At 39.2% G+C, this 1,065,133-nt stretch overlaps 174 protein-coding genes, 38 long non-coding RNA genes and 1 other non-coding gene across 574 annotated transcripts; 111 read left to right on the top strand and 102 right to left on the bottom strand.

Moving 5' to 3' along the window:
* Window positions 1-11,971: 11,971 nt before the first annotated feature.
* LOC125501658 lies at window positions 11,972-25,307 on the top strand. Of its 2 annotated transcripts, XR_007279261.1 has the most exons (7): window positions 11,972-12,932; window positions 16,519-16,679; window positions 16,757-17,007; window positions 17,078-17,197; window positions 22,072-22,232; window positions 22,310-22,560; window positions 22,631-22,761. XR_007279261.1 is itself a non-coding variant. In XM_048657964.1 (3 exons), the coding sequence occupies exons 1-3, from the start codon at window positions 22,446-22,448 to the stop codon at window positions 25,180-25,182; spliced, it is 435 nt and encodes a 144-aa protein (XP_048513921.1). In that variant the 5' UTR covers window positions 22,311-22,445; the 3' UTR covers window positions 25,183-25,307. The 2 variants fall into 2 exon arrangements, 1 of the variants encoding a protein (XP_048513921.1); XM_048657964.1 differs by lacking the exons at window positions 11,972-12,932; window positions 16,519-16,679; window positions 16,757-17,007; window positions 17,078-17,197; window positions 22,072-22,232 and adding an exon at window positions 24,979-25,307 and having other exon boundaries at window positions 22,311-22,560; window positions 22,631-22,746.
* Window positions 16,353-16,881, bottom strand: LOC125501659. Its single transcript, XR_007279262.1, has 3 exons — window positions 16,740-16,881; window positions 16,502-16,670; window positions 16,353-16,405 (listed from the first exon to the last, which is right to left on the bottom strand). It is a non-coding gene; the product is annotated as an uncharacterized LOC125501659 (long non-coding RNA).
* Window positions 25,308-51,938: 26,631 nt separating the features above from the next.
* LOC125501962 lies at window positions 51,939-52,493 on the bottom strand. The gene is made up of 3 exons (XR_007279709.1): window positions 52,352-52,493; window positions 52,201-52,268; window positions 51,939-51,999 (listed from the first exon to the last, which is right to left on the bottom strand). It is a non-coding gene; the product is annotated as an uncharacterized LOC125501962 (long non-coding RNA).
* Window positions 52,282-55,190, top strand: LOC105684733. 2 transcript variants are annotated; one of them, XM_048659227.1, is made up of 4 exons: window positions 52,282-53,252; window positions 53,517-53,889; window positions 53,978-54,118; window positions 54,408-55,190. In XM_048659227.1, the coding sequence occupies exons 2-4, from the start codon at window positions 53,533-53,535 to the stop codon at window positions 54,702-54,704; spliced, it is 795 nt and encodes a 264-aa protein (XP_048515184.1). In that variant the 5' UTR covers window positions 52,282-53,252; window positions 53,517-53,532; the 3' UTR covers window positions 54,705-55,190. The 2 variants fall into 2 exon arrangements, with proteins under 2 accessions (XP_048515184.1, XP_012253772.2); XM_012398349.3 differs by having other exon boundaries at window positions 52,287-53,889.
* Window positions 54,987-58,977, bottom strand: LOC105684731. 4 transcript variants are annotated; one of them, XM_048659222.1, is made up of 5 exons: window positions 57,848-58,977; window positions 57,313-57,420; window positions 56,983-57,185; window positions 56,761-56,900; window positions 54,987-56,671 (listed from the first exon to the last, which is right to left on the bottom strand). In XM_048659222.1, the coding sequence occupies exons 2-5, from the start codon at window positions 57,405-57,407 to the stop codon at window positions 55,763-55,765; spliced, it is 1,347 nt and encodes a 448-aa protein (XP_048515179.1). In that variant the 5' UTR covers window positions 57,408-57,420; window positions 57,848-58,977; the 3' UTR covers window positions 54,987-55,762. The 4 variants fall into 4 exon arrangements, with proteins under 4 accessions (XP_048515179.1, XP_048515180.1, XP_012253769.2 ...); XM_048659223.1 differs by having other exon boundaries at window positions 58,044-58,977; XM_012398346.3 differs by having other exon boundaries at window positions 56,761-56,897; window positions 57,313-58,977.
* On the bottom strand, window positions 57,411-62,591 carry LOC105684732 (Golgi pH regulator). 4 transcript variants are annotated; one of them, XM_048659224.1, is made up of 10 exons: window positions 61,252-62,591; window positions 61,108-61,173; window positions 60,861-61,024; window positions 60,670-60,776; window positions 60,190-60,600; window positions 59,936-60,117; window positions 59,655-59,840; window positions 59,447-59,512; window positions 59,170-59,373; window positions 57,411-57,526 (listed from the first exon to the last, which is right to left on the bottom strand). In XM_048659224.1, exons 1-9 carry the CDS (start codon window positions 61,282-61,284, stop codon window positions 59,173-59,175), a joined length of 1,416 nt encoding a protein of 471 aa, XP_048515181.1. In that variant the 5' UTR covers window positions 61,285-62,591; the 3' UTR covers window positions 57,411-57,526; window positions 59,170-59,172. The 4 variants fall into 4 exon arrangements, with proteins under 4 accessions (XP_048515181.1, XP_012253771.2, XP_048515182.1 ...); XM_012398348.3 differs by lacking the exon at window positions 57,411-57,526 and having other exon boundaries at window positions 59,122-59,373; XM_048659225.1 differs by lacking the exons at window positions 57,411-57,526; window positions 59,655-59,840 and having other exon boundaries at window positions 59,122-59,373.
* A 9-nt stretch (window positions 62,592-62,600) lies between these two features.
* On the top strand, window positions 62,601-67,141 carry LOC105684720 (protein lethal(2)essential for life-like). 2 transcript variants are annotated; one of them, XM_012398323.3, is made up of 4 exons: window positions 62,605-62,892; window positions 63,933-64,187; window positions 66,093-66,314; window positions 66,868-67,141. In XM_012398323.3, exons 2-4 carry the CDS (start codon window positions 63,936-63,938, stop codon window positions 66,958-66,960), a joined length of 567 nt encoding a protein of 188 aa, XP_012253746.2. In that variant the 5' UTR covers window positions 62,605-62,892; window positions 63,933-63,935; the 3' UTR covers window positions 66,961-67,141. The 2 variants fall into 2 exon arrangements, with proteins under 2 accessions (XP_048515186.1, XP_012253746.2); XM_048659229.1 differs by lacking the exon at window positions 66,868-67,141 and having other exon boundaries at window positions 62,601-62,892; window positions 66,093-66,545.
* On the bottom strand, window positions 65,342-66,310 carry LOC125501960. The gene is made up of 2 exons (XR_007279701.1): window positions 66,042-66,310; window positions 65,342-65,954 (listed from the first exon to the last, which is right to left on the bottom strand). It is a non-coding gene; the product is annotated as an uncharacterized LOC125501960 (long non-coding RNA).
* Window positions 66,643-72,950, bottom strand: LOC105684713 (odorant receptor Or2-like). Its single transcript, XM_048659043.1, has 10 exons — window positions 72,752-72,950; window positions 72,544-72,698; window positions 71,951-72,425; window positions 70,179-71,762; window positions 69,902-70,051; window positions 68,651-68,758; window positions 68,474-68,535; window positions 67,168-68,387; window positions 67,025-67,109; window positions 66,643-66,738 (listed from the first exon to the last, which is right to left on the bottom strand). Exons 4-8 carry the CDS (start codon window positions 71,019-71,021, stop codon window positions 68,213-68,215), a joined length of 1,338 nt encoding a protein of 445 aa, XP_048515000.1. The 5' UTR covers window positions 71,022-71,762; window positions 71,951-72,425; window positions 72,544-72,698; window positions 72,752-72,950; the 3' UTR covers window positions 66,643-66,738; window positions 67,025-67,109; window positions 67,168-68,212.
* A 1,818-nt stretch (window positions 72,951-74,768) lies between these two features.
* Window positions 74,769-82,829, top strand: LOC105684722 (transmembrane and coiled-coil domains protein 2). Of its 8 annotated transcripts, none has more exons than XM_048659205.1 (14): window positions 74,769-74,951; window positions 75,084-75,133; window positions 75,229-75,463; window positions 75,537-77,183; window positions 77,661-77,912; window positions 78,276-78,474; window positions 78,541-78,706; window positions 78,801-79,029; window positions 79,106-79,150; window positions 79,268-79,350; window positions 79,667-79,995; window positions 80,061-80,461; window positions 80,627-80,787; window positions 80,870-82,829. In XM_048659205.1, the coding sequence occupies exons 5-13, from the start codon at window positions 77,767-77,769 to the stop codon at window positions 80,781-80,783; spliced, it is 1,755 nt and encodes a 584-aa protein (XP_048515162.1). In that variant the 5' UTR covers window positions 74,769-74,951; window positions 75,084-75,133; window positions 75,229-75,463; window positions 75,537-77,183; window positions 77,661-77,766; the 3' UTR covers window positions 80,784-80,787; window positions 80,870-82,829. The 8 variants fall into 8 exon arrangements, with proteins under 8 accessions (XP_048515162.1, XP_048515160.1, XP_048515161.1 ...); XM_048659203.1 differs by having other exon boundaries at window positions 74,771-75,133; window positions 75,537-75,723; window positions 76,035-77,183; XM_048659204.1 differs by having other exon boundaries at window positions 74,771-75,133; window positions 75,537-75,723.
* A 315-nt stretch (window positions 82,830-83,144) lies between these two features.
* Window positions 83,145-84,732, top strand: LOC105684724 (DNA polymerase beta-like). Its single transcript, XM_012398332.3, has 6 exons — window positions 83,145-83,286; window positions 83,392-83,591; window positions 83,649-83,809; window positions 83,889-84,186; window positions 84,269-84,464; window positions 84,544-84,732. Exons 1-6 carry the CDS (start codon window positions 83,220-83,222, stop codon window positions 84,636-84,638), a joined length of 1,017 nt encoding a protein of 338 aa, XP_012253755.2. The 5' UTR covers window positions 83,145-83,219; the 3' UTR covers window positions 84,639-84,732.
* LOC105684723 (heparan-alpha-glucosaminide N-acetyltransferase-like) lies at window positions 84,346-88,446 on the bottom strand. Of its 4 annotated transcripts, XM_048659219.1 has the most exons (13): window positions 88,231-88,437; window positions 87,961-88,156; window positions 87,657-87,864; window positions 87,434-87,543; window positions 87,226-87,329; window positions 87,024-87,145; window positions 86,869-86,966; window positions 86,683-86,790; window positions 86,323-86,602; window positions 85,928-86,207; window positions 85,723-85,847; window positions 85,455-85,638; window positions 84,645-85,373 (listed from the first exon to the last, which is right to left on the bottom strand). In XM_048659219.1, exons 3-13 carry the CDS (start codon window positions 87,792-87,794, stop codon window positions 85,192-85,194), a joined length of 1,731 nt encoding a protein of 576 aa, XP_048515176.1. In that variant the 5' UTR covers window positions 87,795-87,864; window positions 87,961-88,156; window positions 88,231-88,437; the 3' UTR covers window positions 84,645-85,191. The 4 variants fall into 4 exon arrangements, with proteins under 4 accessions (XP_048515177.1, XP_048515176.1, XP_020707292.2 ...); XM_048659220.1 differs by lacking the exons at window positions 84,645-85,373; window positions 87,961-88,156 and adding an exon at window positions 84,346-84,549 and having other exon boundaries at window positions 88,231-88,446; XM_020851633.2 differs by having other exon boundaries at window positions 87,657-88,156.
* Window positions 88,447-88,623: 177 nt separating this feature from the next.
* LOC105684728 (protein inturned) lies at window positions 88,624-92,687 on the bottom strand. 3 transcript variants are annotated; one of them, XM_048659200.1, is made up of 12 exons: window positions 92,434-92,687; window positions 92,036-92,360; window positions 91,689-91,961; window positions 91,533-91,604; window positions 91,198-91,457; window positions 91,045-91,134; window positions 90,903-90,976; window positions 90,646-90,731; window positions 90,238-90,575; window positions 89,821-90,146; window positions 89,295-89,464; window positions 88,624-89,204 (listed from the first exon to the last, which is right to left on the bottom strand). In XM_048659200.1, exons 1-12 carry the CDS (start codon window positions 92,670-92,672, stop codon window positions 88,725-88,727), a joined length of 2,733 nt encoding a protein of 910 aa, XP_048515157.1. In that variant the 5' UTR covers window positions 92,673-92,687; the 3' UTR covers window positions 88,624-88,724. The 3 variants fall into 3 exon arrangements, with proteins under 3 accessions (XP_048515157.1, XP_012253761.2, XP_012253762.2); XM_012398338.3 differs by having other exon boundaries at window positions 90,646-90,976; XM_012398339.3 differs by having other exon boundaries at window positions 90,646-90,976; window positions 91,198-91,454.
* Window positions 92,688-93,168: 481 nt separating this feature from the next.
* LOC105684729 (translocon-associated protein subunit beta) lies at window positions 93,169-95,827 on the top strand. The gene is made up of 5 exons (XM_012398342.3): window positions 93,169-93,306; window positions 94,444-94,612; window positions 94,897-95,049; window positions 95,142-95,456; window positions 95,542-95,827. The coding sequence occupies exons 3-5, from the start codon at window positions 94,903-94,905 to the stop codon at window positions 95,656-95,658; spliced, it is 579 nt and encodes a 192-aa protein (XP_012253765.1). The 5' UTR covers window positions 93,169-93,306; window positions 94,444-94,612; window positions 94,897-94,902; the 3' UTR covers window positions 95,659-95,827.
* On the bottom strand, window positions 93,503-94,421 carry LOC105684730 (BLOC-1-related complex subunit 8 homolog). The gene is made up of 2 exons (XM_012398343.3): window positions 94,154-94,421; window positions 93,503-94,035 (listed from the first exon to the last, which is right to left on the bottom strand). The coding sequence occupies exons 1-2, from the start codon at window positions 94,203-94,205 to the stop codon at window positions 93,575-93,577; spliced, it is 513 nt and encodes a 170-aa protein (XP_012253766.1). The 5' UTR covers window positions 94,206-94,421; the 3' UTR covers window positions 93,503-93,574.
* Window positions 95,828-95,971: 144 nt separating the features above from the next.
* On the top strand, window positions 95,972-101,655 carry LOC105684727 (cleavage and polyadenylation specificity factor subunit 1). 2 transcript variants are annotated; one of them, XM_048659198.1, is made up of 8 exons: window positions 95,972-96,631; window positions 96,707-96,921; window positions 96,987-97,294; window positions 97,366-97,616; window positions 97,683-97,864; window positions 97,942-100,867; window positions 100,937-101,066; window positions 101,148-101,655. In XM_048659198.1, the coding sequence occupies exons 1-8, from the start codon at window positions 96,463-96,465 to the stop codon at window positions 101,332-101,334; spliced, it is 4,368 nt and encodes a 1,455-aa protein (XP_048515155.1). In that variant the 5' UTR covers window positions 95,972-96,462; the 3' UTR covers window positions 101,335-101,655. The 2 variants fall into 2 exon arrangements, with proteins under 2 accessions (XP_048515155.1, XP_048515156.1); XM_048659199.1 differs by lacking the exon at window positions 95,972-96,631 and having other exon boundaries at window positions 96,793-96,921; window positions 96,970-97,294.
* A 183-nt stretch (window positions 101,656-101,838) lies between these two features.
* LOC105684734 (TAR DNA-binding protein 43-like) lies at window positions 101,839-111,001 on the top strand. Of its 2 annotated transcripts, XM_012398350.3 has the most exons (5): window positions 101,839-102,366; window positions 102,551-102,720; window positions 105,125-105,265; window positions 106,252-107,351; window positions 107,721-107,864. In XM_012398350.3, the coding sequence occupies exons 1-5, from the start codon at window positions 102,129-102,131 to the stop codon at window positions 107,728-107,730; spliced, it is 1,659 nt and encodes a 552-aa protein (XP_012253773.2). In that variant the 5' UTR covers window positions 101,839-102,128; the 3' UTR covers window positions 107,731-107,864. The 2 variants fall into 2 exon arrangements, with proteins under 2 accessions (XP_012253773.2, XP_020707296.1); XM_020851637.2 differs by lacking the exon at window positions 106,252-107,351 and having other exon boundaries at window positions 101,857-102,366; window positions 107,721-111,001.
* Window positions 111,002-111,476: 475 nt separating this feature from the next.
* LOC105684716 (peptidyl-alpha-hydroxyglycine alpha-amidating lyase 1) lies at window positions 111,477-115,831 on the bottom strand. 3 transcript variants are annotated; one of them, XM_012398316.3, is made up of 7 exons: window positions 115,703-115,831; window positions 115,138-115,256; window positions 114,854-115,052; window positions 113,988-114,611; window positions 113,512-113,922; window positions 113,208-113,444; window positions 111,477-112,462 (listed from the first exon to the last, which is right to left on the bottom strand). In XM_012398316.3, exons 2-7 carry the CDS (start codon window positions 115,216-115,218, stop codon window positions 112,248-112,250), a joined length of 1,767 nt encoding a protein of 588 aa, XP_012253739.2. In that variant the 5' UTR covers window positions 115,219-115,256; window positions 115,703-115,831; the 3' UTR covers window positions 111,477-112,247. The 3 variants fall into 3 exon arrangements, with proteins under 3 accessions (XP_012253739.2, XP_012253738.2, XP_012253737.2); XM_012398315.3 differs by having other exon boundaries at window positions 115,680-115,807; XM_012398314.3 differs by having other exon boundaries at window positions 115,138-115,771.
* On the top strand, window positions 115,828-116,817 carry LOC105684719 (protein JTB). 3 transcript variants are annotated; one of them, XM_048659233.1, is made up of 3 exons: window positions 115,828-115,944; window positions 116,344-116,580; window positions 116,655-116,817. In XM_048659233.1, exons 1-3 carry the CDS (start codon window positions 115,907-115,909, stop codon window positions 116,815-116,817), a joined length of 438 nt encoding a protein of 145 aa, XP_048515190.1. In that variant the 5' UTR covers window positions 115,828-115,906. The 3 variants fall into 3 exon arrangements, with proteins under 3 accessions (XP_048515190.1, XP_012253745.2, XP_048515189.1); XM_012398322.3 differs by having other exon boundaries at window positions 115,895-116,095; XM_048659232.1 differs by lacking the exon at window positions 115,828-115,944 and adding an exon at window positions 115,958-116,095 and having other exon boundaries at window positions 116,228-116,580.
* A 22-nt stretch (window positions 116,818-116,839) lies between these two features.
* Window positions 116,840-118,613, top strand: LOC105684717 (glutathione S-transferase C-terminal domain-containing protein homolog). The gene has a single exon (XM_012398319.3). The coding sequence runs from the start codon at window positions 116,840-116,842 to the stop codon at window positions 118,589-118,591; it is 1,752 nt and encodes a 583-aa protein (XP_012253742.2). The 3' UTR covers window positions 118,592-118,613.
* Window positions 118,614-121,236: 2,623 nt separating this feature from the next.
* LOC105684718 (ubiquitin-conjugating enzyme E2 R2) lies at window positions 121,237-126,670 on the bottom strand. Its single transcript, XM_048659228.1, has 6 exons — window positions 126,536-126,670; window positions 125,552-125,884; window positions 122,522-122,608; window positions 121,967-122,064; window positions 121,621-121,755; window positions 121,237-121,499 (listed from the first exon to the last, which is right to left on the bottom strand). Exons 2-6 carry the CDS (start codon window positions 125,723-125,725, stop codon window positions 121,277-121,279), a joined length of 717 nt encoding a protein of 238 aa, XP_048515185.1. The 5' UTR covers window positions 125,726-125,884; window positions 126,536-126,670; the 3' UTR covers window positions 121,237-121,276.
* On the top strand, window positions 122,526-123,264 carry LOC125501958. 2 transcript variants are annotated; one of them, XR_007279700.1, is made up of 3 exons: window positions 122,526-122,661; window positions 122,754-122,799; window positions 122,874-123,264. XR_007279700.1 is itself a non-coding variant. In XM_048659234.1 (3 exons), the coding sequence occupies exons 1-3, from the start codon at window positions 122,578-122,580 to the stop codon at window positions 123,081-123,083; spliced, it is 345 nt and encodes a 114-aa protein (XP_048515191.1). In that variant the 5' UTR covers window positions 122,535-122,577; the 3' UTR covers window positions 123,084-123,264. The 2 variants fall into 2 exon arrangements, 1 of the variants encoding a protein (XP_048515191.1); XM_048659234.1 differs by having other exon boundaries at window positions 122,535-122,661; window positions 122,749-122,799.
* Window positions 126,671-126,689: 19 nt separating the features above from the next.
* LOC105684714 (glycerol kinase) lies at window positions 126,690-137,641 on the top strand. Of its 8 annotated transcripts, none has more exons than XM_048659211.1 (15): window positions 126,690-126,917; window positions 127,531-127,883; window positions 128,548-128,730; window positions 130,386-130,478; window positions 130,928-131,103; window positions 133,151-133,233; window positions 133,913-134,171; window positions 134,255-134,472; window positions 134,558-134,770; window positions 134,831-134,941; window positions 135,028-135,284; window positions 135,362-135,567; window positions 135,645-135,788; window positions 135,869-135,955; window positions 136,910-137,641. In XM_048659211.1, the coding sequence occupies exons 5-15, from the start codon at window positions 131,043-131,045 to the stop codon at window positions 137,005-137,007; spliced, it is 1,737 nt and encodes a 578-aa protein (XP_048515168.1). In that variant the 5' UTR covers window positions 126,690-126,917; window positions 127,531-127,883; window positions 128,548-128,730; window positions 130,386-130,478; window positions 130,928-131,042; the 3' UTR covers window positions 137,008-137,641. The 8 variants fall into 8 exon arrangements, with proteins under 8 accessions (XP_048515168.1, XP_048515166.1, XP_048515174.1 ...); XM_048659209.1 differs by lacking the exon at window positions 126,690-126,917 and adding an exon at window positions 127,296-127,448; XM_048659210.1 differs by lacking the exon at window positions 126,690-126,917 and having other exon boundaries at window positions 127,432-127,738.
* LOC125501963 lies at window positions 128,275-130,374 on the bottom strand. Its single transcript, XR_007279710.1, has 2 exons — window positions 129,928-130,374; window positions 128,275-129,718 (listed from the first exon to the last, which is right to left on the bottom strand). It is a non-coding gene; the product is annotated as an uncharacterized LOC125501963 (long non-coding RNA).
* A 350-nt stretch (window positions 137,642-137,991) lies between the features above and the next one.
* LOC105684725 (E3 ubiquitin-protein ligase CBL-B) lies at window positions 137,992-150,954 on the top strand. Of its 7 annotated transcripts, none has more exons than XM_020851640.2 (8): window positions 137,992-139,509; window positions 144,958-145,104; window positions 145,202-145,474; window positions 145,559-145,781; window positions 145,900-146,064; window positions 148,912-149,167; window positions 149,285-149,504; window positions 149,577-150,315. In XM_020851640.2, exons 1-8 carry the CDS (start codon window positions 138,968-138,970, stop codon window positions 149,797-149,799), a joined length of 2,049 nt encoding a protein of 682 aa, XP_020707299.1. In that variant the 5' UTR covers window positions 137,992-138,967; the 3' UTR covers window positions 149,800-150,315. The 7 variants fall into 7 exon arrangements, 5 of the variants coding, with proteins under 5 accessions (XP_020707299.1, XP_048515159.1, XP_020707298.1 ...); XM_020851639.2 differs by having other exon boundaries at window positions 137,994-139,509; window positions 149,285-149,803; window positions 150,096-150,315; XR_001102952.3 differs by adding an exon at window positions 150,415-150,954 and having other exon boundaries at window positions 137,995-139,509; window positions 149,285-150,312.
* LOC105684726 (probable phospholipid hydroperoxide glutathione peroxidase) lies at window positions 143,158-144,447 on the bottom strand. Of its 3 annotated transcripts, none has more exons than XM_048659231.1 (5): window positions 144,299-144,447; window positions 143,919-144,029; window positions 143,743-143,852; window positions 143,566-143,657; window positions 143,158-143,502 (listed from the first exon to the last, which is right to left on the bottom strand). In XM_048659231.1, exons 2-5 carry the CDS (start codon window positions 144,014-144,016, stop codon window positions 143,287-143,289), a joined length of 516 nt encoding a protein of 171 aa, XP_048515188.1. In that variant the 5' UTR covers window positions 144,017-144,029; window positions 144,299-144,447; the 3' UTR covers window positions 143,158-143,286. The 3 variants fall into 3 exon arrangements, with proteins under 3 accessions (XP_048515188.1, XP_012253759.1, XP_012253757.1); XM_012398336.3 differs by having other exon boundaries at window positions 143,919-144,036; window positions 144,206-144,425; XM_012398334.3 differs by having other exon boundaries at window positions 144,206-144,419.
* A 735-nt stretch (window positions 150,955-151,689) lies between the features above and the next one.
* Window positions 151,690-154,324, top strand: LOC125501959. Its single transcript, XM_048659236.1, has 3 exons — window positions 151,690-152,331; window positions 153,048-153,182; window positions 153,267-154,324. Exons 1-3 carry the CDS (start codon window positions 152,311-152,313, stop codon window positions 153,390-153,392), a joined length of 282 nt encoding a protein of 93 aa, XP_048515193.1. The 5' UTR covers window positions 151,690-152,310; the 3' UTR covers window positions 153,393-154,324.
* A 782-nt stretch (window positions 154,325-155,106) lies between these two features.
* On the bottom strand, window positions 155,107-158,419 carry LOC105684736 (peroxisome assembly factor 2). 3 transcript variants are annotated; one of them, XM_048659201.1, is made up of 7 exons: window positions 157,791-158,419; window positions 157,231-157,677; window positions 157,103-157,165; window positions 156,939-157,042; window positions 156,474-156,867; window positions 156,098-156,403; window positions 155,107-156,008 (listed from the first exon to the last, which is right to left on the bottom strand). In XM_048659201.1, exons 1-7 carry the CDS (start codon window positions 158,242-158,244, stop codon window positions 155,386-155,388), a joined length of 2,391 nt encoding a protein of 796 aa, XP_048515158.1. In that variant the 5' UTR covers window positions 158,245-158,419; the 3' UTR covers window positions 155,107-155,385. The 3 variants fall into 3 exon arrangements, with proteins under 3 accessions (XP_048515158.1, XP_012253776.2, XP_012253777.2); XM_012398353.3 differs by having other exon boundaries at window positions 156,939-157,165; window positions 157,791-158,417; XM_012398354.3 differs by having other exon boundaries at window positions 156,939-157,165; window positions 157,912-158,416.
* A 190-nt stretch (window positions 158,420-158,609) lies between these two features.
* On the top strand, window positions 158,610-167,115 carry LOC125501961. 7 transcript variants are annotated; one of them, XR_007279702.1, is made up of 13 exons: window positions 158,610-158,767; window positions 158,866-159,097; window positions 161,528-161,759; window positions 161,842-162,073; window positions 162,784-163,015; window positions 163,412-163,643; window positions 163,726-163,957; window positions 164,040-164,271; window positions 164,982-165,213; window positions 165,610-165,841; window positions 166,238-166,469; window positions 166,552-166,783; window positions 166,866-167,115. It is a non-coding gene; the product is annotated as an uncharacterized LOC125501961 (long non-coding RNA). The 7 variants fall into 7 exon arrangements; XR_007279707.1 differs by lacking the exon at window positions 163,726-163,957; XR_007279703.1 differs by lacking the exon at window positions 161,528-161,759 and having other exon boundaries at window positions 166,866-167,114.
* A 1,170-nt stretch (window positions 167,116-168,285) lies between these two features.
* On the bottom strand, window positions 168,286-170,713 carry LOC125501851. Of its 4 annotated transcripts, XR_007279611.1 has the most exons (6): window positions 170,490-170,713; window positions 170,176-170,407; window positions 169,548-169,779; window positions 169,234-169,465; window positions 168,622-168,837; window positions 168,286-168,523 (listed from the first exon to the last, which is right to left on the bottom strand). It is a non-coding gene; the product is annotated as an uncharacterized LOC125501851 (long non-coding RNA). The 4 variants fall into 4 exon arrangements; XR_007279614.1 differs by lacking the exon at window positions 169,234-169,465; XR_007279613.1 differs by lacking the exons at window positions 168,286-168,523; window positions 168,622-168,837 and adding an exon at window positions 169,092-169,151.
* Window positions 170,714-170,975: 262 nt separating this feature from the next.
* On the bottom strand, window positions 170,976-172,835 carry LOC125501850. The gene is made up of 4 exons (XR_007279610.1): window positions 172,066-172,835; window positions 171,858-172,012; window positions 171,337-171,739; window positions 170,976-171,035 (listed from the first exon to the last, which is right to left on the bottom strand). It is a non-coding gene; the product is annotated as an uncharacterized LOC125501850 (long non-coding RNA).
* Window positions 172,836-173,789: 954 nt separating this feature from the next.
* LOC105685028 (lysosomal aspartic protease-like) lies at window positions 173,790-177,256 on the top strand. Its single transcript, XM_012398829.4, has 8 exons — window positions 173,790-174,229; window positions 174,724-174,968; window positions 175,195-175,313; window positions 175,665-175,864; window positions 175,945-176,067; window positions 176,176-176,323; window positions 176,412-176,504; window positions 176,666-177,256. The coding sequence occupies exons 1-8, from the start codon at window positions 174,168-174,170 to the stop codon at window positions 176,825-176,827; spliced, it is 1,152 nt and encodes a 383-aa protein (XP_012254252.2). The 5' UTR covers window positions 173,790-174,167; the 3' UTR covers window positions 176,828-177,256.
* On the bottom strand, window positions 176,968-181,339 carry LOC105685018 (gustatory receptor 5a for trehalose-like). Of its 8 annotated transcripts, none has more exons than XM_048658922.1 (11): window positions 180,618-181,204; window positions 180,400-180,478; window positions 179,589-179,857; window positions 179,216-179,447; window positions 178,619-178,754; window positions 178,336-178,529; window positions 178,122-178,213; window positions 177,831-178,051; window positions 177,588-177,756; window positions 177,422-177,511; window positions 176,968-177,328 (listed from the first exon to the last, which is right to left on the bottom strand). In XM_048658922.1, exons 1-11 carry the CDS (start codon window positions 180,645-180,647, stop codon window positions 177,254-177,256), a joined length of 1,587 nt encoding a protein of 528 aa, XP_048514879.1. In that variant the 5' UTR covers window positions 180,648-181,204; the 3' UTR covers window positions 176,968-177,253. The 8 variants fall into 8 exon arrangements, with proteins under 8 accessions (XP_048514879.1, XP_048514881.1, XP_020707499.2 ...); XM_048658924.1 differs by lacking the exon at window positions 180,400-180,478 and adding an exon at window positions 180,042-180,148 and having other exon boundaries at window positions 180,618-180,635; XM_020851840.3 differs by lacking the exons at window positions 180,400-180,478; window positions 180,618-181,204 and adding an exon at window positions 181,262-181,339.
* A 429-nt stretch (window positions 181,340-181,768) lies between these two features.
* LOC105685026 (exportin-2) lies at window positions 181,769-186,586 on the bottom strand. Of its 2 annotated transcripts, XM_020851833.2 has the most exons (16): window positions 186,568-186,586; window positions 186,290-186,414; window positions 185,934-186,079; window positions 185,531-185,869; window positions 185,332-185,439; window positions 185,169-185,261; window positions 184,918-185,085; window positions 184,727-184,856; window positions 184,296-184,649; window positions 184,017-184,215; window positions 183,672-183,932; window positions 183,512-183,603; window positions 183,110-183,413; window positions 182,868-183,035; window positions 182,471-182,781; window positions 181,769-182,349 (listed from the first exon to the last, which is right to left on the bottom strand). In XM_020851833.2, the coding sequence occupies exons 2-16, from the start codon at window positions 186,372-186,374 to the stop codon at window positions 182,204-182,206; spliced, it is 2,904 nt and encodes a 967-aa protein (XP_020707492.2). In that variant the 5' UTR covers window positions 186,375-186,414; window positions 186,568-186,586; the 3' UTR covers window positions 181,769-182,203. The 2 variants fall into 2 exon arrangements, with proteins under 2 accessions (XP_020707492.2, XP_025602478.2); XM_025746693.2 differs by lacking the exon at window positions 186,568-186,586 and having other exon boundaries at window positions 186,290-186,532.
* Window positions 186,587-186,926: 340 nt separating this feature from the next.
* LOC105685029 (lamin Dm0-like) lies at window positions 186,927-193,001 on the top strand. Of its 2 annotated transcripts, XM_012398831.4 has the most exons (9): window positions 186,930-187,661; window positions 189,369-189,681; window positions 189,770-190,062; window positions 190,143-190,337; window positions 190,424-190,655; window positions 190,732-190,953; window positions 191,039-191,143; window positions 191,723-191,783; window positions 192,751-193,001. In XM_012398831.4, exons 1-8 carry the CDS (start codon window positions 187,255-187,257, stop codon window positions 191,744-191,746), a joined length of 1,791 nt encoding a protein of 596 aa, XP_012254254.1. In that variant the 5' UTR covers window positions 186,930-187,254; the 3' UTR covers window positions 191,747-191,783; window positions 192,751-193,001. The 2 variants fall into 2 exon arrangements, with proteins under 2 accessions (XP_012254253.1, XP_012254254.1); XM_012398830.4 differs by lacking the exon at window positions 191,723-191,783 and having other exon boundaries at window positions 186,927-187,661.
* A 10,931-nt stretch (window positions 193,002-203,932) lies between these two features.
* Window positions 203,933-228,315, bottom strand: LOC105685019 (myocyte-specific enhancer factor 2). Of its 8 annotated transcripts, XM_048658742.1 has the most exons (9): window positions 208,943-210,449; window positions 208,356-208,563; window positions 207,000-207,121; window positions 206,722-206,925; window positions 206,326-206,484; window positions 206,116-206,251; window positions 205,799-206,037; window positions 205,541-205,725; window positions 203,933-205,352 (listed from the first exon to the last, which is right to left on the bottom strand). In XM_048658742.1, exons 3-9 carry the CDS (start codon window positions 207,051-207,053, stop codon window positions 204,917-204,919), a joined length of 1,413 nt encoding a protein of 470 aa, XP_048514699.1. In that variant the 5' UTR covers window positions 207,054-207,121; window positions 208,356-208,563; window positions 208,943-210,449; the 3' UTR covers window positions 203,933-204,916. The 8 variants fall into 8 exon arrangements, with proteins under 8 accessions (XP_048514699.1, XP_048514700.1, XP_012254237.2 ...); XM_048658743.1 differs by lacking the exons at window positions 208,356-208,563; window positions 208,943-210,449 and adding an exon at window positions 228,156-228,315; XM_012398814.4 differs by lacking the exons at window positions 208,356-208,563; window positions 208,943-210,449 and adding an exon at window positions 226,704-227,493 and having other exon boundaries at window positions 206,326-206,469.
* On the top strand, window positions 226,435-229,883 carry LOC105685021 (protein mono-ADP-ribosyltransferase PARP16). Of its 4 annotated transcripts, none has more exons than XM_012398819.4 (7): window positions 226,435-226,677; window positions 228,173-228,512; window positions 228,575-228,730; window positions 228,814-229,023; window positions 229,095-229,260; window positions 229,346-229,478; window positions 229,556-229,883. In XM_012398819.4, exons 2-7 carry the CDS (start codon window positions 228,174-228,176, stop codon window positions 229,713-229,715), a joined length of 1,164 nt encoding a protein of 387 aa, XP_012254242.1. In that variant the 5' UTR covers window positions 226,435-226,677; window position 228,173; the 3' UTR covers window positions 229,716-229,883. The 4 variants fall into 4 exon arrangements, with proteins under 4 accessions (XP_012254242.1, XP_012254240.1, XP_020707486.1 ...); XM_012398817.4 differs by lacking the exon at window positions 226,435-226,677 and adding an exon at window positions 226,694-226,817; XM_020851827.3 differs by lacking the exon at window positions 226,435-226,677 and adding an exon at window positions 227,579-227,717.
* Window positions 229,475-233,446, bottom strand: LOC105685023 (vacuolar protein sorting-associated protein 26C). 3 transcript variants are annotated; one of them, XM_048658747.1, is made up of 8 exons: window positions 233,303-233,446; window positions 233,014-233,175; window positions 230,933-231,076; window positions 230,461-230,856; window positions 230,294-230,390; window positions 230,075-230,200; window positions 229,936-230,011; window positions 229,677-229,805 (listed from the first exon to the last, which is right to left on the bottom strand). In XM_048658747.1, exons 2-8 carry the CDS (start codon window positions 233,020-233,022, stop codon window positions 229,733-229,735), a joined length of 921 nt encoding a protein of 306 aa, XP_048514704.1. In that variant the 5' UTR covers window positions 233,023-233,175; window positions 233,303-233,446; the 3' UTR covers window positions 229,677-229,732. The 3 variants fall into 3 exon arrangements, with proteins under 3 accessions (XP_012254246.2, XP_048514704.1, XP_048514703.1); XM_012398823.4 differs by lacking the exons at window positions 229,677-229,805; window positions 233,014-233,175; window positions 233,303-233,446 and adding exons at window positions 229,475-229,511; window positions 231,151-231,376; XM_048658746.1 differs by lacking the exons at window positions 233,014-233,175; window positions 233,303-233,446 and adding an exon at window positions 231,151-231,474.
* LOC105685020 (G2/mitotic-specific cyclin-B1) lies at window positions 231,442-233,609 on the top strand. The gene is made up of 5 exons (XM_012398815.4): window positions 231,442-231,583; window positions 232,012-232,623; window positions 232,703-232,942; window positions 233,026-233,144; window positions 233,224-233,609. Exons 1-5 carry the CDS (start codon window positions 231,548-231,550, stop codon window positions 233,483-233,485), a joined length of 1,269 nt encoding a protein of 422 aa, XP_012254238.2. The 5' UTR covers window positions 231,442-231,547; the 3' UTR covers window positions 233,486-233,609.
* A 343-nt stretch (window positions 233,610-233,952) lies between these two features.
* LOC105685025 lies at window positions 233,953-234,864 on the top strand. Its single transcript, XM_012398826.4, has 4 exons — window positions 233,953-234,161; window positions 234,220-234,298; window positions 234,363-234,494; window positions 234,575-234,864. The coding sequence occupies exons 1-4, from the start codon at window positions 234,090-234,092 to the stop codon at window positions 234,799-234,801; spliced, it is 510 nt and encodes a 169-aa protein (XP_012254249.2). The 5' UTR covers window positions 233,953-234,089; the 3' UTR covers window positions 234,802-234,864.
* Window positions 234,865-234,866: 2 nt separating this feature from the next.
* On the bottom strand, window positions 234,867-237,993 carry LOC105685024 (DNA fragmentation factor subunit alpha-like). 4 transcript variants are annotated; one of them, XM_048658749.1, is made up of 6 exons: window positions 237,775-237,993; window positions 237,635-237,709; window positions 237,230-237,304; window positions 236,974-237,152; window positions 236,566-236,890; window positions 234,867-236,502 (listed from the first exon to the last, which is right to left on the bottom strand). In XM_048658749.1, the coding sequence occupies exons 4-6, from the start codon at window positions 237,149-237,151 to the stop codon at window positions 236,382-236,384; spliced, it is 624 nt and encodes a 207-aa protein (XP_048514706.1). In that variant the 5' UTR covers window position 237,152; window positions 237,230-237,304; window positions 237,635-237,709; window positions 237,775-237,993; the 3' UTR covers window positions 234,867-236,381. The 4 variants fall into 4 exon arrangements, with proteins under 4 accessions (XP_048514706.1, XP_020707490.2, XP_048514705.1 ...); XM_020851831.2 differs by having other exon boundaries at window positions 237,635-237,993; XM_048658748.1 differs by having other exon boundaries at window positions 237,230-237,709.
* A 106-nt stretch (window positions 237,994-238,099) lies between these two features.
* Window positions 238,100-240,140, top strand: LOC105685022 (D-beta-hydroxybutyrate dehydrogenase, mitochondrial). 2 transcript variants are annotated; one of them, XM_020851828.3, is made up of 6 exons: window positions 238,100-238,399; window positions 238,566-238,649; window positions 238,742-238,916; window positions 238,975-239,096; window positions 239,158-239,262; window positions 239,318-240,140. In XM_020851828.3, exons 1-6 carry the CDS (start codon window positions 238,247-238,249, stop codon window positions 239,714-239,716), a joined length of 1,038 nt encoding a protein of 345 aa, XP_020707487.2. In that variant the 5' UTR covers window positions 238,100-238,246; the 3' UTR covers window positions 239,717-240,140. The 2 variants fall into 2 exon arrangements, with proteins under 2 accessions (XP_020707487.2, XP_012254244.2); XM_012398821.4 differs by having other exon boundaries at window positions 238,100-238,462.
* Window positions 240,141-242,346: 2,206 nt separating this feature from the next.
* LOC125501815 lies at window positions 242,347-245,466 on the top strand. Its single transcript, XR_007279504.1, has 3 exons — window positions 242,347-242,674; window positions 242,760-243,248; window positions 245,216-245,466. It is a non-coding gene; the product is annotated as an uncharacterized LOC125501815 (long non-coding RNA).
* A 1,081-nt stretch (window positions 245,467-246,547) lies between these two features.
* LOC125501852 lies at window positions 246,548-247,775 on the top strand. Of its 4 annotated transcripts, none has more exons than XR_007279618.1 (3): window positions 246,548-246,817; window positions 246,913-247,218; window positions 247,284-247,775. It is a non-coding gene; the product is annotated as an uncharacterized LOC125501852 (long non-coding RNA). The 4 variants fall into 4 exon arrangements; XR_007279615.1 differs by having other exon boundaries at window positions 246,549-246,817; window positions 246,913-247,209; XR_007279616.1 differs by having other exon boundaries at window positions 246,550-246,817; window positions 246,913-247,181.
* On the bottom strand, window positions 247,270-250,851 carry LOC125501854. 3 transcript variants are annotated; one of them, XR_007279620.1, is made up of 3 exons: window positions 250,823-250,851; window positions 247,886-248,074; window positions 247,270-247,519 (listed from the first exon to the last, which is right to left on the bottom strand). It is a non-coding gene; the product is annotated as an uncharacterized LOC125501854 (long non-coding RNA). The 3 variants fall into 3 exon arrangements; XR_007279621.1 differs by lacking the exon at window positions 250,823-250,851 and adding an exon at window positions 248,471-248,509; XR_007279622.1 differs by lacking the exon at window positions 250,823-250,851 and adding an exon at window positions 248,157-248,200.
* Window positions 248,644-250,017, bottom strand: LOC125501853. The gene is made up of 5 exons (XR_007279619.1): window positions 249,817-250,017; window positions 249,609-249,763; window positions 249,044-249,490; window positions 248,797-248,958; window positions 248,644-248,702 (listed from the first exon to the last, which is right to left on the bottom strand). It is a non-coding gene; the product is annotated as an uncharacterized LOC125501853 (long non-coding RNA).
* Window positions 250,852-251,320: 469 nt separating the features above from the next.
* Window positions 251,321-252,068, bottom strand: LOC125501783. Its single transcript, XM_048658572.1, has 2 exons — window positions 251,678-252,068; window positions 251,321-251,592 (listed from the first exon to the last, which is right to left on the bottom strand). Exons 1-2 carry the CDS (start codon window positions 251,900-251,902, stop codon window positions 251,407-251,409), a joined length of 411 nt encoding a protein of 136 aa, XP_048514529.1. The 5' UTR covers window positions 251,903-252,068; the 3' UTR covers window positions 251,321-251,406.
* Window positions 252,069-252,220: 152 nt separating this feature from the next.
* Window positions 252,221-255,185, top strand: LOC105684138 (golgin subfamily A member 5). Its single transcript, XM_012397282.3, has 7 exons — window positions 252,221-252,720; window positions 252,800-253,263; window positions 253,326-253,776; window positions 253,854-254,058; window positions 254,128-254,367; window positions 254,436-254,669; window positions 254,764-255,185. Exons 1-7 carry the CDS (start codon window positions 252,578-252,580, stop codon window positions 254,821-254,823), a joined length of 1,797 nt encoding a protein of 598 aa, XP_012252705.2. The 5' UTR covers window positions 252,221-252,577; the 3' UTR covers window positions 254,824-255,185.
* Window positions 255,186-255,574: 389 nt separating this feature from the next.
* LOC105684139 lies at window positions 255,575-263,731 on the bottom strand. 3 transcript variants are annotated; one of them, XM_012397284.2, is made up of 5 exons: window positions 262,880-263,555; window positions 261,744-262,693; window positions 260,998-261,369; window positions 258,757-259,097; window positions 255,575-258,678 (listed from the first exon to the last, which is right to left on the bottom strand). In XM_012397284.2, the coding sequence occupies exons 4-5, from the start codon at window positions 259,076-259,078 to the stop codon at window positions 258,227-258,229; spliced, it is 774 nt and encodes a 257-aa protein (XP_012252707.2). In that variant the 5' UTR covers window positions 259,079-259,097; window positions 260,998-261,369; window positions 261,744-262,693; window positions 262,880-263,555; the 3' UTR covers window positions 255,575-258,226. The 3 variants fall into 3 exon arrangements, with proteins under 3 accessions (XP_012252707.2, XP_020706897.2, XP_048514527.1); XM_020851238.2 differs by lacking the exons at window positions 260,998-261,369; window positions 261,744-262,693 and adding an exon at window positions 263,595-263,731 and having other exon boundaries at window positions 262,880-263,209; XM_048658570.1 differs by lacking the exons at window positions 260,998-261,369; window positions 261,744-262,693 and adding an exon at window positions 263,595-263,731 and having other exon boundaries at window positions 262,884-263,209.
* A 53-nt stretch (window positions 263,732-263,784) lies between these two features.
* On the top strand, window positions 263,785-264,412 carry LOC105684149 (mitochondrial import inner membrane translocase subunit Tim8 A-like). Its single transcript, XM_012397299.3, has 2 exons — window positions 263,785-264,050; window positions 264,203-264,412. The coding sequence occupies exons 1-2, from the start codon at window positions 263,958-263,960 to the stop codon at window positions 264,386-264,388; spliced, it is 279 nt and encodes a 92-aa protein (XP_012252722.1). The 5' UTR covers window positions 263,785-263,957; the 3' UTR covers window positions 264,389-264,412.
* Window positions 264,413-264,512: 100 nt separating this feature from the next.
* On the top strand, window positions 264,513-265,785 carry LOC105684146 (peroxisomal biogenesis factor 3). The gene has a single exon (XM_012397295.3). It carries the CDS (start codon window positions 264,534-264,536, stop codon window positions 265,674-265,676), a length of 1,143 nt encoding a protein of 380 aa, XP_012252718.1. The 5' UTR covers window positions 264,513-264,533; the 3' UTR covers window positions 265,677-265,785.
* Window positions 265,786-265,930: 145 nt separating this feature from the next.
* Window positions 265,931-268,097, top strand: LOC105684147. Its single transcript, XM_020851242.2, has 4 exons — window positions 265,931-266,394; window positions 266,476-266,757; window positions 266,826-267,041; window positions 267,117-268,097. Exons 1-4 carry the CDS (start codon window positions 266,116-266,118, stop codon window positions 267,417-267,419), a joined length of 1,080 nt encoding a protein of 359 aa, XP_020706901.2. The 5' UTR covers window positions 265,931-266,115; the 3' UTR covers window positions 267,420-268,097.
* Window positions 268,098-268,255: 158 nt separating this feature from the next.
* Window positions 268,256-269,528, bottom strand: LOC105684148 (ADP-ribose pyrophosphatase, mitochondrial). Of its 2 annotated transcripts, XM_020851243.2 has the most exons (3): window positions 269,379-269,528; window positions 269,065-269,279; window positions 268,256-269,009 (listed from the first exon to the last, which is right to left on the bottom strand). In XM_020851243.2, exons 1-3 carry the CDS (start codon window positions 269,387-269,389, stop codon window positions 268,378-268,380), a joined length of 858 nt encoding a protein of 285 aa, XP_020706902.2. In that variant the 5' UTR covers window positions 269,390-269,528; the 3' UTR covers window positions 268,256-268,377. The 2 variants fall into 2 exon arrangements, with proteins under 2 accessions (XP_020706902.2, XP_012252720.2); XM_012397297.3 differs by having other exon boundaries at window positions 269,065-269,528.
* Window positions 269,529-269,547: 19 nt separating this feature from the next.
* LOC105684145 lies at window positions 269,548-275,747 on the top strand. 2 transcript variants are annotated; one of them, XM_012397294.3, is made up of 13 exons: window positions 269,548-269,691; window positions 270,095-270,308; window positions 270,374-270,576; window positions 270,648-270,922; window positions 270,997-271,279; window positions 271,360-272,099; window positions 272,175-272,447; window positions 272,688-272,948; window positions 273,811-274,116; window positions 274,194-274,411; window positions 274,469-274,585; window positions 274,661-274,779; window positions 274,841-275,747. In XM_012397294.3, the coding sequence occupies exons 2-13, from the start codon at window positions 270,112-270,114 to the stop codon at window positions 275,011-275,013; spliced, it is 3,165 nt and encodes a 1,054-aa protein (XP_012252717.2). In that variant the 5' UTR covers window positions 269,548-269,691; window positions 270,095-270,111; the 3' UTR covers window positions 275,014-275,747. The 2 variants fall into 2 exon arrangements, with proteins under 2 accessions (XP_012252717.2, XP_012252716.2); XM_012397293.3 differs by having other exon boundaries at window positions 270,645-270,922.
* Window positions 275,748-276,101: 354 nt separating this feature from the next.
* On the bottom strand, window positions 276,102-301,757 carry LOC105684140 (follistatin-related protein 5-like). Of its 9 annotated transcripts, none has more exons than XM_020851276.2 (19): window positions 300,775-301,757; window positions 280,625-281,327; window positions 280,440-280,535; window positions 280,251-280,374; window positions 279,708-279,941; window positions 279,508-279,644; window positions 279,287-279,421; window positions 279,084-279,216; window positions 278,841-279,001; window positions 278,654-278,777; window positions 278,236-278,589; window positions 278,046-278,167; window positions 277,841-277,978; window positions 277,551-277,766; window positions 277,332-277,482; window positions 277,065-277,265; window positions 276,836-276,982; window positions 276,534-276,766; window positions 276,102-276,457 (listed from the first exon to the last, which is right to left on the bottom strand). In XM_020851276.2, the coding sequence occupies exons 2-18, from the start codon at window positions 280,673-280,675 to the stop codon at window positions 276,537-276,539; spliced, it is 2,754 nt and encodes a 917-aa protein (XP_020706935.2). In that variant the 5' UTR covers window positions 280,676-281,327; window positions 300,775-301,757; the 3' UTR covers window positions 276,102-276,457; window positions 276,534-276,536. The 9 variants fall into 9 exon arrangements, with proteins under 9 accessions (XP_020706935.2, XP_020706932.2, XP_048514488.1 ...); XM_020851273.2 differs by lacking the exon at window positions 276,102-276,457 and having other exon boundaries at window positions 276,529-276,766; window positions 300,775-300,913; window positions 301,013-301,757; XM_048658531.1 differs by lacking the exon at window positions 276,102-276,457 and having other exon boundaries at window positions 276,529-276,766; window positions 300,775-300,913; window positions 301,041-301,757.
* On the top strand, window positions 281,929-283,728 carry LOC105684142. The gene is made up of 3 exons (XM_012397289.4): window positions 281,929-282,142; window positions 282,228-282,628; window positions 282,715-283,728. Exons 1-3 carry the CDS (start codon window positions 282,080-282,082, stop codon window positions 283,649-283,651), a joined length of 1,401 nt encoding a protein of 466 aa, XP_012252712.2. The 5' UTR covers window positions 281,929-282,079; the 3' UTR covers window positions 283,652-283,728.
* Window positions 284,112-288,189, top strand: LOC125501788. Of its 2 annotated transcripts, XR_007279448.1 has the most exons (5): window positions 284,112-284,253; window positions 284,337-284,433; window positions 287,513-287,622; window positions 287,770-287,936; window positions 288,048-288,189. It is a non-coding gene; the product is annotated as an uncharacterized LOC125501788 (long non-coding RNA). The 2 variants fall into 2 exon arrangements; XR_007279447.1 differs by lacking the exon at window positions 288,048-288,189 and having other exon boundaries at window positions 287,770-288,034.
* On the top strand, window positions 291,578-298,332 carry LOC105684111 (acyl-CoA Delta(11) desaturase-like). The gene is made up of 6 exons (XM_048658564.1): window positions 291,578-291,718; window positions 295,105-295,343; window positions 295,548-295,678; window positions 296,453-296,658; window positions 296,745-296,927; window positions 297,518-298,332. The coding sequence occupies exons 2-6, from the start codon at window positions 295,109-295,111 to the stop codon at window positions 297,897-297,899; spliced, it is 1,137 nt and encodes a 378-aa protein (XP_048514521.1). The 5' UTR covers window positions 291,578-291,718; window positions 295,105-295,108; the 3' UTR covers window positions 297,900-298,332.
* Window positions 301,758-301,913: 156 nt separating the features above from the next.
* Window positions 301,914-303,401, bottom strand: LOC105684144 (stress-associated endoplasmic reticulum protein 2). Its single transcript, XM_012397292.2, has 3 exons — window positions 303,166-303,401; window positions 302,803-302,875; window positions 301,914-302,735 (listed from the first exon to the last, which is right to left on the bottom strand). Exons 1-3 carry the CDS (start codon window positions 303,247-303,249, stop codon window positions 302,698-302,700), a joined length of 195 nt encoding a protein of 64 aa, XP_012252715.1. The 5' UTR covers window positions 303,250-303,401; the 3' UTR covers window positions 301,914-302,697.
* LOC105684143 (pyrroline-5-carboxylate reductase 1, mitochondrial) lies at window positions 303,236-306,205 on the bottom strand. Its single transcript, XM_012397291.3, has 6 exons — window positions 305,722-306,205; window positions 305,555-305,625; window positions 304,986-305,168; window positions 304,558-304,770; window positions 304,281-304,446; window positions 303,236-304,193 (listed from the first exon to the last, which is right to left on the bottom strand). Exons 1-6 carry the CDS (start codon window positions 305,789-305,791, stop codon window positions 304,081-304,083), a joined length of 816 nt encoding a protein of 271 aa, XP_012252714.2. The 5' UTR covers window positions 305,792-306,205; the 3' UTR covers window positions 303,236-304,080.
* Window positions 306,206-306,582: 377 nt separating this feature from the next.
* On the top strand, window positions 306,583-314,661 carry LOC105684150 (zinc finger protein ZFP2-like). 6 transcript variants are annotated; one of them, XR_007279420.1, is made up of 9 exons: window positions 306,583-306,685; window positions 306,770-307,203; window positions 307,283-307,624; window positions 307,713-307,868; window positions 307,946-311,130; window positions 313,671-313,902; window positions 313,985-314,216; window positions 314,299-314,530; window positions 314,613-314,661. XR_007279420.1 is itself a non-coding variant. In XM_012397301.4 (5 exons), the coding sequence occupies exons 2-5, from the start codon at window positions 307,063-307,065 to the stop codon at window positions 309,416-309,418; spliced, it is 2,112 nt and encodes a 703-aa protein (XP_012252724.2). In that variant the 5' UTR covers window positions 306,583-306,685; window positions 306,770-307,062; the 3' UTR covers window positions 309,419-311,432. The 6 variants fall into 6 exon arrangements, 1 of the variants encoding a protein (XP_012252724.2); XR_007279421.1 differs by lacking the exon at window positions 314,299-314,530; XR_007279423.1 differs by lacking the exon at window positions 306,583-306,685 and having other exon boundaries at window positions 306,692-307,203.
* Window positions 314,662-315,565: 904 nt separating this feature from the next.
* LOC125501789 lies at window positions 315,566-316,420 on the top strand. The gene is made up of 3 exons (XR_007279449.1): window positions 315,566-315,787; window positions 315,870-316,101; window positions 316,184-316,420. It is a non-coding gene; the product is annotated as an uncharacterized LOC125501789 (long non-coding RNA).
* Window positions 316,421-317,500: 1,080 nt separating this feature from the next.
* LOC125501787 lies at window positions 317,501-318,358 on the bottom strand. The gene is made up of 3 exons (XR_007279446.1): window positions 318,135-318,358; window positions 317,821-318,052; window positions 317,501-317,738 (listed from the first exon to the last, which is right to left on the bottom strand). It is a non-coding gene; the product is annotated as an uncharacterized LOC125501787 (long non-coding RNA).
* Window positions 318,359-318,935: 577 nt separating this feature from the next.
* On the bottom strand, window positions 318,936-322,459 carry LOC125501785. Its single transcript, XR_007279443.1, has 7 exons — window positions 321,680-322,459; window positions 321,472-321,626; window positions 320,907-321,353; window positions 320,333-320,821; window positions 320,019-320,250; window positions 319,705-319,936; window positions 318,936-318,994 (listed from the first exon to the last, which is right to left on the bottom strand). It is a non-coding gene; the product is annotated as an uncharacterized LOC125501785 (long non-coding RNA).
* Window positions 319,279-319,613, bottom strand: LOC125501786. The gene is made up of 2 exons (XR_007279445.1): window positions 319,391-319,613; window positions 319,279-319,308 (listed from the first exon to the last, which is right to left on the bottom strand). It is a non-coding gene; the product is annotated as an uncharacterized LOC125501786 (long non-coding RNA).
* Window positions 322,460-323,633: 1,174 nt separating the features above from the next.
* Window positions 323,634-328,326, top strand: LOC105684113 (ribosome biogenesis protein BMS1 homolog). Its single transcript, XM_012397238.3, has one exon. The coding sequence runs from the start codon at window positions 324,418-324,420 to the stop codon at window positions 328,126-328,128; it is 3,711 nt and encodes a 1,236-aa protein (XP_012252661.2). The 5' UTR covers window positions 323,634-324,417; the 3' UTR covers window positions 328,129-328,326.
* Window positions 328,327-328,494: 168 nt separating this feature from the next.
* LOC105684112 (filamin-A) lies at window positions 328,495-353,056 on the bottom strand. Of its 8 annotated transcripts, none has more exons than XM_020851245.2 (42): window positions 352,991-353,056; window positions 352,689-352,760; window positions 348,697-349,083; window positions 348,482-348,606; window positions 346,801-346,931; window positions 346,375-346,588; window positions 346,188-346,305; window positions 345,921-346,108; window positions 345,681-345,836; window positions 345,458-345,599; window positions 345,167-345,372; window positions 344,060-345,095; window positions 343,434-343,979; window positions 343,218-343,353; window positions 343,070-343,149; window positions 342,828-342,995; window positions 337,427-337,573; window positions 337,117-337,344; window positions 336,686-337,000; window positions 336,394-336,612; window positions 335,989-336,309; window positions 334,302-334,523; window positions 334,027-334,214; window positions 333,741-333,945; window positions 333,527-333,664; window positions 333,275-333,448; window positions 332,895-333,202; window positions 332,592-332,820; window positions 332,376-332,504; window positions 332,093-332,308; window positions 331,839-332,015; window positions 331,509-331,748; window positions 331,304-331,447; window positions 330,795-330,953; window positions 330,561-330,709; window positions 330,299-330,485; window positions 329,972-330,234; window positions 329,733-329,904; window positions 329,435-329,653; window positions 329,147-329,343; window positions 328,769-329,071; window positions 328,495-328,674 (listed from the first exon to the last, which is right to left on the bottom strand). In XM_020851245.2, the coding sequence occupies exons 3-42, from the start codon at window positions 349,073-349,075 to the stop codon at window positions 328,603-328,605; spliced, it is 8,946 nt and encodes a 2,981-aa protein (XP_020706904.2). In that variant the 5' UTR covers window positions 349,076-349,083; window positions 352,689-352,760; window positions 352,991-353,056; the 3' UTR covers window positions 328,495-328,602. The 8 variants fall into 8 exon arrangements, 7 of the variants coding, with proteins under 7 accessions (XP_020706904.2, XP_048514483.1, XP_012252660.2 ...); XM_048658526.1 differs by lacking the exons at window positions 352,689-352,760; window positions 352,991-353,056 and adding an exon at window positions 350,720-350,858 and having other exon boundaries at window positions 343,434-343,558; window positions 343,694-343,979; XM_012397237.3 differs by lacking the exons at window positions 352,689-352,760; window positions 352,991-353,056 and adding an exon at window positions 350,720-350,858.
* On the top strand, window positions 349,121-354,879 carry LOC105684124 (zinc finger protein 391). Of its 8 annotated transcripts, none has more exons than XR_007279425.1 (10): window positions 349,121-349,547; window positions 352,148-352,284; window positions 352,405-352,608; window positions 352,739-353,110; window positions 353,188-353,321; window positions 353,404-353,792; window positions 353,871-354,069; window positions 354,147-354,202; window positions 354,296-354,404; window positions 354,481-354,879. XR_007279425.1 is itself a non-coding variant. In XM_048658551.1 (10 exons), the coding sequence occupies exons 1-10, from the start codon at window positions 349,523-349,525 to the stop codon at window positions 354,523-354,525; spliced, it is 1,641 nt and encodes a 546-aa protein (XP_048514508.1). In that variant the 5' UTR covers window positions 349,124-349,522; the 3' UTR covers window positions 354,526-354,879. The 8 variants fall into 8 exon arrangements, 7 of the variants coding, with proteins under 7 accessions (XP_048514509.1, XP_048514508.1, XP_048514507.1 ...); XM_048658551.1 differs by having other exon boundaries at window positions 349,124-349,547; window positions 353,871-354,040; XM_048658549.1 differs by having other exon boundaries at window positions 349,135-349,547; window positions 352,739-352,826; window positions 352,893-353,110; window positions 353,871-354,040; window positions 354,147-354,404.
* On the bottom strand, window positions 350,720-363,965 carry LOC105684118 (4'-phosphopantetheine phosphatase). 4 transcript variants are annotated; one of them, XM_012397249.3, is made up of 19 exons: window positions 363,735-363,965; window positions 358,746-358,914; window positions 358,337-358,616; window positions 358,065-358,248; window positions 357,868-357,960; window positions 357,420-357,770; window positions 357,043-357,317; window positions 356,831-356,983; window positions 356,681-356,768; window positions 356,382-356,586; window positions 356,141-356,298; window positions 355,900-356,069; window positions 354,116-355,814; window positions 353,893-354,046; window positions 353,620-353,805; window positions 353,272-353,551; window positions 352,991-353,148; window positions 352,689-352,760; window positions 350,720-351,360 (listed from the first exon to the last, which is right to left on the bottom strand). In XM_012397249.3, exons 2-13 carry the CDS (start codon window positions 358,852-358,854, stop codon window positions 355,373-355,375), a joined length of 2,508 nt encoding a protein of 835 aa, XP_012252672.2. In that variant the 5' UTR covers window positions 358,855-358,914; window positions 363,735-363,965; the 3' UTR covers window positions 350,720-351,360; window positions 352,689-352,760; window positions 352,991-353,148; window positions 353,272-353,551; window positions 353,620-353,805; window positions 353,893-354,046; window positions 354,116-355,372. The 4 variants fall into 4 exon arrangements, with proteins under 4 accessions (XP_012252672.2, XP_048514495.1, XP_012252671.2 ...); XM_048658538.1 differs by lacking the exon at window positions 363,735-363,965 and adding an exon at window positions 361,528-361,657; XM_012397248.3 differs by lacking the exon at window positions 363,735-363,965 and adding an exon at window positions 358,982-359,126.
* LOC105684122 (alpha-1,2-mannosyltransferase ALG9) lies at window positions 359,216-364,116 on the bottom strand. Of its 3 annotated transcripts, XM_048658543.1 has the most exons (4): window positions 364,084-364,116; window positions 363,874-363,980; window positions 363,735-363,781; window positions 359,216-361,858 (listed from the first exon to the last, which is right to left on the bottom strand). In XM_048658543.1, the coding sequence occupies exons 2-4, from the start codon at window positions 363,913-363,915 to the stop codon at window positions 360,124-360,126; spliced, it is 1,824 nt and encodes a 607-aa protein (XP_048514500.1). In that variant the 5' UTR covers window positions 363,916-363,980; window positions 364,084-364,116; the 3' UTR covers window positions 359,216-360,123. The 3 variants fall into 3 exon arrangements, with proteins under 3 accessions (XP_048514500.1, XP_048514501.1, XP_012252677.2); XM_048658544.1 differs by lacking the exon at window positions 364,084-364,116 and having other exon boundaries at window positions 363,874-364,012; XM_012397254.3 differs by lacking the exons at window positions 363,735-363,781; window positions 363,874-363,980; window positions 364,084-364,116 and adding an exon at window positions 362,128-362,340.
* LOC105684133 (cilia- and flagella-associated protein 300-like) lies at window positions 362,048-363,740 on the top strand. 2 transcript variants are annotated; one of them, XM_048658569.1, is made up of 6 exons: window positions 362,048-362,100; window positions 362,461-362,542; window positions 362,624-362,693; window positions 362,760-362,932; window positions 363,015-363,187; window positions 363,272-363,740. In XM_048658569.1, the coding sequence occupies exons 1-6, from the start codon at window positions 362,063-362,065 to the stop codon at window positions 363,495-363,497; spliced, it is 762 nt and encodes a 253-aa protein (XP_048514526.1). In that variant the 5' UTR covers window positions 362,048-362,062; the 3' UTR covers window positions 363,498-363,740. The 2 variants fall into 2 exon arrangements, with proteins under 2 accessions (XP_048514526.1, XP_012252701.2); XM_012397278.3 differs by lacking the exon at window positions 362,048-362,100 and adding an exon at window positions 362,266-362,396.
* A 68-nt stretch (window positions 364,117-364,184) lies between the features above and the next one.
* Window positions 364,185-366,489, top strand: LOC105684134 (adenylate kinase). Its single transcript, XM_012397279.3, has 4 exons — window positions 364,185-364,443; window positions 364,695-364,931; window positions 365,010-365,177; window positions 365,310-366,489. The coding sequence occupies exons 1-4, from the start codon at window positions 364,339-364,341 to the stop codon at window positions 365,547-365,549; spliced, it is 750 nt and encodes a 249-aa protein (XP_012252702.2). The 5' UTR covers window positions 364,185-364,338; the 3' UTR covers window positions 365,550-366,489.
* Window positions 366,490-366,620: 131 nt separating this feature from the next.
* LOC105684130 lies at window positions 366,621-369,186 on the top strand. Of its 2 annotated transcripts, none has more exons than XM_012397274.3 (2): window positions 366,621-366,875; window positions 367,130-369,186. In XM_012397274.3, exon 2 carries the CDS (start codon window positions 367,175-367,177, stop codon window positions 368,210-368,212), a length of 1,038 nt encoding a protein of 345 aa, XP_012252697.2. In that variant the 5' UTR covers window positions 366,621-366,875; window positions 367,130-367,174; the 3' UTR covers window positions 368,213-369,186. The 2 variants fall into 2 exon arrangements, with proteins under 2 accessions (XP_012252697.2, XP_012252695.2); XM_012397272.3 differs by having other exon boundaries at window positions 366,992-369,186.
* On the bottom strand, window positions 368,748-383,171 carry LOC105684116 (guanine nucleotide exchange factor DBS). Of its 4 annotated transcripts, none has more exons than XM_025746341.2 (16): window positions 382,646-383,171; window positions 377,109-377,204; window positions 376,909-377,023; window positions 376,723-376,813; window positions 376,413-376,643; window positions 376,085-376,344; window positions 375,765-375,999; window positions 374,353-374,547; window positions 374,087-374,263; window positions 373,828-374,013; window positions 373,413-373,748; window positions 373,006-373,323; window positions 372,731-372,928; window positions 372,436-372,644; window positions 372,161-372,359; window positions 368,748-371,834 (listed from the first exon to the last, which is right to left on the bottom strand). In XM_025746341.2, the coding sequence occupies exons 1-16, from the start codon at window positions 382,821-382,823 to the stop codon at window positions 371,607-371,609; spliced, it is 3,252 nt and encodes a 1,083-aa protein (XP_025602126.2). In that variant the 5' UTR covers window positions 382,824-383,171; the 3' UTR covers window positions 368,748-371,606. The 4 variants fall into 4 exon arrangements, with proteins under 4 accessions (XP_025602126.2, XP_012252667.2, XP_048514487.1 ...); XM_012397244.3 differs by lacking the exon at window positions 382,646-383,171 and adding an exon at window positions 381,624-382,034; XM_048658530.1 differs by lacking the exon at window positions 382,646-383,171 and adding an exon at window positions 377,681-378,321.
* Window positions 378,634-381,629, bottom strand: LOC105684128. The gene is made up of 4 exons (XM_012397269.3): window positions 380,732-381,629; window positions 380,364-380,486; window positions 380,088-380,291; window positions 378,634-380,021 (listed from the first exon to the last, which is right to left on the bottom strand). Exons 2-4 carry the CDS (start codon window positions 380,484-380,486, stop codon window positions 378,984-378,986), a joined length of 1,365 nt encoding a protein of 454 aa, XP_012252692.2. The 5' UTR covers window positions 380,732-381,629; the 3' UTR covers window positions 378,634-378,983.
* Window positions 383,172-383,264: 93 nt separating the features above from the next.
* Window positions 383,265-395,937, top strand: LOC105684117 (proteoglycan 4). Of its 2 annotated transcripts, XM_048658529.1 has the most exons (9): window positions 383,265-383,415; window positions 386,951-387,086; window positions 387,711-387,885; window positions 387,974-388,263; window positions 388,336-388,516; window positions 389,863-390,708; window positions 391,060-391,263; window positions 391,565-391,658; window positions 393,253-395,937. In XM_048658529.1, exons 1-9 carry the CDS (start codon window positions 383,409-383,411, stop codon window positions 394,917-394,919), a joined length of 3,600 nt encoding a protein of 1,199 aa, XP_048514486.1. In that variant the 5' UTR covers window positions 383,265-383,408; the 3' UTR covers window positions 394,920-395,937. The 2 variants fall into 2 exon arrangements, with proteins under 2 accessions (XP_048514486.1, XP_012252668.2); XM_012397245.3 differs by lacking the exon at window positions 389,863-390,708 and having other exon boundaries at window positions 383,267-383,415.
* On the bottom strand, window positions 395,540-402,488 carry LOC105684115 (importin-4-like). Of its 2 annotated transcripts, XM_012397241.3 has the most exons (15): window positions 402,347-402,488; window positions 402,168-402,254; window positions 401,984-402,091; window positions 401,755-401,910; window positions 401,434-401,619; window positions 401,070-401,364; window positions 400,772-400,929; window positions 400,097-400,700; window positions 399,785-400,020; window positions 399,530-399,705; window positions 397,204-397,547; window positions 396,968-397,131; window positions 396,679-396,887; window positions 396,276-396,589; window positions 395,540-396,210 (listed from the first exon to the last, which is right to left on the bottom strand). In XM_012397241.3, exons 1-15 carry the CDS (start codon window positions 402,398-402,400, stop codon window positions 396,053-396,055), a joined length of 3,249 nt encoding a protein of 1,082 aa, XP_012252664.2. In that variant the 5' UTR covers window positions 402,401-402,488; the 3' UTR covers window positions 395,540-396,052. The 2 variants fall into 2 exon arrangements, with proteins under 2 accessions (XP_012252664.2, XP_012252663.2); XM_012397240.3 differs by having other exon boundaries at window positions 401,984-402,254.
* Window positions 402,489-402,684: 196 nt separating this feature from the next.
* Window positions 402,685-403,917, bottom strand: LOC105684137. Its single transcript, XR_007279442.1, has 3 exons — window positions 403,575-403,917; window positions 403,314-403,483; window positions 402,685-403,232 (listed from the first exon to the last, which is right to left on the bottom strand). It is a non-coding gene; the product is annotated as an uncharacterized LOC105684137 (long non-coding RNA).
* A 50-nt stretch (window positions 403,918-403,967) lies between these two features.
* On the top strand, window positions 403,968-414,566 carry LOC105684127 (probable serine incorporator). Of its 12 annotated transcripts, none has more exons than XR_007279430.1 (15): window positions 403,968-404,161; window positions 404,542-404,706; window positions 404,786-404,970; window positions 405,043-405,252; window positions 405,349-405,433; window positions 405,533-405,716; window positions 405,801-406,001; window positions 406,196-406,234; window positions 406,732-406,894; window positions 406,979-407,151; window positions 411,701-411,933; window positions 412,088-412,938; window positions 413,057-413,186; window positions 414,240-414,385; window positions 414,501-414,566. XR_007279430.1 is itself a non-coding variant. In XM_020851265.2 (11 exons), exons 1-10 carry the CDS (start codon window positions 404,135-404,137, stop codon window positions 407,118-407,120), a joined length of 1,401 nt encoding a protein of 466 aa, XP_020706924.1. In that variant the 5' UTR covers window positions 403,968-404,134; the 3' UTR covers window positions 407,121-407,151; window positions 407,540-407,985. The 12 variants fall into 12 exon arrangements, 2 of the variants coding, with proteins under 2 accessions (XP_020706924.1, XP_012252688.1); XR_007279429.1 differs by having other exon boundaries at window positions 414,122-414,385; XR_007279432.1 differs by having other exon boundaries at window positions 406,744-406,894; window positions 413,057-414,385.
* Window positions 407,813-417,340, bottom strand: LOC105684121 (nose resistant to fluoxetine protein 6-like). Of its 2 annotated transcripts, XM_012397253.3 has the most exons (12): window positions 417,056-417,340; window positions 411,657-411,812; window positions 411,130-411,350; window positions 410,688-410,896; window positions 410,364-410,619; window positions 410,137-410,297; window positions 409,892-410,060; window positions 409,614-409,807; window positions 409,393-409,522; window positions 409,122-409,314; window positions 408,918-409,063; window positions 407,813-408,841 (listed from the first exon to the last, which is right to left on the bottom strand). In XM_012397253.3, exons 1-12 carry the CDS (start codon window positions 417,333-417,335, stop codon window positions 408,686-408,688), a joined length of 2,271 nt encoding a protein of 756 aa, XP_012252676.2. In that variant the 5' UTR covers window positions 417,336-417,340; the 3' UTR covers window positions 407,813-408,685. The 2 variants fall into 2 exon arrangements, with proteins under 2 accessions (XP_012252676.2, XP_048514494.1); XM_048658537.1 differs by having other exon boundaries at window positions 411,130-411,812.
* On the top strand, window positions 414,752-426,575 carry LOC125501782. Of its 2 annotated transcripts, XM_048658571.1 has the most exons (6): window positions 417,720-417,858; window positions 420,478-421,345; window positions 422,633-422,744; window positions 424,112-424,398; window positions 424,495-424,663; window positions 424,847-426,575. In XM_048658571.1, the coding sequence occupies exons 2-5, from the start codon at window positions 421,343-421,345 to the stop codon at window positions 424,660-424,662; spliced, it is 570 nt and encodes a 189-aa protein (XP_048514528.1). In that variant the 5' UTR covers window positions 417,720-417,858; window positions 420,478-421,342; the 3' UTR covers window position 424,663; window positions 424,847-426,575. The 2 variants fall into 2 exon arrangements, 1 of the variants encoding a protein (XP_048514528.1); XR_007279437.1 differs by lacking the exons at window positions 420,478-421,345; window positions 424,112-424,398; window positions 424,495-424,663; window positions 424,847-426,575 and adding exons at window positions 414,752-415,183; window positions 416,581-416,694 and having other exon boundaries at window positions 417,643-417,858; window positions 422,633-422,749.
* A 150-nt stretch (window positions 426,576-426,725) lies between these two features.
* LOC105684125 (gustatory receptor 5a for trehalose-like) lies at window positions 426,726-433,016 on the top strand. 6 transcript variants are annotated; one of them, XR_007279426.1, is made up of 15 exons: window positions 426,726-427,067; window positions 427,144-428,082; window positions 428,171-428,379; window positions 429,246-429,313; window positions 429,384-429,525; window positions 429,627-429,745; window positions 429,822-430,016; window positions 430,104-430,213; window positions 430,292-430,462; window positions 430,618-430,811; window positions 430,973-431,135; window positions 431,212-431,301; window positions 431,522-431,620; window positions 432,548-432,630; window positions 432,868-433,016. XR_007279426.1 is itself a non-coding variant. In XM_048658556.1 (14 exons), the coding sequence occupies exons 3-14, from the start codon at window positions 428,255-428,257 to the stop codon at window positions 432,566-432,568; spliced, it is 1,458 nt and encodes a 485-aa protein (XP_048514513.1). In that variant the 5' UTR covers window positions 426,726-427,067; window positions 427,144-428,082; window positions 428,171-428,254; the 3' UTR covers window positions 432,569-433,016. The 6 variants fall into 6 exon arrangements, 5 of the variants coding, with proteins under 5 accessions (XP_048514513.1, XP_048514511.1, XP_048514512.1 ...); XM_048658556.1 differs by having other exon boundaries at window positions 430,636-430,790; window positions 432,548-433,016; XM_048658554.1 differs by having other exon boundaries at window positions 430,636-430,811; window positions 432,548-433,016.
* A 447-nt stretch (window positions 433,017-433,463) lies between these two features.
* Window positions 433,464-438,340, bottom strand: LOC105684132 (GMP reductase 1-like). Of its 4 annotated transcripts, none has more exons than XM_048658566.1 (6): window positions 438,087-438,340; window positions 434,737-434,856; window positions 434,401-434,658; window positions 434,106-434,294; window positions 433,815-434,017; window positions 433,464-433,733 (listed from the first exon to the last, which is right to left on the bottom strand). In XM_048658566.1, the coding sequence occupies exons 2-6, from the start codon at window positions 434,836-434,838 to the stop codon at window positions 433,547-433,549; spliced, it is 939 nt and encodes a 312-aa protein (XP_048514523.1). In that variant the 5' UTR covers window positions 434,839-434,856; window positions 438,087-438,340; the 3' UTR covers window positions 433,464-433,546. The 4 variants fall into 4 exon arrangements, with proteins under 4 accessions (XP_048514523.1, XP_048514524.1, XP_012252699.1 ...); XM_048658567.1 differs by lacking the exon at window positions 438,087-438,340 and adding an exon at window positions 437,211-437,341; XM_012397276.3 differs by lacking the exon at window positions 438,087-438,340 and adding an exon at window positions 434,959-435,574.
* On the top strand, window positions 437,479-444,684 carry LOC105684131 (hairy/enhancer-of-split related with YRPW motif protein). Of its 6 annotated transcripts, none has more exons than XM_048658560.1 (8): window positions 437,489-437,652; window positions 437,732-437,859; window positions 438,516-438,611; window positions 438,768-439,198; window positions 439,700-439,904; window positions 439,982-441,620; window positions 441,995-442,209; window positions 443,609-444,684. In XM_048658560.1, the coding sequence occupies exons 6-8, from the start codon at window positions 441,088-441,090 to the stop codon at window positions 444,004-444,006; spliced, it is 1,146 nt and encodes a 381-aa protein (XP_048514517.1). In that variant the 5' UTR covers window positions 437,489-437,652; window positions 437,732-437,859; window positions 438,516-438,611; window positions 438,768-439,198; window positions 439,700-439,904; window positions 439,982-441,087; the 3' UTR covers window positions 444,007-444,684. The 6 variants fall into 6 exon arrangements, with proteins under 6 accessions (XP_048514518.1, XP_048514517.1, XP_012252698.2 ...); XM_012397275.3 differs by lacking the exon at window positions 437,732-437,859 and having other exon boundaries at window positions 437,510-437,652; window positions 439,982-440,105; window positions 441,104-441,620; XM_048658563.1 differs by lacking the exon at window positions 437,732-437,859 and having other exon boundaries at window positions 437,510-437,652; window positions 439,982-440,105; window positions 440,450-441,620.
* LOC105684135 lies at window positions 444,367-447,173 on the bottom strand. The gene is made up of 2 exons (XM_048658575.1): window positions 446,279-447,173; window positions 444,367-446,082 (listed from the first exon to the last, which is right to left on the bottom strand). The coding sequence occupies exons 1-2, from the start codon at window positions 446,321-446,323 to the stop codon at window positions 445,765-445,767; spliced, it is 363 nt and encodes a 120-aa protein (XP_048514532.1). The 5' UTR covers window positions 446,324-447,173; the 3' UTR covers window positions 444,367-445,764.
* Window positions 445,508-449,382, top strand: LOC110116894. The gene is made up of 7 exons (XR_007279444.1): window positions 445,508-445,598; window positions 445,827-446,117; window positions 446,255-446,454; window positions 446,535-446,664; window positions 447,582-448,030; window positions 448,207-448,274; window positions 448,372-449,382. It is a non-coding gene; the product is annotated as an uncharacterized LOC110116894 (long non-coding RNA).
* Window positions 449,383-449,532: 150 nt separating this feature from the next.
* On the bottom strand, window positions 449,533-452,886 carry LOC105684123. 6 transcript variants are annotated; one of them, XM_012397255.3, is made up of 9 exons: window positions 452,728-452,886; window positions 452,498-452,640; window positions 452,218-452,366; window positions 452,091-452,153; window positions 451,887-451,974; window positions 450,672-451,753; window positions 450,464-450,565; window positions 450,204-450,318; window positions 449,533-449,988 (listed from the first exon to the last, which is right to left on the bottom strand). In XM_012397255.3, the coding sequence occupies exons 2-9, from the start codon at window positions 452,582-452,584 to the stop codon at window positions 449,869-449,871; spliced, it is 1,806 nt and encodes a 601-aa protein (XP_012252678.2). In that variant the 5' UTR covers window positions 452,585-452,640; window positions 452,728-452,886; the 3' UTR covers window positions 449,533-449,868. The 6 variants fall into 6 exon arrangements, with proteins under 6 accessions (XP_012252678.2, XP_020706920.2, XP_012252679.2 ...); XM_020851261.2 differs by having other exon boundaries at window positions 449,533-449,985; XM_012397256.3 differs by having other exon boundaries at window positions 450,216-450,318.
* A 35-nt stretch (window positions 452,887-452,921) lies between these two features.
* LOC105684129 (RCC1-like G exchanging factor-like protein) lies at window positions 452,922-455,527 on the top strand. Of its 2 annotated transcripts, XM_012397271.3 has the most exons (9): window positions 452,922-453,048; window positions 453,163-453,254; window positions 453,322-453,582; window positions 453,725-454,010; window positions 454,142-454,314; window positions 454,466-454,627; window positions 454,703-454,830; window positions 454,914-455,045; window positions 455,162-455,527. In XM_012397271.3, the coding sequence occupies exons 1-9, from the start codon at window positions 453,041-453,043 to the stop codon at window positions 455,237-455,239; spliced, it is 1,320 nt and encodes a 439-aa protein (XP_012252694.2). In that variant the 5' UTR covers window positions 452,922-453,040; the 3' UTR covers window positions 455,240-455,527. The 2 variants fall into 2 exon arrangements, with proteins under 2 accessions (XP_012252694.2, XP_012252693.2); XM_012397270.3 differs by lacking the exon at window positions 452,922-453,048 and having other exon boundaries at window positions 453,055-453,254.
* LOC105684119 lies at window positions 455,404-460,471 on the bottom strand. 2 transcript variants are annotated; one of them, XM_012397250.3, is made up of 16 exons: window positions 459,883-460,471; window positions 459,702-459,751; window positions 459,292-459,487; window positions 459,029-459,194; window positions 458,736-458,911; window positions 458,473-458,637; window positions 458,200-458,357; window positions 457,777-458,117; window positions 457,604-457,718; window positions 457,380-457,509; window positions 457,160-457,299; window positions 456,879-457,079; window positions 456,666-456,815; window positions 456,425-456,573; window positions 456,121-456,340; window positions 455,404-456,029 (listed from the first exon to the last, which is right to left on the bottom strand). In XM_012397250.3, exons 1-16 carry the CDS (start codon window positions 459,888-459,890, stop codon window positions 455,890-455,892), a joined length of 2,505 nt encoding a protein of 834 aa, XP_012252673.2. In that variant the 5' UTR covers window positions 459,891-460,471; the 3' UTR covers window positions 455,404-455,889. The 2 variants fall into 2 exon arrangements, with proteins under 2 accessions (XP_012252673.2, XP_048514497.1); XM_048658540.1 differs by lacking the exon at window positions 458,473-458,637.
* On the top strand, window positions 456,920-464,283 carry LOC105684120. 4 transcript variants are annotated; one of them, XM_048658541.1, is made up of 16 exons: window positions 456,920-457,058; window positions 459,037-459,201; window positions 459,273-459,375; window positions 460,883-461,069; window positions 461,141-461,400; window positions 461,480-461,650; window positions 461,717-461,878; window positions 461,940-462,107; window positions 462,202-462,380; window positions 462,450-462,676; window positions 462,766-462,908; window positions 462,979-463,179; window positions 463,267-463,392; window positions 463,478-463,623; window positions 463,709-463,913; window positions 463,994-464,283. In XM_048658541.1, the coding sequence occupies exons 4-16, from the start codon at window positions 461,038-461,040 to the stop codon at window positions 464,185-464,187; spliced, it is 2,214 nt and encodes a 737-aa protein (XP_048514498.1). In that variant the 5' UTR covers window positions 456,920-457,058; window positions 459,037-459,201; window positions 459,273-459,375; window positions 460,883-461,037; the 3' UTR covers window positions 464,188-464,283. The 4 variants fall into 4 exon arrangements, with proteins under 4 accessions (XP_048514498.1, XP_020706916.2, XP_048514499.1 ...); XM_020851257.2 differs by having other exon boundaries at window positions 459,273-459,379; XM_048658542.1 differs by lacking the exon at window positions 456,920-457,058 and adding an exon at window positions 458,752-458,942.
* Window positions 464,284-464,340: 57 nt separating this feature from the next.
* On the bottom strand, window positions 464,341-469,204 carry LOC105684114 (nuclear pore complex protein Nup133). Its single transcript, XM_012397239.3, has 15 exons — window positions 468,910-469,204; window positions 467,708-468,843; window positions 467,482-467,641; window positions 467,192-467,360; window positions 466,935-467,094; window positions 466,751-466,863; window positions 466,553-466,659; window positions 466,246-466,462; window positions 466,028-466,171; window positions 465,742-465,943; window positions 465,499-465,658; window positions 465,203-465,398; window positions 464,931-465,125; window positions 464,635-464,857; window positions 464,341-464,571 (listed from the first exon to the last, which is right to left on the bottom strand). The coding sequence occupies exons 1-15, from the start codon at window positions 469,002-469,004 to the stop codon at window positions 464,426-464,428; spliced, it is 3,423 nt and encodes a 1,140-aa protein (XP_012252662.2). The 5' UTR covers window positions 469,005-469,204; the 3' UTR covers window positions 464,341-464,425.
* Window positions 468,701-471,932, top strand: LOC125501784. 5 transcript variants are annotated; one of them, XM_048658574.1, is made up of 6 exons: window positions 468,701-468,831; window positions 470,771-470,925; window positions 471,044-471,171; window positions 471,232-471,490; window positions 471,576-471,779; window positions 471,878-471,932. In XM_048658574.1, the coding sequence occupies exons 1-4, from the start codon at window positions 468,785-468,787 to the stop codon at window positions 471,268-471,270; spliced, it is 369 nt and encodes a 122-aa protein (XP_048514531.1). In that variant the 5' UTR covers window positions 468,701-468,784; the 3' UTR covers window positions 471,271-471,490; window positions 471,576-471,779; window positions 471,878-471,932. The 5 variants fall into 5 exon arrangements, 1 of the variants encoding a protein (XP_048514531.1); XR_007279439.1 differs by lacking the exon at window positions 468,701-468,831 and adding an exon at window positions 470,322-470,412 and having other exon boundaries at window positions 471,044-471,490; XR_007279440.1 differs by lacking the exon at window positions 468,701-468,831 and adding an exon at window positions 470,325-470,376 and having other exon boundaries at window positions 471,044-471,490.
* Window positions 471,933-474,187: 2,255 nt separating this feature from the next.
* Window positions 474,188-475,915, top strand: LOC125501923. Of its 4 annotated transcripts, none has more exons than XR_007279661.1 (5): window positions 474,188-474,359; window positions 474,754-474,908; window positions 475,027-475,473; window positions 475,559-475,762; window positions 475,861-475,915. It is a non-coding gene; the product is annotated as an uncharacterized LOC125501923 (long non-coding RNA). The 4 variants fall into 4 exon arrangements; XR_007279660.1 differs by having other exon boundaries at window positions 474,188-474,395; XR_007279662.1 differs by lacking the exon at window positions 474,188-474,359 and adding an exon at window positions 474,526-474,645.
* Window positions 475,916-478,227: 2,312 nt separating this feature from the next.
* On the top strand, window positions 478,228-478,622 carry LOC125501671. The gene is made up of 2 exons (XR_007279284.1): window positions 478,228-478,289; window positions 478,372-478,622. It is a non-coding gene; the product is annotated as an uncharacterized LOC125501671 (long non-coding RNA).
* A 947-nt stretch (window positions 478,623-479,569) lies between these two features.
* On the top strand, window positions 479,570-480,935 carry LOC125501849. 4 transcript variants are annotated; one of them, XR_007279609.1, is made up of 3 exons: window positions 479,668-479,973; window positions 480,069-480,374; window positions 480,440-480,935. It is a non-coding gene; the product is annotated as an uncharacterized LOC125501849 (long non-coding RNA). The 4 variants fall into 4 exon arrangements; XR_007279608.1 differs by having other exon boundaries at window positions 479,669-479,973; window positions 480,069-480,365; XR_007279607.1 differs by having other exon boundaries at window positions 479,672-479,973; window positions 480,069-480,337.
* Window positions 480,936-482,278: 1,343 nt separating this feature from the next.
* On the bottom strand, window positions 482,279-484,798 carry LOC125501703. 10 transcript variants are annotated; one of them, XR_007279316.1, is made up of 7 exons: window positions 483,953-484,798; window positions 483,682-483,858; window positions 483,379-483,510; window positions 483,171-483,325; window positions 482,926-483,053; window positions 482,616-482,866; window positions 482,279-482,534 (listed from the first exon to the last, which is right to left on the bottom strand). XR_007279316.1 is itself a non-coding variant. In XM_048658162.1 (5 exons), exons 1-3 carry the CDS (start codon window positions 483,493-483,495, stop codon window positions 482,947-482,949), a joined length of 324 nt encoding a protein of 107 aa, XP_048514119.1. In that variant the 5' UTR covers window positions 483,496-483,658; the 3' UTR covers window positions 482,279-482,534; window positions 482,616-482,866; window positions 482,926-482,946. The 10 variants fall into 10 exon arrangements, 5 of the variants coding, with proteins under 5 accessions (XP_048514119.1, XP_048514115.1, XP_048514116.1 ...); XR_007279317.1 differs by having other exon boundaries at window positions 482,941-483,053; XR_007279319.1 differs by having other exon boundaries at window positions 483,402-483,510.
* A 132-nt stretch (window positions 484,799-484,930) lies between these two features.
* On the top strand, window positions 484,931-486,221 carry LOC105683319 (mitochondrial import receptor subunit TOM20 homolog). Its single transcript, XM_012395846.3, has 4 exons — window positions 484,931-485,188; window positions 485,623-485,714; window positions 485,804-485,977; window positions 486,093-486,221. The coding sequence occupies exons 1-4, from the start codon at window positions 485,065-485,067 to the stop codon at window positions 486,135-486,137; spliced, it is 435 nt and encodes a 144-aa protein (XP_012251269.1). The 5' UTR covers window positions 484,931-485,064; the 3' UTR covers window positions 486,138-486,221.
* A 982-nt stretch (window positions 486,222-487,203) lies between these two features.
* LOC105683318 (porphobilinogen deaminase) lies at window positions 487,204-492,574 on the bottom strand. The gene is made up of 6 exons (XM_012395845.3): window positions 492,119-492,574; window positions 491,262-491,334; window positions 490,793-490,976; window positions 489,716-489,986; window positions 489,300-489,616; window positions 487,204-489,218 (listed from the first exon to the last, which is right to left on the bottom strand). The coding sequence occupies exons 1-6, from the start codon at window positions 492,167-492,169 to the stop codon at window positions 489,044-489,046; spliced, it is 1,071 nt and encodes a 356-aa protein (XP_012251268.2). The 5' UTR covers window positions 492,170-492,574; the 3' UTR covers window positions 487,204-489,043.
* A 719-nt stretch (window positions 492,575-493,293) lies between these two features.
* Window positions 493,294-494,938, top strand: LOC125501710. The gene is made up of 3 exons (XR_007279325.1): window positions 493,294-493,429; window positions 494,148-494,697; window positions 494,797-494,938. It is a non-coding gene; the product is annotated as an uncharacterized LOC125501710 (long non-coding RNA).
* On the bottom strand, window positions 493,570-496,352 carry LOC105683311 (BRO1 domain-containing protein BROX-like). Of its 2 annotated transcripts, XM_012395833.3 has the most exons (7): window positions 495,763-496,352; window positions 495,443-495,673; window positions 495,278-495,373; window positions 495,029-495,207; window positions 494,770-494,945; window positions 494,454-494,686; window positions 493,570-494,362 (listed from the first exon to the last, which is right to left on the bottom strand). In XM_012395833.3, the coding sequence occupies exons 1-7, from the start codon at window positions 495,861-495,863 to the stop codon at window positions 494,116-494,118; spliced, it is 1,263 nt and encodes a 420-aa protein (XP_012251256.2). In that variant the 5' UTR covers window positions 495,864-496,352; the 3' UTR covers window positions 493,570-494,115. The 2 variants fall into 2 exon arrangements, with proteins under 2 accessions (XP_012251256.2, XP_048514104.1); XM_048658147.1 differs by lacking the exon at window positions 494,770-494,945 and having other exon boundaries at window positions 495,075-495,207.
* Window positions 496,353-496,509: 157 nt separating this feature from the next.
* LOC105683313 (lactoylglutathione lyase) lies at window positions 496,510-498,030 on the top strand. Its single transcript, XM_012395835.3, has 4 exons — window positions 496,510-496,655; window positions 497,001-497,296; window positions 497,392-497,459; window positions 497,547-498,030. Exons 2-4 carry the CDS (start codon window positions 497,001-497,003, stop codon window positions 497,732-497,734), a joined length of 552 nt encoding a protein of 183 aa, XP_012251258.1. The 5' UTR covers window positions 496,510-496,655; the 3' UTR covers window positions 497,735-498,030.
* A 114-nt stretch (window positions 498,031-498,144) lies between these two features.
* Window positions 498,145-501,255, top strand: LOC105683310 (tubulin-specific chaperone E). Of its 4 annotated transcripts, none has more exons than XM_048658133.1 (8): window positions 498,145-498,275; window positions 498,545-498,727; window positions 498,787-499,191; window positions 499,279-499,560; window positions 499,753-499,882; window positions 499,967-500,255; window positions 500,330-500,547; window positions 500,622-501,255. In XM_048658133.1, the coding sequence occupies exons 2-8, from the start codon at window positions 498,546-498,548 to the stop codon at window positions 500,712-500,714; spliced, it is 1,599 nt and encodes a 532-aa protein (XP_048514090.1). In that variant the 5' UTR covers window positions 498,145-498,275; window position 498,545; the 3' UTR covers window positions 500,715-501,255. The 4 variants fall into 4 exon arrangements, with proteins under 4 accessions (XP_048514090.1, XP_048514091.1, XP_048514089.1 ...); XM_048658134.1 differs by having other exon boundaries at window positions 498,167-498,315; XM_048658132.1 differs by lacking the exon at window positions 498,145-498,275 and having other exon boundaries at window positions 498,352-498,727.
* Window positions 500,794-505,134, bottom strand: LOC105683309 (general transcription and DNA repair factor IIH helicase subunit XPD). 2 transcript variants are annotated; one of them, XM_048658123.1, is made up of 14 exons: window positions 504,993-505,134; window positions 504,811-504,877; window positions 504,624-504,723; window positions 504,291-504,545; window positions 503,965-504,198; window positions 503,764-503,887; window positions 503,581-503,677; window positions 503,374-503,507; window positions 502,768-503,297; window positions 502,508-502,683; window positions 502,155-502,434; window positions 501,965-502,075; window positions 501,784-501,882; window positions 500,794-501,718 (listed from the first exon to the last, which is right to left on the bottom strand). In XM_048658123.1, the coding sequence occupies exons 2-14, from the start codon at window positions 504,813-504,815 to the stop codon at window positions 501,584-501,586; spliced, it is 2,280 nt and encodes a 759-aa protein (XP_048514080.1). In that variant the 5' UTR covers window positions 504,816-504,877; window positions 504,993-505,134; the 3' UTR covers window positions 500,794-501,583. The 2 variants fall into 2 exon arrangements, with proteins under 2 accessions (XP_048514080.1, XP_012251254.2); XM_012395831.3 differs by lacking the exon at window positions 504,993-505,134 and having other exon boundaries at window positions 504,811-504,952.
* On the top strand, window positions 505,005-506,533 carry LOC105683272 (stromal cell-derived factor 2). The gene is made up of 4 exons (XM_048658154.1): window positions 505,005-505,252; window positions 505,510-505,705; window positions 505,799-506,023; window positions 506,127-506,533. Exons 1-4 carry the CDS (start codon window positions 505,105-505,107, stop codon window positions 506,296-506,298), a joined length of 741 nt encoding a protein of 246 aa, XP_048514111.1. The 5' UTR covers window positions 505,005-505,104; the 3' UTR covers window positions 506,299-506,533.
* On the bottom strand, window positions 506,477-507,801 carry LOC125501708. Its single transcript, XR_007279323.1, has 2 exons — window positions 507,387-507,801; window positions 506,477-507,274 (listed from the first exon to the last, which is right to left on the bottom strand). It is a non-coding gene; the product is annotated as an uncharacterized LOC125501708 (long non-coding RNA).
* Window positions 507,269-512,491, top strand: LOC105683270 (PR domain zinc finger protein 15-like). 2 transcript variants are annotated; one of them, XM_012395758.3, is made up of 14 exons: window positions 507,269-507,467; window positions 507,799-507,863; window positions 507,947-508,255; window positions 508,313-508,517; window positions 508,588-508,655; window positions 508,865-508,966; window positions 509,034-509,531; window positions 509,665-509,800; window positions 509,902-510,174; window positions 510,253-510,449; window positions 510,548-510,730; window positions 510,801-511,086; window positions 511,226-511,342; window positions 511,434-512,491. In XM_012395758.3, exons 1-14 carry the CDS (start codon window positions 507,401-507,403, stop codon window positions 511,646-511,648), a joined length of 2,721 nt encoding a protein of 906 aa, XP_012251181.2. In that variant the 5' UTR covers window positions 507,269-507,400; the 3' UTR covers window positions 511,649-512,491. The 2 variants fall into 2 exon arrangements, with proteins under 2 accessions (XP_012251181.2, XP_012251180.2); XM_012395757.3 differs by having other exon boundaries at window positions 508,588-508,790.
* On the bottom strand, window positions 512,244-514,745 carry LOC105683274 (transport and Golgi organization protein 11). The gene is made up of 5 exons (XM_012395762.3): window positions 514,561-514,745; window positions 513,927-514,157; window positions 513,446-513,540; window positions 513,206-513,369; window positions 512,244-513,125 (listed from the first exon to the last, which is right to left on the bottom strand). The coding sequence occupies exons 2-5, from the start codon at window positions 514,150-514,152 to the stop codon at window positions 512,915-512,917; spliced, it is 696 nt and encodes a 231-aa protein (XP_012251185.2). The 5' UTR covers window positions 514,153-514,157; window positions 514,561-514,745; the 3' UTR covers window positions 512,244-512,914.
* A 146-nt stretch (window positions 514,746-514,891) lies between these two features.
* LOC105683269 (DNA polymerase alpha catalytic subunit) lies at window positions 514,892-521,759 on the top strand. 3 transcript variants are annotated; one of them, XM_012395756.3, is made up of 21 exons: window positions 514,892-515,033; window positions 515,243-515,443; window positions 515,527-515,833; window positions 515,917-516,253; window positions 516,378-516,719; window positions 516,799-517,167; window positions 517,257-517,467; window positions 517,551-517,819; window positions 517,935-518,051; window positions 518,117-518,300; window positions 518,392-518,526; window positions 518,639-518,817; window positions 518,891-519,131; window positions 519,243-519,382; window positions 519,473-519,678; window positions 519,797-520,058; window positions 520,146-520,320; window positions 520,409-520,569; window positions 520,631-520,879; window positions 520,999-521,074; window positions 521,183-521,759. In XM_012395756.3, exons 1-21 carry the CDS (start codon window positions 515,018-515,020, stop codon window positions 521,461-521,463), a joined length of 4,458 nt encoding a protein of 1,485 aa, XP_012251179.2. In that variant the 5' UTR covers window positions 514,892-515,017; the 3' UTR covers window positions 521,464-521,759. The 3 variants fall into 3 exon arrangements, with proteins under 3 accessions (XP_012251179.2, XP_012251178.2, XP_048514066.1); XM_012395755.3 differs by having other exon boundaries at window positions 518,891-519,382; XM_048658109.1 differs by lacking the exons at window positions 520,409-520,569; window positions 520,631-520,879; window positions 520,999-521,074; window positions 521,183-521,759 and having other exon boundaries at window positions 518,891-519,382; window positions 519,797-520,014; window positions 520,146-520,287.
* Window positions 521,760-521,877: 118 nt separating this feature from the next.
* LOC105683271 (zinc finger protein 418-like) lies at window positions 521,878-525,618 on the bottom strand. Of its 3 annotated transcripts, XM_048658130.1 has the most exons (9): window positions 525,149-525,277; window positions 525,017-525,072; window positions 524,338-524,914; window positions 523,971-524,238; window positions 523,685-523,882; window positions 523,418-523,585; window positions 523,130-523,322; window positions 522,817-523,044; window positions 521,878-522,745 (listed from the first exon to the last, which is right to left on the bottom strand). In XM_048658130.1, the coding sequence occupies exons 2-9, from the start codon at window positions 525,038-525,040 to the stop codon at window positions 522,500-522,502; spliced, it is 1,902 nt and encodes a 633-aa protein (XP_048514087.1). In that variant the 5' UTR covers window positions 525,041-525,072; window positions 525,149-525,277; the 3' UTR covers window positions 521,878-522,499. The 3 variants fall into 3 exon arrangements, with proteins under 3 accessions (XP_048514087.1, XP_048514086.1, XP_012251182.2); XM_048658129.1 differs by having other exon boundaries at window positions 525,017-525,618; XM_012395759.3 differs by lacking the exon at window positions 525,017-525,072 and having other exon boundaries at window positions 525,149-525,616.
* An 83-nt stretch (window positions 525,619-525,701) lies between these two features.
* Window positions 525,702-526,501, top strand: LOC125501711. The gene is made up of 3 exons (XR_007279326.1): window positions 525,702-525,840; window positions 525,926-526,256; window positions 526,360-526,501. It is a non-coding gene; the product is annotated as an uncharacterized LOC125501711 (long non-coding RNA).
* A 952-nt stretch (window positions 526,502-527,453) lies between these two features.
* Window positions 527,454-530,004, top strand: LOC105683288. Of its 2 annotated transcripts, none has more exons than XM_012395794.3 (5): window positions 527,454-527,595; window positions 527,913-528,035; window positions 528,991-529,170; window positions 529,267-529,432; window positions 529,532-530,004. In XM_012395794.3, the coding sequence occupies exons 2-5, from the start codon at window positions 527,924-527,926 to the stop codon at window positions 529,731-529,733; spliced, it is 660 nt and encodes a 219-aa protein (XP_012251217.1). In that variant the 5' UTR covers window positions 527,454-527,595; window positions 527,913-527,923; the 3' UTR covers window positions 529,734-530,004. The 2 variants fall into 2 exon arrangements, with proteins under 2 accessions (XP_012251217.1, XP_048514112.1); XM_048658155.1 differs by having other exon boundaries at window positions 527,572-527,628.
* On the bottom strand, window positions 529,994-530,870 carry LOC105683290 (peptidyl-prolyl cis-trans isomerase NIMA-interacting 4). Its single transcript, XM_012395800.3, has 4 exons — window positions 530,734-530,870; window positions 530,500-530,659; window positions 530,306-530,425; window positions 529,994-530,243 (listed from the first exon to the last, which is right to left on the bottom strand). The coding sequence occupies exons 2-4, from the start codon at window positions 530,605-530,607 to the stop codon at window positions 530,085-530,087; spliced, it is 387 nt and encodes a 128-aa protein (XP_012251223.2). The 5' UTR covers window positions 530,608-530,659; window positions 530,734-530,870; the 3' UTR covers window positions 529,994-530,084.
* Window positions 530,871-531,086: 216 nt separating this feature from the next.
* Window positions 531,087-536,800, top strand: LOC105683286 (cullin-4A). Its single transcript, XM_012395791.3, has 11 exons — window positions 531,087-531,381; window positions 531,947-532,310; window positions 532,386-532,574; window positions 532,687-532,833; window positions 532,918-533,104; window positions 533,180-533,372; window positions 533,493-533,794; window positions 533,875-534,105; window positions 534,172-534,450; window positions 534,603-534,755; window positions 534,835-536,800. Exons 1-11 carry the CDS (start codon window positions 531,087-531,089, stop codon window positions 534,928-534,930), a joined length of 2,436 nt encoding a protein of 811 aa, XP_012251214.2. The 3' UTR covers window positions 534,931-536,800.
* Window positions 536,784-540,474, bottom strand: LOC105683287 (mitochondrial intermediate peptidase). 6 transcript variants are annotated; one of them, XM_048658125.1, is made up of 11 exons: window positions 540,237-540,474; window positions 539,579-539,716; window positions 539,243-539,486; window positions 538,983-539,169; window positions 538,832-538,911; window positions 538,562-538,750; window positions 538,327-538,468; window positions 537,838-538,176; window positions 537,553-537,783; window positions 537,242-537,472; window positions 536,784-537,150 (listed from the first exon to the last, which is right to left on the bottom strand). In XM_048658125.1, the coding sequence occupies exons 1-11, from the start codon at window positions 540,424-540,426 to the stop codon at window positions 536,851-536,853; spliced, it is 2,271 nt and encodes a 756-aa protein (XP_048514082.1). In that variant the 5' UTR covers window positions 540,427-540,474; the 3' UTR covers window positions 536,784-536,850. The 6 variants fall into 6 exon arrangements, with proteins under 6 accessions (XP_048514082.1, XP_012251216.2, XP_048514083.1 ...); XM_012395793.3 differs by having other exon boundaries at window positions 537,553-537,774; window positions 540,237-540,473; XM_048658126.1 differs by lacking the exon at window positions 540,237-540,474 and adding an exon at window positions 539,823-539,963 and having other exon boundaries at window positions 539,243-539,505.
* LOC105683289 (uncharacterized Golgi apparatus membrane protein-like protein CG5021) lies at window positions 539,994-541,780 on the top strand. 5 transcript variants are annotated; one of them, XM_012395798.3, is made up of 5 exons: window positions 539,994-540,135; window positions 540,469-540,542; window positions 540,711-540,945; window positions 541,129-541,383; window positions 541,534-541,780. In XM_012395798.3, exons 2-5 carry the CDS (start codon window positions 540,481-540,483, stop codon window positions 541,597-541,599), a joined length of 618 nt encoding a protein of 205 aa, XP_012251221.1. In that variant the 5' UTR covers window positions 539,994-540,135; window positions 540,469-540,480; the 3' UTR covers window positions 541,600-541,780. The 5 variants fall into 5 exon arrangements, with proteins under 5 accessions (XP_012251221.1, XP_020706521.1, XP_012251219.1 ...); XM_020850862.2 differs by having other exon boundaries at window positions 540,039-540,180; window positions 541,141-541,383; XM_012395796.3 differs by having other exon boundaries at window positions 540,039-540,180; window positions 541,138-541,383.
* Window positions 541,781-541,934: 154 nt separating this feature from the next.
* Window positions 541,935-542,026, bottom strand: Trnai-uau. Its single transcript is given in 2 exon segments — window positions 541,935-541,970; window positions 541,989-542,026. It is a non-coding gene; the product is annotated as a tRNA-Ile (tRNA).
* Window positions 542,027-542,043: 17 nt separating this feature from the next.
* On the top strand, window positions 542,044-551,181 carry LOC105683301 (TATA element modulatory factor). Of its 2 annotated transcripts, none has more exons than XM_012395817.3 (12): window positions 542,044-542,447; window positions 542,544-542,626; window positions 542,824-544,968; window positions 545,104-545,205; window positions 545,425-545,706; window positions 545,767-546,105; window positions 546,212-546,424; window positions 546,517-546,663; window positions 546,826-547,218; window positions 550,135-550,381; window positions 550,474-550,600; window positions 550,711-551,181. In XM_012395817.3, exons 3-12 carry the CDS (start codon window positions 542,843-542,845, stop codon window positions 550,998-551,000), a joined length of 4,266 nt encoding a protein of 1,421 aa, XP_012251240.2. In that variant the 5' UTR covers window positions 542,044-542,447; window positions 542,544-542,626; window positions 542,824-542,842; the 3' UTR covers window positions 551,001-551,181. The 2 variants fall into 2 exon arrangements, with proteins under 2 accessions (XP_012251240.2, XP_048514067.1); XM_048658110.1 differs by having other exon boundaries at window positions 542,045-542,626; window positions 542,824-543,139; window positions 543,293-544,968.
* A 147-nt stretch (window positions 551,182-551,328) lies between these two features.
* Window positions 551,329-553,555, bottom strand: LOC105683302 (protoporphyrinogen oxidase). Of its 7 annotated transcripts, XM_048658139.1 has the most exons (4): window positions 553,292-553,433; window positions 553,096-553,177; window positions 551,860-552,991; window positions 551,329-551,690 (listed from the first exon to the last, which is right to left on the bottom strand). In XM_048658139.1, exons 3-4 carry the CDS (start codon window positions 552,988-552,990, stop codon window positions 551,367-551,369), a joined length of 1,455 nt encoding a protein of 484 aa, XP_048514096.1. In that variant the 5' UTR covers window position 552,991; window positions 553,096-553,177; window positions 553,292-553,433; the 3' UTR covers window positions 551,329-551,366. The 7 variants fall into 7 exon arrangements, with proteins under 7 accessions (XP_048514096.1, XP_020706513.2, XP_020706510.2 ...); XM_020850854.2 differs by lacking the exon at window positions 553,096-553,177 and having other exon boundaries at window positions 553,431-553,555; XM_020850851.2 differs by having other exon boundaries at window positions 551,860-553,177.
* LOC105683304 (50S ribosomal protein L27) lies at window positions 553,487-554,272 on the bottom strand. The gene is made up of 3 exons (XM_012395825.3): window positions 554,119-554,272; window positions 553,846-554,009; window positions 553,487-553,763 (listed from the first exon to the last, which is right to left on the bottom strand). The coding sequence occupies exons 1-3, from the start codon at window positions 554,186-554,188 to the stop codon at window positions 553,560-553,562; spliced, it is 438 nt and encodes a 145-aa protein (XP_012251248.2). The 5' UTR covers window positions 554,189-554,272; the 3' UTR covers window positions 553,487-553,559.
* Window positions 554,273-555,345: 1,073 nt separating this feature from the next.
* On the top strand, window positions 555,346-565,739 carry LOC105683324 (GTPase-activating protein). Of its 8 annotated transcripts, none has more exons than XM_020850849.2 (17): window positions 555,346-555,579; window positions 555,702-555,987; window positions 556,081-556,279; window positions 559,394-559,514; window positions 559,606-559,875; window positions 560,507-560,663; window positions 560,769-560,956; window positions 561,034-561,369; window positions 561,448-561,649; window positions 561,742-561,960; window positions 562,146-562,270; window positions 562,367-562,498; window positions 562,623-562,664; window positions 562,747-562,853; window positions 562,967-563,210; window positions 563,313-563,654; window positions 563,751-565,739. In XM_020850849.2, the coding sequence occupies exons 3-17, from the start codon at window positions 556,192-556,194 to the stop codon at window positions 564,298-564,300; spliced, it is 3,123 nt and encodes a 1,040-aa protein (XP_020706508.2). In that variant the 5' UTR covers window positions 555,346-555,579; window positions 555,702-555,987; window positions 556,081-556,191; the 3' UTR covers window positions 564,301-565,739. The 8 variants fall into 8 exon arrangements, with proteins under 8 accessions (XP_020706508.2, XP_048514075.1, XP_048514077.1 ...); XM_048658120.1 differs by lacking the exons at window positions 555,346-555,579; window positions 555,702-555,987 and adding exons at window positions 556,898-557,265; window positions 557,421-557,590 and having other exon boundaries at window positions 556,144-556,279; XM_048658119.1 differs by lacking the exons at window positions 555,346-555,579; window positions 555,702-555,987; window positions 556,081-556,279 and adding exons at window positions 556,708-556,839; window positions 556,898-557,590.
* A 300-nt stretch (window positions 565,740-566,039) lies between these two features.
* Window positions 566,040-573,848, top strand: LOC105683322 (aspartyl/asparaginyl beta-hydroxylase). Of its 4 annotated transcripts, none has more exons than XM_048658113.1 (14): window positions 566,042-566,295; window positions 567,135-567,335; window positions 567,420-567,791; window positions 567,882-568,186; window positions 568,270-568,354; window positions 568,633-568,707; window positions 569,258-569,923; window positions 570,219-570,403; window positions 571,430-571,667; window positions 571,725-571,830; window positions 572,140-572,374; window positions 572,652-572,913; window positions 573,053-573,275; window positions 573,364-573,848. In XM_048658113.1, exons 1-14 carry the CDS (start codon window positions 566,244-566,246, stop codon window positions 573,530-573,532), a joined length of 3,174 nt encoding a protein of 1,057 aa, XP_048514070.1. In that variant the 5' UTR covers window positions 566,042-566,243; the 3' UTR covers window positions 573,533-573,848. The 4 variants fall into 4 exon arrangements, with proteins under 4 accessions (XP_048514073.1, XP_048514070.1, XP_048514072.1 ...); XM_048658114.1 differs by having other exon boundaries at window positions 566,043-566,295; window positions 573,382-573,848; XM_048658116.1 differs by lacking the exon at window positions 573,364-573,848 and having other exon boundaries at window positions 566,040-566,295; window positions 572,992-573,156.
* Window positions 573,849-573,985: 137 nt separating this feature from the next.
* LOC105683283 (probable cytosolic iron-sulfur protein assembly protein Ciao1) lies at window positions 573,986-577,655 on the top strand. 4 transcript variants are annotated; one of them, XM_048658149.1, is made up of 7 exons: window positions 573,986-574,184; window positions 574,448-574,579; window positions 576,008-576,384; window positions 576,479-576,587; window positions 576,676-576,837; window positions 577,094-577,358; window positions 577,515-577,655. In XM_048658149.1, exons 3-7 carry the CDS (start codon window positions 576,022-576,024, stop codon window positions 577,618-577,620), a joined length of 1,005 nt encoding a protein of 334 aa, XP_048514106.1. In that variant the 5' UTR covers window positions 573,986-574,184; window positions 574,448-574,579; window positions 576,008-576,021; the 3' UTR covers window positions 577,621-577,655. The 4 variants fall into 4 exon arrangements, with proteins under 4 accessions (XP_048514106.1, XP_048514105.1, XP_048514107.1 ...); XM_048658148.1 differs by lacking the exon at window positions 574,448-574,579; XM_048658150.1 differs by lacking the exons at window positions 574,448-574,579; window positions 577,515-577,655 and having other exon boundaries at window positions 577,094-577,398.
* A 213-nt stretch (window positions 577,656-577,868) lies between these two features.
* LOC105683282 lies at window positions 577,869-581,329 on the top strand. Of its 7 annotated transcripts, none has more exons than XM_048658142.1 (6): window positions 577,869-578,141; window positions 578,828-579,183; window positions 579,257-579,531; window positions 579,599-579,815; window positions 580,043-580,142; window positions 581,170-581,329. In XM_048658142.1, exons 1-6 carry the CDS (start codon window positions 577,888-577,890, stop codon window positions 581,174-581,176), a joined length of 1,209 nt encoding a protein of 402 aa, XP_048514099.1. In that variant the 5' UTR covers window positions 577,869-577,887; the 3' UTR covers window positions 581,177-581,329. The 7 variants fall into 7 exon arrangements, with proteins under 7 accessions (XP_048514099.1, XP_048514098.1, XP_048514103.1 ...); XM_012395778.4 differs by lacking the exon at window positions 581,170-581,329 and adding an exon at window positions 578,303-578,453 and having other exon boundaries at window positions 577,999-578,194; window positions 580,043-580,922; XM_048658144.1 differs by lacking the exon at window positions 581,170-581,329 and adding an exon at window positions 578,290-578,453 and having other exon boundaries at window positions 577,999-578,194; window positions 580,043-580,922.
* Window positions 580,857-583,868, bottom strand: LOC105683281 (FGGY carbohydrate kinase domain-containing protein). 2 transcript variants are annotated; one of them, XM_012395777.3, is made up of 11 exons: window positions 583,584-583,868; window positions 583,275-583,488; window positions 583,073-583,184; window positions 582,680-582,917; window positions 582,467-582,594; window positions 582,191-582,373; window positions 581,909-582,116; window positions 581,693-581,843; window positions 581,540-581,614; window positions 581,186-581,463; window positions 580,857-581,106 (listed from the first exon to the last, which is right to left on the bottom strand). In XM_012395777.3, the coding sequence occupies exons 2-11, from the start codon at window positions 583,455-583,457 to the stop codon at window positions 581,016-581,018; spliced, it is 1,647 nt and encodes a 548-aa protein (XP_012251200.2). In that variant the 5' UTR covers window positions 583,458-583,488; window positions 583,584-583,868; the 3' UTR covers window positions 580,857-581,015. The 2 variants fall into 2 exon arrangements, with proteins under 2 accessions (XP_012251200.2, XP_048514094.1); XM_048658137.1 differs by lacking the exons at window positions 583,073-583,184; window positions 583,275-583,488 and having other exon boundaries at window positions 583,584-583,863.
* Window positions 583,869-583,979: 111 nt separating this feature from the next.
* On the bottom strand, window positions 583,980-584,837 carry LOC105683285 (dynein axonemal assembly factor 6). Its single transcript, XM_012395788.3, has 4 exons — window positions 584,703-584,837; window positions 584,435-584,637; window positions 584,241-584,368; window positions 583,980-584,137 (listed from the first exon to the last, which is right to left on the bottom strand). Exons 1-4 carry the CDS (start codon window positions 584,815-584,817, stop codon window positions 584,008-584,010), a joined length of 576 nt encoding a protein of 191 aa, XP_012251211.2. The 5' UTR covers window positions 584,818-584,837; the 3' UTR covers window positions 583,980-584,007.
* Window positions 584,838-584,898: 61 nt separating this feature from the next.
* Window positions 584,899-588,359, top strand: LOC105683279 (lysine--tRNA ligase). Of its 2 annotated transcripts, none has more exons than XM_012395775.3 (9): window positions 584,899-585,095; window positions 585,633-585,768; window positions 585,960-586,406; window positions 586,481-586,726; window positions 586,818-587,240; window positions 587,362-587,555; window positions 587,629-587,791; window positions 587,890-588,003; window positions 588,111-588,359. In XM_012395775.3, exons 1-9 carry the CDS (start codon window positions 584,899-584,901, stop codon window positions 588,234-588,236), a joined length of 2,046 nt encoding a protein of 681 aa, XP_012251198.2. In that variant the 3' UTR covers window positions 588,237-588,359. The 2 variants fall into 2 exon arrangements, with proteins under 2 accessions (XP_012251198.2, XP_012251196.2); XM_012395773.4 differs by lacking the exon at window positions 584,899-585,095 and adding an exon at window positions 585,245-585,503.
* LOC105683284 (deubiquitinase OTUD6B) lies at window positions 588,325-589,897 on the bottom strand. The gene is made up of 4 exons (XM_012395787.3): window positions 589,635-589,897; window positions 589,059-589,470; window positions 588,728-588,947; window positions 588,325-588,645 (listed from the first exon to the last, which is right to left on the bottom strand). The coding sequence occupies exons 1-4, from the start codon at window positions 589,699-589,701 to the stop codon at window positions 588,454-588,456; spliced, it is 891 nt and encodes a 296-aa protein (XP_012251210.2). The 5' UTR covers window positions 589,702-589,897; the 3' UTR covers window positions 588,325-588,453.
* LOC110116829 lies at window positions 589,798-592,390 on the top strand. Of its 2 annotated transcripts, none has more exons than XR_007279321.1 (6): window positions 589,798-589,812; window positions 589,928-589,969; window positions 590,909-591,068; window positions 591,238-591,311; window positions 591,915-592,012; window positions 592,301-592,390. It is a non-coding gene; the product is annotated as an uncharacterized LOC110116829 (long non-coding RNA). The 2 variants fall into 2 exon arrangements; XR_007279322.1 differs by having other exon boundaries at window positions 590,962-591,068; window positions 592,301-592,383.
* LOC125501705 lies at window positions 591,954-595,241 on the bottom strand. Of its 3 annotated transcripts, none has more exons than XM_048658164.1 (4): window positions 595,072-595,241; window positions 593,628-593,743; window positions 592,947-593,029; window positions 591,954-592,385 (listed from the first exon to the last, which is right to left on the bottom strand). In XM_048658164.1, exons 1-4 carry the CDS (start codon window positions 595,239-595,241, stop codon window positions 592,326-592,328), a joined length of 429 nt encoding a protein of 142 aa, XP_048514121.1. In that variant the 3' UTR covers window positions 591,954-592,325. The 3 variants fall into 3 exon arrangements, with proteins under 3 accessions (XP_048514121.1, XP_048514123.1, XP_048514122.1); XM_048658166.1 differs by having other exon boundaries at window positions 591,954-592,373; window positions 592,955-593,029; XM_048658165.1 differs by having other exon boundaries at window positions 591,956-592,375; window positions 592,952-593,029.
* Window positions 594,926-601,916, bottom strand: LOC105683257 (sodium/potassium-transporting ATPase subunit beta-1-interacting protein). Of its 3 annotated transcripts, none has more exons than XM_012395728.3 (6): window positions 601,687-601,906; window positions 600,652-600,789; window positions 600,477-600,557; window positions 600,199-600,390; window positions 600,035-600,095; window positions 594,926-596,740 (listed from the first exon to the last, which is right to left on the bottom strand). In XM_012395728.3, the coding sequence occupies exons 1-6, from the start codon at window positions 601,738-601,740 to the stop codon at window positions 595,974-595,976; spliced, it is 1,293 nt and encodes a 430-aa protein (XP_012251151.2). In that variant the 5' UTR covers window positions 601,741-601,906; the 3' UTR covers window positions 594,926-595,973. The 3 variants fall into 3 exon arrangements, with proteins under 3 accessions (XP_012251151.2, XP_012251153.2, XP_012251154.1); XM_012395730.3 differs by having other exon boundaries at window positions 594,926-596,737; XM_012395731.3 differs by lacking the exon at window positions 594,926-596,740 and adding an exon at window positions 597,111-599,109 and having other exon boundaries at window positions 601,687-601,916.
* On the top strand, window positions 596,646-597,089 carry LOC125501712. The gene is made up of 2 exons (XR_007279327.1): window positions 596,646-596,913; window positions 596,983-597,089. It is a non-coding gene; the product is annotated as an uncharacterized LOC125501712 (long non-coding RNA).
* A 68-nt stretch (window positions 601,917-601,984) lies between the features above and the next one.
* On the top strand, window positions 601,985-604,787 carry LOC105683256 (DET1 homolog). 2 transcript variants are annotated; one of them, XM_012395726.3, is made up of 8 exons: window positions 601,985-602,557; window positions 602,639-602,776; window positions 602,887-603,031; window positions 603,101-603,209; window positions 603,290-603,482; window positions 603,568-603,851; window positions 603,929-604,135; window positions 604,207-604,787. In XM_012395726.3, exons 1-8 carry the CDS (start codon window positions 602,123-602,125, stop codon window positions 604,388-604,390), a joined length of 1,695 nt encoding a protein of 564 aa, XP_012251149.2. In that variant the 5' UTR covers window positions 601,985-602,122; the 3' UTR covers window positions 604,391-604,787. The 2 variants fall into 2 exon arrangements, with proteins under 2 accessions (XP_012251149.2, XP_048514088.1); XM_048658131.1 differs by lacking the exon at window positions 604,207-604,787 and having other exon boundaries at window positions 603,907-604,110.
* Window positions 604,770-624,511, bottom strand: LOC105683254 (dmX-like protein 2). Of its 7 annotated transcripts, none has more exons than XM_048658100.1 (40): window positions 624,241-624,511; window positions 623,119-623,316; window positions 622,619-622,772; window positions 622,431-622,514; window positions 621,902-622,123; window positions 621,534-621,672; window positions 621,244-621,441; window positions 620,899-621,077; window positions 620,615-620,733; window positions 620,440-620,530; window positions 619,914-620,103; window positions 619,470-619,831; window positions 619,110-619,405; window positions 618,828-619,037; window positions 618,458-618,748; window positions 618,252-618,398; window positions 617,911-618,169; window positions 617,007-617,837; window positions 614,661-616,919; window positions 614,234-614,548; window positions 614,050-614,148; window positions 613,756-613,953; window positions 613,470-613,697; window positions 613,247-613,384; window positions 612,941-613,173; window positions 612,678-612,859; window positions 612,168-612,589; window positions 611,983-612,074; window positions 611,658-611,910; window positions 611,363-611,567; window positions 611,024-611,291; window positions 610,772-610,945; window positions 610,575-610,673; window positions 609,612-609,698; window positions 608,662-608,722; window positions 608,314-608,522; window positions 608,098-608,242; window positions 607,803-608,020; window positions 607,657-607,740; window positions 604,770-607,598 (listed from the first exon to the last, which is right to left on the bottom strand). In XM_048658100.1, the coding sequence occupies exons 1-40, from the start codon at window positions 624,325-624,327 to the stop codon at window positions 607,482-607,484; spliced, it is 10,143 nt and encodes a 3,380-aa protein (XP_048514057.1). In that variant the 5' UTR covers window positions 624,328-624,511; the 3' UTR covers window positions 604,770-607,481. The 7 variants fall into 7 exon arrangements, with proteins under 7 accessions (XP_048514057.1, XP_048514054.1, XP_048514053.1 ...); XM_048658097.1 differs by having other exon boundaries at window positions 604,770-606,469; window positions 607,473-607,598; window positions 611,983-612,589; window positions 624,241-624,510; XM_048658096.1 differs by having other exon boundaries at window positions 611,983-612,589; window positions 624,241-624,510.
* Window positions 624,512-624,793: 282 nt separating this feature from the next.
* LOC105683265 (dynein axonemal heavy chain 7-like) lies at window positions 624,794-640,759 on the bottom strand. 3 transcript variants are annotated; one of them, XM_048658094.1, is made up of 50 exons: window positions 640,213-640,759; window positions 639,705-640,140; window positions 639,474-639,625; window positions 639,256-639,409; window positions 639,043-639,192; window positions 638,940-638,966; window positions 638,639-638,818; window positions 638,186-638,562; window positions 637,898-638,119; window positions 637,533-637,830; window positions 637,118-637,465; window positions 636,765-637,030; window positions 636,536-636,689; window positions 636,249-636,475; window positions 635,979-636,180; window positions 635,677-635,911; window positions 635,506-635,621; window positions 635,143-635,421; window positions 634,821-635,078; window positions 634,483-634,767; window positions 634,162-634,410; window positions 633,754-634,099; window positions 633,495-633,664; window positions 633,289-633,420; window positions 632,989-633,210; window positions 632,477-632,928; window positions 632,224-632,421; window positions 632,006-632,153; window positions 631,720-631,932; window positions 631,467-631,639; window positions 630,842-631,397; window positions 630,527-630,756; window positions 630,047-630,455; window positions 629,425-629,972; window positions 629,116-629,361; window positions 628,766-629,053; window positions 628,512-628,703; window positions 628,230-628,456; window positions 627,787-628,157; window positions 627,538-627,718; window positions 627,285-627,473; window positions 626,614-627,211; window positions 626,336-626,546; window positions 626,230-626,238; window positions 626,123-626,140; window positions 626,013-626,021; window positions 625,670-625,904; window positions 625,448-625,599; window positions 625,103-625,384; window positions 624,794-625,042 (listed from the first exon to the last, which is right to left on the bottom strand). In XM_048658094.1, the coding sequence occupies exons 1-50, from the start codon at window positions 640,566-640,568 to the stop codon at window positions 624,836-624,838; spliced, it is 12,183 nt and encodes a 4,060-aa protein (XP_048514051.1). In that variant the 5' UTR covers window positions 640,569-640,759; the 3' UTR covers window positions 624,794-624,835. The 3 variants fall into 3 exon arrangements, with proteins under 3 accessions (XP_048514051.1, XP_012251165.2, XP_048514052.1); XM_012395742.4 differs by lacking the exon at window positions 626,013-626,021; XM_048658095.1 differs by lacking the exons at window positions 626,013-626,021; window positions 626,123-626,140; window positions 626,230-626,238.
* Window positions 637,803-638,485, top strand: LOC125501714. Its single transcript, XR_007279329.1, has 3 exons — window positions 637,803-637,936; window positions 638,025-638,160; window positions 638,331-638,485. It is a non-coding gene; the product is annotated as an uncharacterized LOC125501714 (long non-coding RNA).
* Window positions 640,760-640,848: 89 nt separating the features above from the next.
* Window positions 640,849-661,250, bottom strand: LOC125501706. 2 transcript variants are annotated; one of them, XM_048658167.1, is made up of 7 exons: window positions 661,112-661,250; window positions 644,246-644,442; window positions 644,003-644,134; window positions 643,322-643,691; window positions 643,218-643,236; window positions 642,650-642,754; window positions 640,849-642,053 (listed from the first exon to the last, which is right to left on the bottom strand). In XM_048658167.1, exons 4-7 carry the CDS (start codon window positions 643,517-643,519, stop codon window positions 642,013-642,015), a joined length of 363 nt encoding a protein of 120 aa, XP_048514124.1. In that variant the 5' UTR covers window positions 643,520-643,691; window positions 644,003-644,134; window positions 644,246-644,442; window positions 661,112-661,250; the 3' UTR covers window positions 640,849-642,012. The 2 variants fall into 2 exon arrangements, with proteins under 2 accessions (XP_048514124.1, XP_048514126.1); XM_048658169.1 differs by having other exon boundaries at window positions 640,849-641,641.
* LOC105683268 lies at window positions 644,763-664,662 on the bottom strand. Of its 3 annotated transcripts, none has more exons than XR_007279315.1 (7): window positions 664,526-664,662; window positions 646,195-646,411; window positions 645,966-646,101; window positions 645,750-645,899; window positions 645,550-645,679; window positions 645,084-645,434; window positions 644,763-645,017 (listed from the first exon to the last, which is right to left on the bottom strand). XR_007279315.1 is itself a non-coding variant. In XM_048658157.1 (6 exons), exons 2-6 carry the CDS (start codon window positions 646,205-646,207, stop codon window positions 645,240-645,242), a joined length of 624 nt encoding a protein of 207 aa, XP_048514114.1. In that variant the 5' UTR covers window positions 646,208-646,411; window positions 664,526-664,662; the 3' UTR covers window positions 644,763-645,239. The 3 variants fall into 3 exon arrangements, 1 of the variants encoding a protein (XP_048514114.1); XR_007279314.1 differs by having other exon boundaries at window positions 644,763-645,014; XM_048658157.1 differs by having other exon boundaries at window positions 644,763-645,434.
* LOC105683266 (glutaminase kidney isoform, mitochondrial) lies at window positions 647,731-655,790 on the top strand. Of its 6 annotated transcripts, XM_012395745.3 has the most exons (12): window positions 647,731-647,947; window positions 648,982-649,085; window positions 651,014-651,049; window positions 651,700-651,799; window positions 651,874-652,016; window positions 652,080-652,453; window positions 652,854-653,134; window positions 653,196-653,372; window positions 653,444-653,604; window positions 653,824-653,949; window positions 654,046-654,186; window positions 654,255-655,790. In XM_012395745.3, the coding sequence occupies exons 1-12, from the start codon at window positions 647,861-647,863 to the stop codon at window positions 654,445-654,447; spliced, it is 1,923 nt and encodes a 640-aa protein (XP_012251168.2). In that variant the 5' UTR covers window positions 647,731-647,860; the 3' UTR covers window positions 654,448-655,790. The 6 variants fall into 6 exon arrangements, with proteins under 6 accessions (XP_012251168.2, XP_020706494.2, XP_012251169.2 ...); XM_020850835.2 differs by lacking the exon at window positions 651,014-651,049; XM_012395746.3 differs by lacking the exons at window positions 647,731-647,947; window positions 648,982-649,085 and adding an exon at window positions 649,495-650,942.
* LOC105683305 (uncharacterized transmembrane protein DDB_G0289901-like) lies at window positions 659,908-663,468 on the top strand. 2 transcript variants are annotated; one of them, XM_012395827.3, is made up of 4 exons: window positions 659,908-660,240; window positions 660,321-660,599; window positions 660,664-661,338; window positions 661,445-663,468. In XM_012395827.3, the coding sequence occupies exons 1-4, from the start codon at window positions 660,168-660,170 to the stop codon at window positions 662,818-662,820; spliced, it is 2,403 nt and encodes an 800-aa protein (XP_012251250.2). In that variant the 5' UTR covers window positions 659,908-660,167; the 3' UTR covers window positions 662,821-663,468. The 2 variants fall into 2 exon arrangements, with proteins under 2 accessions (XP_012251250.2, XP_012251251.2); XM_012395828.3 differs by having other exon boundaries at window positions 659,920-660,240; window positions 660,664-661,035.
* LOC125501707 lies at window positions 663,607-664,910 on the top strand. The gene is made up of 3 exons (XM_048658170.1): window positions 663,607-664,358; window positions 664,422-664,473; window positions 664,550-664,910. Exons 1-3 carry the CDS (start codon window positions 664,292-664,294, stop codon window positions 664,743-664,745), a joined length of 315 nt encoding a protein of 104 aa, XP_048514127.1. The 5' UTR covers window positions 663,607-664,291; the 3' UTR covers window positions 664,746-664,910.
* Window positions 664,911-665,502: 592 nt separating this feature from the next.
* LOC125501704 (heterogeneous nuclear ribonucleoprotein A3 homolog 1-like) lies at window positions 665,503-666,972 on the top strand. Its single transcript, XM_048658163.1, has 4 exons — window positions 665,503-665,667; window positions 665,757-665,907; window positions 665,996-666,217; window positions 666,840-666,972. Exons 1-4 carry the CDS (start codon window positions 665,526-665,528, stop codon window positions 666,850-666,852), a joined length of 528 nt encoding a protein of 175 aa, XP_048514120.1. The 5' UTR covers window positions 665,503-665,525; the 3' UTR covers window positions 666,853-666,972.
* Window positions 666,973-667,833: 861 nt separating this feature from the next.
* On the top strand, window positions 667,834-669,369 carry LOC105683307. Its single transcript, XM_012395830.3, has 4 exons — window positions 667,834-667,970; window positions 668,597-668,771; window positions 668,866-669,086; window positions 669,167-669,369. Exons 2-4 carry the CDS (start codon window positions 668,681-668,683, stop codon window positions 669,185-669,187), a joined length of 333 nt encoding a protein of 110 aa, XP_012251253.2. The 5' UTR covers window positions 667,834-667,970; window positions 668,597-668,680; the 3' UTR covers window positions 669,188-669,369.
* Window positions 669,370-672,718: 3,349 nt separating this feature from the next.
* On the top strand, window positions 672,719-680,827 carry LOC105683227. The gene is made up of 8 exons (XM_012395681.3): window positions 672,719-672,990; window positions 673,082-673,440; window positions 673,529-673,983; window positions 674,075-675,475; window positions 675,642-676,532; window positions 676,723-677,927; window positions 678,020-680,062; window positions 680,445-680,827. The coding sequence occupies exons 1-4, from the start codon at window positions 672,906-672,908 to the stop codon at window positions 674,109-674,111; spliced, it is 936 nt and encodes a 311-aa protein (XP_012251104.2). The 5' UTR covers window positions 672,719-672,905; the 3' UTR covers window positions 674,112-675,475; window positions 675,642-676,532; window positions 676,723-677,927; window positions 678,020-680,062; window positions 680,445-680,827.
* LOC105683231 (dormancy-associated protein 2-like) lies at window positions 680,005-680,701 on the top strand. Its single transcript, XM_012395686.3, has 2 exons — window positions 680,005-680,062; window positions 680,445-680,701. The coding sequence occupies exons 1-2, from the start codon at window positions 680,005-680,007 to the stop codon at window positions 680,699-680,701; spliced, it is 315 nt and encodes a 104-aa protein (XP_012251109.2).
* A 1,166-nt stretch (window positions 680,828-681,993) lies between the features above and the next one.
* LOC105683229 (histidine-rich glycoprotein-like) lies at window positions 681,994-682,986 on the top strand. The gene is made up of 3 exons (XM_012395684.2): window positions 681,994-682,156; window positions 682,295-682,700; window positions 682,801-682,986. The coding sequence occupies exons 1-3, from the start codon at window positions 682,099-682,101 to the stop codon at window positions 682,814-682,816; spliced, it is 480 nt and encodes a 159-aa protein (XP_012251107.2). The 5' UTR covers window positions 681,994-682,098; the 3' UTR covers window positions 682,817-682,986.
* A 671-nt stretch (window positions 682,987-683,657) lies between these two features.
* Window positions 683,658-685,381, top strand: LOC105683230. The gene is made up of 4 exons (XM_012395685.2): window positions 683,658-683,836; window positions 684,762-684,832; window positions 684,908-685,105; window positions 685,206-685,381. The coding sequence occupies exons 1-4, from the start codon at window positions 683,759-683,761 to the stop codon at window positions 685,294-685,296; spliced, it is 438 nt and encodes a 145-aa protein (XP_012251108.2). The 5' UTR covers window positions 683,658-683,758; the 3' UTR covers window positions 685,297-685,381.
* A 61-nt stretch (window positions 685,382-685,442) lies between these two features.
* LOC125501713 lies at window positions 685,443-687,146 on the bottom strand. Its single transcript, XR_007279328.1, has 2 exons — window positions 687,012-687,146; window positions 685,443-686,731 (listed from the first exon to the last, which is right to left on the bottom strand). It is a non-coding gene; the product is annotated as an uncharacterized LOC125501713 (long non-coding RNA).
* LOC105683225 (calaxin) lies at window positions 685,590-688,234 on the top strand. Of its 4 annotated transcripts, none has more exons than XM_012395678.3 (5): window positions 685,590-685,723; window positions 686,990-687,328; window positions 687,401-687,515; window positions 687,586-687,839; window positions 688,012-688,234. In XM_012395678.3, the coding sequence occupies exons 2-5, from the start codon at window positions 686,991-686,993 to the stop codon at window positions 688,232-688,234; spliced, it is 930 nt and encodes a 309-aa protein (XP_012251101.1). In that variant the 5' UTR covers window positions 685,590-685,723; window position 686,990. The 4 variants fall into 4 exon arrangements, with proteins under 4 accessions (XP_012251101.1, XP_048514110.1, XP_048514108.1 ...); XM_048658153.1 differs by having other exon boundaries at window positions 685,596-685,723; window positions 686,985-687,328; XM_048658151.1 differs by lacking the exon at window positions 685,590-685,723 and adding an exon at window positions 686,014-686,147.
* Window positions 688,235-688,402: 168 nt separating this feature from the next.
* On the top strand, window positions 688,403-690,229 carry LOC105683228. Of its 3 annotated transcripts, none has more exons than XM_012395683.3 (3): window positions 688,403-688,590; window positions 688,704-689,645; window positions 689,782-690,229. In XM_012395683.3, exons 1-3 carry the CDS (start codon window positions 688,540-688,542, stop codon window positions 690,103-690,105), a joined length of 1,317 nt encoding a protein of 438 aa, XP_012251106.2. In that variant the 5' UTR covers window positions 688,403-688,539; the 3' UTR covers window positions 690,106-690,229. The 3 variants fall into 3 exon arrangements, with proteins under 3 accessions (XP_012251106.2, XP_048514097.1, XP_012251105.2); XM_048658140.1 differs by having other exon boundaries at window positions 688,498-689,172; window positions 689,239-689,645; XM_012395682.2 differs by having other exon boundaries at window positions 688,498-689,645.
* Window positions 690,230-690,370: 141 nt separating this feature from the next.
* LOC105683325 (symplekin) lies at window positions 690,371-696,491 on the top strand. 3 transcript variants are annotated; one of them, XM_012395857.3, is made up of 17 exons: window positions 690,371-691,044; window positions 691,378-691,574; window positions 691,653-691,886; window positions 691,971-692,257; window positions 692,325-692,554; window positions 692,630-692,809; window positions 692,939-693,384; window positions 693,467-693,739; window positions 693,816-693,999; window positions 694,062-694,303; window positions 694,377-694,555; window positions 694,632-694,792; window positions 694,854-694,989; window positions 695,063-695,250; window positions 695,319-695,495; window positions 695,569-695,646; window positions 695,715-696,491. In XM_012395857.3, exons 1-17 carry the CDS (start codon window positions 690,991-690,993, stop codon window positions 695,799-695,801), a joined length of 3,333 nt encoding a protein of 1,110 aa, XP_012251280.1. In that variant the 5' UTR covers window positions 690,371-690,990; the 3' UTR covers window positions 695,802-696,491. The 3 variants fall into 3 exon arrangements, with proteins under 3 accessions (XP_012251280.1, XP_012251279.1, XP_048514069.1); XM_012395856.3 differs by having other exon boundaries at window positions 692,325-692,560; XM_048658112.1 differs by lacking the exon at window positions 690,371-691,044 and adding an exon at window positions 691,167-691,184 and having other exon boundaries at window positions 692,325-692,560.
* LOC105683326 (17-beta-hydroxysteroid dehydrogenase 13-like) lies at window positions 696,440-698,300 on the bottom strand. 2 transcript variants are annotated; one of them, XM_012395861.3, is made up of 6 exons: window positions 698,140-698,300; window positions 697,621-697,794; window positions 697,196-697,519; window positions 696,872-697,128; window positions 696,665-696,790; window positions 696,440-696,589 (listed from the first exon to the last, which is right to left on the bottom strand). In XM_012395861.3, the coding sequence occupies exons 2-6, from the start codon at window positions 697,762-697,764 to the stop codon at window positions 696,523-696,525; spliced, it is 918 nt and encodes a 305-aa protein (XP_012251284.2). In that variant the 5' UTR covers window positions 697,765-697,794; window positions 698,140-698,300; the 3' UTR covers window positions 696,440-696,522. The 2 variants fall into 2 exon arrangements, with proteins under 2 accessions (XP_012251284.2, XP_012251281.2); XM_012395858.3 differs by lacking the exon at window positions 698,140-698,300 and adding an exon at window positions 697,941-698,121.
* Window positions 698,301-698,409: 109 nt separating this feature from the next.
* Window positions 698,410-705,712, top strand: LOC105683235 (ATP-binding cassette sub-family C member 5-like). The gene is made up of 23 exons (XM_012395693.3): window positions 698,410-699,208; window positions 699,296-699,430; window positions 699,493-699,651; window positions 699,747-699,894; window positions 699,984-700,217; window positions 700,296-700,469; window positions 700,534-700,681; window positions 700,763-700,911; window positions 701,002-701,112; window positions 701,189-701,334; window positions 701,404-701,865; window positions 702,079-702,205; window positions 702,288-702,445; window positions 702,533-702,660; window positions 702,720-702,907; window positions 702,973-703,249; window positions 703,328-703,481; window positions 703,577-703,705; window positions 703,787-704,063; window positions 704,175-704,340; window positions 704,425-704,608; window positions 704,693-704,885; window positions 704,959-705,712. The coding sequence occupies exons 1-23, from the start codon at window positions 699,123-699,125 to the stop codon at window positions 705,220-705,222; spliced, it is 4,197 nt and encodes a 1,398-aa protein (XP_012251116.2). The 5' UTR covers window positions 698,410-699,122; the 3' UTR covers window positions 705,223-705,712.
* LOC105683234 (sodium leak channel NALCN) lies at window positions 705,613-715,786 on the top strand. Of its 8 annotated transcripts, XM_048658107.1 has the most exons (31): window positions 705,676-705,798; window positions 706,153-706,193; window positions 706,464-706,597; window positions 706,716-706,913; window positions 707,332-707,555; window positions 707,646-707,920; window positions 707,995-708,242; window positions 708,609-708,839; window positions 708,912-709,079; window positions 709,144-709,335; window positions 709,433-709,570; window positions 709,649-709,855; window positions 709,929-710,125; window positions 710,191-710,313; window positions 710,396-710,569; window positions 710,644-710,823; window positions 710,898-711,150; window positions 711,216-711,383; window positions 711,475-711,683; window positions 711,765-711,885; window positions 711,972-712,105; window positions 712,194-712,359; window positions 712,442-712,636; window positions 712,717-712,934; window positions 713,005-713,228; window positions 713,313-713,449; window positions 713,516-713,652; window positions 713,746-713,902; window positions 713,967-714,095; window positions 714,160-714,334; window positions 714,398-715,786. In XM_048658107.1, the coding sequence occupies exons 3-31, from the start codon at window positions 706,493-706,495 to the stop codon at window positions 714,574-714,576; spliced, it is 5,262 nt and encodes a 1,753-aa protein (XP_048514064.1). In that variant the 5' UTR covers window positions 705,676-705,798; window positions 706,153-706,193; window positions 706,464-706,492; the 3' UTR covers window positions 714,577-715,786. The 8 variants fall into 8 exon arrangements, with proteins under 8 accessions (XP_012251114.1, XP_048514060.1, XP_012251113.1 ...); XM_012395691.3 differs by lacking the exon at window positions 706,153-706,193 and having other exon boundaries at window positions 705,613-705,798; window positions 706,716-706,901; window positions 708,609-708,830; XM_048658103.1 differs by lacking the exon at window positions 706,153-706,193 and having other exon boundaries at window positions 705,613-705,798; window positions 706,716-706,901.
* An 84-nt stretch (window positions 715,787-715,870) lies between these two features.
* LOC105683237 (DNA replication licensing factor Mcm3) lies at window positions 715,871-719,470 on the bottom strand. The gene is made up of 12 exons (XM_012395695.3): window positions 719,307-719,470; window positions 719,120-719,232; window positions 718,841-719,049; window positions 718,625-718,755; window positions 718,300-718,538; window positions 717,982-718,224; window positions 717,550-717,913; window positions 717,175-717,479; window positions 716,933-717,083; window positions 716,602-716,844; window positions 716,331-716,527; window positions 715,871-716,229 (listed from the first exon to the last, which is right to left on the bottom strand). Exons 1-12 carry the CDS (start codon window positions 719,376-719,378, stop codon window positions 716,031-716,033), a joined length of 2,466 nt encoding a protein of 821 aa, XP_012251118.2. The 5' UTR covers window positions 719,379-719,470; the 3' UTR covers window positions 715,871-716,030.
* On the top strand, window positions 718,626-725,885 carry LOC105683238 (fatty-acid amide hydrolase 2). Of its 6 annotated transcripts, none has more exons than XR_007279311.1 (13): window positions 718,626-718,761; window positions 719,864-720,049; window positions 722,737-722,916; window positions 722,999-723,218; window positions 723,600-723,817; window positions 723,903-724,014; window positions 724,102-724,259; window positions 724,344-724,487; window positions 724,565-724,672; window positions 724,750-724,917; window positions 724,996-725,178; window positions 725,272-725,668; window positions 725,731-725,885. XR_007279311.1 is itself a non-coding variant. In XM_048658136.1 (11 exons), the coding sequence occupies exons 1-11, from the start codon at window positions 721,274-721,276 to the stop codon at window positions 725,377-725,379; spliced, it is 1,659 nt and encodes a 552-aa protein (XP_048514093.1). In that variant the 5' UTR covers window positions 721,105-721,273; the 3' UTR covers window positions 725,380-725,714. The 6 variants fall into 6 exon arrangements, 1 of the variants encoding a protein (XP_048514093.1); XR_007279312.1 differs by lacking the exon at window positions 718,626-718,761 and adding an exon at window positions 718,940-719,075; XR_007279310.1 differs by lacking the exon at window positions 718,626-718,761 and adding an exon at window positions 719,043-719,214.
* Window positions 725,634-729,435, bottom strand: LOC105683236 (WD repeat-containing protein 3). The gene is made up of 14 exons (XM_012395694.3): window positions 729,217-729,435; window positions 728,936-729,145; window positions 728,672-728,869; window positions 728,437-728,586; window positions 728,158-728,363; window positions 727,950-728,088; window positions 727,691-727,881; window positions 727,413-727,608; window positions 727,121-727,348; window positions 726,783-727,052; window positions 726,473-726,715; window positions 726,234-726,400; window positions 725,931-726,153; window positions 725,634-725,868 (listed from the first exon to the last, which is right to left on the bottom strand). Exons 1-14 carry the CDS (start codon window positions 729,385-729,387, stop codon window positions 725,704-725,706), a joined length of 2,757 nt encoding a protein of 918 aa, XP_012251117.2. The 5' UTR covers window positions 729,388-729,435; the 3' UTR covers window positions 725,634-725,703.
* LOC125501709 lies at window positions 726,644-727,373 on the top strand. The gene is made up of 3 exons (XR_007279324.1): window positions 726,644-726,784; window positions 726,850-726,987; window positions 727,232-727,373. It is a non-coding gene; the product is annotated as an uncharacterized LOC125501709 (long non-coding RNA).
* A 484-nt stretch (window positions 729,436-729,919) lies between the features above and the next one.
* Window positions 729,920-731,938, top strand: LOC105683240 (myosin-2 essential light chain). Of its 2 annotated transcripts, XM_012395700.3 has the most exons (4): window positions 729,920-730,061; window positions 730,140-730,167; window positions 730,876-731,181; window positions 731,324-731,938. In XM_012395700.3, the coding sequence occupies exons 1-4, from the start codon at window positions 730,059-730,061 to the stop codon at window positions 731,428-731,430; spliced, it is 444 nt and encodes a 147-aa protein (XP_012251123.1). In that variant the 5' UTR covers window positions 729,920-730,058; the 3' UTR covers window positions 731,431-731,938. The 2 variants fall into 2 exon arrangements, with proteins under 2 accessions (XP_012251123.1, XP_012251122.1); XM_012395699.3 differs by lacking the exons at window positions 729,920-730,061; window positions 730,140-730,167 and adding an exon at window positions 730,234-730,671.
* Window positions 731,939-732,364: 426 nt separating this feature from the next.
* Window positions 732,365-740,712, top strand: LOC105683241 (ornithine decarboxylase antizyme 1). Its single transcript, XM_012395702.3, is given in 6 exon segments — window positions 732,365-732,589; window positions 737,558-737,660; window positions 737,662-737,763; window positions 737,904-738,153; window positions 738,728-738,884; window positions 739,284-740,712. Coding segments are annotated over 5 exon segments (657 nt in total). The 5' UTR covers window positions 732,365-732,503; the 3' UTR covers window positions 738,844-738,884; window positions 739,284-740,712.
* A 1,914-nt stretch (window positions 740,713-742,626) lies between these two features.
* On the bottom strand, window positions 742,627-750,361 carry LOC105683244 (WD repeat, SAM and U-box domain-containing protein 1-like). Of its 3 annotated transcripts, none has more exons than XM_048658178.1 (18): window positions 750,091-750,361; window positions 749,017-749,142; window positions 748,759-748,930; window positions 748,372-748,517; window positions 747,600-747,826; window positions 746,916-747,154; window positions 746,749-746,839; window positions 746,560-746,669; window positions 746,348-746,490; window positions 746,075-746,255; window positions 745,866-746,011; window positions 745,579-745,790; window positions 745,181-745,458; window positions 745,016-745,106; window positions 744,856-744,950; window positions 744,627-744,788; window positions 744,261-744,405; window positions 742,627-744,179 (listed from the first exon to the last, which is right to left on the bottom strand). In XM_048658178.1, exons 2-18 carry the CDS (start codon window positions 749,124-749,126, stop codon window positions 744,013-744,015), a joined length of 2,715 nt encoding a protein of 904 aa, XP_048514135.1. In that variant the 5' UTR covers window positions 749,127-749,142; window positions 750,091-750,361; the 3' UTR covers window positions 742,627-744,012. The 3 variants fall into 3 exon arrangements, with proteins under 3 accessions (XP_048514135.1, XP_012251126.2, XP_048514134.1); XM_012395703.3 differs by having other exon boundaries at window positions 745,181-745,470; window positions 750,091-750,358; XM_048658177.1 differs by lacking the exon at window positions 750,091-750,361 and having other exon boundaries at window positions 745,181-745,470; window positions 749,017-750,063.
* A 69-nt stretch (window positions 750,362-750,430) lies between these two features.
* LOC105683246 (limbic system-associated membrane protein-like) lies at window positions 750,431-762,286 on the bottom strand. 4 transcript variants are annotated; one of them, XM_048658193.1, is made up of 13 exons: window positions 762,144-762,286; window positions 760,543-760,799; window positions 760,201-760,424; window positions 759,224-759,678; window positions 758,224-758,325; window positions 756,963-757,178; window positions 756,578-756,699; window positions 755,827-755,968; window positions 754,019-754,116; window positions 753,569-753,871; window positions 753,258-753,453; window positions 753,087-753,149; window positions 750,431-752,341 (listed from the first exon to the last, which is right to left on the bottom strand). In XM_048658193.1, the coding sequence occupies exons 4-13, from the start codon at window positions 759,261-759,263 to the stop codon at window positions 752,193-752,195; spliced, it is 1,431 nt and encodes a 476-aa protein (XP_048514150.1). In that variant the 5' UTR covers window positions 759,264-759,678; window positions 760,201-760,424; window positions 760,543-760,799; window positions 762,144-762,286; the 3' UTR covers window positions 750,431-752,192. The 4 variants fall into 4 exon arrangements, with proteins under 4 accessions (XP_048514150.1, XP_048514152.1, XP_048514153.1 ...); XM_048658195.1 differs by lacking the exon at window positions 762,144-762,286 and adding an exon at window positions 760,867-762,133; XM_048658196.1 differs by lacking the exon at window positions 759,224-759,678.
* A 154-nt stretch (window positions 762,287-762,440) lies between these two features.
* Window positions 762,441-780,460, top strand: LOC105683249. Of its 5 annotated transcripts, none has more exons than XM_048658199.1 (6): window positions 762,441-762,579; window positions 765,155-765,455; window positions 775,131-775,297; window positions 777,571-777,707; window positions 777,826-778,002; window positions 778,186-780,460. In XM_048658199.1, exons 2-6 carry the CDS (start codon window positions 765,360-765,362, stop codon window positions 778,332-778,334), a joined length of 726 nt encoding a protein of 241 aa, XP_048514156.1. In that variant the 5' UTR covers window positions 762,441-762,579; window positions 765,155-765,359; the 3' UTR covers window positions 778,335-780,460. The 5 variants fall into 5 exon arrangements, with proteins under 5 accessions (XP_048514156.1, XP_048514159.1, XP_012251134.1 ...); XM_048658202.1 differs by having other exon boundaries at window positions 777,826-778,033; window positions 778,186-778,325; XM_012395711.3 differs by lacking the exons at window positions 762,441-762,579; window positions 765,155-765,455 and adding an exon at window positions 768,848-769,012.
* On the bottom strand, window positions 780,306-781,209 carry LOC105683252 (protein KRTCAP2 homolog). The gene is made up of 4 exons (XM_012395718.3): window positions 781,206-781,209; window positions 780,778-780,996; window positions 780,520-780,694; window positions 780,306-780,426 (listed from the first exon to the last, which is right to left on the bottom strand). The coding sequence occupies exons 1-4, from the start codon at window positions 781,207-781,209 to the stop codon at window positions 780,306-780,308; spliced, it is 519 nt and encodes a 172-aa protein (XP_012251141.2).
* A 1,008-nt stretch (window positions 781,210-782,217) lies between these two features.
* LOC105683247 (SH3 domain-containing protein 19) lies at window positions 782,218-787,001 on the top strand. 5 transcript variants are annotated; one of them, XR_007279331.1, is made up of 7 exons: window positions 782,218-782,359; window positions 782,933-783,014; window positions 783,185-783,311; window positions 783,392-784,165; window positions 784,275-784,538; window positions 784,781-784,946; window positions 785,040-785,181. XR_007279331.1 is itself a non-coding variant. In XM_012395707.3 (6 exons), the coding sequence occupies exons 1-6, from the start codon at window positions 782,338-782,340 to the stop codon at window positions 785,163-785,165; spliced, it is 1,395 nt and encodes a 464-aa protein (XP_012251130.1). In that variant the 5' UTR covers window positions 782,218-782,337; the 3' UTR covers window positions 785,166-787,001. The 5 variants fall into 5 exon arrangements, 4 of the variants coding, with proteins under 4 accessions (XP_012251130.1, XP_048514155.1, XP_012251131.1 ...); XM_012395707.3 differs by lacking the exon at window positions 784,781-784,946 and having other exon boundaries at window positions 785,040-787,001; XM_048658198.1 differs by having other exon boundaries at window positions 784,781-785,177.
* A 104-nt stretch (window positions 787,002-787,105) lies between these two features.
* LOC105683250 (cysteine-rich hydrophobic domain-containing protein 2) lies at window positions 787,106-790,771 on the bottom strand. Its single transcript, XM_012395715.3, has 4 exons — window positions 790,376-790,771; window positions 789,517-789,727; window positions 789,318-789,434; window positions 787,106-789,229 (listed from the first exon to the last, which is right to left on the bottom strand). The coding sequence occupies exons 1-4, from the start codon at window positions 790,492-790,494 to the stop codon at window positions 789,179-789,181; spliced, it is 498 nt and encodes a 165-aa protein (XP_012251138.1). The 5' UTR covers window positions 790,495-790,771; the 3' UTR covers window positions 787,106-789,178.
* A 332-nt stretch (window positions 790,772-791,103) lies between these two features.
* LOC105683251 (short coiled-coil protein B) lies at window positions 791,104-793,232 on the top strand. 2 transcript variants are annotated; one of them, XM_012395716.4, is made up of 4 exons: window positions 791,104-791,538; window positions 791,635-791,754; window positions 792,003-792,116; window positions 792,274-793,232. In XM_012395716.4, exons 1-4 carry the CDS (start codon window positions 791,460-791,462, stop codon window positions 792,414-792,416), a joined length of 456 nt encoding a protein of 151 aa, XP_012251139.1. In that variant the 5' UTR covers window positions 791,104-791,459; the 3' UTR covers window positions 792,417-793,232. The 2 variants fall into 2 exon arrangements, with proteins under 2 accessions (XP_012251139.1, XP_012251140.1); XM_012395717.4 differs by having other exon boundaries at window positions 791,111-791,538; window positions 792,030-792,116.
* On the bottom strand, window positions 792,930-796,735 carry LOC105683245 (amino acid transporter AVT1B). 5 transcript variants are annotated; one of them, XM_048658179.1, is made up of 9 exons: window positions 796,305-796,717; window positions 796,109-796,229; window positions 795,934-796,046; window positions 795,723-795,855; window positions 795,519-795,674; window positions 795,322-795,431; window positions 795,016-795,222; window positions 794,527-794,957; window positions 792,930-794,428 (listed from the first exon to the last, which is right to left on the bottom strand). In XM_048658179.1, the coding sequence occupies exons 1-9, from the start codon at window positions 796,438-796,440 to the stop codon at window positions 793,922-793,924; spliced, it is 1,914 nt and encodes a 637-aa protein (XP_048514136.1). In that variant the 5' UTR covers window positions 796,441-796,717; the 3' UTR covers window positions 792,930-793,921. The 5 variants fall into 5 exon arrangements, with proteins under 5 accessions (XP_048514136.1, XP_048514137.1, XP_048514139.1 ...); XM_048658180.1 differs by having other exon boundaries at window positions 795,519-795,653; window positions 796,305-796,715; XM_048658182.1 differs by having other exon boundaries at window positions 794,138-794,448; window positions 796,305-796,735.
* Window positions 796,736-796,983: 248 nt separating this feature from the next.
* On the bottom strand, window positions 796,984-805,910 carry LOC105683293 (DNA-directed RNA polymerase II subunit RPB1). 2 transcript variants are annotated; one of them, XM_048658176.1, is made up of 12 exons: window positions 805,753-805,910; window positions 804,856-805,125; window positions 802,345-804,755; window positions 801,991-802,241; window positions 801,694-801,899; window positions 801,181-801,607; window positions 800,803-801,035; window positions 800,258-800,646; window positions 800,020-800,138; window positions 799,707-799,901; window positions 798,463-799,623; window positions 796,984-797,630 (listed from the first exon to the last, which is right to left on the bottom strand). In XM_048658176.1, exons 1-11 carry the CDS (start codon window positions 805,828-805,830, stop codon window positions 798,479-798,481), a joined length of 5,724 nt encoding a protein of 1,907 aa, XP_048514133.1. In that variant the 5' UTR covers window positions 805,831-805,910; the 3' UTR covers window positions 796,984-797,630; window positions 798,463-798,478. The 2 variants fall into 2 exon arrangements, with proteins under 2 accessions (XP_048514133.1, XP_012251228.1); XM_012395805.3 differs by having other exon boundaries at window positions 796,984-799,623.
* Window positions 805,911-807,289: 1,379 nt separating this feature from the next.
* On the bottom strand, window positions 807,290-812,891 carry LOC105683226 (heterogeneous nuclear ribonucleoprotein H-like). The gene is made up of 9 exons (XM_012395679.3): window positions 812,633-812,891; window positions 811,852-812,121; window positions 811,564-811,707; window positions 810,305-810,443; window positions 808,555-808,727; window positions 808,232-808,425; window positions 808,003-808,122; window positions 807,834-807,936; window positions 807,290-807,753 (listed from the first exon to the last, which is right to left on the bottom strand). Exons 2-9 carry the CDS (start codon window positions 812,108-812,110, stop codon window positions 807,662-807,664), a joined length of 1,224 nt encoding a protein of 407 aa, XP_012251102.1. The 5' UTR covers window positions 812,111-812,121; window positions 812,633-812,891; the 3' UTR covers window positions 807,290-807,661.
* A 165-nt stretch (window positions 812,892-813,056) lies between these two features.
* LOC105683292 (kinesin-like protein KIF13A) lies at window positions 813,057-836,503 on the top strand. Of its 5 annotated transcripts, none has more exons than XM_012395801.3 (28): window positions 813,057-813,272; window positions 815,187-815,277; window positions 817,394-817,557; window positions 817,639-817,907; window positions 820,138-820,385; window positions 820,461-820,575; window positions 820,665-820,877; window positions 820,955-821,218; window positions 821,296-821,545; window positions 821,656-821,798; window positions 821,905-822,249; window positions 822,491-822,667; window positions 822,784-823,309; window positions 823,397-823,888; window positions 823,968-824,153; window positions 824,245-824,436; window positions 824,498-824,791; window positions 824,896-825,038; window positions 825,131-825,305; window positions 826,655-826,672; window positions 828,199-828,273; window positions 829,004-829,173; window positions 829,257-829,877; window positions 829,964-830,150; window positions 830,254-830,451; window positions 830,582-830,758; window positions 830,846-830,930; window positions 836,034-836,503. In XM_012395801.3, exons 1-28 carry the CDS (start codon window positions 813,218-813,220, stop codon window positions 836,035-836,037), a joined length of 5,877 nt encoding a protein of 1,958 aa, XP_012251224.2. In that variant the 5' UTR covers window positions 813,057-813,217; the 3' UTR covers window positions 836,038-836,503. The 5 variants fall into 5 exon arrangements, with proteins under 5 accessions (XP_012251224.2, XP_048514130.1, XP_048514129.1 ...); XM_048658173.1 differs by lacking the exon at window positions 836,034-836,503 and adding an exon at window positions 833,658-834,733 and having other exon boundaries at window positions 822,506-822,667; XM_048658172.1 differs by lacking the exon at window positions 836,034-836,503 and adding an exon at window positions 833,658-834,733.
* On the top strand, window positions 830,937-851,763 carry LOC105683294 (matrix metalloproteinase-14). Of its 11 annotated transcripts, none has more exons than XM_048658185.1 (10): window positions 830,937-832,323; window positions 842,511-842,634; window positions 843,211-843,318; window positions 845,191-845,339; window positions 845,418-845,720; window positions 845,818-845,974; window positions 846,055-846,191; window positions 846,315-846,635; window positions 846,757-846,964; window positions 849,752-851,763. In XM_048658185.1, exons 1-10 carry the CDS (start codon window positions 832,183-832,185, stop codon window positions 849,898-849,900), a joined length of 1,797 nt encoding a protein of 598 aa, XP_048514142.1. In that variant the 5' UTR covers window positions 830,937-832,182; the 3' UTR covers window positions 849,901-851,763. The 11 variants fall into 11 exon arrangements, with proteins under 11 accessions (XP_048514142.1, XP_048514149.1, XP_048514146.1 ...); XM_012395806.3 differs by lacking the exon at window positions 830,937-832,323 and adding an exon at window positions 839,099-839,878; XM_048658192.1 differs by having other exon boundaries at window positions 846,315-846,838.
* Window positions 844,621-849,718, bottom strand: LOC105683297 (DPH3 homolog). 2 transcript variants are annotated; one of them, XM_012395811.3, is made up of 2 exons: window positions 849,579-849,718; window positions 844,621-845,109 (listed from the first exon to the last, which is right to left on the bottom strand). In XM_012395811.3, exon 2 carries the CDS (start codon window positions 845,082-845,084, stop codon window positions 844,821-844,823), a length of 264 nt encoding a protein of 87 aa, XP_012251234.2. In that variant the 5' UTR covers window positions 845,085-845,109; window positions 849,579-849,718; the 3' UTR covers window positions 844,621-844,820. The 2 variants fall into 2 exon arrangements, with proteins under 2 accessions (XP_012251234.2, XP_012251235.2); XM_012395812.3 differs by lacking the exon at window positions 849,579-849,718 and adding an exon at window positions 845,219-845,392.
* Window positions 851,694-853,640, bottom strand: LOC105683296 (O-glucosyltransferase rumi homolog). The gene is made up of 6 exons (XM_012395810.3): window positions 853,311-853,640; window positions 853,029-853,215; window positions 852,755-852,956; window positions 852,400-852,678; window positions 852,097-852,329; window positions 851,694-852,033 (listed from the first exon to the last, which is right to left on the bottom strand). The coding sequence occupies exons 1-6, from the start codon at window positions 853,555-853,557 to the stop codon at window positions 851,838-851,840; spliced, it is 1,344 nt and encodes a 447-aa protein (XP_012251233.2). The 5' UTR covers window positions 853,558-853,640; the 3' UTR covers window positions 851,694-851,837.
* Window positions 853,641-857,532: 3,892 nt separating this feature from the next.
* LOC105683317 (SR-related and CTD-associated factor 4) lies at window positions 857,533-866,217 on the bottom strand. The gene is made up of 15 exons (XM_012395843.3): window positions 866,021-866,217; window positions 865,530-865,658; window positions 865,167-865,458; window positions 864,893-865,080; window positions 864,560-864,838; window positions 864,341-864,490; window positions 863,994-864,259; window positions 863,534-863,734; window positions 863,301-863,434; window positions 863,030-863,238; window positions 862,768-862,945; window positions 862,411-862,698; window positions 862,092-862,316; window positions 859,967-861,400; window positions 857,533-859,679 (listed from the first exon to the last, which is right to left on the bottom strand). The coding sequence occupies exons 1-15, from the start codon at window positions 866,048-866,050 to the stop codon at window positions 858,649-858,651; spliced, it is 5,034 nt and encodes a 1,677-aa protein (XP_012251266.2). The 5' UTR covers window positions 866,051-866,217; the 3' UTR covers window positions 857,533-858,648.
* Window positions 866,218-866,345: 128 nt separating this feature from the next.
* Window positions 866,346-870,325, top strand: LOC105683299 (glycoprotein endo-alpha-1,2-mannosidase-like protein). Of its 3 annotated transcripts, none has more exons than XM_048658458.1 (4): window positions 866,346-866,475; window positions 867,225-867,865; window positions 867,939-868,201; window positions 868,274-870,325. In XM_048658458.1, the coding sequence occupies exons 2-4, from the start codon at window positions 867,314-867,316 to the stop codon at window positions 868,872-868,874; spliced, it is 1,416 nt and encodes a 471-aa protein (XP_048514415.1). In that variant the 5' UTR covers window positions 866,346-866,475; window positions 867,225-867,313; the 3' UTR covers window positions 868,875-870,325. The 3 variants fall into 3 exon arrangements, with proteins under 3 accessions (XP_048514415.1, XP_012251238.2, XP_048514414.1); XM_012395815.3 differs by lacking the exon at window positions 866,346-866,475 and adding an exon at window positions 866,482-866,753; XM_048658457.1 differs by lacking the exon at window positions 866,346-866,475 and adding an exon at window positions 866,803-867,127.
* Window positions 870,326-870,456: 131 nt separating this feature from the next.
* On the bottom strand, window positions 870,457-876,345 carry LOC105683298 (exportin-4-like). Its single transcript, XM_012395814.4, has 12 exons — window positions 876,210-876,345; window positions 875,481-875,870; window positions 875,145-875,412; window positions 874,603-875,057; window positions 874,264-874,525; window positions 873,933-874,195; window positions 873,419-873,858; window positions 873,060-873,340; window positions 872,801-872,976; window positions 872,375-872,673; window positions 872,089-872,317; window positions 870,457-872,011 (listed from the first exon to the last, which is right to left on the bottom strand). Exons 1-12 carry the CDS (start codon window positions 876,258-876,260, stop codon window positions 871,724-871,726), a joined length of 3,402 nt encoding a protein of 1,133 aa, XP_012251237.1. The 5' UTR covers window positions 876,261-876,345; the 3' UTR covers window positions 870,457-871,723.
* On the top strand, window positions 876,153-877,663 carry LOC105683300 (39S ribosomal protein L19, mitochondrial). Its single transcript, XM_012395816.3, has 4 exons — window positions 876,153-876,433; window positions 876,573-876,996; window positions 877,058-877,336; window positions 877,412-877,663. Exons 1-4 carry the CDS (start codon window positions 876,364-876,366, stop codon window positions 877,539-877,541), a joined length of 903 nt encoding a protein of 300 aa, XP_012251239.2. The 5' UTR covers window positions 876,153-876,363; the 3' UTR covers window positions 877,542-877,663.
* Window positions 877,664-877,718: 55 nt separating this feature from the next.
* Window positions 877,719-884,988, bottom strand: LOC105683328 (zinc finger MYM-type protein 3). Its single transcript, XM_012395862.3, has 12 exons — window positions 884,779-884,988; window positions 881,621-884,462; window positions 881,192-881,545; window positions 880,277-881,100; window positions 879,992-880,215; window positions 879,694-879,929; window positions 879,420-879,606; window positions 879,193-879,318; window positions 878,994-879,115; window positions 878,755-878,902; window positions 878,563-878,662; window positions 877,719-878,483 (listed from the first exon to the last, which is right to left on the bottom strand). The coding sequence occupies exons 2-12, from the start codon at window positions 884,378-884,380 to the stop codon at window positions 878,309-878,311; spliced, it is 5,256 nt and encodes a 1,751-aa protein (XP_012251285.2). The 5' UTR covers window positions 884,381-884,462; window positions 884,779-884,988; the 3' UTR covers window positions 877,719-878,308.
* A 228-nt stretch (window positions 884,989-885,216) lies between these two features.
* LOC105683277 (synapse-associated protein of 47 kDa) lies at window positions 885,217-900,194 on the bottom strand. 7 transcript variants are annotated; one of them, XM_012395767.3, is made up of 10 exons: window positions 899,299-900,194; window positions 898,141-898,386; window positions 897,679-897,764; window positions 896,462-896,583; window positions 894,966-894,977; window positions 892,666-892,803; window positions 892,041-892,180; window positions 891,734-891,873; window positions 891,008-891,313; window positions 885,217-886,652 (listed from the first exon to the last, which is right to left on the bottom strand). In XM_012395767.3, the coding sequence occupies exons 1-10, from the start codon at window positions 899,439-899,441 to the stop codon at window positions 886,468-886,470; spliced, it is 1,518 nt and encodes a 505-aa protein (XP_012251190.2). In that variant the 5' UTR covers window positions 899,442-900,194; the 3' UTR covers window positions 885,217-886,467. The 7 variants fall into 7 exon arrangements, with proteins under 7 accessions (XP_012251190.2, XP_012251191.2, XP_048514413.1 ...); XM_012395768.3 differs by having other exon boundaries at window positions 898,153-898,386; XM_048658456.1 differs by lacking the exon at window positions 899,299-900,194 and adding an exon at window positions 898,834-899,236.
* A 141-nt stretch (window positions 900,195-900,335) lies between these two features.
* Window positions 900,336-902,084, bottom strand: LOC105683278 (mitochondrial pyruvate carrier 2-like). Its single transcript, XM_012395772.3, has 4 exons — window positions 901,744-902,084; window positions 901,472-901,512; window positions 900,783-900,979; window positions 900,336-900,689 (listed from the first exon to the last, which is right to left on the bottom strand). Exons 1-4 carry the CDS (start codon window positions 901,826-901,828, stop codon window positions 900,638-900,640), a joined length of 375 nt encoding a protein of 124 aa, XP_012251195.1. The 5' UTR covers window positions 901,829-902,084; the 3' UTR covers window positions 900,336-900,637.
* Window positions 901,966-905,614, bottom strand: LOC105683275 (organic cation transporter-like protein). 4 transcript variants are annotated; one of them, XM_012395764.3, is made up of 9 exons: window positions 905,476-905,614; window positions 904,701-905,040; window positions 904,457-904,618; window positions 904,136-904,394; window positions 903,901-904,028; window positions 903,538-903,809; window positions 903,236-903,465; window positions 902,957-903,156; window positions 901,966-902,659 (listed from the first exon to the last, which is right to left on the bottom strand). In XM_012395764.3, the coding sequence occupies exons 2-9, from the start codon at window positions 905,034-905,036 to the stop codon at window positions 902,462-902,464; spliced, it is 1,785 nt and encodes a 594-aa protein (XP_012251187.3). In that variant the 5' UTR covers window positions 905,037-905,040; window positions 905,476-905,614; the 3' UTR covers window positions 901,966-902,461. The 4 variants fall into 4 exon arrangements, with proteins under 4 accessions (XP_012251187.3, XP_020706515.2, XP_020706514.2 ...); XM_020850856.2 differs by having other exon boundaries at window positions 901,966-902,634; XM_020850855.2 differs by lacking the exon at window positions 905,476-905,614 and adding an exon at window positions 905,150-905,279.
* Window positions 905,615-907,085: 1,471 nt separating this feature from the next.
* On the top strand, window positions 907,086-909,762 carry LOC105683276 (endoribonuclease rege-1-like). Of its 2 annotated transcripts, none has more exons than XM_048658455.1 (6): window positions 907,086-907,225; window positions 907,334-907,773; window positions 907,855-908,010; window positions 908,198-908,621; window positions 908,775-908,984; window positions 909,099-909,762. In XM_048658455.1, exons 2-6 carry the CDS (start codon window positions 907,536-907,538, stop codon window positions 909,301-909,303), a joined length of 1,233 nt encoding a protein of 410 aa, XP_048514412.1. In that variant the 5' UTR covers window positions 907,086-907,225; window positions 907,334-907,535; the 3' UTR covers window positions 909,304-909,762. The 2 variants fall into 2 exon arrangements, with proteins under 2 accessions (XP_048514412.1, XP_012251189.2); XM_012395766.3 differs by having other exon boundaries at window positions 907,118-907,253.
* A 469-nt stretch (window positions 909,763-910,231) lies between these two features.
* Window positions 910,232-914,959, top strand: LOC105683314. 2 transcript variants are annotated; one of them, XM_012395840.3, is made up of 5 exons: window positions 910,232-910,381; window positions 910,463-910,852; window positions 910,942-911,453; window positions 911,690-912,285; window positions 912,367-914,959. In XM_012395840.3, exons 3-5 carry the CDS (start codon window positions 910,943-910,945, stop codon window positions 914,665-914,667), a joined length of 3,408 nt encoding a protein of 1,135 aa, XP_012251263.2. In that variant the 5' UTR covers window positions 910,232-910,381; window positions 910,463-910,852; window position 910,942; the 3' UTR covers window positions 914,668-914,959. The 2 variants fall into 2 exon arrangements, with proteins under 2 accessions (XP_012251263.2, XP_048514378.1); XM_048658421.1 differs by having other exon boundaries at window positions 910,248-910,385.
* A 30-nt stretch (window positions 914,960-914,989) lies between these two features.
* On the bottom strand, window positions 914,990-915,665 carry LOC125501762. The gene is made up of 3 exons (XR_007279388.1): window positions 915,500-915,665; window positions 915,226-915,404; window positions 914,990-915,131 (listed from the first exon to the last, which is right to left on the bottom strand). It is a non-coding gene; the product is annotated as an uncharacterized LOC125501762 (long non-coding RNA).
* LOC105683315 (cilia- and flagella-associated protein 91-like) lies at window positions 915,116-919,268 on the top strand. The gene is made up of 11 exons (XM_012395841.3): window positions 915,116-915,425; window positions 915,838-916,112; window positions 916,190-916,398; window positions 916,468-916,795; window positions 916,891-917,213; window positions 917,275-917,496; window positions 917,553-917,848; window positions 917,910-918,168; window positions 918,281-918,404; window positions 918,628-918,678; window positions 918,862-919,268. The coding sequence occupies exons 2-11, from the start codon at window positions 915,911-915,913 to the stop codon at window positions 918,924-918,926; spliced, it is 2,079 nt and encodes a 692-aa protein (XP_012251264.2). The 5' UTR covers window positions 915,116-915,425; window positions 915,838-915,910; the 3' UTR covers window positions 918,927-919,268.
* On the bottom strand, window positions 918,937-921,001 carry LOC105683316 (F-box only protein 28). Its single transcript, XM_012395842.3, has 3 exons — window positions 920,755-921,001; window positions 920,406-920,654; window positions 918,937-920,335 (listed from the first exon to the last, which is right to left on the bottom strand). Exons 1-3 carry the CDS (start codon window positions 920,839-920,841, stop codon window positions 919,574-919,576), a joined length of 1,098 nt encoding a protein of 365 aa, XP_012251265.2. The 5' UTR covers window positions 920,842-921,001; the 3' UTR covers window positions 918,937-919,573.
* A 157-nt stretch (window positions 921,002-921,158) lies between these two features.
* Window positions 921,159-953,571, top strand: LOC105683329 (heterogeneous nuclear ribonucleoprotein L). 3 transcript variants are annotated; one of them, XM_012395865.3, is made up of 10 exons: window positions 921,159-921,449; window positions 930,016-930,126; window positions 935,871-935,956; window positions 936,208-936,304; window positions 938,875-938,938; window positions 945,192-945,284; window positions 945,710-946,008; window positions 946,084-946,307; window positions 946,377-946,636; window positions 946,711-953,571. In XM_012395865.3, the coding sequence occupies exons 1-10, from the start codon at window positions 921,387-921,389 to the stop codon at window positions 946,848-946,850; spliced, it is 1,437 nt and encodes a 478-aa protein (XP_012251288.1). In that variant the 5' UTR covers window positions 921,159-921,386; the 3' UTR covers window positions 946,851-953,571. The 3 variants fall into 3 exon arrangements, with proteins under 3 accessions (XP_012251288.1, XP_012251286.1, XP_020706485.1); XM_012395863.3 differs by having other exon boundaries at window positions 945,698-946,008; XM_020850826.2 differs by lacking the exon at window positions 945,192-945,284.
* Window positions 953,572-954,924: 1,353 nt separating this feature from the next.
* LOC105683259 lies at window positions 954,925-959,731 on the bottom strand. 3 transcript variants are annotated; one of them, XM_048658419.1, is made up of 9 exons: window positions 959,593-959,731; window positions 959,452-959,506; window positions 957,200-959,328; window positions 956,852-957,119; window positions 956,341-956,762; window positions 956,034-956,273; window positions 955,484-955,956; window positions 955,285-955,396; window positions 954,925-955,197 (listed from the first exon to the last, which is right to left on the bottom strand). In XM_048658419.1, exons 2-9 carry the CDS (start codon window positions 959,465-959,467, stop codon window positions 955,042-955,044), a joined length of 3,816 nt encoding a protein of 1,271 aa, XP_048514376.1. In that variant the 5' UTR covers window positions 959,468-959,506; window positions 959,593-959,731; the 3' UTR covers window positions 954,925-955,041. The 3 variants fall into 3 exon arrangements, with proteins under 3 accessions (XP_048514376.1, XP_012251158.2, XP_048514377.1); XM_012395735.3 differs by lacking the exon at window positions 959,593-959,731 and having other exon boundaries at window positions 959,410-959,510; XM_048658420.1 differs by lacking the exons at window positions 954,925-955,197; window positions 955,285-955,396; window positions 959,593-959,731 and having other exon boundaries at window positions 955,786-955,969; window positions 959,452-959,586.
* A 244-nt stretch (window positions 959,732-959,975) lies between these two features.
* LOC105683262 (transmembrane protein 135-like) lies at window positions 959,976-963,488 on the top strand. Of its 2 annotated transcripts, XM_012395738.3 has the most exons (9): window positions 959,976-960,122; window positions 960,254-960,384; window positions 960,900-961,026; window positions 961,301-961,455; window positions 961,536-961,776; window positions 961,862-962,029; window positions 962,104-962,244; window positions 962,343-962,509; window positions 962,571-963,488. In XM_012395738.3, the coding sequence occupies exons 1-9, from the start codon at window positions 959,976-959,978 to the stop codon at window positions 962,683-962,685; spliced, it is 1,392 nt and encodes a 463-aa protein (XP_012251161.2). In that variant the 3' UTR covers window positions 962,686-963,488. The 2 variants fall into 2 exon arrangements, with proteins under 2 accessions (XP_012251161.2, XP_020706488.2); XM_020850829.2 differs by lacking the exons at window positions 959,976-960,122; window positions 960,254-960,384 and adding an exon at window positions 960,460-960,550.
* On the bottom strand, window positions 963,347-966,021 carry LOC105683261. Its single transcript, XM_012395736.3, has 6 exons — window positions 965,886-966,021; window positions 965,660-965,752; window positions 965,264-965,597; window positions 964,973-965,151; window positions 963,963-964,906; window positions 963,347-963,851 (listed from the first exon to the last, which is right to left on the bottom strand). Exons 1-6 carry the CDS (start codon window positions 965,936-965,938, stop codon window positions 963,568-963,570), a joined length of 1,887 nt encoding a protein of 628 aa, XP_012251159.1. The 5' UTR covers window positions 965,939-966,021; the 3' UTR covers window positions 963,347-963,567.
* Window positions 965,937-966,775, top strand: LOC105683264 (bis(5'-nucleosyl)-tetraphosphatase [asymmetrical]). 2 transcript variants are annotated; one of them, XM_012395741.3, is made up of 2 exons: window positions 965,937-966,187; window positions 966,302-966,775. In XM_012395741.3, the coding sequence occupies exons 1-2, from the start codon at window positions 966,076-966,078 to the stop codon at window positions 966,616-966,618; spliced, it is 429 nt and encodes a 142-aa protein (XP_012251164.1). In that variant the 5' UTR covers window positions 965,937-966,075; the 3' UTR covers window positions 966,619-966,775. The 2 variants fall into 2 exon arrangements, with proteins under 2 accessions (XP_012251164.1, XP_048514379.1); XM_048658422.1 differs by having other exon boundaries at window positions 966,022-966,187; window positions 966,254-966,775.
* Window positions 966,776-966,981: 206 nt separating this feature from the next.
* Window positions 966,982-968,952, bottom strand: LOC105683263 (GTP-binding protein Rit2). 2 transcript variants are annotated; one of them, XM_020850830.2, is made up of 6 exons: window positions 968,634-968,952; window positions 968,186-968,506; window positions 968,059-968,115; window positions 967,907-967,980; window positions 967,645-967,836; window positions 966,982-967,557 (listed from the first exon to the last, which is right to left on the bottom strand). In XM_020850830.2, exons 2-6 carry the CDS (start codon window positions 968,328-968,330, stop codon window positions 967,321-967,323), a joined length of 705 nt encoding a protein of 234 aa, XP_020706489.1. In that variant the 5' UTR covers window positions 968,331-968,506; window positions 968,634-968,952; the 3' UTR covers window positions 966,982-967,320. The 2 variants fall into 2 exon arrangements, with proteins under 2 accessions (XP_020706489.1, XP_012251163.1); XM_012395740.3 differs by having other exon boundaries at window positions 968,186-968,952.
* On the top strand, window positions 968,657-976,475 carry LOC105683323 (spatacsin). Its single transcript, XM_048658418.1, has 20 exons — window positions 968,657-968,801; window positions 968,876-969,265; window positions 969,322-969,488; window positions 969,550-969,921; window positions 969,987-970,787; window positions 970,877-971,049; window positions 971,134-971,408; window positions 971,455-971,637; window positions 971,695-971,883; window positions 971,988-972,179; window positions 972,266-972,560; window positions 972,624-972,844; window positions 972,915-973,075; window positions 973,188-973,675; window positions 973,782-974,147; window positions 974,225-974,383; window positions 974,451-974,710; window positions 974,779-975,072; window positions 975,143-975,462; window positions 975,545-976,475. Exons 2-20 carry the CDS (start codon window positions 968,993-968,995, stop codon window positions 975,753-975,755), a joined length of 5,400 nt encoding a protein of 1,799 aa, XP_048514375.1. The 5' UTR covers window positions 968,657-968,801; window positions 968,876-968,992; the 3' UTR covers window positions 975,756-976,475.
* Window positions 976,476-977,023: 548 nt separating this feature from the next.
* On the top strand, window positions 977,024-978,321 carry LOC125501761. Its single transcript, XM_048658423.1, has 5 exons — window positions 977,024-977,240; window positions 977,349-977,503; window positions 977,622-977,749; window positions 977,810-978,068; window positions 978,154-978,321. The coding sequence occupies exons 1-4, from the start codon at window positions 977,179-977,181 to the stop codon at window positions 977,846-977,848; spliced, it is 384 nt and encodes a 127-aa protein (XP_048514380.1). The 5' UTR covers window positions 977,024-977,178; the 3' UTR covers window positions 977,849-978,068; window positions 978,154-978,321.
* A 607-nt stretch (window positions 978,322-978,928) lies between these two features.
* LOC125501861 lies at window positions 978,929-984,302 on the top strand. Its single transcript, XR_007279637.1, has 2 exons — window positions 978,929-978,986; window positions 983,691-984,302. It is a non-coding gene; the product is annotated as an uncharacterized LOC125501861 (long non-coding RNA).
* Window positions 981,438-981,712, top strand: LOC125501860. The gene is made up of 2 exons (XR_007279636.1): window positions 981,438-981,497; window positions 981,596-981,712. It is a non-coding gene; the product is annotated as an uncharacterized LOC125501860 (long non-coding RNA).
* On the top strand, window positions 982,383-983,556 carry LOC125501859. Its single transcript, XM_048658965.1, has 5 exons — window positions 982,383-982,474; window positions 982,583-982,737; window positions 982,856-982,983; window positions 983,044-983,302; window positions 983,388-983,556. Exons 1-4 carry the CDS (start codon window positions 982,413-982,415, stop codon window positions 983,080-983,082), a joined length of 384 nt encoding a protein of 127 aa, XP_048514922.1. The 5' UTR covers window positions 982,383-982,412; the 3' UTR covers window positions 983,083-983,302; window positions 983,388-983,556.
* A 510-nt stretch (window positions 984,303-984,812) lies between the features above and the next one.
* LOC110116890 lies at window positions 984,813-990,310 on the bottom strand. 8 transcript variants are annotated; one of them, XR_007279628.1, is made up of 4 exons: window positions 990,291-990,310; window positions 987,230-987,365; window positions 985,775-985,943; window positions 984,813-985,679 (listed from the first exon to the last, which is right to left on the bottom strand). It is a non-coding gene; the product is annotated as an uncharacterized LOC110116890 (long non-coding RNA). The 8 variants fall into 8 exon arrangements; XR_007279627.1 differs by lacking the exon at window positions 990,291-990,310 and adding an exon at window positions 989,977-990,011; XR_007279629.1 differs by lacking the exon at window positions 990,291-990,310 and adding an exon at window positions 987,464-987,473.
* Window positions 990,311-990,645: 335 nt separating this feature from the next.
* LOC125501922 lies at window positions 990,646-991,814 on the bottom strand. Its single transcript, XM_048659074.1, has 5 exons — window positions 991,723-991,814; window positions 991,460-991,614; window positions 991,214-991,341; window positions 990,895-991,153; window positions 990,646-990,809 (listed from the first exon to the last, which is right to left on the bottom strand). The coding sequence occupies exons 1-4, from the start codon at window positions 991,782-991,784 to the stop codon at window positions 991,115-991,117; spliced, it is 384 nt and encodes a 127-aa protein (XP_048515031.1). The 5' UTR covers window positions 991,785-991,814; the 3' UTR covers window positions 990,646-990,809; window positions 990,895-991,114.
* Window positions 991,815-992,484: 670 nt separating this feature from the next.
* LOC125501727 lies at window positions 992,485-992,759 on the bottom strand. Its single transcript, XR_007279368.1, has 2 exons — window positions 992,700-992,759; window positions 992,485-992,601 (listed from the first exon to the last, which is right to left on the bottom strand). It is a non-coding gene; the product is annotated as an uncharacterized LOC125501727 (long non-coding RNA).
* Window positions 992,760-995,880: 3,121 nt separating this feature from the next.
* Window positions 995,881-997,049, bottom strand: LOC125501921. Its single transcript, XM_048659073.1, has 5 exons — window positions 996,958-997,049; window positions 996,695-996,849; window positions 996,449-996,576; window positions 996,130-996,388; window positions 995,881-996,044 (listed from the first exon to the last, which is right to left on the bottom strand). The coding sequence occupies exons 1-4, from the start codon at window positions 997,017-997,019 to the stop codon at window positions 996,350-996,352; spliced, it is 384 nt and encodes a 127-aa protein (XP_048515030.1). The 5' UTR covers window positions 997,020-997,049; the 3' UTR covers window positions 995,881-996,044; window positions 996,130-996,349.
* A 670-nt stretch (window positions 997,050-997,719) lies between these two features.
* LOC125501735 lies at window positions 997,720-997,994 on the bottom strand. Its single transcript, XR_007279376.1, has 2 exons — window positions 997,935-997,994; window positions 997,720-997,836 (listed from the first exon to the last, which is right to left on the bottom strand). It is a non-coding gene; the product is annotated as an uncharacterized LOC125501735 (long non-coding RNA).
* Window positions 997,995-998,917: 923 nt separating this feature from the next.
* On the bottom strand, window positions 998,918-1,000,086 carry LOC125501916. The gene is made up of 5 exons (XM_048659065.1): window positions 999,995-1,000,086; window positions 999,732-999,886; window positions 999,486-999,613; window positions 999,167-999,425; window positions 998,918-999,081 (listed from the first exon to the last, which is right to left on the bottom strand). Exons 1-4 carry the CDS (start codon window positions 1,000,054-1,000,056, stop codon window positions 999,387-999,389), a joined length of 384 nt encoding a protein of 127 aa, XP_048515022.1. The 5' UTR covers window positions 1,000,057-1,000,086; the 3' UTR covers window positions 998,918-999,081; window positions 999,167-999,386.
* Window positions 1,000,087-1,000,762: 676 nt separating this feature from the next.
* LOC125501917 lies at window positions 1,000,763-1,001,028 on the bottom strand. Its single transcript, XR_007279651.1, has 2 exons — window positions 1,000,972-1,001,028; window positions 1,000,763-1,000,873 (listed from the first exon to the last, which is right to left on the bottom strand). It is a non-coding gene; the product is annotated as an uncharacterized LOC125501917 (long non-coding RNA).
* A 1,292-nt stretch (window positions 1,001,029-1,002,320) lies between these two features.
* Window positions 1,002,321-1,036,433, bottom strand: LOC105689670 (ensconsin). 18 transcript variants are annotated; one of them, XM_012406848.4, is made up of 18 exons: window positions 1,023,339-1,024,251; window positions 1,020,363-1,020,688; window positions 1,020,259-1,020,267; window positions 1,014,812-1,014,883; window positions 1,014,505-1,014,570; window positions 1,014,230-1,014,419; window positions 1,013,775-1,014,121; window positions 1,012,891-1,013,085; window positions 1,011,656-1,012,120; window positions 1,009,598-1,009,777; window positions 1,009,017-1,009,351; window positions 1,008,624-1,008,921; window positions 1,008,418-1,008,539; window positions 1,008,061-1,008,302; window positions 1,007,851-1,007,974; window positions 1,007,370-1,007,770; window positions 1,004,009-1,004,274; window positions 1,002,321-1,003,922 (listed from the first exon to the last, which is right to left on the bottom strand). In XM_012406848.4, the coding sequence occupies exons 2-18, from the start codon at window positions 1,020,562-1,020,564 to the stop codon at window positions 1,003,909-1,003,911; spliced, it is 3,528 nt and encodes a 1,175-aa protein (XP_012262271.2). In that variant the 5' UTR covers window positions 1,020,565-1,020,688; window positions 1,023,339-1,024,251; the 3' UTR covers window positions 1,002,321-1,003,908. The 18 variants fall into 18 exon arrangements, with proteins under 18 accessions (XP_012262271.2, XP_012262272.2, XP_048514372.1 ...); XM_012406849.4 differs by having other exon boundaries at window positions 1,020,363-1,020,664; XM_048658415.1 differs by lacking the exons at window positions 1,020,259-1,020,267; window positions 1,020,363-1,020,688; window positions 1,023,339-1,024,251 and adding exons at window positions 1,028,960-1,029,163; window positions 1,036,247-1,036,433.
* Window positions 1,036,434-1,036,530: 97 nt separating this feature from the next.
* On the top strand, window positions 1,036,531-1,039,145 carry LOC105689674 (acetyl-CoA acetyltransferase). Its single transcript, XM_012406863.4, has 8 exons — window positions 1,036,531-1,036,721; window positions 1,037,002-1,037,123; window positions 1,037,199-1,037,311; window positions 1,037,450-1,037,649; window positions 1,037,721-1,037,950; window positions 1,038,041-1,038,235; window positions 1,038,303-1,038,465; window positions 1,038,570-1,039,145. The coding sequence occupies exons 1-8, from the start codon at window positions 1,036,673-1,036,675 to the stop codon at window positions 1,038,686-1,038,688; spliced, it is 1,191 nt and encodes a 396-aa protein (XP_012262286.2). The 5' UTR covers window positions 1,036,531-1,036,672; the 3' UTR covers window positions 1,038,689-1,039,145.
* On the bottom strand, window positions 1,039,142-1,043,137 carry LOC105689675 (U7 snRNA-associated Sm-like protein LSm10). Its single transcript, XM_020854497.2, has 3 exons — window positions 1,041,999-1,043,137; window positions 1,041,790-1,041,907; window positions 1,039,142-1,039,407 (listed from the first exon to the last, which is right to left on the bottom strand). The coding sequence occupies exons 1-3, from the start codon at window positions 1,042,211-1,042,213 to the stop codon at window positions 1,039,234-1,039,236; spliced, it is 507 nt and encodes a 168-aa protein (XP_020710156.2). The 5' UTR covers window positions 1,042,214-1,043,137; the 3' UTR covers window positions 1,039,142-1,039,233.
* On the bottom strand, window positions 1,039,511-1,041,776 carry LOC105689673 (5'-nucleotidase domain-containing protein 1). The gene has a single exon (XM_012406862.3). The coding sequence runs from the start codon at window positions 1,041,518-1,041,520 to the stop codon at window positions 1,039,841-1,039,843; it is 1,680 nt and encodes a 559-aa protein (XP_012262285.2). The 5' UTR covers window positions 1,041,521-1,041,776; the 3' UTR covers window positions 1,039,511-1,039,840.
* A 2,218-nt stretch (window positions 1,043,138-1,045,355) lies between the features above and the next one.
* Window positions 1,045,356-1,054,070, bottom strand: LOC105689669. Of its 2 annotated transcripts, XM_048658412.1 has the most exons (9): window positions 1,053,630-1,054,070; window positions 1,052,711-1,052,806; window positions 1,052,434-1,052,623; window positions 1,047,166-1,052,331; window positions 1,046,977-1,047,098; window positions 1,046,655-1,046,912; window positions 1,046,347-1,046,568; window positions 1,045,978-1,046,273; window positions 1,045,356-1,045,904 (listed from the first exon to the last, which is right to left on the bottom strand). In XM_048658412.1, exons 3-9 carry the CDS (start codon window positions 1,052,609-1,052,611, stop codon window positions 1,045,838-1,045,840), a joined length of 6,309 nt encoding a protein of 2,102 aa, XP_048514369.1. In that variant the 5' UTR covers window positions 1,052,612-1,052,623; window positions 1,052,711-1,052,806; window positions 1,053,630-1,054,070; the 3' UTR covers window positions 1,045,356-1,045,837. The 2 variants fall into 2 exon arrangements, with proteins under 2 accessions (XP_048514369.1, XP_012262266.2); XM_012406843.3 differs by lacking the exon at window positions 1,052,711-1,052,806.
* Window positions 1,054,071-1,054,244: 174 nt separating this feature from the next.
* On the top strand, window positions 1,054,245-1,055,932 carry LOC105689747 (protein FRG1 homolog). Its single transcript, XM_012407008.3, has 5 exons — window positions 1,054,245-1,054,442; window positions 1,054,547-1,054,626; window positions 1,054,692-1,054,984; window positions 1,055,062-1,055,264; window positions 1,055,338-1,055,932. The coding sequence occupies exons 1-5, from the start codon at window positions 1,054,384-1,054,386 to the stop codon at window positions 1,055,483-1,055,485; spliced, it is 783 nt and encodes a 260-aa protein (XP_012262431.1). The 5' UTR covers window positions 1,054,245-1,054,383; the 3' UTR covers window positions 1,055,486-1,055,932.
* On the bottom strand, window positions 1,055,731-1,060,172 carry LOC105689745 (DCN1-like protein 4). Of its 7 annotated transcripts, none has more exons than XM_012407001.3 (6): window positions 1,059,873-1,060,172; window positions 1,058,990-1,059,219; window positions 1,058,542-1,058,810; window positions 1,056,912-1,057,278; window positions 1,056,632-1,056,839; window positions 1,055,731-1,056,545 (listed from the first exon to the last, which is right to left on the bottom strand). In XM_012407001.3, the coding sequence occupies exons 1-6, from the start codon at window positions 1,059,910-1,059,912 to the stop codon at window positions 1,056,460-1,056,462; spliced, it is 1,200 nt and encodes a 399-aa protein (XP_012262424.2). In that variant the 5' UTR covers window positions 1,059,913-1,060,172; the 3' UTR covers window positions 1,055,731-1,056,459. The 7 variants fall into 7 exon arrangements, with proteins under 7 accessions (XP_012262424.2, XP_012262425.2, XP_012262426.2 ...); XM_012407002.3 differs by having other exon boundaries at window positions 1,059,725-1,060,171; XM_012407003.4 differs by lacking the exon at window positions 1,059,873-1,060,172 and adding an exon at window positions 1,059,358-1,059,500.
* Window positions 1,060,173-1,060,201: 29 nt separating this feature from the next.
* On the top strand, window positions 1,060,202-1,061,041 carry LOC125501760. The gene is made up of 3 exons (XR_007279387.1): window positions 1,060,202-1,060,587; window positions 1,060,684-1,060,899; window positions 1,060,998-1,061,041. It is a non-coding gene; the product is annotated as an uncharacterized LOC125501760 (long non-coding RNA).
* A 2,297-nt stretch (window positions 1,061,042-1,063,338) lies between these two features.
* Window positions 1,063,339-1,064,709, top strand: LOC125501929. 2 transcript variants are annotated; one of them, XR_007279669.1, is made up of 5 exons: window positions 1,063,339-1,063,453; window positions 1,063,562-1,063,716; window positions 1,063,835-1,064,281; window positions 1,064,367-1,064,571; window positions 1,064,670-1,064,709. It is a non-coding gene; the product is annotated as an uncharacterized LOC125501929 (long non-coding RNA). The 2 variants fall into 2 exon arrangements; XR_007279668.1 differs by having other exon boundaries at window positions 1,063,349-1,063,508; window positions 1,064,670-1,064,706.
* Window positions 1,064,710-1,065,133: the final 424 nt, after the last annotated feature.

Here is a 1,065,133-nt window from a genome sequence, read left to right as displayed (position 1 = left end):
ATTTTCCGACCCCTGCTTGTTCGGAATGACCGCGCGCGTTCGGAGACCACCCTTTTACCCTCGAAAACGACTTTTTCACCCTCTTAATCGACCTCCGCCGCTCGGAAACGACTTTTTCGACCCGAAAAACGACTTTCCCGGCTCGAAAAACGCTTCTCCTTGCTCTGAATCGGGATTTTGAGACGAAAAAACTACCCCTCTCTCTTGAGAAGACGCGCGAGTCAAGATTGGTCAGATTTGGTTAGGTATGGTTAGGTATGGTTAGGTATGGTTAAATTTGGTTAGGTATGGTTAGGTATGGTTAGGTATGGTTAGGTATGGTTAAGTATGGTTAGGATTTTGCCACGCCCCCTCTTTTACAATCTCTATTTTCGCTTTTTTGCACCCCCTTTCTACGATTTTGCACTTTTTCGACCCGAAAGACGACTTTTCCGGCTCAAAAAACGCTTCCCCTTGCTCTGAATCGGAATTTTCCGACCCCTGCGTGTTCGGGATGACCGCGCGCGTTCGGAAATTACCCTTTCACCCTTAAAAACGACTTTTCCACCCTCCAAATCGACCTTTTCCGCTCGGAAACGACTTTTTCGACCCGAAAAACGACTTTTCCGGCTCGAAAAACGCTCCCCCTTGCTCTGAATCGGAATTTTCCGACCCCTGCCTGTTCGAGGTGATCGCGCGCGTTTGGAGACCACCCTTTCACCCTCAAAAACGACTTTTCCACCCTCCAAATCGACCTTTTCCGCTCGGAAACGACTTTTTCGACCCGAAAAACGACTTTTCCGGCTCGAAAAACGCTCCCCTTTGCTCTAATTCGGAATTTTCCGACCCCTGCCTGTTCGGAATGACCGCGCGCGTTTTGAAACCACCCTTTTACCCTCAAAAACGACTTTTCCACCCTCCAAATCGACCTTTTCCGCTCGGAAACGACTTTTTCGACCCGAAAAACGACTTTTCCGGCTCGAAAAACGCACCCTCTTGCTCTGAATCGGAATTTTCCGACCCCTGCCTGTTCGGAATAATCGCGCGCGTTCAGAAACCACCCTTTCACCCTCAAAAACGACTTTTCCACCCTCCAAATCGACCTTTTCCGCTCGGAAACGACTTTTTCGACCCGAAAAACGACTTTTCCGGCTCGAAAAACGCTTCCCCTTGCTCTGAATCGGGATTTCCAGACGAAAAAACTACCCCTTTCTCTCTAGAAGACGCGCGAGTCAAGATTGGTTAGGTATGGTTAGGTATGGTTAGGTATGGTTAAATTTGGTTAGGTATGGTTAGGTATGGTTAGGTATGGTTAGGTATGGTTAAGTATGGTTAGGATTTTGCCACGCCCCCTTCTTTACAATCTCTATTTTCGCTTTTTTGCACCCCCTTTCTACGATTTTGCACTTTTTCGACCCGAAAAACGACTTTTCCGGCTCAAAAAATGCTTCCCCTTGCTCTGAATCGGAATTTTCCGACCCCTACGTGTTCAAGATGACCGCGCGCGTTCGGAGACCACCCTTTCACCCTTAAAAACGACTTCTCCACCCTCTAAATCGACCTCCCCCGCTCGGAAACGACTTTTTCGACCCGAAAAACGACTTTTCCGGCTCGAGAAACGCTCCCCCTTGCTCTGAATCGGAATTTTCCGACCCCTGCCTGTTCAGAATAATCGCGCGCGTTTGGAGACCACCCTTTCACCCTCAAAAACGACTTTTTCACCCTCCAAATCGACCTTTTCCGCTCGGAAACGACTTTTTCGACCCGAAAAACGACTTTTCCGGCTCGAAAAACGCTCCCCTTTGCTCTAAATCGGAATTTTCCGACCCCTGCCTGTTCGGAATGACCGCGCGCGTTTAGAAACCACCCTTTCACCCTTGAAAACGACTTTTTCACCCTCCAAATCGACCTTTTCCGCTCGGAAACGACTTTTTCGACCCGAAAAACGACTTTTCCGGCTCGAAAAACGCTCCCCCTTGCTCTGAATCGGAATTTTCCGACCCCTGCCTGTTTGGAATAATCGCGCGCGTTTGGAGACCACCCTTTCACCCTCAAAAACGACTTTTTCACCCTCCAAATCGACCTTTTCCGCTCGGAAACGATTTTTTCGACCCGAAAAACGACTTTTCCGGATCGAAAAACGCTTCCCCTTGCTCCGAATCGGGATTTTGAGACGAAAAAACTACCCCTTTCTCTCTAGAAGACGCGCGAGTCAAGATTGGTCAGATTTGGTTAGGTATGGTTAGGTATGGTTAGGTATGGTTAAATTTGGTTAGGTATGGTTAGGTATGGTTAGGTATGGTTAGGTATGGTTAGGTATGGTTAAGTATGGTTAGGATTTTGCCACGCCCCCTTTTTTACAATCTCTATTTTCGCTTTTTTGCACCCCCTTTCTACGATTTTGCACTTTTTCGACCCGAAAAACGACTTTTCCGGCTCGAAAAACGCTCCCCCTTGCTCTGAATCGGAATTTTCCGACCCCTGCTTGTTCGGGATGACCACGCGCGTTCGAAGACCACCCTTTTACCCTCACAAACGACTTTTCCACTTTCCAAATCGACCTTTCCGATCGAAAACCACTTTTTAGACCCGAAAAACGACTTTTCCGGCTCGAAAAATGCTCCCCCTTGCTCTGAATTGGAATTTTCCGACCCCTGCCTGTTCGGAATGATCGCGCGCGTTCGGAGACCACCCTTTCACCCTGAAAAACGACTTTTTCACCTTCCAAATCGACCTTTTCCGCTCGGAAACGACTTTTCCGACCCGAAAAACGACTTTTCCGGCTCGGAAAACGCTCCCCCCTCGCTCTGATTCGGAATTTTCCGACCCCTGCCTGTTCGGAATGATCGCGCGCGTTCGGAAACCACCCTTTTACCCCGAAAAACCACATTTCCACCCTCCAAATCGACCTATTCCGCTCGAAAACGAATTTTTCGACCCGAAAAACGACTTTTCCGGCTCGAAAAACGCTTCCTCTTGCTTTGTATCAAAATTTTCCGACCCCTGCCTGTTCAGAATCACTGCGCGCGTTCGAAAACCACCTCTCTACTTCAAAAAACGACTTCTTCACCCTCCAAATTGACCTTTTTCGCTCAAAAACGAATTTTTCGACCTGAAAAACCGCTTGTTCGCTTTTAAAAACGACGCTCTTCGCTCTGAATCGGGATTTTGCGACCCACACCGCTCTGGTATTACTGCCCACGTCAGAAAACCACCCCCTCACGCTTCGACAAGACTTTCTCAGCGTTGTATTTGACCTCTCACGCTCAAAAACAAATCTTTCGACCTAAAAAACCGCTTTTCGCTCCTAAAAACGACCCCCTACGCTCCGAATCGGGTTTTTCTGACCCCCGCTATTCCCAAATGGCCGCCACTTGTGAATCTCACGAAAAATCCGAAAGATGGCACTGGCCGCAACTCGTTTTAGTAGTTCACGAAAAGTCCGCCACTTGGCACTAGCTGTATTGGCGAGTGCAGCCACGTGACCAGCAGCGGTGAAATTCAAACATATTTGAAAAAATCAGGGAAAATTGGGAAAAATCGCAAAAAATCAGAAAGATATTGATCCAGGATGACGTCCCATCGGTTCTGGATCACCGACCGATGACGATCAATTGTTCGTAGGTAATATACCCTATGCTGATTTTACCGACTGATATTCATGTGCCGACCGATGACGAGGAATTGTTCGTAGGTAATTTATCCTATGTGGACTTGCGCTGAAATCAGTTCTCGAAAAGTCCATCAGATAGCACTAGTTTTTGTAGTTCCTGAAAATTCCACCACTTAGCGCTAGCTGTATCGGTGAGTGCGCAGACGCGACCAACAGCGGTAAAATTCAAACATAAAAAGTCCCCAAGAAGCCTCGCCCTTTCCGACCCCTGCCTGTTCAGAATGATCGCGCGCGTTCGGAGACCACCCTTTCACCCTGAAAAACGACTTTTTCACCTTCCAAATCGACCTTTTCCGCTCGGAAACGACTTTTCCGACCCGAAAAACGACTTTTCCGGCTCAAAAAACGCTCCTTATTGCTCTGAATCGGAATTTTCCGACCTCTGCCTGTTCAGAATGATCGCGCGCGTTCGGAAACCACTCTTTTACCCTGGAAAACGACTTTTCCACCCTCCAAATCGACCTTTTCCGCTCGGAAACGACTTTTTCGACCCGAAAAACGACTTTTCCGGCTCGAAAAACGCTCCCCCTTGCTCTGAATCGGAATTTTCCGACCCCTGCCTGTTCAGAATGATCGCGCGCGTTCAGAAACCACCCTTTCACCCTCAAAAACGACTTTTCCACCCTCCAAATCGACCTTTTCCGCTCGGAAACGACTTTTTCGACCCGAAAAAACGACTTTTCCGGCTCAAAAAACGCTCCTTATTGCTCTGAATCGGAATTTTCCGACCTCTGCCTGTTCAGAATGATCGCGCGCGTTCGGAAACCACTCTTTTACCCTGGAAAACGACTTTTCCACCCTCCAAATCGACCTTTTCCGCTCGGAAACGACTTTTGCGACCCGAAAAACGACTTTTCCGGCTCGAAAAACGCTCTCCCTTGCTCTGAATCAGAATTTTCCGACCCCTGCCTGTTCGGGATGACCGCGCGCGTTCGAAGACCACCCTTTCACCCTCGAAAACGACTTTTCCACCCTCCAAATCGACCTCCCCCGCTCGGAAACGACTTTTTCGACCCGAAAAACGACTTATCCGGCTCGAAAAACGCTCCCCCTTGCTCTGAATCGAAATTTTCTGACCCCTGCCTGTTTGGAATGATCGCGCGCGTTCGGAAACCACCCTCTCACTCTGAAAAACGACTTTTTCACCCTCCAAATCGACCTTTTCCGCTCGGAAACAACTTTTTCGACCCGAAAAACGACTTTTCCGGCTCGAAAAACGCTCCCCCTCGCTCTGAATCGGAATTTTCCGACCCCTGCCTGTTCGGAATGATCGTGCGCGTTCGGAAACCACCCTTTTACCCCGAAAAACCACATTTCCACCCTCCAAATCGACCTATTCCGCTCGAAAACGAATTTTTCGACCCGAAAAACGACTTTTCCGGCTCGAAAAACGCTTCCTCTTGCTTTGTATCAAAATTTTCCGACCCCTGCCTGTTCAGAATCACTGCGCGCGTTCGAAAACCACCTCTCTACTTTAAAAAACGACTTCTTCACCCTCCAAATCGACCTTTTTCGCTCAAAAACGAATTTTTCGACCTGAAAAACCGCTTGTTCGCTTTTAAAAACGACGCTCTTCGCTCTGAATCGGGATTTTGCGACCCACACCGCTCTGGTATTACTGCCCACGTCAGAAAACCACCCCCTCACGCTTCGACAAGACTTTCTCAGCGTTGTATTTGACCTCTCACGCTCAAAAACAAATCTTTCGACCTAAAAAACCGCTTTTCGCTCCTAAAAACGACCCCCTACGCTCCGAATCGGGTTTTTCTGACCCCCGCTATTCCCAAATGGCCGCCACTTTTGAATCTCACGAAAAATCCGAAAGATGGCACTGGCCGCAACTCGTTTTAGTAGTTCACGAAAAGTCCGCCACTTGGCACTAGCTGTATTGGCGAGTGCAGCCACGTGACCAGCAGCGGTGAAATTCAAACATATTTGAAAAAATCAGGGAAAATTGGGAAAAATCGCAAAAAATCAGAAAGATATTGATCCAGGATGACGTCCCATCGGTTCTGGATCACCGACCGATGACGATCAATTGTTCGTAGGTAATATACCCTATGCTGATTTTACCGACTGATATTCATGTGCCGACCGATGACGAGGAATTGTTCGTAGGTAATTTACCCTATGTGGACTTGCGCTGAAATCAGTTCTCGAAAAGTCCATCAGATAGCACTAGTTTTTGTAGTTCCTGAAAATTCCACCACTTAGCGCTAGCTGTATCGGTGAGTGCGCAGACGCGACCAACAGCGGTAAAATTCAAACATAAAAAGTCCCCAAGAAGCCTCGCCATTTGTCCGAGAAAAGTCGAAAATCGAATTTTTTCTCGGTTTTTTGAGCCTAATCTCACATATAATTAGCTCAGAATCCCAAATCTGAGAGCCAAAATCATCTACTCATGCAATCGATCAAGTAATCATCAGTTATTCGCTGTTCGGAGCAGAATAATTGTAAGACATCGATTGGTTTTAGTCGTAGATCCACTTTGGTTCGTCGCAACCCATGCATGGGTCGGAATATTCGAATTTCTCGGTCTTCAAGGGAGCCAAACTGGAGTCAGGTAGCCAGCAGCTAGCGTTTTGTTGTGAGACCTCACCTTCGAAGCTGAGCAGAGGTCACGCCCCACAACATACCGCGCGCCCGTTGCTACCTGATTCCAGCTGAGCTTGGGCACGCACAAAAAGGTGCAATAGTACTTGATTCCTTACAATTTTTTGGTTTTTGGGTTTAAAACGCATAAAGCGTCTCAATGCATTTTTTAAGCGCCAAGTCCGCGTGCGTACGAGCAGCAGCGACGAAACTTGGGTTTTTATTTTACTTCAAATTCCTGAAAAAAAATCTCTCAAAGTTTTCAAAGCGCCTTGCAAGATGGCAAGTCACGCTAGTTATTGTTTTAAGAATGGCCCAATCGGGCATACAAGAAATAACATATATAAACAAATAACATGCGATTCCTCGTCCGCGCGCTATGTACCCGCGCGAGCAGCGTCAGACTTGGAATAATTATGCTAATGGAAATCGAAGAAATGCAATTTTTAATCGCATCCTTCTATTTCAATTAACATTGGGGAGTGGAAATAGGGAAGGTTTGAAAATTTGTGGCGTGGCGGTCGGTGGTCCTCTTCGACGCGACGTCTTCGAGCTCAACGTCCACCTCACTTCCATGCACCACGGCTGGTACGGAGAGCAAAGTGGACGCATTTTGCCCATTCCAAGTGACCAGAAATATTACAGGGAAGAAAAAAACTTAATCTAATTGAATTTGTTTGGTTGGGTTTGTGAACCATTGGAAGTAAAAGCATCTAGTAGATCTCAGCAAAGAGATCTAAAAGACCACACGAAAAGAATTATTATCAAAATATCAAGCAAAATATTGCAAAAAATTAGCTCACGCAATTTGATAAACTCTAGTTAATTGATCACTTGGAATTGCTGTGGAAAGAAAAGTTGCACTTCCGATTTCTTGCCTACCCACTTTGGTCAGCCCACACCCCGCCCAACGGTTAAAACTATGAGTTGCATACTCGCATTCACACTTCACATACATTCCAAATAGAACCCCTTCGCAATGCATGAATTTACCTATACCTGCCTTTCACCTATATTTATCCAAGAAATGATTTTACTGACGAAATCCCCGAATCACACCAGCGCCGGCGCTTCGAACCATTTCATTCACATTCGCTTTGTCAAACTTTTGACAACTGACTCTATGAAAAAAATTAAAGAAAAAAGTCTTTTCAAAGTGTAATTGTGTTCAGGCTGCCCATGCCTCGGCCGAAGCCGTAATTTTGAAGAGGTGTGTGTTTTTTAGGCCGAAATAATTCAAATTTGTATATTTTTAACGAGAAAAGCTTAAGGGCTGTGTGTGTAAGGGAAAAAAATTCCCATGTGTTTATACATCTCATTCAAACCAATCTCACTCACATATCACATTCATTGCCGTGGTCTCTCGTTCAAAAACTCACCATACCTGTTGTGTGGAAAGAAATAGTGCGGGCTGCCCATGCCCTGGCCAAAGCCAAAGAATTTAGTAAATTTTGAAAAGGTGTGTGTTTTTCTGAACCGAAATTTATAATCAACATTGAGAATCTTTGAATGATTTTAGTAACTTGATTTTAGTTCATTCAAATTTTGTAGTACTTTGATAGAATGTCATTAGAATCTTTGAACAATGAATTTAATCAATCTCATATCTATTTGTATACTGACAGTGAGCAAAGAAAGTAAAGGGCTGATAGATTTGTGTGAGGAAAGAAAAATTTATGCATGATTAGACATCCTAGATCTCGTTAATCTAAATTTACTTACTTTATAGGTAATAAGCGCAGACTTAACAATTGAAACTAATAATAACTTAATTCCTAATTATTTATTGTTATTTTTTATATTACTTATAAATATATGTGTTTTGTGTGCATAATATAGGCTTCCATTGCCCCGGCCAAAGCCGTAGTTTATAAATTTTTAAATGTGTGTGGTTTTATCGGCCGAAATTCATTAAACTTCCAGAATCGTGAAATGATTTGAATAACGTGATTCTCATGAATTGAAATACAACAATGTTTCGATAATTTCATTTGAAATCGTATTGGAAAATGGTATAAGCAAAAGAATGAATTTAATTCATATTAATTAAGGGCTTAAAAATGTGTGTGTTTGGGGTAAGGTTTCTTATGACTAATTCTTTTTTTTTTTTTTCTTAATGCTAACAAAAAATAATATAGGTAGTGAAATAATATTTTTCTTCGATCAGGATTCCACTTCGGAAGATGAAACGTTGTCCAAGAATATTCTTATACCTTATTATAAATACCTTAATTATTTTCAAACTTAATTTAAATCTTATTTATTTCCACACTTAATTTATATCTTAATTATTTTCACACTTAATCTATATCCTAATTATTTCTATACTAAATCCAATGTCCGCGGTAGTTTCTTGAAGCTTAATCGGATACTTAAAGTTAACAAGAGAATCAGGGAGGAAAGAAGATGTTGTAAAATATGTTTCCATATCAATCAGTTGGAGTTAATTACTTTGAATGAATGAGAATTGAGAATAACTGAATCGACAAATTTTTTTATCTCCAAAAAATCAATTACGTATTTTTTAATCGCTCGGAGCTGCTGATCATACCTGATTCTCGTCGAGAAAGTGAAACTATGGTAAAGGACCACCATTCGAACGGCCTAATTTTTTTTACTAGTTAGTGATCGACGAAAACGAGATCAATCACTAAAAATTATTATAAAATGCAAGAAAACGCGTTGGTCAATCAAACGATGGTCTTTACCGTTGCCTATGAGCCGCGCACTCTTGCTTACATAAGGTTGGTGGATGATGATTTATTTGAATAGTTCATAGTGTATGAACTATTTGTCAACTGACTAACCAATAGATCAACTAACTGAATAATTTTCCAAAAAAATTCTATATCTGTGACTCTACAAACTGCAAGTGCGCTATGCTCAACGACAACCGAACCTACGATTACCTGAGCTAATAAAATGATTTTAAAATCTAAAAGTACCGCCACGCCACGCGAATTGGGGGAACATACTTATTCTATAAAATACAACGATCCCGATGCCAGCGTTCACCATCGTGTGAGCTGGCAAAGAAATCGAGGAAATCTGACTGCTGGGACTTACCCCACCGCTGCCGGTACCAAAACCGGACCCGAGCTGGTTCCCAAGCTCAGGGGTCTTGGATTTTACCCGGATGTCTCTGCCTCCCTGATGACTATAGCTGTGTAGTAGGTTGAATGTAGAAGATGTAGTACGATGAGAGGTCGATACAATGCTCCTTCGATACTCCCACGAAAAATAGTGCTCTAAAAATGACAAGAAGAGAAAAACATGAATAATAAGAAGAAAGACTCTGTCAAAGAGAAAAAACAGTGGTAGAAAATTGTATTTACCGAAATTCTTCACTTTATACGTGTGGTTGGTGACCAGCCGGACGAGGAGACTTTATTGTAGGTAGTAAAAACTTTTATCTGTAAGACGAAATTTGAATATTTTTGATAAAGTGGATTTCTAATACACAGGCGGTGCGAGTCACAGAATTCGGAGAATGTGACTAGAATTATTAAAATTTGAGGCTCACCAATTCTGCTCGAATGTAGTGAACGGAAATCCGGTTTGAGTAGCTACGGAATCGTTCTCAGCAGTATTGCACGTGCCAGTTAGATTAGTTGCACCGATACGTATAGTATGCCATCGAAGTGCAACAGGCTCTGGGCTCTGTAATGCATAATACCAATACACGAATAAGTATTGCAGTTCCAAATCAAATTGATTCAGATTACAAACCTCACGGCGACAAGGTCGTCTTCGCCATAAAATCACAGCCCGGTATTACGAATACCGAGCAATTATAATCGAATCAAAATTACCAAGCGTCTATTACGCAGCAACTTTACGAGAAATGAAAATTTCGTGAAAAACCGTTGAAAGATTAGGAACTCGATTCTCCGAAACAAGAAATAGTGCACTCTGATTCGAAATATTACATCAACAAACTAAGATATTCTATTGTTGTAACAAATTAAACGTGAAAATAAATCGTAATAAGTAGGGGCATAGTCGCATGATCGACCTTAATTCGACCGTTCGCGATCGAATCGCACTAAGTCGAAACAAAGGCGCCCGCTCGCTGCTCGCTACGAAAATACGTGGCGAAAGATAGAAAAGAAGAGAAGTTAGAACGAACCAGATTGTAGGACAGGAAAGGTGAAGATCCGGGTAGAAGAAGTTCCAGATCTCCATATTGCATTGTGAGTATGCACTTCGAAGAAACTGCAGAGACGCAGATTACTTCGCAGCAGGTCTAGGACCTGTCCATAACTTGTCCATGCCTGTCGGGCCCGGGCAGAGCCATGTAATATCTCAGGTAAAACCATTTTATATTTCAATTCAGTAGATTATTCTTGTCACAATATTAAAATTAATGTTCAAGCTAATTAGTGCGACCTTTAGAATTAGGTATTATGCGATATGGTTAAATTAGTAAGGAGTTATAAGAGCACGAGGCGTACTGTTCGAAATTCGGGAAGCTAATGGCGTCGTAGCTTCGAGACGCTTCGAGACGCTTCGAGACTCCCAGCATGCATTGCTGGTGGGGCTCGCCGCATGGTGGCGTTCCAGTCGAACTCGTTTAACTTTTACCTAACCAACGAATTCAGAACCTAACCGCCTCTTTCGCGCGTTCCACCGTGTTGTAAAAAGCTGAACGAACGCAATAAAAACGATCGCAACTGCTTCAGGTAATATTTCAACAATCAGATATCGATTATAATCTATTCTGGGTTCAATCGTCCTAATTATCACGATTCCTAATTGTTCAATGGGTATTGCTTTGATACTAGATGGAATAATCTCGAAGCTTAGAACGCAGATCGTCGACATTGAAAAACCAATCAATCGCAAAAATGATGGGGTTATCTGACGAATCCGGAGAAATTCACTCATATTCACCAATCCCTACACGGTGCCGGAGGATGGAGAGGTAATTACAACCATCGAGCCAGATTATTGTGAGTATTATTATTACCATTTTTTCTCTCATAAACCGCAAGTTTTTAATACCTCGCCCAACGAAGAGAGTTCGCTGTCCGCTACGGGTGAGAGAAAAATAATATTTTTGAAACAAAATCTTGTATCCCACAAGTTTTTTGCAAATGCAAAAATATAATAAAGTAAATTCATTGCATACGAGCGTTAGTGCAGTAAAGGAAGGCAAAATATGCGTTCTCCGAGGGTGTCGTTTTCAAAGAATAATAATAGCAGTAAAAGAAAAATAATCAAAAAATCGGAGGACATCAAAAGCACCGCAATATTTTCATCGCATTAACGGGGTAAAGTATTAGCCAATAATGTCGGCGCCTATAGTGGCGTGTCCAACGTCGACTTACCCAGCTGTTGCTGTAAAAGCAACACCTTGTTCACCTCAGCTCATATCCCTACACAACTCGTTTAAGGTAGAAGATGGGGAAGAGAATTATGAATGCAAAGGAGAACCTCAAACAAAAATAAACAAACTGAAGACCAAAAAAATAAAGAAGACTCGTTTACTTTGGATAATTTGCATACCATATCTTGCAGCCAACGAGGAACGTATGCATATAACTAGGTACAATTTAACCGGCTAATTAAACAGGTACCGAACGTATTTTAATTACGACATGGCAAGGATCTTCAATATTATTACTCGAGGTGCCGGCGTGCGACTTTCCAACCACACAGGGCTCATCTTCTTCATCATCATCATCGTATCTCTACCAATTGAATTACCCTTAGTACACGGTAAGGCTATACCTCATCAATTATAAATTTTATTAGCGTTATCGTTATTTTTACTTACACCGTAAGGAGTCTCGATTAATAACAATTAATCTTACAATATTTTCGCATCGATATTTTCGTTTTATTTCTATTCCACAAACAGGGAATTTTTTTATCTGTGTACACTTAGGTGAGAGCATTATAATATTGGCAAATTGCCGTATACGCAATACATCTATATAAAGTAACTAACTAAGAGAATCCATGAACGTATATATTTATTTGTATGTACGTAAGACTTATTATATATAAATACCTACATACCTATGTACGTGCGTAAAACGCGGTATACAAGAGATGCGGCTAAGAAACTTTGCGCTTAATTGCCCCCTGCACGTTCATTCCTCGATCCTTGACTTGATGCATGCGATTTTATACTTGTATGTAATACGTACGTATGTACCAGTTCTCTATGTACTCGTGGCGATTATTATACCTACAACCATATACCTAAGCATGTATACCTATATGTATGATACGTACGATAATTCAAAGATTCGCGATCTCGTGGAACTCGTGCAACTCGTGCACGCGAGTTATCATATTTGAATACATAGCGGACGGCGTGAACCATAGTTATGGAGATATTTTGATAACATTAATTATCTTATTAGAAAATAGATGGGTGAATGAATAAAATTACGTTCGTACGGTGTACAATTTACCGGTATATAACTAATTGATTAGGTAATTATTGAGCAATTGGTATATGTATATTTTTTTCTTCCTTTCTCAGGATATACCTAGGACATCAATCGTCGTGTACGGGGCGAATATTATAATTTATCTTTTGATATCAAATACTGTAACACCGCGGTGGTAGACATGTGTTCTAATAATTTCACTGACGTGAATTTACGTTGTAATTATACCATATACGCAAGAAAATGCAAGGCATCAAACCGTCACTCTACATACATCCAACTCGGTATGTCGAATAGAATAATTATATACTATAGTACCTAATTGAAATTGCACCTGTAACAAGCCACGGTATATTTTCCACGTAGATTTCACGTACCATGTATGAAAAACGTAAAAGTGCCATACGATCAATTTTAAAGAATAAAAATTGATTGTATGGCATTTTTCTTATGTATTTTGACCTCAGGAATATATATATTAAACCCAATTGAAACAATGATTGATTTTTTGCTCAAAAATCGAATTTTTTCTTGGTTCTTCAAGAGTAATCTAACATATAATCAGTTTAGAAATCCAAATTTGAAAGCCAGAATCATCTACTCATGCAATCGATCGAGTAATCATCAATTATTCGCTGTTCGAAGCAGAATAATTATAAGACATCGATTGGTTTTAGTCGTAGACCCACATAGATTCGTCGCAATCCATGCATAGGCCGAAATATTCGAGTTTCTGAATTCACCAGCAAACCCAAGCTTAGCTAGAGTCAGAGGTAGCCACGGGCGCGCGGTTTGTTTTGAGGCGTCACCTCTGCTCAGCCCTGAAGGTGACGTCTCACAACAAAGTGCTACCCTGCTGGCTACGCTGACTCCAGCACAGCTCGGACTCCCTCGTAGAACGAGAAATTCGAATATTTCGACCCATGTACGGATTGCGACGAATCACAGTGCGTCTACGACTAAAAATAATCGATATGTCTTATAATTATTCTTCTCTCAACAGCGAATAATTAATGATTATGTGATCGAATGCATGAGTAGATGATTTTGGCTTTCAGATTTGGATTCCTGAGCTGATTATATGTGAGATTAAGCTTGAAGAACCAAAAAAAAATTCGATTTTCGACTTTTTCGGACAAAGGACGAGGTTTTTTGGGGATTTTTGACGGGTCTTGACGTGTTAGGGTGGTTTGTTCACGATTTTTGGCGGTTTTCGATCCAAAGGGGTGGTTCATTGGCGATTTTTTGCTTCTTCTGGAAGAGAGGCAAGGTTTTTTGGCGATCATTGACGATTTTCGACCGGAAGATAAGGTTTTCTGGCGATTTTCGGCTTTTCCTACCGGCAGGGCCAGTTTTGAGGTGATATTTTTTCTCAGATTTGGAGCCCGGAAATCCGACTGTGCTCGCGAGAATATTTTGCTCGATTAAATAATCGAGTAAACGCAAATTTTTCACTTAAATGAGCAGAGAAATTGAAATATCTCTGTAGCTTTGAGTCGGAAAAAAATCGGAAAAAATCGCAAAAAATCAGAAAAAAATCGGGAATTAATGTAGGATGACGTACCTTCGGTTCTGGATCACAGGGAACCTCCAGGAAGGCCGGAAAATGCAGTAATTGGCGGATCAATTGAAAAATTGACTCAAAATCGAAAAGAAATCAGGAAAGGAAGGAAGAAATAGAAAATATTCGGTCAACATCTGGAAACAAGTCTAAGGTCGTGTTACTCTAGCTGCAGGGCGTCAAAAACTCACAGGACATGAAGGAAGTCCACCAATTCGTTAAAAATTAGATAAAACTTGAGAAAGATTCAGGAGAAGAGGGGAAAATAATAAATAATGATGACGGAGCAGTAGTTGTATGTATTTTGATCTTGAAAACAAGAATCTTATTACATAATTGAACAACAACTAGGAGCTATCAAGGTATTACAATTTTTTGACTTCTCAAAGCAGTAGAGTACAGCAGTCAATCAATTTAAACAGAGGATTAGTATTAACATCGTTTCTGGGCCCTCAACACGTAGAAGTGCCAAAACTTCAGGAACTAGACTTCATTATTGACTCGTATATCGATAAACGACCAGAGTCTCACAGATACTGCAATCTTGCTAACACAATACAGGATGCGTTTCGAATGTTTCAAAATACCTTATTCTAATACATTTCGAACTTAAGAACATAAATCCGACGAATTAAGTGAGCCACGACTCAAAGCTACAGAGATATTTCAATTTCTCTGCTCATTACAGTGAAAAATTTGCGATTACGATTTGGGAGGAGAAAAATTATAAGACATATCGAGTGGTTTTAGTCGTAGACCCACTTTGATTCGTCGCGATCCATGCATGCGTCGGAATATTCGAATTTCTCGGTCTACAAGGGACCTAAACTGGAGTCAGCGTAGCCAGCAGCTAGCGTTTTGTTGTGAGACCTCACCTTCAAAGCTGAGCAGAGGTCACGCCCCACAACATACCGCGCGCCCGTGGCTACCTGACTCCAGTTTGGTCCCCTTGTAGACCGAGAAATTCGAATATTTCGGCCTATGCATGGATTGCGACGAATCTATGTGGGTCTACGACTAAAACCAATCGATGTCTTATAATTATTCTGCTTCGAACAGCGAATAATTGATGATTACTCGATCGATTGCATGAGTAGATGATTTTGGCTTTTAAATTTGGATTCCTGAACTGATTATACGTGAGATTACCCTTGAGAAGCCAAAAAAAAATTCGATTTTTTAGCAAAAAATTAATCATTGTTTTGATTGGGTTTAATATGCTTTTCTTACGTATTTTGATCTCAGGAATCCGAATCTGAAAGAAAAATTGGTTTTTCAGTCTATATTGATGTAATTTGAGTTCAGGAATCCGAATCTGGAACAAAGATTGATCTATCTCAAAAAATGACCGAGTTATCCCCATTTTTTCGCATTTTTTTTCAAAAATTTGAGGATATCTATAAGGGGAAAAATCGTAGCTCAAATTGGCCAACGGATCCGTGTTCCTGAGGTCAAAATACATAAGAAAAATGCCATACAATCAATTTTTATTCTTTAAAATTGATCGTATGGCACTTTTCTTATGTATTTTGACCTCAGGAATATATATATTAAACCCAATTAAAACAATGATTTATTTTTTGCTCAAAAATCGAATTTTTTTTTTGGTTCTTCAAGAGTAATCTCACATATAATGTGCTCCGAAATCCAAATTTGAAAGCCAAAATATTCTACTCATGCAATCGATCGAGTAATCATCAATTATTCGCTGTTTGAAGCAGAATAATTATAAGAAATCGATTGGTTTTAGTCGTAGACCCACATAGATTCGTCGCAATCCATGCATAGGCCGAAATATTCGAATTTCTGAATTCACCAGCAAACCCAAGCTTAGCTAGAGTCAGAGGTAGCCACGGGCGCGCGGTTTGTTTTGAGGCGTCACCTCTGCTCAGCCCTGAAGGTGACGTCTCACAACAAAGTGCTACCCTGCTGGCTACGCTGACTCGAGCACAGCTCGGACTCCCTCGTAGACCGAGAAATTCGAATATTTCGACCCATGCATGGATTGCGACGAATCACAGTGCGTCTACGACTAAAAATAATCGATATGTCTTATAATTTTTGTGCTCCCAACAGCGAATAATTGATGAATAATTAGCTTATTAATCGACCGGTCGTTAGATAAATTGGACTTGAATTTGTCGAGTCAATTGTGCCACGACCCGAAACCATCGGAATATCTTGATATTGCTACGTCTGCAACAAACGATTGGCTTATTAATCGACCGGTCGTTGGATAAATTAAATTAGGAAGCAGTTGTGGATTCTCAAACTCAAAATACATGACGATACCTATATTACGGCTTCAGGAAAACGAGCGTGTCGACTGGACCGAGCAATTCCTGATACTCGTCGAGAGATCTCCATTTTTCCGTTCGGAAATGCGACAAAATGGACAACACGTGCGAAGTTCTGTCAAAGAGCAGCATCGCAAATCGGACGGAGAACCCCAACGATTTTTCTGAAACAAGTACAAGTATTAAAATGTTTATAGATTACCGGATGCTGGAGGAACCAGAAACTAACAAACCTGCATTTTTCATTTAGACGCTGTATCCATATTAGAATAAGACTGACACGTAACTTCGCAGTTGCTTGGATTTATTGTCCAGGCCCGAAAATTGCAAATACCTGAAGACTGTAGCCTCTGATCCTCTGGGTTTTTTCCGTGTCGAGACCAAGAATGCAATTACCTGGACAAAGGAGTAAATTCAATGACATGTCATCATTAGTATTCGTCAACATCAGGGTTGTGTTCAACTTCGATTTAAAGAACATGCTCCGATGGAACGTCAAGGGTGTGTCACGAGTTTTTGATCAGTAAGTTATCAGATCTGATACCGACCGATGACGATGAATTGTTCGTAGGAAATATACCCTATGCGGATTCGCCGACCGATATCCATGGACCGACCGATGACGATGAATTGTTCGTAGCTAATTTACCCTATGCGGAGTTGCCGACCGATGACGATAAATTGTTCGTAGGTAACTTACCCCATGTGGACTTGCGCTGAAATCAGTTTTTGAAAAGTCCATCAGATGGCACTAGTTTTTGTAGTTCACGAAAATTCCGCGACTTAGCGCTAGCTGTATCGGCGAGTGCGCAGACGTGACCAACAGCGGTGAAATTCAAACATAACATATCCCCGAAATAAAGAATCCCCAAAAAACCTCGCCCTTTGTCCGAAAAAAGTCGAAAATCGAATTTTTTTTCGGTTTTTTGAGCTTCATCTTATATATAATCAGCTCAGGGGTCCAAGTTTAAAAGCCAAAATCATCTACTCATGCAATCGATCGAGTCATCATCAATTATTCGCTGTTCGAAGCAGAATAATTATAAGACATCGATTGGTTTTAGTCGTAGACCCACTTTGATTCGTCGCAATCCATGCATGGGTCGAAATATTCGAATTTCTCGGTCTACAAGGGACCTAAACTGGAGTCAGCGTAGCCAGCAGCTAGCGTTTTGTTGTGAGACGTCACCTTCGGGGCTGAGCAGAGGTCACGCCCCACAACATACCGCGCGCCCGTGGCTACCTGATTCCAGCTGAGCTTTGGCTCCCTCGTAGACCAAGAAATTCAAATATTTCGACCCATGCACGAATTGCGACGAATCAAAGTGGGTCTACGACTGAAACCAATCGATGTCTTATAATTATTCTGCTTCGAACAGCGAATAATTGATGATTACTCGATCGATTGCATGAGTAGATGATTCTGGCTTTCAAATTTGGATTTCTAAACTGATTATATGTTAGATTACTCTTGAAGAACCAAGAAAAAATTCGATTTTTGAGCAAAAAAAAAAATCTTTTTTTTAATTGGGTCAATCATGCTTTTCTCACGTATTTTGCACTAAGAACTCCGAATTTGCAAGAGATATGGATCTATCTCTGGAATTGACCAAGTTATCGCCAATTCTCAGCTTTTTGGGGTCAAAAATGAAAAATCGATTTTTTAGACTATCGTAATGTAATTTGAGTTGAGGAATCCGAATCCGGAGGAAAATTTGATTTATCTTCAAAAATAACTGAGTTATCCTCATTTTTTTTGCATTTTTCGGTACAAATTTGAGGATATCTCGAAGGGAAAAAATCGTAGCTTAATTCGGACAATGAATTCGTGTTTCTGAGGTCGAAATATATACAAAAGAATGCCATACCATCCCATTCAGACGATCAAAAATTTTAGTCGAAATTTGAAAAAATCGCAAGGGGTACCACTTGAAAAAATCTCGGATTTTGGCCAAAAGCTTTGATTTCTTGAGAATTGAAAGTATGGCGCTTTTTTTCATGAATTTTGACCTCAGGAACACGAATCCGTTGTCAAAATTAGGCGGCGATTCTTTCCCTCCGAGATATCCTCTAATTGATGCCAAAAAACGCACAAAAATGCGGACAATTCAGTCAATTTGAGAGATAGTTCAATTTTCCTCCCAGATTCGGATTCCTGAAATCAAAATACGTGAGACAAGCATGATGAACCCAATTCAAGACAATGATTCATGTTTTTCTCAGCAATCGAATTTTTTTTTTGGTTCTTCGAGAGTTATCTCACATAAAATCAGCTCAGGAATCCAAATCTGAAAGCCAGAATCATCTACTCATGCAATCGATCGAGTAATCATCAATTATTCGGTATTGGGAGCAGAAAAATTATAAGACATATTGAGTGGTTCTAGTCGTAGACCCACTTTGATTTTTGGCAATCCATGCATGCGTCGAAATATTCGAATTTCCGAATTCACCAGCAAACCCAAGCTTAGCTAGAGTCAGGTAGCCACGTGCGCGCGGTTTGTTTTGAGGCGTCACCTCTGCTTAGCCCTGAAGGTGACGTCTCACAACAACGTGCTACCCTGCTGGCTACGCTGACTCCAGCACAGCTCGGGCTCCCTCGTAGACCGAGAAGTTCGAATATTTCGACTCAACGAATCAAAGTGGGTCTACGACTAAAACCACTCGATATGTCTTATAATTATTCTTCTCTCAACAGCGGATAATTAATGATTATTTGATCGAATGCATGAGTAGATGATTTTAGCTTTCAGATTTGGATTCCTGAGCTGATTATATGTGAGATTAAGCTTGAAGAACCGAAAAAAAATTCGATTTTCGACTTTTTCGGACAAAGGACGAGGTTTTTTGGGGATTTTTGACGGGTCTTGACGTGTTAGGGTGGTTTGTTCACGATTTTTGGCGGTTTTCGATCCAAAGGGGTGGTTCATTGGCGATTTTTTGCTTCTTCTGGAAGAGAGGCAAGGTTTTTTGGCGATCATTGACGATTTACGACCGGAAGATAAGGTTTTCTGGCGATTTTCGGCTTTTCCTACCGGCAGGGCCAGTTTTGAGGTGATATTTTTTCTCAGATTTGGAGCCCGGAAATCCGACTGTGCTCGCGAAAATATTTTGCTCGATTAAATAATCGAGTAAACGCAAATTTTTCACTCAAATGAGCAGAGAAATTGAAATATCTCTGTAGCTTTGAGTCGGAAAAAAATCGGAAAAAATCGCAAAAAATCAGAAAAAAATCGGGAATTAATGTAGGATGACGTACCTTCGGTTCTGGATCACAGGGAACCTCCAGGAAGGCCGGAAAATGCAGTAATTGGCGGATCAATTGAAAAATTGACTCAAAATCGAAAAGAAATCAGGAAAGGAAGGAAGAAATAGAAAATATTCGGTCAACATCTGGAAACAAGTCTAAGGTCGTGTTACTCTAGCTGCAGGGCGTCAAAAACTCACAGGACATGAAGGAAGTCCACCAATTCGTTAAAAATTAGATAAAACTTGAGAAAGATTCAGGAGAAGAGGGGAAAATAATAAATAATGATGACGGAGCAGTAGTTGTATGTATTTTGATCTTGAAAACAAGAATCTTATTACATAATTGAACAACAACTAGGAGCTATCAAGGTATTACAATTTTTTGACTTCTCAAAGCAGTAGAGTACAGCAGTCAATCAATTTAAACAGAGGATTAGTATTAACATCGTTTCTGGGCCCTCAACACGTAGAAGTGCCAAAACTTCAGGAACTAGACTTCATTATTGACTCGTATATCGATAAACGACCAGAGTCTCACAGATACTGCAATCTTGCTAACACAATACAGGATGCGTTTCGAATGTTTCAAAATACCTTATTCTAATACATTTCGAACTTAAGAACATAAATCCGACGAATTAAGTGAGCCACGACTCAAAGCTACAGAGATATTTCAATTTCTCTGCTCATTACAGTGAAAAATTTGCGATTACGATTTGGGAGGAGAAAAATTATAAGACATATCGAGTGGTTTTAGTCGTAGACCCACTTTGATTCGTCGCGATCCATGCATGCGTCGGAATATTCGAATTTCTCGGTCTACAAGGGACCTAAACTGGAGTCAGCGTAGCCAGCAGCTAGCGTTTTGTTGTGAGACCTCACCTTCAAAGCTGAGCAGAGGTCACGCCCCACAACATACCGCGCGCCCGTGGCTACCTGACTCCAGTTTGGTCCCCTTGTAGACCGAGAAATTCGAATATTTCGGCCTATGCATGGATTGCGACGAATCTATGTGGGTCTACGACTAAAACCAATCGATGTCTTATAATTATTCTGCTTCGAACAGCGAATAATTGATGATTACTCGATCGATTGCATGAGTAGATGATTTTGGCTTTTAAATTTGGATTCCTGAACTGATTATACGTGAGATTACCCTTGAGAAGCCAAAAAAAAATTCGATTTTTTAGCAAAAAATTAATCATTGTTTTGATTGGGTTTAATATGCTTTTCTTACGTATTTTGATCTCAGGAATCCGAATCTGAAAGAAAAATTGGTTTTTCAGTCTATATTGATGTAATTTGAGTTCAGGAATCCGAATCTGGAACAAAGATTGATCTATCTCAAAAAATGACCGAGTTATCCCCATTTTTTCGCATTTTTTTTCAAAAATTTGAGGATATCTATAAGGGGAAAAATCGTAGCTCAAATTGGCCAACGGATCCGTGTTCCTGAGGTCAAAATACATAAGAAAAATGCCATACAATCAATTTTTATTCTTTAAAATTGATCGTATGGCACTTTTCTTATGTATTTTGACCTCAGGAATATATATATTAAACCCAATTAAAACAATGATTTATTTTTTGCTCAAAAATCGAATTTTTTTTTTGGTTCTTCAAGAGTAATCTCACATATAATGTGCTCCGAAATCCAAATTTGAAAGCCAAAATATTCTACTCATGCAATCGATCGAGTAATCATCAATTATTCGCTGTTTGAAGCAGAATAATTATAAGAAATCGATTGGTTTTAGTCGTAGACCCACATAGATTCGTCGCAATCCATGCATAGGCCGAAATATTCGAATTTCTGAATTCACCAGCAAACCCAAGCTTAGCTAGAGTCAGAGGTAGCCACGGGCGCGCGGTTTGTTTTGAGGCGTCACCTCTGCTCAGCCCTGAAGGTGACGTCTCACAACAAAGTGCTACCCTGCTGGCTACGCTGACTCGAGCACAGCTCGGACTCCCTCGTAGACCGAGAAATTCGAATATTTCGACCCATGCATGGATTGCGACGAATCACAGTGCGTCTACGACTAAAAATAATCGATATGTCTTATAATTTTTGTGCTCCCAACAGCGAATAATTGATGAATAATTAGCTTATTAATCGACCGGTCGTTAGATAAATTGGACTTGAATTTGTCGAGTCAATTGTGCCACGACCCGAAACCATCGGAATATCTTGATATTGCTACGTCTGCAACAAACGATTGGCTTATTAATCGACCGGTCGTTGGATAAATTAAATTAGGAAGCAGTTGTGGATTCTCAAACTCAAAATACATGACGATACCTATATTACGGCTTCAGGAAAACGAGCGTGTCGACTGGACCGAGCAATTCCTGATACTCGTCGAGAGATCTCCATTTTTCCGTTCGGAAATGCGACAAAATGGACAACACGTGCGAAGTTCTGTCAAAGAGCAGCATCGCAAATCGGACGGAGAACCCCAACGATTTTTCTGAAACAAGTACAAGTATTAAAATGTTTATAGATTACCGGATGCTGGAGGAACCAGAAACTAACAAACCTGCATTTTTCATTTAGACGCTGTATCCATATTAGAATAAGACTGACACGTAACTTCGCAGTTGCTTGGATTTATTGTCCAGGCCCGAAAATTGCAAATACCTGAAGACTGTAGCCTCTGATCCTCTGGGTTTTTTCCGTGTCGAGACCAAGAATGCAATTACCTGGACAAAGGAGTAAATTCAATGACATGTCATCATTAGTATTCGTCAACATCAGGGTTGTGTTCAACTTCGATTTAAAGAACATGCTCCGATGGAACGTCAAGGGTGTGTCACGAGTTTTTGATCAGTAAGTTATCAGATCTGATACCGACCGATGACGATGAATTGTTCGTAGGAAATATACCCTATGCGGATTCGCCGACCGATATCCATGGACCGACCGATGACGATGAATTGTTCGTAGCTAATTTACCCTATGCGGAGTTGCCGACCGATGACGATAAATTGTTCGTAGGTAACTTACCCCATGTGGACTTGCGCTGAAATCAGTTTTTGAAAAGTCCATCAGATGGCACTAGTTTTTGTAGTTCACGAAAATTCCGCGACTTAGCGCTAGCTGTATCGGCGAGTGCGCAGACGTGACCAACAGCGGTGAAATTCAAACATAACATATCCCCGAAATAAAGAATCCCCAAAAAACCTCGCCCTTTGTCCGAAAAAAGTCGAAAATCGAATTTTTTTTCGGTTTTTTGAGCTTCATCTTATATATAATCAGCTCAGGGGTCCAAGTTTAAAAGCCAAAATCATCTACTCATGCAATCGATCGAGTCATCATCAATTATTCGCTGTTCGAAGCAGAATAATTATAAGACATCGATTGGTTTTAGTCGTAGACCCACTTTGATTCGTCGCGATCCATGCATGGGTCGAAATATTCGAATTTCTCGGTCTACAAGGGACCTAAACTGGAGTCAGCGTAGCCAGCAGCTAGCGTTTTGTTGTGAGACGTCACCTTCGGGGCTGAGCAGAGGTCACGCCCCACAACATACCGCGCGCCCGTGGCTACCTGATTCCAGCTGAGCTTTGGCTCCCTCGTAGACCAAGAAATTCAAATATTTCGACCCATGCACGAATTGCGACGAATCAAAGTGGGTCTACGACTGAAACCAATCGATGTCTTATAATTATTCTGCTTCGAACAGCGAATAATTGATGATTACTCGATCGATTGCATGAGTAGATGATTCTGGCTTTCAAATTTGGATTTCTAAACTGATTATATGTTAGATTACTCTTGAAGAACCAAGAAAAAATTCGATTTTTGAGCAAAAAAAAAAATCTTTTTTTTAATTGGGTCAATCATGCTTTTCTCACGTATTTTGCACTAAGAACTCCGAATTTGCAAGAGATATGGATCTATCTCTGGAATTGACCAAGTTATCGCCAATTCTCAGCTTTTTGGGGTCAAAAATGAAAAATCGATTTTTTAGACTATCGTAATGTAATTTGAGTTGAGGAATCCGAATCCGGAGGAAAATTTGATTTATCTTCAAAAATAACTGAGTTATCCTCATTTTTTTTGCATTTTTCGGTACAAATTTGAGGATATCTCGAAGGGAAAAAATCGTAGCTTAATTCGGACAATGAATTCGTGTTTCTGAGGTCGAAATATATACAAAAGAATGCCATACCATCCCATTCAGACGATCAAAAATTTTAGTCGAAATTTGAAAAAATCGCAAGGGGTACCTCTTGAAAAAATCTCGGATTTTGGCCAAAAGCTTTGATTTCTTGAGAATTGAAAGTATGGCGCTTTTTTTCATGAATTTTGACCTCAGGAACACGAATCCGTTGTCAAAATTAGGCGGCGATTCTTTCCCTCCGAGATATCCTCTAATTGATGCCAAAAAACGCACAAAAATGCGGACAATTCAGTCAATTTGAGAGATAGTTCAATTTTCCTCCCAGATTCGGATTCCTGAAATCAAAATACGTGAGACAAGCATGATGAACCCAATTCAAGACAATGATTCATGTTTTTCTCAGCAATCGAATTTTTTTTTTGGTTCTTCGAGAGTTATCTCACATAAAATCAGCTCAGGAATCCAAATCTGAAAGCCAGAATCATCTACTCATGCAATCGATCGAGTAATCATCAATTATTCGGTATTGGGAGCAGAAAAATTATAAGACATATTGAGTGGTTCTAGTCGTAGACCCACTTTGATTTTTGGCAATCCATGCATGCGTCGAAATATTCGAATTTCCGAATTCACCAGCAAACCCAAGCTTAGCTAGAGTCAGGTAGCCACGTGCGCGCGGTTTGTTTTGAGGCGTCACCTCTGCTTAGCCCTGAAGGTGACGTCTCACAACAACGTGCTACCCTGCTGGCTACGCTGACTCCAGCACAGCTCGGGCTCCCTCGTAGACCGAGAAGTTCGAATATTTCGACTCAACGAATCAAAGTGGGTCTACGACTAAAACCACTCGATATGTCTTATAATTATTCTTCTCTCAACAGCGGATAATTAATGATTATTTGATCGAATGCATGAGTAGATGATTTTAGCTTTCAGATTTGGATTCCTGAGCTGATTATATGTGAGATTAAGCTTGAAGAACCGAAAAAAAATTCGATTTTCGACTTTTTCGGACAAAGGACGAGGTTTTTTGGGGATTTTTGACGGGTCTTGACGTGTTAGGGTGGTTTGTTCACGATTTTTGGCGGTTTTCGATCCAAAGGGGTGGTTCATTGGCGATTTTTTGCTTCTTCTGGAAGAGAGGCAAGGTTTTTTGGCGATCATTGACGATTTACGACCGGAAGATAAGGTTTTCTGGCGATTTTCGGCTTTTCCTACCGGCAGGGCCAGTTTTGAGGTGATATTTTTTCTCAGATTTGGAGCCCGGAAATCCGACTGTGCTCGCGAGAATATTTTGCTCGATTAAATAATCGAGTAAACGCAAATTTTTCACTTAAATGAGCAGAGAAATTGAAATATCTCTGTAGCTTTGAGTCGGAAAAAAATCGGAAAAAATCGCAAAAAATCAGAAAAAAATCGGGAATTAATGTAGGATGACGTACCTTCGGTTCTGGATCACAGGGAACCTCCAGGAAGGCCGGAAAATGCAGTAATTGGCGGATCAATTGAAAAATTGACTCAAAATCGAAATAAAATCAGAAAATGCAGGAAGAAATAGAAAATATTCGGTCAACATCTGGAAACAAGTCTAAGGTCGTGTTACTCTAGCTGCGGGGCGTCAAAAACCCACAGGACATGAAGGAAGTCCACTAATTCGTTAAAAATTAGATAAAACTTGAGAAAGATTCAGGAGAAGAGGGAAAAATAATAAATAATGATGACGGAGCAGTAGTTGTATGTACTTTGATCTTGAATACTAGAATCTGATTACATAATTGAACAACGACTAAGAGCTATCAAGGTTTTACAATTTTTTGACTCCTCAAAGCAGTAGAGTACAGCAGTCAATTAATTTAAACAGAGGATTAGTATTTCCATCGTTTCTGAGCCTCAAATATCTGGAAAAGCCGGAACTTGAGGAACTAGAGTTCATTATTGACTCTGAAATCAATAGAAGCAAAGACCAGAGTCTCAGCGATTCTGCAGTCTTGCTAGCATGATACAGCATATGTTTCAAATGTTTTAAACTAACTTATTCCGAGATCTTCGAACTTGAGAACATAAATCCGTCGAATTAAGCGAGCCACGACTTAAAGCTACAGAGTTAATTAAATTTCTCTGCTCATTACAGTGGAGAGTTTGCTATCACTCGGTCAATTCGATAAGCAAGACATTTTGGCGAGCGCAGTCGGATTTCTGGGCTCAAAATGAGTAAGAAACCAAAGCGCAGAATATCAATCGTACTTTCTCGACCCGAAGGAGCTGTATTCTTCGCTTTCCAAATGTCCGAAACAATCTTATTTTCATGTAGTTTGTTTGCAGCGACTCAGATCCGTCGACTCAATCAAGACACAACTCGGAACCATCGACATATCTTGATAATTCTACGTTCTGCAACAAAGAATCAGCTTATTAATCGACCGGTCGTTGGATAAATTGAATTAAGTAGCAGCTGTGGATTCTCAAACACAAAATAAATGACGATACCTATATTACGGCCTCAGAAACACGAGCGTGTCGACTGGACCGAGCAATTCCGGATACTCGTCGAGAGATCTCCATTTTTTCGCTCGGAAATGCGAAAAAATGGCCATAGCGTGCAAAGTTCAGTCAAAGAACAGCATTTGTTCCTGAAACAAGTATGAATATTCCAATGTTCATAGATTTCCACATGCTGGAGCAAACAGAAGCCGACAAACCTGCATTTTCCAACCAGACGTTGCATCTATATTCAAATAAATTTGACAAGTAGTTTCGCTGTTGCTTAAATCTATTGTCCATCCCAAAAATTGCATATGCCCGAAGACTGTCGCCTCTGATCCTCCGACTGTCTTCGATTTCGAGACCAAGAATGCAATTACCTGAATAAAGGAATATTTACAATTACATGTCATCATTAGTATTCGTAAACGTCAGGGTTGTGTTCGACTTTGATTTAGAGGCTATGCTCCGATGAAACGTCAAAGGTGTGTCACGAGTTCTTAATTAGTGAGTTTTTAGCAATTGTATCAATAGCAATACGTTCTTTCACCGGACTGATGAAACTAGAAAGTATTATAATTGATCCAACCCATTGCGAACTGTCATCAATTCTCTCTTATTCTTCCAATTTCCTCATGAACTATTTAATCACCTTAGCTGCCAACAAACAGTGTCATCAATCACCTGGGAAATTCTGTATACCGATTCTTCTGAAACAAATATAGAACATTCCAATGTACAGAGATTTCCACATGCTGGAGCAAACAGAAGCCGACAAACCTGCATTTTCCAACAACCAGACGTTGCATCTATATTCAAATAAATTTGACAAGTAGTTTCGCTGTTGCCTGGTTCCATTGTCCAGCCTCAAAACTTGCAAATGTCTGAAGACTGTAGCCTCTGATCCTCTGACTGTTTTCCATCTCGAGACCAAGAGCGCAATTACCTGAATGAAGGAGTAATTGTAATGACATGTCATCATTAGTATTCGTCAACGTCAGGGTTGTGTTCGACTCGATTGAGAGGATATGCTCCGATGAAATGTCAAAGGTGTGTCACGAGTTTTTGATCAGTGAGTTCTTAGATCAGTGAGTTTTGACGCCATGTAGCTAGAGTAGCACGACCTTAGACTTGTTTCCAGATGTTGACCGGATATTTTCTATCTTTGCCTTTCTTTCCTGATTTCTTTTCGATTTTGAGTCAATTTTTCAATTGATCCGCCAATTACTGCATCTCCTGGCCTTCCTGGAGGTGTCCTATGATCCAGAACCGATGGGACGTCATCCTGGATTTATTTCCGATTTTTTCCCATTTTTTTCCGATTTTTTAAAATATGTTTGAATTTTAGCGCCGCTGGTCACGTGGCCGCACTCGCCGATACAGCTAGCGCCATGTGGCGGAATTACGTCGAACTAAAAAAAGATGGCGCCACCTGCGACTCGACCACGTGGTCGAGAAACGAGTGGGGCCCGTCACGAGGCTAGACGTTTCAGTAGTTCACGAAAAATCCGCCACATGGCGCTAGCTGTATCGGCGAGTTTTTAGTTCACCAAAAATCCGCCCATGGCGCTAGTGCGGTCACTTGACCAGACCACGTGACGTCAGAATCGCGGAAAAATTCAAACATAATTGAATATATCGGAAAAAATAGGAAAAATTCGCAAAAAATCAGAAAAAAATCGGGAATTAATGTAGGATGACGTACCTTTGGTTCTGGATCACAGGGAACCTCCAGGAAGGCCGAGAAATGCAGTCATTGACGGATCAATCAAAAAATTGACTAAAAATCGAAATAAAATCAGAAAATGCAGGAAGAAATAGAAAATATTCGGTCAACATCTGGAAACAAGTCTAAGGTCGTGTTACTCTAGCTGCGGGGCGTCAAAAACCCACAGGACATGAAGGAAGTCCACTAATTCGTTAAAAATTAGATAAAACTTGAGAAAGATTCAGGAGAAGAGGGAAAAATAATAAATAATGATGACGGGGCAGTAGTTGTATGTACTTTGATCTTGAAAACTAGAATCTGATTACATAATTGAACAACGACTAAGAGCTATCAAGGTTTTACAATTTTTTGACTCCTCAAAGCAGTAGAGTACAGCAGTCAATTAATTTAAACAGAGGATTAGTATTTCCATCGTTTCTGAGCCTCAAATATCTGGAAAAGCCGGAACTTGAGGAACTAGAGTTCATTATTGACTCTGAAATCAATAGAAGCAAAGACCAGAGTCTCAGCGATTCTGCAGTCTTGCTAGCATGATACAGCATATGTTTCAAATGTTTTAAACTAACTTATTCCGAGATCTTCGAACTTGAGAACATAAATCCGTCGAATTAAGCGAGCCACGACTTAAAGCTACAGAGTTAATTAAATTTCTCTGCTCATTACAGTGGAAAGTTTGCTATCACTCGGTCAATTCGATAAGCAAGACATTTTGGCGAGCGCAGTCGGATTTCTGGGCTCAAAATGAGTAAGAAACCAAAGCGCAGAATATCAATCGTACTTTCTCGACCCGAAGGAGCTGTATTCTTCGCTTTCCAAATGTCCGAAACAATCTTATTTTCATGTAGTTTGTTTGCAGCGACTCAGATCCGTCGACTCAATCAAGACACAACTCGGAACCATCGACATATCTTGATAATTCTACGTTCTGCAACAAAGAATCAGCTTATTAATCGACCGGTCGTTGGATAAATTGAATTAAGTAGCAGCTGTGGATTCTCAAACACAAAATAAATGACGATACCTATATTACGGCCTCAGAAACACGAGCGTGTCGACTGGACCGAGCAATTCCGGATACTCGTCGAGAGATCTCCATTTTTTCGCTCGGAAATGCGAAAAAATGGCCATAGCGTGCAAAGTTCAGTCAAAGAACAGCATTTGTTCCTGAAACAAGTATGAATATTCCAATGTTCATAGATTTCCACATGCTGGAGCAAACAGAAGCCGACAAACCTGCATTTTCCAACCAGACGTTGCATCTATATTCAAATAAATTTGACAAGTAGTTTCGCTGTTGCTTAAATCTATTGTCCATCCCAAAAATTGCATATGCCCGAAGACTGTCGCCTCTGATCCTCCGACTGTCTTCGATTTCGAGACCAAGAATGCAATTACCTGAATAAAGGAATATTTACAATTACATGTCATCATTAGTATTCGTAAACGTCAGGGTTGTGTTCGACTTTGATTTAGAGGCTATGCTCCGATGAAACGTCAAAGGTGTGTCACGAGTTCTTAATTAGTGAGTTTTTAGCAATTGTATCAATAGCAATACGTTCTTTCACCGGACTGATGAAACTAGAAAGTATTATAATTGATCCAACCCATTGCGAACTGTCATCAATTCTCTCTTATTCTTCCAATTTCCTCATGAACTATTTAATCACCTTAGCTGCCAACAAACAGTGTCATCAATCACCTGGGAAATTCTGTATACCGATTCTTCTGAAACAAATATAGAACATTCCAATGTACAGAGATTTCCACATGCTGGAGCAAACAGAAGCCGACAAACCTGCATTTTCCAACAACCAGACGTTGCATCTATATTCAAATAAATTTGACAAGTAGTTTCGCTGTTGCCTGGTTCCATTGTCCAGCCTCAAAACTTGCAAATGTCTGAAGACTGTAGCCTCTGATCCTCTGACTGTTTTCCATCTCGAGACCAAGAGCGCAATTACCTGAATGAAGGAGTAATTGTAATGACATGTCATCATTAGTATTCGTCAACGTCAGGGTTGTGTTCGACTCGATTGAGAGGATATGCTCCGATGAAATGTCAAAGGTGTGTCACGAGTTTTTGATCAGTGAGTTCTTAGATCAGTGAGTTTTGACGCCATGTAGCTAGAGTAGCACGACCTTAGACTTGTTTCCAGATGTTGACCGGATATTTTCTATCTTTGCCTTTCTTTCCTGATTTCTTTTCGATTTTGAGTCAATTTTTCAATTGATCCGCCAATTACTGCATCTCCTGGCCTTCCTGGAGGTGTCCTATGATCCAGAACCGATGGGACGTCATCCTGGATTTATTTCCGATTTTTTCCCATTTTTTTCCGATTTTTTAAAATATGTTTGAATTTTAGCGCCGCTGGTCACGTGGCCGCACTCGCCGATACAGCTAGCGCCATGTGGCGGAATTACGTCGAACTAAAAAAAGATGGCGCCACCTGCGACTCGACCACGTGGTCGAGAAACGAGTGGGGCCCGTCACGAGGCTAGACGTTTCAGTAGTTCACGAAAAATCCGCCACATGGCGCTAGCTGTATCGGCGAGTTTTTAGTTCACCAAAAATCCGCCCATGGCGCTAGTGCGGTCACTTGACCAGACCACGTGACGTCAGAATCGCGGAAAAATTCAAACATAATTGAATATATCGGAAAAAATAGGAAAAATTCGCAAAAAATCAGAAAAAAATCGGGAATTAATGTAGGATGACGTACCTTTGGTTCTGGATCACAGGGAACCTCCAGGAAGGCCGAGAAATGCAGTCATTGACGGATCAATCAAAAAATTGACTAAAAATCGAAATAAAATCAGAAAATGCAGGAAGAAATAGAAAATATTCGGTCAACATCTGGAAACAAGTCTAAGGTCGTGTTACTCTAGCTGCGGGGCGTCAAAAACCCACAGGACATGAAGGAAGTCCACTAATTCGTTAAAAATTAGATAAAACTTGAGAAAGATTCAGGAGAAGAGGGAAAAATAATAAATAATGATGACGGGGCAGTAGTTGTATGTACTTTGATCTTGAAAACTAGAATCTGATTACATAATTGAACAACGACTAAGAGCTATCAAGGTTTTACAATTTTTTGACTCCTCAAAGCAGTAGAGTACAGCAGTCAATTAATTTAAACAGAGGATTAGTATTTCCATCGTTTCTGAGCCTCAAATATCTGGAAAAGCCGGAACTTGAGGAACTAGAGTTCATTATTGACTCTGAAATCAATAGAAGCAAAGACCAGAGTCTCAGCGATTCTGCAGTCTTGCTAGCATGATACAGCATATGTTTCAAATGTTTTAAACTAACTTATTCCGAGATCTTCGAACTTGAGAACATAAATCCGTCGAATTAAGCGAGCCACGACTTAAAGCTACAGAGTTAATTAAATTTCTCTGCTCATTACAGTGGAAAGTTTGCTATCACTCGGTCAATTCGATAAGCAAGACATTTTGGCGAGCGCAGTCGGATTTCTGGGCTCAAAATGAGTAAGAAACCAAAGCGCAGAATATCAATCGTACTTTCTCGACCCGAAGGAGCTGTATTCTTCGCTTTCCAAATGTCCGAAACAATCTTATTTTCATGTAGTTTGTTTGCAGCGACTCAGATCCGTCGACTCAATCAAGACACAACTCGGAACCATCGACATATCTTGATAATTCTACGTTCTGCAACAAAGAATCAGCTTATTAATCGACCGGTCGTTGGATAAATTGAATTAAGTAGCAGCTGTGGATTCTCAAACACAAAATAAATGACGATACCTATATTACGGCCTCAGAAACACGAGCGTGTCGACTGGACCGAGCAATTCCGGATACTCGTCGAGAGATCTCCATTTTTTCGCTCGGAAATGCGAAAAAATGGCCATAGCGTGCAAAGTTCAGTCAAAGAACAGCATTTGTTCCTGAAACAAGTATGAATATTCCAATGTTCATAGATTTCCACATGCTGGAGCAAACAGAAGCCGACAAACCTGCATTTTCCAACCAGACGTTGCATCTATATTCAAATAAATTTGACAAGTAGTTTCGCTGTTGCTTAAATCTATTGTCCATCCCAAAAATTGCATATGCCCGAAGACTGTCGCCTCTGATCCTCCGACTGTCTTCGATTTCGAGACCAAGAATGCAATTACCTGAATAAAGGAATATTTACAATTACATGTCATCATTAGTATTCGTAAACGTCAGGGTTGTGTTCGACTTTGATTTAGAGGCTATGCTCCGATGAAACGTCAAAGGTGTGTCACGAGTTCTTAATTAGTGAGTTTTTAGCAATTGTATCAATAGCAATACGTTCTTTCACCGGACTGATGAAACTAGAAAGTATTATAATTGATCCAACCCATTGCGAACTGTCATCAATTCTCTCTTATTCTTCCAATTTCCTCATGAACTATTTAATCACCTTAGCTGCCAACAAACAGTGTCATCAATCACCTGGGAAATTCTGTATACCGATTCTTCTGAAACAAATATAGAACATTCCAATGTACAGAGATTTCCACATGCTGGAGCAAACAGAAGCCGACAAACCTGCATTTTCCAACAACCAGACGTTGCATCTATATTCAAATAAATTTGACAAGTAGTTTCGCTGTTGCCTGGTTCCATTGTCCAGCCTCAAAACTTGCAAATGTCTGAAGACTGTAGCCTCTGATCCTCTGACTGTTTTCCATCTCGAGACCAAGAGCGCAATTACCTGAATGAAGGAGTAATTGTAATGACATGTCATCATTAGTATTCGTCAACGTCAGGGTTGTGTTCGACTCGATTGAGAGGATATGCTCCGATGAAATGTCAAAGGTGTGTCACGAGTTTTTGATCAGTGAGTTCTTAGATCAGTGAGTTTTGACGCCATGTAGCTAGAGTAGCACGACCTTAGACTTGTTTCCAGATGTTGACCGGATATTTTCTATCTTTGCCTTTCTTTCCTGATTTCTTTTCGATTTTGAGTCAATTTTTCAATTGATCCGCCAATTACTGCATCTCCTGGCCTTCCTGGAGGTGTCCTATGATCCAGAACCGATGGGACGTCATCCTGGATTTATTTCCGATTTTTTCCCATTTTTTTCCGATTTTTTAAAATATGTTTGAATTTTAGCGCCGCTGGTCACGTGGCCGCACTCGCCGATACAGCTAGCGCCATGTGGCGGAATTACGTCGAACTAAAAAAAGATGGCGCCACCTGCGACTCGACCACGTGGTCGAGAAACGAGTGGGGCCCGTCACGAGGCTAGACGTTTCAGTAGTTCACGAAAAATCCGCCACATGGCGCTAGCTGTATCGGCGAGTTTTTAGTTCACCAAAAATCCGCCCATGGCGCTAGTGCGGTCACTTGACCAGACCACGTGACGTCAGAATCGCGGAAAAATTCAAACATAATTGAATATATCGGAAAAAATAGGAAAAATTCGCAAAAAATCAGAAAAAAATCGGGAATTAATGTAGGATGACGTACCTTTGGTTCTGGATCACAGGGAACCTCCAGGAAGGCCGAGAAATGCAGTCATTGACGGATCAATCAAAAAATTGACTAAAAATCGAAATAAAATCAGAAAATGCAGGAAGAAATAGAAAATATTCGGTCAACATCTGGAAACAAGTCTAAGGTCGTGTTACTCTAGCTGCGGGGCGTCAAAAACCCACAGGACATGAAGGAAGTCCACTAATTCGTTAAAAATTAGATAAAACTTGAGAAAGATTCAGGAGAAGAGGGAAAAATAATAAATAATGATGACGGAGCAGTAGTTGTATGTACTTTGATCTTGAATACTAGAATCTGATTACATAATTGAACAACGACTAAGAGCTATCAAGGTTTTACAATTTTTTGACTCCTCAAAGCAGTAGAGTACAGCAGTCAATTAATTTAAACAGAGGATTAGTATTTCCATCGTTTCTGAGCCTCAAATATCTGGAAAAGCCGGAACTTGAGGAACTAGAGTTCATTATTGACTCTGAAATCAATAGAAGCAAAGACCAGAGTCTCAGCGATTCTGCAGTCTTGCTAGCATGATACAGCATATGTTTCAAATGTTTTAAACTAACTTATTCCGAGATCTTCGAACTTGAGAACATAAATCCGTCGAATTAAGCGAGCCACGACTTAAAGCTACAGAGTTAATTAAATTTCTCTGCTCATTACAGTGGAAAGTTTGCTATCACTCGGTCAATTCGATAAGCAAGACATTTTGGCGAGCGCAGTCGGATTTCTGGGCTCAAAATGAGTAAGAAACCAAAGCGCAGAATATCAATCGTACTTTCTCGACCCGAAGGAGCTGTATTCTTCGCTTTCCAAATGTCCGAAACAATCTTATTTTCATGTAGTTTGTTTGCAGCGACTCAGATCCGTCGACTCAATCAAGACACAACTCGGAACCATCGACATATCTTGATAATTCTACGTTCTGCAACAAAGAATCAGCTTATTAATCGACCGGTCGTTGGATAAATTGAATTAAGTAGCAGCTGTGGATTCTCAAACACAAAATAAATGACGATACCTATATTACGGCCTCAGAAACACGAGCGTGTCGACTGGACCGAGCAATTCCGGATACTCGTCGAGAGATCTCCATTTTTTCGCTCGGAAATGCGAAAAAATGGCCATAGCGTGCAAAGTTCAGTCAAAGAACAGCATTTGTTCCTGAAACAAGTATGAATATTCCAATGTTCATAGATTTCCACATGCTGGAGCAAACAGAAGCCGACAAACCTGCATTTTCCAACCAGACGTTGCATCTATATTCAAATAAATTTGACAAGTAGTTTCGCTGTTGCTTAAATCTATTGTCCATCCCAAAAATTGCATATGCCCGAAGACTGTCGCCTCTGATCCTCCGACTGTCTTCGATTTCGAGACCAAGAATGCAATTACCTGAATAAAGGAATATTTACAATTACATGTCATCATTAGTATTCGTAAACGTCAGGGTTGTGTTCGACTTTGATTTAGAGGCTATGCTCCGATGAAACGTCAAAGGTGTGTCACGAGTTCTTAATTAGTGAGTTTTTAGCAATTGTATCAATAGCAATACGTTCTTTCACCGGACTGATGAAACTAGAAAGTATTATAATTGATCCAACCCATTGCGAACTGTCATCAATTCTCTCTTATTCTTCCAATTTCCTCATGAACTATTTAATCACCTTAGCTGCCAACAAACAGTGTCATCAATCACCTGGGAAATTCTGTATACCGATTCTTCTGAAACAAATATAGAACATTCCAATGTACAGAGATTTCCACATGCTGGAGCAAACAGAAGCCGACAAACCTGCATTTTCCAACAACCAGACGTTGCATCTATATTCAAATAAATTTGACAAGTAGTTTCGCTGTTGCCTGGTTCCATTGTCCAGCCTCAAAACTTGCAAATGTCTGAAGACTGTAGCCTCTGATCCTCTGACTGTTTTCCATCTCGAGACCAAGAGCGCAATTACCTGAATGAAGGAGTAATTGTAATGACATGTCATCATTAGTATTCGTCAACGTCAGGGTTGTGTTCGACTCGATTGAGAGGATATGCTCCGATGAAATGTCAAAGGTGTGTCACGAGTTTTTGATCAGTGAGTTCTTAGATCAGTGAGTTTTGACGCCATGTAGCTAGAGTAGCACGACCTTAGACTTGTTTCCAGATGTTGACCGGATATTTTCTATCTTTGCCTTTCTTTCCTGATTTCTTTTCGATTTTGAGTCAATTTTTCAATTGATCCGCCAATTACTGCATCTCCTGGCCTTCCTGGAGGTGTCCTATGATCCAGAACCGATGGGACGTCATCCTGGATTTATTTCCGATTTTTTCCCATTTTTTTCCGATTTTTTAAAATATGTTTGAATTTTAGCGCCGCTGGTCACGTGGCCGCACTCGCCGATACAGCTAGCGCCATGTGGCGGAATTACGTCGAACTAAAAAAAGATGGCGCCACCTGCGACTCGACCACGTGGTCGAGAAACGAGTGGGGCCCGTCACGAGGCTAGACGTTTCAGTAGTTCACGAAAAATCCGCCACATGGCGCTAGCTGTATCGGCGAGTTTTTAGTTCACCAAAAATCCGCCCATGGCGCTAGTGCGGTCACTTGACCAGACCACGTGACGTCAGAATCGCGGAAAAATTCAAACATAATTGAATATATCGGAAAAAATAGGAAAAATTCGCAAAAAATCAGAAAAAAATCGGGAATTAATGTAGGATGACGTACCTTTGGTTCTGGATCACAGGGAACCTCCAGGAAGGCCGAGAAATGCAGTCATTGACGGATCAATCAAAAAATTGACTAAAAATCGAAATAAAATCAGAAAATGCAGGAAGAAATAGAAAATATTCGGTCAACATCTGGAAACAAGTCTAAGGTCGTGTTACTCTAGCTGCGGGGCGTCAAAAACCCACAGGACATGAAGGAAGTCCACTAATTCGTTAAAAATTAGATAAAACTTGAGAAAGATTCAGGAGAAGAGGGAAAAATAATAAATAATGATGACGGAGCAGTAGTTGTATGTACTTTGATCTTGAAAACTAGAATCTGATTACATAATTGAACAACGACTAAGAGCTATCAAGGTTTTACAATTTTTTGACTCCTCAAAGCAGTAGAGTACAGCAGTCAATTAATTTAAACAGAGGATTAGTATTTCCATCGTTTCTGAGCCTCAAATATCTGGAAAAGCCGGAACTTGAGGAACTAGAGTTCATTATTGACTCTGAAATCAATAGAAGCAAAGACCAGAGTCTCAGCGATTCTGCAGTCTTGCTAGCATGATACAGCATATGTTTCAAATGTTTTAAACTAACTTATTCCGAGATCTTCGAACTTGAGAACATAAATCCGTCGAATTAAGCGAGCCACGACTTAAAGCTACAGAGTTAATTAAATTTCTCTGCTCATTACAGTGGAGAGTTTGCTATCACTCGGTCAATTCGATAAGCAAGACATTTTGGCGAGCGCAGTCGGATTTCTGGGCTCAAAATGAGTAAGAAACCAAAGCGCAGAATATCAATCGTACTTTCTCGACCCGAAGGAGCTGTATTCTTCGCTTTCCAAATGTCCGAAACAATCTTATTTTCATGTAGTTTGTTTGCAGCGACTCAGATCCGTCGACTCAATCAAGACACAACTCGGAACCATCGACATATCTTGATAATTCTACGTTCTGCAACAAAGAATCAGCTTATTAATCGACCGGTCGTTGGATAAATTGAATTAAGTAGCAGCTGTGGATTCTCAAACACAAAATAAATGACGATACCTATATTACGGCCTCAGAAACACGAGCGTGTCGACTGGACCGAGCAATTCCGGATACTCGTCGAGAGATCTCCATTTTTTCGCTCGGAAATGCGAAAAAATGGCCATAGCGTGCAAAGTTCAGTCAAAGAAGAGCATTTGTTCCTGAAACAAGTATGAATATTCCAATGTTCATAGATTTCCACATGCTGGAGCAAACAGAAGCCGACAAACCTGCATTTTCCAACCAGACGTTGCATCTATATTCAAATAAATTTGACAAGTAGTTTCGCTGTTGCTTAAATCTATTGTCCATCCCAAAAATTGCATATGCCCGAAGACTGTCGCCTCTGATCCTCCGACTGTCTTCGATTTCGAGACCAAGAATGCAATTACCTGAATAAAGGAATATTTACAATTACATGTCATCATTAGTATTCGTAAACGTCAGGGTTGTGTTCGACTTTGATTTAGAGGCTATGCTCCGATGAAACGTCAAAGGTGTGTCACGAGTTCTTAATTAGTGAGTTTTTAGCAATTGTATCAATAGCAATACGTTCTTTCACCGGACTGATGAAACTAGAAAGTATTATAATTGATCCAACCCATTGCGAACTGTCATCAATTCTCTCTTATTCTTCCAATTTCCTCATGAACTATTTAATCACCTTAGCTGCCAACAAACAGTGTCATCAATCACCTGGGAAATTCTGTATACCGATTCTTCTGAAACAAATATAGAACATTCCAATGTACAGAGATTTCCACATGCTGGAGCAAACAGAAGCCGACAAACCTGCATTTTCCAACAACCAGACGTTGCATCTATATTCAAATAAATTTGACAAGTAGTTTCGCTGTTGCCTGGTTCCATTGTCCAGCCTCAAAACTTGCAAATGTCTGAAGACTGTAGCCTCTGATCCTCTGACTGTTTTCCATCTCGAGACCAAGAGCGCAATTACCTGAATGAAGGAGTAATTGTAATGACATGTCATCATTAGTATTCGTCAACGTCAGGGTTGTGTTCGACTCGATTGAGAGGATATGCTCCGATGAAATGTCAAAGGTGTGTCACGAGTTTTTGATCAGTGAGTTCTTAGATCAGTGAGTTTTGACGCCATGTAGCTAGAGTAGCACGACCTTAGACTTGTTTCCAGATGTTGACCGGATATTTTCTATCTTTGCCTTTCTTTCCTGATTTCTTTTCGATTTTGAGTCAATTTTTCAATTGATCCGCCAATTACTGCATCTCCTGGCCTTCCTGGAGGTGTCCTATGATCCAGAACCGATGGGACGTCATCCTGGATTTATTTCCGATTTTTTCCCATTTTTTTCCGATTTTTTAAAATATGTTTGAATTTTAGCGCCGCTGGTCACGTGGCCGCACTCGCCGATACAGCTAGCGCCATGTGGCGGAATTACGTCGAACTAAAAAAAGATGGCGCCACCTGCGACTCGACCACGTGGTCGAGAAACGAGTGGGGCCCGTCACGAGGCTAGACGTTTCAGTAGTTCACGAAAAATCCGCCACATGGCGCTAGCTGTATCGGCGAGTTTTTAGTTCACCAAAAATCCGCCCATGGCGCTAGTGCGGTCACTTGACCAGACCACGTGACGTCAGAATCGCGGAAAAATTCAAACATAATTGAATATATCGGAAAAAATAGGAAAAATTCGCAAAAAATCAGAAAAAAATCGGGAATTAATGTAGGATGACGTACCTTTGGTTCTGGATCACAGGGAACCTCCAGGAAGGCCGAGAAATGCAGTCATTGACGGATCAATCAAAAAATTGACTAAAAATCGAAATAAAATCAGAAAATGCAGGAAGAAATAGAAAATATTCGGTCAACATCTGGAAACAAGTCTAAGGTCGTGTTACTCTAGCTGCGGGGCGTCAAAAACCCACAGGACATGAAGGAAGTCCACTAATTCGTTAAAAATTAGATAAAACTTGAGAAAGATTCAGGAGAAGAGGGAAAAATAATAAATAATGATGACGGAGCAGTAGTTGTATGTACTTTGATCTTGAATACTAGAATCTGATTACATAATTGAACAACGACTAAGAGCTATCAAGGTTTTACAATTTTTTGACTCCTCAAAGCAGTAGAGTACAGCAGTCAATTAATTTAAACAGAGGATTAGTATTTCCATCGTTTCTGAGCCTCAAATATCTGGAAAAGCCGGAACTTGAGGAACTAGAGTTCATTATTGACTCTGAAATCAATAGAAGCAAAGACCAGAGTCTCAGCGATTCTGCAGTCTTGCTAGCATGATACAGCATATGTTTCAAATGTTTTAAACTAACTTATTCCGAGATCTTCGAACTTGAGAACATAAATCCGTCGAATTAAGCGAGCCACGACTTAAAGCTACAGAGTTAATTAAATTTCTCTGCTCATTACAGTGGAGAGTTTGCTATCACTCGGTCAATTCGATAAGCAAGACATTTTGGCGAGCGCAGTCGGATTTCTGGGCTCAAAATGAGTAAGAAACCAAAGCGCAGAATATCAATCGTACTTTCTCGACCCGAAGGAGCTGTATTCTTCGCTTTCCAAATGTCCGAAACAATCTTATTTTCATGTAGTTTGTTTGCAGCGACTCAGATCCGTCGACTCAATCAAGACACAACTCGGAACCATCGACATATCTTGATAATTCTACGTTCTGCAACAAAGAATCAGCTTATTAATCGACCGGTCGTTGGATAAATTGAATTAAGTAGCAGCTGTGGATTCTCAAACACAAAATAAATGACGATACCTATATTACGGCCTCAGAAACACGAGCGTGTCGACTGGACCGAGCAATTCCGGATACTCGTCGAGAGATCTCCATTTTTTCGCTCGGAAATGCGAAAAAATGGCCATAGCGTGCAAAGTTCAGTCAAAGAACAGCATTTGTTCCTGAAACAAGTATGAATATTCCAATGTTCATAGATTTCCACATGCTGGAGCAAACAGAAGCCGACAAACCTGCATTTTCCAACCAGACGTTGCATCTATATTCAAATAAATTTGACAAGTAGTTTCGCTGTTGCTTAAATCTATTGTCCATCCCAAAAATTGCATATGCCCGAAGACTGTCGCCTCTGATCCTCCGACTGTCTTCGATTTCGAGACCAAGAATGCAATTACCTGAATAAAGGAATATTTACAATTACATGTCATCATTAGTATTCGTAAACGTCAGGGTTGTGTTCGACTTTGATTTAGAGGCTATGCTCCGATGAAACGTCAAAGGTGTGTCACGAGTTCTTAATTAGTGAGTTTTTAGCAATTGTATCAATAGCAATACGTTCTTTCACCGGACTGATGAAACTAGAAAGTATTATAATTGATCCAACCCATTGCGAACTGTCATCAATTCTCTCTTATTCTTCCAATTTCCTCATGAACTATTTAATCACCTTAGCTGCCAACAAACAGTGTCATCAATCACCTGGGAAATTCTGTATACCGATTCTTCTGAAACAAATATAGAACATTCCAATGTACAGAGATTTCCACATGCTGGAGCAAACAGAAGCCGACAAACCTGCATTTTCCAACAACCAGACGTTGCATCTATATTCAAATAAATTTGACAAGTAGTTTCGCTGTTGCCTGGTTCCATTGTCCAGCCTCAAAACTTGCAAATGTCTGAAGACTGTAGCCTCTGATCCTCTGACTGTTTTCCATCTCGAGACCAAGAGCGCAATTACCTGAATGAAGGAGTAATTGTAATGACATGTCATCATTAGTATTCGTCAACGTCAGGGTTGTGTTCGACTCGATTGAGAGGATATGCTCCGATGAAATGTCAAAGGTGTGTCACGAGTTTTTGATCAGTGAGTTCTTAGATCAGTGAGTTTTGACGCCATGTAGCTAGAGTAGCACGACCTTAGACTTGTTTCCAGATGTTGACCGGATATTTTCTATCTTTGCCTTTCTTTCCTGATTTCTTTTCGATTTTGAGTCAATTTTTCAATTGATCCGCCAATTACTGCATCTCCTGGCCTTCCTGGAGGTGTCCTATGATCCAGAACCGATGGGACGTCATCCTGGATTTATTTCCGATTTTTTCCCATTTTTTTCCGATTTTTTAAAATATGTTTGAATTTTAGCGCCGCTGGTCACGTGGCCGCACTCGCCGATACAGCTAGCGCCATGTGGCGGAATTACGTCGAACTAAAAAAAGATGGCGCCACCTGCGACTCGACCACGTGGTCGAGAAACGAGTGGGGCCCGTCACGAGGCTAGACGTTTCAGTAGTTCACGAAAAATCCGCCACATGGCGCTAGCTGTATCGGCGAGTTTTTAGTTCACCAAAAATCCGCCCATGGCGCTAGTGCGGTCACTTGACCAGACCACGTGACGTCAGAATCGCGGAAAAATTCAAACATAATTGAATATATCGGAAAAAATAGGAAAAATTCGCAAAAAATCAGAAAAAAATCGGGAATTAATGTAGGATGACGTACCTTTGGTTCTGGATCACAGGGAACCTCCAGGAAGGCCGAGAAATGCAGTCATTGACGGATCAATCAAAAAATTGACTAAAAATCGAAATAAAATCAGAAAATGCAGGAAGAAATAGAAAATATTCGGTCAACATCTGGAAACAAGTCTAAGGTCGTGTTACTCTAGCTGCGGGGCGTCAAAAACCCACAGGACATGAAGGAAGTCCACTAATTCGTTAAAAATTAGATAAAACTTGAGAAAGATTCAGGAGAAGAGGGAAAAATAATAAATAATGATGACGGAGCAGTAGTTGTATGTACTTTGATCTTGAATACTAGAATCTGATTACATAATTGAACAACGACTAAGAGCTATCAAGGTTTTACAATTTTTTGACTCCTCAAAGCAGTAGAGTACAGCAGTCAATTAATTTAAACAGAGGATTAGTATTTCCATCGTTTCTGAGCCTCAAATATCTGGAAAAGCCGGAACTTGAGGAACTAGAGTTCATTATTGACTCTGAAATCAATAGAAGCAAAGACCAGAGTCTCAGCGATTCTGCAGTCTTGCTAGCATGATACAGCATATGTTTCAAATGTTTTAAACTAACTTATTCCGAGATCTTCGAACTTGAGAACATAAATCCGTCGAATTAAGCGAGCCACGACTTAAAGCTACAGAGTTAATTAAATTTCTCTGCTCATTACAGTGGAGAGTTTGCTATCACTCGGTCAATTCGATAAGCAAGACATTTTGGCGAGCGCAGTCGGATTTCTGGGCTCAAAATGAGTAAGAAACCAAAGCGCAGAATATCAATCGTACTTTCTCGACCCGAAGGAGCTGTATTCTTCGCTTTCCAAATGTCCGAAACAATCTTATTTTCATGTAGTTTGTTTGCAGCGACTCAGATCCGTCGACTCAATCAAGACACAACTCGGAACCATCGACATATCTTGATAATTCTACGTTCTGCAACAAAGAATCAGCTTATTAATCGACCGGTCGTTGGATAAATTGAATTAAGTAGCAGCTGTGGATTCTCAAACACAAAATAAATGACGATACCTATATTACGGCCTCAGAAACACGAGCGTGTCGACTGGACCGAGCAATTCCGGATACTCGTCGAGAGATCTCCATTTTTTCGCTCGGAAATGCGAAAAAATGGCCATAGCGTGCAAAGTTCAGTCAAAGAACAGCATTTGTTCCTGAAACAAGTATGAATATTCCAATGTTCATAGATTTCCACATGCTGGAGCAAACAGAAGCCGACAAACCTGCATTTTCCAACCAGACGTTGCATCTATATTCAAATAAATTTGACAAGTAGTTTCGCTGTTGCTTAAATCTATTGTCCATCCCAAAAATTGCATATGCCCGAAGACTGTCGCCTCTGATCCTCCGACTGTCTTCGATTTCGAGACCAAGAATGCAATTACCTGAATAAAGGAATATTTACAATTACATGTCATCATTAGTATTCGTAAACGTCAGGGTTGTGTTCGACTTTGATTTAGAGGCTATGCTCCGATGAAACGTCAAAGGTGTGTCACGAGTTCTTAATTAGTGAGTTTTTAGCAATTGTATCAATAGCAATACGTTCTTTCACCGGACTGATGAAACTAGAAAGTATTATAATTGATCCAACCCATTGCGAACTGTCATCAATTCTCTCTTATTCTTCCAATTTCCTCATGAACTATTTAATCACCTTAGCTGCCAACAAACAGTGTCATCAATCACCTGGGAAATTCTGTATACCGATTCTTCTGAAACAAATATAGAACATTCCAATGTACAGAGATTTCCACATGCTGGAGCAAACAGAAGCCGACAAACCTGCATTTTCCAACAACCAGACGTTGCATCTATATTCAAATAAATTTGACAAGTAGTTTCGCTGTTGCCTGGTTCCATTGTCCAGCCTCAAAACTTGCAAATGTCTGAAGACTGTAGCCTCTGATCCTCTGACTGTTTTCCATCTCGAGACCAAGAGCGCAATTACCTGAATGAAGGAGTAATTGTAATGACATGTCATCATTAGTATTCGTCAACGTCAGGGTTGTGTTCGACTCGATTGAGAGGATATGCTCCGATGAAATGTCAAAGGTGTGTCACGAGTTTTTGATCAGTGAGTTCTTAGATCAGTGAGTTTTGACGCCATGTAGCTAGAGTAGCACGACCTTAGACTTGTTTCCAGATGTTGACCGGATATTTTCTATCTTTGCCTTTCTTTCCTGATTTCTTTTCGATTTTGAGTCAATTTTTCAATTGATCCGCCAATTACTGCATCTCCTGGCCTTCCTGGAGGTGTCCTATGATCCAGAACCGATGGGACGTCATCCTGGATTTATTTCCGATTTTTTCCCATTTTTTTCCGATTTTTTAAAATATGTTTGAATTTTAGCGCCGCTGGTCACGTGGCCGCACTCGCCGATACAGCTAGCGCCATGTGGCGGAATTACGTCGAACTAAAAAAAGATGGCGCCACCTGCGACTCGACCACGTGGTCGAGAAACGAGTGGGGCCCGTCACGAGGCTAGACGTTTCAGTAGTTCACGAAAAATCCGCCACATGGCGCTAGCTGTATCGGCGAGTTTTTAGTTCACCAAAAATCCGCCCATGGCGCTAGTGCGGTCACTTGACCAGACCACGTGACGTCAGAATCGCGGAAAAATTCAAACATAATTGAATATATCGGAAAAAATAGGAAAAATTCGCAAAAAATCAGAAAAAAATCGGGAATTAATGTAGGATGACGTACCTTTGGTTCTGGATCACAGGGAACCTCCAGGAAGGCCGAGAAATGCAGTCATTGACGGATCAATCAAAAAATTGACTAAAAATCGAAATAAAATCAGAAAATGCAGGAAGAAATAGAAAATATTCGGTCAACATCTGGAAACAAGTCTAAGGTCGTGTTACTCTAGCTGCGGGGCGTCAAAAACCCACAGGACATGAAGGAAGTCCACTAATTCGTTAAAAATTAGATAAAACTTGAGAAAGATTCAGGAGAAGAGGGAAAAATAATAAATAATGATGACGGAGCAGTAGTTGTATGTACTTTGATCTTGAATACTAGAATCTGATTACATAATTGAACAACGACTAAGAGCTATCAAGGTTTTACAATTTTTTGACTCCTCAAAGCAGTAGAGTACAGCAGTCAATTAATTTAAACAGAGGATTAGTATTTCCATCGTTTCTGAGCCTCAAATATCTGGAAAAGCCGGAACTTGAGGAACTAGAGTTCATTATTGACTCTGAAATCAATAGAAGCAAAGACCAGAGTCTCAGCGATTCTGCAGTCTTGCTAGCATGATACAGCATATGTTTCAAATGTTTTAAACTAACTTATTCCGAGATCTTCGAACTTGAGAACATAAATCCGTCGAATTAAGCGAGCCACGACTTAAAGCTACAGAGTTAATTAAATTTCTCTGCTCATTACAGTGGAGAGTTTGCTATCACTCGGTCAATTCGATAAGCAAGACATTTTGGCGAGCGCAGTCGGATTTCTGGGCTCAAAATGAGTAAGAAACCAAAGCGCAGAATATCAATCGTACTTTCTCGACCCGAAGGAGCTGTATTCTTCGCTTTCCAAATGTCCGAAACAATCTTATTTTCATGTAGTTTGTTTGCAGCGACTCAGATCCGTCGACTCAATCAAGACACAACTCGGAACCATCGACATATCTTGATAATTCTACGTTCTGCAACAAAGAATCAGCTTATTAATCGACCGGTCGTTGGATAAATTGAATTAAGTAGCAGCTGTGGATTCTCAAACACAAAATAAATGACGATACCTATATTACGGCCTCAGAAACACGAGCGTGTCGACTGGACCGAGCAATTCCGGATACTCGTCGAGAGATCTCCATTTTTTCGCTCGGAAATGCGAAAAAATGGCCATAGCGTGCAAAGTTCAGTCAAAGAAGAGCATTTGTTCCTGAAACAAGTATGAATATTCCAATGTTCATAGATTTCCACATGCTGGAGCAAACAGAAGCCGACAAACCTGCATTTTCCAACCAGACGTTGCATCTATATTCAAATAAATTTGACAAGTAGTTTCGCTGTTGCTTAAATCTATTGTCCATCCCAAAAATTGCATATGCCCGAAGACTGTCGCCTCTGATCCTCCGACTGTCTTCGATTTCGAGACCAAGAATGCAATTACCTGAATAAAGGAATATTTACAATTACATGTCATCATTAGTATTCGTAAACGTCAGGGTTGTGTTCGACTTTGATTTAGAGGCTATGCTCCGATGAAACGTCAAAGGTGTGTCACGAGTTCTTAATTAGTGAGTTTTTAGCAATTGTATCAATAGCAATACGTTCTTTCACCGGACTGATGAAACTAGAAAGTATTATAATTGATCCAACCCATTGCGAACTGTCATCAATTCTCTCTTATTCTTCCAATTTCCTCATGAACTATTTAATCACCTTAGCTGCCAACAAACAGTGTCATCAATCACCTGGGAAATTCTGTATACCGATTCTTCTGAAACAAATATAGAACATTCCAATGTACAGAGATTTCCACATGCTGGAGCAAACAGAAGCCGACAAACCTGCATTTTCCAACAACCAGACGTTGCATCTATATTCAAATAAATTTGACAAGTAGTTTCGCTGTTGCCTGGTTCCATTGTCCAGCCTCAAAACTTGCAAATGTCTGAAGACTGTAGCCTCTGATCCTCTGACTGTTTTCCATCTCGAGACCAAGAGCGCAATTACCTGAATGAAGGAGTAATTGTAATGACATGTCATCATTAGTATTCGTCAACGTCAGGGTTGTGTTCGACTCGATTGAGAGGATATGCTCCGATGAAATGTCAAAGGTGTGTCACGAGTTTTTGATCAGTGAGTTCTTAGATCAGTGAGTTTTGACGCCATGTAGCTAGAGTAGCACGACCTTAGACTTGTTTCCAGATGTTGACCGGATATTTTCTATCTTTGCCTTTCTTTCCTGATTTCTTTTCGATTTTGAGTCAATTTTTCAATTGATCCGCCAATTACTGCATCTCCTGGCCTTCCTGGAGGTGTCCTATGATCCAGAACCGATGGGACGTCATCCTGGATTTATTTCCGATTTTTTCCCATTTTTTTCCGATTTTTTAAAATATGTTTGAATTTTAGCGCCGCTGGTCACGTGGCCGCACTCGCCGATACAGCTAGCGCCATGTGGCGGAATTACGTCGAACTAAAAAAAGATGGCGCCACCTGCGACTCGACCACGTGGTCGAGAAACGAGTGGGGCCCGTCACGAGGCTAGACGTTTCAGTAGTTCACGAAAAATCCGCCACATGGCGCTAGCTGTATCGGCGAGTTTTTAGTTCACCAAAAATCCGCCCATGGCGCTAGTGCGGTCACTTGACCAGACCACGTGACGTCAGAATCGCGGAAAAATTCAAACATAATTGAATATATCGGAAAAAATAGGAAAAATTCGCAAAAAATCAGAAAAAAATCGGGAATTAATGTAGGATGACGTACCTTTGGTTCTGGATCACAGGGAACCTCCAGGAAGGCCGAGAAATGCAGTCATTGACGGATCAATCAAAAAATTGACTAAAAATCGAAATAAAATCAGAAAATGCAGGAAGAAATAGAAAATATTCGGTCAACATCTGGAAACAAGTCTAAGGTCGTGTTACTCTAGCTGCGGGGCGTCAAAAACCCACAGGACATGAAGGAAGTCCACTAATTCGTTAAAAATTAGATAAAACTTGAGAAAGATTCAGGAGAAGAGGGAAAAATAATAAATAATGATGACGGAGCAGTAGTTGTATGTACTTTGATCTTGAATACTAGAATCTGATTACATAATTGAACAACGACTAAGAGCTATCAAGGTTTTACAATTTTTTGACTCCTCAAAGCAGTAGAGTACAGCAGTCAATTAATTTAAACAGAGGATTAGTATTTCCATCGTTTCTGAGCCTCAAATATCTGGAAAAGCCGGAACTTGAGGAACTAGAGTTCATTATTGACTCTGAAATCAATAGAAGCAAAGACCAGAGTCTCAGCGATTCTGCAGTCTTGCTAGCATGATACAGCATATGTTTCAAATGTTTTAAACTAACTTATTCCGAGATCTTCGAACTTGAGAACATAAATCCGTCGAATTAAGCGAGCCACGACTTAAAGCTACAGAGTTAATTAAATTTCTCTGCTCATTACAGTGGAGAGTTTGCTATCACTCGGTCAATTCGATAAGCAAGACATTTTGGCGAGCGCAGTCGGATTTCTGGGCTCAAAATGAGTAAGAAACCAAAGCGCAGAATATCAATCGTACTTTCTCGACCCGAAGGAGCTGTATTCTTCGCTTTCCAAATGTCCGAAACAATCTTATTTTCATGTAGTTTGTTTGCAGCGACTCAGATCCGTCGACTCAATCAAGACACAACTCGGAACCATCGACATATCTTGATAATTCTACGTTCTGCAACAAAGAATCAGCTTATTAATCGACCGGTCGTTGGATAAATTGAATTAAGTAGCAGCTGTGGATTCTCAAACACAAAATAAATGACGATACCTATATTACGGCCTCAGAAACACGAGCGTGTCGACTGGACCGAGCAATTCCGGATACTCGTCGAGAGATCTCCATTTTTTCGCTCGGAAATGCGAAAAAATGGCCATAGCGTGCAAAGTTCAGTCAAAGAACAGCATTTGTTCCTGAAACAAGTATGAATATTCCAATGTTCATAGATTTCCACATGCTGGAGCAAACAGAAGCCGACAAACCTGCATTTTCCAACCAGACGTTGCATCTATATTCAAATAAATTTGACAAGTAGTTTCGCTGTTGCTTAAATCTATTGTCCATCCCAAAAATTGCATATGCCCGAAGACTGTCGCCTCTGATCCTCCGACTGTCTTCGATTTCGAGACCAAGAATGCAATTACCTGAATAAAGGAATATTTACAATTACATGTCATCATTAGTATTCGTAAACGTCAGGGTTGTGTTCGACTTTGATTTAGAGGCTATGCTCCGATGAAACGTCAAAGGTGTGTCACGAGTTCTTAATTAGTGAGTTTTTAGCAATTGTATCAATAGCAATACGTTCTTTCACCGGACTGATGAAACTAGAAAGTATTATAATTGATCCAACCCATTGCGAACTGTCATCAATTCTCTCTTATTCTTCCAATTTCCTCATGAACTATTTAATCACCTTAGCTGCCAACAAACAGTGTCATCAATCACCTGGGAAATTCTGTATACCGATTCTTCTGAAACAAATATAGAACATTCCAATGTACAGAGATTTCCACATGCTGGAGCAAACAGAAGCCGACAAACCTGCATTTTCCAACAACCAGACGTTGCATCTATATTCAAATAAATTTGACAAGTAGTTTCACTGTTGCTTGGTTCCATTGTCCAGCCTCAAAACTTGCAAATGTCTGAAGACTGTAGCCTCTGATCCTCTGACTGTTTTCCATCTCGAGACCAAGAGCGCAATTACCTGAATGAAGGAGTAATTGTAATGACATGTCATCATTAGTATTCGTCAACGTCAGGGTTGTGTTCGACTCGATTGAGAGGATATGCTCCGATGAAATGTCAAAGGTGTGTCACGAGTTTTTGATCAGTGAGTTCTTAGATCAGTGAGTTTTGACGCCATGTAGCTAGAGTAGCACGACCTTAGACTTGTTTCCAGATGTTGACCGGATATTTTCTATCTTTGCCTTTCTTTCCTGATTTCTTTTCGATTTTGAGTCAATTTTTCAATTGATCCGCCAATTACTGCATCTCCTGGCCTTCCTGGAGGTGTCCTATGATCCAGAACCGATGGGACGTCATCCTGGATTTATTTCCGATTTTTTCCCATTTTTTTCCGATTTTTTAAAATATGTTTGAATTTTAGCGCCGCTGGTCACGTGGCCGCACTCGCCGATACAGCTAGCGCCATGTGGCGGAATTACGTCGAACTAAAAAAAGATGGCGCCACCTGCGACTCGACCACGTGGTCGAGAAACGAGTGGGGCCCGTCACGAGGCTAGACGTTTCAGTAGTTCACGAAAAATCCGCCACATGGCGCTAGCTGTATCGGCGAGTTTTTAGTTCACCAAAAATCCGCCCATGGCGCTAGTGCGGTCACTTGACCAGACCACGTGACGTCAGAATCGCGGAAAAATTCAAACATAATTGAATATATCGGAAAAAATAGGAAAAATTCGCAAAAAATCAGAAAAAAATCGGGAATTAATGTAGGATGACGTACCTTTGGTTCTGGATCACAGGGAACCTCCAGGAAGGCCGAGAAATGCAGTCATTGACGGATCAATCAAAAAATTGACTAAAAATCGAAATAAAATCAGAAAATGCAGGAAGAAATAGAAAATATTCGGTCAACATCTGGAAACAAGTCTAAGGTCGTGTTACTCTAGCTGCGGGGCGTCAAAAACCCACAGGACATGAAGGAAGTCCACTAATTCGTTAAAAATTAGATAAAACTTGAGAAAGATTCAGGAGAAGAGGGAAAAATAATAAATAATGATGACGGAGCAGTAGTTGTATGTACTTTGATCTTGAATACTAGAATCTGATTACATAATTGAACAACGACTAAGAGCTATCAAGGTTTTACAATTTTTTGACTCCTCAAAGCAGTAGAGTACAGCAGTCAATTAATTTAAACAGAGGATTAGTATTTCCATCGTTTCTGAGCCTCAAATATCTGGAAAAGCCGGAACTTGAGGAACTAGAGTTCATTATTGACTCTGAAATCAATAGAAGCAAAGACCAGAGTCTCAGCGATTCTGCAGTCTTGCTAGCATGATACAGCATATGTTTCAAATGTTTTAAACTAACTTATTCCGAGATCTTCGAACTTGAGAACATAAATCCGTCGAATTAAGCGAGCCACGACTTAAAGCTACAGAGTTAATTAAATTTCTCTGCTCATTACAGTGGAAAGTTTGCTATCACTCGGTCAATTCGATAAGCAAGACATTTTGGCGAGCGCAGTCGGATTTCTGGGCTCAAAATGAGTAAGAAACCAAAGCGCAGAATATCAATCGTACTTTCTCGACCCGAAGGAGCTGTATTCTTCGCTTTCCAAATGTCCGAAACAATCTTATTTTCATGTAGTTTGTTTGCAGCGACTCAGATCCGTCGACTCAATCAAGACACAACTCGGAACCATCGACATATCTTGATAATTCTACGTTCTGCAACAAAGAATCAGCTTATTAATCGACCGGTCGTTGGATAAATTGAATTAAGTAGCAGCTGTGGATTCTCAAACACAAAATAAATGACGATACCTATATTACGGCCTCAGAAACACGAGCGTGTCGACTGGACCGAGCAATTCCGGATACTCGTCGAGAGATCTCCATTTTTTCGCTCGGAAATGCGAAAAAATGGCCATAGCGTGCAAAGTTCAGTCAAAGAACAGCATTTGTTCCTGAAACAAGTATGAATATTCCAATGTTCATAGATTTCCACATGCTGGAGCAAACAGAAGCCGACAAACCTGCATTTTCCAACCAGACGTTGCATCTATATTCAAATAAATTTGACAAGTAGTTTCGCTGTTGCTTAAATCTATTGTCCATCCCAAAAATTGCATATGCCCGAAGACTGTCGCCTCTGATCCTCCGACTGTCTTCGATTTCGAGACCAAGAATGCAATTACCTGAATAAAGGAATATTTACAATTACATGTCATCATTAGTATTCGTAAACGTCAGGGTTGTGTTCGACTTTGATTTAGAGGCTATGCTCCGATGAAACGTCAAAGGTGTGTCACGAGTTCTTAATTAGTGAGTTTTTAGCAATTGTATCAATAGCAATACGTTCTTTCACCGGACTGATGAAACTAGAAAGTATTATAATTGATCCAACCCATTGCGAACTGTCATCAATTCTCTCTTATTCTTCCAATTTCCTCATGAACTATTTAATCACCTTAGCTGCCAACAAACAGTGTCATCAATCACCTGGGAAATTCTGTATACCGATTCTTCTGAAACAAATATAGAACATTCCAATGTACAGAGATTTCCACATGCTGGAGCAAACAGAAGCCGACAAACCTGCATTTTCCAACAACCAGACGTTGCATCTATATTCAAATAAATTTGACAAGTAGTTTCGCTGTTGCCTGGTTCCATTGTCCAGCCTCAAAACTTGCAAATGTCTGAAGACTGTAGCCTCTGATCCTCTGACTGTTTTCCATCTCGAGACCAAGAGCGCAATTACCTGAATGAAGGAGTAATTGTAATGACATGTCATCATTAGTATTCGTCAACGTCAGGGTTGTGTTCGACTCGATTGAGACGCTATGCTCCGATGAAACGTCAAAGGTGTGTCACGAGTTTTTAATTAGTAAGTTCGGAAGCGATTGTAATATTATTAATTTACTGGACTACCAGAACTAGGGAGTATATTAATTGATCTCACCTATTACGAACTGTCAGCAATTCTCTCCTATTTTCAAAATTTCCTCATGAACTCTTCAATCACGTAAGCTGCCAACAAACATTGTCATCAATCACCTAAATTCTGTATACCGAGTCTTCAGAAACTAATCGACTGATATTAATGGACTGACCGATGTCCATGGACCGACTGATGACGATGGACTGGCTGATGTTCTTGGACTTACTGATGTCCATGGACCGACTGCTGACGATGGACCGGTTGTCGGTGAATTACTCTATGTGGACCTGCCTGGGATTCAGTTCGCAAACATTCCTTTAGATAGCGCTAGGTGTATTTACGATGGGCGTGGCTTAGAGACAAGGGGCGCGGCCCAAAAATAGGGCCGTGCAACTAATTTAAGAGGCCTGTACCCACGCAGGGTCGACGCAAATGAAACATAATTCAAAAAATCCTTGAATGATAGGGAGATCAACCGGTTGCTCGCATATTTTAGAAGGATTCTTCCATGCAGCAGCAAACGATGCGCAACGTAGGACGTTTTGTACCTATCTACAGATAATATAATAAGTTATTTTCCTAATTAGTATTTATCAAATCAGTCTTATTCTGCTGTGCTTAGGTAAAAGGCAATAAAGTTGATTCACTATAATACTATTATTACTATTTTCTACATTCCGACTATAATAGTGCGAAGCAATGACTCTCGGCAAGGTCCTGAATTCGTCCCTAACGTCAGCGGCATGGGCCGGTCAACGAGGCCCTATCCTCTTTGGGGCCGGCCCTGGCAGTAAAATCCTTTGCACCCAGTGCCGTTCCAGTGCTTATTGAAATTCTAAAATGGCCAGAAGATGGCCATTGTCTAGGGTCATGAATCAGTGATTATCTTTGGTGATTATAGAGTACCGCCCAAGGGCAGTCCCGCTAACTTACTTGTCAATCTGTGGGTCAAAGCATTAGTTAAAGCATCTGTACCACCTCGCCACTAATCTCTACCCTTAATCTACCGTTGAAAGTAGATAGTACTACGTGCCTTTTGTCTTCTTTAGTCTCATCTATTATCTGATCTCTATGTGAGTTTTGCAAGAGTAGCGTTATCTACATCCTTATCTGAAATTCAACAAGAACCAAAGATAAATGATTGTATCATACGCTATTGTCCGTGCACAACGTTGTTTGGTTCGACTGTAGTGCAAGTTAGAATTACACCATAGATTTCATTGCCGCTGGAAAATCTTATACATCAACACCTTGAACATCACTTTCAAACTTTGCACTTTTTCTTGCACACTTGCCCCTGTTAAACGTCTCACAATGGACAATTTTTCAACGCAAAGATACAGCGCAACTAAAATGGAAAGCTTTGAGTCGTGCATGATAAGTGCTCAAAACCAGCAGCCAGAAATGGTTCAATCAGTTACCGAACAGATACAACAGCAGTCATCGCAAATCGAATCAGAAGAAAGCCACAACGGTATGCATTCCCAACACCAGCAGAACCAGCAGTCAACTACACCTTTGATACAAATACAGCCTAGTACTCAGCTCAACTCCACTCTGACCCCGGTTCGTCTACCGGCAATACTGGATGGAGAATTTTTCACTGTAATTAGAGTTCAGGAAACAAACGTAACTGTCAGGTGCCTTCAATGTCAGAAACTACTCAATGGAAACCTTAAGTCAACTGGCAATTTTCTTAGTCATGTCAAAGTATGTCAATATGTTGGAAAGTTATCGGCAGTTTATACATAATTCATTTCATCTGACCTGTGCTTTTTCATATCACATATGATTTCAGAGAGTGCATCCATTTCTGATTGAAAAGATAAAGACAAAGTCTAACCAAAGAAAACCAGCCACTGTTTACATCGATATGACAGCTGATTCGTGTCCAGAAATAGTCAGGACTAAACGAGGGTATAGGAAATGCTACAAAAGCGTAAGATTTCAGAAGTTCCTATGGCATCAAGTTACCCATGTACTGGGTCACTATAATTAGGGATTTAACTTATTATTTCTTCGAGACTAAGAGTCCAATTTACCTGGTAAAGTTCAATGATATTTTTGTCATTAATTTCATCTTTACGTCCAATTGAAATTTATACATGAAATCTGCTAAGTTATTGCTTACACAAATAACATGTGGTGTTACCTTTTCAATAGCCCTACTATGAGCTTCGCATGCTAATCATGTCTACCCAGAGATAACTTTTTTGATCTTCTTCAAGGAGAAATATCCCCCCGGAACAGACGAGGCTTGCGATCAGCCGATCGAATGGTCGGAATCTCCGATATCACGAAGGCGTAGATCGGAAGAGCCAAATGATTCGAGCGAAATTCTAAAGTTGTCTCATAATAATTCCTTCGTTGTTGAGGACGAGTTCGATGCCATCGGTCGTAATGTTGCCGCAAAACTGCGTAATATGCGACTTGATCAGAGGATAATTAGCGAAAAACTGTTAAACGACATCCTATTCGAAGCACAACTTGGCAATTTGCACAGAGATTCGAGTATTCACATATGAACGATTCTTCACAAGTCCTTATTTTGTACACGCATCGTTGTATATATCTAATTTTAATTACCTACTTTGTGGAAAGTAATTACGGTCCATCAGTCCAACTGACATTCACTGGAAATCCCTCCGATTTATAGCCGTAGACGAGTGTTGAAAAATGAAGATCTTGGGACTGCTTTGGTAATGCGTTTAGTGTACATAAAAATAGTATAAGTATGTGTTGACATTTAGGCATAGCCCTACAACGGTAACCGTGTACATAACACGCAGTATTGTAAATACTATCGATACATGTAGAGGTATTATTTTATTGAAATGTTTGCCAATAACGTGTATACAAACTAGAACGCTACCAGATGTAACTGATGTTTGGAAGGTGGTCAAACTTAACAACTGCTGGTTAAATTCAAATCAATATGCGAATCAGGCTCCGATACATTTCAAGATGTTGCGTATTGATTATTATTGAATAAATGAATAGTTGATGGATAATGCCTGAGATGACTTACATTGTGCAAATGAGAGGCATAAAAAGTATAACTCGATACATTAATACTCTAAGTGGATTATCAACTGTCGTGTGTCATACAAAATGAAAACGAAAAATGCGACATTGAAAATTTATATCTGTTACATAATCCAGTGATTTTTTATGTAATTAGTTTTGTACCCGTATTCAACCGTCCACACTTACTGTGTCCTCTGATTGGCACACAATTTGAATGCCTTCGCTTTTACACATCCGGTTAAAATTCCACTTCGCATTCGATTACGTTAATTGGTAGAACATGATGCTACTTCTGTGACATAGTTATTGTATCAGTCTTCTACATTAAAGTGTGATAAATTTATTTTAATTATCGCTCGCAGTCGTGAGTTGTTGTCTAATATGGATCTCAGGTACAAATGTTAACTCGTGTTCAGTGTCACAGGACAGATTTGTGACGCATCCTCGCATTCTAAGAGATAATATAATATAGTGAAAATCAACTTTTTACTAACACTCTGTATCGAGATAAAATATCAATACCTGTGTGGCCTTCTTTATCAAAATACGAATATGATCAGCTCACATAAACTTGTTGCTTTCTGGGTTTCAACAGAAGTTGGTATACCAGAGTTGACATGATACAGAGCCCCATGCTGCCAAATATCGCCCAAAATACAAAAGTGTACCAAAATCCATCCCACTCACTCAAAAAGTACCATGTCCCCGTGAATAATGAATTTTGTGCGATTGCGAATGCATAATAAAAAGAAAGCCAACGATTCGCATACTTGAATTTAATTTGGTACTCTATTGCCCCAAAAATGTAAATCAAACCCAACCATAGATTCATGAAAAATGTTACCACTGTAAAGTCCTTAGCGTGGTAAAATATATAAGCTAGCATCACAAGGTAGTGCGCAACAAGTACAGTGAATAATACACCGGGATGAAATTTGTAGAACACTGCTATGGAGAATACGCGAGGTAAAATGAACAAAAACCACCATAACGAAGCTATTGCTTTACCTGCAGGGTCATCTTCGTCAAGTCCTTTCTCAGAATATCTTCGTTTTGGTAGTTTCAAACTCTTAGACTTTTGTAAAGTGGATCTCATTGGTTTCTGACTCACTGGACGTGACGTCGCTGCTTCTATGTTACCCGCTTCGGTTTGGTTCGCTATGAAATCTGGTCGGCGAGGGGCTAGCACATCAGGAACTTGTAATGGTATTACACTTGTTACCCCTCTCAAAGGTGTTGGAGGTGGTGTAATGTGCACGTTTTTTGGTGGCAGAGGAGGAATGGTCGATATCTGATGGTTGAACTTCATAGTATTCATCTCTGCTTCCTGGACATTATTTGTACTCCCAAAACGTGCTGTGCTTACCAATTCTTTGGCAACGCCCTTATCGTGGATGTTTTTTTTCTCGGTGTCCAATATTCGGATAGACTCAATTGAATGTTTGTCATCAAACTCTTGTAGTTCCTTAAATTTGATAAAATATTTTAAAAAGCACAATATGAAAGGAGCCTACAGTGAAGTATGGGGAAAACGGTTGATATCTTTTAGATTACCTGATCCCGGTACTTCTTCAACCACATTGCCCATGGTAATTTTCTTCCTTTTATTCTCTGGCTTTCGAATCTTTGAAACGACATTGTTTGAATAGAAAGCACGAATATCGATATGAGAATGCATGATATTTGAATCCCTACTGCAACAAACATTGTTTTTGTCATTATCAATGGACATAATAGACTATAAAACCATTGATTCATAACATCAGTGTTACATACCAGATTGATGTGAGCGCTTAACAGTCTGTTGACTGAAGAGCAAGTGCGTTTGAAATACAGCTTGGGGTGCTGCTTGAAACCAAGCTTGAAGAAAGAAGTATAATTCTATTGCTGCAGGCTTAGCGGCAATGTTCAGTGTCTTCATTCTTTCTATTCCTGAGAGCATTATCGCATCAACTGTCAGCACAATCAAACCAGCGTACCTAAGTATGTTCAATGATAAACGTCATGGCGTGTTAATAAATTTTTTGTTTCAAGTTCATAAGCTAGGAGCCCAGCACATATAATTGATATATTCATACTATTATGATATTGTAGAATTATTCTCACCTATAGAGAGCGAACAGCGGAAAAGCAAATACTTGACAAACTTGAAGCATGAACCACGTGATAACTCCTTTGGAAATTTTTTCATCCTGGCTCATCCACCAGTCCGGTCTTGAAACAGTCAAAATGAAATAGGTGATGCTTGGAGCATACATAATGACAAGGCTGCAACTTCCCCATATGGAATTTCCTTCGCGAAAATGTTGCTCTACAACAACTAGATCCAAGGAGAAATGTATCACGTATATAGCACAGTTTAACAAAGTTGGAATTAAAAATACTAGGTAAATCTGCTCTGTTGATCGCAGGGGTAGTCTCATACAGTGCATTATCCTGGATCGACATAGTACCTCTGAGCTTTCCACCATTTTCAGAGTCTTAGCTTGTACTAACAGTTTGCAGCAATTATTAAATTAATTGCCTGAAATGTTACATGTCTACTTTTTTCTCATTGGTTGAAACCTGAGGTACGGCTCTTGGCATTCATCAGGTCTCAAGTGGAAAGCATTGGCGTCTGTAGGAAAATTTAACAATTCACCTGGTGATTTTACTACAGAAGACGACTACTTTATAATACAACCATAGATCTAGCACACACACAACCGTGAATCTTCAGATTTGCAAAACTGGTACTTCGAGAACAACTGAATTTTTTTTTTGGAACACAGTTTTCATTCTAGGAACACACCGCGTATTACCCTGATATACGAGAGGTGTATAATGATAGCAAATACCAGGGTGTGGCACAGTTCACTGCCATGATCTTTCAACATTGAGGAGCCATATCATCCACTGCACATATTAGGTGCAATACAATACACATTGACACAGGTTGCTTCGCTGGCTACTTGCTCTCTGCTAGGGAGAACAGAAAATTTCAATGACTCAGTACGGTTGGATGCTTTTGTTTCTCCACGACAAACGAATTAGAAAAGTTATCAATTTCAACGAAAGTGAAATAATGCGGGAATCAGTCAGCTTATCAGCAAAAAGATAAGGCCTCTTCTTTGTCGAGATAATACTGTATATCAAGAAACTCGGTATCGTCTCGCGCCAAGTGTATTAAAAGAGCACCGGACGGCAACCGATTATCTATACAAATAAGGGATAAAATTCATTACACACAGAACTAACGTTGAGTGTCTACACTCAACGGAACTAATACACCGGAAGTATCGTTGACTGACGATGAAAAGAGACCACTGATATCTAGGAGTATGTCATTCACCACGCTGATCCGTTTTATTTCACTTTGATGAAGATACTCAAAATGGACTTCATTGATTATATAAACAACTCTATTCTAATAAAATTGAATGTTCACTAAGTGTAGTTAAGGTTTCGATTAAAATGTTCATTACTTTTTTTTCGATATCTCAACCGAAAATCATTCAAATAAAGATACCAACGGTCTGAATACATTTTCACTTGTTCTTGAGCAATATGCCGATTCAGGAACTCTAATAGGTACGTACTAATAGATACTGGTTGGATATCGTCCGGAATTGGAATTCATGTTAAGAGACTAGGGTAGAGTCTCGCGCCAAATACGTTCAAAACAACGGGCGCCCTACCGAATTTATTTACTGCAACGGGAACTCGAAGGCAGAGTGAGGATTTGCGTTGTTTTTACCAGAGATTGTCTTTGTTAACTGAAGATTTTGTTTTGCTGTAATCCTCTGTAACATATCAGCATGAATATACATACTCAGTGTCTATACCAGATAAAATTCGATATTAATCAACGGAATTCGAAGAGGTACGAATGGGAAGAACTTTCGAACGTTTCCTACAATACCGGAACACTTGAAGTAGTAGAGCCATTGCTTTTTTTTTAATATTAAAAAATAATTTAATCACATTTCAAGCCCGCTCAGTTGGAGCCTGCTTGTGTGCAAGGTATAAAAATGCTATAGAAGATAGTGCGGAGACCAGAAATATGACGTCGAACCATCTGTGGTAGAAGTTAAACTGAAGATCACCGAGAACTTGGGTTATTATGATTCTGTATTCTGCTGGCATGTTCATCCGCATGAGCAGCACTGAAGATACAAAGTACATACCCTGAAAGACAGAACGATGTTCCGGTAAAATTTTCAGGCACAGTAATTTTGTTACCCCAATTTATTGAACTTACCATTATTTGAGCAAGGATAAGGACGATTATATTCGACGACTTGCTGCTAGATATTGCATAGAAGAACTGAAACATGAATTTACTATTGAAACTGTAACTTGTAATTGCGCTATGCTATTCCAGCTAACCTATACAGTTTCTCTTCTCACGATAATTTGTTGATAACATCTCTGAAAATGTTCATTGCTTGATTCATTTCTAAGCCAACCTTTGTTAGTGTTAATAGGAGTCCTCTGATAGATGTAACGACGATGCAGCCAACCAGGTAAAAAGAAATATGTTGAGACCAGAATGTCACATCAATATCAAACCCAATCCAATGTACCGCAATCTCCATACCACGGGTAACAGGATCCTTTTTACCAACTCTATCAAAGACTATGTTGATCGTTGACTGAGGAATGATAACTTTACGTAGATTCCATCAAAATGATAGAGAATAATATTCCCATGGCAGATGTAATTTAACATGGTAGCTTCGATCCTTACAATAAATATCTTCCAGCTGCAGTAAAGGGAGAAGAAGTAACCAAGAAAGTTGAAGTACTTTCCCTGCCAAGTTGCTGCCCATTCGAGTCGTTCTCTGGCATTTTGTATGTCGTGCGCTTCGAGGAACAATTGTCGCGACAATTCTTCAAGTGCTGAAACTTCATGTTGAAGCTGTCTCATATCTGAAAATGTATCATTGTAAAGATTCAACAATTCATCAATAGAGAAAGAGTAAAGCACGAGTAAAATCATACTTTCTTGACCTCCTTTGCTTCCCCCAAGAGGCACAAGCATTCCCCAAAGGCGGGAACGGACTTCTGTCTGCCCTGCCACTTCCCCTTTCTTAGCTAAAGCGATCCTTTTTTTTTTGGCTACAATCATGTCTATAGTTTGAAGCAGTCGTCTTTCCACATACTGGATGTCCGTATAGGAGACGGGACGCATGAAATATGCCATGGAAGAGTAAGGGTAGTTGACAGCACCAAATCCAGACAAAAGAGCCATAACAGTCACTCCAATTACACCTATTCGACTCACGCCCTGTTCAATTGAGAGCAGACCTTTTTTTGGACTCATAATGGGAAAAGGATCCCCCACTTTCCAAAACAGGTACAAATAACAGAGATAAACCACCACGGTCAAAGGTCGTATGAAATTGAGTCTTACTGAAAAATGGCAATGCTTAAGATGATGCTTGAAAACCTCAAGGTTTAGTAGTTTTCATTTTTACGTACCAAACCTAATGTTGCTGATTATGAAGTATGCTATGTAAAACGGTATCAACACTATCACCATGAATAATAACATGTAGAGGCCTGCATTCCAATGGAAATACCTCGAACTGTGAAAAGATTAAAAAATAATGCATCATCTCTGTTCTTCCATGGCTATGCAAAAATATGAGGCGAATCATGTTCTAGCCTACCTAAAGTCCAGGACATCAACAATTTCGAAAATGATGAGCTCGAACATGGTACAGGATAGGGAAAAAGTGACAGAGAATATAAGCTGCACCAATCTGTGATGCACCTCGTAGTCCCGAAACAATTTTTTTACAAAAAAGACCCATCCTCCGATGAAAAAGAAAACCTGCACAATCGTAACAATGGATAACCTATATCAATCACTATTTAGAATCGGCCAGGCAATTGAGAAGAATGAAAAATGGTTACCTGCGTCACAAGGATCACAAATGTGTCCTCGAGAAAACCCATCTGATACCGCGAACAGTCAATTACCTATAAGAACATTGGTAACAGCATACATCATCGGTGAATGATGACAGGTCTACAAAGTAGCTGGTAAATAAAACAAACCGCCAGTGTTGACTGAATTGGATCGAAGAACATTGATATTGACCTTAGTCAACGCAGCCTACAATTTAACCCACCATCTGACATCTCGAATGACTTGAACGTGCCGCGCAACTAATCGATTCTCTGAATTCCTATGGACGCCTGTACCGCGGCAGCATTTGAATTTCAGTGCGATATCCGGCGAATAATAAATTATTTAAATTATTCTCGAATAGATTCAATCTTTCGTCAGATACAAACCGAAAGCCCTGTCGCAAAGGGTGTACCCTTAAAATTTGGTAGAATTACCGAAAGCGAAGTTCACAAGACAGAAATGACGATTTTTTATTTTGTATATGGGATAATTAATCATCATAGAATCAAGAACTGTGATTTTCAAACTTTATTCATCACCTTTGAAGCCAATTATCCAAACATAAGATAGCTGAAACTGATGACAACAATACCATCGCAATACAGATTTTTCAAATATCAGGTGCAGGGGTAGTGGAGTGTAGTTGATTTTTTTTCGTTTTTTTCATAACTATCATGCAAAACTACGAATTATACGACCCGGTAGAAAGAATATCGAATGACAAAGTACACAGTTATGATGAATATAGGCGTGATACGAATGCATACATGGATTATACTCCGATTATACAACATCCATTGACGCATAATAATGGCTAGGATGATCTAGAAACACCTAGAATTATTGTACAAAATTTTATGTTAAGCAATATTACAGAATGTTTCCATTTTTTAACTCACTATCACATGTCTTCGTTTGTTCAAATATCAATGGTACTATTAGATTAGTGCATATCATTTTTTTCAACTCAAGTAACAATGTTCTGCAGCCATTTCTTTGATCCAAACTTCTACGAATAAGTTAGATCATTCAAACCATGTTCGATCGTAATTATTAGATATTATGTCATGATAATTTTTAAGCACTCGATCGAATATTATTGTTCGAATACGATACAATGCAATCGATATTCAAACTTATTTCTACAACGCCACTCATCTAACACATAATCATGCCTCACCATTTGTTCTTTTTCCATCTCTTTTATTTTATTTTCTTCATCTTTTCACCTTCCATAGCGTAGTCTCTAGCATTATTCAAAGACTGATAAACTAGACTAACAATAAGTTTGAAGATATGGAATCTGAATATAGAGAATAAAATAAGAGAGAAATCCAAAACTTGAATAGTTGGAAATACACTGTTCAACATCCCCTTACAATGTATCGTTTGATAAAAAAGGCAAAAGAAAACTTAACAGTTATGAAAGAAAACTCTACAGAGAAATGCATCAGAATTGGCTATTTTCGCGAATTTGTCATAGCTTCGTTATTCGCGTCGCCGTGAGAGAAAGATCGGTGGAATGGATGCGATAATTCAATTGGTAAAACAAAGAACCGTAAACGCTTCGACAAGTATTTTTGGGTATAAGTACATTAGAAAAATAAACCTGGCACATTCGCGCGCGCGCGAATAATAACTTAAAGAAGTGGTCGCGGTGCCTATTTAAACTCTTCATAAATGTAACCAGACCCCAGTTGATGCTCGGCATCCAAATTTTGTCGCAAAAGAGATTCGATCCCGTTCTTTTCACATTAGCTTTCAATACAAGGAGTTGAGAACTTCCGGTACTGTGGTTAATTTTTCTGCATTCTCGTTATTTGTTATTCATATACACTCGGTATAATTAGTAAGATGTGCACTCATGCAAATACAATTATCGATCCGCAACTTTGACGCTTAGTACTATATTATATCATTATTTTCATCTGATCCTATTGCATAACGTTAATAAATTCACTCGCATCTGAACATAATTACTCATCATAAGTATTACTACTGAATGATATTATTATACTTACGCTAGCACTATTATAATATTTGTGTTTTGTAAATTTAATTCGCTCATTGTCAGTTATTTTTTACGCATTTTTTGTTTTCAATTATTTGTTTCAAAATTTTTTTGCTATTTTTTCTCCGTCTTCGCTTTTTAAATGGCATTTATTTATTTCTCTTACGCTTTGTTGATTATTAATCTGTGTATTTCACATGTGTGTGAATTGGGTGGTTGTAGAAAAAAATGATGAAAAGAAAATAGTACTATGTATACATGTATCAACGTGCGTCATATACATTCTAATGTCGTTATAATAAGGCTTGTACTTTTCCTTAAACACTAATTGAAGACTAATCAATTATTAACTCACTAATTGATCGAGCGCTAGTACATCATATTTGTCTTGCCCTACCTCTACGATGGTTGATACTAGAACGAGCGCTTTTTTAATCAATTCGCGTCTTTGACACGATCACTTACGAGCTTTTAAATTATAATATCATTATCAATATGAAGTAGTAACTTTCAATGAAGATGGATATTGATTAGATCTATAATAATTGTAATGCGTATTATTGCACCTAGAGTTTAATAATAATTAGCGAACATTGATAAATTTTTTAAGATCTCAATCATTTGTTAATGTATTGCCGTTCGTCGACTGCAATTATTCATATTCATTTCTATGAATTGATTCTGGTTTCACAAGTAGTTTAAATCTCAATAACATCCGCCTCACGATGCAGTTGCTTCGTCTTAATAACTAGAAAACTCTCGATTCTCAAGTTCACGAAGTAAACTTCTTGAATCTCTTTTTGTTGAATTTTTCAGAATATGTCAGTGGTTCCTCTAATGTTTAGAGACTGGTGGGATGACCTGGACCGCCCTACCTCCCGGCTGATCGATCAGCACTTTGGCAGCGGCTTAGACCGCGAGGACCTTATTTCAGGTGTGTCAAGTCTGAGCCTCCAGGGCCGGCCTAGGTCAATTATCGGGAATGCCGGATACTACAGACCCTGGAGAAATGTCGTAAGGCAAAATTCTGGAGGCGCTAGTACCGTGCAAGCAGACAAGGACAAATTTCAGGCGAGTTCTGATCCTGATTTACATCGATATAAGAATTTCAAATACTTTTTCGTTTGTTGCCCAGGGGCATCTCAGGAGAGGATTCCATAAAATCCTCGCCCGAGATCCCCTCTCGACTTGAAAGAGAAATCAGTTAAAAACTATATGAATTCGAATTGAGATATTATTTTTTTATCAAATGTAGATTGGATTATCAGATTAGTAGATTAGAATAGATGGAAAAAAGAAAGCACTATGTTAATTACTTGACGTAATAATCAAATTTTGTGTCCCGTAAATTACTATGAAAAAATGATTGCACACGCAAGCGATAGGTGTCTATCGAATAAAACGTATAGAAATTTTGTGCGCTTAATTTGTTTCTTATTTCACGATCTCTACGTTTTTCTTTTTTCCCCGTATTGCTGTCAAATCATTGAATCATGAAAAATACATCAAATACTGATGATCGACGATGAAAATTGCGTCATCAATTTCAACCCCTTGATCCATACTGTCATCTGTGAATTGTGCAGGGATTTTATTGAAGCCCTGTGCGCAATAATGAGAGAAATCGAATTCCAAAATATAATAAAAATGAGAAATTAAAATAAATTAGTCAAAAGGACGTCAGAGACCTCGGTTGAGTTAGCTTATCGAAATGGAAATAAAACTGCAAAATTTCGTAATAACACGAACGAGAGTTACGAATAAATTCTATTTTCGTCCGACACAACACCCATCACACCCCTATGCAACGCTTCAACTTCTGACTCACGCCTAACTATATTAAGAGCCACAAATCTCATATCCCCGCTCCCAGGAATTTTTTTCGGATTATTCATTTAATCTATAAGATTTCCACTCATTTTCTAGTACTCCCCCCCCCCCCCTCCCGTCCTTCTTTTCTTGATCTTACCAACCCTCAACCCTTGCAAGTTGGAAAATAACGAATTTCTAGAAATAATGTACTAGTATGGAATTAATAATTATTTGGAGCTCAGGACTCGCAAAAGTTCTGTGTTTGTTTTGCGTACCGACGATTTAAATCGTAAATGACTGGTGTTACTAATGTTATAATTTATGATTGATTTTGTGAAGTGTGGGGGCACCACCCCCAGTGAGCACGGCCTTCCGGAAGGTTACTATATGTTAGTTAATACGATACTCTGATATTTTTATCAATTAATAAAATATTCTGTATAGAAAAATAAATGTACAATATCGCGTAATACTTTGTACATAACTATATGATGAAAATCAATTTCGATTCATCCACTTACAAATGTTTTGTTTTCATTAACTTTTTTTCCCCTTGAAAATTTACGAATAACTGCCTATTTCTCTTAGATATTCATCTTTATGTATATGTATATACCTACATGCATACATATATGTATAATTCTGTTTCGAATGATTTAAATCTATCATAGAAGTATGGTAAAAATAATCATACGACGTGTGATTTGTCGCGGTACTTTTTATGACTTCAGCCGCATATTTGGAAATTGACCTATTCATTCTCTCATATATTACTGCTAGCAATAAAAATGTGATACATAAACGATGTAAAAAAACTTAATAATGATTTATACGCCTTACTTGCATCTACCGGTGATATTTAGACAAGCAGGCGAGTCCTGAAACTACATTTTGCGAGCTTGCAAAGCTGCTCAACGTTTCAAACCGTAATCAACTGAATTTTAACTCCAACGCTATTCGCGATCGGGTGAAGATGAATATAGTAATGTCTTCATGGCGATTTCCTGATGAAATTTTACTGATGTACTGTAACATGTAAGAATTAGTGACAGTAGTCTTGAAGTTACAAGAATTTGATAGAACTATTTGCGTGTTTCATTGTACGGTATATACCTATCGTGATTGGATTCAGTTTCTTCTTATTCACGCTGGGTTGATTCATAGGTGATACTGGACGTGCAGCAATTCGCCCCTGAGGAAATCACAGTGAAGACAATCGACAATAATGTTATTGTCGAGGCAAAACACGAGGAAAAGCAGGATGAGCACGGCTACATCAGCCGACACTTTGTAAGACGATATCTCCTGCCGTCAACCCACAAAGTCTCAGATGTCACCTCGAGTCTGTCCTCCGATGGAGTCCTCACAATAACCGCACCCAAAAAGGTATCGATCACACACACGGACTACCAGGATAACGATCCTTCTAGATCCTTCAATTCTTTGAAGTTGTTACACCAAGCTTTTGGCTATAATGGCACTCGTTATCAATGATTTAAAGAATCGGCAACCTTCCTATTCCAATCTATCTAGAGAGCTCAAATTCGTCACACCCACGTCCACAGATGTTGCCGAGCGGTGACTACTGCATCGTACTTTGATTATTCTGTATCGTATAAAGAAAAATTTCATCGCATTACCACAAAATTTTTTCAGACAGATTTTTCGTCATTATTTACCGGTTGTTCCAGCGAGCAGCTGCATTTTGAATCTCCTGTCTGTCATCACAGGAACAAAGCCAAGCATTTCAACAATGTAGCCCTCCTCTATGAGGTTGAATTTTGAAACGTCCAACACCCCAGAATTGGAGCTGCAGGAAAAAATACATCTAGAATACATAATTTTTTATTAGTTTGCTGTAGCGTTTGAAAACGAAGTGACAATGTTTGTTTAACAATTTGATCAGAGTATATGTTTATTTTTTTTTATTTTGTTGCAGTCACTGACAGCACCTGGTACGGAAAGAGTGGTAAACATCATTAAGACCGGTCTACCTGCAGTCAAGGCTGAAGACCAGCAAAAAAAAAGTTAAATCATAACTACATGTATAAAAGGAAATAGAATTGAAAATTGTGAAAACACATAAAATCTCATACCTGCGGCTCGACGAACCGCCGTTAGGCTGTCGTCGCATAATTCACATTTTCATATGACTTTCGCACGTTGTCGGCAATCGTTTTACTAAAAATAATAAGTTTCAATTAAGTGAGAAACTAATTTTAATTACGAACCAACCCACCGAGGATCACGCGCACAACTTGGAAGTTTGTTCAAGGTTTGTTTCTGAATGCCGGCCGGTACGTCGACGCCGTGTTTATATAGCAACCGGTGACGACGCAGTTTCTCGAATCGAACTTTCGAGCGCCCGTCAAAACAAATGCGCGTTGCGAGCCCCGCCAGTGGCTCGTTTTATTTCTATCGTTTTTCCATCCTTTTTCACATCGTAGGACCTTGTTAGACCTTATGAATGTCACAGACGTTTTATCTTTCCCTACAATTGGTGAAATACTTATTCATTTTTGGCCGCAACTTTTCACAGTGTGAGAATTATAAATTATTCCAGAACCGGGATTCGGGGAGCACAACTAGAGAAGGTTATCCTCAAGCCCAAAGGAGGAGAGTATTGATCGTCCGGCGGCTGCGGTACGAAATTTCCAGCACGTACTAGCCAGTACTTTTACCCTCTCCTCTCACCACTTCCCGTCGATCCTTCCAGACTCCCGTACTCCAATAAAGGTATCTATTTATACATACATATGCATGCATATCCCAGCTTCGTAGCATATTGGAATAGAAGAGGAATAATCATCGTAACAACAATGAAAACAGAAAAGAGGCGTCCAATCCGCGAACACAAAACGAATTCCGAATTCCGCAATCATCAACTACGTCTACTCCCTGGCTGTCTCCTTCTCACATTACACATTACACATTAAAGTAATACAATACAAATTCTGGGTTAAAGAAATGCGATCGAGTCGTTTGATAATGCGCATTTCGAATTCTCGTGGGGAGCTACTTCGACCGGAGTAGCTATTTCTGTAATAAAACTACTGCGTAGCTCGGCGAACTTTTGCTATTCGTTCCGGTTGGACCCGACTGCGGCAACGGTATATGCACACACGAATATTTGACGATAGTTAGAAATTTAACTCAACAAGCTAATACTTATTATTTTCAGGTGTACAACGATGAAACTCGGGTACCTTACAAGCATGATAAATAATCTGTTGTTGACTATTGTACGGTTCGCAGGACCATGAAGTAGGAGATAGAGCCCCTGATTACCTAAAAAATTTTTTGAATCTGTTCATCAGCAGCTGATACTTGATAAGGTCATTTACTTGAATGGAAATAAATCCAACCGAAAGAAATGTCCTCAAGGAAAGCTTGGCGAATTTTCCAACGGTAAAAAGAACTGGTCGTTCGGCACGTAGCATCATAAGCAGCAATATTTTCCTGGTACACGTAAAAACAAAAAATATATTTCACAACATTCAAAACAGCAATAAACATACTGAGAAGCACAAGATATGTATAATTACTTTACAGGTTCCGAGGCGGAGGTCCACTGCGCGTTGTAGGCGGACCGTGAAACCTTCTTACTCTACAACAGAGTTTGGCAGAAAATCTAAATTTTTCATTTCTCCGAGTTAAGTTATAGTATAACTTTCCTTTTGAGAGCGAAATATTGAAAAGGATTTTTGAATTCAGCCGAATACCTCTATTTCCATTTCGTTTCCGGTGTTACATAATATGAATAACTCGTAGATCATTGCACAGCTGAATAAGGTCATGGTGATTAGGTCGAAAGACGACATGTCGATCACCTACGAGATGTATGTTAAATAGTTAAAATCACACAAGTGATCAATCTAGGGGACTATAAGTATCGGATCGCTCTGAGGCGGATCGATGGATTGCGTAGGACGCCTGACATCGATGGCCCACGGCCAGTATAGCCAGCTCGTATTTTGATCGGGATTTCGATGCGCAATTCACCTTAGGGTGATTTTAATTTCAAACGAACCAAAGTAAGGACCGCTTCAATTATACACGGGAATTATAGAACCCTGGTTCAATCCGAATAGGTAAATCCACTCGCCTCAGTCAGCAAGAAGAATTGAAAACAAAGCTGCACGAGGTACGACAGAAACTGAGCTAGTATCAACAGATTGTAAATCGTCTCCAAAATTTCTGATACCCTAAAAAAACATCAATGACATGGTATAATACGAGTTACACGGACAGCATTTCGAACACAGTTTGATAAGAATAGAAGAAGGATCGGTAATACGGCTTGCCTATATCATGGCAAATTGTCCCACTTTGTCACTTTCATATCCTGATAACGATATCAATTAGCGTCTCAATGAAAGTTGCCAAAGGCATTAAAAGCTTCTTGTCCTGACAAGATAGAGAAAAAGCGATAATTATATGTATATGTACATATATAAATTACCGACGACTCCGCCGATTTTAATGACCTCTACATATGTTGACAAGGACGTTGCCCTGAGTGATGTGCACATGATTCTCTAAGTAGCTCCTTATTTAATAAAAATTTATTAACAAAAAAGTTTTTAGAATGAAACGTATTTTTATGACATCATGTATACATAAGAAATATGTACATGGTATCATGGTGTACAATAGTAATAGAGAAAAACCATCAACTGTCGCGATTTGTCTACATTTTTGTAAGAATTATATTCAATAAAATAATGGTTTAAATATTTTCAACATTGGGTAGCGTAATGTGTTTCACGATACATAAGTAGTAAAAGTATACTATGAGTAGTAAGCAGTGTAGCATAATTTTTTGTTGATAACTGTCTAGTAAACAACAAGCATCTTTTAAAATTAGTTCAACATCACTCAGGACGATATCCTCGAAAACATATGACAAGGTCGTTAAGATCGGTGATGTCGTTGGTATTCTATTATACCTATACATGCATATGTATATTTACCGGAAAAGGCGTCTTCCAATGCAATACAGGTTTGAAAGACTTTTTTGTGAATATCAAGAGGAACAAATTATTTTCAATAGAAGATAAATCGTTAATGTGATTCAATTTTTTCATTGGCAAAAGCTCTGACTGCGGTTTGTACACCTTCACCTATACGTATAGAAAATTAAATATTGTAGACATAATACAAACTTGCGCGCCATGTTATCATCCTCTCCTATAAGTATCAAGTAAACGAAAAATACGCAAGATGGTTGGAAAAATATATTATCCCTCACTCTAGTATAGCTTGGTGATGTTTTACGCAGTTAGCCCCGAGCCTCAGGGACTCTCTATCGATTTGTTGTTGGTCACGACGTATCTGTTCCTCCCTTTGCCCCGCCAAAAAGGAAGTCGCCGCCCGCTGGGTTAGCGTTTCCAGGGATCCGTTTAGCATCCGAAACTGGGAGCAACAGTGAAAAACCAATGCTACGTAAAGGGTATCGCAATGGATTATTATGTAGGTGCATATAAATGCAGAAGTCGCCTGATATCCGAACATAATTTCGAAGCAAGGTGAACTTCCGGGATCACAGGGGACGTAGCTATGATAGGGTAGATGCGGTACAATTGTTGAATTTTTCTGGTTCTCGGAATCCTTAGGGTTGCCTTGGCGGTAGAAGGGCGCAATAAATCCACAAAGAAGGACCGAAGTACCAAGGATATACAGGATCAGGAGGCAGTTAAAAATCCGGTCTATCGTATCCCTGACAATCCGGGATTCTTCTATACCACGTTTAGGATCCGGGAGAAACTCAGTGGTCCCGAATCGCTCACAGAGCTCTTGTATCTTCCTCACCTTGGAGAGAAAGAGGGTGATTTTAAGACAGGTCATTAGGTGGGGGATAAAGTAGCAAAGATTCACGGCAAAGGAATGCAAGTCATCGGAAATGAAGAACAAGTTTGCAAATTCTGATATTGTGAAGATGAAGCAAAACGGCACTAAAAGGAGGCTGCTATAGATCCAGTAAATCACTCTTTTTGTTGGCCAGAGACCCAAAACCATCAGGGCGATTCGATGGACTCGAAAAACATCGCCGGAATCCATTACGATAGATGTTAAGGATGCGTAGTGAGCCATCTAATCTATCGCTTAACGCCTAAAAAAAAAAAAGTTGCAGCTTTATGACTGGAACTTTCTGTTTGAAGACTGTAGCTTTTATAGAGTTTCCACGTATCTCTGGTCCCAAATAATTAGGAGTTAGTAATGAGAGTCTACGAGGCATGCAGCTGATGGAAACTTTACAGCTGCAACCAATTTTGCATTTTCTAAAATTCACTTCTGCTTGATTATAGCTTTAGATCTCCTATCCGCACTTTTCTGTACACGGATTCTTCATGCTGAATATATCTAGAGAAATGAGGGGAAAAAGAAAGTAACAAGATCACCTAGATAACAAGGTACTCGTTAATGTTGAAGGTTTATACGCCTGCATTAGAGACGCAGGGTCTCAACCAATCATGAAATGCATTGAGACCAGGATGCCGATAATCGCTCCAAGAATATACCGACTCTGCAAACCTATTTGTAATGAATCATTATTTCGAGTTTCAGCCTATAGTCGTGTACAAGATACAAGCCCTATACAACCCTGTGTTCCTCCCAGTCCAGGTTCCGAAAAGCAGGAGCTAGACTTCTGGTCAGATTCATGCTGCATCGGGTGCAACGCGGCTATTCATGATTAAACAGATATTCTCTGGTACAACTCTTTCATGCCTAATTTGAGCTCCGATTTATTTTCACCGAACGGGCTTACAGCGACGAGATACGACCCCATCATAGTAAGCCCGATCCTGAGACACCCCGACTCGAAATCCGAATCTGCAAGCAAAATAATTCCATCTATGAAATTGATCGAGTTATTGCCAATTGATCGATCGAAAATTTGAAAATAATTTGAAATACGTTGACTGGCATAATAGTATGCTTGGTAGGCATTGAGCTGTTATGAGATCTACGAAAGTTGGTGCACGCATTTCGGATTCTGTTATTTTCAACCGATGGCATACCTTGAACTTCAAGAGGGGTTCAGAAATAGGGCCACCATGGAATGACTGCAGTTCTTGAGTAGATACATGTACTAGGGAGTATGATTTCTTCCCCTCAAACTCTCTGTGTCGTTTCCAAAAGTAGAGCAACAATATGCTTGGGTTGGGCAGCTGGACCTTTCTCAGCAAAACATCTGCACTGACTGTCCGTCAAAGTACACAGAGGTGTCATAATAACATCTGACACTTATCGCAAGGACTTTGTTGTTTCGACTTCGCATTCTTCCCTGGGACAAATACAGTTCAACCTGGAAGAATGAAACGGATAGCAGTGATCAACTCTTCTGGTATCCATGCCAAAAAACAACCAAGTATGATAGGACTCTTCTCCAGATTGAATTCAATTTTATAGCTGTCAGTCTAGCCCCTCTGCTCTTGAGGATGCACTTTGATTCTTCTACTCCGAAATGGTGACATTTAGTTCCAGTAGTATTCACTGCCGAAACAAATAAAAATAAACTACATAAGCACCATACAGAAACTGTCACTGACTGAACCTCAGTGTCGTTCATTCAAATAAAGCACACCGCATGCCGGATGTTGAAAGATCATACCTTTACTAATAGTATAATTGAGTGTCAGCACGCATAGGAATCTCATCTGGTGCAAACGTCTGGGAGCTATCATACAATCGTTAGAGTGAAGGTTGAGCATTCGCAAAATAACGTGATATACTCGCAGTGCCATACCGTTGATTTTCAAACTATTCCTACAAACAAATAAATTATTATTTCATATGCTGAACAATTTCGCAAGACTCACTCAATGCACTGCTGTATAAATACTCTTTATCCGTCCGAATATACTATTAATTAACCCGTTTAAATTAACATCTGCTCTGCCAATTTGATTCACGTTCAATCCGGCGGCGGGGTCCATTTTGAAATTAAGGGACTATGCGCAAACGTTAGTAACTCGTCGAAATAGGAGACGAGTTTGCTCCGAGCTTTTTCGCGGCTTCCTATTGGTTCCAGGCGCCAAAAAGCATGATGGCGCCGGGCAACCAATAGGAAGCTGCGAAAAAACTCGGAGCTTAAACTCGTCTGCTATTTCGACGAGTTACTAACGTTTGCGTATAGTCTCCTGATTCCCTGGCTCCTCACTCATCATATTCTCCTGATACCAAAATTCATTTTTCGACGTCCAATTTTCGCCCCGGCGACTCGAAAATCAGCCATATCTAGGATTTTGCCCGGCATCGAACCTCACGACCAAGACATCTTACGACTTTATTGCGAGATTCTCTGCACAGAATTCAAGGAAATATGAAAATATACCATGGTTTATCATTAAATATTGTATAAATCCATTAAATTGATAAATAAAACATTTCTTTAATGATGTATTCTCCGATGAGACGAACACGGCGGCGGTCATTCACACACCCGAACGTTATACATTATACCGTCACTTTGGTATTATTTGCGGATTCGTTCTCTCTTCACAAGCAGTTGTACCTTTATCAATATTATTTTGCGCTACATTTTGTGTTGATCAAATAAAACGTATAAATAATAACTAATTAATAAACTATCGATTTGAAGGAACTTTTCGGTGAGGGTTGGAAATGAATTGCAACACGTTATTCAGAATATTACATGGATTTATTAAATAGAAAAATACATGTTCTCTGACAACTGATTTTTTCTGAAGGATTCAACACGCTATCCTTATGTGTATTGATCTCAGGAATCCGAATCCGCAAGCAAAATAATTTCATCTATGAAATTGATCGAGTTATCGCCAATTAATCGATCGAAAAAGTGTAAAATCAAAGATATCTCGATGGGATTCAATGCCAGCTCAATTTCATTGACGGCTTCTCGTTCGATACGCTTTTTTACATAGAAAAAGCGTCCTGAAATTATTCTGGCAAATGCTTCACTTTTTTGCCGAAAAAAACAGTAAGCCTATAGCCTTGGAATTTTCTCAAAATCTGAGATGAAGATCCAGATTTTTTTTGGAAGGGTTCCCCACGCTATCCTCATGTATTTTGATCTCAGGAATCCGAATCTGCAAGCAAAATAATTCCATCCATGAAATTGATCGAGTTATCGCCAATTAATCGATCGAAAATTTGAAAATAATTTGAAATGCGTTGACTGGTATAATAGTATGCTTGGTAGGCATTGAGCTGTTATGAGATCTACGAAAGTTGGTGCACGCATTTCGGATTCTGTTATTTTCAACCGATGGCATACCTTGAACTTCAAGAGGGGTTCAGAAATAGGGCCACCATGGAATGACTGCAGTTCTTGAGTAGATACATGTACTAGGGAGTATGATTTCTTCCCCTCAAACTCTCTGTGTCGTTTCCAAAAGTAGAGCAACAATATGCTTGGGTTGGGCAGCTGGACCTTTCTCAGCAAAACATCTGCACTGACTGTCCGTCAAAGTACACAGAGGTGTCATAATAACATCTGACACTTATCGCAAGGACTTTGTTGTTTCGACTTCGCATTCTTCCCTGGGACAAATACAGTTCAACCTGGAAGAATGAAACGGATAGCAGTGATCAACTCTTCTGGTATCCATGCCAAAAAACAACCAAGTATGATAGGACTCTTCTCCAGATTGAATTCAATTTTATAGCTGTCAGTCTAGCCCCTCTGCTCTTGAGGATGCACTCTGATTCTTCTTAGTTATCATCAGTCAACGTTCCTTCGCTGTAAGGCGGGTCTCGTCGAGTCAAGGGGCAAGAAACTCGGAATTTTAGTTCACGCGAGTGCTGCGAGCCCGTGTTACGCTGCTCGGCGCTAGTTGTCACTTTTTCGGCGGGGATGATGTGGTACTTGAATAATTAATTAAAAAATCGAAAATTAATCGGGAAAAATCGGATATAATCAGGAAAAAAATGGAAATAAATCTGGGAAGGTGAAGCTGGCCTGCATTCGTTGGCACTCTGATGGTTTCCCTCGTTCACCTTGACGTGTGTGGCTCCACGCTCAAATGACGTTTACAGGTAACCCCCTGGATCAGGGAAAATCGAGAGATTTCATTTAATTTATAATCTCCAACGCGTGACATTCGGCAAGATGTACGAAGTGCCGCGTGCTCTACTCTTCTCCTTGAATTTCGAAACATTTTCCGAAAGGTCCTACAGAGAACAACAAGTTCGTGTCCGGTTTGCTCCCAGCCCAACAGGTGAGCTCAGAAAACATTCACTTGTGAGTCGAGAGAAGAGGATCTTGGTTTTCCTCTAACTGATTTGATTCTCTGTACTCTGGTGCCGTTTCCAGGTTACCTGGATTTCAGAGGCCTCCTCACAGCTCCGTACAACTATTCATTGGCTTGGGCAAACCAAGGATATTTTATTTTAGCCTTAGAAGACACAGATCAAACAGGACCCGTACTAAATGCTGCTGGTAACCTCCAAGAGGATCTATTCTAGGCTGGAATCATCCCGCACAAAGACCCGACAAGGGGTAGACCTGTAGGCTCTTACTTCCAATCAAAACGTCTGGAATTTTACAAGTATCTACTGGAATATCCCTTTCGTTAGTATTTATCCGCCTGACACAATCTCTGATACTTTCATTCTTTGCAGTGAACAGGTTCAAGTTCTCTCCTAATACGCCTTGGCTCGGCGCTGTTTTTATTTAGGCAGTAGACTGGGGCTCTCAGGACAAGAATCGTTGAGGCAAGCACCGAAGTACATCAAGTTTATACACCTAAGCAAAGAGGATCTGAAGGTTAAATCGAGGCGTGGAAAATCTTATTGCGTCAGATTTAAGGTACTTGAGAGATGTTTGGCTGGTGATTCGTCTTTGAGAGGATAACTGGTATCATAATATTGCCGGGTGTATTTATAGAACTGAATTGTAAGCGCCACAGCAAAACGAGAGGGTTGTAGGCAAGGTGTTGTTAGACGAAGACGTAGGCAATACCTCCCTCTTGCTTTGCTGTGGCAATGATCGGCAGGTCAGGTGAATCATTTCGATTTTCTGTCATCACTTCATAATACTGTTTTGAAGATTGTACTCGGTTCACCCTAGTCAAAAGGATCCAGGGGATATAGGTTTTTCAACGATTTTTTCAACTTCAGATTATATCAAGGACAAAATCACGGAGACTTGAGACGGAGAAGAGTTATCATTTCATTACGTCTGTCTCTACACCATTTCGAACTTATGGGATGGATATGCGTATCCTTTTTTTTTCATTAATAGAGCCGGCCATGTTGGCAGCACTTTATTCGTATGTTTTTTGGTGCCTTGCCCCTCCCCCGACCCGCGATACTCGTTCGCGACACTCCCAAAAGTCTGTCCCACTCTCGTACGATTACGTCTACATAAAAATAGTAATTATACGATAAAGTTAACACATACTGATGTACCGCGGTGAATTCGGAGAGTTTAAAGTAGTTAAAACCAAGTCAAAACTATTAACAAAAGGCTAAAGAACTTGAAGACTACGTAAGCGTAAACTCTTCGGCAAGGCGCAAATGGCCCAGGACTTTTGGAGTGGCTGTAGTTGCGATGGAATATAAAGAAAAAAGTGTAGTGGCATGTAGTGGAATCTTGATGGATGATTTTCCCAATATACATGTATTGGTCATATCTCAGAAATCTTTTCTATAACTTGTACGAAACAATTCTAGAAATAGAATGATGAATATGATGGTCAAAGGGCAGAGGAGAAAAGAAAGACGATGGGTCGAGATTTTTGTTGGTTACTTTCAGTGACAGTTGTGATTTTATGTTAATGATTATAATGTGGTGGCAATGAACGTGTGTAGTGAAAACTAAAACTGAAGTTATTACAGAGAATAATGATTATGATGACAATGAGAAACAAATAGACGAGTGCCTAGCGTAAAAACTAAAATCAAATTGTTAAAGAACAGTGCTAAAAGAGAGAGACGTGAGCATTCCCGTTTAAAGTGATGATAAACGTTTACCGATGCACCTGTTCACATCATTACTTGTATTCATTGAAAATGCAATTCATCGCTCATTTTATCCGATAGACGATTAAATGATGAAATACTAATTGGTAATCGTCAGTTCTGAGTTATAAATCGTGAACCTCGAATAATGCTTAAACGATGCATGGCCTTTGCAAGTATTTCTATGAATTGTAGCAATTAAAAATACAATATTAAGACCAGCTGAAATACGAAACATATAAAAAAGGAACTACAACGTTGGCGTACTACCAAAGAGTTGTGACTGACTAGCTATTCGTCAGAGAGGTAGGTTTGGTCAGTTTATAACAAAGTTATTTAATAGAGACTACGTTTACTGGACAATGGATTTATATTGTCTGCAATTTTTATTGTTTCCTTTTTGTTTGCGTTCATAACGATGGATAAGACCAATGTTCATGTCCGCTAAATGCATACATTTACCATATTTAAAAAAAAAAAAAAAATTTAATGAAATAAATAACTGTTACAATTATAAGCAATCCTCATCATGGAATAACTCGGCTACTATCATGTTTAGACTGATGACTAATAAGTTATGACGGTACACCCAGTCTTCCACCCACAAGTAGTGAGTAATCGTAGTTGATCATCGATGTCTCGTGACTTAATGACGACAATAACCACGTTATCTCGTATATGATCCATGCAATTTAATTTGATTCATTGTCAATCGATAACTCTGTTCCTGGGCTTATTCTTGCGTAGTATACCTTTGATAAATGCCTGTACAACCGATTTCAGAATCTCTAGTTCTCGCCATTGTTCCAAGTCCAAGCTGTAAAGTTCAATCCATTACCGATGCAAACTAGAGACCGAAACACTAACGGATTCATCAAAGAAGAAAGGAATGGCTAGCTTGTCGGTTGCACCGTCAAGCAAAAACAGCTCCCGAAGCACCTCGCCTAGTCCAGGAATTAGCTCGACTTCTCAAACACAACGCCAACATCTCCCAGCCAACCTGGATCCTGTACAGAAGTCTCGGAATGTTACCACGTGAGCACTTTGGTCATTTTCATGTTCAATATTTTTCAATTTCTGTTTTATTTCGTTATCGGCTCAGTCGTTAGATACGGAGCGACCATGTTTCTGTTTTCAAAGCAGAGAAAGATATGTTACGGTTACTTCTTATTTTCAAGCCATAGGTAACCGACGGATACACTCAATTTTTTAGATAAGAACTCTCTTATCTGTTAGGAGCCAGATATATCAGTGGGCAATGTTTGATGTCTATTTGTCTTTCTATTCTCGAAAAACTCTCGTAATAATCTTTAGATATGATATTCATTGAAAGGTCCACCAATAACTGTTAGCTATAACATTGACACGGCCTGCAATGATCTCTCTGATGTTTTTCAGTTACCAATCCGGAGAGGGAAGTACAGGTAGCGGAAGTAGCGGAGGAGGTGGAGGAGGCATGAAGGGCACCGGAAGGCAAAGGTCTCCCGGTGCAGTTGCCCGGGTTGGAGAAACCACCGACGATCCGGCAGCAAGTCAAGTTCCTTCCGAACTCGACGATTTTGTTTCCAATGTCAATCCGCCTACGGATGACGAAGGGGTGATGTTATCGTGGTCAAGTAATCGATAGTTTGTAGGATCGTTTGCTTATTTTCGTAAATTTCAGGAGGCCTACCATCCCACGCAATCCTTTCTTTCGAACGGATCTTCAGAATTAATCAACGACGATGTGGACTCTAGCGAAAGCCGGGGGCGACAGGCCATGGAACATTTGCAAACGAAAATATCGAAAACCAGAGAACTCATACGGATAGAACAAACGACGCGAGACGGTAAGCGAAAATCTCCGAGGGCTGATTATCGGCGGAGTGACAAAGCTCTGTTACCGGCGACTCAAAAAACCAGTAACGAATCCACTTTTTTCAGACAACGTGAACGAATATTTGAAGCTGGCTGCTAATGCAGACAAGCAACAGCTTACCAGAATAAAAGCTGTTTTTGAGAAAAAAAATCAGAAGTCTGCTCACAGTATATCGCAATTGCAAAAAAAACTAGAAAGTTACACAAAGAAACTTAAAGATTATGAGGTACACGGTGCTCCCACTAGCCATAGACAGCCTAGGGAGGTTCTGCGCGATATGGGACAAGGGCTTAAGTGAGTTCAGACTTTTTACTCCATTATCGGAGGTATAAAAATATCCGACTGTCATCACATCCTTTGCACTTTACAGAAACGTTGGTGGTAATATCAGGGACGGTATCACTGGTTTTTCAGGGTGAGTGTCTTAATTAAATTTCTCTTTTAGTTTTTATACAAAATTTTCAAAACTTTCCATGATGTGAAAAAGATTTTTTTTTACAACGGCCACCAAAACTGTTCCCTCATTTTTAAGGAGTGTCATGTCAAAGCCGAGAGAATTTGCGCACCTTATAAAAAACAAGTTCGGCAGCGCTGACAACATAAATACGTTATCACGTAAGTCTTTTACACCAGAGTTTACGACACCTTACCTTTCATTTATCATCCTCAAAGAGTTTCGTTAAGTTTTTGTCGATATCTTGCGTTATAAATTGTTTTGCCATTTCCCCTTGGTGCCGTCACAGTCGACACCAGTAAGTAATTCGATACAAAAGTGATCAGTTTATACTTTGCGATAGACTTTGTCTATCGGAATATTAGGAGATGCACGCTTTCCTATCCTTTCATTCTTCCAATACCGTATCCCTATTTCCCCCATTGCCAGTTTTATAACTTCCCACAATGTTCTAACCGTTGACGTCTGTGTCTACAGATGGCTCAACTTTTTATGTAAACGATACACCACGTGCAGGTAACGGAGACAACGGCAGTGTGGAAGAAGAAAAAACGCACCATGGCTCGGCCACACTTCCTGGCGGATGCAGCCTTGGTTCGACTCACAGTGCCGTTGCCATCAAATTTCCCTCCGAAGAAGGTTCGGAATGTTCCAGCGTCACCAGTGAGAGTGCACCTGGTAGCAGAGGGCAGACGCACGCTTGTCACGGCAATAGCGCAGCTTTTAGTTTAAAGCCGATATTCTCTGAGTTACAAGAAAACAGAGAAAACTATGACAGATTGAGAGAAAAATTGGAAGGATTTAAGGTGAGATTCACAACCGTCGGCTCGCTTCTGCGAATGCTGAGTATGCCTTTCCTTTTTGTTGCCAGGTTCTTCAGCAGGAAGTAGCGTATCTATCTCACGCACTGCAGGAAGAACGCTTCCGATGCGAACGCCTCGAAGAGCAGGTCAACGATTTAACCGAACTGCATCAAAACGAAATTGAAAATTTGAAACAAACCATAACAGACATGGAGGAAAAAGTGCAATACCAAAGCGAGGACCGGTTGCGGGATATTCACGAGATACTGGAGAGTTGTCAGACAAAAATATGGAAAATGGAACACCAGCAGCAGCAACACCAGCAGTATGTCACGCTGGAAGGGCTGGACAACAGCAACGCGAGAGCTTTGGTAGTGAAATTGATAAACGTTGTACTGACAGTTTTACAAGTGGTTTTACTTCTCGTCGCAACTGGTGCTGGTATCATGATGCCGTTTCTAAGAACAAGGTAAAATATCAATCGCCTAAATTTTTACTGGACATTATATCCGATCATATCGAAGTAATCGTGTCCTCGTTTTGCAAGTTTTCTCAGCAAGCAAACCCAACCACCGGAGAGCCTAATTTGAATTTTTTCAACGACATTCTCTAAATCATCACCTGTCTGTTGCAGCTGTACTAAGCCTCATTGTTTCATGTGCAGGGTGCGCATATTGACAACGACGCTTGTTGTACTGGGAATCGTATTCGTGCTAAAGCAGTGGCCGGAGGTTCATGACGTCGGTAGCCACCTTATGCGACATCTCAAACAGACATTGGCTGTCAAGTAGTGTCGTAAGTTGCTAAAGACTTTTAACAATTAACCAAGATAGCATATCGGGTCAAACTCGGAAGAAAATCTCGTTTATTATTACAGGGTGGCACTTCTAGGAAAGAGAACGGCCTATAGAATGGTCGGAAATCCCGGCCGATCAACACCGATGCGGTACTAATGATCCAGATCGTTAGGATTTGATGTTCCCATTGACAGATACGATCGTTACGTTGTCCAACACGCGGATGTGATTGATACATGATTCAAAACAAGAAAAATCGTTCCAATATTCATTGAATCGTGGTCCAATTCGTCCACGAGTCAAAAGTGAAGCGTGAATTTGATCGAGCTAAAAGCGTTGTTGAACTACGAACGACGTAATTCAAGAGGAACGTGATCATACGACTGTTTCTCGTTTAGTAAAGGAAAAATTAGAAAAAAGAGAACGACCGACAAGGTCTACGAATAATGTGTGGAGTATTTTTTAAAAAAGCGTCAATATTGTCGATGATTCGGTATACAAACCGGTGTTGACTAAAATGTATAATAAATTGTCCGTTGTTTATATGATATGAATAGCTCGGTGTTTGTTGTTACAAAATTTTTAAATTCAAGTCAAGATTTATCAGTACCAACTGCAATGCTCTTGCCTTCTTGTATTGTTCATAAAATGTAGACATGTTGCGAAAGTTACGTTACACCAATGTCTACATATTAATATGAAATGAATGTTATTCGTTTTCGTTTTCGGGAAAATTTGCTTCAATATTCCAATAACCGCGTGCGTACTCGGAGTGAAATTTGATGCTCACGCTAGTTTAATCGTTTAGGAGTTACGATGCACTGTGTTGAAATGTGGTTTACCTGGACCCAAGGCAAACAAGCCTATTTAAAAATCAGAAGCAACACCGATATCTGACCCAGTTATTTACTCCTCTCTTTTCAAAAACATTTTCGCGAGAGGAGCCAGTCACCGCGTTAATTATTTGAGTATGTGTACGTACCTGTTTAATTAATTAGTAATCGCTAATTTGTGACGAATGATTGATTCTGTTATGAATAACGTTATGATGAAAAGAAAAACACAAATACGAGTAAGCAAGGAATGAACCATGACAAATACGTGAAACGAGAAAAAGACTGATGGACTAAAATTAAAAAAAAAATTAACGAATAAATAAAGAAACAAAAAACAATACTTGTAGCTTCGCCTGCGATGAGTGTGCCCATGCGCGTGTGTTTCGCACGATTTAACTACTGTTAGTCAATTTATCATTACATACTATACGTAGATATTAGTTGCCCTGTGGTCAGTGTTTATGCGTCGTAGCTTCATTATCATGCTGCTATATCCGTAGACTGGACGTCGACAAGAACAAGTTGAGCTGATCATCGTCATCATCATCGTCATTATTATTATCGTTATTATTTTATTCATCATATTATTGTATCCACAACGTATTTTATGCGTGAGCCATTCATACCATCGTTTATTGGTTTTTCTTACTAATAAGTGATATTATTTTGAATGAATGTTTTTACCAGACGGCAGCAGTCGTAGCAAGTTTTTTAAAACTTGGTAACTTATTTTCATAGTGACAGACACTTGTAGTTTCCATCACGTTAGGCTACGAACTGTTGAAAGGAGTTGCGAGACACGGTTTAAAATATTAATATGGATATAAGGAAAAGTTCCTCGTCGATGTTAGGAGATCTCAGAAAGAGAAACTTCTTCTCGATTGTAACCTGGTTCGTATGTACGTATGTAGGTCTAGACCTTGGAACAATCGAGACCCAGTAGAGTCGAAATAGTATGGTAGATGTTTGATAATGGTGTTGCACAAAATTAAATATACATATAGGTATGTGTATGTATCTACCTATAGTGATAAAAACAGCATTGTACAAAACATCGTGGATCGCCTAGATATAATCTGTAGATATAAATTGATATGACCAGACAATGACGATTATTAGAAAGAAGTATAGATGAATATCGCTATAGTGAGCATGTAGTTGATTGAATTTTATCACCAAATAAAAATAATTTATTGCCAGAGAATTTGGAGTACATGAATTTTACTTACAGCATTTCTGATTAAAAATAAGCAAACACTTCCAATTTTCGCAGGTGACTACGAGAAAGTTCTGAAAAAAACATTCGAATTTCCTTACTCAAAATGAACCTCAAAATAGACCATTAATCACCTTTGAACTGCAAGACTGGTGCACTATCAAAAATATTGTGCATCCCGCCAGTTATTGCCGCTATCCCGCGCAGACTCAAAGATCGGCTGAAATGGAAAGTGTCAGTGAGGATAATGCTGCATAAATAGTGCATAAAAATCAGCTCACGTCCATCAATTATCTCCATTTGGATCTGTCTCGGTCTATACATCGGTCTGTATAAAGTATCTCATCAGATTTTGTAATCCGTATCAAATCTTCAATAATGAGCAAGCGAAAGGCTCCGGACAATTCAGATAACCTGAACAGGGATCTCTCTGATTTTCTTATCGGTATATCATCCACCTTTTACGTAATAATTTCCACTTGTTTCTTGAAATTTTTTCCCCGTCAATTTTAAATCCATAACCGTAGTATTGTACCTTGTCGGTTTTCAGAGCTAGCAAACTACGAACGCAACGTCAGTAAAAACGTCTATAAGTACAACGCTTATCGCAAAGCTGCCAGTACTTTGGCGTCACTGTCGTACAGAATTAAGAGCGGCGACGAAGCGAAAAAACTTCCGGGGATCGGAGATAAGATTGCTAAAAAAATCGACGAATTTCTTCAAACTGGGAAACTGCAGAAACTCGAAAAGGTGTAGTACAAATTTCGGTGCAAAATTAGGTATTCTGTCTTCTACTTTCAATTTCAGATCAACGCTGATGGTATAACTGCACCCATAAATTTGCTAACCAGAGTATCCGGTATTGGACCTGCCAAGGCAAAAGAATTGGTTGATGCGGGAATCAAAACTTTGAATGACCTTAAAGAAAATGAAGACAAGCTTAATCGCCATCAGAAAATAGGTTTAAAGTATGACTAACAAGTAAAGTACCTAACAAAATGAAGAGGAAGCTCATACCTATCTGTCAATTAATTACTATTGCAACAGATACTTTGACGATTTTGAAAAAAAAATCCCAAGGGAAGAAGTTCAGAGGATCGAAACTTTCCTCAATGCATCCCTTTCTGATTCGGACCCCAGATACATAGTGACGATATGTGGAAGTTATAGACGTGGCAAAGCGGAGAGTGGCGACATTGATGTTTTGATAGCGCATCCAAGTTACACCTCTTCTGACTCCGACGGAAAAAAGAAGGGTTTAAACATGCTTAAGAGTATAATCGAGCACCTGGAACAAAAAGAGCTCATCGTCGAAACAATTTCCATGGGTGGTTCAAAATTCATGGTAAGATATCTAGGAATCAGAAAATATTGCACCTCAAAAACTACCCTTTTACAATATGTTAATTTGAGCCTTTGGCTAACAGGGAGTTTGCAGAGATCCCACGGGCATTAACAAATTTTTTCGACGACTCGACATTCGACTGGCACCAAAAGATCACTATTATTGCGCTGTTCTTTATTTCACAGGGAGTGATTTGTTCAATAAAAATATGCGGGCACATGCCTTACAAAAAAAATTCACACTCAATGAATATACGCTCAAACATCTGACGGTTGAAGGTACGTTACGTTCCAGCAATAGAAAGTTGTCGATACGTTGGTTGACGCCCATCTTTTTTTTAATTCAATTTGATCCAAGGGATACCTGGTGAGGCAGAGACAATAAACAGTGAAGAGGATATTTTTAAGAAGCTCGGACTTCCGTACAAGAAGCCCGAGGAGAGAAATTCATAGTCTGAGTACAGTCCCAAGTATTTAAACGAATATTGTTCAATAAATCTATACAGGGTTATAATATCATTATTAATTATATTTTTAATAAAAACCATGATTGTTTTTTCTTTTTTTTCCTGTTTCAACTACGGTTCTGTATTGAAAAGTTAATTAATACATCTATATTGACCGAATATCGTTGAATTCTTAGTTAATTTCCTCGATAATCTTTAGTTTAAAACAGCTAATCTGATTACGAACACGTTAAACCGACCGTAAACAAAAATATAACTGTGTGCAAACGTAACGTAATGTACAATGTCAAACGACGTCTTTCGTGTCTATAACTACAATACCAATGGTAAATACCGGTGAAAGAGTTACTATAAAGAAGTAGAGCTCATGATAAATGTTAAAAAGTTAGTCCAAATCGATGCACGAGTTGGTTGAAAGATTAAAATTTTTTTCTCCAACAGATACCAATGATTGGCAGAAATCATTGTGTCGAGTGAGTAAAAACCGGGAGTCCATAACGGTATCAAACAGAGAACTCCTCATTGCTTTGTCACGATTTTTAAACTGTGAGGATAATGTCTTTTTTGTGAAGAATGTAAGCAATTATGCCCCATAGTGTCGTGGTCCAAAGATTCATCGACAGAAGATTGGCGTGAGTGTTAATTCCGGTGATTTTCCAAGCCCATGGAAACACTCCCATTGTGAAGTAATGACCCATATAAAGTAATATCGAATTTGTGCCTGAAAATTAGTCAACAATAAAGCATGAACGAATCGAACCAACGTCTCGGTGCCAATTTCGCATCTGCCAACCGAATTCACCTGCATAGAAAAACGGCGCACCATTCCACCAGTGTTGCAGATCAATGAGAACGTAAAGGATGGCATTGACACAGAAAGCTACACTCGTCGTTGCCAACACGTAAGATATCGTCATCATTGATTTGTTTATAGATACAGGGCCATCTTCTTTGCTGAAATTACATAGAGTTCCTGCCACGATACCCTGTGAAAAATATACGTGTAGGTAATCGATCCAGATTTTGAAGTCATTTCGCACTCCTGATAGACAAAATATTAGTTTCTTTACCGTAATCAAAGCCCATCCTAGCCACCGAATTATCCTAGAATTAGCTTTATGGTAGGTCAGCATAATCCTGCCAGCTTGAACGCCCATGTAAACGAGTAGCACAGCGGACATGGTATTCATAATTCCTGCAACGCGAAGAATCGTGAAAATTAATTATTCTTTTAAACTTTAGCTCCCAATTCATTTGACGTGCAATTCCACAAACCTTCTGGATCGTAAGGCAGGTCATTTTCATAAATTCCCGGTGTTTTTTTAGTGTAAATATGAGAACCCAGAACTTTTCGGTCGATATAACCAGCTGCTCCGGCTGTACAATTTTGGTAACTTCCTCCCTCATGAAGTCCCCCTGGGCCTAGATAACCCGTCGGACAACCCGGCACAGGTAGCAAAAAGGTAATAAGCAAATGCGTTGCCGTAATCGCTATAATGACGAGCCATTGTACCCAACCATCTAGAATGTCTTGCAAGAAACCAAATCGTCCATACTGGAAAACCGATATAAATGATTGTCTTTAATAAACGTTTCAAATAGCACATAATATAATAATCCTTATCGTCATCAAGAGTCCGTAGAAAATATTAAAATCTTTTTCAGCTTACTTGAAAGGTTCTCTGTGCCTTTGTGAAGATCGCTTCAAGAGTGGAGCAGATTAAATAGGTGATGCCTAATAACTGGAGTATTCCAGTAAACCTCAATTGTTGGAGCGTAGTTCCATGCATATTGTGTTTTGTTGCGCTAATGCTATTTATGATGAGGCCAAGAAGAATTAGCGTCAATGATCGACGGACACACCGCATTATGATCCTGAGTCGCGAAATGGAGATTCTCAACTGCGTACGCATGGAAATTACCATGGTGAATCCCATGATCCATGCAAAACTAAAAGGATGCCAGATATCAGCAGATCGAAACCAGATATTGAGGTTTGGATATTTATTGATGCTTTCATTTTTACTCACAATGGAAGAACAAAGTCAGCCAGCGTTAATCCGTTCCAGGGACTATGATTGAAAAACCAGTATTTACCACCGCCGTTGTTGACAAATATCATAGACAGGATAGCGATTCTATAAAGAGGATATTCTTTCATCAAATTATGACTTACTTTGCTTATTTATCTATTTTAACAATAGAATATAAACTACCCGCGAAAAGTGTCCAAGAATTTGGCACGAGTACTAGATCTTGTTATCCTCTCTGGTGGATCTGGAACAGCTGCGGTTTCCTGGAGCCTGCCTAGATCCTGAAAAAGATATCGATCTACTCGCTGTCTTTGATATATATTTTTTTTTTGGCTCACGTTTTGGACGTCCGGCGTCCCTCTTCTCAGCAATCGTGACATTAATCCAGATCGTGCTATGAAAGTCCCGGATGCCCAGGTAGCAGCCACAAAAAAAAAGAGCATAAAGGCTGCCAGAATAGCTGCAGAAATAAAAAAAATAATTGCATGCATTTTTTATCAACATAAGATCACGATGTTCAATTTAAACTGCATTACTAACGCATATATGGATTTGGTGGCTGATATATCGTGTAAATATGTGAGCAGCTTCCACCGGTCAAGTTCCATCCGTAATGGCCATGTTCGACAAAATCAAATGTCGTGCTATAAAAACAAATCATACAAGTCGCTGTCCCGAAGCCTAATTTGATAATAGATTTTTCAGTTTTTTTTTTTTTTCCTCTTAAATAAAGAAAATATTTACTTACTGACAATACTCCAGGGGATTAGTATAATAAACGTGGAAAGGATATTTCGTTTCTATCGAGAAGCTGGTATTACTGTTAGGAGGAAGTTTGCCCATCAAAGTGGATTTGCACTGTCATAAAACAATTTAAGATTATTAAAATACTCCAGTTATGTTTATCGACGCTACATCACCATTGTCTCAAGACCAGTAGTGATATTGATTATGGATTTATTGACATTTACCAGCCAACACTCCCACGAGTGACCATACAATTCCAAAACTTTGGAGTCAGCATTATGAACAGAGAAACATGCTTCGTCGAGCTCGAGCTCCTTTCCGCCACAGTCACTGCTGCGTTCCATCGTTCTTGCCCAATGCATGGAGATTGTTCAATTACCCAAAGATCAATTTGGAAATTATGTATCCCTTACACTCCTCGGGTACAACTGGCTATGAACATAAAACCAGATCAAAATAGAAATATCATTCCAGAAAACAAGGAGAAAAAAAAGACGACCGAAATAATATTTCTAGGTTCAGTTTTACGAGTTCTTTGTATGCTTCGTTGTCAGAATGCAGCAATGTCAGTAGGAAGTGCGAGTTGGCTGCAAAAATTTACGGCGCAATAAACCGCTGCAACAGCGGTGTATAATGATCACTTATATCGGTGATAATAATCGCGATGACGCCGTGAATCATCCAACACAAACGCAGCGATTTTAATCACTTGGTAGCTTGAAAACTGGATGACAGAAGTAGAGACAATTCGATTTTCAAATCTTAATCAGACTGTATGAGACCTGCCAAAGGACCTACCTCGATAGTATGTTGTTGTATGCCTTCCACGTCCTTATTTTTCCTGTATTTTCTATTGTTCTGGTCCTTTAACCGACCACCGCCCGTCATGAAAAATGCGAACCGTGGCCTTTGGTGAAAGTCTGAGCGAAACGGACGAATCCTCGGTCTGCAGCAAATAACTGTAAAATCGTTGGTAAAATGCATGTCCAACGCAACTGCAGTTCCTGCGGAGGATAAAGACCCGCGTATGCGATCTTGCTGTGACCAGTTGAAAGAACTGTACTGTCAGATTTCGAATTGCGCGCGGTGATAAGTTTCCAACCAGAAAGTAGTTTGCTACTTTCAGGTACGTATGTACGTTACCTCAAGATCGTTTTTGATATAAAATGGGTAAAAACAATATAACCAAGATCATGAAAGTGGCTTGTATTTATTTGTAAACATAGGTCTAATCATACAAAATCTAAACTGATACATATTTTGAATCTTATGTTTGCAAGTCAGGTAAATGATTACGTAGTGTTTAATCTGAATGCCATTTCAATCAAACTCTGTGGAACATCGTCATTGTAGCACACGTACAGTTCCCTAGGTTGGGGAGTAGCATAAGACCGTCCAACAACCCAATAACTGCATCCATTTACCTCAAACAAAACTCCATGTTCTTTGATTGCAATAAGGCTCTTGTTGATCACTGACTTTCCAGTATCCTGATTCAGCATTTTTTCAAACCTAACCGTCTTCTTTAATAGTCTATGTATTATATTAGCACTGCTGTTGAAGAGATGTAGGATCTGGGAAGATTCTTTTGAATTTCCGCCAATGTCAAAGTTTGAGGATATGAGAATTCCTTCCAGTGTGTCAAAATACACATAGTGAAGTAGAACCTCCTCGTTTACCGCGCTTACTTTCTTTGGGACTATATACGCTGCTTGGTTCAGTAAATTTCTGCGAATGTCTGCAATGTCCATTGTGCTAAGCTGACTCTCAATCTTTTGTGAAAAACATTAAAGGACGTGTGTTTCGGTTAATTGATTGATCAAATAACTCATTTAATATAAACTTCTCGACAACAAACTCACTCTGTCGTAATCCATTTCTGAATCACTGCCATCAGATTGATGCAAATTTGAGTTATTCACTCTTTCCCTGGTGGCTCGTCGCCCAAGAATCGGAGCTGCTTCATCGCTTGCCTCACTCACTGCACCTGTACCTTGACTCATAGAATCCTCTGAAGTTTGCAACGAATTCACTGCAGAAAATATAAACGGAAATATAATTCATAAAAATTAGCAGATCACAAAAATTGGCGTTAACTCGATAATTTCGATGGATAGATTGATTTAGCATACAGATTCGAGTACCTAAGTTCAAGATATATAAAAATACACTAAAAAAAGCAATGTCAAGTTGTGATCCCAAGATCAAAAAAAAGTCAAAGGCTTTAATTTTTGTATTTTTTCAATTTTTAGAGCCGAAAATGACACATTGTTCGAATAGTTTGAGCAACTATTTACTTATGTATATTTTGAACTCAACAATGTAATACTCCACACATATAACGCTGGTGTATTGAAATTCATGACAGACGATTCGATAAAAAGTCACCTGATCCCGTAGATGCTGTGCTCCGATCCAAAGTGCGTCTTTTCAAAATAGACGACACCTCTTGGCTCTTTTTGGGATCTATAGGGCTGATCTTCTGTACAATGGATCGAGGCTCGCCAGATTTTACAAGTCCCAAAAGTAAATTTTCTGCAATACTTGGGATGAATTTATTTAAGCTTCGATCTCTGATCGTTTTCATCTCTGGCCTGGTATTGGCCCCCAACCATTTCTCTGCCAACGTTGGTATCCCAATTTTTTGAACGTGTTTCAATGTTTCCTGTGCCTCCTCAACATAAAAAACATCAGGACGGGCGTTTTCTTCAAGTCTGCAGCATTGTGATATTGTGTATAGTTTTTATTCAATAAGAATTTTTGTGAGAACAAGTAAACAATATAGTTTATAGATTTGATACCCACTCTGCAGTACATCCTCCTGATTCTAATAGAACAGTGAGTAATTGATGGCCAAAACCGACAACGAGTAGAAACCACTTTCCATTGGGAACAAATGGCTGCCCATCTGCAACGGTTTTGAAACATCCTCGATTACAAGACAGAGGATAGACTTCCTTCCAAACTACCAAAGATTTCACTGCCTCTTCTTTAACTAAACTCAAGAGTCCCTTCTGACGGAGAAACGAATGGATTTCTATGAGATCTTGACTGGGAAGGTGAGAAGCCAGTAAAAAATCTCTATGGTAGAGAGAGCTACCGAGAATTGTGTAGAGGCGTTGGCAGTTCATGGGGTCTTCGTTCTGAACAAAGTACCAAATATTTATTTGCAATCGAGAGATTGAAATCCAAACTGGAGACAGTTTTAATCACCCAGTTTCTGTAGTCCATGGCTTCCATTTCATTTAATGCAGCGTCAATCTGAATTTGGGCATCTCTGGGCAGTTGAATGCAACGTGCTGCGGGTAAAGTATCATTAAAATTGGATGACAAGATTCTCATTGATACATCGCTTCTCGGCTTCTTCAGATCAGAAGCAGCTTCAGAAGGATCTATGATAATCCTCCAGAATAGTAATGCAAAAAAATGATCGAGAGCCAAATGATTGTCCTTTGCAGAAAAACATTTACTTAAACTTTGGTAACTCAACTCCAAGGCTCTCACGACGTCCTCAGAAATTTCCAATGTCTTTTGAAGGCAGCAGCTATCGAATAATTGTAACAAATGTTATGATTGCTTATTCTAGAATGAGATTGAATTTTAAGGGCTTACTTTTTTTCTGGTAATGCTAATAACAACAGCTCCTCCTCTTCTGGTATATACGAAACATTAATGAGTTCGTTATCGTACAAGGTTGTTGTACTATAACAAAAATGCATGGAATGATACATCGAACCATTGTGAAAAATGGGCAAGTGAATATACCTGATTGGGCGAGGTCCTAATAGACTGGACAACATGTGATCTAGAGTAACAAAAGCCCCTCTCGTTCGGCAGAGAACAGACTGCATGCATTTGTTAGGCGATCTAGGAAAGCTGTAGATGACATCCTGTAGTTCAGGACCAGTTTCAGAGAGGCCAGTTGTTCTCAGGAATATTATGCCAACAGAGAATTTCATTAAAGACTCCAAAAGTGAACGGGAATACTCCTCCGACACCAAACGATAGGCCATGGACGACTGCTGCTGGACCAAAGGTACAGATTTTGTGGTATGTTAGACGTAAGAACACGATTTTTATATTCTGAACCTTTGATTTACTTTCACTGAGATTGGCTCCAACGGTGTTTTGCCTACTTCTGTACCAGCCACTCTCTGCAGCTCCAAGTTGACCTGTAAAAATAATTCAGGGCTTTGGAATTATATTCGAACATGAGCATGTGATGGTAAGTTCAGAAAACTAATACTACATCTCACATCCATGGGCTCTAAAATTTCTGATAACAGGCTCTCCAGATTTTGAACACTAACTTCCTTGCCATCGATACTTCGCAGCCAGTCTCCAATCTTGGCAATCTTATTCTTCATCGCATCTCCACCAGGTACAAAACCAGCGACCATTACTCTGATGTTGTCAGAAAAAGATCCCGGCACAATCCCTATGTAAGCTTCACAAAGTGAAGCTCGTCTTCCTAACTTATGTCTTTTTCCAGGATCAATTCTGACAACAACTTGTCTAATCTCAGAAACCTGAAGACAATAACTTCATGAATTTTATATTGAGACTCTGCAATGTTTGAGGTCGATTTTTCTTAGCTACATGCCTCGGTATCCCTGAATGTAACTTCCTTGCCACCTCCATGACCGCTGACACTTTTGTGGGCTGGTTTTTCATTATTTGGAGAAGAAGTCCTTTCCATCCTTGCTTTATTTCTAAGACTGTACCTTCGACTATCACGACGCCGTATGAGCCGCATAAACTTGCCTGCCCTGGTACTTCTGCGCCTGGTCAATTCTGGCGATGGAGTCTTTGACTCCAAGATGCGTCGGGGACAGTGGGTTTGAAAAGAGCCTGGAGCAGCAGGAAATGACTCGATATAAAAAACTTCTCCTGTCCATTCGATGGCTGAATCCCACTCCACAATCGAGCTGTAACGTAATTCATCAAGGTTTGGATAAAAGAAGTTAAGGTAGATAGTCAACAAAGTACAAGATCTGTTACCTGTTGTCTGAATAATATGATCCAGTGCTTGACTCAGAATCGCTTTCCCACCAGTCATCCTCATCCTCGTTTTCTTTTCCATTGTCCTCATCATTGTCATTATTCTCTACTTTGCCGTCTTCTATATTCATGTTAACAACAACCTGTTGACCCTGCCGATACTGTTGTTGCTCATTTGCTAAGGTAAAAACAGGTCTTTCAAGTTGGTTCAATAATGTTTCAGCCTCTGCTTTACTCATTGTTACTTGTTTAAGTTGTGATCAGTTTCTGGTTTGTTGCTGGTGTTTGTGGTCCAAGATATGGAGTATAGAGGTAAACTAAGTTGATGATTTTGTTCTCATGCATAACCTGACTGATCGCGTGTGGTTTTTAATAGAATTATGCCATTTATGCAGGCTCTGCACCAGACTAAATGTCTCCTTTTTTTCCACCCTTTTCATCTATATCTTTTCTTTCATACTTTGTGATTTCATCAGCTTTTCTGTCTTGCCTTTATCAATCTGACTGGCATCCCATGGTCACGGATTCAGGATCAGAAAGACCGATATCTGGTAGTCAAAAATTAGTATGGGTGGATCCAACAGAAGATTCATAGCTATTGGCTATCCCCACATTAAAAGGTATTTTTGTTTAAATTTGAATGATGACAAAACCAACTTCGATGCCAAAATTAAGTCAAAGTCAAAACCTTCTTCGAAGAAGTCACTAATCTTCACAACTAACAGTAAAAACAGTGTTTAATAACAGTTGTTCAAATCGGAAAATGACTTGGCACTTGCAATGTAGACCTATCGAGAAAGCTATTGAGATCTTTGGGTTTTAGCACCAGCAGTGAAATAAAGCAGGTTGTAAGAGTGCAATCTTCAGTAAACGGTATGAATAAACTCTCATATCCTGAGATTCTGGCAAATTATAAAATACAGATAGATTCTTACCTTTGAATGAGCATGTAACAATTCATATCAATTCATTATGGACTCTGCTATTTGAAGTAAAAATGAACAAGTCTCACAAACTGAATAAGGTTAAAAGATGACAAGATATTAGTTGAAAGCAAAACACCACAAAAAACCGATAAAATGTGATATTATTTCATTCTCAAACTTGCTCAAATAATTTAAAATAACATAAAGAAATATAATTAGATATAGCTTTTCTGATCGCTGCCTGAATTTCTGGCATGGTTCATCATAGACTCGACCTTGTTAGCAGTCTCTCTGACGACATCTGATATTTCATCGGGGAGATGATCTAGGGTTGGAATGTGCGCAGACAGTCTCTTGTACACAGAGTCTCGAGATCCGTCTTTTTTGAGCCTCCGCTGTTCCTGATATTTTAATTGCTGTTTGAAGAATATTGCATTTTTAATCAGGTCCAAGGTATTGTCGTAGTTCTTTCCAGCTCCTTCCATAGCTTTGATTGCGGTCACTGCATACTCTACATCGTAGCAACGGCCTTGCAGCTGCTGTTGAAGTGCCAGAACTTCCACTCGTTTTTCAATCATTGGCGGTAATGCTTTTCTAACATGCTCTTGTAGTCGGTAGAAAGCAAGAGATGGCTCGTTTGCCACTATGTGCATGTTCTCCGAGATCCTCTCCGTAGCTGTAAACATTAGTTGACATTCTCATTTTGTCTGGAAATCTGTGGCTCATAGAATCCTAACAATAGTGTCTGATGATTCATCATATAGTCGTCATTCAGCAACAAGACTTCAATTTACCTTTTTTTACTTTTGTTTCTAGCTCTTGATCAGGCTGATATACCTTAGCCATTTTGAAAGTAAAATAAATTTCTACTCCCTTAAACTAATGAACGTCAAGCAGAGCCTGCATTCTGAACCAACGTGATCTCCAACCAATTCTCTATCCGTTGGTTTAATCAAAATAATTTTGACAGTTCAATATCACGTCCCTTTTTACCTAAGGAGACGAAAGTTTTATCTCAAGCTTCGAAGTGAAACCGTGTACAGCGCATTATAAACGAAAGCGTATTCATATTCTCCCACTTTAGAACGGGAAACGTGGCAGGCGACGCGGCGTGGTTGGCAGCAGTTGGCAGTTTTAAGTTTCACCGACAGTACGTTATTTGCCGTAACGGAGGAGACAGGATTCAGATTCATTGAAAAGTTCGTCAATCGAGTCCAAGTACATTTCAATTACGTACGATATCGGATTAGTAGGTGAGTAAAGAATGATGAAACTGTTTTCGGTCAAAATATACACGCCGATCGATGTCTTCTCTGTTCCACAAGAAGTTTGGTCTTTTTCACCTGCTTAGTTTCCCGTTATCAAATTCTTACTTTTAGTCTCACCTTGTCTTAACATATGATCTTAAGTTTTACCTGAAAAATGCCAATTGCCACAAATTTACCATAACTTGAATGAAGTCTCCTTATCCAATCAGCGTAGGTATCTCTTCCATGGCACTGCTCTTAATAATCAACCACTGATTCTATTTTAACAGAAAATAATGAAGGTCTATGCAGTTTTCTCAGGGTTTGTAGCCCTTCTTGTACTCGTTAGCTGTGAAGATGACATAGGAGAAGCTGCCCACCTCCTAGTATCTAAACAAATCCTCAATAAGTACCTTGTAGAAACGATGGACGTAGTAGTTAAGGTAAGAAAAGTGAAATAGTAAAACTGTCAAATTAAATAAGCTTCTTACACAATTCCAAATTAATAATCCCTTATTCAATTTTTTTATTCAAGTACACCGTTCACAACGTAGGCAGTTCTGCTGCGCTGGAAGTGGAGATAACAGACAATTCCTTCCATCCTGACAACTTTGCTCATGTCAGTGGAGAACTGAATGCAAGATTCGACCGTGTGCCTCCTGGCACTAATGTGAGTCACACGGTGGTTGTCAGGCCTAGAAAATATGGTTACTTCAACTTCACAGCTGCAGAGGTCTTGTATCGTCGTACTGAAGACGCTCCTAGGCTGCAGGTTGCTATTAGCAGTGAACCAGGCGAAGGTCTAGTAGTTGCTTTCAGGGATTATGACAAAAAGTTTTCCTCGCATGTGGTAGGCATTGTTGTTGTTATTTATTTGTATACATCTGTTGTTTTCTGCAGAGATTCAATAATCCTTGTTTGGTTTCTAATTGCAGATCGATTGGGCAGCATTTGCAGTCATGACTTTGCCCTCATTAGCAATTCCATTTGCCCTGTGGTACTCAAGCAAGAGTAAATATGAAAAACTTTCAAAAATCTCTAAGAAACATTGATCATCGTTCGTCGGCTTGTGCAGAGCTAGAGTTATGAGAATGCTGAGATGATTAATTTAATTGCGATTAATGTATAAATATTCGTGACTACAAGAGTGCGGCGTGAATGTTTTGTCATAACCAGACCTGCATAATTTTTTTTTGTAATAAACGTTATTTATGATAAAAATTTTAATTTCTTGTATAAATTTTCCTTAGTCTAGTTTGTTTCGACGGATTCGTTACGAGTACGAGAGGAGCTTGCTGAGAAAATTTAAGGAAATGGCTAAAAGAGATTTTTCCTAGGCCATACAATAGGGTATCAATAATATATTAAAAACGATTACTGTAATTGTTGTCTCAACTAGGCGTGGTAGCATCACGATCATTGGTTCCTTTCACGCAAATTTTCGAATATTCCAGGAATTTTGGGGCAATTAGATCAGATCATTTATGTATTTGCGCACGTGCACTTCGACCACCATCACATTCACACAATTCGACATCGTCCTCAATTTCTGTCGTACGTACACGATACGTATGTACCTCTCGATACATTGCGATAAATTCGATGTTTGTAGTGCTTTGAATTGACAATAGACATAACCAAATATTAACTCCACCTACGATGTTCCGGTGAACAAGAAGCGCGTGTAAACAAATATGAAAATCGAAACGTATAAAAGATCTAATCTTGTGGAGTTTGAACAGGTACAAGAAAAAATTAAAAGAACGTAGTAAAGAGAATCGGAACTCAGTTTATACCAGTCTACAATCCCAACCTAACCCAACTCCGAATGCTGTGTAAAACGCTATAACATCAAAATGTACTCAATTTGCAAGAGTACGCATCCAGCGACAGGTGTCGAGCACGCTATTACTTGTTGCTTTTTTAATCAGACAGAAAAATGTCTAGTTGTAGCCAGTGCAAACATTGTGAGAGCTTTCCATTTGATCCCGGATGTCGACTCAACCAAGAAAGAGAGATACACAGGTTCGTTAGAATAATTAATTCCATTTTCCGTCATCTACTAAATCATTGAAATTCCTCCTATCACCAAATTCACAGAATCAAGACCTCCGAAAATGAAACTTGAATGTATGGCTCAGTATACGTTGCATGGAAACGTAATGTCAATGCAGGCTGTTAGGCTCGTTGGATCTCAGAGGGATTCTTTGCTCCTCAGCTTCAGGGATGCAAAACTGTCCGTCGTAGAGTATGACCTGGACATGCATGATCTGAGGACTGTTTCTTTGCATTTTTTTGAAGAGGAAGAAATGAGGGTATGGAATATATTGCACCTTTAGAGTTGTATAAGATTCCGAATGAAGTATTTGTTTCGAATCAGGATGGCTGGACCAATCATCACCACATACCTATAGTAAGGGTAGATCCTGAAGGTAGATGTGCCGTTATGCTTGTTTATGGCAGAAAATTGGTCGTTCTTCCTTTCCGAAAGGATCCTATTATCGATGACGGAGATTTAGTTGAGCCTATGAAACCCTCGTCTCACAAGGCCCCAATACTTTCCTCATACATGATAGTTCTCAAAACGCTAGAAGAAAAAATGGACAACATCATAGACCTACAATTCTTACACGGATACTATGAACCCACTTTGCTTATTTTGTACGAACCCGTCAGAACATTTGCTGGGTGAGTCTTGGGGTAAAGTCTTTTTGTCACTTGTCAGAACCTGTTATCTTTATATGTATATCCTCTGTTAGGCGCATAGCGGTGAGACAAGACACATGTGCAATGGTTGCGATATCACTCAATATCCAGCAGAAGGTTCATCCCATTATTTGGTCTGTCTCAAATTTGCCTTTTGACTGCTGTCAGGCAGTACCTGTCAAAAAACCTCTTGGAGGAACGCTCATCATGGCCATAAATTCTCTGATATATCTTAACCAGAGTATACCACCTTATGGGGTTTCTCTCAACAGTTTGGCAGAGACCAGCACCAACTTTCCACTCAGTAAGCCTGTCTAAAACGTGCAATGCACGCGATCAATTTCGGAGATGTGCAATTATTTTTTTGCAGAGCCACAGGAGGGTGTAAAGATGAGTCTGGAAGGCGCTCAGGTGGCTTTTATATCTACGGACCGTTTGGTAATATCATTAAAAACTGGAGAGCTTTACGTTCTGTCGTTATTTGCCGATAGCATGAGATCCGTACGTGGTTTTCACTTCGATAAAGCTGCAGCCAGCGTTTTGACATCGTGTGTAAGGTTTCAGTTTTTGTCAGTTTGTTGTTACTAGTCAATCAAAAATGATGACTAAGTTTGAACTCAATGTCGCAGGTCTGCACGTGCGAGGACAATTATCTCTTTCTTGGTTCAAGACTCGGGAATTCTTTGTTATTGAGATTCATGCAGAAGGAAACCGAAGGCATCATGCCTTTAAACAACTCAGAGATAACTCTAGATGATGATGAAGAGGATGAATCTGTCACTGACAAGGTTGGAAATGTAAGAAAGGTGAACAATGACAGTGTAGAAGATGGAGATCAAGATAACCAAAAGGACGACAATGATAATGATGACGATGCCAATGGCGGAGAAACACCAGCTAAAAAAATAAAGCAAGATTACCTTGGGGATTGGATGGCTTCAGATGTGCTAGATATCAAAGATACTGAGGAGCTGGAAGTATACGGAAGCGAAACTCAAGCTTCTATCCAAATAACTTCTTACATCTTCGAAGTCTGTGACAGTCTTCTCAATATCGGACCTTGCGGTAATATATCAATGGGTGAGCCAGCCTTTCTTTCTGAAGAATTTTCTCATAACCAAGATCCTGATGTTGAACTTGTCACGACTTCCGGATATGGTAAAAACGGTGCTCTATGCGTTCTCCAGCGGTCTGTAAGGCCCCAAGTAGTCACCACGTTTGAGCTTCCTGGATGCGAAGATATGTGGACTGTTATTGGTGCGGTGAACAATGAAGAGCAAGCAAAAGCTGAAATAGAAGGAACGCACGCATTTTTAATACTCAGTCACGAAGATTCTACCATGATCCTGCAAACCGGACAAGAAATCAACGAAGTCGAACAAAGTGGGTTCAGCACGCAAGGCACTACTGTCTTTGCTGGAAATCTCGGAGCAAATAAATACATCGTTCAAGTAACACAGATGGCAGTGAGGCTCATGCAAGGACTAGAACAAATTCAACATATCCCTTTGGATCTCGGCTGTCCAATCGTGCACGCTAGTTGCGCCGATCCCTATGTTACAATTTTAAGCAAAGATGGTCAAGTTATGTTATTAACACTCAGAGAAGGCCGCAGCGCACCACGACTTCATATTTATCCTGCAAACCTCCTATTCAGACCACAAATCGAGACTCTCTGCGCCTACAGAGATGTCAGCGGTATTTTTACTACCCATCATCCGGATGATTCTGAAGACACGGAATTCCCCAGAGAGGAAAAACCAAACGATGAACCAATTTTTGCTGGGACCGTTGACGACGAGGATGAACTTCTCTATGGTGATGCACCTGCCTTTCAAATGCCTGTCCCCCCACGTGTGAAAACTCATGATGGGACCAATAAGAAATTACCCTGGTGGCAGAAACATTTGCAAGAAATAAAGCCAACTTTCTGGCTTCTTGCATATCGAGACAGTGGTACTCTGGAAATATATTCACTTCCAGAACTCAGACTCTGTTATTTGATTCGTAACTTTGGCTTTGGGCAATATGTGTTACACGATAGCATGGAATCAACAACACTGATGACTTCGCAATCTAATGAACTTCCTTGTTCAGAAATGCAAGTGAGGGAAATTCTCATGGTTTCCCTTGGTCACCATGGAAGCAGGCCTATGCTTTTGGTCAGAACTGATTCGGAGATACAAATCTATCAAGCTTATCGATACTCAAAGGGTCATTTAAAACTCCGATTTCGAAAACTGGACCATTCAATTATTCCAGGACAGATCAGGCCAAAACCGAAAAATGAAAGCGAACTCAACATGAATACTACACGTGTGTGCATGATGCGATACTTTAGCAACATTGCTGGATATAATGGAGTCTTTCTTTGCGGAGGATACCCGCACTGGATATTCCTTACAGGACGTGGAGAGCTTCGAGCCCACCCTATGGGAATTGATGGCGCTATCACTTCTTTTGCACCATTCAACAACGTAAATTGTCCACAAGGTTTTTTATACTTCAATGGAAAAGAAGAGCTCAGAATTTGTGTGTTGCCCACGCACTTGTCTTACGATGCTCCGTGGCCAGTTAGAAAAGTCCCATTACGCTGCACTCCGCATTTTGTAACTTATCATCTAGAAAGTAAAACTTATTGTGTTATAACCAGCATAGCTGAACCACTCAAAAGCTATTATAAGTTTAACGGAGAGGACAAAGAATACACGGAGGAAGAAAGAGACGAGCGGTTTTTGTATCCTATGCAAGATCAATTCTGCATTGTATTATTTTCTCCAGTGTCATGGGAGACTATTCCGAATACAAAAATAGAACTTGATCAATGGGAACATGTAACTTGCTTGAAAAATGTATCCTTAGCATATGAGGGCACAAGGTCTGGCTTAAAAGGCTATATTGTACTTGGTACCAATTATAACTACGGAGAAGATATAACTAGCCGGGGGAGAATTCTAATATTTGATATCATAGAAGTAGTTCCTGAGCCTGGCCAACCCCTTACAAAAAATCGATTCAAACAAATCTATGCCAAGGAACAGAAGGGCCCGATAACAGCAATCACTCAAGTTTCTGGATTTCTCGTTTCTGCGGTTGGACAAAAAATCTATATATGGCAGCTCAAGGACAACGATCTAGTTGGCGTTGCTTTTATTGATACGCAAATCTACATCCACCAGATGCTAAGCATTAAGAGTCTGATTCTCGTTGCTGACGTTTACAAATCTATAAGCTTGCTCAGATTCCAGGAGGAATACAGGACCCTTTCTCTCGTGAGCCGGGATTTCAGACCTGCTGAGGTCTATACGATTGAATATCTAATTGATAATAACAATTTAGGCTTCCTTGTGGCTGATGGAGAGAACAATTTGGCTCTTTTTATGTACCAGCCTGAGTCTAGGGAAAGTTTAGGTGGGCAAAAGCTCATCAGAAAAGCGGATTTCCACCTCGGACAAAAAGTTAACACTTTTTTTAGAATCAGATGCAAACTTGCAGACCCTGGGAATGACAGAAAACATTTCACTGGCGCAGACAGAAGGCATATTACTATGTATGGTGTGTATTTAAATAATGCTTTATCTTCGCTATTTTCGCTGTCGGATATTTACGTTTTCTATTTTTTAGCAACGTTGGATGGAAGTCTTGGTTACGTGCTTCCTGTACCTGAGAAAACTTACCGGCGACTCTTGATGTTGCAGAATGTTCTAGTTACCCATATTTCACACACCGCAGGATTGAATCCTAAAGCCTATAGGTAAAATACATCTCAATTTACAGCTCAAGTGCGAATAAATACGCCCTTTATAGAAAGACATTGATTTCATGGTATTGCCAGGACTTACAAGAGCTACATAAGGATGCAAGGAAACCCGGCACGAGGAATAATCGATGGTGATTTAGTCTGGAAATATCTTCTTTTACCAAATAACGAGAAGATAGAAGTTGCCAAAAAAATAGGGACCAAAGTACAGGAAATTATTGAAGACATTACAGACATCGATCGTCAAACTGGTCACTTCTGAGTCGGCATTCAATCTGGAGATTTTGGAATTTCAGAACACTAAGATGGTCTTGGAGTTCGCAAAAACTTGTTCTTCAATGTTTCGCAAGGCTCTCTTATTATTCAAATCTGAAAGACTTATTAAATTCTGGATAGGGTGTATGGTAAACTGCAAAAGAAATTTTGTGGGCATACACAGAGACTAAGCAACCGCTTTCTGCTAGTAGCAAAGTCTTCGTTTCCTAGCTGTAGCATAATGACGACAAATCCCTGAGGTTAATTATCTTCATTTTACAGACGTCTAACAGATAATGTCTTAAATAAAGCATCTCTGCATTTGTAATCTGTGTTGAAAACCTCGTTTGTCATTCACATGAGTGAACTTTGTGTATCCTATATTCCAAAGGCGACGAAAACTTTTCAATTATTCTTTATTCAGAATTCTACTAATTTTCTCCAGTTCCAGAGTAGTTAGCCGATAGACCAACAAAACGGTGACTACTCTATCGAATAGAGTTCCAATGCCTAAAGAGAATGCGCGACATGACAAAATGGCTGCTTCCGGTATCGACTCTGCTCGTCTCAAAGGAGCAGTTCCATAATCAAGGAAAGCAGGAATAGTGTAATAATGATAATCGGGAGCTAATCGTGTAGCCCGGGGGTGCATCTGTCGTGTGTGTACGTGTGTGTGTTTGTTGTGCTATTTTTCTATCCCTGGTGTTATTTTTCGCTGCAGGTTGAAAAAGAAGGAAAATATTGAAAATACCTAGCCGCTTAAAAAAATCTCCCGCATTTATCACCATCGGATCCGAGAAAATGTCGTCCTACATTCAAGTCGCTGAAGATGAGGGCGAGGAACCGATAGAATTGCCCACCGAGGACGACAGCACCTTATTACTCACAACATTATCAGCTCAGTTCCCAGGAACTTGTGGCCTAAAATACCGAAATCCAGAATCCAGGGCTATGCGTGGCGTTAGGTTGTCCGAAGGTCGTTTACACCCGCCTGAAAATGGATGGGGCAAAGCTGTTTATTTTTGCGTATTTCCAAAAGGTACGCACCTACGTATCTTTTCAATCCTCCCCTCTTACAAAGCCCCGAGAAGTATATCACCACAAATCAAATTCGGAAATATCAACTATCTGCGTTGATCCTTCTTAAATCCTTTATTTCATAATTTCAATATTTCTTCCCATAGGCAAACTAAATATTGATAATTTTTTCTTTTGAAATTCAGAGAATAAGCGCAAGTCAGATGACAACTTGGAAAATTCAACGGCGAAGACAAAACGCATGGAAACGAAGCTTCGTTGTACCGATCTTATAGTTCTTGGTCTCCCATGGAAAACGACTGAACAAAATCTTCGGGAATATTTTGAAACTTTTGGCGAAGTTCTAATGGCTCAAGTGAGTTTTCAATCAACCATTCTTATAATCAGTTCTACATCAGTATCAGGTTCTTAATTTCCACGGGATATATCCTCATTCGTTCATTCATGTACAGTTTCCTAGAAGATTGATTGCGTAGCACGAATAACCTTTTGTTTATTGACAATCCTGGCAGTTTGGCATTTCAATATCGACCTGATTATTGCTGAATTAGATAAAGGCTTTCACTTGAAGTTTTTACCCGTAACCAATATCCAAATAATTTCATCTGCCTCTTTTGTTCAAACAATAATCTTCATACAGTATGTATTGTCTCTGTATTTAGTCCATAATCTTGTACATTCTTAATTTCAAATTTATTCAGGTAAATAATAACTGGGTCATCAGGCCTATAAGTCATTCAATATCTTCCAAGTTATCTTACACCATTAATTTAATCCGACAGTTGATATTTTTAATATCAGTTCTTTTAGCTATACCACTATTTTTCCAGTCATCCCTAATTTTGTGTTATTAATGTTGTTATTGTTGCTGTTATTATCATTGTCACTAAATAACATCATCATTGTAACGATTATTATTATCAATATTCTTGTAGTTATTTTTAATGTTACTACTCCTGCTATTCATTATTATTTTTATTATTATTATTGTTGTTGTTGTTGTTGTTGTTGTTATTGTTATTATTATTATCATTGTAATTATCGTTAGTAGGGAAGAAACAAGTTAAAAAATTTACAAATTACCCAATATACACTACCGTCGGAAAATTTGAACAAGCTGATTTGTTTTTTTCATTCAAATGCTAGGTGATTTTCTAAACTGGTACCAACTTAATTTGCATACCAGTGAAAAAAAAGAACTAACAATAATTCATATATCTTACGAGTTCCTCTGCCGTAATGTCCTGTGTATTTTCACATCCTTAGATATTTTAGTGTTTTCGCAAAATGGTAAACCGCTTGGTCAGAACCTGCCTCGTCGTCGTTGCAACCAGTTCTTGATTATATAGAAGAAGGGTCTGAGATGATAGGAAAATGGTTTCAACCTAAGTCTAAAGCACAACCTCCGATGGATCGATGGAACTTTGGATTACCAACAACTCAATATGTTCCACATACAACACGTTTGACATTTGGGGAGAAGATTACTACTTGGATGTCATGAATCGGTAAACAAACAGAAGATCAAAAAAAAAAAAAAGATAAAATGGAATCGCAAAACAAGATAACGAGCGAACGATATGATGGGAGTGGGTCTGCAGAGTGCACAAGAATCTTTACCTATTGGCTTTAGCATGTGTCTTCGGGGTTATGTCTGTCTATTGTTGGCGTGTGCTCGATCGGGTGTCCTGTGTACACGAATGTAAAGCCAGACGACGTGATTGAAAGCGTAAAGATGAGATGAAGAATGGAGACTCCGATGTACCTAAATGTGGACGTTCAAGGTCAACGATGAGAGGAGAATGAGAATATTGATGACACAGAGAAAAATGAATGGAAAAACCGAAAGGAAAGAAACATGAAACAATAGCGAGAGAAAGGAAAAAAAAGGAGAGCGAAAGATAGGAGAGGATGGTGAGGATGGTGAGGATGGTGAGGATGATGATTTTGGATTGTTGGGTTGAAGATAAGGAGTTTGATAAGCTATCTGAAGAGGCTTTTTAAGAAGGAAACAATATTTTTAACTGTGTATGGCTGTGATTAGGGAAAATGTCAAATGATGCATTTGTGAACAGAGATGGTGTTGCGATTTTCAATGTCTGTGAAGTGGTCACTGATTTTTCAGGGTATCTCTACTATATCCTTATCTGATACAACATATGTCTTTGAAGAAATTTTTCACTGTCTATTGCTGAAATTCAATTTCTCCAAAAATTTATTTTCCATTTTAATTGTCCTTTCTTTGAATTAACAGTAAGACACCTCGTATGAGATTTATCTTTTACTGTCCTTTGCCGTTATTGTAACCTTGACTTTGTGTTTAAATTGCTGAAAATTTTTGGTGAGAAATGGATTGCTGCGATCAATTGTATGCATCAATATAAACTAAATATTAAAATCAACTCGTCGCGGTGCAAGCCCCTATTTGATTTGAAAAAAAAGGGAGGAACATGAAGATTTTTGTTTCCCAATTTCGCTGAAACTTATTCCGTATGTCAAGAACGATTTCCGATGGTAGTGTATGAGGATTTTCTAATTTACATGTATACCTGGCATTATAAAAATTATATGAACGCGTGTAAAATGACTGTGTTTCTGGATGTGCCTGTAACACCTCTACTGCCATAATGACCAGCTGTCTTTGGTTCGTTCTCTGCAGCCACCTATCATACATTCAAATTTTCTATACTTATAAATAGCCACCTATCGAAAATGGCATAATATTATGTCTTACTCATTGATTTTATTTGATCCGACAGGTGAAAAAGGACGCAAAATCTGGGCAGAGCAAGGGGTTTGGCTTCATTAGATTTGGTAGCTATGAATCGCAGCTGAGGTGCCTCGCTCAACGGCATATGATTGATGGAAGATGGTGCGACGTCAAGGTCCCAAATAGCAAGGTAAAATAATCAATACATCTTGAGATTAGATCTGTAGTAATTCGTATGTACATATACACAGTGTAAGTGCACACTTCATTGAGACAATTTTCAACCTTTGTCAAGCCTGGTATCCAACTTTTTTATTTTCATATGTGTACATCGTATAATTGTAGTCCGTACAGTTTGAGATTCAATTGTACGAGTGGCTGAGAATCTGCGTGTGAGTTTAAAATGAGAAAGTCTGAGAGCGTGAAAAAAGTGAGCACAAAAATCCAAACATAGAAGACAGTGATTCAAATGACTGGTGAAACAATGAAGTTAAATGACCATTGTTATCATCGATCAGTTCGGCAACAAACTGTAGCTACTGTAGATCATATTCAACTTTCAATTCTGACGATATATTATGCGCAAATTGCGGCATACAATAAGACAGCCAAAACGTTTCTATTACTTTACAAGTTTAATTCTTCCCACACATCTGATTATACTTCGTAATCTTCGTTTACTGGTTTTCCCTAATGTGTATGCATCATCTAATGGTTTGAATCGGTAATCGATATTAGAGCGATGCATAGCATCGATACCAAGCTAAATGTGCCATGGGGTCCATAGCTGCGTTTGTTTGTATTAATATTTGTATAGTGTGGTTTTTTATATTCAACTATATGTAGAATGAGTGGGTGATAAAGTTACAATATGTGTGTACAGGAGTGCTGTATGAAAATAATGCCATTTTACATGTACCTATAATATACCTATGTTCTTAAGTATTGCAATAGTCAACAGGTTATCAGTGACGTGTAATGCAAAGTGAGAGTCTGCGTGTTGAGTATGCAAGCATGCGAATGAAACAGAAATATGGATGTTGATTGTTGCTGGAAAAAAAATACCAAATAGAGTTGAATTTACTTGAGTTATGTAAGTTACAAAAACAAAACTAAGAAAAGTAAAAACAGTTTCCGTTTTAAGATATTGTCGAGCGCCGGTGTGTCTGGTTACAGAATATTGACGGTATAATGATGGCTCGTCAGTATGACATGAGCAATAACAGCCACGCCGAGTGCTATCATCCGATACCTGTCCACACGCCAACAAACCGTCGTTTCCATAACAACCCTAAGTCACATTCGTCAACTTTTGTGAGCTCGCATGCGACAACAAAGGGACTGATGTCTTCATCATCGAGGAACAGCAACTTAGAAGTGACCGGAAATGACTACAATTCTAATACTCCTCTCCCAATGGCAATGCCTATGGCCATGTCCATACCTCTTCCCGTTCATCTGCCTATGGCACTTCCCCTCCCATTGCCCACTTTATCATCAAATTCCATAGCCTCTTGTACAAATGTTAGATATGATTCAAGTTATGATTATCGTCCGACGCACTACCCTTCATATCCACCAAACTACCCTTGCGACGAGGATAAATACAAGCAGTACGGTTCTGGAAATGGATGCGATGGCTACGAGGTCTACGAGGGTGTGTATGAGAAACCATATTCTGCATACGGAATAAATGTGACGACTACAAGTTTGGAAAATATGTACAATACATCGCATTATGAATCGAGAGGTGCAGGGATAAATGGAAGTACATCGTCAGCACCACAAGTTCAGGCTCCTTATCGCCAACAGGATCACCAAGACTACCAGCGATATGGCGATTATTATCATGGGGTTGGTATTGAAAATAATACCGAGCGGGGGAGGTATAATAGCAATCATAATAATTCGGATGGTTATGAGCGGTCGGTGACGTCTTACGTATACGGTGGGACGGAAAGTAGATATACAAATAATCATCATTACAATGTCGGTTCGATTATTGACTCAAGGACGTCGTCCTCTTCTTCCTCATCAATCAATGAGGGAAGAGGAGAACCCAGATTTCACAATCACAATCAATATCGTCATCATATTCAAGCTCGACAGAAGCACAGACCTTTGGCGGATGACAGAAAAGAATCTGGGCGCCACAAGGCACTCTCAGAAGCAGGAAAATCAGAGACACGGTATCAAAATAGTGCAAAGGAAAACTACTATGACCGTTACTACAAACATCGACCTTCCAGGGATCATTGCATCGCTGAACTACCAAGGTACAGCAGAGATGGAACTGATGAAGAATTTTGAGAGCAAATTACATGTAATTTAAGACTAATTAAGGCGCTGGTGATTATGTATCACCATATAGGGACCGTTAAAGGGTTCCTATGTATTGCAATCTCCCTCTCTCCTGCTCTCTCTCTCTCTCCCTCTTTCTCTCTCAGCTCGCAGATTTTCTGACATTTTGTTAAACTAGCATCACTTTCATCTTTCTTTATGATGCACTGAAATTCTAGTCGATTAGTTCTTCGGTAAATATACAAGTGCACAGGTAGGACCGCCTATTTTTAGAATGTTTAGAGTTAACAATAATTCAATGGCACGTTAAAAGATGCACTGACGTTTTTATTTTGTGCACATAGGAGGGAATGATCCAACAAGTACCATGCAAGGTATTCGTGGGCCGTTGCACGGAGGATTTAACAGCGGATGACCTGCGTGAATATTTCTCCAAATTTGGCGAAGTTACAGACGTATTTATACCGAAGCCCTTCCGTGCATTTTCATTTGTTACATTCCTCGATCCAGAGGTAGCGCAATCTCTATGTGGCGAGGATCATATCATAAAGGGTGTATCGGTCCACGTTTCAAACGCAGCACCAAAGTCTGAAAGCAATAATAGAAATTTTAATAACCAAATGAATTCAAATATGAGAAACAGAGGAGGAGGCGGAGGCGGTGGTGGTGGCGGCGGAGGTGGTGGTAGCGGAGGAGGTGGTGGAGGAATGCAGGCTGGTCCAATCGATGGGAATATGCAAGGAAATTATCAAGGGAATCGTTACATGGGCCACTCTGGCAATAATATGGGACCTAATGGATGGAGTAACCCTGGCAACCGAGGGAATTTGGATATGCCTAACTTACAGGCATTGGGCATAACCGGTCAGAACAATGGAGGTGGTGGCGGAGGTGGCGGTGGGATGTCAAATCCCCTGACAGTGAATGGCTTGAATCTTTCCGCTCTTCCGATGAATCCCGCATTGGTAGCTGCTGCATTGAATCAGGCCTCCTGGGGTCTGATAGGAAATTTACAAAACCAGGGAAATGATCAGGGCTATTCTAACCAGCCAGGACCACCAGGACAGCCACCTTCAGGTAATAATACTTTGGGAAATTCTGGTAATTCCGGTTTTTTAAGCTGGATGAACCAGGGTGGAGGAGGTGGCGGAGGAGCAGGTAGTGGAGCAGGTGATGGAAATACTGGAAACCCTGCAACAGGAGGTGGCGGTCCTGGACCAAATAATCCCAACGCATCGCAAGGCGCTTGGCAAAATCATCCAGGACAGCGGGATCAAAAGTCAAATACTTTTCTCAAGTACGAGTAGTGATTTTTACACAAGTAAGAAAATGTTTTCCTATGCATGATAAGGGAGTTTGGAAGATTCGAGGTTCTCAATGTGATTGAACAATGTCAAATGAGGGTGGATAGGTAAGCTTGGATCAGGATTAAATATATTAGCTTTTTTTTGTTTGTCGGTGCAAAATTTTTTAAGATTCAGACGGTTTTTGGGAAGTGTACTTTTCCAATGGGTCGAAATGAGTTTAGTTGCAGCGGATACAAGCATTTTATTTGAACGGCTGCCCTCTCCTTTGTAAAGTATTAGGATTTAAAATCTCAGCTACTTCCTAATAAAGAATTAAGTAAATGCGATCGGAGACAAAGTATAATGTAATAAATAGAGTGAATATATTGTGTGTGGATATACTAGGGATGTTGATTTAATCCCTTGATATAATATATATTTATATATATATTATAGATATACATATAGATATATATATCTATATCCGACAAGATGAATCTTGATCGTTGGACTTGTTGATTTACACAATTTCATTTGTAAACACGACGAGCATCTTGACTTTGAAATTACTCGATTACGACAAAATGGACATCCACTGCCCAAAAAATATTTTTGTAGTATTCATTATTTCAAAAATGACGAACAAATTTTTATCAGAACATGAATACACACCAGAAACTATCAATAAGTAATAATGAGGTATTCTCATTGTTTTACTTCTTTTTTTTTTCTCATTCAGCACGTCGTGTTAATGTATGAACGAAGAAAAAAAACATTGAGAATAACAGTAACAACTGAAAAATAATTAAATGTAAATTAAGAAGATGCTATAAATATACATACTACATTGCGTAAAAGAAAGTTTTAGCGTTATTAGGATATTTACAGCGATAACATTGATTACTTATAATAAAAATTAATGATAATAATAATGGTAATGCTAATAATAATGGTAATGACAATGACAACGATAAAACAGATTTGCTTGTGCTCATGCGAGAATGAATATCAGGAAAGAGTATCGTTCAATGTTACCACTTGAGAATTGCTATGAGTATGGAAAGAGAAGTCAGAATGATTGATCGGAAGGATAAATTAGATATTGAAGTGGAATGATTAATGTTAGAAACAATGATGATGAATTCATACAGAGATAAACTCTTACATACAAAAATATGTGACAACAAGAGTTTATTATACTGCAAATAAAAATCTGGTCGATTTCAACTAGTTTGTTGAAATCATAACAACGTTATGATTTCGCACGGTAAAAATGTCATTTTAATACATACATAGAATTGTATGTGAATGTGGCATAAATATAGATATTTACTTGTGTGTCTTCAAAATGTTGTATAAAACATAACACCGGCAAGTGAATCGATCATTAATTGAGTTCGAATTTAATTTTGACCACAATCACAGTGCTGCAGTAAAGTACTTGCTTTGATTTGTTGATAATAATGATGAAAGAAAAAGATAAAACAAAGAAAAGAGAAACGGAGAAGAATTTTTTTTAATATACCTATATATGCATGCATATTACACTGCATTAAATTAGTTTGGCTAATTGTTGAATAATATTGATATTTACGTTGCTCGTGTTATAATCATAATTACTATTATCATCATTATTACGTTTGCCATCATCATTGACAATATAATTTTTATTATTTGTTCTATTAATAATATCGTCATTATCATCATCGTCATTATTATTATCATCATTATCATTGTAATTATTAATATCGTCATCGCATCGTTGTTCTAATTATTATCATTATTATTGTTATTATTGTGACTTGATATGGAAAAAATAGAAGTATAATATTTCCAACTTTACCAATAATTAAGAAATCAAATGGATAAAATGATTAGCTACTACTGCAGTTGTGAAAGAGTTTATCGGAATGAAGCGAATTATGATGATAGTAACTTAACGTACGATTGTCTGTACAAGATATTTTATGTGTGACGACATCGTCGTGATCATACCATCATAGTGAACGAATAATCGTCATCAAGATATTATTTGCATGACTATCTTAAAGAGAACAAAAAAAAGCAACAACCCATCGCGCGTCATGTAAATATTAAAAGAAAAGGGAATACTTGTGTGTGAGATAGATCGTAAATGAGTAATAAAGTTAATAAATTAATAAAGTTAAAAAATAAATAAATAACGTAATGAATCGACGCGTGTTAATGAAAGAAAGAAGCGTGCGGTGGGTGTGCGAAGAGTGGTTGAAAAACAAAAATAATTCAATATTAAGAATATATATGATTTATAGGGTTATTATATTATAACAATTTAAATAATAAAGTAATGTGAGAACTGATATCATGGCCCACCTATTTCGAAGACAGTTCTTTTCATTCCTTCTGTTTGTTTTCATCTCTTAATTTTGAACTCTGATTAAAGATCTCTGAACTTTGCGCTCCACAATTGCGATAGTCAGTGATAATGTGGGAGACATCAGACGAGGTAAAACATCAAGTAAAATATCCTTTGCTCCTTTTTACTTCAAGACTGGCTGAGAGTGAAATCTTTCATCTCATTTGGACTTGCCGCTTTTAATCATTGCACATTGATGCAAGAATAACTGAGCGGACAGGTTCATTGCACCTGATGCTCTGGACGAGAGAAAAGCAAGGAGCTATTTTCTGTTCCCTACAACCGATTGCGGAATTCGTATTGCAAGCATATGAGAAAGATGATGTCTCTGCGTGAGTTAAGCCTATTCGGCTGCTACGGAAAATTCGTCCCAGGCAAATAACTAACTTGGGTGGTTTTTAATCAATGAGTACATCGACTGTGGTTAGTACAAACACCAAATTTTATTGAAAATATACACTTTTGATATTATTAAAGTGTTTGTACATTAAGATTATAGGTATATAATCACGCACACTTACACAATATTGATTATTGAATATCGCAGATTTATGCATATGGGGAGGTGTTACGATATTCAGTTCAGATTGAGTACAACAATGAGTGATATTTTATGACTTACTCGAAATCTTTAGGATCGTTGTAATTGTACCAGATGATAATGGATACGATATTAGTAATAATAATAACAACAAAGTTAAGATAATGGATAGGCCGACAGGCGGATAATTGACAGAAATGACAATGAATAAATTATAAAATTCCGGGAATTTTTAATGTATATGCTGAGCTCTTACATCTTATCGCGATTTTTGCTCTCCAAATTCTTTTTACAGTGAAATAGGTGTCATAAAAATGGTCCTTATAATGTGATAAAAACAAAAACAGAAAAACAGGTGGAGTTGTCATGCATATTTACTAGAATTTTTTGAATTCCCTTCCTCCACTAAGAATTTAGAGAAGCAGAGTTTATTCAACACACCAACATTAAAAGCAATTTCCAAACAACCTTTGAAACAATTTTTGTTTTGTCGCATCGATATCTCCAAGACTCTATCGTACAAATAATTTATGGTCCATCAAATTGTTGTTTGCATGGCTAGAGTTGAAAAACTCTAAACTTATCTCTTTTATTTTGGTGGTAAGAAATTCCCCTCTTCTAAAACGTTAATAGCTATTATCTCAGATTATTAAATCATCTTGGCAAGGTCATTTTCATCATCGGAGGTCTCCGGTTCAGTGTTAAGTTTACTAAAATCTCTGGTGTTTGGTCGTTTGTCAAAAAATTTGCGACCACTAGCACCCAATTTGCTATTTCTAGATTCCAGTAAGTTTGATAATTTGAAGTTTTCCCTTCTATCAGATTCCCAGTGCATACCGGCTCGTCTCACTGTCAGCAAACACCCTGTGAATTAAAAAAAATATCCTTCAACATCTTGCATTGTGTTGGTTTTTCGTCTCATGGGATCTTTTTTTCTCTTCTTTTATTCCATACCTTAGTACTTTGCTTGGCTAGAAATTAACAGCGATCTGGTGGGAGGAAGCAAATTTTTGGATTCAAAATGGTACAATAGAGAATAGAGGAAGGAGCAAATCATAAATGCAAGAAAAAATAATAAAAAGAACGAACGGAAGTGGGCAAAAATGCATGTATATTTCTCTTAGGTAGACACAAAAGGTAAATATAATAGTAATAAAAATAGAGGTAAAAAATAAATAATGTTCACAATTAAAAGACAGTAAAAAATCGGTATACAAAATTTCGATGCTATACTTAAAGAAAAATGTTTGAAATTGTCAAGTTAGAACCGACGTTCAAATACTGCGCCGTAAAACCGTTATTCAGATAAAAAGCTAAGTCAAATATTCAACAAGAACGAAGAGTTTCGACTCCTCCGATGACAGTGTGAAAACACTAAGATTAACCACAATCGGACAATCGACACTGAATTTTTTTTTACTGATCACCTCAATTGCTAAAAATTATCTGAACAACGTACTCGGATCTTGATATCGGACGGTGAAATCTTCAGAATCTCGAGGTTTGGTGGTAACTTAACTCCTCGACGAAAATACTATTTATAGAGTTTATTGTTATTGTACTAATTTCCTGAACTCTACTTCAGCATCATCGTATCGATTGACTCTACCTCTTTTTCGGCATCTCGCAACTATGGCTGCAACGGCAACGCAGAGTGCAACAAGCACGATGGCAGCGATAACGAGCGACAAAATAATCGTTGTTGCTGTGACACCCTTTCGTACAGAATCAATAGAGTTCACGTCTGTCAGAGGAAGAGTTTCATGATGCGGAGAAGCCGAAGAAAGAATTGGTACCGAAGCATTAGATTCACTTTTCCCACTTTGCAGCGTAGAATTCGTTATATCTGATGAGACAGAGTACTAGTGTTAATAGTTGACAAATAGTGAGATCGGAAAAATTTGTATAATTACCTTGCAAAAATTTGTGCACTTTATGGGGATTCAATTCGACAACGTAAATCAATTTTCCGTCAGTCGAAACTGCTATGTCGTGTGGATTTTTCATGTCCATTCCAGGTGCGAATTGCGACTGAACTCCACCGGTGGTAACATCTATAACATATCCTCTGACGTGTGCGCCAGGGGCTGTGAATTCTGGACCGTTGACCAGGTAAATTTTTCCACTATTGTAAGCGATGCTGAATATCCTCTTCCCAATTAGAGGGTGTTTGTATTCTCGGTGAAACGTCCCATTATTAGCGTAAAAACACGTCACTCTACCGTTCTCCCTGTCCGCAACGAATACAAGATTCAAATCCTCTGCCACTGCCAACGCGTGAGGGACGAAAAAAGCGTTGGACGGAGGGTAATGAAAACGAGTCTCTGAAAAAGGTTTTCGCATAATGGATTGCGAAAAAACGCCAGCGAGTAGCTAGCTAGATACTCACCTTGGATTCCCCATTTTCGCCCCCAAGATAGAATTCGCTCTCCTTTTTCATTGAATTTTATGATCCTTGAGTTGCAGTACCCGTCGCTAACAAAAAAGTCTCCATTTTTTTCAACAGCCACATTGGTAGGTTTGCAAAATCTCTTGTTGTCATTGCCAGGCTCAAAGGCCTCACCTAACACAAGTGAGGGTCTAATTCCGTGCTCCCCATTAACACCTTCCCTCAATGTGTGCCCGTCAGCAAGTGGCAGTGCAGAATGGAGTTGTTCCTTGATCTTCTCAGAGTCTTTGGGTATATCCTTGGCGTCAAACTTCAAAACTTGGTGCAGGGCGACGTCTGTAATCCAGTAGTTACCCAAGTGATCGATAGTAAGACCGTGGGGTAGGTAGAACATACTCCTTCCCCACTCCAAGATCTTTTTGCCAGTGCTGTCAATAAGTACGATTGTGTTTTGTCTGATCGGACCCTCCTCGCGATCGAATTTCTCGTGAACATCAAACGTCACCAAGCCCCAAACGCGGTTGCCTCTGTGAAAAACTGCAACATTGCCTTGTGGATCTATCGAAACCGCAGATAACTGTCCAAACTGTATTTCAGCAGGCCATTGCTGGTCCCAAATTATATCTATAGAGATTAGAAACGAGCACGGGTCGGTAATGAAATATTTCACACTAGGAAATCGGATATACATATAATGTTATATAACAACTTTGAGATGCCTAAAAATATTTGTGATAGTAAATATAAACAAACAGAGGTCAAATGGAATTTTGTAAGCCTGATGTTTTTCCTTGACTCCTGAGTCATGACGATTATGAAATAATGAACCATATGTTGTAAGTACATTGGATAAAAATTACACCTACTTGAGTCTAATTCTTTTGGGTAAAGAACAGGAGCAGATGCAGTTTGGACAAGAGTTGGATCGATGGAAATTCCTTGGCCAAAATTTTGCGACCACTGAGGCATCTGTGGCCCTTTTTCTTTCTCTGTTCCTTCATTGTCAGAATACTCCGAGTATTCATTGTAGCCAAACTTGGCTTCAGGAAGATACCGAGCCTTTGCCTGTCGATGAAATAAACATAGTTAATTCAAACTTTATTGTACAACGGATGCAAAGATTATTAGAGTAACAAAACCAGATTCGTACCTGATAATTTGATGAGCTTTGAAATGTAGACCTGGCATATACAAGAAGTGTAAAGAACGCTGCACATTTGGAGTTTGGCATCTTGGTCTTCTTTCAATTGGACTTAGTACAGGTAAAAGCTGTTGAAAAATGATCGATTTATAGGAACTTCTTTCATCGACTATAGCAGTTTAGAGACTGAATGATAAACTGCTTGGTCTTCCCCCTTCTCTGCAGTTTGTGGCAAACTGATTACATTACATGATGAGTAAACAGCAACACATGTCAGCATTGATAACTTTTCTCTCATCTTTTAGCCACTCGGAAATAGAAAGCAAAAGAAATTCCAACTCAGCCACACTCGGTCAATTGAAGGGAGTTATCCCACAGCAGTTAATACATGTCAAATTGATGTTTGGAATCTGTTGCACTCTATCAGAACTATAAGAGCAAGATAGAATTCTATTGGCATTAACAGTTTGCCAGATTTTTTGAAACCGAAGCACATGGGAGTACGAAAAATTTCATAGGATTTTCAACCTGATGTGAAAAACGAGACATACTAATTAGTTGAAATACAATTGACCTCGTTCTATCTCATTTTATGCCGGTATTGTTTAATCAGATTCGACGACAGTAACGACAGTAGCCGTAACAGGTGGCGTCTATCGCTCACGAACTGACAGTAGTGCTCGTTGGATTCATGTGAATTGTTGATTTTGCTTTTCAACTGCGCTTGCGGCTTCGAACGGTCGAAACTCGCAGCGAGGAACGAGATCTATATAATCGAATGAGTTCGTGTGGATCGTTGACAGTGTGGCGTATGGAGTGAGTCATGACATAACCAACTATAATTAATGGTTAATTGCCATCTATTTTTTGGATATTGATGTTTAATCTCGAACTTGTCTCATGTGAACGCGATGATTGAGTCGTGCTCGAAGAAACGGATGCTACTTGGCGTATCATTCCTAGGAGGGTTCGTTTGTTCGATATTTGAATGTCGCCTTGATATAGAAAAAAATCTTAATTTCACTTGTGACTTGTCCTAATTAAACACTTATGTCTGTCCTATCAAGAGAATGTTGAATCTCTCCATTGTCTGACCTAGGCACGGATAAAACACGTCAATTCCCACAGACCTTCACTTCCAAAACGACACACGATTCTCATCATGGATGTCAATTACATTTTGTGGGTTCCTGTAGATCATTCCGTTTTTGGCAGATTGACGATATTGGTTTTAATAATCGAGAGCCATTGGACAGAAGGCAGCGATACAAAGCTGTTCATTGAGACAGTGGAGAACAATTCAACCTGCTGGCAGCGAGAGCAATACGAAGTGATATCGGCCTGTCATCCATGCACAGCGTTTGAAATTGCTAGTAAAAGCATAGGTGTTTGTATCCACACTAGTTACAAAGAAGTTCTCAAATGTAAAAACGGAGAAACCGTAACCAGGAGGTAAGAAAGCTCAGTGTAAAGAACTTGGATTGATTAAATTTAAAAATGATCAATTTTCCTCAACATTTTCACAGTTGTGATAGAGTTGCCTGGCTAGAAGAACGTCTTTTCTGGAAATTTGAGTGCTCCATGTTTGCGTTGGCAGTTTTATCCTGTATGAGTGTATTTTGGAGGGAAAACATTCTTCGACAAAGGATAGTGAGAAAAGTAGCAAAACAATTGAGAGCAAGCGTTTAAAATCTGAATTAACGAAGCAGTGATGAGTACCGATTACCTCTACCTCAGGGCAAAGTCCATTGATGATGACAATCTCTGTTTGGCTCCAATAGAAACTCTGATAACATTGTTTACTATACAATACTGTGAATCGGAGGTGAATATAAATTTAGTCTTGGATGAAGAGGAGCCTGACGAGCTGTCACATGCGGTCGACCTTTCTTGGTTCAACTATAGGATTTTAAACTCTTTAAACGATGTACCATATCATACCAGTGGCTGCAAATTTCCCACCATAGTTGTAAATGAGATAACATACGTCGCTGGTCTTTGCGCAACCTTGAGGCAAATAGTGAAAACAAAAAGCATTGATTTTCCACACTACAGCAGGTCGCTACTGGGCTTTAAAGATGCGTGTCTGTTATCGTGTTCGGAATCAAGCGTCTGGACAAGATTCTGTGAGGTTGACTTGATCTCAAGTTTGAAATCACCGTTGCTATGGTCCCTGAAAGGGGATACAAGCAGTCTTGAAATACCTGCAAGCATTGCCAGGTTTGAGTACCAAATGTCACAGCCTCTACGACTCCATAATTTATACAAGTATACCATGTCAAAAAAATTCGCAGTTGGTGGTATACCGACCAATGACAGAAGCAAGTTACTAGAACATGTTTACGCAGAAGGTCCTTACATGACCCTTGCAGACTTAATTATATTCGTGTGTGTTCATGTTTTCTTTGGTCCAGAGACTCATAGTCAGAACTTGTTGCAGGTTATACCCTTAATCACAAAATGGTACCTTAAAATTAAAGAAAGTGACGCGATTTTAGAGAGTCTGAAATGTTTCAGATTTTTGAATAAATGGAGAATTGAAAGTGGTCCAGTTACTGGTTACATTCTTCCGGACGTTGAGCACCAGAGTCTTTATAACAGTGACCCCAAAAGATACAAGCCTCGTAATCGAATTTACACCAGACAAATGGACACTGATAAATCTTTAAAGTTGATCGAGGAACTGAAGGTTGATATTTGTTTGGACTCCAAGCCTTTTGGTTACAAAATAGAATTAGACTGGAATAAAATTCCTCTCGAAGCAACTCCGGTAGGAGGAGCTTTACCAGAAAATCGTGCAAAGCGAAAATTTGAACAACTGAAAAATTTATGTCGCCCAGTAATCGCCATAGCTAAACCTGCAGATGTAATTGTAGATTTTTGTTCAGGTGGAGGCCACCTTGGAATATTAATCGCCTATTTATTGCCAAAGTGCAAAGTCATTCTTCTAGAAAACAAAGAAGAAAGTTTGAACCGGGCAAAGGAACGTGTGAAAAAACTCAAACTATCGAACGTCAAGTTTTATCAATGTAATTTAGACTATTTCAAAGGTCATTTTGACATTGGAGTGTCTCTACATGCATGCGGCGTAGCGACTGATTTAGTTATCCGTCAGTGTTTGAAACAAAATGCAATATTTATCTGCTGCCCTTGTTGTTACGGCAGCGTCCACGACTGTCACCACATAACATACCCACGTAGTGAGATATTTAGAAAAAAAATCGATACCAGAACGTACCTTGTTCTCGGTCACTCAGCTGATCAAACACACGACACGAAAAACCCTAAAACCGAACAGGGTTACAAATGCATGTCTGTTATAGATACAGACAGAAAGCTGCAAGCTGAGGAATTCGGGTACGTAGTTAGGATCGGTAAACTCGAGCCTGATAATTGTACGCCTAAAAATCATTTACTTGTCGGTGTTCCAAACGCATCGAAGAATCTTTTGTTACTGAATTGAATAAATAGAAAATTATTACATACATCCGTACTACTTTTTTCTTGATATAGTTCTCTTGAATATCCACATTTGTAACGTGGGTATGTACGTACTCGTGTATTATTACTTTCATTGAAACTGACAGAACTACCTCTCTCCAATATTTATACACAGATAAGATATTTATCTTTGAGAGCAAACTATAAAAAAAACCACTTATTTCCTTTTATTTCTTTTATTATTCCAAGTAACAACGATGGTTTCTTCATATCGACGTTGCTTCCATTTATTTCTTTTGATCACATTTATTTATTTTCATTTGCTCTCATTTGCCCGACATTATCTCCTTTGTCTTTTTCTTTATTTCTTTTTATCAACATTGTTACCATCTATCCAAAATTCTTACTAGTACAATAATAATGAATAACGTTTTCTCAACGATTTAGGATTACAAAACCTTCTTTGTTTTTCTTTCAATATCTTGATTACGATGTCCTAATTGTGTTCTATTCCGTAACTCGAATCCTATCATTTTTTCGTTAATCTTTTCTACGGTGTACTTTCATTTATTTAGTTATCACATAAATAAAAAAAATTCTATCGCGATAATAATTCAATAAATTTAATTATTTGTGAGTGCCTAATCAATTATTCTATTCATAGTTTTCCCAATGATAACATCTGAAATAATAGAATATTACTATCTACTATAATTCTGTAAATTGTTGTTTTTTTCCACCATTGTGATCTTGTTTTTTTTTCTCCATTTCTTGTATCTATTTTTCTTATAAAAATACCGTTTTTTACCAGTTTTATGAAAACTCATATCATTCTGTTTTTTGTCTTGTCATAGACACATGGTTGTTATTGAAAATTTGTTACTTTTTTCATTTGTTCACGTTACTTAGTTCGTTTTTCTTGTTTCATATCTTACTATTTTTAATGTTTTGTATTATAATATATAATTATTATAAATTATATTATTATTAACAATAAATCTAAGTTTAAAAACTACCCGGCACAACTTGTATAATAGATAGAATCGAATATACTGGGATGAATCGTATCTTATAATTTTTTTTCCATTTTTATGTTACCTCATAATATAATGATCTTCATTAATAACCTTCTAAGTTGATTAGAAATTAATTTATATCAAAAACAAATGTAAATTGAACAGGCAGGAATTAAAAAAAAGATCAAAGAAATTAGAGGATGATTGAAACTTCTGCAGGGTTAGAAATATACATGAGATCATCATTGGATTATTACAATCAATGACGACGACGATATCGACGGCAACAGTGATGCTGACGACGACGAATATGATAATAAAGTCTAGTAGTGCGAGTTTCATCCACTTTTTCTTTCAATATTTTTTTCATTGATCGTCGATTCGTAATTGATTTGTTTTGCCCATCACGTACAGGTATTATTGATTAATCTTGTTCTGTGTTCATCAACTTTTTTTATTTCAAAATCGCATGTCTCGCTGCTCGTTTCAAGAAATATACAATACATTGTAATAGTAATAATAGTAGTGGTGGTGGTGTTGGTGGTAGTAGTGGTTTAGTAGTAGTAGTAGTAGTAGTAGTAGTAGTAGTAGTAGTAGTAGTAACAGTAGCAGTAGTAGTAGTAGCAATAATACCTAAAATTTAATGTCACTACAAACGTATAATATACATGTATATTATATATAATACAATATAATATAGACCCATATTATATCATTAGACCATCAATGTATAATTATAATCTATTACAAATTCATACGGAACGAGGAAGGAAATCCTAAGATATTCGTATTTTTTTCTTCTATCCTGACGAGTAAGCGACAAAATAAAATAGCGGGTTTATGCAGACGCCTTAACTCAATTTGACTCTAATACGCGTAGACGAATAATTTCCCACCATTATATTGAATTTAATTAATGATTGACTGACGTCTGATAAATTCAAATTAAACTAAGTTGTGAGGTGACGTACCCACCATGAAAAAGAAAGATCAATACTTTCCGACTCTTGATTTTTATTGTTTGTTTTCGATTCGATTTTTTTTTCTTTTTTTTTCTAATCTGAGCAAAAGAAATCAACGCCGCAATTTCCAATAATTATCATTGAGATTTTTCGTAGCCGAATGATTTTAAATAATCATCAGAGAGTTCTCGGAACGACGACGTTGCACACAGCCTTCTTCAAATCTTGCTTCTTTCAAACAATCAAATCATCAAATCATCGCAACGAAACGTTAAGGTATCTTGGAAGAGTTAAGAGTGTCTAGTAATAACTGTTTCCGAATAGATTTATCCGGTGAGTGATGCAATGCTTCTGTTACGCTATCTGTGATACCGTGGATTCCGTTATCGAGAGTTTGTTAAGTCTCTGTTCCAGTAAATAATGGAGGTAAAAATAATGCTGGTGCTCCGAGGAATTGGTTATTTTTTAAATTTATCATTGTTTCTAGTTTTGTACAAGAGAAATTTGTTACTCATAATCCATCTCATCGTCTTATTCCTGTCGAGAACTCGAGGCGAGGATCGATTGATTCGATAATTAAATACAATAATAATGATAAAAAGTCCTATAACACAAAGAACGAAATATATCAGCGAATAGTATCAGCATCTTGCTGTTGCCTTTCTTAATATTCTCCTTTGTGATTGGTGTTGATTAGTTTTTTGTTAGAATTTTTTTTCAAGAGATGGATCACGACTCTCCATTTCCACTGTCGTCCCCATCCTCGTAATCGCTAGCGCTTAACTGATCGTCCTCGTCATCGTCGAGCTCGTACTCGTCGTCATAGAAATCTGTCATATCTAACTGCTGCTCCGCAGGTCGAGCTCGCGTTTTGATACAATAATCTTCAAGGGTCAGAGGCACTACGATTCCCTCCTTCTCAGCCTCCGTCTTAGCTGCCTGCGCCTGCTTCCTGTAGATATAGTCAAGAATACAGACTAATTTTTTGAGGTAAGTGAAAGAAGAACTTCACGTCGACGTTACGTCGAGGCGGTTGAAATTTTGAAAACTCGACTTTGACTTCGTATACACACCTGATGATGTTTTCATATTCTTTGTCTTTCCCTTTAGAGTCGCGCCAACGTCTGTACATCACCGAGGCGTCAACATTTGCGGGGCTATACGTGTTCGGCTCGTTTAACAAGGAGATCACAGAAAGGAGAATCGTCCTGAAATGTTGAAACGGAAATATAAATAATAGAGGGATACAAAACAGGAATTACTTCGACCTATCCTGATCAGATACAGACTTCTCAAGCATCGACAGCAAACGGTAGTTGGTGAATGATAAACCACAAAAGAAAAAAATGAAACTTTGAAGGGGCTCGGTTAATAAATTTTTAAATCAACGAATAATATAAAATGAACTTGATAGCTCACCTGACATTTTGCGTTGGATTCCACCTTTCGCATGGCAATTCACCGCTCTGTGGATCATCTACCGGTGGGTGTAAAATCGATATACACAAATCCCCGTTCTGGAAAATGAAATTAAAAATTAATTCTCAAAATTTTACATTATCAACGATTCTATCAAAGATTCTTGACAAATCTTAGAATCCCATTTCACGAATTGGATGAATGAGTCACGTGGCGAGGGATGACGTGCGTCACGTTTCTGGGACCGTGAACGGAAAATTTCCATTTCACATTCATCGAAGCGGGATAAAAAGAAAAATAAAAAAATAAAAAAAGAGCAAAACTTTGTGCCCATAATCGAGCCAGACGTTCTCATCCTTGTTCCAGGTGAACACTTCGGAGTGCCCAGAGCCACGTGCTAAAGGATTCACGTGTTCGGAAAGAGAATTGGGATTTGTTACACAATACATGAGCTTAGCGAAGATGAAAAGAACTATTATTTCACGGCTATTTCATTACTTTTCCGATAGTTTTGTTTGTTCGGATATAGAAAATCAATTTAATTCTTTGCTTTACCTCATAGACGTTCGGGTGCCAGACCTTTGTCATGAATCGAATGCTTGGCGGGCTGTATGGATAATCTAATGGGAACTTCATGTGCGCCTGAAACAGAAGATCGAAACGAGATTAGTGCTGGTGGAGACGAGAGACCGATGGTAAGTTCAACGATGAAATACTCAAAGATGTATTTTTCTCGACTGTTTATAATAAGAATCATCAAATATGTATCATTCTGAGTATAGATTAGGTTTATGTTTGAGCTCTTGAAAATTGGGACCAAGCATCAAGACTTGGTGAGTAAGACCAAGGGCATGAGATTAAGGAGCCGGAATGCATCATAATATCACCTACGCATCTGCCTATTCAGGTATATTCGATGTTTGGATATGGCGGGACTTCAAACGAACGAGAAAAGAGAAAAATGGAGAGAAGAAGAGCTCCGTTGCTATATTGGGATCAACTGACACGCCATTCCCAACATCTGAAACTGGTCCATAATTTCGCAGAAAACTTACGTACAATTAATTTACGTTTAACGAATGAATGGAACAACGATAGAAACTATGTGTTAAAGTGAAGTTAGAATTTGCAAATTATTTTGCGAATGCAACATCATAAAGGTAACAAGGAACGTATTTTTTATTATAAAAACAGAATTAGGCACTCGATGAAAAAGTTAGTTCGCAATTGAAGAGTATATGTGCAAAATTAAAACGAATTTTGTCAGGTAAAAGTGGAACGAAATTTGGCATAGCGAAATATAGCATGCAAATGTATTTGCTTGAATCGAATAGTCGCCTATGTATTCGAATGCATAGTGATTTTTACACTCATTGTTAGTGTGTTCTTAAATGCTATGTTAAGAATCGACAACGGCCACCGGGCCAACAGGCCAAGGACCATTCTAGTCCAATCGATTACAAACGCTGCTGCTTCTTCTGCTGCTGGCGCATTGTAACATTTATATCTACATGTATATTATAATATACACTAGAGTATAATCTACCTGAACATCATAGTCTCAAGTCTAACGTTTCTCGAACTTGATCTTCAGTTTTCTCTCTGGCACTTGAAATGAATCGAAAAAATGCATACGAATAAGTATTCTATTGTGATTGGAAATTTATTCATCTACTGGTTTACTTTTTCCTGAGTTGTATAATGGGATGAAATTGACTGCATCAATTACTTAATTATGAGAAGAAGAAAAAACAAACAGAAAACTGAAAACGGAATCAAATTTAGAATCAGAATAAGAATCAGCAGCGGTAGGAGCAACGTTTATTGATCGCGAGTTGGCCCTGGCCCAAATATCCTTCGGGACCCCCGCAGGAGCAGCCTACTTTCCCGCAAAGTATACATACATACAGGTGATCCTCTACACCTTTTCATTTTTTCCGCTCCACACTTGCTACTCTCGACTCTGATATAAATATGTGCATTATCGTCCTTTTACACCTGTAACGTCTATTTCGAACATAGGTATCGTTGATTTGTCGTGAATGGATATCAAAGTTTTATCGTAGATCAGAGATCGGGGACGAAATTAGACATTTTTTTTGTTTTCAAATTAACACCACGGCAACTCAGTTTGTTAAGGTACATCGTGATTTATTGTTACATCGAAGAGACAACGAAGTAGGAAGTACTGTAAGGTAATAATAATAGATTGACGAGCATATTGTAAGAACGCTTTCTAAACCACTTTCGTGTCTATAACTATATCCATAGGTAGATGAATACTACGTAAAGTAGGATAAGTCGTTGCTTGCAAAGCTGGTTCGATGTTACTTGTGTAGCTTTGTTATACGTACATGCTCGGCTAGTTGAATTCTCAAAGTTCAGATAAATCCATTAATTAGATTAAATGAATATACCGTTTCTCTTTTCTCATAGAATGGGATTATTCAAGTGTACTTCTCATCAGGTTCCTGTCTCCTTTCGAATAAAATTCGTGTTCATAATTGGTAAAAAGAATTAAAAGGCTAAAAAGCAAATAAAATAATGCGATTTTGTTACCAAAGATTTAGGTCATCGATTTACGGAGTTTAAATTTAATCGAAATTCGATTAGATTTATCGCAAAGTTGTCATCGATATGATTCGAGAGTTGATAGGTATAAACAAAAGAAAATCGATGTGACATGGCGGTGCTTAATTTGATTCTTGGATACAATTCGAACGAATCTGTCGATGTAAATGGCGAAACGATATGTGAACAGGGCAAATAATTGAGAAATCCGCGGTATGTTAACGTTATAGCTATTTCGTATTTTGCATGCGTTAGTGAATTTTACCATGATTTATATATTTACGAAACGAAGGTCAGCGAACAACGGTTTCAAGGTCTTCTTTATAGCACGTCACACAAAGCTCGTTCTAGAATCGTTGAATATTAGGAAAACTATACCAAAGCCATTTAAAACAACAGTGTCGGCGATTAAGGACGAGTAGAAAGAAGGAGCACCACGCTAAGGAAGAAATAAAGAATCAAGCGTCTGTGAAATAGGTAACACGATGATCATGTTCCATCGGAATCCATTCGGTACACCAGGCGCAATTTCTATGTTTTAGAACAAAGAGGAGGAGAAAAAAAGGCAAAAAAGAAAATTGCTAGTTTTGCGAAGTACAAAGTGACGTTAGCAACGCGTGAACGATTGTTTAGTAGTTCGCTATGCGCGGAGAAGGAAGAGGAGATATGAAATGGAAAAAAGTAATAATGGAATTATCAAAATCAAAATTGCGCTACGCAACTGTCTAGTAAAAGGGTCCAGAATCGCACGAGACGGTATGCGTATATTAGGAACACAACAAATATGACCAAGATATTATTTAAAGAGCGTAGAAAGCTGGCGCAAGGTATTCTGGGTAGAAGGACATATGACGATCGGATGAACGGTATGCCTACCACATATCACGTTGAAGTTGAAACTTTTTCAGATTTTGCGATTAATTCGGAATTAAAAGAACCTTGCAGCCGGTGTGCACGGTGGGAACTTTTCATTGAGGACAAATAACTGTCGACTATTTGTACCAACGAACTAACCTTGAAATATCCTCCTTGATACAGGGTGTCTGGTGGCCCGAAAATCGCCACTTCCCACTCGAACATGTTGTCCTCGTTTACGAGCTTCACTCTAAATCCCTCAACTGGCTCTTCCTGTAAGCTTTTGTATTCCAGGGCAAGAGCCCTTAAAGCGCTACTCGTAGGTTGCGCCATTTCGATTTAAAAATTCACACAATTAAAGGTAAGCCTTCCCCTCTTTCTTTTTCTTTTTATTTGTCTTCTCTTCACTCTGTAGCGCACCTCTAGTGTCGTTGTTTTTCTTTTTCTTCTTAGTTATTTTTGTTGTTGTTATTATTATTTGCTTATTTCACTCTAAACAGACCGGAGTTGAAAAAAATATATATATATATTATTTATAATATGCTAACACTGAAAAAATTCGCTACGTCTCTATCGCTCACTTTCCTATATTTTTTATATGTATTCTTTGCAACGTACGAACACAGAATTTATATTACGAATCTATTGTTGACATATCAAGTCAATATTTCACACAACACTCACGGCGATAACGACGTGCGTTTCAAAATTTTCTTTTCTTTTTAACTCCCTTGATTGGTTATGAACCACTAACAGCAACGCTTTTTCTTTTTTCAGTGCTCCTCTACGTACGGTTCTCTACTTTATCTATTTGTCAACAATATGCGCATCAAAAAAAATTATATTCGAACAAAGAAAATAATTATTCTCGTTCTCTCCTTTATCTGGTCTCAAAGACACTGTTACTTTTTTCAGACTCTTCGATACGATTACATCCGAGAATAACGCAAATTACAACCGAATACGACGAGTCTATTTTGTACGTAGAAGAAACGACACACCATGCACCTTCATCAACGGTCCTACCCGATGGAGATTTATCACGTTAAAACAGCTGGTTCTGTGCTTGTTGCCTTGGAGGCAATGGCTGGATGGATGGATGTTGGATGGATGGAGATCACGATCGGTGGCTCGCTAACTCACTTGACTTGGAAACTATCGTTGCTGCTGCTGGTGCTGCTTGCTGCTTATTTGCCTGTCTGTCTGCCTGCTGCTGCTGCTTTGCTTCCCTTGCTTTTTCTATTGCTTTACGTTCTTTACTTCATTGCACGAGAATCTCAGGGTACAACTGTCGTCATACCAATGAGCGCATGCGCCAGAGAAAATATCGTTGATGATTCTGATCAACATTTCTTTGTACCTAACGCCACCTAAGTGAAACCTTGTAAAGTTTTTTTTGTTGTTTTTCGTTTTTTAATTTGATTTTTGTGATCCTGCAGGACTACCGCCGCACAAGTGGCTTCACAAGCTGGTCACCAGAACAACTAGTTGACCGAAAAAGAAAAGCATCATTTTTATACAAAAGGTAATATCAATGATCTTGAGAAACAATTATGTTAAAATCGACTGGAATTCGGCTCAAATTTCTCGGGTTATTAGTCATCGAGTTGTATCAGAGAAAAACAAAGGAACAATAACAATTTCGAACCTTGAAATGAAAGAAATACGAAGTTATCAGAATATCATCAGTCTCATGATCAATCAGTTATGTTTGCAACGTTGACTGAAGTTTGCAATGACGATTTCCCCATTTCTTTTTATCGGTAACAATTTGACTCGTTTTCAAGTTTAGAGTATTACGCAAATGCTCTCAGTTCTCTCTTGGACTAATTTTTGGTAAATTTGAGTGCATCAAAATATCAAGCTTTGATCCTAATTATTTTCAAATTTAAAAATCGGTGGCGGTTGTCAATTCAATAATAAGTGTCTCCCCTTCTCGCGGGTTTCCGTTACTTCTCCGATGTTCGCCGAACTGCCGAAAGTCTTCGGATTTTGAGTCTCGAAAACTTACAAAATCAAAGGGGAAATAGATCAGTTCATTTCGCTTTGGCGAACGGTAGGGTCATGGCATCATGACTTGCTTAAATATATTCGCGAAGGTTTTTGATTTTGATCGGTCTGTTCCGATTTTATTACAGACTGAGCGGGGCATATGCTCGTCCTGACACCGTCCCACTCACCACATTGCTTCAGCCCAGTCGTGGTCGTACGTACGTACATACGTACCATCATCAAAATCAGGTCTGGCAAAAATGTACGATCGGGCTGAAAAATTAGACAACGTGTAAACATGACCCGACCGTGAATCGAAGAATGGAAAATGAAAGAAACAAAAATGAATCAAAGGTATTGAATTAAAAGCTGGTTTTCTGATTAAGGAAAACGTCTATGTGTTGTATTTCATCGAATACAATAGCCCCCGTAATTCCTCGTGTAGTGAAAAAAAAAAACGGAGCAGACACTCGGTTTTATTTCATCGAACACCTTGACTGTAAGTAAATCAAAGTATAAGTCGACTTTGCGTTGGAGATTTTTCAATTCACATAATGAATCTTTTTTACAAAGATCGTGTGGTTAATCGTGTTACCATTACGTACCTGCGCACGCAAAATATGCACGTGTTACAATTCATATCACCATATTCCTAACTTCGAACAAGTTCAGCAGCTGGAAATTAAAGCTCCGTACAGATCTAGAAAAATGATTGCCAATAATCTGTGAATATGAAGTCGTATGGTTTCTGCCATTAAAAATGATTTGTATAATGTGTATGATACTTTTACTTCTCATTTAACGTATGGTAAAGTCCAAAGTTCGCCAAACATATACCTATACCTATATGACACCGCGGGGACGATTGATTAACTCCGATACACAATGAATTCAACTATACAATTTTATTTATACACCATATGCGATCTATTTATTTTCATATGATATACACGAGACACATGAAAGCGCCGGTGGCAATTTTTACAGTAGATTATGATGTGCGTTGACTACAAATGTGTAAACCTACAAGCGTGATGCCGTTCAATTATGAAAATTACACAAGACCATAAAGATATTACAAATTATATAAATTATATGTAAATTCACATGTACAATGTGCACACAATTATTATCGGTCTTGTTTTTGTTGCTCTTGTTAATAGGGGTGAAGAATCTGGAGTAATCAATAACTGCGGGTTATCAATCTACACGAGGAAAGAGAAAAAAGCAAATTTTATTCGACCATGAAATCCAGATTCCAAGTGCTAAAGAAATATAAGCATCTGAGACCACTGCGGTTGTGAATTTTTCAAAACTGCACTACGGAACGTACGTTGTATACACAGGTGGGCATACACTATTATATACTTATATAAAAATATAAATCCTACATATGTGAAAATTAGTCAAATGCCAATAATATTAATAAAATAGGCATATAAATTGAGGCAAGTTCATCAGAGATCATCATATCTTAGCTCTACGATGACCGATTTCATTGAAATTAGGCTTAAATGAAAGCTCGTCCCCGATTTATATTGCAAAAGTGATCTTACATTTGCTGTCATGTTATAAATATGGGAGCTATTTGATGAAATGCAAACCCAACTCTGCTTTTCTGTTCCCCTAACAAATTCGTAGACTTAGTAGCTATGGTCCGACAAGAAAGGGTGTATTCGAGCTCTTGCGGTAAAGAACTTATATCTTCTGCGTTGATTGAAATCATCTTGTGATGATTCTTGAACATGTTGTGATTCTCTGTCAGTGTTTCAACCAAATAATTGTAGAAGTACTCTCGCGACTCTGTTGTTAGTCCCTTTATTTTACATGCGTTGCTTCTACAGATTTGACATGTGCTTCAGATGCAGCCATTTTAATTTGGGGACTTGGTGTTTCAGGCTTTCTATTTCCTCTGCAAAAAGCAAATTGCGAAGAAAGCCATTCTTTAGCTAACGCGTTTTTCTTGTTCCTTCATTGCTTCAAATCCTGGTCCAGAAATGTCACTCTCAGTATATGATTCAAGCACGTCATACTTTGGAAGTGCAACGAGCACAATATATCGAGCACAATATATGATATCACACCGGCATTGTACATTTCCATAACTAGGTTCTGCAAAACACGTGTAGTAGCCATCTCTGGTGTAACGTACAACCTTTTTACTTGAGGTTGTTCAGACTGCAGATCTTTCATTATAGAAACTGTTTCTATCACTCAAATCTTTGAATTTAATGTTTTCACATTGATGTTGAATGGGCGTAGAATATCCATTCGATTCTTAATCAGAGCTATCAATGGTGAAAGATCAATCCAACTTTATCTTGAATATGGTGCCTGAAACACCAAGTCCCCAAATTAAAATGGATGCATCTGAAGCACATGTCAAATCTGTAGAAGCGATGCATGTAAAGTAAAGGGACTAACAACAGAGTCGCGAGAGTGCTTCTACAATTATTTGGTTGAAACACTGACAAAGAATCACAACATGTTCAAGAATCATCACAAGATGATTTCAATCAACGCAGTAGATATAAGTTCTTTACCGCAAGAGCTCGAATACACCCTTTTTTGTCGAACCATAGCTACGAGTCTACAAATTTGTGGGTGCCCATGTGAAGGTAGTGGTCATTGAGGTAAGCGGAGGGCGAGGATCGCGAGATTGTCGATCATCGCCGAATACACACGAATATGATCAAGAGACTCGGTAGAGTCTCGCGCCAAGCATTCAAAAGAACGGGCGAACTACCAAGTATATCTATACCGCTAGGGGAGCAGAAAAGCGGAGTTAGGTTGGCGTTTCATCAAATAGCTCCCATATTTATAACATTACAGCAAATGTAAGATCAGTTGTGCAATATAAATCGGGGACGAGCTTTCATTTAAGCCTAATTTCAATGAAATCGGTCATCGTAGAGCTGAGATATGATGATCTCTGATCACCGATGGGCTCGTTTCACGGTCAGATCTATTATATCCGTGTATAATTATCAATCTTCTGCAGCTACCGAAGGTGACAATCATCCGCAATCTGCAGTAGAGGCGCGATCTGATTTCAACGATCATTATCAAGGGTATAGGCACGAGGTATATATGTGTACGTACTATAGATAATTAATACGTTAAATAGTTTATACCGATAACTTTTGTACCTATACCTGTATCTGGTACAGTATAACGCAACGTTCGAAGCTCTTCGCTAATCGGTTCGTCAGTTTATAAAAAACTTTATGCCTGATCGGGTAGCTAGGGTGCTGGCTGTTTAACTTTCGAGCTGGCAAATCTCGTGCGCGTAATCTCGCATCTTTCAATTGAAATAATATATGAAAACGGAAACGAAATTTGAAAAAAAAAATTTTTATATTACCACGCAAAGAAAGAAATAAACTTTGACAGGAAAAGTGTGCCATTGAGTTCGATATCGTTTTTCAAATTCATTTATTTTCTTTATATTCTTATCTTCTCTTTTTATATTTTTATCTTATTACCGTACAAGCGGTGACCGATGCCGAGTAATTGATCGAAATTATTCAAATTTCTCTGCAGGTTTATCACACGCGCGTATCCCAACTTTGTACCGAAAAAATAATCAACAGATTTGAAAAAATTTCTTCATAAACTGTAAAAAAAGAAAGAAAAAACATTATAAAACGGTACGACTATGCAACAGCGCAAAGGTAGTATTTGGCAGTATTTTGCCTTTGATCCCGTAAATGGTGCAGGTAAATTGGAAGGAAAATTCTGAAATATCGACTTTTTCTCCCTTTCTTGCTTTTGCGTTACATGACTTTTTTGTTACATGTAAATGTATTCGTGTTTTTTTTCCTTTTTCGTCTTATTTGTTATAACTATCCAATGATAAATGGAAAAACTCATGTAAAGTATTTGCTAATTGGTGATATTGATGTATATCCTAATATACAAGGCTCCGATGAGATGTATTATGTTCAATATACGTGATTAATTGTAAGATTATCTTATTTTATTTAATTGCGTTTCATTTTTTCTCGCGTCGACGAGCAGTTCATTTATATGTACACTTACAATTAGTCTTTGAAGTGCTTTCGAAATAACGTACGTGACGAATGATCATCCTGCGGAGTTTCCTCATCTGCGCGCACTCTCTTAAATACATAATTATACATAGTATATACAAGAGAGTGATACGATGTGCATTCATATATAATATGAAAAATAGACAACGCGCTTCTCAGTTCGATATCTGAGGTCATCGAGGTTGAAGGTATAAAATAAGTCGATAAAACTCAACATACATACCTATATGAATTTATTCTATCGTATATGGGCGTTTACCAAAATTATGTTCCAGATGCATTCATGCTTTTCTTGATTGTAATGCAGTTTTTGGAGATTTTTATTTATTCATTTTATTTATTTTATTGTTATATGTAAAATTATATTTTTTAACGCACAAAAGAATGCAAAATCTACACTAGAGCTATGTTTTAATAGCCATTGGACCTGGTCGAAGTCCGACAACCTGATGGGTATTCGATGTCTCGACCTAAAATAACGTTATCAAAGTTAATGACTTATAGAGCAAACTCGTGATGCGGACACATCTTTTCTATACGTTAAATATAAACTTGTATATTATTCATGTATACTTATCGGTAGAAATTCATCTTCATCTATGTTAAATTTGTAATATTTATAAACATAGGTGTACACACGAGAAGACCGGTTTCCTTTTGAAATCAAAGTTATTGAAGGTCGATCGGATTTAACTATGGATGCGCACGGTGTGCTGTTAATTATTTTTTTCACCGGTGTATTTTAGTAATTAGGTACTTAACACACAATTAAACCGCATGTTCGTAATCAGGTACGTCGGATATGGATGAATACGTATGCGTCTTAAGAATTAGATAAGCTTCGCGGGGGAATCTATGCCCAACACGTGTGTGGGGAACAGCAGGCGCGTCTCGTAGATCGCGTGTGCCGGGCGTCTTATTTGACTCTTTGGAGTCTGACGTGCCAGCGTGGCCCGCATTCGTAATATCCGCGACGAGCCCGACGAGCCCCTTTCGCCGCGGTTTGAAATACCGACTACGTCGGACGCGAGAACGGTCATTCGTTCACATTCTCTCTTTGGGTCTGACGGTGGCTATACGGACACGCTGCGAGTCGGTTATCAAAAATCTGTAATATAAGTAGGTACTCGTTGATTTTGTATAACATTCATATGTTCGAGGAAGGAAAAATGAAAAGGGGTCTCTGAAAAATTATATAGATTGTTTCGATATAATTCTTGTTGTTATTGTTACAAAAAAAACATCGATTCGTAATGAGATGCAGAAAATAGTTGCGGACAATTTTATAAAGAAATTTCAAACGATCGTACTGTGATTAAAAAATTGCAAAATATTATCAAATCGCTAACGTCAGATCTGATGAAATATTTCTTGGTTCTAATTTTCTTGGAATTAAAGAAATAGATGTTTTTTTTTTAAGTTTTTCCTCCTTTGCTGAGACATTCCTTCAATATACAATAAAAATAAGTATGTATGCATACGTAGATTTACATAACAATCCATTAATTACTTGAACATTTATAGCATTCGTCACTTTTATTTTTCACATACTCGAAACAGAATTTTTGTTTTCCTGGCTCTGCTCTTCTCTCGTTTTTATTTCGAGGAGTGGTAAAATCAGCCGATTTTACAGATTAATTACGCCGCATTTTTGATAACGCTTGGTCTATAAAATTTATCGATTTATTTATTTTTTTTTACCGGTTGTTTACAGAATCGAGTATGCCTTCGTCAACGAAAAGAGGTGGGCCTCTGATCGGAGTGATAGACGTGGGTACCAGGACCGTCAGATTTGTGGTAAAAACAAAATTCTACGTATAAAAATATTCTTCAATAAATTTTTACATTTCAATTTGTCCTATAGGAGAAACGATGTCCGCACGAAATAGTACATGTGAGGTGGGATGAACGACTTGTTTTTTTTATTAACTGGTTACCGCTAATCTCATTTGCAGAACGACCCTAATTATCGGATAATTGTATAGAGATTATTTTATTTTTTGTTTGATGTTTCGTAAATTTATAACATGAATTACATTTATCAGCTGTGTGTATAAACAGTCTGTAACAAACTTGTTTCCATTCAGCTATCGGAATTTTAGAATCGTTCTAATTGAAATCTAGTTTCAATCGCGTGCCAACAATTTAGCATTATTGTCATATGCGTTGTAATATGGGATGAAAAAATTTACGGTTTTTTTCTTGCTTTTTTTGGCAACTAAATTCATTGGGTCTGAATATTTATTGAACAAATAATCCATACGGTTAATTCCTCTCGCGTTATCTCGCTGTTCAGATTAGGTTCGGCTTTTTTCGGCTTTGGTTACCCAACACCCGGATTAGGGGGGCTATAAGGTCGAGTATGAATTATGTTCGATTATTATAACAGATCGTTGAAAAATAGTCAAAGTCAAAGTCTTTACATCGTGATAAAACTTATCGCTCCAATCCCTATAGTCTTTCCTTATTTTTACAGGTATTTAACGCTAAACACGTAGCGGAAGTCGCCTCGCATCAAATAGACATCGAACAACTGAGTCCGCAGGAGGGATGGGTCGAGCAGGACCCGAAAGAAATTTTATTTGCAGTCAAGGCCTGCGTCAAAGAAGTACTCAGGAGATTTGAAACCCTTGGTCTATTCATCTCAGATATAGTCACCATAGGTGTTACCAATCAAAGAGAAACTACCGTAGCCTGGGACGGTACAACGGGAGAACCATTATACAACGCAATAGGTATTCGTACAGTTATGATTACTTGAAAATATCCAAAGCTTTTTCTGTTACAAAATTAGAAATGAATCTTTCGAATTTCTCAGTCTGGTCGGATATCAGAACCGATTCAACGGTGGACCAGATAATAGCAAAGTTTCCGGACCAGAGTAAAAATCATCTTAAACCACTATGCGGTTTACCAGTGAGCCCTTACTTTTCGGCGTTGAAAATTAGATGGATGAAAGACAACGTTCCGACCGTTTGGAAGGCCGTGAGGGAAAGAAGGTGCAAAGTTGGGACAATGGATACGTGGGTGATTTGGGTATGACTAAAACTTGCGTAGTTAATTGCATCGTTAAGCCAATTCATCGGTACTACTAAAACCCTTATTTTCCATTCTCCTGCAGAATTTAACTGGGGGAAAAGATGGTGGTCTTTATATAACAGATGTCACGAATGCCTCAAGAACAATGCTCATGAACATCGAAACCCTTACATGGGATCCGACGTTATGTAGATACTTCGATATTCCAATGAAGCTTCTGCCTGATATAAAGAGCAGCTCAGAAATCTATGGGAAAGTCACCATAGGACCATTGAAGGGAATAACGATATCTGGGGTAAATGTTAAGTATTCCTGTCTCAAAAACGCCAATTTTGTTTGGGTATTTTTATTACAGGTATTAGGCAATCAGCAATCGGCACTCGTAGGTCAAAACTGTCTACAACAGGGACAGGCTAAAAATACATACAGAAGCGGGTGCTTTTTGCTGTGTAATACCGGAACTACGGTTGGTCTTTAACTTGTTTTTATTGGAAAAAAAGTTTTACGAATTCAATTTTGCTGACCGAAAACGATCGGAAATATTTTTTTCAGAGGGTCCAATCTTCTCACGGACTGGTGACCACGGTCGCTTATCAATTCGGCCCAAATAGTCTTCCTGTTTATGCACTCGAAGGATCAGTAGCGGTTGCTGGAGCAGCTATAAAATGGCTAAGAGATAACGTGAAACTCATCGATGATGTCAAGGAGAGCGAAGATCTCGCTCAAAGCGTATTTAGTACGGGAGACGTTTATTTTGTTCCAGCATTTTCTGGACTTTATGCCCCTTACTGGAGAAAAGATGCAAGAGGGTAAGAATTTTAGTTGTCGGGAAAGGTGGGCGGGCCTTATTGATGATTTTTTTCTAGATGAAAATTAATTTTCATAGGATAATATGTGGCCTTACGGCGTTCACCACTAAACAGCACATAATCAGGGCAGCTTTAGAAGCCGTTTGCTTCCAGACACGAGACATTCTCGAAGCCATGCATAAAGACTGTGGTTTTCCATTGACTAAGTTAAACACCGATGGTAAAATGACCACTAATAATCTGCTGATGCAGTTGCAAGCTGATCTCTGCGGCACTCCCGTCTGTGAGTCGATAATTGGATTCTCGGGAATACGATAATATTTTTTAAATTTATTAATAACAAAAGTTCCGCCGTTATAGTCAGATCAACGATGCCAGATATAACTGCACTTGGGGTTGCAATGGCAGCAGGGCACGCTGAGGGTGTAAATGTATGGGAGTTAGAAGGGGAAGAAGTGGAAACTGTAGCCAGCGATACGTTCCTGCCAACAACAACACCAGAGGGTACGATTTATCTGAAAATTAATTCCATATTGAACCAGATATCCAGGTTCAATGCCATATTAAAATTTCATAATTCATAGAGAGAGACGCGAGGTATACAAAGTGGAAAATGGCGGTGCAGAGGAGCCTTGGTTGGTCGACGATAAAGATGTCCGAGCAGATGACAGGTAATGTAAAAAACCAGAGAGAAATCAAGTTAGGGCAGAAGCCTCCGTTGTCTGAGGAAATTGTTACGAGCACTCCGCTGCACCCTGCTTGAAATAGAATAACAAAAGGATCGGTAGATGCACGTCTTTAAAAAACATATCGTCAGCTACGTTCGGATGAAGTTCTTCTGATCTAACTTCCAACCATTAATATATATTGTTATTATTTTGCGTCAGATCATCGAAAAAAATTCGGAACTAATTCTCTGTAAGAATTTCAATATTGGGGTGTATTATAGATAATTCTACTTGATGTTTTGATCAATTTTTTGAAAGCTCGCTTTGTAAATATATGATTGTACTATATGTCAATTGAAAGGAAGCGCTGAGCGTTTTCGACGAGTCTCTTTGCATCCGAGTTTGTTTTTGTTATTTATATTTGCATACTTCTCTGTATTGTTTTGTTTTTACTGTACTAAATCTTCCTTTTTTCGGAAACTTTGACTCATTGTAAGTCACAGACTGTCAAATTATCCCTTGATCATCTATCTCCGAGTAACCGTCTTACGTAGGCTACTTTAAAATAAATTATTGACTCCAAATCAAACCCATCCTGATCCAAACCAAAGTCTCTCAATATTCGTTCTGAATTGCAATTGTATGCTTAAGATTTTTAAGTCTATGAATATTTTCATTGTTGCTGCTGTTGTTTAGCTTCAGTTTTGTATACATTACTGATGAGTGATATTGGCTTACTTTCACTACTATACTTTACTACTCTACTTACTATCACTACTATACTTTACTACTCTACTATACTTTCTCGAAAAAACATGAAAATGCCTCAACGTTATCAACTAAGTAAAAAAAACTGATGGTAATCCAATAATCGAACGTGAACTATGTGAAACAAGGATATAAAATACGTTAATAGACATATGATAATTGTAAAAAAATTTCGTAAATTTGTTGTAGATGAGCGGTACAAGATGCTTGCGTCGATTCCAGCGAGTTGGTACCTGATGACTAGTTTTATGCTTCTCCGGTTAAGTTATTTCTTGGGAAATCGGTGACACTGTGTTGAACGAGACCACATTGTTGAGTCTACACTGAGCAATGGCAGTACTTCAGAAAAATGCCAAAATTGGTGGCGGGCAGTCTAATTGAATTTTAAGAAAATGCAGAGGAATTTCACATCAGGATTAAAACACCATGAGAAGAAGAGCAAACCAATTCTGTCTCGGCACTACGATCACAAAGTAGAGCAGGGAATTAAATTTGTTAAAATGAATGGTAGAAGAAATATAACAGGAGAATAAAGATCCTGAATTCCTTGAGTCCTTAGGGTTTGGTAAGGTTCTGAAGCGAAAGTAACGACCCCCGTAAAGACAAGTCTGTAGGATTATTAGGTAGATAAATTAAATTTCAAACTTTTAAGGAAGGTATCGATTTTGTTTTTCTAGTTGAGTGCTTCATTTGGAGTCACGTGCATCTCCATATTTAGAACAAATTGTCAGGGATATAAAATCTAGTTTGCAATCGCAGGATACGTACTGTCCGAGCTTTACGCCCATATTACTAGTCAAATAATTGTTACATTATCGCTATCCAATTACATACTGCCGTATCAAATCATATGAGTTTGTATTATAAAGACTTTTTCATGTATATATTAAGTATAAAATAAAAATAATAGATATTCTAAGACATAGTTTTATGTAAAAATTATAATGATATAATAGACTTATCCGTAGGCATTCACAGTTCATCGAATAATAATTGAAGAGAGAAAATCACATTGAATCTCGATACAAAATAAGGGAGAAATGGAATCGATGTATCAACTTTATCTGTTGGTACTGCAAATCAAATACAGTCGAATAAAATTAGAACAGATCTAAATCTCCAGCGTTGTTCAGTCAAATCTCTTCAACGACAATGGCGGTCATTCTTGTAATTTTGAAAAGCGCGCGTTCAGTCTCGACGCTCATATATATATATATATATATATCGTTTGAAATGTAATGGCCGCTTCGAGTGGTCGTTTTTTTTTCCTTTTGCCATCGTCGCCGGTCCTCGGTGCGTTTCGTTAAATTTTCGCTGCTCTCAAGTCTCGGGCTGCAGCAACGCCGCTGAACGAGCCGCGAGCTCTCAGAGCAGCAAAGAAAATAGTCAAAGGTAAATTCAGTCGAAGTGAAAAAGTTAACGTCAGTGATATTCCACAGTGCTGAATTATCGTGTGATCCTCCTTCAAGTGATATGTGGGTTCAGGACAAACTTACTAACAACTAGCTGTTCTTGTTCTTTTTTTCTGTGTCACATAAAATCAAGGAGGATGAGGTCTACCGTGACGTTCTTGTGTCTCGGGTTTGCCTTCGCCTTAGCGTTTGCCTCTGCAAACCATCTTTCATCATCATTATCGACATCACGAGAGGAAATATCATTCTACCTCACAACTGATTTTTCATTAAAAGTCAAGTGAAATAGTCAAATAACCGTTCGAGAAAAAAAAAACTCTTTCAAGTGTCTCTCGAGCCTCTATCTCTTTTTTTCTTTCGAACAATCAATTCAAAAACCGAAATGATCATCACGGTGTGAAATGTCAATTTAGTAACGTTGTTGAATACAATTAATAACGAGGTAGTGCTTTGCATGGGGTGTAAAGAAAAAATTTAATTGAGTATCAATCGAACGTAGGTATAAATAAAAGATTAGCAGAATAAAACATGGATAAATGCTGGTTACAGTTTTTTGGTCAAATATTGGCATAATGTGTGCGCGAAGAGATACGGACATTCTCAACACTAGGGGTTAAGATTTCCGCGAGTGTCATTCTTTTGTTTTTATTTATTTCTTATGGATTTTAAATTCCGAAGAAAAAAGGAAATAAGTAATAGACTGTAATGTGGTGTAAACGTGCATTGAAGTGAATCGGTGGTAGAGATAATAAAGAACAGCAACAATCGAATTTGAATAAATAAAAAAATACCAAGAGCGAAAGAACACGGCGTCGACGTCGACATCTACGTCAAGATGTCGGGTCAGGGTAGCCGAAGTCGTGCGGTCCATATAAGTTCGATATTTCAAAAGATTCAGGGTCGTTTTACAGACGCAATGACACCGCCAAAATTGTCAACGGACAAAAGGATGTTGGATAAAACATGGAAGTTGATGGATAAGGTTGTAAAATTGTGTCAGCATCAGAGAATGAATTTAAAAAACTCACCGCCCTTTATACTTGATATTTTACCCGACACGTATCAACGTTTGAGGTTGATTTACACTAAATACGAAGAAAAAATGCAGGTGCTTCATAGCAACGAACATTTCTGTGTATTTATCAATAATTTAATGAGAAAGTGCAAACAGGCTATAAAACTTTTCAAAGAGGGAAAGGAAAAGATGTTCGACGAGGCTTCTCACTACAGAAGAAACCTTACAAAACTTAGCCTTGTTTTCAGCCACATGCTATCTGAACTTAAGGCCATTTTCCCTAACGGTGTTTTCGCCGGTGATCAATTCCGCATCACAAAATCAGACGCTGCTGAATTTTGGAAAGAACGATTCGGAAACAAGTAAGCCACATATATTTGATTCATTCCCTTAGTACTCTCATTCAGCACACACAAACCATAACTTGGATCTACATCACCTTATCTTTCTTATCTTCTCCAATTGTAAGGATCGAACTACTCCGATTGTAACAAGAGGAAAAAGAAACGAAATCATAACTGAGATAAAAATTGAATGCCAGAATAAAAAAGTAAGTTAATCAATTCCTGGAAGTTTTCCCTGGAAGTGAGAATTTCCGCTTTTCTTGCTGTATGTTACGTCGTTGGTAGCCCAAGAATTTAATCATTTTTTGTTCCCTATGGTTGTAAAAAATCTTCGTTCTTTATTTTTAGATGTACATCATCTTGAAAAATATTTTGTATCCTCGTTATCGTTTGTAACGACACACGTATGATAACGGCGGTGAATTTTAACAGGAGATTTCGATGACGAACACAAAAAAATAGCCGTGTTAGATCGAAATCGGACGATACGAAGAATAAAAAATTCGGAAATTTTATTTAATCATTTTTTCATATAGTAAAGAGGTAAAATAACCCATAGTTCTTTATTCTCAACTCTTTTGACTCAGGAAGAGTTATTAATGGATAAAAATGGACCGACGAACTCACCCAATATCCATGAATGGTTCATCTCTCTCTCCTCTTCACGACGACCTCGCGCCGCAGAATGTTACGCATTCTCTCTTTCTCTATATCGTTCTCACTCTATCTGTATAATTTTTATTTTTCCCCCTACTTGATACTATGAAATTACGTCTATGAGATTACATCTTTCGATTTATTTGTTCATTTTTCGTCAAGTGAAAAGTTGGTTCAAAACAGGACGGAAATATCGATGGTCATTGTGGCAATGAAAATCGTTGCATAATGCAAATTATCCCCAATAAAATATCGTGACACGGTTCAACGAGCAGATGATGAGTACGGGATAATGTATTTGATTTTATTGTACGTATGTACATAAATGTACCATCTGTATATAGATATATATCGACTCCGCAGCTTCCGGCAAACGATCCCCGCTAACTTCCGGTCTATTTGAAATCCGTGTAGCCTGTCGACGACGAATGACGATGATAGCGATCATTATCTCAGCGTTCGAGCATACGTTTTGCATTGTACGTAATTTACCTCATTGCAGTCGAATTCAGTTCTAAACTGCAGCTTTTTATTTTACATATTCCCCTCCTTTCGTTTTCCTCTCTCCCTTTCATTTCTTGGTTTCATTTATCGCGATTCTAATTTTTTTCAATATCGTTTTTTACCCTGTCCCTTGCCTCTATGCGTCCATATTTCATAGCGCCGTTCGCGACCGTTCGTCGTTGGGAGTTTAGCCCACATCCGGATGCGAGACCGGCGAAACCGGAAGGAAGGCAAAATGACGTCAGGATTAAAGTGAATCAAGTAACATGTGACTGTTTCTGTACAGCTCTTGGGACCCGTGTAGTCGGCTGTAGCTCTGATATCAAAAAATTTTTCAATTCAGACTTATTTTTATAGCCTCTCTGACCTAGGTCTCAAAAAGATGGGTGAACGAGCATCGCGGTTCGTTACATTTTTTATTACGTTTATTTTCGTATTCTAAATATACATCGTAATTATTGAGTCCCACTTGCTAGAGGCAAAAGAGGGAGAGAGAAAATAAATTGCAAGGCTGGTAACGCACTGACGGTGTGTGCACTACATGCGATGAATTAAAATGTATACGTCGTACGTACAATGTGGATGAAGTACGTCACGCGACATAAAATACAAATAATATTACACGTGTGTGCGATTTTTAAAAATTTATTTTCCCGTGGACGCATATCGCAATGATGATTAGATTTGAAATATGTTCAATGCGTACAACGGTATCTGTAAAATTTTTTGGAATCGCAGTACCAACCAGGTTCATTATATGTGACTGATTTTTATTTTCCGATTTCTTTCTCCCCACGTTTGGAGACATAGCGCACAATTGAATAATGAAAAATTCGAAGGATAGGGGGACAAAGGGAATTTTGATTTCATTGTTCATGAACACGGAGAAAAATAAGAGAAAAAAAAAACAATTTTGGATACAATTGAACTCACTCGCCTCACATCATCACATAAACTGCAAAGTAAACTGGGACGAACCAAGTTTATTCAAACTTGACAATGTTACGTGCTAAAGCATGCTTATATGTATGGATATTTATATTACACTAGATATGTACCCCAATATTATCCTATCCTGTCTGCACCCATTTTATGGTCTCGCTACAGTTTTAGACCGGAAATGAGTCATGGTAACCCCTTTCCATCCCCTTGCCCGACGCCGACTCTTCATTCTCTTTCAATGTACCGAATAAGAAACGCAACGTACGCTCGCCCGATATCCGATTATAAATATCATTATCACATGCTATCTGTATGCGCTACTCCTGCTCTCTTGTAATCTTTATCGTTATCGGATCATCGATTATTTAAGGTATATACATGTAGGTCAATATACACAGATTGGCTTTATAATGTTGCTCTTCTGGTACATACATATAATGTAGGGAAAAAGTTTTCGTTTTTTCGAAGAATTTTAATCTACTCCGAGCCAAGAGTTCAGCTATAGAGTGAATGAAAATACTTGTAAAATTCAGTGTCACTTTATTAGTTTAAAAGATTTCCTCTGGAATTGTTTCTAGTCAATATTTGCTCAGTCATCTCTATTAGATATACCGTTCTGGTCGAACGGTATATAGGTGCCCGTATAAATTCTTTTTAGATATATATGTGTGAAAAAAATCATCACCTTTGCGGCGTATAAGTTGGAATTTTATAAAAGAAAATAAAAACAAACTTGACTTGATAAATAAACGAAGTTAGGAGAGGGAGAAGAAAAAGCGGCAACAGCTTTGATTCTATGAATGGAGGCGGCACCGGATCGGCCGACAGCAAGGACGACTAATTATAGCCTTGTATATCGCTTACGTTGGACCTGTACCGCATGCATGTCATATCTATGTACCTGGCGTGCGTTAAAAATTGAAACTTAATTCAGAAGCTTTGTGTCATGCCCTGAATTTGTACAACCGAAACTTGTTTATAGATATAAGATACGCTCCTTCTCGTCAAAAGATTTCCAATTGTCAATCGATATGAATATGACAGTGACTTGTCAGCTTGAGGAAACCTTTTCGATATGGCCGTACATCTAAATTCCCATTGATTCGATTTACTGGGAAGGAACCAGTTATCAATCGAAGCTAGAGATAGCAAAGTTGGCCACACTGTGCAGGGTGATATTCCAAGTTACTGATACCATTGGTGGTACTTGAAAACTTGTAGAGTAGGTCGATCGGTTATTCTGTAGCTAATGTAGTCGAGTTGCCAAAGATACAAAAGCAACGATTTTCATTCGTCTCATTCTTTGTATTCATGAGAAAATTTGATTTCTATTCAGAGACATTCAAGCCTTTGCATCAAAGGTCATTGATATTTCATACAATTTGCAGTCGTCAGAGCCTCGCCTTAGATTATGCCCAAACATTAATCTTATCAGTTCATGCTTTCACTGTGTTATAGCATTACAATAGTTCATCTTTCTACCTGGTGAATGACGCCTAAAATGGAGCTGAACTATTACAAAAATCCATCCTCATTAATCTAGTAATGTAATTGGGATTGAAATTATTTTTTTCACATATTTTTATTTTTTGCGCCTGGATTCAAGTAACTGTGAATGTGCAAATTTGATTAAACATCAGTACATTAGTTACAGATACATTTCTGCAATATGTGCATCATGTGGATATCATACTAGAAGTATTTCTCGAGGTGCGATGTCAACTTACTGGGATCTACATTTGGTCCATGTCTTTCGACAACCTGTCCATTTTTATCGACAATGAACTTTGTGAAATTCCATTTAATGAAACTGCCCAGAAGTCCACCTTGCTTGTGCTTCAGATACTTCCAAAGTGGATGGGTATTTTCACCATTTACGTCAATTTTTTCAAACAAGTCAAATTTAACCTAAGTAGAAATAGGATCGATTAGAATTGTGAGCCACAATGCTACACTTGACAAAATTCTCACTTTTTGCCTGTCAGCAAAGCTGCAGATTTCATCGCTACCACCAGGTTCTTGTCCGTTGAATTGGTTGCAGGGAAAAGCCAGAATTTCAAGCCCTTTAAGTATGAAGCAAATTAGTTTTGAATGTATGAACAAATTAAACAGTTTTTGATTAACCCTCTGCAATCACTGGATTTTTACCCTTCGAGTAATGGTATTGGTCATAGAGCTCATTGAGTTCCTTGTAGTTTGTAGCTGTCAGTCCACACTTCGAAGCAACATTTACTATGAGAAGCACATGACCAGCATACCTGTAATTTGTTTTTAAATTCACTATAGAATTCCTTTTGAAGTCCAGTCATTCTAAGATAACTTACTTTGATAACGGGATTCCTGCTCCTTTTATATTATTTGCGGTAAAATCGTAGACCGACTTGGCCGATTTGTAATCTGGGTTTTCTCCGGTGCTAGTCATCGCGTTAGAAGATCTAAAAACTCAAACACCAAAATTGATTATATGAAATGACAAACTACTCCGTCACTAAAAAAGGAAAATCCACAATCGTTCGATAAAATCTGCAAATTCATCGTTGCGATTTCAAATCTCCGTTTGCATGATACATCGATAAATTGAGTCGTGGAACACATTAGAGCGTTCTATTACCTGTGGATATTTTTTGTGACAGATCAAGTTAAAGAAACAAGTAGTTCGTCTACGATCAAGTTTTGCAAATAGTTTTTCTTTGTGTTTCAATACCGTAGGTATGAAGAATAGTTTTTACTTCTTATCAATTGGGTAAGGTATTCTTCACCAACGACCGTTCACTACGCACGGCTTACGACCACTGAGTACTCACGAGCCACGAGAATACGTCTTGACGATTCTCTCGCTTTTCCATACGAGGCTAAATTGTCGAGGCCAACAATATGGCTGCTCGTTTAGCATCGAGCGGTAAATTCGATCGTTATAACGCGATCAAATATTCAGGAGATGTGGAAACGCCTTGTAACGTTGTATTTTCCCATCATAATTTCTTAACGTGACTTGCATAGCATATGTATAGTGAATTGCATATTCGCCACTTTATCCTCATTTCAGATGCACATTGCTTACTACGTGGCATTTGAGATCTTAGATCAAAGGTTGAAAAGTCTGGAAAGATAGTATCAGATGCAGCCTGTATATTCTATCATCCCTGTATGGTGTCATTTTAATTACCACAGTTATTCCATGTACCTATTAGACTCAATTGGTATGTAGTAGGAAGCTGGTTCAATCATTTGTTAATTGTGGTGTTAATGAATATTTAAAGATTCGGAGTTGCTTCAAAAGCTCAATAACTGATACCATACCTCATAGCTAGTCACATTAGTATTTCAACTCTCTTCATGTCTCTTTTTCTTAATTTATTCCAGCACGCTCGTACCTTGGAAGGTATTCAGATACGAATTGAATCAAGTACACGCCATCAGTTCTGGACTAGAAGCAATGGCCTTAAAATCTACTATAGATCTCACCTGTAACGACTACATCTCTAATTTTGAATTTGACGTTTTCACCAGGTGAGATTCAAGATTTCCTACCACAATCAACTGAAAAACCGAACATGGATAAATATGCCTAACAAATATTTAATCCATTTTTTAAATCTTTTCACAGACTATTTCAGCCCTGGTCAACGCTGCTTCAAAATTGGCAGACATTGGCCGTGACGCATCCTGGATATGTCGCATTTCTTACCTATGACGAGGTTAAGGCTAGACTGCAAAAATATTGTATAACTAAAGCTGGAAGCTACGTCTTTCGATTAAGCTGTACAAGGCTAGGTCAATGGGCAATTGGTTACGTTACATCGGACGGCGATATTCTGCAGACTATACCCCATAACAAAAGCCTCATACAAGCACTGCTTGACGGTTATCGGGAGGGCTTGTAAGTCTTAGAAATAGAATAGTTTTCTAGAAAATCGATATCATTTGCATATATTTAATAAACCTTTTAACCTAACTTTGACAGCTACTTGTTCCCCGACGGTCGTAACGTTAACCCTGACCTCACGTGGGCTGTTCAACCTACGCCGGAGGAGCACATAAAAGTTACCGCTGAACAGTATGAACTCTACTGCGAGATGGGAAGCACATTTCAGCTATGTAAAATATGTGCGGAACACGACAAAGATGTCAGAATAGAACCCTGCGGTCACCTTCTCTGCACACCATGCCTAACAGCGTGGCAGGTAGCAGTGCCTAAATCCAGTTTTTGTCTCAACTTTCTCACTCATAAATTTTGAACTCCATCCATTACTCGATGTCCTCACAAAAGGTCATTTTTTTAATAGATCATGAAATTTGTTTCAGGATTCCGAGGGTCAAGGTTGCCCATTTTGTAGAGCAGAGATCAAGGGAACAGAGCAAATAGTTGTGGACCCTTTTGATCCTCGGCGAACCCATCGGCCAGGTGCACATTCGGCTTCTGTCAGTAATGCTTCCACGCCAACGAGGGACCTTGACCCAGACAACGAGGTATCCGACTAGGAGTAACATGTAGATCGCGATGTTGAATAATTGAATAATGCGTCCAGTATTTGTTAATTTATTTTTATTTTTTATTCTTATATCTTTTACTATTTGAATTACAGGCTATCTTTATCATAAATTGCCAATAACTTACCTCCTAGAATCTCCCATGATTTAATCAAATCATAACGTCATGTCATTCATCTGTGTGATTCTTTTCCCCCCTAACTTTTACGATAAATTATGCAACCACATCACGATTTTCCCCAATGACGATTCACCTCGGATTTTCCAAAGTTGCAAACTTTGAGACTTGAAGTTTTTTATACAAAATCGTGCACTGTCATTGAGATTCAACTTTTTTGTAGAAATTTATTCTTAGGTGGATTGTTCCATTGCATCCCATGAGCTATTTATCATTGGCTTACCATTTACGCAGTCACAGGTCGATAGCTTTGTTGTTTTACCAAAATACACTCTGTGTTACTTGTTAAATCATATTTTACCCTACCGTATTAATGATATCGATCAGCGGGTGAGTTAGATTACATTAGCGTATGTTGCATATTCAATTCGATAATTACATTGGGACTTTTTATTGATTTGTTGTTGAAAAAAGAAATTTAGTCGACAACTTTGAACGTACTCTATTGAATTATATTTCCATTGTATTTACTATCCATGCTTCATCTCAAAGTTATTTATTACTCATTCATTTGTAATATTCCCAATATATCTACACAATTAATATATCCTTCCAGTTATGTGGATCAACTCTTCTTTAGAGAGGGGGAAGAAAAAACAGTAAAAAAGATATTCTTCTATTTATTGACACAGACGGATTGATAATACCTAAACATATCTAATATAACTTATCAATTTGTACGAATATAATATGACATAAGTATTATTAAAATCTAGGTCGAGATTTTTTTTATTTGAACTTCTTGAAATCTTAACAGTTTTTTTTATTACTTTTCACTTTGAAAACGAAAAACATTTTATGATTCTAACAAAAATGAACTAAAATAAAAGAAATGTTGAGAATGAACCAGCGATGCTTAATTTATTGTACAAATAACGCTTTGCATAATGTTCTCCAATTTTTACTCTGCAGCCACGCTTTTTTATTTTGTTTTCTTTCCTCATCGCAAGACTTGATTTGTTTATATTGATTTATATTGATTTATTTATTGTCATTGTTATTTTTTTTTGTCCAATCCCTGCTTGCCGTTTCTATTCGTCAGATAGTACATATCTTTTATTTCTAATTGTCTGTAGTTTAGAACCGTTAAAAATCGAAAAGAAAACGATTGAGGAGCCTAATGTTTTTTCCCCCCTTCCAAACACGATTTTGACTTATAGTTTAATTGTTAATATTATTATTAATTAATTAATAATTATTAATGATTTCCATTGTTGTTACTTTTATTTGTACAATAAAAGAGAGCGGCTACAAATCGTCGATGATATACCTTCTCTAGATCGATACGCATAAGTATATTATATTATAGGCTTCATTTCTTTCTTCTCTATTTTTTATTTTAATAAAATTGATCAAAAAATTAGTATTTTGATTCTCTGATTTCTTTTGTCATTTTCATCATTGCTCTATTTTTATTTACTTTTCTTTCAATCTCTTTTACTCAGACTAGCTCCATCAAACTTTGACGCTAATTTGATTATATCAATTATTTCATTGTAAAATACTACGTATGTTATACGTACAAACCGTTGGAAAAACAAGAGCAAACATTTCTTTTCTAAATAAAAGATTATGCGATTATAAAATATCATTATTATTCATTTCATTTTTATTCTAATGATTATTATTATTATTGTACGATATTATTACATCTCATTATAATCCAATATACATACAATATTGAGTTTGCTCTTTTCGTGCACTCGACTATTTTTTCTGAAATCTATTGAAATTTATCACATTTTATTCAAAACTAGAAAAGACATCCGCTTCTCTATCGTTTGATATTTATAAGTATTGCCCAGTTTTTAACTTTCTATTGGAAAGTCGAAAATATTTATCATTAATAAGGGTGAATCGAGTGTCTAAAAACTCCTTGTCGCCTCCTGCCCCTTTGAAAACCAAATTAAGTCAGTAAATGATAAGTGAATTGACCTACATGGACGACGCAATATTCTGTTTTTACCTCTGCATGATGGAAAAAAACGCTGTATATGTAATACATATATTTTTGATATTTTTTTACTTTTATATTAATATGTTTGTCTGCTCGGTCCAATTTTTGGTACTCTGCTCGCTGCATGAAAAGAAAAACTGCTAATTGGGAATATACGTACTTTGACAAATTGAGAGAAAAAAAAAAAGAAAAAAGTCTTTGAAGAATTTTGATACAAATATCGAGGTAAGTGGTTAATCGCATTAAGAAGACAGACTGTAATAGCTTTTAGCTTTCGGCTTGATCGATTTTTTTTTTATAAGTATGAATCTTACCAAATCGATATCATTTAATTATCTTAGATGTTTCGTTGCTTACATAAAAAACACGAAATGACAGTTTTACAATTCTCTATTGGCCTTTATCGTTGTGTGGAGATGTCCCTAACATAAATTGTCGTACTGTTCCATTTTATTTTATCCACATATACTTGAAGTAAATATGTAGAAGAGATTCATGCCTTATACAATATTTTGAACAATTATATCCTTGGCTCTTTTGATTCTCGCTGAGAATTCATTCATCGATCACTTTTTATTACATGCCATGGCGAAAAGAGCTTCAACACTGAAACTCTGTCGCTATTGATGGAATAATTTTTATTGTTATGTAAGTAATGCAACGCAACACTAATAGAGTCATCATGTTTTAGGATTTGTCGGAAATTAGTAACGGAAATTGTGGCCTGATTTACGACGAGTCGGATGACGATGACGACTTCAGCTCTATGGGTTCGCCACTCCTACCTAGAAGGACAGTTTCGAGCCCTCCACTACCACCAAGAAGATCTCCGACACCAAATAGTCACATAAGAAATACTCGGCATTTGACCGTACCGAATGAAAATGCTCCTCCACCCCCTTTTGTCACTGTTTTAACGCTGACTGAAAGTCACCAGAACAACACAGGTAAATCCAAATGTAGGAAACAAAAAGACATCAACACTTCCAAGGTTCTGAACGAGTGAAAAATGGAACATTAACGCAAAAGCCAACTTTACTTATCTTTCCATCATTTCTCTACAGCCAACACTGAAGCGAGGTACGACATGCTGCATCGAGCATCTTCTCCATCTCCGGTACCTCCGGTAATAATCAGACCACACGCAAGAGTGTATCGGCCTCCACCAGCGCTTCCGGAAAGAGCAACCCTTCATTCCCCGCCAATAGTTTCACCTGTACCACCTCCCCAGTCTACGCAGCGTCCTCCAAAGCCCATTAAAGACCCTCACGAACAGGATCACCAGTATGAAAATACGATAATAATACCCGGGACTCGTCAGCACGTCGTTAAAAATATAAATCTGGAAATGAACAGGGCTAGACTTTCGGCGCTGATGAGAGGAAGGGATGAAGCTGGTGGACCTATTGGTAAAGCGGAAGCTGCTGCTTATGAAAATGTTAACGTTGAACATATTTCAAGACTCACTGCCCTCGGATTTGCACAAGATGCCGTCATCAGGGCTCTCGGCATCACTAGAAACGATCTCGAAATGGCAAGAGATATTCTGCACGAATTTGCTACAAAGACAAATTCCTAACAAGGTAGTGTACTACCAGAGCCAAGAGATTTCAGAACGGAATCCCCTAGTTATTAACTTTTTAATTTGTATTGATTCGAATCAATCGCACACATTTTACAAGGTAAAATTTCTATTATCTTTTATGATTGTTTCTTATTATCAATCTCATTATATTATAATTTTTGTTATTATGATTATTCCAGGAGAATCGCTTCTGCTCTTTTTGAACGTCAAATTAACATGATTATTGTATCCGATTTTTTTCTAATTGGTTTAAAAAACAGATGATCCATTTATGATAATTTTATTCGCAGAGTTCTGTTATAATTCCTTATTCAATCTTTTGATTTTGCCATTGAATCCCGGCTGAAAAAAGCTCGTAGAAGTAACTTGGGGTGTGAAGCGAAGAAGAATTATTCAAAAAACTGGAAATGGGACTGGGACGGGAAATGAAGGTTGGAGGAAGTATATGAATGGAAAAAAGTGACGAAATATGAACCAACTGATCCTATTTACTACATTAAATTCGAGGTATATAATGATATACATATTATATTTATTTATTGTAGTTTATAATTCAACTTCAAATGTGATATTTATGTTTATAATACGTACATTCTGTCATATTCATAGGTAACAAAAAAAATACCAAACACCACAAAAAACAACACACATATGAGTAAATAAACGAATATGCAAATATGTAGATTACTAGGTATAACAAAAATAATTATGCGATTAGAGGTACGTACGTAGTAAACGAATAGGAAACTAAATGAGAATCAATTAGAATAATACACGTTAGTAATAGTTGACTCAAGTAATAGTTGCTACTAATTAAAACGTACAATTTAACTATTTGCGTGGACTGATTTTAATAAAAAAAAGAAATTAATAATTAAATAGATGACGGGAAAGATCAATGAGGAGATCAAATAATCGCAAACAATAGAAATAATAAAGTTTATTAAGTGGGTTGAAAAAAAACCACCGATCGAGCACCCATGATTTTTTGCTGATTCGGAGTTACAAAAACAAGATGAAAGAAATAAAAAAATAAAAGGGTTAAAATTGAATTCAAAATCATAGGGGTGATTGAAAATTTCTAACTCTCTCTTATCTGTCTTAATTTTCTCTTTAATGTATTTATATCATATAGCTGCTGTACGTCAAGAGACAAAAAAATAGAAATAGAAAATAAAAATACAACCCTGAAACTTTGTTTATGACATCTGATAATTGTCAATTAGTTAAAACGATCAACTGGTTTTAGCTAATCGATTAATGGTGTGATAGAAACTTCAATCTTTGACGACATTCGTGTACAATAATCCACATACTACATACACTGTTAGCGAGATGAATTAATGAACCTCGGGCTATTTATACCTGTTATATCAGCTCCACCTTTTGAAATAAGATGACTTTTGGATACCAATTGACTACAACTTGAAACAACTAGCTACTACTACTACAACCACTACCCTATTTTTCTACATTGAATATGTCTCTCTTTAGCGTTGTTAATTGCGGTGAGCCGTGATTTTTTTTTAAAAGTCATGTAAATTAAATCTGAACGTTGTATTATCGTAGTTGGAGAATTAGATCAATTAACTAGCGGAAAATTTATCGAATTGATGCAGATCTATGTTTTATGTGATAACAGTCATAAATAAACTGCAGATTAGGAAGCAATTCATGAGAAAATTTTGTTTGGTATAATTATGTGGTGCAATATACATAGATGATCGTATCATAGTAGCTAACTAACAATGAGTAACCAAATAGTAAAAAAAAAACGTAAAAATGAAACAGGATTTTAAAAACAAAATTACATGTACTATGAGTTTATATTCAAATTATCATTATTTAAATATTAGGCATTATTATGACTATTTTAATTATTACATTATATTATATTAATATTGGCTGTATAAATTATTTTCATGTATATCTTCACAAATAAAAAACAACCGAATGTATATCCACTATGAACAGGGTAATACAGTATTAAAGTAAAAAGAGCAGTGTAGCGTAGTGTTAGAATACAAAAGATCCAACTCTGTTGCTATCGAGAGCAAAGAAACGTGGTCAATAGTAAAGACATTAAGTTGAATTCAGCTAGATAATCTTGGTGTTTTTGACGACTTTGTTGTCTCTTAGCGCCTGCGTTAAGCAAGAATGTTGTGGCATTAAGATACCTGCTAATCGGGGGGTTTGTTGAAAAATCTTAAAACTTAATATTCTATTTTGGAGAAAGAAAATTTAAAAGCAGCAGTCAACAGATGAAGAAACCAAGGGAATGGGTGGTCAGCATGAGCTGTACATTATTTGTGCAATTTTAATAATTTTAATTGTGCTTGTAAGAGCGATTAGATTTGTTAAAATTAACGCCGTTGGGGAGGGGACAGCTAATATATGGATTCGCTGGCTTACAGATAAGCAATAGATCATTACAGTCAGGAACGCGAAAGCTTCTAACACTTTTGAAAGAAGTTACTGAAACTCAAGACTTCAAAATCAGCTGTCATGCACCCCAACAGCCTACCGGTGAGCCTAATTTCATGTTAATATTATGCAAACTCGAGTCTTTCAACCTGTGTGAACCCTTTGGAACAAAAATCATAAAATTTATTGGCAGTGGATCTATTTGCGGAAACAATTTTAATTGTAGAGCTTTAATACTCTTGAAAAATTCCTGTAGGCTTTGTATTTGACAAGCTGTGTAATTAGTGGAAAAATAAAGATGGGGCAAACAGACTGTATATTTAGACCTTTGGGTTAACCCTGAGTGTATAATCAAGAAATACTTGGTTTTTATCAAATGATAACTCTAGTAAAAAGTCTAGATCCAGAGTCCAAAATTATATTTAGTTACTGTCGAGCTCGTGCCTCGATGAAGAAATGGATCAGTGATTTAAATTGATGATTTAGGCCACTGCTCAAGGACTCTGGACTATGTCAACTTGATTGTTGGGTCAAGAACATGGATCCAATAACAGAAATTATTATTACTTATATCCTCATCGCAATTAAAACATTAACTTTCAAACGATTTATATCAGTGTCACGTGCTGAGCACGAAACTATTTCTGAAATAACATTGGGAGACCTCCAAAGATGAAATGCAATCACCAGCTTCACACAAACATTTACCGAGCAACTCACCGCCATTCTTGAATCTTCATTATAGCCAAGAGTAGTCTTTTACTACTAACCTCAATGTTTGATTCAATTTTTTTTTCTCTTTTTTATAATCACATCAGTTAATCTGCATCGGTGTTTTGCTCCTTGTCCTTACTTTACTCGGGGAGTCTGACTCAAAACCTTGGGCACAGAATCTCAATCCACTTAACGAAGCAACATTTTTGGACTCTGTCAAGATGTCCTGCACTTCACAGGTATATTTTTTAGCTTTGGATTGATACGAATCAACTAACCTGCGCGTTTCTCTCTCGAATCAACTGAACGCTTGTAAATTGCAGACAGAAAACCTGTGCCAAAGATGTGCCAAGCAAACTAAAAGCGTCGTTGTCTACCCCTGGTGTTGCACGGATCATGAAGGAGCTCGGGAGTGGTGTGAAAATTATTTGCATTATGGTTTACCTTAAAGAATCTCACTCCAGAATCTTACAATATCGGAAAACCTGAGAGTGTTCTTGTCGATGATTCCTGAAGTATCATTGAGTTTCTGCGAAGCATGTTATTCTGGACTTGCCGTCTACTTTTCCAGCAACGCAAGCCAGTCAACTAGCCGTTGAAAGTAAGAAGCAATGATGTAGGGTATGTGCCACGATAAAGTGGGCCAGCGACTAGACGTTAAATGATTGTTGGACTTTAATCGTCTAGAAGATTGCACATAACGTTGAGCACATCTTGAGCAAGACTTGATGCAAATAAGTACAATAAATAAATGTATACCATTTATCGATGAAATATGGAAACGATGAATCAATTAGCTAATGGTAACTAGAAGGAAAATTAGATTATCGCATTAAACTCACTCTAGTTTTTGTAACCCTTTTATAAACGTGTCACGATTTAAGTGGAACAGTGATTCTAAAAGAGTAGTTATTTTTCTGAAGTATGCATCTTACTCCCTTGGGATTACATTATACTAACGAATAGTATGTGTTTACTTCTCCATAATTAAGAGCCAAGCTTTTATTTGCCATGTGGATTGTGTGGGCGAGTGGAAGATCGTGATTGCTCCTTGAACTCTTGTAATATCACAACTATATAAATGTTCAAATAGCTGTCCACGATACAAATCCAATTAAGATCACTTTTTATAATTGGACATTTTTCTTGGGAAAAACAGATAATTACATACTACGTATGTCACAGTTTCTGGGGGTGTAAGCGTGTCTTCTCCAATTAATTTATATTACACTTGAGTCATGTACAAGGTTATTGCAATGCTCTCCCGAGTAACATTATTAAGTCTTTATTTTTATTTATTTATTATCACATCTATTACGATTCATCGTACTATTTTATTTGCGTCTTAACCCTATAAAAATAAATTATTATCTTTAACGTAGTTTATTTTAAGCACAGTATTATAACCAATGGTTCATCGATTATATTGTTACCATTACTATTATTTTTATTATCACAGTTCCTAATATCCGAAAGTTATTTGCTGACATACTTTTATGAAATAATATCTCAGTTGCATTAATTCAGTAAATTTCAATTTCAAAGAATTCGTTTGACTATCCTTTTCTTTTGTTGTTTCTTGCCATTGACATCCAGATTCAGTTTTCTCTTGCACTAAGTTTCAATATACTGTGAAATAGTTTGAAGAACAAAGTTATAAAGAAGAGGAATAATTAAATGTTGTGAAATTTTTTTACACTGGCCTCAAATTGTATTGCACCCAATGATTGCACCTAGTATATCGAGATCAGTAGTCAAAACAACGAGCGATTAGGAACTGTGCAGGCCATTCAATTTGCTCAATTAGTATAGCGAAACAGTACAGAACAAATGCATTAAAGTCGGTGCAATTTCTGTTAAGCAATCAATCATCGTTTTCATCAATTTTTCAAATAAAAACATTGTTGTAAGTAGCAAATTGGTGTATAATTTGTCTTGGTCATTACAATGCTGATAAAATCCTACGCTCAATATCATATGTAATTACACGCATAACTTGTATTCACCGACCACATACCATCGGCACATGTCTCGTCTTTGGGACTTTGACTGATGATCCATCACATCATGGTCCACAGGCAGTTGCGTCTGCAGATGCTAATCTTTACGAAACATCTGCCACGAGCGAGGAGAGTGGACAGGGCAAAGACTTTTTGATAAGAATTCAACTTTGACGCTATATTTTCAATTATGAACGTCTACAGATATCCATATACCATACACGCTTTACTCACGTCTTATTGAGGAAGCCAGAGTACAATTTGGCTTGTATTATTGCCTAACTTCCACATTCGCGTTATCTCTTAAATTTATACTTAAAAAAATGTACAACTCTCGGAATCATTTTCCACATCTTCATGTTCTACCTTCTTTGCCTCTCTCTCTGTATTTTTGAAAGTTGCTTTTTGAACCCCGAGAAAAATCCGAACTTTTCTTGAATTTTCATCGAGTCATTGGACTCAGTTCGGACCTAAGTTTTTCGTATCGTTTCAACTCCTCTTTGCTGACCGAAGGGACAAGGGTTTCAGCCGCTTTGATTAGATCTTCTTGTGTCACCACTACTCTGTCAGATATTGCATTCATTTTACCAGCCCCAAATCTGTGATTTACTGTCCCAACTTCTATGAGGTTCTCTAAATTTCTTCGAACCGCTAGAAGCCAAGCGTTTGAACAAACGGCGTACATATCAGCACCTGTGACATTGTCGGGAAGTATTTTGACGACTTGTTCGAGTTCTTTACCATCTTCAAAGAAGTTGAATTTTCTTGTCAGTGCCTTGAGGACACTAAGTCGAGACATTTGGTCTGTACTTATTCCCACGTAGAGCAATTTGTCGAATCTACCTGGCCTCAAAAGTGCTGGATCTATTAAATCCGGTCGATTTGTTGCTCCAATGATAAAAACACTTCCTGAGCTTTCTATTCCATCTATTTCAGCTAGAAGTTGAGAAACTACGCGGTCCATAACTCCTCCATTGTCTCCATTTCTTCCTCGACTCGGAGCCAAGGAATCTAGCTCGTCAAAGAATATGACACAAGGTGCCGATGCTCTGGCTCTCTCAAAAACTGAAACAATGGTACATCAGGTAAACCATTAAATTGCAGCTTAATTTATCCTAAATCGTTAGAGTTTTATGATTTCCATTAGTTCGTACCTTGTCTAACATTTTTCTCACTTTGTCCCACATACATGTTGAGCAGCTCTGGTCCTTTGACGGACAAAAAGTGAATCTGACACTCTGTTGCAATGGCTTTGGCAAGTAACGTTTTTCCTGTTCCTGGAGGGCCGTACAATAACAGGCCACTTCTACTCGGCCCAACGCCAGCGGACGTCAACAATGGGAGCTCAATTCTTCGCAGTATCTCACTCTTCAGATCTCCTAAGCCTCCGATGTCCTTCCAATAGACTTTGGGCACTCTGGGAGCACCTATCCAGTCCGAATACCTGGATTGCATGTATTCTGGGAATTGGACAGGGAATTGGTTTAGATATAAACATATTTCTATTGAGTTTTTCTTTATGAAACACACCGTGGGCTTCGCAGAAGTCTTCCTGTGTGATCATTAATTTTGAAGATCTTGATTTACATCCTATTTTGACAGCTTGGAGAACGATGGCGTTCAGATCAGCCAGAACAAAATCTGTGCAAATTGAGGCTATATGAGATAAGTCGGCATTTGTTTTGAACCTCTTGGTAGCCAGCAGCCAATTCAGGCAATCCAATCTCTCTTTTTGGCTTGATAATTCAATTGGAATCGTCTCTGTGAACAGTAGCTGAAGACTGTTGACGATTGAGGAATCATTCAACGTTGCTACGACTACTAGAGGATAGTCCGATTCTATTTTGTAGAGGCTCTCCAACTCCGATACAAAAGCGGATATTATGCGTTCATCCTCCTTGCCCTCCGCATCTTTTCCAAAAATCTGTGAACAGATAGAAAAAAATTAACAGTGATTAGACTTTAAATAGCATCCATGGTAGAAATTTTATTCACCTGAATATTGCTTAGTAGTAGAATGCAAGGCGTGCAGTTTTTTGCATTTTGCAGAACGATGCGAAGCTTGGCTTCTGTCTGGGCGCTGGTTAAAGATTGTATTTCTGAAAAGTCAATGCTCATTAGATTGAAACCCATTCTGTGAGCAGCGATTTGTACTAAACTTGATTTCCCACTTCCTTCAGCTCCCTTGATCAGAAACACTGGCTTTATGTCAACTAAAATATCTAGAAAACATGGAAAGTAGAGTTTGAAAAAAATTTATACTTTCACACTACAATATATACCTTACCAGTTTGAGTGTATAGAGAAATACAAGCTGTTAGAGATCTTAGAGGATCTTCGAGCGACGGAGGGCAATTTGTGAGGAAATAATCAGCAGATGGGATCCAATGCTTTTGAGGTAGGTAGCTGTGGATAGTTGGACTCTGAACTAGTGTGGTAACGCCTTGTGCAATGAAACAGCCTTTTTTTGAATTTTGAGTAAGTTTGTCAACCTTCAAACTTCTTATTTTGAAAATAACTTCTTTGATATTATTTTGAGAGACAAGATACTGATAGCACGGGGCAAATCGCGTTATGTCGATGCTTAGAACGTCATTTGGCCGAAGGAACCGAGCTTCGGAGAAGTAATTTTGAAGTAAAGCCTCTATCAAGTCATCTGGGCATTCATATGGGTTTGAAATCATCGATATGTACGCTTCTTCTGCCATACTCTGGTCAAAATCTGATGCTGCAACTGATAATTGACAAAAAAGTTTATGTAAAAGCCAAACAATTGGAGATTTGTTGGAATTTGATTTGGAAAGTGATATCATTTGACAATAATAATGTCATGATGGCATTAATTACTTATGAAAAAGCGAGCTGTCTCGGAGTCTCTAACATTCAGAAAGTTCTCAATGTTAAACCTCATGGTTTCTGAGACATGCAATTCATCTTTCTTGACATTAGAGCTGGTCAATAACGTCACCTTGTACTTTTTCAGGGATGGAGGACAACAGAGATAAAACCATTGAGCCTTAGATGTTTGAAGGAGTTCTTTGCTAGCTAAAATGCAAGAGTAAAAATCAATGTAGGAGTCCTTTGATTTCAATTTGCTCAAACGCTGAATCTGCAGAGCCTCGTCAGGTATAGATTTCAGTCGTAGTCGCATATTGAGAAGGCGAAATAAGTGCAGGTATGTCCAGTTAGCGAAAATTAAAGGCAAGATGAATCGAGAATCCCGAAATGCCAGAATTCGAGTAATGAAGGTTAGTAATTTGATGTTGGGTTTGACCAAACGCATTTCTGCAGTATTGTTCATGGAGGATTATTATTTCCAATAATTTTCGAGGGTAATCGACGTTTCTTTTCCGTCAAATCACATTGCTATGTGCGAGACTTGTTAATAAATTATTCTCTCTAGCCAAATTAAAAGATATGTTTCCGAGAATTTTTACAGCTATGACCACCAAGTGACTTTGACAGCGATGGCAGGAGCAATTCAGCCACTCTGTTCGTTCGATAGTTCCGTTAATCGAAAATTGAACATCTGATTATTCATGTCGTCGTAATTTAACAAGAACGACAAAGACCATCATTGTGCCAAGAGATGGTGATTTTGCTTGCAGATTCCGATTTCTGAGATCAAAATACATGAGGATAGCGTGAGAAACCCTTAAAAAAAAAATCTGAATCTTCATCTCAGATTTTTAAGAAATTCCAAGGCTAAAGGCTTATCGTTTTTTTGGACAAAAAGGTGAAGTATTTGCCAGGAGAATTCCAGGACGCTTTTCCTGAGTAAAAAAGCGCAACGAACAAGGAGCCGTCAATCAAATTGAACTGGTGTAAGATCCCATCGAGATATCCTCGATTTTTCACTTTTTCGATCGATTATTTGGCGATAACTCGATCAATTTCATAGATGAAATTATTTTGCTTGCAGATTCGGATTCCTGAGATCAAAATACATAAGGATAGCGTGGGGAACCCTTCCAAAAAAAATCTGGATCTTCATCTCAGATTTTGAGAAAATTCCAAGACTATAGGCTTATTGTTTTTTTCGGCAAAAAAGTGAAGCATTTGCCAGAATGATTTCGGGACGCTTTTTCTATGTAAAAAAGCGTATCGAACGAGAAGCCGTCAATAAAATTGAGCTGGCGTAAGATTCCATCGAGGTATCTTTGATTTTTCACGGTTTCGATCGAATATACGGCGATAACTCGATCAATTTCATAGATGGAATTATTTTGCTTGCAGATTCGGATTCCTGAGATCAAAATACATGAGGATAGCGTGTTGAACCCTTCAGAAAAAATCAGTTGTCAGAGAACATGTATTTATCTATTTAATAAATCCATGTAATATTCTGAATAACGTGTTGCAATTCATTTCTAACCCTCACCGAAAAGTTCCTTCGAATCGATAGTTTATTAATTAGTTATTATTTATACGTTTTATTTGATCAACACAAAATGTAGCGCAAAATAATATTGATAAAGGTACAACTGCTCGTGAAGAGAGAACGAATCCGCAAATAATACCAAAGTCACGGTATAATGTACGTTCGGGTGTGTGAATGACCGCCGCCGTGTTCGTCTTATCGGAGAATACATCAGTAAAGAAATGTTTTATTAATCAATATGATGGATTTATACAATATTTGATGATAAACCATGGTTTATTTTCATATTTCCTTGAATTCTGTGCAGAGAGTCTCGCAATAAAGTCGTAAGAAGTCTTGGTCGTGAGGTACGATGCCGGGCAAAATCCTAGATATGGCTGATTTTCGAGTCGCCGGGGCGAAAATTTGACGTCGAAAAATAAATTTTGGTATCAGGAGAATATGATGAGTGAGGAGCCAGGGAATCAGGAAACTATACGCAAACGTTAGTAACTCGTCGAAAAAAAACAAAAGACGGGCGGAGCGTCCCATTGGTTGCCCGGCGCCATCATGCTTTTTGGCGCCTGGAACCAATAGGAAGCCGCGAAAAAGCTCGGAGCAAACTCGTCTCCTATTTCAAAGAGTTACTAACGTTTGCGCATAGTCCCTTAATTTCAAAATGGACCCCGCCGCCGGATTGAACGTGAATCAAATTGGCAGAGCAGATGTTCATTTAAACGGGTTAATTAATAGTATATTCGGACGGATAAAGAGTATTTATACAGCAGTGCACTGAGTGAGTCTTGCGAAATTGTTCAGCATATGAAATAATAATTTATTTGTTTGTAGGAATAGTTTGAAAATCAACGGTATGGCACTGCGAGTATATCACGTTATTTTGCGAATGCTCAACCTCCACTCTAACGATTGTATGATAGCTCCCAGACGTTTGCACCAGATGAGATTCCTATGCGTGCTGACACTCAATTATACAATTAGTAAAGGTATGATCTTCCAACATCCGGCATGCGGTGTGCTTTATTTGAATGAACGACGCTGAGGTTCAGTCAGTGACAGTTTCTGTATGGTGCTTATTTAGTTTATTTTTATTTGTTTCGGCAGTGAATACTACTGGAAGTAAATGTCACCATTTCGGAGTAGAAGAATCAAAGTGCATCCTCAAGAGCAGAGGGGCTAGAATGACGGCTATAAAATTGGATTCAATCTATAGAAGAGTCTTATCATACTTGGTTGTATTTTGAAATGAATACAGGAAGCGTTAACCACTGCTATTCGTTCCATTCTTCCAGATCGAACTGTATTTGTCCCAGGGGAGAATGCAAAGCCTAAACGATAGAGTGCTTGCGGTATACGTCAGATGTTATTATTACACCCCTGTGTGCCTTGGCGGAAAGTCACTGCCAGTGTGTCGCTGGGCAGGGTCCAGCTGCCCACCGCAAGCATGTTGTTGCTCTGCTTCTGAAAACGACACAGAAAGTTTGAGAAAGAGAAATCATACTTCCTAGTACATGTATCATTTCAAGAACTGCAAACATTCCACAACCCATGGTAGCCCTACTTTTAAACCCCTCTTAAAGTTCAAGATATGCCATGGGTTAGAAATAATATTGAAAAAATTTCTCTCCTTCCTTAGGATATGGAATGCAAATCAGCAGGAGACTTGGAGTCCTACACAAAAAGAATCGTAACCACAGGATCCAAAATGCGTACAACAACTTTCGTGGATTTCATGACAGCCGTATGCCTTCCAAGCATACTATTATGCCGGTCTTCACATTCGGCATATGAAGCTTGAGTGCCCGTCAAAATGTCCTTGATTTTTCACTGTTTCGATCGAATATTCGGCGATAACTCGATCAATTTCATAGATGGAATCATTTTGCTTGCAGATTCGGATTCCTAAGATCGAAATACATGAGGATAGCGAGATGAACCCTTCCAAAAAAAATCTGATTCTTCATCTCAGATTTTGAGAAAATTCCAAGGCTATAGGCTTACTGTTTTTTTCGGCAAAAAAGTGAAGCATTTGCCAGAATAATTTCGGGACGCTTTTTCTATGTAAAAAAGCGTATCGAACGAGAAGCCGTCAATAAAATTGAGCTGGCGTAAGATTCCATCGAGGTATCTTTGATTTTTCACTTTTTCGATCGATTAATTGGCGATAACTCGATCAATTTCATAGATGGAATTATTTTGCTTGCAGATTCGGATTCCTGAGATCAAAATACATGAGGATAGCGTGGGGAACCCTTGAAAAAAAAATCTCTCCTCTCATCTCAGATTTTGAGAAAATTCCAAGGCTATAGGCTTACTGTTTTTTTCGGCAAAAAAGTAAAGCATTTGCTAGAATAATTCTAGGACGCTTTTTCTACGTGAAAAAGCGTATCGAACGAGAAGCCGTCAATAAAATTGAGCTGGCGTAAGATTCCATCGAGGTATCTTTGATTTTTCACTTTTTCGATCGATTAATTGGCGATAACTCGATCAATTTCATAGATGGAATTATTTTGCTTGCAGATTCGGATTCCTGAGATCAAAATACATAAGGATAGCATGACAAACCCTTCCAAAAAAAATCTGGATCTTCATCTCAGATTTTGAGAAAATTCCAAGGCTATAGGCTTACTGTTTTTTTCGGCAAAAAAGTAAAGCATTTGCTAGAATAATTCTAGGACGCTTTTCCTACGTGAAAAAGCGTATCGAACAAGAGGCCGTCAATGAAATTGAGCTGGCGTAAGATTCCATCGAGGTATCTTTGAATTTTCACTTTTTCGATCGATCATTTGGCGATAACTCGATCAATTTCATAGATGGAATTATTTTGCTTGCAGATTCGAATTCCTGAGATCAAAATACATAAGGATAGCATGACAAACCCTTCCAAAAAAAATCTGGATCTTCATCTCAGATTTTGAGAAAATTCCAAGGCTATAGGCTTACTGTTTTTTTCGGCAAAAAAGTGAAGCATTTGCTAGAATAATTCTAGGACGCTTTTCCTACGTGAAAAAGCGTATCGAACAAGAGGCCATCAATGAAATTAAGCTGGCGTAAGATTCCATCGAGGTATCTTTGATTTTTCACTTTTTCGATCGATTAATTGGCGATAACTCGATCAATTTCATAGATGGAATTATTTTGCTTGCAGATTCGGATTCCTGAGATCAAAATACATGAGGATAGCGTGGGGAACCCTTCCAAAAAAAATCTGGATCTTCATCTCAGATTTTGAGAAAATTCCAAGGCTATAGGCTTACTGTTTTTTTCGGCAAAAAAGTAAAGCATTTGCCAGAATAATTTCGGGACGCTTTTTCTATGTAAAAAAGCGTATCGAACGAGAAGCCGTCAATGAAATTGAGCTGGCGTAAGATTCCATCGAGGTATCTTTGAATTTTCACTTTTTCGATCGATTAATTGGCGATAACTCGATCAATTTCATAGATGGAATTATTTTGCTTGCAGATTCGGATTCCTGAGATCAAAATACATAAGGATAGCATGACAAACCCTTCCAAAAAAAATCTGGATCTTCATCTCAGATTTTGAGAAAATTCCAAGGCTATAGGCTTACTGTTTTTTTCGGCAAAAAAGTAAAGCATTTGCTAGAATAATTCTAGGACGCTTTTCCTACGTGAAAAAGCGTATCGAACAAGAGGCCGTCAATGAAATTGAGCTGGCGTAAGATTCCATCGAGGTATCTTTGAATTTTCACGGTTTCGATCGAATATACGGCGATAACTCGATCAATTTCATAGATGGAATTATTTTGCTTGCAGATTCGAATTCCTGAGATCAAAATACATAAGGATAGCATGACAAACCCTTCCAAAAAAAATCTGGATCTTCATCTCAGATTTTGAGAAAATTCCAAGGCTATAGGCTTACTGTTTTTTTCGGCAAAAAAGTGAAGCATTTGCTAGAATAATTCTAGGACGCTTTTCCTACGTGAAAAAGCGTATCGAACAAGAGGCCGTCAATGAAATTAAGCTGGCGTAAGATTCCATCGAGGTATCTTTGAATTTTCACTTTTTCGATCGATTATTTGGCGATAACTCGATCAATTTCATAGATGAAATTATTTTGCTTGCAGATTCGGATTCCTGAGATCAAAATATATACGGATAGCGTGGGGAACCCTTCCAAAAAAAATCTGGATCTTCATCTCAGATTTTGAGAAAATTCCAAGACTATAGGCTTACTGTTTTTTTCGGCAAAAAAGTGAAGCATTTGCCAGAATGATTTCGGGACGCTTTTTCTATGTAAAAAAGCGTATCGAACGAGAAGCCGTCAATAAAATTGAGCTGGCGTAAGATTCCATCGAGGTATCTTTGATTTTTCACGGTTTCGATCGAATATACGGCGATAACTCGATCAATTTCATAGATGGAATTATTTTGCTTGCAGATTCGGATTCCTGAGATCAAAATACATGAGGATAGCGTGGGGAACCCTTCCAAAAAAAATCTGGATCTTCATCTCAGATTTTGAGAAAATTCCAAGGCTATAGGCTTACTGTTTTTTTCGGCAAAAAAGTAAAGCATTTGCTAGAATAATTCTAGGACGCTTTTTCTACGTGAAAAAGCGTATCGAACGAGAAGCCGTCAATAAAATTGAGCTGGCGTAAGATTCCATCGAGGTATCTTTGATTTTTCACTTTTTCGATCGATTAATTGGCGATAACTCGATCAATTTCATAGATGGAATTATTTTGCTTGCAGATTCGGATTCCTGAGATCAAAATACATAAGGATAGCATGACAAACCCTTCCAAAAAAAATCTGGATCTTCATCTCAGATTTTGAGAAAATTCCAAGGCTATAGGCTTACTGTTTTTTTCGGCAAAAAAGTAAAGCATTTGCTAGAATAATTCTAGGACGCTTTTCCTACGTGAAAAAGCGTATCGAACAAGAGGCCGTCAATGAAATTGAGCTGGCGTAAGATTCCATCGAGGTATCTTTGAATTTTCACTTTTTCGATCGATCATTTGGCGATAACTCGATCAATTTCATAGATGGAATTATTTTGCTTGCAGATTCGAATTCCTGAGATCAAAATACATAAGGATAGCATGACAAACCCTTCCAAAAAAAATCTGGATCTTCATCTCAGATTTTGAGAAAATTCCAAGGCTATAGGCTTACTGTTTTTTTCGGCAAAAAAGTGAAGCATTTGCTAGAATAATTCTAGGACGCTTTTCCTACGTGAAAAAGCGTATCGAACAAGAGGCCATCAATGAAATTAAGCTGGCGTAAGATTCCATCGAGGTATCTTTGATTTTTCACTTTTTCGATCGATTAATTGGCGATAACTCGATCAATTTCATAGATGGAATTATTTTGCTTGCAGATTCGGATTCCTGAGATCAAAATACATGAGGATAGCGTGGGGAACCCTTCCAAAAAAAATCTGGATCTTCATCTCAGATTTTGAGAAAATTCCAAGGCTATAGGCTTACTGTTTTTTTCGGCAAAAAAGTAAAGCATTTGCCAGAATAATTTCGGGACGCTTTTTCTATGTAAAAAAGCGTATCGAACGAGAAGCCGTCAATGAAATTGAGCTGGCGTAAGATTCCATCGAGGTATCTTTGAATTTTCACTTTTTCGATCGATTAATTGGCGATAACTCGATCAATTTCATAGATGGAATTATTTTGCTTGCAGATTCGGATTCCTGAGATCAAAATACATAAGGATAGCATGACAAACCCTTCCAAAAAAAATCTGGATCTTCATCTCAGATTTTGAGAAAATTCCAAGGCTATAGGCTTACTGTTTTTTTCGGCAAAAAAGTAAAGCATTTGCTAGAATAATTCTAGGACGCTTTTCCTACGTGAAAAAGCGTATCGAACAAGAGGCCGTCAATGAAATTGAGCTGGCGTAAGATTCCATCGAGGTATCTTTGAATTTTCACGGTTTCGATCGAATATACGGCGATAACTCGATCAATTTCATAGATGGAATTATTTTGCTTGCAGATTCGAATTCCTGAGATCAAAATACATAAGGATAGCATGACAAACCCTTCCAAAAAAAATCTGGATCTTCATCTCAGATTTTGAGAAAATTCCAAGGCTATAGGCTTACTGTTTTTTTCGGCAAAAAAGTGAAGCATTTGCTAGAATAATTCTAGGACGCTTTTCCTACGTGAAAAAGCGTATCGAACAAGAGGCCGTCAATGAAATTAAGCTGGCGTAAGATTCCATCGAGGTATCTTTGAATTTTCACTTTTTCGATCGATTATTTGGCGATAACTCGATCAATTTCATAGATGAAATTATTTTGCTTGCAGATTCGGATTCCTGAGATCAAAATATATACGGATAGCGTGGGGAACCCTTCCAAAAAAAATCTGGATCTTCATCTCAGATTTTGAGAAAATTCCAAGACTATAGGCTTACTGTTTTTTTCGGCAAAAAAGTGAAGCATTTGCCAGAATGATTTCGGGACGCTTTTTCTATGTAAAAAAGCGTATCGAACGAGAAGCCGTCAATAAAATTGAGCTGGCGTAAGATTCCATCGAGGTATCTTTGATTTTTCACGGTTTCGATCGAATATACGGCGATAACTCGATCAATTTCATAGATGGAATTATTTTGCTTGCAGATTCGGATTCCTGAGATCAAAATACATGAGGATAGCGTGGGGAACCCTTCCAAAAAAAATCTGGATCTTCATCTCAGATTTTGAGAAAATTCCAAGGCTATAGGCTTACTGTTTTTTTCGGCAAAAAAGTAAAGCATTTGCCAGAATAATTTCGGGACGCTTTTTCTATGTAAAAAAGCGTATCGAACGAGAAGCCGTCAATGAAATTGAGCTGGCGTAAGATTCCATCGAGGTATCTTTGAATTTTCACTTTTTCGATCGATTAATTGGCGATAACTCGATCAATTTCATAGATGGAATTATTTTGCTTGCAGATTCGGATTCCTGAGATCAAAATACATAAGGATAGCATGACAAACCCTTCCAAAAAAAATCTGGATCTTCATCTCAGATTTTGAGAAAATTCCAAGGCTATAGGCTTACTGTTTTTTTCGGCAAAAAAGTAAAGCATTTGCTAGAATAATTCTAGGACGCTTTTCCTACGTGAAAAAGCGTATCGAACAAGAGGCCGTCAATGAAATTGAGCTGGCGTAAGATTCCATCGAGGTATCTTTGAATTTTCACTTTTTCGATCGATCATTTGGCGATAACTCGATCAATTTCATAGATGGAATTATTTTGCTTGCAGATTCGAATTCCTGAGATCAAAATACATAAGGATAGCATGACAAACCCTTCCAAAAAAAATCTGGATCTTCATCTCAGATTTTGAGAAAATTCCAAGGCTATAGGCTTACTGTTTTTTTCGGCAAAAAAGTGAAGCATTTGCTAGAATAATTTCGGGACGCTTTTTCCATGTAAAAAAGCGTATCGAACGAGAAGCCGTCAATGAAATTGAGCTGGCGTAAGATTCCATCGAGGTATCTTTGAATTTTCACTTTTTCGATCGATTAATTGGCGATAACTCGATCAATTTCATAGATGGAATTATTTTGCTTGCAGATTCGGATTCCTGAGATCAAAATACATCGGAATCACATAGAAATTCTCATGAATAAAATTCTCTCCAGATACTCCGGAAAGATGTTCCTAGACCTGGTGCCTCATCATGTCCATGCCTTCATTTCTGTGTAATAAATCATACTTCTACAGGGTATATTAAAGACATAAGCTAGTTTCATGCTGGCCTGATTTTATGCAATCATATGTATTCAATCCCACTCCTATCAATACATTCACTGCAATTACCACAATCACCGCATCTTTTCTTGGTCCCGGAAGCGTTTCGTGATATGTAACTGGAGTAACACCATCCCAGATTTATTCTAGATTTTTTTCTGATTCTTTTCAATTTTTTTCTGATTTTTTCCAATTTTTTCTAATTTTTTCTGATTTTTCCCTGATTTTTGAAATTTTTTCCCGATTTTCTCCGTTTTTTTCCCAAATTTTGAAAATATTTTTGACTTGTGCCGCCCCTGGATGGGTGCGGGCCCCGAAAATTAATTGTCCGCCCCTGTTTTGTCACGTGATGACGTCACGCGGTATGTCACGTGGTCAGGTCACGTGACCACACTCGCCTATACAGCTAGCGCCATGTGGCGGAATTTTTGTGAACTAAAATCCCAAGTTTCTTGCCCCTTGACGTCAGGCAATGTGATGCGTGAAAGAGAGGTAAAAGGGTCAATACTTTTGCGGTTTTCCTCGGGCGAGAGAACCCGCAAAAGTATTGACCGCACCTCGAGCGTCCGAGGAAAACCGCCGAAGAACGACGACCGCCTCCGAGCGTCCGAGGAAAACCGAAGAAAGACGACCGCCTCCGAGCGTCCGAGGAAAACCGCCGAAGAACGACGACCGCCTCCGAGCGTCCGAGGAAAACCGAAGAAAGACGACCGCCTCCGAGCGTCCGAGGAAAACCGCCGAAGAACGACGACCGCCTCCGAGCGTCCGAGGAAAACCGCCGAAGAACGACGACCGCCTCCAAGCTTCCGAGGAAAACCGAAAAAGTATTGACCCCTTCGGCTCCGAGCGCTCGGGGAAAACCGTAAAAGTATTGACCCTTATACCTCTCTTTCACGCATCACATTGCCTGACGTCAAGGGGCAAGAAACTTGGGATTTTAGTTCACGAAAATTCCGCCACATGGCGCTAGCTGTACCCGCGGTGGGCGGAGCTTAAAGAAAATGGCGGCGCCCAGAGAAATGCGCGAAAATTCAAATAATTAATTAGAAAATTCGGAAAAAATCAGAAAAATTCAGGAAAAATCAGAAAAAATTAGAAAAATTCAAAAAAAATTGGAAAAAATTGGAAAAAATTGAAAGGAATCAGAAAAAAAAATAGAATGAATCTGGGATGGTGTGACTCCAGTTGCATATCACAAAACACTTCCGGGACCGAGAAAAGATGCGGTGATTGTGGTGACGGCAGCAAATTTATTGATAAGAGTGAAATTAAATACATATGATTGCATAAAATCAGCCCAGCATGCAACTAGCTTATGTCTTCATCATACCCTGTAAGAGTATGATTTATTACACAGAAATGAAGGCATGCACATGATGAGGCACCAGGTCTAGGCGCATCTTTTCAGAGTATCTCTTGAGAATTTTCTTTATGAGAATTTCTATGTTATTCCGATATATTTTGATCTCAGGAATCCGAATCTGTAAGCAGAATAATTCCATCCATAAGATTGATCGAGTTATCGCCAATTAATCGATCAAAAAAGTGTAAAATCAAAGATATCTTTATGGGATCTTACGCCAGCTTAATTTGATTGGCGGCTTCTTGTTCGATACGCTTTTCTTCATAGGAGAAGCGTCCTGAAATCATTCTGAGGGATACTCCACTTTTTTGCCGGGAAGAACAGTAAGCCTATAGCCTTGGAATTTTCTCAAAATCTGAGATGAAGATCCAGATTTTTTTTGGAAGGGTTCCCCACGCTATCCTCATGTATTTTGATCTCAGGAATCCGAATCTGCAAGCAAAATAATTTCATCTCTCAAATTGATCGAGTTATCGCCAAATAATCGATCGAAAAAGTGAAAATTCAAAGATACCTCGATGGAATCTTACGCCAGCTTAATTTCATTGACGGCCTCTTGTTCGATACGCTTTTTCACGTAGGAAAAGCGTCCTAGAATTATTCTAGCAAATGCTTCACTTTTTTGCCGAAAAAAACAGTAAGCCTATAGCCTTGGAATTTTCTCAAAATCTGAGATGAAGATCCAGATTTTTTTTGGAAGGGTTTGTCATGCTATCCTTATGTATTTTGATCTCAGGAATTCGAATCTGCAAGCAAAATAATTCCATCTATGAAATTGATCGAGTTATCGCCAAATAATCGATCGAAAAAGTGAAAATTCAAAGATACCTCGATGGAATCTTACGCCAGCTCAATTTTATTGACGGCTTCGCGTTCGATACGCTTTTTTACATAGAAAAAGCGTCCCGAAATTATTCCGGCAAATGCTTCACTTTTTTGCCGAAAAAAACAGTAAGCCTATAGCCTTGGAATTTTCTCAAAATCTGAGATGAAGATCCAGATTTTTTTTGGAAGGGTTTGTCATGCTATCCTTATGTATTTTGATCTCAGGAATCCGAATCTGCAAGCAAAATAATTCCATCTATGAAATTGATCGAGTTATCGCCAAATAATCGATCGAAAAAGTGAAAATTCAAAGATACCTCGATGGAATCTTACGCCAGCTCAATTTCATTGACGGCCTCTTGTTCGATACGCTTTTTCACGTAGAAAAAGCGTCCTAGAATTATTCTAGCAAATGCTTTACTTTTTTGCCGAAAAAAACAGTAAGCCTATAGCCTTGGAATTTTCTCAAAATCTGAGATGAGAGGAGAGATTTTTTTTTCAAGGGTTCCCCACGCTATCCTCATGTATTTTGATCTCAGGAATCCGAATCTGCAAGCAAAATAATTCCATCTATGAAATTGATCGAGTTATCGCCAAATAATCGATCGAAAAAGTGAAAATTCAAAGATACCTCGATGGAATCTTACGCCAGCTTAATTTCATTGACGGCCTCTTGTTCGATACGCTTTTTCACGTAGGAAAAGCGTCCTAGAATTATTCTAGCAAATGCTTCACTTTTTTGCCGAAAAAAACAGTAAGCCTATAGCCTTGGAATTTTCTCAAAATCTGAGATGAAGATCCAGATTTTTTTTGGAAGGGTTTGTCATGCTATCCTTATGTATTTTGATCTCAGGAATCCGAATCTGCAAGCAAAATAATTCCATCTATGAAATTGATCGAGTTATCGCCAAATAATCCATCGAAAAAGTGAAAATTCAAAGATACCTCGATGGAATCTTACGCCAGCTCAATTTCATTGACGGCCTCTTGTTCGATACGCTTTTTCACGTAGGAAAAGCGTCCTAGAATTATTCTAGCAAATGCTTTACTTTTTTGCCGAAAAAAACAGTAAGCCTATAGCCTTGGAATTTTCTCAAAATCTGAGATGAAGATCCAGATTTTTTTTGGAAGGGTTTGTCATGCTATCCTCATGTATTTTGATCTCAGGAATCCGAATCTGCAAGCAAAATAATTCCATCTATGAAATTGATCGAGTTATCGCCAAATAATCGATCGAAAAAGTGAAAAATCAAAGATACCTCGATGGAATCTTACGCCAGCTTAATTTCATTGACGGCCTCTTGTTCGATACGCTTTTTCACGTAGGAAAAGCATCCTAGAATTATTCTAGCAAATGCTTCACTTTTTTGCCGAAAAAAACAGTAAGCCTATAGCCTTGGAATTTTCTCAAAATCTGAGATGAAGATCCAGATTTTTTTTGGAAGGGTTTGTCATGCTATCCTTATGTATTTTGATCTCAGGAATCCGAATCTGCAAGCAAAATAATTCCATCTATGAAATTGATCGAGTTATCGCCAAATAATCGATCGAAAAAGTAAAAATTCAAAGATACCTCGATGGAATCTTACGCCAGCTCAATTTCATTGACGGCTTCTCGTTCGATACGCTTTTTTACATAGAAAAAGCGTCCCGAAATTATTCTGGCAAATGCTTCACTTTTTTGCCGAAAAAAACAGTAAGCCTATAGCCTTGGAATTTTCTCAAAATCTGAGATGAAGATCCAGATTTTTTTTGGAAGGGTTTGTCATGCTATCCTTATGTATTTTGATCTCAGGAATCCGAATCTGCAAGCAAAGTAATTCCATCTATGAAATTGATCGAGTTATCGTCGTATATTCGATCGAAACCGTGAAAAATCAAGGATATTTTGACGGGCACTTAAGCTTCATATGCCGAAGGTGAAGACCGGCATAATAGTATGTTTGGAAGGCATACGGCTGTGATGAAATCCACGAAAGTCGTCGTACGCGTCGTATTTTCAATATTATTTCTAACCAATGGCATATCTCGAACTTCAAGAGGGGTTCAAAAGTAGGGCTACCATGGGTTGTGGAATGTTTGCAGTTCTTAAAATGATATATGTACCAGAAAGTATGATTTCTCTTTCTCAAACTCTCTGTGTCGTTTTCAGAAGCAGAGCAACAACATGCTCGCGGTGGGCAGCTGGACCTTGCCCAGCGACACACTGGCAGTGACTTTCCGCCAAGGCACACAGGGGTGTAATAATAACATCTGACGTATACCGCAAGCACTCTGTCGTTTCAGCTTTGCATTCTCCCCTGGGACGAATACAGTTCGATCTGGAAGAATGGAACGAATAGCAGTGGTCAACGCTTCCAGTATTCATTTCAAAAAACAACCAAGTATGATAAGACTCTTCTATAGATTGAATCCAATGTTCTAGCCGTCATTCTAGCCCCTCTGCTCTTGAGGATGCACTTTGATTCTTCTACTCCGAAATGGTGACATTTACTTCCAGTAGTATTCACTGCCGAAACAAATAAAAATAAACTAAATAAGCACCATACAGAAACTGTCACTGACTGAACCTCAGCGTCGTTCATTCAAATAAAGCACACCGCATGCCGGATGTTGAAAGATCATACCTTTACTAATTGTATAATTGAGTGTCAGCACGCATAGGAATCTCATCTGGTGCAAACGTCTGGGAGCTTTCATACAATCGTTAGAGTGGAGGTTGAGCATTCGCAAAATAACGTGATATACTCGCAGTGCCATACCGTTGATTTTCAAACTATTCCTACAAACAAATAAATCATCATTTCATATGCTGAACAATTTCGCAAGACTCACTCAATGCACTGCTGTATAAATACTCTTTATCCGTCCGAATATACTATTAATTAACCCGTTTAAATGAACATCTGCTCTGCCAATTTGATTCACGTTCAATCCGGCGGCGGGGTCCATTTTGAAATTAAGGGACTATGCGCAAACGTTAGTAACTCTTTGAAATAGGAGACGAGTTTGCTCCGAGCTTTTTCGCGGCTTCCTATTGGTTCCAGGCGCCAAAAAGCATGATGGCGCCGGGCAACCAATGGGACGCTCCGCCCATCTTTTGTTTTTTTTTCGACGAGTTACTAACGTTTGCGTATAGTCTCCTGATTCCCTGGCTCCTCACTCATCATATTCTCCTGATACCAAAATTCATTTTTCGACGTCCAATTTTCGCCCCGGCGACTCGAAAATCAGCCATATCTAGGATTTTGCCCGGCATCGAACCTCACGACCAAGACTTCTTACGACTTTATTGCGAGACTCTCTGCACAGAATTCAAGGAAATATGAAAATATACCATGGTTTATCATTAAATATTGTATAAATCCATTAAATTGATAAATAAAACATTTCTTTAATGATGTATTCTCCGATGAGACGAACACGGCGGCGGTCATTCACACACCCGAACGTTATACATTATACCGTCACTTTGGTATTATTTGCGGATTCGTTCTCTCTTCACGAGCAGTTGTACCTTTATCAATATTATTTTGCGCTACATTTCGTGTTGATCAAATAAAACGTATAAATAATAACTAATTAATAAACTATCGATTTGAAGGAGCTTTTCGGTGAGGGTTGGAAATGAATTGCAACACGTTATTCAGAATATTACATGGATTTATTAAATAGAAAAATACATGTTCTCTGACAACTGCTTTTTTCTGAAGGGTTCAACACGCTATCCTTATGTATATTGATTTCAGGAATCCGAATCCGCAAGCAAAATAATTCCATCCATGAAATTGATCGAGTTATCGCCAATTAATCGATCGAAAATTTGAAAATAATTTGAAATGCGTTGACTGGTATAATAGTATGCTTGGTAGGCATTGAGCTGTTATGAGATCTACGAAAGTTGGTGCACGCATTTCGGATTCTGTTATTTTCAACCGATGGCATACCTTGAACTTCAAGAGGGGTTCAGAAATAGGGCCACCATGGAATGACTGCAGTTCTTGAGTAGATACATGTACTAGGGAGTATGATTTCTTCCCCTTAAACTCTTTGTGTCGTTTCCAAAAGTAGAGCAACAATATGCTTGGGTTGGGCAGCTGGACCTTTCCCAGCAAAACATCTGCACTGACTGTCCGTCAAAGTACACAGAGGTGTCATAATAACATCTGACACTTATCGCAAGGACTTTGTTGTTTCGACTTCGCATTCTTCCCTGGGACAAATACAGTTCAACCTGGAAGAATGAAACGGATAGCAGTGATCAACTCTTCTGGTATCCATGCCAAAAAACAACCAAGTATGATAGGACTCTTCTCCAGATTGAATTCAATTTTATAGCTGTCAGTCTAGCCCCTCTGCTCTTGAGGATGCACTCTGATTCTTCTTAGTTATCATCAGTCAACGTTCCTTCGCTGTAAGGCGGGTCTCGTCGAGTCAAGGGGCAAGAAACTTGGAATTTTAGTTCACACGAGTTCCTCGAGCTAGCGTTACGCCCCTCGGCGCTTAATCGGAAATAAATCGTGAAAAATGGGAAATATATAGGAAAAAATTGGCAGTAAATCTCGGATTGTGAAGCTGGGTTGCATCTCTTGGCACTATGATTCTCTTTCTCGTTCACCTTGACGTGTGTGGTTCCACGCTCAACTGACGTTTACAGACTAATTCCGAGATTAGGAAAATCAAGAGAATGAATTCATAATCTCTCATCGAGAAACTCAATAAATAATAGTTAATGAGATTCGTGGTTGGATTGTAATATTTATAATATCGATGGCGCTGCTGACGAATTAATACCACGTGACTACATTTGACGCTAAAAATCTGCCTCAAGCGTCAGCATGAAATTGCACCTTCAGTCATTCGGTTTCTGCTGACGAGTTGATCTGACTAACCTTTAGCTGACTCCTCAAATCGGTGTTTTTATCTTCTACAAAAAAATGTGGCGAATTCTTCTGTGGATCGTCCCGGCCTTCGCCATTGTCACTGCTGAATTATCAAGGTTAAAAAGTTGATCCACACCGAACAATTCAATTCTAATATTTAACAGTTTCATTTCTATCACAATCGTATATTTCACAGTGAGTCTGCTTTTGTTGCGAGGCATGCAGACTTATTTTTATCCCTTGTTTATTTGATCTATTTATATGTTCACCTCTCTTCTGATTGAATTGTGAAATAATACATCAAGTATTAGCAACAAAGTTTAACAATTCGATTTCGATGATTTTACCGAACAAACGTTAAACCAGTCGCCCTCATCACTACGAATAGACTTTAACAGATTACAATGCCCATGGAAGACAGCAACAATTTTGACAATGCATGCTATTTCATTATATCTTACAAATTAGCCCAATGAGGATTTTCGGATTCAATACACACTTTTTATCCGCGTCTATATATATATTTTTTAATTTTTACTTTTTATTTATTCATGCACTCATTCTCTAATTATGGAGACAACAAATAACAACAATGACGAAATTCTTGTAGAGTTCCTTTATATAAGGCACAGAGTGCTCGAAGGAAGCTTGAATCCGTTGGAACTGAGTTGAAACAAGTTCGTTTGCGTTACGGAGGTCCCACTCCAGAGCCCTTGTCCAATTATTTGGATGCCCAGTATTACGGATATATAACGATTGGCACTCCACCCCAGCAATTTAGCGTTGTTTTTGACACCGGCTCATCTAACCTTTGGGTGCCCTCCAAGAAATGTCATTTCACAAACATTGCTTGCAGTAAGTATATGTTCACATGTTATTATTGAAGATCTATATGGATTTGTCGCCTAGATTAAATGACTAGATTACTTTGTTGTTGTCAATAACATAATCTAATTGAGTTTCAAATATACTTGTCACCCTCTTCCTCCTATGCAGTGTCAGTTCAATCCCTTCAGCAATACATGCTGTCTAAGCATGATAATTTTTTAAAATTGAAATTTTTTTTTCTTTTTATCTACAGTGCTTCATAACAAATACAACAGTGCAAAATCTTCTTCTTACCAGCCAAATGGTACAGAGTTTGAAATTCGATATGGTTCTGGTAGTCTTTCAGGATTTTTATCAACCGACACTGTCTCTGTAAGTATTTATATTATACAGAAATACTCTCTGATGAGTCATCAGAAAACAAATGAGATAAATCGAGTCTTCTTAGCTGCTAATAATAAATCTGATGACCGTTGTTCATTGCCCTGAGATAGTGCCTGTGCATTTCTCAATGATTACGGTGCTTCAAAGTCCAAGAAATCACAATATTTCTACTCTGTTACTTGTATTTCAAGATGAAATAATGCTTTCAACTGACCAAAATATGAATCACAACTTGTCTTCAAGTCTCAATTATCAAGTATCAAGTATCAAGTTTACTTGCAAGTAAAGTGAGCAAAGTTGAATGGTTGCCGTCGTATACTCTGATCCTTTTTCTTTCAGTTTGGAAATCTCGATGTCCAAAAACAGACTTTTGCTGAAGCAATGAACGAACCTGGCCTTGCTTTTGTTGCTGCAAAGTTCGATGGCATATTGGGAATGGCTTATCCAAAGATTTCTGTAGATGGTGTCACGCCAGTTTTCAACAAGATGATAGATCAGGGGCTTGTCTCGCAACCGATCTTCAGCTTCTACTTGAACAGGTATTGACGACATAGAGTATCCATTAGAATCAAAAGATATGTAACGGTCTATTTAATTCTCTGATGAATTCATCTCGTAGAGATCCTGTGGCTAAATTTGGCGGAGAATTAATTCTTGGTGGTTCTGATCCAGATCATTATTCGGGTGATTTTACATACGTTCCAGTCGATCGTCAAGCTTACTGGCAGTTTAAAATGGATAAGTAATTATTGAGTGTAATAATTCAGGATAATTATTTGCCTAAGAATATCGAACACGCGATGAAATGAGTGGTACTAATGCTCAAATTATTTTTTTGATAATTTCACAGAGTTAAGGTGGGAGATAAAGTTTTTTGTGAACAAGGTTGCGAGGCTATTGCAGATACAGGAACTTCTCTCATAGCAGGTCCAGTTACAGAAATCGAGGCCATCAATAAGGCTATAGGTGCCACACCTCTTATCGCCGGAGAAGCCATGGTGAGAACTGGAAAAACAAAAATTAGTGAATTTTGACCTGTGAATGCATGCATTACTATACTTAATTTTTCATATATTTATACTTCAGGTTGACTGTACACTGATTCCTCAGCTTCCGACAATTGGTTTTATTCTTGGAGGTAAAACTTTTACCCTGAGAGGAGAAGACTACGTTTTGAAGGTACACTCAAGTTCAGTCAATCTTAATGCCATCCATTTTTTTTTTTTTGTCGGTCCATTGTCACCATCGATGAACCGTCTTCTCAAACTTGACGAGTCTCATTTTGCATTCAAAAATAGAAGGTATCTAGAAACCTTAACTTGATCTTCAATTGTACGCAGGTCAGTCAATTCGGAAAGACGATTTGTCTCAGCGGTTTCATGGGCATTGACATTCCGCCGCCAAATGGGCCACTGTGGATATTGGGTGACGTTTTCATCGGGCGTTACTACACCGAATTTGACATGGGCAACAATCGCGTGGGATTCGCGACGGCCAAGTAGTAAAGAGATAATCGAAAATTGGAATGCCAGGTATGAAGTTCGGAGACATTTTTAAGCTTATTCTCCAAACAAAAGGAATTGAGAGGTGAAAATATCGATAGGATACCCTGCAAATGCATGCAGTACAGAGGCAGTTGTTAATTATCGAGAAAAACATAGATGTATTACGTGCGTATCAATGGCTATCTGTGCCTATATCTAATAAGGATTAAATACTGAAGTTAGCGAACTATCACCGATATAAAAATTACAATAATATTAATCATGAAACGTAATCAATGAGAGTCAAAAATGATTTGAAAGCAAAACACTTAAAATATCTTTACAAGTCTACTGCACTGTTATGTTACGTTTTAGTTTTCGTTCTTATGATGTACGTACATGGGATATATTCTGTATCTTCCAATACATTTTATCAAAATACTTTCATTCACCGTCTTGATTCATTGCGAGATTAAACTGCAGAAGAATGACTTCGTAAGTGACAATAGCCCCAGCAACCTGAAATCAACCATACGAAAATAATTTGTGAAATTACAAAGTAAACGAAATTTCGTAATGAAACTTGAACACTTTGTTTGAAGTTGAACTTACCGCAAGCAAAAAGCTCCTGGTTATGAAAAAAAACCGTAAACCAGAAAGCGCGACATCGTCGGTTGCTAATTGATGTTCAAGTCTCTGTGTCTACAAATGACAGAAAGAAAAAAAAGCAATATTATCAAGTCTTTTTGCTAGAAAATGTACTTTTCATAATCAATACCTCGATGCAGTACGTCTTTGCTGGGCAAGTATAAAGTATCGGCAGAGCTATTCTACTTTGGTCGTTAATTCGCGATGCCAAAAGAGTAACGCCGATAGTTCTTGCCACAAGAAATATGAAGGATCCGAAGAAGTAAACTGTGCTCAAGACCGCTTCTCCCTCCGGTCTGCTTTTGTATTTTATCAAATTAGAAATTTTTCACAAGACTGGTCGAGCTAAGTTGACACAGTAGATCATACTTACGACAGTCCATTCAACAGTTGAAGACAGATGAAGTAAAGGTTATTGACAAAAGATAGCAAAACGATAGGAGAAACGTCATTATCAACTCGTTTAACTAACGCGCTTAAAGCCGCATAACTTTCCCTCAGTATTTTCCATTCCCCTATTGTTGGCATTGCGGCGTTTCTCGACGTCATCCGTTTGTTCAAAGTTTTGAATCTCTCCGCCAAACCAGTGGCCACCTTAAAAAGGAAGCTAGATGATTTTTGTCTCAATCAAACTTTTCTCATTAAGACAGAGGTGATTTCTTACCAGCATCAGGAAGAGATCGGTAAAGTTCCAAGTAAATGTTGCGATTTTGCTGATAGTAAAGAGAAATATACCAAGAACTATGTTATAGTCCCCTGAATAAGAAAAAAAAAAAAAAAAAAAAATAACAAAGAACATTAATAAATATACCCAGGATATGAATGAAATAAAGAGTGATTAATTGACGCCGAATATAATTATCATTTGGTATACTTACACGTGCTGAGAATAAACGCGTGAGATTTGTGAGTATATTCATCGAGGTAACTTTCGAAACTTGCATTTGTCGAATTTCCCCAATGATAATTTGGCGTGTTATTGATCATACTCAAAATATGTTCAATCATTGCAGAGAGCAAAATGATTCCGGTTAGGATAGAAAATTTCATCCTGAGCCGAGGGCGACCCCACCTGATTCAAAATAAAAGAATATTATCGTTCTTCTTACTTAATTTATGAAAAGAATTTTAATTCTTTTTCTTAAATGTCTTTTTTTTCACCTGTCCGTGAGCTGTTCCATGGCCTGCCATTCGTGCTGAAGGGGTCCCCATCGCGGTGCAAGCCACAAAAATATAGAAGCCCCAAGAACACTATTACCATAAAAAATCACACCAGCTGTAGCGGACGCAATACCGCCTATGAAACCATAAAAAAATCAGGTTCATTCTATTCCTAAATAATACAGAAAAAAGGTTTTTTTTTTTATAGTCGTCTAAAAAAAAAATTTACTTTTTTACGATACGTAGATCAACATACTATATCTTTTTTCTCATGAAATAAATTTTTCCCATTCTCTTTGTCATGTTCTTTATTTTTCATTTTATTTTAAATTCCTCCTAACTTTATCATAAAATACTGTTATTCTCATAATCTAATCGACTCTATGGAGCATCAAGCTTTTGATAGCTCAGCTATTAAAAGCTCAAGATTAAACTCTCCGCTTTGGAGACTGGAAAGTCAAATATTTTCCCATTCCGGTCATACGAAATAAAATAATTGAAAATTCATTTGAGAGAATATCTTCATTTTCTGGCTCTTTTTCTCTGGATATAGCCGACACAAAAAAGCAGAGAATCAGCCGGAAATTTTTAGCATACCTTTTATGTCGAATGATTTGGAATAGATTGACCTGATCATGTGAATAACGGAAGAAGACGTGACAAACAGCATTGAAGCAGCTAAAACAATTGCGTAAAAAGTCCTGAAGGATATTTTTCGGAATGTTAATCCTTTGTAAGAAGGTAAGAGTACACCGAAAACCGGAAGTAAACCAAACCACTGGGCTACTGCCAATATTCTGCCTATAGCGCAGTGAAAACTTTCCGGATCCTGCAAAGAATAAAATGGAAAAAATGAATTTACGTCAAATGATGTGTATGAACATTATTGAGAAAAGAATGAGAAAAAGGCAAAGCATTTTGCCCCAACCACTGATAATTTTTTATCTCAACTATGTCGATTATATCTCACCTGGCACAATTGTTGGGGTACATTCTGTCTTTCGATTACCCCAGCAGAAGTCCCCAATAAAAATCTAGACCTTGATTGCGATCCAATTCGGTAAGGTCTGCATTGTTTCGATGAAGAAATTACTTTTCTGCTTAACAAAGGCCAAATTTTTCTTGATCCAGAGCCCACACCCTTGCATGGGGTACCACTTCCTTTGATGGGGTCGTCCACACGACGCATATAATCGCTCCTTGTTACAGTCATTTTTCCACTCTGCTCCACGTGGGCCTCTGAGATAGGAGAAAAAGAGAAACATCAAACAAATAAACAGTTTTTGTAAATTTAAGTTCAATCGAATCAATTATTTCGCTAATTTCGCACAATGATTTCTCGACATCTTATTCATACGATATTTCTGTTTTCGTGACTGTCACTAATCTGCTCTTATAAAAAAAGGTAAGAAATTAGACTTACTAATAATAGTCTTTTACTAGGTACCCTTCGAAATTTAGTCTGATCATATTTCTTGATTTATGTTGAACTTGAATTTTTTTTTGAATCCTATGCAATAATTTCTTGATCTGCTTGTGGGATAATAACAGATATTTATCGCGTATTAAGTACAAGATTTTAACAGGTAAATTATTATCGGAACTTAATATGTTAACTGACAACTAACAGATCGAGACTAGGTTTCAAACGAAGATCATCCCTTGTTTGAGCCTGTACGTTAATTTTGGACTATTATTTTAAAAACGAATCTTTTTTTTTTTATCAATTTTTGGTATTTATTGCTGAAATATGAATTATTTATTGGTGAAATAAAAATTACTTTGCTGAATTCTCTCACAAACAGCTCGTGGGTATAACACGCAAATGTTAACATTTGAGTGAAGGGGTTGAATGTTGTGCTGTAGATGTGTAAAATAATCGAGCTGTTTACGCGTTGGATAAAAAATCGACATAGGTATACGTACACCTAGATATGAGTATCTATATAACGTTATAAAAATATAAAAGTATGTACCGCTAGGAAAAATAACATCATACCGATAACAAGACTCTCCACATCATTCGCATGTCAGTAATCAATTTTCCGATTCTGAAGGGGTGAAAACGCAATTTTGGTTTTGTTATAAATTTTCAAAGAAATAACGCGCTCTTCTTTTATGGACTTAATTTTTCAAGCAGCCCGGAAATACCCCATAATATTCTTTCAGGAATCCTTCAACTTCTAGAATTAAATATTCCGTTGGAATTGAATAAAAATAAAACGAGCAAACAAAGAATAATTATTAGATTCGCACCGTACACATATTGAAAACCTATATTTAAATCGATATCATCGCACATAGTTACGTAACGATATGCGATGTAAATGGGAGATTATAACTGATCGAGGGTTTTTAAGCGATGCTAAATTATTCATTCTGCCGATTAAAGAAGTTTCTATTTACACTGTAACGCGAGTTTCTAGTTTTTCCGTAGTTTTATTTTAGAGAAAGCACTACTTGACGGTTATCCAAATTAGTAGTATCGATATTAGATATGTGCTAAGTAAGTTCGGGATATTTTTCTTGTGCTTATTTGTATAAACCACATATTTGGATCTCATTCGTTTTTTCAGAAACTCAATCGGATGTGCATACAAAAAATTGGATTTATTTTCATTAAATTTCTGTTTCGGTTATTACCAATCGCTATCATTGTTTTTTAATATCGCGTGTAACACTGGTTACAGTTACGCATGCTGACGTCAATTCAGACGTGAACAATCACATAATTATATTGTGATTCAAATTTTATTTGTCAACAATTCGCTTCCTTAATGTTATGAAATCTTACGAGCTAAATCCCTAAGTTAAATACATATTTTACGAACGGAAAATTTGTGGATTGCAATGTCCAGCACTCAATATACAAAGAGAAAAAGTATTAGTGTATTTAAAAAACAGTAAATGAAATTCGCTAATAGCACTTCACGTATGATTAATTAATAACTGGATCACCAGCCAATGGCGTGGTTTTTTATAGTCCCAAAAATTTGAGCTAACAAAATTTATCTGAATAATAAATCATTATCATCATAATAGTCAAAAACGTGGAACAATTTTAAAATTCGTTAAAACAACAGTTCGGGCTTGCGATTTATTTCGATTTATTAAACATAAATAAGTGATCGAAAATAGATTAGAAGATGGAAATCTTCTTTATTATAGAAAAAAAAAAAAAAAAAAAAACGTAAATAGAACCTTTTACTGAAATAAATCGCAACTCTTTTTTTTACATTTAGGTTACATTGACAGAATATCTCTGTTTCAATTCACAATTCGACATGATATCTCCTCTTTTATTTAGGGACAAATTGGAACATACGTGCCACAGGAGTATCATCCGAACACAATTACTTATGAATTACAGTCGCTTCGGTGAAAAATTTTATAAGGCAATAATCATAGGGAAAAGCAGTTGAGACGAGTGTGCTATTCGATGAAGATATGCTGATACCGATGGCAATGATGATTGGAGTCGTTCAATCTCATCATATTAACGATTTATAATCTGGTAAGCTCAATGTTATTCAGGCTACGAGCCATGAGGTGAATCTTGAGAGTATTTCGGACGTCCGGTTCGTATTATGCCACTCCGATGCCCGCTGTCTGCAAATAACTTCTGAGGTGGTTCGCGTTTGGTTCTGGAATCTGGCCCAATAAACCGGGAAGTTGACCTGGAGATAATTTACCAAGACCTTGCGCCAGGTAAAGTCTTACATCACCGATACCTGCAACGATAATTCATTACAGTTTACATAATTCAAATCCGTGATTGCGGAAGTTTGAAAAAGCCTCATTGAAGTTCGAAGTCATAAAACAATGATGGAGACTCAGATAAACAAAACTCACTTTGCAACGGATCCTTTTTGGGATTTCCTGCGTACATCAGTTGGCTGTAATTTGCCTGGAAACTAGGAGCCTCGTCAACATCTGGGAACATTTGATCTTCCGCTAACACCGTTTCGTCTTGAGGTAGTTCGAAAAATTCTATGAGAGTAGCTAAGAGGCGCGGGTAATAAGAGTTGTAAGGACTACTCAACATCTCTGGGCAATCTGTTAACAGATTCGATATTCCCACCGCTGCTATTTTTCTCTCTACTTCTCCGGATACTTTCCGCAGATCTGCGATCACCACGCGATCTATGACCATACCAAACATCCTGTACAGAAAAAAAAGAACCTGTATTACATTACATTGTGTTTGTATGGGATGTACGTACAAAGAGGGAAAAAATATTCTGCTTACTGTGGTTGAATTTGGTCAATTATTGAGATTAAACTACTCGCGCCGTATTTAATTGCGTAGAAGGAGAAGAAGACTATCAGTCCCTTCACATATTTGGTCGTTCTTGAAGATGTGAGTCTTTGGAAAAGAAGGACGAATACTTGTTTTATATACGGCTCCAACGTGTTGCTATGAGGAGAGAATGGAACAATAAAAACACGTTGATAAACTTCACATCATTAAACTCGATCAGCCACACTTACGGAGGAAAGTGTTCGATTATAGCTTGCATCAGATAGAATCCTTCGACGTCATTGAATTTAGAGGCTATCAGTTTTTGGAAAACCCCCAGGAGCCCGCTAATTTTTCCCTGTGCAATAATTTGGTGAGGTCCGTGATTGACGAACGCCTGCAGCAATTGATTCAGAGGGTGAATATTGGCTCGGCTTTCGAAGAGCACAGGGGCCAACAAACAAGGGAACAAAGCCATGTACGGTTCTGGAATATCCTGCGCCGTGTGTATCTCTAGTAGCAGCGAGAGAATTTGAAAAACGTATGGAATGAATTCTGAAAACGAAGAAGCAAAATCATGAGAAATTGGAATTCGCCAATGAAAAGAATTCCAAAGATCGCAAAAAGAAATCTTGGAATACATTTCAACTGACCCTGAATATCTTGCTGTAAAATTCCTTGGAATATAGGAAATAGCGCCTGCTCAAAAGAGGCAACAGCTGCTGGATTCGTCTTACATACAATTCTAGAACAAACAAAATAATTCAGGCGTACTCTTTCTCGCGAAATACACCCTGCAATTAATCAACTTACTTGATGGATAAACTGATCGTTTCGAAGAGGTAATGATTAAAATTTGGTCGCCTGGGATTTCTAGCTACGAGCGTAAGTTTTTCCGTGAGTTTGGGCAGTAAGTCACCCAGAAATGGTACGACTCGTTCCTGCAGAATAAAAAAGGTTCGCATCACCGCTTTCATGGCATATTCATTCTCCTCCGACCCCTGCGTTTCCAGAAGACCGAATAACCCTGTCAACAACTCCGTAGCCATAGACCCGAGCATTTCTCCTTTGACTCTGTGAACGAATAGGAATTAAGTGAGACAGATTTGTACGAGACATTATTTACCTACATATTGTGAGAACTGTTGGTTTCCTTACAAAAGAACCCCGGTACTTTCTTTATGCACTAGTATCTTTTCAATAGCGCATGCGGCGTAGCTATGGACAACAGGGCTGGAGGCAGCGAGATGCCTGACCATGTGTGGCAGGCTACCGATAACTAATTCTTTAGGCAAAACTGGCCTGAACATCATGACAAATTTAATAGCGTCCGCCTTCAGGACAGGAAGTTCGTTAACTGAAATAACCCAAATCACGTTTAATAGTTGTACGGTTATATGTGATGAACGACATACCTAATAAAGAATTTACAAATACCATCTGGCTTTGCCAATTCCGGTTCTATATGCTGTTTCGCAAAATCAGGAAGCGAGACCAAACCTGTGGTCCGCGTCACCCCATGAGTCTGAGTCTGTCGTTTACTGTCACTACTTGTAACCAAGTATAAAGCTGCATCTTTGCTACGCCAATTTTCTTTTGGATTTGCGACGTAATTTTGCAGCATCATCTGAATATAAGATCCAAAGATCTCCACGATTTCCGCTTCAAAATATTTCGACAGGACCTTCACGAGGTCACAAGCGGCTCGCCGTCGTGTACACACATCGCTACCTTCGATGTCGCGACGAATATATTCTTCCGGGTTATCTTCAAATAATTCGTTGTCTGATTCTGTAAGAAATAATCAAAGCAATTTATATATTCAGGCGCTGTTTGGTCGATGAAAAACTTGAAACTTGACAACGAACCTCTAAACTCCATGTTAGGTATAATAACTTTTTCACATATGCTTCCCAGCGTGGTACGATCTTCGAAGAGGTGTCTGTACTGTGCACAAGAAGCTACGGACGCCAAAAATTGTAGTGCGTTTGATACCAGCTGTGAAAAAATAATAGAAACTGGAAATGCGTTTTTTCTCATTTCAACAAATTCTGCGTACCGAATCAAATTTGGGCTGCTGTCCGGTAGATGTGAGGAGACCCCAGATCGCAGTAACAAACTGAGGTAGATAATTTTTGAAATCCTCTTCGTAGTTCCGTGCATATAAGGCAACATTGTCGCACACCTGAGACTTTAGTTGTTCAATCACTCCAGCCTCTTCGTCATCCTAAAAATAAAAAAAAGTAGTGTGATAAGTCGGCCAATGAATCCTTGATCAATACTAATATGTAGATTCTCATTTTCAAGTACCTCTGTTTTTAGAGATGGAACATCAACGGTAAGTAGCATGTGGAAGTTTGTCATCCAAGCAGCCATGTTGTCTTCGAAAAACTCTGGTAAATCCTGACAGAACAAAGTCATTGTAAAACAGATAACGTGGACCACCAGTAATAAGGTCGGTTAACCTACTTACTTGGTAGTTGAGGGCGTAGAAAACTTTGCATAATATTACTAGGGAGTTGTATATAATTTTTAATGCCTCCACATTATTAGCGTGAACCTGGGTCAAGTTCATGGTAGCCTATAAGGAAAATTGGTAGATCACTTCTTTGAACCATATGCTTATTTTCCGTGTACAGCAGAGTTTTTTCAAATTCATAATTCGATCTTACCAAAAAAAGTTCAGTCATGGGCTTGGCGAACTGGTCAAGAACGAATTTGATTTCAGTCCAAAGTGCTTGGCTCTTAAACTCATAACGATATCTTTTAAAGAGAGAGTAAGCTGTGTGAAGAACACCATTTATAACATGGAAATCTCCTGTGTTGAATTTTTCCACCATCTGATCGATCAGTTCTGGCCATTTTTCTGGGAAGTCATGCTTCCCGATTATCGAGATAGCATGGGATAGCTGTTTTTGAATCGACTCTGGAGAATGAAGCATCAAATTAACTATCAATCTCTTGACTGCGGTTCGATCTTGTGCGTGGATACGATCTCCCATGTCTTCATCCTAAGATGATAATGTTAGAAATTTCAAAATTTGATACTCTTGACATTTGTAAATTCACACCTACAATTTTCCAGTTTCGTTTTATGTAATTCTTGAAAGCAACTGCTCCGGCGATTCTAATCACAAGATCAACCCCTGGCTTGTCCACTAGATGAAGTAGGAGCAGCGGATAATTCTGGTTGACTTCGACAGACTCCAGAAATTTTTCAGCTGCATGGAAAAGAAGTTCACAGAAATTACGCCGATTTTTACTGAGAAACCAATGAAATAAAATTTATGCCATTGAAACCCCCATGTTCAATCAAGCTAACAGAGGTAACGATAAATTTTCTTATGTGATATGGGTAATACAATCTGATTAGATATCAATATTTATTTTCATAAAGAATCAAAACTTAAGGGTTGCAAGGTTAGACTTACCGGGTCGCCGAACGCTTACATCAGGATTTAAAGTTTGCTTCAAATATTCGCTCAACGTTAGAAGATTATCGTCCGTGAGCTCCATCTCTTAATTTTATTATTATTGACGCTCGTATCGGAAGAACCTAGAATAACCAGCGTTTTTATAAGCGCAAATAGGGTAAATATTATAAAACATAACCCAACCACCGGCTTCCTTCAAATTTCAACCAACGACTTTGCTCAACGTTATGAAAGAGAGGGGTGCGTTAGTAGAACTGCGCAGCTACCTACTGTACCTGCTGGAACACCACGGTTGCAGCATCTGTTCCCACAGAGCGTGATAGCTACGCCAAATAATATTGTTTACATCCGCCTTATAAAATTGAAAACGCAACTCGACATGCAGCCCTTGCGCACTAAAATGAATAAAACAACCCTCTTTGCGCAATGACCGCAGACCAGATGAAACAAACGAGCCGCAGGAGGGCGAAAACAGTGTCACCGAATATATATTTATCGGTATTAAAATACTGCAAAAGAGTACTATTAACAAATAAATACTAGCGGCTGTAATTGCAATCAAAAATCGGTGAAATTCTGAAAATTAGCCAGGCGTTAAAGGACAACGGAAGATTGTCAAAACGGTCACATGGGTGTCACATGACCAGTGACAAGTTGGAATCCATGTTGGAATCGGTTGTAACAGCCAATGGGATGGTTGTTTCAAAAATAAAAAAAATTAAATAAAAAGAAGGAGGTTGCCCGTTGCTCCCCTAGGAGGCAGCAGAACTTCCTCTACCAACACTAGTTCAGTTTCAATAGTGGCGTGGGTTACGTGTCAGTTAACAAGACGCGGTGTGTAAGCAACGCCGTTTATAGTTGATGAATTATCTATAGAAGCTAGTGACAATATAAAAATCGTGCAAGGGATTTATAAATCTTCACTCAATTTACCACGAGATAAATCATATAACTTCGTAACAATGTCAACGAAGGCGAGCAAGAAAACCGTTGTAACTTCGTCGAGCGTAAGTTCGGTGCAATCTCCGACGCCAAGCACATCGACGCCCATAGGCCGGCGACCTGGAAGCCCATTGAGTCCAACGCGAATAACGCGTATGCAAGAAAAGCAAGATTTGGCAAATTTAAACGATCGTTTAGCATGCTATATAGAAAAAGTTCGTCACCTCGAATCCGAGAACTCGAAATTAACCAGAGAGGTTCAAACAAGCCAAGAAACCGTCACAAGGGAAGTGACCAACATCAAATCCATGTACGAACATGAATTATCCGACGCGAGAAAACTCCTCGATGATACTTCTAGGGAGAGGGCAAAACTCGAAATTGACACCAAGAGACTCTGGGATGATAATGAGGACCTGAAAAATAAGTACGATATTTTCTATTCAACCGTCATGTTTAAAGTACCGGAGATATCCCGAGATTATGCCTCCGAGTATTTTGGTAGACAGATTTTGCTTAAAATATTTCAACCTTTTGAATAAAAGCTGACTAGTCGAATTGTAATCGAAACAACGAATTTTAATTACCCAGAGATTCAGCCATCCCGATCATTTGGAAACTGGATTTGTTTTTTTCAGTCGTTACATGTCGCGTAGTAAGCGTAAATGTAAAGTAGGTTACGCGTACGCGGGTCGGCCATTGATCGTTGGCGCATCTTCCGCGACTATTTTCCATATTTAGAATCGAATGAAACAACTGGAACGATCGATTGATTGATGATCATTACCAGTGCTAGAAGCTGTAAGCAGCAATGATGTTTCGGGGTTGAAGATCGTTGATTGTTGAAAGTTGAAAAACGACGTCGATGTAAAAAATGTAAAGTAGTATGTTTAGATTGATTAAAATTCTATGATTTACCTTCCAATCAATACACCCATCTACCTGTAATATTCATCAAGCTCTGATAAAAACAAAAATACTCGATGACGTCACTCTGGCGTGTACTTTGGTTGCGTCACATCCCGAAAGTCAGCCTCGAATGAACGCGACGTTGATGTCATCCGCATAATGTCTGGCCTGAAAACATCAGACCCGACGCTCATCTCTCCGTGGATGCGGACCCTATGCGGTTTTAATCAATTTTTCAGGATGCCTGTTTAAGTTTTCGGATTAAAATGTAGTAAATTAGCCGTAGTCTTGTGCGTCATTCTCTTCTTGTCACGCATGTTTTTCTTCTCTAAAATTTCCATGTATTTTCTAAAAAATTAGAATATAGGCGTCATCTATTTATGGACGTGATGATCACAAACTGAACCCAAGACCGAATGGCGTAAAAACGCGTCTCCGATTGCGACTTCGACCTTACCAAAATTCCTCATTGGAATGCGCGCGAGTCCGTTCGAGCTTTCGCGTTGTGATCATGGCGCTAAATTCCTTAATATATACATGAGATCATTCCGTTATTATGGTCATGGTTGCTTGCTTTCCAGTCACCAGAAGTTGTCAAAGAAAAAGGGAAAAGTGGGGGATGTGTGAGACCCTGGGAGGTATCCATGTCATCTGCGTGCCCATCGTAGGACTAAGAATTCCTATTTTAAGACCACAGCTCGCTGAGCTCATAATTTTGCGTACCTTCGCTTTTACGCCACAGCTAATGACATGTATAAATATTTAAATCAGCTTTTGGTAAGCGTGGAGAAAGTAAAAATCTATCGCTGCAGTTGGGAAGGGGGAAACTAGAAGAGGTCCCCCAGATCAAGGCGGTGTAATAGTTACGGTATAAACCCTGACCTCAGACTTGACATTAGGAGTCATGAAAACTGTCTGGAAGATAAGCGATAATCAAAATGAGAAATGTATCTCCATAGTTGTGCGCTCACTTTGATCCGTGGGTGACTAATTGAGTAACCTTGGGACTGAGAAGTAGCTACTTATGGTTGCGTGTGGCTGAAAAAATGGCATTCAGAAACCAACACGAGATCGCGATCAGTTGATAAAAAATAATAAATGAGCCGTTTTCAAAGTAGGTCACAGAATAGTTGGAAATAGCTGAAAGCATACGGCACGCGACCATTTGCAATAAAGTTTATAGCCATCGACTAATATAGTTCTGTTTCTTTTTTTCTCTATCCAGGCTAGAAAAGAAAACCAAGGACCTACAGATCGTTGAGAACAATCTGATGATCTATGAAACTAGGTGTGGGGATTTACAGACGAAGTTTAATCAGTCTGCAGCTGAAAGGAAAAAACTTGCAGAGAGAGAACGAGAACTTGAAAAAGAGGTCGAAAGACTTCAGGCATTGCTCGATGACGCCAGAAAACATTTGGAAGAAGAAACTCTGCAGAGAATCGATCTGGAGAACAACATACAGAGCTTGAAGGAAGACATAAGTTTCAAAGATCAGGTTTATCAACAGGAGCTCACCGAGACACGCACCAGACGTCAGGTACAGTTGTTTGTAAAGAGAAACTCAACTTCCCCATTAACAAAATAATCCCTTGACTCAATTACTGTTTTTCATATCATCGATACAGGTTGAAATTTCCGAGATCGATGGCCGCCTCGCCGAGCAGTACGAGGCAAAACTGCAACAGTCTTTGCAGGAGCTCCGTGACCAATACGAGGCTCAAATGCGCGTTAATCGCGATGAGATCGAGATGCTCTACGAGAATAAAATAAAGAACCTAACTTCTCACGCACAGCGTAACAGTGGAGCGGCTAGTTTAGCGGTCGAAGAATTACGTCAGACCAGAACTAGGATCGACGGATTAAACCAGCGCATTAGCGAGCTAGAGGCTGCGAATAACGCGCTCAATTCTCGCATGAGGTGAAGTAACGAAGATTACGAACGTAACGTGTCATTCCCTTTAGAGTATTAACAAAAAATATCTTTAAACATTACCCCAGGGACATCGAGAACTTGCGCGAGAATGAGAGAGTTCGTCACGCCGAAGAACTCGCAAGTCTCGAAGCGGAATTGTCTAGAATGCGGGATGAGATGGCACAACAGCTTCAGGAATACCACGATCTAATGGACACAAAAGTGGCTCTGGATCTGGAAATAGCTGCCTACAGAAAATTGTTGGAGTCCGAAGAAGCAAGGTAAACATAATCGAACCTCGAAACCTCGTCTATTTTAATAAAAAAAAAGAAATGGGAAGCCTACGTTTGATCATTGATATCTTCAGGTTGAACATCACTCCTATGCAGTCTCCTGCGACATCCGTGTCCGGAGGAAGGTCAACCCCATCTCGAAACACGCCATTAAGGGGAGGAAAAAGGAAGCGTACGCTGCTGGAAGAGAGCGAGGAGCGAAGCAGCAGCGATTACAGCGTATCTGGCAAAGCCAGGGGAGACATTGAGATAACTGATGCAGATCCACAAGGTCGTTACGTGAAGCTGACAAACAAGGGATCGAAGGTATGATTGAATTTGGTTATTTTATCCAGGTTTTTTCCAATGACCATTAAATTGAAAATCACTTTTCATTACCCAGGAAATGGTTTTGAGCGGATGGCAACTGATTCGCAAAGCTGGAGCTCTCGAGACCAACTTCAAGTTTCAACGAAGCGCAAAAGTCGATGCTGGTGCCACGGTCACCGTTTGGTCAGCGGATATCGGTGCTTCTCACGAACCACCATCGAACCTAGTGATGAAGGGCCAAAAATGGTTCACAGCTGATAACATGACGACAACTTTATTAAATAGCGAGGGAGAGGTGAGAATACATTTTCGAATAATGATTATCCATATTCCATCAGTTTATCAAAATGATGATCATTCTATTTTGTTCTATCGCACAGGAATTGGCATCGTCAGAACGCAAGCGTCAGCAGTTGTCGAGTTCCTTGTCGCGACACAGGGAAAGTATGGGCTTCCGGCCATCGGAGGACCTTCACCATCAACAAGTAAGGCGTTGGATACTGTTCAAATAAATCAACTATCTGTCATCAAAATTGTATGAAGTTTGAATTGAGTTTGCTGGCAAACTTCTTTTTTCTTCTTTCTTAATATCTTTTATTTCTTTAATTATCTCTCCCTACCCATGAATCTATAAGAACATACATTGTGCAAAAATAAAATAATGAATGAAATAAATCAAAAATACAACAAAAACCAAAAACAAAAAAACACTACACAGACGATGCAAGACAGCGATTCAGGCAATTGGTGTTGTTTTTTTAGAAGAATAATTTCTTGGCAAGAAGTGAAGATAGAATAAAAAAAAAACAGACAAAGCTGTTCAGGATAATAAATTATTTTATTGACAAAGCCACTAATTACCGCACTGACCCTAAAATGGAAATGAGGAACGAGTTCTTGATGTTATGTTTTTTTTCTTATTACTTTTGGCTTTAAAACAAGATAATCAAAATGTTGAAGAGATCAAGGAAAAAGAAATGAATGAAATTTATAAATACCTAATTAACGAACTGACCAATGAAAACGAATGATAGTTTTATCAATGTCCAATTCTTCTTCCATAGAGAAGGTATCTCTACCCGTATTAATGATCGTGAGGGCGCACAGCTAAGGCGGGTGGCCTATGTAAGTTGTTTAATCAAACTCTCTCTCAGATGTTTAGCCATTCAGTCATTTGTTTGCAAATAATATATAATTATTAATGATAATGATAATGTTTATAACAATAGTAATAATGATTATCTACTACCACCTATCTAAAAAATAAGCTGGCTGCTTTTTTTCTATTATGGTTCAGTTTGCTAAATATTTATCTTCATTTTGCTGTTTTTTTTTTCCCCCACTCAATTACGCGACTTTTAATTATCAACACTGCGTCATCACTTATCGCTCTCACGCTTCACTAAAAACCTCATCTAGATGAACAAAATATTACCTATATTTATTAATTTCTTGTATTTTTGTTGTTTTTTTCTTGCAATTAGGGAAATTACATCTTGTTTTTTTTCTCTTTATTCACAGCAGCACCTTTGCCTCAATCACATCGTCTTCAATACTATGTATGCTACTATCGCGCACTGGAATAGAAAACTATACGAAATTCCAAAACGAAAAAAAAAGATACATAACAAAATAATAAACGTTTTTCAGGTTGTTGAATCATCGTTATTCGTCAAATTATTATTATTATTATTATTATTATTGTTGTTGTTGTTGTTGTTATTATTATTACAAAATTCATCATCATCATCCTTCTTTTTTATAGACAGACGCTTATGCATCGTTGTGACTAATAGTGTGGTTGTCATATGATTTTTTTTTACCCCATTCGAATCGACAGAGGGATTCATTTGTATCTATATCGCCCATCAAAAATAATATGTCATTGAATCTAGATGATATTATTATTGTTGTTCTTGTTACTGAAAATGCTAGACGTTTGAAGACGTTAAAATATTGCTAAATTGGCAGCGGGGCATGCTCTGGGGGCTGTTGGTACTAGAGATTGGGCTGGATGTGTACGAGGGCGTTTAGAATAATTTAAAAAAGAAAACAAAAATTAATCATAGAATCATATTTGTCTATGTTACAGGGTGATCCTCAAGGCGAAGAACGATGCCGTATAATGTGAGGGGGGGTTTCTTCGTAGGGTGGTTGTGCTACTACGTGTTTATCATATTAAATGAAAAAGAGAAATAAGTTAATAAATGATACAAAACAAAATAAAAAAAAAATATACACATACAAATAATAAGTAAGATAATACGAATCAAACCAGATAAATTTTTTTAATACGAATGAAGACATGAAGAGAGAAACAAAAAAAATAAACAAATAATCTTACGCTATCTGTTTTTTGTCTTAACAAAATGAGGCTTATATATTAATATTATTATTATTATTATTTTCTTTTAACGAATCCCTCTAATACACGTAAAGTACAAGGAATGTCGCTACTAATTGTAATCTCAGAATTGGGAGAGAAGAAAAAATCGAAACAAGAATTGAATAAAACTAAATTTGTACACATATATAAATATGTATAAAATTTGATTGAAATTGACAAACGGACAACCGATGAATAATAATCATCAATGATTCTTCATAATCTGAGATTGAAAAAAAAATATATATATTTCGAATTTTTCTTTGTAATATACTAACCGTTTAAATAATCTGGCAAAAATAACTTACGCCGTATTTAATTGTGATGTTAATTTTTGGTTTCAATCGAATAATCACATCTAACTTAAATAAGAAAAAATGATAATAATACTACTCTAGGTGTCGGAACGAGATCACATCTAATTGGACAAAAAAATGTTTTTTCTTTTTTTTTTATTATTATTAATAAATAATGAGTCATAACTTTTATCGGAATACGTCTCTGATCGTATCGGTAATCTGTATCATTTAATTTTTTTACCCCTACAAATAACAAAAAAAAAATTGCTTCCATTTCCGAATTCCGAAATATAAGACAGATATTTTGTCTGTTTTTAATCAAATTCAAATCTCCTATACCCGAAGTACCTTTACCTACTTTTTTTTAAAAATATGTTTAGTGTTTTTATTATTATCATAATTATTATTACTAGCCATAATCCGTAGCACCCCACGAGCGGATCATCGGCAACTACTTACCTATTTTATAATTTATTATGATAATTAGTTACAGTTTTATTACCGCAACCACGATTGTTCAATCTCTAAATGAGGAAAGAAAGGAAAGAAAACGAAAATGATCGTCAAAACCAATCAATTGAGAATTCATATTTGACGACGATCATCTATATATTATTTAACACGTAACAGGTATAGGTATAGATAAATTGACAAAAACACTTCATCACCTTTCCATAAATTGTTTTACATATAAGAAAAAAATAAATAAATAAACAAAATAGATGAAAAAAATTATACACCTATCAAACGAATGTTGAAGTTCATTAAGTGAATCTCTTGCGTTTTTTCAATTTGCAGTCAGAAATTTCGAAATAAAAGAGAAGACAGAAATATCACTAGCTTTAAAAATTATGAATATATTAATGAAATATTAATATTGTAATGCATTTATTCAGAAAAAAGGATGAACGTGAATTGAAAATAAATAAATAACATATACTATATTATAGATATATTATATATATGAATAGCTGGATACGATGGTTAAAAATTTGCACCGAAAAGAATATGAATAGATAAATAATTTAACAAAAAACTTCTTTGTAATTCTATTTTGCAAGTTTATTATAATAAACAGAAAGGAAAAATTGACAAAAAAATGATTGATAAATAAACGAATGAAAGAAGGAAATAAACAGTTTTTACGTGGATTCATTTTCTCCCGATTGACCATTCTTCCCTACTATTTTTTTATTCTATTTATTTTATCCCGTTTCTATCCATAATGTTTCATCGGTCAATTATTACTAAAATCACAACAACGAACATTTTACAGAGACATCAGACAGTCTATTAATTAATAATACCAACGAAAAAAACGACGAGATTCGACACGATCGATGGACAATACGATTGAGATGAGATAAAGAAATTGAAAAATATTGCGATTAACGGAATATTAATGAAGCTGTTGTGATATGTCAATTATTGTACATCTACAAAAGACAGGATAACAGCAGAGGTGTCCGATTAAACTATTGGAGTAAAATTTGTCTCCGGTATTCGAAATTCCCTCGGCATGGGCAAAAGAAAATCATAGGAAGTAGATCGACCGATTTCGATAAACGAAAAAGTAATTCCAATAACTTAATAAATTAATAAAATAATTATTACAACGGGCACCTCTGCGTTTCAAGAGGAAGAGCAGCAGATAATACTTTGTACAAAAATCCATGGAAAAATTTGGGGAAAAACACGCATGTATAGACAAATAAGACACAGTGGACAGACAGATAGAAAGATAGAAATGGGCGGCTTCTAACTAAAACTATTTTTTTTTCTGTTTTTTTTTGTGACAGTGAAATTTTTCCGAATGTATTTACAATAGCGGTACAAAGAATAAGTCGTTCGTTATTACACATTGTACGCATCCTTTTATACGTACGCTACATACGTAAATAGTTTATCAAGTTTAATTAGTAAATGCATGGCTTTCTTTCTTTTCTTTTTTCTCTTTGTCCTTTCTTTTTTTTTTCAGTAGAATAGTAACACTAGTAGTGTAATAGTAGTAATAGCAGTTGTAGTATATAGTATACATATAGTAGGTAATATTAATAAGCAAGTGTGAATAGATTACACATTAATCGAGGCACGTGATATTAAGGCATTTCTACAGAGGACAGATGATTTCCAATTAAAGACGTATAAAACAAACTATTTTATCCTTTTTCTATTTCGCTTTTGCTCCTCAAAATTTCATCATTCATTTGTTCAATAGATCATCCCAAAATTTTAGATTATTTTGAATTTCCTTCTCGTCACTTTTCTTTCTACCTGTTTTCAAAGATTCATTTTATACGTCTCTTCGAACATTAATCAATAGTACGTAAATATGTATATATGTGTGTTAGTGGACATCACAATGAAGATTGTATACTCGATATACGTACGTATATAAATACTATAATGATAATAATTATCATTATTATATAAATGATATTTATATACATATATATCAGTTTATCGATGCAGGTACATACATTACACTGAACGTTGGCTATTTACGTGTGTCTTGATACACATATATTGGGTGATTTGAATTATAATTTATTTAGTTCTATTTATTATTACTTCAAACATACCTAACGAAAGATGTAGGTATATATCGTCGTCCCTAATAGTCGTTTTGGTCGTCTTCTTCCTATTTTATCATCACTATCGTAATTTTTATTATTGTTTTTGTCATCATCATCATCATCATCATCATCATCATCATCATCATCATCATCATCATCATCATCATCATCATCATCATCATCATTATTATTATTATTATGGTTATCATTGATACTATTTCTAACCCTGTACAGAACATAACTATTTGATTAAATTGATTAAATTGATCTATTCTATTTAATTAACGTCTATTTGATTAAATTGTATTTTAATGAGATCAATTTATTATCATATGTAGAGACACACCTATACATTTCTCGTTAATTTTCTTTTTTTTTCCTTTCACTTTGTTACTCTAAGTTTCATACTGCGCTTCTAAAATGAATAATAACAAGGACAACGACAATAACAACGGTAACAACAGTAACAACAACTACAACATCAACGATAATAATAATAACAACAAACTGTAATAAAAATCAATGATGATGATATAAGGGTAATAAAAATTAAAACAGCAATATGACAGCAATAGCAATAATAATGCAACGTTAACAGCTAATAACGAAAAAATCTTGATGTGATGACTGCAATAATTTATCTCTATTATTTTATACCTTTTTCAAGGTAATATTTTCTTTCTTTTTCTTCTCAATAGCGATACGATGAATGTTTAAAGATACCGTTGGAATATCATTGCCTAATTTCCGTACCTATATGAAAATAACATGTTTTCAAATAATGATGAAGTCATTTTATTTGAACAGAATGATTAAATAATAATAATAATAATAATAATAATAATAATAATAATAATGATTAGTGAATGAATCAATTAAGACTGCATGAAATTAGTATAATAAATTGATCATCTTCCTCGCATCGTCGTCGTATATCAATACGATCTCTGTAGTGTATAATAAACGGAAAATAAAAATACTATTAACAATGCGAAAAGAAGAAGCTGGTTTAAAATAAAAAAGATTTATGATGTAATATAAAAACCAAGTAAAATGTATTCAATATACGGGCAACATCATCATAATATTAATCTATCATTATGCTGTTATTACATCGAAATATGTATAATAAGTAATAGGTGATTGTAGTGAACGCAGAATTATAGGGTATTTGTAAATGACAATGCATACGTGGGTAATTTACATCAAAATAATAATTAATAATAATTAATAATAATAATAATTAATAATTAATAATTAATAATAATAATAATAATTGTATGTTTGGTATAACAATAGTATACATGTAATTTTTAGATATTTTTATCGTGTTTCAGCTGTTCAAGTGTAAAATTCATTCTTTAAATATTTCTACAACTTTTGTAATGTTTCTCATACTTTATGCTTTTTTTTTTTTATTTCATACTTCTTTTTCCTTCCATTTGTATTTTTTATAACGTCTACATACATACCACGATGTGATGCAAGTGTATACTATACATATACCTATGTATATAATAGTAGTGCAGTGGTAGTAGTAGTAGTAATAATAATAACAATAACAACAACAACAACAACAACAATAATAATAATAATGTATTTATAATAATAGTAATATCAATAATAATAAGAATGATAATGATAATAATGACAGCAAAAAAAATATTGATGCATACATATATATTATATGAATTGATATTATTATATACTATGATATATGGTCCTTGATCGATTCACATTTGAAAAAAAAAACAAACAAACAAACTAACAAACAAATAAAACAATGTGATTGTTTTAAACACATCTATTTTTTCTAGAAAGAAATTCGAAAATTGAACTGCATCGAAGCGAACAGAAAAAAACATGAAGTGCTCGATTCATAGATAATTTTATGATTATTGTGTAAAATGCTTCCAGTTGTAATACATATAGTACCCGAACACTCTACTTATACTATTCCATGGTACTGGACATCATTTTCCACTTTACTTCTCTTCTACCATCATTTTTAATATAAACCTATCTATTTACAATCGAGCAGTTCAAGTATATGACATGTTAATGGTATCAGCAATAGTAATAATAATAACGATAATAATAAACATAATCATAATTATAATCGAGCACCAAAATGAGATACCTACCAATAAGGAGTTGCATTAACTCTAATGATATAATTGTAATGAAAATAATCCTAACAATAATAATAATTATTATAATTATAACTATTATTATCATAATATAGAACGTGTTAACACATATATGTATATTATATGATATATCATTTTGTACATAATTGTTTTCTTTTTATTTTATTCCTCTATTAATCATTCACAGTTTGAACAATTATTTTTCGCTCTATAAGTATACCTCGATGATAACAATAATAACGATAACGACGATAATATCAATAATTGTAATAACAATAACAATAACAATAATAATATGATCCAACGAAATAAAATATGTCAAGTATAAATTTAATAGTTGATCAATTCAATGATGGCACCATATGGCACTAAATGAGTTACTATTCTTTCCCTCTGCTTTTCTTTCCTTTCTTTTCAAAAAGTGCTCAAAGATAATTTGATGTGCGATATTTGTTTAAATATAATTATTCGTCATTACTAAAGCATATCACTCATATGCACACATAAATAAAAAAAGTGACGGTATTATTTCATTCCACATGAATATTGATATTGTTTATCCGTTTGTGTTAAATCCTTTTTTCTTTGTCGTTTGGTTCTCGCGAATTTTTTCGTAACGTTCATAGAAATGGCAATATTTAGTATATAGTTATCATTAATGATATTATTATTACTATTATATTTTATGTTATACACAGGTAATATGTGATGGCTACTTGAAATTTACAGATATGTTCGGTGTACTTAACAATGGTTTTATAGTATTTAGAAAAAAGACTAATAACAACAACAACAACAACAACAATAACAACAACGATAACAACAATGATAATAATGATAATAATAATAATTATTATATTAATAATAACAGTAATTATGAAAAACTTTCACGTTCTTCTATGCTTTCTCTATTATTCGGTGATGGTTATTACCTAAAATTGTATCTATATATTATACGATTTATGTTATGAGAATTATTACTGCACAGTTATTGAAATTTTGGTGTGCGATGATTACAGACAAATATGTATATTAAAATTGAGTTACAGTCTATATTAATCATTTAAACTTTTCGAATGTTTAAGTTGTTTAATACCGTTATTACATCATTATCCTTATTATTGTTATCATTATTGATTTGTTTTGAATTTAATTACGTATGGTCACATCGATACAACGATATCTCGATGAGAATTGTGCCTCTCGTTTCTTTTCTTTTGATATGATAAATCTATTGGATACCTCAGCGACTTTGTAATTTTTGTTGGATTAAATTCATTGTATTCTATAAATATGTAAAAGTTACTTACTTATGTTTAATAAATATATATTATCATCGTTATTGTTATCAATAATCACATCATACCATATAATCATTGTCATCGTTATCGTCACCGAAAAGAGTTGTTAAAGTATGGCAACTCTTTCTCGTTTGTCTTCGATAAAATAGATTTTAATATACGCTATAATATACGCATAAATTAGAAATAAAATAGATTTTTTAACGTGTTTTCAATTAATCAGTACCTGCCGCTCGTTGCAAGTAAAGAATTTATCTTATTTGGTTTCATGAATTTTTTTTTCATCTCTAGCTCTTAATTTACATCTTTTTATCGCACAGCCTCCAAAACCATGACCGTCTTCATCATAATCGTATATTATAAATATAAAATGGCATTCAAAAACATAAGACTAAAAACGTAAATTTATGAATTATCATTACCATGATAAATAAAAGTGTGCGTTCGTGATTATTAATTAATTGTACCTATTTAACAGACATATCCATATCTATAGTATTTCAATCACGCGTGCATACTCAATTCTCTGACTGTGCTTGAAGTAATGTGTGTATGCTTTCCAACCCATCAAATCCCAATATCTGTTTTTTAAGAAAAATAAATGTCTTCGAATCATCCAATTGTTGATTCCGAACAGATCTCTTTACCTTTTTTTTATTACCATCAACAACAACGACATCAATAACAGCAACAGCAACAACAAACAACAACCATTGCATTTCACAGACTGCACAGGTAGGAATCTTTCATAATGTATCATTATTACTATTACTATTATTATCATTAATATTATTATTCCATGATTTTCATTAATTGTTTTTTTATTCCTCTATTTATCTCGTTTTAATAATATAAAGACTTTGTACCAACGATTAAACGGTGTTCATAATTTACCATTATGTTTTAATAACGTATAAAAAAAAAAAACAATAATTGACAACAAAATACAGCTACTAGATTGATGGGTTTGATTATCTGAGAACAACTGAGATCGATCGGTCATAATTAATAGGCTATGACGATAACAATATAATAAGTTGAAATTGTCTGAGGTTTTTTTATTTTTTTTTAAATCTTATAAATAAATCAATAAAAGATTTAAAAAAAGTAAGAAAAAAACTTCACCAACAATAAGTGCGTATGCATACCTAACTATAGTCATGTGTCCTTGTTTCATAAGTATAATCATTCTCCAATCATTTTGTTTTATTTAATTTTTTTTTCCTCCTCAAACCATTAGAACACCCTATGGATTATGTATTCATATACATTGAACATGTGTAAAGCGTTCCAGTAATTCTTCATATTAAAAATATTCAGTGGTTCTATTCTTTCACCCGGTGTACACTGTTGTATTTATTTCGTTATGCATACATTCTTACTTCTGATTTCGATAATAATTCTGCTCTTTTTTCCACCGACGCTAATACTTTTTCACAACATTCTACTGATATTTATAACGAGCGACAAACACCAATATATTGATCCTATTAATTAAACATATTTATAAGAAAAAAAAAAAATTGTGGTAGTATGACAAGCGGAAAATACGATTACACCTATTGATAATTGATTTTCAGGGGTGTGGGTGTCTTTCGTTTGTTTGCATTGAGATTTATCATTAAAATTGTATATTGAACGTCGAACATGAATTGTATAATCGAGAGAAAAAAAATCATTCTTATTTATTATTGGATGACTAAATACCATTAGTACGGGTTGGCATATAGAAAGAAAAAAGAAAAAAACGAACCAAAAAGAAATATTCAATAAGAAAATGTATATTTAGGAATATGTAAAAGGATATTGCACCCTGTCTACATCGACGATAAATTATTTTTTACTCTCTCTTCGTAATTTTTTTTTGAATTGGACCAACATTATAGTGTGCGCGTGTCGATCTTTCTGTTCCACCGTTAATTTTACTTTTTCAAGTAATTTTGTTTTTTTGTTTGTTTTTTTTTTCATTTTTTTTATACTTTCTTCTCACCAATTACATACAATAATTTAATTTTATACACACACACACTCTACAACTATGATATAGCGTAAATAGTGATATAATTTATAGTTTTAGGATATAACGTTAATTAAATATATATATTCATCATATAATTAAATTTTGTGTAGATAGAAAATTTTAAATAACTATAGGAGGCATTATAATGTAATAATTTCATTATCATTACTTTTAATATTATTATTATTATTGTTATTACTATTGTTATTATCATTCAATAGTTTAAATTTAATTTTTTTCTTTTGTATAATATGAAAATAACAATTTTCTTTCATACCTTTTTTATTTTTTTTATTAATTTTTTTTCTACCTCCGTATATTCTTATCCTTTCTTCCGTTATGGTTAAAAAAGTGAATTGGCTTGAGATTGCACTTCGTGATCGTCTTAAAAATTTGCGACAATTCTATTATAGGTATATAATGATGACTAAAACCGTTCTTCATTTTCTCAATTATACATATAGGTGTATATAATATACATTATATGTATTAATTTTTTTCTCACACCATATGAAATCATTTATTACGTAATTAAGGTATTTTTTTACTTATGATTATTCTTCTGCTTTTTTTCTAATTTTATATACATATACATGTATATGCATAATTTGACGATATCAATATGAATATTATTCGAATAAAACATTCTTTCGAATCGAATTGAAATCCTTCTGTTATATTCATTACATATATATATATATATATATATATATATATATATATATATATATATATATATATATATATATATATATATATATATATATATATATATATATTTTTTTTTTTTTTCTATATTTCTACGCGGTTGGATTGAACATATTTGTCATTATTTCACGGATTTTTATTATTTGCATCGTACGCATTTCTTTCATTTATATAGTTTTTGTTGTATATATATATATACATATATTTTTTTTATTTTTTTATTTCTTGTATGTATTATTATACGACGGGAGTGTCGGGAGGGCCACAAAAGGTGTCAGGCACTATTATTCATATACCTGTTTACTCCGCATCAACTAACAAATTTGTTCTATTTTTTTTCCTCCAAATATCGAATATACTTCTACGTATGCTGTGTGTTAAATAGATATTATTATTATTATTATTATTATTATTATTATTATTATTATTATTATTATTATTATTGTTATTATTATTATTGTTATTGTTAATCATATTTATATGTATAACCAAACAGTAGAGTAATAACATCAGATAATGTCGCAAGTTGATGAAAGAAGAAGAAGGAAAACAAGCAACATATTAATAGGATGCTTTGCAAAAGATAGAACAAAAAAGAGTATTTTATAATCCATTCCATCGATTCACCATCGATGGCACCGGAGACTAGAATAATGATATTCAGACATCACGATGAACTTATTATTTTTAACACGAGCGAATAACTTTGAGTACGATCAACTTCTGACATAATCTGAATGAAATGTGATTCCATAAGGTACTGATGTTTCGTCTTCTTAATTTATTAGTTCTTGTTTTTTTCCGTCAATATTGTTTCAAAACCTAATTTGGATGTTGCAAGACACATTTACATAATATATTTGTTTCGAATTACCGGCATAAATTATTTATTTTATTCATTTAATTTTTTTTTTTCTTCTTTTTATTTCTCTCGCTGTTACGCTATAATAATATCCCCTTTCTTCTTTCTTTCAGTTATATATCAAATGTGCAAAATACTCGTGGAAAATGTATAATTCTATGTATACAGTGTGCATGTATATATGTATATATACATACAATATTTTTGTTGAAATTGTTTTTGCTTTCTTCATTACTAAGCTTTTTCTATCTTATTTTCTCTCAATCAATCAACACTCTATATGTATATATGATATACCTATCTACCTATTTAACAGGTGTGTGTTTATTATTTTACTTTTTAAAACCTTTTTCACATCGGTTCTTGTGGGTTTTTTTTTCCATATTCTTTTCTCTACGTATACCTGTTTTGCTCTTGTGATATGACAGGCTGACTGAAAATTTCTAGAAACAAAGAGAGAAAAAACCTCATGTGACATGATCAAACTTCAATCTATGATGAAAGAAAACGAAAAAAAAAAGTAATAAAGAAATGAAGAAAATTTTGATTGCGCAAAGTATACGGTTATCTCTATATTAGTAAAAGACCAAGTGATTTTTTTGTTTGAATATCAATAATAGTATTTTCTTCTTTAGTCGAATACTATTTATAGTATGCTTTTGTGCAGATATCAATCCTAGGTTGTAACGGATGGATGGATTGTGTAGTTTTGTTCAGTGTACGCCTGTGTGTGCGGTGTGCTTAAACATTTTTTTCTGTCTTACCTTTTCGTTTTCATAATCGTGTTTTTTGTTTCCGTCTCATATGACCTCGATTTTTTTTCTTTATTTTTAGATTTATTTCATGACTTTGTGTTAATTATTAATATTATTGTTATTGTTATTAATATTATTTTAATATCGCAAGCTTCTGGGGGATATATATATACATATATATTTCTTTTCCTACTATAAAAAGTTTCGCTGCGGGTAATATTGTATAATATAAAATAATATAATAATAATTGTTATACATTTTCTCTTATAAATTTTTTTCGTTACGTGTTACACACATCGTTAAAGAATTTTACCCTCCAATAGTAGATATCATCGGTGAATTTTGGTTTTTTCGTTTTTTTTCTTTGTTTTTTTTTCTCTCTCTACAATTAAATATTATTTAAATTCATTTTTCTCTTCTTATTATTTTTTTTCTTTTCTTTTTTTTTAACAACGTCATCATCACCTTCACACGACTAACGATAAAGCACACATCATACTTCCGATCATGATTACTTTCAGGTAATATAATAACCTATTGTTACAGAGGTTTATATATCAGAGTATACAAAGACGTAGGGCAGCAGCGTAAATTTTGACTTACTGCGTTATCATCATAATAATCATCATCATCATTATCATTATAATCATAATCATAATCGTCGTGAATCTAATGACATATATACAAACAACACCTCTTAGTTATATACATGAAAATATAATATATATATCCATCGTACATATATAATATATATAAAGTTTCAACATTATGGCACCACAATTTTCTGTTCGTCATTTTTAATAAAAAAATTTTTCTCTTAGAAAAAAAAGGAAACAAAAAATAAAAACTCCGAACAACATCGACAAGTAAACGTCTCTCGTATCGACTTTTACACCCAACTTGCTCAAGGGTTAAACTCCTCCTCTACCAAATAACCGAAGTACTTCATCTCATTTCTTCCTCCCTCTATTTTCACCTTCCGTGATTCAGGTTAAAAAAGAAAACCCACGAAACAATGGAGACAAGATGAAAAAAATAATAGAAAAAAAATGTATCCAAATAGACTTCTCCTCGTCCCAGAAAGTTATAGCTGGACACGATTATACGACAGCCATACCCGAGCGTTTGCAGCTACTATAACATACCGTCGTACGACAGAGCGTGAAAAAAGCAATATCGATCGTTAATCGGTGTGAGATACTAAGTCGCCCACCCCTCGGTGATTCTCGGCCGTTTCATGAGCGGTCCATTTTCGTAATCTGAACTATTTCCCCCACTGCCTCCTCCCCCGGGATGCGTCGATCTGATATCTCCGACCCCTCCACCTCCGGGGGACGGTAAATTCGTCGGCGTTATGCTACCTGAATGGGAAGGAGGTGGGTTACTGCTCGGTCTGCTGGACACTAGATTTAAAGACTGGTTGACACCACCGTGAGGACCGTGATGCGAGGGACCCACGCCGCTCGAGGACGGGCCAACGCCGAGGTTCGAATGGTGGATCGTTCCCGGATTACCGGGGCCCCCACCTCCGTGCGGATCTCGTGGCGGGCTGATCGGTTCGCTTTTGATTTTCACGGGTAGGGGCGACGTCGAAGGGGGTGGCGTACTACTCGACACAGCCAAGTGCGGAAGACCACTGAAATAGTTTTCGTTTTTATCGCCAGTAAGGAGGCACCACCCTCGACTCTCGGCTCGGATATTCTCCTGGCCGTAAATTTACATTCTTTGCCCGACGATGATCGGTGCGTTCGGCGTCGCTGCGACGTTAACATTGAAACACGGTTCGATTCGGAAGTGGAATAGTAACGAATGAATGATGTTTACCTGATGCCGGACATGGTGGCTGCCGAATACATTGACAAGTCATCGACGTACCTCTGATGGGACCACGCCAGGCTCCCGAGATCCGACGAATAATCGGTCGGTCCGAAACTGGAATACCCGGCGGGGACCGAGGGCGTCTGCAACGCTACTACCGGCGTGTTTAACGCGGACTGCGAATGCCCGCTCTAGAAAATAAAACAATACTCGAATGTAGCGGTGTGGAATCGCGGTCGATGAAATATCGGAAGCGAGCCCTACGTCGTAATTGTTGTCGTCCGTCAAGGACTGTGCGAGTGGCGTGGGTATAACGACTCTGAGATTTGCTCTGTGCGGATGAGGAGGTGGCGGTGGTTGCGGCGAATGTCTGGATGGATTTGAACCTTTTCCTCCCCCGCCGCCCAGAGCGGGCGAGGGTCCGGGGCTAGGCGAGCCCCCCAGGGGCGACGCGGAGGGCGGGTACCCGTTGCTCATCTCCAGCATCCCTCCAGGTGGATAAACTGTCGAGAAAACGTCGTTAGCTCGGATCGCGACGAGCGGAGAGGGAGCTCAACAAAGCCCGTGGATTCTAGACAAACCTGAATCTGTTTCAGACGACGAGGGCCTGGGTGAAATGCTGGTGTGGGCCATCTGCGGACTGGACCCGAGCAGAGATTCACCGTAACTGTTCACCGGCACCGACACCGGCAGCGTGTAATTGGACTGACCCATCACCTGGAGAACAAACAGCGAACGTGTTCAGATCCGTAGAGCGTTTCCAAATAGTGAAGGAAATCGTTGAGACCTACTCTCGCGCCGTTGTGCTGACTTCTTTGCATCATCATTTGGAATTCCTCGTCGATTTTGCTGTACTTAGCCTCGGTCCTGGGCGTAAGATTGTACTCCGTAGCATCCGGTTCGGGGCTCTCGGGCGACATCGCTCCCTTATGCTCCTTCTTGTTGAGCGCCTGCAAGTGTCAGCAGACAGGTTCACGTGACCACACCGCCCGAGGGCACTCACCATCGCATGCATGTTAATCGAAACAACAACGACAACAATGAGACTCGAATGTTAGTTTCATTTGGAATTGACATAGCCGAAAAGAAAGTTTGAGAGTAGAAGAATCCTTGGAAGATATCGACCGCGATCGCGGAAGGGCAATCGATCGAGGTAAATCTGACGAAACGGAACGTTTTCAACTCACCTCGATTATATTTTTATTCGTTAGCGATTCGTGTGGCTCGTTGTACTCCGTGTACTTCAACAGTACCTTGTCCATATCCGTGCTGGCGTACTGATACAATTTGTTGCTAGAACTGAATATTATAAGGGCTATCTCACAGTCGCACAACACGGACAGCTCGTACGCTTTCTTCATGACGCCGAATTTCCTCTTGTTGAAGGTCACCTGCAAGCGTCGATGCAAACAAGCGTGTCAGTTGACCGGTCGTTTCGAGGAAAATAATCTCATCCGATTCTTACCTGACGATTCCGTTCATCCGTGATCCGGGATATTTGTATTTTTTTCCGACCCATGTTTGCAATCTTGTCTTAACCAGGATATCTCCGTTATCGGTTGTTGTACGGATGGAATGTTAAAAACTCTGCAACAGAATAAGAGAGAATAGAAATTTGTTTTGTTTTGTTTTTTGTTTTTTTTTTGTTTTTTTTTTCATCGATACAACATCGCTGAACATTTTCCAGAAATCGATCCCATTTACTGATATCTTTATGAGAAGTCGGGGCGACCGGTGACGAGGGGTGGGGTGCGGGGACGATAATCAGCATCATATTGCAGAACGAGGATTTGAAAACGTTATTTATTACCAATTGGTTTACCGGTCGCGAGGTCGTCCGAGAACTATTTAATGGGTGTTAAATGACTCTATAATGCTACCAGCAAACACACGCGTATGATCATTGCCAGGGGTTCGCAACTCTCGTTCCTTCGATTTCTTCTTACAAATAGAAAACGGAACCGCCGCAACATGTGCAACAGAAGCGTGTACACCGAAATGAGGAGGTCGGATCGAATTTTGTTTATTATGCATCAGCAGCAGCAGCGGCGTATCCAGGAGTAAAGTCATACGATTTGACTCGATTTGATTTGATTTTAGCTCGATTTCCCTCCACCATTCGTTCAAGTGTAGGTCACATCGCGCGAAGTGACGCCCCTTCAAATTCGTTGGTATCATTCGATATCTTTTCTTTCCCCTCGAATATAATGAATAAATTTCTGTCCAAAAAATTAGGTGAGCTTCACGTTTCCCGATAAAACTTCGCGTCGGAGATCCGTAGATCCGACCTGCGATCCTAACGCGCGTTGTGCAACCCGCGGCGATATTGAAATTAAGCTAAATTTTTCTTCCGCATTACTCACCCTTTCAATTACCAGAATAAAACGCGCATTTTCTACATATATTTTCTTTTCATTTCTTTCGTTGTTAGTTTTGATTTTTTTTTTTTTTTTTTTCTATCCCAAACCGTAACTCGTAGACGATACGGTTCATTGAACAATCATCGATCTGCAGCTAGAACAGCTTTAGGCGACGACACAACTTAATAATAATTTCACAGATATGACGATCCTCATCATCATCATTATCGTTACGATGATACACTAACGACGTTTTTACTTTCTATTATAATCACCTCTCGTTATCAAATCATTATCAATGATTTATTATAGATGGTATACGTGTTATAGGGATTTTATGACAGCATTGTATTTGCCGCACTGTGTCATCACTTGAATGAACAAATTGATGAATGAAAAAAGAATAAAAACATAAAATAAATGAACGAACCAAATCAAATAAATCATCTCCTGTAACTCACTCTAGTTTATCATTGAATTATATCCTCGTAATTGATGTTGTCATTGTCTCCTTGAAACGATTTTTTTTTCTCTCCCTCTCTTTATCTAGTTTCTTTTTCTTTCAATTTTTGTTTAATTGTTTTCTCGATTTTATCGCCATTTATTTTCCCGTTCAATTTTCGAACCAACGAAAAATTCTCGTTGCGCCAGCAGTTTAATATTTGCACACTGAAATTTATTTATTTAAAGAGAAGGGAAATTTGAAAAAAATAAATAAAAATAAACGATACAAATCGACAATCATCGTTGGCACAATTTTAGTCACCGCATCGGCGTTATTATTATTAAATAAGAAGAAAAGTGATAATTAGAATGTTTTTTTCCGCGGGTTTCACCGATGCGGGGATATCATCGATAAATGAATTCGAAAAACTTTGTACAATCGTTATACTGTATTATTAAATATTATTAAATATTATTAATTATTATAACATAGATCGATTGACTATCAATTCGATAAGGTGATTGACTTGTTATTCATAATCCGTATGAATGATACACATATGTAGATAGATAAATATAATAATTGTAATTCAGTTTACGTTACTTTATATCGGAATATATAACGCTGTATGCGTCTATACATTCTCACAATTTATCACATTTTTTAATGAGAACAAAAACTGCACAATCAGCTGCACTTTTGAGGTATAGATTTGACATTTATTATTCGATTCAATAATAATGTTTATAGGTCCATATTTATATCGGAGAGATTAATTGTAACGCAAAAAAGTCAAAACCGTATTTTTTAATTTCGTGACATTAAAAGTAAAGAAAAAGAAGAGGAAACTTTTGAATCGTTCCGCAAAAATTCACTATTACATATGCGATATGTGTGATTGATTAACGATATTACGATGCAGTGTACATATTATTAGGTGAATTATAGCACGCGGTATAAGTTCATTTCTTTTACTTTTTTTAGATTAATCAAACGGAATTGTCACGTGTAAAAAAAAATCGGAATAAAGGACTAGACAATAAATGAGACTAGAATTCACCGATGACAACGCTAGCTAAGTTGTTTGTGTCTCGTTTAGTAGATTAATTGATTACTCTATTTTTTATTTTGCAGATACAACATTTTTCAACTGCCAAAATTTTTTTTATTGTTCAATTTTTCTTTAAACACATATAATATGACACACACGGATTATCGAATCCTTGATTAAACATCTGTAGCGTCATACACAAATTTTCTATGTTGTTGTTGTTGTTGTTGTTGTTGTTGTTGTTGTTGTTGTTGTTGTTGGTGGTGGTGGTGGTGGTGTTGTCGTTGTTATTTGTGAATCGAACATAAAAATAAATAAGTAAATAAATAAAACGAAAGAAAAAGTGCACGAAATAAAAAGATTGGAATTATTTTTAAATTTCGAACACGTTCGCTTCAATTTTTTCCCTTTCGTTGTCTTCAAGTTTCATGACATGTTACAATTATAATAAATATTTACGCATGTTATGTGCGTGTGTATAGATATGTTTTTCTCTTACATCGCTGGTTTGTTTAAAGTTTGTTTCATGTTGCGTTACACACGTATAAAATGTGGAAAATAAAAGGATGAGTTTTTTTTTTTTTTTTCTTTCTTTCCTTTTTTTTCAAACTTTTCGTAACGCGCGCGCGCTTTTTATATTAATTGAAAAATTAATTCGTTCGTATCCAGCGTTAATCAATTACGGTTCGAAACGTGTACATACGAATGTTTTCAATTTAGATTTTTAAGTGTTTAGTTCAGTCAGTCAGAGTTCTCAGGGCTGAAATAAAGATCTCGTGTCTCTCTGGATGGAATAACCCTCCCGACGAACACTCGTTCGCTCACTCGCCCTCTCTCCGTCTCCTCCTCCGCGACTTTGCTACTCGAAACCTCTCTGACGCTACGGATAACCTCATTGGTCGATATGAACTATTACGTCACTAAAACCAACGACCAATCCAACAACGCGCCCTCCAAACCGACGCACTACCAAACTAACGCAAAGCGCAAGCGTTGGACCCGTTCGCGTCCGCGTCCGCGTCCGCGTCATCGTCGTCGTCGTCGTCGTCGCCGTCGCCGTCGTCGTCGTCGTCGTCGCCGTCGTCGCCGTCGTCGCCGTCGTCGCCGTCGTCGCCGTCATCTCCGCCCCGTTATCATCGTCTTCATCTTTTTCCTCTTTCCCGTTTTATCACCTTCTCGTCATCTCGCTCCTCCCCTTCAAAGAGGAGCGGACCGTCCTTCGACTCGTCGATCTCTTCTTCTTCTCTCCCGTCTTCTCTCCGCCCTAATTTTTCCTCCGAAAAACTACCCTCTCGACATACTCTTGGTAAGGTGCAGCGGCGAAGGGATCGGTAGTTTTTTTACAATATGATATTCATGTTCATCCCACGGGACGCTGTTGGGACGTGTAACAACCCTTGGGAGAAAAAGGTATACAGCGGCGCGTATATAAGGAAGGGTGAAGTTTAGGTCCTACGGGGTACCAGCTATACGCAACGTAATGAACGGGATGATTATTACGACGAGATGAAACAAGGAAGATTTTCCACTTGGCGCGTCCCATGATACACCTGACAACCCGTACGCATTGCCTCTGGAATGCTTCGATAAACTACACTTTCGATCGACTGACCGACTGAGCGTATAAATAAATTAATACGACTGACACGTACGGAGAGCGGAGGAACTTTTTACAAGTTTATCAAAATATTTCCAGGCTGCTTCCCTCCCTCCTCCCTCCTCCGTCCTCTTCGACCTTCCCTTAATTTTTTTCACACCGCATCGGATGAAATGCCCTTCATCTCGCGTACCGCAGTGGAGTACAAGTTATATAACAACGAGGATGTTATTCGACATCGGTATATTCTTTTCCAGCCTCTTTTCGATCTCGGACATTTCCTCCGCCCACGCTTCGTACGTACGGTGTACGAAGAATTCTAGAGGCGGACAGACAATTACGTAGAGGGAGATGAAAAATTGAAGGGGGTGAACACCGTCCCCGGCTCAGTTACTTCGTTTTACGTACAACGTCTGCGTGGGACCGTGCGGGTACGCGTGTATACGAGAAACACAGATAAGCTTGTAGAATACCAGGTGGTGACCAAGTTGTCTCGTGATTCTCCTACCCATCTTTTTTCTTTTCCCCTTCCCCGATTTTCTTCTAGTTTTACTCGGGGGCAGCAACGCGAACAGCATCGCCGGATATCCGCTCATCTCGCCCTCGCAGCCCTCGCCCTAATAATTTTCTCCTCCCTCTCCTTTTCTTTGGTATTATTCTCCTTATTTTTCCGCGACATTTTTCTCGCCGTTATCCGCTCGCCCGGATCGGAATCACCGTGAGATAAACGATTAATTATCGTACGATATTCCGTGGAAAGGAGCGTAAACCGATGTGGTATATACGTGCATCGATTCAGAGTTGCAAATTCATTCGTCGTTATCATTGTTGTTATTATTAAGAATCTTAAACGACTCAACGGACACGCGATATACGTGTATGTATAGTATACCTATACTTATACGCTGCTGCGGCGCAGCCCGCGCGAATGTATGGGGTTAAATATATTCCCCGTTAATGGCATAATCGTGTGTAATTCGATACAAAAATGATAATTATCGCCCAAGTTATTTATATCGAACTCTGCATTTATTAGCCGAAATGGAAAAACGAAGTGAAACAAAATTAAAAATAAAGGAAGATATCATTGAGTTTGATTATACCGAGGCCCGGATTTTTCGAAGCAAAAAAGGATGAAAATAAAAATTTTAAAACGAATATGCATCGCCAATTATAATCTTACAAGTTTTGTACATCCTACGCGTTTTATTGTTCCATTTTTTTGGCTATCGGATTCTTCGGAAAATCTTACATCTCGCCGCACATCGATTAAAAATATCTCATCACCCGTCAGTACGACAAATCGCATGGAAGAAAAAAACTCTCATAAATATATACGATATAAAATTGACGACACATACGATGCAGGTATAATTAGCTTCCGGCGTGATCGCAACAAACGTATATGTACATACGTACGTACCTATGCATACGTACCTATGCATACGTTATATAAATATGTATATACGTATAATATACGGAGACATTTCGATGTACGTATTTTCGATGTTATGCGCGATGATTGATTTCAAAAATATCCAAAACGAAAATAAGAGAAAAAAAAAGAACCCAACGAAAACAAATAATAATTTCTTTTCGCTCGACGTTAATTACGATGCTGGTAATCGCGATAATGATACATATATATAGCGAATGAATCCGTACATATCGTGAATATTCACGCCGCGAACAGGCGTATATCCCAATTATTATACACCGCGTGTCAAGTATGTACGGTACGTACGTATAACATACGTTATATTAAAACGCGTACGTCTAATCGAACTTCAAATGTACATATACAGGTATGCACAGTGTGTGTAATTTATTACGTACGCCGACTTTCCCCGCTTGAAGCTCAAATTCATCACGCCCGAAGCGATAAATTGATTCATCTACCCAAATCACCGCACCCTGTACAGACATTATTCCACCTGACAATAAGATCATGCACTCGGATTACCTGAATAAATGTTCAAATGTACAATGTTTTTTCGATTAAATTATTTCGTTATAGAAGGAAAATTGACGAAAAATTTCAAATCGATCGAATGAGTGACGAAAATAAAGAACAACTCAACATAGAACGACATAACGAGCGAACTAATGAATAAATAAGACTAGAGGGAGAAGAAAAAAAACGATCTATACAGCTAAGAATGCATGCTTCTAAATATTCGTGATCTAGATCTAGATTATTGAAAATATATACGCTAGAGATACACTTGAGTACATATGCATGAGGAATAGGGTATAACACCTTGACCCGGTGCAACCAAAGAAGAAGAAGAAGAAGAAGAAGAAGAAGAAGAAGAAGAAGAAGAAGCAGAACGAGAAGAAAAAGAGGGGATCGTATACGTATATCGCGTGTTCGCAAATGTTGCGTCGAACGCAGTTGGCGGCCGACCAATAGAAAAAAAAAAAAAAATTTTTTTTAATAAGAACAAAAAAACGATCATGAAACATCTCCCGTACATGTATATATGCTACTCGAACCCGTCATCTTATATCATATATATATATATATATATATATATATATATAAAATATAGTATATACACACACAAAGGTATAGAGAAGGAGAACGAAGAGAGGCAACAATTACCTAACGTACCCCTCGAGCTCGATTCTCGTTGATGGAAAAAATCATAAAAATCATCGCGAAAAATAACGAATAACTAGGATTATATTATATAGGCAAGGGACTTTAGTGCGCACCGTTATTCTGCTAGGTATTCCAAAAATCAATTAAGAGTATCTATTTTCTATTATACCTAGACCGTTAGAATTTTAGCAGCCCTTATATTACGGGCAATTAAGGTGTACGCGTGCATAAACTCCAGGTATAACCAATTAACGGCGTATTTCGCCTATGAGTATCCATGAGAACAGAGAAAAACCATGAGAATAAAAAATGTATGTACACATATCGGGATTATAATTTCACGGATATAGATACGGCGTTATAAAGTTGAACTTGTATACGAATGAAACTATACGGTACGTACACGTATGTGTTACGAGATGACGACGACGATGTGCAAGTTACAGTTTTAGCGTCGACGTGTGCGCGTGTGCGTGCGTATAAATGACGTGCGTACACACACCGTGTACGAGGTGTGCGTATAAAATAAGAAACTGGTATTAACGAACACCCTACGTCGAGATATACAGAAGTAGAGAAGAAGCGTTCATCGTAGAGTGCAGAGTGAAAAGATACCAAAAATAATTCCCCTATAGCGGTGGGTATAGAAACTCTCGGGTGGTTACGTAGGATAGGTAGGATAGGTATTATAGCGGAGGCAGTGTAGTGAGTAGCTCCTCGTGAAGAAGCAGGCGAAGAAGAAGAGGAAGAAACGGAAGAAGAAAAAGAAGAGGAGGAATAAGAGGAAGCGGACGAGGAGGAAGAAGACGAGGATACGGGATACCGAAAATCGAAACGGAATAAAAGAAGATGAAGATAGAGGTAAAGAAGAAGCTGCAGCTTAGCAGAAGAAGAAGAAATAAATCGGTGTGCCCCGCAGAACCCGCCAGAACCATCAACGCGATCGTACCAACGAGATATTGTACACCGAGCTATGAAGCCCTCCGAAATATCCGAACGCGTTTTCACAACTTTCAATCGACGTGTAATCGGTTGAATAATTAATTGATCAAATAATTAATCAATTATTCAATTAATTGCCATACCAAACGAACGTAGCGATACGGAATTCGAAAAATTCGACTACGATCGCATCTGACGTTCTCCTTGCGCCGCGTGATCGTGGAAATCTTCAACCGGAAGTGAGGATCCGAATGGAAATGAGACAATAAAAGTAAAGAGGGACGATTATTCCTGAAGCGATCGATTACCGATCGGACGACCGTAAATAACGATGAAAATTACGCGAAATCATCCTCGATTGATGAAAAATTCTGAAAAAAAATATCGTAAGTAGGAATGAAAATTTGGATTGCGAAAAGAACTTTACTGCATTATAGACTCGACCCTCGTGCGCGTTATAATATCCATCTTCGCGATACCAGTGCTCCAAAAATTCCATCTCTCTTCTCATTTTCAGACGATTTTCACAGTGCAACGAAGTATATCGTCGAAAGTGCGGGTGACAAATTGATTAAAAATTTCATATAAAGTATACGTTATAGTAAAACACACACACACACGCACGCGCGCACGCACGCACACGAATTTTTTTTCTCCAAGTTTCTCTTCTCGCGAGTTCTCTTCGGGTCGCTTGTACATAGTGAAGGATAAAAAATTCGATTCACAAAAAACTATGAAAAAAATCTAAACGATTAGAAAAGGGGTGGATATGTATAAACTGATCGAACGGTATCGTTCAAATAAATGAAAAAAAAAAGAGACAACCCGCAACCGCGGTGTGGAAAATGAAAAATGTATTTGTTAAATGGCAAAAATTATGTAAATAAATATATTTGAAAAGGGTGAAAAAAATCAACGAAAAACTGGGATTAAAAATGGATAGAGATAAAAATCGGATCGAAAATCATAATTTCTCGTGACGCTATGTACGTGAGTTTTTGAAGAGTGTTTTTTTTTTATCTCGACAAATGAACGACTCGCAAGAGCGATTGAAGTTGAAAAATCTGTATTATTCTGATCGGATAATATGCACGACGAATATATTTATAATACATATTTATAAATATGTTAGAAGCGAGGACTGTCCGTAGTTGTTTCTCCCGATAGTTGAGTTTAAAGGATAGTTTAGGTAGGTAGGTAGGTAGGTGGGTAGCTAGGTAGGAAGGTAGATGCTCTCGGTCGCTGTTAAGGAACAGCAGCAAAGACTTACCTCTGCTGTTTTTAGACCTCCACTCCCAGAACTGCGCGGACGGAGCTTCAAGCCAAAACCAAAATACCACCGATATAGCCTCCTCTCGGGACGGGGGCCACCACCGCCAAACTCACGACTAACCTAGCTTACTAGCGCGATGGCGGCGCCTGGACGACCGGCGTCGCGACGCCCCTTCTTCCCTCCCCCTTCCCCTCTCTCGATCCCCCCCCCCTTTTTTTTTTTTTTTTTTTTTTTTTTTTTAAAAAAAAAAGAAAAAAAGAACCCCCTCATCCACCGATGCCGATGCCGATGCCGATGCGTCGCCCGTAGCTGCCCCCCTCGCGCTCGACTCTCTCTACCCCCAGCATCCGGGGAAATTTTCTCGAACGCGTGGACCATCTACGTACGTACGACGGATCTATAGATCTGGACCGAGACACGCCGCCGTATGGACCAGAATTATTTGTACCTTTTTTTTTCTCGTTGCGTACGTGAGATAGAAATTTTTGCGCGTTTGTAGAGAAGAAAAAGATCGATGGAGGATCCAGAGATCGATGCAGCGAGAAACGTCGATCTATACGTGAAAACGTTAATCCACGATCGTTGGAAAACAGAGAGAAAGAAATTGGTGGTTTTTTTTTTTTTTTTTTTTTTTTTTTTTTTTTTTTTTTTCTCCTCTTCATAAACTCGATCGATACCGAGCTTGTACATTATTATAACGTCACTCCAAATTAGCAACACCTTTCAAAAATGCATATCAAAGTTGTTGAAGTACGTCGTCGGATAATACGATGAACTTTTGAATTATTGATATAATGAAGATTGAAATTATACACCACTTCCAAGTTACACATACTTGTACATACACATTATGTATTCCGCATGAAATATATATCTCCAAAATTGGATGACGCTGGCTGTGCAGCTGCATGAAGCCGAGTATAGATATACGATGGCTAGCGAGCAAGAATATCATATCTCTTCGAGAATCGCTAAAATATTTATCATCGATTTTCCGCCTATTATATATAGCCTCCCTTTTTTTCCTTCCTCCCTCTCACTTCAAGTTCTCAACAGTTTCGAATCAATTCTCCCACACGTATTCTTCCACCTTACCTACCTATATATCTTCGTGGAAAATCGAACGCTACAACAGATAATATCCTAATAATTGATGACACGTGATCGAATCGATCCCCGTAACGCTGCACTCTAGGCTCTATACGTTTTTGCATATAACGTTCGCATTTTTGTTCATTGTTCACCCGCAGCTACTGTAGTTGTCGAGGTAATTCTACCCACCGTATAACGTTATACGACGCGACGATTCGAAAAAGATAGAGAAAAAATCAACGGTGAATTATTTTTTTTCATTTTATTTTTTCATTCATTTCATTTTGTTGATAATTTTTAATACACGCGGATATGTGTTGCTGCAGGTATTCCGGTAACTCGGGTACATAGCGCTGTACGCACATATATAGGTACGTGCCTAGGGTATACATAAGTACAGTACATACAATGGCCATTAGACACTTGTGAATTTGAATTTTTTCTCGCTTTCCCTTTATATATATCTCTCTTTCTAATATATAAATTATTCTACATACCACCCCTGAGCTATGACCCGTGAACTATGACCTGAACCTGTCGGTGATTATCTGGTGTAGTGCACAAGAGATCGAGATAGAAATAATAGAGAAGGATGGAAATTGAAATGGAGATCTGCGACAGCGTCACTTATAATACATACCGCATAGGCGAAGGTACGTACATAGGATCCGCGCATACGTGCACCTATATACACCTATTAGCGAATGACGCGCGCGGCTCGACTGCGCCGTTCGGTATAGAATAGATGAAATTATCGGAATTGCAATTATCCGACAATTAAGAACGACCCGACTACATATAGCCCGACTGCACCGCTTTTGCATTCGGGTGAGATGCGATTGTTATTTATTTATTCATTTCTCCCTCCCTTCCTATTTCTCGTACGCCCAGGTAGTACGGTAAACGGAGGTACACGGGTACAACCCATTGACCGATTTCACTCCGCGTTCCCTGGTCCGCGGATCGAGAACGATCGACCGATCGATCGATCTCTTTTTCCCGTGCCGTCCGATTTTTTCAACACGTCAGAATCGAATGCACGCGTGTACGTGTCTCTCACGTTAAATGGACGTACGATTCTCGATTCGATTCGGCACGCGCCACTCAATAAATCTGTCCGCAGCCGAGTACCTCCCGTGCAGTATAGTTTGAAAGAAAAAGAACGAGAGCTGCGGGCGGGCAGAAGAAGGAATTATAGAGAAGTAGGATGAGTGGAGTGCGACGAGGAGGGGGAGAGGGAGGAGATAGAGGAGGAAACTTGCAGCATGTGCAGGCGCGTGCTGCACCCGGTCCAGGAGGTCAGAAACCAAAGCAACCCGCAAGGAATTACGCCCGATGTGCACCGTACCGCGATACCGGAGAGTGCAGCAGCCGCACGCCGAACTCCCCCGCCACCTTTCTTACCCCCGTTTCTTCTTGATTTTGGATTCTTTTAGTTCTTGTAACTCCGATTTCCTCGCCGGTGTTACTTTTTGTCCGATATTTATTTAATTTCTGATCTTATACGCCGATTATCCGCGACCACGTAAGTTGAGCGAAAATTTGAGAGCTTTTGCTATTTCGATATCTCGAGGGGAAAGAATCGTAGCTCAATTCGGACAACGGTTTCGCGTTCCTGGGGTCAAAATACACAAGGAAAGTGCCATACGAGCAATTTTTAAAAATAAAAATTTTTGCCCAAAATTTGAAAATTTTCCAAGGGGTACCCCTTTGGATTTTTTCAAATTTTGACCAAAAATTTTTAATTTTTAAAATTGCTCGTATGGCACTTTCCTTATGTATTTTGACCCCAGGAACGCGAAACCGTTGTCCGAATTGAGCTACGATTTTTTCCCTTCGAGATATCCTCAAATTTATGCCAAAAATCGCGAAAAATCGCGGAATAATGGGGATAACTCGGTCATTTTTGCAGATAGATCAATTTTTCTTTCGGATTCGGATTCCTGAGCTGAAATTACATCGAGATAGACTAGAAAATCAATTTTTTATTTTTGACCCCGAAAAGCTGAAAATTGGCGATAACTCGGTCAATATCAGAGATAGGTCAATTTTTCTTCCAGATTCGGATTCCTCAGGCCAAAATACGTCAGAAAAGTGTAATACAACCAATTTTTAAACTACTTTACTTTTGGCCCAAAAATTCATTTTTTTTTTTGGCTTTTCAAGGGTAATCTCACGTGTAATCAGCTCAGGAATCCAAATCTGAAAGCCAAAATCATCTACTCGTGCAATCGATCCAGTAATCATCAATTATTCGCTGTTGGGAGCAAAAAAATTAAGACACGATGGGTCGAAATATTCGAATTTCTCAATTCACCAGCAAACCCGAGCTTTGCTGGAGTCAGCGTAGCCAGCAGCGTAGCGCTTTGTTGTGAGACGTCACCTTCAGGGCTGAGCAGAGGTGACACCCCAAAACAAACCGCGCGCCCGTGGCTACCTGACTCCAGTTGTAAGCTCGGGTTTGCTGGTGAATTGAGAAAGACGAATATTTCGACCCATCACGTCTTAATTTTTCTGCTTCCAACAGCGAATAATTGATGATTACTCGATCGATTACATGATTAAATGATTTTGACTTCCAGATTTGGATTCCTGAGGTCAAAATACGTGATAAAAGTGTCATTTAATCAATTTTAAAAAATAAAAAAATTTGCCCAAAATTTGAAAATTGTCCAAGGGATACCCCTTAGATTTTTTTCAATTTTGGGGTCAAAAATAAACATTTTCTCTCGGGTTTCAATGCTATTCTTAGGTATTTTATCCCGAGGAGTTCGAATCCAAAAGCCAAATTGATCTATCTACAAAATTGATCGAGTTATCGCCAATTTATCGCACGAAAATGTGAAAAATCAAGGATATCTGGGTGAAAAAAATTCGCAGCTGATTTTGGTCGACGGATTGGTGTTCCTGGGGTCAAAAAGCGTTCGAAAAGTGTCCTGCGATCGTTTTTAAAAATACTTTATCTTTGCGCTAAAATTTGAAAAAATCTAAAGGGGAATAACGCTAACTAAATCGACAGCAAAGTGCTCCTACAAATGAAAACTGAGGGCTTCATCCATCTGTTTCTTAGCCCTCGATATCCTTCACATAATATCGCTTCGCAGATAGGTAGATTTTACATATTGAGTTTGAAAACTACAAGGGAAGGCGAAGCACCGTCGTTCCTTCCAAGATGCTAAATATATCCCAAAGTAGCTCGACAGCGGCTGCTGGTGTTGCGGCAATGCAGCAGCAGCAGCAGCAGCAGCAGCAGCAGCAGCAGCAGCAGCAGCAGTTGGAAAGTATCGAGACCAGGGGGACCGTAGGATGATGATGAAGATGAAAATGATGAAGATATAAACGAAGATAGTAGGGAAAAGGAGAAGATTCGTCCACACGCATGCACGTGGTGTACGAGCGCCATCGGCGTCGGGAGAATACTGAAAAAAAATAAGAGAAGTACGAGGAGGAGGAAGAAGAAGCGCACGTAGAGTGTGTTTCGGTTTAAAAAGTTGAAGTTGAAGTTGAGCAGCATCGCCAGCTACAGCCCTACCAGCAGCCGCCAGAAATCGGAGCACGTGCTCGTAGCAAATGACGTGTGCGACTTCCCTCTCCCCCGCCTAGCTCCTCTTCTTCTTCTTCTTCTCTCTCTCTCTCTCTCTCTCTCTCTCTCTCTCTCTCTCTCTCTCTCTCTCTCTCTCTCTCTCCATCTCTCTCTCTCTCTCTCTCTCTCTCTCTCTCTCTCTCTCTCTCTCTCTCTCTCTCTCTCTCTCTCTCTCTCTCTCTCTCTCTCTCTCTCTCTCTCTCTCTCTCTCTCTCTCTCTCTCTCTCTCTCTCTCTCTCTTTATAAACCAAGAGCCAGGAGGAACGGCGCAGCTGCCCCCGGCGTCGCGGCGCAAAGCGTCGCGGTCCCTCGTATGCTCGGGCTCTCGCGTTTCAGCAGTGTGACCATCAATTTATTCGAGTCAGAAAACGCGCGAGCGCGCACGCCTGCCCGAGACTTTATAGAATGTATCCCGCACGCACACCGAATACTGACGAATAAAAAAATCAAAGAAAACAAACAAATTATTATGATAATAAAAAGGGAAGAGAATCGCGTACGACTACGATTGAGAATCGTGTAAAAATTTCAAAAATTATCGATGGCCGAAAAGACATTATACGATGGACAGAAAAGAGATCGTATAATGTACGGTGTATACTGTGGGATAAGAGATGAAAAAGAATGAAGATCTTCGATACGTGTGACGAAACTTTGGGTACGATTATTTCATACAAACGTCCGTTGTCCTTATCCCTGTGTCGACTACTAACTGATCTTTCTCAGTAGGAGGTTTTAAAGCACATGTTGGGGCCACGTGTGGGGTAACGGTGGCCAGCGTACCTATAGAGATTGTTTCTCTTCCTTCTCTCGAGTCTCATCTAGGGGTTAGACCGTAGTAAAATATACACGAGTACAGAGTGCGCCGATATGCGCTTCTCTGGACGATATACATATATAAGTTTTCATTTCTAGACATCGGACGGTATCGTCTTATCCTCTTCCTTCCCTTCCTCCTGTTCTCAGTTTCCTTCCTCTGGTACGTGCATCTGCATCCACAAGGGGCGACAGACTTCGTCGTCGTGCGACGAGATTCTCCGCATTTTCTTCGGTTTCGTCTGCCTCTCTCATCCGCCCTCCGCCCTCCGCCCTCCGCCCTCCTCACCCTCTTCCTTTGTCGCTTTCGTCGTCATCTTCGCGGGTGGATCTTTTAGAAATTCATCCTGAAAAAATGTTCGTCAAACGGACCGGTGAATAAAATAACACGGCGAACGTTGTTTTTCCGATACACAAAAGCTGGCGGCAAAAGGACCCGAGTCGGCCATCGATAATTTTTTCTTCGTATACGGTTGAATTTTCGATCCTCTTCTTCGGATAATTATTTTTTTCATCGTTATTATATTCTTATTGTTTTTCATACCGTGGACGTTTTTGTTGTTCTCTTCCCCCTGCGGTTTTTCAAAAAATTTCCTCCCTCCTCGCTCTCCTTCTCTCCCTCGGTTTTGAAACGTGACACCGGTGATCCGTGTGCAGGAGGAGATGACTGCGACGCTGTGCCAGGCTGGCGAGAGAGAAGAAAAACAACTCTGCGGCATACAAGTTTAGCGAGTAGAGGTAGAGGTAGAGCAGAGTAGAGTAGAGTTAGCATAGAGAGCGAGCGAGGGGGTATACAGTATGTGGGGGGTTGAGACAGCTGTTGGGCGCGTGCGGCGTCGAACCTTTTAAGGCGCGATCACCGCGGACGCCCGGCGTCGCGGCGTCCGTCCTCCCTCTTTCTCCCTTCATCTCGGACCCCGCACCGAGACTTTGAGCTTCGGCTTCTCCTTCGTCGCGTCGTCGTCTCCTTCTTCATCTTCTTCTCTGCTTCTCTTTATCCGTCTTCTTTCCCCTCGTCCCACTTTTACACCGCGATCGGTTCGCGTTCGACCTCCTCCGCGTCACGCGCACCCCTCCGCTCCTTTCCTTTTCCATTTTTCTATTCCTCCTTTCCTCCTCTCCGTCTTAATCTTCCTTTTGTCTTCGCTCGTTTTCCATCTTTTTCCTTCTCGCTCACTCTTTTTGGCCTATCGCGACAAACTTCTCTGTAGCGGTCGCTAGCCCTGGCGGGACCCAGAGATCGACGTACGCCGCGGCACTTGGTTGTCAAATATCGCTCGGTTTCGGTTTCTCTGAAAAACTTCATCCTCCAAAGATCCTTTTGATATTCCATAAAAATCAGTTATATGCCCGACGCGCAACCTGCGCAACGCTAAAAATCTCGACATCACCGATGCACGATCGATTTTACAATTCGCTGATTATCTGAAACTAGATTCGTGTTTATAAATCGTTGCATGCGGTACATTGAAACATCGAATCACCTCCTCCGTTTAATTTCATTGAAATCTTCCCTCGGATTATTTTGTTGTATTGTTTCTTCTCAACCGTATTACGCTCGTTTTCCGATGTTCCGTTTCCTCCATTTTTAAATTTGTAGTTTACTTACTTTTTTCTCTATTATTGAATCTAATTTCTCCACCTAGTCGCCGATACCGCTGAGGGGTAGTTCGGTACATCACCTATACGGATAGAGGCAAAGCCATCGAAGGATTGTTTTCCACCTTGCCATGGTAACGATCATGGCCACCCATAATCGATAAAGACGCGGTATGCCCGAGGGGTGGGCGAGACCGTGACGCACGAACCAGCTAAGGCACGTGGTCCTGTCGCCACGTGCCACGCGGTGATGGCGGTTATTTTACTTCTCCTTAGATTTTTTGTAGATTCATCTTTGCATTTACCTATGATACACTTTTATGGCGATTTAGTTTTTAAACTTTCCCTCCCATCCCGCTGCTTTTCGTCACTTTTTCTCACCCACTCTCGCATCGCCGATGAGATCTGTATTAGAGATCGCAATTTAATATAACAGTGAATAAAGTATAATATGTAATAAAACGAACGAGGTCACGCGAAGGGAGAACTCAAAGTCAAAGAAAAACCATAAAGATTCTTTCTTCTTCTTTTCTCTTCTTTGGCTGAATATGAATTTTTCTATGGTTTCACATTTCAACAGATTTCCTTCTTTACAACCCCCAGGTACGACTCGCATTAATTTCTTTATAGTGTAGGAAAGTATATACATTCATATTATGTATTATAATATTATATTACATGAGAATTTGAATGCAAAATTTTCTCGAATTATATATCCCGTGTACGACGAATACGCTGTACATGTATACTTGTGTATATAATACAATTGAAATATCATATTGAATAAATGATGAATACCAGAAGTTTCTAATGGGAAATATATACCCGTATATGATGGCTGTATACTATAGTATATATCTATAATCTATATATTGTTTTAACAGAGGATTCGAAAATGCTATTTAATAATTACGTAACGATTTCATACACTACGTACGTACTACCTGTATCACGATATAAAACGTTGCAGGTAGAGAAACAAACCTGCATATCCAACATAAAGCGACATCTTTTGTTACGCGTTAATATTCACAATTATAATTATAATTATTATCGCATTTATTATTATTGTACCATCGATGAGAAACCGTTTCACAATGCAACCGAGCGAAATTTAAAAAAATTACCAAAAAAGATAAATGATCGATGAGTTACTTTTCTAACAATTAATATATTAATAATACAACATAATCCTCATCCAGTCCCCGCATGGGTAACTGTATAATTGTAAGTAGGGGATGAGAAAAATGAAATAAAACCTAAACAAAAACGAAGCATAAATAAATAAAAAAAGATAAATAAATAGATAAGAAAGAGAGAAGAAAAACTATAGAAAGAGAAAAAGTAAAAAAAAAGAGGTGGAAAAGCAGAATAAGAAGAAGAAAAAGGTCCTGCAATGATGCGTCGCGTGTCAAATGTCACGGGCAGATATTCACGGGTGGCAACAGCACTGGATGTTGTATATTGCGCGGTAAAGGAAAGAAAAAATAAAATAAAATAATAAAAAACAAATCCAAAAAGTCATAAGAGAGGGAAAAAAATTTCAGAATACGAATACACGGATAAAAGGAGAAGAAAAAAGTAGCATCAATTTGCTCAGCGCACGTTAAAAATTTAGATAACGTGTAACGACGAATGTGCCACGCGTGGATAATCAAAATCGAGATCCTTTCTTTTTCTTCAACTTTATTTTTCTTGTTTAGTTATTTATTTCATTTTCTTTTCGCTAGTCATTGTAAACTTTGGTGTTGTATTTTATTCTTATTTATTCCATTCTGTAGCGACATATGCAGAGCAACGAGAAGAAAGATGGATATGGGTGACGGTAGCAGGGATTCTTTTTTTCTCTTCTTCATTTTTTGCCATTGTTACGACTTATGGAATATATAGGTGGGCAGGTAGCCTACCTACCTATTATTATTCGTTATCAGGAACGATCGTCGTCAAGGTCTAGGTTTTGTGCGGGAAAGAAAATTTTTTTTTTCAAAAACGAACATAAAAAAGAAATCAAATACAATAAATAACGAAAATAAGAATAAAGGAGAAGTCAAAGATTCGCAGTAGTATTACATGCCGGCGACGAAAGTGATAATTTCATTTTGATAACGAAGAACGTTTTCTCGCTTTAGATTTTTAATTCGCGGGATGCAGTTTTTTACGTATTCAGTGATCTTTTTATTCATTTTTTCTTCTTCATTGCAGTATCGTTTTCTTATTTTAATCAGTTTTATAATGAGTTAATTTATTTATTTATTTGTTTTTCTTTTTTTTCCTCATTTCTTTTTTTCTTTTATTTATTACGTAACTTAATATTTCGCATGCAATACACAAAATATTGATAAATGAGCGAGTATTTTTTTCTCTTTCTTTTCTGAAACGTTGATTGTGACATTATTCTTTCAGTGCTTTCAGCTACGAAAAATATGTTAATAATTTGAATATACTCATTATTCTGGTTATTAGATTTTCAAACTTCCTGATGTTATTAATGTCGGTAAGATTAGAAAACTGTTTTACGACCGCAGGGTAACGATTCGAATATCTTCCTTATCGCCGGTTGTTTGTTACAAACAAAAGACAAACAAACAAGGAGAAAAATAAATAAAGTCTCTCTAGGTGGCGACAGCGATCAACTTAGACATTTAAAAGTTAAATGAAAAAACGGAGACAAAAATTAACCTTTAAGCAAAAAAAAATTATAAATCAATTAATCAATTAATTCATAAAACTGGAAATCTTTTCAACATTGAAATGAGAAGAATTTGCAATTTCAAATACCTCTGAGGATAAGTTATAATCTGCTAGTTATAATTTTTCGATCAATTATTCATTTCATTTTTACGATTTCGGTGGCAACCTTCACAAGTGGTAAATATGAATACAAGTTTGTCTTCAATATTTACAGTCATGCGACAACAAAATTGGTAAATTCTGCCAAATCAAATGATGATGATAATAATGATGATAACAATAATCACAACAATATCAATAACAATAATGTGTCCATAATAACTTAGCTACCAAATTTTCCACGAACCAAATGATTGCAAGACTTTTCAAACATTAGGCACGACGAAATCTCATTTTTGTTCCATCTACTCCAAATAATTGATAAGACACTGCGAATAATTCTTAAAAAAGTTACAACGGAGAGATGTTGTTCGAAATATTATCGTTAGATGAACTCGAACTCAGTCAAGAGTTAAAACAGTAGTATCGCTCTTCATTCTTTACTATGCCTTCTTCGATAGAGATTGACATTATTCACAGACTAGAATCGCAATGGTCGGTGGAGTCTGTGGAGTCTTACACATGGGCTGGTAGTCTTTGGAGTATCCAAATACAAAAATTGCTCTAAAATTTCTACTTCAACGGCAATGGATATAATTTGCAAAGTATAATTGCAACAGGTTGAAAATTTTTGTGAGATGTAAAGCTAACGACATGGGAAAGAGTGAACAAAATTTCACTTTTCTTTCTCCAACAACAAGGGAGATGAGTATTACTACATTTGTTGTTTTTTTGTTTTCCAAAAAGGGAACTCAATGTCATAGGTGGTTGTATGTGTTAAAAGCGAAGGCCATTTGGTGTTCGTATGAGAAACATACCGTTGGTTTGTGGTGTGCCGTGTTTCGGTATTAAAAAGAGGTGGTAATACGAAGGAGCCTGCCTTTAAGTGTAGAAGAAAAATAAGAAGGAGAAGGGAGGAGGAGCAGCTAGCAGCTAGCAGCAGCATCGAAGATCGCGCTTGTAAATAAATGATCGATGAATAAATAAGCGGTCAGTATTTAATAAAATGTACTCACGGTTATTGGTAGATACGGTTTTGTGTTTCCAATTCCTTTGACACGGGTATTTGATTCGCTGGTGTTCACAAAAAATCTTCTTTGATACATCAGATTGTTATTTCACTCGATACGGTAACATTACTTTCTGTATATTATTATACGTTAGACAACAGGGTAACGAACAAAAAAAAAAAAAACCATTAAAGTAGCAGCAGTAGGAGCAGCAGTAGCAGCAACGAGTTTGATCAAAACCACAATTTTCATGACGTCATCGGGCGCGGGGCATGCGCAATTTGTTTTCGGTGATTTTCCACGTATGTAGATCGTACACCACGTGCAAAAAATATATATCGTCAACTAGCCTACATAGCTGTTATTAGAAAACAATTATCGCCGTTTGGTGCATTATTTTATTACGCGGTTTATCGAATATACGATATACTTTACGGCCGAAAACCACCGCACTCACTTCCATACACTCCCACTTGTTAAGTGACGTCCACTGACGTCACCGATAGTTTACCTTGAACGCATGACATTGAGCAACACTGCAGCCAACTGATCGAATATCAATTCGTTTTATTTTGTACGTAGTACACGAAACGGGATACTGTACCGAGAGAAACCAAAACAAACTGCAACAGCAACAACAACCACCTTATCAATTATCCGATGTATTTACTTCCCGACGAACAGCGCTCTTTTGCTGAACAATCGTAACCGAACACCAAATTTTCGTTTACAGATATTATGACTCCTCTAACTGAGCATTGTTGTTTTTTGATTACGTCTCCGGCTCTGTTTCACGCTCCCGAATACGCGGTTAAACCACTTGCAATTTTCGATCTTGGGAATTTATTTGCCAACGGCTGCCCTGCCGGCTAGAGAATTCACGAAATGGCGACAGTCCCCGTACTCGGCGCAAGTCGGACTGCGCACTTAATTTCAAATCCGCTACGTACTTCGCGCGACACTATCGATTATCGATAACCGATGCAGACGACCACAGTTACACGGGACAACGTCGGGGTGGTAATTTATTATTATTTGTATAATTAAAGATAAGATAATGAATATTTTTAATTTCTGAGTAAGCGACAAAATAAGATCGGCAAAACAACGACTCGACAGCATGATATTTGAGGCGAATGTCGATTGTTAAAATTGATACCTGAACAGAGCTACGTGAATAACTTTTGGATTAAATATGTCATCGCAGACTCTGAATTAAATTTTTCGTAATCAGGATTTCAGTAGAGATCATCTCCGCGATCAGCTCTTATAATTGAAAACGGAGACGGTGAAATTTTTGTTGAACACATCCTGAGTTATTTACTACCGCATGTGGCTGTCAGCTGGAGGTTAGATGATCTCTTTTTTGATGAACTCTTACCGCCCAGAAAGTTTTCACAATCATTCCTCGTATCATTTATAAATTTTTAAAAAAACACTAAAATGTTGGAGACTTACCTAATGGGGGTCCACAGAATGGCTAATCTTGAGGATACGCAGCGCCGTTTCCCTTCGTGCAGCAAAGATGGAATGAGGACTAAAGAAAATCTTGACCTGGAGGATGATGGAAGTTCAACGAGTCGTTTGAGTTTTGACCCCCTGAGTATACCGCGGTCACTGGGATCCCTGAATCCCCAAGAGACACCGGAGAGGAAAGTAGCCGCTCTAAAGACCCTCTTGGAAACAGACCTTGTTGGTGCAGATGTAAAGTGGTCGCTATTTGTCGCAGCATCTCATAGCTACAGATATGACTCCTGCATTAAACCATTTCCACCAATGTATATCAAAAATGAATGCAAAGATATCGATGCTTTGGTACGTAAAACTTGTCCATAACTGCTTGCAATGATTAACGATGTATTAATTTATATATTCAGAGAGAAACTATAGAGAGAGTACCACCTTTTATGATAATATTACACGAACTGCGCAAGCCAGAAGTCTACCAAAATTTTGCAGATGCAGTAGATCTGTTGTACTGGGTTTTAGTGAGGCTGCGAGATCCCATTATTAAGAGCGTCAACAAAGATTGCGTGAGTTCCTTTTTTGAGCAATTATTGGGCTATAATCCAATTCAATGATCACTGTGTAACGTGGGTGGGTATTACCAAAATAGTATGAATCGGTGCTGAGACGTGTTCCCTCCGAAATGTCAGTTGCGGCACCTAATCTGATATTCCAAGTAGCCAGCGCAAAACATTCACCCTCTGAGGAACGGTGGAAGGTAACTTCCCACAGACACACGACGTTCTATGCCTATCATGGTAGTCGCCTCGAGAATTTTCATTCCATAATTCATCATGGCCTGCAGCAAAGCATGTGCAAGGTATGGAGATTTTCAAGCAATCGAATCGACTATTGCCAACGACTTTATCTTGGCATACGTTATCTCTGCAGAAATGTATGTTTGGAAAAGGGGTGTACTTGTCCAGTGAATTGGGAGTCAGTCTGCCTTACAGTCCCATGGGTTATGGATGGGGAGCTAGCGTCCTCGGAAGCGAATTAAGTTGTATCGCGTTGTGTGAATTAATAAATCATCCAGATGTGAAACGAGGTGACTCAGGTAGGACATTATTGTGAAGCACTCGTTACTGTTCATCTCATTCATGACATGCTTGATGATCTGGACGAATGTTTTTCATTTTCAGGAGATGCTGCGTCGAACACCAGGACCGATACAATCGGTGGAACTGTACCTGATAAGTACTATCTTCTGATAAACAGTGACTTGGTTCGAGTAAGGTACTTGCTGGTCTACTGCCAGGATTTGTCCTCTTCAAGGTAAGGGAATTTCAAGCATCTATGTTTTCATATCTGTGAAGATATGCAATCGTTGTGATTAATTATTATCTTTTCAGAGATAAAGATAGACGAGGGCTGATTGGATGGTTCAAGAGACATAAGCTCCTTACTTTTGTAATCGGTTACGTTGTGCTCTTGGCTTCTGTTGGATTGAGTCATAATAAGTACGTTGAAAAGTACTATCGATCATTTATACAAAAAGTTGGATTCCAGTAAACAAAATTTGAAGACGATTAATTCTTAATCAAGTGTTCAAAGTTTTTTAGGAAAGTCCCCACCAAGATGTCATTTAGCTCCTCTCTTTTACTTTAATATGTATGTACAAATTAAATTCCAGATTTGATATATGGTGATTAAATAAAAGAACTGAATTATTTAGGAAAATAATGTCCAATTTTTTTATCAACCACCAGTTATTCTCAAAACTTACTAGTACCTGCTAAGAGTTATAGGAAAGTTTTCAGTAACAAGATAATCGTCCTCGAATACTACGATGAGATTGACTTCAAACTCTGTAAGTAGAAAAGCCGAATTAGAAAATTTCATAGACCTACGAATTTCTTGCTTGAACTTACCAACTTTGAAGTTGCTTGTATTTAGTGTTGGGCAAGTAAAGAGGCGTGGAAATATCATATGTATTGGTATTGCCAGCCCTGTACAGACATTTCCTTCTCCAATTTGGATATTTTGGATCTCCGTAGCTGTAGTAATAAATATAGAAACTGAATTAACATCAGCACCAAAGCTGACCCCAAGATTGAATTTAAAAAATCACTGAACCAATTTTTGATTACCGTCTCTAGAGTAGCCCTCTGCACACCCGCAAGTTTCTACCCGGACTAACTGTAGCTCAACGGACTTAATAGGAACTTGGCAATACTCGATAACGACCTGTTAAAAAATATTCGTATATGTTAGAATTGTATGACTGCCTGTTGTAGGAATTATTCATACCAATTACCTCTCCGGTCAGAGGCTGCGATAGTTTACAGAAGACGGAGTCTAGTCTGCCAGAAATCAGAAATTTCGGGATCATGGTCCGTTCCCTGACATTCTGCAAAGATTCTGGTGTTATTTTATAGAATACTATTTTGGAATGTGCTTTTTGAAGATTGGAATTATTTGGTTTATCCTCTATGATGAATTCCAGTGACTTGTTGACATCTTTAGCCAGAAAACTTCGCTTTATGTCGCATCGGACGAGGTACTGGATGCTGACAAAAACTCCGTGATAAGTTTCGTAAAGAGGTTTGTTTCCCCGAGGTTTCAATGGCAGCTCGAAAGGTATCTCGGTTTTTCCACTTGGGATTTTACCTGATGGTGCCACATCCAAGGTATATTGAATCAATTGAATCGGCTGTGTTAAAAAAAAAATTGGTTGTCAATTTTTACCAGAGGCAAATGAAGGAAATCTGGAACGTAAGGATGCAAACCTTGACAGAGTTGTAAAATGCCTCAAATATTCCAACATTTTTTGAGCTCAGCTGAAGATTCACGGAGCCCTCCATCGTGAGGAAAATCCCATCATGTTTCACGTCGGAATTGCATTTCAACAGAATTATCCCGGCTACGATATCCTGAAACATGGACGGGGAATTCAAAATTATAAAAGCTATGAGTTTAACCTATGTTGCTTGTCATATTGCCTGACCCCTTCGTGGTAAATCTTATTCGCTCTCTTCAGTTTAATATCCAGATTAATAGCCATGATTCGTGTCGAAAATCATCTGTAAACGTCGTGTGAAAACCCGTTGTCAACACTATTTTCGTTAAGTAGATATTTTTAACAAGTGTTTTGACAATCATTCCGCAATAGTTGATAATATAATACAGTTGATTAGCGGACCTGCGATCTGCGATTGTTGCATCGATAGTTTCCGTTGCATATGTTGCTGCGCTCGCCCTCTCGTTTCGAGGAAAGTAATGAATTTGAAACGACCCGCACATCTATCGGTGGGCAGTCGTCAGACAGTCGTTTCGAGTCATTTTCGGGATAAACAGCTCTTTCGAAAAATCACAACTCTGATATTTTAACACAAAATAGTTAAATGGCTATGGCGTCGAAAAGTCGCAGAGTTCTAATCGTAAGTTTAACACATTACCTATTTATTTTTCACCACGATTTACCGTCAGAATAATATTATAACACTCGAAAGCCGATTCTGGACGCCGTGATGTGAGGCCCGCCTGTAACGGTCGTTTCGCATCACACGGGGGAATTGAAATTTTATGGCTACGCCTCGGCCAAGGAGCATGAACAAACTTTACCCTTGAATTTTACTCCTGCTTTTCAGCTAATTTTACCTTCTACATTTATAGTCCTCACTGATTTTTTGACATACGTTCATTTAATTATTTGATTTTATTAGTTCTTCTCTGTTTTCCTTCATTTTTTTTCTCAACCGTCTAACAACAACGTCAACAGTTTTGTCCTTTTCATCACTAAAAGGGTATTTTGAAAAACAAAACTCGCCCTGAATTCAGGCTTTTTTTAAATGCAATATAATTGCAGACCACCGAGCGTCAGGAAAATGCGAAAATGGCAAAATCCAAGCCTATGGGAAGCATACCATCGCAAAGGGAGCCATTGGGTGAACTTGGGAATAATGTCAACACAGTGCGAGGTACCACCTTGGTCAGCAAAGTGAGCCCTCGAGTTGGTGCGTTGAGGAAGCCTGGAGTTTACCCAGTGCTTTCAAAGCCAATCGATAAGCCAAATATCGTCGCACAAACTGTGTCTGAACCTCCTGTGGCAATTTCTACCAAACCTGTAATAATAAAGCCAGCCCATGTTCCTGTATGTGCGGAACAAGTTATACTTGGATCTGTCAAAATTGATGACTCGGAAACTGTGTCGTTTTCATCTGACCTTTTGGTGGAAGATATTGATTATGAGGACGGAGATAATCCACTACTTGTATCCATTTATACAAACGACATATACGCTCATCTTAGGAAACTTGAAAGAGAAACGTCTATAAACAAAAATTTCCTAGAGGGACATCGTATTACCCCTAACATGCGAAGTGTCCTGATAAATTGGCTTGTAGAAGTTCATCAGCAGTTTCATCTCACTCAAGAAACGCTTTATGTAACAGCTGGGGTCATTGACAGATTTTTACAGGTGAGATTTCGAATTAGTGTTGTTCACTTGATTCTTCTTTCATTCATTTTTAGTCAAAACTTTCTTATTTTTCCTACAGTCTTGCAGTTCCATTGATAAAAAACGGCTTCAGCTGGTTGGTGTAACGGCGATGGTTATAGCATGTAAATACGAAGAAATATGCATCCCGGAAATTAAAGATTTTGTTTACATGACGGATAATGCATATACGGTTGCTGAAATACTACAGATGGAAAAAAACATATTGCGGATTCTTAATTTTGCACTCGGCCGACCATTGCCTCTCCAATTTCTCAGGCGTTACAGCAAAGCAGGAAAGGTGAGGTGTTCTTTTTATTCAAATAACAGGACTTTGGTGGTTATCGTTAATTTCTTATCCACTTTTCTTACCTTCTTCATCAGGCTCTAGGCACTCATCATACAATGGCAAAATATTTCTTGGAACAGAGTTTGATCCACTATCAGATGTGCCACATTCCTCCAAGCCTCATTGCAGCGGCAGCATTGTATTTATCATTCACGTGAGTGTTCGTCGACAGCGCTTCTTGAAACCTGTTCGTATATTTCATTTATCATTTAATCGATATTATCACTAAACAGTTTATTTGGAATTGGGAATAATGCTGAGGAAGTCAAAAAGTCGGTCTGGACGCCAACTTTGGCTCATTATACTACCTACCGTGAAGATCAGGTGCTGCCAGTTGTTAGAGAAATGGCCTCAATGATCATAGCTGCCGAGACGAGTCGACATCAAGCAGTGAGAAATAAGTACATGCTGCCCAAGCATATGAAGATGAGTCTCCGGCCCGAGCTTAAATCCGAGACGATTCTGAAATTAGCAGCAGAAGAGAGAAAAGACTAGTAAAATGAACTAGTTTACAAAGTTGGAATGTCGGAAAAAAATTCTTAGAATAATTCTAGATAAAGGAGATGAGAAAGCTGGGTCCCGGGACCACCCCAAGAAAAACCGCAACTCGTTGAGCAGCTAAAGATACACTTGACATACTAAATTCTTTTTTTAAGCTAGAAATTGACGACGAACGACTTTCTGGCTCAACGTTTTGCATTGTAACGTTATATTATAAGTGTATTTAATGTTTTATTAGCGAATGATTATTCTGTTGTTTTTAGCTTTTATAATATCCTTTTTTTTTAATTTTAACAATGTACATTAAATAATGATGCCACGGATAATTTGTGATTATATAACGTATGTATTTTGGAAAATAATAAAACGTGTGCTTGCGTATGTATTTTACAATATGTATGTCAAAAGTTGAATTGTTATTCGTTAAACTGGTGGTAAAACATGAAAGTTCGAGGTTCACGCCTCCTATGAACCTTTCGGATAAACGGAAATGTGATCAGCTGCTCGCTGTCAGTTGCGATCTCTTCTGTTTATTTGGTAAGAAAATAAAAAAAAAATAATTGTCTACATATTCAGACGTGAAAAGGTTTTGTTAAAAATGGATTTAAAGGCCGTTGTGATCCCCGGCGAGGCTCCGGAGTCGGACGATGATTCTGTCAACGTAACCACGGTTCGTACTTTAACTCAATTTTTTAAAAAATATTAAAACCTAACCTGAGTATTTCCAGGGACTCGGATTCCCAACAAAACCGACTCGCAAACCGTGTGGGATAATAATATCAGGCGAAGCACCAGAATCTGATGATGGTAGATAAAAGTTTAGCTATCCAAAGTCATTCTTTGTTATGATGTGACGGGTCTGAACTTATAGATGGTACAACAAGTTTGAGCAGCATAAGCGGTGCGGTTGAGGCTACAGTTTGTCTTCCCTATGCAGAGGCAAAGGTTCATAAATCAGGCAGACGTTCTTGCAAATACAACAGCCTCCTCCACAAGAAATTGAGTGAGCTATAAAAAAGTGAAATCTATCTGTTTAGTTTTCTATCGAATGAATTTGCTTTGAATTGGTTAAATTTCATGTAGGAGAGTCTCATCAGGCCCTTGATAAGGATTTAACAGAGACCTGTGACTCCATAGTGAGTCGAGGAATTCAGGAATTGACTGCAACTAACAGACAGCTTCTAAGAAGTGAACTTACACTGCAAGAAGCTGCGAGTCAACTAAGAGAGGCATCGAATCGTTTAAAAAAAGCAGCAAATTCTCTTTATCATATTACAGATGCTAACTTCTTTAACAGTATTATAATATAAACAAACTTCAGTTTTAGAAGTTGAATTTGGTCCAAGGGTGAATAAAACTGTTACATTAAATAACATTGTGGTATACATTAATATATTTAGCACATATCCTGCTGACATAATTTGAATGTATCCATTTTATGTGCTTTTAAAGAACAATCAAAAATGGAGAGACTATTGGGATGACAGGCTTTATAATTGAGCATTTAAGTTTTATAATTGGCAGTACTATATTTATCCTTTTATTATAGGTATGTATTTTAATTACCAGCTACGAGCAGCTCTTATTACCTGTTTTCAACATTTAATTTCCAATTTCCAACTCCACAAACTAATACCTTTTTTCTGTTATGTTCTATTCTCACCACATAGCTCCACTATGATCAATAACCAGGTCAATAACGTATGAAACAAGTATAATGTATGCAATGTATACCTATACAACGAATTGATGACGAATTGCAAAATTCAAACTGTATCAAGTTGTTATTAATATTATTGTAGTTATCGTTTCTTCTATCAAATATCACATACACCTAGATTTACGACTCATGTTCAATCAGTTTAATACAACTTTATACATCTATTAAAGAGTTGTTGCCTAGAAATATCATCATTATATTATTATTATTATTATTATTATTATTATTATTATTATTATTGTTATAATTAGAGAATAATTACTTCATTTTGGTATCAAAGGGATTGAGATATCGGTTAGCGTATTTCGTACGGCTAATTAATAATTTTTTTTTGTGCAGCGAAATTGTGATCTAAATGGGGATGAAAATTTACCTCAATGAACTTCAGTCTTAAACATTTCTTAAAACTTGTTTTCAAAATAAATACCTATCACTATTTAAATACAATAATGAAACCCCTGTAAAAAATCATATCACTCGCTAACCCTCGTTGGGCTAATATCGATGTGCCATTATTGTTTAATATTAATATTATTATTATTGATTTATTTTGGTTGCAAGGGGAATGTCTTCAGCTTTAAGGGCTCTATTATCTTACTCTCCGATGTTTTAGCCTAAGTCGCGCCGTCGAAGCAATTCCATTATGGTATGAGATAAAACTAATTGCTATCTATTGACTTATTATCGGTTCATTAAAAACGCGTTAATAAACGGCGTCGCGAATATTCTGAGCGAAATTACGGCTATCTAATTTTGTATAATCCGTGCATAAGTATCATATCCCTGGGTAAAAATTGAGCCCCAACCACATTATCGAATAGAAAATTCACCTACCCCAAATTCAATCAGTCCATCAAGTTGAAACGCAGGGATAATAAATTGTATACGAATCACAGAAACTTCCGACTCTTTTCATTCGGTCTATACTTACTTTCTATCCTCTTTTCTTCCCCCTCATTGCGCATCTTTGTTCTTCTCTGCAATATAACATCTAAAACAGACTCGGCAATTCTGTTTGGATACTTTTTTTTTCTCAAATTCACATAGCTCATGGGCTTCTCAATTCCAGAAGAAGATCATAGTTTGCTGAATATGACGTCCCTTGTAGATTAAACGTCGCTGAATGCGGTACATATTAGCCAGTGTGAGGGTGCCGACCCCCCACATGGCCTACGCACGCTCCATTTCGCCTCCACTTGCATACATCTGGAGTAGAGCCATAGACTCTTGAGCCTGTCGTTTTTCTGCAAGAAATCTTCCCGAAGCTTCTTTCAATTGCTCAAGGAATATCCTGAAAGATATTGAGCAGTGTCATCAGTTTCCCATGCACAGAGAGAAGGGAAAATAATCTCACCTGTCCGGAACGATGTCTGCTAAGCTATCAGGATCCATGTCGCTGAGCAGTTCCAAGTCATTTCCGCCAAGGAGAGAAATGTGCGAAGGATCTTCGTGCAAAGACGAAACAAGTGGCTCAATATGCGGACCATTGTTGCGATCTTTTCTGCTTCTGAGTGCACCCTCACCTATTGCTTTTCCGCCGTCTGTATCATCTAGAAGAATATATCGGGAAGAGCTTGTTCCACTACCAGATGCTGCCCATTTTTGATTCCCGCAGAGGATCATCAGACTTGTATTTCGTTCTAATGTAGCAAAGTACTCTTCGTCATCTACCTCTGTGCCTAAAATGTTGAAAGAAGAGTTATGCTGGCATACTTAATCAAAAGAGATATTGATCCACAAATGAGGACAACACATCACATACCATCCTGCTCCAGGACAATGGTCAGTTGTTCGTCTAGAGGCAGGCCAAACCTGCTTCTGGCAACTGCGGTTAGTTCTTTCAGAGAAGAGGCTGTTATTCCCTTACGCCTCTCCCTAGAGTGATCAATTATTTTGTAGGGAGAAGCAGCACCCTGTGTGGTTCCAGCGTTGTCAGACATCCTGAAATTAAAGTACATTAAGAATAATGGGGCGAGGAGATTTTAGTCATTGTGATCATTCAGGGTTTATAGTCTCACCTTACTCGCTAGGTTGTCTTGTAAGGCAACGTTCGATTTTTGTCCAACAATCAGAAGAATGAGAAATAGCAGCAACTTTAAATGTAAGTATATTTACATAGAATAACGCTAAGCACGTCTCTTTAAATGGAAACAATTTTTTTGGGCAAACGTCACAAATGTAAGTTGTAAGTTGAATATATTGAACACGCAAGTGTGCGGCAATAATTTTGAGGAATGTTTTAAAGCACTGGAATTGGAGTTTATCAACGATTATCGGAGAGTCAATCAATTCGGCTATTTAGCGAGTGTGCAGGTGTAAAATTAATTATAGCAAGCTTGATGTGTCGGGCAGTGAACTGACTCTGTGCCAAATGAACACTGGGTCAATGGTGTAACCACCCTTCCTATTTATATACTTAATACCTATGCTCCTGTCTTCAGATATACAAAGATTCACCAGACGGGGCAACTCCTCCCTTCTTCAACATGGCACCCAGACTAAAATCAATAACAGTGACCTCAGTTCTCAGAGTTCACCGTGCTGTCTGCCTCTACTTTTTTACCTTCCCCAATTTTTTTGAAGACTTTTTATCCGCTATTCCAGATTCACCCCTCTCTATAATTCCATCATCCTTAAATTATGACGGATAGCACTCGGCCTGTTTTCATTTTGAATATGAATTAGTTGACATGACAATATTAGTGGGTTATAAAAATTTATCGACCATTATTTGAATTGCATTCAATAGGTATTCCTGAATTATGAGCGACATGGGTAGGTCAACTGTTGTGGACATGAGTTTTTAAGTACATCCTCAAAATGAGAGCACTTAAGAATTTGGAGTAGGAGGGTTTCGGTCTCTAGATACGATACTGCAGCAACGGATAAATTTAGCTGACTGAGACTAGACAGTGTATCAAGTTTAAAGTTAGCCTGGCTTAGTCCAGTTCTTGCTTCTAGGTGAGCTGGCTAGCATTGAAAGTAGTTCATTTAATTAGGATTCCATAGTATTTTAAGGGGTTTTACGGGGCGAAATGCCACCAAATCCGAATAAACCGGCAAACGAGGATAGCCAGACATGGGAATTGTTGGAGCGCTGTCTCTTACCAGTTGTATTTTCTCACGCGATCGCGATTATTGTGGCTACAATTCTGAACACCTTAGGAATTTCACAGATATCTAGTCTGGTACTTTTTTTACTCTTTCTCACAGTATCTCTCGGCTCAACTTTGTTCTATCATAATCTCAAGGTAAAAAACAAGCCAAAAGAAATTCATCTTCAATGTGGGTCTTGTTGAGAGTACGAGCGTAGTTATAAATAAACTGTAGGTAATAAAATCATGACTTCCCTAGGTAACGGCAGCCGGGAAGGCTGTTTTAATAACTGGATGTGACTCTAGGGTTGGAAATGCCTTGGCTAAGCAGCTCGATGATTTGGTATGAAAAAATTAGAGTCTTCGGTCATGGACTTGACTTAGAAATCTCACTCATTAAGAATTCTAAAACCACTTATAAATTATTTTTTCCAGGGATTCACCGTCTTTGCAGCATTCTCAAACAAAAATGATAACAACGATGTTGCACTTAAATTAAAGGAACAAGGTTCAGGAAGATTACATACCCTGCAACTGGATGTTACCAGCGAACGAGATATCCATTCCACATTTCTCTACATTAACGAACACCTTCCCGACGGAGCGCCAGGTATAGAAGCCCTGTAATGTAATGATTTGTCAATTGTTTATTTATCCTTATATTACAGGTCTTTGGGCTCTGGTAAATGCAGAAGCTTGGGTGGCGCTTGGAGAGTGCGAGTGGATTCCATCCACTGTCCTCAAGCGTAGCGTGGATGTTAATTTCATTGGTATTACGCGACTAACACAGGTATGTATCGGAGCTTTTGGTTACTTATAATGCATCTCTGATCGTCAACATATTTTCACAGGTATTTTTGCCACTGGTGAGACGCTCTAAAGGTCGCATTGTCTTAGCAGGGAGCCTTTTTGCCCGTATACCTAGTCCTGTGAGAGGGATACATTGTGCAGTAAAGGTAAATACCGATATACCTGTGACAAGTGATGAATACAATCAACTTGAACTTCCAGGCAGCTGTTGAAGCATGGGGAAACTGCCTGCGGCTAGAGATGCGGAGGTGGGGAGTCGATGTAGTTATAGTTGAGACCGGAGAGTATGTATCAGGAAATGCGTGGCTCAAAAATAATACATCGTTGCTGGAACAAGCCAGAGATATGTGGACACAGCTGGATCCTCAAACTAGACGTGAATATGGGCAGGAACTTTTCCAGAAAGAAATGATTGCATTGGAGAAGTATACTCTTGGTCCAGAGGCTGATCTTACTCAGACGACAAGGGCATTGACAGATGGGGTGATAAGAACGTTTCCACTCTGGAAATATATGCCTGTGTCTCGTAAAGAGAGAATTAGAGCCATGCTAAGTGATCATTTGCCTAAACCTATATACGATATATTGTACACAGATTAAATTCATGAAGTTTACTCGAATTTTGTCTATTTATTCGCTTGTCTGAAGTTATTGGTTGGAATGTTTATGGTAATTGCAATTCGTTTCAGTAATGATCAAATGATATAGAACATAATGCGTACCAGGAGCATAAGATTTGTGACAAAATCGCAAAATCACTGAGATCATAGTCTTGGTTTTCTTTCAAATTTGACCGCGAATGGTTTTGAATTATCTTATTCATGGCATTATTATCTATTTTAAGTTCAAGAATCTAGATACGCTTACTGAATTGATTTATTAATCGATGTTTTTAATGTGTGGCAAATTCCTCACTTAGAAGATCCAAAAAATGGTGACATCATTCTAGCTTTCAGAAGTTGTTCAATTTTGTAATCAGATTCTTGTTTCCGAAAGCAAAATACAAAGAATCACTGCCTTGTCATCATTCTTCCTTTTTTCCCCCATGTATCCTGAATTTTTTTCAATTTCTGGATGATTTTTTATTAATCACTAGATCCCTCCGACCCCTGCTAGCGCCTACTATTATCAAGCGCTTTGGACGCCTACCCGCATATAATGCGGAAGGGTATAACGTTACGCGCTTTGAGAAGCTAGGAAAGGTGCGGTGATTGAATAATTAATTAAACAATCAGAAAAATTCGGAAACGAAATGGAAAAAATCTGAAAATAAATTTGAGGTAGTGTCACTCCACCTGCATATCGTTGGGTGCTAGCAGGAAATAAAGGAGGTCTATTAATTGATAAATTGATTTATCAATTGAACAATCAACTGATTAATTGATTAATTGAATTGAAAATCAATTGCAAAATTGGAAAGGATTCAGGAAAAATAAGGGAAAAGATAAATAACACTGGTCAACAATGGTTTTCTTGCGTCTGATGTAACATTAATTTCGGATATATTTATGCTTTAAACTAATTGAGATCATAACTGAAAATGGACTGGTTATACATACATATATGTTTATAGTCATGATCTCAATTATTTTAAACGTGAAAGGCGTTTCATCGAAGTATAATATGGGGTTGCGACATGTTTCTTTCTATTTCCTCCGATGTATAATAACTTTTCGAAAAGAAATTGATATTATAAATATATCTGTTATTTTTTTCCATATTCTCCGAGTTATGCAGTGTGAAATGGAAATAAAAATTTGAAAAAAAAAAACAGAGCAAATCTTCAAAAATCATTGATGGTTTCATGAATTAAAAGCACAAATATATCCGAAATCAATGTTCCATTAGACGCAACAAAACCGCTGTTGACGACTATTACTAATGTTTATTGCACAACGCATCTATTGTGAGAGACATGCATTTTTGTATTTGAATAAATCCATGTAATATTCCCAAAAACGTGTTAGGATTCATTTTCAATCCTCACTGAAAAGCCCCCTCAAATCGACAGTTTAATAATTAGTTATTATTCATCCGTGTTATTTAATTAACACGAAATTGGGCATAAAATGATATTCATAAAGGTACAACTGCTCGTAAAAAAAGAAGGAATTCGCAGATAATACCAAAGTAACGGTAAAATATTTAACAATATAATGTCCGGGTGTGTCAATAACCACCGCCGTCTCCGTCTCATCGGAGAATATATCAGTAAAGAAATGTTTTATTTATCAATTTTCTAAATTTATACAATATTTAATGATAAACCATGTTATATTTTCATATTTCCTTGAATTCCGTGCAAAGAGTCTCGTAATAAAGTCGTAATAAGTCTTGGTCGTGAGGTTCGATGCCGGGCAAAATCGTAGATATGGCTGATTTTCGAGTCGCCGGGGCGAAAATTGGACGTCGAAAAATGAATTTTGGTATCACGAGAATATGATGAGTGAGGAGCCAGGGAATCAGGAGACTATACGCAAACGTTAGTAACTCGTCGAAATAGCAGACGAGTTTAAGCTCCGAGTTTTTTCGCGGCTTCCTATTGGTTGCCCGGCGCCATCATGCTTTTTTTGCTAGGAACCAATAGGAAGCCGCGAAAAAGCTCGGAGTAAACTCGTCTCCTATTTCGACGAGTTACTAACGTTTGCGCATAGTCCCCCAATTTCAAAATGGACCCCGCCGCCGGATTGAACATGAATCAAATTGGCAGAGCAGATGTTAATTTAAACGGGTTAATTAATAGTATATTCGGACGAATAAAGATTATTTATACAGCAGTGCATTGAGTGAGTCTTGCGAAATTGTTCAGCATATAAAATAATAATTTATTTGTTTGTAGGAATAGTTTGAAAATCAACGGTATGGCACTGCGAGTATACCACGTTATTTTGCGAATGCTCAACCTCTACTCTAACGATTGTATGACAGCTCCCAGACGTTTGCACCAGATGAGATCCCTATGCGTGCTGACACTCAATTATACAATTAGTAAAGGTATGATCTTCCAACATCCGGCATGCGGTGTGCTTTATTTGAATGAACGACGTTCATGTTCAGTCAGTGAGAGTTTCTGTATGGTGCTTATTTAGTTCATTTTTATTCGTTTCAGCAGTGAATACTACTGGAAGTAAATGTCACCATTTCGGAGTAGAAGAATCAAAGTGCATCCTCGAGAGCAGAGGGGCTAGAATGACGGCTAGAACATTGGATTCAATCTATAGAAGAGTCTTATCATACTTGGTTGGTTTTAAAATAAATACCAGAAGAGATGATCACTGCTATTCGTTTCATTCTTCCAGGTCGAACTGTATTTGTCCCAGGGGAGAATGCAAAGCTGAAACGACAGAGTGCTTGCGGTATACGTCAGATGTTATTATTACACCCCTGTGTACCTTGGCGGAAAGTCAGTGCCAGTGTGTCGCTGAGCAAGGTCCAGCTGCCCACCGCGAGCATGTTGTTGCTCTGCTTCTGAAAACGACACAGAGAGTTTGAGAAAGAGAAATCATACTTCCTAGTACATGTATCATTTCAAGAACTGCAGTCATTTCACAACCCATGGTAGCCCTACTTTTAAACCCCTCTTAAAGTTCAAGATATGCCATGTGTTAGAAATAATATTGAGAATATCTCTCTCCTTTCTTAGGATATGAAATGCAAATCAGCTGGAGACTTGAAGTCCTATACAAAAAGAATCGTAACCACAGGATTCGAGATGCGTACATCAACTTTCGTAGATTTCATTACAGCTGTATGCCTTCCAAGCATACTATTATGCCGGTCTTCACATTCGGCATATGAAGCTCAAGTGCCCGTCAAAATGTCCTTGATTTTTCACTTTTTCGATCGATTAATTGGCGATAACTCGATCAATTTCATAGATGAAATTATTTTGCTTGTAGATTCGGATTCCTGAGATCAAAATACATGAGGATAGCGTAAGGAACCCTTGAAAAAAAAAATCTCTCCTTTCATCTCAGATTTTGAGAAAATTCCAAGGCTATAGGCTTACCGTTTTTTTCGGCAAAAAAGTGAAGTATTCCCCAATATAATTCTAGGACGCTTTTTCTACGTAAAAAAGCGTACCGAACAAGAAGCCGTCAATCAAATTGAGCTGGCGTAAGATCCCATCGAGGTATCTTTGATTTTTCACTTTTTCGAACGATTATTTGGCGATAACTCGATCAATTTCATAGATGGAATTATTTTGCTTGATGATTCGGATTCCTGAGATCAAAATACATGAGGATAGCGTGGGGAACCCTTGAAAAAAAAAATCTCTCCTTTCATCTCAGATTTTGAGAAAATTCCAAGGCTATAGGCTTACCGTTTTTTTCGGCAAAAAAGTGAAGTATTCCCCAATATAATTCTAGGACGCTTTTTCTACGTAAAAAAGCGTACCGAACAAGAAGCCGTCAATCAAATTGAGCTGGCGTAAGATCCCATCGAGGTATCTTTGATTTTTCACTTTTTCGAACGATTATTTGGCGATAACTCGATCAATTTCATAGATGGAATTATTTTGCTTGATGATTCGGATTCCTGAGATCAAAATACATGAGGATAGCGTGGGGAACCCTTGAAAAAAAAATCTCTCCTTTCATCTCAGATTTTGAGAAAATTCCAAGGCTATAGGCTTACTGTTTTTTTCGGCTAAAACGTGAAAGATTCTCCAAAATAATTCCAGGACGCTTTTCCTACGTAAAAAAGCGTATCGAACAAGAAGCCGTCAATGAAATTGAGCTGGCGTAAGATTCCATCGAGGTATCTTTGATTTTTCACTTTTTCGATCGATTAATTGGCGATAACTCGATCAATTTCATAGATGGAATTATTTTGCTTGCAGATTCGGATTCCAGAGATCAAAATACATGAGGATAGCGTGGGGAACCCTTGAAAAAAAAATCTCTCCTTTCATCTCAGATTTTGAGAAAATTCCAAGGCTATAGGCTTACTGTTTTTTTCGGCTAAAACGTGAAAGATTCTCCAAAATAATTTCAGGACGCTTCTACTATGTAAAAAAGCGTATCGAACGAGAAGCCGTCAATGAAATTGAGCTGGCATTAAATCCCATCGAGGTATCTTTGATTTTTCACTTTTTCGATCGATTAATTGGCGATAACTCGATTAATTTCATAGATGGAATTATTTTGCTTGCAGATTCGGATTCCAGAGATCAAAATACATGAGGATAGCGTGGGGAACCCTTGAAAAAAAAATCTCTCCTCTCATCTCAGATTTTGAGAAAATTCCAAGGCTATAGGCTTACTGTTTTTTTCGGCTAAAACGTGAAAGATTCTCCAAAATAATTCCAGGACGCTTTTCCTACGTAAAAAAGCGTACCGAACAAGAAGCCGTCAATCAAATTGAGCTGGCGTAAGATCCCATCGAGGTATCTTTGATTTTTCACTTTTTCGAACGATTATTTGGCGATAACTCGATCAATTTCATAGATGGAATTATTTTGCTTGCAGATTCGGATTCCTGAGATCAAAATACATGAGGATAGCGTGGGGAACCCTTGAAAAAAAAATCTCTCCTTTCATCTCAGATTTTGAGAAAATTCCAAGGCTATAGGCTTACTGTTTTTTTCGGCTAAAACGTGAAAGATTCTCCAAAATAATTCCAGGACGCTTTTCCTACGTAAAAAAGCGTATCGAACAAGAAGCCGTCAATGAAATTGAGCTGGCGTAAGATTCCATCGAGGTATCTTTGATTTTTCACTTTTTCGAACGATTATTTGGCGATAACTCGATCAATTTCATAGATGGAATTATTTTGCTTGCAGATTCGGATTCCTGAGATCAAAATACATGAGGATAGCGTGGGGAACCCTTGAAAAAAAAATCTCTCCTTTCATCTCAGATTTTGAGAAAATTCCAAGGCTATAGGCTTACTGTTTTTTTCGGCTAAAACGTGAAAGATTCTCCAAAATAATTCCAGGACGCTTTTCCTACGTAAAAAAGCGTATCGAACAAGAAGCCGTCAATGAAATTGAGCTGGCGTAAGATTCCATCGAGGTATCTTTGATTTTTCACTTTTTCGATCGATTAATTGGCGATAACTCGATCAATTTCATAGATGGAATTATTTTGCTTGCAGATTCGGATTCCAGAGATCAAAATACATCGGAATAACATAGAAATTCTCATGAATAAAATTCTCTCCAGATACTCCGGAAAGATGTTCCTAGACCTGGTGCCTCATCATGTCCAGGCCTTCATTTCTGTGTAATAAATCATACTTTTACAGGGTACAATGTAGACATAAGCTAGTTTCATGCTGGCCTGATTTTATGCAATCATATGTATTCAATCCCACTTCTATCAATACATTCACTGCAATTACCACAATCACCGCATTTTTTTTCGGTCCCGGAAGCGTTTCGTGATATGCAACTGGAGTAACACCATCCCAGATTTATTCTAGATTTTTTTCTGATTTTTTCTAATTTTTTCTAATTTTTTCTAATTCTTTCTGATTTTTTCCTGATTTTTTGCGATTTTTTTCCGATTTTCTCTGATTTTTTCCCAATTTTTAAAAATATTTTTGACGTGCCGCCCCTGGATGGGTGCGGGCCCCGGAAATTATTTGCCCGCCCCTGTTTCGTCACGTGATGACGTCACGCGGTATGTCACGTGGTCAGGTCACGTGACCACACTCGCCTATACAGCTAGCGCCATGTGGCGGAATTTTCGTGAACTAAAATCCCAAGTTTCTTGCCCCTTGACGTCAGGCAATGTGATGCGTGAAAGAGAGGTATAAGGGTCAATACTTTTGCGGTTTTCCTCGGGCGAGAGAACCCGCAAAAGTATTGACCGCACCCGAGCGTCCGAGGAAAACCGCCGAAGAACGACGACCGCCTCCGAGCGTCCGAGGAAAACCGCCGAAGAACGACGACCGCCTCCGAGCATCCGAGGAAAACCGAACAAAGCCGACCGCCTCCGAGCGTCCGAGGAAAACCGCCGAAGAACGACGACCGCCTCCGAGCGTCCGAGGAAAACCGCCGAAGAACGACGACCGCCTCCGAGCGTCCGAGGAAAACCGAAAAAGTATTGACCCCTTCGGCTCCGAGCGCTCGGGGAAAACCGTAAAAGTATTGACCCTTTTACCTCTCTTTCACGCATCACATTGCCTGACGTCAAGGGGCAAGAAACTTGGGATTTTAGTTCACGAAAATTCCGCCACATGGCGCTAGCTGTACTCGCGGTGGGCGGAGCTTAGAGAAAATGGCGGCGCCCTGAGAAATACGCGGAAAATTCGAATAATTAATTAAAAAATCGGAAAAAATCAGAAAAAATCAGAAAAAATCAGAAAAAATTAGAAGAAATCAGAAGAAATTAAAGAAACTTGAAAAGAATCAGAAAAAATTCAGAATCAATCTGGGATGGTGTAACTCTAGTTGCATATCACAAAATGCTTCCTGGGCCATGGAAAGATGCGGTAATTGACAAATCAATTGGAATGGGTGCATTCTTATGGTTTCTCTTGTTCATCTTGACGTGTGTGGCTCTACGCGCAACTGACGTTTGCAGGTGACCCTCCAATTCAGGGAAATGAAAGAGAATTCATTCAATTCATAATCTCTATCGCGTGACACTCGGTGACATGCACAAAGTGCAGCGTACTCTACTCTCCGACTGAAATCCTCAAAAATTTTCCAAAAGGGCGTACAAGACACAAGGAGTGCCCCGATTCCAACAGGTGAGCTTAGAAAAGATTCACTGGTCAGTCGAGAGACGAGGATCTGGGTTTTCTTCCTAACGATGTGATTCTCTTTGCTCCGATGCCATTTTCAGGTTACCTGCATCTCGAAGGCCTCCATACAGCTCTGTGCAACATGGTGCAGCTATATATCAGCTATTCAAACCAAGGAAATTACATTGTACGCTTAGAAGACACAGATCAAACAGGACTCGTACCAGATGCTGCCGGTAAACTCCAAGTGAAGCAAAGAGAATCTTACTGCGTCAGTTTCAAGGTACAAGAAACATGTATGACTGATGATTCAACTCGGAGAGGATAACTGGGTTCATAATATCACCGAGTATATCTATGGAGCATAACTGTAGGTGCTACAGCAAGATGAGAGGGATGTAGGCAAGGTGTTGTTGCATAAGATCAGTATCTTTTATGAATAATATAAGCATGATCTCTATTTTGGTTTCAGTTTTTTATTTCGAATGCAAGGATGTTCTAATCGAATGATCGTAGACCAACCCAGAGAAAGAGACTCTAACGATGAGGTTGTACTGAAGGGAGAATTGCCACCGCTCCTTCAACTTGCAGATTCGATTTGCAAAATCCTGAGTGGAGGATGGTAAAACGATTTCTGTGCGCTATTCATCCGGTATCAGCACTTTCTGACGAGCATCTCCTTACCTAGAACAGGAAGTGTGCTTACACCTGCAAGTTTAAAAATTGCAAAATAATTATCATACACATGCATAGCGTCGAATAGTTGATGTATGCGAATAAGTCTTCATGTAATGTATTCATAAGTTCTATTCATTTGAATTACTGGGGCAATATTGTATCATTAAAATGAACATTGTACATCTTGTGAAAGATATTGCAAAGTTTTTTATAATTCTTTAAATAATGTATGTATGCTGAATGTATTCCTTGCATAACTCATGAATAAATGATAGGCTATTTTCTATGCGGGTGCAGTATCACCGTTGCCTCAGAGACCTCAATGCCTCATTGCTTTCCCGGAAATAAAGATGAAAGAGAGGTGAGAAAATATGATGAATCTCAACCAGAACTTACCGGGTCTTTGTTCAGAAGGATTCCTGCCCAAAATAAAACTTCTTTGAGTTCACGCGTAGCATCTGGTATTAGTCCTAATTGATCTGTGTGTCTCGATGAGATTTCTCAAAATCTGAGATGAGGATTCAGATTTTTTTTGGAAGGGTTTGTCATGCTATCCTTATGTATTTTGATCTCAGGAATCCGAATCTGCAAGCAAAATAATTCCATCTATGAAATTGATCTAGTTATCGCCCATTACTCGATCGAAAAAGTGTAAAATCAAAGATACCTCGATGGAATCTTACGCCAGCTCAATTTCATTGACGGCTTCTCGTTCGATACGCTTTTTTACATAGAAAAAGCGTCCTGGAATTATTTTGGAGAATCTTTCACGTTTTAGCCGAAAAAAACAGTAAGCCTATAGCCTTGGAATTTTCTCGAAATCCGAGATGAAAGGACAGATTTTTTTTGGAAGGGTTCCCTACGCTATCCTCATGTATTTTGATCTCAGGAATCCGAATCTGCAAGCAAAATAATTCCATCTATGAAATTGATCGAGTTATCGTCAATTAATCGATCGAAAAAGTGAAAAATCAAAGATACCTCGATGGAATCTTACGCCAGCTCAATTTCATTGACGGCCTCTTGTTCGATACGCTTTTTCACGTAGGAAAAGCGTCCTGGAATTATTCTAGCAAATGCTTTACTTTTTTGCCGAAAAAAACAGTAAGCCTATAGCCTTGGAATTTTCTCAAAATCTGAGATGAAGATCCAGATTTTTTTTGGAAGGGTTCCCCACGCTATCCTCATGTATTTTGATCTCAGGAATCCGAATCTGCAAGCAAAATAATTCCATCTATGAAATTGATCGAGTTATCGCCGTATATTCGATCGAAACCGTGAAAAATCAAGGATATTTTGACGGGCACTTAAGCTTCATATGCCGAAGGTGAAGACCGGCATAATAGTATGCTTGGAAGGCATACGGCTGTAATGAAATCCACGAAAGTTGTTGTACGCATTTTGGATCCTGTGGTTACGATTCTTTTTGCGTAGAACTCCAAGTCTCCAGCAGATTTGCATTTCATATCCTAAGGAAGGAGAGAAATATTTTCAATATTATTTCTAACCAATGGCATATCTCGAACTTCAAGAGGGGTTCAAAAGTAGGGCTACCATGGGTTGTGGAATGTTTGCAGTTCTTAAAATGATATATGTACTAGGAAGTATGATTTCTCTTTCTCAAACTCTCTGTGTCGTTTTCAGAAGCAGAGCAACAACATGCTCGCGGTGGGCAGCTGGACCTTGCCCAGCGACACACTGGCACTGACTTTCCGCCAAGGTACACAGGGGTGTAATAATAACATCTGACGTATACCGCAAGCACTCTGTCGTTTCAGCTTTGCATTCTCCCCTGGGACGAATACAGTTCGATCTGGAAGAATGGAACGAATAGCAGTGGTCAACGCTTCCAGTATTCATTTCAAAAAACAACCAAGTATGATAAGACTCTTCTATAGATTGAATCCAATGTTCTAGCCGTCATTCTAGCCCCTCTGCTCTCGAGGATGCACTTTGATTCTTCTACTCCGAAATGGTGACATTTACTTCCAGTAGTATTCACTGCCGAAACAAATAAAAATAAACTAAATAAGCACGATACAGAAACTGTCACTGACTGAACCTCAGCGTCGTTCATTCAAATAAAGCACACCGCATGCCGGATGTTGGAAGATCATACCTTTACTAATTGTATAATTGAGTGTCAGCACGCATAGGGATCTCATCTGGTGCAAACGTCTGGGAGCTGTCATACAATCGTTAGAGTAGAGGTTGAGCATTCGCAAAATAACGTGATATACTCGCAGTGCCATACCGTTGATTTTCAAACTATTCCTACAAACAAATAAATCATCATTTCATATGCTGAACAATTTCGCAAGACTCACTCAATGCACTGCTGTATAAATACTCTTTATCCGTCCGAATATACTATTAATTAACCCGTTTAAATTAACATCTGCTCTGCCAATTTGATTCACGTTCAATCCGGCGGCGGGGTCCATTTTGAAATTAAGGGACTATGCGCAAACGTTAGTAACTCGTCGAAATAGGAGACGAGTTTGCTCCGAGCTTTTTTGCGACTTCCTATTGGTTCCAGGCGCCAAAAAGCATGATGGCGCCGGGCAACCAATGGGACGCTCCGCCCATCTTTTGTTTTTTTTTCGACGAGTTACTAACGTTTGCGTATAGTCTCCTGATTCCCTGGCTCCTCACTCATCATATTCTCCTGATACCAAAATTTATTTTTCGACGTCAAATTTTCGCCCCGGCGACTCGAAAATCAGCCATATCTAGGATTTTGCCCGGCATCGAACCTCACGACCAAGACTTCTTACGACTTTATTGCGAGATTTTCTGCACAGAATTCAAGGAAATATGAAAATATACCATGGTTTATCATTAAATATTGTATAAATCCATTTAATTGATAAATAAAACATTTCTTTAATGATGTATTCTCCGATGAGACGAACACGGCGGCGGTCATTCACACACCCGAACGTTATACATTATACCGTCACTTTGGTATTATTTGCGGATTCGTTCTCTCTTCACGAGCAGTTGTACCTTTATCAATATTATTTTGCGCTACATTTCGTATTGATCAAATAAAACGTATAAATAATAACTAATTAATAAACTATCGATTTGAAGGAGCTTTTCGGTGAGGGTTGGAAATGAATTGCAACACGTTATTCAGAATATTACATGGATGTATTAAATAGAAAAATACATGTTCTCTGACAACTGATTTTTTCTGAAGGGTCCAACACGCTATCCTTATGTATATTGATCTCAGGAATCCGAATCTGCAAGCAAAATAATTTCATCTATGAAATTGATCGAGTTATCGCCAATTAATCGATCGAAAAAGTGAAAAATCAAAGATACCTCGATGGAATCTTACGCCAGCTCAATTTGATTGACGGCTTCTTGTTCGATACGCTTTTTTACGTAGGAAAAGCGTCCTGAAATTATTCTAGCAAATGGTTCACTTTTTTGCCGAAAAAAACAGTAAGCCTATAGCCTTGGAATTTTCTCAAAATCTGAGATGAAGATCCAGATTTATTTTGGAAGGGTTTGTCATGCTTTCCTTATGTATTTTGATCTCAGGAATCCGAATCTGCAAGCAAAATAATTCCATCTATGAAATTGATCGAGTTATCGCCAAATAATCGTTCGAAAAAGTGAAAAATCAAGGATACCTCGATGGGATCTTACGCCAGCTCAATTTGATTGACGGCTTCTTGTTCGGTACGCTTTTTTACGTAGGAAAAGCGTCCTGGAATTATTTTGGAGAATCTTTCACGTTTTAGCCGAAAAAAACAGTAAGCCTATAGCCTTGGAATTTTCTCAAAATCCGAGATGAAAGGACAGATTTTTTTTTCAAGGGTTCCTCACGCTATCCTCATGTATTTTGATCTCAGGAATCCGAATCTGCAAGAAAAATAATTCCATCTATGAAATTCATCGAGTTATTGCCAATCAATCGATCGAAAATTTGTAATTATTCTGAAATGCGTTGACTGGCATAATAGTACGCTTGGTAGGCATCGAACTGTTATGAGATCTACGAAAGTTGTTGTACGCATTTTGGATCCTGTGGTTACGATTCTTTTTGCGTAGAACTCCAAGTCTCCAGCTGATTTGCATTTCATATCCTAAGGAAGGAGAGAAATTTTTTCAATATTATTTTCAACCGATGGCATACCTCAAACTTCAAGAGGGGTTCAGAAATAGGGCCACCATGTAATGACTGCAGTTCTTGAGTAGATACATGTACGAGGAAGTATGATTTGTTCCCCTGAAACTCTGTGTGTTGTTTCCAAAAGTAAAGCAACAATATGCTTGGGTTGGGCAGCTGGACCTTTCCCAGCAAAACATCTGCACTGACTGTCCGTCAAAGTACACAGAGGTGTCATAATAACATCTGACACTTATCGCAAGGACTTTGTTGTTTCGACTTCGCATTCTTCCCTGGGACAAATACAGTTCAACCTGGAAGAATGAAACGAATAGCAGTGATCAACTTTTCTGGTATCCTTGTCAAAAAACAACCAAGTATGATAGGACTCTTCTCTAGGTTGAATTCAATTTTCTAGCTGTCAGTCTAGCCCCTCTGCTCTTGAGGTTGCACTCTGATTCTTCTTAGTTTTCATCAGTCAACGCATCTTCGCTGTAAGGCGGGTCTCCTCGAGTCAAGGGGCAAGAAACTTGGAATTTTAGTTCACACGAGTTCCTCGAGCCGGCGTTACGCCCCTCGTCGCTAGTTGTCACTTTTTCGGCGGGGCAGATGTGGTAATCGAATAATTAATTAAAAAATCGAAAATAATCGGGACAAATAGCAAAAAATCCGGTCAAGATTGGGAAGAAATCTGGGATGGTGAAGCTGGGTTATTTCTTGCACTCTGATGGCCCTTCTCGTTTACCTTGACGTGTGTGGTTCCATCCGCAAATGACGTATGCAGGCAAAAGGCGCCACTCGATGGGTAGCTTTGACGTTTCTCAACTCAAGGTAACCTGGATCCCAAACGTCAGCGTCAACAGAATACATCTCTCGCAACAATTGGGAATTTGGTGCCCAGATATTGTCGATTATAGCCAGACGAAAAAGAAAAAGTAAAACTCAGGGACATTATTTCCGTCATGGCTTGGCTTTCCGGTCTAGCTGGTAAGGCTGAAACTCTTCTGAACAAAATTGATCAAAATACTGCAGCTGTGTTAAGCAAGGAAAAACATGATGTGCCTTCAGCTGCGTTAACAGAAGTGACATGGGTTCCACCTTCTGCGTAAGTTTTTTTGCAATAATTTGTGTAACGAATATTAGTATTTTAGTTCTTTGATTCAAATTTTATTGATTGTTTTTAGCACCACACCAACCAAACTGCTATTAACCTCCTTAAGTTCACCTAAGAGATCTATTACACCATTAGTTCGTCCTTTATCAAACCCAGGAAATTCAACACCTCAGAAGTCAAAGGCTCATCAAGAAGAAGAGCTGATTACCTTCTTGAATACTCCTACGGAAACGCCAACAAAGACTCAAAGAGTTGAACCTATCACAGCACCTGCAACACCTCTATCTATTTGCGTTGAACCACCAACAGACAACACAGATTCTGTCTCTGAAATATCAATACGTAGTGGACAGATAAGTCCAGTATTTTCGCACACTTCATTGGATGTACCTGAAAACGATTTCCTCTTACCTGTAAAAAACAAAGACTGTAATTTCGATCTAGAAACACAGAACGTCATCCTTAGAAACGAAATTGACACACTGAACAATGAGCTGAATCTCAGTTTGCACAGGGCAAAATCATACAAGAGTGGTAAGAATGGCATTGATGTATTGAAGTTGACATGATCAATGACAGTTATTCGTAATTTACAGAGTGTAACGAGCTTCAACATCGATTAGCTGTGGTGGAAAAAGATTATGCACTGAAGTTTAACAGTCATAAACTTGATATAGAGCGATTAATAAAACCAACCGAACATGCAGATCTACAGAGTCATTTGCAATCCGCACAGAAAGATTTGGAGGAAAAGGACGAACTGCTTGATAAGCAGCAAACGGATCATCAGAAGGAGATAAACGTATTAAAAGAAAAACTGATCTGTTTAGAAACTGAGAAAGTAGAAGGTACAAAAAAATTATCTGACGCACAGTCTGCGTTGGAGAGAAATAGATCAGAACTAACTCTAACAAGATCGGAATTGGAACAGCATCGAGCGAGGGCTCTAAAAACGCTTCAGGATAAAGAAAGATTAATCGCCGAACTCAGAGGAAACGCTACCACGGGATTGGACGATGCAACCTTGATGGAATTGAATCAACTAAGGTATGACTAATAAATATTGTTACAATTTAGAATTGATACTCGATATACTTCGATGATGTAGCGTGACAAATCCCTAGGCAAGAACGTGAAACTTTGAGGGAAGAGAATCAGCAACTTTGCAATCAATTACGAATAGCGAGAGAAGAATTAATTAATGTCGATGGAAAATTGGAAGAAAGTAGGCGAGAGGCTGCGCTAGCTGGGTCTCAAGTTCAGGAGGCAGCTGCCGCTGAGAGAAGTCTACGTTTAGCTATCGAAGAGGATTCTCGTCAACATTCCGAAGTGAGTACCTCTAGCTTCTACGACCAATCTTCTATCAAGATAATTAACCGGAGCGAATTTTGCGTAAAGGAAATGAGATCCCTGAAAGAAGAAGTATCCAGGCAAAGGAACTCGTTCTCTTCCAAACTGCAGAAGCAAGAGACAGAGATTGCAAGGCTAAGATCAAAGCTCTCCGCAGCTTCCACGCCAAGCAGTGAAGTGGAGTCTAGATTAGCAACTCTCACGCAAACTTTAGTGCTTAAACAACAAGCCCTGGAAAGTCTTACAACAGAAAGAAACGCGCTGAGATTACAGTTAGAAAAAATCGAGGTAAATCTATGGTGTGACGTCAACCAATCAACAAAATCGTTTATTTTTTCCTTCATAATTTCTCGCAGCACCAGCACAAAGATGTTATTGGAAATCTGAGAAAAAACATAAGCTATGAGCACGTCAACGACACAGATGACGCCAAAGCACAAGTACCAACTTTCTTGCTGGAAACCCCGTTTGACACTGGGGTTGCTCGACGAGTTAAAAGAGCTTATTCCTCTCTCGACGCTGTCAGCGTACGCACTGGGGTATTTCTTAGGCGTTACCCCCTGGCGAGAATTCTCGTGCTCGTTTATATGGTACGTACTACAGCAACCGTCATTTTTTCATATATACAAATTTTTTTTCAATTTATTTCCAATCAGAATCAAACCTTTTTAAAAATTTTTGCAGGTCCTATTACACTTCTGGGTCCTAGTAGTACTGTTTTCGCACTCTCCGGAGGTTCATTAATCTCATCTCAAGTAAGCATTTTTTCGAAGCTACCGCCGAATCCATGGAAAAATTAAATTCGGAACGGAGCAAAGCTCACAATCAACTGAAAGTTATGAATGATTGTACGTGTACAGGGGAAAAAGAAGACGTTAATATTCCTTGGTGAAATATTTTTTGTTATTTGATCTGTATCATATCTTAAAATCTATGTAGACCTAGGTAAATATAATCAAATGAATATATCCTCAATTTTAAAAATATAATTGTGTAATACTTTTACAGTGATGAAAAATAGGAAATGGTCGTAATATTGAAAGCTTTGTCGTTCTTCATTGAGAAAACTAAAGAGTACAATAAATAGATAAATAATTTAAAAAGAATGGAGCCAACGCTTGTTTGTTTCCTTCGTACAGCTAATGACTACATTTTTAACTAATACTTTTTCCCATGCATATGTATTCGTGTTTCAAATAATAATACATTCATTTATATTCATATATGCGCATGAAAAAAAAAATAATAATAAATTAAACGTCAAGAGGCATTTTATTGCATAAAATTTTTTTCATTTTTTCCTAATACCTTTTTTCGTATCTTTAATTAATTTTTATTGCATCGTCAGTGATACAGAAATTTTATTTATGTATCGATTGCTGAAAACTTGCAAAATTACTATATTATATATTTTTTTAATATATTTAATTTTTTTTTTTTTTCAATAAAAAGTGAGATCACCAACGCCTTTTTGTTTTGTTATTATTATTCTTTATTTTTTTTTATTTTTTTTTTTTAATTCTTTATTTTTTGATAAAATTTGATTTGGCTTGCCTCAAGAATATATAACTTTTACAATCTAATTGTTCTGTTCAATTTTAAAATGTGACCACAGTTATAGATACACGGTATTTAAAATGAAATCAAAAAATGGAAAATGAGAAGAAATAAAAAACTTCTAGTCTAAACTACAAGCAAGGTTTAATATAATGGAAGCCTAATGACTACTTTGCACTAATTAATGATTATATTCTAAAATTAAATTTAACGATAAGCTTCATATCCGAATACCTTCCATGCCTACCATCATCTACCATGCATTTATTGAAAATTCACACACTACTGCCGACAACGATCACAAGCGAGTTTAGTTTAAGAGCATATATATTGTTCATTTTTGAATATTTGTTTTTCATTTAAAATCGTATGATGATAACCATAGATAGCACATTGGTAAGCATCATTTATCAACGGATTCAAATGAATGTACGCGTAAAAGATCAATTGAGCATTCGACGTCGACAGAATTAAATTACACAATAATCCGAATCATATATCAGTAAATTCTCTTCATACTCGAATTGCTAGACTGTAAATTCTTTGTTTTATCGTTTGTTATACTTTTTCTCAATGATTAATGTATCACCACACCCCAGATTATCAGTCATCAGGTCACTATAATTGGTACGGATTTACTCAAATTATCGACAAGGTAAAATTGACACGGAAAAAAGATAATTGAAATACGATCGTTGGGGTATGTGTAATAACAATAAAGATGATTCAAAAAGTTGATGCGTATCAAATCACAAACATAAGATATACACACATATGCTATAGCCACAGATACTGTAGCAACGTGAGCTTTGCTCCTTTTTCATATTATCATTATATAATTCATAGAAATTAATTGATAAAAATATTAATGATAATGAACTACTTCTGTCGGCGAGCTCTGCCGAGCTATTTATCACAAGTCAAATATTATACATACAATTATATATATACTAGGGTGTTTCAGAAAAAAATAAATTTTTTTTTTTTTTCTTGATGGTGTCGAAAAGTTGAAAGTACATTTAAAAACAAGAATTTTTACCCCCATTAGAGCCCTTGATATTGATATTAAGGTTTGCCTCAATCCATTTGTAGTTTTTCCATTTGATTAACTCAACAAAAATTTTTTTTCATTTTTGCATTTTCATTACTTCGGAATGGCTTGTTTCCGCATCATCCCAGTAGAAGGGTTTATAGGAAATTTCACGCTCTACAAAAAACGTCTGAAGGTCAAAGTTTCTCCGATCAACCGTTTAAAAGATATCTGCGATCAAAAGTAACATCAAGCAAAAATTTCAAATATTTTCCACTAAAATTGCGAAAAAAATCATACTTTATATTTATATCGTTTTTTGTTATAAAGATTTGATTGTTTAATAAAATTTATTAGTATTTGGTAGAAAATAAAATAAATTTGTAATAAAAGAGACCCAAAAATCATTTGTTTGATATTTTTAACTTTTATATTTATGTATTTGTGCTTTTTGTGAATTACGTATGGAGTAGAGAAGCAGAAAAAAATTTAAAAACTCAGATTAACAAAATTCAATTGATTTCAAAATTTTTCCTGTGTTAATCAAATAGGAAAACTACAAATGGATCGGGGCAAACCTTAACATCAATATCAAGGGCTCTAATGGGGGTAAAAATTCTTGTTTTTAAATGTACTTTCAACTTTTCGACACCATCGAGAAAAAAAAAAATTTGTTTTCTTTTTTAAACACCCCAATATATACGTATAGTTATATCTATTGTTGAAACAATCATTGTCCGAGAAAAAATTTCTTCAAAATTTCACCCTTAATAATTAATAAATACTACAATGATTATCGCACAATCACAATTATAAACTAATCGAGTAATTTACATAGGTATAGATATATGTACCTGTATATACCTATGCATATTTTACAGGTAGTGCCGGTAGCGATAAATTGCTTTTTCTTTTTTGCATTCGATCATTTATATCGAATTTGAATGTTTCATTGAGTCTTAATTAATGAAATGTGTAATGGTTCCCCATTTTTTTTCTAACTTTTTATACTTCATATGATTATCGTTATTATTATTACTTCTAGTGTACTATAGAGAACGACACACGAATTTTTGTTAATAAAATCAATGATTTTTTTTTTAATGATCTTTTTTTTTTATTTTTAAACAGATAAATTATCTCTCGAAACGAAATTCATAGACTCACAAACAGAATTACATATGCATAATTGATACGAACGCGAATTGTTCAGTAAATTTGTATTTGTTTGTCGCTTGTTTGTTTTTTCTACTTTTTGCGCCCAGCGAGTAAAATTTATATGAGCATGATTTAGATTACATCTTAACGACGCACGAATGAAATGAAGATCGAAATTATTTTTTGTGATAATATTATAATACTTTCAATGAATTTCACAATTAATATAATTTCGAATATATTAAAGCGACTCGCCGGCGAGTGACTGCAGTTTAAAAATATGAATTAAAATTCTTTTTTTTCACAACGATAGAATTTATTTAAAGACAATTAATCGATAACGTGTTGTGACCAATGACCTGTTATTGTTTTGAATTTTCTCTCTTTAAATTAAGTAAAATTTTATGAGCTTGATACCCTCGGGTCTTGAGTGAGTTTTTGGGTACGATTATAATCCTCATCTGATGATAAATAATCTGAGCATGCATCTAAATGACTTTCAGGACTTGAAACGGGGGAATAGGAAGAGTAGGAATACGAATAAGAGTAAGGAGAGCAATCTGAAGCTGATGATAACGATGGGGACAACTGATTATCGGTGTTATTAGTGAGGAATTCGTTCGTCGACGAATCTGGAGTTGCCGGTGGTGTCGGTCTCGATAATAATACCTCAGAAGAAGACGACACCACCGTCTCTATGCAGCTCTGATTATCTTGCTTACTGTTGTTCTCCGGATTACTCATAACCGACCGGATAAATTCTTTTGTTTCAAATCGCAAAGCGTTAACTCGCTTCTGTAATACGTAATTTCGTTTGACAAGGGCCATAGTTCTCGCCAAGATGTCCAGCAGACCTAAAACATTTTTAAGTCATATAATTTTCTATCTTTCTGACGTAATACAAGTACAGTTCTTCTCATACACCGCCATACCTTCTCGACGGGCAAAAATGGATCTCCACCGTTCGCTCATGTTGTTATTTAAATGAGGATCAGAAGCGGAATTTCCGGTGTCGCCTTTTTTTTCCAACGATGATTTTCTTGGATTCCATATCTCCTGATTATTCTCCGCGGGGTTACCGGAACCGTCATGTTCCTGGGCGTTGAAAATGTTCTTCAGTCTTAACCTTTGGCGTTGATCCTTTGCAACGTTCTCTTTTCTTTGACGAGTACGTCTTATGTTATAAGAACTGGTTTCCCCGCTCTTTTCCCGAACAGGTGCTGACATTTCTGGTACGCAAACGGTAGGAGCCATTATGTATTATCTGATGTACCTGTAAGGACAATTGAAAACTGCATTGATGAATTTAATAATAAACTAACGAACCAGATTGATACGGCCGAAGGTATTGAATAGCCGTTGATTATATTTCAGTTGTGGAGGGTGACGAAACTTGCTTAAGTGATGCCGGTGAGGCGGAGGAGGTAATAAACGATTTCCCGGAGGGAAGTTCCGGGTTGAATTCAGGGAAGGGGGTTGGTTTCACCGAGGGGATTTAGAGGGCCGAAGGGTCGGACCGAGAGAGAAATAAATTGAGGGAAAGTGGGCGGGGGTGGGTGAGAAAGGAGGACGCCAAGCATTTCGGAGGGGATGAAATGGACGGCCTTGAACCCTGCGGGCACACGTGCAGAACGTTGTGAGAGAAGAGCGGATTCCATTTCCGCCCCCGCCAATATTTCGTTCTGTATATATTACTGTATATTATACTATTATACGGTCAACTTTACGCCCAGCACTCTGTTGATTCTGGATTTTAAACGAATAATACATGTAATTATAAAAGGCTTCAATCGAATCCTCGACCAGGAGGAATCTTTACATGTGTTTCAATTTCACGTTATCATATCGGATGTCACGTTTCTAACTAACGAAGCCCTGCTATCATACTATGAGCCAATAAACTTTGTATCACCTGACCGTTCTATCAGATACTCATTCAATATGCCGCAGACTGCAAATTGCAGATAAAAATTTTTCATTTCAAATGTTATTGAAACATGGTACAAGCAATGGTACACGGTATAATATAACACCTCATAGCATATCATCCCCTGTAAAAGACAATCACCTAATTCTTACTCTGTATTATAATCTGCTCCCTGCCCCGTGAAAATTCTTTCCCCTCGATCGAACCGTGAACGCCGACACCGACGCCTCGCTTTCGCGGCGCACGTGGCTTTCCAAGTTCGATGCCCCTTGAACACCAGAGTAGCGTAGATGGATGTGGTATAAACATCCATATATACATATATAAATACATATATATTTTATATATACCTATATAGGTGTATAGATATGGTATATTCGGGTTCACCTATACACACAGAAATATCTTCTGTATATACTTCTGTATTTAGGTACTATATAAGTACGCGGTACCGACTATATGCGGTTTCCCTTCTTCAGACTTTCAAAAGTCTGGAAAATTCCTTTTCTCTCGGTATTACCAGATCCCGTTATGATATTATACGAACATTATCCAGAAATCATGAAAGTCTGTTAGAGACTGACGTGCTTAATTTAAAATTTTATACTCATAAAATCATACATATACGACATCTAAGAAGTTCCATTCAAAGAGTACAAAATTTTGATTTTAATTATAGTATCGCAAAGTTATATATACACATGTATATGTTCAGAAACATACATACATATGTATACGAATGCACATTGCGATCTGGATAAGAAGGGGGATATGTATAGGGAAGGGAGTGAGGCGGAAAATTGGTGATGTTGGAGAGGGAAAAGAAGGAGAGAAAATATGGGCCACACGTGGCGATAAGGCGATGACTAACTGTCTGTATATCTATATATTTATGGACATACTTATATATATAACACACACATGTACAATACATAATAAATTGTATATACCTCCCACGTGTCTCAGTGTGTGGAAATCATCGCTCAACGCATACTCGTATGAATAAAATTTTTCCTCTTCGCATGTCAAATTATTAAATAATCATATATATGTAGATATTCGATTAAAAATAATATACAGTTATGAAAATCAGATGTTATTTATTTGATAATCATTCAATTATCACGGTATTCACTAAATTGAGAATATTATATAAGGCGTTTGATAATTAATTGACAAAAATTATTCTACACATCGTATACGTATATAATACCTAATTTGTAAATATTAATTGTACTATACATACCTGTACGACAGCGGTTTAGACTATCTGCTTTTGTTCGTGTTCTCGTTTGTATTTTTACTTTTATTACTGTAATATTTATTATTTTTTAAATAATAATCAGCCACCTCTCCACACACCTTTATATTTTCTTGTTTGATAAAAAAATACGCACCACACACTATTATTTTCTTCGTTTGTATCTAAGTATATGTATAAATGAGTTTTAAATTGTCTTTGGAATTTTTAATTTCTTATGTAAATTATTGTTATTGTTATTGTTGTTGTTGTTGTTGTTGCTGTTGTTATTGGTATTGTTATTAACGAATAGGATATGTGTGCAAGATATTTAACAGTTGAAAATATTGCTTTTCTTCGTTATGTTTATCGTTTCTTCTTTTTTGTTGATGTTGTTATATTAACACATATAAATATACCAGGATGATAGATATGATATGTATATTACGTCTGAATCATAATTCTAGGACGGAATAATTAAATTCTGAAATTTTTTTTTCCAAATATCATATTATTTCATCCCTTTTACTTATTATTATGAATAAATTTTTCAATTATCGAATTATCCAATACCCTTATATCAGACTTTGATAAGAAAATTTAAATTATCAGTAAAAAAAAAAAAAAATAGAAAATTTAACATTAGTAATACTATAAGAAGAAAATTGAATAAAATAAATTTCTAATTTAGTTATATTATCATGCTGTGAAAACAAAATTTCAGCGATTTCTTTTGCAATAATAATAATTACCTGGGCTTTTAAAATTAATGTACAAAATTTTGTAAGGGAGGTTGTTATGCATATATATCTATACACATATGTATACAACACACATGTGTGTGTATAGGTATGTATATAATATAAGTGAAAGTAGTAATTTATGAATAAGTACGTCAGTTCAATGGTATGATATTGAAAATAATTAAAAAAAAAAAATTTAACTAGTTTAATTAACGTAATATTATTATACAGGGTATTTTAGTGTAGGGTGCGCGTTGTTTGGGCGCACTCTGCACCGTTCAAAGGCTTGCGGGCAACTGAACTCGCGAGTGGTAAGGAAATAAGCGCCATGTCTTCGATCCTCGTGTAAAATGCTTGTATAGGTATACGCGGTATATACCTGTATTTTATATACCTATGTACCCTACACATAGAAGAGATTCTAATAATCATGATCATGATAACGAATGTGCGGCACGTGTGACCCCCTCTACTTTATTCCTATTCGGAAAGGATTTCGCAAAAGGTGTGCGCGCGCGCGCGCTTTGCTTATTACCGCCCCATTTATATATCCCTTCCCTAGAAATCCCGTAAATTTCCCCTCAATCTATCCCGAAATTGACGTGTGTTTGTCTGTCTCAATTATATATAAGCATATCATATATTATATGTATGTACGTACATACACGTACATATGTACATCCATAAGAATCATGCAGTGAAATACTCGACACGTGTGGCTCGGTGTAAAAGCGCGGTCAACGTAAATTTTACACTTTAAACCAGTTACTGAATGTTAATAATCAACCATCCATTCAACTATATTCTATTATATTCTAGGTTCTATCTCTACACTTAAAACTAGTAGAAATTTACACTACTGTGCATTATACTATATTATACAGGGAAATTCATCTCCAAAACCGTTATCGATGACCTCTTTTAACTCTGCGATAGAAAATACTACAGTATGTACGTACCTAGAAAAGAAAAAAGAAGGATTACTAGGAAAAATTGAATATAACAATCATGTTAATAACAATAATGATAACAAGAATAATAACGATAGCAACAATCTAATGAATAAGAAGACAACGGAGATTGCAAAGAGAAGGGAAATAGGAAAACAATAAGAACAAAAAGAAACTAAGTCATTTCCTACCTACCTACCCGTCGGCTTTCCTCTCTCTCTCTCTTCCTCTCTCTGGATTTGATGAGGAGATAAGAGGGGGGAAGAAGCGCACGTGTAACAAATTCTCCCACCAAACGGTTGTAGGAAAAAAAGGACGTCCTTCACCGTAGCTGCTGCTACTACTGGTGCTGGTGCTCCCACCAAGCGAAAACTTTCCTTCGCTCTTCCCCTTGGTCGTCCCTGAGCTCCAGAGGATCCCTCTGTACCATGACCCCGCCGGTTGCAGCAGCGGCTCCACGTGGACAACTTAAAACCCTCGCTTGCTCGCTTCAACCAGACGCAATCGATGACGCACGTGTATATTCTACAAATAATACACGAGCACTTCGTACACATCTATAGATGCAATAAGAAAATATTAGGAAGTGTGAGATTTCAAAGAAGAAACACGGAGACCCTTGGACTATGTGAACTATGATTATTGAAAGAAATTATAGGAATTGAGGCAAAAATTATTCTAACAACTAGGTATTGATTCTTCATCGTGATTATGCATGGTCTCAGACAGTTCTGATTGGAGATAATTGATTGTCCTTGATTATTAAGCAGGGCGATAGAAAAAAATAACCTAGGATTTGACCTAGGGTAATCTAAATCAGATCTGAATGATTACCTAATTCCTTACGCCCAACACTATTCATTTTCAACATATTCAGGATTTATTTGCTATTAATGATCCCGTATATTACCGAAATTTGTTTTTCCCGCATTTGTCCTTCCAGGGTCAGGTCCATTGTTCACGATCCATTGTTGCATTTCCAAGACCGCCATTTTGAAGTGTGCATGCGATTTTGTTTTGTACCTCGTGTTATTGCTGGCGATGGCGCCACTAGTTAACGCGCCTGAGTTTTTGTTCTTGTGCGGGCGAATTTTCAGAAGTTTCGGTGAATTTTGGAGTAGTTTGTTTCGTCTGCGCGAGTGACTCTGCGGCTTTTGATAATTCGATGCTGAGTTATTGCGCTGCGAATATTTAATCGTGGTATTAACCGTAAGCTCAGGGTTCATTAGTTGCTAACAAGATCACCGGATTAGGAAGGAGTGAGATTTGAAGTATGAGTTTTGATGGAGATCAAAGTTCGCAAGGTGCGGTAGACTCACAGCTCCAGCATTTCATTGAGGTTGAAACCCAGAAACAGCGATTTCAGGTGAGTTTAACTTTTTGACAATATAACCTATAACAATATCAATAGACCCATTGTCTTCTCCATCGATTATCACAATTGACACAGAAAACTCGATTTGAATCAGACACTCCCTTGATTTGAAATATATCTCACAGCTCAGGTTAATTTTACAGGGTTTGGTTCACGACCTGACTGACATTTGCTGGGATACCTGCATCGACAAACCATCTCCTCGCTTGGAATCGAGAACAGAGAGTTGTCTACACAATTGTGTAGAACGATTTATCGATACCACAAACTTCGTTATGAACAGATTGGAACGTACAGCACTGACACATTCCAAATCGTCTCTGGAATAAACGTTGGTATTTTATCTGTTTAAATACAGGTTATATTCCTGTAATGAGCCTTACTCCATTTCCAACAACGATAATAACAGTACATAGACTTATATAGAGAGTGATGATATGACAAAGCAGCAACTTTACAATTTACACAAGTAAAATGTTTTCACGCATGAGAGATTTTTTGTATCGACACAGACGCAAATTTGTTGTCAGTGGTGTTTTGGTTGGGGGTGTAATTTTTGCAACTAGGTATACACAGCGTAAGCTCAGAGAATGGCAGGAAAGTGAGACCCGAGCATTTATTGAACGAACAAGACGACAACAGCACTTTGAGAGTACAGAGCGAACCTGCAATCAAACGATACTCTCTCTTGCCAATGGACTTAGAGACACGATAACCAGCACTCTGGACACAGAGGCAATAGTGGAGAAACTTCGATTGGGATCAGGTGACAAAATAAGTCTTTGGAACGAGCTGAAAGTCCTTGCACTTGCCAGATCAGCTGCCTTGATTTATGCTAGTACAATACTGGTTGTCACTTTAAGAATTCAACTTAATGTGATGGGTGGCTACATGTTCCGGGACTCTAAAAATCCTGGTCAACAGGTTGAGATTGACGGACCTATGCAGGAAAAGTATCTATCGATATGCGAGTACTTTATGAGTGAAGGCGCAGTTAAACTGAGTCAATTCATTAAAGGAAAGGTGGAGGAGACTGCTGCTTCTATAACTCTAGCTCAAAAGCTAAGTTTGAGGGATGTCGAGCAAATTTACTTGGGAATAACTTCCTCCATTTCTGCAGACAGTAACAAAGACCCTATAAAGAATTTATCTTCTTACGTTCTTCTGCCAAATTGTGAAGCAGTATCCGATAAAACCCTGTCTAAGATCATAGCTGAGACGTTGGACCTCATGGAAAGTGAAGAAATTCAATCTCTCGTTCGTTCTAGCATCAGGACTGGCTTTGTCATGATGGTTGATCACGTCTCTGAGTATTTCTTTGACTCCTCATTTCCTGGCGTAATGGAACAACCCACCCCTGTCCCGGGTCCGTCATCCCAGAGCAATTCCACATGGACCAACGCGACTGAGAAACCCTTACAAGTCGCTCAGACAAACGGGTTCCTTAATGTTAACAAAATGTCCATGCCGATGGCAAAACTTATCCCTATCGTGAATGGACAAGTGCCTGCAGTGCCCAGAACAGGTGACAGTCCTTCCGTGTGGGTCAAACAATTGATTCTAAATGATCAACTTAAAAGTTTTGGAGCTAATGTCTACGAGGCATTCAGTTTCTGATGATTATAATGAAGGTCTATGGGAATTCAGGAGTTGTTCAACAATGTGAGATGATATAGATGAACGGCGGTGTAAGTGAAGTTGGTTGAATAAATTTTGTTACTCTAAACCACATTCCAGTTTCATTTAAACCTAGAGAAAAACAGAAAACTATTCGTTGAATAATGTTCGATCGTTACTTTCTAGTTTTTGTTGTTCTAGTACGTACGTATACATACCGACGAAACGAGTTATTTGGCATTGCGTAATTTTAAAAAAGCACTCCCGAGGTTACTTCACGATATCATGTGGCCAAAGTCATACACGCGCAGGTACACGCAGAGTGCAGAAAAACAAGTCGCCTGCTGCCCTCGACTGCGGCAGGGTGTAATTTTCGAGGTGCTGTGAAATCAGTCAATAATTCTACGTAACTTTATATCCCTTTTAAGAATCATTTAAAATGTGGAAGTTTGTGTCTCGCGGAATTCGTGAATCCCTTGAACGTCGTGCAAATTGTAGCACAAATATATATTCGCACACTTCACAAGATGGCACCCTTAAAAGTGAGGTTAACCCTACCAGAACCGCTTGCGCTGTTGATCAACCACGAAAAATCGGATGTCTGATCACTCGGTACATCAATATTTGTCGTGGCATCCAAGCTGCGAACCCAACAACTTACAAGAGCCGAGGGTCCCGTTGGAACCCGAAATATTCATGGGGTGAAGCTGTCGAATGGGTAGGATTAGAAAATGTTCTATTACGCATTTTCCTACATCTATTTTAAGCCATGCTTAATGCTATCATATTGTGTGATCAGTCTGGACTTCTGGCTGTTGGATGGATAATTTGCCAGTCGCTGTGCTTTCATCGGAGAATCCTTTGTCCTGATCTAGATTCGGTTTGGCGTAAACGAATATCGCAAGTACACGATGTTCGCATTTCGCAAATCCTAGGTGCTCTTTTCTGCCTCGAACCTCGTCATGTATTGCCAATAAGTAACTGTGTTGGAAATCACAGTGAAAACGATGCAGGGGATAAGAATATTCAGGATTTTAATTTGAATTCCCAAACACCCTACGGTCCGATCACCATCGAAGAGGTATAAACCAAAAAAGTGATCAAGTCAATACTTTGAATCCAAAGATATTTAAACTTTGATTCCTCCAGGCTCTTCAAGATGCAGGTAATGATTTTACTCGCATTCATAGAATAGTCATGGGAGAGTATGAATTCCAAATGGGAATGAAGGCTCTTGAAGAAAAGCGTTATAAGGAGGCAGTTAAGCATTTCACAACTGGAGCCAGTCTCTCTTCTTCATCGAGTATGTTTAACTTGGCTCTCTGTCATGAAATGGGACTTGGAACTCTCGTTGATCAGAAGGAAGTAATGCAGTTTCCAAAATTGAGATTTTCCCCGCTTTCAAGTTATGACGTCACCTTTATCCCACTAATATTTCAGGCCGCTAGGCGATATCAAGCTGCTGCAGAAAACGGACATGCAGACGCAATGTACAACTTAGGAGTTTTTCATGCTCAAGGGCGAGGTGGACTTCAAGTAAATATGCAAAAGGCTCGAAAGTTGTTCACCGAAGCAGCTGAGCTGGGTCAGCAGCAGGCCAAATACGCGCTCACTTTGGACAAACCTATTGCTAATAATCGGCAGAACGTCGATGAACAGGAAATTGTTAGGTGTTTGCCGGTAGATAAAGTTGCAAATGTCAATACTGGTGGCAATCTACTTGTGCAACTTGTAGGATTATGAGACAAAACAGCTGTGAATTGGAGGAAGTTTTTCAGTTTGATTGATTCATCCATCAAAAAACGATGGGTCGAAGATATGCGCTCCTATGAGACGTCTGCTGACTCTCCAAAGGACAAGACTTTGAGCGAGTCAGGTCCTGTAACCTCAGGATCAGGTATGTTGCAAGGTTTTTTTTTGATACCTATAATAGGTATTGTGAAAGTATTAAGGGTCCGCGGAATGCGATACGAATCATACAAGAGAATTTGTAAATAATATCAGGGATCTTTCAATATGGACGTGTCTGGCAGGATCTCAATATACAAATACATATATTGAACACTGTAGATCTTGAGCAGCAAGATATGTTAGGTAAATGTGGACGACTCCTTAAATTTTTCTGTAGTTATACCATGTACCTACTATAACGGATATAGAGCTAATTGAGAAGCTATCTTCTAATTTTTTTGTACAGAGGGAACAATCATTCTTATTGTTGGAGTAAGTATTGCTAGACCGAATTCAATTCAGTTTTTTTTTTCTTTTTTTTTTGTATAAGATTTATGTATTTTCAGATAACGCTTTTTAGGTTCCATCTCGACAAACTAAGAATGTTGATTTAGAATAAATGTTTTTCTGTGAAGTAAGGATTATTATTAAGGTATAGAAATAAAAGAGAACGATTTTTTTATTCATATACAAATATGAAATAACTTTATTTGTTACTGACTCTTCAAAGTCAAATAATAAAAGTCTTGAAAAATTCAAGAACTAGACTCAGAGGTCAGAAGCTTGCTTTTTTCGGAGTTTTGCTAAAATTACCAAAAGTAGCCAAAAGAAAAATATTATATAAAGGGTTCTTTTTCTCTTCTACTTTATTGAGATTAGTAGAAAAATCTATTTCTGTACTTTTACAAATTCTATCTTCTTAGCACCAAACTACGATACATCCTTTCAACATTTTTGCTGAGAACTTTAATTACCAATGTGCATTATGCTTTTGTGCGCTCAGTTTGACGAATAGCCCATGACTAGAGTAGAGTGCAAGTTTCTTGTTCATATCCATCCAGCGAACGTTAGCGGCATCATCTCCCGCTTGCAAATTTATTTTTCCAACAATGCTACCATCTTCGTCGTGAAAATTCAAGGCTACAGTTTCCATCCATGAGTTATCCGTGTTCCTAGGATCGTCAACATACCCCTGATAAACGTTATCTCCATTCTCAAAAAATTTTTTTAATGTTTCCTTCACACTGTCAATCTCCAAATCATCTTTTTCAAGCGAGTTTAAAGCCTCTTCCATAAATTCTCTTTGCACAGTAGAAGCAACAGCCTCACCGGGATCTACCATGCCTCCAGGAAGCGCCCACTCCCCTGTATCTCCTCTTTGTATAGCGACAAACTGCAGTATGGGCTTTTCAGTTGTTCGGCTTATCTCAACTGCCCCAGTTCCGTTTCGTTTCCAACGTGTGACGATAGGATCTCCAGCATGATTTGGTCCCCAACGTCCTAATAAACCTCTCCCAATTATCCCTGTGCGACCAACAGGATTCAGCGGTCGGCCTTCTTTCACAACATAATTTCCAGTGTAACTCTTGCGGCTTATGTCTCCTGTGCAAAAATTGGAATCCAATTTTCTCTTTCTTTTTATTTGCTGAGGACTTACCGTCAATCTCATTCCATTTTGGTCTGAATTCAGGGTCATTGATGTTTGGGTCTGCCCAAGGTGCTCCATATACCTTGAGTGCTGTGTAGTCTGGTGGGTTATATTCAGGAAATTCTGTCTTCCATGGAACGTTGTCCTCTAGAACTTCGAACCTGTATATGTTGCTGCGAGGATACACTCCTTTGCGACAGTTTTGATTAAGCATTCTGAATATCCTATGAAGCATTAAATCCTGCTCATCAGCTCCACAAAATTGATAAGAAGGCACTGATGAAAAAATGCAAATCCAGAAACAAACTGACAGGTAAACGTACCTGCCGTACATTTTTGACGTCAAGTACGTATCTGTCAAATTTAAGCTTCGTTCATACCGAATCCACACACAATTGAGTGCAAGTCGACTCGAAATCGACTTACGAGGCTCTGCGAGATCTCGCTGCGTTGTTTATCCTTTTCTTGATTTTTTTTTCCTCTCAAGTGCAGACTTTAGAGATCCTCCGTAATCTGGACGATTGGCGCTACCTTTGAGTTCGCAGTTTTTGTGCAACTCGGACACACGCTGATTTCCGTAATGGCTGCCTAAGCTTTGCGGGCGCAATATCTTTGACGGATTCTAGACGAAGAAGAGTAAGTTTGCATTTCCATATTCGACTACTTTAAGAAGTACTTGTTATGGACCCATTGTTCCATCGCAATGTAACAGTCGTGAGCACCGGTGATTAGTCGTGATAACCTCGTTGCCTTTTCAGAGGCGGTACCATTGTTTAGTTTCCACGTTTCGATTCGCGAAATTTTCTCGCTTTCTTTCCCGTAATTCCGACGCTGTAATTTCTCAAGTTTATTCCAGTGTCAGTTTATATGCCAGAGGAATCCAGGTTGATGATAATCTGAAATTTTTACCATTAAAAAAAAAACGCCTTCAATTTCTGATCTCTAGATTTCTAATTGATTAATTACACAAAGACGCCCTAGAGATGCAGTGTGACAAATTCCTCTCAACACATTCAATTCGGTTGATTGTTCTTCACAGGCTTTGGGGCGGTCCGAATGGACAGTCAGGTGGGTGCTGCTGGAGCAGGAGGTATTTTGGCGATAGAGTCTAAAGTACCTGAGATCCCCCAGGCCCCAGAAATCCCCGAACCTACAGGGCTCAGTCCTTTAGCGTCGTCGCTTGATCATAATCTCACTCTGCAAGAAGATTTTCTGCAATCTGGTAGTAACAATATGGGGATTGAAAACACATGGTGAGTCACGTGGGGCGTCGATTAACTATCTCACAGAATCTCAATTATGATTCATCACCCTGTAGGACAGAAGCCAATAGCTCAGCTGCAGACTATGCCATTCCAATGCCACCACCATCAGGACTGGATGATTTTGTAGATGTTGGAGCTGACCCTATCGAAGATTCGCCTATGGGTATTGAACATGGACCTTTCTTACCTCCTGGAGCCATTGCTTTAAATAACCTTTTTGCTGAAGCTGGAGAAAACCAGGATGACTCTGTGATAGGTGAATATTTGTTTATTAAATTAGGGGCATGAGATATTTTGTTCTATATTTTTTGTCCTTTTTGACAGAAGTCACGACACCACCTGGGGTGTGTGGGCTTCGAAATTTGGGCAACACGTGCTTCATGGCCGCAGGACTTCAGTGCTTGACGGCCACACCTCCTGTCCTACGTCATTTTCTAGATTCTGAATCTAAATGTGATAAACTTGTACATCCACATTCATTGATGGCACATTTTGGTTCACTTCTCACTAAAATGTGGTCTGGTAGATATAGTGTGGTTAGGCCAGCTGAGTTCAAGCAAGTCCTGGGAACTTACCATTCGCAATTTAAAGACTATAGACAGGTGAGTTTGTTTTTGAGATTCTGGAGATTATTTAACTGCATTTTTAGTCATTAAAATTCCAATTCACAACTCAGCATGACTGCCAAGAGTTTCTTGCCCTTCTGCTCGATTCTTTGCATGAGCAAATGAACAGTGCAAAGTCCACGAAACAACATCGGATCCCGGCTACAGCGACAACTGCCGAATGCAATGGGGAGAATGACCCATTTTGTGACTCAAATATCACCGATAACTTTGTGGCAACAACTGTCAGAAATCGTAAATCCTCGCCTATTGATAATCATGAAGTTTACGACAACCTACCATCACCAGAGTGTCCCAATAGTCCTAATGTAACGATGGCTGGTTCACCTAGAGGTGAGAATTGTTTAAAATTCATTTTTGTCTGCTTAGAAGCAGAAGATGTAATTTTTACTTTTTTAAATCAATGTTGGTAGAATCAGATTCTCCCATGGGTGAGACAGATAGTGCGGTTAATTCTCCCAGAGGATCGCTGTTGAATGATGACGAGGAAACACTGGATTCAGATGAGATTCTTGAAACGAAATCTAGTTTCATTCACAACAAGATGCAGGAAGATGGAGGAACAGAGTCTCCAGTGCTTAGCGGAAATGAATTTCGGCTGGACAAACTCGACAATGTGTTGACAAACAGTGTCACTTGTTATCACGGATTCTATGATATATTAAAAGATGCAAAGACGAGCAATGCGAATTTCTTAGTCACGCCGCAGGAAAGCAACAACGAGATACATTACGATTCCCAGAAATATCCAAAGGAAAACATCCGCCGGACAGCTTTAGAGAATTCTAATTTAACTGAAAATCATGATTTTGACAATAAGAGTGTTAGTATTAAACGAATAAAAGAGGTCAATGTACAAGCTGGGAATCGTGGAGCTGACTGTTTCTCTAGCGGTTCCGATGCCGAATGTGATAGTGGTCTTGAAAAATGCAACGTTAAGAGAATGCGACTCGAAGATCAGGAGAAAAATCACAGGAGGGATGGACTCGGAGGCAGCGGACTCCAGTGCTCCAGATTTATGCTCAATTGCGAAAATGGTGCTGTTGCTACACAAGGCGAAGCTGAGGCAGAGGCTGATCGATATTGGGCCAAACATCTCAGATCAAACAGAAGTGTAATCGTTGATACATTTCAGGGACAATTTAAAAGCACGGTGAGACAGATATTTTCATTTACGTAATTGGTAACATGACGATAACCTTTGCTGAATTATTTTTAAATTAAATAGGTTGTTTGCGCGGTTTGTAAGCATATATCTGTTACTTACGAACCGTTTATGTACCTCTCTGTGCCTCTACCACGGGCTATGGAAAGACAACTGTCTGTGACGTACATACCAGCAAATGTAGATGCTCCGACGAGGTGCGTAGTTTCTTTGAACAAGCAGTCGAGGATTGGTAAAGTAAAGGCAGAATTGCTGGAGACTTTGGGAAAGGCAAACGTTTCAACGGCGAATGTGGCATTGGCTGAAGTTTTGGAAAATCATATAGCTAAGATATTGGTAAGTGATTTTCCCTATTTTTTTTTTTTATATTTAACGGAGGGTCAAGAAGGCTGCTAACTCTCCAGCTCCAGTAGCAGCCGATACTGCCCTCCGATATTAAATCAATTGTGGTAGAACATTCCTGTTGCTCAAAGTATTAGACACAGGGCTACATACTGCTGCACAAAATATTTCAAGAAGTTTTGATACTCCGCTAATAGGATTTCATCCGACTAATCGAATAATCATCAATTCCAGGACGATAACTCACTCTTGAAGTACGTAAATGACACTAACAGATCGATCTATGCTTTTGAATTATCCGATCCTCCCAGCGCATACACGTCAACATCCAACGGAAGCGGGGATAGGGTGACGGAGATGGAACCATGCCGGACAGGAAATGGAGTCAGCGATGATGTTGGGCTCTGCATGATATGTTTGGAGGAGCTGGACGGGGATCTTAAAAAGCATGATGGAAGTGGATGTAATTTCATCATGTGTGATCCCTGCATTGAGGTTAGTCTTTTGGCTCATAATATACCACTTGGATATGTTCTCCCGTGCCTTACCGAATGCGTAACCCGTTGATTGTCCGATAGTATTTTAATGTAAAACAAAACGCAGAGATTGCCAGAGTAGAAGTGCTGTGTTCATATCGTACGTATAGAGTTTTTCTTACTATTTATTTGATTATATTTTTAAAACTCTGATAAGAAAAGCGCCCAATGATGAAAATTAGCAGTATCAATCTAGCAGTAGGGGCTTACAGGCAGGGTACAATTTTGTTACCATCTTACATAGCCTCGGGAAGGTCTGAGGTAAGATCACTAAACGTTCTAGCAGGGCGGCATTATAGTAATGTGCGTGGTAACCAGAAAGAGCTGGAGTTTGGCCAATGTCGGGGATACTGTGGGATTTCTAAAAACCAAAGCGGAGACGGTTTTACTCCAGATGGAAAACCACGTGATCAGCTGTTTGAGTATAATCTGCAAGCTGCGTTTTACTTTTAGAGCGTAGAACTCAATTCAGACTAGTCTGATACTGCTCTATATACTGAGGGCTTTTCTTTGTCTGTATTCACTTATTCCTCTATTTATTCATTTACTGGAAGTGCAGTAGCTGTTTTTATTATTTATTTATTTATTTTTTTTGCTGTAGCTTGTTGCAAAATTGTGTTTCTGTTTTTATTTTTATCCCTGGGTACGTATGATTCCTTATGGAAAACTTTCCAGTTGCTTGTTTTGCGACAAGATTTTAAGTTTATTTGCGGCGGCTTTGTGGGAACGTATTCCCCGCACCATCATCCATGGTCCAACCAATTTGTGGGCTAAGCTAAATCGATGAGAGAGTTGAGATACGAGTGCGTATTGCCCAACAGAACTACTTCAAGAACCAGACGGATCCTCAAAAGTGCCCCGTTTGTTCAACGTTCGTGACGGCATCCTCTTTTACAAAGATCGATCAAACTGGTCGTCCAAGGCCAGCTATCCGTAACCTTAACGTACCGTTGGTCCTAAGGGGCGATAGTAACGAGGGAACCAACAATCGGAAAGGCACCAAGCTCTACGGTTATCCACACTTAGTTAAATTACCTTCCAGGGTTAATGCTAAGGATTTATACAACTCTGTCAAGAAGGTCGTGCCGCAAGAGGCACAATACAGCATACATTTTGTCGATGGACAGGTTAGCTGAATTATGGCACTTGAACAATTTCCCTCAGAGATAATCCCACGAAACTAAAATTCTTACCTTCGATTTAGGGTCATCATTGTTCCCGCTGTATGTACACAGCTCATTGTACAGGCTGTCGAGTACCAGATTCGGGGATGGTCGCTTTGCAAAATGGCGATACACTCGCGGTACGATATACGGATACAGTGCCCAAAATTATAAAACCTGTCGATCATGTAAGCGTCAGCAAACAGAGACCACATCGTCCTTTGTCATTATACGATTGCCTGCAAGCATTTAGTCAAAGGTATTTATAGGAGCTTCTGTACATGAGAATCGTGAGCTCTATCTTGATTTTTTACAGTGAAACGCTAGATGAACATAATCCTTGGTTCTGCCCCAAGTGCGAGCACAATCAGTGTGCTACAAAAACGCTCACCGTCCATCGATACCCAAAGTTCCTTATAGTGTACCTAAAGAGGTATTCAAGAAATTTAACAGTTATTTGAGTTTCCTTCAATTTTGAAGTTCTACACGTTATTATATATTGTTGTAGATTCGTGTTTTATGAATGTGTCAGCATGAAGCTAGACGACAAGGTCACCTTCCCATTAGTTGGTCTTGGCATCGGGAGGCACCTCTATGATCTCTACGCCTGCGTCTGTCATTTTGGAGGTCAGGAAATTGAATGGAATTATATTTTTACTCGATTTCCAAGTTGGAATTTCTTTTTCAGGTGTTTCAGCTGGCCATTATACAGCCTATGCTCGTAACCCCCGGACAGATATGTGGCATTATTATAACGACGAAGTAACAACAAGGCAAAAACCGCAGGAGGAGGATTTCAGCAACGCTTATATATTGTTCTACAGCCGTCAGGGTACGAATACAAAACCTTGCAACATTTAACTGCCAAGTTCATCGGGGATATCGTAGACTTGACAATTCCAGATGACACGAAGACGGTAGACTTATTTGAAATATACCTATTATAAGATCGTCATCGAACTGTTAGGTGTCGTATTATTGTAGTATTGCTAAAGGGGAAAAAAAATAGATACCTTTCTTCGATATCACGATACGGAATGATATTTGTAGTCTTCGCTGTTTCGTCGTCGAACAATTTTTTTTTGTTTCGTATAATATTCAAATCGATCATATTGATCATGTAATTCAAATACAGGAATAACCGCTCCATCTCCTCCTTGCCTCAAAACATTTGTTTTGTCAAAAAATTGTTGTCCCCTTATCCCTGATTTAAACGTTGGCTTTCCATTGTAGTCAAATTGTTATAACAGACCTGATATGATCTCACGAGCAGAGAATTATACATGCGAGAATGTATACGCCGTTTGTTCTAACAATTACTCAATTTATGTTGTTTCTTTTATTTCAATTTTAAAATCGAATCTAAACTTGGCTAAAGTATTCGAGCGAATGGAGTACAAAAAAGAAATGATTGAACCCCGTTTCGGTGCGACGGTGTAATCGCGAACGTAATTTCCAATAATTACCTATGTCAAATTATTAATAATATACTGAATTTGTACTATAGTTAATTATATAGGTATACACACAGATAGGAGCTTTATTCGATCAATCTGAATATTGATTTTGAACCTAAATAAACGTAATTTATGAGATTTTTTTTATTCAATGGTCAGAAGACAACGTTCCTTTTAGATTTTTAATTAATATGATGCAATGAAAGAAAATTGGGCATAAGTGAATAATCACATAATTGGTATTGTTTGATAAATATTTCCCTTTTTTTGTTTTTGGCTGATTACAAACTATTATTTTTTAGTTTATACTATTTCAGATACAAAATAACAATTTTATTAATCAAATTTTATTATTCATTTATTTATTTATTTTTTCCGTCACTTCAAATTTTCGAGATTAACTCTCGGTTTCCAAATACTAATCTTTTTAAATTACACGCCACGAACAGGCAATACTCCATAAAAATGCTATTTGTAAACACGTCATTTTCATTTTCGTTATTTTTTCGTAATTTTCTTTAATAATACAATATAATATAATATAAATATTCTATTATAATTTTTATCACTAGTTATTGTGTACGGTGTTATCTTAACAATTAGTATGAAAATGATATTATCTTTTATTAAGTCAAGTGCCCACATGTGTCTCTCGTGTGATTATAAATTTGTGATTCTCTCTCAGGCTCTTCAAAGAAGAATAAAAAACAATTCTAATCATCTGGATTCCAAGAACTAACTAAAGGTCCGATTCATGGATACATGACTACAGCTGGGTCGAACTGAACTTGGCTTGGCCGTCACCGTCACCGTCGCCGCACCGTTGAACGATTTACCGTAGCTGATTACTAAAAATTAATGGGAAATTGAAAACGAATCAAATTCAATGGGTTACCTCTATTTCATATACATATGTATGTATACGCCTTAGTGGATTGGAACCGTCAACCAAACTACAGCGCTTGGGCGGACCAGCCCTCCGATTTCACAGTTGACGGTCCTCGTCTCTCCGTTTATAACGAACAGAGCCTCGTTCGAAGGGCTAACCATATATCTTCCAAAAACACCGCTCTCCACTATCGGTCTGTTCGGATTTCCCCAACTTGCCATACTCGCTGGCATCGCCTTTCCAACTCCCGTTATCATCTCGACTTTACCTGACGTTGGAGAGAAATTTTTCGGTAAACCTACGCAATCTTAATCAGGATAAATAATCGTGAACATACCCGTTGCAAGGTTCAGGAATAGGATATCCTCCTTATCCGTCGAAGAAGCGTAAAGATCGCAACCATGCGTCGTCTGAGATGGATAAAATGTTATGTCGCTTATGTTGAGCGAAGTTTTTACGTCGAAAGCAAACTTCAAACTACTCGCTGTAACGTGATTGAAAATCCATGAAGTAATGTTGGCATTTTTTCATCCCGGAAATTAAATGCAACCGGCAACTACACTCACGTAATATTTCTTGGACTACGAGTATCACGCCGCTCTCTTGTCTATCGAGGGTGACGAGGTGTCGAGAGTCTGGAGAAATTAACGGGCGACCTACGAGTTCTGGTTTATGGGCTAGTACCGCGTCTGTTACGTAATCCAGTAGAAGTTGACCCGTTGCTCGCCCTGTGACAGGCTCCTCGCATTGCAAAATGACAAACCCATCTGCCGAGGATATGAATGATGAAGAGATGCTGTGAGGATGAGTTTTATTCGTCGTATTGTACTTACAGAGTGCTGGGAACTGAACGTTCGTGGGCACGCAGCTGTAAGGTGCAAGATCTACGCTACGAGTGTAACGCATGTTTGCTAAATCCAGTTTGTACATGCCTCTCTGATTCGTGTGCGTAACGTACCCGTACTTGTAAGTATGGCCGATCTCCTGTTAATCCAGAAAATCTGTTAATTTCCGTTCGGTCTATTCTCGAACACACTTTCAATTTTTAGTACCTGGTGCCCCGGTATATAAAGACCTTTGACAAGGTCGAACTGCCCATCAATTGGCTCGGGATGAACTGTACGGTGTTTTCTTTTCTGCGCCGCATCGCGGATTACCTGTACAGTTTTTATCCCCGCATCCCGCACGCTGCGCCAGTTCAGAACCCAGACCTGGTCCAGGGATGACACGTAATACAATTCGACGGGGTATTTATCCGTAGCTACGACCTGAAATGAATGAAAAAAAATTTGGTGAGCAAGCGCAACCGACTCCATAGCCAGGCTCGGCACAGCAAACTTACATCGACGACCACCATCTGGATCTTACTTATCACAAGGATACGATCCTTCTCTGGTTGACTAACGTAGACGTATCTATTAGCCACGTTTATCGCTCTACCCCATGAACAACCGATACCTTTTCCCCCACACACGTATTCCTGAGGGTGAGGAAAAGTGAGGGATGAGAGTACATCTTACTCGTCGAAAGTCAGGTCTTTGATTTACCTGTGTCCCTGGAATTATGTCCGATGATTTTATTTGGTGATAGAGTCTGCACGCCGAAGGCTCATAGATTGAGACTCCCCATTCGTGGAAAGAGAAAAAGCGACGTTCTTCACTGGCAGCAGCTGGAAAATAGATTCCTTCGTCGCGTCGATTCCTCCATTGCTACTTTGCTTGGGATGCGATTACTTACTCGGGGTTGGCTGCTCCTGGATCACGAGGCTGCTTATGTCCCTAGTGAGTCCACCGACACTTGTTGCTTGGCACATGTAAGCTCCTGTGTCTGCATATCCCACATTTCTGACGACAAGTTTTGTCCCGTTTCCGACCACTTCGTACTTCCCATCCTCCGCATCGTTACTTCCGCTATCGTCGTTGCTTTCATCCTCCCTCACCCCATCGTCATCCGCGTCAAGACGGAGGGGTTCGTCATTTTTCAACCATTCCACCCGGGGCAAAGGCTCCCCTACGACGTGACACCACATCGTCGCTTCTTCTCCCGGTCTTTTCGACTGCAGCCGCGGCGTTACGCGGACCTCGGGCACGGCTGAAAAGTCACAGAGGTGTTCGAGTTTGGGAAATCGGTGAGAATCGTAATGACGAAAACTCACTGTAAACTGTGAGCACGTGGGTCTGAACAACGTCTTTATTCCTGAGGGCATGACACGTGTAGTTCCCGGCGTGGACGAGCTGCACCCTTGTTAAGTAAAGACTGCCGTCGTTGAAAACTCGGATCTGAATACGGGGATGAGCAATTCATAGTTGATAGCTTGCGAGAGATATGAGAAGAATGATTACCTCCTGTTCGGAAAGAGTTTCAACATCCGCCTCGTGCCGGCGCCAGACAAGAGGCGGAGGTGGGGTTCCTGTCACGTCACATTTTATCTCAACGTTGTCACCCACCATCGCCGAGATGTGATTAACTTCGCGAGATTTGTCCAGAGAGACCACAGATACACCTTATCGAAACGGAAGTTGAGACTTTCATTATCTTTGTGGACCTAAGTTATGAACAACGGTATTATTATCGATATTAGTTACTATAGAGTTTGCTGAACGCCATGTAGAATTCATTGATGTTCAGGCGTCCGTCCTTGTCAGCGTCGTCGTAGCTTATCATGTGGCCGAGAGAGCAGCCCCTGCTGAGCTGTTCAAGTTCTTCTCGATGCGCAATCTGGAACATGATATTTGAATAGGGTTGTTAATGGACGTGGATCCTGAAGTCTCGGAGAGGGTCATCTCACCTGCTCTAGTTCCTCTCGCTCCAAGTTCCCATTGTTGTTCTGATCGTAGTGAGAGAACATTATGCTGACCAGGTATTCCTTGCTGTGATTATCCTGTGCCATCAACCTCGCGTGGTTAAAGAGCAGCAGATTATCCTAGCGGATAGAATCGATGCATTATTATTACCAGCGGTGATCGATCGAGTCTCTCTCCTTTCCCCTCGAGAATATCTGGATTTTACCTTCATGATCTCGTATTCCTGAGCAGAGCAGTCGTCTAGGTCATAACTGTCCGTGTCGATGACATTTTCCTGAACCTTTTCCAGCTCCGGTGGCTTGGGAGTCGTCCCAGACTTGGGAGCGCTTGGAGAATGCGCGTCTAGGTCAGGGTGCGAGATTGTTATTCCTTTCTCTTTTTTCTTTTAAATCTTATTCTACTCACCCGTTCTGTGGAGACATCGCATCAATCTACTGGCTATGAGGGGTAGTCCGGAGCTGCAAGCTGCACGATGAAGTTCGCAGTGATTTGCATAAATTCGACCATCGCTACCACAGACTGGACGATGCCTACGATTGCATCTTCTTATGCAAACGCAGAGCGCGACTTCTCCTTCAGGCTCGGTAACCGATAACTGACACTCCCTGCCGGCACCGCAGTACTTTCCCAAGCAACGATCTGAAGTGAATCAATGATACGGGTAATTGCACGTTATTCAATTTTTTCTCTGATCTGTTTTAAATTCGCCCTGTCATTTTTAAAACTGCGGTGACAATGTGCGTCTGCGTACAAATGGCAGCAATTTTAGTGGCTATGGGTTTCGTATTTTGGATTATCCTCATCGCTTATAAGCTAGTGTGAGCTGCTGGAGGGTATTCAATTTCAAGATACGGTTATTTTCTCTGCAAGGGGGGTCGCCGATGACCCGTTCAGCCGCTTATCGGCTATCCTTCTCTCCAGAGTTCCTCAAATAATCCTCCATCTTACCTTTTCCATTATTCAGGATAAGATCCCCCCCGTCCTGAAGGACCGACGACGTTGACGGTGAAGAATCGGCCACCGTTGATATCACCGTTGGCCCCGAAGCGTAATCGCGGTGCCTTCGAGAGTGCTGAAAAACCAAACCAGCTTTGATTGATTCTGCAAACTTACCAAATGGACTTTCCGATCTTTTACCTTATAACGAGACGTCCCCGAAGTCGTTATCAGAAGACTACTTGCCAGGATCAGGATAAAATAAAGTCCGGTTGGACAGTCAGACTTCATCCTCGGCTGGAACAAAAATCGACAAGGTGATAATAATCGGTTGTAGTTAAATTTTCAAATATATCATGACGAAGAAAATATAGGGAGCGTCTTACCTGGTATCTTTCAATACTTTCGTAGTAAAAGAAAATTTTCAAAATGCTCATACGCTTCGCACCTGCGCCTACGAATTTGCTGCCGAAGAATGCGAATGAAGCTCTTACAGTTTTTCAATTCTGGTTCCAAATAAGTAATATACCGGGAGTAAATAGCTGGAATTTTCACGTTGGGAAGTTGTGGAATAAGATGAATAAAAAACTACAACTCGAGGGGGTTTGTACATCTTTGATAAATGGTAAAAAAAATTAACATCTCTGTGAACATTCTAAAACCAAAACTTTCATATTGGCTTCAGGGTGGATCTTATATTCTTACTTCCGCTTGAATTATTGCCGAATTTTACGAGAGTTGTAAGTTTAGAAATAGAAGAAATTCTTTCAATTCTTAGAGTTTCGATGAAATCAAAGGTGTACGCACGATATGGAATAACCATCGAACACGTTTTCGATTTTCAGGGAATTTCCGACGGTCAAATTCATTCCCTGTGCAGCTTATAGGAAGTGGATGGCCAGCTCACCTATACCTTTACAGTCTAGGATAACTTATGCGAGAGATAAGAACTTGCCGGATTCTCCTGCGGGATCCCTGGAGAAGCTGGAGTTTTGGAAGCCGCAGCAGTATGAGGAGGAGGAAGAGAAGAAGCAACACCAAGAACCGCAAGATTACCCTGGGCACTTAGCTGCTGCCTAGAAAGCGGTTCTAAAATCAAAGTTTCACAACTACTTTGATCCCCAGAGTCCTCGGAGGGAAAGAGAGAGAGGGTGTATGAAAGCGTAATCTGTTGTGTCCATATAGTCTGGTTGCAGGTCCCCGAGGATTTGGGATTCTGCGTTAATCGCCTGGGACGCCTTTTCCGGGTATTAACTACAATATATATCCGAGACGCTCGAGGTTCGTCACGCGTTCAAATCGTTAGAGAATATGGTGTATATGTATACACCGTTCCGGTAGGATTAATTCGAATGAAATCATACTAGTTAATTAAGCAGGAGGTATTTAATTGTGACTCCGACAGAAATTCAATTATCTTCGTATAAACGAGGAGAAGACCTGCAGGAGCTTAAATACCACCGCCTAGGCTGCCGCTATACGGAGGGAATATATCCTGGAGAAGGGAAAGAGGAAGAGGAAGGCTTCGAACGTTTACACGTAATTCGCGTTATAAATCTACACTGCTGGGACTCCACATTACCATATATATGAGCGCTCCAACTTCCAAGTGTCCCAAAATCCCAAGGCCGAAATGCAACCAGGCACACCAGATTTGCGGAATCATAGGCGAAATAAAAAATACGAAGATCGTAACGGTTCTCGGATCTGCGAAAATTTTATCGTGGCGTATTTCAGACTAAACAATTCAGAATTTCAGTAACGGAAAGAAAAAAAATGTCAAGGAAACTATAAATTCAAAATTTCAGTCTAGTTTATCACAACTGATACAAATTTCAACAATGTCGTCACTTATTGTTGCGTCGGATCTGGACTTGATAATGTTGGAAATATCGATCGAAGAGGTGAATTATTTTAATCGTGTTTTACTGAAGTTTCTCAGCTTCAAAATTTTAACCTATTTTTTATTTTTCATATTATTCGCGACAGTTGTCCGTCCCGCGGATTTCAAGTTTCGATTCAGCGTTGATGAAGAAGACTGTCGTACTTTTTAGACTCCTGGATAAAAGCTGGACGTCCATTTTACCTCAGCGTTCCGATTACCAAGTTTACAGAGGCTCAAATTCAGAGATAGAACGTTTCAACGGTGGGGTGTCGGTCGTGTTTCCAATCCCTCAGGACTCTCTTGACCGGACGATAAAGGACGTAGATCTTCAAATCCACGTGCACAGAGAACTTTCTAAATATTTAGAACGACCAGCTTGCGAAGATGTCGGTCTCGCTTGCCTCGATGTTTCGGAATTATTCAACGACGTTATCAAAGGGATTAAAATTAAGGATGCGGAAATAGTCGGAGGAATTCCAACGCATCCTAGGAAACCTGTTGGCAGGTCGGTTATTCAAATTCAGAAATAATACTCATTTCCTTTTTATGTATTCGAATTTAACAGTAGGCGCATTCGCGCATACGCTATAGGTCTTCCAAGGCAACGTATTCGCTCCTGAAGGAAGACGGAACCGATTCCGAAGCCCGACTGACGGTTTATTTAAGAATAACACATCTGGGACGTTCTGTAATATCTGAAATTGAAGTTCCCGAAGACCCCGCTCGTCTGTTTTATGCCAAGGAAGAAACTAGCGAAATTTTACCCTATCAATGTCGCGAATTGACAGAGGACGAATTGACTGGCGGTTGTTGGGGTAGTGGAACTTTGTTGGCTCCACGAAATCCCAGGGACCTGATGTGCTGCTGCTTTAACGGGAGAAGGGGAGGCAAAGGTGGTAAAAATGGCAATAAAGGTACCGGATCTGGATCGGGAACGGACGGTTCAGGCCGTGACAAAGACAAAGGAAGACTTTCCGACGGGAATTCCGGAAACAAAAATGGCGTTGGTGGGAAAAACGGCGGAGACGGAACCGGAAAATCTGGAGGTGTAGGCGCAGGCGGTGCCGGAGACGACGGTGATTCGATTCCCTGCATAACAAAACCGTCTTTGTGCGGCAAGGAAGGGACATGTAACAAAAGAGACAAGAAAGGAAAATTCGGGAAATGTGGGAAACCGGATGGAGAAGGTGGAAATCCTCTTGCTTGTGGGGAACGCCGGAAATGTGCTAGACGGAAATCAGCGTCTGGTAGCGCGACCGTTGGAATCGTCGACAAAAAGCCATCGTGTCCTCCTCGTCCCGTTGCATGCCCTTGTCCCTGTCCTACGCTAAAAAATGATTGTCGCACAGCCGCAGAAATTAATTGCCCTGCACCGTACGCCACGCAGCTATGTACGAACAGCTATCAACCTACTTATTATGGATCTCATTACAACAATACGCATCAAAATAGAACCAACAACAATCTCTGCCAAAATTATGGAACGAATCATTACGGAGGATATTCTAACAATAACGGATGGTTGTAGCGATTTAGAATTAGAGATGTGTAAATATAATTAAAAAACTACATCACGATATCCGCCATTTTATTTTTCGCTTCTGTTTTTTGGAGCAGAAAAATAATATGCCGGATATCGTGATGTAGAAAAACTGTAAAGCAGAAGTTTTCAGTCGTGACTTTTTACTCCATGAGTTCGGTAGTAGCTGGAACGCGTTTTTTATAGGGGGTTGACCCACGAGTCAATTTGAACGTGGGCGTGTCGCCATTAAATTCAGGGTAGGTAGGATTGATGGGAATCGTTCGTTGGGGGCTCTATGCTATACACTTGAAAGTCTGATTGATTTCTGCTCCATTATTTTCACCATCAGGTTCCAAGAGTATCCACGCGCGCACTTCACATTCTCCAAGCATATATCCCACCCCCTCAGGGATTTGGGGCAATGGAGATGAAAAAAAGTGAGAAGATTGAAAAAAGCGAGGAACTGTGGTACGGCACAGGATGAAATAAAAATCGCATGTGCTGCAGCTGCACAGTAATATGTGTGGTATATGTATGCATGGGGCATATTTCTATTCCCGTTCGACTGGGTGTTGACCCCTGCCAGTATAGGACTACACCTGTAAGGCGTAAGTAAACATGTGTATAATGCGTACGGCGACATTACATATTTCTCTTAATAAAAGCCTCTTTCTCTTCTTCCTCGGTGTAGGATTATTCCATCAGGAGAGGGAATACGTGTGTACCTGTGAGGTCATACCCATACAGAAATAGGGGATGTGGCGTGGTCGCTCTGTGGGAAAGTGGGGGTAAGAAATTTATCAGATTTATACCTGCGGGAGTTGATGCCGTTTCCCTGTGCACCCGGTTAACGGTAAGCCGCGGCGACACCGAGCTTATCTCTCTCAATTCTGGCAGGGTAAACCCCTTCATCCCACGGGATATAAGGACTCTAAGGACTTGAGCCGAGCTCTCACGCTATGTGCGCCACTCCTGGCTCACTCTCCCTTTCTCTGTACATACCTATACACCCGCGTTTAGAGCGATAGCGGTAATAATACCGTAGCAATAACGGTAATAGCGTAGATATATTGAACGCAACAAAAACCACAAACGTGAATTTTCCATTTTTTCGACAAACTTCACGCGTCATGAATATTACCTATATATACTTATTCATCCTTTTTAACGTCTCCTGGGGCCACCGAACGGACCATAGAAATTTGGGTCAAATTAGCGGTAGTCGTTGATCGTCCGCTGAATGTACATAATGCGGGCCCTTTCAAACTGCTTTTTACTTTTTTTCATACTTCACTTACCTTCAGGGCAATTATCCTGAAGAGAAATGAACGTTCATACTCGAGGTCCACGTAGAGCTACGTACGTATACGTACAATTTGATGATTGACTTGTTTTTAGAAAGCAATTCTTCAATTGAAATATCGTAAATTTCGTCACATTCGACTACACGAGCCTTTTTTCTCTCTCGTTTCCTTTTAGCGATAGTTAATCTTATGAGGATTTCAATTTCGAACCGCCTACGTGGTATCGAAATTTGATGCATCACGTGCAGTTTCTCTTCGCTCCAGTGGACTCACGATCGCCCACCAATTGAGATAAATATGATAAAGGAAGTGCTATCATTTCGGGAATTGCTTGGAGCACCAGTCGATCGATCGTCCGAGCAGCTATGCATGTCCGCCAAAGAGGATCACTTTCAATTTCAGATATCGGATCTGCTACACGATCTACCTTCGAACGATGAATTACATTTGGACATGCTTTCCAGGTACTCTCACAATTAGGCTCGTAAGTAACGTACGTACGTACACCTCGTACATACGTACATGTATCTCTTCCGTTTCAACGGCCAAGCAGTTCAGACGTGTTCTTTTTGGATGAACGATAGCTGATTAATAACATTCACGAGTGTTGTTAAATTGAGAACCTTTTCTCAGATATAACACTAGGTATGCATGGCTGCAGGTATTAGATGATTTATGCAACTGCTGTTGGTTGATTTTTATTCATTTATTTTCATCTTTTGTCATTTCTTTAGCGATAACAGACTGAAATTATCTGGCGTTGACGAATTAGTGAACGAATAAATGAAACAACGACCAATAGGTGGTCGGTGAGATTCACTGCGTCTAGCATTTGTAGTTGTATGTATGAGCACGGAAATATTTTTCATCCCAAGTAATGAGTGCAAGTGAATTTAATTTCGATTAACCTTTAAGGTCTAATTTATGCAATAACGTTCTCTCAGTTCTTTCGAATATACATACACATGTATATAAACGTTGTTGTAGGTCGTCAACGTCCATTAATGTGTATCATAAATCTCCAACTCGCCAATTTTTTTTATTCATTCTTTCTCAATTTGTCTTTTCTCTTCTCTTTTTACTTAATTTTTCTACATTTTGACGCGATGCGTATACATTCATTTTCAAACACAAAACAACTATTAATTGAGAAAGTCCAAATGAAAGTGAACAGAATTATGAGTGTCGACCCTATACTTATAACACAAGGCGAAAAAAAACTCAAGAATCATTTTTTTCCTTTTCTTATTCGCCTGCTGATGTTCTCTGCGAGATCAAGTCACAAGTATCGGTATAAAGTGATGTGTTATTAAATTGTTTTTTTTTTTGCACATAGTTATGGAGTGGGCTGTTCGGAAGTTATCTGGCCAGACGAGTTATATATCTATGTAAATCGAAATAAAAAAGCGGTGCAGTTTACGTAGGAAATCAGATTAAATATTTTTATGAAAGTCGAAATATAACGATGCGCAGATTGATGTACATAATATATTTCATAGGGTCGGTGGAGGTTCTTAATTTGCAGAATCAAAAGCATCAATCATAATATTTTTTTTCTTTTTTCGTTTTCTCTCATTTCTTCGAGTTCCTGAACCATATTATGGTTGAACAAGGATACCTGTGACAAAAAATCTATGATTACGAAGTTCGCAACACTTCAATTCCTTCCGATAGCAGAAAATTTCTTCGAATGCATAAAAGTTTTTTTTATAGAATTCACGTCCAAAAAACTTGGTCCGCCCCACTAGAAATACCGCTATACCTTTACGAAATGGAATACACGTTCTCCAAACAAATTTTTTATCATTCTTTGCTTCGTCACTTTTTGTGGTTTACAACATGGAAAACCTCATAAAATCGAGTTGATTATTTTGTTTTTTGTATCGGTACGTAATATTCTATACTAAATTTTTACCGTAAACATCCACGTACATTAGATAAGTTTGATCGATTAAAAAGTACGTAATAAAAATGAAAAAAAATCGACAGTTTTGTTAGACCGCGAAGGTGTTTAAATCGTATCTTGTCCGATCGATGTGGTTTTTTATTGCACTGTTCGTGAATTAATCCCAAGATTTTTATCAATGTAATTCTACAAAAATCAAACCTTCATTTCACAATATACTACGGTGTACTTGTATCCGCTAGTTTTTCAGCTCTAATGTGTGCAACAATCACAGAGAACAGGAGAGAGAGAGAGAGAGAGAGAGAGAAAGAGAGAAATAAGAAATTGAGTCAACAAAAATGAACCAGCCAAAAAAAAGGAAAGGAAGGCAAAAGGAAAAAAGATTGTCGTAGCAGATAGAACGAACGTGGTGGGACTCCTCGTCATTTTACCGTTTCATTGTTCGACCGTTATTATTGGTACTCGGATATGAAAATATTTTTTTTTGCATTGTCGCATTGCAAACCTCGTGAAATTATAATTTATCACGTTGCCACATGCATTTATAGGTATGCGACTACGCGGCTGATGTACGTTCATGTTACATATACCTATGTGTGTACGTACCAACGTACCTAGGCATTTATATCCATACGAATACATTTCGTTTTATTTCAGCAAATGCGGCCAATGTTGTCGAAATATCCCGATTGCGAAAATTACATCCACGACTCAACTGCAGCTCGGTGTAATGCCTACATGGTCGTAGCTATGGACACGTAGATAGTGTGAGTTAAAAAAAAAACATAATTTTTGCAACATTTCATTTCGTTTCGTTTCATCTCGTTTTGCCCCATTATACTGCAGTAATACCGCTAGGCTGCAGCGGCATTGCGCGTAAATATATTTTAATTTCACTGAAATGCTTATACTAGGTAAAGCTGCAGCAAAAGAAAGGAAAAATATAAAGAGAGAAAAAGGATACCGATGTTTTACGATTCTCCTACGGTTGTTAAATAGCACCTACAGTCATCGTATCGTACGTACGTACAACTCCGTGTACGCCGCACTCCGTGACGGAACTTTTGCCAATGCGTTAATGGTAGGTAGCACAGTACGAAGAGGTCTTTTTTTTCTTCACATTCGTGGAAGATAAACCGAAAGAGAAAATCAACGAATAAATAAAGTAACGTTCTTCTATCTGTGGTTACAGTGACGTAATTGGTACGGGATGCCCTGTGCACAGGGTGAGTCACCTCAAACTCCGAGAGTGGGAAGAGCCTCTTTCGGGTTTCTTGTTCGGTCAACGCGCCGCACAGGAGAAAAAGTTTGCGAAACCTCATTCAAATCCATGTTGAATCGGCGATAGAACGTGGCAACACCTGGTGATGCTTGTTTTCCATAATTGTCGCGATATTTATAAGCGCGACGAGAGCTGGTTACCCTGTTATTATCCGCCGAAATGCATGTACGCGACCCGGGAAAGGTGGCAACCTGCGGCAGGCGTTACGCCCGTATGAAAATACGCTTCCCCTGCGGAGTTCCGGGAGTCTCGCGTTCTCGCAGTTTCTATGGACGTGTGCGCACGTGTACACCGTGTACCTACGACAATAATTCACGCCGGCATGGGTCGAGGGGTTGGGTGTCTGCCGTGGCCAGAACGAGCTACCGGGAGAGCGGGAAGCTCATGGAAAAGACGAAGCCAAGCGAAACGAAGCGAACGACGATGTACCACGTGTGTACGTACATAGAAGATAGAACCATCGTCTGTAGGACTTTCAGCGCGGAAATTGGGACGCAAATAATCGATCCACGAGATGCACTGGGTGTATACATATAACTCACTTTGGTATTTACCGGGCAATCCGTGTCAAACTCACGATCGAACAACGTTCGGCGATTCGTCATTCATTTTCCCTTTCCTCTCATTTTTAGGTGTACGGCGACGAGGAAGTCATTCGAAAAATCCAACGATTCGTAACGAAATCCCACAAACTACGCACCATTCTTCGTCTCGTGGGTCGAACGCTTCACCTTCTCCCAACCGTTTGAAAAAACAAAAGGAAGTAGAAGGTGCGATAATAGAAGGGGTGCCGGAACATGGTCGAATTGACACAGACGTGCCCTATTCAGTTTTACATTAAAGTATGCGCGAATTAAGGTAGAGAAGGAAAGGGTAATTTCGACACATGGAGGTATCTTTCGAATTGTGCGGGCATGCGTTTTTTGTTAGACTTTTTTTTTTCACCACATCCCACCTGTATCACTGGTTACTCTTACTTTCCAAATCATGTCGGATAATCGCAATCGCAGAATCGAATTTAATACGACGATACAGGTAGTTTTGTTACACATATACGTACAGTCATCTTTTCATTTTTTTAACTTGTTTCTCTTCGCGTAACTTTCTGTCCGCCATATTTAGATGTAAGGTATACACCTATACATGCGATAATTCCGATGAACCCAGAGTGTGACGCGAGAAAGGTACAAAAAACCAGGCGAAAAAAAAAAAAAAAAACAAAATAGACGTAAAGTGAATTGAGGAATCGGAGAAAGATTGCCTATACACCTATACATATAGATATCTACTCATTTTTATACGTGGACATCGACCAAGCTTTTGTACGGTGTGAATAGTACACCGTAGACTCTAGATTGCCTCTGGTTTATATAACGTCGATGTCGATTGTATTTGCGTAGAAAAAATATGAAACGATTCAATGCATTGAGAGGGCTCGAAATTGAACCAGTTCATCCGACTATATCGATATCTATAACCGTGTACAGCGTCTGTCGAAGACGGGTTAAGCTGAATTCTGAACCCTATCTGTAGTCGCAAAAGTATCGGATGTAAAGTAACTTGAGAGAAGAAGGAAGTGGTTATAGACATACATAATACATGTGTACATAAAATGTATTCATTTATATATACGTATACGTTTGGTATACATATATATCTGGGCCGTTAGGGTCCAGCGTAAGTGAAACCCGGGTCTCATGTAACTGTATATAACGTAAAACGAAAACGGCTGTGCGAAGGTTTCTCCTCTACGGCTGGCCTCCTGATGAATTTCAAAGTATATACCTCATAAATAATCGGCTACGTTTACACCTCGGCGAGGGGGTGTTGCGCGCGAAGATGAAAACAGAGCAGATACGCGTTTGTCCGTGTCTCCCGAAACGGATATATACTTTCAACCCTTTCGAAGATTACGCGTATGTATGTAAAGCAACGTGCGTTGCAGGCATCCTTGGTATTAAAATTAAAAGAAGCGTATGACGTCATGGGTGTCCTTTTCGAGGTCCCCAGGTTCTCTGAATTCGAATATCACGTAGAAATTTCAGAATTCGGTACTTTATTTTTATCAAACTTTATTTGAGCAAATTCAGAACACGGTTTACCGGAGAGGAAAAAAAAAAAAAAAAAAAAAAAACCAAAATTGAAGTATTCAAAGAACGGGATGAATTTGGTTCGCCGTCCTGGTCCTCGCATTGAAATTTTCGGATTTTCACGCTTCTGTGTGCAATCCCAAATTAATTCGGCGCATAATATTACCATAAACAGAAAGTCAGTAGGCGCGATAAGAATCAGTTCATTCACATTTCTCGGTCTCGCCACAATACGTGATTAATAATCAATTTTAATTCCCCTAGTATTACCTACAGCACACAACCACGCGTGTCTCATGTGCAAGTATAATACGCACAGCGTACCTTGGGCGCGCTTTCTCCGCAAGTTATACATGTATACGCGAGATCCTACACCTATACATGTAAAAGCATAACGATCAACGAGACTGCTGGATACGATTTCCTTTTTTTATCAAGCGCCGATGTATTAGACGTTGACCGAAACACGTAGCACGGTACATCAGGTCTATTCACGGTCAACACTCCAAATGTTTTGACGATCGCTGCCTCGGGGCTGAAAAACCTAAAAACGTAGACGCTATACGAGTGCTGCGATATAGTTGAACGAGACTGCGGTGCCGTTCGGATGATCTCTCCGCACATGATCTGCCTCTTTATTTTTTACACCGCGATAGCTCGGGGGGAAAGGTACGAGCGTATGACCCTGTTCCTTGATCCGCGTTAGAGCGGAGCGTATTTTTATCATGACGATATGACAGAAGCGAATTCGGCCAAATTCTCTCCCTGATTGTAAGAGGTGTGCGTCGCGCGCTGGCTCAACACCGAAGTTGCGTTATCAGTTTTTAAAAATGTATAAGGAAACGGCGAGGCGAGACGTCCGGAGCCCGGGGGTGTACGAGAAGATGTAAAGTTTTTCCGGTAGCATCATCCGCGGCGTCTGAAAACTATTTGAATCCTTCGTTTCGCCCGAGGGTGGTTGTGCTTCGCCCCACTCTCTCCCGTAATACTTAAAACGCGTACAAACGCGTATCCACACTTGCTTAAAATCCCTACTCGAGAGACCGCGAGCGAAGCAGCTATCGACAGGAACCATCCAAGTCTTTATATATAAGAACGACTGTCCACCGCACGCCTGGAAAGATCCCGGGGGATTTTGCTGGTCCGCTTCAGTCCCACGAACCGATCTCATTTCATTCCGAATCGAATCGTCGCTTTGTACGGTCGACAAGCGACGCTGTAAATTACACTGCACCGTTCGCACCACTTTGCCAAATTCAAAAGCTTCGTACGAAAATATTGAAGAATTGAAAATTTCACGGTGGAATCGAGCGGCGACCATTTTTCGCACATACTGACAATGAGACAGTGCTGAATCTTCGTTATCTTCGGGAACGACGAAATTTTCATTCGAGAGAGAGCGAGGAAAAAATCAGCGGCAAGAAGCACTGCATCCGCACACAAAATTGATTAACACCGGATCGGCGCTCGGAAAGGGACATATTTCTCATAGTGAGTATTGCATTTGGTCTTTTGTGTCTTATAATTGCGATCATCGTTCACGGTATATTATATTTTGAAATTATTTCATTTTCTTGAATTAATTTGACGATTTCGCGATTGGCCCCCATTTTTTCCCTTCAACATTTCGGTTTCACAATAGCTCAAAAACCACTAGGGCAGTTTAAATTCGTGAAAACTTGCGAGCTCCCTTTTGGCTTTACACGCATAAGCAGAGAGTTGGAAAGAACCCGAATCGCGATCGACTCCAATTTACCTCGAATTGGAAAAAAATCAGGGGCAATTTTCGGTGAAAATTCTCATCATTAGAAAATTAAAGGATGTCGTCAGAGAAAGGATGTGTATCTACCGGAAACATCGATATTGCGAAAGAAATCCAAAATTTACATCACGTACGAGTAAACGTAAAAATGAAGAATCGAAAAAGTGAGAGATCAAAGCATCTCATTTTTCCCGAGATGTGTGAGGTAAAAGCGATCGTGAAATTAATCGACCGTTACAGATATTAGGATAATTATAAAATAGAATGCGGAATCGAATGAAATCGGATCGGATCGAATCGGGGCTGGTTTTCTCGTACGCTTCTAACTTTTACTATCGTTGGAAAGAAAGAAATGAGATTTTTTTTTGTCTCATTCGAGCCGTGTACGGGGTATTTAGGTATTAGATACTTTCACCACGCGCAACGAGCACGGCGTGTTATATTCATTTCCTGATTTACTTAACCATGTCTTACTGCATCTCCCACGTGATAGCGTTTATTACGCCCGTGCAATTACGCGCGTGTTATAAGGCGTCCAAGAATGGAACGGATTACTAGAACACCGTGTATAAATGAATTATGAACAAGGGTGATACCTGGCCGTTAAATTGGTTACTTGCATTACAAAATCTGGTTTTTCCTCTATTTTCTAATTACGTTGTCCGTATCACTCGGCGTGCATCGATCGTGTATAGAGCAACGAGGGATCGTGCGAAAAAAATTACATCCTATAAAGCGAGCGATTCTTCTTTCAATCGTACGTTTTCACAACATAGTATGTTGAAAACCGGATCGTGGGAGGCGAAAATTTTCATATAAACGGTATTTTGACGAGTCGATAAAATTTGTACAGAGAAATTTTCTCTGTACAAGCTTATGGATTTCCGTATCTGACGTAACGTAAAGTTCGATCCGATAGATATACATAGGTATAGGATATTGCAGTTCTCTTATAGATGTGCATATATCACGGATATAATCATAACGGGTGAAAGAAAAAGGCGCGTGGTGGGACGCGGACGCGCGGCTCTGCAGATCGTGCGTAATGAATGCGGAACCACGCACGGATGAAAATCTCGTATAGTTGCACTCTTATTCGTTTACACGGGTACGTGTCGCTTATTTACGTACGAGTGTACGTATATGGGTGAAGTGAGAGATGCATAATCAGGTGGTGGTATGTAATAAACCGGTCCGCAAGTGAACCACATCGAATGCAACGGTGCGGCATCGGTAACAGGAATTCACTTTCTCGATGCTCCGATCCCCCATAGTATATGAATATGCAGGTACCATATGCCCGTGTGCATTCGCTCCTACCCGTATACATATGTATGTGCCCGCAATCGAATCCGCTTCTCTTCCTTATTTTATTTTAATTTCGCCCCAGAAAAATTTCGATCCTAAATCTTTGCTCGACGATCCAGTTTTTATTCACCATCGAAAGGGTGATGAACAATAGTTTTTTTTTTCTTTTCTTTTTTTTTTTTTTTTTTTCTTTTACCTGTAAATGGTATTGAATGTTAAAATTTTTTTTTTAATCGAATCGTACAATTGAGACGCACGTCTCATCATGCTCTCGAATACCCCCGCAGCTATGTTTCGTTTGTCTGTTACCTTACTTTAATTGGGTGAAATATTAATGTAGGCATAACCCGCGCTAATCTAACGATCTACTAATCGGTTCTACACATAATTTCTCCACACATTACACGGTGAGAATGTAAATACCCTGTGTATGTGGACATACATGCATCGTGTAATACGATATAGGTATACCCACGAGATTCCGGTTTATGCCGTTCATCGCCAAAACACCTTAACCTTTGTACAAGGTGTTACCCGCTCTACCTTCCGTTTTATTATAAAATTTCAAAGTCACTGTCAAGTTCATTCATAATTAATGTGGCTGACGATCTTTCTTTTTCTTAATCATTTTTTTTCTAATTTTACTTTTACTCTGAGCAAAACGTATCATAACTATACGCGCCGTAGCTCATTAGAGTTTGTTTTTTTTTCCACATAAAATCCTGAATTTTTCGTGAAATTACGATATATGCAATGGAAAGAATCCCAAGTCGTATGTGGTCTCTGATGATTTTTTTTTTTCTATTGTTTTCACGACAAGAATGAGAATAAAAAAGTTTTCGGTGATAATTGGTACATACATTTGTACGATATAATTAGGTATCTATGGTAAAAGAAGCAGCTGCGATACGATTATAATTAGGTAGGATTATAGAAAGTACATTCGAGGACCGAGTATCTTGATGGATCGGAGCAGATTAGGTACACGAATAAAAAAGAAAAACGGAACCAACATCGACCGTAAAAGCAAGCCTCGAAAACATCAATTATATAGGACACGCGTGAAGAATATAGAATTAATGACGCACGCATACCCCGTCGGATTTTTACCGATCTCATGTACACGCATACAATATTGATGTTAAATACGTACATACATGTATCCGGGAACGTGAAACACGTCACGTACATGGCATATAAGTCATAAAGTCAGTTTCGGTCAAGTGCTGACAATGAAGAGAAATCGCGATGCTGTATGGTTGATTTTTCTTTCTCTTCCTATTCTCATCTCCCGATTTCTCGTCTAATTTTGCCACCATGTCCCACTGCTCGTACCTACTCATGTCCTCTTCGCTTTCGGCGTATCCTCCAGCTGTCGGTACGACTTTATAATTCGAATTATGAGCCACGTTTACATTAGATACTAGGTCAACGAAACTCGGTCTACGTAGTTCTTACGTTCTGATGTCTATACACGCAATCGCCATCCATCGTCATCGTGGCCTGTGATCATTGTTTATTTAGAATGTGTGTAATTGTAGAATATATCTGCGGTATGATATGATGGCGAGCGTGATTCCGACGACCGTTCGTTACGGGCTGTTTCTTTCTCTTTATTTTTCTCTGTAATGTCATGGTCTTTGACAATATATTTGCGATGCACGGACCGTCATTATTGATTTCAAATCTTGCCAAATATAAATGTACATTGTATATACGGTACCTGTACTTTTCTCCCACAATATCACTCAGTTTTTTCGCATATTCGTCAATTTTTGTACATCGTTTTTGCTTCGAATAATTACAGAGGGATGTTCACGTCGACGGTAACGCAGTTTAAGGAATCAGAGGTGGAGCGTAAGAAATCAATTCGAGATGGTGGCGTGGCTGCGGAGGTTGCAGCAGAACCGATTCCGCTTCCACCTCAATCTGCGGAACAACCATTGATATGGATAAACATCATTGTCCTAGCTATTTTGCATTTCGTTGCTTTTTATGGATTCGCTACGAATTATCATCGTGCGAAACTCTGGACGTGGGTTTTCAGTGAGTAGATTTCATGAAACATTTTCCGCCCATACGCGCACAGATTTCTACCCTTCTACCGTATAACATGAAATCGAGAAGAACAGAACATAAGAATAATTCCAAAAGTGTTTCACATTGTTATCTTGATAATTGTTGCTTTCTTTTTGGTTTTTTTTTTTTTTTTCTCTCTAATGTGAAACCTTTTTCTTTTGCGGCGCAAAGGCCCCTTCTATGGAATTACTTCCGGTATCGGAGTTACGGCTGGAGCTCACAGACTATGGGCTCATAGGAGTTACAGCGCTAAAACACCTTTGAAGATATTTTTAGCGCTGCTTTACTGCGCCGCTGGGCAGGTGAGAAAAATTCTTTTTTGCAAAAAATTTACGATGGTGTAGTTTTCGGTATTTTTTTTCGTTTTCCTTTCCCTTCTATTTTGACGTTCTATATTTTGTAATAACTGTTTTCGCCTGTTTGCGCTCTACTGTACACGAAGTTGATGGAATTAATTTGACTAATTACGTTTATACATTCCTTTTTTTTTTTTTCGACGATTCAGCGACACAGCAGCCCTATATGTGCGAAAAAAGTTCAATAACGGATATATAACCGTGTATACCTACACGGTATATTCAGTGAATAAATCCAATAACGATTCTTCTGTATGCGTGTGAGAAAACGGTGGTTATCGGGTGCTGAAAATCACTGCGTAGACAGTGTTTTTTGTTTTTTTCATTTCCATTTTTCACCCCCGACCGGGGGGTTGGTATACGGTTCGCGGTACTAAATTTAAAGCTCATTTTACACGTTCACGGAAAATGGTTGCCCCGCTTCGATTTCTCCATAAGCTAGAACGGAGTTTATTTCAATATCTTCCATACCTCGATGCCGAAATTAACGAACCGGAGAGCGCGGCTTCAGTTCTGCGGTAAATCAGGAACGGGCTCGACGCGTTGAGTCTTGAAGGAAAATTTCGGAAATAGAACGTGGTCCCGGTTCCTTGAATTTTCGCTCATTGCATTTCCAGCTCAGTGAATCGACGGGTTAGCAGGGATCTTGTCTCGAAAAGTACATTACGAGGGGGGCTGGATATTTATCGTCGTAATATTGAGGTATTCTACGTTTTTTAGACGAGTCCATTCGCCTGGATTCGCGACCATCGAACGCATCATCGTTACACGGAGACCCCAGCCGATCCTCACGACGCCAATAGAGGATTCTTTTTTTCTCACGTCGGATGGCTCATGATGCGCAGACATCCGGCTGTGAAAAAATACGGGAGTAAAGTAGACATGAGCGATATCTACGGAGATCCGGTGTTGCAAGTGATCAACAAGTGAGAGATTACTTTTTTCCATGTTCTCTTGAGATAACGATGAATTTTCAAAATTCGACTCTACCCGATTGTAATCGATATTCCAGGTATTACACACCCTTGATGTTGTTCCTGTGTTTCGCACTCCCGATTTTCATCCCGATTTATTTCTGGAACGAGTCTCCTGTCATCAGCATTTTAGCTGTAACGATTCGTTACGTATGGTTACTGAACGCTACCTTCCTCGTCAACAGCTTCGCTCATATGTGGGGAAATCGTCCGTACGACAGGTATATGTTATACGTTAAACTTTTCCCTGCGCTTCCCTTCTTTTCCCCACAATTTCTTATCCGCGTTATTGATAGTAAAACCCTAATTTCATTTTGGCGACGACGAAGTTAAAAGAGGGAGAGAGATAGGAGAAAAAAAAAGTCAACGAGATTAATGTCTTCAGACTCTACCTAATCTGCCGTCGCCCGGGACTCAATCCTTCACTTCTATACAGAAGCAGCGCAGCCAGTAGCTCGCTTACTTTCTTACTTACAAACCGTATAACCGTAACTAATCAACCGCGTCAAACCCTCGCGCAGGGGTTGCGGAAACCTTTTTTAGTTTTTTGGTTTCCTTTTTTTTTTTCTCTTTTTCTCTCCCCGTTTTCTCCGGTAGCTTACGTTTCTTTGAGCTGATCCGGTGGCCGATGATCCGGGGGACAAGATAAGAGTTGAATGACGTAATGATACAGAGGGAAAAAAATTATGCAGATTACGTGGTTTCTCTTTCTCAAATTCTTTCCGCAGCTTTGTCGGGCCTCAAATTTTTCATTCGCGGTTCTATGGTGTTACTAAATTGTGCGTTTTCATAATTATTATCCTGATTTCAGCCGCGTAAAGCCAACGGAGAATGCGACCGTGTCGTTCTTCGCATTGGGAGAGGGTTGGCACAACTATCACCACTCTTTTCCATGGGACTATAAGGCGGCCGAACTTGGAAGTTACGGATTAAACCCAAGCACTGCATTTATCGATTGTATGGCCTGGTTGGGACTCGCTTACAACTTAAAATCACCCAGTAGAGATATCGTCGAACAGATTAGCCTCAACAAAGGCGACGGAACAAATAGTTTATGGGGCAACGATCATCACAGTCATCACCATCATCATCACGATAATCATCACGATCACCACAAACATGACGATTCTCAATATCGCAAAAGTATCGATTTAAATCATCGCGAGGAACACCAGCGCATAAGATCGCGATAGAATTTCGTTACAATTTTTATTTATTATTTTATTTCATCTTTTTTCTTTTCTTACCCCCAATTTTTCTTCTCTCCCAAGAAGCGTGAGTATAAAAATTTACTTTTGTTTCAAATGGTAATGAAAGCTTTGAATTTTATTCATCTTTCATGATGTCTTCTTTTTTTTAATATCGTTGCATGTATTTGGTTTTCAAATAACAAATCAATCTGCAGTATAATATTTATTATACTATAAAGTATACTTTGAAGAATTTATAAAGACAAAAAAAAAAAACTTTCAAACTGTGAAATGCCCACTTAATTATTAGCAGTATGTAGAAATTATAGAGAGGAAGAGTACACGATGATCATAAATGAGTATTGTACCGGATAATTTTTGTAAAAAAAAACCAAAAAAGTAGAAAACAAATTAATAAAAACAAAATAGAAAGATACGAATAATATTTGAAATAATCATGATAAAGTTTTTATCATTCTTCTTCGTTTTTATCTATTTTTTATTTTTTTTTTGCGTATCTTACTCGAGGCATCGCGTGACTGACGATGAAAGAGAGAAAGAGATAGAAAATGGAAATGAAAAGAGAGCTGGCAAAAGGGGAAAATTGAAAGGAATTAAGACCCTTCGTAGCGCAAGACGACCTCGACGTAATGGCTAGCGGAGTAAAAAACAATAAAGCGAGATGAAGAAAAAACAGAAATAATAACAATAAAGGAATAAAGGGAAGCGTGCTCGAGAGGATTTTCTCCTTAATCTTAACAAATTAGTCCCGGCGAGACCGAGAGAATTCTAGGAGTATAATACGCTCGACTCTCTCGGAGCTTTTACACTCGGACTATGTTGAAATAGTTACCCATATGTACCTATCTACATACCTACTATACGTCTAATTTATTCTAAATGTTTTCTCATAAAATGGGTCTTGTCCTTTTTTCTATGTTATTTAATTATTGCTCTTTTTGTCATTTATGAAAATCATCTTATTGACTTAATTTTCTGGCGTTTGCAGCTGCGGAAAAGTGGAGGTATTGTTATGAATTTTTGTCATGATTTCATTAAATGATTTCTCAACGATTAAATTCGATGAGACGATCGTAGATTGAGCAAAGTTTTATCGTTGGTTGTATTGCGATAAAAAATTTCTACGAGACAAAAAAATACGAAAAAATACCGAAACGAAATGAAATGTAAAAGTTTCGTTGTTGATGGATAGGAAATAGCGTTTCTTGACAAAGGATAGCGCGATCCCGGAAGCACTCTTTCAGGATCAACCTGAAGATTTTAATTCTCTAAGGACTATGTGCAATGGATCCTGGAAAGTAACCTGAATTCTGGTGCGATGAACTTCTAAGCGAAACTTTCGAGTTGCAGGTTGCAGCGCCATTATGACTATACGTATTACATACATATAGCTATACTTTCATCCCTCGGGAAAAATATCTTGGCGTATTTATATAAGTACCAGATTCCTTTCCTGTAAACTCTCGGCAGGCGAAAATTCTTGCGATGTACGTTGAGCTAGTATGGATGTAGGTATTATACGTATATATAAGTATATAAGGTAATTGTTGCATAATTAAGAGCGAGCTGAGATTCTTAGCAGCCGTCTTCTCCCTTCTACTTGATTTTTTTTTCTGAACGCAAAGTCAACTGCCGGAAACGAAAAGGGAAAGAAATTAGTGGAATTAAAAGAAAGAGGAATAAATATAGTGGAAAGCTTAATTACTACACAGCGCAGCTGTACAATATAAAAGTATATGTTTGTATACATATGTGAAATACAAAAGTGGTGTTCCATAACGGTATACCTACATAAAATATATGTATATGCGTATACCTACATACCTATATACTTATACATTAGGGCATGTATACGCATTTATACATATAAATGTATTCCCGTTGACCCATGTATACATTACTCCAAGCGTGAAACGAAATATTTACCAATTTGTCAAGGGGGTGCGGAACAACAAGCGGTGGCAGGACTCCTAGGGAGAGAGTTTATACATACGTGTGTACATACTTGTGTGCATTTATATAATGTCTATGTATATATGTAAAGCTTAGCTAAGGCCAGAAGGGACGCAAATTCATTCCCCCGTTGGACGACGGAGCGACTCGTATTCTACAGTCGCTCGACGAACTAACGCTATCGATCACCTCGCTCTTTGCGAATTTACCTAACTATGTATTCAGCTTTATATACGTGTACAGAAACGCGCATATGTATTCATTACATTCATCTATACGCGAAAAAAGAGAGACGCGCTTTTAATGTCCGTAAATACGTTCGCACTCGCAAGAAGATAAAGGACATTACGCGATCGTAGGTTTTTCGAAGATCAACGACGAGACAATGACGAGATATCGTGGTTCGAAACAATGTTTAAATTGTACACCGTGCACGGCGCGCGCTAAAGAAATCGAAAAACTTGCGCCACGAGGTTTTTTCGCTCCCATGATGTGATGGGGTAGGGGGTGTTCGAGCGAAATCGATTTTGCTACTGCATTATAGGATAGGGTCAAGAAGACAATGAAAATAAAAATAGAAAACGGCTACTCGTCAATACTCCATAGATAAATCCCATCGCATCCCACAACCCTTAGCTGAAAATTCGAAGATCTTCGTACCGAAAGTTGGCGTACGATTTTTCCTTCCTATAAATCGAAAAACACATAGGAATACGGAATTATTCGTCTAATGACGAATCGGTATATTCGTAAATAAACAATAACACGATGTGCATCAGTTGTTTTCACAGCTGTTAAGAGATATGTGTATATTCAAACTAACAAACGCTTTCGTAAGACCTGATCGTAGGACAAAATTGAATTTTTAAATAATAAAATGAACTATAAGTATGGTGAAACTTACGCGATTTTTTAAATAAACGAAGACACCCCTTCCGTCTCAGGAGGAGCCGATGCAGCCGCTACGGAAGCCGCTGCAACGCTCCGTTTCTATTTTCCGCTATTTGCAGGGGTAGTTGAATTTTTCTACTGGAGCCAACCCTCTGTACAGAGAAGAGAGAGGGGGGTTGAATTCATAAGCTTGAATAAATTCCGCTCTTCTGCTCCCGCTGTGGAGAGTATGAAGAGAAGGGATTAGTCACCGCGTTTTAATATTTAGGGAGCTGCTACCGTTGCTGCCACCACCGTATCACCTCAACGCACCGGATTTAATTAAATTAACACTCTATTTATTGATGCATTATTATTAATTATACTAGTATCACCTATTAACGTTAATACCAATACGTATATAGGAATTTAATTCGAATGGTTTAAAACCCAATGAAACACGACTTGCAACATTTTTTACAATCTACACCCCGTGTTGTAATAATTTATATCTTAAGCGTTGTATTATTCATAATCTACATACGTGAGTTTTAATCGGCTTACAATTTATTTATATTGATTAATTAATTAATTACGATCGACGGTGTACATACAACATATAATCTCCCTTTTCGTTATACTTTTCTGTTAATTTGATCCTCTTTTCGTTATAAATAATTTACGAAATCTTCGCGAAGCGTCGTCACAGTTATTATGTTATAGGTAGCTAAGACCACTGCGACGAAGGGGATCGCGAGATACTAGCGGCTCGGGTGCTTCTTTGGGGTGGCCCGGGGTGAACAGAAATGAGGGCGAAATCGAATTGAATAAGCGCAGACGCGGGCGCCCGCGCCCTTCCGATCCAATTTAGGTGGTACCATCGATGCAGGGGGTGCAAAAATACTTGACTTTTTTTTTATTGCTCTCTCCGCCTAGAAATGGTACAACATTAATCTTACACCTGCAGTTTGAATGATTCTGAAGTCAACATAAAATGGGAGACATTTGCAAAAAAAACGAGCCCCGATTTTATAGATCAACTTATGTTTCAAAACCACAAAATTATTTGATCCCAAATATTGTACCGTTATTCATACCGTTAAGGTATAGCGTAGCGTTATTCAGATCCAAATATGAGTCCTATATGAGTCAGTAATTGATAACAGGTGCTTGTTTATTATTTCATGTTATTTTTTTATTTCGTTATCCAGTAATAGTGATAGTGCCCGGTTTTACTGATAAAAAATATGGCGCCATTATTCATATGTATTTATGTATAATTAATTTACAATGGAATGCGTTGGGCAAAATCAATTTATACATCCATATTGAGTATATATGTATAAATATGTTTACTTAATATCTATTTACATAAACTTACTATACAGAGGGTCGAGGAAAGAGAGCAAGTCTCGTTATGGAAAGACTTTAGAAAATCAGTCGTTGGAGACTGAATTATAGATCCAAACATTTTATTTTTCAAGTTTACTTCTCTTCATAACTTTCATCGACGCGGTATTTAAATACCCACGAGTGATTTCTATAGCTGATAATTACTTGACAGTGAATTATGAATATTAAACGCTCATAAATGCACAGTTCTCGTTTATTATTATTGTTATTATTATTTTTTGTATGTATTTTTAATCATTCTGTGTTTATGATATGAATAAAGCAGACGATGTTTTTGTAAATCAGAATAATAAGACTGAATGGACAATCTGGTTATTATGTATAAATATTAATAATTTAATGGCAGAGTTAGCCATATCGATACGTCGGTTCAATCGGTTTTTGGATTTTTTTCAAAGCCGGAAGTAGAACTCTGCCAAAGATATTTTATGTCTTGGAACTTCAGTCATCATTGGTTGTTAGACAGATGGAAAAATGCTGTTTCATCAATGAGCTGTACTGCTGAGGTAGTGTCTGATCGGAGTAAATGCTCCGATATTGACACCTACGCTAGTCTTATACTCTGGATTATTTGGAAGATTGCTGGAAATTAACAATTATTAGTACATCAAGCAAAGAAATATGAGATTTGCAATGTAAAGATGCCCACCTGAGCCACAAACTACGAAGATAAACAGTGCCAAGAGCCAGGGACCCACCGGTGAGGCATCCTCTGCAGCTTTCTGAATGGAAAAAAGGTTTGATGAATTAGAAATTCAAATAAGGTATGATTATTCAATGTTCGTTGACTGAATAGGGTGTAATAAGTAAACGGCAAGGATTGAGTATGTATCGTTCACTTGACAGTAGGATCGTAGGAGCTTCCATATGGTAACGAGCCATGTACTTTTGGTTCGATTGGAGGAGTGTCGAAGTGATAAGTGGAGAATTATGACGAATCATGTCACAGCTGGCTAAAGTTTGAGCTTATTTATCGTGTATGTGGGAATGAATTTTTGAAGGAAAAACTCACCGAAGACTTGGGTACGTTCCCTCTGAGAGTGATATTTTTGGTTGCCTTCTCGTTAGCGATGCGCATTCTCTGTTTCGGTGCCATTTTGTCGGTTTTCTATTACCGCGAAGACCTCACCTAAGGGGTTGAAAGCGTCGAAGTAGCTGAACTCGTACCGATCAACGAAATGTCTCAACAGAACAGAGAAAGCGAACTCCGAACTTACGATTAGCTCATTCACCATTTGACTCCGGAAACTGAAACCCCTTTGAGTCGTTAAATTCCGCTACGTGTCGCACGCATCGCATACGCGGATAAAAATCCCACAACCACCTGCGCCACGCGTTCCAACCAAACTAGTCATAACATCCATAAAAATTGGTCGAAATTCGTTTAAATTAATCTATATTTATCGAAAGTTTTTATATTTTTGATTTTTACTTCACTCCGACGTAATTAGTAATTTGTGATCCGTTCGAATTGTCGTTGTTAAAATTATCTAAATAAATGCTCTTTTGACAGGAGTTGCGCGCATTTGAAAATGGCATGTACGAGAACCAAGTGTATAATTTATTCTCAAATTAGTTAACAAGTATGGACAATCGCTTGGTGGTACAGTCGTTATGCTAAGGGATATTAATCAGACGAGCATATCCTGGAAAACATGAAGAATTTTAAGTATTTGAAGCCGAAACAACAAGATTTGAAAACAATTTGGTCTATTTCCCCGAGCTACGCCCTTTGGGCAAGGTAAGAGGCTCGAATGTTTCGAAATTACGCTGCAGCAGAGTATACTGAAAAAATTAAATAAATCCGAAGAACAGAATTTTCGAACTCTGTTAATTTTTTTTCTACTTTCACAGCGAACTCTTACTTTACACATTTTCTGAAGAGTTGCGCTCATTTAGTTTTAACCCTTAATGTGATCATCCGAGATTATTTCTCTCTTCCAACTTCGCGGCATCGTAAAGTCGCAGCTTCCACAGCTCCGATAAGGGCGGATCTGAATCCGTATCTTTCTAGGTAATGAAGCGCCGCAATTGTTGATCCTGAATCGTAAAACGGGAATAAAAAGTAAAAAATATTAGACTAATCTCCACGTACACATTTCCGCAGAAATTTTTTCATTCATAGACCTGCGGGTGATGCAACTTCATCTTTAAGTTGCCCAGGATGCCGTTGAGTTTCCTTGGCCATTGCCCCCGCCCCTAGAATGGTTTGCGTCGCCAATTTATACGCCAAATTCCTTGGCATTCCCATTTTAACCGCGCCATCGGCCAGGGCTTCGATCATGACGAATACCTGGAGGTATAATAAAAGATGTGGTGCGTGAAAGTTTCCCTCGTAAAAAAAATTCATACCTATAATTATAACGAGGATAATGACGATAATAATAATAATCGTTCTATTTACGTAAGCGGGTCCAGAGCTGGCGAGTGCGGTGACTGGATCGATCATGTTCTCACCGACTTCCTCGCATATTCCAACGCTTTTAAAAAGTCGACTTGCGATGTCGGCGTCCTTCTGATCGGCATTTTTACCACGTGCGAATACTGTAGCTCCAAATCCTACGACGGATGGGGTATTCGGCATCGCTCTGATCACTGGAGTTTCCGAAGGCAACGCCTGGAGGGTTTCAAAATTAATTTTATCATAGGCGTGAGTTATGAATTATCCCGGTAACGAAAGAATTTGTTGCAGTATAATGCGACGATCAAATCTTACGGTTGGCCCGAAGAAAAGTTGACGGAAACAAGTATTTCGGATGATTGAAGCAAATCTGATAGTAATGTCAAGTAAATCTGCTCTGTTTATTTAAAAGAACCTTTCTCTCTGCGTACCTTTTCTATAGTAGAAATTGAGATCCCCATCGCGATCGACAGCATTAATTTTATCGGCGAGGAGGCCTTTCTGAGATCCGAAAGAACCGATGAAGCAGCTTGAGGCTTAACTGCAAGGATTACTATGTCCCCATTATGCTCCGTTATCTCCTCATTATTAAAAACAGTTCGAGATCCCATTTCCTGCAATTAAAAATTTCAGATTTAGAAAATAATCAAAGTGCATATTCAGCTTGACAATCACGAAAATTCTGTTTTGAACTAATAGAGTAATACAAATTCAACATTTTCTATCATTCCGATAAAAAACTACAGACTTAATGTACACATTCATATCAGACAATGATATACTGTTCGATTATAATACACAACCCAATTCTCGTCGTTACAGAGATGATAACGATTATTTATTTCAACTATTTCATCTTTAATCAAATAGCAAACACATATAATAAGAGTAAAATTCAAACGTCCTCAAGTCGCTTATATTTATTTCAATAAGTCATTGGTGTGCTGTGTGTTCTAAAGAGTTAAAAATTTCATGTTCTGAGATAGAAGGAAACTTATACCTCGAAGGCTTTGATGCTGCCGGAATCATTTGGGAGGCAACTTGCCACCATAAGTTCGCCTCTCGTTAATCCTTATCAATGGGAAAAAACAAGACGATTATTTTTGTAATAAGAATGATGATAATAATTATGCTGAGAAAAATGAGATTTGAAATTATTTTATATACCGGCTCGCATGAACGCCTTTGCGAGAGCCTGAGCCATCATTCCACCGCCACAAAAACCGATCTTCAACATTTTTCATCAATAAAATTCAAAATGATAGAAATGAATCGAAGAGGAATAATATATTTATGTGTACTAAAGTGTTATACTAGGAGATGTCGAACAATGGAGATCTCTGATCAAACTGAAACTCTGCAGTGAACGGGGAAGACGGGGGCAATTCTAATCTTATTGATGCCGTTGGTGGAGGCAATACTGAGACGTTATAGACACTGGGTTGGTTAAGATAAACTCGGAATTATTTCATTAAATTATTCACATGGACATGGAGAGATAGAGAGACTTGTACGTTATTAACCCGAATGAACGTCGTTGGCGCGGTTCAATCGACACGATCATTGTCGTTCATTGAAATTAGGGGAAATTTTCCTACAGCTGGGCGGAGAAAACAAAGCGGAGAACTTCGTTAATGTCTTGATATTTGAATATATTATCTCGATAGACCTAATGATTCCATGATGTCATTTATATTGACTTAATTGTTTGCTAAAAATAATAATAAGCGACAGATGAAGAAATCAAAATTCTGGAATAGAACAAACGATTGTTTGATATACGAAATAGACTGTTATTTGCGATTACTAGAACATTGGGTTATCTCTGTGCGAAGTGACTATGCCGTGAAGCAAATTGCTTCAGTGAAACAGAGATAAATATTTTATCACCGCTGGATCAACTCCTTCGACTGCGAAGCTGCCAAAGCGATGCTGAAGAATTCTTCGGTCAACGTGAATGGTTCCCGTCATGTATTTTTGAATTAATGTTTACTTCTTTAGCGACACGATTTTCAGATCTAGCTTAAAATTTCACCGCTAGATAGTGACAAATGTAATTTCTACAGCTAATCCAAGATTCGCGTCCACTGGCCTGCGATTCTTCACTTTCTGCATCGGCTTTTGTATAGAAGTAAATTAAATAAATAAATCAGATATTTTTTGTGATTAGATAAAAAGTTTGCACGTTCACCCGGGTATTCAATCGTGATTTCAGATATTCAAGGATTGCCGACGAGTGGCTATAGTGGATCTATAGCGGTTGCGTGAAGTATGTGACAAAGGATTGGCAATTCTTGGATGGTTAAGACTCTGTCAATGATATGGGAATTTGCCCGGTTATCCAAAATTGATATAATTCTTCTGATGGATATCAATCATCCTTGAAATAATCAACCGGATTATGGAGAGCGGATTTAACATCTCTCGTCTTCGAGGCTTGCAGATTACTCCTAACGCCCTTAGCCCCTTGACCTATTAGGCACTTTTGAAATAAACCAGATCCAAGACATGGCTGTTGCCGAGGAATTTAGCGAGCTTTGCCGACTATGTGCTGCTAAGACTAGTCTACTACTTGGCTTACCTATTTTTGATAGCGACGGTGAGATGCGACACATCGATCAGAAGATTTCAGCTTGTCTTCTGCTACAGGTGATTGAATGTAACCTTAATCTCTTCATATCTGTAGTCTACTCTTTGCATAACACCTCAAATTCAAATATTTCCCCAGGTTTCGCTCACCGACAAACTTCCAAAAGTAGTATGTGAAGAGTGCTACTATAAGTTGGACCAGCTCTACAATTTCAGACAAAAGTGTTTGCGCACCGAAGGAATGTTCTTAGCAATGCTCAAAGAGGTTGAAGTCTCGCAAGTCCAGTTTAAAGAGGAGTGTGAAAGTGTCGATCAGATGCAAGCCATGCGTGTCATGGATGACATGGATTTAGCTGGAGGAGAACAGGTTGTCTCTCAGGAGGAGATTTGTCAAGGTGGAGACATCCAAGTTGCTCGTATCAAACTTGACGGTAATACCGTACGCTTGGTAGACCAGCACATGCGGAACATTCAGGACGAGGTAGCCTAGGGAAAAATGAATGGAGCTGGAAAGTCATATCTATTCTATTTTGTTGATTTGATATCTTATTGATTGTTTACTTCGGCAGGTATCTAGTCAGCAAATCACGATGCATCTTGAAGGTAATATGACAGTGGTGAGTGATCTTACAGTTGGAGGAGACCTTGATCAGCTAGACATAAAGTATGTGACGTCCATAGAACCCAACAGCCAGAACTGTGAAGAGGCATGTCAAATTGATCAAGTAAGGGTCTAGAAAAGTTATATCTACATGTTGGTACATTTGCAAACTGTTATGTATCATCTTTTTTTTTGTTGAAGGAAGCAGAAAATGGCGCAGTTGACAAATTTGATAGTGAAGAAGAGAGCGAAGTTGACAATTCTGGCGATAGCGAAGGAGATACACGAATAGAAGATGCCTGCCACGACGATATAATGGCATCGACGAGTGAAGAACAGCGATGTTCTAACGGAAGTGGCAACGAGACAACGGTGGAATACACGAAAATGGCAAAAGATTCTCTTTTAGAGACGATTTTGACAAATCCAAGCATTGATGAGACTGGAAATAGCTGGTACGTCTGTCGGCTTTGCAACGAGGCAGCGACGGAACCTTCGAATTTAGCTGAACATTTCGAGGTGCATTTCTGCAGCTGTGCCTGCGGCATTTATTTCACCAGTGTAGAGGCACTCAATATTCACAAGCAACATTGCCAGCCCAGTAAAATTAAGGAGGTAACAGCTATCACAAATTCTGCAAGTGATGTCAATGGCTGTGGAGAAATTATAATAGATGCTTTAGAGGAGGAGAAAAAATCTGGAGGTACTGCACGGCAAAAATGGACACCAAAAATATGCAGCGAATGCGGGAAACAGTACAGAACTAACTACAAGCTTCAAGAACACATGAGAAAACACACTGGGGAAAAACCATTTCAGTGTCTGCTCTGTGAAAAAGCATTCCGTAGCAAAATTGGACTTGCTCAACACACTGCAACGCACACTGGACAGTTCGACTATACTTGTTCTACCTGTGGGAAAGGATTTCAGTGCAAAAGTTATTTAATCGTTCACCAGAGAGTTCATTCAGATCTAAAACCATACCCATGTAGCACTTGTGGTCAAAATTTTAAAACAAAGCAGTCTCTGTTAGACCATAGAAATCGTCATCTCGGTGTTAAACCTTACATGTGTGAGGTATGCGGTAAAGGATTTATAACGAAAGGCCTTTGTAAGAGCCACCAGAAGATCCATTCGGGTAAAGACAATCGGCAGTATCCATGCATGGTGTGCAACAAGTTATTTGTAAGTAAAAGCTACCTTAATACTCATCTTAGAATTCACACTGGGGAAAAACCTTACAAATGCGAGGTGTGCGGAAAAGGTTTTCTAACAAGGGTTGATTTGAGAATTCACTCTACGATGCACACTGGTGAAAAAAGCTTTGTTTGCGAAATGTGTGGCAAAGCTTTTGCTCGACGCGCAGCTCTCCGATGCCACCGGAGATCACACACCGGTGAAAGGCCTTATAGATGTGACGTTTGTGGTAAAACTTTCACTCAGTTCAGCCCTATGGCAATACACAAAAGATTGCATACCGGTGAGAGACCCTACGAGTGTGATGTCTGCAGGAAAGCCTTTGTGTCAAGATCAACCATGACATCTCATCGCAAAAAACATCACTTGTCTAATGCAACTGACCCTAAGGAAGCTTCTGGACAAACGCATGAAACAATGCCTCCTGAGATCGTTATCAGGGGTTCAAATGATGGGGTACAAATAACTGCAGATTGAAGTTTAAGCTAACTGAGAAATGCACTGACTGAATACTTGAGGATATACGACGAGGTTGAGAACAGGGAGATTGATTTTTCCCGGGAGCGTGCTTATTTTTATAAATTTTGATCCTGGTTGCTTCTTATACTTTAAAACTTGGATATATCTTAATCGTTACGTAGTTCAGCGTATTTTTAGAACATCGATCATCTCAAAGTAACAAAACGTAGTTAAATAAGCGATAATGTTGATACAAAAAATTCCTTTCAGCGAATGCAAAAAACCTTGCATATAACTAATGTGCTATTAAAAAATCAATGATCCCAGGGTATAGTAACAAATACCATCATTAGCTAACGTATTTTTCTTCCAAGTATTTTTCAGCGTTAAGACGACCGTAAGAATTCTTTGAGAATAACAAGAGTTTAGATTATTTTCAAACGTAAATGGTAGTTGATAGTAATGATAATCATGGATCATTATATTAGATTCTTCCTTGCTCATTCAGTTGATCGTTGAGTGGACTCAATGATCGATCCATTGATCCAGGAAATAAAAAAGAGGAAATATCCTTGACAATTTTTTAATATAATTGCTACTGACAGTTTGCTACTGTCTCAGCAGTCTCAGCTAATTGAGCAGAACCGTTTGATAATGTTTCTTATATCGTTTGATAATTTAATTTTAATTTACTTTTATTTTCAATGTGATTGAAGATGTATAAATAGTTTTATTAAAAACACTAATAAAACAGAAAAATAAGAACCCTGAAAAGAAAAACTTCACACCGTTTTTGAATATTGCAACGTGTTATTTTCAAAAAAGATCTGGAAATCGGTACGTGCGTTCGTGGTATGTGCTATAGTGGAAATCCTCAGTCAACGATGGTGGGTTTCTAGCAAGCTGGTTTAAAAAAAGTTTGTACCTTGATTTGTGAATTTTCCTGATAGTACCGAGAGGGAGCACGATCTTTTAATTACCGCATCTTTCCCAGCCCTTGAGGGCGCCTGATAATATGCGAGTGGAGTTATAGTATTCCAGATTTATTTCTAATTTTTTTCTGATTATATCCCATTTTTCCCGAATAATTTTCGATTTTTTAATTAATTATTCAATTACCACATCTTCCCAGCCGAAGAAGTGAACACTAGTGCCGAGGGGCGTAACACCGGCGCGCGGCACTCGCGTGAGCTAAGATTCCAGGTTTCTTGCCCCTTGACTCGACTAGACCCGCCTTACAGCGAAGATAACAATCTTCAGTCAACGGAAGATGCGTTGACTGATGATGACTAAGAAGAATCAGAGTGCATCCTCAAGAGCAGAGGGGCTAGACTGACAGCTATAAAATTGAATTCAATCTGGAGAAGAGTCCTATCATACTTGGTTGTTTTTTGGCATGGATACCAGAAGAGTTGATCACTGCTATCCGTTTCATTCTTCCAGGTTGAACTGTATTTGTCCCAGGGAAGAATGCGAAGTCGAAACAACAAAGTCCTTGCGATAAGTGTCAGATGTTATTATGACACCTCTGTGTACTTTGACGGACAGTCAGTGCAGATGTTTTGCTGAGAAAGGTCCAGCTGCCCAACCCAAGCATATTGTTGCTCTACTTTTGGAAACGACACAGAGAGTTTGAGGGGAAGAAATCATACTCCCTAGTACATGTATCTACTCAAGAACTGCAGTCATTCCATGGTGGCCCTATTTCTGAACCCCTCTTGAAGTTCAAGGTATGCCATCGGTTGAAAATAACAGAATCCGAAATGCGTGCACCAACTTTCGTAGATCTCATAACAGCTCAATGCCTACCAAGCATACTATTATACCAGTCAACGCATTTCAAATTATTTTCAAATTTTCGATCGATTAATTGGCGATAACTCGATCAATTTCATGGATGAAATTATTTTGCTTGCGGATTCGGATTCCTGAGATCAATATACATAAGGATAGCGTGTTGAACCCTTCAGAAAAAAGCAGTTGTCAGAGAACATGTATTTTTCTATTTAATAAATCCATGTAATATTCTGAATAACGTGTTGCAATTCATTTCCAACCCTCACCGAAAAGCTCCTTGAAATCGATAGTTTATTAATTAGTTATTATTTATACGTTTTATTTGATCAACACGAAATGTAGCGCAAAATAATATTGATAAAGGTACAACTGCTCGTGAAGAGAGAACGAATCCGCAAATAATACCAAAGTGACGGTATAATGTATAACGTTCGGGTGTGTGAATGACCGCCGCCGTGTTCGTCTCATCGGAGAATACATCATTAAAGAAATGTTTTATTTATCAATTAAATGGATTTATACAATATTTAATGATAAACCATGGTATATTTTCATATTTCCTTGAATTCTGTGCAGAGAGTCTCGCAATAAAGTCGTAAGAAGTCTTGGTCGTAAGGTTCGACGCTGGGCAAAATCGTAGATATGGCTGATTTTCGAGTCGCCGGGGCGAAAATTGGACGTCGAAAAATGAATTTTGGTATCAGGAGAATATGATGAGTGAGGAGCCAGGGAATCAGGAGACTATACGCAAACGTTAGTAACTCGTCGAAAAAAAAACAAAAGATGGGCGGAGCGTCCCATTGGTTGCCCGGCGCCATCATGCTTTTTGGCGCCTGGAACCAATAGGAAGCCGCGAAAAAGCTCGGAGCAAACTCGTCTCCTATTTCGACGAGTTACTAACGTTTGCGCATAGTCCCTTAATTTCAAAATGGACCCCGCCGCCGGATTGAACGTGAATCAAATTGGCAGAGCAGATGTTAATTTAAACGGGTTAATTAATAGTATATTCGGACGGATAAAGAGTATTTATACAGCAGTGCATTGAGTGAGTCTTGCGAAATTGTTCAGCATATGAAATGATGATTTATTTGTTTGTAGGAATAGTTTGAAAATCAACGGTATGGCACTGCGAGTATATCACGTTATTTTGCGAATGCTCAACCTCCACTCTAACGATTGTATGAAAGCTCCCAGACGTTTGCACCAGATGAGATTCCTATGCGTGCTGACACTCAATTATACAATTAGTAAAGGTATGATCTTTCAACATCCGGCATGCGGTGTGCTTTATTTGAATGAACGACGCTGAGGTTCAGTCAGTGACAGTTTCTGTATGGTGCTTATTTAGTTTATTTTTATTTGTTTCGGCAGTGAATACTACTGGAAGTAAATGTCACCATTTCGGAGTAGAAGAATCAAAGTGCATCCTCAAGAGCAGAGGGGCTAGAATGACGGCTAGAACATTGGATTCAATCAATAGAAGAGTCTTATCATACTTGGTTGTTTTTTGAAATGAATACTGGAAGCGTTGACCACTGCTATTCGTTCCATTCTTCCAGATCGAACTGTATTCGTCCCAGGGGAGAATGCAAAGCTGAAACGACAGAGTGCTTGCGGTATACGTCAGATGTTATTATTACACCCCTGTGTACCTTGGCGGAAAGTCACTGCCAGTGTGTCGCTGGGCAAGGTCCAGCTGCCCACCGCGAGCATGTTGTTGCTCTGCTTCTGAAAACGTCACAGAGAGTTTGAGAAAGAGAAATCATACTTCCTAGTACATATATCATTTTAAGAACTGCAAACATTCCACAACCCATGGTAGCCCTACTTTTGAACCCCTCTTGAAGTTCGAGATATGCCATTGGTTAGAAATAATATTGAAAATATTTCTCTCCTTCCTTAGGATATGAAATGCAAATCTGCTGGAGACTTGGAGTTCTACGCAAAAAGAATCGTAACCACAGGATCCAAAATGCGTACAACAACTTTCGTGGATTTCATTACAGCCGTATGCCTTCCGAGGATACTATTATGCCGGTCTTCACCTTCGGCATATGAAGCTTAAGTGCCCGTCAAAATATCCTTGATTTTTCACGGTTTCGATCGAATATACGGCGATAACTCGATCAATTTCATAGATGGAATTATTTTGCTCGCAGATTCGGATTCCTGAGATCAGAATACATAAGGATAGCATGACAAACCCTTCCAAAAAAAATCTGGATCTTCATCTCAGATTTTGAGAAAATTCCAAGGCTATAGGCTTACTGTTTTTTTCGGCAAAAAAGTGAAGCATTTGCCAGAATAATTTCGGGACGCTTTTTCTATGTAAAAAAGCGTATCGAACGAGAAGCCGTCAATGAAATTGAGCTGGCGTAAGATTCCATCGAGGTATCTTTGAATTTTCACTTTTTCGATCGATTATTTGGCGATAACTCGATCAATTTCATAGATGGAATTATTTTGCTCGCAGATTCGGATTCCTGAGATCAAAATACATAAGGATAGCATGACAAACCCTTCCAAAAAAAATCTGGATCTTCATCTCAGATTTTGAGAAAATTCCAAGGCTATAGGCTTCCTGTTTTTTTCGGCAAAAAAGTAAAGCATTTGCTAGAATAATTCTAGGACGCTTTTCCTACGTGAAAGAGCGTATCGAACAAGAGGCCGTCAATGAAATTGAGCTGGCGTAAGATTCCATCGAGGTATCTTTGAATTTTCACTTTTTCGATCGATTATTTGGCGATAACTCGATCAATTTCATAGATGGAATTATTTTGCTCGCAGATTCGGATTCCTGAGATCAAAATACATAAGGATAGCATGACAAACCCTTCCAAAAAAAATCTGGATCTTCATCTCAGATTTTGAGAAAATTCCAAGGCTATAGGCTTACTGTTTTTTTCGGCAAAAAAGTGAAGCATCTGCCAGAATAATTTCGGGACGCTTTTTCTATGTAAAAAAGCGTATCGAACGAGAAGCCGTCAATGAAATTGAGCTGGCGTAAGATTCCATCGAGGTATCTTTGAATTTTCACTTTTTCGATCGATTATTTGGCGATAACTCGATCAATTTCATAGATGGAATTATTTTGCTCGCAGATTCGGATTCCTGAGATCAAAATACATAAGGATAGCATGACAAACCCTTCCAAAAAAAATCTGGATCTTCATCTCAGATTTTGAGAAAATTCCAAGGCTATAGGCTTCCTGTTTTTTTCGGCAAAAAAGTAAAGCATTTGCTAGAATAATTCTAGGACGCTTTTCCTACGTGAAAGAGCGTATCGAACAAGAGGCCGTCAATGAAATTGAGCTGGCGTAAGATTCCATCGAGGTATCTTTGAATTTTCACTTTTTCGATCGATTATTTGGCGATAACTCGATCAATTTCATAGATGAAATTATTTTGCTTGCAGATTCGGATTCCTGAGATCAAAATACATGAGGATAGCGTGGGGAACCCTTCCAAAAAAAATCTGGATCTTCATCTCAGATTTTGAGAAAATTCCAAGGCTATAGGCTTCCTGTTTTTTTCGGCAAAAAAGTAAAGCATTTGCTAGAATAATTCTAGGACGCTTTTCCTACGTGAAAGAGCGTATCGAACAAGAGGCCGTCAATGAAATTGAGCTGGCGTAAGATTCCATCGAGGTATCTTTGAATTTTCACTTTTTCGATCGATTATTTGGCGATAACTCGATCAATTTCATAGATGGAATTATTTTGCTTGCAGATTCGGATTCCTGAGATCAAAATACATAAGGATAGCATGACAAACCCTTCCAAAAAAAATCTGGATCTTCATCTCAGATTTTGAGAAAATTCCAAGGCTATAGGCTTACTGTTTTTTTCGGCAAAAAAGTAAAGCATTTGCTAGAATAATTTCGGGACGCTTTTTCTATGTAAAAAAAGCGTACCGAACGAGAAGCCGTCAATGAAATTGAGCTGGCGTAAGATTCCATCGAGGTATCTTTGATTTTACACTTTTTCGATCGATTATTTGGCGATAACTCGATCAATTTCATGGATGGAATTATTTTGCTTGCAGATTCGGATTCCTGAGATCAAAATACATGAGGATTGCGTGGGGAACCCTTCCAAAAAAAATCTGGATCTTCATCTCAGATTTTGAGAAAATTCCAAGTCTATAGGCTTACTGTTTTTTTCGGCAAAAAAGTAAAGCATTTGCTAGAATAATTCCAGGACGCTTTTCCTACGTGAAAAAGCGTATCGAACAAGAGTTCGTCAATGAAATTGAGCTGGCGTAAGATTCCATCGAGGTATCTTTGATTTTTCACATTTTCGATCGATTATTTGGCGATAACTCGATCAATTTCATAGATGGAATTATTTTGCTCGCAGATTCGGATTCCTGAGATCAAAATACATAAGGATAGCATGACAAACCCTACCAAAAAAAATCTGGATCTTCATCTCAGATTTTGAGAAAATTCCAAGGCTATAGGCTTCCTGTTTTTTTCGGCAAAAAAGTGAAGCATTTGCCAGAATAAATTCGGGACGCTTTTTCTATGTAAAAAAGCGTATCGAACGAGAAGCCGTCAATAAAATTGAGCTGGCGTAAGATTCCATCGAGGTATCTTTGATTTTTCACATTTTCGATCGATTATTTGGCGATAACTCGATCAATTTCATAGATGGAATTATTTTGCTCGCAGATTCGGATTCCTGAGATCAAAATACATAAGGATAGCATGACAAACCCTACCAAAAAAAATCTGGATCTTCATCTCAGATTTTGAGAAAATTCCAAGGCTATAGGCTTCCTGTTTTTTTCGGCAAAAAAGTAAAGCATTTGCTAGAATAATTCTAGGACGCTTTTCCTACGTGAAAGAGCGTATCGAACAAGAGGCCGTCAATGAAATTGAGCTGGCGTAAGATTCCATCGAGGTATCTTTGAATTTTCACTTTTTCGATCGATTATTTGGCGATAACTCGATCAATTTCATAGATGGAATTATTTTGCTTGCAGATTCGGATTCCTGAGATCAAAATACATCGGAATCACATAGAAATTCTCATGAATAAAATTCTCTCTAGATACTCCGGAAAGATGTTCCTAGACCTGGTGCCTCATCATGTCCATGCCTTCATTTCTGTGTAATAAATCATACTTTTACAGGGTATATTAAAGACATAAGCTAGTTTCATGCTGGCCTGATATTATGCAATCATATGTATTCAATCCCACTCCTATCAATACATTCACTGCAACTACCACAATCACCGCATCTTTTCTTGGTCCCGGAAGCGTTTCGTGATATGCAACTGGAGTAACACCATCCCAGATTTATTCTAGATTTTTCCCTGATTTTTGCGATTTTTTCCCGATTTTCTCCGTTTTTTTCCCAAATTTTGAACATATTTTTGACTTGTGCCGCCCCTGGATGGGTGCGGGCCCCGGAAATTAATTGTCCGCCCCTGTTTCGTCACGTGATGACGTCACGCGGTATGTCACGTGGTCAGGTCACGTGACCACACTCGCCTATACAGCTAGCGCCATGTGGCGGAATTTTCGTGAACTAAAATCCCAAGTTTCTTGCCCCTTGACGTCAGGCAATGTGATGCGTGAAAGAGAGGTAAAAGGGTCAATACTTTTGCGGTTTTCCTCGGGCGAGAGAACCCGCAAAAGTATTGACCGCACCCCGAGCGTCCGAGGAAAACCGCCGAAGAACGACGACCGCCTCCGAGCGTCCGAGGAAAACCGAAGAAAGACGACCGCCTCCGAGCGTCCGAGGAAAACCGCCGAAGAACGACGACCGCCTCCGAGCGTCCGAGGAAAACCGAAGAAAGACGACCGCCTCCGAGCGTCCGAGGAAAACCGCCGAAGAACGACGACCGCCTCCGAGCGTCCGAGAAAAACCGAAAAAGTATTGACCCCTTCGGCTCCGAGCGCTCGGGGAAAACCGTAAAAGTATTGACCCTTATACCTCTCTTTCACGCATCACATTGCCTGACGTCAAGGGGCAAGAAACTTGGGATTTTAGTTCACGAAAATTCCGCCACATGGCGCTAGCTGTACTCGCGGTGGGCGGAGCTTAAAGAAAATGGCGGCGCCCAGAGAAATGCGCGAAAATTCGAATAATTAATTAGAAAATTCGGAAAAAATCAGAAAAATTCAGGAAAAATCAGAAAAAATTAGAAAAATTCAAAAAAAATTGGAAAAAATTAGAAAAAATTGAAAGGAATCAGAAAAAAAAATAGAATGAATCTGGGATGGTGTGACTCCAGTTGCATATCACAAAACACTTCCGGGACCGAGAAAAGATGCGGTGATTGTGGTGACGGCAGCAAATTTATTGATAAGAGTGAAATTAAATACATATGATTGCATAAAATCAGCCCAGCATGCAACTAGCTTATGTCTTCATCATACCCTGTAAGAGTATGATTTATTACACAGAAATGAAGGCATGCACATGATGAGGCACCAGGTCTAGGCGCATCTTTTCAGAGTATCTGTTGAGAATTTTCTTTATGAGAATTTCTATGTGATTCCGATGTATTTTGATCTCACGAATCCGAATCTGCAAGCAAAATAATTCCATCTATGAAATTGATCGAGTTATCGCCAAATAATCGATCGAAAAAGTGAAAATTCAAAGATACCTCGATGGAATCTTACGCCAGCTCAATTTCATTGACGGCTTCTCGTTCGATACGCTTTTTCACATAGAAAAAGCGTCCTGAAATCATTCTGACAAATGCTTCACTTTTTTGCCGAAAAAAACAGTAAGCCTATAGCCTTGGAATTTTCTCAAAATCTGAGATGAAGATCCAGATTTTTTTTGGAAGGGTTTGTCATGCTATCCTTATGTATTTTGATCTCAGGAATCCGAATCTGCGAGCAAAATAATTCCATCTATGAAATTGATCGAGTTATCGCCAAATAATCGATCGAAAATGTGAAAAATCAAAGATACCTCGATGGAATCTTACGCCAGCTCAATTTTATTGACGGCTTCTCGTTCGATACGCTTTTTTACATAGAAAAAGCGTCCCGAAATCATTCTGGCAAATGCTTCACTTTTTTGCCGAAAAAAACAGTAAGCCTATAGCCTTGGAATTTTCTCAAAATCTGAGATGAAGATCCAGATTTTTTTTGGAAGGGTTCCCCACGCTATCCTCATGTATTTTAATCTCAGGAATCCGAATCTGCAAGCAAAATAATTTCATCTATGAAATTGATCGAGTTATCGCCAAATAATCGATCGAAAATGTGAAAATTCAAAGATACCTCGATGGAATCTTACGCCAGCTCAATTTTATTGACGGCTTCTCGTTCGATACGCTTTTTTACATAGAAAAAGCGTCCCGAAATTATTCTGGCAAATGCTTCACTTTTTTGCCGAAAAAAACAGTAAGCCTATAGCCTTGGAATTTTCTCAAAATCTGAGATGAAGATCCAGATTTTTTTTGGAAGGGTTTGTCATGCTATCCTTATGTATTTTGATCTCAGGAATTCGAATCTGCAAGCAAAATAATTCCATCTATGAAATTGATCGAGTTATCGCCAAATAATCGATCGAAAAAGTGAAAATTCAAAGATACCTCGATGGAATCTTACGCCAGCTCAATTTCATTGACGGCCTCTTGTTCGATACGCTCTTTCACGTAGGAAAAGCGTCCTAGAATTATACTAGCAAATGCTTCACTTTTTTGCCGAAAAAAACAGTAAGCCTATAGCCTTGGAATTTTCTCAAAATCTGAGATGAAGATCCAGATTTTTTTTGGAAGGGTTCCCCACGCTATCCTCATGTATTTTAATCTCAGGAATCCGAATCTGCAAGCAAAATAATTTCATCTATGAAATTGATCGAGTTATCGCCAAATAATCGATCGAAAATGTGAAAATTCAAAGATACCTCGATGGAATCTTACGCCAGCTCAATTTTATTGACGGCTTCTCGTTCGATACGCTTTTTTACATAGAAAAAGCGTCCCGAAATTATTCTGGCAAATGCTTCACTTTTTTGCCGAAAAAAACAGTAAGCCTATAGCCTTGGAATTTTCTCAAAATCTGAGATGAAGATCCAGATTTTTTTTGGAAGGGTTTGTCATGCTATCCTTATGTATTTTGATCTCAGGAATTCGAATCTGCAAGCAAAATAATTCCATCTATGAAATTGATCGAGTTATCGCCAAATAATCGATCGAAAAAGTGAAAATTCAAAGATACCTCGATGGAATCTTACGCCAGCTCAATTTCATTGACGGCCTCTTGTTCGATACGCTTTTTCACGTAGGAAAAGCGTCCTAGAATTATTCTAGCAAATGCTTTACTTTTTTGCCGAAAAAAACAGTAAGCCTATAGCCTTGGAATTTTCTCAAAATCTGAGATGAAGATCCAGATTTTTTTTGGAAGGGTTTGTCATGCTATCCTTATCTATTTTGATCTCAGGAATCCGAATCTGCAAGCAAAATAATTCCATCTATGAAATTGATCGAGTTATCGCCAAATAATCGATCGAAAATGTGAAAAATCAAAGATACCTCGATGGAATCTTACGCCAGCTCAATTTTATTGACGGCTTCTCGTTCGATACGCTTTTTTACATAGAAAAAGCGTCCCGAATTTATTCTGGCAAATGCTTCACTTTTTTGCCGAAAAAAACAGGAAGCCTATAGCCTTGGAATTTTCTCAAAATCTGAGATGAAGATCCAGATTTTTTTTGGTAGGGTTTGTCATGCTATCCTTATGTATTTTGATCTCAGGAATCCGAATCTGCGAGCAAAATAATTCCATCTATGAAATTGATCGAGTTATCGCCAAATAATCGATCGAAAATGTGAAAAATCAAAGATACCTCGATGGAATCTTACGCCAGCTCAATTTTATTGACGGCTTCTCGTTCGATACGCTTTTTTACATAGAAAAAGCGTCCCGAATTTATTCTGGCAAATGCTTCACTTTTTTGCCGAAAAAAACAGTAAGCCTATAGCCTTGGAATTTTCTCAAAATCTGAGTTGAAGATCCAGATTTTTTTTGGAAGGGTTCCCCACGCTATCCTCATGTATTTTGATCTCAGGAATCCGAATCTGCAAGCAAAATAATTTCATCTATGAAATTGATCGAGTTATCGCCAAATAATCGATCGAAAAAGTGAAAATTCAAAGATACCTCGATGGAATCTTACGCCAGCTCAATTTCATTGACGGCTTCTCGTTCGGTACGCTTTTTTTACATAGAAAAAGCGTCCCGAAATTATTCTGGCAAATGCTTCACTTTTTTGCCGAAACAAACAGTAAGCCTATAGCCTTGGAATTTTCTCAAAATCTGAGATGAAGATCCAGATTTTTTTTGGAAGGGTTTGTCATGCTATCCTTATGTATTCTGATCTCAGGAATCCGAATCTGCGAGCAAAATAATTCCATCTATGAAATTGATCGAGTTATCGCCGTATATTCGATCGAAACCGTGAAAAATCAAGGATATTTTGACGGGCACTTAAGCTTCATATGCCGAAGGTGAAGACCGGCATAATAGTATCCTCGGAAGGCATACGGCTGTAATGAAATCCACGAAAGTTGTTGTACGCATTTTGGATCCTGTGGTTACGATTCTTTTTGCGTAGAACTCCAAGTCTCCAGCAGATTTGCATTTCATATCCTAAGGAAGGAGAGAAATATTTTTAATATTATTTCTAACCAATGGCATATCTCGAACTTCAAGAGGGGTTCAAAAGTAGGGCTACCATGGGTTGTGGAATGTTTGCAGTTCTTAAAATGATATATGTACTAGGAAGTATGATTTCTCTTTCTCAAACTCTCTGTGACGTTTTCAGAAGCAGAGCAACAACATGCTCGCGGTGGGCAGCTGGACCTTGCCCAGCGACACACTGGCAGTGACTTTCCGCCAAGGTACACAGGGGTGTAATAATAACATCTGACGTATACCGCAAGCACTCTGTCGTTTCAGCTTTGCATTCTCCCCTGGGACGAATACAGTTCGATCTGGAAGAATGGAACGAATAGCAGTGGTCAACGCTTCCAGTATTCATTTCAAAAAACAACCAAGTATGATAAGACTCTTCTATAGATTGAATCTAATGTTCTAGCCGTCATTCTAGCCCCTCTGCTCTTGAGGATGCACTTTGATTCTTCTACTCCGAAATGGTGACATTTACTTCCAGTAGTATTCACTGCCGAAACAAATAAAAATAAACTAAATAAGCACCATACAGAAACTGTCACTGACTGAACCTCAGCGTCGTTCATTCAAATAAAGCACACCGCATGCCGGATGTTGAAAGATCATACCTTTACTAATTGTATAATTGAGTGTCAGCACGCATAGGAATCTCATCTGGTGCAAACGTCTGGGAGCTGTCATACAATCGTTAGAGTGGAGGTTGAGCATTCGCAAAATAACGTGATATACTCGCAGTGCCATACCGTTGATTTTCAAACTATTCCTACAAACAAATAAATCATCATTTCATATGCTGAACAATTTCGCAAGACTCACTCAATGCACTGCTGTATAAATACTCTTTATCCGTCCGAATATACTATTAATTAACCCGTTTAAATTAACATCTGCTCTGCCAATTTGATTCACGTTCAATCCGGCGGCGGGGTCCATTTTGAAATTAAGGGACTATGCGCAAACGTTAGTAACTCGTCGAAATAGGAGACGAGTTTGCTCCGAGCTTTTTCGCGGCTTCCTATTGGTTCCAGGCGCCAAAAAGCATGATGGCGCCGGGCAACCAATGGGACGCTCCGCCCATCTTTTGTTTTTTTTTCGACGAGTTACTAACGTTTGCGTATAGTCTCCTGATTCCCTGGCTCCTCACTCATCATATTCTCCTGATACCAAAATTCATTTTTCGACGTCCAATTTTCGCCCCGGCGACTCGAAAATCAGCCATATCTACGATTTTGCCCAGCGTCGAACCTTACGACCAAGACTTCTTACGACTTTATTGCGAGACTCTCTGCACAGAATTCAAGGAAATATGAAAATATACCATGGTTTATCATTAAATATTGTATAAATCCATTTAATTGATAAATAAAACATTTCTTTAATGATGTATTCTCCGATGAGACGAACACGGCGGCGGTCATTCACACACCCGAACGTTATACATTATACCGTCACTTTGGTATTATTTGCGGATTCGTTCTCTCTTCACGAGCAGTTGTACCTTTATCAATATTATTTTGCGCTACATTTCGTGTTGATCAAATAAAACGTATAAATAATAACTAATTAATAAACTATCGATTTGAAGGAGCTTTTCGGTGAGGGTTGGAAATGAATTGCAACACGTTATTCAGAATATTACATGGATTTATTAAATAGAAAAATACATGTTCTCTGACAACTGCTTTTTTCTGAAGGGTTCAACACGCTATCCTTATGTATATTGATCTCAGGAATCCGAATCCGCAAGCAAAATAATTTCATCTATGAAATTGATCGAGTTATCGCCACTTAATCGATCGAAAAAGTGTAAAATCAAAGATACCTCGATGGAATCTTACGCCAGCTCAATTTCATTGACGAACTCTTGTTCGATACGCTTTTTCACGTAGGAAAAGCGTCCTGGAATTATTCTAGCAAATGCTTTACTTTTTTGCCGAAAAAAACAGTAAGCCTATAGACTTGGAATTTTCTCAAAATCTGAGATGAAGATCCAGATTTTTTTTGGAAGGGTTCCCCACGCTATCCTCATGTATTTTGATCTCAGGAATCCGAATCTGCAAGCAAAATAATTCCATCCATGAAATTGATCGAGTTATCGCCAAATAATCGATCGAAAAAGTGTAAAATCAAAGATATCTCGATGGGATTTAATGCCAGCTCAATTTCATTGACGGCTTCTCGTTCGATACGCTTTTTTACATTGAAAAAGCGTCCTGAAATTATTCTGACAAATGCTTCACTTTTTTGCCGAAAAAAACAGTAAGCCTATAGCCTTGGAATTTTCTCAAAATCTGAGATGAAGATCTAGATTTTTTTTGGAAGGGTTCCCCACGCTATCCTCATGTATTTTGATCTCAGGAATCCGAATCTGCAAGCAAAATAATTCCATCTATGAAATTGATCGAGTTATCGCCGAATAATCGATCGAAAAAGTGAAAATTCAAAGATACCTCGATGGAATCTTACGCCAGCTCAATTTCATTGACGGCTTCTCGTTCGATACGCTTTTTTACATAGAAAAAGCGTCCCGAAATTATTCTGGCAAATGCTTCACTTTTTTGCCGAAAAAAACAGTAAGCCTATAGCCTTGGAATTTTCTCAAAATCTGAGATGAAGATCCAGATTTTTTTTGGAAGGGTTCCCCACGCTATCCTCATGTATTTTGATCTCAGGAATCCGAATCTGCAAGTAAAATGATTCCATCTATGAAATTGATCGAGTTATCGCCAATTAATCGTTCGAAAAAGTGAAAAATCAAAGATACCTCGATGGGATCTCACGCCAGCTCAATTTGATTGACGGCCTCTTGTTCGATACGCTTTTTTACGTAGAAAGAGCGTCCTGGAATTATCCGGTCTCTCTCGTTCACCTTGACGTGTGCGGTTCCGTGCACAAATTACGTTTGCCGGTAGCCGCCTAGGTCCGGAAAAATTGAGAGATAAATTGTGATTGAGAGTAATCTCTCATCGAGATAAATTGTAGGTTCAAAGTGCAGCGTCGCAGCCTCCACAAGTTGAGTTTTATAGCAATTAAATAATATTAACTGTGCCTTGTGGTTAGAATGTGTTATTTTTCAATTTATTTTTTTTTGTGCAAAGCGCATGTGATGAAACTAATCATATTGGGCAATGTTTTTTCATCGATACTGCTATCTTTTCGAATTCCATGTCTGTTTTACATAGCTTCTTGTTAAATTCGCAATCTATCTCGATGGCGCCTCTGACGACATAATACCACATGACTATATTTGATGCAAAACTGCGTGAAGCGTTAGCATGAAATTGCACCTTTACAAAGCAACGAAACACGTGCGTAATCCAAATGTGATATTTTAATCGTACAGCGTGGTTAAAAGTTTAGAACAATCCAGAGTTGACTGCAATAATTATTCAAATTCAAGAAATCATTTGTTAAGGACTATGAATTTTCGAACGCAACTGCTGAAAATTCTCATTTAAGGTTATCTTATCGCTCGTAATATAATGCCGAATTCTACCTCCGGACATTAGTGATGAATGATAATCCTTCGTGAGGAACTTTAGAACGATACCATTATGTCCGAAGTCCAAGAAGGAACGATAAAACACAAATTACATCGTGACCGCAATGCGGGGCGAAAAGCAGACAAGAAGAAATCCAAGAACGAGCACGTTCAGGAGCTCACCGATAAACAGAAAAACCCAAAAGCCTTCACATTCAACTCAGCTATAAGGGCTGAGCGTCGTTTCAGACGCAAACAAGATATTGATACAAAAAAACAACACATACCGCTGGTAGATAGAACCCCCTTGGAACCACCTCCAGTCCTAGTGGCTATAGTGGGACCCCCAAAAGTTGGTAAGTCCATGCTGATTCAATGTTTGATAAAAAGCTTTACCAGGCAACCACTGAGCAATATCGTAGGTCCTGTTACCGTTGTATCAGGCAAAAAGAGGCGCATCACATTTATGGAATGTAACAATGATATAAACAGCATGATAGATATCGCTAAAGTTGCAGACCTGGTTCTGCTCCTAGTCGATGCGTCGTTTGGTTTTGAAATGGAAATCTTTGAGTTTCTGAACATATGCCAGGTTCATGGCATGCCACGAATTATGGGTGTTTTAACTCACCTTGATTGTATAAAAAATGCCAAACAGCTTAGAAAAATCAAAAAAACATTGAAGCATAGATTCTGGACAGAAGTCTATGCTGGTGCCAAACTGTTTTACTTATCTGGTCTTCTCCATGATGAATATCTCCGCAATGAAGTAAAAAACCTTGCTCGTTTTATCTCAGTCATAAAGTTTAGACCTCTTACCTGGAGGACCACACATCCATACTTGTTGGCAGACAGAATAGAAGACTTAACGCCACCTGAATCCATGAGACAAAATCCAAAAGTAGATAGAACTATTAGTCTGTATGGCTATGTCCGCGGGGTCCCTCTCAATAAAGAAAGTTCGGTTCACATACCAGGCTGTGGGGATCTTAGGATCAAGGATGTCAGTTTCCTAGCTGATCCATGCCCACTACCTGAGCAGCTGAAGAAGAGATCCCTTGTAGAAAAGGAACGATTAATTTATGCTCCATTTTCTGGAGTGGGTGGAATTGTTTATGATAAAGATGCCGTCTATGTTGAATTAGGAGGCAGCCATTCCCATCATGAAAAAGAAGGACAAAATACAGAATTAGTAAACTCTCTCATGGATACACAGGAAACTATTGACAAAAAATTACGGCACAGTGAAATGCAGATTTTCAGTGGTGCTGAGCCAATTAAATCTGAGGATGTTAGAGACAATATTAATACTAGCTTAAAAAATGAAGCGATCATTGGGGAAAACTGGATCAGGCGAAAGGTGATATTTAATGATGAGAGAGAAGAAGAACTTGAGGGAATTGGTGACAATGATGACAAGAAGGGTGATGACGGCATAGTAGAATCTGACATGGACGAGAGTGATTTAGAATCAGACACGAGCAAAGCCAGCAAGAGGAAACTTCCACAAGAAAACAAAACGAGTAATAAAAAACAGAGAACAGCAAGTGCGACTCTACTGGATACAACTGAAGAGAGTGAAGATGACGAGAGCACCGAATCAAATGACTCGAAGACTGTGAACACCTCTGGAAAAAGTAGGGACAAGACGGAAGATGAACACCTGTATCGCGGTCTTAGTAATAATCCAGACAGCCATATAAAGGATAAGATCTCTGAAGCATTGAATCTAATAAGTAAACACAAACCGAAAAAATTGGAGCATAATGAATCAGAGACTGATCTAAGCGAAAATGAGAGTTTTGATGATGAAAGTGAGGATGATTTTGAGCTCCATGCAAAAGATGACAACTTTTTGAATGAGGTTAAAGAAGAAGATGATGATGATGATGATGCTGAAGAGGAGGAAGACAAAGAGGATAAAGAAGAAGAAAATGAATTGCAATGGAAATCCAATCTCACAGAAAAAGCGAGCACAGCTTTCACCAATCGGAAAAAATCGCGGGCAAATATAATGAAAATCGTATATGGTACATTTGACAAATCTTTGGCAGAAGAGAATGAAGTCGCTTCTGAAAACGAAAATGAAGAGCAAGACATTGGGGGTATTTTCCACATTGTACGAAAACAGCAGACAAAAAAAATAGAAGAACGAGAACTGAGAAATCAAGAAGAAAGTGTCTTTTACTCCAAAGAATTGACACACGATTGGTTATTAGATGACAACAAACCACTGCTGATCAATCGATTTGTGACTGGTAAATGGAAGGGATCTGAGGATGCTGCGGAGCTTTTAAAATTGGATGACCTCGAGGATAACGAAGAGCTGTATGGGGACTTCGAAGACTTAGAAACGGGAGAAAAGCATCAATCCGATGCCCCAAAGGAGATGACTACAAATGAAGCAGAAGAACGCCGTAATCTTATAGAAAAAAAGCGTAAGCTCAAGGAAAAATTCGATTCTGAATATGACAAAGGAGATGACAAATCCTATTATGACGAACTGAAATCTGAAGTAGACAGACAAGCACAACTGAACAAATCAGAATTTGAAGGGATCGCTGATGATGTTAGAGTACAGCTTGAAGGATATCGACCAGGGATGTACATCCGTGTAGAACTTGATTCTGTTCCCTGCGAACTACTGACCAACTTAGATCCAACATACCCCTTAATAGTTGGCGGACTTCTGCATGGAGAAGAAAACATTGGTTTTGTACAAACTCGGATAAAGAAACATCGTTGGCATAAAAAAATTCTGAAGACTAAAGATCCACTCATAATTTCCGTCGGTTGGAGAAGATTCCAAACTATACCAGTATATTCTAAACTCGAAGACGATCTGAAAAATAGAATGCTTAAATACACACCTGAACACGTTACTTGTATGGCTCATTTTTGGGGGCCGATTACTCCTCAAGGAACTGGAGTACTCGCAGTGCAAGATGTGGTCGCCAGACAAGCTGGATTCCGCATAGCAGCAACAGGTTCAATTGTTGAATTGGATAAATCAACTTGCATAGTCAAGAAATTGAAACTTACAGGCGTTCCCTTGAAAGTATACAAGAAGACAGCTTTCATCAAAGGGATGTTTAATTCCAGCTTAGAAGTAGCGAAGTTTGAGGGTGCAAAGCTGAGAACAGTGTCAGGTATCCGGGGTCAAATCAAGAAGGCGAGTTCCAAACCAGAAGGAAGTTTCCGTGCAACCTTTGAGGATAAGATACTGTTAAGTGACATCGTTTTCTGTCGTACATGGTACAAAGTTGATGTCCCACGTTTCTACTCTCCTGTAACTTCTCTACTGTTGCCACCAAATAAGAAGAATCAATGGCGAGGAATGAAGACCACAGGGCAGCTGAAGAGGGAAAATAGTTTGAAGGCCCAAGCGAACTTAGATTCCCTTTACACACCTATTGAGAGAGAACCAAAAGTATTCAAGCCTCTGATCATCCCAAGAACCCTGCAAAAAGTTTTGCCTTACAAAGATAAGCCAAAATTACCGCAAGTTCCTGGTAAACTTAAGCCAAAACTAGAGGATCAACGTGTTGCGGTAATCAGGGAGCCTAAAGAAGAAAAGATTGCCAAATTAATGAGAATGCTTAGAACTTCATACAGCCATAAACAAGAACAATTGAAGGAGTCTATGAATAAAAGAATCACCGCCCATCAAGCCCGTATGGAAATAGAGGAAGCAAGGAAAATGGGTAGGCAAAGGGAACTGAAAAAACAAGTGTTCAGAAAACTTAGTAAAGCTGAAGCTAAAAATAAAAATAAAAAAAGGTGAAGCCTAACATCTACAGAGAATATTTTTAGTCGAATTTGTTGTATAGAGCATAACGAAAAAACAAAAATCTGCAAACTTTGTTGAATATCTTAGGACTTATACCAAAACTGTTATGTACTGATATGTTTGATCTGCGGTATGATTTCTTATGCGATTTATAATAAATTATGTTCTCATACTTTTCAAACCTCATAAAAATCTTTATATTGAATTTCCTTTTGGCTCCCCACCTGTATCTCATCATCTGTAAATTCATACCATTGAATTATTATACGTTTCATTGGAGCTCATAAAAAATTGAGCAGCTGAAAATTCTCTTGAATATTTTACAATTCACAGTTGTATTAATTTTATCGAAAACATTTATATGCATAATAAATTATATTAATATTACATGAAATAAAATATATTATTAGTTTATGTGTAATAATAAAATTAAAAATTATCATAATAACAATGCTAATTGTAGTTATACTAAAGAATAGCTTGTGATCCACGCCACGAAGTGATTGTTTGATGGCCTGCAGTCGAATAAGTATCCGTGCTCTGAAAAGTCCAAAATATTTTTGCAAAAAAAAATTATCAACATTAATTCTATCCGTGAGTAATGATTCATCGTTTATGTGGTTTGGCACCATACCTGTGCAAGGAGCAAAAGTTCGTCTTGGGTGTCAACAATTCTGACGGGAAATGGTGAGCCAGGTACAAGAACCCCTGCCCATCGTACTTCGACTCTGTATTCTCCAGGTTCAGTGGGATCGTATCGGCACAAAATTGTGCGATCCTTTTGATTTTCACGTTGCATTTCAACTCTAAAAGCTCCTTTAGGTCCACGCACTCTTACGGTAAGTTGACCGGCACCAGCACCACGTGTGTCGCAAATAAATCTAGACTGGAATGTTGCTAGCACACCGTGTTCTATTCCTGGACCGTACACTCTCACCTAGAGATCGACAATTGAAAATCAGATCATTGTTCCTGTCATTAAAGATGATTTATTTTTGCTGATCAGAAATACCTTAGAAGCATCAGGGGCGCCAGAAACTCGGAGAGTAAATGGTGAACCAGGTACGTGTTCTCCAGCATATTTAATGGTCAGAGCATGACGACCTGATTCTTGGGGCTTAACATTGAGCGTAAAAGTAGCATCACCATGATCGTAAAGTTCGCAGTAAGCAACTTTATGAGGCCCCACGCAATGCGCCGTCAATTCACCTGAATGGAAATAGCATTTGTTAAGTATTTTTCGAATATTAAGTAAAAATTAGTAGTCGTGGGGTAAATCTACCACGAGAATGAATCTCACCTGGTCCTGCTCTCCTCGTATCAATGAAGCTTCTTATTTCTTGACCAACCGTTCCCTGTTTTAATCCGTCCCCAGAGCAAATTACTCTGCTTGCATCTGCAGCACTTGCAACATTTACCTGTAATGGACATCCCTTCACTTGTCTACCATTCCAGAGTACGGTTAACAGGAGAGACTCTGATGTGAGAGGAATGTAGCTAGCTCGATAAACGCTATCACCTATAAAATAAATTATCAAGCTTGTCAGCCGGTATCTTTCATTTGAGAATAAATGATGCAGAAATTATTTCTCGCTCACCCAAATGCTGTAGTACGACCGTGATCTCGCTCGTAGGAGACAACAATTGAACTTTCGGAGTGCCATTACCTGCCTGCGAACCATCTATTGTAAAACTGGCTTCCTCACCACATTTTGCAGTTGCTAAACCTCGACCCGTTAATATTACTCTGCTTGTGTCGGGCGCTGCTGGCTAAAACCGGAGTTGAAAATGTTCTTGACTTTCGATCTATGACTCCAAAAAAAAATAAAATAATTACCTCAATTTCTGGAGTTATGGCAAGCTTTGGAGCACCGGGAAAAGGTGCTCCGTTGAATAAAATTTCCATACGGTGCTCTCCACCAGAAATTTGAGGAGCAACGAGTTTCAGTCTGTTACTAGAAGTCATTTCAAAATTCAAAGGGTAATCTCCGATGCTTCCGCTGAGTTCGCCAGGCCCAGCTTCAGCTGTATCAAAGCTTATTTTACTTGACGGATTGAGTTTCAGTCTACCGGCATCGTCGCAGACGGCTGCCCACCCACCTATCGAGAATTAATATTTGTTTTGAATTAAGATTTGATAAGATTAGTTATTCAAATAACTCACCAATGACACGGAGATTTCTTGTGTCAACGATTTTTGGGTGCCATGGAGAACCTGGTAACTGGTGTCCCGCACAAACCACTCTGATATCAAACACTCCAACTTCGGTGGGCACATAAGAAATATTCCAAGTACCAGAATTCGCCCCAGCCTCTACAGTCGCCTTTGAAACGCTGTCTGGGCCATCGACCTACAATTCAGTACGAAACAAAGATCGCAATTATATACTGCTTAATTTTGTTGGATTCAGTTTATTGATGATTACCTGGACAGCTGGAGGACTTCTTGTACCAGTAACAACGAAATGTGCAGATTTTCCCACATGACCGTTGAGTAATCCCTCTCCTTTTGCCCTAGCTTGCCCAGCAGTTTCCACTGTGTACACTATCGGACTTTCAGAAACTGGCGTTCCTCCTAAACAGTATACAATTATGCAATGAAGATCGATTTGGTGAAACGGTGGATGATTTTAGAAAAAAAAAGAAAGCTCTCTTCATACCATAACTTATATTGACCAAATATTTTCCGGGAACACTAGGCGTCAATTCAACTAATTCAGTTCCATCATTGAGCGAAGTGATTTGTAGTGGAAGCTCCTGTCCAAGTGGGCTCGTAGCTGTTACATCCAACTCTGCCATTCCAGCTTCAGTTCTTAACACTGAGACATAAATTTGCATATGCAGGGATTATAAGGAAATTCAGTTCACCCGTAGCTCGAGGTAGTCAATGAAGTCTGACACTGCAGTGTATCGCATGCAATAGAATGACCAAGGCCATTTGAAAGTGGTAGAGATTATGCATATGTTCTATGCAATTATAGTGTTAAACAGCCTTGAAGGAGGCTTTGAAGTTGTCTACAAAAAATCAATCCCACTTTCTAAGGCAGCTTTTCTCATCTACAGAAATAAAAAAACTATGTGGAACGTAGCAAACTGGAGAGTTGTGGGTTTCAGTTAGAATTCCAAATATATAGTAGGGTATTGGCACACATAAAAGACATCGACTTACGTTTAAATGCAATACGATCGTGGACTGAGACTATGGTTGGTCCTAAATCTTGCAGTTTTATTTTCGAAGCATCAAAAGCTTGGCAAAAATACGGAGAGCCGAGCACCGGCTTGGCACCCTGTAGTACGTCAATTTTATATGTTCCTGAAAAAGAATTTTTCTCGAATGGCAAAAATATCTTCAATGTATTATAAACTCGACGTACCGACAGAATTAGTCGTGAATTCAGCGAGTAAGTTCCCGTCTCTATGCTGGTAGCATCGAACAGGTACAGCATTTCCTTGTGGACCGCTAACAACAACGTCAAATTCCTTTCCCGGGTGGCCGAGAGTCTCGATTGTAAAAGACGTTACTTTCCCAACAGCAGATTGATACAAACCCAATCCCGTAGCGGTCACCTCCCGCCCACCTGTTGGCCCTCTTACAGCCACCTCCAATGGACTCCCTACGAATTGCAGATGGAGATTTGTATTTTCGGTTTAATCAATTTCAATTTTTATTTTTCGTCAGAGATAGCAGGTTCCAAGTAATATACCTTGAATATGAACGTCGTTGTATTTTATATGCACTCTATGAGGTGCCGCGCGGGTAGGATGAAATACGACTTCATAATGCCCGTTGTTTCCTTCTCTGATTAAACTATCTACGTCAGCACCTCCGGCACGTACACTCACAGATAATTTTCCAGGCCCTGCTTCTTTAGATGCGACCACTGTAATAAAAATCGAATGCAAAAATTAATTTCCAGAAATCATTCACATGGGTAAATCAATAAGAAGCAATACGAACCAACTATAGTTCCAGGACGATGGCAGACAGTATCGGATATTTCTTTGATGGTAACCTTATTGGGATCAAAGGCCTGCAGGCTCTGTGTGCTGATAACTTTGTGTCCTTCGCTGAATGCCACATTATACATTCCAACGAAACGAGTCCTGATTTCAACTCGGTAAAGTGTTGAAGATAGTTTTGTCAAAGTTGAAGGAATAATGAGGCCATCAGGACCTATGAAAAAATGTTCCGTGTTATATTCCGATCGAGATCATTGCTTACGATACTTATTCACACGCACCTGTGACTTCTGCAGATATAGGGCCCTCTAATCCAGGCATATCTAAATCCATGTATGCCGTATTACCAACTCTGATCACCGAAGGACCTTCTGGAGTTCCTCCGATTACTGGACATTTAAATGGACTTCCTATGTAGAACAGAAGAAGAAATTTATCGATCAAAAACAGAAATCAGTATTTTACATCCTCAGAGAATAAGCGGTAAAAATACAAACCCGGTACGTTATCGTCATTGAAACTGATGTTAACGTAATGGGCACTTGGTATTTGAGGAACAAAAGTCACATCGTAAAGCCCTCTAGCACAGGCTACTACCTCAGCTTTCACGGTGTTATTTTCCGTACTAACGACTAGTTCCAATGTTCCTTCACCAGCTTCTGCTGCATCAACGGTAAATGTTGTCGCTTGTCCTAACAGTGCCTCCGTAAGACCAGAAACATGAACCTGCAGGTATAGATTATCGTAGATTATTAAACGACTAGCTACTATATTCTAAGCCCGAAGAAGTCAGATCGTACTTTTGTAACATCATAGATATTGCAAGCAAATGGCGATCCTTTTATGAGTTCTCCATCAACAAGTATACTGATATTATGCCTCCCTACTTCGGTTGGACTGAAACTTATGTTATATTTTTCATCAACTGGTTCAATCGTGATTGGCAAGGCTATTCCAGATGGTGGAGTTACGATAACATCACAATTCATAGATTGAGCTTGCGGATCAACAGTGAAAGAGGTCACCTGTTTTATAGCAGCCATTTTCAAATTATGGCCAGTAATAACCGCCTGACCCGCACCAACCACCTTACAATTGAATGGTGATCCTAGAAATGAAAGAGCTCTTTATGAGAACGGATTTCATTTGGATTTGACAATATTTTGTGGTAAATAATTACCTGGAACAGGTTCTCCGTTAAAACGAACACTGAGACTGTGCACCGCAGCTTCTTGTGGTTTAAAATTGACCCTAAACTTAGCATTCCCTTCACTCTGCACGTAATTCGGTACATTTTTTCCATTCACTGCTACTATAATTTCCAGATTACCAGCTCCTGCTTGACTTGCATTTACTGTGAACATTAACAGACAAGTTGAGTCGGTGCATAATAAGTCTTCCATGCTCTGTGCAGTCAGAAGTTTCTACTTACTACTAAAAAACACAGGTTTTCCAACAACCCCGTTATTTATATCTGTGACTTTAACTTTGTCCGCATTATAAGCTTTGACAAGAAAAGGACTTCCTTCAACGTGCGACCCATCAAGTTTCACTTCCACACTATGATCTCCTGCATTATTGGATGATTTGTTAGATACTGAAGAAACATGAAGTTTACATTATTGCTATACAATCATTTGACTAACCAACGTCTGTTGGAGTGAACCCAGCATTGTAGGAACCAGTTCCAGTAGGTTTTATTTGTACTGGAAGACTCTCCCTAGTTGGTGACAATACTTCGAGAGTCGGTAACCCCAGGGAACTATCTGCTTCGATGGTAAATGTTGCCAATCGATTAACTGCGACCTTTTCTAGTCCTTCAGTTATCAAAACCTTAGCGGTGTCACTGACCTGATCGGTATCAAGACGCAACACTGAGTAAACAACATCTCCCACTTGAAAATAAATATATTTGACTCAGTTGTCGCTTACCTGGCAACTAAATGGACTGCCAGGAACATCTTCCCCGTTAAATCGAAGATCAACAGTGTGGACAATTGGTTCTCGAGGAGTGAACGATATAGCATAAGTATGAGGTCCCTGGGCTTGTGCAGAAGTGGGAACCCTTCCACCGTTGACAGTAACTTCCAAATTCCCTGGTCCTGCTTGACTCGTTTCAACTAAAGACATTATTATAACAAAGATAGAAGTTAATAAACTGAACTTCATCAATATGAAAACAATATTGATGGATATGATACAAATACCTAAAAATGTAGCTGGTTTCCCTATAACTCCTCGGCTAGAATCTTTGACTTTAATGGCGGCGATATCGTAGACTTTACAGCTGAATGGGCTGCCAGTGACGGGGACATTGCGATGATTCACGGATATTCTGTGTTCTCCAACAACTCTTGGTGTAAAAGCGACGCTGCATGTTGTGTCTTTGTTGTCAGTGACCTGAGCCGGGACAGCCTGTCCATTGGGCCCTATCAAGTCCGCCGGTTAGTCGTTTTATCCAATTTAGTCAGCCAACTAGGGTGGATTACAAGGGCATGGGGAACGGGGGTCATTAGACTACCACTACATGCAAGTACACTGTCGTATGTTCTTAAAAATTATGTCATATGACTTGTAATATATCTTACTCCATGACAAGTACAGAGCTTGAAAAAGCAAAAAAAACCATATGCACACTATATTGTAGCAAGGGTCAATGGCTGCCGCTTTTGTATTTTTATGAAAATTCCTAGCTACATTGAGTATCATTGATAATGCCTGTGATGAAAGCTAACATTCTGTACAGGAATAGAACAACAATTAACACAGCAAGGATTAGAAAATACAAAAACGTAGCACCAAAGTACGTAAGTATATTTATATTCATTAGAAAGTGATGTATTGATTATATAATTTTAGAACAACTATTTTACTGTATTAGTTTGTATGTATGAAAACCAAACAGAAAAAATTGTTTGTATTTTCGAGTTTATTAAGTGTTCCCTATATAACAAAAGCCCCCAATAAGAATAAAATTGGTAAAACACAGTTATGCCATAGTGGTAAATGTTAAGAAAAGTAATGAAAAAAAAAACATATAGAAGTAGTACTGTTATTTCAGGGATGCAAGCAATGATTAGAATGTCTTACTAAAACGCAGGGTCTTCGGGACACTGGAGTTAGGGAGCCTTCACCATTTGATTGATTGATTGATTACAGTCCATAAACTAGATAGTTAAATCTAAATGAGTGGTTTTTTCTTTTTTAATTTTTTTAAAGTCTAGTAATGTCGTAGTCTGAAAGCTGGCCGACCTGCAACAGAGATCATAGAACTGCTCAAGCTACCGGTGTCAAGACAACAAACGCAGGTGTGGACACAAACATATATATAATACGTATATTGTATTCTCTAATGAGGGGCGATATTTTCAAGGATATTAAATACTGTATCCAAAAACATATAAATTTTGTACAGATAATAAGTATAGTACCATGTTATGAAACATTTGTATTATACTGACATTCATCCCAAACAAACTTGTAAAATTCATTTCTTAAACATTCATATATTAGAAAATTATTCATGGCTCAACCATCGTTTCTATCACTTGGCTTGCAGGGAATAAATACGTATGATTTGAAGGCGAAAAAAATTGCGCATTAATTAAATGGTAGAATAGTTTCGTAATGTGAGGATTTTTCTCTATTCTCCATGATACGCACACACACATAAAATAGATGGGTTTAGATTAGTCACACTTTCGATGACACCAACAAACATATGTATAAGTATAGGTACATGAAATATTTATAAAGTAGATGCGACATGCTTTTGGTGGACCAAACGATCATCACATATCAGAGAAATCGTGTTACGATCATTCAAAGATAATGCTTTACAATATTTTGCAGATTGTTTCAATTTTTAAAACTGAAAATCGTTATTTAACTTACCTTCAACGTTAACTTCAAGGTCTTCCAAGCTACCGGCAACGTTACTGACGGTAAGATAGCTCTGCCTTCCTAAACCAGCACTGCTCAATGCCTGTCCACTTACAGTCACATTACTATCCCCACCAACTCTGGTTAATATTGGACATCCAGGTACTGTCTTCTTATTGAATGCGATACTAATGACATGCTCGCACGCCTCGAATGGAACAAAACTGACAGAGAATCGAGCATTTCCTTGCGGAGTTACTTGAGTGGGGATGTTGTGACCACGTGCCGATATCGTTATTTCAAGATTTCCTTCGCCAGCCTGACTAGCATCGACTGATTTGGAGAAAGAAAAGGTAGGAGATTAATGGATTAAATTCTAATAAATCTTAGCACCAGATAATTGATAAACAAACGTACCGGTAAAATGGGTAGGTTGACCTACACTTCCTCTGGCAACAGGCCCGACTAATACTTTATCAGCATTAAATGCTTTTGCTAAAAATGGTGTTCCATTAACAGGGTGACCATTATACTCCACACTTATGGAATGTACACCGACATCTTGTGGTACAAATTCTGCTGTAAAACCGCTGTGCATATTGCCTGTTACTTTGACCGGAAGTTCGATGTGTGGTCCTTAAAAAAAAGTGTGATTGAAATAACGAAATCACGATAACCAGATCATCTTTACTGCCAGATCATAACGTACCTCTTACAGAAACAGCGAGTTCTGCACTTCCACTGCCATCAACGGCCATGTGAAAAGAGGCTGGTTGATCCACAGCTATCAGTTCCAAATGAGCAAGACTCAATGTGACTCTGCTCGTATCAGAAACATTGCAAACAAATGGACAACCAGCAACAGTCTCTCCATTGAATTTGATGTCGATATAATGTGGCTTTGCTACATCAGGCGTAAAAGAAACGAGGCAACGACCACCTCCAACAACTTGAACATGATTTGGTACTTCTCCCTCATTTATTGAAATCTCTAATTGACCTTCTCCAGCGGCACTGGCGTCGACTGAAATTAATCAATTCGAGTATCTTAACATTGACCAAAAACTGGTTGACAATTATGATCATGATAGATTCAAGTAAAATTAGACATGCTGCACAAAGATCAATCAATTATTTTACCTCGGAATTGGCAGGCATGTCCAACAACGGCACTTGGTACGTCAGTAACTTGAATAAGTCTGCTGTTGTAGACTTTGGCAACAAGTGGTCCAGCCGGTAGCTTTTGTCCCGCGATGCTCACTTCTACTAAATGGCTTCCAACTTCACTGGGTGTGAATTCTACACGAAATTCCCCTGCGCGACCTGGTTCCTCGTCTATGTGTGCAGCAATTTGTCTTTTCGACGGAGCTAAAAATTATTTCAATCTGAGTTGTAGTATAATCTAATTAGTTACAGTATGAGCTTGCAAAAATTGAGGATTGTAACTCACTTATAATCTGCACATCTATTTCATTGCTTGTAAAACCAAGGGCCGACAATTCAAAAAGCGCAGGGGTACCTGCTGGGACAAGTCTCACAGAGTCCCCGACAACTGACATTTTTGGACCAGACATAATGCCTACTCGCCACGGCGAACCTGGAACAAACAGAAAATATGCCGAGTCAAAAAAAAGGCGATGAAAATATAGGTATCAATGATAAAGCGTTAGATATGAGAGCCGAATATGTAGGGCAGTAGCATTGTTGCAGACCAGTAAGCAAAAAAAAACGTAGAAAAAATTTGTTTAACATTATTAAACGATTGAATGAATTAAATAAGAAACTTGACGCGTGATCACTTGATGATCGGCAATCGAATCATATTTTCCAGCATGGCATATACTAGGTGTACGCAGTTTATATGTATAAATACGAACGTTCAAATCAAAATAGTCCGACACAATAAATCATAACATCCGTATTGCAAGAATAACAAAATTCCACTCGACTATTTTTACCTCCTGCTTATCAGGACTTGCATGAAGAGAGTGCTGCGATATGAATTTTTAAAAGAAAAATGTGAAAACGTTCAGTTAAGATCCACGGGGTTTTTTTCACAAATCAAAGAGATACGCATATTTCGTCGCACTAAAAAATCGCACTTAGTTTATCCTCAATTGATTGTTATCGATATCAATGATGATTACATAATTAATTACGGAAAATCAAGTTAGGGAGGAAATCGTCTTCGAATTTTATATCCCTACCTTATTGTAACGTGGCGGGTGTTTTCCTGAAAACACTAAAAAACCTAAAAATATATATAACCGGTGTATGATTAAAACCTAAACTAAAACAATATTTTATACTTCACTAAGCGATCAGCGTTCTTTAGCAATTTTTAATATCATGAATGTAAATTTTTTTTCTTTCTTGTTGTGTTAGCTTTTTTACGAAATCACGGTGCATGTATAATCATAATAAGAATGATTCTTGCTTTATTTTACTGATCACGGCACGTTTCGATCCACAGAAGAAATTCAGGTCACTGGGCATGATAGAAAATGTGTATAATGATATAAGAACACTTGTGCAGGACTTAAAAAAATAATGATAATAAAAATCAAAGTAAACAATTATAAAACAATAATTAGACAATCGTCATTCAAAAGGAAAAAGAATAAATAAATAATTCGAAGGATATTGCTGACAATTAAGCAGTTAAATTATTATTATTGGTCAATGCGACTGAAAGCTACTATCGAGCGAGGTGGAAACGTCAGCAGATCGCGATTCTTGGACAGACTCAACAGAACCAAACGCTGAGCCCAGCATTCCCTCCACCGCCTTGCCTCGATCGTCTTGGGCCAGGGCCGGCGATATAAGTCTCTAACTTTACCTACACATAAATATCGAGGAGACATTAATAACAATCGAATTTGAAAATCGATAACCGATCGGTAATTACCAAGCCAATCATTGGCGCTCTCCTCAGAGTGCTCCGCAGCCGAAATGTGCATTCAAAATTCAAAATCCGATCCGCGATTCTGTCACGTGGTTTTTGATGACCCGGTTTTCACGCAAATTTTGAAATCCGGTAGGTAGTTACGTACGTACTTCGTTACCGAAGCGTGTAGCAGTTCGGTCCTGAAATTATACGATTCGGTTGACATCTAGTCACGTGCTGCAGGCACGTAAATAGAAAATTCAACGGTTTTTTCATTTTCTCATTATTATTTCTACACACCGATGCGGAAAGTGGAACGGATTGAAAACTCACGATATAAAAGTACTCATATATCTCTTCAGAGTTACAAAATGAAACTATAATTGCAGAAATAAAAAGCCGCAGTTATAAAATTGATCCAATTTGAAAACTACGGTGCTTTCAACGTCATACATTCATCGTTCAACATTCCAATGAAAACCTCACGCGCCTAAAGAACCGTTAGAAAAAGAGTACATACAGGTATGTACCTACAAATGTATTGCAATTGTACATCATGTACACAGATAGTTCATCAATCATTTTACATTATTTTTTCATCGTGTTTCTGTCTACGGCGCTTCTAATTCATGAATAAAAATCTGAAAAATAAATTTCTATCGTCAGATTCTTTGAAATAAATAAATCCCTGCCGTAATCATCGTCGACTTTCACTCAGGGTTTTTTCAAATATTACGACGTCCCTGAACGCGCCTGCGTGTTAAATTTCAAGTTCCAACTATTTCTTACGCGCTTCACCGACTCCGGACACTTGTCGAACGGGTATGGAGTAAGCGTGTGTTTAAAAATCGAACACTAACGTAATCTTTGTTTGTATGGGTATACGATCTGTACATATACTATGTATACGTATTTTATGTACAACAGAACTGAATGCCGCGACGTATGTTTCTTGGCTCCGATAATTATAATCACATTAGCCGAGGCGGCGCATCCTAACCGTTCGACAATTGTCTTTCACTCAAGAACAAGAATAAAATTTTCTTTGCACGGTACATCGGCTTTTATCGTATGTAGACTTTAAATTAACTCTCTGTAATATTTAATTTTTCTATGTAAACGCGGAAATTAATCAGGTAACCTTATTCATATACGCCAAGCGTACGTTTAAAAGAAATAAAAAAGATGGATCATCGACTAACGTGCATTCCTAACATTACGGTCTGCACAGCCACTCGATGGCGTGTGTAAAATTTTCTAGACCAATTTTTCAACCTACATATAAAAATTCTCGAAAAATTGTTATTGCACGTGTATACATTAAGATATACAAACCGGATGAACCATATCAGATTTATAACTGCAGTATGTAGTTGGATTCCAAAATAACTTGACTAAAAAACGAGTACGAATCCCCCAATGTAAACTCGAATCATCCTATAATTATGTATTATTACATGAAAAAGTTCATATTATAGAAATTATTGAAGACGATATTGAAGTAAATGAAAGAACAAGAGAAAAGGAACCTGATTGTCATCGTCACTGAATAGCCCCGCACGCAGAACAGTCGTATACTAATATTTTCGGGTTACGGGAGTGCATCGCTTGTGCAGCTACTGGAGCGTTGAAGTCACCGCGGCTCACGGTGATTTCAATGCCAAATTACATTGTTTGGGCGTCGCGGCTATAGTCGGCAAACTTTTTCACGTTAGTTGAGGTTACCCGCACCTCGTGAATATCCTGACCTACAAAAGTCGTACAAATTCAAAACTATTATTTGAAAATCAAGTTCAATTGAAATTTCTACAGCGTTTTCTCTGGAATTCGTACGAGCATCATGACTATGGTCTAGTAAACCATTGAACAAATGCCAACGAGCGCATTCCTTTCTATATACGCGCAAACCATCTTGATACGATTGGAAAAAAAAAATAGATAAAAAGATGTATTTTAATATCAATTTAATCCTGCAGCATATATATTCATATATAATTCTACTATATATATCCCGTATAATAACTGCGAACGTGAAAGCCGCATTGATGGTGGCATCCGGCATTGGTTTGTATGGTACACCGGAGAAGATGTAAGAAGAATTTTTTAAATGGGACTTGAGACCTGAGCTGCATACGTTAACAAAAAATTATGTAAATAATAGACTCGGCTGTTCTACTATATTATTTCGTATAGTGCGGCTTACTGCACGCTATTGTTATATCTACAGAAAAACTTGTTTGAGTTATTTTAGTTGAAATAGTGTATTAATACTACAGGTAACAACAATAATTACACCGCAATTACTACGATATACTCTACAGAAAATAGGAATTGTAAAATATTTTAAATCTCAAATGATGATAATACTACTGAAGATGATACTAAAGAAAATTATCTCGTGTGGGGATAACAAATGTAATCGGTAGCTTTAGAGGTAGCTCGGAATGCGGGTAGGTATACCTATCGCCATGTTGGCCCGTTTCTGTGTAAGGTATATGTATATATTCAACACGAGACTCAACAGCTTTTCTCCTTTCGAGCAACAACTATAAAGGCCTCGGCCGTGACCTTGGGCAGGTTGCGGCACTCGTGAAAATCATAATGGAAGTCTGAGTCGCGTTCTTCAGAGAATTTATCTCTGACGAGGTGTGTGTATAACGAAAATCATACATCGCGGTTGAAAAATATTGAAACCAGATTTCGCAAAAAACTCATTTACGAATTGATTATAGAAATAAATACGTATGGGGAAAATGTGTATACGTATAAATGATCGTGGTACACGTGGGTAGGTATAAGGTAGGCGCGCCTATAACATCATTCGTAACCAAATACGTCCTCTAGAGTACGCGGGGCTTGTCTCGTTGGCATGTCCAAGAACGGCTTCACAAGCAGCCACACCTATACCCCTCTGCACATCTCTCAAAGATAAGAAAAACACGCAAAGAAAAATCTCAAAGAACGAAAAATAACATGCAACAATACTATTGTAAGTATAATGCTACAGCGTGTTTAAATGGCGTGGGAGAGCACCTCTTCATCTTCGCATAACAGCCGTTCTACATCGCAACCAAATCTATACACGAGATTGTATACGAGTTGACTGTGTAGGGTATTACATAAGGGATCACAATTATTGCAATATAATTGCAGTTGTAACGCAGAAGATATAATTGAACAAATTACGACTGTATATAAAATAAATTCATTAAAATACACATTGTTCGCGTGTCACACGTTTATGGATAGCATATACTATACGGTCATTCAGAAAAACGTAATATGACGTCAGGAATTGGGTCAGTAGCGCGACAAGCCTGTGTGAAATTAGGGGTCAATGACCTTATATAATACTCATCGTTGGAGGCGCGCCGTCGAGGAATCGCATGGTTCGAAGATACGAGATTGGGAGAAAAGTATTAAATTTATGCCATTTGATATTCTCATTTGAGAGAAAGAAAAAACAAAAAAAAACCATAGCCTGTGCGTGTGCGATAAAAAGAAATAGAAAAAAATGGATCGATCAAAAAGAAAAGCATTGCCTTTTCCTCGCAATAAATATCTGCCTATAATTGAGAATCTATAAATTAAATTTATCATAGAAAGATATACGCGTGAAAGCAGCGAGACGATTAAATTATACCAAGGAGAAAAGTTCTATCAATCACATATCCTTGAAACAGGATGTATTGCAATAAATGACTTATACCCTCGTTGACGGAGGTGAATCATCTATCTGCTGTAGGAAGTTTGCGATTACATAATCGATTGTATTTTCATCTGAATGCGGTATATTGTCTTACGAGTTAATTTGTACATTCTCATTCCCGAAGAATTCTCATTGTTAGTTACGCAGAGCGCCTATTGGTATACCGAGAGGAATCGCGGAGTACTTTGCTACTAATTACCGAATATCTGTATGAAAAGAATCGAATTCATAATTAGACGTATTTTATTAACTCACCAGGTACCGTTTCCCCATTGAATGTCATCTCTACCAAATGCGTTACTGCTTCATGAGGCACAAATGAAGCCAAAAATCTCTGGTTACCAAGCGCTCTCACAAAACTAGTGACATGGCCCCCGTTGACGAGTATTTCAAGATTTCCTGAACCAGCGGTCGCACCATCGACTGAGAAAATTTCAATTGTTCGGCTGTAGATAGTCATGAAAGCCGAAATTGTTTCTTGCAATCATTACACTTACTTTCGAATTCGACTGGCTGATCAATAACACCATTTGGAATATTCCCCACTTGAATAGCTCTCGCATTGTAAGCTTGAGATCTGGAATAGAATTGAAATGATTTTTAGATCCCTTCCTTGAAGAGTCCGAATAAACAATTTTGGCGTACCTAAAAGGAGATCCTCCAACATGCTGACCGTTCACAAGAACCTCGATTATGTGTTCGCCTACCTCTTCGGCTATGACGGTGTAAATCTGACCACGAAGAGTCGATTTTTGCACAGATAATTCTTTACCGCGAGGACCTAAATTGCGAGCGGGGTATTGAATCACCAGAATTTTTATTGGCGTGGTACTGAGTTACCTAGAACTTCAAAGTTCTTACCAGTGACACGAACTGTTGCTTTATTGGCATCGATGCTCGAGTCCAGAGTGAAAGAAATTGGTCTATGGATTGGCAAAATTTCCAAAGCGTCACCAGTGACGAGTTTATGATCCTTTATGGTCGGTCTGAAAGCCGAGCTACTATTACCTAAGAACCTTGAATGTGTTGCATCCGTCGTATCAATGCCTTTATAGCTGTTATGGTCTTTATTTTTCAAAATTCCATGTGTTCTCGGGCTTCCATTTTGATTTCCATTGTACCTGAGAGCTGACGAGTAATCGGAGGTGCTCTGAACATTCTGCAGGGTTGTGTGGTTAGATATTTCCTGACTCTGCGACATGTTCGTTGTACCGTAATTCGTGCTCTTATAATTATTATTATTGTTGTTCGCAGAGCTCGAGTTTGTCATCACTGTGTGCTCATTGGCCGATGAATTATTCGCCAAATTTGCCAATGATTCCAAACTGCCGTATGAGAGGAGAGATTTTGTCTTGGCTATCGCATCCCATGAATCCCTGCGTGAAGAACCACCGATCATCGAAGACACTGTGTGAAAATGAGGACAGTAATTAGTTTCAAATGGAGCTCGAGACGTGGAATGATGATTATAAATTCTAAATTATCACCTCGAACATTGCTCGTAGTATCTACAACTCCATTGTCCGTTGAGTCTCGACGATTCCCGTAATTTTCTCTGTCATTCCTTGGGCTAAAATTTCGGTTGACGGGACTCTGATTAGAGTTTCTAAACGCCATTGGACTGACATTTGGAGATCTAGAACGGTTCAACGAATTCGACTGATATACCTCCTTAGATTCTTTGATAACTGAAGGACTGTGCAGATTTCGCATTGTGGTATTGCTGGGACTAGAATTTGGTGATCGAGATCCGGCACGATTTGACGAATTGAACGAGTATGAAGTCTCCTTTGTCTCTTTTCCAAAACTTGGACTTGGCAAATGAATGTTCGATGAGCGGGAATTAGTGGTGGCAGAAGTCATGGAATATATCTCTTTGGCTTCCTTAATCAATGAAGGGCTGTGCAAATTCCTTAATGTAGAATTCGGACTTGGATTTGGAGAGCGAGCGCGGTTTGTCGAGCTCGTGGTTTGGTAGAGCGAGCTGCTACTACTCTCCTTTATCAAATTCGAGGAAGTCTTGTGCATCGACGAATTGTTTAGATTTGAATGAACTGGTGACTGGATAACAACGTCAGTTTTCACGATATGCGAGTCACGAAAGCCTTGTGTCGGACTTGAACTTTTGTAGCTAGGGGAGTAACTCTTTTGTACAGGACTGGATCGCTCGTTAGATAACAGAGTTCCATTTATTCTCCTTTCTAATGAAGACATTTTCGTTCTCTCCAGGCTTGAATTCGAATCCTTAGATCGCCTAGATCCCCTTTGAGTACCCACTCTCAGAGAGAATGGGGAGCCTCGTACATCTGAACCGTTGAAGTACACGTATACGCGGTACTTTCCTGCATCCCTCGGGAGAAAAGACACACGATATTGCATCGGACCGATGTCCTCAATCCGGTATGGAACTGAATGTTTGTCATGGACTATATCGATAATCACGTCCCCAAGTCCACCCGTTCCTCGAGCATCAATAATGAAGGAAAAAGGCTGGCCTGGCATGGCACCATCCATGTCTAGCAGCTAAAGACAGATTTTTGTTTGCTTAATTGCTGACGTGAATCCTCAATAATTATGGGATAGAATTTCTCTACCTTGACTCCGTTCGGATCGAAAACGAAACACGTAAACGGACCGCCTTGAATATGATTTCCTTTGTGGGTAATGGCAATACTCCATTCACCAGTTTCATCTGGTTGGAATGTTGCGGTGTGAACGCCATCCTTTTCTTTCACAGGGCAAGGCAATGCTCGACTGGTTGGGGACCAGGCAGTTACGTCAATACCGTCATGACTGGTACCTATAGATAAATTCATTGAATCAACCAGTCATTGCATTCTGTCTAGTCGGCTTGTGAAAAAAGTAGACGAGCAAAAAACTCTCACCGTAACTGTTCACTAGGACTTCCACAATGGAGCCAATAGCGCAGGGATCCATTCCCGGTGATTTAATTTTTGTTAGCGGAGGTAGTACTCTGAAGTGATACGGACATCCGTTGACAAGTTCGCCATCGTTGTAAATCATCAACTGGTTGGTGATAATTCCATTTTAAATCAAATTTTGATCTTTAATCTCGCTAGAGGAATCGTGAGGAAGAGTTTATTTTACCTTGTGCATGCCAACTTCAGTAGGAATAAACGTCCCTTTACCATGAATACCATTCCACGTTAGTCTGCATTCCAGACGTCCACTGGGACTGATAACTTCACTACGTACTTCGCGGAGGTTTACATCCTTTGAGAGAAGTTCCAGTCTAAAGTGCGCCTGTGATGCACAGAAAAATTATTCATAGTGATCGAATTGTAACGAGAAATTCTATTGGAATATTTGAATAAATAAAAATATTACCGGATGTTGTACTCTTGCTGAGGTACTGTCAACATGAATAGCTATTTGCTCGCTTGCCTGGGGGCGTGGTTTTATCCATTGAAAGTATGCAGCATAAGCCATTACTCCCAAGTGTTCAACATTCTGGTCCGCCATGTCCTTAGCCTTCAATATAGGCTCCACGCCGATCTTTTTACCACCTTCTATGCCTGTTTTAAATTAAGGTAGAAGGGGAAAATTTCATGGTTTGCCGTCAAATTAGAGAGAGGTAAGTGTTATCGATAATACCTTGCTGCAAGTTGTGTTCCCAGGTTTTTGGGTCAATATCCAGCCTGTCGTAGGTAGGTACAGGACCTCCCAAATTTCTCACGATGCTGCAAAGTGCTCTGCCGTCGTTCCAATCGGTCTGGAATAAGTTAATCTTTGGATATGTGCGTTCTGGAAGAAATTTAGTGACGATTTCACTGTTTCGTACCGTAAAATTCCTGACGGGAGCATGTGGCAGTTGAGAATTCACCCATCTGAGGGTGGCGTGAAAACCTGGAGAACCTTCCTTCATAAAGTACGATAAATACGTCATTCCAGAAAGCTCATCCAAGTAAGGGGATGCCAAATATTCCGGTTCCAGTACCATTGGAATATCAAATTCACGCTTTGATATCTCCATTGCTTTGCGGCAATTGTAAACACTGTAAACGAATTTTATCGTCACAGTGATTTCTGATTTTCACGAGCCGAACAAGTTTTCCTTATTTAAGAAATTATTTAATATTTGATTTTTCTCCTGTCTTTAAATTATTTGTAATTTTAATTTGTTGAATAGTTTTTCCAAGAATTTCAGTTATTTTCACTTTTAATTTAAGAGTTTAATTCTATTCGAAAGGCTCAAAGTCGTTCTTACTTATCATTGGGATCAAGCTGACGCCAATGGGGGAACAATCCTGGCTTGCAATAATCCAATAACGCACTAAGATATACTCCAGAATTCCAATCGGTAGTGAAATTGTTGACTCTGCATTCTGGTAATACAGCCTGAAACATTATTTGGATTAATGATGAGATAAAAATTCAGAATAATCATTTTTTCCATTGAACGATTACAGGTGAACTATTGGCGATAACTCTATCAATTTTATAGATAGGTCAATTTAGCTTTCAGATTCGGATTTCTGAGATCAAAATACACAGGAATAGCATATGAAACCCAATAAAAAAAGTACTGATTTTTCGCGAAAATTTGAAAAAAATCCAAAGGGGATTGATTGATTCGTCGCAATCCATGCATGGGTCGAAATATTCGAATTTCTCAATTCACCAGCAAACCCGAGCTTTGCTGGAGTCAGGTAGCCACGGGCGCGTGGTTTGTTGTGGGGCGTCACCTCTGCTCAGCCCCGAAGGTGACGTCTCACAACAAAACGCTGCGCTGCTGGCTACCGGACTCCAGCAAAGCTCGGGTTTGCTGGTGAATTGAGAAATTCGAATATTTCGACCCATGCATGGATTGCAGCGTAGCGCTTTGTTGTGAGACGTCACCTTCAGGGCTGAGCAGAGGTGACGCCCCACAACAAACCACGCGCCCGTGGCTACCTGACTCCAGCAAAGCTCGGGCTCCCTCGTAGACCGAGAAATTCGAATATTTCGACCCATGCATGGATTGCGACGAATCAAAGTGGGTCTACGACTAAAACCAATCGATATGTCTTAATTTTTCTGCTCCCAACAGCGAATAATTAATGATTACTCGATCGATTGCATGAGTAGATGATTTTGGCTTTCAGATTTGAATTCCTGAGCTGATTATATGTGAGATCACCCTTGAAAAGCCAAAAAAAAATCGATTTCTGGGCCAAAAGTAAAGTAGTTCACTAATTGATTGTATTACACTTTTCTTACGTATTTTGACCTCAGGAATCCGAATCTGAGCGGAAAATTGATCAATCTCTAAAATTGACCGAGTTACCGCCAATTTTCAGCTTTTTGGAGTCAAAAATAAAAAATTGATTTTTTAGTCTATCTTAATGTAATTTGAGCTGAGGAATCCGAATCTGGAAGAAAAATGGATCTATCTATAAAATTGACCTAGTCATCCCCATTTTTTCGCGATTTTTGGCATAAATTTGAGAATATCTCGAAGGCAAAAAATCGTAGCTCAATTCGGACAACGGATTCGTATTCCTGAGGTCAAAATACGTAAGAAAAGTGCCATAAGATCAATTTTTTTAAATAAAAATTTTGGGCCAAAATTGGAGATTTTTCCAAGGGGTACCCCTTAGAAAATTTTCAAATTTTGGGCAAAAATTTTTATTTTTCCAAATTGATTGAATGATACTTTTCTAATGTATTTTGATCTCAGGAACACGAATCCGTTGAGTACATTGAGCTACGAATTTTTCCCTCCGAAATATCTCAATGTTTCGACTCTAAAAAGTGAATATTAGGGATAACCCGATCAATTTTACAGATAGATCAATTTGGCTTTCGGATTCAGATTCCTGAGACCGAAATACATAAAAATATCGTATAAAACCTAGAAACAAAAAATATCGATTGTTGATTCCAAAAGCGAAAAAAAATACACAAACCTTGAGCCAAGCCAGCATAAGTTTCCTTGGAGGAAACTTAGATTTTCCAATTTGGTACCTTACGATGAGCGACCATATAAGACCGAGAATTAGTTTCAAGGTACCATTCACAATATCGACGTTCCCTGAAAATTGAATTCAAAGGTGTACCACGAAAATTTTACAGACGAGTCCAGTTCACGATTAATCCAAATCTCATCAGTACTGAATATTACCTATATTCACAAGCCTCACGCCATCAGCTTCTATGGCCTGTAAAGCTGTGGAGACATTTTCAAGATGATGATGTTGATTTGCTGGACGAGAGTTCCAACGAGGAAGTCGCCTGTTAGTGAGAATTTCAACCAGGGCACAGAGACGTGTTCCATCTCTAAAATCTTCGGCTAGATCAACAACTGCTCCGTTGCTACCTGCTGTACTTGGATGATGTCTCAGATGTTCGTTCACCCAATTTCTGAACGTATTTGCTTGGATTTCTACCCATAGATCTTCATGGCCTTTTATTGCCATTCCTTTGGCTGCTGTCCCTTCCGCAGAACGTGCCACAAGCCCTACAAGCTGTTCAGGACGGAGCTGTTCCATCGTAGACTGCATTTTTGTTTCTATACAAAAATATAATCAATGCTGAAGGTATCAATATTAGTGAAAAGAGTTTACATGAATCTTGAATGAGAATGTATCTGCATTGACAACTTTCATCATTATTTGGGAACAGAACGACTCTTGAAATAGAGAAGAACGTAGAATGATTTTGTCAAACACTCTTCACGTTCCATCTGGGGCAAGGCACAGGAAATATAGAAATTCAAGAAATTCAAAAAGAAAGAAAAGTCTGCCTGATCAAACGTACGGAGAAAATCCGGTTTTTGGGTTAATACAGTATACTTGCAATACTATCATTATTTTGTCAGGTGTTCCCGTATAATGAACGTGTCGGTCATTAGCACACATTAACAAAAATATCGGATTGAAAAAAGTGGAAAATTTGATCACCTGCATAGAGTGATATTATAATGCAGATGTTTTGAAATTTTACTTGCGATGAATTCTGCAAACTTAAGCTATGGTATGTATGTTATTATAGAACTCTATGATATTATAATTATATGAATCATTCACTATCATCATTGCGTTTGCTTACGGTATAATATTACTCAAGGTAATATTATTGTCGCAGCTGGTCAAGATATTTATTATGAGTAATATAAGTTTCTTTTGGAACAGTGTTGAATACCTACAGGTATAAATAAGTGAAAAAAATGTGCATCGGATAATAGTATCAGTGAATTGTAATCTTGAAAAACTTGTTGTAATAATATGGAAATATCATTGGTGATTCTGTTGATAAATTCTTAGCTTCTTCTCCGAGAAAAAGTCAATAATTGAGTAACGACGATCTATTAGTTTCATAGTTAATTTGTGGTGCAAATCACGTTGGAGTATTTATCATTTCTTTTAACATTTATTTCACTTCGTCTGAACTCATTAGGACCGCATCACGCAAAGATCATTCGCTTCGTCAACGCGTGACATACCTGCAGCAAAGCGAGGACGTCTAGAATTACGTTTAAGGATAATTATGTACGTATCCCATAATCAGCGCGTTACAAATGAAATCTGGGTTCCAGAAAGCTCTGCAGAAACAATAAATTGTAAATTATCTTCAACACTGCGAACAATGAGACCTTGAAAACGAAATATAACATACACGAAAAAAAAACGGTACTCTCCAAGTTTCTGGTCAGTTAAAAAATTGGAATTTCGTCGTTGAATTATATTCGAATAATTGTAACATATATATACTCGTATTACCGTTGCCATGTGCGTTGTATCGGTACACATTATCGAATATATGTCAACGGGTTAATCGTCAGATATAATTATATACATATATATCTCCAATTATGCGCGCGTATATTAGTTCTCGCAAAAATAAAATACGAATTTTTGGTCGTAAATAGCGGTAAGATTGTTAATAAATTTGAAAACTTCTCTGATATATTCCGTTCACGTTTACGTCAGATGACGACTATTTGTATATACTTTTTTTCTCCGTATTTCTTTCTTCTATTCTATTTTTCTGACCATACTTGGTCAGTTCCAGGTGATCGTGATAGGCGGTTAAATATTTTGTGTGTAGCTCTTGCGTGGGTTGTCGGTGAAAATGCAGTATTTTTTTTTTTTAATCTATAATGATAAATGACTAACATAAAGTATGTTAGTAGTTAAAATAATTACCTTTTTACTCTAGTGTATCGCAGGTACAAATATAACTTATTATTATATTACGTATCATTTACAGACACTGACAGACACCTTTAAAAAACATACACCCACACTTGCGACTCTCTACACGCAAAATTTTATAAAAGCCGTTCAATTATACATGTATTTTTTTTATATATACACAATACCACCTTAAAATGATGAATAATTTATTCACGTGAACCGGAACGCCATTTTTGGTCGTTCTTTAGAATTTATTGTTCTTCTACTGCTATCACGACCGATGACGACAGTCGAACTCTGCAACGAAACGTTCACGTCTGAAAACTAATGCTGTACTCGTCGTATGGTGTACTTATAACTATAGAGCTATTCCCGAATGCGTGAATTTGCTCATGGTGGAACTGCCGACGACGATCCTCGTGTAGACTCGAGAGAATCACTTTTTTTTTTCTCTCCCACCAACGCAAACTCATAGACGGTCACCTGGATCGGTCGGCTACCGCAGGTATAATATGGTACAATTGGTTATTACTTTTCAGCGGCCCTGCTAAAGATTTGATGCCAACGATTATGATCCCGATGATGATCGCATTATAAGTTACGTCAAAGGGGCACACATAGACTCACTTCTATTTTGAGCGACTCTATAGCTGTAATAAAGAAAAATAGAAGGAAGAGAAGGATTAAAAAAATGGAATTTTCTATAATTTGGTCAACCGCATACGATTATCTCAAAAAGGAATAGGCATTCAAAACCTGCTAGAAAATCCGTTAATTTGAGTCATCATTCATTGATGAAAATGAATTGTATTTTTTACCCTCATATTATTTTGCACACCTGTAGCTGATCCGCCAAATGGGATACGAAGAACTTGATTCTCATCATTTGGTTGCACGGTTTATTCATCTGATTATATTCGTTTACAACAGTGGGCGAGATGGAATTTTGATATTATAGTGGTGGGCGCGTATTTCTCCTCTCATAAGCTGCGTAGCTATAATAAGTGAATTACCTAACCCATACAGAGAGTTGAATGCTGGAATAGGCGCGGTGCTCGAGGCCGAGCTTTTCCGTCGTTAAAATAACTTTATTCATTTTATATGATAATTTCGAAGTACCTCCCAATGCGGAATTGATCATGATGCTATATTGAGTTATGAAAAAACTATTCATTGAGTTAGAAGAGAAAAAACGTTTAAGAATGTAATTAATACAACCTACGTATCATTGTCGCACCTTTTCAGAACTTGAATTTTCGCGCAACCAGCCATCGTATCTCGACTATCGAAAGGTAAGCTTCGTAATCGACTATCGAAAGCTGTCAAAGAAAAACACTAAAAAACTATTCGCATTAAATTGTTGTTTACCAATGCTTGTTCTGTTTATTGAATGTTGATATTTTGATTATGTGTAATTAATTTTTCGTAATCTGTAAGGAAATATGTCCAGTGAGATATTGTGTAGACTGTGTGGTCTTCAATGCGCAGAGTACGTAGATATATACAAAGACAGGGGAAAAGCAAATCCGAATTTGAAAATGGAGATGAAAATCTCTTCTTGTTTACAAATAGCGGTAAATAAATATACTTATAATTGCGATAGTTACTCATGATACGTAAATAGCTTTTCTTCGATTATGACCATGGTTCAAAACTAGATACCTCCCCACATAACCCATCCATTTTTATTCAAGGTTTCTCGAGATGATATATTGCCAAAAACTGTCTGTCAAAAGTGCTGTGTAAGATTGGAGGAGTCTTTTGAATTTTACCAAACATCTAATAAAGTTCAACTGATTCTCATGGAAGCGTACAGTTTGCATTTAACAAATGATAAATGCAAGGAAGATGAAATATTTGATCAATGTTCTTGGCATACTCCGCAATACACACAATCGGTAAAGTTGCAATATCACAAATTTATGTATTATATCAATTATGAAACTACTCATATAAAACTTCATTTAAAAAAACTTACCGATGGTTCATTTGCAACTCGATAGAACAACCTTGATGTTTGATTTTCAGCCAAGCAATAAAAATAGTGAATCTGTAACAGACGAAACAAGTTTAGAAATTCAAGTAAATGGCATCAAACTGGAAAAACAATGCAGTCGTATGTTTGTTTTCATACAGCATCAAAGGTATTATTCCTTTTTTCTACTGATCCTGAACTTTTCAGAACAAGACATGATTGAACTGGTTTCACCACCTTCATTTGATGATAACCTAGCTAATGGTGAGAGTGAGATTGGCACGCTTGTTCATCAGAAATCTTACCAGCTTAAAAAATTTTCAAGTTCAAGTGACGCTCCAGCTAGTCCACGTCTTGCAGATATACTCAAAGGATATCCCTGGCCTTGCACAATTTGCGTGGATAGAGTTTTAGATAGTCCTCAGGTTGGTTCATTTGAACAATCAGAGATTTTCTGTTGCCTCTGTAATTAAGTCACCAGTAAAATTGATTTGTTCATTAGGCTCTTCGAGAACACTGTCAAATGGAGCATCAACAACTCCCAATATTTAAGTGCATCACTTGTGAAAAACAATATGATCATTACCAGAGTTTTACTAAACACATAAAACTGCATCGGGCCACTAAGAGATATACGTGAGTATAATTCTGATTAATAATGCGTCCGAAAGCTCTCATCATGTGCAATAATTGTCATGAAAATATTTTTGATCCGCAGATGTAAAGTATGCGAAAAATCGTTTGCACAAAAGACTATACTCCAAGCTCATGCTACAGTTCACACGACCGCCAGGCCACATGTTTGCCATACGTGTGGTAAGACGTTCAAGAACTTCAGCTCACTCCAAAATCACGTGAAAATGCACCTACCAGATGAAGCAAAAGAAAAATATAGTTGTGAATTCTGTCAGAAAGAATTTGCTACAAAACACACCTTAGAAACTCATAGAAAAATTCATACAGGAGAGCGAGATTTTGTTTGCGATATTTGCGGCAAGTCTTTCATTGCCAAAGGATCATTGGATTATCATCTTCTGAGTCATACTGGTGATAAGAACCATGTCTGTCCATCCTGTGGCAAAGCCTTCAAAACTTCTCGCCTTCTCGGTAATTCAGCTACCTAACACGTATTTCAATTCAATGAAATTGAGTACACCTTTAATTAATTACGATATTCATGTTCAGGTAAGCACAGATCAGTACATACAGGGATAAAACCTCACCAGTGTGACGTGTGCGGGAAACAGTTTCGGGAACGTGGTGCGCTACGGGAACACAGTCGCATTCACACTGGTGCAATGCCTTACAGTTGTGAAGTTTGTGGAAAATGCTTCCGGTTCAAGGGAGTACTAACGGTAATTCTGCCAAAAAAATCAAGAAAAATGTAAAATTAATTTAAAAGTTTGAATAAAACGAAAAATCGTGGTTACTTCTTATTCCTAACTACGCTCATTTCACTAGGTTCACCAACGTCAGCATACAGGAGAACGACCCTATGCATGTCTGGAATGTCAAAGGTACTTCACTAATTGGCCTAATTACAACAAACATATGAAAAGAATTCATCAATATGATATGAGCAATAAAAAGAACAGTGGGCACCGTTCTAGATCATACAATGTCCAAGTAGATCTCACCAATGCGACAACAGACAAATCTGCTGTTACGGTCGATGAGATAAATCAGAACTCCAATATAGCTGATCATTCGCCGCAGCAGGTAATAATATTTGATATCTCATAGATCTGTTTCTGATCTTGTCATAATGTGCCATATCCTTTTTGATGAATTGTAGGTACATAATGAATCTTCCGCCGAAGCTGTGTTGGATGCCGATTGAGCTGAGTTGGTACTGAAAGAAAATCGCAAGATCATCAACACCAAAACGTTTCCTCATGTTAAAATAACTGCTCAAGTATTTTAATCATATGGTTACAAAAAGATTAATATGTACATCCGTATACGAGATTACGAGCGATGTTTTTCAGTATTTTTAGAAGTACGGGAAATTTCCGATACCATACCATGCCTTGTTATCTTCATTACAACCAACAATATACCTATATACATGTACAATCACAAATGATCTGATTGTGATCAGGTTTTACGATAAAGTTTTACGATTTGGAAGGATTTGTTGTCAAACAATGAGCTCATTCTTGTAACTGAATATACCACTCTTCGTACGTTTGTATGTACCTCTTTCTCTTTTCAGGCCACGTTCCAAATCCCAAGTTATAAAATGAAAATAATATTTCATTGCAATAAGCATTGAACATGGATAGATATTTTTTAATGCGTGTCAATGATTTGTAATGAACACAATCAAGCTCCTCCTCGAAAATTCTTTCATATCACAGAAAATTTAGTCCAGAGATTGATCATTGATCTATTCAACCACGTATAGGGTATTCCATTTTTTATCTTAGAATATAGAATAACCAAAAATGTATAATCCCCAAATGTTGAGCACACCTCATGCGTAAAATCTCTTTCTCTTATCGTGATATTCTACTGTTGTTCCTCATTAGAGGTATAAAGTCAATGAACCAGAACTCATTATTAGCAGAGATAAAAGTTTTAATTAACCATTGTACGAAGCACCATGGAGCTGATCAGAAACGATCTGAATTCTTTTGACACTCTTTCAATATCAAATTCTTTGTAATTTACCCAACTGCAACTGTCTAGTTATTACAGAGTGATGAATCGGAATCGACGTTTTCATTGTCTTTGCCATCATCATCAGTGCTGCCTTTGGATGTTAGTCTTTTTCCATTGGCAGAAGTTGTGCTCACATTATTTGATTCATCATCCTCGCACATACAGAGGTCCATTCTGACACTGATACACGTCGAATTGTCCTCAGTTTCGGCATCCTTATTTTCACACGGATTTTCGTTGTCACTTTTCACTTTTTGCACAACAGGTTCGTATTTACAAATGACTGCATACATATCACCACCGAGACGACGAGCTAGCCACCGATTTTTTACCACCGCCAACTTTAAACACTCGCATTTCATTTTGGCGTGCAAATTTGTGTGCAACGACCGCCCCATACCTTCTATAACAATTAAATCTACTTTGTTCCTCACCATGGCCAGGCAGAGATCTAGATTTAGGCGACTAGATGATACAAAAAAAAAAATCATTAACTGAGAAATTTCATGTAAAAATGAAATGAAGAGTATAATTTATTTTCAATATTCACCTCAAATCCAGGCAAGGACCAGCCTGCGCCGTCTCCATTGCTATAAGTCTTTGCTCCTTTATTGCTTTTTTGATTACATTACAGATTTTTGATGAATTACGCAAAGTGACAACTAACTCTGGATATGTAACGTCGTTTAATGCAGGTGCAGAATTAGCGCACAAAATTACCTACGTGAAACAAAGATAGAAACAACCGAAGTAGGTATTGTTATACATATAGTTCATATTGATTTACGAACCTTTGTTCCTCTCAGTAGTAAATCTCGAGCAAAAGGTAGTATCCCCAATATGATATCAACACCACTGTTATCTACGAAAATTGCAGCACATTTATGAGCAGGTCCCTTTTCTAACCTCTCAATCCAAGCATCCAGGCAATCTTCTAGCCACGGTCTACCTACAATGAAAAAATGCTTCAATGGATCTGCTATGAACCTTTTGACAAAGACTTCGGGTGAGAGAGATGTGGGAGAATATTACCAGGAATCTTCGATTGGGCTTCTTTGAAACCGAAATCGGTCGTTTCCATTAAGGTTGCTACTTCCTTAGCACCCCAATCAAACATGTTACCGCTCAACACACCCATAATGAGTGCTTCTATTTTTACAGAACTTTCCAATCCATCTATTTCTACAATTCGTGCTTTTAGATGTCCCAGAGCTTTTTCGTTCTCATCTTTTTTTTGCTACATTTTGGATGAAAAAAAAGAACCTGTTATCAAGCCCACCAATAGCAGTTCATAATCGAAAATACATTAAAACTGTGGAATAATTTCCTACATGTAAGTAAGGATCCGGAAAATCAAATTCCTTCATACAATGTTCAATTATATCCAATAGAGTCCGTACAGTAAGAGCTCCGTAGGCGCTGTAAATCATACAGAGGTAATACTTGAACAGAAATACGTGAGCTATTCAATTGGAACTTACAAAGGTTCAATGTGAAGATAGTGAAGCCTGCTTATGTATTTTTCTTTCAATTTTACAGCTCGATCTTGCGCTGTTGGACTATGAGGTTGGCTCATTACTGCCCGAGCAACGAATTTGTCAACGGATTCTTCAAAACATTGAAGCCAATAGTCTCTGAAATTGAAAGTTAGTTTCACAACCAGATGTGAATTTTTAATCAAACGGATATTCACCTTGCTTCTTTATCTTGAACAAGATCCATAGTATCTGGATTGTATGAGGAAGGATCTTTGAGCAGCGGACAAAACGTCACAGCATTTTCAGCTTGATCTATCTCTAATTGATCGACTTGGATCCCAAGTTTTGTGGAAATGGAATCTTTGAATCCTGAAGAACCGGCATAATTTTCTAGCCAGCTAAATTTGTCAGATTGTTCAGCTCCATATAAGAATGCTCCTATGGCACCCAAATAGCCTTCGTGCCGAAGAAATAGCGGCTTTACTTTGCCCTACCAAACAACATTGGATTGAGATACAAAGAAACTTCTGGTCATATCAGATATAACTTTAAACAATTAACTGATTTGTAAAACAATGAGCGAAAAACTAACATGAGACCAATACATGATGGAGTAGGAGATAGTATGCATGGATAATGGATGATTCCGGAGGAAATATCCCCCGAAATAAACTTTGTTCAAATTATGTTGAGATGCATAAAGGCTGGCTATCTGTCCTATATCATTACTGATCGTGAACAATAAACTCCGAGCTATATCAGCTTCAGAGAAATTCTTCGTTTCCAAATTGTTATTGCAGCTCATTGCTTTCCCAAAGGATGAGGCAATCAGATCACCAGGTAAGCCTTGGCTAGTGTAGTCTCCCCCATATATATCCTTTACCAACATATCAACATTACGATGGTCTCCACGTTCAGCAAGCTGTAGTAGTTCATCAAAACCCTATACATATTTTGAAATATTTAAAAATCATTGTTTGAGAACAAGTAAAAGTTATGACGATTTTAGATTACAGAAGAGAATCTAGTTTTTTAATCACCTTAGCTTTTGTTAGCAAAGACCCAAGTCCCCAGAATGTACCACCACCTGTTGCAGTACCTCCTATTCTTTCAAACTGTTCCTCAGACTCTACCTTTGAGAAAAAGAAATTTTTTGGAGATGTCCTAAGCGAGTTATTTTAATATTACTCTTGAACATTGATTGGGGAAGCTTTTTTATTTGCCACGTAGTATTTACCTTGAGAATGCTAACACCGCTTCCAATGTTGACCAACATGTATGGAAATATGTTAGGACCCGCTTTCTGGAACTTATATTCTGGGTTGCAATTCTTTTCAAATTGAAAAGCTTCACAGGGTATATTTTTCAACAAAAAATTGCACCCTTTTATAAGGCATCCAATTTCGTCCTCTTTATCGATACTGGAGAATGAAAACAAAATAAAACCGAAAGACTGATTAGCCTTAGCGTCAATCAGTAATGAATTAATTACTCGATAAACACACTTACAGTAAGCCTAATTTCTCTTGCAGTAACGGTGTATATTTATGAGCCCCTCCACCAGTAACTTTAACACTTTTCCCCTGAAATCTCTCAGCGTGTACCAAGTTGGCTTTGACAAAATCTAGACAATTTTCGAGATGTCTAGTTTCAAACTTCACAAAATGCAATCGGCTGCCTTCCAACACTTTGTAAGCTCGCTCCCCACTGTTCCCCAGCCCCGCATTTTCATACAATGCCTTACGATAGCTAACAGTTGAGTAATACGCTATCTTAGTCAACGATATGCCTGGAAAATGTGTTGGTAATAATAAGAACCTTGGCACTTTGCATTGAAAGTAGCAGTACGAATTAGGTTATGTTAATTAAAATTTCGTATCACGAAAAAACCAGGGTTTTGCGTAATATCGCTACGCACCTATATCAATGGCGAATTTTTTGGCATTTTTTAGGTTTGCAAAAACTTCCACAGCCGCAGGTAATTTGATACTTTGAGGATGAATCTGTTCGTCGTCTGTCTCTGCCATGGTTGATAGTTCCTTTAAATAGTTCTTTGAAAACTTTCAATTATCTCGGAATTTCCAGTACTGTAAATCATATCAGATTAATTTATGATTGTACGTACGTACAAATGTGAATTGATAACGCACTAACCGGATCCAAAACGAAAGACAAATTAAATTGAAAAACAGACGTTTTCTATCCCTGTCCCATGCCTGTCAAATATCTTTGTTTTCGGTCCTCTCTATTTACTCATACGAAAAGTGTAGATATAATTGGTCCATATATTTATCAGCCAATAGGGCTTCTACACTTTCCATTAAAGAAAGTTTGAACACCGTGGAATGTGGCAAATTATTCGAACTGAATTCGGATGGAAACAGAAACTTTTATGAAAATTTGGAGTCAGTATATTTCCGTAATAAATAGTAATCACAAACTATGTACAGTCTACGTCTTCTTGGAACGCCAGAGGACGTTTTCCAAACGTAAAAACTAAACATTTATTAGCCCGATACATTGAAGTACTCGGATACTTCTAATAAAATGGAAATAGAATAAACCTATTAGGTGACTGGAATTATTATTTACTACAACTCATTATTCCTATAAGTATAATATATCCCACTTATTACACATAATCCACTATGGTCTTATCAAGTTTAATTATTTGTCAAGTATAATTTTACAGTGATATTAAGGACTTTATGCAAAAGGAATGTCACCTTTTAACGGTATGGTGAGTGAGCCCTAAATTCACTAGTCTGTGGTGAATGCTAGCATTCATAAGTATTAAATCAAACACAACCAATTGTTAGCAATGAGAGACTAGCTATCCATGAAAGAGCTATATAAACGAGCCTAATGAAGTTCTGAAATTAGTTTACACGGTCCTTCCAAATATGCAGTAATAGATTAATCATTCGATACCAATCATCAGAATTCTGAGTCAAATTCAAATTCAGCCTCATTTCAACACTATGTACAATAGAGAAAAACCTCGCAGGTATTTAGTACTACAAACATCAAGTCCCTGAGCATTCATAAGGTTCCAAAAAAATTCTATCAATTCCTAATCAAGATATTAGGAGAAAAATACCTGTGCATGGTCTCTTCGTTGTTATTGTGGACTAGTTAAACAGTCTGCCTCGGTTCTTGTTGAAAAACAGAAATTATTGGCAGTGAACGAAAGTGTTCTGGTCTTATTTTGGTGATATATTTTGGAAAAGTGATAATTAATAGAAGTACTCAAAGGCAACTCTGTTGAACTATGCGGAAAATCTATCGATTATCTGTTACGCAGATCTGGAGACTTTTGCTTTGCTGTTTGATGTGGCAGGTGATAGCTTGAATTTTGTACTCTGTAGCAAGTTGTAGGAACCAAAGCTGCAGAAATTATGAGATACAAAGGGGATATAAAAAGCTCTGAAGAGTGGATGAGAGTTTGATGCATCGAGAAAATCAGAGGACTTTATAATTGTGAAGTGATCTGGTTGATGAGAGTAGTTAGGCTCCAGAGCAGATTCTCTCCCAAGATCTAGATCCAGTAAAAAGTGACATCTTTCAATATCGAAATAACGCGATGGCTCTTCTTTGTTCATCTCATTAAAGTGAGGCTGAATTATACTTGTTCCATTTTCTTGATCTGAAAAGGACTGTGGCAATTGTCCTCGAAATTCTGATCGTAAATACTGCAGTTTCCAATTGTTAGATGGGAAAAAAAAGCTACTTGGAAAACGATACCACTCTTTGCTGACACAGAAATTTATATTCACGTCTGTAGGCACTTGTCCCTCAGATCCAAGCTTATTAGCTTCCATCATAATTTCCAGTGGGGCATAATATCCTTTATAGAGTGCCAATGATCTTGATAATCCGAGTAAACCACAAACGATTATTGATAAAACCATTATTGGTGCTGTGTGTCGTAAATAATGACTAGTAATGGGCAGCGGACTAATCTGAGTACAAACAAAAAAGTAGAGCTTTTGAACAATGTCTACTGTTATGGCACCAGTTAGACAAATCATGGGGTAGATCGGGAAAAGGAATCTTTCTTCCTTATGTGATTGGAAGAAAAATACGCCCATCCAGAGATACAGAGGAGCCAAAGAGTACCAATAAGGTAGGCAGTAGGAGTTCCTAGGCTTTGCTGGTACAACCAACCATGTTAAGAGTAACCCAAGAGGTGCAGCAAGCGCACCTAAGAAAACGAAATTGAAGTTGAGAAATCCATTGAGAAAGTAGAAGTGAAATGGTTCAGTGCCATACAGGTCTGGCCCATGGCTGGTAAAGACGTTATAAGCAATAATATTAAAAGGAGCGATAACAAGTTTACCAAAATAGACAGAGTCAAACCAAATCATGGGTGCTAAAATGACGACTGCCGACAATGCTGCCCATTTTGTAAATCTGAGCCATTCTCGACGACGCAACAGCATTTCTATGGCTATGGGAGTACCTAATAACGCTGCAAATGGCCATCCGAGCAAAGAAGAAAGAGCAGTTGAGAAAATGGCCAATTCATATTTACGATCATACCAGGCAGCTAGAGCGACCGTGCTCAAGTACATGGAAAATGAAGAAGGTAAAAAAGCAGCACTCGAAATAAACATCCCAGAGCTCAAGATTAGAAATGCTAGAGTAAGCCGGGCTATATGTACCCCGAACTCACGGCATACATTTTTGTAGAAATATACCTCTGAGAGAGCACATCCTACGGAAAGGAGACATCGAATGAAGTAAAATACGAGTACAGGATTTGGCTCCAACAAGTAACAGTAGATTTTGGCGGGTACTACATGTAGCAGTAAATACGTATAAGATCGTAACGCATAATCAGGACTGTATTCCCAGGTTTGTTGACCCGTTCCATAGAGCAAATAGTGACTTGGTTCCCAGTAGTTAAAGGTCTCATCGCAATCCGTGATATGACTCCAGATAGCTGAACAAAATCTAGCGGATAAAAGTAGCTTGAAAGCTGTATCACCACCAGGATAAATGAGTCCAATGTCCACCGAGTCCTCCGCCCTTAAATGAACAATTCATTTAGTAATGACGCAAATTAAAGGAAGTTGGATGCAAAATTGCAATTCACAATGACTATTCTAAAAATAGGAATGAAAAAGTAGATGTGGAATGCCAAACTAAAGTAGCTTTTTTTGATGAATATGCAGGAGTAGAACACAACACAGTCGAACGTCTAACCTAATATTCTTGATCAGCAGATTATTTATGAATAGTAATGCAGTGGATGACGTGAAACAGAAAGTGTAAGTAAACAGGAAATTAATACGTACTTCGTCAGTTTCTTGCCATTATGCTTCTTCTGATCTTTTTTTAGATAAAATAATTGCCGCTGTCGTTGACTCGGTGCCATTTTATCTTAGAGCATATAGTACCATATAAACGATTATCGATTGTTGTTTCTACTCAAGGCGCGTGTCAAAGTTCTGTCAATCGTTTGTTTGAAAATGGACTTGGATACGGGATACACATTTGTGCCACTTGCTGAGAAAAATTACGGTGGTTTTCACGATAAAATAGCCCAAGAATTGTTAACTAAATGGTCAATTAACCCTCATGATGTTTGCACTACGAATTCTTTCTCGAAATAACTATTTTTTTTTCAGGGGAGTCAAACCGAACATATGCATCCAAAGGTTTTCATTCAACGAGCCGTTTCAGCCTTACTTGAAATACCATCTAGCCGAGGTAATGATAACCTTTCAAAGAATAATACCAATTACGGATTGCACCAGTGAAATTTGATTGCTGATTGATATTCAATTACAGTTGTTCTTCAAAGATCCAATTGTAGCCAGCAAGTTAAAGACTAAGAAACTTAACAGCTGGTTTAATGAGGGTACGTGAAATATGAGTTGTACCAAATCAAGCCAATTTTAATCAGTGGAATAAACCGATGTTCCAGGAATTATTGCAACAGAAGTTAAAACAGAGCATATTCCATGTTCTGTTCTTGCTATGTCATTTTTCGATAGGTTGAAAGAGCCAGAAAACAACATTACTTACGACTCCAACAAAATTCGTCAAACGATGAAATATAATGAGGACGGAGACTTGATAACTGATAATTTAAAAGCTGTAAGAGACATGCAATTTTGTGGTACAATAGTTATATGGCTGGGGCTACAAAAATTTTTGTTCTACAATTCGATTATTGCAGATGCTTCTTGACCCAGAATCCAATGAGTACAATTTATACGATAATGATGAACGCAAGGAATTTATTTTTCATATCCTACAGATGCTTGTAATTGGTGGTAAACTTTGTCAATACGAAGATGTATTGAATCCGTATATAGATGTTACTAAAATCTTGTACAAAGATCTTGTGAGGTAAGGGTATAGTTAATGTTGTCCGTCAACATCTCTGATACTTTTGTGTTTCTAATCACAATTTTTATCTCATTGCTGTAACAGAGTTGACAGGCGAGAACATACAACTGACTTATTCATCTCAACGTTGGTATTGAAAGTTGTGGCTATGAAATCTGGAAAGCCATATTTTCCCAGAAACATTGACGAAAAGACAAATTATGCATTTCTATTAGTGGACCAAGCATCTCGTCAAGTTACGAGTTTCATCCATCAGTTAGATGGACATGAAGAATGGAAGAAATTGAAAAACCGAAATGAAAACGAATGATATAAAGTAATAATACAGTTGTGAAACTTGATAAAGAAAAATATGCAATATGCGACTTATATTAAATATGCAGTTTGACTTTTTTTTTGTTCATTCTCGAACAAGATTCAAATCTAATGCATTACATTGATATTCATATTACGAACTTGCTTTACCCTTATGCACTCAGGGTTCTTAGGTGCACGGCGACCAGCCAAGGTCAATGACACAAATTATGTATTTCAAATTTCTACTTACCCGACATAATTGGCAGGCTTGCACTTGTCACAATTCGATGATGGTAGCTGTAGATCGACAATTCGTGATAATTTAGCATCGGTTGCAAAGTTTTTCAACAATAAAACTTTCAAAATTGTCAGACACCGTTGTTGCTAACCTTCGTCCTGCCTCGATCCTCGATAAGTGACGATCGTCCCATGGTTGTTGTCTCTCACACTATTTACTGTTGAGCGACAGCATTTGAATTCAACCAATAATCAGGGACTAAAAATGTTTCAAACATTATTAACGTAGACTGAAGATTGGTATTATAAATAAGAACGACGGGCGGAATTTCAAAATATTAGGAAAAAAGTGTGATTCAAACCTAGGGAATCAGCATTGGCTACAGTGGTCTTCAAATAGGGAGTTCGTAATGTTACTGTTGGTTTACCAGACTCTTGCCACGTTATGAACCTGGGTTTCGTGATTGGCCCAGGCGAATTTTGATGGCGCGAGTCTCATGACCTTCGTCGGCAGTCGGACTAAGTCGGACTGAGTTCTTGCAATCCATCGCAAAATTTGGCGTGTGTAGTTTCTGATTTTTATTGTCAGCATTGACGACAACAAGTTTCTATAAAAAATGCCGCCTGCAACAGAATCCGTGCCTAAGGAAAACATCACCGTTCCTCCTAGAGGCGTAAATGCCGTCTTATTAGGACCACCCGGTAGTGGTAAAGGAACTCAGGTTGGTCAATGTCTAATGGGTCTAAAAATCAATCGATCAATTCAGCTAATCATGATCATTATCGTTTTCTCTGTCTGGATATACTGATTTTCGCCAATCAATTTTTATCGAACTATATTCAATTCAATGCTCGAATACATACTCGTAAACAAATATCTATTTTGTTTGATAAATAATCAACAACTGATTACTTTTTTTACACCTAACTTACCCTAGTTCAAATACATATGTTTTCTTTTCCACCTTTTCAGGCAGTAGCGTTTAAAGAACGTTACTGCGTATGCCACCTGTCAACGGGTGACATGCTACGAGCCGAAATAGCTGCTGGTTCTCCTTTGGGAACCCAACTAAAGTCGATCATGGACCAGGGAAAACTGGTCAGCGACGAGCTTGTTGTCAATATGATTGACAGCAATTTAGACAAACCTGAATGTAAGCGAGGATTTTTGTTAGATGGATTTCCACGGAGTGTAACACAGGCAGAAAAAGTGAGATTAGAATAGCTATAGTAACTAAATATCAAGTGAAAAATGTTCCACAGTTTTTGTTTGTCTTTATCCATTTAGCTCGACAACATGTTGGAAAAGAGAAAAACACAGCTTGATGCTGTGATAGAGTTTGGAATTGATGATTCTTTGCTAGTGCGAAGAATCACCGGTCGTCTTATACATCCTGCTAGTGGACGATCTTATCACGATGAATTTTCTCCACCAAAGGTTCCCATGAAAGATGATGTAAGAGCCACAAAGTACTACTGATTTTCTGGTTCAGTATCTCAGATTTTCATACCTGCAGCTATATTACTCGAATATTAGACTTCGATCGTTTTAATCAGTCAAGAACTCAAACTATATCGCCGTTATTAGGTCACGGGAGAGCCTTTGATCAGGAGATCCGACGACAATGTAGAGGCATTGAAGAAACGGCTGGTTACTTACCACACACAGACTGCACCATTGGTTGATTATTATGCGATCCGTGGTGTTCATCACTACATCAATGCGGCCAAGTCCAGCAAAGATGTGTTCAAAGACATTGATTCAATATTCCAGAGAACTACAGCAACAAAAGAGGAGAAAAAAGGATTCTTCAGTAACTTTTTTTAATCATTGAGCTCACATTAGGATAAATGGCGGTATCTGAAGCCACTAATATCGCGTCACGAACATGAAAGCAATAGAATAATATAGAATCAAATTCAACTCATGCACCTTGGTAAAGGCTACTATATTGTTTACATGCATTTGCTATTATTACATCGAATACCTAAATTTATAGAGAATCTATCAGGGATGAAGTTGATCAATGGTTAGTCAAATGATGCTAAGTCTTTGGGCGAAGAGCCAAGAAGTTGATGTGGAAATACTGATACCAATCAGGAACTAGAGTACCTACATATCCTGACTAAAGTCAAACGAAAGTTTACAGGTATAAAAATGGTTTGCAAGCAGGTGGCTTATGTGGTTTATTGAAACTACGAAGCAACTTCCATATAGTTTTAAACAAGGCTGCTATACGTTGATTTATCTTCTACATACATTGAACGGCCTCAAAGGTGTTTGGTAGTTTATTTTTACTGTTACTTTTTTGAACCCAGAAGAAAAGAACGGCTATAGTTCAAGTTCTAGTTCACTTCCACTAAAAACTCTTCAGGAATTCCTTCGATAATCAGATGATTATTGTCTGACTGCCTTCAGATATTCTAACAATTTGAATTATTGTTGTTTGGCATATTGAATTTGCGCACATTTATATCCTGGTTACTTATGAACTGACAATATATTATTTTCACAATAACAAATTTGATGATGACTAAATTTGATCACTGCACGTAAGCATAAGCTTATTAGAACGATAGTACAGCATATAATTTTTATGTTAATTCGATTTATTGAATACATAAATCTCTTTGGATCATGATTATGTATTGAAAATTGTTATACTGCAGTCGTCTTACAGAGTGGTAAGTTGGATGTATTACGAATTCTATAATATATAGGTATAAAGAAATATAAGTATAAGGCCTTCGTGCCAGTGAAATTGAAAGAACTTACGTTATTCCCTCTTCCAGTTTCTTATTTATTTACTTACTTGGGACGTTGATCAAATTAGTTTCCGCAAAATCTATAGTGCTCAAAATTCCAACACGTTCTAATATTACAAACGACCGCCATATTTATTACCTTGGATCCTTGCTGACGATTGGTAATCGATCTGAAGTTGTACGCAAACATCGTTAACAATTTTTAAAAATTCAAGAATTTTCATCGCGCGCATTCTGACTCAAACAACGCATGACCGACCTCTTATAATACTGCGTTAATTGTGAATGATATATCATAGTGGTGCTTACCTGTCCAAGATGCTGTGAAATTCAACACGAATAATCAAAAAATTTTATCAATCACTCGTGAGAAAGATAACTATTCAAGGTGAGTGTTTTTTTGTTTCTAAATCTCAGAACCATGCGGTTTGAGTCACGTGTTTTTTATTATTGCTTTAACATTGTTTTGCGATCTTGGAATCATTTTTCTGTTTGTTTATAAAGATGTTCAGAATCGATGACACCGAAGATTCTGGAACAGATATCAAGAACATGGCACTGATTCCTGCAATGAATAAGTTTAATGCATTCATGGCTAAGGAAATCCATGCTGCAGATCAAAGATACACGGATATTTCGCAGGAACCCATCGATTATAGCCTGGGTTGCAAGGAAAAGAAAAGGACAATGGACAAGGATATTGGCAACAACAACACAATAGAAAACATCTGTAATGCAAAAAACTCTTTACCGATTAAGAAGCCCGTCCAAAGTTTACCAGAAAAAACTGTTCACACTCAGATCGAGAATTCTCACATCATGAAGAAGAGTGCTTTGGATTTAAGTTTGGAAGCAGCCGTTCCATGTGTAAAGAGCAGCACGAGTATCAATTGCTCAATGCAAAATACCGCCAAGGTGGAATCACCCGATACACACACAATTATTAACATCCAGCAGAAGGAGAATCAAAATTCAGCAGAACTTTTAGAAGATGAGAAAGAGAACTCTGCTGTCAATGGAAGAATGATGCCTAACAAAAAATTCAATCATTTTATCTTAGTATGCAACAACACAAAGATGTTACGAGTTGAACCGAGAATTTTACGCACACAAAAACCATGTAATACAATGTCTTGTGTTGATAGGATCAATCACAATAATCAGCCACAAAGGGGTCTACTGCGAGAAATCGTCTTAAAGAAAGATAAAAAAGATTCATTACTTCAAGGTCAAGCAGTGAATTCAACACCCAATATTGGTGAAGAAAACATTAAAACAAATAAAAAGTGGACCCGCGCAACTACTTATCTATTGGTTGACCTGATGACGGAATTCCAACGTAAAGAAAGAATTGTTTCTCTCTCACAGCTGGATACCTTGTGGAGCAGAATAGCCCAGGCAATGAAGGTTCAGCACTATGATTTCACAGACGAACAGTGCAGACAGATGTGGAATTTTCTGAAAAACGCTTACGAATACAAGGTTACCAAATCACAAAGCCCAATATCCATACATGCCTGGGGTCTTTTCAGGAGGGTTCATCAAATCTATAATCAATTGGAAATACCAATTATGACAAAAAAACGAGCACATAGTCCTGGCCCAGGGGATCATATAATACCTAAGCAACGTATTTCAGCTGTTGAGTCCATGAAAACTGTTCCGAGCACAGGGAATTACTCGTTGCAGAAGGTGAATGACAAATCAGTGGCTGCTAAAGAATAGAATTATGAGATTAATAATGTACCTGCTAAGAAAGAAACCCATAACTTGATACATGAACCGAAATATCCATTAGAAAACTCTATGACTTTATTCTCATAGCTTTAACTCTTAAGCAATGTCGATGTTTGATGGTAATATCTTCAAAAAATACCTGATTCGCGGTACCCATTTCTCTTGTAAGGAAACTGAACGTTGACAATATGTGGTTTTCTAGTTTTTTTTTTTCTTAAGAAGGAAAATGACACATGTAGTGAACTTAAGTATGTTCATCGTATTATCGGATATTTGTAGAAATCAGTGATATCTTTTCTGGTCATAGATTTGTATCTACCTAATTTTATGGTGATGTTGCGCAGAGTTATTTTTTATGTTTATTATTTTTTTTTTATTTTTTTTTCTTTGGAGAGCAATTAGTTTGTATTTTTTGCTTATTCTTTATGTTATTGTATACGTACTCTCTGCCTCAGTTTTTAATATCTAATTTGTGCAGTAAAACTGAAGACTCAAAGTATAACTGAAATAGTAGCCATTCGAATAAAGTATTGTGAATTTCATTATTCTTTATTTACAAAGCAGTAATTCAGCTGCGTAACAAATTACGAGATATTTTATTTCTGAGTTTCGTGATTCGTGCATCCACCAAATTTTAGATACCTGTTTCAATTTTAAACGATATTTTATTTTGAGTCCCGTTAGCCACCCACAGTTACTAATATCTAATCGTAAAAGATAGTAAAAATATTAAATGTTGACATAATATCAAACTGGCACGTATTTTGTTTTCTCAAACAATCTAGTCGGTACGTACCTATAAATATGGTGAATGCACAACTATATACAGATAAATCAACAACATAATTGCCATGTTCGCATTAAGAACATACAAATCTATCAAAAAAAAAGAAAAAGAAAAATAATAACAATTCATTTTGTACTAAGATATATCTAAAATAAATTATCTATAACCATCTTAATTCTTGTTTATTACGATTATCCCTCATTTTCATTTCATTAAAGTTTTCCATTAATACATTACCGACTCATCATAATTATTATGCACATAAATTCCGAGCTCCTAAGATTTAGGATATATCCTCAAACTCGTAGTTTACTTTACCAACACAATTATCGTGATTAATCATGAGATGATATTTCCTCCCGATAAATATTTAAGATTTTCAATCTTTTCAAAACTGAAATACTGCTTATTGAAAACTCATGTCAAAACACAACGTTCGTCCTGTTCATTATATTTCATCCTTTCTAACTTTGATTCCAATGAAATCTGTCATTACAATTTCATAAAAACTTCAACTTTATGTATAGAGCTATTAATAATTTCATAAAAATGTTGCAATACCATATAACTATTTGTAATGCATTTTCCCGTAGTGAATTCTTTATTCATAATACGACACGATGTTATACCTCTCAGCTTTCATTGCAGATAGAAAAAACTATTTCTGTAATTTTTTTCCGCTTTATTTACTTGCAAAAATATAATCTAATGTATCATTTGTTTGTTCTTTCATTTTATTTTTTATTTCATTCTATTTCCATTCTATTTTTTTTTTCATTTTTTGTAAATTCTTTTACTTTTAAGGAACAACAAAAGGAACTGTTATTCAACAAGCTTGCTTTGCAACTATCTTCATAATATACTTATGAATATACTATTTTTGAGCGTACTAATTAATTTAATTCATAATATATATTCATGTAGTTTTATTAATATCCACAACCTTTCAATTTTCCGAAAGTATATATTCGACAACTAGACGTAATAGTTATCTGACAGCGAATAAGTTTGTTCTACATGCAAATTGGCTGAGATAACGATATAACTTATTCCTTTTTTCCAGTAGCTACCATGTATTAGTCATTATTGCAAACAGTTTTAAAAGTCATGTAATACTATACCTATTTATACGTGGACAAGATTATTGTCTATATATAAGTATATCATATATTTATGTGTTAGCTAAAAGTATTGTTAATGCTTCGCTATCACTTCAAATTATTACAAACTAGCCAAGAGTATCCTCGGAATAGAAATACTTACACTGTCGTTAAAAAATTTCAATTGGTAAACCTACTTCAATTTATAGTCCAAAGTGAAGACGACGAATTTCAATAATAAAATAAAACAGATTTGAGTGTCAAACTATCCTACGATACTCTGAAAAATTTTTGCATACAAGTCCTGCACGATTGGAAAATTAACATATTTGTTATATCCCAAAGAGTTCTACATGAATAAATTTTCGGATGATAATTGAAAACGTAAAGATTTTGCCACGAAATCCACCGTCGTATCTTAACGGATCTGTAATATTAACTTGATATAATCAATGATTTTGGCTAATTTAGATATCTTGCATATTAAAAAAATGTATCCAAGTAATAACTTGTGTATTGAATGTTTCAAGAATACCGAGCAGGGTGTTGATGCAGAAAAAAATGTTAGAAAATTTGTAAAATCTGAATCCTTGTCTCCAAAGAGAAAAGAAATATTTTTTCTTCCAAACATAAAAGCTCCGATTCGAAGATACATAACTTGCTCGATATACCACAAAGGTCTGTTATAATAGTGAATAATTGTATGCAGTTCCACATTATATTCTATAGTAATTATAATACCTTTATAAGTTAGGATATTGCGTAATACTTGGTGTCAGCTGTTTATATTTGTAAATATGCGGACGTTAATTCGCATGTATTATCTTGTTTCTTGTCTTTCATCGCTCGATCTCGTTGGTCAACGATTTTTTTCACTTATTGATAACGATAATTGTTATCATCTGCGGTGAATAGGGCCGGGTACCCGGTCAAGCGATGACGATTCAACAACAAATCTTAAATTTTAAATTGGCAATATGGCCAATAACTAGTTCCTTGAGGCGTGTCCAAACTGGTCAGTCCTTCTTTAAGACATGATTCTTAAGACTAGATACTCGGGGTACGCAGATAAAAAGTCGCAGTTTTAACATTCCGCTACCCTAGGATGAGATCTTGATGGAAAGGAGATGACCAGTTTTTTTACGTTACCTACGTCAATCGACAATGGAACAATTACACGCTTTCAAGACTGGCTTTTCAAGCCTCTCTTAATAAATTAATAACATCTAAGGCTACGCTAATTTTTTTCTCCTCTTCAGGTGATACAGGATTCAAAACACCGTTCATCATTGGAGTAAACTGCGGTTACAGTTAAAAAAGCTTTTGGAGATGTCATTCTTTTTTTCATTCCGTTTCTCGTTGTTAGACATTCTAACGACTTCATCGAGTTGTGAATTTTAGTAACGCGGAACAGCGGTTCACACGCCGCCCCCCAAGTTTACAGAGTAAAAATATCTAACACACTAGGACCTTTCTAGCGTGTTAGTCGCCGATCTCACATGGTGTCTTGGCTGTTTACCGACTGGCAGCTACGGGATGTTTTCCGTGAAATTGGCTCTAAGTATGCTGCCGGCGCCCAGCCTTCAAGACCTGTGCTGATAAGCTTAACAAACCACCAGCCGGCACAACCAACCTTAAGTAGCTCTAAATTATCCCCTTCGTGCATAGTCACCTCCGACTGACCGACTGCACAGTAATCGGCTAAAGCTACGTATCTACCGCCCTAAAAAACAACAAAAAAATAACGAATCCCTGTTTTAATCTAGATCAAATGTTACAATCTCATTCGTGGAAAGACCCAAAACGGTTCTGATCCTCTCCTCATGATTGGAGAAAGTGTTGAAAATTAAAGTTCAGCAATATCTACAAGTTCATAGTTGTCGTACAAGAGTCGTTGGTTGATGTTAGCCCATGAAGTTAATATTTACGAGAAATATTTTCTCCGATTAACAAAGTAAATAATATTTGCGTAGATCATTTACATACATATATACGAGAATGATTTTAATATTCTTCTAATATATCTGACGTGCGGTACATTGTACTCACCGGAGCAAGTCCTGGATTTTCTCCAAAAGTGTCTTCATCATCCGTATTACTGTTTTCGGAACTCCAAGCTACGTCGTCATCGGTGTTCTGCGCAAGATCCATGGGATGGGTAATTACGCTATTGCCATCAACCGACAATGTGCGGAGCGATCCAGATATACTGCTCTGAGCCTCCCAGGATATAGTTTGACGTAGGGGCCTGAATGGGATAAAATCAAGTATTGAAAAAACTGCATTTTCAACAATTTGCAATTTTTAGCAAAACAGAATCTTACTTGTGATTAGTTTTGCCGAGTGCCGTATTTTGTTTCCCCTTCAATTCAGCGAGTTGTGACATCAGAACACCTTTTATTTGACGTACCCAAGATTGTTTAACATCGATACTTGATGCTTGAATAGTGTGTACTTCGGCTCGGCCTTGCAGCCATATCTCAAATCTTCTAGCGTCACCTTTCACTGATTCAGTCAAACCAATCTGTGACATCTGTGTTGAATTTAAAACGAGAATAATGTATATTGATAATTAAAGAACTGTAAGTCTTTGATCCATGTGAAAGAATCAAAAAATACCTTGAGATATCTTTTAAAATGGTATGTGGCTTTGTTGTGAGCTTGTGGTTTACTGTGCTTGCAAAATATGAAAGCTTTTTCGTATAAAAAAATATGCCTCTGCGAAGGTTTCAGACGTAACAAACGTTCCCTTTTACTGCTACTCCAGACGCTGAAAGAACCTTGCATCAAAAGTTCACCCTGAGCTCCCAAGTCCCCCTGTAATTTATTGAAACAATACTAAAATTTTTATTTAACAGTATAAGACGATAGACAACAACTTGAGTGACGCTTACGCCAAATCCTGTGATGGCTATTTGATGCATGCTGTCATTAACGCACTTGAGTACAACCAGCATGCAATCCAATGCTTCTTGAAGTTGAGTTGAGCAAGACTGATCATCGCTATATTTCAAAAGATCTTTCAACAAGAGTTGATACTTTGTGATACGCTGAACAGGTTTCAACAAGTACGCAGCCAAGGGTAATTTGTGTCCAAGTCTCTGCTGACATGCTGCAAGAAACTGTGGCTCGCTTTGAATTTGCTCTCTTAGTCTTTCAGACCTCGGTATATTTTGGCAGTAATAGCTGTAGAGTCTGAAGAATATCTCCCGCTGAAAAAAAAAACAAGAAGACAATCTTAGACATGTACTCTAAGGATTTTCATTTCAGAATACATAAATAGTAATCATATAAGACTAACCCTCTGGACAAAACACAGCGCGACAAGCTCAGTGTTAGAAATACAGTTCTCAAGATCCCTGAGAAAAGTTTCTCCATGGAACAGATAAATGTCTTCTAAATTGCCGAACAGAACATCAGCTTTTCCAACTAAAGCAGCAGGCACCAGATGCTCCATTAATTCGCTAGTAAGTTCCATTTTGTATCCTTTAATTATCGATCCAAGTTCAGCAACATAGATACGTTCAGTCTCGATCAGCTCGGCGAGAACGTGACCGCGTTTTAATCGGAGAGCTTCCAAATCGCGGGGTTCTCCTTCAGGGGACGAAGATTCTCCTTCTATTGGACTCATTTCCATCTGTTGAACGATGGAGTTACATAAATTCATATCATTCTCGGCTTTTTACCTAAAATGTTTTGTTCTAAGTGTTACTCACCCTTGGCATCGTGTTTGCTTTCTTTAAAACTCTGCTAGGCTTAACCATTTGAGGGGGAGGCTGAATCGGTCTAGCTGGCTCCGGTGTCACAGTTTGAACAGGTCGGGCTAGTTTGACCAATTGTTGTTTAAGTGTCACTATTCTTTTATCGCACATCAATAAGACGTCATCTATTCTTTGCAATACCTAAGAAACAGATAATTTCGATCGTCTGAGATTCATGAGCTTGCGTCAAAGTTAGAAATTTCCATCTACTAACCTGCGTTACTAGTGCTTTAGTCTCTGGTGTTATAGAATCTTGGAATATACAACGTGGATGTCGAAATTCTGCAGCAGAGTCTATCAATTGTTGTAGATTTTGAAGAGCTTCTTCAGGTACTGTTGTATTGCTTTGAGAAGCTAGCATTTCTATGCCTCGCGTGCACCAAGTATTTGCCTACAACAACAAAGTAAAATTGCATATTTTCTAAGATCTTTCCATGAGAATCAGGTAGTAAAACGCAGTATTTAGTAAATATAATGCACCTTGTCGATTCTCTCCATAAGTTCTCTGCATTTTGTCAAAGTGTGCAATCTTCTCTCGAGTCTTTGACCCAAAATTGTACAAATTCTTTGCAGCTCCGCACACTTTGGCTCAACAATTTCAGCTGGGCACTGATGTCGACCAGATAGCAGCTGTTGTCCAGCTGATATGACTTCTTCGGCCCGATCTATGTCTCCCTATAAACAGACGCTCACACCATCCATACCTCTGGGTTTTTTTTTTGTCATATGCAAAGGTATACATACAAATACTTATTTATAAAGGATTATTCAATAAGTATTATTATGTTCTGCTCAGAAATTTTTACTAAATAATATTCTAATTTGCATATCATGAATAATCGATATTATTAAGTTCGCTGGGGAGAAACATAATTTATTAAAATAATCCTGTATAATGATCTATTTTTCATGCAGTACATAGTGCGTAATAGACATAGACTGCATTCATAATGTTACCATGCTTTTTTTTGTTAAATTTTTTTGTTCCATAATTAAAGTATTTTAATTAGCATAGAGAGAGGCGGAGGCGTGAACCTTCATCTTGCATGCTGGGATTTTTTATTATTCGACTATATATTATTAAATATATTTTTAGATGACTGGATTGTGAGGAAGTAGATAATAAAACAAAAATATATATAAGAAGATAATAGATCACGCGGAAGATGTAGATTTTCTCGTAAAACGTAGAAGAAGATATGAAACAGTAATGTGTTTTTTTCAAGGAATAATAAATGTCAAGTAGTTTGGGTATGCATACGATTGATTTATAAATAATTTTTAATAATTCTAGAAGATATATAAATCTTGTTAAGTGGATTGCTTACCAAGACCCAAATCCACATGGTATGCAACAAATAGGACTATCGACAAAATCAGGAAAGCGGTGCAACTTAACATTTGTGCATCATGTGCATTATTGTGTGCAAATCATCCAAATCAGCGTTTTTTTCATTTACTTATTGGTTACTTTATCTCATTTGCTTGTTATTAAACTGATTCGTTATAGTCTTCCAATACTTATTGCAGCGTTATAAATGCTGATTTGGATCGTGCATTATGGTGCTTTTATCGAGTTCCATTTCTGTTATCATTTCACAATATGGCCAAGAAAATCTGTTAAGTTAGATGTATTTCTGGTTGACAGATATCAGAAAAAATTACTAGTTGATATAATCCATAAGTAGTTCATTTGATCATTATTATTCAGTAAAAACAATCAGATTTGACATTCTATGACATTTTGTACTCAAAAAGAATGGAAATTGTTCTTCTGATTAAGACACGTCTATGTCATAATTAGTCTTGCTAAAATTCTTTGAATAATTCAACACACGGATATCGTGGGCAGATGAAAAACAAGATTAAATTCATTGAGGAGTAGTACTTACTCTGCATATTCTCTGAAAAGCGGATGTATCGCGGAGTAGTTGATTAACTCTCGACTGTGTTTCTCCAACCTCTGTCATATCTCCGACCGTTTTCATATGCTGATCTAAGTTTGCTTGTAGTTCCCTGAAGTCCTGTTCAAATTGGCGTAATGCAAGGCAGTGCCTTAGTCGAGAACTGTGATGTGACCAAAAAAGGTCAAATGTACGCTCCGTCTCTTCAAGCTGCACAAGTAGCCTAGGAAGAACGGAAAATAAGGAGTTTCAAGTACATTCACAAATTTTGCGAGTACGTTATGAAAAAATGTCCCAAAAGGGCTCACCTCTCTACAGCAGCCACGTTTCCTAGCCGATCAGCAGTGCCCTTGCCAGTCAATTGACGTACGCTATCCAAAAGTGCTTCACCGTGCTTAGCTGCGCTTAAAATTTCTTCCTTTAGTTCGTTATATTCAGCTTGTTGTTGGCCAAGCAACGTGGTGGTCGCTAAGGTGTTGTTGGGAAATTCTACCTCGGCTAAACGACGTGTGAAAGAGTCGAGAGCGAGGGAGACGTCTTGAGTTATAGAAGAGAATTTCTCCAGACTCTGAAGATGAGGGTAGTATCATTGGTCGATTATTTGATAAATATCAGAAATTTAAGATCAATACTTACAATCCTGTTTTGTATCCAGGTGTGATGGCAGAAAGGCAAATCACCACCCAGTTGTTCTGTAAGTTGATCCTTGTCGACAAATTCAGACAACTCAAGAATATTGGCCAGGACAATGACCCTGAATTTGAACTCTTCCCGGAATAGTTTATTGGATACCTCTGATATGGCTTTCTGAAGGAAGCCTGCTGGCCGTAGAACATAAGCCACATGAACCAGACCAGGAAAAAATGCCTGAAAACAAATGGTCTTGATTAATGGAAAATCAAAAATGGTAATGCAAAGGAAAAATTTCTTGAATAAGTAAACTTACAGATATTTTTAATAGAACAGTTTTCACAGAATTCCATTTATCGTTTCGCCGATCGATAATTAAATGAAATCCCAAATCAGCCTCCTGCAGACTAAAATTCACATCGTTTTCCTCACTCCCAGATACTGATCTTTTTCCCAAAAAATTATTAATACTCGGTTCTTTCTCTACAGATCTCTTACTCACGTTGGAACCGAGGTCAGATAGAGCATGAGACGCTGGTAATCCAAGTCACCTAAATTTTGGAAGTTGCCGTTATCTGGAAAGGTGATTATTGGACAGCCCTCTCGTGTTTTTCCACCTGCAAAAATTCAAAAATGGGAACATTTACAGAAATTTTGAAACAAAGAAGAAAATAATCAGTTTGTGCCAGTCTGCTTTCTTACCTGTAATAATAGCATACTGCGGTTGGAGAAGATCTGCAACGTCTCGCACAGCTAGGTCTCCATTCTCTATCTCACCAGTCATGCTCTCGACATCCTCTGTAACACATAAGATCTTATTATATCTACTGAACACATTGTGATTATGATTCCTATATAAGAAGCAAAGTCAATTTTTCAGTAATAATACAAAATGATTGATCTATGGTTGAGTCGTTCCATTTTAAAAAAAAAAAGAGAAAAATTGTACACTTTCTATAATACTCGATGGACTTGAAATGATTGATGAGCGATGCAAATAATTGCAGTGCATTGTCAGAGATGCACCATCCATCCACCTGCTTGTAAAATCAAATTTTCAGACTGTTCATTTTGCTGATAAAATGAATAAGTCTATTTAAAATGTTCCAAACATTATGTAACACATTACTTTTTGATTAGTTTGACACATTTTGGCTTGTGTAATATCTCTGTGGGGTAATACATTGAACAAATACTAGAGTAAAGAACCTGACGTTTGCACTGATGTGACCTTATTGCCAATACAGACTGTCTGAAGCAGTTCTCTGTCTTACCATCCAGCCCCCAGCTGAGAGCTATAACTGTTTATCGAGAGGCTCTCAATTCTTGAGCTTGATATATACATAAATCGATCCGTTTCTATTTCTTGTTAATGCACCTAAAAAAAAACGAATGAAAACACCACGCTTACTAGCATGAATAAAATCAGTAGAACTTAACGGAATCATTTAAACAGCTAAGCCAATTATTCAGATATGAAAAAGTTTATAGAAAATGAGGAATCCATAGTCATCGCATTTAAGCCAATGATGTTTTCCCTGAGAATGCGGAATCATTTCATTCTACGGAGGCACATAGTTTAAGAAAGTTCAAATTCACAATTGAATGGATTAAGGTGCTTCCCAAATAAAGTGCACTTCGATACTGTTGCATGGGGAGTTGATGCATTTCGAACAATGAGATCTGAGAGTCACTGTTAGCCATCGAAGTGAGGGGATTGCATACCTCAGGTAGGAATTTTAAAAATACAAGAAATCCCATGCCTTTTTATAAGTTGACCCCGACCTTTCTCTTTCCAGTTATGTATCATAATCTAGCCAAATAAGTTTCATTGGATGTTGATCAGGTGAAGGGGGAACATGTATCCATGATCAAGCTTATAATTAAGACCCCGTTAAACAAGAATAATATCCATTCCGGTATTTCTCCAAGAGTCAATTTCATCAAACAGATTAAACAAAAATAATATTCAGACTATTCCCAAAGACCGTTTTAAATCTTCATACTGTATTTTACAGTTGCACATATTTCATTATACGAGATAGATAGGTTGTTTAGAGAAAAAATATAAAAATTAATTCATTTAAAAAATAACTGCTCCAACGGTTTTACCAAAAGTTTTGATGTAATTATATTTTTCTGGGTCAACAGATGTAATCTGCAAGACTTGCTGATTTTTTGTGAAGGCACTCGATAAATGAATTAATGGAATATCAAATTCTGCACATTGTGTTGAATCACTTTATTATCTACTGCAACTAAATTTACAACTCAATCACAAGCTACTTTTAATGAAGTAGGGATCAAAATACGCATAAATTACAGTACAATATACTAATTAAAATGTAGAGTAAATCTTCACAAATGATTCAAGATTTGTGTTTGCTTGACATTAAAAAAAGCTACTAGATCTAATGGATCATTTCTGTACGGAGTACTAAGAATTAAAAAATTATCAATACTCAACGACAAATATTCGTGTTAGTGACTAGCGTCTGGTGCGTCGTTGCTAGGCATACTGCATAGTACATTTTAATTGCATGACCTATTCTGATCAAGAGAAAGTTAAAGAATAGATTATATGGAGTTGACATTAGTCACAATCGAGGGGGTGTTGGAACTTTTAACTAAAAATCCACCGGGTGTGAGCTGGTAGCTAACACCATTCTGCAATTTGCTAACTGGTGTTAAAAGGTATGCCCCATTTTGTTCGACAGTTCCATTCGTTAAAACTAGCGGAACCAATTCGTTGCCAGTGGCAACAAGTGCCCTGGATGTTTCGTCGTCTCTTTTTTCCGTATCTCCTTTCAGGGTAAAGTTCTGGTTTTGCGAAGTATTTTGTTGTCCCTTGACAACAAATTCCACCTTGGCAAATTTAACCTGTGGAAACTGTACTTTCATAAATCTCCTGAAAGTCGAATATCCCATAATCTTAATATCGGGTGATAACTTTCTGCAATAATTTGTATATAGATCATGAACAGTCTTTCTTGTAACATCTGAGGCAAGATGCAGAGGACCCTGTCTGGCAGTGGTCTTCTGTTTTGTCTCTTGTTTATTTATAAAACTTTTGAGGAACTCTGTCGCTATTTTGTATATATCTAGAGAAAATGTGTTATGCGGAATTTTTCCATGGTTCCCATGAACCCTAGGTGTAACGCCTTGTGTTATCAGATGCTTCCGGATTCTTTTTATTTGATAATGCGTGCAATTCTCAAGGTACAGAAAAGCATCTAAGCAAACCCTACGTCCCTGGTAAACGTACTGCGCTCGCAGTCTCCTTCTCTCCGTATGTCTTGCTGTTTGGTATGGGTTAGTCAAACAAGCCATCGTGACTCCCATTAAGTACATATCATGTTCAGCTTTGGTAAGCTCTGCAATGTTAAGTCTGTGACGATAAACAGATTCTGGATTAAGCCCACTGAAGCAGTGATCGTCCTGGCATTCACAACCCCGTTTAAATCTCTCTAAAACTTGGACCGCATCATCTTCTAAGCGAGTAGGATCGTAACTCGCTTCTCCGTCGGTTCTAACTTTCTTCTGTTTTGATTTTGTTGACCGTTGCTTCTTCTTCTGGCTAATCTTTGCACCTTCATCTCCCTCATCACCGGTCAGCTGAGAAATTTGCTTTTTTTATTATGATCAACACAGCTAATGTTCTATGAAATTATATTTTTATACCTCGGGATTCCGTTTTACAGTGGCAGGTGTAGAGGAGTTGTCAATATCCAAGTTGACGATCTTGTCAACATCTTCATTTTCAGAAAGTCCAGCTAGATTTTGAGGTTTGCTGATACCTGTTTTCTCTAATTCTGGAGCTTTACCTTGCGAAACTTTTAAGGGTGTCGTGGAACTTTGTTCAAATAGATCAGTGGATTGAGCAGCCTGAAATAAGATAACAATATTATTGAACTATTTAATGGAAAGTGAGGTGCTTGAGAATTTAGGTATACCTACATCATTATGTTTCTTTTTTGAATTTGCCTTGGTACCTTTACGACTTGCAATGCGCTCGATTGACAACAAATTGTAGAGAACCTTGCTGGCTTCTGTCTCCCTGTCAGCAGTAGTTGTTTCCATCTAAATGATGAATCAATGATAAAATATGCGTTCGAATTTCGATAGAACAACCCTTTATTTTCCTGTTTTGTTTAACCCTGATATAACCATTAAGCAAAATTTTTTAGAAAAGTATCACGAGGTAAACAGTCTCATAGCATTATCTTTTTTACTTAGCGGTTAGAAATGGTCGAAAATCGCTGGCAATGCATCGTGTCGCACAATTTTCGTCTTTATGACAATGTATTAATCGTGATTTCACTTACCTTTATTTTGTCATCCCGGGTAGATTTTTTTTTGGAAACAGGTACCTTGTCAACAGAAAACTTTCGGTGAATATTTGTCAACAGTAAAGATCAACGAATGGACCCACAGGTATAATAAATTTCTTGAAATTCTCGATCGACAACCCATTCCGAAATGGCGAACGTGTTTGAGCTCCATTGCGCGAGTGGGAGAAAGTGTCAGGGCCGAACAACATTGGGGCATGCCACCAAAGCTGTTTATTTGCAATACTAAATGACACATAAATTTCTTTTTTGTATTCAAAATTACTCTTCATGATGTATTTTTTTATTCAGTTTCAAGCATTGGATTATATGTTGCAGAAAAATATTACTGGTCTTTGAATAATCTCTGATTCATACATCTGCGGTTAACTCATTATACATATGCGTGTTCAATAAAAACAGAATTGTTTACAGGAAATAGAAGCCTCTTGGGAATGAATTAAATTAAAAAACATTGTAGGAGTGAAAAAATAAATAAACAAATAGTTTTCCGGTTGTAGTGCGACCACATGGGGTGGATTCAAGATGGCGACTATTTTTCAACTGTCGTTCTGCAATAATTGACATTACGAATTCGAAAACAATTATCGATAGAAGCAAGTAGATAATTCGAGATAATTGTATGTCTTATTGGTTTTATAAAGCTGAACCAATTAAAGATATCGTATTGCCACCGTTTTTAGGACGCACGGTGTGCAAAGGAGAATCGATAACTCTTATCTTGGCAATAATTGGCACAGCACAGGCAGCTCCGGAGTCGTAAAATTCACAGGGCACTTTCCACAACAACGCAGTTTGATCGTGCAATTCCTTAACGGAAGATTTTTCAATTGAAATACTTAAAATATGTATAACACTTAATCCCAACCTGAGCATCTCGTGGTGCAATGTTGATGGCAGGGGCAGTTACAGCTGTGGGAAGATTTTCTGCGTAAAATCATCGTGCGGTTTTTCAATTGTTGGCTCAACTTTGTAATTTGAAAAGCCCAACCATAATCCTACTGCGTATCGACAACACTGTTATTATTATTAATTATTACATTCATATTATGTACTTTGATTTTCACTTTATTACGTCTGATAAAAATTCATATATATGCCATCTCAACTCTGTGATCCTATTCATTTATTAACTCATGAGTCAGCTAAATATGTCGCGAAATTATTAACGCTAAGCTTCCTGATCGATAAATTTCGGCTCTGAGAATTAATCAGCTAACCTGAAGCCGATTTCGCGTTGACAGCCGCCGGCTGTTTGACAACGACCAACGACCATCAATATACGACCAACGAGAGTCGAAGGACGACAAACGACGGTCGTTGGCATCCCCTACAACTCGGCTAACTTCAGAGTGGGGGCAGAGCGTCCACCAATTGGAATAAGCGTCAGCAAGAAGCACGTGACGGAATTAAAAGCAGCGAGCTGTCAAAAACTGGATGATCAACTTGGTTTTTCTGTACGTACGTACGTATAATTACAATTGTAACACTTAGCCAGCCTTCGATCGTCAATAATAACGGCTTTGCGCGTAAAATAATTACTATAATTCATCGCCACATTAGAATAGTAATTGTACGAATAAAGACGAGATAAGATTGTTTTTTTTTTTCAATTTTTCTTATCGGTAATCGCGAAAATTTTTGAAAATGATGAGTAACATACGATTTTATTCGTTGCGGAAGTCCCTGCGGTTTATGCGCGCGACTATCTATCATAGGTGTTCATATAATAATAAGAAGAGGGTGACACCCTCACATTACATGACATACCGCACATGATACGGGCATGCGCGTTAATTTGTCTGCATTACGGCATGAAATACCGACTAATTATCATTGTCCTTACTTGATGATTGATGGAATTCAGAAACTCTATTGCATGAATCTTACCAGCTTCGAGAATTTCCAGGTCTAAATTATTGCTGCGACTTCTTGTTAAACAGGTACTGGTATTGTTGTTACTGCGAATCGCTGAAGTTCTGTCCTCCATTGCACGAGTAGCACTTCTTTTGAACTGTTCCAAAAAACTGTCTATTTGGTTTTCAATGCTAGCTGGTGAACTTGCCATTTTCTAACTTGGTTAAATAATGGTTGACGGCGAGGAAAACTGATGAATATATTAGCTAATTACATAGGATTTATGTATTCCCTCCGATTATCGGTAAAAATATACATATGCGGATACGTGTCAACTACATTTTATTTATTACGATAATTTATTTTCATTGTCACTAATATATTAAGTCACTCTCGTATAGATCAGCCAAGGTGGACATTGGTTCCTCACAATGCATGGCTCGAGGTAATAAATAAAAATGTTTATGTATTAATAATAAAAAAAAAAAAAACAAACTTCTTTATAAAACTGCAGACGACCCACCAAAAATATTCGCGAGGTTCTTGTGGCAGGTGTCGCGACAGGATCAGAAAAGGACCTTGGTACGCATTACTTTTTAAAGGTGGCGGCACAGTGGAGTTTAATTTATTGTTTAATTTTAGTTTGATTCAAAATGGCGTTCAGCATCCAAACCGTCACTCGTGTCGTGGTGCTGACAGGGAGCGCTTCTGTCAGTTACACGGGGTCCGGACTCGCAGTTTCGTGGGTGTGTTCTGGAGAGAATTTGTTTGAAGATATTGAATATTCCCATCAGCAATGGGTGGTAAGTTTTATTAAAACTATTCGTCTATTATTTAGTGTAACGATATCCATCTGACATTAACACTTTAATTCACTAATACCAATCCAAAGATGCACCGCGCAAGTGATGGCGAACTTCGCGACCGAATGACCTTCAAATCCAAGCAGTTAATAATTCTTATTCAACTACCTTTTAATAAGCTTCAGAATATTCGTAATATTTGAAAACCACAAAATTCTGAAAACAAACAATTCTCCGGAATTCGAATTATGATCACGATTGTTCTCAACGTTCCATCTGATAAATCACCCTAATCTTATGAAAACTATTCTCACCCCAATATTATGTATGTACTCATATAGAAGAATGATAATTATTGTCATGAGATTATCATCTATCGCTATTTAATTTATTACCGCCGTGGATAACACCCTGGCTTGTAAATTAAGCGCGTAGTTAATCTGAAAAAATTCAAATGAAACAAGATAAAAACCCTTTGGTAATCTTATATTCAAAACTGTACCGAAATCCGTACCACATCAGCCACAAAGCTATTATTTCAGTGAAAGTGGGTACATACAGTCTTGTTCTAACGTAGTATGACAGATGTAAAGTTTAAACCTCGCAATATGTTTATTCTAAATTTAAAAGTCTAATTCAGAATAGTGAGTATATAGAGCGAGCGAGAGATAGGGAGAAAGAGAGACACTCGATCGTACACACTCTCAGAAAAAGATGTGTGTAGGCATGTAGATAATTAATATAACCATAGATATACTGGTCAAAGTCGCTCCAAATATAATGTATGTAATGGTATTTGTTCAACGACGTGAATATAGCCGACGTTACAACGCTGCACGTGTATGAAGATTCTAATTAAGAACATCTCGTCTTGCAACTTTTACAATAGGCGGGGAGAATTTTACAAGCTGTGTCTGCAGAATACATGCGGAGAGCTTTATATGTATACATCAGGATGGACCTCGTGAGGTGAAAACAAAAATTTGCTGCAGACTCCAGGGTATTTATTCCTGGCAACCGTACCAAAACGGCTCCTTGCCAAATGCCGGACATTATTTCGTACCATCGTATTTTTAAATACAAAATCTTCACGTCTTTTCTCGTTTTCTAGTCGAAACAGCTGTGACGTATATTTTTATATACACAGATTCCTTTTACTGTCTCCATAACAAACCCGATCGAATGTCGCCCTGACGTCAGAATAATTCGACAGATATCTGCAGCGCGCGGTACGTTCAAATAAAAATATCTGCTAAACCAGCTGGCCCGGATGCTCCAGAATACGAAAAAGTAAAGGAAGAAGCATAAAAGCTAAATTTATACATATCAGAGCAAGATTAGCAATGCAACCCTCTAGGTAAATTTTATCGTTATTCTTATATCATCGTTTACATGGAAAGAGATTTTTTTCTTCCAGTTTCTTTGTTTATCAACTTGACCTAAGGCAAGGCCTGTATCACACTTGTATAAGCTGAGTTGGGCGGTTGAAAAGCACGTGCTGCGTTGGTGGGTTTTGTGCAGAGTAAACGTCTCGTCTCTACGTGTACATAAAATGCATATATGGTGCATCTATTATGAGTCCAAAGCGTTGTCGTGTGTAAATATAAACTACGGTCTATATATAAAGTATATCCTTCCTGAGCCTGCCGTAGACCTCTAGTGTCTCAGACTGCCGATATCAGGTTTCGTACAGAGTTAAAGCAATAAGTCAAAGGCAAGAGTAAGTGTACCTCGTGCAGTATAGTATCATGTACTGCATCTCATACTTTCAGACGTCGTGAACGGACTCGGTATCCACATCACAGCGTTCTGGATCCCAACTTCGTTAGACAAAGAGAACAAAAAAATAATTAATGACATTGTATCGTCTAGACCCAGGAATTTAGAAATTATTATAGATCGAGGGTGAGGATTTAATTTATTAAATAGTCGGTCAATAGATTCTAATTGACTGAATATAATCGATATGATGATAGTAGGATTGAGCCCGTTTAGATTTAGTAAAGTAAATGCTCATTTTATTGTTAAGAAAGAGTGTTTTTAAAATATATCTTATTATAGCGGGAGAACGTGAGGTTCAATTTTTTATTTAATTTGAATTTCGATTTAATGTTGTAAGACAGTTCGATGAGTTTCTTGTAACGATAGAAGGGATACGACCTGCAGTAGCTTAAACAGCAGCAGGTATACATCTACGTATAGAGTTGAAGTAGAAGAAATCCGATCTTCATGTGTTGCATAGAATTTATACTATTCTTTTGAGTACAAGTTTATTATTCGCACTGCGCATATTGCCTGTGATATTTATAATACCAGCTAGACACGTGTGAGCTGTGTTGCTTATTCTTCATGATATTATCCGTAGTTAATTGCCGCGACAGTTCCTTATATGTATACTATAAATCATAATGTACGAATACGTGTTCTTGAAGTTTACAAATTCCCCCTATGAATCTGCAACACGCCAAAATAGTTGAATGAATTGACGGATACTTTACGCATCAGTTTTGAATACTACACCAGAGTTTATTCACTGAATTACGCTGGTCACACTGATTTGGTTCTCATAATTGCTCAAATCATTAATTAATTAATTAATCAATAATTGAGTGTAATAACTTATCACATGCACTTTGCATAATATTGTAACGATAATATATTGTCACACTATATTATACATTAACACATGTATTATTATATAAACGCGTGGAACAGAATAACGTTCGATAAGATTCGATACAAAATTTATATAGTACAATATACCTATACGAATGTATATTCGAATTCATACAAATGGAAGGCGTTTCACAATGCCAAGGAAAAGGCGCATATCCTACGTAGCTAGTCGAATATCTAAATATTTATATTTAGATTTGGACTAGAGCCAATTGCGCTGTCGTATCTTGCAAAAAAAAATTTTTTATACCCTCGCGCAATACTTCCCTTTAAAGTCTCGGATGCGGAATGCAATAACTTTTTGTAGCTAAAACGTAGCTGTAAAATGAATTCGACAATTTCATCACGAATGATGACTCTGCTGCCTTTTGCCTAAATTGATCTTCAGATTTTTACTAAAAACGCGTGACTTTGAATCAGAATCTGAAGTAATCATCATGACTTACTATCAGCTCACATTCTCCGATAACGCCTTGAACTCTGCGTCCTGATCGCATAATTTCGCTTTGTTTTTATTTCGCAATATACAAGGTCAACTACTTACATTTAGTACACTGTACACATTTATACCTAATTCAATGACATGAAGAAAACAACAAGCCAGTCAAAATACGACCCAATTTCACCGTAATTAAGTCCATACATATTATGTGTATGATAATGTAATTTGCACGAAGTTCCAGCAGATTTTCAAATTCTGTAAACTATGGTCTACAAGATTTGGCCAATTTACAGTCTCTAATTAGCACGAACAGCCGATTGGTTTCTCTATCACATAAACTCTCCACCACACGTTCGATTTAATTTCATTCATGACTGTGAATTAATACCAATGTTTTTTTTAATGTCTTATCATTAGGTTTTGCATGGGTGACGTTGGCGACCAACGATTCTTACTCTCTTGGAGCTCTCGTTTTGGCGCATTCTTTACGAAGGGTCGGTACCAAATATGAACTTGCAGTTCTCGTCACACCAGGAGTCACTCAAGTGATGAGGTAAATACGTAATGCATGCAATTATTGGTTGAATGTTGATGCGTAACATAAATTTGAGATAATCGTTTTATGCGTCGGAATTTAATTATCGCATTAACTTAAACTTCAAACTTCCTAGTGAATATAATCCACGGTAACTTTATCTTCATTTTTATTTACGACCTTATATATCATTGGTAGCATTGTGTGCGGTCTGGAATACGTGTGTACGTACAAAGCGTGTTAAGTTTTATAATAATAATCGCATTATACTGTAATCGCACCTGCCAATGATGGAATGATTGAAAATTTGAAATTCTCTTGCCACGAATGAGAAAACGAACTATTGGATATTTGATACGATAATTTTATAGACTCTCCAACAGGGATCCCTGAAATTGCGGATTTTAGAACATCACTGCAGGGCATAATGCCAAGGAATTGTAACGATCGCGCAGTTGACATTGCCAGACGTCTAGTTCAAGCGTTTGGCAATTGCAAACGGCTAACGAACTTGTTTGTAAACAGTGAAATCTGCCCTGTTTACAATGACTAAAATTATAAACAATTATGCAGATGTACCAGATGCATAAAACGTTCTGTAATTTATTTATTTGACGATTGCTTGTTTTATTAATTTCTCAGGGATAAATTGTCTACCGTATTTTCCCTCGTCCAAGAAGTTAACGTTCTGGATTCAAAGGATGAAGCCAATCTTGCACTACTAGCGAGACCGGAACTTGGTATCACATTTACAAAATTGCATTGCTGGAGACTCACCCAATATGAAAAATGCGTCTTTGTCGATGCTGACGCGCTCGTAAGTCCATGATTATTAATTATGAATTAGGTTGATAATTTATTTTATTCGATATTATGAACTTCTCTTCTGTCATATCTACATACAGGTAGTCAGAAATTGCGATGAACTTTTTGAACGAGAAGAGCTAACAGCTGCCCCCGATGTTGGCTGGCCTGACTGCTTCAACTCTGGAGTTTTTGTCTTCAGACCTTCCCAGCAAACTTTTGCTTCGATCACAGCCTTTGCTGCTGAAAAGGGATCGTTTGACGGTGGTGACCAAGGGCTTCTCAATTCCTATTTCAGCGACTGGGCGCACAAAGATATCTCTAAACATCTACCCTTCATCTACAATATGTGCTCCACTGCTACCTACTCGTACCTTCCCGCGTACAAACAGTAAGAATGAGTTCTGTCAATGAAAGACTACTTCCATGTTGCCAATTATTCATTCTATTCTGTGTATTCCAGGTTTGGTGACAACGTTCGTATAATACATTTTATTGGAGCAACAAAACCCTGGCTTCAATACTTCGAAACAGAGACAGGCGTAGTGCACCCACCGTCAGGCAGCAATCACCTTCAGCCTTTACTCCAACTTTGGTGGAACATTTTTTGCGATAATGTTCATTCCCAGCTTTCACCAGTCATGGTAAGTCTAATATTTTGCCTATTTTCTCGGCTAGCTGTAACATTCTGAAAACGTTGACCTTTAGAAAAAAATCGAAGGACGCAAACGATTCTTATCATGTCTTGCGTAAGACTCAGCGGACCTTCTCTGTATACCTAAGGTGAAATCGCGCGAAATGACAAAAATTATAAATATAAATGTGTGTGTTGATTTTACAAGCCAAACTATGATCGCGGAAATAGGGATGGGTATATTGAACAGGTAAGGCTTAGTTAACATTGCAACTGAATTAGTTTTTTCGAAAGAAGCTGCATCTCTTTAAGTCATCCATTCATTCAAAATTAACTCGTTCGTGCATTTGGTTGCATATTGTTAAATATTTTCGCGCTATGATTCATATAAACAAAATTTGTTTACTCAATTATTTTATACCCCTTGTCGCGTCGAGTCCATTCGCGGATTTCGGTGGCAGCTGTGATAACACCCACGGATATTGGTATTATCAGAAATTCGATATATGGATTACCGTACGGGCGTCCCACAGATATATGATTTGACATTCGTTATATTAACTCAGAGAATTGCAGATATTTTGGTTTTGGGGTCGCAGATATTTTTAATCAAATGTACATAGGAATACATATTTTTTTAATAATCATGGATGGATATTAGAATGTACTTTGAACCCTTTTCTGCACGTTCCTGAATAATTAACTCCAATTGAGTGGTGAACGTTAATTATTATATCGAATAATCATGGTTGTCCCTAATTTCAATCGTTGCACGGGGTTCAAGGTATATTTTCCTGTGTTTTCACATCATATTAAAAGCTGTATTCAACTAGCGGAACACCTGTACTGCTTTATCACAAGAGCTCAGAATCATTTGTCACGATCACAAATAGGCGATCATTTTCATTCTATGTATCTCAAAAATACCTTAAACTGCGCTCTCATGTTCTTTCTTTTTTCCTTGAAATCTCAGGTGATTTGTGTAATACTTTTACATTTTAATACAGCTCTTAGTATGCATTTTTATATTAATACACCTGTACATACGACTTTTTTATTGTTAGTCTATTGCCTGCAGTGTCTATTTTTGATTTTGTACAGATGCAATATTAACAGATCACGATTTTTGGCATGAAAATTTTTGCGCATTATTCTATATCTTCGTACATAATATATAATATTATATTTTTTTTTCATTGTATCCACACAATCTTTCGGACGCACTACACCAAGCTAATATTTAATAGTTTGAAAAAAATCGAATTAAAAAATGGACACTGCTTTTTTCTATGGTCGACGACTAACCAGCCGAGTGTGCACATTTTTCTGTTTTGGCATGAAATGACGCTTGCGTAGGCCAGGAGTACATTGGCACCAATTTGGCACAGATTCACACCTTATTCCTCGAACACTTTTTCCGATCCTTTGATTCCAATCAACGGAGACTCTTGGCGATACGATTACAACGCTCACGGGTCTCAGTTTCCAAATACCGATTTGGACTGGAATATGAATGACGATTACATTGAAAAACCCGTGGACTTTACGGAATTTAATGACCCATGGGACAACTACGTATCTCAATACCCTGAACCCGCACCGGAACACTCGTTTCTCATTAATTATAATCAAAAATATAATCCGACTGAAACGCAGTATTACGGTTTCAAAAATCACGATACCGATTACAATCACGCGCACGATCAATCGCAATTGGTTCCAAGTGGAGTTACCATAAATCAAGAGCATTATGATCACGATATTCAACATCACGAATTTCGAACACCTGTAGTAATTAGCCACGAACATCAATACCGCGAAGAACATTACGAGCATCACGAGATCGGGGGTAACGAAAGTGATCGATTTATTCCAGAGGATAATCGGATTAATTGGGAGAATTCTATAATTTCCGCCCACGTTGAAGCTGTGAATGAATCGTTTCACGATCGGATACACGAAATTATAGACGATCGTCTTCACGGAGTCCCAAGCCATGATCATCGAAATCAAGAGTCGCGAAATTTTCGCGAGGGGGTAGGTGACAATTTACGAAACGACAACTATTCTGAAGAGACTGTTCACCAAGAATCCTTTTCCCGTTCCCATAGTCTCGGAGCTTGCACTGATCCTCCTCCAAAAGTAGCGCAGCACCTCACTGAACAATCCGTAGAGAGTCAGGGGAACCTGGCAATCGACGATGTAAGTAATTTGTCCTAAATTCTCTTTTTTATCTGTTACTATACTTTGGCTTTTGTGTGTTGCGGTTTACGCTTATTTTATTTTACTATATGTATAATTGATTACAGTTTGTAGATCATTGGACAGTTGTGTTTCATATATTAAATTTTAGGATGCACGTCTACCTGAATTCAGACTCATCGTGTTCGTGTTGTGAAAACAAAATTAATGTAGACAAAGATTGCATATTCTCAAAAAAAAGTCGATTTTCATCTGCTTTTTTTCATATGTTGTGTAGCTTTAACATTCAGAAAATTCCTTCCTCACTGAAGGAATTTTCTGAACATACGCTACGTTTCTGACCCCCTTCAGGCTGGTATCGCTGGTGCTCTCGCAAAACTAACGTTGGGAGAACCAAGAAGTGAAGAACAAGTTGCTCTCGAGGAACATATGAGAAGACAAGGCTGGGAGCAAGGGCAAATTGATTACATGGGACGCGACAGTTTCGAAAATATTTGGAAAAAAATATGCAACACCCTCGGGCAGGCACCACCGAGGGAACTTTCTCCTCAAAAGGTATGAATGTACTTATATTTGTTACATCATTAATGATGGGAAGGGTTAATTAGTATACTCATAATCGTACACACTTTTAGAGGAGCGAATGTAAAAAGCACTCGTATTACGCCTGCACGCTTTCAACCACTTTTTCTCTCCTATAGAATAGAAAGGCGTGAAAACTTCTTCCTAGTGATGTATCGAACATTTAGGTTGATTTTTATCGGATGAATTTAACTTCTTGACGGTTTTAAATTAAAAAAAAACTCTCCCTCTCTTTTTAGTGATCTGGATTTTTCTTGTTGTGTTTGTTTTTCAGGAGCAAGAGAAAGAGAAGGTGGACGAGATCTTAGAATTAGGATCTCCCGGTGTTCAAAAATTACCAACAGAAGTTGAGCCGGGTCCAACGGCTGGTAGGTCGAATTCCAAAAGCAGATCTAATTAACTGGGACAATTGATGAATGATAGCAAAAATGATAATATAATGCAATATTTTTATTTCAGTTTATTCAAATAGGATTAATATATTTTCATGTTTTGTCCGGGTACTATTATAGAAAATTTTTCTGATATCTCAGTATATGATTGAAGTATGAATAATAATCATAAAATATGGAACTTGATATATCGAAACGTGCTCACTTTATTGCTGTATAAGCTATTAATAATATTCTTTCCTTTGCCTTGAAAGAGTTTCTTTTCTACTCATTTATTTATCTCATCTTCAATTCTTCATTTGTATTTAGCTTCCCACAAGCTTTTGTAACAGTCAATGACGAAGTTTTTAGTCTGCTGGTTTCATTCTGATGTTATTGAGAATGCGCGGCGCATACTTCCTGATGATATCAGAACCGATCTCTCCACGTTGCAGTTGAATTTTCAATGATTTTTTTTTAAATCGATTCGTCCAAGTCACTTGGTTTTGGTGGACGTACAGAGACCATCGGTGTCTGGTATATTCAAAGGAAGTTTGGTGACTCTGGTAGAATATTAATACATAGTATCTAAGATTATAGATAATGAATACTAATTATAAGTGACAATAATGATATGATAATTGATTTCTTGTTTGGTGTTCAAACACAAAATGAATTATTTAATAACTTGAGTGTTTGACGCAGGAGCAGAGGACAGCAACTAACTGGCCGCGGCGCCATGCACTGCTGCGTCTTGTATTGTCGTTTTGCTTTGATGGGGTAAATATTGAAAAAAGACGAGACACTCACGCTCATGACTCACACAAGACACATATTAAATTATTGACTATCGGTCCACACATTGATATTCGAATACCAACGCAAGTAGTAAAAAATTTCCATGCACGGGTATTAGGATTATCATTTCGAAATTCGTTCGAACAACTGAACGAGAACTGATGTACCTTAGGAAAATGACGCAAAGTTTATGGCGTTTAACATTTTGAATGGTGTTCGTTAAGAACTCGCATTAATTGTTCCGATTTTACAGCATGATACGGCCGAATTACGTTGATGTCGGATTTGTAGTTTCAGTTCTTGTTTTTTTTTAATCTGCGAATCTGATGTTATATGTGGTGTATACGCAGACGGTTATCGAATAATGCTATTTCTAGATTTCAATTAACACACGCTTTTAATGCTTCTTACTAACCACTTTTACCGTATTGAAAATTTATGAATTCAAACGTAAATTATTTCATGATTCTGACAATGATTTTAGAGTAGATAATAATAATAAATGCACAGCGCTATTATGTGCATACACTGTATCTATGTAGCATAGTTGCACCGTAACTTATTTTGCTTAACTGTATTTATTCGGATTTAATTTGTTTGCAGAAACTTATTTTTGAAAAATCTTCAAATTCGATATTTTATGTCGATTGCTAAGAAATTGTTCCGTAATCACATGGATTTCTGATTTGTCTGTGCAATTGTTACATTTTATTTCCGCAAACAAACAATTCTGAGTAATTTTGGCGAATGTAAGCAAGGGCCTGTGTTAAAAAGTTTATTCTCTATGACGCAGCTGCCGAATTAACGGATGAGGCAACAAAAATTGAAACTGGATTTGGAGACATTTCCTCGCCCAGCATACCCGAGGACCCCAAAGCGGCGACTCCAACTGATCCAGAAAAAATCGAACCCGCGACCATTTCTGAGACCATCGAAGCAACACTGGCCACGCAATTAGAAGCATCCGAAGCAAAAGCTCTTGAAATTGAACCAGAAATTAAACCAGAGATAATATCTCTGGAACAAACAACCGTGATCCAAAAAACTGATGCTGAAGAACCGATTCCCATCGCCGAGTCGAGAATTCCGTCCGAACCCGAACCCTCTGCAGAACCTCCAAATGTTTTTGAATCGCAAGATGCGGAGAAGATACTTTCCGTGGATAAAACAGCAGATGTTCCTTTCGTGGATGTGCCTCCGAAATCTGCGGTGCAAGAACACTTTATTTCGACTTTCGAGGTTGCTCCAGTTTCTGACATTGTTTCTGAGGAAATTCCTGTTGAATCGAAACCCGAAGAAACAGCGACACTTTCGCAGGTTGATGTCGTATCTGTTGAAGATCCTTCTGCTGAAATTCTTAAAGAGCCGATTTCTGGCAATGAATGGAGTAAAATTCCTTCAGCCATCGACGGTTCACCGGCTGCAGTTGTAGAAGCTGAGCCAGAACTGTCGGAGCTTGCTTTGGACAGTAGTTCCGTTCCCATTCAAGTTGCCGAGTCCGTTTTGCAGTCTGAGCCGAAAGAATCAGTGTCAGAAGATCCAAGACCCGTGAGCGAGGAAGCAGTCTCGTCCGTCGTTGCCCCAGTCCTCGAATCGGCAACTGCGGTGTCGGAAACTGTAGCGGAACCGAAAGAACCTGAAACAGAATCTGAGCAAGAACTTGCCCCGAAAATAAACAACGGCGTCGATTCAACGAGTGCAAAGTTTCATGAAGAGATTCCGGAGGCTGTGGAATCTCTAAAACCGGAAGTTGTTACTGTATCGGATGCTCCCATACCGTTGCAAGTGCAAGCTGCAATGGAACATGCGGCGTCACTTACCGAAACACCACAACCTGCTACAGATGACCCGGAAATCTCGGGAGAAGAACCGACCGATTCATCAAAATCCGCTTCTTTAACGCCGCCAGATTCTCCGAGTACCGTTTGCCCGGTACGACCTGCAAGAACGAGGGATCCAAGAATTCCAACAACACCTACTGTAACTGAAGCCACGCCACCCAATAGCCCCCCGATTGGTGCAGTTCAAAGTCTGGAAACGCAGCCAACAACGGTTAAAAAAGTTGTCAAGAAAGTTGTTAAGAAGGTACCAGAAGATAATGGTGCAACGTCGACTGAAGTAGCGGAGGGCGAAGATTCCGTAAAAAAAACGGTGAAGAAGGTTGTCAAGAAAGTCGTCAAAAAGCCCAAGGAGGAGGGGGATGACGGTGCTGAGGCTTCCAGCTCCCCTGAGAAGTCAAAGAAAGTCGTGAAAGTCGTTAAAAAAATTATTAAACCACCAACGGAGTCTTTAGAAGTCGATCCTTCAGTCCCTGAAACGCCCCCAGCTGGAATTCCTGGAGTTCCAGTACCTCCGAAGAGAAAAACTAAAACTACGACCACGACTACTACAACCAAATTAACAACTACGACGAAGACCCCTCCGGCTGAAGGTGACAAGCCTTCAGGATCAGGGCCTTGATTTACAAAACGAAACGAATGGAAGAGTGTCACGAATTGACAATAATTATTATTTAAATTATTATCTTATTGCCGTTACGATTATTTTATTTCAATAGAGTGGCAGAGTTCAAAATTCTTATAGAATCGGCGGAACATATCCAAAAATTTCGTTAGCGCAAAAAATTTATTTTTCATACCAATTCAATGGTCAGTATGATATAAATAAATCGATCTATTTCTCTCGCAGCGATTTTTCTTGACAACGGTATTGTTCGATATTTAAAATTAATCGTCGGCTATATCTTTGTTTTTGTTAGCAGCTATCATGGTCGCGCGCGTGCCTTCTCATTATTACTATGGATATTATTTATGAATCATGTTATGATTATTTAATTAATTGTATGGACGTTATCGAGTCTTCTTCATTTCTTTTTTCTTATCTGTTTCAAACGACTACATTCACTTTTTCACGTTCACCATCAATTTATTCAGAAATCGCATTTGCTTTTATAATAACATATATTGCCGTAATCTACAATTTAGATTACATGTAATAACTCTGTGACATATTCACTATTTCTTGTTATTGTTAATGTTTCTGTCCCGTTTATACAGATTTCGTTTGTTAGATATTTGCAACAAGCTTTAGGTTCATTGTTTGATCATTCATTTCTGTTTTATTTTTTAATGTAGTTTTATAACAACCGTTATATCATAGATATACCTATTAACTAGATTATGAGATGAAAGGCGCACTAGTATTTTCGAGGCTCATATATTTGTACGTACCCACAATATGTACGTATAATGTATACTGCGTGGTTCGTCATTTTCCTCACTAATATAAAAAACAAATTCAATAACCCAAAAAAATTTATACACGCCATGCGTCGATTACGATACGTGCATTGATTTGAAGATAATAGCTCATACATATTATACCTGTTATAATAATATGTATTTGAATGGTATTTTTGAAAAAATATTTCATTTATAATATACATAGGTATGTAATAATATAAGGGCTTTTACGATTACATTTTGTTCCTTTTTTGTGTATTCCTATTATGAATAATAATATTTTCTTTATTCGAATGAACTCATCTATCGCTGGATTTTCATTTTTTTTATGCTTTTTTTCTAGGATGAAGGTCACACGAATATACCTGCATCATCGAGAGAATCGACCGGAAATAATTGTTGGACGAATGTTAATTCATCTGTTGAAATATACGTTTTTATACTGTTCCATTGATCTGGATAATCCTTTTGTGCGATTTCCAAAATCTCGGTGGCATAAATTGGAATAACTGAAAATAATTGAGACAGTTAATGCGTTGATTTTGTCAATCTCGATCTCGACCTTTTTATGTACCTTCGTGTTTCACCAACAAAGTTGTGCGAAGTATCCGAATAATAAGTTCAACCAATGGTTGTAGATGCTCATTGAGACAAGGGTGGCGGTCTCTAATCAGAATTAAAACTCCTTTTAGGACAGCCTCGTACTTTTTATCATCTTTCCTAAGTGGGAGGTAATCGATGATGACTGGAATCACCTCTTCTATCGGTATTAAGGAGTAATTTGACCAAATCAAGGTGCTGATTGAGGCGATCAAGTTGTCTTTTATGACATCATCCGATTCTTTTGAAAGGGCTGTTAACAACGTCTGTGATATCTCTGGATAGTATCTGAGTGGAAAGATATTTGTAAGGTAAAATATTGATTTTTATTTTTGAATCATATGGCGATTGAACAAGCTTTCATCTTTAAAGGATACGGGTATGCATTCTCTCCTCCGTAACGTACAAATTTTGAAATTGCTTTACAAGATTGCCTTCGTACTGAAGCATCAAGGGAAAGAAGTGATTCGATTAAAAATGGGACAAATTTGGACCCAAACTGCGTAGCTTTGCACCCTAGGGCTTGGAAGGATTCTGAAATAATCTCGATACTGAAACTGGTGTCCACCCTCGTCGATGCTCCTTTCTGAGAAAATATAAAACAATACGTCCTTCAATCCAGGAGCGATGCAATGAAGTTTTTTCTTAGTATTGCTAAATTTTCACCTCATGATTACCAAGTAGTGGTATTAAAACCAATTCAAATGCATCAAGGCATTCATTTGAGCTGATTACTTTTTGAAAGCGGATGAACAATTCTCCGGCATCATATATAATGCGCTTATCCCGTTTGGCTTGCGTTTCTTTGCGATTTTGGTATGTGCTGTCACCTTTAATCAATGACTATAATTATAAGCATGATATTAGCTAGAAAATGGGTAATTTCTATTGTAGGTTCATACCTGAGAGGAGATCAATTATGCAATTCAAAGTGGCACTCTTACAATTTTCATCAGTTAAGACGTACTCAGAATTGACAGATCCTAGGACATTTGAGTATGTTTTTATTGCGCTAACGAAGAGGCCGTCTTCGTCGGACTTGTGAATTATTCCTAAGAGGGTTGATATGAGAACATCGGCTGAGCGTCTTATCATTTCTTTGTCTTCATATTTTCGAGATACCGAAAATGCTTTTAAAAATAAGGGTAGCGTTTGGAGCGCTGCTTTGCGGATCCTGGATAATGGGAGGTCAATCATCTTAAAAACTTCACGGTAAGAAGTTTGCAGATATGGGTGGAAGCCTTCCCTGTAAATTCAGAATTCAAACGTAATTCGCAGGTTCGGTGCATGTATGGGGCATTCGATGTCAAACGGGTCATTTTTCGCAAAGTTTTTATGTTTTCGAATTCAGGAATTGGAATTCGCAAGCCAAATTAATCTGTCTATAAGATTGAACGAGTCTTTTTCAAAGGGTACCCCTTACGATTTTTTCATATTTTGGCCAAAATTTTTTATTTTTTAAAATTGACCGTATAGCACTTTTCTCATGTATTTTGATCTCAGGAATCCGAATCCCGAGCTTAGCTGGAATCAGGTAGCCACGGGCGCGTGGTTTGTTGTGGGGCGTCACCTCTGCTCAGCCCCGAAGGTGACGTCTCACAACAAAACGCTACGCTGCTGGCTACCGGACTCCAGCAAAACTCGGGTTTGCTGGTGAATTGAGAAATTCGAATATTTCGACCCATGCATGGATTGCAGCGTAGCGCTTTGTTGTGAGACGTCACCTTCAGGGCTGAGCAGAGGTGACGCCCCACAACAAACCACGCGCCCGTGGCTACCTGACTCCAGCAAAGCTCGGGCTCCCTCGTAGACCGAGAAATTCGAATATTTCGACCCATGCATGGATTGCGACGAATCAAAGTTGGTCTACGACTAAAACCAATCGATATGTCTTATCATTTTTCTGCTCCCAACAGCGACTAACTGATGATTACTCGATCGATTGCATGAGTAGTTGCGTGATGCGCGACTCTTTCGGACTTTGAAAATTTTTCGATCCAACGAGCTGATTATACGCGTGATTACTCTTGAAGAACCAAAAAAAAAAAATCGATTTTTGAGCAAAAAATAAATCATCGTTTTAATTGGGTTTAATATGTTTTTCTTACGTATTTTGACCTCAGGAATCCGAATCTGGAAGAAAAAATGATCTATCTCTGAAATTGGCCGAGTCATCGCCAATTTTCAGCTTTTCGGGGTCAAAAATAAAAAATTTATTTTATGGTCTATCTTGATGTAATTTGAGCTCAGGAATTAGAATCTGGAAGAAAAATGGATCTATCTCCAAAAATGACCGAGTTATCCCCATTTTTTCGCATTTTTTGGCATAAATTTGAGGATATCTCGAAGGGAAAAAATCGTAGCTCAATTTTCTCAACGGATTCGTGTTCCTGAGGTCAAAATACATAAGAAAAGTGTCATACGATCAATTTTAAAAAATAAAAATTTTTGGTCAAAATTTGAAAAAATCGTAAGGGGTACCCCTTGGAAAAATCTCAAATTTTGGCCAAAATTTTTTATTTTTTAAAATTGATCGTATGGCACTTTTCTTACGTATTTTGACCTCAGGAACACGAATCCGTTGTCCAAATTGAGCTACGATTTTTTCCCTTCGAGATATCCTCAAATTTATGCCAAAAAATGCAAAAAAACGGGGATAACTCGATCATTTTTGAAGATAGATCAATTTTTCTTCCAGATTCGGATTCCTGAGCTCAAATTACATTGAGATAGACTATAAAATAAATTTTTTATTTTTGACCCCGAAAAGCTGAAAATTGGCGATAACTCGGTCAATTTCAGAGATAGGTCAATTTTTCTTTCAGATTCGGATTCCCGAGGGCAAAACACGTAAGAAAAGTGTCATTTAATCAATTTTAAAAAATAAAAAATTTTCGCCAAAATTTGAAAATTTTCCAAGGAGTACCCCTTTGAATTTTTTCGAGTTTTGGGCCAAAAATAATTTCTTTTTATTCGGTTTTCTATGCTGTTCTCATGTATTTTTATCCCAGGAATCCAAATCCGAAAGTCAAATTGATCTATCTACAAAATTGACCGAGTTATGGCCAATTTATTGCTCTGAAAAGTGGAAAATCGGGGATATCTCGATGGGAAAAATTCGTAGCTCAATTTAATCGACGTATTCGTGTTCCTTACGCAAAACTGGCCCGTTTGATGTGGATTGCCCTCGCTTATGTGGAATAACTATGTCGTTAATATTTTCCCCACCCAAGTGTTTCCGCAAATACACCTAAAGCCTTGATTGCAGCCTCCGGTTCATCGATGGAAGGATTCTCGACCCCATGTTGAACACCAAGATCAATATCATCATTGTCCACTGCCTCATCTTCCGATTCGTGGTACGTAAGAATATCCTCGTTTTTAATGTCTTGTTCATTTCGGTTCTGTTGCAAAAATGTCGATAAATGCACGTAAATTACAAGTTGTAGCAAATTTTCGGTACAAATCATATGGAGAACCCACCTTCATTCTCTTCATCGTTTGAACGCTCTTAATAATATCATCAAAAATCCGTGGGATCGCCATAAGTACAAGTTTTGGCACCGAACGGCTTATTGATGCGATGTATTCGTAAATACTTTTCTTCAAAATTGGATTGCCATTGTCTTTCAGCAATTCTATACCAATTTTAAAAAATTCTTCGGCCTCCATAAGGACATCCGTGTTACTTAAACGTTGACTGATGTGGCTAAGCGTTACTAAAAAAAATGATGAATATTGGAATTAATTTCCAGTAGAATGTTTATTATAGTAACAGTAATTCATATAACTTACGGAAAACTGCAGCATGTAGATCATTCGTCTCTGATTCAGTTTCACTTTTGGTAAGGTAATCACTGAGGATCTTGATAAGTTTTTGAAAATATGGGACCATTACATTATCCGCACTATTTAATCTGCAAAAGGCCATCATCGCGAGATTTTTTAATTTTGCCGAAGTCACATCCGATTCCAAAATGTTGAACAAATATTCGACCAATTTCGGTAGGTACGGCTGGTTGTGTTCGTTGAGGAATTCACAAAATTCATTCAGCATATGGAAAAGCGTATCTATCGTAGGTATCTCCTGAGTATTCTGCAGAATATTTGATTCTACTTCCTCCAAGTATTTGTACAAAATAGAAATCAACTCCATGGAATATTCCTCAATTTTTTCACCACAAAGATGTCTTAAGAATCTGGAGAGAGTGAATTGTACGGTATTTCTGATTATCGGTTCAGAATCTGCAAAACTTGGTCGTATATATTTCATAAACGTGTCCAAACATTCCTCTACGATAAACTCTGAGTAAGGTTCAACCACCACTGACATGGCTAGAAAGCATCCGCGTTTCGAATAAATTTCGGACGATTTGTACATCGATTCCGAACGCCGTATCTGTTAATAAAGGAATACATCTGTAATACATCCCAGAAAATTATGTACATGAAATTATTTAGCCTACGCACCACTTGCAGCATCAATTCTTCCGGTGGTAGATGTTGAGCTAAGGTGTCCAAGATTTGCATAGCACAGGTAATCGGCGTTTTGTCATTTATAGATGCAGTCAAAAAAAAATCTCCCAGTTCATCATGAACGGGTTCACTTAAAACGTTGTATATCGTATCTGTAATCAGACGTATGTATATTATCGGAAATTATCTGTAGCATGTTTTCTTTATCAAAGTAGAATGAGTCGGAATTAAATATGATACATTGAATTTTATTTTTTGTTGATCAATGATTGAATTGGTACGGTGAACTCACCAATAATTGGTATGAGTAGATTTTGATCGCGAATAGTTTTGTTTTTGGTATCAACCAGTCGGTTTATTATTTTCAACCCTTTAACTCGGAGTGGATCGTTCATGCGTGTGTTTTCTGCGATGCAAATACAGGTCGTGACCAAAATTGCGGAATGGAGTGATATTGCTTCTGGTGTAGTCTTGCATATTCCATCGAGTAGGTCGATCACTTTAAATGATTGATCACCGTCGAATTCTATTAATGCTTGAATGGAGCAGATGATTTCAGGCAAGGTCTCGTCAAGTGCGCTTTTTATCTAAATTATTCATTATTAGTTTGCGCAGTAGTTGTCTTATTTCCATTCTTAGTTGACGAAAAAACTCACATTTTTGTGGTCTTTTACCCTGGGAGCAAGATGCAGTACCGTCAGGATAATATTGTAGACAATAGTACTGTTCAAGTCTTGTATACCGTGGAGAGTTTTTTTTAAAAAGCCAATAATTAACTCACTCCGATTCAAAAGTGCTTCTGGTATCTTCACTGCGACAAACGAAAGCAGCGATATACCCAGCTGAGAAAAATTATGAGATATGACTTATTTAATGTTCTATAGGAATGGACCTCGATAGCAATTCACGAGTTTATTTTTCAACCATTCATTTTTTGTGAATGAGCCCCAATTATTCCATACTATGTGATACTATACCTCTTTGTTAACCGAAGAGTCATCATTAAGCAGCATTTGAATACATTCAAAAAGCTCTGGCCATCCATTTGCTCGTCCGATCAGTTCGTGATTAGCTATTATGATTGTTAAGTCAACTAGATCGTTTCGTTGAGAGATTTTTTCGTTCGTCAATCTCTGGAAAACTCAGTTAATGTACTAGCTGTGAAAGCAAAGTACTCAGGAAATAATTATTGGTAGGTATATCTACCTCCAAGGCGATTGCCTTGAATTCCGTTCTAGCTGGTTCTGATAAATAAACCCAATGCTTTGCATTTTCCAAACGCTTCTTCAGTAGTACCGCAGCATACTGCCTGACCTTTAAATACAATTGAGTAACTCTAGGATCATCTATTGATACCGTATCAATATGCAACAGCATGCAATATGCAGACCTTTGGATTTTTCGAAACACGCAGCAATCGAAACATCTCTGACATGCTGTTAGATTTTTTGTAAGCCTCCGCGAGTTTGATGAAACCCTAAATTATAAGTGAACATCCTAGTGCAACATTCTAATACATTGAATATTTTTCCGATTACTTTTAATTCACTTTTTTAATATTTTACTTACCTGCCCTCGAATGGCAACATTGTTGTTTAATAACTTCAATATAATCTCCTCCATTATGTGAACTGTTAACCACCGTTTGTACTCTGATACATACTTCAAAATTTAATTTAATGTCGGTATAAATATAGTCATGACACGTAACTGATTTGGTATAGTTATATCGATAACTAATCTGATTGTATGATAGCCAACGGCTGTTATCGTTTATTTCATGCTTGGTGTAGAAGGGTTTTAAAATGACTTATCAAACCGCGATTTACAGTTTACATTCTCTTCTAAAGGTAGAGTATTAACATGAAAAAAAGAAGAGGCAATTGAGGATTCAGGACTGGGTACTGAAAAAATCGATTCGTAGAAATCGAAGAATATATTTCACTGAGGAATTTTCCAAACTTAATATTGCACATGTTTTATCTCAAGATTATGAAAAAAAGGAAGCTCATCTTCCAAAATTATATATATACAAAATATTAAATCAAAACGAATAGCCACACATTCAAGTTTTGTAGCTGAAACAAATAAAAATCTTATAATAGAAAAATCTTATATACTATATATATTCAGTAAAGAAACACTTTGGCTTGTGTTGACATAGTTGGTATGCAAAAATCTGAGTATTAGCGTAATTAAAGTAATTAAAAAAAGGTAGGATGAAGCAAAAACTAATTTATGGTCTCCTCTGAGGATTTACAATCAGAGTTAAGTTTTCGTTGATGCTCATCAATGCCATCAATTTTGTTCTTTCAAGTTCCATATTTTGTCTCTTTAGATCAAGCATTTCCCTCAACATCTGCAATCTTTCTCTCTCCATTGCCAATTTCTCTTGATCCATTTCTCTCCTATTTGCCTCATTCTGGGCATATTGTAACAGTTCCTGTGATGTTATCTGTAAAAGAATTCAAAGTATTGTAAATGATTCTGTTGCACGTCTCGTATTACAAATGCAGCATTCGGGAATGATAATTACCTGCTATATTGCAGATTGAGCACTCTGAAGTTCCAGGATAATTCCAAGGATCTTTGTCTCTCGTTTAGATGTATTTGATATGCAGGCTAATAGTCTTCATGTTGAAGCGCAGGTACATTTTAAGTGAGGTGTAATTTCTTCCATGGATTCAGATGCTGAAACTGTATTGTCTGAAAAGCATATTATACATGGTCATATACATATGTAGAAAACAATATATTGCAGTGTTTACTGGATAAAGCCTTTAGTCCTTCAATGTACCTTTAGTCTTGCAGGAATTTTCCATCGATTGATCTATTTTCACTGGTATTGGATAATCTTCAGCTATTTGATCTTTTTTAAAGCCACCCAGAGTTAAAATCCTGTTTACTTATGAATTAAACCACCATGTGTAAATCAGTTAAGCTTCGCTACTTTGATCCTGACAAATGCTCCAAAACGTGTACGGCTGGGCTGAACGCAACTGACGTATGAACGCGAATTGTCGCGAACGGAATGGGTGACGGCGCGGGAAAATTCTTTGAAAAGAAATATCCTCACTGCTGTCGCCATCTCTAGGAAAGCGAAACTGGACCTGTTCCAAGTCAACCAGCTGTCATTTGTTAGCGCATGCGGAATATTGCCAGCCGTTATCTTCTATCTCCGCCATTGTTGTCAATAGAATCAGTGCTTCGGTTGACGCAGCAATTTTCCGTTGGTTGAAGACTTCACAAATATTTGCGATAAATACCGAATTCTCACGTAAAACAACCAATTTTCAATCAGTGATTGTAAGAAGCAAGTGTCTGCTGTTGGTAGAGAAAAATAATTAATTGACGACAATGGGTCTCGTCTGTTCTACAGCGCAGGTGACTTAATTTAAGGATTCTATCACTTTTGTATTGGTTTGAATTGACTCATTGTCAGTTCACTTTTTAAAGCTTTATCCAACGATAATCTTATATGTATATGTTTCGTTCTTTATTGTTTGGTTTCATCACGGTTATCTTGACTTCAAAGATCGATAAGATACGTTCCATTTTCCTTTGTGTTTTGTTACTTTGTTCGCATCTCGAAATTGAGCGATTCAGTTGAATGCAATATATGTATGGTGACTCATAGCAGGATGAATTGAAAAATATTCGCATGTCTCATCTCACATGAAATTTTGCATTCAATATCATTTATTTCTCTTTATTGTCATTTATTTGTATGTATTGCCCATCTAATCATTGATATTTTTATTCAGCTCGCTTGCCTTTGTGGTAGCACGGCATGCAGTTTCTGCTGCTCACAGTGTCCAACATGTCGCAACAGCACCAGTACTCGGATCATGTATGCCCTCATGTTGTTGCTGGGTACAATAGCTGCGTGTATTACACTTTCCTCTGGTCTCCAAGATACTCTGAAAAAAGTAATGATAAATGATTTATTTAGTTTTGGAATTGTTGATAGATAATATAAAAAATATCACAGCATGTTTCACATTCTAGGTCCCCTTCTGTACCAACAGCTCTAATTATGTACCTTCCACATACACCGTTGACTGTCAATCCGCTGTTGGATATCTAGCCGTGTACAGGCTCTGTTTTATTCTGTCTTTATTCTTCATACTTATGTCAGTAATCATGATCAGAGTGAAAAGTTCCAAGGATCCGCGAGCGCCAATTCAAAATGGGTATGTTCAGGCTTTTTCTAGTGTTGATGTATCTAAACATTTGACATTTATTGTCACAACGATATTTTTCAGATTCTGGGCAATTAAGTACCTCTTGGTAATTGGCGGAATGATTGGAGCCTTCTTTATTCCGGAAAAATCGTTTGGAAGTACTTGGATGTACTTTGGGATGATTGGTGGATTCCTATTTATCCTAATCCAGCTAATTCTCATTGTTGATTTTGCTCACTCGTGGGCAGATGCTTGGGTTGGCAACTACAATGATACAGAATCCAAGGGCTGGTAATAACCGATATTAAAAAAAACCTATTAGCATAAATATATCCGTGTATTCGTTCACGGTTGTGGGAAACTAAACAAACTTATTACTTTTCACAGGTATGCTGCACTTTTAGGGGCTACATTCCTGAATTATGCGCTTGCTATTGCTGGCATTGTTCTCCTGTTCATCCATTTCACTACGGTAGATACATATCTTTGCATTCTTCTCTATATGGTAGTTTTTAGTTGACTTTAGTGAATTGGTTTCAATAATTCCAACTGCATGATACTTTTGTTTCAGCCAAACGACTGTGCCCTCAACAAGTTCTTCATTTCATTCAACCTGATTCTCTGTATAATTACCAGCGCTATATCGATTCTACCAATTGTACAGGAGAAACTAGCCAACAGTGGTCTTCTCCAATCCTCCGTTGTCAGTCTTTACGTCATTTATCTGACCTGGAGTGGTGTAGCCAACAGCCCAGGTGAGTTCTTCAGTTACTTCAGTTTACCTTTTGTTGAGGAATTCTCTCAATACCTTTGACATCCAACTTTATTTATGTGCCAAGATGCCACTTGCAATCCTGGAATGCTGGGCATCATTGGTGCCGGAGATGTGCCTTCTCAGAACAAGGTTGCATTTGACAAAGAGAGCATCATTGGATTAATCATATGGATGTGCTGCGTCCTGTACAGTTCACTTCGTACAGCTTCTAAATCAGCCAGGATCACCATGTCGGATAACGTAATGGCCAAAGACAATGGAGCTGGTAAGTATTAAATTTAGCTGAAGCATGTTAGACCTGATCGAGCGACTTCTTTAAACTTGCTTATCTAATTATTACTTATTCCATTTGATCTGTTTCATCGATTATACATATCCGCACAAGTAAAGATTAAAGGTTTTGAAAACACGGATATAATGCGTTGCCAAATAACGGTAAAATCTTTTTTTTCTATGCAGTCAGGAACCAAGCAGACCAATCCCTGGTTGGCAATGAAGGTACGCACACACACATATACCCAACACATAGTGCATTACATTACCTAGAAGATAACATCAACAAGTGAACACACCCAAACTAGATTACTATGATCTACTAAATTTGAGTCGTTCATTACTAGGACAATTCTGCACACCTGTGTTCCATTTATCGAGCATGTCATTTGACGCAGAATTCTATGCTTCAGTATCCATTACTCTTCTTATTTTGCCATACTTTCAATTGGTTGAGTGAATGGCTAAGTGCTTCTGCTTATTAGTTTCCATCATTTTGACAATTTGTTATGGGTTCCGATCAGAAGATGCAATTGATTCGTGTGTGTGCTTGCCTTCATCATAAATTTATTATTCAGTAGTTGCATTCCTGCGTTCTGCAAATCGTTTGAAATTTTCTAATTAGTACACATCCAATCAATGTGGCTTTGGCTGAAGTCATAGATTTGAAGTTTTTGTATAACTTTCGTTTTCTTTTTGCATTTCGTATCAATTGTGATTAGACTATGTTCCAGTAGAAGGTCCGAGCGGAGATCATGCGGAAGGTGGTACAGCCAAAGTTTGGGACAATGAAGATGACAGTGTTGCCTACAGCTGGAGTTTCTTCCATCTCATGTTCGCTCTTGCCACATTGTACGTTATGATGACACTAACCAACTGGTACAAGTGAGTATTTATTTTTATATCATGATACAAAATTGCTCAACACATTTCGAGAGTCGCTTTTAAATCATGCGGTCATCTTTACAGACCTAATTCGAGTTTGGATACACTGAATTCAAACGCCGCTTCGATGTGGGTTAAAATAATATCATCCTGGATGTGTCTTGGACTGTACACCTGGTCGTTGGTTGCACCTGTCGTCCTGAAAGATCGTGAATTTTCAACCTAAAGTGAGGTAAAAACGAGGCTATAATACTTTGGTGAGTAATAATAAACACCTTCAACAGTTTGATTCACGACGACATTTATATTTATCGAATTCTACTAGGATCACTCCAAAAAATAACTGAAAAAAAAAAAAAATAATAATAAGTGATCACGTACTATTGAAAAACAATTATCACCAGAGTTTGGTCTACGATACCGAATCAATTGATCTGTTGATTTAATAATAATCGGTTTTAGATTTAATCAACAATATACTTACCAATCATTTTTCCATTACGCCCCGTACCCTCCCCAGAGATAAAGCTTTACTGTTATCTATTTCTACACCTTTTACCTACGCTAAGTGATAGTATTTTTTCCCAAGCCAGTCATAATTTCCATGTGATTGATTGCTGATGCAAAGTTATTTTTTGTGTTCAGAGTTATCTTGCAAGAAGTTTAAATCGCAACATAGCTGAACTTATACAATTGAAATGCGCTGCGATATAATAGTAGTAATAATAGCAAAATATATATTAATCATAATGATACTAAAAATTATAGTAGTAATAAGAATAATGATAATATCGATGGATTCATGTAATACAATCCGTAATTGTATTTAAACTGAGTGATCTACCGAGATTTGGAATTAAGAGAGATGACTTATCATGAAGAGTATTATACTTTGGTTAAATGATGAAGCTGAAGATATTTTCTTATGGTTCGTCTTTTTTTATTGTTTTCATTCTTCTTTTCCCTTTTCTACATGCAAGAGTAGCTAAAGCAGATGGGCAGATATTTTCCTAAATTTTTCAAGATGTAAGTTTGTTAGTTGAAATGGGTGAATAAAGAATGTGCAAAGATAAGGAAAAAATGAAGCTAAATTCTACTTTATCGAATCTTTTTTTAATCTAAATATACCTGTACACAACTAAAAGGTAAATACTAATACATGTACAATACATATCACTAAGCACATTTTATTAATTAAACTAATTTCTATACTCAATACAGAACCTTCTTATAAAATATGTTCAGCTATATGTAGTAAAAAAAATGGATTATTAATTCCATTTTTCTTTATTTATCTATTTCGTACTGTTTTTTTTTTCTTTTTTATTCTTTTTATCTTCCAAATTATTTTTGGCAATTATCATCAAGTATTCTCAATTACGTAGCGATTGTTCGAACCAATGGAAAAAAGGTTGCTTAGGAATATGGTTAGTTGAACAAGGATAAAACTGAATGCTTGTAGTGAAATAATAGCGGAATAAAATAACAAAAATTATTTGATCAGTCTTGGGAAAGCGCCGCTGCGAAATTGTTTGACAATATCGTTGTCGATAGCTTGCTATCCCTAAATTTCTACATCTATTTACAAATTAAAATTTAATAGTAGGTAGGCGTCGTTTCGGGTTGTATAAATACGTTAATCTCGCGACCTGAGGCACGTGCACCAAAAACGAGCGACTTTCTTTTTACCCCCAAACACCGTGATGGCGTATCAGGAGATTGACGAAATTAATTATGTATGTACAATACTTTTAGCCGAGCTAACATTCCAAGTCTTACAATCGGCGTTCCTTATTCTCCCTTCGATTTTTCATTTTGCGACGATTCGATCGCCGATGCTTTGGATTTCCGTAATAAGTAATTCTTTATGTTTTGGAACGGCGTGTCGAACAGCAGCGTGAGAATGATTGAAGTAACTACGATCCATATGAGCTCCCTAATGTTCAACTGCAAAACAACCATTTTTTAAATATATTTATATCCTGCTGTTTCCTATAAAAATTTTCACTATCTTTATGCTCACCATCATCCGAAGAAAACCGTAATACTCGGCGCTTCGCGTCATTCCGACGTTGTAAAAGAAGACCGGGAACTGCGTTAAATAAATCGCGTAGCTTAATCTTGTGCAGATCAGAAAACCTCGCCATGCGAACATGCGGGTAAGAATACCTGAAAATTTTGTTAAATTTAGAAACTGGCCGATTAACAGTAAAATAATCGTACTCACCGTTCGAGTTTCCGGTATGAGACAAGAAGGCCATCCAGGCAAAAAGGATGCACCACCCGATCGGTGAAAAAGCGTTGTAAATCGCGGCGTGTGTTGGATTGTAGACGTAATTTATCGATCCCATAGTCGCTGGGCCCACAAATGCCCCAATGAACATTAAGGTAGAAACTACCCATCCAGCTTTTATAAAAACCTGCAGAAAATATTTTACTTTCAATTTATTTTCAGGTGACCGATAAATTTTTTATTTATTTCGTAACGGTATACTTACTGGATTCAGTTTATAGTTTTTTGGAAAATTTCTGAGCAAGTATCCGGTGAAAATACCAATAATGTAGACAGTTAATCTGTGCGTTGGTAGAATGTAGGAGTGATTTGCCGTGTCGAACAATTGTTTGATCCTGCGATGGAAATCAAAGTATTAGAGATTAAACACCCATCGGAGAAATTCAACGTTTGCGTTCGGTTTGTAAAAAATCCACAACTACTCACGAGGTACCGAAGAAGACGTAGTTGTTCAATTGCCTATCGTAGGTGACGTTGTATCGAAGTATTGTTGAAAATACAGCGAGACTAGCTAGCAAAAAAGCTCCGAATTTTGGCTTTTTCCAAAGCAGTAAAACTATCACCGGCGATACCGCGAATAGTTGAGTATCGATGCCCAAGTGATGCGTGTGCGTCAAGCACTTTAAAAAAAGAACAAACTTCCGTTCAGTTGCGTTGTTCAAGAATTTCTCCTATTTTGGACTAATTTTTTAATCCAGACTCACCATATTCTCAAAACCGAAGTAGTTGTGAATGAATAGAAAATTTCTCCACCATGTTTTCTTGCATATGTCAGCGTGGTGCGTTACCACTAAATTCCATTGTGGTCCTGAACCCATAAAGGGCATCACGTACGTGCAGAATAATACCAAGGCTCCCAAAGTCGGTACCAATCTGTTATTAATAAGCGCAAAAATGTTGACGAGGATTCATGAATCGTACATTGAAATATTACCGTGTTATTCATTACCTCAGTAAACGCGATAGGTACTCGCTCTTCACGTCCAATTTTCCAGTTCTGTTGAGCCTTCCGATGAAGGAGTAGGTCGTCAGAAGTCCTGAGAGCATGATAAACGGATCGGTATAAAGACTTGCCGCTCGTCCAATGACCGTCCAAGGTTTACCGAGGTACTGCGAACGAAATGATTCTCTCATAATTGTGCCATTATTAAATTAATTGTCAACCCACGAATTTACCTCTGTCATTTCTGTTCTGTTAACGTAGGGGTTGAAAAACAACGCCATGCTTTTATGAGCAATTATCAACATCATTGCGTTGAGTGCCCTTACACCGTGCAGAGCTGCGATGTCACCCTCGCCTCTTTCGAGGGACACGAGCTTTTTGAAGTTTTTCTTGAGCGAAAAGGACAGCAGATATTCGCTCGCCACAAGCCCTAAATGATCGTAAACCGTAGCTAGCATAGCTAATGCGATCACTCCCAGAAAGAACGCGCTGTTCAACGGAGAAGAAGATCCTTCTTTAATCTCATCTGTGTTCGTATCATTTAAACGGTATCTTACCTAGCGATTTTTGTCTCCGTAGGATAGGATTCCTTTACTTTTTTTTGACACATCTCAGCGTCAACTTTGACGGTTATTTTGAGCCCGGTACGAGCCGTGTGCTTGGCAAGAGTGTGTCGCAAGGACGCCTCGACGTCTTGAGGGGAACAGGAAGCGGGCGTGCAAACTGCCCAGTTTACTGTACCGAATCGGGGCACTCGGTGACCCGGCTAGAGGAAAAAAATAGAGACAAGTGGATGTCTATTGAGTCTGAAGCGAAGCGAAAATCGAAGGGAGGGAAAAAAGTTGTTCGTTTATGTTATACCAGCTAACATGCTAATTAGGTGAGAACTTGACTTGGCACGTTAACAAACGTTTAATCTTGGCTTGCTAACGATTTTCAAACGTTTCGCTTGCCCCGTAAAATTGCCACAAAACTCAAATACTTTATCATTTGACTCACGTCCGTTAGATTGCTCTTGAACGCGTAATGAGCGTGCAAAAGTTTGTGAATATGTTTCAGATCCGGGCGTGACTCATCGATGTCCAGTTTCAAATATGCCAAGCAGTATTGTCCTTGAATTCCTTCATTTCCCTGCACGCCCATGCACTCGTCGAAGTCCCCAAATTGATTCACGTTACCATTTAAAATTCCCGAAGGTATCTTAGCCGTTGCATCGAACACTGGGGTAACAACGAGTATTATGAAAAATGTTATTTTTTTTCTACTTTCGAGGTACGGCAAACGATTATCATAAAATAATTCATGGTGCTTTGATGTTGAGTGCAGATCAGAGCGAAGATACAAAAAATAATCATGATACAATATATTCAACGATACTAGTTTATCGTCGTTCGAAAAAGTTGAAGCTCTTGACCCAGACCAACTAAAAATGTTAAGTGATAAAGGAAACCTGTCAACCGCATGGTGGTATAGTTTTGAAATCATCCAGTTGATTTGGATACAAACGCACACGCTGAATAACTTACTCTTTAAAGCCCAGAGGCTGAATTTTTGCAGTTCCTGTTTAAAGATTTCAGATTCTCGGCGGCACTCTGCGCTCACAGGACCCGTTCCTGGTTGATAGGCGGGAACGAAATCCAAAAGATGCCGCGATTCTCTATCAATTTCTTCTGTAAATTGTGCTGCGAAAAGAAGAATACCAAAGTCAAGATCCCTTCATCTTTTCCTACAATTTGCCAGAATCCACTTAGATTTTTCACATAAATGGTATGCGATCTACGTCACCTCTAATCATTATGCTAGGTATGCTTTAAGTTTGAACGCTCGTTAAATTATTCCGAGAAAAATGTTGAAAACAGGTTGTAGGCATTTGCAACGAATAGCCAGCCTGGAGTGCAACGTATGTAACACAATCACGATAACAATGGAAAATCCTAATCTAATGATTCCGTTGCAGGTACTTTCAGTTTCAGAATTGAGCAACTGGCTGGAAATTGAAGCCTTGGGGCTGTTGAGTGATCTTCACTAGCTCCGAAAAACGGTTACGAAATGGACAATGACGGGGTCATGATATACCTACAATTCGTGTCCCACTTTCGTTTTTGCCAATTTTGCAAGTCGCTCTAAATTTTTACAAAACTGCCGTTCCCCACAAATACCCATGTTCTCAATTAATTGCGTTATCACCGCAGGATCAGCGACTTACGAAACTCCTACTTATGACATTCAACGTTCAAAGTTGAAATATGCTCAAAAACTACCATGAAAGCTACCTCTGAAGAAATGATTTGTCGATGACTTTTTTACATTTATAATTTTTCTTCATCTAGGATTCCCTGTTAAAAAGGTATCGGTGATACAACGTAGTAATTTGATTGTAACAAATGGAAGAAATTTCCGATCTCTATAATTTGCGATTGCAAGTAGCCCACTAATTATAATAAGTGTTCGGATTTTGAATGTTTCTGCAATAACGTGCATCCGCACTATTAACTACATTACGATAGTTATTGAATCTGGGTAATTGATTCGCTGGATTCAGAACATCATATCGACGCTGAGTATGTGATTTTACATTTTATTGAGTGATCATCTTCCCACAAATGCAAATTTGTGCCAGTCATCCGAAGAGCCCTGACTAATTGGAAAGGAAAACAACATGCGATATGCACACTACACCCCGGTGCCAGAGGCAAGGGAATTCCGTACGAAGTTTTCAGCCGGACGGGGAAGTACAGTGTTGAAGATTCACCTACTTTGTCGATGTCGCATGCGATAGAGCCATAACTGAATCTTTATTAACGACAGGTAATTTATTTCAATGCATCATCGTTATTTATAAGGCAATTGCGCGAATGTGTGTCACGGCGAAATTAGAGGGAATTTTATAGAGTTTTCTTGAATGTTTTCTTCATTCTATTTTCAGTTCATTATCTGTATATTCCATCGTAAGGACATCCGCTGGATAAGCCAGAGGATGAGGAACCTGCGAAAGATGATTTGGATTTAGTAATCCCCTTGACTTCGGCCTGCAGCAACTATACCGAACTGTAGTGGTAAAAGCGCCGGTTTTCTACGTATAATCGTTAGAATTCTTCCATTCTCGTGTAACATAGTATACCCATAATATATCGAACTACGCATGTTGTTGCTGCAGAACGTGGGACAAAACTACTTTCGATATTTCGTCACGTGAATAGAGTATTAGGTGCTAGTTGAAGCGGTTTCAGCTGCGCCGCTGCTGCTGCCGCTAGATATCAAGATATTTACTTTCATTGCCCGGCTGCGTCGATGACACGCTGCAAGGCCGTCCCACGATTTAATCTCGTACGGTAAAATTGGGCCAAATATGAATTTTACCAGAAATCCGCAATCGAGATCAAACTCTAATGAGCGATTTCGAAACAACGCGAACTCTGTCGAGTTATAATATAGGTACTTTTGATTCGGTATCAACGCATAATTTAGAAATTCTTCAACGCCTCGGTAGAGATGACCTCTTATGTTTCGCGTGTCCCGATCCAACATCTCGACATTCTTGCCTTTTTACTCTAAGAATTACCTTCGGTACGAAGGTGAAGTTGAATAATCACAATAATTAGCGTCAGTAGTTATTTAACATATTCGCTATGCAGGTCTACCGGACATCATAACTATTTGCGTGATAATTGATAAATAAATACAAATACGATCCAGACGTGCGAGAAATCGGTTTTATGTAATTCACGATTGAATTTAATTAAGCCATATCTAGTTTTCATTCCAAGTTTGCTATCTGTGCCATGTGGTGTCACATTTATTATGCAGTGGCCTTGAAATCGGGGAGTTATGCGATACCTATAAGTATACAGTCACTTATGTTTCTAGGCCTCACGTAAAATTAAAAAGCGAACTATGATTTCAATCGGACGTAATCGCTTCGGTCGAGACTAGCTTGCACCTGACTATGAATCGGGTGCCCTTGAAAACTCGGGTCATTTTCATTTTCAAGGTTCTCGTTATCGAGAGATTTTATCCAGCTCTCTATTCTCTCTTTATCACAATGCGTTTCGTATTATGTCAATTCTTTCGGCTCTGCCATCCGACTTCTACGGGGTGCCGATACACAGGGGACATGGTGAACATTGAATGAACACTGCAAACGATAAAGCCGTTTGCCTCGATCTAGGATTAGAACTGGCAAACAGTGGCCAATGAACGACTGCCGAGAACAAGTATGCGGATTGCGACCAAAATGAAAGTAAATACGAATAACGTACGTATGAATCGTGCATTTTAACTGCCGCGTTTATAAATTACACAAACCGGTATGCGGTGTTATCGCTATAAATACGTCATCTTCTTACATTGATTTCTGAAAATATTTTCAGGGATGTCGAAGAGTGCTTTGAAAGAGAATCGCTGAGGATATCGTAACAGGTTTTCCAACCCGGTTGGAAAAAATTTCTCCCCTGCGAACCGACCTCTTTGCGAGCTGCGCGAACCACTTGCGGGTGCAATGTACTACGTACGTACCTACGTTTTCCGAATTGAAACTTGGGAGTTGCTACGTATGTTACAAAGGCAAGTTGACTGTAAACTTTAATGCAAACTAACTATGAATTATCCTAAACAAACACAACGTTCTTCTTGAAATCCTCACGGAATTCGGAATTTCTGACTCCACACATAAGTTTCTATCGCGCACACTACGTGACAGGGTTTGGCAAATAATTTGCAAATAAAAAACCGGCCCTCAAATTGCGTAACCGGGTCATATTATATGCAAGGTCCTTAAACTCTGTTCCTAAACTCGATGTTTGTTAATAATTATCGCCCACATATCAAAAGTTTTCTTTGCGCCCTCGTTGGAAGTACTAATTATTACCAGACGGCGCTGAACGGGTTATCAGGATAAAAAATATCCCACAAAGCTTTTTCAAAAATAATAATTACTTTCAGGTCGATGACGTGTAGATTATCGAAATCTAGTATGAAACAATGATAAGTGTAAACGTGTCAACAACTTTCACACGATTTTTCGATCGTTTTTATGGCCCACGTATGTTACAAGGTAGGCTAATTCGAGCCGATTGGCGTACAAAAATAAAAAGAATTATGCTCAGTTTCGCAACTAGGTGCGTTAATGGACGCCGCATATTGCAGTAGCGGAAAAAGAATCTGTAACGAAGCTTATTGCAAACCGTTCCACAGGAATTACTGTATACTACAAATTATGTGGACCAACGCTGTCTGACGATATTCAAAAACATACGTGAATTATATGCATTTAAAAATTACGTAGCCGGGGTACAATACGCCTACTAATATGCAATGAGTATTAAAGTGCTTCAATGTTACATTATTATTCATCAATTCGGAATTGCTTTTTTGGTCGATGGTCGAAAAACGTAATACAGTGTAGTTCAACGTACGTGAGGATCATTCATTTATATTTTTATATAATTTAAAAATAAGTTGGCGCTCGTTCTTAATTTTTTTTTTTAGATATCCTACAAATTGGGTTCAACGATATTTATCCACGCATATCTATCTAGAATCACTGTTTCGGTTTCCTCTTAAGCGGTCGAATAATTGATTAACAGTTATAAGAGTCGTGAATTAAAAACAACTTTTTAACTAATTTGCATTGTCGGGTGTGTCTCACACATGATTTGGCATATAAATAACAATTCTCTTTACTCTCATGTGTTATTAGTAACTATTTATGCATGTAACACGGAAACAAAAGTTGAAAAATCAAGCTGCAAGGCTACCGTTCTTTACAAGCAATGCGCTTCCGCTATTCGTAAATGAGTACGTTTATGCTGATTATAATAATAATATTACGCAGGTTCTTCGATCGCGACATAAAGCTGATCTGGACCTTTGTATCTTACATCAATTCATATACGTTAATCCTGTGGACAGCGAGCCATGAAGTTGTAATGAAATTTACCTTGAATAATTGTTGAATACACCTAACATCACTTTTGCATTATTCGTTCGTGATCCGTGATTCTTTTCGCCAAGGATTTACTTATCGTTTATCATCTATCTCCCTAAGCGTCGTACCCCGACGAACGTACACGCGGCTGACCAGACGTTGACTTTTACTACTCAAACCAGTCGGTCTGACCCGCGTTGCACGTTGCACTCATTGTTATAAAAATCAGATCACGTTCTTTTTTATTCTTTCTTAATCACAAAGAGCACTTATTCTCTCCGCTGCTACTCTTCATGAACCGCCTATATATTTGAATGATTTCTTTCATTCCTTGCATCCAATAAGTGGTTTCTTTCTCCTTTCAATTCTTAGTTTTTTTTGTTCCTTTTTTCCTGTTCTTTTAGTCAACGGGCGCGATAATTAAACTAGAAAAAATTGTCACGAGGACATTACTGCGGAGAGTTAGAATTAATCGCAGTCATATACAATCCGCATATTATGCCGTACTTATAATATGATTACAGGTGGTCTGACACGCGAGGTGATGAGAACCCCTTCGACATTGAGTATCATAAGACAAGGGGGAAGAGAAGGGAAAGGAAAAGCGATGAGAGAGAAGATAATCGAAAGTATAAAATGTAAGATGTGTAAAGGTTCCCTGAGAGGATGCAATCGCTGGGCAAGGTCTTTCGTCTGGTTGGCTCTCACAATCTGTAGACTTTTAAATTCTCGTTTTATTATCGAGTTGAAAAAAAAAAAAAATAATAATCATCATGGAGTCTTCGTGCCAATGCGACAATGTCGCGTTTTTACACCAGCGCGGATTTCTGTTTTTATTTATATGATATAGCCTTGCGAATGTATTATAATTGCAAAATAATTCAAGGTATCATCACTCACATTAGGGGTATCTATTCGGTACGGGCGATAGGTAAGAAAAAAGGCTACTAAAATTCTTATTAGAAGAAAAAAGTAACAAAATGGGACAAACAAACTTACCGTAAAATGAATTTGTGTACGAATCGGTATCGTTTTCATCGTTTCTTCTCCACACTTCATTTACGGTGTTATTTCCGATATGATCGATGAGCTCGGCAAGGGTAAAGTTATCGGAAATGCCAGTTTTATTTTGGGATAAAACTTCCAAAATTTCTTCATCCTTAAGACCGTTCAAGTTACTCGATTTTATTATGTCAACTGTCTTAGGGGTTGCTGATACCAAAATCACGAAAAATGACAATTTCAATGCAACGATTAACGTCACCACCAGTCGCTCCATCGTCGTTTAATTGTGTGAGAACAAGATAATAATTTGGTTTTTCTCTTCCTTTTTCTCGACGATTGCAAAAATTGTATTATATGAGCAACAACAGCAATACTTTATTTCACCATTTATATGCGGATGAGTAAAAAAGTTCTCTTTTTTATTTATTTGATTTTTAGAAAAATTATAAACAATACCCGTGACCGACCCCTTTCTGATTTTCTCTTACCCCCTTTCTCTCTTTTTGTCTCCTCCTGCTTTTGATATCTTTACACTTTCTGTATGGAACTCTTATACTTTGATTTTCGTTTTATGCCGTTAGAAATTGAGGAGGAGCCGGAAAATGAGGGAATGAAATATCGCGAGGACGGACACGGGACGAGCGATGTGGATCGGCGCCCGAGTACTAAATGGACACCTCCAAAGCCGGCAGCCGGGTGAACGTCAACTCGGAGGATTTCACGATGCCTCTGCAATCACCTGTCGTAGAGGGGTGGGATCCCCCACCGCCGGAAAAAATCTCACACTCCCATAATCGGTAACATTTTCAATCCTTCGTTACACCTATTGACAAACGATCGATGATCGAGACGTTAGGGCGACGATCTGACCGCAACATTGATGTTTCATTGAGATTTTTCCCTCGCAACAATAACCGACTTCTTGTAAAAAGAATTGATTTATCTTTCGATTTATCGTACTACTCTTTCTTTGGATTATAAAATTCCCACTATGAATTCATTTGTCCATCACATAGATGAGCAATTGAATATAATTAATAGCTCTTTCATCTCCGCATTAAAATTATTCTGAGGTAATCGTTATTATGATGGAAAAGCCCCGGAAAATGAATAGAACTTGATTAGGATCTAAAATTCATCTTCAAACAATGCTTTGCAGGTATAATAGAAAATTCGTTTTTCAATTCATCGGTAGCGTACAGTTTATAATTTTTCATAATATATATTCAAAGATCTGAAGATTATAGATCTAATAATATCGATCATTATAAAATAACCGATGCACTCAAATCAGTTCTGCGAAGGAATTTATTCTGAAAATAGATTTACCGCACTTTCTAATCACCTTCGAGACTATTTTTCCTATGTCTTACAAAATCTGTTTTCATTGTTCTTTCCTTTTTTTTCAGTTCTGATAAACGTTATATATCAATGAAACTATAAGGTAATTTATTATGAGCTGGTTGGTGATTAAGAACAAAAATTTACAACTATAACGGACATGTTCATATATCTAGTCAGGGTCGATTCCTTCGCGCTATAATAAAGAACATATCCGCACTGTCAATCACGAACGTGCGGTTTTAGCGGTTGTGTAGGAAACACCCGGAAAGTAAATAGTTATTAACTAAACATTGTCGTAATTATGTTACAGATAGGTGAAAATTCGCGCGAGCGTACTTTTTTTTTAGGATTTTTGAGAACAAAAAACTCTAATAGAAATGAAAAGATAACGGAATCGGGCAACCGACGTCGAACAATTACAAAAGAATATAAAAAAAAAATTCATTCCTAGGACAAAACAGTACAACGTTCAAGAGTACGTATTCGAATATGGTAATCGATACGCGATATTGATATCAAATGCAAGTTACTAATTCGAAGCTATCATTAAAATTGAATTACGGTTATACCGAAGGATTTTACCGGCGTAAATAAGATTTCTTTTGGTTAACGAAGAATTTTATGAAATAGAAAGAACCATAAGAAGAGACAAAACTAGCTCCTTTTTTAAATCACGAGAGAGAATTTATACTGAATATAAATAGATTATATCTTGTAATAAATAGGTATACCTATGTTTATAGATACTCAAAATAGGTGAATAATGACTAATATATGCATTGTACCATTTATAGAATAGATAGATATACCAAGAAAGCTGGATATGTGGAAAAAATAGGCATGCTGTCAATTTTTTATTCAGATTTTATTCCGATTACAGATATTAATTATTTCTTTCTCGATTTATCGGTGTAATATAAATTACGAGTGATTTTTCCATACCGCATGATGTCTAGAGGGAAGGAATCAAGCAGGGAAAAATAATTTATGGTATTGTTATGTTATGATAAAGCCATTACAAATTTAATTTAATATCTTGTCCCATATCATAAACGACTAAGAGAATACTCTTTCTAGGTATATCCGGCTAACTCAAAAATGTACAATCTTTCAACGTATCTTGTTTTTGCCTCGTCAATTCATCTACAGTAGAAAGCCCAACGGTTAAATTTTAACACTCAAGGATGTTTTCGAACGCATATAACTATAACTCAGAAAGCAATTATGATCAATTACGAACGTACATAATAATATATTTCTACCTACACCATTCAATTGGAAGCGTGCATTTGATAAACTAAAAATTTCCTGTGATCAGAACGACCGGAGAATATGAAAATCATTGACTCTTATGTGACGCGGAATTTTTTTTTCTTCTATAATTGTTTTGCCTTTTTCAACAACATCATCAGTATTATAACGATTACCATATCAGATGCAGTTTGCAATATTATATTTGAAGCTTAAACGTACAAACACATTGGACTTTACCCTAATTCTACGTAGTCACAATCCCCGATATTGGGAACCGAAATTTAATCAGTATTTCACAATCGGTATGGACCAAGAAGCCAAGTACCTTGAATCATCAACGAATTGGAGTTCATGGTGAACGCCCCATGACCCGTGCAGTAAATACTTTCACAATGTCTGGGGATTGTGAACTATACATAATCAGTCACGTATTATAAATTATTTACTTTTCTTAGTATATGATTCAGCCGCGGTTAGGTGTTTTATAGAGATTCTTAGTCGCCGTTTCTATTTCCTTGATTCTCACTAAAGAACCAAAGATAAATGAACAATAAGCGTAAATTAGGCATAAAGGCATAATATTACCAGCTGCATGCTAGTTACCAATTCGTTTCTATCATGTATTTGCCTCATGAACACAACCAAGATCTGTTGGTATATTCGAAGAGCCTCTTTGAACGTACATAATAATTGATGATATTAGTTTGGTTCATGATTTGTGCTTTCAAGGTGGGTGTATTGAAAAAACGTGGGTTGATTACAAACTACAATATCCGTATGGCCCTATGTATAAATTGAAAATTGTTTCCCTTTTATAGAATTCATCAGGGATGATCATCGATTGTTAATTGCAACTGCGTATTCAGTATCCTCATTTGGCAATACTTTTGAATTTGATATTCATTACGTTGAAACGCGATACCCGCAAGGTTCGACCTTTCAAAAAAAATTATCTGTGTCAGAGGCTGCATTTGATTATGATCGACGCTGATATAAACGAAAGAGGCATCATCACTTGATTTTCTGAATGCAGAACGGTGGTGTTAGCTGCGTTAACGTCTGTGAATAAATAATGAAATAATAAGAATGATAATGATGATTATAATGACTTAATGAGCTCTCGTATTCTCGTATTTATTTGAGAGGGAGTGAATCCCTCAAGGTTTTTATGAATAAACGTACCGCGCACGTGGTCTCAAGCGCCTGGCGAGTAGCAACCAAACATACGCGCAACCTAGTTGACTCGACTAGGTTCGTTCAATTTCGGCAGAGATCGAAAATCGTAATGGTGGTAATGGTCAGTAATTCGAAAGCCAGCAGCCGACACTAGTCAAAGAATTAAAATGTCGGCCGGTGAAAGTGGAGGCCGGTGGGCAAAAGATTGAAGAAAAAGTACATATATAGTAACCGTGTGCAATTTTAATTGTAGACGTTAATTGTCGTCAAATAATTATGCGTTCCTATTACACCGCGTATCAGTTGCTGGACCATCGATCCGTGGAAAAAAATGACAACTCACTCGAGTGAAGTGCTACCAGAAATCTACTTGATATTGTTACGATTGACAAGGTTTTATAACCCAGCGTATTCACCTGAGATCTTGAATCAACTCATTTTACGACATTCCGGTCTTTCTGGGGGTTGTGGAACCGCTGATTCAAAAGCTGAGAAGCTACGTTATCAATGGTGAGTTTAAGGGTTGAGGTCATTTAGTTTGTTTATGCATCTATCGCAATAAAGAAACCTACGACATAACGGTTATTTAACGTGGATACACTTGTCAGCGTTCATCTCGTCTGTATTCGCAGTAATTATGCTCTTTATTTGAATACTACGTCATGCGCCTATGATTGTCGAATCGTCATATTGAGATTTATGATGAAAAAACAATATGCGTCTATAACTTAAATACGTAATCACCTCATTTAATGTTGGCTATGTCATTATATGTACTGTACCTCTTTTCCTAGTTATACGTATAATCATATCAATATATTTGTGGTAAAATGGTGGGTCAGTGAATACTGTCGTTTGTTACTTATGTACTGGTCGTCGAACCTTACAAAGAGAGCTTCAACTTTGTCAATTTTCTTTGTCTTATCTTGACATTGACCCTTTACATTATATCTCCTAGGGTGTACGTGTATGTTGCATATCGACTTATGTTCATGATAAGATATGGTTGCTCCGGTCGATAACATATAAGTTTTGTTTTGAACCATTCATCAATAACTATTTGGAATAATCATAGTAAATAAGGTGAGACTGGTTTTCTTGACTCTGGCTCATTGTGATATAAATGAAGCCTCTTTTGTCTTATTTTTACCACCTGCTAAGAACTTCTATTTATAGCAACGACCCTACTCATTCATAGCATAGGTTCTACTTTTCTGAGGCTAAATGAAACACAGGTCTCCATGTATTGGCATTTGCTGCCAACCAACTCTGAACAACCGGTCTTAATTGGCTATTTGTTCCTAACAATGGCAGCTCCAGTTGGAGGCACTTCTTTCAGTATGTAGGAATTGCACTTCATTTTGAAAACCAGTTCAACTTGTAATTCATTCCTTGCTCTCATTGTCAATTTTCTAAGTATGGATCACTCGCAAAATCCTTCTGTGATAAAGTACTACACAACTGCTAAAACGCCACTGCCATGGTCTTAAGAGAAACTTGTTGACCTTGGCAAAAACCCCAACCATGAAGAATGTAAGAGGTTCAAAGAAAGTTGGAGAAAAATTCAAAGAGTGCACCAAAAAATGCACAAGACTTGTCTGCTTTATCCTTGCAATACCTCATTTGTTAGGCCTACTCATTGTCAGAAGTGGCTGCATATATTCAGTATTCTGAGAAAATGTGGGTGAGCTTGTGATTCTATAATTGGATTACACAGTTGCTCGTATTTTAATTCGCCTGTAGAAGAGAAAATAATAAAAGTTTTAAAACATGCGTGAAATTAATACGGTCGGGCAGGTGAAGCAGCAGCAGCGCCATGAAGCCGGGTCCGCAAAGGTCCAAGCAACGTCCATCAAGTCAAGGTCAAGGAAGTGTTGCCGGCCCCAAAGGCGACTAAGCCGTGCCCAAGGTATTTTTTACTTACCCAGGATGCTCCGGAGGCTCTGCTTGTGTATTTTATCTATGAATATCCCTCACAGTTACGCCTCTGGAATGCCAGCTAACGATCGATACATGTATACCACATTTGCAGTACCATTTATATCATAACATTTATACTCCCTCGTATACTTAACGTTATTGATAATCGCATGTTGTAACAATTCTAAAACTGCACATACATTGGTTTACGACTCTTTTGGTCAACAATCACCTCGTCAATCACTAACCATTATGCATTTTTGTAAGAAACCAGTGACTAAATGCTACAAGTCGCAGTTTATTATAAACTTTCATTCATCATGTGTACATTGAGTAGTTTATTGCCTTTCAGATATTTTGCCATATGGATACACCCTGTATATCGGACTGTCGAAATATGTTCTTTTTTTTCTTTATCTTTGCATCAACTATTTACACAGCTTACAAATATTGAGCACATTTTTTCAGCGTTTCTGTTGGAAATATTTCTTAAAACAATCAGAATTATAATCAGTCCAATCAGGGTGTCTGTAATTATGTGCCAAGGCCTCGATATAGTTTCAGAATATTGTGAAGCATCAGCAGCAGATAGGTCAGCTCTCTACTTGCAATATTGATTTCCTTTGAGCAATAATATTGTGGAGATGGCTGAACCAAAACTCTTTTACTACCAGTAATGTATGCATCTCTGCGCTGGCTGACATAATAATGCATACTACCCACTTTGAATGTGAAATGAAATTGAGAACCCTTTTACCCAGAAACTAATTCTCAACTTACTCCTTTTTGAATGTGTTTCAATTTTGTGTATTTCATAGCACTCATTTATTCATATTCCATTCCAATTTGATTGAACAGGGAGTGGAGTTATCGTAAACTTTTTTTTTGTAAAAATAGGCAGCTAAATTCTAAGCCCTTTTTAAAGAATCTTGCTTCTTATGCGAACCGACGGTAATATTTCCCAAACAAACTTGAGCTAGTGAGTTATTGGGTTTGTATATATATTAAATAAATAAATATTGTCGGCTACCAGATCAATGCAGAGTCGGTTGGAAAAGCACAATCTTACAGCCGAAGTAAAATCGGCACTGTACAGCCAGCTCATCTACCGAAATTGGTCTTACAGCATATTTAATGTGGTTCGCGAGAACAAGAGTAAACTAATCACTTTTCTTTTCTTGCCTTTTTTGTCACTCTTTCCTGTTCTTTTTTTTTACTCATGCACATTTATGCAAGAAAATTTTTTAATATTTTAATGCCAATACCATTCAATGAATAACAATGAAAAAAAGAATATGGGAATTTCACATATTCATGCAGAGTCCCTATCTACTTCGACTTTCTGTTTGATTGCAGTTCTGAAGATGCAACCAAGAAAGCCATCAATGACCGACACTGGAGGGTCGAGTAGTGGTACAGGGGACAATGACGCAGTAAGTCCTGGTGTACCCAATGGTGAAACATCAAAGAAATTCCTCTCCACCGGAAGAACTGGTCGTAGGAATGCACTACCGGATATTCTTGGACATCACGCTGACACCGACACAGCTGACCTACCCTCCCGACTCGAAGGACTCACCACAGAAACGAAGCAAGGTCTTTTGTCTTTTTTAATTATTCTCGTCCCATTTTGTGCCATAAAAGTGAGTCAACACAAATCTTTGATCCTTGGAATTCCGACAATTTCATTCAGTCTGCATGATTTTTACCACAGCACCCATTTATTTTTGTGTTGCCAGCGTTGGGTTGCACTCATATTCGCACATGGATCAGATACTCCGCGGTTGACTGTTTGCTTAACGCTACGACCTCAGAACGTTTTTATTCTTGATAAAAAAAATAAAATAGTAAAAAAAAAAAAACTTCATTTTTGGATTTATTTTGAGTCACGTCGATCCGTTCCGTGAGGTAAGTCTTAGCGCTATCAAAATTGCTTCTCCTTAATTTTAATCTTTAATGAATGGCATACTAGTTCTGGAAAAAAGGGAGTCATGGTGGAATGGCTCGGTTTTTGAAGTTGGAAAATTTTATTGAGTTTCACTTGAGAATAAACTTTTTTAATTACAACGAACCCGTCTTCTATACCTACAGGTGAACCTAGCACAAGCAAGGATGGACCATCCACGTCAAAGCAGCACACCGGGTGACAACGTCGTTATTTTTGGTACATGAGAGGACGGAAAGCTCTTGTGCTCTGCCTTTGGATAAAAGAATTTTCGTCATGGAGGCGTGAATCCTGAAGAAAACCCCAAGGCTTGAACAGTCTATTTCAAGGACAGCAATCCAACTTCAGAATAATTACATGAGATTTAACGTGAAAAGATGAGTGAGATAATCGTTTATCCTTAAAATGTTGAGAGCCCGATGGCGTGATAATATAAACCGAGTATTAAAATTGATATATTTAGAATAAGAATAGACCGCGTGGAAGCTGTAGCTGGAGAACGAATGTGCTTTACAGTCAACAACCTTCAGTCTATTTTATTGACCTGTAACCTTGCGTGGCAAGGGGTTGAAATCTAGTTGATTCATCGCTGTTTTTTGTTTTTTGTTCGCCAAATTCAGCCCAGTGGCTAAGGCTGTATTTTATAAACTATCCCCCCTTGGATACCGTCAATGCTTAACAACCTTTTTTCAAATATTGTTACAGATACAGAGTCCCAGTTTAGCTACACATAGAGAAGCTTTAAGTCTGTAATTTGATAATACTATATACACCCAGCTATATCAATCCTATTGTCCCGATACGTAAGTACTCGTTACAGTTGTAATCGTAACACTATTTTTCATATACACTGTCAATGATCTCCCAATACGCTGGTATTTATTGATCCGTAAATATAAATCTTACATTTAGTACAGTACGCCGTATGACAAACGTATGATAATTGTTTATTTATTCTGATCATCGACACAAATAAGGATAGTTTAGTCGATAGATTAATATTTTACATTTCTGTGTAAAGTGATTGATTCATTCAACAAAAAGATAGGTATATGTATCATAATAATTTCTGTGTAAAAGTAGAACGCTGTGCAGCAACGTTCAATTTGTCAATTTATCATAATATTAAGTCAGAGGATAAAGATATCGAATGGCTGTAAATTACAAAAAAAAATTCTGTTATGCACAGGTCCTTGCACCGGTAGTAATGCGATGTCGGTTGCGAGTACTGCCTGTAATGAGTGATACACGATAGAAAAAGAGAGAAAATTTTGAGAATAGCTGTGTGAATGATGTTCGATACTCGGCCAAAAGATTTTGGTAATTATTATTACCGATTGACAAGGTGATCGCTGTAATTAGGTAGTAATACCACCAAACGTGTGGGTATCACAAATATTTATATACCTATATACATATGTAATTCTAATATGTAGATATGTACTTTTTAACGTTCATTAAGGGATCCTTTTACGATCAAGTCATTTTTATTCAGTCAACGCAGGAGACTTGACATCACCCGGTGGTAAAATCTTTTGATTTTGTGATAAATTCCTTTCCTGAACTAACAAATTTTCAGCCTTCACGGGCTAACGTGTAAAAGTTTGAAATTTATTCACTCTAGGCCTCCGTCTACGTAACGTAAATTTCTAGTATTTCTCTTTCGTGAGAGGTCTCGTTTTCCAGTATAAACAAAAATCGTCGATAAATATTCACGAACATGATCTCCCACGTTGCATAATATAGTTATAAAATTATTTGTTATTGTGTACTTTGAAGCGAGGATGAGGTGTGGTTTGAACATCGGATTTGTACAGTGGAATTGATGTGTGATTTTAATCAATTAAACAAGAACTTGGTTTATCTGAAAGCTCATTTACATCAGTCTTGATAATTTGTATCTATTATATCTCATCAGTTTCTTAGTTTCAATACATCATGAGCCGAACTTGATTCCGATTTTCGTTTTTTTGAAAATTTGGACACAATGCGTTTGCATCTGAAAACGTTGGCATTTCGGCTATCGTATAAATCATCCAGTAATCCCCGCTGTGCGATTACCATCTAATCTATTCTATATTTTCATACGTAAGTACCATCGACAATATTTTATGCCCGTATTTGTGTCGCAGGTAATATCCTATTATTTAACACCTTCAATGCTCATCCATTTCATCCTCGATGTTATACAATGTATACGTTCAATTATTGTGCAAACAACCGAAGACTATTCGAGTATAACATAACATTATTCAGGTTTCAAGCGAACCACCACCTGTCATCGCGGCGAAGAAACCCAGGAATAAATTATAACGTTTGATAGTATTTCTTGTACTTGTGATCAAATAATCGCCCGGATGCCGAAAGGTTGGTCTTCGGCCTTCCTTACTCGATATGGATACCCAGTGCCCTATTAATTCATATTTCAAATATCTGGTTGTAGGGGTTGGAAGTTCTCTCGGCGTGTCCGCAAATAAACAAAAGGAGAACAGACACGCTGTCGATGCATAAATATTGATCTGGACGACAACAACGGAGGTGTCGTATCAAAAATGAATTCAATTTAAATATTGTCATTTCATGGGGAAGAGATGACAAAATGAACTCAATTTAAATATTGTCATTTCATGGGGAAGAGATGACAATTTAAATTGGTAAGAGCTTGACCATGCAATTTTCTCAACTTATAAGGCCTACACAAAATTTCGAGAGAGAGGAGTTCAGGCCTACTTTGTTTACCCGAGGTACTGAGAATAACAAAGGGTCATTACCGCGGCGTAGCCCCTTCAAGTTATTCAAAAATTAATTTTCACGGGTTGTTTACCGCTCGAAGCTGCTCCAGTATTTAGATCGCTATCTGGATCAGCTGCAGCTATCGACGCCGCGTTGAGTTTATTAAATGTGCTTAATGGAAGAGCACTGTATCAAAACTCTTCGTTAAACAACGCTATCTCTAATACATGTAAGCATGTATGTCATACAGGTAAAAATTGCCCCGGGAACTCGTTATCTTTTTATTCAAATAATCACATCGAAGGTATGTAAACTTTGAAAAGGTTGTGCACCTGATCCCCACCCTCCAATTCGAACCCCAATTTTTTCGCCCTGTTTTTTTGGAAATCGCAAAACAACCAAATCACGGTTATCGTTATCGCGATGACGATCCAAAGTTTAAAGTAGGGGGTGCGATGGATAGGAAAGAAACGAGTAAACAAGGGTGGGAGACGCGGTCCGCCCCCTTCTACAAGTTCTGGTATATCGTACACCACCGACGATGAACACCAGCTCTTGATACTTAAGCGACATTTTCTACGAGTTCCTGATCAGTTCTAAGCACGCAATCGACGGGGTAACTCGCAAGGAATATCATAACGAATAATCGGTTGGTATATCCTGCCATGACAAGGCTGGCGGTAATTTGAATTTTCATGAGTAATCTATATTAATACCTTCATCTCTTTTCAATTTAGGGGAATTAAACCGTGCGGAACAAATGAGCCCTTGATAACGATGAATGAGTTGGAATCGTTGGAATGATAATAGACAACGAATGAATGAAGGGGCGTAGTGGTACCGTAGGAGACGTTACGCGGACCTACAGGACGGGGTTGATCCCAAATCCTTCGGGAATGCCGATCGCTGCTTGGAAATCATCGAAGCCTTCAACCGGTCAAGTCGCGTGAGTTCTTGAAACTTAATCGCTACTGTTATCACCGTTGTTATTGACCTTGTTCCGATTTTGAGAAATTTATTTCTTAAATTCGAACACACGAGGACAACTTTCTCGTGCATATCCGGCGGGTTTAATTTTTCAAATAATCATTTTTCAGTGCTACTAAAAATTACAATTAACTTAAATTCAAATTATAACTTGAATTCAATTCATTCTGCATAATTTCGTATGATATGTGTTGCCTAAATTGGGTCGTCGCCCTACAAGCTAAGCCTAGCTGCGAGTGTAGGTGCCATCGGTACAAGTACGTGTGAATATAATATTTAGTAATTATTGTTTTCGATTTCATGGAAAAACATGAACGAGTAGTTAGCGATTATGATGCGGATATACGTTATTTATTCGTATCTTACCTATTCATCTGATACATACACATGCAATACTTCTTTACTCTTGTCCTACTCATGGAAAAACATCCACGACGTATAACGTATTTGCGTAAGCATTTCATTCTCCTCGTGTTCCACTACAGGTATTTAATATCGCTGGTAAGGATCGACGGTTAATGTTGTTGTACATCTTGTCATTGTTTTGAAAAGAATTCGTTGGGTATTTTTACTCGCCTTCAATCGTAACGAGGTCGATGAAGTAGAAGCAAATAAATTCCATTTTTCCTCTTTTTTCGTACTTCTAACGGTGTACAAAATTATTTTCCGGGTCACAGGCATTGTATCAATTAAAGTGGAGTCGTTCCTTTAATAATGATGCGAATCGATGAATTTATCTTGTTTACAATTTGCAGCAACGAGTGAAACGAAAATAATCGCAATCGACAATATACACGCGGTAAAGAAATTACTTTCATGCTTCAGGTCGATCAGCGCTGATATTTTTTTCGGGCGAAATGACGTCTCAAAATCTAACTCGGTCGCCATCGACGGTAAGGGGTATTCTTTATGATATGTGTGATTTTTAAATTGTCCTAACTATCGGCGATCGTTAATGTTCAGTTTCCGCCGTAACAACCATCAATAAGTTTGAAGATGACAGAAATCACTTTCACGATGCTATTCGTCCGATTCTTTTGGTTGCACAATGCTTCGCCGTCCTTCCCGTTTCCGGTATCCGGTATTCTGATCCATCTCATTTAACGTGAGTAAGAAAATTCTTCGCCCGTAATATTCACTTTTTCCCCCAAGAAGCACAGCTCCTTGACACCGGGGATTAAGTTTTCGGGTACTTTTTGCCCGCAGATTCACCTGGAAAAGTCCAAAGATAATTTATTACGTAATTTCATTCTGCGGAGCTGGTGTCCTTATGATTTGCAGCCTCGCTAGAGTCTGGGTAACCGGAATTACGGCAACAAAAACAAGTATGTTGTCGATAAAATTTTCAAAACTAAACGAGCCAATTGAAAAAAAAATCTTTCAATTAAAATCCGATAACAGCGAACGTCGTCTTCTTCGGATCAGCCTGCATAACGATGCTACTTTTTTTGAGACTCGCAACTAGATGGCCAAAATTCATACGCGATTGGGAAAAAGTCGAAGGAGAAATGACCTCTCCACCTCCAGCTACTTCGAGGATGCGTCTCAAAAATCGTCTAGCTCTTATGACCGGTATTACCATGTCATTAGCAGTAGGTCAGTTTTAATTTTAGTCGCTGTATATTTATTTTTTATGGCTCACAATCAGTACGAATATCAAATCCTTTCGATTCTCTTTCACAGTCGAGCATCTGCTGTCGGTTTATTCTGGATACGCGAGCGCCTTGGAGTGCGCATTTCTTCGGGGGGACACCGACATCGTTTCTACATATTTCCAATCCCAATTCCCTCAGGTATACAAATAAATGGATGAATGATTAATTTATTTCACGTGATCATTTCGACCACAAATTCCATTTTCGTCCACCAAGGTCTTTCACCTGACAGGGTACAGTTTGTGGAAGGGTATGTTGGTCCAGTGTGTCAACATTCTGAGTACTTTTTCCTGGAATTTTATGGACCTATTTCTCATGCTTCTCAGCTTCGCCCTCACCGAAAGATTTCGCCAGATGAACGAGCGTCTTTATTCCGTCAGAGGAAAGGTAAATGGTGAAGAGCGGGTAGGATTTTCAAGATTTTCTTGGATATCTTTTTTATTTTGTCGAGCTTAGGCTCGTGTGTTTTTAATGCTGCACATTTATTAATCTATATTGCACGATTATGAGTTTTGATTTTTACTAACACATCGGAACACCAGTATTGTTTCGTTGTTAAGGAAATGCCGGATTGGTGGTGGTTAGAAGCGAGGGAGGATTATAACAGACTGGCGAATCTGACGAGACGCGTTGATCAGTGCGTATCTGACATCGTTCTGCTTTCCTTCGCGAACAATCTCTACTTCATCTGTATCCAGCTGCTCAACTCCCTCAAGTACATTACATTAATAGCGATGTAACTACCATCATCGCGATATAAGATACATAATCTTTTTCATTTAATAAGGACATTGATATTAGAATATTAGGAAGAAAAAAAAAAAAAAACAGAAAGAACGAAAATTATATAGCCTCTTTCGAATGATATTTCATTGATACCACACTTTTTATCGACAGACCGAGGCGAGGCATCCCTCAAACGATCTATACGAGTTTTTCCTTCGCCTTCCTAATCGCCAGAACTGTGGCAGTTTCTCTTTACGCTGCAGCAGTTAATGACCAATCTCTCCGACCCTCACCAATACTTTACAGCGTTTCTGCGACCAGTTATTCCACCGAGGCAAGTGTCCATGGAATCATAGGTTGATTACGATTTGTCAATTCTCTTTAATTCAGATATTCAAATTTGACGGCAGGTTCAGCGGTTTCTAACACAGGCGACTACCGACAGGATCGGTCTGACTGGATTAAATTTTTTCGCAGTTACCCGAAGTCTTATTCTGACGGTAAGTAATGCTGTTAGTAAAAACATAATCGCTTAAATGAGACCCAAGAAATTTTCAAATATTTCGAGAGTATCCCTGCAAAATTGTTGAAAATTTGGTTCTGACAATGAGTGAGAGCAACGTGCGGGTTCTGCACAAATATCAGTTCAGTATAGCCATGTATAGCTATACTTTTTTCTTTCGACAAAACAAGTTTAATTTCTAATTGAGAGTTTTTTAGGTGGCTGGTACTATCGTCACTTATGAATTGGTCCTGGTTCAATTCAACGGAATGCAAAATGTCGACGCTGCGGTCTTCAACATCACCAACGCTTGCGAAGTCAAGTAGCTTCATTTTAATCGTAGACAAGCCTTTTATGCATCACATCTATACGTTTGATCTACCGCTAGTTTTGACGTTCACTCGTCACCTGATTAATACCTCTTTATACTTCCGCAAAAGAAACGAATGAAAAAAGAGAACGAAAAGAAATACGTAACATCCGTAGCTCTGTTCAACGGCATACGGAACTGAACGAAATTCTTGAAGACAGTTAATTTCCCCACTTGTACACCTACGCTTTGAATAATCTGTCTCTACTAGCTACACACATTGTGTACATTATGCTACTATCTTGCAAGTGTGTATGCACATAAATATGTAGAAGTACGTATTTGGCATTCACATTCTTGTAAATTTTCTTGTGGAAATACGGTAGTATATTGATTCAATTTTTCAAAGGCATAGATATCATTTATTTATTCATCTTTCTCTTTACGTGCGTTACATTGATTCCTATTCGTTTTGCTCTTGTTTTTCTACCACTCAAGACGTTCGTACTACAATCATTTCATAAAATTCTTCCGAGGGATGTATGTACGCACCTTACAGTTATGTCGGCGACTCGATGAAAAAACTGAAGCAAAACATCGGTTAATAAATATCTGTGATCGTGTAGTTAATTATAATTATCTTCTTTCATTTACTGCTCAGCATGAGTTTAGATCTCACCAGTATAGCTATCCGTCTTTTAACAGATTTTGATACCCACTGTCTTCTGTGTTTTTCTTATTCGTTAAAATTTATATTTTTTGCATCTACATCCCCGAAACTATACAAAATAATTTTTTCCTCACCTTTAATCTTATCTATGTGTATTTTCAGAGGTAAGACTATTTTATCTGCTAGTTTTCTAACTAGTTCCTAAAAATTCTACCGTTCTTACTGGGTGGCATTGTAGTTTGTCATAGTCGATGTGTTCCGTAGGATTTCATCAGCGTTCCCTAAAACAAGTATTCGTCAAGATATGAACGTAGTTTAGTCGTGTCTAGTGCTGATTGTCATCGTAGGTACGTTGATTTTATTCAGTGTATTTCATTTTCTACTTTATTTTATATATTTTTCAGCTGATAGTCTGCGTATCATGGGCGAAACTTTATAACTACAGTAAAAAATTAACTTTGAAAAAAGAATGATTCTCATCTTCAGTTTTATCGCACGCCCATGAGCCACAGAATAATGCAGATAATCTAGCGATCGGATTTTTATTTTTCAGAAAAATAAACTTTTACGGTATTTTGTTACAGCATTTTATTCTAGACATGAATTAGCCTGGGACCCTGGACTTATCGCCGCGAGGTGGATCAACTCTTCGGTCGAGCATCTTAAATTTTTACAATAAACATAGATATGTTCAATTTATCTATGCTATGAATATGATTATTTCGCAACCTGACTGTGTAGAGGAGATTTAAATTTCATTGTTTTTTTAATTCATTTATACATATGTAGTGGTTATATCATTTTTAACTTATCTACGGTTCGTCAAATCAGTAAAATACTTAACATAGATAATGAATTCTCAATTATCTATACAATAATAATAATATTAATTATATTATTTATAACAATCATAATCATAATAATCGCTAATTAAAACTCGGGCCCCAGAATTTCATGACACGCAAATAATATCATTACTATATCGCGCAGCTTTGATTTCCTAATGTTCATTATCAGTTGAAATAGTACTTCCGAGAAGAGAAGATAGATAAGATACAATAATATCAGAGTAAAGTTTAATAACTGGACAGCTATGATTATACACACATCTACGTTCCACGTGATATATATATGCTTGCGATTATTTGATCCTGTGTTAAGTAAATCAATAAGACAAATCTCATTTTTGTTCAGATTTAATAGAATCACCGACGAAAATAATGGATGATATTGATTGCTACAAATAACAGTAAAACAAACTATTTATGATGGACCAAAAATGGAGTTGACTACTTCGTTGCAACGCACAAAAATAGTCCTTAAAGGGAGCTCCTGTACGGATGACGCCCCGACATACGTGCACGTTGAACGAAGACCGCCCAACATTTCAAGGATCGTTGGTTCTACGTCGCCTCTGTACGGAATTTCAACGGTTTTTCCTTCTACGGATCTATAAATTGTATAAATTATTCAATTGTATTCAAAATTGGAACTTCTTATTTCACTATATGCTTACAGACCTGTTACTCACCTGTACTTGGCTACTCCGCCAAAAAATTTGTTCATAGCAGTTGCAGAACAAGAACCATAGAAAATTTTCAATTGTTTACCGTCCCTCTCGATGACCTCACCAAGACATTGATCGTGTCCGGAAAGCATTCCTCCTATCATTACGAAGTCGGCACCGGCGCCTAAAGCCTTGGCAACATCCCCGGTGCAGTTGCAACCTCCGTCCTGTAATTTTATCATTTTATCCTGACGCACCATGCCAAATACAAACAATTCAAATGATTAACATCTTCGTTAAATTTCCAGGACTCACAGCGATCACGAAACCGTTCAAAGTGTGCGCAGCCTCGGCACATTCTAGTACCGCACTCAACTGAGGAAAACCAACTCCCGTGGTGGTTCGGGTTGTACAAACCGATCCCGGTCCGATCCCAATTTTAACAATATCGGCCCCGGCAAGTATAAGTTCTTCCGTTATTTCAGCGGTAGCGACATCGCCTGCCTATTAATTATCAATAGATCGTCAATAATAACGGTGGAAATGATATAACAACATCTAAGGCGATTGCGATGTACGCGTGAACGTGAAATCGATAATGCACACTTACAGCGATGGTGTGATTCGGGAAAGCGTGGCGAACTTTTTTTATGTAATTTACAAAACTCTGGGCGTAACCGTTCGCAACATCTATTAAGATAAATGATAATTCCGGTATGAGCGTGAGGATCGTTGAAAGGCGTTTAAAGTCTCCCTCTGCAATCCCTGAACAAACAGCGACATTGTGCAAACATTCCGGATTTTCAGTTGCAAATTTCTTCCATCCTTCAATGCTGTTATACTTATTTATCGCCGTGAATACACCGTGCTGATATGTAACAATAGCAATAATTCAATGAAACTGGTACGGCACAATTTCGAAAAAACACGGAATGGGCTTACCTACTTTTGAAAGTGTCTTTGCCATTTCAAATGTCCCAATAGAATCCATGTTCGACGCCATCAAGGGTATGCCATTGTACGTACGTTTTGAATGTCTAAAAGTCATCTCCGAGAATAAGTTAACCTGATGAATAAATTTTAAATTACGAATTCGTAAAATGATTGGCTTAAGTTTTCGAAATAAAGAAAATTCGTTTTACGGAAATTCAAAGGGCTGCAGTACTACCTCGGCTCTGCTGTTTAAATCACTTCTCCTCGGACGTATCAAAACGTCTTTATAATCCAATTTCACATCGTTAATTATAACCGGCATTATTACGCTCTTCAGTCGACAGCGATTTCGAATGAAATAAATCGGAAGGGATTATATTTCGCTATTTTATAGACTGTTGGTGGCGCTATAGCCGCGTTATTACACAATCTGTTTTACATTTCTCACAAATGTATCTGTGTATCTGTTCGATATATCTAGGCATAAATGAATGCGCCCTTGTAACACGATAACGAACCAGTTAGTGGAAATTTTAATTCTGACTAAAGTTCATAGAAATTAAGGTTCGGGATCAACGCCCAAAGACATGACTGTACGTGCGATTATGTTATACAGATAAGACTAGGCCCAGAATTTACTCGTTCAATCGCCTGATTTACCACTGAAAAATAGCAAAAAGAAACAAAGACTATTTGGCGCATGTGGAGTGACATTTTGCCAAGTGCAGTGTAAATTCTACAGTTGTATGTAGAGCGTCTTATCGACATAAGCGAAAAATCGAAGACGAAACGAAATAAGAACGAACGAGAAGCAAACCAATTCGATATAGATACCGGGAGTCTATACGAGTTCGTATACATTCACGAATAACGGCAGAAATACGCATTAAATTTAATTCTAAGATTGAACTCAGAGACGATCGGTCATACGGTCCGTCCCTGGGGATGAAGGGGAGAGGATGCTAACAATGACTGGTACAAAGCGATTGAAAAGTAATCAATCAATCGTTCTAATTTCATAGAGGTCTGGTGATATTGTAAAATTACTGGCGATGATCGATCGAATACAACCGTTAAAATGAATCGCGAGTATCTGATTATCCATTGCGGTGATATCGAATACATACCTATAGAAAACGCAATGAATCAATTGTAATAACCAACAGAATTTACGTCACGGTATCAAAAATTCATCTCCCTCGATTCATTTGTGCAGCTAGTTCGCTGGGCGTATGAAAAGAAAAATTAAATTAATGATTATCTTTGGGATAGGGAATAAGTTTATACACCATCAATCTAGGTCTCTTCGAAATTTCATTTAATCTACATGCGTAGAATCGTCGAAATCAACGTATGTTCCGGTTCCGGTCTGTCAAGCTTGTCGTTGACAGCTGTCAGTTTAAAATTCAGAGTCTAAAGAAAAGGCAAAAAAATTTCACACAACATACGGCCTCGCTTGGGAAAGTGTATTATAACAAATGCATGTTATACGAACGCCTGTACCGCATAACACTTGTCTTAATTCAATTTCAAATGGTTACCATGACCAATCGCCCCCGCGTTGATTTACCACTGCGTCGTCGCGCACGGGGGAGAAACTCAATCGTACATTTTCGAACTAGAATATCAAATCCCAAGGGTCAAAACTCACGCCCCAATACAACCCTCCGCGTACGAAATTATTTTCCTTGTACGTACAACCTAGACACGGATGGATCATCGTGGATTTTAAACCCAAATCTTCGTCTATGATCCACCGCATTTTTCATTCAAGAAAAACTAAAAAACTGGCATGAGTAGGATATTCTTACAATTAGTTTGGTAAATGCGTAAATTTCGGGATGACTCAGATACACCCGACTGCGTTGCATAAGTATATCCTGCCATTAACTTTAGCGCCCGTCATAATATTGATCAAGTTTTTCCTTTCCTTTTTCATGCTCACCTACGATGATTATTCAAGAGTACACTGCGTGGTTGTAATATTTTTATACGTATACCTACATAGGTATAGCCGCAGCCTTATATTGCGGTGCAAAGTGTCCCGTTAAACTTCCGGCTATATCCAGACACGTGCAACGTAGGCCACGTGGAGTCGCGTGTCATCGGCGTCGCTAATTTTTTTATTTGTTGTTTTTTTCATTTTTACTCGGTTTTCGTTTGTAGAAAGATGCGGCTAGGTGAAACGCATTATACAGTGTGTATGTATTTCTTTTTTTTTTTTTTTTTTTTTTCTCTATTATTTTCGATCGACATTAAAGTAGTACATTTAATAATCGTCTTTACTCTTATCTCGATTCTTTATTTCGATAACTGAGAGGAAAATAGAATTAATTTCGTTCGGTATAAATGTAATCTCAAGCAATTTTTTCATCCCTCATTCTTCGTTGAAATTTCAACTCCACTTATAGTATTTCGATTGCGTCAACATCATATACGATAAGATACGTGCGTGACACACTTGAATATAATTGTAACGCAACATACATATGAGGCAGTTTGTTCATCTCGTCGTTCTCGCAATTCTCTTATTCTCCTTTTTTTTGTTTCCCGCGTGCAACAAAAACACTTGGGGCATGCGAGTGTAACAGAGCGAAGTGGATTACGTCCGTTGAATTCGAGTGACCACTGGCCAGCGCTCTTATATACATCTCCCTTCTCGTTGCTGCGATCACGCCTTCCCCCTACCGAACAACCTTATGGAGCATTCATTTTTGTACATAATGTCGGCCAGTTGGCTGGACATTCGACACAAGTCAGATTAATTGGCACATTGTCTGCCCACGCGCTTTTACTTGTACTACATTTGCTTTTGCGACTAACATTCAATGGTATTTGCGGACCTGCGGACGAGATATCGTAACGCCGGGCGAACACTCTTCTCGAATTATTGATTGGTATATAATTTATATCGATGCTACAGATCTAGGTATATATACTTTACGATTTGTTGCTCTTCAGAGTATAATAATAATCGAGAATATACAGATACATATATTTCGTATCAGAATTTATCACCGATCCTGTTACGAGATTCTTATGTGCTTCTGTGTACGTATGTACAAACGCACGTGATGAACGGTATGAAAGAGATTTTGTTTGGGGTCGTAAATCCGGCATATCGTCAACGAATAAGGTATTTCGCCATTCCCTTTTCAAAATTACTGCGCCTTATGTAATATACGAGGTCAGGGTGAAGGTGAAATAAATTTAACTGCACCAGGTCGGGCTAGATGATTTTTTTTAGCTCATTTTAGATTTCTCTCGTGTACGGCAAGCGAGTCCGTATCTACCTACATACACCTATAGCTCTTTCGAAAAAATGAACCGAAAATTTATCGTCGATGTATCATATTCACTTACCTATATAAATTGCTGCGGAGGGATGTAATTGGGATGAAATCTGCGCAGTCATTACTCGGTCGGGGAGTAAAATCCATAGAAAGTTAGCCGGTGCGATCGGGTGTGCAGTAATGGATGAAGTTTTAGGGGTCGCGTTTATACGTGTAGAAGAACTTTTGTCTACCAATCAAGATCGTTTCCCAATTTCGTTCGGATAGAAAATTTCGCGGCGTCACGAAATAAGCCATGACTTTACTCTTGTATAGAAATGTAGGCACAGTTAGTTCATCGTGCACGTACTTTATGTTGGAAATAGAATAAAAGCGCGAATCTCGCCATCTGTTGCATTCGGATCACGCTTAATTTATATTATATTTAATCGTAAGTATAGTAGATTTGATTGAAAGGGGTTCAACCGGCTCAATAAATGACGAAAAAACTTATTTACAGGGTGCAGACTGTGGAGGAATCATATTATCCTATACATATACTGTATACGTATATTGCACGCGAGAACTGAAAGATGTCGATCCGGGTCAAAGATAAGTAAGTACGCAACCCCATCATATTCACAAGATATCTTTTTCGGAACTAGAGCGTGTATATATAAGATTCTGCGAGAATGAAATTCAACTCGTTCACGCAGCTTCCTATTACTACATTTCTCGAAGGGTAAATCCATGTATGACACGCACGTAATAGTCCGCAGATGCAAACCATCGCTGCAAAAGCAGCAGGATTAGAAAAAAATGGAAGAGAAAAAAGAAAGATCGAGGGTCGGGTTTGGCTGCTGCCGCTGCTGCTGTTCGAATGCTAACATCGCGGGATCTCCTCAAGAATCATATGCGATGGATGGGGAGAGTGCGAACGGGATAGGCGAAGAGAATGCATCTAGGATGAGACAGGATGGTATGGAGGTACGGAAAGAGCCAATGTACGTACGTACGTATATAAAATACGGAGGGGAACTAACTGGGGAAATTCTGTGGGAACGTACGACTCCGAGTACCAAGCAAAGAATTGGACCTCGACGAACTCCGGTTCTACCATGTACCACGTACTACCCTTCGGGCCGACGATGGGAGAGAGAGAAGAAAAAAGAACAAAGGAATTACAATAACCGCCATACACAGGTAAATGGTATACGTAGGTACGCACAATGCTATTTCCAAACTCTGCGGCAAAAGAGAATTATAAGTATGTAGTATTTTATGGTTTGATTTTATGTAGACGTACACGTTTAACAGGTACGTGAGGAACGACACACGTGATCGTAATTTTTTTCTTGTTTCTTTATCCTGTTCTAAAAGGCGCGCGCTTACAGACGTGTGCGCGACGTGTGTGGATCGAATAAACGCAGAAAATTCATCATTGAATTTTATATCCGCTGTCCAATTTTTTTCTCCGTAAATCTCTTCCACTTTGGAATTTTCGCGGTATCTAATCTCATTATAGATCGGAAAATAAAAATATTGAACAATTACAATGGCAATGAAAAACTGACATCAATTATGCGTGTAAGGGAGAATATAATTTTGATTTTATCATTTTACGGGTGCATGAGATCGATAAGCTATTTTGTTCAGTGTGTGTACCAAATAATTTACCTAACCCTACGTGATTTTTATTCCCAGGCACACGGATCGCACGCAAACATTACAGCGTTCGATTATAATCGTGCGAACGCGTGCTCGGACCAATTCCTGTGTGAACTTTATCGAACCACCACCGCCACCCTCTCTTCAGAATGATTCCCCGTGTGACCCCCACGCGTTACCGAGGGAAGTCGGATGGCTGAGTGATTTCATGGTGGTTTATTTCGAACGTCATTGAGCATCGGTACCCTAATCAAAGAGATAACGTTTTCGACCGCCCCGTTCGAGTCATGTGACTCAAATTTTTGCTTCTAATTGCAGGGAAAAACTTTCAACTGCCGTCGTCAATTTCAGGGAATGGAGAATCTGGAGTACATGATCAACGGCGCATTTTTCCACGAAGAGGAGAAATACGAAACGGTCGGCTGACTCACGGGGACAACAGGTAAAAATGATAACTCCGCTTTCTCCATTCCTAGATTTCTTCTCCCTCGTGTCAAGTCTCCCTCCCTCTTTCTCTATCGGTATAATAAGGTGCCCCGCACTTCGCGCCGCACGCTTTCCCACGGAATCGCCCTTTTACCCCCACTTTTTTTCGTCGACCCTTATCCCTCGCCCTCCTGCATGGCTAACTTCCCCGTTCGCCACGATATACGTATAAATGTTGTACCATTGCTTACGCGTGTGCGTCGCGCGGATGCATACATGTACAATGCACATGCAACCAGGAATCCCCCACTACTTTATTTATCTCATCTCCCCTGAAACGATTTTCTCCCGTTCATCTAGCATGGGTACCACCTAGTTTTGGTGGTGGGCCAGGTCGTGTGGCGCGATCGACGCCCGCACACGACATACGCTCGCCGCCACGCGACCAGCGCGCACGCCGCACGTCGCCGAAGAACGACAACGCGTTATATTCTCAATTTATACTCTTTTTATAACACCGTACAATATAAGGATCTCTTTTTTTCTACGCCAAGATGAAATTTTAAGTATCCGAATTTCTCCGTGAAAAAAAAGGGATCGTTTGTCGAGTTTACGGAAATTGAGGAGTGCTGTGGAGTTCGTTTGTGAATTTTATGAATTCCGAAGAAGAGGAACATTTATTTTCTCTGTAATAGTTGAATTTATTCATCGGTTCGAATAAGTGTTCGCTTCACGTACTCGACGCATTCATAAAATATGGGAACGAATTCAAATCGCCTCGAAATAATCTGTATCGAAAAGTGTGGGTAATTCATAATTGAAAAAGGACGATATCGTGTGCAGAAGAATCATCATTGCAGAACAGTGAATATTATAAAATCTGCATTCTTCAGTTCTTCGTTTGTCTTAATAGTTCAGAGATTATTTTGGGTTTCAATACGCTGCGCTGAATTTGAAATTCCTATCTGAAAATTTTGTTGGAAAACCGCAATTTCAAAATGTGGCGAGTCGTAGTTCCTAGATCTGATGAAAACAGCACTCTCCTTTCATCGGACATAACTGCGGGGGCGGTCGCCCCCGGTCACCTGTCGTTGTCTTCGGGTCCTCCTGGTCCTCCGGGTCATCCAGGTCCTCATCATTGGGGGTATCCGCCCCCTCCACACCCGGCGTACCAACCGCAGCATCACGATCACATGCGACATCATCATCATCACGAGTTACAAAGATCGCATGCTCCGAACTCGAATTCTTCTGGTTCCGTTGAAGTTAGAACGGAAATGGAAAGAATCGAAATGCAAAGGCCAGAACTTAGACACGAAATCAGACACGACGTCATTCCAACCGTCATGAGATCAGAGTTGACCGAACTTAGACCCAGCCATGAACTTCCGGAACTCAAAAACGACGTCACGGAACTCAGGACTCAGGATAATCAAAGGCAACAACAGGGACCAGGAACTAGGGGGATGAAAAGAGCCATGAGCGATTCCGACTGCGATGACGTGTTCTCGGAGGAAAGCGGCAAGGAACCGTGAGTCATTTTTTCAAATTTCTTTTCGAAAATTATCAAAGAGTCCGCTTAGATAATTGCCACAGCGATATGCAGATCTGTCGAATATCAAGTATTGTATCGGTAGAGTGTAGGGAGAGGTTTGTGACGGTTGTATAATGATATCGTTATTATATACCTTGCAAGTTTCGACTGCTTTATGAATATTCATAGGTTGAATCATTTGTATCGGGACCCGGCCCACATGTCGACCCAAAAAAAAAAAAATAAATAACATCTCATACCGTACAGCAGACAATGCGATTGGAGCACGTGAGAGTTTGTACCGGTCGTTTTTTTAGAATAGAGAGCCAAAAAAAATACTGGAACGAAATGTAAAATAAAATTATTTCCAGGTGTAACTCGCCAGGCGGTGATTCCTGCCAACACGCATCGCGGAAACGAAGACGAGGAATGATAGAGAAAAAGAGGAGAGACAGAATAAATGCCTCGTTAGGTGAACTTCGAAGGCTCGTCCCGGCCGCCGCCAGAGATCCGCATAGCGGAAAACTTGAAAAAGCTGAAATTCTTCAACTTACCGTCGAACATCTTCGTACGCTCAGAAATAAAGGTACATATTCATCGTACGTATGATTTTCGATGCTATCGATTTTGGACGATAGATAAAAAATTTTATAGGAGACGAAAACGACGGATGAATCAAAAGGAGAACAATTTCCTCCGGTTACAAATTTACTCTAGAAAATCTTTACGGTGTGCAGAGAAAAAATCTGCAGTCTCCGTTGACTTTATTGTAAAGTAGAAGAAGAAATGTGCTGTTAATATAATCTATGCGGAAAGAGCAGCTTGCAGGAATAGACCGGAAGTCACCTGTTGATTCTCCGCCCTTCGCGTCAGTTGTGCATGTGTGCCAGTGCACGTTGTACGATGCGGGCGAGTTGCACGGTGGGTTTCAAATTTTAACCAACTGTAAAACCTACATCAACCGAAGGACCATCTGCCGTTAACAGATTTTCTTCGTATGTATAAAGAAAGAGAGAAGAAATTCGCCCGAGAATTTTTCGGGGCGGTCTACTTCCGGGGATCTGAAACGTAATCCGATGTACGCGATAGAATGCGAATGTAAAAATGGTGAAAATCTAAGTTTTGACGATGATAAGAAACTAGGGAAAATATGAATCGGCGTCTTCAGTCGCAGAAAAACAAACATATATCTGTATGAATCCGCACTGTGTCCATCTTAGGATTGTATTTACTGTAGGGACTATTAAGGGTGGAGCAGGTGCTGGGTGCCAGAATGGCAAGCATGGGTACCCGTTTCAAGTCCTGTGGGAAGCACGGAAGTCAACAACTCTTCCTATACTATAAAGCTGCTAGTAGAAGTTCCCACGATGGAGGGTGCGGGGTGCCGCAGCCAGCCCTCCCCGCTTTTTTCCATCTCTTTCTTTCTCCCTTTATTTCCTCCCCACCTTGTCCGAACGTCGGTCTACGAGTTCGTAGAACGGGGAGCAAAACGGACGGAGAAATTCAGGAGAAGGGGAAATGGGAAGGGGCAGATGCGATCCTTCTGTGGGAAACTAGCGGAGCATTCTAGCCATAGATAGACACGATATACGTGAAAATTGGGTTATAACGTGGAAATGAGTTTTAATCATCGTCGACCTTGCGTATAGGTGTGCCGAATATTACGTTCGTGGCTTCTGTTTCTTCTCTTTTCATTTTATAATCGCACCTATAATACGAACATAATCACTGAAGTGACGTTGTGTGACACGGGGGCAAATCGGGGTCGTACATGGGGGACTCGCCGCTTAGGGTGCACAGGGGAACTTTTCGCTCCCATGGTGTATAACATTAGCATCATTTTTCGTATAATTCCCACGGTACCTGCTGTAAATAAGCGAGTTATAGGACAGTGCGGGATGCGCGGTTATTCACGGGTTGATTTTGTAAATGAAACTAGTGTACGATATTTTTAAAACTAATCCCAACATTTATGATTATTCCAGGTCCCGAAGGCTACGACAGCACAAAATTGGCAATGGATTATCACGCAGTAGGCTGGGGCGAATGTGCGGCGGAAGTTGGACGATATCTGGTAACAATGGAAGGCCTCGACGAAAGGGATCCTCTTCGTCTTCGGCTGCTTTCTCACCTCCAGAGTTTTCATAGGGAACATCCCCCGGCCACGGGTACCGGCGGACTACTGCCTTCCGCATCTTCGGTTAGTTCTGGTGCTGGTGGAACTGCTACCGGAAGTTACGAGCCATCGAGTTCTTCGGGGCCTGGTGGTATGCCACCCCTTCTCGGTGGCGGAGCACTCGGATGGGGACAGTATCCCGGACAATACACCCAGCAGCAACACGGAAAGCCTTACAGACCGTGGGGCGCGGAGTTGGCTTACTGATAATAAACCTTACATATTATAACGCCCCGTTTCATGTCATCGAAATTGCTCAGAATTTTACGGTTCTATTTTTCGCCAATTTCATGTAAATATAATTGCCTACCTTATAGTATACGCATAGTACAGATACTATGATATCTGATCTATTATTTATCATGTGAATTACTCAGGAAAGTTACAAAAAAGAAAAGGAAGAAAGAAAAAAGATTTCCTATCGAATCGGATTTTACATCCAAATCGAACTGACCAAAAAAAATATATCCGAATCAGCTTGCTCTGCGCGAGTGATATAAAATGATAGTCATACGAGTACCTAAATTGAAGTATAATATATAAATATATATATATATATATATATGAATATAATATTTATTTATCCCAGTATATATAGGTCTTCAAAAATTAGCTCGGATAGTGAATAATTATTGTACAGTGTAAATATTCAATTTTTGCTAACGAATTAGATTTCATAGGAAAAAAAAGAATACAAAAACGAACTAAAGAAGAGAAAAACCCAACGTTATATTAGAGTATAATAATTTGTATACGCTGAGAAATGCCTTAATATTTTTCAAATACGTTTTCATCTTTTTTTCACGCAGATAGAACGAGAATCCAGTATTAAATAAAAAGAAAAAAAAAAAAAAAAAAAAATTGGAAAATTGGAAAATTGGAAAATACAATTCTCGTTATCCCAAATTCCCGTTAACTTCCGAGTCCGTATACTATACATTTTCGATTGTGCAGATGACAATAATTCGTTCGGAAACCCGTTTTGGCCTCATTATTTAGTGTCGAACATGGACCGAAGAATTATTCTTTTTTTTTCAATAGAATGCAGAATAGTTATTCGTAATTATCGCCCCGTTTCTGGGAGAAAAACCGGTACTTATTGTTACCAGTGTAACGCTGAGGGCCAGTAAGATGCGCGACGATTATTTGTTTTCCTCTTTTTTTGTCAGAGCAATTTACAAAAACTAGAAAATTCCCTTCCTACACACGTGCCCGAGCTTTGAAGCGGATAAAGCTTCGGTTTCATGAATAATTTGCATACCCGTTAGTTCGTTAGGTGCCTAGGTTATTAGCAGCTGTGTGCATACAAAAATTACGCTTCAGAGTTTCTAGATTTTTTGCTTTTCAGGTTTTTGACAAGAGAACACGTGTCACCTGATGAAATGAGTCACACGGATCTCTGCCGAAAATTGAGCTTACAGTTTCTCTCTAGGACTAAGCAAAGGAAAAAGATGAAAGTAGGAATACATGCGTATTGAGTCAGGTAAAGATTCAATGTAATATTAAACGATGTATTGTTATTTGTGCAATTTTAAATTCTACAAATTCACAGCCTTTGAGAATATGTCAATCATTCTCACCCGAAGATCGTACATCCATCTTCACAATCGGAATAACATGCATCTTATTTACAATATTATTTCTCCAACTATTCAAATGTTTCTTGCATTTTTATCATATTCTTTCTTAAAAATTACAATTACAGAAGATTATGGCCTATAGCTACACCTATGTCAACTGTATCGTAAAGTGGCGTCATTGAGAAGTCATTTTGGGGGTGTTACATCGATGATAATCCTGTAGGTATTTTATAAACGTCGTAACTATTATTATAACTATGAGCATATGATTTCGGTTGAGCAAATTATTACGTCGTTTTTAACGGTATAAAGTTGTACACGTATAACATGAAAAGAGAAGTAAAAAAAAAAAAAACTAAAATCGCTTTTCGATAATTTTTATATTCTATCTATAAGAACATATCTCGTTCTCCTTGTTTTCATTTTTTTCATTTTCTTCGTATTCAGCGCAGCAACAGCAGCGATTATTGTCGAGATTTTTCATCGGGGTATCAGGTCCCGTTTCGCTAACCGATGTCAAGTACGTGTCCACGCTTTTGGTATCCAAAGACGCCAAAGACCACGATAAGGAAATCGCTTCGTGTTCCGGAATCGTGTAACGTCGAGACGAAGTAGTTTCCCGCAACGAAACCTTCGACTGCTCGCAGCTACTTTCCGAGGATTTATTCGCCGGTCTATTTTTTCTCGACAGCTTCTTTATTGCCTGCAATAAAAATATAGAAGATGGATTAAAATTCGGTAAATAATTGACAACTTTCAGTGGCATAAAATATTCAGATAAATTGACAATGTCGGGCCACTTTCCTTTTCGATAGGGCCCTCCCGCAGACTCGTTAATTTTCGATGATTACAAATATACTGTTTCTATTCTACAGGTTGATGGAATCAATATTGCTCACCCTTAGGATCCTCAGGCCGGACTTGGTGAGCGCCTTTTTCAACATTCTTCAACCCGCACAATGTCTACGTCGAGTTGTGATGAGAATTCTTATGAGAATAATTGAAATTTGAATACTTTCGAGCAGCACTGCCGCATATCTTGTCCGCGAGGCTTTTTATCCGACACAAAACATAGGTAAAAAGAGTCAATCAATTCATTCGTCAATTACGTGTATCGTTAAAATTTCTTCTTGTTTCTTCTGGTTATATGTATAGAAAAGCCACGCGTTCACCTGGCGTAAAACCACGCGGTGTAGGTCACAGGTATTGATTCCGCCCGAAGTAACTCGTACAACGCGGTGTTGACCTTCTCAACCCCGACCCTGATGTGCGAATTTATACGTGGGTACGTATACCTGTGTAGTACAATAATATATACACGAATATTTTTTTTTCTTTCTCCAATTCCGAAGGTATAACTCTACAGAGTCATGTCCCAAATATGTACATATATATGTATATACTAATATATATAAATATGTATATAATATCCAAGCTACGATATTTGCGAACACCAACGACGCGCTTGCGAGGGTGGCTCTTATGCGAATGCTGCCTTCGCCCCGCAACGACCTCCTATATATAAATTCACCCCTACCCCAATTCCGCCGACTCCAAAACCATCGAAATATACCACCCCTATCTCGTTCGCAGGATAAGAGGGGGCGGAGGATTTTGTATGTATCGTCGATATAATCGCCCGGTCAAAGTTCACCCCTTCCGCAACTTATTGTTAGATTATTTCCAAATCCGTTGCACTCGCTTTTCGCGTGCAGGAATACGTGATACCGCGATGAGAAAAATTGAATGGAAAGAAGGAGAAAAACAGTGGTAATTTTGACGTAGTGAGCTGCACAAATTTCATAGATTCGAATCGCGTCTCATGTAGGCACGTACGCGCGCACACCATGTTACGTACATTATATCTAGAGTTTATCCTTCACATACAATAATCAGGCAAAGAGTGGAAAAGACAAACAGTGTAGCTACTTGTTTTCGAGTCGGAAAAATCTTCGCTCATACATATATACATGTATTTATGAATCTAATCCACCCACTTACGTCCGCACCCATGAGTATAGTAATACGTAATCAGTATTCTCTGGTATTGTACCCCATTAACCCTGATGCGCCTGATTGGTTTTCCGGACTTATTTCAGAAATTCTGTCAACTCAGAATTATGCAAAATATTGACATAGTTTTGCGATGAATAAACACAAGCCCTACCTAATTATACTAATATGTATTTGTTTTTCGTATAGATATAGAGATCTGTAGACGAGAATAATATTTATAACAAATATCGTATACATGACGCATTGCATATGGCAGTTTTGGCCGTCAAATAGATCGATCCGCTATCACATCGTTTTCTGTGCACGATAAAAGTCTATTCGATTTCTGGGACCTCCGAAGAGAATGCGATGTAGCAAATCTGCAGTTTCGGTTTGGTCAGGTATTGGAAAGCAGGTACGCACATCGAATGAGCGAAGTACATATGTACGTGTTGTAGATGAGATTCAAGAATATTCTTTTCCAGATCAGAGGAGAAAATAGACGATGATCGTGAGACGCGTGTGAGTACCGGCGTTCTCACGCGCCGCCACGTGCCTCGTAACACACCCTTCAATCTTCAATCTTCCTCCCTTACCCTCGCTATCGCCCCTTCCACGCGTGCTTGCTTCTCTTTCTCTCTCTCTCTCTTTCTCTGGTAAATAAATATACGACTAGGTGTATAATGTGCAGACGAATCTCGCATGATTTCAAAAAGTGTAATTGCAGTTCAGAAAATCTTTAAATTATATGTATGTCGGTATAAAACAGTCTAGAAATCATAAATATTCAATTGGAGACCTGTAAATTAATGACTTTGAAATTTCCTTTCAGATTACCCATCGGTCTTCGAAGTTTCACACTCAACGAAATCGTTCAAATGATTGCACACCTTCCAATCGGTAATAAGTCAGGAGAATTTTATACATATAATAATTTTTATTTATCGTAGCTGCGTCGTATCTACTTGTCATATTTTCTGTCGCTGATAATTTTCAGGGGAAACAATTACCGTGTACGTTCGTACAACGATGACGCAACGTGATCGGCCGCGTGCCGGCGCGTGGCGTAAATGCGTCGAATAAGTACGTACGAGCCCTTTTTCCTTATACTTTTCAATCCTCCCCGCTGGGCCGTTCTATAGGCGCATATATTCAAACAAAATAATAGTATATAAGGCCCGCTAATTGCGACGAACGTTCCATTAGAAATTAAGCCTGAAAAAGATGGATTGAATCCGATTCCTGTTTTAATTAACGCACAACCGCTGATTGTCGAGTCTTGTATCCGATGCCCGTGAAAGGATATCGCGATTACGTTATAATAGATCGAGAATTCGTCCATCGGAGTAACTAGTAGTCAAAATTTGAGCGGACATTTTGAGATAAATTTACCAATTATAAGGAGTGAATATCAATAGCTTTGGGCATAATTATTATCTACTGACTATAAAAACGCTGCTGCACGTATGAATCTTCTTAATTAAATGTACCCACAATTCTTTACCCACCTCGTATCCACCGCATTCCGCGTTAAAACTGTAAATAGAAAGAGTTTAGCTGTTTACTTGAATATTGCAAAAATTATATTTCAATATCCAGTCTTCAGGGTCGAATTATTATACAAATAATAATTCGACCCTGATGTTATATACTGCTCATGATTAAATATACCAATCATTATCTGACTGTAAGTTGCAGATGCAATATTTAATTGCCATTTTGGCACAAGTTTTGTGGGAGCTCTACTGAAGTGCTCCATGTGTGGGCTCGAGATTGTTATCACGGCATTGACTAATCTCTTGGTACCTACCGACCGATCAATTTTGTAAAACGAAGAAGAGTTATCATTTTACTATGCCTGTCTCTACACCATTTCCCACTTATGGGATATAGACTTACGGTTCCCTCCAGGGTATGCTCCAAAGTATAGGTAGCTATACACAATATTGTAGGGGTGTTAATCCTGGAGTTTCGAACGCGTGGGAATCGCCTCCGCTTAGACCTCTCACATGCAAGCACCACGCGCCAGAAATGGAGGAGGGGATAACCGTTCGTCGTTTCGTATTCCATAATCGAAAGTAGACCTGTACCAAAAACGGGAGTGGAGGAAGGGGAATGACTAGACCCGAAGGAAATAGGTAACATTTTTTCTGATGGATTTTGAACAACGAATTTATTTTCAGTAATATAATATTTTTAGGTATATTATCAAACGAGTTTAGTTTTCATATTAAAACATTTGCAGGTTGCTTATCAAACTTAGTTGTTATGTCATAATACTTTCAAGTATATTATCGAACGTATTTGGTATTTAAATAATGATAAAATATACAAACATAATGGACGTTAAGTAGTTACTTTCTACAGGTATACAAACAGAAAAACAATACAAACTTATATAAAAAAGTCAGACTCAAGGTGTGTGATTAAACATATTTTTAACAAACGATATAAGAAATAATAATATCTGGTATAAAAAGTAATACGGTACCAATCACAACAGACTTAGGAACCTATCACGATCTTTGCCTTCCGTTATGAACATTTTTATGTTGGGCAGTATAGATCTCCGGAAGTTGTTGTTCAGTGAACCGACTGATCTATGCCTTAACTTCTGAAACAAAACCAAAGTGAGTAATCAACAACATCAGTCAGATACAAAGGTGACTTGATTCTTCCGTTCCACATCTTCCTGGCACCTGCTTATCACACACAGACCTTTGATGCAAATTTGCACCGGTGTGCAATCCCAGGATTAAAAGCCATTAGTAAAATAAATTAGCATGAAATAGAGTTTTTTTTTTTCAGATAATGAAGAGATATATTCACCCCGGTACCGACCATCTTTCCCCACACCTGGTATCCTTTAGCAAGATGAATCTGGCGTGTTTCTATCAAGTATTTTATCATTTGTTTTTGTTCCCAAGGCGCATAGTTCCGTGTGCTGTAGTTTGCGATAAAACAAAAAAGAAAAAAAAAACACAATTATCAATAAATTAGAAGATTCGTTCATTCATCTGTAAACTAAAACTGACAACTCAACGTTTTAGTGCTATGATAAAAACAAGATTAAGAGCAAATATATCTACAGAGGAGGATGTGAGGGATGGGCGCTTTCCTTCGTCTCTGGTACGTCTTTAGCTTTGGCTACTTCGGTCCCGGTCTCCTCTGCAGCACCACACTGCTCCTGGCTGAATTGAATGGCTATTAGAAGTGTCAATGTAAAAGTGAGAAATAACGGTGCAAACTGTAGTGGCAAAAGGCTAAAGGGACATAGGTGTACAAAATTTCACTCACTTCGTTTCAAAATCGGTTTCATCACTAGATGACATCAATAAATTTCTCTTCCTAGCAGAATTATTTTTTTTCTTCAGGGACTTCTTAGTCCCTGCGGCTTTAGCTTTCACAACAGCGGATTTCTGAGATTTTTTTGATACGCCAGATCTCTTAGACGTGGATGGTTTCTCAGTATCACTGGCACTGTCTGATAGATCTTCCATATCTGTAGACTCTTGTCTGATCAGTGCTGTTTTGAGCCGCTTTGAAGGCCGACTCTTTGTTTTGGACAGAGAACATTCGTTCTTGTCATTCTTAATTTCTCTTTGGAGCTGCCTGGGAGGTGCAGTGTTGTTTATCTCTGTCACCTTGATATTTTTTTGGGTGGAATTTTTCCTGGATATCCATGAACTTATTGTCGCGGGCTTGGTACGCCGAACAGTTACAGGGGCGTTAACCTCTATTTCGTCATCTGAATCTATTGTTGCAGATTCGTCTGTCACAGGTTTTGAGTTCTGCCTCCCTGCAGCATTTCCCAAGTAATAGCTCTTTGTTTCAACGTTCGAGGAACTACTCTTTTGTTCTGTAGAGACTCGTTTCAGAGGATTAATTGATGGAGCTGGCCCATCTGATACATCCGAGTCATCAATTATGGCCGTATCGTCCAAAAGATCATTGCTAGTGAAATTTTTTGTTGCATGGCTTCTGGGTTGCATACGCAAAGGTGATGGCATATCGAAAAGCGCTCTGTTTTTTTCGGGAGAGCTGAAAGACTCATCCGAATCCGGATACTGTTTCTGCGTAGTTTTTTGCGATTTACGAATAACGATCGTCTCCGCTTCACTGACCGGAGAATCCGCCTTTCGCTTCATCTGCTCTGATAAACTCTCGTTAATACTTCTAAAGAAGGTTTCATCAAGGTCAGTTTGCATTGGAGATCTCGAGAAATTTTGTTTGAGTTGGGATGCAGACTGTTCGATTTCCAATGCGGATCTCATTAAGTTTGGACTCATTGAGTCAGAGGCATCTTCATGAAATGTAGACGAAAACTCTTGGGACTGGTGTTCAATGCTAGGTACCTCGTCGTCACTCCTAATTGTCAACTGCAACACAAAGTACCCATTCTAATATGCAATTGACGTTGTTATTAGGTATAAATTTGTTCAAATTAAAGACAATTTCATGAATTAATGACTCAATAAATATTCTACCAGAAATTTAGTACACTAAATTTACCTTGGAAGGAGAGACAACATTTATTTCAGATAAATTATCATCAGTCAAGCTTCGGCAAGTTTGAATGGATGCATCTCTGGAGCTAACGCTGAAATAGATTTCATTTTGATTTAATATTTATATTTCATGACTTTCATACATTAATTTTGGTTGGGTGAGATTTCATGCATCACTATTGGTTACCTAGGAAAACAATGAACTTACGAGCATGAACTTTTCCCATATAGGTACAAGCTGATCAGACACATGTGCTTCTCTGGTCCTAACCTGGGTGATTAAATACAATGAAGTCATCAAATTATTTATCGGTGCAGCTAGCAACTAGACTTACATATACGGAATCATGTCCAACAAGCCCCCCTTGTTCACCGAATCACGAACAAAATTTATGTGGAACACACGATCAATTTTATGATGATATCGATTTGCAAGCACCATAACATCACATTCATGGTATTTGACCACTCTTCCCCCATTATCCTGAAAAACAATAAAACATATGCTATAGAATTCTGTTGGAATTCCATTGTTTAAGTTCGGGCAGCGTGATACCAGAAAAATAAAAAAAAAATTAACCACGTGCTATTATATTCGAACCTAAACTGACTTACGACTATCAAATTGTGGATTTCGAGATCTTCTTCAACTTTTAGATCTACGAGGTGAAACAGCATTTTTCTCCCATTCGAAGCAAACATCCTCAAATATCAAATTCACGTACCGTAGCCCGCAAATAAGGATTTCGAGTCTATCCCTGGGATGTGAAAAGTATTGAGTGTAATTATAAGGCTGTGAAAACCGTAGTAGTAGAGAAAAAACGCAAATGAAGCGTGCTACTTACCAGTCACCACGCGCTTTTTCCTCAACTATGCAGATTCACATCACACACCACGCCAGTTCACGAGGTGCACAATGCTCAGTAAACAAATGAACCGTTGGGCCTTGATTGAAGATTTCAACCAAGCAATTTCAAAAATCGGCAGCACTTGTATGGCTCTCTGGTGGTCTATTCTCGAAGGTTATCGTTGCTATGGTATGTACTACGCACGTACGTACGTACCTAAGTATGGTACTACTTAATTTGGGTACTGCTTAATACGTATAACGTACGTACATACGTAAGTACCGTTTACTGATGATTGAAACTACTTCAAATGTACCGGTACGGAACACAAGACCCTAGCCTCTTAAACATTTCAAATGCAAATTTATAGAAAATATTAATTTAATATGAGTGAATAATTTAACGATACCAAATAATGTTTAATACACTTAGGAATTACTCGAGATTAACAGCCCGTGCCAAGGGCAAGGATTTCGCCCCAAACGAGCCGGCTTTTAGAAAGCCAGAAATCAAAGCCTCACCAGGTGACCATTTCATCACTCACCATTGAATGAATTACTGTAATATTCATACACAAATAATTTTTTCCAGTCTTTCAGTATCCAGTTAGTGCTAGTGGTGACCGCAGAGTGTACGTCTGGGGTCTTGCAGCGCACGGAGGCCTGGGCATTCTACCACGTCCATCAAAGCATAAGAAATTTGTATTTTTTCACAAACCCAGCAGACTTAGATTTGCCGAAGAACATAGCATTGTAGATATTGCATGCGGCTATGGTTTCACAGTTTTTGGTGTTCAGTCCAGGGATAATAACATATTGTGGGGCACTGGAATTAACACCGACTCACAGCTAGGTGAGTTTTGAACATGGAAGTATTGCAACTTTTTGAACAATAAATTTTTTGCCGGTCTATTACTTCTTTTCCTGATTGGAACCAAAGTTACTTGCAAATACGTTGTACTTGGCCTCAAAGGGTTCTACTTAATTTTTCCTAGGGTCTGATGAGACTGAAAGGACTCCTCATGAGCTTCTGCTAGTCCCAAGGCCTATACACCTTCCTTTGAATAGCCCAACTGCCAAAATCACTGCATTAGCTGCTGGGCGAGCTCATTTACTAGTTTTAACAACAGAAGGTCTTTTCACTCTTGGGAACAATGGCTATGGGCAATGTGGGCGACCTATAATTGTTGGCGAAGATTATAGGAATAATAAAATAATTCATCATCTACCAGATGTCGTAGGAGAACCTATTGTCTCTGTTATTGCTGGTCAAGATCACAGGTACCTAACAACTGATGGAAATAGATTTTTCTTGTCGACACCACATTATTAATGGTTGTCTCAGTATTCTTTTTACAAATGAAGGAGTATAGTCGAACTTACCATTAGCAACAACTTATCGATTTTCATAGTATGCTTCTAACTGAGGCTGGTCGAGTTTACACATTTGGATGGGGTGCAGATGGGCAAACCGGTCTTGCACATTACAGGAACGAACATAAACCAAGCTTAGTTAAAGGAGATTTGGCTGGTCAACGCATTACCAAAGTTGCTTGTGTTGCAGACTGTGTGTTGGCACTCAGTGGTATGCAAAAAAAAAGAAATGATGTACGAAATGGTTATTTGGGATGCATTTTGAAGGAAGAATTTGGCCCAAGATCTGATGTGATACTGATCTGATCACTAAATTAATCAGAATATTAACAGCTACTGACTCCTTTATTGAACTTCCTTAGATGAAGGCAAAGTCTTTGGATGGGGAAATTCAGAATATGGACAATTGCCAGGACTGTTGGATTGTCACCAAATAAACGTTGCGACAGAAATCAAAGAGTGCCGTTCTTTGGGTCGTATCATCGATATTGCTGCAGGTGGAAGTTTTTGCATGGCTTTAAACAGTAAGGGCGCATTGTAACGTTGCACACTCAATTAATGTTGGGAGATTATTTGCATACTGCTTTCTCTTCGCCTAGATGAAGGCAACGTATTTGTTTGGGGCTATGGAATCCTCGGGCTTGGCCCAGCTGTACAACGAGCTAAACAGCCTACGAAAATTCCTCCCACTTTGTTTGGTTTGAATGCCTATGACCAGAAAACCCAGGTACACTTGAACTTATTTTGTTTCAGCAAAAACATTATTATATCCATTTTTCTCTACTACTACTTTCGGCAACCTATTTACAGGTCTCCAAAATATATTGTGGTATCAGTCAACTAGCTGCAGTAACGAACAATGGAGATCTTTACATGTGGGGCTGCAATAAATTCGGATCTTTGGGCCTCGGTCATGAAAACGATCAATTTTTTCCTTTGAAAGTGAGTGATTTGATATCACGCGCCACTGCCCTCAAACAATCTGAGTTTTTAGTTTGCAGGACGTCGGCGCTACTTTATCTTACTCTCATTTGATTAATTTAATTTTTTTACTCCAGGTAGCAGTAGGCGCAGAGGTAAAAAAAGTTTGTTGTGGTGTCGACCACACAGTGACATTGTGCAAACCGTATGTATAATGAATATTTTTTTTCACACATTCATTGAGTCTCATCAAATAACAACTTCTGAGATAAATTATTTCTATTACTTTGTCGTAATATGACTAAGATAATATTTTTCGTTCAATTGGTGGAACTTTAGGTTCTATTTTTTTTAATAGAAGAACGATTGAAAGACACGATTGACGTGGAAATCCCTCTTTTATTTGCATAATTGTTTACTGATTTGTACAGTAACACTTTAATCGATTAAATCTAATGTCTAGTAGATAAGTAGAATAAAAAAGGTTGATCGAAAATGAAAAACGATACCGAAATTTATTAATCCTATAATAAGTTGAAAGCCTGTTTCTCATAATTCTCGAGTAATGGCATGTGATTGTTGATGATAAAATATCAGTGAAATTTATGCTAGTAGTTTGTCTAAGATGAGGCACTTGCCTCTTCAAGTCATCATGATATGAGAGTTTTTCAATATTCGAGAAATCTGTGTACATTTTGCATTGGTAATTTCTACGGTAACAAGAATTATCTTGATAATACCTTATAAAAATTCAGCGGAATCAAAAAACTTTCCGTCAAACTGATTCTTTGAAACAACTGTGACATAAAGAGCAGATTATTTCATACGTTTTTTCTACCATTATATAATGCCCATTTAGTTTTTACTAGTGAAAAAAATTAAAAACGATAAGTGCAATCAAAATTATTGGATAAAGCTTCAGAGTGTTGGCGTTGCTGCGGCATACAAGATTCCCGTATGATATAGTGTACTTGCGCATGTTTGGGTAACGGCACACAGTAGCATCTGCAATATTAAGTGCACAGATAAGGTAAAAATAAAATAAGAATAATAAAATAACTGGTGGTTTTGTGATTAATACAATGTAAAAACTTACCAGTGCACTGGTAGACTATAGAGTTGGAAGGATCAGCTTGCACAGATAGATAGAGCGGCGAGCAGTCACTTATTAAACTGGTATCGCCGCATGAAAACTCTATAGTGTGTGTGTTAGAAGTCACTGTTGTACAGCTCACATCACCGCTCATAGACGAATTTGGCTGAATAATGCTGCGTGAATGACATACGTTTAGGGTCCCCCAGCCGGCACCTAATACCTGTACAAAGCAAAAACGCAGTTTAGTGCAGCAATGGAATTCCGTATTAAAAATACGTTACTAAATTTACCATTAAAAACTCACATTGATAGTGGCAGTGTTGTAATCAAAATAGTTAGGATGCATCCTGTAGTAATTAATTCCAGAGGGTTCTACGTAGTCGTCAAACGAGCCCGAGTTTCCGGATGATGAAAATGAAGCGCCACATGCAGAGTTTATCAGGCGCTTGGGGACTGCATTAAAAAAAAAATGAATTTGGAAGGAATATATACGACACCATTGCAGACAAGGTAAATAATTTCCTGTAAGAAGTTCAATTTCTCACATTCTTTTATTCTTGATATAATCGGAGCACTCGTTCTCCTTAGATTTGTACTTCCCAGTGTTGTGACACTGATGGTGTCACTGGAAAGGTCGACTGCTAAACTGGACCAAATATCCCTGGATCCAAATGATACGTAGAGGAACGAGGTATCTAAAAATGGAAAAACAGAAAATATTGAAACAGTTTTGGGACTCAAGACATCTTCATACTCACCAGGTAGTTCCAATCTCATAAGCCTCAACTGTTCGGCACAGTAACTTCTGTCTGAATCTGAAATGGTTGATGAGTAAAATAGGATCAGTACAACTTCTGAACTGCTGCCGCCGGTGTTCCGAATTTGTTCTTCATTCAAACGGTCAGTCTGGAGACGTCTTACGGTATCCAATGACCTGGGTAAGTCGAAGCCTTTTGGTACTAAAAATTTTATTCCATTTAGTTTTTGGGAATAAGTGTCAAGGACGATCGGCCAACCGATGTAAATTTTCTTTACTTACGGTTATTGTATTGGGTTGAATTGAACGTGTAGAAATCGAGGAGCGAGTTCGTACAGTTTATCAGTATGCTACCGTTCTGGCCGTTTATTATAGTGAAGTTACTGTTGTACATTCCAACTTCAATGCCTTCCAATACAGCTCTGCAATTTCAATTACACGCATTAAGTTTCGGAAAATAGGGGGTGATTTTTGTTACAGCCTGATACTCCGTAGTACGTACGTTATAATAGGTTGCACGGAATCATATGGCCAGAAGGTATCTAGAAGAATAGTTAAATGTGTCGTAGCCCTATTCAAACCAGCTGACAAGTCAGTTTCGGTGCAAGTCAGATCATTGTTTAATGAAGTTGCTAGAACAATTAATTTCTGTTAATAATTTGTAAAACTTAAAAGATTCGGCATAAACATTTAAATATAGGTTTTGAACGGATTAGCATTACTCACGAATGAAGCTACTGAGTGCATTGGTAGCATGAACTGTGTAGTTTTGTATGATTTCAGCACTAATCCTTGCTCCTGCTAGCTTTGTAACCGAGAGCCGCAGGGCTGCACTAAATGCCTGAGTGATAAAATTCATGCTATATTGATGGAATCAAAATCATAACGGTTTCACTTACCTGATCGGCCATTGTTGATAACGCGGCAACTGTGGTGAAGTGTGTTCGTCTGTTACATGCGCGCATACTAGCATTAAATACTCCTTGAGAGCTGTAATATGCGTCCAAAATCTGGGAGAGCCTTAAGCTTCTAACGGCCGAGTACCACCTCTGCACACTGTCTGCCAGAATCAAACCATCGAGGTCACCTCGTATTTCTGCTGTGGTCATTTGGAGGTCATCGGTACTAGTCAAGAAGTACCATTTCGGTTGTGTGGTCGCGTTGAATGCCCCAGTCACACCGATATTTGTGGTACTTCTTTGCAGTGGGCCTTGCATCAAAGCCACTTCTGCCAAATCACCTATTGAACATAAATACGTCAATTTATAAAGTGACGACTATCTTTGATTATCAGAAATGAGGGCGTATGTTCATCCAATTACCTGCTATTGTTGCCAACCACCTGTTGTGTATGGCAGAACCACTAGCATACCCTTCTGATACCGCTTGTGCACTCAACATATCCCTCAGAGCCGTTGTCTGTGGTTCTAAAGCAGCAGCGATCCCAGCCAGGAGAGGACCAGCTGCAACAGCCCCCCAACTGCAATGTGGTTGTTTTAAAATTATGTAATAATTATTATATATGAAATTTTGATGATGCCAAAGTTGAGTTCTGTTCAGTACGGGTCTGGAACTATTATGATAGTGTCACCTACTCTGTATGTATGACGCCACTTTCAACAGGACATGTACTCTGAACATGATGAGCTATAATGCGAGCGCTATCTGGATGATTTGGAGGTAGTGGTGGATACATCCAGGTAGGATCATCCGTAGTTGCCTTTGATTGGAAGTCTCCAGTCCTATGCTTTATTAATTCTCTGAATCAATGATGCAAAGCAGAATGAGAAATTAGTCCTTATGATATGTGATGAATTAAAGTCACTGGACTGTCAGGTGTTTCATATATCATACATACAACTCTTCAGGTGATAGAGTCTCCGCGTCATCCGTAATGCCTCCAGTTGTTATTTCGTAATTTGCATCACGTTTTTCTCTATACTGTGCTGTTTGTGATATAGATTGACACACTGTACCTTCGTCGCCACGTTCCAGTCTTTCAATAGTGCTCGATATCATGTAATGCAACGTGCACTGTAAGGAAGAATAGTTATAATACTTTAAAGTAATAACTTATGTTTTCTCATACTCTTTTCCTGAAATTTCATTCTTGTGTTTAACTGTTCAATTACTTCTCAAGAATTCACTCACCCTTTCAGCAATGGTGAGACTGGCATTCGGAAAATTAACGGCACTACCTGGTATCAGTTGAAGGGTTGCAACATGCCGATGAAAGGAATGGCCAAGTGGGGCAAATGGAATTACACCAACCTGGGCAACTACATTCGGATTTCGTTCAATACCATCTTGCCGGAACCTAGAAGGTATTATAGACAATTATTAGTGATACTAATTTTTCTTTCTCTATTTTTAATTAATAATTTTTATTATCAAGATTACTATCATTTCATTACCTGTGGAGAATCGCGGTAGACAGCGTACGCAGATCCATATTGAGTCCAGGCAGATTTTCAATTTTACGGAGGATGGCAATTAGCGTATGTATGTTATTTGGTAGCCTGTTGTCTCTTTCAAGTATCAGCGAATTATTGTAACACTCAATCAACGAATTCGATAAATCTGCCGAAGCATTTTCTTGTGCTAAGATTCCTGTATTACAGAAATCAAAATTTCAGGTGTTTGCATTTTGTTCCAGGCGATAAATAATTGAATCTAATGAAATAAATTCAAATTACGTTCAATCAATCAAATAGCGCTCCCATGATCAATCGATTTGGAAGAATTTGAGGATTAGGTAATAAAGCCACAGAAGTTATGGATAATGAATGAAAATTTTCACTACAAGCTAATTATTGTAACTTACCCGCGATGGCGAAAAGCGCCAGGAATGAAAACATCTTCATCTTATCGCGTCTGAAAAAAAATATGTTACTCGAATTCGATGAAACATGGAAAGCGGAAAGCAATGTAAACTTCATAGCATTTAGAGTGTTAATGGCAGTTTTGGGGGAAGGCAGTAATATTTACTTGTAATAACAACTCACAAATGCATCTTTAAACTGGAATTTTTAGGCAATTGGCATTCTCGCACAAACTTGCAGGTACCACAAACGTCGATGGAGTTCCTTTTAAAAAAACTATCGATCGCCGTTACTGATTTTCAGCACCACACCTTTATGGCTACAAACGAAATCTATTATCACTATCAGATGATAAGATATGATATACCGTAGTGACTAACAGCTTCCTCTCCCGCACAAACTGACATATAGTATACCGAATACCACTTTTTCCAGATACATCAGTGGCCCGTTCAAAGTTATAAGGCAGCTCTCAGAATTAACTTTCATGACTGACCGTAAATTAATTTATGAATCACAGCTTCAGTTTTTCTCACGAGTCACATCTTTTTTTTGGCAATCCTGACAAGATTTTAATTCTAGTCTTTGAATTTCATGCAACTTCCATAAAATTTTGAGTCAAAGTACGATTTCGGCTAAATTGAGCCTGTTTAATTTGAGATATGAATTTTTCAGTATGCGATTAAGTACATAAGCTACAAAAATCTATGCTTTCGATAAGTTTTTTATGCTTTTTTATCTTTTGATGATGATTAGCTAATACACCTGATACTTGATTTCTGAAGGTGTTTAACTACACGAGTCTTTGCAGCTATAGTAAACCGGGACACCGTAACCATTTCACATATTTGTGTAATCTTATCACAGGTGAGAAGGCTTATCTTCTTTAATCTGTTCGTGAGTCAGTCTTATTCATGGTACTCTATGTAAGTAATATTGTACGATATTAGTAGTACTATCTCTTCGAACTGTCACAATGAAAATTGGTTCTTCTTTATTGATTGTGTGTTACGGTATGAAGTTTGAAAAATTTACACAGAAATTATATTAATGAAATTTAGTTTGCAAACCCACTTTTATATAGATATCAAAATTGTTAGACAACCAACCTGGTGAAATGCTAGATGTACACCCGATCAAATGATCAAAGATTCATTCCTTAATATCATTTCACTATCTTCAGGAGTTTTATTGTCAAATTGCCAAGTGCTCTTCCCATACAAATTGGAGGAATGCTATCCAAATGGAACCATCGAGGGTACTCAGATACCAACAAATATCAGAATTTTGATAGATGTCATTCAAAAAGCAGAGCGTTATGCCCACACTACATTGGATATGAGGACCATGTCTTCGTCGCTGCTTCGCAGGTCTATAAAATTGATATGCCAGTATGTATGTACGATTCATAAAATTTTACAATCAACTTGGTCCCAATCAGGTTTCGATTCGACGGTATCCAACGACAAAATGGGATTCCAGCTGTAGTTGGAATTCTGCCATTTGGTGGAACAGGACCTCAGCGTGCCAAACACGAATTAATTGAAGAATTGGTACCTGGTGATTCTGACAGATTTCCCTCCGAAGCTCTCACTCTGACAGAGCGTTGCGTATTACATCGTGCGATTTCATCAACAATTTGGGAGCACCCTATGGCTGAAGTAGAAAAATTGTGTAGAGCACCATCTGAAAAAGTATCTGGTGAAGAATGAAAAACTCCTATCAAAATTAAATAAATGGAATAAAGTTTAGAACAGACTTAACAGGCAATTTTTTTTAGGCAGATCTAAGTCTGACGTCCCTATGGTATGCCCCATTGAAACTGGTGTCATAATCACTCCATACGGAACTATTACACCTGGTACAGTTATAGCCTCCATCGCAGCATCTCTCCAGCCACAGAGCGTACCAATTCGTTTGTTGGTTCACCCACCAAAAATGTATCGACAAGGTAGATTCTGCAAAGCCCCAGAATATACTAGATTTTCAAGTCTATATTATATCCTTTGTCATCCAGCGACCACACACAACACGGAGTTACCATTGGTGAACTATGACAAAGACGAAGTTGACCTGTTTGTACCCCACGGCCAAATCTCAAGCGGGAAATCCATGTCCTACAAAAATCTGATGGAGTCCGCTACTAAATTGGATAATATCTGGGTAGCCTCACTTGCGGGTAAGGATTGGTCGCTCAAGAAAACTAGCGGCAGAAATTAAACTTTCTATCGCTATTTAAGGTGATATCGGAGAAATGGCCGTTTATCAAGGGCCCATTGTCGGATCTGCAATGGCTTTAGGAGCAACTGGATTTTGGAACAGTACTATGCAGCCCAGAACATTTTATCTGACAGATCATAATGGGCATTTAGAGGCAACCCGAGCTGAAATCATTGGCGGAATCGACGGTGAGGTAGCGATGTAATCACTGCTCAGAACTCCTTGAAACATGTCATTCCTCGTCTTAATACTGAGGATGAAAAAATGTCGGTATAATTCCAGGCCTAATAATTGGAAAGAATTTAGAAGCATGGATCGACGGTTTTCACAGTCTTCGCTTGAGCCAAGTTTTGGATATGTATTACAGCCACGACGGTATTGCATTTGATAAAAATATGAAGGCGTGTCAGCGAGCAGCGAACTTTCCACACGTTGCACCGAGAACAACGCTAACGGAACAGGTGAGCAACTGAACTAATGAATGCTTAATGATACGTCAGTTTTTTTTCAAGACTTCTTTTCCAAACTAGGCCCATGCTGTTTCTCAAATTTTGGCACATCGCAACAGTGACTCTTATATTTTTCCTGAAACCCTAATTAAATTGTCGGATTATGCGGTTGATAAGTTCTCATCCTATGCGGACCAATATCTTTTCGGTCAGACTAACTGCGGCAATCCAGAGCCAAGGCCTCAGTTGGAAATTTTCGTAGCCTTTGATGGTGCCTGGTCCAGGGATTATACCGCGGATTTTTTATCGTAAGTATTTTTTTTTAATGGAAACAAATATTCTTAAGACATCTCCTAGAATGTTATGAATGCATATTGACTTGTTTTGGACGCCAAAGGGTGATGGTCGAGGATTTGGACGTGTCGACTTATGGATCAAGAATGGGTCTGCTTCAGGGAACAACTGGAGAGTGGCTAGCTAACGTGACTCATAGTCCAACTACAATTTTCCACGCATTGACTAATTTCAGCCAGATAACATGTGAGCAGAACAAGCAAGATTGGAGCTTACTCGTTTACATCCATTTTTTATTATATTTAAAAACCTGTAGGGCCCACCGCGCTGAACTTCATCAAAGTATTCGAACAGATTAATATGCACCTCAATAAAACCTGGAGCAAAAACAGCGAACACCATGTGATTGGCAGTTTCGGACAAGTTGTTATATTGCTCGCTCCGCGAACTGTGTTAAACCAAAACGAACAACAATACACCATAGCAGCAATACGACAATTGAAACATAACTACCCTGGTAATTCACGCCGTTTCAAGAGTTCAATTTACACATGAAAAAAAATCTACTATACTTTTGCATCATGGATTTTTATTTCGTTCGCAGAACTCCGATTTCTGTATTACGGTTCAGAGTTCTACTCCCAATCACTGGGAAATCTTATTCTGACGGAAGAGGATCATTTGATTAAAAGTCTGAAGATAGATGACCTCAATAGATACCTCCTCACAGGCAAGTAGCATTAGAATATTAAAAGAAATCATCTCAGCCGTAATTTCGATTCATACTTGAACGCATAAAATATAATTCCTTGTAGTTCCAAGAATCTTACGCCCTCCTTCAAACTTGACTGAGACAAACGGTAGGAAAAATCAATTCGAGGATTACATAGGACTTGGTAGAGATTTGTCCTTTGAGCTGCATCCGCAGTGGCGGATAAATACCAAAAAAGTTAAAGTCACAGTAGGTCGACTTTTCTAAACTGCTCGTAGTCCGTACGAGTGTTGTGAAAAATTTAAGTTAATCGAAATTTATTTTTCGAATATAGTTTCATGCCGTTGGTTACGGTAGTATGAAAGTCTGCTCATGGAATAAATGGGGTGCATCTAAAACGCAAAATGGATTTTACTGCCAGGAGCTCACGGGTCACCATGAGATCAGTATGAGTGATTATTTCGACTGTCGTTATGGAAAGTCATGTCCTACTACGTATTATCGAGTTCAGAATGTAACGTCTCTGCTGAGATGTAGTGGTGCGTAGAGCATTCTATTGTTCCGTAGAGGTCATGACGAAAAAAGAAAAAAAGGCTAATTTTGGTTTGATCTATTTCAGAGATGGACTGCAAGCTGCCTAGTCATGTCAGGTACCTGATACGTATGGAGAATTTTCAATACACGAATTCTCCTAGCGCCACTATAACTGTTTCTAGATCCCTATTCATATCTAGTCAGTTCTTCATTTTTACGTCATTAATCTTGAAGAACTTTAGCTTCAAGTTATTCATTCTATCTTCGAATATTGAGTAAAATGCATGGCATTTTATTCGTGAGGACAATGGAATACCATATTCTATTATTTATTAAAATCTCAGGTAACTTTTAATAAATTTTTAATTAATTGAATCATTTGGAAATCATAGTAATATAGAAAACAATCAATGTAACAGTAACTCACAGTAGTATAGTTTTCCATTTTATTTTATCAAAATTTTTTCTTTTTTTTTTTCAATACAAAAATAGTATTGCATAATCGAAAAGATCACTGCTAATTAGTTATTTGGTAATTACGGTTCACATATTCGTATCCAATTTTAATGAGAAATTGAAAACTACTAGAGGATACGAGGTTGCCAAGTTCTGGTTCAGTTAATACTGTGTCTAGCGGTGGAAGGAAGTCCTGAACTTTAGCGCCTGTTAAAATAAAAATAAAGATTGCAGTTTCATCTACTTGACGGTAGTATAAAGCAAACTCACCCATGACATGTGCCAAGTCAACCAGCTTGAAAAATACAGTACTTTGCGCCTGTTGCTCCGGATTGTTACCAACGGTGTCCCAACGATCTTTCCTAGCTGCTCGGGCCCAAATTCTCAATCTTAGCGAGTTTTTATCCTCTTTTACCTCGACAAATTCGAGCAAATCTAAAGCTTTTTTGAAGTCGTATTCATTTGCCAATACATTCTCGTCGCACGTATAGAGCTGAAAAATTGTTCCAAGAGTAAGACGTATGTTTGGTAAATTGAGAAAAATAATTTGATAACGGGGAACTTACGGTGATAAGTTCAGAGGGAGTGAGGACTCGTAATTTGTCAATATCGTAGCCATAGCTCGCTAAAACAGATGCTGGAAGTTCCTCTTGGTGAGCAATCAACTCTAACTCATTATCAATTTTCTGGAGACATTTCTCTACCTCTTCTTCGTGTTCGCCGGCAGCAAGAAGAGCCAGTTTCGATAGCGAAAGCATCGACTTTTAAAAAATAAATAAGATTACACATATTTGTTATAAGTTACAATGAAGTTAGGTGTAAAATATTACCCCTATACCTTTTTGCGAGTAACTAACTCCACCTCCTCCATAGCCAATGAGTGAAGCGTGTTTGAAGCAAGACGTAATTCATCCGACAAAGCAGCTTGGACCCAAGACAGGGAAGGATGTTCAGAAAGTTTTTCAGCTAGCTCAACTGCGCCACCTCGTCTACAACGCTGGACCAGCTTTCCCTGCCGTCCGTCTTTCACATACCTAAAAGCATGCAACGGCATCCATCTGCATATTAGGAGATGGTTTATTGGTACGGCTGAATTTAATACTCATCATATAAATTCTAACAAAAACGACTCACCATGAAAATAAAAATCCAACAAAGTCTTGTCCAGCAAACCTTTCCATGTAGGAATCGAGTCGATTCTGGTTATTCGTTAGCTCACAGATTTGAATAAGCGACCCAAAATCACAATACTTTTCAGCAAGCACTGCTGCGTGTTCGAACTGTTCTTCTTTTACTGCAAGATGAAAAATCGTTTGGAATTATTATATCCGAACGTGAAAATTTTTTGATTTTCGAATAGTTGTCGTGTTGACTTACTAAGCGGTTGTATGAGGTTCGTTCGTTCATTTTCGTATTGTTTTAAAAGTACCTCAAACTTTTCTGTGCCACGAATACTTTCCAAATGACATTTTTTCCCATCCAAGATTAAATCAACCAGACTGACCAACTGCTCATATAGCTCATTCCTTACTGCTCCCTCATTCGTGCCGGTGACGCCGTATTTTAAAGTTATATTTTGCTATAGATCAAGCAATTCACGAGTAAAATGAAATCAATTAACGGATAAATTTCTTTTTTATGATTCTGTACTAAATTTACAGACCATAGTCTGCAGACAGTTTGGCAATCCTTGTTTACCCGTCGCTGCTGTCCAAGGAAGGTATTCGGTTATTCCAGTAGAACATCTCGCCGGTACAAATCTTTCGGCGTTATTTTGTCTGTATTTGACAACCTCGTGTAGAACACTCTGCAACGATGAAGTACATCAAAGAAACGTTTCTGTGAAATGGTTTATTTTAAATTCGAAAGTATTGGACTCACCAGTAGTAACGAATTCACTCGGAGAATGTACTGTGCTACTTGACTAGTAACTCTTTCGGATTGACTAATTTCACAAGCACTCTCTACGAGCAATGGCAAGAACACGTGTACGTTACTCACTTCCCGATAAAATATATCTCGAGTAGTTAATTCCTCTGATACGCGGGCTTCGGGGTTCAAGCATTGGCCCATAACAGTATCCATAATATCACCGTTTCTGGTAAAGTTTTGAGAGTATAAAGATACGGGAAATTTGATGTCTGATACATTAAATGTTGACATTTAAAGAAAAGTGCAAAGAGCTCACCTGGTTTGCAAATTGTACATAGTTATGGCTGCAACTATTTTCTCGGCATATTCGCCCAAGACGTGTGTCGTTGCCATGATTATTCCTCTATATGAAACGGCACAAAACTGAAAATAGAAAAATTACGTGAGTTCAGTGGTTAAAGTAGTTACGGTGGGTTCTTCATTTCTTTTTTAGATAAGACTGAGCCAAACTCACCCTGTTCCATAAGTTGAATTCTTTCAGAAACACAATAAAGAGATCCAGAGCCTTCTGTTTTCCTTCTAACTGGTGAGGTATTTGCATGGAGGTGACGGTGTTCATCGTCATAGCTGCAAGAGATATGGGATGAAGTATTAAGCGCTTGTACGAATAAAAATACCCTTTCTGCTCGAGTATTTACATAGATCTCTATGATCCGTCCACCGAGGGTCGTTAGCTGGGTAGTCGTCGATCAGGTTCTTAGCTACTGTTAAGACTAGAGTGTCTAATATACTATCAATGTCCATTACAGGTTCTTCCTGCAGTGGAAAAAGGTCAGATAAAATCTCTTGGCATTGACTCTGAAAAAAGGCAGGGATAATTAAGATTGGCCATTTTCTTCTAACTGTCTGAAAAATCATAAGTTGAAAACTAAATCAACCTCACGGAGATATTCACCTTTTTCTGTCGAAGACTGATCACAAATGCTGCACTCAACTGTGCAGCTCCATCTGCGCTAAAAGTCATCTCTCGCAATTCATCGTTGCTTATTTGAGAGGCAAAATTATCTCCCCCAAATACCAAACTATTGCCACCATATTCCATACTTGCGTTTGCTTCAGGATAACTGTCAATACATATGACAAATCGATAATATCTTACAGTCAAGTAATTCGATTCCCTGATTGAATTTTATAGAGCAATTATGGTGGATAGATGATAGATGACAATTTAGCTAGATTACACACATGCTGAAATCTGGAGTATTGAAGTCTGTTGGTGTGATGGTAACGAGTCCCAGGTTTCTAGTGAAGAGTACGGGAGTGCCAGAGCACGATGCACCGCCCAAAATATCATCCTCTCCACCTCTGACTAAGTCGATTTTTTCTTGATCAAGTTCAGACATAGCTGTGAGGTGATTAAATAAAACAAAATGAGAATGCGACAAAGATTAGTTTACGGCATATGACTTACTGTTTGCCACGAGTACTGTCTGTTGATTGTAGATGATAGCTTCCCACCCGGAAAGTATAAATCTGTATGAAAATATTGTTGAATCAATGTCATCTTGGTAGATAGCAGGACCAAGTTTCAGTGGCATGAACCACTTCAGTGAATTAGTAAGCGTCACACCAGTTAACGGAATCAAACCAATTGCAAAATGAACTACAGGTGATAGTTCTGTACAGCTGGCTGCCATTAAAACTACTATCCCATCTTCACAAGGTTGCATATCGATCAACCAAGTGACCAAGCCCTGAGGCATACACGCGCTTGATTCCCAGAATCTTTGTTGGAATGTTTGTGAAACTGTGTGGCCTATATCTTCATCGAATTCCATTTTTTCTGCCTCACCGTGAGGAAAGGACCAATACTGCAGTGATGATCCTGCTAGGATTAGGACTCGTGATGCTGATTCACTGACAGAGGTACAGGTGACTTTTACAAGCTTAGTTTCAGTCACTGGAGATTGAGGCATTGCACCAAAAATTAATGATGACACTCTCCGGCCTATGCCCCCTAGCCAGCCTTGACTGGTGCGTAAAACTCTGCAGGAAATGCTGTTCCTACCACCACTGAACTGTGGTTGTAAGAGTGCGACTGTACAGGTAGTGGTAGCTAAAATACAGCCATGGCCTGGAACATGCGTCAAACAGTCAACCTCCTGTCCAGCTAATTCTGCACTTGTTTCCACAGATGATCCTTCATGTGCCACACTGGACCAGTAGCGGACTACTCCCTCGGGAGATACAGCCATGCAACTGGGAACCTGATGCCCCGGAGTCAACCAAACTGCAATACAGTCTGCTCTGTGAGCAAGATCACTCTGGGGAAGGAGTAGCTCTCTACACTGGCTATTGAACGTCCGTCTTTGTTTGGGATCGTGTATTGTAGTTTTACACTGCCAAACAAGTAGCCTACGGCCACAAACCAACCACGCCCAACCATCCAAGGAAACGCTTACGCTGACGGGAGTGTTTCGATCAATAAATGTTAGTGCTTCTGTGACAAGGACTGGCAAGGAAGACCCGAAACTTTCAACAACATGGCATGCAGTCTTACAAATCACTTGAACAGACTGATTTGAACGACCCGAGGTACTTATGACTCTGAAAAGATGAGAATTAAATTTTAGTGATACTAGAAATTAAGAAATGGTTATCATTGAAACTTACGAATTGCTTTTCTTCAGGGATTGTGTCAATGACATTTTCTTTCTTGGCGAGGTTATACCCTTCCCTAAGCATGCGCTCACATTGAAACGATCCATGACGTATTATGATAGTTGATGGAAAGAAAATCCGAAAAATGTAAACTAGTTAACGGTTGCTACGATCAGTGTTAGTTTCCGTCAGTAATGTGACTGCTGGTGTAAGGGTTATCACAAGTCACATCTAGATTACACGGGAGCGGTTAGAAAACTTTGGAAGGCCGCAGCCGGCTTTTCCGATTTTTAAAATTATTATTCACTGAAGCCCAGCACACAGTTCACAGATATTCTATGTGATGGCACTTGCGTTGGCACATTTTGTAATTTTGGGCGGGGCTTACAATTAGTGAAAAATAATTTGAAAAATTGGGTAAATCAGAAAACGCTGTTTATTGCTACATCGATGTTCGGAAGGCATTGAAAAGAAATTTTCATTCGCAGGGGCTTTCAAATGAGATGACTAATTGAAAATAATGAAAAATATCAATGCGAATTGAGATAAAATAGAAGACAGATGGAAGTAACGCAAGCACTGCAGTGTCCGCAGAATTAATTGCAGCGTGCTCTCCATCCGTGGTTTGACTCTAGGAACACCAATCTATGGAATGAATTGAGCTTGGAATAAACCCTTTTGCTACATAATTGTACTTTCGGACATCAGTTGCGATATTAGCGATAATTACCTCATCGCTAAATAATTCCGCGATTCAGTTCAATCCTAATCATTAATATAAGCACAACAATCCTAGGTGCGTCCATTTTAGTATATTTGTTATTAAATACGTATACTGATTATAAAAAAATATACATTATTCATCAAGTAATCATAGATCATGTACTTTCTGAAATGAATACAATGTAGTCGTTTGATAAAAATTATAAATTTTATTGTCTAACGCATCTGTTGTAAGAGGACATTTTTTTATCTGAATAAATCCATGTAATATTCTCAATAACGTGTTGGAATTCATTTCCAACCCTCACCGAAAAGCTCCTTGAAATCGATAGTTTATTAATTAGTTATCATTTGTACGTTTTATCTGATCAACACGAAATGAAGCGCAACATAATATTGATGAAGGTACAACTGCTCGTGAAGAGAGAACGAATCCGCAAATAATACCAGAGTGACGGTATAATATACGTTCGGGTGTGTGAATGACCGCCGCCGTGTTCGTCTCATCGGAGAATACATCATTAAAGAAATGTTTTATTTATCAATTTACTGGATTTATACAATATTTAATGATAAACCATGGTATATTTTCATATTTCCTTGAATTCTGTGCAGAGAGTCTCGCAATAAAGTCGTAAGAAGTCTTGGTCGTAAGGTTCGACGCTGGGCAAAATCGTAGATATGGCTGATTTTCGAGTCGCCGGGGCGAAAATTAGACGTCGAAAAATGAATTTTGGTATCAGGAGAATATGATGAGTGAGGAGCCAGGGAATCAGGAGACTATACGCAAACGTTAGTAACTCGTCGAAATAGCAGACGACTTTAAGCTCCGAGTTTTTTCGCGGCTTCCTATTAGTTGCCCGGCGCCATCATGCTTTTTGGCGCCTGGAACCAATAGGAAGCCGCAAAAAAGCTCGGAGCAAACTCGTCTCCTATTTCGACGAGTTACTAACGTTTGCGCATAGTCCCCTAAGTTCAAAATGGACCCCGCCGCCGGATTGAACATGAATCAAATTGGCAGAGCAGATATTAATTAAAACGGGTTAATTAATAGTATATTCGGACGAATAAAGATTATTTATACAGCAGTGCATTGAGTGAGTCTTGCGAAATTGTTCAGCATGTGAAATAATAATTGATTTGTTTTCAGGAATCGTTTGAAAATCAACGGTATGGCACTGCGAGTATATCACGTTATTTTGCGAATGCTCAACCTCTACTCTAACGATTGTATGACAGCTCCCAGACGTTTGCACCAGATGAGATTCCTATGCGTGCTGACACTCAATTATACAATTAGTAAAGGTATGATCTTCCAACATCCGGCATGCGGTGTGCTTTATTCGAATGAACGACGTTGAGGCTCAGTCAGTGACAGTTTCTGTATGGTGCTTATTTAGTTGATTTTTATTTGTTTCGGCAGTGAATACTACTGGAAGTAAATGTCACCATTTCGGAGTAGAAGAATCAAAGTGCATCCTCAAGAGCAGAGGGGCTAGACTGACGGCTAGAACATTGGATTCGATCTATAGAAGAGTCTTATCATACTTGGTTGTTTTTTGAAATGAATACTGAAAGCGTTGACCACTGCTATTCGTTCCATTCTTCCAGATCGAACTGTATTTGTCCCAGGGAAGAATGCAAAGCTGAAACGACAGAGTGCTTGCGGTATACGTCAGATGTTATTATTACACCCCTGTGTACCTTGGCGGAAAGTCACTGCCAGTGTGTCGCTGGGCAAGGTCCAGCTGCCCACCACAAGCATGTTGTTGCTCTGCTTCTAGAAACGACACAGAGAGTTTGAGAAAGAGAAATCATACTTCCTAGTACATGTATCATTTCAAGAACTGCAAACATTCCACAACCCATGGTAGCCCTACTTTTAAACCCCTTTCAAAGTTCAAGATATGCCTTGGTTTCTAAATAATATTAAAAATATTTCTCTCCTTCCTTAGGATATGAAATGCAAATCAGCTGGAGACTTGGAGACCTACACTAAAAATCTGTGCTTTCATCTCAGATTGTGAGAAAATTCCAAGGCTATAGGCTTACTGTTTGTTTCGGCAAAAACGTGGAGTATCCCTCAGAATAATTCCTGGACGCTTTTTCTACGTAAAAAAGCGTATCGAACAAGACGCCGTCAATGAAATTGAGCTGGCGTAAGATCCCATCGAGATATCTTTGATTTTTCACTTTTTCGATCGATTAATTGGCGATAACTCGATCAATTTCATAGATGGAATTATTTTGCTTGCAGATTCGGATTCCTGAGATCAAAATACATGAGGATAGCGTGAGAAACCCTTCAAAAAAAAATCTGTGCTTTCATCGCAGATTGTGAGAAAATTCCAAGACTGTAGGCTTACTGTTTTTTTCGGCAAAAACGTGGAGTATCCCTCAGAATAATTCCAGGACGCTTTTCCTACGTAAAATTGCATGATAAACACAACGCCGTCAATGAAATTGAGCTGGCGTAAGATCCCATCGAGAATTCTTTGATTTTTCACTTTTTCGATCGATTAATTGGCGATAACTCGATCAATTTCATAGATGGAATTATTTTGCTTGCAGATTCGGATTCCTGAGATCAAAATACATGAGGATAGCGTGAGAAACCCTTCAAAAAAAAATCTGTGCTTTCATCGCAGATTGTGAGAAAATTCCAAGACTGTAGGCTTACTGTTTTTTTCGGCAAAAACGTGGAGTATCCCTCAGAATAATTCCAGGACGCTTTTCCTACGTAAAATTGCATGATAAACACAACGCCGTCAATGAAATTGAGCTGGCGTAAGATCCCATCGAGATATCTTTGATTTTTCACTTTTTCGATCGATTAATTGGCGATAACTCGATCAATTTCATAGATGGAATTATTTTGCTTGCAGATTCGGATTCCTGAGATCAAAATACATGAGGATAGCGTGAGAAACCCTTCAAAAAAAAATCTGTGCTTTCATCGCAGATTGTGAGAAAATTCCAAGACTGTAGGCTTACTGTTTTTTTCGGCAAAAACGTGGAGTATCCCTCAGAATAATTCCAGGACGCTTTTCCTACGTAAAATTGCATGATAAACACAACGCCGTCAATGAAATTGAGCTGGCGTAAGATCCCATCGAGAATTCTTTGATTTTTCACTTTTTCGATCGATTAATTGGCGATAACTCGATCAATTTCATAGATGGAATTATTTTGCTTGCAGATTCGGATTCCTGAGATCAAAATACATGAGGATAGCGTGAGAAACCCTTCAAAAAAAAATCTGTGCTTTCATCGCAGATTGTGAGAAAATTCCAAGACTGTAGGCTTACTGTTTTTTTCGGCAAAAACGTGGAGTATCCCTCAGAATAATTCCAGGACGCTTTTCTTACGTAAAATTGCGTGATAAACACAACGCCGTCAATGAAATTGAGCTGGCGTAAGATTCCATCGAGGTATCTTTGATTTTTCACTTTTTCGATCGATTAATTGGCGATAACTCGATCAATTTCATAGATGGAATTATTTTGCTTGCAGATTCGGATTCCTGAGATCAAAATACATGAGGATAGCGTGAGGAACCCTTGAAAAAAAAATCTCTCCTTTCATCTCAGATTTTGAGAAAATTCCAAGGCTATAGGCTTACTGTTTTTTTCGGCTAAAACGTGAAAGATTCTCCAAAATAATTCCAGGACGCTTTTCCTACGTAAAATTGCGTGATAAACACAATGCCGTCAATGAAATTGAGCTGGCGTAAGATCCCATCGAGGTATCTTTGATTTTTCACTTTTTCGATCGATTAATTGGCGATAACTCGATCAATTTCATAGATGGAATTATTTCGCTTGCAGATTCGGATTCCTGAGATCAAAATACATGAGGATAGCGTGAGGCACCCTTCAAAAAAAAATCTGTGCTTTCATCTCAGATTTTGAGAAAATTCCAAGGCTATAGGCTTATCGTTTTTTTCGGCAAAAACGTGGAGTATCCCTCAGAATAATTCCAGGACGCTTTTCCTACGTAAAATTGCGTGATAAACACAACGCCGTCAATGAGATTGAGCTGGCGTAAGATCCCATCGAGATATCTTTGATTTTTCACTTTTTCGATCGATTAATTGGCGATAACTCGATCAATTTCATAGATGGAATTATTCTGCTCGCAGATTCGGATTCCTCAGATCGAAATACATGTAACTATGGTGATAAACCCTTCAGAAAAAATCTTTTGTCAGAGAACATGCATTTTTCTATTCAATAAATCCATGTAATATGCTCAATAACGTGTTAGAATTCATTTTCAATCCTCGCCGAAAAGCCCCCTCAAATCGACAGTTTATTAATTAGTTATTATCTATACGTTTTATTTAATCAACACAAAATGTAGCGCAAATAATATTGATAAAGGTACAACTGCTCGTAGAAAGAAAACGAATTCGCAAATAATACCAAAGTATAATACACAGTATAATATACGTTCGGGTGTGTGAATAACCTTCGCCGTGTTCGTCTCATCGGAGAATACGTCAGTAAAGAAATGTTTTATTTATCAATTTACTGGATTTATACAATGTTTAATGATAAACCATGGTATATTTTCATATTTCCTTGAATTCTGTGCAGAGAGTCTCGCAATAAAGTCGTAAGAAGTCTTGGTCGTAAGGTTCGACGCTGGGCAAAATCGTAGATATGGCTGATTTTCGAGTCGCCGGGGCGAAAATTGGACGTCGAAAAATGAATTTTGGTATCAGGAGAATATGATGAGTGAGGAGCCAGGGAATCAGGAGACTATACGCAAACGTTAGTAACTCGTCGAAATAGCAGACGACTTTAAGCTCCGAGTTTTTTCGCGGCTTCCTATTAGTTGCCCGGCGCCATCATGCTTTTTGGCGCCTGGAACCAATAGAAAGCCGCAAAAAAGCTCGGAGCAAACTCGTCTCCTATTTCGACGAGTTACTAACGTTTGCGCATAGTCCCCTAAGTTCAAAATGGACCCCGCCGCCGGATTGAACATGAATCAAATTGGCAGAGCAGATATTAATTAAAACGGGTTAATTAATAGTATATTCGGACGAATAAAGATTATTTATACAGCAGTGCATTGAGTGAGTCTTGCGAAATTGTTCAGCATGTGAAATAATAATTGATTTGTTTTCAGGAATCGTTTGAAAATCAACGGTATGGCACTGCGAGTATATCACGTTATTTTGCGAATGCTCAACCTCTACTCTAACGATTGTATGACAGCTCCCAGACGTTTGCACCAGATGAGATTCCTATGCGTGCTGACACTCAATTATACAATTAGTAAAGGTATGATCTTCCAACATCCGGCATGCGGTGTGCTTTATTCGAATGAACGACGTTGAGGCTCAGTCAGTGACAGTTTCTGTATGGTGCTTATTTAGTTGATTTTTATTTGTTTCGGCAGTGAATACTACTGGAAGTAAATGTCACCATTTCGGAGTAGAAGAATCAAAGTGCATCCTCAAGAGCAGAGGGGCTAGACTGACGGCTAGAACATTGGATTCGATCTATAGAAGAGTCTTATCATACTTGGTTGTTTTTTGAAATGAATACTGAAAGCGTTGACCACTGCTATTCGTTCCATTCTTCCAGATCGAACTGTATTTGTCCCAGGGAAGAATGCAAAGCTGAAACGACAGAGTGCTTGCGGTATACGTCAGATGTTATTATTACACCCCTGTGTACCTTGGCGGAAAGTCACTGCCAGTGTGTCGCTGGGCAAGGTCCAGCTGCCCACCACAAGCATGTTGTTGCTCTGCTTCTAGAAACGACACAGAGAGTTTGAGAAAGAGAAATCATACTTCCTAGTACATGTATCATTTCAAGAACTGCAAACATTCCACAACCCATGGTAGCCCTACTTTTAAACCCCTTTCAAAGTTCAAGATATGCCTTGGTTTCTAAATAATATTAAAAATATTTCTCTCCTTCCTTAGGATATGAAATGCAAATCAGCTGGAGACTTGGAGACCTACACTAAAAATCTGTGCTTTCATCTCAGATTGTGAGAAAATTCCAAGGCTATAGGCTTACTGTTTGTTTCGGCAAAAACGTGGAGTATCCCTCAGAATAATTCCTGGACGCTTTTTCTACGTAAAAAAGCGTATCGAACAAGACGCCGTCAATGAAATTGAGCTGGCGTGAGATCCCATCGAGATATCTTTGATTTTTCACTTTTTCGATCGATTAATTGGCGATAACTCGATCAATTTCATAGATGGAATTATTTTGCTTGCAGATTCGGATTCCTGAGATCAAAATACATGAGGATAGCGTGAGAAACCCTTCAAAAAAAAATCTGTGCTTTCATCGCAGATTGTGAGAAAATTCCAAGACTGTAGGCTTACTGTTTTTTTCGGCAAAAACGTGGAGTATCCCTCAGAATAATTCCAGGACGCTTTTCCTACGTAAAATTGCATGATAAACACAATGCCGTCAATGAAATTGAGCTGGCGTAAGATCCCATCGAGGTATCTTTGATTTTTCACTTTTTCGATCGATTAATTGGCGATAACTCGATCAATTTCATAGATGGAATTATTTTGCTTGCAGATTCGGATTCCTAAGATCAAAATACATGAGGATAGCGTGAGAAACCCTTCAAAAAAAAATCTGTGCTTTCATCGCAGATTGTGAGAAAATTCCAAGACTGTAGGCTTACTGTTTTTTTCGGCAAAAACGTGGAGTATCCCTCAGAATAATTCCAGGACGCTTTTCCTACGTAAAATTGCATGATAAACACAACGCCGTCAATGAAATTGAGCTGGCGTAAGATCCCATCGAGATATCTTTGATTTTTCACTTTTTCGATCGATTAATTGGCGATAACTCGATCAATTTCATAGATGGAATTATTTTGCTTGCAGATTCGGATTCCTGAGATCAAAATACATGAGGATAGCGTGAGAAACCCTTCAAAAAAAAATCTGTGCTTTCATCGCAGATTGTGAGAAAATTCCAAGACTGTAGGCTTACTGTTTTTTTCGGCAAAAACGTGGAGTATCCCTCAGAATAATTCCAGGACGCTTTTCTTACGTAAAATTGCGTGATAAACACAACGCCGTCAATGAAATTGAGCTGGCGTAAGATTCCATCGAGGTATCTTTGATTTTTCACTTTTTCGATCGATTAATTGGCGATAACTCGATCAATTTCATAGATGGAATTATTTTGCTTGCAGATTCGGATTCCTGAGATCAAAATACATGAGGATAGCGTGAGGAACCCTTGAAAAAAAAATCTCTCCTTTCATCTCAGATTTTGAGAAAATTCCAAGGCTATAGGCTTACTGTTTTTTTCGGCTAAAACGTGAAAGATTCTCCAAAATAATTCCAGGACGCTTCTCCTACGTAAAATTGCGTGATAAACACAATGCCGTCAATGAAATTGAGCTGGCGTAAGATCCCATCGAGGTATCTTTGATTTTTCACTTTTTCGATCGATTAATTGGCGATAACTCGATCAATTTCATAGATGGAATTATTTCGCTTGCAGATTCGGATTCCTGAGATCAAAATACATGAGGATAGCGTGAGAAACCCTTCAAAAAAAAATCTGTGCTTTCATCGCAGATTGTGAGAAAATTCCAAGACTGTAGGCTTACTGTTTTTTTCGGCAAAAACGTGGAGTATCCCTCAGAATAATTCCAGGACGCTTTTCTTACGTAAAATTGCGTGATAAACACAACGCCGTCAATGAAATTGAGCTGGCGTAAGATTCCATCGAGGTATCTTTGATTTTTCACTTTTTCGATCGATTAATTGGCGATAACTCGATCAATTTCATAGATGGAATTATTTTGCTTGCAGATTCGGATTCCTGAGATCAAAATACATGAGGATAGCGTGAGGAACCCTTGAAAAAAAAATCTCTCCTTTCATCTCAGATTTTGAGAAAATTCCAAGGCTATAGGCTTACTGTTTTTTTCGGCTAAAACGTGAAAGATTCTCCAAAATAATTCCAGGACGCTTTTCCTACGTAAAATTGCGTGATAAACACAATGCCGTCAATGAAATTGAGCTGGCGTAAGATCCCATCGAGATATCTTTGATTTTTCACTTTTACGATCGATTAATTGGCGATAACTCGATCAATTTCATAGATGGAATTATTTTGCTTGCAGATTCGGATTCCTGAGATCAAAATACATGAGGATAGCGTGGGGAACCCTTCCAAAAAAAATCTGGATCTCCATCTCAGATTTTGAGAAAATTCCAAGGCTATAGGCTTACTGTTTTTTTCGGCAAAAAAGTGAACCATTTGCCAGAATAATTTCAGGACGCTTCTACTATGTAAAAAAGCGTATCGAACGAGAAGCCGTCAATGAAATTGAGCTGGCATTAAATCCCATCGAGGTATCTTTGATTTTTCACTTTTTCGATCGATTAATTGGCGATAACTCGATCAATTTCATAGATGGAATTATTTTGCTTGCAGATTCGGATTCCTGAGATCAAAATACATGAGGATAGCGTGGGGAACCCTTGAAAAAAAATCTCTCCTCTCATCTCAGATTTTGAGAAAATTCCAAGGTTATAGGCTTACTGTTTTTTTCGGCTAAAACGTGAAAGATTCTCCAAAATAATTCCAGGACGCTTTTCCTACGTAAAAAAGCGTATCGAACAAGAAGCCGTCAATGAAATTGAGCTGGCGTAAGATTCCAACGAGGTATCTTTGATTTTTCACTTTTTCGATCGATTAATTGGCGATAACTCGATCAATTTCATAGATGGAATTATTTTGCTTGCAGATTCGGATTCCTGAGATCAAAATACATCGGAATAACATAGAAATTCTCATGAATAAAATTCTCTCCAGATACTCCGGAAAGATGTTCCTAGACCTGGTGCCTCATCATGTCCAGGCCTTCATTTCTGTGTAATAAATCATACTTTTACAGGGTACAATGTAGACATAAGCTAGTTTCATGCTGGCCTGATTTTATGCAATCATATGTATTCAATCCCACTTCTATCAATACATTCACTGCAATTACCACAATCACCGCATTTTTTTTCGGTCCCGGAAGCGTTTCGTGATATGCAACTGGAGTAACACCATCCCAGATTTATTCTAGATTTTTTTCTAATTCTTTTCAATTTTTTCTGATTTTTTCTAATTTTTTCTAATTTTTTCTAATTCTTTCTGATTTTTTCCTGATTTTTTGCGATTTTTTTCCGATTTTTAAAAATATTTTTGACGTGCCGCCCCTGGATGGGTGCGGGCCCCGGAAATTATTTGTCCGCCCCTGTTTCGTCACGTGATGACGTCACGCGGTATGTCACGTGGTCAGGTCACGTGACCACACTCGCCTATACAGCTAGCGCCATGTGGCGGAATTTTCGTGAACTAAAATCCCAAGTTTCTTGCCCCTTGACGTCAGGCAATGTGATGCGTGAAAGAGAGGTATAAGGGTCAATACTTTTGCGGTTTTCCTCGGGCGAGAGAACCCGCAAAAGTATTGACCGCACCCGAGCGTCCGAGGAAAACCGCCGAAGAACGACGACCGCCTCCGAGCGTCCGAGGAAAACCGCCGAAGAACGACGACCGCCTCCGAGCATCCGAGGAAACCCGAACAAAGCCGACCGCCTCCGAGCGTCCGAGGAAAACCGCCGAAGAACGACGACCGCCTCCGAGCGTCCGAGGAAAACCGCCGAAGAACGACGACCGCCTCCGAGCGTCCGAGGAAAACCGAAAAAGTATTGACCCCTTCGGCTCCGAGCGCTCGGGGAAAACCGTAAAAGTATTGACCCTTTTACCTCTCTTTCACGCATCACATTGCCTGACGTCAAGGGGCAAGAAACTTGGGATTTTAGTTCACGAAAATTCCGCCACATGGCGCTAGCTGTACTCGCGGTGGGCGGAGCTTAGAGAAAATGGCGGCGCCCTGAGAAATACGCGGAAAATTCGAATAATTAATTAAAAAATCGGAAAAAATCAGAAAAAATCAGAAAAAATCAGAAAAAATTAGAAGAAATCAGAAGAAATTAAAGAAACTTGAAAAGAATCAGAAAAAAATTCAGAATCAATCTGGGATGGTGTAACTCTAGTTGCATATCACAAAATGCTTCCTGGGCCATGGAAAGATGCGGTAATTGACAAATCAATTGGAATGGGTGCATTCTTATGGTTTCTCTTGTTCATCTTGACGTGTGTGGCTCCACGCGCAACTGACGTTTGCAGGTGACCCTCCAATTCAGGGAAATGAAAGAGAATTGATTCAATTCATAATCTCTATCGCGTGACACTCGGTGACATGCACAAAGTGCAGCGTACTCTACTCTCCGACTGAAATCCTCAAAAATTTTCCAAAAGGGCGTACAAGACACAAGGAGTGCCCCGATTCCAACAGGTGAGCTTAGAAAAGATTCACTGGTCAGTCGAGAGACGAGGATCTGGGTTTTCTTCCTAACGATGTGATTCTCTTTGCTCCGATGCCATTTTCAGGTTACCTGCATCTCGAAGGCCTCCATACAGCTCTGTGCAACATGGTGCAGCTATATATCAGCTATTCAAACCAAGGAAATTACATTGTACGCTTAGAAGACACAGATCAAACAGGACTCGTACCAGATGCTGCCGGTAAACTCCAAGTGAAGCAAAGAGAATCTTACTGCGTCAGTTTCAAGGTACAAGAAACATGTATGACTGATGATTCAACTCGGAGAGGATAACTGGGTTCATAATATCACCGAGTATATCTATGGAGCATAACTGTAGGTGCTACAGCAAGATGAGAGGGATGTAGGCAAGGTGTTGTTGCATAATATCAGTATCTTTTATGAATAATATAAGCATGATCTCTATTTTGGTTTCAGTTTTTTATTTCGAATGCAAGGATGTTCTAATCGAATGATCGTAGACCAACCCAGAGAAAGAGACTCTAACGATGAGGTTGTACTGAAGGGAGAATTGCCACCGCTCCTTCAACTTGCAGATTCGATTTGCAAAATCCTGAGTGGAGGATGGTAAAACGATTTCTGTGCGCTATTCATCCGGTATCAGCACTTTCTGACGAGCATCTCCTTACCTAGAACAGGAAGTGTGCTTACACCTGCAAGTTTAAAAATTGCAAAATAATTATCATACACATGCATAGCGTCGAATAGTTGATGTATGCGAATAAGTCTTCATGTAATGTATTCATAAGTTCTATTCATTTGAATTACTGGGGCAATATTGTATCATTGAAATGAACATTGTACATCTTGTGAAAGATATTGCAAAGTTTTTTATAATTATTTAAATAATGTATGTATGCTGAATGTATTCCTTGCATAACTCATGAATAAATGATAGGCTATTTTCAAACTGAATACTTGTTTCCTATTATTTACACTCCTGGAACCATCACACATTGACATGTAGAGACCTAGAATGACAAATAGTGAGCAAGCAAGTGATGAAGAATGATACAACATAATGGCTTGGAACTTTTCTATGCATAAATTATTGAATGATCGAATACACAGGCAGGCACATAGTTGGTCCCGCAAAGGACCAGTTGCTCTTTCTATCATACTAGGATTGAATACAAAGAATTGAAGGCATGCACATGATGAGGCACCAGGTCTCGGACCACCTCCTCAGGTTTCATGTTCTCCTGATACAAATACCTACTTTTGGGCAAACTTTCAATTTTCAGGGCCGGTATTCTCGAGCTCTGCATTATGACTATCGGTTGTGATTCAGTGTGATCTGATAAGCATGCATCCATGTGATGATGTATGATATGATGCACGCATGAATATATCACCAACAATGGATATCATGTCATGATGCATACAGGGATGTAATTATTGAAGACTGAACAATCGACGTATTAGTTACAGAGAGTTTTTATTAATAAATCAATCGTCAAGAATACATATTGAGACTTTGCAATGGACAATATGAATTCATTTTTGTATGCTTATAATTGATGCGTTACAAGAGTATGGCCGGTAGTTTCATTTTGATTATTATCAATTATTCACTTATTGTTCGCTAAGATACGGGAAAATTGGATGTATGAATCACCGAACTACAGGATATCGATGTATAGTCCAGTGTGTGTGAATGCATCGAGGATAGTCTTGTATTTTCTATGCGGGTGCAGTATCACCGTTGCCTCAGAGACCTCAATGCCTCAATGCTTTCCCGGAAATAAAGATGAAAGAGAGGTGAGAAAATATGATGAATCTCAACCAGAACTTAACGGGTCTTTGTTCAGAAGGATTCCTGCCCAAAATAAAACTTCTTTGAGTTCACGCGTAGCATCTGGTATTAGTCCTGAATGATCTGTGTGTCTCGATGAGATTTCTCAAAATCTGAGATGAGGATTCCGAACTTTTTCAATGAAGTTTTCTTCGATAAACCTATGTATTTTGATCTCAGGAATCCGAATCTGCAAGCAAAATGATTCCATCTATGAAATTAATCGAGTTATCGCCGAATAATCAATCGAAAAAGTGAAAAATCGAAGATATCTTTATGGGATCTAACGCCAGCTCAATTTCATTGACGGCTTCTTGTTCGATACGCTTTTTTACATTGAAAAAGCGTCCTGAAATTATTCTGACAAATGCTTCACTTTTTTGCCGAAAAAAACAGTAAGCCTATAGCCTTGGAATTTTCTCAAAATCTGAGATGAAAGGACAGATTTTTTTTTCAAGGGTTCCTCACGCTATCCTCATGTATTTTGATCTCAGGAATCCGAATCTGCAAGCAAAATAATTCCATACATGAAATTGATCGATTCATTGCCAATTAGTTGATCGAAAATTTGAGAATAATTTGAAATGCGCTGTCTGGCATAATAGTATGCTTGGAAGTTATGAGATCTATGCAAGTTGATGCACGCATCTCGGATTCCGTGGTTATAATTCTCTTTGTATAGGCCCACAAGTCTCCAACTGATCCGCATTTCATATCCTAAGTGAAAAAATATTTCCAATATTATTTCTAATGGATGGCATATCCTGAACTTAAAGAGGAGTTTGGAACTAGGGCCACCATGGAATGACTGCAGTTCTTGAGTAGATACATGTACTAGGAAGTATGATTTCTTCCCCTCAAACTCTCTATGTCGTTTCCAAAAGTAGAGCAACGATATGCTTGGGTTGGGCAGCTGGACCTGGCCCGGTGAACATCTGCACTGACTGTCCGTCAAAGTACACAGAGGTGTAATAATAACATCTGACGTATACCGCAAGGACTCTGTCGTTTCAACTTTGCATTCTCCCCTGGGACAAATACAGTTCGACCTGGAAGAATGAAACGAATAGCAGTGATCATCTCTTCTGGTATTCATTTTAAAACCAACCAAGTATGATCGGACATTTCTCTAGATTGAATCCCATGTTCTAGCTGTCAGTCTAGCCCCTCTGCTCTTGAGGTAGCACTTTGATTCTTCTACTCCGAAATGGTGACATTTACTTCCAGTAGTATTCACTGCCGAAAAAAATAAAAATGAACTTAATAAGCACCATACAGAAACTGTCACTGATGAACCTCAACGTCGTTCATTCAAATAAAGCACACCGCATGCCGGATGTTGGAAGATCATACCTTTACTAATTGTATAATTGAGTGTCAGCACGCATAGAAATCTCATCTGGTGCAAACGTCTGGGAGCTGTCATACAATCGTTAGAGTAGAGGTTGAGCATTCGCAAAATAACGTGATATACTCGCAGTGCCATACCGTTGATTTTCAAACGATTCCTACAAACAAATAAATTATTATTTCATATGCTGAACAATTTTGCAAGACTCACTCAATGCACTGCTGTATAAATACTCTTTATCCGTCCGAATATACTATTAATTAACCCGTCTAAATTAACATCTGCTCTGCCAATTTGATTCAGGTTCAATCCGGCGGCGGGGTCCATTTTGAACTTAGGGGACTATGCGCAAACGTTAGTAACTCGTCGAAATAGGAGACGAGTTTACTCCGAGCTTTTTCGCGACTTCCTATTGGTTCCTAGCCAAAAAGCATGATGGCGCCGGGCAACCAATAGGAAGCCGCGAAAAAACTCGGAGTTTAAACTCGTCTGCTATTTCGACGAGTTACTAACGTTTGCGTATAGTCTCCTGATTCCCTGGCTCCTCACTCATCATATTCTCCTGATACCAAAATTCATTTTTCGACGTCCAATTTTCGCCCCGGCGACTCGAAAATCAGCCATATCTACGATTTTGCCCAGCGTCGAACCTTACGACCAAGACTTCTTACGACTTTATTGCGAGACTCTCTGCACAGAATTCAAGGAAATATGAAAATATACCATGGTTTATCATCAAATATTGTATAAATCCATCAAATTGATAAATAAAACATTTCTTTACTGATGTATTTTCCGATGAGACGAACACGGCGGCGGTCATCCACACACCTGAACGTATATTATACTGTCACTTTGGTATTATTTGCAAATTCGTTCTTTTTTACGAGCAGTTGTACCTTCATCAATATTATTTTGCGCCACATTTCGTGTTGATTAAATAAAACGTATAAATAATTACTAATTAATAAACTGTCGGTTTGAGGGGGCTCTTCGTTCGTGGATTGCAAATAAATTTCAACACGTTATTGAGAATATTACATGGATTTATTAAATAGAAAAATGCATGTTTTCTCACAACGGATTTTTTCTGAAGGGTTTATTACGCTAGTTGCGTGTAATTCGATTTCAGGAAGCCGTACCTGCAAGCAACATAATTCCATCTATGAAATTGATCGAGTTATCGCCGATTAATCGATCGAAAAAGTGAAAAATTCTCATATCTAGCAGAAGGGGACAGGCGAGGTCTCTTCAGCCTGGGTCTGATCTTGCGATGTGTTCCATATAAAAATCCCTCATGATGAATTCAATGGTAATCAAACTATCCATTTGAGATGGCTCTTTGTAGACTAGTTCTACTAGTCTTTATTCTGTGTCTTCGGTAATGGATTGAAAATGAATTTTTCTCCTTTGTTGTTGTTTCTTGTTCCCGCCAGATTCCTTTGTCAATTCTGATGAAAATTTAATATGCTCCCCCATTGCCCATGTGTGCGACAATTCTGTGGAAAATGAAATCTCATCTTTATAAAACCATGGAAATTGTTATAATTGCCCGGTTAATACTATTCTCCATTTCGAAAAGAGAACATCAATCTTTCCGAAGTCAGATAAACAAATTCGCATAATGAAGAAAAATACACCCAGTATAACCCAACCACATTCTTTCAACAGAATCTTTCGGCTAAGGGGTGGAGCTCATCGAGATATAAGTAGTAGTAGGAAGAAACACGAAACGTCATCTGGTGACTGATCAGAAACAAGTGAACTGAACGCAACCTCTTTTCACTTTTGTGCGACGGTCGAAGTTACAATGAGGATCTTGTAAATTATCTTCTATTAAAAATTATACTATTCAATAGTAGATCTAACGTTTGAAATTCGTTAATCAATAAAGAAATGATTTCTAAAGCAGCCGTGGGCATCGCTGCCGGAATCGCCGGCAGCATACTTCTAGGGTATTGCTTTTACTTCGACAAAAAACGACGAGGCGATCCAGACTTCAAAAAGAAATTACGTGAACGTGAGTAGTTACGCACGAATTTGACTATATCTACTAATTTACCCTGAATCACCGATTATTTTTTTACCTTCCCATGTCAATTTGCTTCAACACCACAAAACCTCCTTATCGAACCTCCAAATATAACCCACCTAGTCTGAGCATCGATACCGACAAATTGCCAATTGGGAATCCAGCGGTAGCATGTTATTGATCAATATTACGTACAAGTACACACTGATCTAATATCATAAACATCATCTACTTAAAAGTTCCAAGTTTGTTACTCCAAAACCTTTCGGTTACCTTGAATTGTAAGGTCTATGCTATGGGGACTAAAAATTCAATAGGTTATAAAATAGCAAACAGAATTAACTTTGAACTGCTAGATTGTATGCCTTAGACCTCTAACAAGGAATGATTTTCATATGATAATGTCATTGTATCAACTATAGGCAGAAGAGCCAGAAAACAAGCACAGAAAGCGGGATCAAAAATACCAGATCTCAAGGATCATGAAGCAATGCAGAGGTTTTTCTTCCAAGAGGTAAGTACAAGTTAGTCTGAACTTATTTTTATCAACAAGTTGCGATACCAAAATGATTACATTTATAATAATGAATTTAATTGTCACAGGTTCAATTGGGAGAAGAAATGTTGGCTGGAGGAGACCTCGAAGGAGGAGTTGAACATTTAGCAAACGCTGTCACAGTTTGTGGACAACCTAATCAACTGTTGCAGGTTCTACAACAAACACTTCCACCGCAAGTTTTCCATCTTCTATTACAACGACTGCCCTCCGTTGGCCAGGTTTGTTACAATTTCCTTCTATGATATTATAATCAAAATTTCAGTCGGAAATGAAAGTGGAATATAACTTTTAGGCGAGAATTAATTCTTTTTTTTCTGTTATCTAATGCTACAGAAAATCGTCCTTCAAACAGCTATGGCCGAAGAAGATGTTGAATAAGATCCAGCAGCATATAATCTCGTTGGTTATTCCAAAATGAAAAAAAAAAAATGTTAGTAGATTATACGATCGTTTTAGACAAAATGGTTCGCTTTTCACTTACTTACTCTACCACGTAATCCTAAGTCACTATATATTCTCTACGTTTAAAATTTCAATAACTGTTTGATTCGATACAACTCTCGTTTGCCCAAGACAATTCATTAATGAGCATAGATTCGAAAAACCTAAAAGGTGCTCCATCGACGACCATGATTAATTTCGTGCCATTATAATAAATAAAACTAAAACTGCACTTGCGTAAAAAATTTCAGCTAGAAATACTGCTTATTATAAAGACTTGTAATTAGAAAAAATTAAGATAAATTATTATGGGCACCATATATCCGGAGCTTGTAGATCTAACTAACATTTCCTCAAACGATAAATTTGAGTTACCTTACATGCTTGACGGATAAAACAATGATATATTTTAATGCTATAAAACATACAAATAACACAATTGATTCCGAAATAATCTGATCATACAGAGCTACACAGAATCGCGATATATAAAAAGAAAACGTGAAAATCTTTTTCTCTTGCATCCTCATAGAAACGAAATCTTCGCGTATATGATAAACTGAAATTGATTAGTATCGGAGGGAAGAAAAATTTGTAGTGGCTACAAACACAGGCTTGTTATTTAAAATCCGTACACGCGACTCAAAACACTGCACCAAAAATTGCTTCCAGATGTGGAATGAAAAAGCAAAAAGGACGGCGTTCAGGATATTCTCAGAAGCTTTTTCACCCTTCGAACTTTAAATAGTCACAGCCGAACTTCACAAGTTAATTATATCTGCAATTTACTGAGATGAATCAATTTAGATATTGTGTTACATTAGAGTACTGTTATTCGTGTAAAGTCTCGTTGGCCTCTGTGATGCCTCAGGTAAGTTTCAAATGTGTTCATACCAGGTACATAATTTTGGATGATGATGTTTCTTTTTTTTACCGTTTTTCCACACTTCAATTTGTATTATAACTTAACAGTATCAAGTTGTTAAATGTAGAAGATATCAAACTGGCTCGAATATCCTCAGATTTATATTTGTAATTTTACAAACACAATAATAAAAATAATGAGAACAAAAGTCGCAGAGTTGCTTATGGTTTTTTCTTACTCATTTTTATTTTTTTTTTTTTTTTTTCTTTTTTCAATAACAACCTCGGATTTATTTCAATTGGTTGTGCATTTTTCATCCAATTCAGCACATGTTACATTTTTTTTGTCATTAAATTTACATACACTTTGTATTTTATTCTTTTTTTTTCAACCCGGACCTCTCAATTCATAGTGCAAACTGTACACGTTTTAAATTATGATAAATGTATTTACGTGTATTAAAGAAATACACGTTATTATTTAAAATATATATATATACATGCACGTGTATATATGTATATATTATGATGTATGTACAAACGTCGATACAATTAATTAATTATTTATACATATATATATATCTATACTAAAAAAATTCTATAGTTCAAACGCGAGAGAAAAAGAGTTGATAAAAAAAAAAAAATAAAACGATATCTTACATATAATATACAACAATTATTTTTCATAAATTATGAAGGAAAAAAAAAATTATTCGTCATCAAAATATCGACTGTTGAGTACTATTTTACAATTGGCAACGCAATCATTCTGAAAAAATTCATAAACCATTTTTCTCCAATAACGAATTTAGCACTTAGTGTTAGGTAATAAATTATCGTTATCGTAGATTATCTGCAATTAAAAAAAGAAAGAGCAATAGCTGGATATACTCAATTTATAGAATTCATATTCAATTACATTTTAAGAGGTACTTTATTTTAATGTCAACCTTGTAATCTATACGTAATCGGTTTGAGCTTTCTTGAATGTTATATGAAATAGCGATCACGATCTCCTAAATAAACCGATGAAAAAATATTTGAACAAAAAAAAAACAAAAGAAACATTTGGAATATTTTTAATTCTTGGCAGTATCTGGTACTTTGGAAGAAGATTAGGCCCGTGGAGTTATCACGGATTTTCAATAGTTGTTAGATAACACGAATCAATTGACATCACCATCGATTATAATAAGACATTCAAAAATATCGCCACCAATTAATAGTAGTTTCTAGATAACTGATTATCACATACTGTAAAAAAAAAATTTTTAATTATTTTTACAATTTTTTTTTTCGTCTTCAAATTTATCCGTGATAACATTTGAACTGCAAATAATATTAATGTATGTAGTCTTAAATCCTGATTAATGTATATTAAATGTTGATCATGATTCCACGTTTTCAAATATACTATACTGTTGCGATATTATAGTAATATTTTTTCTTTACTGTTCCTAATTTGACTCATGGCTGTTGTAATCAGCGTTGATGAACCATTTTTTTTTTAAATTATTTCTTCATCCAGGTACAACTACATTGATGAACTTAATTCGTAAGACAATTTACTGCAAGAGAAATCAATCATGGCTAGGCATTTTCGGTGAAATTGTCATCAACGTTATATCGAACATACGATTATGCTATTCGTAGTTTTATTATTATTATGATTTATTAATTTTTCTTTAACCATTAACGTACTAGCCTATTCAACAGTCAGAAACCAGAAGCGACAAGGATCTTAATATTAAATCATTTTTATCTCCCAGCATTCATTTCGGCATGTTTTTCTTTTCAGATGCAGTATCGGCGTCGCATAGGTCTGACAAATATAATAATTTTGTCTTCTAGTATCAGTTTTTATCCTAACACTGTATAAATAAATATTTTATTCTCGTTTAATCTCTCCAAAATAACTAAATATCTAACTACCCGTTTCCGCTACCAGCATGCAACAACTTATTAAATTTTATACAATTTTATACAGTACTAAGAACTTCTTTTCTGGCTTCTGACATTATGGCTAAAGCGCCTTTATTAACTAATTCTTCTGCAATATTCTGGCCTAGTCGTTCGGCGCCAAGTAAACTTATTCCACTTACTTTTCCTGGTGCTATACTGCAGTATAATCGAGGCTCGCGGTATGGGCACTTTCTGTTTGTGAGCAGAGAAAAAAAAACAAAGAAGAGCAATTAAAATTTGTCAGCTTCCGGCGAATTTATTCTTCCAACTTACTTGGGTGGCTCACCGTCGTCATCTGGTAAATATATTCTGTTTTTAAGTACGTGGCTTATCACGGTTTGACCATTCAACGACCAAACTGCTCCAGTGATACTTAAATCTTTACCAACTAACGAAGAACAAACGGCAACGGGGGCTGAACATCCACCACCGAGTGTTCTCAAAAATGAACGTTCACAGACACATCTCAAGGTTGTTTCAATGTCGTGTAGTGGCTCCAACAATGCTAAAATATCCCAATCGTTTTCTCTGCATTCGACACCTAGAGCTCCCTGACCTACGGCATACAGTGCTTCTTCCGGTTCTAGCACCTAGAAAAAAAGAATTGAAACAATTTGTAAGATTAAGGCTGGAGCTTTTTGATAACAAAAAATAAAGGTTTATTCGAATATATTTCAAAGTTTTATTACCTGACTTATGCGGTCCTGCCAACCCATTCTTTTCATTCCTGCAGTGGCAAGAATAATAGCAGCAAAAGGACTGGATTCATCATCCAGTTTCTTCAATCTGGTATTCAAGTTCCCTCGTATACTTTCTACTTTCAGGTGTGGCATATTACGAGCCAGTTGTGCGGAACGACGTAAAGAACTAGTACCAATCACACTACCTTCCGGAAGTGTGGTGAGTGTTTTACCCTGATATTTCTTGGACATGACAACGGCATCTCTCGGATCTTCCCGCCTGAAACAATTTCGTGAGACATTTAATCAAAATATTTCAATCATATTTACATATTCCTTTCAACAAAGGCGAAAAGTTACCTATCCACATGATTACATAATGATTATTTAATTAGCAACTGACTAATGAGTATTTAGAATGGATATGGTTTGAAATATAAACACGAATTTTCTTTTGCAGTTATCGAATTTATCTAATATTTCAAAAATTGAACGTGATGATTTGCAAAACATTAGAAGCAGCAGTGTGAAAGTAACTAAAAGTTTGATATGATGTAAAAGTGAAGGCTGGTAATGTGGCGTCATTCAAGGTCTCAGGTTTTAGAGCAAGGCCAAAAAGTTAGTGGCATTGGGATCTGAAGTCATTGATCTTTGGCATTTTTTACCTGACCTGATTTTTCACATTGACAACAGATTTTTAGGTAGTTAGAGAAAATTCAAGGTAAGATTCTAAATTACTGCCATTTAGGCTAAAATTATAGTAAAAATAGCCGTAATCCAATAGAGATGGAATATCGTATTACAAACTCCACATTAAAAGAATAAACGTTGAAAAAAATATAAGTGGTATGAAATAAAGGCGACAAAACGATCGTCGCTTGTCAATCTGTCCATAATACTTTCATAAGTTGCTTAGATATGTTTAATTCATGGGCTGGAATGCATAATAAGTTCATCCATAAATTTATATTCAACAATTTCAGTGTTCGGCGAGTCGTAAACTGCGTATAAACTCCATGGAATTAAAAATTGTACTTCGTTTTTTCTGGTATTTTTTTTTTTTTCTCTTCCTTGTTTTATACTCACTTTAGTATTGCACCTAAAGCCATTCCTTCAGGTAAAGTAGTCGGCAAGTCTTTCAACGAATGAACGACAAAATCGACTCTTCCATTTTCTAGAGCTATTTCCAATTCAGCAGTGAAGAGAGCTTTTTCACCAATTTTAGGTAACGATTTATCAAGGATTTTGTCGCCTTTTGTACTCATTGTTACTGTAACAGTAATTAAATAAATAAGCGACTCAAATGCTATCCGTAAATTATCGTATTCAAAATTAAAGATGGCAATAAATCAGATTAACTTGACCACAAGTGCACTGAACCAAAGTTTATTTATCGTTTTGGTATTTATCAATTCGGATAAGAAAGACAACATTAAAATTTCCCAACACTAATCAGAGTTAAGTAAATTTTGCGAATATAATCAACAGCAACCTTACATCTGCGATTATAAAATGAAAGCAAAAATGATTTAATAAAAAAATATTTGTGGCTCACCTATTTCGAAATTTTTTTTTGGGTGCAGATCTTTCATACATTGTATGACAAATCTTGTTTGAATCAGGGCTAACTGTAAATACAAAAATTAATTAGACTTTGCCCAGGCATGAGTTTCAAAAGTCCTTCGTCACTCTTTATTTTATACTTAAGAAAAGTGTCTAACAAAAACAAATAGAAGAAGCTGCAATACTTCTGTTGTCAGATCAGAAAGTGAGTTACGTGCAAAATTTGAACAAGATTCAACCATTCAATTGAGCTCTACCGTAATACAAATGCGAGTACTTTCATGATGGAAAATCTACGTCAGCGTTCCTGAATTACAGATATTAAGCAATAATTACTGTTCTTCATTCATGTGAAAAAAAATAGCACAGAAAATCAATGATAATGACACGTGTATCATGAAATATTATTTCAGCAATTTTTCCTCTACTCTATTTGACAACAATTTCTGTTTTTGACTCTGCTTATGAATTCTGGTGTATAAATTATTATTGTTGGAATGACGTGAAAGCCAGGTGCTCGAGCTCATTACGACTGACTGGCTAACTGCATTTAATTTTTTGGTCACATTCAAGGCTACAACTCCAGACAATCGACGCAAGGAATATTTTTCAACCAAAGTGGTCAAAGTTTGAAAATAACAGAACTAAATGTTAACTGATAAATGAAGGGTGTAACTCTAAGGCTTGGTGATCCAGAATGATTGAGCGAAATTTAAAGTTGTCTGTTACAGCTTGACCAAGAAAGATGTGTGAAAAAAAAATAATAATAACGAAAATAACAAGATCACTAGTAACCTTGCTTTATAATGTTATTAATTATTGTAATTAGAGTACATTGCATTTGCTCACCTCACTTCTGCGCGATCCAACCCGGATTACGTCACGCGCTTCGGAGGTCATTGTGGCTCAAATTAGGCAGTACGTAATGTAAAAAATTATGTATGTAACGAATAATGCGAATAGTTTGCCCTATGTATAAAGAAGTTTGATTATTTTCGGAATGTGTTATCGTCAAATATTGATACGTCCTTAGCCATGTATGGTACGAATTGGGTCATAAGTAGAAACAACTTTCACCAATTCATGGATTGTGACAACCTGAAGATAATAATCGAGTTACAGTACGTGTTCAATAGGGAAGAAAAAGTACAAAATCAGTACTGTATCAACGTGAATAAATTGTTGAAAATGTAACACGATATCGCCGTTTATTTCACAGTCACTGGCACTGCAGCAGAATGTGAAATTTATAATTATGATAATTAAATGAATCGATGCTGCCCCCACGACACTCTTAACGCCATGACGGTCGACTACTGAAAGATAAAATCCGAAGCGAACCAAAACGAGCCGGGACGCCACCTGACGATGAAATCCGCGGATTTCCATGGATATCTTGAATCTCGGAAATAATTCAATCAAGGATCGTGCCATTTAAATGCCACAGATGGTTTTTTAAAACCTCAGACGTTTCTGTGTGCATTTTTCTCTTTGATTTAATTCCTCTCCTTTCAATTATCCCTTAGTTTAATTCTTCAGCTAACAAATATTTAAAAGCATCATCAACTTCATATTGGCAAAGCCATAATTGCAGGTTTTTTATAATGGCCGGAAGGCTCCTATAAATAGAATGTTCTTTTTACGTATGATTTGCGTGCCAAGTCATGCTCAATACTTAACTATTGTCATGATGAAAGACATAACAACTATAGAATTCAATTCGAAAGAATTGTCCTAACGAGGAAATCGTTTTGTCGAATCATTCGTTGACAGCATTGATACAATAAAAATCCTAATATCACCAACTTTTGAAAAAGTATTGAAAAAAACTATTGGTATTAAACTTTAATGTTATCGCACATATTTTTTGCTACTTTACCTGAGAGAAAAAATTATTAGATAAGATATGTCTTTTTCTAATGTACTATCAAAAATGAATAAATTGATTAGATCAACATTAAGTCATTAGATAATAGCGTCAGGAAACGCTTTTTTTTAAAATAACATCTTACGAATAAGATGAACGTATATTGTAATCAATGCACATTAGGTCCTTGATCAGTAAAATGTTCACAATAATTTCGTTCCTTATAAAACCATATCGTAATGTTGAAATATTATTAATACAATTGCAGATTCAATATTGAAGAATACTGACTCGTAAGTATAAAAATAAAGAGTTACATTGATTTATTTTAAAGTCTGTGTTAAAATCTAAGCCATAGTATGTATAGTAATAGTTGAGTGTTTTCATAAATATGTGGGCAATTCACTTGTAAATAATTATACATATGCGTTGATACATGTCTAACATGTTTATATAAATTTGTATTTAGGTGTGAATATTAACACGTATATATATACATCTTTCAACATTCGAATAATTTCTTCTCCATTTATTTTCTTTTTCCCTTCAATATAAATATCATTTGTCAGGGAAGTTATATTTTTAGAAAATACACCTCCCGGGCGAGGGTGTTGACTAGATCAAATGGGTTGTTATTTCTTATTCACTTATTGTAGAGGCGGTAGATGAATGGTATTCATCTCAAAGACCAGTTAGTGGTCAAAAACTGTTGTTAGATTATTAGATTCCCGAAATATCCAAGAATAATGTTTTAAAGTATTTATACATTATTTCAATTAGTTCTAGAAGCTGTGTAGCATGCATTGTTAATTCAAATCAGGCATAGCTCGGCCGCAGCGATAAATATAACTTAAATTATTAGTGTAACTATAATTACTGCTGAATTAAATTAACTGTTTAGATAAAGAAATATCTATATAAATGATGGAAAAAACATTAACCGTAAATAGGTTTTAAACGTGTCGCAGCTCTTTCATCCTTACTGCAGTGAACAGCCACTCTCATTTTTAGGTTCTTTGATACTCTGATGGACGGCCTCTTCTCGAACTGGTGGTAAATCATGTTCTCGCGTATCACTCGGTGCTGCTGTCCCAATAAAGGTTCGATACATGGGTACAGTCCAGAGAGGACTAGGAGCTGGCATAGTAAAATTTACCGGACTAACCAAACCGTACGTAGCTTTCGTCTCAAGGGTAGGTACATCCCCAGGCACCTTGTGATGGTAACTGAAATTATTGGAATTTTATTTACTTGGTGAAGAAATTAGAAAAACATATTTGTTTGTTCGGATAATTTCGAGCAACGTATGGAACTTACATGAAACCATTTTCTCTGTTACATTTATCGAGCGTGATTTTCACCAGCGGAGCCAATCGTTTGAATACACCATGTTGGTCAGGCTTAACCCTTGGCGCTGGGCCATGCGTCTTCCCATATTCCTGGCACAAAACTTTTGCCTGTTTCAAAGATTTTTCGCTCTCTTCAAGGGCCTTTATTGCCTCTCCACATTTATCCATTGACAAGAGGTTTTCCCCACAATAAATATACGCCTGAAAATAGGGTTTGTGACAATGGAAATTTTTGGAATCGTTTCAAGAGCCGAGAGAACAAAATTATTCAAGGACACTCATACGTAAGATTGGTAAAAGGCTGCTTTTAGTTCCAGATATTTTATCCATTGAGCTGAAATGTCTGGCTTGAAGGGACGCAAAGTATTAGCTGCGTCGAGGAAAAGTTTGCTGGTTTCGTTTGCCAAAGCAGATATCAAATTGTTGTTATGTTTCAACTCTACGGCTCTAGCAACTGTCACTGGGATCACAAGAAAAACGAATTATACCCACAGAGCAGCAATTGCATAGCATTAAGGCTGAAGAAAAGGGAGAATCGAAAACCTTCTTGTGCTTCAGCAGTGCATTGGTTGATGTATGCATTGATTACCCGTGGATCCAGGTCACTTCCCAGAACGGGGGGGTTTGCCAGTTGCGGCAGAAATTCAATCTGTACAAAAGTAAAAATTCCTGCAGCTCTTCTCATCAAGCCATGAACCTCCTTGGCTTCATCCATACTTATGCTGTGTAATAAAATTGTAATTGGCGTAAGAAATAAAAACTCAAAGTCAAATGTTTACCAATTGAGCTTACTCGTCTTTTCCAGCAATCATTGCAGCATGTTTCATGAACCATATACCTATATTTATACTCATATTGGCTGCTTCATAAACAGAATCTGTACAAGAACTGTAAGAAAATGACGTCAGATTAGGATAGAATTGGACTGACTTTCAAGATCAGTTCACCTGAACTTACTGGCTAAGAGAACCGAGCAGTGTGTGACTCCATTTGAATATGAAAATGTTTCGTAATTTACTAGAATCGTATCTACCGACATGTTCAGATTGAGGAGTAGATGGTTGGATCTCCCAGATTAATCCATACAGCAAACTGAGATAGGCTGAGAAAGCTGTTTCGATCGTGTCACTTGTATTATTTGCATCCCTTATCAAGTCTAACAGACGACTTCTGGATAATTTTAAGTCACTAAAATAAAAAGGTGCATAAATTTCGAAGTAAACAAAAGTCAATCGAATCCATATATTGTTGAAAAGATATTTCCTAATATGTCTAACCTGCAAAGTTTTTTTGTTGCCTCTGTGGGCTCCGTCAGTTTAACTTCAAACTTATGATAATTCGTCGCTTTCAAAACGTTGCGATGGAACCAGTGTGCCATTTTTACGTCTGATCGTCTGATTTCTGATTTCTCTTTGAAAAGAAGTTCAATTATCGTTTACCAATTGGTTACGTCGCATAAATATTTTATTTGACGCTTCTTGAATTATTTTTCAACACACACGAGAGACTTCAACCCAGCTACAACCACTGACATTCATAAACTAAATTGTACTAGACCTAGCGCGGCTTTTGTTTTCATGGATCACGATCGTGATTGTTGAGTGTACATTCGAATTTTTTGTGGGAAGTTTAATTCAACAATGGGCAAACGTGGGTACATGTATCGCCGTTGAGTGAAGACTGGAGAAAGTTTTTGTAAAATTCAATCAGTTTAAGAAATTGTTCCTTGAGCTTGGCAGGATTGTTCATGTATACATTGGTGAATCATCTCCTGAGTATATTCTAAGATAATCTGTAATAATTCAAAAGATCAATGCGAGGCAAAATGAATTTTTACAAAATAAACTTATCACGCACATTTATCTTGAAATCAAACAGGTAATAAAAAAGATTCATCTTTGTAATGAGTATAATAACGAGATGGTCTCTATTTTTGTAATCTACAAGCGTTGACTGATGATTGGTACTACAATCTCATCTATTCTTCAATTCGTACAATTTTTGAATCACATACTCTGCACGCGCGTAATATCCAGATTCCGTTCTGGAGGTTCGAAAACAACTAGCGCCTACCAGTTACTAGCAACGTTGAGAGTAAACCGTAGCGGTTCACGACCAGAAAGTGCGAGAGAATCGAATTTACTTCGTGATTTTCCAACTTGTTGTCAAGGTAATATGAAGATTCATCATGACGTGATTAATATCGGGAATTCATGAACTCATTCGACGTTCTATCAGCTTGTGCAACTAGTTTTTAAAAAACCAAACAAAGATCTTGGTCCTTGCTCCGTATCAGCTGTCAATCGAGGGATTATCCCTTAACCTAAACTGAAAAATAGCTGTTCAGACGAGGATAATAATCCAGGTTTTTGTTCCCACGATGCACTGTAAAAATGTGATTAACTGCACAAAGAATGTGTTGTTACATTTCTACTTTAGGTTCAAGTCAGAATAGGATCACATTCAACGATGTTCTAGAAAAAGAAATATCATGTGGTAATGTTAAATTTTGCAGATGGGAGAGCCAACAGGCTTGACTAACAGCGAAGCTAGAGAGCTATGCAAAAATCCAGATGAATCCACTAAAAATTACATCATGTCCCAGGTCATGTACAGGATAAAAGATCCTCGAAAATCTCTACCTTTCTACACAGAAGTACTTGGTATGCGGTTGCTCCAAAAATTGGATTTCTCTGAATTAAAATTCTCCATTTATTTCCTGGGATATGAACAAGTCAACGATATTCCGACTGATAAGAGGAAATGCCTCGAGTGGACATTTGGCAGGAGAGGTGCCATCGAACTTACTCAGTATGTTGCTATTCTTTGTGTTTTGGTCAACTCAATTTAAAATCGGATCCTATCAAATTTTTTATTGTAATTTCCACCGAATTATTTTCTCATAGTAATTGGGGCACAGAAACTGATCCGGATGCAAAATATCATAATGGAAATTCCGATCCTAGAGGATACGGTAAGAGACAAGTTTTAGGATAGTTCAATTGAAGCTGGAGCAAAGTTTTTGAATTTAATCTGTGAAAAAGTAATCTGTGAATTTCAGGCCACATTGGAATAACGGTACCTGATGTCGAAGTAGCATGTGAAAGATTTGCCAGATTGGGTGTAGAGTTTGTTAAGAAGCCAAATGATGGTAAAATGAAGGGGCTCGCTTTCATCAAGGACCCGGATGGTTATTGGATTGAAATATTGAGCACAAGAAGTGTGGTCGAAATAACGATGAACAATTAGTAGCTATCTGCGTAGTAAACCAGTAAATTTTGTCCGAACACTGGTGTAATATTATTATACATAGAGATTAACAATCGGTAAAACGTCGTTGCAAGCATGTAAAAACTCTATCCCTCAAGCTACAGCAGACCAAAAATATTTTAATGATTAATTAAACGATCGAGAAAAGTTGTACACAATTATACTTACGTTTCATACTAATTGTTTAATCTATTACGTAAAAGTTATAAATCAATGTACCTAATAATTATACTATGCTATTGCAAAAATAAAATCAAAATATTTATTTTCACTAACAAGGTCTCATTTCTGAATTTTATTAAAATCCTCAACATCTGATTATAAAATGTCACTTGTGTCGTTATCAGTTTACAGTGTTAATGTTGACTGAAGACTATTCGGAATGTTGGTATTGGAGAAATCTGCAGCTGAATCCATAGTGCGTTATCGTGAAGCTTGAAGCACGAGCAAAAATGTCAGATTGTAATTTATAAATTAAAATTGTAACAAACGGTTGCGAAACCAGAAGCCGCAGTCCCGCGTAAGCGATATTTTTCACCTTTAATATATTTGCAAATTAGGTAATCTATAATCAAATATCAAATACATTTCCTGAGGCAGATTTAAAACTCATCTGTCACTTCGAGGTTACATTGCTCGTGTTCGTTATTGTGTTTAAAATCGGGGGTGCCTCAGGAATTCAAAGAAGTTACTAAATAGAATAAATAAATAGCTAAATGAAAAATTAATGTTTGTAAGATGGGTATATCAAACACGACGTAAAATATTATCACCTTTTCATTCATTCAGAATGGTGGAGGACAAAAACTACGAATTGGCAAGCAGAGTTGAATGCGATGGGTATCTTGGTACCCTTAAATATGTTGGACCAGTTGGTGAAACAAAGGGCCAGTGGCTAGGGGTTGATTGGGATGATCCAGCTCGAGGAAAGCACAATGGAACTTACGTAGGAGTCCAGTACTTTACAACTTGGTAGGTCCTTTTTATCATACATACTTGTAGATACCATATTCCGTTTGATTGCTGTATAGTTCTACGCTCTACAGGCACCCAAAATCCGGCTCATTTATTCGACCTGGCAAAGCAAAGTTTGGCGTATCTTGTCCACATGCAATTAGATCTCGTTATGGTTTGATAGATGATGATCTAGCAGGCATAGATAAAGATAGCTTGACCAGTTTGCAGAAAGAAATAAATGCCCCATTTCTTGAGATGGTGGGATTTTCCAAAGTGAACAAAAGACAGAGTAAATTTGATCAGCTGCAAAATGTATGGCTCCGCGATCAATCTGTTAACGATGCTGGAAAGCCAGGCGAACTAGAAATGTTATGTCCAATGTTGAATGAGATAGACATTTCTAAAAATTTGATTAATTCGTGGGAAATTATTTCCGACATTTGTATTCAACTCCATCGTCTCATTAAGCTCAATGTCAGGTAAGTTTGAGTATCAAGTTTAAAACAATCAAATTTATTTATACAGTAGGCAGCAGGAACTTGAATTTAATTTCATCATTTCCACAGTGAGAATAAGTTACCAGTAGACGTCGACCTGAGTCCATTTAAAGAGTCGTTCAGCAAAGTAAACCAGCTAACAATGGCAAAAATGAAATATAATTGGGAGGATGTGCAAAAGTGCATTGAAATGTTTCCAGCAATTAGAGAACTTTCCATTTCTTTTAACGCTGTAAACACCCTAGAAAAACCACGAGATTGTTCAAATATGATGAAAATTACCGCGCTGACTCTGGAGGGGAATCTAATTGACAGTTGGAATGAAGTATTGAAATTAGGCTCACTTCCTTGGTAAAAATTTGGTCTAATGCAAGAGGCAAATTACAAAGAATATAAATTGCTTCAGAATATCCTTCAAAACTTTGACTTGCTTCAAGCTTATTTTGTATTTCTCATCAAACAGTGCCACCGCTCATTTGGTCAACAGAACTAGTTCCTCATATTTCCGGTTCCTGCTATTGACATAATCCGTACTTATTTCAGTCTTGAATGCCTGAACCTCAACGACAATAGGATAGGAGCTATTAGATTTCCGACTGATGAGTCGACCGCTAAGACCAGTTTATTTACTGGCCTCAGACAGCTGCACATGTCAGCCAATAATATATCCGAGGTATGAAGAAACGAATGGTGTTGAAAGTCACTCTTTTCTTACACTAAAGAAATCGATGACGATTGTGTACAAATTCATTTCCAGTGGCGTTCCATCAGTGAGTTGGAAAAACTTATGAATCTAGAGGACTTGAAATTTCGAGATAATCCGATTTTGAAAAATGGTAATACGGCAACTATGCGGCAACTAATAATCGGCAGAATTTCAAGGCTCAAGTATTTAAATGCCATTGAAATTTTCAACGAAGAGAGGACTGGCGCAGAATATGATTACCTCAAGTTATTTGGGAAACAATGGCTTGATATAGAAAGTATCCCTGGAAAGAGGGCGGAATTTGTTATTGAACATCCTCGATACCCTTCTTTAATTCAAAGTAAGCCTTTCTTTGAACCGTAATTAATAAAATCCTTGATTCCAAAATCTTTAAAATACAACAAAATTTTGTAGAATACGGAGCTCCAGATGTTCATGTACCTAAATTAAATGCTGGGATGGGGTCCAACGTGATAAGTGTGGAGTTTATGTGCCCAGATGATCCAAATCAACCCCAAAAAGTAAGAAGAAAGTTACTGAAAGATATGGAGGTTCAGAAAGTCGTAGGACTTGTACAACGACTTTTCAAAACTAACGGAAAGATTCCAACTTTATCCTTTGTACAGCACAAGGTGAGTTTCGTAATTCCAATTCAATTAACTCACTGTTATTGATACTGATACTCAAACCTTACATTGATCCACAGTTGAATGGCGTCGAAATAAATTTGGATAAGCCATTACAATATCTGAGCTATTACTCGATACAAGATGGTGACCAGATTCTCGTCAGATGGTGACACAACTGAATTATATATATATATGTATATCTACGTTATACATATGTATGTATATACCATAGATTTACCTGAAGGGTACTTTATATGTATAGTGTGAAAATTCCAGCATCTTATCGCACTAATTAAATTATCAAATTCTCATAACTGCGATCTTAGATGAACTTCTTTTATATGCTTTTCATTAATGGCTTTAACTTGATTGTGATTTAATAAAAATATGTAGGGCAAAATTGACAGCAAATAATGTGAGCAGCGTAAAACGTTGGAACATCTGCTGCATATCAAAATAAATACGGCGATTGAAATTTTATCCGCTATTATATAATTATTTTAAAAGACTCGTCATTAAGAACCTGTGTTATTTTTATTTTACATATTTAATGCAAATTGCGTAGACTCAAATCACATCGGCGCTACTAAAATTGCTTCAAAATAATTGTGCAGTCTTTAAACTTATTTGATGAGCTCTACTTTCTGTACACTAAAACTGTAAATTGTTAGAGAGAACACCTTTTTTAAAATAAAATACATTACAATGAAATTATGGGTCAAATTTTACGTGACATTGACCCAAATACCCCAAACATCAATTCACAAAATCCAATAATTGTTATTGGAGCCCATAATTGTGGAAAAATAAAATGACAACCGTTCTTAATTGAGTCTCTTATTTTCATCAGTCACTCTCCGCTCATCGTACACGTAGTGAAAAAAAAAAGAGGTAAAATCACAAGTTTCAACAAAAACCATGCATCTACCGATGAGTTGTGGAATCATTATTGAAAGGGTAAGAAGTTATGAATAAATTTGTTCTTACTTCTATATGACCTTCAACTGATATCCGGAAGAATTGTAGACCGTAAGACATTCTAGAGCTGTTGTGCCTGTTTCTCAAATTTACCTGCTTCTTCCTTCTCTAGCTGCTCCCTTGTAAGAAGTGACAATCCTAGTTGATCTTCTCTTGTGAACGGTTGAGCCATCTGCCGTAGCCATCTTTTGCTTATCTGAAAGAATTTTAAACATACATCCGTTTCATAAATATCTTCAAAGCAAACATCACTTTTGTTACCTGTATAGCTTCTTCTGTAGATAAATTACAAAGGTTGTCTGAAAGATGTTCCTGAATCCATTTTGGCAGTTTACTTCTTTTGTCTGCCCTTGAGAATCGCTGTGAGGAATTATTTACATTATTCAAATATGAGAAGAGTTTCCGATTAAATTTTTCTCAATAAAAATCCATCGACAGCTACCTTATCTGCAAACACCATTATACCATAGTCGGTTTTTCCTCTAATGGCACGGCCAACACACTGTGCGGCATGTCGCATTGCGTCGAATGTTAGAAAATCGTTTTCCCTTATCTAAATAAGCAGAGCAATGATGGTAAGTACCTGATATCTGCATAATTTTATTTAGTATCAAATAAGGCCAGTAACTAACCTGAAATTGATCTCGAAGGTACTCTAATCTGGCCTTTAAAATTCGCGACTGTGTATAAACATAGGGTATACCGAACATAAGAACGGCTCTTCCCAGGTGATGGTCGAAATCCACACCCTCCGATACCTTGCCTCTTGCTACTGAAAGTAAAACCGCTCCTCGGCCATTTTCGCAAGCTTTGATGTAATTGATTAGTGCTAAACTTGTTTCAGCTGAATCTTGTGTTTCAATGAACAGTAATTTATGCCTCTGTAATTGGTCCACTACGCCTTGATCGTACCTGATAGAATATTCGATCTTAAAATTGAGAATCGTGTGATTTATTTTATCGAAATATAGCAGCAGTTAATTACCAAGCAGCGACAACTGACTCCATGTATGAATAGGACGTGAAGAAACAAACAAGACCATCCGGCACCGCAGCTGAAAATTCCACTAACAATTGCCCGTAATTTCTGATTACAGCTACATCTTCTCGAGTTTCGAATTTCGATGATATCGCCACCTGGTCGTTACCTTTAGCGACAATCTGAAAATTCATGTCGATGATTTATTAATGTACCTATATCAGTGCAAGTTCTAAATAAAATTATCTATAAAATGAAAATCTCACCATTGGTAATAAACATGGCCTTGCCAAAGTCATGGTGAACGATGACATGATTACAGGATGGAAGTCCAGAATTTTTGGATACATATCCAGGGGCGATAACGTCCCTGATGTAATAACGACTGACTGAAATCTATCAAATATTGGTTTCATGGCAATGGAAGAATCGAGGCAGGTAAAATGTAGCACAGGATTTAAAACGGTTGGAGCTTTGTCATCGAATGGCTCCACTATGATGGTGAAGCCTTTCGTATAGGTAGAAACCAGAGTGGCAAGATGTGTGACCAGAATCAGAGGGGAAAAGTCTGCAACGTCGCTTATTTCCATAGTTCGTAACAACGACGATAATCTCTCAGCACAGAATCTGAGAGGTTTTCTCTCAATACAAACTTTTGATTGAATATCACGTAGGAATCCTGCCGGAGACTCTTGCATCACATGCTGCACCCGAAGCCTGGTCTTTAAGTATTCAACGAACCGTTTTAAAAAGCCTACAAAATGCTCAGCGTTTCTTATATTTCCTGGAACAACCTCTGCAAGACAGAAAAACAAACACAACATAAAAAATAATACGATCGTGAGCGATTCTTCGGTGGAATAGAAATTTACCTTGAAGTACTTCATCGGGCAAAATGGGATTTGATAAAATAACATCGGTTTCTCTTGCAACTTGAGCATCTTTAAGTCCCTCAACTAGACGATTATATTCTTCTTTTAATTTGTTCACGTCGTCTTCTCTCATTCTGAGAATAATTGGTCGATGAAAGCAACATTGATTTGGTGTTAAATAGTGAATATTTTTACTCCAATACTTACTCAGCAACGGTTTTCTCTAGAATTTGTATATTCGAAGAACTTTTCTCTACAATCCGTTTGTTTATTTTGACGCTCATAGAGTCTATACATACATTATCTGGAAGCAAAATGAATCGATGGATTTTACGCGATTCAATAAACATTGGTGGTCACAATCTACTATAGAAACAAAGGTGTAATTACCGATATTGTGCGCCTCATCAAATACCACGACAGAGCTCTTATTCAATTCTTTTGAAACTGATTCAGCAATTTTTGGATCAAGTAAGTAGTGGTAACTGTAAACGACAATGTGAGCGTGCAATATCTGCAAAATAAAAACGCGTCATCACTTAATGATAATTTTCAACTTTTTCTGTTCACTGTAGTAGCTAATTCCATTACCGTGAACCTTGCTAGGAAATATGGACACCAATTTCTATCCCTGCCATACTCTTTAAGATCGTCAAGTGAATAGATCCCAGCTGGTACAACTTGCTCACGTCCTTCCATATCAAATCCTTCATAAAAGTTACAAACTGGCGTAGAATCATCGTAGTTGTGTCGTTCCCTGATGTAGGAAGCTGTCAGCGAATGACATCTGCCATCCACTATTTTACCTTCCCGTTCTTTGCTTACCTATGGAAGAAAGCATTGGATTAACATACACCATCAAACTCATAGAAGACCAAATACGGATGCACTGACTCTAAATTTCATTGGGAATATACCTCAGGATGAATACAGAGATTTTTCCTGGAACTTAGAACTAAGCCAACGATTTTTGGCTTGACATTATCTTCTTTTTCATAATATTCCATCAAATTTTTCAACTCTTCTATAACTTTTTCAATTTCCGGAACAGTACGAGAACAATAAATCAGCTTAGTGACCTCCAATGGATGTTCTAACATGTAAGCGACGATCAACGATAACAAAGTAACCGTTTTACCAGTACCTGAAGGCATCTCCAAGAGGCAATGACCCTGCATAATATTTAATCACACTTGTAAATATTAGAAAATTTTTCAAACTGAGTTGACATGAATGTATCAAACCAATACCCTAGCATCGAGGCCTCGCTTGAGCTCCAGCATGTACGCATATTGCTCAGGGTAGATATAATCGTAGGGAAAGTAAACAATTAACCCATCAACGCTGATCCTGTAATTTGAAAAAGCCGGGTCTGAAATTCCTGTTCACTTCGCAATTTTAGAGTGTTATGTGGAGGTATTTGATCTAGATATTTACTTCATTTTCTGTTTTTCTATTACATCAATATACGGTAGAACTGCCGTATTGTACTTCTATGATGTATCTGTAACTCGCATCAAAATTATGGCAATAAACAATAAAGGTTAGGAAATCAACAATCTCGATGGAAACTGCGTGGGCAAAGGTTGGGAACCATGGAGTTTTCCAACTATTCTTACTTCCATGTTGGGAACAGGGTGAAGATCAGTGAAGATTGTCACGAATGGTGGCGCAGTGCAGAGATTAGTGCCGCACATCGTGAATTCATTGATTCTGTAGGATAGGTAACAAATGGCAAAGTCAAATCAGAGTGGCCGTTCACCACGTATTGCGATTCGTAATTTAAAAATGGCCACGAGGATGACAGTACGGCTGCACCCGAATCGGTTTCATTTCACGATTCTATTTCTCTTCCTTCTATCCGCACTACGTGTTGATGGTAAATGTATAAAACACTACTAATAAACTGAGTCTTATAATCATCAAATAACCATAGTCCACGTCATACATTTATATTTCAAAAGTGTATACGACTGATCGTTTCACCGTTTTGGAGACATCCTAACAATGCCTTCTTCTTTAACTCAATCGAGAATTTGATAAATCTGTTGCCAGTAGTCTTTAGTAATTAGCAAAGAAAGGATATTTTTTTCCATGTATCAAAACCTTTTTATTTGTTTTTGTCGATAAACTAAGCCAAAGGCACGAAATACGTAACCTGCGGTTCAGTTTTGAAACTACTTAACGTTGGGTCAAATGTACGCCTGCATTCGCACAGTATAAAGTATGGAACTGGGAGCGGACAGCAATCTGTAACAGCAACGGAAATCCAGGAAGATGGTAACTCACATTGGCTCATCAAGGCAGAAACTGAAAAGCAATGCACACGAGGGTAATTGAACTCTCTTTTCTCCGTTCTCCTGTTGTTCAGATCTGTCTCTCAGTTTCATTATGTCAATTCACACCATCTTCTATCGATCTGCAGAAAACCAATAAAATGCGGAGATATTGTAAGATTGGAGCATTTGGCAACTAAGAAGAACTTGCATTCGCATCACTTTAGTTCACCACTCAGTGCCAATCAAGAGATATCAGCGTATGGAGATGAAAAAGGAGATGGTGACACAGGAGATGACTGGCAAGTTGTTTGCCAAGACGAATTCTGGGAGAGAGATGGGACAATAATGCTCAGGCACATCGATACTAATGTGTGAGTATTATTTTCAACAGCCTAAAGTAACATGAGTAATCCTACCAGCTGCATTGGAGAGGTTGTAATCATCATGACAGTAAAAGAAAAATGTGTATTCCAGCTTTTTGTCGAGCAGCGACCGAACTTACGGTAATCCTATCACAGGGCAAGTTGAAGTTGTTGGCACGTACACAGCGATAGGCGATAATTCTAATTGGAAATCTATGGAAGGTCTCTTCATACATCCTAATGATTTCAAGGCACATCATTCGTATCACCACACTGAACTGTAAATGAAATTGGATCTTGCGTGATTTGAACTAGAAGTAATGTACCGAGGTTCCACTTTGCTGCAATTACCTTGATGTGCATCTGTGACCGTAATACCTGTGTTCTTTATCCTGTCCATTTCTATCGGTAATTTCCATACCAGCTGCAAGTGGGGCTTAAAACTGGCAGTATACAAGTGTATTTATTACATAAACATTATTTATTTTACAGCACAGGAATAAACCAAAAGCAACTTAACTTCAAGCATTCTTATTTCATGATTATCTTTTGAGTCTGTACGTAATACATTGTCCTGTACATAAAATAGTTATAGTGATTACGAGTTTCCAATTGAAATTTCCTTTGGCAAGTGCGATTGTTTCGCAGGATTACTTGCAGAGAAAATAAAATTATAGTCTCTTACTGCCCGAAGCCATAGACTGTACATGTATGGTACACTGAGAGAAGTATTTTGATAATTGTAACTCAAATAAATGTCAGGGAGGATGAACCTGGCCCAAATAATAGGAAATATAGTGAAATATGTATGTACAACATCTGAATGATCAGTCAAGAAAGTATTGAAATGTTGATATAAATAAGGAAGTAAAAACATCATCCCTTAAATGAGGTGAACGATATATGGGTGCAGGATGAAATAAAATTATCAAAGTTTGAAGAACTAGCATTTAATTATTGCCGACAAACTTCATGATCTGATCGGATGAGATAAAATTGGCAATATATGGCAATGTGTTTTGTCCAAGCAATTTGGCGAGGTATGGTGGAGGGTGCCGACCTTGTAGCAAGGCGGTGTCCTACATATTTGATATTAATTCGTGACGTTCTCTTTACCCCATGGTACGTGACAGCTTTTTCCTTTTTGAGGTTACGGCATATATCAATGGATTACAGCCCCAGTGTCTATGTGAACCCACGTCCAATGAATGTCCCACCCACCTTGATCACGGCACAACTTCCACTTCGCCATGTTGGTTTCTTGAATAGAGAGATTTAGTGATGAAAACCGCGTCGTAACCACTCAGGGTTCATTTTACATGAAAAATAAAAATAAATAAGCCAAATACGAACAAGTCGATGACGAACATACGTTACAAATAGTTGATGTCCAAAATGAGTTCACCTATAGCGGAGGAAAATTCGTACAGTGAGATCGAAGTCAGCTTGTCAGGTACGAGAGGTGGAGAAAATACAACAAATGGAAAAATAAACTCCTTTACACTCCGTGCGAACCAAACATCAAACACTTTTCGTGATTACTCAAATTAAATCCCGCATCGTTGCTGCTGAGAGTATTTACGAACTCTCGAGAATGAGTTGAGACAACATGAAATATGCGTTACCAAACGTGTTAAATTTATAATCGCAATCAGCAATGTCCAATTTTGGAATGAAGTCTTTTAGCTATTCCTCTCATGATCTAATTTCTTCAAAAGACATTCATACCATCGACTCCATATTGTCAGACAATGACCGTCAAATAATGAAGTACTCATTTACAGCCTGCAGCGTTTGTGGACAACAACATGATACAATTACTTGTCCTTTTCTATTGGACCTTCATCATGTAAGCAGAAGCTCTGGTTGTTTTTATTTGACTTCTACATAATTTGCGACAGCAAACACTAAAGAAAAATCACCTCTTCTTAGATCAAAGACACTCCGGTATTATCGAGAGCTAGACAAACAATACCCCAAAATCTAGAGATCACAAGAATGGCTGATGGTTCGACAACTGTTATTGCAAGGATCGAATTACCCAGAGGAACAACATTTGGCCCTCTCTATGCCAAGCGGATATGGACAATGAATCCATTGACTCACTTTCCCATCAGGGTCTTTGGAAACTCTGCCTGCGAAACTTACCACCTGGATTATTCAAATGAGAATAATTCAAACTGGATGTGTTTTGTTGAGCCAGCATCAAATGCTAAAGAGCAGAACTTGATATGCTATCAGGTGTGTGCGTGCGTAAATTATAAGTAAACACAGCTTATAGTTTGCATTTATGATTAGGTGAAACAGGACATTTTTTATACCGCGATGCGTATTATTCCTATCGGCGAAGAATTGAGAGTTTGGTACGCTCCAAACTATGCTTTGAAGATGAAAATGCCAATCTTCAACAGTGAATTTGCAAACTTGAGTGCAACCATTCCGGAGCCAGAAATGCAACAAATATTAAAAACAGAATCCAACAAAGAACAACCAGGACTGCTGCGTGAGTAGAGACCCGATATGAATGGAATTGCAACATCTTTTGATCATTTTATCGAAATGTCCATTTATAGATAAGGACATAGCTCAAGAATTGGCAGAGAAATTACCGGCTCAGCGGTTGGGAGCAAGGGATGACAAGGTGACGTGGAATTGTCGGATTTGTTCTACCGTTATATGCTCTGTTGTTTTATATGCCAAGCACTTGATGGAACACTATAAGCCATTGATCGGCGTACATTGCACCATTTGTAACAAAAAATGCAACAATATGACAGTAAATTTCTTTTCATTGTAAAGACCTGATCGTATCTTAGAAAGTCTAAGATGTAAGTATCTTATCACTTACAGGCTCTCGAAAGGCACAAAAATTCTAAGCATCCCGAAGACTCCTCGAATGACAGTGTTGTTGGAATACCAACATCTGAGAGTCAACAGCAACAAAATGCACAAGTACGAACCATGATTTTTCTTGCTGGAAGATTCTAAACATCAATGGAAATGTTTTTCCTATTTCCAGACGATTTTTTTCAACATTAGCGACGCTGGCGGACAGACATCGGATGCAATGAAAGATATATTAGAGAAATTCAAGGCTGGAAAGGCAATCACAGAGAGTAGCTTGCTATCGACATCCTCCATCGAAAAGGAAAATCACCCAGATCTTCCTCTGTTGGACACAAATTCAATCAATGTCAATGATCTACTACAAAATAATGGTTCCCTCATAGAAACCTCATCCCTGAAATCTATTCTAGAGAATCAGTGTCTCAACATGAACTTGGGCTTGAGCGATTCTATGCTCTCTGAAAATATTTCTACGCCAGATTCTGTCAAATTCAATGTGGAGGAATTGGCATCAGAACTTTTGGACATCGTTCCTGATGTAGACAATATAAACAAGAGAATCGATAATCTGGAGTGCGATATTTGTGATAAGAAATTTGATAAAATTGACTACCTATACCGTCATCTACGAAAACATACCGGAGAATTCATCTGCCCCTCTTGTCTTGCGGTGAGTATACTTAGGATTTCGAAAAAACAATTGTATAAAAATTTTGGAAACATAACAGAGTCCCCTGAAGACCTCCTGTGTCTTATCGGGATTTTGCGTCTGATTGTAATGACGCTAATGTCATTTTACATAGGTCTTTGCAAGGAAGGAAAACCTCCTGTCACACACATGCTTCTCTCAAAAATTGGATTACCATTACGAATGCCCCTATTGTCAAAAACCGTTCATGTTGAAAAAATATTTAAGAAGACACATGGTGAAGCACACAGGTGAACTTCTGTTCTCTTAATGTAAAGAGGGTCCTTGCTGTTTCTGGTTTCAATTAAGTAAAAAGCAGCAATTGATATCAATTATTCTTTTAATACCGTAGAATGGAACAATTGCAAGTGGTGCCATGCGCCATTTTCCTCTCCAACAGAGCTGGACGCCCACAAATGTTCAACACCAAAACACGAGTGCCTGCAATGTAACAAACGCTTCGTTCATAGAGCTCACTTGAACCGCCATCTAAAGTTACACGAAGATCCAAAGCCAGCGGTCAAACGGATGCGAAAAAAACAACTGGATAAACCTGTAATCTGTGAAAAATGTGGCGATGTTTTTAAAACTCCGTACAGCTTGAAGCAGCATCTCAGTTTACATGGTAAATCAAGCCAATTTTACTAGCAACAATTTGGTAACAATTCTTCATCTTTGTGCCTGTAAATACTTCTTGACTTAGGAGAAAGAACTTTTGAATGCGATATTTGCCAGAGGAGATTTCATCGTATCGGAGTACTAAAAGAGCATAAGGCGATACATCAAGCGGCCCAGATACCCTGCAACTTATGTGGAAAGAAGTTGAAGAGTAAAAAAGCGTTAGATATCCACATGCTGTTGCACGGGAATAAAAAGCACCAGTGTGACAAGTGCGATAAAGTGAGTTGATTTGTGTGTTTGGGTACAGGACAACCCTGAAGCTAATTTACAACAACTCTGTACAAGAGTTAGTGTGTAATTTTTGTCGTGTGTTCTAGAGTTTTTTTCAAAAGTGCAACTATCGCAAGCACTACAATCAAGTGCATGGGGAAAAGTCGATGTACAAATGTACCCACTGCCCCGCACAGTTTACAAACAGAGTTAACTTCAACAGACACATCGAAAGCCACATCAAACCTGCTCAATTCACGTGTGCATCCTGCCCTAAGTCATTTCACAAAGTAAGGTAACTGGGTGTTACGGTATTATTGAGATTGAACGTTTTTTAAACATTGTTATCACGGTTCGCAGGAATACCAACTTAAACGCCATACTCAGGCGAGTCACAGTGGAATTGTGTTTCGTTGTCCGTATTGTCAAATGGCTGCCAGGCATAGGCATAGTATGCGAAGACATTTCGAGAGGCAACACGGTGACTTGAGAGAAGCGTGGGACAGGCCAGGATTCGTTAATCAATTATCAGAGAAATCTCCACCTTCACCGATAGACCTAGCGATAACGGAGTCTGATAAACTTGTTCAAGTTAGCCACCAAGATAGGAGTAATGAGAATTTCGAAAATACGGATCATGTACAAGGTATACATGATGCATGTTTTACGTTGACGTACTATGTACAAGTTGTAAGCCCAGAGAATCAGGGAATAACAGAAGGCGGAGGACATGCCACAATACTGTCTTGCATTCTGTGCCTGAACTCGATATTTTTTTGTCCCAGATAAAGCTACGCTTCTATCTGCAACAGGAATGGAAGGAAATGAATATTTGCAAGCGCCTCAAGTCGCTGCCACAAATCACCTCGATGAAAGTCAAGCCAATTGTAATTCGTTAAATGGTAAACGGGTGCTCAAGATCGATGGGAACATGGTTTGGGAGTTGAAGATTCTTTGATTCCACGAATGTGATTGACCGTAATTTTTTTCTAGGACATGAAATTCTTCTGCAAGTAGCGGGAATCGAGCAGACTGGGACCATGGAAAATTCAGATTTGTCGCTGACGGAAGTACCGCAACTCAGTATAAGCGAATCTGACGCTCGCTTAGCTGAGTCTGTTCTAGGGAACGCTTATATATTCGGAGAAGACGGAGGGGACATAATGTTCTATGTACTCGATAACACACCGATCATTTCCGAGTACTAGAACGAGCGTTTCCACGTAAGTGAATTCCGCGTTTGTTCCATGCCCGACAGAGCAGACCTTTGGTACCAAAAGGATGCCTTACTCTGTGATATTAGACATATGTAATATTGTTAGATAGTTGGCGTGTGGTAGCACAGTTTAGTCTATACCAGCTCCATGATGTCTACTTCTAGCTTGGTGAATTATCGAAATCAGATAAATTTGAATTATTATAAATTATGACCACATTGAGCGTACGTACGTACATACATAGATCCATACGTGCATAAATACGTACCTAGCCGTTGAATCTAATCATAAAGATACGCATGCACCTGCGAGTATGCCTATATGCACTAAGTTTTCTTAGATCCCGACACAGCCAGTATAAAGGATTAAGACTGATGTTACTGTGATACATGTTCAAGTTACATTCAGATAATTGGATAATTTGACAGCGGCAAGGAATAATTGAAAATATCGCTATAAAATCAAAGTGAATATAATTATTCAAGATTTTATATGTATGGCACTTTTAATCTGAATCGAGTTTCAGAATCTAAATCTACATTGATTCATATGGGGTTATTTCAATATAGCAATAAGATTTCCAACGGAATGGAAACGTTGAAATTTTAATCACTGTGAAATCGAATCACGTTACAAGAATCGAGGTACAGGTATAAGTGTGACAGTAATTACTACAGCTGAACATACTCCAGCATAGAATAAAACAATTCGTGGACTTTTTGATTAATTTCAGCTGAAATTGCGCACACGAGTTTGTATGACTGTCAGGGATAGCTAAGTTGTACATAGATATAGATAACATGTACGATGTAAATACAATCTGATTAGCCAGAATCACACGACTGTTTAATCGATCATTTCATCACAAATCCTGATGAATTATGCTTTAAGAATCTCGTGCTGATAATTTTTGATCGATTTTTAATACGCCAAGCTGCGCCACTGGTACAAAGAATCGACACTCGAAATGGTGGATGTGAGTTTGGTCTCATGAATACTCATCCAATTTGACGAAAACTGCAAGTATAATTACTTTCAAACAACAATTCACAGTCTGAAGGTATTCGGTTCAGGCGATGTGCTAATTTGATCCACATCTTTGTTGCTTATACTACAAAGTTGTGTACATTCAAACCATTGGAAATCTCTGGTCTGCATCGCTTTAGGTGAGAGGCGCATGATTTGGACACTGGGAATAGACGCCAGGTCATGCCTCGACTCTAGACCTATTCTAGATCGTCTCTTATTTCCTAAAACTTAGTTTCTAGTTAGCCAGAAAAAGGTTTTTAGAAAAAAACATGCAACTGCTGCTGCGTACAGTATTTTATCACGCTGTTGGCGCTGCTGTGCCTCTACTTCAACAGCCAAAATCCGCCGTGTCAACCTTGCAACTTGCCGACGCAGATGTTGGATCTCTTCCGATGGTGGTAAAGATACATCCAAGGCGTTGAATGATGGAGTTTCTTCCCTGAAATTATAATAAGAATTATCGATCGTCGAAGAAATGTTGTAATTATGCATTGAATTGTTTGCGGAAAAATTATGAACCTAGCATGTCTAACAATCTGAGATTGGGATTGGGCGTCATATCGAACATGTGATCTAGGTACTGTGGATCGTGGATCAACTCTTTGGTCTGCAAATTCAGTTAGATCCTCCTCGTCGACTGCTGGAAAAAAGTGGTCATCCAGCGTCAGAACACGCGGTGGTGTCTGAAAATAATTATTATTTGCATAGGGTTCTCCGTCACCTCAACGAAATTATATCAATTGAAGAACGAATGCCAACCTGTACTCTGACCATTCCCGGTTCCGGTGGCATGATGGAATTTTCAAGAATGATTTCTCTGGGTGGTGCTTTAGTTGCTACGTGTTGACCTTGCCCTGCATAAAACAATAGAATTCAGGGATTTGAAATAAATTATTGACCACTGATTACAATCAATAGTTGAACGAACAGCTTTATTTTCCCAATCGAAATAAAGACATGGTTGTTTTCTCTTTTTCTACTTCACTGACAATAAAATCAGACACCTGATGCAGAGAAATGACTATGCAAAATTCGAAAGAGTGGGACAAGCCTAAAATCAGCTTTGGAAGGACTATTTATACAATTCCCAAAGTGCAGCAATCAGTGTTCTATAAATAAGCCTCCATGCAATGAGCGGTACAAGTTTTGGTCAATTTTTTAAATCTCTTTGGCAAGACATTTCTAATTGTTTATAATCATCTTTATCCAGCAAACAGTAGCATATAAAGCGGTAACTCACCTGCGACAAGGATTCTATCTGGTACATTCATTTCAAATTTTTCATCGGCAAGTTTCTGGTGCCAAGATGACCCATTTGTGCCACTAACAGTCTCATCTGTAAAATCTTCACTGACTCTTATACTTTTGGGAACCCTCATTCGATTGTTTATGTCTAAGGTAAAATTAGAGTCATAGAAGCTATCTGCTTCGCCATTGAATCGAGTAGGACTGTGAGCTTTTGACATTTCGCCTGTGGATGGAAGAAACAAATTAGTGACAATAATATTGGGAGGTTTTCCTCTGAACTTGCTCATTTTTCAGGCGAATCGTAAGCTCAAAAATCATTCCGATGAACTATGTTCTATGGTAAATTGGATGAAATCGTTATGACAAAGGATGGAAATTGCACTAGTAATAGGAAAAAGTTGGGCAAAGACCTAAAGTACGTATACCACTTTCTGGAATAACAGAAAACGGTAGTAACGGTTTTAAATTTCTGAACCTTGGTATATGATCTCAAACAATAACGGTTGGCTTAACCTAGAGAAAGTTTGCCAGCAGCAAAGGGGGATCAACAATTTTGCGATCTGTCCAGCAACGGATTGATTATCATGCATAATGGAGTACAGGATATATCATGACGAAGAACATACCTCAACGGTCGCCGGAACAGTTGACTTTTTGGTTGGGTCTCGACTAGCTGATGAGAAAAACTATTCCAGCCTACACGGGCTATACCCTGGTCGAAGGCTCGATGTTCGAGTTTCAATATAATCCCAAAAGAATCGCTAGACTTGATCTGTGATTGGTTAAAATCCTGAAAATACTCCGCGCTTGCTCTTGTCGTTCTGGAAACGGTGCCAGACGCTTTCTGCTGTATACTTATATTCGCGCCAAAACTGGGTCTGGTACCGTAGTGATTCTTTTCGCTACTTTCATTCGCGTATTTTTGAGATAGCTCGGAATGGGTTACTGCTTTTTGTTATCATTCAAAAGATGAATCGTTAACCCACTCGTTTCTGGTGCGGAACAAACGTTGCCTCATTACTCATTACTATTCCGTGTTCTGTTGATAGTTTTCGCCAACCATTGTTCCCTCACCTCCGCAGAATGATTGAGCCCGCTTGTAAGTATTTTAACGTGGTCCTATAGTCCTAAATAAATGAGCCATATTTTTTACAATTAGACTGTCACAATGCTTATACTTTCGTGGCATGTGATTCAAGTACACCGGTTGTTCAGGATAACCTGGGTTTTAACACAGAGTTGCAATGTAGAGTTTCTCCCGTATTTATTCGATAGTTGAAGACTGACCAAGGGTTTGTTAAATTCCAGCACCATCCTCAGGTCGGGCAAAGCGGCAGAAGATTGATAAAAAGGGCCGCATTTCAGCCTTGGAAAAACTGAAACAGTTGAAAGGAAGCAAGAATAAGTACGAAATAGACGCTGTGGATAATGTCTATGAAGAAGTAGATGAGCAGGAGTACAGTAAAAGAGTTTTACGACGACAAGATGACGACTGGATTGTCGATGATGGTGACATGATAAACTAAGTCTCTTTCACTCCTGATTTAAAAATTGTTCAATCAACGCGATGTGGTTTTATCTATCTCTTACAGATGGGAGTGGTTATGTTGAGGATGGTAGAGACATATTTGACGATGATTTGGATAGCGCAAGCATACAACATCCCCCAAAAATAAAAAAATCGGGACCACGGAAGGATAAATCCAGGGTCAAAGACCAAGGGAACATAAGTAGCATGCTCATGGGTATGTCAGCAAAGAAGGACAGTGAATATAAGCTTGACGACGATGATATGCTAAAAGATCTTATAGCCGAACTAAGAGATGCAAAACCAGAAGCCCAGACTCAGAAGATACGCCAATCTAACAAATTCTTAGTTGCACCTAAAGCTAACTTACCGTGAGTTAAACTGATGCCGATATAGGTATCCATATGAATTTTTGTGTACTTTCGATGTGTTCATATTTTCCATTGACCATTAGGTACACCCAAACAAAACCAGAAACATCTAAAACATCTAAGTTTCTCATCAATGACGCTGCTGGAAGTCAACAAATAGACAACAGCAGTGACGATGAAGAATTATTTCAGCAAGAGAGAAACATCGAGAAGAAAGGCAATATAAAACAATCTGTAACAGAAGAAAAACTTGTACAAGCAACTACCAGTGCTACCCAAGACATCGACGACACTAGTGATACCGAAACAGTAACTCATAGCGAACAGAGTAAGCTACCAGTTGACAAACCTGCAGTACACGATACCATTGAACAGACCATGGGCGGTACTGAGAAAGATATCAGCCACAGCATCAAAGATGTAAGTTGACTACACTGGCTTCAGCCATGGTTTCTATCTTGTGTAATTCTTTATTGTTCATGAGTCTCGTTAGTCGATATGCATTACTATAAATTATAGAACTGTGAAATAATCCACATTCTAGCTTTCATATTTTGACATTGAGGACTCAAAGGAAACCAAAGCATCCGAACAAATTGTAGAAGATTTCGAAATGTTAAATGAGGTGTGGGATGATGCATTTGGTGAGCAAATAGCCGAAGTTGAGGTATCGGTCGATAAAGGAAATTTACCACTGCACACAAACGAGAAAGGTGAAAAGGTGTTTAGATTCTACTATTGGGACGCGTTTGAAGATCCCTACAAGCAGCCTGGAATTGTTTACTTGTTTGGAAAAGTCTTTGTCGATTCAGCCAATGCTTTTGTCTCTTGCTGCGTCAGAATAACAAACGTTGACAGAAGAATCTATCTTTTTCCAAGGAAATATGTAAGTTATGGTCTGATAGAAAAGAATAACACCACCTCGTTTTTCGTGTGATTCGACGCGCTCAATCGTAAAATTTCAGGTCAAACCTAAAGATGGTGACTCGGAGTCAGAACCGAAGTTGACCTCAATGATGGACGTTTACAAGGAATTCAACGAGCATGCCAATGCAATTGGTATCAAGAGTTTTCGCTCTCGTACAGTTACGAAAAGTTATGCATTCGATGTTAAGGATGTGCCCAAGACGTCCGAGTATATGGAAGTCAGATATCCAGCCGAAGATCGAGCGATATCAGCTAACTATAGCGGCGCTGCGATTGAACATGTTTTCGGCACATCTGACAATGCTTTAGAGTTGCTTCTTATAGAACAAAGAATCAAAGGACCGTGCTGGCTGGATGTAAGATGTGCGATCGTGGCCAAAAATCCTGTTAGTTGGTGTAAGATTGAGGTAAATCAAAACGCTCGTAACCGCTTTAAACAGGAAATACTGTACCGATGACCATTGTATCATCTGTTATCATTGTCATTCCCTTCCAGATAGATTGCGTAAAGTGTGATTACATATCATTGACATTGAATGCACACGGCACACCACCACCTCCTTTAGTGGTGGCAACTATAAACGTACAAACAACTTTCAATACAAAATCACACCGAAACGAAATTGCGATGATTGGAGTTTTGCTGAATCATAAATATCATATTGATAAGCCTACACCAAAGCTGCCTTTTAACCAACATTTCTGCCGTGAGTCCCTCCTTTTTATACGTAGCTACCAATTGGTACATCTTCTATTCAAACGAATCAATTAATGAGTATACGTTGTGCAGTGGTCACTCGACCGGAAGATGCACCATGGGTCATGGTTTCTAAAGATCTACTGCAGAAAAGTGCTCAGACAGAGATAATATATTGCGACAATGAGAGAAGCCTGCTGGAAAAGCTATTGCATAGACTGGTTACGTGTGATCCTGACTTGTTGGTCGGCTATGACACCAAGTTCCAGTTTGACGTTATGCTGCATAGAATGTTCAATTTAAGGGTCTCAAACTGGAGCAGAGTAGGAAGACTGAGAAGGAGTCTGCCTCCTGTTTTCAAGGTAGGGGACATCTCATAAGTGTCGGGTGAATCGTTGTAACAAATTTTTGCCTTAATTTTCCATGGATTCCCCTGCTGTTTGTTGACCTAAAAAACGGAGTAATTTTCTTTTAAAGGGTCAAGTCCTATTGGGTCAAGTAATGAGTGGTCGTCTTCTTTGCGATATTCAAACCTCTGCTAAGGAATTGAACTTGAAAGTCAGAAGTTACGATTTGCCAACACTGTGTACAAACGTAAGTATATCGAATGTAAAAAGTTGTCAACTCTTCAAAATCACGATTCAAATCTCTGGGGTCAGGTTCTGAAGAAAAACGAGGGAGAGTGCAAAGAAGTGAAACCCGAAGAGACTATCAAATACTACGCAAGTCTTGAGAAACTCGTTACACTTGTGCAACTGATCATGAAAGGTGCATCAGACATTGTCACGATAATGTTGGAACTAAACGTCATGCCTCTGGCACTACAAATCACATGTCTCGCTGGTACGCATAAATGAGAAGAGCACCAACTACTAGCAAACATACATTCGTGAATATTTCATTAAGTAATAAGTTTCGATATCCTTTTGTACAGGAAATGTCCTTTCGAGAACTCTCACGGCTGGTCGAGCGGAAAGAAACGAGTTTCTTTTATTGCATGCCTTTTATGAAAAGGGTTACATTGCACCGGATAAACGCGCGAAAACGAACAAATCAACCGCGAAAGAAGGTAAAGGAATACCGTCGGAGAACGGATTCTTAGTGAGAACGTATCTATCCGTAAACAGGAATAACGGACTGACGATGAGTACGTTCTTTATCAAAGTAACGTTTGCTTCTAGATGGAAGTGATGGTAAAAAAAAGGCAGCCTATACAGGTGGCTTAGTTTTGGAACCTAAAAAAGGGTTCTACGATACATTGATTTTGCTAATGGACTTCAATTCGCTCTACCCTAGTATTATTCAAGAATATAACATATGCTTTACCACTATTGCCGGAGCTGCACACAGTGACGATACGGTAAGGGGGTTCGGATATCTATGGCATTAGATTATTGATGACCTAAATGTTTGTCAATTATTATTAATTTTAGGATCCCAGCGTTCCAGAAACAAGCCTTGAGCCTGGCATCATACCAACGGAAATCAAAAAACTGGTCGAGAGTCGTGTCCAAGTGAAAAACCTAATGAAGACACCCAACATTTCTCCCGAATTAAAATTGCAATATAATACGAGACAATTGGCTCTGAAACTCACCGCTAATTCTATGTACGGTTGCTTGGGGGCTACGTATTCTCGATTCTATGCCAAGAGACTGGCTGCCTTAGTTACAGGTACATGGTTATTAAATTGTCATGCTTGTATTACCGGAAATTTCATTTCCGGGCTTGTTACCGTTAATTTATTTATTGATAATTCTGCGGTTCCTGTCGCGACCATTTTAGCGAAGGGGCGAGAAATTTTGGTGAACACGAAAAATTTGGTAGAGAGTCTAGGTTACCAAGTGATTTACGGAGACACCGATTCCATTATGATCAACACCAATACTTTGGATTACGAACAGGCATTCGCGATTGGTAAAAAAGTGAGTGAGGCTAACTGGAATCACGAGATCGTATACTCGTAGATACTTGCAACACTAACGCAAATTAACTCTCGCTTCGGATCTTTATAGATCAGACAACAAATCAACAAGTTATACCAAAGAGTTGAGCTGGATATCGACGGCGTGTTCAGGTACCTCTTATTACAGCAAAAAAAAAAGTACGCCGCCGTCGTAATGAATAAGTTATCCAATGGCAAATTCGAAATGACTCAGGAGCTCAAGGGTCTCGACATAGTGAGAAGAGACTGGTGTCAATTGGCGTGCGAACTTGGAAGGTGAGATCTTCATCTGCGATATTCCATTAGTTTTGCAAGACCTTTTATCGGACAGTGAGTGACGAAATGAGAGAAAATGAAAAAAATACACATCACCTACAGCAACGTCACTTTTCAGAAATGTGTTAACACAAGTGTTCTGTGATCAGCCGTTCGAAACAAGGCTAGAAAACATTTATAAACTCTTGCAAACTGTTTCAAAAACGCTAAAAGAGGGAAATGTGCCACTTTCCGCGCTGGTTATAACAAAACAGTTGTCAAAGGATCCGGAAAAGTACTCGGACACAATGCCTATTCATGTCAAGGTTGCCCTGCAGCTGAACCAGAGGGGTGGACGTAAGTGGAAAACTGGTGACATAGTGCCGTACATAATCTGCGAGGTAATTCACTCGACTCAAAGGAGCGCTTTGCCTAACAGCGAATGATTTTTGGGGCATCAATATTAATTAGTGTATTTTATTTTGTAGGATGGGACTAGCAAGTCTGCATCGGATAGGGCCTATCACGTAGACGAGTTGAAGAATAGCGAGACTTTGAAAGTAGATGCAAACTACTATTTGCAGAGTCAACTTTTTCCGGTGATCATACGACTGTGCGAACCAATCGAAGGCATAGACAATGTCTTGATTGCGCAACATCTAGGTCCATGTCAAGTTTGATTCGAGTCGCTGTTTACCAACGGTTCGTTGGTGTGCTCTATGAGTTGTCAAAAATTGCCTTATATTTGTAGGGTTGCCGGAAAAGTATAAATCCAACCAGTACAACAAGTCCGAAGATGATTCACCAGCGATAGATGCGAGGAAGTTTAAATATTGTACTCCTCTGAAGTTTCTATGCCTGAACCAAACGTGTCGAACGCCGATAACCATGGACGGAGCTTTCACTAGAACGGTAAACCTGATTATTTTTCATCAAACATATCCGTCGATGAACTTGACCTTATGGTTTGCAGCCTGCCGGAATAGTACCAATGTTATCTAGGTGTCCAAATATTGATTGTAATATGGCTCCTTGGCAATACTGGCAAGCTATTCAGAATCGATTGCAGTTAGCCATCAGGGAAGCTATCCAAACATATTACGAGGGTTGGATGGAGTGCGAGGATCCAGCATGTTCCAACAGAATCCGAAGAGTCCCCCAGCAGTTCTTCGGAGGACATCCAGTGTGCAGTTTGTGTCAAAAGTGCATCATGTTCAGAACAGTGAGTCCCCGACCTTCTTCTATAATTAAGAATTTAGAAGTCTGATCGTTAGGGCAAATGTTAAGTTTTCACGTTTAGCGGAGCGAAACTCATCCACTTGGACGTAATTCTTATTACAGTACACGGAAACGCAACTATACAATCAGATGAGCTATTACCTTTACATTTTCGATTTAAATCAACCGAAGTACGAAAGTAAGTTTATGTTTAATACGTTTACTTGGGTCAATATTGTTAAGAAAGCTTTGATTTACGAACGTTGTCTCAAAACCTGAATTCTGAAAATGATTGTCTTATTTTCAGATCTAGTCTCACAACTTTCAGCCGATGTGAGGCACGCCTACAATACATTGAAGGAATTTGTCGAAAAGCAACTTCAAAGCAGTGCATATGCGAACGTTGATTTGACACGGGTATTTTCGTACCTCGATTCCAACTGGACAAAGACAAAAGTGTTACAAGATCAGAGAAGGTTGGCGCATATATTGTTCTCTGATGAACCTCCAAGTCCAATTCGTTGTACAACCTTGGATTTCACTTCCGAGTTTCTCGACGGTCAGGAAGACGTGGATCTTTCCGACTGATTATTAATCGTGACTCTGTAGAAATGGAATGTTTCAATTTTGTTTTCATCTCATTACGGTAACCGAAGCACTGTTTTGGAATCTGACGATCGCTGATTATTGAAATCGAATACTAGTATGGAACCAGTTTCGGTTTATCGCTGATTTACAGAGTGTCGAAGATGTGATTCGAAGTAATATTTATTGTAGAAACATATTTTTTAAATAGAAATCGCCTTCTAAACGTATAACTAGCATAGTTGTCTATAATTTTGTAAGTGAAGATATTTTGAATGAACTAGAATTTATATTTTCAATACGAACTAACCTTGGCTCATTTGAATTCCCAGTTGCGTTAATAATTATGGTTCCTTTAGTTTTCCCAATATTGTCGGGAATCCAGCGCTACAGCCACAGAAAACGGATGTTACCATGTCATCTATGTCAATGCCTTTATTGATCACTTTTCAACGGAACTGACGATATGAATTATTACATATTTATATTTTCGTTCGAATCTCTGCGACAATTTTTGTTCAGAAACAAAGTTTACATAATGCATACGATAGAAGTAGATGGAAAAATTACGAAACGGTGGTGCACTTTTGAAGTTAGGTGGTATGAGGTAAAGACATCTCCTCGACAATACGTGAGTAGAAAATGATCGTGACTACGTGAAAGTGTACTAGTCATTTTTTATCTCTAACCTATTACAACGATTCAAAAAGCTATAAAATTTTCAGCTCGGTGAAAATTCTAAGAAAAACTAGACAATAATTCGGCTCCAAGGTAAAAAGGCTTGTGGTAAATCTCAAAATAAAAATCGCTCGATTTAAAACAACCAAGGTGAGATATCATTATATATACTTACAATTTACACATTACCTATTATGCAGAACAGATACCGATGAATATATCGTTGCTGGTAAACCGATACGTCAAGAGCCTCGGGAAGAGGAGTCATCATGTAACGTTGAGTTACAGAAGTTTAGAAATGGGAAAATTTCGTCTCTTTCGATTACTCAACGAGTCTTCGGTAAACCATTTTATAGTAGACCTACCTGTGTTGAATGATGTCACTATTGCCAGCATTAGTTATGTTGTAAAAATTGTACGGTAAGTTTGGTGGCAGAAAATTTTGCAGGGCTGTAGGAACCGCATTGTACAGCATTGTATTTCTATCCCTGAATGCAGTCTCCTGTACCGTGACTGGGACCTGAGTCTGGAAATTCTGTATCACTGTTGAAGGAAGAGTTTGCGCAATCGGTTCCGCTTCCGAGACATTAGGGGTGGTTTGTATCACCTAAACACAGGATTGAATTTTTAGACGATTCGTGCAATCTTCGGTTGGACACAAATGTTTATTTTCCTCACCTGTACAGAACTCGGTACTCCGTGTTGAGCGGTGTTTATTTCATCATCGTGTAAATCATTTTGTTGCCGTTGCTGTATTTGCTGGGGTTGTTGCAAGTGTTTGGTGTGCGACGTGTTTATCCCGTGTCTTCGTTTCATGTGTTTGTTGTAATTTGGCCAATTCGTAAAATGGTGTTGGCACTCAATGCAACTGTAAGGACGTTCCCCTGTGTGCTGGCGCCTGTGTGTCTGCAGAGATATCGATCCAACCGATTATGATGTACCCCAAGTTTTATAGCGTAGACTCAGGTACTAAGTGGAAGGAAAAACTAACCGTCAATATTCCTTTGAATCTAAAACATTTTCCACAAAATTCGCAAGTAAACGGCATTGCCCCGGTATGAATTCTGTGATGTTCTCTCAGTGTTCCTTTTTCTCTGAATGTGCGCCCGCAGACCGCGCATTGGTGAGGCTTTGCACCTGTATGAACAGTTTCGTGCTTTTTCAGTTGTAGTGGTGTCTTGAACCTGTCCAACATTAGCACAACAACATTGGGATGAAGTGACTTTTATTTTTATTCTCTCACAATAATGCTATATTCTGGTTTGATAGGTCAACTCACGCTTTCGGGCAGAGTGAACAATTATATGGCTTGTCAGCGGAGTGAGTCAGAAAATGTGCTTCCAAGTTTCCCTTTTGTATAAAACTTTTTCCACACTGATCGCAAGTAAAATTTCTAACTCCAGAATGAATGCGTTTGTGCGTGACCAAGTTTGGTTTTGTTGAAAATCTGTAACGGTATAAATGATATGAATTGTGGAAATTGAACACTAAACACGTTATGTACTTTCTCCTCTTCAACTACTCACAAAACCGATACATTCCTCACCTTTTATCGCACTGATCGCACTGATATCTGTTTTTCATTGTATCAGGCAAATGACATCGACTGTGTATGTAGAGAGCACTCTGCTGTCTGAAGGTTTTTCCACAGGTTTGACAGACATGAGGACGTTCCTCGCTATGAATGGCTTTGTGCGATTCTAAAACCTTTTTGTGAACAAAAGACTTACCACAATCTTCGCAACTGAAACATGTCACATTAATATAATTATTACAAATAAATGTGTAAACAAGGGCTGACTGTACGACAAATTCCTGATTGCAGAATTCACCTGAACTTTGACTTGTTTTTGTGCCTTTTGACGTGAGTGAGAAACCCGTAATATTTTTCATAGACTTTGCAGCACTGCACACACATGAACCTTGCCTTCTGATTATGAACAGTTTCGTGGTGTTTCTCTAGTGCCTCAAGACTTGGAAGCTTATCGTTGCAATCCGTGCACAGCCAAGGGTATCTATCCAATCCCTCACCTCTTTTCCGGCCAGGCTTTGAGGGCTCCGCTGCCTCAGCTTCTATCATTTCCATGTCAGAGTCGGTGCCTTGACAACACATATGGGAAATAAACAAATGCAAGAACAATCCTACAATAGTCTAAGCTCTGAAACTGCATAGCATCATGTAACAATGGAGAGTCCTACCGGTCATGTAATTATCGGGTATCTTAATATTGACTTTTGTATCAATATCATTACACTCGTAATCTAAATCAGAGACATGTCCCAGTTCAAAATCACGCGCTTTTCGCATAGGCGTTCTGCGCTTCAGTCTTTTTCCAGTCTGTTCTCGCGAGTTATTTTGAACCTGTGGTTTACATCTTCGCTGTTCAACCAAATCTTCAATCTCCTCGGGTTCATATTGTTCATTCCTATTCTCAATCTTGGTGTCATTTTCATTTTCATTTTCATTTTCACCAAGGTTATTTTGTTCACTATTAAAATAGCCAACATTGTCCATGGAGTCGTTTATATAACTCTCAGACAAATGACACTCAATTATCCCATCTCCTGGGATTTCTTCTTCTTTTGGAAAACCTATAGCTTTCTTATCATAATCCAAATCCACGTGTAATATCTGCGGTTCTGGCTTTTCTTCAGCTAGTAGCTGCCTGAGTGAGTTTTGAGCCAGGTTGGTTTTCTCAAAGAAATCGTTAGACTGATCTAACCGAATGCAGCAGTCTATGCACACAGATAACGGTAAATCATCCGTCATCAGGACCTATTGAAAACAGAAACAATAAACTAAGAGAAAAAAGGAAAACAGGCCTTTCAAAATTTCCTCGATGAAATACAGTCGAGTTTTATGATCTTTGCTACGCACACACAGGACATCCTGTGCAAACATCCAACCAAGGTGAGCATGTATTGAAATAGAAACTGGAATAGAAACTGTTATTGAGGAAGTCAAGAACAAATGGGATAAAGAAATATGCATTCCAATGAAAAAGCGTACCTTTATTTGAAGACACTTTTTAATCTTCGATTCGATTTCCAATTTCTGACCTTCAGCGTCGTAGATCCCTATGAAGTTTTCCTTGGTCTCGGCACAGAGTCGGCACAGGTGGGGCTCGGACATTGTTGCTAGGAATTAGGGGAAACTAGAAACCAACACTTGAAATTATCCCGCAACGACAAGCGACCGTCAAACGGCACTACGTAACGCACAATATGTTATTGTAAACAAAACACGATGGCCGGGGACGCCGCCGACAGAAGGGCGGACATTTTGCTTCGTGAATGTATTATTTTGTTCAACAATAGCTCCATCATTGCAGCGAATACGATCAATAATTAGTCAGCCGACGTTTACAGCGAGAGGGATTTGATGTTTAGATTGATTTAGACGATCCATATTCTTTATTCGACTACTTTCAACACTCCGGGGACAGATTATTTTCAGGTGCGCTGCTGTATCAACGCTTTTCTGCCGATTTATTTATTAACAAATTAGGCTGCCATCAACGGCCACCAGGGTGCTAGTTTCGAATTTGAATCGATGGCGCCAACTGACATTGAATCGCTCGGTCGTTGACTGAAACAAATCCTCGGTCAACTGGTCTGACAACGAACCTTACCAACGTATTCAAACGTGCTGAATAAATAAGACTTGAGACAGTTTGAGGTACTGATTTACTTTTGATAAAGGTAATTTTTATATTTTCATCAGTTAATCGAGCCATAATTATAACGATGCATGACGATGCTGATAACCTGTATTCGTATGATACAGTACAAATCCAGTCAACGCGGTGAACTTGTCACACCCTCATGATTTCAATCAACGGTCAAAGGAATCACCGGGTGCAATTTAATTTTTTTTCTCTTTGAAACGGATGAATCGAAAGTACGTGTTTGAAACAGCGATTGACGATGGCCTTGGCTCTCTTTTCACCAGGCGGTACGAGCACATTGTGCCCATAGCAGATACCCGGGCGAGCATACGTGACCCGCTTCGAAGCGGTAAATATTTTGAACTTGAACATATACTGCCGTTCGACGACTCTCGATTCATGACGAAGATTTGAGGCTGAACTTCCTGGTGCGCTGAAAGACAAGTTCAGGTACGTACATTTTCACTCAATTCTGCATGGTACGTACATCCCAGCCATTTTCGCGTCCATTATAAATTAATTTTCATCACCTACAATCGCTATAATTATATAGATGTAGTCCGCGGTGCAACGGAGAAATGGGACGAATCAGAAGTAACAAGGTCGGACAAGTGTCAATATAAATATTCTTACCATAGATGACGTATGTATCACACTACATACATACATAAGTATACAAAATTCTACAAACCTACATATTAAAAGTCTAGCTATATACCTATTCGTGCCTGCATACATATGTGTTCTATGTACTATTTAGGTATACATATAGATGTAGCATGCAGGTAGGGATACAATAAGGTATGTATTTATACAGGTATACAAAGCAGGCGTATAGGTATGTCAGGTATGGGCGTAAACGTGAGGAAAGGTGACAAGTATACATAAATTATGTGGGTCTCGTCACTTCGGCCGATGAAAAGATGAGAAAGTTTTTCTCTCGAATTCCATTGCGCAAAATGAAAAATTTTTCGTCCCATCTTTTATATGCATCGCGTTTTCCTCGGGCTATAGCTACGGTATATGTAACTTTTAATTTTTTAAATTCCATTCAAATTCCTTGATTAAATTCTCACCAGGAATTAAATAAATAGCTGATGTGATGAGTTTCGTTTTCAGGTGAAACTTGTTTGCCTTATCAGTACGCAGGTATTATATGCACCCGCTGTTATTCAATCAAACACCGAATACCCGAAGTGTAAGAAAAATTATGACAGAATAAGGAATTATATAGATTTACGTGGAAAATTTTCTTGCCGCTTTTGTCTAAGGTAGATAGGTGTATCGTTCGCGTCATTAACGAACCATTTTGATTTGAACTTCGGCATACGTTTATCCGATGTCCCGGAAGCCCTGGAACATGGTATAAAAATTGTAACGATGGTTATACATGTTATGCACCTGGTTGTACGTGTACAACACCTATATGTTCGTGTCCCAATCATGATCAGCTGATGTCTGTGAAAGTATCAAGCATACACCAATACCTGTAAATCTATATTTGTTAACCGCTAAATTATTACAGAGATATACTTGGGGACCTGTTGACATGGCTTCGAGCATACTCGAACTATTTGCCCCATCGCTGAGTGGTGACTGTTTTGTGGTGGCGGATATCCCGAGGCCCGAAATATTCTCTGGCGGGCTATGAAATCGTTCGTTGTTAATGACATCGAAAATAACAGGCTGGTGGTAAAAGTACTGACCGTGGCGATGGCTACGGGGCCGGCATTGTGTATATATAGGGGTGCCAAAGAAAGCACTTCAGTCTACTGGTGAACGTCCTTAGGTAAGCATCTTCCGGCTTGGACCTTTTACTTTTGTACGTATCCGCTATCGTATATTCCTTTACCTGTACAGTGCACAAGTCATCCAATCTCTCCTTTTTTTGTCCACATTTGGCAAAGTCCAGCGGTCTAGCTGCTTTTTAGTCTTCTAACTCTGCTGGTCGTTCGACGTCACGCTGAAAAGAAAGCTCGGTCGGGATTGAGATATAATATACGATTTTTCGCTCGTCCCTCCGCTTCCCATCTCTACCCGAAATTTGCATAAAGTACCCTATGTCGAACGGTTGTGGATCACGATTTTTCTTCTATTTTTTTGCAGAATAATCAATTATGCTGCGCATAGTTGTGTTGTGCACGGTAGTAGTTGCGGCAGCGGCACAATTTCAACCCCAGGCAGCGGGAAGAATCTTGGAACCCCCGGTTCCTGCACTTTGCGCGCAAAGTAAGTGAGCCGCCGACAAATTTCTACGAAATTTAAGGACTTGGATGAATTAGCGATTCGTATACCAGGTGGATATTACAAAAGTTCAATTTGACGTACACGGGGTGTGACGTTGGAAAGTTTCAACGGTGACATCGATGCGTGGTAATGTCGATACACGGATGGATTGGCGACGTCGGATGAGAAAAGCAATGGCAATTGACGATTTCAGTCACGATCGGTTGCAAGTGAATCAATTGCCTCTCGGTTCCCCATATCGATTTGACCCTGTATTATTCGATCCTACTATGGATACACGACGCGTAGTACATCTACATTAGTATTTGCAGACATCGCGGTAAAGGTACCGCATATATGTATGGACGTATGCCTTTATGCTATCGTTATAAGGTATACCTGGGAGCTGTGCAACAGATATCATTTGCGCTACACGAACGGTTAATAGATATGTAGAGATGGAAGGTTTGCTACCGAGTAAGACGAAGAATTATATCCAGGCTTTAGACTTCGAGGTCAAGAGCGTGCGGCGCGCCGAAGTCGGTAAACAACGAAGAGGTCACGGTGTCCGTGTGCCAATATTCAAATTTCTAATTTCACTCCGGAGAAAATTCTTCAATACTATATCATACGCTGCTCTGAGTCACAGTTTTACGATCTACTGCTAATCGTATCTACAGTTGGCAGCTACGTTGCTTTTGAAAATTCCACGACAACTCTATGAGCCAGCCATGAAAGATTCCGTCATCGCGATTGCGAGTACATGCGATTATGAATATCGTATATTTTCGAATAATATGGAACTAATATAAATTTTCCAAAAAACTCACGAGACGTTGACTTATTGTTCAAAGATCCGCGGTTATATTAGAAAATAAATTTGTGTCGGAATCAGCACTTGTAAATCACAGTAAACACCGCAACAAGTTGTGTACACATGTATTAATGATTTTTGCAGGAGTAATTCACGAACGCTTCAATGGCAAAGGCTACTATTATTCGTGGGCCGATCAGCGAACTAATGGCAAAGAAGTCGACTGGTTGGCTGGCAGAAACTTCTGCAGACAGCGATGCATGGACCTTGTCTCTCTAGAAACTTCACCTGAAAACGAATTCATCAAGAGTCGAATAGTAAAAAGTGAGTTCTTTGGTTCTGAATAACCCATGATGTTTCAAACAACAAAACTCTACAAAGGAATATAGAAACCCTTTATTTATATTTTCCTTCTTCCAGATAATGTCAAATATATTTGGACATCTGGACGGCTCTGCGACTTCAAGGGCTGCGACAGACCGGATCTACAACCCTTGAAAGTCAACGGGTGGTTCTGGACAGCAGAGTTGCAAAAATTGGCGCCAACTATTGACCGTGAACAAAACGACTGGTCTCCGAGCGGCGGGTGAGTCACCTTCTGGTTTAAGACACGTAAATTTTTCGGAAAACCAATATTTATCTTTGCAATAATATTTTCGATGAAACAATTAAATTTTTGACACAGCATCGGCCAACCTCAGCCAGACAACCGTGAAGCTCTCCAAGGCGGGGCCCCTGAAAATTGTTTGGCAGTATTAAATCAATTCTACAACGATGGAGTAAACTGGCACGACGTCGCCTGTCATCACGTCAAGCCCTGGGTGTGCGAGGAGAACGAATCACTCCTGAAATATGTCCGTTTCATCAGCCCCAACCTTCGCGTATAAACGATTTCCAACAAAATGTAAATTTAACAATACGATATCAAATTCACCTCCACAAACGATGTGACTGAATAGTATGTATGTTGGCTATATGTATATTTATTGCATTCATAACTCAGGCAAATCAATCGTTTTTACGTAGAAAATAAATGTAAGATTTGCCAGGAGTATTCGCTATAACGTAGCCGAATTTTCAAATAATCCCTATTCTCACTTAACTAAAATCAACTAATCCAAATATTTCGAATAAAACCACTCTATAAGACTTTTGAAATCGAGTTTTATCACCTCTTATTGCCAATACTAACCAATTCCCTTTGATCAATTCAATGCAATGAATTACAAAATTACGATCTACTTTTTCCCTTCCACCATAATAATATGGTAGCCAAATTTCGTTTTCACTGGTGGATCTGTGTAGACTGGAGAACCAAGACTTGACACCGGCAGCATAAAGGCAGCTTCCTGGAATGGACCGACCATAGAACCGCGGGTCATCCAACCTAGATCCCCCTAATTTAAAATATTATTCAACCGTGATCCATCATCTAACGAAGCCTGATTTTTATACTCACACCAGAGCGTGCTTTGTCTTCGCTGTATGTAGTGGCTACTTCATTGAACTTTTGACCAGCTTTTAGTTTCTCCATTGCCTCTAGTACTTTGGTCTGTTTTTCACAGAGAATATGCCTCACCTGCAACGTAATTCAATCAGTACGTGACAGTATCTTTATACCACATTTCTAGACTATTGTAAATTGATAATCACTTTGACAGCAGTTCCCCCTTTCTTCTCTCCTTTCCCTTTTTGTTCTCCGTCATCGCCGCCCTTTGACTTGCCGGCTTTTACATTACCAGCATTCTTTTTCGGAGGCATCTCAGTTCAGCTCATCCAGAAGCAATCACGCACTTGAATATACTAAAAAAAACTGTATCCGAACAAAACTTTATATATAAATATGTCACAGCATTCTTTTTTCGCCCAGATGTGATTGTGTCAAACCTCATTTAATATTCTGCTTTCTAATGATGTCTTTAGTTTTCGGCATTCACAAGTACGGGCTTAATTACAGAAATTACGAATAATTATTAAAAACAAAACACAGATATCGCCATTAAATAGCGTGCAATAGCTAGGTGGTGCACCAAAGAACGAACATCTTCGCGCATGCGGTTTAGCTGTCAGTTGCTCATGAGTTCAGGTTACAAATTTATAGACGAGGGGAAAATAGTTTGAGTATTGTCTATCGTTGATTTTTTAATAAAGTTCACGCGTAAGATCCTTGCGTAGATCAAAAGTATAAATCACGGGATTTAAATAGATAGCGAAGGCCGGGGGCCGCGTGATGCGATCATATGTCTAGGCTCGGAAGGACTCAACTTCTGGCGACAGCACAGGTGAAAAGATCGACCACCGAACATTCGGTCGTGAATTTTCCCAAACGTACGAAACACGCGAATCACACTCTCACAGCCACGGAACAACTAGAAGAAATTGAAAACATGACGGATACGACAGCCAACACTCAGAAAAGGGCTAACTTTTCGGCTCTAACCGTGGCCAACCCAAATGGTGTTAACAAAATATCACCCAACACCACAAACGCAAAACCAGGATCAGCTAAAAAACTGATTATCAAAAACTTCAAAAGTAAGATACCATGGGAGACCCTAACCTATAAGTTATACTCACCAATATTAATCCTAATACGAACCTTACTTTACAGTCCCGTCAACACTCGCTCTTCTTTGGCAGTACTCCCGGTTTCGTCCTTGCCAATTATGTGTTTATATTTATCATCAACTAATCTCTTATTCGATTACTGTCTAATGGATTCATTGCTACACTCCTATGGCACATTTTTGAAATGCAACACTAATAAATAAGGCCTTATCGATTACTTATTTTATTTGTTCACGTTTAGCCTAGTAATGACAATTGCCGGATACCTATCTGCACCCAATGATCCAGTCCTTTCAAATATGTTACGTACCATGAGCAAACTAGCATTAGTTCCAGTGGGGAATAATATTTGTCAGATCAGTGTTAATCTCTCACCTTATGCTTCTGTTTCAATAGAAGTATACATCAACAATAATGATAACCAGTTTTTACACAAATATTCACTAGAGTTTAGTAGTTAAATTCTGATAGAACTGTCTCTATAGTGTGTTATATATTGGCAAATTATAACTATGTTTTCTTATGTGCACAGACAAACCAAAGCTTCCGGATAACTACCAGGAGCGAACATGGGAAAAATTGCGGGAAGCTGTGGTAGCTATACAGACAAGTAAAAGTATCCGGTATTCTTTGGAAGAGTTATACCAGGCGGTAGAAAATATGTGCAATCACAAAATGGCTTCAACTCTGTATGCCAATCTGACAGAGTTGACAGAATCTCATGTCAAAGCTAACATCGAGCAGTTTCTAGCCGAGTCTATGGACAGACACATATTTCTTAAAAAGATGAACGAATGCTGGCAGTCACATTGTCGACAGATGATTATGATCAGGAGCATATTTTTGTATCTTGACAGAACTTACGTCCTTCAGAATCCCAGTATCTCATCCATATGGTAAGATTATATTGTACATAATTACTATCTATGAAACGTCTGTGTCCTCAATACCCAATTACATTCATGTTCCAGGGACATGGGGTTACATTTATTCAGACTGCACATCGTGCTGAATAATCTCGTGCAGACCAGGTCGGTTGAAGGACTCCTCATGCTGATAGAGAAGGAAAGACAGGGGGATACCGTTGATCGCACACTTCTTAAATCGCTACTCAGGATGTTATCCGACCTGCAAATCTATCAGGAAGCCTTTGAAGCCAAGTACGTGTCGAAAACAACGTATAAATCACAATGCTATTTGTGAATATATTCTTGTACCAAACCGATTTGGAACGGTATAATTTTATTATTTCAACTATTTGTAAAATTTCAGATTTTTAGTGGCTACCGAAAGGTTGTATGCCGCAGAAGGACAACGTCTGATGAATGAGCATGATGTGCCGGAGTATCTGGCGCATGTGGACAAACGTCTTCAAGAAGAGAACGAGCGATTGTTGCACTATCTCGATACCTCCACAAAGTATGTAACTCAATTTACCGGACCTTTAGCTGGTGTTTCCTTAACTCAAAAATGTAAAAATTAATCGTGTGGCTCTCATTTTAGATGGTCTCTTATACATACTGTTGAAAAGCAATTGTTGTCAGAGCACATAACAAGTCTGTTGCAAAAGGGCTTGAGCGGTTTGTTGGATGAAAACCGAACGAGTGACTTATCGCTGCTCTACAACCTTTACAGCCGTGTTAAAAACGGGCTCATCGAACTCTGCCTAAATTTCAATTGCTACATAAAAGTATGTTATTATAGGATGAGAATTAAACGGGTAACTTTCACTATGTTTGTTTTTATTTTCGTTTTTCCATTTCAGAAAAAAGGGAGAACTATAGTCATTGATCCAGAGAAAGATAAAACCATGGTTCAGGAGCTGCTAGACTTCAAAGACAAAATGGATAATATAGTTAATACCTGTTTTTTGAGGAATGAAAAGTTCGGCAATAGTTTGAAGGAGGCCTTTGAAGCTTTTATCAACCAACGAGCTAATAAACCGGCAGAACTTATCGGTGAGACTCGCTGTGTTCTCTTCTTACAATTTATGAAACACTAAATGCGATGTGGTTTTGAAGGATTCCATGTCTCCATGATATTCCGATATCCTTTCATGTTAGCAATATTTGTTACAGCTAAATTCGTAGACTCTAAACTGCGCGCTGGGAACAAGGAGGCCACAGAGGAAGAACTGGAGCGTTTGTTGGACAAAATAATGGTACTTTTTCGATTTATTCACGGAAAAGATGTTTTTGAGGCGTTTTACAAAAAAGATCTGGCCAAACGACTGCTAGTGAACAAATCAGCTTCCGTTGATGCGGAAAAGTCAATGCTCTCCAAGCTGAAACAGGAATGTGGCGGAGGATTCACCAGTAAACTTGAAGGGATGTTTAAAGACATGGAGCTTAGCAGAGACATCAATATTGCATTCAAACAAGTGAGTAACAATAGCTGCTTTGCCCTTTCACTTCAGACCGCTGTCTCATAAGTTGAGCAACATTTCATATATTTTTTTAGTACGCGGGAAACCTTCAAAACGAGTTTTCCGCCAGCAACTTGGATCTGACAGTTGCAATTTTGACCATGGGATATTGGCCAACGTATCCCGTATTAGAAGTGACCTTACCTGCCGAAATGGTACAATATCAAGACGTTTTCAACAAGTTTTATCTTGGCAAACACAGCGGTAGAAAGTTGCAGTGGCAACCGACGCTGGGACATTGCGTTCTCAAGGCATGGTTCAATCAGGTAATTGTTGTGACGATAACTTTGTAATTTATGACGGGGAAATTTAACCTCTGTATCGCTTGTCAGGGCAACAAAGAGCTGCTGGTCTCGCTGTTCCAAGCATTGGTGTTGATCCTATTTAATGATACCGACAATCTTTCCCTCGAAGATATTAAAGCTGCAACCAATATAGAAGACGGAGAACTTCGGAGAACTCTGCAGTCGTTAGCTTGCGGGAAGGCTAGAGTTTTGCAGAAGAGTCCAAGAGGTAGAGATGTTGCTGACAACGACAGGTTCGTCTTTAACGCAGAATTCACCAATAAACTCTTCAGAATCAAGATTAATCAAATCCAAATGAAAGAAACGGTAAGTTCATTTTCTTATCGACATTGCTCTTTCTTCATATACATATACTTATATCTCTAGAAATATATCTTGGCAATAAATATCTATGTAATGCTTTCTCAACGTCATAACCAGTTCTGTAAATAAATTGAGCAATGTATAAATTTCCCTAGAATGAGGAACAGAAGGCCACCGAAGAAAGAGTCTATCAAGACAGACAGTACCAGATAGATGCGGCTATAGTCAGAATAATGAAAATGCGCAAGACTCTTACCCACAATCTCCTCATCAGCGAACTCTACAACCAACTCAAATTTCCTGTCAAAGTATGTCTCGGCTCTCCCTTATTTGATATGCTCCACCCATCAATTCATCAATGATCAATTATATTTCTTTCGTTTTCAGCCTGCTGACTTGAAAAAGAGAATTGAATCACTAATAGACAGAGACTATATGGAGCGAGATAAGGATAACGCGAATCAGTACAACTATGTAGCGTAACCTCAGCTCAATGCTAATGTCGAAAGAGAAGTGGTTGAATTTGCACTATACAGCGAATATCAACGGGTGGAGGTCAAGACTGCAGTCGAACGCTCATGTTAAGTACAACAACAATTCGACGAATGATACACAAAGAAAATCTACAAGTCTAATTGCCAATTTTGTATTGAGGCAGTCCGTTAGCTTTAACCAAGTTCCTACACCGGTGAATCTGTTTAACTCAAAACGAGCATTGGTAAACCTTACTGAAAAAAAGGAAGGTGAAACAAAACAGATCGAATGGTACGGTGAGTGTACACCATTCGATGATTCGAAAATGTGCTTCAAAAGTATTTACAACTCGTCACTAGATTCAGGTGAAGCTGGCCATAACGGTGGACGAACAAACGCCCATTTTTCTCTGAAAGACCCACGCTTAAATTACTTGCTGAGAGCTTCTTGAGCTTTCTTAGTGAAAACAAACGGTGTTACTAAATCACAGCTTAACAGGGTCTGGTCCGGAATAATAGGAGCTGAAAGAAACTCGGAGGGAACAAAAGTAAATACTTGTACAGGAGCTTGGATTACACTAGCATGAGCACCTTAATTAGAATGCTGAACCCTTTGATTTTGATTGACTCGTTGTAGCATTGGTGTGATAATATTGGAAGCTATACGAAATTCAGTGAAGAGCAAACTAAATTGTGCGCATGTCTTCTAAAGTACAAAAAAGGTGTATCGTGGGTCTTTAAAATTGAAACTGGCATTTTCTCCCATCTCTCATTTCAACAAACGCTAGGTCATCTTATGAGAGCTTTAGAGAAAGTCTAAAGATATAACTGCCTGAACACAGTTTCCACTCTCAATAGTCGTCGACATTTGTGTAAAACTTTAATAAATGGCACTAGAGCAAATGCATTGAGAGTTTGACGGCGGTTGTGAGACATTAAACAATTAATTGAATGTTGAGTGAAGAACCTAGAGTAAGGATCAAGAAACTGTTTGGCCCAGCTAGAATTTGGGGATTCAGAGACTCCGCCTATTCCAAGCTAGATTTTGTCTCAAATAATAATAGAAGCAGGGTCTTGTTTTGGGAAAGTGTGTCCAGTGTTCTTGTGAATAATTGATATCAATAATAGTAATAATAAAAAATAAATAAATATAACATTTATAGAAAAAAAAAAAGGTAAATACAACTATAACCACCTTTTGTCTGTCGTTGAAAATCAAAATAACTATGAAAGAATCACTAAACAAGAATATAACTGAAAGCTAAACAATAACAAAACTCTAGAATATGAAGAAATCTATCAATAAAATCATCATTCAAGCGACAGAAACAGATGAAGATAAATACTTATTATAATCTATTATTACTAATGGAAGGTGCATAATAAAATGTTGATAAACCTTGTGGTTTTGTATTTTCATGTCGCTTGTGAAAAAAAGTTTCATTTGCTGAATTTTCGACCGTGCAAATTAATGACATTATATTAGATGAACCTTTCTAAACCACGTGACGAATAAAAGGGCTTGGCAGATTTTTACCGTACATTTGTTGTCTCTGGTTCACCCATCGTAGCTTCCAAATTGCCTTAGCCATACTCACCATGATACAGGGTTAATTTGGCTAGCATCAATGGCACACCGGTATCACTTGCTTTATCATACCTATGTAGTTTGAAACGTCCGCTAGAATTTTTTAAGATATTATACGCCATTCCTATCATCGAATGAAGATCAGCGTAACCAAGGGTTTAGCAATCTGCTCCGAGTGAACTATTCTTTCTTATGTAATATTTCGCAGGATTGGTCAACATTGTAAATATGATAAGGTTCCGTACTTGTAATAAAATACAACGAAATACCAGTTCTTGCTATCCATTGACAATTCGGTCATGTCTTTCATTTGCCTCCAATTATCAGATCGCAGTATTCGTTTTAAGTCATATATTTCATTTTTACCACATGTTCGTTCTTGGCGTCGATTTCATTGATTAGTGATTTCGCAAAATTTTTCGCATTTGCCTCTTTAGCTAAAAAGTCTGAGACTAATACCGATGCGGGTTTTCCTCCGCCGTGCGCGAGGCATTCTCGACGATATCTCTCTCCGGCAGATCGACTGAAGGGATCAACCTCGAAGTAGGTCTGCCAGATCCAAGAGGCGATTGCCCGAGAAATTAGATATGAGTAATATTTTGCCCCGTATCCTACCAAATGTGAAAATCGTAATTGCCAAGCCTGCGAAGTAGAACGAAACATGGAAAATTACCATTATTTACACAGTCAAAATTCACTGACGAACGATAAAAAGTAGGACGCATTAACTTACCGTGTTTTCAACATAAGGTAAGCCATAATATTTGCCCTGTAAGTCCGCCAATATTTCCGTAGTAGGTTGGTCCAGTCTTTTGCTATGATACACTTGATCCAACATACTGTAGAATACCTGATTTTGCAATTCGGAGGCAGAAAATAAGTGTTTTGAGGCGCATAGCCTCTGTAACATGGAGTCTGGGATCGACTCTTGTGTCTGAAAGTGTTTTGCAAAAGTTGAGACTACCTGAAAAAAACAACTGATCATTTAGTATCAACATTTAGTGAGACACGAAATATTACGAATAATCACTTGGCATTAAATACCCTTGGATCGCTTGCAAAGAACTCCATTAGAATGCTTGGAACCTCTGCAAAATCTGTGCTGCATCTTGTACCTGTTACATGCTGGTACTGAGTTCTTCCCAACATTGAATGCAACGCGTGGCCCATTTCATGGAACAAGTTATCGACGGACGATGGACTCAAAAGACTTGGAGATGACCATCTTGGCGATGGCAGAGACAGCATCAGAACTACTATCGGATTCTGAAACGACTATAATCAATTTTCAATTCACCACTAGTGAAAGTTCATTTGTAAAGGGTGTACCTGATAAGAGCCATCTGAGAGCTGTTTACCACCTCTAATTGTGAAATGACAATCTTGATTAGGCTTTCCTTCTCTTTCGTAAAAGTCACAGTAAATATATCCAAGATTGCCCATAACATCATCAATCACGGCCAATTTGTAAACGTCACTGGCCCAAACTTCTCCTCGTTTTACAGGTTCTGACTCTAGCTTCACCCCATACAAGGCTTGTGTCAGAATGTTGATGCCCTCCATACATGCCCCAAGAGAGAAATACGGTGCGAATTCAGTACCAGGTGTGCCTAGCCACGCTTTTTTTGCTTTTGCTGTAAAATACGCTGTGTCCCATGCCATTAAATCCTGCAAAAGAGTTTAATGTAATTAAATAGCCACAGTGATGCGGGAAAATAGGCAATTGCCGAGATTTCGGGTCTTATTTTTATACACGTCATTAAATCAGCCGACAGTCGACCGACTAACATAATTGTAACAATACTACCATTGACAAACCTGTCTAGGTTTGCTTTCTGCGTTTTTCATCCGCTGCATTATTTCGAAATCGTTACGAGCTCTCTCTTTTAGTTGGTCATTGAGAGTGTTGAGAAAGTCACATACTACTTCAGGCGTTTCGACTGTACTGCCTCTGACGGCTCTGCGAGACAAGGATATTATGAGCTGATCGCAAGAACCTTCAATGCCTGGGTCTCAGGAAATTCACTTGAGAAAATTATGCTCATAGACTCACCTTTGGGCGTAGGAATCAAAGCCGCAACTTTTGGCCAACTCGTGTCTATCCATGAGTAACTGGCTGAGAAGATATTCCTGCTGGGCATCAGGAAACAGAAAGATCTTGTACGCAGCTTCTCTAGCTATTGTACTGGAGGAGTCCGTGTACAGGCCTTGTACCAGTATTTGATCACCTTTTGTTGTAAAACTGAAAGAGAAACTGGTGTTTTTATATGCGGAGTTACAACCATATTTATAAATAATGACGGATCTCCCTTCCGACTCTTACAATTGCCTAATTTTTTCAGGCAGAGCGTTTTTCTGTACCGCTCGTGGATGTACTGCTCCAGCCATGAATTTCTGCCCAATCTGTAATCAATTGTGATTTAGTGATTGAGATTTTACCAGTACATATAATCTGGGTATAGAAATGGAGTTACCTGTAGAATTCGATCATTCAACTTAACGACCTTGCACCGTTGTTCCTCAGGCAATTGTATACCACATTGCTCAAAGTCGAAAACAAAAAGTTTTGCAACGTGTTCATCAATTTCTGTAGTCTCCACAACATCTCCAGTTTGCACGACATTCACAAGTGAATTGTAAAGTTCTCTATGCGTATTCAGTCTACATAAAGGGCTTATTTAGTTATTGTGACTAGTAGAAACTAAATAGATATCAATCAATAATACATTAATACTTTTCAACAACACCACTGATTGTGATGCATGCTTCTTCCGCAACATTTGAAAACTCTCTGTCAGGATGAGCAATCCTAACAAATTCTGCCAGATCTGCAACTTTGCATAAGGAATCGGATAGTTCGTCAAAGACCTCGACCATCTTTCTGTTTCTAATTGAGCTTGTTGCTTCTTTGATCAATACATCCGATTGAGCAATGGCTTGCCTTTTGAGCAATTCAAATCCTCTGGCCTTATCAAGCTCTGAAATCCCAAAAAGTCCCTGAAATCCATCCAATCAAGCTGTACTACATAATGATATGTTGATTTGAATTTGACTCAAAGCAATTACTAACCGTCGGTTGTCCCAATAAACTTATTCCTAACGAATCCGCAGGCTTGCTGTTGAATGCAGTCGCAAGTGGTGACCATGTGCAAACGTTTTTGTTTTTCATTGCAGCCCCACAAGTGACATTGTAGCGCAATAGTTTGGACTTCATCAAGGAACAAATACGATTCACGTTTCGATTCAATAGGGGATGAATTACTGATAACTTACACATAACATCAGAGGTACATACGTACGTACGTAGTACATACAAAGGAGTTAATCGGTGAAGGAATGGTGAAGGTATCCCTTGTTCCAAATCGTTCTCTCGATCTGCACATGCGTGCAATACAGTGGCGATATTAACCGCTAGCTATCGCTAGTAGTAGAATTTTCAACTGTGATTATATTAGCTAGTAATCAGCTGTCTGGAGAATCTCTAGCTGTCAAAGCTGTATATTATCCGGGCAAACTTGGCCGTTTACAAACAAAAGTTTCAAACGTCGTGTGACGAAGTGAAGCGAACTGCTCATTCGAGTGCTGTGAACAAGTGGTTCGGACGAACCACGTACGTACGTACAACGTGTATGTAATAATTGCATATCCGACGACATGGCGGCGTCCGCTACAGTACGTTTTCGACATTTCATTAAAATATCATTCTATTCAAACAACATATTACTTACGACCCTGCAAGAAAGAAGTTTGCCGATCACTTATAACAGTTTTCTCCACTGGCTCTGAGATAGTGGTTGCTACTTTCTGCGTCCTCATGATACCAAACCAATCTTGGATCATTGCGCTTCTGAAACTTTCCAAGCGTTTATGATTGGCTAGAGTTTGATAATCACCATTCGCATGCTCCGCGGTAGGCATAGATTGATTGTCGCTTCAAGATGATGGTGGTCCTATTTCTAGGTTCCATTACTGATGGATGATGACACGATTGGTTTTGGGGAGGAAGATCCCGCGCAAACCACACAGAAACTTAGGTATGCACACATCTTGCACATTGCTGAGCGTTTATTTTCACTTGTGCATATGTTGTCGTCCTTTACCTCTTTTAACACAATTGAAACATTTGCTTTCGCTCTGATTACCTTACTGGATGAACTAATTGCAGCCATCTCTTTGACCAATTTACAACTCAATGTTTACAGGCATCCATACGTCACAACATTTCACCTGCTGTTTAGAGCTTTGGCAATAGTGACCTATATGTTATGCGGTTGGTTTTCCAGCAGTTTCATAGGAAGTTTTGTCACTGTTGTGTTATTGCTCTCCATGGATTTTTGGACCGTCAAGAATATAACTGGAAGATTAATGGTTGGATTACGATGGTGGAATTATGTAGATGACAATGGAAAAAATCATTGGGTCTTTGAGTCAAGAAAGGTTTTGTTGTTTTTTTTATGAACTGTGTTTGCATTGCCTTTGTCTTTTTGTTGCTCAGACAACGTTTTGCTATATCATTGTTCATAGGTCGATAGACCGAGTGCCAGGTTCCAGTTCCAGTGCAATGTTGCCAATAATGTGATCACTATTTAAATTCAAACTGTCACGTGCCCCGTGTTTCAGGGCATGCAGCAGAATCGGCTTAGCACAGATGAAGTTAGGATATTCTGGCTGGCTTTGATACTGTGTCCTCTCACCTGGTCCATCTTCTTTGTGGTTGCCCTCTTCAGCCTGAAATTCAAGTGGTTACTTCTTGTATGTATAGCAATCATCCTAAATGGAGCGAATCTTTATGGCTATGTAAAGTGTAAAATGGGAAACGATCAGAACATTTCGTCAGCAACTGGTGATTTTTTTCGGAAACAAGTATTCCAAAATGTAAGTATTGTGACTGCCATCGATGTAGCTGTTTTCTCTGGTCATTTGTATCTCATTGCAGTCCAATGACCCATCCTTAGCAATCATTGTCAGCATTATTTGAAAACATCTTCTTAATGTTAGGTTCAATGCACTGTTCAATGCTTTTAGGTAGCCTCAATGATGTCGAGAAGTCCACCAACTAATACTCCAGGACAGCCAACGAATATGATATAGATTGAATTTCCGTATTTACTGTTGGACCGTTTGCATATGGTTTCAGGTATATGTACATAAATATTGATCAATTACCAATAAACATTTCAACAGTTGTACGTAATATCTGCGTAGGTGATGAGTATTCGCCACTCTCAATTCATTGCATGAATAAAGATCAGCCGTTGAATTAACTTTCAAATTAGTTGTGCTAATTGAAATTTTACCCCAACCTACTCCTGAGCTGCGGTGATGGCGAAAAAAAAAGAATTCATTGTAGTGAATACGCAAAACCGCTATACATCATCTATTTGAATGATCCATGTGAACAAATTAAAAAAGGGAAGATAAAATTCTGCTCCAGGTGAGGCTCGAACTCACAACCCCGGCATAGCTCACGTACACTGTCGTATAAGTACCGTGCGCTAACCAATTGCGCCACTGGAGCCCGTACGCGGTGCGCTGCTAAGCTTGGTTTTAAACTTTACATTAACGAAAAACAATAGTGACGGACATAAGACAGATTTGAAATTCTGCTTCGGAGAAATGACCAAAGTCGGCGTTTCATTTCGAAGACTGTCTTGTGGATCGTAGTTGTTGGTATCCTCGGGATATTTGGGGAATAGCAATAGTCCATGGGATCAGTCCGTACAAAATTACCCTGCAGCGCTGGCGTGAATCTACGAATAGTGAAGCCTCACTTTTGACATACATATGTCGATGTTTGACGACACTTGTTGGTGAGAAAAAGAAAAACAAGCCCAGCCGAATTCCGTGATCTCTTTAGCGCTGCCAGCGCTGGCTGTCAGTCACTTATCTCCATAAGAATTGGTGCTGTCAGTAGCGCCGTAAATGATTCAAGGATTCAAGTATATCACAAATTTATCCATTACACTTCATTGGTCAAGTAGTTGATACGCAGACGTCTTTGTCTCTGGATCTCACGTGTATTTCATACAATCTAGCAAAATTGGTGTGACGTTGTGCAACCGGAGGTCGTGTTTCGTGTGCTCAAATTCGGTGGACGCTCCGAACACTTCTGCGGAAGGTAATTTTCACCAAACAAAATATAACCCAACTTTAGTCACATACCACTCATCATACGGTTCAACATGTCTTGAGTGTGTCCTTTTTTTCTGCCACTTAATGTTAGCAATACATCCATACCATCATCTTCATGAATTGTTTGAGAAATTTTTCTCTCATCTATGTCGTCATAGTTTTTACTTTCTATAACTGATCTAGATCGACACTATGAGGAAGAATGAGCTGGTTCGACGCATCAGGAATTGCCAGTTTGGCAAAGTCAGCCCTGAAAGAAGCTCAAAAGACAATTGACAAAGCGCTGGACATCAAGGAAGAAGATCGAAGAAAGGTCGGTCCTTCTTTTGACAACGGTGACAACGCAGACTTCTTTGCAGAGTGGGGTATAACAAATGAGGACGGCCACGGAATTGAACCCCAGCAAACAGCTGCAATCTCTAAGGGACAGACCACCATAAGCACTACATGGGGTAGTTTTGCAGGGTCGTTCTTTCAAACTTCAGATGCTGATGATAAGGTGCCTAAGAGCTTTACTGACATCGATCCAAAGCCAAACGCTGATCGATCAAATTTACAAGCCACTACTCTAGACATTCCAAGAAATATTCTCGCAACACCTTTGTCAAATCACTCACACAAATGGAATAATGACCCAACTTCCCCAATTCAGTCACTTGCCGGTGAACATGAAGTCGGTCCAAATGCCGTGGGTAGCTCCAGTAGTTGTAGAGCGGAAAGGCGATGTAGCGACAATCAGCAGCTCCATAAAAACCTCAACTCAATGGACGCGGATAGCGCATTGCAACATTCAAACACTTACGAGTCTTTCGAAGGATTGGAGAGATTAATTGGCTTGGACGAATCAAATGAAGCTATCAACGAAGAAGCATTCAGCAAGAGTCAACTTGTCGTTGACCTGGATGACGAAGGCATTCACCGGGCCGACAGAGATGAGGGTGGGCGGCACATTGGAGTTGCAGGGATCAATGCAGATGTTGAGACATCAACAAAAACAGAAGCCAATAGGGTGGTTCTGCAGCAAAGTGGCAATAACATCTCAGGTTTCGACGTCTCAAAACGGAATGCCATCATCGGAAGAGCCGAGCCAAACACTGTCAGCTGTATGACAAGCAGGTCATCGATTATATCTGCTGAAAGTGATATAAAGAGTTCTGAAAGCGTTGAGGTTCTAGGATCGAGGTCTAGTCCGGATACCGAGTGCACAACCACACCTGAGTCGGAAGCGTATTCTGTCGGTGTCTCGACTGGGTCCAGAATGAATTCAGATTCAGTTGAGATATTAGCTGACTGTAGTAGCCTCACGACTTCGCCGAGCTCTGTCGAGATTTTGGGTGAATGGAAATGTACCGATAGCTCTATTATATCGCCAGTAGGAGTCGAAGATACTATTGCATATTCCATGGACCTGATATTCGATCGAGAAGCGACAATGTCAAATGCGCCATATCATTTCGAGGGTACCTTGGAAGAGCGATCTTCCGAGGACCCGCTAGGGACACTATCTCACCAATCACTTACGGCGGACATGCCGCTAACAGCGACGAATTTACCTTGTGCCGCCGCATTTTGTCAGTTGGGTTTGCCTGCAAAGCAGACTCCCCTGGTTCAGGATAACGAGCAAGCATCTCCAGATAGTATCGAATTGATACCCGAAATGGATTGTTCAGAGGAGCCGAGTTTTGCCGAAGAATCTTACACATCGGCGTCCGAGAGCACGATGCTTCTAACTGTAATTGAGGGTACCGGCCAAGGCCAGTCGACAGATCACAGCAGGCCAAGACCTACGGAACTTATAGACAGTGGCTCAAAGATGCACGGTTCTTGCCCAGGGCTGCATCAAAGTGTATCTGGCACAAACCTGGTCGACGCACAGATAAATCTCAGTCTTGACTCCTTGAAAGAAAAATACAGTCATCATCTTTGCCTTGCTCTTGCTCCGATAACGACTCAACCTTTCCGAAAGTCTGCCGATGCCCTGGAATTCGAGGTCCTTGAACCCAGTGCTGATTCCTTTGGCAATAACATAAACAAACTTATCAAAAACGAGTCTTCCGATTGCCACAATCAGGTGCCGTGCCAAGTTATGCTGGTCCATAAACAGTCACCGTCCAAAAGCAGTCGCGTGCAAAGTAGCTCTGTGGACGATGCTACCTCACTCGCCCAGGTCGAGATCAAAACTTTGGATCCAGCCTTGTTGACCACAAGCTCTTATGTGAAAAACATGCTCGCTGAAGCCATGGTTGAGAAGATCGAAGCGATTGATTCCATGGAATCGCATGCCCAGGTTGAAAGTGTTAGAGATAACTCACCGATTTCGTCTGAGAGGTAATAGAATGTGTGCAACTGAGTAGATACATAAATATCCTTGGTCTAATTAGTTGCTGGAGAGCTTATCTCTGTACTATAACATCGGCACAGTCTGCTTGTATCAATTTGTTTACAATATCATATCTTTCGCAGTCGTTCAGACCTGGTCAAGATTGGATCTGACCAAACCAGTGGTCACACCAGCGGGGACGAGCTGGAAACTGCGACTTCCAGTGACATTGAAATAATATCCAGGTACAAGTGGAGCATGAATTTCAGTATTACTTGTTTTATGAATATGTGCCATCTGGGATAATTTGTTCAAAAGAAATTATTGGATGCTGCAAACGTATGCGATATTCATTGCCAATGTTTACGTTTGGAACCAAATACATAATTATGCTCTGGGATTATACATATTATATTTATGTGTTTGTACACTAACTATAAGTAGTAACGGCTGATAATTCGTAGTCCCACTGGCGATTCAAGTTCCACGCAGTCACGGCAGAGTCCTGCCAAATTGCAGCAAGCCAAAAGCTCAGACCTACTCACCAAGATGCTGAATAAGACACGCGGCCATTCGAGGGAACTCAGTCAGATAAGCATCGGTTCAGATGATGTCAATGTTGAAATTGAGAAACTGCTCAAGAAAATACAGGAGATGGGTGACGTTTTAGAAGCTAGAGAATCGAAGCTTGTCGACATCAGCCGTGTAAACATGGAGCTCCACGAGCATAATGAATCATTGAAGAGGTAAGGACCACCAATGCCTTCTAGCTTTCAACCATTCTAATGTATTGCTGATTGCATTAGTCAATTGGACAGCATTGAAAAATGTGCTGAAGAAAACCGAGAACTCTGCCAGATTACGGACGAATATACCCAACGAATGTCGGCTTTAGAGAGGAAGTTTCAGCAAGCCATTAGGGAGCGAGATATGGTGCGGAAGCAGATGGAGTTGTTGAAACATGAGGTCTCATCGCGAATCTCACCCCAGGAGTTTCTGTCGACTGACGCAGAAAAAGATCAAATTATTAAAGAACTGCGGGAAGAAGGCGAGAAATTGAGCAAACAGCAGCTGCAGCATAGCAATATTATAAAAAAGTTACGCTTGAAAGAGCGCGAAAACGATAATACCATCAAGCAACAAAGGTATCGCCTGTTTGTATGTACCGCTTAATGTTTGTCTGTATTGTCTGTGTTCGTGCAAAGTTCTTTCGGCCCCACTCGTGCATCAATCACATGTGTTTTTTCCCAGCGCGCTGATTGAAGAGCAGAAACTCGAATTGGAAAGACTCAAGAGATCAGTTCAAGCGAAGGAAGATGTCGAACGCAGTCAGATAGATTTGGTTCATGCGCTCACAGCAAAGACCAATAGACAAGAAAAAGAAGTTTTGATGCTGCAAGAAAAGTTGGAAGAAGCGTTGCATAGGTCGGATACCTATAAACGAAGCCTGGAGGCGGCAAAAACGTAAGTGGGACAAATCATGATGAACGGCTAGTGTGGTGAACGTGACCAAGTTTCTTGATTTCGTTGTGTTACTCGTTTGCTCCTTCTGATAGAGAATTGGTGGAAACGAAACAGCAGTTGACATTTGTCAGAACTGAACTCAAAGAAGCTGTGGAAACTGCGGGGGAGTCAATTCAACTTTCCGCACAAATCCACGAATTGAAAATCAGATTGAGACGCACTGAAGAAACCCAAGTTAGGTAAGTATTTCTCATAGGTGTTCTACCATGGTAGGTTTACCAAGTGGTACCTACGTACACCTGCCGAATTCATTGTAATTTTCGCTTCCGCGGCCGCGGTGTAGTCGAATAATTCTTTCGCAGAAGTAACGCAGGCTAAGATAAACAACTGATTGTGTTCAGAAAAGAAGAATCATTGCGGCAAGAGAATGCCGAACTACTTAAACAGTTGGAGACCTCTGAAGCCAGAAACGAAGCACTCGCTGAATCCTTGTCAATGGCAACAAAACCGCTCTCACGCCAGCTGGAACAATTGCAAACTAATTTATCACATAAAACTGCTAGCTTTCTAAAGCAGGAGAAGGCAATGACAGAAGCGGCTATGGAATTGCAAAGAAATTATGAAGCTACCATCGAGACCAACCATTCCCTCAGGGAGGAAAATCAAGTCATCAAGGCTCGCCTAAGCAGCTTGGAAGCAAAGGTTAACACTGTAGAAAATGAAAAAATGAAGCTGACGGAGATATGTCAGCAACAATGTTTGGATAGTGCCAAACTGGCCAAGGAAATTGAACAGTGAGTATGCATGTATTATAGTCTGCAATCCTGAGTATACTTAATGTTTAGCTTGTAAATTTCAAAATTCTCAAGCGATGTGCCTTGGATTTTTTTCGATTTTGGGGTCAAAAATCGACATTTTTTCTATTAGGTTTTCTATGCTATTCTTATGTATTTTGATCTCAGGAATCCGAATCCCAAGCTTAGCTGGAATCAGGTAGCCACGGGCGCGTGGTTTGTTGTGGGACGTCACCTCTGCTCAGCCCCGAAGGTGACGTCTCACAACAAAACGCTACGCTGCTGGCTACCGGACTCCAGCAAAGCTCGGGTTTGCTGGTGAATTGAGAAATTCTAATATTTCGACCCATGCATGGATTGCAGCGTAACGCTTTGTTGTGAGACGTCACCTTCAGGGCTGAGCAGAGGTGACGCCCCACAACAAACCACGCGCCCGTGGCTACCTGACTCCAGTAAAGTTTGGGGTCCCTTGTATACCGAGAAATTCGAATATTTCGACGCATGCATGGATTGCGACGAATCAAAGTGGGTCTATGACTAAAACCAATCGATATGTCTTAATTTTTCTGCTCCCAACAGCGAATAATTGATGATTACTCGATCGATTGCACGAGTAGATGATTTTGGCTTTCAGATTTGGATTCCCGAGCTGATTATATGTGAGATTACTCTTGAAGAACCAAAAAAAAATTCGATTTTTGAGCAAAAAATAAATCTTTTTTTCAATTGGGTCTAATATGCTTTTCTTACGTATTTTGACCTCAGGAATCCGAATCTGGAAGAAAAAATGATCTATCTCTAAAATTGAACGAGTTATCGCCAATTTTCAGCTTTTTGGGGTCAAAAATAAAAAATTTATTTTATAGTCTATCTGAATGTAATTTGAGCTCAGGAATCCGAATCTGGAAGAAAAATTGATCTATCTCCAAAAATGACCGAGTTATCCCCATTTTCTCGCGATTTTTGGCATAAATTTGAAGATATCTCGAAGGGAAAAAATCGTAGCTCAATTTTCTCAACGGATTCGTGTTCCTGAGGTCAAAATACGTAAGAAAAGTGCCATACGATCAATTTTAAAAAATAAAAATTTTTGGCCAAATTTTGAGATTTTTCCAAGGGGTACCCCTTACGATTTTTTCAAATTTTGGCAAAAAATTTTTATTTTTTAAAATTGATCGTATGGCACTTTTCTTACGTATTTTGACCTCAGGAACACGAATCCGTTGAGAAAATTGAGCTACGATTTTTTCCCTTCGAGATATCTTCAAATTTATGCCAAAAATCGCGAGAAAATGGGGATAACTCGGTCATTTTTGGAGATAGATCAATTTTTCTTCCAGATTCGGATTCCTGAGCTCAAATTACAATAAGATAGACTATAAAATGAATTTTTTATTTTTGACCCCAAAAAGCTGAAAATTGGCGATAACTCGTTCAATTTTAGAGATAGATCATTTTTTCTTCCAGATTCGGATTCCTGAAGTCAAAATACGTAAGAAAAGCATATCAAATCCAATTAAAACAATGATTTTTTTTTGCTCGAAAATCGAATTTATTTTTGGTTCTGCAAGAGTAATCTCACATATAATCAGCTCAGGAATCCAAATCTGAAAGCCAAAATCATCTACTCATGCAATCGACCGAGTAATCATTAGGAGGAAAAAATTTTTTATTTGATATTTTGAGGTAGCCTACTCGTTTTTAGAATAAATAATTAATCAAGTGGGGTACTTCCAGCAAAAAAATTTTTGCTGTTGGGAGAAGAAAAATTAAGACATATCGATTGGTTTTAGTCGTAGACCCACTTTGATTCGTCGCAATCCATGCATGGGTCGAAATATTCGAATTCTTCAATTTACCAGCGAGCCCCCGAGCTTTGCTCGAGTCAAAAGTAGTCAGCAGCGTAGCGCTTTGTTGTGAGACGTCACCTTCGGGGCTGAGCAGAGGTGACGTCCCACAACAAACCACGTGCCCGTGGTTACCTGACTCCAGTAAAGTTTGGGGTCCCTTGTATACCGAGAAATTCGAATATTTCGACGCATGCATGGATTGCGACGAATCAAAGTGGGTCTATGACTAAAACCAATCGATATGTCTTAATTTTTCTGCTCCCAACAGCGAATAATTGATGATTACTCGATCGATTGCACGAGTAGATGATTTTGGCTTTCAGATTTGGATTCCTGAGCTGATTATATGTGAGATTACTCTTGAAGAACCAAAAATAAATTCGATTTTTGAGCAAAAAATAAATCTTTTTTTCAATTGGGCTTAATATGCTTTTCTTACGTATTTTGAACTCAGGAATCTGAATCTAGAAGAAAAATTGATCTATCTCTCAAATTGACCGAGTTACCCTCATTTTTTTCGCATTTTTTGGTACAAATTTGAGGATATCTCGAAGGGAAAAATTCGCAGCTCAATTTACTCAACGGATTCGTGTTCCTGGGGTCAAAATACTCTAACAAAGTGTCCTACGATTGATTTTAAAAATACTCCATTCTTGGTCCAAAAGTTGAAAAAATCCAAAGGGTTACCCCTTGGAAAATTTCCGATTTTGGGGTCTAAAAACAACATATCTTTTTAATGGAGTTTCTACGGTATTCTTATGTATTTCGATCTCAGGAATCCAAAATCGCAGGCCAAATTGATCTATCTGTAGAAATTATCGAGTTATCGCCAATTTTTCACTTTTTGGATCGGAAAAATTGATATATCTCGATTAGTTTGAGCCGTGGCTCAATTTAGTTGACGGACTGGTGTTTAGAATATCTCAAGATATTGTGGAAACAAATGTTTTTTCTGTTATCACAAAATCAAAATCTTTAAAATGCTATAGCGTTTGACGTGCGATATTACAATGATATTTACTCTATGTTGTGGAATGCGAATATTTTTGAATATATCAATTTACAGGCAGCGGCATTCTCTAGCAAACATTGAGCAGTCACATGCGAACCAAGTAAAAGAATTTCAGCGTGAAATCAATTCGTTGGAGAACAAATTGTCTATGGAGAAGGCAGCCACGGACGCAGAAAAGAGAAGAAACCATGCGATGACTGATCAACATGGGTTTGCCATAGGGGATGACGAGCCAAGACTCAGTCCAACGTCGAGTATTGGAAGAGATTCTATAGGAAGCCTAAGCAGTGTGTGGCCCTCGGTAATTAGGATGCTTTCACTTACGTAGTTTTTAACAACCTTGACAGTGGTCTTGTGGTAAAAATTAAAATTTCGATTCAATTGCTGATTCAGTTTCACGATTCAACCATCGAGAGCGCTTCTGGACGTTTTGCAAATGTGTATGACAGCGTGCGTTCAAGTGCCAACAACAGCACATCAATGCTAGAAAATCTTCAATCGCAACTCAAACAAAGAGATGGTATTTCTTTTCATCACTCCTACATTTTATCATTTGATCTCACCCTTTGCGTGAATACCGAAATTTTTACCTGCAGCTCCATTCATTTATCAGCAATGTATTTTCTACAGGAGAGGTGCAACAGCTACAATGGGAACTTTCGCGGCGAAACGTAGAGCGAGACGCCCTCAATGATGAGTTGTCAAAGCTAACATTGAAAGTGGAAAACCTGAGTGGTCAACTTAGCAAAGTGAAAGAATTGAACGAAAGCCTCGCTGACACTCGGACCAAGTATGATGCCTTGTTGCAAATGTACGGGGAGAAGGTAGAAGAAAACGAAGAGTTGAGACTCGACTTGGTGGACGTTAAAGAAATGTACAAAAGTCAGATTGACCAGCTACTGAAGAGAGACGCTTCGTAGCTGCGTTGTAATCAATTATTAACTGTACGCGGATAGAAACGTAGATTGATTCTGCTCCGTTAGTATTCTTTTGCACCGTCAAAATTGATAACGAATAATCTATATTCATTATGCGTCTGCAGAATGTGTTGTATCACATAGAATAGATTATTAACAGTATAAAGACATGGGTTACGCGACACGTTTTATCGTGGACAACAATTAATGTCACCCATAATTTCCTATCCAAGATTGCTTCGTGAACAACAGAACTGTTAGGTTACATTTTCGCTTCTCATCAGAGTTTCGATTTCCAGCAACAGGGAATTGCACCACAATTCGCAAAATATTTCAAGTACATTGCTTATTCATTTTATTGTTCGGATATTATTGATAAAACGCAGAAGCTGCCTGCTGACCAGATAAAATCACATCATTCAATCCAACGCCCTTGTAGGCAGAGCCGCAAAGTGACAGAGGAAGTTTGTGTTTACCTACATAGTCTTCGATACGTTTGATTCGATCCTGATGACCCACTACATATTGTGGGATACAGTCCTTCAGGATGGCGACGTTGTAAGAAAGTGGTCCTGCTTCAATGTTCAGAATTTTCTTGGTATGTTGAATTGCCACAGACAACAAATGCTCTTTGGTTGGATGATCACCAAAATTGGACGTGAACCAAGCTCCACCCATCATTACGGTAAGAACCTGTGCATCAGTTTAACAGAAAGTCATATTTCGTATGTGGCAAAAGTAGATTGTGGGATGTCGCTGTTGTTTCAATAATTGTTTGAAATTTTGATGCTTCTACACAAATGACGATATTCAAGGTTTTGCCAATAGCAAGTGAAATGGACATCGAGTCACACATACGCACCGTGGTATCCTTCCGAGGCAGAATACATGAATCATAAATCACCCCTAAAATAGGCGATTGCTCTTTAGGCGCTACTAAGAATCCAAATGCCTCTTGTTCCAAGACATTCCCGGCAAACACCAAATTGATTACAGCTACGGTGACATAGGGTATGGCGAGTAATTCCGCCGCTAATTTGGGATGTTGGCGTTGTACCAAGTCAGCCAAATGCTTGGCGGACAAACTCGATATGACTCTTGCAAATTTATATTTTTTCCCATTTAGTTCTAATTCGACCCCGCCGTCTGCAAAAGTTATTCCTTGACATCTTATATTTAGGCCTATAACAACTCCTCTTGACTTTATATCATTGGCAAGCGCTATTGACAATTGCTCAAGTCCACCCCGTAAGGTCCACATTGACCACTTTTCTTTTCCAGCTAATCGATGTGAGCTGAATCTACTATCAGAATGTTCTCGGCTAAAGATAAAAGAATTTTTCACCGTCTTCTGAGAAAAGCTCAGAAAACTCTGAAGACGGCTTGCCATGAAACCTTTCACAATAGACCCATGGTTTTGTTCATGCTCAAAAAGTGCTGTCATCAAAAACTTGACACTGATCTGTCTGGCATCCCCGGCACAAATACCACAAATCATTGGACTTATCAAATAATCAGCGACATCTTTTCCCAATCGCCTCTCAACAAAGCTGTAGATGGTTTCATCGTCCTTGATCAGTTTTGGTGCCCTCAAATCATTCATCAAGCAACCAATCAACGGACGGTCAAATGGAGAGTTTGTCCTAAACATACCAAGCAATGAGTTTGGTAACTTGTGTAACTTGTTTTCTGCATAAATCATTCGGTTTTTAGCTGCGGGATGACTCAAACTGATCGGGATTATCTTTTCTGTCAATTTGAGGCGATCGATGAGATGCAAGGTGTTTGATCCAGCTGGGCCTTGGGGTCTGACCGTTCGTGGCCCTTCTTCGAAAATAATACCATTGGACGATACCTTGGAACGCAGCCATCCACCAGTCCTTTCAGATGCTTCGATTAAGGTGATATTACGCAATTTTGAATTTTCAAGTAGATAGTATGCCGCAGAAAGGCCGGATACACCTCCACCAAGTATTGCCGTTTTTCCTGACATTCTGAAACAATACGAACCTCTAACCTCGACAATCTCATATGGAAATCCAACTCGTACATGACACATGCATATTTATTTTAATTATCTAAAGAATACGTATATAACCCCTTTTCCTCTTGTGAAGGGTAGATTTGGGTAGATCGGCGAAAAGATCGAGATGACTAATCCACGTAAGTTGATTCATCGACTAGATAACAAGAAATTGAGAATATATGATCTTCGTAAAAATCAAATGAAGAAACAAACCTACAAACAACCTGGCTCCAAAAGCATTCCTACTATGCGTAACTACGACCCTAACCTTGCGTCCTACAATATACGATTCCGCGGTTTTAATAGACATCAACTGGGTACGATTCAGATTGTGATGAAAACCAGGCCAAGGCTATGCGTCGTGAAATATTCGAAACTACACTTTAAATCGAATTCCAGATACGTACATTAGTCAGACTGGGGAATCGAAATGATGGGAGGAAGATTAGTGTATATACTCGCGTAACTACACCTATATTTTATTTGAAGAAATCAACAAATGAGAAATTTTATGGCTCAAGATCCATCTCTATGACCTATACACTATCAATCAGTTTAAATATATTGTGCTGAGGTTCAGCGATTACGTTGAAGTGTTTCTTGTGAATAGTCTGATTGAGTCGGCCTTCGTAATTTTTACTGATCCAGGTGTGTTCCAAGTTTGGGTCTATCTTCTCGCATGTAACCATCACTTTCCCAGCTTCTATAGCAAATAATGTACCGTCTCGTCCAAATCCAACCTTGGTCAAATAGAGATACGTTGTTAAATTAAAAGGCAACACATCTTATTAGTCAAATGAGGAAAGTGGAAGCCAAAATTACATTCAAACCAGGATGAAATCGTAAATGTAATTGCGTTGCCAGGATGGTACCAGCTGTGACAGAGCGGCCGTCTTGGACTCGCCATCCTCTGTGCTTTGGCCTTGCGTGACCTTTTTGATTTCTCGTTGAACCACCTGTCTTTTTAGAGGCATCCCTCGAAGACACTAAAAATATAATTCAACCGTATTATTCTTTGAGTTTCGTGTGAAAGGCAATTATCGTCTTTTACGGATTAACTTTGAAGCTGGAAGCAGCTTGAAGGTTCTTATTTACCAATGAAAGGTTTGAGAAATGTAAACAATGATGGATTATTCCGAAAGGTGGTTAACATAACATTGGCCATAACTAACAACGAACGTGGATACAAGGCGAATGAGAGAAACGTAATTTGGTGAAGTTTGGACAGATCTGTAACATAAATTGGATGTGTTGTAAAACGCGGTTCAAGGTGGTTCAAAGATGGGTTCAAAAAATCGATGTGAATTGTGGTTCCGCCGTCCGGAATCGTGGTCGGAATAGGACCATTCGGAATGGCGGAAAAGACGAACCAACTTCAAATGGATTGGAATTGCAACGGACCGGAGGATTTTCTGTTGAGCTGTCGATCGTCAAACCGTCAACCGTTCAAGAATCAAGGAATTTAATATAGGGTTGAATATTATAGACAATCTTTGATGGATCTCGCAAAAACACAGTTAGCAAATTGGAATCGCTATCGATAACGAGAATGTACGTATCGATACCAGTCTCCTCTTTGAATGGGTCATTTGTTTTTTGGTTAATATAAGCGTTACCATGATCTTCTTTTTGATAAAGCTGGATCAACGCCATTTAAACGTTTCCACTATGTAATTTCTTCTATTCCTAAAGGAATTATAACTGTAGCGAGTATCGGTAGATCATTGGCAGCGAGATTTAATGCTAAAGTAGCATTTTTTCCGCACTTGCAGGTCTGAAATTTGCGTCCCATGATCATCTCCATTCCATTCCATAGTCTGATTGTGGATCGCGCCAATAGATGTTCGGAACAATGTTCGCAAATTATAAGTATATCCAAGCTGATGGTACGTAGTTATACATTCGTAATTACAACGAACGCAACAGCTAAGTCATCTATAATTACGAGTGCGAGGAGAAACTGTGAGACTTTTCATTATGAATCGAGTCTCACCCTTTCATTTCATGGGAAAAAAAAGAACCATGTACGGCAATTCTAAGTACGTACGTACCTATAACACCTATAACTAAGCGCGCGCGTTACAATGCTGATGCGTGAAATGCTGGGTGAAATGTGAAAAATAATGTAACTAGTCCACATAGCATGCCCACAATTGCTCGTAATTCAACGCCGTGTATTCTCACGTTTTCCCAAGTTGTTATCTTAATGATTATTCCTTAAGTCACTGCTATCACCACGACCAAGCTTGACAAATTTTTTATTTCTTGCCTCAGAAAATTTTGTTTGTCTCTTCGAAATTTCAAAGAATCGGAAAAATAATGGCCGCAATTGAGAATCGTAGAGATGAAATAGAACCCATCGACGAGTCTATACTTATTATTCAGATCACACAATTGGTTTACGATATTTTGTGAACATTAATAGAGTATACGTTGGTGGTATTGCGTTCATAATAAGGGCGGATGTACGTTCGGACATTCTACATATACCTCACATTGCAGCTCCGTCTCCCGGGAATTCTAGCTTCCACTTCCTATTCCTGTATGCGGTTTCGTGTAAGTTAGCACGCTGGCTAATCGAGTATCAAACTATCCAGAATAAAATGAAGGACAATGCCTTTGGATAACAGAATGAATAAATAATATGCGAAACTAATGACTGTCCTTTGAAATTATAGGTGTAATGCAGCTTGAACCGTACACCTTGTCTTACCAATTCTTACATGCGGAAGCAGAGGGGGCAAGTTTTATGCGTAAAATCAACTCAACCCCTGGGCGTGGATTGATCGAATTGCAATCTTTCCATGTGCGCCGTGGTCTCCTCTCTGGCAAGTATGTGCCTGTTATGGGTATGTCAGTTGGAACTGGTACGATGATCGGTATTCGATGTACCTGGTTCGCGAGTAAACTCGGTGACTCGAGCCACAGACGAGGCGTGAGTGTTTATACACGACATACCCATGCGTAAGTACAGCGTCATTGTTCCGTTGAATTGAATACGAGTATGACGTATCTAGGTATACATGGTAATGCCAAGGTACAGCTTATTTATTCTAGGTGCAAGTTGGCGGCACGAGTGAAGCAGGGGTTGAGGGGTCTCTGTCGATCGACAAACCTCCGCACTTCCGGTACCGAATACACGAATATAGATGCCGCAGCATAAATACGATGGCGAGTACGGGACCAGTTGTGCAGCTCCTGCGTTTTATATTTAGATTTAAATACCGCCATGGAACAACAAGAGAAACAATCTCAGGTAAATCGAGGCGGCTATCGTTCATTCATCCGTCCTTTAAATACCGCGGGGGGCGCACTTTTGATTCATCTCAGTTTCTTTTTGTTGAATAAATGAAAATTCGGTCGGTCGATTGATAAAAAGATGCCCACGACAGGTGTCACCCGCACCGTAGGTGGGCATGTAACGTCACGGGACACGCGCATACGTGTCAAAGCACACATGCGTAAATATCGCCATTCATTGCCCCGTGCGAGCGTGGCCAGACCTATAGACGAGTCCGCGGATCGCACGGGGCGACAATGCAGGGTAAGAGGGGGGATATAATCTATCAAGATTATATACCTTTCGGCAAAAAAAACGTAGGGGGTCGCGCACGCGCGATCTCACCTCCCTCCCGGGTTCACTCTCGGCGATTCATTCATGTTTTCTCTTCCAAACGACCGTTTGTTCCATTCGCGCCGAAGCCAATTGAACCCACGACATGGGGGTACACCCGAAGCGGGTGTAACCGTAGCGTGCGTATTCTAATTGATGGGAAAGCTGTATACCGTTCTGGTGGCTATAACGATCGTATCAGGGTAATCATAATCGGATTGACGATTACGAACATTGTACTTATCGTTAGGCTTATTTTAGGTATAGAATGTACGACGAAGGTTCACCTCACGCGGTAGCTTGACCAGGGGCTAAACTCTGCGGAGGTTCGTCGGTCAGAGCCCCAGGAATAACGAAGTTGCGGAGTGTCGGGTGTGGACTGTGGATTGTAGAGGAAACGAGCCATTGCGCCATCAGGAAGTAACTTGTACATGTACTCGGACGCGATCAAACCGCGATTACGTGTAACACACGCGACCGGACGAACGTAGGAGCTCAACACCGTTGCAAAGCTCTCGCCCTCCCCTGGTAGCCGCAGGCTTCTTCTCCGCTCTACCGCTGAGATACTCCCAGCAAATGCGCCAATGAGGTTTACGCACGCGTGGTGCTGAGCTGGGGAACGGACAAGGGTATGCAAAATGCACACGGATGCACTACACCCGGTGACGAAATTTTGCAGCTCGCGGGGATCTCGTGGAGCCGTTGAGAGTAGACATCGGACGTATCCATTATCTGTTCTCTACGATCGAACAGCTCGAACCTAATAATTTTTCAATGCTCGTAGAATACGCGGCGTGGATGTGGTAGACGTCGCCAGGATCTCAGGCGATGACGATGCGAGCGGACGACCGACCGACCGACCGACCGATCCTCCCGGTTGGGATGACGAAAGGGGCTGGAGGGCCCGATCAGAGTCGCTCGACGTCTCCCGTAACTAACGATAAAAGGGAAAAGGTGAGGGGTCGCGTTCCACAAAGGAAAATTCCAATTCCCGAGCACATGCCAGTCCGGTGGCTCGGCTACTTCCCCTCGTCGATGATCGGTGCTCCGTCTCTCTGTTTCCCACCGGAAAGCGCACACGATCGTCCACCAAGCGTCAGAAGTCAGGCAATAGTGCATATGATGCGTATTGCACCTACCAACGATAAAGCTGCCCTGTGAGAATGCGAGACCACGAGTGAGAGTGAGCGAGAGAATTGGAAAGAAGAGAGAGCGCGTCAGCCGTCCGTTGGGTGGGGAAGAGGAGGTACGCATCGTTCTTTCCCCCGACTCTCCGGCCCATCGTCGAGCCATGGTTCTCCCAAACTCTACCCATTCACAGAACTGTTCCGTCCGTGTGGTGTCATGGAGGTATCATGGCTGAGGAGACGCGCCTAGTTCGCGTCGAAGAACGGCTAAGGATTAAAATTGGTACGGTTATTGAGTGGTTACGAAAAATCTAGTGGCAAAATGTATTTCACACGCGTGATCTTGGTTCCTCCCGCCGGGGGTTTATATACGGTGGTTAAAATTGAAGAGATAATAGGATATGAGTAATGGCCCATACACAACACAGAGTGAAAGATGTGCGGTACGACACAGTGAGGATATTGCATCAAGAACGAGAACGAGAACGCAAACGCGGCACGCCGCGACAGCAGCTACGTGCTATCCTGGCTCAGCGAACGGATTCACAGTCGTGGCTTTTACAAAAGCGGTATTTTCGAACTCTGGTTGCGAGCTGAGATTGCTAATGAGGATGTCACCGGGCATTGAATAGAGCGCAGTTTTGCTTCCGTTCCCACCGAATCTGCTGACCTTTTTTTTTCTACTTTGGTTTCGAGAATTCTGTCAGCGCAGATCGGCGTAGTTGTTGCGAAATCTACACGCGTTAATTCATCGATATCGTTAATCGGTTTGCTATGCTCATTCAAGTGCTCATTCACAACGCGCGAACCGATCGACGAAGATACCGAGTCATTGAGCTCGGTACACTTGCCCTGCTATGACAGCTGCGATGCCAATTCTCAATGATCCGACAGCTATCATAATTAGTAGTATACTACGAGATCGCGTCGAGTAGCCGGTAGCTTGCGTCACGAAAGATATTTTTATTGTGCACTTGAGTTGGAAATCGGAGATTATGGAATAATTATGATGAATCGCTAGCGGTAAGCCTTACGTGTTCCTTGCTTCGATAATTCGCTTGCTCACTTCGATTTTAGACGGTAATCGTTCCAACTCCCGATCAGGGAACCCTGTACGGCGTACTGCTGACAATGAGCAATTCTGACCTCGATATTACGTACCGCGAAACTTTTATCAATGGGATGGTTGGAGTCTGGCTCTCCAATAGTATTCTCACCGCAACCTACGATATGATATTCGAGATACTGCAGCTCGATCGGATTCTTACCGGCTACTATTTTACCAAAGTTGACGCTGCTGATTGATATGTTGTTGCCATCAGAAGACCCGCGGTTTTTGCGGATTGTCAAACAGCCACTCAGCCACTCCGCCCGTCATTTAGTTCGGCGTTACACACATGCATACATGCCTGTGATGTGTAGTTGCTTACAATTAGAATAAATAATATCACAGGTATTTGGTGATATTACTTGATGGTTAGGTGTTATTTTATTCCACTGGTTATTTTACGGTGCTTATATAAAATAAGTCTCCACGCCGAAGATTGAAGCATTCGCTTTTTCCCCCCTGAAAGGAGATAAATAATTGCCGAGTATTGATGATAAGTAACATTACTATGTATCCTCGCAGGTGAGGTCAAAAATTTACCAAGTAGAAGCCATGGATCACCTGACACGAGAGACGTTTACTGCACCCTGTCCCTTGATCAAGAGGAAATATTCCGTACCACCACCATGGAGAGAACACTCACGTACGATCCCTCTTCTTGAAGAATTTCAGTGGCCATGTCACAGAATTTTTAGAATTGCCTGCTTAACGAGATATTGTTTGTTTTGTTACAGCCCTTTTTTCGGAGAGGAATTCCAGTTCGAAGTACCCCGAAAATTCCGATATCTCAGTATATATGTTTATGACAGAGACCGTCATTTGAAACAAGATAAAATACTAGGAAAAGTTGCAATAAAACGGGAGGAATTAGCAACCTACCACAACAAAGAACATTGGTTTCCTCTCAGGCCCGTTGACGCAGACTCGGAAGTACAGGGAAAAGCACACCTTGAGCTTGCCTTGCAGCCGCAAGTTGGGCACGCACAGCCCAAATTGACCGTCAAGTGAGTTTTTTCTTAGTCCAAGAAATTGAGACGTGTACCGATACGAATTAACTGAAAAAATTGGTAGGAAATGTTTTTCTTGCATTGGATTTATCATTCCCTAAGTTTCATTGTATGGAAAAGAATTAATTTTTATGGTAATTTAAGTGGTCAAGTGGGAGATGAAAATGGAATTCGTATATTTCATACAGTGGCTAAAAGTGGATCAACTACATAAGCGGGTTGGAATATTTAACTACGATCAAACTATATCAGCATAGAATAATTTTGTTGGATGAAATTGTTAATGGAGAAAGAGCTAGGATAAAACTTCGCACTATTGTTGTTTACACCTTTGTAATTAATTTACTTCCACAAATATAAGCTCTTGTACGTTGCGTTTTTATATCTAACTGTTTCAAGAGTTTATATTTTTTCAGTTCCTAGTCATTGTTAGATGAACCGAATATTCTCGATACTTTCTATGTATGTAAGCCTTAACCTTTTGCACCACTTACATAATTTTTGAGTCATAATTAAGATGAGCGTGTTGGGGATTTTCACAGTGATCCTCAAATATAAATTAGCTGTATTTCTTGCTTCTTAATTTATAATAAATTAATTATTTGTTATTTTGATTACCTAATTACAGAGTCATAGAGTGTAGTGAATTAACAATCAAGAACGGCGGCTGTGACCCATTTGCAGTAGTCACGGTCACTTACAGTAATGGCAAGCATATATCCAAGCGTACCAAAATTAAGAAGAAGACGGTGTCCCCGCGGTTCAATGAGATCTTTGTGTTTGAGGTAAAAATGTTACTACTATCAGTCCAAGTCTCACGCGATAAAACTTTTGCTCAATCAGGTTATGCGCCAATGTAAATTGTTAATTTCTGCGTGATTTTTTGCCAGCCTGAGTTGACGGAATCAAAAGACAAAGATGTTTCGCATTACTCAATTGACGGAGGGGAAATCGAAGAAATCATTGTCGGCGTTTGGCACGACTCTCCTGGTATGGGAGAACAACCAGCCTTTCTGGGGGAAGTTCGAGTTCTACTCCGAGGTCTACAAACTCAACCTGTCAGCCCAATGACTGCTTGGTAAAGACATTTTATTCTTCTCTGAAATCTACTTGAGCTATTCTAACTAATTCATGAAATGTACAATTCTTTTCTAGGTATTTCTTACAACCTAGATCGGCTAAACATAGAGACAGCAAGATTTCTGGTACTTCAACTCCACCAAGTTCGATACCTTGCATAGGATCGTTGCGTCTAAAGATCCACTATACCGCGGACCACGTGTTCCCTTCAAAAATGTATGAGAAACTCGAGAGTCTGCTGTTGCAGAGTGTTTCCGTCCATCCAATAACATCCTCCGCTGTCTACATCCTTGGTGAAATCGTCGCCAGTAAAATGGAAGCTGCCCAACCACTCGTTCGGATACTCGTACATCACGAGCAACTCGTTTCAGTCCTGAGAACACTAGCCAACTACGAAATTTCCAAGCTGACGTTAGTTGATTTTCTGGTGAACTATCGGTTAACTTTTCTAAGAGGTAATTCTGTTCTTGATAAAAGGATATTTTACAGAGATCCTACTACTATTTTTCGGGGCAATACTCTGGTTAGCAAAATGATGGATGAGGGTATGCGCTTAGCCGGACTTCACTATTTACACTGTACGCTTCGACCTGCTATGGAACAAGTTTTTCTAGAAAGGAAACCGTGCGAGATAGACCCAACTAGAGTAAAGGATGCCAATACCATTCAAGCAAATTTGGCGAATCTTAAAGTACGAAATCCTGACAGTACAACAGTACATTATGTCATTACTTGTACAGGAAACCCCATTCTCTCTATCCTCTTTGTTGCTATGTCCCACAGGAGTATGTTCGACGGGTGTTTATGGCAATTACAACATCGGGTGTTCGTTGTCCACCATTGATGTGCGAAATGTTTTGGAGCCTGCGAGAACTGGCTGCTAGACATTTCCCATTTAACAAAGAAGTGAGATACTCGGTTATCAGTGGATTCATATTTCTCAGGTTCTTTGCACCCGCGATTCTGGGACCGCGTTTGTTTGATATCACCACTGAGCAGATTGTAAGATATGTTTTTGCGATTGTTATGTCCCACTGTCATAGCTGCTTTCCTCTCGATCCAAAACCCACCGCAGAACTCGAATCTCCTTTTCCCAGTTGATGGAACTCTCATTTTCTATTAGCAAACCACAACAACAACAACAACAACAACAACAACAACAACAACAACAGGAATTCGTGTTTCAGGATTCTCAAACTAACAGAACGCTAACATTGATATCTAAAACAATTCAGAGCTTGGGAAATTTAGTTAGCTGCAGAGGCGGGACGGGTAGCGTGTGTAAAGAGGAATACATGGAGTGTGTATACAGGTATATTTATTTACAATTCAACAAAACACTCATTCAAAAAAAAATGCATAGGTGATCGACGAACTAAAATCCATTTTTTTTTTTTCTAAATGACAGGGAATTCTATACGGAACAGCATATTCAAGCTGTTAAACAGTTCTTGGAACTTATATCTACTGGTAGCAGCAGTGGAACGATCAAACAGCGACCCGCTCCACTGCAGGAGCAACCGGTGGTACTAAAAGAAGGGTGAGTAATCCAGGCCGCTTTACAATATCCAAAATAAGTCTGTTCTTTCGTTGGACCGAGTACGCTTCTGTTCATATACATATAAGTCGCGATTCTCAACTCGCTAATTGATTATTTTTAATAGACACTATTTTCTGTTTCTGCCCACTGTCGACTGTGGCAAGAGGTTGGTAACGGCAAACTGTAAACCAAGATTAATATTCGTTGTCAAATTACAAAGATGGGGATTTAATGCCCATTATTTTCAGAGTTATGATCAAAAGAGCTCAAGGTCGAAAACGATTTGGGAGGAAAAACTTCAAACAGAGATACTTCAGACTTACTACTCAAGACCTGTCTTATTCAAAGTCTAGAGGTAAGCCAAAATGTCAATGCTATTATGGAGTGTGCTCGTTCTGTCATGACTGTATACATGTATGTATATTTCTAATCATGAGTAGATATAAATGAGAATTGCTTTTGGAACAGGAAAGGAACCATTGTGTAAAATACCACTGAGAGAGATTTTGGCGGTGGAAAGGCTACACGAAGATTCGTTTAAAATGAAAAATATGTTTCAAATTGTTCAACGACAAAGGGCCTTGTATGTCCAGGCGAGCAATTGCGTTGAGGAGAAGGAGTGGATCGATATTTTGACCAAGATTTGCCAAACGAATAGCAACAGACTAGAAAAATATCATCCTAGTGCTTACATTAATGGCCACTGGCTTTGGTGAGTAACTATTCTGGCATAATTTGACGAAGTGGTCAGATGTTCTCTGTGTCCTCAATCCGAATTAACAGTGGCCAATTCTACCAACTGAAATTTTTTCAGTTGTCGGGCGGCATTAGACAATGCTCCGGGATGCAGCGAAGTATCTCCTGGTATCGAAGCTGGCTTGAAGATGTCTCTAGATCCGGACAGAGATTTGCAACGGATTCATTCTCTGATTTTTACGAATATGCCAAGATTGGAAACCTTGATTAGTGCCTGTGAATGCCAAGCCGTTTACGGCGCTAATAAACTATGCATGTTACCAGGTGGTGGACCCCCAATTGAGGATGTCCCGTCATGCTTTAAGACTCTAACCTCCCTCCGAGAAACTTCTTTTGCTCTGCAGCAGGAACACAGAGCTTACTCGAGAAAACTTGCCCGGGAAACTAAATATGGAAGCAAGTAAGAAAGAGATTATTAGTATCTCTGCGATGCTTTTTCCTCGTGATCTCTGTAAAATTTCGAACACGTCCTGATGGTGAATTCCCGATTTTACAGGCAAGCCCCGATCGGGGATGATAACTACCTGCACCTTGCCGCGAGCGCGGGTTTTGACGGAGCTCTTGCGAAGCGAGTGTACGAATCGGATAGTCCCATAATACACCGAGGAGATGTGGAGCGTCGTTACGAAGAAGAGGAAGCGTCAAAGAGGGTGGAGGATCGTAGACACGAAGATCCGCGGCGGAAGTGTTTTGAGTCAGATTTTTCGAATCGTCGATACGAAAATGACCATAGTTTGCCAAAGCGATTTGAAACTAATACTGCAGAGACTATGAAGAGTCTTAAAAATGATCTGAAGCGATTCGACAACAGTCTATTGAAACATGGAACTCTACGCGTTGAGAAACCTGAGAGAAATAGGAACGAGAACTTGGAGAGTCAAAGAAAACTGCAGGATACCTCGAGTCTGTTGAGAACAGATGGCATTAATTTATCTGGCAGTCTGTCCAGAAAACTCAGGAACTATGAGAACACTAGGAAATTAGATGAACGCACGTTGCCCAGACGTATTACAGATGATGCGTCGGATATGTCTTTAAACCCATGAGTGGCCAGGGAAATAATTTACTCAAAATAATTATTTCCAGCCTCCGACAAGGCTTGATATTATAATCGTGACTAGACTATTATAGCATATCGGTGTCTAGCTACTTTATCTAACTAGTATTCAAGATAACTGAACAACATCCACCAAGTCTTCTCTAAAATTCTCCAGCCAGTATTCTTACCGTGAAGCATGCCCACCCATTTCCTTGGCATTGACATTACTAAGACAGCGTGAATATCCTTGACAACAAAACCATGCGACTGCGCTGAAAATGTTTTGTTGATTCAGGAACGATTAGGATATCCGGCTATCAATGCCGACGTTAGCACTCTACAAAAGAAATCTCGACTATTTATTTATATTATTTATTCTTGAGTGAAATTCAACTTTTGGAGGGCACTCACGTGGAGCTATACGATTTAGTTCACTGTCCGGCCAGAGTGACGAGAAAAACTTTGGATGTAATGGAATAGATGACTTGACGGTGGAATTGAACTGTCTAGATTCATTTTTTAGAATAACTCATGTCTCGCACACATAGATTGGGAAGTCTTGACCGGTTGATTCTTTTGATCTTCCAACTTATTTGCCCAATTACTAGGTATATGACATTTTCGAACAAAAGGATGAGAATATGAAGTAGAAGAAGAGAAAACGTAACCAAACACGGAATAATTCTTAACGTTTGGTTAATCCACGCTTCTACGGCATTGCATAATGCGTATCGACAGAAAATAGTCTATTAAATTGGTGACGGCGTAACATTGTATGCAAGTATTCACCTGTTGGTTTCACACTACTTATGTTCCGTCATTATTAGTAGAGTTATTTTCGTCGAAAACGCACATTGAATAAATTCCGGGCTATTTTATTCACGACGAAATACCGCAATTTTAATAGTCAAGTAGAATATCGACTCTCGATCGCCCTGACACAATTCGAGGAATGATATATACTAAGATGTATGATATTGAATAACGAACGATCAAGCAAATTAACGCAAAATGTAGTTGAACGGTGACTAGTTATTTACGTACAAACTGTACAGCAATTTTGATAATTGAATAGTTATAAAAGTTTAGTTCTCGGACTACTAATATCATAATATTGTACAGTGTACAGAAATCTAAATAGTTTTTAACACCAATTGGATGAAGTTATTTTTAAGAACTCGTTTTTAAGATAAAACTATAGTAAGACAAATAAGTTAGTTGGAAATTCACAGAACAATCAATGATCTTAATATTTCGGTAATAGTTTAATTGAAACCTTGCTTTATTTTTCTCAGAATGAAACACGTCTAATTGTAGCTTCAGAACGTGCCGGGGAATTTTTCTATGAAAATAGAATCGAGCACAATTTTTTAATACAATAAAAGCAATACAATGTATTCATTGTAAACCTCAACGAAGTTTCTCAATAAATTTATAGTCTTGTTATTTCCATTGCTTGGAAATCTAAGATTCCTTTCTGTTATAGATACCGTATTTATCATACCTAAGGATACCTTAATAGGTTCATATTTAAACGATTGGAATACGTATATCAATAATACGATGATTTTTTTTCAATTTTTGGATTATTGGATTTTATCACCTAAAAATTGTTCACCTAGCAAGTGATGATTACTTTTCAATCCACTGATCTCGTGTTCCACTAGAATAAAATCGATTGTTGATAACCATCAGTGTTGATAACCAATTGACGTGATACCAAGTTTTACCAGCAGACGGAAGTAGTCAAAAGAGAAGTATCTCGGTAGATCCATGCCGTCCGTTTCCTTCTCTTTTCATCTAGCTGTGGTCTGCCGGGTCTACTGATCAAATATCCCGTGATTTTTGAAAAGTATGGAATCTTGACGTACCCTACTCTACATTTTGGCCATCAAAAACGAAGTATTAGGGTTCGACTCAATACGACAAGATAATATCTCAGTGAAAGTAATGTCGGGAGACGTTCAGCCTAGACGACGAAAAGACAAAAGACGTAAAAAAGGTAAAATTTCATCTCTACTTTTGAGAACAACTGATTTTTGATCATGACTCCATATACCGCCTATTCTGTATTTCAGTGAATCAGCCTGAGTACATTTTCCGATTGCTTAATTTGTTGTTAAACATAACCTACAGGGTAAGCTGTGACCTGGGCACCATTCTAGAGAATGCACACTCATGCATACACATCTGAAATATATATGTATTCATTTGCGCAGTGGTTTTGTTGTGCTGTTAAAGTTTTCCAAATTCATCGTAATTTTGACCTTTTTTTTCCAATTTTGATTTATTCTTGCTGGCACCTAGCATACATAGTTTTTTGGAAATGGGATTCTCTTATACGAGACAGATTCTAACGTCAGTAGTAGCCTGGCCCCAGGCTGCCTTCTAGTTTACCAAAATAGATCAAACCCTACCACCCATTTCGAAAACGTTTGTCCTCAAATTATTTATAAACTATAAACCACTAATTTTATTTTATCAGTAACAACATTCAAGAGCTGGATGTAAAATAATTTTTATCTTTGTTCTCAGATTTTAATCAACTAAGCACTCTTGCCTGTGCCAATGGAATACCCTATACCTTATGAGATCTTACACTCTGAATTTCCATGATTTTCTTCACAATTGCATTCAAGTTTATCAGTATCTCATCCACATTTCATACTTTTTTTGCTTACAAGCTGAATTAATGAATTTGTTGATGCAAATCATTTAGTTTCAGACAAAACAAAAGAAATTCAACCTTACTCCTTAGCTTTTTTACGACTCGCTACACATTTCCCTGTATGATAGAAATGATCCAGGGTTTCATTGACGTAACAATCATTATACTTTTAGATGAGGATGACGTGGGAACACCACCTCCAACTTTAGTCAGCCCATCTGCTGATCCATTGGCAGAGAATCTGACAATTCATGTTCAAAAGGACAGCGGAACCGGAGGGCACTGGTGTGCCAGAGTAGTATTCTTTGCCCTATTTGCCATTCTTGTTGGTTTAGTCGGCATCATTCTTCTCGAACACAGGGGTGCTGCTGATGGTGATTTTAAAAGTTTTATACAAAATTCGAGTCTTCCGATGAATTATTGTTGGAATTACAAATTTGTGAATTTTTGCTCTTTAGTGGACACTCCACTAGCCGAGTCTCGATGGGCATTGGTTTTTGAAGGCTGGGTGGACGACGTGAAGCCTTCCTATGACAATGGCAAGTCTGTTTCTCAGCATGATGACCATCTCGAACACATGGATGAAGAAGAAGCTACCGAAGTAGATTCACAAGAAGCAGGCCAGAGAGATGAGGGAGTTGACTCCGAAGTTGAAGACGAAGATGAATATGAATATAATAAGATGCAGGAGGCCCTGTTGAAAGAAATCGAAAGTAACGAAACTGATGGAGAAGAACGTTCCGGGTTAGATTCTCATCAGGAACCAAGTGATAGTCAAGAAGAAATAGCATCTCATGAAATAGATCATGAAGATCTATCCGATGAAAAGGGTTGGTAGTACTGGCTGTTGTAAGACAAACTAGTTTCACTTTTACGTATCAGGACTAATTTTAATTTGTGTGCTTCGATTTTTGATTAAGAGGGAAGCGAAGAAAGCGTTCCTCACGGAGTGGCCTGGAATGCAGAAGACGACGATGATGCTGAGAATGCAGTCTTGGAGGAAATAGAAGAAGGTACTAGCCAAGAAGAAATCGAAGCTACTGAAAGAGAGAAGGATGACTCGATTGCTGGTTCCGATGAGAATGATGCCAGTATCGAGGGAGTCGACACCCTTACATACAGGCAAAATGATGACCATCCAAGAGATTATGAAGATTTTGTTGGAATTTCGGGAATATCCGAAATCAATGATATAGATGACAACAGCGCTGAACCATTGGAAGAAGTAAAGATTCACTACATTACCTATATTACCTCTCATTTTGACTATACCTGACCAAAATAATGGTAAAATTGTCATTTTGTCAGTTCGAAGACGAAGAGCCGGAAGAAATTCGTGACGAAGCCATAGTGGAACCGGATGTTGAAGAATTACAGGAAGAATCTAGCAGCGGTGAGAAATTCAATCAAGATCTCTTCCTGTCGGTTTTTTCTATATTTCACCTTAATATTGGTATTTTGAAGATTCTCCAAGTTTATTTTGCAACATTTTTTACTCGGGAAAATTTTAAAACATGACGCACACTAACGTTCAGAATGTGTAGAAGATTTATATTGACAGTATTAACGAAGCATAATTAAACCCCTTCCTGCTCCAGGAGTTTTTAAAGCTCGAATCGCGAACTAATTGAAAGACATAAAATGGTGGGAAATGAAATATCATGGTTCCAGTGGCAGCCAAGTTCGGAGTCGGCATTGCGCTCGTTATAGCAGCGCATTTCGTTCTCGTTAGACGGTGGAATAACGGTAAAGATTAGAAGTTTTTATCTCTTGCGTACCTAACATCACGAAATCATTTTGCCTCAAAACAGTTTTTACAAGTGCATAAGTTTACTCTGGCTTGAAACACACGTCGCGATTGATTAGGGCCTTTCTTAATCAATTGTTTAATGCGTTTGAGTAAATGGTTTTAATATTGGCATGCTGTACATTAGAGTATAGTTAACTGATGACTAACTCTTGTTGTCCATTTACAAAAAACACGCGAATAATCGTTCTTGAGTGGCGTAACTATTTTCGCAGCATTCAATTTCAAGTAGTTTTTAATCTGAAGAACACAATATGACATATGTTTGCAAGGTAAGTGTGAATTATTGTCAAGAGTGTCGGAATACAGAATCATAAGTTGGGTCACAAAATCGTGATGTCGGAAATGTTTTCACCGCATCCAGAGAAACTTTAATCACAAAAGGCACGGTGTGAGACTGACTATAATTAAATGTGAAATAACATTTCGATTCACGCGTGATCGAGCCAATGAACACTTTTCGGTTAATTTTGTTCATTTATTTCATAGTCGAAAACAACGTCTCGCAAGTTGATTCAAACCGTCCAGAATCGCCAGATTTGTCACGTCGTAATACCATTATTCCTCCTCCTTGTGTCGAAAGATTAATACCTACAATCAGCGATGAGGAAACCCAAGAATGTAAAGTAATGCATACGGAAAGTTATAAGATTTTGAAAAGCAAGTATGAGAAATTTAAAATTGCGGGTGACAGAGAGCTTTTGATAAAAGCACCTGGAAGGAAAACATCTATGGAGAAGAAATTGAAGGGATGGGAAGAACAAGGGAACGAAGAGGAGATCGCAGATATATCGGATGGAAAGCAGATGTTTGGACCAGCAAAGATGAATGATAATGAGAATGACAATGCTGATGACGATGATGACAACGACGACGACGACGACTACAACGACGACGATGATGGCAATGATGATGAGGATGACGATGATGATGATGATGATGATGATGATGATGATGATGATGATGATGACGATGATGATGATGACGATGATGATGATGATAATGATGATGATGATGAGGATATCGACGACAGTGAACTAGTGGCCAAATTGGAAGCTAAGTATGGAAAACTCCCCATACCACCTGAAAGTGAAGGCGATACGGATGACGAAGAGGAGGACGAAACTAATGATAAAGATATCCAAGGCTGTAAACGTAAATAAAGCCTAAAAATCGAATCCCGTTACAAAACGGGTCGATTTTATTTTCTGATCTCTTCGAATGTTACGTAATGTAATTAGTATCTCGTGCACTACTCCCACAAGTTAAACTCTATAATTTATTATCTTTCTATGAAGACAATGCTTCAATGTAGATATCTGGACCTTGCCGCAAAATTTAAGTGTCAGAGCTCATTTTCATAAACTGGGAGAATCTTCTATGTTGAATATTCCACGATCCCCCAACCATTTGGGACCTAATAAATTTCAATACATGACATTTTGAACAGGAGCGAATGCACCTCTGGTGGCACAATCAGAATTCGTAGGCAAACCTCAAATGATGGGTGAATCAACCTCTGGACGGAAAAATGCTCAGCTGGAACAAAGTGGCACTAGGGCGAATGTTATTGAGAATATCCCTGATCCAGACAGTGACTTCTATAGAGAGAAACTTGACACCGCTCATGGCCAGGTTTGTAGCATCGAAATACCTCATTTCCTTTTTTTTTTTTTTTACATAAGAAACCCTTGCTAGTTTAGTTTTTTTTTCTGTCAATGAAATACGAGGAAGTATTAGAGTACCTAGTCTTAGTTGACTGAAAAGCGTAACTTGAAATTATGAAAATGAATCTGTCAACTGTTCTTAAGTATGATAATAATGTCTGTAGGGATTCTCAAACTAACGTCATTACACATTTAACGGTATCCACTGCCCAACTTACCTCGAATACAGTTTTATCTTTTTACAATATTGATTAAACCGATTTCAGTTTTTCATTTACTAATGTAGGGATATGCCTTGTTCCGAACATAAAATCTACTTACCAAACAATCGTGAAACGACCCTTTGTCTGACAAGTCTAACGTTTATGTTGTGGACTTCCCATTTTTACTCGCATGCGTCACAAATATTTATTTAAATATTACAAATTCTCGAGTATTTTGTGTGCGTGTATATGTGTGTACGTAAATTATTCTTATTTTTCCTCAATTGAATTTTGAAAGCTGAAAGCGTTTGATGACTGCTCTGTACACCCAAATTTACCACCTTGATGAGTCTAGACATTGAATGAAAAAACTCTAATTCTTAGGGAATGTTATTCTCATATAGCTTTGCGTTATTCTTACTGAAAAACATAATCGACAACGTTTGCTCAATTTTGTTTATCTTTACCTCTAACCCATCCTGTTTGTATACATGCATGTGTATAAATTTCCTCCATTAACAAATCCACCATTTCAATCATTGCGTTAACATTGAAACCTAATTCTACATTCTTCTATCACTTGGCTTCTCTTCATTTTCTATTCAATACCGATGAAAATGCCTCACTTGGTGCTAAGAATTATCTTTTCGATCGATTATATATTTCGAATTTTAAATTCACCACTATACTTGCTTTGCAATGACTTAATGGCACTTGTGATATTGTGATGACTGAACTAATCGCATCTTATCCGTTCAAACCCCCTTCTCCTATCCAAATTCCATGCTAAGACAACAGAAGAACGAGTCATCTATTTTACGGCCAAGTTATCTGATCATCCTGCATCACCCTGGATGAGGTATGAGTTAGCTAAAGCTCTGGATGATCTTGCTGAAGAAAAAAAGGACAATTCATATTTGCGGAAGGCCATTGCTGCTTACCAGAGCGTGGGGGAACTGGGAACTCTTGTACCACCGTCACTCTTTCGAATTGCAGGAGAGCGGTGCATAGATAGATTCAGATTTGCCGGTGAGTTAATTGATAACAAAGATTCTAATGGATCTTGATCAAATTATTGTATTTCAGGACAACATAGCGGGGCAGAAGCAGTTCACAAAGATTTAATTTCAAGATTTCCAGACGAACCACATTTGAGAAACCAGCTGGCCATCACTTACATGATGCAAAATAAGTATGAAAGTGCTAGAGTTGTCTAACAAATCATCGATAATTGTCTAGTTATTGTGCAGTAAATATTTGAAGCCATTTTTCTTAGTTATCAGTTTGTGTTGAATAGCATAGTCAACAATTGTGTTACAACGACCAAATTATAGAGTCCACAGTTCTAACTGAATTTTCATTCATGCTCAACTTTAGTAGATCTGCAATAATTAATGTACGTAACAATACAGAATCTCAACATGGGTCTTCAAATCTATTCGCAGATCTGTAATATTGGATCAAAACTTGAACTCTGCTAATTGCGATTGAATTTAATTAGATTATCAGAAGCTAGAAAGGTATTGCAACAAATACTGGCTCGGTGGCCAAACGATGGCCTTGCCTTGGCGCATTATGGTTTTATTTTAAAAACTGGTGATGGCAATATGGTTGATGCTATTATGTACTTGAAAGCTGGTATAGACTCTGGTCACGAGGGTACAATCGATGGTAGATTTTTCTTCCATCTAGGCGACGCTCTAGTCAGATTAGGCAAAACCGAGGAAGCCAAGAAGGTTAGTCAAGCTTCTAAAATCAGCCAGCTATTCTACGAAAGCAAGTCTCAAACTAACATCTACTATTGTAACGCAAAAACGAAGGGCAGGGATGTCTGAAAATAGAGTACTAAAACTTGCGATTGGCAGTTTCATAAATTTTTATCCCATAATGGAACTTTCTTTAAGCCTCAATTTGTTTCTATTCAACTTTTCGATCTCAATCTCACTAGATATTACCTCATCTTCACATTTCAAATAATATCTGTATTAACAAAGCGAATCTTTTTTATCTTAGCTCTATCAAAATGGTGCCAAAAGAGGCCTGTTTCGTTCGGTCTATCAACGATCTCTCTACAACGTCGATCGATTGACGGCGCGCCCTTGGTGGACTCTAGAGCAGACCAATTATAAAGAGTTCTTTGAAAACCTTGAAGAAAATTGGCGGGTCATTAAGGCGGAAGGACTCGCTGTGCTTGATCAGAACGGGCAGTTTAAAAATGAGGCAGAAAATTTAAGAGACAAAGGCAATTGGCAGCAGTTTGAATTGTTTGTCAAAGGTAAATCAACAAGATTCTCAGACGTACAAAACGAGTCACTTAGTAGCATTGGATTCTAAACTATTCGATACCTTTCAGCATCTCAGGATTTGAAGCTATCACAAATTCATGATATCTATCATTCCCACAAATTTTGTAGGTCGTAAAATATTAGAAAATTGTGCTCAGACTCCAAGAACGTGTTCACTAGTGGAAGACTTTTCACCAGCTGCAAGCTGTCGTAGAGGGCAAATCAAATTCTCTGTTATGCACCCTAACACACATGTGTGGCCACATTGTGGGCCTACAAATTGTAGACTAAGAGCTCATTTGGGTCTGACAGGGACAGCAAGGACATTCATAAGGGTAGCTGATGACATCAGGTAAGGCTATCAGCATTATAGATGTGAGCTTCTGATCATTATTAAACTCTTCAAATATGCCTAGAAAAACTTTTCAATAAAGGTGAAGTATGTCGTTTTTGTGCAGAACTTGGAGGCAAGGAAGTGTAATGGTGTTCGATGATAGCTTTGAGCATGAAGTTTGGCACAACGGGACTCTGATTCGGCTGGTGCTAATCGTGGACGTGTGGCATCCTGAGTTACGAGAAAACGAAAGACGCACTTTGCCTGCTATTTGAATTCTGAGCATAAATTCATGTAATTCATATTTTACCATACATCAATTACATTACCTTGCAGCGCATCATCTTATTGCGTGATTGGCAATCGTTCACCGAGATATAAGTAGGTACTTGTGACTGAGAGAAATGGAAAGTTTATGAATCTCCCCAAAATGTATTACTTAAAATTGTATGTATGTGATACATTATTTAGTACAGGTAATATGAATTTCATCAGGGTAAAATATTTTTAGCTGTACACGAGCGAATGCTTTTGCATTTACCTATCTATTCTCACTGCTTCTAGTTTTAAATAAAACCCAATATTCATGAAGAGGAAGACTGACCCGCACGTTTCCCTTTCTATCAGAGCTGCAAAGCTGTAAATTCTTGTTTCTGTACGCACCAAAACTTTAACAACTCCACGTGCGCTCGTACCCTCAGATGGGACCAGTTTACCAACTGTGGTTGCACTGATCTCGTGTATTACAACGATTACAGAGATCAGCGGTGGTTTGCTTTGCTTGGACATAGAAGTGTGGCGCGTTATGCAAATAAAAGTATTCTCGCGCAATGAATCGGCTGCTCAACTGCCGGAGGGAAGTGCATAATTAGAAGTCACAGAACGTATCCCAAGGAGCTTTTCTATCAATATCCATTTATTACTTATGTAAGTACAAGACCGCCAATAATAATCTCATAATGTTTAACAATTTCACGAAAATATGAACGGAAGTCGCACAGTCGCATAATAGCGTAGAATTATGAGGTTATGAAATTTGTTGCCGTTCAAGATATTAACCAGTGATCCGTTTGAATTTCAATGAAACTATCCTCTGTTTGTGGTCTACACTTAAAAACTCTACCCCTGAAAATCTGAGGCAAATCACATTATTTTCACGGATGTTCGGTGATTTTGCCTTCTCCCCTCAGGTCAAGTCCATTAACTGACATTCAATACTCAGCTGACGTCTTATCCCAGAACACGTGTCAATCGGAAATATCCGAGAAATGAATGCCCAGGGACGCAAATGTCGAATCAATGATCATGAACGCCGATTCCGAGTAAGTGGATTGCCTTGTTTCAGGCAATGCTGGGTACATTGGAACTAAAGCAAGCTTTGACCGGTCACAAAGGGAGGGTATGGAACGTATGTTGGCATCCAAAAGGCCATAGCGTAGCTTCTTGCGGGGAAGATAAGACGATACGAATTTGGGTGAATGAGGGTGGAAAATGGTTCACAAAGACTATTCTAGTAGAGGGTCATCAACGAACAGTTAGAGAGGTATCGTGGTCTCCCTGTGGTAATTATATAGCATCGGCTAGCTTTGATGCAACAACGGCAGTGTGGGACAAAAAGTCCGGCCAATTTGAGTGCAATGTAACATTGGAAGGACACGAACATGAAGTGAAAAGTGTTAGCTGGTCGCAAAGTGGTCATTATTTAGCTACTTGTAGCCGGGATAAATCTGTCTGGATTTGGGAAACGACTGAAGATGAATACGAATGTGCTTCAGTAATATCGTGCCACACTCAGGATGTAAAAAAGGTGAAAAATTTCCTTTGATTTCTTCCATTATCCTACGCTAACATGGTTGTTCTTTGTCACCCATTAGCCTATGCAAAAACTTTTGTAGCAAAGAATATTGCCCGATTTGTGAGAATTCTCATATTTGTAGGTAAAATGGCACCCACACGAGGATACCTTAGCATCAGCTAGCTATGATAGTACTGTGAAAATATTCAAAGAAGATGCATATAGCGACTGGGTTTGTACGGCTACTCTATCATCCCACACTTCCACCGTTTGGAGTTTGTCTTTTGACAGTACAGGAAGTCGCTTAGTGACATGTAGCGATGACATGACAGTGAAAATTTGGCAGGAATATAAACCGGGTAACGAGGCTGGTATTGCTACTGAAAACAACGAATCGACGTGGAAATGCTGCTGTACATTATCCGGATATCACAGCCGGCCTATATATGATGTAGACTGGTGTAAAACAACTGGACTCATAGCTACCGCCTGCGGGGATGACATCATCAGAATATTCCGAGAAGATAGCACTTCGGATCCCAACCAGCCCTCGTTCAGTATGGTTTGTGCCATGGATGATGCTCATACCCAAGATGTCAACTCTGTCCAATGGAATCCTGTTAATCATGGACAACTTGTATCAGCTAGTGATGATGGTCTTGTTAAAATTTGGTTCTACAGCGAGTGAATCATGGACCTTTCTGTGCTTGAACTGGAGTGTGTGACTCTGGTTTATTTCGTTACATTAATTTCTGATTGTACACAAACTGTTGCTTGATGTTGACTTTTGAAAATAAACGGACGAAAAAAAAACGAAATTCTGCGAGGGGAGTGTATTTGTTCTTTGTCAAAATTAACTGTGGAATTTTCGCATTTTTTCAACATTAGCAATCAAGCAAACGGTCAGTTTCCTCTTTTTACAGAATTAACGTAATTGTATGCGTTTGGGTTACAGATAAATTACGATAAATGATCACTCGTCTCACGGCCTCAACACTTTTGACGAAAAGTTACCGTCTCTGGAGTTTAGCAGGACAGAGTAAATATTCGGTCGCAATGGGTGATTCGGAATCTTCCAAATCTGGGCTATCCTTGCGTCAAGTTTTGGATGCAATCCATTCGTTTGCTGCTGAGGAGTTAGCTGCTTCTTGGGACAATGTCGGTCTACTCATAGAACCGATGAAACCAAAATTAATCAAGCACATACTGATCACTAATGACCTAACCGAGGATGTGATGCAAGAGGCTGTCGAACTCGGGACTGATCTCATCATGTCCTATCATCCACCTATATTTGCACCCCTCAAATCGATTACAACTCGGACATGGAAGGTATATAATGTTTATCACAGTTCCTTCAATATTCACAAGACTGATAAGTGATGTATTTATTGTTATTTTCTTTTCGCTATTATTACTGAACTAGGAGCGTGTTGCAGCTAGCTGTTTAGAGAATAGAATTGCCCTCTACTCGCCCCACACGAGCTTTGACTCGGTAAAAGGGGGATTGAATGACTGGTTGGCTGAAGCTTTTGGTAAGCAACGTCATTGCGATTGTTTAATCACGAATATTTGTCTCTCTGCTGATATTTTGAGCATCATGTTACAAACAATTTATTGCAGACTTGGAAACGAGTAGGCCGATTGAAGCTGGCGTTGATCCGCAGAATGGTTTTGGTCGTCTTTGTACACTGAAGACGGTAGTGTCCTTGACGGAGGCTGTGCGTTTAGTGAAACTACGCGTAAACTTACCACACGTAAGAGTCGCTCATGCAAGAGGAGAGGGTACGTGCGGCATTGTGGATATTCATAAATTGAAAATCTTATTTCACACTGTTGTTCTACCCATAAACAGTATTGAGTTTGAGAGCTGGGAAAATATTAAGAGAGCCATATCGGGTGTTGTAGCTAATGTAGTAACTCACAGCCGTGATATAGTTAGAGATATGGATATATCGGATACGTTTATTCTTTCAAAATACTGGTAAAGCTTTTATAAAACCTGTAACTTAATTGGTTGATAATTTTTTGGTTCTTACAGTGAAAATGATTACCTCCATAGCGGTCTGTGCGGGTTCTGGAGCCTCTGTGTTGAAGGGTGTGGAGGCAGACCTTTACATTACTGGAGAAATGTTGCATCACGATATTTTGGATGCAGTTCACCAGGGATCCAACGTCATATTAACCAATCACTCAGATTCAGAGCGTGGTTACTTGAAAGTTTTTGCTTCAAAGTTAACTGAACTTCTTAATCACTCTATTACGGTCAGCCTTTCTGTCGTTGATAGAGATCCACTGAGAATTGTGTGAGTCAGTAAACATTTGGAATAAAAAATGTAAAGTTTAGGTAGAAGTTTCTTTTTCGACGTTGAAGATAATTGACTTTTTAACGAGCAGATAGAGAAATTTATTTGACTAATGATAGTGAATATTTGCTTCAACCTATGAATGTTGGCTCGTAGAAAAAGGGAGATCTCTGATGTGGTATTCTTTCACCATGGTCACAGTTTGTGTTGTTCAAATTACAAGCATTGTGGAACTCTTGCAAAAGTTTCCTTTCCCATGTGAAATAGATGCTGGAGCTACAACAAACGGATTAGGGTTTGTAAATTGCAGAGGAGATGACAAAGTAAGCTATGCTAACATTAACAGCTGATACATGAGCATTTTAATTCAGAACATGATCGATTTTTTTTCAGTGACTGTTGAGCGTACGTAAGTGTTGATACAACTTTCCTTGGAAGAATTTGTTGAACCAGTTTTGAATTATTGATTATCAAACATTCCGAATGGATCATCAATTACCTACAAACGATCAAAAAATTTAATTCACAGATGCCAGAATCAACGCGTAAATGTTCGTATCGAGATATCATAGATGGCGGGATAGATGCAAAAGCAGCGCTGCAAGCAACGGCTGCAGCCAAGCTGCAGGTTGCAACTGCCCGCTGTCCTCTCCGCCCCGCCCTTAATGGTGTTGCCATTCCAAAGATTGTCAGCCATTTCTCAGCGATTTCCGTACCGTCCATAAGTACGGCGAACAGAGAAGAAGAGCTGAAATGGAGGAAGTGGGACGAAGACTGTTGTAGGTGCTGAACCGTGCTTCCGGGGGGATGGGAAAGATCTCGTTAGGTTAACGAAGGTGTTTAGCTTTCGTTTTTAAGTCTTGGTATCGTTTTTTTTTTGCTTGACATGTATCCCTGTGCTTCATTGGACTATTTTAATTTTGAACCGAAGTTCGCGTTACCAGGTGTTTGCGTTGACGCTGTTGGAAGTTGCCACTTTTTGTTGGGATAATTAGCGGTAATTGACGTGAATGATGCACTCTGAACGGTAGCTGATTATAGCAGTTGAATGGAAGACCAATTAATTATGTCTGATTTGAAATTGAAGTATCGCAAGTAAGTATATGAGCGTGACATCACAAAGCGCTAACCAGAAGTTGAAATACATACCACCATACCTGTACGGACTACTCGTGCTATTCCACCAAAATGAAGTATTAGAAAAATCAATACCTATAACCGTGTATAGTTGTGACCAAGTGCTGGTGAATATACATTGTGTATATATATGCAGTTTTGTGAAAACAGCTTTCGGTGTTTTTACCTTTACTGATAGTGAGATTATTTGTTACTTTTGTCTGTATAACTATAATCAGTTGCAGTAGCAGTCAGATGTTTTGTCCTCGTCTAATTTTTCTTTATTTTGAATCTTACTTGGATCGTCTCTCAGTTTCAAGTATTGTGTCACAGTAACAAAATTTTTTTTTCAGCCGTAATGTAAACACCTTGGAGAGGTTCGGGGACCACGGCGGTTACTTTGACCTCGTAGTAAAGCCTATGTTACAGCAGGGCCATGAAGGAGAGCTCTGCAGTTGGTTAAAGGAAATGAGTTTGATGCGCGCAGTTTCTAATTGTCCCCACCCACATTGCAAAGGACGTATTATGATATGGAATCCAGCTAGGATAATCGACAAATATAACTGGGGATGTCCCAAGTGTAACAGAAAAGTTTCTATAAGAGTGGGATCATTTTTTTTGGCTATAAAATGTGACTTGAAATTGTGCCTTCAAACGATACTAGGATGGTGCCAGGTCATCCCTGAGGCAGTTGCTGCCTCTTACCTTAGTCAGTATATCGATGGGATTCTTTATGCTTTTACTTTCTCCTTTAATTACCATTGATTGACTTCCAATCACAGATCTAAAGATACATGTCGTCAAACGTGTTTACGAGAGATGCGCCCAAGTTGCGAGTATGTATGTAGCCAGGCACCCTGAGGAATGGAGGTTAGGCGGTCAGGATAGCGTTCTGGTTGTAGACGAATTCCCCGGTGGCTACATGGGGCCTGGGAGTGAGATGGATGCAACTGTACACAAAAGACGCAACAACAATTCCCACACTATACTTTGCATAGCTGAAACCAGTGGAATACCACCACGTATGTGGTTGCATATGATACAGGCTATGCCTGAGGTAAGTAATAACAATTCCTCTCATCTGCCTACCATTTAATTGCTCTAATTATCCGGATACCCTTCAGCGCCCCAATTTGAACGTCAGCAGATGCGGAATGGTAGAAGAAGCTCTGAAAGAGATTGTTTGCCATGCAGTACCAGGGAGTTTCATTGTAGCGAATAGCAGAGCACGATGTTGCAGTTATGAATCACTCCAAGAGCTGGAACAGTACAAGGTCATAAGTGTCGAAAATCTCCAAAAGTTCGATTGCCCAGGCCATAACAATCTATTGAACAATCTCGGTGAGAATTTAGTTGGTACTTTAAATCAAATTCAAAACGTTGTTATCTCTTTGTCCAATTTCCAGAGATTAAAAGTGTAGTTCTCATTGAACTTATGCTTGTAATGAGAAGAATTTTTCCGTGTATTAAAAATGATCAGAAAGAAGTAAACTAACGCACACCTGTCACGTTTTCGTTGAGACCTAACGAAAGATGATGAATATATTTTACATTGTCTCTAATTGCAGAAACTATATGGCAAACTGGGGTCGAAGTATGTGAAGATGTCCAGGAAGCAACGCAATCCATGGGCCAGCACATTTTGTCGACACATTTATGGAGGCAAAGGTTTGGTGCAACATCTTCGACAGCTTTTCAATATATGCTGCATCACATTGCTGAATGTTATCGTTTCACATAATTGATTAGTTATTCGTATCGGGATTATATCGGGGCATGACAGGAATGTAAGACTTTGATGTGTTTTTTACACAGAGAAAACAAGCCGGTGACTTGTTTATTATAACCAATGTGCCTCTGTTAATGTTGAACCATTTGGTAAGTCATCTACGGTGTTGAATACCGCTCGGTGATAACAGTCATGATCACGTGTGCGACAATTATAACGAGTCGATTGACCAATGTTAAAATTACATATTTTATAAAAGATTTTTTACAAACTATTTTTACTATTGAAAGTTGCAACAATTTATCATGAAAATATCGAGAAATGAAAGTCTTCCAAAACTTTTTTGTTGGATTCGCACAAGATGAGACTTTGGCAACAGTGCCTTTTATAATAGCGACAATGAATCAGTGACGATGGCAATAATATCGACATTGATGCTTAATATTAAAAATATTAGTAATAAGGACAATGATAATTCTAATGAAAAAAACCGCAAAAAAAATCATAACAACAACGGTAGTTATGAGTAATAATAATTTATAATAATAATAACAATAATACCCTGAATGACAATAACAATAACAGTGATTCAATTACAATAGCATTGAAAGCAAGATATCGAGTAGTGGAGATAGAAACGCTACACCAGTTACTTTTGCTGTTCATGGATTTTATTCATACATTTTCAACGAAATAAAAAATACAGATATTTACTCGTACTTGTACGTAGATATTATTGGCTATGTTTAGTTTCGTCACATTGAGTTGTTCAAGTAAATATTTATCAAACGGGAAGTTGGATGTGCGAGAGATCAGAGATCAGCCACTTGGCGCATAATGCTCGAATAGCGCTTCTGATCTTGGACCATGCTCTTAAATACTGTATATTTCCCTTCGTGATATCTACGAATGAAAAATACATCATATTCTTATTATGGCATTACATGATATACATTTAATTTGCAGACGATAACTGGCCTACCGTTTCGAGATATTGTTAGGGGCTACAACATGTGCCGCCCCTCCCATTGCTTGGATTGCATCGTGAATGGATGGAAAAGCACCTGCGGCGCAAGAACCCAATATAGCAGCGCCCACCAGAACTGACTCTCGTTCGGTAGGAACCAACACAGGTAGACCGAGCACATCGGCGTGCGTTTGAATGAAAAGGGGATTCTGACTGAGACCTCCGCATACTAAGACTGTTTCTATATTATGACCCGATGATTTGAGAGCCTCTATTATATGCTTTGTTCCGTACTAGAAAAAGATGTTCTGGTTTCAGTTTTACCAAGATACTGGCAGTATAGAGAAACAAGATGCCATTTTAAATTACCGCCAACGCCTGTACGACGGCGAGGTAAAGAATAGCAAGATCCTCTTCTGTGGCCGACAACGATAAGCCGGATATCTAGAAACAAGTAAGTTGGTAAATTAATTTTTCCACTGAAAATGTGCATACGAGAAGTAACGTTGAAAATGAACTTACCATTCCACGAAGTTCGACCTCGGCTAACGGTGAACGATTCCCATGGAAATCCGGCCAAACGTGCAAGTCAGTCGTCAGAAAAGCAACATCCTGCAGCGAGTTCTTTGACGCTATAGATTGCAGGAGTTCCGATAAGTATTGTTGGATGTGGCTGTGGATAATCATTATTTTGTCATGAAACATATCTCATTCAAGCGATTGAAAATTGATACCTACACACGTCCGTTCAGCTTTTCAATAACCGAGGCAGTAACAGGGTGTGAATTAATTATGTGGTCTAATAATTTGCCCGTCGCACTTTGACCCCCTTCATTGATCCAATAACCCGGAATCATTGCGTTGTAATACGGTCCCCAGATACCGTTTACGGTTAGCTCTTTGTCACTGATCGTCATATGGCATGTCGATGTCCCGCAGATTAGGCCTGGAAGATTTTATCGGTACATCGCTGACAAATTTTGCGATATAGAAAATCCATAAAAATTTTCAGGGCAATACTCAGTCTTGTCGAGAAATTCTTATTCACACCCGGAGCCGTGCAGCCAATCATTCCAAGGCACCCTGCATAAGCGTCGATAATCGAAGTTGCGACAGGGGTCCCTTTTTGTAGTCCCATTTCAAGTGCGGCTTTTTCCGATAATCCTGACCCTACCGGATCTCCGGGAGTCTTCACTTGACTGCCTGTGGTAGTAGATAATAGCAAACATAAGGCCTTCAAATTTTTATAAAAAGCCTTCAGCTCCATTGTGGTGTAATTTAACAAAATTTGTGTACCGATTTTTCTCCAGTTGTCTTCGCTCAGATCAGACAATCCAATTTTATTGAAGAACTTCTCACTCCAACCAACATAGCCATCCGTTGCAGCTCTGTAATTCCATTTGCAAACGACGGAGCAGAAGGATCTAGAAAAAAAATCATACGCCGCCTATATTTCCAACAATTGAACGCTGATTTGAATTCTGTTAGATTAGTCAGATGTTCGTCTACCTGGATTCTGATCCGGTCGCTCGCCAAGTCAGGAAATCAGGTAAATCGAAGAGTAGCTTGGCTCGATACCAAGAATCTGGTAAATTCTGCTTGATCCATAGCATTTTTGGTGTTTCCATTTCAAGGGATATCTTTCCCCCAACATAGCGCAGAATCTCATCCTTGGTATCATTTATGAAATTTGCTTCTAGTTCAGCTCTATGATCCATCCAAAGAATAACATTATGTTGGTCATTAGCTGGATAAAAATATGAATAGAAAATAACTTGAAATAGAATAGTGAAAACTTTACTAAACTATGGCTATGATTAAAAAGCTTTGAATCGTAGTAAGACTTATAATATTTTAAGAAACATAGCTGTGGAGCATTAATTAAGGGTTGTATGTTTGCACCAGTTGGGCTGACAGTCACCGGGTTTCCCTGATCGTCGAGGGCTACTAATGAACAAGTCGCATCAAAACCAATGCCTTTTATCTTTTGCCGAGGTATAACGTGAGCAACTTTCTGAAATATTTCAATAATGAATATCCAGATGGATGTACGGTTAGTTGGTAAAAGGGTAAGATTGATGCAACGCTGTCTTGTTATAAAGACCTTAATGACGTTGCACACTGCCGACCATATATCATCTGAGGATTGTTCGTAGTAGTTTGATTGTGGATTGAATGTTTTGATGGAACAGCTTGAAAGGGCAACCAACTTTCCTTGGGAAGACACAACGCTTGCCCGAGCGCTTCCAGTGCCAACATCCACCCCAATAAAGTAATTAATATCCATGGAAATTTAAAGAACGCTACAATCGAAACGACTACAACAAGATTTATGATTATGTTTACTTTGGTTTAAAACGATGTAACGCTTAAATAATGCCTAGCCATCATACAAATACAAAATATACATTACCTATCTCCAGTCAACGTACAAATTGGCTAGAATTGAGTGTGGTATGATCGTTTTAACAATCACGTGAATACATCCATCGACTACTGCACGTACTCGAGTAATAGCACTGTCGAGTAACGGTAATAAACTATAATATATGACCCGAGATAACATTTCGTAATATTTCATGTTTGAAAAGATTCACGTATCTCCTATCACCGCGCGGTTATTCACTAGCCTCTAAGCGCAGCAACAAGTGCCAACCCGATCATAGATACTGGTGGTGAGGGTCCAAAATATTTCTCGTAATAAAGTTGATACCATTTCAAATACACTTCCGCGACCACGTTAAGTCTTGCCTGGCACAAGGTGAGTGAAAACTTCGATGCAGGAGCTAATTGAATAGTTTATTTCATGCTCAAATTATTTATACAATATTACAGTTCTAGAAATTAATTAGGTCCAGTTCCCTGCACAGTTTCAAAGTAATTTCCAAACACGATGAATCTGAATGCCACTTGGCGGTGGAGCTATGTGGATCAGTCGTGTGTGGAGTTGGTAGATGAAGCCGATACCTTAAAACATTAAAATATTAGTAAGCGAAAGAATTATTGAATTGCATATGTGTTTAGCTTAGACTGAACACTTTTAACTTTTGTTATTTGTTTTCTATCTTACTTAGGACTTCGAACATCAATGACCTCTGACTCTATGCTCAATTCAATTTTTTCCCTTGTTTCATTGGGCAGATGAACAAAAACTGATAACCATTCACAGGAAGCTGTTCCCGGTGTCTTGCAGTTCATCTATAGAAAGCCAATTTGGGTAATGAAATCACATCTGATATTTTATAATTTTACTAGCCTAGTTACCCCGAGGAAAACATCTTCCGTTGTGACAGCCTGCTTAAACTTTATTTCATACTCTGGTACTTTGCGAGGGTCCAAGGTTTTTGCTGCTGCTGGTGCCACTGTAACTTCTGAAAGGTGCCAGATGTTATCTCCGTCACCCTTGAGAGCAGCATGCGGTCCACGGTGTTCAGGTATCGTTCCCATCGGTTCAATATCTCCAGGGCCTAGAATTTCCATGACTCAACACCGTGTGGACGAATCAAATTCGGTCACCAAGTAATTGTCTCACCCAATTTCGTAGCACCAGCTTGGGGTAAATCGTCGTCTGAATTAGAATCATCATTAGGCGGCGCAACAAGTTGTTGCAAGCATTTAATATCATTGAATGAGAAACACCCGTCCATTATGATCTTACAAATGCTCTTGTTCGTACTAAAATTGTCAATGCTCTCGACCGAATTTTATCAATAGCAGTATTTGTTTCTATGGAAACTCGATCTGCCGAAAAATGTCTAGAATTCGAATTTCTGCCGCGCCTTGTTGAGCTGATTGGCAACTCGAACGCAGGGCGCAGACTCGATTTTGAACTGATCTTTACCGCAGCCAACACAACGGTATGCATTCTTTTTTGCAAAAAGCGTGCCAACATGGCTGATCAGGCTGGAGAAAAGCTTTCAAAAAAGTAAGTAATGCTATAAGCCAAATATACGAAAACAATGTTACCTGCACGCTTTTCTTGAATCGAATAATATTCCCTACGTTTCAACTCGTCTCATGTCACGGCCTGACGCAGATGAAAATTTCATAACCATAATTCTACGATCAGCTCTCAATTCCATCCACGTTGTCCATTGCGGTCTTAAATAAAAAGCGTGAACGGTAGATTACTCCGTTCTTATTGATATCAAAGTTCATCGACTCAATATAAAAGATACGAAGACATGTGATTAATCGAGAAAATTATCAATCGCATCATGCTTCACGTCCTGACCAACGGTCGTATTTTCGGCTTATTATTTGTCTCAAGACCGTCGTCTGTTGGTTTGGTTTCATTATTGCGTCAGATTTCTGTACAGCAGCCTCTCTCCAAGTGGGTAGTATTTTCGTCATGTAACATTTTGTTTTTATGTCAATTACTATTCCTTTTTACTATTTTACTTGTCTATGTTACACCAATATATGAAAAGCAAACCTATTGATCTCATACGCATTTCCACAGTGAGATTAAAAGACGCCTGAAAGCGGAACAGAAAGTGAAGGAAAAAGCGGTAAAGGAAGCAGAAAGGGCTACGGTAAACGCAAACTCTGAGAAAAAGGCAACAACCACCGTCAACGAGGAGGAGATCAGTCCGCATGCAAGTTGCTAAATTTTAATCCAATTATAATCACAAAATGTTCTCTTATATTTCACAATTTGTAACTAGATTTTCATCGAACTTCATTCTTTTGTTTGCTAGTGATAACAGTGATTTCAAAGCCCGAAATGTTACCTATAATCTGTCTCGTTAAAAACTTTGCGATCTAACATGTTACATATTGTTTATAGGAATATTTCAAGATTCGCACGCAGGCTGTGAGTCAACTGAAGTCATTGGGTGATCATCCTTACCCTCACAAATTTCATGTTTCTACGTCATTAGAAGCTTTCATCGAGCAGTTTAGTCACATCCAAGATGGAGAGATTCTTGAAAACGAGATACACAGCATCGCAGGTCGTGTACATGCGATTCGTGAGTCAGGGGCCAAGCTAATTTTCTATGATTTGAGAGGCGAGGGTATGAAAATCCAAGTAATGGTCAATGCCAGGCATTACCAAGGAGAGGAGAAATTTTTCACGGATACTGCCAAAATTAGGAGGGGTGACATTATCGGCATTGTCGGCAATCCAGGAAAAACTAAGAAAGGAGAATTCTCCATTATGCCTAAGAGTATAACGCTCCTTAGTCCGTGCCTCCATATGCTACCCCATTTGCACTTTGGCCTTAGAGACAAGGCAAGATATGTTTTTTCTTTTATATTAACAAGACGTCAAAGATACAATTAGTTGTAACAGATCTTGAAATTCAGGAAACTAGATTCCGCCAGCGTTATCTGGACCTCATTCTGAATGAAAAAGTTAGACAGACGTTCCACGTTCGTGCCAAAATAATCTCTTACGTACGTCGGTTTCTCGATAATATGGGATTCTTGGAGGTCGAAACTCCCATGATGAATATGATAGCCGGTGGTGCTACTGCCAAACCTTTCGTCACTCACCACAACGATCTGAATATGAATTTATTCATGCGAGTTGCTCCTGAACTTTACCACAAAGTATGTTACACGAACAATCAATAATTTAACCCTTGATGTGTAAACTTCTTTGACAAACATGCGAGTTTTCATGCTAATTTATTTCGCTTAGATGCTCGTCGTTGGAGGCATAGATAGAGTATACGAAATTGGCAGACAATTCAGGAATGAAGGAATAGACATGACTCACAATCCAGAGTTCACGACCTGTGAATTTTACATGGCGTACGCAGATTACAACGATTTGATGAATATCACCGAGGATATGCTTTCTGGGATGGTGAAGAGCATTCATGGGACCTACGAAGTCACCTTCCACCCTGACGGTCCCGAGGGAACGGCGGTCAAAGTTGATTTTACTCCACCATTCAAACGAGTTCCCATGATGAAGACTCTGGAGGATGTGCTCCAGGTGAAATTTCCTGATCCTGAAAGGCTCAATACTCCAGAAGCAACGCAATTTCTGAGCGATCTGTGTACGGAGCGCGGCGTCGAATGTCCTCCACCACGTACTGCGGCCCGACTCTTGGATAAAGTAAGTTGGGAAGAACTCGACCACATTTATTACGGAATATCGATCGATACGGAGATGTGTCGCAGCTTTTATTCTGCAGAAATATTATACGCTCAATCGCTCTGCTTTGACTCGATTGTAGCTCGTTGGTGAGTTCATAGAAGAAACCTGTGTTAATCCGACGTTTATCACGGACCATCCTCAAATTATGTCACCGCTAGCAAAGTGGCATAGGTCTGCCAAAGGACTCACCGAAAGATTCGAACTCTTTGTGATGCACAAAGAAGTCTGCAACGCGTACACGGAGCTCAACGATCCGCTTGTTCAACGAGAGAGGTAACGATAGTACGAGATACGCGGATTGCTGTTCATCCACAATTTAATGCAATTATGTCCAATACTTTTTCAGGTTTGAACAGCAAGCGAGTGACAAGGCGGCGGGTGATGATGAGGCGCAGTTGGTTGATGAGAATTTTTGCACGGCTCTGGAATACGGCTTGCCCCCAACCGCTGGATGGGGTCTCGGGGTAGATAGACTTACGATGTTTCTTACGGACTCTAACAACATCAAGGTAAGCTGGCCGCGGTCGCATTCTATTGACCAACGATCGGGGCTCGAGCGGTTCTAGAGTAGTAAATTGAACCAATTTTTTTATTCATGCGTTCACAGGAGGTTTTGTTTTTCCCGGCGATGAAACCTGATGACCCCAACAAAAATAAGGACCTGAACGACGGTGAAAAGCTATCAGAGTCCGGTGGTGTTGCGGACAGTAATAGGGTTAAAGTTTAGTGAAAAACCATAACGATATAATTATTTATGTGAACGTGTTTTGCTATCGTAACGACCGAAAACTTCAGATAATGTACAATAAATATCTCCTGTATGAATAGGATTTCGTCCTGATCCAGATACCGCTGAATGAAAGACAAGAAAAAGAAGGTTCAATAACCGGATATGAGAAATCGATGGATATTCGGCGTCATAAGGATTCCTTCAGCCTTGAAACTTTCGCTTAGTATTATCAGATTGTGAGTACCACGTGAGAACTGGGAATTACAATCCTGCCATTTTTTAATTCGATGTGACAAAACATGAACGAAGTAATATAATGGTAGCAGTTTATTCATGATCTTCCCATATTCAGTTGCGTTGCTATCTTTTTGTAGCGCTATTGGACCTTATTTACGATATGTAAGCAATCACAACGCGTAGCCATGAAACCCTTGACAACGATCAACTCTCTTCATCCTTGACTGTGAACTTCTTGACCGAATTGTAATGCGCTCCTAACCCATACATGTGGCGATGGTACGTTAGGATAACTGTTTTTCCTTTGTCTCTGTATTCATCACCAATTACATATGGAGATCCTGTGGCCTGGATCACTTCAATCGGGCACTTCAAAACTCTGGATAGGACTTGCAGCTTTTGAAAAATGGTAGGGGAATATATACTACATTGGACTGAGGTGAAAATTTAACAAATGGACTGATCGGTATACACTTACCTCGACTGCGCCACCCCAAGCAGTTGATTCTGCTACATTGAGGCAGTATTTCTCATACTCCTCTGTGGAAAAAATTCCATCGGAATCAGCACTGGACAAAAATGGAACAAAGTCATTCATGTTCGCCTTCAAGTGCTCGGACGTTTTTATTCTGAGATCCTTGAACCCTAGAGGCATCTCACCAATTTCTTCTAACTGATGGGAGACTGCATTATATAAACTGAAAATAAAAGAGTGGTATGCCACTGAAAATTTGCACGGTGACATGCTTGGAAAGTATCAACCATGTTGATGGTAAGTGAAACTTAATAAATAGAATGAAATCATTTACCAATGACCATCACTGGGAATTTCATGAAGCTGCAGGCTTCGTTCCTTAAGGATCCGTCTAATTGCTTGAGTTTCAATATTCCTTTTGCCAAAGACGTTTTCAGCCTCTTGCTGTATGATTCGCTGATTTCTTTCGTTTTCAGCATCTTGCTTCTTATTTCTCCTCTTTTGTGCCTTAGAGACACGCGGTATTGGATCACATGCATGGCTGCATTCACCCGCAAGTTCTTCACTTGTACAAGGAATTTCGTTTTTCTGCCGGTCATCCAAGTTCACTAGCTTTATCCAATCCAATAATTCCTGTTCTTGCCTTTGGTCGAGGTCGCTTTCAAGCTGGACTATTTCCTCGGTAATCTCTTTTTTTCGTTTTTTATCACCCTTACATACAGACTTCTTTAGATTCTGGATTTGGGCTAAATGAAATATGAATATGTTAGGGTATAAAGGTATAAAGGTAATCAACTGCTTTAGGTTCAAAATGCAGAAAGAAACTAAAGTGCATAAGAAGTGACAGGTTGATCACACTTATACGAGTAGTAGCTGCTGAAGGTTTCTGTCAGGCTGATCATAATAGTACCTTGAAGTTCTTTTCGCTCTTTTTTGTGTCGCAACGACAATTCTTCGCAATTATTTCCCTCTGCCATTGTGAGTCGGTGCCTGGAGGTGACACTAGAATGTTGGGAGGTGAGCAGCGTACCGTTGCAGCCAGCGCAGAGTGCTTTGCCGGTGGGTGCTGTATGGTGTCAGCGTCGAAAGTAAATATTTCAGTAGATATACTGCTGCCACAGCCCCTTTGGTGTCTGCTAGGCCTGCGTGTCTGCTTTTTGTCCGCCATGTTCGAATTTTTGATTGATTTTTCAATTACCGCAGCTTCCCCACCTCCTAGAGGCGCCCCATCATCTGGAATTAAAGGTACGTCATCCGAGATTTATTCCCGATTTTTCCCTGATTTTTTGCGATTTTTTTCCGATTTTCTCCGATTTTTTCCCAATTTTTGAAAATATTTTTGACTTGTGCCGCCCCTGGATGGGTGTGGGACCCGGAAATTAATTGTCCGCCCCTAAAAAAGTCACGTGACCATACCACGTGGTCATGTCACGTGACCCGACTCGCCGATACAGCTAGCGCCATGTGGCGGAATTTTCGTGAACTAAAATCCCAAGTTTCTTGCCCCTTGACGTCAGGCAATGTGATGCGTGAAAGAGAGGTATAAGGGTCAATACTTTTGCGGTTTTCCTCGGGCGAGAGAACCCGCAAAAGTATTGACCGCACCCGAGCGTCCGAGGAAAACCGCCGAAGAACGACGACCGCCTCCGAGCGTCCGAGGAAAACCGCCGAAGAACGACGACCGCCTCCGAGCGTCCGAGGAAAACCGAAAAAGTATTGACCCCGCCGGCTCCGAGCGCTCGGGGAAAACCGTAAAAGTATTGACCCTTATACCTCTCTTTCACGCATCACATTGCCTGACGTCAAGGGGCAAGAAACTTGGGATTTTAGTTCACGAAAATTCCGCCACATGGCGCTAGCTGTATCGGCGAGTGCGGTCACGTGACCTGACCACGTGACATGCCGCGTGACGTCATCATCCGACGAAATAAGGGCGGACAATTAATTTTCGGGGCCCGCACCCATCCAGGGGCGGCACAAGTCAAAAATATTTTCAAAAATTGGGAAAAAATCGAAAACAATCGGAAAAAATGGGAAATAAATCTGGTTTTTTCCCCTCGAAAAATGTGCAAAGACTATAGTCTTTGGTGTTTTTCACCCTGAAAAATGTGCAAAGGCTATAGTCTTTGGTGTTTCCATACCCTGAAATCTCCAAGATCAGCTCGAAAAATAGTCTTTTAACAGTTAATTGCCAACGTGTAATTCGGTTTTCGGTCACCGGAGCATCTCGTACGCAGATCCTTTCCGACGCAACGGCAGTATAGCCGCAACAGCCGAAGTGACAACAGGTAAACTCTTGCCGAAGAAACAGAAGGAGCTGGAGAGGAGAGAGAGAGACATTGCGGTAAGCATTAGTACGCAGTTACTGCTGGGCCATAGTTATCTGTGTAGTTCATCAAGATTTTGATTTGAAATTATATTTCATTGCCATTTCATGAACGAATTTATTGATTTATTTGAGATTCGATTTTACAATTCCACTTTGTTTCTGATATGATATTTTTGCATTTCAGATTTGTACTTGACAGACGTCAAAGTTTAACCTTCAACTACCATATCTACGTTGTGCTGAAAAATTCGCGTATTGGTAAGAAATAATTATTATTTTGTATTCGTTGACTTGTAATGACATTCAGAAGCGGTTTGTCTGACTTGCATTCCTGGAGTCACAATGCATTCAATGAGCGTACAACTAGAATTGAATTGACATTCGAATAATTAATTATAATGATTATTAATTTTCATGATTACGATGCTTCTAAATTTACGTGTTTAATTAGTTGTTCATTTGTTCATTCGGTTAATCGTCCATTTGTTCATTTATTGAATAATAATTTCATACGTGATACATGCCTATGTGTATACTCTCAATGTGAAGCTATCGTCGCGACTATGATTGCAGACTGTCCTAGTAATCAAACAATTGATTATTAATAATATTATTTTCAACTCTTGATTAATTTATTAGTATTTCGGGAGCATTTTTCATCATTTAATTAGTTCAATGAAGAAATAGATTAATGAATTAATCGATAGTTCAAACGCTAGAGTTCTTCTATCTGTAGGATGTGGCAATTGATCATAGGTTTAGAAATAATATCCGCTCTTATATTCTGAACAAATTTATTCATATATTTTAGATTCAGGTTTACAATTTCACTTTATTTCTTATATGACATTTTTGTTTCAGGCTCTCAATTCATCATGGTGCCCAGTTCATCGCAGTACTTGATCAACTACCAACCACGATGGGTAACACTTGTATAGCATCGCACAATTCGTTTACAGGTATGGAATAAGTATCAATATGATATAAGTTAGAGTAGATTATAAAAATATATTCATTGTAATATATTATAACATCACATTGGCAGCAATATATTAACATATAGTATAATATAACATACAATTAATATATTGACTTATAATATAACATAATATAACATAGAATTAATATATTGACATATAATATAATATAATATAACATAGAATTAATATATCTACATGGAATATAATATTGGTAATAATATATTCTTATATGTATCTCATTATTAATTAGTTTTCCTCATGTTTCAGGTACTCAGTGATGCTGCCACCGCAGTTATGACCCCCTGGACTTCCTCTGTTCATCAGGGGGAGTCCAGGGACCCGTCCCCTGGGGCAGCGCGGCCTCCCACCGCCCCCGGGGTCCCAGGGGACCCAGCCCCGAGAACATGTCTTCGGGGATGCGGTATCCCCGCTGGAGGGGATGCCATATCCCGAGAGACATGTCCTCGGAACTGGTCTTCGGGGACGCAAGTTCCCCCAGGGACACGTCCCCGGGGATGCGGTATCCCCGCTGGAGGGAATACCGTGTCTTTGGGGGCGTGGCCTTGGGGGAATACGCGTCCTCGAAAATCCCGGGAAAAGGAGGCCTCAAGCGGACACTTTGTTTTTCGTTTCTCTAGAGAAATCAAGAAAACGAGTGTCCGCTTGAGGCCTCCTTTTCCCGGGATTTTCGAGGACGCGTATTCCCCCAAGGCCACGCCCCCAAAGACACGGTATCCCCTCCAGCGGGGATACCGCATCTCCGGGGACGTGTCCCTGGGGGAATACGCGTCCCCGAAGACCAGTTCCCGAGGACATGTCTCTCGGGATATGGCATCCCTTCCAGCGGGGATACCGCATCCCCGAAGACATGTCCTCGGGGACTGGGTCCCCTGGGACCCCGGGGGCGGTGGGAGGCCGCGCTGTCCCAGGGGACAGTTCTGGACTCCCCCCGATGAACAGGGGGAGTCTGGGCAACGACGTTGGAGGAACTGCGACCTGTAACACAAATAACAAATAAATAATTAGTTAACGCAATACATGACATTACTCTATGACGTACCACGTAACTTAATGTATGACTTGATATAATATATTTTATGAATCAGTATACAAGTTTATGAGACGTTTGAATTATAGTAATTTGTACCAAGTTATGTGATAATAAATTATTGTCTTGCCTTATAGGCGTGACTGATTAATTTTATCACGGGGGTGCATGAATTTATATACCAAGTCCATTGGGTAATAGAGGGCGATCTGATTTCGTGAGGAGGATTTCGAAAATCTTTTCCAAGGGGGTGCGATTGATATACCAAGACTCTGAATGTTGGATTATACTAGGGGCTCTCGAAAGGGATGAATTAAATGAAACACACCGCTGCAAAAAAAGGAGTTGTACGTCTCATGTGTTGCAGATGCAGATTAAAAGTCATCCATTAGAAATTTAAAGGATTGTTCAGGGCCCGGGCGAGTATAATTCTGAGGACTGTGTTTAGTACGAATAGTCGGAAGAGCGTGATTAAAATACAAATAAAAAGTTAGCGCAACTGATTTTGACAATATTCAACTAAATTGTACACGAAAGCTTGCTCACCGTTCTCTCTCTCCATGGTCGCAATGAGGAACCTGCCTCGTTTATTTTGATGGCGCTCCTGATGTCGACACTGCTGTTGCCGAAGCACAACTACCGTCGCATCCAAGACGGAAATCCTGCAACACATATGTACTCTGTTGAGCATTTACCAAATTAAACGGCCCGATCGGATGTTACGTGATTATCTGCAATTTGTTCGATTAGTATATAATACCGCTTGTTTGAATTGCACATTTTTCGAGGTGAAAAACACCACAGACTATAGCCTTTGCACATTTTTCGAGGGGAAAAAACCAGATTTATTTCCCATTTTTTCCGATTGTTTTCGATTTTTTCTCAATTTTTGAAAATATTTTTGACTTGTGCCGCCCCTGGATGGGTGCGGGCCCCGAAAATTAATTGTCCGCCCTTATTTCGTCGGGTGATGACGTCACGCGGCATGTCACGTGGTCAGGTCACGTGACCGCACTCGCCGATACAGCTAGCGCCATGTGGCGGAATTTTCGTGAACTAAAATCCCAAGTTTCTTGCCCCTTGACGTCAGGCAATGTGATGCGTGAAAGAGAGGTATAAGGGTCAATACTTTTACGGTTTTCCCCGAGCGCTCGGAGCCGGCGGGGTCAATACTTTTTCGGTTTTCCTCGGACGCTCGGAGGCGGTCGTCGTTCTTCGGCGGTTTTCCTCGGACGCTCGGAGGCGGTCGTCTTTCTTCGGTTTTCCTCGGACGCTCGGAGGCGGTCGTCGTTCTTCGGCGGTTTTCCTCGGACGCTCGGAGGCGGTCGTCTTTCTTCGGTTTTCCTCGGACGATCGGAGGCGGTCGTCGTTCTTCGGCGGTTTTCCTCGGACGCGGTCAATACTTTTGCGGGTTCTCTCGCCCGGGGAAAACCGCAAAACCATTGACCCTTATACCTCTCTTTCACGCATCACATTGCCTGACGTCAAGGGGCAAGAAACTTGGGATTTTAGTTCACGAAAATTCCGCCACATGGCGCTAGCTGTATCGGCGAGTCGGGTCACGTGGTCTGTCACGTGACATGACCACGTGGTATGGTCACGTGACTTTTTTAGGGGCGGACAATTAATTTCCGGGGCCCGCACCTATCCAGGGGCGGCGCAAGTGAAGAATGATTTCAAAAATCCAGAAAAAATAACAAAAAATCAGGGAAAAATCGGGATTAAATCTTGAATTACAAATCTTGAATTCCAGATGATGGGGCGCCTTCGGGAGGTGGGGAAGATGCGGTAATTGAATTATTGGTTGAAAAATCGAAAAGACAACGGCAGAAAATGGGAAAATATCGGATGGATGGTTGGTTTATTCAATCAAGAGTCGTATTCAACATCAAATATGTTCTTTTGTGCAGTTGCAAACTACCATGTAGATGGGACAAAATTAGTATATAAATTTATACTATTTTATTCTATATCATCGATTTGAACTTACAGAAGACATAATTTTTGCTTCGCCATTACATCCATAACACTTTGGTTCACATTCCGATATCTGTGATAAACCCACAGGTTTCTGCAGTAATGGATAATTTGATCATCTGAAATTTGACGGCGCACGGTGAATAATATCGCATGAGTCCTAAAATTATTTGTAAATTTCATACTTCGTAAAAAACTGTACGTTTTCAGATCTAGGTATAAGTATTGTATCGATTCGGTACATTTTAATATTTTTTTCACTCACGAAAGTGGATTACAAAAATTGGAAGACTGTATACATATGTTAGTGCATAAATAAAGAGTCATGAAAATGCTCATCGGCTTATAGAAACGGCACATACCGTGTAATTCATCCGTTTTTGTCCCTCGCTTCTTACATACAATATCATGTTCATTCGTTCACTCTGTTCACACCGTGGTTATATCACTACGAATATTATTATAAAAATATTATACATCAATAGAGAATATACAAAAAAGATACATTCTTCACTTTTGATTGTTGATAAAACTCGAGATGAATTCATTTACGACGAGTGAATTGAATGCCAAAAAAGAAGGAATATTTATAATCGAAGTAATGTATGTATGTAAATCCGCAAGAAGAGAAGAAAAAAAAAAATTATTATGAATATGAAACGATATGAATGTTCGGTGACAATTATTAAAGCTATCAATTTATTGCAGGAAGAAATAATGTTAGTTCCACGATAAAGGTAAGTTCACTTGAGCAACTTGAAATATTGATTGCAACCACTAGAGAAAATTTATCTTGAAAGTTACGCTAAATCGTTGAGTCATTTTTTTCACATTCACTTATAGTTGGTCTATTTTTTTTATCTATTTATGACAATGATCGTGACGTCCACTGAGGGCCTTGACAAAGTTCCTACGTCAAATAACGGTATCTTGGTAGGCAGGAGGACCGCTGAGAACAAACTGTCGCTGGCTCTGCCTGACGATATCAGTTCTGTTGGGTACCTGAGGAGTCGCTCTGACCCCATGGTAGTTGCTGTAACTCGACCTGGCACTTGCCGGCCTATTGCTATACACGTCATCTAAATCCTCCCCATTCAAACTCTGAGTACTGGTCTGTTGAAACGTAGGATTACTCTGGCCTTGCCACTGCATGTTGATCTTGTTTCCTTGCCAATTATCGGTCAGATTTCTGGTGGAAATTGCGTTTGTTTCCCAGTTGGGAATTGTTTTATTCGTGAAGTTTGTGCTCGAGTAATTCGTGTCTTGATTCCATAAAGTAGGTGCTGATATCGTCATGTTGACTGCCTCCGGCTGCCAGTTGGAGTTACCTTCTCTGTCTCTATCTCTGTCCCAAGTATTGGAAATCCTGTCGTAATTCAAAGTACCCTGCGAGAGTGAATTCACGTTTTGATTAGTTAAATTGCTGGGTTGCATGTTTGCGTAAAGATTCTCTTGCTGGTCGATTATCCTGTTTATAGGATTTTTCCTTCGCGATTGCCGTACAGAACTCCTCCGACTCGACCTCCGAGTACCATCGCGAGAAATGACGGAACGTCGCTTTACTCGGCGAGGTGTCATAGGCTTTGGGGATATATTTTCGTCGTTCGTAATTGGCTCAGGCTGTGAGTACTCTATACTGTACAAGGGCCTGGGCTGTTTCTTCTTCTTCTTAGTGTGCACTGCTGAAAAATCTATTCGTTATTACATTATTTGGCACTGGATCCCGGCAGGATCAGACGTAAGCTAGGGTAAGAATTGTCTGACAGGTGTAATTGTAAGTCAAACATGAAAGAAATGTTTGAAATCGACACAGGTCAGACTGGCGAGAGACAGATAGTTAGAGAAAGGCCAAGTAGTAAGTAATAACAATGTTAATATTGTACTCACACGCATTACAGAGTTTATAAATTTACAATTATTCCAGATGGTGGATTCATAGACAAGAAAAAGAAGAATGAAGAGTCTACCAAAAAGCAAAGCTCAAAACCATGTTAGATCAGGAGAAGAGAACTGAGGGAATGTGTTATTCTATAAATAAAAAGCAAGCGGTAGTACGTTGTTGTTCTATAAAATATTTATTTTCATTTAATAATCATTGGAATATAAGTATATGCTGTAGGAACAGTACAGAATTGCGATACCAATATAAAAACCAAATTCTAATTAACATGCCTACAGGCACTGAAATGCATCCAGCCAAAATAAGACTTGTGAAAATACTAAAAATTCTAACAACTATTCGATGACGTGTGTGGGAATAATAAGATAATAAAAGAATGGTAATACATAATATGAATCGTTCGGAGAATGAAGCACTGAGACCAAAGCTGAGAGTTCGTTTTGAAGAATATTAATAACATTGACAATACTCTACCGGTGAAAGAAAATCTTTTCTTCGACATCAATTGACTCGACTAGTTATATGTTATATGTCGTTGGCAAAGTTCAATCACCAGCCGAATGTAACACGTATATGAATGCATTATTATTCTGACAAATTTATAGACGGGCTAAATTATGTCTTACTATCGTATCAGATTGTTACTGCGTGAGTTTTTAAACTAGCAGGTAAAATCTATTGTCACTGTTTTGAAATGTGAAACCTTTGAATGATTTGCGAGAAAACATAATAAATATCATAATTTACCGAATATAAATAGTTCAAGTCCTTCAAACGTTATTTATAAACAATTTTCCATCATTTTTGGTAGTTTTCACTTCCAAACTTTCTTACAACTAGGTTCTGATTACTTTCTAATCAATAGGATTCGGCACTCTTGAATAATTTACAGAAGTATCTATAAATCAATATTTTAAAAGCTACGAGGTCGAAAACAATCGTGCACCACTGCAATTCTTTTGGATGATATGTATTGTGCAACACAGTGTCTACGGTACTAATGTTTAGAACTCACAAATCAAAGTGTTGCGATATAGGTACATACTGCTGAATTTCTACAAGGAGGACCAGACGAAAATTTCTTCAAACTCTACTCTACGTTCAAAGTACGGCCGAACTACGATTTTTTGCAACTAGAGTGAAATTCTGTAGATGAGAAATGTCTCTCATTGTGCAAAACAGGGAAAAGCACTAAAATATTGGGCTAAATCATAGTTTTCTTTTATCCTAACTACGTGGCAAGCGTAAGAATTGATTAATCGCGCTCTTATCTACCACTACGCATACATATATGAAATGAATACCGAGCCAAAATGCTGTGAAAATTTTTAATGTTAGTTTGTTCCTTCTAATGTTGATTTTAATCCATCGAGTTTGAACTTTGAGGAGGAGAACGGAGTAGAAAAAGGAGTAGAACGGAGTATCGATCGATGTATCTACATTTGAATTCAGTTTAAAAATTATTGCCGTGTAATGATATTGGTCGACTATCTTTCCTGGCCTTGCCTATTCTGCTTTGAATTTTAATACTATCGTTTGCCTCAACCACAAGCCTTGGATCAGAGTAGAAGGATCTGAGAGGCTGCACTCGTACATGGTCAGTGAACACGCGAGGCTTGTATGAATTTCTGTTTTGCTTATTCGATGGGGGACGCGAGGGTCTCAACTTTGGGGATACGACTGGACTATATTTTGCAGAACGCGAATAGCAATGAACAGTTTTCTGATATCGAGTTCTGTTTGGTCCGTCTAAAGAATCATACTCGTCATAGGGAGATATGGATCTATACAAGTGGTCTAAAGGGTTTGAATAATCATTGGAATGGTCAATATTTAATCCCGCATTTTTTCTCTCATTGTTCCTCCCCGATACGCTGCTCTTGGTACTTAATGCATCGTTATTTCTAGACAAGGACTTTCTACCGCACGACGAGGTATTGTAGGAAAGTTTATCACTATTTTTTGTGCTATTGTCATCCCGGCTTAGCGATTGTTGCGATTTAGTAATGCCTGATGAGTAATTAATATTAGAGTTCAAACTTTTTGTGTTAGAATTGAAGGGTGGCAGGGGAAGAGCCGAATAGCTGACGTACATGGGATGTAACGGCGTGTGGCCAGCCAACCCAAAGTCACCACCTCCAACAAAGTCAACTGAAATTTCACCCATACCACGCAGAATTAGAACTTTTCAACATTTATTTACACAAATTGAACCTCAATTTGAAGACCTCAATTCATTCTATTGGAAACAGAATAATATCAAACAGAAACGGGGTAATGAATCAATTGATATTCAATGCATTGCGGAATGAAAAAAGAGAAAATAATATTAAAATTGTTACTAAAACAAAATCTGTGAATAATATGGGAGTTTTGAAATTGAGGAGTTGATTTCTGCACTAACCGGTATTCGATGCCATTGATTACTGATACATGCTAATGGTGGAGAACAAACATACGACCAAATTACTGAGGTACAACGTGCAGGTGTGCGATTAAGTGATGAACTTACCAAAGTGGTGGGTCAAATCCACCAATGAAATCAACTGTAACCGATAACCCGTTAATTTGCGATCAAAAGTTAAAGCAGGTCTGTGTTACACGCCTAATGTGGCATTGGTAATTGTTATATTTTTATTCATATTTCCTGGGTTTTCAATCAGTTGAAAATAACGTAGAAAAACATTAGCTCGCATAGACACCCAATACTTTACACCCCGTTGATTTCGGAAATATTGAATTTTAAAGATATATGAGACATGAAAAATAATATGCGCCTTAGTGCCCCTAGTGGTGAATAAATGTGGAACCAACACCTGCCCTAATCCTCTACTAAGGAATTGCAAGAAGTTGTTTTGTGCACCAAACTTTTTCATTTCCAACCACGATTAGCACGAGTCGATTTGCGTCATTATTGAAATGAATAAAACCGAAAGACGTTTTGTTTTGAATAGCCTCGCAGTCACAGGCCAACACGATTCCAAAGTGCAACGATTTTCAGTATTGGGCTGCTTATTCTAACAATATGATACCTGGTTGAGGTGAATACCGACAAATGTATGATAAGAATACTCACAGCTGTCATCTTCTTCAAGGAAAATTCGGCTTAAGCAAATCCCACCGACAGTTGCCATAAACTAGAATATAGAAAGATTAGTTCATAACTATCCTTAAGGTTTGTAAAGAGTGTGCCCGTAATGTACAACCACCAAAAGTATAACATTTGTGGTGAATAAATACCGCCAACAAGCACTGGGTGCCAGCGTGAATGACTTCTATGACTTCATAATCCAAGATGCAGCCGGTAACATTGCTGGGTTTGGTTGGCCTGAATAATTCTGGCTCCGTTATACCATAGGTTGCTTTACACCCAGGGCCATTGATCTGCCACCATGAGAAACTACCAGTTCCTAGGTTGAGGATGTCACTATCCTAAAAAAATAATTTGAAAATAGAGTCGGATGATTCTTTATGAAAAACTCCAGAGAAGCTTTGCACATATTACTTCATTGACTCACCTTATTCAAAATTCCAATGCTCAGATAAAAACAGATTAAAAATATGTTCCAGCCAAGCCATAATGCGTTCCAAACGCAATACTAAAATATAAACAGAATTAGCACCTCCTAAGATAAGAAACAGATACTCCGAGTGAATAAATTAATGACAGGTTTTCTCAAATCGTAAACCCACCGAAATAATGTACTTAGGCCTGTATTGAAAGGCCCCAAAGAATCCTAGGATTACAAATATGATGTTGAAGAAATTGACCAGTATCGGTGCCCACATAAATCCAAGGAAGTCGAACACCTGCCGCTCCATTACTGTGATCTATTGGCAAAAAAAACAAAATACATGTACACCTATGCCCAAACAAATTCTGCAGAGATGATAAGATATGCAGCTTGGTTTTTTAAATTTGGGAACTCATTTGTACCACAGGCTACATATTATGTACACAGAAAATCTGCTGTGAATGAAATAATCTTGTGCCAAATAATTGTGGCTCATAGTTTGGGATGTCTTGGGTGGAGACTTGATTCGTTTTTAATTGTTGCGTGACACAATTACAGCATTAATTGATCCATGCTCCAAATACTTGTAGTTTAATCGTCGGTTGTACATCGATTTGCAACGGTGCAGCAATGTAACAATGAACACTTCTGTATTACTTGAAATAAATCATTCAAATCAAACAGCTATTTTTTTGTTAAACACTTTTCTGCAGTGCTTGAAATAATAACAGGACAATATTCAAATCTTGAAATAGCTCAATGAACAGATATTATCAATTAAATAGAAAGAAATGTGTGACCATAGATGTAATTTAATATATCTATGGTGTAACTATCTTTAGTTCGGCAAAAGGTATGAATAAAACGTTACGTGCTTACAATTAGCTACTTCGGTAATTTCATACTGTGACAGACTTTATACAGATAAGGAAATGATGATAAATGATTTGACGTGATCTTTAAATTGATTCAGAACGAATGAAAAATCTGCAGCATATCAATTTCTGGAAACTATTGGACACAGCAGTGTATGCATATACCAACATAAATCTTCAAATTTATACAGTAAGTTATTCGGTTCAATTTTCTAATTACTTGAGGGGAAAAGACCACACACCGGTTGTGAGATTAGACGGATCAGGATCATCTGTATTGGCAGCGTATCAGTTGTGCTAACATGATATGGTTGTGTCTAAAATAATGCTGTACTTACAAGCTGAAGGATGCATATCGTCAGTAGAAAGTGCCTTCTGCTACAAATTCCCATGTCATTTGGACCAATTAATTGAAACTAATCAGACCAGGCCTCGCTATAACAGAGGTATCTGCAAATGTCTGCAATACATAAACTTATTTTGTCACAAAACCATCACTACAGCCAAACTGGTACTTCTCTTCTGATGATTCTTCTGTTGATCTGCCATTTTCAACACACTTGTTGTGTTTTCCGTATGGCCACCTACAGCAGCACCTTGCAATTAGTAATCTGCATTGTTGTTGGTCACGTGATTCGTTTGGTTTGCTGCAAATGTGTAGTGCAATCTACTCCTCACAGTTGCACTCGTTGCGGTTATGACATTATGTTATGAATTTTAGGTTAAACTCCGAATCATCGACTGCGATGATGATTTAGAATAGGAATTCGTAGCATGTGCTTAGTTAATCATACTCAAAGAATGGCGGAGGTAGGAGCTAAGGTCGAATTTGTCACGTCGCAATGTCCATTAAAACCTCGGAAAATCGGTCCTCAAAATATCGTAGTTCGTCTGAGACGTCGAGAGATGTTCGGGTGCAGGTATCCGGGTACCCATGTACTTGTAGCTCGGCAATTCTATCAAAATGTGTTCCCCAACTTTACCGTTGTTAATGTTGAGAAGCCACCTTGCTTCCTCCGGAAATTCAGTCCGGACGGAAGATATCTGGTGGCATTCAGTTCGGACCAAACTTCCATTGAGGTGTACGAATACCGCGGTGCATCTGCTGCAGCTGGCCTTCTCGCTGAATGCAGGGGGGAGTACGTGGGACATAAGAACGATGAGCAAACTTTTCAGATTAGAAGTAATATCTTCAATCATTTCTTCAAGGTAGTCACGCAGCAATGATGATGCTGTTGGTCATATATTGCTACATTTTTTCCCAATCTAATGTTCTCTCATCCCTTTCAGGCAAAGTGGATAGTCAATGTAGCTCAGAGTAATGAACAACTCAATCGTGAGTGTAGTTTGTTCACAGATGATGGGCGCTATGTGATTGTAGGGTCTGCTGCATATATTCCTGATGAGTTGCGGCCCCATTTTTATCAGGTAAATTACTCTTAGAGTTAAAGAAGACTCTTCAAGATGTTACTGTAAAGTTAGCGGCTGGTCAATAATTAGAAAATCATTTAACCAGATGAATTGATTGGTTTTTAAAGATCTATTCAAATAACGAAGCGTTGACACCAAATCCTAGATCTCCACTGGAAGACTATAGTCTTCACCTGGTTGACCTTCGTGCTGGACGATTGTGCGATACAAGGCACTTCAAGGTGGATAAAATTTATCTATCTCATAATCAAGGCAAGCATTTTGAGAACCTTTCGTTTTTTCAACCGTAGAAACATGGTTGTTAATCCCTCTCATTTGTAGGCTTGTACTTGTTCAAAGATATTTTGGCAGTATTATCTGTGCAGCATCAAACTATACATATATTTCAAATTCTCGATGGAATGTTCATCAATGTTAGGACCATTGGAAGGTATGCACGGCACTGGTCTCCAGATTTCCAGAATCAAGCTCATAGATAAAACGATTGTAAAAAACACTTCACGGTTCCAGGTTTTGCCTGGAGGATGATGGCTACCTTGTCACCAGTGCATGGCCCGCAGTTAATTTCAGACCATACAGAGATGTGACAATCAACAGTCTGAAACATAAGCTTTTGGTTTATTTATTCAGAAGAGCCAAGTACATAAGCGATTCGACCAGCGACCCATACGAACTTCGTCGGTTTCATCAGTACTTTGATCAAGTAATAATAAACGAGAATTTCGCGAATTACATGACTGGAGAAAATTAATGGTAACACACCTGGCAATGATCACAATATTCTTCAGTTACAGGCTCTTCGTATGTGGAAAATGCAATTGCTGGACACGAATCATATATTAGTCCGTTATGCCAGCGAGGAGGTGGCAACTCTTCAGGCAAGTGAACCCAATGCGCAACCAGCTCTCCTTGTCGTTTACGATATGGTAGCTGCCAAGGTCCTCGCTGCATACGACAATGCCTCCACGCAGCTTCTCACACAGTTTGAGAATTTCAGCGATTTTTTTAGAAATGCTAGAATGAGCACTGATCGTCAATATATGTGTTCACCTTCGAACAATATCTATGCAAGGTGATCGTCAACACGACAAGTCATTTCATACTATCTTTACTTGCGAAATACTCAGTGTTTGGCTACTTCTTGGACAGATTGATACAGCAAAGGTTCAAGCAGACGATAGTTAGCGCACGTTACGGTGGCCAAACCGAAGCAACGAAAAGATTACTCGCCCAGCTGCCAATCAGTGCCCAATCCTACTCAAGTTCGCCGTACTTGGATCTCTCATTGTTTTGTTACGACGATAAATGGGTGTCGATGATGGAACGACCAAAGGCATGCGGAGAGCACCCCATACGGTACGCATATTCAATTCCTGTCAGTCAAGTGTATGGAAATGGTAAAAGTAATCTCACATTGTTCACTCCAGCTTTTACGCTCGCGATTCCGGATTGTTAAAGTTCCGAATTTATGCGGGTATGCTGGGCCGAGCGACCCCAGTGGTTGCCAGACGTCTAGTCGCTTTCACCTTCCACCCAAGTGATCCCTTCGCCATTTCGGTACAGAGAACAAATGCAGAATATATAGTCAACTTCCACATTCGACACATCTGATTAATCAAGAGAATAATTAATAGTGGTCGCGTAAATTGTTTTGTAATATAGAGTTGAAGTGATTCAAGAAATTTTATACGTAGTTCATTCTTAGTTGAGTAGTGCAACTAATGCAAGAAAATAATCAAAAACTTTCACAGAATGGTGGGTGCTCCTTGTATTGTAAATTTTGTAAATATCAAACGATCGTAATAAAATATTAGTAATAATGTTCATTTCAATAAAATGCCACATGACTTTCAAAGATAGGATTTCATATGTTTTTAAACACTGAAAGGCTGGACAAGCTGTTGCAGTGATTTTGAGAAATGAACCGCTTAAAACGCAGTTTCTGTTTTGTATCATTCTAATAAATATGGAATTGAATAAAATTACGTGGTTTTGAGTCGCCATTTAATAGTTGCGTTTTACATATTATATTCTTATAATACGACCAAGTGTACAACACCAGTAATAGGCGCGTTCCTTCGTCAACGAATCAGGCGTTGTATCAGGTATCACTGGTCGATTATTAACCAAGCAAACCAAAGCAACATTTATATTGATAGGTATATGTATAATATATTATAATGATGTGCATCTAAATAATGTATACAATACTGTAGCCTCGACCGCAGATTCTCTACCGCGATCCTCTGTTCAACTGCTTACCTGCTTAATGAATAGCTTATTTTCAATATATTATCAATATCGTTCACGCTATCCCTACACATATTTATATATATACACAAACATATTTGCTACATAATGCATCGGTGTATTTAAATTATCATATATATGTAATATAATATATTTGTTTAACGAATTCATTTCATCAGGCTTTGATCAGGTATGTTATCTTCGTTCGAAGTTCAGTAAAATTATTGAAACTCCAATATCATTCGATTCAAAACGGGGATCTACGTTCATGTAGATTTCACGAGGAACGAGGGATGTTAAATAATTAGAACTATTATCAGTGCTTTCCGTCGATGATATTATACACAAGTGACACAGGTAAGTGGAAATGAAATTCTCGTTGAAATATTGTCATCAAATTTTACAACTGCTCTGATCAATGTCCAATGAAAAAGCAGAGGGCATAGTCTCTAGCACATTTTCTCCACTCGATTAAATAAAACGTAACTCTTTGGCCAAAACGATGGATACCCTTGCGGTTTTTGTGAGGAATAAAATCCTCGAATAGGAATCAAATTTTACTTAAAAGCGATGGCTGTTGGAGTGTGCTAAAGTAACGATACCCTTCTGTTGTATAATCACATTTATATTAGTTGTACAGGTTCAACAATTTTTTTTTCTTTTCGTTTTATAATTTTTTTTCGTCGTTTCTTTTTATTTTTTATAGTATATAACAACTTCTCACGATAAACCAATAGGGAGAAAATACACCAGAATAGCTACAAGTGCCATAGAAAACATGGAGAATAGAAGAATGGTATAACTGAAAAATTTCTTCGACCAAATGCAAATACAAACAGATAACAGATTAGGTACAAGAACTTCATACAAGACAGAGCAATACCTGAGATTAAGATAGTAGCTTGAAGCTAGTAAGTGCTTTAACCCATCTTTGCTCGAGTCGACCCATATTGGATGAAAGAAAAATTTTCCTTTGAACAGGGAAAAATCATTGGATGATCTCATTGAATCGATAAGGCTCCGGTAATAATTAGCAGATCAGATTTTGCATGCTGAATATGAGTTTGTTAGCACAGTTTCCTTGGTGATATTTATGGCACCAATGATAAAAGAATTCATGATAAATAGGATAACGTTTGAATTCAACAACACTCCTTGAGTAAGATATTTCTATCTAAGTAAAACGTGTCATAGAATTACAATGGACTAGCTAATACTGCTGTGTCATAGTTACAACAGCTTGTAACGTACCACTCAGAATTTCTGACAATAGTGCGATAAACTACTGCTGCTGTCATCGTCGATCTTATGTTGGCTCTCTTGGAATTCGATCAAACGTTAAATAATAAAACTTACCCACCTTATTGAGCTATCAACATTCGCACAACACAAGATCCGACACATCCAGCAATACGTTCCCAGCAATGTGAAATTGATCAACTGTCAACATTGTATAAGTTTAAAATTCTCAGTTTCACACACAAATTTAATATTTAAATCTCCATCCAATACTATGGTGTACTATAATTAATTATTCGATTACGATTTGTTTTTGGAACATTTAATTTATCATTTTTATAAGCATAGGGAATGATTTTAATGATTTAGATTGTAAAGTATGAAGTCAATTTCAACTCGTATTGTAATTAGGGCTACGGATAAGAGGGTAGTTTTGTGTGTGTGGAATATCAATATCAATTATTATTTACAGTCAAAAGGTAGCAAGTTGTTTCGGGATGAGTGAGAAAAAAAAAAACATGGGACGAAGTCTACGTATGTCTTGTATGAAGGGGTTGTGACAGATTAAAAAATTGCCACTTAAGCAATCACAGTTTGCAGATTATAATTGGTTGCTTCAATTACTATATGATGACTTAGGAAGTTGACAGGTGATTTAACTTTCACGGTTCAAATTCAGTCAACGCTCTGTGCTATAGCAGATACCTACCCGCAAAATTATAGGACAAGGCTTTTAATTGCGATCCATAAAACACCTTTCAAGTATTGGGGGAAATTGAATAAGTAATCTAACTATCGAATACCGCATTCATAATTTTTTCACCAAAAGCTAAACAAATAAAATAAATAGCAGCGAGTTGTGCGAAAAATTTTCCAATAGTGACAATGAAGGACAATGGAGTTTTCGGGAATTGAAAAAATGCAGAAGTGATCGGTTATTCTAACTTGTATAAATTTCATGCAAATAACAGACGTCAGGCTCGATTTTATCCGAACAGAATGATCAGAATCTTTTGAATAACTGAATCATCTTTGGAAAATTTACACTACGGGAGTTCTTAGCTGCCGGCTGATTGACTTTCTACGTGATTATTGTTCGTCGACTGATTACATGTACCAAAAGGCCATTTTGATTTTGTATAGTTCGAGTTGTTCGTATTGTTCGGGTTTAATTACGTAGAAATGCGTTGCAATTAGACGTTACCTTTGAGTTCTAATAAAGTGTGTGCACTACACAATCACGCTCCGGGAGTTGACGAACTTTCATCGAACCATCGGCACCGCACGAAAACAGACGACCAGCTGAATCGACTTGCAATTGAGTGACACCCTAGGAATAATCGAAATTGAATATGAAATATAAAAATGTACAAACAGCGATCGCTTACCTGGCCAATATTTTTGAAGAAGCTTGATCTGGCATGTTCACCAGGGAAAAAATAGAGCAGAGAATGGACGGTAAGGCCCCACACCTGTTGGGAATCGATCGATTTGAGTATTGAAGAATATATTAGAGGTATTTTCCCACAATTACCTTAATATCACCGTCGCCAGCTCCACTAACAAAGAATTCTTCATGGGGATCTAGTGCAAGGCACTTTACAGCAGATTCATGAGCCTGGAATCGATGACGTTGCTGTCTTTGCCGTACATCAAATATATTTACATCACCCTTTTTGCCACCACTAATTAATAGTTGGTGTTGAGGTGCTAAAATCACAGAGCTAGCACCCTGATCATGGCATTGGAATCCTGAATAATGCAAATAAATTAAAGTACATGTCAAAACTTTATTTTTTTTCAGTCGGAAGTATTTGACACTGTTATACCTTGAACTAGTGATTTATTTTGTGGGAGCAATGTGTCCCACAATGCGACATTACGGCTTTCGGAACTATGCCCTGCAGTTGCCACTAGACTGCAAGCTCCGAGAAAAACAAAGTCGGCTGTTAATTTACTGTGGCATTGGTAGTTCTGCAAATACGATAATACGGTCATTACCAGTTGAATATAGATTTAGAAATTTCAATTGAAGTTGTACTCACGAAAAACGGCCTCGCCGTGCCCTCCCTACAGGCAACTTGAAACAGGCTCAAATGACCGTCCGAATCCGCGACTCCGAACTTATTTCCCTGCTGCGAAAACCGAACTCTGGTGACTTTAGCAAACGTACCCGGCGGTCGTGGAGTTGCCACAGCAGACTGGTGTCCCCATTCCCACAAAGACACCGACCCGTCTTGCGATCCAGTTAAATCTAATCGAATAAATATTCTTAGTAGATTCATAATCGGTGCCTCCTGCCTCTTCGATACACTTGGCGTGAGGCTCAACAGAGTCTGTCGATAACTTTAAGAATTTTTTAGTGGCAACGAAAATTGTTGACACAAACTTACACAGAGGTAAGAGCGGATGTGAAGACACGCGCCGGATCCCGTCTATTTTGTGCTTGAGAACCTGTCATAGAACAATCGAAGAATAGTGCATTTAGTTTGGGTCATGAATGTTAGTATTATATGTATAGGTAATTATGTTGTAAACATACAGTAAGGGCAATGTTAACAAACCCCCTGAAATCATTTAATCTCCTGTTAACAGTAGCGGAAATTGAATCCCGGCCTAATCAATATAACTCATGCGACATAAGGCGGTGCTTTGGATATTTTTATCAAATTAATTTGACATAGACTGAAGTAAATTGAGCAAAGCGGTCACCTGCTAAATCTCTAAGCACACGAACGTAATTCGTTAGTTCCAACATATGATCATAATCCTTGCATTGCAATTATATGTGCATAACTGTAGACTCTCTAATTGAAAAAATAATACAAGTAACGTGTAGTGTCCGTACAACAAATCCATGCTTTTTCCGGTTAGCTGCAAGCTTGATAGCACGAATACATAGTTCTAGTTGATGATGTTTTATAACATGAAATATAAATGATCGATCAATGAATATACAACAACAGCCTGTAATTAATCTAGTGCTTGACACTTAAGGCATGGCACTAATACAGCAATCAACAAGACTGTTGGATGAGAAAAGAAAAAGTGTTTGAGAAATTGTTAAGTTATGGCGACGATTTAAACATAAAATTATTCTCATATTTTTACATTCTAATATCATGCCAGATTTTAAAACATGAAGATATGTTGAAGACACAAGGGGACACAGCGTCTGACTTAAATCCACTGTAACATTAGGTGCGTGAGTTATATTTTAAATGAAATCATATCATAAGCCAGACACTTGTTACTTTTTGAATTTCAATTATGATAATCACTAAACATTAAATTGGCATTAGGAAAGGTATAGGCACTAGGGACTGTTAGAATTTAGTCTCACCGGCTTCAACAAGTGTTTACTCCTATCAGCGACAAACTGACAGAAGCGCAGGTCGTGGGAGCCAGGAAAAGCAGGCATCCCCTTCATCTGAGTGAGCAAGTGAGCCGCCAGATCAGTGACGCAGACCGAGTGTGTTAGGCAAGCATTGAACAAGCAACATTGTCTCCGTCACCACGTGTGCTACCCTAACGCAATTCACGATACTCTCTGGCACCGGGAGGCTAGCTCATTTACATTTTAATCTCACATTGAATCGATGATGGAGTTTCAGAATGAGGTAATAATAGATCACATTGTTATTGTTAAATGAGCTACCTTGTGTTCAAATTATACCCAGATAGATAAAACAGATCGGTATGGAAATCAATTATCACACATCTCTCGGGCTACATGCATTACGATAAAACTTTTGTACGTATATTTAATCCTCTCACAGGAGCGAAAAATGTTTGGCACCATGATATATCTTCTTTACTTGAGTGGATTATTTTTTAATTATTTTTCTTTATTGAGAAGTCAATGAAATAAATTTTTTTCCACCTACCTAGAGAAATAACTTACCGATTGATTATTTTTGACAAGAAGTTAATTTTTCTTTCAACTAACAGCAAGTATAATTTAATGTACATATTCACAAGGTTTGTATGAAATGAGTATTTTTTGTGATGAGGATCAGCTGTCACATTTCATAATTAGAAGACAGGTAGCTTTGACGGACACATGTGGCTGTACATTGCGCATTCTTTCACCTCCGTAATTCATAATATTCATGTAGAGATACTCTATTTCAAAACTTGAGAATGAAAATTAAATTTATTGAAGCGAGACATATTTTAAATTTGTGTGTACCGAAATGTGCTTAGGTTTGGACTCTGATATCACCCGTACAGGTTGAGTTAGCACGTTAAACAAACACTGATTCTCGATAATTCGGACATTGAGAAAATTGAAATCACAACTCACCACGCTAGCGCCTCGTCCGCTCTGGCCTGCTATTCCTGACTGCGGTTGGGGGCTGTTCATTTGTGGACTTTGGGCGAGAAGTGGCCTATCCGCTGCAGTCTTCCGGAAGAAGCAAAGTAAAAGAGAAAAAAAAAAAAACAAGGTGTAAAGGCTTTTCAATGAAAGGACGCTCATAGTCGAATACTATTCATTGATACCTGTATAACCAGAAAACTAGTCGGTTGAATCGTCTCAGGCTCTGGCTGCTTATTCAAATTAATGATGTCAAATTCACACTCATCTTCTAACCAAGATGGCAGTTCTAAAAGCAAAGAAATGTCCATTTCCTGTACTTCTCGAGGAGTAGCCATTGCCATCAGTCCAGGATTCACCTAGAGAATAAGTGGTTTATGAGACGATCGACTCTCTAGTTGAACAAAAAAATTCAACAGATAAACAGCTAGACAAACCTGGTTTAAGCAGAAAGCGCTAATACTGTCCTGTTCCTTGTGAATTATTCGGACTGGCTCTGGAAGACTGGTTGTTCCACTATCACTGCCCTTGTCTTCGCCTGTACCTCTGCTCATACCATCAGTGGTTGATTGATTGTTTTCAATCACAGAAGATAGCGACCTCCTCTTACCAAATACTGCTCTGATGAAAATGTCCTGCACTGATTCTTGCCGCACTAAATAACACCACAGACGATTGACTGGTGCAGCTGACGCCATTCTCGCGCTGTTTATCAATCAGAGAAACGAATATACGTTTTCTAGCATTTTCAAGTTTTCGGGTAATCATGTACATACTTGAACGGAGTGTTGCCTTTTTCGAGAAGAGATCGATACTTGTGTATCGCGGGGCGTCCTGGCGTCGGTGTCGGGTCTGGGGCACATCCCGGAATATAATTCGCAGGAGAAGGACCTCTGGATTCAAGTTCCTCTCGCAGACTGTCTTGCCACTGAGAGACTATGCCCAGTGTGCCGTGAATCAAAGGGCTGCTTACTGGCAACTCTTAGAAAAAAATTATTCATGTTACATGGGTTAATTTTTATGCCTAGTGAAATTATTCCCAATGAAATCAGAATAAATAATGATAGATACCTTGCATCTCTATTCCGGCAACCGTTAAATACTCTTGCAACTGATTTTGCAATATTTTGACTATGGCTAATCTCATAACACACCAACTGTAGGAATTGGAATTGGTGTGTTCTGTATTGTCCTTTGGTTTCGTCTTTGGTTTGGCATTTGTATCGAACACATCCTCCTCATCTTCGGATGAGTCGAGATCAGATACAGCTGAGTCGGCCGAGTCATAATCGATATCATCCGGATCACCCCCTTCTATGTGAGGCTGCAACAACGAACATACGATTGTTTTGCTCAATATTTCAGTCTAATTTCACTATTGATAACGAAATTGTACCTTCATAAGGAAGTAGGAGACCATGCTCATTAATGGAGAGACAAACTGTTCTCGGTAAGTTGGTTTATCTTCCTTCATGTTCGGCTGCTGTCCTGTAAATTGTCCCAAGATTTTCATATTCAGCCTTACTCTCTGTTTTGTTAATGATGTCATGGTATTCCATACGCCGCCAGCGGCGCTACTACCGGCTTGGGATTCACCAGAGATACTCTCGCCTCGTTCCATGCTCGTACCGCCGCTCTGACTGGCAGTGCTGGCTACTCTCAACAGCTTTTTAACTCCACCTCCGAAAAGGCAGGACCAGGTACTTTGATCGAATTTTTGTCCTACGAGTCTGTAAAGGATATGGCTATCACAGCTAGATAGGGCATAGACAAACAAGCTCATGTAAGTAGCTACGAAGGCTTCACAAAGTAAGATGTTCAGCTTAGGAGTATCCTCGTCTTTCTCTCTTGCTAACAGTGCTCGCAGATTAGTTACTCCCGGCCATTTCGATGGAGAGGTAGTTATTGTCACTCCGTCATCAGTAGAATAGCGCCGATGATTTCTATTCGATGCTACTAAGTGCCCACCGGAGAAAGTTTCTATTTCTGCTTGTGTTGTGAAACTAAAAAATTATAAATACAAAAAAAAATAGAGAAAATGACAAAAAATTCATTCCACGGTATCTATCAGAGATTTATGCGGCTTTTTACCTTTCTGGCTGATGATGCTTCATGACAAACGTGTCCGAATCACAAAGTGATTGATAAATACATGCGCTGAGGGCCACAGCCAAGTCTCTTAAGATAAATACCTCACGGTAATGAGTATTTCGGGTGGGCATCGGTGGGCAGCGTAATTCGATTATAGTTTGCAGCATATCGTGTGCGTGAGCCTGAAATGATTGTTTTATTGTGCATCTTGGTTTCACCGTGAGTATTTGAAAATAACTTTGACAAATATCGTCATCTTTTACCTGAAGATGCCTCACAGGATCGGCGACAACAGTCTTGTTACAAGCAACGCTGGCACTTAGTAGTGGCAAAGTTGTGGGGAATGGCAAAGGGCTGAGTAACTGCTGTTGAGTTTTCTCTTGTTGTAATTCCTGCAAAAGCAGTACCAACTCCATTCTTACCGAGGCTAATCCACCCCCAGATGCTCCGTGCAATGAACAATATGACAATAATGTTCGCAACAAGGTTTCGTTAGCTGTGAAAATCATATGGAGTTTATGATGTGAAAAAAATTGTGTTACTTTGAGCTTTTATAAAACGCTCGGTACCTTTGAGCCACTTTTTTCGCTTTGCGGCTCTCTGCACTTTTGCCTCAAAGTCAAGTTTTTCAGCTACTAGAAGTTCATGTAAAGTAGGACGTTCTCCTGGTCGGTACGGTGGCACGTCATCCATCATGCCACCCTCATCTGCATAATTATGCAAAATGAAAAACATGGTCCTTAAGAGAAATGGTGAATGATTTTCAATTGTAATAAATTGACATCGACATACATTCAGAGGTATTAATTGCATCTCCATCAAGGCCAATACTGTAGCTACACAGCTGCCGCAAAGCATCAACTTCACGTTCGAGCCATACATAAAGTTGGTAGCGAAGCTGCCCACCATCGACTTCGAAACCAGTTGCCAAGGTAGATAATTCTTCCATTAAAATTTTTAGACAAGCTACGAATTTGAGTTGCTGCGCCATTATATCCAACTGTCCCATCGACTTGTGATCTATCAAAAGTACAGATAATTGTACCATTTGGTCAGAATAAAAATATATATTCTTCACCTTCTTGCTCTTTTTTGTTCGTTTGCTCTTCGGGAACTTCTCTTTTATCCAAATTCATACTCATCGGGGGACTGTCAGCATCTTCGTCTTCCCCAGGCCCCCCATCATCCCAGTTGAGTACCAATTCGTCCTCCGGTTGCTTAGAAACTTGTTGTGACCAATCCATGGTGGGCGCACCCCAATCAAAGTTGGATGATGCTGAAAAGTGATTTTCGAATGTAGTTGATTCAAAAGATCTCTCATACATATGGTTTATACATATATTTAACTATTTAATGGGTCATACTACAATACCTTGAGATTCCGCGTTTGGAATAGCTGTATCCCAGGACAATATTCCGGTGTCTATCTGCAAATCTAGAGGCTTTGATTTGGTCGGGCTGTTCATTAAGCCTGAAATCATAGAAAAGTGATCTTGTTTCATCTTTGTACTTGAATATTCATACTTTCGTTTCAAGTATATCTTGATTCAGCTTACTTGGAGGATTGTCGCTGTTTGTATCCATAACTTTATTTGGTAATTTTGACAAAACTTCCAATGCGAGAGCCGGACATCCAGCCTTGAAATGAGCATGTGCGGTTGTGAAATATAACTGTCTCTCAAGTGGTGTGATGCTATCTTCCAGGAGCAGCTGTTTATCGGACTGGGTTTTCATTTCAACTCCGTAACTAAATCCTGATATAACAACAGAGTGACCTTTTTTCTTATCCTGCGCAGATGACGCAATATACTGCCGAATTAATAGCGGGTGCGTGCGAAGGTACACGTAGAAATTGAATACATTTGGATTAGCTGAAACAAATTATCGTAATTAGAAATATGATGCGGTTGTGAAAAATTGAATAAATAAATAAAATAATCAGGTTTTGGATATTTCAATAGCTATGTTCATATTTTTACCTACCAGTGGTACCCTCAGATTTTTCAGAGTCATCGTTATACTGGGGATGCATGGATCCAACATTGGTTAGTAGAAGAGTGTTTAGAGATCCGGTGTGATCTTTGAGAATCCAGAGAGCCATGCTTCGTAGGAAAGGATCTGGATGCGCCTTGTGTATATCGGCATTATTTCCCTCCTTATCACATCCCAAAATTTCCTCATAGAGTAATCTCTTGAGATTAGGGGGGGCTGTGTCATCTTCGTAAAGCCTTGCAATGACCATTGCCAATTGAATGTCATTCAATTTATTCAAGCAGACTTCTATGGCATCTCTAAGGGCCCCAGCGAGCAAAAAGAATGCTGCTGCATGTTCAAATCTCTGTTTACCCAATAGAGCAAAAGCGTTTTTCAAAGCAGCTTTCCTCCATCGATCATCTGCAAAATTGTTAGTGAAGAAAGCAGTCATTCTCTCATTACGCTGGTTCCTAAATAAACCCCAAACAAGATTCTTTTTCTTCATTGCCAGATAATAAATAGCGGCGTCGAGGGGATCTTGTCTCAGTTGAAAGGCAGCCTTGGCTACTTTTTCTATGCAGCGTTTTAATGTGGTATTACTATTGATCCACCATCCTACCCCAAGTTCTTTGAGGACCGACCATTTTGGTTGTCCTTTGGCATAGGATGGAATAAGTCCAAGAAGTTCTTCTTCGGACTCGGAATGAAAAGCCCATACAAGATTGTTTGTAGAGACTCCCTGTTTCTGAAACTGAGCTCTTTGCGCTAAAGGAAGACAGCGTATCAAATAATTGTAATGTTTCATTGCAAGAAGGAAGCGCAAGCCGCAGTCATCCAACGAATCTGTGGATATGTCTTCGCCTGCTGGAATACCGGTCAGGTTTTCCTTCGCTATTGCATTTTTTGCCGCATCTATGGCGAAACGTTCAGCAAAATCCGTATTGCAAGTAGACACTGTATCTGCTAACGCGAGAAGATGCATTTGGTCCAGACTCGATAGGCCAGGTAAATGGGTATGTGTCAAAAGCCGCGACAGCAGTCTCCCTTGTCTCGGACCAAAGAGAGATATGCCAGGTCTTTCTGGGACCGAAGATCGCCGATCATTTTTCCGCGTGTGTTCGTAATCCTCATCCAACATATCATCCAAAGATTCCTCTTCATCTAGGTTACCATCAAAGAGTTTGTTGTAATCTTGTTTGTCATCATTTTGTTGAAGTATCATATTAGTCTCTTTATCGGCAATCAGTAATGTCCACAATGGTAATGGAGGTATGGAAGTTATCTCTGCGTAGTCAAGAGTTAATTCCTCTGGGATTTGCGTAGTAGATCCTCTGGATTCCAACGGAGACGTAGTCCCAACAAAGCTCACCGACATTGTCCTAGACCTTGACCATCCGCCACGCTGCTTAACAAGGTTTTCGTCATCGGCTCTCAAAGAACAAGAGCTAGATATGCACCTGACTAGGTGTGCTAAAATAGCCTTGACCCACCTGATTTTTCCCGAATTCAGCAACTCCATCAATTGTTTAGGGTGATACTGTGGAAGCACCGGACAAGCTATTCTCGATGCCTCGAACAATCCGTAGTCAGGCATGTAATCGAAAGTAACATTTTCGTTTTGCATTCCCCGTTTTTTTTTCGCGTCCAGCATCGTCAGATTAATACTACTGACGCGCGAGAGATGTGGCATGGAAGAAACATTAGCTAACCTTCTCTGAGAAGTCTCTTGGGCCAGTGTTCTGAGATCTTCGTCTCTCAGATTCCTGCTTGCCTGGAATTCATCAGATTCTTGACTTTGCGAATTTGAGTGAAAGCATTCGTTTTGAGGATTCGGTTTCCACTGGGAATAAACATGCATTTCAGAATCCATTCCCACAACTAGGATGCCATCTCTGACCCAAGATATTTGCATGGGTAAAGGAGGGAGCCCGTCTGCAGTGGTGAGTTCAATTTTTCTTAGCTTCATCCAACGAATTTCATCAACAAAATGCGGCTGAGCAAGAGACGACATTTTCCTCAATATCGGTCTGTTCGTGCGCTGCGATTCCTTCATGGCCTTCATATTAGCCTGTGCAAGATCAGAGCTTACAGGCGTGAACAGCATGATTTTCGAGCCTACCCCGACGGTCAATATGTGCGAACCATCTTCTTTAGAAACCCAATCAAGTTGAACAAGATGTTTTTGAGTCAGTGGGCAAGTGTTGCCGTTTTCTATTATCGATTTACGCAAAGACTGTAGAGTGCTGAACGACGGAACTGCTAACAATCCTGGGCAAAGAAGGGATGATTAAAAATAAAGCAATGATAACAGACATCGGAAAAAATGACCATGTAACTCTGTTGCCGTGTACAAACCTGCCGCGGATTTTGTGCTGTCTCCGTTTTCCCCATTACGCGGTGATCGTACGTCTTCGTGGCTGAGAGTCTGCAGAACTTGCGTTAGCCTTTGTTTTTTCTGCAAAAATCTGCTGTCGTACAAGTAGCTCAAATCTAGATGTTGATCGACTTGAATTCTGGGTAAGTGGATATTTTTCAAGTGTATTGTATCCTCGAGTACCCACTCACTACCTCCTGTACTCTCGCATTCGTATATCGCGACGCAGAGGTTCACGTATCGAGAGTCAGGGTCGCTTTTTGTCGGCCGAGTAAATGATTTGCCGTATTTGTACGCACAGGCAATTCTTCCACTGTAGGCAGCGCTGATATTGAGTGGCTGACCAGTAATGTCTATTGTCGATTCTTGATCCTTACGTATCATTTCCCACTCGCACCATTCGTAACTCAGAGTATCGTCTTTGGCTGTTTTAGTTACTTTACATTTCCAGAAACGTACCGTACTATCACTGCACGCAGTAACGACGATGTAAGGTGCAAAGCAAGCTGGATAGATAGAAGAACTACTGAGGTGACCAGCGGCTGGTGCTGCGTGTACAACTTCGACGCCCTCAGGCAAGGGCAATTCTTGTGTACACACTTTGGTAGTTGTAATTAGAACGTGACTATTTTGATGCCTGTGATGAAATGTTGAATCCTCTTGCTGGCTTTCTCGTTGACTTCGTCCGCCCGTCTGACTTGTTCGACGAGATCTCTTGCCTTCGGATTGAGAGTTACGACCCGGCGTCCCTTCCTCATCTTCGTCTTGGACCAAGTGGGAATCGGGTACGTACATCATGGATCCGGTCAGGCCTAAGATAATATATTAGCGCTTATAATCCTGAATGAAAACATGGGTAAGCCCTCAGAACAGTAGGTACCTTACCACTCGTTTCGGGTTGCGATGCAATAACGAGTCTCCACATGTGTACCGTGGTTCCATTTTGAGTTCTTTCCAGAACTACGATGTAAAATGGCTCTTCAAATATTGTCGATTGCTGTAAATCTACCATGGCATCTAACGTAGATTCCATGAATCCTAAATCATTGGCAGACGTCTCTATTCCTGGTGACTTTTCGTCATTTCGTTCACCGGTAATCAATTGTTCTTGGAATACATGAAGAAATTGGGTATTTTGCCAATCCTAGGATATGTATTGTGTATCAAAAAAATGAATCAATAGTATTTGAAGGACTGAGTCGTTGAAAATGCTTTATTAGACTTACATGGGCAGCATTGGTGATCGCATCCAGTCGGATAACACATCCTGGTCTAGATGTAGACTGCTGAGATACTATTTTAATTTTATCGTGTATCCAGTGTCGTTGACCATCGTCCGAGGATGTATCAGTCGATAGACTTGCCATAGAATCCTAAATTGAACATTTTTCATGTGATGTGAGCGCAAATTTTCTACTTTGTTTCAACTTACCATCATCCTGCTTCGTCGTTCACTGATGGAAACTTCGGCCAATAATGTTCTGGCATCTATAACTGCCTGATAAACTCTGAGGCTCTCTCCGTCACTCGCGACAAAGCAGGCACTTGGCGAATTAGATAAATTGCCTAAAGTAGTACTTGGAAGTAGTGTCGGTACCCAAGCAACATTACTGAAAGCTGATATCTCTGGTGAATTGATACGAGCTAACTCAGAAACTCCTCCGCTCTTTGACAGCGGGCCAACAGCGTCAACTCGCCAAAGGATCAATTCGCTACAAAATCCCTGAAGAAAGTAAAGTGTAATTAAGTTGAGACATTCTGGGACCTGATGAGGTAAATAAGAACGATGCAGCATTACTCACAGTGGGTGACATAACATCTTTGCCTCGGCCGTGATCTGGTTTGTTCTCAACATCGTTCATAGATCCAGGAATTGATGGTTCAGCTGTAGGGAAGTCTGGCATGTTATGATGAGAGGTAGTTACCAGTAATGGCAACACAGGATGACAAGTGATATCGTTCACTCGAAAACGATGACCAGAGGCTCTGCAGGCATGGCCAATGCTGAGTACCTGAAAAAGGAAAGTAATTTTGGAACAAAATATTAAGTGACAAAAATATCTTTCTATTCTGGAATCAATTACCTGTGAGAACTTGGTTCTATCAGCGAACGTGAGCTGCCACAAATTGAGCGTCCCGTTCGAGTGTTTTGACACCATTGATACTATAGGACTTGGATGAGCTAACATTTCGGTAACAGTTTCATGAGCTGTCTTAGTGTGTTCTGCTGTGTGTCCATTCTGGGCAGTGGTTGCGTTCTGGGTTTGATCAGCAAGTGTCTGAACGCTTTTCAATAATTCCTGGCCAGCCTTTGAGGTCAACGTAGATTGCTCTTCGTCCTGCTCGATAAGGCTCGGCAGTGGAGTTGTGACCTCGGCAGCTGTTTGTGGAAAATGGTCTTGAGATATGACCGTAAGAGTTTAAGAGCTTGATTTTTCCCTTACATTCAGCAGGCTTCGTTGCGGACTTTGCAACCTCCCTAATGTTGAGTAAAGGACCACCTGTGTTGTGAGAATACATGGAAACGTTGTGGCTCATGGTCGATGCATCCCCAAGAGGAAACGCGTTAGGTATCCTCGTAGAAAAAGAAATTTGTGCCTGTCTAAACGATCCCGGATGATATTCGTCGAGCCATTCAATGTGCCATATTAAAAAACTACCATCGATTGGATGAATTGAAAACAACAAGTCGGGATTGTGATGCCAATCACGTAGGAGGTTCTCTATTTTTGTATCCAAGGAATCTGGAGCATGATTCATCGATGAAGTTGCATCCGTTGCTATCGAATTGATAGATGTGGTATTGCTGCATTGGACGGTAGAAAAAAGTTTAGCGCTTTACCAGTAAAATTGATTCGCTATCAATGGAGGTCAGATAGTTATAGCACCTGAGACTTTGGTGTGAATGTACACTTTGCGGTTGACTATGGTGAGAAGATGTGTGTGTCGTGTGATGTTCCTCGCTACTGTGATCTTCTTGGCTTGCCGTTCTACCGCCAACTGCCGCTTTTTGGTTGTGTTGGTGACGTGTTCCCTTTTCTGTAGAGCGTATTACACCATAACACGATAAGATGGTCCCTAATAAACCACACCATGCCCAACAACCATGCAGTATTTTAAGTGACATAAGCTTCCGCTTGTACATTTTCAAGAATTCAATGAAAATGAGCACCTTGCGATATTCTAAAAGCCCTCTCAGATATAGCCTAATACATCCGATCAAAAAGCGTGTTCATTTATCTCATAATTGTTATTCACCAATACTTGATCGAATAATTAGTGAGCTGTAGTAAATATAGTACCCTGTGTACGTACTACATTAATCCGTTGCAAGTAAGAAAATAAAGCGTTTAGCGTCTAACAATACAGAGAGTTCGAAAGTGCAAGATTTTCTTCAAAAAGTATGAAACTCACTCGGTGTATGTTCATCTTCTGAATCATGATCCACGTGGTCTTTTTCATGCTGTAATCCTTCTTCTTTTTCAACAACTTTGCGGGTGAGTTCCTGCAGGAGAAAAAGAAAAAATAATGACAAGAATCCTCGATAAATGTAGCAGAAATCAAGGGAAGGGATTTAGTATCAACCAACCTGCAAAATGCCCTCTGCCTGCATGGTGAAATGCATTTCCTTGTTGTTTAGCCAATGCAAAATGAAGTTTGGCTCACGGTCAGGGTCTCCGGTAATGAGACTCGGTACCAGAGGAATATCTATAACATCGATGAACACTACTGATCATAATTTGAGGAAAGTCTACAAGTCTAAATATTATCTAAAAAAGTAAAATTGTTCACGGTAAGATTTGCATTGCTTATCTAATTTGTTCGGTAGAGACTAAAGCGTGTTTTACGTCAGATGATGTACAAGCACTTTACCGGTTTCCGCGTTAATGCTCGCTGCTAGATGAAAATGCATTCCCGGGTAATGATTTGTGCCTTGATAATGGTTGTGAAAATCATGGACCGAATACGTTGATGGTAGAGTAGGTAATGTTGGAGCAGCATGACCAGCTTGATGCTGTTGCTTGGCATGTCTTCGGATATGGAAACAAGTTCTGTAAGAATAAGCACAATTAAAGTTTCGATTCGAAAAGAGGAAAGATTTTACTTAAGCGAATTGAATGGAATGGGAGGGAGTATATCATGAAAAATTAACTTGGATCCATTATTGTGGTTGAGAATTGGGGGATAAAAGAGAGAGTTTGATTAATTTCACTTTACTTCATATGTTTCAGCCTCTGCATGAATCGGTGTTTGTGCATATTGTGATGTCGATGTTTGCCGTGATGCCCATGCCTATCCGAGCCTTCGAATTGGCTCATGTTTGCCAATCCTTCTATTTCAGGTGGTATTGTCTCTGCCCAAACACGGCAAATATTGTCACGGCAAGACGTCACAAGCATGTTGGACACTGAGCCTCTGTGGACAGAATTATTTATTACATTGGAACAACAATATTACCTCTGCAAAGTTAGGACAAAAATCAAAGTATAAACCTCAAAATTACTAACTTTGGCATGTATTTACTTGTCTTCCGCCATGAGAGGTGAGTTACAGCACGGGGATGAGCGACATACACAAATGTATAACTGGCCTCATTTGCTGTGGTTTGACTGAAGTTCGAATGGTCCACGCTTCGAGTTGGAAACACTGTAAAATTGTCAAATCAGATTGAGGTAGTTCTTAGCTGACTGGAGCATCTATGAACAAGGGCTCAAAAGTGAATAAGAAACTTCATGATGCGAATTAGTTTTGATGACTATTTGAACAAAATCCTGAATCGGTCGATTTGAGTAAGATCAGCTCTCAAAGCAACAACTTCTCACTGAAGTATGTGACAATAATTGCTTCTGAATTCAAAGATTGCTCGAAAACTTACATTGTTTATTCTCGAACCAAATTTTTACTAGTCTATCGTTAAGCCCGGTAGTGGCAAACAGTGTTCCATCTGGACTGAAACTCATGAGATGCACCGGAGTAGCGGTGCGACATTTCCATACACAGTTCCAGGTTCCCGGTTCCTGGCCAGATGTTGTTCCTGGATCTCCAATGCCTGGACTTTCGACCTCTCCGCCAATGGAGAACGTTACCCCACCACCAGCTGATAAATAAACCAAAGTTAAAATAATTTTCACATACAAATATGTCTCCGTATGTGATTCAGCAGTAACAATTCTGAGTCACGATAGTAAGTATCGCGCCATGCTATGAACCAAACCATAATGTCGTGATGCGGGGGACATTGTAATGGTTTACAATTGTTTAATCGGTTTCAAATGATCCATATATCAGTTTCAAGATCTCTGCTGATATTTCATAATTCGTTGCGATATTAAATCTATCATTACTAACACAACATGCTATAGGCATATCATCAACCAAGCTCATTCGAAATTGACCAAACTCACAATCCTGCGAAGTAGAGCTGATAACATTAGGATCTCCTCCAGTCAACGCAACTTCTTCCATTTGCAGTATTTTTACTCTGGTAGCTGTGTTTGCATGTATATTGGAAATAAATCATTCGCTTTCAACAATACAGGGGGGGTGGGTAACATCGAATAAACACAACAAAAAATTTGTGTATCCTTCTCACCATGTTCTTCCTGAAACGGCTGGATATTCTGGTGCCAAAGCTGCAATAGTTCGCCACCGGTCAATATTCTGGTCCCTTCCAAGTTCCATGACAGTGAACTGATGTGAGAATCCGTCTGAAGACTGCCGGTCTGAACCCATCGGTATTCTAGTTGCTGAAATAAGAAGATCGCCAAGCTGATCAACAGAAAACCAGCACATGCACTAAAAAAAACTGCAAAGACTGAGGAATCAGACCGAAAATAGATACCAGTGGTCATATAGGTCAGCAAATTTGAGAATAAAACTACAAAGGGCTTTTTTATGGTTGAAACAAATCATTAATCCATTAAACTGATCCAATTAGACTGTCACATGATGCAACATGGCAGACATCTGATTGAAATCAAATTTTCCCAGATGAAGCTTGCATAATTTCATCAAATGAGGATTACATTTTTAATTACTGTAACCTATGCTCATATTGAGCAAAAGACAGAAGGTTCAAGCAATTTCACTTACATGAGAACATGTGCTGTGGATGAGAGGAGTTGGCTCAAATATGCAGACTTGATTTTCATAAGCTGCTGCTATTTTCCCAGTATCGGTACTACAGTCGAGGCAACTGATGCGAATGTAGTTATGGACTGCACCTGGTATTATCTGAACTCTCTCAAAGTTGCTGGCAAGAATAACTATATTACATCCAGCTGCGTACGCCTGCAAAATAATAAAGAATAATAATTCTTACTCAACTTGAGTAATAATTTTCTTGTTACTTATTTTTGTTAAATGTATTGTCAGCATCAAAGAAAATTCTACAAGATTTACTACACAGCTAGTCACAACCCAGAGACAGTTATCAATGATAAGTATTATTGATCTACTTCTGCATTGTAATAAATGGCTTCTGCCAATTTTAAGTCGCGTCCACGCATATAGTGGAGAGGATAGATATTAAAATCACAATGAACCTGAGCTTTATAGATCACGAGTTTCAAAACGTATTAACGTACTCCTTATATGTAAATACAAATACTACTTGTTGAATAGGTAGAATAGGAAGTTAAAGCTGTATAGGGGTTGTAGCAATTGCGGCAGCAAAGTAAACCAAATATGTGTGAAAACATAAAAAGGGCGTGAGATCATACATTGGCATTGAAGCTAAGTGGGAGAGACTTGTATATGTACACAGTTTGTAAAAGGTATATGTAGATCTCGGTATAGATACGAAAGAACTCCGGCACGTATGTGCCCGTATTCAAAAATGTAATGAGACAGAGAGCGAAATATTTATCTTGACATACCCAAAGCAATCGAGTATAATAATCAGCGCTGTAATTCTATTTATAGAATATAAGTACACGACGAAGGATGGAGGGGGAATGATGATAAGTTTGCTAGCAATCTATAAAATTAATTTTCCGCTAGTTCACCAAAAACGACCTGATTTACTCAAGTGTCATCTTAATGGTCAATCAGCTGACTTTTAGAGAAGGCCATATTGACTTGATTTTTGACTACGTGAATATTTGGCCTAGATATCGGCGCTTATTGATCTGTAATAGAGACCACACACCGGGGTGTCTGACTTTTGGTTTTGATGTAAATGATTGGTAGCATTAAATACAATAAAAACTTTACCGTGAACGAAATTCCTTCGACCGAGCCTACAGCGTAGCAGCGATCGCCTGCATTGCAGGCACCACTCAGAATTTGATGGCAATTCATATCAGTTTATTTCATCTTTAACATTGTGACGGTTGACACACCATGCGTCATTTCTCCAATCGGACACTTTGAACGAGACTTATTTATAAGAAACAGCACTATATTGAATATGTACAGATAATGAATATTTATCAAATCACAATTCACTATACGAAACTGACTTGCCGCAAAACCGTAGCAGTCGTGTCACTGCCATCTTAGAATGGAACCTCTTTTACTGCCTCCTTGCGGAGTTGGTAGATTCTGTGGTTGTAGGTTGTAGCATGAGCCATCGAACGAGAGTATCGCGAATTAAATCGCAGCATTCTCGGCCGGCGCTGCTCGTATGTACGCCAATTTTCAAATTCGCCGAGCGCATGACACAATCGCCGTTGATCGAATGAATTTTCTAATTATCTGACTTTTTATTGTGGAATTTTATACCTTCAAGATGTTACAATTAGAGCCTATTGATGAAATTTTTCTGTATGATGAACTAGAAAATGTAGTTTTTATTCAGCACCTCAAATCACTGTGAGAGCTGGCATAACATTGCGACACCTCGGATGATCCAATGCTCCGGAGGATGGCTGGTGGGCAACCACATAGCGATTACAAAATTAGTAGAATGACCAGTAGTTGATAATGTACCCCTGCGTTCGCTTGTTTTATAAACAGGGCAAGTGTAGATCAGTCGTTCGATCACCTCCTCTTTTTTCATAGGAATTAGAAGTAGCTAAAATGGAAACAAAAAACGTAATCCGCAGTCTGAATTTTTCGGCAATGAAATTCTTACATAGGGAACATCGTCGTAGAGCACTTTTGGGAGACTTTCGTCGAGCAGCATCTGCTTCATGTTGAATCTAGCCCCATCCAGAAATAAGCCATAAATGTAAATCCCGTCTTCAGGGGGTTTATCAAAACTCGATTCCTTTTGAGGAATGAAGTCGTAGATCAAGAGATCGATCGGTACGTGATACTTTCTAGCATAATTTTGCTTTGCCCCGGTAAGGAAAGCTTGCGTAAAATAGAATCCTGATATCCAGAAGGTTATTGGAGGACCGTCCTCGAACCAGAGCTAAGAAAAAATAGATCAACGGTTCAAGCAGTACGTTTCAGAACTCTGAGCCTTCATTTTTACCTGTAGAAAACCTAAACGTCGTAAAAAGTCATTTACGTAGCTGCCAAGTGGCTTTAAAGAAGGATAGGATCTCTGCATCCAGAGTCCTGGAATCCTTCCCGTTAAAATGGAACCTGTTACTTCCTCTAGTTCATAGGACATTGATACAAAACCTGCGGCAGAATACATGTGAAGGTGAACGAATATTTGTGAATACTAATGATTAGATATCCTCTGACTCACCTTTTATTGCTTTTTGAACATTAACTAGGCTGCTTCTGATACATTGTAGAAGTTTGTTGAATCTCCCCATTTCCTGTACCAAAACTGTGTTCATACTTTGATTGTACGTCGTCGGATATCGCTCAAGGGCCTCGACCAGATCAAAATCACTCGGCAATTTGTTCAAGATATCACTCGATACAGAAAAAACGATTTCATCAGCTGATTTATCGCTGCTGCTTGACTCACCAGTTTCCTGATTTGAATAAGCAAAATATTACAATAGGCAGACATATGTATACACATATCCATTGCGATCTGTTTAAAAGGATTCGTGTTAGTGTATACAGAAAATTATTCTAACTTTTAGTTTCTGGAAAGCGGCATGTAGAAAAATGTGCAGGTTTCAATTAACATTTATGCTGATAGTTTGAATATTCTTTAAAAACATAATTCTATATTTATTGTGCATACCTGCATTGTCCATAAATCCTGTGGGGGTGGCAATAAATTGAAACAGATATGATGATAAGAGAACACTGATCATAAAAAAAAAGGAAAACAAACAACAAATTACTCACGAATCGATCCTATGATAGCAGCGTGAGATAGAAAGTATAATGTATACTATAATCGACAGGATTAGTTATGATATAATAGCGATCGAATAAAAAATGTTGAATTCACCTGGGTAAGAAGCACCGATTGAAATAGTAGATCAGTCTCTTGCTGCTCTTTAATGATGTCTGCATTGTCATTCATTCCAAACACACTGGGTCCGGTAATCAAAGGCAAATTCCTTGTGTATTCCATATATGCCTCATACTCTTTGGCTGTCGGACAGTAGTATTTTGTCGACATTGAATCATAGTAATAAGTTTCTTGCTCAATAATCTCCCTGAAGGTAAAGAGATTCAGAACTCATGTTATCTTCTCTGAATTCCGCTTCAATATTCATTACTGACCTGCAGTAAAATTTTTCCAAAATTGTAACAAGCGTCCTTCTATCCCATTCATCTGTTACTCTTCCTCCGTAATTGCAATCTCCTGTTAAATATCTCAGAGCCTCATACTGTACGTCATTGTATTGGTTTAGAAAAATTTTGAGCTGAAAAACGCTGATACGTAGATCAGTTTCGTTGAACTCATAAGGCGTGTTCCATCCAATGGGGCCATATTTTCTTCTCTCTTGAACAATTGCGTGAAAAAAGCACAGGGAGTACAATAACTTTTTGAATGTTTCGCTCTGTGTACAAGACTCAAAAAAGTCGGAATCTGATATTGGATCGCTAAGGTAAGAGCGAATTATGTTGGCGCGGAGCCCTGTGGGAGGTTCGTTTGTCATCTTTACACCATTTTGCAGAACTGCAATGGGGAAATAATCAGCTGGGTAACTAGTAAGCCACAATCGAAAATCGGGGTGAATTGTGTCGGGCAATAAACCCTCGCACATCTTTTCTAAGGTGCTCATCCAACTTTTGGCAAGATGGCAATTTTGGAGTACAACCCAAGATCCAGATTTCACTCCGTCGTTTATCAGCTTCACGGCTATCGGGCCCTGACCTGAACATGGAAAATTGAAGAGTTGAAAATTTAATTGAGAAATATTTCAGAGATGATATCATTCATACATTACCTTGTCCCAATGACAAAGAAAATAATCGTTCTGCTCCAAAACCTTGATCATCGGCGAATTTCAACAGCAACTGCGTGGGATCCACTCCGGGAGTGAGGACGAATATAAGTGGTATGCAACAGTGCGAATCTGCGTATGATGCAGCAAGATCAAAGGTCGGAGGCTCAACAAACTGACTACCCATTTCGACTGCAAAAAAAAAAAATGTACTTCATTTTCAAAAAAACACGATGCGATATATGGTTTTCATTACTTTCGACAAAGGCTTGAACTGCTGGTACTATTTTATCCGGTCGAATACAACGCAGGACCAGCATTTTTTCCAATGGGTTCAATTTACGGAACGGAGAAGGGAGAACAGCACTTTGAGGTTGTTTCTCGTCAAAGATTGCTTTCCAAGCTGTGAGATTTGACGTAAAGTGTTCTCTGATACCCTGTTAATTGAAAATAAAATGTCATGAGTCGTGGATAAACGGAAATTTTTTAATTTTGCCATGCCAACCTTGAATCCTTCGATTGTGTCTAATCTGCACAATTCGTTCCAAGATTTAAGGGGGAGCCAAGATGTTGGATTTTCAAACGGATTATCGAGACCCACACCACCTGTGAGCAAGAACATCCAGTGCGGCATAGATACTTTGCCTTCTTTGTTCATAAGATTTATCACAAGGAGAAAGGAGAAGAGGAGTTTGTCCTTCTCAAAAAGTGACCGGCAAATATTAACGTATAGGGAATATGTGAAGTATTTAGTCAAGTCTGCGAGACGCAGTTGCACATCGTCGACTTGTTCCGTATTCTCTATGGCCAACTTGTAGAGATTAACAAACCACGCTAAAGAGTATTGGTACATCGGATCTATGTTTGCTAAGAGAGCTGTAGGGAATGAAAATAAAAATCAATTAGAAGAATCATGAGCTGAGTAATAAAATCATCTGTGAATATTACCGATTGTGAAGAAAAGAACTGTAGAGTAAACTGCAATCGGAGTATACTGAAGCCGGGCAATGTCGATCGACTTCTCAGTTACTTCAGCAGCGGTTTGTTTGAGTTGAATTTCATTACTTAGGACCTTCGATGAACTCAAAATACTAATTCCTGCTTCATCTTCAAGGATGTTTCCTTCGGAGGCTGACAAAACTTCCAGAATTTTGTCTTCCGTTTCTTTCAAGAGCCTATGAGTAAAAACCAAGATGATCCGATCCATTGAACAATGGTTCGTATTCTTACTTCTTATTAGCAGCTCCTTGAACGATGAGGGTGTTTTTTTCAGATTCAAGATCAGGTCGTTCCTTCGCAACGACTATTCCTAGAAGCTGATCTTCGAGACCTCCAGGTGTGATCATGAAATTCAGCAGCGTCACTTTTACTGCTACCTCTGGCAAATAATGCGGATTTTGCAGCTTTGTCGTGATATATAATCTACAAAAATCACATAATTCCTCAGAAACGTTATTTCGTACGTTTTTTACCAACTAACTTGCCTAAAATTGCTGTTATATTCTACAACGGTGTCTCCCAATTTAAGGCAGATAGCTCCACCTTGTTTGAAAGTCTGTTTCATAAGCACTGGCTCCAACACCGCATCAAGTTCCTCTCCGACATTTTCCAGCAAAATTGGCAACCCAAACTGTATTGAGTTTTCTAAAGCTCTCGTATAGTCACCCTGGGTCAGCCGAATGATACTCATATTGTTGGCTTTCTCCATATTCTTTACCCACTTATTGGCTTGACCTTGTGGATCGATCATCAGTGGCCATCGGCAGGCATTACTGAATAGAATTCGATAACATTTTTTATGCAAGATAATGACCGATTATTTCTGTAGACTCACGTTACAATAATTCCATTGTCTACGGAAAATGAATCACTGGGGAGGCCAAATATATTCCAAGATCTGATCAGGACGGGATTCCCAAGAGTCTCTCTTAGCTGAAAGTCTTCGGTGCACTTCACTTTTAATTCCATGCATAGTTTCACCCACTGTTTTATTTGGCTTACTCGAAACGGTGTCGTATAGGGACCTAGATAAGCCACAACCCCTGACCCGATAATAATGTCTCCCGTTAATTGGTAATATCTAATGAGAAAAAAGGATCACAATCAATAAGATATTTGAATCGATTCAACAATCTTATAATACCTGTCTCCTAAAGATTTTGCGTTTTCGGACCACCGCGTGTATTCCCCTCCCAGTCCGCCGATGAGTTCTTCAGCTCGTCTTAGCTTCTGTTCGCAATCCGTGACTTTGTCCATCATACTCTGATAATCTGCCTTGCGAATCCTAAGAACGTTTTCTAGAGCTGTTAGTTTTTCCTGAATTTTCTCGAGTTGTTCACGTTTGATGAAAAGCTTTGCCATTGCGTCGTTGTATTGAGTTTGAGCCTCTGCAAGAGCTTTTTTTTTCGGGGCAACAACTTTAGCGACTTTGTCATATTCGGATATGGCGTAGACCCAGCGGCATAAGCCTTCACAGGCAGTGGATGCTGTTTTTATTTTTTCCGGGTCGAAATTAATATTCGTCAGGTAGTTGTTGCGTATCTTTTCCATCACACGTTCAGCGATGTTGTCTTTGTCAAAATTTATCAGGGAATCCATGAACCTTAGGTCACTCAGAACTTTCAACGACGCTTTCCAATAATCATCAAACATCTTTCCATCGGGACCTTGAACTCTCTCTGGTTTGACGTCCTGAGAATTTGATTAGTTGATTATTACATTCATCAACCGTCGCTTTGATCTGCAGTGTTAGCGTTGCAACTAACCTTGAGAATACAAACACTCTCCATCACTAGCTTCACTCCAGCAGGGGGATTTTTCATAGTTTTCACCACTGCTATATCAGCAGGTGTAAGGGTGTTCAACGCCGCGTTAGCACGATTCAAAATCGGCATTGCTTCTTCTAAATTGGCATCACATTCGGATTTTATTTTTGAGGCCCCAGCTGCCACAGCTTGCGCTGCTTCTTCATCAATTTTAACAACTTTTTCTACCTCTGCCACCTCAGCACTTTCTTCCTCAACGTGAGCTAGTATTTGTTGAACTTCACTGGCAGCTGTGATGAGCATTGGCTGCAAATCCTTGAGTGTTTCTTGCATTTCTTTGACCTGCTGATTTGTATTATCTAATTTATCGAGACCTCCTTCATATCGCATTTTAGCAAACATCACCTCGCTATGTGAAATTAAATAATAATCAGTTATTAAATTTGTCAGATTACTTTATCGATGAATTATATATCTCACCTCCGTTTTTTCTCTAACAGCGCTTTGAACGTGTTGATTAGTTCCAAATATGACGTCGGAGTTACATAAGTTCTTCGGCGTATCCGGGTGAAAAATTCCTTGCTCATTCGTTGGGTCGACATGTGAAAATATTGGCACATGTCAATGCAGGCGAGTTTTTCAGATTCTGGAAGTTCGATTTCACCCAAAAATCTGGTTGCCACTGCCAAAAGTGCGTCTTCCGGCCACAGCTGATGAGTGAAAAGATGAAATCAGCAATATTCTAAAGCGGTAGTGAGCTCCAAATATGTGGAAACGGGTAATAAAATAAAATACCTGAAGCCAGTCGATGGTACAACAATTGACCAAGGCTGGAAATTTTCGGATTCGATTTCGGAAGCTGTCACCAATAGGTGACATTGCTACGACGATATGCAGCTGGTCCCGAGCAATTTGAACAAATAAGTTGAAGAGTGCCACCGGGCTTCCATCAGTTTGCAGAGTTTTTTCTCTCTGGCGATCTATCTGCCGCATTTTCTCACAAATCTCCGTCCTTTCTTCTGCGCTAAATAAATTTGGAACTTCACCGGAATTGAGCATGTTGCTGATGTCTTCTAGGAAACTTTCTTCCTTTATTTGGGTGTCGGTGAAAAGTAATGTAGAATGTAGCTCTGTGGCAGTACTCTTTGTTAAAATCAATTTAACATCATCGTGCCATTCGCTAGTTCCATATTGCTTACTGATCTCCACTTGGAAGAGTTCATGCTCGGAAATGTGAGATGCTAATCTTGTTAAAGATTGTCTTCCAGAACCACCAACACCAACAAGAAGTGCGTGGCTCCGAGGCTGCTTTATTATTCGACAGATTTTGGAAAGATGTTCGATAGCGAATCTGCAAAAAGTGTCTGCCATTGTAATATAACTTTCACTTTGTCGGCAATATTGAAAATCGAAGAATTACCTGAACAGTACAAGATTCATGGGTTTTTTTGTCATGGAGTTGAATTCCGCAAGATAGGCTTCGACTATCACTCTCAGATCATCCAATTCTTCAACTTCTTGGTACTGTCGTATGTCACTTTTTGGGTCCGAGAAGTCACAGTATAATAAATTTCGGAGCTCAAGATCTCTTACCTAAATATCGTGAATGATCTTTGATACTTTTAGCAATTAAGCTGCGAATATTTTTAATGTATTCCCACAAAATAACTTACCGGCCCTTTCTTATCTTTGGTGAGATCGCTGAACATGTAATCCATATCGATTTCCATCCTTTCCAGGACGACTATGTGCAACTGGTTTATCAGCCACGCTGTATCCGTTTCGTCCACCAACCTGTCCCCGTAGACTCTAAGAATCTCATGGACCCAAAGTCGCTTCATGTTCATAAGCGTCGGCATTGCTTCAGGTACAGACAAAAGAACACCCTGTAACAATATGTAAACCTATACAGAATTTAGTTCAAAATAAATAACTTTGAAACCTGGACCCAATTCGAACCTGAATCACTCTGGAGAAATCTCGCAGATTGAATAAATAATGAGATTTCGCAGGTGTCGGTAAAAGGCGCGTCAGACTTTCTTTATAAATATCCATTGTCGCCATCACGATCTGTTCTATGCATGGGTCGAATTCTTTGCTGAAGCCCCTGGAAATATTAGCATATGAGAAATGCATTTGGATATAGGTACTGACGAATGAGTTTATTGGCCAAATACCTTGTATCCAGATGCCAGAGTACAATTTTACTGAATATCGTTATCATAACATTATCCTCGAACTCTGATATGGTGAGAGTAACAAAGTGGCGCTTGAATCTTGGGGTGACGTCCTTTCCGCTGCCACCCGGTGGTCCCATGGCACACATTGGTTGGATTTCTATCAATTTTATCGGAACAATGTCCTTTCTATCATACCTGCAAACGTATTATCTTAACTATAAGACTCTCGAAGATTGAACTCGGTGCTTACCATTGCCAGTGATCAAGCCACTGTCTCAATAGCTCAATCGGGGGCTGCGCTCCGTAGACTTCTTTCATCGGCATAGAAACGTCGTCGACAAAAATCACCCATCGTTTACCAATGGGGGGTCCGTACACGCCTTTTCTGCGTTTGTCCAGCTTACTCATTATGATATCTTGAGTTTGATTTGCGGTGGTTTGCGCAGAGAAATTTATGAAGAGCGGCTTGTAAATATTCGTGTCATTTTTCTTCAGCAAAAAGTCGATTACATAAACTGATTTTCCCGTGCCAGTAGGGCCAACAAATAATACTGGCTTCTGGTGCTGAACTAACAATTGGAACAGGGTGGTATACCTCACCGTTTCCACGGTAGGTACTATAATCTGATTGACTGGTACGTCGCGGGGAATCGGCGGAGCATTTAGGAGTTCATCCGACCATAGTTTCCACTTGCCCTTACCCTGTTGGGAATATCGCGATCAATAATTAGCACATAATCGTCCTTCCTCTATTCTTAATACCTCTCGTATGAATCGGTAGTCGAAGACAAGGCCGTCTTTTGGCATGACAAAAATATACGGTTTTATCGGAGGCTCCACAGGTTCTGAAAGTCTATACTCTTCCAAAAGTGCCACTGGGAATTCTTTCTCCAAAAGCCCTCTAAATAATCTACTGAACTTCATTCTGTATCGTGATTCGAGCGTTCCACCGAGAGCCCAGATGCAGGAGAAAAAGAACGAGCCCTGAAATATTTTTACAAATATTATCGTTGGTTCGGAAGTAGCTGATAATTGATCATTCCATTCCTGCCAGCTCCTTACCTCGGTTTGAGCTCTGAGATCCATATCGGACATACCTTCCAGAAACTTCTCATCATAGAAATCATGCAGTAAGCAATCCATCAGATACATTACCGATCTTACTAGATTCGCATCGGGCATTGGCGCCAGTTCCTGGATTGATCAAAGCCGATGAGAATATTTTTTAAAACGAGGCACAAGCTATCGAAATAACACTAATTCAATACCGTTACACCACCTCGACGTAGTAGATGCAACAACGGCTTGCAAAAGCGAAAGAACAAGCAATCTCTCAAGAAATTTTTCAGCCATTCTCCTAGAACTGGAGGAGTTTCTCGAAGCCATGACGTTAGCAGGGGTGTCCAGCCCAAGGCTACTGGCTCCATATAAATCATTCCTTAGCGAGAAATATTTTTTGATAATTCAGGTAAACGGGTAACTCTTCATGATATTCTTATTCTGCGTGTTTTTGTTTTTTTTTCTTACCACAGCGAGAGACGGTAGCGGGTGAAGCAACCTCAAGATCCATTGGTTCGAAAATTAAGTTAGTGGTCGATGCTAATTGGATGATTTCTCCGCTCATCAAGCACAATTTTTTGTTGTCATCTAGAACAGTGTTCATGTTTTCTATCCAGACTGCGTCGACTGGTCCATCGAAGACCAGCCATTTTCGATTATCGTTCGTGGAGACGGCAAAAGCCCGATAACTTACGGCCAACACCCCATCGCTCCACTCGTGAGAGGCCATATCGAATTGACCATAGAGCTGACCCATTGTGATAGATTTTGGATTTATAACCGTTATCTCAACCTTATGCTCGTCCATTAATTGCTGTGGAAAATTAATCCGTGATTACTACCAAATAAGATGATCGATTTCATTTCGATCCATACCCTCTCCTCGATCAGCTCCAACGCATCAGCCAGCATTCTGTACGCAGTTGTTTTGCCACCAAAGGGATACCCGACAATCATAAATCCGTGCCTCACGATCATCATCTCAAAAATTTGCTGAACTTTTTCTAAAAATACCGGGGTACACTGAATATTTGCCCTATCGCAAGCTTCTTGCGCGCAAGAATTCAAGTCTGTGTAGTCTGGTTCAGGTAGTATGACGTTCGGAAATAAATCAGATGCGATACCCTGCAATCCATTTTTTTTTTTCTTCTCATAACTTTCAATACCCATTCAATTATTACCTCGGCAATAACTCACGTGAAAGAGTGGAAGATCATGGCTCAGAAATTTCGGAAGATTAACGTCTTTTATGCTGCGCAGCATTAGAATATCTTCGTTCTCTTTCGGATACTTTAATTTCAAATTCCCTGCAGCTATGAGAACAGATTTAACCGCTCTCATTCCGTAATCGTAGTGACATTGACTCGACAATTGTTCCGAACAGAGTCTATAGGCCATGACGATCTTAACCGACAGTGGTCGGGCGTTGTGGAACCCGTAGGAATACAAAGTATTTTCTGATATTAGCCCATAGTCTGGTACCTGTTGAATTTAAAGTTAGCTTCTACAATAATTCAGATCGGATTTTCACTAACCATCATGGCGACAGAGCGAAACAGAGCTTTCAAATTGTCAGGAAGCTCGGAACGACCGGCGTAACCAGGATTCATGGTGATAAAAACCGCACAAGTCGGATCCAGGGATAGCTGAGTTCCTTCGAACATTAGCTTGTCTTTCCCGGATTGTATGCCGCGCTGAATGGTCAGTATTTGTTGGGCCACTACAGATAAAACTTCGAGATCGATGCGGTTGAATTCGTCGAAACAAGACCATGCCCCACAGGAGGCCAAACCCTGAGACAATATCATCTTATATATTACAAAATTAAGATCAGGAAACGTGTCACGAGTTAGAGACCTTGAAGAATTTTCCTAGTGCTAGGTAATCCAGTCCGTCTGAACAGTTGAAGACAACACATTGTTTCGCAACAGCTTTTGCCAGATCTTTCGTAGTTTCCGTTTTCCCGGTTCCTGCAGGTCCCTCAGGGGCTCCACCAAGGTGCAGACTCAAAGCTCCGAACAATGTTCTATAGCAACGATCAGTTAATGGCGTTATTACAAGTCTGGGCGTGTTGCCGAGGTATTCGTAACCGTAGCTCAATGACGAATTGATCATCATGGTTTGCAGATCGTCCATCTGCAATGAAGATTATACCGAGATAATATCTTAACCGATAATCATCAGCTTTGAATGGAATATTGTATTTTTTTATTTTTTTACCTGCCAATAGTAACGCAACTGGCAAAGCCATTTGAAATCCAGTTCTGACTCTACCTGATTCTCCCACAAATCCACCAGGACGTCCCTAGCATGAACATCCAGAGTAACCAAAGCTCCTGCAAAATTAACGGTTTGCAGATGTCATCAATATTTTCATCGATGAATATTTACCAAGCGTCGTTCGATTCTGGGTCGAAAGCTTTCCACGGACTAAAATGATTATTTGATTTAGGTTATTATTGCACTTGTCGATATATTCCTCAAGTCCTTTTTGACCACGAGGAAGAGCGGCTGTTACGTCGGCAGTCCAGTATAATTGCCCAATGCAGAGAATCGTCTGCCCTGGCCAGTCGAGTACCCATTTTGATCTCAATTTTTTGGGATACGAGTTTTTGGCGTGTATTACCTGAAATTACAAATTCATGTGGCAAACGAATTCAAAAATAATTTTGGAATCTCTCAATAAAGTTTACCATAACTCGAACGCTTTTTTTCATATCATCTTCCAGCTGTAGTAACCACTTTTCTACCTGACCCCGTGCATCTCTCGTATCAATTACAAATTCCAGAATCACCTGTTCACCTTCCGAGGATTTCATAGCAATAACTTCCATATCCTCGGTAAAATTCAGCTTGGCGATTCCTTCGAAACACTTTTTCAGGTGAGGCTGAACCCTGGAATGAATATAGAGGGGTGATGTTTTGTCGTAAATGCTTTCAGTATGAAAGAATTGGTATAATACCTCATGGGATCTTTCGTTTCGGACAAAATTTCGAGAAGTTCGTCATTAGATAGAAAGAAAAATCTCGAAAAGTAGAGTCTCTTTTTTTCTAGATACTCGTTCAGTCCTTTTTGAATTAATTCCAACAATCCCATGCTTTTCTGGAGACGATCGAGCATTTTCTCGATTTCAACAACAGTTAGGACTCTTGGATCGGATATTACAGTGCCCATGATGTCTCGCCATATCTAGATTAAAAATTATTGGAATGCGATCGTGGTCTCCATTCTTCAATGTAAGATGCTCACTTTATCAACAGCATTGAATCGGCGACCTTCTTCTGGCATCTGCTGCTGAATATCAGGTGATGAGAAAATCGGTTCAAGATACATCCAAGTAGATTGGACTTTGAGCCAAAAGTCAATTATTTCCTGCAGTAAATGAAGCTTTGCCTCCCATTCTCTGGTATAAACATGCAGTTACAAAGCATTCATCAGTAATTATATTTTTTACAAGATAGTGCAATCGATTACTCACAGAGTCTCATTCTCAAACGGTTTGATATACACGGAATTCTTCATCGTTTGAGCTTTTGTCAAATGGTCGTCCAGGAGCAATTGGATATCATCGACGCTAGCAACAACGTATGTACCTGTGTCACGATATGGAGTCACTGTAAATTCCATTTCTGTCCAGTCTGTGTGCATTCTTAATAGGGCTTTCTCTAAATTGTTTTCTTTTGTTGCCGCTTCCGAAAGAGCCTCGAATTTCTCCACATATTCATCCAATCCAAAATCCAATATCTATGAATTGAAATAATTGCACAAAACAAAGAAAGACGAAGGGATTCAGATGACAACATAATACGTTGTCTTCAACAAAGCACTTGCCTTTGCTAGCGTCATGTTATGATCGACTTTTATGGGAAATCCAACGAGTTCTGAGACTTGTTCCCAATGTCTAGCTTTCAGACCAGGATTTCCCAGGGTCATAATGACGGGAAGATGTTCTTTAAACTCCTCAATTTTCTCTTTAATTGTCTCAGCTAATTTCCTTACGATTGGCTCTTGGAAGGTTTTCTCAAGCTTGTAGACTGTCCGATAAGCGATGCTCACATCATATTCAATCGCTTCGGGATCGTAAGAGCCAATCTGAGCTGTTGTCCACTTGTCGTAGTTTGTGAGGAACTCGCAAGCAGCGTCGTACAATTTTTTGTATGGAGCTAATCTGTCAGCGGTCTGTTTTGTGAACAAAATGGGACTATAATCACTACTAGAAAAGAATTAAGGAGTATCAAACTTGTACCTTCTTACGTAATGGATACTGCGACAGTTCCCATCCGTACAACTGTTCCTCTTCATTAAATTTTTCGATCCTATCCATACCTGCGATGAGACGATTTTCTAGACTAGTAGCCTTTTTTTTGTAGCGAAAGATCTCATCCATATTTCCCCAGTACTGTATTTCGTCGCACTGTTTCCAGTACAGCTGAAGATCCTGTTGAAATTTGTCCCTCCGAAACGATAAGATTTCCTGGTACTCGATCGTTTTTTGCGCCACTATGTCGCGGTGTTCGTTGAATACAGAAGGCATTCGATAGCACCTTCAGAGTTATATTGTGAAAAATATCATATATCTCATGACAAGTCGGCCAGTTGTGATATACCAACCAGTGAAAGGCAGCGTTGACTGTTTTTATTTCCACAGGGGTTAGAAGGGAATAATCCGATAGAAATATTATGTACTGCAGAACCTTTTTGAGCTTTTCTTCTAACAAAACAACCATCTCACTTTCAGCTTTTTTCACAAAACTGATTAGTTGAATAAGCTCGTGAGTGTCCGGAGGAGTACTGAGTGCTTGATCAGCTATGCTTTCATACTCGTCGCAGATCCTAAAAAGTATACAGGAATAATATCTTTGGTCAGTGATGAGGTGAGAATAAATATCTCATTCTCACAATTTGCATTTCTGCTGATACTCAGCAACCATTTCTAGTAGCAGAGCTTCTTTCTGAGTAGCAGCCATTGTTGCGATATTTTCGATTAGATGAGTTCTGCGCATAGCAAACATTCCGAGAAATATGGTGTGTTCGTTTGTTACAGGAATATTGGCGCTCAATTGATGAAACTTTTCTATCAGTACAGCGTATTCTTCCAAATTATGAGGAGGATCTGCGTAAATGAAGTTAAGAATCGATCGATTCTCTTCATCATTGATCAGTGAAATGTAGTGGTTGAAATCCTGGAGTCGCTTTTCCGGACCTTTGCATTGTTCCTTGATAAGATTTGTAATCTGACTCGTGTAATGATCAATTATTTCTTGATGAATGACGGGCTGTAATTTATACGAACAACACATTCATTTTTGAAAGAATTTCTTGGATGTGATTATAGAGTATTATGTGTGAAACCTGTAGAACTTTTGCAGGGCCGTTGTAGTCTTTGAAAAGTTTGATTTCGAGCCGAGGTATGTTACTAACTGCTTCTAATAGCGATGTCAGTAGCATTATCAAAGTATCTTTAAAAGTCTTGAAGGATGGCTCAAAAGTCAGAGTCTTGTTTCTTATAATCACGTTCAGATTAAATCCACACTGTACATGGAAAAAACAGGTGGTTTAAGTAACGGATGATAGTAATATTTTCAGTAATTGCATGAATGAATTTTGCTGCTTATTGCCGGCAACAGAAAAATACCATACATTTCCCACTCACATTTTTCAGATTCATTGATCCATTCGACTGCATGGAAAACAGGTTTGCAACAATAGTGTAAAATTCTTGCTTATGAAAAAATATGTTTGATGAATTAACTTACTCCAAAGCTTAAAATGTATGCCATATAGTCTTTGATTGATTCTAGGCAGAGGTCTCGGAGCTGAGCTTCCATAATACAAGAGAGGCAGTTAAAAAATTGTTCCCTTTTTGCTGAATTATTAGCTCGGGGTAAAAGTCCTCTTTTGTGCCCCTGAAAACGGAGGCATATTTTTAAAGCATGAGCTGTTGAAGCATAGATAATAAGGATACTCACAATAGTGAATATCCTCAGAATTTTTGGAAACCAATTATTGCAGAGTATGTCTCTTGTCTTAGCAACCATCCTTGAGAATCTCCAATCAAAACTTTCAAGATCATAACTCTCCCCGTAAGTCTCCAGTTCTTTTTTGTTGATAAGCCTCAACGAGCTGTGGATGTTCAAATCCTAAATTTCTTACCCAATTCCTTATCCCTCTGGAGAAATTTACTTACTCAAATTCTTTGTGCCAGAGATCGAGAGTCTTACGGATGCAAGGATTGTATAAGTTGACAATCCTTTCTAACTTTCCTCTTATTGCCTTGTACCGGATGCTATGGTGTGGTGGGAAGTGTTTAATCTCATAATTTTCATTCGTTACAGTTTCCTGACAGAAATGTTATATTATACTTTTCCTTTTTAAAAATATATTTTGATGGATAAACCAAAGGGTGACTCACTCCTACCTCTTCCATTCTTTCCAGCTTATGCGGATCCTGGAGCACAAAGTCGATTATAGATTTTTTGACACTGAGCATGTACGCATCAAGAGCATCTTTCTTCAGTTGTTCAATGAATCCTGGAAAATGTTCTCTCCAACCAATGGGTACTAGGGCAATAATATTTTTCATTACTGTCTCATCTATAGGTCCGATGTGAATGTTATCTATGCCCTGTAGAATATAGTAGTAGTATCTGAGAAGCTCTTGCTCATCTTCTGACAGCCAGTTATGCTCAGAATTTACAGGGCAGCAGTCTTCTAATTTGCGATCAGCTGTGGAAACTATCCTGACTACTTTTTCCCTGAACTGTTCACGTCTCTTATGCAGGGCAGTGTAGCAATTCATTCTGAAAGTGAGTTCTTGCTGTTTCCGTGCTGTAGACGGAGTACTTTTCTTCAGCCTAAATTCCATTCCATGATCAAAGAGGGTTCATGAAGCATGAAAAAAAGAAATAAGTGCAATTGATATCTACCTCGGTCTCTTGTCTCTTGGAAAATCCAGAAGTCGTTCAGGGGATGAAATGATACTTTCTTTATCAGAACAGCCTCTTGCCAGGTTATCTTTTCGATCTTCAGGCAGGATGTGCTTGCAGATATTTTTTCTCTTCGATCCTCTCCTTATTTCATTTTCAGAATTTGTAGGAAATGGGTGAACTGGTCTTCTACAGAGTCGCTGAGGTAAAAATCTTGCTCTCCGAAAAGCTGAATTGTTTGTTTGTTTGATAGTTTGATCTGCATTCTCTGGAGATAATTTTCTGATATGGCAAGAGTCTAGACTGCATACCGATCTCTGATTACTCAGATTGACATCCTCACAACTTTTCTCCATCTCAACGCAGGAGAAAACCGCCAGAAAATCTCGTCTCAATTATCTGATATGGCTGAAATCTGACAGCAAACTGACAACGCGCACATGGTAAACTTTGTTACACCGTATTAAATTTGTCAGAGAAGCAATTGCGCCGATCGATTGATATCCGTATTATTTCTATCTAGTTGCTTAGCAATAGCACAGTCAGCAAAGGGTGAACAACTGCAAGGATGAAATTTTAATTAGAAAAGATAGCTCATAATTAGTCAATTAATGTTCTCCATAATCTGTCCCCAAATGATCGATATTTAATTTTTATTGATTGTCAATTTCAGATATAATAAATCAATTTTCCATACACACTCATGATGGCCAGCACACTCTACCACACTATTCTATCCTACAATTTCATTTTCATCAGAATACGGAAAACTTTCTTAGCACACTGTTTTCGGTATGGCGTTGCATCATCGATTATCAATGGTCACCAAGCAATGAATGCAGAGGTTCATAAGTGCAGAAACACAAGACCTGGATTTCTGGATGAAGATTAAATCAATAATGCTCTTACTTATGATCTACACATATACACTTCGAACGAATACAAATCGTTTCGCACCAGATTTATACAAATATTATCGATCATACATTTATATAGTTCGGAATGTTTGTGCAATAATATTCCGGATGTCCGAAAAGAGAATATATTGGTATACAATTCTTTGTTAAATTAAAAAAATACATTCAATATGTATATAGGCATAGGTAGGTACATGTGTATAGGTCCATATATTATACTATACCTACGATATTATTGATTTCATGTAAGTATAACATATAAGTATAGATTCCGTGCAGAATACCTAGAGTTCAAGATTGATATTTCTTGGCCTCACCGGTTATTATTCCGGCAACGATTTTTTCGAAACTTCTTTTTCAAACGCGTGACACATCTCGGCAACGGACGGGAATTTCAAAAACGCATTTATTAAAGCTTCATTCTTCTTATTCCCAGATGATGAAGATTGAATGGGGTTGGTTACGCGTTCAGCTTTTATCCACATTTTAAAATTGGCTTTTTTTGGGAGACCCTGAATATAATTATTCCTATTAATACGGGTGATCGATTCCGGATTATAAGAGTTCATTTTCTGATTGTCATACGAGCGTTAATTGAATTCACCCTTATTACAAACATTTACCAATACAGTATGTGTTTCCTAGATTAAGTCGTAGAATTGAATTTATCATTACGTTTTTCATGGTTTTCGTCTCGTGTTTGCATCTTACGTTCCACGCTTTATAAGATATCAATTATTGCATTCGCGCCATTGCGACCGGTTTTCTCGATCAATACGATTAGAATACATTCCGATATATCTCCGATAAGATACATCTCCGAATTATTGTGCTTGTAAACGTATAATTTAGCGGGACTTCCACGAATCGATCCTGTGGATGGTTAAGGTCTCGTGAAGCGATATGTTGCCCAGCTGATAAATTCTATGGGGAAAAAGATGAAAGGTATCCATATATAAAATTTGCATCAGAGATTATTCTCTGCTGTATGAGTCACGAATAAATCAATTTCTTTTTCTTACAACTAATTTGCATGGTCGTACGCCACAGCATGCGATGCACTGTATTTGGTAAATGATAGTTGCCATCAACTATAGCTGATTGTGAGAACAATTTTGGTTCGTTCGCCTAATCTATACTTCAATGACAGCATCGCTACACAATTATCATGCCTACGTATGCGGAGTGTGTATGACAATTTTAAGAGTCCGAGAAAAGAGATCCCGTTTCTGTTATGGGCAGCCCGATATTGTTGGTGATGATTATTGCGATGATGATGAATTTGCGTTGTGAATCGTTGTGCGATGATGAAACGATGCTGCAGAGTTTCGTACGGCATATACGTATGTCTCTAAATATTCTATTGTTGTTCATTGTTGTCGATATATTCACTTGCAGTGTGCTTGAATTCTCAACGATTTACACATGGAGTGAGAGAGAGAGAGAGAGAAAAAGAAAGAGAAAAAGAAAGAGAAAGAGAGAGGGAGAAAAGAGAGAGAGACTAAGGGTCTACAATTTACCATTGGCCGTAATGCAGGGGCAAACTGCGTTCAGGATTCGACTGCAGAAGCCACGAGCCCTCGAGTTCCAGCCATTCAAGCGATCGCCACCTCTCAAACTACTTCCTGCAGCGTACATTTTATTTCATCATTACCTTCTCCCTACCGAAAAAAATTTGAAGAGAAGCTCGGAGCTTAAGGAGCACCCTACTATTGTCGAATGACTGAAAAGCGCTGTGTCCGAAAGGGATCACGTATACCAATCTAAAAATGACCGGTGAAATTTATATTTTTTGCGTAAGCAGATCTAATTGTAAGACCATCTACGCACGATAAAAGCTCGATAGGTCATTTACCGCGAAAAAGAGCTTAGTAAATTTGCATTGAATCACCCTTGCGGCTGATCAGTTATTTCTTTTTTTTTTTCCCAAATGGCAAATTAAACAAAGTTGAAGAAATGTCAATTCTTCTACTACAATACTTCTACTTATAACTGTAAGCGAGCACGCTCATCTAGATTTACTATGGTATAGAATGTACCGACTATTCTAGATAATGATGAGTATAATATGTGGATAAAAAGATTTACCTTCATCTGCCTGGAAATCCTGAAACACGTGAAAGAAAAAAATAAGGTGTGAATTGGCACTTATTATCCGAGAATTTGTAATCGTTGTAGTTCAATTCAATTACCGATTGGAGGCATTTCCTTTTCGAAGCTTCGTTGGTAGCAGTTTCGATGACGTCGGTGACGAACCTCGTGGTTTCCCTCATCAATTCCTTGTCTCCCTTGAACGCTTCCTTGCGCTGTTCCAAGCCTTCGGAAAACAGCCCTCTCTCAACTTCCTCCATTATAGGAGAGTGGAATGTCAAAGTCATTTTCTCATTCATAGTTTTTAAACTAGTTTCCACTCTTCTCCAAAGCTTGAATTTAAGCTAATCAGCTTAAATTATCCGGTTGCCATCTCATTTGGTGAACCTCTTCTCGCGATTCGATCCAATTATCTATGCCTGATTTACGAGCGTCCCGGGGGCTTGCAGGCCTTCGATGTAGATTCTACACCTGCGTGGTAATGCATCAATCATTATACATGCACAATGAAAAATGTGTGACCAATTCAAATCAAATCAGATCAACAGGCAGGGTGATAATTAGAGTATAGTATACGTATAGTCCGAAGAAATGAGAAAGCGGAGATTCAACGGAAATTTCATTAACATAAATCATGTAATGTAAATACGGATGAAAAGGGTGCGTTATTCAGTTTTATACAAGTGCCTTCGATCGAAGTTTCAAAATAATAAAAAATCTAATCAATTTCTCCAGATTTTTCTGTCCCATTTGTTTATCGCTAATTACTGTCCGACTCCTACCTGTTAATCTTCAAACAAAGTGGTCCATCCCCTGATGCCTCGTCTTTCAGATAGCTCTTCTTTGCCGCTCTCTGGTTTTATTATTATTTTTTGGATACTTATGTTTTTCTTTTCCCTTCTTTCAATCGGCAGCTGCAAATAAACATTAATTTCAACCAACCGATAAGCACAGTTGATAGACGAACGACGCTTAGGGGAGACCCTTGCTGTACAACGAAGAAAATTGTTAGTTTTTTTTTTTACCTGTTTTCCGGAATTGTGGATGCAGATTACCTGGTCAAGTCACACGCATTAGATCGTGGCGATTCGATGTGTCGATTTCCACAGCTGCTCCAATCAACGCGGTACGTTGACTGAAGATTAGAGGATGGCAACGATACGGCGGTAACGATCGTCCCTCGGAGCTCCCGCACGCCTGACTGCGAATGTCCCCAGCCAAGCTTTAGAGAACCCCCAATTTGGACATGCGCAACGGTGGAAGAAAAAAAGAAGAAAAAAAATTATTAAATTCATACCGTACACATCGATTGATATCGACAACCCATATTTGAATCGCTATCATCGCACATACACGGAGGTTACCGATACTATGATGCAGGGGAGAGATTAGAACTATAATTGGCTCGAAGGTTTTTAAACGATATTTCTAAGTTATTCGTTACTTCGACGACGAAGAAGTTCTTGTTTGTGCAATGAAATTTAGTTTACAGAAAATAATAATTAACAAATACGTTCAAATTGAATATTATCGACACAAATGTTGCAGCTGAATAAATTCAGTATATTTTCTAGTACTTCGATGTATATAATTTTCTTTCGTTCGTTTTTGCAGAAACTCGATTGGATCTACATGTAAAAGATTCGATTCGTGAGCATTGAATTGCTGTTTCAACGGATTCAGAACCGCTGAATCTGCTAATCAGAAGATAACTACATTCGCTTCTTTTACATTTCATTAGCTGAGGATTGACCGATCATGAAGCTGGCCCCGACACCTGCGGATCCTCCGCAACTGCTGGGGAAGTAATCGTAAGTGGGTGTTTTTTATTTCATCGATCTATTTATTCAAAGCGAATTTTACCTTCGAAAGTCGTGTGCTAATAGTGAGGAGCTTGATCGAGAGAGGAGGTAGGAGCGGTCGTTTGTGGGGGTTTGACATCTACGGTTACGCGGTAAGCACCGTTGTTCAAATCGCCGCGCGCTGAAGTTGCCACGAAGTTCTACCGATGTCGATCTTTTACTTCTTTCTCGATTTCTTCTTCTTCTTCGCCCAGCGACGCTGCGAAAACGCTCGCCATGCTCTTTGGACGACTATAGCAGCTCTATTTCTGACGAACCTTTCAACCTTTTCGTTACGAATTTTGAGCAATGTTTCCGCTTTTTCCAACTGCAGCTCGTCGTGCAGAGTGCGGAGATTCACCATCACGTCATCCTATAATTATACGTGAAATAATATTCGATCAGATGCAGTTCGCATCGTCCGTGACGATCTCGATCAGCTCTCATTTCCGATCGAAGCGATATACAATACGCAGCATGCAAATTACCTCAAGCGCTTTTCTCTCGGATTTCAGGGCGCGATGTATTTCCGAAAAATTCTCCATGCTGCTGTGACGATCTCCGATGTCATTGTCGTACCTCGCAACCTGATTCAGTAGATCCGATTCAACGCGGCATCTGATGTCAAGTGTTAGCCATTGATTGTACAAATGCACTGAAAAATACCTCGGCAGCAAAAATTTCTCACCGTTTATCCTTGAGTACTTTTTCCGCGAGGATATCATCGTGGCGTAATTCTTTCAATCTCTCCTCGACCTCCCGAGTCTCCAAACGAAGCAGGTCTTGTCTGACGATTGATTCTTTGAAATATTCGGCCATGTTGGTCTCCGATGTGTTTCTGAAATTCGATAACTCGCCGTGAATCGTGGTGGAAAAAAATCATTCACGGACGATCGATGCTAACACTATCTCATCCACGTCATTCCTAATTTCGGCCCTCTTCCGATAACCGGCAGCTCGACACCCCCGCAGTTCCGAATTAAAGTTTTCAATCGATTTTTCATGGTCCAATTTCTGGGCAGCAAGAGCCTCGCTCACGCCTGCGAAGAATAATCACCTCGTGGATTCTTCTCCATCAATCTGAATCTACTTTATACATACGTATACATATGTATAGTACAGCTAATACTAACTTTTGATGTCCATTTCAGTTCTTCCGCTAGTTCTGATCGCATGACGTAACTTTCTGTCACGTTCCTGTTGCTGCGAGGGAGTGGGTCCGATCAGTTTTTCGGTATACTCCACCAGAAATCGTAGGTCAGTAAGAAAGATGTGAGGAGGATGCGAATGGTCATCTCGTTGGCGGTCGAGGCGATCGTCCGAGTCCAAGTACGAATCGCAGAGGGGGTCCTACGGCAAACAGGACAGGGGGAAGTTGAATAAAATATCTGTTTCTAACTGCGGACCAAGCGGAGACACAAATCTGACGTCTGGCATATCAAATTGAATGCGTAGTCAGTACCGATCGCTCCAGGAAGTCGAGGGTTGATTTCAGAGCCTGCGTTATCTTCTCAGCTGCTGCGGTCACGTCTCGAAGATAATCTGTTTCGGTAGACTTACAATTGGGATTCGTAGATTCCGATTCCGGGGTATTCTCCACCGATTTTTCACCGTACTCGTCGCAATTGTCGGCGGTTTCGTCCGCTCGGTCATCCTGCGAAATGATCATCTCAACGGAATCCGATATACTACGCGATCACCAAAATATACGTATAGGGTCATAGCATAACGCGTGTTGCGTTGCTGTAGAAACCGAGCGGGTGTACTCATGTACACAAATAAGGGTCGCGTCGTTTCCAACGCTGTGTCGTATAGTCGATCGATATAGCCCACCTTCTACGGAGAACGGTCTCTACCGGAGATTCGTCTTCCTCGGCAGCCGATTCTCGAGTTGCGTCGAGTGTCGCCGAACGCCGAATCCACGTCGACGATCGACGCCCTCGGGGTGTACAATGACGCCCGCCGATCAATCATGCCGAGTCGGGCATTGTTGCGTTTCGAATATGGATTCAAGTTCATACGATTTCCATCTGCTCTGGTCGAGAGTGAATAAAAATTGAGCAATGCTTGTGCGAGAAACCCTACCTTCTCGATTATTGTGTCGTATTTCGCACGATCAGTTCAAAAGGAGCTAGGGGATGATGACGCGAAGGCGTAGTTCTCGAAGGGTACGTTCGGTAGCACAGTGAACGGAGCTGAAGTACGGGCGACCAGCGTTACCTGGGGTGTGTCGACTGGGGTGTCAGTACGGTAAAGAAATCCTGATAAAAGCTACGATAAGAGCAGCACCCATTCGTCCAGGTATTTCAAATGTCTCGCTTTTCAGAGTGATACAGATTGCCGGCGACTCGATTACTTCAGCGGGGAGATCGATGCAGTTCGCATATATTCGGATATCCGAATCAAGATACGTCGAGTCTCAGCGGTGATTCGCGTGCTCGACCCACGATAATCCTCGGTGAACGTTCGCGCTCGTTTTAATGCCGCTCGAGATCCGATCGGAATATGATCGAAATATTCGGTGTTTGAATAGCGCATGCCTGGTCGGCGATTCCATAGGCCTACCAGGGTCGTTTCACCGCGGTATCTCCGTTGGGGCACATTCTAGTCGTCGCGACGTCGAGCGTCGCGTTTCGTGTACGTCGTACCGCGAGTGTCCAAAGAGAGAGGGATACCGAATCGAGGAAGTAACGCACGAAACGAGCGTCGAATTTTTCCTTCCACTTCACGGGTCGGATTGATTGAAAGAAGCAATCGAGATAATCTCCAAGTTGGCGCGTTCTTCGACGTCGGGAAAAAATGTACAGAGAAATTGGAAAAGTTTTACGAGTTTCGGCTAAAATCACCGAAAAATGTACCTCGAGGAAATTGCACGCGCACAATAAGGTACGCTTTTAATTCAAAATCGATATCGCGCATTACGTGTGTCGGCGATAGTTCGTCATTCGATCGGTCAAACCGCAGCGTGAGCTCAACTCCTTTTGCTTTTTTTTGCACGCCGTGATTAACGCTTTTAATTAGCGGCGGTGGCGAGCGTGACGGAAGAAATGAGATATCTGCCGGTGAACTCGTGACGAATTATTCTCGGAATGAGCGAATGTTTGATTTTTATCCTCGTCGTAGAGTCGGCATGTGTAATTCTCGTATGCCGGGTGGTACCACGTGGGCGCTGGCAATGACCGAATTTGTGTGACTAAAATAATCTCCTCAGTTGTTTTACTGCAACAACCAAGAGACAACTGATTCGCTCAGCCGTCAGACGTCACCGCGTCCCGATTCAACAAGGTCTCGCGTTTAGGCTTTGATCCAACTTGATTCCTCCACCTGCTACCTGCGTCGACCCCTCTGCACCCGCGACGCCTCGTGTTTTACATATTTTTATCTCGCCCAATTTCTCCTTGCTTTTCCACGCCGGCTGAGAGACAGAAATATCAATGAGAAAGAGCTGCGTACTCAATGCCGCGGTTCGCATTGTATCTTTACACACCGTAGGTGGTCGTGTACGAATCAGGTGTGTACTTTGGCGTATCGTAGCCGATTACGCGTTACCAGCTCTGTCGTACGTCATTTGGTAAGAAAGAGACCGGACTGCGTAACTGCGTAACTAACTATCGGATGATCCGGGAGAATTGGACGAGGGCTGTTCCGCGGTCGGGAGAAATTCCCCTCAGGGTGCAACCGGTTCGCAAACGTTGCGAATTCGGTTCGTGAGCCGTGCACGGGTTTTAAGCGTTCATCCATTCGGCGATCAATACTCTCAGCTGGCGCGCCTCCCTGCACCGCCAATCCCTTTGCCGGTTTCCTCGTAACACGATCGCTCGTACGTACGTACAATCGTACGATCGCGCTCAGGTCTCACCGTTCCATAATCGAGCGACGGCGTACGAATTTCTTTCATGAATTCTTTTTCTCCAATGCAGCGCCTGGCTGCCGTTCCTGATGGGAAGAAAATGAAATTTGGCATATCGAGGTATATAGACGCAGCTTTCGGAAACGGACTCGATTTACGGCAATCACATCTACGGTATGCAAGAACATTCCTCGCCTATAATCCTATTGTAAGAAAATTGTCTAAATTCTCCAGTCAACGATTGTTCGTAGGTAGTATAACGAGTTCGCTACGAGTTTGAGCAGCTGTGGCTACGTTACGTCATTTTACGCAACCATACGATGAATCGGCGATCGCGTATCGTGTCACTTCGCTCGCTATCGAATCGGTATAAATTTTTATCACTTCTCACCCCAGGCGATGGGTCGATTTCGCATGCGGTGCGGAAATTGCAGACATTGCAGACGTATCGTGCGTACGGATGAATCGGGGCGGTTCGTTTCCCTAATCGGTGTTGGTTTTTGCCCGCGGTGCGTCGAAAAAATTATCACTCCCATCGAGTGCGCCAGCTGCTCTCGGTTTTCCTGTGTGACTTGAACAATCAACGGAAACGTTCAAATTGATCCGTACTATATGAATAATATATGTATGTAGGTATATTTACATTGATTTATCGCATTTACCGCAGGTATACAGGTATACATAAACACGTCGACGTACTCAAACCGTGCGAAACATGAAACTAAATGTAACACCGTGAAGATGAATTATAACGATGCGATCGTCGAACAATCATGCGAGTTATTACTTCGGAAACATAGTTATGTCGTGCGATAGGCGGTTACATAATATCATAGATATTGAAATGGGATCGATGGCAATTTAGCCGGTCAATAAATCTTCGATTGCCTTCGAGTTTAGTTATTGCCGTATGGGTGTACCTATGTACGTACGTACGCACGTGTACGTTTCTAACTGTGAGAGGACAGAGCGATACTCCATGGAATTAAAGTCGCAGGAAAGTTATAGAAATATCGCGGTGGGTCGTCTCATGTTCGGCTCACGTGATTAGAAATCGATGGCCAATCGATGGAAAATAATTGGTGTTAACATCCGTCGACTCCGCTGAAACTTATAAGCGAGATGCAACGAGCTCTCAACTGGCAATTGAAACGCTGCGTTCGATCTCGCGTCTTCCTCAGAATCAGTCGTAATATTATCGGGCGATATCGATACGGTGTAGCGTTTTGAGACAATGGACGATTTTGAACCGTACAATTATTATTTGGAAGATTCGGAGGAAATAAGTCGTTTGAATCGGTGAGAATCGTTGAATATATACATATATAAAATTGACTCACCGTCGTCACGATATAACGGCGGGCGCGATTCGCGAGATTTGACACCTTCGACCGTCTCGAATTTCGACAAAGACGGTGGGATAATTGTCGGCAGAGTTCGTCGTTTGTGATATTTTGAGGCTCTCGTCGTTCGACGGCATCCGAATAACGCTAATTTCTAAATGCCATAGGACGGCTCTTCGTACGATTCGCACGCGTAAACAACTCGCGCGGTTTACTCAAGTAATTTCGGCTAATTTATAAAACTCGAAGGGAGGTTGAATCCGGTCGGAAAGAGCTTGTATAAGATATCGAGGATACCGCGAGATCCGCCACAAGTCTCCGGGCCCGACGCGAAGCGAGGCGAAGCAGCGATATAATTCTGATTTGAGAGTCCGTCGTCGGAAAAAGGACTCGTCGAAGCGACGAGGCGAATATCGATCCTCGTGAATCTTATTGGATATGTGACGCGAACGTTCCGTTCTTACGGCTATTTCGAAGCGAGTGAACATAAAATTCCGTTGAGTTGTTGAAATTTGTTCGATAAAATTGAACGCGTGAAGGAGACGTCGATACCGATTCACGCGCACGATTAGGGATACGGAAGAACGACAATTATGCCTAACGATTACAATAGCAACTCGATTAATAAAAGACGTAGCGGCGGAGCTCATTCGGATAGATTCGTCAAACTTCTAGCGAGATTCCTTAGGTAACCGTAACACAATTACTACCAATAAAACTGCTAATCTCTGCTCTTCTTTTTTGTTACATATTTTACAGCGAGTACAGCTTCATTCATGACAGCCACTATATGTAGTGAGTACCCTAATTATCCGTGCTCTTCAAAAACTGCATGGAGTAGTGTGAAATATTTTTTTAGCGGATCCCGCAGATTATGATTTCTAATTAACGTCATTTTTTTTTGTTTTTTTTTGTTTTTTTTTTTTACCGCGCGTATGACGTTTGTGCCTGCTAACGATTTTCCGTCATTTCTTTGTTTTTATCTCGGTCGTTTGCGATCTCTTGTTTTTTTCTATTATTTTATTTCCCCGGTATATCTCGTGCATGTCTGCGAAGAAGCGCGAGAACTGTCATCGAAATAATTTTACGTTGGCGGGGTGTGATTTCTGGTCGATGAATCGCGGGTTCATTTTATTATTAATGTGCGGAATCATCGTCAAGGCTTATCTGAATGCACGACTGACCGGTAAAACGTATTTTCAGGAGATTTTCAAACGTCGTTCGCATATCATTTGCCCTGCAAGGTACGATCCGGATCTGATCTCATCCGATCGGTCTGATTATTATCGACGTCCCGACGTCCCCTACCCGCTTCGCCACGAATACTTCGGCTTTCATTCCAATTAGTTTTTTTTATCGTTGTTGTAATCGTTGTCGTTGTTATCAACGTTATCGGGGGTCTATCGAACGTTGGTTCATTGAAAATTTTACGACGATAATTTCAGCGCCAGAGATCAGGACCAAGTGAGGAACGCCGAAGATGTTCTGTTCGACATGTTCAAAAATGAGGAAACGGGACTGCTGCCCGTGGGAAAATTTCTCGCCGTAAGTAAATAATATAACAAACGAGCGAACGAACGTTGGGTATTAACGACGATTTGTGTACATCCTTATTCGAGGCATTGAGAAGTACGGGGCTGAGAAAGAACGACCCGAGGCTTCAGGAACTTTCGGATAACTTGAAAAAGGAACAATTAAAGTCCGGGGGAAACGAAGGCGTCTCGCACGAGACGCAAAAGTTAGACCGCGAACAATTCAGGAGGTAACCGAGCAATAGGATGGCTTTTGACGATCGACTGCTGTATCCCGATCTTTTTGCTCGTAGGATCATAACTCCCAACATCGTGTTGATATCGCGGGCGTTTCGTCACCAGTTCATAATTCCGGACTGGTCGGGATTCACGAAACACATAGAGGATTTTTACTGGAAGTGCAAAACGAACACCGAGGGCAAGGTGGCGTCTTACATCCCGCAACTCGCTAGAATGAATCCGGAATATTGGGGCGTTTCCGTCTGTACGATCGACGGGCAGAGATTCAGCATAGGGGACACATCGGTTCCCTTCACACTCCAAAGTTGCAGCAAACCGCTCACCTATGCGATTGCACTCGAACGACTGGGTCAGGAAACCGTGCACCAGTACGTAGGGCAGGAGCCATCGGGGAGGAACTTCAACGAGCTTGTTCTGGACTACAACAGTGAGTGGTCTTTCGTCACGTTTCCGCGTTGCGTCGTTTCGTTTGATCCGATCGAGGAATAATTTTCCATCATTTCATCGATCGATGTCGAATTCGAAGAACGGCCGGATCGTAACGGTATCGTCCCGTTGCACCTCGCGGCGTGCGTCACGGCTTCGTGCCTGTCCGCAACGCGACGAACGCTGGTTGGGATCGATTGCCGATAATTAAAAAAGTCCACAATCGACCACCTAGCAGCCGCTAGGAGATAGTTTGTTCGAAATGTTAGAACTGACGAGGTCACGCTTCTCGAAGGCCGTTCGCATTGTTCTCCGTGACTCGTATTTAATCTCTGTTGAGATTCGCTCGCGTTCGCCGACGCGGTCCATCGAAATTTGATCTTTGCCAATTATCGTTACAGAGAAGCCTCACAACCCGATGATAAACGCCGGAGCGATACTCGTCTGTTCGTTGCTGAAGACCTTGATAAAGCCGGAGATGACCTTGGCGGAGAAATTCGACTTCACGATGAATTATTTCAAAAGATTGGCGGGGGGCGAGAGTCTCAGCTTCAACAACGCTGTGTTCTTGTCGGAAAGGGAGGCCGCCGATCGGAACTACGCTCTGGGATTCTACATGCGGGAGCACAATTGCTATCCCGATAAAACGAATCTCAGGGAAATAATGGACTTCTATTTTCAGGTGAGGATAATAAAAATAAACGAATCATCGCCATCGGAACTGATCCAAAATAATTGTCCAGTGCTGCGCCATGGAAGCGAATTGCGAATCGATGTCGGTGATGGCGGCGACCTTGGCGAACGGAGGGATTTGCCCGATAACGGAAGAAAAGGTCCTGAAACCGGACAGCGTACGGGACGTTTTGAGTCTGATGCACAGTTGCGGAATGTACGATTACAGCGGACAGTTCGCGTTCAAGGTCTTACTCGCTTTCCAATTCATGGCAACGAGACGTCGGACGATTTCTATACCGATCGAATGTTCGCACAGGTCGGAATTCCAGCCAAGTCCGGGGTCTCCGGAAGCCTCCTGGTCGTTATTCCGAACGTTATGGGGATCTGCACGTGGTCGCCACCCCTCGATCCCCTCGGGAATTCCTGCAGGGGCGTTCAATTCTGCGAGGAACTCGTTTCCGAATTCAATTTCCACAGGTGCGTAGCGGACGTTCGTCGTCGCGATAACCGATAACTTTTTCTTATCGTTTTTATTAAATGCTTTCTTTTTCTCTTGTCTCTTCTCTCCTCACTCTTCATCTCGCCCGAACCCCTGCGCGAACATGTCGTATTCACGCCAACATTATAAACATATAATATGAACATAAATCCCGACAAGAACCTGGTTAGCACCTTTAGCACCTACTATGATCATAGGTACGACAACTTGAAGCACGCCACCAATAAGAAGGACCCGCGGAGGCACAAGTACGAGACCAAAGGACTTTCGATCGTGAATTTATTGTTCAGCGCCGCCAGCGGCGACGTTACCGCCATGCGAAGGTAAGGGCTGCAACGATTCGGAAATTGTTCGCTACATACGATCCGCGAGATCGCACGCTAGTCACGATTTTTATTTCTCCCGCGACATCGTTCTAGGCATCGCTTGAGCGGCATGGACATGACATTGTCGGACTACGACGGGCGGACGGCTTTGCATCTAGCAGCTAGCGAAGGGCACTTGGATTGCGTAGAATTTCTTATCGAACAATGCGGCGTCCCGCACGATCCGAAGGACAGGTGATTTTGCTCGATCCGCGCTAAGGGAGGATGATGATAAAATTTGTTTCTTTCTCATTTCCGAAAAGGTGGGGGAATCTTCCGATCAACGAGGCCCAGACTTTTGGACACGAGCAGGTCGTCGAGTATCTGAGAAATTACGGGGAAGCTCATCGCGCGGGGGAGGTTCCCGCGACGGAACAGGGAGGGTCCGGCAGTGACACGGAGAGCGTCGCTTCGACGAAAACACCGGCTTCCACCGACCAGAGTCCACTTCCGTAAATAGACATAGGCAGTAGCGAATAAAAGTATAAATAGTCGACACCGAACAACACTCGAGGCAGAATCTCTCTCTCTATTCGTTGGGCGATACGAGTTGCGATCGATTTCCACCCCGACGGATCTCACGATGACTGGAAGAAAGTAATTGGAGAAGTTTGTCGTAATGTACCAATAATTAACCGAGGATCGTCGATGGAGAGATATTTCTACGATAGGTTCCACCGCCGCGGATCCGTCGATCGTCGCGGCAACCGTCACGTTATTCGTCGGAATTAAAATTATCCGTAACACCGAATAATGTCAGGGTGGATTCGCGTGAGGAATATCGCCACACCTGTATCGACCATGTTCCAACATCTGGAACTTCGCAACGACTCGACGCATAGATTATTGTTAGCCGCAGGTGCGTGATACGAGATTGACGAGCAAACGAGTATAACAGGTGAATCGACATGATGTGTCGTTTGACTATTTGACCGTAGGATTAGTTGATGCATGCGGTATTCCATGCCGAAATAATATATGAAAATTACGTCAATTCCTCCAAGTCCGTTGCCTATTACAATAATTGGGATTTTGTGGGAGCTTGAACGTAAGTGTCACACGGACGATAGATTATACTCGCACGGTATGTTTTAATAAAATAATGCCGCCGGTGCGAAGAGAATGATGAGTGAAAAATCGGGATATTGAATCTACGTGCGAATATGTGAGGTAATCGTTAGAATGTTAATAATAATGTTAAGGATAACGATAGCTATAGTGATAATCGTAACGATGACGATGACGACATTTAATATTTTCCCAAACGCGTATAAAAAGACAATAATGATTGAGAGTGAAATGAAATGAGTCCATGATAGAACTGAACAGAGAATCGAGGATTTGAGGAGTTTCCTATAATTCTATATTTCTTATGAGATGTACACCGAACCATTTTTGATACGGGGAATATTTTATGCCACCCCAAGAATTTATTATTCGTTTTCCTTTCCACTGTTGTTTGTCGACTCTTTTTTTCTCCCCCCAAATATAAATGATGAAAAAACAGCGTGCGAGTGTCACGTCAATTTCACTCGCGACAGGTATTATATCTGATACGTTGAAAATTTTTCTGGATCATAATTTCAGTAATTCAATCTTTCGATTTGTTGCTATCAATCGATCGACGAAATGTCTCGAGTTCTTGCGATTCGTCGCTTACTCTGTACGTATGTATACCATGTCGGTATAAGGTGTGTAAAATTACATGGGTATAATGTTGTAGTTTTACTCGGAGTATTGTACCAGCTACGATGATTTGGCAAGTCAGTATTAAACGAAACTATCATGAAACGTAAAAAGAAACGCCTAGTTTTATTGAGTTGCAATTACAGTGATCACTCGCGCATTTGTATCAACTGCTACATTGCAGTATTCTGCAAATATGATGCACTGAATTAATTCTCGCGTACGGAACACAAATTCATTGGCTAAATTGGGCTACGAATTTTTCCCATCGAAATATCCTTGATTTTTCACCTTTTGGATCGATAAATTGGAATCCAAATCCGAAAGACAAAATCATCTACTCGTGCAATCCATCGAGTAATCATCAATCATTCGCTGCTGGGAGCAGAAAAATTACAAGACATCGATTGGTTTCAGTCGTGGACCCAATTTGATCCGTCCCAATTCATGCAAGGGTCGTAATATTCGAATTTCTCAATTCACCAGCGATCCCGAGTTTTGCTGGAGTCAGGTAGCCAGCAGCGTAGCGTTTTGTTGTGAGACGTCACCTTCGGGGCTGTGCAGAGGTTACGCCCCACAACAAACCGAGCGCCCGTGGCTACCTGACTCCAGCAAAGCTCGGGTTTGCTGGTGAATTGAGAAATTCGAATATTTCGACCCATCGTGTCTTAATTTTTCTACACCCAAGAGCGAATAATCGATGATTACTCGATCGATTACATGAGTAGATGATTTTGGCTTTTAAATTTGGATTTCTGAGCTGATTACACGTGAGATTACCCTTGAAAAGCCAAAAAAAAATTCGATTTTTGGGCCAAAAGTAAAGTAGTTTAAAAATTGATTGTATTACACTTTTCTGACGTATTTTGACCTCAGGAATCCGAATCCAAAAGAAAAATTGATCTATCTATAAAATTTATCGAGTTATCGCCAATTTTCATCTTTTCGGGGTCGAAAATAAAAAATTTATTTTATGGTCTATTTTAATGTAATTTGAGCTCAGGAATCCGAATCCGGAAGAAAAATTGATCTATCTTAAAAAATGACCGAGTTATCCCCATTTTTTCGCGATTTTTGGTATAAATTTGAGGATATCTCGAAGGGAAAAAATCGTAGCTCAATTTGGACGACGGATTCGTGTTCCGGAGGTCAAAATACATAAGAAAAGTGCCATACGATCAATTTTAAAAAATAAAAATTTTTTGCCAAAATTTGAAAAAATCGTAAGGGGTACCCCTTGGAAAAATCTCAAATTTTGGCCAAAAATTTTTATTTTTTAAAATTGATCGTATGGCACTTTTCTTACGTATTTTGACCTCAGGAACACGAATCCGTTGAGAAAATTGAGCTACGATTTTTTCCCTTCGAGATATCTCCATTTTTATGGTAAAAAATGCGAAAAAATGGGGATAATTCGGTCATTTTTTAAGATGGATCAATTTTTCTTCCGGATTCGTATTCCTGAGCTCAAATTACATTAAGATAGACTATAAAATAAATTTTTTATTTTTGACCCCAAAAAGCTGAAAATTGGCGATAACTCGGTCAATTTTAGAGATAGATCATTTTTTCTTCCAGATTCGGATTTCTGAGATCAAAATACGTCAGAAAAGCATATTAAACCCAATTAAAACAGCGATTTATTTTTTGCTCAAAAATCGAATTTTTTTTTGGCTTTTCAAGGGTAATCTCACGTGTAATCAGCTCAGAAATCCAAATTTAAAAGCCAAAATCATCTACTCATGTAATCGATCGAGTAATCATCGATTATTCGCTCTTGGGAGCAGAAAAATTAAGACACGATGGGTCGAAATATTCGAATTTCTCAATTCACCAGCAAACCCGAGCTTAGCTGGAATCAGGTAGCCACGGGCGCGCGGTTTGTTGTGGGGTGTGACCTCTGCTCAGCCCCGAAGGTGACGCCCCACAACAAACCGCGCACCCGTGGCTACCTGACTCTAGCAAAGCTCGGGTTTGCTGGTGAATTGAGAAATTCGAATATTTCGACCCATCGTGTCTTAATTTTTCTGCTCCCAAGAGCGAATAATCGATGATTACTCGATCGATTACATGAGTAGATGATTTTGGCTTTCGGATTTGGATTCCAAAGTACATCAGAATACCACAGAAGACTCGATGAAAAAAAATCGTGGAAGTGCGGTCCGAATTCAGAGACTAATCTGGGGCTCCATAGGCTTGGCCATCGTTAATTCAATCAAAGACTGCTATTCATCAAAACTCATTGTCAGCCGCGTGTCACGACCTTGCAACCAACCGGATTTACTTTCATCGTGGTGTAACCACCACGCGATAATCGTTGTGCGAGTGTAAACAAATCATACGTACGAAAGTACGCGTACGCTCATCGGGTAAATCAACCGCGGAGAGCCACTGCCACCGTTGAGTAATAAATATTTTAGTTTGAGAAACGGGTTTGCTAATTACCGCAGAATCGACGGTTCTCCATGTCGGATGATATTCTGGCCTCAAAGAATTTCACGCGCGCACAGTTCGACCGTGATCGGCGCTTACTTTCCTTGGTTTTTATCAACAATCGGCCGACCGTACGGCGATCGATGTCTATAAAAGTTCGCCCGATTAATAAACATCCATTTATCCGACGAGTATCGTAGCTATGCAACCGACGTCCGTCGTCACGCAATTCCACGCGATACAATTTTTATCCGATCCTATGAGCTCGCTCGCGTGGATGATTTTTTCGTGACCTGCAACGCGCGGCGACGTCAGAGAGGAGCGGACTGTGAACCCGATGAATTTCTTTTATTCGGACACGTCCGTTCGATCGAACCGATTCAGGTTCGACGAGAGACTTGTGGCTGCAATTACGATGCAGTCTCGATTCGAGGTAAGCGCGATCGCGGGTCGAACTTACGTGGAATCCGGTGTCAGGGATTCCCGGGGAGTCTCGGGAACACGACGTGCAAACGGTAGGTGCATTGCGTAAGCTGCAGCGGGCAACGGAGATCCCCGGAGCCTGGCGGATCGCAGCTTTACGATGAGACGCGATTCGTGATATCAATTGCGACGAACGGAAATCGGAGGGAAGGAATTCCCGGATATGCGGCGATAATGAATCATCGCCTGTATCCTGTGCACGAGTACCTGTGTCGAAATGTTCCAGAGTCCGATCAATAGTTTCCCCAGCTTCGTCCGAATGATCAAAAAACAATATTGAAATCGGACAAAGGGACAGAATAAGAACGTGAAGCTGCGTAGTATACATTCAAAGGGAAACAAAGGTTCCCGAAGAGACGATCCCTCGTTCTGAAAATCCATGGGATTCTCTTGGGGTGGATCGAGCGCAAAAATTGCGGAGCGCGCATCGAGTAGGAATATACTTGTGCGCTGTAGGTACGTGCGTCTCGGCGTATGCAGCGTCCGTTTAATTTCCACGTGCAAAACATATAATTTTTACGAAGCTATAATTCGCTGATGGGAATAATAATGTAATCATAGGTTTTTCCTGTATGTAACATACCGGTATAGACAAGACACTCGGCGCGCTGCATTTTTACATCATGATGCGGGATTTGAACTCGTATCTTGATCGAAATTATTCATCGTGGCGCACAATAGGCTAACCGCTTCGCGGATTCTCATTACCAGAAAAACCGTGAATAAATTAATTTTGTGTAACAATTGGAAAAAATATTCAGCCAAGGCCGAATTACGAACAGGATCCGCTCGTACGTTGCGATACAGAGTGTCCCGTCCGACGATGAGGCGAATCGTTCGCGATGATTGAAAAAAAAAAAAATGAACCAAATCCAAGAAATCGCATCGAGTTAAGGTCACTCGTTTCGGAAGGGGGCGAGGATCGTTCGCCGATTTCATCGATCGATCATTCGTCGTGTTTCTGCGTGGAAACTGATCGTCAGCGTTAGGAATGGCGCGTCGAATCAACGAAAGGACGGGTAAAAATGGTCTCCGAAATAGAAACTCGAAGTAATACAAGCTCCGCGTACGCTTTGACGATAAAATTAATGCCGGTGCGATAATCGCGTGGCTTCGGTCATCGGTGCGAAAAATGTCAGTTCTTTCTTCGAAGTGTGCGAGGGCCGTGACCGTGAGTGACTGCCGTCGGAGAGATATCGTCATAACCGAGATCGCGATGCGAGTCGATAATTTATTGTCACGCTTCGCGAAGGAAAGGGTTTCGGATGATCTTCGCAGCTGGGTTTTGTCGCGGGTAATTTTGCGGTGGGGGCCGAGGCGACGGATCGTCATTAGGTCGTAAACCGTTCGCGTGATAATTGCCATTCCATTTTGGAAATGACTAAAAATCACTTGCGGTTTTTCGGACAATTATTGAACAGCCTCGAGAGCGCGAGCCCGTCGCGTATATAAGATGTTGCTTCTTATTGGAGAGATTCAGTCGATCTTTGACTTTGAAACGCACGCGGTGGTTTCGAACGGTGGATGAGTTTCGTTCAACAGTCCGGACCGCCCGAGCACACGCAGCAGACATTATGGAATTAGCGAAGTGTTCAGTGACGTTTATCGCCTTACTTTTAGTGACTGACGGCGTCTTCGCCGAACCAGGTAAGTCACCTTCCCCACGGTTGTCGATAACGGTACGCAAACGAAATCCCCCCAATGACTCGGGACCTGCGACTCGGCAGGTTTACTGGGAGGTCTTCTGGACCCTCTGGGTATCTTTCATCCCCGAGGAAACGGGAACAACGCGCGCGCCGACAGCGAATCCCTCAGCACGGGCTTCAACCTCGGAGGTCTCGGCTTCGGAGCCAGTCTGGCGCACTCCTCGGCATCGGCTAATTCCAACGCCGGGGGTGGTTCCGCCTCCGCGAACGCCCAGTCGAAGGCGAATTACGGATACGGTGGTTACGGCGGGGCGAACGCGAACGCTCAGTCCTCCGCTTCAGCCGATTCCGGACAAAACGGTAGGTGACGAATAATATCTCGCCAATCGTCCGAGTCCGGGCTGATCATTCGCTCCGATTACAGGATACGGCGGGTCTGACGCGAACGCAAAATCCGAGGCCTCCGCTTCTTCCGGAGGATACGGAAGTTCCGGGAGTAACGCCGCCGCCGACTCGAGCGCGAAGGGTTTGACCTACGGTAACGGAGGGAACGGAGGCTACGGGAATTACGGAGGAAACTACGGCGCAGGTGGCAACGGTTACCAGCAACAACGGCAAACCGGCGACCACGGGAATTCCTACGGGAACGCTAACGCGGGAAGCTCGAACGGTCAAAGTCAAGTTCATCGGACTGGTCCTCAAATAGCGGGCGGCAGTTACGGCGAGGGTCAAGGACAATATCAATACGGCCAAGGGCAATCTCAGTACGGCCAAGGGCAATCTCAGTACAGTCAAGGTAATGCTCAGCATACTCAAGGTCATTCTCACTACGACTATCGGGGTCAATCCCAGTACGGAGAAGGTCTACTAACCCATAATCGAGAACACGGCTCCGGAAGCGGCGAAGGTCAAGTCGTGGTGGTGCCGATATTTATCGATGGCCCCGGATTCGGAGTAAATCCCGGATCGCATCCTCCCGCTCATCCCCATCCTCATCATCGTCCTCGTCCTCGTCCCGGTCCCGGTCCCGGTCCTCGGCCATACCAGCAACAATACTCGCAGCCTGACGAAATAATCATAATCACAGAAGTTGAACCAGGTAAGTTGTTAGCCGTTACTTCTGTAATCAACCGTCGGTAGATACCGTCATAATTTGCCGAAGCGACGTATGTCTACATGGTGAACCTTTGCTTCATCTTTTTCAGGCGTTGCTCACGGCAGTGAATTCGGTCTGGGATTCCAAGGTCAAGTCGGAGGTCAAAACAACTACCACTCCAACCCGTTCCTCGGCAGCGGATCGTCGGACGCTTATGGAAACGCAGGAGCGACGGCGCAGAGTCAAGCCGAAAGCAATGCCGGTTCTTCGGGAACTGCATACCTCGGATCCACGCAGGGAAATAAGGCCGGCAACTACGTGGGATCGTACGGCCAAAACAACCAAAACAACGCCGTTAGTCAGGGTCAAGGTTACGGTCAAAATCAACGTACCGAGGGCAGCGTGAACCCCTTTTTCAACTCGCAATCAGCTTCTTCCTCCAACGCCAATTCCAACGCCGGTGCGAATGCGGCGTACGGACAGAAAGGCACGGGAGTAACGAACGCGGGAACCTTGGAAGCCCACGGTATTCCCGGGGTGGATTCCACGGTGCTGGGAAGCTACGACCAAAAAAGCGACACCAACGCCAATGTCGAGGGGACCTTGCATCTCGGGGGCTCCGGATCCCTTCATACTGTTCCGGGAGTGTCCTCGACGGTTCTAGGTGGCTCGTACGACCAGCAGTACGGTGGGCAGAGCGGTGGGCAGTACGGTGGTTCCTCAGGGATGAACGCGAACGCCGGCAACCATTACGGCATCCCCGGGGTTTCCTCGACGGTACTGGGGGGATCGTACGATCAGAAGAGCGAGTCGAATTCCAATTACCAAGGTAACTTGCAACTGAGTGGCTCCGGGTCTCTCGGCGGCGTTCCGGGCGTTTCTTCCACCGTCCTCGGTGGCTCCGACGATCGGCAATCCAGCGGCAACTACGGCGGTGGAAGTTACGGAGGAACTCCGGGCACCTCGTCGTCGAACGCCGCTTCGAACGCCAACGCGAATTCGGGAAGCGGCGGCGCGGGCTACGGCAACTACGGGAGCGGAGCGAACACCGGGGGCCACGGGAACGGCGGATCTTCCGACGCGGTCGGCGACGCGATCTCCTCGGTCTTCGGATCGGGCGGTTCGTCCGGCAACCTTCAGGCGACCAGTTCCAGCAAATCGTCGTCGGAAGTTTCGGGTGGTGCCGGAAGTTCGAACGCCGTTTCCGATGCGATCTCTTCCGTGTTTGGATCCGGACTCTCCGGGTCGGCGCAGGCTTCCAGTTCGAGCAAGGCGAGTTCCTCGAGCGGATCCGGGAACGCGATCGCTTTGTCCTCGGCAACGTCGTCGGCGAACTCGGGGGCGGGACACGGCGGAGCACAGGCTAACGCGAACGCCAACTCCGAGGCTCAGAGCGGCGGCTACGGACAAAATTTCGAATCGAAAAGTTCTGCTTCTAGTCAGGCCACGATCGATACCAGAAACATGCTCGTTTTTAGCGCTTAACGTACGTTATTTAATCGCGATTATTATCAAATATGCCGACTACGACATATAATACGACTGTTATACATATTGACGAGTAACGACGGATTATATTATATTTACTTTGGAGTTACGCGCTGACTAAAAAAAATCTACGCAACAAATCGTACGCTCTCGTCGACCGATCGTTTTGAAGAAGTCTTCATCCGATTCACGGGATCGCGATTCGTAAAATCGTTTGAGCCGTACCAGGACATTAGAAAAATTATCATCAACGCGCATACCTCGCAACACCGCACGTCGTATACCGAGGAATAACGATTTGCAACGATTTGCAATTTAATCTCCTCATCTATCATTATACGTGTACGTGTATATTTCTTATTTTCACGTTATTGGCTGTATTGTATCCTCTAGCTTGATTCGGTACAACGTATCCTGTTTTTCGTCAACAATTCCTCACATACTCATCTCGTGTTGCGGCGGTATATGCATCGAAGTTATGTGGTATGTACGATGTATTGTTTGTGTCTTCGATTTAATTGAAGAGAGGAAAAAAACGAAACGCTGACCGTTCAACCTCATGTGCGAATGTTGATTAAAATGACGATAGCATTTACGATCGTATAGCCGAACATAATAATAAATTACTACGATGTATTTTCACGACTCTATGTCTCATTATTTTTATCTACCGTGTGTCCTACAGAATTTTGTTATTGCCATACTGGGTGTATCGTTGAATTTTAATTTGTATCGCCACTAGTTTTTCACAAATTTTTTTTTGCCAGCGCTATATTCATCTCTCTTGTTATTCCGACAGCCGCTAAATTCCTGCCAGGCATTGAGTTTCTCAAAACTGGTCGGTAAAATGACGCCCAAGGTACACAAGATGAATAATTAGAAAAAAAAAGGCTCGACGAGGGCCTTGAAATCTTCGAGGAAGTGAATTTTATCGGATAACAAAAATTAATTTCAGCCAACCAGACTGGAGAAGTAGTTATTTGTTCGTTCGCGTAATGCAGATTTTCGATATTATCATCGGTTTCTCTTATGTAACGTGCGTAGGCTGTCGCTGGACGGTTGCGTACAGACGTACTCGTCGTTGAGATTGGGATTTCCAAGTGAAAGTTATCCCGGTCTTCGGCCCTAGCATTATATTTCATGGCCAAATAACAATTATGAATAAATCAGTTGATACACCGGTGGATACGTGAGTGTGCGTTTCTTCTTCAAGGCGTCGAAAAAATCGTTTGTCACCGTGCGCGGCGATTCGAATGAAAATAAAGAGATCCCTCGCTCCGATTTATAGATTGTAAAAAGATGAAAATATTTCATGGAATCGTTTAGGAAATTCACCCCGAGGTGTTCGTCGTAACGAGTACTATTTGAAAATTGGAAACTCCCACTTATTTCGGTGCTGGACTGCAAGCGCTTTATAAATCCTCCGAATTGTTGTCAACGGTCAGTTTCCAAATACGATTGCGTCGCGATGAAAGTAGCTCTGATTTTTTTCTGCATTCTCGTCGCCGTTGCGACTGCGGCTCCGTCGCGGTTCCGTAAGTATTATTTCCTTTGAACGAAATTGTTACCGATTTCTGCATATCTCATTACTGTATCAGGTAATCGTCGAGGAGCGGCATCGCTCGCCGAAAGTGAAGCCGATAATCGAAGGTATGAATCAAACTGTGAGGAAAAAACACGACAACGACGACGATATCCTTACTCTTATTTCCAATTTCCTCCAAAGCGTTGGGTTCGATACGCCGCTGGGTAAGCTCGGTGTTTACGGTTCCTCGTCGAGTGCCAGGGCGAAGGCGGTAGCGGTCGACGATCCCCACGGGGACTTGAGCCAAACAGGATTTAAACGGGAACGTAAACTTCCTCACCCGATCCTGAACCCCATCGGAACGGCGTACGAACTGGCGAGCCGAGTCGCCGGTTAGGATCGGCGGCACACCGCATATTCTGGAACAAGATTTTCTTTATTTGTTTTACCGTTATCTAAGTACCTATTGATTTTTCATCTCGTGTTTCATAGTTTGACATCTGATCCGAGTTTCATTTTGGAGAGAATCAAGACTGTCGATCGATAAATAAAAATTCTGTAACTAACAGGAAGTACCTGTAATAATCCTTGAAGGCGGAATACGTCCCACGCGTTTCACATACTCGACATTTACAGGATACAGGTAATCAAAAATCGAACTCACTCGCGAGGCGAAAAAGGAAGCGATTTCGTCCTTCCGGAATAAATTAGCCCGAAGTTCAATTCGATTCCTCCTCTTCTGCGGGAGATGCTTGGTCGGACTTCCACGAATTTTGTGAAAATAGAATTTCCGGTCCCCCCCCTTTCAATCCTCGTTTTCTCGCCAATTGATCAGCAAACGAACAAACATCGCGATCACACATGCGTTGGGGTCAGATCATCGCAGGTGACTCGCGAATTCCGGTCGTCCCTGGATGGAAAGGTCGGCGAGTCAGTTCCCCGATTCGCCCGTGGTCAAGTGTTCAATGACAGCCTTGCGATCGCCACACCGACACAACGATACGTTTCAGGATTCTTATGCAGGCGGATACCCGCTCATCCGAAGCCCAGTAAGAGGCTTAGCGTTTGTATAAAAGCTCGAGGGACGGAAATAGAATCATCCATAAATGATCCGCTGTTCTTTGAGAGAGTATAGCTCGAACGTATCCGAAATTCGGCAACGGCACGCGGTAGAATAATGGCTAGAGTATCCCCGTTCTGCATCGCGCTTCTCGTCGTCTGCGGCTTGGCCCGGACTTGGGCTCAACCTTCGGACGTCCTCGAATCCGGAGCGAATCCCGCCTCGGTTGCGTTGGCTGTGGAAACCCCCGAAGAAAATGGTGATTGCACAAGTTTACCGAAGAACGGTGGTTCCGTTTCCTTACCGCAATTAGGAGCAGCTCCCGCTAAAACAATTTCTCCCCCACAGCGTCCGTCGCCAGAGATCAGAGATCGCCTCAATTCGGCTTCGATAACTACGATTATTCCGACGGTCGAGGAGCGGGTCCTCGTCGCTTTCCGAACAGAAGGAAGCACAAGCCATTCGGTCACGGGTGTCGGAAGCATCACGGCTGCGTCGGGTAAAATCCAAGAACAAAGCCGATCGATCGTCCACCCTTCCTGAAATCAAACGCAATACCGACGAAGCGTCTTCTCGCTGTATTTCAGATCGCACAACAAACCGGGTTACGGCGGAGGTCACGGAGGGTCGGCAGCCTCGGCGTCGGCGGGTTCCTCCGGGGGTGGGAATTACGGTGAGAGCAGCAGCTACGCCGAAGCTACGAGTATCGGTTTCGGGCCCATAACGATCAGCCAGGCTCAGGCTCATTCTCAGTCATCGAACGGAGGTGGAAGATACGGCGATTACGGAGGCTACGGACGATATCAAAGGTGAGCGGTACGCGTAACGAGGGAACCCTCGACGCCGTTGCATTTTTATTCACCCCGGTAAAAAAATAGACGGACCGCGCGCAGCATCGGCGGTAGGGCGGTAAGCAGATGCTGCGCGACGTGGTTCTTTACGGCGGCTCGGTCGGAGGTGCAATGTCCTCGGTTTTGTATGCCGGTTGTTGGAATTGAATGGGGTGTCTGCGTGCAAAAAATTACGAACAAAGCTATAAGTAAGAGATGGAGCGTCTCACAATCCCGCATCTCCTCGGCGCTCACGATCAATTTTCAAATCCTCGTTCCATAGCGAGAGTTCTCATAGAATCGGCGCATAATACCCTGCACCGTCGCTGCCGATCTTGGGCCATTTCATCGGCTTCGGTTATCGCCTCTTCCACCGCCCGTCCGGACAGAAACGTGTTTTAAAGTCGGGAGTTAAGAAATACGCTCGATGCGGTTCGGCGGTCTCTTACCTTTAACCGTGCAAGCACACGCACATGCTATACAGGGTGTACTCGACGAACGCGTCGTTCCATCGGGAGCGCAAAACTACCGCAACGCAACCGATCCCTTTTTCCATCAGACTACGGTAATTTATTCATTCTTTCGTTCGTCTTTATTTCAGGTTCTACCGCTGAGAAGACGGACCGATTTCCCGAATCGCATCGTTCTCATTAACTTATCATCGGGATCGTCGCATCGTCATTAGAAATGTTTCGTTGATAATTTTGTACAAAGAGAAACGTTCTCTTCGCCATCTCGGCGAATGAAATAAAAAAAAACTGTTCGAACGAAACCTTTTCAACGGATCTCCGGTGCACTACGTGCACTTCGTATAACGCCCCTTTGTTCCTGCTTGCCAGATGCCGTTGCTGCTATCTCCCGCAATTTCACCACCGTTTATTCCTCTTGCCCATTAAAATAATACGCATTTGTGGGAAAGTGAAAATATCCCAAAACACGAAAAGATGAAAAAACGAAAAGACGGTAGAGAAATAGAAATTATTGAGAGGAGGAGGAAAAAAGTCCTCCCGAACGAATCTCCCTCTGTGACCCCTTTCTTTCATCGCAGATTCGAAAGTTCCGCACAGCAACCCATGCATACGGCTATCTCCTACGAAAATCTAAAGCCAGTCGAGTACCAACTGCGAAACTGGGCCCAACATTTTCAACATTGTAAATTCAAGTCCTACGAATGGGCTGAACGTTCCGCCCGAGAATCGAATCGGATTCATAACTTTTCAGAAACTCGACGCCGAGATCGCTCTCGGTTCGTTTCGACGATTTCGCTATCGACGACTTCGAGCTCGAACGCGGGGTGATCGAGGATTATTTCACCACGCATGGGTTGCAGCCGGTCGGTTGAAAAAAATGAAATAGAAAGCGGTTTGTCCGGTGCTCCCTCCCGTGTACGTACGTATACGCGTATGCGTGTACGCAAGACGGTCGCCGATACCTCGGCGTGGCAGACAATGTCTGGTGTTTTGAACCCAGTTTACTCTCTGCCCTCGTATACCTACGTCGCACCACCACAATCGCGTGTGCGCGAGCACGTACGTTAGGATATAGGTTCGAGAGTAGGCCTGTTTTCTTCGCATAAAGAGGCCGCGATCGCATGCCGCTGCACTAGGAGGTGGCAGGTCCGCATCAGGTAGTTCACAGCCCGATGCACGAACGTTCTTTCAACTGCAGCCACATTTCACGTGCGGTTGTCGACGCGGAAAGTTCACTCTCATCTCGTTCGGAAATACCCTCGGTAAGTGAACGCAACACGCCAGAGAAATAAAAAGGGACAAGCTGTTCGTCCCGATATTTACCGTCCGATCCGCGACTACGTTCGATTTAACCGCAATCGGGATTTTTCCAAGGCTGCGACACCGGCGAACGATCGTCCGAGTTTTTCCTTTCCGCGGATCGGTAGATGCGTTCCATCGACGACGATCGTTGTTGTATTCCTCTCGTCTCATTCCCGATTCGGAGTTTGTACTTCGTCGTCGCGGGTATCGTTACCGCGAATTATCGAGAAATCGTTGGCGATCTTTGTAGCGGTACACGGACACGTGTCTTTGTTCGAAAAAAGGCGATGACGTCAGCGGGCTTCGATCGTCATTACGAGTTCAATAGACGTCGGATTTATGAAAGTTCTTTGTTCGACATCAGCTGCGATTAAAAAGAGGATATAGCGTTAGGTTTCTTCTGGTTCTGTACATGCGCGTAGTCGATTGATTGCGATCATTCGATCGTAACGCAAGACGTACCTGTAATTATCCATCGGAAGATGTAGATCCATTTGCGTCGGTGTCGTCCAACTTTTTTTCCCGATGATCCCTCCGACCAGATTTCACGCGAAACCCTGGAATAATGTTTGCTTTTTTTTCACAGGTCCATCATTTCGTAATTTTCGGCAACTGATCAATCGAACAAATCGATTATTAGAAACGAAATTCACCCACACCACACCTAACGATGGCCCGCAAAATTCCCGTCTTGTTTTTACTGGTAATCAGCTGCGTCTGCGTTCTCGTCAACGCTTCGGATTCAACATTCGGCCAAAAACGTAAATTGAATTTACCATTTTCACCGCAACGACGACAACATTTGTCCATCGGTTCTCGGAGCTTCGTCTAAAGACCAGCTGCTTTTTTTTATAGTAGGCCCCGGGCAGACTTTCGAGGAGGTAATCGTTTCGTCCGATTTGAACGTCCGCAGGAAATCGAAGGAACATCGCCAGGGCAAGAAATTGTTGACGAATATTCCACTCGAAACGACAAACCAATCCAGGAATCCCACCGGTTCCCGGCTCATTTCTAACCACGGTAGCCGCGTCACTCCGGAAAGAAGAAACCGACGTAACATTTCTGCCGAAACACAGGTAATCATTTGACGAATTTTACGTTTCATTCCGATTGAATCGATAAATTTTTCAATATTCACGAGTTCGTTTGATTCCAGACTCGACCCGGTAGGCCCTAGGTGCTGCTGAATCCTGCCGCACCCTCGAAATCGAAGGCAATGGAAAATCATGAGATCAAAAAAACAAAAATAAAGGGACAACCGCACGACTCTCACCCAACTCACCTGTGATCACACTTTTCGAACCACTTGGCTAATCATGTATCAAAAAAAATTGAATAAATTCATCTGCGCCATAAAAATAAATCGACTTTCCGATTAGTATTCACTTTGAACCCGCAGAGAATGATTCGCGCCTGGCTGCCGAGTTTTGGTCCCAGAAGACGTCGGAAATGTGAATTATATCGCGCGATGAAGAGAACGAGGAACGACGCCGATAATCGAACAATGCTAACGTGCGTGACTCGCATTACGCAAAGAACGAACGAACGGACGTTTCAGGATTTTTGGAAACCGATAGCATCGTCCCTGTCGCTGCAGTTGAGAACTGCAATTTATATTCACATACTATGAGATATGGGTGCGCAAATCTTTCGGGGCAGATATCCTACTCTCGACGCAACTGAATATTGGAACGCTCTCGACCGATAAAGATCCGTGAAATATGTTGTAAATCGCACCGTTGATTGAACAAATTTTGGCAACAGAATAAATATATCTATAAATTTGCCCACAACTCTGTGCGCGTCTAATGTAAGTACGTACGGAGTAGCGATTGAAAAATTTGAAAAGCCAAGTGCAGCGGTACAGTTTCGTATTCTTAACGTGCCTTTCGACCAAAGAGCCATACATTTGATGGCGTTTCCGTGCTTGGCCTGCGAAATATATTTTCATATCGTTTGTAACATGTCATGTTGTATAACAATAGAGATGTCAAGTTCAGCTATGGTAAAAATACATAACAGGCACTTGCTTCGTGACAACGAAACAATTCCGCTCCTCGCTGTTTTACAGAAGAAAAAAAGGGGCGGATAAAACACGTACAGTTTCTGCCGCGAAATCGAGGATCATCCAAGGTATGGGGATTTTTCTAACTTTCTGGCCAAAAGTCGACATTTTTTCCCCCAATATTTCGACGAATTCACCCGCCTATTGATCTCAGAAATGGGAATCCGTTAACTAGATTGAGCTACGACAGAAAACTAATTTCAACTTTTGTACTGTACAGACGATTACAGATTCTAGATTCACCGCGACGGTTACTAAATTGAGATTCGACGAACCGCTAACCGATCGATCGGTAGTCTCCGTATATTGCCGGTGATTTACTTACTCGCTTATTTTACATGGGGGACATAAATAAAATGAGAGCGGGGACGGGGTGTCCGTTTCGGACGTAAATGGTTGTGTACCGAGCTACGACTCCTGCATCGACAAGCTCCTCGCTTCTGCACATCCAAGCTCGGAAATAAATCTAAAAGATTCACGGAGGATTCTTCCGACGAGAATAACAATTTGCGCCAATACGTTGTTGCAGAGGCAACGAATCCGGCTATTACATTCGGTTCTAATTGCGGCGATCGACTGGTAACCGATCATAGGATCGGCAGCAGTTGAAAAGTTGGATCTGATAACCTTCTTGTCAATGGGGTTTGGAACGGAGGTGAATCTACTTTTTTTGCCGAGCACATCGTTCTCTCCTCTCCAAGCGCGTGGAGAGAAAAAAAGAATCCCAACAAAAGTGTCCGACAACTCGTGAAGAAATTATGGATGTATGGAAAATGAATGCGAGGCACGACATGGGTATTATTAACGCAAATACAGTTGATGTAAAATACAGACCGCAGAGGCACGGACGTAATACGGACTATAAAATGTACGCCGCGGAATTGGACGTAAGCTAATTGATATTCGATCAATGTAGCCACTGAACTCGACCCCGCTTTGAGTCTTGCCCCGCACGTGCAGGTCGCAGAAACCGTGCAGAATTCCTATTGTATTTCTCGTCTAGATTTTTAGTCCCGTTAAACATTCATAATTCTTGCGCCGCATCCGACCGCTTATCGAGATCACCTTCGATCGACCGTTGTTGATCTCGCGCACGCGGAGGAATATCATTCGAATTTTCCGGACGTCTTTCGTTTCACGTTCCGCGAAGTAGTGAAGGAAGTCGATTTTTCTTATTCTCATAAGCGCGCCTGTAAAATGCAAAACGCGTTTATTATAGTCTGTAAAAATCGGACAATGGGATTTGCGCGAATGATGGTAAATCTTGAAATTCTCAGCGTGATGATGAAAAATAAAAAAAAAGAAGCAGGAGGTATACGGACGATCGGTATCGACGGACTAAAGTCCGACGTCGATTTCAAAGAGGTGTGACGAATTTACATACGGTTGAACTGCCATTATATTTTCTGTAACAAAATCCGGGAAGGTCGCTACTGTCTTGGACCGGTGATGATACAGAACTCGACGACGTCGAGTGACATAACTTCCTGTCGAACCCAGAGAAAATGAGGGGGAAATATTTTTTGCATACAATAGTTGTCGTTCTTTATCGCGTGTCCCCAAACGATCATCGTCGATGTGATGCGATCGTACGTCCGTCTGGATGTCCGGACGACGCGGAGGAGGAGAGCGACTATAATTCTCGAGTCCTATCAAAAGTCAGGAGGAGTCCAATGGCGGTGGCCGCGCCGCAACGCCATGGAAAGAATTTTAAATCTTTTTACTCGCGCGGAAGATCCGCCTTCGCCCCGTGTAGCCATCCCGTCCCCCTCGACTCCCCTCGATTTTCCACGACAACGTCGATTCCGTTTTACTTCGGACGTCGATACGAAATTTATCGGAGCGAAATTTCCGAACTTTTCCTTCACGATCATCCTATGAAAAAGTTGACGTTTCCGCAGCGCGTCGTCTTCATGTCCGAACCCGCGTGAGACGTCATCGTTCTTCGATTCACCGTGCGTCTCATTCGCATGTGACTCATCAACCGCGATGCAGAATAATGGAAAGAGAAGCGAGGAGCGAGCTATGAACTTTGCACATTATCTTTGATCTTCTTGAAGAATAAGTGATTCGGAAGTTTTGTCGCCCAGCTAAAAATCAGAGGGCAATACATCACCGATTCGTCCCGCCTAACGTATTTCTGATGCAGTATGCTGCACAGCGGGCTGAGTTTTCGTATTCAAAACAAATTCGAAATCGCACCGTGAATAATTTAAGTTATGCGTTCGGTTACTCTCGATATACGCATACATTGATTTTTTCGGAGAAGCAGCAAGAGACTCAAATGACCGCGGGGGTGGTTTTCGATGTTCGTTTTTCTCGAGAGGAGTGGAAAAAAAATACGAACAAGATGAATTAATGGACAAGCAGAGGTACGGAGAGTCACGAGTGAGCGAAATTCAGGAGCTGACCAAAATCGACGATCGCTCCGGTCGTCGCGCGATCCTAGACCCGAAATCGCGATTGATCCGTCAGATTAATATTTCCCATGAAAACTTTGCCATGAGGGTCACGTAGGCTTGTCCATATACGTGCCAGAGGTACGCACATCTGATGCGACCAAGAGTCAAACTCTTGGTGGGGGTGAACTCGAGATCCCATAAGGACTAGCCAAGGTATAAAAGCAATTGCAGAGAACAACGAATCCTACGACAGAATATACCGAACCGACGTCCAGTGCGTTACCTATCGTCGCGTCACCGTCCCAGAAGTGCTCGGTATCCGCCGTAATACAAAGGGACCGCAGAATACGGCTTCGAAACATCGAACGGTGTCTCGTACCAGGATTACATCGTACCCCGCATCCTTGGAATCCGCAGGACCTTCGAACATGGCCGTACGCCTACCAATTTTGCTGCTCGTAGCAGCCGCCTGCTTCGCCGTTTCGAGTGCTCGTGTCTTCCCCGCCGAACCACGTGAGTATCCGATAGTTTGGAAGTACAGAGCTGTGCACGGGCGATGAAATAAGTCAGCCCTCGTACCTGAATCGTCCGGCTTCGCTCTCAGTTTCCGTGGTCCTCGACGCTTACGGGAATCCGGTGCTGTTCCTCCGAGAGAAGCGCGCCCCTCTCAGGGCTCCCGTTCAAATTCCGCAACGCGCGATGATGTTCACCGGCTACTATCGACCCACCAGGAGATCCAACGACGGAGATCAAGCCACGGGCGTATTCGCCCAAGGGAATTCCGTCAGCGGTGGATCTTATCTAGGCGGAGCTCGCGCCCCGCACCTGATCAACGGTCCGCAACCGATCGAGGAACCCGAATTGTCCAGTGCTCAGGCTGAGGCAGCACCGCAGCCGGAAGACGGGCAACGAGGGTCCTGGGCAGAGGAGCAGGAAGACCGGATCAATTACGGACAAGAGGAGGTAGAGTATGAATAAAAACGGTTTTTACCTTATCGAATGCGAATCAGTTTACCCTTGGCATGGTGAGAAACGTTATCGCGCGATTCAGGGCCACCCTCACGAGACCCCGGCAGCCGATCCCGAGCCAGTGTCGAATTACGACGTCGACGCTCCCGCGGCCCCGACCGAAGACGAGGGTGACCGTTCCCCGGTACCCGAGGAACCCACGGTCCTGACGAAACCTCCTCCTGCGAAAAACGGCAAGAAAGTCCCCGGGTTCGTGGCACCTCCCGACGACGACGAGGAGGAAGATGAACCCGAGGAGGATCAGGAATCTTACGTACCTTTGCGCCCCGCGAAGGGAAACCGCCGACAGAACGGATACACCCCGAGTCACAACAATTTCTTCCCAATGATGTTCAGTTTCCCAGGATTGTCGAGACGCGCGTCCGGATCCTCCGGTTTGCCCTCGGGCGTTGTCACCGCCATAGCTAACAGCTATTCCACGGGAAAGGGCGGCGTCGCTAGTTCCGTTGCAACTGCCTACGGAGGTACACCAACGGGGTAAGTTTTGAATATCGAAGGAACGTCGAAGGGCGTTAACACAGAGATACATCGGTGTTGAACAACGTTCGTTTCCGTTACTTTTCCGTAGGAAGAAAGCGAGGCGCGTTCCCGTTGCCGAAGATTAAAATTCCACTCGAAGGATCGGACCGACGATGGTAACGAGGCTTTGCGATCACCCCTACCACCGAGAGGAAATCAATCGACATAGTATTATTTTAGATAATCGGTTTGACGAAATGATCGACATTCCTTTGAATTATGGCGAGAGATTGATCGTCGTCGGTGTGATTTCCGACGAGGAGGCGCTTGCAGCAACTGCGCAAAAACAGGAACAACTTTTGAAAGGATGTCGCGAGGTCCGTAACGGAATTTTTCGGGATAACCAAAAGCTGCATCGAAACTGAGAGAAATCTCGCCGGTATTCATCGATAGCATTATTGTAACACCGTGAAATTTTCATAATAAACTATAACAATTATTGTCATGTGCGTGTGTGTCGAGTCTCTTTTCTTGTAAGGTAGATATCACGGATTCCGAAAACACTGCAACCAAATTATGTCAGACGATTGTTAATCCTGTTGTGAATCTTGGGAGCTATAATTGATCAATGCGGATACATCGCGAGCGTACATAAATTGGCGATTTATTGCCCCTCGTAACTGCCAATTTTATAATTATAATTTCAACGAGGAATTCCCGCATGTTTACACGATTTTCTCGTACCACACCGATCGCGTGAACTTGAGATTTTACGATTATTCAAGTACGCGTAGGTATGAGTATACGGATTACCTTTTTTGCGGAAAAACTGGTTGGAACCCGTTTTCAACAGTCTTGCGAATTTCGTGATATTCGCGCCGCTTTAACGACGATGAACGAACGTCACGGAATTCTCGTAATGTTCGAGGAACAGTAGCGGACGAATGATTTTTCAGATTGAAACCTCACGGTACGGTCTTTGAGAAAGAGATCAAAGTTATCGACCGTTTCGAAAACCATTGTTCCGTGTAAATCGGCTGGAAAACGTTGATGATTTTTGAATCCATTGATCGAAAAGACATTCCTCGGCCATTGAAATAAGCGCATTTAAATAAACGCTCGCAGATTCGTTCCAGCGGGCGACGGGATTCCCCGAGACCCTTGCGGTTAGCCCGGGGTCCCGTAATTATTTCACCGCATACCGTACGGTACGTACGTACGTTTAATTTAACGATTCTTCTCCAACCGGTACACAGCCTCGGGATGAAGTCACGAGTGGCAAAATATTTTTCACGCCAAAATTTGTTCGCGGATGCACGTTTGGTATAAAAGTGGAGATTCTAACTTCACCGCATCAGTCTACATGCAAATATCGTCCGTCGAGCTTGACAAACGCGACAGAGTCGAGTGCGAAGAAACCGAGATTTCATAACAATAGAAAAAATGTCCAAATTGATCATTTTCTCGGCGTTAATAGTATTGGTGACGATGGCATCGGCGATTCCGAAAGGTATGGATTATTGAAGAGATATTGCGACGAATGATTTCTAATCAGCGACAGACTTCTCGACCGCCAATAATAAATAAAAATCTCAAAGGGTGTAGAAACGCGTATCCTCGGAGCGAATCATTCGATGCGAATGGTCCGACATAGCCTAACGATAATGATTTTCCAGATTACATCAGAGAACGCCGAGCGCCTTCGCATCGTCATCCCTTTTTCGATGTCTACTACGTTGCCGTTAGACCTAAGAGATACGAAGACCGATGGAGTCACGGTTCGGGGCACGGATATCACGGTTCGGGGCACGGACATTACGGTTCGGGGCACGAGAATTACTATCCCCATCATAGTCAGGCTTCGAGTTATGCTTCTGCCTATTCAACCTCCGGAAATCGGGGGGGTGATTCTTGGTCGCAAGCCGGCGCGAACGGCGGATCCACGGTTTGGGGCAAATGAAGAAAATTAAGTTACCGGAGAAGATAACGATGAAAAATGATGCCGGCGTGAATTAAGATGAATTATCAGTATTGTGCACTTTTCCATGTATCTGCAATAATAAGTTAATTATAAAGTCGAAAAAGGTGTGCGTAGCTATTACCGATTTGGCAGGCATTTCATGACCTCTGATTCGTCCTCCGCAAAATCTCAACTTTAAGTTGCATAATTTTTCGTTTAATTTTCAGTTTTCGAAGGTAATAAAAATCTAGTCATTTTGATACAAGGTACTCGTCGACCTTGAGACGGGTGAGAACATCCTCGCGAAAAAATTGCGTCACGTAAGATACAGATATGCTGTAATCTGGAGTCCACGCCCATTCGAATGTTCGATATGTGTAACGAAAAAAGAAAACACGAAAAAGGTATAATCGGCTAGATAAGTAGGCTGTTTATGCGACATTCTCGTATACCAAGGTACCTGGAATCGGGTATAAAAGCATCCCGAAATCTCCTCATCTTTAGTTCTATCTGGGAATCCATCCTAAAGAGACAAACTAATTCGACATGCTGAAGTTTGCGATTGTTCTGTCGGTCGTCGCCATGGCCCTGGCCACCCCGATCAAACGTAATTATACCCATCTATTACTTTTTCAATTTTTCAACACGGCCGTTGCGTCTATTCCCACCCTAGTTTCCAACGTGGATCCTATGCCCGCCTCCCGATTTTCCGTCAACTTCCATCCCTGATTAGAAAAGAGTGGACCGATCGGCGGTACCGTCCCGATCGCGTATTTCTAATTCCTCGATCGTTTCAGCCGATCCTAAGGAACGTTCCGCACGTGCCACTGAGGCAGCCACCGAGACGACCGCTCAGCACACCACTCCAGCCCTCAACACCCTCGGTTACAACTACGGCTACAACGGACTCTACAACAACTTGTACAACCGTAACTACGGATACACCGGTCTCGCTGGATACAGACCCGCTGGATTGTGGGACTACGGGTACAACGGGTACAACGGATACAACGGGTACAACGGGTACAGAGGACTCAGCGCGTACAACTACGCGTACCCTGGTGCGAGCCTCTACGGGAACTCGTGGGCAGGTCACGCGGGATACGTCCCTGCCCTGCACTCTGTTGGACACGTATATTAATCGGGCACGATTCGGGAAGGAGATCTCTGAAAAACGAAGGAGCTGATGAATTTGTGACGGAAAACTGCAAACAACAAAATTTCTGTAGAATCACCACCATTCTTTTTACTTGTCAATTTTGTTCATAATTTTTCTCAATATGGCTGAATAATAAATTTCAGGAGGAACAAGGTATTGTTCGTCCCGATAACAAAAAAAAATTTTCCAACGTGCTGGTGTAGTTGTTATTTTTTACTTCAACACTTCGAAAAATGTTAAATTGGACCGAATCGCATTCAGGGCGTAACGCGAAATTCGCTCTGGGAGAGGAGCGAATCCTGTGAACCGCGAACCGAAAAAGCCCACCACCGATTCGGTGATACCTCCGATTGATTTAACAATCATTGAGATCGGTTGGGAATACACGGGGTAACGAACGCCGCCCGGAAAGCATCAACTGCGACGAACTACGCTTGAAATTAGTAAGGTAGCTGTCGTCGATCGGATATTATTGTAAACACATTAACGACGGCGCAGTCTGCTGTCCGCTGTCGTCGAGGGTCGGGGAAACGCGGTAATTAATTTCGTCGAGTTTCGGTTCAAAAATAGAATCCGATCGAGAAACACTACGGGGGGTGCGGCGTGTTTACATCACATTGTAACGTGAATACTCAAGGTTCCGTACAATAATAAGCCTATTTGGTAAACCCGCGTGACTATAAAAACACCAAGAATTAAAGACCGAGAGTGTCACTCGTTGCTCGACCTCTGCAGTAAAATCTTCAACGCGATAATTTCCCGGCAAAATGAAACTTCACGTCATTCTGCTACTTCTCGTCGCGGCCGCGACAAGCGTATTCGGATACTCCGCAGGGTCTGCAGGTAAAGTTGCTTCTCGGTATGAAAATACGAGAAATTCGATTCAACTAACAAGACACCGAGTTCCAAAGGATTTATGCTTGTATTTTATGCAGGATTTCGTCGTTTCGCAAGATCGGCGCTTCCTCGTGCGGATCGAGACCATTATGGACACCATTACCACGATCGTCCCCATGGGGACAACGGTCATCGCGGCGATCGCGATCACGATTATCATCCGCATCACGATCACGATCGTTACGAGGATCATGATCATCGCGAGCATCATCACGATCACCACGACGGCCATTACACAGACTACAATTATGGACCCCACGGGCACTACCACTAGACGACAAAAGATTCAAGCCGAATAAAACGAATATTGAAATTTTGAGATAGAAGTGGACCGAACTGGAGACCTATGAGTGATCGACGGTGCGGGCGATCGATGTAATATTGGAATAAATCGATGGATGTCATTTTGTTGTCCTACTGTTTTTTTTTTTTCGTTCAATTTCGCGTTACCCCGAAACGGGGTTCGCCCGAAAGTCGTGTCGTTTTTCCTCCAGAAGCTCTTTACTTTTCAGCCAGCGGTCTGTGCCGATTGATTTATTCATTCCGTCACTTTCTTTTCTTGGATAGTTGTCATTGGGACCGTCGCATTTTCGGTATAATGATTATCATACGGTGTCGTTGGATAGCTGTTATTATTGAGAATGCAAATTTCGCACTGCGCCTCTTTTTCATTATTATTATCGACCACGCGATTTCAATACGCCCATCGATTCGATCTCTACAGGGTGACAAATAATCGATGACGATAGGTGGAGAGTTTTTGCAACCGATGTCATGTGGGGTATCATCGCATAATACCTGTTACATTATCCGTTCACGAAGTGCGTATGTTCGCCATAGCCGAACGTAACTGCAGACCATCCTCTTCTGAAATCATTTCGTTCGCGAAAGGGATTTTCCATTTTGTTTCGCATCGGCGTAAAAAAATATACCACGTGAAATTTGGTCATACATCAATCTCAAAATTTTCAATTATATTCGGTTCACCGACAACGATCGGGTGAAGATCCGAAATTTTCTGCAGAAGGAAGTGATGATCTACAGAACAGGTTTCGCCTCACAAAATCCTCGTATAATCTTCGAAGTACAAGAGTAGGGATGATCGGAGCACCGGGTAAAAAATCATCGTGAAGTATGATGGTTTTTACACCAGGTGCAGCATTGTTGTGGATACGTAAGTATAACGTATGGATTTTCTACACCCGTACCGAATCGAGAGAGATAAATCATTCAATTGCAAGGTCGTACCGGAGTCGAATGGTCAGGGGAATCCACAGAGGCAACCGGTATTGACGGAATAAAAAGTCTAGTAAAAAAATATCATCACACGCAACGCGTACCAAGTACGCTTGAATATTCGCTCAATTAGCGATGAAACAGAGAATCCCAAAAACTAGTTTCTTTCCGCACCAAGAGCTATTTTCAGTGGAACTTGGCTCGGTCCGTACGACCGACGATCATGCGGTACATTTACGATACCCCGTATACGTGGGATACGAGAAACTATGCACGCCCGGTGATTAGCATATCAGGTTAAAAAATCTGCGTCAGAAATATTCTGGCAAATCTGCGCTCCGATGAGACAGAGCGAGTAAGGACAAAGTCAACAAAAGACATATTATGTAGGTCGGATATAGACGGAGAAAAATATAGTCACGCATCCGAATTCAGAAATCAAAAATTTAGCACCAGAGCGGCGATACTCCCGCAAAGCGGACGGCGATGATGATAAGCAGCCGCATAAATAAGAAGGCCGGTGAAAGAAGGCGAAAAAACCCAACCCGTTCGTGTAACACCTCAGCACGGTAGCATAGATATATCGAACGCCGATGATTCCCAATCTCATCTATACATACATATTCTCGATAAATTGACGTCAGAAGGGATAGAACTATAAAAACAGGCCTCTAATACCAAAGACGCGGCAGAACCGATCGAATCGCTTAGGGATATACAAAGCTCTTGGGATACATCGAAAGGAGATTTCTCGCATACACCGTTCGTCGTCGAAATAATCGCCAAGATGATCAAGATCGTCTTCGTCCTGCTCGTCGCACTCGCCGCCATCGCTACAGCCATGCGTAAGTTTCTCTTCACATGTCATATCGGTGCGTTGTAACAATATTGATCAGCCAATGTCAAATTAACAGATCATTCGGTCGTTGACGAAATCAATCGATAGCTGAAATAATCGACGGAATAACGACCAGTTTTCTATTCTACCTGTATCAGCGGAATAGAATAAATCAGTTACTCGCGGACACAGTAAACATTCATCGCGTTTACTTGTACGTATAATTACCTGTCGCGCACTCACGCAATATCGGATATTCGACTGTGGTCCACGAGTGGAAATTTCGAAACATATACAGCTGCACGATTATCGGCTACGCGGCACTATGACGTACTGCGAAGGATTTGACGCGAAAGGGTTTGTTCTGATTTCATTTTTATGATTTTTAGCGAACCCCGGGTTGTACGGTGGATATTCGCACGGAGGTGGCGGACACGACGGGTACGGAGGACACGGTCATCACCAGGGACACGGTGGAAGTCACGGTGGACACGTCGATTACCATCACGGAGGACACGGGGGATACGGGGGAGATCACCACGGAGGGTACGGAGGAAGTCACGGTGACTACGGTGGTTATCACCAGGGACACGGTGGACACGTCGATTATCATCATGGACACGGAGGATACGGACACGGAAAATAAAAAGCTCGTATATTATTGGATCGTTGTGCCAAATTATCGCGATGCCTCAGTTTTAGATTTTAACATCGGATTTCTGTCATTCCGATTGAAAATGAAAAAATAAAAATTGATATTGAAATTGTGAAAGATATAGAACGAAGAAATTTAATATCTATCCTTGTTTTTCCTAATCATACATCACACGTCCATACCCGTAAGAATTCCAGATCGCAGACTGTTCCAGCCAAATATATTCTATTAAAATAATCAGCGTATTGTTCTGGTTCATTCGTTGAACCACGAATAAATCAACTGCACATAATAATCGGCGAAAATAACGCTGTGATAATCGCAGAACGTGGCAGCGGAGAAAAAAAAAATCGAAAAAGGAAGACACGCTGTGCATACACCTGCACGTATAGGTGTAGTATCGAAACGGGTATATTATCGACTCGAAATAAAAAAATCCTATACATCTATGATAATAACGATAAAACTGGAACGTCATTATAATTCGAATTCATCGCCACGATTACGTCAGTGCACTCGTGTAACGACCAGATTGACCGATCGGAGATTTTAATTTTTTCACGAATCCTGCCTGAAAACTTGCAGTGGATATAGGTATACGTTCTTCGCTTCTGAAAGAGAAATATAGAATGCGATTGGCTCCAAAATCACGTAATTTTTGTCAGTTCGAATAGGGCATCAATTCTGCGTCGCGGACCCACCCTTTAAACTGATGCGGTGATAACGTATGTTGCAATTTATCGACAAATATATTATCGGAATCCCGACATTGCGCATCGAATTAATCACATTTGGTGAAAGGACCGGCCTATCTCGTCGACTGTACGCTACGGTCAGACGTCATTAAATCATTATACTACACGATGGTAACCGATAGTGGTTACTGAATTTTCGACCACATACAAATGAACACGGCGACCGGCGACGATATTTTGAAAACCGCGTCGTCAGGCGACACTTCGTCGTCAGAAACCCTGGCATTTGTTGTTCAATTTTTTATCCCGTTTGATTTGAAAAAAAAAAAAAAACCAACATGTATACGTGCGAGAATCTACATCTGCGCTGGATAACAACAATGATAATGAGGCAGAAATTTCCTGGTACAACGGTGGCAAACAAATTTCCGGTTCTCTGGATCGAGGAAAGAGGGAACCTGAACGTCAACCGTGATCTATAGACTTTACTGTTTTTACGTCTCTTTTTCTCAGAGGATCTGGTTATTTCGAAATTGGAGGGGCAATTCGGACGGAGGATAAAACTGGAAAAAAGATGGCACCTTTTGCAGATATAAATAAGGCGATTCGTCCGAAGATCGGCATAGTGATAATCACACTCGACGCAGAAACGTTGATAATCGCAATAGCATTGAATCTAAAACTTGTAAAAAAATGGCAAAGTATTTTGTACTGTTCCTGATAGTTGCCGCAGCAACCGCATCACCTGCACGTGAGTTTTACTCGTTTTCATCAGCGCTCGAACTAAGAATAAGCATTGACTCGATCGTTCGTAAACTGACGAGTAAAATTCGTCGGACGTAGGTCCGTCTTCTACGGTGATCTGATCGAATTAATTTGTTTTCTATAGCTTACGGAATCCATGGTCATCACGATGAGCACGATGGCCACATCGGCGTCCAGCACGATCAGCACGAGCACTCCCTCGATTTGGGCTCCCATCACGAGACGCACGGCGAACTTGAACACGGGCACAAAGTCGAACACGGTCATGAAAACGTCGGACATGGACATGAAAACGTCGGACATGGACATGAAAACGTCGGACACGGACATGACGAAGATGAACATACCCATAAAGGAGTAGAATACGGCCAAGTCGTCCTGGACCATGCGGGTAGCAATCACGGAAGTCATCATCACGGACACGAACACCAGCACGGTGGATTAGTAAAGGGTCACGGATCGGATCACGATTCGGATGAACATCACGATTCCCACGAAGATGATCACGAGGACCACCATCATCATCATGAGTGAGTTGTATTTTCAACGACTGCGATACTTCGTTCCTGTGGCCGTAAAAATAATTATTGTTTATTAATAAATTGACGTATTTCTTTGGCTCGATAAAAGTCATCATGGGTATTAAACGCTTGGACGTACGAGAGAGACTGGAGCCGAGGGACGAAGAAGCGCCATGGAGTCTGAAGGTTGACGAGCGTTTCTTCATCCAATCAATAATAGAATGATGCAGAAAATACTGTGAAAACAGCCCAGCATGTTAAGCGAATTCAATAAATCAATTGTAAAACTCTGAAATCCTACCTTGTGCCGTGATATTCTTGTACTATTTTCTTCGAAATTTTCTCGGGTCATCGGTCGAACCATTTCACGATTCAGCCTCGGGGTGGGTGGATCTGCCGAAACGCTCAGGTAGGAGACTTCGATCTCCAGCTGAACCTGGGAAAAAGATACACATAGTCATATTTCACTAAGATTGTGCAATTTATGAAATTGAACAATTTTGGTACGTGATTGAAAAAAAAAAGAAAAAATCAAAATCACGAGTATGCAGCGAGGAATCGCCAGTTTCTCCCGATATCCGAGTCCCCCCTGGAACGTGTGGATTTTTTTTATAGCCCCTAACAAGTAAATCGTGTTTGTCCGAGACGGTTGCGAATATTACATCACGTACAGTAAGTCCGGGTCTAATTCCTCAGTAGTTCACGGTATAATTTGAATTAAGTGAAATCCAGTTGTTAAAAATTATAATATCTAGATTAATCTCTTCATGCCACTTTGACGCAGACAATAAACATTTATTCTATTCCGCAACAGAATTATCGGAGCTCACGCGGCGTTGCGTAGACGAATAATAAAAAGTGAAATAGATTCCATCAACCATCGTCGTCGACTTTGGATTCCGCTGTATATTATATCATCTCGATGAATTATAGCTCGCCTGACCCGTAGGTAGTCTAAAGGTGAGTCGCGGGGTTGGGGTGAAGTATCGTAGCTTGGTGATAAAATAAGCCGAGGAAAGATTATTGCGTGTGTTTCGCAGTGAATTCCGACCAATCAACGTCACACGATGTCGTTACTCGCACGCCAAGTCGTCATGCTATTATTTACCGCGTTGGTTTTGATCATCGCGTCAGCGACCGCTGAGGTAAGATCGAAGACTCTGTAAATATCAACTTGCGAACTAGGGATTCGGGAAACTGCACAATTCTCGCACCATCGATCTCTCACGAACCACGACGATACAGACATTTCATCAACATCGCAGTTGGCGCAACACAAGTATACCTACACTGTAACGCGAATTGTTGCACCCCTTACAGCTTCGAGTAGAGAAAAATGTGGCGAACGTTGTACAGGGGGTACCGAGGGGTTCGGAATTTGCATCTCTGTCTCGTCGAGTGTTGGGACAAGTTCGAACGGAGTTATCGACAGATTCTCGCGATTATAATTACCTTACACCGAACGGTGCTGACAGGGAGAAGCGCGACTCGGCTCTCCCGGAGCAAGCCCACCCCGATGAAGACCGACATTCCAAACACCTGCCAATTTCTAGAAGGTTTTTGTTCAGCCCTTCGATTTCGAACACGATCACAAACCTGAATCAGAACACGAATACGAACACAAACGTGATACACGAACAGAAATCCACGCCAGAGAAGACGACGGGAAGTCGAGGAAAAGAATTCCCCAAACATTGGCAAGGTCAAAAGTATTCGAACCCTTATTTATATTATCGTTCAAGCGTACGGGATGCGGGACGGAAGAACCCTGAAAAACTCCCCGCGAGGGAGTACGATTTGAGAGGATCCGGACTAAAGAAGATCACCTTTTTAATCTAGAGACACACTCTGTTCGAATTGAATTTCCAACGGAGTCTTTATTTGTTTGGTGTTGAGAAAATGCGATAATAAAGCGATGTACACAATGGACTCGAAAATTTGTATATAATCCAAATGACACTCTAGCCTAGGGCACAAACAGAACCGGCATAAATGTAAAAGTAGATTTTCATTTGGCGACCAACCCACGGCGAATCGTGTATTCAAATTGTCTGATGACGAAATTTTCAGCAAACTTGGACTGCGGAAAATCAAGAGGATCCTACCAGCCAGTACGTTGGTCCACCGGAGGGCAATTTTGCGTGAGTTTTTTTTCAACTCTCGAACGTCACACTGATTATTGTGCCGGTTATAATTCTACATTTCTGTTACTCTAGAATGCTCGAGCAGGCTAGGAGAAAAATAGCACGCCTCAGCCCTCAGGCGAGACGCTTTCTTTTCAGCCCCACGATTCATAACACCATCAAGAATTCGAACGAAAACAAAAACAGCAACGACCTGGGAAGACCCGACGATGAAGACGACGACAACGACTACCGAAATCCTCCGAATCAATCTTACGGCTCGCTATTTCCGTACGAAACCCAGAATTCATTCACTCACAATTACGTCATGAGTATTTAATTGATCAGCAACGCTAAGCTAGACCTTTTTCTACGTTTTCTGTTTCTCTAGGCAACTCATAGGCTACCTGAACCGTCGTTCAGGGACGATTGAACCCGGCAACTTGGCGAAAGGAAATAGACTCTGTTTCACCATGGAGTAAAACGGTACAGACGAAGAATCGAAAAAATGGAAATACCATGCTAATTGCTCAGTCGCAAACATCAAAATAAATTTATTCTGAAGAATTGTATGCATTGTTCTCAATAGTTTTGCAACCCATTAATCAGAGAAGACGCCGTGCTGCAGTTTACAGGAGGATCGAATAGCGAACGACTCCAAAAAAAAACAAAAAAAAAAAACAGAAACAGAAAACATAAAGGTGCCCAAAAACCTCGAACATCTAAAATGATAACAGAAAAGAAATGTATATCAAAATCGTTGGATTCTCACAGACTCGTATAAAGATTCACTGAATTTCATTCTGTTTGATCGATATCATCGGGGGTCGGTCAACTGTCGCGCATGGCGACGGTCTCCCTGAATAAGATGCCCCTGATGATACGGAATTAGTGTACCCTAGTGGATTGGTAAGTCTTTATTTTTACTTCAATTTATAAGTGAATCATACGTCACTCAGTTTCATTACTCGTCGCCTGCGACATGAGCACATCGGCTTGAAGAATAAAATTGTAGGTTTGATTTCGAGCATCGAAATTCGGTATAACGTTTTGACAATCTTAACGGAGCACGCCCGACCGACAGTGAGCAGAATATCGCAAGTTCGAACTATGCATGTGTCTTTAATCCTCATAAGGTAGTTTCCAAATATCTCATACAGCTGGACTTTGGAAGTAGATGCTATGTATCGTACAATGAGCACAAAGATTATCAACAATCCAGAAACAGGGCGATGCGATTGACATTAATATATAATTGCTACGAAATGGAATACCTTTTGGTCGCGCATGCCGAGTAATCTGTCGCTGCGTAGCGGAGGGAAAAATGAAAATGGTAAGAATATTTTTCGAAACTGCCGCAACGATTGTTGTTAGAATCATTGCCATTTTCAAACCGATTAAAATTCATCCTACCGCAACGATGAGACAAGCGTAGCCGAGAAATTTAATATTCTGGAAAGACTTACCAATTCATTGCAAGTACCACGGTACTACGTACAACGACTCGAAATAAAACCAACTTCCCGGCCGAATCGCAACGGCAATCTCTGAGGTTGTTACGAACATACCCGTGATCAGTTTAGCATGGATGCAGATCAGCGAGTTAAAAAGCTAATTTCGTTTTATCTCGCATGCAGAAGCATACCGTCCACTGAATTAATGAATACCTATGAAAACCCTTCGAAAGTAAACGTAAATTCTCGGGTATAAATCGTCGTCGCCCTTCATCAGCAGCCAGCGTGTGACATTCCACATGCTCGTGTCTTCTTTTCGCTTCGCATTATTTCCAATTCTTAGCCGCGGTTTCACCCTACCGGTCTTATGTTTTGTCGATAATTCGATATATGCCACAAGACCCGGGCAAGAATAATATTTATGACATAGAGAAATCATCCCTCTTAGTCAGCTCACAAAAATCTAGAAGAACCACCGAAGCAAATATTTAAATAATGACCTGGAATTTGATTGATTTGTACGATTGAACACCGGCAATCGCGGTCTTGTATAAGGGGGAGCCTGTTCTTCCTCCATATTCAATCGCTTCGATCGACTTTTTTCAACAAAGTTATGAATCGCTTCAACCAAATTATCTCGCATAATCTTATACAATTGCTGTGAGATACCCATCACCTATATAGGTATGGTGAAATATCGCTCGTTTTCTGCTAAGGGTAGAATGTCTAGAAAAGGTAGATACCTAACTTCGTCGGGGGCACCGCCAAAGGTTGCTCCTTCGGATGCGGAGGGTGGTGCTTCACAAGTCGGCGCCGGCGCCCACACCTCCATGACGGGACGGGGAGGCGCGATGGTCATGCGAAGCGTCTCAATTTTCCTTGCAAGTGGTCGCAAAGTCTCCGTGGCGTCCAAACGAGCCAAGATCGTAAACTCTTCCTCGTCGGCGATCGACGCCGCTCCTCGGCAACGCAGAAGGATGCCAGACGACGCTAATACCAAGAGCGCTGCTTTGACAGCTAAAATTCTCGAAAGTTTGAAAAAGAAAACTAAATTTTCCAGGTATAAGCGTTGTCGAAGAGATTGAATTCTTTCTTTTCTGCCGTACAAATAATCTAGCCGTCTCACAATTAGATCTGAGCTCGAGGCACTTTGCAAGATTTATTGGAAGCTGATCACCAGTCCAGGACAACACGCTGGGCCGACAACTGTGATAAATGGGATGCCTTCGACGGCGCAGACAGTCGAGGTATTTAGATTCAAAAGACGCTTCGGTACTCCAATCGATTTTCGGTGTTGGAATACAGGTTTTTTCTCAGGGTATCGACAGGATCATATTTCGAGAATTACTTCACAATACCTTTGATATAATAACGGAGGATGCCCTCATCGAACGGATGTTTTGTTGCTGGGACCGGGAAAGTGAAGGAGCGATACGATTGGAAGCATGGATCCTTGGACTGGACGTTTTTCTCCGTGGTACTCAAAAGGAGAAAATGGAGTTCTGCTTCAGGGTTTACGACCTCAATAACGACGGCTATATCACCAAGGATGAGATGTTTCAATTGTTCAAGTAAGTGCTGCAACATAATAAATAACGTTAGTACCGATCCAGTCCATTCCATTTTATTTCTCCATCTCCCTATAACTCCATTTGTGGATATCTTTACATGTATGTCTAGATTTTCTTTCATGTACTTCATACGTTGGCAATAAAGACTAACCGAGTGATTTTCGGGGGACAGAAATTGTTTGATAAAGCAGCCGAGCGAAGAAGATCCTGACGAGGGCGTACGAGATCTGTCAGAACTAGCTCTGAGGAAACTCGATGTTGACAAGGACGGTAAAGTCTCATTCGAGGATTACGAGATCGCAATAAAAGAAGAACCACTACTGCTCGAGACTTTCGGCCAGTGTCTACCGACAGAAGAAAATTGCGTTAGTTTTTTATCGACTCTTCAATCCTGAAGATTAGAATTCGAGAAACCGGCAAAGAAAATTTCAAAGCGTTTCGATTTTTCACCTGGTTTTCCGTACAAGTCTCAATTGAAGTTCAGAGTTTATACCAAGAAGGGGAATAACGCGCGTTGCTAATTACATCGTAGCAGTCGATAACCGACCCATTGACGATTTCATGCGAATTTTCTTGGCGCTGAGTGGCACCCGTTATAATCAGCTCCAGGGTATAACGTGTCAGAATTTAATGTGAGGCCGATGAAAAGATATTTAAGACGCTACTCGGTAACTTACTCAACGCAATCTACGTTAACGGTATGACGAGGTCACTCGTTTGTTTAGCTGTCTTTGCCACGCTGCTTGTTACGGTAATCGTTGATCAATTATACTTACAATTATTCTAATTTTCAAATTGATTCCTATGGCTAACGTCCTATGGTTTTTTTTTTATCTTTTTTTCATCGAGGAGTATTTTCTTCAGGTATTCACTTCGCCGCCGAATATCGGTAGGGGAAATTTCAGCTATGATCCAAAATCTATACCGCAAAATGAGAGCCTCCTCAAACTTTTTATCCGTCTCGCGCTACAAACGAGAAATCGATTAATCAGGCTCAAATTGAAAGAAGATTATCAGGATTCCGCGAACGATGACCATGTCCGAGAACTGCCAGCTTTATACTCGTCACCTGAGTCCGAGGAATTTGAATCCAATTTAATTACGAACCACACATTGGGTCGTGAAAACGGAATCGAGAACGGAGTTATGGAGGAGTCTACTAACGATAAGCTCACTTCAAACCGCACAAATGAAACTAATCGTGAATCAATGCATCACGACAACGAGAAAAATAATTACGCGGAGTCCGGGGTACTGCGCTCTGTTCGTCTAGGCCCTACAATTTCTGAACCTAGCGAATCGGCGAGTAATAGTAAAAATCTGGAGAACGGAGGTATAGAAATAGAAAATCGGAGTTTGTTTAACATAAAAAATACCAATTATATCACGCACTACGCAGATCAATCCTCGAATATTGGCCGAGGTGATACAATGCTTCGCACGACAGAATTGGGTCGATTTGTAAGACTTCCTACGAACCAGAATTCAGGATCTGAAATAGCGGGAAGTCTGCAGAATAATGTGTTCACTAATTACCTGAATGGGAAGTTGTTTGAAAGGAATAATGGACTCCCTGGACACATCGTATCGGAATCATCGTCGATTGACTCGTTGAAAAGACATAACGTCGATCTACTCAGCACCAAAGACCAATCTGGAAGTCTGGCCGGAAATCCCCACAGCAAAACCTTCGGTGAAGCAGCTAACTGGCAATCAGGAATTCAAGGTTTGGGCTATCAAAGCAATCAGCTCTCCTCACTCCGACAATCTGCAGACTCACATCCCAAGCATGGTTTTACTGAAGAGGTATATTTTAGTGATAAAAGTCCGCGTTAGCGTTAAAGATTAAAAATACGATCTATATTTGTTTACCAGTTTACCGAAGAGTTCGACTGATGAATTGCTAGGTCGTCAATTTAATGTTTACACCAACGCCCTACAGGTACTCCAAGCTCAGGGATCCGACATGATGAATCTTCGACAGCATCAGGAGTCGATGAATAAATTGAAAGGTCAAAAAATACTCACTTTGGCAGCTGCGGAGCAGACTGGAGTCGATCTGAGTCAAGCCCTAGGCATCGGATTTTCCGCATCTAATTCGGACGATCATGGCAGCACAGTTACCTTGTCCGAAAGAGCCGATTCTAGAGGTGAAGATCTCATCAAACTGAAAGCCAGTAATGCGATGTCCGGTGGTCTTCGAATCTGGAATACCGAATTGAACGGAAAAATAAGTCTCGGTGGTGGCGCACGAGTTTTCAGCTGAATTAAATCAGAAATTCAGCAGTGGAAGTCGATAGAGATCCATAGAAGTTGATTACTGTGTACAATATACGATAATGCAATAGATGTTAATGACGATGCAATAAATTATATTTCTAATTTGTTCAGACTCTGTACTGACCGTTCACTTCAAATCTCGGCTCATTTCTAAAAAGAACAAGCTTACATTATCGTGAATGTTTCACGATTACTATTCAGAACTATTAGTAATTACATTTACCTGTGATGACTGGCACATTTTGCTCTTTCACGCAAGAAAATTCAGCATAGAAGATCTTGGTAATTTGATCTTGACCGTTGTAAAACCGTTGACTGTTTAGCATTTGTTTCTCGTTTGAAAAATTTATTTAAGATAAACAGCCAATTACAGTCGTTAGATTTTCACGCCACCAAAATGGCCGCTTACCCACCCACCCTAGAGACCTCTACCATATCTCTACCCTACCCTTGCTCTTCTCCGTACTAATGCAGTGGAGCTTACTTGAGACTCATCTGACATCTCTCCGTTGGCTGGAATATCGCGGTTTTCGTCGTTTGTGCGCATGCAAAAAAGATTATGGCGTGGTTGACAATTTGACATGGCGTTACAGCTCCCAGACATCGCGATAGATTCTTGGAAATTAATGATATCAGAAAAAATCAGAGCCGAAATCCGTTCTATATTATAAACACAGCAATTCTGTAATTGATTATTGAATTCTAATACATAGCAGGATTTGATGCACCGTCATGCAGATTATTTGGTTTTGACACTTTGTAAACGCCTCTGATTCTTACTTTGAATAATTGATTCCATTCGTTAACATTTTTATTGTAATCGTATTGCAAGTATCTTCAATTAAATAGCGGGAATATATATTTATTCGAAATGGATCCGCGTTTACATAGAAAGCAGGAAGCAGTCAAAAGCCCTACCAATTTGGTCAGTTCTATAACCTCAGTATTCAAATAAATAAATGCAACTTCGTAAAGTTTTACTGTCTTCGCTACATTATCGGTCTCTATTATTTATTGCAGATTTAAAAAAATTTGCATATCGTTACAAATTGGCATCCTTTGATGGTTAGCCAAAATACTTCAGATTTACTTAGTGCTGAGTACTTTATTGAATGAATTGCCACATATTTATTAACTGGACATTCAGCAATGCAAAAATCATAGATTCTTTAATCAAGAATTATTCCAATAACTTCTTTTAATCAAGACAAATCATAAGATATCCTGCCATTGTAAATAACACAATGACTACTTTCAGGTCGTAGACTGGTTGAATGAGGCATCTATGAGTGCTAGTGAATCTGTCAAAGTATCAAATTTAGCAAAAGTACACGAGTTTTTGATCCACAAGGAGCCAGAATTACTGGATCTCTATTTAGATGAAACCCTGCAATTCTCTTTGGACAGAGGTACCGAAGTCAGAAAAGCTATCGCCGGATTTATCGAAGAGGCTGGGTAAATCATTTTCTTACAATCGTTGAGAGTAATAATGAACTCTTTCTTACTTTTATACAAACTTTTTCGTTTTTTCAGGTCTAAGCAGCCTGAACTTATTCCACGTCTCGTTCAAACACTCTCCAGATTAGTTGGCGACGATGCCGCAGCAGTTACCAAAAGAGCTTTACGAGCAGCAGGAAGAATTCTAAGAGCAACCTTAAAATGGGTAGCCAGTGCTACAATCGTCACAACGGATATGGAGCTTGCTTGGCAACAATTGAGCAATCTCAAAGTTGAAATAATAAACATGATCGACAGTGATAATGACGGGTTAGAGATGATGCATTGCTGTTGTGATTTATAAATCTGTGGATATTTTTCTCTTCTATGTCTCTGTTTTCTCTGTCTTTACAGAATCAGAACACAGGCTGTCAAGTTTCTTGAAGGAGTTGTCTTGGTTCAAACATATCCTGATCCTGACAGTCCTAAGAAACCCGATGACTTTTCTTTGGAAGATGTTCCGCTGACTCTGAAGATAGCAAGGAGAAGAAAGCTGGAAGAAGAAGCAAACCATGTCATGGATTTGTTGATAAAATTTCATGGCTCCCCACATGTCAGTAGTGTGAATCTGATGACTTGCATGGGGTCTCTGGCTCTGATTGCCAAGATGAGACCTCAGTTTATGGCAGATGTCATCCAAGGTATTCTAGTTTGTACAAAATTCTCTCATCCAACAATCAGATGATTAACGCAAGGTATTTTCCATAGCCCTACAACTCCTGCAACATGATTTGCCACCCACGCTTTCAGACTCCCAAGTTACTAGTGTTCAGAAACAGCTAAAACTCACTTTGTTGGGGCTGTTAAAACACCCAGCAAGTATAGAATTCGCTGCAACAATGGCAAGACAATTGACACAGCTTGGAGCTAGAGAACAAGAAATCATGAAAGCGTATCCAAAACAAGATGATATTCGTAGAATGAAAAAGCGCCAGCAGGTAAAAGTAACTGAACCTTTTTTTCCATTCGTACCTCATTTGATAAATCGAATTACCCATAGTGATCATTTTCAGGAAACAGCTGCAGCCTCCGCTGCAAAACGCGCAAAATTAGAGGCAGCTATCGCGGTTGAGGAACCAGAACAACCAATGGAAGTTCAACCTGTAAAACCTGAGTTAATCGAGCTATCCGACACCTTCATCAGCGAACGGCTCAGTGTAGAAATTGCTACAGAACTCGTGATGGACAGCATGGTTTGTATGATACAGATTTTTTTTGAGACGTGACCTAGTAGGATTATACCTGAGGCATTTAAAAGAAAAAAAATCAGTCCTTTATTGGTATTTTGCAATGTCCAAGTACGAATTATATGTTTGATTCAGGCATGGGTGCCGGATGCTATGACGACAGTATTCCAAAGAGAATACCAGCCCACCTCGACTACCGATATAAACGTGCAGCGACAGACAATTGCAAAACTCTTAGCGCTGCAGATAAAACAAGCCAAGGCTAAAAGGGTGAAGAGAGAGACTAAAGAGGAGGATGCCGTTATGGAGGATCTTATCAAGAATCCGACCATTACTGTAGCTGAAGCAAAACGTGAAAGAAAAAGAGAGAAAGACAGAGAGAAGGAGAAAGAAGCCAAAGCCTCTCTTGAAGCGCACGAAAAGTCCTTGAAAATGGCCAAAAGCCGTCTTAAAACCTTAAAGCTATCCGAAATAACGAAGCCACTTCAAAGGGAAACTAAAGAAAAAATGCTCCTTATGGCGGTGGGCAGAATTCTGGGTGCTGAAAAAGTTGCAGTCCTTGGTGGTGTGGGACCTGTTAGGTAATGAACAATTAAGGACTGATGAAAACCAAAAAGAGTAGTCAATGACTAGTAATAAAACTGAATTCTAATATTTTCCCAGGTCCAAGATACTGACGTCGCTTGCTGCGACTTTCAATCCTTACATAAGGGAAGCTGTGCTGAGGTATATAACAGATGATATGCGTACACGTCTTGATTTAGCTTTGGGCTGGCTCTATGAGGAGTATGCCTTGCTCCAAGGATTCCAACGGCGAACAATTTTCACTGGGAAACCACAGGAAGCTCCGCATCAAGCCTACAATTTTTTACTCTGCACATTAGTCTCCGCTATAGATCTAGTCCCTGGCAAAGATCGCGATGTTTTATTATCCCGGTAATCTATAGCTTTCATACACATCGAAGAGTTGTCGATAAGATTTTTAATTTCACGAATAAAATTTTTCTCTCAGATTATATTTGGAAGCTCCTTTAATCACCGAAGATGCGGTAGAAGCTCTGAAGTTGGTCTCATCAGACGAAACACGTGGACTAGCGCCTTTAGAATTACTCAGAGAAATGGTTATCCGAAGACCGACAAAGCAACTGGTCTTTTTGAACGTGCTATTGTGTCATACAGGGCATGAAAATAATACGGTGAGCTTATCAGATTATTTTTCTCGATCATTTCGTATTTATTTTGAGATAAACTTCTGTAGATCAGAGAGGCTGCGATAGAGCTTGTAGTCCAGTTGTACGCTCGGCCGGACCTCGGAAAGCTCATAGAAGAATACGCAGTTTTGTATTTAGGATTTCTGCGTCTCCCAAATCCTCCAGAAATTGTTTTCGGTCAAGACAGAGGACGTCCACAGATTGAGAACCAATGGAGCGAATCGACAACACGTGCGTGTTTGGGATTGTATCTAGCCTTGCTATCCGAACACCAGGACCTTATTCACGAGTAGGTCCCACCCAGAATTTGGCGATTGAAACTTGAATATTTATTTATAATAACAATCCATCTTCTCTCAAAGGCTGGCTAGAGTTTACACCTCGATGGGTGCAGACGTTAAACGGATGATTTTACGTCTTGTCGAAGGACCAGTCAAATTGCTAGGAATGAGTAGTCCCCAGCTCTTGTCCTTGGTCGAAAATTGTCCCAAAGGTGCCGAGACTTTAGTCACTCGAGTAATCCACATTCTCACTGAAAAATGTAAGGCCTCATTGTTGTCAATTTTATTATTCATCACACTTGTTTCTCCATGTACATATGACATATCAATTTCCAGCTGCGCCAAGTGCAGAACTAGTCGCAAAAGTACGCGAGCTGTACCAGACGAGGGTGTCGGACGTCAGATTTTTGATACCGGTCCTCAATGGTTTAACTAAGAAAGAAGTAATAGCCGCACTCCCCAGGCTGATCAAGTTAAATCCCATTGTCGTTAAAGAGGTGAATATCGAGGCGAAAATAATTTCGGATAGCAACTGTTGAACCAACTTGACTTTTTCAGGTGTTCAACAGACTCTTAGGTACCCATAACAATGAGAGCGGTATACCGCACATGTCTCCGATAACTCCGGCAGAGCTTTTAATCGCCTTGCACACTATAGACCCTAACAAAGCAGAGTTGAAAACCGTGATAAAAGGTAGATCAATGGTCATTATAATCAGTTATAAGATGGTCAATGGTGGAAAATATGTACACTTTTTAAATTATAGCTACGTCTTTGTGCTTTGCTGAAAAACAGGCGTACACGCAAGAAACACTTGCAGTAGTTATGCAGCATCTAATGGAGATGACTCCGTTGCCAACGCTCCTAATGAGAACGGTTATTCAAAGTCTGGCTCTGTATCCAAGACTGAGTGGATTCGTCATGAACATATTGCAACGTTTAATTCTCAAACAGGTGAAATAGAAAAAAAAATTTTATCCGATTTCCCATAGTTTCCCATTTCATTTTCGAATCTTGAGTAGGTTTGGAAGCAGCACAAAGTCTGGGAGGGATTCGTTAAATGCTGCGAACGGACTCAACCCCAAAGTTTTTCTGTTATCTTGCAATTACCTCCGGCACAATTAGCTGAGGCACTCAAAATGTCGCCGGGACTGAAGGCACCGTTACTCGCGCATGTTGAATCGTTTGCAGAGAATCAGGTAAGCGTAGTGCGGCTCTTTAGATCATAGAATCAATTATAGATGGAAGTTTAAAACTTCTTGCCCATTTCAGAAAGCTCATATTCCACAATCTATAATGGACGTCATTCAAGGAAAATCTTTGGCGGTTGTCCCAGATGAATTTGATATTGTAAGTATATTGAATTGACTTTAATATCGGAGATCGGAAACTTGACCTATTTCCTTTTTTTATTCTAGGCACCACCAGGCGAGTACCCATTAGAATTAAAATCTGAAGTAATGGAAACTGAGCCGACCGAGCCAGCACCACCCGGATTAGATTAAACAGTCGATCGCTCTCTCCCTGTAAATGTCGCACCTACAGCACAGGCGAGTTACGATCACTAGATAATTTTACATTAATTTTTAACTTATGGGTAAAATATGTATATAATTTAAGCAACAAGTATTTGCTGCTGAAAATCATGCAATGAATTCATGAAAATCCTTCAATTCAACTGCTCCCCTATACCATCGTGGTTTAGGGTCGACCAATGGATGGGTTTTAGCTATAAAGAATAGTGAATATAAGTTTCTTTTCTTCATCTCTGAAATAGGGATCTATTTACTAATAGCTATTATCCGCTGTGACATAAATAATACATAACGAAAGTGACTGAACATAGAATTTTCTAATTACTCAACTCATTTACAGGTCGAACATAAAGTGCAAACACTTTCAATTGAAAAATTTATATATTTACAGTTATCACGGAAAAATCAGAAATGTTGGTGAAAATTAAAATACTTTGACGGTTGTTTCACAACACCGAAAAGAGCAATGCTCAAACAATCTAGCAACAATACTATTACATTATCATGAACGCAGATGTTATTTTCAATTTTCCTAATGATGAAAGCTCAGGTTATACTGCCAATGAGTACGGCTCTTCAGGCAATGGGTAGACTTAAGGAAAATTTGATTTGATATCAATATTTTATTTCAATACAAAAATGAATCGATTTAACATGTTACAATCAGTTTAATTCTATATTTACAACTAAATCATCCAAAATCAACACCGGTGTCTAGTAAATCCCGCAGCATGAACGACGCCTTTTTCGGGAGTATTCTGAACACAAATACGTGTATTGCAGCATTGTTGATATTTTGTTACATTAAAACAACAATTAATTTTGCGTTATACCTGAGGATGTGACCGAGGTACAGAAGATATCCAGGTACACTAAACTCGGCGTAATTTCTTCTTACTCCATCCAAAATTTGTTTTGCTGCCTCAGCAGCAGGCATGGTCCCAAAATAGCTGGGTATTCTAATTTTTTATTCGAAAGTGTTCTTCTTAGGCTTGTCAATAGCATACAATAGCTCAAAATAATTAGGGCAACAACTTCACCTCAGTCTTATATCCTTGGCAACTTCAGCTCCGACAATAAATGGGTAGACATGAATCAATGTTACCAGTATGTTGCTGTTTGTGTGTCTGAGTTCAGTATGCAAAGACTCTGCTAACCCTTGGACTGCAAACTGAGCTGTAGACAGCGGGACACGACCTCCTCGAGTTGCTCCACCCGACAAACCTGCTACCGACGATAGAGCAACGATATGGCCACGACCCGCGCGCTGCATACAAGGTAGCACCGAGTCCAGGAGCTAATTGACTAACATTTTTATTTTTGTTCAGCATCACTATTGAGAAAATTTAGGATTAGAAATTTACCCAGAAGTGGCTAAGCACAGAGACATCCATGGTTTGCCGAATTTCTGGTGGGTCATGAATTAGAGCTCTGGGACTAGGAACTCCGCAGCAATGTAAGAGCATTGTGATTTCACCCATATCAGATCTAATTTTTTCCACAACTTCCGCAACCTGATCTCTGTTGGTCACATCGCAAACATAGGAGCTTGCAGTACCAGACTGACGAGCACGTCTTGTAGTAGCCTCGCACATGTCTGCATCTATATCCATGCAAGCAACAGTGACATTAAGCTGAGATAACTGAAGAGCAATCTCCCTACCTACTCCCCGACCAGCACCGATTACCTGAGTAGAAGAAAAACCTCAAATTACATATGCCTAGTGAGTATCATTGTGGTTTCTTGATTGGTGTCTAGTTTTCTTTGCTGTATTCAAACGATACTTACTAATGCAACTTCTCCCTGAAGACTCTTCAACGGTGGAGGTCTAAGAGTTCTGAACAAGGCAACTATTATCGCAAACCAGATTCCAATGAAGAGCATCAAGAGGTCAAGTGCCAGCACTACTAAGGAATATATTCGTAGCAGCATTGTGGGACGTTCAATAGATTTTGAATTGACCTGTAGTAAGTAACGGCAAGTATTCAGTTATTTCTGACAATTTTTTGGAAAATACAAAATATCTGGAACGCTGAAACGCAATCTCAACACCAGAATTTAATGATCGAGACGTTTATTTACACAAATATGTTACTGATGTGATTTACCATTTTTTGAAGTATGAAAGAGTATAATGAAAAAACCCGTATCAATGAAATACAGCCGCTTAGGCACAGAGAAGATATCCTGGCATAAGGGTCACGCAATCTTATTTTATAACAAATGAGAATAAAATTAACAACGATCGAACCCTTAGGCGAACAACGAACTGTGCAAAGAAACGTCAATTATCTTCTGATAAAATACCTTTTATCTATAGCCGTCGTCCATATCTAATAAGCTGTCGTCTGATAAAAATAGTTTTTGCCATGGACGAATGAACAGTTGTTTTTGTCTGACGGTCGCTGTGGTCGGTCGCTGTCAATCTTTCGACAGTTTTCGAGCATTGTATCGTTGTTTCGATTAAACAAAATATTGCGAATGGTTTGCGTTAAATGACGCTGGGTGTCACTAGGGATATGATGCTCGACAACAAAACGCGGTTGGCATGGATTTGAACCTGCTTCCGTAGAATAAATGTAACGTGCTTTTGTTTGACGGTTTAATTGTTGACTGAAGATTGACGCCGTTCGACGACGTTACATTTTATTGTTGAAATTTGAATATCTGTTGAGAAAGATCATCTAATTCTGCGAACAATGGGATATGAATACAAAATGGTACTCATGGTATAGAAGAGGCAGTAATAGCTACTAATAAAAAAAAGTTCCATCGAATCTCAATATTCCTCAAACGTTTGAATTCATTTGAGTAGAATAATTTTGCTTCTGTCTTACGGTTTATTCAGACTAATTTCTAGCGACTTCTACTCTGTCAATCCCCTAAAATGTTGATCTACGTTTACAAATCAGCGTATGAATTTTCACATATCTATGTATGTACACATGTTTTTATCTGATTGTGAGTCGCGTCCGATATTTGAGCAGCATGCAACTATCTGCTGCTAGACATTAAAATCATCATTTTTCCAGGCACGTTTATGACAATTTGTAAAATCAACTCGAACGAGATAACGTCCTCTTGACGCTATCTTATCAATAATACAATTGTGTACATAATAAAATAATGCAACGGAACTCTAGACTGTTCTGACCGTAATAGTAATCGTGTTAAGTCAGAGCTTGTCTCTTACAATCAATCATACGAATGTGTACTTATCTTGATTTACTACTTGAAAAGAATTCAATCGAGTGCCACATTCTGTAGTTGGTTGAATTCATGAACAGAGGATGGATGAGGAGCCCAGGAATAATAGAAGTTGCGAATCCCAGAAGGATGACAACGGACACCTGGCTTGTGATGAAAATTCAGCAGGGTGAGAATCAATTACATCAAACTCTTAGTATCGGTCCTCACCATTTTTTGAATTTACTTTAAACCACAAAAATAAATTCCAAAACAGATTCAAAAATATGGTTGAGAAGAGCCCTCTCCGATCAGTTGAACGAGGACATCCCGGAACATACGTGCCGAGAAGAGGTGTGCAGCGATACAAAGATGCCATGAAAATTCTAATACCGATTCGCCCGACTCGAGGGTAAATTATAGTAGGTATTGAGATAAGTAAAGGCCACAAATTACCTACCCAATTAATTCCAGGAATAAAAATATCTCTCCTGTTGATGGTGCTGGATTTTTTTCTACTCTTTCTTTTTCGTGGATTGCCAAATTATCATACAAGGCCTACAAAACCGGAATAAATATCAATGAGTTGCCAAACATGTCTCAATATGACTCTTGCGACTACAACGCAGACAGGTAACTATTTGATACATACCTATGTCTATTGGTGGATCAAAGGAGACTATGTAAATTGTTCATATCATTATTATCCTTTTTCGGGTTTTTATCAGAATAGAATTATTATGGATGGATGAGCTGGCTAAAAAAGGACCAGAAAAATCGTCTTTTTCGTGGGTGGCTTGGAGATTCTGTCGAACGCGAATCCTACTAGCGAATGCAGCATTCATTCTAAATCTTGCATTGGGATTTGTAAGCGCTGTGAGTTATCAAACACTACACCATATCTGTCACTACATCGTACTGCACAGTCAAAATATTTTTTATTCTAATACGTTATCAATCGCCAGACTGTGATTATGCAAAATCTACTGCTTTACGTTGAATCTAAAGAAGCCGATTATTCGGTGGGTCTTTATTGGGCATTAATGCTTATTTTGGTTGAACTGGGCCGCCTGATGTTTTACGCACTGCAAATCGGGATGAATATTAGAACTGGAGTAAGATTAAAGGCAGCGTGTATGACCCTGATGTATAGGAAAGTGATTCGAGTCAACAATCTAGGGAGTAAGAGCATCGGAGAGGTGGGTGTTGATGAATAATTTGCTAATCGACGTGTACACAACTATACGTATGTATGTATAGCAGATTGTTTGTAACAGGTGATCAACATTTGTTCAAACGACACCCAAAGGTTTGGAGAACTGATTCTACATGGACCAACAATAGTCAGTGCACCGATCACAACGATCTGGGGAATATATTATTTATGGAAATTCATGAGCCCTATGGCCATCACTGGAGTCATTGTGTTAATTCTATATTATCCCATACAGGTAAAATAATTAAAGAAAGGATCCGATATTGTAGCTAATGTTGATTCTATAATAATATGTTCAGCTCGTGGTATCTCGCCTGGCCGGATATTACCAAAACGAGGCTCGTCAAGCATCGGACAAAAGAATAAGACTGACTAATGAGATCTTGAACTGCATAAAATTAATTAAAATGTACGCATGGGAGAATCGATTTTGTAAAGATCTACTAGGTATGTCTAAACACTTATGGACTTTGTTTTGGTGGTGAATCTTGAAATTTGATTAATGTCATCTATATGATTTCAAAACAGACGTGAGAAAAAAAGAGGAGGATCTTCTTCTGAAGAGTACGTATTGTCAGAGTTTCAGCGTCGCTTTCGCACCGGCAGTGCCGATTGCATCGATAATTGTATCGTGTCTTGCACACATATCCGCCGGCAACAATTTGACGGCGGCACAGGTGAATACCCGGTGTTAAAAAGTATAGAAAAATACAGATTCCAAAACTATAACTGTGGTAAGTAAATTGCTTTTTTGGCTTTCTCTGCAGGTATTCCCATACGTATCTCTTCTGGATTCTCGATTTCGCATTTCGCTCAATGTTTTTCAATACGGAATAGAGTGTATTGTAGCAGCAGGCATATCCTTCAACAGAGTAAAGGTTCGTGATCTCAAATTATTTTTAAGCCTTATAGGATAATGTGTTCTGATACTCATTTTTCAACATTGCTGTACAGAGTATTCTACTTCTTGAAGAAGGCAACTGTAAAATTTCAAAACCGATCATTAAATCTCAGGCGATTGCAATAATTCATGGGACTTTTTCGCGCAACACCCGGAATGACCAGGAATATAATAAATCTGATTCAAGGATGGTGAAGCGGTAAATGACGAGAATTAGTTAACTTCAGGAGTTGTGAATTATTAGATGAACAGAACTTTACTATTACAGAAACAATGGACCACCGAGACCAGTGGAGAAAAGTGAAACAGACAAATTAAATAAGCCACCAGAAGGTTCTGAATTTGCTGAAGTTTTGTTTGATATATCCATTGAGATACCTAAAGGTCAATTGATTGGAATTTGCGGGCAAGTCGGAAGCGGAAAGTCCAGCCTAATTCTCGCTGCACTCGGTCAACTTCAAATATCTGAGGGGCAGGTGTTGAGGGATGGCTCTTGTGCCTTTGTCAGTCAGCAGGCTTGGATAACAAACAACACCTTGAGAGAAAACATTTTGTTTGGTGAACAATACGATCATAGTTTGTATGAAAAAGTTATCTATGCATCCAACCTAAACCCTGACATTGACATGATGCCTGCGGGAGATTTAACGGAAATTGGCGAGAAGGGAATCAACCTGTCCGGTGGTCAGAAGCAGCGAGTTGCATTGGCTAGGGCACTTTACGCAAATAGGTACTACTAACAAGGAGTCACAATTTTGACTGGAGCAAAAGTAGGGGGGTCTATTAGACCACCAGATGAATTCGACCGAAGTACATTACTTGACCTATACTTTCTTACAGAGCGGTCCAGTTCACCTGGTGGTCAAACGTGTTCTTTCCTCTATTTATAGTGGAAAATTGGGTCAGTAGTTAAGAGCTCTCTAGACATTTCGGTGACTTTCAGGGATATTTACTTTCTGGATGATCCATTGAGTGCCGTTGACTCCCTGGTCGGGTCTTTCATCTTCGATAACCTTATTCTTGGAGCTCTGAAAGGCAAAACTGTGATTTTTGTCACACATCAAATTCAGGTACTGTTGAATGTACAATTTCATATGAGGTATTGAGAATAATTCTGCAACACCCTTCAGACGCATTCTTGTTCTCTTCCAGTATTTGATGCGATGCGATGAAATTTACATGATGCAAAATGGCAGGATAATTGAACACGGGGATCATAATGACCTGATCAAACTTGACAATCAATATGCATCCATGGTAGCAGCCGTCTCAGCGGACAATGAGAACAAAATACAGAATCCAGACAATGAGTGAGAATGGGTCTCCATTCTATATGCTATCAAAATTCACGCCACATACAAAAAGGGATTAAGCCTACTCAAAATTATTTGTTCCAGCCATCATCCTAAAGATCATTTGCAATCGGTCGAACGGATTCCATTACCTAACAAAGCACGACCTAGTCAGACAGCCAGCACTAATTTCCAGAACAAAAAAAAACAAGTTGAAAAATCTGATACCCCAGGTAATGACTTTTCATTGCCATTTCACTAACACACCTCTAACTGGAACCACTCATTACAGACGCATCCTTGATTATTAATGAAAAACTCCACCAAGGAACCATAAAAGCGGATACATACCACACTTACATTCTGGCTATCGGGGGCTATCTTTCTTGCTTCCTAGTAATCTCCGCATTTCTTCTATCCGTTGGAATGTCAGCGTTTAGTTCTTGGTGGCTGGCATTATGGATAAATGCTGGAGGGGGCGTAAGTCTTGTGATTTACCTACTCGAGCTGAATAGAAACAAAAATATGACCACATTTTTTTCTAGAATGCAACGATCGGAGGAAACAACGAAACTGTAGTTTCTGATAACATAATGGATAATCCTGACTTCGAGTATTACCGAGGGATCTATGCTGGGTCAATCGGTGTTTTATTATTAACAAGCTTGTTACGCGCCACCATTTTTACCAAAGCATGCTTTAGAGCATCGACTCAAGTGCACAATGATTTATTCAAGAAAATTATTGCCAGCCCAATGAGGTTTTTTGAGACTACCCCGATCGGCAGGATCCAACATTTCTTTAGCAGAGACATGGACGAAGGTTCGCCAACACTGGCTCTGTTAATACAAATTTTTCTTGGAAATACTCAACGAAAAATCATTCGGATTTTCTTTTCAGTGGACAATCGTCTTCCCTATGCTCTGACGTGTGTTTTGCAAGGCGCATTCACACTGATATTTGCTGTACTCGTAATATGCATTGTATTCCCTTGGTTTGTTCTTCCAATGTGCTTTCTCGGCTTTGTTTATTACTACATCAGTAAAATATCCCAGTAAGTATGTTGAGCAAGTCAACAATCAGAAGTTACTTCCAACTTCATCGGATTACGCTTTATTAATTAACTATATTTCTTTTGTTATGATTTAGAGTAGCCATCAGGGATCTAACACGAATGAGTAACATATCTCGTGCACCGGTCCTCAGCCTGCTCATGACGACGGTTGAAGGGATCAGCACAATCCATGCTTTTGGAGCAGAGGATGATTTTAAGGCAAAGTAAGAGCATAATCAATACTCTAGAAGTTTTCCAATTACTAGAAAAGGTTGAACTGATTCATTTTCATGACACATCTTCAGATTCACTCGTGCATTCGACGAAAATGGGAAATGTACCTTCATGTGGCAGGCATGCATAAGATGGCTGGGGATCCGCGTTGACTTATTAGCAGTAGTAATCACGGCTATCACCGCATTTTTGGTCGTTGGCTTACACGATCGAGTGCCAGCGGCGTTGGCTGGCTTGGCTATATCATACTCGTTTCACATTTCGGGAGTATTCCAGTATACTTTAAGAATGGTTTCAGAAGCTGAAGTTCGGTTTATCAGTGTAGAAAGAATGTATTCTAATATTAAGGTAACTCTCCGATCACGGCTGAAAGTTATCGAAGATTTTCCCGCATGGCATTTGATTCAGATATTAATATGTTGTCTTCTGATGATCATTTCGAAACATTACGCGTTTCAGACTCTAGAAACCGAAGGCAGTGACAGACAGATTTCATTCAAACCACCATCCACTTGGCCAGTAGCAGCAAAGATAAATTTCAAAAACGTCAGCCTAGCATACAGAGCTGGAACTCCCCTCATACTCAAAAACATTTCAATGTTCTTCAGACCTGGAGAAAAAATTGGTAAGATGGTTTGAGTTCTTCTAAAATTATAGCCATTTTGTTCCACCAAATCATATTGAATAATATGGAAGATTCATCTCCTAGGTATCATTGGACGGACAGGAGCTGGGAAGACTTCCTTAACGGTTGCATTATATAGGCTAGTCGAGTTGACAGAAGGTACAATAGAAATAGACAACGTTGATATATCTAAAATAAGTCTTTCAGAGCTGAGAAGGAAGCTGTCGATAATCCCGCAAGATCCGGTATTATTCAGTGGGACCATAAGGTGTGATTTGATACTCCAGTAGAGTAATTTTTTCACTGATAATTCATAAAAAGAAATACTCAGTCTACTGTATGGTACTTTTAGGTCAAATCTAGATCCTTTCAAGAATCACACCGACGCAGAAGTTTGGGAAGCACTGGAAAAGACCCAACTGAAATCAAGAGTGCAATCATTGACTGGGCATCTCGACGCTTCAGTTGGATTTGGCGGGGACAACTTGAGCGTGGGAGAACGACAGCTACTCTGTCTGGCTAGAGCTTTGCTCAGAAACTCCAAGGTGCGTTTTCTCGTTTTTTCTCCATTGCAGAACACCTCGTTACACACGATGGTAAACATCAAAACTACTCCAGATTTTGGTCCTTGATGAGGCGACTGCCGCTGTGGATCGAGAAACGGAGGTGGCAGTTCAGAACACAATACAGCAAGAATTCGTCAATTGCACAGTTCTCACGATAGCACATAGACTCCAGACTGTTACGTCGTCTGACCGAATCCTCGTCATGGACCATGGTGAGGTACTCGAATTTGATACCCCACTCATTTTACTAGCAAATCCAAGTTCGGAATTCAGCAGAATGATCGCAGCTGCTAAACGACTTGAAGCCGATGAATAATCATTCTAACACGCGCCATGTAATTTACGCACCTTTTTGTTCTCATTCTTGCAATGAGTCTTGTTCAAATATTCCTTTGACCATTCCGCCACACCTCAACTCTAATTGACGTATGGAGCAAAAATCATCGATTCCGCCGATGTGGGACATGTCTGGCAATACACACGCTAACAATAAGCATGCAGCAGTTGCCGATCCTCAACGAGTGAAGAGTCAGGAATTTGTACTGTATTATTGTATTATATTAATGATTGCCATCGAATTTCACACCACTTGACAGACTTCCTGTTCACTTCGTATCAGCCGGAAGTACGGCGGAAGAACCAACGAGAAAAGGGTAGTAACTGGTAACATTGATTTTTTTGCCACTGGCGCTGACCGTGCGCTGACTGCTCATGCCCAGCATCAGCTGGTTAGGCTGTACCTACCTGCCCCACGAAATCTGCCATGCCACCACCTTGTTGTTATTAAAATGTTTATTAAATGTTGACCATTACTCTTATTATATACAAAATGTAGTTTATACGATTTGCCGTAAAGGCAGAATTATTGGTTGGCCGAATCGCTACAAGAACGGTAAGAGAAATAGATTTCCCATTAAAATGAACTGACCGAGTGAACATCCTGATCTTATCCATAATGTGTCAAAGATGTGTCTAGATTTTCGATCGTTCACGTTTTGTGTTTAGTATTTACCTCTCTACCTACGAATTGAGGTAAAAAAAAAACCGGCAGAATAGAAACAATCATCAACAATGCCGAAAAGAAAAATATTAATGACCCCTCACCCCAATAACGCAAAACAAAATAATCCAATCTTCAACGAACAAATTGATTCGATTTGTTGTATTCCTGTATATAGACCATACCCCTCTAGAAGATGTAAAAAAAAAATATTTAAACAGCTTATGTTTTTGAAATAATTTTCAGCTAATGTTTTGACAATAATAGCGGTGAAATTAGATTCCCACGTGAGTATAGATGCTTGGTGTATACCTGCTGCTGAGTGTTGTGCCTGTCGGTGTTTTTGTCATTCTTAAATTACATCTGATTTTGAATTTCAGTTATTTGTTGGTACTATCAATGTCTCCTGACTAAATATTCTATCAACATCTGTTTTGTGAATCGCCAAAAGAACAAACTGTCAAGTTTTACATATGTATAAATTATTTAATGTAAACGCATCTGTATTTCATGCCTGATTGAAAGTTCAAAAAGTCAAAAATAAACTTATTCAATAGGCTTCACCATTGCGAACATAATCCCCATAATGATGTTGGGGAGGAAGCAGAGCCTCAAAGGAGAGCCTGTCCTAGCTGATTACGGGCCAGAAGAGTGTCTAAATGAAAGTGCTGATATCGAATGGGTCAACAAGGTAATACAGAATGAACAACAATTGATATTGTTTCTTATCTAGCCAGATATAACCATGTATCCATATATGAGTATACTCACAATGATAGCACTGCTTATTTCACCATAAAATTTTGTAGCTATGGGTGCGAAGACTTATGAGGTTTTGCGCTCTAGTATCGCTAGCCTCTGTTTGTCTGAATACACCAAAAACTTTCGAGAAGGTACCTCCACTGCAGTATGTCACCTTTGTGTGCGATTTGGTGGTCACATTTCTTTTTACTGCCGAGATGATTGCCAAGATGCACATTCGTGGCATACTGAAGGTCAGAACGACTGTGAGCGACATTTTTTATTACCACTATTATAAATGTCGTCTCGTGTTTTTGTATGGATGTGGTGGTGTATTATAGATTATCGAGATGTACGCAACAGGGTTCCAATTGACAATTTTTCTTCACATGCAAAGCACAACTGATCAACTGCTTGATATGAATGAAAATAAAAATCTTGTTGCGGGCAAAGCATCTATAATTTATTGTAACAAAAAATAGTTTTCTTAATGCATGCGTACATTGATTTTGATTGGCAGCTTATTGTAGAAAAACTCAGGCGTTTACAGCCAAAATGACTATAATAATACTTAACAACAACCATAATAACAACGATGATTTTCTATTGTTGTTATATGTTTATAGTGTAAAAAATTGCCTGGAAGCAGTTCAACATAAATAAGTTGCACTTAATTTTTTTCAGGGAGAAGTGCCTTACTTGAAAGATCATTGGTGCCAATTTGATGCGAGTATGGTGTTATTTTTGTGGTTGTCCGTTATACTGCAAATGTTTGAAATGTTGGGTTTAGTGTTACGATTTAGTTATGCTTCCATTCTCCGAGCTCCAAGACCGTTGATCATGATTCGATTTTTACGTGTCTTCCTGAAATTCTCTATGCCCAAATCCAGAATAAATCAAATCTTCAAGTGAGTATACAAATGGATGATATACAATCGAGCATTGGTAATTATTATCATTACATGTGAATATAATATTTAGTAAATATTTATTTTCAGGCGATCAAGTCAACAAATTTACAATGTAACATTGTTCTTCCTTTTCTTTATGTCTCTTTACGGATTACTGGGAGTTCAATTTTTTGGAGAATTGAAAAATCATTGTGTTCTTAATACAACTGATTCAAACCACATAACGATAAACAGTTTAGCTATACCAGATACATTCTGCTCTACTGATCCGGAATCTGGATATCAATGTCCTGAAGGAATGAAATGCATGAAATTAGAGCTGTCAAGGTACATTATGGGCTTCAACGGCTTTGACGAGTTTGGTGAGTCTCAGCTAATTGTCAGCCTTGAATATTTTGAATAACCACCAACAAAAATAAAAAAAATTTCTCATTAGCCACCAGTATATTCACCGTCTATCAAGCGGCATCGCAAGAAGGATGGGTTTTTATCATGTACCGAGCTATTGATAGTTTACCTGGATGGAGAGCAGCCTTTTACTTCAGTACAATGATCTTTTTCTTGGCTTGGCTTGTTAAGAATGTTTTCATTGCCGTTATTACGGAAACATTCAATGAAATAAGAGTCCAATTTCAACAAATGTGGGGCGTTCGAGGTCATATCAGCGGAAGTTCCGCTTCTCAGGTTAGCATATTTTAGTCATTGTTGCTGAGCCTCTGGTATAGGAATCAAAATGTATCAGTTATAGTTTGGGTAGCAAGTTTTTGGAACGCACACCAGAGATTCATCAAAAAATGCCAATAGAGACGTGGGGCTATCCAGGATCCGTACTTTTCTCTAATAATTTACCACGTTAGAATTATCATTGAGAATTATTCGAAAAACTTCTGAAAAAAAACCGTACAAATTCAAGCAAATATTGGGATATTATCGTTAATTTTTGACTCATCTTGTTCTGAGAACTACGGATCCTGTGTATCCATCCGCTTCAATCGTTATTTACCAACATTTTGCAACATAGCTCATTCGATTGTATTATTATAATTCCAGATCCTAACCGGCGATGACAATGGCTGGAAACTTGTGACTTTGGATGAGAATAAGCACGCTGGCCTGGCATCGCCTTCCTGTCACGCAGTTTTACGGTCCCCACAATTTCGAACTGTTGTCATGTTTGCCATTCTTGCCAACGGAATTACCACGGCAACTATGAATTTTAAACACGATGAAAGACCAAGACATACATACTACCATTACTACTATTATGCCGAGGTCAGTGTGGTCAGTGCAACGATCGGAGTTTTTCCAGTTTTTGAATTCCGATTTGATTAGTGATTAACATTTGTATTATAGATCGTTTTTACGATACTTCTGGACCTCGAAACACTTTTCAAAATCTGGTGCCTGGGATTCCGAGGGTACTACAAACATTCTATTCATAAATTCGAATTATTATTAGCAGTTGGTACAACTCTTCATGTCATCCCGCTATTTTACCTCTCCGGATTTACATACTTTCAGGTATACTTGCCACTGTTCTCTCTTGCAATGAACGCAAATTTATCAAATTTGGTTTAAATTTTAGGTACTAAGAGTATTCAGGCTAATCAAAGCCTCTCCAATGCTGGAAGACTTTGTGTACAAAATATTCGGACCTGGAAAAAAATTGGGCAGCCTCATCATTTTCACTATGTGCTTGTTGGTCATATCTTCTAGTATTTCCATGCAGTTGTTTTGTTATCTCTGCGATTTCACGAAATTTGAAAGCTTCCCTGAGGTGATGTATCTTTCTAGGATCATATTGTACGCTTTAAGTCGTGTGCATACTATACGTCTAGTGTTTTCTGAAAAATAATTCTACAAAATTACATCAGGCATTTATGTCCATGTTCCAAATATTAACACAAGAAGCATGGGTAGAAGTTATGGATGAGACGATGCTCAGGACTCATGAAACTATGGCCCCATTTGTTGCAGTTTATTTCATCCTATATCATTTATTTGTAACTCTGGTAATGATACAAACCAAACTTTTGTTTGAATGTCAGAATTTATGTGGGCAATGTTATTAAGAAAAATAATTCTTCAAGATCGTGTTGAGCTTGTTCGTCGCTGTAATCTTGGATAATTTGGAGCTCGACGAGGATATAAAAAAGCTGAAGCAGCTCAAGTTTCGTGAACAAAGTGCTGAGATAAAGGAAACTCTACCATTCAGGCTACGAATTTTTGAACGATTTCCAGACAGTCCACAAATGACTTGTCTGCATAAAGTACCCTCAGATTTCAATCTCCCAAAGGTGTGTCAAAGTTTCGCTATTGCAGCTAAACGCAGAAATTATTTTCCATCTCATAAATTTTCACTGATTCAAGGTCAGGGAAAGTTTCATGAGGCAATTTATATTTGAAGTTGAAGACGACGAGAATGAGGGAGTTAAAAAAGTGAACGAAACATTCGATTCGAAAATGGTATATCGGAAACAGAGGCCTGTAAAAATTCTTAACAATCCGCCGAAAGTACGGAACATAGTGACCAATCTGAGAAAGGCTGCGATTACCTATATCATCAAGTGAGTTACCAATTACTCCAGCGATTATAAAAATCACGAAACTAATGTTCTGTATTATATGTCAGTGATTCTAATAATCAACGATTGATGCTGGGAGATTCAGCAATGATTCCAGTGCCTGGAAAAAGTCTCCTTAAACCGCAAGGCACCGTTAGTAGTGCAAAACAATTAAGAATAGACCAAAAAAAGTGAGTAACTTTCGAATTCTGGCTAATCATAATTACTATGTTTGATGGCACCCAGATTGTTGGCTTTCTCCACTTGACTTAGATCAATTCGAAGGAGTGTACGAAGTGGATCAATAAAATTGAAACAAACGTATGAGCATCTGATGGAAAATGGCGATATAGGAGCTATAAATAGAGTCAGCTCTTCCAGAAGCAGACCTCATGATCTGGATATCAAATTATTACAGGCAAAAAGACAGCAGGCGGAAATGAGAAGGTACATATCTTAGATTCGACTTGCCGCACGTTTAATTATATTCCTGCATAACACGTGTGTGAAAAACTGTTTAGAAACCAACGGGAAGATGATCTCAGAGAAAATCATCCGTTTTTTGATACACCGTTGTTTGCCGTACCCCGTGAAAGCAAATTTCGAAAGATTTGTCAGCTATTGGTTTATGCCCGGTACGATGCACGTTTGAAGGATCCTCTCACCGGAAAGGAAAGAAAAGTTCAATACAAAAGTTTGCAGTAAGTAACTCCAAGAAAATAAAGTGATTTTATCAGTGTTCGATACAGAACAATAAAGATTATGTGATTTTCAGTAATTTCCTTGGCCTCGTAACCTACCTGGATTGGGTTATGATATGCGCGACTACTTTATCCTGCATTTCAATGATGTTTGAAACACCCAAGTATCGTGTAATGGAATTTCCAGCACTCCAAATCGCAGAATATGGCTTTGTTATATTCATGAGTCTCGAACTTGCCCTAAAAATTTTAGCCGATGGGTTATTTTTTACTCCAAAAGCTTATATCAAAGATGTGGCTTCTGTCCTCGATGTATTCATTTATGTGGTGAGTTTTTGTACGTTCTCGTTACCAAACCTATTGAACATTATTTTTAATTTTTTTCTTTGTAGGTGAGCTTGGTATTTCTCTGCTGGATGCCAAAAAGCATTGCTCCGAATTCTGGGGCGCAATTATTAATGATATTACGCTGTGTCAGACCTCTGAGAATATTTACACTCGTCCCCCACATGAGAAAAGTTGTCTACGAATTGTGTCGAGGTTTCAAGGAAATCTTGTTGGTAAGTGAAAACAAAAAGCACTTGAAAATTTAAACACTTTTATCATTCTATTTTGAGTACCTGTAAGTTATACCTTTGCGCAATTTTTTAGGTATCAACTCTCCTCATTCTGTTGATGTTCGTCTTTGCAAGTTACGGTGTCCAATTATACGGTGGGCGTTTGGCCCGCTGTAACGATCCCACAATTTTGAGGAGGGAAGACTGCGTTGGAGTTTTCATGAGACGAGTTTTTGTTACCAAAATGAAACTGCAGCCAGGGGAAAACGAGAGTTATCCTTCGATATTGGTACCCCGTGTTTGGTGAGCTGCAATCTTGGAGAAAACTGAATCAAATTATTTAAAAAGTCTAGACACGTGCTATCTTGTCAACTTGGTTCCCAGGGCCAATCCCAGAAGGTTCAATTTCGACCATATCGGGGACGCGCTGCTCGCATTATTTGAAGTTCTCTCCTTCAAAGGTTGGCTCGACGTTCGTGACGTTCTCATCAAGGCGCTTGGACCTGTAATAATCAAACTTCGTTTTATATAATATTAGGGGTCATTCAATTTTCCTGTGCAGAATTCCCCGAATAATATCTGAGGTTTCAGGTTCACGCAATTTATATACACATATATATATTTCTCGGATGTATGATAGGACTTACTTTGTTCGTTGGCGTTGTTATTGCGAATTACTCTGAGAACAAAGGGACAGCATTGTTGACGGTTGACCAACGACGATGGTAAGGATTGGACTGTACCGTTTATTGAAACGTTGCGTTTGCATTTCATTTTATATGCTTATTTTCTCACATACCAATTGAATTACAGGTGCGATCTGAAAAAGAGATTGAAAATAGCCCAACCATTGCACCTCCCTCCTAGGCCGGACGGAAAAAAATTCAGAGCTTTCATTTACGACATTACCCAAAATATTTATTTCAAAAGATTCATTGCGGTAATGGTACTCATCAATAGTGGATTGCTTTGTGTATCCGTGAGTATATTACGAATTTTCAATTTTAAATTCATCCGTGTAATTCATTATCTGACGTGTTTTTTTTTCCTCACCCTGACAGTGGCGGAGTGAGGAAGAACACACAGAGGCGTTGGCGACGGTTTCGACAATCTTGACGTTAGTATTTCTGGTCGAAGTCGTGATGAAAAATATAGCTTTTACTCCACGTGGTTACTGGCAGTCCAGGAGAAACAGATATGATTTACTCGTCACAGTTGTCGGAGTGATTTGGATTATTATTCATTGGATGATAAAGGTATCAAGTTTGTTTTAAATCACATCAGTCGAGTATTTTACATCGAGCCAGATGAAAAATGTCCGCAAAACTACTTTCAGAACGATTTGTCCTACTTCATTGGATTCATGGTTGTCATCTTGAGGTTTTTCACCATCACTGGAAAGCATACGACCCTAAAGATGCTCATGTTGACCGTCGGCGTATCTGTTTGCAAAAGTTTTTTCATTATTTTCGGAATGTTTCTATTAGTATTTTTTTACGCACTCGCAGGTACTATCATTTTTGGAACTGTAAAGTACGGCGAGGGAATTGGAAGGTAGGACAGACCAACTGATATTCTTTCGGGAAATTTCAAATGAAAAATTGATTGATCAAATCATTTACAGACGCGCGAATTTCGAGTCCCCGGTAACCGGAGTTGCTATGCTCTTCAGAATCGTTACGGGAGAAGATTGGAATAAGATAATGCACGATTGTATGATTCAACCACCGTATTGTACACCAGCTGCTAATTACTGGGAAACTGATTGCGGCAATTTTCACGCCTCGTTAATTTACTTTTGCACATTTTACGTTATTATTACGTACATAGTTCTTAATTTGCTAGTGGGTTGGTACATTTTTTTTCCCTTTTCAGCATTGCATTCAGCTATTTCTTTTTCATATCTCAATATTACCGTACTTCATCCCACAGCTATCATCATGGAGAACTTTTCATTGTTTTATTCGAATGAAGAGGATGCGTTGTTATCCTATGCAGACATAAGAAATTTTCAAAACACGTGGAACGTGGTGGACATACATCAGAGGGGTGTTATTCCAGTCAGACGGGTGTGTTAACAGAGTGACGATTTTTCATGTTGACTACGAATAATTATACCACGAGGTTGATTTTAGGTGAAATTCATCCTCCGCCTACTGAAAGGCAGATTGGAAACAGATCCACAAAAGGACAGACTTTTATTCAAATATATGTGTTATGAATTGGAGAGATTACACAACGGAGAAGATGTCACTTTTCACGACGTAATAAAGTAGGTCGTTAATTACCTGACTTTGATTTAAGTTTGTAATTAAACCTTTTCAGTTGCGCTATTTGAATCTTGTGACGTGCTTTTTATATTCAGTATGCTGTCCTACCGGTCGGTAGATATTAGGAAGGCTCTGCAATTGGAAGAATTATTGGCACGAGAAGAATTCGAATACATTATAGAAGAGGAAGTCGCGAAGCAAACAATTCGTACGTGGCTGGAAGGCTGTTTGAAAAAAATTAGAGCCGTTGGGGTAAATATAAAGCTGTAGGCAAACCCTGAGAACTGAATATTAATGTGAAAATAATCTTCTCCAGAAACAACAGAACAGCTTAATCGCTGGTTTGAGGGCGACAAATGATGCACTCATGTCGTTGCAAGACCACGTTGAAGAAAAGACTAAAGAAAATAGCGTAGACAGAGATGCGGATGAAGTGGAACAAAAGGTTGGAATGATCGATCGATATCTCAACAGAATCATGAATATAACTTTTCAACACTCGCTCGTAGGATGGGGAGGGCCTCAGGCATAGGACCAAGAAGCCCGTTGTCCTTCCGAGATCTGACAGTATCGGTAGTGGTTCTGGCAGAAAATATCTCGCCCCGACGTTGTCTGATCCAGCAACAGTTAGGACTGATAAAGAAAAAATCGCTGCGGCCAAAAAGAGGAACAACAGACCTCCCCGTAAGTTAAGAACCCAATTAATCAGATAGTTACGCAATGCTCATAATGTTTCAACTATTACAGCCGTAGTGAAAAATAATTTACCACATGTTACCGAGGGAGCAGAACAAAATAGGCAACCGAAGGATGTTCAGAATAATAAAGCTGCCATGCCTAAATTTTCTAGCATAATGGTAGAGGTAAGAGACTGGTGGCACGAACAGGTTGCTTATAATACACAGTCAAGCGATGAAGAATATTGATTCTTCCAACGAACATGTGCGGCGATTCATGTTCAAAATAATGAACAATATTTATCACCTTGGGAGAAGCCTTTTTATAACAATGTTATCGTTATATATATTGAACGGTCGTACACAATGTATGCTAAAAAATCATATTAGTACAGCCAATATTCCGGTATAGCGATCGAATGTCGCTTTAGATTTGGAACGAATAATTTCACTAACATGGGCGACGAAAACAACAATAACATCAATCGCTATATTAATAGTAATAATAATGATAGGTATGATTACAGTAGCATGATATTTAGATAAAAAATTTTATACAAAAAGGTGCCAGAGCCATTATTTATATATAAAGATAGTGATAATGTAACGTGAAAATGAATAAGGTTGAAAAGGGCAACTGTTAGTACAATGAGCACAGGATACGATTCGAAGAAAATTTTTAAGCGATGGAAATAATCCGGCTCCTATTAAAAGTTTAAGGCATTTCAATGTGTTTCGTTGTAATGAGATGTTAATGAAGTTACCGATTGATCATATGCATCTTTTATGGAGAACTAATGGTAGATCTGATATTTGAATTAAATATACGGAAAATGGCAGTTATGCGCATTGTACGATTCGCGATAGTTGGCATTTTTATCATAGATAATGACCATTTCATTCCAGTCTTAAATGGAATTGATAACCTGTTCAAGATTCAAGACTGGTGAGTTTCCGTTTTAAAAGAAAATACGTTGTTACTAAGGAGGGATATTTGAAAAATCTTAAAATTTTGTAACTTCGCGAATAGTACCCATGCATATAAGTTTCGTGGTCTATGTGATCTGGTTTAATGAAAAGCAGTAGCGGCGTCGAATGAAGCATGATTTAAAGTAATAAGGGGAAGAAGAATAATTAAAGATTGATGTATGGTCGCAATAGGAATATACAATAATTGTATTTCAGTGTTTGACATTATATACTTATACGTACATACTAAGAATGTACGAGCTTGAGCTGGTATGAATTCGAATAATGTAGGTCTATCTATGTACTATTCGTTGATTGTATAATGTAAAAAGACATATTATATATTCACATAAGAATGAAATACGTAGGGACACAAGTTACGTTCATGTTATCGTGAAAAATGTTGATCATTGTTGCCTCGTTGATGTGCCAATGTGTTGTATTTTAGAGAGCCAATTAATTAATGTTACTATATGATATATATATATTATGACAGAATTTTTATTATCGCACCAATACCTGGAGTGCTCTCCCAATCAATTCTAGGATATCCAGGTGAATCCAAAAAATTATATATATAAAAAGTGAGTTTATTGGAATATTTGAATAGCTAAAGTAAAAAAATTTACATAATCGTATTATGAGCATAGAAAGTGACATGAAATATTTTCACACTGGGTAAAGTCTGATGTATTGGAGGCCGATTCTGAGAGGAACAACGCAACTGCGTTCGTTCAAATAAGGAACACGATTCCATCAGCCAGCATGATTTGGTTAGCATCTGTCATCTTTGAAACGGCTGCAGAAACTTCACCTTTTGTGAAATCAGGAGATGTTTGGCTGTTCACGTACTCGTGTACCCTAGAAAGAGAAACTGGCTGATTGCGCTCTTCGCGAAACAGTTGTAGCAGAGAGCTTCTGAAGATCTTCAACCTACAACAGAAAATTTAAAGAAAACGTCAATTCAACCCTGATCAGGTAGGCAGATGGATCTAATATTGTATGATAATGCCATGATATTCATGGAGTTTTACCTATCCTCATCAATAATTGTCGCGTCTTCTTCTTCGACTGACATAGGTTCTGCATGAGATGTCATTGTCGTACGTGATGCTGCTGTTGCGACTGCTGGCACTTGAGAACGTGTTGTCCTGCGAATAGCTTCGTCCACATGAGAATCGTCATCGCTGTCAAACTCGTACTGGTCATAGCCTTCGTCTCCAGGTTGTTTCTGGCACAATTAATCAGGGTGAGTTACAAGGAGACAAAGGCTTCAGAATAATGTATGTAGATATGAAAGAGTACTTTTGTCTTCCTGATGCGCTTCCTACTTTTGCCATCTTCGTCTGCGCTCTGATCACTATTTTCACTAGCGTGTCTTCGCCTTTTTTTCTCTTTCTCTATAACCCTTTTGAAGTAGGCAAACTGCACAAGTTCTATTGCCGCGTAGGCATCATCCACGTCGACAGTTCTAGAAAGCCTTGCTTTTGCATGCGCGGTTGAAATACGTATAAGAGTTTCTAGAGCTCGGGCTGTTATGGGTTGCGTCTGGAATTAGAACATTTATGATACTGCGCAACTGTATCAAAAAATAGAGTATGTATATGTGAGTGAACGAAAGCGGGCACAAACTTACCCTTGCCACATCAGACTTCACCGCATCTTCGGACCGCAGACGAGAATACTCATCGGCAATAACTTCGCTCGCTTGCTCAGTCAGCTTGGGCTTCATACATTTTGCTATATGAATATATTTCCTCATGAATTTGGCGCTGAGTATCTGATCGCTGGAATTGAAGTAATTAATAGTATGAAAAAAATCAGAAAATAAATTATGGGTACAAGCGATCACGAACAGAACACAAAACGAACAAGTACCTTTTGGCGCGAGACGAACCGTGCAAAAGAGGGTCATATTTTTCGTAAATTAGAGTTTCTGCTTCTTCGTCGTCTACGACATCTGGATTTTGGGTAGTGAGCATATCTACGTTGCTCCTCATATTTACAGCCTGTCCATCCTTTTCATTAGCGCTCCTGTACATGTGTATTCTTACCACGTGATCACTGATCATTTGATCGTGACTCGAATCAATTGTATCCAGCATCACAAAAAGCAAATCAAAACGAGAAAGAAGCGAGTCTTGAAGTCCAATATTTTCCATCGGTGATTTGTACTGATTATACTAAAAATTTGGAATTTTACCGAATGTAAATTTTACTCCAAATCTCCATTATCAAATAAACTTTACTTACTCTTCCATACACAGGATTAGCAGCTGCGAGTACGGAACATCGAGCATTCAAACTGGCGTGAATTCCGGCCTTGGCAATGGTCACTCTTCCCTGTTCCATGACTTCGTGAATAGCTGTTCTGTCCATATCGGACATTTTGTCAAATTCATCGATGCAAACTACACCACGATCAGCCAACACCATAGCGCCAGCCTCCAGCCTTCTTTCTCCTGTCTCTTGGTCCGTGGTGACAGCTGCTGTAAGACCAACGCCCGAAGAACCTCTACCAGTCGTCGGTATCGCACGTGGAGCCGTACATAACACATATCGCAAGAGTTGGGACTTAGCCACCGATGGATCCCCGATGAGCAGAATGTTTATATCCCTGAAATACAGGCCATACAGATCCAAGAAGAATTTTGAATGAAATTCTACCACAAGCTGCAAGATTACCCTCTGAGTCTTGTTCCATTGGGTAGGATTTTTTCAACCCCACCAAGTAAGAGACACAAGATGGCTCTTTTTACATATTTATGTCCGTGTATCGACGGTGCCAGTGATTTACTCAATAGATTAAATATGTCACTGACGCTGCTTTTCTTGGCTATTTTTTTGCACATGGCAACATCATCTCTAGATATTTCAAGATCGGCATCCTTGTTTATCTGGGAGATGTTGTTCGCGATAAGGATAGTTCTAAAAATCCATATTACAGAATATCAGACCAACATCCATCAAAATTCAATGTTACAATTTAGAAAAGGCCTGCACCTGAATGATCCACTGGTGAATCCCGCTTGTTTGTTGGGAAGGCACCTATAGTTTCCAACAACTTGCACTCTATCTCCAGGCTTGCATAAGTCTACCAAATCATTGTCACAGATTACATCGACACTCCTTGGCAGCTGCCCTGCCGGTGCTTTCTCGGGCATCTCTTGGATCGATAAAGTCTGATGATCTTTATAGGTGGACAAGCCGAATTCAGTTTCAAGCGCGTTTCCATCATCATCCTGTACAATTACAAATTATTATGTTTCAGGCATTGGCAGGATAAATGGTACATGAAAATCGTTTGGTAAGAAGAGGTAGCCATTACCTTTGTGGGATAGACACTAGGAGTAGGAAATGCATCCATAGAAGTCAGATCCGTGTACGTCCTTTCAATGGCAGTCTTTGTGGCTGGGCAGTAATGGACGCTCCTAACAACTTTGGGTCTGACTGACGAACCTATTGGTGAGAAATGAAAAAATGTATTAAATTCCATTGATTTTTTGTGCTGTATAAAATCATTATAGACCAATAGTCATCTTACATTTTGTAACAATGCCCTCCAGACAAATAAGATTACCAAGAAACCGGGAAGTCAATGTGCGAGGGGTGACATGCTTGGTACCAAAACTTCCCTCGAAGGCAATAAAAAGCTCCGTATTACTTTTACTGTACACTGGATCGAAAGTTGCTACATATTGCTTTAATGCATTTTGAAATGCAGCCTGTTCCTCGAAGACGTTTGTCAGCAAACTGAAAAACCAAGGCTGAAATTGCAGGTGCAGAGCTAGAAAAAATAGCCAAATAACCGAGCTTTACTCACCTTGCTGCTCTGTTGGGAAACTTTTTTCTCAAGTGGTTGATATTGACGATTAGTCGGTGCTTTTTTTCATCGATCATATCCTTAACTAATTCCATGTAAGTTCCTTGATCATCCTTAAATAGAGAGCGAATACAGGTTAGGATTGGTTAATGATAAAAACTACTTTATTATTTCAGTAATTACTGACCTGATCGTCCAGAAAATCGTAATACTCTTGTACTATATTTTGATTTCTTTGATCATCTAGAGGGTCTGCCATTTTTAAGAGTGGGTTTTATCCAGAGATTATTTTGTAGTTCTGCCTTTGGGCCTGCGATCACCGGCCACCGTAAACAACTAACCAACCCAACTTGATAAATAATCTTACGCGGGAAAATGTCTAATCGTAGTCGATGACTATCGATATGTGATCCAACGATATTCGATTAATTGCCACTCGATATAACTCGAATTTGAATTGAAAATCCAAAGCGTGCCTTGAATAGCTTTGGCGGTTTCTGCGTTCACCGAAGATTGTTATCAGTTACCGCTGTGCCCGGAAAATAATCTTGAAGAGCCATAGATTTTTTACACAAAACCTTTAAGCAAAGTGCGCTTCAATGAATTACTAATAATCTCTGAATATATTCCATAATTTAGATATGTACCATAGGATAACTATAAACGATCAAACAGGCATAGGCGATTTGGAAAAATTTGAGCTCTGAAAATTCACCCTCATCACACGGCACTTCTATTTTTCAGGTGCCCTCCAGCATACGAAAAGGAATGAAAACACGCATCTCTCATAAGCATAATATCAGTTCCTTGACCACCTTGACCGCCTTGGGCAGCTTATACCCATAGCCACGGTGGGAAATGAGGTTTTAAATTCCAACCATCGTATACAGTCAACAGGTTAACGGTCGGGCGACAGCATCCATCGCGCTAGTAAGTGGTTATGCTTCTGAAATAAACTCTTTAACTTCCTCATTTTAGCGATCGGTCAGTGAGGACTCGGTTTTCCTGCGGTATTAGAATTTCCACCGTCCAGGAGTAATTACCAAATTGCCAGTTCGAACGATTAACGGTGAATATGTGGTATCAATGTAGGATCTTAAAGTAAATATCTGTGCAAATGATAAAGCAGGTATACAAGGTATATGACTTTACGCTTCAAGGCCGCGGCACGTTCTCCATGTGAAACGAATGTACAAAAATTGCGGCAGAAAATTAAGAAGGGGTATAGATGTTATGCTACGTCGTTTACTGTATTATCACCGTGGTTTACAACTGTTATGTGATTATTGGCTAAACCGGGGGCTAAACTCCACAAGTGCAATTCATAATTTGATATTGGACAACAACTGACCGCTTATCGTGCAATTAATCCTCAGGGTTAACCGTTCCGAATATCTTCGATATTCGTATATTATGATCATCAACGTTATGTCGGTTGAGAGCCTTAATATGGATGAAAAGTAAAATATTTTAACGCAGAAATTATGATTTTCAACGAGTCGTTATAGGGATACAATCAGAGAGCTTCTTAATTTTGTTCACCGGGCTATAATTAAAAGTTACAAGAATCATGCATACGTACGTGCTGCCTGATTTTTTTTTTTTTTTTTTCAATATTGGACTCGATTTTACAAATCGACCATATAATCGTGAGTATAACGAAGAAACATATCAAACCACGTGGACTCGTAAAGTTTTCCAAATTAATTTCTAATTTTGCACAACGATATGGAAATAGGTATGCTTAAGATATACTTAATCGCTCATTCGTTTCGTGGAAAAATTTTCGAAAATCAATTTGAGTATGTAACTAATTGAAATATGGTCGAAAAAGCGGTCGCTGCCACATTAATTGTTGTTTTACAGTAATAGTAATTACCGCGATGCACCTGAGCGTCACTTGGATTGACTCTTCACTTACGACCGTATCCACCTCCACCTGAATTCTCATCCCCATCAACACGCTCGTAGCAATTACCTAATTCTACTTAGCACAATTCACATCACTCGGTACCAAGTACTCGCAGTGACCGTCACCTTAGAGATCGAGGAAGTAATATCCCTTCGTCCTATCGCTGTTGTTTCTGCGTGCGATTATTGGACAAAAATTATAAAAATCCAAGTGTCACCGATTTGTCATATCAAAATTATAACATGAATCTTGATTTAACTATTCTAACAATATCGCTTGTCGGACAGCAATTTGATTTCGGGGTGAGTAATAAGATAATCATCGCGTACAGTGTTACTATAAATTGAATAAATTAAACGCGAACTTCTTTATTTGGCTAAGCCGCGTGTGAACTTTATTCGTATAAATTTATCACGTGATTGAGAATCCACTAATCGCTCCAATCGGCAAATCTTAGAAAAATGATTATTCGCTAAAACGTCAGGAAATTCAACAATTCAGCGCTTTTCATTCAGTGGTATCGATTGGGTCAATTCCTGTAGAAAAAAAAAAAAAAAGTAAAGAGAAATAATGACTCGCCGAATACACGCCTATAATGGGTGTACTTGAGACTAAATGAATGTTGGGATATCTGGAAAGGTGCGGATCATTTTTACACTCGTCCACCGCCTTTTGAACCTGCTTTAATGTATTATAATGTAAACGTATTGACAGTAGCTAGTCATTTTTTCAACACTCACCATCGAGTTTAATGACAAACCAAATAAATGATCGTTACCATATACCTGGAGATGACTATATTGTCGCGTGATTCGTATAATGTATGGTGTTTTTATACCTGTATACCTTAAAATGTTATTCTCGCTTTCCGAATCTCTGCAAATTAATTGTGAGCGCAAAAATTACCCTGAGCATGTACTTCACATACGTACTCGTATACATATGTATACACGTACACCTAACTCATGTATGTCACGTACGCACATTACGTTATTGTGCTAACCACTTACATGAAATTTTAACATAATCATCATTCAGATTTATGCCCGCTGAAATTAGGTAACAAATAAAGTTACAAAATTCGTAGCTGTGAGCCTCCGACTGAACACGCGAGGTGTATCGCTACGTGGGCATTAGCATAGCTATATCGAACGTATTAGGTACCTGTGTCATCGCTTCACATATGCAAATTATCATTCATTATAATGATAATTCAAAATATCATCAATAATGACGTCGACGATGATGATGTGCTGTTATTGTTGTTTGTTCGTTATTCATATCGCGTTGATGCCGAAATTAAACTTGTTCAATAATACCATTAATTGAGGGGATTAATTTGATTGGAATTCGTAAATTTATATGCGCACTGTATACATAATGCAGCACGTATAGGTATATTGAAAATATACTACCTATGAGATATACCTGTACCAGACACCGCGTCCAGGTTCTTTTAAATTCGCATTTGGAAATAGTGAAATTTTTACGAGACAAGTTTGAACCGAGATACCGTATACGCATGCTGGACTCTGGGAGGATTGTCGAGAAAACTCATTGTTAATCCGTTGCTAAACCGCAAACACATTGCGCGCGGTTATGATTTATGCAAATCGTATTAACACTGCAGCAGGTTGCATGCGACAAATGCACTTGTATTACAAAACTTTGGAATTTCAATTTATTTACTGAATTTTTTGCACAGAATATGCTGAACGCTGTAACAAAACGGATTATTCGAGGAGCTCTTTTCATCCTTAATTGTTTTATGGGGCCATCGATACTGATAAGATCGTTGGGTAAACGAAAACGATGCCCTCCTGTTCGCAACAAGCTGCTCCTCGTCTCAGCGACCGAACTCGCCAGAAGGATCCGATCGCGGGAGGTATGTAAGCACGATTGAAATATTCATCTATTTAATTTAGCGAAGTATTTTGAAAATTCCTATCATTGGGGATATGATGCAGGTGACAAGCGAAGAGGTGGTCACCGCTTACATTGCAAGATGCAAAGAAGTAAACCCAACGATAAATGCGATCGTGGAAACGAGATATGAACTCGCTATCCAGGAAGCGAAGGATGTCGACAACCGTATCAGGTCGGGGCTGAAAAGTTACGATGAAATGTGCCGGGAAACACCGCTTCTCGGGATACCGGTTACCGTCAAAGAGAGCATAGCAGTTCAGGGTGAGTCTGAGACGAGGAGTAATCGATCCATACGTTACATTTATCCATACATTATAATCCTCTAAACGTCTCCGTTTCTCGAGATTTCGAGTCATGAGCCTCGCGTGTATTAATTTCATATTTGACTCGAAACGAGTGTCCGAATCACGCGGTGTAAAACATTTTCCAATACATTATGGCTTACTAACAGCACACTCCGAGAACCACGTCAAGAGGATTTTGCAAGTTAAATTATTTCTCCCAACAACGTAAACGCTTCACGGTCGTTAATCATCGCTCTCCCGGCTACCTGTGTAAACCAACGACGTGCGAATTGCGTGTATTGAAAAGTTAAAACTCTACAACCACAGAGGACATTCAAAAGGGTCATTCAATCGACAGGTATGAGTAATGCGGCCGGTACAAAACATTCAAGGGTTCGAATCGCCCTCGACGATGCGGACGTAGTTCGAAGAGTGCGGACTGCTGGTGGTATCGTTCTTCTGGTCAGTAATACACCGGAAATGTGCATGTGTTGGGAAACATTCAACAACGTAACGGGAACCACATGGAATCCGTACGACACGAGGAAAACTGCCGGCGGTTCGTCCGGCGGTGAGGTATGTCTACTTGCGGCATAAATTTTGTTATTCGTTTGCCAACGATGATACGTTAATTTTTTGATATCTTTTATTTGTTGTGCAGGCTGCGTTGCTCGGTTCCGCCGCGTCTCTGTTGAGCCTGTCATCGGACATCGGAGGATCCGCTCGACTTCCGGCGATGTTTTGCGGAGTATTTGGTCACAAACCGACGCCAGGTGAGCGAACAATTATTCGGGTATATTTCTACGCCAGAGTTCTATGGAATACGGAGAAATACAATTTTTTTTTTTTTTACCAACAAGGCGCAATTTCCACGGCTGGGCACATGCCGGACTGCGACGATAAAGCCTGGCCAAATTTCTTCAGCATCGGACCGATGGTCAGATACGCCGAGGATATTCCTCTGTTATTGAAAACTATGTGCCAGTCGAGCGGTTCCGGATTCCAGCTGGAGAAAAAAGTGAATATTCGATAAAAGATATGAAATTTCTAAAAATAGATTTGGTGGAAACTCTGCGTAAAACTCGGTAATCTTTTCCGGTAGGTTTCGTTGAACGAAATAAAATTCTTCTACATGGATAACGACTGCGGTTCCGGGGCGACAAGTTCCGTTGACTCGGATATAAAGTCAGGCATACATAGGCTCGTAAAACACCTCAATTCCCTACACGGAATCGTAGCGCAAAAGGTTCGTGGATTATTTCTACTCATCGATGTCATTACGACACGACATTTATTTTCTGCATCTTCGTATTTCGTCAACAGGCCGAGTGCGAACTGCCGGATATGAAGTACGCGTTTGAAGTCGCTGCGACGATTCTTCTAGGCATCGATGGTGTGGATACCATTTTCACGAAGGGTACGGATCCCCGGGTAAGCTGATCGCGACTAGTGCACGTATAAATGCGTGAGTAAAAAAAATGTTATCGGTGACAACTGATTTCTTCAAGGAATGGAAGAGCGTCTTTGTAGAGGTGATTAAATACCTCTGCTTCATGTCACCCCATACCTTTCCTAACGTTACTTACGGAGTGCTGAAAAAAATCGTAGACAAAACACCGCGGTCGCATTTAGAGAATATGATAGCGAAGAATACCTCACTTAAAAGACAGTTTGCGGTGAGTCGAAATATTTAATATTTTCTTCCTTAAAAATTGTAAGATTTCATAAGCTCCGAATGTTTGGTTGATTTTTAGGATCTCCTCGGTAATAACGGGGTCCTGATATACCCAACTTTCGTGTCCGCCGCCCATTATCCATATGAGATATACCACAAAATCTGCAACGTGTCGTATATGATGATATTCAATTCCCTCGGACTCCCCGTAACTCAATGCCCCGTTGGACTGAATAGGGATGGCTTGCCAATTGGCCTTCAGGTATCAACGATTCACTTTTCACTTTGACATTTTGATACTTATCTTCAACAAATGGATAAACATGATCGTAATATCTTCAATCTTGGTCCCCAGGTTGTCGCAAATCCAAATTGTGATCATCTGACAATCGCCGTGGCGAAGGAAATTGAGATAATTTTCGGTGGATGGCAACCACCGACCGCAGTTGAAAAAACCGTTTGATTCTTCCTCGAGAACTAGACTGCGGTCGGAAAAAATTATGCGTTTCTTTGGAATTTTACAAATTGCAATTCAAGTGTAGAGTGGATCGGTTTGTCGTGCAAAACCAAATGACGAAAACTATCGACACGTGTTTGAATTAAAAAATAAATTAGGAAAAAAAACGAAAACAGTGAAGATGCTCTGGTTATACCGCTGTGGAAGAGGACTGAGACTAGGGAAATCGAGAATTCCTGAGGATTATGAAACGTCATCGATTGCGGCGAATCAGATGTATTTTCGATAATGTAACGTATGTACAGAAGATTACAGCTCAAGATGTTTCATCTACAAACTCATGATCGCCCTTTTCAGAGCTCTTTCTTTGTTGCGCCTGACTTTGTTCTTCTGCTTTCGGCTCTTTGACGCATCTTTGAAGAGCTGGATTCCCTGTTGTTCCTCGATTAAACGTTGCGTGAACGCCAGACCGTACAGATTGTAACCGACCGTGTCCTGAAAAAGTTGACAACGTAGGAGATCGAACAGATCTAAATCTGTAAGCCGAATCGTCTTACCCGTAACGCAGTTACTCTTTCTAGGCTCAGAGTTCTTATTTTATCCAAAATAGTCAAGAGCTCCTTGCTAGTCACAATAGGACTATGGTGGGCGCGAACTAAGCTCAATGTAAGTCTGGAAACTAGCTCGGCTTGATAATTGCTGTTGAAAAGCTCGGGAAGAACCTTCAAAATTTCGCAGGCGGCGGAATACGGCAAAAGCAATAGAGCTTCTTCAAGTTCGCTGAAAAGTACGTAATAATTTTGAAATTCCATTGGAAAGATGTCATGTTACAGCCGACGGAATGTCGCAGAATCGTTTACCTAGCTCGAACGCGTTTGATAGTTTCTAAGAGAAAATCCTGGGTGGTCGCGCAAGAGAACGCTTGCATCAACGGCGGCAGTACCGGCGGAGGATGCGGAGGCACGACTGCGTCCAATTGTTCTTGGTAGGCTTTGGATATTTCCAAACATTCAAGTATCAATTCGGCCTGAAACGCACATAGAAATTATGATTATCTCTTCGACGCAGCACTCAAATTATGCTGATAAACACTGCCCACCGCTTTTTCGCTGTTCACAGTTTTCCTCGAAGGCAGAGACTGCGCCTTCTGACCCTGAACTGCATTTGTTTCCCCTGTGGCTAGATCATTCTCCAGTCTCTCTCTCTCCTCTTCACCTTCATCCTCCAATACCAGAGGCTCCGAGGACCGCTCAAACATTCGAACGACCTTGTCCGAGCCACAGGAAGCAACGTATATTCCATTTGGAGATACCGCACAGTTCCAAGACTCGCCCGCATGGCCCTGTAAACGAATTATTAACGGAACTTGGAAGACTTGAAGGCGGTTTAACAGCAATAATTATGCATACATGTAGCGTGATGATTTTTTGAAAATTGTCCGAATCCCACTGCTTGACGCTACCATCTTTTCCGCAGGTGAAGAAGTAATGAGTTCTCGGGACAAAGACAAGCCCAGTTACCGAATCGTCGTGTGCAAAGATGGATTTGTGGCAATCACCATAGTCCAAACCCCAAATTTTCACGTTTCGGTCAGCCGAGCCAGTTGCAATTAAGGTAGAGTCGCTTGATATGTCCATACAAATTACCGGCAGCTTGTGACCATAGAGAGAAACAAAAAACTGAAAAGAGAAGTGCAATACTGAAATTCATACGCAGATTCGCTCAACAAATATAATTTTATAATTACCTTAAACGTATCGAGAAAAAAAATCTTCACCGTGGAATCGAGTAGAGCCACAGCAATAAATCTACCGTTAGGACTGATCCTGACGGCCAAAACACTTTCTTCCATCGTCAGGGTTCTCGAATGCAAAACGGACAAGACCTTGGCTTTTGTTTGGCTCTGAGGATCCTCAACAAGTTCGAAATTCCAGAATTTCACAGTGCCATCACCACTGCCACTGGCAACGCCTCTCTGTTCATGGATTAAAACTGTATTGGTTCTCTGTCATTTCACCTATTTGACAATCGGCACCCACCATATCAGGAAATAACACAACGCTCCACACTTCCTTGCTGTGTGCTGGGATTTCCTCGAGTACATCTCCAGAAGCAATGTCAATTATTAACATTTTGCCATCTTTCAAACCAACGATCAGATGTCTATCTCCCGGCGCAAAGCATGCCGTCAAAGCGTAGCCACACTCCACCGTTCTCAGGCAAGCCAATGAAGGTCTAAACAAAAATCGAGGTAATTAAAAACTAGATTCAATGTTCCAAGTAAAATTAAAGTTATCCGCAGTTACAAACGTATAACCTGTTCCACAATTTTACGGAATCACCGCTTGCCGTTGCCAAAGCTAAGTTGTCAGAGCTGAAACACACGGCCCTGACGTCGGTCCGATGTCCGTAGTTTGTCAAAGACCTTAAAAGCTTGAAAGTGACTGCGTCATCTGTTATTGTTCCTGAATGAAGTTCTACGCTGTTGTTATTTACGTTCGCGCAGACCTGAAGCATTTCCGAAAAAACATTGCCATTCAGAATTCGCGGAATAGCTTCAATGGAAGTATACATACCCTGAGTTCTCCTCCTTTGCCCAGGACAAGATCCAGTGCTTTGACTTTGTTCGCAGTTTTGATAACTGGAAGGCGTTTGATCTCGACTCTTAAATTAGTAGTATAATCGGCAATAATTTCTTCCACCGGCTTTCCTTCCCTGTTCAAGGATTACGTTCAAATATAAAAACAATCGACACAGTTGCCAAAGCTATCGGAAGATTCTTACTTTGTAGCCTTCTTTTTTTCTTTTTTCTGCCTTTTCAGTAGCCTAGATTGGACCAAGTCATCTGGAATGAAATGAAATAGTTCCAGGGTGTTATCCGTTCCATGGCAACTTACTAGGCGGCTTGTGGCGTCGCAACACAGGGAAACTACACGACCACGGCCAACCCTGAGTATACTTCCAGCTTTTTCACATCTTAGCGGGTAATCCTGAAAAAATTATAACGCAATTAAAAGTTTTGTTCTACTAGAGAGGTTCATCAACCGCATAATCTGCTTCAACCTCTTCACTTGTATTTGACTCTGTCCAATTTTTAGTGGCCTCTCTGTCTTTGACGGCATCAGCGAAAGAGATCTTCCACACAAACAGCTCGTTTTCATTGCATCCGGTAATCAGATATCGATCTTCATTGGCAAGGATCAAGCACCAGACCTTTGCAGCAATGAAAGAAATCAAAGGTGTTGTTAAAGTTTTTTATCGCTATCGACAATGAACGCATTTACATTGCTATAACTACCTCTGATCTATGTCCGATTAGAGTTTTGAAATTATGTTGGGTATCCAAGTCCCAGAATTTAACAAAAGTGTCTTTACTGGCACTGACGACAATATTGTGGTCTTTAAGAAACATTACTTTGGTTACACTGCCTTTGTGTCCCGACAATCTACATACTCCAGTTTCTGCTACAACGTCCCAAACAATGATATCCGTATCCTGTGAAAAGTCGAAAAAAATTACAGATTGGAAAAAGTCTGTAGTTTGTATGATGAAAAAATCTACCTTGGATCCAGAGGCAAGGCGGTGACCCAAACTATCATAAGCCAATGTGGTAACTTCAGATCTGTGCCCCATGAATATGCTGACCGTTTCACCTGAGCGAAGATCAAAGGTTTTGACTGCACCATCTTCGTAACCCACAGCAATGTGGCGTTTATTCGGGGAAGCAGCTAGCTGAGTAGCAACTGACTTTTCTCCAGAGAGAATTTGAGCCTTGAAGTAAAACATCCAACGTAAGCCGGACATCGTAATTTTTCATGGAAAGCAAGGTTGGAGCAACTGACCTGTTCACCAAGACGAAGGTCCCAGATAATGACATGTTCGCAGGCACCCGTAGCAACAAATCTACCCTCCTGGCCTTCTAGAGTCACAAAGACAAGATTGCATCTCGGGCTAGAGATGATATTTAAATTACCAGCTGGTAAGTATCTCAAATACTGTTTTGTCAAGCCCATTGTCGATTTATTATATTATTATATTTCAAAGCAGCTAGTAGATTTCAGGTTACGCATAGCGCCCGGTACACGTGCATGGCAAGTTGCACTCTAGCGCCTCTCACTTGCGTGTTTTAAACTTCAAAATTTCATTCGCCATAATGGATCTCTACAGACGTTGACTGGAGGATTATTCTTTGATGTAGGCTTCAGGACGTAATAGATTTTCCTACAAAATATTCAAAGCTTAATTCGTGGTATTCGTAAAAGTAATACAGGACCTTTCTTTTTATTATCTCTGCTGAATGATCACACAGCTATCATCGCGTTCATTTTCAGGTGCACTTCTGACCTTTGCCTGTCGATCTTGTCGATAATTTAGTCCATATTTTTCCCCTCCCATATTCCAGGCGAAAAACTGATATCCCATTTAGCTGATATCGTACGCAGACGAGAGGATAAAGCCTACTCAGGATAAAATAAAGCAAAATTTTAGTAAAATTCCAAGCCAGTGAGTCACTTCCGGCGATCACAAATAGCGTCAAGAATTCTGCTACAGTGTTACTCGTTCTTTGGGTGTTACTACGTCATAAGTCTGACTAGCGAGTGGTTAGTGCCCTGTGGTTACTGGTTAGTCATTTCAGCTTGTTGCGAGTTTGCATCTGACAGCAAACGTACTGCGTACTGCGATTATGGTAAGTTTTGACGTTTTACAGATACATTTTCTTGACCCTTAATTCGGTAAATTGAATAAGCTGTAACCGTGTTTTCAGGCTTCGTATTCAGAAGATCAGCTGGCCGGTGAGTGACTGAGCTCTTAATACCTAAGAGGGGCAAATTTTTTTCTTGAAGTTTATTCAGGTCAAGAATATCTTCGCCTTTTTAGACACGCCCCGAGTCGGTTTATCCGAGATTACCTTTTATGGTTATACTTTTGAAAGTGAACGTAAAGCGTTCTGCCTTTAAGTAACAACTATGATTCTCTCTCAATTTTATTCTACCTACGAAAATTTATTCTCAACCTGACATCAGTTGGCAATTGAGTCTTCATGTACTCAAACCTGTAGTTATCATTTCTTGCTGTTAGATACCAGTTAAACTATATTTGCTTCACAGTAACCTCTATTTTTATATCAAAATCCGAATACCTTGAGACTTTTTCAGTCGCATTGCACTGAAATAGTTTTGCAATCACATTTTGATCATCTTGAGTGATTTTACTTGTTTATCTATAAGCACACCTGTAAACGATGTACGGATACAGTTATCGAGAGCTGTCCAACAGGATGATGTCATCGGTTGAGGGTAAATTATCTCGGTAATATTATGCTCAAAAGTGACACGGTAGCATTGGTATTAATAACATTCCAGTCTTAGTTCGAGGTGTGAGTTTGATATAATATGGTTAACAAATTTAGTTTTCAAGTTTTTTTTTGTAAAGAAGGTCCAGGTAATTTTTCTGTCTTGGAGACAAACAGCATTCTCATTTCTTCCTTTTATTATGAATAGAGTTCCAAGAGGCATTCCAGCTCTTTGACAGTCGCGGAGATGGAAAAATTCACATTGCTCAAATCGGCGATGCCCTCAGGGCCTTGGGACAGAATCCGACCGAATCTGACGTGAAGAAGTTCACTCATCAGCACAAACCGGATGAAAGAATTAGCTTCGAAGTATTTCTTCCAATCTACCAAGCAATCAGTAAATCTCGTACTTCTGATACAGCTGACGACTTCATTGAGGGGCTAAGGCACTTTGACAAAGACGGAAATGGCTACATCTCTTCTGCTGAACTCAGGCATTTACTTACTACACTTGGTACGTAAGGAAGAACTACCTGTGAATTTTTTATTACAACTTAAATTACCATAACATCGATCCTTAATATTTCATTTCAAAAAATATCTTGAGATTTCAGATGAGTTAGAAATTTTATGATGCTATTCTAATAATTACTTAGGTGAGAAACTGAGCGACGAGGAAGTGGAGACGCTATTGGCCGGGCACGAGGATTCCCAGGGAAACATAAACTACGAAGACTTTGTTCGCCAAATTATGTGCGGTTAGATACAGTACTCTATATGCACAGTTTACTAACCCTGTTTTTTCTAGTTTTAGTCTTGTTTACGAACTATTTAAGAAATTAACCTTTTGGTTTCTAATTATAGCATAGGCAAAAGCCGCACTCTGTTCTGTGGATACCGTATGTTGATTGCCCGTATCATATATAGGAGAATTGTACTTTTTTATATCATACAAAGAGAAAAAAAACGAATGGAAGAAAATGAAAGAAAGAATCATTCTAATTATTTGATAAGTAATCTAGCTAGTAAAGTGTCGTGCCTTGACCGAATACCTATTATCTCGATTGTCCCGCGCCCCACACGTGGTAGAATCATTCTAAACATATAATATAGACGAGATCAAGTACATACATTCCAAATTACCCGAAATCAAAAATTTCTATATCAGCATTTCTCTCTCCCTTGCTGCAGTGTGGTTCCCCTTTGCGATGTACCATTGTAATTTCTATATCTATCTAGATGGAATAAAAGTAATGCGTTAAGAAAACAAATAAACTGAAACGCCTGCTTTGATTCCTAAAGTATCCTATCTTCCATTTGAGAATTTTTGATGGAAGATGATTTATCTATGACTACACAATTAAACCTAGCACATGCATGTTTTTTTTTATAGCAACCAACGATAAGATGTTGCAGTGCCATCGATAAATTGATCAAGGGCTTCGGGGAGCTGTGGAGAAAAAAAATGTCAAAGCGATGAATTTTTCAAATAGCACTTGAAAAGTTAGACACATGATTTTTTTTCTTCAAAAAAAAATTTGCAACTTGAAATTTGACATGAAATTTTGAATTTTGAAATGCAAGCACGCATGCGCGACGCGCAGGATACAAAATGGCGGAACGCAATTGTGACGTCACAGATGAGAGAGACAGACCTAGTCGCCTATTGGGAAGTGGCGAGGAAGAATTCGAACAATCGCTACGAGCTACCGGAGTAGGCAGGAGCCTCACTGTTGAAAGAGACTCAGATTTTACACAGCCAGTATCGCTTGAAAGCGCAAAATTCTGCACGAAGCAGTTCATCAAAATCAATCAAGATTTTACGAAAGAAGAAGTATGAGTATTAGTGTCAGTCAGGCGTTAAGTAATTGTGAACGTAGTAAAAACGAAGAAATTATGCCGAGTTTAATATCCAGTAATTGGTGAGTTACCATCTACACTTTACGCCATTTTTATCATAAGATTGTCGCCATCTTGCGTACTCTTAATTGCCATATTCTTAATACTTGGTCTTGTTTATGTTATTTTCCTATTCGACAATCATTCATTTTCACCTCCATCTACCTTCTAAATTCATTCGTTACTCGTATTGCGAAATATTTTTCGAATTTTAAGTCTCGTGTCCTGATTTCATCGGCCATATTTTTTTTCACCAAATTTGTAATTGTCATGTGATAAGATTATCAAAGTACAACAGATTCTGTTTTGATCCCCATATACTTGATGAACTTGTTATTATTAAGTTCAAGATCTATCAATTTTTTATGATATTATTGGTGTCCTCTGTATTTGAAATTAACTGCTGTTAAATTTATGGTTCACTTCTAGAATCTTCCAAAACTTTTTTCTTCCTCTTTCGCTCACTTCTGTCCATGTTTCTTTTAAGGTCATATCCTAGATAACTGCTTATTCCTCGAGTCATTGCTGACGTGTTGCTTCTGTTCTATCATTGTCTGAATTCAAATTCCTAATCGTACTAGTCTGAAACTCATTGGCCAGTCAGAACGAGAATGTCTTTTTATTGCGTCAAATCAACAAGTTATCACTTTCACCTAAAATTTACTGCCATGGTGTAATTCTAAGTGATACTTTGCTATGAATTCCCAACAATTCCCTCGATGTTCTTCAAGTTATACAAAAAGTCTCGAACATTGTAAAGTCATCATAACTTCCTGGATAATATAATGTGGAACTCTTCCAGATCTGTAGAATTATGCAATCATTAAAATTTTCATATGTAGGTCTCATGAAATTTTAGTAATTTTGATAGTCTCTCAAATCTTGAGATTTGGTCGATGTTACATTTAAAACTGTATAACGGATATACCTCAGGTCATTTATGTTTATATACTTGAGTAAATATTATTTTTCGTGCTATTATCATTATTTTGTATGATTCCCAAGATTATCTCTACAATGGCAATACGATTCTATTATTCTTGCTGTATTTCTAACGATCTAGCAAGTTTGCCCATTATGGTGATATGGTGTGACTTTTTTTTGTTTTCACGAATCAGTTCTCAAGCCTACCAACTTTTAAACCTTAGGAGCAGGTTTTGGGAAAATTTAATCATATCGATGATCCGCTAACTAACCATTTTCTGTCACATTGGACATACTGAGTTTGACGTCAGAATTTTTATCTCATCTTTTCTTGTCAACTAGGGAAAAATATGTGCGGTTCCCTCATCATCGTCTATTTGTCACCAAAAATTCAATCAGTCTTTGAAAATATACATATATATAGTTGTGCCTGTGATCACTTAATAAATTTTCATGTTCTTACCCGATGGGCATTACCATCAGTATTATTATTCTTAACATTTTCATAGGGTTTTCTAACTTGTTTTGCTCGGATAAATGTTCTCAATTTCTCATGGTGAATGATAGAGTGATGCAATCCAAAGTTTAGTCAGGTCAACTAGATAGCTAACTTTAGCATAGTGTCTGATACTTATGTACAGAGTATTTGCACAGGGTAATGCAAAACCCGTCCCAAACAACCCTGAGTATTATTTGATGACCTAATCACAACTGCAGAAAATATAACGAATTCTTTGTATAAACGATGATCAGTTACCATACAGCTATCATTATTGTGCATGTAATATCTACCTATGTACATACAATTAACGGCTGGTTTGAATTAAACAAAGATGTCTGAGTCAGCATGTTAGTATAGATAAATGTAGAACGTAGTTTCCTACAATTGTAACTCATTTAGTACTGTAACTATCAATATACTCATAGATAAAAACATCAACCAATTTGCCACAGAAAGAATGCAGCGGCATTATTTATTCTTCATTATTTATTCTCCGGATTGCTTACACTGTAGCGAGATTTTGATTGTATTTGGATATTTGAGTAAAACAAGAATTGAACAAACAAGAACGAGTACGTATCAGGGTATTTATGGATTGTTTCTTCAAAAATTCTTTCTCAAACTATTTTCTGATGGCTAATAATACTGTGACTTCATTATTCAATTAAAGAAAACGTGACGTATGTATTAGTTGAATATTGTAGTTTGAATTGTTTTTTTTTCTTTTTCTTTTTTAAAAAAATTATTTTTCGAATAGCAGCGCATACAGTTACACAACATGAGAGAAAATTTGATAATGTAATCAACGTGCTAGAATTTTGAGAGACAACATGGAATATTACCAGTTGTCGATGCCACTCTACTTGACTCTTTGCATTCCATTCTTCGAATGCCAATTTAATCGCGGAATTTAATTATTGGTGATTAATTTTTGGTCAATAAAAATCGATTATTGTTGCGTGTTTGCAATTACTTTTTATACCAGGTAAACATTCTTAATTTTAACTATTATGTAGGGTTTTCAAATTAAAATATCGTGAAACACTTATGAACTGCTAACATAAAGTAATGTTATGAGGAAATACTATGGGGATTCTTGATATACACACAATCGAAGAGTCAATTTGCGTCAGTTCCAAATAAACAAGTGAACAGGGCTGTAAATTCTTTATCAATAGTCTGTTGAAATGATATCTGACAATTCGCAGTTGAATGGAAATCATATGATGAATGTAATATTGCTTTGTGAAAAAAAAATTTCACATTGACCCCTCCTTATCTAGGCTTCATTTATCCCGAATTTTTTTCCGGCTCCGGTTGTATTTCATTCTTAGAATGAATTATAACCTCGGAATCCGGTAATGAAACGTGAACCTCGGCTGAAGTATCTGCCACACGTTGCGCTTTTATTATTCACACTGCGGCCGTTGAGCTTTGACATCCCGTCCTCCAGATAACCAAGAATCGAACCTTCTACTGACCACATAACAATTTATAACTCTACTATTATATTAATGTTAACATATGTATAATGACTACTGATCTTTGAATGAACTCAGTTGTCTGGTGCTTTTTTTTTTATTTCTTCTCACTGCAGAGATAAGATACTAACATCATGGATGCGTGCATTTTTATTCTGAATATCTTTACTTTCGATTTACAAACTAATGATAGCTCCTCTACATCTGCTGTTGATAATATGGAGTCAGAAAGTTTGAAATAAACTAGCAACAATTAAATGATTATGACTGACATTGGTAGGAAAAATTCCAATCGGTCAACCGATTATGTTCAATTGATTATTAAAATAAACTACCAGTCTATATCAAGCGACTTGTGTCTGACTTCAGCTCTCTTCAAATAATTCTTATTACGCTAAGGAGCTGTCAATAGACTATATCTTAATAAATCGAGCAAACATTACCATGCTAAGTCATCCAGAGTTTAATATTATCTTGAAAAGTTAATTTCGGTCACATTGATTAAACTGATAATCATTATCATTGAATCCATTTCTGGTTTATCATAGCTTACAGCACTTTCCCGTTTCACAGTTTGCCCCATTTTGATTAAATTTGCTCATCCGCATTCGTGCTTCCTGGAAGTGTGTTTGGTATCGTCTTCTAATTTTTTTAGTGGTATAGGCAATAAAACAGAAGTTAGCTACTTCACAATATGCCAAATATGTTGGAATTTCATTTTGCATGTCCAATAACATCTGTGTGCTAGGTAATATTGATCCTGCAATACTGTAGTAAACTTGTTTGAGCGTCGAGCATTAATCAGGTCAAGAAAAATTAAATTTCGTACCAACAGAAATATATCATTCAGCCAAAGAAACGACAGATTAAATATTGGGTCACTTAATGTTGTACTTCATTTCAAAAATTCCTTTCGAATCCAGATTCTTTATTCTTTATTCCACTATCTTTTATCTAGCATAATCAGTGTCAGATTATTTACTTGATTATCATAAAGAGAAAAGAAACAATACAACTTGTGGTGACCATTATTCATGCTTGTTTTGCACATCAATGTGTAATGTTATGATGCAAACAAAATGACAAGATTTTTGGCCAGATCAAGCATGAATTTTGTTGAAGATTTCCCAAGAGCTAAATCAAAGCCAGTTTCTTTCACCTATACCAGTAAGGTACATTTGGCGTTCTGCCCATTTTAATGACGTCTTGGGCATTCAACAATGTTTTCATACTGCGCGCACTTTGAGTCTTTATAAATTTGGAACACAAACCCTGGTACCAGTCAGTTGATTATTTTTTTTCGACTAGAGATCAACGGCATAGCGCAAGCAATACCAGACAGAATTTGGCTACGGCCAGTATTAACTTGCATTAATTTGATCAGTAGCTCAAGCAAAAATTATCATTGCACAAAATTCGATGGGCAAACCCCTTCTCAAGCAAATCAATTCAATTGATACATTGAATTTATTTACCAAATTATTAGACCCAACAGATTGACTATTTTAAAATGGTTCCGAGGCCCAGGTAAATACAATAACCATACTTTCACTATTTTCAGCAAAAACAGTTTCATCTCTCAAATCCTTAGCATTTGCCTGAATTTTTACAACACAGATGTGATGCCTGTAACATCTAGATTGCCTGAAGTTAGTCTAATAGCCCTGACTTATGCGTACAATATTATTAATTCAAAGGTCGCTAAGTTCAATTACGTTGTTTGAAGTTTCTAACAATGGCGCAGCGAGTCTGATAAACTAAATCAATGAAATAGTTCTTCTGGATAAAATGCATTAATTCAGAGATGAAACTGAGCGAAATGCAAAGTCTGTAGCTTGTTCTCTATTCCTATTTATTGAGGAGCAATGCTGGAATAACAAAAATTATATGTTTCACTCCCACGTACATTACTTGTATTTTTGGCTGCCAAGGAACCTGCGGTGTCAATAATTCTATGACCATTACCTACAAACATGAGTATCTTTGCTTCAAAAATAACGTTTTCTATATATCTGGGTCACGATCCATCCGATGATTTCAGCCAAACAAATCTAATTCGTTAATTTTGTTTGATCGAATTTCAGTGCGATGTCAAGTAAATACATTGAGGAGGGTATGTATGAGGGAATGAGACAACAGCAGCAGCACTACTGTATAACGCTGGGCGTGGGGCCTCTGTGGTGGTCCTGATGCGCCCCATGCCGCCTTGTCTGTCTCAACAGTCAACACAGAGAGCCGCGGCGTGGGGATTAAGCAGAGTCAGCTCTCTGTGAGCTCCCACATCGTTCAAGTGAGATACCAATTTCTTCGTCGACCGATTTTTGGTCATAAATAGAATATACTTCTGTCCAATACAGTGTAGATGAATTGAATTATCAATAGAGATATTTGTCGACAAATTTTATTTTAATGCAGTAATATCGTTTCTAGGAGAATGAACTACTAAATGAATTGAAAAAGCGTGAATCGTTACGCATTACATTCGCGCTACGCTTGACAGAGAGTACTTGTGTCAAGTGGGAAACAGTGGTATGGCAGGGTTGCCTTTACATCCAAGTTCCCAGCTGCCTTCTTCCCGAAGGATCTAAAGAGGGATTCGTCTCGCTATTAGAATATGCTGAGGAAACGCTACACTGCACAAACGTCGTTGTTTGCCTCAGGAAGGATCGCTCGGACAGAGGTAGAGTTAACATTTCAAATATTTTACTTTTCAGAAAAACACGAGATTGCGAATCTAATCGAGTCTTTTTATAACCGTATATTTGAGCTTATCGGTAAGCTTGTCCTGAATCTTTCGGGTCATCGAGAAATGACATAAGTGGCTACACCTCACAATTGGTTTGATTAAGTTGATGCGGTTTTTTAAGTTTCTTAAGTTATTTAAAAAATGAAGAATCGAAGGTGTAAATTATCTATGAAAGCAGCAAACAGCGAATGTCAAGGTTGATTTATTATCAAGGTTAACGTTTGCGACCTTATACTTGTATCTCGACCGGACCATTATGATATTTGAAAAGTCTGATTCAACAAATGGCAAAACAACAAGCCACTCGGATGATCCGGCTAATTGATCCGAGACTCTTGGCTTTCTTTCAATTTTGGCATATTTCGAGTGCTATAGGCTCATCACGTGATGATTTCATTATTACCATTGCCATAAACTATTATTATAAAACCACTTATTTAAAGATATTATTTTAAGAAGCAGTTCTTACTGACAAATTTAATATCGGTTCGTATACGTTATTTTTCAGCTATGCTCGTCCGCACCTTCATGTTCCTGGGCTTTGCTGTCCTACCGCCTACCCACGCACTCGTGCCCCCTGGCAATGATTCCGGTAATCTCTACATGCTTTACGCTATTGAGTAATTGACCACCCACTCAGCTTCACTGTTAAATCTAACTCAAAGGTAACTAAACGCTGTATTACTCACTAAAAGTGTAATGACTTTGGAACATTAGTTGTTGATTTCATCTTGGTTTCACTGTGGAGAATCAATTTTTCTGTTGTCAACTGTTGTTTGATTCTAAGTTAGGATAGGATAACTTCTTCGTGCATTTCATAAATGCATGGCGAGAAAAGTTGAAATAAAAATAAAGGAACAGAAAAAAATTAAAAAAAGTTGCTAACGTTTTGTATTTCAATTAGTCTACGTACTAAATTGAATGTATGAAATCTCGAGACAATATAAATTTTACATTCATTATTCATCGAATATTTAGTTTGCCAATTTGCATATTCAACATTTCTTTTTTGTAATACCAGATGCTTTACTTTGATTTTGAACGCCTTCATTCCAATTTTTCAGGTACCACAGTTTAATCGAGTTAAGGCACAAAGGAAGCCATGTATACGTAGTAAAACTGAAAAGAATACCCACGTCGTTAATTTTATTAAAATTTTTCATTTCGCTGCCCGTGCCATATGCTGCAGTTTCTTCATTTTCTTATCGAGGGAACTGCTAAGCAGCAGTTTGAGTTTCATTTTTATAAAAACTAAGTCGACGAAACTAAGCCAAGTCATTTGTACAAACTACCGATCTAAAAATAGTTACCTATGAGTTAGATTTAACGATACACAGCGTTTAGTAACGAGATAGTCATCTTTAGAGCTCATAGATAAAGAAGCTTTGGAATGAGTAAATTACCCATTCTTTTGAACGATGTTGATAATAATATTAAATCTTATTATATGCTCACACAATATCCCCAGCGTCTTAATAGCAGTTTGATCAGATTTGAATAAATCGTCAAATTCCATCAGATATTTTTTATTCATTTACTGACAATCGTGCGGTTAAATTTATTGTCGAAAAAACTTCAATGTTAATTGTGTGGCAGATTGGGAATTGTTAGAATTTATGACCATAATATCTACATAACTATATAAGTATATACCTATATTTTCGTTTTGTTCATTTATATGAGCATTATACCTTATTAAATTTTTAATTACACTTAAGCACTATATCTATACTGTTGAATGTACTTTATTTTAGTAGATATGTTATCACATCTTATTATTGGCCACTTCGACACATTTCATCTTCGATATATTTCAAAAGTTCATAGCCTTTCAGAAAAATCTAAGTAAATTAATGAGAATACATTCACAGATGAAGAGTTTTGCTGATATTTGAGTCTGTTAAATACTATAATTTTTCTGTCCAATGATTCATTAACATTCGCCTGGATTCTGAAATCTATAAATTCATGATTGCAATTCGGTATACTTGTGAGAAGTGTGCAAACTTTATCGATGCAGATATTTCAAAGTACTGTCCAATATGTGATGAGTATATTCCAATGCAAAACTGATTGCAACATTGGCATTAGAGGCGATGAAAAAATATTCTAATCGTAAAAACGGTGATATGATTGTCACACACCACGAGGTAGTGAGAAAAATGAAAAAAAAAGGACGGAGACCAAACAAATTAGTACAATGTATAACGATGTTCGCCGTGCACTTTTCCCTATACTCACAATTCTGCGTATTTTTAGAACACTTTGAAATATTTTATATTATTTCTATAATACATACCTATGCTAGTTGATATTTAGACTACTTCAATATTACTAATCTGATTTTATTTTAATAATTCCTTAGATAATTCCCAATCAATTAACGTTTTAAGAGTTCTTGCTAATAAATACGCCTCTCAAGTTGTACGAGTAGAGACAACGACTATGAATATGAAATCGAAAAAAAATTATTAAATAAAAAAAAAAAAACAACAAAAAAAAATACAAAACAGAAAAGCCACAAAAAAATACATATAATAGTTGAATAGTTATTCTTGAATAAGTTTCAATTGCTGGTCCCGTTTTGTATGAAATTACAGCCATTATGTTTTTAGTTTTTTCATTGCCCTGTTTCCGTTTCTTATGTTCTTCTTTTATTCGCAACAGAATTATAAATTTGTATGTAAAAATGAGACAAAAGTAAAGCCAATGTACTGAAATCCGCGAAACGAATATATTTTGAATGGGGAAATAGATTTTATGCATTGCGGACCATCGCATCATATATTTAGTATTATACATGATATATTATTATTATTCTCTTATTATTCTATATATTATGATCATATTGAATCGAGTTATGCTACATTTATTAATCATACATGAAAAATAATTGCTGAATCATGAAATAAATGAAAAATTCAAACTCCCATTGTTGGTTTTTATTGCTTACAGGATTGAGGTGGCTATTTGAAACAGCCTCTTCTTATTTTCATGCTCATAATACAGAATATTACTACATAATTGACGTTTCTAGATTTTTTTCCCAATTTTTTCCGGTTTTTTTTTTGATTTTTTAATTGATTTTTCAATTACCGCATCTTTCCCACCTCCTGGAGGCACTTCATCATCTGGAATTGAAGGTACGTCATCCCAGATTTATTCCCGATTTTTTCCTGATTTTTTGCATTTTTTTCCGATTTTCTCCGATTTTTTCCCAATTTTTGGAAATATTTTTGACTTGTGCCGCCCCTGGATGGGTGCGGGCCCCGAAAATTAATTGTCCGCCCCTGTTTCATCACGTGATGACGTCACGCGGTATGTCACGTGGTCAGGTCACGTGACCGCACTCGCCGATACAGCTAGCGCCATGTGGCGGAATTTTCGTGAACTAAAATCCCAAGTTTCTTGCCCCTTGACGTCAGGCAATGTGATGCGTGAAAGAGAGGTAAAAGGGTCAATACTTTTACGGTTTTCCCCGAGCGCTCGGAGCCGAAGGGGTCAATACTTTTTCGGTTTTCCTCGGACGCTCGGAGGCGGTCGTCGTTCTTCGGCGGTTTTCCTCGGACGCTCGGAGGCGGTCGTCGTTCTTCGGCGGTTTTCCTCGGACGCTCGGAGGCGGTCGTCTTTCGGCGGTTTTCCCCGGACGCTCGGAGGCGGTCGTCGTTCTTCGGCGGTTTTCCTCGGACGCTCGGAGGCGGTCGTCTTCCGGCGGTTTTCCCCGGACGCTCGGAGGCGGTCGTCGTTCTTCGGCGGTTTTCCTCGGACGCGGTCAATACTTTTGCGGGTTCTCTCGCCCGGGGAAAACCGCAAAAGTATTGACCCTTTTACCTCTCTTTCACGCATCACATTGCCTGACGTCAAGGGGCAAGAAACTTGGGATTTTAGTTCACGAAAATTCCGCCACATGGCGCTAGCTGTATCGGCGAGTGCGGTCACGTGACCTGACCACGTGACATACCGCGTGACGTCATCACGTGACGAAACAGGGGCGGACAATTAATTTCCGGGGCCCGCACCCATCCAGGGGCGGCACAAGTCAAAAATATTTTCAAAAATTGGGAAAAAATCGGAGAAAATCGGAAAAAAATGCAAAAAATCAGGGAAAAATCGGGAATAAATCTGGGATGACGTACCTTCAATTCCAGATGATGAGGTGCCTCCAGGAGGTGGGAAAGATGTGGTAATTGAAAAATCAATTAAAAAATCGAAAAAAAATCGGAAAAAATTGCAAATAATTGGGGAAAAATCTGAAAACAAGTCTAAGGTCGTGTTGCTTTACCTGCATATCATGAGAAGCTTGCAGGGCATAGAGGAGGTTTGGTAATTGATTAAGGAATAAGGAATAAATAAAAATTGAAAAAGATTCACGAGAAGAGGGGGAAAAAATAAATAATGATGACGGAGTAGTAATTATATGTATGTATTTTGATTCTGGTGAAGAAAATCTGATTACAAAATACAAAGATATTACAATTTGTCTGCTTTTTTAAGCGGTCAAGTACAGCGTTAACTCCAATAATTCGATACGTCAATTAATTGAAATAAAAGATCGGTATTTTCATTAGTTTTGAGTTTAAAATACGTAGAAGAGCTGAAAACTAAGGAATCAGAATTCAGCATTGGCTCGAGATGGATCTATTCCTGAATCATTCGGAAATGATTTGAATAATAATTCCATCCTGAACACCAGAGACTGAAATATAATTTTTGCAATACCCAAGGAAAACATTCATGAAGCTAAACTATTTCTATTCATAATTTTAACATGGAATCCGGGAATACGCTGCTGCGTCCCCGATACAGAGAGAGAGAATGTACCACCTTACTTGCTATTATTCACCATTTCCCTCTCTGTCGTGCCGTTGTTCAGCATTATTCAAAATTTTTATTGGGTCACTGTATAAATACTGTTAGTAACTTTATCGAAAGTTAACATTGCATTAAACCATCCGATTATACATAAAGAGTATCGATTCGATCGATTTATCACAGAAATACAGACTTCCATTTTTCCCCTTGTTTTTCCTAATCGTGGTTTGAAAAGACACATGAAACAAAGTATCACTCAGTGCGTTGAAATCGTGCAAAAATTTGCTAAAAACCTGTATAAAGATCTTCTATGTTATACTATGCACAGTCATTTATATGTATGTGTAATCCAAAGGCCGTTTACCTAATTATGATTTGATTAAGGTTCCAGTACAGATAATATAATTTTATCTTTTGTTAGACACATAGTTATAACGAATTAAGAAAAATCGTTCCCTCGGTAATAACAATGAGGCCGAAAAAATATCATCAATTCGTTTTCCAGAATCAGTTTCGTAGATTCGGAAAAGTATCCGACCTCGTAGAATAGTGTACAAACTACGATACATGCGGAATCTAATTTGGAACGTGGAGATTTCAATACGCAGAAACTAAAACCTGGACCGTTTCAAGAGATTTCTGAACTATGATTCGCGTATACCTATTCAAATAAGTCTGAAACGAATAATTTAATTTCCATGGAGTTATAGATATTTAAATTCTTAGACCATACGTATACTTATTGTTAAACTAAGGCTAACCAAGTCATACACCTTACGACGACTCTGCACTGCGGCACTTAATCTAATTGGTCCGCTCTCGGCATAATTTTTCAAATTCGGATCTCAGCACAGAATTTTTAATAATATACCTCTGGTGCAGTGCTTTCAGGATTTTTTTTTCTATCGTTGCAACGTGAAGAATCGCCGTGGTATTTTATCATCGACGAGTCCGGGGATCGAACCGCGACATCCGTTTGGTTTACACTCTTTTGCCTCCATCCCCGAAAAGAAGCGTGCATATCGCATTTCTCAATGCGACGTTCGCGTTGAAAGTCGTGTCGTGTAACGGTGCGTTTGTCATCGGGCTTGAATATTTCCCGCTCAGAAACCATTCGTTTATCGCCGCACGTTCGTAGGTGAAGCCGTCTGAAAATAAGCATTCGAAACGAAAGGTTCCCCTATCTTTTTTCTCCCTCGTTCAAAGCAGGTGAAATTTGAGAAACGTACCTGAACACTGCACGGGTTCGCGCATGATTTCGTGAGTTATCGGGCACAGAAATTCGTGAGGTATTTCGGTATCATCGTTAATATCCCAGGTGTAGTTGTCTTCTCGCCTCAGCCAATGCAGTTGTTTGGAAAAAGTTTCGACGGTCTGTCAACGACGAGCGAACAAGAGAAAAGGAGACAAATGTTGAATCGACGATCGCCCATGGTCGGTGGAGGCGTAAACACACAAGTGGCTCATATTCTTATCACGTTTCCAATCGGGTAAACACAATGGGGAAAAAGTCGCGCAATGTCCGCAACACGCGACAATTTTTCCACATTATTCCGAAGATTCGAAACGTGGATATCGAACGTGGAATTATTTACCTCTTCGTCGTCCCGAATTTCCAAACCGTCTATCAAGCTCTCTTCGGGCATGGTCAACAAATGACGCCCGTTCAGAGAGGTCCCCTGAATTTTTTCCGCCAAATGGGGCAGCTCGATTTCTTTGAACCATCGCATAACTTCATCGTACTTCCAATCCGCTACCTGGACAAATTATTCGTTGAAAAATATCGAGGTTTATAAACTCGTTGCGCGGACGGACGTTACTCACTCTTTTCTTCGCCTGCCGCAGCCGGTCGGCGAGAATACTTTGGGATATCAATAACTGCGGCAACTTCCATACGAGCACCGTTTTGTCCAACGCTCCTGAAAACGAGAACGAAGGAATGAAAGGAACCCGTTATTTTCTCCGGAACAACAAAACCACGCACCGGTGACGAACAGCGATAAATCTTCGGCGAAGGCACACGCGGTGACGAGGCTGTCGTGGTTCTCCAACACGTGGAGACAAATTCCGGAATGCTGGAGACAAACGGAGAGAAATGGTGAAAGATGGTGAAAAATGGTGAAAATTCATCGCACGATTATCTACTCACCACGCTCCACAACCGCGCGGTTCTGTCCGTCGCGACACTTCCCAATATTTCCCCATTGATCGGCGAGAACCGAACGCACATTACGTTACCTCCGTGCCCGGCCATCAACTTCCACAATTTGTAGTTGACCCCGGGATTGCCGGTCCCGATCGAGTTGTACCCCACTTCTTCGTCGTCGACGGTCCCGTGGATCGTGATGTTCCATAATTTGACCAACGAATCGTTGCCACAAGTCGCCAACAAGTAGCTGGAGTGCCTGGTCGCCCCAAAGCTCGGATCTGCAACGGGCCCTTGGGGCGAAAACCGTATCCCGGTCAGTCGATCCGGAGGATTAACTTTCGGGCGGGGGGGGGGGGGGGGGGGGGGGGGGGGGGAAAGACGAAGGTGAATCGTATCACCTGTAGGCGCGAGAGGTTCGAGGACGGGGCTAAAGTCGGCATCCTGTACCCCCAAATCGTGTCCTTCCTCGCAACAGATCAAAGGGAGTTCATTGGCGGTATCTCCGTCGTCGAAGAGCCGCCAGGTTCCTTCGCTGCACGCGGTCACCAGATAGTCCGAGTCCGGCGTGAAGGCCACGGCGGTCACGGCGTCGGAATGACCCCCGAAAATTCTAGGTGTGCAGAAAAATCGTGAACGAAAATTTCCCCACTCGACAAACTGGGCAATCGATCGTTGCGACGTTTACCGCATCTGTTCCATGGTGTCGACGCTCCACAGAGTAGTTTTTTCGTCATCCCCGGCTGTGGCGATCATTCTCCCGTTCGGGGACCATCGGCAAACGCGTATCCCCGATCCGGAATTGACGAAGCTCGATTTCGCTCTGCCGCCCATCTGCGCGACATTAACCCAGTTCTATATAAAACTCAATCAACACCGATCGATCGATCGATCTACCTCCGTATCCCAGACTATCGTTGTACCGTCCAGAGAACAAGAGGCCAACATCGTACCGCACGGACTGAATTCCACGTGATTCACGCTGTACTTGTGCCCTTCCAAGGGGCTGAAACTTTTCTCCTCAAATTTCAACTCCTCGTCGAATTCCGTGGCTTCCCATATGCGGACGAGCTTGTCCCTGCGAGCAATGACATCACCTCGGATGAACGTTCCATCCCCGAATTGTGGGCTTTCAAATTGTCGGAGATATGTAAAAGTGTCCCAGCTTACCCCGAACCCGACGCCACGAGATTATTCGCGTGAAAAGCGACCGTGTTCACGGCCCCGCCATGATCGTCGATCTTTTGTATCAATCTGACTTTGTTGTCCGAACATTCCGCCTGTTTCACCACTTCTTGTTCGCCCACGAACGTCTGCAATCGTCGCGTGAATAATCGACAGAGGAAAATCAATGAATGAACGAAACGCCCCCGTCGAATTACCTCGGCACCGCTGGTGTAATGTTGTTTCGGACTGCAAGGCTTCACGAGTTCGGAATCTAAGCTCAAGTTCCCGGTCAAGTCCCATACGATGACGGACTTGTCGTTGGATCCTGAGCGGGATAAATTTTAATCGATGTAATTTCGTCCGACTCGCGCTAGCGAAAAGGGGCAATTAATTATCTATCTCACCGGTGGCTACCAAATTTCCGTCCCTGGAGAAGGCGCAACACGCCACGTACCTCTTGTGACCTCCCAACACCGCCATTATTTTCCCAGTGCTCTGAAATAGGGCGAAAGTATTATTAGTCTACGAATTTGTTCGAACGGAGTAACCGGCCAGTAATTCAACAACTCACTGTTTCCCAAATAACCGTGGCTTTGTCCAAACCGCTGCTAACGATGTAGGACCCGATAGAATTAAAACGAACGCAAGTCAACGTGCTACTGTGCTTTTCCATTATTCTAGACAAGCTTATCGATGCAAACGAAGGATGCGTTTCGCATTTATTTTGCGTCACGCTAACTTCCCATAATTTTACCGTATGGTCGTTACCGCATGTCACCAAATTGTAGAGCTTTGTAAATGCTTCGTTATCTACGGTGTAGCACAATAAATGACTGTTTGAAAAAAATCAATTTCCATGCCAGAGAGTCACGAATATCAGTTATAACTATTCAATAATTTTTACACAGACCAAAATTGCAGATTTCAAACGATCGGTATACGCATCGGGACTCTAAGTTTTATTATCATTGTTGTTGTTGTTCCTATCACAGATATATTGATAGGTATATCTATGTTCGTGATGCCGGAAGATCGATATTGAGAGAAATAATAACCACGCGTTATGTACGTGGAATGTATTTTCATGCAGGGTATACGGTAAACGATCCAAAAAAATGGCCACCGATAAGTCCAGGGATCGGGTGACTTGTATCCGATGACATTTTTGATCGATGGCAACGCGTAAAAATTTCACCCAAAATTTCTGACCTTCGGCTCAGTTGAACGATAAATGTCGACGCTGAAATTCACTTACCCGTGACTTCCTGATGGACGGAGAAATCGCAGGAGACGACCCCCAAGTCGTGTGCATCGTCGACGGAAGTCAACGGCGATATAATTTGACCGTCCGAAGTACAAGCGTCGCTCAGTTCAGCTGAAGAAAACAATTTTAACACACCGAATGTGCACGATGTCAATAGCCAGCACGAGTCGGGTGAAAAACAGACGCTCTGTACGGCCCCTTCGTGCTGCTGAAATGTTCTGTCGAAATTGAAAAGAGTTTACAAAATTGTTGAAAGCGAGTGCGAATCTAAAAAAATTAGGCCCACGATACGATGGATTTTATTAATCTCTACGATCGCCGCGAAGAGAAAAAAGCGCACACAGACCGGTTCGCGTCGATGTTGTTTTCTCTCGAAATTACGATCAATAATTCAATTATTAGACTCAAGTAATATGGGTAAACCGTGTACCTGCTATTTTTTTCGCGCTCGCCTGACTCTAATTACACTACCTGTGCGATTCAATTTTTAATCACTGTTCCGCCCGCAACAAGGTGTTGATTCTAGAACGGTACCCCACTTTGCAATAATCGAAGAAGGAAAAAAAAGCAATAAAAAACCAAATATCACTACCGATCTGTCGCACCGAACGCCAATGAGAACGAAACCAACGACAAACGATGATCAATCGATTGTAAATAAACAAATAGATGGGCTATTTTCTCTTACAGCTATTCTTACCCTTTCTCCACGATCTTTTGCTCAATCGAACTCGTCTGATAATTTTAAATTCGATCGATTTACCGTATCAAATTTCGGTGCACCAAATCCCAGACGCAAACTTGACCGCTGTCACCTGCGGTTACCAACAGGGTAGAATCGGGTGAAAATTTGCAAGCTCTAACAGCTTCGCCCCCGGCTTGAACCATCGTGTGTATCCTCGCTCCCGACTGTTGTCAAAAGTGAAGAGAAATAAAGAGAAAAATGGAAAACGAGAAAATAAAACAATTGTATGATTATACCAACAAATAAACTTGCGATGAAGTTTGAGAGAAATTTTCCAAAATTTGACAGACGATTGCATGCGAGGAAAAACGCACAGAAAATTCGAAATTTCTTTCTCCAACTCCAGGATTGTCGAACATCGATTTTAACTTTAACTTTAGAGAAATATCGGAATAATGAACGTACCCTCAAGTTCCATAGATGTGTGGTACCGTCTATGCTTGCGGAAGCCAACATCGTGCATTGCGGGCTTACTTTTACGGAGGTAACTCCGTATTTGTGAGCTGACAAAGGAGAATATTCCGCCTCTACGTAACCCAAACCTTTTTGCCACTCCCATACTCTGACACGTTTGTCCCTGTCAAATGTTATGTGAAAAAAAAACAGTAATTTCAAAAGCAATTCGATATAATTGAACGAAAATTATGGTTTGAAAAAATTTACCCCGAAGCGGTCACCAATATGCAGTCCCCAGCAAAGTCTACGCTGTTAACGTCACTGGTATGAACTTTCAAAGTCTGAAGAACTTGAACGTCCGCCGCAATAGCTGTCATATTTTCCTTCCTGTACCTTTGAAAATTACATAAACAATTACCAATATCATAGTTACAATTTTCGGCGAAACGGTATGCGAGATGAAAAATTTGCTAGAAATAAAATCTAGATATTCCAGCGGTAAATACATTCAACAGAAATAATGAAAAAAGAAGAAGAAAGTTAAATTAACACAAAAAAGTATTGCACATTTGTCAAGCCGTGTCAGTTCATACGGTTTTATGCTTTGTTCGTTATTTTAATTTCGAAAGCGTTACGAAAGAAAGAAGAAAAGTGAAGAAAAGAGAGAGAAATGAAGAAAAAAAAAAGTCACTGTAATAACAAACAGCAATTTATTATCCTTTGTCAGATTTTTATCATCGCGTATAACATGCCCTCTTCGAAGATCCAACCACCAGATCGAAATATCGAATTGTTACCACAAACGGGCAAGCGGCATAAGTACGATCGGGTAAAAATAATTATCTCCTCCGACGAGACTGAATACAAACGAACAATTACATAAATAAAGAGATAAAGAAACGGATAAATAAAAAAATGGATTGTACTACGTTGAAAAAGTCGTTGATAAAGTCTTCAAACTTTTGTGTTATAGGCCTCAGCGGGCTTATACCTATAGGCCTGATGATAATTTATTCAAAGCTTTCTCACACACATTGACTGAATGTAGGAGTGCGTGAATGTGTGCGGTATTTATATGGTTATAGCGATGAAAGAAAATAAAAAAAAATTGAGAGATGACGTGTAGCGAACTATTGATCACGTATGACCGCACATTCGGAAAGAGAATTATTGTAAAATGTATGAGAAATATTCAAATCGAAGTGCAATAATTTTTTGGTTTCGAATAATTCCCAGGGCAGAAAAACATTTTAGAAAATTGCCTTTTTTCCTGCTTTGTTTTTCCACACTGAGATCAGGTGAGAAGAGAAGATAAATCCGAAGAAAATACCTACTACTTACCTATAAAAGGCACGTTTCTATTTCAGTGCACCGCAACAATTATTACGTATATTGTATTTCATTTAAAATTTTTATGATCTCCAAATGTATTTTTCATCCTAATTTTAATACGGCAGTGAACGTAATTCGCGGTTATTGCCGCTGGAGAAGTCTTCGATGTAATTGTAAAAATTAGTTAATTTGTTATCGATAATCGTAAGATTTTTAACAAACATCTGGACAGAGAGACGAGTTGGGTTCAAGGTAGGTAAACCTTACCCGAAGAGCGCAACCAGCGTTATGAGCTTGCTGTTCAACAATTTCAGAACGCATGTCTCTCTGCGTAGGTGGTCAATCGATATTTTGATACAGTTTTGACGCTTTTATTTTCTCAACTAGATATACTTTTATCAACTTCTTTAGTATACAATCGTAACATTAAAAGGTTATAATAACTTTGAATTAATTACGAATCTACAATGTACGATCGTCGCACGCGTCACTGCTATAGATTGGCTTGTACGTATGTACCTACGTGTTTCATGAAATTTATATTCTAACGATGTAGTTGCTTTCAAAATAATTATCGAGATAATTGTTGTACACCGTTAGTCAATCGACGTCGCATGATTAAATCGAATGTATATACATATATATTCAACCTTCGACTTCAATTTCAGCTATTTCATTTTGCGCGTCACAAAAATATTTGGTATCTCTTGATGCCCGCGTCAGGGATTCCCTGGACCAAATCGGCGTTTTTGAATGCATTGCGGGTACCAAAATCATCGCTAGTTTAATTCACAGACGATTGTGAGACATACACACCGTTTTACCCACTTTATAATATTGACCTTTAGTAAAACATAGTGTTTATGGATTGAACTTATGCACAACTATCTAAAGCTACGCTTTCATGATTCTAATCACACATCGAGGGTATAATAATCTTATCGTGATATCAACCTTTGTTGGAGTTGTCCCTGAAAATATTAACGTCATCCTTCAACTCGGCATACCCATACTTCGACGTAATACCCACACATTCCAAACTGCGTGATTTTCGACATTAAACCTAAATATGTTCGTCCAATAATCGCACACTCGGTCTGCTCCCCTATGAAATTATTTACACCATTTGAATAATAAAACGCTCCACCGTTTGGTCCTCTTACTTTCACCGTGTTTTCAATTTTTCGTTTCGGCAACTTCCAGTTGAAGTCACGTACGGTACCCAATTTGATTTATTGATGAAGTGCAAATACCTATAGATTTATAAATACCACAACAGAAAACATTCGTTAGTGGTGGTAAAAACAACGGTTCTTACTCGCGTTTCCGCACCATGGTGGCCGCTATTTGTGTATCAGAATTACCGATCTGGTAATCTGCATGTAACCTGAAGGAATCAATCTCATATCGTGATTTATGATAATTTCTCGACATAAATTCGAGCTGGCGGATATATCGGTCGAAGGATCGTGTCGATTATTGACATAATGGTGGAAACAATTACAACAGAATTATTATATACTAAATGATACTAATGAAATTCTGACATTCTTGTACCAGGCGTTACGATTATCGTGTGATTATGAACTTTTGAAATGCGTACAAGTTACAAAAGATCGATAGCCAGCTCGGACAATATTTTATTTACACTCAATGAATAAAACTTTTTAAACTTTTACCCGCGACGAGCAGTTTGTGATTTGTGCAATTCACAGAAGCAACTTCATCCATCAAAGTACTTGAAGATGACGTACGGATTTTTCAATGAAATAAAACAACTAGGACAACGAAAGCAGAAAAAATATCGGCTCGATAAAATCATGAACCACAAACAATCGTAACTATTTTTATGCCTTTCTGGTAAGCTCATTGTGAATAATTAAAAAAAAAAGAGTCCGGTAAAACTGGACTCTGTTGTTCTAACTGCCGGAGGTATGAAAAAAAAACGTGGAATGTACCAGTCCGACTAACAATAAAACAACCCTTCTGAGCAACCCTTCCATCGATAACAATGATAATTCTATTGAGTTACCGGCAGCCGATAGTTCACCTTCAGTCTTCACAGATTATTCAGTTTTGCCAATCGGTGGTTGATTTGCCATTTTTCAATATCATGCGGGGCCGATATTCAGGGTGCATATTATCGACACTGTTATCGGCAGAACGAAGAGAAAGCCCCACACTTTTGGGGTGGATAATGAACCCCCGCTGGCATCGCCGTTGCGTTGAGAATGTTGAGACATCGAAGCGATCTCGACCTCTGGACAATAAAAGCATAAAATTCTTAATAGCCCCTTATTAATTGGATGAATTTTATGAAGCTGTGGTTCAATCGAAACAAAATATCCAAGTTATTTTCTACCTTATTGTTTCATCAAATAATAAGTGTACGATTAAGAACCATTCGTATCATCGGGCCAATGTTTAAATTTTTTCATGCCCTTACAACGAATGAATTCACGAAGAGAAATTACTAATAAATGACGAGTGAAATTCTTCACTACCAACAAGTTATGTTGGGACGGTAAGACTCTCGTTCGTTTCTCAGTTTTATTTTTTTTACCACAGAAAAGCCCTTTCGATAGCTTGCGGCTGTGAGAGCCGGAAATTCAATTTCACGGAGAGAAAACCTTTCGTTCTACGGGCAATGGGATACCCGGGACCGCGGATGGAAAAAAAAAAAAAACAAATAGAGAAAGAAAAAAGCCAAATTTAGGAGGTATTCCCGGAATACCGTTTCTCACTTTACTCTTTCTCCTTTTTATGTATTCGGGATACAAAAAAAACTGACAAAAAATGTCGAGAGAAACTGCGAGTGGCGGTTAAAAATCAAAAACGGGTTGATCACCCGACAACAAGTGCAGAAATAAAGATACATTTTTTCTGGCCTCAAATGAACGTGCAATCTGAAATCGAAGAAGTGTGAATTCCGAAATTTTGTGAATCAATTGAGATTAGAGAAAAGTAGGAGTTTGATATGTTCCATTGACCAAAATGAGTTTTACCTGGCATAATTTTTTGTTCAGGTGATATTTCGACCCTTATAAGTTCGTCGTCATCTTCAGAGGCTGAAACAAAAAAATGATGAACTAGAATATTCACGCTACTTCTGTCTTTCTCCTATTCAAAGGAGGATCTTTTTTTTCTATTGGCAACGTGTCGGATCATCAACTTACGAGCCCCTTCGGTGGAGAATCGCAAAAGCCGAGAAGGCCTGCTCCATCCATAACGATTTCTCGAAAGTATCAAACCTTCGTAGTGCGTTGCCAGAGCGAGGCCGGTCAAGTTGAAAGATCTGGCATGTACGGGACCGATCGCGTTACTCCCACTCGGAATTAACAGTTTGTGCCATTCGCTGCGTGCTCCGCCTCTCTGAAGATCATGAAAAAAGGTGTCTATAAACACGACTGTTTTTTTAATCTTTCAAACGTGTAGACGACAAAAGTTGATACGCATATGTAAGAATTTCTCTCACGAGGAGACTCACCACAAACTCGCGAAACCAGAATTGATATTCTATTATCGGACTGTAGCTGTCGACCTCCCATATAAAATTATAAACGGTTTTTCCAACGCTGTGAGATTCTTTTTTAAATATCGCCGGATTCGCAACCCCGGATAATTCGACGACAGCGTCGCTAACTCCGAGAGTATTCGATGCTCGACACAAGTAATAACCGTAGTCCGATGTTCTCGTATTTCTGATTATCAAACTGTGGTCGTTTCCAGCCGTGTGTTTCACGATCCGAGGAGAATATGGAACTTTTTCGTCGTTGAAGTACCATTCGATCTGAAAATAATTCCATTTCAGGTGTTAATTTGAAATATCCACCTTCTCCATTCCTTGTTTCGAATAACATGGCAAAGCGAATTTCTAGAAAAGTATTCCAGTTATTTCTCAATGTTAAACTCCATGTAGAAAAAGAAAATGAGTAACCTTAGCATCTGGCCATGCGATGACCTTGCAATCAAGTTGTGCCCGTATTCCAGGTGATGCGTGTACCCAAGTTTTTTTAACTTCGATTTCCGGCTTGTCTATGAAAAAAAATGATCGATAGAATCTGGAAGTTAATTGGAAATTTCGCCTTCACATAGGGGGTTCCTAAAAAGAAACACGAAAAAAAATGGAAAAAAATTCAACGATTGATGTAACGACCATACTATAAGACGTCACAATTCTAGCAGTGGAAGTTTAGGTATTGGAGCTGCGTTCTGTAGTACGTAATTCAACACACATGAGCATACAACTACATTCGTACGATTCGTGACATAATTCTTAAATAATTAATTCAAGTTCTAGTTCGCGTTTTGCCACACTAAGTAGTAAAAATTGATTTTTTTGCCGCTATCTGGTTTTGAGAATCGAACTCACAGTCCATACATTTTTCCTCGCACGTCAACGCTACGATTATTATTTATTACATTTATAACAATCCGAACACAGTTACAAAATAGCTGGAAGTTCTACGTAGTTTAAACTTGCGATGAGAATTCACGTATTGATCAAATAATTTTTTTTCTCTTTTATTACCGATTATGTCAGCGCAGATCTGTAGGTATGCGCCGACGATGAGTGAGCCCATGTGGCGTGGGGTGTTAAAATGAGAGATAATTCATTTGTGGAAGATTTAATCCAATCAAGTTTCGTTTTACTACTCATATATCTCGTGCAAATACAAGCAATCATGCAATATATATAGGTTCCGCTTACTCGTTTCACTCTTCTATGTACTTGGTAAACTTATACATATGTACAGTATATACATATGTATATTCGCCTCTTTATTATCCTCTCTGTTTACTCCCCGCTACTCTCCTTCTCTTCATGTTAATACATTAACTCGCCAAATTATCATCTTTTGTGCATGCTCAATAGACCCTTTTTATCGTACACGGTTAATAAAATTGGTAATAGTCTTCTTTCATGTACAACATGTGTATAGTTCATGTTTACATAAGAAATATGCACATACGTCGAACCCTAAACTACGTTCGATAAAACGCGTTTATTTAGTATAGTGGTAGAAATTTTTTTTATTTATTCAACAATTTCTTCCCCATCATTCGAGCGTTGAAGAGGAACAGAAAATAGTGTCCGTAATTGGAAGCGAAGAAGCGCAAAGAAACCATTTGAAATCATGCAATTTTCATGCGGCTCGCGAATGGGTAAACGTATGGGGCGCAGTCGCATCGATCATTCTTATTTTCTTTCTGCGACTACTTTTTGCGCCAAATTAATTTAACTTTTTCTTTTCTACGGAGAGATTTACATCGCTCGACTTTTTCCAGTTGAGACTTTTTTCTCTGAAACCCATTCGCGTTTGCCGATAGGTCGTTTGTTTATATTCGATGCTTTCATGTAAATTGAGGTGCTGTAGTTATTATACCACTCGACTATTCCGTACTACTTATACTTACACATGCTGCGGAATTATAGAAGCTTCGTGACGTACGATCGCAAATTAGATTCTACATAGGGTCTTGGAAATCGCGTTGCGCAATACTTTGTGAAAAATGAATCTAAAAAGTGAATTTTCGGAATCCGAAAAGGCTTTCGTGTTTCTTTTCTTTTCTTTTTCTTTTTCTACAGTCTCTGTAACAATTTCTTTGAAATCATTGCAGATCCATAAAAAAAACTTGCAAATAAGGAAAAATAAAGAATTAATAATCTAGTTACACACTCAAATAGTCTGATTAATTCATGTCAAATATGTGTACGATATTTCATATAATAGAAATACTCACGTTTCACGCGAAGGTCGATCGTCGCACTGGCTGGTTGACCAACTCCATTGGTTGCTACGCAAGTATATCGACCAGAAAGATCACGATTATCCGCGTGAAAACGAAGTCTCGGTCTGTCGTCTATCAGAAGAAGGTCCTCACCCTGCGATAATGAGGGGAAAATCAAGAATTCGATTGAAAGGAAACTTTGAAATCACCTAGACGTCGTCCAACTCAAACTTGTGCCATGCTCGTCGCATGAGTTCCAGTTATTCTTTGGTTTATTCTTTGGAAAAATTTAACGCGCTGCTCTGTTACCGGTACAATTACCAATATATTAATATATCTCGGGGATTTCGTTATATAAATTATTGGTTCGCCACTCTGTTAGTATGAAAGCCTCGAACAGCTGCCTGCGGCGAACCTTCAATTATATTATCTCGATCAGATAAAAGGGTTCATTATTTTATTTCTTATACAGTTCGAGATACGATCTAGGTATACATATACGCGAAGGGTGAATTCCGAACGTCACTTTTCCAGTCCCTGCGATATGGTATACCTACATCACGCATATGTATAAATAAAATGACATCATATGACGGGTAGATCGGAATATGTACATAAATTGAAATGCAAAGAAAAGAAGAACTGTTATTCCGAACACAATTTGTCTCATTATCATCGTGACGTCTTGTGCATTAAATGAGAACAGCGGGAAATCAGCACGAAAAACGTTTTTTTCTAGAAACTCCGATAAGCAAGCTTATACCTTTGATCTCCATGATATTATCGGAGTCGGGACGCCCTTGGCGACGCAAGCCATGTCCACTTCGTCTCCCATTGCGACTTCCAACTCTCCAGATTCCGGAACAGGATGAACGCTCGGTGGATCTGTAAGAGAATATGCTCTACGAATATCTTCCGGCTCCGACTTCCTGACGATGATTTATTTTTTTTATATTTTTCTCGCCACAGTTCGTGCGTTGGCGATGATCGATAACGCCGAGTGAGAAATGTTTCGTCGTACGATACGAGGGTGTTCAATTTGTCGTCAATTAGCGGCAATTTCGTATAAAATTTTCTATCGACACCGGAGCTATCTTTTCTACGTATGTGTAAATAATTGATAATTCGACATTAATTGAAACACTTACACATGACTTCAATGGCGTGAACTTGCGTTACGTGACCCCAAGGTGCTGGCCTTGATGCTTGACAAACGTACTCCCCCGTGTCCTCGGGTTTTACGGAAGAAACTTCCAGGCTATTATTTTCGCACATCTTTATTCTAGCCGGCAGTAAAAGAGTCGCTTCGCCACTATCCGCCAACAAGACGCCTTCCCGCCACCAACGAACTCGAGCTGGCGTACCTGATTGAATTACAATTGAGAAGAATCATCGCTTCGCGATCTCATTATAATATAATCAATATACATATATGTATGTCACACAACGATACAATGTTTCTTCCTCAATCTTTCGCTTCTAGTTCCAAAAAATATATTTTTTTCCTTGCCAAGGAAAGAGAGGTGCGTATGCGGTGCGAGTATAAGGACCCTTTTTCTCTTTAATGTAACAAATCGGCAAATAAATTCCCCGCTTTACTATTCAGCGCTCAATTTCACGAGGATGAAGTCGGAGAGGCGAGCAAATTGGGCGCTTTAAATGACCTAGAAACTTACGAAAGCTTTCCTTCCTTCATACTCTCAAAAGCTTCGAGACCTTTTGTCTGCAGGGAAGAATATTATACCAATATAACCTTCGTCGCTCTATATTATAAAAACTACCCAGTTTTTGGCACATGTTTATTTTTCCCCTCTACTATTTTTTTTTCTCGGTTTTTAAAACTAAATAAATATACACTTAAAAAAAAAAAATTCAAAAACACAAAAGACAATTTGGGAGTAAAATGGTCAATTGATAGTTTTTTCTATTTTATCATACTTGTATTTTTGAAAAACGAGAAAGGAAAAGTTGAAAAGCCTGTATTGTGATTTTTTCTTCATAGCTCCCCTCTACGCCCCAAATTCTCTCAGTCGTTCACAGGATTCTACCTCCGTTCCCGTTGACCTTTATAAAACTTTTATAGACAGGGACTCGAACTGCCGTAGATACAACCCGATTTATTTTCCGTTCTCTCGCGACTCAACCGTCTGCATAAATTTTATGCAGCGAAGTGACGGTCAGCGAATGAAAGAAATGGATAAAGAGAAAATTGGTTGACGAACAAAAATTTACAGGCGATTTTTTTTACACCAAGAAACTATTATCGGACTCGCATTCTACGTGGGTGATTATTTTTCGAGTCCGATGATCTGATTGATGGAGAGAAAGGAATGGAAATACACAGATGAATGAATAAATAATAGCTGCCGACTACTGCGGATGAATTGCAAAGTATCATCGTTTACTCACCTGTGTTATCAACATAGCAGGGCAAAAGGACGGTGTCATTTTCGAAGGTTTTCACCGTTGTCGGAACGCTTTTGAAACCTTTGTGGGCTGTAGCTTGGATAACTGTAAAAAAAAAATGAATAAAAACTAAATAAAATAACATAATGGACACGAGATTTGATTTGGTGATAATTTCGGAGATTCTATGAATATTGTATACATTACAGATATATCAGAGTTGAATTCGACATTCCGCTGAAGCGGTGATGGAGAAAAAAAACATTGACAAACTTCTGAATTAGGTAAACCCAAAAATTCAGTTCACCATACTTCTTATATTAGCTGAATTTTTTCTTCCGATTCCCAATATGAAAAGTGACCATTTATTTCGCAGTTTCGCAGTTCGAATAACCCGATTTTTCGGAGCGCCGAATTTTTAATTTTCGTAATTCGCATAATCATGTTCGGGTTATGTACACCTATAAGTGCGGTATGTATATACCTTCGAAACTGAACACGGTGAAAACTTGTTTCCTTTGCTAATTCTTCCGGTTTACTCGCTAACAATAAGGGACGGAAGTCTGCGGACATCGCCCTATTCGGGAACGGGACACCGCGCGTCGTTTTTCAGGAGGGTGTGCACTGCAGGTACATACGAATATATATGTATACTCATATACATAGTACATACTTATTTTATACATAGTTCAAGTTGTACACGGAATGGCCATCTTCATCTTTTGCACACTTATTCATTCAGTCTGAAGTGAAAGATTTAAAATTAAGAAAGCTAAGATAAGTTGAGAAAGAAGAAAAATTACATTTCGTGGCATAGACAAAGTCGATGCTTCGGAACACCCTTGATAACTGCAACAGTACTCGTAGCGCGACTGAATAATTACTGCGAATTTTTTCTGTCGCAGTGATATTTTGTGTTCATTTTTTTTTTTTTTTGAATCCATGAAAAAAAAACGAAACGAGAAATTGAAGGAAAAAAAGAAAATAGTGATTTTTAGCTTACCCGCAGCGACCAGGCTGAATATTATCCAAGTAATGGTCATTTTGAAGGTGATTTCAATTATTTTCAATCTTCCAAACCCCCCAAATTACGGGGCTCGAACTCTTGAAGAACTATTACAGCGCGTTCAAACGGTCGTGAGAAACTGAGACGCGGATCATGAATGGGTGCGTACTCTTATCCGGATCTGATCCCTGGGGAGCTTGACTCGACTCGACTCGACTCGACTCTGAGTCGACTCGAACGAACTCTTCCTTAGAATTACGAAAAGGAACTCTTCGGGCAACGATCTTCCCTTACACTCACAACAACGACGACTCGGGACGCACTGGGATGCTCTCCGATCATCACGGTCAGTTCTTCTCCCCTATGTCATTCATTCCCTCTCCATTCTTACAACTTCAAAGTGCAATGCAATTATCATCAGTTTACTTTGTGTGTCCCACAGCAGTGGCTATCTGCCGAAAACAAAATAAACAAAAAAAAAGAAAACATGGTTAACGCTTTGGACTCCCGGCATATGAAATTCGTTCGGATTCCTTGACTATCCTAGATTTATGAAGCAAATTTCATTACCAGAAGTTTCAATAATAGTCACTCGAAGCCGGTTGAAATTGTTCGCTTGAGATTCGGTAGATTTACTTTGATTGACGTGAAATGATTCCACGAAATTTTACGTGACCAATTAACATAATTTTAATTGACTTCAATCGAATTTTCACTAATTGAAAGATGATGTCGTACGCCTGACTCGTGTGGATCGAGGTTTTGGTGACTGGAGAAAAATAATTCAACTGTCGCATTTCTTCGAGCAATGAGAAACTCTGCAGATGCACACCGAGGCTATTATAAAAGAGGCTTTGGAGTCATCCTGTTACTCCGCAGATATACGTATGTACGTACAATATGTAACCGTATGTGTACGTATTAATATCTACACGCGTATTAAATAAAGACATTCAAGTGGCGTTTATTTATACCTAGTAGATGTGGGGAGTCCGCAAGTATAAGGCCCCTTTTCACAACATCCCTCGTCCTGTAGTAGTATGCGATGTACTCCACCCACGCACTCACGTGTCAACGAGCATTCTTCTGTAATTTGTTCAATTCACGCGCGAAGAGGAGCCGGATAACCGAAGAAACGTTATACGTCATATGGCATAGTACAGGCCGGCATTCGTTTGTCCTTTTCGGTTCGTACGAGCTGGGGGCAATCGAATTAGAAAAAACCCCTTGATCATTGTCGGCCAGACTTTTTCTTGAACGAGTTACAGGCGTGTCTATGTCTGCAACGTCCAGCTTGTTCGGTGCGTTAACTTTACCCGTAAAATTTCATCGTTGCGAAGGAATCAATCCGTGGAGGTGGATTGTGTCACTCCTCTATAGGTGACATTGGCAAAGGAGAAATTGATTTCCGCGTTGAGACTTGGATTCCGAATACCGAGCTTCGAATACTGCGTCGAATTTAGTTTTCCCTGGATTTTTCAATGGGCGTGAAATATTCTATTCTCGATTTCTCTCTCATTGTCAGTGAGTCAGATTTTCGGAACACCTGAATTTCGCCGATTTGGTTGTTAGCCTGTAAAAGTTCCTACATTAGTTACAGGTATGAATAAATGATATGCATTTACGTGGCGGTTACGAACCTGGTGGGGGTTGTAGATGTGGTCGTATAAAAGTTATGGCTACGTATATATCAGAGCGAGTACGCAGAGGCTTTATACACACGTACGTATGTACTTAGTTATATGATTCTCGTCACGAAGAAGATGCAATACATGCAGTTCCAACGTCGCGAGGCACCCGCGATGTATTCTCTATTGTGAACCATTGTACCTATTGTACATCATTCTACCTCGTTCTGGCACATTGTTGGCTCCAGGACCTCATTGTCTGCCTATTAGTTGCCCAGTTCTTTGGCAAAATTTGCTATACCGTAGCCACCACCGTTGCGCCGCACGGTAATGTTATATTCAGCGCGGCAAGTCATCAATATCTAATCTCGCGCCTCGACTAAACTTATACGTGTACGAATAGGATTTACAATCAGGTCCAGAAATCAATTTTCCATCATCGCATTTTTTGTCGGTCACTCCTTCACCGCGCATTACTGAAAATTCTTTCTGAATTTGAAATTTCATTTACCGGAAATATCATTCTGCAACCAGATACTTGTGGTGGCGGTTTGCTACAAGTCCGATCGTAAGTTTACGTCCTATATACCTATGGCTACATGTGGGAGGGCCATCAATTATCCCACCATTCGTCGCTTATCTCACCCGCAAGCAAACCCGACCTAAACCTTATGTTATACACCGAAGTATATTATCTTGGGGAATACGCGTTGGGAGATAAATTCGCACGATGAGATGAAGTATAAAAATAAAGCGCGTAGAAGGGAGCATGGCGAGAACGAGGAAATGGGGGAAAAAAATAATTTGCACGCAGGCAGCCTCTCGGAATTATCTTCCTACACTACCCATTGGAATATCGAACGAAGCATATCAATGATCGACTGGATTGCTCTGTAATTAGTTTCTACGAAATGCGCGTTTTTGAACAAACGTACCTCGGGTACGTACATGCACCAATAAAAGATATATGTATGTACAATCGTTGTTTGAAATGTGAAAATGTGTATGAAAATGGAGACTGGAGAACGGTGCGTTGTTCGGAGTTACAATCAGTCGATATAATTTGAGCTTGCGGCAGCAGTTTCCACTCTGACTCTCCAAAGTCCATACAGGTTTCCCAGTTTCCCCGACTACGTACTAAATTTAAGTAAAAGCTCGCTGCGGGCGTTACCTCGCTCTCCTAATTTTCACCTCTCCACCGACAGAGTGAAAACTCTATTCTTGAATTCAAGAATTATCGCAGTACCAAAGATGTCCTTGCATCGATATTTTAGGATTTTCTTTCTCACCCTAGATTCAATGATGGTTTCATCTCCTCGAGTCCTCTTCCCTCTCCTCTTTTTCTCGCGGATCCCCGTTTCCTCGACGTCGTATTCGCCACCCTTGTAGGGAATTTCGAAGGTTTGGATTTCTCATGGCTCACGCGCACAATAAACGCAAGTAGAGTCAGGCGCGTAGAGAGCTTGGGAGCCAGCAGCAGCAGCTATCTAGAGTTAAATCGCTTCGTTCAGGCGGGTAACCCAACGGCGAACCATTCGCACAAACGTGAGTCGCGTTTTAGACACGCAGCAGCGAAGAAGTCGATTTTTTTTTGTTCCCTCCTTTCATTTCTTCTCTCTCTCCTCTTTGTACACTTTAGTTTTTAGTGGGCGTTGCCCCCCGTCCCCTCTGTGCGTGCACCCTGTAAATAAACACATGATATACTAGAGTATATATGTATATTGGGTACGTACATATATATGCATATAAATATATACGTTTTAATATACATAGGTATATAGATATAATTTAGCAATTTCATTCATCAGTGCAATTATTATCGAAAGATATCAAAAAAATTAAACGACAAACCTAACACCTGAATCTTCTTAATTCTGATTCTTCTTTTCTGTATGCATCTCTCAATCATTCACCGATTATAGAATCCATTATTGTCACTAGTTCTAAATGTTTATACTCTGGATACAGGCGACTCAGAATCACTGTAATCGATTATTCATTATTCAATTTTGGTTCATTCATTTTTTCTGCATGCTACCCCCATGTCTGCATACCTCGCAAGATTTTGCCACCTTCTTAATGATGATGATGATGATGATGACGACGATGATAATATTGAATGGGGATTTCAAATAAGTTCGTCAATGATGAGCCAGCTAGCGATCACGTGCTGGTACAAGAATTGTGCCAAGAATATACATACCTGAAACATTTTTTACAAATAAAAAAACCAAATCAACTCCGCACAGCTGGGCTACAATTTGAGACCAATATTTTTTCAATAATAATAAAAAAAATAAAAAAAAAACAGGCCAAAGTGCGAACCATGATGTAATTATTAGATTTGTTTGATTTAATTTTTTTGACCATAGAATAGCTACATGTCTCGGGAACCTATGCATACATATAGGTATACCTTAGCCATATATCGTTCATCGATATCGCCGACTGTAATAGAGTAAAAATAATACTAGTGATGATGATAATAATAATAACAGCAGCGACACCGATGATAACAATCATAATTTTCAAAGCCATCGAGCGCGCATATTTTATTCACATACATATGTATTATGTACGTACGTATATACTCGTATTATATGTACCTAGTCGTATAAAATTTGTACAGCGTGATTAAAATTTCTTCAACGATAATTGATTAATTTCACCGGTATGTATACCTATGTCTACAGAGAACACACACATATGTTCTGCAAGTTAGCAGCAGTTTCAGTAATTAAATATCACGTATCCTACATGCGAATTAAAACGAGGAATAGAAAAAGTAAAGAAAAAACAACTATTACTATTTATCGTGATTCGATATAACTGTTGTTTTTCAGTTCGGGGGGAGGGGGGGAAGAATTGTAATTTGAAAAATAGCTGAAAATTAGAAAAAAAAATTACCGTGTACACAGTATGGATACCTACGTTATTCTATAACAAAACTCCATCCATAAAAGAAATGTATTGTGCGGTTTTTTTACTATTTATTTTTTTCATTGACTTTCTAAACTGAATTCGAATTTGCTGTATATATATAAAGGTACTAGATTTTGCGTAGCTACCATTCGGACCGTAAAGTATCGACCTTCCGCCAGAAACACGCGCTCTCGTAGAATACGAGTGTACCTTATAGATATACACGATGTACATACGTACATACACACGTATATATAGATATGCATATGACCGTCCGTTGTTAGAACTGAAATCAAATTTGAAATCTAATCGGTGAGAATAATAATTGACGAACAAAGCTGTGTCTATTCTTTTACATTTGTCAGAGTGTAAAAATAATGTCCAGGGTGAGTTGGGAGGAGCTTGATTTCTTAGATATGTCCTCGACCTCGACCCAACTTCCTCATTCACTGGATATGCTATATTTTTTAGTTGATTTTTCTCATTCTTCCCATATTTCTCGAATGTGGCGCGTGAATCCGAATGAGGCTCTTCTCGTTCCCGATGTTTGTAACGGCTCACCCTATACAGGCACATATCTATGTGCCCACATAACGTTGAAGAATCGTTCGGGGAATTGGAAATTTCGTATGGAAATCGAGATCGTCGCGTCGTGTTGAATTCCGAACGCATTTTCCTTTTACAGTTTTACCTGAAGTCGTGATTGTAAAATGAGAAAAACGTCAGTTGAAAAAAACAATCCAAATCCGTTTCTCTACGCAAGGTATACATGTATGTGTACGAATAGCGTACGAGAGCGTCGGAGATTTTTCAAAAAAATTTCGAGTCACTGGAAGCTACAGAATCCAGAGCGAAATAAATTCAAAAATCGAAGAATGTATCCATCGTTGAATTACAGCGAACGAAGGGGATGACGCTCGCTTATCGTTAATCGATTTTCATCATCCAGCTACTTTGAGGGAGTTCAAAAGCTAGAGACTTTCGCAATCGCGGTATTCAATTATTGTGCGATATAATATTGCACACCTGAAAATCAACCGCTGCGATCCATTCAAAAATCACGCGATACAAACCACTTGGGAAAACTAAACTCTGTACAGCTTTAAATAGATTTCGAACACCCCTACTGGCCGCTCCCACCGCAATTTCTGACTCCGTAGAGCAACGAGCATTCGTCACTTTTGATAATAAAACGTCACTGATACAGCGCACTGTATACATGTACCTAAATGTTGATATATGCATATAACTGGCGTTTCTTTCAGCACTTTGAAATAGGCAACGGCACATCGAATTAATTAAAAATAGGACGTACCTAGACCGATTCGTAATTTGACTGTATTGATATACGTACTGATTTTCTCAAATTGACTTACAGTTGCCATAAGGAGGTCGCTGCTGCCGCAGACATAATCAGCACGGGTGGATGGTATGGGTGTGCGGTATTTTTGGATCGATTTACCACCTGGAAAAGCCAAGAAAGAGAAGAAGAAGTAAAAAATAAAAATAAAGAAAAACAAAAACTAAGAACAAAAAGAATTTACAGTGGAAGGTGGTAATCGCAGCGATAATGTTCGTTGGCAATGGCCGCTCGTCGAAGCAGCAGCTTAGGATGGATTACCGCATCTGTCCATCATCGTCCATCTACGGTTCCGCCCATCCCCCTCGATCCGCACAAGGTGAGCCTGCATATCGTATGACAATCTGAAAACCCAATGAAAAAAAATGTAAAAAATTAACTCTCATCAAATTCTATTCGACAACGAACTCTTCTGCTCCAGACGTTTGTTCTGTTTGATAACCATTTCTGATTGATTGAAATTACAACCGAAGAACCAACAATGGCAATAATGATAGCAGCGGTAGTACGAGTGGTAGTAGTGGTAACAACAGTGACGATAATAATGAAATCAGATGACGAAAAATGCGAAAAAAAATGTTAAACACATATGTGTGTACCTGTACAACGAAATTCTACGATTTATTTTTTATCGTGTTTTTTTTTTTTAATAGGTTTACCACACGCCGCGGTTTACGGCACCCTAATATTTTTATTATACTTTTATTATCTCTTCCGTATACCTACGTATACCATACAGATCCATACATATGCCCGCGATGTTGACGTTAAATGACCCGTAAATAGGCCGGAAATATTGAGGCATTTCAAGCTATTTAATGACCCGAACAAATTCCTCTGCATGTGCGCGAACTCCGCACATCCGCCCTTAATACCGTTGCTTTTTTTCTTCTCTAATTTTCATCTCTTACTTCTCGTTCGTTGGAATGATTTTTCTTTTTTTGTCAACATTAAGAATTCCGAATTCTATACATATGTATACATACGCATGTAACACCGTATACTTACGTGTAGTAAATATATGTAAGATGGATCGATAAGGGTTGCAGAGAGACCGAATAAGGAGGGAAGTTCGTACGTATATTTTACCGCACATGGAACATCTCTGATCCCGAAAGTCATTACCGATTGAGAGTATAGGATCGATAAGCGCATAGGGAACTTGGGAGATTTCGATGTCAACCCTCAAAAGATACGTATGTACCCACGTACATACGTATAGAAAGCCAGAAATCCACCAACTGCGACACTTTTCATCGAATCTCGTTCCCGGAACATTCTGAAAAAAAAAAAAAGAAAAAAATCATGAGAAAATGTATCTTGATCTGGTTTTTCTTTTCCCTCTTGCGCCTCTATTTTTTTTTCAATTTTGCAAGAGAGTTTTGTTTATTATGAGATAAACATTGAGCGAAATGTCGGAGGTTCTAGGTTGGCGATGAAAAAAATTAGAAAACAGAAAAGAGTAATTAAAATGTTTTCTCTCTTTTTGAATTGAAGTTATCCTTAATGTATAAGGTTGAAAATCGTAGTATAGATATAACGCGAGATGATATGAATACAACGTGACGTTGTGCAGCGGAGGAACCAATTAGCCGTCAGAGAGTAGATATGGTATACCTTTCACTTGGCCTAATTGTACCATTCGAGTCTCGCAAGCTGCGAAATTTTTCTCTTTCCATACGAACTTTTCGTGTTTGTTCGTTAAATTGTGAAGGTAAGACTGAAAATAAGAAAAAAAAAAATAAATAAAAATTGTCTCATTGTACACGAGTTCGCGCATAAACCTTGAAGGAAATTAGGTAAATACTTTTATGTACACACAAGTATATATGTGTATACTTATTTATATTTAGTTCATAATGTTTATGCAAAACAGGATCGACGTACGGCGGGCGGACAAAGGGGGAGTCTTTCGAAAATGTCTGATCGTCGATCAATCAATCTATCTATTTGAATTATCGATCCCTCTCCGCTGTTACCAGAACGAACTTAATGACGTTGATAAGAAACGCGAGACGCGCGCGTAAAAAGCTTGTGCATATATGTATAGAGTAGTATAGTTAGCCTGCGGATGTAACTGTTGTCGTACGTACGTACGTACCATGGATATATCGGTTGTACTAATTTTCAACTACACGTATGGGGTATTTTACGTCGAACGAGTCAGGTAGTCAGCAGCGTAGCGCTTTGTTGTGAGACGTCACCTTCGGGGCTGAGCAGAGGTTACGCCCCACAACAAACCGCGCGCCCGTGGCTACCTGATTCCAGCTAAGCAAAGTGGGTCCACGACTGAAACCAATCGATATGTCTTGTAATTTTTCTGCTCCCAACAGCGAGTAATTGATGATTACTCGATCGATTGCACAAGTAGATGATTTTGGCTTTCAGATTTGGATTCCCGAGCTGATTATATGTGAGATTACCCTCGAAAAACCAAAAAAAAAATCGATTTTTGGGCCAAAAGTAAAGTAGTTTAAAAATTGATTGTATTACACTTTTCTGGCGTATTTTGGCCTCAGGAATGCGAATCTGAAAGAAAAATTGATCTATCTCTAAAATTGACCGAGTTATCGCCAATTTTCAGCTTTTTGGGGTCAAAAATAAAAAATTGATTTTTTAGTCTATGTTATTGTAATTTGAGCTCAGGAATCCGAATCTGGAAGAAAAATTGATCTATCTGCCGAAATGACCGAGTTATCCCCATTTTTTCGCGATTTTTCGCGATTTTTGGCATAAATTTAAGGATATCTCGAAGGGAAAAAATCGTAGCTCAATTTGGACGACGGATTCGTGTTCCTGAGGTCAAAATACGTAAGAAAAGTGCCATACGATCGATTTTAAAAAATAAAAATTTTTGGCCAAAATTTGAAAAAATCCAAAGGGGTACACCTTGAAAAAATCTCAAATTTTGACCAAAATTTTTTATTTTTTTAAATTGATTAAAAGACACTTTTCTTATGTATTTTGACCTCAGGAACACGAATCCGTTGAGTAAATTGAGCTACGATTTTTTCCCTCCGAGATATCTCCATTTTTCTGCTCCCAAAAGTGAAAATTTGGCGATAACTCGATCAATATTATAGATAGATCAATTTAACTTGTGAATTCGGATACCTGAGACCAAAATACACAAGAATAGCATATAAAATAAAATATTTTTTTTTGACCCAAAATCGACAAGAATCCAAGGGATTTTTTTAATCGATCCAAAAATGAATTATTTTTTTAATCGATCGCAGGACGCTTTTCTAATGTATTTTGACCCCAGCAACACGAATCCGTTGAGTAAATCGAGCAACGACCTAATCCCATCTCGAAATAATTCAATCAAGTTCGTAACATATTTTGGAAAAAGTGGCCCGTTCGACGTCGAATGCCCCATATTTGCAATATTTCTGTTCTTGTCTTTTTTTCATCGAAATAAATAAAAAGTGATCTATAAAATAGCTGTATACTGCGTCATAATATCGATCTATCTATATGATAATATGTACACGATGGCTATGAAATTGTTGCCATAACTTAATCAAAAGTATATGTATTTAAAGTATGTGTATCAACGATATGTATGATACTATATCGTATGGTTAACCGGAAGTGGTTTTATTCATATATCCTGTAGTATTCTCGTTGGGCTCCCACTAGAGGCATACATATGTTTACACAATTGCAGGCTTATTGTTAGTGTCAGCAGCAGCAGAATGACTGAAAATTATTTCAGTATTGATGAAAACGCGGATCCGTGTACTACGACATACAGCATCACCGTTAAAACTATATTAATTGTAATACAAAATGAACAATCCCGAGGTGATTCTTGCATTGAAAAAACAAATGGATCAAAAAAATCAATTGTTAAAAGTAAAGTACGCGCATGTGAGTACAATCGAGGTATTATAATATTGTATCGAGCAAACCTATAATTTTGTGGTTTTCGTTCTACGTTTTTTCTCCCACTTTTTCTTTGCGCTTTTTTATGTTCTTTTTATATTTTTTTGTCTTTCGCCTTCAGCTTGTTCCAACGGGTAACTTTCCTCACGAACGAGGACGCGACCATGCAGGAAGACAGGGATCTCATTGGCAGTTGAAAAACCTCCGATAAATTTTAAGACCTTATCCAGCTGCTTCCGTGCAGAATATATAGGTATATACCTGTACCTATGCACGTATAGAAGGCCAATTTGTTTCACGTGACTAGAAATCGAATCACCTACACGAAATTTAATTAACTTCTGACGTATGAACTGCATAACTACTATCTCGATCCCATTGGAAAAGAAAAGAGAGAAAAAAAAACAACACATTCTGAATACATCCTAATACAGCGGCGATCATGCATTTTTCTGAAGAAAAGATAACATCTCGTTCGATAAGGGGAGATAAATTAATTGAGAAATAAGGCCAAAGAAAGAAAAGTTATATCATGTAATTCCCACGGGTGATAATTTTTACCTTTATTTTGTTCTAAGCCGTTGTCAAGTTATCACGGTCCCCTGAGTATCTCATGCTTCATGTTTACGAACTTATAGAACGAGAGGAGAGGGAGATAAAAGAATAACAAACGAATGCCCCGCGCCCGTTGACTGCAAAGCCATATTTTGGCTTTATCGATTTAAAACTATTCCCTCGAGATAATGTACCTAATTGTATTGGTATTAAATTCGCATTTCTCGCTAATTATGATCATCCCAGAGCGTAAGATGTAATAGCGCGTGCAGGTGATCGTTAAATTGAACGGGTATTAATATCGCATGGCGTACATGTAGATATAATAGATGATGATAACGTGTCATGTAACGTCTTCGTTGGGTTAAAATGTGTTGGTTCGTTCGCGGGGGAACCCGCGTCATGCCAAATTTACCCCATCCATATTATACATGATATACACACCTGTGTACGTGTACAAAATACACGACCGAGAGACCAACCACTGCATAAGCAGGATTACGTAGAAGTTTGATTCGCAATAATATCGCCGTCGTGGTCCTTCGTCATGCGGAAAATTGCCCACAGCGGTGAAGATTTCTTGTGGAACTCTATTCGCGTCGTCCATTTACCAGCGGGTAAACGTCAAGGACACTCCGGGGATAAATCTATCGAGAGAAAAAAAATAGAAAAATAACGGTTGATGTACATTGATAAACCGTTACCAAATAATATTCTGTGTCAGAAAAAAATGTTCTATTCAATTTAGAGGACCGATAAACTGAGCCGAATCAAGCTCTAAATTTTAATTGTTGTTCGGATTTTGCCGCCCCAGGCCGAGGCCTCAACCGCGTAGTCGACTAAAGTTACCCTGCAACTTAGCAGAGATTGTAATTTGCATATCTGTAAAATGTGAATTTTTTACGCCACCGCGTGGCGTGGCTCTTTTTCTTTTCTTTTTCGTTTTACCCATGAGCCAGGCGCGTTTCGTATAATTAAAGTATGCGCTTACAAACCGGAAACGTAAGCTTGGAAATTTCCTATGTAAATTATACGTACATACTTTTGTGTACGTTATACATAGCAGTGCAGCACATACACGATATATACATATAATTGGCTACATAAGCGGGTCTGTTATTATGGGGGTGAGTTTCGGTGGTAGCGCTTTATATAATCCTGACCTCCCGTTGTGGTGATATAACTGAACGCGATAATGACGTGTGTATGTTTCAAATCATATTATTACCGGCCTCAAGTTTCATATCGTTTTTCACAATCGGCACGCACTGCTGCGCGATTTATCTACAATATGTATAAACAGTCGCGGTTACCTGCATAAATTAAGATAATTATTATTGGATATTTCAATCGATAAAAATTAATGAATGAAGAAAAAATTGTGTTCGAGTTATTTGCGCACCTGCAGTATACCCTATACTCGCTATTCATTACTCGCCGAGCTACTCACTCGATTCGTTCATTAGTTCAATTTTGTATTTACGGTTTTTTCCCCCCACATCGTTTTAATTAATCGGTTGAGTTTTTTTTTTCCTTTCAAAAATACACGTTTTCTTCTTTTGATGTTGATCAATCGACTGCGCACTTGTTTTTCGCGCCATATGATATTAGTTTCTCATTTTTCTCGCTTTCGCTCTCATTCGAGAGGATTTCTTTTTTTTCAATTCCATTTATTATTTTTATTCGAGTATGCGCTGCACTCGGTTATGAGATTGGTACCGCGAAAGCATACTCAATTACAATTTTGGTAACCCCCTTGTACGTACGTACGTACTTGCAACCAGGCAATCCAATTACTGCGTCTGCGTCTGTGTGTAATGTAATGAAGTAATATGCCGTGTGGTGCGTGTCCTGTGCACTCCGGCGAGCAGACGAGAGATGAAAATTCACGCTTTTTGGTTCACCATAAGCAAAAATAAAGACCAAGCTAAGCTAATGCTTCGTCAACCTTACAAACGATCTAGAGAATTCTTAGTCAAGGGTTGCCGGGTACCAAACAAATTTACCACTCTGTGACTTTATGTGACCTTTCTTCTGATATGTTTTTCTCTTTTTCGTTCAAACACAACAACGCTCAAATTAAATCTCACGGAAAAGCGAGCAAAACCAAAACAACCTCGTTGTCATTCCAAGGACAAATAAAATTCTTTTCACAGATTTTCAGGTCATTTTTACGGTTGAAAGCGGGTCCGAAATTGCGGTGATGTAAACCCCTCTAACTTCGAAGTTTGAAAAATGAAAATTTCGCCATGTTGACACGGATGTGAATATTACCTTGGAATCGTACTCGAATATTGACGAGTTTAGCAGCACGTGCGCTCCGTTACGCCGGAGTCTTGTCAATCTTGTGTCAATTTAGGAGCATCAAATGAATAAAATTCATCATTCGTGCTCACCCTGTACCGTAGGCGTAGCTCGGCGTAGGCACGGCGAAATCCATTTTATTTTCCCAGAAATCACAGAAGGAATGTTCGTTTTCAGTCCTTTGAGAATTGTAAGTCCACGTTGATTGCCGTGTAGGTCCCGAGCCTGTAAATTGAATCAAGATAATTGAAACGATCAACGAAGTAAATAAATATGAAATACCGCTTTAAAGAAATAAGGTACAAAAACTGCTATAGCAATTTTTATAGGAATGCGCGATGAATACGCGAATGTAGGCACAGGATGCCTTTTCATTTTCTTTCACAGGCCCGCTGCACCCTACAGCATGGGTGTATAGGCTTGGAGTCTTTTACTAACAATAAAATCCGTCGTATTCCGCACTCAACGACTATGCACATTTGTGTCCGTCTAACAAGCACCTTTTTTTTTTCAACCAACCTGCATAATTAGAACTCCGCAGGCTTTCGTTAACGTCGGAATTTCAGCAGTCATTTCAAAGTTTTGTTCAGTTTCACATCACCAAGACTCTATGCCAAGACAGTGCAAACAAATTATTCAATGAATGAGACCATAAGAGTATAAAATGATGCACACCGAATCTAAGAAAATAAAAATACACTTGCGATATTTCTATACTGACTCGATGAGTTGCAATATACCTAATACCTGTAGTCAGTTTATTTTTTAATTTTAATTCTTCTTCCTTTCTGATTTCGATTACTTTGATACGAGTCCCAACGCGAGGTGTTGCACTTGGTGATTTTTGGTTTTTTTTATCTATGTACCTGATAATTTACATGGGAAAAGTAAAAAGCTAATAAACTATACCTGTGAGTGTCACACGGAATTGAGTCACTGCAAGACATGCGCGTGAGTTTCGCATGAACGCGTGAGTTTCGCCGTAATAATTTCAACCAACCCTCCTCTGAAAAGCCTCCGCAGTTCAGATCCCGCGATCACCCGCGAAGGACGAATCCGAACGAAATCACGTCACTGGAACAGAACAGGAATAACATTGAAATAAAAATAAAAATTCACCTTTGCAGTATATAATAAACGAGGAAAATGGAACTGAACGAATCATTCGACTCTATGAAATTTTAAAAGCGCGATAAATTTCCGATCATTTCCTTTGATAATAATTATTATTTTTACAATAGATTTAGTGCTGTAATTTTAATGAGTGAATTTCTATGTAAATATGTATCATCAACATACGTAGGTATACGTAGGTGTGAAAATTTCAAAATAGCGCGCGGTAATATAATTTCTTCCGCAAGTTGAACTGAGGGAACTAAAATTTGAATACTCTTTTCCCTCCCAATCCCTACTCAGGAGACAACGACGCCTCTTGTATGCAATATCCTTGTACACATTGCGTTGTAATACCTGGAGTTTGAAAATGTTTCTGAAAAATATCGTCGTGATAAACGCTTACCCGATCGAAAACCTCCGAAGTCTGCATCGGGACGACGATAATTTAAAAAGGATTTTGTAGATAATGACGGAATCTCCGACCCCTTCCAGCATTCGAGGCATTGAGGATAAATCGGACCGAACAATTGTCCTGGTAAAAAATAAAATAAAATTAGAAACATCGTTCAGATCCTTTGCGTTCATTATTATTACCCGATCATACGGTATAGAGTACGATTGAAGAAACTTTTCGGAATTTCGTTGCCTGCCTTTTGCTGCTCGCATGAAATAGATCATACGAGGGAAAAAAATTAAATAAATTACTACACACAATTTTTTGCGTGTGCCTACACGTTTTTTACTTTTTTTTTTATCTCAAGAATTCGAAACTATAACCACAGGGGGTGATCACAGCCATGAGCGCAGCATTTGAGATACTTTTCTATTCTATTTCAATCGTTTTATGTTTCTTTTGATTCCACTGTATCTTCTTCATCTTCTTCGTTCGGTCATACAGATAGGTATATGGAGATATAAGTTCAAGGGAGATGAATTGACGGTATTATACTTATGTATCTATAGGTAGGTATATACCCCATAAATATGTATAAAACGAAACCGCAGTACAGACGCATATGTATATAATAGTCCTATATAAACTTCTCCATTCGAAGAGTATTTGTTTTTTTTTCTTCCTCATTTCTGTCTCTTTTTTTTCACCATGTTTAAATAAAGAATGGGATAAGAACAGAGAAGTACATAAGACGGGGCGCGTTGGGAAAACGAGAGCGAAACAGGGGCGAAAAAGAAAACGAACGGAAAAAAAAGTATAGCAAGTAACGAAAACGACGGGTATAACAAGACTCTACACCAGATCCGCTAATAGGGCTATTCGGTCCAATAAAAATATGGCTGATCTTGAGCCACAGAAAATAAGATACATTTAGAAAAAAAAAAAAAATAAAAGGTCATCCGACCAAGGTAAAATATAAAAGTATAAAACTCGTAAAGTAGTAAAATGGTAAATTTCTATACCAAGTTGTTATTTTTTTGAATTTTTAATTCGTTTCTGTTTTAGTTATTTATTTTTAGTTTTTTTTTCTCCAATCGCACAACCAATTCTATAAGATCAATAAGAATTGTATTCCTTTTTTGGAATTTCTTAAATCAATATATATCGAGTTAAGATTGTGAAGGAAAAAAGGAAAATTATTTCCAGCATTTTTTAACAATTCTACATACTTTTATCGTTACTAAATGACTGCAGTTCGCCGTTGTATTGCAGCGGACGATTCGCTGTGGTATTTACCATCGCGCGACGTGTGCGCGTATTTTATTAGCCAAAACTATCATTCCATACACGCATACATGCAGTTTATGATATATACCGAGTTTGTAATACGCATCGTATTTCAACGACAAATATTTAATCATGATAACAAGCTTATGTTATGGGACTATAAATCACAGCTATATAATCAAATTCGTATCGATTGTTCAATGAATGAGATGAGCTATACAATTTCTGCGATGATATGATCATAAAACTAATAACAACAAGAATTACCGTAATTTTTCAAATTTATTAGCAATGATAACGTGATAAATTATGCGGTGTTCGATATATGATCGTAAACTGAATAATATATTGTCGCGTACCTATGTTTATCGTCGGGCCGTTTAATTGCACTATTGTCTTCTATTATTATTTATTACCATCGTTATTATTGCTGTTGTTACGTTTCAGCAAATCCAAGACATAAACAGCCAGGTCGCACAATTTCGGGATTTGTTAATTAACATTGGTCAACCACGCGACAGTCCAGAACTTCGCGAACGGATCCGAAAACTGCGTCGAAGCTGCGTCGAAGCTTGCAAAAATACTTCACAGCTTGTCCTACCGCAAATCCGCAGGTAAGCCTCCATTAATCTCTACCCCCCCATTTGGCCCGTCCGGCTCCATTCTTAATACGTTTATAAATGTATGCGTTATAATCGTGATCCCACAATACGTATTATTATGGCAGCCGTTAGTATTTAGATACGCATGCACATACCCAAGTATAGTCGTTAATCAATGACGCGCGCGTTAAAGTCCGCGCGAGTATCAATTTCCTCTATGATCAAGTTTCGTAAATTAATCAACCTAATTATTCACTGAAATGAATCGAGGTATATACCCGTGGTATATAATATACGCGTGGTGTATATTAACCGGTGCGGTGCACTCGCAATACTGCTTCGGGACCGATTATAAGCGGCCAATGAATTAAAGGTATAGCAACGAAATCGTATTATTAAATCCTACAATAGGGAATATCTCGGGATGTTTCGCTGTACATTTACAATTTAACCCCACCCGAATCAAGTACCTCATACGCACAAATATAGAAAGAAAAGCAAAAAAAATCGTTCAAGGGAAAAAGTTTCGAAAAATGCATACCTGTATACCTTCATATTTCATATATAGTATGGGAAAATGTACCATATCGACCAAATGGCGAAGGAAAGACTGTCGCAATTAAGGGCTTCCTGGTACACCTTGCAGTATAACGCAGAGATTTCACCCCGAGAGCTTATATTGCCTGTGCTAATGGAAGCCTGAATATTTTAAGCACTTCTCTTCGTTCACAAACTCTAATATATCTATACACGGTATACCAGTCTATATCACGCCCCCTCCCCCACCGCGCTCTCTCTCTCTCTCTCTGTAGAAAATGATAACGTCCGAAGGGCTTCCCTATAATACATATGTATACACCCGGAAATCAAAACATGCATAGCATTCTAACCGATTCAGAGTTCAATCATCGCAATTTTGGCCTCAAAGAGACGATTATGAAGTTCTATTTCATGTAAGGTAACAATTTGAAATCGAAATGAAAATACACAGCAATAAAACGGTGTCTTCTTCTCGTCGTAACCGTCAATTAGATCGCATGAAATTCTTGCCAGATTTACAATGCGGATTATATAAAGATGAATCGGCGGGTCATACGGTACGTACCTTAAAAAGCGACAGAGTTCGTATTAAATTGAGCATCTAGCTCGAGGGGGTTTCGCTAAAAGATACGAGGTCACTTCACGCCCGCGTCGTGCAGCAGTCGGTGAAAAAGCTGGAGGCATTGCACAGGCGTCATCATCTCGACGGAGTATAAGTGTCGAGGACACTTCCCTGGAACAACGCCCCAGGGTTTGGGTCGCGTTAAAAGTCCTTGGATAATTTGCTCAAACACTGTAACTTCTTGGTATACCCTGCGGCCGATCAGCCTGAAACTGTACGAGATAATTATCCTCATTGCACGTATTCTTCAATGACAAAAAAATTCAAATTTCCACCTCAGGTAGGAGTAAACTTCGAAGTACAATTACATACCGGATAAAGGTACGCAAAGCAAAGAAAATTGCGTTACTCCATTGAGTAGATCTTTTTTTTGTCCCTTGAAAAATAAGTTTTTGTACCGCCATACACGTGGACGTGTATACAGGTAATTAAATTCAAGTGTCTCCATAGAATTTATATTTATAATTCCTTGCGAGATTCCTGCAGGACTGCGAGATGAAGTTGGCTTTCAGTTGGAATCTTATTTGAACTGGGATGTAATTATAATTCCGTCCTCAGGTATAACCGTACAACCAGTGTGTCTCTCAAAATCCTGGTAATATAATAATTTAATCGTGAAACTGTATGTACGAGCAGCTGTTCGGATATACCTTCTCAAAGTTAGCGGCATTTACCATATGGTATAGGAATATAGGTGTGTACATATGTACGATTATACGTCGTACCTACATAGCATATTTCTTGTTCGATTTCCAACTCCAGAGGCTCAATATCCTGAGGCTCATTTTGGCCTAAGCCCGACACTTATTTGCAATTAGTCGCATGCTGCGAGGACGATTTCGAAACCACCGCAAGAGCCCTACGCGCGCGCCTCCACTAATAATGAGATTGGAGCTTTTTCATTCCCGTAATTCACACAACTCGTTAGTTATTCGAGTTCCAGATATACAATTCGAAACACCCTCGAGCCCTGCAGTCCCTGAAAATGAAAGAAGATGAAACAAAATACGAAATGAAATAATACCGTTACAGAATGCTCCTGGCGGCAGTCAACGCTGGCGGACAAGACCATCATTCGTGTGCAATTATTGTTTTAATGAGCATTGTTTTTCGCAAATTTCAGCTCTATGGATCAAGGATTTCCAGCGGACAGTCCTAATCTCGTTTTATTATTTTTCGTCACACAACTTTTTCTACGAGAACTGTACAAAAGCAAAAACCTTTTACGAATAGTTCCGATGGACATGACTGGATATTACGGTACGTTACGCCATCTTGAATGTTTGAATTCAAATGTTTCATGTCTGCCAACTTCAATAATCAAAGTTGCCATTTTAATTTTCATACCTAGTAATTTTTTTTCTCGTCCACTCTGCAGAAAGTAAGGCGGGTCCTTCGAATATTGGAAACGTGATATCGCAGATCCTTCTTTGTAAACAGATAACGCCGAATTTCCACGAGGAGGAACTCTGCAGCATACAAAAAGACTCCGAGGAAATTAACGCGCTCATCAAGGAATTGCAGGAATTCATGCCTCAGTCCGAAGCTGATACAGGTACCGTCTCCCAGGATTGGCTAAGGATGTGGTATAGATCCATAATTAAACTCCATCAAACTCAAACTCATCAACATAAAAAAATCGATTAAATATCACATATTTTCATCCGCAATTTAGCGAATAAAACGTTAACATTACGTCGGATATTTGATGCTTTATTTTTCATGGTTGAACTTGCAGAAAAGCACGTTGCTCTTCAAGACGCGGCGACGCGTACGAACGGTGCAAATCGAACCAGTTATCGATGGGATACAAAATCCGGAAACTCTTCGTATTTTCAGGGGAGCTTTAGTTTCCTTTGCTGCACAGGACGACCGACCAATATTTAGCGACAGTATAATTTTAATTGTTACTGTAATAAGGAAACAAATTGGAAGGAAAACAAAGAAAATGATGAGCAAACCTGCAGTTAAAGATTATTGAAGAATTGGAAAAGAAACTTCTGACGCAAGATGAAAATATTACAGTATCAATTACTTCGATATAGTATTCTTTAAACATTCACGTAACTATACCAACAAATATTCTGCTTTCTACGGAAATGTGTAGCACATTTAGTCATCAGAACCATTGATCGTCAATTATATCCTGCAGATATTTGGCCCGCAATAATTATACTATTTCAAAATTATAATAAATACCTATATAGATGTAAATCTAAACCACGTACAACATACTTCTAAATTCAAACGAAGTTTATCTAAATTATCATAAAATAAAAGTCTACAAAGGCAAGTGATTTTACAGCGGAGTGCCAACCGCATCACACTAAATTCTAGATTAGCATTAGAACCAAAGTTAAAAAAAAAAGTGAACTAATAATAATTGATTTTATATATAAACACAATTATGTAACTACTATATACCTAAACGTGTGATTATTAGATGATAGATTTAATTCTTTTTGACGCACGATCGCACTCATAGGGTCCAACAGGATGCCTCTTCGATTAAATGTAATAAAAGTAGACAAATGAATATTGAAGCGATAGCTTACATGTGCATATCTAGGAATAATCTCCAAATGACCTGATGAATCTCATTGATAATTACAATACATATATTCAGACTCACATTCGCATACGATGCAAGGATTTTATCAATACAAAAAAGGCTTTTTTACCACCAGCAAGTATTGCTTAGGCCTGCAGAAAAATATTTTCGAAGGTCCCCATACTTTTGAAAACTTAGACACCCTGCATAGGAACTGAACTTATATTTGACATCATCGATCTATTTCCTAGAAAAAATAATAATATCTTGAGCTAGACCAAGGTTTTAGGTGGACGTTGAACTATTCGATAATACCTTTTGAGATATTATACATATACAATATAGTTGGTGAATTTGAGTATTATTATATTACATGAGCAAGCCAATGTAATGGAACTATTTCTAATAATTCAATGTTGCCTAATTTGTAAATAAATGGAGTTTTCTTGTTTAAAACTGAATAATTTACGTTTATATGGTGTACTATGTAGTTTGTGAGCGATTATACATTTGTATATTGTTCATCCGAAAATATTGATATTATATCCAGTAGTAAAAAAATAGTATAATGACACGAGATTCTTGACTGTACTCTTTGAGGCAATGAGAAACAAAACAAAACAGTTAGAAAAGAATAATTAATACTACATTTAATTACACTAAATTTAAATGTAACTATAACATTATTATGTGTAAGTGGACCAACACCAAATTGTAATCAAGAAAACTTTCAATATTATTCGCATTATACATGCATAAATATAGAAAAATATACAATGATATATTATACCTACGTAGCATTATCGGTTGCTAATTAGTTAGAGTGAGTTACGATACATAAATTGAATATCGTTTTTCGTTTTATACATCCATCATGGAATTGTACCTATTATACACAGAAACGCGTCATTAACTTAGTAGATTGATAAAGTTTAGAGGTATTTGCCTCGTGATAGTGATAATAGATACTAGGGGTTATATGTAAAATTAATGATATTATTATTAGTACTATTATTACATTTGAGAAACTAATTATGTATGAAAAAACTATGCAATACAATTCGTGAGTACCTCTTGTGATTAGAAGAGTTTAAGGGCAAAATTACTCTGTATATTCTGAATACTTTGTCACCATCCGGAAGATCTTGTAATTGCTATTATTATTTTCAAACCTAGTCAAATTTCCGCATATTGAATATGAAAAATGAAATAGACTAAATCGACCAAACAGGAACTCCAATGCTCAGTTATTTTTTTCTTTGTAAGAAACTAGGTAAAGAAATTGATGTTAAGAATTGCATAAAATTTCACACAGGAGATAAAACTCCAACACTAAAGATCTGGGCAGCATGTACCTTAACGTATCCGAACCACTTTTGTTGTATCCAACTCACATGGTTCAAAAGAACTATCGGTGTTGATTGATCTCTGGATAATAAACAAATACAAAAGTTATACATAATTTGTGAAAATTTATTTTTCATTCAAATGAATACAAAAACTATGACCTCCAAGTTTTACTTCCTTTTCTTAGTTTGGAAAGACACTGTAGAAGCTGTTGGACTAGTAGAGTATACTTGTTGTGAAATTTGGTTCATGTAATAAAGAGCAATTAATGAAAACAAGAAACAAGTAGTTGTCGCAACCCTGTGCACCATCCCTGATGCAAACATGGCTACGAAGAGAGAGCCGGCAACTGAAAGAAACATTTGGATTTCTCAGCCAAATAGCGTGTGTACAGATCTTTATAAAATATCCATAAAAGTTGGTATAATTTACCTTCAGGAAACAGTTTAGACTGGAACGATTTGCCAAATAAAGTTGCCTCCAGATTACCCACAGCCGTGAGCATAAGTATAAACAAAATTGAGCCAAGATATCCTCCAAAAACTGTATGGAGCTGAGAGGAACTAAACCAACCTTTGTATATTTGCATACCGGAGAAGAGTAGGACTGTTAATATTGATGATAAAACAAATGAGACACCGCTCGTTACCGCTGTGAATGAAAAAGTAACAGTATCAATTCTTGAAGTAGTAATATGAGATGTTCTATGACTAACAAAAATTCTCTATCACACATCTTTTATAAGTGTGCGGTATTTCCAAATGTCAGTTGGGGTTAAGTAAATTTGTAAAACAACGCGTGAGTCACGTTGCTGTGAATAACGTTAAACTGTTGAGGAATATCGTGAATTCACTACTTACCCATTGTTGTTGCCTATTTTTATCACTCACAAAGCAAAAAACACTTTCGAAATATCTAATCAGCTAGATTTTGTATTCTGTAATAATTCCGTACACTTGGCAATTTCTTCTTTTGGTGGTTTTTGTTGGTTCCCGAACCGCTACTTACCGGTACTTTAGTACGGCACGGCCTCTTCGGCAAAATTTTGAAACAAAGTGGACCGCGGAATGAGCGGTAATCTTATTGAAAATTGAAGCAAAGACAATGCGTAACAATAGAAACTAAATTTGTTACATCACATGTTCATTCTCCATGTTATTATTGTTTAATTCGTGACAAATTGAATACTCACGAATTACAAAAGCGAACTTTCTCTCCCTGCAATTTTTCTTCGACGTTTACATGAAATTTCGATGTGCTCGGCTGCGAACGAGACTCCATGATCATTTATATCATTACTGTAAAATAGAAAATCAATTTTTTTAATCCCTCTTCTCATTGTCAATTACAAAACTTTTTGCTCCACGTATCAAGAGCAATCCTGCACCTGCATACGTCTGCGGATGCATACCTATATCCCATTCCGCGCTAATCGCTCTCGGGAATGATGAAAATAATAACGACTGCGTAAGCAATCGCAAATCTAAGCAAGCCCCGGATGCGTCACAAGGTACTTACAATTAGATATCAACATTGAGAGGTGCCAACGTCGAGAGTGAGCTTGTGCTGTTGTTCGAACCTACTTGACTCATCCAGCACTGGATAGAATATTCGAGAGCTTGCGATAATGCGTCCTTACTTTACGCATAATTATTGTACCAAGAGTTGACGTGAAATCCGAGTGAAAAAAAAGGTTTAAAAATAACATTTGACAACTCTTCCCATATCCTACCGTGGTCGCAACGAACTGCGTCGGTTCAAAATTTAAAATAAAGTTGCTTGTTGCGACAACAAAGCGCAGTGTCGACGGATGCAAGGTTAGCCAGATGGCTTTTTCGCTGACGTTTTGCGCTTCCTAGTTCCTGGTTTATGATTCGCTTGACGTCCGTATACATACATGAATTCGTACTACCTTACATGACACACGATCATCATCATCATCATCATCAACACCACACAATCTCGTCGCATCACGCATGAAAGAAAAGAGAAATGGCCGCCAACGTGAGATCAGGTGAGAGCTTGGATGATTTAAATTCATCCCGTTTTTTATTATTGTTAAACAACAATCTGGTATTATCGAAAATTAACAATCGCCAGGTTAATTGAATTTACTTAGGCATTGCAATCACGACTTGCGAATTTTTATGCACAAGCAATGAGGTTAGTAAGGTGCAAAATGGGATAGTTTCTTCGTTGTAAATACCCGTTGAACGGTTCCATTCCTCTTGGTTTATTTGGTTTAATTTGTGTCAGCCCGTGCAACGTACCTCAAGGCCATTGATAACGGACATTACTTGACGATTACAAATGGGCGGTTCAGAATTATCCACCATCAAGTATCGGGTTATTATCAGATGTCTGTTCTGTACATGAAATGTGAAGTTTCACAACAAAAACGAACCACCGATGATTTGTAATTGTCGGTACTGCTAAATCCTCTCTCTTCTAGAATGTCTCTTCTAGCATGCGTATCAGCATGTAATTTGTTTACTCGTCAGACAAATTTTCAATACCTGCATTTTGAAAAATCTACCACCTGCTAGACGATTGTATTTAAAATTCGATTTTTCTTTGCTTAATGCAGATATGAGAATTCCGACACGAGCAGCTCCTAGACCTCCGGCTAGTAATTTGGCTTCTTCCACAAATGGGATGTGGGGAAGCAGGTATGATTACATCTCAACATTTAAAAAACCAATTTGACATATGGCAATGAAGTCTATTGCTTATCTTCAATCTCCTTTAGAAAAAACCCGGTTTTTCCTAATTAATTTTACTTCAATATGAAAGCCTACAGATGAATTTTACTTATGAAAATTTAACTCTGTTTGAGTAGCCAATACCTTAATGGATCATTCAGCACACAACCTCCGCAGAAAAAAAAGCCGCCACCTCGTCCGCCACCTCCAAAATTTACAAACCATCAACATCGTTATGAGAGAGATGAAAAGCCAAAGAAAACGGTATGAATTACATCCAAGACATATGTGGTACTCATTTGTGTTGTTCTCACTGTATGAATGTAATATATTTAACATTTCAGGCAAGACCGACAGAGTTGATAACAAACATATTTGGTCGCAAAGCGAACAAGCAGGTGGCATCAGCTTCTTATACAAATCGTAATTCAGGAAGTATAGCATTAGAATCATCATCTGCAGCTAGTGGAAAAATTTCTCTAATAGATCTGAGTCCACCAGGTTCCCCGACGTTCACAACTCGATCGAGTAGCGACGGAGTCAGTGTAGACAGTTTTGGGAGTGACGGAAACTCGAACCGCTCCGTATTCACAAGCAGTGGTAATACCTCGCAAACAGAAAGTGGCTTTGAGGACGATTTCGACTTTTTTGGTGGCTTATCTAGTCAACAACTGCCACCTAACGACCCTTGGAACCTCTGTTCCATCCAAGACCCTTTTTCCCCTCAGCCTACGCCAAGTGTTAAAAAATCCGGAAAAACTGTAGGGAATTCTGATTTCTATGCCTTCAATAATCACTACCTCACAGAATCCCAAGTACCTATTAGTCCTGCAAATTCTAATACTGGGACTATAATGCCGACAATTATCAGAGCAAAACCAGCCAAGCCACCAGCACCTAAGCTCATGCAATCTAGTTTGGCACCAATTGTAACACAATTTAATGTTAAACCTGTGCCGGTGAAACGAACCGCAGTGCCTTATAGTGAGCCCGTAACGTTGAATGTCAACGATGCTTGGAACAATGAAGTTACGGATGAACCTTCTCCGCCAATGCCATCGATACCACCTCCCGCACCACCTCCACAATATTTGGCAGAAGCGAATGGGGCAGTTGGAGTGAGTGTAATCTTTTCAGTTATTTATAATACTGCTTTGCCAGTTTTCAGTTTTGGCACGAACAGTCTATTTATGAATATCTCTCATGTATAATTTTCTGATTTTTAAGGATTCTTTCCAAGAGTCATATGGAATAGCGCTCTATGATTTCTCAGCGTCGCAGCCCAATGATCTTTCTTTAAAAGAAGGTGACTTTGTGGTCTTATTAAAAGCCATCAATGAAGATTGGTTGGAGGGACGAGTCGGTACACGCCAAGGAATATTTCCAGCCAATTTTATCGATGTAAAAGTGCCTCTGCCCGGTCTATCTACAAATGTGGTCAACGCTTTATACACCTTTAACGGAGAAACGTGGGAGGATTTATCATTTCGCGTGAGTTTTATAAAGCAATTTTATTATAAATAATATCTCAAAGATCCTGAATGAGTCCATGAAAATTTTGAAAGCCCTGTTAAAAAAAATTCAATAATTTATGGTAAATCACTGGCTGAATTCTATGAGATTAGTCAAATAGGATATACGTGTTTGTTACAAATTAAATCGAATGCCAGAAGGCTTGTTTTATCAGTAAACGGAAACATAATGTCATCTAATACAGATAAGACATGATTTAGGATTGTTTTTCGCTTCTGGACGAGCCTGTCAGATATGAGAGAGCATAGATCAATAATCGATACTAAACCTGACGTACATTGGATTAAAGTTGTATTGCATTATAATCACCAACTGGTATTGTCTGAGGGATGATCTAGTGCAGAGGGACGAAAACTCTAAAAGCGTGTAAAAAAAAAAGAATCCTTTTAAATTTTACAAGAATGACATGCTTCTGAACTTTGATTTGAGATAGTCACAGACAATGTTGAAATTTTACAGGAAGGTGCAAAAATAAAGGTTTTTTCCAAGTTATCGGATGACTGGTTGTACGGAGAATGTGATGGAAGAAAGGGACAATTTCCTACAAATTATGTGGACAGAGTGCCTTCTATGCTGTCACGATAATGATCATTAATCAATTCATAACATCCTCACAATATTATTATTTGAAATTATATCTCATTGCTTGATGTAAACATCATTTTCTAATGTTCGGCGTTAAGAAATATTATGTTTTTTTGAGGGTATTAAAATCAAGCCAGACATTCCCATTCTTCTTCAAAAAATATTTAGAGAGTGAAAAGGTGCACTTAATTCGATTTCGCGGGTTGAAGTCGCTAAACATGTCTTTAGTATCGAAATAGGGTAACAATCGGACAGTTTTCCAGAATCATAGAATTTTGTTTTTCGATAGAAATTAATCCTCATCATTAAAAAAGCGGTAATTTTTAATCCTGTTGACATTAATTAGCGAAGGGCAGTCTAGGGGTGAAACTGAAAAATGCAATATTTCTCGACATTCCCAAATTGTGATCAATTAAATCATGATTTTGTCAAGGAGAAAAAAATACTAATATTTTTTAATGATCTCTTGGAAAACTATTCAATTGTTTGTTACCGTTTTATAGTTTATCTAACGTAAAAGCTTTAATTAGTTCATAACACGATAAATCAACAAACCTAAAATACTTATGTTACTAAATTCGAGAATAATAAATAGATTGAGGTTGATTCGGTGCATACTACGTTGCGCTGATCGAACGAACGAACATAACTCGCCTCGAATCAAATCCTTTTAATCCTGAATACGCGCCGAAGACTAGCAGTAATGGCACATGAATTATTTTGGTTGATATTTTCTTTCTTTTTTCAACGAATTTTGAATCTCTCAGTAAAGCATGCCAATTTGAGCTGAAATGATACAACTACGCTACAGGGAGTAAAAAGTATTTCTAAATCTAATACTCCAAGAAAAAAAAGTATTTAAAAAGTGAAAATTCAGAAAGTCGTAGCTGGTAAGACGTTTCATTCATTTTTCTCCAAATCCATTTTCTTATCTTCAAACCATATTCTGTTTACTTTCATCACTTCACAAAGTTAATTTTTACTTTCTTTTGTAATTATAATTAGTAACGACTTGTGTATTTCCTCTAAAAAAAACTACATCACATGCAAACCTTATTAGGCTAGTTATCTTGCTAATTATTGTATAACGATAGGTAATTATTTTCTGATGATTATAACAAAATTGTAATTTATGAGGTTTTAGTTTAATTTAATTTTAGTTCTAAAAAATGAGAAAAAAAAATTCTTTACTAATTGTAATACCGACGGATCAGTTGGTAATCGTTAGAAAAAAATATATATATTTTTTTTTTTGTACATAACTTTGTGAACTTATAAAGTTGTCACCTAGCCATACAACTCTAATTATATTTGAATTGTAATATTTAATTGTACAGTTATTTTATTTGAATAATATTGAATAGTTTTTGAAATTTTTTAATACGCCTAATCTTTCTAAAATAGAAGAAACTAATTTTAATGATAATATTTTCATACACTAGGTAGAACTGTAATGCGGTTAAACGCGACGTATCGAATGAATCCAATTCACTATAAATCTGATATTCTAACTAATAAAATAATCGGTGGGTAGAATTGAGATCATCGTGGCGAATGAAAATTTTCAATCGCATTCATTCTGTACCAGTAACTGATGCATGACCATATCAAACACGCGCTGTTGGGAGTTTGAATCAATGAAAGAAATGGGACGGTCAAAATAGTAACGACAAAAAATGTCGGAGCAATCGAAGGTACATTATTCAATTCACTGTGTAATTTAAGTATAACATTAATCTAATAGCACATGTCAAACAATTCATGATGTGATATCTTCCTGCCTCAATGTACATTTATATACCGACGTGAAAATAACAAATACACTATACCACTTGAGCATTATTATTCTTTTCACCAATTAAATTTCAAACTTTTCGTTTGTACAGCGATCTAACTTAGAAATGGGACATTGAAATAAGGTCAAAGAAGGTGATCGGCGATTGTCGTTGAAGATTTTTTATTCTTCTTTAAAATTTTCTGCCAGGATAAAAGGCCTGACATGTGCTTGTAAGCGGATCGGTGATATGCTAACAGTTTAATATATTCGTCATAATTTTCTTTTTCAGTTGCAGCCAATCAATATTCTGCGACAGCCTTCCAAATATTATGATTACTGAAGATAGATATTATGACTAATATTCTGTCTTTCCCTACACTTATTTATATCGCAGCACTTTTATACTATTTACAGAACAAAAATTTACAGTATAGGTAAAAAACGTGCGCTAGTTTTTGACTATTAATAATTCGGTTCGATTCACATTAATATTTTCAGTACACGGCTATCCAATTAATTCGTGTTGTTTAATTTTTTTTATTCTTTGACGTTTACCTACCACAACCCGTCAAATACATCCAACAGACAGAAATAAATAGGCTTTCTAGGTATTTACATGTACGCTGGTGCTGTAAAGAAATTTATTTTAATGGCAAGTGGTAATTTCCAGCTTAAAGGTGGGTAACTGGTTTTTCATTTATCTGATATTTGTTCTTATTACTTTTTTACATGACAGCTATCAAAAATATGTGAATAATTATTTACAGGTATTACGCAAAGGATGAACCTGAAAGGCCCATATTTTATTCCATTCTTAGTTCAAGTTATCATTTCCACGTTGAACATAAAAAGCTTCATGTCTATATAATAAATGTTATGGAAATTTATTAAATATTTTGATTCTTATGTACTGGCCAATGAATGTTTTTATACACAAAAACTTTCCGGCAACAATTCTGTGGCGAGTTAAAAATCTAAATGGACATGGTGCAACGAATGACTTTCATATTATTTTTGCCAAAATATTCAATCGCAAATATCGACGCTGATATGCGATGATCGAAATGACACGTTGATTAATTAGTGGAATAGATGTATAGCTGATTAAATAACTGATTGACTAGCCGGTAGTAGGCAATGAAAGTCCGCGGTTGGTTATAAAAGTTTATGATTGTGTGATGATGCTCCAAAAATTGTTATTACACACATAATTAACGCATGTTCTACCTAATGTAATAATTAATTTCATATGCAAAGGCAACAAAGGTAAAGCTTCGAATTACTCACGAAATTTAAATTCGATATTAAATTATTATTATTGTTGTTTTTGTTGTTGTTGTTGTTATTAGTATTACGATTATGATTAATGTTATGATTATTGTTACTCTTACGCAGAGCCTCGACTCGGGCTGGGGGAACAAAGACTACTTACCCGATTATTCAGATATTGTTATAAATGCCTACACGTGCATGTGTAATTTGTAAAATTTTCATAAGGAAACTATTCTAATGTTTCATGTTATAAATCATGAAATAAAAATTTCAAACAGTGAAAACGATCATCTAATTACCCACGTTACTTTGAACCGTGAATAAATCAGCCTACGAGACAACATCTTTGAATAAAAACAATATATAATTTTCAAAAACTCCATCAGACACCTTGAAAATGTTATTCACCCTTATGGCGTGTTCGTTGTACCGAATGAAATTCATCACTGATCAAATGCTTCGATCCCTAATACTTCTCTACTTTTTTTTTTGGTTTTTTCGTTAGATCTGACCATAGATATATAGTTCAATATATCTACGGTCTGACGAATATCTCCTAATTGTGGTGAATAAGATAGTATAAACTTCAACATTTGATAAGACTCATCACCATACATTTTGAGATATCCGATCTGGATTCAGTTCAACTTGCACGACACTACCTATAGTAATGATTTTCACTTATTTATCTTGGATGTTCACCTACTTAACGAATTATAAATCACTAGCTAATTACAATTTCTATACGCTCTTGTACTGTGTTTACATCTATCTTTGTATTTACAAAAATATGCATCTTGCATGTGATAATTGTATCACATAACGCTCAGCCAGGTAGATTTAAATCCTACTAGATTTTTCCAAAAACTTAATTCTGCATGACTAACCTTTCTACATATAATAGTATGACCCACTCATTTTTTTTTCATTCTTGTTGAGAGATTAATCGTCTGATCACACTTTTTTAGTCAGGCCTGTATATCTGTATCTTGGGTACAAATTCAACCAAGAGAACCTGAAAATTGGCAATTCCGACTTTATAAATGGTATTTTCCTAGGTAGAAAAACCTGTCGGTCGGAAGACATCAACATTATCAACTCACATATTCCATCATCGACGAACTATCGCATCTTTGTTTGGTCAGTCGCCAATGCAATCCCAATTTATGATATAGTCTGCTATTCTCCCATTCCAATAATTTATTCAGAGAATGCTGAGTCTGTAAAATATTGATCCATGAATTATAATACCATAGTAGCACTGATTATTTGCAGTATCCAATATCCGATGAGCTTTCTTACCCTTTTACTAAGGCAAACAACAGGCCATAACGAACACCCCAAAGTACAACAGCAACAAACGCAGCCGCAAAATAGCCACTTGACATTAACCGGTAATGTTTTCTTTAGTACACTGTTTACTCTCATTACAGTTGCCTTAAATTCCTCCGGAGCAACGCGAGATACGAGTCCGTTTGGAAATTCTGCTTCGAATCTATTGCTTAATCCAAACCTGCAGACAATTAGGGTTTCCATTAGCAGAACAATTTATTTGTTAGACATCAAAAGCACATTAGACACTTGAAGCCCTTTGTCTTTTTAATTACAGTTTGTAATCAAATTTTGCTGTGAAGATTGATCTTTGTAACTACTTTATGATTCTATAAAAGGCAAAATTTGAATAACTAATTTGGCATTAAGTTTGCATTAGTTTAACCTATGAGATGAGAAAAAAAATACTTTGCATGTAAAACTTGAATGGAGGTTGAATAATAAATATATAAGTCATGCGTGGTATAAGATCTGGTGATGATTTGTAAAACCAACAATAAGACTGTCATCGTAGTTGATAACAAAAGAATCAGAATTAGAATCTAACAATGTAAACAATCAACAGCGGATAAATAGTTATTCATTTATATGGTACAGTGTACACGTTTTTTGAAACAAGATTTTTCGTCGTTACAAGACCAGCATTCTGGCATCTGGATTGATTCATGCGTATAAAACAAGGACGTATCCTTTGTTTCTAGTTGGAGGTCAGGTCCAATCCATATTAGGAAAGTTCATGGACCGTAAAAAAAAAAAACGCTCAAGCGTGAGATTCATTAACAAGTGATAAAAGATTGACAAGAATAGAGGGTTAGAATTCTGCCCTTACACAGTCATGTTACCAGCCCCTCGAATAACGATGGGATCCGGCACGAGAGTAACGTAATGTTCTTCAAAGATCTGCTCATGTTCTTCTTCCTCTTCATAAATAGCGTCGAAATCTGCCATTATACTGCTAAACTAGAGCGACAATTATGACGACAATTACTTCCTCATCTATTTCCCAAAAAATTGATCACTTCACAATCGATTTTCACCACGCTATTGTGTTATCACCTATCAATATCCTCACAACTTTCTTCATACGACATCATATCTTCGTGCTCTTCTGAGTTTAAAATCAAAAAGCCAAAACACATCCGCAACACAACACGCACTGCAGGTACTCGATTGCAGCTCATCAATTTTTCACCTTCACTAATTTCCACTACCACTCAACGCAGGCATTGTTACCAATACAAACGGTAGCGATGTTCTTCTCGGAATATCATTCGAATTTTGTTTCGAATTTGAAGTACAAGAAATTAAAAACCATAAAGAAAATCGTAAACGTGAATCGGTGATCGAGTGAGGTAATTCTTCTTTTGTTCCTCGAGTGAATTAAATTGCGGATTTGTTGTAAAGATAAAGTTTTAGTGATGGCGGCACTGTTTAAAAAACAGACGTTATTTGCTGTTGTTTGTGGTGTTTTGCCGCCGAGTGGCGATGCCGTCGATTATCTGCCTTCTCACTTGTTTCCATGTATCAAAAGAAGAATGGTTTCATTTCCATGACTCATAAGATCTGCACTAGTTCGCATCGCGTCTGGCTGTGGCCAATTTTCTGTCTGAAATGGTGAACTTTCAAGTTTGACGTGCCGAGTCGATTGGACGTGAACTTCATATTTAATTAATGATACCTTGGGGGAAATAGGCAGCGTATATGTTGTTAGTAATTTAATTACGTTCGATCTTGGTGATTACGATCAATGATATAAGTCAACGCGGTTTGGTTGTCGTTCAAGTTTTACACCAAGTATAATCGATAAATACGGGTCAAGAAATTGACAACTTTGTGAGCGGATTTGACGTATTACCGGAAAGCTCATCCTGTACCTCATTTTTCATTTCGTATTACAATCTGACGATACCGGAATGTCGACATCAATGATTTCTGGTGCTAAACTGCAGGATGACATGAACAGCATACCATTGGCAGATGATGACCCCCAGGGTATGGCAAACAATTGACCCACTTTCAAATATCAACTCCGCGTTTTTCCCCCTTGATCAATTAGATCTCACTGAATGATTTCTGGATGAATTTTAGTCATCATTCCTGAGGAAGAATTACCTGACAACATGTCTCACCTATCTGATGTACTTGTACACGGCCGTAGCATGGATTCCATACCCTCAACATTTACCAATGGCAGCAGCAGTCCCAATAGTGAGTCGTCGATTCTAAGTTCTTAGAAGTGCAATTCAGGGCTCCACTAGAAACTCGATAGGATCCCGTCCCTTCCTACCAATATCGATTTGAAAATATAAATATTAGAATTATCCACTCGTTCCCTAATTCCAGCAAATTGAATCCATTCAATCAGCGCCATAAATAAGATATCCTAAAATTCAAGGCCCTCCATTACCTTACAGATAGCCTCTTGTATTTTATATTCAAGTTTTTTACTCTGCCAGCTTTATCATTCCATAACTATCGCTTAGGCCTGGATCCCGACATAAGCCCTGATGAACAAGAAGAAAAAGCCAGATTGATCGCACAGGTTTTGGAGTTGCAGAATACTCTAGATGGTTCGTAAATTTGAATAATAAATCACCATTGAGTAACAACTCAGTTCCGTATTAGTTCAATGCCTGAAATACAAAAGCATTAGTAAATCACAAGGATAAATATGACCTATGATCCATGCGATATTAGAATTAAGATTTTTGCTACCTGTTTTTTCAGATCTATCGCAAAGAGTAGACAGCGTTAAGGAAGAGAATTTAAAATTGCGAAGCGAAAATCAAGTCCTTGGACAATATATTGAAAATTTGATGTCAGCTTCGAGCGTATTTCAATCGACAAGCCCTAAATCGAAAAAGAAGTGAAATCATTATTATGAATTATTCTATTGATAAAAAGAATGTTAATGCTATATTCGCTCCATTGGGCCAGTATTTTCGATTAATTTATGGTTTCGATCAAATTTTTGGTGGAATGGAGGTATGTATGTATATACTATGAAACAATCCTTTTGTAGTCATTGACTTTCTAAATTTTATCAAAAGGTTTACCAGTTGACCATTGCTAATAAAATAATACATTCCTCCGAGTTTCAAACTCAGATTGTAATTTATTGATATAACTTATGAAAATCATTTTTAGCGAGGTTTTTTTTCTCTGTCTAGTGTACCGATTATGGTATAAAAAGTTTTTCGTGCAATAAAATGTCCTGATAAATTCGAGAAAGCCAAATATATCATAAATCAATAACAATCATAATCATAACAATATTAATAATAATAATGAAATGACATACCTGGTTAGTTTCTAAATACACATACATACCTACACATATATAATACTTTCATCTGCACTGAAGAGAAACTTTTTAGATTACCTATGAAGCTTTGAGCTTGAATAGTAACTCGCTTAACAGCAACATTAATTACAAAGTTGAAAGAGTTCAATTCACAGTTTATACATTTTTTACCACAGTGTGCTTGAAGGCTTGTCTATATATAGTTATTGAATAGCATGATATTATATGAAGATACACATTAATGATCAAATTATTGCTTCAATTTAATTGTAAAAAAATTAGTTCTTAATATTTTTTGTAAATCATTCATTTGGTGTTATATTTACGTCTATCTTTTAAGACAAATGAAAAATTAAATATATATGTATATGTATATAAACAATTTTCGCTCTCTTTATTTATTATTTAGCTGAACTGAGTGTTACTAATGATGATGGTTCAGAGCAGACGAATTGACAATTTGTTTCAAGTTTCTTATGTCAGACATAATATGGATATGATTTCATTTATTAGCACATTAACTTTCTCGTCAGATATTGTTATTCACTCTGATGAGATTGAATAACCAGAAGGTGTATGGACGGTCTTTTGAACCATGAAAATTTTCGTCACTCAGTTCAGAGCTGTTCTACTTATTATAGTACGAGTATTTTAATGACCAAAAAACTAAAAAAGCCAAACAAAATTGTGTAGCAATTTTCAATTGAATGAAATTAATGATTCCAGTTGAAGCTTTACTTGGCGAAATTCATAGTGGAAGACTGGAATGCTATTTATGTAGATGTACAGAAAATAAAAATCAATTATAAATACCTTATGATTACTCTGATTAATAATGACGTATTACGGCATGGCTAAAGTTAGGAATCTATTTCACGAGCAGGATGTGTGATGGAAGAGTTTTTTAATTTATTTCAATACATATAACTAGACAAGGGAGCATCTTCACCATAACCATGAGCCTCTAGAAATTAAAGTCAGTCACAAATCATGAATTTCATGATCGTACAAGCTGCTTATGAAATTGAAATAAGTGAGTAAATTTTTCATTATGGTTACAAGAAAAATAGACTAAATAACATCGATGCAGCAATCTGTACTAGATATATAACAATATGTTGACATCGCTATTCTGCGGAAAATGAGACTCATTTGCACAAGCAAAATGCACAATGTCCGAAATGTATTCTGTTTAACAGAGATGTGTTGTAATGGAGAAATAAATTTTATGTGATGAAAGATTCTCTGACGATTATCATTATTTTGTGATATCTGATACAACGGAGAAATTGTTATACATTGACAAACCATCATTGCCTTGATTACTATTACTGTATAGATACTGTCAAACGTGATATGCTTATGGGCTCGTCGTTTTCCATGAAAATGATTTAAAAGACATAAGTAACTCATACCCATTATCCTCAGTGAAAATCTAGGCCTTTGGCAGCTGCAGAGACGTTCACTATACATGGTGGTGTGAACTCTACGAACCTGATTGTGTTCTTTATATTTATGTACGTCGCTAATATGGTTAACATCACACCCAACGTTACCACGGTATAACCTAACCAGTCGCTAAAAGTATGGAATCCATTCTGATCAAAAAAAACACCATGATCGAGAGTACGTGTTGAACTATTACCTTTTGGATGTCTCATAGCAGGTTTACTTACATCAAGATGAACTAGCTGTGGCTCAAAATGCTCAGCATCTTCTACCTCTTCATCCGTTTGATCACTGTAATCCCCATTTTCATAATAAACGTAAGAATGACGACTGGTCAAATCAGACTTATAATCGACCATGAATCCATAATGAATCGATTGCGAGTGAACCCTGGGGTCGGTGATCGCGTGTTTAGTTGAGCCTGCGGCTCCTCGTTTTTCAGAAGCTGGAAGAACGTTAGGCGTCCTGTTGCGCAGAGCAGCCGCCTGAAGCTTCTTTACTCTTGAATACATCAGAGGTGGCAAAATGAAGACTAGTGGACCCGTCAGGGAGCCTCCGATCAGGGCCATCACAATGTCGAAACGTGGAACCGACTCTCCAAGGGCCACAGCAAGAAAAACTAGAGCTGACCTTGTCACGCAACGCTTCCAACCGAATGCTATAAATTAACGTTATCGAATCAATACCTATAGTAATACCCACATTCTTCAACGTACATCTCTGCACACGGAGTTTGTCCTCTATATGTTGAAAAAGTGCGGAGTGTCCAACGGCACTGGATAAACATAGTTGCAGAGCGGCGAATAGGATAGCGGCTCGAGTGACATACCCTCCAGGTACAAGTTGTAGGACATTCGCTGTTGTATTATCACCATATTTCCATGCTGCTAGGCCCGTGGAAACAGCAAACAAAGTTCCGGTGACTAGAAATTGTTCATGATTTCAAGCGATAGAAACATCCAGATTAGGTATCTTTCATAGTTCAGAAATATGGTACGTTGAGTTCATGTCGCTGGACTTACAAATGAATGAGGTGATTACTGCCTTGTTCACTTCCTTTGGGTTTTGCATGTCAACTTGAATGGTCATTAGGGTTGGATGTACGTCGAATTGGAATGCAAGAATCGCATAACTGTGAAGGAAATTAATATAACGCAAAGGAAACATAAAAAACAGATGATGAACTGGTTGTTATGGATTATTATAAACTAAAACTGACCCGGAAATAAATCGCTCCCAAGGTGGCCAGAAAGGAACAGGCTTTGCACGAGTGATTATTCCATCTGCAGCAATGCACCACCAGGTCAAAACTGCAGTGAGGAGGACAACTCCAGCAGAGCACATCGCCAACCACCTATACAGAAATATTACAAATCTGAGTTTAGTTTTTTCTAACTTCTGGTGGGTAATAATGAGTGCTCACTTCATGTCGCGGGGACTTCCAAGCCACATAATTGGACACAGCAAGATTCCTACAATGAGGAGCCAGTAGCAAAACGAAAGGTTAAATTCTTCGTCAGAGACCTTAAGCCCAAACAGCTGTAGATTTTGGGATGCTGAAAAAATTAGGCCGATAATTATTTTACATTCAACTATAGGTGCAGCAGTTTTCTGATTGTTGAATTTTCTTTTACCAACTAAAAGGCTGGGTATCCCACCGCCAAAGACCGTCAGGTTCAGCAACACGGTAACACAGTTACGAGCCAAAGGACCCAGAGTCAATTCAGTCACCGCAGCCAATGGGTATCTAAGGAGAAAGATTTGATTGATCCTAGTAATAATCATAAGTAGTTGAGGCAAGGACATTACCGATTTTTCCGCGCTATCTGCGGGTCCAAAGTCGTTGCAATGATCCAGGCCTTGCCGAGGAGTCCTGCGGTATATATCTGCAGACTGAATACTAGCACAACCAACGGTATGCCCAACCATCCTGAAAAAAATTTACTGTCTTAGATTTGAAATCCGACTTTACTTGCAAGGAATATAAAAGATTTTCATGGCTCACCGCATTGTATGATGGCTCTGGGCAAAGCGATGATGGGAAATACGCCAAAGATGTCTATGATACAGAGGGTAGCGAAAAATGCAGACAAACCAGATTTGGCTTGTTTGTAAAGAAGTGATATCCGCTCCCTATCCATTCTCTAATGGAGTGAAATTGCACTCTACACGAACGTGTGTAAAATAATCGAAGAAGTGACTGACTAAGAACAAGAACAAGAGCAAAAGTAACGCTTCCTGTGCCTACAGACGACACTCGACCGGTTTCTCCGTTCTCGTGGTATCGTTAAAAACGAAACTTGATACACGCTGAACGTACACATATAAATTATCCTCGATGGGACGATCGATCTAGAAGTATAACACATGCAAGTGAATGATGAGTATATTTTTATTTCAACTATGTTTCTATCCACCAATTGAGTACCACCGTATAGCAGTCGAAGTAAACCCGAAGAAGACCTACAAGCTCAGGTAAGAGTATACGCTATGTTTTAGCCGTACATCACGGTTGCGAGCTCTTCCTTGTCATAATTTTTCGGTCTGGCAATCTCCTTCAATAACTCCATATCATAAGTTCGTCGAAAAAAAATTTTTCTTCAGGAAAATCTAGGCGTGCCCATACCGCGCTTATTGAATGGAAAATATAATTTTTACGTAAGTCTTCATGAAATAGTCAATTATTTGTTTGAAAATATCTTTATTTTTAGCTCCATTTAAGACATCAATCTACAATTGGCCGAAAAATAAAGAATAATCTTTAATCTTATAATATTCTGGTTCTACGTAATTGACTTCAAACGAGAAAACAGATGCAACATTTTACCTAAATGATGATTATGATTGATTATTTAATTGTAATTGAAGTTAAAAATACGTACAAAATTTTACTATTGCCAACGAACCAATCTTTAGATTAAGAAAATTCCAACTACGCGTAATAATGATTATAAATTAAGAAAAATTACCGTATAGTTCCCGCAGAAAAAAATGATTATCCTTTAATTTTGATAATATCAATCATCAATAGCGTAAAGTTGACCTTTACTGTTTCCTAATCGAGGTCCTTTAACTTTTAAATAACTTGAGGTGTTTTTTTTTGTGTTTTTCTTGTAGCAACATTATAATTAGTGATAGATCTAGAGATAATAATATAATAATAATGATGATATAATAAAATAACTTATAACTTCTATTCTTATGATATGGTATGACAAACGTACGATAATATCTCCCAGCAATTTGACAACTGGTAAGACGTCGTCATGTTTGCTGCAAGCAACATGTCATACACCCATCCTCTTACATATTCAGCAATTTTTTCTAAGGCCTTGAAAAATAAAATAACATTCATTGTGGAATCGATAAAGGCACCCTGCATCCCTCGAGAATAAGGAATCAGTTTTTGATTACGTCCCGTAAAACAGTTACTCATCGAGTGTAAATCATACATGACAAAATAACTTTTCCTGGATTGTTATTAATAGAACTGCAACGTTATTTCCGCTTGGAATGTCTGTGTATTGTGTGTCTACGTCCGTTTGAAATTTGTCACTGAATAATTAGTGGAATTTAAGTGTCAATCGAAGTATGATCTTGAGATCCATTGAATGAACCAACACATTATCAAAGGTATGCGATGATAAAACAACCCGCAATAGTCGACAAAGTGCAGTCCGGCCGTCTTGCAATGATGACAGTATTGTATATCGACATTTAGATAAACATTAACAGACAAGTTCAGAGTGAATACGTACATATTTTATTTGTAAAAGTTGTGGATATGCCATCGTCAACTATCAAACTACTCAGATGCTTGAGTTTAATTTATTAGGTATGGCGTGGAATACAGAAGAATATAACTCTTCTATGTAGCACATTCAATTGGCTAACTGAAAGTGAAACTATCTTCTGCGTCACAATAGTTCAATAATAAATTCGAATTAAATTTGTTTTGACTTATATGAAGAATAAGTAAAAACAAATCAGCGGTCACACACTCTAAAAGTTCTAATTTGGTCAACGACTTGGGTTAAGTATCCGCAACTTTCACTAATGGTATACATTTACAATATAATCACCAAATATTCTGTACAAACTTCCATCGCATGATAAAAATGGATAATAAAAAATCTAAAACTCCAAATTCTATCTGTACATACCGTCAGAAGCGACCCCTTAGTCATCAGTTTCGTAAGCAGGTGAAGCTGGTGAATAAGTAGGACTTGTTGGCGAATATCCAGGTACAGGTGGCGAGTAAGTTGGGCTTGTCGGCGAATAACTAGGACTCGTAGGTGTGTAAGTCGGGCTAGTAGGCGAATACTTTGTGCTGGATGGTGAGTACTGTGGACTCGACGGCGAATAGGTAGGACTAGTTGGCGAGTAATTAGGGCTACTCGGCGAATATCTGGTGCTACCTCCAGCAGTTGTGTGTTGCGGTGAGCTTGGTGAGTAGCTTGGACTGGTGGGCGAGTACGTCGGGCTAGTTGGTGAATATGTTGGGCTAGCTGGTGTGTACTGTGGCGAAGTACTAGCAAAGGAAGGCGAAGTAGGTGAATAATTTGGGCTCGTTGGAGAATATTTTGGGCTGCTTGGCGAATAGCTTGGACTGGCAGGTGAGTATTGGGGGGAACTAGGAGAGTATGATGGACTAGTGGGTGAATACGATGGTGAAGCCGGAGTATAATTTGGCGAACTGGGGGAATAGCTGGGAGAAGTTGGTGAGTAACTAGGAGATGTCGGGGAGTAACTTGGGCTTGTATGCGAGTAGCTCGGGCTGGTTGGAGAATAGCTTGGACTTGTGGGCGAGTAGCTTGGACTGGTCGGCGAATAACTTGGACTCGTGGGCGAGTAACTGGGGCTAGTTGGCGAGTAACTCGGAGAAGTTGGAGAGTAACTAGGACTTGTGGGCGAGTAACTGGGGCTAGTCGGTGAATAACTCGGAGAAGTTGGCGAGTAGCTCGGACTCGTTGGCGAGTAGCTTGGACTCGTTGGTGAATAACTAGGACTCGTAGGCGAATAACTAGGACTAGCTGGTGAGTAATTAGGGCTAGTAGGTGAATAGGTTGGACTGGTCGGTGAGTAGTTTGGACTCGAAGGTGTCATACTCGGAGATGTTGGTAAATACGCCGGAGAAGTTGGAGAATAACTCGGAGAAGCGCCACCAGCTGGTGACATCGGGTAAGGACTCATGCTGGGTCCTGGACTACCAGGACTACCTGGTTGCGGTGAGTACACCGAATATGCCGGGGATAATCCTGAAGCATCTGATGCTCCTGAGGGAGAGAAACAGGCTCCACCAGGTGTCATGCCACTACCTAGGGCTGGAAAATAAAATTCAGAGTAAATTTTTACGTAATTTTCATGCGATCGGCATATACGTGAATAATTATAGCCAACGACTCACCAGGCGACATACTGGAGGCACCGTAACCTGGAGTTGCACCCATCTGGTTCCATGGTGTCATTTGCGGACTCATACTTGGAGTGGCTGCACTTCCGAAGAACATTCCTGCTCCACCCATCATACCAGCGCCCACAGCCATTGGAATTTCTATACCAGCCTTGCATTTCTCCGCGTCAAGAAGTAAATCGAAGCAACCTGTAAGTATGATACCTCAGTACAGAATTATATTCAAAGTCTGACAACTTCGTTTTAATTTCTATAAACAATTTTTTCAACTATGTTATTGATCATTAACTGATGTATGAATAGTTACCAGTTCCAAGGCGCGGTAGTTGTCCCATGATAATATTTTCAGATACACCCCTCATTGGATCGACCTCTGCATGAGAAGCTGCATCAAGTAAGACGTCAACTGTCTCCTCAAAAGAACATCTGCAATGACATGCTGCATAAATATCTGAACTCAAAATGTGATTAAATTGTGTCAAAGTGAAACAAGCATAAAACGCACCGAAATATTTCCAATCAAAATCCTGTGAAACCAAATTTACCTCATAAGAGCTCCGGTATCTTGTCTATTGATACCGTGACGAGTGATGGCCATGAGATGACCTTTGGCAGTCATCACATCACAGAGTAAAGCAAGATGTCGATAGTTGACGTAAAGACCATAGAACTGTAGAACAGTGTTCATTTCCTTCTCCACCGATTTACGAACAGCTTCAATACCCAGTACTTGGAATATCTCACATATATCGTTACTGAATGTTCGCACTGGGTCCACGTCTCTCTCACTCAAAACCTTCATCAAACTCGTTCCATCAGTTTCCAAAAGCCATTCAGCAATTGCTTTGAACTCTCCTGTGTCTGTGACTATGATACGCTTTTTTGAGTCTGTTTGAGGCAAGTGCATGTACACTTTTCCGATTGCTTCTATACCCTGCGAGAAAAAGAAGACTGAATAAATTCTGCACTAATCCCTAACTTGAACATGAATTAGGAGTCTCGCTAATCGAATTGACCATCTCGTGTACAATTAAGCTACAGTCCTATTCCTTCGAATATTAAAGCGTTAGAAAAAAATAAGTTATTGCACCTGTAAAGTCATGTCACTGAGCATGTTAGCTTCGATACACCGAAGGAACATATCATCTTCCATCTTGTCAACAGTTTCTTCTTCGGTATCTTGGAATTTACTGTCGTCGCTGTTCATTATTCTGATACGCAGCACTAATTTTTCAGCGTTATCATCATTGAAAATACAATTGAGGTCGTCACCAAATCCAGCATTGATTTTTTCAGCAATCTGCTCCATAGTCAATTTTTTATCTGCAAATAATATTTAATAATCATTGAATGAATATTTGCTATTCGAAGCTAATCCAAGAAGACACAAGTATTTGCGACATCTAGTTTTTTCCTTGTTCTCTTCCGGTCGAGGAAAGGAAATTATTCAATAAAATAGAAATCCCACCTGTCATTCTCTTTCTGTCAAGTTCGATACGCAAGAGCCACGGCGAGATTTTGGTTGGGTCAAAGTCCGGCATTTCATAATAGACATTGACAAACTCCTGATCTTCGGCAATGACGGTATTCTGCGGGTCCGGATCGTAGTAAATGGCTGTATTTGCTGTTACTTTCCTTAGAGTTGTATGTTCGAGACGACAAAGCACGTTTTTTGCCTTTTCAGCATCTCTGGCCGCTGCTCCCGTCAGGAAAACCGTTAGGGATGGAGCTTTTGGCTTTTTACTGATATTTATAATTTCCTTCAATCTTGGCACACCCAAGGTTACGTTCTTCGACGATACTCCAGCAAAGTGGAAGGTGTTCAGTGTCATCTGAGTCGCGGGCTCACCAAGAGATTGAGCCGCTAATGCACCAACCATTTCCCCAGGGAACACCTACAATAAATGGAAATTTTCGATATTAATTTTAAATGCGAAATTCTTACGACACAGCAATCAAGTAGAAATAGTTTGCAACAAACCTGAGCCTGCTGGAACCGAGTCTCGATTTCTCCGATAAGCCACTCAAAAGCTTCGGTGGAGAGTCTGAATTCCTCAGAAACACACTTGGTGCATAAAGTCGATCGCACTAAGCACTGGAACAACAGCGTGGCATTTTCGTTGGCTAGTTTGCTTAGTCTGTCTTCACCGGCCACGATAATACACTTTTCTAATAAATCTTTAACCCCTGTGAAACAAATAATGATAAATCAGTCACATGAACTTTAAACACCTAAGATATTGAATTAGAAAACAATTAATTTGTTTGTTTTATTCACCCTGTATAACTCTGATGGGGCTGAGATCAGTGGGGGCACGTTTATTAATGTGGAAAATTTTCTGTCCATTCCATATCATTCTCTGCAAGTTACAGGGCAGTACCACGGTAAATTCTCCACTAGGGAAAATTTCACGCAACGCGACACGATCTTTATTCAATTGTTCCCACTCTCGTTCGAGCTCTGAAATTACTTCCCCGGAGCCCATCATTTCACGAACTATATCCTCGGTGAATATACGCCGAAGATATCTGTAAATAATATTATCCAAAGTTTAAATGAACTTCGCCACTAGCTACGTTGGAGTTCATATTTATCTTGTGTTTTGATCAGACAACAATTTTTCAGATTTACCTTTCATTGGTTGGATCGAATTTAAATTTCTTCTCAAATGCCTTAGTACTCAATTTGATCGTGGGAAGATTCTGAAATTCTACAGTTTCCCCGCAAAGCCCATCCTCTCCATAACGCAGCTGAATGAGTTGTCCTACAGAATTTCTTACAGTTCCATCGTAGTGGACCATAACAGACTCCATAGCCTTGATCAAACGACGCTGAATGTAACCAGTTTCTGCAGTTTTTACAGCAGTATCAATGAGACCTTCTCGTCCTCCCATAGCGTGGAAGTAAAACTCAGAAGGTGTGAGACCGGCAAGGTAAGAATTTTCCACAAATCCTCTAGACTCGGGACCGTAATCATCCTTGATGAAATGAGGTAGGGTTCGTTTACGGAATCCAAATGGTATTCTTTTACCTTCAACGTTCTGTTGTCCTACACAGGCAATAACCTGGGAGATATTGATGTTAGATCCTTTGGATCCTGAGACCACCATAGCTTTTAAATTGTTGTATTCCGTGAGTGACTTCTTTGCAGATCCTCCAGTTTTGTCACGAGCATCATTCAAGATTCTGTTCACCTGATTCTCAAAAGTTTGCCTGAGCGTATTACCTGGAGTTGGTTCCAACTCCATGTTGTGTGCTTTTTGTATAACTTCTATCACGTCTTCTTTGGCTTTTTTAATTGCCTTTTGAATTTCCAAATAGGTTTGTGGATCGGCAATTGTGTCTCCAATACCGATGGAGTGACCTTCGAGCAACAGCCAGTTGTTGATAACAGTCTGAATATTTCCGTAAAATCTACCACAAACTTCGTGTCCGAGCTCCAACATACAAATATGAAGCAAAGATCCAGCAGAAGTTCCTAAGGTTTTTTTACACAGAATTCCCATAACCAATTCCCCATGTTCGACCATGACTTTTGTATCACCGGGCGAAATCCACTTGTAGGGGCCGTCATCTTCGTCATCTGGATGAGGGCCGTGAGTTCTTATCATGTTGACGTTACCAGGAATTATGAGGGAGAAGATTTGCTTGCCAGTCCATAGAGGTTTGGGTTTGAGAATGCACGGTTGCGGCATTTTTCCATCCCAACTGGGCAAATGCATGAGAATATTCATCATCTGTTCCTTTTCTATGAATACATCTCTTTTTGTCATCTTTCTAACAGCTGTCAGAGTATCTTGTACAATACCCATAACGGGCTTATTTGCCTGGGGTGTAATGATTTGCCGAGGTGTTACGTGGATATTTTCAACCTCTGCTCTCGTCTCCATGGACTGGGGGACGTGCAGATTCATCTCATCTCCGTCAAAATCAGCATTGTATGGAGATGTGCAGCTGAGATTCATACGGAAGGTACTCCAGGGTAATACTTTTACCCTGTGTCCCATCATACTCATCTTGTGTAGCGTAGGCTGTCGGTTGAAAATAACTAAATCTCCATCTCTGATGTGTCTCTCGACTCTGTACCCGCATTGCAAGTGGAGGTCTGATGGTTTAGGATGAAACCTGAGGTCTATTCTCTCTCCATTGTCCCTGACTATGTACTTTGCTCCAGGATACTGTGAGTTCCCCCGTCGCACTAGCTCCTGCATTTTGTCTATGTTGAACGGTGTCACTATTTCAGGAAAAGTCAAGTTTTGTGCTATGCTGCGAGGCACACCGACTTGGTCGATTCGCAAGTTGGGATCTGGTGTAATAACAGTCCGGGCTGAAAAATCTACTCGTTTCCCCATCAAGTTCCCTCTGATTCTCCCTTCTTTCCCCTTTAAACGTGCCTTGATAGCTTTCAAAGGTTTACCGGATTTCTGCATCGCCCTAGGCATACCTGGCATATCGTTGTCTACCAAAGTTGCAACATGGAACTGTAACATTTTTATATTCTCTGATATAACGTGTGTGGCAGCTCCTGCCTGCTCGTTTCGCAGAAGTTCATTATTCGATTTGATAATATCTGCCAATTTATGTGTCAAATCATCCTGATTTTTAGCCGATCCGTACATAACAACTGCTGGGCGTACAGACAATGGAGGCACGGGTAGTACAGTAACAATCATCCAATCTGGACGCGCAAACTTTGGATCCATACCAAGAATGAAGGATTCCTCATCCGTAATATGTTTCAATATCTCCCAGGCCCTCTCCGCAGTCAGGACTATTTTTTTTTCCTGAGAATCTTCATTCACATGTTTCCATTCAGCAGAGACATCAAGACCAGAACGTCTGAGATTTGGCTGATATCTACCACACCCTCCGTGCCCTGGTTTTCTGTCTGCTGGTTGCTGTTCTTGTCCTTCCTTATTTATATCCATTTCATCTCCACCCTCGCATATATTTTTACTTTTGCACAAATCGTAAACAAACGTCAGTCGCTTTCTTGGTTGCCCTTTAGTCTTCATCACGATTTCTTTTATCTTGGGATTGTGCTGTGTAAAAAATTCAGCATAAACAAGATTTCCTTACAACACAATTAGATCCAAGTGGGAAAAAAAATGTTCATTTATGCAAAATTCAACTGTTACATACCGGACTAACAAGCAGCTTTGAGCAGTAGAAGCAAACACATCTAAGTATTTTAATACTTTTTGTTATGAAACCAACATGAAAAACTGGTTTTGCTAAATCAATATGCCCAAAATGTCCAGGGCACTCCGTCATATTGCCAGCACAGGTCTGACAACGAGAATTTCTGTCTATCACCCCTTGCCTAGGATCCATGAGACCGCCCAACTTTGGACGGCCACCTTCCATTGTTTCGGGAAAACGAATCCCGCCATCAGTGACTGACATGCGTCGCTGTGGATCAGAAGAATGAAATAAAGATTGAACTCCATACGAAACTTAACAAAAATGATCTGTGTTGAGAAAGTTGATCGACGACTGCACCTAAATCCTGTAGAATTCTTGATGGATATTTAATGAGGTTTCCAATTTCTAACCAGATATCAAGACACCTCTACACTATGTGTAAGAACAATTATGAGCTCTGTCTCGTTCATGTTTATTTGAGCTGAAAAAAAATTCATAATACCAGAGCTCAAAATTGCCGTTCTCAATGGCGAAAGTGAATCATAAATTGCGGCGTCAAAAACTGGATGAACTTAGAGAAATTAAAACGCTATTTTTATTAGATTGTGTTCAAAAACTAAAGAATATTTTCTTTCGCTTTAGCTATTATCACCAACTGATAAGTGCGAACCCATTATTCAAGGGTTCTTCATAAGATAATAACATCGAGCTCATGACTTTGGCCTTGCAGCTGGGACGTGTTGGATGAATGAAGCAGAGTCGAGGGCGGACGACGAGCAACAGTCGCAAATTGTGCCATCAACTTTGAGGGCTTATAAGTTTATTGAAAAAGCCAATAATGAGTCAATTTAATAATCCAAGTCTAGCTGTACATGTGAATTGAAGGCTACTCACTATTTCATCTGGGGAAAGAATGCCAAACTGCACTCTTTTGACGACGCGTATCGGCGCCTTGGAGTCGGACGTCGCCATTTCTGAGTATGTGAAACTCCACTGTGCTTGCCAGTCCGACTCCGAAGCCTTCTGCGTCGCGCCCCCTTCTAACGTTAGCTGACCCGAGCAGATGTTCTCCGGCATACAGTGAACATCTAAAAATACGTCGAAATCTCATGACGTAGTGCAACTCTCTACTCTAGTCGCTCCCGCCAAAAGCTAGACCTCATCACATGCCATCATTTAATATTGGAGCGCTGTTTTGAAATAGAGCGCACTTACTGATTAGAAAACAAAATTTATTTCAAAACTTATGGCACTCTATGATTTCTAAAGATACAGGTAATTTCAACATGAATAATTAAGCAGGTAACAATACTCGTATTTTTCCTACCTAAAAGAGTCCATAGGATTATGATTTTGTAGAATAGAATAGCTCGTTACACATACTTGTATACCTATTTTTCAATTACAACTAGAAATTCAACTGTTCCCCAAAGTAGTTGCACTTTATGTGAGTACTCACAGGCCTTGATTCAATTTGTAGTCGGAGCTGCATGACAGATGATTAGATGGTTCAGTATTGTCCTCAACTACCTTAGACTTGAAGACAAGATGAGGATTATTAAGGATTTCAGACGGTTCCAGGCTGCTTTTATCGTCATCACTAAGATTCGACAATGTCCATGATGAGTGAGGATTCATGGTATCGATGACATACAGTAAAGCGTGAGTACAAGGCTATGAATACTCTGATTAATTTTAGCTTGACAAAATTTATTTTCAAATGCCACAAACAGAGTTTCATGCGTATAAAATGTAATTGTTACTAGTTCAGTCACACGCACAACATTCATTGCATCAAAAAAACATTTACGCTCATACGTTATACGTTGGTCGCAACATCTCTAGTCGAATAAACATAATAGCTAGATACCTAGATATTTTAAAATCAATTCAATGTCTGGCAATGATTTGACTCCATGAGCCACACAGTGAACTATAGAGTATAAAACAGGATTTTTGCTACTTGAAAATAAATGATCAGCATTATTTGAATAAACATAAGAAGAATGAACGAAATTCCGGTGTCATAACTTGAAATGACTCGGTCAATTTTTACTCTGCCACTTGTGTAATAACAGATCATGGGAGAAATTCTGGCAAAGGAAACTTCTAGTAATTTTACATTTGTATGAAAAGTGAGGAGTAAGTACAAATGAATACAAGTAAAAAATACAAAATATCAGCATCAATAGTCACTGTGAGATGTAATGTAGCGGATCTCACAACTGAGTAAAGATCGAATTGAAATTCTAATTCACAATACGTGTATATCTGAATCTTTGTCGCCACTAAGAGTATTTAGAAGTCACTTTGTAGAAGTATGCGAATGAGGAATTCATCCAAATGTCTGTCTATGGAAGATGATTAGTTTTCATACCGAACCGTCATAGGCAATATATGATTACTTGGAAGCACAAAATGAAAAAAAAAATCTGAGGTATTTATACGGTATTTTATTCATTAACTGTATAAGGAAATTTGATGATTCATAGATTTCTTTGATACTGTATCTTTTGCTTAAAATTTTATCATGCACTCAAAAGTATTTTGTACAAAATGTCTATTCGTAGTAACTAGAAATGAATTTTTTCTTTCATCACATATCAGAAGCGAATCGACGTTAAGTAGCAACGATATTGTCAAAAAAAACTATGAAGTTAATTTTACCGTTTACATCCATGTTAGTTACTTTTAACATAATATTCAGTAACTTGATCGATTTACTCTTTTACGGTATGCAATACGATTTACACAAAACTTATGACCATGATCGATGAGAAAAATGTTATTACCACTACTTAGCTCAAAAACTATTGTAGTTGCTTCCGCCGAGTTGACTGTTGTTATAGCCTCTGTTGTTGGGAGAATATCCTGGTCTGAAGTTATTGCCTAATCCTAAAGCATATAGAAATGAAAGTGAAGTAATCAATAATGTGTTTGCCTCAATATATTGCTTCTATGGAAAACGTGCTTACCTCCACAGAAGTTTCCGATTCCACCTAATCCTGATATACCGCCCGATCCACTGGACGAGTTCAGGAACAATTCTATGTATCTATGAGACATGTGGCTTTTATCCTGTGAATGGATAAAAATTAGTTGGATTTTCAATATTTCTTCTTGAGACGAACCCTTTTTACAGACCTTAGACATAGCTTTGACCGCTTCGTCATGCGTGGCAAATTCTACATCCGCTTCTCCAGACGCTCGTCCACTATTTTCTAATAAGAGTCGAATATTCACAGGTACAATAGGTCTGAAGAACTGGAAATAACGTAGAGCGATGCGATTACCATGAAATTCGTAAATTCATATTACAATAATCTGAAAATTCATAGTTTAATTTTTCTCAGCCTGTTGCAAGTAAACTTACATCTGCAATATCTTGCTCCGTTGCTCTGAAAGGCAGACCTCGCATGTGAATACAATGCAGTCCAGAATTCCCGTTCCAATTGTCTCCACTACCTCTGAAGTTTCCACCTTTCATATCCATGCTACCACGCATACAGATATTGCTACCGCGTGTTCCAAAATTGTTATTTCCCCCCCACAATCCACTGTCAAAATCTAGGGAAATACCAATACAACCAAAATTTATTAAATAGATTCAACTCAATTTTAGCTCAACGTTTGTTTTATGATTATCCATTATCAACATTGGGCCAATGAAAATTTTATCGGCCTCATTATGCGTACCTCTGCTTCTGGAGCCTCTGCCATTGTTTGTAAAACGATTCATACCACCAAATCTATCACCACGATCATAAGGTGCAGGTCTTTGATTAAATCCTCCCATGGGACCCCCTCGCATTTTTGGTCCAATACTGGCACGCACCTCTGATAAACTACTTCGGAAGATTTCAATGTACCTGTTAATGGTGATAAAAACATTGTCAAAACTTCAGAACAATTTTAAACTGAGATTATATGTTGGGCACTTGGTTCCAAGTTCATTTACGACAACAAATGGGACCAAACTCTGAATACATCAAAGAATAATTGATACGTAAATTTTTAATATCCACTGTTTAGTGTACATTGCTGTTGCTGGTAATAACATTATTCGATATCTGATATTCGAATTGACTTGAATCATTGTAGTAAACAGAATTTCCACAACTGTATTATTTTTTCAAAGTTTCAAGGAATCACGATAACAAGGTGACATATGTTTAATTCAAGTATAATACCAATATACATTTTCTCCAGGCGATGTACACAATGATCTCAATATGTTCGGATAATATATTAGTGTTCAGCTAGAATCGCATGACCCAGAATCCGCATTACATGTGTATCATGAAATTATTACAGTAAAGAGATAACCAAATTTAGTTATTCGACATTGTTTTAAAAAATAATCCAAGTAGAAACTGACAGTTGGGTTGTTCGAATCAATTCTCTTGAAACCCCATCGAAATACTAGCTGGGAACATCTCGTTGACACAGTCGAGATGCTCTGTTCTGATGGAACAATTTTAATATTTGCCCTCGAACAACATAACTGTTAAATTTCATTACCAATGTAATATAATAATATGGATTGAATGTGATTGTACCGTAAGGGAACATTGTACCCAACCTCCCAGTTAGGTCGATCAGAGCCCACCACTACCAGCCTCCCCCCTTCTTCAGTATCCAAGACTGAGTGTAATTGTCCAACCAACCGAGCACCGGATGTTGAACATTATAACCTTCATACCGACCCTTAATCAACGGTGTAGTCGCGCCAACCCAGCCCTCTTCGACTTGGATCTCGTAGCAATAGACAAAAATAACCGCACCATTTTCAACCGATCTTATCCTGAATTTCGTAACAATGGAATAATGCACAACGATGTGAAACATAGACAAATAATTCATCATCATTTTCTGGTAACTCAATCACCAAGTAAAATCGTTTGCGAGCAGTGCCGTTGTTTTTGTCAAATAACTATGTCAAATGTAAAGTTGATTTTTACTACCTCCTCTGGACCCCCCCCCCTTCCTCGATGATATCCCTTGGGGTAGCCCTACCCACCTCCCCCGGGATTTGCTGAAGATGTATGGGGTACCACCCTCCCGGCACCCACCCATAGGTTTCAGTTGGGCCAACAGTACTTTTTACTTACTTCTGTTCTGACTAACATTGCTATCAACATTTCAGGATATTTTAGACCTACAGTTTCCTAACTTTCTTAATTACATTTGTATCTGAAAGTCATGGAATTGATGCAGAACGGTACCAGAAATTCTGTACTTAGTAGTGAAATGGTGATGGAAATTATCAAGTTTCATATGCTCTAAAACTGCTTAGATCATAATAGCTCAATGATGTGAGTAGTGATTAGTGAAATGTAACTTTGAATCAAGGAAACTGCATGAATCTAAATGTACCCTCCTATTATGTCTAATAATATGGAGAAATGATAAGTATACCCAGACCCATCTAGTAACAGTGCCCCACCTGTGTCCTATCTTTTCCTTGTGTTTCTGCAGAGCTCTCTCCGCAACATCTTTGTTAACAAACTGAACGTAAGCCTCCCCAGTACTGCGACCCGTGTAGTCTGTAGGTAGCGATATCCCGTTCGGCAAAATCTCCAACCCTGACCCACACATAATCAAACAACCATATTGTAGCTTAATCAAAACCCATACGAACTAACATGTTCAGATTACAAAAAAAAGTGATAAAAAAAACCCATAGGGATGACAAAGTGTTATGATTAATTTCCTACATGCATCATTCTTCTGTGTATATCAGTCATAGTTATAACCTTTAAGAAAATCGGCATCGTTACGTCAATAATGATCGTAAGGATCTCCGAAACAATAGGTTCTTTTTCAACTCAAGCATTCAATTACAGATGTAAATTACAAATTATCCTAACGTATATATATTTAGAAGCATTTCAACATGTAAAGATCAATTAATGGTAAGCTCAAACTGGATAATTGTTGTGGATGGCATTTAATTGATTCGTTAACACACTTTTATAAGATTATTAATGATCCTATCGTTCAAGAATACGCGATTCATCGGTAATCAAATTCTATCCAGATAAATACTTTTGAGATAATTGCCTCGAAAAAATTATGCAAACAATCGGAAGAAAACCATGCTAGAGATTAGAACGACTGTCATCATTGTTCTAATTGCTGCAACAACTCAGAGATCAGAAATACTCTAATATTCTTGTAATACCGTCTTGTGCAAATATCTTCTCCAGCAGATTTTCAAACGTGCAAGTACTTGCAATAGTCTTACGTTTGACATGCCACTATCATGCTCTATTTGGGTCAGCGGGCAACCTTTCAACTAAAATGAGTACACAAAGTTTGCCCATAATAGATGATCCATTTCACCACACATATTATTACTGTAACTAAAAATCTACTCTGATGAAATGAGCAATTTCTTGATCTTCATAATTGAGGAATAGAAGGCAGCTTTGTAGTCAATTCTTTGTTATTGTCTGCAAGGGTTTTCGTCCGAATATACATAATATTTTTCAATATGGAAGTCATAATGAAAACTTTTCAAAGATGTAGTGTCTATTGGCGGTATAATAAAATTTGATTCACAATTGTCACTAATCAATGAAAACAGAACATTTAGATGAGAAGATTGTAAAGCATGGGTTTCAGCTATCAATTAAACCGTCAACAGATCGATAAATTTGAATTTGAATTACAAGCAAAATGCGAAAACGATTCACTATGTACCTGCGAAGAATTGTGCAATCTCCTCTTTTGAACAACCAAATGGAAGACCCCGTAAGCGAACGCAGCCATCGTCCATTGCATTTTCCAAGTTCAATCCACTGCGCTTAACCACCCACTCCATCTCACCTCGCTTTGCTTTGAATACTGTAGGAAAAATTTATCTTAGTACGCGAAACGAACAAAATATATTGAAAATTGGTAATAAGGCTGCGTAATTAAGGAAGAGTACAGCTCGTAATTAATTGCAATCTGTAAAAAATTTCGAGAGCTTTGAGGTGAATGATTAACCTTCGATGTACCGGTGCCCCATGTGATCTCTGTCTCGTTTACAAGCCTTCTCAATATCTTCTTCCGTGTCCATCTCAATGTAGGCTTCCCCGCTGGGTCTTCCTTCCCTTGACATGGTCATGTGAATGCCTGCTTTTCCATGCGAGATACTACAGTCGTTGAAGAATTTGAGAATCTCGTCAACAGTGGTTGACCATGGAAGCCCTCGTAATTTGACGACATACCCTTCGTCATCGTGATCTCCACTTCCATTTGACATCTTCAATTAACCTTGGTAAATAATTGAATTCTGTCATATATTGCATGGAAATTCCAGTCAGAATATTTCTTGTATTATGGCTGATATCTTGTTGTCTGAGCTAATACAAAACTGTTGCCTATGTTCACGATACAATGACGATTCAGGGTCAAAATAAATGTGGGGCTCGAAGCATGGTTTGAAAAGGCCGAGTAAGTTGCTGACTGAACAAAGACAAGTAAAGCTGCTATGTCATAAAGAGCTAACAATTCGAATTTGACTTGTTCATTGCAGTACAAAGATATCGGCAGAAGAGTCCCAAGGTGTTTACGGATCAATTTGTAGTCACATGAAGATTGTGAGTTAAGGAAGCAAATATGAACTAGAAAAACTAAGGAGGATTGATTCCTGCTTTTAATGAAAGCGCACTTCAATTTTGAAAGGTATGTTTAACTTAGCTTTAACGGTGACGCTTCTAATTCAGTATTGCCAAAATATGAAATTCCAGTATAATATTAAATCAAGACCCAGCATCATACTTACAATTTTGAACAGCCGGCTCGATAAATTTAAAAACAAGCATGAAATATTCGCGGAAAATTAATCCGCAGCCCGATAGCAAAACGCCGATAACAATTCCGAGCACCGCTCCAGGTCCGGCAAAGTTAAGTTAAATTGAATACACTTTGGGATTTTTGGGTCTTCTCCGAATCTTTCCCGTCCGTAACTGAGTCGGCAATAACCTGAATAAATGGAAAAAACTCGCGAATGTCGCGTGAAATCACAAACTGATCGAACACCGATTTGCAAATGGCGTTGGATGCTGTTTGGGTTTAATGTTTGTGGGTTAGTTAGTGGGGCGGGTTGGTTAGGACAAGTGAAGAGTGAGGGAGGCGAAGCGAGCGCCCCTGGTGACGGGTGAACGAACTGTCAGTTGCAGCCAGGCAAAATGGCGGAGTGTGTCGTCGTACGCTCGGTCGTGAAGCGCAGCGCAGTTGGGGAGTTGAAAAAGTTACGAAATGGGGTGAAAATGATGTAGTGGCACGTCAAATGTGTGAACATTAAGAGTGTACATATTTCATAATAAAATATATTCGGAGTTCCGTGTTTAAAATAAAAAGTGCAAGCATGGCTACGGATAAAATAAAGGTCGCCGTTCGGGTTCGCCCGTTCAATCGACGAGGTGGGTAAGAGCAGCGATGTGATGGTAGATGACGAATTGACAGATAAATAGGTGTATAACTGCTACAAGATACGATACGATGCGATTCGATGCGATGTAACGCTTCGGTAGACGATAGTAATAAAACGAGACCGAGGAAAATTACAAAAATTCCTCAGCCGTTCGTAAATACGGAAACTCGTTGGATGATCGTGACAGAAAGGTTGAAAAGCCTCGGTTTCCCAGTGGGCGAATATACAGCGCTGGGACTTTCGGATTATTTCACTCCGGGTTATCATTGATTATCCGTTCGCCTCTGTATTCTCGCCCAGGGGTTGACAATTATCATTTCATCCTTTTCGCTGCATTCAAAAAGGAATTAATGCGGAGGATTCGTCGGGACTAATTTCAGTCTCGATTCTTACGTCTGCTGCGACCGTCAACCTATAATTGCTAATTTTTACGGGAAGAAAGAAAAGTATAGGCGTCTGTTACTCTCTCCTTCCCTACCCTCGCCCCGACAAAATTATGCTCTTTTCGCACGTACGAACGTATAAAGTTATCGCATCGAAAGACTCGATCAATGTTCTTTCGATCTATTTTGTCCTTATCCACGACTGATTTCATCCTCCGCAGCCTTCGTCTTCGATTCATCGTCGTCGGATTCGTTCTCTGATATAATGGAAAAAACATTGCGAATCCATCGTGTGTTGCTCGGTGCCTCGCCAAATGGCACAAATACCTGAGACTGCTTATCGAGAAATAATACAAGGTTCGACCCTTCCTTGCACCGTACATACACAAAAATATTAACGAACTCAACAGTAGCCGACCTTTATTCGAGCTCTTCGACCGATTCCGTCATTGCGCAAGATCGGTCGTTTTTTTTTAATAACCATCGCCACATATTTGGCCCGTTTTGATCGAACAATAAAAATGTTGGACCTTTTTCTCGGAATCATCAACGGGTCGCCCCGGATCTCGCACCGACGTTAGTCAATCCATCGATCGGTAGAGACACAGGATTTTTTTATTGTTGTGAACAATGGACATCGTTCAGCGCGACTGCACCGCTAAAAGTTGAAATACCAAGTAATGAAAATGTAATTCTCCATACGTATCGAAATTATCTCGTCAGCAAGAATGAGATTCGGATAAAGAATGTGCTACAACAATACCGAGTTGCGGAACCCGGCATGGCACTTGGACAACGCGATCGAATTTGATGCCGAAACGTGGGCTGGAGAAGATGTTTGACTTGAATAAGTTTTATTTGATCTACCGAATCGTAGGTGTTATACGCGGATAGGTATACCTGTAATATTTTCGAAAGTGAAGACCCGCGACACGTTTAAATCTGAGATATCGTCCTATCGTTTTTACGGTCCCAACACAACCATTCGTACGGTTGATATAAAATCGTTTCGAGGCCACCCACTGACAATGCGGTGTATACCTACCTACACCTTCGCATATGGTACCTATAAGTACATCGGTATTTGTAACTGGTAATATGTAATGCGCACAGACCTATATGCGATTATACCTCATTGTCGGAGCTTGAAAATGAATGGCTGGATACACACGTATGTAGGTATACCTACAGGTAACGATACAGTAAATCTTCCTAGCTAGCACCTCCCAACTCGGTCTCTTCATTCAATTGCGGGCCCACCTGCGCAAAAATCTGTGCGCTTCTTATATTCATATCAAAGGACGGTCGAAATGTTTTCTCTTTCCGTCTTATTTTGCGATGTTAGGACTCAATATTTACAACGAGAGGTGGACAGACGTCAGTAGCGTACGTCCATCACGATCCATTACGTGCAGGTATGGATCTACACAACGGTCTCATTTACCTGTTGGACGTGACATTGCACCATAGTACCTTTCATTCGCGTTGTCATCAATGACCGTTGATTCTTTTTTCCGCAGAATTGGAAATGGGGACACAGTGTGTCGTCGAGATGTCCAAGGAGCAAACGATCCTGCAGCATCCAACGTCCATCCAGGATAAAATTGATCGGTGAGTCGTCAACTTTTTTCTTCTGTAAGACGTTATCACAGGGGTAGCTGCACACGAGTTGAGGGCTCGGATGGGCGCCGACGAATCGATAACGGAATAAATAAAAAAAAAAAAGCCTTAATTTTCACACGATTTGTACGCAGCACTCCCATGTCTTTCCCGTAGCAGGTGATTTCCGAATATTTTTCATCCGTCCTTCAGCCTGCGTACCAGGCGTATTCGACAATCGTCTCCAATTTTTAATCCCGCTGCGTTTTGTCGCACCATCCGTTCACCCGAAAATAATACCATTGGAAAAGTCTGGTGAGGTCGCATCGTTGTCTGAAACGAAATAAGCGGCACGGCCGACCATGTAACGAACGTGGTCGTTTCACACCGTTGGAGATTCGGTCCCTTCGATCACCCTTATTGTACGGTGGATTGGAACGGATATTCATCGGTGGTTACCCAGTTATAACGTTTGGCATATGATATTTATCTATTAAATAGATACGGTTGATAAAAAATGTCTGGGTAGATACGAGGTATTGGCTACATATTTTCTCTAATACCACCTTGGAGAATATCGACCCATGACGTCGCGAGTGACGCGCGAGGGGTCTACGATTTTTGCTATTGCAGGGCACAATGGCGGCAAACGGTGGAAACTCACTGGCTGATATTTTACTTACAATTAGGTGGACACAGGTAAACGACGACGTCCTCTACCGATACATGGCTCGTTACACCTGACTATGTACGCACATCCAGCTATGCCTGCGAGTACCTAGCTCAGCGGTATAGGTATCGACATCTTGATCCACGCATCCGCTATCCTTCAAATATCCGGAGATCAGCTTCATCACGTTGACAGAGGATTCGGGCACCTGCGGATGCCGCCCTACCACCGGTGGTCATCCGGCTGACGAACTTTGGATCATACGCGACGCGTGTACCTACACCTCGAGATGAGATAACGCGATGTACATCTTTCTCTTCCACCTTTGATTCCAACAATAAATGGTGCGAGCTGGCCGATGTGTCAAATAGTTGCGCTTTGTCGATGAAACGGTTCGATCGTTCAATTATTCGCCCGCATACGCATTGTATACCTATACAGTTCGTATGTATAGTCGGAGATTCGCTATACCTGTAGTATAGTTATGTCATGTGCTCGGCGCTCCGAGGACCGTTATATACCCTCAATGGCAATCAACCGACGAAGTAAATTTCTACGTAACAACCAACAACGAATATAATGCGACGGGCAACGTGGAGGAGACCCCGGTGCACGTACGAGTCTCTGTCGCTTATTCTCACCCCCTGGAATACACCGGTGATACCTATACCTATTGCCACAGCTATACTCTGCGTTTCTCCGTTGATTCTTGTTCATTTATTCCTCGTTGTCGACATTTCTCCTCTCTTTTGACCTTCGTACGAATAAACAGAGTCGCAGTAATCATAGTTATTGCCAATGCCCTGGCGAGTTGCGGGTCTGTCTTTGCGATTCGACGCGTACCCGTCCCTTCGGCGTTGAATGGGACAGGTATAGCGGGTAACGACGGTAGCTCGGTGAATTATAATTATTCCAGTGGCGAAGTTTTTATAGGCTTTAGTCAGGGCTTTACCTGGGCGAGGTCGTAGTTCGCGTGATACGGGGTGCAGGGGCATAGGAGCGACGAAGAGGTGCCGAGGGTTGAGAGGGCACCGGTGTATAGCTGGCGCGCTCTCGTACTATACAGGTAGAAAATACGTACGTTCTATCGGACGCTTTCTTCATCGAGCACGTCTACCCCACGCACAATTATGCACGACGTGTATCGCTTAGCGGGAACCGCGTTTAATTTCTATCTTATCCCGTTCGATTTTATGGGATAACTCCTAGCTTATGCCGGAATGTAAATATAAATATTGTGTACGCAGGGCGTCCCGGAATTATCGTGCAATTTTCACAGATACGAACGAGGCGCTCGATGCGATGGGTGATAACGACCCGCATGGATCAATATTTAGAAAGCGCATTATCTCAGCGCTCCTCGTCAACTCGAATTCAAAGTGAAAATCAAACATTTTCCGGTAGCTGGATGGGTTCTGATGTGCGATTGATAACTTTCCCTCTTTTTTAATGTTACAGGAACAAACCGAAGACTTTCGCATTTGATCACTGCTTCTTTTCTCTGGAACCAGGATCGGAGAATTTCGCCAGTCAGGAAGTCGTTTTCAATGCATTGGGTCGCGACATACTCGACAACGCGTTTCAGGGCTACAACGCTTGCATCTTCGCTTACGGTCAAACTGGTAATACCGATGGTTCGATACGTGTCGCGCTCGCCGGTGAGGAGAATCCTTTTCTTACCTATTGAATGTTGTGTTCCACAGGTTCTGGAAAGTCTTACACGATGATGGGGAGCGGTGATAACAAGGGTATAATACCCAGGCTATGTGACAATCTCTTTGACATGATTGCGAAACAGCAGAGTTCAGAATTGAGCTATAAAGTTGAAGTTTCCTATATGGAAATATACAACGAGAAAGTGCATGATTTGTTGGACCCGAAGCAGAACAAACAGTCGTTGAAAGTTAGGGAACACAACGTCTTGGGACCTTACGTAGACGGACTGAGTCAACTCGCCGTCACCGCCTTCCAGGTTTGGCATCACATTGTTTGATCGATCCAATATACAGATTTATAGATACGAGGTATTCCACGTCAAATGGGTCACTTTTTACAAAATATCTTTCGAATCTGATGAAACTTTTTCAATTGAGGGGTCTTATTAACGCCCAAAAATCCACTTTTTTGGGGGGTTTTCTATGCTATTCGTACGTCTTTTGATCTCAGGAATCCGAATCCCGAGCTTAGCTGGAGTCAGGTAGCCACGGGCGCGCGGTTTGTTGTGGGGTGTGACCTCTGCTCAGCCCCGAAGGTGACGTCTCACAACAAAGCGCTACGCTGCTGGCTACCTGACTCCAGCAAAGCTCGGGTTTGCTGGTGAATTGAGAAATTCGAATATTACGACCCATCGTGTCTTAATTTTTCTACACCCAAGAGCGAATAATCGATAATTACTCGATCGATTACATGAGTAGATGATTTTGGCTTCTAAATTTGGATTTCTGAGCTGATTACACGTGAGATTACCTTTGAAAAGCAAAAAAAAAAATCGATTTTTGGGCCAAAAGTAAAGTAGTTTAAAAATTGATTGTATTACACTTTTCTGACGTATTTTGACCTCAGGAATCCGAATCTAAAAGAAAAATTGATCTATCTCTAAAATTGACCGAGTTATCGCCAATTTTCAGCTTTCTGGGGTCAAAAATAAAAAATTTATTTTATAGTCTATCTTAATGTAATTTGAGCTCAGGAATCCGAATATGGAAGAAAAATTGATCTATCTTCAAAAATGATCGAATTATCCCCATTTTTTCGCGATTTTTGGTATAAATTTGAGGATATCTCGAAGGGAAAAAATCGTAGCTCAATTTGGACGACGGATTCGTGTTCCTGAGGTCAAAATACATAAGAAAAGTGCCATACGATCAATTTTAAAAAATAAAAATTTTTGGCCAAAATTTGAAAAAATCGTAAGGGGTACCCCTTGGAAAAATCTCAAATTTTTGGCAAAAATTTTTATTTTTTAAAATTGATCGTATGGCACTTTCCTTATGTATTTTGACCTCAGGAACACGAATCCGTTGAGAAAATTGAGCTACGATTTTTTCCCTTCGAAATATCCTCAAATTTATGCCAAAAATCGCGAAAAAATGGGGATAACTCGGTCATTTTTTAAGATAGATCAATTTTTCTTCCATATTCGGATTCCTGAGCTCAAATTACATTAAGATAGACCATAAAATAAATTTTTTATTTTTGACCCCAGAAAGCTGAAAATTGGCGATAACTCGGTCAATTTTAGAGATAGATCAATTTTTCTTTCAGATTCGGATTTCTGAGATCAAAATACATCAGAAAAGCATATTAAAACCAATCAAACCAGCGATTTATTTTTTGCTCAAAAATTGAATTTTTTTTTGGTTCTTCAAGAGTAATCTCACATATAATCAGCCTAGGAATCCAATTCTGAAAGCCAAAATCATCTACTCGTGCAATCGATCGAGTAATCATTAATTATTCGCTGTTGGGAGCAGAAAAATTAAGACATATCGATTGGTTTTAGTCGTAGACCCACTTTGATTCGTCGCAATCCATGCATGGGTCGAAATATTCGAATTTCTCGGTCTACGAGGGAGCCCGAGCTTTGCTGGAGTCAGGTAGCCACGGGCGCGTGGTTTGTTGTGGGGCGTCACCTCTGCTCAGCCCTGAAGGTGACGTCTCACAACAAAGCGCTACGCTGCAATCCATGCATGGGTCGAAATATTCGAATTTCTCATTTCACCAGCAAACCCGAGCTCAGCTGGAGTCAGGTAGCCACGGGCGCGCGGTTTGTTGTGGGGTGTGACCTCTGCTCAGCCCCGAAGGTGACGTCTCACAACAAAGCGCTACGCTGCTGGCTATTCCTGCCCTGTCTTGAAATCAATTTTGCAACAAGTTCATATTTTACCCCAAAAAACCGCCAAGCCAGCCTAAGATTCTTCTCGACAATTCGTGCTGAAATTCAACAATTATTTTGTATGATATTCTGTTGTATTTGGATTAAAAAACCCGTCCCGCAAGCTCGGTTCTTTCATCATATTTTGAATACCAAATAGATTTCGACATAGAACGGATCCTCGGCCCATTTTGAAATTTACAAGGATTGAAGTAGAGGCATTGAACTAATTTTTAAGAATTGCCGCGTTATCTGAAATTCACTTCACAATTATTCGCTAATATACATATACGGCTTGGATTGCTAAGAATTCTTCTGTTATTTTCAGGACATAGACAATTTAATGGCAGAAGGAAACAAATCTCGAACGGTCGCGGCTACTAACATGAACTCTGAAAGCTCGCGTTCGCACGCTGTGTTCTCCGTTGTTCTTACTCAGACGTTGACGGACAGCAAGAGCGGCGTTAGTGGCGAGAAAGTTTCGCGTATGTCTCTGGTAGATTTGGCGGGCAGCGAACGAGCCGTTAAAACAGGGGCTGTGGGTGACAGACTCAAGGAAGGCAGCAATATTAATAAGTTGGTATCACAAATGCTCCGTATTTTGTACATGTTAACGAAACGGGAATGTACTCATCCTCGGACTCATTTCAGGTCACTCACGACACTGGGTCTTGTGATATCCAAATTGGCGGATCAAAGCTCAGGTGGGAAAAACAAAGACAAATTCGTACCTTACAGAGACTCCGTACTTACGTGGCTACTCAAGGTAGGTACCTCGCCGAATTATTAACGAGTAAGTTACAGTGTTGAAGAACGGAGCAAAGTCGATTGTAAAAGATGTATTCAATTTTCAAGGACAATCTTGGAGGTAACAGCAAGACTGTAATGGTAGCGACGATATCGCCGGCCGCTGATAATTACGAGGAGACACTGTCTACGCTACGCTACGCGGACCGAGCCAAAAGAATAGTTAACCACGCCGTTGTTAACGAAGACCCCAATGCCAGGATCATCCGTGAACTCAGGCAGGAAGTTGAAGCCCTCAAAGAAATGCTGCTGCATGCAACGGTGGTTATTCACGCCTGTTCTCATTGTCATTATAATGTCGAAGGTAATCGAATGTTCATGTAATCTGTATAATCTAGGGTCAAGGATCTGTTGTTGGACAGCAGCGTACGGACATTACGGAAAAACTGTCGGAATCCGAGCGTCTAATGAAGGCCATGTCTCAAACTTGGGAGGAGAAATTGGTGAAGACCGAAAGACTTCAACACGAGCGACAGCAAGCGCTGGAAAAAATGGGAATCAGTGTACAAGCTTCAGGCATACAAGTCGAGAAAAACAAATATTATTTAGTCAACCTTAACGCAGATCCGAGCTTGAACGAGCTCCTAGTTTATTACCTGAAGGTGCGTTTGGCTTTCATCGGGTTGTGAACCTTGGTACAATGAATTTGTGCTTCTTTATTTTCGTTCATTTCTTTCAGGAACAAACTCTAGTGGGTGGCCGATCTGCGGCGATACCGCAAGACATCCAACTGCATGGGCTTGGAATTCAGCCTGAACATTGTGTAATAACTATTGAAGAATCAGGCCTGTACATGACACCGCTGAATGGGGCCCGATGTTTCATTAATGGGAGTCAGGCAACTGACAGAACGCCGTTGCATCACGGGGACAGAATTGTGTGGGGGAACCATCACTTTTTCAGAGTAAATTGCCCCAGAAATGCGACGGGTTGGTAGCATCTTTATTAATTTATTGTCGGCATTCTTGAACCGCGACTCCCCGTTTTGGATATTAATTCCGTGCCTGGTCATCGATTTTAAGAACGAGTTATATTTTAGCGGTTAGCAGCGAACCTCAGACTCCGGCGCAGAACATCGACTACAATTTTGCACGAGAAGAGCTTATGCTCAACGAATTGTCAAACGATCCCATTCAGACCGCCATTGCCAGATTGGAAAAACAGCACGAGGAAGACAAACAAGTACATATCGCTTACGCTATATTACTTCTCAATCGTACAATCTCAGTTTCCTTTCATCCGTCCTACCCTGGGATAACGTTCTAACGTTTGGCCCACTTTTATTCAGGTTGCTTTGGAGAAGCAAAGACAAGAGTACGAACGGCAGTTTCAACAATTACGTAATATATTATCTCCATCAACACCGTACTCCCCTTACGTGCCGTACGATCCTTTACGTGGGAGCCAAGGTGGCAAACCAGCTTGTACTCCGACTACCCAAATGCGGGTTGAAAAGTGGGCGCAGGAACGCGACGAAATGTTCAAGCGTAGCTTGGGTCAACTCAAAGCCGATATTCTCAGAGCTAATTCCCTGGTGCAAGAGGCAAACTTCTTGGCAGAGGAGATGGACAAACAAACCAAGTTCAGCGTCACCTTACAAATACCACCCAACAATTTGAGCCCGAATAGAAAGGTATAAATTTGATCGCTGTTTATATGAGGTGGTTAAGGAGAATGAATTAAAAATGAAATCACACGGCGTTGAAACCGACTAACGACCGCTGACAGAATTTTCAGACAGTTGCAGGCCACCTTATTACTGACGCGAGATCGTGTCGTCATTTTTATTTCTTTTTCAGCTGTTTAATTTGATTTTCTGTTTGCTTAGGTTCATTAATTTTTGATTTATGATTTCAACACTCTTACCCATGTAGAGTGTATTCTTTCAGAGAGGGGCGTTTGTCAGCGAACCAGCAATATTGGTGAAAAGAATAAATATGGGTAGTCAAGTCTGGTCGATGGAAAAACTTGAGAACAAACTTGTGGATATGCGCGATATGTACGAAGACAGAAAAGATTCTCACAACAACCAACGGCTACCCACCGTCAAGGTGAGAAAGAAATCCTGGTCATTCTCCTATCAGAATAGAATCATTTGATTAACGGAAATTGCATCAAATTAGAATTGCTGACTCTGCGAATAATGCAAATATTGTTTATGACATAGGATGAACTGCCTGGAAAAACTCAGGATCCATTTTACGAGTCCCAAGAGAACCACAACCTAATTGGTGTTGCCAATATATTTCTGGAAGTCTTATTCCACGATGTGAGACTAGATTATCATACACCGATAATCAGTCAACAAGGCGAAGTCGCGGGTCGTCTGCAGGTTGAGATGAGTCGAACGTCCGGTCAATTTCCTCAAGATCGTATCTGTGAAGCAGCCTCGGACTCTTCGTCGGGTGATTCGACATCCTTTGAGCAAGACGATTACTCCGAATCGAACCACATAACGTGTCGTATTACCATCAAACAAGCCAGTGGTCTACCACTTTCTCTGAGCCATTTTGTGTTCTGTCAATACATATTCTGGGGACACCCGGAACCTATAGTTGTCCCCCCTGTAGTGAATCCCGAATTGCCAGTGACTCATTTTGCCGCAGGACACAGGGATTCCCTTGCATTCAAATTCGAGCACACCAAGGACTTTACGGTGCCCATCACTGACGAGTTTCTTGAACATTGTTCAGGTAAAATGTGTGGGACGCTATTTTGTTAATTGACTCCCCTGATGAGGGATTTAAAGAGAATGCTCGAGAATGTTATTCCATTTCCAGAAGGTGCATTGAGTATAGAGGTTTGGGGTCACAGAAGCACTGGATTCTCTCGAAGTAAGCCAGGCTGGGAAGTGGAACAGCAACAATTGGCCAAGGCAAGGTCGTTGGCCGATCGATGGGCGGAATTAACTCGGAAGATTGAACTTTGGGTAGAAATTCAGGAACTCAACGAATTGGGAGAATACACACCGGTTGAAGTGGCTGCTAAACCAGACATGTTGACTGGCGGCGTTTACCAACTGCGACAGGGACAGCAGCGGCGAATTCAAGTTCGAGTGAAACCGGTCCAGAATTCAGGTACTCTACCAATAATCTGTCAGTCAATTTTAAACATTGGTGTCGGATCGGTTTCGGTCAGAAATCGCTTGCAAAAGCCGCTAGACAGCTACCAGGAAGAAGACCTCAGTGTTCTCAGAGAAAAGTGGAGCGAGGCTTTGATGCGAAGGCGACAATACTTGGATCAACACATTCAAAAGCTCATAAACAAACAAGGTTTGCAGTTATTTCTAATTTATGATTGGAATAGTTAGTGAATTATTGTGAGATACGATAAGCCTCTATTCCAATGTAGCCAATAAAACGGAGCAGGATATAGAGAGAGAACAGAGCTTGTTAGATCAATGGGTCAGTTTAACGGAAGAACGGAACGCAGTTCTGGTCCCAACTCCTGGCTCTGGGATTCCTGGTGCTCCAGCTGATTGGATCCCTCCTCCAGGCATGGAGCCCCACATTCCGGTGCTGTTTCTTGATTTGAATGGTGAGAATATTGTCGCCAATTATAATCTACAGCAGATAAATTATACTCGTTGCAACTTTGAACGATAATAACTGTTCAATCCCTGTTGAAGCCGATGATCTTTCGACTCACCAGTCAGGCGAAGAAGTCTCGATAACTGGCCTGAACTCGATTTTACCAAAGGAGCATGGAAATAAATTTTACAACCTACCGATCATACGACACCTTGAGAAGGATGTGTGTGCTATTGCGGCATGGGACTCGAGCTTGCACGATAGTGTTAATTTGAATAGGGTCACGGAAGGTAAATTGGTATACTCTTATAATGTCTATGAATATGAGAAAAAATTTACCGAAACTTTCAGCTAATGAGAGAGTCTACCTCATCCTGAAAACAACTGTCAGGCTGTCACATCCGGCACCAATGGACTTAGTGCTTCGTAAAAGACTTGCATTAAATATTTACAAGCGACAAAGTATAACCGATAGGTTTTTCAAGAGGATTGTGCGAACGGATTGCTTGTCACAAAGTGGTGTCACCTATGAAGTAGTTTCCAATATACCCAAGGCCAGTGAAGAACTTGAGGACAGGGAAAGCCTTGCTCAAATTGCTGCCAGTGGAGAAGACAGTAATCTATCTGATGGCGAAACCTATATAGGTAAGCAAAGCATCCTTTCTTGAAGTTCGTGAATGAGTTTGTGGAGTGGTCCCAAAAATGGTACAATTTACTTCATGTCATTATATTACTTTAATCGGATACAGAGAAGTACACGCGTGGAGTGTCTGCTGTTGAGAGCATTTTAACTTTGGATCGTCTGAGGCAGAGTGTGGCGGTTAAAGAGTTACTTCAAGCACAGGGACAACCGCTTATGCGCAAGACTGCCAGCGTACCAAACTTTTCCCAGGTATTACACCTACTACCTCAACTTAGACCGAACGTTTGTACAATTTGACAAACATCTTACTATTATGCCTTTCCTATTCATCGCATTCACAGATCATGAGATTCGATACCTCAATGGAATCCCTGGTCAACGTGGCGCGGTCGGAAAGCGTTACTGATTTAAATTCAGAGCTAACCGGTCTACCTCACACACGCCGAACTCTGCCTGGACATGCAAAGGGCGATGAAAACAGCTTCTTGACCACACCGCCGAAACCTTTTGGAATTGGTAAGAGAATCAACAACATACTGACAAAATACATGGCGTATAGGTACTTAACCGATGATTACTGGTATATCTGTCATGGAACGAAAAGTGAATATAACATTTCATCACATTCTATAACTTCGATGGTGTCCATTTTTGATTCAAATAACATCCGGAGTTGAAGTTTTCCAGAGTTTTAATTGAGTTTGAGTCGAAATAGTCCAACTTTGATCATAATTCATTTAATTTGTCATGCTTATTCGTGATAAATGTTTCAAAGTGCTTGAAACTTCAGGGAATTATTTTATTCCATTACACATAATTATAATTTAATTGCGTCTCGAGTTTGATCGACTATTCCCGATTTTCCGGTTCTCCTCATTGAGCTGTTCTCATTTTCATAATTGTTCAGATTCAACAATGCAGTCAGTTCTTCTTGCAATCAGTATTTTTTTCTGAGATGTGGCTTATGTGGTGTTTTTAATATCTTAACATCTTAACAATCCGCAATTTGCAATTGACCACACCCTATCGATTCTCCGACTATGCGCAAATCACGTCCGTAGATTCTTTTTTTGTTCACCATTCCATTCCCTAGCATACAGTGTCCATCGACACCTCCTTTATCTCACAAAGAAATCACTCTCATTTACCGCCAGCGCTTGCGTTTCATATAAGCTCATAATTAGCTAGCGAATATTTGCCTTTGTTATCAGCTATGGAGAAAGACTGTGGGAAGTCTTCTGTACTTACTTTGCATAACTGAGATTTTGAGTATGAGAATTGTTGCGCAGCACACTTCCATACGTACGGCGTCTGGATGATTCATGACTTGAACACCAATAGCTGGTCACTTTGAAGCAGACTTTGTCAATTTGATTCGTTTTTTTTTCCTCCTTTAATTGTCAAATGGAACCTTTATATTTCAACCAGCTTCTATTATGATGTTGCGTAACATCACGATGTTCATCTTTGGTCCCATACATTTTTCAAACTAATTCAAAAAGAAACGAAATTTTGACGCATTGCTAAAAATCCCAATTTTGTTGGCTTTGAGAAATAGTATGAAACCAGCTAAAATCGCCATAGAAAGGCTGAATGAAGGCCCTCAAAACTATTCAAATTTCAATCACAGCATTCGAGATGAGCAACGTGAATCCATTTTTACAAGTCTGCCTAATGTTTTAGCGGTCGGTACATAAAGCTTGACCACTTATCACATAATGAACTGAACTTGGCACTTGACGAGCATAAAAACTTTGAATTAAGCTAGATCCGATGAATAAGAAACTAATCAATTTATGCAACTTCTTTGTTCCTCTGTTTAACACTACGACTACTACTTCTACCACTATTTCGGCCCATCCAAGGCTCCATTCTGAACTCAGGTAAAATGGAGTCTTGCTTTGATATTTATTTCATGCCGTGCAATAACGAGCAATAATGATTAGTAACTCTGTCTCGTGAGTGGTTGAGTCTGTCTGTTGTTTAATTTTGTGGCTTGCCTCCAATTGAATTCCTCATTGCCTTGTCAGCCTACTTGCCGCCAAAATATTTATCTTGCACAATGTTCAGGAGTATCAGAAAAATCCACGAATATCTACCCAAAACAATTAACCAGCACGACGCACCATTATTTTATTTCTTGTGTCCAATAAACGGTAAAACTTTTGGGTGCAACTAACTTTGTGCGAAGTTTGCTATAAATCAATTCAGCTCCATATAACTGGATTAAATTTGCTTGCGTAGTAATCCATAGTTTGCTTGTTTGTTGCTTAAATTTATGTGTTTTCTCATCCGAATGCATTGCTCGTTCACCGTCTTGCTTCTGCAGCTAGCCAGTTTGTTTGATCGTAGTCAAATTGATAGTTAGCTCAATACCAACCTGTAGTTATTATTCGTTAGCTTACCGTTAGCATTGCAGTATTGTATCACTCCATGTATACATATACTGATCACAAAAATGTTCAACACACCCCAGGTATGACTGCCTGCTGATTTTACATACAGGCACATGACTAATGGAAATCACTTCATTCGAAGTATGCTATCACGCTAGCCTGATATTTCGCGACTTTTTATTCAGATTCATACCTAATTCACGGAAGAAATGATTTTCATTTGAAATAGCTGTATCATATTGGACAGAATCTGATGTTTAGTGTGACTTAAATACCTATTTATAGATGTGTGCGTGTGTGCTCGCGTACAAGAATGTTGCGTGTGTGTTGAATGTGTTAAAAATAAAGGAGATCGATGATTTCAGATGAGGAAATAATTTCTCATGGAATTTATCGATTTAATTATCTACTTCCTTTTTGTGACGAAACCGTTGAGTCATTGGATGTGTGTCGTTTATGCTGAATCATAATCTAGTAGTATTTGTTCATGTACACGTATACAGGTACATTCCTGCATATCTAACGTGTAAAACGACCAAGCTGAACTGTAAGCTCGCTGTAGCTGTCAAACAGGAATAAATTGAAAAATTGTGGGAGTTGGTCACTCGTATGTTCCTTTGTAAGTTATGAATTTTCAACTGAGCTTATCATAAGGTAATACGGTATTCGGAATGCTCAGTCAAACCTGTATACTTGAAAATTTGAATGCAACAACGTCTGGGACGCGGTTACTTTTGAGACATCATCGAACTGCATGTCTATTTCGAAGAGTAATTCACTAAACAGTACAATGGAATTCATAGCTTCATGATCTGTAGATGACGAAATCCACCAAATGTGAAAATTCGGGAAACCGACTAGGTGCCTTTATTTTACCATTACAATCGATTACACGCGGTTCAGTTTTGTTCCAATTCGTAATTTTCTGTTCACAAACTGCTGCTGAAAATACATTGAGATGACTGGTACCATTGACGCTAATATTTGTAACGAATGGGTCTGTCTCGTTTCAGCGAGACCAACATTCCTCAACCTGAACCTGAATCTCAACTCACTGACACGTCTGCAACAGTCCACCTCTGCCAAGTGTAGGTGACGCTAATTATTTGTGGCTCTTTTGAACCTTCTCTATATCTTTTTTTGCAACCCTAAAAGTTAACAATGTTTTCAGAAGGGTTCAGTAATTAGTGATGGTTCAAAAAAGCCGTATTCGTTGCTGTTGTAGCTATTCGTCTAGATGGTTTCGTTCTGTAAATTTTGTTTCAGCCTTGGTTTGTTAATTTTCCTACAATTTTAAGATTTGCAGCTTGTAGTTATAAATTTATTTTTATTCGTTATTTCATTCTTTCAGCTGACGTATTCCATTTTCAAACTTAGATTTAGCAAATTCGATGACATGAAGGCATTTCTCCAAATCTAAATCACAACCTTAGAATACCCCTGTTATTGGTATCTGGAACAACTGTCATACCTACATCTGAATCTGGGATACGTTTCATTATGATATAAATAGCATGGCTTGATTTTCTTGTGATAAGTTTTATTTTGTAAATTGGCTAATATTTTTTCAGAACCGACCTGGCACCATTAATTTTAAGACGCTCCCGAGTTGAAACAAATTACTCAAGAGAATCCTCATTTCAAATTCGTCATTTATCATGATGACTTTCTCTCGCATACGTGATTGGCTAAATAAAATCCCATAATCAGAATTGTTGAAATGTGTGGCCAGACCGGCCCTGACACCCGTACGCTATTATGCTATAGTTTATCTCTTTCAAATTCTTATCGGTAATCAAAAATGTGATTGTTTTATAGCATCTCCCAATATCGTTGCAAGCAAACTTGGTCTTCGGATGACAACACTTCACGAAGAAACAACGAACTCTACTAATCAGCCACTAACTCCAACCCCAACATCTTCGCCTTCGCGGGAAGAGGATGAAGATAAAAGCGACGCTTATTACTCGGAGTATGATGCTTATCAAGTGAGTGCTTTACCCTCGATGTGATATTTTTTTTCGTTCAGATCGTCAGGTGTTGTTGTAATCGCATATTTGTGAATTCACAGCCATCGTCAAAGCCTACAAAGCCATTAACTTCGTCACGAACTTTAGACTCCCTGGTTGAGCTTCAATCGGCAAAAATAAATACACCTAGCATGAGCAGCAGCGGCTATGGATCTCAAGCAGTTTCCTCGACAAATCTTACCTCCGAAGACTCCATATCAATAAAATCTATCAGTGTCGATGAGACTCCTGACTTAGAGTACAGAAATCTCTTGGAGAGCAAGAGGACAGACAAAATGGATAGTTCTTCGGTAGAAGAAAGGCCTGAAGAACATCAGGAGAAAACCGATCTAATCCAAGGCAATTTGAATACCCAGGAAAACGTTGTTGGCCACAAGACAGAGGGTCCCGCTCTAAGCTCATGGGAGAAGGCGAGTGGTTACTCACGGAATACCATTATAAATTCGATCCAAATTGATCAGAAAGAGCGGGATGATAGCAAAAACACAATGAACAAAGCACACACGCAGGGAAATGAAATTACGTCTGATCAAGAACTAGAGCAAAATGACGTTGACGACGATGAAAAAATTGAAATCGAGGTCCGTCGAGCGTCTAATTCCGATGAAGATAACCCCCTAGAAGGAACCTCAGTTGTTCGTACAAAACTACCTCTTGGCAAAGTAAGCCTCGAAAATCTCTGAAGTTCGTTTCTTCGTTAAAGACAAATGTGTGGTACATTTTTATTGTTGCAATATGTTTTTGGCAGGTTGTCAGGCGAAGAAAAGTTTCCAGTGGTAGCGGGAGACCTGCAAGTTGCCAGCATCGAGCATCCTTCCCGATGGTTCGTTCGCAGTTATCCGAAAGTAGAGCGGCCGTTCGTCTCGAGCAGTCCTTACACCCTGGCATGTCTTACGAGAACGGCGATAATAACAGCTCCACAGAGCGCATTGATGGTTCGTAGTTGAAAACGTTAACGAAGCTGCCGTACAGTCGACGTTGTAAACCATTTAACGAACAGATGTCAAGGTCGGTCAATTTCATACCTTCATTTCGTAGATGATGTTAGTGATAAAACTTCGGCGTTTGATACGCGATCCGACCTGACGAGGATCGAGGCTCCGTTGCCGGATTGGGTTGTCGTTGGCGAATCTGTTCTGGTGCGCCCTTATAGCTCTTCCGGAGTTATTGCATACGTTGGTGCTACCGAATTTGCCTCTGGAAACTGGATCGGTGTTGAATTAGACGCTCCAACAGGTAGGTTCATCCGTGATTGCCCCGAGGGTTCTTCCCTCCATCCGTTGTACAATACATTACAAGTTCAAGTTGCCAGTTATAAATATTTGTTTCGTCTGAAGTCTCGGTAAGTTTATTTCGGGTATTGTAGGAAAAAATGACGGTACCGTACAAGGCCACAGATATTTTACGTGTCGACCAAAGTACGGGATTTTCGTGAAGGTGGACAAGCTGATTCAAGACAGACGAGGCAGGGCTCTTCGAAGCTATACCAAACAGGAACCGACGCCACCGCCAAGTGTATCCATGCATAGGAGTACAAGCAGAGGTAAATGCTCGTATTTCAGACTCTCTTTGGCCAAATTTTCAAGCATCAAAATCTTTGACATGAAATGTCTCGCCTTGTGAATCTTAGGAGAAGGTCTTCATTCCCTGCATCGAAGTCGGAGCCGAGGTGAAGGCTTATCAACCGTAGGCACACGGTTATCTCCCCGAAGCAAGTAAATAATTTAATATCTGCTACGTTGGTGGGTGAATGAGCCAAGCTGCTCCATCATACCTTTATTTCACCGTAACTTAATTAATTATATATATCTCATATTATTGCTCGCTATATGCCTACCATTCACGTAGCATAACAGTGTGTCCAGTCCCAAATAGAGTACCTTATTTTGGAAACAGGTAGAATATATCGTATGATGGTTATCACCTATTTTATCGATATCACCACTTTTATTATCAATATTTTTTGCATTACTATCTTTATCATTATTTTTACCACTATTATTTTTATTATCATTGACATTATTGATATAGTCGTTATTATTGGCATCATGTCATGCAAACAGAAAATACAAAAGAGAGATCTCACGAGTCGAGCTGTACACAGACATAATCGTCCACACGGTTACGAGTCGAGTGGAATTTATACATAATACTGGATGATGTGAGAGAGCAAGACGGAAGAACAATAATATATATGGGATAACTCATGTCGAGTTGAACGAAAAAATCATATTTTCCCTGTGAACATCTGAAATTGTCTCGTTCTCGATACAATCAAAGTGGGATCAATTTTTTTTGTTTTCAACACGGTAGAACAATCAATTTCCAATGAATCAGATTTTCCAAGTCAACGGAAATAGAGATCCGTGTCAAGAAATTTTCTCTGAAATAAACTCGACCCTTGTGATACCTACTTTTATTGTGCGTAAGAATGGAAAAATCTGAGATGGTCGGGAAAAAATATAATTTTTCCGTAGGATTTGACATAAGTTTCCCATATGATATATATTTTATATATGGGGGGGATCCGACTTAACTCAACCACTCTACAGTCTTCACCCCCTGGGATTCGACCGAAACTTTTTTCCCCGCTAGAACTCGAACACGACATATTTTTTTAAGAGGTTTTTTGAGTGCTCTTTACGATGTATTTATTTTTCAGAATTTCACGATATTCAAAATTGCTGAAAATCATATTTCCATAAAAACAATACGGATTTATCCTTCATCCAATTTCTGACAGAAAGAAGTGTTTTTAAATCGTATAATCGAGAAATATCGATCTCGTGATTTCGAGAGCTTTTCTTTTGTTTCGATACTTTTTCAAACACCAAGAGTTGTCGGACCTTGCCTACAGATGGTGTTTGCAACAGTTTACCAGTTACAAAAGTTTTCAAATTATTTTGGAAGAATAGAGAAGAACCATTGAAAAATGAAACATATTCCAATTCTGCGAGGTAGTTAAACATGTCAATAATTGTGAAATGTGAGTTTCTCTGTTCTCAATCCACGGATAAGAGTTGTTGGACGAAAAGTCGAGGTCAGTTGAGGCTCATTACGAAACTGGAGAAGCATGGGGAAATTGAAGCTCAATTCTATCCGAATAAGGTATTTATTCATTGTTGTTGATTTGGAATTGAATATTTTTTGGATCCATTCGGATCAGGCTAGGAATAGATGAAAAGTTTCACTCGAATCCAAGAAAGTGGGGTCTCCAGGGTGATCGAATCGAGCTAGATCCTCTCATATTATGATAACAAATACATAGGGTTTAGGTATAGATAATGCAATATTTGGCGTCGTGTGAAATAAACTTGGCACATAGGGGCAGGTCGACGTGTACCGGATTTCGGTCACAATTAGTTACACATACTTATATTAATTTCTAAGCATTCCACTTGATACATTACTTGAATCATCAAGTAATTTAATCAATTTTGTCAATCTCACTTGACTCTACTTGAATTTCACCTCAGTTCAAACGCAACTTTAGTATTACTAAGTCGTAAATTCCATGTTCCAATAGTGTTATCGTAACTTGAAGCAACGGAGCTGATCAAAAAGTACTGAGAGCGAAGAAAATTCAAACACCTCTTAGAAAAAGCCTCATACGTGAATATGAAATTCATTATTCTACGTGCTTAAGCTTTAAAGATTATTCTTTATTGGGATGTACGGGACATCCTTTGTATACAGTTCTAAGTAACTGCATGTCTGCATAGGGTAACACTACTATGTTTACATAGGAATAGGTGTGCGTATCCATCACTTGTTTCATATACCTGTACGCAGGTATCTTCTTTATTATGTCTTTAGCGAAATCTATCGATTCCTCTTTATTGTATCATACATATTTCCATCATAAACATGCCTACTTTTACTACTCGATATTATGTACATGTATACATTATACATACACAAAAATAGTGATAGAACATACCTAATAATTTATAGTAGCTTAGTAGTAGATCGGTAGCGTAAACGCAGTGATTAACGATAAATGATTGTATACCGATTTTAAAGATTATGCGTTAATAGAAGTTACTTTCCAAGCTAACTATTTTTTTTTTTAGCTTGGGCAAGAAAACTGAAACATAGGTGTAAAGCTGCAATTGCAGGCTTCATTCTTATACATTTTATCTTATTGTTCTTAGTTTCATTTTCTTTTATTTTCTTTTTTTGTTGTTTTACAAACCAAGTTGATCAGGAAAACAGAGTAATTAAACGAGCTTGTTCACTTGTATTATTTACATTTGTCGATTAGTCTGAAGCATTTTTAATTTTTAGTGTCGGGTCAAAACAATTCAATTCTACAAATGTATCTAGATATAAGTATTGCTTTGGAAATATCGCAAAAACTGTATGTAATTAGTGACATGTAGGTTTTTTCCTTCGTTTCGAAAGATTTGCTCGGTGGTAACTATGGCAATTCTTTTACCTAGTCTTTGATTAAGGAGACCACCTTGGCATCGTTGCGACGCCCCTAAGCTCGCAGCGGTAATGCGAAGACGTGCAGCTGACGCGGATGGAAACAAATCAAACGCCAACAAACGTAAATTTTATTATTGTAATAAATGGGATATCAGCTAGCTAGGCGATGAATATAACCGATATTACATACATACGCACGTACACACACACACATACACACACACACACGCTTACACACACAGCGAATTATCGTTAAGCACGTACGTGTACGTACACACATCAAGCGCAGGATCATTGCGTCAACCCAGAGATGGTTTGTACGATGATCCCTTTCGGCGAACCGCACTAAAAATAATTATCCCAAAACGAAGAGCCTTTCTCATTGAATCCAAGACACGTAATCGCACGAGCCGTAAACCAATAGAGTCTTTGGGTTGGCGATTACTGTAATTCAAAAGTGAAAAGAAATAGGTACTAAATTTGTCCAAACTATGAGATTAGAAAGAAAGAACTTATAACAAACAATACTAATGAAGAAAACAATTCCTGTCCAATTTGAACAATACTAATATTACGACTAATTAATTACGAATAAATTATTAATTAAATGTAATATTTATTATATACAATTGTAAAATTGCCTACGGTGTAACGTTCGCTTCTCACATCGTTTCGGATCTTCCGTTGTTGTTGTTGTTATTGTTGTTATAATTATAATTATTATTATCATTGCTATTGCTATTGCTATTATTATTATTATCACTATTCTTATTCTTATTACTATTATTATTGTCTTTGTCTTATTACAACGATGATTCCGATTACTATTTAATTATTATCACAGTCATTGGTGTCATTGGTTATACGGTAATTATCCCCATGATGATAACCGTTGTCCGAAACGATTTGACTGGCGAACATTGCGCCGAAAAGGTCTCTGTCCAATTTGGTAGTTAAGGTTGTCGGAAGAACACACAAGTTTTAAGTAATTTACGCGTCGATACGATGCTACATGCGGCGTCTGGCGCAAGATGAGAGGAAGAGAGGAAAAAAAAAAAAACAAATAAAATTTTTATTTCAATCGTTATTTCGATATTCATTTAGGTCTGTTTGATTCACCTTGCGTTAAACTGTGCGAGATAGTTTGGTGGATGCGTAGTTACGCGATATCGCCGGTGTGGTGAAAATTGGGGGAAAACCTGTGAAATTATTTCGAAATTGGGTTTAGTTTCATTTGGAAGAGTGGACTTGGTTTTGCATCAAGGCGACCGTGGTGCTGATTTCGAGGCATCGCCGTGTCTCAGCGGTATACATACCGCACTTTATTCGAATCATTGTCATTTCATTATTCACCGTTGACTCGTTTATCGATAACGACGATGAATATCCGGCGACGCGTCCAGCATTGCTCTAAGCTCGCTCCATCCCCTATGCGCCCTGATCTGAGACAATGTCCATTCCCAATACTAAATCGTCTAATTATTGTCGAATAATCCGTGCAATTCTTCGTGATACATGAAAAACACGAAGCTGTGCACAGCTGTTTAACCGAGTGTTCGTCGTGTATATTAGCATAATAATATTTAGCGTTATATTTTTTAAGAATTTAGGGATTTTCGCAAGCGTGTCGAAAGTCTGCGTTCGAAATATCAACGAGTCCGATCAATGGCAATTGAAACTACGAACGGGGTGGGGGGGTAGTAGTGCAACGAGAAAAACTTCGGCGAACGATTGAAATTGTTCGCTAATCGTTGCGGTGGTGAAAATTGTAACGAGAATTGGGAAGTCTCGTGGATAAAAGGAGCAACTGTAGAGAAGAGAAAAATATACAGCCTGTAACAAATCCGTATCCATAAGTATGTAGCATAGGTATACCGTATATCCCCTACCAATCTCCGATCTTTGATCGTGTCGTTGAAATCATTGTGCGTACGTATTATTTCGTCTTTCGTATTCTTCGATTCATCCATGCGTCGGCCAATTTGACGATTCGTTAATTTGTCGCGGTGTTACGTCTCATTCGTGCGGGTTGAGGGGGGTCAGGATATGGGACCCTTCTCCTTTCGCCAATTGATCGTTGGCCTTTTTGATATCCTCGTTAACGCCGGAACGGAAAATAGGTGGCGAGATAGCTGCAAGTGAACGTTAACAGGACTTATCGAATACAAATAATACGATACCGCGGCGAGAGCGATATACCTACGCATCGCGCATCGCGTTCGCAGTGCAAAGCGATAAAAAAAAGTAGACCAATAATCGAGGATCCCTCGACAAACATTTAACTTTCGAATGAATTTTGAGAGACCTAGGCGTTGCCCGGGTAGCCTTGGGGCGACGTACTCGCGTCGGTTTGTCAAATCTATAATAGTTTCTCATTGTTTTTGCAGATAGGGACCGGGACGGCGATCGGCGAAGTTCTTAGATACCGAAACTCGTATACCCCGTCATTCGAAGTATACCCGTTGACGCCCAGGCTTTGATTTTCCCTCGTGCAAATAGCCGCGAACGATTTTATTATTTGTCATCGTTTGGCGAATCGTGGAGAACGGGGGGCCCCCGCAGGGACGGTCGACGATCGGTAAGAGTACGAATGAACATACATGCGGGTATACCTATAGCTAAATACCATGGTGCGATAGCGGCGATAGACGTACCCACCTACCCGGACCTTCGCGTACGGGTGGACGGGTACCTACCTACGTGTACGTACGTACCTATACACACGGCGGTGCATGCGTACCTGGGTGACAACACATTTATGTATAATTATTCATTAAGAACGATTCAAACTATAACGATCCAAGGTGTGTAAATTTCTATTCTTATGGATGAAATAAATATTATTTGACGCTACTCGAACACCGACACCCTCCGAGTGATGCGAGAAGAACGTCCGTTCCGTCGCTTTCGACCCGACGAGTCGGTGGCGAGGGTCCGACTCGGAGCGGGAGGATCCCCCACGACGGGACTCGAATACATTTTCGAATTACATTTCGAGTCCCGTCGAAATCCCTCCGACCTTCGTTCGCCTCGGGTGGACCGAGGTGTGGCTGAAAATACGTGTCCCGCCAATTTCCTCCGCTCATGCATTCCCCATTCGATTTCATCCGATCTCCGCGTCCCCTTTGTTCGTCGCGCGTCTCGCGAGACGACTCGCGTCCCCGATTTGAATATAATGGAGGAAGGAATTCATCCCGCGGGAAGACGTCGACCCGCCGTCCCGGGATCCTCCGTCGAGGGCGTGTCGCGGCTCCGAGGAATCGAGGATAACACCGTCGACCGCGACCGCGGCGATGATTCCTACATCGACGATGCCCTTGCGCGTATAAGCTTTGTTAGCTTCGCGCGGTGCGGGCGCCGGTTTACATCGGCGTACCGCGGTATCGGTAGATCACCACCGCAGCGGTCGCTCGCTTCGTCAGACTCGCTCGTCGCATACCGCATCCGATTAGAACGACGTCCCGCCTTCCCGAAATGGAATATATTTAGAGATACGCGGAGATAGGAGGCACGGCCTCGCGGATGAAATCGGTTGATTCACCGTACGAACTCGGTGGAAATCGACGACGCTTCCTCGTATACATACAATGGCGTCGCTCGATCGGTAGGTACATACGTACGTACGTACGTACGTGTGCGTCGCGTTGTCTCACCTAGGCTGCCTCGTGAATCAACATCCGCGCTGCACCGATTTAGGTGTCACCCGCGGTGATAAGATACCCGCGGATGACTCGTCGTTAGCGTTTCCTCGATTCGCCCGCGTTGCTGGCTGATCGTTGATCCCCGTTATAGCCGTAGATGTCCCGTCGAAATGACCGGGAAGACCGTCGTATCGCATCACGGAGTTCGTCGGTAGGCGTTCGACGTCCGATGATAATCTCGCCGAGATTTCCACTCGCCGGGGGGGGGTGGAAGGGGGGAGGGGGGCCGACGATATCGAAACTCGGAAGCGAAGCGTGGAGTTAGTTTCAGATATTCGGCGACTCGCGGCGATCGGTAGAATAATCGGCGGGTCACGCTCGTTGCCGGTGTCAAAATCGCTGTCTATTTGGAAAGCCCGTCGGAGGTGGCGGCGGTGGTGCAACCTTTTCGATTCACACCCGATTGCCCCCGCGTTCCCCCCGACGCCGCCCCGGATTATCTCGGCCTCCGATATTTCGTCAGGGAATTCGGTCCGGGATGGCGGGTACCGATCCGGCCGCCGCCGCGCACGCCGAGGAAGAGAAATCCAACGGCGGTCGAACGACGGAGACCGCAACGGCGACGTGGGATATCCTCGCGGACGCGGAGTCTTCCCTTATCAATAGCGAGAAAGAAGCCCGTCCGTACCTACGCCATCACGGTTTCCGGCTAATCGGCCCCAAGTCTCCTCGAGATGTAAACATTTTTCCTCTCCTCCGTTCGGTCATTCCTTCTCTGATTCAAAGAAAATTCCCCGCGCAGTTTCACATCCGTAAGTTCCGGCAAACTCTGAGGTCTGAGGTTCGCGTCGTACGGTCGTTCGTTATCTCCGTCGGCGTCGGACGTCTCTCCTCACTTCGTGACTCGGGTAATCGTCCTCGTGCGGGATGAACGCGGTGTCGCGTACGCCGACATCTCGTCTTCCGCAAAGAACGAGCCGGTGAGATCGCCCGGTGCATCGCGAGCCACCGGCTCGTTTGACCCGCGAACGCGATCGTTTCGATCCCCGCGTATCGCCGACGGACTCGCGATAACGGATCACCCAGCGAGTAGGTGGAACGCGCGGTCGATTCCGCGTGACGCGGGAGGGACGGGAGGGAGGGACGGGCGGGAGGGGGAAACGTTGCGAAAATTGATCGTTACTCATTCCGTTGTCCTTTGAATTAGCATGGCGCGAGAGACCGGTAGCCGCAAGGAGGCAAAATATAATACGAGAACCGCGACAGCCGGTTATTGTAGTTTCGGAACAAAAGACATTCCGCCGAACGGAAAGCTGCTAAAAAATTATGATTCACTCATCGCGGTCGCGGCGCACGTCCCGCCCCCGGGGATTTCGACGCTTCGTTTCCGATTACCGCTCTACGAAATCGGAGAAACTCCGCGAGGATTTACAAAATTTCCCACCTCGTCCCTGAGATCGATCGCGCCAGTTGATCTCCGCGAGCGACGAGAATGAGCGAAGAAAAAAATAACGAATCGATCCCACGACGAAGATGCAGGAAGAGAAGGTAGGAACGGGGGTGACGCACCCTCCGCACACGCGGCAAAGGAGCGAACGCAACTCCATGCGAATCCGAGGAGCCCCGGAGACGCCAGTCCAGGCGAACCGGGACTCCGATCGAAGCATCCCCCTCGACGCGGTCCGCGCGCCGTGACCTACACGCCGCTGGACGGGTACACCTGGCGATCGCTGATTTTTGGTCGCCGTAGGGGGGGGGGGGGGGGGGGGGGGGGGCGCGAGGGGTCGGAGGGACGGAGGGTCCGAGCGGTCATCGATCGGCCCGCGACCGAACGCAAGTGCGAACGGCGATCGATGAGGAATTGATCGCGTGCGACCCCGCGACGGCGGCGGCGGTACGTCGACGCTACGTTGCGGACGGCGGCGCATCTCGCGATCCTCGATCCTCTTCGCCCGGTATAAGCGCCGGGGGTATAGGAGTACGGTGCGAATCGCGGTGCGCTACGCGGAGCGGCCCATTGTCGGTTGAAGTTGGCAGAAGCCCGTCGTAGGAGGAGGGAGTAATTCTGGTTATCCGCGGGCGGTGGGGCACATCCGTACAATATAACCGGATGACTGGCGATCCGTGAGTCAGAGTGGCGGCGGACTTGGACGGGCCAGCTCGCGATCGCGCGTTATCGTTTCAAACAATCGGCGGAGAACGCGTATCTGGTCGATCGTTGCGTGTGGATCGCATCCGCGAGTCAGTGAAAATACGCACCCGTTGGCGAACCGCACGTCGATCGCTCGTCGAACGTTGGAAGAGAACAGGACGAGACATCGTCGTCCGATCGACGGCAATCGATTTCGCTAACGTCGAACGCGCGTGGTTAGTGCTAGTTGCGGCGGTAGAACCACAGATCGGGAGATAACGATTCGAAGGTAGAAACTGGGACCCTGCCGCGGACGCTGCGACAAGAAGAGATGAGGAGTCCACCGAGTGTCGTCCGGCGCTTCGGCGTAACGTCGTTGCTCGTTACGCTGGTTTGTCGCGTCGCCCTTTGTCAGGCGGACGCGGAAGCTGCACCCGTGGTGACGGAAACTGGAGCAATGGTGAGTCGAACTGCGTTTGAGAAAAATTTTACGCACGTAATTCCCTGCACGTCCCGCCGATCGATCATCGTCGAGCGTCCCGCGATCGACGGGTGCGGGACGCGCGGCGGCCACCACCTGTTGTCCTAAACGCTACTTCGTTCCTGCTGGCGACTTATTATTTTTGGCAATCGATCGCCCCGGAGAACTTTTTCGGCCGGTGACGCAGGGAAACGACGATCGTCGACGCCGCGTAGACGAGCTACGAGGCGTTCGAGAGTCGTCGGTAGGCCTCCGTCCTCCGGGTAACATTCCTCGCATCCGACGTTCTCGCCGCGATAAGATACGCGAGATAACGAGATTAGAAGAGATAGGAGAGCGGAGCGAATTCCGTACGCGAGTGTCGCGCCTCGTCGTACGGCTCGTTCCGGCCTCGGGTACGGCGGGTGAAAATCGACCCGCGGCTCCCGGGAAATGGGGAAAATCGCGGCCCGCGAAGAGGGATGACGGTTCCCGAGTCGGCGAGAACGGTTGCGGGGACCGGTTCTCCTCCGATGACGCAAACCCGACGATTTCCCCTGACGTCATTCACCTTGGCCGCCGAGGCGTCGCGCTAACCAGCGTATACCTGATCGATGCTCGCGGCGCACAGCTGACGCTGATTCTCTCCCTGAACTTCCGAATCGCCGTTCACCGTCGTCGTCGTCGTCGTCGTCGTCGTCGTTTGCGGGTCGTTTTCGGACGACGCGGTGAAAATATTATCGATAGGCCGTTCCTCGGACGACGAGTACTACGATACGCTCGGTGTCGCGTGGTAGCGAACGCCCCACCTGGACGGGCTCCCGGCACCGAGTCACGCGACTCTTTGTCTCCTCGTCAACGTGCGACGCGCTTTTACGATTGATCCGATTTTCCACCCGCTCGCGAAACCGTTTCTTCCGTACGTCGGAGCCGCACGCGCGTTCCTACGACATTCGACGAGTCGAGGCGTCGACTCGCGCGTCGCACCAGGAAACAGGCGTGCAACGACAACGATCGGCGATTCTACGCGGAAGTAGTCGGGATGACGACGATCGCACTCCGTCGTAGGTACGGCCTTCGCGCACGAGATGATCCATAGTCCGAACACGGATCGGCTGTCGTTGGAATATTAACGCGACGCTGATCCGTACGGAGGTAAATAGCGCGCGCGTACCCGGCCCTCCCCCTTCCGTACGTCCGACACGCGCGAAACCTCTCTTTACCGGATTATTGTTGTTTTCGCTCGACTCGCCCGACAATTGTTGTCGTTCGTACGAACTCGATCGCGATACGTGAGCTGCGTGACGGAGCGCGGTACGCGAGTTCGGAAAAATTCCAATTCGCATGTTTGCTAGTTAGTTTGTAGCCGGAAGTCGCGTCAGGTGAACACACGTGTCGCTTGAATCATCGGGATATTGTAACCGGCGACGGGGCGGGACGGGGAGGGGGTCCGCGGAGATTTGTCGCCGCCGGCGACCAGCTGGACCCGGGTCGAGCGTTTCGCGCACCACGCGAGTCCCCGAATGAAAGAAAACGAGAGCGGCACCGCCGTCGGGGTGGAAACGCCGAGATAACGGCGACGCTCGTCGTCGTCGTCCCGTGGGGGAATATTCGTTGGGCGCGTACCGATTTTTGATCTTTGGATGATGGGCGCAGCCAAGTGCAGCGCATCGCTAACCAGAGTAATCGGGGTAACAAAGGCGAAGGAGGGTACGCGCGCGGAGAGGCGACGGCTTAGATGTGGTAGTCGTCGGCCGGGACAAAGACTCCTTTATATTCAGAGATCGTCTCGGCGGAATACCGACGTAGCGGAATACCGATGCGCTCGCGTCGACAAAGAACTTCTCCGGCCGAGGACGGGCCGCCTCCTACCGAAATTTGAATAATCGCGAACGCGTGGAAAACAACGATCGGATCGACGAGAGAGAGAGAGAGAGAGAGGGATTCGCCGCGGGAACGGGGACGAGTTTCGCTTATCCGAAACTATTTGTCGATCTCTGGTAGCGCCGCGATGCCGCCGATAATCGGCGTACGCTATTCCCCTGCAACGACCGGCGCTCGCGGAGTCATCGTCGCTGATTCACGAGCGATACTCGCCTACGGCGTGTGTTCGCCTTGAACGAGAGACGGTGAATCTCTGCGCCGGCGATGACGAGCGCGCGGGTGTCAGAGATGATTACCGAGAAACGAATTCGTCGTCGCCGTGGAGGGGAACGCGAACGATGGACCGCCGACGGGCGTGCGGAAGTCGATGGCAACGCGACGCGATGAGTGAGCGTCATTCCGGAAGTCGAGGTACCCTTCGATCGAGGGGACCGGGATCGCCCTTCGAGTCGCCACGAGGAATCCTCGCCGTTGGAAAGAAATCGTCCGGCTGCAGGAGCGCGCGGTGTGACTCACCGCGTGCATATTCGAGTGACGCAAACCACCGTCCGCGGTGAACGACGATAACCGTGTGTCAGCGTATCGCTATGGGCGTTGCGAATGTTCGCGAGAATCCCCCGATCCACCGCCTCCCCCTCCCCCTCATCCCCCCCCATGTCTCTTCCCCTGGGAAACTACGTGCACCCGCCGGAGCGGGTGATGTTGCGGGATAACTCTCACTCAGTCGCTAACGCATCTTCCTTTTCAGAGATACTTGTCCCAGTTTGGATACTTACCGCCGGTGAATCCGGCCAGCGGGGGTATAATATCCGAGGAAACCATGTCCAAGGCCATCTCGGAGTTCCAGTCGTTCGCTGGAATCAATATCACCGGTGAGTGCAGAGTACAACACGTACGTCCGACCGACCGACCGACCCGCTGATAAATCATCGTCGCGTGTACGTCGCGTGTGAGTCGCACGCGGGCACAGCTATCGGCGAGGGGCGTCCTGAGGGAGGACTTCTCGAGAGGGGGAGAGTCAGGGAGAGAGGGAGAGAGGGGGACACCCGAGGAGGTCCCTCGAAATCGACGGGGTGCGGACGGGATCGCCACTGGAAGGCGGGAACGATGTTTTCCTTATCCCCGCGGGCGTGGCACCGCCCCGCCCGCGCCTCGTCGATCGTTGAACCGCGTGGTCTGGCATCGTCTCGCATCCCGGTTGCACGCGGTGTGACTCACGCCACTCGTAAATTTGACTCATCTCGGACGGGAGACGGCCCGTAGGGATCGGGATCGCCCCGGTCGTGACTCACCCGGTCCCTCCTCTCCTCTCCTCTCATCTCTTCTCTTCTCTACGCACCTCTCGTCGACGATGCGACTTTGTCGGCGGTCCGCGTCGTCTCTCCTCCGTTTCTCCGTTCGTCCGACGAATTCGTACTGACTGTGCGCATTTTTTTTTTTCCCCACAGGCAACTTGGACGGCGAGACCGCTCACCTGATGTCCCTACCGAGATGCGGCGTCAAGGACAAGGTCGGACCGAGTACGGACGGCAGATCGAAGAGATACGCTCTCCAAGGTAAATAACACACGACCAGCCGTCCCCCCGACGATTCGGGGGTCCTCGCCCGGATCGTATCGCTCGGGTCATCGATTGGCTCGAAAACGATCGATTCGTATGCACGCCCCGTGCAATTTTTTAAAACGTGCGAGCCACGGCCCGACTGACAACTCCGTCGACCGCTCCGTCGACTTCCTGTCCCTGATGCGCGTGTGTGTATATGTATGCTTCGTAATTCAACGCTGGCCCGCAGGCCTTTTTATCCGCAGCGCGGTTTACGTCGCGCTCACGCCACGGCCGCGTATCTACAATTTGCACCTGACTTTGAAACGGGCTAATTATACCCGCGCGACGAACAAAGACAACGATCGCTCGAGCATGTTTCCGACGCTCCGGGAACAACCGGAGGCCCCCGCTCGCCGTCGTACGGTAGTTTTTTTCATACGTTCCATTCGGACATTCGGAGCGATCGCGGATGACGCGAGCGCCAAAGAGCCGACACCGCTTTTTCCACGCGACCTTGTTCTTTGAAAATAATTTCGCGATCCGCTCGGGGCTTTTTTTCTTTTTCTCCTTTTTTTCTTCTTTTTTTCTCTCTTTCCCCCCCTTCAACGCCGAGGCACGATTTCCGCGACTTTTGCGAAATCTTATCGATCGTTTTCGCGAATCTCGCCGCTTACGAGAGGCGGCGCCGATTTCCGAAAAAAACAGCCACGGCCACCGTTCGGGATTGCATCGAGTCGAAAGTGTGTTTCATCGTTCGCTTCTCCTCTGCGGGGATTTGCCGCGATAATCCGCTGACGTAACGCTCGACTCCGGGATAATAATTATCGCCGTTACGTAAACCGATAAACATTCCGCGCGGCAACAATCGTAACGCAATCGGCAAGAAATCGAGGTGAAAATCTCGTTGGATAACGGGTGATTACCTGGGTCGGCTCGCGCGCGCGCGCGCGCTGTTTCTTCTAGAAACTATACGGATGAAAAAAAATTCCCTCGGGACGGAGGAGACCGGTTGCGGCGAAACCGACGACTCGAACGGGGGGGAAGACCGAGACCGCGTCCGAGGGATCGGCCTTGACTCTACTGCCGCGCGAAGCTTTCGCTCGATAGGACGTTGACCAACGCCCGTTGGATTTTAAATGCCCGGCCACGCGTACGTACGATGCCGATTTCTTTCCCTGGACCGCGTCCGTTGTACCATTGTATTTTTTCTCCCCCCCTTTCGTCGTACGTGTTTTCACTTCAACGAGATCGGAATTTTTCACCGGGATACACGGAGGGGGAGGGGCTTCGCCGTACGCTCGACTCGGATCATTGTTTGAGGTAAAAAAGCAGTTTTATTGTCATCGTCAACCATTTGCGCGGTTACACACCTGCGGCTAATACATATTCGTACGTACGGACGTACAACAGTTTCACAATAGTTTCGCTCGATCGTTCGAACGAACCGTTCGCTCCCTGGTGAATTTTCTCATTCATCGTTCTACCGAAGTTCGAGCCATATCTTCGAGCGCGCGCTACGCTTTTTGCCTTCGATCTTCCGCGGTCTCCGCATTTTTCCCCGTCGCTTGTTCCTGGCCGGAGGCGAGGAACTTCTCCTTGTCGTAGATGACCTTTATCACCAGCGAGCAGGAAGGGCAGGTAGCGTCCTCCTCGCCGTTGGCCAGGTCCGTTTTCGATATTTGAAACTGGTCGCCGCAGGGGCAGGGGTAGTAATACGTCTCCTCGTCCTCGTCGTACTCGAAGTCCTCTATCTCCACCTCGTCGTGATACACGGGCATACCGAATTACGCGCCGCTCTCAGATCTGAAACAAGGCGACGCTCGAATTACTCGTCGTCGACACCGCCACGAATCGTTGACGCGAATAGCGACCCTCTCGTTTCAGGGTCGAGATGGAAGGTCAAGAAACTGACCTACAAGATCAGCAAGTACCCTAAGATATTGGACAGGACGGCGGTGGACAACGAAGTCGCGAAGGCCTTCTCCGTATGGTCGGATTACACGGACTTGAGTTTCTCGCCGAAAAGCGGACAGGTGAGCGACCGCGAGATCCCCGGAGCTTCGGCTCACCCCGGCCGAATCGTTGAGTCTAATCTCGCTCGCGCTTTCCAGGTTCACATCGACATCAGGTTCGAACGTGGCGAACACGGCGACGGGGATCCCTTCGACGGACCGGGCGGTACCCTCGCCCACGCGTATTTCCCCGTTTACGGCGGCGACGCCCACTTCGACGACTCGGAACAGTGGAGTATAGACAGCTACCGGGGGACGAACCTCTTCCAGGTGGCGGCCCACGAATTCGGACATTCCCTGGGGCTGAGCCACAGCGACATCAAGTCGGCCCTGATGGCGCCCTTCTACCGGGGATACGACCCGAACTTCATGCTGGACAGCGACGACATTCAGGGGATACAGGTGAGCGAGCGGGTGACTCGGACTCGGGGAAGGGAAGGGAAGGAAACCGCGCGAGCACAGGTGAGGTCCTTGTAACGGCGAGTGTTGTTTTTCGCAGGCGCTCTACGGCCCCAAGACTCAGCATTCGGGGAGCGGATCGAACAACCATCGCACCACCGTAGCCCCCCCCGGGGAAGAAGATCCGCAACTTTGCACGGATCCCCAAGTCGACACGATGTTCAACTCAGCCGAGGGTCACACCTACGTGTTCAAAGGTAAGGGCGCGACGATCGCCCCGTAGAATCAGTCGTCGTCGATATCGTTGAAAAATTGACCAACCGTTACCGCGTTCCAGGTGAGCATTACTGGAGGTTGACGGCCGACGGAATCGCCGCTGGTTATCCCAAACTCATCGGTACGACGTGGATAGGGCTCCCCGGCAGCATAGACGCCGCCTTCACTTACAAAAATGGAAAAACCTACTTCTTCAAGGTGGGTGAACGGAGGCGTCCGCGTCACGAATTATCCCCCTCCCCCCTACCAGCGTAATTGTATCGATTTCGTTTTCACGACCGACTTGACGTACGTTCGTTCTTTCGTTTCTCCCCGTGCCAGGGTTCCAAGTATTGGAGGTACGTCGGGAGGCGGATGGACGGTGATTACCCGAGAGAGATCAGCGAGGGCTTCACCGGGATTCCGGACAACATCGACACGGCCACGGTGTGGACCGGCAACGGAAAGATCTACTTCTACAAAGGTACGAAATTCTGGAGGTTCGATCCCGCCCAGAGGCCGCCCGTCAAGAGTACCTATCCGAAGCTCATCTCCAACTGGGAAGGCCTACCCGACAATCTGGACGCCGCCCTACCGTACAACTCGTACACCTACTTCTTCAAGGGTGGTGCCTACTACCGGTTCAACGACAGGACGTTTTCGGTAAATCGACAAAGCCTACATACACGTCGCACACACGGACATACCGTTGGCTTCCGCTCGGATTACTCTAGTTACGTTTTGTCCAAGCTCCCGAAGATAATGTCCCGATGTTCTGCTTCAGGTGGACCAAGCGGATCCGGCGTTCCCGCGTGCCAACGGATACTGGTGGTTCGGTTGCCGTTCGGCGAGCAAAGGGACGCTAGGTAATGTGCAGTGGTTAGGAGAAACTCCTTCCGTAGTTACCAATGGCAACCTGGTGGAGGTCGGTGGCGACCTTCTCGGGGGCGAGGAAGCGCACGGAGACGTCGGTGACATCATTTTAGACGCAGGTACTTGGTCCGTTCGTGAATCGCAATCAATCCCAAGATAGAGGTCTGCTCGAAGGTGCGGAGGCGCGGGTGCGGCGAACGATACTGTGCTCCTCGGGAGTGACGAGCCCGCCTTCCTCGCCTGGCGCCGTCTCGTTCGTCGATGCCCCCCGATTGAAGGGCAGCTCTCTGCGTCTCGTTTCTCCGCGATCGATTGACGGTCGTGTGACCGACGCACCTGGGGCTAGTACCGGGGCTAGACGAAGCGCGACAAATTCGTGCACACTTTTCCTCTCGTTTCCTCGAAGCGAGCGAAATACCGTCAACCGGTGAACAGAGAGAACGATTGCGGCGACGGGGGAAAAGTTTGCCCGATAGAATTCAAATGAATTACCCCATCGAACGATTCGGCGATCGTTAATCGGAGCCATTAATAGCGGCCACGATTAACCAACCGAAATGGATTTCGATCCGAGCCAGTCGACACGTTCGGTTTCAATTTACAAAGACCGGGCAAATATTACCCGACAGCGCTCCGATTATCGCGTGACGTTCGCACGTAGGTACGCACGTCGTGTGTGCGTAGCTACCTAGGGTCGAATTATCGTTAACGTACCGTTTGCTAATTGTTACCGTATCTCGTTAACGTCATCTAGCCCAAAGTATTCGTACCGGGCGATCCGACATTCTCAATCAATACCGAGACGTAGATTTTTTTTAAAAGCTTTGGGTAAAACATGTTGTGACGGAGTGAGTTATCTTGTTCCTAAACGTAAAAAATCTTTTCTAAAATGCATAACACCGTAGAGGGAATGCATGGTATGTCACCAAGACGTCGTCGTCGCCGTCACCGAATCCAGGGTTGAACCAGAGTAAATATGTATGCTCAATAATTTAAGCCTCTCAAAAACCCCAGTAACTCTAACTGTGACGGTTTTTATATATTTTCTCATTTACTTGTTTATCTGCTGTCATCGTTTCTTTCTTCTACAATTATTTTCAATTACGAAACACGTCCGTTCATTTTTTCATTTTTTTTTCATTTTTTCATACACTTTAACTCTATCGACAACTATCTCACTGTCCACATGTCTTAAAAATTGGTGCATTTTTGGTCGAAAATTGCAGCATAGACCTTACGTAGAGGAGCGTAGTGCGCTTCATTTTATCTATATGATTTTCTCTCAATCTTTATCTTGCCCATCCCCCTAAAAGTCTAAATAATCGTAACACTGCCGACGAAGCATCGCACGAGAATGCATTTGGTAGAAAATGTAACAACAGTTCAATAACTAGACGTGAAAGGGAGAGGATAATAGATGTGAAAAAATTTATGTGGTGCATGGTACGAGAGAGTTGGCATTTTGGCAAGCTGTGGATGGCGGTTGCGTTGTTTGGAACTGACCTAATCAAACTAGTATTGTTGTGTTTCTGTAATCTATTCTTGCTAACAATCGAGAGAGAACCCTCAGTCACAGTTCTATCTCGTATGAATTCCATAATTGACCCGATAATTTCAGTATTCTGTAGCCATTCTGAACCTCGTTGAAATTGATTTTTTTTCTAGTAACATTAGTATAGTGCACGTTTTCCGTACATATTGAACTACCATACTTGTATTGAATTTATAATTATTATTCACTTTGCTCTCTATACCTAAGTAGAATTCTAGTTAGTATCATTTTTTTGTTGTTGTTATATCGGCACGTTGCATCTTGAGTTACCTCATTACTTTCATGTGTTTGTTAGTTTTACTCTGCATATTTATCATTCGTCTTCCTCTTGCACACTCTTTTAGTAAACAATAGTGCAGGAGAATCTCAGCAATTTCTGCACCGACTTCCCACCTCACTTGATGTTTCAAATGACACAATTTTTTTTCCGATTCTCGAGTCATCCACCTGCCGACTAATCTGAACACGGTCCGTTCCAGAATTTAGCACTCTGAAATTTATGCTACATTTACATAAAAGATAATCATGTATCTATTTTTGTCGGCTGTTCGCGGTTTTATTTGGTTTTGGTTCTCACTGCCCCATCATTCATCAGAAGTAAGTCGGTAATCATCTGAGTTCTCTTCCAAATCCCATGATATGAAATGAGAAGAGCGACAGGTGCGATTCAAGTTAAATGTTTAAATGTGTCACTCTGTTGTAATTGACTCGGCTAATCTGGTTGTCAGTCAAGATGAGGGGATTTTTGAAACGTGTCGATCCGAGTAGGAAAATCCTTCTTTGTAGATCTGTTCAGTATCGTTGTACGAATATCGGTGGAAATTGTAATTGCTTGCGCGTGGTGGATTAGATTGGTCTGTTTGAATTAGGTTGTGTCGGGATAAGACTAATGCTTGGTAACAAAGGAATATGATTGCGAAAGGGTGGCACTGAGGTGGTCAAGACTAACGAAGTGTTTCACCTGGAATTTACAGAAGAACCAAGATTCCGATTCGGATCTTATGGATTTGAAAGAAAATGAAAATCTCCAATCACAACGCGGCTTGTAATCCGTGCCACGAAATGTGATTAAGCCAAAAACCAAGTTCCAAACAACACCCGTCTGTCCCGTGCGTATCATTACGTCTGCCGTGAAGAAGATCGAGAAAATGAAACACAAACACGGATAAGGAAACTCTTACCATGTACCAATTAGTGAGTCACGTGTGACGTACTTCGTCAGACAGTCGCCGTTTGTGGGATCCTCGGGGTTACGATGTCTATCGCGCTATGCTTCGATCGTCGAGTGGAGGAGATTCAACAAACACACGTGTAAAGTCAATAATTTTCTAAACAATATCAATGAATCCTACAGGAAGAACCGACGAGGAACTGTCAACGTCCTCCAACCCTGACGCGGCGAGTTCGGTTGCGCGGAGCCATATTGTATCCGGAAGTTTAACGTGGCCAATAATCGCCGCACTCGCTGTGGTTCTCATCGTGTGCCTCGGTGGCGCCTCTTAGTTTCCGAGGTACTTTTTAGCGTGCAGCGAAAGATTAAACCATTAAAGGAAGATTACGAGACTTTGCCTAGCTACGATGGATCCATCTTAGCGCCATAGTCAGCGTGACGTATCTTGACAAATCTAATGGAACCAAGAACTGGAAATCGCGGCTGTTGTAACTGAGAACGCGGGGGCAACGGGGCCGCGCGATTTCAAACTGAACCGCGATTATCGAACGAAGATACTCGACTAGTCGAATTACATCGAGTTGAACAGTCGATTATTGACCATTTGAATTTGAATTCACCGCCGGTCCGACGAACACCGTAGGATACAAGGCCTTCGGTCATCGTTGTTGTCTAATAACGTAATTATTACGTACACAAATCTCGTTGTACATATACAATTATTACGTACATAAATCTCGTAATAAACGAGATCGTGTTGACCCCATCGGTGCAACCACGGCCGTGAGGATCATCTAGCCTTGTACCTGAAAGAGGAAAATGGTTTTTCAGGATTGATGGCGAAAATAGTATACATATATTACTAACGTCAATTCGAATAGTTTATCGCAAGCTACGGCATCCCTTTCTTTTCTTCGATTTTTCGTGTTCAGAAGTGGAATCTATCAGATCTGCATTGCGTCCCACTGCCGCCTTTTACCAATGTAGCGAACTTGAATTAATTATTATTGTAACGATTATCATTATTATTGTCGTTGTTATTATCATTACCACCACCACCACTTCTACTACTATAGTTATTATTATTATCATTATTATTGTTGTTGTTATTATTATTAGCATTATTGTCGTTATCTTCGTCATCGTCATTAATGCCCCCATCGAAATTACCCTTATCATTGTCGTAGATTTTTGCGTTTTCATCAATACTACTACTATTATGTTTTTCACCACTGTCCCCCATCATTGCCCCTTTTCAGACGCGACACTTTCAACCGAACTTCGAATGGAGATTCCTAGAGGCTAGATGTAACGAATACTGATAATTTTCATGAGAAATAGGTCTTGTTGAACCGTGAAATAATTCTATTCACTGTCGTAATCCTACATACATTGCGATTTGACGGTCAACGGTATTGCATTGTGATTGAATAATTATTGTTGTAATCCTACTTATACACGCTATGTGGAATGTGGTCGATAACGCGTTACACACTCTATGAATACTCAGGTGATACAGTGTGTTGAGAGAATAATTGTTGTTGAAATGTGACTAAATTTTATTTTTTAAGTAGCATGTAGTAATTAGCTAGAAGCTATGGTCCACTGCTGTGCGCAGCTTCCATTGAGGGGATACGCAATATCAACCTTCGAACGAATCTGTCTTTAAAGTCTTCGATCTTACTGACCCAAAATAAAATTACAAAGGCAAGTCATCGCGAAATTCTATTATAGTTCAGTGCGAAATAGCATCACAATGATACGCAATGTTTGAAGATTGATCTCAATGACATTGACTGATAATCCATGCGTGCTCACAGTATAGTCGTCTGTACGTGAGATCGGTGAGCTGTGGATTTCACTTTGTAAAGTACTGGGATCAGTCTATCCTCTTTGTTCCTTTCCCAATTATTATTAAACATCAATGTCTTTAAGTATTGTTATCGCAAGGTTGCGTAATTTTTATGCTAAAATATTATCAAACTACGTTATCAAATTTACAATTTTTAATTAAAGAGCCAAAAGAACTCATGTTCGGTTTGTTATCGATGAGGATTATAATTGATGCGTGATTACTTATGAACTGGTACCGGTGAGGTGAATAATTACCGGTGCCAAATTCGAGTCTTGTACTATAATGATCTATATCCTGTATTTATTATCAATAAAATCGAATCGATTTCGCATGAGAATTATACACTCACTTTAGTTTGGTAGAAAAATATTTATTCCGGTTGATTGAAAATTTTTTTAAAATATAACTCCAAGTTTATTTGCCCCTGATTTCGATGAGTGTCTTGTCCAATACCGGTTTATAGGCTAGTAGCTCGCCGTATCTCTGGAGTAAAGATTTCCAGAAATGAGTTACGTTTTCCATCCTCAGATGATTCCATATAAAATCTCTTCCTTGGTTTGCGATCTTTCGAGCAACAGCATCGTTTTTTCTCGCAAAGAGGATCAATTCTCTGGAATTGACCAATTTTTCGTAACTATCAAAGTACAGCTTAACATGCAAATTTATCCCTTACTCTAAATGCTCTTGGGTGGCATCGGTTGGAACCGGGATAAAATGCAACCACGGCTTCATGGCACCATAGTAGAACTCTGTCCATTGATTTCCGACGTGAAACACCAGCGATCGACAGAGGAACAGATGTTTGTGTCTGAAAGAAGCTGCCACTCCCCTGAAGTTGAACAGGTACTTGTAATCACAGTGGGATTCGAGAGATATCTCATCTGCCGGAGGTTTGTAAAGCGTATCCTGAAAATACCATTCATTCAATTTCACATTGTCAACCTTATCGCTGTATGAAATGGCGTAGAGTCTTTACCGCTTCGGACTTCCAGGCTTGGTTCTTTGTGTATCTAGCTTCAACGAGATCTGGCCTTCTGCGACTTAACATAACCAGGTTATCCCGCTCGTTGCTTGTCCTAGACCCACGAAAAAATGCTCTATCTTCTTTGGCCTTCCATGGTCTTTTCTTGCTTGCTTCGTTCAAAGATTTTCTATGCAAATCCCAACGACCAAGACCTCGTGGATACAATGATATTGCTGGACCTCCTTCCCAGAAGCTCCATGCCGGATATGTTATATCGTAGTACTCCTGAGTCTATTAAAAATTAGCTTTTTTATAAATTGGACTCATTACGATAAGTGGTCAATGTTAATTGCCATGAGCTACTTGCTTTGCTGAATGAGAAGACAGGAAGGGGTTTGCCAAAATGTTTACTAGACTGTGGGTGATCCTTGATGTTCATAACTAAATCCATGTTAGGCAGATCACCGATCAAAGATATAATAAAATGCTCAATTCCTGCACATCTCGATGGAAACATACATTCCTTTTCTCTGTAGAGTTTGCCATTTATTATCTGGTAGTAGGTTCCTCTGAAATATTAGGTCCTTTTACTACAATCTATGGCTATATCAGGTATAGAAGACCCCTTCGACAGAACTTGCCTTGCTTTAGCAGCCTCGATCAATACCCTCGAGATACCAGTTTCCCGGAAAGGCTTCAGATCAGCTTCTATGATGTCTACGTAAAGTTCGCAGTTCTTATGACTGGTGCAATCTTCCGTAGACTCTTCGACAACATTGTTTGCAGAGTGTATCGCCTCTAGATACAAGGAATATCTTTGCTCGTGCCCTAAAATTATTGCAAGACGCATTATGCCGCCATCCAAGTTGTTCAAGCGAAGAAGATGAGACGGAATAAACGGAAATCACATCTCTTCAAATTACCCTCTGCATATTTATTCCGAGATTCATTTTCCAGGCCGCAATTCCCCTGAATATCAGCAGAACAAAAATCACTCGCGTATCCTATTCGGATGAATGTCAACCAAGCGATCAAGTAACCTGTAAAACACATAACGAACTCAGCAGTCAACGGCCGAAGCTCGCTTGATACCGGAGCGGTAACTTGACACGAAACTGGTGGGGAACAATATTTCTCTTCGCTATCTCGCCCCTTGATCATGAGGTGCATCTCCTTGCTCCCATATTGTCTTACCCGGCGACCGTACAAAAAATCACTGTCTTGGCATCATTCTTTATTATCTCCTCCATGTTTTCTGGATGGTTTTCGGAAACCTTGATCAATTTTTGATTATTTACTGGATTTTCGGTTTATCCTGCTAGCGCCCAATAACATTGAGCTCGACCTTGAATTTATTTTACGATTTTTCCTAAGTTTATCCAATTGTTCTTTACTTTTTCTGATTTCTTTCAATTTTTCAGCTAATTTCTGATTATTATATTGAAAACACCATCCCCGATTTATTCCGATTTTTTTTCGAATTTTTTCTGATTTTTTCCGATTTTTTTGGTTAATTTAAAATATTTTTCAACTTTGCCGCCCCGCCTCTGAACGGTCACGTGACAGACCACGTGGCCCGACTCGCCGATACAGCTAGCGCCATGTGGCGGAATTTTCGTGAACTAAAATCCCAAGTTTCTTGCCCCTTGACGTCAGGCAATGTGATGCGTGAAAGAGAGGTAAAAGGGTCAATACTTTTGCGGTTTTCCCCGGGCGAGAGAACCCGCAAAAGTATTGACCGCGTCCGAGGAAAACCGCCGAAGAACGACGACCGCCTCCGAGCGTCCGGGGAAAACCGGCGAAGAACGACGACCGCCTCCGAGCGTCCGAGGAAAACCGAAGAAAGACGACCGCACCCGAGCGTCCGAGGAAAACCGCCGAAGAACGACGACCGCCTCCGAGCGTCCGAGGAAAACCGAAGAACGACGACCGCCTCCGAGCGTCCGAGGAAAACCGCCGAAGAACGACGACCGCCTCCGAGCGTCCGAGGAAAACCGCCGAAGAACGACGACCGCCTCCGAGCGCTCAGGGAAAACCGAAAAAGTATTGACCCCTTCGGCTCCGAGCGCTCGGGGAAAACCGTAAAAGTATTGACCCTTTTACCTCTCTTTCACGCATCACATTGCCTGACGTCAAGGGGCAAGAAACTTGGGATTTTAGTTCACGAAAATTCCGCCACATGGCGCTAGCTGTATCGGCGAGTGCGGTCACGTGACCTGACCACGTGACATGCCGCGTGACGTCATCACCCGACGAAATAGGGGCGGACAATTAATTTCCGGGGCCCACACCCATCCAGGGGCGGCTCAAGTGAAAAATATTTTCAAAAATTGGGAAAAAATCGGAGAAAATCGGAAAAAAATGCAAAAAATCAGGGAAAAATCGGGAATAAATCTGGGATGACGTACCTTCAGTTTCAGATGATGAGGTGCTTTCAGGGGGTCGTGAAGACGTTAAATAATCAATCGTTCAAAGTTTGCAGCTTCTACCTGAGGATAGAACGTTAGTCGGCGCAACGTTGCAAACTCTTTTGTCGTTGCATTTAGATTTGGATGAAAATGAGTAATTTCTTTCAATTGCAGAAAAATTGTCGTCAGTTCATTTCTTTTCGTAGGTCCAGGCAAATAGTAACGATCAAGTCTTAAGTATTTCCCGTACCCGTTTGCCGCTACACGCACATTTGAATTTCGATATTTCGATCCGGCCTATTCAACTATCGACGTCAGTTCAAAATTGCGCCCCAGTCCACGTTGAGAAAAAATATTCAAACTTCTATTTTTATCATTAATTAAAAGAAACTGCAATATTTCACATGTTTATTTCCATAAGATAACTTGAAGATTACATCTTTATTACTTAGGTATGTATAATAATAATAATAATGATGATAATAAAAGATGAGGGTAGTGATAGTGCAGCAGTAGTAGTAGCAGTAGCAGTAGCGTAAGCATGACAATAATATACCCAATGTAATTAATTATTAGACGTTTGTAACTAATAATTGGCGAATTAAAAGCTTCAACAAATAATCAATTATATTTATTGAAAGAATTAGTGTTTAATTCGTATGATGTTGGGTTAATGTTTTTTACCTGGTGCACATTTCATAGTGCTTATGAGTTTTTTACTACGCGCATGATTTAATTGCACTGCTATAATCATGATGATTAACACTATGACGTCCGCACGTCTAATCTAGATTTTTTCGTGTCGTGCCGGTGGAACTGACTTACATCATTTCGCTTATCGCCGGCGTTGGCACCAACGTGGCACCACCGGCACTTACCCGATAGTTTTTGCATGGCACCAACGTGGAGCCACCGGACGTCATAGTGTTAATAATGATAACTATACTCTAATAATAATCCAATTTTATAATGTGACGAAAATTAGAGCATATTTCATTTAATATATATATGTATATATGTACGTCTTATTTTTTTAGATCAATTCTTAAGATTTAATTCAATCGATTAATCAATCTCTAATGTAAGTAGTACTATTTTACAGATACTTTATATTCATGTGTTTTCAACGTCGACCAGTCCTTCCACCCCTTTCACTTTGATTCAAATCACTATGTACCCTTGTTACAAAAAGATATTAATTAAAAAAAAAAAAGCAGACAACGCCAGTTACGTTGATCGACATGTTGTACATATGTAATTTCATGTATTCATTTGATTTTCTTCTATTTCTATGTTTCTTTCGCAGCAAGGATTCTTTGTAACGGTGACTTCGTGGGATTACGGTCAACGTTACACTTCGGGAGCTTCGAAATGAGTTTTAAAACTCAATTCGATTTTGAACCATAGTTTAGCGGCACGCAGATGGTGACAAGAAAATTAGATTGGATAAAATTTTTTTATACCGTGTAACGTACACCAAGTTCAGTATGCTGTCAATTAAATGCATATTTTATATTCATACCAATGAGCTTCGCGGATGAGAAATTATCTAGAAAGAAGTTGACTGCGAGTCAGTTGGATACAAGATGAGTGGCACGCACCACTCCTGTCAGATTGAATCTAGTTTCATTAGTTAGATACCAGAAATAACAAAAAAATTTAGAACTGTAAAAATATTCTATTTAGGAACGTTAAAGAATTTTAAATAAAAGGAATTCGTGGCTAGTAGTTGCTTATTCTTAATCGCCTCAGAGTTAGCGATTGAAGAGTTATAGGTAGGGGAAAAGGCGTAGAAAATGGCATATATGCACAAAATAAATTTTTATCCAAGTATATGTACTCCTTTAATAAAAATTCATTTTATCCATGTATGCCAATATATGCTAATAGAAGATTTGCAAGGAATACAAAAATTAGCAACATTAACTTGGCAGCGCAGACGCATTCTGTTGTCTTTTCCAAATCCTAAACTTACAGATTTACAAATATAGAACCTATCCAGTAAACACATTACAATAAATTGCGTTATTGGATGGTGTGTAACGCATAGTAGTTATTTTTCGAAGTATGTTATATAATTTTATTCAGCATGGAGTGGTGCGGGCCGTAGTGGTTTACTGTTGTCTGTATAAAACAAATTCTACGTCTGTCGGAGGTATACAAAAGTTTTACAACAATAAGTAATCATCGCAGCATATGAATTATTGAAACAATCGATCGTAAGATTTGCCCGCTATTTTTTTTTTGATTTTTGGTTTCTTTTTATGAATGTATAGAGACAGTACCTTGCACTTGTCACTCAGTTTGAGCGCAAGCGCGAGTTCTCCATCGCTGCGACGTACAAGTAACTTGCGTGCGTGAACACAGGAACCGTGTTGTTCGAACGGAATCCACCTCATTCAATTTACTTTTATATAATTTCATCATCAATTGTCATTCAACCATATCAATGGTAATTGATCTATGGATTACCTTGTATGCTATAAGAATATTTATAGATAAATTTCACGATTCCAAAAATAACACAAACTCAATCTTGCTACAATACTTGCGAAAATAAGACTGCTCAGCTAGAACAAATATTATGAACGAATTAATTGTTATGATTTTGTAATCAGTTGTTTCGTTAGTTCAATGGCAAATAGTTATCAAGGTAGTCGTATTTCGTAGTATCCTTCTTATGATAAATCTGATCTTCAGGAAAAGTGCAGAAAGTAGTTGGAATGATAACGCCATATTTATTTGAAAACGATTTGTATAAAATATTTATTATAAATATTCAGATTTAGGATTGAGCAACTTTGTCTGCACAATAATGTTATCAATTATTTTTTTGTCTATGTTATGTATATTCTCATTCATTCGTTAATTGTTTCTAGTTTTGTTTCATTGTTGTTTTTTTTTCGTTTTTGTAAATTTCTCCAGTTGTATCATTAAATTTTCTGTGTAAATTCACCATTTACTAATATTTGTTTTCTTTTATAGCATATCTTTCGTTATTATTATTAACATTATAGATAATTGTTTTACTAAGAAAAATATAAGAGTATTTTTTCTTCCATATGTACACTTCAATAAATTAATTACGGATACAGCTCGAAAAGTTGGCTCGGTAAAAACGAGTAATACGAGGTACCATACTCGCTCCGTATGATACCTGGCAATTGATTAGTCATCTGATTGAGAGATTTTGGACAAACGATTCACGAGTAGAATTATAACAATAACAATAACGCTAACAATAATTATAATGATAATGATAATAATAATAATAATAAAATAGACTCGTAACTAAGCAGTTAATCAAGAATCGACTGACTGTTACATTGTACTTGAATTAATATTGTTATCATCTGACAACTGACAAAGGACTCATGTCGCTTTGTCGTGGGTCTATTATTTTTTTTTTTTTCCATCTAGGTACTTAGTAGGTAGGTCCTGTGTTCACTACCACAGCAGAGTTTAAGCAGTAGTAGCAATCAATTTGTTTAAATTTCTTATAGAAAAAAAAATCATCATAGGCGCTAAAAAAAAGCTCAGCGGAAACTTTTTTGACTGTGTTGTAACCTCGATAATCGAATGATAGGTGGAATTTCTAATGCATAAAAAAACTCACTGAACCCACGGCTCGCGACCACTCCTTAGTTCGGCACTCCAAGTCCAAAAGTCAGCACTGAATACCACACTTCATGATTAGATTACATCGACATATATACAAATGGTGTTTTGCATTAGAGACCTTCGCGTGGCTTTTCGATTGAATTTCCGTCTTCCTACACTGAGAAAGTCCAATTCATCATTAATTAGTATCATTCATTTTTTGTTTTGTTATTTCTTTAAGAATTTACTTTGGTCATTCCCAGAGACCTTCAGACTCTGATTTTATAGATACAGGATCGACGGTGTCAATTAGCGGATTTTCCTGCTCAGCTGGTGGTTCGGGATCGATCGAACTTTGTTCTGACTCAAGTTTGGATTCGTTCCGATCCGCATCTACATCTCTGCCAATCTGATCCGCTGAATCTAACTGATTGCTCTCTGATTGACAAAACTCTTTCTGATCATTGAACTTTCTTTCTGGTTTTACAAATACCTCTTTTGCTTCCGTTTCAGGTTCAACTTCAGCAGGTGTTTCGTTGACTCGCACTTCTGGTATAATTTCCTTTTTCACATCTGTTCGACTTTCCTCACTATGGTTTGCTTCTTCGTTTGTGAATTCTTGCGGTTCTTCTGTTTCCTTAACCACTCTCGACTCTAATTTATTACTATGTTCGCCACTAACCTGCGTCCCGATATCTCTGTCGACTCCATCTGATCCATGCTCAGGAAGTTCGTCAAATTCATTTAAATTTTCCTTCACATTACTCGCAAACTTTCCTATGGCATTAGGTTCGCGATTAGGATTATCCGACTCGTTTTCTCCTTCTACGAATATAGACCGTTCTTCGATGAATGTGTGATCTGCCGGAGGTGGGCTGACATTTCCCCACCTCGATTTTCTGCTTCTATTACGACTCTCACGGTCCGATTGCCCCTTGTGCGATTCCTGAGACGTAACGCCCGCATCATCTTCTGGCTGATCACGATCGTCGGATAAATTGTGTTCTATTCCATTCTCTGGCTCTTCGGATTGCCACGAACCGGGAGGGCCATTTTCCGCGCTTCTCCACGGGCCATCAGGCCCTGGAACCGGAGGGCCGAGTGGTCCAAATTGCCCTCTGGGATGTGGCGGGCCAGCGGGACCTCGGGGATCGTCGAATGGTGGGCCGAAAAAGGGATCTCCTTCTCTAGGGTCAAATGGTGGACCTCGGGGCCCAAAGGGAGCCCGCATTCCGGGTCTCATACCTCTGGGTCCCATGCCGCGAGGGTGGAACATGGGAGGGCCTAGAATTTTACAACACAGGATTAGCACAAAGGAGCCGCAAAAAACTGAATATCCGATATATCAAATTATCATCTAATTTTATTACCAGACATTCGTCGTGCATTTGGTACGAAGATTCTTGCCAAGATTGAATTTTTATAACTCTTTTTGCGCTACTAAAGCATTCAGCGTTGAATAAAAAATGGCGATAGTATCGCACCGTCCGATCATCTATCTACCGCGAGATAACATCTCTTCCTCTCTCTCTCTCTCTCTCCCTATGATATTATCACTGAAAGTGACTCACCGTGTCCTCTCGGTCCAATTCCAGGTCCTCTGGAACCAAATCCTTCGGGTCCCATAGGTCCACGAGGTCCTCTGGGTCCCATCATGGGGGGAAGACCAAATCCAGGGTCCATAGGTCCCCCGAAGAACTCTCTTCTTCTAGGATCAAAATCTGGGTGGTCGGGATGTCCTCTTGGGTCAAATCCATCCGCGATTCGTGGGTCAAATCCGTCTGCAATTCTTGGATCAAATCCAGCTTCTCGTTGTCTCATTTCATACTCGTAGTACTCCATCTCGTAATCGTCCATCGGATGACGTCCGCGCATGTCAGGACGGTCGAAATCATCTCTCGTAGGCCCTATTCTGGGATTGAAATCCTCGAGTCGCGGCCCACTTGGTCCCATTCGGGCGTCAAATTCGTCGGGAAATCTTCCGCCGTGCATTCTGGGATCGGCAAAATCGTCCATGGGACCTCTGGGGAGTCCGATCGGACCTCTACCTCCGAAATTTGGTCTGTCCCTGTCGCTAGGGCCTCTAGGGGGATAGTCCCTGGGATCTTGCAGTGGGCCTCTGAAGTCGGGGCCTCTTGGGCCAAAGTCTGTTCTGTCTTGCGGAACGCCCGGAAATTTGGGAAGGTCCATTAACGAGGGTGGTAAATCGCCAGGTCTGCGTCCCCCAAGACCGTCCTCGTAGACTCTGTCGGTTCGGTCGCGATCGCTTCTGTCGATCCTGTTACTCCTGTCGATTCTGTCATCCAGAGGGAGAGTCCCGTCCGCGAGTTGCCGTAGCCTGTCAGCCAGGCTCGGTTTGAGGTCTTTTTTCGAAGGCCCGTCGCTGTCCATGGCGTTTTGATTTGGCATCAGGCTTCCGACTCCGCCATCGGGTCTCACACTGCCGTCCCTGCTGTCTCTGTCGCCTCTTTCCCTCCGTTCGTCACCCCTGTCTCTATCCCTGCGCCTGTCACGGCCTCGATCTCTCCCTCTACCTCGATCTCTTCCTCTCTCGTTCCTAGAATCGCTCGAGTCGTCACGATCATTTCTGTCGCGATCACCCCTCTCGCGCCTTTCTCTATCACGATCTCGTTCATTTCGTTCCCTGTTTCTATCGCCTCTGACATCACGGCCCATGCCGTCGTCGTCGAGCCTGTTATCGTTGTGCAGAGGGCCCTTTCCCATTACTGCTAGAAGCTGGTCGCTCAAGTTCGGCTTGTCTTTGGACATGCTCATCGTGTTTTGCGGCATAACATCCTCCATTTCAACGTCCATGTCATCCGCCGAATGATGATGCTGCTGCTGTTGTTGTTGCTGCTGTTGTTGTTGTTGCTGCGATACGTGCATCTGCATTTGCGGAGGCGGTGGGCCCATGCCAAACGGTTGCCTCAGCATCGGCAGGTTCGCTAAATTCGCTTCTGAAGTCGGCGGAGGTACTCCCATTGGAGGAACGTTGTGCGGCATACCTATTGTAATAATACAAAGACTAAATAAGTCTTGCATTACCGATTTACGGGGGCGTAATATCGAGAACTTTTCATGAACCGAATCGAAATTCCGAAAAAAAAAGATATGATAAAACTTTGCAATTATCGACGCGTGAATACCGTGAATTTATTTTCGGCTGAATAACGCTTTAGTAGCAAGAGTCCCGAATTGTACTTCGGGTAAGAATGTCATTTGTTGCGCATTATCTGGTACGACCCTGAGAGTCCGATGATTGAATACTTTGTACTAAAACTGCAAAGTATTTCCGCTCTTGGGGAAATTAGCGAAATACCACACTTACAAGTGTTGACCCAACCTGGATCTAAAATCGCAGCAATTGATCATACTTGGTAAGAATCTTCTTGTAGAAATGCACGCAAGCTGCTTATTACGATTCATTTTTCATTTTGTTTTATCGTGTAATAATTGTGAACCTTAACTGTGCTTACTTACGATAAAGTGTTCGAAACGTTCTTCCATGGCTCCTTCGATCGTTCACACTTGATCATAATTTCAAATGTTTTGTAACAATGAAGAACGGGTCGATGCTTATTTAACAGTTATTAGAACAAACTACGGTAGACAGGAAGAAAAAAAAAAATTGAAAACCCCCGCCATCAATTTGGTAAGTCCATGCAGCAATGAAAAGTAGAATGTAAAGTTTCATACCAGTCGCACTAGGTTTGTCGGATGGTGCTGCGGGTGCGGGAAGAGGAATCTGCGCGAGCAATCCGACGCCAACTCCTGATCCAAAGGGTGAATTAACCGGAGGATTCAGCATGGTTTGCATCATCCCCGGTCCCAAAAGACCCTGCATGTTCGGAGGAGGAACGCCTATAGGTACGTTGGGCATCAGACCATGCGGCATTTGAAGTCCCATGGTGCCGATCATGCCTGTTTTTAGAAACAATAATAAAATGGTTCGTTATGCGTTGGTACGAACAAAAAAGAATGCTCATCTCCCACGACTGGTTGATCAAATACTTACGGGTGACTCCGGTAAGAGAAAATCCAGGAGGCATCATTTGTAGTTGAGCATTAGGCGGTGCGAGAAGAGCGGCTGTAGTAGATGGTCTTATCGGAGGAGGCTGACTGGTATCTACCAACTGCTGCTGTTGTTGTGGTGCGCCGTCAGATCCCATTACATTGACGATACCGTCGGTCAGTGTAGGAATAGGCGTGCCACCAACACCGGCTGCAGCTAAAGCTGCCTGTTGTTGAAGATGTAACTGAGGTTGTATGGTCTCAGCATTTACAACGGCGTGCTTAAGCTTACCTAAAATTCAAAGAAAACATTCAAGGGTCGAATGTTTCTGAATTTTAATAACGCAGCATCGATCGTTACCTTTCAATCTCGGAGGCAGGGTGTCTTCATCAATCATACCACCTTCCTCCAATAATTCGAGGTCATGGTCTGTGACGTTGTTCAATTTATTCCAAGGTATGTAGCTGACACCTAGTTCAACTTCCCAGTAGTCCTTCCACTCCTTCCCCTTGACCCCCTTGCCCGGAGCCCAAGCGAGCTACGATTTGATATAAATTAAAGATTTCGGACATCATGTATGAGGTGAAAATCGAATTGACAGGTTATCGAAAATAAATCTTACCGTTATCGCTTTTCCCTGCATTTTATGACTCTTGAGTTTGGTCAGAGCTCTGTAAGCGTCTTGACGTCGGTTCATACAAATGAAAGCGCAGCCTCGAGGGGATATCAAGTCTATACTGACGATATCTCCGAATTCTCCAAACGTATCGGAAAGTTCTTCTTGATGAACCAATTTTGACAGATGGCCGACCCAAAGCGTCGTGCTACAAACTGGGATCCCGAAAAAATTGAATATAAGCACAACCGATACAAGGGATAACTTCGGCACTTACCACTGAGCTTGTCTCGCATGATCGGTGGCAATCCTCTTTTTCTCCGTTCTCTCTGTTTCTCTCTTTCCTCTTCCGACATTTTATCCCGGCTATCATCACGCTTCCTTTCACGATCTCTGTCTCTCGATCGCGACCTGATATCGATGGAACAAAAATAACGACCCCCATATTGTAAGATCGCGAACCAATGGAGATTTATCATGTCGTGAAATTATAATTGAATATCGAAATACCTTCTACGTCTGGATCTGCTTGGTGATCGAGACTTCCTGTCCCTATCTTTATCCCTCTCACGATTTCTGTCTCTGTCTCTATGTCGCGGCGATCTGGACCGACTGCGCCTTCTATATCTGTCCGGTGATCCACTTTGGGATCTGATATTTTCGCAATTTACTATTTCCACGCTGCTGCTATCCCGCCTAGCAGGTGCGGGACTGAAAATTGTGTACGAAAATTCGTTGAAATTTGGAAAGAACAAGAAGCCGTAGAAATCAACGACCCAGATTGCATGTGAAACTTTTCTTGTACTGCATTCTTGGTTTGGAAAAAGATCTGACAGCTATTATCCAAGTTATTGAGAACTGCAGCTATAATATGGCAAGTATTTTCAAGACACGAATCACGGTTCAAACCCGTGTCTAGATCGGACTTGCCTACTCTGAATAATGGATCACTATATTAGAGTTTTCTTACCCTTGAAAATCTATGGAATCTGGCCTTTCGTCGATTAAGGGACTTTTAGCATTCTGAAGGGCTACTTGTGGCGTCGATCTGATACTCTGTGGAGGTTGAGTGGCGTACGGTAAAGCAGGAGGATAACCAGGTGGCGGCTGGCTCATATCCTGCTGCATCACTCCTGCGTTCATGGCAAAGTTTCCACCGGTGTTGTAAACGCTTTGCTGAGATGGTTTCAGAATGTCGGAAGGCTTCAACTCGCACTCCGAAGCAAATGGTAGACTCTGAAATTACCAGAAAAAAGTATAAAACTAGGTGAAAATTTTGCAAAAATTTTACAGTTAGTGGCACTTTGAAATACCTACAGGAACTGTTTGGGCCAAATGTTTGTCAAATTCATCCTCTTGCTGTTTCATCTGCTGTAATTTACGCATTTTTTCTTCCATCTCATGCTGTGTCGGCGCCGCGTTACCCCCCTGCATAGTCTGTTGAAGCGTCTGCAGTTGTTTCAACACCTGTGATGGCAATACCATTACCAGGTATCCACCATTTTTACTTGAACTCTCTGAAGACCCGATACCTACCTCAGGATTAGTGAGGAGAGTACCCAATCCTTCCAGACTGCTTCCCGCAGCCCCCGAATTGAGCTGCCCGGAGTTTGACTGCGTCGTTGTGGGAGAGCTACCCATGATTAAATCGTCGTCTTCTTCTTCGCCATAGTCAAAGTCGAGAAGTTTTTTGTCAAACTTTACGGAGGCTTGATTTTCATTCGCGGCAGCTTCTTGCTTCTTCAGTAATAACTGCTGCAAGTGCTGGAGCTGAGCTAGCAAAGACACGTCTACTTGGTTTGTACCTCCTTGTCCCTGAAAATATGAGAATGGGTAAGTGGTCCAAGTTGAGATCTCTTACGAACTCACCATTAGTTTATTTGCATTTGCGATGTTCGCAGTCTCCATTTTCGTTTGTGCAAGCCAAGCCGGATCGATAGACTTTGAGGAGGAAAACATCTTCTGATCTTTGGGCGTATTTTTAACTCCAGAAGGCGGAGTTTTAGTCACAGCACTGATGGAACTCAAGTTACTCGCTAACGTAGCGTTTATAGTACCTGAAAGCAATTTATTGTTCAAAGATCATTATTTGCCGTTATAGTCAATTTACAACTAAAGGATTCTTCTCAAGTTGGAAGCATACCGTTGCTATTGGGAGGCTGTTCCTTGTGTATAGGATGATTTGGATCAGCAAGATCGAAGAGGGGTTGGATAACTTCTGCAGGAAAAACAGCGTTTTTCTGCCAGAGGTTGAGCACACGTATGACTTTGCTTTTGTCCTCAGGAGGGCATTTCAGGAGGTTGAGAAATGTAATCTGCATGTTTTTGGCAAATCTAGGTGCAAAAACGTCTTTTTCAACCCCAAACTGATGCCGAGATTGACGAACGATCGAGTCTATCACGTAAAGCCCAGGAACTTTGTACTCCGGCTTACACTAAAAGTTTTCAAGAACAACAATCAGCAATAGTAATCAACGATAAAAATTATTGTAGCAGATATACTTACTTTTTGTATAAATTTTTCTACACTCTGAACGACATGTTTGTAGAATTTAATGGCCTTTATAGCTCCCCGAGTGAGGGAGTTCATCTTGGCCTTAGAAATCGGCGGCTTAACATCGTACAACGATGAAAGCTGGAACAGTGCATAAAGAAGAGGAATAAGAAAATAAAAAATCAATTGTTTCAAAAGCTACATGAAAAAAAAAAGGAAAGGCCAATCGCCAAAGCATCTTTTTCATCAGCGTACTGATTGATTACAGCGCGACTCTGGTTCGGAGTCTCGAGGTAATGACGCCTGTTGAGAGTCGGAGAGTTTCTCAATTCCCGGATAATCATTAAGGTGTTAAACCTAACGATAAAATGAGCGCATACTATTGAACTTTTAATCTTTGTACATTAGATGAATGCAGGATGCGTGTACGATACGGAATAAGGTGGGAGGGTAGTTCTAGGGAATGATGGTGACCTCTAAATTTTGTTATACGGTCTGCTCACCTCGGCGTTAAACGCTTTCACAGCATCCATGGTGGCAAAAAATTTCTGAAGAATTTCGAACCCGGACTAACTGCACATCGTTGAGTGAATTAAAATCCTATTATAATAGGCAAAATAACTACATTTCTCGTCGTCACGTACTTCGTAGCTGACCCATGCCATCCAAGAATTAAGATGGCCACCACATTACCCGGCATGCATCCTCGTCAGCGCTAGAGCGCAGATTTGCACCGCGCGGTGCCATTTGCGCCATTACTACCCGAAATGATCACACGACGCGACGCATCCTTGAGTCGATAAAAATAAACATTTATTTACCGACTAACTTAGGGGTTGTTCAATTTATCGACGGTTTCTGTAGTCTGCTATTATTTTGACGTTTGAGCGTTTGACGGATTGGTAATCCAACCTCACCTGGAACGAATTTAGTTAATGATTCTGTTGCGCAATCAAAGGCTAGTTTCTTATCCAAGATATTTGATAATTCATTTCAGAGCTAAAATATGTATTTTAAAAATTATTGACCGAATTTCATCTCGTAATGTAAAGCACAGAGGGCACATTAGGCGATTTGACCTGTCACCATTCCAAATTCCAATATCCGAAATATTCCATATTTGCCGACGATAATGTTTCCACATACTGCGATTACGTTACCATATTATTATTACAAAATAAGACGTTCCCAATAAGATCCGCAGTCAACTGTAATCGTTGAATATTATTAGAAGGGGTAAGCATACCGTTCCGTAATCAAACAATGTTTACAGAAGACAATTAGCATCAGATCTATAAAACGTGTGTGCATAATCTCACAGTGTCTTCGATTGTCTTCTCCCTTAAGTTCGTGACGTTTTTTTTCTTTTATTAATACCGAGAGGAAGATTCAACGAATGTTTTCCATTACATCTTTTCGATAGTTTATCATGCCACCAGTGATTCAGCGGCTTTGAATAAACATTCAGATACGACTATGTATCTTGTTTATAGAGTTATCATTACTTCCCTTAAGAATTATCGATTTCCTATTGTTTCAACACAATGTCTACATGACGCCGAAATATACGCGATGCTGCTAGTGTTCGTTCAACTCTAAAAACATTAAACGTACTAATCTTTCATCCCTCAGCAATTTTTATCTTTATTTCCATTTTTGCTCATTAAATTTGACCCGTTGTGCTGATGTGATTTCAATTATCTACAGGACACTCTGTTGGTAAAATGAATCGTCTGGAGCTCGGAAATTATACATAATCGAAATAGCTGAAATCCTATTTACTTGGAATAACCAAAATGTTGGGAAGCATAGTACCTGCGTTGTCACTTCGGAGATGTTTCTATCTGTCTGCGATTGTTGTAATTCTGTCAACCTGCATGGCAGCATTAATAATAATGAAACTTTCACCTTTGGAATCTGTGAAATGTCAACCACACGTTGTAACTTCTCCTGTTGAATGGAGCACGGCTTCAAATCAGGAATTGGCAGCGTTGATACCGGATGAAAAAAATAGAAAGGAAATGAATGACAAGGGATATGGGATAATGAGGGAAAAGATTATACAGAATAAGGTGGCAAGGATATCGCACAAGATGAGAAACAAAGTCATGCCTCTGCTCAACACTAACGCTAGTATAGAACCCAACTATAATGTTCACATATTTTATTACCCGTGGTACAGATCGCAGGCCTATGATAGGACCTGGAAACACTGGAACCATGATTATCTTCCAAATTGGAAAAAAAATGATAAAAAAGAATATCCTGATGGTAGACATGAGCCACCAGATGATATCGGAGCTAATTATTATCCGAGCTTGGGATGCTACAGTTCTCGGGATCCTCAGGTATGTAAACATAGAATGTTTTGTTTGAATCGATTGCAGAAAAAAGTAACGTGTCCTTTTTTTTTTATTAAAGGTGATCGACTTGCACATGAAACAGCTTCGTGAAGCAGGTGTGGGAGTTGTAATAGTTTCCTGGATTCCACCCAATGCACAGGACAGTACGGACATAGTTATGGCGGATATATTGGATGCTGCGCATAGATACGGTCTCAAAGTTGCTCCACACATGGAGCCCTATGACGGAAGGAACCCAATTAACTTGATAGAACATTTGAAGTACGTGTTCAACGAGTATGGATCGCATCCAGCTCTTCACAGGATCAAAAGAGAAACGGAGTAAATATTAGTAGCCAAAAAGTTACTCGAAAAAACCCCGAATGTACTTTATATCCTATAATTAATTTTCAGTGGGGCGGTACTCCCAGTTATGTACATCTATGACTCATACGTCTTCCCATCAACTGCATGGTGGGAACTTTTGTCAGACAAAGGGAATTTAACTCTACGAGGTACAGAAATCGATGCAATTTATATGGGGTTGCTGGTGGAAGCAGGGCACAGAAATCACGTAAAGAAATCACATTTTGATGGGTTTTACACATACTTTGCAACAAATGGATTCAGCTACGGTAGCACCTGGAAAAATTGGAAAGACTTGAATCGGTTCGCTGAACAAAACGGACTCCTGTTTGTCCCCAGTATCGGACCTGGTTACATAGATACTCAGGTGCGCCCATGGAACTCTGAGAATACCAGACACCGGCGTCACGGGCAGTACTACGAAGCGGCGTGGGGCAGCGTCTTAAATAGTGGGGCAACAACTATTGCGATAACTTCTTTCAACGAGTGGCACGAAGGAACGCAGATTGAACCAGCTATACCTGCAAAAAATAAAGGTTTCTCGTATCTCGATTACGAGCCTGAGGGGCCATACTTTTACCTGAGTTTAACCAAATTTTGGGTCGAACAGTTCACAAGAAAATACAAAAACGGCAATTTGAAGGACTGAAGGGTGCTTGGAATAGCAATGATCATTTAATTTTCTACGGAATTAGATTCGATCGTGTTATAAGCATAAAACATAAAATGACAAGGTTTATAAAGCTATGCAGACTGTTTCTCAATTCTGAGAAGTGTTGAGAAAATTTGGCAGATCAATGTGTTACAGTTTAAAAAACAAGAAAGAAAGTAACGCGAGAAAACAAAAAATAGCTATTTAATCATTTTCAAATGGGCAACCGCTAAAAGTCCTAATCGCAAAATTTGTGACCAAATCTAAAACAATAATAACGATGAATGATTAATTTAATGAAATATCTAGATTTTGCCGCTAGTTATGTCGTTGAATTATACTATTATTCGAATAGAGAAGTCATATGCTATATGCAAGATGCAAGACGACGAGTTTAATAAGTACGTAGATGTTTTGTATATGTATTATGATAGACAATAATCATTCCTTGTCCTTTTTCTTACAGGGTATACTTCCTCTAATTACCCTTTTAGGTATTAGAACTTGAACAAAAAAAAATAATTGTAAATTACATTATCTCCGTCTATTTGAACCATGATAATAATTTTCATTTTACTAAGTCGACGAAGATATTTTCAAAACTTTTCAAACTAATCAATCTAATCGCACGAAACAAAGCATATCATGGACAGGATTATAACTCTGATCAAATAATTAAATACTGTGCTATCACTTTGTCTACGGACCGCGGAATTTGGAGAGTACATTAGAATGTAAAATTCCTTGGCTGGTTCACGGATCGTTCAAGAAATAGTAAACCAAACTTTTACCAAAAACTTATCGATTATAATTAGAGTTAGAAGGTGCGATAGATCGTATACCGTTAAACTGACCGTAATCAGTTTTAAGTTGAATAATTTTACCTTGTTATTTATAAGATTATACAAATGAGCTAGCTACGTATTGTACCTTTTTTTATCATAAGTTCTTAATATTCAAACGCGCAATAAAAACTTAATAACAAGTGTTTTTTTTTAAAATAAACATATAAAATACAACTGACTAAATTTAAAATGATGTACGTAATGTATGACAAATACATATTACAATATTATATCATAGATTTACCAAATTTTCGTGTGTGTAAAATGTCCTGGCAAACGATAAGAATATTTAAATAAAGGTGTCTAAACTTTTTTTCGTATAAAAGAAAAACTTGAAATAATTGAATTCAAAAGCTACGTGGAGATAACGTATCCACACGTACGCTACTAATAATCTTCTCATGTAAATGTTTATACATATTCATCTTAATTGAATGTCAGTTTTGACACATATCTAATTATTATCATGTATAAATTTCTCAAGATAAATGAAAATGAATAGTTAAAAAAAGAAAAATGAAAGAAGAAGACATGTAGCATGTTTAAGAATATAATTTCACGTGTCTTTATTGTTATGTCGATAATAAATTATTTCTTCGAATAGTTTTCAAATGCAACATTGTTTTCCTCACCTCATTTACTTTACCCTTCTGTTCCTTACGTCAGCTCACAATTTATTAATTTCTATCTAGCTCATAAAGTTCACTTTGTTTGACATAGCACAGCGTGAAAAATAAGGTTGATAGACTTTATTAGGTATTCATACTTTACATCAAGCTCTTTACAAAATAAGCTGCGGTAGTATTAGAATATCTCAATTGCACATTCTCAGTAAAAATTGCCAGTTTAGAATTAAAGTGTTTATCTGTAATCTGTACCGTTTTGTCGGATGTACTTGGCGCGAGACTCTGCCGTGTTTCTTGATTCTATCCGTTTTAAATTCAATACATATCATGAATACTGTTCTGGATACTTCTACATTGGCTAATTAACAAATAATCAGAATCTGCGCAATGCATAGCAAGTATATTTATTTGAAAATATTAACGGAAATCGACATTATGAAGATATAAAGTTATGATAAAAGAACATTCTTTTGCTTTAATCAATTTTTATTCAACTAATTTTGGTGCCATGAGATCCTTGAATTATGTATTAATATATGTATACGTTCATCTTACGTACAGGCATACATGCATAATTCTTGACGTTGCAGTTAGGTAACATAATATAATAGCACTTTACAAGTTGAAAATTATACTCTGTACCGAAATCTACATTTATTCAATCTTTTTCTTGTTCAAATTCTTGGTTCTTTCTTTTCTCTAATAACACTATTCTTCCATCATCTCGTCATTTTACCCTACATTCGATTATTTGTACAACCGAGCTCATTGTCTCTTTGACTTTTGCATGGCAAAAGAAAGATTAAATTTCGGTGTAGTATGTTCATGATGAATAAGAAGTGGTAATAGTAGTAGAAGAAGAAGAAGACGAAGGACAAGAACTAGGGCCAGATGATGCTCAAAGTAAATTTCTCAAATGTTGAAGTTAAAAACATTTTTGCTGTTGACGAAAAATACCCGATGACCAATGAATAAATAAAATACTTATCCGGGTATATCGATAGCCTAATATAGTACCTATTTACTATGGTAATAGATGTGTGAAGAGTAGATTCATGATACCGATAAATGAAGAGAAAGAATAAGTAAAATAAATAACAGTTTTCAAAAAATTCAAACTTTGAATAGAATTACACACACATCAACAACACCTGTAAAGTCAAAATTATTTGTTCATCAAATAATCAATTCGATCATTATTATTATTATTTCCTTCATAATTTGTTATTATTTTTGTCAAATAAATAAAAATTCATGGGTCGCAATTTTCAATTTGAACATTTTCTTACAATACGCGTTCAGATCAGCCAATTTTAATTTATCGGCAATAATTTATCCACGTATAATTGAATACCTAACGCTATTGGGTACAAGCTTACTTGACCATCAAGAATCCTTGAACGTTGACGATGAATTTGTCGAAATTTTCCGTGAACCTCAGCCTTTGTGTTCGCTCTACACCTAGTTCTATGTTAGCTGTTAATTTTGTAAAAGCGACACTCAGTCTCTCCGTTATTTGAGGATCCGGTTGAGCGGATAAAAAATTTTGTACTAATTGCTGATACTGTTCTTTGTAACAGCATATCAAGTAGAACAGAGGCATTCTAGTATTGGATATTAGATCAGAATTTATCTGCTGAGATAATATGAGATTCATCAGCAACTGAAATTATATGAAAAAATAAAAATGAACTTTGAATAACGTCTTAAATCGGATGGAGTTACGATCTTTCAACTCACGTTTAAGAAAGGCGCCATGAGCTGGTTTTTCGGTCCTCCTTTTTCTGACACCGTGTAGATGTGCTTTGTAATGAGTTGGATGATGTCGCAGCAAAGGACAGTGATTTCATGTCCGAAAGAAAAGAGCCCAACTTCGACAGAGACCAGTAATTGTCGTAACAGCTCTGTTGGTAGGGTACAAACTTTCCCTGGATATATTTCACAGACGAAAGCGATCATTTTGAAATACCTGAAATACAAGTTGGTGATAATATTTTCACAGAGAACGCGTTTCGCAGCCACTTACTGCAAACAGAGAGATGGGAACTTTAGTAAATCCATGGTCATTAGAGGCATGACGATATTTAATCCAAAGAGAAATACATCTACTGGAGTAACGGCTTGTTCCTGATTCTCTGGTGTTTCACTTGGGCTGAAGTCGATTATTTCCTTGCTTAATAAATTCGTAAGTAATTGCATAAGAAGTAAAATATCTTGAAAGGTATCTTCCTCCGCTGTGGATTCTACCGTTAAACGGTTCGTGTTGCATCGAGCATAAGCCCGAACCGTGTGAAGGCATGCTTCATAAATTCGTATACTATCTGCCTGTAACATAGAAGAAATATTTTGAAAAAATAATAATGATGATAATAATGACAACGATAAGGATTGTAATGATAAATGCTTGTGCTGCAAGTTCAGAAAACTTTTTAATTTCACCGTAATTTCGTACCTGAGATAAGTAACAGAGCACCCGTCTCGTGCATTCGCAGAAAAGTTCTAGTATCAATTGCACTATTTGTTGGTAGTTATGGTACAGGGAAAGTAAATTTGGAAGCTCATTTAAAACTGGAGCAGTTAGTTCGAATACTAGATCTACGATCGAGCTTTGAACTCCCTGAGCAACTCCTAGAAAAATAAGACTAGTCATTGGCAATAAGACTTATCGATCGTTTGATTATTTTAGAAAAAAAATTAGAAGGGGAACTTACCGATAAACGATTCTAGGACGTCTATAATCTGAAGCCTGACTTCCTCCTGATGGTAAGTTTGAGAAAATGATTCACTGCGAACGAGTTGTAATCTATCATGTAAAGGTTGTAACGTCTGGGCCCAGTACTGACGTTGGGAGGCAGGATCTTGAACAGCGGCTCCGATCTGGACTAAGGCTCGCATTAAGCCTCGTTTCACAGTCTGAGACAAATCAAATCGATCTTTCGTTGCTAAATTTACGAGGCTTCCGAGTCGCCCGGATTTTAATACGCAGTTGCTCCTAAAATAAAATAACATATTATTCGCAGGTGTGTATTAGCGCAGGCAGTTTCACCTTCGCGTGAGTAAATATTCTAACTTTATCTGAGACTCTACTAGGGTGACGAGGAGCTGAATAGTTTCCTTGACGAGATTAGGCTCCCCTTTGAATGCATTTATGTTGCATTCTATTTTCTCCAGAAGAAAACTCACTGTCCACAATGAACCGGGAGTGTCTTCCCCAAATGCTTGTAAAAGTGTCGTACTAATTTCTGAGTAAAATTGTTCTGGCGGCAGAAGATAGCTTAGAGACCATCTCTGCAGGAACCAGACAATTGTGCTGCTCAATTCAGGACTCAACATATTAGTGAGGTTTGCAGATATCGCAATCTTTTCTATTTGACACAATCGAAATACCGCAGATACCAATCTTATAACGTGATCGGCTGATTGCTCTGCTCCGTCAATATCCGAGAGACTGTTCTGAGGTGAAGCTAAAAGCTGCATTGTCGTATCCACATTGACTTGGCCATGCTGAGTCTGGAAATGGAAGAATGTATTGTAACTTTTGAAATTGCCAACGGGACCGTGAGGTTTACAAAGCTGATTTATACCTGCTCCATACTGTATCTCATAATTTCAGAAGGGATTAGAGGAAATTCTCCCTCTGACTCCATACACAGAACGTGACCCGCAATGAGGACCAGCCAGTGCATATCCTCGTATAAAGCTTCTACAAGTGAGGAACTCGATATGCTCATAGGCTGAGACTGATCTGCGATTCTGTTGAGCTGCCCACTCAATCTATTGGTTCTGTCTTCTAATAGACGTGCGAGAAGTGGTAAAGAATGGCCTGGAACTTGCCGGCCAAAGTTTCCTTTGATAAAAAACAATAGCAAGTTTAGCCAAGTATCTGGGTCACATAACTGGAAATTTCACAATTACCGATTGTTTGCAGTTGTTCTTTGAACTTGGTCCTGTCGTTCTCTTCTGTCCCGTCAATTTCCTCGTCATTTAATTCCTTCCCTCCGGCACCTCTTGTACCGTCTGGTGGAGACAAATGGCAACGTAGGTACGTATTGAATATCTGCGCCGAACTCTGCTTGCAAAATTCAGATGGGAATAAATGTGCTTCTGATAAAACTGATATCCAAGCCTCTAACATGTGCTCAAAAGCTTCCATGTAGAGGCAGTCGTCTGCACACATCTGAAAGAAGGTTGATAAATTTTTACTAACGTAACAATTATTTGGTTTCAAAAGCTTGCATGTTACTTGAAACCCACCGATTCTTCCTGCGCAGCTCCTTCGGCAAACAAACAAGTGAGACGTGTCATTTGTTCCATGAATAACCTAAGTATATCTTCGGGTAAAGAGGTGAGGGTGACTCTAAAAAATGTGATGACTTTCCTAACCATGTTGGATATTCCAATAGCTTCTTGGTCTATAATATCAATATTTGAAACGAGCTTCAGGAAGCTGCGCATGTAAGAAGTCAAATACTGTGTTTTCACTTCTGCAGGGTTCATCACGCCTCCGTTTAGAGTTGCCAGCTGGACCAAGCAGTTCCTGGCATGATGAGCGAGCTGTGGATTCGTGCGTACTTTCCAGTAAAGTGTAAAGAATAGATCAAGGACGGTTGGATCCAAGATTACATCACGCCACATTGGACGGAGCCGCAGAGCTGGGCTGCCATCAGATTCATAAGCAGATTCAAATGCTCCTATTAATCTTTTGGGCAGTGTTTATAAGTTAAGAAACTCCAATAGAGTATTTGTAGTTTATGATAACGTCAAATATTCCAAGTGAAAAATGAATGAAAGGATATAATGTGCAGATATATATCCCCAGACAAGTATGCCCTCTGTAATTGACAGTAGATGTTTTATGAGGGGCAGCAGTGGTTCCTGAATATCTTCTTTAGTTAGTTCTCCTAGTAGACCGACGCAAAATTTAAAGATTCTCTTCAAGTCTGTTATCTCAAACTTTTTTTTTACTTCAAAATGTATCTCCCAGGTCAGACCCACATCCGAAGACTTCACAGTGTTTGCATATTCTTGCATTAAAGAAGATATTATGCTGCAGCCCAACAGTTGCTAAAAAATGATCAGCAATGAGTGACTCGGGCTTTTCTTATAAAACTTTGGCAAAGACAACTGATTACCCTTCGTAAATCTCCGCTCATAATAAGTCCTTCAACCTCGTTTAAAATTTGTCCCCTGTCTTGTCCAAAATCTTCTACGCTTCCTCTCTTCACCATGATAGCTATAACTTGTAGTATCCGTTCTCTGACAAAAGGTGCCAGTTGAGGTTTGCTTATAATATAATGCAGTAGATATTGCCTTAGAGAAACGATGTCCGCCGCTGGCATCATCGACCATTCTCGGACTAAGGCGTTTTTTATTAAACCAGCTGATTCGAAGAGTACGTAATCGACAGGGCTGCGTTCTAGAATCTCCCTGCATAGCTGATAGGGTGACTTAGTTTTACGGAAGTTTAGAAACACTGCCTCCGCTGACTGACGTTGCTCTTGAGTAATCAGATTAGGAGGTGCCTGGAAAATATTAAAGGAATGCATATTAGGGGCAAAACCGAGTTTAATTAGAAGATTTAAGTATACTTTTTTGACACGGAATAAGATAATTAAATTTTGGGCCTTTTCAAAACTAGTAAATGCGAAGTAGGGGGAAAGTCGTGATAGAAATTTGGTTTCTTTCAGCTATAAATAAACAAATCCTGATGCTGGGTACGATAACATAACCATGATGACGTTAGACGGTTCATATTTAGTTACGGGATGTCAGCCGCGTTTGTCGAGCGAGAATTTTCGGGTGATTCGTGTACGCGGCAGCATCTTTTTGACCTGCTTAATATCGAACCTATTTAAACTCACCAAAATAATTTGTGCAGCTGCCTCCAATTCTACAAGCACTTGATCAGCCATTTTAGTAAATAAAATGTTTACCCACACGATCCCTATCGAGCTTCAAATCGCTAGAGAGATCGAGCTAATTTACGATTAATTTTAGTAGACCAAAACTAAAAATATGGCGTGTGTCGGCAGAGCCATTCTGTCTCTTGAAATAAGGCAGAATTTTAAGAATTTTAAGCCTCCACGTAAGTTACCATGAACCAAATATGGCTTGTAATGTAACTTGATGCTTCGAAAAGGCGATTCCATCGCGCTTTTTCTGCTTAAACAACATACCAATGAATTTTAGTCGCATGTCATTTAACCTACCCTTAATAATTCTAGCAGGAAGAAATTCTCTCCAGTTTTCCTCGGTTCCCGTGGAGGATCAAAAGCAGAACAACAATGAGATCCTCAAAGAGAGGAAGGACATCGCTCCACCAGAATTTCGATTTTTGTTCCCTGAGTTTCTGCCAGACCCCAACCCATTAATGCGTAATTCATTAAGAGAGAGACTGGAAAGGATGGATATGATGGCACGGAGAGCTCAGATAGACATTCCACCCTTCTATGTCGGTTCTATTGTTGGAGTTACGCATTCCGATCCTAGCTCGCCGGGAAAGCCCATCAGATTTGTTGGGATTTGTATTCAAAAATCTGGCTGTGGGCTCAGGGCTAATTTTATCCTCAGAAATGTAGTGGATCATCAAGGTGTCGAAGTTAACTACAACATATATGACCCGACAATTCAGAAAATCGATTGCCTCAGGTAGATATGATTGTGATGATTGGTGCGTGAACTGACTTTAATGATTTTGTTCTCAATGCAGGCTTGAAAAGAGGCTGGACGATGAGTTACTCTATCTTCGAGATGCCCCGCTTGAGTACAGCACTTTCTCATTTGATATGGAACCCGAAATCCTTCCAGAAGGAACCCCGGTGCATATCAATGATATAAAAGTGCCCTTAAAACCTCGGCCTTGGCTTGAACGGTGGGAAAGGAAGAATTTGAAAGGAATTCAAGACCTGGTGGTGACCGAGAAGCAGTTGAAAAAGGCGGCAGCTGTAGCAACACCTTGGGAGAAGTATGACCTCATGAAAACTTACAGGTCGGTGTTAAAAAAAAATTACGATAAACGAAAAGAAGTGAAATTGGATTTTAATATTGAAATCTCGATTTTTAGGAACACTATTCCAGCAGAAGATCAAACGGACATATTTGCAGAGGTTTATTCTGACTTGCATCAGCTCCAGATAACAAGACGCAAATCCTTGCGTAAGACAGCTTTCTCTCGACCAGTTAAAAAAAATTAGGAGACATTTTTTTAAATATAGGATATGTAGATAAGGTATTTAGTCCATCAGATATATTATCGGTGATAGCCTTAACACCTGATCCTCGTCAAATTGATGAATAAACATTGTACAAATTCAGAGACCACGATGTTCAATTTCACTTCCTTTGCTGTTCAAAGTATTTACTGAAGGAAATCCGTTATAGTCAAGATTCAGTTTTATATACAAAATCGTTTTAACACTATAATTAGGTTTTACAAGTACTGTACGACGTAATCCTACAGTTTCATCATTACATCGTTATAATCTCAAGCAAGCAGCCAAGATCCTGATCCTTTCATCACCCATGATCTTCAATAAGAATCTACCGAAAATGACCGATCACAACATGAACGAACGTATCTCTCAGAATATTTTCTAATTTTACTCCGTTTTTTGTACCATCGAACAATAAGAAGCGCCATGGAAGTGGGATTTATCGAATCTTGGAACTGAATATTTCTCGCGATATCCAAATCAAGGTCGGGAAAAATAAGAAATCAATGAAATTCGTCACATTCAAAATGATCACGCTAGTTCACCACCCCAAAAGATCGAAGGAAATTTTATTGAAATGATTGGAAAACGCTAATTTATCCCTTATCCGGAGGGATTTGAGAGCGCACTCAACGTCGTGGCACTCTTTCCTCCTGTACGCTTTCATTTTTTGTCAAAAGTATAAAAATAAACCGCGAACGGAAGTGTGAAAAAGCATTATACATGGAACACCAAGGAGGAAAGAGCTATTAACTAGTTAACAAAGCAACATTGATTTCTTTGACCATTTTGACTCTGTAGAGCATTTTTATCAAGTGTTCCTTTCCAAGTGGAGACGTGGAATACCAAACAGGGCTGTCTGGCACGCAGCTTCTTTCGGGCAGGAGGTAAAAAACGTCGTTCCGAGTCTTCACACTCTCGGGGCTGAATAATAACAACGGAAAATGGGATTTTAATCCACGCAGATAGTGAATTATGAAGGCAGTTGAAAATTTCCACTTACCATTTCGATAAGTAGAATTCGTATAATTTTACCGGACACCTGAGAGGGTTGTCTTCATTTTCCTGTTGCTCGTAGACCTTTTTTTTCCTTGAATTTGCTTCTGCGAATAGATAATAATAAATATGTCGATTTGCTCATGATTTATTCAATGCTCGTAAGTATATTCGAAGTAATTGGAATACATATCCTCACCCAGCGCAGATTGAGGAGGATAAAAACGAAGCAGGACATTACGTGAACCAGGGACTTTTCCGGCCACAGCTGCAGGTTGGGCTGCAGGGTTTCTCTTCCAGTGTTTCATTATATGTGAAAAAGATAGTTGCATATGCTCATCGACACTCTGAATGGATAAAAATAATATAAAATGAATGTGAAAAATGCAATAACACTATCACTTTGGATGAAGACATTAATAAGCTATGGGAACTCACCACCAAGTTGAAATGTTTTGTATTGAAAAACATGAGCGTGCTCAATAAAACATGCGGAGAATGGGCTCCGAGCTGTTTGCTCTCCCATAGGTGTTCCTCCTCGACTCTCGTAACGATGTATTCTGTCGAGAGGATTGAAGTACGATAAATATTTTACGGACTTGTTCGACAGAAGACAATTCAATTCTCTCCTACTTACGTGCGTCATTGTACAGGACTGAAAACTTTTTGGCAACGTCATTTAAACAGTCGGTGAATTTTTCGTAATAAGAGTCAGTGAATATGTTATCTATTCGATTATTTTCAAAGAGATATTGTTGAATGCCTGAAATACGTAAAAATTGCATTAAAATATATTCGATCGAAGCGTTTGTCATTAAATCTGAAATATTTGAGATTCGAGAGATTTTTAGACGATGTTCTCACCTAGACACAAGTAGTATATCGTATCGGGTGCGTATTCGGTGCCGTTCGGTTTTCTCACTTCTTTAACAAACAAACATAAGGAATAATTTAGTTCGTCCGCTGTCAATTGCAAGAGCTCCGTTTTGAATAGCTTCACCCTTCTCTGCGGAGTGCTCTGTTTTTCCAGTTCGGCATTCTTTCCAATCACCTGGAAGAAAAAAATATTCGCCACGTCAATATGATAAAACTGGGACAAAACGAGGCATCTTCTGATCCCAGATCTGCGATTTCTCACCCATTGTCTCCACGCGTTTACTCCGAACGTATATTTTAGAGCCATATTGGCGTCTGGTTTTTCTACGGGCTCCATTATCCTGGGTTGTGGCGGTGGTTGTGGCTCAGGTGGTGGCATAAGCGGAATCTCATGATTCCCAGCGGCAGCTCTTCTTCCACGTTTACTTGGTGTAGATCGTGGCTTGTATGGAACCATACGTTTCCGTCCACGGGTTGATGGCAATCGTTCTGGCGGCGCTGCGATAATAAATAGTATACATGAAGATATTTAATCTCTGGATAGCATTATTCGGACCTACCGTCATTCTCAATCGACGTATCCTGCTGGGGTGGAGCCTGCGTGGCAGTTATGGTATTCGGTGTTAAGGCAGTCTCAAGATCGACCGCCGGCTCATCTAGTTCTCCAGTAGCTATTTTAAGGGCCATTTGTAGCATGTCGTCTCCAAATGTATTGCTCGCGTCAACCCCTTCCGGACTGAACCCGTCACTGGTAGAGTTTGCTGGGACATCAGCAACGTCATTCCTATGAGGTAAAAAAATTGATTTTGACAATAATTCACGACAGATATTTTGAAATCACGAACCTGTTATCATCCTCCGAATCTGTATCGCTTTCATTGGGCTTTTTTTCCGTAGCAACCATTTCCGCCATCATCAAAAGCTCTGCCTCGAATGGATCTGCCGGTATCCTCTCCTGGATTCTCTTTATTTCTTTGAAAATTCCCTTAGCACTGTTTCTTGTGGTTGGTATAAATATGGGCACAGGGACTGGTAAGGGAAATGGAAAAGGAACTGGGAAAGGCATACTGTACATGTGCATAGGATATGGTACATAAATTGGAACGGGAATGGGGATTATAATCTGGTTATTATCCTCAGTCTGAGTAGATTTCGTGCAGGGATGGGGGCGAACGGAAACGCCTTTCGTGTGCATGAGCGGTTTACACTGCGTGATTTTGTTGCGTACTTTGACAGGACTCGGAGGTCTAGCGATCACTTGTTGCTTGTAGATAATTTGGGGTTGACTTTGCACGGCAACGCTATTGACTGCGTTCTGCTGAGGCATCGGGCTGCAGTTTTGCCCATTTCCTGAAGCTGCCAGACTCGTTACATTTGATATGACTAGGAGGTTTTTATTTTGTTGCATATCTCGGGTCGATTTCTGAACAGCTTGAGTTTCGGCACGCTGAGCTATTGTTCTTTTGGGTATTCCAGTTGGCACAGGATTGTCACTTGCGGGTATTGTTATAGGAGATTTTGTGTACTGACTTTGGAAATTCATCACGCATTTATAGGAACAGAAATTTCGAATTGTAGCGTCGGACATCGTTAAATGGTACTGCGCTTGAGAGAATTCCTTGCAAAAGTCACAATTTATCCTTTTGGCTGAAACAGCGTTGATTGAGACCTACGGTAAGAAATAATAATGTTTTCAACGAGTTTTCAGGGTAGCGGGGCAGCGTAGAAATTGTGAAAAAAGGATTTCCGTGATGTCTCACCTGGTAGAGTGTAAGGCAATTCAAGCTGCACATCATCATAACTTGTCCAGACTTTAATTCCTTCTTTATCATGTCAAAGTTGTACTTTTTTACTTTACACCAGTTGCAAGGAACAATTTTTCTATTAGTTATTATGAAAACGTTCAGACAAGTTTTGTTACAGAACATGTGAGCTTCATTTTCATAAAATACCACAAAGTTTTTTTTACTCAGCAACTGGAAGAACTTTTTACACGTTGAGCACTGATCAGGATCCACTTTATTAACGAACTTAAACGCCGCAAAACAAGGCTCGCTACATATCGCCACTGGTCCCCCACCATCGATTTGAACTTCACAGTGCACGATTTTTTCCTACAAAACAGATCAAAAAACTTTCTCATTTCACTGTTTTCATTATAAATGTGGAGGTATGGAACTGACTCTTACCTCTTGGCAAACGCCACAAAATTTTTTTTCTGATATCGGAGGCTCGCTTGAACTCATCCTGGAATATTTTTCCATACAGTCCTGAGTGCAAAAGTCTTTGAACTGCCCCTTATCCCCGACAGGTGCTAAGAACCCCTCGACCCCCGAACTGATATCTTTTTGACAGTAGCTGCAGACTTTCAGTCCTTTTTTAAACTCTTCCAGGCAAATAGAGCAGCAGAACTGTCGAACATCATACCCAAATCTCACGCAGTATTTTCCAAGACTCACCGCCTGCACAGAGCCGTTGCAGTTCCTGCAATAACTTCCATATTTCGTCTGAAATTTTCCTAAGCACTCTTCATTGCAAAATTCCATGGTCTCCCATGCCAGATTTCTTTCGTCGTTTGCCTCGACAATGAGCAGGCAGCCGGCGCATCGTTTCTCTCGTTTTGAGTTAACTCCGTCGCTAGGAATATCAGTTGCCTTGTTGTTTGCGGTCTTGAAATTGTTCTTACATTCTTTAGAGCAAACATTGAAGCATTCTGACCCCACTTTCACCTTTATTTTACAAGATTTCTCCTTATTGCACTGTTTGCAATTTTCCTTTGTTTCGATTTCTTCAATTTCAGAGTTCTTGGATTCCTCGTCAATATTTATCACGTCAGAAGATATAGATTCATTCGCGGCATTCTTTGCTTTACTTTTCCCCGCTGACTTCTTCAAGGTCTTGTTCGTCACATCTTTTTCAACTACATGCGGACTGTGAATAGCTACGCTTTGTTCTTTTTCAACAATTTCATCCAACTCTACCGTACTTGTTACAGATTCCTGCTCAACATCTTTTGTATCGGTACCAGCAAGATTCTCTTCACCTTCTTTAGTTTTGTTGATTGTTTCACCAGGAAGAATTACTTTCATACTGTCTGGGATAATACATAACTCGTCGTCTTGTCCTGGCAAAACATCCGAGTGAACATCTTCAGGCTCTAATACATCAAGGCTAGTAGCTGGCAAAATTTTGTCTCCTTTTTTGGCTTCTGGTTTATCCCCAGCCTCCGCATTTTTTTTATTTTCATCTGTCAGCTCTCCATCTTTGTCATTCTTGGTAAATTTTTCAACAGCAGCATTCTCTAGCTTCTCAGGTTCCTCGACAAGATCATTTGATGATATTCCCACTCCGGTACCGATGGTATGGACGGTATCAAGAGTGTTAGCTCTGTCCTTATTGGAATTATGCTCAGATCTATCCTGCAGATTATCTTTTGCTTTGACAACATCCTGCAGGTTGTCTGCTTGGTCTCCTAATTTTTTAAAATCTGAAATCTCGCTGCTAAGATCGTCCGTCTCCATGTGAGCCATTTCTAGATTTTCAGGGTTAGTATACCCACCAAATGGATCTTCTGCGTTATCTATAGATTGATTTTCACTTTGCAAATCGTCTTGATTATCTTCTTGTGATATTTGGACAAACTCTGTGTTTTCTGGCTCAACTAAATTTTTTTCTTGTTGGTCTTTGTTGGTACTCTCAAGGTTCATATCCAAGTGTTCGAAATCTTTATTCTTTGCGTCTGTATTACTTTCCGCAAGACTGCGAGAAGCTTCATTTATTTTAACCGCTGCCTCTTCTGCATCTACAGGATTTTTTGGAGTTTGCTTCAGATCATCAGGAATATGGGAAGAAGAGTCTTCAAATTCTACAGATTCATCTCTCACTTTTTCTGGCTTTTCCATTCTCTCAATGTCCTTAGTAATAGTTTCTTCTTTGCCCAGAATATTATTACTTGACTTAGGCAGATCTTCAACTTCCATACTAACAGGTTTGTCAGGTGATGATAAATCCGAGTTCTCTGCATCTTTTCTGGCATTAAAATCCAGGTGATCTAATTCTGATTCTTTAGTTCTTTCGATTTCCTTGGGATCATGTTGTTTCTTATTAGAAATATCCATCTGTGATTGGGAGATATTTCCAACTTCCATAGTAACTGGTTTATCAGGTGATGCCAAATCCGAATTTTCGTCATCATTTGTGACATCAGAGTTCACCAGCTCCAGTTTTGATTTTTCATTTCTTTCGATCTCCTGGGAATCATTTTTTTTTTCGTCTGAAATGTCCATTTGAGACTGTGTTTGATTACTATCTTCAGCTGACAAAATGGCAGATTTAGTTGGTATGTGTAAGTTAGAGCTTTCATCATCTTTCCTTGTACCAGATTTTGCATGCTCAAAGTTTTCATTAACATTCGAAACCCTTTTTGACTGTTCTACGTTTGTTTTGGGGTCCGATGATTCTAAATCAAATCTGACGCTGACAAACGATGTCTCTTCTTTCTGTAAATCGTCATTGGCGGAGTTGTATGTGCTCTCCAATGCAGATTCCTTATCATTTGCTTCAGCATCTGCAGGTGAAGAGCTCGGCAAATCTTGGTCACTAATCTTGTCTCTTACGCTGAACTTAGTTCTTGCTGGTTGATTATCTGGCTTTATTTCATCACTGTCTAGGTTCTCAGATATTGAAAGAGAATCAGAAGTAACTTTGAGATTAGGACCGACTTTGGAATCATCTTCTACAGGTTCATTAGTATGAGGAATTAAGGAATAGTCTCTAATCACTTCTACTTCAGTGCTAGTTTTGTCATGGAGGTTTTCACTTTTATTTTCTTCTTTTTTGTTAGTCTCTCCATCCTTAACAACAGAGGGTTTGGGTTTTTGACTATCTTCAACAGCAGGCATAACAGCAGCAACTTCACTAACGTGTTCAGTCTCTTGCTCCATCATCATTTATTTGTGAATGCACTTACGACGGATTTGTAGCACATAAGATCATGCAGTCGAACTCAGTATTTCTAACATTCCTTTCAACCTGAAAGTAATAAGGAAGTACAATTAGAGATAACGCAGAAGCAAATTTCAATAACAACAAATATGAAGTCCGTAAATGAAGGTTAGTCCAAATCCTGTTGGTTTGATGATTGAAATTATAAATGAACAAACAAATAACACTCTGAAATAATATGAAATAACATCCATTTCAAATTTATCGCGGTGTTTGTCACTGTTTATTAGCATTTCGTCTTTATGAGGTTGGGATACCGCACCGCAAATTATTACCGAACTTCGGCGTTAATTCTCTCTAAAGGAAGTTGAATTTTACGCGTATGTTTTTTCTACATACGTACCTTCAATAACCGACACTTCACACGACATACGTATCCTCTTGTATCAACCGCTGCGAATTGCTGCCAAAAATTATTTGACTGAACGCTGAACGCTTCTGAAGAATCTGAACTTAACCGGGATAGAAGATCGAACATCGAACGACCTTCTGATACAGAATCGCCACCCCAATTTTAGTAGCCTGGCTGCACTGCGAAACAATCATCCCCCAGTGCGCGCTGCAATTCAAAAATCTAGTAAGATGGCTCCCGCCTTTATTTCCACCACTGATCTATGGATCAGAGTTGGATCAGATTCTAGCCCTAAACCCCTTTCAAGGGTAAATGAGATCTCTAATTACCGTGATCACTCTCATTCGAATGACTCGTAAAAATAGATTACGATTACTACAAAGGATTACTATGGGGATGGGATGGATAAAAGATGAGTATAAATCCATGGAGTTATTATATCTCTTACTTATTAAATGATTCACTTATAATTTGGCTTTTTTTTCCTTTCGTTTTTTTTCGTATATCATTTTATTTAATTTGTTCTGTGTTATTAATAATTTCACATAATTTTAATATATAATATGTATATTGTTTCATATATATATACCTATACATATTTATATTACTTTTATTATATGTATATCATCATACTTTCAATAATTATATATGTATATTGTATATTTGTATATTATAAACGCGATACCAGAAAGTTTTCAATGCATTTTGGTTTTTTCTCCCTTCTCATTTCACATCGACATATAGGTATTGCTATTTTATATTCTGTGTGTACGTGTGTGTGTATTACATTAGGTACGCGTGTTTCAAATTCATTTTATTAATTTTTTTCTCGCAATTATACAGACAACTATCATTTTTATATTAATTAATTAATCAATCAATCAATAAACTTGCCAATATACATATTATATATATTACCAGTTTATACAATATAAATAATATGTATATACATATGTATACATTATTTCAACCCAGGTACACGATGATGGAATATTTTTTTTCAAATTGGTATTCAGAGAAATGATGTTTGCACGTTTCGAGCAAAGCAACTATCAAGAATACGACTTTTACAATTATTTTTCGTTCTCTTTTCTTCATCTTTTATCTTTTCGACATCAACAGCTGCAGCAATAACATTCCATTTCACGGTCGCAATTAGGCCTCGAGATTTCCAGGAATGAAAATTATATCATAAATAAGAGCATACAATCGTTAATTAGATAATTAATAATAGTATTCTAAAAGCCATGTACACATACGACAATGCTAACGATCACTGTTAGACTTTACATGAAGAACTTGGATATTCGATAATAATAATCAATATAATACATGAACCTATGATATACTTATAGAATTATTAAACAATCGGCCATAATTTATCTTATTCTCAAATTCTGTTTTTTCTGTCTAATTCTCTCTTTTATAATACATAACATTGTGATTGTGGACATAAGTTTCACAATCACCTCACCGTATAACGAACTCACAACAAAGGAAAATGATTACGGGTAAAAAAAAAATTAGGTATGATAACTAATTTCGAAGCAATAACAATAACAATTAACGAATAGAGATAAAAATAAAAAGAGAGACCTAGAGAGAAATGAAAAATGTATACAACAGGCGCCTTCTAGCCGCTTTCATTATAGGTTCTTGTAGAACCGATATCGATCGATTTCACTTGAGATCATCCTCTTCGCCGAGTAATTCGTCAATTTGTTCCTCCCAGTCATCCCTGACTAAAGCTGACGTCGACGATCCTCCGTCTTTACCACAAATTCCAGAGGTTGGTTTACCGTTTCCAGCAGGGACGACCTCAAAGTCTCGAAGTTCAGCTTCCAATTCTCGTTCCCAATCTTCTTCTGCAGAGAGAGAGTCACAGAAGCAGCGTGTAGATTTAGCGGATTTCCAGAGGGGTGATTAATATTTTTTTTTCTTGGTTTTAAAACCCTTTTCTCTTATGCTTTCAATCCCTTTGTTATTTTTCAAATCAATTTTAACAAGCGGGTGAGGGTCAAACATGTTGCAAAATAAAACGAACCCATACTTCTTTTTGGAGTAAAAAAAAAATTAATGAATAAATGAATAAAGATTCATACATGGATAAATTACAAAATCAAATGAATCATATACACAGAAAAGAAATATTAAATAATAAAAAAGATTAGTGGTTGCTGACGTAGAAGATGAGGAGTGGTTACACAGTGCATGTGATGAATAAAATAGCGATACGCCAGGAACAAAAAATATTTCAATCGATTATTCGATCAGCGGGAATTGTAATGACGATGAGATGCTTGCTCTTCTTTCTCATTCTGATTCAAGTGACAGCGAATCAACACTAATTCCAACGTATATCATATGTCTAGTAATTATAAATTAATCAATCAACGAAAGAGATTCAATTTAATTGATCAAATATTTGATAAAAGAGACTGTCAAATCAATTGAAAACCCAGCTTATAGTGCGCGTCGTCTATTCAGAGAAACATGATATACATATTTATTTCTTATTGTTGTTGTTGTTACTATCACTATCACTATTATTACTATTATTGTTATTATTATTGTTATTGTTGTTGTGGTTGTTGTTGTTGTGATGAATCATCAATATAATACATGTGTAGAGAAAGAAATTGAAAGAATAAAAATTTACTCCAACTTCAGTTTCGTCAAGTATACTGTTCAATATATCTATGACTGTATATTAGAAAGAGGTAACGAAAGATTTACAGTAGAACCGAAGGAGAAAAAAATTGATTGATCTATTTGCAACGAATTTAACGTATACATTTTTTTTCAAATACGTGCCTTGTGTTTGGATTGCAGTGTATTTACAACATTGTTATTGCGTAAATTATTATTGTTACTATTATTATGATCATTATCTTATTACTTTAAGCCCGAAATTTGAAACGTGTGGTTTTTCTGTTTGGATTATGTTAATTTATTTTCCCCTATAATGGTTTTTCAAAAATTTGAATATCTTGCCTTCTCTCTGTGTGTAATCATTATTATCATGTTTAATATCATTGTTATTTTTATTTCCTTTGCTATGCAATTCAAAAGGGTAATTGATAACGATAGTATAATTATTATTCAGGCTGCATATTTTTTGTAACCTACCGATCTGATAGTAATGAATTATACGTATTTTAAATTTATCATTACACTGTATCATACGCCGCAGTAATGTCAGTTTTTTTGCATATCCAGGTAGCTCGCGGAGCTTCTATAAATGACGAAAAAGAAAGATGATTTAAAATTTTTCATCTCAACAGTTGGGAACGACTACGGTCATTTAAAAATAAGAGAAAAATTTGAATTTATCATCATCATCATTCTGATTCGCCTTTTCTGCTGATTTTCTCAGTCATTTCACCTATTTTTTATTTTCAATGTTCTCTTCATTCAATAAATGCTTGGGTTATACAGTCAAAGAAATGCAAAAGATCACCCAATTAAACTGTTCGCTGCAACGTTTCAATTTATAAACCGATAGCCCGTGCTGAAGAAATAATAAATCGATTATTATCGAACGATACAGATTGTACATAATAATTATCCGCGAAATTATTCTTCCATATGTATGGATATATACATTACTTATTTGTTATATTTTTGCACGAGTTTTATTGTTTTTTTTGTTTTGTTCAATTTTATTTTGTTATTTTTTTTTCATTTTTCTCTTTTTAAACACGTATTGTCATTCAACGAATTTTTAATCATATATATAATATAGATATATATTTATACATGATCTTATAAATATTTATCTTTTTATTATATATACATATGTTTGCATATGTAGGTATATATATACTATATATACCTATATTTCATCCATCCGCCATATTATCATTGTAATACAATAATTTTAAGTTTTCTTATATCTTTTCTTCTATCTTTCTTTCATCATTATTTTTCTTGTTCTCCTACATATGCATATGTATATAGGATAACATTTATAATATTATACTGTATACTTTTACAACACGGAGAGAAAATAATATCCGTACATATAGGTATATGTAGATGTATGTATGTACATGTAGTACATAATTTTCAATAGAATATTATAGAAGAATTATTCAAGATGAGAGAGACACAAACAGACAGACAGACGGACAGACAGACGGACAGACAGATAGTGAAATTTATCATCATCATCATCATCATCATCTTATTATTATTATTTTTTTTTATTCGTTTAATTTTTTTCCCGCGATTCTTACATCTCAATTAAATGCATATTATATAATCGAGTGGGATTTATAATATCTATAGGTGGTATATATATAATGATCATCATATTACTTATTTGTTTATTTTACTTCTTTTTTTCAATCATCATCGATCATTTGGTTGCTATAAATATATTGAACTATAATATAATATAATATACATATATGTATATATTAATATGTATATGCATAGGCTTGTATGTATGTAGTATGTATGTATGCATAGGTATAATTATTAGACGAATTATGTACGTGTGTGTTTATAAATGTTTCCAAGTGTATGTATTACAGTTGATATTATTATCATTATTATTATTGTTGTTGGTGTTATTGTTGTTATTTCAATCGAATGACATCAAATTTAACATTCTTTTTCCCCCGTTTCTTTTGAGTTTTCGTTATTTCAATGTCAGAATTATCTTATTGTGTGTTTTCGTTATGATTAATACCATCCGTATCGAAATTAGTTGAAGCGGTAGTTTCACGTCATAATAGTACGACTCAATTACAATATTCATACGTCATCGCGGTGATAGTTGTTGAATTATTTAATCAATAATTTATTTGTTTATCTTCTTTTGTGACTGAAGTTTGAAGTTGTCATTCGTAATAAGATCAAATATAACAATTAATGTTGTATAATTATAGTCATCTAATATATGTAAATACATATTATTTATAACAGCATATATGCAATAACTATTATAAATGTTTCAATTCGACAACAGACAAACGATAAATTATTGTTTTCTATTTCTCTCTTTCTTTTTCACGTATACTGCATAGGTACTTTAGGACTTGCTGTTTCTTTTTAATCGTTATACTCATGTACGTGTACGTACATGTATTTATTACATGCATAACAAAATGCAGACAGTTACGTGTTATAGGTCGTTAAAATATTATATTACATTTTATTCATTATTTATTATCATCCATGTATCGGGTTATTACGGGTGTGTGCGTGCGTGCGTGTGTGTATTTGTGTGTGTGTGTGTGTCATTATTATTATTGTTTTTTAATCATTATTATTATCATCATAATTACTTTATAACTATAATACTATGCCGTTGAATTTTTACGATTGAGGAAGAAGAAATTCGACGTAACAAATTAAACAAATTAATTAAGAACAGTAACAACAAAACCACAACAAAAATCAAGTGTAATGTAGGGAATTTGAGTGAATTGAATGGAACAAAAAATCACACGAATAAATTTATAAGAATAAATAAGTCAATTGGTACATTAAATACCATTTTTGGTCTTCTAATTTAAGTGTCAATTATTCTCTTTTTTTTTCATTGATTTTTCTTCGTTGCAAATCAAAGTAAAGCAGAAAGGAATAAAGAAAAAAAATAATAAGGTATATGTAAACGATCGTACGATCAGCTGGTAAGGGGGTGTGTGGCTTCTTTCATTTTCATTATTATTATTCATATTCTTTTTTTTGTTTTGTTTTTTTTTTCGTTACTGTTAAACCGGATTAACACTCCTCTTCTTAGGCTGTTGACAAAATAGAATAGAAAAATATTTTCTTTAGACATAAAACGTTATAAGTATATAAAACGAAGGGGGTGGTGGGTGCGGAAGGGGGTGAATTGTAACTATTTCATATACGTACATCTATAACATACATATGAAATAGCTGGTTGTAAATTTCTTACGCTAGAGTTATCCTTGTTCTATTACACGTCAACAATCTATCGGGCGAACGCATGCTGCATTAAATAACATTTAGAAAAATAATATAATGAGGAGATATTTTAGGGCAAGAAGCTGTAATTACGATCACGATGCAAATGCTATGCGATGCGATGATTGGGTGCGTTCACAGATAAAGAATCGAGCTGGGTGAAGCGTGATGAAATGAGGAAATTATTCATAATAACAATTATAAATTTAAAAATGACGAATGAAAAAAGAAAAAACATAATTATTCTAAATTACTAAACCGCGTTAGAATCACTTGCCTTTTGGAGGTTGCATCCCTAATTTTTTCATCCCCTCTCTGACCTCTTGTATATCCGTGTCCGAGGCTCTCATTGTGTCCGACACAAATTCGTGAGCAGGTGAAGTTTCTACCGCCGACGATATCGCTGCGGTGGTATCATTCGACGGTCTTACAGACGATGAAGATTCCGTCTGTTCATCCGTATTTCCATGCATTTCTACACTGTAATTGTCTCTTCTTACAGACCTCATTGACGAAGATGATGATCCGTTAACTCCAGATCCGGTGGTCGACGTCGATCCCAATCCAGCAGACGAGGACTTATCTGATCTCGGGATATAACGACAAGAACTCATAGCTAACCAATTACGAAATTATACATAAAAAATGGAATTAAAAAAAAAAAGTAAATAATGAACGCTTGAATACAAGGCAGGCATAATAGAAAAATTCAAATCAAATTACAAGAAGAATGTTGTTGCGGGTGCGATGCTAAAACTCTTTCTACGATGATGCATGTCTGTGAGTTTAAATATACCTATAGTTTCCACAAATAGACAAATGACAAAATAAAACGGAAAATAATCTGAACATCAATACTTGCGGTGAAAATCAATTGCGGGTGTGGATATTGGATTCAGTACTTTCCCTAACTATCATACGTAATTGTACTTGGAATATTATCTTCTACATTCAATAGGATTGAAATTTACTTATCGATCATTAGTTCAATTATTTTAGTTACCTTGGGTGTGATCGATGCTGCCTGCAGATATAAGGTTCTGATTGCTTTCAGTTTGACTTGCCATTGCGTTTAATTCGTGACTTTGACGCAATAGCGATACTCGATAAAAGTAATTGCGCCAGAAATTCTCCTCGGATATCCTTAAAAGAGTGAAAGATGAAATCAACATTATTATTCACGTATAATATTTCAGGAAATTTCACGGTATCTAATTCTGAACGCCAATTGTCATAATGTTCGGTATTAAAAAAAAAAAAAGAAAGAAAAAAAGATCAATCAATGAATCAAATATAAAGATTTTACTTACACTTTTGGTACAAGCTCGAACCTCATTGTTTCCAAATTGGGATCTAAAGCGAGTGTAGCTTGCGCGACAGGCTGAGCAGCTTCGAAATCCCATACAAATTCAACTCCCGGTGGAGGAGCTCTGACGAAATTACGTCGATCCTAAATATGAAAGGGGGGGGGCAGGAGGGGATAATATCAATTCAACGCCATAGATAAGTATGCTATAATAAAATTAAAAACAGCTCTCCCTCGGGAGTAGAAAAAAATCAAGAAAAAAAAACTCCATGTTGAGGAGATCATATTAAATTACACCTATACTATGACATCTAAAAGTTCAATATGCGAGTTTAAGAAGCTATAACAGCTCACAGAGGATGTATCTGCCAATTATTGATCCACGCGTAATCGAATGACGGTTGGAAAAAATATAGAAAACAGGAAGAGAGAGAAAAAGCCTCTCTTCTTATCCCGAGAGGCGTGCGATGGGATCAATTGAAGTAGATGTCAACCAACACAAAGTTAATAGGCTTTGTCCAACGTTTACAAGGAATATCATTCGAAATTACCCAAATGACAGTAGAAATACACGAATAATAAAAAGACAAAAAAGATCAAGAAAAAACCAGATTGATAAATGAGCTTACGGTTGATAGGGCTAAACATTCTTCGCGTAGGGCTTCCTCGTTCGGTGCTCCAACCCATGGCGCAACAGCCTCACCTTTTTCACCCTGCTTACTAGCTATGAAGGCGTCTTGTTCCTTGTTGAACTCGCCTAAAAGACTCTGAAAATAAGAGAAAACAGAACAATCATCTAAATGACGTTTATACTCGGATGAAATAAAAAAATAATTCATGCTTAATATGATGATTTTATTTGGTTTTTTTTTTCGTTATTGGCGAGGGTAATTTTAGCAAACTTTATCAGACTGCTCTCGAATCGAATCAAAGTTATGCAATGGAATGTATTCCACAATTTTGTACTGGTGCAGCAGCAGCCACGTTTTAAAACGTTGAGAAGGACTCTATCGATCGGATATATTACGTATACGGAAACTACTGAAAAAAGGAACTCTTTTTTTCTGTAACCTTCGTCCAATTTTTTTTTTTCTTTCCTTTATGAGCAATGTACTCGGTACTTTCATACCGAATGATAACTGACAATTAATGTTATTGTTACTACTGTCATAATTATTATTTCTCTCCCTTCCTCTTTGTCTCTATGATGTTCTATGATAGATTTCACTTGTCAGCTCACCTGTCTCACGTTTTCCTCCAGAAGTATCTAAAAATGTGTTCATTAGATGTGTCTAGTGATATGATTAAATTTATAATATGTTTGATTTTTTTTGCCGTCTCGATTGTTTTAAAAAATTCAAAATAAATTGTACAAGTGTACAGTGTTCTTACGATATGTAAAAGTTTACACGATAAATTATGACTGATGAAAAACTAAAACCGAAGGAAGAAAGTGAAACAGCAGCGATGGAAACGCAGCAGCAAATAAGAAAAAAAATACCGTATGTAATCCTACGAAAATAACGACTGAGATTATCATCTATCCAAATCGATAAATCAAAAATATGCGACGTGCGAAATAGTCGGATAATTTATATTGAAAATTTCCAAGGCAAAGACCTAATAAAGACTGGATTATGTAGGTCAGAGGCGGCGCACGTGACCCAGATGTCCCTCGACGTCACGGACACAACCCTCTACCAATCCCACCCCCCTGAACTATAAATGGTATACCTGTGTATATTTTCTACCATACCTACTTACACCGAGCCGCCCATTTTTTCTATCCATAATATATTGTACGTACAACCGACGATGAGAGTTAATAATGAAGATAAAAAAACAAATTAGAAAAAAGAATAGAAATTACAGAGCTATGAATATTACATAGTGTACAGTATTATAGGGCAATGGGTGGGAAAACTGCTTTTCTATCCAACTCTTGAATCACCTATACCTGTACATAGCACGAGAAGAGATATAAAATACCACGGTTCTCTCCTTTTTCTCTATTTCATCCGGAATCGAATAAACACTCACCTCTCTACTCGTGGCTCCTAGTTCGTTCCCAGAGTATACGTCGGATTCTCTAAATTCTATTCCACCTAACATCATACGTATGATTGATACTTCAGAAGTAAAATTCTATGGAAAGTTTGAAGTTTAATCGCCTCGTGCCCCCGATATATGCGTGAGTAGGTATGCAATGTCCTATAACTACCCTAAACTACGTGCACTAGTACATACATATACTAGTATGTAAACTGTCGCGATAAACTTGTATATTCATGACAAATAATTCACTTGTGCTGCCTATAGTCAGAGTTGATATCATCCATTTCAGGATATGATAATTGAAAAACCTTTCTTTCATGCTAGAGCTTCTTGGAATTTCCATTTTTCAATTAAATTATAATATTACATACGATCCCACGGGGGAAAGCAGAACAACTACTCGAATAAGTTATTCGATATTTCCAATATGACCGATATATGGTTTTCAATATTGTTATTTATTCATTTTGTTTCATTTTGGAACTTTTTTTTTTTTTTTTTATTTCTTCAAGTATCTGAGATTTTAAATTTTACGAGTAAAACAGTTTACTTTGCTGAAAGAAGAAATTCATCTCTCTTTTCTGAATTAGGATGGATTCGAAATAATTGATAATCTTGAAAGCAAACGGGGGAAAAAATCAATTAGATTATCATACTTGTAATAAGCAAAAGCGGTATTAATTGCTACTTGTAAGTATATACATATGTACACACATGGTTCATAATTGTATGGTCGTGTTTCGTGTCGGTATGTCTATCAGAAAAAATGAAGAAATGAATAAATGAATGGATAAAGTAGAAGAGACGCTATAACTAGAAGCTATTAATCAATCGTTTCTGATTACAATGCAGTATAAAACACAGATTAAATTACCTGATTGCTGACCTGAACACATCGGAAAGGGATCGATAGACATGTAAAATGTTTTTTTTCACCATGTAGACAAACACGTACAGAATATGAAATGGTATAGGTATTATTACAGTACACATAAATTCAAATCAAACGAGTCGAAGAAAAATGGAAAAAACGAATAGAAAGACGGATAAAATAAATAGTAATAATAAAAATCGCGGGGGATTATGATAAATCTATCGATCGTTCAAATTGTGAGCTCTCTCTTTCTCTGGCGACAAAAATAAATTTTCATTTTTACGAACGTTATTATTATTTATTTATTCAGCTGTATGCTTTTTTTTTATCCTCCGTTCATATCTCTTTCTGCCCCATCAGACGGTGTAGGTAATGGTTTTTGTAAATGAATAATTGACATAGAGTAGAGGAAAGTTTCATTGATCGAGATAGCTTGGACGTCGATGGTAGATTGAATATTTTCAAAAATGCAATGCATAAAAATCGGTTTGAAAAAGAAGATTTTCGCGACAAGGATGTTCGAGTTGGCAGAGCATACCCTCTACGCGTACGTATACGTGTAATGTATATCATTGCATCCGTTTAACGACTCGGGGACAAATCCGTGCGTCCGTCGCCTCGTGTCGGACGTCGACGTCGAGGGTTGTCGGGGTGAAAAAAGGATACGCGGGGGCGACAAGTGCGAGCGAGGACGTAACCGTCGAGGGTTGGGAGTAAGAGGGGTTGCGGATCAATAGGCGCCGGGGGTGGCTCAGAGGTTGCTGCCGCGCTACCTTTTCGACGTTATACGTATGCACCCACCCCATACCCATGTGCCTACGGTGTGCATTTATACATAGAGATACGTATGTATTTTACATGTACATACATACGATGTACGTATACGTAGCTTGGCTATCTACCTTCCCTTGCAATTCGTGTGTTATACTACCGCCTCGCTTCATTCTCAATTCACTGCAAACTATCGTTAGAAACATGTAACAAGTTTTATACAGTCTTACATCTCAACTGAAAATCACTCTGTATACCTTTTAATAATTCAAGTTTTATAGAAAAATTTTGATAACTCAATTAGAGAATATAGGATACATGTGTACCTCTACATATACGCACCAAATTGAAACCATTGAAGAAACTTTCTTTTTTCTCGTATTTGAAAAATAAAAGAGCAAAATAATTATCAAGACACATCATTTCTTTTTGTTTCCCTCTCAAGTATCATCGTACTTGAACGCCAGCGCCGTTTTCCCCCTACATTTTCTTTTTCTTTTGATTTTTTCATTCAAGTTTGTGCTTTATTTTCTATTTTACTCATTTTTTTAAAGCAGTTTTTGGGTATAGCGAGAGTAGAATTTTAATTGCGGGATTTAATTGAGGGTAAGATAAAAGAATAATTTATTGAAAATAGAAAAAGAAAGAGGAGGAATGTTTTGAAGATATTTCTTCTCTCTCTCGCTCTCTCTCTCCGGCTCGTTTATATTACTGCTTGTACTCACGTTTTCTTCGACGGTTTTCTTGATCTTTGCACTTGCTTCAGCTACAGATTTACCAGCCTTATTTACGGCGCTGTATAAAAATCCACCGAGACTCTTAGCTCCTGCTATTGCTTTCGTAGATACTGTAAATCAAAAAAATTCAGGATCAGATGATAAATAAATGTAAAGCGACAAATTGATAAAAAGATAAAAGATAATTAAGTTAGAAATAAGTATAGATGAGATTTCTCAAGTTTTTCAGTAGTTGGTTTCTTATTTTTTTTCGCACAAACTGCAACGATCGCGACAATAATCAAGAGAGACTGCTGTAGCTCCAGTTGCTGCATTGAAAAATCAATATAGTTATTATGTGTAGCAAGAATTGGTGCACCGGGTGATAGATGGGTGGGTAGACATAAGTCGTATGTCTGCAAAATTTTACAATATGAGCTAGCCTTGCCAATTTTTTTCTCCACGTTCATTTTGTCTCTTTTTCTTTTTCATTTCAAGCTACTTTTATCGCATGATCGATTTCAATTATTGGTGTGTCGTTACAGTTACAATAGTCCAAGAACCAGGATTAGAAAGAGGCGTTTGCAAAAAAGAAGAATTTAATTCGGTGGATACGTGTATAATAGGATAAATAGAATAATGTGAGAGAGAGATTAAACTTGGGATGAAATTTTTTTTTTTATATGCAAAGTCACGCATTATTCTATATTGTACCCATATTATGCATTATGGGATAACGTTGGTTCAACGGTCGCAGAAAAAATAACGAGACACCCACACGTAGTATACCTGGCACGTATTACGTATGTGACAGGACACAACTTTTCTCTCACAGTGCATTGTAGTCACCATTACCACCATAATAACGTCTTCAAGAAGCTCTCTTATCCAGATATTTATATACGTCCTATATCTCATTCTTAATACGTCTTATCTGGATTGTTGTTGTTATTATTATCATTATTATTCTTATAATTATCTGTGCTATAAATGAATGTCCACTGCACGCCCTATACCTGTTAGTATGAATTTCGTATCGAGCAAACGGAATTGAATAAAAACGCGAAAAAAGAAAGAAGCAATTTATCACGGGAATTCAAACGAATTGAATTAGATTCAATTCAGGTCTGAAGTAACGGAAATTCTCGGACGAGGAACGGGGCTGAAAAATGGTAATCCAGAGAAATGGAGATATTAAATGACTGAAGAAAAGTCTGGTTTCTTACCGGCACCGAAAGCCTGCTGTCCATCTTTGTCGTCAGTTGGGGTTCCCTCAAGGCTTGCTGGACCGCTATCTGCACCGCCGGTTGCACTGTCGGATTAAATATTTGAAATAACGTTTAAGTTGATATTTGTACAGATATTAAAATAATACTACTCTATTATAAAAAAAAGATAAGCTATGTTTAAAAAGTAATTAACAATTTTCTGTTTCTTTTCTTTGCTGTCAGAAAATCTAACCAGCATAACTAATATTGTAACGATCGCGTTTCTGCGATTGGGGTGGGATTTCGATGGAAGAAAAAACAGAAAACAAAACCCATTGAATGCCAAAGGTTGATGTGTCTAGTGATCGAAGTTGTTATCTAGCAGATCTATCGGTGAAGTGCAAATAGAAGTATAAAAAGATATGCGAATGATGGTAATTTGAAAATTTTATAGTTCCAGAACACCGAACACACACATACCCAGCAACCCACCTGCTAGCATCATCGTCTTTTACGTGTTCAGATGCAGCACCCTGCACACTTTCCCTTGATGCTTGACTTTCGGCGGTATCTGATGATATTGGGACTTGTGAATCCCCCTCGACCTGTCCCGTTCCTCCGGGACCCCCGACGCCCTTACTCAGTCCCGGAATTCCACCACTTAGCCAACCTGACATCTGGAACTTGACGCCGGCCAACATATCCAGCTTACTTCCCTTCGTTGGGCTGATAAAAGAGATTCAATTGAAAGAAATCTTCTGATCAATTTTTTTTCTCATAATTTTTTTTTTATCGCATATACAAAAGAGGGGTGTGTTCAGAAGGGGGCGCCTACACATTCAACTTATGAATTAAAACAGAATTAGGGCAACTATTTGATATATTGATAAATTCTCATCTCAAAAATTTCCAGAGTTATACATTCATCGAATGTTTGTTTGATTTTGCAGAAAAATATCAGAGCTCTTCAGGACCAAAAACTTTAGTATTTTTTATGAAATTTGTCGGCAAGGAGTAAGAAAGTTTCTTGCAACGGATGATGCGAAGTATGGATTATTAGGGCTTAACTCTCTCAAATTTCCCCTAGGATTATTACATTTCACGAGAATGCTGAATTCGAAAAGACAATTATTCAATTCTCTCGAATATTCGTCAAACCAAACGTGTGCATACTTATAACGATGGATGAACCAGAGTTGTCACCCTTGTTATCATTATCCTTAGTCTCTTCTCTTTCACACCTTCCTGGTGGTGTTTGAAGGAATCGATAATCCTTACGTAATACATTGTCGAGTTCAATTTCGAAGGCAACCGAATTCAGAGTCCCAGAAGGGAAAGAATCTGAAGAACTTTTATGTCTTGTTCATATACACGAGTCCGACAATTCCGATTACCAGATATGAAAATAAAAATGGAATCAAAAGATACAACACAATTGACAAGCACAATGAACGTTGTTATTGACAAACGTCACCTATCCTGATGTCATTCAACTGTACTGATAATGAACAAGCCATGAATATAGTATAACTTACAAAGTGGAATATACAAACAGTTTAGAATCGGGCTGTTCGTTTATTCATCTCTTAAAACTCCTGTATCAATTTTTCATTCGAAAAGTGAGTGCATTCATTATACCTGGCGTCCTTCTTATCAGTGTCAAATTCGCCCTCTGTTCCAGAAGTAGATGCGGCCTTTTCTTCGGGAGGAACGGCATCTGTACCGTCTTCGTTCTTTTTACCCATCCAAGTCGAAACTTGGCTCGTTAGACCGGAGAACATTTTGCTCTTATCGTATTGATTGATGTATATTAATTATTATTATCGTTTACTATGTACCTAACAAATAATTTGGTGTATTATATCACTTTTTATGTGCCGAGATTTTTATCGACCTTAACTTAGATTATTATTATTAATATGATTATTATATTATTATTATTCCTCTCGATTATACGTGAAGACTCAACTTAAAATCTAAGGGGACGTTGACAGATCTTGAGGTCTGGTCACAATTTCGAGAATTTTTCCTTTGTATTATTAGTAATAAATGCAGATAATTTATTTCTTATGGTGTCGACTCGAATTTTATCATACAGACGTTTTGCTATCGGATTGTAGTGCAAGCGCGGTTCCGGGATAAAAAAAAAACACTCCCGATATTTATAATAGATTTTACACAAATAATTGTCTGTTCTTCTTCTTAGTGAACGGGAAGAATCACTAGAGAACAATTTTTATGGATGCACGTCTCTTAACGTCAAACGACGAAGACGACGACGGCTACTGACGATAACCAATAACTGCGTACGTTCCCTTCACTTACGTTGCGATTTTGCGCCTGCCGAATAGAGGCACTGACTTTGGAGGGAGCAGATCACTGAGCAGGGGAAGAAGAATCAGACTGGATCCTACCGCGCAACTCGACGATGTGCGATCGAATCCCAACGACCAACCAAAACCTTGGAGATGTGCATCAAAATATTATTAACTTAGCGACATCTCACGGGGTACACTTCAAACCATTTAAACAATATAACGGAGCAACAATGCTCTGTAGGTGTGTTAGGGATTGCTATTTTCTTTCATTGTGAATTACTTTTCTGAATTACCTACATGTTTCCAGAATCAGAGAGAGGATTTTATGTTATTTTATGAAAATTACATTCAAAAATATTATAGTTTCAAAAATACAGAAGACCAGCTTCCGCTTGTTATATTTTTCATTATATTTCCATTAAACATGGTATGACATAATCGCCGAAGGACTTTAAAACCAAAAATTTGCAAAACTTTCTTTTCAATGATGATGGAACACAAAAAATTCTTCTTCATATTCTGTATCGCGTATATCTGCCGCTAAATTTCTCTATTCGTGGATGTATTTGTTACTAAATTTTCCCTTTTTCTTCGCTACACCAATACCACTCATGTTACCCACATTAATTTGTAATTTTTCTAGTATGGTCGATAGGAATTCATTTAGTTTCGGTTTGCTTAGCTTCAATCGCTGCCTGCTCTCTTTGGTACCTGATAATGGGAAGCAAAAAATGAATTATTGAATTAATGCAAAGGATTAATTGGAATTACAACTTCGGCAGAGTTATGTACTTATTGACTCACTTTATCGCTCTGGATACTTGGTAAAGAGCTGTGCAGGCAACGAATAAATTAACACTGAATAGACCATAGTTCTTTGGTATTATAGCCACAGAATATCTGGTCCATATAAGTCCCGTTAAACCCAACGCACCAGACTGGGATATCGATAGCTCACTGGCGGGCCTCTTCAGATCGCTAAGCCCAGCGATTACCAACCCCTGGAAAACAACATAAATGACAGAATGTTGCATAATTCTCAAAGTGACAAGTGGTCCACTGTATCTGAATAAAATCGAGATAAAGTGAAGAAATAAAAGTTATATTATACATGTATGATATAAACACATGCATACGGATGGTTGGATGAAAATAAGTCAACCAACGTCTAGATAACCCTTTCATGTCATTATCATACGTAGTTTAGATATTTATTTTTTTTAAAACTATTATACGCTTCAACTCATATATTATGTATGCAGTCTACGCTAAATGATAAAATTCTTCTCCGTCAACTGTCATGTGTCCAAAAAAGAACGGAGAAGACAACGAATGCAATCGTTGAGCTAAAAATAAAATGCCAAGTATCGTAGAGGAATCAAGATTGCAAAATTGATTGCATTCACTGCAATTCAATAATGATATAATCTACATCACATTTATACGTACGTACGTACGTACATGTATATAAAAATTTGTATAATGAGACCTACCCACTTGAATACTGGTGCCCAAAAAAATATCGTCTGTGGACCTAAAAAATAACAAAAATTGAACTAAATTAGAATACATTTTTCCTTGTGGACGGAATAACGAATGACAAAAAAAAAGAGCTGATGTTGAGTGAATTGTTATTACAGTTGTGTGCGCGCGTCATCAAAAAAAAAAAACCTTTACATTAAATCAACTATGCACACAATATTCGTTGCATAACAACGAAAATAGATATTCAACAAAAAGTTATCTTATTTTTTTTCAAACACACCAGCCGGATGATTCCACAGTGGCTGTAATTTATTCGGTACGTATTTCCCAATAGCCGTCATAGAAGTTTTGTAGACAACCGACATTTTTATTTATTTATTTAATCACTATCAAAATTGTTCGGATATTCGATGACGTTCAATGTTACGATATCGGAATTACACGTTCTGATACCCTATAGTATATTCATTCAACAATGTTTCATTAATTACTTAGATAGTTGTTTTTCCTATCTTACAGTGTGTGTATGTGTACTTTAATTTAAATTGTTTCCTTTTCTAAGGCACGCGGCAGACATACGCGCGACGTGACACCTAACGCGGGTGAATGCGAGTGAATGCGAGACACTGAATGACTGACGCGTTCCTGGCTGGTTACCCAAGCCCCCGTGTCATTCTAAAATCTACGTCATTCCCCCTTCTCTCGAACTACGCATTCGCAAAAAAGTGCGCGCTCCGTGAAACATGGAGAGTGGAATTTGATTTGATTAGAACTTGACAAAACTAAATTAATTCCACTACTTATTGATAGTCCTTACATGAAAAATATCAGAGACTGACTTGTCGCGGGGCATAAATATTATTTATCGCTGAAGCAACTTCAAAGTTTTTGGTAGAGGAATGTTCAGCAAAGATGTTGTCGCCTGCATACGTTAAAGATCTTTGGCTGTCGTTATTACATTTTGGTTGTTTCATTTTTGCATAATCTATTCAATTTAGTTAATTGCGATTTTGATCTCTTCCAGCTCCGCAGCATACAAAATCGCAGGGTCTCTCATTCTCCCCAAATTCTTCCCCGTCTTTGACGGTAACAGGAAGCGTTTTGCCGAGGGTTTCAGGAAGAAGAAGAGTAACCGCTGCACAAACGAAGCATAATGTGCTGAGCAGAAGATCTGGAAGAGGTAGCCAATATTTACTCTGTAATTTTAAAAAATAATCGATTACAATTGTTAGCTCATGGTATAGCGATGATAGTGATCATGCCCTTGACACAGATCTTGATGATCTGTACGGCATTGAACTTCGATTGTGCGAACGCAGCTGTTGTAAAGAATTGACGCGGAACGACTCTTTCGAGACCCCTGCCAAGGTATTCCAACAATTGCTGACTCCCTTGAGGTTATAAATACAAGTCAATCAGCTGATTCTTCAACGCTGATCTAATTCTAGTTAATCCTATACTAGAACCCTTGATTCCTTTTCTTTCTCACTCACCAGGTACAATATTAGGGGGCTCATAAAACTGGCGGCATATCCAACAACGTGAATGAGAGCGACCCCTCGACCTCTGATTACCGTTGGTATTAATTCAGCGGCGTATTGAGATCCGGAATTGAAGGCAACGACTACACAGAGCCTCGCCGTTACTGTGAGACCTACGCTTAATCGGACGATCGTCTGTTGAGAAAGGACCGCTGGATGAAAGAGGAAAATTTTCAAGTTATATTTTTTTTTTTTAATTACTACTCAGTCATACAATCTCATGAAACGTACTCGTGTTTTTGACGAATGCGTTCATCAATCCACAGCTGGATGTGAGAAAAGCTGACATCAAAACGGCTAGGAAGAAAAGTGCCTTCCTTCCTATTTTATCCTGCAATAACAGGATCACAATACCCGCGGGAAAGATCGTCAGCGAACCAAGCGAAAATACTAAAAATGGCGACGCGCCATTCACGTTTACGTTCCTTGATATCGCGTCGTAGCAAAGCGTCAAAGTCATTCTACGAGCAGGTACGAAAAAATAATAAATCTATGCAAAGTGTGGTGGATGAAAGCCCCGATTCGATTCTCACGTTTTGAAAATAAGAATACACATTTTCCTCCTAAGTTTTGGCGTTCTAAAAAGTTCGCAGATGGCTGCCTTGGGCGGTTTATCGTCGTTTTCATGGACCTCTTTGAATGTCGCTATGACTTCATCTGGGATTGTCTTGCCATTGATTTTAGCGATTCTTTGAAAGCCCTTCAATGCTTCGTCGACTCTACCCTGAGTCAAAAGCCAGGACGCGCTCTCGGGAAGGATGAAATAGTAGAAGGGCGTCAAAATCATCCCCACTGAAACCGCGATCTCAAGTTTTTTTTTTAATTTTAACGTATTCTCATGGGTCTATTGTATTTTTCGGATCAATTGATTCAAGTTTTTTAGCTAAATTACTCACCAAGAATCTTCTCCACGTTTGAAGGGCAACGGCCAACCAAGGGACAACGCTACATCCGAGGCAGTAAAATATTCCTATGCAAACGTTCAGCCCGAAAGTTCTCATCGAAGGCCGTACGTACTCCATGACTGATTGATCGAAAGAGAAGCATTTGAACTCGGATAATAACCAGGTGAATAATTTGAGATTCGTTTCAAGTCAATGAAAGTACAGGGAAGAAAGATAATTCCCGTACCGATAATGTACATCATGACAAAGTTAGTGTCGGTGGCCAAGCCGGCGATGAATCTTGCGACAGCGAATAATTCCAGATCGTATGAGAATATGGTCATAGTGTTACCGAATATGGCGAAAAGATAGGCTATTACGAGGGCTTTCGTTCTGCCCCAGCTGTCAGCTGCGATACCAAGCAGAAATGTTCCAAAAACAGATCCAACGAAGTACATCGATTGTCCGATTGCAGCTTTCCAAGATTTATTACAGACCCACTCTAACTACAATAATAGTGATCCAGATTATTATTCATTGTACCTAGTAGTTAGTTTTATAATCTCACCTCTGTTACGATGCTTTCGTAACCAAAATCTTTGTCGTATTTAAATTTTTTACAGTCTTCAAGTTTCCAAATTGTATTTCTCTGGGTATCATTATTATTCTCCACAAATTCCACCAAGTCTAAATTGAACTCCTTGCATTTGTCTGGAGACTGGGGTCTGGTCTATATCGTGAATAATATTTTCATGAGATTTCCGCGCGTAATTTTCTTTATTTTTGACCGACTTGATTTTTTCTCTTCCTACCTCGTTTCCTGGTGGCCCAGCGTTAACAAGTCCATAGAAATTATCGTCATTTTCGTGATCATTTTCAGCTAACATCGCGCACCGGAAGTTTTCCGGTTCGATAGTGATGAATGTCTGGGCGAAGTAGTGAAATGCGGAGAATACATTTACCATACTAAATAGGACCATGAGCAGGATTTGGTACCGTCCAAAATCACCGACGTACGCTAACATGCTGTCAACGTTGACGTCCGGTTTTATTATTGGGCTTACTTGATCAATTATCGAAAAATCTTCGTCGGCTGCGGCGTCTCCCTCTGTTTCTGTGTCTTCTTTCTCATCTCCGCTCTTCTCCATCGTCCTAAATTATTTGAATTACCGTAATTAATATATCGTGTATTCAGTCAACGAAAACAGGGAGGGATATATCGTGTAGTTGTATACGTAGTAAGAATCATGCTGAATCATACCTGTACTATAATGATAATCAATCGAACGTTGATTAGATTGAATTTGAGAAGCGAAATCAAGCAACAAAGTTATACGTCATGATATTTTCATTTTATCAATTAATATGACCATGTAATTATAATGTCTATCTCTAAAAATTTCTTGAGTTTATTCGTTGAAATGAGTAGAAAAATCGTCCCTTTCTCAAATCGCTGATAACGTACACGAGAATTCATCTTTTGAGGCCTATGAAGTGATTCAATATTTCCATCTACTCAATTTTTAAATTACATTGCAAAGCGTCACATTAATAATATGAACAATACTCGCGATGCAGATCACTCACCAATAATTTTATTTTCAGAAAGATCCAATTGAGCGAACGCTTGTGAAAGAACTGAGCGATATGAAGGATATATTATTAGAAATTAATCGAATGATAAATTGAAAGCAATAAAAAGAAGCTACATAAAAATCAAGAGTCGGTGCAAAGTATGGAAACGCACGCGTCAAGAGACTTTGCGGACTACTATGTGTGGATACTTCTTTAAATATAAAGTTGATACAGAGTAAGATAGATATACAGTGTAGGTATATATGGCATAAGCATGGAGTATTAAGCATAGATATAATGGTATAGGTATACAGATCTGAATGGGAGATAATTGCAACAATTGACAATTCTCACATAATTGATCATCATTTGAAGTTTATTAATTTAGGAAAAATTGTTCCTTCATAGACCATGAAAAAAAAAAAAAAAATACAAGAAAAGTTGTTAAACAGTTTCTACCAAATTCAGTGGCTATAGGTATACACATACGATATACGAATACTGCACTGTTTATGTAGAAAGGAAGAAAAAAAAAATTGTGAATATGTAACAAAATGACGGATAATTGTTTCCTAGTGAATTATATCTTCGTGGATTCGCAATTTTTGCCTTATGTAATGCAACAGCTCGAAGCTTCTGTTATTCAAGAAAAATTCAACAACACATGCAACACTACATAATACGGGAAATATTTTGTCAATTTAGTCATCAGATTCGTAGATACGCGATACATCAGAATGCAACAAAACAAACAATTTTGTATTCTTTACCCAAAATCGCGATTGTTTGGATTGATTTTTTTTTTTTCAATATTCTTTTTCTTGTCCTTTTTTCTTCATTTCAGTTCAAGAAAAGAAAGTCCTAGCATTTGGCTATGCATCGAGAGAAATGCGGATTCCAGCATTTGTTCGGAGCATTCTCAGCCCAATTTCTACGTGAAAATCGATCTACTCGAAATTGTGGTCTCCATTTTGAGGAGCTTGGCTTCAAGTCGTAGCCGAACTTAATTGACGGTTTCCTTTTCCTGAAGTCAAATACATGATTATAAGAATCCGGTTGCCTAAGCCGTTCAGAGAACATTTGTCATCGTTGTCGCAAAGTCGCATAAATTTTAAGACCGTAAACTTTTTTCCTTTCCGATTTCATGGCATAATATGGATTCAAAATTCTCAATTTTTGGCCTTCCCGTGTATTTCAGAACTGGAATCGTTCACTGAAGATTAGTAATGTTCAGTTAACGCTGAAATCAATGATTGAAATTAATTTATGTATCGGATTGATCGAGTTACATTGTCAATTTTCTGTTATTTCATGCAGAAAAATTGAAATACCGTTCTAGCTTTTCGCCGTAGCTCCCTGCTTTCATTCAATAATATACATTCAAAATTGCATCAAGTTGCACCATATCAGAGATTTGTTTTTGCAATTTTTTAGTTCTTTCCGATCTTTCAAACTATTTTTCACCAGCGCCATCGCATGGAATTTTGGAACATAACCAACCAGTAGCGGTACTTTCCCTTTGCCGAGCTTGTTACGAAGTCTAATTTCTGCGGGAATTCTTGGCAGTTTTTTCTTGTCGAGAAATCTGACAAAAACAATCAGCGTCTATTTCCATCAAAGCATCGCAAACATACTGACGGATTAAATGAGACAACGAACACTATGAAGTCATCTCAGGGCAGAAAAAAGAGGGTACAACCTAGACCCGCTGCACATATTAGTCCGAAACGACCTCGAGTTCATCAACGATCATTTTACCAAAGTACCCTGATGCATTTGAAATCCACTAAGTAAATCATTGATCTGAGTTTCATTTAAAATTGTTCAAGATTTTTTCGACGCACGAGTAGATGTAGACTATTCTTTTCAGTGTGAGAAACAGATCATGCCCCAGCTTAAACGAGAGTGTCATCATACTCAACGAGGTGGTGGGTTCGATAGACGAAGTTCCTATCAAGCCTATCTCCGCTCCAGCTGAAACGAACCAGTTGGGACATTGCGACGACTCCGTTATTGTCTTGAGTGACAATGAAAGCGAAACTGAGAAAAATGAGAGGAGCACACATGAAATTATGCTGGATGATGTGTCGGCAGAAAATTCAGAACTACCAGAGGCGACGAAGGTTCAAAAAATTATTCCAAGAAAGACTGTTCGACCTGCATCATTCCAGATCTGCAGTCCCAGGCCTTTGGGTAATCGAAAAAGGGGCAAGGTGGAAATGAAACTCTTGGGTACAAGACCTTCAACATCCAAGGCGAACTGGACTAACTTAAACACAATATCGGCTGATCTTGGAATCTGGAGTACAAGTAGGTAGCAAATTTTATTCCACATTCATTGCCGAAGCGTCCGAGTGGATTTTGATAATCTTCATTGTCAAATTTTTACAGCTTCAAACAATAATTCAACCAGATGTAACGCACAGGCAAAGATAAAAACTGTCGACAACTTTTCTGCAATTAAAAAGAATGACTCATTTTCATCCAAATCCAAATGCAACGACAAAAGAGTTTGCACAGTTGTGCCGACTAACGTGCTATCTTCAGGTAAAAGCTCCAAACTTTGAACGATTGATTATTTAATGACTATTTGTCAAAGTACCGCTGGCTATCAAAATTAGAATAAATATTATTCCTTTGCAAAGATGTATCAATGTACCTCAAAGACTTTGCCAGGTTAACTAATAGTGTGGTCTAACGATTGTGCAACATTGTAGCCTGAGAATCATTACAGAATCGTCGAGTCAGGTGGTCGAAACACAAGATGAAGTCATCGTTGTTTGGACACGACCTGAAAATCTCCGTACAAACTTACCAGAGCACGCCACGCTCGGTTGTACTAAAAAATTGAAAGAAAAATTGAATCCTCAGACCCACTTCATCGACACTAAGGAGGACTCTACTACCTTGCACTGTTTGAATGCAAAGAGTGAAAATGAAAGAGAGATTCGTCACAGAAAAGAAAAGCAATACAATCCCAATTTGGCAATGTCTATGAAACATGGATCCCACCAAAATTTGCTGCCTGGATCATCCAGCGAGCAGCCAAAGCAGTTGGAAGTCAATGGAATGACCAGCTACTACACCGCGGAAACCACCCCCAAGATACCCGGAAGTTTGCGAAACATCGTAATTGATGGCTGCAATATTGCCATAGCGTATGTTTGTGCAATTTTCGATTTTCTTTGCATCTAACACGTTACGATAAAATTATATTGGCTTTGTACCGAGATAGACTTTCCCTAGACGAGTGATAAAAACTGACCACAGCCAACGTGTAAAGTGGTAACAGGCATCTGTATGAATTCCAGGTATAACAATAACAAGGGGTTTTCAGAAGATGGGTTGAAGCTGGTGATAGATTTCTTTCAGCTACGTGGCCATATCGTGAAAGTCTTCATCCCGCATCATGAAAGGTGCAGGTCGCGCCCGTTGCTGGAAAAACTTTATAAGGACGGTGTTGTCGTTTTCACACCTAGTCGATTCATAGGGGGCAGAAGAATCAGTTCGTACGACGACAGGTATTTTTGACATGGAAAAAATTGGCTACCGTTTTATAAAAAAACGGAATCAAACTTCGCCTCAGGGTAGTACGGCATTTTAGATGATGTAATTTCTTTTCCTCTACCCGGTAGGTACATTCTGGACTACGCCACCATGTGCGAGGGGATAGTGGTGTCCCTGGATCAGTACCGTGACTTGTACATGGAAAAACCCGAATGGCAAGATACGATCGAGAACCGTCTGTTGGTGCCTACGTTTGTCGGGGACTGCGTCATGTTTCCGGAAGATCCTCTCGGAAGAGACGGTCCTAGACTCGACGAATTCTTAAGGCACTAGTAGTAGCTGGACGAAGAATAGACGTGCCTGGTTGAACGAAGAAAAGCTTGACCTGATCTCCAATTTATACTACTCATATTCCTCCACGTAATTGTCCATCATGTCGTGGAGAGCTATAACCAACTACTAAGTTTTTCACACCCTTGTAAATGTACTCGGATTTATTTCTTCGAAACGTCAAAGAGTTGCCGACGTATTATTTTCGTTAAACATTATTTCTATACTTAAGTGTATGTATATATGTATACATACGTACATAGCGCATAACGGTTTGTCCACGTAGGAATACCTGATAGTCTACATACCGAAACGGTTACGCATAATACTATTTGATATTATGTTCGTTATTTCTTTGATACAGTTTACTGAATGTAAAAAATATTTGATAAGAGAAACGAAGCAAATTGTTATTGATACAAGAGCACTGCCATTGTCCTCATAAAGTTTAATTTTCAATAATGGCAAACGATTTTTGGCTAAATTTATGTGTTCGTCTAGTACCTTATCTCCTTATCCACATTTATTATCCATTCAAATGTCTTACACAGTAGGAAGAACCATTCTACAGAACCATCGACTTCAAGAGGCTTTAAATTTGTGATAACTTTGGGGAGAAAAGGAATTTTAAGGAAAATATAAGTAAATTGAGACCTCAGAGCACATGGTACCTGGAGGGAAATAGTTTTGTCATTTCTCCGCGCAAAGCCGCAAAAGTATTGACACCAAATACATCTCGTTCACGCATTACATTGCCTGACGTCAAGGGGCAAGAAACTTGGGATTTTAGTTCACGAAAATTCCGCCACATGCGCTAGCTGTATCGGCGAGTGGAGTCACGTGACCCTTCAGAGGCGGGGTGGCAAAATTGAAAAATATTTTAAATAAACCAAAAAAATTATAAAAATAATTAGGAATAAATCTGGGATTGTGTACTAAATATGATAATCAAAAAATCAGGCTTTCAGGTTATCGAAAAAGGGGCAAGGTGGAAATGAAACTCTTGGGTACAAGACCTTCAACATTCAAGGCAAACTGGACTTAGACGCAATGTCGGCTAATCTTGGAATCTGGAGTACACGTAGGTAGCAAATTTTATTCTACATTTATTGCCGAAGCGTCCGAGTGGATTTTGATAATCTTTATTGTCAAATTTTTACAGCTCCAAACAATGATTCAACCAGATTTAACCTATGGCCTTGACTGCGGATTCGGAAAAATATTTCGAATCGGGTGTCGCCATTTGCTTGTTGAACTGCAAATCGCCCACTTCGCCTTCATCGCTATTTGTCATGAATCCAACCATGCTGTATTCAAGTAATTGAAGTGATTTATCATTTTGAAAAAGTGCTGAAAAATCAGCAGCAGTAATACGCGCCGTCGCGTTGTCACGGCTGTAATGGCGAGTTTGGTAGCAATCTCATTACACCGATAAAGCGCTGTCCGTCCACCATCTGTCAAGTGCGATCGACGAGGTTGTCCTTCATTTACGATAGTAAAAAGATAAACCATATTTTGCCAGAATTCAACCAAGTCACAATATCAAATCAAGGTTACTAAAAATGCTTATCTACTTTAGACACTGACATCCTCTACCACATCCAAGAAGATATAGAACAAAAGCTCTTTATTTATTTACAGAATGTCACCAGTCTACCCAACTCTACCCCGACTAACAGTCAGGGATAGTTTTGACGACGAAGATCTGAGTGATGTTGACGACGAAGTTTTTATCAGAGATGGTAGAAACGGTGGTTTAAAAATAGACGACGAAGGAGGTGTTAAGAGACCCCTTATGGCTCCACGTAGAAAATGCAAAATGTCAAGATCCGCGGCTAAGAGAAGGCTGACTTGTAAAGCACTCCTAGCTCCGTGCTGCTACGGAAGTATAGCTCTCCTTGTTCTCCTGGGTTTGATAGTCCTTGTGATATTCGCAGTCAACGTATTTCCCATACCATTGACTTTTTTTAAAAACTGGCTCACGCAAAACATCGAGGAACAAATACCTAAAATGGAAATTGCCGCTTGTACCTCTCTCACTGTCACTACGGTATGGACCAGATCTTTACCTAAACTAACTTCTGAAGCACCCCTGAGGAGTGTAGACGTTAACGGTGATAAAATTGACGACATCATTATTGGATTCAGCACAGGTTTGAAAAATTGATCAACTAGCTCAATTATTATTTTTCTTACATTTAGGTTTAATTTTTTCTTTTGTATTTTGTATTACAGATTCTAATTTTGCCTCTTCTGTTTTCATGTCTTTGGTTCTGTTTCTTTACTTGTGAGTACAACCATTCTTTAACAATCTTTACAGTCCTAATTTATCACTTGTACCAACAAGTGGCAATTTTCAACAATTTTTCTTTGTAATAATAATTTCCAGGACTCGATGACGTTGAAACGCCTCAGTACGTATGTAATGTGTACTTCGGAGGTCAAACCCCATGTCTTGGTGGAGTATTAGCTCTCGATGGCTCCACGGGAGAAACAATTTGGACACACTGGACTTGGCACGTTATTTTTTCTCTGGATTGTGTCTTTGACCTCAACGCTGATGAGATAAAAGATTGCATAGCAGGTGGCAGGGGGGGAACAATGCGGGCGGTGAATGGCAAAGATGGCTCCACGATATGGAGTTTACCTTTACAAGATCCTGAAAAGCCAGGACGAGAAAGAATTCTTGATGTCTATGACGCAAACTTTATATCAGATGTGGATGGGGATGAGATCGGGGACATAGTGGCTGCGCACACAATGCAAATTGGAAATAGAAGAACCAGTGAGATTGTCGTAATATCCGGAAAAACTGGGAACGTTGCACGCAGAATACCCATGAGTAACGATGAGCAGCTGTACCTCGCTCCGCAAACTCTGGTGCATCCGGACGGTGAGAAAATATTCATAGTATCTACAGGTAGCCATGAACAGTTGGGAGGATTATATGTTATCCCATATCACGATCTTCTGTACGGACAACTGGTAAGTTTTTTTTCGACTGATAACACATAATCGGCCTTATATATTCGAAATTTACCATTTATATACTTGTCACGATTTCAGAAACTTCGAGAGCTGTATCGCGATATGAATAAGGGTATTCTCTCGCAGCCAGTGCTAGCTGATATAACGGAAGATGGTACAGAAGATATCATTGCAGCAATCTTCAACTCTGTTGTAGTCGCTTACGACGGTCGTTCTTTCAAACGACTTTGGAAATATAGTGTACCAAAATCTGAAATAATAAGTAGTCCTATACCCGGATATTACAACGACGACGATATTCCAGACTTTATGGTGAAACATCAAGTAGGCCCCGGATTCCCTGTGTATTATTATTCAGTTGCTACGATTCTGGACGGAAAAACTGGGAAACCATTGCTGGAGCATGAACTACAGGACAGCATGAGCCGACAAATGTCAGGATTATCCGTTACAGTCGATGGCTATGGAAATGACTGGTTTTTGCATTGGTCTGCAGATTGTTTGGGGCACGAAGGTGACAGAAGCTCGTATCAATTTTTGAAATCAACATCTCTGTCTTCACAAATGGGCGCAGATCTCTGTAAGTTACGTTTTAATTCAACTCTATCTACAAAATTGTTGGCTCTAAGTCAGCATGTAGCTCCGCCTGGTCTGCCGTTGTATACCTCCAAAGAATGGAAAAAATTGGAGTACAATAGTTCAATAGATCCTAGAAAGGAGGCGGAGGAGTATTCGGAATCTCGTCCCGAATATGATGGGCTTAATCAAGAGGCTGGTATCTCATCGATCACCGAACGCTCGCTAAGAGTGCATTCCGGTAGACGTGGTAGACCGGGCAGTCCTCAGGATAACCGAAGCGATATTTTCTCCGAACAAACCGATTACTTACCGAATTCTAAGTCTGGGGACAGCTTCAGAGATCGCAATGACAATATTAATAATCCCGAAACTAATGTGTTGGATGATTTTGGCTCGGACGAAGATTGGAGAGACACCGATAAATGGGTTGACGAGAATAAGGATTACAATATCCTGTATGATGAGGGAGAAAACCGTGACGCTAATGTCCAAAAGTTCAGCGGAATCAGAGAACAACGAAGTGGTTATGTCGATATTAAAATAGTTAACAACGATACGAACGATGTTAAAAATCAATTGGATCCTAGCATGGATTACACCAATGGACAAACTGACAATTATAATTACGTCTCTTCGGTGCCAAGTAACCGAGCAATGACCGTAAATGAAAAAGAATTGGACCATCAGGAGGACTCAGATTTTGATTTTGATGAGAATTTGAACACTGAACGTGTCAAAGAGAAGAGAAGTACCGCAGAATCTGGAGACACAGAGGAGCAAAAAGAAATTATTATCGGAGCCCGACAAAACCCTGGGCAGTATCGATCATTTTTTCAAGTTAACACGAGACCGAAAAGGCAATCGCTACCAAATATCCAGAGAAATCAATTTCAATCCAATGAAAGTGCGGATAATGTTGTCGAGACGGAGTTACATTTGGAAGAAATAATCACATCTAAACAATCAGATTTGAATGAGTCATTTGCGGAAGTGAATTACGCGAGGAATTCTAGCGAGCATTCAGAATTACGGGTGGACGTCGGTAAGGCACAAAAGGATGCTAATGAAACTGAAGTCGATTATCAGGGCAGTGTCACGAAGGACATAGAAGCTGAGAACACCTGGTTGACTGGGAATATATTTGCGAAACTTACACAGAGTAACGACGAGGACGCAAATATTGAGAAGATATTTAAACGGGAATCGATGAAGAATCGAAATTATCTGAGGAGCAGTAAATTAAAGATGCAGAAAAATGACGATGACAATCTGAAAAGTAGATTCAAGAGAGACGCAGCAAATGCTCAGTCTCAGAGCGAAAATATCGATGGCGTGCAGCGGCAGTCCCCCACGGGGATATTATTACCTTCGTTGAGTTCAATGGGCAAAACTTCAAATGCAATTGATCTAGTTTTTTCTACGTCTTGGTTGCCTCCGTCAGATGCTTCTGTGATTCTTCTACAACAGGACTTGGAGTGTATTCACAGAAAAAAAAAAGAATTGGCGAATGCTAGACCTCGAGAGAAAAAAAATGAACTGCAACGGGAACAACTTGTATTGGACTGCCTCGGCGAGCGAGGAGTCGATTATAAAATACTCCAAGAAAGTACAGATAGAGAAAACATAAGAATACCCCTTGGTCAAATGACAGTTTACAGAATGAAATTGGAATGCGTTTGTCCTGAGGATATGCTTCAAGGTCAAGTTTGTAGAAGCATATCTTCGCAGCAATGCTGGCCAGCGCAGTTAGGCCCATTAGCGAATGGGTATTTTAAACCACTACAAAAACCAGCGACTTGAAATCGAATTTATTTGTACAGATGAAAATCAGGTAAGAAATTGTGCGAAACTATTCGTTGAATGTTTGTCATCTAATTCTTCTGTTTGTTCAGAACTCAAAATTTTTATGAAATCATTGATTATTAATTATACATGTAACAAACGTGTAAAATAATTTGGCGTACATAATGAGTGGGATTATCATATTGAAATTGTAAAGAATTTTACCCCACCTTACCTTGATGAATTCTTTCTCCAACATATTATCAAAAATTATAAAAAACATGTGAAATAGATTTGAACTGGAGAAAAATTAAATTTTATATACTCACTATACATAAATCTGGGCCTTCCTTAACGTTACTTCTTCAGTCAGAAGTCTTTCAAGAACCACTTCGAAGCTGTGGACAAGGTTCTCCCGAATACCTATCAGTGTGGTATTTCGTCTCTTATCTGATAGGTCATGTGGTGGTCTGTGAGGTAAGCTAGTGGATATGTGAGTTGTATCTGTTATTGTTTCAGATCAGGTCCACGTTACTATCGAACTTATTTTACTACTAGGATTTTTTTTATACATACATGTATGTGAGAGGAATCATTCTTGATTTTTCCTTGGCTATCAACCACTACTGTCTCCTGTTGCCATGGTACCGTTTATTAGTTTTTGAGAACCTCTAGCTGTCATCTGTCAGATTCATCAGAATCCTTTACATTTTATTGAGCATCCCAAAATATCTTGAGTTAATGAACTACAATGCCTGCACAGAGAAATCTGTATGGTGAGTTAAATGATAAAGTTTCATCAGAAGATAGTTTCTGCAATTCCACAGTTTGGCTTCTGTATTTTACATACATGTAACTCCATAGATCCGGTATATACGGTATATCATCCTAAAGACCAGTTAAAAACTGGGAAACGTTCTTGTTTATTTGTGAGTTGACTTTTGTCGGCTTATAAAAATTGCCAGCTGCTTCTAATCATGAGTTTTTATTATCCCAACATAGAGGAATTGTGCAAATTTTCCACTCCTATCAAGCAATCGATTGAGATGCTCAAAGTTCATACTAAAGACCCAAATCGAACCCTCCTGCCCATTAAAAAGGAATTATTCATCGCAGTTTGGGCAAGTTTAAAAGGGGAGAATCTATTTTTCAAACGTTAGCTCGTCGAGTTAATCAATTTATTTGCAGAGAAAATTTAGGGGCATCTGAACCTATTGATGTCAACGGACAACACAGACATTTATTTTTCCGACGGGCCATCATGCCATTCCTAAAACCTCCTGTCCCTGTTATGCGCTTACACGGTGATCCTGATTACAATGGCTTGGAAAAAGCAATGGAGGAGGCAGAGGTAAGATGTTGTGGTCTGCCATATAGATTGGAAACCAAACAAACTCAAACAGACTACAGAGAAAGTGAGGCGCAGACTTCTCCTTGGACCCCACCTTGCAGAGTGCAACCGGGTAAAGATAAATAATTACATTAATTATCAAAGGAACAAGTTGGCTTTGTGATTTAAATGTTTCTTTACATCCTCAAGGAGAGAGCCCTGAGGTACTGACAATTGCTCACATGACGTGGGGATATGGATTGCCTGCAGGAATGCACGAAGTGGAAATAATTAATAGAATGAGAATGAAGAGAGCATGGGAGGCAATCCTACCTCCGATGAATTGTGAGGCTAATATCAAAAAAAGAACTGCCATAATAGAAGCTCTAGAAATAAACGATTGGGCGTTTCGTGAATCAGTGAGTAAGTGTGAATCAAACTTTTGAATAATTTTGTACAAAATTCTCAATTTTGTTTTAATCTTTAAGGAGATTCAATTCATCATGGATATGCGTATGCAATTGATGGAGAAACATACAAAGGTGAAGGACGATGCTTATGCGAAAAAAGTTGCTGATCGTTATGAGAGACTAGAAGATTTTCTTGATAAACGACGAGATAACAACGTACGAAAGATCAGGCAGAGACTCGGCCGTGAGTTAAGAAAATTAACAGCAAAACATCGCGTCAGTGAAGACAAATGGACCAAAAAATGTGATGCTGCCAGGGGTCTTGGCGAATCTGTTTCAAAGCAAAGTGCCAAAAATTATCATGAGATTATCAACAAGCGAATACTGAATGACAAGAATGTTCCTGGTTCGTTGTTATTCTTTAGATCTATTTTTTGTCCTAATCAAGAAAAATAAAGATCCAAATTATTAATTCATCAAATATGGATGATTTTATCACAGATTTAGACAAAGGAGATGCACGCCTTGCACTCCCCACTTATGCAGAACTGAAGGCAGTAAAGCCTAAGCCAAAAGTGTCTGAACTATGCCCAAGAGTGACTAGATGGAACGAAGAAAAATTGAGAAACCTCCACGCGGAGTTAAGATCAATAAGAATAGATCATAAGGCAGAGAAGAAGATCAGCTTCATGCAAAAGAGATACAAATTTCCTCCTATGCCTGTTACGCCGATAGTTTCTGGAACACAAAATGTTAATTCCAAAGCCGACCAAGCGGCTATATTCATTCAAAAATTAGTGACAGGAAGGGCTATTCAGTGTGTGGTAGGTTTCTATTGGTTTTTAGGAAACCAAGCACGGATTCCATCTGGTTTAATTTTATCAGATGTTCGAGGGACGCGACAGGTGCAGGGAATTAATCGAAGAGCTTCAATCTACGCATTATCTTCAACTGGACACAAAAATTCTAAGGCAGGCCCAGAAAAAGCATGTGATCAAGCTCCAGCGGGATCAAAATCATAGAATGTTACAGGAAGATCGTTTGAATGAATTATTGAATATACTGGAGGGCAAGACACTGGCTGGGATGTTGGATTTCCTTAGCAAGGTAAGACGAACCCCCCTGCAGTGCGTACCTTTGGTAAAGCTTTGATATTTTTGAAGGAGCTCGTTCGACTGACGGATGAGAGGAAAGCGCATGCTTTTGCACTACTCGCGGAAAGAGAAAGAGCCAAAAGACAGGCAGAGGAGGCTGGTAGAAGACAATTGGAAGAACAACGTCGCAGAGAGCTTGATGAAATGTTTAGACAAATCGTTAAAGTTAATCAGGATTCGGTCGAGCTCTATTTAGAGGATATAATAAAGGAAGGCATTGAGTGGGCTTCGGATGCTCAAGCTTGGGAGTTCATACTTGATACAGTGGACAAAATGGACAAGGCCTCTTGTTCTATAGATGAAAAGTACGTCGAGAATTCCAGTTCACATCTACACTTACACTTATCTTCAATACGTCCTTTACAGTGCTCGTGATCTGGTCGAGGAGGAAATGGTTTCAAATATGATTTATAACTTTGTTCTTCCCGATGTCGAAAAACAAATTGTGAGAAAGAAAATGCGAGAGCGTCAATCGACTTACCTGAGGAGTGCGCATGATGCTATTTATCATCATATGTTAGAGTTACCACCTATTGAAAGAAGTTATGTTGAACTGCAATCGGAGTATGAATTGACAGAGCAAAGTGAAAAAGAAGAGAAACCAGTTCACTATCGTAGAATCGAAGTGAGGAGTCTGGCTTGAACCAGTTTTCCATGTATTTTTGAATAGAGTAGGGTAAACAGACAGTGGGCTGTGATGTACTTTTTCTTTTATACAAATTTTTATTGATATCTAGGGAACAGAAAGTGAGACAAGCGTCGATCGAATGGGACAACAAATTACCGGTGAATGTGTTAGCTGGACGGAAACTCTAACCAGAGAGATATTGGAGGATATTATCTGTCGCTCTGTACATCCAGGTAAGTTTCTTTTCAATTTTTGAGTCAAAAAACTCTGCTACTCATTTTGTTTCATTCACATAACAAAAATCAATTAGACAGCGAAAGAGTCGCTGGAGAAATTTTTGAAGATATTATTGAGAAAGTGGAAGCCCTTATTGAAAATTCGCCACGATTTATATCAAGTGAATTCACCTCACAAACTCCATGTTCTTTCATGTGATTCTTATTCATTTGACATCAGTTTCAGTAAGATCGTCAGCCTCTGAATCTTCCGGCTCCTCGCATTCAAGTGGTGAGTTATTTTCAAGAGAATAAATTATATTACTACATTTTACTAATTTCATATCAATACTGACTGCGGATATTATTCACCAGATACTTATGCTACTTATTTTTTTCTTTGGCTTGCCAAGCTGATCCACAACCCTAATTCTATCTTGAACAATTTATTATCGGTTCTTAATTATTGCCATAGAATCTGACGCGATATCCAACATCCTGGCAAGAAGTGACAATGAAGACACTGAGAACTTGAACTGAAAAGAATTCCTTCTTCAGAAACCATTTCGTAGGTATTTTATTCGTATATTTTCTTAGGTGATATAGTTTATTATCAATCAAAATAGCAAGTATAAATAATCATGTGTGGATCCTAATTATTTCGCTTTATGTGAACTAAGATTAGTAGTTTCTTGGACAGTCTATACAATATTTTTCATATAATATCACTATATAACTTATTTAGTGGTTTGTTGGGTCCTAATGTAAGCTGCCATTCGTTTCCTTAAAATTTAGCTACAATTCCGTCGCTTGGGTCTTGTTGATGTTTCAATGTTTATCAAAATATGCTCAGCTACCTGGTATTAACACTAATCTTGTTATCAAATGAATTCTATTTCGTCCAAGACCATCTTCATTAACAAGAGAGTAACGGGAAAATGGTCACAGTAGTGGGAATCTAGAATTAGTCGCGACATTCTGAAATGGCATCTAGTATAATAATTACGTATTGTCCAACATCTCACAGGAAAACGAAAACTGTAAACAAAATAATAATCAGTCTCGTTTCGAATATTTGTTTTGTTAATTGGAGATGAGTGAGCAAATAATTAGCCAAAGCAATGATTTGCAAAAATGGTTTGAAAATTTCTGTGGTATTCTAATGATTGCGTTTATAATTAATGAACTTAGTGAGATGATGACGGACCATCTTCCTCTGAGCGCCCGGAGTTCAGGAGATCTGATAAAAACTTTCTAAACTGAACATCCTTTGCACTACTTGGAATCTTACGTTCAACGATTAGCTTACGCTTTTTAGCTTGAAGATCTTTACTTTGTCCTCTGTCTGACTCTCGAGATTTCAGTAGGTCGATATGTTGAAGTTTGTGGGTTTCAATTGCGTCGGGTTTTGTATTTTCCTCTCTAGACCGGCTAAGTTCGGCTTTCAGATCTCCTATTTTCTGCTCCCATTCTTCTAGGTGCTTTTTCATCTCAGCTATCTGCACGATTTGATCGTGAAGCTGTTTTCCTTGTTCTTGAATTTTTAGGCTTTGTGTTCTCATTTGGAAACCCTGTCTTTTCATTCGAAGCTTAAGTTTGTTTATCTTTCCCCTTACAGAAAGCACCAATACTTGATTCTTTCTCGTTCGACAGTGAATTTTCTTGAATGTTTGGTTCAACTTTTCCGAACTGAAACTATGTGCCAACGTCACGTTTCCACTGTTTGTGTGATGGGATATCATCAAGCTAGCATTTGGCAAATCATAAGCTCCGACGTGGCTCACGACTGAGGTACAAATACTGTTTCTGAGTTTAGGTAAGATTTTTTCATCAAAGTGTTCCATAGCCATGCTACTGATGTCTCGTAATTCCTGAAGGATTTCATGGGCCCTCGGAGGTGTTTTAGAATCACGTATTAACCGAAGAACTCTAAATATCTCATCGATCACCTATTTTTTTTATAAAAATCAAAGATAGCGGTGATTTATCGCGAATATCTGAAAGGAATCGAATACTCACTTTGCCGGGTATGAAGCAACATAGGTTCAAGTCTACATATTTTATGAAGGTCATAGATAGCATTGAGATTCTTGTTTCAATCGCAGTCAGTATATCGCAATGACGAGCTAGTGGGTGACTCCGGCGTTCCGATTCTCTTCGCGGAAGCTGGCTTTTGACAGCTCTTAGACATTGGGCATGATACTTTTCCATCAGATTGAATCCACGGTTGAGGAGTTTCTTGCAGGTTCGATCGAACTGTTTGCAAACCTTAGTAAAACAGGTACCACAATGTAGAGTCACTATTAATCATCTGATGGAGATTAAGTGCAAAGACAGCATGTGCCTAATTAGAATTAAATCAACTTACGGTTCTGTTTCTAGCTATTTCATCGTAACTAAGGTTAGATAATATAGTTTCTAGAACAACCTCTGGCAAGTTGATAAGCTGCAACATCTTGTTTTCCCCCAAAAAAAATTACAACCCTTTGTACTAATCGCCAAATCAAAACTGTCTCAAGTTTCGACCTTTATCCCTTTGGAAAGAGGCGAAAGAGCACAAGGTTAAGAAAAATATTTATACTACAAAGAAAACGGGCAATAAAGTCCACACGATCTTGGGTTTCGAGGAAAACAAAAATGGGAAACAATAGTACGAAATTTGAACTCGTTCATCAAGATGGCGCTGGCAGGCTGTTGGTTGGTTGATTTCCCTCGTGATCATTCGTCTCAGTTCGTATTTGCTCGTGCGCGCATTCCGTCGTCGGCGTCGCCCTGCCCCCTAGGCTTCGGAATTCTACCAGAAGCGCCTCTGAAGCTCAGTGATCGGTTAGCCGTTGGCGGAGACGTCTTCAACCGTCCATCGCGCCGGTAATAGAGTGCAAATTCAGCGCTTCTAGTGTGATTTATCTGTGTCGTTCGTATCTTGAGCAAGGAGCAAAAAGTTGGCAAATCCTTCAAAGACGGACCGTTCAAAAGAGGGAAAGATACAAAAAATTGGATATGGCTTTCAACGGGGATGGACCCCACTCTAAACGGCAGCGTCTTGAGGAGTCGGGACACAGGGTGAGCTGACTTTCCCGTATTAAACGCACAGCACAGGCGCAACGCATAATTTATATATCTATATCTACAACGATATCTAGACTCCATATCCAGACACATGATAGACCACTATTTTATTGTCGGTAGTACATACAACGGAATAACCGTAGCTCCTGATCAATCCGCCTCACAACGGTTCGGTAAACTTTCAATATCTATGTATTCCTTGTTTTACTTCATAGAATGCAGTTGACACGTAACTGATCAATTATTCAACTTTATTTAATATCTTTACGCGGTTTTGTCCAAGATTTCATCGGGGAGGCGGGAGCCCCTTTACTTCCCGCCTATTTTTTTTTTCATTTGATTCTTACTTTCTTGTTCATCTGTACGGGATTCCGTACGCCCGTGCAGACTACTTCGCATCGTACAAATCTACTTGCGGTTCATTGCAAACAACGTCCGACTGTAACCCGTTATTGTGTCTATAGAAGGAAAAATAAATAAAATATCACGCAGTCGCCATTTATCTCCGTTGTGTAGCCGGCTCCTTATTTATTACTTGGAAAATATACATTTCCTCTTCTTTCCTTCTCTGATTCCTCTTTTCTTTTCTGTACAAAAATTGACGTGTCCGATACGATCGAAGGATTGTGGAGATAATCGCGGTTTCAGATGAGGCTGGGAATTGCTCGATTATTTATTTCTTCTCTTTTTTACACATTCATCGCGTATCCAACGGCGACAGCTAACCACACGCGCAAATCATTCGTAAGAATTTATATTCACGCCCATTTAATCCTACGATTTGTTGAAAAATCGCCTAATTTTGAACGCTCTCGTTCTTTCCTCGACAAAAACTAGTAAATTTTATAATAATACATCGTCCGATCGATCGAAATGCACATCGCTGCTTGTCATTCGTCCAACCGCGACGGCAACTAGGAGCACCATCGACAGCAGTTAATCCAGAACATCCTGCGGAACACCTAACCCCCTGCAGCCATACGTTAAACATCCGCGTCCTTTTCTCTAACCCGAAAGTCTCAGCAACCTGTTATCTGCTCTTCTTCGAGACTTTTCTCCCTTCCTTCCGCTTTTCAGCCTCTTCCTTTCCTCCTTGGGGAACCCCGTAGTGAATAAACCACAGTATACGTTCGAAGCCGAAGCTGCCGTGCAGGTTCCATTGCCGGAAATATTGATTATTTCTCAAACCCTCCCCCGCAACACTGTGCTCGTGATTTTTTTTCCTTCAATAACTTTCCTCTTTTTTCTATCGATAACTTTTCTCTTTACTTTTTTTTTTTTTTCTCTTTTAATTATACAACTCCTCTCACCAGTTTCTATACCGCATATTCAGGTTCTCCATTGGTCGGATTCTAGATCCACTGAAAATTACCTGTCTAACGATATATCAATTAAGATATACCTACCTGCGCCACGATAACGGTTTTTTAACTTCTCTTTTCCAACCGCCACCGGACGCGATACCCTTCGGGATTTATTGGATCTTTTTTTTTGAATTATTTTTTGTGTTTCATTCAACTTGTCTGTTCATCGAGGTAATTATGCAATTATCGAATAACTATTTTTATAATTGCGTTCTGCATTTTTTAGTTACACTCACGTTTAATGTTTATTCTGCCGCGTTCTAATATACATAGAAATATTATACTTACGTGTATGTATAGTGTGAATCGTATGTGTTCATTTTATTCATCACGTACAGGTGGGTTGGAAATTCCGGATTGTCTCCTCTTGCGCTCGGTGGTATGCAGTTGACCGTGGTATGAGAATTTGGCAAAAGTGAATTTATTATACATGGAACATAGTTAAGAATGAAACTGTAATGAAAATTCATTATTTTTAATCCTAGAAGAGAATTAATTACCGTTATTATCATCATCATTGTTATTGTCATAACAATACACCTGCAACTACTACTGCTCATACCACCACTACTACTGCAACCGATATTATTGGAATCGTAATCTAAAATGAATTATTTCGCGGTTGTAAATAAATCGATTATTATCCATATACCTTATACCATTGATTCTTTGATATTATAAATTACTTTTTACTCGTTAATCGATACGTATGTCTGTTTTATACACGGAGTATATAAAATGCCAGACCTACGTACATATAGTATTATTCATTTGACAATAAAATTTTGTGCTCTTTGCATTGGAAATATTCAATCAATTGTAATTTTTCATCGTAACATTACGTCCAAATATCTCGTCGTATTATACTTGTAATTTGTTGAACGGACGTGGTGTTCTTCGTAAGAATTCGAATCACGAAAGATTTATTTTCTTTTTTTATTTTATCATTATTGGTTTTATTTTTTTTTTTGTTTTCTCTCTCTCATTGTAGATGCCTTACCGCTACATACCGGGGCATACACTCGACCGCCGTCACCTCCTTCTAGAAGTTACCTATGCGAAGCGAACGACTTCTTTTTAATTATTTTTTTATTCTAGTTCCTTTTTGCAATTCCCTCGTGTCCTTTTACGGGATGTCGAGAAGAGTTGCGAGCTCTCTCTCTTTCTTATCTCCACTGCTGTACATATACACATATGTACGTATACGTACGTACGTACGTACCTATACCTGGTATACGTCGGCGCAATTGCCTGCACGCTCCCACAGCGCTCGGTCCTTTCATTTCGTTTTATTCTTTTTATTGTTAGTTTGGATTTCATCCTTTTTATCCTTCTCTCGTATTTCTTTTTCTTTCATTTCTCTCTATTTCGCTCAGGTGTATATCTATGTACAGTAGAACATGATTTTATAGAACGCGTCCGCGTCGACGGAACTAGTATTTTATTCCATTAACGCTACTGCCGTCGTTGCGAACAATTCGCTTCACCGTCCTCTTCTCTTTCTTCTTCCTCCTCTCTTTTATACCTTTGAATTATGTATGTATGTACCTCGTACAGGTATGTACTGAGAAATTGATGACTCCTCTCTTTTTTACCCCCGATTATTTTCACCCATTCGATAACCATGAGAATGTTACCTTCCTTATATTTTGTCACGTTGAAAGTTCGCTGCCGATCGACGAATGGATGAAATCTTCTTTTTTCTGCCTATCCTTTTTTATGGTTAACGAGTGTAAAACGTTTCATATGTATACGTATGTGAATTGGCTGGCTGGCTGGCTGGCTGGCTGGCTGGCTGCGATGCTGAAATCAGGAAAACGTATCACGATAATCAACATCATCGTCACACTTGATACATACGTATATTAGTATAGTTGTAACGTTGTATATAGTGAACCGGAAATCGCATTAACGAAACGTTAAAGCTCAGCTAGCCGCACACCGCCAATGTGCCGCTGTTGCTGATGCTGCCCGTGGTGCGGTGGCTCGTTATTTGTCAAGCGTTTAAGTTAAGCATATCCCCAAATAGCCGGGCTGCAGCTTCTCTCCTTCTATTTCATTTGCGTGTGTATACCGTAAGAATCTCAGGAAAGTGAACAACATAGGGAACGCATGAGCGCGAGAGAGAGCTTATGGAAGTTCCGTGAGTGCGAGACAGACAGACTGCCTGCCCCTCCGTTGCCTTCGAGTCCCCACTCCGCCAAATTGTAAACAGACCATCGCTAGAGCTGTGATCTAAGTAAGCGCGTTCGGGTTGAGAGTGTTTTTCTCTCACAATTGATAAAACAAAAACCATTAGCATAAATATGATTGACTTTGTTCCTTTGAATATTAAAAAATTTTCAAAAAAGTTCCCAATTCAAAATGAAGGTTTTCTCATGAAAATATAATTTTTTTTTTGTTAATGTAAATGTATTTAAATCTTTAATGATTCTAATTACAATTATTAATACTTATTATTCTTGATATCACAGACTTTTTTTTATTGATTTTCTTTAAACAGGCTATCACAGCTCTAGCGATAGTCTGTTTACAATTTGGCGGAGTGGGGACTCGAAGGCAACGGAGGGGCAGGCAGTCTGTCTGTCTCGCACTCACGGAACTTCCATAAGCTCTCTCTCGCGCTCATGCGTTCCCTATGTTGTTCACTTTCCTGAGATTCTTACGGTATACGTGCGTATTAACTTTGATTCGGAGCGCTGTACTTATGTTGGTTACTTACGTGTACTTACTCATTGCTCTTTTGCACCGTCACCCTTTTACTTCAACTCCAACTTCTTCTTCTTCTTCTTCTTCTTCTTCTTCTTCTTCCATGTGCCAAAGTAAATTCTGCAAAGCGCAACTCCTCGCGGCTGTTGCGCCTGTTATTACTTCCACGCTTCCACGCTTGTTGCGGCAGTTTCTCAAATTTAAATGCGAATTCTTGTCCAGTATATCACCTATATGGATATTTATATGACTCGGATTTGTCACTCGAATTAAAATACACCCCTCTCTGCCCGACCTATGAATCATATCAAATACATTTCAAATACATTTCGGCACATTCGGATGAATTGAGCCGACGATGCGGTGCTACGCGTCTTTCTGTTTCACCCTCGCGCGCTCGAGTTCATTCCATTTTCTCTTCAATTTATCCATTCATTTATCTCTTTCCTCATTTTTCACCACCTTTTCTCGTACGTCTCCCGTAAGTTTTGCAAAAGGGCGCAGAGACGGTGGCCACAGTCGGCTGATTTTCATCGACTCGTCGGAAATAGAAAACTGAAATTGTGAAAAATTGTACAACTTTATGCCGCATCGCAAAAATCAACGGTCGACGCGACGGTTTCAATGAGCTAGCTCGCGGATTTCGTTCTTTCTTTTTTCATCGTCATTTTTCTCTTCTCTCTCTCTCTATCGAGTAGAATACCAGGCGGAGACGACGGAGTCAGTGTGGAAGGTATCGCGAGTTCGTTGATCGTTAAACTTGACATTCACCATTCACATGTACGTCGCACACGTCATATTTATGCGAACCGCATCATCGTCGTTACATTATGATCACGTGGCGATTGAAACAAAAAAAAGAGGTATCCTGAAAAAGGAGAAAATTAAAACCGGTTTTTCGGATAGATAACTTAAAATCTATGATACATTCACCCGTCCACACATACCGTACACATCGGCTCGCGCATAATTTATCCGTATTATATGAACCGATCATTCATTTCACTCGAATGTGATACTTTGCGTATGTATGCGTAATTTTATATCGCAATTGTCCTATCGACGTGTAACCCTGAATGAATTATTCATGCGCACTCCTTGGTACGTATATGCGTTATAAGAACCTCGTCAATTGTCATTTCTTTCTTTTTTCTTTATTTTTTCTGAATCCCTCGCCGTACAATTATCGTTATTTCGTGAAAATATCCGCGTGGAGAATTATTTTTACGAGGATTATCCAGTAATGTTGCTAATGAAAAAAAAAAGGAATCTGGTATAACGCCACTTTTTCGTTTTTAATTTATTCATTCGTTTTCTATCGACATTTTTTTTATTTTTATTTCTCTTTCAATTTATCTCTTCTGTGAAGTGTAATTTAACGAACGCCGATAAAAGCAATATTCGAACTGAGAAAGAAAGAGAGCGAGAGCTTTTCCGTGTTGTTGCTTTTGGTCGATGCAGAAGAGCGAGCAACAAAACAGAAGCCTTGTTTTCGTTTCTAATCTCTTTATCAGCACGTGGTTGGCACAGATCCAACGTTATACGTTTTGTGTTGTCCTCTACTGTTCCATTTCTCTTATTCCAAAACGTTTTTCATTTTACATCGGAAAATTCATGGAAGCACAATTAATCGATTCATATACATATACGGAATTGGTCTCACGTCCGTACACCTGTCATCATACGTGGTCACATTTTCCTCAGTTATCGCAGTCTCGAGATTTTCAATACCTCATTTTAATAAAACATTTATTATTCGTGGAATAAAGTTTTTTTTGCTCTTGTCACCCCCAACCCTTTTGGATCACGAGTTACAGAGGTACATTCGAAACGGTAGAGGAACTTGATAAAATAGTATTTCAAAAACAGAAGCGAAAAATACTTGATAATTATTACAGAAAAATTACGACCACATAAAGGTGACGTGCATGCGATTAACGGTGAGTTAAAAGTTCACGCTTTAATTTCCGACGCGCCTTGCCGAGTGTTTAAAAAAAAAATAAATAAATAAATAAAACTCACAGAAAAATGCGAAATTTTTTTCTGACTCGGATGTAGGCGATGCTGATATTTTTTGGGCTACTCGCCAATTACACTCATAACCGAATTATCGTTCTTTTTTGTCATTATTCTGACTTTTTTTTTGCCCCTCTCAATGACTTCGCGCCTACGGTGTTTCTTTTTTAGTCGAGTGATCGGAGAAATCTTTTTTTCGCTCCGATTTGGAATGTCAGAAATATTTATCGGCAGTATACTCGGTCAATTGTTAGTTTGTCGCGTGATCAACAATTAGAGAATCGTGATTGATCATCTCGCAATTGGAGCGTCTTGTATTTTATAGAAAAACGTGTTTTATCGAGCTTTCGGATGTACGTACGTACGTAGGTACGCGCGGGATGGGATGACGATGATGATGGGTGTGCAAAGAGGCCACGTGGTTGGCGAACAGCCAATTATCTCTCTTCGCTTCTCATCTTGTCTCCTCTTTCGTTTTTTTCATACCCTTATACTCCTACTCCTCGTCTATGTACGTACATCTAACAAACTCCTATATCCCCAACTATCAGCAGCCATCGCGTAACTGTGCCATAACTGTTCATCGCTTCAGTTTTACCAGCCACGTGTGTACTATATACTTTGTTATACATAGATATACGAGCACCCGCACATGGCATGTATTTTCAACCTCTAATTTCTTACCCACAATCGTTTGAAACCAGCATTTTCTTGCTTACAATTGGTCTGATGTACAGCTGGTGGAATCATCGCCTCAGCATTTCCGCGTTTTTTGGATCCAGAGATTCAATCTTCTTTTTTCTTGCAGTCTTACTGAATTGATCCATCTGAAAAAATTGATCGAGTTATCGCCAATTTGTAGATCCGAAAAGAAAAAATCAAAGGATATCTCTGTCCGAAAAATTCGTAGCTAAATTTGACCATTGGATTCGTGTTCCTGAGGTAAAAAAAAATACGTAAGAAAAGTGTCCTAGGATTGATTGTAAAAATACTTCATTTTTGCTCCAAAATTTGAAAAAATTCAAAGGGGTACCCCTTGAAAAATATCCGATTTTGGGTAAAAAAAGAAATATTTTATTTCATATGCCATTTTTATGTCTTTTGAACTCAGGAATCCGAATCCCGAGCTTAGCTGGAATCAGGTAGCCACGGGCGCGCGGTTTGTTGTGGGGCGTAACCTCTGCTCAGCCCCGAAGGTGACGTCTCACAACAAAGCGCTACGCTGCTGGCTACGCTGACTCCAGCAGAGTTCGGGTTTGCTGGTGAATTGAGAAATTCGAATATTACGACCCATCGTGTCTTAATTTTTCTACACCCAAGAGCGAATAATTGATGATTACTCGGTCGATTACACGAGTAGATGATTTTGGCTTTTAAATTTGGATTTCTGAGCTGATTACACGTGAGATTACCTTTGAAAAGCCAAAAAAAAAAATCGATTTTTGGGCCAAAAGTAAAGTAGTTTAAAAATTGATTGTATTACACTTTTCTGACGTATTTTGACCTCAGGAATCCGAATCTGAAAGAAAAATTGATCTATCTCCAAAATTGACCGAGTTATTGCCAATTTTCAGCTTTTTGGGGTGAAAAATAAAAAATTGATTTTTTAGTCTATCTTAACGTAATTTGAGCTCAGGAATACGAATCCGGAAGAAAAATTGATCCATCTTAAAAAATGACCGAATTATCTCCATTTTTTCGCATTTTTTCGTATAAATTTGAGGATATCTCGAAGGGAAAAAATCGTAGCTCAATTTGGACGACGGATTCGTGTTCCTGAGGTCAAAATACATAAGAAAAGTGCCATACGATCAATTTTAAAAAATAAAAATTTTTGGCCAAAATTTGAAAAAATCGTAAGGGGTACACCTTGAAAAAATCTCAAATTTTGGCCAAAAATTTTTATTTTTTAAAATTGATCGTATGGCACTTTTCTTATGTATTTTGACCTCAGGAACACGAATCCGTTGAGAAAATTGAGCTACGATTTTTTCCCTTCGAGATATCCTCAAATTTATGCCAAAAATCGCGAAAAAATGGGGATAATTCGGTCATTTTTTAAGATAGATCAATTTTTCTTTCAGAATCGGATTTCTGAGCTCAAATTACATTAAGATAGACTATAAAATAAATTTTTTATTTTTGACCCCAAAAAGCTGAAAATTGGCGATAACTCGGTCAATTTTAGAGATAGATTAATTTTTCTTTCAGATTCGGATTTCTGAGATCAAAATACGTCAGAAAAGCATATTAAACCCAATTAAAACAATGATTTATTTTTTGCTCAAAAATCGAATTTATTTTTGGTTCTTCATGAGTAATCTCACATATAATCAGCTCAGGAATTCAAATCTGAAAGCCAACATCATCTAGCAAATATGGTCATCAAAATTTTCGATAAGGATTTTTCGATCAATAAACAATTATCAACTAATTCATATTTTGTTAATTCCTTTTCTTCTTTATTGCAGAACCACGAATACGGCGGCTACGGTGACGAACCGAGGAGAAAAAGGGAGGACAACAAACCTAATCACGTACTACTATTCACAGTGATCAATCCCGTATACCCCATCACTGTGGTAAGTTAAACTAGAAAAAGAATAAAAAATTTGACTTGGAATTAAATTTGAATAGAATCCAGCTAATTGTCAAGAGTTGTCACTCACTCTCCCTCTCTCTGTATATCTGTTGTAACGTTAGCGCGTGAACTATATTTGAACACAGCTGTTCCAATTCGAACATTAATCGTGATGTTCACACGGAACAATTTGTGAACGATACTTGTGTTCTGCCCCCCTTCTATTCAATTCATTACTCCTTAGCTCCTTATCCTTCTTACGCCTTCGTAGATCTCCTTCTCGCGTCGGAATATTTCGTAGATCTCGGACTCGAACTCTCTACCCCTTGGCTGCAGAGTGCGACGTTAAAGTGTAAAACGCGTTCCGTTGCTACCGTTGCTCCTGCTGCAAATACTCCCGTTGGGTTGCGTCGCAGGTACCCTACCAACCGCTACTTTCTTCCTCCTCTACTCTTATCTATTTCTCTCGCATTGCTACCCGGTCACAATGCTTTTCATAGTCGTCGCGGCGTTGTTACTCCGTTACCGCTAGGTAGAGGGGCTAGTGCTCGTTTTCGTACTCGTGCTCTTTTCCCCCCTCTCTCGCGCCATTCTATTCTATTCCATTCTATTCTATTTTATTCTTCACTGTTTAAAACGCTCACGCTAATTCGTTGGTCTTCGCCAACCGAGCCGCGACTCGGCTGTGTAACGACATCGCTGGTGGACTAATTAAGAGATTCTTCTTCTCTTTTCGCACCTTCGTTATTTTTTACCCTTTCTTTTTATTCCATTCCTTCGGATCGCTCGGTTGTTCGTCTATTCTGGCCGCACGTGCAAAAAAATTGTTACGCTCGCAACGTTCGATGTCGCACTTTTTTCTATCGATCAAAATTAAATAATTTTCGTTGCGAAAAAATCGAACGGTCATTGAGAAATATTTGCGTTTGCTTTCCATTCGAACACTCGGTCGTACGTACGTACGTAAATGTAATGTAATATAGCACTAGCACAATATTATATTACACGGGTACGTAAAGTCGCAAGTATGGAATGGTCATTGTATATCCTGTCTAATATTTATTATCGTATTTTTCTCATCTCCTTTACCCGGAGCTCGATCTCTCCTCGTTGGAGTGACGAGGTTTTTCCCTCCTCCCCCTCTTCTTTCTTGCTTCACTTTTCCTATTGCTTTATTACGTTGTACGTCTAACTAGCGATGGTAGGTAACGGATACAGCATAAATTGAGCATGAGCGCTGCAGCAGCTTTCTCCTGAAACCTCCAAAGTTCTCTTCGCTCTCTCTCTCTGCGTATAGGAGATACATCGGCGAATCCGCATCACGTTGTGCCTGGTTACAACGTACGATTGTCGTTCATTTTCCCCCCGCTCCCCCCTTTTTCTTCTTCTCTGAAATTTTTGAGCCTCGCTCTCCAGAAATTCGTACGCCCCGACCCGGGTCAACCGCCTTTGATCGTAGGCATCCAAAAAAAATGATGAAAAGAAAAACTGCGCGCGTGTTCTCCTTCCGTATAACATTTCGTATCGCGTGTACGGATATCTGTACATCAAACCGCGACCAGCGTAGCAGATTAACTAAATTCTCTTCTGAGCTCCTCTCCACTTAATACCGCGTTGCTGTCGCTACTTTTTGGCCGGTGTCATCCGCATTCCGGAATCTTGTCTCCGAAAAACGTACGCAGTTTAGCGCTAATTCGAAATTCAATGTTGTATCGGGTTCGTAGCCGGCGCGTAATAATTTCCCTAATTTTCGTTCACGCGCGTGAAATTCCGCTCGGAGGCTGTTGAAAAATAAATCGGGATACTCGGCCGTCATCCCTTCATTTCTTAGGCGAAATTCTCGCTAATTTGAACACCTGGAACGAATCGTTGTATGTATACGTACGGAAATAAAACTTTTCGCGTCTAATTCTACGGAGACAGAGAGAGAGAGAGAGAGGGGGGCGTACCGCGCGTACCCAGTTTGAGATCTCGTGATGCACGACTACCGGACTCGGTTGTCAAAACACGTGGAACGCCTCGGTATTTCTCAAGCTCTTACGTATACGTTACCGGATTGATTTATACCACGTACCTGTTACTTGCGGTAGCACCGGCGGAGTTAAAATACACAAACCAAAGTGGTTGCCGCCGCCGTCGTCCGTTCGTGCGACGAACGTCTGGAATATCGCTGTTTCAGCGGACCGAAAATTAATTAAAACGTACCTCTAGCGCCTACACGTTATACGCGTTACGTTACCCCCTGCCTGTGCAATTTTCGAACAGCGGCAACGCCACATTTCCGCTGGACGTATACGGGAACGCGAAAAACGGCACGATACGCCGTTCCCGCTCCCCTCTGCTGCCCTTTATTTCTCTCTCTCTGTTTTCCAACTTTCTTTCCCCATTTTGACCGACTGACTCGGAATTGGATCGTTTCAACGCGGTTGCGAGAGTTGATCTATGATATATGTGTTCGGGGATTTTAATTCCTACCTTTTTTTTTTTTCTTTTTTTTTCTTTCTCTTTTTCCTCGTCGTTTCAAACGTCGTGGCGCTAAGCGTTTCCAATTTGTCATTTTTACAACGGATTTTTCTTACAGGTGGTTGTAATAAGTCTTCTCCCGCAGGTCGTATAATTATACATATGTAACTCGCTTACGTCTGCGGAATTACGGCGGCGGCCTTTAGCCGTGCAGCGCTGCACGAGCAACAGCATCCGTTTCGTCTCATCTCACGTGCACGTTGAAAAAAAAAAACAGAAAAAAAGCAGAAAAATAAATTTCTTTCAACGTTCGTATACCTATACCTATACGTATGTACGACATGTGTATGTATTTCTCTATCGGGCATGTATATTTGACGTTGTAGTTACGTTAGGTCAATTTATCGTTCTTTCTAAGCGTTCTTCGCCGTCTCACGTCTTCGCGCCAAAGAACTAAGAACGCGTTGTTTGCCTATTAATAGGCACTCGACACGACCATTTCTTTTATCTATTTTATCTCTTTGCTGTTCCTACGCCCGGTTCTTTTGCCTTTTTATATTCCTCCTCTTCTTTTTCACATTTTTCTTGGATACCTATATCGGCGAATATACAGAAATCTTTTTATAGTGCGGTACACAAGGTACTTTTGAACGCTGAAGAAAAGAAAAAAGAAAAAAGAAAAAAAAAAAAAATGTAAGAACCAAGAGGATTTTGCTGCCCGAAAGCGTAATTCTTTCTCCTCTCCTCGTTTCCTCTTTTCTCTCCTTCCTTGCCAAAAATAATCGACATTTTTCTTATTCGCGAATTATATTATTTTCTACTTTTGCATCATCGCTTCGTTCCGACCCGCAGTCGATGGCGTTGACGTTGAAAACAGTGAACAAATAAATCAAGTAATGGAAATTATTTTTCGCTATCGCGGTGCAGCACGCTGTCGTGAATATAAGCATTGACAGAGAGAGAGGAAGAAATGGAAAAAGAAAAAAGATCGCGATTAAGACGAAGATCGTGAAGAAGGCGTTGCTCTAATACAGTGTTTTGACTTCTGTCACCGCTCGACACATTTGTCCCATATTTCTTTTTACCCTCCTCCTCGGTGGTTGTTCGGCAGAAGAGATGATCATCGTCGATCGTACGACGCGCGCACGCACGTGTCGGCTTCGAATGGATTTTTGGTAACGCTAGCTCATCTCGCGATAGATAGAAAAAATCGATCGACCTCGGAGGTAAGAAAAAATGTTTCGCCAAAATTGTGACGCAACGCAATTACGCTCATTATACAGCTGCCGTTGCCGCGTGAGCGTGTAATTAAATTGGCTGGGATAAGATATTTGGCCGAGGAGTCTAGAAATCTCCGTTGGTAAAATATGTACAAGTCGACGGTTCTAGGCGCTGCTGCTGCTGCGGCTGCGGCTCTTGCATCCGCGCGCGCGTTGACGAGGTACGCGCGACGGCAACGGGGATTTGGTAGAGGACGACGAAGACGACCGTCAGCACCGCGGAATGAATGCAACGTACGCGAAACGATACGCCCGATCACTTTCGGACAATGCGAACAGACCGAAACGAAGACGTGGACGGCGACATAATTCATTATCCCGCTGCTCTATTCCGTCCACATGTACCACTCGTTCGTCTACCTACGTACGTACGTACGTACGCGCTGGTATCATTTTTATTCCGTTTACGTCCGTTTTTTTTCTATCCTATCTTTTGCCAGTCGACTGACAAAATCGAGAAACTCAGATTTGAAAACTCGTGGAGGGAGTCGGTTGCGCCGTTCGTCGGGGGGGGGGGGTTGGTCGATCGGTCGATCTTTTCTTCTCCCTCTATTCCCGCTTGACGATCGATACGAGGAGGATAAGGAGGAATATTACGGACAGGGGTGAGAGGAACAGGTTGCGAATAGGGTGAATTCAACCCTTCCACAGCGTAGCTACGTACACATACAGCCAATACCCGTTTCACCTTATCGTCCGAACCCTTCACTCGTTCCAAATGTTTCCTATCGTCGCAGAGACGCGCACACGTTCGGAGATATGTAAATTAATAATTATACACGGTTGCACGGAGCTAGCCGATTCATCACGACCTTTTCTTATCAATGATACGTATCGATATATTTTTACACACGACGAAGTCTAATTATAGCTTGGAGCGCGATTCCGTACACGAATTCAGGGACATTGTAGGTTTCGTACGTTTTTAGTGTTTAAAACTATTTTTACATCGTTTTATTTTTTTCTACATACATATTTATTTATTCATTTATTTATTTTTCTCCTCTACCTAACGCGGTACATACGTGTGCGTACATATATATATCACCGGTATTCCTATTTCTGTTTATCATATAAACCTGAACGGAGTATCGGGAGTTCGTAAAACCGGTTTGGGATAGGTCATGGTCTGTAGATGGGATTTTCAACGGCGGTAATCTAGAATGGACCAAAAAAATAAAAGGAAAGTATCTCCGAACGAGATTAAAATGAATTTGTTCTTTCTTTTCCTCCCTCTCACTCTTCTTCTTCTTTTTTTATTTATTTTATTTTTTTGTCAATATCTACAGTCCACGTTTTTGTTCGAAATTCGAGCCGGCGTGGAGCTAAGATTACGGCGATACAGGGAACAAGGACGGGGAAAAAGTAAGAGAAAGGGAAAGGCGTCGAGTCCCGAGGGAAATCGTTCGTGTATTCCGGGCAGTCCAATTTTCTTCGTAATTTTCTCGTACGAGAGTCATGCAGCAGCGAAAGCTGGTAGTTTTCATTTTCTCTCTGAAATCGCGAAATCATTTACGCGGAGTCTGTACATATGCACGTACAGCGTACGGAGATATCGGTGTTCGGAAAATAGAAAAAAAGAAAGGAGAAGAAAAAAACGAACGGAAACTGCAAACGAATTTTAAAAATTAACGAAAGATTTCTCACCAACTTGGCGTGGCGTACAAATTTATCCACGCGTGCCAATATACTCCAACGCCTGCGATTGTGTACGTGTAAAATTAGATATTCGAGAAATAGTTTGACAGTGAAGGCGTTTATATATGTATAAAAGAAATCGGTCGGTTGGGGCGTGTGGAAGTAGAATGGTGAATTATACGAATTTAATAGGAAAACCCGAAATATACCCGATCGATTTGTTACATCGCGTCGAAAGTGTACCGAACGTCGTTGGACGACGAATTATCGCGGGTATACGCGGTGGCGTACGTAGATATTTCCGCTTATTTATTCATCTGCTTATTAATTCGTCTTCATTTTTTCGTCGTCTTTTTTGTTGCAGGAAGTACTTCACACGATAAGCGCACCCAGTGGACAAGTACAACGGATCGTTATATTCAAGAAAAATGGTGTCCAAGCGATGGTTGAATATCCTTTTCAATAGATACATACATACATATACCGATGGAATGGCATACGCCGACGAACGATAATTTATTCACGTCTATTTCTTTTCAAATGTTCTTCTCCTTTTTTCGTTATCTTCTATTCCATTGCGGGCAGCGTTCGTTCTACTTTACGCACACGCGTACGAATATGAATATTCCTTAACAATGAAAATGATAACCCGTCAACTATTTCTTTTTATTTTATTTATATTTTATTTTCACCGTCATCACGTTCGACTCGGTTGATTCAGCGACACGAGCAAAGGAGACGCTTCACGGTGCTGACATTTATTCGGGATGTTGTACGCTCAAAATCGACTTTGCAAAGGTTGGTATATTATCGATAACTTTATAATGTTCTCCTCTCTCTCTCTCTCTCTCTCTCTCTCTCTCTCTCTCTCTCTCTCTCTCTCTCTCTCTCCCTATCTCTATCTCTCTACATACCCTCGTTTTTACACCCTCTCTTATCACGTAATCATTTACTTTTTAGCCCTCTTGGTCGCAGGAAACTTATGCTCGCCGCGCACCATAGAGTAGAACATTTTCTTGTCACGGCGAGGCGGTAGACATTTTAGAAAAAAAATATTCCCGCGGTTTACCCCCCGTGAGATCGCATCGCGTTTAGATTGTGTGAAAATATCCTGGCGCTTTTTTCACGGTGAAATCGGCGGGTCGTCATCCAGAGGTGCCTGCGTAGAGATTGGCGAGCCACGTTACGACCCGCTGATTTCAAATCGGACCGCGAAATAGATACCGCGAGGGTCGTTATCTTCGTTTTCGCAAGCAACTGCGACGGTAACGTTCGTCAGCCCCTCGACACCATTTGACGATTTCATGTGCCGATCGCAATCGGATTACAACGGACGACGACGACGACGACGACGGAGAGGGAATGAACGATAGCGAGGACGACGGTGATTGAGTAACACCGGATGAGAAGAAATGAAATATAAAATTACCAACGTTCCGAATTTATACGGAACAAATTTAGATACGATTATAAGTTTGGAGCGGCGTCAGTAATGCGGTTTGAAAATAAACTCTGCTGGATAATGTCGAACACTCGAGATGGATCGGCTAATGGCGAACCTATGGAATGTATACTCGTTACGTGTGTGTGCGCGCTTCGCTCACACGCTCGAACGTTCGTGTATTTATACATCGATAGGTATGTGGGTTACACCTGAAAATTTCCTCTCCGCACACCGATGCATCCCGAAGATGACGTCGCCGTGCCTCTTTGCCTTTTCTCCTTTTTTTCTTCCTATTTTTTTTCTCCTTCGTTCACATCTCTTTCTCCCTCGCGGTCGGTTTCGTATGTATTGGGTATACCGAGTGACGGATTTAACCCGAGTATTTCAGTGACGTGACGTTACTAACGGACGAAAACGACTGACGGGCGGACAGCTCCTTCCATTACACTCCCTCTCTATCTTTATCCTATCTTTATTTTTCCATACTTGTACGTCGACGAGACTACGGGTGGAGCTTTCGCTGTGTTCTCCCTCGTCTTTCGCCAATTTTTCAAGGAATTTTTCTACTTTTCCTCCGCAAATGTATCCACCATCTCCCCCGTGTGTTATTTTTTTGTAGGCCTTACGGAGTAGGGAAATCGGCGTTATTTTGACAAAAAGAAACGAAAATCGTCGACGAACTTTGAGTCCGAATTTCTTTTTTTTCGGATCGATACTTGGGGCGGGTGCAGGAAATTCGGAGAGGGTGGGTTACATTGTAGAAATGACGTACCTCTCTGAGACAGACGGTTACAACATGGAATATATAGTAATAAAAGGTAGGTCATGGATCGTTAGCATCGTTTATTACGTCGTAAATATATCACTCTCAACAGCGGCACACAAACCATAAGTATACGTATATCCAGCGGAGAGACCAACCAAACTTCGCTATAATACAGCCCTTGAGACGATTTCCCGTTTCTATTTTTTCTCTTTCTCTTTTTTCCTCTTCCCCATAAATGTGTTTCTCTCGACTCGACGAACCTACCCCGCGACCGATCGACGAAGGAATCGACCGATACCCGTACCCGCTCAGCGCCAATTTTTTTAACGGTGACAAATATCGAGTTATCCTCGTCAATTACGTTTCGAACAGAGATTACGGAGTGTGTTCGACGTATGTTCAAATATACGTAATAAGAGGATGAAAATGAAAATGAAAAAAAAAAAAAGGGTTAACCGGCGAACCGCGTGTGTTGCACAGTTGCAGTGGGATGAGATGACGTAAGTTGAGGGTCTTCAAAGCTGTGCAGTTATGTGTGTTTCTGCATTATTCGTGTTATGTCGCGACAACTACACTGCACATCGCGAATCCCGCGGCGAGAAGAAGGGCGGAGTAAAAAAAAAGAACGGGAGAAGAGGGTCGCTCGCGAGGCAACTTCGTCGCGTATTCGCTGTATACTTGCAATATTTTCAAAATCCCCTACGGTATACGTTGTAAGCGTGTACATGATTTTGCACCGTATATACATATATACGAGCGCAAAGTTTCGTAAACTATTTCCTCGGCTCCCTCTTTTTCTGTCAACTCGCCTCGCACTTCGACGTCACACACGCCCTGCATTCTGGAAACGGTCTATCGACAGATAAAAGATCAAGAGATACGAACGGAAAGAAACACTTCTTATTGTTAGAACGGGGAAAAACTTTTTCCAAACTAGCGACCGCTGCTCTGCACTCTTGGAAAAATATTAATGCCTCCGGGGCATCTCGACAAACTTATAGTATAATAGCGTATATCTACGTAGAATTTTAAACTCCACGATACAGCGTACGAACATCACGTATTGAAGTACGCGTGTAAAATTACATTGCATGAGTTAAGGATCGAATTGTAGTTTTGATAAAAAAAAATATACACGTACGTATTTCTATTTTTCAGCCTACCAAACTCAACGTGTACAAAAACGATGCGGAAAGTTGGGATTACACGACGCCCACGTTAGGTAAGCAATTTTCATTACTGCGTCAATTTTGATTTATTTCTTTCATACGTCGAGGATTTATTTCACTTTATTTCATTCCATTTTGTTTTTATTTTATTTTATTTTATCCTATTTTACTTCAGTCATACGTGACAATATTTACGTATGAAAATTTTTAGTCAATGTGCTTTCCTTGTCAATTATGTACATAATTTATGAATACTTTTCTATTACTGCAAATATTTTAGATACATAATATTACACGCTTTATGTATATTAACATTTCAAGAACTTTCTGTGTACATATGAACATACATATAGTTGGATAATTTTCATTATTCTTTTTTACTCCCGAACTTGATGCGTGTGCGGTGGTAGTAACGAGTCTGCGTTCGTGCGATAATATCGCGAATCAGTTCTCTTATGATTTCGTATTGTGCGATCGAAATGACGTGTACAGTTTGAATGACAAAGTTAGAATTGCGAAGTTAATTTGTCGGGGGGAGAGGAGATCGCGACAACGACGACGACGAAGAGAAGAGAAAATCTGCTAGAAATATTTCGTTCCAATTATACAAAGAGAAAATCTAGTAGATCGCTTTGAATGCTCGTACCGATGCCGTGAGACGTCTTGTCACTCAAAACTCGAACCTTCGGGATGCAAACTTAACTCCGGTTCGAAGCTAATTAGTCCCCGTCTATACACGCCCACGATACAGTTTGCGCGAGGTTGGGTTTCGTTAGCTGGCTCGCCGGGATTATCGTTTCAATTTCACAGAATCACATAATCCAAGATGTCCGCTAACGAGTAACGATCCGAAAAGCGATATTTTGCGGTACGCGCAGCACGAATTCCGTCATCAAAAATCAGAAAAATCGAAATAAAAAAAAGTCAGAAAATAGCGAGACCGTTCAATAGATGGTGCAAAGAGAGGGAGATCAGAAAATGGAAACGGAGGGTTCCTTGGCTCATTAGTTTCGTTATAACCTTCGTCGAAAGTGTCTGTGGAGAAAAAGAGAGGGTGGGGAAGGAAATTGATCTGTAAAATAAAAAGGAACGTTTTTGTCGAGTTTAATTTAACAGAAGTAAAAAATATGTGATATTTCAACACCACGTTCGGGGAGGGGCTCTCTCCGCGCAATTGCGAGGGGTGGCTTCGTTTAAAAATTTGATTTGAAACTTCCGCTCGTCGTTTTTCGCATTCTGCAAAATTTTTCTTCGTTCTTTCGTTATTTATTTTGTTTTGTCTTCCATGAAAATATTATCAATAAACTTTTGACCCCGCAACTTTCAGCGTTCGGATGGCGTGTTGATTTCATTCATTTTTTTAACGTACATTGCAGCAAAATATGAACGAAAACTTGTACGGTCATAAATGATACATTTTTTGTGTTTTCATTGAATACGCGATGAGAGCGAGAGAGACAGAGAGAAATGGAACGGGGTGGAAGCGAGGGAGAAATTTGGGGGAAATATGAAATTGTGCGTAAAATTCAACGCCCTTCAACGCCCTACGAAATTTATCCGGATTATATGTATTACACGTAACATAACTTCACGCCGCACATACATATACCTATGGTAGATACGTTCATATAGGTGCATAGCCAGAATAATTATTGCATGAATGGAAAACGAGGGTTATTCCATCATTCTAGATATGGATACACCCGGTTTTAATTGTATAGAATTATTTAGGGTTTATGTATACGTATGATCTAGGGTAGTTTTTATTTGATTATTCTCATTCATTCATATTTTCCCCAAATGGGAATCATACGTGTAAAAGTTAAAAAACATTCTCAACACAATTTTAACATTTCCATGACACAATTGGTAACAATAGTTATTTGTAAAAATTATTAATCAGCTTATAATCGATGTGTGCCATGTATCTGCGGTGCTTGTAATATCGCTTCTGTAGAAATTTTGATTATTTATTCATTTTATTTCTTGATTGGCTGCTTGGTTTCCTTTCCTTTTTTCCTCTTCTTCGCATTACATGCAATTAATTTTTATTGAACGATTTTGTTACATGTGGTATTCGATGTCGTACTCGTAACATTTCTATAACAATTTTGATCGTTTTTCATATATCCTTAATGATTGATAACGATATCATTCATTGCATACGTGCACGAATTAGTGGGACAGTTATTCTGTTATTTTTATTTTTCTTTGCTCTGTTCTTCTATCTTTCAACATGACGTCGACAATCATTGCAGTTAGCACACAATTCAGTCGATTATTGTACCAATAAACCTCAGTATATGTATGACAACTCTCTGCCTCCGAAAATCACAACTCAAAAGCACGAAACAACAAGAACAACAACAACAACAACAACATCAACAACAAGATTATAATGACATTGTACGATATACCAAAAAACAACAACAATTACAACAAAAGGAATAAATGTGAATAACTGAACATATTATCAATGAACACGAATAATATGATGTTATACGAGAGAAGATTTGGCGAACAACATATCATATGTCTCGCAAAAGACTGTCAAACAAAAATATAGACAACAACTACAACAACTACAACTACAACTACAACAACTACAACAGCGGAAACATCTAATAACTTATCGTCATCGTCACTCAGGATATAATGTATCGTTACGTAATCTGCATATATTTGGTAAAGAATAACTAACAAACCGACAACATCAATAACAACAACGACAAGTTGAAAGGAATTGAAAAAAGAAAAAAAAAAAACAAAAACACCAATCATGCGCATCATGTGAAATTTCATCTCGAAAATATATAAATTGTTAAAAATAATGATAAAACCGAAAAAAAACTTGCATATCTCGAAGAATAGAATAAAAAAAAAAAATACATCCATTTGATAGTTGAAAGAACAATTCCAAAACGATAACTGTGACGTTTTCATTTAATTCATTTATTTATTTATTTATCATTTTTTTTTTCATTCAAGTAGTACAACAACAATGATAATCATTATCATTTTTTTTCAAAATTTATATTGCGTTACATCTTTAGTGTAGTTGGTCTAATCGATACGAGTGCATCACCGTTATAATCCAGGATTGTCGCGTTGTTTGATTAAAAGGCCAATAGTCGGTAGATAATGACAGTAATGATTAATTTAAAAAAAAAAAAACAAGTTAACCGAAAGAAAACTGCAATTTCATATTAGGGATGGGGGACAGAGAAAACAAATAATGATACTAATATAAATAATCAACACGAAAAAACGTTTTTTTTTTTTTTCACTCACATGTCGTAGATCTGCTGGAACCCTCCAAAAATGAAAGAAATAAATGAATAAATATTGAATATATTGAATCGCCGACCACAACGATAATAATAAAAGTAACAGTAATAATAATAACCGCAATAATGATAATCATTATTATTAAAACGGTACAGAGATACAAGAAGGTATTGAATAAATTGTGTGTATGTATATTTGTTGTGCATATTTTTATATGTAAAATATCGATCACTATATATATATATGCCCATATATGCCGTTTTCAATGGCTACCAGAGCACTCACAGACAAACATTCAGTTCAACCACTTCTATATCCGTATTTATATGATACATATACATGAGTAGATACATATGTATGTACGTATGTATGTATATGTATATATACATATATATCAATATCAATCAACAATATCAGTCAATCAATCAAATCGTAATTATTGGAATTCAGAATATATACGCAAAAACAAATTCTATAACGTTGGTATATTATCACGTATATCGCATACTCATCTATACATGGATATATATTATTTTATAAGTACAATATATATCTACGTACATATGTGTATGTCTGTGATATGTATGATATACATTTAGATTTACCCAATTATTATATTAATAATCTTCTCTTTTTCTTCTTCTTCCTCGTCAAGTCAAGTCAAAAAAAAAAAAAAAAAGAAAATGAATACATCAAAAGTAAACGATCCAAATAGGAAGAGCATAATACGTACACATAATCATATGTATGTACAGAATTATCATCATTGTCCAGATATGAAAGATCAACAATAGAATAATATACAAAATCGATAGCAGAGAACTCATTTTTCATTTCCACTAATGAATTATGTATCTATGCTTGCTCGATAATATAAATGACAGTATACAAAGAATAGACAATAATTTTCGCTTGATATGACGCAATAGCAAAAAATGAATGTGTAAACAAATTCGTGAAATGTACTAAATGACGAAGACGATGACGATGATGATAATGTTGATAAAAAAAAAAATAATAAAAAAAAAAAAAACTTTGGAAGATGAAGAAAAAGAAAGATGATGTCATATGATGTTGGAATGTTTGTCTGTGTGCAGATGCAGCTTTACACGCTGTTGAGACGGATGATTCGGAATCGGATTCGGAAGTCGACAAGTACATTGAAGATGACGGCAAGTGGAAAAGATGGAGAAGGAAGGAGGAGGGCTTAGGCAGATCTACGACCACCGGAATTATCTCATTTCATGGGGGGCGAGAAGAGAGAGAAAAAATGAAGTACCTGCTGCACCTGATCAAAGTCGAGGATCTTTTCTCCGTCGAAAAGAAAAGAAAAGAAAAAAAAAAAACTATAATACATAGGCAGAGGAATAGAGATTGAGAAAGAAGAGAAGGATGTGAAATTCGAATTTGTCTTCTTTGTTATTCGATATAAGAAAGAGACAAGAAACGAAAAAATAATACAAAAAATACGATTAATACGGTGAGTATTACACATTCCTTCCACCCACAATGATCATGATGATGACGATGACGATGACGATGATAATGATGATGATGACGAGGACGATGATGATGATGATGAGGATGATGAGGATGATGATGATGATGATGATGATGACGACGATGACGATGATGATAAAAAACGTGAGCATTCAATTTCCACGAGAATTTGTCCTTCCTATTTTCATACAATCTTTGCTGAGATCCGTTTTATTTCCTTCATTTTTGTTATCGTTGTTATTGTTGTTATCGTTATCATAATTTTTTCATCTCACAACAAGGAAGATACGAAGAGATATACGAGGAGATGAAATTTTCGAATCACCTTGGTTGTGTTCGTCATCTCTAGGAATTCAACATTGATCGAATCGAGAGGGAGAAAGGGGGTGTGAGAAAGAATCTCAGAACGAAGATCCTTCGGTTTTGTTTCGTGCAGATAAAATTGCATCGAAGGCTTCGGAATCTGACGTTTTAAAATAGCCCCTCCGATAACCATAGAATCGAAGATCGTCCAACTGTGTACTAGGTTTCATCGATTATTTAAAAATTTTCGATAACACTCCTCCTCCTCGTTCTTCGCACACCTTGCTCTGAGCTCGATGCTCGTCGTCGCAGGAAACGAAAAGAACACTTTGAGTACAAGATGAACGACGTGAAAAAATAAGGGATGCTTCCATGGGGCTGGTTAAGGACGAGGGGGATGAGAAGAAAATCGAGGCGTCGCGTTGTGTGGTGCGCGGTGGCAGCCTGCGTGGCGCCGTCCGAGGGTCGATACAGCGAGGTTCTCGGCGTCTACGCCATCAGGCTTTTGCTCAACGCTTTCCCACCCCACGAAGCCCCTCGTTTCATGCTAAATTACCGGACAAAATACCCCACGAGATATTGTGGGAAATGTATCTAAACTTTTTCACGACCGAATCTTTCTTTTACTTATCTCTAAGCTGTTATTCTCCCAATTATTTTAGCAGATATGATACCGGCTTATTTTCTTTTCAACCTCTTATTTATCATATATTCGTTCATTAACACCATGGCTGCAGGTCTGCGTGACCGCTGTAAATGCACGTTCGCTCTTTTAGTATCCATGTTTCGGTGTTGTAGAGATTCTCAAATTTAATTCTATTAACGAGAATCGTTTTTTTTGGTTTTTCCTTCTCTCTTTTTTTCAACGACTAATAAAAATTTATGTTCAATATTACGGTCCCACCGAATAACACCATGTACAATTTAGGGATGAATTAACGCAGCGAGGATATGTTTCGCGAATTCGATCCATAGGTAGTCGAGAGAAAACGAGAGGAATAGCGAGAATTACTTTCTTTCACGTTCAAATAGTGTCCAAATTTTATGTCACTCTCGTCGAATGAAATTTGGATGTTGCGGGGGCTTGATGTATATTTTTATTTGGATAAAAATAGAAAAGAGGAGCAATTGATTCAAACTTATTGCGTTGCCTCGAACAAGCACTATTTATGCATAAAATTTAATCATTGATTGCATAAATTTTGTCTGTTGCAGGCACCAGTGCCCACAAGAACGACACCGCAGGTAATGGAAGGCCTGCGCCTCTCCTCGCTGAACCGAGATATGGTGCAGCTCCACAGCCGTATGGTGAGTTCTCTGGAGTTTTATGATAATCAGAGTTTGTTAGTGTTTAAAGTTGAACTGCTAATCGCAATAGACACCTGAATTCTATTCATTTTTCAACTACACGCACACACCGTGCGACCACGTGTGCCTTTGGAATAAAACATATCCTCGCTAGGTTTGAGTTTAATCGATGAATTTTTCACTTTCTTTGCTTTCTCTTCTTCATCATACACTAATCGAATCGAAGGAGTCATCATCCGCTCTCACGGGTGAATCGGGTCGTTGCGAGTGCAACTATTCCGATAACGGGTACTCGTTTTTGTCGGAATGATGGAATGACTTTTATTTCTTCCCTGCTGCAGCACTTTTACCTTTTTCTCCTATCTCTTATCCCCTTTAGTCTGAATTCGACGCATCACTCATTCTAAAAGAAGATTTTGTTCTAGGATCAACGCCGCAGGTCGCTTTCCCTCCGGGTGCGGCCCACGATCGGTACGAAGAGGGTTTCAACGGACCCGCGACGTACCCCGAACCCTACGTCGAAAGATACGGGCTCAAGAACGAATTCGGAGGTCGAGAACCACTCCATCCCACGCCATCTCGTCCAGGGTACGTTCCCACTTTGGGACAGACACCACCTTCCACTACTCAGGGATCCGTTATGATGGTTTACGGACTACAACCGGATAAAGTCAACACGGACAAGCTGTTCAATTTGTTCTGCCTCTACGGGAACGTGACCAAGGTATTCGTTAAATAATAGTCGTAATAAACTTTATCGACTGTATAACGAATGTCTGGCTTATCGCCATTCCAACAGGTGAAATTTCTCAAGACTAAAGAAGGCTGCGCCATGATCCAGATGGGCGACAGCATAGCCGTTGACAGGTGTCTGCAAAATTTGAATAACGTCACAATAGGTGCTGAGGGTAAACTTCAGCTTGGATTTTCGAAACAAGCTTTTCTGTCGGATGTTACAAACCCGTACAGTTTGCCGGATAAATCTGCGAGCTTCAAGGATTTTACGGGGAGCAAGAACAACAGGTGAGTGATTCGAATACCATTTCTGAACGAGCCCAGGTTGATCGGAGCCCTCCCCATTTTGTCTTATAGATTTTTAAATCCAGCGATGGCTAATAAAAATAGAATACAACCACCGTCTAAAATAGTCCACTTCTTCAACACACCTCCAGATCTAACGGAAGAAACTGTTAATCGTGTTTTCATGGAGCGTGGTATAGAAACACCGACTACGGTGAAACTATTTCCATTAAAATCCGAACGTTCCTCGTCCGGTCTAATCGAATTTAGTAGCGTCGGCGTTGCGGTAGCTGCGATTATGGAGTGCAATCACACAGCCCTAGAAAACAGCAGTGAGTATCCCATACCATCCAACGATGAAAACAAGAAATTTCGAGAAGATACTATCCGGATTATATTTTTACAGACGGAAAGTTCCCGTACATAATGAAGCTATGTTTCTCGTCTTCTCGTACAATTCCGACAAACTTTCCCCCGAGTAGCGGTGGAGTAGCGAGCAATTCGTCTGGAAATGGGCACCTCAAAATGCAGCAGGATTCCGAATAGAACGGAATAAACCAGGGCCAGCGTCAGCGCCAGCGCCAGCGCCCCTCTATCGCCCTGCATCCTCTATGCGCCGCTCCAATACCGGCTCTGCATCCCGCAACTATGGCTATTTCACCTGTTCCCACCCCTTTACCACCCCCGTGTCTTCTTATCGCTGCGCCAGCCCTGTACCCCGCCGTACCTCCTCCGCCTCCACCACTTCCTACGTATTGGCCGTATTGAAACTGATTTTTAACACCAATTCAAATTGCGATAAACTTGGGAAGCGGGTTTGGAAGTATGTCGTTCTTTTAACTTCGATGAAAAGTTGACGAGTGCAGAATAGAGTTGTTCTGTATAGTTTTTAATTCATAGATTGAAAGCTGAATAAAGAAATTAAGTGATTGAATAACGAGGCGAACATTTAGGTACATAGATCTTAAAATCGGATGTGCATGTTGATCATTGAAATTCGACTTCTCGTAGAGCTGGTAATTTATTGCGATGTAACACATATCTTAATGTATTTAGGAAAATAGTGATTGCGAATAATATTGCTACCACGTGCTTATTATATCTAAGATGAGAATATCATTTAGGAAAATTCGAATTAGTGAAAAATTTTTTTTTAAATTAAAAAAAAATAAATAAGTAAAAACAAAACATTAGGCAAATTTTGAGAATAACATATCATCTTAACGATATGTATTTTATCTTATCTCATCTGCAACTGGTGTTTAGAAGAAAAAAATAATCATATCTACATGGACATAAATATATATACATATATTTAATTATGGTCAAGTAAACACGCTTCCCTCGTTTACACCGTAATAATGAAAAAGAGAAAAAAAATCAAATCATGTCTTATACATAGCGGTGTGGGATTTAGGAATCGACATAATGTGGATTAATATGACTAATTTCAACATCCGACCAATCGAATATTATTTCCACAAGAGAATAATAATAAATAATTCAGTAATAAAGTGCGCTCGCATCATAACGGTGGGACCTGAACAAAATAACAAAAAAAAAAAAAAGTAATAATGTTAAAATATATCCGTCGATTGAAGGGATTGAATTGGAAAAAATTAGGGTTCGCAGCGTGTTTTTTTTTCTTTTCTTTCCTTTTCATATAATCTAAACGCATCTTGGAATTCTTATTTTACGTAGCCTGAATAATAATAATCAAATGAAAAACAAATAAGATAACGTACGGTATTGATTTAGATATGAAGGAAATCAAATAAACAATTGACGGGTGATTATTGTGATGTTTGAATTGTCAAATCGTGGAAGTTGGGAAACAAGACTGCTGTTTATTAGAAATTGTCATGTTTACCAGAAACTCACATGTTCCTGAAGTAATAAAAGAAGCATCCTAAAAGGTTTAATATTTTCAAGGTCTACGACTCCAATTGGCGTATCCTTCGAAAGTTATAAAAGAGACAGAATGAGTAAAATATTTGAAATAATAAATTGATCCTGATACATCAATTGCATCAAAGGGCAAACTTTATCAATTGAATTTCATACAATATTATCGAGATCTACGTATACACGTATCGCATAATTATCTATTTAATTGATATGTACACGTGTGCGTGTAGAAAAGTATATAAGGAAACAATGAAAAAGAAAAAAAAATCGAAACAAAATACACAAGTGAATGACACAATACACTAGTGTCCCCCAGTAATATTTTGTCAGGCTGAGGGACGTTTTTATAATAATAATAATAATAATAATAATAATAATAATAATAATAATAATAATAATAATAATAATAATTCAAAAACAACAACAACAATAAGAATAAGAACAATAAATGTGGAGAAATCAATAAGAAGCAAGAAAATAATAAAAATAATATATATAATATTACGTATATATATATATACACACACACTCATAAATATCACGTGCGGCAAAGAGCCACAAGGGTTTCGAAGAATTTTCAAAGCGAACCAAATGACTAATAATTGATATAAACATAGACTTGAGACTCGGCCATACGTAAATTATAAGGGGAAAAAGGGATATAACATCCTTTCAATAAGATACGAGTATTATCCGTAATTTTTGTCCATTTAATCGAGAGTGAACTAAGTAAAGTGAAGTATAATTTAATTGATTAAGTAAGAAAGTAAACGAAATTTTTAAAAATGAAAGGATAAATATGAAACCAGGAGTTTATATTCGAGGCAATATTTGTAACAGTACAACTATAGAGACTAAGTTGTACGTCATTTTTTTTAAGGATACCGAACCAAGTGAGGTAAGGATCCGACAGTGACTGCTTAAAGCAATCATACGTGACACGTGTAAATTATACATTCATATATAATTATATATTAATCCATAGACGACGATTCGATAAGAGGCTTATCTGTATTATCATCATCATCATCATCATCATTATCATCATCATCATTATTATTATTATTACTACTATTATTAATGCATTATTATTACTATTTTTTTTTTGTATTTCTGTTTCCGATCACGCGATGACATATTCTATATATCGTTACATAAAAAATGTTTTTTTTGTGGAAATGAGACCGTCCGGTACGAAATTCCATTCAATTTTGACGGAACGATATAAAATGAATTCGGAGGATAATGTGTGGTTACTCCGGCCTAACAATTACTTGACAAGATTGTTTCGATTCCTGTTAATTAATATTATTATCATAATCATCATTATTATCCTTATTATTAATATATCGTTATCATTAATACCCGATAGCCAGGTAGTAGGGCCGATTATGTAGTTTTCATTGTTTTCCCAGTTAAAAATTCTATCTAAACTATGCATACATATATAAGTGTAGATAATATACTATTTTAATTCTTTTCATATCTCCTGACCTCTGAGGAGATCGTTTCTTTCTTTGTTTATTAATACGAAGTCTACGTGTTAATTATTATTTTCGTTATTGATATCGTCATCGATTCTTAGGACCCATTCTTTACCTTATTACAATCATGTAACTCAACAATCTTGGTCATAACGTGATTCGAAATATTAAGTTTTTACGAAAAGACATATGATAATAATGTAATTTGATTATGGTTGAATAATAGTACGTTAAACTTTTGAGTTTTACGTTTAGTGATCATCGGATTTTAAGACCAAACTTAGTTTAAAAGTAAAACAAAAAAAAAAAAAAAAAAAAAAAAACGAAAGATGAAGTGACGAAAATACAATTTTAATAAGCCCAAGTTGCATATCATTATAATATGAAGAAAAAAACGGTTAGGTTTTCATTATTTTAATTTTTCCCCCTCAACTTATTTTTCCGTTTGTAGATATATGTACGTGGGTATGCGATGCATGAATAAAACTAGGAAATTGAAAAGAAAAGATTTGGCGAAATGAAACTAAATAGAAAAAAACAAATATACAAATACACGTACACCTACACGGTCTTTCGTGTCACTACATCTCACAACGAACACATTATTATAAGAATTGATTAACACACTGTTAATATACGGGGTATTCATACCAATTGATTATATTTCAAAGTCGTATTTCGTTTTGGATAAAAAACCAGGGGATCGACTTGCGTTGTTCGTGTGCATGAGCTGTTCTATAAAATAATAATAGTAATAATGGATATACAAGTATATTTTTCAATTACATGAATCCAATCGATGAAAGAAAATACCAATGAATCGGATATGAGTACCATGTATAATAAATTCACACATGTACAACAAATTCGAGGTTGTAAGATATGAAGGGAAGACAAAAAGGGAAAAAAACCAGACGAAAACAATAGCAAAAAAAAAACCTAATCTGTGTCGATAAGTAATTATATATATATAATTGTTTTCTTATATATATAAGAAAAAAAATCTTGGTTTCACTCTCAACAACACATATCCCATCTATATGTATATATTTGCAAAATAGAGAACGCATGATAATACAATTTATTAATTGATAATTTAATTGTAATCATTATTATTTTTCAATATTATTATAATTATTTATAGTTCCAATTTTCTAAAAGTTGGGATATGATATAGATATATGAATATATATAAATATACACAAATATAGTTACAACAATTATGATAAGTAATGAATATATCAAATGGATTAGTTAGGGTAGATAGATCGTAGTTACATATCGTTAATATTATTATCATTATTATTGATGAAATAATATTAATAATAATAATTAGTATTGATATTATTAATATTATTATCATCATAATTATTAAGTATTGCATAGAAATGTTACGGCGGATGCGTTTTGGTTCGTTTGATATAAAAATGTGTATAGAATTATTTATCATTATAGTACAATAAATATTGTATATAATGATTGATATCTAAAGTCGAATTAACGATAATAATTATAGTAATAATGACGGAAACAACATTAACAACAATAATGACGGTGAAAGCAATAAGAGAAGAAGAAAATGATTACAATAAACGTGAGCAGAACAATAAGCATAAAAGTGGGGTTTTTTTGTTTTTTTTCCCCTTCTTCTTAATGTAATACAAAATAACACAAAGGAAGAAAAAAAACGAATCGTAGAAGCTCGTGGATTTGGCTTGCATGAGTATTATAATTTATAATCTGATCAACAATTTCTTTAAAATGATCGATGAAGATGATATAATTTATAGAATATTTTGTTAATCGCTGTGGTAGCTAGTGTTCCGAAACCAAAAATTGGTAATTTTTTTGTTTTTTTTGTCACGTGATGCTTGGTTTTTAGAAATTTAAATAACAACATATCTATGCTTAGATATGAAAAATTCTTCAATTAGGTATTATTAATTATATTAAAATAAATGGAGGAAGGGGAAAGGAAGAAAACTCTTATATTTGACTTTGGAAATTCGAATGGCAGTGTGATGATTATATAATTGTTGAGGAAAATTAGAGAATGCATGGCAATAGTAATACTATTGTATGACGAAGAAGAGAAGACAACAAGCCAAGACGCAGCAGCCTTTAGCAAATTATCCCAAGTATTACCACTGACATAAATCCTTTGTCTGCTTCACATATCAGGTCCGTAGGTATTCCACGCACCACACCGTGTCCATATCAATGTTCATAGCGTTTCCTTCCCGATATTTAAAATACTATTAGTGTAATATGTGGTATATTTTATTCGTTATTTCGAAAAAAGTAAGAAAAAAAAAACCAAAACAAAACAATATCCTAGATAATATACTTATACTATACCCATACAATTACAGTAATAACAGTATCTAGTGAATAGTGTAATATCCAATACCTGTAAATTAAGTCTAGTATACCTATACCAGTGTGGTCTCATCCTAATATTCTATCCATCTCCGAACTCCTTCCCAAATATTTTTAATTTTTGTTCCACTTTTTTTTTTTCCACATTCTGTATATGTTGATCCAGATTTTAGTGTGGTCGGAAATGTAATTGGTATGAGTGGTGGAAAGAACAAAAATTAACAATACTAATGATGATAACAACAACAGTTATAATTATCATTGCTATTATTGTTAATCTTATTACGATTGCTATTATTAATTTTACCATAGATATATCTATGATTTTACTATCATCATCACCATTGTTATTATTATTGTTATCATTAGTAAAATAGAGGGTCTCTATGCTCCGTCTTCCCATCGCTGCGTCAAAAGACAACTTACAATTAGATGTACTAAGATTTGTTGATTGTATACGTTACATACTACATGTATATATATACAAAAAGATGACAAAAAATGAAATCATAGTGGCTGTAATTTCGGAGGATTAAAACTTAAATACCGTATTAGTAAAGTAATTTCAATTCTAGAAATGAAAAAAAAAGTATATACATAAATATGAAATACCTAGTTTTAGGGTAAGTTGAAATCTTAACATGAGTGATTCAAAGTAAAAGAGAAGAAAAAGAATAGACAAAACTCTGTTGTCGATAGTTTGAAAACAATTTTCCAGTTATTGTACTTTATAATTTTCTGTTCATTTCCTATTAATAATACTACTACTATTATTATTATTTTTGTTGTTCTTATTATTGTCATCATTATCTCAATTTCATTATTATTATCCATATAGTCTCGGCTCTCTATTAGTTAATCTTGCAATGATATTATGAAATGATGAATTGATTTTAATGATAATTATGGTAGTTCCCCAAAAATAATTGAGAAAAAGAAGTTTATTCGCATTCATTCCTTGTGATGATGACAGAAATAATGAAAATAACTTTGAACGGTAATTTGAAATATTTTAATCTCTGAAATATCACGGCGTGTATGAGAAACTAATTATATCTATATAATGTATATTATATAGGTATGTATATGCGATATAAATAACTATTAACACACCGACACGAAACATAAAACACAATTTTACTAGAAATGAAAGGAAATAGAAAATAAATACATTACATATACAAACAAATAATAATATGTATATTATACTTATGTGTCGTATGCTCTAATGTCGTTTGAAGAGTTATTTGCGAGTCAATTATCTGTGCCTAGCAGCCCTGCGCACCCAACTACCAAAATGTACTAACACTCACTAAGAGAGAGAAAAAAAAAAATGGTTAACGAAAAAACCTAATGACTAAATGAAAAAGATTCAATAAAAAAGAAAAAAAAAAATTACGGTGAGTGTGTCGAAAAAACTAATCATCCTTATATCAACGAATTAGAACTGTGCGAAATGAATAAAAAGAATAATTTTGTGATTATTATTATTATAATTATTATGATTTTTATTATCATTCACTTCTAGAGTTATTTTATCTAGGTGTATTATATGATATGATAGTCATATTAATTTTTGCACGGCAACGGTTAGTATCATCATATTTTAGTGTTTGGCAAATTTTCAGTATCCCGTCTTTTAACTTTATCTTTCTCGTTTTGTACCATGTGTGAAAAACCATAATACAAATTTTTAGATGGTGTGTGGCGAACGAATGAAATTTTTCACATTTTTACATATCACAATTTCATTCATTAACTAACACATACAGACAAAATCTGTCCATCCTATATCTTCTTATTAGCTTGGAACTTGAGTTTTTTTTTTTATGAACAGTAACTTCAAAGCTCTAGCAAATCTATTATGAATATTTATTTCGAGAAAAATTCTGGAAATCGAAATAAAATCCGATAAACGTTTATACGGCGATTACATTCTGCTTTTCTATATTTGTAGCTTTTTTTTTTGTAATTTATTCAATTTCAAAATAAATTTGAATGTCCCTGATTTGGCTCGCATTCGAATTGAAAAGTAAAATATGAAGAATTGAATACAAAGTTTGATGGAGGAAATTGGTTGAAAATGAAATATAAAAAACTGATGATCGGAAGATGGATTGAAATGGGGGAGCCAATGAAAAGTAGAGAAATACAAATAATTGGTAAAGGAGAAAAATTATTCTTTGAACTACGTCGCTAATAGTTTTGAAAACAAAAAGACATGCTAGGCAGGCTACTTATAACTGCAAATAGTCGGCTAACGATTAATAATTTATAGAACTTATAATTCTTTAGTAGAAACAAAAAAGAACAAATACATTATTTTAAGTTAGTGATTTATAAATGATTACTATAAAAACATTATTAGTATTATCATCATCGTATTCACACACACTGTATCACATTTTATTATACAAAAAATACCAATTAATAACAATATACCTACTATACTTGTGCATATATACATGTTATATAAAAATCACATCATTAAAAACATGCTATATACTCGATATAAATATCAAAAAGAAAAAAACTACTTCAGACTTGATTCATTGCATCAATTACATAAGTCACTCGATCAACTCAAAAAAACCTACCCACACCCACAAACTGATATCCAAGTACCTATACTTTCGATACAGAAAATACAGTTGAACTTTCAATACAGAGTACTTGAAATTCAATTAATTCATCCATCACCGTATGTTTTTTTTTTTATACTTATAATTTCAAATTAGTTTTTGTGAAATGATATTCACAGACTCTGATTTTTCAGCTACTCGATCTGCTCTAATTGAACGGACCACGAAAATATTTTGACATCAAGGTACGGCAAACACTCCAAAAACTTATTAACAAAAGTTAAAATATTTTTATTCATTATCGGTGTTCAATTGCTGTAAAGTAAAAAATAGCGAAACATAGTTTGGAACAGTTGTAAATAAAAATGTTGATATGATGAGAAATCATATTTTTCCAGTGAACTTGAACTCCTTGTTGTACGATTCAATGAGGGCTTTGCATTTCTCACGCTTTGAGGCTGGCAAATTTCTATGGAGGAAATTTACTCCGTGTAGATCATTAACACTTAGTAAATGTCTTACACAGTTTTCAAAAGGTACCTGCGTCAGGGGAGAGTTATGAGTAATATTCCGATTATTCATTGAATTGTCAGTCGACAATTAAAAATAATATGAAAATTCACCCACTTTGACGGACGGTTGCAACTCAGCTTCGTTGAATACGTCGATGATATCCGCGATGATGTAAGGTGTGAGTCTAGCCAGATCTTTTTTCAGTTTAACCAAAGAACTCGTTAGCCTGTAAAAATATGTTTTTGATTTATTTGTCGTTACAATATTTCATGGATGTTAAGGGATGTGTAACAGTTTTTTTTTTTTCGCTCACTTTTCAATGCTTAGAGCGCAGTTTCCCAACTGAAATTTGTCTACCGTGCATTCTTTTTTAGCCTCGCGAGCTAGGATCCGAATAATTTGTTCATAGAGGCTTAACAGCTGTGGAAGCTTGTCTATCATTACATCCATTCTTGACTTTAATAAGGATAAACACAACAGTGCGATGTCATTGCAAACTTCCGATCCAAATCCTCTCAATGTTTTCCCAACAACCAGTATCATTAAATCGATGTGAGAGCTCGGCAATTCCAATTGCTTTGAGTCAATCATAATGCGCAATATGTTTATCAGGTCCGACCAACATTCTCTGGTTACATCGAACTGATGCATAGACATAAGCAATCTCCGAACTTCTTCTAGTCTATGCTTATGTTTGCTATTAGGTAAGCTGTTTTCCAAGATGTACCTCCAAACAACAAAGATTTTTTCCGACTTATCCTTATTGTTTAGATTGAGATATTTTTTCTGCAAAAAATTTCTTTCATCATATTAAGATGGTAACGAATCGAGTTATTAATAATATAATAATAATTCTAACTAACCGTTCTTTCGTTCAGGGCATGCAGGAATTTTTTGTACTCTTGCGGAGTTCTGCTCTCAATGTACCGGCTCAATAGTTTTTTCTCTGGATTACAAATGATCCATATTCCAATATCAGTGATAAGAACCTCAGATAAATAGGAACGAAATTTTTCGTTCAATGCTAGTGTGGCCAGTTGGATTTTTTCTTCAATCAAATTAGCTTTTTCGTCGTCTGATTCGTGGCTATCCTCTGCTCCTGCCTAGAGGCAAACATCAATGATCGATAACCATAGTGAATACAATAATGTAGTTTTTCTGCAAACTTACCTGAAAGATAGATTGCAACTGTAATATTACAGAGTTTTTAAGTTCTGCTTCGATACTATCGTCACCGATTGCTTTTTGCACATTCAGGATAAGATCCCTCGTATTGTTCGTAGTTTTGGATCTCATTGCTTCACTGGTCAAAAACCTTTTACTCAATTTTTCTTCTAGATCTTTGAACAGTGGTTTCCTTGAATTGTGTAATTTTGGGTTTACTATCTTGATACAAAATAAAACATCAGGAACCACTTTGTCAGGGCATTTATGAAGGCTGGCAAATGGATCAACTGCATCTGGAGATACCAACTTGTCGAGCATGATCATTTTTAAACTCTCTTGCAAAGCCTTGCGAGTCAGAGGTTGTTCCAGCAACAACTCCAGGCCAATGAATTTTAGTATATTGATCCTACCTTTCTCTAAAGTTTCTATCACACACAATGCACATTCAACAGATGATTATCAATGTTAGCATCCAAATTTATAATAAATCCATATCAAGGTTCTTTTTAATTACCAAGTAATACACTGTCGCACAGCATTCCAATTTTCTTGTTATGTTGTAATTCTCTACCAAGCACGTACATTATTACGTACGTCAATGTTTTCACCGGTGCAATAAGCAGTCTCAATGGTAAACAGAGCAAAATGTTGAGACAATTTATAATTGCTTGGGAAGACTTCTCAACGAGTCTCGGCCTCACAACTATATCATTGATAATATTGTTACTTTTCAAGGCTGGAACACCGGCTTCATCATTCATGCCCTGCTCCAATATTTTGATCTTGAAGCAATATTTGTAATCTGTTATCATTGTCAGGATACCACAGTCTTGTATAAACAAATGGAGTAAGTTTTACTTACGATATTGATGTGAGATGTTACAGCCGCGGTCATGCTTCCTTCGGTCAATGAACCAATATTGATCAATGTCTGGCAGAGCAACGCAACAACGAATGATTTATTTTCGGCAAGATCTTTGTATCCCAATATTTGGGACCACTTTTCGACGTTACTCTCTTCCAACATGACTTCTTGAAGCAATAAAGAAGCCAGCTCCGATAGTTGCTCACTGGTGAGCATAGGGATAAGTTCAGGATAATCGTTGAGAATAATTACCCAGGATTCCTCAAGACCGCCAATTATATCAGCCAATTTTCCCTGTGGCTCGTAGAGGTAATTAAATTTCATTCTATGAAACTGAAGTTTGTTCAGGGCTGTTTTACAGGCTAAATTACCAAAGTTGTCGATTCTTTTTGTCAGTTTTCGCAAACACTTGTCAGAGATCGGAAAAATAGTATTTTCTGCTCCAGATTTGGGGGCATAGTTGACTAGCATACCCTGGACTTGGCTCCACGACAAGGTAGCTTTCAATAATACAGCAATCATCCTTTCATTGCCTTTATTATTTGCGACAAGCGCAGCTAATTGAGCGAGAATGTCTCTCAGTTCACTTAGAACATCAACAAATTTTTCTTGTAGTAGGAGTGGCACTGTATGCTGATAGATTTTGATGCCTTCAAAGAATGCCTCAAGGAGCTCAACGATGCATTCGGCCATGACATAAATAGATGGAGCATTATCTGTTTCCAATTTATCAATGCAGTTCGACTTCAGATGGAAGATAAAAGACTTCAACATTGCTATAGTCTGCGCATTCTGAAACCTTTCGACAAGTGAGGTAAATTCTGTTAAAAACTCAATCGGGAGAATTTGTCGCACTGTGAGCATTTCACAGTCATTTGTAGAGAGTGATGCTTCCAATGCTTGCAGCAACCATGGGATGAGTTTTTGTTCACGTCTGAGACGCGAGCTTGCTTCCAATGTGCTAATCATCAAATGACTGTAAGATTCTACCTCAGAATCTGTTTTTCTCGGTGCTAGCAAGACCCTCTTAAAAATCATAGGCATTTTCTTTTCAATTATCAAAACATTCAATTTAACAATTTGGCTGATCAAATGATAATTGTGGCTTTTCAAGCGTTTGCTTTGGAGATTTTCGTCTATCAGGTTACAAAAAAAGTCCATCAAAGTCAAACCATCAACCTTATCATCATAATCTAGGGAAATATCTCTAAGCCATTCTATCAAGGAATTGACAGCCATGATTTTAATTCTGCCAGATGAACTGATCAGCCTTCTGAATAAACTATCGATCAATGCTGCGTCAGATTTATAAGAGCCAACCACAGCCATAAATAAGTAGTTCAACATTATTATAAATTCCTCAGATTCCATTTCATCTCTGATTTGCTCGATGAAAGAGAATAACACACTGGGTAGGCCTTCTTTGGTTTCTTGGGTATATTCTTTGTATTCTGTATACCTTTCTTTTCCAAATAATATGTTCTGAATACATTTGTATGTTTCAGCACCAACACGGTTTGTATTCTCAAAATTATTACCACTAAGGCCACAGAGGGGACTTAGGATAAAGTTTACCAATACTTCAGCCAGTTTGTCTTTATCCGAACACTGTCTGTGTATCTGTAAAATACTGTTGATAGTATTCGTGATGCAAGCATGTCTGAGAATGACAGACTTTGTCACAGACTCGGGTTGGCTGGTACTTGACACAGTTGTAGAGATTTCTAACTTCATCCTCAGTAATAGTGTATGTATAAATTTTCCAAATATTTGCACATCAGTTTGGAAATATTGCTGTAGTTCTGGATGTGATAAAATCCAACTACAGAAGTCAAAGAATTCATCTGGCAGGTCTTCTTTTAGGAGTTTCAGTTTGGTCTCTAAAGTTTTCACGAGATGTTCCTTTGTACCAGAACTTAAATTTGTTGAATTGTTTATCAATTGCTTCTCTGCCAAACGTTTCATGCTCTTCCAAGCGGAAGGATCCATTAGTGCAACATTGCAGAGCCATTGGACAATGATGTCCTCCTTGTGATTTATTGAAACATCTCTGCTGAGAAAAACATTCTCTGCTAGTTTTAATCGCTTACTCAAGGGTTCACCTGAGCTTAAGCGCCGATTAAGTTCTGAGAAAGAAGAAATAAAAAGGTTGATGGTTGATCTCAGTATCCAAGGTTATGTCTTATTACCACGTGAGAGATACACACATGATGAATTGAAATGGATTGGACAAAGAATCGGATACTTGCCGGATGAAAGAGCCATCCCCTTGATATAAAAATTTGTTGCATTTATTACTTCTTCCTGTAGAAATATAAAACACCTTTAGGTTACTGAGGACGGATTTTCTTTTTTTCACCGAAAGTTGAAAATGGACTTGATGTACATACCCCCACCGATTCGAGAGATGTAATGGTGGCGGGGTTAACCGAATTAAATAACGTATTTTAAAATTGGTGCGATTGCTAACGTCAGGCAGTTGAAGCATAGTGGCATATTGTGTCTATAATTTAGCCTACGTTATCAGCATCTGATTACGTGGTTGATTGAAGGGCATTCAAGGAAAGGGAAAGACTCAAATACCCCCATTCTTCAGTCAACGCAAATACTAAAACTCATTCGCCTAGAGCGACGAGGTAACAATTGTTGCGTCAATAATGCACTTTGTACTGAGCTTCTGACGTGTACGTCATTTTGAGTCGGAAAAGAGGAGCAGTTTATTAGAGATTTCGTTTGAAGTCCTCCAACGGTGAGAAGAGAAAGTCTGGAAAACATGCCCCCGCGATTAAGTAAATTTTCTATCTCCGCTAGTTGTGTTGACTACGTTCATCCGTGGACTAATTCATGTGTCAGTGCAACTGCAGGCCTCGGTCTTCACGCCTTACAAGAATCTTTAAGAATTTATTCAACAGTTTATTTTGTAAGTAAGCACACCCGTCTCAATTGCTTATATCGAAGAAAAATTTGACGTTCTCATCTGAACAACAAGCAGTGATTCTCTGAATGACTAAGCAGTGGTTTTCTGAACTCAATACCTTGATCATGTTACAGGTAACGTTGTTGATGAGAGGAAGAATTCCTACAAAAGATGACATCAAACGTACTATCCTTGGAGTTCTACAATCAACAGCTTTTCTGTCTTGGAGTGCTTTTGCGTATTCAATGTTTCTTTGCTCGCTTAGGTATGAAGTTTTCAAGCTTTTACTGCATGTAGTTAAAGCTAGCCTTTTAACAATCAATTGACATAGAATTTTCAGGTGATCAATTTATGTTAGATTCTGGTCTTAATTTCTTTTCGGCTAGATGGCAAGACCAGTTGAACAGATAATAGACAATCATGACCATAAGGTAATTGTTGTATACGTAAGACTTTTGAATTGACCCTAATTCATAGGTCATAATCTACATACATACATGCCCAATGTGGGAAAAATATCTTCAATCGCTTAGCTACAGTAGGAGTAACTTGAACAATCTGAAAGGTAATGTTGGTCTAAATCTCTGAATCTTTACATACACACATACTAATGAGGAAAATCCTTTCATCACAGGGAAACTAGACAACTAACTACCTATAGTAACGGATGAACCAGTTTTTATCAGAACTATTCATACGAAATTGTGGTAACATCCGGGTCATACAGCTTATAATTGAATTGCTGTTCGTTAATTGACCATTCTATGTTTTATGTTACAGGCGAGCCTCTGGGAGTTTCAACATTCTCACCGTATCGTTCCTTCCGTCTTTTATATCCAGTCTTGCCGCCATTATCATCGAAAGACCGTCTAGAAGAACACTTCTTTGTTTATACGTATCAAACATAGTAGGTTGACAAGTTGATAGTCTCAGCAGAAGTAAAATTTACTTAATATCAAGAATTGTTCAATCTTTGTTTACAATCAGGGTGTATAGTTCGGTGAAATTCACCGAGATTGTGATCTTTATTAGTCTGCATTTTTTTGTTATGTTAGAGGATAAGGTTCCATAGCATTTCAAGCAATCGTTGTAACTAAAAAAACATCAAGCGATTTTGAGAAAATAATGAGCCGAAGCAAAAGTATTTGAATTTTATTTTGATCAATTTTCTATTTTCTAAGGCAACGGAAACCTTGTTCAAAATGGGTGTATGGCGAGGCTACTTTTCGATAATTCCCGGTGGAGAACTCTACATTTTTGCTACTAGTATGGCAATGTTACTATATTATTTTCGTAGTCACAAAAACCAACAAGATTCCATATTTAGAATTATGCAGTAAGTCGCCAAATTTGTACCGGTGTTCACTTCACTACTGTAAATTGAATTGTATGGTTACTTTGCGCTGCTTCTTGTAGATTTGTCGTCGGACCCTATGAGAAATTCAGTTACGAGAATGAAAAGACTTCACGGTCAGTAAGCATGGTGTCTTACGAGTACGAACCAGAATATCATGAAGAAAGCAGATCCAAGAATCAACTATTAAGAGCTTTCCAACAGGCCTTTGATGTGTATAAATATATGATTGGAAAACTAAAAGCCCAGAACAGGCATTCATCCTGTCAGCATCCCTTCAGCTGTAGTCACTACATTTTGTCAGTGAGTCAAATTGCTAGCCAACTACTGAATTGTTTACTGTCATAACTTACATAGAAAATCTTTATAATTTGGTCATCATTTATAGGGAAGCAGCAAGCTGTTTGGGATTGGGATCAGTATTCAGCTAGTCTTTAAATTGATATTTCAATTGAAAAGAATGTTGAGTAAACCGAAAATAATTAAGCAAATAATTTTTAAAAGAGAAAACTTATACTTGGGGATGTTTGTTGGAGGATTTGTAGCGATATACAGGGTAAGCTTCTATTTTCCTCTTATTATTTCATCCAAAGCTGAATTTTTGACTTATCACCAAACTTCATTTTCCAGATTTTGTCCTGTTCATTAAGAAGAGTTTTTGGAAAAGATTCAAAATACTTTGCAATTCCTGCTGGCCTTGCGGCAAGCATAACTTTCTCTATGTATCCAGATAACACAATCGCTCTATATGTAATGTGGAAGGCACTTCAGGTAAATGTGTACAATCTTGACACAAATATCGACGTTATGTGGATAAAAAACGTTTTAACAGTAATCCACTAGAATCTGTAACGACATAAATGTTTTAGATACTGTGGAATAGCGGTGTAGATGCCGGGAAGGTACCCGAAGTTAAGTGGTTTGTGATCATTCTTTATTGCTTCAGTACAGCAATTCTATTTCACGCAGCTATTATCGAACCACAGAATTTAAGACCATCATATTGGAAGTTTCTGCACAACTTATCCGGTGGAAGGTGAGTGACTCATTGGCAGTACCAAGAGAGTAAAGATATGTATATTTCGTTGTTATTACAGGATAGCCGCAATGGCTAGGTGGCCCTTAGACCAGTTTGGCCTTGATACAAGTGCATCTCTCGAGGAGGTTCTCAGAAAGACTAATACAATTGATCGAATCAGTTATTCATTTTAACGGAAATTAAATTTTAGTTGAATGGATAGTTGATCGTCCAATTCCAGTGACTACCAGTAGTAGACTGCAGAAGGATTTCTTATTGTGCGGTTTTATTCTGTTCAGCCATAGGTATGAACCCAGCAATAAGGAATTATCTGCAGTACCTATAAACAGTACATGTTAGATGACTCGCATACCATACCCCTATCTGGGTATAATTCAAGTGATGGAAAGGAACGTGAAATATCCCAGGTTATTGGGAGAGTTCCGATGGTCGTGTAGAACCAACAGTGCCTGTATTCGTTAACTCGAGATAGGATTTTTTTGATACATTACAATCATGGTATGTGTATTAGGACATACCTTTAGATATAAGCGACTTGTTTATTCGACTATTGTTCGTTGTGCATCCAAGCTATTCTTCAGCAATCGTGTACCTGTATTTTAGATTTTTTATCAGGTGAGATGTTTTTTGTCGCAACATTTTATGATATCATATTTGAACATGAGGAAGGGAGTTTTAGCAGTGGTGCTATATCACTGGGAAACCTGTTACCTGCTGAAGAAAATAAGTTTTCTTCCTTTTCTCATGTTAACCAATAGTGACAATCTGTTTCCTTGGGTGCCTAGCCGAATTGTATCATGTAATCATTACTTCTACTCAATTGTGGACAGTAAAGAAACTTTGTTACCTATTTATTTGTTACATATCAGGAAATTGTTCATATATACATACATATATGGGTACATATGCTATGTGTACACGCACAACGCACACGGACAAAATATGCTATAGTAAATATACAAGTATGTATATAGATGACAAGGAATTGATCAACATCCAACATTGTGGAAATCCCGGTGAGGTCCTATGACAGTCCTTCAAACAATTTAAAAAATTCAACAATTTTTGCTGGCGATCCGCATCGCTTTGTGTACCATATTGCCTTGACTTTCACCACTTCTCTTTCGTTTTGGTTTCTTTTTCTTTCCCAAAATGCTATTCCAATTGATCCTACTTCTTACGGTCATAGTCCTTTCATCAATCATTCCTGGTAGGACATCAGATTCTTTCAAGGTTAGACTGCAAACTGAATTTCTATCCCCGAATGTGTTCATCGTATTCATAGACTCTAACTGCCATGGCAGTATCCCAAAAAGACAATTTGACCAGTCTTGAGTTTCTGAAAATACCCATTAACGTACATACCTTCAAATGAAACATGTTGCAGACAGATCAGCCTCACAAGAACTTATTTGTAAGATGAAAAATATGATCAGCAAAAAATCTTTACCCAGTTCCAACAGCCAGATCGAATGTCTATTTGTTTGATCGCCTATTTCTGCAGAAAATTTTTCGTTGAATAGATTTTTCCCATTCTGCGCTTTTGCCAATGCAACAAAATCATCGACAGTTTTAATATCATCAACCAGAAGGGATTGATCACTGACTACCTTCTTTCCCGTGTAAACCTGGATAAATTTGAAAACCTGCCCTTTCGTGTTCTCGGACAAACTCGGTGTTACTAGTTGCAGAATGGGGGTGACAAAATTTGTTGAAAATTTGTTAATGTCGCATAGGATTTCAGTAACATAGTTTCGGTCCGTTAGGCAGCTCGGGATGTCCCCTGAGACATTCAGCCACGATACATTTTTGTATTCCGGATAATTTTGATCGACTTCTTCTTGAACTTTAACAAACGATATTGGCGATGTTTTTTTTTTATTGTTTTCATGCGCATGTTCCATGCAATGTTTGATATTGTGTGCTATTTTGATTTTGCACAAACTAGACGCTATATATTGCAACCACAAAGATGCTGTCAGCCTTTTTTGTTGTTTTTGATTTTCATCATTCACAAGATTCAATAAACTCAAAATCAACGTTTGTAACATGTCTTTGTCATGTAAAAGCATTATGAAATCTTGCCAGAACCGTGTTAAATATGGAGAAAGACTGTCCTGCACCATAATCCCCGATAATGATTTCTGTTTGTTGAAAATCTCTAAAGATTCTTCACTGGGTAGAAATACGTCTCTGTTGATCAATATATTCAGAACAACCTCGTCCTTGTTTGCTGCTAATTTATTTTTGCTCAGATATCTGGAAATCTTAGCCAAAAGAATATTCTGCCCTGTTATCAATGTATTGTCTTTGCCATTCAATTCAACCTGTGAATTTTTGCTATCATTAGCCGACGAGTTAATTGTGTATGTTCCAAAATCACTTAATGTTTTTCTGAAACAGAAGTAAAATTGATAGTGTGATATATCACTAACAGCAAGCAGTTCTAACTATTCTTACTTCAGCTGAGCATCAGGAATATCTTTTATCGAAGAACACCCAGCATGAATATATAAACCAATCGCGATCCACAGTTCGATCAAGTCCATTAGAATCTGTACTTCATCAGGCTCGGGCAATGCTTCTGCTAGTTCTACAGCAGCTTCCATTGCTTTGGTCTCAGCTGCCCAGTACTCCTCCTTAAAATCAATGCCATAATTGTACTTATACTGAAATCTCAAATTAAGAAGCTAAGCATAGGGAGGTATTCGCTAAGGAATTTGCTGCCAGTTTTTCAATACATTTCCTTACGTGTAGCCATTCAAGTAAAATATTTATTGCTATCCGTAAAACGCTGATAGATGGTAATTCATCGCCGTGAGCAGCGTCGTGGCGAATGTTCACAATCCATTGTGGAATCTTGAGCTGTTTGGCGATTTGAAAAAGAGATGATTGCTTGGTATGCCCGATGTTACTTATCTGATTCAAAAACCTCATTATTGTGGTTGAGTACATCAGACGTAAATCATTCTCATAATGGGCTGGTAACTCGCCACTGTCAATTTTTGGGGTCAATTCTCTGTCCCTCAGACAAACTTGGATTATTGATAGCGTACATTCTGCACCAACCGGCATTTTTGGTAGCCTATAGCAATTACGGAAATGATGTTACGCGTCGATGATGAATAATGAGAAATTCATATCTACCTTGCTTTCCAAACTAACAGTCTTTCATATCCTTTTTTCTGCTCTCCTGTATCACTGGAGTAAATTTGTTTATATACATCGTGCCACTCCGAACTAGAAACAGATAGGTTATTCCGACTGAGGAAGCAAATTATTAATCACTTGTGGTCAGGGTTTGACGTACGTACATTCAAGAAATTGTGATACGTGTAAATTCAATCATTCAACAAGTGATAGCTATACTCACAGAGAGAACCACGGCACGTGTTTGACGCTATTACGCTTCACGTAAAACGCCATTATCCTCGCGTAGGATATAGTATTTAAACTTGCTGGATAATCAGTTTTAATCACTGATACTTCAATCCTCGTCACCAATACCCTCTTTGTGTAATACTACCTACAGAGGAGCAACCACCTATCGACTTGTAACTGAAATGGCGGGTCGCCGAGCGTGCGGTTTCGTGATATTTCGAAGATTTTACGGTAGTGTCGAGTATTTGTTGATGCAAACGTCGTACGGTTCATATCACTGGACTCCGCCCAAAGGTATTTAAAAGTCAGGCATAGAACCGATGTCGAGTATAGTCGCTCGATTTCAACAAAACTTATAAGTTAGGCTACTTGGAACGGTGAGCTATGTCAGATTTTTCGACGATGCAGGGCATGTAGACCCCGGTGAGACTGACATGGAGACTGCGCTACGAGAAACCGAGGAAGAAGCTGGGTTTTCTGCCAAAGATCTGAATATATTTGAAGAAGCCAAGAGAGAACTAGTTTATCAAGTCAAGGGGAAACCAAAGACTGTTATTTACTGGCTTGCAGAAATGGTGAACGCACAGAAAGATGCTCGATTGTCTCATGAACATCAGAAGTTTCGGTGGCTGCAGCTGCAGGAAGCTTGTCATTTGGCTGGATATTCAGAAATGCAGGATACGCTGAAGTACTTTGATGGATACATTATCGACAACCACCTTTAATTAATGGATACTTGACTTCTCAACTCATGTTGTACAAAAAATGAGTTCTGATTAAAGGTACAGTATCGACAGGTATGCGTAACTTGCTAAATGATAATGACAATGTATAGAATTATATCTGGCAGCTGTACCTAAATATACACGTGGATAATTGTAATCATCTTTCGGTGTTCAATTCTTTGTTAGCTGTAGTATGTCCTTTGCATTTTCTACAGTTTTAACACATTCAGCTTATACATACACCATACAGCATTTTCTCTCATTTAATACTCATTTATTCCGTAATAGTTGATACGATCAATAATTTATTCAATTGTGATTATTGTCTGGTACGATTAAAGGGTCTGGTTATCCACTCTAAACTGCTCTTGCCTTATGAACTTTATTTAGATTAGTGGTACCAGTACGGCATAGCTTAGGATTTAGTTGGGATGGTAAAAGTTAAATGAGATTGAGAATATCTCAAGTGAAAAAAATAAAAGAAAGAAAATGCTAAACAATCGTTACAGCAATGACTAGTATTCCATGGTGACTAGAGTTCAAAACTACTTTTGCAAATTAACGTATACTATAGCCAAAAAGAACCATATTGGCCTTCTATCGATCAGTTTTTCAAAATATTTCAGCTGGTCTTGAGATTCTGAAATCACTTCTTCGTGGATCTTTAAGGGTGTTTATTTAGAACCTGAAAGGCGCTGATGGCTATGGTGAGTAATGATTAGCTGGCTGCTGTCTTCTGCGAAAGACAAAGGCAAATATAGATCTTAGACGCCACCAGCGACTGTGTTTCCGAGTTGTGCTGTACGGTCTTTCTCTAGCTCGAATCTGTCTCACTAGGGAATGGAAAGCATCGTCGACAAAGTGCCGTAAAGCTGCTGAGGTCTCGTAAAAAGGACATCCTAGCTGCCTAGCTAGTGCCTTTCCCTCTTCAGTTGACACCTGAAAATAAAAGAAGTACTCGCTTACAGGGATAAAGTTTTTGTACTTCTAATAATGTAATTATGACTAAAATGGATCAAGGATCACCTTTCGTTGGTGTTGTAGATCAAATTTGTTCCCTACGAGTACGAGCGGAATATCTTCCTGAACTCTAACCCGGGAAATTAATTTCCGATACTCTATTGCCTCCTGGAAACTGTGTCTGTCCGTAACCGAATAGCAAATCATGAAACCCTCCCCACATCTCATGTACTGATCTCTCATAGCTGTGAATTCCACCTATGATCAAAGTCCATGTTAGAAATAAACTGATTGTTAGATAGTTATACTTGGAATGTCGGAGATTCACCTGGCCAGCTGTGTCGAGTATATCAAGCAACGCAGCTTCCCCATCTATTACCGCTTGCTGCTGATATGAATCCTCTGAATATGTCAACAAAGGTAAGCGACATTTTTCTTGATCTATCTCTAAGAATCAAAGATCTTCTGCCTAAATCTCACCTATGGTAGGATCATGGTAGTCGAGGAAGCTGTGGCTCACAAATTGCAGAGTGACGGCTAAAATTTGTCAAATACAATGAAATCTTAGGAATGATTGATGCAATTACCAGATTTCTGAGTATTTTACCTGATTTTCCAACACCACCGTCCCCCAGCACAACGATTTTGTAAACCCTCAAGCCACCCCTTGTCGTCGGCTGAGTCAAAATTGGGATGCTGTTGGTACTAGGAGTAACAAAGCTACCCTCATCTCGGGATTGTATCTCGGACATTGCGCGGGAATTTATCCCGACCCTGTAGAGAATGTGCGTGCAATCATAGCGTTTCCAGCTCCTTAACTCGACCACTATAAGCGGGCTCGCAATGCACGGCACTTATTGCAAGGATATTTCGCCGAGAGACCGATGGCAACCACCCTTGCATACATATTTCGTTCCAGGCTCAACTCCTACGTAAAAACGTCACAGAGCCTTAACTTATTCAATTGATTCTTATCGATTATACCCTATATGTACTTTGAAAAACTATTCGAGCCCGATATCGCGGAGTTTTGCGCAGAGCAAATCAACTATCACCTTATCCCCGGTCAGCCCTTTGCTCTATTGTAAGGTCAGCTCCCACTGCCGCTGACTGCCGTGACCCTGAAACAATTCGTAACGATTATTACGCACGCGTACACCGTTTGGGTTTTGTCCGTTCTGTCCAGGCTGATGCTCAGTGGTGATTGAAAGGAGCGTTGAAAGGTAATTTAAAAGTGTTGACTAGCTGGAAATCTAACCCCTTCATATTCCTACTATGTATACTTTGTCTATTTCAGTGAGTTTAGGTGGGATTTGAACTTGATTCGTGAGCTCGCCTGATCGTTGAGTTCGAATGTTACGCTGTTTCGACAGGTGTCATTTACTTCATCAGAACGTAAGACTTCTGAATCACAATGGAAACTGTAGGTGGTATTCCAGTTGAATGTTTGACTGGTGAATTGGTAGGAGTGTGGTCCGGCTGGCGCACACTTGGCGATCGTGAGGTGGTCAGGGAAGCTGCAGCTAAAGGAACCCATATAAAATTATCCCAAAAATGCTTGGCATCAAGAAGGCACTGTTCGCTCAAAGAGGCACAAGCTTATTTTGAGCGCGAAGTCAATTTGTGGATAGATGAGCTGCTCGCCAAACAGCAAGTTTTTAGAGCAACACATATCATCAAAAACATGGTACGTGGGTGAAATTGGTAGTTATATTATAATTGAGGTTTGATTGCAATGTTTAGGGAAAGGACCCTGCAGAGCGCATAAATTCAGTCTGTGTTAACAGCACGGATCCAAAACTTAGGGACTACTTGTGTCATCATCTGCAAAAGATCGACGGACTAACAGAACGAGAAACTAAGGCATGGTGGCTCATAAAATTAATGGATGAATACGTAGCTGCCTATTCGTAAGTCCTTGTAACCCCAACTGTAAGAACCTGCAATCTTGTAAGTGCCTTTTTATTCCAGAATGGATAACAATCCAATGTCCAACGAGTCCATTCGATATGTAATCGATATGCCAGATAACTACAAGACTGTCTTGTGCACAGATCTTTATTTCTGTACATTTGACGCTGAAATATCTAGGAATATATCCGCTCCAGTAGCTTGGGACTATTTATTGATGACGAATAAACTTAACATTCTCTCGGTATGGATCAATATCAACTACAACAGTCCTTTAGAACCTGTTCCTCTTTACCTGCTAGACAAACACATTGTCGATAATCTCCAAAGAGTCCTGAGTGATTTGAAGATTACGCAAAGTATGGTGGATTCTGTTCATGAAGCAGATGCTGCTGATGTCATCAAAGAATTGGTCCTGGATCGGCTGGCTAGGTAGATATAAGAGCGATTTTAAGCAAATTTGAACCTCATCTTATTCTATTCTTCTCTATTTTCAGGCGAGCTGTTTTCACCTCCAAAGAATCAATTGGCGTGAAACCAGTATTGAACAGATTGTTGAACAATGGAATTGTGCCTTCTAAATTTGAGGAGATTCTCAAACAGAATAATTCAACCATCAACCCCAAAAATTTCCTTCCCAAGCTAAATATTGGACTATATTCAAATTCTTACCTAGAAAATAGTGTGATGCAGGAAGTTGACGAGAATAACAGAAAGCTTTACTCTGCACTAGAATACATGGCACAGAACTCGGCGACTGTTGCAGTATATGAGAGCTGTGTTTTATCAAATGTTGATTGTGCAACCATTGATGATTACTGGGATAAGAATCCACTGGTCCTTTTAAATTTGATATTTTCCCAATGTAATGTTGAGCAGATTTCAATACACAATACCGATTCGTTTACAATGATGGACCGCTGGTTACTCTCAGGAATTTTGAACAATGACAGAAGCTTTTCTGTTAGCTCTCTAGAAATATCTAAAATAACGCTTAAGCGTGTTGTTCGGAATTTTCCGCATCTGGGAAATGCTCTGTGGGGAAATATTCACCCGCAAGAGATGAGTATGTATGATCTACTGGATGGTTATGAGAATTTCAACGTCCCACAAGGATTTGCATGGCGACATAAAGACCGTGAAATGCCGACATGCTGTACAGAGTATCTTATAAAAAAATACGGTCACAAAGAGAAGCTGACTTACATCAACTATCTTAGGCAGGGGAGACCCAACATGGCTACCAGAATCCTGCTACATGACCTAAAAAAATTTCACCAAAATATATCATTAAAAATGTTAGTTATAGTATATGTCCGCTTGAATAATTAATTCGGTCACTCAATAATATGTTGGATGTATCAAAACGAGACAATCACTTTTCAAGGAAATGTCAAGCTTCTACCAGGGCCCATGCTCTTGCGCTGAGGAACGCAGACCTCCCAGAAGTCACTTCAGCTTGTGTTTCTTTTATTGAAATCATCGGCGTTGACTCGGAAAATTTGCGATTGCATCTCACCATTACTCAACGGATACGTGAAGGACTTGGTACGTCGGTTGGTAAGTTGAATAAAAGACTTCATGATTTCCCATTTGGTATTATCAGAGCAGTAGAACGATAATAATCCTGTATACCTTGTCCAGGCAAACAACTGGAAGCAATACTTTTCAACGACACATCAAATTTGAATGTTCTAACACTGCAATTGGAGCAGTGTTTCAAACAGCATTTGATCGAATTTCTTGACAAAAACACCGAACAGTTGATAGAGGCAATTAGAGACTGGGATGTGATTGTAAGGTTCGCTCAGGCCCATAATAGTCCACTTCCAAATTTCTTCCTTCGGTACTTAGCTAGCAGAGATCTATGGTTTCAATTTCTCCTTGTTGGGCAGATATTTATATACCCTGTAGTACAGGTGAGGCAATTCGAAATAGAGAGTAATACTTCAGGCTTGGTCTTAGCCTTCAAGTTTTTTTCGACAGATGATCAGTTTGGCTAGAAAATTTGCAAACCCTGATCTCCGTGATCATCTACTGGCTTGCCTAAGTAGTTTGGAGCTACCGACGATTCACACGACTGATGGAGAATCGAGAAGCCATGACTTGAGCCAATCACTGTATCCCAAAATTGCATCAAAGGAGAATGTGAGTTCTCGAATCTCCGACATCTTAAAAAAATAGCATACAGCTAATTTTTTTCAGGAATCTCGCAATGGAGATCTCAAAACATCGAGGTGCTCTAATGATATAAAGAACAATTATTCATCTAACAATGACCTTTGGATGACTATCTTAAATTGCCACAACAGCCAAGACCCGCCTGGATCGCTGCTACGTGCCGCAAGCTTCCACAGGTCACCGTTTCTCATTGTTTTGGCCACTTGCTATGAGGTACAACTGTTAATTGATGACCACACATCATTATTACGAATTTGATTATTCTGTCCCTTGTGATGAAAATTGAACAGGCGAATGATCTATTTTCCTTTCCACAGCCGTCATCTGTTGCCGCTTACTGGTGTTCGTGGACGGTGATAGCAACTAACGATACCGCGATCATCTCTGACTACCAAGACTGCCTAGAATGCCAAGTCTGGACCGCAGATAGAGTGTTGCAACTATTGAAACGATTAGTTTTGTCAGGATTTATCAAAACTATGAGTAGGGGGCTGGAAATTTTTATGCCGGTAAGTTCTGTAAATATGCAAGATTCACGTAAGTTACTTTCAAAAAATCTCCTTGGCTTTTATGTTCATTTATTTTCATGGCATAGGAAAATCCCTTGCAGCTCTTTGCTCACTTTTTAATGCATTCTGTTGACCTTGGAGATTTCGAATCTGGAAAAAAATCTTTAAAGGCCTTCAAAAGTGCATGTTCGACTTTGGTCTGCAATGCCAAGATCAATTGGATGGATTGCGATTCGTCGTATTTGAAGAACTCGTACTGGATTGTTTTTGCAGCTGCTAGATGTGCGGTTGTTGCTCTTGCCCATCGTTTTTCCAATACTATCTTGCGAATAGAGTTCCTGGATTCTCTCTGCTCGTGTCATTTTGCCGATGAACTACCAGGTACTCTACCTAGTATGAAAGGTACAGTTTAAACAAACTAACGACTAAGCCCTTACGTTATAGAAGCTTCAGACTTCCAACGTCTCTTGAAAGTCATGGAAATCCTTGTTGAGACAGACGTCACGCTTAACTTGGGCCAATTTTCCGATTCCGAATGCTCGGATGTGATCGACGATGAGCTGAAGAAATGTCTAGCCAAATTGGCGGAGAGTGAGAATTATAAGGCTGCGCTACAATTGTGTGAAGCTGTGAAGTTTGATTGTTCTGAGATAATTACAGCTCAGGTATTAGTTCTTGCTGGTTTCATTTCTCAATTATTGTTTTTTGCTCTTCGAAAGTTACATTTTTTTTCAGTGGCATAAAAACTTTGCTAATAGCCGTGACGTAAGCGGGATGTCGGCAAGCAGCCTTTGGAAAAGCTGTGCCGATGATTTTTACAAATATCATGTCAAACATGATGTTGCGGCTAGTTTTTATGTCGAGCATGCTGAGAAAGTCGCCTCGCACAGGGAAAGGTGAGTTCCTCAATTAGAATACTTTGGAGAATATTTGAAACTCTCTTATTAGTCGGGAAGTAAATGATGCAGAAACCGAACACGATGCTAAATCTAAGTTGGTTGATCTTAGGTTCGAAATACTGAGGCTAGCACTCGAGACCTTACAAGAAACTAATACAAATCGGAAAATTATAGACAGCATAGAAATGGCAATGTGGAAATCCTGCTTTTTAGCTGGCTCTGAAAACGTGTACATCAATGATACACCTGTAGCTTTTAACAAACTGAAAACCGAACTGATGTCTGGCTTAGTAGATCTTCAAGTACGATGTGAACTCAACGATCCTTATGAGAAATTAGCTGTGGAGAAACTTATCGATCGATTCATTGACGTCGGAAATCTTCAAACTGCACTCAGGATCGCAACCATCTTCAACCACAAACACAGGGACTTACAAATCTTGATGCTATGTCTCAGTCTTGCGGAAGAAGAAATCAGTCCTTACCAGTTAACAACCCAGCAACGGATGCTATTTTCGACAAAATCACGATTGAAGAATCAGTGGCAGGTCCCCTACAGACGCAAAGGATTGCCTAAGTCGTGTTCGTTAACTTCACGTAATTATACATATTAGTATTATTGGTGCAAATGTCTAGCGATCGACGATCTAGCGACAATTCTAGGGCATAACGTCTGTTGATTGGGGTTTCTTTTTCTTCATAGTTCAAAATATTTCTGATGAAGCATCCCAGTTTGCCACTGAGACCGCAGATTCCGTTTTAATCGAGCAGATCAAACTTGACTGCATTGTGCAACTGCAAAAGTTGACCGAGATTCTAACACACGGAGTGACCGTTGGCCGGAAGGTACTTCTTTGCTACAGGCTCTCCGTTTATCTCTGTAAGAGTTATCAAACTCTGTTGACACTCGATGATCCGATTGCATTCCTTGAAGAGATAGTCGCCGCCAAATACGATTATAAACTGGAAGTGGTTAAAGATGTTGTCGCTGCTTATTCAGTCAACAATAGACAGCTCGCCGATTTTCTTTCTGATAAAATTATCACGACAATCACTAGGCACACAGAGCGTAAGTTTCTCCAAATTGTGGAATCCCGTTAGTCGATTCTATGAGAATAGCACGTGATGTAAACTTTCAATTTTCAGGGGAACACCCTGACCAGCCAATGACCATGTGGGGTTACGCGTTGGATGGGAGTTTTCACATAGTAACAGAAATATGTGGCGAACCATCTTTACTAGGATCCAAGCTGCTCGAGGCAACTATGAGACTACTCGGACGTTCCCATGGGGAGAATCGCGATGGTAAGTCTGCGGTAGTTCGATGGGTTCTTTTCAAAGTAAATTAGACCGACGAAAACCTCTTTCACAGTGACCACTCTCAGAGTAATCGTTGAGCTCCTGATAAAATCACATGATTGCTTCACCGCTGCTTGCAATATGGAAGGCATCTCGTTGATCCTCAGAAAGTCTCAGCAGCTGGCTAATTCTCTGCAGAATTTAAAGGAGTGGGGATTGCTCGTACGACTTCTGACCGGTGTTGGCAGATTCACAGAAATGAACTATATTTTGCAGATACTTAAGGAGAATCAGCAGTTTGAATTTTTACTGAAAGGCAAAGGACTCGAAAAAGTCAGTTTCGCATTGTCCGTTGTATTTACACACGACGGACTTTCGTCTAATAATTATTCGTGGTATAGATTCCAGGACTGAAAACTGCGCTCCTTGACTTCCTCAAGGGAAACTCGACTGAGACAAAGGAGCTTTTCAATATGGTTACCAATCACTTCCTACTCTACACAGAAATTGCCCTCACCTGGGAGCATGAAGCCAAAGAAGCTATCAATAAGTTGTTTGCCGAAGCAAAAGCTGAATGCAAAAATCAGGGAAACATGAACATAGCGGATATAAGGCTGACTAAGAATGTTGAGAATGAAAAGCGTCTGCATCTCGCAATGGTTAACTACACCCACGCTACGGAACATTATCTCCGGGTAATAAGCTGGAATAAACAAACAAATGATATGTATATGGTAACCCATAACTTTGTTCTTTATCATCCAGGACAACAAGCTGACTCTCGCGTACCAATGTTGCCACCGTGCAGAATTGGTGGCACTGCAAATATCATTTTTTCAATCCGTGAACCATAATCAGCAGGTTCCCTGTGTCCTTGACCTAAGTAGTGCTGAAATCGACAGACTCATTTCAAATGACTTGAGTTTTTCCCAGGCCAATATTCTTGTACGAGCTTACAATCATCCTGTTGACTGGGGAATCGTGATATACAATCATTGTGTGCTCCGGTGCGACACCAAGTACCTGAAAGATTTTTCAACTACCAATGAACTAACCGTTACTATTGTTAGGGATTCTGCAAGAAGGTGAGTTTGGATTCATTATTGAGAAGATAACACGTTACATTATAATGATATTATAGATACTGGTATTATACTGATATCATAGGTACCAGGCAGAAAAAAAAATCACCAAACAAATGGCAGAGGCCATGCAACTGTTAATATCATTGTTGAAGGACGTCGAGTGTAAATATACTCTGGCAAGTCAGTTAGGGTTTAAAAATGTGATCGAAACGATCCTGGCAAACCCTTTGGTCAGCGCTTATCTAAAAGATACAGTTTGGAGAAAGGGATACACAAGCACCACCTTTGACTAGATCCGTATCACGAGTTAAGCATAATGAAACATAACTTGTTCACTGGCTTCTACCAAACCTTTACCGAAGTGAACCTGCTGAATCGTTGTAGTCGGTTTTATTGTTGTGTCCTATGGTGTATATCCTAATCTCTGCAGATCAATTAATAATACCCATAATCTGTAAGTATACTTATGAGTAAACGTACATCTTGTTATACAAAAAAAAAAAAAAGCCACAACCAAAATCAAGATTGGACGGTGTATTTGAACCCTATAATTACCCTGAGAGGCATAATGTGAAGTTACAGAACCATTCCAAGTAGGACGATTATGATCGTAAGTCAATTAATCAGGGTAATCATTGGATACGGTAGAATCTTGGTGCCTAAATCTGTCTAAGGGTTGTGATGTATGATAAATGCAACTATGAAATATTCGTAGGCAACTACTTCGTTAAATTTGTCGAAGACTGGGAACCCAGACAAGAGTAGTGAAGCTTCCATGACGTTGATATACTCTGGGTTATCCTTCTTACAAGCTTTGACGGTTGAAATAGTCTGCATAATGATTTGAGAATGGTAGATTGTGCTGCATGGAACACCAGGAACACTCGCGATTCCACAATCGCACTCGCAATGAGATCGAATTACATGCAACTAGCGTGATAAACCCTTCAGAAAAAATCCGTTGTGAGAAAACATGCATTTTTCTATTTAATAAATCCATGTAATATTCTCAATAACGTGTTGCAATTCATTTCCAACCCTCACCGAAAAGCTCCTTCAAATCGATAGTTTATTAATTAGTTATTATTTATACGTTTTATTTGATCAACACAAAATGTAGCGCAAAATAATATTGATAAATGTACAACTGCTCGTGAAGAGAGAACGAATCCGCAAATGATACCAGAGTGACGGTATAATATACGTTCGGGTGTGTGAATGACCGCCGCCGTGTTCGTCTCATCGGAGAATACATCATTAAAGAAATGTTTTATTTATCAATTTACTGGATTTATACAATGTTTAATGATAAACCATGGTATATTTTCATATTTCCTTGAATTCTGTGCAGAGAGTCTCGCAATAAAGTCGTAAGAAGTCTTGCTCGTAAGGTTCGACGCGGGGCAAAATCGTAGATATGGCTGATTTTCGAGTCGCCGGGGCGAAAATTGGACGTCGAAAAATGAATTTTGGTATCAGGAGAATATGATGAGTGAGGAGCCAGGGAATCAGGAGACTATACGCAAACGTTAGTAACTCGTCGAAATAGCAGACGACTTTAAGCTCCGAGTTTTTTCGCGGCTTCCTATTAGTTGCCCGGCGCCATCATGCTTTTTGGCGCCTGGAACCAATAGGAAGCCGCAAAAAAGCTCGGAGCAAACTCGTCTCCTATTTCGACGAGTTACTAACGTTTGCGCATAGTCCCCTAAGTTCAAAATGGACCCCGCCGCTGGATTGAACATGAATCAAATTGGCAGAGCAGATATTAATTTAAACGGGTTAATTAATAGTATATTCAAACGAATAAAGATTATTTATACGGCAGTGCATTGAGTGAGTCTTGCGAAATTGTTCAGCATGTGAAATAATAATTGATTTGTTTTCAGGAATCGTTTGAAAATCAACGGTATGGCACTGCGAGTATATCACGTTATTTTGCGAATGCTCAACCTCTACTCTAACGATTGTATGACAGCTCCCAGACGTTTGCACCAGATGAGATTCCTATGCGTGCTGACACTCAAGTATACAATTAGTAAAGGTATGATCTTCCAACATCCGGCATGCGGTGTGCTTTATTTGAATGAACGACATTGAGGCTCAGTCAGTGACAGTTTCTGTATGGTGCTTATTTAGTTGATTTTTATTTGTTTTGGCAGTGAATACTACTGGAAGTAAATGTCACCATTTCGGAGTAGAAGAATCAAAGTGCATCCTCAAGAGCAGAGGGGCTAGACTGACGGCTAGAACATTGGATTCGATCTATAGAAGAGTCTTATCATACTTGGTTGTTTTTTGAAATGAATACTGAAAGCGTTGACCACTGCTATTCGTTCCATTCTTCCAGATCGAACTGTATTTGTCCCAGGGAAGAATGCAAAGCTGAAACGACAGAGTGCTTGCGGTATACGTCAGATGTTATTATTACACCCCTGTGTACCTTGGCGGAAAGTCACTGCCAGTGTGTCGCTGGGCAAGGTCCAGCTGCCCACCACAAGCATGTTGTTGCTCTGCTTCTAGAAACGACACAGAGAGTTTGAGAAAGAGAAATTATACTTCCTAGTACATGTATCATTTCAAGAACTGCAAACATTCCACAACCCATGGTAGCCCTACTTTTAAACCCCTCTTGAAGTTCAAGATATGCCGTGGTTTCTAAATAATATTGAAAATATTTCTCTCCTTCCTTAGGATATGAAATGCAAATCAGCTGGAGACTTGGAGACCTACACTAAAAAATCTGTGCTTTCATCTCAGATTGTGAGAAAATTCCAAGGCTATAGGCTTACTGTTTTATTCGGCAAAAACGTAAAAGATTCTCCAGAATAATTCCAAGACGCTTTTTCTACGTAAAATTGCGTGATAAACACAACGCCGTCAATGAAATTGAGCTGGCGTAAGATCCTATCAAGATATCTTTGATTTTTCACTTTTTCGATCGATTGATTCGCGATAACTCGATCAATTTCATAGATGGAATTATTTTGCTTGCAGATTCGGATTCCTGAGATCAAAATACATGAGAATAGCGTGAGGAACCCTTCAAAAAAAAATCTGTTCTTTCATCTCAGATTGTGAGAAAATTCCAAGGCTATAGGCTTACTGTTTTTTTCGGCAAAAACGTGGAGTATTCCCCAGAATAATTCCAGGACGCTTTTCCTACGTAAGATTGCGTGATAAACACAACGCCGTCAATGAAATTGAGCTGGCGTAAGATCCCATCGAGATATCTCTGATTTTTCACTTTTTCGATCGATTAATTGGCGATAACTCGATCAATTTCATAGATGGAATTATTTTGCTTGCAGATTCGGATTCCTGAGATCAGAATACATGAGGATAGCGTGAGAAACCCTTCAAAAAAAAATCTGTGCTTTCATCTCAGATTGTGAGAAAATTCCAAGGCTATAGGCTTACTGTTTTTTTCGGCAAAAACGTGGAGTATCCCCCAAAATAATTCCAGGACGCTTTTCCTACGTAAAATTGCGTGATAAACACAACGCCGTCAATGAAATTGAGCTGGCGTGAGATCCCATCGAGATATCTCTGATTTTTCACTTTTTCGATCGATTAATTGGCGATAACTCGATCAATTTCATAGATGGAATCATTTTGCTTGCAGATTCGGATTTCTGAGATCAAAATACATGAGGATAGCGTGAGGAACCCTTCAAAAAAAAATCTGTGCTTTCATCTCAGATTGTGAGAAAATTCCAAGGCTGTAGGCTTACTGTTTTTTTCGGCAAAAACGTGGAGTATCCCCCAGAATAATTCCAGGACGCTTTTCCTACGTAAGATTGCGTGATAAACACAACGCCGTCAATGAAATTGAGCTGGCGTAAGATCCCATCGAGATATCTCTGATTTTTCACTTTTTCGATCGATTAATTGGCGATAACTCGATCAATTTCATAGATGGAATTATTTTGCTTGCAGATTCGGATTCCTAAGATCAAAATACATGAGGATAGCGTGAGAAACCCTTAAAAAAAAATCTGTGCTTTCATCTCAGATTGTGAGAAAATTCCAAGGCTGTAGGCTTACTGTTTTTTTCGGCAAAAACGTGGAGTATCCCCCAAAATAATTCCAGGACGCTTTTCCTACGTAAAATTGCGTGATAAACACAACGCCGTCAATGAAATTGAGCTGGCGTGAGATCCTATCGAGATATCTCTGATTTTTCACTTTTTCGATCGATTAATTGGCGATAACTCGATCAATTTCATAGATGGAATTATTTTGCTTGCAGATTCGGATTCCTGAGATCAAAATACATGAGGATAGCGTGAGAAACCCTTCAAAAAAAAATCTGTGCTTTCCTCTCAGATTGTGAGAAAATTCCAAGGGTATAGGCTTACTGTTTTTTTCGGCAAAAACGTGGAGTATCCGCCAGAATAATTCCAGGACGCTTTTCCTACGTAAAATTGCGTGATAAACACAACGCCGTCAATGAAATTGAGCTGGCGTAAGATTCCATCGAGATATCTTTGATTTTTCACTTTTTCGATCGATTAATTGGCGATAACTCGATCAATTTCATAGATGGAATCATTTTGCTTGCAGATTCGGATTCCTGAGATCAAAATACATGAGGATAGCGTGAGAAACCCTTCAAAAAAAAATCTGTGCTTTCATCTCAGATTGTGAGAAAATTCCAAGGCTATAGGCTTATCGTTTCTTTCGGCAAAAACGTTAAGTATCCCCCAGAATAATTCCAGGACGCTTTTCCTACGTAAAATTGCGTGATAAACACAACGCCGTCAATGAAATTGAGCTGGCGTGAGATCCTATCGAGATATCTCTGATTTTTCACTTTTTCGATCGATTAATTGGCGATAACTCGATCAATTTCATAGATGGAATTATTTTGCTTGCAGATTCGGATTCCTGAGATCAGAATACATGAGGATAGCGTGAGAAACCCTTCAAAAAAAAATCTGTGCTTTCCTCTCAGATTGTGAGAAAATTCCAAGGCTATAGGCTTACTGTTTTTTTCGGCAAAAACGTGGAGTATCCGCCAGAATAATTCCAAGACGCTTTTTCTACGTAAAATTGCGTGATAAACACAACGCCGTCAATGAAATTGAGCTGGCGTAAGATCCTATCAAGATATCTTTGATTTTTCACTTTTTCGATCGATTAATTGGCGATAACTCGATCAATTTCATAGATGGAATTATTTTGCTTGCAGATTCGGATTCCTGAGATCAGAATACATGAGGATAGCGTGAGAAACCCTTCAAAAAAAAATCTGTGCTTTCATCTCAGATTGTGAGAAAATTCCAAGGCTATAGGCTTACTGTTTTTTTCGGCAAAAACGTGGAGTATCCCCCAAAATAATTCCAGGACGCTTTTCCTACGTAAAATTGCGTGATAAACACAACGCCGTCAATGAAATTGAGCTGGCGTGAGATCCCATCGAGATATCTCTGATTTTTCACTTTTTCGATCGATTAATTGGCGATAACTCGATCAATTTCATAGATGGAATCATTTTGCTTGCAGATTCGGACTTCTGAGATCAAAATACATGAGGATAGCGTGAGGAACCCTTCAAAAAAAAATCTGTGCTTTCATCTCAGATTGTGAGAAAATTCCAAGGCTGTAGGCTTACTGTTTTTTTCGGCAAAAACGTGGAGTATCCCCCAGAATAATTCCAGGACGCTTTTCCTACGTAAGATTGCGTGATAAACACAACGCCGTCAATGAAATTGAGCTGGCGTAAGATCCCATCGAGATATCTCTGATTTTTCACTTTTTCGATCGATTAATTGGCGATAACTCGATCAATTTCATAGATGGAATCATTTTGCTTGCAGATTCGGATTCCTGAGATCAAAATACATGAGGATAGCGTGAGAAACCCTTCAAAAAAAAATCTGTGCTTTCATCTCAGATTGTGAGGAAATTCCAAGGCTATAGGCTTATCGTTTCTTTCGGCAAAAACGTGAAGTATCCCCCAGAATAATTACAGGACGCTTTTCCTACGTAAAATTGCGTGATAAACACAACGCCGTCAATGAAATCGGGCTGGCGTAAGATCCCATCGAGATATCTTTGATTTTTCACTTCTTCGATCGACTAATTGGCGATAACTCGATCAATTTCATAGATGGAATTATTTTGCTTGCAGATTCGGATTCCTGAGATCAAAATACATGAGGATAGCGTGGGGAAACCTTCAGAAAAAATCCCTTGTGAAAAAACATGCATTTTTCTATTTAATAAATCCATGTAATATTCTCAATAACGTGTTGCAATACATTTCCAACCCTCACCGAAAAGCTCCTTCAAATCGATAGTTTATTAATTAGTTATTATTTATACGTTTCATTTGATCAACACAAAATGTAGCGCAAAATAATATTGATAAATGTACAACTGCTCGTGAAGAGAGAACGAATCCGCAAATGATACCAGAGTGACGGTATAATATACGTTCGGGTGTGTGAATGACCGCCGCCGTGTTCGTCTCATCGGAGAATACATCATTAAAGAAATGTTTTATTTATCAATTTACTGGATTTATACAATGTTTAATGATAAACCATGGTATATTTTCATATTTCCTTGAATTCTGTGCAGAGAGTCTCGCAATAAAGTCGTAAGAAGTCTTGGTCGTAAGGTTCGACGCGGGGCAAAATCGTAGATATGGCTGATTTTCGAGTCGCCGGGGCGAAAATTTGACGTCGAAAAATGAATTTTGGTATCAGGAGAATATGATGAGTGAGGAGCCAGGGAATCAGGAGACTATACGCAAACGTTAGTAACTCGTCGAAATAGCAGACGACTTTAAGCTCCGAGTTTTTTCGCGGCTTCCTATTAGTTGCCCGGCGCCATCATGCTTTTTGGCGCCTGGAACCAATAGGAAGCCGCAAAAAAGCTCGGAGCAAACTCGTCTCCTATTTCGACGAGTTACTAACGTTTGCGCATAGTCCCCTAAGTTCAAAATGGACCCCGCCGCTGGATTGAACATGAATCAAATTGGCAGAGCAGATATTAATTTAAACGGGTTAATTAATAGTATATTCAAACGAATAAAGATTATTTATACGGCAGTGCATTGAGTGAGTCTTGCGAAATTGTTCAGCATGTGAAATAATAATTGATTTGTTTTCAGGAATCGTTTGAAAATCAACGGTATGGCACTGCGAGTATATCACGTTATTTTGCGAATGCTCAACCTCTACTCTAACGATTGTATGACAGCTCCCAGACGTTTGCACCAGATGAGATTCCTATGCGTGCTGACACTCAATTATACAATTAGTAAAGGTATGATCTTCCAACATCCGGCATGCGGTGTGCTTTATTTGAATGAACGACATTGAGGCTCAGTCAGTGACAGTTTCTGTATGGTGCTTATTTAGTTGATTTTTATTTGTTTCGGCAGTGAATACTACTGGAAGTAAATGTCACCATTTCGGAGTAGAAGAATCAAAGTGCATCCTCAAGAGCAGAGGGGCTAGACTGACGGCTAGAACATTGGATTCGATCTATAGAAGAGTCTTATCATACTTGGTTGTTTTTTGAAATGAATACTGAAAGCGTTGACCACTGCTATTCGTTCCATTCTTCCAGATCGAACTGTATTTGTCCCAGGGAAGAATGCAAAGCTGAAACGACAGAGTGCTTGCGGTATACGTCAGATGTTATTATTACACCCCTGTGTACCTTGGCGGAAAGTCACTGCCAGTGTGTCGCTGGGCAAGGTCCAGCTGCCCACCACAAGCATGTTGTTGCTCTGCTTCTAGAAACGACACAGAGAGTTTGAGAAAGAGAAATTATACTTCCTAGTACATGTATCATTTCAAGAACTGCAAACATTCCACAACCCATGGTAGCCCTACTTTTAAACCCCTCTTGAAGTTCAAGATATGCCGTGGTTTCTAAATAATATTGAAAATATTTCTCTCCTTCCTTAGGATATGAAATGCAAATCAGCTGGAGACTTGGAGACCTACACTAAAAAATCTGTGCTTTCATCTCAGATTGTGAGAAAATTCCAAGGCTATAGGCTTACTGTTTTATTCGGCAAAAACGTAAAAGATTCTCCAGAATAATTCCAAGACGCTTTTTCTACGTAAAATTGCGTGATAAACACAACGCCGTCAATGAAATTGAGCTGGCGTAAGATCCTATCAAGATATCTTTGATTTTTCACTTTTTCGATCGATTGATTCGCGATAACTCGATCAATTTCATAGATGGAATTATTTCGCTTGCAGATTCGGATATCGGAGACCAAAACACATAGGAATATCGAAGAAAACTTAATTGAAAAAGTTCTGAATTATCATCTCAAATTCTGAGAAATCTCATCGAGACACACAGATCAATTAGGACTAATACCAGATGCTACGCGTGAACTCAAAGAAGTTTTATTTTGGGTAGGAATCCTTCTGAACAAAGACCCGTTAAGTTCTGGTTGAGATTCATCATATTTTCTCACCTCTCTTTCATCTTCATTTCCGGGAAAGCATTGAGGCATTGTGGTCTCTGAGGCAACGGTGATACTGCACCCGCATAGAAAATACAAGACTTTCCTCGATGCATTCACACACACTGGACTTGTAGTCAATATCCTGTAGTTCGGTGATTCATACATCCAATTTTTATGTGTTCCGAGTGGATACTTACGTAGAAATGAACAATAATGTATACCTCCCGTATCTTAGAGAACAATAAGTGAATAATTGATGATAATTAAAATGAAACTATCGGCCATACTCTTGTAACGCATCAATTATAAGCATACAAAAATGAATTTATATTGTCCATTGCAAAGTCTCAATATGTATTCTTGACGATTGATTTATTAATAAAAACTCTCTGTAACTGATACGTCGATTGTTCAGTCTTCAATAATTACATCCCTGTATGCATCATGACATGATATCCATTGTTGGTGATATATTCATGCGTGCATCATATCATACATCATCACATGGATGCATGCTTATCAGATCACACTGAATCACAACCGATAGTCATAATGCAGAGCTCGAGAATACCGGCCCTGAAAATTGAAAGTTTGCCCAAAAGTAGGTATTTGTATCAGGAGAACATGAAACCTGAGGAGGTGGTCCGAGACCTGGTGCCTCATCATGTGCATGCCTTCAATTCTTTGTATTCAATCCTAGTATGATAGAAAGAGCAACTGGTCCTTTGCGGGACCAACTATGTGCCTGCCTGTGTATTCGATCATTCAATAATTTATGCATAGAAAAGTTCCAAGCCATTATGTTGTATCATTCTTCATCACTTGCTTGCTCACTATTTGTCATTCTAGGTCTCTACATGTCAATGTGTGATGGTTCCAGGAGTGTAAATAATAGGAAACAAGTATTCAGTTTGAAAATAGCCTATCATTTATTCATGAGTTATGCAAGGAATACATTCAGCATACATACATTATTTAAATAATTATAAAAAACTTTGCAATATCTTTCACAAGATGTACAATGTTCATTTCAATGATACAATATTGCCCCAGTAATTCAAATGAATAGAACTTATGAATACATTACATGAAGACTTATTCGCATACATCAACTATTCGACGCTATGCATGTGTATGATAATTATTTTGCAATTTTTAAACTTGCAGGTGTAAGCACACTTCCTGTTCTAAGTAAGGAGATGCTCGTCAGAAAGTGCTGATACCGGATAAATAGCGCACAGAAATCGGTTTACCATCCTCCACTCAGGATTTTGCGAATCGAATCTGCAAGTTGAAGGAGCGGTGGCAATTCTCCCTTCAGTACAACCTCATCGTCAGAGTCTCTTTCTCTGGGTTGGTCTACGATCATTCGATTAGAACATCCTTGCATTCGAAATAAAAAACTGAAACCAAAATAGAGATCATGCTTATATTATTCATGAAAGATACTGATATTATGCAACAACACCTTGCCTACATCCCTCTCATCTTGCTGTAGCACCTACAGTTATGCTCCATAGATATACTCGGTGATATTATGAACCCAGTTATCCTCTCCGAGTTGAATCACCAGTCAAACATGTTTCTTGTACTTTGAAACTGACGCAGTAAGATTCTCTTTGCTTCACTTGGAGTTTACCGGCAGCATCTGGTACGAGTCCTGTTTGATCTGTGTCTTCTAAGCGTACAATGTAATTTCCTTGGTTTGAATAGCTGATATATAGCTGCACCATGTTGCACAGAGCTGTATGGAGGCCTTCGAGATGCAGGTAACCTGAAAATGGCATCGGAGCAAAGAGAATCACATCGTTAGGAAGAAAACCCAGATCCTCGTCTCTCGACTGACCAGTGAATCTTTTCTAAGCTCACCTGTTGGAATCGGGGCACTCCTTGTGTCTTGTACGCCCTTTTGGAAAATTTTTGAGGATTTCAGTCGGAGAGTAGAGTACGCTGCACTTTGTGCATGTCACCGAGTGTCACGCGATAGAGATTATGAATTGAATCAATTCTCTTTCATTTCCCTGAATTAGAGGGTCACCTGCAAACGTCAGTTGCGCGTAAAGCCACACACGTCAAGATGAACAAGAGAAACCATGAGAATGCACCCATTCCAATTGATTTGTCAATTACCGCATCTTTCCATGGCCCTGGAAGCATTTTGTGATATGCAACTAGAGTTACACCATCCCAGATTGATTCTGAATTTTTTTCTGATTCTTTTCAAGTTTCTTTAATTTCTTCTGATTTTTTCTAATTTTTTTCTGATTTTTTCTGATTTTTTCTGATTTTTTCTGATTTTTTCTGATTTTTTCCGATTTTTTAATTAATTATTCGAATTTTCCGCGTATTTCTCTGGGCGCCGCCATTTTCTCTAAGCTCCGCCCACCGCGAGTACAGCTAGCGCCATGTGGCGGAATTTTCGTGAACTAAAATCCCAGGTTTCTTGCCCCTTGACGTCAGGCAATGTGATGCGTGAAAGAGAGGTATAAGGGTCAATACTTTTACGGTTTTCCCCGAGCGCTCGGAGCCGAAGGGGTCAATACTTTCTCGGTTTTCCTCGGACGCTCGGAGGCGGTCGTCGTTCTTCGGCGGTTTTCCTCGGACGCTCGGAGGCGGTCGTCGTTCTTCGGCGGTTTTCCTCGGACGCTCGGAGGCGGTCGTCTTTCTTCGGTTTTCCTCGGACGCTCGGAGGCGGTCGTCGTTCTTCGGCGGTTTTCCTCGGACGCTCGGAGGCGGTCGTCTTTCTTCGGTTATCCTCGGACGCTCGGAGGCGGTCGTCGTTCTTAGGCGGTTTTCCTCGGACGCTCGGAGGCAGTCGTCGTTCTTCGGCGGTTTTCCTCGGACGCTCGGAGGCGGTCAATACTTTTGCGGGTTCTCTCGCCCGAGGAAAACCGCAAAAGTATTGACCCTTATACCTCTCTTTCACGCATCACATTGCCTGACGTCAAGGGGCAAGAAACCTGGGATTTTAGTTCACGAAAATTCCGCTACATGGCGCTAGGTGTACTCGCGGTGGGCGGAGCTAAAGAAAATGGCGGCGCCCAGAAATATGCGCGAAAAATCTAATAATTAATTAAAAATCGGAAAAAATCAGAAAAAATCAGAAAAAATCAGAAAAAATTAGAAAAAATTAGAAAAAATTAGAAAGAATTAGAAAAAATTGGAAAATCTCAGAAAAAATTGAAAAGAATCAGGAAAAAATCTAGAATACATCTGGGATGGTGTTACTCCAGTTGCATATCACGAAACGCTTCCAGGGCCGAGAAAAGATGCGGTGATTGTGGTAATTGCGGTGAATGTATTTATAAGAGTGGGATTGAATACATATGATTGCATAAAATCAGCCCAGCATACAGTTGCTTATGTCTTCATCATACCCTGTGAGAGTATGATTTATTACACAGAAATAAAGGCATGGACATGATGAGGCACCAGGTCTAGGAACATCTTTTCGAAGTATCTGCAAGAAAAATAATTCCATCTATGAAAATGATCGAGTTATCAACGAATAATCGTTCGAAAAAGTGAAAAATCAAAGATATCTTTATGGGATCTTACGCCAGCTCAATTTCATTGACGGCGTTGTGTTTATCACGCAATTTTACGTAGAAAAAGCGTCCTGGAATTATTCTGGGGGATACTCCACGTTTTTGCCGAAAAAAACAGTAAGCCTTTACCCTTGGAATTTTCTCACAATCTGAGATGAAAGAACAGATTTTTGTTTGAAGGGTTCCTCACACTATCCTCATGTATTTTGATCTCAGGAATCCGAATCTGCAAGCAAAATAATTCCATCTATGAAATTGATCGAGTTATCGCCAATTAATCGATCGAAAAAGTGAAAAATCAAAGATATCTCGATGGGATCTTACGCCAGCTCAATTTCATTGACGGCGTTGTGTTTATCACGCAATTTTTCGTAGGAAAAGCGTCCTGAAATTATTCTGGAGAATCTTTTACGTTTTTGCCGAAAAAAACAGTAAGCCTATACCCTTGGAATTTTCTCACAATCTGAGAGGAAAGCACAGATTTTTTTTTGAAGGGTTTCTCACGCTATCCTCATGTATTTTGATCTCAGGAATCCGAATCTGCAAGCAAAATAATTCCATCTATGAAATTGATCGAGTTATCGCGAATCAATCGATCGAAAAAGTGAAAAATCAAAGATATCTCGATGGGATCTTACGCCAGCTCAATTTCATTGACGGCGTTGTGTTTATCACGCAATTTTACGTAGGAAAAGCGTCCTGGAATTATTCTGGGGGATACTCCACGTTTTTGCCGAAAAAAACAGTAAGCCTATACCCTTGGAATTTTCTCACAATCTGAGATGAAAGAACAGATTTTTTTTTGAAGGGTTCCTCACGCTATCCTCATGTATTTTGATCTCAGGAATCTGAATCTGCAAGCAAAATGATTCCATCTATGAAATTGATCGAGTTATCGCCAATTAATCGATCGAAAAAGTGAAAAATCAGAGATATCTCGATGGGATCTTACGCCAGCTCAATTTCATTGACGGCGTTGTGTTTATCACGCAATCTTACGTAGGAGAAGCGTCCTGGAATTATTCTGGGGAATACTCCACGTTTTTGCCGAAAAAAAACAGTAAGCCTATAGCCTTGGAATTTCCTCACAATCTGAGATGAAAGCACAGATTTTTTTTTGAAGGGTTCCTCACGCTATTCTCATGTATTTTGATCTCAGGAATCCGAATCTGCAAGCAAAATAATTCCATCTATGAAATTGATCGAGTTATCGCCAATTAATCGATCGAAAAAGTGAAAAATCAGAGATATCTCGATGGGATCTTACGCCAGCTCAATTTCATTGACGGCGTTGTGTTTATCACGCAATCTTACGTAGGAAAAGCGTCCTGGAATTATTCTGGGGGATACTCCACGTTTTTGCCGAAAAAAACAGTAAGCCTACAGCCTTGGAATTTTCTCACAATCTGAGATGAAAGCACAGATTTTTTTTTGGAGGGTTTCTCACGCTATCCTCATGTATTTTGATCTCAGGAATCCGAATCTGCAAGCAAAATAATTCCATCTATGAAATTGATCGAGTTATCGCCAATTAATCGATCGAAAAAGTGAAAAATCAAAGATATCTTGATAGGATCTTACGCCAGCTCAATTTCATTGACGGCGTTGTGTTTATCACGCAATTTTACGTAGAAAAAGCGTCTTGGAATTATTCTGGAGAATCTTCTACGTTTTTGCCGAATAAAACAGTAAGCCTATAGCCTTGGAATTTTCTCACAATCTGAGATGAAAGAACAGATTTTTTTTTGAAGGGTTCCTCACGCTATCCTCATGTATTTTGATCTCAGGAATCCGAATCTGCAAGCAAAATGATTCCATCTATGAAATTGATCGAGTTATCGCCAATTAATCGATCGAAAAAGTGAAAAATCAGAGATATCTCGATGGGATCTTACGCCAGCTCAATTTCATTGACGGCGTTGTGTTTATCACGCAATCTTACGTAGGAGAAGCGTCCTGGAATTATTCTGGGGAATACTCCACGTTTTTGCCGAAAAAAACAGTAAGCCTATAGCCTTGGAATTTCCTCACAATCTGAGATGAAAGCACAGATTTTTTTTTGAAGGGTTCCTCACGCTATTCTCATGTATTTTGATCTCAGGAATCCGAATCTGCAAGCAAAATAATTCCATCTATGAAATTGATCGAGTTATCGCCAATTAATCGATCGAAAAAGTGAAAAATCAGAGATATCTCGATGGGATCTTACGCCAGCTCAATTTCATTGACGGCGTTGTGTTTATCACGCAATCTTACGTAGGAAAAGCGTCCTGGAATTATTCTGGGGGATACTCCACGTTTTTGCCGAAAAAAACAGTAAGCCTACAGCCTTGGAATTTTCTCACAATCTGAGATGAAAGCACAGATTTTTTTTTGGAGGGTTTCTCACGCTATCCTCATGTATTTTGATCTCAGGAATCCGAATCTGCAAGCAAAATAATTCCATCTATGAAATTGATCGAGTTATCGCCAATTAATCGATCGAAAAAGTGAAAAATCAAAGATATCTTGATAGGATCTTACGCCAGCTCAATTTCATTGACGGCGTTGTGTTTATCACGCAATTTTACGTAGAAAAAGCGTCTTGGAATTATTCTGGAGAATCTTCTACGTTTTTGCCGAATAAAACAGTAAGCCTATAGCCTTGGAATTTTCTCACAATCTGAGATGAAAGCACAGATTTTTTTTTGAAGGGTTTCTCACGCTATCCTCATGTATTCTGATCTCAGGAATCCGAATCTGCAAGCAAAATAATTCCATCTATGAAATTGATCGAGTTATCGCCAATTAATCGATCGAAAAAGTGAAAAATCAGAGATATCTCGATGGGATCTTACGCCAGCTCAATTTCATTGACAGCGTTGTGTTTATCACGCAATCTTACGTAGGAAAAGCGTCCTGGAATTATTCTGGGGAATACTCCACGTTTTTGCCGAAAAAAACAGTAAGCCTATAGCCTTGGAATTTTCTCACAATCTGAGATGAAAGAACAGATTTTTTTTTGAAGGGTTCCTCACGCTATTCTCATGTATTTTGATCTCAGGAATCCGAATCTGCAAGCAAAATAATTCCATCTATGAAATTGATCGAGTTATCGCCAATTAATCGATCGAAAAAGTGAAAAATCAAAGATATCTTGATAGGATCTTACGCCAGCTCAATTTCATTGACGGCGTTGTGTTTATCACGCAATTTTACGTAGAAAAAGCGTCTTGGAATTATTCTGGAGAATCTTTTACGTTTTTGCCGAATAAAACAGTAAGCCTATAGCCTTGGAATTTTCTCACAATCTGAGATGAAAGCACAGATTTTTTAGTGTAGGTCTCCAAGTCTCCAGCTGATTTGCATTTCATATCCTAAGGAAGGAGAGAAATATTTTCAATATTATTTAGAAACCACGGCATATCTTGAACTTCAAGAGGGGTTTAAAAGTAGGGCTACCATGGGTTGTGGAATGTTTGCAGTTCTTGAAATGATACATGTACTAGGAAGTATAATTTCTCTTTCTCAAACTCTCTGTGTCGTTTCTAGAAGCAGAGCAACAACATGCTTGTGGTGGGCAGCTGGACCTTGCCCAGCGACACACTGGCAGTGACTTTCCGCCAAGGTACACAGGGGTGTAATAATAACATCTGACGTATACCGCAAGCACTCTGTCGTTTCAGCTTTGCATTCTTCCCTGGGACAAATACAGTTCGATCTGGAAGAATGGAACGAATAGCAGTGGTCAACGCTTTCAGTATTCATTTCAAAAAACAACCAAGTATGATAAGACTCTTCTATAGATCGAATCCAATGTTCTAGCCGTCAGTCTAGCCCCTCTGCTCTTGAGGATGCACTTTGATTCTTCTACTCCGAAATGGTGACATTTACTTCCAGTAGTATTCACTGCCAAAACAAATAAAAATCAACTAAATAAGCACCATACAGAAACTGTCACTGACTGAGCCTCAATGTCGTTCATTCAAATAAAGCACACCGCATGCCGGATGTTGGAAGATCATACCTTTACTAATTGTATAATTGAGTGTCAGCACGCATAGGAATCTCATCTGGTGCAAACGTCTGGGAGCTGTCATACAATCGTTAGAGTAGAGGTTGAGCATTCGCAAAATAACGTGATATACTCGCAGTGCCATACCGTTGATTTTCAAACGATTCCTGAAAACAAATCAATTATTATTTCACATGCTGAACAATTTCGCAAGACTCACTCAATGCACTGCCGTATAAATAATCTTTATTCGTTTGAATATACTATTAATTAACCCGTTTAAATTAATATCTGCTCTGCCAATTTGATTCATGTTCAATCCAGCGGCGGGGTCCATTTTGAACTTAGGGGACTATGCGCAAACGTTAGTAACTCGTCGAAATAGGAGACGAGTTTGCTCCGAGCTTTTTTGCGGCTTCCTATTGGTTCCAGGCGCCAAAAAGCATGATGGCGCCGGGCAACTAATAGGAAGCCGCGAAAAAACTCGGAGCTTAAAGTCGTCTGCTATTTCGACGAGTTACTAACGTTTGCGTATAGTCTCCTGATTCCCTGGCTCCTCACTCATCATATTCTCCTGATACCAAAATTCATTTTTCGACGTCAAATTTTCGCCCCGGCGACTCGAAAATCAGCCATATCTACGATTTTGCCCCGCGTCGAACCTTACGACCAAGACTTCTTACGACTTTATTGCGAGACTCTCTGCACAGAATTCAAGGAAATATGAAAATATACCATGGTTTATCATTAAACATTGTATAAATCCAGTAAATTGATAAATAAAACATTTCTTTAATGATGTATTCTCCGATGAGACGAACACGGCGGCGGTCATTCACACACCCGAACGTATATTATACCGTCACTCTGGTATCATTTGCGGATTCGTTCTCTCTTCACGAGCAGTTGTACATTTATCAATATTATTTTGCGCTACATTTTGTGTTGATCAAATGAAACGTATAAATAATAACTAATTAATGAACTATCGATTTGAAGGAGCTTTTCGGTGAGGGTTGGAAATGTATTGCAACACGTTATTGAGAATATTACATGGATTTATTAAATAGAAAAATGCATGTTTTTTCACAAGGGATTTTTTCTGAAGGTTTCCCCACGCTATCCTCATGTATTTTGATCTCAGGAATCCGAATCTGCAAGCAAAATAATTCCATCTATGAAATTGATCGAGTTATCGCCAATTAGTCGATCGAAGAAGTGAAAAATCAAAGATATCTCGATGGGATCTTACGCCAGCCCGATTTCATTGACGGCGTTGTGTTTATCACGCAATTTTACGTAGGAAAAGCGTCCTGTAATTATTCTGGGGGATACTTCACGTTTTTGCCGAAAGAAACGATAAGCCTATAGCCTTGGAATTTCCTCACAATCTGAGATGAAAGCACAGATTTTTTTTTGAAGGGTTTCTCACGCTATCCTCATGTATTTTGATCTCAGGAATCCGAATCTGCAAGCAAAATGATTCCATCTATGAAATTGATCGAGTTATCGCCAATTAATCGATCGAAAAAGTGAAAAATCAAAGATATCTCGATGGGATCTTACGCCAGCTCAATTTCATTGACGGCGTTGTGTTTATCACGCAATTTTACGTAGGAAAAGCGTCCTGGAATTATTCTGGGGGATACTCCACGTTTTTGCCGAAAAAAACAGTAAGCCTTTACCCTTGGAATTTTCTCACAATCTGAGATGAAAGAACAGATTTTTGTTTGAAGGGTTCCTCACACTATCCTCATGTATTTTGATCTCAGGAATCCGAATCTGCAAGCAAAATAATTCCATCTATGAAATTGATCGAGTTATCGCCAATTAATCGATCGAAAAAGTGAAAAATCAAAGATATCTCGATGGGATCTTACGCCAGCTCAATTTCATTGACGGCGTTGTGTTTATCACGCAATTTTTCGTAGGAAAAGCGTACTGAAATTATTCTGGAGAATCTTTTACGTTTTTGCCGAAAAAAACAGTAAGCCTATACCCTTGGAATTTTCTCACAATCTGAGAGGAAAGCACAGATTTTTTTTTGAAGGGTTTCTCACGCTATCCTCATGTATTTTGATCTCAGGAATCCGAATCTGCAAGCAAAATAATTCCATCTATGAAATTGATCGAGTTATCGCGAATCAATCGATCGAAAAAGTGAAAAATCAAAGATATCTCGATGGGATCTTACGCCAGCTCAATTTCATTGACGGCGTTGTGTTTATCACGCAATTTTACGTAGGAAAAGCGTCCTGGAATTATTCTGGGGGATACTCCACGTTTTTGCCGAAAAAAACAGTAAGCCTACAGCCTTGGAATTTTCTCACAATCTGAGATGAAAGCACAGATTTTTTTTTGAAGGGTTTCTCACGCTATCCTCATGTATTTTGATCTCAGGAATCCGAATCTGCAAGCAAAATGATTCCATCTATGAAATTGATCGAGTTATCGCCAATTAATCGATCGAAAAAGTGAAAAATCAGAGATATCTCGATGGGATCTCACGCCAGCTCAATTTCATTGACGGCGTTGTGTTTATCACGCAATTTTACGTAGGAAAAGCGTCCTGGAATTATTCTGGGGGATACTTCACGTTTTTGCCGAAAGAAACGATAAGCCTATAGCCTTGGAATTTCCTCACAATCTGAGATGAAAGCACAGATTTTTTTTTGAAGGGTTTCTCACGCTATCCTCATGTATTTTGATCTCAGGAATCCGAATCTGCAAGCAAAATGATTCCATCTATGAAATTGATCGAGTTATCGCCAATTAATCGATCGAAAAAGTGAAAAATCAGAGATATCTCGATGGGATCTTACGCCAGCTCAATTTCATTGACGGCGTTGTGTTTATCACGCAATTTTTCGTAGGAAAAGCGTACTGAAATTATTCTGGAGAATCTTTTACGTTTTTGCCGAAAAAAACGGTAAGCCTATACCCTTGGAATTTTCTCACAATCTGAGAGGAAAGCACAGATTTTTTTTTGAAGGGTTTCTCACGCTATCCTCATGTATTTTGATCTCAGGAATCCGAATCTGCAAGCAAAATAATTCCATCTATGAAATTGATCGAGTTATCGCGAATCAATCGATCGAAAAAGTGAAAAATCAAAGATATCTCGATGGGATCTTACGCCAGCTCAATTTCATTGACGGCGTTGTGTTTATCACGCAATTTTACGTAGGAAAAGCGTCCTGGAATTATTCTGGGGGATACTCCACGTTTTTGCCGAAAAAAACAGTAAGCCTACAGCCTTGGAATTTTCTCACAATCTGAGATGAAAGCACAGATTTTTTTTTGAAGGGTTTCTCACGCTATCCTCATGTATTTTGATCTCAGGAATCCGAATCTGCAAGCAAAATGATTCCATCTATGAAATTGATCGAGTTATCGCCAATTAATCGATCGAAAAAGTGAAAAATCAGAGATATCTCGATGGGATCTCACGCCAGCTCAATTTCATTGACGGCGTTGTGTTTATCACGCAATTTTACGTAGGAAAAGCGTCCTGGAATTATTCTGGGGGATACTTCACGTTTTTGCCGAAAGAAACGATAAGCCTATAGCCTTGGAATTTCCTCACAATCTGAGATGAAAGCACAGATTTTTTTTTGAAGGGTTTCTCACGCTATCCTCATGTATTTTGATCTCAGGAATCCGAATCTGCAAGCAAAATGATTCCATCTATGAAATTGATCGAGTTATCGCCAATTAATCGATCGAAAAAGTGAAAAATCAGAGATATCTCGATGGGATCTTACGCCAGCTCAATTTCATTGACGGCGTTGTGTTTATCACGCAATCTTACGTAGGAGAAGCGTCCTGGAATTATTCTGGGGAATACTCCACGTTTTTGCCGAAAAAAACAGTAAGCCTATAGCCTTGGAATTTCCTCACAATCTGAGATGAAAGCACAGATTTTTTTTTGAAGGGTTCCTCACGCTATTCTCATGTATTTTGATCTCAGGAATCCGAATCTGCAAGCAAAATAATTCCATCTATGAAATTGATCGAGTTATCGCCAATTAATCGATCGAAAAAGTGAAAAATCAGAGATATCTCGATGGGATCTTACGCCAGCTCAATTTCATTGACAGCGTTGTGTTTATCACGCAATCTTACGTAGGAAAAGCGTCCTGGAATTATTCTGGGGAATACTCCACGTTTTTGCCGAAAAAAACAGTAAGCCTATAGCCTTGGAATTTTCTCACAATCTGAGATGAAAGAACAGATTTTTTTTTGAAGGGTTCCTCACGCTATTCTCATGTATTTTGATCTCAGGAATCCGAATCTGCAAGCAAAATAATTCCATCTATGAAATTGATCGAGTTATCGCCAATTAATCGATCGAAAAAGTGAAAAATCAAAGATATCTTGATAGGATCTTACGCCAGCTCAATTTCATTGACGGCGTTGTGTTTATCACGCAATTTTACGTAGAAAAAGCGTCTTGGAATTATTCTGGAGAATCTTTTACGTTTTTGCCGAATAAAACAGTAAGCCTATAGCCTTGGAATTTTCTCACAATCTGAGATGAAAGCACAGATTTTTTAGTGTAGGTCTCCAAGTCTCCAGCTGATTTGCATTTCATATCCTAAGGAAGGAGAGAAATATTTTCAATATTATTTAGAAACCACGGCATATCTTGAACTTCAAGAGGGGTTTAAAAGTAGGGCTACCATGGGTTGTGGAATGTTTGCAGTTCTTGAAATGATACATGTACTAGGAAGTATAATTTCTCTTTCTCAAACTCTCTGTGTCGTTTCTAGAAGCAGAGCAACAACATGCTTGTGGTGGGCAGCTGGACCTTGCCCAGCGACACACTGGCAGTGACTTTCCGCCAAGGTACACAGGGGTGTAATAATAACATCTGACGTATACCGCAAGCACTCTGTCGTTTCAGCTTTGCATTCTTCCCTGGGACAAATACAGTTCGATCTGGAAGAATGGAACGAATAGCAGTGGTCAACGCTTTCAGTATTCATTTCAAAAAACAACCAAGTATGATAAGACTCTTCTATAGATCGAATCCAATGTTCTAGCCGTCAGTCTAGCCCCTCTGCTCTTGAGGATGCACTTTGATTCTTCTACTCCGAAATGGTGACATTTACTTCCAGTAGTATTCACTGCCAAAACAAATAAAAATCAACTAAATAAGCACCATACAGAAACTGTCACTGACTGAGCCTCAATGTCGTTCATTCAAATAAAGCACACCGCATGCCGGATGTTGGAAGATCATACCTTTACTAATTGTATAATTGAGTGTCAGCACGCATAGGAATCTCATCTGGTGCAAACGTCTGGGAGCTGTCATACAATCGTTAGAGTAGAGGTTGAGCATTCGCAAAATAACGTGATATACTCGCAGTGCCATACCGTTGATTTTCAAACGATTCCTGAAAACAAATCAATTATTATTTCACATGCTGAACAATTTCGCAAGACTCACTCAATGCACTGCCGTATAAATAATCTTTATTCGTTTGAATATACTATTAATTAACCCGTTTAAATTAATATCTGCTCTGCCAATTTGATTCATGTTCAATCCAGCGGCGGGGTCCATTTTGAACTTAGGGGACTATGCGCAAACGTTAGTAACTCGTCGAAATAGGAGACGAGTTTGCTCCGAGCTTTTTTGCGGCTTCCTATTGGTTCCAGGCGCCAAAAAGCATGATGGCGCCGGGCAACTAATAGGAAGCCGCGAAAAAACTCGGAGCTTAAAGTCGTCTGCTATTTCGACGAGTTACTAACGTTTGCGTATAGTCTCCTGATTCCCTGGCTCCTCACTCATCATATTCTCCTGATACCAAAATTCATTTTTCGACGTCAAATTTTCGCCCCGGCGACTCGAAAATCAGCCATATCTACGATTTTGCCCCGCGTCGAACCTTACGACCAAGACTTCTTACGACTTTATTGCGAGACTCTCTGCACAGAATTCAAGGAAATATGAAAATATACCATGGTTTATCATTAAACATTGTATAAATCCAGTAAATTGATAAATAAAACATTTCTTTAATGATGTATTCTCCGATGAGACGAACACGGCGGCGGTCATTCACACACCCGAACGTATATTATACCGTCACTCTGGTATCATTTGCGGATTCGTTCTCTCTTCACGAGCAGTTGTACATTTATCAATATTATTTTGCGCTACATTTTGTGTTGATCAAATGAAACGTATAAATAATAACTAATTAATGAACTATCGATTTGAAGGAGCTTTTCGGTGAGGGTTGGAAATGTATTGCAACACGTTATTGAGAATATTACATGGATTTATTAAATAGAAAAATGCATGTTTTTTCACAAGGGATTTTTTCTGAAGGTTTCCCCACGCTATCCTCATGTATTTTGATCTCAGGAATCCGAATCTGCAAGCAAAATAATTCCATCTATGAAATTGATCGAGTTATCGCCAATTAGTCGATCGAAGAAGTGAAAAATCAAAGATATCTCGATGGGATCTTACGCCAGCCCGATTTCATTGACGGCGTTGTGTTTATCACGCAATTTTACGTAGGAAAAGCGTCCTGTAATTATTCTGGGGGATACTTCACGTTTTTGCCGAAAGAAACGATAAGCCTATAGCCTTGGAATTTCCTCACAATCTGAGATGAAAGCACAGATTTTTTTTTGAAGGGTTTCTCACGCTATCCTCATGTATTTTGATCTCAGGAATCCGAATCTGCAAGCAAAATGATTCCATCTATGAAATTGATCGAGTTATCGCCAATTAATCGATCGAAAAAGTGAAAAATCAAAGATATCTCGATGGGATCTTACGCCAGCTCAATTTCATTGACGGCGTTGTGTTTATCACGCAATTTTACGTAGGAAAAGCGTCCTGGAATTATTCTGGGGGATACTCCACGTTTTTGCCGAAAAAAACAGTAAGCCTTTACCCTTGGAATTTTCTCACAATCTGAGATGAAAGAACAGATTTTTTTTTGAAGGGTTTCTCACGCTATCCTCATGTATTCTGATCTCAGGAATCCGAATCTGCAAGCAAAATAATTCCATCTATGAAATTGATCGAGTTATCGCCAATTAATCGATCGAAAAAGTGAAAAATCAAAGATATCTCGATGGGATCTTACGCCAGCTCAATTTCATTGACGGCGTTGTGTTTATCACGCAATCTTACGTAGGAAAAGCGTCCTGGAATTATTCTGGGGAATACTCCACGTTTTTGCCGAAAAAAACAGTAAGCCTATAGCCTTGGAATTTCCTCACAATCTGAGATGAAAGCACAGATTTTTTTTTGAAGGGTTCCTCACGCTATTCTCATGTATTTTGATCTCAGGAATCCGAATCTGCAAGCAAAATAATTCCATCTATGAAATTGATTGAGTTATCGCCAATTAATCGATCGAAAAAGTGAAAAATCAAAGATATCTTGATAGGATCTTACGCCAGCTCAATTTCATTGACGGCGTTGTGTTTATCACGCAATTTTACGTAGAAAAAGCGTCTTGGAATTATTCTGGAGAATCTTTTACGTTTTTGCCGAATAAAACAGTAAGCCTATAGCCTTGGAATTTTCTCACAATCTGAGATGAAAGCACAGATTTTTTAGTGTAGGTCTCCAAGTCTCCAGCTGATTTGCATTTCATATCCTAAGGAAGGAGAGAAATATTTTCAATATTATTCAGAAACCACGGCATATCTTGAACTTCAAGAGGGGTTTAAAAGTAGGGCTACCATGGGTTGTGGAATGTTTGCAGTTCTTGAAATGATACATGTACTAGGAAGTATAATTTCTCTTTCTCAAACTCTCTGTGTCGTTTCTAGAAGCAGAGCAACAACATGCTTGTGGTGGGCAGCTGGACCTTGCCCAGCGACACACTGGCAGTGACTTTCCGCCAAGGTACACAGGGGTGTAATAATAACATCTGACGTATACCGCAAGCACTCTGTCGTTTCAGCTTTGCATTCTTCCCTGGGACAAATACAGTTCGATCTGGAAGAATGGAACGAATAGCAGTGGTCAACGCTTTCAGTATTCATTTCAAAAAACAACCAAGTATGATAAGACTCTTCTATAGATCGAATCCAATGTTCTAGCCGTCAGTCTAGCCCCTCTGCTCTTGAGGATGCACTTTGATTCTTCTACTCCGAAATGGTGACATTTACTTCCAGTAGTATTCACTGCCGAAACAAATAAAAATCAACTAAATAAGCACCATACAGAAACTGTCACTGACTGAGCCTCAATGTCGTTCATTCAAATAAAGCACACCGCATGCCGGATGTTGGAAGATCATACCTTTACTAATTGTATAATTGAGTGTCAGCACGCATAGGAATCTCATCTGGTGCAAACGTCTGGGAGCTGTCATACAATCGTTAGAGTAGAGGTTGAGCATTCGCAAAATAACGTGATATACTCGCAGTGCCATACCGTTGATTTTCAAACGATTCCTGAAAACAAATCAATTATTATTTCACATGCTGAACAATTTCGCAAGACTCACTCAATGCACTGCCGTATAAATAATCTTTATTCGTTTGAATATACTATTAATTAACCCGTTTAAATTAATATCTGCTCTGCCAATTTGATTCATGTTCAATCCAGCGGCGGGGTCCATTTTGAACTTAGGGGACTATGCGCAAACGTTAGTAACTCGTCGAAATAGGAGACGAGTTTGCTCCGAGCTTTTTTGCGGCTTCCTATTGGTTCCAGGCGCCAAAAAGCATGATGGCGCCGGGCAACTAATAGGAAGCCGCGAAAAAACTCGGAGCTTAAAGTCGTCTGCTATTTCGACGAGTTACTAACGTTTGCGTATAGTCTCCTGATTCCCTGGCTCCTCACTCATCATATTCTCCTGATACCAAAATTCATTTTTCGACGTCAAATTTTCGCCCCGGCGACTCGAAAATCAGCCATATCTACGATTTTGCCCCGCGTCGAACCTTACGACCAAGACTTCTTACGACTTTATTGCGAGACTCTCTGCACAGAATTCAAGGAAATATGAAAATATACCATGGTTTATCATTAAACATTGTATAAATCCAGTAAATTGATAAATAAAACATTTCTTTAATGATGTATTCTCCGATGAGACGAACACGGCGGCGGTCATTCACACACCCGAACGTATATTATACCGTCACTCTGGTATCATTTGCGGATTCGTTCTCTCTTCACGAGCAGTTGTACATTTATCAATATTATTTTGCGCTACATTTTGTGTTGATCAAATAAAACGTATAAATAATAACTAATTAATAAACTATCGATTTGAAGGAGCTTTTCGGTGAGGGTTGGAAATGAATTGCAACACGTTATTCAGAATATTACATGGATTTATTAAATAGAAAAATGCATGTTTTCTCACAACGGATTTTTTCTGAAGGGTTCCTTACGCTATCCTTATGTAATTTGATCTCAGGGATCCAAATCTGCAAGCAGAATAATTCCATCTATGAAATTGATCGAGTTATCGCCAATTAGTCGGTCGAAAAAGTGAAAAATCAAAGATATGTTTATGGGATCTTACGTCAGCTCAATTTCATTGACGGCCTCTTGTTCGATACGCTTTTTTACATAGAAAGAGCGTCCTGGAATTATTCTGGAGAATCTTTCACGTTTTTGCCGAAAAAAACGATAAGCCTATAGCCTTGGAATTTTCTCAAAATCCGAGATGAAAGAACAGATTTTTTTTTGAAGAGTTCGTCACGCAATCCTCATGTATTTTGATCTCAGGAATCCGAATCTGCAAGCAAAATAATTCCATCTATGAAATTGATTGAGTTATCGCCAATTAATCGATCGAAAATTTGAAAATAATTCGAAATGCGCTGTCTGGCATAATAGTATGCTTGAAAGTTATGAGATCTATGCAAGTTGATGCACGCATCTCGGATCTCGTGGTTATAATTCTCTTCGTATAGGCCCACAAGTCTTCAACTGATCCGCATTTTATATCCTGAGGTAGTAAAAAAATATTTCCAATATAATTTCTAATGGATGGCATATCTTGAACTTAAAGAGGAGTTTGGAAATAGGGCCACCATGGAACGACTGCAGTTCTTGAGTAGATACATGTACTAGGAAGTATGATTTCTTCTCCTCAAACTCTCCATGTCGTTTTCAAAAGTAGAGCAACAATATGCTTGTGTTGGGCAGCTGGACCTGGCCCGGCAAACATCTGCACTGACTGTCCGTCAAAGTACACAGAGGTGTAATAATATTATCTGACGTATACCGCAAGGACTCGCAAGAAAACATTCACTTGTGAGTCGAGAGAAGAGGATCTTGGTTTTCCTCTCACTGATTTGATTCTTTGCACTCTGGTGCCGTTTCCAGGATCTCAGAGGCCTCCTCACAGCTCTGTACAACTATTCATTGGCTCGGGCAAACCAAGGATATTCCATTCTACCCTTAGAAGACACGGATCAAACAGGGCCCGTACATTAAATATTCTTGCTCTCAATTAAATTTAAAAATTGATTATCTCTACTCTTACCTTTGGTTACTTCTTGGGGGTATCTGAGACGCATAATCTGAGGGCGTCGATAAAGTGTTTATTACATAAGCTCGCAATTTATATATCCCGGATAACTGGGAGGAAAAAAGAGCAAAGAAATAATTACACGAGCTACTTGAATCCTCAGAACAAAAAGTACCTCGTTATACCTATATTTGATCTTCATTGCTCGTTTTGTCACACTTGTCTTTAAATTATCAAAGAGCTTTAGTTCGTCGTAGCCTGCGTGGTCTCCTTCTTTCTATGTTATTAAGGGAACTTTATCTATGCGTTGGACACTCACCACCTCCGTGGCTGCATAGGAAGATCATTGTTAATTTATCTATTGTTATTAAAAAAAAAAAAAAAAACAACGAGCATCAAAATAACTTTCAATGTAATTAGGTACAATTAAGATAATTATTAACGTTAATTAACAAGGTGGCTGACTAGTGAATTCGCGCCTCGCTGCTGCGTAATTTAATTTTGGGCAAAATTGTTACGTGTTAACAGTATTAATTCAATTTTCTTTTTTTTTTCACAATTTACAATGGTAAGCGGTGTGATACGTACGTATGCAGTATCATGTATCAATTATTTAATAATGCTAAGCCACGATTAGAACCCAGGGGTTATCTTCGAACAATACTGCCCCACGATATTACCATCTAAATAAATTCTACGAATATAAAATTATTCAAGTTTGTTCTCTGATAGTTAGGTAGCCCATCATATTTATTCAGAAGAGAAACAACGTTCCAGCTGATTTCTGTAGATCACTCTAGAGTTGTTTCAAATTTTTTAATTGCAACAAATAATTTTTAAACTACACAGGTAATGCTGAGGAGCTCTGATTGAAATAATTATTCGTCAGCCATCTCTGACTTTAACCCAACTGTTCGTTCCATATCTTTTTTTCTGACTCTCTTACAACTTTACTAACAATATAGCTGCAGTCGTGTTCAAAGGTAAATCCTTGATGGTACGTCTTGTAGGTTCGGGAATTCGCCATTTAGAATATTTGAAAATTTTAATTCAAGCGACGCTAACGATATGACAAGATAATTAGACTGGATATATCAAGATGGATATTCTAGACAAGAGCTTTTAGAACGAATTCATGGTATTTTCCGACAATTCGGACTCACCTCGTGTATTCCACATTGCCGGACGATCCCATATTATAATATATAATCACAACACAGCTGCGATAGCTAAATAATCATCATCTTATTTTGTAGATAAAGTAAATTTATACGGTTATTCGAATCAATAGACAAAAGATTTATTATTTATAATTTTTGTCAATTGTGGCAAACTCATTGATTCCTTTTCTTTCGATCGCCTACATTATTTCAAAAGCCCACCGCAGCTATGTGGAAATTGATACAGTGCACTGACCTCATCGACAAGTAGGCATTATCAATAGATTTGACATGAATAGAATTTAGCCATGTTCAATAATTATTTAATATTAAACTTGATGATAATAATATTATATGTGTATGTATATAAGCATATCCAATATATGCGGGGTATGTACACGGTACACACACGTACAAACACGCATACGTGTCTGTGTGTATATATAGATATTATATTTGTATACTATGTTACACCTATTTTTGTCTATTAATTATAGTAATTATGATAATAAATTGAATAGCTTTTTCTACTCTCCATCGAAGGGGAGATCAGCTAGACAATATCACTCCAGTCATTTTCTTTCTACTTATACTTGAATTCACCGCTTCAAAAAGCATCGTGTCATCGTCGTCGTCATTCTCCGTAGTATTACATATTACATTATACTTTTATCATTTAGTATTTACAAAACCCAAGTATCAAAGACGGTCGGGAATTACTCTTAAAAACGCACTTGCCGACGACAAGCTGGGTAATTTTACTCCGTCTTAGATTTTCTTCCATCGTTATTTCAGTCACCATAATTATTCTAGCGCACACTGCCTACGATAGAAGATCTGGAAAAACAATGATTCCACGGTTACTGGTGATCGAATAAATGTACAAATTGATTTGAATAAAATGAACGATTGGTGAAGATTACCTGGTACTTGATTGTTGTCCTGTGTTTTGTTGCCGAACGTGTCCTGGAAAGAGTTGGTATTATCGTTGGCGTTTGTAGAGGTCGGTACGAATTGGTTGCCCAAAGGATTGAATGGTATGGCCGTGGGATTAAGATTTGAGTTGATCGAATCTTCGTTAGCCAGTTTTGGAGTGAGTTCAAGGATTTGTCCAGTTGTTGTAGAGTTGCTCATATTGTCTGCAAACTCCGATAGGTCTAAGAGGTTGTTCGTTGCGTTGTTTTGCTTGCTACAAATACAAAACCAGTTGAATATAGGTATAACAATCATTCAATAATTTAGTTTTTGTTTTTTAATCATCTCGTGTGATAATTATTAAACTTTAATCCAGACAGTTAATTAAAGCGCACGCATACATTAAATAAAATCGCTTGTCAACTTATTTTCATTTTGCGTAAAGAAACAACTGCGAATACAAGCTATCTAACAGCGGATTATTATTGGAAAAAATCTTTCTCTTTTGGTAATAAATAGAATATAAAGTTCCTACAAAAATAAGCATGCTATGCGATGGCAAATTCGCACAAGACACCTTTGAGGCGGTTGTTTTTGGTGAAAACAATTTTTAGCTAAATTACCGATTCCGTGGACAAAAAAATTGCTATCTGTAGAGTAAAAAAAAGCTCAGCTGGTACAGAAAAAATTAAGTGAATATCTCGGCTCAACCGAACGCTATACTATGTAATAAATCCAAATTACGTACGCTTATTGTTTTATTCTGAATACTCTGTATGTTCATTCTATTCATTTGTTTCTTCTCTTATTACATCATTACGTAGATCAATTTCACTGATTAGGGATGAATCCCAGGAAAATTCACCAAGTTGGAAACCCCGGTGGAATCAGACATGCGGCTGTCGATGTCAAGATATAAATTTATACGTATATGAGAAAGAGTCACAAAGGAGAAATTGACAACATTTGGTGCGTTTCCCTGAAATAATACCTAATCGAACTTTTTTCTTACGTCTTTCAAATTAAGCTGTAATTGGTTTTTTTTGTCATTGCGCACACGATGCAAATTAATTTCATAGTATTATATATCATTATATACCCTACCTACAATAATAATTAGAGACTTAAACACAAAATATACACAATTATACATAACTTCAGGCAGGGGTCATGATTTCCCATCCCAACAACGATAGGTAATGGGTAAATTGGACGAAATAATTGGATGTTTTGTGTGAGTGCGTGGGTGTGTGTATGTGTAATAACACAATTGCATACAGTATTATATAAGTATATGTGTATAGCTGCGTGTTTCAATTTAATGTATCAATCATCATTAGTGATACTATTATCATCCTCGTTATCATCGCTACGATTATGTCGTCAACATTGTAATAAAAATACGGTTATTGTTGCTATTAATAATACACATCATGGATATCTATATTCTGATACGTATCATCGTATATCATGTTGCCGTTTGACTCGAGAGGAATCCGAAGCAGCGCTGACTGATTAATCAAATTATGAATTATTAAGTCAGTTATGGTTATCTATTATTTTGCAATATATATTCGTTGCCTTAATAAACTAGTTTGATCGTTATAATTACATTCTTTCAGCCTCTCATTCCATTTCTTTACCGGTTCTATCATGAACTTGTTAAAACGCAATCAGCCGGTATTAAAAATTTACTATGTAAAACTTATTGAGGATTAAAATTAGGAATAATATATTTATGCTATTGATTGATTTACAATAAACGATTCATGTTTCGTCGCAGTGTTCCTATCGTTCAAGATAGTTGAACTAAAGAAACAAAATATATCCGGTTTTTACACAGAGCGCAATAAATTATTATTATTATTATCGTTATAATTATTATTATCCTTCAAATAGGTGATTAATACGTATCTACAAACATGTATTCATCTTCATATTGAATAAAAATACACATGTGTACCGCAAAATAAATGACAAACATCACTTACAAAGTTCTTTATACGTCCATCATTGTGTTGCCTATTATTTTAAACAATCGTTTCCCGTTTCACTTTTAACTCCAATATATATATATACACTACATATCATATAAATATTCATATACATGCATATATATTTTCTTTTATTCCCGACGAATCGATCCATTTTTCACTATTGTTGTATACCTACATATAAATTCTTTTTCTTTTTTTTACATTCACCACATCATTCCAGATTCATCAAAACAGACAACAACCTTAATAGATATCTATCTACACAAATGCGTGGTAATAATGATTACAATTATCAACCTTTTCCTTTTTTTTTTTCCTTTTTTTTTTTTTCTCTCCTTGTGATTTAGCCATTCAAAATTTAAGGAAATATAGAAGGCGGGGCAAAACGGGGTACTTAAACCCCAAGCTTTCTGAAACTTGAATACGTTGGTACCTTTTTCTCTTATTTGTAGTTGAAGTAAATGAGAAAGATTTTCCATCATCACCGGTGGGAAAAAAATTAATTATTATTTATAATAAAAATCATATTAACATTCAAAGTTATTACCATCAACATTTTTTTGGAATCAGTTACTACGAAAACAAATTTTCAAAATCCAGAATGATGTTTGAAGTCACTTTCGATCATTATAAAAAAAAAATTTACAAAATTCTTGGGATACCCCATTCTGCCCCACCTTCCCCTATATTCATATATATATATTTGTATATACAAATATATATAGATACATATATGAATAAAATGACTACACTCAAGTTAACTATTAGGACATGATATTCATCGTGACATTGGAAGTACCGCATGTACCAATCTAATTAAGCTGAAGCGGACCATTAGATAATCTGGCATTGGCAGATCTGATTTTTCATCAATGTCCGAACCAATACATTTCTCGTTTCTTTTTTCGATTGTTCAACGTAAGACTGAATGTACGAATGAATAAAATGGTCAAAAAATAGTTGCTCCTTTTACTTATGACAACCGAAATTTACAACAACGATCATTCTTCTCACGATTCGATAATGTGACCCCACTGCGTTGGAATAATAATACTACAGAAATAAAAACAAAATAATGATCATAATTATAATTATAGTAACAAGTTTGAATGAACGCGAATTGATTCAATTTGAATATTCATCAGTGTTCACGACCGATTGATTGCCATATCGATAGTTATCGTGGTAGTTCTGTAAGTATTTTGCGCGATACGTAAAACTTAAATCAATGGTAGAGATATCTTTCTATTCTCTGAGCTGAAGAAATGATTCTGATTATTAGAATCGCGCAAGTTTCCGTGTTTCATTTCTTATTTTTTCTCTGGACTTGCAAATTTATCCGCATCGTCATACATCGCAGCATGATACTTACACAGTTGCGTTGTCTAGAGCGACGAGGGGTTCGTTGTGGCTATTAATACCATTTCCATGGTTAGTATTGTGGTGACCGTTTAGCTCTCCTTCGCCATTTCCTTGGGCGTTGTCCAGTAGCAAATTATTGCTGCCACCATTCACACCATTTGTATGTGTACTACCATTTCGAATAATTTCCAGGGGCATCGTCGTTGTCGTCGTCGTAGTTGTCAACGTCGACGATATCGAATTATGCTCGATGTGGAGAGCTTGCTGTTCCGCCGCTATAAATTGCTGTGTTGCTTCGGAGATGAGACTTGCTGTCATTACGTCACTACCTAGTCCTTTATCCACAGACAGTCCTTTACCTTCGTCGCCAGGACTCTCTTCTTTGAGTTTATCTCCATCACCACCTTCCCCCTGGGAATTAATTTCAATTAAATTTCATGAATTAGAAAATTGAATAACCATGGAGAATGTACGGAGAAAGTGAGTGGTACCTTAGTGGGTGTATTAGGTTGATTTTTTCCCCTGGTTCTGAGCATTATTGCTTCGACTCGTTTACGTCTCGCGATCCTCTCTTCCTCTTCTTTCTTTAATCGTTCAGCCATTTCGATGCGCTGTCTGAAATTCAGCGACTAGCTATAGGTCACATGTTCCGAATCCGAACGAATAGTGGAGCAGTTCAAGGCGAATTGATCAACACTTACTTTTCAGCTTCTTCTCTGGCCTTTCTTTCTGCCTCTTCCTTCTCTACTTTCTGACGTGCTTCTTCTTCCCGTCTTTTTCTGTCTTCCTCTTCACGCCGTTGAGCTTCTTCGATGGCCAGCCTCAGTCGCTGTTCTTCAGCCTGACGAGCTTCGCTTGCCAATCTCAAAGTCTCTTCTTCCAGCCGGCGCTGTTCCTCCTCTTCCGCACGTTGCCGTTCCTCTTCCAGGCGAATTTCCGCTTCCTAAAGATTCACAGCTTTAATTAAGCAGAACTAGATGGCTAGGTGAAAGGTTTTTACAATAACTTAATTCGTGATTTAATTTCATTTCATCGCGACGATTCGAAATACTATTTACAATTCTTTGACGTTCTAGTTCAGCTTCACGTTCAGCTTGCACTCGGGCGAGTCTCCTTCGCTCAGCCAAAGCTGCTTTTGCTTCCTCCTCGGTAGTTATTCTGGTTTTGGCAATCATTGAAGCTGTGGAACAAGTGACCGATAAATTTCTTGTGGATACATAGAGAATGGAATACTTTTCAAAGTTCTTATCTTGGATAAACTCACCTGTCATATCAACAGGTTCTTCGCCATCACCCTCTGATTTAAATTCAGTATCTGGATTTTTTTTGTCTACTTTTTTCTCGTCCTTTTTCTCAGGCTTCACGGTTGTCTCACCGAGTGGTTGAACTGGAGCTGTAGCAGAAGTAGATCGAGCACTCGAAAGATGATCTTGGATGGAAAGATCGGTCTCATTTTTGTCAGATAGCTCCGCAACAATAGCTGGTTCTTCTGGTTTGGTTTCTGCAATTACGGCAGTTGTTTGCTCAACTTTTGTCTCTGTTACTGTTGATTCCTGCTGTGTCTAGTTTGCCCAACAGAAAAAAAAGAGAAACACAATTCATATTAATGTCAAAACTGTATTTTCACGTTTCGATGATAAGTAAATAACAAACTTACTTCTATTTTTTCAGTTCCATGATCGAGTTTCTCTTCATTCCGTTCTATGAGTTTACGATCAAATTCCTTCTGATCTGTGGTGACGTTTTCATGCTTTGTTTCTTCAACTTCGATATTAGTTTGAATAAGTGGTGGCTGCTCATTGCCAGGACTTTGCAATGGAGTGGCTCTAGGAGTAATCCGAGGAGACGCCTTGGCGGATTTAATCAATTTATCGGTTGGCTTCTTTACAATTTCAGCTACTTTTTGCGTCGACGGTTTCTTTGGAGTGCTATTGTGAACCTTTGGCAGTGGCGGCTTGGAATCTTTCGATATTTTAATATCCCCAACAAAATCTAAAATGAGACAATTAGAACAATATAAAATCGAAGCTACCTGAAAACCTGTGAAAGTTATCTATACATACATAATCTATTTACATGGGCAATGCTCCATCAATTTCATATAATTTCTTCTCAAGCATATAAGATAGAGTGTAGAGTAAAAAGATAAATAAAATAACAAATACTGAGATTATTGGGTCGAATAATAGTAATAATAAGAAGAAAAATAATGGAAATAAACTATAAAGCCGTGCTCACTGTGTCGCTCTGTGACAGTAACACCTGTTCCGGCGATGGAAGCGGGACGTGGACGACGTGGGGTTGTCGTGCGAGGGCGAAGACTGACATTACTGCTGCCTACGCTGCTGCCGCTCTGCTGACTCAAGGAGCTGTGAGGTCGCGATGGGCTGCATGGAGTCACCTCACCGCTGCGAATACCTACGCCCACCCGGTTTACGAGCCTTAATTTTATGTGCACAGCATTATTTCCAATTGAATTTCACCATCGTCAATAAATGCTGATTCGATTTCTCATTGAAATAAATTTTGATCTCGACTCTCCAACACGCGTAGAAATAATCTCTCTATCGACAGAACTACTAAATTTCACCTATTGCTCGAATGATTTCACGCAGATGACACGCTTCTGTATGTAAGCACGTATGGTACACCTCGATGAATTCACGATATGAGATAAAAATATGCACAAGTAGTTATTGAAAAAGTAAACTACGGAGAGGCGATGAAGAGGTATATTCGGTCTAATAATTGGAAGAAAAAATAAATGGATAATATTTCTCTAGCAATGAAGATTATAAAAAAATTGAATTTTTTGATACCTATTACAGATATAAAACAAACTGAACTAATTCATAAGTTTCTATACTTTTAGAATTTTTCAAATTTCATTTACTCGTGCAACTGATCAATCAATGTGACCTGTATATGAAAGCATATTTCATAGGAAGCCGCCTACCATCATGGGCAAAAAAGCTCATACGCTTGAATGTACAAAAAAGTGTAACGTGAAAAAATTGATTGAAAAGGAAAGAGAATTACCATTGATACTACACATTAAACATGTATATTAATAAAGATAATAAAGATAATAATACGGATGATGATGACGATAAGATCAGTGATGGTAATAAAAATATAATGGTAATAAACATCACGTTATAATTGTTACAAATAATGTGCATCTTACCGATTAACAGAAGTAGTAGGGTAGTAGCGTGGAGGCAGATAGATAGGCAGATGTGTAGATGGATAGTACGTAGGTAAGTAATACATAATAGCATGATACCTTCACCCTCACAGCTGAAGAAAGACTTTGGAGCGTAGACGGTTGTGATCTCTTGTTGTTATATAAATAATTTCGACAATATACTTACTTACGGCCATACCAAGTGTTAGCGCGCTTGTTGGTTGATGAAGATTATTAAATTTGAGTACAGTATGTCTTGCCTCTAAATCAACGTTAATTTAACAGCGATTATGAGCGAGATGCTTTAGTAATAGTCGTTATCGTTAGTATCATAGTGGATGTTTGGTGGTTGTTCTCTTTTCTGTCAGGATAATCTTCGGAAACATGCAAAGCTTCATCAGTTGATTTGATTTTTATTTTTATTTTTTTTTTAAAAAAACTACTGAGGTTGCAAATATCTAAATGCGAGGACTGATTTAAAAATGAGCTCTCTTCGTTAAGTTCAATAGATTATCGGTGTAGCGTAGTAAAAAAAAGAAAACTTCAAATTAGTTGAATGATTTTAGAGTATTTACCTCAACCAGTGGTCCTTGCCTAGATATGTGATCCCAACTCATGAGAATGCGAATGTATGCAGGTGTGTTACGCGTTACAAGAGATAATTTTGATACATATTCGAAGGTATGTACTGGATAACCAATTAATGGATGTTACGTTACTGTATCTGGAGTATTTTTCAAGTATTTTACCGAGCCGGTACAAAGAGTCTGCTCATACATAAATTCTGTACGTACAGGTGATACTCAAGCCACAAATTATGGGATAGAAAATCAACCGTATCAAATCTATAGAAACTCTTGATATTTACTGCAAAGCAGCTATGGGGATTCAATACACAATAATATTCATCTATTTACACTTCAGGGATCTTAGTCTCGAAATAAAAATCAATTTCCAAAATGTTTCGAAAATATCAATAAACAATTAACAAGCGAAAAAGATTTAAACGTAACAGATCAAATGAAATATTCGATAACGTGACTTTTAAAATACTCCGTCTGGCGAATTTTACGAGTTGAGCCCACATAGAGTGTTTCTAATGTCCTTACCTTGCTGCTGCTGCTGCTGTTGCTGTTGAGGCTGATGTTGTTGCTGTTGATCCCTAGCCCTGCGTCGCAATCTATCGGCTTTGGTCGGTCTCGGTGCGGTTAAAGTAGCACCTGGCAAAGTACCCATACTACGAGAATTATCGGATCGCTTAAGGCTTTTTGATCCAGCTGCAGCCAAGTGAGACATGCTGCGACTCATGCTAGAAGCCCCCAGAGGCTGGGACTGCTGTTCTGCCAGGGTGCTAAGCTCGCTCGGGCGTTTCCGAGGCTGTGACAATTGGTCCAGCCTGGACATGGAGTAAGTCCTACCTGGTGATCGCGTGAATGCCTTGGCGCTCGAGCTACGTCCTGTAGAAGGAATACCGTCTCTCGGCGATGGGATTGTCGGCATTAGATCCGTCCGCCTCCTGTTCACACGTAGATAAGCGGAGCTCGGAGTTCCCGGTGTTCCGTCGCTCTCTTCACCTGTAAATCGTCGTGCTTAAAGGCAAACGCAAAGCTAATCCCCGGGATAGCACCCGTGATAAACTAGCAGAAATATATTTTGCAAATAATAAGATGGATGTGTAGAAATTAAAAATTCTTTTACATAAATAGGAAGCTTCGAAATGAACATTGAATGACTATCGTTTGGCGGAGAACACGCTCCTCAAATATCGTATCCGATTTTCAAGAGCCAAACTCAAATGACAACTGAATTTCAAGCTAGAACACAAGAAAAGAAATTACGAACAAAGGACAAAAAGACACACAACTTGTTGCGGCGGACACAGGCATCGATGCAAAACGCATTCCTGACAATTCAAACAGCCGGATGCCGGATGCGGGATGACTGCTTAAAAGATGCGGATAGAGGACCTAGTCAGGGAAATTAACGAAGAAGGAAAATAACAGCAAGCAATCGAGCGGTCGATACGAAGACTTCGCAACAAAAAATTCGAGCAGGGTAACCGAGTTCTCCAAAATCAGCGCAATCGTATCGAAGTTAATGGCTTGGAATTTGAAGTTGGGATGGAGTGCAAGGGGTATTCGAACATGCCAGCGTGTGGTATGACAGTTGTATGAGGTGTGTTATGAAGAGATGACAAACAGAAAAAAAAAAAAAAAAAGGTATTATGAGAGAGTTGATTATGTAGTGCATTGAATACAAGAGAAAAAGATCGACGTAGGAGTTTTCCGAGATATCAGATTCGGAAATATCCCTGATGCAGGCATCTAACGTGAGCAGGACTCACCGCTGACTGTGCGCTGAGTAATGTTGGGTGGCCTAGAATCTCTACCATGAACGGCGGGCTTATAGTCGATGTCAAAGATGTCGCAGTTGGGGGGCAAAGAGAGACTCGCTCTCTTTATTTTTGCAGGAGTAAGGGGAGGATCGGGGCTAGCGTTCCAATTGAACACCTCGTACATTGACGAGGACATTCGCATATCTGGAAATAAATCAATCAATCGCCCGGACTCGTTAGGAACAATGTCAGAAACAGCCCAATAGTCTGGAGTGCCAAGACCCAAAGAAGGAACTTCGATAAAACTCTGCTCCGAGACATTCGAATTGCCCTCGAATTCGTTTCCAAAATCTTATCGACAAAGTGTAAGAAAACTCGGAATTTATAGCAGAGAACAGATGAGATAAACTATCGTGATTCGATGTAGATATGCGTGTAACGGTTTAGTGGAGGAATGTAATCGATAAAACTGTAAAGAGGTTGTTGCGATATAAGAACACTTATAAAATGACACATAAAACACGGGGGGCATTGGAAACTTGCCATCACGTTCTATCAATGTGCTGTGACGAGATCTATGCGACTAAGATATCCCATGCATTAACGAGGTAAAAAAAAAGAAAATAGATGCTCCACCTAAGACAAAGATGATGACGTTAAATTCGGGAGAGTGAGAAAAAGTTTGAAAGAAAAAATCCAAAACTAAGCAGCGATGTGATGCGATCCATTTGTAAAATTTGCCAATAACCCTGTGATTCTATCAAAATAACGGTGAATGTCATTTCAATTCATAATCGGGGAGAGAATTTTTTTAAACATAGTGTCCTCTAAATTTGCATAACATCATCCTGAGTCCTGATAAGGGGGAAAATTTTTTTTAACCGGCGACAAACCTTCTCCGGGTTTGCGGTCGAGTCCTCCCGCAGAAGTGGCTCTTTTCTTACTGCCGTCGAGTTCTCTCTCCGAAGATCGCCTAGTGAGCGGTTGGGCAGCCGTGAACATCATGACGTTGGTCGTTGAAGTGGCCCGACGAGTACCCCAGAATGTGGAACCGCCCGTATCCGCTGGCTCCAGCATCCTCGGCGTCGAGCTGCCAAATGCAAATACGATGTGCGATCTCTCATTTTTCTTTTTCGCCTCAATCCGAGCCTCTCTCTCTTGATTCTTCCGTAATATCGCCTCCCTCCGTTCCCTTTCTGCTTCCCATATCAGCCGTTTTCTCTCCTCTACCTGGTTCCGCCTTCGAATGACGAAACGGTTATTATTTTTGCACGTTGAATTAAAATGGATCTACAATCGACCGTGGTATTCGGTCCATTCGCATGTTTAGAAAACGAAAGGTAAGTACCTGTCATTGTCGCGACACCTGAGCTCGTCGATTCTTTTCCGTCTTTCTTCCTCTCGTTGTTCCCTGAAACGTTGGGCGGCTAGGGCCTGCTGTCTGAGCTCTTCAAGTTTCCGTTGACGCTCCTCGTTTTGCCTGTCACGGACTAGCTTCACTCTGTCCGGTTCTTTGGTGCTTCCAACTGATTCGCGTCCTAAACAATGATATTATCAATCAATCGAACCGAAATAACCAATTTCGAGTAGATGCTAAAAATTAAAAATTTCAAAGTTCGATACCTTGTACGTCGTATGGACTGTCACCGTCGAGGGAGTCCTCGTCATAGAGACTTCGCCTTTTGACATCTGCGTTATTCATGGAAAGAGAGAAAAAATCAAGAGTTAACTTCAATCGGGTAGCATTTCAAATTAATAACACGTGTAATGTTACAAGTTCGATAACCAATATCGTAAATTCTCAAGACGGCGGGGGGAACCTTGTCGCGCGTGATTAAAACTTCGACCAGTAGTCTCAATTCTATAGTGAAACTCGTAAGACGAGAAGAGAATGTCGACATATTAGAGGGAAGAGGAATGCGCGACTCACCCTTTGAAAAAGAGTGGCGATTGCGTGAAGTGTTGGAGGATCTTGGTTTAGCCTTCTCGGAAGCGGCTCCAGCTGTAAAAGAAGAACTTGACGTTTTTTCCCCTTTATTTTTTACCGTTTGAATGTCATCGTCGCAGATGACAACGTTCATCTTTTACAATGGCCAAGTAAATACCGTTCCGCAATTTCAGAAGTTATTTTAGTCCTATGGGCTAAAATTTCCCCTTAAAATCACTTCGTGGCTCGCTACAGAGGAATCGAGTTATTATTTCCGTTAGCTCATCCCATCCAAATCCCCTGCAAAATTCGATTTCTGTCCCCTCGTGTTGTCCTCAACGTCAACGTCCCTGTCGACCAGCCACTTTTTATCACGTGTCCCCCCGAGTCACGACTGACGAGTAATTTAACCGTCGTAATTTCTCGTTATCAAAATCCGAAAAATTTCCACACCTCCGGGAATTCAAGAAGCGATTTACCAATGGAATTCCGACAAAAAAAAAATACAGATTTTTTTTCCATCTTGGACACGATTCGTACGATCTGTACAAAAGATGCGGATGTATTCATCTATCGCAGTATCCCCTTTAATGCGAGCTGTACGAGCGTACGGTAGAATATAAATTGCAGAGAGCTGTGCAAGATATCGATAAGTTCTCTCTTCGCTTTCGCTCTCCTTCGAAACTCGAGTTCCCCGGTTTTTTTGTTGGTCTTATACAAAGCGAGCGAGAGTTGGGGCTCGATATGATGCGAAGGTGCGAAACGATCCGTGAATCAACCGTACCCAATAATCCAAACGCGGTGCAGAGAGCAGTCGAGGAGAAGAAAATAAAAAAAAGGGAAAAGGGAAAAGGGAAAAGAAAAAGAGGGTAGGAGAAAAAAAAGGAAATACAGGAGGCGGGAAACCTGCAGGAACCACTAAATGTCAAAGTTCGCCAAGCGCCTCGCTCGCTACCCGGTCAATAGACCTCCGGGAAACGGGAGAAAAAATTCTGCGTGCAGTTTGGTTCACCGGGGCAGCCTCGGTGTGAATATAAGAAATTGGCGCGGGGTATTTTGGCGGGATGCGAACCGAGGGGTTTTTTTTTTTTTTCTACTTTTTTCATTTCCCTGCCCTGCTCCATAAAACCTCGAGCATACATCGTAGACATCGATCTCAAAATGTCCAAAATTTCTAAGAGAAAAAGAAGGAAGCGAAAATAGGCGCGTTGATCGATTTTTCATAATCGCGCGAACTTTCCCTTTTCGTCGAATCTTCGAAAGAATTTTTAGTATCGGACTTTTTTTTTTCAACGATGAGCATATCGCGAAGCATCGTCATCAAAATTGCTTTCTCGCCTTTGCCGCTCATATACTATAGCGTGAATATCTTTACTCCCTCCCATCAGATTTTTATCTCCTGTGAGTCGATTTCGCTGATTCTGACGTATACACGCCGAGTTCTCTTCTCTCATACCCCGATTCGGACGGAAAAGAAATAGAAAATAATTTCGATTTTCCTTATCACTCGATCGCATCGAAGTATTAATATCTACCGTGGCATAAACTAGCGATTATAGATCGGTTTCAGTTCTTCTCTCTTCAATGCACTCGATAGTTTTCGCTCATTCTTCCGACGTGTGCTTTTGTGTCTACCTGTTGAATCGGAATCATTCTCCGACAATAAGCTCGAGTCTTTCTCTTCCGATCACCGACGTTGAATATTGTCAGACGTCTGTAGTTTTCCGATGGTTTTAGAAATTCCGTACATATTTATCGACATGTCCGACGTCGAATTTTTTCAGAGAAAGACTCCACAGCCGACCGATCCTCTTCGAAATTTCACACTCGAACGAATCTTCGCCCTAATTTTCTTATCTACGCGTACCGTACACGTACACACCAGGTATACGCGCCGAGGCTTCCGAAGCGAAGTTTTTAAAGTTTCTACTTTGAGGAATTAAAAGCGGCGAAAACTGGTTCATGCCGCATTGCAGCGATTAAAAAAGCTGCAGGATTTCTGAGAACAAAAAGAGAAGAGAAAAAAAAAAATACTGTGAGTACAACAAAAAAAAAACTCGTCAAATTTCGAAAGGAGGAAGAAAACCAGACACGCCACTACGAACGCACGCAGACTCGTTACGTGCATTATATAAAAATGATTCCAACGGGTGGTTGGCTCATAGAAAAAAATCAAACATCTGATAATTCGTAGGATGATTTCCTCTTGCGGATCTACCTTCGTCTTCGGAGTTTGATGAATCGTAGATCGGTTCGTTTGGCGAGTTATTATTATCCCGTCTCGATCGGTATCCTCCTTTACAAACGATATCCTGTCGTTGTTCCGTAGATGTGAATAAAGTATTTCTTCTAGCTCTCCTTCCAGCTGGCGAAAAGTCCGTAGGCGTAGCCGGTGGCTTCCTTCTAATTATATACAATATGATAATTTTTTATCACGTTCCCATGCAAGTATACGTAAAAGATGAAAAATAATAAATAAAGAACTTGTCTTAGGGTCAAACTCTTCGATAGCCCTCGGATTTTTTGATTTTTTTTTTTTTTTTTAAATAAAGAATGAACAGAAAAGGTTGAATTGTTGTTGATAATTTTTCCCCCCCGCGAAATGAAAGAGTTGTTTGACCGAAGGACGCAGAATTATAGCGTTGCGACGTACTCCTTAAAAATGACCGTTGACGACGAATTGGTTTTTCCGTCTGAACAGTATCGATATTCCTTGATCTCCATACTACCGGACGACGAAGTTGAAGACGAAGATAAAGACGAAGATGAGGACGAAGAAGACCTTGAAATCTCCTTGGCGGGAGACGAGGGCGGTGATGGTGGTGGCGATGGTGATGGACTGGCGGATCTTCCCGAACTGTAGCAGACCGCCGCTTTTCTAAGTGTCTCTCTGCACAACTCCGAGAACATTGTTTACACCCCATGACCCGATGGCCGGAGGAAGGCCCGTTGAAAGGAAAAAAAATACCGAACAAAATATGCCAATTAAACGAACGCGAGCGGTTGTAGTTTCATATCTATATTTCGATTACTCGACACCCGGCACTAAGCTGTCTTTGCGTTTCTATTTTTTCAATTTCTCGATCACCTGCACATCACACCATTGGGGTACTAGTTCCTCGTCACCGTGATTCCCAATCCCCTTCGAGGTCCCTGCGGAGATTGGATCGTCACTCTTTGAAAAATTGATAAAAATTACAACGAATCCAGCGATTGTTTTCTCCCGAAACTTTCACCCTCGTCCGGTACGACGTGTCCTTTTTCATCATCATCCTCATCGTCGTCATCGTCGTCGTCGTCGTCGTTATTATATTATTGCACGTTGGAAAACTGGACACGTTGCGATAGGACGTAACTGTACATGGTGCATGCAGGACGTGACGACCTTCGGGGGAGTACCGAGTGGTTGATACTGCGGGAGTAGCACCCCAAGTGTGTGCGTTCAGTTTTTCGGGGTTGTTCTGATATTCCAGATGGAGACACCGTCGTCTCTACAGGGGAGTATCGGTGCACCGCACATCCCTCTCTGGCACCCTCGCAAACCCTCTACTTTTGGTAAGTGTATAGGTAGGTATGCCGTTGAGTCGATCGGTTCGGACTTGCGCGGCAACGTTTCCACGGACATAACACGCTTTTCGAGTATCAAGCTATGCTCGATTTTCCCAACAAAAAATTCTATTTCCACGCAAAGGAAAAGATGATTAAACTAGAGAGGGAGAGAGAGAGAGACAGACAGACAGATAGAAAACAATGATCAATTTCATTGCGATGCAAAACAAATATTCATCCGAATTTTCATCTTTCTTCAGCTATGAATATTGCAGTTCGGTAAGAGAACCAAACATCTTTCCCCCTCGGATAAATTATGACGATATATATGCGTGTCAATCGTTTAATTCGTCAGCGCTAATTTTCCGGGATATTTCACCAAATAATTTCATCGCCATCGACTTGATTGTAATCGTTTTCGTCTGGGATAGATCGATGGAATTGTTTGCACCATTAGATCTACCGTTAGATTGGTTTGATCGGACATTATTTACGATCCGAGAGGATACCTTTCCAAAATGTATAGTCGGTGATTCTCTTTCTTTCTTTCTTCCTTCTTCTTTTTACTTGTTCTTCCCTTTTCTCCAAATTCTCGTCACCCTATTTTCTTTTCCGTTACACTCCGCTAACCAGCAAACCTCTTCCATCATCGTCGTGGTTTCAACGATTTTCTTTGTCTTTGTTTCACCTGTACATCCCGAAAATGGCGACGCTCGGAGGGGTTGAAGATATTAAATACGGAGTCCAAAAAAAGGACACTCCCATTTACACGAAAGTACCACGGATAATCTGATCTGCAGCGGTCCCTAACATCCCTCTCTACGTTATTATGTATTTTCAGAAATTTATTCTCTTACTTTCTGCCTTCCTCTTTCGCCCCCAGAGCTATTATCCCAGAGTTTTTTCGTACCGTGTGACCAATAAGGGTTGAAGAAAAATGATTAGTGTAAAAAGTGTCTTTTTCGAGTGCCGGGATATATGATGGAGTATACGTTGTGCGGTGCCTATAAGAGGCCAGTTGGTAAGTTTCCAACCACGGCTTTGTGAGAAAAAAAAAAAAGCAAGAAAAAGGTTTTGATTTATCTTCTGTACGCATTTCTGTACACTGCAGTTGAAGTGACGCGCGCAGAGAAAAAGTCATTCGATAAATTTATAGAGCGTGTGAATGAAGACCAATGAATCAAACACAAGGGAAATGAAAAAAAACGGGGTGTGAGGGAAGAGAGAACTTTTTAAATCGAAGGAACAATTATCTCATTAATGCGGACGAGTCGGGTTTCGACTGATATTTCGGATGAAGTGTTCGCGATAGGCGTGAAAATCCAGGTATATGGTATATACGTATAATACATGGCGCGAAATTATACCGTTCCATATACCCTAACTTCCGAGTGGTACGAAGAACAATGCGCCCGAGAGAGTGGAAACCCCTACCGGAGCCCCCGCGTTAACGTACGTCAGACGACGTGGAATAGATACAGGAATGAAAGACCGACGGAGATTAGAAAAGAGAAGAGAATGAGGATGAGGATGAGAATGGTAAAGACAAACCTATGCGAGCTGGAAAGCATTACAGCGCCTCTTTCATTCGGCGTTCAATTTACCTAGAGCTTATACATACCTCTACGCGTCTAGTGTGCGTTAATAAAAGAACCATTGGAATTTCCATTCCGATTCGGTCGACTCGAATTTGATTAAATTAAATCCGATAACTTTCCTCATAACCTCATAATCTGATCGTAAGATTTTATCTCCATTCTCCGAGTCTAATTGTAACACCGTGAATCTCCGTGACTGCAATGCGTGTAAACATTGCCCGTCGTCTGAGTTGCGGTTAAGGGTTGTTTTCTTTTTTTTTTTTTTTTCTTTTTCTTTCAATATTTATAAAAATTGGTGCATACCGGGTGAACCTGTACGTGGAGGAACAATTAAAAAAATTAATAATCTGACTGAACAGAAGAATGAAAGATGAAAAACATACGTATACTTGTGTGTGCATATTAACCTTCGTAAAAATGGACCTTTCTCAATCCTCTGTCATCATTTTTCTTCAATCTTAATGTAACGGTTGGGCCAGAATTTATTTTTTCATTAAGCGGAAGATCGTTCGGTCCAAGATTTTCTCTCGACAAAGAACTAACTAATATTCCTCTAAGCGTTGCCAAAGTACTGCTTGGTATTCCCCTGTCCATTTCTTTCGTCCCCATTATTCTTCTACTATTTTAACTTTTTTAGTTTTTATTATCACTCTCGTCCTTTTAGTTATTTGTGTAATTTGGTTCACACAAAACTTGGAATTTATTTTATCTGCGGTTCATTATCGAAACACGTCTGTATTAATTATTTTTTAAAAAAAATCATTGAATAAGTGCATTCATTTGAAATTTATGCCGAAGGGTGTATATTGTCGACGAGTATTTTTTTTTTATTGAGTTTTATATGCTATTCTTATGTATTTTGATCCGAGGAATCCGAATTCATAAGTTAAATTGGTCTATCTATAAAATTGAACGAGTCATCGCCAATTTTTCGTTTTTTGGAGCAGGAATATTGAGATATCTCGATGAGAAAAATTCGTAGCTCAATTTGACCGACGAATTCATGTTCCCGAGGTCAAAATACGTAAGGAAAGTGTCAAAGGATCAATTTTAAAGGTTCGAAAATTTTCAAATTATGGCCAAAATTTTTTATGTTTTAAAATTGATTAAATTACACTTTTCTTGCGTATTTTGACCTCAGGAATCCAAATCTGAAAGAAAAATTGATCTATCTCTAAAATTGACCGAGTTATCGCCAATTTTCAGCTTTTTGGGGTCGAAAATAAAAAATTTATTTTATAGTCTATCTTAATGTAATTTGAGCTCAGGAATACGAATCCGGAAGAAAAAATAATCTATCTTAAAAAACGACCGAGTTATCCCCATTTTTTCGCGATTTTTGGCATAAATTTGAGGATATCTCAAAGGGAAAAAATCGTAGCTCAATTTGGACGACGGATTCGTGTTCCTGAGGTCAAAATACATAAGGAAAGTGCCATACGATCAATTTTAAAAAATAAAAATTTTTGGCCAAAATTTGAAAAAATCGTAAGGGGTACCCCTTGGAAAAATCTCAAATTTTGACCAAAAATTTTTATTTTTTAAAATTGATCGTATGGCACTTTTCTTATGTATTTTGACCTCAGGAACACGAATCCGTCGTCCAAATTGAGCTACGATTTTTTCCCTTCGAGATATCTCCATTTTTATGGTAAAAAATGCGAAAAAATGAGGATAACTCGGTCATTTTTGAAGATAGATCAATTTTTCTTCCGGATTCGTATTCCTGAGCTCAAATTACATTAAAATAGATCATAAAATAAATTTTTTATTTTTGACCCCAAAAAGCTGAAAATTAGCGATAACTCGGTCAATTTTAGAGATAGATTAATTTTTCTTTCAGATTCGGATTTCTGAGGGCAAAATACGTCAGAAAACTGTAATACAATCAATTTTTAAACTACTTTACTTTTGGCCCAAAAATCGAATTTTTTTTTTGGTTCTTCAAGAGTAATCTCACATATAATCAGCCTAGGAATCCAAATTCAAAAGCCGAATGCATCTACTCGTGCATCCGATCGAGTAATCATCGATTATTCGCTGTTGGGAGCAGAAAAATTAAGACACGATGGGTCGTAATATTCGAATTTCTCAATTCACCAGCAAACCCGAGCTTTGCTAGAGTCAGGTAGCCACGGGTGCGCGGTTTGTTGTGGGGCGTCACCTCTGCTCAGCCCCGAAGGTGACGTCTCACAACAAAGCGCTACGCTGCTGGCTACGCTGACTCCAGCAAAGCTCGGGCTCCCTCGTAGACCGAGAAACTCGAATATTTGCTCCCAATATACACAGAAAAATCTTTTCGCGTGGCTAACGGAGATTCCATGTGAGGTGTAAGAACAATCAAGAAGAAAAAAAAAAAAGAAAAATAAACTAGGTGGAAGTGGAAAAAAAGGAAACCTATGTCGTCATTATTCACGACGCGATGTTTCAGAACCTACTGCAGCAATTCAGCCCGAGGCGAATTAATTTGCGTTGACTTTTAGTAGGTAGATAGGTAGGTACCACGTGGGTAGATATATTGGAGAAGAAAACGTAAAAAGAGACACACGTCATCTAATCTCATTGTTGGTTGAATTCGCTACGCTCTTGAAGTGAAGTAAAAGAAAAAACAAAAAAACATATTAAAAAGACTGGGAAAAAATAATTATCAAGTGAAACTTGATTCAAATTCTATTCAACAACTGTGTACGAACGTTGCACATATTTATCGTTTCTATTTTCATTGTAATATTTGTCTGCTCCCACAGATCGGTAATAAATTGATCAACGCGCAAGAAATTAGCTCCGTAGATGCTGCAGTGGGGGAGTCGGATGACGGGCAGCTATAAATGTCTTCGTACGAGCGAGAGAGAAAAAAAAAGGAAAAATATGTAAGTATAAAAAAAACCAGCGGTAACGAACGTTGGAAAATTAATTTTGATCGGAACGACGAGTGTGTGCACGGGGAATTATCGAGATGTTGAACGCATGGAGAATAGCTACGAGGAGGATTGCCGCGGTAATGGATGGAAAAAATGGGTGCGCCAAATAGGGACACATATGTATCCGGTGACTCGAATATCCAACACATATTCGATATGCTAATAGAGTATGACGAGATCTCTGGAGAGTCGTCAGTACCGCGATTAGCGCTTTGGAAGCGAAAAGAAATACAGCTGGATACCCCGCGAGACATAATAGGCGATTATGTAATCTGTGAGAGAGCAAAAAATGTCGCGAATCCATTTTTTCATTTCCCATCCCCTTTCGGCGTCGACGTGTGAAACGGGAAAAATTGTACCCTACACATATACGACCCCTTCGGTACACATTTTATTATCGCTTGTATTATAATATCGGATAAAATATCGCCGGTCAAGATCTTATTATTTGTTATTTCACACCTTCGACTGATCGGCACACATCGCTATCGTCGTTGCACAATTATTTTCGGTGTACGTTTTTTTTTCGTTTTTTTTTTTTGTTCTTTATCGTTTTACGCGCCGTGCACGACGACACACCTCGCGATAATTTATTTCTAAAACTTTTCTTTTCTTTCTGTTTCAATTTCTTCGTTTCTCAACACAATTGTAAAAATCGACTGAGGCGACGATAAAGTCGCGCCCGGTATCACACGATACGTGAAATAAGTAGGAAGTCGGTCGTCTTTCGAAACTGTTACCGTGCACGGCTAATTGTTATACACTACTAAGGTGTACGTAAACATAAATGTACGTATACGTACGTACGTAACGTTGCGTACAGCGATTCTAACGGTAAATTTTCAATGCAACGTAGCCGGAGCGAAGAAACAGCGGCATCGGCTCGACAAGACTTTATATTACATTTTCATACGGCACTCGATGTACAGGTAACAACCTGACACAAATCGCACCTGCTGAAACACCTATGGACCGATGTCCCGCGATCGCGACGTTGAATATCCTGAAAGGCGAATGTGAAAATATCGCGTCATTTTTTTACACGCTATATATATATCGGGGAGGAAAAATTTCCTTCACTTCAGGTGATTAAAAAGGTCTAATTAAATTCATGAAAAACGACCGCGGTGCACGCAACGATTTTAATTCCCTCTTTGTAACAGGTATATCGCGCGGCAAAACCACATCTAGGAGCACAGGTACAACACTTTTTCAACTAATTTTTCTTTCCAATTACATCGATCGCACCTTCGATCGACGTTTCGCTCGCGCGTCAATAATTATTATAATTCCGAGCCGTTGATTAATTTCGTTGATTTTTTTTTTTTTTTTTTTCAAATTCCAACAGCGGGACGATTTATTTTCACCAACAAACACATAGGTACTGTTGACCAACTGACCGACTGACGGAGGACCGATTGCGAGCGACCGACTCCGAGTACCCGTAAGGTTGTACGTCGTCGTCGACTCTCTACGTCGCCTGTCTCCTTTACCTTGCCGTGGGGGATATCGGGCATCGTATACAGAGGCGATCGGAGGAGGTAATACAGCGTACGGGTAACACGGGGCAAAAGTAAAAAAGCACCAGACACGTTCAACATCCGACGCAGTTTGTTTGAGTTGGAATTATTTTCCAAGTCAAACGCGTCGGATAGGTATAGGTTGGCGTAGGCATAACTACGTGCTTACGTAGTGATATTACACGAATCTTACGGTGGGGTACGACTACTGTACAGACGACGCCAACGCAAGTCGGATAACCGGTGTGTTTAAAACTTGTAGAAAAATGAAGCGGTCGTCGGGTGGAAAATTATAGAAGTTTAGCGTTCTCGTATATACCCAAATCGTTGCGGATTTTAGGCAGCGAAACGAATAGGATCCAGTGGAAAAAAGTATCGCCCGCGATCAGAGGCGATTGTAACAACGACGAGGACAATTGACAATTACGGGAATGACGAAGAAACCGATTAGAATCCCTCGCGCGACAGGAGAGAAACAATTTTCGGTCGTGCGAAATGTCCGAAGATATCGTAACTAACAAGCGAAAAAATAAATCTGATTCTTTTATCGCTTCGTTGCGCAACAATCAACGAGTACACGCATGCGATATTAACGTATGCATCATCGCTGACCTTATATTTCTGTTTAAGATCGTTTAGCGGGAGCGCAGCTGGCGCGATGATCTCCGTTGACCTATGGAACGACTGAAAATATTGCGTAACACCCTCGAATTGCAGCGAAACGTAATCGGTGTCCGCGTGTCGAATTCCGAAACTGTTCGATTTTCGACGAATTCCATCGTACCTACGCTCGAATCGGACTATCGGGAGAGCACGTATCGCTTTTACGCGGCGGTTACGCAACGCAACGGATTGCCCGCCTCGCGTCCGGCAATCGATCGCCATCGTCTTTCGACGATCGGTGTACGACGTCGTCGAAAGGCAGCGGCATTTCGCGTGTCCGCCGATTTTCACCGATCATGAAACGCGACGACGTTGTTGTCGCCGCGTCGTGTTCTTCGCTCGCGCGCGGCCTTGCAATGCCGTCGACGAGACGGCGAACCTTCTCCCCTCCTATTTTCCAACGTCAATTTTCCTCTCCTTCCTCAGCTCGTTTCGCGATATCCAACGATACAGAATATTAGCAGGTGAATCGAGGTGGATCGTTGCAACGCAATAACGCCACCCTCCGCATCGTTCGGACGTTTGATACCCGGATTCGGTAAACGATATACGTACACGTCGCGTCGATATCCGCCCCTGTCCGCAAACGTCGATCAACCACCCCGTCCGTACGTGTGTCTCTCAAGTACGGTAAAATGAAAAACTAGAATGGAAAAACTCGCGGAAAACCGGGGAAACGAACGAAAAAATAAAACAAATTATGCTCGAGTGCAATGATCGGTTGTTCTGAGGATTACCTGGGTAATGTGCACATTTTTAACGTAAAACCTATATACGGGAACATCTCACCCAACGAGCCAAACGTGCGTACAGGTGTACGATAACACGGGCGTTTCGCAGCGATTGATTATTCATTTTTCGAACCCTGCAGCTCACGTGCAAAAAAAAAAAAAAAAAATTCTCTGTGACGTGCGGAGGGAAAAATGGAATAAAAAAAAAAAAAAAACGACCCGTTACCGATATTAAAGGCCGTTGAGAGGCTCGACCCCCTACCTGCTCCCTCCTCATTAGGTATAACGGTAAATTGAATGCAATTAGAGAGAAATAAATATCGCGTTATAATTAAAGAGATCGTTTCCGCGCCACGAGGCAACGTACCGCGACGAGAAAATAGAAAAATTTACATTACAAAATAATAATTCAGAGGAGGGAAGAGTAAACCAACGAACGAAAGAGAGAAATGAAGAAATATATATTCGAAAATGAATAAAAATTCGATACAGGGCGGGCGTAGGAGCTATAATAGATACCGCTAATTGCGAAAGCTGCACCGGGCAGGCACGTTATACTTACGATGTAAGTACAGGTAAGAACAAGGTGTTCGGAAGCAATGACTCGAGAACGAAAATTAGTCATTATCTTTTTTTTTCTTTTTTTTTTTTTGTTCCGATAAAAAAGAAATGATACACGAACTTTGATCGGACCGAACTTCCCGTTTGAGAGCTGTAGTTTATAGGAAAGTGTACACTTTCACGTCAAATATGCAAAAGTACATTTCTATAAATAACGTGCCGCGTTGAGCTGCGCGTTTTATTTTTGCAATTTATAACACGTAGTCGTTCGTGTATAAAATCCATACCTACACACACGTTAATACTTGGGTAAAAATTGGTCGTATATACGGAATTCAAATAGTCGCTAATGTAATTCCTTCCGTAATTATGTAACGTGTGAATTCTCTAATCGTTGTCAAAGCTTTGGAATTAATTAGGACCCGAGGGATAACAATTTTTATTACGTAAGCGATCGTACCGACCGATTAATTATAAAAAAGATATTATCGATGGATACACTTCCGATATCGGCGGAGTAGACTTGTTTATAATTTTGATTTGTTGTAAGACTGTTTTATCGACTATTGTTTACCGACATGTTTATTGCGTCCGTCGGTTACGGTCGGTAAAAGAACAGCCTGAAATTGTGACGTTTCTCGTATGGAAAAACATACTTGAAATTTTTTTTTTTCACCTCCGTACATTAGGTAATTCAACCGTTAAACCGCGATAAATGAGAACTCGGCGTGCTTATATTTAAACGTGATGAGATCATCGTCATACGTCGACGTATTCAGGAATGATTTAAAAGCGTACAATTGCAGAAAAAATCGAATGAAAATAGAAAAATGTGGAAAAAAAAACAACCCACAACTCTCTCAGATTGACTAAATAATTCATCCGTTAATCAATCACGAGACAGCGAGCGAATGCTCCGAGATAAATTATTCATTAATTTGTTTTCAAACCAGAAAAATAAAGCAAATAAACAACCAAATTCGGAATTTGACATAAGGAGACTTACGTCGGTAAAATGCGTTTCCCCTCGCCCGTCTTATCGCATATCTGGCGCGAATCGATAATCTCTGGCTACCGACGACGGTGATCGCCGCGGGAAGAGAAGATTAGATGTTGTTTGTCATTTACTTACCTGTAACAAATAAAATGAAAATTGAAGGTGATTAACAAAATTTGAATATGCGGAAAAGGGGGGAAATCTGAAAAGCAACGAACGATTCCACCGGAGCTAATAGAACTTTCATCCGCCGATATTTTAATTATTCATTTGCTCCGAACGAATAATCGACGTCGATCGATTATCGCATTATACATTCCCTTGAGGAGATAGTGTTCCAGGGTGCAAAATATAAAATTAAAACCGATTTTACCTCTGCCCAGGTACGTCGTACAGCGTATAGATCGATAATTTGATACGATGGGGACTTTTATTATCCAATGATCGGCAAATTGTATCATTCGATAGTTTGAAAAATTATACACGTGTATTATAGATGCGGTATAACATAAAAATATAGCTGTTTCTCCATAAGAAAATTACGCACGCGCGGGCACGGGACGTGATCGATAACTCGATATAAAACTAGCCTTTTTGATATCAGGTATTGAAACATGTTTTTCGCTCGTGTGTGTCGCGCGCGGGTCTAATAAGTAATTGTTCATAACAGCGCGACCGAAAGCGCGACGATCGAAAAACTTCGTTCCCGACACGTGCTCCAGATTGAAACAACGAACCGTATAACTCCTCTAGATGTAATTTATACAGTTACTACACCTTTCTCGAAGGTTCAAAACCTGGGCTGAAATTACAATAATATTTCGGGTACTATGATACCGATTTATAATTTCGAACGACAATATTCATGGTCGCGATCACTTCCCAATGTAACTCGATATCGATAATAACAACAGCAATAAACAATAAGAAGAATAATAAGAATTGGAACAAGAATAAGAACGAGAAGAGAAAATGAGAGGATTTACGATACACGGCTCGCACGATATTGTGTTACCTGCAACGGCGGATACGATGATGATTATATAAAAATAACAGCGGTTTAACAAATTTTCGACTTATAAAATATAAAATAACCGAGTGGAACGTGCAAAAAATTAGGTAGTATGTACTTTGCTCGAATACGGTGCAGTTGTTACGTGAGGTGGAGAAAATAAACTACGCACATACAGTAACGGTAAATATCGCTTTGGCCCGGCAGCCTACGTGGTGCGTTTCTTTTTCCATGGCGCATTTCGGTAAAATTCTACCTAGAATTCACCGACAATAAAATACCTAATCGACGGTTGCACCGTCAGCATCGGCATCGGTGAGGACGGAAGATCAGGCCAGGCGGCTGAAGCGGACCGATAAAATGTTGTTACTATCGAATCGAAATCGGACGAGTTGAAGGAGATGAACCGGTGTAATATTCATAAAATAGATTCCCACGTTTTACGGTGACCAAAGAGAAAAAAAAAAACGCGAATGCCGTGGACGCATACCCTTCGAAACTACATTAGGAAGATGAAAACACACACGTTAGGTATACATTTGTACAATTTGTAATGCGAGTTGAAAATTAAATTTTTTGGAAAATCAAATAAAACTCACACAGCCACACGTTGCCACGCGGTGCTACGTGCATTTGAAGATTGATGCAGTGTTGCAAGTTAAAATCTAATCCTTCGAGGTCCTGTCTAAGATGTCCGCTATCCATTCCTAGGGCTCTTTCGGGTAGAAGAAAAAGGTGATCGCTACCATGGGCGGGTCCAAATTGGATATTTCTTGGACAATTATCCCGAGCGTCCGCGAACCCTAATAATTTAACACTGTTGTTATCATTATTGTTATTGTTGTTGTTATTCCGATTACGATTTTGATTCGGGCTCGGGGCGCCCGGTTGGACGGCGGTCAGCATATCGTTATCAACGATTTTACGATCCTCGATTTCGTAAAAACTTTTCTTATCGTCGATATTTTCACCAAATAACGCGGGATCTGATTCAAGCCCCTCCCCCTGCGCTTTAGTTTTTTCTTTATATTTTATTCTTTCTCGTTTTCTCGTTCTTTTTCAAGCCGAGTCGCATTAGGAGTGGAAAAAAATTGTACACGGACAAAAATCAAAGGAATAAATGATAGGTTTTTTTATACACCGTCGTCATTCTTCAACGATGCACCATTGGTTGTACAATCATTCAATCATTCACATAAAATTATATACATAGCTGTTGTCATTATTTCGTAGTGAAATGAATAAATCTAATTAATGAAAATTCGTAATCGAATCGAATTCGTTTTCGTGAACCGGATTAATTGGAATAATTACAGCATTAATAAATGCTCGCGAAGCATAACGAACGATTTGTTTAATTATAGGTTTCTCCGTTCATTTATATATTCATTATTGCTATTCGCCACCAATTATAATTGCTGCACAATTATATCAGACTCGTTTTAATTTTCATAGTTTTATAATTCCTTATCCCTTTTTTCCATCGATCTATCGCCGGTAACGATATTAATTGATACTGATAACGATTACGACGATGATATCGATGAGAAGAAATTAAAAATCTGTATTAATCTCGCGAGGCACGAGATCGGAAGAGGCAGCTGCTTCGTTTCTCGATCTTAAATCGTTTCGGACCAAGTGCCGAACACGCAGCTGCTGCGATAAATAATTCGACGCGATACGTGGACAATAAAAGATTCCGCGACGACGACGCAACCTCCTCCGCGGTCTGAGGCCGACTGACTGACCGACCGACCGCGACTGCTGAATTTTAACAGAGTTTTAGAAGTACCACGAGCTTTCGAGCGCTCCGCACCAACAGCCGAGGCAAAGAAACGGCGAGAAAAAATCCTGCGATGATCACACCTACGAATAATTACCCCGTTATTATTCTACTTTCTCCCTTGGATGTTGGAGATTTTCAAAACCGTTCAGATATTGAACGATGAGATTTTCCGATTCGATAGGGAAAATCGCCGGGGCGTCGCCGAGTTTGAAGTTTGTAATAAAGGGGCGCCGCTTCGACGCGGACCGCAAAGAATACGACAGTAGGGGTCGATAAGACGGAAGGACGTCTGGCGTCGCGACGCCGGGCGCAGCGGCGACAGCACGCTGAAAAAGCGAAAAAAACTGACAAGGGAAAAGTCGATTGGAAAAAGAAATGGAACAAAATCGACAAACTAATCGATGAAAATGTGCAAACCGATCGCACATCTTAAACCGATAACCCCGTTCTACATTCCTTCGTAATCGTTCCCGCATCCCCGTTCGAGGTGATAAAAATTCATTCCGAAGCTCTGACACGTAATTCGATCATAGATCGTTTCGATTGCGATAAAATCGTCTACCGAACCACGATGACGCCTGTCTATATATATATATTAATGAATTTCTCGATCTGCAATATTTTGGATCCCCTTCCTCATACTGTCGTACAGTAAAAATTCAGTATAGTTGTGTTACGTACGTTACTTTCAGCGCAGCAACCCAGATATTACCTATAATCTTTTGTAAGTATCTTATGCGGTATGAAGTATAGTATACCTAGCGTACAGAGGTACGCCTCTAAGTGACTGCATAGCTATGTAGAACATAGGAACCCCCCTCCTCCTTCCATTTATCATTGGTGCGCACCCAAGTTTCGCTACTCAGAAAAATTTTGGCCAAAATACGAATAACCCATAATTCCTGCCTCTCTTTTCGTCCGCGATTCGTCATTTTTCTCTTCTCCATATAAATAGAAGAAAAAAATAAAAAACAAGAACCGGATGCTGCTTCGACCGACCATAGGTGCGGGGTGCGAATGGGGAGTAAGAGAAAAGGATTAAATTTAGCACTATACGAATTCCACAAGCGATTAGAGATTCTGATCCGATAAACTATTTTTAACCGAATTCAGTTAGTGCAGCCTCGTTACACAAAACTCTGGCGAAAAAATATACCTGTATGCTATACACACGCGCACACACACGCCTGAATATACACGTAACGCTGTACACCGTGTAGTTTTTTGCTCGGGCATCGGTTCGGTGAAACTAACAAGTGGAATTACGTGGATTTAAATTAGAAATGCGATCGAGTAGCTGATTTTACTGCTGCAGAAAATCGTTGCAATTTATTCGCGGTTGCTTATCGATACGATAAGGCTTCGACAAAATGAAAAGAAGAAAAGAAAATAGAAGACAAATCGAAAATAATACCGATGCATCTAACTTCGCATGCGAAAGCTGCTGATTATTTGAAAAGTTAATACATGCTTCGGGGGGTTGCTGTTGCTGCACGCCGCATTCACACAAGTGCGCACAAAAAATAATCCGGATAATAATCAATCGATTAATCGATCAATTAACGAATCGATTCGTTTTGAGAATTTCAAGCCTTGCCGATTGTTCAAAAAGCATCTTTTTTTTTTTTTTTTTTGTCGACAAATCTTCGGCGTTATAAAATTTACGGTGTCGAAGAAAATTGCAGTATAAAATATATTGGGCGATTAACTCCGAGAATTTTGATCAATCTTCACGTTTAAATAATTACAAACCTCTATATCTGACGACTGTCGTAACTGGCCAATCATTTTCCGAAGGATCTAAAATTTTTTTGCAACACCACATCGTATTGTTTTTACTTTGGGTTTTTCGCTGATTTATTTCTCGTCTGAACTAAATGGAAACGCGCGTACGTACGACGAATGTACTGAAAGGTCGACGGATTTGCAAAATGAAGAAAAGTCGAGGAAAAAATCCAAATTAAATTCGATCCCCCGCAGCAACGTCGGCAGCAGCGACGGTTTAGTTCTTCTTAAATTTTTCCCTTTTCCTTCGATCAAATTACTCCAATTGCTTTTGTGTTTTATATGCGGTATGTAGAAATAAGAATTCGAGGAGTGCCACCGTCACCCGTTCCGTCGAAAGGACGAACAACGATAGCCTTCGGTACGGAGGCAGCTTAGTCACGATGGGGTAAGAAAACGAGAAGAAAAAAAAAAACGTTCGTTCCACATGTCCGCGCAACGGTATTACGGTCTTTCGAGTTGAATTTCACGTACACACCGGAAGACACATCGTGTCTGCACAGAAAAGGAAAGTCTGCGCGAAAATGGCTGCTGCCAAAATGGCGATTAGGGTTGATAGCCGGGGTGCAGGTCGATGAGAGCACGTACTCTACTGTAGCAGGCGACGAACCGAACGAACGACCCCTAGACCACGCGAGACCGCGACCGTCGGGGTAGGTCGCTACCACGGCAACAACGATTCGCGACGGAACATATACTCGGAACGCAGAATGGAGAAAAAACTCACATGGGCAGAGGGCATGTTCGGTACATCGGTTATCGAGAAAATACAGGGAGCGAGAACGGCGACGCGAGATCTGGGGGGGGGGGGGGGGGGGGAAGCAAAAAGCGAAGTACAAAATTGGATTTTATTGAATTTAATTGGCCCGAAATGGCTTCGAATGATCTTTGGAACTGAGCGTTATCGATCGCGTCATCCTTTCTGGTCGAATAATGATTAAAGAAAAATTCATAGAAATATCATTCAATCTAATGATCGAGTAAACGACAAAACGAGAAAGGAAGATAGGAATGAAAATTGTACATGGCTAAAATATTCAGAGTAAATTCTATGGTATCGAGAATCGATTTTTCCAGATTTTACGAGCACGTGGTTCATACACGTATTACACGCCGCCGAAATACCGTAGGCATTGAAGCCTTAGATTCTTTACCCAAGTAAATAGGAGCCGGAAAACCTGATCGGCGTCATATTATTATCGTACACGTGTATCCGTACAACATAATCTTCGGAAGAGAAGAGGAAAAAATAAAGAAGGGGAAAAACAGTCCGAGGGCTCTTCGCCATGATCGATAATTATCATTGATCCGACGATACAACGAGGCAAAAATTAGTAACTTTGAATCCAGATTTTCACCACCCCCTTCCCTCACTGTTGGCGCGTGAAATTTTTTCATTTTTACTCCGGTTTTTGAAAAAGCTATCGCCCGAAGCCTGCGTAGCCCATTAATCGATGTAAGTAGGACGTTGACAAGGCATCAACCATATTAAATAGCTCATATTATAGGTCGTCGTTCAACCAGCTAGGTATTACACGTGTATCTTCCATGTCCGTTATTCTCTCTGTCGGTTTCAAGTCAGGCATTTACTTATGATACAGATACATACATACAATTGCATGTGATTTGAATCATCGACTGCAAATATACGAGTTTAGTGAACGTGAAAATGAAAGGTGATGCGAACCTCAACCGATTTAGCTACATGTACGCATGTAGAATTTTATAATTTTTTGGAATTATTAATGGCGTTGGAATTTTGAAAAAAAAAAACAAACTAAACGAATGAATAAGTGAAATAATCACGAAGGTGATTTTGTTTCTTTTAATTAACGGTTTAATACAGACTTATAGTAATTAAAGCTTTAATTGGCCACTTAACTAATTAGGTTTTTATATCAGAAAATTAACAGCTATAACCGTAATACTGGCTCGATGTTCTTTTAATAGATAAGAAGTTCGCACGATCTCAACGACACGTTGTTTTTTTTCAACAGTTTCTAATAATGCCTCTTATTTTCCCCCCCTCTTTCAAAAATATGAACAAAAAAAAATAGATTTGGATTCGAGTTGGCAAAGTTGAAAGTGAAAAACGAACTCCGCGAATGAATAAGTATAATACGTCAAAAGAAAAAGAAGAAGAATACAGCGATTATTCAAGTATCGCTGCTTATCTAATCTGCAACGCCTTATAATGCAAAGTCAGATTTTCAGTAATCGTACTTTTTATATAATCAATTTTTTCGACTCGTGGAAATACTGCCAATTCGCGAAGATGACTTCGACGATACAAGGGTCTCGATGTTCGTGCAAGAAAATGGGAAAGAAAAAGGGGTGAAAAACGAAATCTACGTTTGTTCGGGACGGAATCGGACGAGAAATACGTACGAACAAAATGGGAAAATTTCTAAAAGATGACGCAATTTTGATAAGCGAGAGGTGCGTACGAAGTAACAGAGAATTATTAAAAAAGTAGAAGAGTAAAAACGCATGTAGTTCGTGCTGCAATGAAACTAGGTCAAGTACCGCACGCCGCATTATTATGGATGTTGGAATTTCCTGCATTCTCTAATTCGTATCATACGATATTCGTACTCTGAAAACACATAGATCATACGGACGGAATGGGCTGATAGTTTTTAACAGCATCAACGAACGTTAACGAGGATCATCACGGCGATGATGTGAATATCGTCAAATACCGTCTAGTATTCTTTGCCCTGGTCCAACGTCAGTGGCGAGAGAGGAAAGAAAACAAATAACGAAAATCTATTTCCACTCGTCATAAAATATGACGTTACTGCGTACTGCGGATCAATCTTTGCTTCCCCTCTCCAAGAGACCAATGTTATAATTCAACGTATGAAAATTGGATGAATTATTTAGAAACCTACCCCAATCCGTCCGATGACCATATTCCGAGTGCATCGTTGTGACTACCATATCCTGCCCTGCAATTGCGATTGCGGTCAACTTCGATTCATCACTTTTTAATTTACTAACGATGACTCACGGCACTGTATTACTCATGTGACGTTATATTTGCACAAAAAAATGAAAAAAAAATGGAGAAAATTGTACAGTAATAATAGTAAAACCTAAATAACACGCTTGACATTCCAGGAGCACCATTCGCCGTGGGCGACGGTTTTCGTACGAGTGAATTCGTTTCAACGCCTGACTATGTCGTGTGCAGTCCGTTGAAAGTGAATCACCCCACCCTACCGCTCCAGGGAGGAAATCGGGCGTCGCGACGCTACGTCTGTACGTTTATAGGTAAAATATACCGGGATGGCATGATCCATGTATGACCATTGCGCACGAGACGAGACTTCGTCGGATTTTTGATCTCGTAGACGTCATCTATAAATAGTCTAGAAACGTGGTTCTGATTGATAGACGTCGATAAAAAAATAGAAAGCAAATAAGTCAATGAAAGGACTCAAAATCATCTTTTTAGATTTCCCTATCAATTTTCTCACGATTCAGGACCCTTGGATCGAGAACGGATTTGGATCATCTGTAAAAAAAATTATCAGAAATTTGTAATTGAATGAGAAAAAAAAAACTGCAAATAAACTTCGAAAACGACGACCTATGACGTTGAGTAACGCGGACGGTAATAATTCAAAGAATTAAGGCTAAAATTCAGCACACTATTTCTATATCAACCGTCAAGCTCGACTCTTAGTGCAATGCTGTCAATAGATAATACAGATAGATATCAATTCTATCTATAACTAGCCCAGACGTATAACAATAATTGCGTATGTGAACTATACGAGTGTTATTCTAAGTTGATTATAACAATGACATTTTAGTTGACTCGTTGTCAACAGGGTTGGAGGTTTCGGTATCGATGATCATAATATTTGTCACAATCTATAATCAAATTCCTCGTGGGGAATGTGCTGATAATTATGGATAGAATAGAACCTGTCCTTTCGCAGTGACAGGCGCACGAGATACGGTGAATCGGGTTCAGGGCGAAACCAGTCGGCTCCCGGGGATAGATTTTCGGAAATTTCTGGGCAAAATTTTACCCTTCGGGATTTCTGGAAATTGATTTACATACAAGTTGGGATAGTGCCGGAGTTTACAAGAACAATAAAAATCTCCAAGTTCACCGTCGTTCGCGGTTCGGAGCTCTGCGGTGTTCGTCGTGTCGTAGGTGACCTAAGTACAGATGTTCCTTGATCGGCGAATATTAATCGGTGAATTATTAGACTTTGAGGGGTGAATCGAGCGCCTGGATATTGGAGATTCTTTGTCGGATTCCAGCCGAAGGTTTTAATAGGTAGTATTCTATAAATACCTCGTTTTTCAGCGAGCCCCGAAATCTCCTCCTTGTTGTCCGCCATCTTAGCACCAGTCACTCACCACAATGCAGTATGGGTAAAAACAAACGATACCACAAGCGACTGACTTCACCCTGTCTGTCTGGCATTCAACTCACTGCAGAACTCTGTTCCACCGCCAGAGCTTTTGCCATCTTTCGGAACTGAATGGAACATCAATGAACAATTGTTGCAACAATGCTCGACAAATAGTGCAATAATCCAGAATGCGTTCGCACCAACGAACCCACCTAACCTGAAATGTTTATTCGAAAGAGGTGGAATGCTATTTTAATGAGTTCGACTTCGGTAGATTCTTGACGTTCTCAAGAGTCGGGCGTGGCGCCTAGAATAATAAATATAGAAAGTTGTTGGAACTAACGGCGATCAAGCTAATTCTGAAAATGGACGAACAACAAGTTTTTATAATTTCTGCAGCCCGGACGCCGATAGGTAATCTAATTAAATATACTCGAGTTCATGTAAACCAATTTTCAATTCCAGTGAAGTATAAATCTGCAAATATTCTACTCCAAAACAAAGCGTAAAGTGTCATTTTGAAGAAATATCATCTAACTGTCGGATATATTCTTTAATTATAGACGCAGATTTCACTGTTCAAATTTCAGCTTTTCTGACTTGTTAATGTTGAGAACATACTGCAAAAAATGAAGCATGTCATATGTCAACTTAGTTGCATGACCGCTATCTAATCTCATTGAATGATTTCTAGGATCGCTCTGCGGCTCTTTGTCTACTCTGAAGGCGTCAGACTTAGGAAGCATAGTCATCAAGGAAAGTCTGTCTAGGGCAGAGCTGGATGGTAATTACGTTGAGGAAGTGATCATGGGCCAAGTAATCATTGAAATATCTATCGTCGATCCTGTCGATTTAACTGATTTGTGGAATAATTTTTTCATCATTTGTCAGACCCTGACCTCAGGACAAGGACAGAATCCAGCAAGGCAGGCAGCTATAAAGGCTGGCATCCCCATATCTGTACCTGCATATCAAATCAACATGCTCTGTGGATCTGGACTGAAGTGAGTTTAATATCAATGATTTTATGATTTTGTTACTCTTGCTGCACTATGTAGAAGAAGACAGAAAATGTGTCAGAGTATAATAAAATATTCTTCTGTAGCATGAGCCTCTGTTTTAAAAATTACCTTTTAACACAGGGCGATCGTGAATGGGTACACATCGATATTAGCTGGTGAGAAACAAGTGGTAGTAGCTGGTGGACAAGAGTCTATGAGCCTAGCACAGCATTCGATATACTTGAGGAAGGGAACGGCATTGGGAAATGCTACTATGGTAGACACATTGATTGTCGATGGATTGACAGATGCTTTTGAGAATGTTCATATGGGAATAACAGGTCAATATAATTCTAGTATAAGAAGAAGCTCAGAAAGTAAATGAAATCGGTCTTTCAAACTTGAATTTCAGCCGAAAACATAGCTAAGAAATATAATATCAGCCGAGAAGAGCAAGATAAGTATGCGGCAAAATCACAACAAAGGGTTGAGGCTGCTGTAGCAGCAGGGAACTTCGACATGGAAATTGTACCTGTGATAATACCGACTAGAAAAGAAACCATAGTCGTGTCCAAGGATGAATTTCCTAAACCAGGAACAACTGTTGATGGATTGGCAAAGTTACGACCGGCTTTTATCAAGGTAAAAACTGAAGAAAACCTGACTTTCATAGTGAAATTTTTGATAACGTATTAGTAAGAATTTCTCACCTCTTGCCGCTGATTTGTTCAGGACGAGGGAACTGTGACCGCTGGAAATGCATCAGGAGTTAACGATGGCGCAGCAGCTGTAGTATTAATGTCCAAAGGCGCAGCTGTAGCAAAAGATGTTCTTTCAAAAGCCCTTGCCAGAATCGTAGCGGTTGCTCAAACAGGTTTAGAGCCCAGCCTGATGGGAATGGGACCAGTTTCAGCAGTGAATTTAGTAGTATGTGTCGCGATTAACTTCGCCACATTGAATTTTACTCAAACATTTGAATCTATATTTGTTTCAGTTGCAAAAGGCTAAGTGGACGAAAGAAGAAGTCGATTTGTACGAACTAAACGAGGCTTTTGCCGCTCAATCGATTGCATGCGTACAAGAGCTCGGATTAGATATAAAAAAAGTCAATGTAAATGGTGGCGCGATTGCACTCGGCCATCCCATAGGGGCTTCAGGTTTGTGGTTTAATGTAAATCAATTCAGAAATTAAAGTATCTACTCACGTTTGGCTATCTCAGGTTTTTTCTCCGTTTTTAACTTTTTTCTTGTTTTGTTACAGGAGCCAGGGTTCTGGTGACTTTGCTTCACGCCTTACAACGTACCAACGGCAAGAAGGGAGTAGCATCACTATGTATTGGGGGAGGTATGGGAATAGCGATTGCTGTTGAGAGGCAATGATAATAGTAGATATCACTAATAGGTCGATACCTAAATTTGTTAGTGAATCAATCAGTGTTACTAACTCTAAGGTAATTCCAAAACTATCCAATGGATTGAAACAATTTAAAATGGATAAATAGCTGCTTCCTAACTACAGCTGTAAATAGCTAACTTTCGATTAGTCATTTATTTAATATAGATAAGAAATGACTTGCATACACAGTGACTTTAAGAATGCCTCTAAATCAATACGAAATGGTACACAAGTATTCAGATTTTAGCAATTACTTCACTCAATATCCTTACTTTTCCTGTTGCAAACCATAGCAATTTGCTTGATATTATCTGTTATCTATGATATTAAATATCAACTATTCAGTCTATTATATATTCAAGATTTTATAAGTTTGTTCTATTGTTATTCGACATGAGAGGATAAAAGATGACGAAGAAAATAAAATTTTACACCGGTTAAGCAACACGATCTCTTTATTCCCTCATAACATGATGTTTGAACCCACCTTTTTAATTCCCCTCTCCTGTAGCCATCAAACCTTGAGAAATCAGGTAGCCGATGCCAGCTTATCATCTTGCAGTAATTCGTGTACAGCAGACATATCCTCTATCTGTTTTTTCTGCGCTCTTTTGATCTTCCATGTTCGCTTGGTGTTTTTCAGGAGCGTTGGACGTTCTCGTAAAATTTGTAGTTGCTCTTTTATCGCAGGGATAATTCGAATCTTGAAAATGAAGTAAAATTCGTCAGACAAATTAGTATACACACGTCTTCATCTCATATTTATCTTGTGTTCTAAGAAGGTTATGCAGCAAAATTTAATTTTATATAGATAAAAATAATTTTATTATCGTAAAAATAAGTTGGGTGATACAACTGTCTTATGAAATAGTTTATGTACAGTTGTTGGATTAAGATGCATTGACCCTTGGATCACATTGTCAGAAGGACATGAAGTTATGCATTGACTACCAGTATCTCCTTCAACTTCTTTGCCTAATAAGATTATAGCCACTATAGGATATATGTTTGGAATTGTCCTTTGTACGGAATATCGTTAATGACGATTGATAACAAAGTGAATATAATATAGGAATAAATGGTAAAACGAATGAATATCCGAACATTTATCACTCTCATCATTTCTATTCCATTTATCAAGCTTTGCAGACACTCTTTGGTTTTCCTGGATAATATCCATTGTGCGTTTTCTCCTGGTCATTTGCCACAAAGCTCTTCAGCGGCGTGTCTAGAGAGTTCTCAGCAATAAATTCTATTGAGGGCACGCAAATTTTTGAGTAATTGTATATAATATGTCCCCACAAAGAAGCTGCAACTTTGTCTTTGGATTCTATCTGAAAATAGGAACCCCATATCTTTGAGGTGAGTATCTTCTCGTCGCTGTGAGATAAACTAAAGTCAGTCATTCCTTCAGCAAGTTGTTCTTCGACCACAGCAACCGTATCGCAATTTGCATGTCGTTTAGGTGTATATATATCTTGTATTAAATTATCACCAACATACAAGCAGGATGGTGAACTTTTCCCTGTTTCTCGAACAAACAATTGATTGAGCTCCGTCCAATTACCCTGACTGTAGACTTGATTCCTTTGCAATTGTTCACCTGTGACAATGTCGGTTTCCTTGTACCCATCAAGTTTTAGGAATGGACGAGAGCCAGTAAAAAATCCAGGTTTTTTGGCATAGCAAATGACAACGTCAAAATAAGATTTCCAGTTCTTGCCTAGTGCATATGTGGCAGTAAAGTCAGCAAAATCACAATTAGACCCTGTGATAAGGTACGTAATCTTATTCTTCTTCAACTCCTTCAGCCACTGGATCAATTTTGGACTAGACTTACGTAGATATTTCTCAGGACTTTTCCGAAGAGAAGCAAAATAATGCGTGTCAACTTTTTGAAAGTTTTCTCTATTAAACATGTCCATTAAACCACTAAGAATATCGGGCCAGATAGAGTAGCTCTCTTTGCTGGGTCCACCTTCTTTTTCATCAATGGTATCGATGATCCTTGCAAATATTAGCGAAGCTGGCATGTCAAAGTAGTCAAGGAGTGTTCGCATTTGTTCTGACAAAGGTCCGTTCCATGTTACAAGCAGATCGGATGCAAAGGTATCGGCAACATCCCACTGTCTGCTAGGATAGGCCTCTTCGAGTTCTTCCTCCGAAAGTAGCTTGGTACCATGAGCGGCGCGGAGAACCAATCCATTCGGTGAAATTCTGACAATGTTGCCCCGTGCAAAATCAAGAATAAGTCCTTTTTGCATGAAGTCAAAGTCACGCTCTCTGAGTTCAGCACAGAGGTACTTGTCATCATAGCCGTATTTGTCGACGAGAAATTTGGAGAGCACCTCATACTCAAGGGTGACCATATTCGCGACATTGTACCGTAGTAGAGTGTTGTCCAAGTCGAAACCGACACAATCGTAGTCGGAGAATCTGAATACGCCCATATTTGGTTTGGTAGTTTTCCTTCTTGAAGTGCTGATACTATCTCCGTCGACGTTGTTCAATAGAAAAGAGCTCGTTAACATACGAGCGATGGAAACAAAACGTGTTAACGGCGGCGGATGTAAAGTAAACAGGAAATGACCCTCCTTCCACGGGTTACGAGAAAACACTCGCGGAACTCGATAGTTGAACTTAACCCACGTTTTATGGGGGCATCCCCTGCTAGTTGATTGGTTAACCTCAGCATGGTCCAAAGAAGCATGGTCAAGTATTGGAGGCGGAAGTTGTTGGAGGTTGTTCGCGGGGCAGGGGAAAGAGGACGACGCAGCGCGGTAGATGAACGAGTGGCAATTGTGGTTACGAATCATTTCCGATTTAGTTAATGCCCTAAATTCACAATTTTTATGTCCTGGTAGTTACTCTGGATTTTATACGCGACTGTTAAAAGAATTGGCATTTCATATGCCAATGATGTTGGTAGTATGTCGTACATACATACGTGAGCCCCGGTATATGGGCCAAGGATTCGTGGTGTGCTTTCGCGCGGCAATGAGATTATAAATACGCGTTCACTGTTTGCAAAGGTTGCTACAAGTTGACAGAGCTTGTGCTTTTTTTTAATTTGAGCGAAACTCACCTGCGCCGGTATATGGACGTAGCGTATGTTTCGGGAATGAACGAAGAACATTTGGAAATTGAAGGAATCTCCTCTGGGGTCAACGAACACAGCATCTCTCATAACAATGTTCATGTATCTGTTTAAATTAGGAAATATAAAAATAAATTTGTAACACTATCGACGACCGAGTTCTAGGATTCCAAAGCAATTTAAACTTGAATACCAACCCGTCCACCTGTTCGACCACTCCAGTAATGCTGGCTTCATTACGTAAATCAACAGTAGTTCGTCGGCCTTCTACTGCCTTCAACAAAATGGCCAAATTGTTGTGAAAAAAATATCTCTCTTGGTTGGAAATCCGCGTCTTGGTGGCCATCACTATACTGTCAACCGTCATCACAATATAAACAATAGAGGATCGGAGACATTTCCACCATATCATTTTCGACTAATCGACTTTACGCGGCTGTCGATTTTCATGAGTGGCGCGCGGGATTTTTAATTTAAAAATACGAATTTTCCCGTTTTTGTAACCATGGAAATAGCAGACGCTATGTTCGCGTCTCTGGATTTATTTTCCTTTTATGAAAACTACATTTATTTCCAAAAATGATTATTCTTCAGAAGGAATATGCCCTTTGCCACTATATCAGTAACGGATTGATTCTCAGTTAAGAGAAGTAACTGGTGTGACTCATGTAATCATAAAGATATTTATATAGATCTTCGAAATGTCTACTAGCTTCTTGAAAAGTAAACTACTCTAAATGGCTTTGTTCATACGTTAACGCTGTGTAATCTTTGCAATGGTTCCCAAGTTTTTTTTCTCCCTATTTACAGAATATAAAGTGCTGCAGAAAATTGGCGAGGGATCTTTTTCCGAAGTTTTAAAATGCCAGGATCGACAGTCAGGGATGCTCTTTGCTGCAAAGAGGCTAAGAAAAATATATCAAAAGTACCATGGGTGTATTATTAAGTTGTTAAAGATGCCTGAAGAATTTTTTAATTTGAAATTCTAACCGAATGATTATTTGAATGCTCACCATAATTAGCATGAGCGAAATCTTGGAAAGCCCGGAAGTTATAGCAATGAGGAAAATCAGCCGCCATCCAAATATCCTTTACATGGTTGAATCGCACTAGTAAGTAAATTGCCATGTTTACCTGATATTCAATGACACAGTACTCGTTGATTTTTGCCAAACAGTGACCCACTCCCTGGAAAAGTTACGCTCATTTTCGAACTGATGGACATGAGTCTATATGATCTAATGAAAGCAAGAAAAGGGTAATTAATGGATACGTTATGTCATCTATGTTGACATCAATCCAATTGATCAGTGGTGAACTTTTTTTAGACGAGTCATCGGTGAATCACGGGTGAAAATTTACTTATATCAGCTGTTAAAGGGACTAGAGCACCTTCATAAGCACGGAATTTTTCATCGAGACATTAAGCCAGAAAATATATTATTAAAGGTTTCTCTTTGAAACGAAAATTTTCAGATTCTACCTATTGTTAAAAGTTTATATTACACTGAACGATTATTACTGTACGGTCAAATCTTCGTGTAGGGCGATGTAGTTAAGCTGGCAGATCTTGGATCGATCAGAGGAATATACAGCAGGCCTCCGTATACAGAGTATATTTCAACGCGTTGGTACCGTTCGCCAGAATGCCTGTTAACTACCGGTTTCTATGGACCAAAAATGGACGTTTGGGCAACAGGCTGTGTTTTCTATGAGCTTCTCACGTTAGCCTCTGACATTGATTGACTTCAATATCGCCCGATACAGAATCAAATCTTAAGTTTGATGTCTCAATATAGACTGAAGCCACTATTCCCTGGAGCTAACGAAGTTGATCAAATTACTAAAATTCATGGTGTACTGGGGACCCCACATGCAAGATTGGTAGCCAAGTTTCGAAGGCAGTAGGTTCAATTGAATTCAATAGACCAAAACAAAAATTTTCCACCTCCAATGTATGATTTCAAATATTATGCCCCCCAAGTAGCAAGTCTAGAAACTGCGAGTATTTTTTTCCAACAAAAGAAGGATCCGGAGTCGCTAATCTATTGCCACAAGTCACCAATGCTGGTAGAGATATTTTAAAACTTATGCTCGTCTACGATCCTGAAAACAGAAGTAACGTCAAGCGACTGTTGGAACATCGCTACTTCAATGATCTAAGGCAAAGTTCACCTACCTTACACCATATACTAGTCGCGAGAAGAAACTAGCATTAAAATTTACTCAACATCTAGAGAAAACGAATCTCCAAGATACTCGAACTCCATAACTGCGGCGAGCTCTTTCCACGACCCATACCAGTGGCGAAATCCAGTGCTGCTGAGTTACATAACTTCAGAGCGTCATCGAAAGTCCAAAGTAAGATGCTTCCTTTGAATATATTACACAACTTGATAGTGAATGGATTCTCAGCAGCTGTTGGTCCTTCGCCAACCAAAAGTTCAGTTAGATCCTGTGGATACCTGTGGGCTGAAGGTGCCTAGAATCGTTGCGTCAAGTCCAAATGCCAGGCTAGTTGCAAGCCTGTCTAATAAGTCTACGGCTACAAAAATATCAAAATCCGATAAAGGCAATGCCACCATCACTGTCCAAGAGACGAAAAAAAAACTTGCCAGAGCATGGGGAGCAGCAAATATCTGTCCAAGAAAAAAACAAACCATTACCAAGATCTCAAAGAGAATATCCAAGGTGAAAACATCCTCCGTCTTTTTTCTTCCACTTTGTGTCTTCCATTACTTTTTCTTTTCAGCAGGAGATCACATCCGACGTATCCGACTTCTTGAAGCTCCCAAGTATCAAGGGCCGCAGCAAAATTATAATATCCAGAGAAAAGAGCACCAGCCCTGTAGAACTGAGGACAATTCCAACAAAACGGGGGCCGTCAACTCTAGGTACACAGTATGACTTTCCCATCAATACCGTTGATCAAACATACGAGCAGCGATTACACTTCGAGCACAAAGGCAGAAATTCTGAAGAAAAGGGAAACAAGCATAACAGAAGCAGGTAAGACATCGCGATTTTTTCAAGTATGACTTTAGGAATAAGAGTAACTTTCTTCCAGCTTTTTGCCAATCTTGATTTCTCAAAAACTGGACCTATTGCCTCATCGTGGCTCCGGAGGAGCTTCGAGGATTGATATAGCACAAATAAGCGACTCCAAGGCATTGCTGTGTGGCAATCGTCAGCAGAAAACTAGATTAGCCACTATAACAGAGCGAGGAACTCCCGCCGACTCAACTGCTCGAAAACCAATTCCATGCATTAAATCTCCGATAGCTAGAAGTCCGGCTAAGAAAATTGCGAAGCATGAATACGCTTCGCTCAGTACTACACCCAGTAGCGTAATTCCTGCAAAAAAAATCAGACCTAGTTCGAAAACAATGTATGATAATCAAGAAAAATTGGAAAGCACTAAATAATACAATTATAAAATTGATGCTATTAAATTACCAGTAAATAACTGTTGAATCAACGCACGCGATTGATGCTGCAACGAGAATACCGTATACTATCTAACCATTTTGTTCAATCTGCAGTGCGTCCCTGGATTTATTTTCTAAACATTTATTCAATACATATTCTATACAATTGTATCCACTATGTATGTAAACAATGAAATAGCAAAGTTTTCACACGATTTCGAATTTGTCCGTACTTTGCCCATTTCGACGGTGTCGTGTGCAATAAGAAAAAAAAAAGTTCAAGTGATTTAATTTTCAGTACCTTAATGTCGCATTGGATGTAAAACGATACGACGAATACGACTTTGAAAAAAATTCAGAACAAATAACAGTAAAATGTATTATGAAAAAGTTCGTTGATTTTCTGCATCGAATAAAGTATAGTACATGTATGATAGACTTTACAATAATCATAGGTAAAAAAATACTTTTACGTAGTGAGTTCAATGATAGCTTCCTGGTTGAAAAGACGTCCAAACTGTAAAAGGGCAGCGAGAGATGAAAATTCCTTGGTTCAATTTCAAACCGTACAAAGAATCCTTTACACTGAAAATGGTTCACAGGTTCATTTATCCTCCCGTGTTACTCCGTCTATGAATTACGGCTTTAAGACACCCTGGGTTCTCCTCGGTGAATCTTTAATAAAAAACTAAAATCAATTCCACGATTTTTAACGTATCAAAAATTTAGTGAATATCAATTTTTTCACCTTATGTTTTTAGAGGCAAGCTTTTTGGAGATAGCTGGTTTCAATCTACTCAATCCACGGTTGCTCCTTGCGCCTCTTCCAGTAATTATATACAAATGTTTAGTCTTCTTATTTCCGCCATTGAGCCTTGATATTTGATGATCTAGAAAGACCTCGAGCGCCTGGAGAGCTTCTGTTACATAAAGATAATGGAGATCTAAAGTATTGTCCGTGTTCATCACATAGTCTTGTGCCGTAAGAAAAGCATTGGCAGCTGTCGCGTTTGCGTATTCCATCTTTCTAGAATGTAACTTTGCCTGGAATAAAATTAAATTACATAATCTTGAAAGAATGGATGATCAGGATAAGTCCACGGAGATATTTGCCAACCATTTGGGAATAGTATGCGGCAACTTCCCTATTGCCTTTCCTAAACGCGTCAGTTGCTTTGTTAAAATTCTCATTGCGCAAGGATAGGTGATGTTGCGCATCTTTCCTCGATGCATGAGCTTCCTCTAATGCCGCCTCGTATGTGATTGGCGATAAATCAGAACTACCAGAGTAGTTGAGGTCAGTGTCTTTGGCAGCAAAGACCGACGCTCTCAAATGCATCTATGGAGTAGTTTCAGAATGATAAAATTGACTGATTCCAATAGACTCGATTACGGACTCATGGATTATGAGTTTCGAGATTTTACCTCGACTTCAACCGATTGGGCTGACTCTTTTTTGGCCCTGTCGATGAGGTTTTTTTGCTTTTGTAAAGTATTATTCCGGTCTACGACTCGTCCAGTGCTCGCTTCAAGGATGTCTAGCGTTTCCTTGAAATTTCCATTATGGGCATTGAGAATTTCATCTAAAGTTTCCGGATCATGATCGATGAACATCTCATGGAGCATTTTTCGCGTTAGCCGGGATGCCAAATCGTTAGAAGTTTCTAGTTTCTGCCGATTTTTCTAAAAATACATTCCGTGTAAGTAATAGAAAATAAAACAACATCACTGGATAATTTCCACTCACCAAGTCATTGTTGTATATGGCTAAAGCCAATTCCATATCCATTATCTCCGACAAATTTGGAACCACAGGCTCCACACAATGCTGAGCTTCCTCCTGTTCCAGTGATCTGGCATATTCCGCATCTGTGAAAGTAGTCTTATAATTGGGTCAAGATCGTATTTGAAGCTAAATACTGTACAAGATTTCCACCTTTCTCAATCATTTTATCAAGTTGTTCTTGCTGCGCATGGAGTTGTTGCTCCATACTTTCGATCCAAAGTGCATGGAGCTGCTGGGCCATGGACTTCTTTATTTGAATGACAGGAAAAAGACCATCAGGAAATTGAAAATCAGAATCTCCAAACTCAGTTTCCAGGTTTTTGATGAAATTTTGTCCTAAATTCAACTCCATCATCTCCTCTGGCTCGATATCATCTTCTGTAAAATCGTCTGCACTGTCTGAGGTCTTTGGTGATTGAGTTTCACATGCATTCTCTTCGTAGTCCACAGATAGTTGGGAAGAGAATTCTATGGTATTTTTTGTTCGTGTCTCTGCATTCTCCTCCACTGCTATATCTGGCTTCCCGTTTTTCCACCTCTTGACTCTCAGTATATGTGGATTGTAGCTGGCTTCATTTATCACCATTTTCTCTTCTATTTGTCGTTTGAGTTCTAAGATTTCCTCCGATACTCTGTGCTTATCTCTTTTTTTTCTTGGACTGAAATTTTGTTGTTGCGATTTAGAATCACCGTCATGTAATTCCAAACTGCCGGATTGTTGTTTTGATCTGTCGAGCCTTTCCTTGGAGGATGTGAAATTTTCGCTCTCAGTATCTTTAGCTTCTGAAGTAGAGGTTCGCTTTTCAATGTTAATTTTAGGCGAATCAATCTTCGTGTACCGAGTTACGTGTTCGGGAACTCCGTCAAGGAGCACGTCTACCGCCCAGTTGAAATCTGAGCTACAGAGATTTTTGTAAACCTCTGTGATATCCTCTGAAGGAATATTGGAAAACATTTCTATGAGCTCAGCTAAGTCTTTCATAGTTTCAACCTCCGTTCTGACTTCCAAACTTTCCTCCCCACTCAAGATATCCACTACCGATGTCATTGAACTTTTATCCAGCATCAGTTTCAGAGGGGGTTTTTCTTCCAAGACTAGTGACGAATTGCTATTTATTGTCCTGCTTTGCGTACTCAAAACTTTATATTCTTGCTCTGAGGTGCCACCGACATATAAAACGTTGAAGTCATAATTGCTTGTATTTGTGCAAGAGTCTATTTTGCTCACAACTGGTGGGATTTCATTTGAAATCAGCCCTAAAGTTATATCATCAATGGGAAACGGAGACTGTTTCCACGTAACTTGATTCATATTGTCTACTATGAGTTGTGGACTTGGATCTTGATTTTTTTCTGTACTAAGATCCACAGAGTTTTCTCCTTGTAGCCATTCGGCAGGTGTTCTGCATCCTGTAGAATCACAATCCTCACAACATTGTTCCATTGAAGATTCGTCCTCTGAGATTATCTCTGAATCACGCAGAGTTTTTTCGACTGTATTAGAATCCAACGACAAATTTTGAGAGGCTTGCGTTTTTTCATCAGCCACTTGAAATTTTGATTCTTCTTCATTATTGCACCCATCAAAGACTGGGACCTGTTGAATGGTATTAGCTTCCTCTTCCGGGAATGATAGCTCAGATATATTGTCATCGACTAGCTGTTTTTCTTGCATCTCTGGTATGATTAATCTATTAACTGCGTCGGATAGAATGTCATATAACGGGAGTATGTGCTCTGTCCTTTGGCTTTGATTGCTGAGAACTCCCATTACTTTCTCTTCGGGATTTTCGCCAATTAATTTACAATTTGTATTTGGTTCAACAACTACATTGACTATTTCTAATTTCTCAGTATCTGCGTCAATTAAATCTTTGGTGGGGGTGGTTTGATTAGACTTCAAACATGCTGAGATTGATTCAGAGATATTGTTGCCGACGTCCTCAAGTTTTTCTTCTGAATTTTTTATCAGAACATCATCGGAATCTATGCTTGCATTGATACACGGATTTCGAGTCTGATTTTGTGTTTTGGAAATTAACAGAGCCTCTGGATTGGAGCTACTGATAGAGGCGATCTTATCAGCCATTTCTTCGTCTTCCAAAAGTTTCTTTGACAGGTTATCGTCAACGAGGTATTCTGCAGCGTCTGTTTCTAAGGTACCGTAACTGACAGAATTTGATATCCGACATGAATCTTGCTCGACATCAGTGGGCAAAGCAGTACTTGAATTTCTAGACAATTTTGTACTCAGACTATCGTCAATTGTTGTAGTAGATATTTCAACTTCAGAAAAGCCTTCGTCTTTCTTATCTTTCTTATCAATAACAACAAAGGCACTGGGTTCCCGGTGTGCCATTTCATTCTCGTATGCGTCATTTTCAGACAGAGAATTATCATTTGTCTGACGTTTAAACTTCATCATACTTTCCTCACTCCTCACGTTTTGTGTAGGCGCTTGCTTGGACTCTGAGCCCCGACCCAAGAGGGATTTCTTAATCATACTAAATATGGAGCCGATTGAGCTTACCGACTCTGACGCTTTACGCTCCGTTTCAAAGCTCTGTTCTGACTCTGTGTGATTTGATTCTGTTGGAACATCTTTGTCGACAGCTATGTTTTCGTAGCATGGGGTTGCCTCCATTTCAGAAGCATCCATCTTATTTATTATATTACTCATTATAGTGTCAGGATCTTCAACTGGCATTTCTTCATTCATGGGTTCTTCCAACACTGTAGACTTCTTAGGAGAAGTACCAAATTCGTCATCTTGAATTTCTGTTATTATAACGCCTGTTGGAATGTCGGGAGTCGGCTTCTGTGGTTTGTTCGTCCCAGGAAGATCATGCTTCACCTTAGGGTAATGAGAGGTACTATGTATTTGCCTCCCATTGACAAGCATTGTAAAATCCCAACATTGGGAGAGCACATTTTCGACATTATCCTGTTTGTTTTCTCTTTTTTCCATTGTTGGACTAACACAATCAATTGCCGTAACACTGCCCTTTCTTTCTGATCCTATAGCTCCCAGGTTCTGCTGAGAATTATTGGTAATTTTCTTCGTGTTCCTTAATTTTGAAGAAGACTGCACTTTCAGGGGGTCCGATATTATTGGCGATGGTGTCCCACCTTCGTTTTCAAAGGTGGAAAAAGATTGATCAGTTTCACTTGTTCCGAGTAAATTGTGTGTTGCACCATTTTTTTCTTGGGCAGGAACCCGGTCAGGGTCTAAATCGTCACCGGAGTCAGTCTCGATGCAATAATCAACCAGAGATTTATTCAGAGTGTCGTTTTCAGACATGAGGGCGTTTGACACAATATTTTGTAAAGTGTTGCCATCACCGCTGTTTGACTTCAGAGAGTTCTCCGCATGTTTCATGTTCTTATCCGAATCGCTGAGCAGACAATTAGACGATTCCAAATTAGAGTTAAGGTTCTTTTTTCTGCGTCGATTTCTCTTGGATTTTTGCTTCTCATATCTTATGGTGTGAATCTCTTGTGGCTCGCTCGATGTAGGGCCCAGGGGAGGAAACTTCCTTGGCTGAGGAGGAATGTTATCCAAAGAGTAACTGAGTGCAAACCGTTCAATGAGTTTAGCGCTGGTGATATTGCACTCGTACCTATCCATCATTTGTTTTATAGTGTCTTTCAAAACACCCTGTGTGCTTTTTTTTACCAACTCATTAATGTTTCTACACCATGGAGTGTTGGGTTCCAGAACTTCGATGAGATAACCGTTTTGAACGCCCATTACAACGTATGGCTGCATTTCCCAAGCCTGGGTGTTGGTATTGCTTAGGATAACTGGGCTTACGCCTTCTTTGAGAGCATTGCAAACTCTTTTCTGAGTATAATTGTGGGCATCCATTAGCTTAGAGTGAGCATACTGACACACACCTCCTCCTAACATGACGAAAAAATCATTGACACTGAAAATGAATTGATTTGGATCCCCGCCTACTGAAGATTTGACAATGTTGGTTGCCAAATGTGATTTTCCACTTCCAGGTAGGCCTCGCAGAATAATGAGTACTTTGTGCCCCTGAACTATAGAAGCAATGATTTTCTTCAACGTGTTATCGTATGTATTGCATTGAGGTGATTTTGGCGATGAGGGTCTATTTGCAGGTCGAATTTTAGGACGCTTATCATCGGGTGTATTTGGTGCTGAACTTGATATGAACTGGCAAACATTAGCTGACACCAAAGATGGAATTTGCGTTGGATAGTCAGTTGTCTCTTCCTCTATCACAACATCGGCATCGTCATCCGAGCTGTTTTCCAACCCTGGTAGACGATATTGTACTTTCAATCCACATAGCGATTCCATCTCTCCCTTGTGCGAATTTGTCTTGCTACCAGTTGTTCGTGTCTTAGTTTCAATATCGTAATTTGAGTCAAACTGGGTAACTTGCTGTTGCACCACATCAGGTGGCTGGTGAGATTCTCCAATGTCTTGACGAAAATTTTTTAAATTATATTCAGCGGAGTTGAAGGAGCATCGATCGTACTGATTAAACTGAAACCCCTTTGGATTCTCTTCTGTAGGCTGAGTATTTGGGCTCGCAATACCGTTCAAGTTCTTTGAAGGTAACGCGGAAGCATTCCGAGATGTGATGATAGCAGGATCGATATTCTTCTGCTGAGGAGAGGAACACTGCGAAGTTTGGGTCTTTGAGTTTTTCGGTATAATGCCTTTATTTGATAGTTTATGGAGTGGGAAATCACGTGACAACTGCGATTTGCGACCAAAGAGGTTATTAAACTGATATCTGTTAGCCTTTCTTTCTTCTTCTGCGGAGTTTGGCATCCAGAGTTGATTCATTGTTGAATTGATTTGGATTCCACCGGTCGAGTTGCTCTCAACATCACTACAAAAGTAAACTTTTGAGGGTTCTTGTTTTTCTGGAGCCCGTAAGGTTGACCAAAGATGGCCAAATTGCTGCAGTTTTGGAGCTGGAATCTTGTTGTTTTCAGTGCTGTACATTGGCTTTGAGACATTTTCATTATCTCCTGAATAAGCAAAACCTTTTTCAGCTAAATCTTTCTTGAGAAGTTCAAACTTGCGGGATTCCTCCTGCTGTCTCAAGAGCTCCTGGTCATTTAAATGCAAGAAGCTAGTGTCATACTCAACATTGGATTTGTAGTCTATTTTATCCATATTTTCATTCTTTGACTGTCCTTCAGTGTTTATATTTTTTGGAGTGAAATTCGAAGTTGGAGGCATGCCTGGCCAACCCACATTTTGACCAATACGATTAATAGGGGTTTCTGTGCTCTCCGACAGCATATTCAGTGCATTGATGGATGGTTGTACTACAAAAAATCAAATTTTTATATAAAAAGAATTCTAGGCAACATAAACACAATAAATCTATCACTTCGATAGACTTTGATACAAAATATGTGACCGCTTACGTTTCCATTGACAATTCTGAACTACTGACAAAATTATCTCTGGTTCTAGAATTGAATCAAACATCTCCTTCAATTGACTCAGTATCTGTTGCTGTTGTTCTTTAGAATTTTTTTTACTCTCATTGGACCATCTAGGAGGTAGGGGAGCCGAAGGTGCCCGTTGGTTATTCGATGCCATAATTGTTATAGCCTGTAAACAATCGTCAGGAATAGATTATTATCTCTGTAATGATGCCCAAGTTATCTCAAACAATTGTTGTAAGTCTCAAAGACTTACAATATCTGAATCTCAATGGATGACAATAATAATGCAGAGCACTACAAACTCCCGGCAAGCATACGTCGTGAAATCAGGCCGCGCTGGTTTGTGTACCTACTCGATATCAAAAAATCATGTCAATGGCTGCATACTTGGCAGGGGCATTTTTTTAATTTCAATTTCAAAATAAAAACGAGTAAAATTCGGTGCATTGTGAAGATATTAATGTTATTTTATTATTATTAATGCAGTGCATGTGGAGCGTACCCCTTATTACTTTATATATTATTATATAGTAATGCTGACACGGGTGTGAATGTGTGTACATCAGGAAAAAAATCTATTGGAAAAAATCAAAGGTGGTCAATGCCTGAGACGAAGAAGAAGAATGTGATTTTGCAGGAACTTTAACCCTTAATAACTCAGCAACTATTGAACCGATTTCGTCCAATTTTTACGAGTGAAGTCCTGTGGCAAAGATCTCTTGATGGTGTGAAGGGCGTGAAAAAATATGAATTGGTTAAAAAGTTATGACATGTTGTTTACAAGTATAACTGGCCCGCCCGCCCGCTAACAGGTCTCATCGGCAAGTCAGGGAGAATAAAAAAAAAACGATAAAAAATCGGAAAAAAATCAGAAGTTTCAGAAAAATGTCGAAAAATGGAAAAAAAATTTTAATCAAAAATAGAAAAGATAAAAAGTAAGAGGTCAGCCTACGGGTACTTGGCAGAGATTCGCTGACGCGAATCTTGATATCATTTTGATCATACCGATGATAACTTTTTATCGGGAAAATGTGACACGATGGATCGAGCAATAAGAGATACGCAGGTATGCGTCTCTGAATGGTAAATATGGCTATTGTGATCGAGGAGAAACTTTCAATTCGGATGAGACTAAACAAGGTGATAGGTTACAGGAAAAGTTATACACTTACTGGAATCCAGGCTCTGCTCAAGGGTCAAAGCGAGGCTACCTACAGATGTTTATAAGATAAAATCTCCAAATCAGTAACGCGCAAATCCCACCGAACGGAATGACTCGATTATACCGAACACTGATATCACAGACCACACCGATATCAAAACAACACGAATTGCTACGGATGAATTGCCCACGTCCTTTACTACAGCCTAGAGCTGTTGCTCACAACCTTTTGGTTCACAGTTGCTCACAGTTCAGTCACATATTCGGTATACTGTCGTTCAGTTTTCAGGGCTGACAGACGTGATGGCGGCCCCTCAAGTCAACGTAAGGGGGCAGCGCCACGGCCTCAGCTGCAACTCTCCATCGGCATGCATGCGCAGCAACAACGACGCGCACGAGGCTGAAATAACACCACACGAGCTTGAGTAGTAACATGCCTGTAGACCTGAAACAAAAATAAAAATGTTAATTAATAGTGGGAATACTTATTATACAAACCCCCCCCACAAACGCGTGGATGCAAATTCTCTTTTCGCACTCCTAAAGAGGGCGGCTGAACTCCAGGAGATGCTGCCCTCGATTGGTAAGGCTGATTAGTTGTGTAGTACAGGTACAATCCACCATGGTACTGTTTTAGTTACTGCCCACCCCAATTGGGCCCAAAGGCCCGAACTTCCGGAAAGAAGATTCACTTCAAAAATATCAAATTTAGTTTAGAGTGCATCATATTGTTGTAAATAGAACTAACAGACAAAATCAAAGCAATGTCCGAGTACGACAAGGTCCGTATCGGGAAGCTCGTTCTGAAGGGGGAGAAACCAAAGTATCTTGAGTTCCAATTCCAATCGCAACGTTGTAGCGCGATTTATTAAGGTTATTGCTATTATTCTTTCAAACAGCTTTGTGATTCAGGAACACTGTTTCTAGGTCAAAGAAGCGTAAACACAAGAAACAAGACAAGCAAGATATAGCAAAAAACGTTCAGGATAATGACGCTGTACTTCACGGTATTTACCATACTCACATCTTGTCGGATGTAAACGTAACAATTGTAATGTTATAAACTATTCAGGAGGCTGGTGGAAGGCAAAGTCTGTCTCTGAGATAAGTGGGACGGTTGCTATTGAATTTGGTAATTCATGTTACGTAAAAGCTCTGGATAATGGATTATTTACTTTGGGTGGACCTCACAATGATGGAGAAGGTCCATTGCCAGAAGAGATTCTGACTGCATTTCCTGTTAACGAAACTAAGATAGCTCTGAAATCTGGCTATGGCAAATACCTCGGCGTTGATAAAAAAGGCACCGTTATTGGCAGAAGTGATGCTGTTGGAGCTATGGAACAATGGGAACCAATCTTTCAAGTTTGTAACTGCTGTTCCAATCAAATGATGTAAGGTTCCCAGATCGAATTAAAAACAATACTTTGCCCTCTTTTCAGGATGGCAAATTGGCTTTGCTGAGTAACATCGGTTGTTTCATGTCCGTGGCAAATGACGACGATGATATAATATGCGAAAGAACAACAGCTGGGCCTGCCGAGATTCTGACTATACGTAGTTTGTCCCAGCGTATGGAGGATTCGAGCAAAGATGTTCCGACAGAAGAGCGAGGTTCTCTAGCAGAAGTTGAAATAAATTACGTGTACGTAATATTTAAGAAGTAGAGATGGTTCCTAAGCCATATAAAGTTTATCTAATCTCTATCGCTTTTTCAGGCGGAAGTTCCAAAAGTTTCAAGACAAAAAACTGAGGGTAAATGTGGAGAATCACACTCAGCTAGAGCAGGCTAAGAACGAAGGAACTCTTCACGAAGCACTGCTCGACCGTCGAAGTAAAATGAAAGCTGATCGGTACTGTAAATAATTTCATATAAGTACCATTGCTCATTCTTATTCCAGTTATGTTTTATAAAACACTTCCCGATAAATTGACCAAAACGTTGCCATAGTTTATTTATCATCTTCACCAACTTTGAACTCCATCACGTTGTGTAGAATACTATCTCACAAACAGTCGGAGGGAAAGATTTGATGGTTACGGGAAAAGGGTGAAGCTAATTCTAGCGAGTGACAGATATTATGATAAAAATTGTCAATTTTCAAATCGTCTAAAGCATAATGAAAATTTCTTTATTTTCCAACTGAACCAAATCCTGAATCATGATCTCGGATCAGGCCTTTGTAATCAAAAAATATGAAGTTATATCGACGATCGTTGAATAGCGCTATGTGAAAACAGTTTTGTGACACAAAAAAAAGAAACAAAAATTCGCACGTAACAACTTTCTATGATTTTTTTTTTTTTTAAATTCTAACTTTCAAAAAAAATTGTCTAATTTTACTAACTATTTTTTTTAAGTAATTATTTATAATTTTAATTAGAATCATTACAATTAATTAATTAATATCCTAAGGAGCGTAATGTATGTAACTAGATTTTGGAATATTAAAACGTACTATGGAGTTAAATTTGAGTGACTGTAATTAAACTAAGTTCAAACGGATGAGAAATGGTAAGAAAAGAAATAAGACAAATAGAGATGGAAACGAACAAAATGAACTACTGTTTCCGTCAAATAATAACAACCCAAATCACTGACGCCAGAGTTTTAATATTCACACATCGGTGAAGAATCAATTGATTTAAACCTCTTCTTATTCAACAAATTATAACGTATTGTTATCGTGTCGTAATTCATTTCAATTTACAATACACCGTGAGGGCGGGACGATAGGTGGGGGGCAGGGCAGAGGGGAAAGGAAAGAAATAGGTATTTCAAGTTTGCAGATGGGAGTATTTTGTTTTTGTTGTCTGAGGTGTCATTGTAATCGGGTGTTTCAGCTGCCGCGAGTTTCTATGGACGTAACACCTTCTCCTCTCTGACCTTTTAACCATTCAACGAATTCGTCGAGCATGACTGGCCCTGAAACAACGCATTAAAACATATAAGGGTACTAAATTGTCGATCCGATCAAATTCAGAGAGTAAAATTATCACATGACCACTTACACGCGCCGTCTAAATCATAATTAGAAAGATCGTGGCTGATGGTGCGTGAAAATTCCAGAATGTTGCACCACTGATCTTTGTTGATAACTTTGTACTTGGACTGGTCTAAAAACTGAGCAAACTGTGCAAAGAGTGCCCAATGTTTTCCCAAAAGTAGTTGGAGCATGACTCTCGCCGTTTCCATATCCATACTACGTTGGTCTTTATCCTGAAATGAAATTCAGAATACTTCAAAGTTAGGTCCGTAACATATTATTCGCTTTGTGGAAATGGAACATACTCTGGCAAAGTCGTAAGCGTATCTGTAAATCCCCTTGAATGTGTGCGGCTCGTTAAGCAGATTTCTTAGGTGTTCTAATTTCTGTTGTACTTTGGCCATCGAGTCGCATTGCAGCTCTGATAGACCTTTGAGCCATTCGTTGAGTGTAAAGAATCCCATCTGGCGTGCGTTCATCTTGTATGCCAAAACAAGCATCACAACATTTTCTGGCTCGACACCGATGTCCTCGCAAAACTTCTCCATACCTTCAGGGCCAAGCATGTCCGGATCATCGGGTGTTGTATATTCCCGAAACCATGCCACGCATCTTTTTTGTGAAAATGATGACGCGCTGGATACATCTTCTGTCTTTGTATACCGTCTGGCGCTGTTTACAAGCAGAAATAAGAAACATCATTGATGGAACTGTGGATACCTAAAATCGTAATAAAGTATACTCCTGGGAACTTATTTATAGACTCTCTAGAATTTTCGCATAATCAGAAGTCGATGAACAAAACCTGAAAGATGCAGAAGATGAAAAATCACAAACTGCCAATATGTTAACTATTCGAAGAAGATTAAACAGGCAATATTAGCCAAAATGAAATATCATTTGGTTCCTAAATGACGAACGAACCTCTGAATATCCATACACTGTCACAAATCGTTTATTATGCACTAAGTAACACACTTTTCAATAAGGTTGTAACTCAAGCGTAATTCATAATTATCTACTCTCTGCTTCGATGTTTTTAAATATGATTGGCAACTTTCCTCATTAGAATCGACAGACTCTCGCATCAGTTGCATGAAATGGGAACTGGATAGGAGCAAGGGACAGAAACATACAGACTGCCTCTAACCGCGAGGGGAAATCTATTTTGGAATTGGCTTACGCACACACGAGTCACCTGATACGTATGTGAGGACACATGCGACACAACTGTGTTAGACAATTCACCTTTTTTTCAAGGATATCACCAAATGGATGGGTAAATTTCACACGCGACAAAGATGATTGATGTATAAAATAGATGTAACGCAAGCTCATGATAAAAAAGATGGATGTATATGATCCTCATTGATAAAGATTGCACCAAAACATCTGTGTTGAAGCAGGGTTAAAAAAAGAATTGTTATAATTACATTAATGCTTTCATTTTTTTCATCCGCAATTATTTGATTCTAACCACTTTTCGTCAGCATCTTTAATTAGGATACCATATATTAATTACAAAAAAAAGAGGGTATTCACCACTTACGGTGAATAATCGGAAAAAATGGAGAAACAATTTAGATAGAATAGAACTGGAACTGGAACTTGAGAAATTGAAAATATTTGCAATGAAGAAACAATAGCAGCTTGGTTTGACAAAAGCTCTATTTCCTACTGACAGATGGAAGAATCATCTGACCGTTAAATGGATACCTTAGAAAACTTTTACCTTGTTATTTCTACAATCTTATCTAATCACTGTTTGATGAGATAAACTAACTATAGAATCATCTAAAAAAGTTATCTATAACAGAAACTGATCATCTGAAACGATCTTGCGATTATTTTTTAATGTTACGATATGATGGAATGGTAACATGTGGAAATAAATTGCAGGTGATATCCGTTAAGTATGTTAAAAATTATTCTCACCCTGTATGCCTAAGTCTTTTTGTAGGATGCCTCGGCATGCCTTCCTCATGAGCACTAGGTGCCATTTCGGCAGCCGTATGATGGTGGTGATGGTGGTTTGTGCTGGAGGGCGCTCTCCGTTTAGTACGAGGCATCCCTCCTGCCCCTGCTCCTTGGCCTTGACGTTGGCCTAGTCCGCCGTCGGCACACCTTCTCGATCCAATGGCTCTTACCAAAATTGAATCCTGGCAAGATCCTGTTTCTCTCTGCTGCTGTTCCTCCCAGGATGTCTGCGGAGCAGTTCTGTTAAATTGGTGTAGAAAAAAAGAGCCATGCAAAAGGGATACTCTAAACGAGGCGCCAACAATTACAGACCCATTTCATTAATATTCTATAAATTGTTTACGGCCACAGCAAAGGTATGCATATCATAGTTGGCATACCTTTTCGCTATGCGTTAAATTATTACCAAATAGTCGAGGTGAGTACCACCCGATAGATTGAAGGAGCTCAGCTGACTTATGATGGAGTTGGTCTCGTGGTAGGTTACTCCGTCAGTCGGCGATTCCTCAGCAATATCGCCCGACAAAAACGAGGTTAAGTTCATCAATGCATCTCCTATCAAAGCGGCGGTTAGCTTTCCTCTTTTCCCTATTAGTTTCAGGATCTTCGATCTTCGGGAGCGTGTACTCGTGATATCTGTTGGATAAAAAGGAAAAGAGGTGATATAAGAGGAGTGCAGAGCACCAAAATAATTGCGACATTGACGAACATAAACGTTTGGATAGTTTTTTTATCAGTGAGCTCATGAAACAGCTGACTCGTGTCCCACCGTACTTGTTCGTATTCGTAATTATACCAGGGTGTTTTCGGGCTAGGTCTTTTCGTTCCAATTTATTCGGATTAAGACCAGGGGCGAGAGGACACTAGCGAAAGGGAAGAATCCAGGGCCCGAAACTCGTTGAGATCGAAACTCCAAACTATGGTCAAACAACGAAAGGGAAGCGGAGAGTGGGTAGGACCCCTAAATTCTGGATTACTTCAATTATGGTATGTACCTACGTGGTACAAACATACGCAAACGTAAATCGAGATCGTTGAATCCGGAATGTGGTACTATTGATATTCGCGAGTCGCTTGATGCAGACGTATTGCTCGCGTGAAAAAAGGCCGAATTTTATTAAAAGTGGACCTTCCCTCCTACCTTTTGAGAAAATCTGAAGCCAATTTATCACCAGCTACCAGATGAATAAAGTGGAATGAGTGTGCTCGAGTATTGCATCCTTGATTCGATCCTCTCTTGTCACACAGAAGCTTCGATAAATTAATCGTATTTCACCATTGTTACACACCTACTACAGATTGTCGAAGACGCGTGATCCGGCGTCTCATCAGCAGTCGTCGTTATATTTTTAGAAAAAATATATTACATTTACGTATCGTAATGCTTCTTCTCGACTAAGCTACAATTTTTTAGGTACGCTACGAGCTATTTATCACTACCCACAACTCCCCTCCCTATTGAGCTGTAAGATTCTCGTTTTTTCTAAGACAAGATCTTTGTAGATTGGGTTTCACAGCCCCGTTTAACAATTTCTCGCTTCGTCCAAATCAAAACTCATCTCAACACTACCAACAACTTCGAGCCTTTTGACATCCCGCCTGCAACCGCCACACTGACGTCCTGCTATACAATTTCTCACTACGCACCCATACGATCCGTTGTGGCTGGTATTCGCGAGATCTAAATTACGAGACACCTGGTGCCATCAACCGGATTATGAATGCAACTGCTTCCATTGTGCAGTTAACAACATTCGGATAAACAACCTTAGTTTGTTTTTAACATAATGTCGATAACGAGCGCAACGGATAACACGTCTGACTACGGATCAGAAGATTTCTGGCACGATCATAAATCCTTTTTTTGGTCACTTTGACTGATTTGACATTCATGGGAGGATCGTCTGATTGCTAACTGGGTACGTACTTCATCTTCGAAGAATTACAGATGTATACGTATATTTTATCCTAGAAAAGCAACGTGGGTGCAACAAACATCACCAAGTATGTGACAACGCATTTCAAATTATTTTCAAATTTTCGATCGATTAATTGGCGATAACTCGATCAATTTCATAGATGAAATCATTTTGCTTGCAGATTCGGATTCCTGAGATCAAAATACATGAAGATAGCGTGAGGAACTCTTAAAAAAAAAATCTGTGCTTTCGTCTCAGATTTTAAGAAAATTCCAAGGCTATAGGCTTATCGTTTTTTTCGGCAAAAATGTAAAAGATTCTCCAGGATAATTCCAGGACGCTTTTTCTACGTAAAAAAGCATATCGAACAAGAGGCCGTCAATGAAATTGAGCTGGCGTAAGATCCCATCGAGATATCTTTGATTTTTCACTTTTTCGATCGATTAATTGGCGATAACTCGATCAATTTCATAGATGGAATTATTTTGCTTGCAGATTCGGATTCCTGAGATCCAAATACATGAGGATAGCGTGAGGCACCCTTCAAAAAAAAATCTGTGCTTTCATCTCAGATTTTGAGAAAATTCCAAGGCTATAGGCTTATCGTTTTTTTCGGCAAAAACGTTGAGTATCCCTCAGAATGATTCCAGGACGCTTTTCCTACGTAAAATTGCGTGATAAACACAACGCCGTCAATGAGATTGAGCTGGCGTAAGATCCCATCGAGATATCTTTGATTTTTCACTTTTTCGATCGATTAATTGGCGATAACTCGATCAATTTCATAGATGGAATTATTTTGCTTGCAGATTCGGATTCCTGAGATCCAAATACATGAGGATAGCGTGTGGCACCCTTCAAAAAAAAAATCTGTGCTTTCATCTCAGATTTTGAGAAAATTCCAAGGCTATAGGCTTATCGTTTTTTTCGGCAAAAACGTGGAGTATCCCTCAGAATAATTCCAGGACGCTTTTCCTACGTAAAATTGCGTGATAAACACAACGCCGTCAATGAGATTGAGCTGGCGTAAGATCTCATCGAGATATCTTTGATTTTTCACTTTTTCGATCGATTAATTGGCGATAACTCGATCAATTTCATAGATGGAATTATTTTGCTTGCAGATTCGGATTCCTGAGATCAAAATACATGAGGATAGCGTGAGGCACCCTTCAAAAAAAAATCTGTGCTTTCATCTCAGATTGTGAGAAAATTCCAAGGCTATAGGCTTATCGTTTTTTTCGGCAAAAACGTAAAAGATTCTCCAGAATAATTCCAGGACGCTTTTTCTACGTAAAAAAGCGTATCAAACAAGAGGCCGTCAATGAAATTGAGCTGGCGTAAGATCCCATCGAGATATCTTTGATTTTTCACTTTTTCGATCGATTAATTGGCGATAACTCGATCAATTTCATAGATGGAATTATTTTGCTTGCAGATTCGGATTCCTGAGATCCAAATACATGAGGATAGCGTGTGGCACCCTTCAAAAAAAAAATCTGTGCTTTCATCTCAGATTTTGAGAAAATTCCAAGGCTATAGGCTTATCGTTTTTTTCGGCAAAAACGTGGAGTATCCCTCAGAATAATTCCAGGACGCTTTTCCTACGTAAAATTGCGTGATAAACACAACGCCGTCAATGAGATTGAGCTGGCGTAAGATCTCATCGAGATATCTTTGATTTTTCACTTTTTCGATCGATTAATTGACGATAACTCGATCAATTTCATAGATGGGATTATTTTGCTTGCAGATTCGGATTCCTGAGATCAAAATACATGAGGATAGCGTGAGGCACCCTTCAAAAAAAAATCTGTGCTTTCATCTCAGATTTTGAGAAAATTCCAAGGCTGTAGGCTTACTGTTTTTTTCGGCAAAAACGTGGAGTATCCCTCAGAATAATTCCAGGACGCTTTTCCTACGTAAAATTGCGTGATAAACACAACGCCGTCAATGAGATTGAGCTGGCGTGAGATCCCATCGAGATATCTTTGATTTTTCACTTTTTCGATCGATTAATTGGCGATAACTCGATCAATTTCATAGATGGAATTATTCTGCTCGCAGATTCGGATTCCTCAGATCGAAATACATGTAACTATGGTGATAAACCCTTCAGAAAAAATCTTTTGTCAGAGAACATGCATTTTTCTATTCAATAAATCCATGTAATATGCTCAATAACGTGTTAGAATTCATTTTCAATCCTCGCCGAAAAGCCCCCTCAAATCGACAGTTTATTAATTAGTTATTATCTATACGTTTTATTTAATCTACACAAAATGTAGCGCAAATAATATTGATAAAGGTACAACTGCTCGTAGAAAGAAAACGAATTCGCAAATAATACCAAAGTATAATACACAGTATAATATACGTTCGGGTGTGTGAATAACCTCCGCCGTGTTCGTCTCATCGGAGAATACGTCAGTAAAGAAATGTTTTATTTATCAATTTACTGGATTTATACAATGTTTAATGATAAACCATGGTATATTTTCATATTTCCTTGAATTCTGTGCAGAGAGTCTCGCAATAAAGTCGTAAGAAGTCTTGGTCGTAAGGTTCGACGCTGGGCAAAATCGTAGATATGGCTGATTTTCGAGTCGCCGGGGCGAAAATTGGACGTCGAAAAATGAATTTTGGTATCAGGAGAATATGATGATCGAGGAGCCAGGGAATCAGGAGACTATACGCAAACGTTAGTAACTCGTCGAAATAGCAGACGACTTTAAGCTCCGAGTTTTTTCGCGGCTTCCTATTAGTTGCCCGGCGCCATCATGCTTTTTGGCGCCTGGAACCAATAGAAAGCCGCAAAAAAGCTCGGAGCAAACTCGTCTCCTATTTCGACGAGTTACTAACGTTTGCGCATAGTCCCCTAAGTTCAAAATGGACCCCGCCGCCGGATTGAACATGAATCAAATTGGCAGAGCAGATATTAATTAAAACGGGTTAATTAATAGTATATTCGGACGAATAAAGATTATTTATACAGCAGTGCATTGAGTGAGTCTTGCGAAATTGTTCAGCATGTGAAATAATAATCGATTTGTTTTCAGGAATCGTTTGAAAATCAACGGTATGGCACTGCGAGTATATCACGTTATTTTGCGAATGCTCAACCTCTACTCTAACGATTGTATGACAGCTCCCAGACGTTTGCACCAGATGAGATTCCTATGCGTGCTGACACTCAATTATACAATTAGTAAAGGTATGATCTTCCAACATCCGGCATGCGGTGTGCTTTATTCGAATGAACGACGTTGAGGCTCAGTCAGTGACAGTTTCTGTATAGTGCTTATTTAGTTGATTTTTATTTGTTTCGGCAGTGAATACTACTGGAAGTAAATGTCACCATTTCGGAGTAGAAGAATCAAAGTGCATCCTCAAGAGCAGAGGGGCTAGACTGACGGCTAGAACATTGGATTCGATCTATAGAAGAGTCTTATCATACTTGGTTGTTTTTTGAAATGAATACTGAAAGCGTTGACCACTGCTATTCGTTCCATTCTTCCAGATCGAACTGTATTTGTCCCAGGGAAGAATGCAAAGCTGAAACGACAGAGTGCTTGCGGTATACGTCAGATGTTATTATTACACCCCTGTGTACCTTGGCGGAAAGTCACTGCCAGTGTGTCGCTGGGCAAGGTCCAGCTGCCCACCACAAGCATGTTGTTGCTCTGCTTCTAGAAACGACACAGAGAGTTTGAGAAAGAGAAATTATACTTCCTAGTACATGTATCATTTCAAGAACTGCAAACATTCCACAACCCATGGTAGCCCTACTTTTAAACCCCTCTTGAAGTTCAAGATATGCCGTGGTTTCTAAATAATATTGAAAATATTTCTCCCCTTCCTTAGGATATGAAATGCAAATCAGCTGGAGACTTGGAGACCTACACTAAAAAATCTGTGCTTTCATCTCAGATTGTGAGAAAATTCCAAGGCTATAGGCTTACTGTTTTATTCGGTAAAAACGTAAAGGATTCTCCAGAATAATTCCAAGACGCTTTTTCTACGTAAAATTGCGTGATAAACACAACGCCGTCAATGAGATTGAGCTGGCGTAAGATCCCATCGAGATATCTTTGATTTTTCACTTTTTCGATCGATTAATTGGCGATAACTCGATCAATTTCATAGATGGAATCATTTTGCTTGCAGATTCGGATTCCTGAGATCAAAATACATGAGGATAGCGTGAGAAACCCTTCAAAAAAAAATCTGTGCTTTCATCTCAGATTGTGAGAAAATTCCAAGGGTATAGGCTTACTGTTTTTTTCGGAAAAACGTGGAGTATCCCCCAGAATAATTCCAGGACGCTTTTCCTACGTAAAATTGCGTGATAAACACAACGCCGTCAATGAAATTGAGCTGGCGTGAGATCCCATCGAGATATCTCTGATTTTTCACTTTTTCGATCGATTAATTGGCGATAACTCGATCAATTTCATAGATGGAATCATTTTGCTTGCAGATTCGGATTCCTGAGATCAAAATACATGAGGATAGCGTAAGGAACCCTTCAAAAAAAAATCTGTTCTTTCATCTCACATTGTGAGAAAATTCCAAGGCTATAGGCTTACTGTTTTTTTCGGCAAAAACGTGGAGTATTCCCCAGAATAATT

Source organism: Athalia rosae, chromosome 7 (assembly GCF_917208135.1).
Source record: "Athalia rosae chromosome 7, iyAthRosa1.1, whole genome shotgun sequence".
Lineage (NCBI taxonomy): Eukaryota > Metazoa > Arthropoda > Insecta > Hymenoptera > Athaliidae > Athalia > Athalia rosae.
Note: the sequence above shows the minus strand (reverse complement) of the source record. Positions and strands in the feature narration are given on the sequence as shown.

Coding starts and splice junctions, on each gene's coding strand:
- LOC105683252 (XM_012395718.3), bottom strand. Junction 780,695..780,777: donor GTCTAAACTGTTTCCTGAAG/GTAAATTATACC, acceptor TGTTTCTTTCAG/TTGCCGGCTCTCTCTTCGTA. Junction 780,427..780,519: donor TTCCAAACTAAGAAAAGGAA/GTAAAACTTGGA, acceptor TTTATTATCCAG/AGATCAATCAACACCGATAG.
- LOC105683298 (XM_012395814.4), bottom strand. CDS start 876,260: ATGGCTGATCAAGTGCTTGTAGAATTGGAGGCAGCTGCACAAATTATT. Junction 874,526..874,602: donor GAGCTGCGCAGGAAGAATCG/GTGGGTTTCAAG, acceptor ACCTTCTTTCAG/ATGTGTGCAGACGACTGCCT. Junction 872,012..872,088: donor TCATGGCGCCTTTCTTAAAC/GTGAGTTGAAAG, acceptor ATATAATTTCAG/TTGCTGATGAATCTCATATT.
- LOC105683251 (XM_012395716.4), top strand. CDS start 791,460: ATGTCGACATCAATGATTTCTGGTGCTAAACTGCAGGATGACATGAAC. Junction 791,755..792,002: donor TGGCAGCAGCAGTCCCAATA/GTGAGTCGTCGA, acceptor TTACTCTGCCAG/CTTTATCATTCCATAACTAT. Junction 792,117..792,273: donor GTTGCAGAATACTCTAGATG/GTTCGTAAATTT, acceptor CTGTTTTTTCAG/ATCTATCGCAAAGAGTAGAC.
- LOC105685018 (XM_048658920.1), bottom strand. CDS start 180,532: ATGTCGATTTTTTATCCAACGCGTAAACAGCTCGATTATTTTACACAT. Junction 179,858..180,399: donor TTGTGAGAGAATTCAGCAAA/GTAATTTTTATT, acceptor CTCCTATCTCAG/AGGCCCACGTGGAGCAGAGT. Junction 177,512..177,587: donor CAAAGACGTACTGCATCGAG/GTATTGATTATG, acceptor TGTCATTTGTAG/ACACAGAGACTTGAACATCA.
- LOC105689747 (XM_012407008.3), top strand. CDS start 1,054,384: ATGTCCGAGTACGACAAGGTCCGTATCGGGAAGCTCGTTCTGAAGGGG. Junction 1,054,985..1,055,061: donor AATGGGAACCAATCTTTCAA/GTTTGTAACTGC, acceptor CCCTCTTTTCAG/GATGGCAAATTGGCTTTGCT. Junction 1,055,265..1,055,337: donor GAAGTTGAAATAAATTACGT/GTACGTAATATT, acceptor TCGCTTTTTCAG/GCGGAAGTTCCAAAAGTTTC.
- LOC105684149 (XM_012397299.3), top strand. CDS start 263,958: ATGAGTTTTGATGGAGATCAAAGTTCGCAAGGTGCGGTAGACTCACAG. Junction 264,051..264,202: donor CCCAGAAACAGCGATTTCAG/GTGAGTTTAACT, acceptor TTAATTTTACAG/GGTTTGGTTCACGACCTGAC.
- LOC105685029 (XM_012398830.4), top strand. CDS start 187,255: ATGTCAACGAAGGCGAGCAAGAAAACCGTTGTAACTTCGTCGAGCGTA. Junction 190,656..190,731: donor TGACAAACAAGGGATCGAAG/GTATGATTGAAT, acceptor TTCATTACCCAG/GAAATGGTTTTGAGCGGATG. Junction 190,954..191,038: donor TATTAAATAGCGAGGGAGAG/GTGAGAATACAT, acceptor TCTATCGCACAG/GAATTGGCATCGTCAGAACG.
- LOC105684129 (XM_012397270.3), top strand. CDS start 453,146: ATGTTTAATACACTTAGGAATTACTCGAGATTAACAGCCCGTGCCAAG. Junction 454,315..454,465: donor CTGTGTGTTGGCACTCAGTG/GTATGCAAAAAA, acceptor GAACTTCCTTAG/ATGAAGGCAAAGTCTTTGGA. Junction 455,046..455,161: donor ATCAATTTTTTCCTTTGAAA/GTGAGTGATTTG, acceptor TTTTTACTCCAG/GTAGCAGTAGGCGCAGAGGT.
- LOC105685020 (XM_012398815.4), top strand. CDS start 231,548: ATGGCTATGGCGTCGAAAAGTCGCAGAGTTCTAATC. Junction 232,624..232,702: donor TCATTGACAGATTTTTACAG/GTGAGATTTCGA, acceptor TTTTTCCTACAG/TCTTGCAGTTCCATTGATAA. Junction 232,943..233,025: donor GTTACAGCAAAGCAGGAAAG/GTGAGGTGTTCT, acceptor CTTCTTCATCAG/GCTCTAGGCACTCATCATAC.
- LOC105684124 (XM_048658546.1), top strand. CDS start 349,523: ATGAATTCTGCAAACTTAAGCTATG. Junction 352,609..352,738: donor CTCCGCAATACACACAATCG/GTAAAGTTGCAA, acceptor TTTGATTTTCAG/CCAAGCAATAAAAATAGTGA. Junction 354,041..354,146: donor GGTTCAAGGGAGTACTAACG/GTAATTCTGCCA, acceptor TCATTTCACTAG/GTTCACCAACGTCAGCATAC.
- LOC105683244 (XM_012395703.3), bottom strand. CDS start 749,126: ATGACAGCTATTGCGGCGGACGTTCAAGTTCTTCAGACTTTGAAAGTT. Junction 747,827..748,371: donor GTGCACCGAAATTTGATACG/GTAAATCGATCG, acceptor CAATTTCGACAG/AACATTTCAGCAGCACGAAG. Junction 744,180..744,260: donor CGAACCCGTGCAGTGTTCAG/GTACGTTTCTCA, acceptor GCTTATTTTCAG/ACGGCTTCACCTACGAACGT.
- LOC105683236 (XM_012395694.3), bottom strand. CDS start 729,387: ATGGGCTTGACAAAACAGTATTTGAGATACTTACCAGCTGGTAATTTA. Junction 728,089..728,157: donor GAAAAAAAGAAGGCTACAAA/GTAAGAATCTTC, acceptor ATCCTTGAACAG/GGAAGGAAAGCCGGTGGAAG. Junction 727,609..727,690: donor TCCGTAAAATTGTGGAACAG/GTTATACGTTTG, acceptor ATTTTTGTTTAG/ACCTTCATTGGCTTGCCTGA.
- LOC125501859 (XM_048658965.1), top strand. CDS start 982,413: ATGGACCCCGCCGCTGGATTGAACATGAATCAAATTGGCAGAGCAGAT. Junction 982,475..982,582: donor GCAGATATTAATTTAAACGG/GTTAATTAATAG, acceptor ATTTGTTTTCAG/GAATCGTTTGAAAATCAACG. Junction 982,738..982,855: donor CAATTATACAATTAGTAAAG/GTATGATCTTCC, acceptor TTGTTTCGGCAG/TGAATACTACTGGAAGTAAA.
- LOC125501658 (XM_048657964.1), top strand. CDS start 22,446: ATGCAATTACCTGGACAAAGGAGTAAATTCAATGACATGTCATCATTA. Junction 22,561..22,630: donor GCTCCGATGGAACGTCAAGG/GTGTGTCACGAG, acceptor AATTGTTCGTAG/GAAATATACCCTATGCGGAT. Junction 22,747..24,978: donor CCGATGACGATAAATTGTTC/GTAGGTAACTTA, acceptor TTCGATCCAAAG/GGGTGGTTCATTGGCGATTT.
- LOC105683324 (XM_020850849.2), top strand. CDS start 556,192: ATGGCGAGTACGGGACCAGTTGTGCAGCTCCTGCGTTTTATATTTAGA. Junction 560,957..561,033: donor GTCAGCCCAATGACTGCTTG/GTAAAGACATTT, acceptor ATTCTTTTCTAG/GTATTTCTTACAACCTAGAT. Junction 562,665..562,746: donor ACTGTCGACTGTGGCAAGAG/GTTGGTAACGGC, acceptor CATTATTTTCAG/AGTTATGATCAAAAGAGCTC.
- LOC105683246 (XM_048658193.1), bottom strand. CDS start 759,263: ATGACCATTACTTGGATAATATTCAGCCTGGTCGCTGCGG. Junction 755,969..756,577: donor TAATATCATGGAGATCAAAG/GTATAAGCTTGC, acceptor TCATTATCGCAG/GGTGAGGACCTTCTTCTGAT. Junction 753,454..753,568: donor TCTGGTTTCGCGAGTTTGTG/GTGAGTCTCCTC, acceptor CATGATCTTCAG/AGAGGCGGAGCACGCAGCGA.
- LOC105685028 (XM_012398829.4), top strand. CDS start 174,168: ATGTGGCGAATTCTTCTGTGGATCGTCCCGGCCTTCGCCATTGTCACT. Junction 174,230..174,723: donor GTCACTGCTGAATTATCAAG/GTTAAAAAGTTG, acceptor AAATTCTTGTAG/AGTTCCTTTATATAAGGCAC. Junction 174,969..175,194: donor TTTCACAAACATTGCTTGCA/GTAAGTATATGT, acceptor TTTTATCTACAG/TGCTTCATAACAAATACAAC.
- LOC105683311 (XM_012395833.3), bottom strand. CDS start 495,863: ATGGCACACTGGTTCCATCGCAACGTTTTGAAAGCGACGAATTATCAT. Junction 494,687..494,769: donor CAGCCTTTTACCAATCTTAC/GTATGAGTGTCC, acceptor CCCTATTTTCAG/GCGTATATTTATTGTGGGGA. Junction 494,363..494,453: donor AACAGAGAAAATGGTTTCAT/GTAAGTTCCATA, acceptor CAATAATTTCAG/TTACCATCACAAGGTGCCTG.
- LOC105684720 (XM_048659229.1), top strand. CDS start 63,936: ATGTCAGTGGTTCCTCTAATGTTTAGAGACTGGTGGGATGACCTGGAC. Junction 64,188..66,092: donor CAGACAAGGACAAATTTCAG/GCGAGTTCTGAT, acceptor GTTGATTCATAG/GTGATACTGGACGTGCAGCA.
- LOC105683279 (XM_012395775.3), top strand. CDS start 584,899: ATGGAAACTCGATCTGCCGAAAAATGTCTAGAATTCGAATTTCTGCCG. Junction 586,407..586,480: donor ACTTTGGCCTTAGAGACAAG/GCAAGATATGTT, acceptor CTTGAAATTCAG/GAAACTAGATTCCGCCAGCG. Junction 588,004..588,110: donor CGGACAGTAATAGGGTTAAA/GTTTAGTGAAAA, acceptor CTGTATGAATAG/GATTTCGTCCTGATCCAGAT.
- LOC125501782 (XM_048658571.1), top strand. Junction 422,745..424,111: donor GCGACTAAGCCGTGCCCAAG/GTATTTTTTACT, acceptor GTTTGATTGCAG/TTCTGAAGATGCAACCAAGA. Junction 424,399..424,494: donor TCCCATTTTGTGCCATAAAA/GTGAGTCAACAC, acceptor TTGTGTTGCCAG/CGTTGGGTTGCACTCATATT.
- LOC105683314 (XM_012395840.3), top strand. CDS start 910,943: ATGTCACCAGTCTACCCAACTCTACCCCGACTAACAGTCAGGGATAGT. Junction 911,454..911,689: donor CATTATTGGATTCAGCACAG/GTTTGAAAAATT, acceptor AATAATTTCCAG/GACTCGATGACGTTGAAACG. Junction 912,286..912,366: donor ATCTTCTGTACGGACAACTG/GTAAGTTTTTTT, acceptor TCACGATTTCAG/AAACTTCGAGAGCTGTATCG.
- LOC105683247 (XM_012395707.3), top strand. CDS start 782,338: ATGGCCGCCAACGTGAGATCAG. Junction 782,360..782,932: donor GGCCGCCAACGTGAGATCAG/GTGAGAGCTTGG, acceptor TGCTTAATGCAG/ATATGAGAATTCCGACACGA. Junction 783,015..783,184: donor AATGGGATGTGGGGAAGCAG/GTATGATTACAT, acceptor CTGTTTGAGTAG/CCAATACCTTAATGGATCAT.
- LOC105683299 (XM_048658458.1), top strand. CDS start 867,314: ATGTTGGGAAGCATAGTACCTGCGTTGTCACTTCGGAGATGTTTCTAT. Junction 867,866..867,938: donor ACAGTTCTCGGGATCCTCAG/GTATGTAAACAT, acceptor TTTTTATTAAAG/GTGATCGACTTGCACATGAA. Junction 868,202..868,273: donor AGGATCAAAAGAGAAACGGA/GTAAATATTAGT, acceptor ATTAATTTTCAG/TGGGGCGGTACTCCCAGTTA.
- LOC105684716 (XM_012398316.3), bottom strand. CDS start 115,218: ATGCCAAACTCCAAATGTGCAGCGTTCTTTACACTTCTTGTATATGCC. Junction 115,053..115,137: donor AAAGCTCATCAAATTATCAG/GTACGAATCTGG, acceptor TTTCATCGACAG/GCAAAGGCTCGGTATCTTCC. Junction 112,463..113,207: donor TGCGAGATGCCGAAAAAGAG/GTAGAGTCAATC, acceptor TTTAATTCACAG/GGTGTTTGCTGACAGTGAGA.
- LOC105683283 (XM_048658148.1), top strand. CDS start 576,022: ATGATCACTCGTCTCACGGCCTCAACACTTTTGACGAAAAGTTACCGT. Junction 576,385..576,478: donor TTACAACTCGGACATGGAAG/GTATATAATGTT, acceptor TTACTGAACTAG/GAGCGTGTTGCAGCTAGCTG. Junction 576,838..577,093: donor CGCTCATGCAAGAGGAGAGG/GTACGTGCGGCA, acceptor TGGTTCTTACAG/TGAAAATGATTACCTCCATA.
- LOC105683329 (XM_012395863.3), top strand. CDS start 921,387: ATGGCTTTCAACGGGGATGGACCCCACTCTAAACGGCAGCGTCTTGAG. Junction 930,127..935,870: donor CCGTATACCCCATCACTGTG/GTAAGTTAAACT, acceptor TTTTTGTTGCAG/GAAGTACTTCACACGATAAG. Junction 946,637..946,710: donor CACAGCCCTAGAAAACAGCA/GTGAGTATCCCA, acceptor ATATTTTTACAG/ACGGAAAGTTCCCGTACATA.
- LOC105684717 (XM_012398319.3), top strand. CDS start 116,840: ATGAGTACCGATTACCTCTACCTCAGGGCAAAGTCCATTGATGATGAC.
- LOC105684727 (XM_048659198.1), top strand. CDS start 96,463: ATGTACTCAATTTGCAAGAGTACGCATCCAGCGACAGGTGTCGAGCAC. Junction 96,632..96,706: donor CAAGAAAGAGAGATACACAG/GTTCGTTAGAAT, acceptor CCAAATTCACAG/AATCAAGACCTCCGAAAATG. Junction 101,067..101,147: donor TTGAATCCTAAAGCCTATAG/GTAAAATACATC, acceptor TGGTATTGCCAG/GACTTACAAGAGCTACATAA.
- LOC105683257 (XM_012395728.3), bottom strand. CDS start 601,740: ATGGGAATTTGTAGCAGAAGGCACTTTCTACTGACGATATGCATCCTT. Junction 600,391..600,476: donor GCATTGGAATTTTGAATAAG/GTGAGTCAATGA, acceptor TTATTTTTTTAG/GATAGTGACATCCTCAACCT. Junction 600,096..600,198: donor GCACCCAGTGCTTGTTGGCG/GTATTTATTCAC, acceptor TCTATATTCTAG/TTTATGGCAACTGTCGGTGG.
- LOC105684724 (XM_012398332.3), top strand. CDS start 83,220: ATGAGCAAGCGAAAGGCTCCGGACAATTCAGATAACCTGAACAGGGAT. Junction 83,287..83,391: donor TCTCTCTGATTTTCTTATCG/GTATATCATCCA, acceptor GTCGGTTTTCAG/AGCTAGCAAACTACGAACGC. Junction 83,592..83,648: donor AACTGCAGAAACTCGAAAAG/GTGTAGTACAAA, acceptor TTTCAATTTCAG/ATCAACGCTGATGGTATAAC.
- LOC105684144 (XM_012397292.2), bottom strand. CDS start 303,249: ATGGCACCGAAACAGAGAATGCGCATCGCTAACGAGAAGGCAACCAAA. Junction 302,876..303,165: donor GGAACGTACCCAAGTCTTCG/GTGAGTTTTTCC, acceptor TTTTCCATTCAG/AAAGCTGCAGAGGATGCCTC. Junction 302,736..302,802: donor CTTCGTAGTTTGTGGCTCAG/GTGGGCATCTTT, acceptor GTTAATTTCCAG/CAATCTTCCAAATAATCCAG.
- LOC105683305 (XM_012395827.3), top strand. CDS start 660,168: ATGGAATTAGCGAAGTGTTCAGTGACGTTTATCGCCTTACTTTTAGTG. Junction 660,600..660,663: donor AGCCGATTCCGGACAAAACG/GTAGGTGACGAA, acceptor CTCCGATTACAG/GATACGGCGGGTCTGACGCG. Junction 661,339..661,444: donor AATCACAGAAGTTGAACCAG/GTAAGTTGTTAG, acceptor CATCTTTTTCAG/GCGTTGCTCACGGCAGTGAA.
- LOC105683272 (XM_048658154.1), top strand. CDS start 505,105: ATGGCAAAGTCAAATCAGAGTGGCCGTTCACCACGTATTGCGATTCGT. Junction 505,253..505,509: donor ATCCGCACTACGTGTTGATG/GTAAATGTATAA, acceptor CGATAAACTAAG/CCAAAGGCACGAAATACGTA. Junction 505,706..505,798: donor GAAAAGCAATGCACACGAGG/GTAATTGAACTC, acceptor ATCGATCTGCAG/AAAACCAATAAAATGCGGAG.
- LOC105684132 (XM_012397276.3), bottom strand. CDS start 435,045: ATGCCGGTTATAATTAACGATGTGAAATTGGATTATAAAGACGTTTTG. Junction 434,857..434,958: donor ATTTAAACAGCAGAGCCGAG/GTAGTACTGCAG, acceptor TTTATTCATCAG/GTTAACTTATTCTCGGAGAT. Junction 434,659..434,736: donor TGGCAAAGACACTTTCAAAA/GTAGGTAAGCCC, acceptor GTTACATATCAG/CACGGTGTATTCACGGCGAT.
- LOC105684120 (XM_012397252.3), top strand. CDS start 460,676: ATGAAAATTGGTTCTTCTTTATTGATTGTGTGTTACG. Junction 461,401..461,479: donor ACCATCTGAAAAAGTATCTG/GTGAAGAATGAA, acceptor AATTTTTTTTAG/GCAGATCTAAGTCTGACGTC. Junction 462,909..462,978: donor TAATTTCAGCCAGATAACAT/GTGAGCAGAACA, acceptor AAAAACCTGTAG/GGCCCACCGCGCTGAACTTC.
- LOC105683228 (XM_012395682.2), top strand. CDS start 688,644: ATGGCTAACGTCCTATGGTTTTTTTTTTATCTTTTTTTCATCGAGGAG. Junction 689,646..689,781: donor AGCATGGTTTTACTGAAGAG/GTATATTTTAGT, acceptor AACGCCCTACAG/GTACTCCAAGCTCAGGGATC.
- LOC105684140 (XM_020851276.2), bottom strand. CDS start 280,675: ATGAGCATTTTGAAAATTTTCTTTTACTACGAAAGTATTGAAAGATAC. Junction 279,217..279,286: donor AGCGAGAGGAACTAGAGCAG/GTGAGATGACCC, acceptor ATCATGTTCCAG/ATTGCGCATCGAGAAGAACT. Junction 277,979..278,045: donor ACATAATTCCAGGGACACAG/GTAAATCAAAGA, acceptor CCTCACCCTCAG/GAATACGTGTGTGGGGGAAA.
- LOC105683302 (XM_020850851.2), bottom strand. CDS start 553,056: ATGTGTCATGTACGAGTTGGATTTCCATATGAGATTGTCGAGGTTAGA. Junction 551,691..551,859: donor TGCCTCGGAAGGATACCACG/GTGCGTATGTGT, acceptor ACTGATGCACAG/GTTCTTACCGTAATGATGGG.
- LOC125501921 (XM_048659073.1), bottom strand. CDS start 997,019: ATGGACCCCGCCGCTGGATTGAACATGAATCAAATTGGCAGAGCAGAT. Junction 996,850..996,957: donor GCAGATATTAATTTAAACGG/GTTAATTAATAG, acceptor ATTTGTTTTCAG/GAATCGTTTGAAAATCAACG. Junction 996,577..996,694: donor CAATTATACAATTAGTAAAG/GTATGATCTTCC, acceptor TTGTTTTGGCAG/TGAATACTACTGGAAGTAAA.
- LOC105684730 (XM_012398343.3), bottom strand. CDS start 94,205: ATGGCTAAGGTATATCAGCCTGATCAAGAGCTAGAAACAAAAGTAAAA. Junction 94,036..94,153: donor AGAAACAAAAGTAAAAAAAG/GTAAATTGAAGT, acceptor TAATGTTTACAG/CTACGGAGAGGATCTCGGAG.
- LOC105683250 (XM_012395715.3), bottom strand. CDS start 790,494: ATGGCAGATTTCGACGCTATTTATGAAGAGGAAGAAGAACATGAGCAG. Junction 789,435..789,516: donor TTGTTTGCCTTAGTAAAAGG/GTAAGAAAGCTC, acceptor AATATTTTACAG/ACTCAGCATTCTCTGAATAA. Junction 789,230..789,317: donor GTTCGTCGATGATGGAATAT/GTGAGTTGATAA, acceptor GCCAATTTTCAG/GTTCTCTTGGTTGAATTTGT.
- LOC105683293 (XM_012395805.3), bottom strand. CDS start 805,830: ATGGCGACGTCCGACTCCAAGGCGCCGATACGCGTCGTCAAAAGAGTG. Junction 805,126..805,752: donor TTCTTTCCCCAGATGAAATA/GTGAGTAGCCTT, acceptor TCTGATCCACAG/CGACGCATGTCAGTCACTGA. Junction 801,608..801,693: donor CTCGGTTCCAGCAGGCTCAG/GTTTGTTGCAAA, acceptor CATTTATTGTAG/GTGTTCCCTGGGGAAATGGT.
- LOC105683284 (XM_012395787.3), bottom strand. CDS start 589,701: ATGGCAGAGGGAAATAATTGCGAAGAATTGTCGTTGCGACACAAAAAA. Junction 589,471..589,634: donor AGAGCGAAAAGAACTTCAAG/GTACTATTATGA, acceptor TATTTCATTTAG/CCCAAATCCAGAATCTAAAG. Junction 588,948..589,058: donor ATTCCCAGTGATGGTCATTG/GTAAATGATTTC, acceptor TTTTATTTTCAG/TTTATATAATGCAGTCTCCC.
- LOC105684728 (XM_012398338.3), bottom strand. CDS start 92,672: ATGAGTAAAGCAGAGGCTGAAACATTATTGAACCAACTTGAAAGACCT. Junction 91,135..91,197: donor TTAGGACCTCGCCCAATCAG/GTATATTCACTT, acceptor TTTTTGTTATAG/TACAACAACCTTGTACGATA. Junction 90,147..90,237: donor TCAGGAGGATGTACTGCAGA/GTGGGTATCAAA, acceptor ACAATGCTGCAG/ACTTGAAGAAAACGCCCGTC.
- LOC105683289 (XM_012395795.3), top strand. Junction 540,543..540,710: donor CAAACCACACAGAAACTTAG/GTATGCACACAT, acceptor CAATGTTTACAG/GCATCCATACGTCACAACAT. Junction 541,384..541,533: donor GGAAACAAGTATTCCAAAAT/GTAAGTATTGTG, acceptor CAATGCTTTTAG/GTAGCCTCAATGATGTCGAG.
- LOC125501922 (XM_048659074.1), bottom strand. CDS start 991,784: ATGGACCCCGCCGCTGGATTGAACATGAATCAAATTGGCAGAGCAGAT. Junction 991,342..991,459: donor CAATTATACAATTAGTAAAG/GTATGATCTTCC, acceptor TTGTTTTGGCAG/TGAATACTACTGGAAGTAAA. Junction 991,154..991,213: donor GAAGAGTCTTATCATACTTG/GTTGTTTTTTGA, acceptor CCATTCTTCCAG/ATCGAACTGTATTTGTCCCA.
- LOC105683319 (XM_012395846.3), top strand. CDS start 485,065: ATGATTTCTAAAGCAGCCGTGGGCATCGCTGCCGGAATCGCCGGCAGC. Junction 485,189..485,622: donor CAAAAAGAAATTACGTGAAC/GTGAGTAGTTAC, acceptor TATCAACTATAG/GCAGAAGAGCCAGAAAACAA. Junction 485,715..485,803: donor AGAGGTTTTTCTTCCAAGAG/GTAAGTACAAGT, acceptor TAATTGTCACAG/GTTCAATTGGGAGAAGAAAT.
- LOC105684125 (XM_048658553.1), top strand. CDS start 428,255: ATGAAGGGGCGTAGTGGTACCGTAGGAGACGTTACGCGGACCTACAGG. Junction 429,314..429,383: donor TAACTCGGTCGCCATCGACG/GTAAGGGGTATT, acceptor GTTAATGTTCAG/TTTCCGCCGTAACAACCATC. Junction 431,302..431,521: donor CCCGAAGTCTTATTCTGACG/GTAAGTAATGCT, acceptor AGAGTTTTTTAG/GTGGCTGGTACTATCGTCAC.
- LOC105683229 (XM_012395684.2), top strand. CDS start 682,099: ATGGCAAAGTATTTTGTACTGTTCCTGATAGTTGCCGCAGCAACCGCA. Junction 682,157..682,294: donor AGCAACCGCATCACCTGCAC/GTGAGTTTTACT, acceptor TGTTTTCTATAG/CTTACGGAATCCATGGTCAT.
- LOC105683261 (XM_012395736.3), bottom strand. CDS start 965,938: ATGGCGTTTTACGTGAAGCGTAATAGCGTCAAACACGTGCCGTGGTTC. Junction 965,152..965,263: donor TTTTACTTGAATGGCTACAC/GTAAGGAAATGT, acceptor ATTGATTTTAAG/GAGGAGTACTGGGCAGCTGA. Junction 963,852..963,962: donor GATCTGGCTGTTGGAACTGG/GTAAAGATTTTT, acceptor GGGTATTTTCAG/AAACTCAAGACTGGTCAAAT.
- LOC105684118 (XM_012397249.3), bottom strand. CDS start 358,854: ATGGCAGAGACAGACGACGAACAGATTCATCCTCAAAGTATCAAATTA. Junction 358,617..358,745: donor AAAATTCGCCATTGATATAG/GTGCGTAGCGAT, acceptor CACATTTTCCAG/GCATATCGTTGACTAAGATA. Junction 357,771..357,867: donor CTTTGCTAACAAAAGCTAAG/GTGATTAAAAAA, acceptor AAATATGTATAG/GGTTTTGATGAACTACTACA.
- LOC105683285 (XM_012395788.3), bottom strand. CDS start 584,817: ATGGACGGGTGTTTCTCATTCAATGATATTAAATGCTTGCAACAACTT. Junction 584,638..584,702: donor AGCTGGTGCTACGAAATTGG/GTGAGACAATTA, acceptor TGGAAATTCTAG/GCCCTGGAGATATTGAACCG. Junction 584,369..584,434: donor CGGAAGATGTTTTCCTCGGG/GTAACTAGGCTA, acceptor GGCTTTCTATAG/ATGAACTGCAAGACACCGGG.
- LOC105684112 (XM_020851245.2), bottom strand. CDS start 349,075: ATGCAGTCTACGATGGAACAGCTCCGTCCTGAACAGCTTGTAGGGCTT. Junction 336,613..336,685: donor ACTCGCTGTTTCTGTAAGAG/GTACGTTATGAT, acceptor CTTTTTTTTAAG/GACCACACATCGAACTTCCG. Junction 332,821..332,894: donor ATATCTATGATGTTACAAAA/GTACGATCTGAC, acceptor CTATACCTGCAG/GTTCATGTTTCTGGTCTTAC.
- LOC125501916 (XM_048659065.1), bottom strand. CDS start 1,000,056: ATGGACCCCGCCGCTGGATTGAACATGAATCAAATTGGCAGAGCAGAT. Junction 999,887..999,994: donor GCAGATATTAATTTAAACGG/GTTAATTAATAG, acceptor ATTTGTTTTCAG/GAATCGTTTGAAAATCAACG. Junction 999,426..999,485: donor GAAGAGTCTTATCATACTTG/GTTGTTTTTTGA, acceptor CCATTCTTCCAG/ATCGAACTGTATTTGTCCCA.
- LOC105684117 (XM_048658529.1), top strand. Junction 388,264..388,335: donor TACCTTCCCGCGTACAAACA/GTAAGAATGAGT, acceptor TGTGTATTCCAG/GTTTGGTGACAACGTTCGTA. Junction 391,659..393,252: donor TGAGCCGGGTCCAACGGCTG/GTAGGTCGAATT, acceptor TCTATGACGCAG/CTGCCGAATTAACGGATGAG.
- LOC105683263 (XM_012395740.3), bottom strand. CDS start 968,330: ATGTCCGAGATACAATCCCGAGATGAGGGTAGCTTTGTTACTCCTAGT. Junction 968,116..968,185: donor CGGTGGTGTTGGAAAATCAG/GTAAAATACTCA, acceptor GACAAATTTTAG/CCGTCACTCTGCAATTTGTG. Junction 967,558..967,644: donor ATCTACAACACCAACGAAAG/GTGATCCTTGAT, acceptor TTTTATTTTCAG/GTGTCAACTGAAGAGGGAAA.
- LOC105689673 (XM_012406862.3), bottom strand. CDS start 1,041,520: ATGATTCGTAACCACAATTGCCACTCGTTCATCTACCGCGCTGCGTCG.
- LOC105683316 (XM_012395842.3), bottom strand. CDS start 920,841: ATGTTGCAGCTTATCAACTTGCCAGAGGTTGTTCTAGAAACTATATTA. Junction 920,655..920,754: donor AAATAGCTAGAAACAGAACC/GTAAGTTGATTT, acceptor TGTTTTACTAAG/GTTTGCAAACAGTTCGATCG. Junction 920,336..920,405: donor GTTGCTTCATACCCGGCAAA/GTGAGTATTCGA, acceptor TAAAAAAAATAG/GTGATCGATGAGATATTTAG.
- LOC105683259 (XM_048658419.1), bottom strand. Junction 957,120..957,199: donor TAACATCTCACATCAATATC/GTAAGTAAAACT, acceptor TATTGCTTCAAG/ATCAAAATATTGGAGCAGGG. Junction 955,957..956,033: donor ATGCCCTGAACGAAAGAACG/GTTAGTTAGAAT, acceptor AATTTTTTGCAG/AAAAAATATCTCAATCTAAA.
- LOC105683231 (XM_012395686.3), top strand. CDS start 680,005: ATGATCAAGATCGTCTTCGTCCTGCTCGTCGCACTCGCCGCCATCGCT. Junction 680,063..680,444: donor CGCCATCGCTACAGCCATGC/GTAAGTTTCTCT, acceptor TATGATTTTTAG/CGAACCCCGGGTTGTACGGT.
- LOC105684139 (XM_020851238.2), bottom strand. CDS start 259,078: ATGGCTCCTACCGTTTGCGTACCAGAAATGTCAGCACCTGTTCGGGAA. Junction 258,679..258,756: donor CATTTTTGCCCGTCGAGAAG/GTATGGCGGTGT, acceptor AAAATGTTTTAG/GTCTGCTGGACATCTTGGCG.
- LOC105684726 (XM_048659231.1), bottom strand. CDS start 144,016: ATGACTAGCACCGGAGAAAACCCAGATTACAAATCGGCCAAGTCGGTC. Junction 143,853..143,918: donor GCAGGAATCCCGTTATCAAA/GTAAGTTATCTT, acceptor AACAAATTACAG/GTATGCTGGTCATGTGCTTC. Junction 143,503..143,565: donor GCTTTGCTGACAGGCAAAAA/GTGAGAATTTTG, acceptor ATTTCTACTTAG/GTTAAATTTGACTTGTTTGA.
- LOC105683245 (XM_048658179.1), bottom strand. CDS start 796,440: ATGGATAGGGAGCGGATATCACTTCTTTACAAACAAGCCAAATCTGGT. Junction 796,230..796,304: donor CAGAGCCATCATACAATGCG/GTGAGCCATGAA, acceptor AATTTTTTTCAG/GATGGTTGGGCATACCGTTG. Junction 795,223..795,321: donor AGTAATCACCTCATTCATTT/GTAAGTCCAGCG, acceptor AACAATTTCTAG/TCACCGGAACTTTGTTTGCT.
- LOC105683269 (XM_012395755.3), top strand. Junction 518,527..518,638: donor CAAATCAACCGCGAAAGAAG/GTAAAGGAATAC, acceptor GTTTGCTTCTAG/ATGGAAGTGATGGTAAAAAA. Junction 521,075..521,182: donor AAATCAACCGAAGTACGAAA/GTAAGTTTATGT, acceptor TCTTATTTTCAG/ATCTAGTCTCACAACTTTCA.
- LOC125501705 (XM_048658164.1), bottom strand. CDS start 595,241: ATGAAATTTACAAATAATTTTAGGACTCATGCGATATTATTCACCGTG. Junction 593,744..595,071: donor AAGCAAAAATTATGTCTTCT/GTAAGTTCAAAT, acceptor TATGTGTTGCAG/GATTTCCGTCTTGGATGCGA. Junction 592,386..592,946: donor TCCCCTGGGACAGCGCGGCC/TCCCACCGCCCC, acceptor GAGGCCGCGCTG/CCCCAGGGGACGGGTCCCTG.
- LOC105689674 (XM_012406863.4), top strand. CDS start 1,036,673: ATGGACGAACAACAAGTTTTTATAATTTCTGCAGCCCGGACGCCGATA. Junction 1,037,124..1,037,198: donor AGGAAGTGATCATGGGCCAA/GTAATCATTGAA, acceptor ATCATTTGTCAG/ACCCTGACCTCAGGACAAGG. Junction 1,038,466..1,038,569: donor CCATCCCATAGGGGCTTCAG/GTTTGTGGTTTA, acceptor GTTTTGTTACAG/GAGCCAGGGTTCTGGTGACT.
- LOC105683275 (XM_012395764.3), bottom strand. CDS start 905,036: ATGGAGAAGAGCGGAGATGAGAAAGAAGACACAGAAACAGAGGGAGAC. Junction 904,395..904,456: donor ACGAAAGCATCGTAACAGAG/GTGAGATTATAA, acceptor CTATTATTGTAG/TTAGAGTGGGTCTGTAATAA. Junction 904,029..904,135: donor TGTCATGATGTACATTATCG/GTACGGGAATTA, acceptor TCGATCAATCAG/TCATGGAGTACGTACGGCCT.
- LOC105684122 (XM_048658543.1), bottom strand. CDS start 363,915: ATGGGACGATCGTCACTTATCGAGGATCGAGGCAGGACGAAG. Junction 363,782..363,873: donor AGGATCGAGGCAGGACGAAG/GTTAGCAACAAC, acceptor GTCGATCTACAG/CTACCATCATCGAATTGTGA. Junction 361,859..363,734: donor AAGCCTGCCAATTATGTCGG/GTAAGTAGAAAT, acceptor TGTTCATTTAAG/GGCGGAGGACTCGGTGGACA.
- LOC105683270 (XM_012395757.3), top strand. CDS start 507,401: ATGTCCAAAATGAGTTCACCTATAGCGGAGGAAAATTCGTACAGTGAG. Junction 507,468..507,798: donor GATCGAAGTCAGCTTGTCAG/GTACGAGAGGTG, acceptor ACTCATTTACAG/CCTGCAGCGTTTGTGGACAA. Junction 509,532..509,664: donor TCTGCCCCTCTTGTCTTGCG/GTGAGTATACTT, acceptor CATTTTACATAG/GTCTTTGCAAGGAAGGAAAA.
- LOC105683301 (XM_012395817.3), top strand. CDS start 542,843: ATGAGCTGGTTCGACGCATCAGGAATTGCCAGTTTGGCAAAGTCAGCC. Junction 545,206..545,424: donor GACATTGAAATAATATCCAG/GTACAAGTGGAG, acceptor GATAATTCGTAG/TCCCACTGGCGATTCAAGTT. Junction 545,707..545,766: donor CATAATGAATCATTGAAGAG/GTAAGGACCACC, acceptor TGATTGCATTAG/TCAATTGGACAGCATTGAAA.
- LOC105683281 (XM_012395777.3), bottom strand. CDS start 583,457: ATGGATATTAATTACTTTATTGGGGTGGATGTTGGCACTGGAAGCGCT. Junction 583,185..583,274: donor CAGTGTGCAACGTCATTAAG/GTCTTTATAACA, acceptor GAAATATTTCAG/AAAGTTGCTCACGTTATACC. Junction 582,595..582,679: donor GCGACCGGATCAGAATCCAG/GTAGACGAACAT, acceptor TTTTTTTTCTAG/ATCCTTCTGCTCCGTCGTTT.
- LOC105684150 (XM_012397301.4), top strand. CDS start 307,063: ATGGCTGTTGCCGAGGAATTTAGCGAGCTTTGCCGACTATGTGCTGCT. Junction 307,625..307,712: donor TGCGGAACATTCAGGACGAG/GTAGCCTAGGGA, acceptor TTACTTCGGCAG/GTATCTAGTCAGCAAATCAC. Junction 307,869..307,945: donor AGGCATGTCAAATTGATCAA/GTAAGGGTCTAG, acceptor TTTTTGTTGAAG/GAAGCAGAAAATGGCGCAGT.
- LOC105684723 (XM_020851633.2), bottom strand. CDS start 87,794: ATGCATTGGGCAAGAACGATGGAACGCAGCAGTGACTGTGGCGGAAAG. Junction 87,146..87,225: donor GCCACCAAATCCATATATGC/GTTAGTAATGCA, acceptor TTATTTCTGCAG/CTATTCTGGCAGCCTTTATG. Junction 85,374..85,454: donor TGCGCCGTTTTTCTATGCAG/GTGAATTCGGTT, acceptor ACTAATTTTCAG/GCACAAATTCGATATTACTT.
- LOC105684714 (XM_048659211.1), top strand. CDS start 131,043: ATGCAACAGCGCAAAGGTAGTATTTGGCAGTATTTTGCCTTTGATCCC. Junction 135,285..135,361: donor TGGAGAAAAGATGCAAGAGG/GTAAGAATTTTA, acceptor TAATTTTCATAG/GATAATATGTGGCCTTACGG. Junction 135,789..135,868: donor GCCAACAACAACACCAGAGG/GTACGATTTATC, acceptor CATAATTCATAG/AGAGAGACGCGAGGTATACA.
- LOC105689745 (XM_012407001.3), bottom strand. CDS start 1,059,912: ATGAGACGCCGGATCACGCGTCTTCGACAATCTGTAGTAG. Junction 1,059,220..1,059,872: donor TCTTCGACAATCTGTAGTAG/GTGTGTAACAAT, acceptor TTTATCCAACAG/ATATCACGAGTACACGCTCC. Junction 1,056,840..1,056,911: donor ACGCTTACGACTTTGCCAGA/GTATGTTCCATT, acceptor ATTTCATTTCAG/GATAAAGACCAACGTAGTAT.
- LOC105683265 (XM_048658094.1), bottom strand. CDS start 640,568: ATGGAGAAAAGTTGTGAGGATGTCAATCTGAGTAATCAGAGATCGGTA. Junction 631,398..631,466: donor ATGAATCTTGTACTGTTCAG/GTAATTCTTCGA, acceptor CACTTTTTGCAG/ATTCGCTATCGAACATCTTT. Junction 627,474..627,537: donor AGTTCAAGCCTTTGTCGAAA/GTAATGAAAACC, acceptor TTTTTTTTGCAG/TCGAAATGGGTAGTCAGTTT.
- LOC105683296 (XM_012395810.3), bottom strand. CDS start 853,557: ATGCACCTCATGATCAAGGGGCGAGATAGCGAAGAGAAATATTGTTCC. Junction 852,957..853,028: donor ATCGAGGCTGCTAAAGCAAG/GCAAGTTCTGTC, acceptor CTAATATTTCAG/AGGAACCTACTACCAGATAA. Junction 852,330..852,399: donor AAGCCTGGAAGTCCGAAGCG/GTAAAGACTCTA, acceptor TGGTATTTTCAG/GATACGCTTTACAAACCTCC.
- LOC125501784 (XM_048658574.1), top strand. CDS start 468,785: ATGCAGTCTTACAAATCACTTGAACAGACTGATTTGAACGACCCGAG. Junction 470,926..471,043: donor CAATTATACAATTAGTAAAG/GTATGATCTTCC, acceptor TTGTTTCGGCAG/TGAATACTACTGGAAGTAAA. Junction 471,172..471,231: donor GAAGAGTCTTATCATACTTG/GTTGTTTTTTGA, acceptor CCATTCTTCCAG/ATCGAACTGTATTTGTCCCA.
- LOC105683230 (XM_012395685.2), top strand. CDS start 683,759: ATGTCGTTACTCGCACGCCAAGTCGTCATGCTATTATTTACCGCGTTG. Junction 683,837..684,761: donor TCGCGTCAGCGACCGCTGAG/GTAAGATCGAAG, acceptor CGAAATTTTCAG/CAAACTTGGACTGCGGAAAA. Junction 685,106..685,205: donor TCTTACGGCTCGCTATTTCC/GTACGAAACCCA, acceptor CTGTTTCTCTAG/GCAACTCATAGGCTACCTGA.
- LOC105684143 (XM_012397291.3), bottom strand. CDS start 305,791: ATGTTGAAGATCGGTTTTTGTGGCGGTGGAATGATGGCTCAGGCTCTC. Junction 305,626..305,721: donor AAAGGCGTTCATGCGAGCCG/GTATATAAAATA, acceptor CCCATTGATAAG/GATTAACGAGAGGCGAACTT. Junction 304,771..304,985: donor CAATTTCTACTATAGAAAAG/GTACGCAGAGAG, acceptor GAAACCCTCCAG/GCGTTGCCTTCGGAAACTCC.
- LOC105683328 (XM_012395862.3), bottom strand. CDS start 884,380: ATGATGATGGAGCAAGAGACTGAACACGTTAGTGAAGTTGCTGCTGTT. Junction 879,607..879,693: donor TAAACGCGTGGAGACAATGG/GTGAGAAATCGC, acceptor TTTTTCTTCCAG/GTGATTGGAAAGAATGCCGA. Junction 879,319..879,419: donor GATATACTACTTGTGTCTAG/GTGAGAACATCG, acceptor TACGTATTTCAG/GCATTCAACAATATCTCTTT.
- LOC105683297 (XM_012395811.3), bottom strand. CDS start 845,084: ATGCCCGTGTATCACGACGAGGTGGAGATAGAGGACTTCGAGTACGAC.
- LOC105684133 (XM_012397278.3), top strand. CDS start 362,302: ATGGACTTGGATACGGGATACACATTTGTGCCACTTGCTGAGAAAAAT. Junction 362,933..363,014: donor TAACTGATAATTTAAAAGCT/GTAAGAGACATG, acceptor CGATTATTGCAG/ATGCTTCTTGACCCAGAATC. Junction 363,188..363,271: donor TTGTACAAAGATCTTGTGAG/GTAAGGGTATAG, acceptor TTGCTGTAACAG/AGTTGACAGGCGAGAACATA.
- LOC105684138 (XM_012397282.3), top strand. CDS start 252,578: ATGGCTTGGCTTTCCGGTCTAGCTGGTAAGGCTGAAACTCTTCTGAAC. Junction 252,721..252,799: donor ACATGGGTTCCACCTTCTGC/GTAAGTTTTTTT, acceptor GATTGTTTTTAG/CACCACACCAACCAAACTGC. Junction 253,777..253,853: donor ATGGAATTGAATCAACTAAG/GTATGACTAATA, acceptor ACAAATCCCTAG/GCAAGAACGTGAAACTTTGA.
- LOC105683318 (XM_012395845.3), bottom strand. CDS start 492,169: ATGACCTCCGAAGCGCGTGACGTAATCCGGGTTGGATCGCGCAGAAGT. Junction 491,335..492,118: donor TTGGATCGCGCAGAAGTGAG/GTGAGCAAATGC, acceptor TTGTATTTACAG/TTAGCCCTGATTCAAACAAG. Junction 489,987..490,792: donor GCTTTAGGTGCAATACTAAA/GTGAGTATAAAA, acceptor AAATTGTTTCAG/GCGGGAAGATCCGAGAGATG.
- LOC105684111 (XM_048658564.1), top strand. CDS start 295,109: ATGTTCACGTCGACGGTAACGCAGTTTAAGGAATCAGAGGTGGAGCGT. Junction 295,344..295,547: donor ACTCTGGACGTGGGTTTTCA/GTGAGTAGATTT, acceptor TGCGGCGCAAAG/GCCCCTTCTATGGAATTACT. Junction 296,928..297,517: donor GGAAATCGTCCGTACGACAG/GTATATGTTATA, acceptor TCCTGATTTCAG/CCGCGTAAAGCCAACGGAGA.
- LOC105683323 (XM_048658418.1), top strand. CDS start 968,993: ATGGAAACTGTAGGTGGTATTCCAGTTGAATGTTTGACTGGTGAATTG. Junction 970,788..970,876: donor CAAAATATATCATTAAAAAT/GTTAGTTATAGT, acceptor TCACTTTTCAAG/GAAATGTCAAGCTTCTACCA. Junction 972,561..972,623: donor TTTTGCCGATGAACTACCAG/GTACTCTACCTA, acceptor CTTACGTTATAG/AAGCTTCAGACTTCCAACGT.
- LOC105683278 (XM_012395772.3), bottom strand. CDS start 901,828: ATGTCGGTTGTCTACAAAACTTCTATGACGGCTATTGGGAAATACGTA. Junction 901,513..901,743: donor ACTGTGGAATCATCCGGCTG/GTGTGTTTGAAA, acceptor GTTATTTTTTAG/GTCCACAGACGATATTTTTT. Junction 900,690..900,782: donor CAAGTATCCAGAGCGATAAA/GTGAGTCAATAA, acceptor TCCCATTATCAG/GTACCAAAGAGAGCAGGCAG.
- LOC105685019 (XM_048658743.1), bottom strand. CDS start 207,053: ATGGGTCGGAAAAAAATACAAATATCCCGGATCACGGATGAACGGAAT. Junction 206,485..206,721: donor CGAATAAAAATATAATCGAG/GTGAGTTGAAAA, acceptor TGACACTTGCAG/GCGCTCAACAAGAAGGAGCA. Junction 205,353..205,540: donor GCCACCATGTCCGGCATCAG/GTAAACATCATT, acceptor AAACTATTTCAG/TGGTCTTCCGCACTTGGCTG.
- LOC105683256 (XM_012395726.3), top strand. CDS start 602,123: ATGTGCTTAGTTAATCATACTCAAAGAATGGCGGAGGTAGGAGCTAAG. Junction 602,777..602,886: donor TGCGGCCCCATTTTTATCAG/GTAAATTACTCT, acceptor TGGTTTTTAAAG/ATCTATTCAAATAACGAAGC. Junction 603,032..603,100: donor TTATCTATCTCATAATCAAG/GCAAGCATTTTG, acceptor TCTCATTTGTAG/GCTTGTACTTGTTCAAAGAT.
- LOC105684718 (XM_048659228.1), bottom strand. CDS start 125,725: ATGGCGCAACCTACGAGTAGCGCTTTAAGGGCTCTTGCCCTGGAATAC. Junction 122,609..125,551: donor ATCAAGGAGGATATTTCAAG/GTTAGTTCGTTG, acceptor CTTCTGTTTCAG/GCGCACATGAAGTTCCCATT. Junction 121,500..121,620: donor GAATATGAAAACATCATCAG/GTGTGTATACGA, acceptor CTATATCTACAG/GAAGCAGGCGCAGGCAGCTA.
- LOC105683292 (XM_048658172.1), top strand. CDS start 813,218: ATGGCTACGGATAAAATAAAGGTCGCCGTTCGGGTTCGCCCGTTCAAT. Junction 817,908..820,137: donor TCGCCGTCACCGCCTTCCAG/GTTTGGCATCAC, acceptor TGTTATTTTCAG/GACATAGACAATTTAATGGC. Junction 823,310..823,396: donor GTTTCTTGAACATTGTTCAG/GTAAAATGTGTG, acceptor TTCCATTTCCAG/AAGGTGCATTGAGTATAGAG.
- LOC105683276 (XM_012395766.3), top strand. CDS start 907,126: ATGAAGTCATCTCAGGGCAGAAAAAAGAGGGTACAACCTAGACCCGCT. Junction 907,774..907,854: donor TCTTGGAATCTGGAGTACAA/GTAGGTAGCAAA, acceptor AAATTTTTACAG/CTTCAAACAATAATTCAACC. Junction 908,622..908,774: donor GGCTGCAATATTGCCATAGC/GTATGTTTGTGC, acceptor TATGAATTCCAG/GTATAACAATAACAAGGGGT.
- LOC105689670 (XM_012406844.4), bottom strand. CDS start 1,017,718: ATGTTCTCGGAGTTGTGCAGAGAGACACTTAGAAAAGCGGCGGTCTGC. Junction 1,012,121..1,012,890: donor TACTCAGCGCACAGTCAGCG/GTGAGTCCTGCT, acceptor GACGATTTACAG/GTGAAGAGAGCGACGGAACA. Junction 1,009,778..1,011,655: donor ACAGCAGCAGCAGCAGCAAG/GTAAGGACATTA, acceptor GGGTGGGCGTAG/GTATTCGCAGCGGTGAGGTG.
- LOC105683235 (XM_012395693.3), top strand. CDS start 699,123: ATGGATGAGGAGCCCAGGAATAATAGAAGTTGCGAATCCCAGAAGGAT. Junction 702,661..702,719: donor TGAAAAATCTGATACCCCAG/GTAATGACTTTT, acceptor CACTCATTACAG/ACGCATCCTTGATTATTAAT. Junction 703,706..703,786: donor GAGGATGATTTTAAGGCAAA/GTAAGAGCATAA, acceptor ACACATCTTCAG/ATTCACTCGTGCATTCGACG.
- LOC105685021 (XM_012398819.4), top strand. CDS start 228,174: ATGGCTAATCTTGAGGATACGCAGCGCCGTTTCCCTTCGTGCAGCAAA. Junction 228,513..228,574: donor GCAAAGATATCGATGCTTTG/GTACGTAAAACT, acceptor TTATATATTCAG/AGAGAAACTATAGAGAGAGT. Junction 229,261..229,345: donor TGTGAAACGAGGTGACTCAG/GTAGGACATTAT, acceptor TTTCATTTTCAG/GAGATGCTGCGTCGAACACC.
- LOC105683282 (XM_048658141.1), top strand. CDS start 577,888: ATGCCAGAATCAACGCGTAAATGTTCGTATCGAGATATCATAGATGGC. Junction 579,184..579,256: donor AGTTGCTGCCTCTTACCTTA/GTCAGTATATCG, acceptor TTCCAATCACAG/ATCTAAAGATACATGTCGTC. Junction 579,532..579,598: donor TGATACAGGCTATGCCTGAG/GTAAGTAATAAC, acceptor GATACCCTTCAG/CGCCCCAATTTGAACGTCAG.
- LOC105689675 (XM_020854497.2), bottom strand. CDS start 1,042,213: ATGATATGGTGGAAATGTCTCCGATCCTCTATTGTTTATATTGTGATG. Junction 1,041,908..1,041,998: donor GTGGTCGAACAGGTGGACGG/GTTGGTATTCAA, acceptor TAATTTAAACAG/ATACATGAACATTGTTATGA. Junction 1,039,408..1,041,789: donor ACGTCCATATACCGGCGCAG/GTGAGTTTCGCT, acceptor TTCATTTTCAAG/ATTCGAATTATCCCTGCGAT.
- LOC105683274 (XM_012395762.3), bottom strand. CDS start 514,152: ATGTCAAAAGCTCACAGTCCTACTCGATTCAATGGCGAAGCAGATAGC. Junction 513,370..513,445: donor CGGGAATGGTCAGAGTACAG/GTTGGCATTCGT, acceptor AATTATTTTCAG/ACACCACCGCGTGTTCTGAC. Junction 513,126..513,205: donor CAGATTGTTAGACATGCTAG/GTTCATAATTTT, acceptor TTATAATTTCAG/GGAAGAAACTCCATCATTCA.
- LOC105683317 (XM_012395843.3), bottom strand. CDS start 866,050: ATGGATGCTGTGAAAGCGTTTAACGCCGAG. Junction 864,260..864,340: donor ATTTGGCCCAAACAGTTCCT/GTAGGTATTTCA, acceptor TGGTAATTTCAG/AGTCTACCATTTGCTTCGGA. Junction 862,317..862,410: donor TTCTCTTACCGGAGTCACCC/GTAAGTATTTGA, acceptor TTCTAAAAACAG/GCATGATCGGCACCATGGGA.
- LOC105684145 (XM_012397293.3), top strand. CDS start 270,112: ATGGACAGTCAGGTGGGTGCTGCTGGAGCAGGAGGTATTTTGGCGATA. Junction 270,923..270,996: donor AATTTAAAGACTATAGACAG/GTGAGTTTGTTT, acceptor TTCACAACTCAG/CATGACTGCCAAGAGTTTCT. Junction 274,117..274,193: donor TACATTTTGTCGATGGACAG/GTTAGCTGAATT, acceptor CCTTCGATTTAG/GGTCATCATTGTTCCCGCTG.
- LOC105683287 (XM_048658125.1), bottom strand. CDS start 540,426: ATGCCTACCGCGGAGCATGCGAATGGTGATTATCAAACTCTAGCCAAT. Junction 537,784..537,837: donor TCTCAGATGGCTCTTATCAG/GTACACCCTTTA, acceptor AATTGATTATAG/TCGTTTCAGAATCCGATAGT. Junction 537,151..537,241: donor TACCTTATGTTGAAAACACG/GTAAGTTAATGC, acceptor TCTACTTCGCAG/GCTTGGCAATTACGATTTTC.
- LOC105684113 (XM_012397238.3), top strand. CDS start 324,418: ATGTCCGAAGTCCAAGAAGGAACGATAAAACACAAATTACATCGTGAC.
- LOC105685023 (XM_048658746.1), bottom strand. CDS start 231,207: ATGGCTATTAATCTGGATATTAAACTGAAGAGAGCGAATAAGATTTAC. Junction 231,077..231,150: donor ATAAGATTTACCACGAAGGG/GTCAGGCAATAT, acceptor TCCATGTTTCAG/GATATCGTAGCCGGGATAAT. Junction 230,012..230,074: donor TACAAGCAACTTCAAAGTTG/GTAAGTTCAAGC, acceptor TTCTACTTACAG/AGTTTGAAGTCAATCTCATC.
- LOC105683310 (XM_048658132.1), top strand. CDS start 498,483: ATGTTTGTAAGATGGGTATATCAAACACGACGTAAAATATTATCACCT. Junction 499,561..499,752: donor AAATTAGGCTCACTTCCTTG/GTAAAAATTTGG, acceptor TACTTATTTCAG/TCTTGAATGCCTGAACCTCA. Junction 500,548..500,621: donor TATCCTTTGTACAGCACAAG/GTGAGTTTCGTA, acceptor ATTGATCCACAG/TTGAATGGCGTCGAAATAAA.
- LOC105684736 (XM_012398353.3), bottom strand. CDS start 158,244: ATGAACAATACTGCAGAAATGCGTTTGGTCAAACCCAACATCAAATTA. Junction 157,678..157,790: donor GACAGCTCGCTTTTTCATAA/GTAATTAATGCC, acceptor GTCAATTATCAG/TTGCAGCATCAGATTTTGAC. Junction 156,868..156,938: donor TACTACTAAGCAATATTCAG/GTGAATAAAATT, acceptor ATCTGTTCACAG/ATTTTTGGAAAAGATGCGGA.
- LOC105684115 (XM_012397240.3), bottom strand. CDS start 402,366: ATGTTGCCATTCGAGGGCAG. Junction 401,365..401,433: donor GGGTAAAAGACCACAAAAAT/GTGAGTTTTTTC, acceptor TGAATAATTTAG/ATAAAAAGCGCACTTGACGA. Junction 399,706..399,784: donor AAACGATGAAGAGAATGAAG/GTGGGTTCTCCA, acceptor TTTTTGCAACAG/AACCGAAATGAACAAGACAT.
- LOC105684733 (XM_012398349.3), top strand. CDS start 53,494: ATGGACAATTTTTCAACGCAAAGATACAGCGCAACTAAAATGGAAAGC. Junction 53,890..53,977: donor ATTTTCTTAGTCATGTCAAA/GTATGTCAATAT, acceptor ATATGATTTCAG/AGAGTGCATCCATTTCTGAT. Junction 54,119..54,407: donor ATAGGAAATGCTACAAAAGC/GTAAGATTTCAG, acceptor ATCTTCTTCAAG/GAGAAATATCCCCCCGGAAC.
- LOC105685022 (XM_012398821.4), top strand. CDS start 238,247: ATGCCACCAAATCCGAATAAACCGGCAAACGAGGATAGCCAGACATGG. Junction 239,097..239,157: donor GTATTACGCGACTAACACAG/GTATGTATCGGA, acceptor ATATTTTCACAG/GTATTTTTGCCACTGGTGAG. Junction 239,263..239,317: donor GGATACATTGTGCAGTAAAG/GTAAATACCGAT, acceptor TTGAACTTCCAG/GCAGCTGTTGAAGCATGGGG.
- LOC105685024 (XM_020851831.2), bottom strand. CDS start 237,151: ATGTCTGACAACGCTGGAACCACACAGGGTGCTGCTTCTCCCTACAAA. Junction 236,891..236,973: donor CATTGTCCTGGAGCAGGATG/GTATGTGATGTG, acceptor TCAACATTTTAG/GCACAGAGGTAGATGACGAA. Junction 236,503..236,565: donor GCAGACATCGTTCCGGACAG/GTGAGATTATTT, acceptor AATATCTTTCAG/GATATTCCTTGAGCAATTGA.
- LOC105683227 (XM_012395681.3), top strand. CDS start 672,906: ATGGCCGTACGCCTACCAATTTTGCTGCTCGTAGCAGCCGCCTGCTTC. Junction 672,991..673,081: donor TGTCTTCCCCGCCGAACCAC/GTGAGTATCCGA, acceptor CTTCGCTCTCAG/TTTCCGTGGTCCTCGACGCT. Junction 673,441..673,528: donor TCAATTACGGACAAGAGGAG/GTAGAGTATGAA, acceptor CGCGCGATTCAG/GGCCACCCTCACGAGACCCC.
- LOC105684131 (XM_048658561.1), top strand. CDS start 441,088: ATGTGGCGAGTCGTAGTTCCTAGATCTGATGAAAACAGCACTCTCCTT. Junction 441,621..441,994: donor GAGGAAAGCGGCAAGGAACC/GTGAGTCATTTT, acceptor AATTATTTCCAG/GTGTAACTCGCCAGGCGGTG. Junction 442,210..443,608: donor TCGTACGCTCAGAAATAAAG/GTACATATTCAT, acceptor TGATTATTCCAG/GTCCCGAAGGCTACGACAGC.
- LOC105684128 (XM_012397269.3), bottom strand. CDS start 380,486: ATGGAAACAACTACTGCTGACAGGGAGACAGAAGCCAGCAAGGTTCTC. Junction 380,292..380,363: donor CAAAAAAGAAACATAATGAT/GTAGGTATACCT, acceptor ATCTTATTTCAG/GCTGCTCAATCCACTGATCT. Junction 380,022..380,087: donor CTGTAAAACGGAATCCCGAG/GTATAAAAATAT, acceptor CAAATTTCTCAG/CTGACCGGTGATGAGGGAGA.
- LOC105683325 (XM_012395856.3), top strand. CDS start 690,991: ATGGATCCGCGTTTACATAGAAAGCAGGAAGCAGTCAAAAGCCCTACC. Junction 692,810..692,938: donor AACTCGTGATGGACAGCATG/GTTTGTATGATA, acceptor TGTTTGATTCAG/GCATGGGTGCCGGATGCTAT. Junction 694,556..694,631: donor CCACATTCTCACTGAAAAAT/GTAAGGCCTCAT, acceptor ATCAATTTCCAG/CTGCGCCAAGTGCAGAACTA.
- LOC105683238 (XM_048658136.1), top strand. CDS start 721,274: ATGAATCTTGATTTAACTATTCTAACAATATCGCTTGTCGGACAGCAA. Junction 722,917..722,998: donor GAAGGATCCGATCGCGGGAG/GTATGTAAGCAC, acceptor GATATGATGCAG/GTGACAAGCGAAGAGGTGGT. Junction 725,179..725,271: donor GCTTGCCAATTGGCCTTCAG/GTATCAACGATT, acceptor CTTGGTCCCCAG/GTTGTCGCAAATCCAAATTG.
- LOC105684135 (XM_048658575.1), bottom strand. CDS start 446,323: ATGTTGAAAAAGGCGCTCACCAAGTCCGGCCTGAGGATCCTAAGG. Junction 446,083..446,278: donor CCGGCCTGAGGATCCTAAGG/GTGAGCAATATT, acceptor TTTTTATTGCAG/GCAATAAAGAAGCTGTCGAG.
- LOC105683307 (XM_012395830.3), top strand. CDS start 668,681: ATGGCCCGCAAAATTCCCGTCTTGTTTTTACTGGTAATCAGCTGCGTC. Junction 668,772..668,865: donor TTCAACATTCGGCCAAAAAC/GTAAATTGAATT, acceptor TTTTTTTTATAG/TAGGCCCCGGGCAGACTTTC. Junction 669,087..669,166: donor ACATTTCTGCCGAAACACAG/GTAATCATTTGA, acceptor GTTTGATTCCAG/ACTCGACCCGGTAGGCCCTA.
- LOC105684116 (XM_025746341.2), bottom strand. CDS start 382,823: ATGGCAAGTTCACCAGCTAGCATTGAAAACCAAATAGACAGTTTTTTG. Junction 376,000..376,084: donor AACGTGGCTGCTGTAGAGAG/GTGAGCCCTTTT, acceptor CGTTCTTCCTAG/GCTACTTGTGCAGCTTGAAG. Junction 374,264..374,352: donor TTATGGAGAGAATCGACAAG/GTGCATTATATT, acceptor TTGTTGTTGTAG/GCAAATACTTGGTGCACGCG.
- LOC105684146 (XM_012397295.3), top strand. CDS start 264,534: ATGTTTTCACGCATGAGAGATTTTTTGTATCGACACAGACGCAAATTT.
- LOC125501959 (XM_048659236.1), top strand. CDS start 152,311: ATGCACCCCAACAGCCTACCG. Junction 152,332..153,047: donor TGCACCCCAACAGCCTACCG/GTGAGCCTAATT, acceptor TAATCACATCAG/TTAATCTGCATCGGTGTTTT. Junction 153,183..153,266: donor AGATGTCCTGCACTTCACAG/GTATATTTTTTA, acceptor TGTAAATTGCAG/ACAGAAAACCTGTGCCAAAG.
- LOC105684121 (XM_048658537.1), bottom strand. CDS start 417,335: ATGGAGCGACTGGTGGTGACGTTAATCGTTGCATTGAAATTGTCATTT. Junction 409,523..409,613: donor TACGTCTTCTTCGGTACCTC/GTGAGTAGTTGT, acceptor TTTCCATCGCAG/GATCAAACAATTGTTCGACA. Junction 409,064..409,121: donor TCATACCGGAAACTCGAACG/GTGAGTACGATT, acceptor CAAAATTTTCAG/GTATTCTTACCCGCATGTTC.
- LOC105683240 (XM_012395699.3), top strand. CDS start 730,617: ATGTACGGATACAGTTATCGAGAGCTGTCCAACAGGATGATGTCATCG. Junction 730,672..730,875: donor GATGATGTCATCGGTTGAGG/GTAAATTATCTC, acceptor TATTATGAATAG/AGTTCCAAGAGGCATTCCAG. Junction 731,182..731,323: donor GCATTTACTTACTACACTTG/GTACGTAAGGAA, acceptor ATAATTACTTAG/GTGAGAAACTGAGCGACGAG.
- LOC105689669 (XM_048658412.1), bottom strand. CDS start 1,052,611: ATGGCATCGAATAACCAACGGGCACCTTCGGCTCCCCTACCTCCTAGA. Junction 1,052,332..1,052,433: donor TCAGAATTGTCAATGGAAAC/GTAAGCGGTCAC, acceptor GATTTTTTGTAG/TACAACCATCCATCAATGCA. Junction 1,047,099..1,047,165: donor TGATAAAATGATTGAGAAAG/GTGGAAATCTTG, acceptor CTACTTTCACAG/ATGCGGAATATGCCAGATCA.
- LOC105683286 (XM_012395791.3), top strand. CDS start 531,087: ATGTCTAGGCTCGGAAGGACTCAACTTCTGGCGACAGCACAGGTGAAA. Junction 531,382..531,946: donor GATTATCAAAAACTTCAAAA/GTAAGATACCAT, acceptor TTATGTGCACAG/ACAAACCAAAGCTTCCGGAT. Junction 532,575..532,686: donor CAGGAAGCCTTTGAAGCCAA/GTACGTGTCGAA, acceptor GTAAAATTTCAG/ATTTTTAGTGGCTACCGAAA.
- LOC105684713 (XM_048659043.1), bottom strand. CDS start 71,021: ATGGCTCACTACGCATCCTTAACATCTATCGTAATGGATTCCGGCGAT. Junction 70,052..70,178: donor ATCACCAAGCTATACTAGAG/TGAGGGATAATA, acceptor CTATACGTATAG/GTGAAGGTGTACAAACCGCA. Junction 68,759..69,901: donor ATTGGAAGACGCCTTTTCCG/GTAAATATACAT, acceptor TACATCTCGTAG/GTGATCGACATGTCGTCTTT.
- LOC105683300 (XM_012395816.3), top strand. CDS start 876,364: ATGGCGTGTGTCGGCAGAGCCATTCTGTCTCTTGAAATAAGGCAGAAT. Junction 876,997..877,057: donor CAGAAAATCGATTGCCTCAG/GTAGATATGATT, acceptor TTCTCAATGCAG/GCTTGAAAAGAGGCTGGACG. Junction 877,337..877,411: donor GACCTCATGAAAACTTACAG/GTCGGTGTTAAA, acceptor CTCGATTTTTAG/GAACACTATTCCAGCAGAAG.
- LOC125501783 (XM_048658572.1), bottom strand. CDS start 251,902: ATGCGAAGTCGAAACAACAAAGTCCTTGCGATAAGTGTCAGATGTTAT. Junction 251,593..251,677: donor AGAACTGCAGTCATTACATG/GTGGCCCTATTT, acceptor CTCCTTCCTTAG/GATATGAAATGCAAATCAGC.
- LOC105683290 (XM_012395800.3), bottom strand. CDS start 530,607: ATGCCTCCGAAAAAGAATGCTGGTAATGTAAAAGCCGGCAAGTCAAAG. Junction 530,426..530,499: donor AAGGGGGAACTGCTGTCAAA/GTGATTATCAAT, acceptor ATTACGTTGCAG/GTGAGGCATATTCTCTGTGA. Junction 530,244..530,305: donor AAGACAAAGCACGCTCTGGT/GTGAGTATAAAA, acceptor ATTTTAAATTAG/GGGGATCTAGGTTGGATGAC.
- LOC125501707 (XM_048658170.1), top strand. CDS start 664,292: ATGAAAGTAGCTCTGATTTTTTTCTGCATTCTCGTCGCCGTTGCGACT. Junction 664,359..664,421: donor TGCGGCTCCGTCGCGGTTCC/GTAAGTATTATT, acceptor TTACTGTATCAG/GTAATCGTCGAGGAGCGGCA. Junction 664,474..664,549: donor AGTGAAGCCGATAATCGAAG/GTATGAATCAAA, acceptor TTTCCTCCAAAG/CGTTGGGTTCGATACGCCGC.
- LOC105683277 (XM_012395767.3), bottom strand. CDS start 899,441: ATGTTCTCCGGTCTAACGAGCCAAGTTTCGACTTGGATGGGTAAAAAG. Junction 897,765..898,140: donor GCTAGCAGGTGGGTTGCTGG/GTATGTGTGTGT, acceptor TTAATCCGACAG/TGCAACCGGCGGTGCAGATA. Junction 886,653..891,007: donor AGGGATGCAACCTCCAAAAG/GCAAGTGATTCT, acceptor CTCTCTCTGCAG/AAGAAGATTGGGAACGAGAA.
- LOC105683294 (XM_048658183.1), top strand. CDS start 832,183: ATGTCAATAATTGTGAAATGTGAGTTTCTCTGTTCTCAATCCACGGAT. Junction 843,319..845,190: donor GAAGAGATACGCTCTCCAAG/GTAAATAACACA, acceptor CTCTCGTTTCAG/GGTCGAGATGGAAGGTCAAG. Junction 846,965..849,751: donor TGACATCATTTTAGACGCAG/GTACTTGGTCCG, acceptor TGAATCCTACAG/GAAGAACCGACGAGGAACTG.
- LOC105685026 (XM_020851833.2), bottom strand. CDS start 186,374: ATGGAGCTCACGGACGATAATCTTCTAACGTTGAGCGAATATTTGAAG. Junction 185,262..185,331: donor TCTACGCCCTCAACTACCAA/GTAAGTAGGTTA, acceptor TTGTTCTGTCAG/GATTTACCAGAGTTTTTCGA. Junction 182,350..182,470: donor CAAAAAGGATCCGTTGCAAA/GTGAGTTTTGTT, acceptor TTATCGTTGCAG/GTATCGGTGATGTAAGACTT.
- LOC105684123 (XM_012397255.3), bottom strand. CDS start 452,584: ATGTTTGCTTCGAATGGGAGAAAAATGCTGTTTCACCTCGTAGATCTA. Junction 452,367..452,497: donor AAATCCACAATTTGATAGTC/GTAAGTCAGTTT, acceptor ATTGTTTTTCAG/GATAATGGGGGAAGAGTGGT. Junction 450,566..450,671: donor GAAACCGATTTTGAAACGAA/GTGAGTGAAATT, acceptor CATTCAATTCAG/CCAGGAGCAGTGTGGTGCTG.
- LOC105683249 (XM_048658199.1), top strand. CDS start 765,360: ATGGCCGCTCGTCGAAGCAGCAGCTTAGGATGGATTACCGCATCTGTC. Junction 775,298..777,570: donor GTCCTACCGCAAATCCGCAG/GTAAGCCTCCAT, acceptor CGCAAATTTCAG/CTCTATGGATCAAGGATTTC. Junction 777,708..777,825: donor GGACATGACTGGATATTACG/GTACGTTACGCC, acceptor TCCACTCTGCAG/AAAGTAAGGCGGGTCCTTCG.
- LOC105683304 (XM_012395825.3), bottom strand. CDS start 554,188: ATGGCCAATGTTATGTTAACCACCTTTCGGAATAATCCATCATTGTTT. Junction 554,010..554,118: donor ATTTCTCAAACCTTTCATTG/GTAAATAAGAAC, acceptor TTATATTTTTAG/TGTCTTCGAGGGATGCCTCT. Junction 553,764..553,845: donor GATTTCATCCTGGTTTGAAT/GTAATTTTGGCT, acceptor TATTTGACCAAG/GTTGGATTTGGACGAGACGG.
- LOC105683315 (XM_012395841.3), top strand. CDS start 915,911: ATGCCATTCCTAAAACCTCCTGTCCCTGTTATGCGCTTACACGGTGAT. Junction 917,214..917,274: donor GAAGGGCTATTCAGTGTGTG/GTAGGTTTCTAT, acceptor TAATTTTATCAG/ATGTTCGAGGGACGCGACAG. Junction 918,679..918,861: donor CGGCTCCTCGCATTCAAGTG/GTGAGTTATTTT, acceptor TTATTGCCATAG/AATCTGACGCGATATCCAAC.
- LOC105683322 (XM_048658113.1), top strand. CDS start 566,244: ATGTCGGGAGACGTTCAGCCTAGACGACGAAAAGACAAAAGACGTAAA. Junction 568,187..568,269: donor GCGCTGAACCATTGGAAGAA/GTAAAGATTCAC, acceptor TCATTTTGTCAG/TTCGAAGACGAAGAGCCGGA. Junction 568,355..568,632: donor ACAGGAAGAATCTAGCAGCG/GTGAGAAATTCA, acceptor TCATGGTTCCAG/TGGCAGCCAAGTTCGGAGTC.
- LOC105683237 (XM_012395695.3), bottom strand. CDS start 719,378: ATGGCAGACCCTCTAGATGATCAAAGAAATCAAAATATAGTACAAGAG. Junction 718,225..718,299: donor TTCACCAGTGGATCATTCAG/GTGCAGGCCTTT, acceptor ATGGATTTTTAG/AACTATCCTTATCGCGAACA. Junction 717,914..717,981: donor AATGGAACAAGACTCAGAGG/GTAATCTTGCAG, acceptor CCTGTATTTCAG/GGATATAAACATTCTGCTCA.
- LOC105684734 (XM_012398350.3), top strand. CDS start 102,129: ATGTCGTCCTACATTCAAGTCGCTGAAGATGAGGGCGAGGAACCGATA. Junction 102,367..102,550: donor TTTTTGCGTATTTCCAAAAG/GTACGCACCTAC, acceptor TTTGAAATTCAG/AGAATAAGCGCAAGTCAGAT. Junction 105,266..106,251: donor TCAAGGTCCCAAATAGCAAG/GTAAAATAATCA, acceptor GTCTGGTTACAG/AATATTGACGGTATAATGAT.
- LOC105684127 (XM_020851265.2), top strand. CDS start 404,135: ATGGGTCTCGTCTGTTCTACAGCGCAG. Junction 405,717..405,800: donor TGGTGTAGCCAACAGCCCAG/GTGAGTTCTTCA, acceptor TTATGTGCCAAG/ATGCCACTTGCAATCCTGGA. Junction 406,895..406,978: donor ACACTAACCAACTGGTACAA/GTGAGTATTTAT, acceptor TCATCTTTACAG/ACCTAATTCGAGTTTGGATA.
- LOC105684148 (XM_012397297.3), bottom strand. CDS start 269,389: ATGTACGGCAGGTACGTTTACCTGTCAGTTTGTTTCTGGATTTGCATT. Junction 269,010..269,064: donor AAAATGGAATGAGATTGACG/GTAAGTCCTCAG, acceptor ATTTTTGCACAG/GAGACATAAGCCGCAAGAGT.
- LOC105683309 (XM_048658123.1), bottom strand. Junction 504,199..504,290: donor ATCTCTGTATTCATCCTGAG/GTATATTCCCAA, acceptor TTTCTTCCATAG/GTAAGCAAAGAACGGGAAGG. Junction 501,719..501,783: donor CTACAGAAGAAGCTATACAG/GTAACAAAAGTG, acceptor AAATTCTTTCAG/ATAAGCAAAAGATGGCTACG.
- LOC105683326 (XM_012395858.3), bottom strand. Junction 697,520..697,620: donor TTCAGGGAGAAGTTGCATTA/GTAAGTATCGTT, acceptor TCTTCTACTCAG/GTAATCGGTGCTGGTCGGGG. Junction 696,590..696,664: donor TACCTCGGTCACATCCTCAG/GTATAACGCAAA, acceptor ATTTGTGTTCAG/AATACTCCCGAAAAAGGCGT.
- LOC105683313 (XM_012395835.3), top strand. CDS start 497,001: ATGGGAGAGCCAACAGGCTTGACTAACAGCGAAGCTAGAGAGCTATGC. Junction 497,297..497,391: donor GGTGCCATCGAACTTACTCA/GTATGTTGCTAT, acceptor ATTTTCTCATAG/TAATTGGGGCACAGAAACTG. Junction 497,460..497,546: donor TTCCGATCCTAGAGGATACG/GTAAGAGACAAG, acceptor TGTGAATTTCAG/GCCACATTGGAATAACGGTA.
- LOC125501706 (XM_048658167.1), bottom strand. CDS start 643,519: ATGAATGAGAAAATGACTTTGACATTCCACTCTCCTATAATGGAGGAA. Junction 642,054..642,649: donor CCCCTGCATTACGGCCAATG/GTAAATTGTAGA, acceptor TTTTCCCCATAG/AATTTATCAGCTGGGCAACA.
- LOC105683268 (XM_048658157.1), bottom strand. Junction 645,680..645,749: donor AAAGTACTCAAGGATAAACG/GTGAGAAATTTT, acceptor ACTTGACATCAG/ATGCCGCGTTGAATCGGATC. Junction 645,435..645,549: donor CCGAGAGAAAAGCGCTTGAG/GTAATTTGCATG, acceptor GTATAATTATAG/GATGACGTGATGGTGAATCT.
- LOC105684114 (XM_012397239.3), bottom strand. CDS start 469,004: ATGGATCGTTTCAATGTGAGCGCATGCTTAGGGAAGGGTATAACCTCG. Junction 468,844..468,909: donor TCCCTGAAGAAAAGCAATTC/GTAAGTTTCAAT, acceptor TCATCTTTTCAG/AGTCATAAGTACCTCGGGTC. Junction 467,642..467,707: donor GACAGTACTCGTGGCAAACA/GTAAGTCATATG, acceptor ATCACCTCACAG/CTATGTCTGAACTTGATCAA.
- LOC105684732 (XM_048659224.1), bottom strand. CDS start 61,284: ATGTTCTTCGATCCAATTCAGTCAACACTGGCG. Junction 61,174..61,251: donor CAATTCAGTCAACACTGGCG/GTTTGTTTTATT, acceptor ATGTTCTTATAG/GTAATTGACTGTTCGCGGTA. Junction 59,374..59,446: donor TTATCCTTGCTCAAATAATG/GTAAGTTCAATA, acceptor TCTGTCTTTCAG/GGTATGTACTTTGTATCTTC.
- LOC105684731 (XM_020851635.2), bottom strand. CDS start 57,677: ATGGTGGAAAGCTCAGAGGTACTATGTCGATCCAGGATAATGCACTGT. Junction 57,186..57,312: donor CCGCTGTTCGCTCTCTATAG/GTGAGAATAATT, acceptor GAACATACTTAG/GTACGCTGGTTTGATTGTGC. Junction 56,672..56,760: donor TGAAGAAGTACCGGGATCAG/GTAATCTAAAAG, acceptor ATCAAATTTAAG/GAACTACAAGAGTTTGATGA.
- LOC105683264 (XM_048658422.1), top strand. CDS start 966,076: ATGGCGGGTCGCCGAGCGTGCGGTTTCGTGATATTTCGAAGATTTTAC. Junction 966,188..966,253: donor TCACTGGACTCCGCCCAAAG/GTATTTAAAAGT, acceptor AAAACTTATAAG/TTAGGCTACTTGGAACGGTG.
- LOC125501761 (XM_048658423.1), top strand. CDS start 977,179: ATGGACCCCGCCGCTGGATTGAACATGAATCAAATTGGCAGAGCAGAT. Junction 977,504..977,621: donor CAAGTATACAATTAGTAAAG/GTATGATCTTCC, acceptor TTGTTTTGGCAG/TGAATACTACTGGAAGTAAA. Junction 977,750..977,809: donor GAAGAGTCTTATCATACTTG/GTTGTTTTTTGA, acceptor CCATTCTTCCAG/ATCGAACTGTATTTGTCCCA.
- LOC105683266 (XM_012395745.3), top strand. CDS start 647,861: ATGTACAGAGAAATTGGAAAAGTTTTACGAGTTTCGGCTAAAATCACC. Junction 649,086..651,013: donor TTACGGCAATCACATCTACG/GTATGCAAGAAC, acceptor CATATTTTACAG/CGAGTACAGCTTCATTCATG. Junction 653,605..653,823: donor TCCGAATTCAATTTCCACAG/GTGCGTAGCGGA, acceptor CTATGATCATAG/GTACGACAACTTGAAGCACG.
- LOC105684725 (XM_020851639.2), top strand. CDS start 138,968: ATGTCGGGTCAGGGTAGCCGAAGTCGTGCGGTCCATATAAGTTCGATA. Junction 139,510..144,957: donor AAAGAACGATTCGGAAACAA/GTAAGCCACATA, acceptor AATTTATTCCAG/CACGCTCGTACCTTGGAAGG. Junction 145,782..145,899: donor GCCTAACAGCGTGGCAGGTA/GCAGTGCCTAAA, acceptor AATTTGTTTCAG/GATTCCGAGGGTCAAGGTTG.
- LOC105683288 (XM_012395794.3), top strand. CDS start 527,924: ATGCTGCGCATAGTTGTGTTGTGCACGGTAGTAGTTGCGGCAGCGGCA. Junction 529,171..529,266: donor CAAGAGTCGAATAGTAAAAA/GTGAGTTCTTTG, acceptor TCCTTCTTCCAG/ATAATGTCAAATATATTTGG. Junction 529,433..529,531: donor GACTGGTCTCCGAGCGGCGG/GTGAGTCACCTT, acceptor TTTTTGACACAG/CATCGGCCAACCTCAGCCAG.
- LOC105684119 (XM_012397250.3), bottom strand. Junction 457,719..457,776: donor TATCAACAATGGCCGATCAG/GTAAGTGAAACC, acceptor TTTATCACTCAG/GCATTTAGTGCAGCCCTGCG. Junction 456,030..456,120: donor TATAGTCTACCAGTGCACTG/GTAAGTTTTTAC, acceptor TTAATATTGCAG/ATGCTACTGTGTGCCGTTAC.
- LOC105683262 (XM_012395738.3), top strand. CDS start 959,976: ATGCCCCCGCGATTAAGTAAATTTTCTATCTCCGCTAGTTGTGTTGAC. Junction 960,385..960,899: donor ATGTTTCTTTGCTCGCTTAG/GTATGAAGTTTT, acceptor TTTATGTTACAG/GCGAGCCTCTGGGAGTTTCA. Junction 961,027..961,300: donor GTTTATACGTATCAAACATA/GTAGGTTGACAA, acceptor CTATTTTCTAAG/GCAACGGAAACCTTGTTCAA.
- LOC105684142 (XM_012397289.4), top strand. CDS start 282,080: ATGTCGTCACTTATTGTTGCGTCGGATCTGGACTTGATAATGTTGGAA. Junction 282,143..282,227: donor TGGAAATATCGATCGAAGAG/GTGAATTATTTT, acceptor TATTCGCGACAG/TTGTCCGTCCCGCGGATTTC. Junction 282,629..282,714: donor CCTAGGAAACCTGTTGGCAG/GTCGGTTATTCA, acceptor CATACGCTATAG/GTCTTCCAAGGCAACGTATT.
- LOC105684719 (XM_012398322.3), top strand. CDS start 116,040: ATGATTGAGTCGTGCTCGAAGAAACGGATGCTACTTGGCGTATCATTC. Junction 116,096..116,343: donor GGCGTATCATTCCTAGGAGG/GTTCGTTTGTTC, acceptor CGTTTTTGGCAG/ATTGACGATATTGGTTTTAA. Junction 116,581..116,654: donor GGAGAAACCGTAACCAGGAG/GTAAGAAAGCTC, acceptor ACATTTTCACAG/TTGTGATAGAGTTGCCTGGC.
- LOC105683234 (XM_048658102.1), top strand. CDS start 705,618: ATGCCCAGCATCAGCTGGTTAGGCTGTACCTACCTGCCCCACGAAATC. Junction 711,684..711,764: donor ATATTGGTACCCCGTGTTTG/GTGAGCTGCAAT, acceptor CTTGGTTCCCAG/GGCCAATCCCAGAAGGTTCA. Junction 714,335..714,397: donor GAGGAACAACAGACCTCCCC/GTAAGTTAAGAA, acceptor CAACTATTACAG/CCGTAGTGAAAAATAATTTA.
- LOC105683226 (XM_012395679.3), bottom strand. CDS start 812,110: ATGTCAAATGGAAGTGGAGATCACGATGACGAAGGGTATGTCGTCAAA. Junction 808,728..810,304: donor AAGGAAAAGATAGGACACAG/GTGGGGCACTGT, acceptor CACCATTAACAG/GTACATTGAAATCTTCCGAA. Junction 807,937..808,002: donor CGGTCAAAGCTATGTCTAAG/GTCTGTAAAAAG, acceptor ATCCATTCACAG/GATAAAAGCCACATGTCTCA.
- LOC105684722 (XM_048659205.1), top strand. CDS start 77,767: ATGGCTAGCTTGTCGGTTGCACCGTCAAGCAAAAACAGCTCCCGAAGC. Junction 78,475..78,540: donor CGCCTACGGATGACGAAGGG/GTGATGTTATCG, acceptor CGTAAATTTCAG/GAGGCCTACCATCCCACGCA. Junction 78,707..78,800: donor AGAACAAACGACGCGAGACG/GTAAGCGAAAAT, acceptor CACTTTTTTCAG/ACAACGTGAACGAATATTTG.
- LOC105684729 (XM_012398342.3), top strand. CDS start 94,903: ATGAAGGTCTATGCAGTTTTCTCAGGGTTTGTAGCCCTTCTTGTACTC. Junction 95,050..95,141: donor CGATGGACGTAGTAGTTAAG/GTAAGAAAAGTG, acceptor TTTTTATTCAAG/TACACCGTTCACAACGTAGG. Junction 95,457..95,541: donor AAAAGTTTTCCTCGCATGTG/GTAGGCATTGTT, acceptor TTCTAATTGCAG/ATCGATTGGGCAGCATTTGC.
- LOC105683271 (XM_048658129.1), bottom strand. CDS start 525,271: ATGTCCGAGCCCCACCTGTGCCGACTCTGTGCCGAGACCAAGGAAAAC. Junction 524,915..525,016: donor TTGCACAGGATGTCCTGTGT/GTGCGTAGCAAA, acceptor TGTTTTCAATAG/GTCCTGATGACGGATGATTT. Junction 523,045..523,129: donor GATTCAAAGGAATATTGACG/GTTAGTTTTTCC, acceptor ATATCTCTGCAG/ACACACAGGCGCCAGCACAC.
- LOC105684130 (XM_012397272.3), top strand. CDS start 366,992: ATGTTCAGAATCGATGACACCGAAGATTCTGGAACAGATATCAAGAAC.
- LOC105683225 (XM_020850816.2), top strand. CDS start 686,955: ATGGTGAAATATCGCTCGTTTTCTGCTAAGGGTAGAATGTCTAGAAAA. Junction 687,516..687,585: donor CGACGGCGCAGACAGTCGAG/GTATTTAGATTC, acceptor GTTTTTTCTCAG/GGTATCGACAGGATCATATT. Junction 687,840..688,011: donor GAGATGTTTCAATTGTTCAA/GTAAGTGCTGCA, acceptor TTCGGGGGACAG/AAATTGTTTGATAAAGCAGC.
- LOC105683254 (XM_048658096.1), bottom strand. CDS start 624,327: ATGAATTGCCATCAAATTCTGAGTGGTGCCTGCAATGCAGGCGATCGC. Junction 614,149..614,233: donor AAACAGCGACAATCCTCCAA/GTAAGCTGAATC, acceptor CTATGATTTCAG/GCTTAATGAACAGCCCGACC. Junction 612,590..612,677: donor AAGCATCATCAGCCAGAAAG/GTAAAAAGCCGC, acceptor ATAATTTTTTAG/TTTCACAACACAAGCAGAAA.
- LOC105684147 (XM_020851242.2), top strand. CDS start 266,116: ATGTGGAAGTTTGTGTCTCGCGGAATTCGTGAATCCCTTGAACGTCGT. Junction 266,395..266,475: donor GGGGTGAAGCTGTCGAATGG/GTAGGATTAGAA, acceptor TTGTGTGATCAG/TCTGGACTTCTGGCTGTTGG. Junction 266,758..266,825: donor GTCCGATCACCATCGAAGAG/GTATAAACCAAA, acceptor TGATTCCTCCAG/GCTCTTCAAGATGCAGGTAA.
- LOC105685025 (XM_012398826.4), top strand. CDS start 234,090: ATGGATTTAAAGGCCGTTGTGATCCCCGGCGAGGCTCCGGAGTCGGAC. Junction 234,162..234,219: donor ATTCTGTCAACGTAACCACG/GTTCGTACTTTA, acceptor GAGTATTTCCAG/GGACTCGGATTCCCAACAAA. Junction 234,299..234,362: donor AGCACCAGAATCTGATGATG/GTAGATAAAAGT, acceptor CTGAACTTATAG/ATGGTACAACAAGTTTGAGC.
- LOC125501704 (XM_048658163.1), top strand. CDS start 665,526: ATGGCTAGAGTATCCCCGTTCTGCATCGCGCTTCTCGTCGTCTGCGGC. Junction 665,668..665,756: donor GGAAACCCCCGAAGAAAATG/GTGATTGCACAA, acceptor TCTCCCCCACAG/CGTCCGTCGCCAGAGATCAG. Junction 665,908..665,995: donor AAGCATCACGGCTGCGTCGG/GTAAAATCCAAG, acceptor GCTGTATTTCAG/ATCGCACAACAAACCGGGTT.
- LOC105684134 (XM_012397279.3), top strand. CDS start 364,339: ATGCCGCCTGCAACAGAATCCGTGCCTAAGGAAAACATCACCGTTCCT. Junction 364,444..364,694: donor GTAGTGGTAAAGGAACTCAG/GTTGGTCAATGT, acceptor CCACCTTTTCAG/GCAGTAGCGTTTAAAGAACG. Junction 364,932..365,009: donor GTGTAACACAGGCAGAAAAA/GTGAGATTAGAA, acceptor TTATCCATTTAG/CTCGACAACATGTTGGAAAA.
- LOC125501958 (XM_048659234.1), top strand. CDS start 122,578: ATGGATAATCTAATGGGAACTTCATGTGCGCCTGAAACAGAAGATCGA. Junction 122,662..122,748: donor GTGGAGACGAGAGACCGATG/GTAAGTTCAACG, acceptor TTCTGAGTATAG/ATTAGGTTTATGTTTGAGCT. Junction 122,800..122,873: donor GGACCAAGCATCAAGACTTG/GTGAGTAAGACC, acceptor CTGCCTATTCAG/GTATATTCGATGTTTGGATA.